At 46.1% G+C, this 936,494-nt stretch overlaps 1 gene segment (V, D, J or C); it reads left to right on the top strand.

The window, feature by feature from the left end:
• The first annotated feature begins 143,066 nt into the window (after positions 1-143,066).
• Positions 143,067-908,179, top strand: LOC144821525 (immunoglobulin kappa light chain-like). The segment is given in 4 exon segments: positions 143,067-143,136; positions 143,302-143,597; positions 901,789-901,825; positions 907,680-908,179. Coding segments are annotated over 4 exon segments (711 nt in total).
• Positions 908,180-936,494: the final 28,315 nt, after the last annotated feature.

Genomic DNA, 936,494 nt, shown 5'->3' with positions numbered 1-936,494 from the left:
GGTGCAGAGATACGCCGACGATTAAAATGTTCCAGATACGCCTATATACGCGTCTTACGTTCCCTTGACTCTTAAAGGGGAACCGGTTCTTAAATTATTTGCGGTGAAACTTGCAGAACAATTCAGGTACGTTTGACCGAACACAGATCTGCAATAAGAACGAGTAAATTGACAGCGCCCCTGGTCAAACATTTCCTAGAACAAAACCACAAACCTGCGATTTTAGCTGGAGAATTTTGGAGAGAATTAGGACGCCTGACAGTAAAGGTGGACAGGCTATTAGAAAGAAAAGAGAAGTGTATTGGGTGTTTGTTCTTAACACCTTTAAAAAAGGATTGAACAACGAAATCCCGTGGGAGAATGCTATTTCATGAATTTTCTTCGAGTATATCCTCAGTAAGTGTAGGTCGACTTCTGATAAATTTTGGAGTCCATCTAGATGAAATTTCACAGTATAAAGACCTGTATTCAAATATGGTGATTTCTACTTGCAATGGTCAGAATCTGTTATTTTGTATATTAGTTGTAATTCTGATCATTAATAAGTAACTGCAAGTAGTCACATTAGGTTCTGAGTGCCCTGCGTTAAAAGCAATGAAATAGTAAAATAACGAAATGGTATTTCACATATAATTCACATTTTAAAATGGAATGAAGGTTACCATGTCTTCATTACTATAACATCTTGGCTTTTGGAAATTGCCGCCAATTTGTGGTTCACCATATAAACGAACAATTAGCCCGAGAGGGTGTGGAAAGTTTCTAGTTTCGCGCAAATAATTTAAGAACCGGTTCCCCTTTAAGATTCAAGGGAACGTAAGACGCGAGCGGGAAAAAGCCACGTATTCCCTGCGTATATAGGCGTATCTGGAACTGCAGCAAGCGATAACATTTTAATCGTCGGCGGGTCGCGAGCAGTTATCCTTTGCAGCACTCGGGCGTATCTCTGCACCATCCAATCACCTAAACGGTAAATGTTTTGTTGCTCTTAACGTTTGAGCTAGGGTAGGAAGTAAAGATAGCTTTCACTTAGTATGGTTAATAATTTTGCACGCATCTGTTGCCCTTCATACAGACTCCGTTTGGAGCGGTGTTCCAGTTCTTTTTCACATCACGAAAAGGCGCAGTGCTTGCGTGTAGTGGACCTTTAAATTACCAGAGCGGACAAGCCTGATATTTTAATGGGTAAGAACAGCTAAAGAAACCTGGGTTAGCATTTTTTCTGCCCTTACGTGATTTGTTAGCAACATTTATAAGGTCTTCAGTCGGAAACTGATACTAAGTGTATAAGTTGAAGGCTTGCTAGTTGATGTCAAAGTCACACATCTTAAATAGAAAATGTGCATAGTACCACATTTTTTCATGCGAACGGTAGTGAAATATGAGTGTCGATGGCTCTATTTACACCTAACATAAAGTAACGGCAGGAATAATGATTGTGAATGCAGCGAATGTTAAAGGCCAAATTTAAACTTAATAGGCTTTCAAGGTGGTAGTTTTTTGACATCGAATATACAGATAGGCTCGTATCAGAAATAGGTGGAACTGATGTAACTAACTTTTGAACGAATGTTAAATGCAGCAAATGTTTAAAGCCAGACTTAAACCTAATGGGCTCTCAAGCGGGGAGTTTTTTGACATCGAATAGACAGATAAGCTCGTATCAGAAATAGGTGGAACTAACGTAACTGACTTTAAAACGCAAGTCGCTTTAATGTGCACAATCACGCATTTCTATGGGAATGTTTGTACCAATAATGAAATTACTGAAAGTTGAATAACAGCAACAGTTGTGAATTTCAAAGGTTAAAATACAAAGGTATTGTGTTTATGGCAGACAGGGGATCTTTGTCCTGAGTGTACAGACAAGTCCATATCAGGAGCAGTCAACACTTATCCAAATAACCACAAGACGCAAGCCGCTTCCATGTGCATCTTTTATCTGTATGCAGATGCAGTACCATTCCCTTTAGGTAAGAATAGTGGGGCGATAACCAAAATGTTTTAACTATGTGAATAACCGCTAGTACGCTTACATGCATATTTTACGTATTTTCTGCCATAGATCTATAATTTATCCGTGTGGAAAATACTAACCGCAAAGGTGTTGTATCCTGGCCAATAATATATTAGAACGCTGACACAAGCGATCGATAAACATCTATCTGGTAAGAGTGAGACCACGTTGTTGAGATCTGTAAACCAACAAATAAACAAGACCATTTAGGTGTAATAAATAACGTGAATCTGGTCTCATTTTGCATTACATCTGCAGGATGATCAATGTTGTACATATTACAGAACTAGGCCAACAGACATTGAACAGTTTATCTTTTTAAAGAGGCCCCATGTGACAAATATACAAGTTTATGTAAAATCAAGGTCTCTATATTGAAAATACTTTGCGTATAAGTAGGTGTTCGCTTAGGATTAATGGCTATAATGAAGTATTGACCCCTGCTTTATCATTGCAACATAGAGAACTATCAATTGATCCTGGCCTATTGAAGGCTACTGTCCAATGGGCTCGGGACAATTGATTTACAACTGCTCAAATATAAAAATGTTAGTCTGTATCATGTCGAGTAATATTCAGATTGCTTTGACAATATAGGGAAAGTATGTTCAAGGTTCTGCACTATGATTGTTGTTATGTATTTTATTAATAGTGTAAAAAAAAGCTTATGCTTTTTTGGTTTTTATTAATACTGCTAGAGAAAAAGCTTTTTTCGATATATGTTATGTTGACTATGTGTATATTTTGTATTTCTCTAGATGACAATTGTGGCTCCTGAAGAAGGCGTTGTTTGCAACGCCGAAACGCGCGTCGAACTATAATCATTGCCACTTACTTTCTATTTTTATTTTTATTTTTTGTCAATTTATATGTATTGAAGTATAGCGAAATTGTCTAACTGGTCTTCTGCTTTTTAAATGTATGTATATGTCAGTATGACAGCTGATGTCTACTTTTTAATATGATTGTTATTAAATGAATCAGTTTTATTTTTAAACAAAACTATCTCTTGTGCTGGTTTCCTTTGAATGTACCTTTCCCTGTGACCTATAGTTGTCTATTGTGACCTATAGTTTTGTATTTATTTTGAGTTGCGATTCACACACAGTTTTTTCCCCTGCCCTAAGAACTATCTATTTCAATAGCAGGGGGCCCTTGATATCTACAGTGTATTTCAGGGGTGCAACAGGGTGTCCTTTGGACACCCCTGCACCCTTGAAATTATTCTCAATTTGCGATTAGCAAATTGTGAATCGCAAATTGAGACTAAATTCCCATTCCTTCCTATGGGCCTCCCGGTCCATAGAAATGAATGGGAAAGTATTCCTTAATTCGATTCGCAATTTGTGAATTCGCAATTAAGGAATATCAAGAAATCGCAAAAAAATTGCAATTTTCTTGATACATACCAATTAGCGATTCTGAAATAGCGATTTCTTAAAAATCGCTATTACAGAATCGCTAATTGGTTCCTTGATACATATGGTCCAATGTCACAGAACTTATAAAGAGAAAAGGAAGGTCTACCAATATCAAGCATTCAAACATGCTGTGCAGGGCTAACCCTGAATGTTATGCCCACTCAGCTAATTTATTCAAAGGTAGAAATACAAAAGCTCTTACTTCCAAAATGTGGGCAATAGGGAGGTACAAAAGGGGCATTTCTATCAAACGCTGTGTTGGAGACTGTTAGACCTGGCCCTTTTGACAGGTTGATGGCCCAACTTTTTGCCACCTATTATTCTGACCCCATTTTCATTGACTATAGGATTCTAGGCACTTTATCACTGCTGACCAGTGCTAAAGTGCATACGCTTTGCTGTTTAAATTGTGACAATGATTGGTTATCCATGATTGGCATATTTGATTTACTGGTAAGTTCCTAGTAAAGTGTTTGCTGTGTGCCAGGACCTGTAAATCAATTGCTACTTGTGGGTTTGCAGCACTGGTTGGGCCACCCACATAAGTAGCCCTATAAATGTAGCTCAGAACTACCACTGTAGTGTCTGCATGTGCAGTTGTAAACTGCCATGTTGCCCTAGAAGTGCACCCACTTGTCAGGCCCAAACCTTCCCTTTCTTTACATGTAAGGCACCCCTAAGGTAGACTCAATGAACCCCAATGGGCAGGGTGCTGCGTATGTGAAAGGTAGGACATGTATTGGTGTGTGTGACATATCCTGATAGTTAAGTACTGTGTATTTTGTTTTTCACTATTGAAAAGTCCCACAGGCTTATCATTGGGACTGCACTGTAACATTTTTACATGTGTAACTTGCAATAGGGACAAGTTAGGAAAATGGAGTTTACGGGCTCTGAACTTAGAATTTATTAACACACCTTTTGGCAAAGGTAGTATTTAAATTCTGTGTTTGAAAATGCCACTTTAAGAAAGTGGGCATTTTCTTACTTTACTATTCTGTGTGCCACAGTCTGTGTGTGCATTCAGTATCTGGTGTTTGAGTGACAGGAGCTGGGATGTGCATTCACTCTAGACGAGGGGGTTTAGATGTGCCCTACCTTGCCTGGGTGACTGATTGCAGGACTGAATAGACCTGGTCTGCATTTACAGTGGTTGAAGGATTTTTGCTTGCACCTGAAAAGGCTGAGTCTCCTTTTTAGGTATCACCTACACAGCGCGCAAGGAACTTACAGCAGCATTAGTAGACCTGTAGACAGAGGTAGGGAGACTCTGGTCTGAAAACCAACGCCTACATGCAGAGGAGGATCAGATGAAAGCCCAGAACACTTTGGATAGTAGAAACCCAGGAACCACTCCCAAAAGCAGGAAGAGTTATAGCCAGCCTGCCTGTCTTTCAGTACCATCCCATAATATTGGGGCTTCCGCGAGAGACGAAGGGAATATCCCTCCGGTGCACTTCACGGTACATACACTTAGCCCGGTCCCCCTGGCAATGCCTGAAATGTTCAAAGGTGATAGCTCTAAGTGTAGTATTTTTATGAACCAGTGTCATCTACAATTTCTATGTTTATCGATTTTGTGGTCAAGTTGGATCATAGGCTAAGTGAGAGGAAAGGAGAAAAGAATCGGGGTGTTCCTTCTAAATTATCTCAGTCTCTATTGTGGAAAGGGAGGTCACTTTGCCTGAGAATGCCCAGTAAAACCCTGTGTGTCCATTAAGAGCGATGCTAACAGAGGATCTGGTGCTGCCTTGTTGGGAAACTAGATCACTCGGAGAAAAGTGAGGCCAGTTCTTCAAGTGTTATGAATGCTAAAACAATCAACGACTCTCCTCTACTCAAAACATCACCTTGGCAGTCACATTGGTTATATCAATGCAAAGCAGAAAACATCTGTCCATCCTTCTGGATTCCGGTGCCACAGGCAACTTTCTTGACCTCCACTTGGCTCGGATATTAGGAATATAATTTGTGCAGAAAAATCAACCTGAACCGGTGCGAGCAGTAGACGGCACAGAACTGTCATCAGGGTTAATCACCTATAAACTCCTCCGCTGCTTATAATTTGTAGCAATGGGTCAGAATTTCTTACCTTTGATCTTATTGATACACCTACCTTCGGTGCCATCTTAGGCATGCCATGGCTACAAAAACACAACCCGCTCATTGATTGGGTGTCTCATACAGTGATTTTGAGGTCTCAACACTGCTTGTTGCATTGTTATAAGGATACATGTGAAAGGAACCAACCCGTATATTGTGCATTGACCATGGCGCCTGACACTTCTAACCTGCCTTCCTGCTATGACAACTTTATGGAGGTATTCGATGAAGCAAAGGCCACAGCACTCCCTCCTCATCGCACCTATGATTGCCGTTTAGACCTCATCCCAGGAGCCGAATTACTGGTTAGTCGCATATATGCATTAACCGCACCTGAAACTGAATATCTAAAAAACTATTTGGACAAGATGTTGGCAAAGGGTTTTTATCAGATAATCCTGCTCTCCAGTCACCTCGCCTTTGTTTTTCATCCCCAAGAGAGAAGGAGGATTGCGCTTGCCTGGATTACCGCACTCTCAATAAAGTGACTGTGAAGAACAAATACCCCCTTCCTCTCATTTCTGTATAATTGGCCCAGGTACGAGGAGCAAAAATATTCACCAAGATCGACCTGAGAGGAGCTTATCATCTGATCAGAATCAAGGAGAGAGACGAATGGAAAACAACGTTTTGCATTAAATCCGGTCCCTTCGAATATTTTGTGATGCCTTTCGGCCTGTATAACGCCCCTGCGGCATTTCAGTTCTTCGTTAATGAAATACTCCGGGAATACCTTGATATTTTTGTCATTGTGTATATCGATGATATTTTGATATACTCCAAAACGGAACAAGAACATGTGGAACATGTAACGAAAATATTACAAACACTTAAAGATAATCACTTGTTTGCCAAGCTAGACAAGAGCTTCTTTCATACCACCCTGGTGAACCTTCTTGGCTTTGTAATCACTCCACAAGGGGTTCACATGGATCCCAAGAAGATTGACGCTATAGTGAAATATCCCAGCCCCAATTCCTGTAAAAGAAGTGCAATCGTATATCCGATTCGCCAACTTTTACTGAAGGTTTATAGATCATTTCTCTGATCTTCTGGCACCCATCACCAAACTCCTCTGTAAGGATGTGCCATTTGTGTGGTCTGAAGAAGCTGAACGAGCTTTTACAACCCTGAAAGAAAGATTCACTACAGCGCTTATCATCAAACACGCTGACAACACCCTGCCCTTCTTTGTGGAAGCTGATGCTTCACAACAAGCCGTGGGAGGAGTGTTATCCCAAAGAGATCCGGAAACTGGACGGTTACATCCTGTGGCTTCTTTCTCGAAAACCTTGTTACCAGCAGAACAGAATTATGCCATTTATGAGCGAGAACTACTCGCAATCAAGTTGGCATTCCAGTAGTGGAAACATATCTTGATGGGTTTTCCTCATACCATTACCATCTACTCAGACCATAGAAACCTACAATTTTTCAGATCTGCTCGAGCTCTCACCCCGACAGATGATATGGGTCTTGTTTTTTAGCGAGTAAGATTTCCTGATAACTTATGGGCCTTGACCTCAACATGGCAAAGCGGACGCCTTATCTAGGTTAGGTCCTGATACAACAGATAATCCTGATGTCTCTCCTCCAATCATTGGACTTGGGAGTGCTCCAGAGGAGACATTCTAAGATAAATTGATGAATGCCTGTACTACCATTCCTTTATCCCTGTGGAAAAAGAACCCTGCAAATCATGTGAATCAGGCATTGTAATGGCATTGTTAGAACTGGGGGTCTCTAGTTGGCAGAGGTAGGTACCACTGTCCAAATAGGGACCCTTGCTTCTAGTCAGAGTAAGGAGGAAACCCTCTAAGATAACCCCTGCTCACCCTCTAGGTAGCTTGGCACGAGCAGTCAAGGCTAACCAAAGGCAATGTGTAAAGTATTTGTACCAACACTCACAGTAACACAGTGAAAACCCACAAACTGACTCCACAACAGTTTAGAAAAATAAAGGTATTTAATCTAAACTACACAAGACCAAAACGACAAAAAATCAACATACACAGTTCAAGAATATGGTTTCAAAAGAGTTCTTAAGGTTGCGATAAAATAATCCACAGATGCGTGAAAAGTTCACAGTTGCGTCACGTTTAGCCAACAGTACCTTTAGTTGCGACAAAGTTCCAAAAGCAGAAGCTGGTGCGGGGGAAAACAAGCGATGCGTTGCTCCTGAGACATTGGGGAGGCGATGCGACAATCCCGCTGCAGCAGCGGGTGTGTTGCAACGAATCCGGTCTGTATGGGGAGGAAGGCCACTTGAATGGATTCCGGTGCCTAGGTTCCGTAGGAAGTTTGTTCTCGCAAAGGCACGATGCGACGATCTCATAGGGGCTGCGACGATCTCGATGGCCGACGATGCGCGATCCAGCGGCGATCTCTCTTTCGCAGCTCCTCGATTTGATGGCTCTGCGACGATTTACGCAGTGACGTGATGCGGTGCGCAAGCAAGCGGTGCAGAGATCTCACCCAGTGGCGACAGGCAGCGATGGTAGTCTTCCCGCACCGGTCTGGTCTCCCGCAAACAAAGGATGCAACGGCTCTGGTAGCGGCAACAGGCGCTGCGACGATCTCGGACTTCGTGGCGGCGGGAATTTCCTCGCACTGTCGGGGATGCGCTCCGCAGTGAGGGATGCAACAACTTTTCTGTAGCAAAGTCTTTAAAGCTTGATTTCCAGCTTCCCAACACAGGTACAACTTCCAGAGGCACCACACATGGGCCGCGCACTCCTGGAAGGACAGAATTCTCTCAGTAGAGCTTGGGGGAAGCTGGGGGTGAAGTCCTTTTGTTCCTGGGCCTTCTGAAACAGGGAGCCAGCTCTTCTCAGGCCCTTGGAGATTCCTTCAAGCAAGGGGACACAGCACAAAGCACAGTCCTTCTCCTCTCCTTGGCAGCAAAGCAACAGCAGGGCAATCCAGCAGAGCAACAGCTGGACAATCTTCATTCTTCAGTTTCAGCTTTCTCCTTGGCAGAGGTTCCTTCTTGATTCCAGGATGATCTAATTTTCTGTAGTCAGGGGTCCTGTACTTATACCCCTAAAAGTCTTTGTTCTCTTTGTGCAAGGGGGCCCTGAGCCCGGTCTGAACCAGTTCTGGGTGTTCCTTGAGCACTTACTGACCGCTCAGCCCTCCACAGGGCTTGGTTGCCCCACTCACTGCTGCCGCTCCTGCCTGCCTTTGCCGCCTCCTGCCTGCAGATTCCTTCGCTCGCTGCCCGCTTCTCCTGGGAATTTCCCGCTGCTCCTGGGAATTTCCCGCTGCCCGCTGCTTCTTGGAATTTCCCGCCGCTGCCTCCCTGCGGCCCCGCCCCCCTGTGATTCCATTCGCCGCCCCGCTCCCGCCACCCAGCTGCTCCTCCCTCCCGGTTCCTTACTTAAGGGGACCGTAGGGGACCACAGAGTGTGACCGCTCAGCCCTCCACAGGGCTTGGTCGCCCCACTCACTGCTGCCGCTCCTGCCTGCCTTTGCCGCCTCCTGCCTGCAGATTCCTTCGCTCGCTGCCTGCTGCTCCTGGGAATTTCCCGCTGCTCCTGGGAATTTCCCGCTGCCGGCTGCTTCTTGGAATTTCCCGCCGCTGCCTCCCTGCGGCCCGCCCCCTGTGATTCCATTCGCCGCCCCGCTCCCGCCACCCAGCTGCTCCTCCCTCCCGGCTCCTTACTTAAGGGGACCGTAGGGGACCACAGAGTGTGACCGCTCAGCCCTCCACAGGGCTTGGTTGCCCCACTCACTGCTGCCGCTCCTGCCTGCCTTTGCCGCCTCCTGCCTGCAGATTCCTTCGCTCGCTACCTGCTGCTCCTGGGAATTTCCCGCTGCTCCTGGGAATTTCCCGCTGCCCGCTGCTTCTTGGAATTTCCCGCCGCTGCCTCCCTGCGGCCCCGCCCCCCTGTGATTCCATTCGCCGCCCCGCTCCCGCCACCCAGCTGCTCCTCCCTCTCGGTTCCTTACTTAAGGGGACCGTAGGGGACCACAGAGTGTGACCGCTCAGCCCTCCACAGGGCTTGGTCGCCCCACTCACTGCTGCCGCTCCTGCCTGCCTTTGCCGCCTCCTGCCTGCAGATTCCTTCGCTCGCTGCCCGCTGCTCCTGGGAATTTCCCGCTGCTCCTGGGAATTTCCCGCTGCCTGCTGCTTCTTGGAATTTCCAGCCGCTGCCTCCCTGCGGCCCCGCCCCCCTGTGATTCCATTCGCCGCCCCGCTCCCGCCACCCAGCTGCTCCTCCCTCCCGGCTCCTTACTTAAGGGGACCACAGAGTGTGACCGCTCAGCCCTCCACAGGGCTTGGTCGCCCCACTCACTGCTGCCGCTCCTGCCTGCCTTTGCCGCCTCCTGCCTGCAGATTCCTTAGCGTGCTGCCCGCTGCTCCTGGGAATTTCCCGCTGCTCCTGGGAATTTCCCGCTGCCCGCTGCTTCTTGGAATTTCCCGCCGCTGCCTCCCTGCGGCCCCGCCCCCCTGTGATTCGATTTGCCGCCCGCTCCCGCCACCCAGCTGCTCCTCCCTCCCTGCTCCTTAATTATGACGCCCCCAGAGCGACCGCGCAGCGGACGCGCGCAGCGGGAGCGCCGATTGAGTGCCGAAGGTGCGCCAAAGGTAAGCCCGTCTGCGCCCGTCCGCGCCTGGACCAGTGCCAGAACCCCTGGCCCTCCCCGCCGAGGCAAGACGACCCGACTGACCTACGACGCCGCCACTCTCAACGCACTCAATGCCGGCCGGAACCCCGCCTGCTGCCGAGCCACCCCGAGACGCACCCACGGACCCTTCACCTGCTGCACCTGCAAGTTCACCTGCCTCCGAACCTGCCCCGCACCCGCCAAGACAAACACCAGCAGCAACCACCTCATGTGCATCCTGATCAACACCTGCTCCGTCCACAGACACGCCGTGGAAATCTGGAACCTCCTCGACGCTACATCACCGGACGTCGCCTTCCTCACGGAAACCTGGATGAACGCCTCCTCTGCACCTGACATCGCCTCGCCATCCCGGACGGGTACAAGATCATCCGAAGGGACCGCATCAACCAGACCGGAGGTGGCATCGCCATCGTCCACAGGAACACCATCCGCATCACGACCGACACCAACGACTCCTTCGCCGCAGCCGAACATCTCCACTTCCAGATTCACACCGACCCTGAGACGACCCTCAGAGGCACCCTCGTCTACAGAACCCGGGACCACGCACACAATTCAGCGAAGACATCACAGACTTCATCAGCCCGCACGCCCTCCCCTCCTCCCCTCCACTGACTACATCCTCCTCGGGGACCTCAACTTCCACCTGGAGAACAACAAGGACCGCAACACCACCGCCCTGCTGGAAAACCTCGCCAACCTCGGACTCAAGCAACTGGTCAACACCCCCACCCACTACGCCGGCCACACGCTTGATCCCGTCTTCTCTTCCAGCAAGTACATCACCTTCAGCCAGGACACCGGACTCCACTGGACCGACCACAGCTGCGTCCACTTCAGCTTCAAAAGATCCACGACCCACCACCACCCGCAACAGGTACCTCACAGGAATTGGAGCAAGATCACTGCAGACCAGCTCACCACCTCCCTCAGCCAGAGCCCACCCGCCAACACAACGGACCCCAACGAAGCAGCCCGCAACTTCACACAGTGGCTGACCGCCTGCGCCGACGACCTCGCGCCACTAAAGAACCCTCCCAGCAGACCCAGAAGCAAGAAGGCATCCTGGTTCACCGACGACCTCAAGGACTCCAAGAAGACCTGCCGCACCCTCGAGAAAGCCTGGCTCCTCGACCGGACCACCGACAACATGACCGCCCTCAAACACGCTACCCGCAAGCACCACCAGCTCATCCGCACCACCAAGAAGAAATCCCTGAAGGAACGACTGGACAACAACGCCCACAACAGCAAAGAGCTCTTCACTATCGTCAAGGAGTTCTCCAACCCCTGCACCGGCACCAACGACATCACTCCATCACAAGACCTCTGCGACTCCCTCGCCTCGTTCTTCCACCGCATGATCACCGACATCCACAACAGCTTCGGCGCCCCACCCACACACCCAACTGTCGAACCAACGCCCCCCACCGCCACCCTTCGCACCTGGACCACGGTGACCACCGAAGACACAGCCCGCACGATGAACGCCATCCACTCCGGATCACCGACCGACCCCTGCCCACACCACGTCTTCAACAAGGCCGACTCCACCATCGCACCCCAACTCCGGAACATCATCAACGCCTCCTTCAACACCGCCACCTTCCCGGAGAGCTGGAAGCACGCCGAGATCAGCGCCCTCCTGAAGAAACCTACAGCGGACCCCACCAATCTCCAAAACTTCCGCCCCATCTCGCTCCTCCCTTTTCCTGCTAAAGTCATCGAGAAGATCGTCAACAGACAGCTGACTGCCTTCCTCGAGACGAACGGATCCCTCGACCCATCGCAGTCCGGCTTCAGAGCCAACCACAGCACCGAGACCGCCCTCATCGCAGGCACCGACGACATCCGGACCCTGCTCGACAAGGGGGAAACAGTGGCCCTCATCCTCCTGGACCTCTCCGCTGCGTTTGACGCGGTCTGCCACCGCACCCTAGTCCAGCGCCTCAGCAACATCGGTATCCAAGAGAAGGCAGTGGAGTGGATCATCTCGTTCCTTGCCGGAAGAACACAAAGAGTCCGCCTCCCCCCGTTTCGCTCCGAGGCCACCGAAGTCAGCTGCGGCGTCCCGCAAGGATCTTCACTCAGCCCCACCCTCTTCAACATCTACATGAAACCTCTCGCAGCCATCGCACGCCAGCACAACCTCAACATCATCTCTTACGCCGACGACACCCAGCTGATCCTCTCCCTCACCAGATACCCCGACACCGCCAGAACCTGCCTACACAAAGGGATGAAAGACGTTGCCGAGTGGATGAAGGACAGCCGCCTGAAACTGAACTCGGACAAGACGGAAGTCCTCATCCTGGGATCTTCGCCCTCCGCCTGGGACGACTCCTGGTGGCCCCCAGCCCTGGGCACCGCACCCAAGCCAACCGACCACGCACGCAACCTGGGCTTCATCCTGGACCCCTCCCTCTCGATGACCAGACAAGTCAACGCCGTCTCCTCATCGTGCTTCAACACCCTGCGTATGCTTCGCAAGATCTTCCGCTGGATCCCGACCGAGACCAGGAAGACTGTCACCCAGGCACTCGTCACCAGCCGACTGGACTACGGAAACGCCCTCTACGCCGGAACCCCAGCCAAGCTACAGAAAAGACTCCAGCGCATCCAGAACGCCTCCGCCCGACTCATCCTGGATGTCCCCCGACGCAGCCACATCTCCAGCCACCTGAAGAACCTGCACTGGCTCCCCGTCGACAAGAGGATCACGTTCCGGCTCCTCACCCACGCACACAAGTCTCTCCACGACCTGGGCCCCAAGTACCTCAACGACTGCCTGACCTTCTACACGCCCACCCGCCAGCTACGGTCCACCAGCCTCTCCCTCGCAGCCGTACCACGCATCCGAAGAGCCACCGCCGGAGGAAGATCCTTCTCTTACCTGGCTGCCAAGACTTGGAACTCCCTCACCATCCACCTTCGGCTGACCCAGGACCATCTCGCCTTCAGGAAACAACTCAAGACCTGGCTGTTCGAGCAGTAGCATACCCCTCCCCCCAAGCGCCTTGAGACCCTCCCGGGTGAGTAGTGCACTATACAAATGGCATGATTGATTGATTGATTGAGTTTTCCTGGCTTCTCCTTACCTTTCAGAGTGAGGGGCAGGGTCGTCAGCCACCCAGCAGGAGGTGGAGCCAGCATTGTGGAAGGCAGGAACAGCCCTATTCAGGCCCAGGTGCTATCTCCTCCCACCACTCAAGTTGCAAATGCCGTCATTCAGCCTAGGGCTGACTCAGCCAGCCTCCTGGGGAATCCCCAGCCCCTGTCACTCTCAAACCAGACAGTCAATCCACAAACAGGCCAAGGCACACAGAAAGGTCAGACAAGAGAACAGCAACTTTCTAAAAGTGCTATTCTCAAACACAGGAGTTAAAAACCACCTTTCCTAAAAGATGCGTTATTAAATTCTGAGTTCAGGGATACCAGACTTTTATGTCCTATCTTGTTCCTATGGGAAGATATGCTGGTAGCCACTGTAGCCAGCATCCCCCATGATAGCCCATGGAGCAAGATAGGCTTGCAGCAGTGAACAACGAAAATGGCTGTAATTCACTATCAGAGCATGTAACCTACACAAGTACATGCTCTACCTTTCACATACACTGCACCCTGCCCAAGCGGGTACCCTGGGCCTTCCATTGGGGTGACCAGTGTGCAGGAAAAGGGAAGAGTTAGGCCTGGTCAGTGGGGACACTGACACAGGCACTGCCGTGGCAGGCCTGAGACACCATTTTGGGGCTACTCATGAGGGTGGCACAATCAGTGCTGCAGGCCCACTAGTAGCATTCGTCATCACCAGCCTTGGCACACCCAGTGCTCTTTACTAGGTACTTCATGGTGATACAAATATGCCAATCATGTATATCCAATCACAGTAACAATTTACACAGAGAGCATATGCACTTTAGCACTGATCAGCAGTGGTAAAGTGCGCAGAGTCCTATTGCCAACAGCCACGGGTCAGGAAAAATAGGAGAGGGAGAAGCAAAAAGTTTGGGGATGACCCTGCAAGAAGGGCTAGTTCCAACACTCATGAAAACAAATTATACGTACCTACCCCTTCGTTGCAGCTTCAAGTCATGAAATATTGCCATAACAGTGCTCTTGTTGGACATCCAGGAGGTGATAAGACTCTACAGACCTGTCATAAGTTGTTTTGGTGGGAGAGGATGAGTACGGATGTAACCGCCTTTGTTAAGCCTTGCCCTGTTTGTGCAAGACAAAACTCTTTGCACAGTTCTCCTGTTGGTTTACTAAGACCCACAGCTATTTCTCCCATACCCTGGCATTCCATCAGCATGGACTTTATTACAGATCTTCCTCACAGGGGGACAACACAATATTCATAGTAGTAGATATGCTCTCAAAGATGGCCAATTTTATCCCCCTGAAAAAACTACTCTCATCTAGTGAATTAGTGCAGGTGTTCCTTAACCATATAGTACGCTTACACAGACTTCCTTCCATCATCGTATCTGACAGAGAGACGCAGTTCGTGTTGAGTTTCTGGAAAGGAATGTGCACTGCCCTGGGGATAGACCATAGACTGTCCACCTCGTATCACCCTCAAATAGATGGACAAACAGGACTTACCAACCAAACTTTAGAACAGTTCTTGCGTTGTCTCCTAACCACCATAACCAGTGAATGGGTGCAGGCACTTCCTCTTGCAGAGTTTGCATATAACAGCACTACACACTCCTCTACTGGTATCTCACCCTTTTACTTTTCTCATGCTCATCATCCTCGTTTCCTTCCTTGTACACTGCCCTCTGTGTTGGACAATATCCCTGCAGTTAAAAATTATCATGAGCCTCTTTTAGCTACATGGGATGTTGCTAAAAAAGAATTGCAACGAGCTAAAGAAACCATGAAGGAACAGGCGGATAAACATTGTAGCCTAGAACCCAAAAAGAGAGAGGAGAAAAGGTCCTTACACAGTGCAGAAAGTACAAACTCCTGTCACTTTAAAGTTAGAGCTTCCCCCTGAAATGAAGATACATCCTGTATTCCACAGCTCCTTGATCAAGAAGTACACTCCCTCCCTAGAACCAGAAGAACCCCCTCCTCCTGTACTGGTAAATGGGGAAAAATAGTACGAAGTAAAGCGAATTTTGGATTCTCCAAGATACAGGGGAAAGCTACAGTATATTATTGACTGGGTAGGATACTCCCCTGAAGATGGGTCCTGGGAACCTGCTGATCATGTTCATGCACCTCGCTTGGTTCAAAGGTTTTGTGCCCTTCATCCTTCTAAGCTTCGCCCTGTGAATAGACCTTTGGGTGGGAGAACTGTGAAGAATCAAGCCACCTGCATAGTCATGGGGGTAGGATTGTGAGAAGACATATAAAACAATATTGGTCCGGAAATTATAGATGACACTCCACGAGAGGCAATCGGATTAGGACACGTAAACTGACGTGCCAGGAAGAAGCCAAAGCTTGGCTTTCTGCTGTGCTGCCGGGATCTCGATCTCCATTGGCATACTGTGTTCCATTCGTTCGTGTCTCCTAGTTGGAATCTGGCTCCCTCGTTGTGTCAAATTTGAGAATCCCTGCCTGGATTAGTGAGTTGTTATGAGGCGCTCGCACTCCCAGCCTTACGAATCCTCGTCTTCGTTCTCCTGTCTTTTTCCCCAAGAAGTCTTTCCCCCTTCACGTTCTTGTCCCAAGGAGTCCTTCCCTTTCTAGTTCTCGTAGCGATACTCTCAGGTGCTGCCTTTGTGTACCTCCTTGCTGCCTCCGCGACCAGAGCCTCTCTTCATATTTAACTGGAGGCACAGTTAACCCCACGTCTTTGAGTTGGCACCTGAATTTCCTCCCTGTTCATTTTTTACCCTTAATTTTCTCTGCTGTGCATTCCTTGTACGCTAGGTTTAGCGTACAGCACTCAGCAGTGGACAATTTCTCCCCTTCTTAATCCTTTTCACCTTGGTTGGACATTTTTTGTGTAGCTACACTGCCTTTTTTTGTTTGTCGGTTTCATTTACGGACTGTACCTTTATTTAAACTGACAACTGTTCCTTTAAGTTCAAGGAGAGACTTTTTATTGCTGGCTCTGCCCTGGATGTTTTTTTTTATTGTGACAGTGGCTTAGCAAGGAGTGATGCTAACTCCTTCCCCAGATAGCCCGTGGTTTCACCTGGAACGCTCGCTGGTTGGTAAGTGGGTATACTCTTGTTTCTTGACTTGTTTTGCGTGCAGTCTCATAATATATATTAGTGCATTGTATTGTGGAATAATTAGTGTTATATTTATTTTGCAGCCTTTTTGATTCCGTGACTATCCCTCAGAGGTGGTCTGTGACATCAAGAGGAGTAAAGTGGTGTTCACTAAGGGGAGAGCTCCCAAAGGCGACGCGGCCCCCAGCATCAAGAGAAGCAGACACGCAGGAGAGTCAGAGGCATAGGGCATCAGATGAGTCGCCCACACCCGTCCAACACCAGCAGAGGAAAATCGCCACAGCAGCAGGGCCCCCGACAGCACTGAAGAGGATGAACCAGGCAGCAGGAGATGTCACAGGTGTCATCAGGGGCAGGCAGTCGCAGCACACAGTCCAGGCCGCAGCAGGAAATCGCCAGATCGTGCCGGACTGCGGGCGGCCTACATCAGGGGTGCCAGGCCCAGTCCTGGCCCGCAGTCAGCCCAAGGCGTCCAATGCCTGTCCCCCAAAGGCTAGAGCAGCAGGAGGGGGGAGAAGGCAAGTGCGGCCCAGCGCCGCGCACCGCAGTCAGAACGGAGCCTCACCGCGAGTCGGAAGATCACCACAGCAGGGCCGGGAACCCCTCCGGGCCAGGCAGCACAGCGACAGGGACCGCAACACAGCCCCAGCCAGCACCACGCCAGAGGCTCCCACCGCGGCTTCAGCCCAATGGGGAGCCCCCAGCGTGACCTGGCAGAGGCGTGCAGCACACGAGAGCAACACCCGCAGAGGAGGGAACACAATCGAGGGGGGGGGCAAAGGAAGACCGTCACACCGCTACCCCAATCCCCGCAGACCCGCGCCCCCAGCGGGACCCAGCCCGAACCCAAGGCCGTGGCTTGGGTGGGCGCCAGGCCCCAACTAGGCCGCAACTCTGCCGGACCGGGCCAGGCAGCAAGAGGTCCCCGGCAAGCCCCCCCGCAGGGCGCGACTCACCGTGAGACAGGTGGCGATCCGCGTCAGCCGGCTCCACAGCACCGCGGCCCCCCACAGGCAGCTCCGACAGGCAAATGCAGCCCGGCCCGGGGCGCGAGGCCCAGGTCCAGCCTCGAGGGTCGGATCTCTGCTCCAGCAGTATTCAGAGCTGCCGGAAAGATCACAGGCGGGTCCACCTTCTCCAGCCAGTCGAAAGAAGGTAATTTGGTGCAGTGAGGAAGACGATTGCTGCAGGATTGTGCCGGATAGAGAGCTTGGCCGGCAGAGCCCACTCAGAGTGCGGCCATCTTGCGGCCAAGCCACGCCCCCCCGCAACATGCACATAGTTGGGACCCACCGCGGACACACACAGATCCACTTCTCACCGTTTGCTTAGTTGTAACGCAGTAGGCCAAGGGTAAAGAACGGGTCCCACCGCCAGAGGGCAGCCACTTGACAGCCTCACAGCTATCTCCGCCGCCTCCTGGGTGTCGTGTGCTCCCGCCAAGTATCAGGCCGCACAAATCACTCTATCTCTCTATCTGTTCCTGAAAGAGTCACACACACAAAGAGTCCTCACCCAAAATGGTGGCATGGCTCCGTCCCAGCCCAAAGGTGGTGCCTGCAGTGCAAGAGGCAGGGTGTCGGCTGTCTCATGGATCCACCAGCACACAGCTGCCTCCTCGAGCTGCGGGTGTGGGGCGTTTCCAGTGATTACTTCGTTGGGCCCCAGGAGGCAGGCCCCGTCTGCTCCGCCTCCAAGGTGCTGGGCCAGTAACGTGGCAAGCAGGCCGATCGCCGTTGGTCTTTCCCTCAACTTTGGCATGGCAATAGCGTCAGGGAGCGGCTTATTTGCCACACCTCCCCTCAGGTACTGTTCTGGTGCAGTTGGCAAATGTGGATGGCTCTCCTGTGCCCTGGATATTTAGAGGATTGTAGCCCAGCCAGCAGATTTAGGTCAGCAAGCTGCCATTTTGCAGGCAGTTTAGACCACCACCCCTCCATAAGATAGACTTTGATTGAAACGGCCCTCTTCCCTTATTACCACAAGGCACCATCAGGGTCAAACAAGCCACACTCTACCAAAACACTGAAACTCCCACTCCAAGCATTAACAAGTTCAGCCACTCGTTTCAAGGAGACAAATTGCAAGATGACCACACTCCAAGCGATAAGGACAGACCCCTTTATACCTTTCATTTGCTGAGAGAGGGGGTTAAGAACAGACCCCTTTATACCTTTCATTTGCGGAGAGAGGGGGTTTACAGAAGTATCTGAGAGTTGCTCACTGGTATTAAGTAAATAACATCTTTGGGCCTTTATATTTCATCAACCTCTAGTACACTCAGGAACTTCCTGCTTCTTACACTGTCTTACAGATAAATCCAGCGGAGAGCTAAATACCCACTTTTGATATCCTCTGTAAGTTAGCATTCCAAATTTAGTTAGCCAATGCTGACAACTTTCCCTACCACTTAACTACAATGGACCAAATCAAAAGCACTCTACAGGTGGTCCCTTTACACCAATTGCCTTGTAAGCTATGTGATACGGAAAGAGCCATTATCTTATTTAGGCCCACAAAAACCTGACATTGTCTTACTGCAAGAAACTGATCTATCCACAGCTGAGGTAGCCACACTTACCAGAGTCTGAGTAGGCCATACAATTGAACCAGCAGAGACCACACCAAATACCTTCAACACACCCTATTTGCTATACAGGAAGAGAGGCCTTCCTTTTTCACAAAACTCTGTCAATGAAGATGCAGAAAATATAGAGAAACCCATAGAGCTGCTATGCCTTTGAAAAAGTAGTCTGCAAGGGCCATTCGTGGGCCATTATATATATTTACACACCAAATGCTGGAAAGGTGGTTTTCTTCACTAAACTATACAGACGGATAGGAAATTGCCCACACAGTGTTAGTGATCGGCAACAACTTGCATTTCTGCATAAAGCCTGTTTTTGATAGATCCAGATTAACAGATATCTGCAGCAACATTGATAGGAGGCTGTTGTGATACCTTATGTCAAATCACTCTCTCTCTGAACTGTGGAGATTCATACACTTGACAGATAGAGAATACACATTTGTTTCCAGACCCCATGGACCTTATGCCAGTATACATTATTTCTTGATGAATGCAACGATGTTCCTTAAAATCACAAGTTGTACAATAGGCATCCAATGCATCTAAGATCATGCCACATTTACAATGAAAATCGACTTCCAGCTGCAGGTCCCTAGGGACAAGTCCTGGAGAAAAGGTACTTGGAGGTATAAACTCCCAGAGGAGAAAAGAAAACTGATTGCATACTTATAAGAATTCCTGTCACTGAAAAAGGTTTCAGTGGCTTTGATCCACAAATTCTGGGATGCAGGGAAAACCTATATAAGTTGATGAGAGTGTCTGCATTAGCCGGTAAAGAGACAGTAGTGAAAACACAGACACAAGAATCTGAAATGATTACTCTTATACAGGTATGTAGTGAAAGCTCATCTGATGCAGCACTCTGCCTTCTCACTACAAAACAATTCAAACTTGATATGCTTCTAATGGCCAAGGTGGAAAAAACCCTGTAGAAAATTCAAAGTCTACCCTAAGAACACAGTGAAAAAGCGAGTAGGCTCCTGGCCTTTAACCCTGGGTGTAGTGGATGTAGAGGGGCTGCGCGGAGGTCCACAGAGTTGCGAACAGACTCCGTGGAACTACGTCACCCGCCTCCACCCCACCTATATGAACAATGAAATCTACATTACTTCTAGTAAATTAAAACCAGTTACCTGGCATGCAGCGTCCCCGGGCTGCCCTCCTCCTCTTCCTCGCTGTCTGAGTAATTCTTTAAGAAAACAGCGCATGCGCGCGCGGCCGCGCATGTGCATTTCTTATGAGAAGTATTCTCAAAGAATTACCCAGACGGCGAGGAAGTGGAGGAGGATTGCAGGTCGGGGACACCGCATGCCAGGTAAGTGGTTTTAATTTACTAGAAGTAATGTAGATTTATTTGTTTATATAGGGGGCGTGGAGGTGGCGGCTGGTCAACACAGCTCCACTGCGGAGTGTGCGGAGATTTGCTTTCTCCTCGGAACGTGGAGGAGGCACATCTCTGCACACTCCGCGGGCGGAGCAGAGGTCTCCGCCCAGGGCTACTGGCCTTCCAATGGCAAAATCATACATACCATTATTGTTAATAACAACATTATCTTACTTGGAAATCAAGGTGACAGTGCAAAAGTACTTGCATGTTTCAATACTCACTTATATATATCAGTATTCAGCGGATACCGTCTACGAACAGTTTGCTCTTGGAGAACTAAATATTACTAGACAATCTCCACAAGTTAGAGCTGACCTAGACAAAGAAATAACAGATGATAAAGTAAGGTCGGCATTCAAGGAAATGCCCACAAGAAATGCCGAGGGGAAGACACATTTCCAGATAAATATTAAAAACTGGCGGCCCCCTTCTCAGTCCCCATCTGGAATAAGATGTTTCAGGAGATAACGAGCAACAAAGGATCACCTCATCCATACAACAGGTCCAATATAACAGTAATACCGGCGCCAAACAGAGATCCGCTTAAATGTGGTAATTATAGGCTGCTCTCTTTATTCAGCAATGAAACCAAGATTCTGGCAAAAATCTTGCTACAAGAATAAAACAAGCATTTACAATGCAATATTCTCGACATTGTTAAAGTTAGAGCTATTGGCATTGCTCATGACATTATTTTAATTTATGTTTTTGTTTTTAAAACATAAAAATAAATGGTATTGTCATTTACAATGCCAATAGCTTAATCTTTCGCCAATGCGAGACCTATTGCATTTGAACCCACACACATAGCCACACACACAAAGCCACCCACACACACATACAGAGCCACCCACACAGAGCCACCCACACTCACACACAGAGCCACCCAAACAGAGCCACCCACACACAGACAGAGCCACCACACACAGACAGAGCCCCCCACACATAGAGCCACCTACAAAAAAAGACACCCACACACAGCCACACACACAGAGCCCAACACACACACACACATACAGAGCCCAACACACACACACACACAGACCCCAACACACACACACACAGAGCCAACACACACACAGAGCCCAACACACACACACACACAGAGCCCCCATATACACACAGAGACACACACACACACACACAGAGCCTCACACACACACACAGAACTACACACACACACACACACACACATACACACACACACAGAGCCACACACACACAGAGCCACACACACACTCAGAGCCACACACACACAGAGCCACACACACACAGACATCCCTCAGTCTAGGTCAGCCACACGCCCATCTCTGCCCAGTAAAGCCCTAGGGAACAGAGGCAAGAAAAACCGCTCACAAGCAGGGAACAGAGGCAAGAAACAGGGAACAGAGGCAAGAAAATCGAGCACAAGCAGGGAACGGAGGCAAGAAAAACGAGCACAAGCAGGGAACAGAGGCAAGAAAAAGTTTATCATAAAACAGAGAGACATTGAGAAAAAAGCACACGTGGTACACAAAGCGAGACTATATCGCATACAAACTGGTAGCTCGCTGTGAATACCAGTTTTGCCCCAGTAGCTTTAACACCATCTGAGTACACACAGGAATGCTCTAATGTAGAGACAGGAGATAACAAGGGGAGAATAAGTTCGCTCATACATTGTACGCACCTATACTGTCCCCCTACAACACCTCTCTGGACTGCGGGCAGTGGTTTAAAAGGCCAGCACTCTGGCCCCAAAAACACGATTTGACAGAACTGCCTCAACTGTACATGCTACGAATGAATGTCACAAACCCAGCCCCGCCCCCTCACAGGTATAAAGAAGTTCCCCTTGCATGCATTTTGTCTCACCTCCTCGTCATCCGGTACAGCAGCACTCCCGCAGCACAGGCCGGGATCCCCCGGCCAAGCAGGCGGAGGGATATCCCACATTTCAATTCATGATTCACATTGGGACAGCACTTCCTCACCTCGTCCGCACTCAGCTCTTCCATGGTTTTCCTTTTAATGGCTGAAAAGGGGGTGCCGCCTCGGTGGGGCGTGGGTTTGTGGCTACACGGCCCTCTTCAGCGCCTCATAATGCGAAGGAAGGGTGGTGAGCCTCAGCGGCCACCGTCCGTGACATTGGCTGGATCTGAGGGGGAAGGTCGGCGCCCAGCGTCCCAAATTTTTCCGCTGCGCCGTGTGTCTGCCACCACCCGTGTTTGGGTTGCACCAGTGCCTAGCTGCCACTATGGTTTCTTGCCATACTACCAGCCCACTACACAGCTGTGGTGAATGGAGCTGCCGCTCTCAGGATTATTCATCAAACTCCCAAGCGGCCATCTTGGCCACGGCACGTGATTGAGCAAGAGCACAGCAAGACGCCACCACTCAGCCAATTGAAGAACCCAATCTCAAGAATCCTCACAGCAACAGAGGAGGGGCTGGGTGACGGCGGGACTTATGGCGCCGTCTCCATAGCAACAGCACACAGGCAGCTGGAAATGGGAGGAACTAGGCTGGCGAAAAGGAGGAGCTCAAGAAACTTTATGAGGTGGTGCTCCTGGAAAGTAAACGGTGACGGTTATCAGTCGGTAGAGCCTTGGTGCAATTTAGCCACGCCCGTTAAAGCCCAGTTTACGACACTCAAACTCTATAAACACGTAGAAAACAAGGGATACCAGAGAAACGAGCGCTCGCCATTAGAGGAGCGCTCCACACCACCATGTTTCTCCGCGGCGAAGCAGAATTGCCTCGGAGAAACGCGCCGCCATTTTGGGACTGGGGGGCGTGTTTTTCTTTCTCTCCTCTTCCCATTGGCTGAAATGTAAAATTCCAGCCAATGGGAAGAGGAGAGAAAGAACATGAAAAAACACGCCCCGAATCCCAAAATGACGGGGCTTAAACTGACTGACGCCCCTCTTCTCCAATGGCTGGCCTCCGTTTAGGAAGCCAGCCAATGGAGAAGAGAGGCGGGTTCAAGCCCCACACTAAGAGACATAAGATCTCGCCTGCGAGACTGCGCAAGCGCAGCCTACGCAGGCCGAGACCTAAAAAGTAATTACTGCAGTGATGCACAAAAACAGAATTGATTTGGTTCAGAGCTGTTTTACCTGCAACCATATGCAAACTCTGTTCCACCTACTATGGAGCACAAGACATGATCTGGATGATAAAGTGACCCTCTCCCTCGATACTGAGAAGGCATTCGACTGAGTAGAGTGGGGTTACTTATTCCAAACACTTTTGGCCTGCTATGATGACTATGACACAGTGGCTGCAGCGAGATCCCACCGGTGTGATTAACTGTACCAAGTACCTGTGAGACCTGATTAATATAGACAGAGGGACTAGACGGGGGTGCCAGACCTCCCGCCTACTGTTTCTTCTTGGACTAGAGTCTCTGGCTATACCAATTTGCTAATCGCAAGAGGTCAAGGTATCACCACTTCTGTGGGCAAATTTAAACTGATGATCTGTGCAGATTACATCATTTTCACACTATCTTCTCTGCAAGCCTCTCTGCCTGCACTCATTGAAATTATCTCTTGCTTCTCCATTTTCTCTGGCTACAAAATCAACTGGGCCTGGAGCGAAGCGCTATCTATGCATTACTACATCTACCAACATCCATTTCCTACAGCACTTAATTTTTCGCTGGGTACAAGCATGGATAAAATACCTGGGTATTTGGATTAGCAACAGCCATGTAGACAATGATTAAAGAAAACAAGTAGGGTTATATTGGACAAATGCAGAAGAATTGTGCGGTTTGGAGAAGCGTGCAGCTCTCTTTCCAGGGTTGACTACAAACTGTTAAAATGATGCTAGCTTCAATCTTCAACTATGTATTTAGTATGATACAATTCTGATACCCACAATTCAATTGTGCAACATAGATCGCCAAAATCAAAGAATGCAACCAGGAAGGTGAAACAACAAGATAGAACAAACGTTCATGCCACCCTAACATGGAGCCCTAACTTAGACCTATAACATAACGTCCTACCACTTTCACCTGGAGTTGTAATCTCTCAACTGGGCACTACTTGTAGTTCATCTCCATACATCACTCGGTCATATACTGCAAGCCCACCTGACTTGACGATCATATTAATCCAATTTTAATCGGGTGGGTTTGCAGATGGAGAACTTGCCACAAACTACTATAGCAAAACCCATTCCTGAACATACAGGCAACCTTTATGGCACAACGCAGACATTCTATTAACTGGAGATGAACTTTACTGGCCACACTGGGAACACTGCTGCTTCTCCTGTATATGTTAACTCTTCTCAGAGGGGACCTTCTGGCCATTTCAAGCCTTGATATGGCCCACATTCCTACCATTGTCAGTAACAACAGACTCAATATCGTCTCCTATGCCGACGACACCCAGCTGTTCCTCTCCCTCAACAATGAACCCACAGCCGCCAGAGTCAACTTCCACAGCGGGTTGAAGGCTGTTGCCACCTTGATGAAAGACAGTTACCTTAGACTCAACTCTAACAGGAATAAAGTGTTCATCTTGGGACCCATCCCCTCAGCTTGGGTGACTTATGTTGGCCCGCCGCATTGAAAACCCCCCACCCCCACGGATCCCGCACATAACCTCGGCATCACACTGGACTCCTCTGTCAAAATGAACTGCCAAATCAACGATGTATCATCATCATGCTTCCACACCCTCCACCTGCTTTGAAAGACATTCAGATGGATCCCCACCGAATCCAGAAAGACACTCACCCACGCACTCATCATCAGCAGACTCCATGAGCCAGACTGTTCCTCAATATCCCCCGCCGCAGCCACATCACCGAACACCTTCGAGAACTCCACTGGCTCCCTGTCAACAAAAGAATAACCTTCAAGCTCCTCACACATGCCTACAAATACCTCCATGAAGCAGGACCAGCATATCTGAACCACTCCATCTCATTCCACGTACCCGCCAGACACCTACGCTCTGCCCAACTGGCCACAGATTCACGAGACCAGGGCCAGAGAAAAATCCTTCTACTTTCTCGCCGCCAAGACCAGGAACACCCTGCCTCGCCACCTCAGGTAAACCCCCAGTTCAGGAAGGATCTCAAGAACTGGCTCTTCGACTGAACCCCAGTGCCCAGACAGATCAGCAGTCTCCTCCCCCTCAGTGCCTTGAGACCCTCACGGGTGAGTAGACGCTCTCCATAAAGCCCTGATTGATTGATTGAGAGATGATTTTCGCATAAACGTGAACCAATTTTTGCCTGACCTGCAGCTCAAACGATAACTCAGAAACAAATTGGCTGGCCAAAAAATTCCAATAGACATATTCCCCATCCATTATTCAGAATGAGATGGGGAGCTCATGAGAAATTGGTGTTGGATCGCTATGACATAGGACACATTGACAACTACACTCTCAACAGAGACATCTCCACAACAAGCATCAACTGCATCACAAACAACCAGCATGACGAGGACTGGAGAGAACTGATCCGGGACCAGAATAAGACTTTACGAGAAGCACATGTGAAGAGCAGCTTTTTCCAGATTCTCCATAACTGGCATTGGATTTCTTTTAAACTATGTAGGGAAAACTCAGCCATAAGCAGGAATGCGGACATCACGTACACCCTAAAGAAACATAATAGACAACTTCTGGCTCTGCCCACGATTATACTCATAATGGCACTCCATGGCACTGCCTTTACAGAACAAGTGATCGACCTGCAAAGGCCTCCATTGATCTCACTCTTTTACATAACCCTCGGGACAGAGTCGGAATCACTAATCATAACAAGTATTGGTAAATGCATTAGGTTTTACTTATGTGATTAATAATAAGCTGCATTTTGTTGTACGTTGCAGCTTGCTGAGTGTTAAAGTGTTGTGACTTCTGTATGTAAAAAAAAAGGCAATATATTGAGCTGTGACTAGTAGTATAGTGTGAGTAAGTCATAATACACATTTTTATCAAATAAAATGACCACGGAGATAATAGATTTAAACGATGTTATAGCAATAGTACTGTTTAGAGGAGTTATGCCAACTTTTGGGCCTGTGCCACCGCACCTGCTACACTATTCAAATCATGCTGGTAGTACCTGCAAGATTATTTGTGACTGCCTGTTTAGTAGTAAAATATAGCAATATTTGGTGTTTAGTGGAGTTATGACAACTTTTGCCACTGGTGCCACTGCTGCATGATTCAAATCATGACCTTGTTGACTGTAAGGTAACTGCTCTTGTGACTGGCTGTTTAGTATTAAAATATTGCAATATTAGGTGTTTCAAGGGGTTCCTAGAGCTTTGGGCCCGGTGTCACTGCACCTGCTGCACTATTGAAAAATTGACCCTGGTGCCTGCAAGGTAACTGCACTTGTTACTCCTTATTTAGTAGTTGAATATATAGCAGTATTTGGTGTTTAGAGGAGTTCTAATAACTTTTATCCCCGGTGCCTCTGCAACTGCCGCCCCATTCAAATAATTTCCCTGTTGTATGCAAGGTAACTGCACTTGTCACTCACTGCCTGTTTAGTAGTAAAATATAGCAGTATTAGGTGTTTAGGGGATGCCTGGAGTGTTTGGTCCTGGTGCTACTGCACCTGCAGCACCATTGAAAGCATGGCCCAAGTGCCTCCTAGATAACTGCACTTGTGACTGCCTGTTTAGTAGTAAATTTAGCAATATTCTACATTTAGTCAAATCCCTAAAGCTTTTAGCCTTGGTGCCACTGCACCTGCTGCATCAATCAAATCAGTCCCACTTACCTGCAAGATAACTGCAAGTGTGTCTGCCTGTATAGTAGTAAAATATAGCATTATTAGGTGTTTAGAGGAGTTGTAATGACTTTTGGGTGCGGTTCTGCACCTGCTGCACCATTTAAATCATCGTCCTGTTGTCTGCAAGGTAACTGCACTTGTGCCGGCATTTTAGTAGTAAAATATAGCAATATTAGGTGTTTAGGGAAGTTCTGATAACTTTTGATCTCAGCACCACTGCACCTGCTGCACCATTCAAATAATTACCCTGTTGCCTGCAAGATAACTGCACTTGTTCGAGTGTACTTTGGGGATTAAACCATAATCCTTGAAACCACTCGGATGAAATCATAAACACCCAATCATTTCAGGCAAAATTCTAAAAAACAAATCATATCTTTAATAACATGCCATAAAAATATGATTGTATAAATAAAAATAGGTGCTTCACTGAACAGACAGAGGCCTCAGAAATCAATTGAATGCATTTAGCAACAGTCCACTATCTGAAACAGTGAAATGAAGCAATGAGACCAAGCCCGGTCATATCAATCTTGACTTCAAACCCAGATCTGGAAGTATCAACAGTGTGTCAAAGCAATACTGAGGATATAATTTTACAAACAAAAATTTGGTTGCATTTAAATAAACAGAAACAAAAGAATTTTCATAAGAATGAGGCCTGATGCCAGTCCTCCGTGGTATTGAGGCCACTGGATATTGAGTCCAGTTGTTAAATCCATTTTAGGTATTTTCTTGTGTCAGGCTGTAGATGTAGCCTCCTCTCTGGTCTTGGCATATTTGCTTGCCACCTGTCTTCAGAGATGTGGCCCACTAGATGGAAATGTTGCAGCAAAGGTGCTCCAGGGTCATTGCACCTTATACAGCTTCTATGCTTAAGGATACAACTTTTCACAATCTGTGTGGCCTGACCGATATACACTACACCACAAGGGCACCAAATCACATAGATAAAGTTACGTGAGCTACAGTTAGTGAAACATCTTAAAGTGGTTTAAATATTCAAGCACCTACAATTTTTGTGTTGAAGCAGTAAGTACAAACAAGACACTATGTACATCTATGGTGACCCACTAGGGGTGGTAATCTCGATTGTGAATCAAGGGTAGTACTGGTTGATCTGGGTAAAGTTTTGGTCTCTTTCTGTTGACTGAAGCTCCTGCATTTATTTAAATAATCATATTTTTATGCCATTTGGTTAAATAAATGACAAGTTTTTCAGAATTTGTGGCTAAAATGATTGAGTAATTTTGTTTCATCCGATTGGTTTCCAGGATTATTGTTTGGTGCCCACAGTGCACTTCTAACCATTAGAACTACCACCTCTATGTGCATTTAAAAAAAAAATCGAAACAGGCTTTCTACTCATCTAATGTCTGGTTACTTAGATTCGGTGGGTCTTCATTTTTGAACCCTAGTTTTGGCATGAACGGTTCTGCAGGAGCATGCACGTCGGGAGATGCTCCCATGGCTATTTAGCTAGCGCATGACTGCGCGCTGTAAGCACACTTTTATTCAGTCAGTGGCTTCTGGTTACTAGTAAGTTCAACCTGCTTCCACTTGACGACAGGATAGTTTCATGTTTCACCCACCAGAGATACTGATAGTTGTTCCCCTTTTTTCTGGTTCCAGGCCGAATAGTCTGACACTAATTGGCTAACGATGTTTGGGATCGTACCATTCATTGGACATTCACCCCTTCATTCAGAGGTGTAGAATAGTAACATTTACATTCCTTTTCTTGGGTTTTAAGTGGCAGCATGTTATTTTGGCTCTCTGAGTCCACTCCAATATGCTGGTCACTTACTAGGTATGTAGTAGCTTCGAATCTATGACATAATATCGAAACACACATTATCGTAGTACAAAATTATCGACACAAAAATATCGACATCAAATATATCGTCATCCTATACTTATTTAATCACATACACAAATATCGAAAATAAAATATCGCAATACATAAACATCGATATCAATTATATCGACCCCATATATATCGCAATATTTAAATATCGATTATTAAAATTTATAAACAGTACGTTAAAAATATCGAGAGTAAAAATATCGACTACAATAATATCGTTATTTAAGCAATATCGAACAATTTTATTATTATTCTATAACACTTGTAAACATTAAAAAAATGCTATTAGCACTACAATTCACATTTTACAACAATTTAAAAATACATACATTTTCACATTTAAAAATAAATGATTTACACATGTATAAATTATTTATTTAACATATTATATAAAGGTATGTATGCTCAACATTAATTAGCGTTTACCATATATGGTAATTAATTACACCAACAGTTTTTCAAAATTACAAACCAACGAATCAAAACAGTACAAACATAAACTCACCAATAGCTAACTAATTACTAAGTCCAAAACACTATATAAACAATTACATCCAACAAACAAATTACCTGAGAAAAGTAGAAGACAGAAAAGAATACTGTGGATACATTTGACGACGCCTACAAGAAAACTAAGATTCAACCTACCATTAAGAGGATTGAAAGTAAGTAACAAAATGTAACTTAATTAAAGGAACTGCTAAAATTACACATGTAGTAAAAAGGACAAATTACTCATACATATGTATTGTATATTATCTCCTACCACTACAGAAAACTTCACTACTAAAGAACAGAAAAAACTAAGAAGAAAACTACGAAACTACTAACAAAGTAATTTTTTTTTTTCTCGAACAACATTACATTATTTAAGCTTTAACCTTAAAACAGCAAACAGACCTGCTTCCAAAAATATGTTAATAAATATGGATTTTAATGAATATTATTTTTTTTACGGATAAAGACATCAAAGAAAATACAGGCCACAACTGAAAATTGAACAGATTACCTTACACCTACAACAGCATTAAAACTCTGCATAACAAGCAACTAATACAAAGTAAGTCAATTAAATGATGTGACAAACAGTAACTCCTAAAGAATAAAAATTGCTAACATATAGTAATAATTTATGCATATATCCTTCTTTTTTTCTAGCACCACTACAACATCCACTAACAACAAATATCAAAGAACAGAATTCAAAAAACAAAGATACAACTACCAAAGTAAGTATATCCAAACACTTTTCAAAAAGATAAAATAAGTAAAAGCTTTAACTTATAGCAAAACATGTAAAAGCTACCCAAAAAAATATAACTAAACAATTAACACAAATAAAAAAAAAATTCAAGGAAAAAACGACAAGAAAAGACAGACCACAAGGAAAAGAGTAAAGAACATCAAAATCACAGACTAAACTTCAACCAAAGGTAAGCATGCACAATAAAAATATTTATAATTCCCACTTAAAATACATTTGACTATAACTATAATAACTATACCATATATTTCTAATAGATTTACAAAGGAGAAAATGACAGAAGGAGCTGAATTTGTTACCAGTCAAAAAGGGAAACTATTACTCTGCTACATGGGTTATACTTATACCCAAGAGAAACAATTTGGGATGAACGTAAATTGGAAATGTTGCAAATATTACTCTAACAAATGTTATGGAAGAGCAACAACTAGAGAAGCAACTGTCCTTTACACCAGGGAACACAACCACCCTCCAAATATAACAGAAATAGAAGTCAGAACAGCATTAGAAAACATTAAAGAAGCTAGTACATGTTCCCAAAAACCTACAAGCCTAATTTTAAAAGAACAAATTCCACAAATCCCAAAAACAGCCACTACCCAAATGCCTAATATAATTTCTCTCAAAAGAACAATATCACGTACCAAAAAAGCAACTACTACTACCACTCCACCTCCTAAAACATATAGTGATATAAATTTAACTCATGACCAAACTATAACTTTAACCAAAATACCTTTTATAATTTACGACCTTTTATAATAACAGACAGAGCTCGTGAGGCAGAAGCCCAGAGCCAGAAAAAAAACGCCAATTTTAAAGATTACTTTTAAAATTTTGTTGTGTAGAATACTGTGATTGCTGCAATTTTTAAAGACAACGTTTGGAATTGTGGTGTGATAATCTGTATTCTTAATAATCCTACTTACTGCTTCCTGGTTGTTTGACCCCCTCGTGTAGCCAAGTCAGGCGCTGAGGCGGGCTGAGGACAGCCAGCGCGACCCTTCGGGCAACGCCCACTGAGTTAGGCCACGCCCCCCTCGCTCACGCTATAAAAATCGCGCGCTTCCTATCAGCGGTTGATAACAGACAGAGCTCGTGAGGCAGAAGCCCAGAGCCAGAAAAAACACCAATTTTAAAGATTACTTTTAACATTTTGTTGTGTAGAATACTGTGATTGCTGCAATTTTTAAAGACAACGTTTGGAATTGTGGTGTGATAATCTGTATTCTTAATAATCCTACTTACTGCTTCCTGGTTGTTTGACCCCCTCGTGTAGCCAAGTCGGGCGCTGAGGCGGGCTGAGGACAGCCAGCGCGACCCTTCGGGCAACGCCCACTGAGTTAGGCCACGCCCCCCTCGCTCACGCTATAAAAATCGCGCGCTTCCTATCAGCGGTTGATAACAGACAGAGCTCGTGAGGCAGAAGCCCAGAGCCAGAAAAAACGCCAATTTTAAAGATTACTTTTAAAATTTTGTTGTGTAGAATACTGTGATTGCTGCAATTTTTAAAGACAACGTTTGGAATTGTGGTGTGATAATCTGTATTCTTAATAATCCTACTTACTGCTTCCTGGTTGTTTGACCCCCTCGTGTAGCCAAGTCAGGCGCTGAGGCGGGCTGAGGACAGCCAGCGCGACCCTTCGGGCAACGCCCACTGAGTTAGGCCACACCCCCCTCTCAACCGTATAAAACAATGTGCTGTTTCCGGAGGCGCAGCGGGCGCGCCGGCGGTGCGCCGAAGGCGCGCCAAAGGCAAGCCCGTCTGCGCCCGTCCGCGACCAGACGGGACCAGGGGCCACAAATCCTGCCCCCCCTACTACTCAGGGCTGGACTTACAGCTCGGCAGCCCTACACAGTTTAGGAAGAACCACCGCTGCCCGGTGCATGCATAGATATGCCCCCACAGAGCTTCCCCTTAACTGTCCAGACTGTAAGCACTCCTTCCGGAACATTCCGCTGGCCCCAGCTCAGAAATACAATATGTATGCATTAAACTGTCGCTCACTACCTAAGCATTGCATACAAATTGCCATGCTACTGGAGGAGCTCAAACCAGACGTGCTCTTTTTGACAGAAACATGGCTCACGGCTCAAGCGGACCCTGATATAGTCGCTGCCTTACCAACTGGCTATCACATCCACAGACTTGACAGACCGGTAGGGAGAGGGGGTGGTCTGGCCATTATTACAAAGGACCAGTACCTCTGCCGCACCACAGCAGACACCATCCCTGGCTGTGAGAGTCTGGAATTCTGCATTGAGTTTAATGCAAATAACTCTTTCTCAGGTACCTTGATTTATCGTCCCCCTGACTCTGCAAAATCATTCCTTGGAGCTACCCCAGAGATTATAGCTAAAAGAATTTTACAGTCGGCCAACTACACGGTGCTGGGAGACCTCAACCTGCATTTTAACTCGCCAGCTGATCATGCCGCCATGGAGTTATTAGACGACCTGGGGGCCCTCCAACTGGTCCAGCTGGTTACTGCCCCGACCCATGAAAAAGGCAACCTTCTGGATCCTATTTTTAGTAATTGTATGGATCTAATCACGGACCAACCCATCCCCCTCCCATGGTCCGACCACTTTCTGGTCCCGTTCTCCTGGAGCACCGTCAAAGCCCCCCAACCTACCCCTCAAACTATAATGAGGAGAAACTGGGCAAAACTCCCCGTGGAACTGTGGAGACGTGAGCTAGACTCCACTCGCCCACCACATTGCCCAGACCCCAACCTGGCTTACGGAAACTATGTAAGTTGGATCACAAACTCCTTGGACCCTCTCCTGCCTCTTCGCAGATCGTCCTCAAAGCGAGTGCGGAAATCAGCTCCCTGGTTTTCCGACTCGCTAAGAGAGTTAAAACGTATTTGCAGACAACAAGAGAGAGCCTGGCACGCTACTACTCCGACAAAATCTTGGAATCTAAATCCAAGCCCAAAGAAATTTTTAATATTATAAAACAATCTACCAGTGTCGCCACTGCTCCCCTTCCGATCAAGACCCAGGAGCAATGTGACGAACTGGCGGAATTCTTTTATAATAAGGTACTAAACATATACTCTACCTTTCCAGCCACGGCCTCAATCCACGAGGCGTCCGATTCACCTCAACTGGAAAATTCCCCCCTACCAGGCCAGCCGACTCTTGAGCATACACTTGATCACTTCCCCCCCCTGGACCTTGATACCTTAGACAAAGTGGCACGCCAAGTAAAGTCGGGTTCCCCCAGCGATCCAGCCCCCCCAGAGATCTTGTTACAGGCAGGTGAAGTCATCTTCCCCGCAATCTTGGAACTGTTAAATCTGTCCTTAGCTACATGTACAGTCCCCATTGCTTGGAAGCAAGCCTTGGTACGGGCGCTTTTAAAAAAGCCTAGCCTAGACCCTGCTGACCACTCCAACTACCGCCCCATCTCACTTCTCCCGTGGGCTGGCAAGGTGCTGGAGAAATATATCAACACCCTACTGGTCCAGTTCCTAGAGAATCATTCCTTGCTTCACACGTCCCAAACAGGCTTCAGACCAAAACATGGGACTGAAACTGCCCTGCTAGCAGTCGCCGAGGAATCACGAAGGATCATGGATCAGGGAGGATCAGTGGCAGTGATCCTCCTTGATCTAAGCGCGGCCTTCGATACGGTCAGCCATACCACCCTGCTGTACCGGCTCCAGAACATCGGAATCTCGGGAGATGCACTAAGGTGGTTCAGTTCCTTTCTAGCTGACAGATCCTTTCAGATCTTTGATGGCGACACTACATCTACCAGCAGGCCACTCAGCTGTGGAGTACCGCAGGGCTCGTCCCTGAGCCCTGTACTTTTCAATGTATACATGAAACCTCTGGCGGGGGTAGTCGAACCGTACGGCATTAAGATCGTGTCGTACGCCGACGACACCCAGCTAGTGGTTTCACTGTCCCGAGAGAACAACAGGCAATCCTCGGCTGACCTACTGAACTGCTTGGAGGACGTAAGGGAGTGGATGACCAACTCCTCCCTCAAATTGAACGGAGGAAAAACTGAGCTTTTGCTCCTAGGCCCAGCCTCTCCAGTTCCCTTCACCTCCTTGTGGCCCGCCGGCCTAGGTGTCCCCCCCACCCCCAAGGATAGTGTGAAGAGCCTGGGAGTATGGCTAGATAATAAGCTCTCCTTCTCCACTCAGGCCACCCGGCTGCCCGCCACATGCTTTGGCCTACTTAGATCATTGAGGAAGGTCCTCCCACTTTTGCCCCTGGACGCCAAGAAGGTGGCGGTTCAAGGCCTCATCCAGTCCCGTCTGGACTCAAACAACGCTCTCTACCTAGGGGCGCCTGAGATGACTCTCCGGAAACTGCAGGTGGTACAAAGCTGCGCAGCACGTACCATACTCCAGATTCCACGGTCCCAGTCTGCTAGACACGCCCTGAAAAGCCTTCATTGGTTGCCAATGAGGCAGAGAGTGGCTTTTAAGGCACTGTGCATTACGCATCGGGCCTTCTGGAAGACCGGATCAGCAATTAACAACAGCCTGGTCACCCCATACCATCCTAACAGGAACCTCCGGTCCACGGATGCCTTCCTGGCAACCGTTCCCAGAGTTAAGAGAGCCAAGTCGGGAGGCAGGCTATTCTCTTTGAACGCCGCCAAGCTCTGGAATGACCTCCCACTCTCTCTTCGGTCCACATCCGACCTGCTCTCATTCCGCAAGAAGCTGAAAACAATATTATTCGCCAAACCCATCTAGCCCTTGTACCTCTGCCCATCACGTCTCTGTTTGAACTCGCAGCGCTTGGACGCCTCCGGGCAGCAACCGCGCTCAATAAATCGATAAATAAATAAAATACGACAATAAAAACAATGAGAAAAGAATAATAATCTTTGGTACTGCTATAAATTTAATAAAACTCCAACAATGCCAATTTTGGATGATGGACGGTACTTTTAACATCTGTCCCAGACCTCTCTACCAACTTTACACAATACATGGCTTATATCAAAACTGTAACATACCTCTACTATATGCACTGCTTCCAAATAAAACTAATTCAACATATATGGATGTATTAAACATTATCAAACAAAAAACAAATGACTATTCCCCTGAAAAAATGATACTGGATTTTGAACAAGCAATGCTCTCAGCTATTTTAAAAATACACCCCCATACCTGTATCCAAGGCTGCTATTATCATTTTAATCAGTGTCTTTGGAGGCATTTACAAAAAACTACTCTAAGCATAGAATATGCTACAAGCTCATCTTTTGCATATCAAATAAAAAAACTGATAGCACTAGCTTACGTCCCTGAAACAGATGTGGCTGAACACTACAACCTTTTAATAGACAGCCAATTTTACAAACAAAATGAAGCAAAGTTAACTCCTCTCTAAGACTACTTTGAGGACACTTGGATAGGTAGACTCCATAGATCTGGCCACAGGAGAAATCCTAAATTCTTAATACCCTGGTGGAATGTTTACAGAAGCACCTTAAATGGAGAATCTAAAACAAACAACGCAGTTGAAGGTTGGCACAATGCCTTCCTCCAATCAACAGGCCGAACTAAACCAACATTAGAAAAATTCATTACATGCCTCCAAAAAGAGCAAAGTTATCAGGAATTCAGAATGGAGCAATCCATTATTGAACTAACTCCAAAAACATCCAAACAAACAAAACAAATGCACAAATACCTAGAGCAACAAGTAAAGCTGTACACTAGCACAACAGGCATGGAATACCTCAATATAATAGCCAAAACACTACTGTAAACTACTCTAAGCCACAAACAATCTCAATAGAAAAATGTTCTAATACAATAATATTACATTCATATAATTTATCTCGAAAAAAATTAATGTATGTAATATATATTATATAATTAAATATATATACACACATTAATTATGTTTGAAATAAATAAAACTAAACAATATTCATTAAAACATTACCCACCCACAATTAATATAATGTAAAAAAACTTACCAAAGATATTCCAAATGATGTAGAATCCATTTCCACCAAAATAATCCAGTTTCGAATACCAGTTACCCAAAAAAAAATGAAAAAATACAACTGTCCCAAAATAGATAAATCCATTCCACGAAGCTGTTTCGAAATACCATAAAAAAACCGAAAAATGTAAAAATGTAGAAAAAACGCTCCAGGAAAGCCGAAAAATTTGAAGAAGTGTCTACAAACTATTAGTTAATAAAACTAACCAACACTTCTCCCCAAAAAAAACCGCGTCCTTCGGACATCAGGAACTCCTGCAAGTGAAAGACATAAAAGAAATATTCCCACCCACATAAAATAACACATACACTCCTACTAAAAGTAATAGCAACATAATATTTCGAATAATAAACTTAAACATCGAAACACTAACTCTACACACAAGGCAATACAACACTAAAAAGTACGTTAAATGTACATCCGCAAACACAACACATCATAATCGCCAATACAACACATTTACTTCTAACAACACTAAATACGACCAAACTACTCTCAAAATTAATTCAAAACACAGTTAAAACATATTAAATAAACCTTACCTTCAGAGACGTGAAGTGTTTCCCAACCGCTAGCTGAACTTCCTCAAAATGACACAAAACGACCTAAAGCGGTTACAAAATAAAGGACCCAAAACTAAAGAAAATGATAGACATTACACACTTATTATTTAATGCAAGCAAAGTATTTGTTAATTTAATAAACCAATGAATACTATGAAAAAATAGTAATTTTTTATTTGTATTAAATGACTTAGAAAAATGTACACAATTTGTAAAATTATAAAAATAAATATTATACAATACATAATATTTATTATTATAATTGTAAAAATGTTGAAATGGTGTAAAAAAAATTAACAAAATGTTTAACAAAATGTATAAAAATAAACATATTCTACAATATTTTTTCCAATAAAAATGTTTGTTGGGGGGGGCGTGGCTACGAGCCGACCGCGAAGGCTGCGTAGTGAGAGAGCTCTCGCACCGAGGCAGCTCCTTTGCCACTAATCCGTTACAGAATCCGCCTTCCGGCGGAAGATTCTGCGTGAGGCACTTCAGCGACACCGGCCGGCGCTTCCCCGGTCAAAATTGGACTCAGATTACCGGTGGGACGTGCGTGCTTCGGTGACGGCCCTGCCGGGTGAGAAAGCACCGGCCTGCAGTGGCGCTGCCCCCCGCCCGGAAGTAGCCACGAGACGGGCGGCTATACCGGAAGGAGGTGCTGAAAGGGGCGATCCTCCACAGAAGTGTCTGCAGCTCTCCCACCAGTGCTGTGCCCTAGCGAACGAGGGTTCCACGACGGAGTAACCCTCCTACACGTCCAGACTGCCCTGGGGCGTAGGGCTCAGCTTGTGCGCTGTGACCGGCTCGGCGGAAGGTACGAGGCCAAGACGGGGTGAGCGGGAGCGGAGTACGCCATTGACTGTTTGGGCGGTGGGGCTGAGTACTCGGCGGCAGTTGGACGCTTGGCCGCACATGCACAACAGACTGCCGGGCGGCGGACAGTGCGTCCTGTGACGGAGGGTGCGATAGCCTGGCAGTGCGGGGAAGCGTGAGGTGCCCCTAACCCCCAGGGCTGTGAGTGGCGATAATTCCTGGCACGGAGCCGGAGTCACGGACTTTTGGACGCGAGAGCGGCACCCCCCCTGGCCTGCGACGCAAGACTTGGTGCATCTTTGAGACCTCCGCGCCTGCAGCTGCCTGGCTCTGATTCTGGCCGTGAAAGGGAGGAGGCTGTGGCGCCACCAGCCGCCTGGAGCGACACAGGAGCCTGAGTTTCGGGGTCCATCAAGGACCCTCGCACGCTGGAAGGGTTCACTCTGACCGCTGCCCCCTGCCCAACGGCATTCTCGTGCAGCATACCCGGAGGAGTGGGAGCGCTTTCACGTTCGGCGCCATTTTCTGTCGCGAGGATCCTCTGCAGCGACCCCCCATGTGCTGACGACCTGAAGTCATGGCTAACAGAGGTCACAGAAGCGCAGCTGCACAGGCGAAGCTGGAAAAATATGCCTTTGAGAAAAGTGCCGCAACTCTCTCAGAGAGTCGTCCCTCGGGGGGCAAGAGCCCGGAAGGTGAGGGGACCAAGAAAGTGACTTTAGAGGACCTGATGAGGATGCTTACGAGCGTGCAGGCGACAGTGGGAGCAATCTCGACTGATGTTGGGCTGCTGAGGGCGGATTTCCACAAAATGACGGAGTGGGTGGCCCAGGTGGAAGTGGTCACTAAATCGCTGGTGGAGGACACCTCTGAACTACAGCTGGCCACTGAGCGATTGGAGGCGATTGCCAAAAAGCTACAAGACCGCCTGGACGATCAAGAAGGGAGGTCACGAAGGAACAACGTCTGCATCCTGGGCATTCCGGAATCTGAAGGCAAACGCTCGATGGATTTGTATGTGGAGGAGCTCATCACGACAAAACTGCAGCCGAAGGGTCTCTCCCGATTCTTCTCAGTCGAAAGGGCGCATAGAGTCCCGGGGGGGACGCCAAAACCTGGGGCGGCGCCACGGCCGGTGCTGGCTAGACTATTTAACTTCAGGGATCGGGATGCCATACTCCAGTCGGCCAGGAATTCCGCCCCAATCAAAGTGCTGAACTCCACCATAGCGTTCTTCCCTGATTACACAGCTGAGGTGGCCCGGAGACGTAAGACTTTTATTGACGTCAAGAAAAGCCTGCGGGACAAGGACATACCGTATTCTATGTTATTTCCGGCACGACTGAGGGTCGTGGACAATCACAGGGCATGGTTCTTCGACACACCAGAAGCGGCGAGGGAATGGCTGGACGGATGGAGGCGAGTGGAGGCACCTAGGCGTGATGGTAGATCTCAGCGCGACAGAGGCTCCCTGCAACAATCGGGCCAGGAACCATCTCAGGGCCATAGCCAAGACCTGTTTGCAGAGCCGGGTCTGGAGGAGAGAGAGTATTCCGAGGAGTGAGGGCCGGCGATCGTGTGTCATGCATTGCCTGTGGACACTTGGGCCCTGTACAGGGCCGGAAGGCTGAGGTAGCTTGGAGCTGCCGTCGGGTTGGAGAGCTTCACACCCCCGACAAGCAAGTACTATGGGTTGTGATGGGACAAAGCGCTCTGCTAAGTTGGGGGAGGCGGGCGGTTTCAGACCCGTACAGCAGGGAGGCAGGGAGGGGGTGGGGGGGTTTGGATGGTTGTTTTAGCTCTAGGTTTTTTGTTTACCTGTTGTATTGTTTGGCACAGCACAAGCTACACGGCACAGAATGGGGGCGACTTGTCCGTGGGTAACGTTGCTTCCTTAAGTTCATTCCTCCTGGACTCGTATCACACCCTGATCGATGGCGACACACTCGCAGGTTACACCTGAGTTCCCCATGACACGCCCCTCCCGCTCTCTAGCACTGACGGCACTCACTTGGAATGTTCGAGGATTGGGTGACAGGGTAAAGCGAGGCCTAGTGCTACAATATTTGAAACGCTGTAAACCGGCGATAGTCATGCTGCAGGAGACCCACTTAGTGGGCACGGCCTCCAGAGCGATGGACAGGTGGGGGTACAAATTCGTCACTCATGCGGACTTCACGTCCGGTTCTAGGGGGACTGGAATCCTTGTAAGGAAAAATTTCCCATTGGTATGCACACAAACTAAGGTAGACACTCAGGGCCGCTTCGCAGCGGTAACAGTACAGTGGGAAGGCCAGCTCTTTAATTTCGTGTCTGTGTACATCCCGCCTAACCTACACACCGAGGCTCACACTGCACTGGCATCCTTTCTCCTAGCGTTACCGACGGCGACTCTGGTTTTAGGGGGAGATTTCAATGACGTGGTGGACCATACCCTTGATAGACACCCACAGGCTGCGACGGTACGGGGAGGCGGGCGACTCTCCGGTCTTATAGACGCCTTAGGACTGACGGACTGCTGGCGATACAAACACCCCCACGACAGACACTACACATACTACTCAGCTACACATAACTGCCTCTCGCGAATTGACCATGTATTCATGTCGGGTGAAGGGCTTTGCGGAGTCGAGGAAGTGGCCATCTGCCCCAGAGGTATCTCCGACCACTCCCCTCTCCTGCTCACGTACACGAGTCGCCGCGCGCACAGGTGCCGTACGTTTCCGATCCATGCGAGCTATCTGCACCATGCCCCTTTGAAAAAAACACTCACCACGACTGCCGAGCGCTATTTTCAGGAGAATGTGGGTTCAGTGGACTCCCAGAGTACTCTATGGGAAGCGTTTAAAACGGTGCTGCGGGGGCAAGCGATTGCATCGGTAGCGGCCCACAGGAGAACGCAACAGCAAGAACTCAGTGCACTGGAGGAGGCCCTTACACAGGCCATCTCTAGACAGGATTCCAATCCGTCACTGGGAGCCGCCCAGGCGGTCCGGCTGTGCCGCATAGAATGGATGGCGTACCAGAGGGAATCGGTTAGGACATCAATCCAGGCCACCCGCCATAGAGTATACGAACTGGGCGATAAAGCAGGAAAGATGCTGGCCTGGCTCGATAAAAAGGAAAGGGCGGGCAGGGTTATTGCTCAGCTGACGCTACCTGACGGACGGGCGACCTCTGACCCCGAGGTCATTGTCGGCCGGCTGGCGGACCATTACGAAGCTATCTATGCTCCTCAGGCGGGGTTCTCGACAGAGGAGGCATATGACTACATCAAGGATCTGACGATCCCCTGTCTCTCTCCAGAGGCGGCACTTTTGTTAGAGGCCGAGGTTACCGTGCAGGAAGTGAGGGACGCGACCGAGGCGTTGGCGTCTGGGAAGGCCCTGGGACCCAACGGCATCCCGGTGGAATTGTACAAACAAACGTCAAAGACGACAGCCCCCCATCTACTTAACATGCTCACGGACAGCCTAGAAATGGGCATGCTGCCGAGTGACCAGCGCCTGGCCGCTATCATCCCGATCCACAAACCTGGTAAAGTGGCAGAGGAATGCACTTCCTACCGCCCCATCTCCCTGCTCAACGCAGAGCCAAAGATCCTAGCCAAGTTGCTGGCGCTGCGGTTGGCCCCCCACCTTGCCACCCTAATACACCCGGACCAGTCCGGCTTCATGCAGACTCGCAATACCTCGCATAATTTGCGGCGTTTACAGGCGGTTCTGGCTCGCAGGGAGAGTATACGGGAACCAGCGGTACTGCTCTCCCTGGACGCCACTATGGCGTTCGACACGATGGAGTGGCCTTATCTCTTCGCAGTGCTCCGACGCATGGGCTTTGGGCCCCGCTTTTGTGCGTGGGTCCGACTGCTGTACACTGGCCCCCTGGCACAGGTTGTGGCAAATGGCCACATCTCTAGGACCTTCCCGCTTGGGCGAGGAACGAGACAGGGTTGCCCGTTGTCTCCTCTACTGTTCACATTAATCCTTGAGCCGTTGGCGATTTGGGTTAGATGGGAACCATCAATTGAGGGTATCCGGTGGTCACCAACGTGGGAAGATCGGATATCGCTGTACGCCGATGATGTCCTGCTCTACCTCACCGCCCCACGGAAGTCGGTCCCGGAGCTGCTCAATGTCTGCGAGAAGTTCGGGAGAGTATCCGGCTATAGAATTAACTGGTCGAAATCAGTTCTTTTCGTTCTTGTTGGCCACCCCCCCCCCACTTCCGAGGGGATGTCCGTTGGCATACACTGCTGCCCCCTTTAAATATCTGGGGATTTACGTTACTCCCAGTCCGGACGTATTCCATGCTTTGAACCTGAGTCCCCCCCTGGAGCGGTTTGTTCGTGATGTCAAGGTGTGGCGCTCCCTTCCACTCACTCTTCTGGGCAGAGCCGCCCTGTTTAAAATGGTGGCTCTGCCTCGTTTTTTGTACCTCCTGGAGAATACGCCGTTTCCGGTGCCCCCGCCTATTTTAAGGCCATCTCGGCGGCAATTTCTAATCTGCTCTGGGATGGGAAACCAGCCCGCATTGCGCAGGACAAGCTGGTGAGGGACTGGTACGATGGGGGGATAGCACTCCCTAGTATTGAACTGTATTACTGGGCTGCCCACCTTAAACAGATCAACTACTGGTTGCATGTCCCACACACGGACCCAGCCTACATGGCGGACAGGCAGGATATCGAACCCAGAGGTCTGCTGAGAAACCTATATAGTCGCACCATCCCGTCTGAGCTACAGGGCCCGACACGTCATACGATCCAACTCTGGTATAAGGCACACAGACACCTGCAATGCGCACACACTGTTACACAGATGACACCCCTATGGGACTCACATAGGTTGGGTTACATGGGCAATACCAAAGGGTTTAAGGCATGGGACGACATTGGAATTTCAGTGGTGGGGGACCTCTGGAAAAATCACAGAATCGTTGATTTTGGGGTTTTACAGTCCAAATATGGTATGGGAGAGTCCGAACGGTACAGATTCATGCAGATACGGCACGCGCTGGGGGCAGCCATTCCGGCGGGTGCGACTTTGCAGGAATCTACCCCCCTTGAGGACCGACTGCTGACCGAGCACATGCCCCAAAAAGCCACCTCGTACACATACCGGAAACTAGTTAACAATCTCCCTGACAGGTTGTCCAAGTTGCGCTCCAGTTGGGTGGCGGAAATAGGTGACCTTGATGACTCGGAGTGGCAGGAAGCTCTCTCGTCCCCATGCGAGTCGGCGATTCCCTCCAGACTTAAGCTGGTGCAACTGAAAGTCCTGCACCGTACATACTATACCAGGACGGTGCTGTATAAAATAGGAAAGGCTGATCGGGAGTACTGCCTCCGCGGATGCGGAGAAAGGGGGACGTTCTACCACACCATCTGGGACTGCGGGAGGCTGGCAGGGTATTGGACAGCGGTACTACGTACTATCTCCCAGACGGTGAATGTTTCCCTGCGGCCGGACCCACGCTGCTGCTTGCTGAACGTATGGGAGGCCACGGACTTGACCCATCGACAGCGGGACTGGGTGGTGTTGGGCCTGATGGTTGCGAAGCGCAATGTGGCTAAACTGTGGGGGTCACCTGTAGTGCCCAGACTGAGAGATTGGTGCAATGATATGGATGACGCAATGGTGGCGGAGAGGGCGGTGTTTGTCCGGAGGGGTTGCCCCAAGAAATGGGGCCTGATCTGGGGGGCATGGAACGCATATAGAGGAAACATCTGTGAACCACCGAGAGAGGAGTTGGATGAGGGTTTGTCGGATTAAGATATGGCATGTTACTGAGGGAGTGTGTGCTGATGCGATCTGCAGCCTTGGTGGATGCCTGACTAGTGCGAGAGAGGGAGGAGCCGGGAGGGGCCCTGAACTACGTCACTAATGTTACGATGATTCGATGATGGATGCAAGTCTGTTTGCCCGCTGGGAACGCTTGTGGTTTTATTCGACGGCTGTGCTCTTGTTGTTTGGTACTGTTTGGTTCTACGGTTAAAAGCAGACCTTTATGTCTTCCGACAAAAAAATTGCCAAAGTAATGATGCACGCTTGGTATGATTGCCGCCGGGCCTCAGGGATGCCGGCTAAACGGCTGTGTAAACTTCCACATTCCAACTTTATCGCTGAAATGTTTGAGACCGGCCCAAGAGGTTGTAGGCATTCAACTATGTCTTGAATTAAGTGTACAATAAAGGTCTTATAAAAAAATAAAAAAATAAAAAAAATAAAATAAAAATGTTTGTTACAAAATGTAATATTAATATATTTATATTAATATAAATACAAAACTATTGTTCACTAACAACATGTTTTTGAATATATACATTGTATATGTATTTTTCAAACAGTATATTTTATTTTGATGTATGACGTTACAACTCATACGTTTAGAACGCATACAATTACAAAGAAAATGTTACAACGCAAAAACTATTACAACGCATGTATTTACAACGCATGTTTTTACAACACAGATACCTTAACAACGCATACCATTACAACGTACATATTGGTAAGTATATAATAATTTTGTTAATTAAAATTAAGAGAAAATAATATAATTTAATTAAATGTAATATAATTTAATGTCATTTAATATCATTTAATAAATTTTTATAAAATTTTTAATAATTAAAAATAATAATATTTAATTTAATGTAATGTAATGTAATGTAATTTAATGTAATTAATTTAAAATTAAATTTATTTTAACCCTGCACCCCTGTACCCCAAAAACCCAAAACTGACCCTGAATCCAAAAAATACCCTTTTACCCAAAAACCCCAAACTGACCCTGAACCCTAAAAATACCCCTTTACCCAAAAACCCAAAACTGACCCAGAACCCTAAAAATACCCCTTTACCCAAAAACCCAAAACTGACCCTGAACCTAAAATATACCCCTTTACCCAAAAACTGAAAACTGACCCTGCACCCGAAAAATACCCCTTTACCCAAAAACTGAAAACTGACCCTGAACCCTAAAAATACCCCTTTACCCAAAAACCCAAAACTGACCCTGAACCCTAAAAATACCCCTTTACCCAAAAAACCAAAACTGACCCTGAACCCTAAAAATACCCCTTTACCCAAAAACAGAAAACTGACCCTGAACCCTAAAAATACCCCTTTACCCAAAAACTGAAAACTGACCCTGAACCCTAAAAATACCCCTTTACCCAAAAACCCAAAACTGACCCTGAACCCGAAAAATACCCTTTTATCCAAAAACTGAAAACTGACCCTGAACCCTAAAAATACCCCTTTACCCAAAAACTGAAAACTGACCCAGAACCCTAAAAATACCCCTTTACCCAAAAACTGAAAACTGACCCTGAACCCTAAATATACCCTTTTACCCAAAAACTGAAAACTGACCCTGAACACTAAAAATACCCCTTTACCCAAAAACTGAAAACTGACCCAGAATCCTAAAAATACCCCTTTACCCAAAAACTGAAAACTGACCCTGAACCCTAAATATACCCTTTAACCCAAAAACTGAAAACTGACCCTGAACCCTAAATACACCCCTTTACCCAAAAACTGAAAACTGAGCATGAACCCTAAAAATACCCCTTTACCCAAAAACTGAAAACTGACCCTGAACCCTAAAAATACCCCTTTACCCAAAAACTGAAAATTGACCCTGAACCCTAAATATACCCATTTACCCAAAAACTGAAAACTGACCCTGAACCCTAAATATACCCCTTTACCCAAAAACTGAAAACAGACCCTGAACCCTAAATATCCCCCTTTAGCCAAATACTGAAAACTGACCCTGAACCCTAAAAATACCCCTTTACCCCAAAACTGAAAACTGACCCTGGACCCTTAAAAATATCCCTTAAAAACAAACCAAACATATAAAATTTTAAATATAATTATATACTTACCAATACTTACATTGTAATGGTATGCGTTGTAAAGGTACCTGCGTTGTAAAAAAATGTGTTGTAAATACATGCGTTGTAATAGTTTTAGCGTAGGAAAAATTTCTTTGTAATGGTAGTGCGTTGTAAAAGTTGCGTTGTAATTGTTGTTTCCCATTTAATTTACTTATAACAATACTTATGTTTATTAAATATGTACTCTTTGAATTAAGTAATATTACCAATATTGTTTGAAATGTTTAATAAAATTTACACAAATTCCACTAATATTTTAATAAATATAAATGTAAAAAATAGATGTTATACAAATGTTTATTGTTGGTCTTTCTCATGTTAATAAAAAATTTAATTTGTTCAAAAAAACACTACAGTATTTATATTTTAATTCAATAAAATATTTATTTAATGACATTTCAATCTACATAACTTCACTATTCCCACTCCAGTCTATATTAATTTGGTGTAGGTGCTGGACACTAATTAAATATAATTTACTATTCCCACTCCAGTCACCATTAATTTGGGGTAGGTGCTGGACACGAATTAAATATAATTTAATTTTCTCACTCCAGTCTACATTAACTAGAGATAGATGGTGGAGACTAATTACATATAATTTACTATTCCTACTCCATTCTACATTAATTAGGAATACTTTAGCACACTATTTACATATACTTTTAAATTCCCACTCCAAGGTACATAAAATGCATGTATATATATGTTTATTTTAATAAAAATCCATACCTTAAACACTATATACAATAATGAAGTTTAAAAAATAATCTTTTCTAATTAATAATTTTTATTTTCACAATTCAAATGTAGTCTAATATACAAAACTGTACAGCAATATAAATTGTTAACAATTTTACTCACTCCATACACTCAACAAACAAATATACTTATTCCGAATGTGTAAATATCAAAACAAATGTTAAAAAAAATTCGGATAATTTATATAAAAAAATTTGTTAAACTTATTTTAAAATAGAACAATCTAGTAAAATGTAATTTAAAAAATGTCGCAATTTATTTGAAAATTTTAGCGAAATTCGAATTTTTTATTTTGTATTTAATGTACATATTGGTTTTATAAATGTTTTGACATATTTTAACAAAAAATTAAAAAATATATATATTTAAATTATAAAAAAAAAAAAATTTTAATTTTTAAATTTTCCAAATAAATTTTAAATTTAAAAGACTTTTTAATGTATAATTATTGAACAATTTTAATATTTTTCTCTTATTTAAATATATTTATTTAAAAACATTTTGTATATTATATTATTTTTAAATAATTATTATAAAATAAAATCTATTTCAAATATCAAATTTCTAAAAATATATATTTGAAAACATAATTTTAAAATTTTGAAATGTTAAAAAAAATTACATTTTTTATTTTTTAAATGTTTTTTTAAATTTAATATATTTTTTCAATTAAATCAAAAAAATATTTATATTTATTTTTAAAACACTCCCCACCCTTATCCCCTATAAACCCAACATCCCGCTCCTAAATTTATATATCAATTGATTAATGTTTATATAAAATTTAGATTTAAATTTTTTTAATTTATATATTCTCTAATTAAAATAAAATATCTGCTATTTAATGTTTATAATATATAAATTTTTAATACACTCCCCACCCTTATCCCCTATTAACCCAACATCCCGCTCCTAAATTTATATATGTTTTATTTTTTTTATTTATTATATTTTATAGGTACACATTACTATTAAAAATTGTAAATATTACTAATTATTACACAACAATAACACATATTACTACATAATTATTACTATATATTTTATTTCGATATTTTTACTATTTATCGATATTTCTTTACAACGATATTTTTACTTAGATATTTTTGTTATCGATATTTCAGCACACATACTTATTACGATATTTTTGACATCGATATTTGTGATTCCGATATTTTTCATCATCGATATTTAAACTTCGATATTATGTCACTTCGATATTAAAAGTTCGATATTATGTCTCAGTACCAGTAGCTTCATCATGTTCTTTAATCAGGAGGGTTGTATTATTTTTGTTACACTATTGTTAGAAGGGTGAGGTACCATTTTTGACACTGTCTAGGTCAGACCATGGTGGCATAGTGCCCTGAGGAAGGTGACGGCTACTAGTTAGCCCAGCACCGAAACGCGCGTCGGCACCGTGCAAGACAGAGATCATTGGGCAATAATTCCCTGTTAATACTTATGAAGTGCCCTGAGGAAGGACGGCTACTAGTTATCCCAGCACCGAAATGCGCATCGGCACCGTGCAAGACAGAGATCATTGGGCAAGAATTCCCTGTTCATACTTATGCACTATTGCCCACTCTACTATTTATTTGTTGATCTCTGCCTTTCTCTTTTTGTATTTGGCTGTACATATTTATGGTGTCATTGTTGTGAGTAGGTTTGAATGTGTGTGTAGCTAACAGATGAGAGCATTTGTGTGTGTGTGTGTAGCTAGACGGATGAGAGCATTTGTGTATGTGGTTGGAGCTTGTTTTTTATTACTGATACTTCTGTTTGTGGGGATGTAATATTTTCATTATTTGTAATCTTGGTATTGGCTCTAAAATGACATAAAAAGAATTATGAAATCTCTTTGTTTTACTGAAAAGTTTTGCAGCACATAATATATTTGTGCTTTGTATGTCTATTTCTTTTTAATGCATCCTTTAACAAATTAAATTGATTATATTTATTGTACTTCTAATACATTTTATTTTTTTGATCATATATTTTTGTGTATCCATATTGTTGTTGCATTCTCCCTGAATTTGTACCTAGCTTGGTTTTGCCATCATTTGTGAGATGTGCTTACGTCCCAGGATTATCATTTGGCAGGTGACACCTTTCTCCCTCGTCTGCGAGGGTGGATTCTCCCTTTTCATGATGGCATTCCTGTCTAGCCACTCAACAATACATTTTGTGCGAGAGATTTATTTCAATTTTACTCCATTTTTCATAGGCACAAGGCCCTTCAATTCTGTAATATGTTCAGGGTACATTCTGGGGGGTTTGTCCTACCAATGCATGCTCTTCGGTCATTTGTCCTAGATAAATTGCAACAAATTACTTAACATTGGCAAATCGATAAATTATATATTTTTCTATTGAAAAATTTACTTTTTATCCATTTCGGCTTGCTGATTTATACTCCTGAGTCTCTCAGAATTCTTTTGGCATGTGCAACATACACATGAGGGGATATTTTATTGTGCACTGCTGAGATAGCGGGCCTCATTCGTTTCTCTATTTTTTGTAGGTGTTTCCAATCAGTCCCCATGAAGACTCCTCCCAAATATCTGATAGTGGTCGGTGTGTTGACATATTAACCTGGAGAATGGAATTTATTTAGATTCTCCTGAAACAAACTCTAATTCCGAGACAAAATTGAAAGTAGCATCGCAAATGTGTCTATATACTTTCTATTCACTTTGTTCATAATCCATGGGGCAGATTTGCAAGCCCCTTGCGACACATTTAGACCACCGTTGCCTCACTTCTGTGACGCAGCGGCGGCATAAACCATGCGCCACGTTGCGCCTTATTTACAACGTGACGCATCTAGGGAGATGCGTCACGTTGTAAAGCCCTGTGCCATATGAAACCTGCGTCAGATTTCATATGGGCGTTCTGGCACAGGGTGGGCGTTCCGTCACAGGACCGCCTCGTAAAAGTGAGTCACTTTTACGTCCATGCTGCATCAAAACCCTGTGCCTGCTTAAAGTAGGCGTAAGGAGTGACATAGCATGTTAGGCATAGGGCGCCCCTGAGCATTACTGGAGCCATGTCGCCCATGCCACACGACTCCAGCTATGTGCCGCCCTTACGCCACGGGATGCGACACGCAACTGCCCATCTGTGCGCCACGGCGCACCGCATTGTAAATGCAGCGCATCAGTGGTGGCGGCGCACGGGTAGTTTTGCGTGTCACAAGTGTTCTGGCGTATCCCGGCTGATTTGCAGAGATGTGCCAGACCTTGTAAATCTGACCCTTAGTGCACAACTATTCACATATGTCATTTTCATTTGGGCTGTCTCAAAAGAATCGTTTGGAAACATCCCAAAAGATGATCCTCCAGGAGAACATATTGGCTTTGCTTCTCTTCTTTTTCTCCAGGACCCACTCTTTAATCCTGAATCCTTGAAAATATATAATATTAGACTTTGGGAAGGCCTCCGGTGTTAGGAGAGGTAACTTATGGCTCCTAACAATGGATAGGTCAGTACATTTTTTAATAATCTAATTTGATCCCCTTTAACAATTCAGCAATTAATTTTTCAACTGAGGGTTTCTTTACTACCCACTACAAAACTTTAATTTGACTGTTGGGGGATATATATTTTTCTATGCACTCCCTTTCGTGGGTCAGTGTTTTTTGTTTAGTGTTTTCCAGTCATTCAATTATCAACATCTTTGAGTCTCTATTCCACCTGAGCGGTTCTATTGAAGAATTGTTCCAACTCATCATCCGGTCACAGCAATTGCACCTTTGTTTCGCCAAGGGGATATTTTTGGAAGTTCTTGCACTCTGTTAGTCTTTTACTCTTCTATAAGACTGGTCTTTAATAGATTTAATACATTTGTTTATTTTCGATACCTGCACAAGTGCCAGCATGGCCTACGTAATGTTTGTTCTTGCGCTTGAGGGCCCTCCATATATTGCAGTATTATACCTCTGTTTACTTTGTACGCTTTTGTAACCTGCACACGTCACATTTTCCTCCTGTAATGCACCGTTTGCTACCTCTTATATTTTGTTAGTTCACGATTGTCACTTTTGTAATGCACCGTTTGCTACCTCTTGTATTTTGTTGGCTCACGATTGTCATTATTGCTTCATTCAATGTATCGTTTGCTTTTTTTTTTTTTTCACTTGTAATGTTCTCATGTATCAGTTCTGTTCCTATTGTGAAGCGCACTGACACCTTCGGGTAAAGTCCGCGCTATATAAAAAACGCACAAATAAATAAATAATCACCTTCCCACCTCTGAGCTCCGACACAGCGTCTGAAGTATCACTCCTTTCAAACTCTGGTTTTATGGGGGGAGTTCAAGAGGTTCATGAATTTAAAAAAAACATATTCTTGGGAGGAAGGGGGGCTGGAATACAGCTCTTGGATATCAGTTTTGTCTTGGGTTGGAGCTGGGCAGGCTCTTAAATGGTGGACTCTATAAGGTTATAAGGATGTATGACGTTACAACGCGGTCTTTACACCGCACTACCATTACAACGCTGGTTTTACAACGCAAGTCGTTACCACGACTTGCGCTGTAGGGTGCTGGACTTAGTAAGATTTACTATTCCAACACCAGCCTACGTAAAGTAGGGAAGGTGTTGGAATAGTAAATCTACTATTCCTTAGCCTAGAGCGCCCTCCAGCGCAATTCGTGGTAACGACTTGCGTTGTAAAATAAGCGTTGTAATGGTAGTGCGGTGTAAAGACCGCGTAGTAATGGATGTACCCCGGTTATAATAGAGGAAGGACTCACAAGCTGCTCCCCATTAACCTGTGTCATCCACTATTGAGAAAATCTGAATGCTAGTGATATGCTCCTACACCATTAGTTTCCTCTCATCTCTGAATCTATCTGGTGAGACTTGCCTAACTGGGAATACGGTGAGACTCCTACGCCTCTTGTCCCGGGCATTACATTTACCTTTGGCATTAGGTTCCATAAACCCCCAAGAGGACTGGTTATTGACTCCAACCAAGTCATTGCCTGTATTTGGTAGGGTATCTTGGCTTTTGTCACAAAGGTATGTAGCCCCCCTCTCCCTGGAGAAGGGTGCAAACTGTAAAACGTACGGCCACGCCTCAATTCCAATATGTCTCGAGTAGGCTTCCAATGCAGTTGTCTAAATCATCGCTTCAATGCATACATAGCTGATAAAGGGCTATGTGTGGAGGACACAATAATGGCCATGTCTCAGCATTTTAAAATAGCAAGTGCCAGCAAACTCTGTGGTCTCTGGTCTCTGGCTCCTACACATGAACTTGCCCAACACTGCGGATCATCTGGCACATTTAGCACACTTCTTTCTTACAGAGTTAGACACCTTGGATTGTTTCTTTATAGACTCTTTTGTAAGAAGACATCATGACATCAGCACACACTTGCAATGCAGCATCTCATTCCTAGTCTACACTCAAAGAAACTGAGCTTGCCGTGGTGAAAGAGCACAAATTCCTGCACACGAGTGGTTCCATACATGGGCAAGCATCAACCTGGTAGCGCTACCTTGCGTGCTGGAGGACGAACAATATTCTGCAAAACCTGGTCAGCTTTCACAAAGTACTGCATGGCTAGCACTAGTCACTGCAAGGGCTCAGTTTGGCAAATATGTCCACATCTTCGAACTGCTGACAGTGAAGGGGATCTGAGGGAGACATGCTGCACCTGCCATGGCAATGCCTCACCATACACAGCATGCAACAGAAGGTGGTGGCAACAATGAATACTAATGGTGGGGTTTATGTGGACTTTTACCAAGACTAGTTTTATTGCATTATGTGACCGATTTGTCCAGACGGAGACACCGCCTAGAGAGGTGGGTAGATACATATACAGCAGTGGTGATAAAATGTGCCTTTGATGGTGGTGGCAGCAAATCTGTCCAACATCCTATGAACACTGGCTCCAGGAGAGGCCTGCAGTTGCAATTTACAAGAGTATAATCTGAATGATGGTAAATGAGCAGCATATCTTTGATGCAACACAGATTCCATTTCTTTCTGATTCTACTCTGTGACCTTTCTATGATGTTGTTTGTCATTGACAGTTATCAGAGAGGTTTCTATCGCTAGAAGTGATAGGGTGAGAGCGGTTTGTGGTATGTGATACGTAGACCTGTTGCTTAATATAGATATTCTACTTTGTTTCTTGCAGTTTGGAAAAGACACCCTAAGCATGCCCCTTGTAATTTACACAGAGGCAACATATCTAAACCCACTTTGTGAATCACTAAGCACTGAATCAAGACAGCGCCCCCAGCGGCCTCCGAGTGTTGCATGAAGGTACCACACATAGTTATGATTATTTTGTCTTCTAGATAATTCATAGTTATCAAAAATGTACATGTGAACATTGTATAAAAATATCGACCTTCGGAAAAAAGAAAACAGTTCATTTGCTCAGAAATGCATAAAAGTATACATTAACTCGATCTTCAATACTAAAACTTAGAAACCAATAATGATAGAAGAGCAAGAAGTACCTGAGCGGCCCCTGATTCACACCCGTGGCCACATTTACATACCCAGCGGGGGGTACTTTGCATCTCTCTGTCCAGGCCCCTCCTGTTGTCCTGTCTGTTATAAGTGTGTTTTCTGCTCTGAAGGCTTCAGACACAAGCCCAGACCGAGCAGCAAGGATGGAGGTGACGTCACCAACCCGGGTCTTCCTGATGCTTCTGCTCTGGATTCACGGTGAGAGCGGTGGCTGCCGGGCTGAGGGGGATTGATCAGAGATCTTTGATGGGCAGTAAAGTTATTTCTATAGTTTCGCGCTCTGTAAATAGTTCTGGCTGTTTATTGATGTCATTAATCACCTTCCTGTCTTCAGAGTCCAGGGGGCAGATTGTGCTGACACAGACTCCACAGATCCTCACGGTGTCCCTGGGAGAAACCATCACAATCAGATGTCAGTCCAGTCAAGGCATCAGCAATCGGTTAAACTGGTACCAGCAGAAGCGCGGAGAAGCCCCCAAGATTCTCATTTACTGGGCTACGAGTCGCCCGTCCGGGGTCTCAGAGCGCTTCACCGGCAGCGGGTCCGGCTCTGACTTCACCCTCAGCATCAGCGGAGCCGAGGCCGGCGACGCCGCGGTTTATTACTGTCAGCAGCATTATACCACCCCGCGCACAGTGACACAGAGCCGAGCAAAAACTGCAGCTTCCTCTTTGTGACCAGAGTTCTCTGACAACAATCGGTGCTGCTGTGCAGGACCCGTGGCGTTCAGTGAACACCCGGGCAGACGGGGCATGACTCTTCACTCATCAAAGGATGTTAGTTACTTCACGAGTTAGGATTTTGCGTGTAATATTTTAAGTGTAACGTATTTTTCGTTTTCAGCTGAGGTTTTCCATGTCTCATTTCTTTCTCTGTTGTGCTCAGAAAGAACCAAAACAAAAAAATATATTTTTTAATTAGTGTATGCTCTTCTTAAAGTGCCAACGTGAGACTATTTAGTGCCTCAAAACACTTCAAGACCGATAAATAAAGCACATTAATAGAACAAGTTGAGGCAAAGCCAATACGTCTTGTTCTGTTTAAACAAACATTGACAACACCAGAAGGTCACTATTGGAACTGAAAATGCCAGGCAGACCCATCAGCTTTGGCAGCCCTTGTTCAAAATGTACACTCAGTCCAATAATTAAAACTTTGTGCTTTGCACTTGCCAAAGAAACAATGTTAAAATGCACTGAAAATACTCGAATTCCTGGCCCAAATGTTATATTCCTCTGCCCTGGAAGCTTTGAAAAGCTGAGGTCAGCCCACGTCTGTTACTGCCCTGTAGAGGGGTAAGTGGGCAGGAGCATCTCAACAGATAGATTACACATCACCAAGCCTACACAAATAAATGAACCTCACCTGCATAATGAAGAGCGGCGGGAGGGCAAACACCGCCATAGGTGCCCTTCAGAAGGATTGGATTGGAAACACAAACCCACCGCGTGCTCCACAGAGAGGCTGGGGAAGGGCAGCCCCCACAGGTTCGCTGTAGTGGGACTTGACAGATGCACTCCCACCTGCCACTATTGCTGTTGTTCTACTTTACAAAGAGGTTCGAAGCCATGGAATACCCCATAAGAAAGGTTGCAAATGGTTGGATAGAAGACTCATCCGACATGCAAACTACAGATGTGGGCAAGAGCACAGTGGAATGTTCACTATTGCAAAAGTCACACTCCAGCCTGTGCACTATGCACGGGTTGAGGGGCAGATGGACCACAGTATGAACTCTAGAGAGGTGTAGAAGATCAGAAGAACTCTTGCAATAATAAAAAGATTAGAACAAGGGTAGCATTTACCACATGGCTAGCTATATTGGGGTGGGGCGCATAGGTATTCCCACACGTAGACTACAGAGAAGCAGGAGCACAGAAGCACCACTACAAAATGGTGGAAGGGTAGACACAATCGAGAGTGGACAGAGAGCATGGACATGAAACAGGGATAGAATGGGAGGCGAAGCCTGAACACCTGCTATAGAGGCCTGGAAGGGGAAAGGCAAGCCACTCCACAGGATTCCATATTCCCACGTGCTAGAAAAAGGGATAAAAGATCCGAAGATGAGATGGAGTGACAGAGGAAGGTATGATCAGGGGTGAGTAGAAGTCGAGGAGTTTCACTCCACAGAATTCTGCTGAGGTACATAAAAACTAGGAGGGGGTAGATTGTTTCGTTTTGGGTATGCTGGGAATTGGTGCACCATCATCTTAGATCCAGTGGTCGAAGTGGGGACAAAAAAGTAGGGGAACTGTGGGCGGAGACTCAGGGGGCGGGAATAAGCAGAGGATTGGATTAGTGGGCGGAGTCGGAGGTGTGGCTAAAAATAGCAAAACATGCCAATTTTTAGTGCACTTGACATTTCACTGACCAGTTACAGCTTATAACGTTGTTTAATTCAAACAATCGATACACATGTTTATTTGAGGTTTAATATATAAGTTGTTTATATTTAATTCATTTACAATGTGGGACATGTTTCCAATCACAGAATATTCCAAATACGCTTATAAGTGGAATCATAAGGCATTTGTCTCCGAGCCATGCAGTTTCTTTCATTGACACTTCTCCTCCCTTTTTCTAACCATTTCTGAACATAAAATTCAGGTTTAAATTCTATGACAGGAGGCCCCACCATGTTTATGAACATTATAGAAGACAGACGATTTATTGATATTCTGTTCCGCAGTGGTGTGAGCACATCATTCATTACACTAACGCCCCGTTCACATTCAGCAGTTGAGGTACAAAAGGTGTTTATAATGTGCACTAATGGTTTCAGGCTTTCAGGGATGCAATTTTTATTGTGTTTGTGCTCTCTGAAACCAAGGATGTACTGCCTAGTATCAAATACATGCAACCTGCTACAAAGGGTTTGTAATTCTCCCTCACCGTATAAGATGTCTACTAGATCTGCCCAATAAACTGGTTGTAGGAGTTTCATTCTGTGTACTAACTCTTTGTATTCGATTTGGTCATTTTTTGGGGTTGTGCATCTCGAAACATTTGATACATTAGACATTGTCAACCTTTTTCGCAGGTTATTTGCTAAGCTCCGAAAGAACTGTGCCCTATTGATGCTAATACAGTCTTTGTTCTGTTGCAGTCCTACACCATCAAACTGCATCCGTTCAGCAGCATTTAATGCAGTTGTAGCAAAGGGCCCAGGTGCATCAGCCATTGATTCAAACACCAAAATCTGCATCTGTATTGAGCGATCGGCCTCATATATGGTCATATCACGCCGCTGCAGCCTTCTGGATAGGTCACCCAATTCTGTGAGAGCATCATATAATATGCCCATATTTTCAACAAACACCAGGGAGGTTAATAAACGGTTTAAACCAGCATATTTCCTCTGCTCAATGTCACTCCTCGTTGAGTCTTTGGACGATTCCATGAAATGTTTACTAAGTGCTCTGTAGTTATTCCAAACAGCTCTCACAGATCTTTCACTTGAGGACACCCAACGTACATCTAGCACCTTTCCAATTGCCAGAAGTCTTACTTCTACCTCCAGAGCACATTCCCCAAGCTCTCTCTGATTTTTCGGAGAGGCATGGTAGGTGGTATAAAGTTTATCAAAAAAAACTTTGAGCTGATTAATGCCTGTGACTTCTTTACAAACATCACCCACGTCAAGCTCCAGCTTGTGGTCAGCACAGTGCCATACACTCAACTGTGGATATTTCAGTTTCAGAAGAGTAGCCACACCGGATTTCCTACCTATCATGTTTTGAAGCCCCATCTGTTACAAGCTGAACCAAATGCTCATCAGTAAAATCATGTCTCTGTAAGCATGCAAGTAAGGTATCTAAGATTATATCTGCTGCTGTGCTTGGCAGCTCAACAAGGTCTAAGAAAAAGGTCAGTGGCTCCTCGTGTTTATCAATACATGCTCTTACGCAGATAATTAGTGTGGTCAATTTACTAACTGTGGTAGATTCATCTATCATGAGGCTTATTTTTGATTTATTCTGCAAGATACAATCAATCAGCCTTGACCTCATTGTAGCAGCAATATGGTCTAGTATGTCAGCACAGCTGTGATCTGAATGCAAGACTCTGCCCAAGTCTGCACCATTCATCTTTTGAACATTGTTAGAAGGGGCGATCTCCGTGGGCCAGGTTATGCTCACCCGGGCACCCCAAGATCCACCTCTCCCCCAGAACTTGCCGAGTCTTATCGTGAGGTCCTCACCGGGGAGGACTTCGAGTCTAGGATCGTACACACTGAGCTCACACCACACTACGAACAGACACCACACCGGTGGGTTTTAGTAACAAGATCTTTATATAAGCAAATAACGAAGGAAGCACTCTTATATACACAGTGGTCAAGGGACCACAAAATCCTAGAGGATTCGGGAAGGGGGAAGCGGGACAGTCTTTTAGTATCTGGGACAGTACGAGGCGTACCCTACGCACAGCTCTCAATCCTCGAGCCGGGGGGTACGGGACGATGGTCGTACTGGCTGCTTCGCCCACGTCGAGTCGGCTCGGTCGTGATAGTGCTCTCGATGGTCCAGCCGGACCAGAGTACTCCTCGAGCCGCGACGAGGTCAGCAGGGCTCGATCTGGAGAAGTTCGTGAGGAGCCGCGACAGCGTCAGCAGGGCTCCGATGGTCTTAGAGGTCGAGCCGCGACAGCGTCAGCAGGGCTCCGATGGTTCCGTTCAGCTTGAGCCGCGACAGCGTCAGCAGGGCTCCGATGGTTACAAGAGGACGAGCCACGACAGCGTCAGCCGGGCTCCGATGGTTCAGTTCAGCTTGAGCCGCGACAGCGTCAGCAGGGCTCCGATGGTTACAAGAGGACGGGCCGCGACAGCGTCAGCAGGGCTCCGATGGTTCAGTTCAGCTTGAGCCGCGACAGCGTCAGCAGGGCTCAGAGGTTCAAGATGAGTCTTCTTAGGGTCAGCCGCGATCAGATCAGCAGGGCTTTAGGTCCAAGATACAACCGCCCGCTAGTTGTCGGGCGGGCCCAGTTATAGTCCTTCTGCTCTTTGATCTCCGGACCCTCGCCGGCGGAGGTCTCCTGCCCTGGGGGCTGGTCGTTGGCGAGGTCCGGCGGTTGGCTCTTTGATCCCTTTGAAAGATGGGTCCGGGAATTCCCAGACGCCCAGCGGGTCTGGAGCCAGCCCTCGGGGAGGCCAGAGGGGTGATCGAAACTGGGCCACAGGGGAGGCCCAAAGGTGTGACAGATACCAGTCTCTCAGGGGAGGCCGGAGGGGCCATCGAAACTCCCTGGCTTATCTCACTCGGGAGGCCCTTTACCCCCCGGCTGGGACTGGCGCGCCTTTGGAGTCTGGGTTAGGCCGGGGGCCGGGGTCACGGTAGGCCCAAGGAGACAGGGATGTCGGGAAGGGAAGATGGCGTCCGGGCCTTGTGGGGCATGCCAGGTCTAGGCGCTCGGAGCCGGGAGCGGGACGGGGACATGCGGCCTGGTCGTGGGTTTACGGGGGTTCGGGCTCATCGGGGGTGAGACGACCAGGCTGCTGGGTGCAGGCTATTCTTACGGGGACGCTGCGCAGAGGCTCAGGGTGCAGGCCTACGCTCGCAGAGTTCTGAGGGACAGAGACGGGCCACGCCACGAGGCCGGGTCCAACACGCGTCCCCCCCAGCTGAAGGCGGGGAGAACTACCCATCCTCTTGGGGGTTCTCTTCCCTGAGGCGGAAGAATCGGGACAGGCCGTCTGCGTTGGCGTGGTCAACACCAGGCCGGTGCTCAACAGTGAAGTCCATCCCCTGGAGTGAGATAGACCAGCGCAGCAATTTGGGATTCTCCCCTCTCATCTGCATTAGCCACCGGAGGGGTCGGTGGTCGGTCTGGACCCGGAAGTGAGTACCGAACAGGTAGGGCCTCAGCTTCTTCAGGGCCCAAACCACCGCGAAGGCCTCCCACTCGATGGTGCTCCGCCTTTGTTCGCGAGGGAGTAGCCTCCGGCTAATAAATGCCACTGGTTGGTCTAGGCCATTCTCGTTCACCTGGGACAGGACCGCTCCGATGCCATGCTCGGACGCGTCCGTCTGGACTACAAACTCTCGTGAGTAGTCGGGGGCCTGCAGGATGGGGGCGGTGCACATAGCGTCTTTCAACGTCTCGAACGCCTCTTGGCAGGCGGAGGTCCAGCTGACTTTCCTCGGCTGGTTTTTGGAGGTTAACTCCGTGAGGGGGGCTACGATGCTGCCGTAATTTTTGATGAACCGGCGATAGTACCCCGTGAGTCCTAGAAACGCCCGCACTTCCGTCTGGGTCGTGGGGGCCTCCCAGGCCACGATTGCATCGATCTTTGGCTGGAGGGGGGCTACGAGGCCGCTGCCGACCTGGTGCCCGAGGTAGATTACGGACCCTTGTCCGATCTGGCACTTGCTTGCCTTAATGGTGAGACCAGCCCTTCTCAGGGCGGTCAGCACCGCCCAGAGGTGCTGGAGGTGCTCGGGCCAGTGGGAACTGTACACTGCGATATCGTCCAGATACGCAGCGCTGAACTCTTCCAACCCAGCCAGTACCTGGTTAACCAGCCTCTGGAAGGTGGCGGGGGCGTTCTTCATCCCGAAGGGCATCACCCGGAAATGGTAGTGACCATCCGGGGTGGAAAAAGCGGATCTTTCCTTAGCTCCCTCGGTGAGGGCGATCTGCCAGTATCCACTGGTCAGGTCGAACGTGCTTAGGAAGCGAGCAGCCCCGAGGCGATCGATAAGCTCGTCGGCTCGGGGGATGGGTTGAGCATCGGTTCTGGTGACTGCGTTGAGCCCACGGTAGTCAACGCAGAACCTCAGCTCGGGAACAGCACCGGGGGCGGCTGCCTTCGGAACCAGGACCACGGGGCTAGCCCATGGGCTGTCAGAGGCTTCGACCACCCCGAGAGCCAACATCTTCGATACCTCGGCCTTGATACAGGCCCGGACTCGGTCAGGGACGCGGTAGGCTTTGTGCCATACCGGAGGGCTGTCCCCGGTGTCCACGTCGTGGACACACCAGCTGGTGATGCCGGGGATGAGGGAGAAGAGGTCCGAGAACTGTCCCAACAAATGGCGACAGTCCTCGCGCTGCTCGGAGGAGAGGGAGGAGGAGAGACTCACCGGAGCCATCTTTTTCTTTCGTGGACAGAAGATCGGGGAGCGGCCCCGTTTCGTCTTCTTCCCCATCGTCCGTGGCGAGGAGCAAATTCAACTCGGACCGGGCGAAGTGGGGCTTGAGGCGGTTCACGTGAAGGACCCGCAAGGGGTTCCTGGGGGACTCTACGTCGATGAGGTAGGTCACCTGACTTTTGCGTTCGACCACCTTGAAGGGCCCTGTCTACTTGTCTTGCAGGGCACAGGGCTCCACAGGGGCCATCACCCAGACCCGCTGTCCGGGCTGGAACTCGACCAGAGTGGCGTTTTGATCATACCACCGTTTCATTTCTTCTTGGCTAGCCTCGAGGTTGGCCTCGGCCAGTTCTCTGAACTTCCTCGTCTGGTTCCGGAGGGCCAGAATGTAACGAAACACATCTGGAGGAGGCTCAGGGGCCGCCGTCTCCCACCCTTCTTTGACCAGGCTGAGGGGTCCTCGGACGGGGTGCCCATAGAGCAGCTCGAAGGGGCTGAACCCCAGGGACTTCTGGGGGACTTCGCGGTACGCGAAGAGGAGACAGGGAAGGAGGACGTCCCACTTACGCCTCAGGGGCTCCTCGAGACCCATGATCATCCCTTTGAGGGTCCGGTTGAAGCGTTCCACCAGACCGTTCCCCTGGGGGTGATATGGGGTGGTGAACTTGTAGGTCACCCCACATTGCTGCCAGAGGGACTTCATGTATTTCGAGATGAAGTTGGTCCCTTGGTCGCTGACGACTTCTCGGGGGAACCCCACCCGGGAGAAGATGGCCATGAGGGCCCGCCCCACTACCGGGGCGGTCACCGTCCGGAGGGGAATGGCTTCGGGGTAGCGGGTGGCATGGTCCACCAGCACTAGGATAAAGCGGTGCCCCAAGGAGGTCTGGGGGTCGAGGGGGCCCACAATGTCGATTCCCACCCTCTCAAAGGGGGTACTGACCACGGGGAAGGGCTGGAGGGGGGCCTTGCGCCTCCCGCCGCTCTTCCCGCTGGACTGACACGTGGGGCAGGACTTACAGTGAGCCTCTACATCGGAGCGCATGCCCGGCCAGTAGAAGTGGGTGACCAGGCGATGGTACGTTTTGTCTTGTCCCAAGTGTCCCGCCAGGGGCACGTCATGAGCCAGGTTCAGGAGAAAGCCGTGGAAGCGTAGGGGGACCACCAGCACTCGGCCGGACCCTAGCTCGGCAGACTTTTGCTCTCTGTATAAGAGGCCGTTTTCCCAATATACCAAGTGGGAGCCGGACTGGTCACCGGCGGCCTGGGCGGCGGCCTGCTGCCACGGCCCCACCAAGGATGGACAGGGGGTCTGCTCTAGGCAGAATTCTTTGCGGGACGGTCCTCCTTCCTGGCGCCACTGGGCCAGCTCAGGAAGGTCGTCCAGGTTCGGGGTCGAATCGACGCTAGGGCCAAGAGGACCGGCGTCGGGGGAAGCTCTCTCCGGGGGACAGTTCAGGGGTTTCGGAGGGTTCATGGACCTCGGGGTCCTCAGGGGTCATTGGTGCCGCCTCTAAGGTCGCCCCTTCGGGGGGGACCCTTCGGGCGGTCATCGACCGGGTACTCACACACGCCCATTCGGGCAGGCCAACCATCTCCAGGTGGGTCCTTTTCTCGACCCGCTGCCATGGGGAGCTCTCCAGATCGTTGCCGAGCAGGCAGTCCACAGGCATGTCGGAGCGGACCGCCACTCGTAACTCTCCAGAGACGCCCCCCCATTCGAACGGGACTTGAGCTATCCGGCAGGTGCGGACGGAGTTATCAGCTGCGATCACCCTGCAGGAGATGTGGGGAACAATCTGGGCTTCGGTTACTAGATGCCGTTTGACGGCGGTGATACTGGCCCCGTGTCTCGGAGCGCCCCTATGTGATGGCCATTGACAGTCACCTGCTGTCGGTACTTCTCGGTATTGTCGGGTAGGGGGGCCCCTGGGACCATCTCTCTATCACCCAGGGAGACTAACATCATGGCTGCGGGGTCAGCTCCCTCGAACTCCTCTTCTCCCTCCTCTTCTTCTAGGGCTACTGAGGCGAGGTGGCGCGCTGGGGGCCCTGCAGCGGCAGGCTTCTTGAACAAAGGGCAGCGGGGGTCATTGGCATAGTGCCCGGGTTGCTGGCAATGGTAGCAGGCTTGGCTGACTCGGGGCCCTGGCTTAGCTGGGGGAAACCCTGCGCGCGCTGTGGGAGGCGAGATGCTGGGCTGGTTTCTGGGGGGACTGCGCGGGGACCCTCCCTGGGATCCCCTCTGTCTATTCTGGTTCCCCCCTCCTCTCTGGCGGGAAGACCCCTGTTCATTTCGGCCAGCATCTCCCCCCGGCCCTCGGGGGACTCGGGTGCTCACCCAGCGATCGGCCTCGACAGCCAGTTTCCGGGGGTCAGCCAACTTGCTGTCCAGGAGGTGCTGTCGGAGTTCCACAAAGCAATTCAGGGACAAATGTTCATACGCAATCAGGTCAATGAGCCCCTCGAAGGTGGACACCTTGCTGCCCTTGATCCACCCCTCGAGGGCCCGGCTATAGAAATTGACATACTCCACCCAGGTGGTGCCGGGGATCTTCTTGCACTCTCGGAAGCGTTGGCGGTACATTTCCGGGGTGAGCCCGTACCTTGTGAGGAGGGCTTCTTTCATGTGGCTGTAGGAGGTCTGTTCGGCAGACGGAAGGTCGAGTAGGGTGTCTCTCCCCTCACTCAGGAATCGTCCCCACAGCCCGGCTCCCCAATCTTTCTGCGGAACTCTGTGAGAGGTCATGGCGACCTCGTAGGCCTTGAACCATTGCTGTATGTCATCGTTCTTATAATATTCTTTGACCACATCCTTGGGGATGTGGACCTTGGGTTCCACCGGGGGAACGGACTCTCGGGTCGCTGCTGTTTTATTACCTTCGTTCTGGGCCTTTAGTTCTATTTCCAATACGCTGCGCTCGTGCTCCAGCTGGAGCTTATTTCCGTCGTGTTCTCGTTGGAGTTTCTTCTCCTCCAGTTCTCCTTGCAGCCGCAGCTGCTCGATGGCTAGCTTTTTCTCGGCCAGCTTGAGTTCTACCTCCATCTTTAAACGGGCTAGTTCTAGCTCGTGGCTTCGGTTGCGTTCTCGATCGGTCATCTCTTCTCGAGACAGACCTCTCTCTGTGCTGTGAGTCCGCGTCGGGGACTCTGCTCTTTCTTGCTCTGGGGCGTGGGTTTTGATCAGGGGTGCTCCCCCTCCATCGGCTTCTGTCGGTGCTGGAGGTTGGGCTCCGGTCTCCACCCAGGCTGTTAGAGCTTGTTGGAAGTCCTCTTTGGTGTTTAATCCCGTTGACGGGATACGGAGGTCTTTGCAGAATTGCTTGAGCTCACGGTGCGAATAGTCTCCCAGAAGCTCCATCTGGAAGGTGGTCTTGTCGGCCGTGACGCTCATGGCTGCTCTTTGTTCGGGTAGTGTGTCAGTACTGTACGATCCCTAGACGTAGGTTCTTATCGCGACGCTGCCACCAATGTTAGAAGGGGCGATCTCCGTGGGCCAGGTTATGCTCACCCGGGCACCCCAAGATCCACCTCTCCCCCAGAACTTGCCGAGTCTTATCGTGAGGTCCTCACCGGGGAGGACTTCGAGTCTAGGATCGTACACACTGAGCTCACACCACACTACGAACAGACACCACACCGGTGGGTTTTAGTAACAAGATCTTTATATAAGCAAATAACGAAGGAAGCACTCTTATATACACAGTGGTCAAGGGACCACAAAATCCTAGAGGATTCGGGAAGGGGGAAGCGGGATAGTCTTTTAGTATCTGGGACAGTACGAGGCGTACCCTACGCACAGCTCTCAATCCTCGAGCCGGGGGGTACGGGACGATGGTCGTACTGGCTGCTTCGCCCACGTCGAGTCGGCTCGGTCGTGATAGTGCTCTCGATGGTCCAGCCGGACCAGAGTACTCCTCGAGCCGGGACGAGGTCAGCAGGGCTCGATCTGGAGAAGTTCGTGAGGAGCCGCGACAGCGTCAGCAGGGCTCCGATGGTCTTAGAGGTCGAGCCGCGACAGCGTCAGCAGGGCTCCGATGGTTCCGTTCAGCTTGAGCCGCGACAGCGTCAGCAGGGCTCCGATGGTTACAAGAGGACGAGCCGCGACAGCGTCAGCCGGGCTCCGATGGTTCAGTTCAGCTTGAGCCGCGACAGCGTCAGCAGGGCTCCGATGGTTACAAGAGGACGGGCCGCGACAGCGTCAGCAGGGCTCCGATGGTTCAGTTCAGCTTGAGCCGCGACAGCGTCAGCAGGGCTCAGAGGTTCAAGATGAGTCTTCTTAGGGTCAGCCGCGATCAGATCAGCAGGGCTTTAGGTCCAAGATACAACCGCCCGCTAGTTGTCGGGCGGGCCCAGTTATAGTCCTTCTGCTCTTTGATCTCCGGACCCTCGCCGGCCGAGGTCTCCTGCCCTGGGGGCTGGTCGTTGGCGAGGTCCGGCGGTTGGCTCTTTGATCCCTTTGAAAGATGGGTCCGGGAATTCCCAGACGCCCAGCGGGTCTGGAGCCAGCCCTCGGGGAGGCCAGAGGGGTGATCGAAACTGGGCCACAGGGGAGGCCCAAAGGTGTGACAGATACCAGTCTCTCAGGGGAGGCCGAAGGGGCCATCGAAACTCCCTGGCTTATCTCACTCGGGAGGCCCTTTACCCCCCGGCTGGGACTGGCGTGCCTTTGGAGTCTGGGTTAGGCCGGGGGCCGGGGTCACGCTAGGCCCAAGGAGACAGGGATGTCGGGAAGGGAAGCTGGCGTCCGGGCCTTGTGGGGCATGCCAGGTCTAGGCGCTCGGAGCCGGGAGCGGGACGGGGACATGCGGCCTGGTCGTGGGTTTACGGGGGTTCGGGCTCATCGCGGGTGAGACGACCAGGCTGCTGGGTGCAGGCTATTCTTACGGGGACGCTGCGCAGGGGCTCAGGGTGCAGGCCTACGCTCGCATGGTTCTGAGGGACAGAGACGGGCCACGCCACGAGGCCGGGTCCAACACACATCAATATCCAACGGCATATCAGAACAAGCATTTGCAATGCAATAGGTCTCGCATTAGGAAAGTTTGAGCTATTGGTATTGTAAATAACACATTTTGTATTTGTGTTGGTTTTGAAAATAGCGAAATGAATAGCTTTGTCATTTACAATGCCAAGAGCTTTAACTTTCGCAAATGTGACACCTATAGCATTTGTAATGCTATATGTGTTGTATTTACGTGACTTATATGTATTGATATTACAAATAACAATGGCTTTAAATGTTTTTTATAATTAATACTTAAATAAAAGCTATTGTAATTTATGTCAATAGCTTAAACTTTTGTGAATAACTTTTGCGAAGATTATGTTCAGTGACGAAAACCCAAGAACAGAAGTGAAATATTAAAAATTTTTTGTTACATTTGTAATAAAGCTTGAAACATTGAGAGAACATATTTGAACCATGTGTTGTTGAATGGTTGCACGGATTGATGCTGTGGTGGCGCTGACTGATGTTGTGATGGCGAACGAGTGATGCTGTGGCGTTCAGTGATGCTGTGGTAGCGCATAGTGATGTTGTTGTGCCCCTGAGTGATGCTGTGGTGGTGCAGAGTGATGCTGTATGCTATGCTATGTTTTGTTTTGCTATCCTATGTTTTGTTTTGTTATGCTATGCTATGTTTTGCTATCCTATGCTTTGATTTGTTATGTTATGCTATGCTATGCTGTGTTTTGTTATGTTATGCTATGTTTTGTTATGCTATGCTATGCTTTGCTATGCTATGCTGTGTTTTGCTATGCTATGTTTTGTTATGATATGCTATGCTATGTTTTGTTGTGTTTGGTATGCTAGGTTTTGCTATGCTATTATATGTATTGTTTTGCTATGTGTTGTGTTTTGCTATGTTATGTTATGATATGTGTTGTTGTGTTTTGTTATGCTATTTTTTGTTATGTTATGCTATGTTATGTTATGCTATGCTATGTTTAGCTTTGCTATCCTGTGCTTTGTTTTGTTATGCTATGCTATGTTTTGTTGTGTTTTGTTATGCTATGCTATGTTTTGTTGTGTTTCGCTATGCTATGCTTTGTTATGCTATACTGTGTTTTGTTATGCTACGCTATTTTGTGTTGTGTTTTATTATGCTATGCTTTGTTTTGCTATGCTATGTTTTGTTATGCTATGTTTTGTTATGCTATGCTATGCTTTGTTATGCTATGTTTTGTTATGCTATGCTAAGCTTTGTTTTGTTATGCTATGTTGTGTTTTGTTTTGTTATGCTATGTTGTGTTTGGTTATGCTATGTTTTGCTATGATTTGCAATTCTATGTTTTGTTATGTATGCTATGTTTTGTTGTGTTTTGTTATGCTATGCTATGCTTTGTTGTCTTTTGCTAGGTTTTGTTATGCTATGTTTTGTTATGCTATGCTTTGTTTTATGTTATGCTATGTTTTGTTCTGCTATGTTTTGTTGTGTTTTGTTATGCTATGCTATGTTTTATTCTACTAGGCTAGGTTTTGTTTTGCTATGCTTTGTTATGTTATGCTATGCTATGCTTTGTTTTGTTATGCCATGTTTTGTTATGCTATGCTATGTTTTGTTGTGTTTTGTTATGCTATGTTTTGTTTTGTTATGCTATGTTTTGCTATCCTATACTTTGTTTTGTTATGCTATGTTTTGATATGCTATGCTGGTGAGGGTGTGTGAGTGTGTGTGAGGGTGAGTGAGGGTGAGGGGGTGTGAGGGTGTGAGAGTGAGGGTGTGTGAGGGTGAGGGGGTGTGAGGGTGAGGGTGTGTGAGGGTGTGTGAGGGTGTGAGGGTGTGTGAGGGTGAGGGTGTGAGGGTGAGTGAGGGTGTGTGAGGGTTAGAGGAGGTGAGGGTGTGTGAGGGTGAGGAAGTGTGAGGGTAAGGGGGTGTGAGGGTAAGGGGGTGTGAGGGTGAGAGGGTGAAGGGGTGTGAGGGTGAGGGGGTGAGGAGGTGAGAGGGTGAGGGGGTATGAGGGTGAGTGAGGGTGAGTGAGGGTGAGTGAGGGTGAGTGAGGGTGTGTGAGTGTGAGGAGGGTGAGGGGACGAGGGTGAGGGGACGAGGGTGAGGGGGGGTGAGGGTGAGGGGGTGTGAGGGTGTGGGGGTGTGAGGGTGAGGGGTGAGGGGGTGTGAGGGTGTGTGAGGGTGTGAGGTGTGTGAGGGTGTGAGGGTGTGTGAGGGTGTGTGAGGGTGAGGGTGTGTGAGGGTGAGGGGGAGTGAGGGTGAGGGATTAACAGAGATAAGAGAGATGACTGTGAGAGATTTGGCACAAAAGAAGATTAACTACTGAGAATGAAGTGAGGGAACGAGAAATGCAAGAAAGGAAAGAGAAGTGGAACTAAGAGCGAGCCGTGGGAGAGGGAAGAGGAGAATGTATGCTATGCTATTATATGTATTGTTTTGCTATGTGTTGTGTTTTGCTATGTTATGTTATGATATGTGTTGTTGTGTTTTGTTATGCTATCTTTTGTTATGTTATGCTATGTTTTGTTATGCTATGTTTTGTTATGCTATGCTAAGCTTTGTTTTGTTATGCTATGTTGTGTTGTGTTTTGTTATGCTATGTTGTGTTTGGTTATGCTATGTTTTGCTATGATTTGCAATTCTATGTGTTGTTATGTATGCTATGTTTTGTTGTGTTTTGTTATGCTATGCTATGTTTTGTTGTCTTTTGCTAGGTTTTGTTATGCTATGTTTTGTTATGCTATGCTTTGTTTTATGTTATGCTATGTTTCGTTCTGCTATGTTTTGTTGTGTTTTGTTATGCTATGCTATGTTTTATTCTACTAGGCTAGGTTTTGTTTTGCTATGCTTTGTTATGTTATGCTATGCTTTGTTTTGTTATGCCATGTTTTGTTATGCTATGCTATGTTTTGTTGTGTTTTGTTATGCTATGTTTTGTTATGCTATGTTTTGCTATCCTATGCTTTGTTTTGTTATGCTATGTTTTGATATGCTATGCTGGTGAGGGTGTGTGAGTGTGTGTGAGGGTGAGTGAGGGTGAGGGGGTGTGAGGGTGTGAGAGTGAGGGTGTGTGAGGGTGAGGGGGTGTGAGGGTGTGAGGGTGTGTGAGGGTGTGAGGGTGTGTGAGGGTGAGGGTGTGAGGGTGAGTGAGGGTGTGTGAGGGTTAGAGGAGGTGAGGGTGTGTGAGGGTGAGGAAGTGTGAGGGTAAGGGGGTGTGAGGGTAAGGGGGTGTGAGGGTGAGGGGTGTGAGGGTGAGAGGGTGAAGGCGTGTGAGGGTGAGGGGGTGAGGAGGTGAGAGGGTGAGGGGGTATGAGGGTGAGTGAGGGTGAGTGAGGGTGAGTGAGGGTGAGTGAGGGTGTGTGAGGGTGTGTGAGTGTGAGGAGGGTGAGGGGACGAGGGTGAGGGGACGAGGGTGAGGGGACGAGGGTGAGGGGGGGTGAGGGTGAGGGGGTGTGAGGGTGTGAGGGTGAGGGGTGAGGGGGTGTGAGGGTGTGTGAGGGTGTGAGGTGTGTGAGGTGTGTGAGGGTGTGAGGGTGTGTGAGGGTGTGTGAGGGTGAGGGTGTGTGAGGGTGAGGGGGAGTGAGGGGGAGGGATTAACAGAGATAAGAGAGATGACTGTGAGAGATTTGGCACAAAAGAAGATTAACTACTGAGAATGAAGTGAGGGAACGAGAAATGCAAGAAAGGAAAGAGAAGTGGAACTAAGAGCGAGCCGTGGGAGAGGGAAGAGGAGAATGTGTGAGGCAAACAGCAAGTACGAAAGAGAGGTGGAAGAGGAGAGTGAGAGTAGAAAGGAGAGAAGAGATAGTGAGAGCAGAAAGGAGAGAAGAGATAGTGAGAAGAAAATAAATGGAGCAAGAGAGAGAAGTGAAACCAGAAAATGGAAAAGAAACGAGAAGAGGCGGTAAGAGAGACACATAGACGACACGGTGTCGAGACTAGGATAGAGAGAGAAAGAGAGGGAAATGAGAGAATTGGAAAGTCGGGTGGGGAGAAGGCAGGCAGATAGAGAAACGACAATTGGGAAGGTAATAGTGAAAGAGAGACAAGGAGAGGGGACGACAGCGGCAAAGGAAGGGGAAGACAGTGGGGAAGGGAGTGGGAGATGGAGAATATTGAGGAAACAGTTATAATGGGATAATGAGAGCAGTCTGACATGGGGAGCGGATGAAGAGAGGGTTGCAAGAAGAGAGAAAGGGAAGAGACAGTGACAGGACAGGGACACATAGCCTGCATGTGTGAGAGGGCACAGGAATAATAGAAGAGAGAAGGGAACACAAGGGAAAAGGGGCTTATGAGAGTGTAAAAAGCAGTAACGAGTTGCTAGGGAGAAAGGCTGCACCATTGTCCGTTGACGAGGCTGACATCACATGCCAGAGTTCGAACTAGCCTTGACACCTAAAATAAGACAGACCTATTGTATTTCCCACTGCTTGTTTTCTGTATTATCCCTTGAGTTCCAGCTGTTTTCAGGTGTGGCGTTAGCCAAGACCATTTTTTTTTATATCATTAAAATTGCACACACATACATAGAGGGGCTTTATAGGCCAGTGGCTTCACCGATTAGTCTGTTAAATTATCATTCATATTTTGTTTCCGCCCACCACAGTATACTGTTTGGGACAGTGTGCCCACTGCAGTCACTGACTTCACTGTTGTTGTTTGTGCGCATGTGCATACCCGCCCAAAAAGAACCCATTTCAAAGTCAGAGGACGGTGCGCTCTCCTATTTTATCTCAACATTTGTGATGTTTATAACTATTGTTTTACCATTTATTTTCCGTTCCTTCTCACTTTACACAATGCAAGAAAGAAGAGTTTGCATATTAACTTTCTGTCTGAGTAGTTCAATGGTACGCACTGCGCCACCTGGTAGAGTGTGTATCTCGTACAAAAAGAACCTACGTTAGATCCTGGTATCTGCTGTGAACGTTTCTATTTAAAAAAAATATATTATTGGGTGTGCTTTGTCGCATAGTTTGTTTGCATTTTTCCTTTAATTCCAAACCGAGCACAGCTGTTTTCCGTTAGTCTTCATCACCTGATATAGCGTCCTATCCCTGAGATCGGCCATTAACTTTGTTCCTTTGTTTAGTGTCACAGCTCCACCTTGTGGCTCTTTTAAATATGCGCTGCGTGATTAAAGATGCAATAAACAAGCGAGTGTCAGAAGCGCGCTCACACGGACAAATCCGAGATGGAAAATGCGCGCGTCTGACTCGTGTCCACATATTCATAGGTATACTAAAGTATACAAGAGGAGGTCCTTCGCTACGCTCGACCTAAAAAGGGCGCTCATGTTTGCCTATTTTGTATGCAGTTCTGAATACACGGCATGTCTCTTCCTGTACTTCTATTTGCATTTTCAAATTGCACTGTGGAATACTTTAAAATAGCTAATGCCTTAAGATGACAGGAGCTATTCTTATGACGAAATATTTTTTTCCGCAGAGAAATTTGCTGCTTGTCTTTAGAAGGGCCATATGGAATGACCAAGCAATCTACCCATTCCATGGGAAAATGCACACCTTGGCTTGTTTCTGTTTTAAGATTTACCTTCTTGCACACTTTACATCCAAGCTTGCCTTTGGAAAATAAGAGCCATGGATACTCTGTATGTTTCATTTCAAGTTGTTCAGTAGACCAGCAGGCTGGGTGATCAATTTGACCCATACTTTCCACCACATTTCCTTGGAGGAGTATGTGACTGTCGTTAGTGCCAAAGCCATCTATCAATACTTCGTCTTTAGAATCGACTCTTCTCCTCTTCTCGGGCATCCTGACACTTTCACTTGTTTGCCTTTCTAAACCCTGATTTGCATTTGCCATTGGTCCTTCCGATCTGGAGCCTGGGGACTTCTGTGTTTCGCGAGATGTGGCTGGAGCATTTTTCTTCTGCAGCCACTGAAGCATCTGCATAAATAATTGTGTAAATGCATACATTTTAAAAGAAGCACTGTACCAAAACTCATGATTTATTTTAATTGCTGGCTGTCGGTACGAATTGGGATTTCCCACAAGACAAATTTAAGAAATAGTCCTTTTTATTTCTTAATTCCACAGTAAGAACTATATTGAATATTAGCCGTTTGACAATGAAAACCAAGGTGTAAATTAAAATGTGTCAGCCCACACTTAAGGCATTTACTTGAAAAATATTTTTACATGCATTTATGAAATGGAATAATGGGGGAATTAAATGCTACTTTGTTTGTATCAATAAGCAGGTCCCAATAAATGTGAGGGAGTACATTGGATTGTCTCAGAACCTGGCTGAGGGTCTTTACCTCTTTAAAACTTGATGTTGAATAGAAGATAGTCGAATACTGCGAAGCTTCTGGGTAAGCAGCAATTTATGTGGCAGGCGGAAGAGATTTAGGAAGCACCCCTACTTCCGAGATTCTGTGACAACTGTGCTTTGCGGCCTATGCAGTAACACTGATTTGCCTTCGATCTAGCAGTAAACCTGATCCCTCTCTGGCCTTGCAGTGCCGTGGTTTGATGATGACCCGTCTTTCTGGTTTGAGAACAGAAACACCCTGCTCCGGTTTCTGGTGAGTGTCTGTAACAGCACGATCTGAGAAATCTTTCAAATAAAGAAGGGAATGGTAAATAAAAGTTAACATGAATTTGCTAGAAAATACTGATCATTTTGCACTGGTATCTACAGAATGGGAACTGCTCAATTTTAAATTGTTCAATAACTAAGTTCAGGCACAAACAAAACTGCAAGACACTAGTAAATCCTGGTTTAAAGACCACTATTCTAACTATTGAGCTCTGCACCCTCTAATAAAGCAGGGACTACTTGAATGGCCAAGTAAACCCCCTAGATGTCATACTGCAGTACACATCTTATAGCAGCTGGGAAACCAGACATGGAACATAATAAGTTGATAAGTTCTGGCATAAATCATTTTAGTTAGCTGAGGCAGTGTGTGCCCACTAGTTACATTTAATTAACACTTTTACCTCATTGTCAGTGTTTTCTGTGCTGGGAGCACTGTTGACTAGGTCATTCTGTGACACTCAAGCAAAGCAGAGTTGTAGTCCTATGCACAAGGCCAGCATTAGATGTTCAAACATGAATGGTAAAATATCCTAGTTTGCAGATGTTTTCCACATAATTATAGCTCTGCCGTATTTTTCCACATGATACATATGCCACATAATCTGATGGTTTTATCAAAAAAAATTGTTTGTAGCTCAAACGGATCAAAAGTTACTAAACAACGTGAATTGTGTTGCTGTGGAGTGGAAGGCCGTGTGCAAAGGTTGACTCGTCACCTTTCTCACCGCTGCATTGGCATGTTACACTGGGATTAATGAGGTGAAAGCTTTCCAGAGACTGTTAGTATGTGTAAAAATGTCAAATTAATAAAGTATCAGAAAATATACTATATAACCCTGCAGTCTTTTTTTGCTTCATAATTTAGTCATACCTCCAACATTATGTTGTCCTCCTGTGCTGCATAATTGCAGTGGGTCCAATGCAGGTAGCACATGCTAAAAGTGATTGTGTATGAAACAGAGATACCATGAAGTTTGTGAGCTAAGGGGCATATTTATGGGAATGGTGGTGCAGGGCAGTACAGCATGTTACTTTGCTGCACTGCCCTGTATCACAGGGAAAGGGCAAGAATGCACGTTATTTATCCGTGGCTTTTAAAACATGACTTGGAGTTTTGCATTGTGCATGTACCACATTGCAAGCATACCTACACCCAGCACTCCCCTTGCTCTCCCTCAATTCCTAGCATATCATTACCCTGCCTCTAGCATACCCGGACCCAGCCCTCCCTCACCACACTCACTTCCTGGCAACGCTCATTACCCTGTTTCTAGCATACCCACATCCTGGCCTCCCCTCGCTCCCCCTCACTTCCTGGCAACACTCATTACCCTGCTTCTAGCATACCCACTTCCTGGTCTCCCCTATCTCCCCCTCACTTCCTGGTATTTCTCATTATCCTGCTTCTAGTATACCCAGATCCAGCCCTCCCTCACTTCCTGGCATATCATTCATTACCCTGCTTCTAGAAAACACAGACCCATCCCTCCCTCGCCACCTTTACTTACTCCTATCAAGCATTACTCCTGCATCCAGCCCTCCCCTCACCCACCTTGCTTCTTCTGGTATACCCGGCCCGCCATCTCTACACTTCTGGAGACTTGCCGTAGATCACACGGGCAGGCAGAGTAGACTGCAAACTGCCCAGGGGCCACATAGGGCGAGCGGGCATAAAAAAGGCTTGAGGGGCATCAGGAGAGCCTCTGCACTGTAATTGCAGGTTAAGCTGCACGTCTGGATTGAGATAGGCAGGGACAGCATTGTCAGGCCCCTACCAGCAGCACAGAGAGCAGTGGCAGATCGGGATAGATGCCCTTCGGTGGAGCAAAATGCCAACATTTTAGAAGAGTAAAGAGGGAGATTTGTTTAAAATAACCGGAAGAATGAATTTCCCCCATTGACTTCTGTTGAAAGCAGAGGCCGCAGGCAGCTGAAATCAGTGCTTAATTTGTCAAATAATATGTGCCGGGGCTCAAAGTTTTTCTCAAAAGCTCGTTAACAGTGCTGCCGAATGCAGGGTTGACAGCTGTGTCCGCTACCACCAAATACTCCCTGTGCCTTTATTTAACTTTTGCAGGTTCTTTTTCATCCCTGCTTTCTGCTCTTGTCTCTATTTTCCAGTCCTCTTTCTTTACACATATTCTTCCTTTCTCTCTTGTACTGTTTTAGTCCCCAAAAACGAGTGCTGGTGGCCACCACCTGCAACCACCTTGCCAAATTAAGCACCGGAAATGGGAGGCCTGATGACAGTATGGGGCTTGACTTTGCCTCCTTGTTTTATTTTCAAAAGTAAGCAGCCCTCCATATAACTACAATCAGCAATTATGCAAGGAAAGCATCCACTTATTGATAATGTGTGACTAGAGCTAAGCTGGACAATACTTGGAGATAGTTCTAATTAAATCATGACTAAGTGATGTTTTTGGTTATGGCTGTTAGCGGCACTATTATGGAGTCAAGATCCTTGTATTGAAGTGAAATAAGAATGAGAAATATGAATGTGCATGCATCAGGAGAGTTGGAGTGAGCTCTCTAGGTCTCATACGGGATGGAAGTGACGTTACTAAATAAAAGAACGTATAGTGCTACAGGAGGCTGTAGATAGGGATAATAACAGAATTAGAGGGATGTGATTGCTTCTTGTCACCGGCACACTACTTTTCAGTGCATGGGCTTTCCTTTGACATGTGCTATCAATTGGGAACACAGAAAAGGCTAATTATGCAGCAAACAATGAGAGCAGGGTAGGCCCATGCCTGAGGTTTTACCAATGCCAATGGTTATGACAGTGTGAGCCGGTGCAAGGAGTAAATAAAAGCCGGCCTTGAGATGGATGTTATTTCTATACTCCGCCCTCTGCATATAGAACTGCAGTTGCTGGTGCTTGGACTGGGACATGGTAACAAGAGAAGAAAATGAACGAGAAGCCATGAAGTACATAATATAGATCAGCAACTACACAAGCCTTCCCTTATCCCAGCTTGCCAATATTCACTTCACATGCAGTTATTTATATACATGGGTGTCTCCTACTTCCCCTCTCCAAGCCTGTCCTCGTGGAGCAGGAAAGGCCTCCCATCAAACCTTTTGGTTTTAGGGGTAGGTTTAGAGAAGGGCATAGGAGGAGTGCCACCCTGTGAGAGGAGTTGAAAGACGACAAGATTCTGTGACAGAGATGTGTGTGAGGGTGAGTGAAGGTGGAAGCCAGAGAAAAAGCCCTTACCTTCCAGGGAGCTCAGATAGGCAATTGAAATATTACTGCTGCATTGCGCACAGATAGACCTTCAAGAGCTACTGTCCTACCGTACAAAGTGGGAAGGGAGAATGCACTGCTCAAGGTGTGGGGGTTTGGGGGGGGGCTGATGTCCTAAGCCTGCCCCAACGTCGAATATTGTTGCACAGACATATGTTATGTTATGTTATGTTATGTTATGTTATGTTAAAAAATATTTATTGAGCGCACTGCCACCGATTGGTTTCCTGGCGCTAAGATAAACAGAGAGCGACACCTGGGGACGTGAATAGATGGGGGTTTAGTGAAATGCTTGTCTAAAGAGCCATGTTTTTAAAGCTTTCCTGAATGACATGAGGTCTGAGCAGGACCTGATCTCCAGGGGGAAGGTGTTCCATAGACGAGATGCAAGAACAGCAAATCTACAACCACCAGAACGTTTACGATTGAAGGCGGGTGTCTGAAGGAGGGCTTGGTGGGCAGAGCGCAGATTACGGGAGGGAGTGTGCCTGACGATGAGATTGTCAATGAATCCGGGGCTTTTGCAGTGGAGAGATTTAAAAATCATGCAACCAGTTTTAAAGAAGCCGCGTTGGGCCATAGGGAGCCAGTGCAGGTGCCTATAGAGTGCGAGACTTCATTGCAGCATTTACTTGCATCTTGCACACACTGAAGCGAGTCAGCAATAATATTCTATACGAAGAGCCTAGCATATTTCACACTGACACTGTATACTGTTTTATTTGTAGCTGTGTACAGTACACTTTGCAGTATGAATTAATACTGAGAATCACTCACATGCATCAGTCTGCAAAACTAAATTGTCCCCCCCCTCCCAAAAAAAAAGTGTCATCTATTAACAGTAAAACCTTTAAATTGAATATGCTTTAATTGTGGTGGTCTCTGAAGTGGTGCACTTGAGTAAGTTTTCACTAATTCTTAACTCCTGTAATCTCTACCGAATGTGAAGTGGTGAACATATAGGGCGATATGAGCCGGTGAGCCTGCTAGTGACACAGAGAGCAAGCTAAGCAGAGAAGTGAAACGAGAAAGAGACTTGCTGGGAAAAGCAGAGAATGAAGTGAGATAATGAAAACATTAATGGAAAACCATAGGGGAAAGGAAAGGTGGAAAGAAACAAGTATTGGGACACAAAATGTTTACGTGAAAAGAGGTGGGAAAGAAAAAGGAAGGAACAGGCAAGGAGGATGGCAGAAAAATACAAGCTAGTAAGAAGCAGGTGATGGAGTAAAGAAAAGAGAATGGTTTAGAGATAAAATACAAGGAAAGGCAGAGAGAAAGCAGAGAGAAGCAGCAAAGAAAAGGGATAAGGAGAATTATGCACCAGGCGTTTTATTCCCCCCACTTACTTGATGTTTAAGGAGTTCGGCTTCAGAGGCAGTCCAGGCTCCTCGTGCAGTCCCCGGTTCAGCGAAAGGGCAGAGCTGTGAAGGACGGGTCGGGTTTCTCTGAGCAGGCAGGGAGAGTAATTTACAGGAGAGGCTGGTGGGGCTGGGTCAGCTTTTCAGTGGCTGGCTGGCGAGCAGATATATAGCAAGTCAAGAAGCCCCCCAGGTGGCGTCCGTCTGCTTGACACCAAAGAATCATTGTCACAGGTCACAGTGGGGGCTGGCAGCGTTGTGAGGTGTGAATCACGGGCTCACAGTAGCCGCAGGGCCATCAGAGTAGCCGTTTTCGCACCATGCTACACTGATGGCCCTTTCTTTCTCACTTTGCAGGCCCATTAGACACAGCAGAGAAGGGGAGGAGGTCGGGTGCCCTGCAGAGGCCTTCTGAATAATTACGTTGCACCACTCATGCGAGGGAAAAAAAAGGTGTACTTTTAAAGTATGCCAATTTTACAGTCCCCGGTAGGCTCTTTCAAAAGTAAGAAGTAGGGGAACGGACTAACATAATTTTAAGAAGTAGGGGCACGCCGTGCCCTTCCGTCCCCGCCCACTTTTAACGCTGCTTAGATCATCTTTCTCCTTTTGTTCCAATTTTTCTCTGCTCGATGACCTCAATACTCATTTAAAGGACCCCATATCCAGGCAGGCTACTGCACTTATAGAGGATATGAATGTATTACATCTGACTCACTGTAATTCAACCCCCACTCAGGAGGCTGGACACCTCTTGGATCTTATTTTTTCCAACATAGAGAATCTCTTCACAGCGGTGAACAACCGTTACAACGAAACTTTTACAAAGCACTACCATTACAACGCGGTGATTACAACGCAAACTATTACAACGCATTGCTCTGGGGGGCGCTCTAGGATAGTGAATAGGTTAATTTACTATCCAATAACCTTCCCTAGTGTCCACGGGGACTGGAGTTGGAATAGTAAATGAAACTATTCACTATCCAGCACCCCAAAGCGCTATCCGTTGTAATGGACTGCGATGTAAAAACCGCGTTGTAAAGGCAGGCGTTGTAATAGCCTGTGTTGTAACGTCATACATCCCTTCACAGCGGTACCCATTTTGCTGCCTTGGTCAGATCACCTGACAGTTCCATTTACTATCAAGATCTCATTACTGCCATCTGTGGGACCTCACAAACCATCAACTAAGTCAAGGAACTGGTTCAAACTGGACACCCTTTTTCTAAATTCACTGTTCAAAGTTTCACACCAGTCCTAAAGCAGAAGCTTCGTTAGCAGCCTCCCTCAGGTACTTGGCTCCTATCTGCTTCAAAGTGCATTACCTTCTCTGAAACCAGCAATAACAAAGATCAATGGTTTCTTGCAGGATAATCTGGGGTGAAGTATCTGTCGTGTGGTGGTACTTAAATCCTAAATATTATTGGGGTAAAAAGCCTTTGAAATAATTTCAGAAATGTGGTACATAGATTAAGGATGCAATAGAAACGGTCCTAGACATATCTTTAAGAAGATGAGAGATGAGGAGATGTCAATTTAAACTACACCACTTTGATGAATTATATAAGAATTTTTTTTGATGGCCCTGACATATTGATGAGGGAATACTTGCTCCTGACTGTGTCTCATCAGGGTCTTTATCAGAATAACTTGACTCTCTCTCAGTTCTACGAATGATAAAGGCGGACAATATTCACGATATTAGAGTTTCTATCAGATATGAAAATGAAGTGACAGAATTCAGGAGGAGTGTGGGTGGAGATGGAGTTGGACCTGACTGAAATGGAGTCAGATTTTAGGGACTTTACATAAGGATGTCTCTGGAAAGCAGATGATGGAACTAGAAAAGAAGGTTCAAGATACTCCGGATTAGGGCACTGACCTATGACACCTCAGGAGAAAGGTCTCAGAACTCAAGTGCAGGAGTAGAAGAGATAACATTTGCCTATATGGTCTGAATCCGCATAGGAAGAAATCTTGCTTGCATCTTTATCCAGCCTTTTTGCTCAAACTGCTGAACATTGACTTTTGCCCATCCATTTCAGAAAGCCCGGAGAATGATAAGTCAATGAATGTCTGACAAAATATCGACATTCACAATATCGACGTACAAAAATATCGGGACAAAAATATCGAAATCAAAAATATCGCCTTCCTATACTTAACTAGATATATACACAAATATCGATTTTTTAATATCGATATACAAAAACATCGTTTACTTTTATATCGACTACATTAACATCGGAAAACAAAAATATCGCTATCTACAAAAAATAATGACATTAACTATAATATCGACATCAAAAATATCGTGCACTTAAATATTGGATTATCAGCTATATCGACTTTTCATATGCATCTGTTTGCATAATTAATTAACGTTTTATATGTTTTCACATCTAAATAAACACACAATACTTAAATTAATACTATAGACACACTATTAATCGGTAAAAAATATCCTATTGGTATAATTATATCACCTACACATATAAAAATATTCTATACTACTTTGTATAATTTTATAATTTTTTGGGGATTTTCACTTCTATTACAAAGTAATCACAACTTAAATTCAAATATACTAACTAACCAATCACAAACCTAATTTTTTAAATGAACCAATAGCAAAGTAATTACTACTGACACTCCCCTATATAAACAATTAAAATCTAAGCACAAACTACTTGCCAAAAGTCACTGAAGGAGATTCATCTCAATCCGAATTGCTGCACAACAACTAGAAGAACCAGACTATCAACCTACTATCACATCTTCTAAGTAAGTAAATAAAATAGAAACTGCATTATTTGCTACTACTACTTACTTACCTGCTAAATACCCAGTGCCCCTTTGCTATTCATACTACTTAGCATGCTAAATAATTATATGAAACAATTTTTTGTAGATACAACGACTACTGAATATTCTACTCAAAATAACTGTGAACAAACCTTAGGAATACAGATTCTAATAACTATGTAAGTAATTTCACATTGTTTCATTATGTGCACATAAATCTAAACACACAGAAATAACGACTTTTTCCCCACATATTTCTTTTTTTCTGTAGATTCTACTACTGAAAACTGCACTACTAATGAACTAAGGACATCAGTACTATTTCTCCAATACATTTTACTAAGTAAGTATTATGCAACTGAAATAAATGTGCAAAAACAATACAAACATTTAGAACTGTTCTAATTATTTTCTATTATATATTTTTTATTTACAGAGCAAACACAACGAATAGATATACAGACATAATACAGAACTCCACATTCTGAATAATACAGATACTAATCACAAAGTAAGTATATTAAAGAACACAATTACCAGATAATCTATTAAAAAACATACCAACATGGTGATTATTCTAACACATATGTTCCTTTTTTATTTAAGATAACACTACAAACTACTCTCCAGAAGCAGAAGAAACAACTATACTGGCAAAGACCAACCTAAAAAAATATGTAAGTATCTTCACAATGTGAATCATGAAGATACACTTTTGTAGTAGAAATGAGCTCTAACATTGCAAATGTACCGAAACATTAATTAATAATATACTACTTTCATGTTTTTCATAACAGCTACAACAACATCACAAACAATTATCCCCAACTAAAGAAGCAAGCAACTCCTAATTTTGCTGTAAATTCTAAAACACGTAAGTATAAACATTCCTACTTATCACTAACATAGATTATTTATCACATTTAATTTGACATTAACTATTATATATATATTTTATAGATATACAAAGTACAAAATGACCGAAGGAGCCGAATTTGTGACCAGCCAGAAAGGAAAACTATTACTATGCTACATGGGTTACACTTATACACAAGAAAAGCAATATGGCAGGAAAGTTAATTGGAAATGTCGTAAATATTATTCTAACAAGTGCTATGGCAGAGCAACAACTAGAGAAGCTACAGTACTGTATACTAGGGAACACAATCATCCACCTAATGTTACAGAAATAGAAGTTAGAACAGCTTTGGAAAATATAAAAGAAGCTAGTACAGGTTCCCAAAAGCAAACAAATGTCATTTTAAAAGAAGCCATTCCTAAAATCCCAAAAACTGCCACAACTCAAATGCCAAATATCCTCTCCTTAAAAAGAACTATAGCACGAACTAAAAAAGCTACTACTGCTACAACACCATCTCCCAGAACATATCAGGATATAAATTTAACTGCTAACCAAATAAAAACTTTAAATAAACAACCATTTATAGTTTACGACAACGAAAACAATGACAAAAGGCTTATAATTTTTGGTACCAATATGATTTTAGTTAAACTGCAGCAAAGCCAATATTGGATGATGGATGGAACATTTAACATCTGTCCCAAACCATTTTTCCAATTATACACAATACATGGCCTCTACCACAACTGCAACATACCTTTGCTATATGCACTATTACCAAACAAAAATAATTCCACATATATGGAATTAATAAATATAATTAAACAAAAAACTAATGATTTTTCTCCTGAAAGTATCATTCTTGATTTTGAGCAAGCAATGCTCTCAACTATCCTAAAAATCCACCCCCATACCTGCATTCAAGGCTGCTATTATCATTTCAACCAGTGTTTATGGAGACACCTTCAAAAAACTACCCTAAGTGTCGAATATGCTACAAACTCATCTTTTGCTTTCCAAATTAAAAAACTCATTGCACTTGCTTATGTCCCTGAAACAGACGTAGCTGAACACTACAACATTGTTATAGACAGCCCCTTCTACAAACAAAATGAAGCTCAATTAAGTCCATTTCTCAACTACTTTGAAGACACCTGGGTAGGCAGACTCCACAGATCTGGCCACAGACGAAATCCCAAATTCCTCATACCCTGGTGGAACGTTTACAGAAGTACCCCTAACGGAGAATCAAAAACTAACAATGCAGTGGAAGGTTGGCACAATGCATTTGTACAATCAACTGGCAGAACCAAACCTACTCTAGAACATTTCATTAAATGCCTACAGAAAGAACAGAGCTACCAGGAATTTAGAATGGACCAATCTGTAACTGAACTTGTCCCTAAAACATCAAAGCAAAATAAACAAAGCACAAGTACCTGGAAGAACAAGTTAAAGTTTACCCTAGTACAAAAGGCATAGAATACCTAAACATCATTGCCAAAACACTACTCTAATTAATTCCCAAAAAGGTAAACAACACTAAAAGTATCACCTAAGTATGCAAAAACATGTAACGTGAGCTTCTAAAGTATTTAATGTATGCAATATATAGAGATATTATTATAATATATGCACACATTAAAACTAAATAACAAGTAAAAAACAATTCCATAATAAAAATAACATTACCCACCCACACAAAATAAGAAAGCAAGGACTTACCAATCATGTTGTCAATCCAATAACGTCCTCCTCCCCCAAAGTAATCCAGGTAGTGCAAAATTAACCCAAAAAAAATGTACAAATACAACTGTTCCAAAATTAAGACATCCACGTTGTCCAGAGCCATCGAATAACCATAAAAAACCCGAAAAATTGGAAAAATAGAAAGAATCGCTCCAGCAAAACCGAAAAATATAAAGAAGTGTTTGTAAAGCAGTGTTGAATTAAACAAACAAACACTTCCTTTAAAAAAAAACGGAACTTCCGATGTAGCGTACACCTATGACAAAAACATAGAAAACAGACATTCCCACCCACATTAATTAGCTAGTAATTAGGTACAAACATATTAAAATTGATGATTTCACTTGTAGATATACCGTAAAAGATTAAAATTCACTCTATATATAATGAGTTAACTAACTAACACTACGTGTATATACCATAAGTAATTATCTGTTTTCGAAATCTAAAACATAACTCCCTCACATTCAACAACACAAAATATAAGGTCACTAGTCTCAAAACATCATTAAAATACACATAAAACATATAAAATAAACCTTACCTGAAGCGACGTGAAGTGTCTCCCAACCGCGATCAACCCTTCTTCCAAATAACCCAAAACGACCTAACCCGGTTACAAAATAAAGCACCCAAATGCAATAAAATAGTCCCAAGTATAAAATATAATATCTATACTTAACTAAATAGGCAAAAATAAACCTTAAGTTTCTATTATTGTAAAGAAATATTTACTTTAATCCTACAATGATTTGATTAACAAATATGTAAATGAATGTAAGAAATACATATTATGAAAAGAATAATATTTATGTTAACAATGTCTAGAAATATAAGTACATTGTCACAAATTATAATAATTGAAAAATGTGTTAAAAAATTTTGTATGAAAATAATAATGCTTCTGTATAGTTGCTTATCATTGTGTTTATAAAATATTTTTATAAAACCAAATGTAATAAAAAGATTTTTGTTATGAAATAACATTTTATTTGTGAAACATAAATAAAAATAATGTTTCTACAATCATGTTGAACTATTTGTATCATTATCTTACTATAATGTAACAATCTTATTAGAAAATTTGCACTGTATATTAAATGTGAGTATATGTTGGACTCTAATAATTTAATTATTACTATACCAAATCCAGCTTACATTAAATTAAAACTGACCCTGAACCCAAAAAATACCCCTTTACCCAAAAACTGAAAACTGACCCTGAACCCTAAAAATACCCCTTTACCCAAAAACCCAAAACTGACCCTGAACCCTAAAAATACCCCTTTACCCAAAAACCCAAAACTGACCCTGAACCCTAAAAATACCCCTTTACCCAAAAACTGAAAACTGACCCTGAACCCAAAAAATACCCCTTTACCCAAAAACTGAAAACTGACCCTGAACCCTAAAAATACCCCTTTACCCAAAAACCCAAAACTGACCCTGAACCCTAAAAATACCCCTTTACCCAAAAACCCAAAACTGACCCTGAACCCTAAAAATACCCCTTTACCCAAAAACTGAAAACTGACCCTGAACCCAAAAAATACCCCTTTACCCAAAAACTGAAAACTGACCCTGAACCCAAAAAATACCCCTTTACCCAAAAACTGAAAACTGACCCTGAACCCAAGAAATACCCCTTTACCCAAAAACTGAAAACTGACCCTGAACCCAAAAAATACCCCTTTACCCAAAAACTGAAAACTGACCCTGAACCAAAAAAATACACCTTTACCCAAAAACTGTAAACTGACCCTGAACCCAAGAAATACCCCTTTACCCAAAAACTGAAAACTGACCCTGAACCCAAGAAATACCCCTTTACCCAAAAACTGAAAACTGACCATGAACCCTAAAAATACCCCTTTAACCAAGAACTGAAAACTGACCCTGAAGTCTAACAATACTCCTTTACCCAAAAATAACTATTATTATGTAATTACAAATTAATTATTAATTAACAATAACAATAAATTAAATATATTAGCACATTAGCTGTAAATAAATACATTTAATTATTAATATTATTTTTTCCAAATTAATTTACAAGTAAAAAAAATATATTAAACTAAATGAAGCTAATTAATATAATTAACTAATTCATATTAATTAATTACCAATTAATTATTATTTAACATTATGTAAAAAATTATATTAATTATTTAACTAATTAATAATAATTAATTACCAATTAATTATTATTTAAAATTATGTACACAATTATATTAATTAATTAACTAATTAATATTAATTAATTAGCAATTAATTATTATTATTTAATTACCAATTATTTATTATTTAAAATTATGTCCAAAATTATATTAATGAATTAATTAACTAATTAATAATAATTAATTACCAATGATTTATTTTCTAAAATTATGTACGAAATTATATTTATTAATTAACTAATTATTATTCATTATTTACCAATTAATTATTATATTAAATAATGTACAAAATTATATTAATTAATTAACTAATTAATATTAATTATTTACCAATTAATTATTAATAAAAAAAATTAAAACATATATTAATTTATTAATTATTTTTAAATTACTTCCTACCCTTATCCCCTATAAACCCAATAACCCGCTCCTAAAACTTGATATCTATTATTATTTTTTAATAGTATTAATTTAAATATTATTTTAAAATGTATCTTTTTTTTAATATTTTTTATTATTTTATGTATTTTTACATACATTTTAATACACTCCCCACCTTTATCCCCTATAAACCCAATTACCCGCTCCTAAAACTAGATGTTTTTTTAAATATTTTTTTATTAAATATATTGTAATTTTTTAATATAGACCTTTTTATCAAATTCTTATGTACAATTATTATAGTTTTTCCTATACTATTTATTTTTTACATTACTACACGATATTTTGTATTGTCGATATTTCGTCATACGATATTATTATTTTCGATATTTATACTTACTTACCTATTACGATATTTTTGTATCCGATATTTTTGCTTCCCAATATTTTTTACCTTCGATATTTTAACTTCAATATTTTGTCTTTACGATATTTTATTTTCGATATTTTGTCTGTGTACCAAGTCAATAACTCACCCCCATCGACTGCTCTTGAAAAACATGATATGCCTGCTTCACCATCAACACATCAAAATGATTCTTCAGTCAGCTAGGCAACACAGTCCTCATTCCTACAAGGATTTGTCACCGATTTCTCCATTAACACCCACCTGATACGGAAAAAAGGCCTGGCCCTGAGGCCCAAGCTGAAAAATACAGAGGCTTTATATTTGGCCTCCTTGACCCAGCTACAATGCTGGTCACACTAGATGGCAAGCCAATGGAGTATCAAGTCCTGCATGGTTTGGAGGAGCTACTGGACACCAGAACAGAGACTCTGATAGAACCAGCACCCTTCCCTTAAACACCACAAGGCACCATCATGGTCAGACAAGCCACACTCTACCGAAACACTGAAATCCCCATTCCAACAAATAACAAATTCAGACACTCATTTCAAGGAGACAAATTGCAAGATGACAACACCCCAAGCGCTAATCACAGATCCCTTTATACCTTTCATTGACTGAGTGGAGGAGGGGCTTACAGAAGTATCTGAAAGTTGCTTAACGGTTATATTCCACCAACCTCCTGTACACTCAGGAACTTACTACTTCTTATCCTGTCTTACAGATAAAACCAGCGGATAGCTAAAAACCCACTTTTAATATCCTCTGTAAGTCATCACTCTATATTTATTTAGCCAATGCAGATACCTTTCCCTCTGACGTAACCCCAATGCATGAAACAAAAGCACTCTAGATGTGGTTCCTTAACACAAGCAGTCTTGCAAGCAATATGAGATGGAAAAAGGCACTATCTCACTCAGGCTCCCAAAAACCTACCATTGTCTTACAGCAAGAAACAGATCCATTCACAACTGAGGTAGCCAAACTTACCAGAGACTGAGTCGGCCATATGATTGCAGCTTCTGGTTCAGAGACCCCACTTGGGTACCTTCAACACACCCCTGTGCTCTACAGGAAAGGAGGCCTTTCTTTTTCACAAAACGCTGCCAATGAAGATGCAGAAAATATAGAGAAACCCACAGAGCCGCCATGGCTGTGAAAAAGTAGTCTGCATGGGCCATTCTTGGGCCCTTAGCTATATGTATACACCAAATGCTGGAAAGGTGGTTTTCTTCACTAAACTCAATAGATTGATAACGGAAATTGGCCACACAATGTTAGTGATCGGAAACAACTAGCATTTCTGCATTAACCCTATTTTTGATAGGTCAAGCTTTACAGATATCTGCAGCAACATTGATAGGAGCCTGTTGAGATACCCTAAGCGAGATCACTGTCTCTCTGAACTGTAGAGACTCAAACACTTGACAGATAGAGAATACACATTTGTTTCCAGACCCCATGGACCTTATGCCAGTATACATTATTTCTTGATGAGTGCAACGATGTTCCATACAATCACAAGTTGTACCATAGGCATCCAAAGCATCTCAGATCATGCCTCAATTGTAATGACACTTGACTTCCATCTGCAGGCCCTAGGGACAAGTCCTGGAGAATAGGTACTTGGAGGTATAAACTCCCAGAGGAGAAAAGAAAACGGATTGCATACTTACAAGAAGTCTTGTCTCTGAAAAAGGACTCAGTTCCTTTGATCCACACATTCTGGGCTGCAGGGAAAACCTATATGAGTTGATGAGAGAGTCTGCATTAGCCAGTAAAGAGGCAACAGTAAAAACATAGACCCTAGAATCTGAAAGTATTACTCCTTTTCAGGTATATTGTGAAAACTCATCTGATGCAGCACTTTGCCTTCTCACTACAAAACAATTCAAACTCGATATGCCTTTAATGGCCAAGGTGGAAAAACCCTGCAGAAAATTCAAAGTCGACACTATGAACACAGGGAAAAAGCGAATAGGCTACTGGCCTTCCAATTAAGAGCATTCATGGCAAAATCATTCCTTACATTATTGCTAATAACAATAACATTTTATTTGGAAATCCAGGGGACATTGCAAAAGTATTTGTATCTTTCTGTAATCACTTATAATCATCAGAGTTGAGCACACACCGTCTATGAACAGTTCGTTCTTGGAGGACTGAAGATTACTAGACTATCTCTACAAGCCAGAGCTGACCTAGACAAAGAAATAACAGATGATGAAGTAAGGTCTGCCATTAAGGAAATGCCCACAGGAAAAGCCCCAAGGGAAGACAGAGTTCCAGCAAAATATTAAACATTGGCGGCCCCCTTCTCAGTCCCCATCTGGTGTAAGAAGTTTATGGAGAGAACGAGCAACAAAGGATCACCTCATACATACAACAGGTGCAATTTAACAGTAATACCAGTAATACCAACACCAAACAGAGATCTGCTTCAATGTGGACATTATAGGCTGCTCTCTTTATTTAACAATGAAACCAAGATTCTGGCAAAAATCCTGTTTAAGAATAAAAAAAGAAATTACTGCAGTGATGCACAAGAACCAAATTGGTTTGGTTCCGAGCAGTTTTACCTGCAACCGTATGCAAACTATATTCCACCTACTATGGAGCACAAGACATGTTCTGGATGATAAAGTGACCCTCTCCCTCGACACTGAGAAGGCGTTCGACTGAGTAGAGCGGGGCCACTTATTTTAAACACCTTTGGCTTGTCATGATGACTATGACACAGTGGCTGCACCGAGATCTCACCGGTGTAATTAACTGTACCGAGTACCTGTGAGACCTGATTAATATAGACAGAGGGACTAGATAGGGCGCCAGACCTCCCGCCTACTGTTTCTTCTTGCAGTAGAGCCTCTGGCCATAGCAATTTGCTAATCACAGAAGGTCAAGGTATCACCAATTCTGTGGGCAAATTAAAACTGATGCTCTATGCAGATGACACAATTTTGACACTCTTTTCTCTGCAAACCTCTGTGCCGACACTCATTGAAATTATCTCCTACTTCTCTGTTTTCTCTGGCTACAAAATCAACTGGGCCTGGAGCGAAGCGCTATCTATGCATTACTACATCTACCACCATCCATTTTCTATAGCACTTCATTTTTCGCTGGGTACGAACATGGAGGAAACACCTGGGTATTTGGATTAGCAACAGCCATGTAGACAATTATTAAAGAAAACATGTAGGTTTTGATTGGACAAATGCAGAAGGACTTTGCGGTTTGTAGAAGCGTGCAGCTTTCTTTCTGGGGGTGACTACAAACTGTTAAAATGATGCTAGCTTCACCCTTGAATTGTACAACATAGATCACCAAATCAAAGAATACCACTAGCAAGGAGAAACTAGAAGACTTTCTAGAACAAAACTTCATGCCACCCTAAAATGAAACCATAACACAGAACTATAACATATGGTCCTACCACTTTCACCTGGAGTTGGAAACACCCAACTGGGCACTTCTTTTTAGTTAATCTCCAGGGCGGTTTATACATACGTCACTTGGTCATATACAGCAAGCCCATCTGGCTTGAAGATCATGATAATCCAATTTTGATAAGGTGCTTTTGCAAGTGGAGAGCGTGTCACAAACTATATGGCAAAACCCGTTCCTGCATTTACAGGCACCCTTTATGGCACAACGCAGACATTCGATTAACTGGAGATGAACTTTACTGGCCACACTGGGAACACTGTGGCATCTCCTTGATATGGTAAGTCCACTCAGAGAGGACCTTCTGTCCATTTCAAGCCCTGAGAGATGATTTTTGCATAAACGTGAACCAATGTTTGCTTGACCTGCAGGTAGAATTAACCTCACTAACAAATTGGCAGGCTAAAAAATGCCAATAGACATTTCCACCATCCATTACTCCTAATGAAATAGGGAACTCCTAAGAAATTGGTGTTGGATCGCTAGGACATAGGACACATTGATTGACAACTACACTCTCAACAGAAACATCTCCACAACAAGCTCAACTGCATCTCAAAGAAAGAGTATGACGAGGAGGACTGGAGAGAACTGATCCGGGACCATTATAAGAGTTTACAAGAAGCACAGGTGAAGAGCAGCTGTTTACAGATCCTCAACGACTGGTTTTGATTTATTTTAAACTCAGCCATAAGCAGTAAGGCTTATATGGCACACACCCTAAAGGAAACATAATACAGAACTTCTGTCTCTACCCATGACTAGACTCATAATGGCACTCTGATCGACCTATCAAGACCTCCATTGATCTCGCTCTTTTACATAACTTTCAAGACATTGTCAGAATCACTAATCATAACAAGCATTGTTAAATGCATTAGGTTTCGCTTATTTGATTGATAATAAGCTGCTTTTTGTTGTAAGTTGTAGCTTGCTGAGTAGTTATACAATATAAGTTACAGAAAGTCTGATAAAGTGCTATGACTTTTCTTGTACAAAAGGCAAGATACTGTGCTGTTACTAAGGATATAGTGCGGGTAAGTAATAACAACATTTAAAAAAAGAAGTGAAGGAGGGAAATAATAGAATTAATTGATGTAATAGCAATATTAAATGCTTATAGGAGTTTTGCCAACTTTTGAGCGTGATGCCAGTGCACCTCCTGCAATATTCAAATCATGCCCCTAGTACCTGCAAGATAACTGTATTTGTGACTGCCTGTTTTAGTAGTAAAATATAGCAATATTTGGTGTTTAGTAGAGTTATGACAATTTTTGGCCCAGGAGCCTCTACACCAGCTGCACCATTCAAACCATTACCCTATTGTCTGTAAGGTAGTTGCACTTGTGACTGCCTGTTTAGTGTTAAAATATTGCAATATTTGGTGTTTTGAGAGGTTCCTATAGCTTTGGGCCCCAGTATCTCTGCACCTGCTGCACCATTGAAATCCTTACCCTAGTGCCTGCAAAGCAACTGCACTTGTGACTGCTTATTTAGTAGTTAGATATAGCAATATTTGATGTTTAGAAGAGCTCTGACAACTTTTGGCCCTAGCGCTTGCTATATAACTGCACTTGTGACTGCCTGTTCAGTTGTGAAATATAGCAATATTAGGTGTTTAGAAGAGTTCTGCTAATGTTTGGGCCCAGCGCCACTGCACCTGCTGCACCAATCAAATAATGACTCCGTTGCCTGCAAGATAATTGCACTTCTTCAAGTGTATTGTGGGGATCAAACGATAATCTTTTAAACCAATCGGTTGAAATCATAACACTCAATAATTTCAGCCAAACTTTCTACAAAACATATCATATCTTAAATAACATGACCTAAGCATATGATTATTTAAATACAAATAGGAGCTTCACTGAACAGAAAGAGGTCTCAGAAATCAATTGAATGCATCTAACAACAGTCCACTACCTGAATCAGTGAAATGAAACAATGAGAACAAGCCAGGTCATATCAATCTTGGCTTCAATACTCCAGTTATGGAAGAATCAATAGTGTGTGAAAGCAATACTGAGGATACAATTTTACAAACAATATGGTTAACTATAAATAAACAGACACAAGAGAGTTTTCAGAAGAATGAGGCCTGATTCCAGTCCTCCACCGTATTGAGGCCACTGGATATTGAGTCCAGTTGTTAAATCCATTTTAGGTATTTTTTTGTGTCAGGCTGTAGATGTGGCCTCCTCTCTGGTCTTGGCATATTTGCTTGCCACCTGTCTTCAGAGTTGTGGCCCACTAGTTGGAAATGCTGCACCAAAGGTGCTCCAGGGACATTGCAACTGATACGGCATCTATGTTGAAGGACACAACTTTTCACAATCTGTGGGGCCTATCCGATATACACTAAACCACAAGGGCACCAAATCACATAGATAAAGTTAAAGTGGTTTCAATATTCAAGCGCCTACAATTTTTGTGTTAAAGCAGTAAGTACAAACAAGACACTGTCCACATCTGTGGTGATCCATTAGGGGTGGTGATCTGGATTGTGAATCAAGGGTAGTACCAGTTGATCTGGGTAAAGTTGTGGTCTCTTTCGGTTGACTGAAGCTCCATTTGGTTAAATATATGACATGTTTTTCAGAATTTGTGGCTAAAATTATTGAGTGATTCTGATTCAACCGATTGGTTTCTAGGATTATTGTTTCGTGCCCATAGTGCACTTCTAACCATTACAACTACCACCTCCATGTGCATTTAAAAAAAAAAATTCTAAACAGGCATTTTTCTCATCTAAGATCTAGTTACTTCGATTCGGTGGGTCTTCATTTTTAAACCCTAGTTTTGGCATGAACGGTTCTGCAGGAGCGTGCACGTTGGGTGATGCTCCCATGGCTATTTAGCTAGCTCTTGACTGCGCGCTGTAAGCACACTTTGATTCAGTCAGTGGCTTCTGGTTACTAGTAAGTTCAACCTGCTTCCACTTGACGACAGGATAGTTTCATGTTTCACCCACCAGAGATACTAATAGTTGTTCCCTTTTTTTCTGGTTCCAGGCCAAATAGTCTGACACTGATTGGCTAACAATGTTCGGGATCATACCATTCATTGGACATTCACCCCTTCATTCAGAGGTGAAGAATAGTAACATTTCCATTCCTTTTCTTGGGTTTTAAGTGGCAGCATGTTCTTTTGGCTCTCTGAGTCCACTCCAATATGCTGGTCACTTACTAGGTATGTAGTAGCTTCATCATGTTCTTTAATCAGGAGGGTTGTAGCATTTTTGTTACACTATTGTTAGAAGGGTGAGGTACCATTTTTGACACTGTCTAGAACAGACCATGGTGGCATAGATCCCTGAGGAAGGTGACAGCTACTAGTTAGCCCAGCAACGAAACACGCGTCGGCATCGTGCAAGACAGAGATCATTAGGCAAGAATTCCCTGTTAATACTTATGAAGTGCCCTGAGGAAGGTGACGGCTACTAGTTAGCTCAGCACTGAAAAGCGCACCGACACCGTGCAAGACAGAGATCACTAGGCAAGAATTCCCTGTTAATACTTATGCACTATTGCCCACTGTACTATTTATTTGTTGATTATTATTATTATTATAATTAAACTTGTAAAGCACAACAGCTACCCGTAGGTTTCCCGGCGCTAAATTGAAATGGGTGAGGGGGAAAGTCAGAATAGGGCTATTAGATGTTAAATAGCCAGGTTTTTACCTGCCTACGGAACCTGAGATAATTGGGTTCAGTACGTATCTGAAGGGGAAGAGAATTCCAGAGCGAGGGGGCCAGCCAGGCAAATGAGCGGCCACCCATTCTGTCTTTTTTGATTCTGGGAACAGAAAGTAAGTATTGATTAGAAGAACGTAAATTACGAGGGGGATGATATAGCTGTGCCAAAGGGTTTAGGTAAGAGGGGGCTAGACCAGAGTTAATTTTATGGATGATACAGAGGGCCTTGAATTTTGTTTGGTTTTCAATTCGGAGCCAGTGCAGAGAGCGTATGGCATTGGAGGTAGAGGAGGTGTAAGGTAATTTGCAGAGAAGTCGCGCTGCCATATTCTGGACTGTCTGCAACTTACACGTCACATCTCTGCCTTTCTCTTTTTGTACTTGGCTGTACATATTTATGGTGTCATTGTAGTGAGTAGGTTTGAATGTATGTGTAGCTAGACGGATGAGAGCATTTGTGTGTGTGTGTAGCTAGACGAAGGAGAGCATTTGTGTATGTAGTTGGAGCCTGTTTTTTATTACTGATACTTCTGTTTGTGGGGATGTAATATTTACATTGTTTGTAATCTTGGTATTGGCTCTAAAATGGCCTAAAAAGAATTATGAAATCTCGTTGTCCTACTGAAAAGTTTTGCAGCACATTATATATTTGTGCTTTTTATGTCTATTTTTTTTGCTGCATAAATGTTATTTTTTTGTATCATATATTTTTGTGTATCCATATTGTTGTTGCATTCGCCCTGAATTTGTACCTAGCTTGGTTTTTGCCATCATTTGTGAGACGTGCTTACGTCCCAGGATTATCATTTGGCAGGTGACACCTTTCTCCCTCGCCTGCGAGGGTGGATTCTCCCTTTTCATGGTGGCATTCCTGTCTAGCCACTCAACAATACATTTTGTGCGAGAGATTTATTTAAATGTAACTCCATTTTTCATAGGCACAAAGCCCTTCAATTCTGTAATATGGTCAGGCTATATTCTGGGGGGTTTGTCCTACCAGTTGATTGATTGAGGAAGACTCGGACTAGAGGGCAGGCTGTACGATCTCTGCTCCTCGACCTTCTGCGCAGTCTTAGAGCTAATTACGCTAGCCTTTTAAACACTTTATTTGCGGCGATTACATTTGTTTTAAATAACGCCTAGTTCGTATAAATTTGTATTTTTACTCACATCCACTGCTCATTCCCCAAGTGTACTTGGCGCCCTGCAGTCACCTCGGTTCACCGCCAGTCGTTAGTTGACTGTTTGTTGTGGAGGGTGACTCCGGGGCACAGCCTGATTGCAAAGTCACTCACTTCCTGCTTGTGCCAGGTAGAACCGCTATCTTGCTTGGGGTAGCGGTCTAGTAGCTCCGCTTTAACCAGACCCAGGCACTATAATTGGCGGATATGGCGCGAGAGCGGAGCGGACGCACGCAGCGAGCGCACGAAGGTCGCACCGAAGACGCGCCAAAGAGAAGCCCGTCTGCGCTCGTCCGCGCCAGTACGTCGCCTCTCGCCTGGGACCATGGCAATTTATCGGGGAATAGACTTGTATACTCTAGTACACGCCTTCATGATTTGAATACTTCAACGTCGTCTTGCACTAGGACAGCTCCTCAACATCTGCGAGGTAACTCTGTGTGTATGTGTGGGTATGCTGTGCCGAAACTTAGTATTCCTTTGTCATCTATGCCGGCCCAACCCCAACAGGAAATCCTGATTGCACAGCTCAATGTAAGATCTCTAGTCAAGCATTTTGCAGAAATTCATGATCTGATTGTTGATCATTCCCTTGACATCATATTCCTTACGGAGACATGGATGCAGGATGATATGAATTCTATATCTAATCTGGCCACGCCCGCAGGCTATTCTATCCATCTACTTAATAGACATTCAAGAGGTGGTGGTATTGCGGTCATGACTAAATCGCACTACACCTGCTGTTTACCAGACTTAGCATTGAGGGTAGTGAAAGTGCCCGTTACACTATTAAAATAAATCCCAATTTCTGGTTGTCGGGCATATTGATCTATAGACCTCCAGCGGCGGACAGTAGCTTTGTGAAAGGTTTTTTGGAGACTGTTTGTTCCCTGGTAGTAGGGACTGCCAATTTTAATATCTTTGGGGACCTTAACATTCATTTTGATCTGTGTACTGATTAAAAAATCAGTAGCTTGCTTGCTGACTTAGCGGCATTCCAGCTTCGTCAACTGGTGCAGGGTCCGACACATAAAGGGGGTCACCTTTTGGATCCTATTTTTACTAACCTAGAGGAAGCAACTGCTAAACCTCCCATTCCTATGACTTGGACTGATCACATGTTGGTGATTATGTCCCTACCTAGTCAGGACACTTCTACCCTGAGGCCAACACATAAAGTGCATAAACGTCCTTGGAGGAAATTGCGACTCGAGGACTTCCATGCCTTACTTAAAACACATCCGTTTACGGACAGCGAAGACACTAATCAGGCCTACGAAAATTTCTATAATTGGATTAACCAGGCACTGGGCACTCTTATCCCTGCGGACTGGATTAGAGCCCGTGCGCAGGAGTCTAGTCCATGGTTTAATGAGGAGCTTTTAGCTCTAAAAAAAGAGGGTAAAATCACCGAACGTAAATGGAGGAGGGCATATGTATCAGAGCTGAAAACCCTATATGTCGGCATTCATAAAAAGTACCACAGACAGATCCGTAGAACCCGAGCTGCATATTATACTAACGAAATCAATAGCAGCCAAAATCCATCCAAGACTATCTTCAAAATTCTCAAGGAGTTAAGTGTGAAAAAAGTAGCTACTAATGCTACCAGTTCTCACACACTCTGTGATAACTTGGCGTCCTTTTTTGTTGACAAAATTAGTAAAATCTATAGTTCCTTTTCAGCTACTCCCATCATTATTCCTCCTAAGAACTGCCCCACATATGAACTCAAGCTTATACCGGAGATGGATCGTGAGGAATTCCTTAGACTCTGCCGGAAAGTTAAAACAGGCTCCCCAGCAGACCCCTTAAAACCGGAACAGTTCAGAGAGGTTGATTCTCTGGTCCTTGACCCATTAAGAACTCTGATCAACTCTTCATTTGTTACATCTATAATACCTACCAGATGGAAGCAGGCATGGGTGTCCCCTATCATCAAGAAACCTACCTTGGACCCCACTAGGCCGGAGAATTTTAGACCCATCTCCCTGCTACCCTGGCCTGCGAAGGTTGCGGAGTCCTATGTTAACATCATTCTGACTCAGCATCTCCGATCTCAGAACATTCTGGATGCTTCCCAGCACGGATTTCGTGCTGGACACAGCACGGAAACTGCTCTTCTCAGTGTGACAGAACATCTCCGGGCTATTTTGGATTCCGGGCAGATGGCAGCACTGATCTTATTAGATCTCAGTGCTGCCTTCGATATGGTGTCACATGAGGTTCTGCTACACAGATTGGAGACGGCAGGGGTTGTGGGACAGGCCCTGGCATGGTTTAAAGCATTTTTGACCGGTAGATCTTTTCGGGTCTCCATCCCGCCATTTCTATCGAAGGAATGTGGCATTGAACAAGGTGTGCCCCTGAGCTCCGCGCTCAGCCCGACGCTTTTTAATCTGTATGTCCAGCCAATAGCGGAGGTCGCCAAACGATGGGACCTGTCTATCTCATACGCGGACGACACTCAGCTGCTGGTGATGCTGAGTGATGAAGCTGGGGCAAAAGCGCACAACTTTAAGGAGGGCCTTACTGCAGTTACAGCATGGATGACGGCTAATTATCTTCAGCTTAATACTGATAAGACGGAGGTGCTGGTAGTCGGCAAAAATGCTGCAGCATGGGGTGAGGAATGGTGGCCAGATATTCTCGGCAACCCTCCAGAACCTAAAAATGAAGTTAAAAACCTAGGAGTCTGGTTTGACTCCTCATTAAGTTTTGTTGCCCACACAAAGAAAGTTGCGGCCACGTGTTTTGGAATCTTGCGGAATCTGAGGCCAATACTAAAATTTTTTGACCCTCCTACAGTTCAGCTTGTGGTGCAATCTACAATCCTCTCACGATTGGATTACGCAAGCTCTCTGTTTCTGGGAGCTAACCAGATGGAGAAGGTTCGTTTACAATGCGTTCAGAACGCAGCGGCACGTGCCTTGACTGGACTTCCCCGGTTTAAATCAGTGACTAATACGCTCTCAAAGCTACACTGGCTTCCTATTGATAAGAGAATCCATTTCAAGACTTTATGTCTTGCTTTTAAAATTCTGAAAATGGACTCACCCCCTATGCTTTGCTCTTTGATGACGAGGTATTCCCCCCGTAGAGCTCTTAGATCGGTGGGACAGTGTTTGGCTGTGATTCCTCGAGTCAAGTTGGCTCGGATGGGCAGGCGTTCCTTCCGCTATCTGGCAGCAAAACTTTGGAACGCCTTATCTCTGCAGATCCGGAGTTTAAATGACCTTTTGGCTTTTAGAAAGGCCATCAAGACTCACCTATTTTGTCAGTAGCTGGTTGTGTTATGTTCTGTTGTGTGACTGTGCATGCCTCCTCTCTTCTGATGAAGCGCCGGGACTCCCCTTTGCTGGGGCAGCCGCGCGCTATATAAGAAAGTTTAACATAACATAACAATGCATGCTCTTCGGTCATTTGTCCTAGATAAATTGCATCACATTACTTAACATTGGCTAATCGATAAATGATATATTTTTCCATTGAAAAATGTACTTTTTATCCATTTCGGCTTGCTGATTTATACTCCTGAGTCTCTCAGAATTCTTTTGGCACGTGCAACTTACACATGAGGGGATATTTTATTGTGCACTGCTGAGATAGCGGGCCTCATTTGTTTCTCTATTTTTTGTAGGTGTTTCCAATCAGTCCCTATGAAGACTCCTCCCAAATATCTGATAGGGGTTGGGGTGTTGACATATTAACCTGGAAAATTGAATTTATTTAGATTCTCCTGAAACAAACTCTAATTCCGAGACAAAATTGAAAGTAGCATCGCAAATGTATCTATATACTTTTTATTCACTTTGTACATAATCCATGGGGCAGATTTACAAGCCCCTTGCGACACATTTACACCGCCGTTGCCTCACTTCCGTGTCGCAGCGGCGGCCTGAACCATGCGCCACATTGCGCCTTATTGACAACGTGATGCATCTAGGGAGATGCGTCACGTTGTAAAGCCCTGTGCCACATGAAACCTGCATCAGGTTTCATGTGGGCGTTCCGGCACAGGGTGGGCGTTCTGTCGCAGGAAAGCCCCGTAAAAGTGAGTCACTTTTACGGCCATGCTGCATCAAAACCCTGTGCCTGCCTAAAGCAGGTGTGAGGAGTGACACAGCATGTTAGGCATAGGGCGCCCCTGAGCATTGCTGGAGCTGTGTCGCCCTTGCGACACAACGCCAGCAATGCTCCGCCCTTACGCCACGGGATGCGACACGCAACTGCCCATCTGTGCGCCACGGCACACTGATGGAGCGGTAATTTCTTCTGGTAATTTCTCAATGTAAGACCCTCATGCTACCTCTAATTTACCGCTCAAAAGGTGTTGGGCCCTTCACACCATGTATTACCTTCAGGAGATTTTAAATAAAGATGAACAGTCAAAATACAATTATTATTGTAGGCCAATAAAGAGAGTTGTTGAGTATTTAAAAGGGTTCTATTTTCTAGTCAAAAGTTAATTTTTCTCTGACCCTTTATTCATTAGTAAAATATCAATCAGGTTACATAATTTGGAAAACAGGAAAAATATCAATAATACAGAACACATTACAGTCTGCATATAAGCATAACATGTAGGGAAGAAAATGTGGTGCAAAATATCAGTCAAAATTCTTAAAGAGTTTCTAAGAAAAATAGTCTTGCAAAGCTAATCAATAATTAAATAGTTTGCAAAAATCTCCCATTAAGAGAAATAAATGCATTAAACAAATAAATCTTTTTAGACCTAATTAATTAGTCAAAACATAAACTTAAAGTTTAGCATCTAAATCTAAAGAGCCTTTCTATCTGTTGCTGCTCTGTGCATCTCTGTGTCTAAAGAGCAAACAGCCCGCCCTTCACAAGGCCTCAAAGGAATGTGGCCTGCAGTGCCAAAATATGACGTGGAAGCAAGAAACCTCCCCCTGACTCTCCTCGGACGCACCTCCCCTTCAGCAATCTCCCGGGACGTTTCCCGTACCTAACCCATAGAAGCCAGCTGAGTTGAGAAAAGCCAGCCCCCATCCAGAGAGGACATTATTTTATACTCTAATTATTGGCAGACTACACAAAGATGTAGCATCTTTCAGGAAAACCTGTACGTGATTGGTCAGTCATGATGGCATGAGTTCTCACTACCCTGACTCATTCTAAAAACCTGACTTTACCAGTTTTAACAAAAGAAGCGCAAATGATTTAATACATTTATAAACGTTTGCAACATTTACTAGGAAAAATGTTTCATTCTAATTCATCCTTCCTTCCTTCCACAGTGCAGTCTGATGGATACTTTTAACTAACTGGTACATTGGCACAGTCACAAGAATCTACAGTTCAAGATGTCCTTCACTTCTTGTCATGAGGAAAGCTGCCACAGTCTGCGCATGGTCCCTTCTCATTAAATTGCAAGCCATAGCCTTGATGGATTCACAGGCAGCCATGTTTTGTGTAGGCCCCAAAAATAAAACAAACACAAAGATAATATTAATTTCATGTAAATCAGCCCATTATGTTTCCCAACTCCATACTAATACCCCTTATAAATGTTTACCTAGCCAAGCTATTAGTATAAAGCAGCTTTTCTATTATTTATGTACAACATGCAAAAATGTCCAATGTGCAAAATAGCATTTTCAAAATGTTAAAATCACACACAGTAAATACAGCACACACAGTTAAATACAGCGCACACAGCAACATGCTTTAGTGTTTTAGATAGCTTTTCATGCAAAAAAAGCATTTAGTCCCCTGTGTCGTGTTTGGTGCATTATTAATTCACACACATTATAAAAAGAGGTGTTATTAACTGAAAATGTTTATCAAAATATGCAACAAGTCAAAGTCTATTAAGACAGGAATAGTAAATTTAGATTACATGGATGAGCTGGGAAGAGAGAAACACATTCTTTTAATCTTCAAAGGTAAAAAGGCCACTTTTCTCTACATTGTAAAAAACACATGTTAATTCAGCAAAAGCATTTTCAGACTGAATAGGCCTCACTTTCATGTTTTTCATGTGCCATGTTTTTAACCTGCACAAAAATGTGCGTGGCAATTTAAATGCAGCCTGTCTGAAGCAAAAAATAAATAAACAATGCCTGACTGCAGATGAAATCTGCTCCATCATTGTAAATGCAGCGCATCAGTGGTGGTGCACGGGTAGTTTTGCGTGTCACAAGTGTTCTGGCGCATCCCTGCTGATTTGCAGATATGTGCCAGACCTTGTAAATCTGTCCTTAGTGCACAACTATTCACATATGTCACTTTCATTCTGGCTGTCTCAAAAGAATCATTTGGAAACACCCCAAAAGATGATCCTCCAGGAGAACATATTGGTTTTGCTTCTCTTCTTTTTCTCCAATACTCACTCTTTAATCCTGAATCCTTGAAAATATATAATATTAGATTTTGGGAAGGCCTCCTGTGTTAGGAGAGGTAACTTATGGGTCCTAACAATGGATAGGTCAGTACATTTTTCAATTATCTAATTTGATCCCTTTAAAATTCAGCAATTACATTTTCAACTGAGGGTTTCTTTACTACCCATTACAAAACATTAATTTGACTGTTGGGGGATACAGTTTCTATGCACTCCCTTTCGTGGGCCAGTTTTTTTGTTTAGTGTTTTCCAGTCGTTCAATTATCAACATCTTTGAATCTCTATTCCACCTGTGCAGTTCTATTAGAGAATTGTTCCAACTCATCATAGCAATTGAACCTTGTTTCCCCAAGGAGATATTTTTGGAAGTTCTTGCACTTTGTTAGTCTTTTACACTTCTATAAGACTCTTCTTTAATAGTTTTCATTGAATTGAGAGCTCGTAGGGCCTCTTCACTTTCCTGCTCCAGTCTTCACCTTCCCATCTCTGAGCTCTCCGACACAGCGTCTGAAGTATCACTCCTTCCAAACTCTGGTCTAATGAGGGGAGTTCAACAGTTTCATGAATTTAAAAAAACATATTCTTGGGGGGCTGGAATATAGCTCTTGGATATCAGTTTTGTCTTGGGTTGGAGCTGGGCAGGCTCTTAAATGGTGGACTCTATAAGGTTATAAGGAAGTATGACGTTACAACGCGGTCTTTACACCGCACTACCATTACAACGCTGGTCGTTACCACGACTTGCGCTGTAGGGTGCTGGACTAAGGAATAGTTAGATGTACTATTCCAACACCAGCCTACGTACAGTAGGGAAGGTGTTGGAATAGTAAATCTACTATTCCTTAGCCTAGAGCGCCTTCCAGCGCAAGTCGTGGTAACGGCATGCGTTGTAAAAGCAGCGTTGTAAAGGTAGTGCGGTGTAAAGACCGCGTTGTAATGGATGTTCCCCAGTTATAATAGAGGAAGGACTCACAAGCTGTTCCCCCTTAACCTGTGTCATCCACTATCCAGAAAATCTTAATGTTAGTGATATGCTCCCACACCATTAGTTTTCTCTCATCTCTGAATCTGCCTGGTGAGACTTACCTAGATGGGAATACTTTGAGACTCCTATGCCTCTTGTCCCCTAGCATTACATTTACCTTTGGCATTAGGTTCCATAAACCCCCAAGAGGACTGGTTATTGACTCCAACCAAGACATTGCCTGTATTTGGTAGGGTTTCTTTGCTTTTGTCACTAAGGTATGTAGCCCCCTCTCCCTGGAGAAGGGTGCAAACTGTATAACCTATGCTCACACCTCGATTCAACTATGACTCGAGTAGGCTTCCATTGTAGGTGTCAAAATCATCGCTCAGATACATACAAAGCTGATAACGGGGCTATGTGTGGAGGTCACAATAATGGCCATGTCTCAGCATTTTAAAATAGCAAGTGCCAGCAAACTCTGTGGTCTCTTGTCTCTGGCTCCCACACATGAACTAGTACAACACTGTGTAAATGTAAATGTAAATGTGTTGGACTTGTAAAGCGCACAGCTGCCCGTGAGCGTCCCGGCGCTGAAGACCGCTGGGGAACCCGTCCTGGCTTTCCCTGTGAGATGGTCCCTTCTGGGTATCTCCAAGGTGAAACCAGGCATCCCCGGCGTCTGTGGGGGGCCGTTGTAGAGATGAGGCAAGCTTAATGCCCAGAGTTGCCGAGTGTGATCCCTGGTTAGAGTAGGCACCAAGGCAAGAATTGTCGAGTCCGCAGACCCTGGTCCGCGACCCTGCCGCGTCGGGAATTGAACCCTGGTCCCGGGCCGTTCTCTGCTTCCGGGTCTGCCCCTCTAACCATCTGGCACATTTAGCACACTTATCTCCTACAGAGTTAGAGACGCTGGATTGGTTCATTATAGAGTCATTTGAAAAGAGACATCATGACATCAGCACGCACTTGCAATGCAGCATCTCATTCCTAGCCCACACGCATAGAAACTGAGCACGCCGGGGTGAAAGAGCACACATTTCTACACATGAGTGGTTCCATGCATGGCCAAGCATCAACCTGGAGTAGCGCTACCTTGCGTGCTGGAGGACGAACAATATTCTGCAAAGCCTGGTCAGCTTTGACAAAGTACTGCATGGCTAGCACTAGTCATTGCAAGAGCTTAGCTTGGCAAATATGTCAACATCTTCGAACTGCTGACAATGTGGGAGCTCTGAGGGAGAAATGCTGCATCTGCCATGACAATGCCTCACCATACACATTATATAACAGAAAGTGGTGGCACCAGTAAATACTAATGGTGGGGTTTATGTGGACTTTTACCAAGACTAATTTTGTTGCATTATGTGACTGATTTGTCCAGACGGAGACACCGCCTAGAGAGGTGGGTAGACACATATACAGCAGTGGTGATAAAATGTGCCTTTAATGGTGGTGACGCAAATCTCTCCAACATCCTATAAAAACTGGCTCCAGGAGATGCTTGCAATTGCAATTTACAAGGGTATAATCTGAATGATGGTAAACGAGCAGCATATCTTTGATGCAATATGGACCCCATTTCTTCCTACTGTGTTACCTTTCTCTGATGTTGTTTGTGATTGACCGTTGTCTGAGAGGTTTCTATCTCTAGAAGTGATAGGGTGAGAGCGGTTTGTGGAGATGCAGTACATAGACCTGTTGCTCAATATAGACATGTTACTTTCTTTCTCGCAATTTAGAAAACACACCCTAAGCCTGCCCCTTCTAATTTGCGCAAAAGTGGCAAAATCTAAACCCATTTTGTGAATCTCTAAGCACCGATTCAAGGCAACGCTCCCAGCTGCCTCCGAGTGTTGCATGAAGGTACACAGAGTTATAATCATTTAGTCTTGTACGTAAATCATAGTTATCAAAAATGTACGTGTGAACATTGTATAAAAAGATCAACATTCAGAGAAAAAACAGGAAGTTCATTTGATCATAATTCATAAAAAAATACATTAACTCGATCTTCAATACTAAAACTTAGAAACCAATAATGAATGAACAGCAAGCAGTACCTGAGCGGCCCCTGATTGACAACCGTGGCCACATTTACATACCCGGCGGTGGGTACTTTGCATCTCTCTGTCCAGGCCCCTCCCTGCTGTCCTGCCTGTTATAAGTGTCTTTTCTGCCCTGAAGGCTTCAGAAACAAGCCCTGGCTGAGCAGCAAGGATGGAGGTGACGTCACCAACCCAGGTCTTTCTGATGCTTCTGCTCTGGATTCATGGTGAGAGCGGTGGCGGCCGTGCTGAGGGGTATTGATCAGAGAGAGATCTATTTTTAACATATTAAACATATCTGTGATGGGTAGTGATGGAGCGAGATAGAAAATAAAATGTTATTGAAACTCGCGAAGTCACACTTCCATAATATAAATTAATAATATTAATGATTTGTGATGTTTTATTCTAACCCAACCTTGATTAAACTTTATACACGGGGACAATAATATGTGTGCTCATAAATGTGCATCATTGTTGCATCTTTTGTTCGTGTAAAAATAATAAAATTAATTTGTCGTTTTCGTTTTTGTCATTACTAACTGCTGCAGATTTAAAAGTGGCATGTGCTTATTTTGCTTTCCTTGTCTATGTAATGTCATTTCTACTATTATAGGTGCATATAAGATTTTATGGATTCTTGAAGACTGGTAGATATAAAATGCTGCTTTATTTGTTTGCTTCTTGCTAGATAACGTTAGACTAACAGGGTGGGTTAATAAATTAGTAAACAAAGGGTGGAAACAGAACAAAATAATATTTCTTACATTAATACTTTTCTTGTGTTTGTTTTATACTAGAAAAATAAGTTGCCTGCTTTTGGGCCTAGTTTGCTCGAGTTTGCTAAAAAGATGAATTCAATTTCTGCTTGAAGCACGATGTCCACCAGAAAGCTTTTCCACGAAAGTTACATTCACTTAACAAAGAAGATGTGTTGTCATTAACTTTGTCGGACGTGGCCAAGGTCAGAAACCGGCAGAAAGAAAGCCCGATAACTTGGCACTCGAGGAAGTAAAATTAAGTCAGCGAGAACTCTTGTTTAAATTGTTGCAAACTAAGGAAGCTTTGGAACACGTACAATAAAGACAATGGTCTCAAAGAATATGACAGAATGGAAGTTTTGAAATATGGGGTGACATGTTACTTGTCACTTTTGGACCAATGGGACATCGACTTTTGCAGAAAATTTTCCTTTACTTAGATTAGCTAGCTTAGAAAGGTATAAAAAACCCTTGCCCTATGGTTAGGGCTGGCTGCTGCTTTTCAACTTTCGGATGAGGGTGTCGTGCCGACAGACTTTGCGTGGAGCACGTAAGAGCCCTTAGAGACTTTACTTTATTTCCATTTATTAAGCTTAGCTAGGGACTTAGGATTTTAGAAATGCTAAATTTATATTTTCCTGCTTAAAACTGTATTTTCCTTTGATATTTTCAAACATGCTTACTATGATTCTAATAAAATTACATTCATAAAGATATATTCACAACAAACTATAATCAATTAATAAAATCTTACTTATGAAAACAAGCTGGTCTTGGTTATTCAGAAGTGTGGGTTACTATTAGCTAGATGCCATCGCCATGGTGGACATATAAATAGTTAGGTTTGTTTTAAATGATGATTTCTTTTACCGCGGTTGTATATAAATTGTAAATAAGTTGTATATAAGTTTAATTCTGACCACCTGATTCAGTAGGTCAAATATGTCATATTAGATTAATGGGTCCATGAGTTAGAGTAGTGTTTAATGATATAGGTAATTGAGTTAGGTAGCGTTGCTTATGACATATTTCCTATAGGCCGATGGATCAATTCTTCTGGTAGCAGAGATTGATGGTTGCTAAAGGTAACCTAGTTTGTTATAGTATAGATATAGGATTAATGTTTAACACATGTTGAGTTCATTTTTGTGCTATATGTGAGTAGTACCGGTACAGATTGTGTGATGAAAAGGCAGTCACACAGGGCATTTGATCTGTTTCAGAGTAGTGATATTGCCGTGTATCACATGTGTTGTAGCCGTGCAACACAATTTTAGGGCTAGGTGTGAATCTTGTTTAGTGAGGATTATCTAAGAAATTTGAGCAGCATGAGTATAGGGACAAAGTGCCCGTTCTAAAACTCACTGTGATTAAAGTATTAGTTATATTCGAGCTTGAGTGAAGGGTAAGACAACGTTGGTACATAAATACCTATAAACAAGTGAGAGTCCTGTAGGGTTACATGTTTTATATCTATAAACAGGTGAGAGTCCTGTACGGATAACTTCGTTATTCTACTAACGGTGCATGATTTCTATAAACAGGTGAGAGTCCTGTACGGATTTCATGTGTGTTTGAATTTAGGGACTTTTTCCGTGTGAAAGTGCGAGGTTGATTTTGTAAATTACGTTCAAGTTGAACTTTGAAATGTCACTTGGTTGTGCATTCTGAGAGAGATGAGTTCATAATTACTTGCTTGAAGGGTAGAGTAAAAAGATTACTGTACTAGCAATTGTATATTCTATGGGAATAGCGCCTTATATTCCGAGAATGAGAATACTTGAATGATTGCAATTCTATCACTTTTTAGAGAAACAGACAGATGAGTCTTTCTTGTCATTGTTAAAGATTAAATTTCACTGAAAGAGCGTTTTAAAATGGCGCTGTGAAAAGATTTTGTGAAGGAGGGGTAAGCGCTGAGGGAGAGAGAGACGCGAAAAACCGCAGCTGCTGTGTACGTCACAGAGCCGCGCTGTGATAGGGTGACATACGTCACTAGCTGTGTTCTGATTGGTTCTTGAATCTCTGACAAGCTGAAAGCTGATTGGCTTTTTAGAAAAGCTTCACATCTATTGGTTGAGCAAAATAGTGACGTAGCTCAACTCTCATTGGCTTGTTAGTGTGTTTCGCGCACGGATTGGTCGACTTTGCGGAACATCCCGGAAATATTTTACGAACAAAATTATTAATTAAATTTAACTTTTAAAAATGAGTTATCATTTTAATCATGTTGAGAAAAAGCCAACGTTGTTTCAGAAATTTTAAAATTTTATTTCACCTGACAAGAAAATCGAAACGCGAGGTGGTAAATTACTTCATAAGTATAAAACACCTGCAGCGTATATGGAAGGTGAATATGGTTATCATACAGTTTTGTGGTTTGATATTTGGAAACACTACACTAAAGATGATGGTGTTTTGTCTTGGCCTGATGATGGTTCGTTTAACGTAAAGGTTTTGAGAAATTTGAGAGAGAAAATGAATGCTCTTATTCCTAAACCTAGACCTACTCAATTCGAAGCTTTAGTCGAATGGGAGGATGAGATGTTTCAATTACAAAGAGAAGCGGGTGGAATTAAAAGACCTCCTAAAATTCCAAGTTATAGAAGGGAGACTCATGAAGACAGAATGCGAATGTGGAGACAAGGAAGTATGAGTGAGGGACTTTATTTAATTAGAGAAATGGTTTTAGGTTCTCCTGGTGAAAAAAGAACTGAAAAAAAAATAATGTCTCTGCTGAGAGTGAGACTGAAGATACAGTTTTGGAAGAAATTTTCACTTCTAATAAAAGGAATGAGCCTTTGAGACCTCCTAGGTCATGGTCTACTCCGATGACTTCTACAGAAGTTACTCCTAGTGCACCTCCAATTAATGATTCTTCTAAGATTTATCCAAATAATTCTGAATCTTTTGAAACTCCTAGTAAACTAGAAACTGATACAAATGCAGATGTCTGTATTGAAGGTAGACATTTTTCATTAATTCCAAGAGATAGGGAAGCTCCGAAAAATTATGTGAGAGAAGTCAGAAATACGGAAGCTGTAAATTCTTCTGAGTATTTACGATCAAAAGAAGAATTAATTCGACAAATAACGAAAGGCATGGAAGCTGTGACAGTTCCAGTAACGATTTGTCCTGTTCAGCCTGTTTTTGAGCAAAGAGAAATCAATAAACCTGGTCTGACTATTCCTTTAAATGCAGAAATTCAAAAGGTTGCTGAAAGATTTTATACAGATATTTCTGAAATTAATTCTTCAAAAACGAGAATGCCTAATTTAACTTATAATGAGGATTCTTTTCCTAAATCACCAATGGGTGCAGAATCTGATGCTGAGTATTCTGAAATCAGGGTGGCAAAACCTAAACTTGATGTTGCGAAATTAAAAGCAAATTTGGAGGAATTAATAATTGGTACAATAGGTCCTGACAGTTTAAAATTTTATCGAGATGATGAACTATTGTTCATTTGCAAAAGTATTCAGTGGAAAACGAAAAACAAATATGATCAATTAGATGAACTGGCAGCAGAACTTGAAATTGATTTGAGCAGGCAAAAGAATTTTGCAAAACATTACAGATTAGAATTTTCAGAGAATGACATTGAGAATTTGAACTCAATGGGAAGAATAATGCATATAAAAGATTTGATAGTTTATATTAAAAAACTAGGAGAATTGAGTAAGTGGAGAGTTAAATGGACAAGAAAGAAGGAAGATGAAAAATTGGAAAAATTGTCAAAACAATTTCCAATGAGAGAAATTGCTGGTGGAGGTTATGTTCATGTCCCTTGGTCAAGACAGGACATTCTACTATTTACAAATGATTTTCCGAGACTGAGAGAAAAACCAGTTGAGTGGTATAGACAGGTAGACAGGTTCATAAAAGTCTCAAAAGTTCTGTGGATTGATCTGGATGGATTTTTTGATATTGTTGTACCATCAGATCTTTGGACAGAATGTAAAATATCAATTAGTTGGCCAGAAGCAGAACCTGATCGAATAAAAGAAACAGGTGCCCCTAATCCAATTGTAATGGATTTTTATGAAAAAGTGATTTACTGGTTAAAAGAAAAAATTCCGCCTAAAGAGGTTGATTGGGTTAAAATAGAAAGGACAAACCAGGAACCAAAGGAATCAGTTCATTCATTTTACGAAAGGCTGCTGTTGATTTTTAAACAATACAGTGGCTATGAAAAATTAGACGAAAAGGATATGAGTCATTTCGTCTACAGATTTGTTTATGGTTTAAAACCAGAAATTGCTGATATGATCAGGAATAGTATTGTCGGATGGCAAGCACTTTCTGTTGATGACATTTTGAGAAAGGCTAAATACTGTAGTGACGAATTAGAAGTGAGACAGAAGAAGCTCAAGGAAAAAGCTATGTGGGCTCAGGTAAAAGTAGCAGAGCAACAAATTGCTAATATTGGAAATAAAAACACAAATTTTGTTCAGACTTCAAATTCAAATTTTGGTCAAGGGAAATTTAAAAGTAATAACGTTGTTAGAAAATTTAATCCTAAAATTGAAGAGATGAAGCAGAAATTACCTTGTTTTAATTGTGGCGAGATTGGACATTGGAGAGATGAATGTAAGAAACCTCCAAGAAATTTAAAAAATCCATTGTTAAATCCACAGATGCAGAATGATGTTGATCTGCAGCGACAGCTACAGTTACAACAGAGCATTAATGAATTAAATCTTCAGCGACAGCTACAGCATCAGGTGAATCACCAACAGAATCAATTGCCACAGGCTCCCTTTCCTAATTGTGGGGGGACACAAAAATATAATTCTGGTGCTGGATTTCAAGGAGATGAGCAGGTGATAAAACCCCAAAGGCAAATTGTGCAAAACGCTTCACAACAGTTTTTATTAACAGAAGGACAGGGAAGTGACTCTGATGATTACTTCTGACGGTGCCCGAGAGAGGGGGAAGAGTGTGTTATTGGAGCCACTCTTGAGGTTGACCAGTCTGGTCCTTTTGTAAATGGGAAAGTTAATGATGTAGACATCACTTTTCTAGTGGACACTGGTGCTACCCGTTCTACTGTTAGATCAGTAGAAATTGAACCTCTCTCTGGGGAAACCACCCAAGTTGTCAGAGTAAGCAATCAACAGATCAGAACCGATTTAACTGATCCGGTACCTGTTGAAATTGGAAATTTTAAAGATAAACACAGGTTTGTAGTTTGTAATAGTAGTCCAGTAAATCTATTGGGTATGGATATATTGTGCAAAATGAATTGCAGAATATATTGTTCTCCTGATGGAGTTGAATTGCAGACAATAGAAGAAGATGGCTTGTACAGAATGACAATGATGTTGATGAAATCAGAGGAATCTAAGTTATTTCCTACCTTTGAAAAAGAAATCTTGCCAGATGAACTAAAAAGTACAGTGAAATCTGAAATTTGGGATTTGACTGGAAATGAGATGGGTCTAATGAAACATGTCGATCCAGTCAAAATTACGTTGAAACAGGGAATAGAATTTCCTAACATTCCTCAATACAAGATGAAAGCAGAGACAATTGAGGGAGTTATACCTGTGATTGAAAAATTCATTAAACAAGGTGTTTTAAAGGAAATTGGGAATAGTCCTTGTAATTCACCAATTATGGGAATTAAGAAATCGAACGGAACGTACAGAATAGTTCAAGATTTGAGAAAAATTAATCAGATTGTAGTTCCATGTTGTCCTGTAGTTCCAAACCCAGCAGTTATTTTATATCAAATTCCACATGATGCTGAATGGTACACTGTCATTGATCTTTGCAATGCGTTCTTTACAGTTCCTTTACATCCAGAGAGTCAGGAAATTTTCGCTTTCAGATTCCAGAATAGGACCCTCGCATGGTGTAGAATCCCTCAAGGGTATACTGAGAGTCCTTCAATCTTTAATGAGCTGTTAAAAAGATCTTTGGAAGATTTAGATTTACCTGGAAGGTCAACTTTGGTGCAGTATATTGACGATTTGTTAATTGCTGCTAAAACAAGAGAAAATTGTGTGACAGATACCATAACACTTTTGAATCATCTTGCAGATGAGGGACATAAAGTTTCTCCAGCAAAATTACAATTTTGTAAACAAGAAGTGAAATATCTTGGTCACAGAATTGCTAAAGGAAAAAGACAGGTGACAGTAGAGAGAATAAAAATGATTCAAGCAATGCAACCTCCTAGAACACAGAGACAGGTTAGAATGTTTCTGGGAATGGTTGGATACTGTCGACAATGGATAAGTGGATTTTCTGTAATTGCAAAACCACTACAAAGACTTACTAAGTCTGATGTAAAAGATCCAATTACTCTTAATGAAGCTGAGTTGGAGTGTTTTGAGAATTTGAAAAAGAGTTTATGTCAAGCTCCTGCTTTAGGCATGCCAAATTATGAAAAAGGTTTTGAACTATATTGCAGTGAGAGAGAAGGATGTGCATTGTCTGTGTTAATTCAGAGACATGGGAATTTGAAGAAACCCATCGCATATTTCTCTGCAGTTCTTGATCCTGTAGCAAAAGCCTTACCAGGTTGTTTGAAAGCAGTTGCAGCTACTAGTGTTAGTCTGGAACAAAGTGAAGGAATTATAATGGGAATTCCTGTGAAAGTTTTTGTGCCTCATTCAGTTGAAATATTACTGACAAGGGGTAAAACTCAACATTTAACTAGCAGCAGGTTGACGAAGTACGAGAAAATCATTCTAGGAGCAGATAATGTTTCCATTTCAAGATGCCTGAATTTAAATCCATCTACTTTATTACCTGATTCAGAAATCATTGATGAGAATGAAGTAGAACATGAGTGTTTGGATGTCATGGAATTTTGCACCAAACCAAGACAGGATATTAAAGATGTACCCTTACCTGAATCAGATGTCGTCTACTTTGTGGATGGCTCCTGTCTGAGGACAGAAGGAGGTGTTTTGAAAGCAGCATACTCAGTTTGTACAGTTGCAGATGTTGAAGAAGCATCATGTCTTGAAGGAATTCGTTCGGCACAGGTGGCTGAGTTGATTGCTTTGATTCGTGCATGTGAAGTATCAAAAGATAAAAGAGTTACCATCATTACTGATAGTCAATATGGGTACGGAGTTGTGCATGATTATGGACAGCTCTGGTCTCAGAGAGGCTATTTAACTTCAGCAGGGTCTCCAATTAAAAATGCAGTTTTTATTAAGAGATTAATTGACGCTATACAATTGCCAAGAGAGATTGCAATTGTAAAGTGTGCAGCTCATACTAAAGGAGTAGATTATATTTCGAAAGGCAATGCCTATGCTGATGAAACTGCCAAATATTGTGCGAAAAATTGTCGCTCATATAATCGGGGAAGAAGTGAAGAAAGTGATTCAAATTCATTGATGCTAACAACTACAGTAGAGACATGGCAGGAAATAAGGGATTTACAAAATGAAGCAGATGATGAGGAAAAAGATTTGTGGTTAAGAGCAGAATGTAGACCACGTGATGAGGATGGAGTGTGGACTTACAAAGATGGCAGAATAGTTTTACCAAATTGTTTGATTGCTGACATGGCCAGATTATATCATGGTCCAGCTCACCTTGGAAGAGATGCTATGATTCGACTTTTCCGAGAGACTTGGTTTAATACAAAATTCAGAACGATTGCTGAGTCTTTTTGTCAAAGGTGTTTGTCTTGCCAACAAATGAACCCCAACAGAAAATCAGTTGTAGGGACAGGAGTAATTGGTCGAGAGGGTGGTCCTTTTACCAGATTGCATATGGATTTCATTGAAATGCCTCTGCACAATTGTTTGAAATATGTTCTTGTGATTGTTTGTTTGTTTTCAAGATGGGTAGAAGCTTTTCTTACACGACATTGTGATTCAATTACAGTAGCAAAACTGCTGCTCAGAGAAATTATCCCAAGGTACGGTTTTCCAGTCACTATTGAAAGTGATGGTGGAAGCCATTTTGATAACAAACTTATGAAACTGATATGTGAGGCTATGAGCATTGAGCAGAAAATACATTGTGCATACAGACCAGAGGCATCTGGAGTGGTCGAGCAGATTAATGGGACAATTAAAAACAGAATTGGAAAAATGTGTCTAGAAACTGGTGTAAAGTGGACTGATGCTCTTCCACTTGTTTTAATGTCATTAAGAAGTACACCTGATAGAAAGACAGGTTTGAGTCCTCATGAAATTCTCATGGGCAGAGTCATGAGACAGGCTTTTGTTCCTGTAGGTAAATTGTTAAGCATAAATGACAGTGCTATTTTGGATTACTGTAAGAGGTTATCTGATTTAGTAACTTCTGTGTCTAATCAGGTGGGAACTGAAGCACAATCAAATGAGAAAGTTCAGACTCATGATTTGAAACCTGGTGATTGGGTCAGAACAAAAGTACATCGAAGAAGAAATTGTTTGGTTCCTAGATGGCAGAAACCTAGACAGGTTATTCTGGTCACTACAAATGCAGTAAAGTGTAGAGGATTGAAAAGGTGGATCCATCCTAGTCATACTATTCCAGTGCCTACTCCTGAAAATTCTGATGATGAAAGTGATACTACGGAAGACTCTGATTCTGAAGTAGAAGGTGAAACTAATCCAGATTCTGAAGATCGACAGAGAAGTCGACATCTGGAACAGGTACCTGTGAATGAAGAGTTGCAAAGAAAAGACTTGGAGATTATTGAAATAGATTCTGGAAATGAAGAGAATCTATTAAGAGGAAAGACAACTGGAGATTCAGTTCAGAAGACAAATGGAGTAAATTCTGTTGAAGACAGAGAGGCTGAAACAATTGAAATTTCCGACCAGGAGAGTATCGAAAAGCAGAATTCAAACTCTGAAGTAAGGAACGGAAAACCAGAAACTGGGAAGTTGGAGGTAATTGAAGAAGAAGAGGAGGACGAATTACCTAGTACCAGTGATGGAAGACAAAGCATAGTTCCTGATAGAGTGAAACTGCCGATTAGAAAAGTTCCTGAGTCAATTATTGAAGTTTCAGACTACGATTCTGGAGAAAGTGATGTTGAAAGTGAAAGCAGAAGTTCAAACAAAAGATCCTGGAAGTCAGAAGTAAATGTTTCTGAACCCAAAAGAAAATTCTTGAGAAAAACTGATTTTTGGACAGGTGGTAGGCTGAGAGTCAGATTAATCAGAAAACCGAAGGAGCAGGTGGAAGAAATTAGTAGTCAAAAGGATGGTGAAAAGGAAGTTGGAGTTGGAAGAAAAATTGAAGTAGTGACGAGAAAGACAAGGAGGTTATAAAGCCAAATCAGAAATATAAATCTCCTGAGTGGTCTTATCTAGTTATTCCTCCAGTTCTTGATATTTACGATAGCAGTGAAGAAGAAGAAGAAATTGAAGAAATTAGTGACAATGATTGAAGTTTAGGGATGTTTATAGGGATTTTTGGTTTTTAATTTTGGCAAAGGCTGAAGAAGTCTTGTTAGGTGACATAAGGTCGAAGAAAAACTGTTTAGCTGTGAAATTTTATTTGTGACATAAGGTCGAAGAAATACTGTTAGGGTTTGAAAAAAAAAATTCTTTTAAAAAGGGGGGTGTATATATAAAATTAGTTAAATCATTTTTAAAATAATTTTTGTTTTCTTTTAAGGCAAAGCTAACAGAAAGATGCCTTTTGTGAAAGAACAGAGTACTTCAAGGTGTTCTATTTTTAAGAGGTGTTGTAAGATGACTCTGATGTGTGTGCTCATTTTAATTCTGCTCTGGTTAATTTTAGCTGTTGTTATTCCTTTTGAAATTAACAAAGATTCTCACAAAGTAAACATGACAAGCAAAGCTTCAGTTAGTCAAAACAAACATAGTGCAATAGGCAAAGTTATTGCTCATCAACCTGACATTCATCAGGACAAATCTATTAGTGATTTTTCAAGCAATACATTTACAAGGCTTTTGAGCGAATATGTTAAAGTAATGAATGCAAAAGATTGCTATGTGTGTGTTAAATTGCCTGCTTCTGTTTCAGAGGGAGTGACATACAATATGCTTCCTCTCACATATGGTGTAACATGTAGCGTGTTAGCTAGTTTGTTCTATCAAACTGGACGCTTGGAATATTATTATTCGAATTATGATGAAATCTTTGGGAATTTAAAAATTGAGGGTGCTTTGAATAGGCATAAAAAGGCTAAACAGATGAGGGAATTTTTCCTTGTTACTAATGAACTCACTTATGAGTATGCTTACAAAAACAATCTAACCTGCAAATTAAGTGTTGAAGGAAAGAAATTGTTGAACTTAGTTGAGGAGAGGAGAGCAATTTACAAGAGAAATGAAATAGTCAAGCAGACTAAGTCTAGGTTCTGGCAAAAAGAGGATGAGAAGCTAAATGGCAAAACATTTGATAACGCAGCAATTCACATAGATAAACCAATTAGTGGTAAGCTTTGCATTAGAAGGGACAATACACTTTTTGATAATTACTTTGTGGGTGCAAGCAATTGTGAAGATACATATCAGATTATGGGAGGTTGGGGATTCAAAGGTGGAAAAGATCCAATCTTTCCTGGGATATATTTTGTTTGTGGTGACAAAGCTTACTACAACCTTCCTGACCATTGGTATGGGACTTGTTATGTTGGGATTGTTTTTCCTAAAATTTTTCATGTTGATAGAAATACAGAAGGATTGTTCGAAATTAATAATTATGCAAACAGGGCTAAAAGAGAAACTTTTACAGAAATTTTGGGAGATATTTTTGAAGCAGTGATACCCTTAGTAGGTATAACCCTGAATTCAGGGAGAATTAGAAAATTGTCCACAATTGTTGATAGATTGTCAACAGATACAGCTGATGGTTTCCAATTAGTAAATGTTGAGGTCATTGCAATTAGATCTATGGTGATTCAAGATCGCCTTGCTTTAGACATACTCCTTGCAAAAGAGGGAGGAGTCTGCGGTATTTTACATGTGCAACATTGTTGCACCTACATTCCTGATGAGAGTAAGAATATTGAGATGTATATTAAGAATATTACAGAAATGCATTCCGAAATAATTCCATTAGTAGAAGAGGATTTTTCAGAAAAACTTTCAAAAAGATTTCAAACTATAAAAAACTGGTTCCATGATATTGGAAGTTCAATTCTTGGCAAGATTTTGGCACCTTTGATTGTAATAATATTCATATTTGTTTTGACAAAAATTGGTTGTTTGTTGCATAAGAGAAAGAGACAATTGAAAGAAAAGAGAAGAATTTATAAAATTCAGAAAGAAGAAGAAAGGGAAATTGAGTTACAAGAATTACACAGAGCACAGTATGACAATCGCAAGGATTTTGCAGAAACAAATTTCTAGAAATACTAACTTCAAAGAGTTTGAATCATTTTCTAAGAGGTCTAAATTTTCTCAAATTTTGGGTTATGGTGTGGTGATTTGTTAATCACCAGATGAGGGAGTTGATGGAGCGAGATAGAAAATAAAATTTTATTGAAACTCGCGAAGTCACACTTCCATAATATAAATTAATAATATTAATGATTTGTGATGTTTTATTCTAACCCAACCTAGATTAAACTTTATACACAGGGACATTAATATGTGTGCTCATAAATGTGCATCATTGTTGCATCTTTTGTTCGTGTAAAAATAATAAAATTAATTTGTCGTTTTCGTTTTTGTCATTACTAACTGCTGCAGATTTAAAAGTGGCATGTGCTTATTTTGCTTTCCTTGTCTATGTAATGTCATTTCTACTATTATAGGTGCATATGAGATTTTATGGATTCTTGAAGACTGGTAGATATAAAATGCTGCTTTATTTGTTTGCTTCTTGCTAGATAACGTTAGACTAACAGGGTGGGTTAATAAATTAGTAAACAAAGGGTGGAAACAGAACAAAATAATATTTCTTACATTAATACTTTTCTTGTGTTTGTTTTATACTAGAAAAATAAGTTGCCTGCTTTTGGGCCTAGTTTGCTCGAGTTTGCTAAAAAGATGAATTCAATTTCTGCTTGAAGCACGATGTCCACCAGAAAGCTTTTCCACGAAAGTTACATTCACTTAACAAAGAAGATGTGTTGTCATTAACTTTGTCGGACGTGGCCAAGGTCAGAAACCGGCAGAAAGAAAGCCCGATAACTTGGCACTCGAGGAAGTAAAATGAAGTCAGCGAGAACTCTTGTTCAAATTGTTGCAAACTAAGGAAGCTTTGGAACATGTACAATAAAGACAATGGTCTCAAAGAATATGACAGAATGGAAGTTTTGAAATATGGGGTGACATGTCACTTGTCACTTTTGGACCAATGGGACATCGACTTTTGCAGAAAATTTTCCTTTACTTAGATTAGCTAGCTTAGAAAGGTATAAAAAACCCTTGCCCTATGGTTAGGGCTGGCTGCTGCTTTTCAACTTTCGGATGAGGGTGTCGTGCCGACAGACTTTGCGTGGAGCACGTAAGAGCCCTTAGAGACTTTACTTTATTTCCATTTATTAAGCTTAGCTAGGGACTTAGGATTTTAGAAATGCTAAATTTATATTTTCTTGCTTAAAACTGTATTTTCCTTTGATATTTTCAAACATGCTTACTATGATTCTAATAAAATTACATTCATAAAGATATATTCACAACAAACTATAATCAATTAATAAAATCTTACTTATGAAAACAAGCTGGTCTTGGTTATTCAGAAGTGTGGGTTACTATTAGCTAGATGCCATCGCCATGGTGGACATATAAATAGTTAGGTTTGTTTTAAATGATGATTTCTTTTACCGCGGTTGTATATAAATTGTAAATAAGTTGTATATAAGTTTAATTCTGACCACCTGATTCAGTAGGTCAAATATGTCATATTAGATTAATGGGTCCATGAGTTAGAGTAGTGTTTAATGATATAGGTAATTGAGTTAGGTAGCGTTGCTTATGACATATTTCCTATAGGCCGCTGGATCAATTCCATAGTTATTTCTATAGGTTTTGCGCTCTGTCAATAGTTCTGGCTGCTCATTGTTGTAATTAATCACCTTTCTGTCTTCAGAGTCCAGAGCGCAGATTGTGCTGACACAGACTCCAGAAGTCCACGGTATGACCCTGGGAGAAACCATCACAATCAGATGTAAATCGAGTCAAGGCATCGACAGCAGTTTACACTGGTACCAGCAGAAGCGCGGAGAAGCCCCCACGCTTCTCCTTTCTTATACTACGAGTCGCCCGTCCGGGGTCTCCGACCGCTTCACTGGCAGCGGCTCCGGCTCTGATTTCACTCTCAGCATCAGCAGAGCCGAGGCCGGCGACGCCGCCGTTTATTACTGTCTGCAGACTTATAGCACCCCGCGCACAGTGACACAGAGCTGAGCAAAAACTGCAGCTTCCTCTTTGTCAGCTCCCAGGGGTCTGCTGCTGTGCAGGACCCGTGCTGGCGACGGGGCTTGACTCTTCACTCATCCCAGGAAGCTACTTTACGAGTTGGGATTGTGTGTGTAATATTTAGCTGCAGAGAGGTCGTTTCATTTGAAATGTAGTTTGCCTTTTCTTTAGAATTTTGCGTTTTCAGCGGAGGTTTTTCCATGTCTCATATCTTTCTCGGTTGTGCATAGAAAGAACCATAACAAACATTTTTTTATTAGTGTATGCCCATCACACAGTGGCAACGTGACACTATTTAGTGCCTCATAACACTTAAGACTGATGAATACAGCACATGAAGTAACTAGTTGAGACAAAGCCAATAAGTCCCGCTCTGTTTAAACAAGCATTGCCAAAACCAGAAGGTCACTATTGGAAGTGAAAATACCAGGCAGACCCATCAGCTTTGGCAACTCTTGCTCAAAATGTACACTCAGTCCAATAATTAAAACTTTGGGTTTTGCACCTGTTAAAGACACACGATTAAAATGCACTGAAAATACACGAATTCCTGGCCCAAATGTTATGTTCCTCTGCCCTGGAAGCATTTGTAATTTGTAATTTGTAATTGTATTTATAGAGCGCAACGGTCGCTCCGAAAGGAGCATCTTGGCGCTGTTTCTGGGGGTATGCAGTATTTACGTAATCTAGATTAGATGGCTGTCAAAACATAGTCATCTGGAAGATTAAAAATCCAGGTTTTCAGTAACTTCCTGAACTTGGATTCTAGAGTTAGGGATCTAAGGGTTTTAGGCATGGAGTTCCAGGCTCTGGAGGACAGATAAGTCAAGGTTTTGCCCCCTTTGGTTTTGAGATTGAACCTAGCTATCTTTATTTGGTTGTCGTTAGAGGAACGTAGAGTCCTGGGGGGGTTGTAGTGGGGGTAGCGCCTGGTGAGGTATTTAGGGCCTGTGCAGTGAAATGCCCGAAACGCGATGATTAGAATTAAAAAAAATATTCTTTTGTGCAAAGGTAGCCAGTGAAGAGTTTTTATGGCCTCAGAAGCAGAGGATTTCCTGGGCAGTTTTAGAACTAATCTGGCTGCTGAATATTGCACACTTTGTAGTTTTTTAGTGTAGATTTTTTAGCTCCTGCCATCAGACTATTGCAGTAGTCTAAGCGGGAGAGGATTAGGGCCACAGCTACCGTCTTTCTTGAGTCTGTGGGCAGGAAGTCGAAGAATTTTTTAAGGGATTTAATGATGCCGAAGCAACTTCCGGCAACCTTCCTGACGTGTTGGTCAAAGGACAGCTCAGTGTCGAACAGGACTCCGAGGTTCCTTGCTGTTAAGACGGTATTGGGAGGGGCAGTGGAGCCCTCTGGCCACCAACAGCTGGGACAGAAATTTACATTTTTTCCCAATGGGAGGATTTCGGTTTTGCTGGCGTTACATTTGAGGTGATTTACTTCCATCCAGAGAAAAACTTCCTTTAGACAGTTTTTGAGAGTTTTTGAGATTGAAAAGCTGAGGTCAGCCCATGTCTGTTACTGCCCTGTAGAGGGGTAAGAGGGCAGGGACATCTAAAAAGATAGATTACACATCATCAAGTCTACACAAATAAATGAGCCTCATGTGCATAATGAAGAGTGGCGGGAGGGCAAACACCTCCATAAGTGTACGTCAGAAAGTTTGGATTGGAAACACCCCCTCCACCCCCACATGCTCTACAGAGAGGCTGGGGAAGGGCCACCTCCTCCGGTCTGCTGTGCTGGGACCTGACAGATGCACTCCCATCAGAGCACTGTTGTTGTTGTTGTACTGTACGAAGGCGTTGGATGCCAAGGACACCCCATAAAAAAGGTTACAGATGGATGGAGGGAAGACTTCCCCAACATGCAAATTAGAGATGTGGGCAAGAGCACAGTGGAATGTTGACTATTGCTAAAATCATCAGATGTCAGCCAGTGCACTATACAAGAGATGTGGGACAGATGGACCACTGTGTGGGCTCTAGAGAAGGGTAGAAGATTAGAGGTTCTCCTGCAACAATAAGATCTGAAAAAGGGACAAATTTAGCCCATAGCAAGCTATTGAAGGGTAGGGGACATAGGCATTCCCACACAAATGGATTCTAGAGAAGCAGGAGCACAGAAGCACCAACTCCATCTAACTACAAAATGGTGGAAGAGTAGACAGAATCCAGGGTGGGAAGAGAACATGGGCATTAAAAAGGGGTAGAATTGGAGGCGAAACTTGAAAAGCCACTATATAGACCGTAGCAAACACAAGCCACTCCACTTTGATGCTATATTCACATAAGCTAGAAAGGTGTAAGAGAGTCCCCATGAAGCTTCACAGGTGTGATAAAGAGAACAGAGATGATATGAACTGGATAGAAGGGCCGGTGCAACCAGCAGTTATCGTAGAGTGGTGGCATCACCGGTTGGGACATGTTGAAGGGAAATGACAATGGCACAGAATTTATATAAAGGAAAATAAAGGAAAATAAGGTCTACCAATATCAAGCATTCAAGCATGCTGTGGAGGCTAACTCTGCTAACTCTGCATTTTATGATCACCCAGATAATATTTTGAAAGTAAAAATACAGAGGGGGCTATTCTCAAGAACATGTGATAATCAATGCAAAATTAGCTTAACGCAACTTTGCACATCGCAGTCTATCACGTGGAAATACCACTGTGGTATTCTCAAGCAGGCAGTACAATGCGATAGGCTCACAATAGACGTATTAAATGTCCGTGATAAAGACAACGCAACACCGCAAAAATGCTAAAAAAGCTGCGATGAGGCCATTTGCGATACAAAAATCAGCGAAAAGTAGCAACAGGCCTGCAATTCCCATGAATCATGCGAGAAAATGCACCATCAAAGCAGAGAAAAAGAAAGGGAGAAAAATACGAAACTGTGCAGCACCATGTATGCACCCTGACAGAGTGCAGAGGCTAACGCAAACCCCACAAGGCCCACAGACCACCAGCAAGGAACCTCATGGTCATGGAAGGCCAAGAATAAGAGGAAGAGGTAGAAGGGGTGCAGTCCGCAGGAAAACCAGATCAACGTCATGGAGGTGACAGAACACTACCATCCACTGAAAGTCGAAGTGACAAACGTAAATGCAGTCGGAGTGTCAAGGAGGTCTATGGTGGAGGACAAGAGGAGCTGGCATGATGTGAAAAGCCAAACCAAGCACAAACCTGCTCCCAACAGGAAGGCATCAACGGCAAAAGGAGGTGGGAGTCCTGCACCACAGGAGGAGCTGGAGGCAACTGTGGCCACAGTCATCAGGGTGGAGATGGGGCAGGGAGTTCGGAGTCTGAACACAGCTCGATAGGACCTGACACAACTTCAATAGGGTGAGTAACAACCGGAGCCTGGAGAGACGGGGGAGATGGGCACAATGTCACACATGCACAAAGATGTGCAGCAAACTGCACACCCACAATGACCCTGGATCATGTCCCTGATCCACACACACATAGCAATATCAGTACATCCGACGACAAAGTGGCACAAAGTGCAACACCGACACTGCAAAACAGAGGACACAACTGGGTCCGCACGTGCGCAGAAACAGGCCAATTACTTCTAACATAGAAGGAAACTGTGAGATGGAAATGTATGTGTACAACCACACATCCGTCATGTAGTCCAAATATCCACTGTCCCACATAAAATATACAGCACCTCCCAAACAGTCACAATGTACATTGTCATATAGTCTGCATGTAAACTAGAACTATGCGCCAACATACATGTCAACACAGTGTCAACATGCATCTCCCCTCCAAATTGCAGAGGGACAAACAACATCTCCAGCAGAGAAGACCAGACTACTCATCAGTGATGCTGTAGAGTACAACCACACCTTCGACACCGATGCCCTACAACAGCCCATGGACATCTTAGACAACCCGCCCCCAGGAGCAGGGCAGCCAAGCTACACAGAGGAGACCCCAGCCCCTGCACTGACCACACAGCAGGAAGCACCCGCCACAACGGCTGGCTCCCAACACTTCACCGATGCACACATTGCATGCCAATGCCAGGTGCCAGAATGCCAAACGGAGGTGGCCAAATAGGTGTGGGTGGATTCAGAGCACATTGAAGCTGAAAGAGATCACATATACGTGGGTGTTCATGTCCCATCAGGGACCACATACAACCCACAAAGGAGACGCACACCGCGATAGAGACACAAGCATGTGCACATTTCCTGCAATGAACCACACCCAGAGCCCCGAAATCATCATTCATACCCGCACGCTGGACCTCCGTACGACGGCCCAGTCCACTCCTCTTACGCATTGAGTGCGTTACGACAAAGCTTCTTGTCCAAGGTCGTACCCGCTGCCACCGAGGACATGGTTGCGTCCGTTCTACACAGCACAATCTAATGTAGTAGGCCTCGGGCCCTCATGCATACATCCTGACTACATGGACACACGCAGATAGTTTGTGGAACTGTATATGGGCACGTGCGACTGGTCCCTTTATTGGCAGGGTCACATGTACAGTGACGCCTGTGCTAGATGGGTGTGGGGTGAGTGGAAGCCAGCACGCACGGAGTGGTTGGTGCTGGCAACAATTTTAACAGTGAACACCATTAAAACGGAAACGGAAAACACCAGCATTACAGAGACAACTGCGAAGCATCATGGTGGTAGCCGGAGAAAGTACAGAGGTCACCCAATCTGCAAACAGACGTGTCCGTGAGTTGGAGTGCACTGAGTTAGCGGCACCTGGAGTGCTGAGCAGGGTATCAGGCAGATGATGGCATCCACCACAGGTGTGAGCAACTCTGTTAGTCTGCCAGTACGGCTGTTTCGACTCTGGCAGTTGGCGTTTGGAGGTGGTTCTGGCCGTGGTGGCATGTGGTTCCTTTGGTGCTGCGAAGACCGGGCCAGTCAGAACTCGATTTGATGTGTGAGCACTGGTGGACCTTAGTTGAGGCGGGGGCAGCGGACGGCGCAGGGCCACACACACATAGCGTCGAGCACCCCAAGGCCATCGTCTCAGAGGCCATTCAATATCTCACTGGACAGGGTCCCTGACTTGAGCTGCACAGAGTTAGTGACCCTGGATGCACTGCGGCCTCCAAAGGCACACCGGTGACTTGCGGTGCAGTGAGATGGGCAACGCAAGCTGAGCGGGTCCTCATTGATGTCCTAGGTGAATGTGGCGGAGGGTTGAGGGTGACAGTGGAAGGTGTCCTCCTGGGCATGATGGAGAGGGTAGAAGCCATCCGGAAGCAGCAAATTGAGGAGTGGAATGCTACAGCCTCGTTTTTGCCCAAAAATCAGTATAAACGACATGATGATGAAGACAACCCCCAGTCCATAGACTCAGTTGCCACCAAACCTCAACCAGAAAGTGTCCATGGATGTCGGGGGACAGACTCAGTGGCACCAGAGCTGAAGGGGTATGCAGTCTGCGATGAGGCCAGTACAATGATTTAAAAGCTGCCATAAATAAATCAAGACTGAGTCCCTAATGTGTGACCTTCTCAACCGCAGTGTAGGGCGGAGGCAGTGGTCCGCAGAGGCCCACAGCCAAGTATCGTTGGCTCGTGATGCACAGAATTAGTGACACCAGAGCCGTTGTTGCAGTGTTCGATCACCTCCGTAAAGAGGATCCTTTTTTCCCCCGGACTGCACCACGTCTTCCTCTTACTCCTCTTCATGCGTGCAATGATATGAACTCTGCCATACACAAATCAAGACTCAGTTCCAACTGTGTGACCTACTCGAATGCAGTGTAGGCCGAAGGCAGTAGTCAGCAAGGGACCACAGACAGGTGTCGTGCGGTGGCTATGCACAGAGGTGGTGGTAACACATTGAAGGGGGTACAGTGTTATGAGCTCTGCCATGAAATGTGTACTGTGCCATTGCGTAATCAAGAGTCAGTTCCAAATGTGTGACCGACCTGGCAGCTGTGCAGGCCGGTGGAGTATGTCAACTAGAAATGAGTTCTGCTGCCCTGTGTCGCGAAGGCCTTGATGGTCTGGGAAGGCTGCTAAGCACGTGGGCCTCTGGCTTGGGGCTTGTGCCGGCACTTGGTGGGCCCTCCTTGACACATGAGGGTGTCGGCAGGTGAGCAGTGAGGCCTGGCTGAGCAGGGGCAGGCATGACAGGTCAGGGACCAGCATCCCGGGGTGCAGCAGGCGCACAGGATCTCGGGCAACACCGCTCACTGCGATGGCGTCAGCCTCGTGGCTGACTGGGAGGCGCCGCCCTGGCAGAGACGTTGCACATCCCGGAAGAGAACCACGCCCAGAGCTACGTGCTTTTTATTCACACCCCTACGCTGGCCTGGCATACACCGGGCTGGCCCACTCCACTCATGCTTACAGGGGGGTACTTGACAAGCTACATTTCTGGGATCTTCCCCACTGGCTGGGGTGACATAGTTGCGTCCACTGTCCACTACACTCCATACACCAGCAGTGCATGTGGACATGGATATTTCTGTGGTCTACGTACTGCAGTCTGTCCAGCTCATCTCCGCCACACTTGGCATTGTGTACCTTCTCATTCATGGGTCACTTCCATCCGTCGCACATGCCTGGTTCCCACCTCTCCCCATATTCCACTATTGTGTGGCTGAGGTGCCATGCCGTTGATGGCTCATGTACAAGGCTAGCCAAGGTTGCCACATTAAGTTATGCTGTCGTGTCTGGTGGGTGGGCATGTTGTTTGGCATGTTGAATGTGAGTCTGTGACGTGTGCATTCCCAGATTTGTGATTTGCATGCTTGTGGAGTTGGGGGTTGTGGTGTGTTCATTTTGTACTTGCCAACGAGCAGTGCGTTTCCATGGGTGCCATCCTGTTAGCACTGGTTGATGATGAACTGTCGGTAGAAGTAGGAATAATGCACAATGCCTGGGTAGTTGGCGACGACATTGGTGGCGATCCTTAGGTGGTCCACTGTTGCCTGCACATTGATGGAATTCGTGTGTTTTCTGTTGAGGTAATTGTGTGTAGTGTCACCAGGGGCACGAGTAGGACATGTGTGCAGTCAATTGCCCCCTAACACATGCGGGACAACAGCTATGGCGTATGGTCCTTGCTTCACCACCAGCGGTTCCTGTGCCGTTTATGGGGAGTATAGGTACTGAGTTACCAAGCAGATGATGTCCTCCAAGACAGTTGTGATGAACTTTGATAGGGCTGGATGTGAAACTCCACCGACTCTGGATGTTGTTGGTTGGAAGGTCCCAGAGGCCAACATGTGCAGCACAGCCAGCAAATTGCCTGCGGAGGGATGTTGGTTGTCCGCTGTGTTGGAACCGTCAGCCTGTGGGCAATGGTGGTCAGGATGTGTAGGATAGTTGTCCTTTTGAGCCTGAAGTGGACAATGCAATTCTCTGGTGTTGGGTCTGTGTGGTTGGTGCGTTTTCTGATGGTCTGCTGTCTTGCTCTGCGCTGTCTCTGCGGTGGTCCGGGGAGGTACGGGTGGTTGGCCGTCCTGGGGGGGAGGTGGGGTGGCGGTGGGTGTTGTGGCCCTGTTGGGTCTCAGAGCTGCATGATCAGTGGCTCCATGGCATCTGTTGGGCTTCAGGTGTGGCTGCGGTCTGGGCTCCCTTTTCTGGTGCTGGTTGTGGTCCGACTTTGCACCATGTCAGAGCAGGTGTTAATTTCCTGCTGCTAACGCGCCTTATCGCATGTTTTATCACAGATCTGGCTCACCATTGAGAATGTTGAGGTGTGGTGTTGTCATGGCTTTTTGCTCGGGAACGCCCACTCTGCATCTCATTAGCGATAGTTGCCGGGGTCATCTGTGGCAATGCTTTTTGAGGATGCTATCGCAGGAAAACTGCTGATATCGGCTGTTTGTACCAGCTTGTGAATGGGGCGATTCATTTATCACCAATTTAGCTGCGATAAAGTGCCAAATTGTGGGCAATAGTAAGGTATGAAAGGGGCATTTCTATCAACCGGTGTGATGGAGACACAGGAGAGCGAGTAGACCTCAGCTGGTGCCCGTTTGATGGGTAGATTGGTTGAAGCCTGGATACCCTCGCAGGTGATTAGCTGCGCTCTACAAATCCCAGTTGATTGATTGATTGAGTTGTAGATGGTTGAATGGTAGAAGAGCCTTGTTATAGAGCCCCAGGAGCCACAAACAACCACGCCTCAGAGCCACAGCAGGGGAAAGACACTTAGGATGATTATTAGAAAGGTATATATAATGTTTTAGTGGAACAGCAGATATGGGTACTAAATAACACGTTACATAGAAGTTGAGCTTGCTGGGGTGTTACAGAAGGGGTAGAAGGAAGATGCACATTTAAAACAGTGCCTGAAAACTATCAAAAAGGAACAATTGGTAATGCTCAGCAGTAACCTGTGGCACACAACTTCCAATTGATGAAGCGAAGCATCAGTTAGAGTCAGTAAAAGAGGTTCTGAAAGCCGTTGTGATCACTCTGCATCCAGAAGAACCAGAGCCACAAGGGGGAGCACATGAAAGCAAGGGAACAATGAGCAGAAAAGAACAGGGACATCAATCATCAAGGTGCAACACATCTCCATGCAGAAAAAAGAAGCAAAGATGGATACAGAGAAATGACCACCGGTAGGGCATCGACATGAGCAGAGCCCTAGGACCAGTTGGGCTGAGACATCAGCGAGAAGACAGGCCCAACAGTAGAGGTTCATTTGGCTCCAGAGGTGGAAGTTGCAGAATGAGAACCTTATAGGCAGTAGCTCACAATGTGAGAGGGCTATTAGAGGCACCCATGGAAATATGTGTATCTCAGTAAGCTTATGTTAAGTTTGCATGGATTACTGTTTAGTTGAGGTATTTGCAGGGGTCCAGGGAAACCAGGAAGCTTGGCCGCTAATGGATATGAGGAGCAGTGGGGGTCCTGGAGAGGTCGTAAGTACAGTGGTTAATTTCTCATGGTGATAAGGAACCAGTCTGAGAGGATATAGGGACATCAGGGGGCAAAACTATTCTTCAAAAACTGCTAGAGTGCATGCTGGGCTAGAATTAAAAAGGTGGTGCTAATTCTGTTGTAGGAGAGCACCTAAAGAGGGGTGTTGCAGGGAGATTCAGACCAAAACACTACAATATTCAGATACCCGCAACACTTAAAAAAATTAAACATGTAGGGTAGTGATTCTCTGAGGAACACATTGGGGCTAACAGTACTTGAGACCATGGACAGACCTCCACAGGATGCAAACCGTTGTCCACCTTGTCGTTTCCGTTTACAGGCAGGAGTAGTCAGTAACTGAAGATGCATTGAGCGGAGGTTACGGGAAAGAGTATACCTATTTAGAAGAGTATTGATAATTATAGGGCTCTTGCCGTACAATGATTTAAGGACCAGATATCCCATCTTGAATTCTGTCCTTTGGGGTATCGGGAGCCAGTGTAGTTTTTTCAACAGTGGTTTGGCCGATTGCCATCTAGGTTGTTGATGGATCAGTCTGGCTGCCTGATTCTGGACCATTTGAAGCCTCTTAATAAGAAAAAGAGGCAGCCCTAGGTAGATTGAATTAGCATAGTCCAGGTGCGATAATACCAACGCCAACATCACCTGAACTAACGCTGCATGGGTAAACATGCGGCTGATTTTCCTAATCTTTCGTAATTGATGAAAGCATTTGGAGACCACTGAACCTACTTGACTTATCTATAATGACCCAGAGGCTCTTTACTGTGGTGGAAGGTACTGGTGGGGAGCCTAGATCCGTCGGCCAGTACTGTGGTCCCCAGAAGATCTTACTTTTGCCTGTAAGTAATAGTTCTGTCTTACTAGGGTTGAGCTTTAGATGGTTTTGATCCATCCATTGACAAATGAATAGCATGGTGGTCTGGAATTCAACCACTTACTTAGGTGAATTGTCAATAGTGAAGGTTAGCTGAAGGTCGTCGGCATAATTGAAAGTCGTTACGTTCATTTCCTTCAGTGTACCAATCAGAGGAAGAAGGTATAGATTAAACAGATGGGGTGAAAGCGAGGAACTTGTGGAACCCCGCATGATATAGTTAGCTTGGGGGCTGTGAATGAGGCCAGTCGTACAGATTGAGTACGTTCTTTGAGAAAGGAACTGATCCATTTCAAAGCCAGTTCCTGGATGCCAGCCTGTCTGACCCGGTCTTCCAAAATACTATGGTCAACCGTGTCAAAGGCGGCTGACAGATCTAGTAATACCAGGGCCTGTGGGATGTCTTCATCCGCATTCTTATGTAGGTCATCTAGGACTGCCTGAATCACGGATTCCATTGAATGTGCAGGGCGGAAGCCCGCCCAGTGAGAATCTAAATAACCAGACAGTTCCATGAAGTTAGATAGGCATTTTGCCACATGTGCTTCTAACACTTTCGCCAAATAGGGAAGCAGGGAGATCGGACGGGAATTTGACAGATTAAGAGGGTCAGCTCCACTCTTTTTAAGAGAGGCACCACAATCGCATTTTTAAACATAATGGGGACATAGCCCTAAAGTAGAGACTCATTGAGAAGAGTTATAGAGGCAGTAGGTAGAGCAGAGAATATGTCCTTTAAGACATAGGACGGCCAGCAGTCCAGAGGGGAGCCAGATTTCACTTTGGACAGCAGGTCCAAAAAACCTTGATTACTAATAGCCGGAATGAAATCCAAGGTAAGGCGGTTAGTGGGTGAGTCGACAGGAATCTCCTTAGTATTTGAAATAGGAATATCTGCTTTAATAGAAGCTATTTTATCCAGGAAGAAGTTGTTTAAGGAATTACAAAGTTCTTGAGTGGGGATGGGGGAAGGTGAAATTCTACCTGTGTTAGATAGTTCATTAACCATAGCAAAGGTTTTCCTTGACCCATTAGATGAATTGAGAATTCTAGACAAATAGTGTGAAGCCTTTGCTATACGTACAGCTTTTTTGTATTCCTTCCGTGCTAGAAAGTAGGTCTGCCTGTCTTCACTGGAGTAATTTTGTCGCCACCTGCGTTCTTTTTGAAGTACTAATTTCTGCTCTCTTAGTTTAGTAGAGAACCATTAGTGTGCGTCAGAACGACAAGCCTGTTTCAGTTCTTTTTGTGGGACATGTGAGTCACTAGCTGCCAATATCCAAGTCGAGATGTTGCCATCTAGAAGGTCCAAATCTGAGGTTAATGAGACTGATTGGTTGTTAAGGGTGTTCAAATATTCTTGTTTATTTAGGGAACCCCATGCCCTAATCATTCCACTTTCAGCCAGAGGGGTCTTATTATCAATAACCATAGTTACTGAAAATTGGAGTAAATTATGGTCCGACCATAAACAAGGTAGGATCATGAGGGTGTGATACTGTAATATTATTTGACCAGATCTGGTCCAGAATGTGACCTTTGTTATGTGTAGCTGAGGTCACATGCTGACAAAAATTCAAGTTAGTGAGAAGTTCAGTTAGTTCTATGGAGCGAGGTCCTTCTTGCGGGTCATTCGACCAATAATTTAAATCTCCTACTAACAAAATGTTAGTGTAATTAGTTGCGATATTGCCCATTTGCTCGCTCAGCTGCAAAGGAAACTGTGGCATGTACTGTGGGGGCCTGTAGATCAGAACACAAATTAGTGGTCTGGATTTAGATTCTAGCTTGATGACCAGGTTGTCCGCATCAGGGAGATCAAGAGGAGTAATTGTCGTAAATTTGTAGTCATGCTGAATAATTGCTGCGAACCCATTCCCCCCCCCCCCCCCCCCCACCCCACCCCCTGTCTGGCCAAGCCAGTCTGCGTGAAGAATATAGTAATCATTGGGTAGTGCAGCCAAAATATCCGGCGTGGAGTCAGATTTCAGCCATGTTTCTTTTAGGAACAGAATATCTGGTTTATCCGCTACAAGTAGCAAGAAAATATCTAGTTGGTGTTTTACTAATGATCTAGTATTTAGATAGTGTATCCTGAACTTTTGGTTAATGGTTTTGTTTTTAGGAGGAGTAGGTTGTTTATACATATGTGAGGAGTACTTTGGTGCCTTGAAATGGCCTATTTGTGATTTACAGATCCCTAATACCCTCAATCACGCAATTGTTGTCAACTAGAAGACATTGTATATGTTAATTCTTTTTTTAACAGGGTCGTTCATTTGTACATATTGTTTTCTTGCTTATATAAGGTGACAAAAATGCTTATAACACTGCACACTAACAAAGCCAATAGCTCTGGCAAAACACTTATAAGGTCCCAAAGGCGAGAACTGTTGGCTATGCCAATGCTTGTTTTTAGTGTTTTCTAGTCATTCAATTATCAACATTTTTGAGTCTCTATTCCACCTGAGCAGTTCCATTGAAGAATTGTTCCAACTCATCATCCGGTCACAGCAATTGCTCCTTTGTTTCCCCAAGGAGATATTTTTGGAAGTTCTTGCACTTTGTTAGTCTTTTACACTTCTATAAGACTGGTCTTTAATAATTCTAATTTAATAGAGAACGTGTAGCTCCTCTTCACTTTCCTACGCCAGGACTTCACCTTCCCTAGGTTCCCTGGTGGGAGTGAAGACTTAGGAACACTGAGCTCTCCGACACAGCGTCTGAAGTGTCACTCGTTTCAAACCCTGGTCTAATGAGAGGAGTTCATCAGGCTCATGAATTTAAAAAAACATATTCTTGGGTGGGGGGCTCGAATCCATCTCTTGGATTTAATTTTGTCTTGGGTTGGAGCTGGGCAGGCTCTTAAATGATGGAATATATAAGGTTATAATAGAGGAAGGACTCACGAGCTGTTCCCCCTTAACCTCTGTCATCCACTATCCAGAAAATCTCAATGCTAGTGATATGCTCCCACACCATTACATTACTCTCTTCTCTGAATCTGTCTGGTGAGACTTGCCTAACTGGGAATACAGTGAGACTCCTAAGCTTCCTGTCCCCTGGCATTACATTTACCTTTGGCATTGGGTTCCATAAACCCCCAAAAGCACTGGTTATTAACTAAAACCAAGTCATAGCCTGTATTTGGTTGGGAATCTTTGCTTTTGTCACAAAGGTATGCAGCCCCCTCTCCCCGGAGAAGGGTGCAAACTGTAAAACGCATGGTCAGGCCACAATTTAACTATGGATCTTGCCTGAAAGTGAACTGCTGCCAAAGCCTGTATCGCCGGAATACTTGAGACGCTGAGCCTGCGCCCACCCGCCTCCCGCCGCCGGACCCTTGTGCCATCTGTGGGTCTGACCGCCGAGCGGAGCGCGGTGTTGGGGACTGCCAAAAAACTACATTTCCCAGCATTCCCGGCGACGCTGCACGCGTCAATCGAGCGCCAGGAGGCGCATAAATTTGGTGTCACCCCGGTCGAGTGGGGATCTTGCCTGAAAGTGAACTGCTGCCAAAGCCTGTATCGCCGGAATACTTGAGACGCTGAGCCTACGCCCACCCGCCTCCCGCCGCCGGACCCTTGTGCCCTCTGTGGGTCTGACCGCCGAGCGGAGCGCGGTGTTGGGGACTGCCAAAAAACTACATTTCCCAGCATTCCCGGCGACGCTGCACGCGTCAATCGAGCGCCAGGAGGCGCATAAATTTGGTGTCACCCCGGTCGAGTGGGGATCTTGCCTGAAAGTGAACTGCTGCCAAAGCCTGTATCGCCGGAATACTTGAGACGCTGAGCCTGCGCCCACCCGCCTCCCGCCGCCAGACCCTTGTGCCATCTGTGGGTCTGACCGCCGAGCGGAGCGCGGTGTTGGGGACTGCCAAAAAACTACATTTCCCAGCATTCCCGGCGACGCTGCACGCGTCAATCGAGCGCCAGGAGGCGCATAAATTTGGTGTCACCCCGGTCGAGTGGGGATCTTGCCTGAAAGTGAACTGCTGCCAAAGCCTGTATCGCCGGAATACTTGAGACGCTGAGCCTGCGACCACCCGCCTCCCGCCGCCAGACCCTTGTGCCATCTGTGGGTCTGACCGCCGAGCGGAGCGCGGTGTTGGGGACTGCCAAAAAACTACATTTCCCAGCATTCCCGGCGACGCTGCACGCGTCAATCGAGCGCCAGGAGGCGCATAAATTTGGTGTCACCCCCGTCTCGCGGGACGCCGGGCGAAGCCCGGGCAAAGGGCGGGCCCTCTGTGGCCCTCAGTGGCCGAGGTAGGCTGGGCTGGGCCCCGCTATTTGAATTGTTTTTCCATATGTTATCCTATTAGGTCCAGTTGACGTAAGTGCCTCTGTTGAGGACTGCACCTTTCCGTCACCCAGAGTACTTGAACGCTGACCGCACTGATTCATTTTTACTTCTTTTTATTGTGTTTTATTAACTTTTACGTATTATTATATCGTAACATCACCATCTTGCAAAGCCGGAGTGTGGGAAGCTCGCAGTAAAAGATGACAAAAAAACTCCGCTCTGGGAGATTGGTGGGAGGAAGAACTTGTGCTAAAACAAAATCTAATCCCCTGCGAAATAAGTCTGTGAATAACCAGCTGCTAAAGGGCCAATGTCAGCTCTTTGAACTTTGGGAAAAACCGGTGGAAAAATCCTCAATGGCTGTGGAAAAAGACAATACAGCCCCAGATATCCAAGAGAACGATATACACATTATAGATACCAACGCTCTTCTTGTGTCCTCTGAGCTACCACAAGTGTCATCCATGGACACCCCCTGCATTGTGCATTTTGAGGAGGGCAAGGATAATAATCTTCCTGCACTCTCACTTAATGATTCGCTAGCCAATAACTCTATTCCACTCTTGGAGTCTCCCTTGAACAGCATGGATGGTCAAGCCTCACCGCCGCTCTCTATTGACCTGGAACTCTGTGGCCGCTATGTGAAGCCGATTAGCCCGGCTGCTCCGGAAACTAATAATCCTTTAGGAGGAGCGACTCCATCCGGACTGCTACTCTATAGCAGTACCCCCTCTGTGAATAGCCAATGTATGTCTGATGTATTAAGTACTTCCAGGAGCCCATTTCTCAACTTATCCGGCAGTTGTCCCACTGTCGGGGCAGGAGATAAACCTTTATCAGAATCTCTGATTGCACTTGAACATCTGTTAGCCTCTATATTGTTCCTATTGGGAAAATTTGTTGGCAGCTCGGACTGTATTCTGGACTCTGTTACACAAATCTTACAAAATCTATTGCAAAAAGCACCGGAAATGAGGAATAGCCCCCTCTTTTCACATGGTACTAAACTAAATAAGGGGGAAGCCGAGGTGTGTACAGAAAACTCCAAGATAAAGGTCCCTGAACCAGTGCCAGCTGCCCTACACGATAACATCGCTAAAGGTTGGTCTGCAACTGCTGCACCCAATTGTATCATGAAGGCGGATTTGGGGATAGCGGAAGAAATTATGCCTAGCCCTGACTGCCATGTACCACAAGAACTCTTTCCAATCTTCTGCTCGGAAATTAAAAAAGCTATTCCCGAGGTTAATCAAGAAGGAAGGGAAAAAACATAAAAAATATAAAGGAAACAAAAGGAAACTGGTGCGTAAGTATAAGAAGAAGAGACAGAGGCGGATAATTTTTGAAGACTCTGTTATTCTAACTGACAAGGAAGATAAAGCCACTGAACCTATTTCACCTACCGCAAGGGTGCTTTTGGAAGCCAGTCCTCCCCATTGTGCCTCAGAGTCTTCTGGAAACTCTCCACTCATGATTAGGGAGGTTTTAACACAAAAGGACGGCTTGGGCCTAAAATCTTCCCTTGAATCGAATTTAAGGACTATTAATCCAGTTAAATCTGAGTTACTTAATCCACTGGCCTCCCCCTTTACTTTTATAGCTGGGACAGGGGAACCGTCACTCCCTACTCTTGAACGAAAAGAGGCCATATCTTATGTGGACACTTATGTGTTGGACTTTCTTCCGCTATTTGAGGTTGACTTACCACTAAATAGAACATGGCTACTCAAACGCTTTAGTGAAATGGATAAGTTACACCGCATTCAAACAAGCGACATTGAGTTAGTCACTCTGCTAGGGGGAAATAGTGTTTCAAGCATAAGGGTCAAATTTTATTCTAAAATAATTGTAAATCTGGTTTTGCAACAGGCAGAGAGTTTCCAACGCACAGGTATCGATGTCTTACCGATAGTGAATTTTGGATATAAAGACGTTTCCCCTAGGATGCCCCAAAAGGATGATAGACAAATTGGGGCTACTTCACCATTTAAAGATATAAAGATCTGGGTTGCAAAAGGAAAACGCCTGGTTTCCCAGGTTAAACCACCTCCACTGATTCAGAATTCCTCACAAATAGAGGACTCTAATCGGTGGAATTGGCTGCATAACGCTTTATCATCTAAATCCACAGATAACCCCAAATTGTTTCAGCACCTTTAACAATCAATTGAAAATCATTTCATGGAACGCTGCCGGGATACACAGTAGTCCAGAGAAATTCGAGTTTCTATTCACGTTGGGTGCAAACGTGATTTGTATTCAAGAAACTTGGTGTATTAATAGAATTGATGTTAGAAAGGATTACTTTGTGCTGGAGGTCCCGGCGGTTGCTTCCAAGAAAGGGCATGCTAAGGGGGGTATCGCGTGCCTGTTATCAAATAAATGGAATTGGAAATTCTCTCAGTATACTGACCCAAGCAACCTTTTCCAAGCCATAACTATTGCAAATCTCCCCACCCTCCCAAAGATGGCGTCTGTTATAATTATTAATGTTTATATCCCCCCGGAAGAGTGTTTTAATGGTGTGTTGAAGCAGGTTTTTCAATATATTGGCCAGACTAAAAAAATATCACCTTCTTCAGAAGTTATACTTGTGGGTGATTTAAATTGTAAAATATCTAACTCCAGTATGAACCTTTTTAGAAATAAAGCCAAAGAAGAAGCGCACTTTGTTCCACAATCCCTTCTCCCTGACAAAATAATAACTAGTAAAAGAGGGAAGATTCTTTTGGAGGAACTTTCGGCAGTCGAGGGGCTTATCTTAAATGGGAGACTCCCCTCTGACGTACCTGCAAAATTTACGCATAAATCTCACAGTAAGCCCTCTATAATTGATTATGCGATCTCGGACTATAACATGTTTCCGCGTATCTTGGATTTGATGATAGTCCCAACGACACTGAGTGATCATAATATAATTCTTCTGACTATTTCCCTAAAACCTTCTGGTACGGCATCATGGGAGATTAATAGTAAAGATACAGCCTTCCATGCATCCTCTGGTAGATGTTTTTGGAATCCATCTTTAATTTCTGGGGTGCATACTATCCTTTGTAAAACCATAGTAGACCTGAATGCTTGGTATGGTTCGGAAATTGTTAGTTTTGAAAACTTTATGCGGAACATCATCTTGGATGTAAAAAAGGTTAGATGTCCCCCGAAGCGGGTATACATGCCTAGTGCCTTATGCACACTGAATAAAGAAATAAATAAATTAGTCCGAGCCCAATTTTTATGTAGATCTGGGGAACGGGAAAAAGAACTTCTGAGGTTAAAAAGAAAGAGAGTTAGATTAAAAGCGAAACTAAAAAAGGAAAAGGAAGATCTAGTATGGATCAATCTAAGGGAAGCAGTAGCGCATGGTAATATCCGCAAATTTTGGTCTATAATCGGGATGGGATGTGGCAATAGATTAACTCCTTGCCCAATCCCTATTGCCGAAGATGTTTGGTCTACCTATATTTGGGATCTTTATGGGGGGTACGGTACTTCAATGGATACTAGCCTCCCCGATTTATCTTCCGAAGGAGAAATTAAGTATCCATCGGAGGAAACAATAGCTGCGGCTATAAAGAATATGCGTTCATCTGGTGCAATGGGGCCGGACGAACTCCCCATGACGGTCCTGAAGCAGGAGCCCTCCCTCTGGAGTAAAATACTCTATCCTCTCTTCAAATCCTGTTTTGATTCGAAGAAGGTACCAGCATCCTGGAGGGGTAGTATCTTGGTCCCTATCTTTAAGAAGGGCGCAAGGGATATCCCTAGCAATTATCGTTTGATTGCTCTCCTCGACTCAGTCGGTAAGATCTTTGCGAAGTGTCTTTTAAATCTACTTTCGGACTGGGTGGATGAGAATAATATTTTACCACTCGAACAAACGGAATTCCGTAGGGAGCACGGCACTCTAGACAATTTGACCACCCTTCATGTGATATTGGACAAGTATACGCAAGTGAGAGGGGGAGTTGTGTATGCAGCATTCATTGATTTCTCCACAGCGTTCGATAGAGTGGATCGTAGAACGCTGTGGAGAAAATTATCAACTCTTGGAGTTCCCCCATACTTGTTAGAACTTGTTCGCACATTACATACGGAAACCTGGTGCAGGGTGCTGCAGGGGGGAGAAAGGGGTCTTTCTGATCGTATCCCTTCTTTAAACGGCCTGAAACAGGGTTGCCTCCTGGCGCCTCTGCTGTTTTCCCTATACACGCAGGACTTACCTGCAGCTATATCCGTCTGTGAGGGCATTGCCCCAGTGATAGGGGGGGCCTCCATCTCCTGCCTGACGTACGCCGATGACATTCTTGTTTTGGATTTAACACCTAAAGGTTTAGCGAATAGGTTGCAAGCACTCCATGATTTTGCAGTTTCCCACTCTATGAGGATTAATATATCTAAAAGCAAAATTATGTGCATAGGGGGGAAAAAGATGTGCCGTTCGGAAAATTTTGGGTGGATCATTGGCGGTCAAAAGCTGGAGGTAGTCAAAACTTACACCTTTTTGGGAAAAATTATTGCGGCCAACCTGAGTGAGAGGCCTCATATTGATCAATGTTCTCGAAAAGCCCTCGCACATGGTAAAGGCATAAACTCACTATATATAGCGACCGGTAAAAGACATTTTTCTTGTATGCTTGAGGTTTATAGGGCTAAGATCCCCGCTACCCTTCTTTATGGTATTGAACTCGTTGAGTTAAAACTCTGGGATTTCTGCCATAAAACTGAAGGGAAACTCTTAAGATCCTTGGCTTCATTAAACACCAATTGCTCTTTGGCAGCGTGCAGACTTGAGTTTGGGCTAAGGAGCAGTTGGGTGCAGGGATTATGTGCCCTGGTACGTTGGGTGGCCTCTCTTGCCAGAGCAGAACCGGGGACGATGAGAGCCCTACTTAAAAGCGAATTACTAGGCAACTTTAAAGAGTTTTCACAACTTGTAAAGAATTTCAGAAAAGCGGTGACTCTTCTGAAACTAGATGAAAGTACTTTGTTCCGGCACTCTCAATTGCAACTAAAAATCCTGTTAAAACAGGCATCTTGGGAACTATGCTTTCAATTAGATAAGAATGAAATACAAAGAAAAGGGGGTTGTGATCTTCTTCTTAACTCATATGTTGCCAAGAAAGCCCAAGCCTATGTTTTATGGAATATACCTCATGGCATTAGAAGGTTGTGGTTCCTTCTTCGACATGACCTATTACCATTAAATGTACTACTATCTAAATGGTATGGAACATCTAAAATGTGCAATTTTTGTAATTTAAGTATACAGGACCGTATGCACGTTTTGCTGATTTGCCCGGTACTCCGCACTTTGCGCCTCAAATGGCTAAAACCAATTTGCATCCGTTTGGGTATATCCAATGTAAATATCTTCTTACAATCTTTATACTCGCCCTTAAATGAAATGTTCTGCTTCTACATTTTTAAATTTTTTAAAGGATTTTTAGATATTTATTAATACGCTATTTAACTTAACTGGCGTCAGCCTTCTGTCGTATTTTTGTTAATGGATGATGCATGGACTTGTATAACATATGTTTATGGAATATTATGTTTGAATTTGTAATTGCTCTTGAATGTGTCGTATGTCTTTTTATGTGGCCCTCTAAGAGAGCCAAAACATAAATAAATAAAAACTTGACTAATAAATATGTCTCGAGTAGGCTTCCATTTCAGTTGTCAAAATCATCACTTCAATGCATACAAAGCTGATAAAGGGCTATGTGTGGAGGACACAATAATTGTCATGTCTCAGCATTTTAAAATAGCAAGTGCCAGCAAACTCTGTGGTCTCTGGTCTCTGGCTCCCACACATGAACTAGTCCAACACAGCGGCTCATCTGGCACATTTAACACACTTATCTCCTACAGAGTTAGAGACGCTGGATTGGTTCATTATAGAGTCATTTAAAAAGAGACATCATGACATCAGCACACACTTGCAATGCAGCATCTCATTCCGAGCCCACACTCAAAGAAACTGAGCATGCCGGGGTGAATGGAAAGGGGCGACCACTCGGTCCCCCCGAACGTATGGTTGGGTGCCCCGATCCCCCCGGGAAACCGTTCTGGGCGGGAGGCGTGGCTTGGCTGGTATGCCCGTAGTGGCGTAGCCGGGGCGCGCCTTTTCCCGCCCAAGAGGGGTTGTCCTAGACACTTACACCGTTCGAACCGCCCCGTAGGCGTGTGGGGGAAGGCCCACGCCCTCCCAAAGAAGGATAAAAGGAGCATCATTCCAAGGAAGCATCCTCTTGTTCCTGTACTTGGAAGCTGCACCTCCTCATTGCTCGTGAGCCCGAGACGGAACAAGGAGCCAAGTTTGAGAACTTGTAATTTTTGTGTTTCTCTTTCAGTGAGTCCGAAGCTTTGGATCCAGGACCTCGATTTGGATATCCGCGATACGATGCCTGGCAAGAAGGTCGGAAAGAAAGTTGGGACTGAGCAACTGCTTCGCACGCTGGTGAAGGATATGGCGGACATGAAGAAGCAGATGGCGGCAATGAATGGCACGGGGAGACCGAAGAAGACCATCGGGCCAGCACTGCCGGGATTAGTCCCTGCCGGGAGAGGTAGAAGGGTCAGGAGTAGGGCGGCAGGAGGGGAGGCCCCGGTTCCCGAGTCACCTCCGGCGAGCCCGGTCGGTCCAGTGGGGGCGCCAGTTCCGATCCCGAACGCGGGACAGCCGATCCCTGTGGTAGTTACGCCCGTGAGCGAGGGGGATATGCCTCCCGAACTGGCCGCTCAGTTGGCAGCATGGTTAGGCAAGAGCAACAAGAGTGCTCTGGCACCAGGAGACACGGCGGCAGAGGCCAGGTTGATAATGAAGCAGTTGCGGCAATCGAGAGATGCTGCGAAGGCACCTTGTCCTCTTGTTTCCCCGCAGGTTCCCTCGGATAAACCGGCACCGGTCGTTGGAACAACAGCTGCAACAGATACAGCTCCTGGTTCTGGTAAGCAGCCGTTGCCGATAGCGGGGGAGGGATCGTTACCCTCTAGGAGGGAAAAAGTGGTTCAGCATATCCCGATGGATGTGAAAGAGAGGATTTGGGCCGATAAATATGTGAACATGTTTTCGCTGTTGACCGATCACTATGAGATAGAGCACGTTAAAAATCAGAAGGAGTTGTTGCATCCGAGTGTATGGCGTGCAAAAATGGCGGGTTTCAGGGTGGAGGAAACAATCGCTAATTGGGCCAGGGCGTTCGGAATGTTTACAGCAATCATGGGGGAACGTAGGCCTGAAGTATTGTCAGAATTGGCCTGTTATCAGACACGTATTATGGAATTTTTTGAATCATATGAAGGTAATCAATGGATGGGTTATGATAACAAATTTCGTAAGGCCAAGGAGCACGACTCATCCCTGACGTGGGATTGTTTCGACTCCATTTCCTGGCAGAAGCAGGTTATGCCGAACACGGCGAGGTCGTCTTCTTTTGGCGGGAATGGCGCAGAGCCTTCCCGCCATTACTTGGCGGCGCCCTTTCGGGCAGGCGCCAACGGGGATCAGCACAACAAGAATAATGGGAACTCGGGTAAAAAAGGGGTGTGTTGGAGCTTTAACAGAGGCAAGTGCACTAGGCCACAAGGAACATGCAAGTTCAGGCATGAGTGTGCAGGGTGTGGACAGTCCTCACACCCCGAGAGTTCGTGCAGAGCAAAGAATGGTGAGTCAGGAGGTAGAGGGGGGGCCAAACAGGTCTGACATCGCCCGAGGGGCACCGTTACCTACTTCGGTTGACATCATGGCATTGATCCCTTGGCTGAACCGATACCCAGACCATGTCTCCGCTGGGGTGTTGCGAGACGGTTTTTCATATGGTTTCCGCATCCCGGCAGGGGGTTTAAGGGGGGAAGCACAGTGTAAAAATCAACTATCTGTGCAACGAAATACGGCGGTGGTGCAGGCAAAAATTGCAAAAGAGGTGGCCCGAGGTCGGGTTGCGGGACCGTATGTGCACCCGCCTGTTGTTAATTTGGTTTGTTCACCGTTGGGAGTAGTCCCCAAGAAGGACCCAGGTGAGTTTCGGTTAATCCATAATTTGTCCGCTCCTAGGGGTCTTTCGGTGAACGATGCGATTGACCCGGGGCTTTGTTCGGTGCGGTATGCATCCTTTGATGAGGCCGTCGCCATGTTGAATCGCCTAGGGCCCGGAGCGCTGATGGCTAAAGCAGATATTGAGTCAGCGTTCCGGTTGCTCCCGGTACACCCACAGGATCAGCGTCTCTTAGGTTTTGTGTTCCAAGGTCGCTACTACATGGATAAATGTATGCCGATGGGTTGCTCTATCTCTTGTGCTTATTTTGAGAAGTTCAGTACTTTTTTGCAATGGGCGTTCACTAGAGCCACGGGCCTCACGCAGGTAATGCACTACCTTGATGATTTTCTGTTTCTGGGGGCAGCCGGGAGCACGGAATGTGAACACGCTTTGATGGAATTCTGTAATCTCATGAAAAGTTTTGGTGTGCCATTGGCACCAGGCAAGACAGTGGGGCCATCGACTTCTCTCGAGTTTCTAGGAATCGAGCTTGATTCAGTAGAGGGGTGCTTCCGTCTGCCCAAGGAGAAGGTAATGAAGTTTAAGGCCTCACTGGAAGTATGCATTGGCGAGAAAAAAGTAACTCTCCATCAGCTGCAACAAACTGTGGGTCAGCTTAACTTTGCCTCAGAGTGATACCGATGGCCCGCCCCTTTTCCCGCTCTACCGCACAAGCCATGGTGGGTCTCAAGGAAGGACACCACCGCACAAGACTGTCAGCCGAGGTTCGCCAGGACATGCGCATTTGGTTGGCATTTCTGGTGGATTTCAACGGTCGTGTCGTGTGGAACAAACCACCAGCTTCCTCCGAGGAGCTGGGGTTGTGGACTGACTCGGCAGGAAGTGTGGGTTTTGGCGCCATATTTGGTGAGAAATGGTCGGCACGAACATGGCCGGCGTGGTGGCACGATAGTGGGCTCACAGGTAACATCGGGTTCCTTGAGCTGTTCCCCATTCTGGTGGCCTTGAAAACATGGCCAGAAGGGTTTCGTGATCGTGCTGTGGTGTTCTGGTCTGATAATATGACTGTTGTTGAATGTATCAATAATCAGGCAGCACGCTGCAAATGGATTTTGAGATTGCTGAAAGAAATTGTCCTGCTATGTATGAGACTAAACGTCCACTTTAGGGCAAGACACGTGCCGGGGGTACTGAACCAGGCAGCTGATGCACTCTCTCGTTCCCATATGCAGGCCTTCAGGGGTTTTTTGCCCGCAGCGGACTTGGTGGCGGCACCATTTCCCGAAGCTCTCTGGTCTCTCGGTGCCCCGGATTACAAAACCTCGTGGGAGAGAGTCTAGCACCCAGGACAAGGAAGGCTTATGAAGGAGCGTTCCGTTCATATTGGTCATTTTTGGGTTCAGCGGGGGGGGGAACATTGGGGCCAGGAGGAGTATGTTCTGCAATTTCTGGTAGCACTACATCAGGCAGGCCGATCACTGGCTACAGCCAACAGGCACAGGGCCGCCATTGCCTTCATGGCACAGGCACATGGCATCCAGGACCCCACATCGTCCTTTCTCGTAAAAAAGGCACTGCGTGGGTGGCAACGCCTTGAGGGCCGTAGAGTGGATGAAAGGCACCCGATAGATCTGGCAAGGTTGTCCCTGTTAATGTCCGTACTCCCTGCGACTTGTTCATCTCAATCAGAGACGGTGCTGTTCCGGGCCGCTTTTGCATTAGCATTCCATGGGGCCATGCGGGTGAGCGAGCTGGTAGCAAGGAATAAGCGGGATACGGGGGGAGGTCTGTGTCGAGAGCACATTCAGATCAAGGGTGACACAATGGTGGTCACAATAGCCAGTTCCAAGACTGATCAGGCAGCCATCGGGGACAGTGTGGTAGTGCAGCGGATTCCGGAGTCTCCCATGTGCCCGGTAAAATGCGTGGAGGAGTATTTAGCCCAGAGGGCGGCATCATGGGGGGGGAGTTTGTTGAGACACACCGACGCCACCCCACTGACTAGGTTTCAGTTTCAGCGGGTGTTAACAATGGCAATTGCTGCAGCGGGCTTGGACCGAGCGATTTTGGGACCCATTCCTTCCGGATAGGGGCTGCTACAGAGGCTACAGCCAGGGGTCTGAGTGTGGAGAAAGTGAAACAATTGGGGCGTTGGTCCTCGAATTGCTATAAAAGGTATGTGCGGTTGCACATGTTGTGAAGCCGTTGTCATGCACTCACGCTTCTTGTTTTCTGTTTGATTTTCAGTTCCGCGAGCAGGCTTTGCGGGGCGGACGGTGCAGTTGACCCGACACCTGGGGACCAGCGGTCAAAGATCACCGGCTGAGGAAAGAGTGGTGTGGGTCGTTGGCCACTCATACGTGAGGCACGCCGCGGATGTATTCAAAGCAGGTGACATGATTCACGTTGCGGGGGAATACGGGTACAGGGTGACCTTCCACGGAAGGGGCGGGCTCTGTATTGACCAGTTTCAAGGTTTTATGGAGGGTTTGTTAGGGCGGACAAGGTCACCGCCATCTGTAATCATAGTACATCTTGGGGGCAATGATTTGGTGACCATTGGTCGACGAGTACTTCTTGAGTTAATCTTGGCCTCGGTAAGCTGGTTGGCGAGAAGGGTTCCGGGGTGCACGATCGCATGGTCACACATGATTCCGCGGAAGGTGTGGCGGGGGGCCCTCTCTGTGTCAGCTTTGAATCACTCGGTAAAGAAGGTTAATAACAAACTAGGTAGACTGTTTCGCACAGGACAATTGTATTGTGTGCCCCATGGATGTATCCGGGGGGACCATATGTATCTGGAAGATGGGGTCCATTTGTCCCGGGAGGGAAATGTCTTACTCATAGGGGACTTCATAGCTTGGTTAAAAAGTTTGTGTAGCCATGACCTATAGTAGGAGTTTTTTTGGGGGGTCCGGATAGCCGGTCAACTATCCGGCCTGTGGCGGTAAGGTCATGATCGGTGAGCAGTAATTGGAAGATCCCTAGAGGTGGGGCGCCACCCATTATGGATGGGAGCGCCCGGGGGGAGGCGGCCATTGGCCCCTCACACGGGGAGGCGGTACCCTCTAAGGATGGGGACGCCGAAAGGGAAGGCGGTCATCGGCCCCTCCCTGGGGAGGAGGGGCTACGGGCCCCTCCTGGGAATTTCCCGGGGCCAGGACATCCGCGACGGCGGATGTGGTAAGCAGTGTGGGGTGGGAGGGGGGTCTACGCTACCTTCTAGACACCTCACACGAGTCCTCGGACGACCTCCAAGATGGCGTCGAGTAAATATGGGGCCCCCGTTAAGACAAGGGAAATTGGAAGTTGGCACAGAGGTACAGTCCTCTGTGCGCCCGCCCCTTACAAGTAAGGGGGGGGGTTATGGTATTAGGGATCTGACACCGGTTACGACCTTGCCGTTGGCCCGTAATGTTAGGATGTACAATTTGAATTTTGAGAAATGCATCGTAATGTGTAAATGAAATTGTACATGATATGAAACTGTTAATTTTATGTTTTAATTTTGTTTCATATTTTTAATAAATACGGCCGGTGAGGGTAACTCCCTCACCGCCTTCCAAAAGCTCAAGAACCGTTTCCGTCTTCCCATTCTTGGGGATTGTGTTGGGAGGGGGTGACGGGTATCCCGGCCATAAGAGCACACATTCCTGCACATGAGCGGTTTCATACATGAGCAAGCATCACCCTGGAGTAGCGCTACCGTGCATGCTGGAGGACGAACAATATACTGCAAAGCCTGGTCAGCTTTCACAAAGTACTGCATGGCTAGCACTAGTCATTGCAAGGGCTCAGTTTGGCAAATATGCCCACATCTTCAAACAGCTGACAATGTGGGGGCTTTGAGGGAGACATGCTGAATCTGCCATGGCAATGCCTCACCATACACAGCATCTAACAGAAAGTGGTGGCACCAGTAAATACTAATGGTGGGGTTTATGTGGACTTTTACCAAGACTAGTTTTATTGCATTATGTGACCGATTTGTCCAGACTGAGGCACCGCCTAGAGAGGTGGGTAGATACATATACAGCAGTGGTGATAAAATGTGCCTTTGATGGTGGTGACGCAAATCTCTCCAACATCCTATAAAAACTGGCTCCAGGAGATGCCTGCAATTGCAATTTACAAGAGTATAATCTGAATGATGGTAAATGAGCAGTATATCTTTGATGCAATATGGACCCCACTTCATTCTGATTCTACTCTGTTACCTTTCTATGATGTTGTTTGTCATTGACAGTTGTCTGAGAGGTTTCTATCTCTAGAAGTGATAGGGTGAGAGCGGTTTGTGGAGATGTAGTACATAGACCTGTTGCTTAATATAGGTATGTTACTTTGTTTCTCGCAGTTTGGGAAACACACCCTAAGCATGCCCCTTCTAATTTGCACAAATGGTGCAATATCTAAACCCATTTTGTGATTCTCTAAGCACGGATTCAAGGCAACGCTCCCAGCTGCCTCCGAGTGTTGCATGAAGGTACAGAGTTATGATCATTTAGTCTTGTGCATAAATCATAGTTATCAAAAATGTACGTGTGAACATTGTATAAAAATATCAACATTGGGGAAAAAACAGGCAGTTCATTTGCTCATAACTCATAATAATATACATTAACTCGATCTTCAATACTAAAACTAAGAAACCAATAACGAATGAACAGCAAGCAGTACCTGAGCGGCCCCTGATTCACACCCGTGTCCACATTTACATACCCAGCGGGGGGTGCTTTGTATCTCTCTGTCCAGGCCCCTCCCTGTTGTCCTGCCTGTTATAAGGGTGTTTTCTGCCCTGAAGGCTTCAGACACAAGCCCAGACCGAGCAGCAAGGATGGAGGTGACGTCACCAACCCAGGTCTTCCTGATGCTTCTGCTCTGGATTCACGGTGAGAGCTGCGGCTGCCGGGCTGAGGGGCATTGATCAGAGAGAGATCTATTTTTAACAAATAAAACATATCTGTGATGGGCAGCATAGTTATTTCTATAGGTTTCGCGCTCTGTAAATAGTTCTGGCTGATTATTGTTGTATTTAATAACCTTTCTGTCTTCAGAGTCCAGAGCGCAGATTGTGCTGACACAGACCCCGGAAGTCCTCACCGTGTCCCCGGGAGAAGCCATCACAATCCGATGTCAGTCCAGTTCATCCGTCTATGAGTGGTTAAACTGGTACCAGCAGAAGCGCGGAGAAGCCCCCACGCTTCTCATTTATGGGGCCACCCGTCGCCAGTCCGGGGTCTCAGAGCGCTTCAGCGGCAGCGGGTCCGGCTCTGACTACACTCTCAGCATCAGCAGAGCCGAGGCCGGCGACGCCGCCCATTATTACTGTCAGCAGAGTTCTAGCAGCCCGCGCACAGTGACACAGAGACGAGCAAAAACTGCAGCTTCCTCTTTCTGACCTCAGTTCTCTGACAACCATCACCGCTGCTGTGCAGGACCCGTGACGTTCAGTGAACACCTGGGCAGACGGGGCATGACTCTTCACTCATCCAAGGATGTTAGTTACTTCACCAGTTATGATTTTGTGTGTAATATTTAGCTGCAGAGAGGTCGTTTAATTTGAAATCTAGTTTGACTTTTCTTTAGGATTTTTGCGTTTCCTGCTGAGGTTTTTCCATGTCTCATTTCTTTCTCTGTTGTGCTCAAAAAGAACCAAAACGAATATATATGTATATATTTTTTTTAATTAGTGTATGCCCTTCATAAAGTGCCAATGTGACACTATTTAGTAACTCAAAACAATTTAATACCTTCAAATAAAGCACATGAATAGAACAAGTTGAGGCAGAGCCAATAAGTCTTGTTCTGTTTAAACAAGCATTGCCAACTCCAGAAGGACATTATTGAAACTGAAAATGTCTGGCAGACCCATCAGCTTTGGCAGTGCTTGAACAAAATGTACACACAGTCCCAATAATTAAAACTGTGTGCTTTGCACCTTCCAAAGACACACGATTGAAATGCACTGAAAATACACGAATTCCTACCCAAATGTTATTTTCCTCTGCCTTAGATGCTTTGAAAAGCGGTGGTCAGCGCTTTCCTGAAGCAGGCGGGAGCACCTTCCAGATACATGTCTGCTGCTGCCCTCTAGAGGGGAAAGAAAGCAGGGGCATCTCAACAGATACATCACACACCACCATGGCTACACAAAAAATGAGGCTCATATGCACAATGAAGAGCGGCAGGAGGGCAAACACCTCCATAGGTGCACGTCAGAAAGTTTGGGGAAGAAACACACCCCCACGTAGTGGGATTTGACAGATGCACTCCCATCAGAGGTCTGTAGCTGGTGTTGCGCGGTATAAAGGGGTTGAATGCCAGGAACACCCCGTAAGATACGTTGCAGATGGTTGGACAGAACTCTTATCCAACATGCCCACTACAGATGTGGGCAAGAGCACCCTGGACTGGTCGCTATTGCAAAATTCAAACGCCAGACGGTGCACAGTGCACCCGTTGTGGGGTAGATGGACCTCTGTATGAACTCTAGAGAACTGTAGAAGATTAAAAGAACTCCTGCAATAGCAACAAGATTAGAACAAGGGTAGAACTTACCACATGACAAGCTGTAGAGAAGGAGGGGGCATAGGCATACCCACACCTAGACTACAGAGAAGCTGGAACACAGAAGCACCAAATCTCTCTAACTGCAACATGGTGGAAGAGAAGACAGAATCCAGAGTGGTAGGAGAAAATGGATGCAAAAGAGGGATAGAACAGGAGGCGAAGCTTAAAAACCTGCTATAGAGGCCTGGAAGGGGAAAGACAAGCCGCTCCACATAGATGCTATATTCACATAAGCTGGAAAGGTGTAAGAGGTCCCATGAAGCTTCACTGGTGAGATAAAGAGCGACAGAGGAAGATATGATATGAACTGGATAGAAGGGCTGTGCTACCAGCAGGTATTGCAGAGTGCTGGCACCACCGGTTGAGACATGTTGACGGGACATGACAATGGCACAGAACTTATAAAGAGAAAATGAAGGGCTACCAATATCAAGCATTCAAACATGCTGTGCAGGGCTAACTCTGCATGTTATGCCAACTCAGCTAATTTATTCAAAGGTAGAAATACAAAAGCTCTTACTTCCAAAATGTGGGCAATAGGGAGGTACAAAAGGGGCATTTCTATCAACCGCTGTGATGGAGACTGTTAGACCTGGCCCTTTTGACAGGTTGATGGCCCAACTTTTTGCCTTTTTGCCACCTATTATTCTGACCCCATTTTCATTGACTATAGGATTCTGGGCACTTTATCACTGCTGACCAGTGCTAAAGTGCATACGCTCGCTGTATAAATTGTGACAATGATTGGTTATCCATGATTGGCATATTTGATTTACTGGTTAATGCCTAGTAAAGTGTATGCTGTGTGCCAGGACCTGTAAATCAATTGCTACTAGTGGGTTTGCAGCACTGGTTGGGCCACCCACATAACTAGCCCTATAAATGTAGCTCAGACCTACCACTGTAGTGTCTGCAGGTGCAGTTGTAAACTGCCATGTTGCCCTATAAGTGCACCCACTTGTCAGGCCCAAACCTTCCCTTTCTTTACAAGTAAGGCACCCCTATGGTAGACTAAATGAACCCCCATGGGCAGGGTGCTGTGTATTGGACATGTATTGGTGTGTGTGACATATCCTGATAGTGAAGTACTGTGTATTTTGTTTTTCACTATTGAAACTCCCATAGGCTTATCATTGGGACTGCACTGTAACATTTTTACATGTGTAACTTGCAATAGGGACAAGTTAGGATAATGGAGTTTAGGGGCTCTGAACTTAGAATTTATTAACACACCTTTTGGCAAAGGTAGTATTTAAATTCTGTGTTTGAAAATGCCACTTTAAGAAAGTGGGCATGTTCTTACTTTACTATTCTGTGTGCCACTGGCTGTGTGTGCATTCAGTATCTGGTGTTTGAGTGACAGGAGCTGGGATGTGCATTCACTCTAGACAAGGGGTTTAGATGTGCCCTACCTTGCCTGGGTGACTGATTGCAGGACTGAATAGACCTGGTCTGCATTTACAGTGGTGGAAGGAGTTTTGCTTGCACCTGAAAAGGCTGAGTCTCGTTTTAAGGTCTCGCCTACACAGCGCGCAAGGAACTTACAGCAGCATTAGTAGACCTGCAGACAGAGCTAGGGAGACTATGGTCTGAAAACCAACGCCTACATGCAGAGGTGTATCAGATGAAAGCCCAGAACACTTAGGATAGTAGAAACCCAGGAACCACTCCCAAAAGCAGGAAGAGTTATATCCAGCCTGCCTGTCTTTTAGTACCATCCCATAATATTGGGGCTTCCGCGTGAGACAAAGGGAATCTCCCTCCGGTACGCTTCATGGTACATACACCTAGCCCGGTCCCCCTGGCAATGCCTGAAAGGTTCAAAGGTGATAGCTTTAAGTATAGTATTTTTATGAACCAGGGTCATCTGCAATTTCTATGTAAAGCAGCTAGCTTCCCAGATGATGCCGCCAAGGTAGCCTTTGTCATTTCCTATCTAGTTGGTAACGCAGCAGATTGGGATGTCCCTCTAGTATAGAACAACGATCCCTTGTTGCATGATTTTTCTCAGTTTCAAGACAAGATGAAAAGTCTTTTCTCCAAACACCCTTTCATGCAAGCCAGTGACAATGCTCTATTAAATTTAAGACAGGGATCCAAGGACCCGCTTTCTTACATTACCAGCTTCAATAGATTGGTAGCCAAAACACATTGGCCTGAAGAAAAGATAAAATCTCTTTTTAATAAAGGACTGAGTGACGAGCTCAAAGATCTGTTATCCCAAATTGTGGATCTTCCTGAAGACTGCCCTGCGTTTATCGATTTTGTGGTCAAGCTGGATCATAGGCTAAGTGAGAGGAAAGGAGAAAAGAATCGGGGTGTTCCTTCTAAATTTCTGGTGGTCCGCACCGAGAAAAAAGAGACTAAGGACAGTAAAGATACAAGTGAACCCATGCAGATTGGGGGCAAAAGGGTACCTTTCTCAACAGAAGAAAAAGACAAGAGGAGAAAAAATAATCTTTGTCTCTATTGCAGAAAGGGAGGTCACTTTGCCAGAGAATGCCCAGTAAAACCCCGTGTGTCCATTAAGAGCTATGCTAACAGAGGATCTGGTGCTGCCTTATTGGGAAAGTAGATCACTCGGAGAAAAGTGAGGCCAGTTCTTCAAGTGTTATGAATGCTAAAACAATCAATGACTCTCCTCTACTCAAAAACGTCACCTTGGCAGTCACATTGGTTGTATCAATGCAAAGCAGAAAACATGTGTCCATCCTTCTGGATTCCGGTTCCACAGGGAACTTTCTTGACCTCCAATTGGCTCGGATATTAGGAATATAAAGTGTGCAGAAAGATCGACCTGAACCGGTGTGTGCAGTAGATGGCACAGAACTGCCATCAGGGTTAATCACCTATAAACTCTTCAGCTGCTTATAATTTGTAGCAATGGGCACTTCGAATCCCTTACCTTTGATCTTATTGATACACTTACCTTCAGTGCCATCTTAGGTATGCCATGGCTACAAAAACACAACCCGCTCATTGATTGGGTGTCTCGTACAGTGACTTTGAGGTCTCAACACTGCTTGTTGCATTGTTATAAGGATACATGTGAATGGAACCAACCCGTATATTGTGCATTGAACACGGCGCCTGACATTTCTAACCTGCCTTCCTGCTATGACAACTTTATTGAGGAATTTGATGATGCAAAGGCCACAGCACTTTCTCCTCATCGCAGCTATGATTGCCGTATAGACCTCATCCCAGAAGCCGAATTACCGGTTAGTCGCATATATGCATTAACCGCACCTGAAACTGAATATCTAAAAAACTTTTTGGACGAGATGTTGGCAAAGGGTTTTATCAGATAATCCAGCTCTCCCCTCGCCTTTGTTTTTCATCCCCAAGAGAGAAGGAGGATTGCGCGCTTGCCTGGATTACCGTGCTCTCAATAAAGTGACTGTGAAGAACAAATACCCCCTTCCTCTCATTTCTGTATAATTGGACCAGGTACGAGGAGCAAAAATATTCACCAAGATCAACCTAAGAGGAGCTTTTCATCTGATCAGAATCAAGGAGGGAGATGAATGGAAAACAACGTTTTACTCTAAATTCGGTCTCGAATATTGTGTGATGCCTTTCGGCCTGTGTAACGCCCCTGCGGCATTTCAGTTCTTCTTTAATTAAATACTCCGGGAATACCTTGATATTTTCGTCATTGTGTATATTGATGATATTTTGATATACTCCAAAACGGAACAAGAACATGTGGAACATGTAACGAAAATATTACAAACACTTAAAGATAATCACTTGTTTGCCAAGCTAGACAAAAGCTTCTTTCATACCATCCTGGTGGACCTTCTTGGCTTTGTAATCACTCCACAAGGGGTTCACATGGATCCCAAGAAGATCAAGGCTATAGTGAAATGTCCCAGCCCCAATTCCTGTAAAAGAAGTGCAATCTTTTATCAGATTCGCCAACTTTTACCGAAGGTTATAGATCATTTCTCTGATCTTCTGGCACCCATCACCAAACTCCTCTGTAAGGGTGTGCTATTTGTGTGATCTGAAGAAGCTGAGCGAGCTTTTACAACCCTGAAAGAAAGATTCACTACAGGGCTTATCATCAAACACGCTGACAACACCTGTCCTTCTTTGTGGAAGCTGATGCTTCATAACACGCCGTGGGAGGAGTGTTATCCCAAAGAGATCCGGAAACTGGACGGTTACATCCTGTGGCTTCTTTCTCCAAAACCTTGTTACCAGCTGAACAGAATTATACCATTGAAGAGCGAGAACTACTAGCAATCAAGTTGGCATTCCAGGAGTGGAAACATATCTTGATGGGTTCTCCTCATACCATTACCATCTACTCAGACCATAGGAACCAACCATTTTTCAGATCTGCTCGAGCTCTCACCCCGACAGATGAGATGGGTCTTGTTTTTTAGCGAGTACGATTTCCTGATAACTTATCGGCCTGGACCTCAGCATGGCAAAACGGACGCCTTATCCAGGTTAGGTCCTGATACAACAGATAATCCTGATGTCTCTCCTCCAATCATTGGACTTGGGAGTGCTCCAGAGGAGACATTCTTAGATAAATTGATGAATGCCTGTCTTACCATTCCTTTATCCCAGTGGAAAAAGAACCCTGCAAATCATGTGAATCAGGCATTGTAATATCATGAAAACAAATTATACGTACCTACCCCTTCGTTGCAGCTTCAAGTCATGAAATGGTGCCATAACAGTGCTCTTGTTGGACATCCAGGAGGTGATAAGACTCTACAGACCTGTGTTAAATTGTTTTGGTGGGAGAGGATGAGTAAGGATGTAACCGCCTTTGTTAAGCCATGCCCTGTATGTGCAAGACAAAAGTCTTTGCACAGTTCTCCTGTTGGTTTACTAAGACCCACAGCTATTTCTCCCATACCCTGGCATTCCATCAGCATGGACTTTATTACAGATCTTCCTCACAGGGGCACAACACAATATTAATAGTTGTAGATATGCTCTCAAAGATGGCCCATTTTATCCCCTTGAAAAAACTACCCTCGTCTAGTGAATTAGTGCAGGTGTTCCTTAACCATATAGTACGCTTACACAGACTTCCTTCCATCATCGTATCTGACAGAGAGACGCAGTTCGTGTTGAGTTTCTGGAAAGGCATGTGCACTGCCCTGGGAATAGACCATAGACAGTCCACCTCGTATCACCCTCAAATAGATAGACAAACAGGACGTACCAACCAAACTTTAGAACAGTTCTTGCGTTGTCTCCTAACCACCATAACTAGTGAATGGGTGCAGGCACTTCCTCTTGCAGAGTTTGCATATAACAACACCACACACTCCTCTACTGTTATCTCACCCTTTTACTTTTCTCATGCTCATCATCTTCGTTTCCTTCCTTGTACACTGCCCTCTGTGTTGGACAATATCCCTGCAGTTAAAAATTATCAAGAGCCTCTTTTAGCTACATGGGATGTTGCTAAAAAAGAATTGCAACGAGCTAAAGAAGCCATGAAGGAACAGGCGGATAAACAGAACCCAACTATGAGAGAGGAGAAAAGGTCTGGTTGTCCACTAGAAGCCCATGAGTAGAGGGTCCTAGAAAGTTACAGCCTCACTTTATAGGACCTTACACAGTGCAAAAAGTACAAACTCCTGTCACTTTAAAGTTAGAGCTTCCCCCTGAAATGAAGATACATCCCGTATTCCACAACTCCTTGATCAAGAAAAACACTCCCTCCCTAGAACTAGAAGAACCCCCCTCCTCCTGTACTGGTAAATGGGGAAAAATAGTACGAAGTAAAGAAAAAGTTGGATTCTCCAAGATACAGGGGAAAGCTACAGTATATTATTGACTGGGTAGGATACTCCCCTGAAGATGGGTCCTGGGAACCTGCTGATCATGTTCACGCACCTCGTTTGGTTGAAATTTTTCGTGCCCTTCATCCTTCTAAGCCTCGCCCTGTGAATAGACTGTTGGGTGGGAGAACTGTCAGGAATCAAGTCACCTGCATAGTTATGGGGATAAGATTGTGAGAAGGCATGTAAAACAATATTGGACTGGAAATTATAGATGACCCCTTACTCCATGAGATGTGATCGGAATAGGACACGTAAAATTACTTGCCAGGAAGAAGCCGAAGCTGGGCTTTCTGCTGTGCTCCCTGGATCTCGAACTCCATTGGCATACTGTGTTCCATTTGTTCGTGTCTCCTAGTTGGAATCTGGCTCCCTCGTTGTGTCAAATTTGAGAATCCCTGCCTGGATTAGTGAGTTGTTAAGAGGCACTCGCACTCCCAGTCTTACGAATCCTCATCTTCGTTCTCCCATATTTTTCCCCGAGAAGTCTTTCCCCCTTCTCGTTCTTGTCCCAAAGTGCCCTTCCCTTTCTAGTTCTGGTAGCGATACTCTCCGGTGCTGCCCTTGTGTACCTCCTTGCTGCCTCCGTGACCAGAACCTCTTTTCATATTTAACTGGAGGCAGAGTTAACCCCTCGTCTTTGTGTTGGCACCGGAATTTCCTCCTTGTTCATTTTGTACCCTTAATTTTCTCTGCTGTGCATTCCTTGTGCGCTAGATTTAGCGTGCAGCACTCAGCAGTGGACAATTTCCCCCATTCTTAATCCTTTTCACCTTGGTTGGACATTTTTTGTGTAGCTACACTGCCTTTTTTTTGTTTGTCAGTTTCAATTACGGACTGTAACTTTATTTAAACTGACAACTGTTCCTTTAAGTTCAATGAGAAACTTTTTATTGCTGGCTCTGCCCTGGATGTTTAATTTTTATTGTGACAGTGGCTTAGCAAGGAGTGATGCTAACTCCTTCCCCAGATACCCCGTGGTTTCGCCTGGAACACTCGCTGCTTGGTAAGTGGGTATACTCTTGTTTCTTGACTTGTTTTGCGTGCAGTCTCATAATATATATCAGTACATTGTATTGTGGAATAATTAGTGTTATATTTATTTTGCAGCCTTTTTGAGCCCTTGACTATCCTTCAGAGGTGGCCTTTGACATCAAGAGGGGTAAAGTGGTGTTCACTCTGGGTTATTTCTCCTCACCTTTTGGGGGCAGTGTTCTGTGCCAGGACTTATCAGTTCCACTAGACTCTGCCTTCAGGGGGTGGGGGAGGTTGTCTTTGCTCCCGTGGAACTCTTGTGACCCCTACCCGACCAACAAGGGTGCAACCCAACATTGGTGCGCTATACATTTCCCTCTAATGACCACCATGAAGGCTTCCCACAGGGAAGCCTGAGATGTGACTGAGCCAGTGCTGAGCGAGAAGTTTTCCTCAATGTCCCCTCGTATATCTTCCTTGAAGGCTTCATCCAGTAGGGCACTAGGGGGGAGCCTCCAACCGAACATTCTGTGGGGCGTGTTGGTTAATAACAACCGTAGGAGTGTGGAAAAGTAAATTTTGTCATGTTCTGTGTCCCTACGTGTCATCCATCATATGTTATGTGTGCATGATTAAATATGCATATGCATTCCCCATGTCTGATTAATGACGCAATTACAGTTGTGTCCACCTCTAGTATGCCAGTTTCTAGTCCTCGTGAATACTACGAATATCAGGCCTATGTAAAGCTACGTTGCCACGTTTCTCAGTGTGCACGTTATTCCATTATAAAGTCCCCGTTTCTAGGCCTCAAAAGGGCCCGGACACCAGATTCAGCTCCTGTCTCCTGAAGCCTCGCTGAGGAGGGATACAGCCCCCACCTGTATCCTCGACCCTTCACTTACTTCCTGCCTCGCAGTGCCCGGCCCAGCCTGGCTCAGTCTCTGAGTCTGCCAAGAATATGTTATGATTCCAGTTATCAGTTCAGTCCTCCTTCCCTGCATTCCTAAACTACTGAATCGCATCAATAGTTTCCGTCATTGTCTAGCCTTCACGTCTCCACGCTAGAGAAATACTGCATTTAATGGTCATTTCATATTCTTCATCACGCACTACATGTAGAATAATGCATGGTCCAGTCTCAGAATCAAGTTAGCCTTTCCCCTCCTAACTTCTAGTTTATATCAACATGTTCCCTAAACATCAGATACTAGATAGGGTTTAGGTACATGTCGCTCCGACCCTCCAGACTTCAGTCTCTGCTCCTAGCACAGAGTTCATAGCCCCCAGCTTCTCCTAGTGATACGTCATTGCTAGTTTGCGCGCACCATCAGGTTAGAGGTCCCGGCTCCTCAGGTAGCCCCCTCCATGGTTTCCGCCCCATTCATGACATATTCTGTTACGTTTGCATCACATGTCTATGTATACGCCCTGTTACACCTCTTTTCGCCCTTATCTTTCGCGACTGCTACGCGTCACGCCTTCTGCTCCACCCACTGCTACGCCTACTGCAATGTAATGCTATGTGTTTGCGTTATGTATATATGCTCATGTATTGTTATTAAAAGCCAGCGCGCTCATCCCAGATCCAGCCCCAGCAGCTGCTGGGCCCTGTCATCCTATTCCTATGCAGGTTGTCCTGTTCCTGTCCTTATGCTGTAATAAACCTGCAAAACTCCTACTACCTCGAATCTTGACTCTTATTTATTGAGCTATCTGTTATGATATATGTCTAGTCAAAAATAGGGTATTATTTATTTATTTACCACATAATGGCGCCCGAATAGGGACTTGCCCTTTCCCCACGCGTCGGTGAAGCCACGCCGACCCCCTGACCCTCTGCAGTCGTGACGGAACTCTTCTGCGCAGTGGCAGATATTTCTGCTCAAGTATCCCTCAGGCCCACGGAGGAGACGGAGGAGGCGGTCCAGCATCCAGACGAGACGGTGGAGGAACGCGGCGAGTCCCGACCAGAGCCCAAGCCAAGAGTCCAAGGTCCGAGGTATCCGGAGGTCCACCCGTAACTGAAGTCCGAAGCCCGAAGTTCGTCGTCCGTCGTCGTAGCAGTCCAGTCCAGTCTGAGGCCTTCCGTTCTTACTGCCCGGTGAGTACCGTTACTGGGGTGGTATCTAGACAGGGTCCAATTAATTGACTCTGGTCTGTGGGTTGGTGGTACACAGTCCCACAAAACGAAGTGCCCACTTCGGTGGATGCGGGTCCTGACGTGTCTCTTTATGAGACCGGTAAGTTTCGTACTGTTTCAGCAGTGCATCTAGTTTCTGTTCTAGTCAGTTTCTGTTCTCGAGAAAATTTATGTGTTCTGTTCTCAGTATTTCCAGGGAGTATTCTGTTCGAACTGTTATTTTAAATGTTTTTCATGTATTTTAATGTCGTGGTATGAATGGGGAATAAGTATCGTGTTCATTGTGTATTGTATTGTGTCTAGATTACAGTTCAGTCATGCCCATATTTTCCAAGTTACGTCAGTTAAAAACTAGAAAGGGTCTGCTGGAAGCAGCAGTTCCCGTCCCGCCTAGGGACAGTCCAGGTCACTTTATGTATCAGAAACATGGCATAAGTGCCATATTGTATCTAGATTTATGGGTAGAGTATACCAAACAGTTAGAAGAAAAGTATAGATGGCCCGTATCGGGTACATGGGATGCCGAATGCATCATGCGAGTAGAAGAAGCATTATGGAAAAAGAAAGCCAGACAGTCACAGAAAGATGCCATCGAGTTATGGCGTAAAGAAGCTCATAAAAGAACTGAAAAAGAAATCAGAAAGTCAGAATTAAGTAGAGAATCCTTAGAGCGAGCCCAAGAAAAAGAATTAATCGAGATAGGTGAACAAGTCAAAACTGAACAGAGAGACAGACAGAGGAATGCCCTTATAAAGGGTATGTATCCTCTTCTTGCCGAGGGCTTGCCAAAAGCGACCCCAGAGGCATCCAGTAATTTCCCGCCACCATTAGTTCCGACCAAGCTACGTCACAAACAGACCGCAGCTGATATTTTTATTTCGTCCTATCTGGACGACACAGTCCCTGAATATGCAAATCCTGTTCGCGCTCCGCCAGTCCCAGTAAATCAGGCACATCCTGCTTCTCCAGACACCGGGACACCCCATGCAGTACCTGCTACGGTACCCCCGGTCCAGCCAGCATTTCAATTTCCCGCTCCGCCACGAAGAATATCAGTCGATGATTCTAGTCTAGGGGCCGCAGGAGGAGGTCCTCCTCAAACCCCGCCGCCACGCAAGCGTTTATCAGCACTCGAATTACATGCTCAAGCATCACAGCGTACTCCCAAGAGTAATAAGTCTGTTGCAGAAATCAGGCAAGCCCTTGGCGAATGTGCCTATGACCCAGTCCCAGGCGAGAATAATATGGTTTTATATTCAGTACGCGTAAGGAGGGTGACCGAGTATCTAGTCACCCTACCCAATATGAAAGAAGATCTAGACAGAATATATCGTTTCATCCGTACAGGGGATGATCCAGAAAGTATTAGTGATGCCATGTCTCAAAGGAAAGCTGAGATCCAGCGTATGATATTAAAGTTTTTAATTAACTGTCTAATAAGAGAACAAGATTACCCGTCTAAAGATCAGGCCGAAATGAAAATCCTGACAAAGTGGAGTGATAATATAGCCGAGGGTAAGCACAATACCATTAGTGCCATGGAGAGTATGTACAAGAAAATCCGTAGAGAAATAATAAAGATACACGAACAACGTAAAGCAGCACAAGTAAGCGAGAAAGAAAGTAACTCTGATCCTGAAGAGGAAGACGACGAGAATACCGCCAGAATAGCGTATGTAGGAAAATCTAGATTTCCAGATCGCCATTTACGCCTAGAACACAAGTCAATTTTCCATCATTCAGCACCAGAACAAGGTTCCCTAGAACAAGTATTCCAAGTTACCGATCACATTCTGAAATCACGAATCGGTTACAGTGAGTTAAGTACCATGCATGAACAAGAACTAGCCCGATCAGCAGTCCGATGGATTACTGATTCTACCACTTTTCCAGACGAAATAGTGGCACAAATGTTTCTGAAATTGCCCCCAGCCGAGCAGCGACTGGTGGGTATGTATATGATCCAGCACCTCATTACTCTGTATGAGGGTCAGCACTCTGATCCAGGTCCGTTACACGATATCCTGAACGAGTTACTCCAGTATAGATGGAAAGGTCTAGGTACCGACTTAATTAGTGTCATTCTAGAGCAGCGCCACAAATATAGAACGTTTCTGAATCCGCATTTTGTTCATGTCTCACCCCCAGAAAGTAAACCATTTTACATGGAAAGACAGAACCCGTTACGAGAAGTGCATCCAGTTAAGACAGAGGACGGTGAAATGCAACGAGTGTTTGTTTACACCCCGATTACAAAGATGGAACTCCTCGAAATGAAGAAATTAATTCCCTGTCATGACAAAGACCCAGCAGGGTGCCATAGAGAATTAAAAGACATGCTCCGTATGGGAGAATACACTTACCCAGATATCATTAAAATGTTAAAGGTCCTGTTGCCCGCAGGGGTGTATGAAAAGCTAAAGGAAAAAGAATGGGAGGTGGGAGAGAAAAAGATAGATTGGGCAGTTCTAGAAGCTGAAGATAAGTCACGTGTACCAGGTACCGGTCTAGGAGAGAAATGTAAAGAATTACCAGAATTATTGATTCAAGTTTTACCCAGATTATTGACAACTAGAAAAGAAGACTGGGATGCAATCTCAGCCTGTAAACAGAAACAAGAGGAAGATATTAGTGATTTCTATTCTAGGTTTGAAAAATGTTTTAGCATCAATAGTGGCCTCAAGACAAGTAGTGAGTCATACCCTCACCTTTTTGTTACTAAATTAGTCGAGAATTCAAGCCCACAAGTTAAAAATCGAGTTTTGAAAGTCGAAAGCACCTGGCAAGCTAATACTCCGTCCCAGATGCTCCAGATGCTCCAGTACCACCAGAATAGAATCAGGGAAGAGCAAGAACACGAGAGAAAACGTATGAAAGACACGAAAATGAAAGTACTAGTTGCACAATCTGTTCCTCAAGACAGTCAGAAGAGGGGTCCGAATCCAGCCAGTCATCCTGCAGCTCCCGTTAAAGGGAACTGCAATTATTGTAAACAGCCAGGTCATTTTATAAACGAGTGTGCAGTTCTGAAACACAACATAGCTACCGGTAAAACAAAAGAAAGACCACGTCCGCCTAGACAAGAGCAAGTTTCACAGACTCCTCAGCCACAGAATGCACAACAGATAGTTACAGTACCGCAGCCTATTGCTGCAACACAGCACGTTACACAGCAGATGTACCAGTATGCACAGTCCGAGTATCCAGAGTATCAGCAGTATTCATGAAACAGCCTAGAGAGGGAGGTAGGCTTGCCTCTCATCGAGATACCTGTAGATCAAGAAGGTCCCTATGTTCATAGTCAAGTATTAGGGAAAGACAGAAAGTTTTTGATTGATACAGGGGCAAGTAGGACCACAATTAGTCACGCCGAAGTTCCAGGGGCTCCGCTCTCAGGCTCAAGAAATGTTTCCCTTGGATTTTCAGGAAAACCCATTATAAATGAAATATCAAAGCCAGTTACTCTAGAAGTAGGTCCATTGTCCCGTACTACTGATCTGTTACTTACTAAGTCATGTCCAGAAAACCTATTAGGCATTAAGACACTGAAAGAGTTAGGTGCAGTTATATGCTGTTCCCCAGAGGGAATACGATTGTTCCTACGTGACTTTAAGGGTCACTATGTATTACGAGATTTTGATCCAAGATTGTCTAATGTTCCACAGCATTTATGGGCGCAAGGTCCAACTGATGTAGGTTATATGCAAATCACACCTTATCGTGTGACTCTCAAACCAGGTGTAGTGTTACCACGAATCAGACAGTACAGATTGCCACCCGAGGCTGTAGCAGCCTTATCCAAAATTATTGACGAGCTTATTGCTCAAGGAGTGGTTGTAGAAACTGACTCCAATGTATGTAATTCTCCGATCATTCCAGTCATGAAACGTACTGATCCAAATGCACCCCCAGTATATCGATTAGTGATCGACCTACGAGAGCTTAATAAATGTATTATTCCGCAGTACCCAGTTGTCCCAGACATCTCTTCCCTATTGACAGCCATTGATTCCGAAGCCACGTTCTTCACTGTCATAGACCTCAAGAATGCATTTTTCAGTGTTCCTATTCATCCAGACAGCCAGTTCCTTTTCGGATTCTGTTTAAATGGAAGGAGCTATATGTTCACACGCGCTCCTCAAGGTTTCACAGAAAGTCCTAGTATTTACAGTCAAGCACTTAAGAGACAACTAGACAACATTCACATGCCAACTGACACTGCCCTGCTCCAGTATGTCGATGATCTACTGATCACAGCCCGTTCTGAACGTGCTTGCGAGCAAGCATCCCTTACAGTCTTGTATTTCCTAGCCGAGATGGGGCACAAGGTGTCCCCTTCTAAACTTCAATTCTGTGTCCAGCAAGTGGTCTACTTAGGACACTTACTGTCCAAGAGGGGTAGGCAGTTGACACCAGACCGTATCCAGTTAATAGCGAGTCTTCCTCAGCCCAAGACCCAGAAGGAGGTACGTGCCTTTATCGGCCTTACTTCTTATTGTAGACAATGGATTCCCCAGTATGCATTTCTAGCCAAACCACTGATACAGTTAACGACACAGGAGGCAGCCGTATCGACTGTTCTCCCTTGGACATCTGAACATACACTTAGTTTCAACGAGTTAAAGAAAGCTTTATGCCAAGCTCCAGTTCTAGCCACACCGAACTACAGTAAGCCTTTTACACTTTTCGTCACAGAACGCGAAGGTACAGCATTATCTGTTCTCACACAAGATCAAGCAGGACAATACAAGCCCTGTGCTTATTTTTCGAGCACATTAGATCCTGTAGCCCAGGCTCTGCCTGCGTGCCTCAAGTCAGTTGCAGCCACAGCACTAGCTATCAGACAAAGTGATTCCATAGTTTTAGGACACTCTCTGACAGTACAAGTCCCACATTCTGTGGAAGTTCTTCTGAACCGAACACAAACTCAGCACTTGACAATTGCACGTTTAACAGGTTATGAATTGACACTGTTCCAGCCACACATAGAAATCAGACGCTGCAACATTTTAAATCCTGCTACACTGTTACCATCAGCTAATTCGAATTCTGCCACACATGATTGTGTGGAAGTAGTTAACATTACGACAAAGCCAAGACAAGATCTGACAGATACTCCGTTACCAGACCCCGACCTGACACTTTATGTGGATGGTTCATGTATGAGAACAAGTACAGGAGAACTAGTAGCCGCGTATGCAGTGACTACTGACACTGAAGTTATTGAAACACACCGTATTGATACTCTGTCCGCTCAAGCAGCAGAGCTAGTTGCTCTGACACAAGCCTGCATACACGCCAAGAACCTGAAAGTTAATGTTTACACAGATTCACGCTACGCATTCGGAGTTGTACACGACTTCGGAGTGCTCTGGCAGGAGAGAGGTTTCATGACTTCTCATGGAACCAAGATTCAGCATGGTCTCCTTATTCAAGCTCTGTTAGATGCCATACATTTACCGACATCTATTGCTATCATGAAGTGCAAAGCACATACGAAGGTCACTGACATTATTTCCCAGGGTAACGATCTAGCAGATCGCACAGCCAAGCTTACAGCACAGACTCCAGACATTCAAGTTAATCCGACACAGACACATACTCCAGATCCGACTACATGTATGACAGTTAAGGACCCTACACAAGATGTCATAGATATCCAGTTACATGCTACTCCTGAAGAAATCAAGAAATGGTCCGAACAAGGAGGGGTCCAGACAGATCAAGGATGGTTAACGAAGGGTAGAGCCACATGGTTTCTCCCCGACTCTATGGTTCAAGTCATTATCAATACCGCACGTAGTCCAGCACATTTAGGAGAAAAAGCTATGTTAGACAGTATCCAGAACATTTGGTTCAACAAGCACTTACGAGCTGCAGCCAAGCAGAAAGTCCGTACCTGTATGATATGTTGTCAGTTTAATCCAGGTAAAAGTGTCCCGGTGGAACAAGGTGGTTTCCAGGCTCCTGACCACCCTTTTGAAGTCCTCCAGATGGATTATATTCAGATGGAGCGATGTCGAGGTTTCAAGTATGTCCTTGTAGTTGTATGCGCTTTGTCCAGGTGGACAGAAGCATATCCAGTCCCAGATTACACAGCCGCGACCACTGCCAAGCAGTTGGTTCGTGAGTTCTTCCCCCGTTATGGACTCCCTAGAGTCGTATATTCTGATAACGGCCAGCCATTCTCATCTGAGTTGATGAAGCATGTTTCCCTTTTGCTAGGGTACCAGTGGAAGTTCCATTGTGTACGCCATCCTGAAGCAGCCGGTCTCGTTGAGAGACATAATCAGACCTTGAAAATCCGCATCGCCAAAGTCTGTCAAGAAAAAGGTGTGGACTGGCTAGTAGCTCTGCCAGTTGCTCTATTTTACATGCGCATGGTCGCACATTCCAGATCAGGTCTGTCCCCGTATGAGGTCGTTTTCGGCCGCCCCCCTAATATGTGGGGTACTCCTAGACCCCGAAGTATTACCGATGTTTCAAGTAATATGCTGACAGATTACCTAGCTTCCTTGATGTCTGCCCTCAACTCATGTCGTTCACAGGTTGCCGCCGCATTTCCAGACAATACCGAGGTGGCACCGCATGAAATCGTTCCAGGATCCATGGTGATGGTCCGCAACTTTGACAGATCAAGTCCGCTGGAGCCTTGATGGAAAGAGCCCCGACAGGTCCTCCTCACTACCCGTACAGCCGTGAAGTTGGAAGGACGCAAAGGCTGGGTACACCTTTCTCATGTCAAACTTTTTAATGGACTGAAACCCGCCTTAAAGAACATTTCCCAGGATTCAAAGGATTGCCAGAATATTGTTCTCAAGGACTGTCCCGCAAATGACATTGTTACAACCCCTCCCCTGTTAGAGAAAACTCCGCAGCAGGAGTATAAACAGAAACTACGGTCTAGTAAATTAAGTCAGCCAGTTTGATTGTCTAAGTCCTCCCCTAGGTGAAACGGTTAGACTGTTTCTGACATGTATAAAATAGACCCCCATAGTGAGAGAGTTAGTCAAAACTCAATCCGATGTATCGTTTTTCTATGTTTTGTATTGTTTTCCAGCCTTATGATTACCTATGTTTCCCAGTTTCACATGTAAATAAGTCTTCTAATGTTACAGCAGAGCACACGTTTAGTGATCTGCCTCCTCATGAATACTCATACCGCCTCGCTATGCGTAATAACTCATTTATCCGTATGTTACATTACTCACACCAGACCAGCAATGCCACTAATTGTTGGGTATGTGGTCGACTCCCCCCTTTCCAGACCCCGAAGGGAGTTCTGCCACTTTTTCCTTATCCTTTTTCACATAATGGTTCGTGTGGAGCATGGTCCACGTTAACGTCATCCTCAACAGATATGTTTTTTCTTAACAGTACATGTTTCCCAGACAAGCAAGGTCTCCCTCACCGAACAGGTTTAGATCTAGAAAATGAAGTGTATAATTTAGGTAATTATTCGTCGAATTTTATGGTCCTGAATGTTCAGTCTGATACTACTCCAGACTTACCTGCTATTTCAGTACTACCAGTCAAAGGCGAATTATGTGTCCGAAATTATGGTTCTGTACATGTAGGACATAGTGATTGTAATACTATTATCAAGTATAGTGACAGTGGGAAATCTATTTTCAAAGCTTCACGTCATTCTTATTTTATTTGTGGTCAAACTGCATATGTCCGTCTGCCCCTCGATTGGGAGGGAACCTGTTACATTGCCTTCCTACTGCCACCAGTTTTCCTAGCCCCACCTGATTATCATAGAAATACACATCTAGTACACATTAGACATAGAAGGGAGTCCCCAATTGTCGATTATACTGAAACTGCTCTAGAACAGTATACAGATTTCAATAGAGGTTTCTTCTTCTTTATAGGACATGTCCAGAATAGTAAGTTAATCCGTAGATTAACCAGAACCCTTGAAGCTGTAGTAAATGAGACTGCCTCTGCTCTAGGTAACTTAACTGAAGAGCAATCTGCTATGAGATTTGTCGTTTTGCAAAATCGTCTCGTCCTTGACGTCATACTGGCCGATAGGGGCGGGGCCTGTAGAGTCATCGGATCTAGTTGCTGCATTTTCATTCCAAATAACGCGCCGTCTGTTTATTCAGCTATAACCAGACTCCATAAAATTGCCCATCTGTTACACCAAGATCCAGGCACCTGGACATGGTCCGGTTGGTTCTGGAATATAATTTCCGCATGGGGATGGAAAATATTGTCCTTTCTAGGTATTGCAGTACCGATCATATTCAGCTGCTGCCTCTGTATACAATGTGGCCCTGCGATTTGCGGCATGTGTGCTACATCCTGTATTCCTAGTATAACTCCTAGTCCCAAGCCCAGTTCTAAATCCCGTTCCAGGATAATTCGAGACGAGCAAATGATACTGTATGAAATGATAGATGGTATCATGAATATTGATGTTTCCTGATGGAAACGTAGTGACAAGGAGGGAATGTGGAAAAGTAAATTTTGTCATGTTCTGTGTCCCTACGTGTCATCCATCATATGTTATGTGTGCATGATTAAATATGCATATGCATTCCCCATGTCTGATTAATGACGCAATTACAGTTGTGTCCACCTCTAGTATGCCAGTTTCTAGTCCTCGTGAATACTACGAATATCAGGCCTATGTAAATCTACGTTGCCACGTTTCTCAGTGTGCACGTTATTCCATTATAAAGTCCCCGTTTCTAGGCCTCAAAAGGGCCCGGACACCAGATTCAGCTCCTGTCTCCTGAAGCCTCGCTGAGGAGGGATACAGCCCCCACCTGTATCCTCGACCCTTCACTTACTTCCTGCCTCGCAGTGCCCGGCCCAGCCTGGCTCAGTCTCTGAGTCTGCCAAGAATATGTTATGATTCCAGTTATCAGTTCAGTCCTCCTTCCCTGCATTCCTAAACTACTGAATCGCATCAATAGTTTCCGTCATTGTCTAGCCTTCACGTCTCCACGCTAGAGAAATACTGCATTTAATGGTCATTTCATATTCTTCATCACGCACTACATGTAGAATAATGCATGGTCCAGTCTCAGAATCAAGTTAGCCTTTCCCCTCCTAACTTCTAGTTTATATCAACATGTTCCCTAAACATCAGATACTAGATAGGGTTTAGGTACATGTCGCTCCGACCCTCCAGACTTCAGTCTCTGCTCCTAGCACAGAGTTCATAGCCCCCAGCTTCTCCTAGTGATACGTCATTGCTAGTTTGCGCGCACCATCAGGTTAGAGGTCCCGGCTCCTCAGGTAGCCCCCTCCATGGTTTCCGCCCCATTCATGACATATTCTGTTACGTTTGCATCACATGTCTATGTATACGCCCTGTTACACCTCTTTTCGCCCTTATCTTTCGCGACTGCTACGCGTCACGCCTTCTGCTCCACCCACTGCTACGCCTACTGCAATGTAATGCTATGTGTTTGCGTTATGTATATATGCTCATGTATTGTTATTAAAAGCCAGCGCGCTCATCCCAGATCCAGCCCCAGCAGCTGCTGGGCCCTGTCATCCTATTCCTATGCAGGTTGTCCTGTTCCTGTCCTTATGCTGTAATAAACCTGCAAAACTCCTACTACCTCGAATCTTGACTCTTATTTATTGAGCTATCTGTTATGATATATGTCTAGTCAAAAATAGGGTATTATTTATTTATTTACCACAGGAGACATGGGGCGTGGTCTGAGAGTGTTCTGGGGAGATGGGCAACATCTAACGCCCACGTTTCTATATCCCGTGATACCAGCCCAGTTAGGGTTTCATCTCAGATAGATGTCAGAAATGTTACTGTCTGAAATAATGGCATCCAGAGTGGCGCTAGAGTTGGGATGCAGTGTATGGTAAATCCCTTTGTATCAATGGCATCATTTAGCACTGTGTTGAAGTCTCCCCCCCATATGGTGTCACACCCCATATATTGAATCTTTGCCCACATCATCTGGAAGAAGTCTAGGCTGTCAGTATTTGGCCCTATATCGCGGCAACAATAATCTCCACGCCGGCCAGCACCCCAAGCAAAATCACGTAGCGTCCATCCGGATCTATATGAGATTAGACTCCTTCCAGCCTAGTCACTGCCGCATTAGGATCACCACCCCTCATGCATAATTGGAGTAGATGGAAGAGTATACTTGGCTGCAGTTTAGTAGGAGAAGTGATATTTAAGGGTATTTCCAGTAAGAAACATACATCAATATGATGCCTCAGTAGGTAGGCCTGGACCAGTCTGCTCTTTCTGTGGTCCTTTAGACCTCAGATGTACCAGGTTAATAAATTTAGGAATCCGATAACACTCTAGGTTGCGGCCCAACAGATACCTGGTGATGGGTTCCTGACGTGTCCCCCTCCCTAATCGCCACCCAATTCGTGATTGCGTTAGTCGTGCCTCTAACCCTCTGTAGGGCCTTCGTAGACATCTCATGTGTACCAGGAGCATTCAATCTCATCAGCAACACTGCTGCGCCCCCTGGCATAAACTACAACAGTACCCTTTTCCACCCTCCCCCCACACCAACCCCCCAAGACAGGTTGTGTGCAATTATTCATCCTAATAAACAAACTGAACATTTGCTTCTGTGATGGAACCGAAGCTTGGTTGGGAACTCTTCCTGGGGGTCGTGGGGGCGCTCTCATACTACCCTGTTAGAATATGGGGTGGCAGGGACTGCTATGAGAGAGCCATTAACCAAGGACTACACAAGAACAAAACATTTCCTGCAAACCAGCCAAATGGGTGCCTGCGGTTCAGCTCCACCCAAAGCACCCATGTACTTACCGCACCATAGAAATTGGACGTAATGGTGAGCGCTACAAATGTATCATCACCTAGTTATCAATGAGACTGGGAATCACTCATTGTCACTTAGCCCAGTTTCTGAGTTCAGACCAGTCGCAGATTTTCCGCTGCACTTCCTCCCTCCTATTTGCGCCTCCTGGCGAAGTTCAAGGTGGATTTCGCATCTGTGAAGTGGTGCACTGTGCCATCATAAGTGACCTTCAGTTTAGCTGCGTATAATAGGGCATAGGGAATCTTAGCTTGGAGAAGGATACGTTTTATAGACTTTTTTAGCTTGCACGGCCAGTGTGAAGTCCAGATAAAATGAAATGCTGTTCCCTTTGTAGTTGATAGTGCCCTGCTCCCTGGCAAGCCTTAAAATGGCGTCTCAGGCTTGATAGTTCAGTATCCAAGCAAGGATTGTTCTGGGTGTGGCTCCGACTGGTGGCTTTGGACCCAACACACGGTGGGCCCTCTCGATGGCAAAGAACACAGTCCACAGATAAACCGGGGCTGAACAGTTCTCGTAATAGCTCATTGTTATAAGTTTCCATTTTGGAGATGGCTGTTGTCTCGGGAATCCCCGTAATCCGTAGATTGTTACGGCAAGACCTGGCCTCCAAGTCATCGTTCTTCACCCTGATGAGGTTAAGCACTTTGTCAATTTGCAGTAACTGCTCTTTCGTCTCAACGTGGAAGTCATGCTGGTCGGTACTACGATTCTCTAGCAGGTCCAGACATATCTTGTGTGTATCCACCTGCTTTTTTACTTGATCCAGTTGCGAGGTGAGTACTTTCAGCTTCTTGTCAATGGTTTTTAGGCTTGTGCGAATTTCCAACAGCAGTGATCTGTGGTCTTCAACTTGGTCATTTGATTGTTCACCCAGCGGCCTGTCAGAGTTCCCTTCTGATTCAGATTCCATCAGCCTGGTTAGCCTTTTGTTTTCAAGAGTTAATTTGGGTTGCTTCGCACCATGTTTTCCCATGATTGTGTGTGGAGTTGTCCGGGGCACTGCAGAGGAAACTCCAGTAACAGTATGCTCGAGCTAGATATCCCCTCAGCGTTATCCGCAATGCTTTGAGGCAGGGCCAAGCGCGACGCAGCTCCACGACGCCGAGGACAATGTCAAGCCAATGGGATCCTCACACGCCCAGTGCTGTCGCTGATCCCAAATGTCTCTCTTACATGTTCGCCATTCTCTGTACCTCTGGGACCCGCTATTCGGTTGTCTGTCAAGGTGCAGGGAGCCCACAGCAGATGTTCTAGAGGGGACACATCCTCTAAGCTGCGTGGGTTATTTGTGGTCACAAGCAGCGGAGACCTGATATCACAGGCGAAACACGTACTTCCAAGCAGGAGGAAGACATGCGCCATGCTCCCTCCCAGTGTACTAATGGGTAACTGGGTGCCCAGGGCGGCTCTTGAAAGGAGGGCAATGTCAGATCCCCGGGCTCAGGTGGACCCAACTGCTGCCTGATCTCCAACAGATCTCTATCCCATCGCCTTTACCACACGTGATCCAGCAGCCACACCAACAGTCCAGGCTGCAACATGAACATAGTTGGGACCCACCACGGACACAAACAGATCCACTCCTCATCACCTTCTGTTTGCTTAGTTGTACCGCAGAAGGCCAAAGGTGAAGCAGGGGTCCCACCACCAGAGGGCAGCCACTTGACGGCCTCACAGCTATGTCCGCTGCCTCCTGTGTGTTGCGTGCTCCCCCAAAGTATCAGGCCGCACCAATCTCTCTATCTGCTCCTGACAGAGCCGCCCACACAAAGAGTCCTCACCAAAATGGTGGCATGGCTCTGTCCCAGCCCAAGGGTGGTGCCTGCAGTACAAGAGGCAGGGTGTCGGCTGTCTCATGGATCCATCAGCACACAGCCGCCTACTCGAGCTGCGGTTGTGGGGTGTTTCCAGCGATTAGTTCGTTGGGCCCCAGGTGGCAGACCCCGTCTTCTACGCCTCCGGGTGCTGGGCCCGTAACGTGGCAAGCAGGCCGATCGCGTTGGTCTTTCCCTTAACTTTGGCATGGCTATAGCGGAAGGGAGTGGCTTATTTGCCACACCTCCCCTCAGGTACTGTTCTGATGCAGTTGGCAAGTGTGGATGGCTCTCCTGTGCCCCGGATATTTAGAGGATTGTAGCCCAGCCGGCAGAGTGCGCTCAGCAAGCTGCCATCTTGCAGGCCGTTTAGGCCCCTCCATAAGCGAGACTTTGATTGAAACGGCCCTCTTCCCTTATTACCACAAGGCACAATCAGGGTCAAACAAGCCACACTCTACCAAAACACTGAAATTCCCACTCCAAGCATTAACAAGTTCAGCCACTCATTTCAAGGAGACAAATTGCAAGATGACCACACTCCAAGCGATAAGTAGAGACCCCTTTATACCTTTCATTGGCTGAAAGTGGGGGAGGCTTACAGAAGTATCTGAAAGTTGCACACCGGTATTAAGTAAACATCGGTATTAAGTAAATAACATCTTGGGGCCTTTATATTTCACCAACCTCTAGTACACTCAGGACCTTCCTGCTTCTTACACTGTCTTACAGATAAATCCAGCGGAGAGCTAAATACACACTTTTTATATCCTCTGTAAGTTAGCATTCCAAATGTAGTTAGCCAATGCAGAAAACTTTCCCTACCACTTAACTACAATGGACCAAATCAAAAGCACTCTAGAAGTGGTCCCTTAACACCAATGGCCTTGCAAGGTATGTGAGACGGAAAAAGCCACTATCTTATATAGGCCCCCAAAACCTGACATTGTCTTACTACAAGAAACTGACCGATCCACAACTGAGGTAGCCACACTTACCAGAGTCTGAGTAGGCCATACAATTGCGGCTCTGGTTCACAGACCCCACCAAATACCTTCAACACACCCTATTTGTTCTACAGGAAGAGAGGCCTTCCTTTTTCACAAAACTCTGCCAATGAAGATGCAGAAAAACCCATACAGCTGCTATGCCTTTGAAAAAGTTGTCTGCAAGGGCCATTCGTGGGCCATTATATATATTTAGACACCAAATGCTGGGAAGGCAGTTTCCTTCACTAAACTAAACAGACTGATAGGAAATTGCCCACACAGTGTTAGTGATTGGCAACAACTAGCATTTCTGCATTAAGCCTGTTTTTGATAGATCCAGATTAACATATATCTGCAGCAACATTGATAGGAGCCTGTTGTGATACCTTATGCCAAATCACTCTCTCTCTGAACTGTGAAGACTCAAACACTTGACAGATAGAGAATACACATTTGTTTCCAGACCCCATGGACCTCATGCCAGTATACATTTTTTTTTGATGAGTGCAACGATGTTCCATAAAATCACAAGTTGTACCATAGGCATCCAATGCATCTAAGATCATGCCTCAGTTGTAATGACAATTGACTTCCATCTGCAGTTCCCTAGGGACAAGTCCTGGAGAAAAGGTACTTGGAGGTGTAAACTCCCAGAGGAGAAAAGAAAACTGATTGCATACTTATAAGAATTCCTGTCACTGAAAAAGGTCTCAGTGGCTTTGATCCACAAATTCTGGGATGCAGGTAAAACCTATATAAGTTGACGAGAGAGTCTACATTAGCCGGTAAAGAGGCAGTAGTGAAAACACAGACACAAGAATCTGAAATGATTACTCCTATACAGGTATATAGTGAAAGCTCATCTGATGCAGCACTTTGCCTTCTCACTACAAAACAATTCAAACTTGATACGCTTCTAATGGTCAAGGTGGAAAAAACCCTGCAGAAAATTCAAAGTCGACCCTAGGAACACAGTGAAAAAGCGAGTAGGCTCCTGGCCTTTAACCCTGGGTGTAGTGGATGTAGCGGGGCTGCGCGGAGGTCCACGGAGCTGCGTGGAACTCCGCTACGCCACCCGCCTCCATCCCACCTATATGAACAATGAAATCTACATTACTTCTACTAAATTAAAACCAGTTAGCTGGTATGTGGCGTCCCCGGGCTGCCCTCCTCCTCTTCCTCGCTGTCTGGGTAATTCTTTGAGAAAACAGCACATGCGCGCGCAGCCGCACATGTGCATTTCTTATGAGAAGTTTTCTCAAAGAATTACCCAGACGGTGAGGAAGTGGAGGAGGATTGCAGCCTGGGGACACCGCATGCCAGGTAAGTGGTTTTAATTTACTAGAAGTAATGTAGATTTATTTGTTTACATAGGGGGGGTGGAGGTGGCGACTGGCCAACTCAGCTCCACTCCGGAGTGTGTGGAGATTGCCTTCTCCGCGGAACGCGGAGGAGGCACATCTCTGCACACTCCACGGGCGTAGCAGAGGTCTCAGCCCGGGGCTACTGTCCTTCCAATGGCAAAATCATACATATCATTATTGTTAATAATAACAATATCTTACTTGGAAATCAAGGTGACAGTGCAAAAGTACTTGCATCTTTCAATACTCACTTATATATATCAGAATTCAGCGGATACTGTCTACGAACAGTTTGCTCTTAAAGGACTGAATATTACTAGACAATCTCCACAAGTTAGAGCTGACCTAGACAAAGAAATAACGGATGATGAAGTACGGTCTGCATTCAAGGAAATGTCCACAGGAAAACCCCAAGGGAAGACAGGATTCCAGCTAAATATTACAAACTGGCGACCCCCTTCTCAGTCCCCATCTGGAGTAAGATGTTTCAGGAGATAACGAGCAACAAAGGTGTTGTGTCTCGATGGTAAATAATACTCGGACACTATTAGGCTTTTGAAGGAGCTTTATTCCTTGCTTCCATCTGCCAGGTCGTCCCTAGTCTAACTGCCCCTTTCCTGTCTCCTACTCCTCCTCTTCCCGTTACACCCCTAACTCTACCCCCCAAACACTAGACTGCATCTCACAGTATTACATCTCCCTCTTTCTTAACAAATGAAATTAAACTTCTGACTTGGTCATAGTTCTTCAATCAGCCAGACCGGTCTGCGGATGGTTCGTTTGGGCCGCAGAAACACTCCTTCATTCCCAGATTCAGTTCCTGTCTGGTCTTCAGGCATCGGTGCCACAGAGTCAGTCTCGGGCGTTTCTTTATTCGGTCTTTCTGTCGTCTTGGTGCGAGCGTCCTTGACCGCCGGAGTGCACCGTTGAAAATGTGAGACGTTTTGTTTGATTCTCTTGTTGTCGGACTCAGCCGTTATCATGGTTCCCTTTTGCTGTGTGACTACCAAGGGTTCAGCTCTAAATTTACAGTCTGTCTTCTTGTGCTGTTCCTGCTTGACCAGTACCCAGTCCCCTTCTTGAATAGACGAGGATCTGGCTCTTCGCCGGGCATCGGCATAGGACTTCATCTTGTCCTTGCTCTCACGATCAGTGACAGTCAGTTCCTCATGTGCACCATGGACGGACGCTGGGAGCAGCATGTCTTCCCATATAGGTATCCGTGTCCGAATTGGTCGTCCCAACATGAGAGTGGCAGGACATTTCCCTGTTGTAGCGTGGGGAGTTGTGCAACACGCTTGCAGGACTTCATTTAGGGCCACCTGAAGGTCTTTCTTGTGGAGTGTTGCCTGCTGGAATGTCTTTTTTAGGGTGGCCATGAACCTCTCTACCATTCCATTGGCTTGTGGCCATAAAGGAGTGATTTTGCGATGTCTAAAGTTGAGGTGTTTCGCAAACTCCCCAAATTCATGACCATTGAATGACGGTCCATTATCCGTCTTTATTTCCTTCGGAATGCCCCATGCAGCAAAGACTTCATCCAGGACAGCAATGGTGCTGGTGGCATTGGTGGACGGCACAAACTGTGCGATGGGGAACCTTGAGTATTCATCCATTAGAACTAAGACGTATTTTCCAGACTGAAGGGGTCCATAGAAATCTAGAGCAAGTTCTTGCCATACACCATTAGGTAGTCTTGACATTTGGAGAGGAGCGGGAGGATCTCCTTGATTCACCAGTTGGCACTGGGGACAATCTTTTAAAGTGAGTTCAACCATCTGGTCCGGTAAGGGAAACCATACCCTTTCTCGGAGCGCTCGTTTGGTGGCTACCACTCCACGGTGGCCCTCATGTGCGAGATTGATTACGCCCTGGCGGAGTTGCATGGGGATGACTATCCGTTGATCTCTCAATAGGAATCCTTCTTCGGTGGTTGATAGTTCATCACTCACATGTCTAAACACATGTATCTCTTGTCGGATGTTTGGATCTTCACTTTCACCTTCATTGGAATGACGCCAACTGTTTGTCAGTATTCGTCGCTTCACGTGTTGCAGGATGGCATCCTGGGCTGTGGCCTCACATATGGCTTCCAGGGGGACCGCCAGTGGTCTGGCTTGATCCACAACAAAGTGAATGTATTCTTCTGCCAAGGACGGTTGTGGCACGCGCGACACCTGGGGATGTCTCCACATGTAGTCGGCAGGATTAGCGTATTTCCCGGGCTTGTGCACTATGGTATAAGTGTATTCCTGCAACCGTAAACCCCAGCGCTCTATTCGAGGTGGCATCTTGGCTCTGGGGTGTCCGAATATGATAACCAGTGCTTGATGATTGGTTACTAGCGTGAAGTGCTTTACGTATACAAAAATGTGAAAGTGTTCACAGGCCCACACAACGGCAAGACTCTCCTTCTCTGGTTGAGAGTAGGCCTTCTCAGTGTCAATTAAACTTCGGCTGGCATACGCCACAATGTCTGATCTGTCTCATGGTCAAACTGTGCGAGGATTGCACCCAACCCGACTGGGCTGGCATCGACGGTGATCTCTGTTTTTCTCTTAGGGCTAAAGTAGGCTAGATTGTCAGCGGACTCCACAGCTCCTTTAATTTCCTGGAATGCATGCTCGCATTGGGGGGTCCAGATGAACGGCTGTCCTTGCTTGGTCAGATTTCGCAGCGGGTGACTGATGGTAGCATAGTCCTTTCTATATCTGGCACAGCAGCTTGCCATTCCTAGGAAGGATCTGATGTCACTCACATTTTGCGGGCTTTTTGTGTCCTTGAAGTTTTCATCTTGGGACCCATCCCCTCAGCTTGGGTGACTCATGTTGGCCCGCCGCATTGGAAACCCCCCACCCCCACAGACCCCGCACATAACCTCTTCATCACACTGGACTCCTCGGTCACAATCAACTGCCAAATCAACGATGTATCATCATCATGCTTCCACACCCTCCGCCTGCTTCGAAAGACATTCAGATGGATCCCCACCGAATCCAGAAAGACACTCACCCACGCACTCATCATCAGCAGACTCAACTAAGGCAACGCATTCTACACCAGCGTCACCCAGAAACTCCTCAGGAAACTGCAGAAAATTCAAAACACCCCAGCTAGACTGGTCCTTAATAGCCCCCGCCGCAGCCACATCACCGAACACCTTTGAGAACTCCACTGGCTCCGTCAACAAAAAACTAACCTTCAATGCTCCTCACTCGTGCCTAAAAAAACCTCCATGTCGCAGGACCAGCATATCTGAACCACTCCATCTCATTCCACGTACCCGCCAGACACCTACGCTCTTCCCAACTGGCCACGGATTCACGAGACCAGGACCAGAGAAAAATCCTTCTCCTTTCTCGTCGCCAAGACCTGGAACACCCTGCCTCGCCACCTCAGGTAATCCCCCGCCGCTGACCCGGTTCAGGAAGAATCTCAAGAACTGGCTCTTCGACTGAACCCCAGTGCCCAGACAGATCAGCAGCCTCCTCTCCCTCAGTGCCTTGAGCCCCTCACGGGTGAGTAGACGCACTCCATAAAGACCTGATTGATTGATTAAGAGATGATTTTCGCATAAACGTGAACCAATTTTTGCCTGACCTGCAACTCAAACGATACCTCAGTAACAAATTGGCTGGCCAAAAAATTCCAATAGACATATTCCCCATCCATTGCTCAGAATGAGATAGGGAGCTCATGAGAAATTGGTGTTGGATCGCTATGACATAGGACACATTGACAACTACACTCTCAACAGAGACATCTCCACAACAAGCATCAACTGCATCACAAACAAACAGCATGACGAGGACTGGAGAGAACTGATCCAGGACCAGAATAAGACTTTACGAGAAGCACATGTAAAGAGCAGCAGCTTTTTCCAGATTCTCCATGACTGGCATTGGATTTCATTTAAACTATGTAGTGAAAACTCAGCCATAAGCAGGAATGCTGACATCACGTACACCCTAAAGAAACATAATACACAACTTCTGGCTCTGCCCACGATTATACTCATAATGGCACTCCATGGCACTGCCTTCACAGAACAAGTGATCGACCTGCAAAGGCCTCCATTGATCTCACTTTTTTACATAACTCTCAGGACATAGTCGGAATCACTAATCATAACAAGCATTGGTAAATGCATTAGGTTTTACCTATGTGATTAATAATAAGCTGCATTTTGTTGTACGTTGCAGCTTGCTGAGTGGTTGTACAATATAAGTTACAGGAAGTCTGTTAAAGTGTTGTGACTTCTGTATGTAAAAAAAGGAAATATATTGCGCTGTGACTAGTGGTATAGTGTGAGTAAGTCATAACACACATTTTATCAAATAAAATGACCACGGAGATAATAGATTTAAACGATGTAATAGCAATAGTATTGTTTAGAGGAGTTCTGCCAACTTTTGGGCCTCATGCCACCGCACCTGCAGCACTATTCAAATCATGCCGGTAGTACCTCCAAGATAACTACATTTCTGACTGCCTGTTTAGTAGTAAAATATAGCAATATTTGGTTTTTGGTGGAGTTATGACAACTTTTGCCACTGGTGCCACTGCACCTGCTGCACGATTCAAATCATGACCCTATTGCCTGTAAGGTAACTGCTCTTGTGAATACATGTTTAGTATTAAAATATTGCAAGATTACGTGTTTCAAGGGGCTCCTAGAGCTTTGGGCCCGGTGTCACTGCACCTGCTGCACTGTTCAAATCGTGCCGGTAGTACCTGCAAGATATCTACATTTGTGACTACCTGTTTAGTAGTAATCTATAGCAATATTTGTTTTTTAGTGGAGTTATGACAACTTTTGCCACTGGTGCCACTGCACCTGCTGCACGATTCAAATCATGACCCTAGTGCTTGCAAGGTAACTGCACTTGTTACTTCTCATTTAGTAGTTGAATATACAGCAGTATTTTGTGTTTAGAGGAGTTCTAATAACTTTTGGCCCCGGTGCCTCTGCAACTGCTGCCCCATTCAAATACTTTCCCTGTTGTATGCAAGGTAACTGCACTTGTCACTGCCTGTTTAGTAGTAAAATATAGCAGTATTAGGTGTTTAGGGGAAGCCTAGAGCTTTTGGTCCCGGTGCTACTGCACCTGCAGCACCATTGAAATTATGGCCCAAGTGCCTGCTAGATAACTGCACTTGTGACTGCCTCTTTAGTTTTTGCAATATTCTACATTTAGTCGGGTCCCTGAAGCTTTTAGCCTTGGTACCACTGCACCTGCTGTATCAATCAAATGAGGCCCACTTAACTGCAAGACAACTGCAAGTGTGTCTGCCTGTATAGTAGTAAAATATAGCATTATTAGGTGTCTAGAGGAGTTGTAATGACTTTTGGGCACGGTTCTGCACCTGCTGCACCATTTAAATCATGACCCTGTTGTCTGCAAGGTAACTGCACTTGTGCCGGCATTTTAGTAGTAAAATATAACAATATTAGGTGTTTAGAGAAGTTCTGATATCTTTTGAGCCCAGCACCACTGCACTTGCTGCACCATTCAAATAATTACCCTGTTGCCTGCAAGATAACTGCACTTGTCCGAGTGTACTTTGAGGATCAAACCATAATCTTTGAAACCACTCGGATGAAATCATAAACACTCAATCATTTCAGGCAAAATTCTAAAAAACAAATCATATCTTTAATAATTTGGCATAAACATATGATTATATAACTAAAAATAGGAGCTTCACTGAACAAAAAGAGGCCTCAGAAATCAATTGAATGCATTTAGCAACAGTCCACTACCTCAATCAGTCAAATGAAACAATGAGAACAAGCCAGGTCATATCAATCTTGGCTTCAAACCCAGATCTGGAAGTATCAACAGTGTGTCAAAGCAATACTGAGGATACAATTTCACAAACAAACAATTTCGTTGAATTTAAATAAACAGAAACAAGAGAGTTTTCATAAGAATGAGGCCTGATGCCAGTCCTCCGTGGTATTGAGGCCACTGGATATTGAGTCCAATTGCTTAATCCATTTTAGTTCAATTCAAAAAAGTCTTTATTTCGATTATTCATCATAAAAGACAGAAGATAAGATTACAAAAAAAGTATACAAAGCTCAAAATTCATCATAAAACTGTCAGGTAAAAGAACCATAGTTAAAAATATAAATAACAGGGTTACATTAAAACCAATACTAAGAACAGATTAAACCTAGTACAATCAGAAGACTTTTTATGTAAAAGACAAAAAGGCAACGCCTTTAAAAAAATACTCAACCAAGCCAATTAATACAATAACTCATTTAGCTCAAAGAGCCCACTCTTTTTTCCCGGATAGCCCATGCCTAGCTCAGGAATTTGGACACCCCAATAACAGCAATCTCGTTACAGCCTGTTTTTAATAGCCTTTTGGCGACCATTGCAAAACAGGTGCCCATAAATCTACATATAGGTTTAAGTCACGTACTTCGGGGGAGCTGGTAGGCAGGACAAACATAAAGAAGGTGGTTAATATCTTCAGTATGCTCGGGACAGAACGGACACATGGCACTTGAACCATGAGACCATTTACTAGTAAATTTCCTTGTTGCAATTGTCTCGACACGGAACTGATGGTAAAGCTTGTGATCTCTAGGTTTGGTTATTAGATCCCAATAGCTTTCCATAGAAGATTCATCTTTAAATTCACAGTAGGCTCTGGTTAAAGATGAACAGGTCAGAGACGAGAACCGCTCAGTTTTAATGAGGTTCCAATATGCTGCTTTAAAGACAGTTTTGGATGGGAATGACACAGTTTCAGGGCCCTCCCACAAGTCTCTCATCCCCATCCTGGTGAGCAGGGATTTTATACTGCTTAACCATGCGATTTTATTTGTCCTATCCAACCCCCTGACTTCAATCAAGCCCCTGGCGAATAAGAGAAGTTCAGGAGTAATCCAGAGTCTTCTCCAAAACGCCAGCATCCTAAACCGGGCAATATCCTCGATTGGCTGGCAACCAGGGTCTAGCAGGAGGGGGATCCAAGGAGTTGATTTGGGGAGGCCCACAATTGATCTCAGGAATTTGTTCTGGGCCTGTGCTAACTGATACAGATTGCACGCACCCCATATCTCTGCCCCGTACAAAATAGCGGGAATGATTTTAGTGGTGTACACTTTGACAACAGGAACAATGGGTTTAGTAATTGATAAGCAATGTTCCTTTAGCAGGGCCCCAGCTAGTTGAGAGTGCTTCAACACCAGTAATTTCAGCTGAGGAGACTAACTCAGTCTATCACCAAAGGTGACTCCCAGGTAGGTGAAGACATTGTTTTGCTCCAAGAGTTTCCCGCTCATGAAAACTCTTGAAGATACGGGCCTAGCCCCATGAAGAACCATAAACTTTGTCTTCTCAATGTTAACTAGGGGGGAGGAGCCTAGCTCGCGGCCGTAATGGTCGCCCTTCAGCTCGGCTCCCGCAGCCCTCCGTCCTGATTGCTTATCCTGTCTTTTATCCTGTGCGAGGACGACACATTTTTGGGGCATTGGTAACATAACGGCTTGTTTGTACTTACCATCCGACCCCGGGGTCTCGGTGTGCAGTGGCTCCGGAGTTGTGGCCTCTGAGAGATCGGGGCCTCTGCGAGACTTGGACCGGGACCTGGCCGGTGGGATCCGACGGCTCTCGGCCCCGGCCGAGAGCGAGAACCAGTGTTGGGAACCGATGTGCGAAGATCCCGGCGATCCTGACCCGGGCCTGCCCTGGTGGCCGCGCGGCCGACGTGGATGAGAGGCCTGGGGACCTGATTCTGTGAAGGGGTCTCTCCCCGCCGCTGCTTTGTCCGTCGGCCCTGGTCCTCGGGGCCCGGACTCCGCTTGTTTGGGGCACCGGTGCTGGTGGAGACCCGTTTGGGGCGGATATCCTTTTGGCATCGAGGCCGCCCTTGCGGGGACCCCCGGAGCTTGTAAATTCCTACATTTGCGAACTGTTATTTCCGGGGGTCTTGGTGAGTGGCGATTGGGCTGATTCACGAAATGGCGGCCGACCCTCTGCAACGAGAATCACCCTGTGGCGGCGGGCCCGTGTTGCCTATTGGTGTGGGGAGCGGATCTGATGGACGTGAGCCGACGGTCAGAGATATCCTGGAAGCCCTGAGATCCCTACACGCTTCCCTGGCCCTGGGCGTCTCGGTGGGTCCGCCACGATCTGCCGCCATTTTGGGCGGCCGTTTCTTCTCGTCGCCCTCTTGTTTCGAAGACTTCATTGCCTCGCCCCCCTCGATTGACTTGAGTGTCTCCGCTACTGATCGAAGATCGTGTAGTGTGTCGGTGACTTTGGGGCGCCCTGCTTCTCAAGGTTCGGACCTCGGGGACCTGGATGCTGTACTGCGACCCTGTTTGACATTGTTGCCTGAAACTATTGGTGGACTCCTTCCTGTGCCTGCTTCGATGACTTTGCCTGTGTCTATAATTGGGGCCACATCGCCCGCTCCAGTGGCGCAACTGAACTCCTGTTTTTCATTGTTCGTGCTGCGATCTTTGATGCATCTATACTTTCTGTTTGGACTATTGCTCCCTTGTGGATTTATCTACCCCACACGTAACGATGCTAGTCACCATTCCACTCGATTATATGCAGATTTCGTATTTAGTATGTGGTTTTACATTGCCATGTGGTGGGTGGGGTTTATCGTTCGAAAAGGTTGGGGGTGAAGGGTACGACGTCTGTTTGATTCCCGGTATACGACTTAGTAGCACAATTGTTTCTACTCGTAGAAAGGTGGGAGGTCCCCTTTTCCTCATGTTTTGTGGCACGTGATGGGGTGTCGTCCTGATCTGTTTTTGACTGTGCTTCTCTGGTTGGGCGGAGGGCTGCGGCCGCCCGTTCGGATTGTAGTTCTTCTGCTCCTCCCTCCTGTCTTCTTTTTTCCGCTTTTGTTGCCTTTTTGTCTCTTTCCTCTTTCTTACTTCTCGCTATATTTCGGGTTCTGGTTTAGGGCGACAGGCACGCTGTTTGAAGGGTGGGCCATAGCCTTCTACAGGGGTGCAGGGTGGGATGGGTGGGTTGGGCTCTATTTTTTGTTTGTCTTCTGGTTCTATGGCCCTTTTGTATCTCTTTTTCGTGAGGCCGCGTCTGTCCCGACCTCCTATGGTGTGTTTCGGGTGGGGGGTGTGGCGTCGTTATTCCTCCTGTTATGTTTCGGCTGTCTTTCTCCCCGATCGCCATACCCCCACTTGGGCCGCTACTCCTTTTGTCTCCTGTCTTCCCGCCACGGGGGGCCTGTGTTGGCGTGTCCTCTTCCTTTCGTTTTTCATATTTTTTATTCTTTTTTCTTGTTTTATTTAGTCTTCTCTCCGTTTTCCTATCCCTTCCTCTTCCCCCTCCCCACTTCGTCCCTCCCCCCCCCCCTTTTTCCCTTCCTGTGTCCCTGAGGTTACTATGACGGGCTGGTTTTGATGCATTGTTTTTCCGTTCCCTCTGTTCTGGCTTGGTAGTGTCTTGGGTGGCGGGCATGTTACGAGGATAATGCTCAGGGGCTGATTGTGTCTCGCACATCCTGATTTCTTGAATGCATTGTATCGTCCCCCCGATAATTTGCCCCCATGCCCCCTTATTAATGTTGAGGTTGGTTTGGGATACCGGATACCTCCGTATTGCAAGTGAGCCTGTCATATGCCTTCTCCCCATATTATAAAATTAAGCCTTATTTCCTCCTGTGTTTTAGCCCTTTGGTTTCTTATCTCCTCTCCCCTTCTACGATTGTACGGCCTCTGCTTTGTACTGATTGATTATGTGATATTTGCCTGGTGACTCCTGATTATTTTGCACATGGCGGCCGGCTGGCTTGGTTGTAGGCCTCGACTTGTCTTTCCTTTTGATGTCAATAAAGGTTTTAAAAAAAAAAAATGTTAACTACCAGTTCGTGGTCGCGGCAGATCTCCTCAAAACGAGACAGTGCTAATTGAAGCCCCTGTCTTGTCTTGGATAAAATCAGTATGTCGTTCGCGAACTTGAGCAGGGGAACTCTTTGGCCTGCTAGCATAGGTGCATCCGTTGATTGGTTGTCAAAATACCGCACCACCCCATTGATAAAAAGGGAAAACAATGTGTGGGCCAGCACGTAGCCTTGCCGGACACCCTTTCCCACTGTAAATTTGTCAGTAACCTCCCTTGGCTTTCCCCAACGGACTTGTGCAAAGTTAGACCTATGAAGCCTGACCACCAGAGCAACCAGTTCTTTAGGCATTCCCAGAGTCAGCAGGACATCCCATAGTTTGGATCGTGGGACTAAATCAAACGCATATTTTAAATCCATGAATGCAGCGAAAATCATGCCCTTACCTATCAGAACCTCCTTCCAATAGAGCATAACGAATCTGAAAGCTTGATCCAGTGTCCCCATATGGGTACGAAACCCAGCCTGTAACGCAAAGAGAATGCACTCATCGTCCATCCAAAACTGGATCCTACCCAAGATGACTCTCGCTACAACTTTCTGGAGGGCATCGATAAGGCTTATAGGCCTTTAGTTAGCCGGAGCAGAACGATCACCCTTCTTATAGATAGGGATAATTTCTGCGCCACACTAAGACGATGGAATCGGCGCTCCCCTAGCTATCCCATTAATATGGTTCGTAATATAGGGAATCCATAAGTCAGGGTCCTGCTTGAATAAATCCGCTGGGATACAATCAGGCCCGGGAGCCTTACCACTAGGAATAACCTTCAAAACTGCCTCAACCTCCTTTGTACTGAAGAGCAGAGGTGTATCTGGGGAGGTGGGAAAGGGAACGAGTGCCTTATTAGTATTATTGTTCTTAAATTGGGCTTCGAAGGAGGCAACCCAACGATGGGGCTCTACGTTGTTATTTGGAATTATTGAGTGTTGCCAAAACTGGGTCATGTTCCTACCTTTGCATGCTGCCAGAAGATCCTGCCATCGCCCCTCATCCCAGTCCCTCTTAGCCTTTTTCAAGGAAGATTTATAAGCCAGTCGGGACTGTTTAGTAACACTATGATTCCTTGCCTTAATTGCTGCCACTAGCTCCTTTTGGGCAGCTCTACACGACTCGTTGTACCACGAGTTAGGTTTCAAGGTGGAAATCTTTCTAATTGGCTTGGTATTTATGAAATAGTTTTTTAGACCTAAAAAGAGGTCATTGTGGGCCCTAGTTATACAAGCATTACAGTCCTCCTGATTTTTGAAGCTGTTAAATTCCTTTAACGACCCCAAAACAAGGGCCCTGATCTCTTGCACTTTCTTTTCATCGAGTGTGACCTTAGCCCAACGTACCCTCCTTATGTCATTGGCCACAATTACTTGGTTAAGGCCGGACTCGGCTGCGGGTTCGCATGGACTACAGAAGCTCTTGTCCTTCAGTGAAAGAACCAGAGGGTTGTGATCACTCTCAGGGCGACTTTGCACTACCATATCATGGACTAAGTGCCAAAACTCCACTTTCACTAGGATATAGTCAATTCTACTTTTTTTAAGGCCATTATCAAAGGTCGACTCTCCCCCAACATCAGACCCTCTTCTACCGTTTGTTGCCCTAAGACCCCATTCCAAACACAGCCCTTTTAGTTGTAGGGCTGCTTCAGACCATTTCTTGATGGGGGGAAGATTCAGTTGGGGGACGCCGCAAATTTTGTCCACCTCAGCACTAAGTCTGCCATCGTCACTGTCTAGGGGCTCAAAGCAGGTATTGAAATCTCCTGCAATAACAAGATTGACATTTGGGGGCCCTTCGGCCAGGAATGACTCTAGGGTAGACACAACCTGAGATGATCTCCCTCCCAATAGGCCTCTTGCATACACATTGAGCAAGAGCAAGTCAAGACCTTTAACGGATTTGACTCTAATAGCTTGTATATCCGGACTATCCAGTACTAACTCCTCTGCTGTGATCCCCTCGAACTGCCTAACCCAGCACGCTAGACCCCCCAGTGGTCTTCCTCTGTGCCCTCTTAAAGCTGGTTTTGTAAAATTTAAATAGCCATCATGGAACACAGGGTTAATAGACCACGTTTCCTGGAAGGCCCAGATGTCCACTCCCTTAACAAAAGAGGCCCACTCATCAGAGACCGCCCTTGATTCTAGACCTGCTATATTCCAGGAAGCAAGAACCAAGGATGATTTCTGCGTGGGAGAGTCAATCTGGCCGTTGCTTATTACATTATCCTTAAGATGTTCCTCAGGCATCGGCACTACATAGCGTAAGGGGCTAGAAGATACATTTGTGAGTGGTGGAATGGGGCTATCGGGCATCAAGTTAGAAACATCGGCCCCCATACCAAGTCCCCCCAACCAAATTCACCTGCAAACTTGAACCCAGTCAGTCATTGACTTCAAGTGAGGAAAGGGCCTCATAACGATTATTGAGCTGAAAGGTAAGGTCGGGTCTTAAATAATCGTTCTGAGGACCTCCTACTCCCTTCTGTCTAAATTGGTTGTTCTGTTTGATGAAAGGTGTTTCAGACCAATTCCGTGAAAGCAGAGGGATACCTGTCGTAGTTCGAGGATAGAAATAACTCAGATGAAGCGTTTTAATCATACCCTCCCTACAAGATTCCCTCCCCTCACAATTAAACCTAACTGCTCTGGGATCTCTAAAATTAACAATTATACAATCCCCGGCCTGGTCCTTACATCTACTACCCAACCAGCTCACCCTCCTTACAAGTAATATTTCACCATTAATGTGGACAGGGAGTGGTCTAAAATTACTGAGCCAAAAGATGACTTTATTTTTCAGCTCCCTGTGACTTTCCAGCTTTTCCTGTAGAATCTCGGGTACCCCTGACAGAACCACAGTGTAAGGCGCTGATTCTGGAGGGAGATCAATACAGGGGTGTTTCTTCTTTCCCCTATCTTCTACACCTAAAACCTCCTACTCTTTAGGGGATTCCTCTTCCACCACTATGGTTCTTTCCAGTTCCTTCTTGTCTTTACCCCCCAATAGTTCAACTCTCTTGCAAGTTGGGAGATTTGACTTGCTGGACTCAGCATTACCCATACTGACAAGTTTGGAGGGGGCAGGTGGGGAATAGAGAGGTTGAAGTTAGGACTAACTACAGGTGTACCACCAGGGACTATCACTGACCATCCCTGATCTAGACAATTTGGGACCCTTGCACAGCCCAAGCCTCTTTCTATGGCAACAGAATTCGCCGCAACAGTTTTTTCCAATTTCCCCAAGTTTTGAAGAACTAATTTAATTCTTTCAAACAGGGGAAGCATCAGCGACTTCATCAGATGCTCAATCTGGCCAAATATGTTGTCAGGGAGCTGTGCTGTCAACAGCAGGTGCTGAACCGGCTCGGGAGGCTGCTTCCCTCGAGCTCCAGAACAGGGAGGCGTACTATCAGTAGCAGGCTGAAAGAATGTAGCAGCAGCCCTACTAGTGTTAGAGGTTTTAATGACTTTCGGGCACCTACCCTTTTGTACACCCCCCTACGCTTCCTTTTCCCCCGTTTACTGGGTGGGGTGTGAGTTTTTTTAATGCTAACCTCTAATAATGGACTCGTGATAAAGGGAGTCGCAGTGGAGCAAACATCAGATAAGTCGATAGCCTCCACAGACCGGCTAGAATCCAACCGGTTTTCTACCAGGGGAGTATTAGCGCGTAACTGCTCAGGAGTAACTGCATTTCTAATAATGCCAAGTGAGGAACGCTTAAGAAAAGAAGGATCAGCCGACAATCTCTTCTCGGTTAAGGCTATCTCGCGTTCCAGCACGTTTGCAGCCCTGGTTATGAACTCATCCATGGTACTAGATACGGACCCACCTGTGCTACTAGTCGCACTTTTTTTCCCTTTCCCTGCAGTCGACATCTTAAAAGTTATAACACAGGTAAACCAGTTACAACAGACAAAGGTTATAAGCAATACAATATATCACTCTTAACTCTAGGAACAAAGAGCCACAACGTACAATTCGCAGCACAAGCCCCAGCTAACAGTAGCAACTATGGGGCAGCTATATGGATCAACAAGAAACAAAGCTAACCCACTGACCCACACAAATGGAAATGTTAGGGGGATAGCCCGGCCTGGCCTCCTCCGGCCCCGGACGGCCACAGACGGTCCCGCCCTTGTCCCAGGCTTCTCCCGGCACGTCCCGGGCACGTCCTTGTGGGACGAGAGACCAGGCGTGTCTTTATGCGCCTCCTGGCGCGTGGAAATTAGGGGTCCTGCCCCTGAGGATCCTGGGGCTTGAGGGTAGCAATAGCAGCAGGCGGACCGGCAGAGCCAAGCCCGGCCGGTCGGTAGGAGCAAGGGGGCGGAGCCAAGCCAAGCCACGTGAAGGGGAGCAGCGGGTCCAAACAAACAAACAGCCCCACGGTAGGCTCACAGCGTCCAGCAGGCACCGGGGAACTCGGTACCAGGCGTGTCTTAATGCGCCTCCTGGCGCGTGGAAATTAGGCGTCCTGCCCCTGAGGATCCTGGGGCTTGTAGGCGGCAACAGCAGCAGGCGGACCGGCGGGGCCAAGCCTGGCCGGTCGGTAGTAGCAAGGGGGCGGAGCCAAGCCCGGCCGCGTGAAGGGGAGCAGCAGGTCCAAACAAACAAACAAACAGCCCCACGGTATGCTCACAGCGTCCAGCAGGCACCACCATTTTAGTTATTTTCTTGTTGTCAGGCTGGAGATGTAGCCTCCTCTCTGGTCTTAGCATATTTGCTTGCCAGAGGTGTGGCCAACTCATTGGAAATGCTGCAGCAAAGGTGCTCCAGAGTCACTGCACCTTATACAGCTTCTATGCTTAAGGATACAACTTTTCACCATCTGTGTGGCCTGACCGATATACACTAAACCACAAGGGAACCAAATCACATAGATAAAGTTACGTGAGCTTCAGTTAGTGAAGCATCTTAAAGTGGTTCCCACATTTAAGTGCCTAAAAGGCTTGTGTTAAAGCAGTAAGTACAAACAAGACAGTGTCCACATCTGTGGTGACCCACTAGGGGTGGTAATTTCGATTTTGAATCAAAGGTAGTACCGATTGATCTGGGTAAAGTTGTGGTCTCTTGCAGTTGACGGGAGCTCCTCTATTTATATATATAATCGTATTGTTATGCCATGCGGTTAAAGATATGACATGTTTTTCAGAAGTTACGGCTAAAATGATTGAGTGATTCGATTTCAACTGATTGGTTTCCAGAATTATTGTCTGGTACTCACAGTGCACTGCAAACCATTACAAGTACCACCTCTATGTACATTTCTTTTTAATTTTCTAAACAGGCTTTTATCCCATCTAAGATCTGGTTACTTCGATTCGGTGGGTCTTCATTTTTGAACCCCAGTTTTGGCCTGAAGGGTTCTGCATGAGCGTGCACGTTGGATGATGCTCCCATGGATATTTAGCTAGCTCTTGACTGCGCGCTGTAAGCACGCTTTGATTCAGGTAGTGGCTTCTGGTTACAAGTAAGTTCTCCCTGCTTCCACTTGGCGACAGGATAGTTTCATGTTTCACCCACCAGAGTTACTGATGGTTGTTCCCTTTTTTTCTGGTTCCAGACTGAATACTTTGATACTGGATAACTGACGTTGTTCGTGGATCATCCCATTCATTGAACATTCACCCCTTCATTCAGATGAGAGGATGAGTAGCATTTCCCTTCCTTTTCCTGGGTTTGTAGTGGCAGCATTGTAGTGTAGTTCTTATAGTCCCAATAGGCTCTGCGCATTGGAATAATATCTTCAGTAGTGTAGACGTAGGACTGAGGTTAACTAGGTCTCTACTGACTATATTAGACTTAAGTTTTTGCCAGCTAGCTCAGAGTTCACTAGAAACTTTCTCGAATAAGCGGGGAGGAGTTTAACCTCCCTGGATAGACAAGAAGGGATTTAGTTTCTGACAACCATAAAACATGACAACTTTGCTCTCCTTGATTAAGAGTATATCTCTAGAGTCGTGTGAAAACAAAAGAAAGCTATTTCACTCAGTCAAAAGGTGCGTACTTAGTTTCACCAGATTGCAGAGAAAAAGAGAGATGGTTGCTTTTTCAATAAAAGGTGTTATTTATTGAGCAGTCTCCTTCCTCATACAAGAGAAATGAATCGCTACAATTGCAATACTTATAGTAAAGTTAAGTGCATATAGTAAAAGCAGGATTATAAAATAATACTGTAAAAGCATTGATATGGTTTCTTAGCCATATGATACTTTAAAATGGATAAAAGATATACATACATATATACATTGACTAATCGTACTCAACTGGTGCTTCTAAATACGCCTACCCCGGTGTACCTGACCTAAGCCTAATACGTGGGAAGGAGTAAGTAAGTAGCAGTTTAAGTTAAGTTTGTTTTGCCAACAATCTGACTCAAGAATTCTCCGTAAGGGTTTAGTCAATTCAGTACCTGGGTATTAGAAGGCAGGAGGCCTGGTATCTCTCTCTCAGGACTCGATATCCCAGTCACCCGCAAGGGTAAGCTGGAAACGCGGGAGGCTGGATTTTCTCGGCAGGAGAAAAGACAGCGTCTTTCTCAGTGCGTCAAAAGGGAGGGGCAGCGTCCTGGGTCTCTCGCATCAGCTGGGCTCTCGGGCAAGTAGTAGCTGCTCCAGATTCACCACCGCCGTGTCGTTGCTTAAGGCAGCGTTGGTATATTTATACCTAAAAGGTGCCGGGTTTGACATAAGGCTGGACATAAGACGTCAATAAAGATGTCACTAAGAACTGGTCGTTCTTACAGTGCTTTACAGGAGTTCTTGGACGAAATCAAAACAAAGGCAGCGGGGATTATTCAGGTTGCTGGAGGCTTGGATTTGTTTAAGAACTCGGTGTGCTTTCTAGGGGGCTGGATGAGTAGGCTTGCTTAATGTTACAGCATGCGCTACGACTGAATTATGAATAGGGTTTCTATGCCGTTGTAGGGATATTATTGATTTATAACCGGACAAGTGCAAAGAATAGAAATATCGATTCAGGTTCCTAGATAAACACACTACACCCACTCCACGAATTCATGTCCATAATTTCTAAAACTAAGCAATAGTAAACATATCTAACGGTGCATGTGTATACCGATCCACCGCAAAATACATATTTTGCATTTGAAATGGCGTATGCGAAATACATGAAAAATTAGTATAGGTACTGTATGTTTTTCAAGCAGAGTAATCATTCATAAAATAGGACGCATATATATCAGCGGAATGATTTTGCGAAAATTACATATGAAATGGCTCTTAATACATAAAAAAAAGTGCAAGACCATTTCATCACATATAAATACAGATATTTGTAAATATGCTAGAGGCTGAGGTAATATATTGTCTCTAGAGTTCCTAAAAATAGAAGCTCTGTTCTCTAAGAATAGTTCTACTTTAAGCAGAGTACAAGTGCCAAAAAAAAGGTAAATATTTTGGAATCGGGAAAAAAAAAATTGTTTTTCAGGGGAAGAAGAAAAAAATAGTTTTCAGTAGCTTTTGTTTATCAAAGCCGAAGGCCGAATTCAGAGTTCAGGGGATGCTGTGTGCTCGTTTGCTTTAAAGTTATTCTTTCTGTTCAGGGGAGAACATCATTTCAGGCAGACTTTCAAAAAAGCAGTTTACCGCTTCAGGTGAAAGTTCGAACAAGTTGGAAAATGTCACTACCATGAAGTCTTGAGCATGATCGCTTTCATCGATGTTTTGATCAGCATTGCTTACAGAAGGTTGTACCTGGTTGATGCTGCTCTCATCTTGCACTTCACTACCCTTTAATCGCAGTGGTGAAGTTTCCACGAATGGCGTCATCAGGATAGGTAACCGCTGGGGACAACACGATGCATGAGCCGTTACAGGATTTAGCAAAGTATCTGTATCCAATGGTACTTCTGATAGTAGTGTGAGACAGATGTCCAACACGCATTCTTCTCCGCACAGCATACATCTTAACACAGGTAAGATACAATTCTGCCAGATGGGTCTGAATGAAAGAAACCAGGTCATATTCAGATCTCTTAGCCGGGCTAATCCAAGGACTTTAGTTATGCGGTCCCGATAGCGTATAGCTAGGATTGTTTCTTCCATTGTTGCCGGAGTCTTGTCTGTGACATGGCTTGCCATAACGAAGCAGGAGAATCAAAAATAAAATGCCTGCTACGAGTCCCAACAGAAGTGGAAGGCCGCCAAAGATCGAATGGACAAAATTAGGAAAGATGCCCAGGACTGCTTTGAAGGGTGTCAACAGTCCCGAAAACATTGTCTTAAATACATGTGGGATACCATTTGTATCTGACATATTCAAGATTTGGCTTAGCATTTCCGCAAAATGTAAGGGGCAATTAGTTGATAAAAGGTTATGTATCTCTGCCGTTGTCCTTGCAACTTGGAGATCATACATTTCTTTTGATGACGTCAAGGGCACAGGCGTCTGTAGAAGAACAGACTTCATTCTGCTAAAAGTATCAATTCGAATAGAAGAGATATTCACAATGGGCCAAATGTTTCCCTCCCTGTCTGGAGTGTTGTTCAGATACAATACTTGCATACAGCAAGTGACCATGGAAGAGACGCTTACGAGATAAGCTTTTCCTGGCACCAAGCCACAACATCTGTGGTCCACTATTAGAATGTAGATCCCGTTCGAAAGCCATCTAAAAAATGGCTCTATTCGAGTTGCAGGTGCGCCATACTGGTGGCATGAAAGGTTATTTGATGTCCCCTCACAGGCCCCTTGTAGGTTTATACCCTGACACAGAAGTAAACCACTTAGTGATCTTTTACAATTATTACCACTAAGAAATACATTCTGTCCTTTTTCACTATAACATGTGTGTGTGTAAGGTAATTTCCATGATGACTTAATGTATCCTTTACCCGACTTTTTATACTGGCCTGCTCGTATATACTCTTGGCAGTATCTAAATTGGAAAGTCGTTATCAGAATAGTTATGATTCTGTGTATTATCCATTCAATGACAGGTCGTTCTGAGATTGTCAATGGTAATCTCTCAAGTTTTTCAATGCTCAGAATTGTATATTCCGCTCCTTTTTGTGCCAAGCTGATTTGTGTATCAGTAAGGTTAAAGATAGAGAATAATGACGTTGTGTTGATTAAACGCCAAGGCACGTAGCCTGAACACAGATTTTGTAACGTCCAGCCAAGCTGTACAATAGAACGTAATTGGGACTGACCATGTTGTAACATTAGTAAGTCCTGCTCTATTATATCAATTGCAGATGACACAATACTGTCCAGTGAATATATTCTGGAAGACAGAGTCATTAACCCATTGTCCACAACAGAAAGTGATTTTTCCAAATTGATACGGTCAATTTCCCGTATTTTTTCTTCTGTTTAAATTTGTGTTTCTTTCCAAGCTTCGTTGTATGCCGCTTATATAGAGGCCGCTATGAAACGTTTTTAATGCTGTTTGCGTGGTCCCAGTATAAAATCACGCACGTCAGCACCTTCTTTTAATAAAGTCAAGTGTTGCTTAATTTCTGCCAGTTCGGATGTCTGTAGCCATTCGAGGCAGAGTTTTCCTACACTGTATGTTGTAACTATCCCTGGATGTTGTCTCTGGGAGTATCTAGGGTCTGGCCTGGTCAATTTGAACCCCTGTATTTTGTTCAGGAATCTATCTTGACAGTTATTTGTGTCTGTGGGCCAGATCAACCATTTTTTCCAATCAGGATGTGTTCTGTTCTGGTTAAAAATATGGGATACGTCTATCTGAACATCTGTAGTGCTATTACTGTCAGGCGTTGGCTTTGGAATAGACGGTTTATTTAAGTCTTTAATTTTGGCTAGGCCAAGACAGGTTGTCTGTTGAATTGTCTCATTCAAGAATATAATTTGTTCTGGGATCATGCAGGCTCTGAATAATGATTCTATACCTTGGACCTGCCAATCTCTGGTACCCCAGATGGTTTTCGTTTCAATGTTCTTTTTCCAAAAATCAAAACCAAATGTATTCATTTTTTCAAAAAATGATTCAGAATAGATTAATTTAGTGTTTGTCAGCATGGTTTTCATTCCTGTCTTATTTAACAGTTTGAAATAAAACGTTTCTGCATCACTTGTGTTAAACCCTGAGAAGTATGGGAATTTATCATAAAATGTTTTTGAACTGTCTTTTGGTGGACTTGCACAATGTTCCCATTGATTATAATTAAAAACATTTCTAGGTTGAGCAGATTTATGCAAATAATGGTTAGCATAGTGATTGTAGCAGTACATCTGTTCATAATTTGATGAACCCTGTAAATAATCATGTTCTGTAAATTTTGCTGACATAACTAAGTCTGACATCATATCATTAATACTTTCAAAGTCCCAATCATCAGAGAATGTGCTCGGTTTTACAAAGTCACTTAATGAAACCTTAAATTGATGTGGATACTTCAAGAGCTCGACCGGGCCATATATTTCATAATCTGTTTTGTCCCAAGCTACCCCACCGGGTATTGGATTGGCTGTGAAATTTACTGATGATAGCTCTCTTTTCTCGATGTGTGATGACTTGTGTGGCTTTAGGACCAAGTTGATGTTCTGACTTGCTGTGTCCATTGTACTATATTTTCCCTCAATGAAATGTCCCAAGCACAGTACCATGATGAGCCAAAGCAGGAGGAAAATACAAGTAGCACCACCAAAAATTCAATCCATGGAGAAATCAGATAGGTTTCTTTCAGTTGATGAAAGAGTTCTTTTGCTTTGTCTTTAAAGTTCTTTGTTGTTGTTTGCTGTTCCTCAGGTTCGCTTTGATCCTCAGAAAAGTCATCGAAATTGATGAAGTAGCCTGATGCCGTTCTGTCAATTGTTTGAATTGCTTCCGAATTTTCATTTGCTTTTGGAATTTTCTTTGTTTCATTAGCATAGTCTGTGGCTACATCGTTGTAGACAGGTGTTTCTTGACGAACTGTTACAATTTGGGTTTTAAGAGGCATAAGTTACATGGCTTTGTGGCATAGTCCTTGTTGATTCACTGTAGGTTTATCAAATGTGATTAGTCTCTCAGTTTGAACCTCTTGTTTTGTAGCAAACTTTGGTGTTCTGCTATTTCTTGGGAGTCCACTTGGCCTACTACTTATTATTGGCCACATGATTGTGGTTTAACCAGGTCGATGGATACAATTCGGTTCTCCTTTTTACCAGCAAGGGGCGGTAGTACAACTGATCTTGTTCCGTTGATGGCTAAGATAGGTACTGCTTTTCTGTAAGAAGGCCCAAATTCCTCCTTCACCGCGATTTTCTCTCTGACCAGATCCCCAATCTTTGGAATCCAGACAGGCCTTGCTGGGACAGGTGGTTTCTCTTCAGTGGCTGTTGGCTGCTGTTTCAACTTTATGTTGCTCAGGTCTTTTCTCGTTTAATTTAAGTCCTGTAAAATAGCCAAACGATCTTTGATATCAAAGCATTTTCCTTCTACCACTGAAGTCTGATTATCAAGGTCCTGGATGTGCATTCTAGTCCCGAACAATAGTTCGTACGGACTGAAACCTTTTAGAGAATTTCTTGGCAGATTGTTAAGACTACGTTGGACACTTGTTAAATGTTTGACCCACCCATCCCCCGAACCTAATACCTTTGCCGTTATAGATTGCTTTATGTCTTGGTTTTTTCTTTCCACAATCCCGTTTCCCTCAGGAACGAAGTGATAAGATTACCGCAATGCAATGCACATGCTGGTCATGGCCTCCTTATAAGCTCGAGAGCTAAAAGCAGGACCCTGGTCAGAATGTAGCATGCCAATTGCGTATATGCCGATATAGACTCGCGAATCTTTTATAACAGTTCTGGCGTCAGCCGAGAGCTGGGGTCTACATTTTAAGTGAAACTAGTCTCTAGATGTTAATATGACGCATTATTCCTACTGGGTTTTGCATATAGATAGCCTTATCCTATCTAAGCGAAGGGCCATGGCAATACACCGGCCGGTTCGCCACTGCGATCTCTGTTGCAGTCTGGGCAGTTTATTGCAAATTTGTGATGTTGCAGGCTCATTCCTGGCCACCAGTATATTGATTGTAATTCTTTCAGAGATTCCTTAATCTTAAGGTGTCTTAGACCCTCACCCATGTGTGCGTCTGCTATTAACAAAACTCTCCTGTTCGTGTTTGGAATTACCCTATCCCCCACTCCAGGGATTTGAGCAAAAGGAACGGAGTTTGCATCAATTATGTATGTATAATTGAGTGGATAGTTGATGGGTAACGCTGCACAGTCGCCTTTTGATGACGTTTTTACCGCCAGCATGTTTCCCCGTCTATGTATTTTTCTGAACGCTTTTTTGTAGCTACGGAAGCCGGTTTAGTTGCTTACGCTGTGGCTGTCTCAGCCAATGAATTCCCTGTAACGTGAACGCCATCACGTTCATGACTCAGTGAATGTATCACGTGAGTCTTTTGTAGTTCTTTCTGTAAATGAACTACTTGTTCCCAAAGCGATTTTTGCTTGATTGTGGCACCTGTGTCATCTTTGTAACTGTTTTGAACCCATTTCTGCAAGTCATTATTGTATGATTTGACGCAGAAATGCGAATCGCACACTATTAGTGTCGGGAATTCGCGATCTGCAATATCTAGCGCCATTTAAAGCTATTAATTCGGCTTGTTTACCTGAATTGTCTTTCACAGATTGTGACATTGTTACCAGAGGTCTCAATTTACCTCCGCGCCACCGGTATTTAACAACCTCCCACGTGGCGTTATAGGCTTGTTTTCCCCAAACTGAAGGTTGGGCATATCCGTCTGTATATATTACACAGGCGTAAAGTTGTAGAGGTAGAATTTCATTTGGCAGAGGATATTCTTTTTCATATTCTAGATTTTTTAATTTTTTCATGTTCGGATCAAAATAGTATTTCACTTTGTCTGTTGCAAGAGAATTTTCCCATTGTATCCATTTTGGATTTAAAGCCACGGTAGTTAAATTACATGGGCTTGTTAATGCCTCAAAGGCTGATTCTGCTGTTAAAACAGTAATCCGTCTGCCTAGGGCTTGGGTTCTTTCTTTTGCTGAATGTTTTTTCAGCTTCTGTGTACAAATGTGATTTGTATGGTTTTGGTACCGTTTCTCCCTCATTAGAGGTTAGGTATGTGAATCCGCATATTCCTGGGATGACTCGGATCACAAGGTTGCGTGTGTTATCGCGTGTTTGCAATTTTGTTTTAGCTAACATGTCTGTTTGCAATGATCTCAAAATTTCTGTGTGTTTTTGAGTCCAATTGATTCGTTTAAAATCTGGTTTTATTAGTTGATAGAGAGGTTTAACCCTCTCTGCATAATTTAGAATGTAAGTTCTGCCGAAATTCAGGAAACCTAGAATTGATTGTAAGATTTTCAGCGTTTTTGGTGCTTGGATTACCGCGCATTTTTCCAAGAAATTGTCTGCCAGGCTTTTGCCTTCACTTGATAATTCATATCCTAAAAATAGGACAGTTAGATGGGCCATTCGTGACTTTTTAAAGTTGAATTTGTAACCCTCTGCTGCGAACCCAAGTATTATGGTGTTCACTCTTTTCAAGTGAGTATCCAAGTTATCATCTGTTAGATAGATGTCATCGACATGAGATAATGCCTCATCATCATACATTTGTAGTAACTCTGTTACTCTTGCTGAGAATAATCCTGGGCTGTTCTTGAACCCCTGTGGGAGTCGATAGAATTTTTTTCTGCGAGCCCATTATTGAGAAAGCGGTCAAATATCTGCTTTCAGGTGCTATGTTTTGACAAAAGAATCCAATAGAGATGTCTAATGTTGTTTTGTATTTTTTGCGCACGATGTTATTCATTAGTGCTGCACTGTGTGAGTTTTGTACTGCAAACGTTTTGCAACATGAGTTTAGATGTCTGTAGTCCAAAAGTAGACGATATGAATCATCTGGCTTGGAGACAGGAAACAAAGGATTGTTCATTTGTGAGGTGCAAGTTTCAATCACCCCCTGGTATTCAAGTTGATCTAAGATCTCCCTGACCTGTTTTTTAGCTTCTTGCTTAATTGTGTACTGCCTCTGTGCAGTTGGTTGACATTTTAACTGGATTTTGTGAGGAGGAGAGTCCTCATCCCATCCAACATGGTTTTTATATAATGCAGGAGCTTGGGCTACTGCCCACTTTCTTGCAAGTGTATATTTTTTATGAATTGGAATGTGATTTGAGAAGGCAGGCATAATCATTTCTTGAGGGCACTCCCTGACAAACTCTGGTGGCCAGTCTTTTTCAGCTTTTTGGATGTCATAGCCTTTGGAGAGGTTATCCCAAAATAGACCCCTTATTTTCCTAGTCTTATCTCGCTCTATACGTAATGTTATTTTGTATATTTTATGAGGTTTGCTAACTCTGGTATCTGCAGTTTCCACCTGAATGTACTCATTCGTGTCCACTGTCTCCAGATGATTCATCAGGATCTTGCGAGCTATGCTCACTTCTGCTGCGCTGTCTAGCATTGTCTGAGCCCACTCTCCGTTTTTCAGCTGTGTCCTCAGGATCCTCGGCATGTTTGATTACTTTAATACTGGCTACCTTCTTTTTTGGAAATTGTAATTTTTTACTTTGATGAGCAGGTTCCTTGTCTCTGGACTTGACTTGCTCTTCACTGTGTTCTGACCGTCCTCTTCTTTCCAATTTCTGCGAGGAATTCTGAAAAGATTGAGAGGGACGTGTATCAATATCTTGATATCTATCAGGTTTCTTCAAATTATCCCTATTTCTAAGGTTGTATCTTTTCTTAGAGGGCTCCCTCTGGGGAGACTTGTGTCCTTGGTCCGGAGATCTTTCTCTCCGCCGAGGAGACCTTCCTCTGGACTGGAATCTTTTTTCTTCGGGAGTGGATTGATTATTTCCATCCCAGCTCTTTTTTGGAGTGTTTAGATTATTTTTAATAAATATTTGTTCAGGATTTTCAGTTAGTTGGGGTTTTACCGGTTTTCCACCCAAACTATCTCTTCCTAGTTCTTCATAGGATTTTTCTATGATTCTGGCAAGTTCAAATGGTTGTTCTGCTATATCTGTTTCTTTCAATTTCTGGAGGAAAGTTATATCCTCCGTTGCCAATTGAACTAACTCTCTATATGCCTGTGTTAATTCATTTATTTTAACTAAGAGTTCTGTGCTTGACATTTTATTAATGTCAGGATGTGGTGTGTGGCTGGCTCGAACCGGCCACGTTGCTCCTGATCTACCTAGTGGACCGAGCCTGGTGATGTGATTATTATGTTTTAGGGCACCTTTAAACCAGAGCAGGTGCTCTTGGTATTTTAATGGGATTTCCACCTCCTCGAAAGGAGTGTACTCTTCCGGAGGTACCTCTATTTTGTAATAGTGGAAGTCATGTGTGACAGCGTTTGCTGCTGGAAAGTTTATCCATGAAGAGAATACCTCTGTCTGCCGATATTCGTGTGCCTCAATTACGAATATGACTGTACCACCTCTTGGTGTTAGTCCATTTTCTATAAGTTTAAGAGTTATAGTTTTTCTTATGTTTTCCGGGATGATAATTGCACCCGGTTCATTTTCATTAAACCCTGTAACATCGAAACCCCGTTGATTTGCATCTACTGCAGTTTCACCGGTTTCGTTGCTGTCGTCGTTAGTTGACATTGTTTTAATGAAAGTTTTCAGAGCAGGTTTCCAAGGAAACAAAGATTAGGTGCACAATATTTTGGAACACTGTATCCTTCAACGTTGAATAAACCAAAAACTATACATAGAAATCTCTTCCTACTAAGTTGCGGCGGATTTTAACCCTTGACCCACTCCAGACGTCTTTGGAGTATTTACGGGAGAAAGGGTCTGTGTAAAAAAGCACGACTGAGTTACTCTAACGTCTTGTGTTAGATTTATCGCCTTACCAAACGTTGGGCACCATGTAGTGTAGTTCCTATAGTCCCAATAGGCTCTGCGCATTGGAATAATATCTTCAGTAATGTAGACGTAGGACTGAGGTTAACTAGGTCTCTACTGACTATATTAGACTTAAGTTTTTGCCAGCTAGCTCAGAGTTCACTAGAAACTTTCTCGAATAAGCGAGGGGGAGTTTAACCTCCCTGGATAGACAAGAAGGGATTTAGTTTCTGACAACCATAAAACATGACAACTTTGCTCTCCTTGATTAAGAGTATATCTCTAGAGTCGTGTGAAAACAAAAGACAGCTATTTCACTCAGTCAAAAGGTGCGTACTTAGTTTCACCAGATTGCAGAGAAAAAGAGAGACAGGCGTTTTCAATAAAAGGTGTTATTTATTGAGCAGTCTCCTTCCTCATACAAGAGAAATGAATCGCTACAATTGCAATACTTATAGTAAAGTAAAGTGCATATAGTAAAAGCAGGATTATAAAATAATACTGTAAAACCATTGATATGGTTTCTTAGCCATATGATACTTTAAAATGGATAAAAGATATACATACATATATACATTGACTAATCGTACTCAACTGGTGCTTCTAAATACGCCTACCCCGGTGTACCTGACCTAAGCCTAATACGTGGGAAGGAGTAAGTAAGTAGCAGTTTAAGTTAAGTTTGTTTTGCCAAGAATCTGACTCAAGAATTCTCTGTAAGGGTTTAGTCAGTTCAGTACCTGGGTATTAGAAGTCAGGAGGGCTGGTATCTCTCTCTCAGGACTCGATATCCCAGTCACCCGCAAGGGTAAGCTGGAAACGCCGGAGGCTGGATTTTCTCGGCAGGAGAAAAGACAGCGTCTTTCTCAGCGCATCAAAAGGGAGGGGCAGCGTCCGTGGGCTCTCGCATCAGCTGGGCTCTCGGGCAAGTAGTAGCTGCTCCAGATTCACCACTACCGTGTCATTGCTTAAGGCAGCGTTGGTATATTTATACCTGAAAGGTGCCGGGTTTGACGTAAGGCTGGACATAAGACGTCAATAAAGATGTCACTAAGAACTGGTCGTTCTTACAGTGCTTTACAGGAGTTCTTGGACGAAATCAAAACAAAGGGCAGCGGGGATTTCCCAGGTTGCTGGAGGCTTGGATTTGTTTAAGAACTCGGTGTGCTTTCTAGGGGACTGGAGGAGTAGGCTTGCTTAATGTTACAGCATGCGCTACGACTGAATTATGAATAGGGTTTCTATGCCGTTGTAGGTATATTATTGATTTATAACCGGACAAGGGCAAATAATAGAAATATCGATTCAGGTTCCTATATAAACACACTACAGCATGTTCTTTTGGTTCTCTGGGTCAGCTCCTAAATGCTGGTCACTTACTAGGTATGAATTAGCTTCATCCTGTTCTTTAATCAGCTAGGTTGTAGCATTTTTGTTACGCGATTGTTAGAAGGATGAGGTACCATTTTTGACACTGTCCAGGTCAGACCATGGTGGTATTCCTGTCTAGCCACTCAACAATACATTATAAGTGAGGGATTTCTTTTAATTGTACTCAATAATTTTTTCATACATAGGAACAAAGCACTTTGGGGCTCCTTTATTCTGTAATATGGTCAGGCTACACTCTGTCGGGTTTGGGTTACCTATGCATGCTCTTAGGTTATTTGTCCTAGATAAATTGAAACACATTAGTTACCATTGGCTAATTGATAAATTATTCCATTGAAAAATTTACTTTGTATCCATTTTGGCTCAGTGATTTGTACTCCTGAGTCTCAGAATTATTTTGCCATGTTCAACATACACATATGGGGTTTATTTTATTGTGCACTTTTGAGATAGCTGGGCTCATAAATGTCTCTATTTTTTGTAGGTGTTTCCAATCTGTCCCAGTGAAGACTCCTCCCAAATATCTGATATTCTCCTGAAACGCACTCTAATTCCGAGACAAAATTAAAAGTAGCATCGCAAATGTGTCTTTATACTTTTTGTTCTGTTTGTTTACAATCTAAGTGCACAACTATTCACAGATGTCACTTTCATTAGGGCTGTCTCAAAAGAATAATTTGGAAACACCCCAAAAGATGATCCTCCGGGAGAACATATTGGTTTTGCTTCTCTTCTTTTTCTCCAGGACCCACTCTTAAATCCTGAATCCCTGAAAATATGTAAAATTAGATGAGGGAAAGGATCCTGTATTAGGAGAGGTAACTTATAGGTCCTAACATTGGATAGGTCAGTATATTTTTCAATTATCTAATTTGATCCTCTTAACAATTCAGTAATTCACTGTCAACTGAGGGTTTCTTTACTACCCACCACAAAACATTAATTTGACTTTTTGATTTCTGTAATTTTTTATTGAGTAAAAAAATATATATATATATTTACATGGAGCATGAGATATACATGAGTGGAAAATCAGAGAAAGAAGAAAGAAGAAAAGAGGGAAAGGAAGGGGCGCCGGGGGGGGGGGGGTGATAGTTCGATTGTCCATGTTCTGTTGGTCTTTGTTTTATGCTTCCTCCTTTGCGTCGCTTCGTTGTTCGTTGGTATTCCATTCCCCAGCCCCGGACATTAATTTGACTTTTTAAACAGTTTCTATGCACTCCCTTTCGTTTGCCAGTTTTTTAGTGTTTTCTAGTCATTCAATTATCAACATCTTTGAGTCTCTATTCCACCTGAGCGGTTCTATTGAATAATTTTTCCAGCTCTTCATACGGGCCTACCAATTGCACCTGTGTTTACTCAAGAATATATTTTTGGAAGTTCCTGTACTTTGTTAGTCTTTTACTCTTCTATAAGACTGGTCTTTACTAGTTTTAATTTATTAGGGAACACGTAGTGCCTCTTCACTTTCCTGCTTTGGGTCATCACCTTCCCAAGGTTTCCTTGTGGGATTAAGAACTCTCCGACACAGGGTCTGGAGTATCACTCATTTCAAACTCAGGCTTTGTGAGGGGAGTTCAACAGTGTTGGAACTGGCCCTTCTTGCAGGGTCATCCTCAAACTTTTCTTCCTCCCTTATTTTTCCCGACCCGTGGCTGTTGGCAATAGGACTCTCCGCACTTTACCACTGCTGATCAGTGCTAAAGTGCATATGCTCTCTGGGTAAATTGTTATTGTGATTGGATATACATGTTTGGCATATTTGTATCACCATGAAGTCCCTAGTAAAGTGCACTGGGTGTGCCAGGGCTGGTGATGACACATGCTACTAGTGGGCCTGCAGCACTGATTGTGCCACCCACATGAGTAGCCCTAAAAAGATGTCTCAGGCCTGACACTGCAGTGCCTGTGTGCAGTTTAGAAACTGCCATGTCCTCCTGGTCAGTGTCCCCACTGACCATGCCTAACCCTTCCCTTTTTGTGCACATCAGTCACCCCTATGGAAGGCCCAAGGTACCCCCCTGGGCAGGGTGCAGTGTATGTGAAAGGTAGAGCATGTACTGGTGCAGGTAACATGTTCTGGTAGTGAATTACAGCCATTTTCGTTTTCCACTATTGTAAGGCTATCTTGCTTCATAGATTGACATGGGGGATGCTGGCTACAGTGGTTAACAGCATTTCTTCTCATAGGAACAAGATAGGACATAAGTATCTAGTATCCCTGAACTCAGAATTTAATAATACATCTTTTAGGAAAGGTTGTTTTTAAATCCTGTGTTTGAGAACAGCACTTTTAGACAGTTGCTGTTCTCTTGTCTGACCCTTCTGTGTGCCTGGTCCTGTTTGAGTATTGACTGTCTGGTTTGAAGAGTGACAGGGGCTGGGGAATTCCCCAGGAGGCTGGCTGAGTCAGCCCTAGGCTGAATGACTGCATTTGCAACTGGAGTGGTGGGAGGAGTTAGCACCTGGGCCTGAATAGGGCAGTGCCTGCCTTCCACAATGCTGGCTCCACCTCCTGCTGGGCAGCTGAGGACCATGCCCCTCACTCTGAAAGGAAAGAAGCAGCCAGCGTAACAAAGTACTCAGGAAACACCAAGAACTGGTTCAGACCGGGCTCAGGGCCCACATGCACAGAGAGAACAAAGACTTTAGGGGTATAAGTACAGGACCCCTGACAACAGAAAATTAGATCATCCTGGAATCAAGAAGGAACCTCTGCCAAGGAGAAAGCTAAAACTGAAGAAGGAAGATTGTCCTGCTGTTGCTCTGCTGGACTGACCTGCTGTTGCTTTGCTGCCAAGGAGAGGGGAAGGACTTTGCTGTGTGCTGTGCCCCCTGTCTTGAAGGAATCTCCAAGGGCCTGAGAAGAGCTGGCTTCCTGTCTTTGAAGTCCCAGGAACAAAAGGACTTCACCCCCAGCTTCCCTGAACTCTGCTGAGGGAGTTCTGTCCTTCCTAGAGTGCTTGATCCAGTTGTGGGGCCTCTGGAAGTTGTACCTGTGCTGGGAAGCTTGAAACTAAGCTTGAGAGACTTTTGAAATTGAAAAGTGTTGCATCGCTCGCTTGCGGAGCGCATCCCCGACAGTGCGAGAAGTTTCCCGCCGCTACGAAGGTCGAGATCGTCGCAGCGCCTGATGCCGCTGCCAGAGCCGTCGCATCCTTCGTTTGCGGGGTGCACCAGACCGGTGCGGGAAAGGCGAACATCGCTGCGCGTGTCGTCGCAGAGCCTGTCGTCGCTGGGTGAGATCGCCGCACCGCTTGCTTGCGGACTGCATCACGTTGCTGCGAGCATCGTCGCAGAATCATTGCATCGAGGAGCTGCGAGAGAGAGGATCACCGCTGGACCGCGCATCGATGCCCCAGAGATCGTCGCAGCCCCTACGAGATCGTCGCATCGTGCCTTTTGCGGGAACAAACCTCCTACGGAACCTACGCACCGGAATCCATACAAGTGGCCTTCCTCCCCATACAGACCGGATTCGTCGAAACACGCCCGCTGCTGCAGCGGGCCTGTTGCAAACGCCTCCCCAGGGTCTCAGGAGCAACGCATCGCTTGTTTTCCACCGCACCAGCTTCTGCTTTTGGAACTTTGTTGCAACTAAAAGGTACTGTGAGTACGCGTGACGCAACTGTGAACTTTTCACGCATCTGTGGTTTATTTTACCGCAACTTGAAGAACTTTAACGCAAACCTTAAGAACTCTTTTGAAACCATATTCTTGAACTGTGTATGTTGGATTTTTGTCGTTTAGGTCTTGTGTAGTTTAGATTAAATACCTTTATTTTTCTAAACTGTTGTGGAGTCAGTTTGTGGTGTTTTCACTGCGTTACTGTGAGTGTTTATACAAATACTTTACGCATTGCCTCTGGTTAGCCTAGACCAGTGTTTCCCAAACTGTGGTCCGCGGACCCCCAGGGGTCCGTGACACATTCCCAGGGGGTCCGCAGGCAATAGTTTTAAAAGCACAGAAAAGTTTCTTGTATAATTAGCAGCTTTCCAGCAGCAATAAAAGTGTCAAGATAAAGCCAGTGATTAATGTACCTGCTGGAGCGCAAGGAGAGTTTTGTTTAGTGGCAGCTTTGACTTAACTAATGTAGCACAGAGGGTTAATGTGCCTACTGCAAAGAACGTGTAACATGCATTTTGTAAAGCAGCATTTTATGTGCATAGGTTCGTGGTTACTGCTTTTGTCACAGAGATTCTTTTGTTATTGTACACTTCATAAGTGACAATCGTAATGTAGCAGAGGGACCTAAAAACTGTCATCAAAGAGCTGCTTGCAAACTGCATGGTACCAGTTAGTAACTTTTGTTTTTTCCCAGTTATTCATTATCCTGATCCTGCTAAAAAGATTTATTTGGGTGGAAATACATTTTTAATGTTAAAGTCAGTGCTAGCCACTGTGTTATGTTCTCAATCCTGAGTTTGTGCTTTTCCAGATCAAGCACTCTAGAAACATTTTATATACACACTGATTTACATGTACGATTCAATGTCTCAATATGTGTGTAATGTAAAGTGCTCTGACATCCTACAATGGTATGAGAGATGCTATAAAACAAATGAAATGCATGTGACAGAGGGGCTATTACTTCAATATAAAATACTAAGGGCCAGATGTACGATCCGTTTTTATATGTGTGAACGGGTTCGTGAACCCATTTGCGCATGCAAAAACGTATTGGGCCATGTACATTGCCTATTTCGTGAGTCGCAATTTGTTTGCGACTCGCTAAATAGGTTTTGCAACTTGCTATTTGGAAGGGGCATTCCCTTCCAAATAGCGAGTCTTAAAACCATGTACAAATGTTTTGCGGTTGCAAAACACTCGCAATTACCACTTACTTCAAGTAGATGGTAATGCATTTGCAAATGGGAAGGGGTCCCCAGGAGACCCCTTCCCATTTGGGTCCCCTTTGCAAATGCATGCAAAATTATTTTTTAAGGGCAGGCAGTGGTCCCAGGGACCTCTGCCTGCCCTTAGAAAATGAAACGAAAACGTTTCATTTTCTTTTTTTTTTAAAATGCATGGTAAATGGGCTGCATTTTTTTTAAACTGCTTTATTTAAAAGCAGTCCCAGACATGGTGGCCTGCAGAGCCCAGCAAGCACCACACCTAGGAGGGCTGGCATTCCCAATAGGCTCGCAAATTGCGAGAGGCTCATTAATATTAATGAACCTCGCAATTTGCGACCCCATTGGGAATCCGAAACAGTGTTAAACACACTGTTGTACATTTCATTTAGCGACTCTCAATTTGCCACTCGCAATGTGTCGCCAATTGCGAGGCGCTAAATGAAATGGTCGTACATCTGGTCCCAAAATCCTTAGGGGCAGATTTACAAGCCCCTTGCGCCTCTTTTATGCCGCGTTGCATCACTTTCGTGATGCAGCGGCGACGCAAAAGATGCACCATGGTGCAGGGTATTTACAACGTGACGCATCTGGGAGATGCGCCACGTTGTAAAGCCCTGCGCCAGAAGGAGGCGTTCCGGCGCAGGAACGCCTCTTAAAAGTGGCTGAGTGAAATCTACAAGATTTCACTCAGTCACTTTGGGGCCCATGCTGCGTCAAAACCCTGCGCCTGCTTGAAGCAGGCGTAAGGATTGATGCAGCATTAACAAGATTCTGCCCCCCAGAGCATTGCTGGAGCTGTGTCGCGCCTGCGATGCAACTCCAGCAATGCGCCACCTTTACGGCACAGATGCGTCATGCATCTGTGCTTTTTTGCCCCATGAGGCGCAGCATTGTAAATGCGTCGCATCAATGGTGGCGGAGGCATGGCGCACAATAAGTGGCGCATCCCTGCTGATATGCATGGATGCGTAACTTATTGTAAACCTGCCCCTAAGTACTTTGAGTATTTGTTTTGTGTGCACACGTGTCTATTGTTTTCGAATTCTGTTTTAATATTTGAAATTTAACTCATACAAATTGCTTGGGGGTCCCCGGCTTCCAGTGGTGACTTAATGGGGGTCCTCAGGAGTCAAAAGTTTGGGAACCACTGGCCTAGACTGCTCGTGCCAAGCTACCTAGAGGGTGAGCAGGGGCTATCTCAGAGGGTTATCTCCTTGCCCTGACTAGAAGCAAGGGTCCCTATTTGGACAGTGGTACCTACCTCTGCCAACTAGAGACCCCCAGATCTAACATTGGTGGTCAGGCGGTGGGATTTGAACTTGTATTTATACTTGACCCACAGTAATTGGTGTACATCACTAGTGAGTGCAGACCACTATGCCACCACATACTGTTTGTTTTTTCCGGTGTCCTCCTGGAAGTATTTTTTGGATATTGAGACTCTGGCTAGTGTTGCACCTGTAAAATCCTGCCAAAATGGAAGTCAACTTTTTTCACCTCTGCATCTACACAGAAGAGGAGATAAAAGCCTTTTGCAAGAAGAGGGGGCTGCCTGTGGAGAAAGGTTCCACAAGGAGGGATCTTGAGGCATGCCTGTATTCCCATGAGGCCAGAATTTGGGAAGCAACATTAGCAGATGATTCTGAGGAGGAGGACTTCTCTGATAGTGAGGAAGAGAAAGATGAGTGGCTCCTTGCTGCTGAGCAAAGGTGCAGAGAATTAGACCGGCTAAACAAGGAAGGTCAATCAAGTCATTTGTAGAGCGCACTACTCACCCGTAGGGTCTCAAGGCGCTAGGTGGGGGTGGGTGCCGTTACTGCTCGAACAGCCAGGTCTTGAGCTTCTTCCTGAAGGAGAGGTGGTCTTGGGTCAGGCGCAGGTCGGTCGGGAGTGAGTTCCAGGTCTTGGCGGCCAGGTAGGAGAAGGACCTTCCTCCTGTTGTCGCTCTTCGCATGCGGGGGACGGCGGCGAGGGCGTGGCTGGTTGATCTGAGGTGGCGCGTGGGAGTGTAGAAGTTGATTCGGTTGTTGAGGTAGCTCGGGCCTTGGTCGTGTAGGGCTTTGTGCGCGTGGGTGAGGAGACGGAAGGTGATTCTTTTGTTGACGGGGAGCCAGTGCAGGTCTCTCAGATGTCCGGAGATGTGGCTGTTTCGTGGGATGTCGAGGATGAGTCTGGCTGAGGCGTTCTGGATCCGCTGGAGTCTCTTCTGGAGCTTGGCGGTGGTTCCGGCGTAGAGGGCGTTGCCGTAGTCCAGTCGGCTAGTGACGAGGGCCTGGGTGACAGTCTTCCTGGTCTCGGTGGGGATCCACCAGAAGATCTTCCGTAGCATGCGCAGGATGTTGAAGCATGACGAGGAGACGGCGTTGACTTGTCTGGTCATGGAGAGGGAGGAGTCCAGGATGAAGCCCAGGTTGCGTGCGTGGTCCGTTGGTTTGGGTGCGGTGCCCAGGGCGGGGGGCCACCAGGAGTCGTCCCAGGCGGAGGGCGAGGAGCCCAGGATGAGGACCTCTGTCTTGTCTGAGTTCAGTTTCAGGCGGCTGGTCGTCATCCATTCGGCTACATCTCTCATCCCTTCGTGCAGGTTGGCTCTGGCGGCGGCGGGGTCGTTGGTCAGGGAGAGGATCAGCTGGGTGTCGTCGGCGTAGGAGATTATGTTGAGGTTGTGTTGGCGTGCGATGGCCGCGAGGGGGCTCATGTAGACGTTGAAGAGGGTGGGGCTCAACGAGGATCCTTGAGGGACGCCGCAGATGACTTCGGTGGCCTCTGACTTGTACGGTGGTAGGCGGACTCTCTGTGTTCTTCCGTTGAGGAAGGAGGTGATCCATTCCAGTGCCTTCTCCTGGATTCCGATGTTGCCGAGGCACTGCACTAGGGTGCGGTGGCAGACAGTGTCGAAAGCCGCGGAGAGGTCCAAGAGGATGAGGGCCGCTGTTTCTCCATTGTCCATCAGGGTTCGGATGTCATCGGTGGCAGCGATGAGGGCGGTCTCGGTGCTGTGGTTGGCTCGGAAGCCAGACTGTGAGGGGTCGAGGGATCCATTCGTCTCGAGGAAGGCGGCCAGCTGTTTGTTGACGGTCTTCTCGATGACTTTGGCCGGGAACGGAAGGAGCGAGATGGGCCGGTAATTCTTGAGTTCGGTGGGGTCTGCTGTAGGTTTCTTGAGAAGAGCGCTGAGTTCTGGGTGCTTCCAGCTCTCTGGGAAGGTGGCGGTGTCGAAGGAGGTGTTGATAATGTCCCGCAGGTGGGGTGCGATGACAGCGTCGGCCTTGTTGAAGATGTGGTGAGGGCAGGGGTCAGTTGGAGATCCGGAGTGGACGGAGTTCATTGTGCGGATGGTGTCTTCGGTGCTGATCGGAGTCCAGGTGCGGAGGGTGGTGGTGGGTGGCGTTGCTGCGGTTGTGGCGTGCGTCGGTTGGATGCTGAAGCTGTTGTGTATGTCCGCGATCTTGTTGTGGAAGTAGGACGCGAGGGAGTTGCAGAGGTCTTGCGACGGGGTGATGTCGTTGTTTCCGGCGTTGGGGTTGGAGAGCTCTTTCACGATGTTGAAGAGTTCCTTGCAGTTGTGTGCGTTGTTGTCCAGCCGGACTTTGTATGTATTTTTCTTGGTGGCGCGGATCAGCTGGTGGTGTTTCCGGGTGGCGAGCTTGAGGGTGGTCATGTTGTCCGTTGTTGGTTCCCTTCTCCATACTTTCTCGAGGGCTCGGCAGTTCTTCTTGGAGCTCTTGAGTTCGTCGGTGAACCATGGGGTTTTTCTGCTGCCGGGTCTGCTGGGCGGGGTTCTCAGAGGGGCGAGTTCGTCTGCGCAGTTGCTGATCCACTTCGTGAGGTTGTCGGCGGCCTGGCTGGGGTTTGCTGAGCCGGCAGGAGGGTGCTGGCTCAGGGAGGCGGTGAGCTGGTCGGCTGTGATCTTGTTCCAGCTTCTTCGGGCAACCTGTTGCTGGTGTTGGTGGATCGTCGTTCTTTTGAAGGTGAAGTGGACGCAGCTGTGGTCCGTCCAGTGGAGTCCTGTTGCGTGGCTGAAGGTGACGTCTTTGCTGGATGAGAAGACGGCGTCGAGTGTGTGTCCGGCGAGGTGGGTGGGGGTGGATACCAGCTGCTTGAGTCCGAGGTTGTCGAGGTTGTCGAGCAGGGTGATGGTGTTGCGGTCGCTGTTGTTCTCCAGGTGGAAGTTGAGGTCCCCCAGGAGGATGTAGTCGGCGGAGGGGAGGGCATGCGGGCTGATGAAGCCGGCGATGTCCTCGCTGAATCGTGTGCGTGGACCCGGGGGTCGGTAGATCAGGGTGCCTCTGAGGGTGGTCTTCAGGTCGGTGTGGATCTGGAAGTGCAGGTGTTCGGCGGTGGTTAGGGTGTCGTCGGTGTTGGTCGTGATGCGGATGGTGTCTCTGTGGATGATGGCGATGCCTCCTCCCGTCTGGTTGGCGGTGCGGTCCCTCCGTGTGATCTTGTAGCCCTCTGGGATGGCGATGGCGATGTCGGGCGCTGAGGAGGCGTTCATCCAGGTCTCTGTGAGGAAGGCGACGTCAGGGGCTGTGGTGTCGAGGAGGTACCAGAGTTCTACGGCGTGTCTGTGGACGGAGCGGGTGTTGAGCAGGATGCACTTGAGGTGGTTGCTGCTGGTGTTCGGCTTGGCGAGTGCTGGTGCAGGGTAGTTCCGGATGCAGGTGAACTTGCAGGCGTGGCAGCTGAAGGGTCCGTGGGTGTGCCTCGGGGAGGCGCGGTGACATCTCGGGATGGCGCCGGTGTTGAGTGCGATGAGTTCGGCGGCGTTGTAGGTGCGTCGGGTCGTCTTCCGTCGGTGGGGGCCAGGGGTCCTGGCACTGGGCGCGGTCCAGGCGCGGACGGGCGCAGACGGGCTTACCTTTGGCGCGCCTTCGGCGCACAATCGGCGCGCCCGCTGCGCGTCAACGCTGCGCGTTCGCACGGTCGCCATATATGGCGAAGTGCGCGGGGGGGCGGAGCAGCTGGGAGGCGGGAGCGGGGAGGGAACACAAGGCAAAAGGGGCGGGGTTAGCGGCGGTGGCGGGAAGCGGGGAGCGGGGAGGGGGGACGAAGGGGCTGGCGCTACAGGAAAATACAGAAGGTAATAACACCAACAGCAGGAAAATACAGAAGGAAAAAGACCCCAATTACAGGGAGACAGGCAACAAAATCAATAAACAGTTAAACACAGCAAAACCACGGGGGCAGGTCGCGGACCACGCTGCAAGGCGGCAGGGGGCGTGGCCACGCGGCGGAGCTCGGCTAGCGAGGCAGTAGGCAGGGAAACACGCACACAGCAGCTGGTGGCCGTGCGGCGCGGGGGTGTCCTAGAGCTAGGTATGATCCGGTGGGCCTTAGCCCAGAAAGAAAAATGGGATGCTCAAGGAAGGAGCTTTGCTGAGTTGGAGGTGGAGTCCAGCTCAGATGGTGGCAGCATGATTATGATATCTAGTGTGGAAAGAAAGGTACAAACACCCAGAGATGTGGCGCATGACTTGAGGGAGGGGGTCGACATACACCAGGGGGTTCAGGTTTATGATGTAGTTCCAGTGGAGTGCAGTGTCCCTGAAGTAGATTGGGGGACTGGCACAGGGAACCATATTCCTAGTGATGGGAGGGACTCTAGATGAGAGGTACAGGGAGAGGGGTTCCCCCATGGTAGAAACCTTGGTGTGTGTGTGTGAAGACCAGCCAGAAGTGTGTGGGTTATGTGACAGAGGCAGTCAGATACTGTCTTGTCAGTCTCAGGAGAGTGGTGTGGGGTACGTGTGTGAGGTACTGGAGGGTGAGGCAAAGGGTAGCTTGGTTAACAACTGTGGGGGGCTGTGTGATTCATTTGTTGGAGAGGATATTTTAAGTCCCTGTTTTCCAGAGCTATGCCAACACCCGGTGGAGTGTGAGTTCTCTGACCCCAGAGAGCTTGCATTGGAGGCAGACCTCTTGGTGGATTCCAGAGAGTCTGAGGAGGCATTGGGGAGGGATCCCAAAAGGAGTGGCTTAGATATCTTCCAGACCTGTGAGGTGGAAGAGGTTCAGTGCTGCCCAGTTAGGTCCCAGTGTAGTGGGAGGGGTGTAGGGGCTCATGTCCGGTCTCAGTGGAGAAGGAGTGAGTGTGGGACGGTGTGTCTCACGGTGCCCGAAACCCAGTCTCAGGGCCTGGAGGGTTCATTAAGAGAACACCAGGTTGGGGACCTAGACTGTACTTGTAGGCCATTTGAGAAGGATCTCCTAGTGTCTGTTGAACGGGGAGTGCCTGTAACCAGGCCTCCATCAGTTCTGGTGTCTGGCAGTGCTGCTCCATTTGGGAGGGTACAGAAGTCCAGACTGAGGGGAGAGAGGGGGAAGGAGTCCCCAGTGGGAGAACCGGTGGGTCAGGGACCAGTCAGAAGGGCTAAGTCCCCAGTGAGTGACCATGGTGTGTCATGTATTCCTATAGGTCCTGAATCGATCCCCCTATTCCTGACCCTATTCTAGTTAAACAAACCAACAAGTTAACTAGCAGTCAGCCCATGAGGCAGAAAACCCCCATGATGCAGATGCCGTTATCTGACGCAGTCACACTACGGCACAGGAACGTGTTATCTGATTAGGTCATAACGCTTGCGATCTAATTAGACAAGCGATATTCCTCCAGCCCCTGATAAGGCATACGGAGTTCTCATAACAAATCAAACCTATGACAACCTGGGCAAAACCCTGCGGCCATTGTTTTGATTTCACCGAGAACTTTAGTAAAAGAATGTGCTAACGAGCAAGTCGTATGACATCTTTATTGACGTATCTATGTCCATCCTTACGTCAATCTCGGCACCTTAAAGGTATAAATATTACCGATCTTGCCATATGCAAACACACGCGTGGTGACGAGACGGAGCAGCCATACTTGCCGAAGCGAAGAGCAGAGCAGACCCCGCTGGCAGCAGCCCCGCCTTCCTGACGCGCTGAGAGAAGCTGCTTTCTCCTGCCGAGAAATCCAGCACCGGCGTTTCCGGGTAGCCCTCGCAGGCAGCCTGGAATATCGAGACCAGAGAGAGAGATACCATTCCTCATTCATCCTAACTTCCAGGTACAGAACTGAATAACCCCTCACAGAGAATTCTTTAGTTATTCACTTGGCAAAAACAAACGTAACTTAAGCTGTAACTTTCTATTCCCGCCCACGTATTAGACTTAGGTCAGGTACACGGGGTAGGCGTATCTAGAAACACCAGTTGAGTACGTTTAGTCAAATGTATATGTGTATGTAATATATTTTATTCATTTTAAAACATCTTATGGCTTAGAAACCATATCAATGTTTTTACAGTATTATTTTATACTATTGCTTTTAATGTATGCACTTTACTTAACTATAAGTATTGCAATAATATCGATCCATTTCTCTTGTATGAGAAAAGAGACTGATCAATAAATAACACCTTTTTATTGAACACGCCCGTCTCTTCCTTTTCTCTACATTCTGATGAGACTAAGAATGCACGTACTGACTGAGTAAAATAATTTGCCTTTTGTTCACACGACTCTCGAGATTGACTCTTGATTAGGGGAGAGCAAAGTTGTCATGTTCTATGGTTGTCAGAAACTAAATCCCTTCTTGTCTAATCAGGGAAGTTAAGTCCTCCTTGAACATTCGAGAAAGTTTCTAGTGAACTCTGAGCTAAGCTGGCAAACCCAAAACTTTAAGTCTAGTATCGACAGTAGTAGACCTAGTTAACGTCTGGCCTAGGCCTTTACTGCTGTAGGTATTATTCCAATGCGCAGAGCCTATTGGGAAGATAGGAACTACACTACATGGCGCCCAACGCGTTTGGAAAGGGCGATAAAACTAACGTAAGACATTTAGAGTAACTCAGTCGTGCTTTCTCACTCAGACCCCTTTTCCCAAATACTCCAAAGACGTCTGGAGTGGGTGAAAGGTTATATCCGCCAGACCTCGCAGGAGGGAACTCCTATGTATGGTTCTTGGTATAGTCAACGTTGAAGGATAAACAGTTCCAAAATATTGTGCATCTAATCTTTGTTTCCATTGAAACCTGATCTGCAAACAAACAAAATAACCATCCTGTCGGTAAAATGGCAGACAGTGATGAAGAAAGAGAGGCAGTTAGATTAGCAGCTGACATAGCAGAAGCTGATACTGCACTACAAAATGCAGACCCGGAGATAATACTCATCCCGGTCATTAAAAGAAAATCTATAACCTTAAAACTTATAGAAAATGGACTGACACCTAGAGGTGGTACAGTCATATTCGTCATTGAGGCACACGAATATCGGCAGACAGAGGTATACTATTCATGGATACATTTTCCAGCAGCAAATGCTGTAACAAAGTACTTCCACTATTACAAAATAGAGGAACCTCCTAATGAGTACACTCCTTTCGAGGAGGTGGAAGTACCACTCAAATTCCAAGAGCATTTGCTCTTATTTGATGGCGCCCTAAAACATAACAATCACATCACCAGGCTCGGTCCTTTAGGTAGACCAGGAGCAACGTGGCCGGTCCTAGCCGGATACCCACCACATCCAGACATCGATGGGATGTCTGCACCAAACCTTTTAACACAGCTAAAACAATTAATAAAAATTCATAGACAATTAGTTCAGTATGTGATGCGGACTTCAACAATTCAGCCAGCGATTAAACTTCCACAGCTGACCCCTCACCAGGGGAACACAAATAAAATTACACCACAGAACATCCAATCCTGCCTAGGTAAAGTACCGGCTAAACGGGAACAAATACCATTCTGGTTGGCACAGAAAATTACCCAAATAGAGGCGGTGTTTCCTGACACCACCCCGCTAGAAAAACACAGGATTCTGACTATCTGTCTTCCTATGGGAATCGCACCACACATTGAGGACTGTGACACTTGGGGTACAGTCTTTGCTTCCATCTACACAAAAACGCACGGTGTTCCATCCATTTCGGTGATACCAGATGTGCTAAAACAAATTCAAGACGAATACGGTCCAGAACCTGCTTTAACTCTTGGTATGAAATTACTAAAAGACTTCAAGCAGGTCTCGGCTATATTATTAGCCAACATAAAAGGTGAAGCAGCAAACGTAGCGATCCGCCAGAGGTTAAAAGAGACAGATATAGCAGACCAACCAGCTGAAATTGCCAGAATCATAGAAAAATCCTATGAGGAACTAGGCAGAGATAGTTTAGGTGGAATACCAGTAAAACCGCAACTGACTGAAAGTCCAGAAAAAATATTTTTTAATAATAATTCACCAAAAAAGAACTGGGATGGAAACAAACAATCCAATCCTAAAGAAAAGAAATTCCAGTCCAGAGGAAGGTCTCCTAGGCGAAGAGAGAAATCTCCGAACCAAAGACACAGGTCACCCCAAAGTGACCCCTCTGGGAAAAGATATAACCTTAGAAATAGGGATAATATAAAAAAGCCTGATAGATATCAAGACATTGATACACGTCCCTCTCAATCTTTTCAGACTTCCTCGCAGAAATCGGAAAGAAGAGGACGATCAGAACAAAGAGAAGAGCACACCAAGTCCAAAGACAAGGAACCTGCTCAGCTAAAAAAGAAATTACAATTTCCAAAAAAGAAGGTAGCCAGTATCAAGGTAGTTAACAATGCCGAGAATACTGAGGACACAACTGAAAAACGGAGAGTGGGCTCAGACAATGCTAGACAGTGCAGCAGAAGTGAGCATAGCTCGCAAAGTCCTTATGAATCATCTGGAGACAGTGGACACGAATGAATATCTTCAAGTGGAAACTGCAGACACCAGGGTTAGCAAACCTCACAAGATATACGAGATAACATTACGTATAGAGGGAGATAAGACTAGGAAAATAAGGGGACTATTTTGGGATAACCTCTCCAAGGGTTATGACATCCTTCTAGCTGAAAAAGACTGGCCACCAGAGTTTGTCAGGGAGTGCCCTCATGGCGAAGAAGTAATTATGCCTGCCTTCTCAAATTTAATTCCAATTCATAAAAAATACACACTTGCCAGAAAGTGGGCAGTGGCTCTAGCACCTGCTTTATATAAAAATCATGTAGGATGGGATGAGGACTCCCCTCCTCACAAAATCCAGTTAAAATCACAACCTACTGCACAAAGGCAGTACCCAATTAAGCAAGAAGCTAAAAAACAGGTAAATGAAATACTAGATCAGCTAGAATACCAGGGGGTGATTGAAACTTGCACCTCACAAATGAACAACCCTTTGTTTCCGGTCTCCAAACCAGACAATTCATATCGTCTAGTTTTGGATTACCGACACCTTAACACATGTTGCAAAACTTTTGCAGTGCAAAACTCACACAGTGCTGCACTAATGAATAACATAGTGCGCAAAAAATACAAAACAACCTTAGACATCTCCAATGGATTCTTTTGTCAAAACATAGCACCAGAGAGCAGATATTTAACTGCATTCTCAGTAAATGGCACTCAAATACAATTCTGTCGGTTAGCCCAGGGGTACAAGAACAGCCCGGGGGTATTCTCAGCGAGAGTAACAGAATTACTTCAACTATATGATGATGAAGCATTATCTTATGTCGATGACATTTACTTAACAGATGATGACTTGGAGACTCACTTGAAAAGAGTGAACACCATAATACTTGGGTTCGCTGCAGAGGGTTACAAATTCAACTTTAAAAAATCCAGGATTGCCCATCTGACAGTCCTATTCTTAGGATATGAGTTATCAAGTGAAGGCAAAAGCCTGGCTGACAATTTCCTAGAGAAATGTGCCGTACTCCAAGCACCTAGAACACTAAAAAACTTACAGTTGATTCTAGGCTTCCTAAATTTCGGAAGAACATACATTGCAAACTACGCAGAAAGGGTCAAACCCCTTTATGATCTAATTAAACCAGATTTTAAAAGATCCAATTGGACTCAAATACACACAGAAATTTTGAGATCCTTACAAACAGACATGCTAATTAAAACAAAATTAGAAACACGTGATAACACACGCAATCTTGTGATTCGAGTCATCCCAGGGAGATGCGGATTCACATACCTGACCTCTAATGAGGGAGAAAAGGTACCAATTGCATTCAAATCACACTTGTACACTAAGGCTGAAATGAAATTTAGCCCAACGGAAAAAATTCTTACGGCTACACAGACAGCTATAGCAAAAGAACGAGCCCTGGCACAAGGTAAACGAATAATAATCGTGACACCAATACCAGCCTTAGAGGCGGTAACAAAGGCAAGCATTCCAAATGCTAAAGCACTCCATCCGAGATGGATACAATGGGCTAATTCTCTTGCTGCAACAGACGTGGTGTACGAATTTGATCCTTACTTAAAAACACAAGAATTTCTCCAATATGAATTTGAATGTCCTCCGCCGACCGAAATTCTGCCTCTAGACCACTACGGCTGTATAATATATACAGATGGATCAGCACAACCCGCAAGCTTACAGTGCTGCGTGCGCGATCGTTAAAGGTCGCTGGCACGAAGGAAAATTTAAACCAGCAATCACTAAAACACAATCTTTAGGAGATTGTACAGCCCAGCGAGCTGAACTACTGGCGTTCAAGATGGCGCTTGAAAATACTGATCGAGAATTCCCCACACTCATAGTGTGCGATTCGTATTATTGTGTTCAGTCTTACAATGAATACTTGCAGATCTGGCTTCAGAATGGTTTCAAGGATGCGAAAGGTGGCACAATCAAGCATAAAATGCTCTGGGAACAAGTAGTTCTTTTACAAAAAGAACTACCAAAGACTCACGTGATACATACACTGAGTCATCAACGTGATGGCGTTCACGTTGCAGGGAATTCATTGGCTGATGAGGCCGCGAAGGCAGCTGTGCAAACGGCTTCCGTAGCTGCCGTCACCCGGTCAAAAACAAAAATAGACAGCGAAATATTAAAAGCTGTCAGCGCTTCAGAAAAGGATTCGATAGAACCACTCCCTAAAGGCTTTCCAGTAAAATACTCATACATAACTGATGCAAACAATGTTCCTTTTGCTCGAATCCCTGGAGTGGGGGATAGGGCAATTCCAAACATGGAACATAGGTTAGGACTAATAATAGCGGCACACGAAGGGCTTGCTTCTATACATGCTGGCGTCTCAGCCACAGTATCATTATTAAAACAGAGATACTGGTGGCCACAAATGAGAAGACAAACAAGGAACTATGTTCTAGAATGTGAAATCTGTCAAAAAATGAAAGTATCAACGGTGAGACGTCCAGCTCAGACGCCCCTTCTAATCTCGGATAAACCATTAGCATGTGTTTATCTAGACCACTGCGGTCCCTTACAAAGGGATGGTAACTATAAATATATCTTGGTCGCAGTGGATTCATGCACAAGATTCATATGGATGTGGCCCCAGCGAACGGCTGACGCCAGAACTGTTATAAAAGATTTGCGAGTCTTTATCGGCACATACGCAATTGGCATGCTGCATTCGGACAATGGTCCTGCTTTTAGCTCTCGGGCTTATAAGGAGGCCATGGTCAGCATGGGCGTGCAATTGCGGTACTCTTGTCCATTTCACCCTGAGGGGAACGGAATTGTTGAAAGAAAAAACCGTGACATAAAGCAATCTATAACGGCGAAGGTATTAGGTTCGGGAGCTGGGTGGGTCAAACATCTAATAAGTGTCCAACGTAGTCTCAATAACTTGCCAAGAAATTCTCTGAAGGGATTCAGTGCGTACGAATTATTATTTGGAACTAGGATGATGATCTCTGACATTGATAGTCAGACTTCAGTGGTGAAAGAAAAAGCCTTTGATATCAAAGACCGTTTGGCTATTTTGCAGGACTTAAACAAAACAAGAAAAGACCTGAGCAACATAAAGTTGAAACAACAGCCAACAACCACTGAAGAACCACCACCTGTCCCAGCAAGACCTGTCTGGATTCCAAAAGTCGGGGATCTAGTCAGGGAAAAGATCGCGGTAAAGAAGGAATTTGGGCCTTCTTACAGAAAAGCAGTTCCTGTCTTGTCTGTCAACGGGACAAGATCAGTTGTACTACCGCCACTTGCTGGTAAAAAGGAGAACCGAGTTGTATCCATCGACCTGGTAAAACCACAACATGTGGCCGATAACAAACAGTAGGCCAAGTGGACTCCCAATAAGTAGCAGAACACCAAGGTTTGCTACCAGTACAGAGGTCCTAACGAAGAAGCTCATCACATTTGAAACGCCTACAGAAGAACAACAAGGACTATGCAGCAATGCAATAGAACTCAGACCTCTGAAAACCCAAATAAAAACATTTAGCAGAGACACACCAATCTATAATGAAGTACCAAGTGAAAACGCAACCAATGAACCAATTGGAACAATTGACAGAACTGCATCCGGCTACTTCATAAACTTCGATGATTCCTCTGAAGGTTTCACTGAATCAAAGACACAGCCATCATCAAAATCCTTTAAAGACAAAGCTAAGGAACTTTTGAAACAACTGAAAGAAACATATCTGATTTCCCCATGGATTGAATTTTGGGTGGGTTTTGGTGCATTTATCCTTATACTTTGGCTCATCATGATACTAACTTTGGGACGCTTCATTGAGGGAAAATATGCAAAAATGGACACAGCAAGTCAGAAAATCAACTTGATCCTCAAACCACACACATCTTCACACGTCGAGAAAAGAGAACTTTCTTCAGCCAACTTCACAGCCAATCCGATACCTGGTGGGGTAGCCTGGGACAACACTGACTATGAAATTTATGGTCCGGTCGAGATCCTGAAATATCCACACCAAATTAAGATCTCATTGAGTGACTTTGCAAAACCAAACTCATTTGCTGATGATTGGGACTTCGAAAGCATTAATAATATGATGTCTGACTTAGTAATGTCTGCTAAATTTACCAAACATGATTATTTGCAGGGTTCTACAAATTATGACAGTATGTATTGCTATAACCACTATGGTAACCACTTTTTACATAGATCTGCACAACCTAGAAATGTTTTAAGTTATAATCAATGGGAACATTGTGCAACACCTCCAAAAGGGAGCTCAAGAACCGTTTACGACAAATATTCATATTTTTCAGGTTTTAACACAAGTAATGCTGAAACATTTTATTTTAAATTGTCAAACAAAACAGGGACCAAGACCATGATAACCAACACAAAATTGTTATATTCAGACTCATTCTTTTAAAAAATGAATACTTTTGGTTTTGAATATTGGGACAAAAATGTTGGATTGAAAAGTGTTTGGGGTACAAAAGAATGGCAAGTACAGGGTATAGAAGCTTTGTTTAGAGCCTGCATGATCCCAGAACAATTGATATTTTTAAATGACACTGTTCAACAATCCACCTGTCTTGGCCTAGCCAAAATCAAAGATTTAAATAAACCGTCTATTCCAAAGCCAACAATGTTTAGCAATAACTCTGATACAGATGAAGAGATAGACGTAAACCATATATTAAACCAAAACAGAACACATCCTGATTGGAAACAGTGGTTGATCTGGCCCACAGATACTAATAACTGTCAAGACAGATTCCTGAACAAAACACAGGGGTTCAAAATGACCAGGCCAGACCCTAGATATCCTCAAAGACATCACCCAGGGATATTAACAACCTACAGTGTGGGCAAATTATGCCTTCAATGGCTACAAACTTCCACACTGGCAGAAATTAAGCAACACCTAACTTTACTTACTAATGGTGCTGACTTGCGTGATTTCCCTTTGGGACCACGCAAACAGCGTCAAAAGCGTTTCATAGCAGCCTCTGTATATGCAGCATACAATGAGGCCTGGAAGGTTACTCAAATTGAAACAGCAGAGAGAATACGGGAAATTGACCGTATTAATTTGGAAAAATCACTTTCTGTAGTGGACAATGGGTTAATGACTCTGTCCTCCAGAATTTTTTCTTTGGACAGCATTGTGTCGTCAGCAATCGATATATTATCGCAAGACTTACTGTTATTACAACACGGTCAGTCACAATTGCGTTCTATTGTACAGCTTGGCTGGACGTTACAAAATCTGCGTTCAGGCTATGTGCCTTGGCGTTTAATCAACACAACGTCACTATTCCAAATCTTTAACCTTACTGATAAAGAAGTCGGTATGGCACAAAAGGGTGCTGATTATACAATCTTGAGCATTGAAAAACTAGAAAGATTACCAATGACAATGTCAGAACGACCTGTCAGTGAATGGATAATACATGGGATAATAAATATTCCAATCTCAACCTTCAGGTTTCAATACTGCCAAAAATATATACAGGCTGGCATGTACGAGAAATTGGGAAGGGGGTACCTTAAAACAACATGGAACCTGCCCTATTCACATGCATGTGTCAGTAATACAGGACAGAAAGTGTTTCTTAGTGGCAACAATTGTGCGATGTCACTAAGTGGCACACTTCTGTGTAACGGAATTAGTTTGCATGGAGCCTGTGAAGGGAATTCATACAACCTTTCATGTCACCAGCAAGGCGCACCTGCAACAGAAATAGAACCATTCTTTCAAAGACTCTATAATGGGAGTTACATTCTTATTGTAGACCGCAGATGTTGTAGTCTTATGCCCGGGACTCCTTATCTAGTAACTACGACTGCGAAGGTCAAGTGCTGTGGACGCTCGTTGTTCCCCAGCTCCTTCCCAGACAGGGAGGCAAGGGCATGGCCCGATTTGAAAATTACTTCTATTCGAATAGATACTTTAAGCAGAATGAAAACAGTCCTTCTTCAGACGCCTACCAGGCTCTCGCCATCAAAAGAAACGTATGATCTACAAGTCGCAAGGACGACTGCAGAGATACATACATTATTATCAACTAATTCCCCCGTACATTTCGCGGAAATCCTGAATGAAATCTTAAATATTTCTGATACCAATGGGGTCTCAAAGGTATTTAAGACAGTATTTTCGATGGCATTAACACCATTCAAAGCCATACTGGGTATTTTTCCAGATTTCGTCCATTCGATTTTTGGCGGACTTCCCCTGATCTTGGGACTAATTGCAGGAATCCTATTCTTAGTCCTTATTTTTCGTTATGGCAACCCATGTCACAGACAAAACTCTTGCGACAAGGGAAGAAACAATCCTAGCCATTGGATACCGGGACCGGATATCAAAAATCCTGGGACTCTCCCGGCTTAGAGACCTGAACATGACTTGGTTTCTATCATTTCGACCAATGTGGCAAAGATGTGTTTTACCTGTATTGAGGTGTCTGCTATGCGGAGAAGAATGCGTGTTAGACACCTGTCTGACGCTACAATCGGATGCGCCGATGGATGCAGAAACATTGTTGAGCCCGATCAAGGTTCATGCTTTGTGCTGCCCTCAAAGGCTACCAATCCTGATGACGGCATTCGTGGAAGCTTCACCACTACGATTAATGGGTAGTGAAGTTCAAGATGAAAGCAGCATCGAACAGGTACGACCTTCTGTCAGCAATGCGAATCAGAATGTCAATGGAGACAATCATGCGCAAGAATGCATGATTACACCTATTTCCGAGTTAGTGGAACTCTCCCAGGAAGCTGTTGACAGTTTTTTCGAAAGCCTAAATGATATGATGTTCTCACCCGAACAGAAATAGAGACTTTTGAACAAGCCCGCACACGGCGTTCCCTGAATTCGGCCTTCAACTTTAAAAATAAAGTCACATGAACAATTTCGCTCCAGTTCACGGACAGCAATTTTTCAGCAGCCCCAAAATATTTTTTCATATTTTTCGGGACATTATCTTCTGCTTAAAGTAAGAACTATTCTTAGAGAACTAAGGTTTCTAAATTTTAGATAGCTTATAGACATTAGCTGCCCGCTGGCACGTTCATAAATATTTTATTCTGTGATGGAATGGTCTCGAAACTTTTTTCTGTATTTAAGAAACCATTTCATGTGTAATTCTCATATACCATACAAGCAATAATGTATACAAATGCGATTACTTTGGCATTATTCTACAGCTTGAGTGCATACAATATATATGTCTGCAATTTTTCAGTATATTTGAAAATTTCAAAATGCATTTATGTATTTTGGGGTGGTAAGGTATACACACTACTCTATAGTATGTTGTACTATGTTATACTATGCCTAGATTAGTAAATATGTCCATAGTTAGCGTGGAGTGGGTGTCATGTATTCCTATAGGTCCTGAATCGATCCCCCTATTCCTGACCCTATTCTAGTTAAACAAACCAACAAGTTAACTAGCAGTCAGCCCATGAGGCAGAAAACCCCCATGATGCAGATACCGTTATCTGACGCAGTCACACTACGGCACAGGAACGTGTTATCTGATTAGGTCATAACGCTTGCGATCTAATTAGACAAGCGATATTCCTCCAGCCCCTGATAAGGCATACGGAGTTCTCATAACAAATCAAACCTATGACAACCTGGGCAAAACCCTGCGGCCATTGTTTTGATTTCACCGAGAACTTTAGTAAAAGAATGTGCTAACGAGCAAGTCGTATGACATCTTTATTGACGTATCTATGTCCATCCTTACGTCAATCTCGGCACCTTAAAGGTATAAATATTACCGATCTTGCCATATGCAAACACACGCGTGGTGACGAGACGGAGCAGCCATACTTGCCGAAGCGAAGAGCAGAGCAGACCCCGCTGGCAGCAGCCCCGCCTTCCTGATGCGCTGAGAGAAGCTGCTTTCTCCTGCCAAGAAATCCAGCACCGGCGTTTCCGGGTAGCCCTCGCAGGCAGCCTGGAATATCGAGACCAGAGAGAGAGATACCATTCCTGATTCATCCTAACTTCCAGGTACAGAACTGAATAACCCCTCACAGAGAATTCTTTAGTTATTCACTTGGCAAAAACAAACTTAACTTAAACTGTAACTTTCTATTCCCGCCCACGTATTAGACTTAGGTCAGGTACACGGGGTAGGCGTATCTAGAAACACCAGTTGAGTACGTTTAGTCAAATGTATATGTGTATGTAATATATTTTATTCATTTTAAAACATCTTATGGCTTAGAAACCATATCAATGTTTTTACAGTATTATTTTATACTATTGCTTTTAATGTATGCACTTTACTTAACTATAAGTATTGCAATAATATCGATCCATTTCTCTTGTATGAGAAAAGAGACTGATCAATAAATAACACCTTTTTATTGAACACGCCCGTCTCTTCCTTTTCTCTACATTCTGATGAGACTAAGAATGCACGTACTGACTGAGTAAAATAATTTGCCTTTTGTTCACACGACTCTCGAGATTGACTCTTGATTAGGGGAGAGCAAAGTTGTCATGTTCTATGGTTGTCAGAAACTAAATCCCTTCTTGTCTAATCAGGGAAGTTAAGTCCTCCTTGAACATTCGAGAAAGTTTCTAGTGAACTCTGAGCTAAGCTGGCAAACCCAAAACTTTAAGTCTAGTATCGACAGTAGTAGACCTAGTTAACGTCTGGCCTAGGCCTTTACTGCTGTAGGTATTATTCCAATGCGCAGAGCCTATTGGGAAGATAGGAACTACACTACATGGCGCCCAACGCGTTTGGAAAGGGCGATAAAACTAACGTAAGACATTTAGAGTAACTCAGTCGTGCTTTCTCACTCAGACCCCTTTTCCCAAATACTCCAAAGACGTCTGGAGTGGGTGAAAGGTTATATCCGCCAGACCTCGCAGGAGGGAACTCCTATGTATGGTTCTTGGTATAGTCAACGTTGAAGGATAAACAGTTCCAAAATATTGTGCATCTAATCTTTGTTTCCATTGAAACCTGATCTGCAAACAAACAAAATAACCATCCTGTCGGTAAAATGGCAGACAGTGATGAAGAAAGAGAGGCAGTTAGATTAGCAGCTGACATAGCAGAAGCTGATACTGCACTACAAAATGCAGACCCGGAGATAATACTCATCCCGGTCATTAAAAGAAAATCTATAACCTTAAAACTTATAGAAAATGGACTGACACCTAGAGGTGGTACAGTCATATTCGTCATTGAGGCACACGAATATCGGCAGACAGAGGTATACTATTCATGGATACATTTTCCAGCAGCAAATGCTGTAACAAAGTACTTCCACTATTACAAAATAGAGGAACCTCCTAATGAGTACACTCCTTTCGAGGAGGTGGAAGTACCACTCAAATTCCAAGAGCATTTGCTCTTATTTGATGGCGCCCTAAAACATAACAATCACATCACCAGGCTCGGTCCTTTAGGTAGACCAGGAGCAACGTGGCCGGTCCTAGCCGGATACCCACCACATCCAGACATCGATGGGATGTCTGCACCAAACCTTTTAACACAGCTAAAACAATTAATAAAAATTCATAGACAATTAGTTCAGTATGTGATGCGGACTTCAACAATTCAGCCAGCGATTAAACTTCCACAGCTGACCCCTCACCAGGGGAACACAAATAAAATTACACCACAGAACATCCAATCCTGCCTAGGTAAAGTACCGGCTAAACGGGAACAAATACCATTCTGGTTGGCACAGAAAATTACCCAAATAGAGGCGGTGTTTCCTGACACCACCCCGCTAGAAAAACACAGGATTCTGACTATCTGTCTTCCTATGGGAATCGCACCACACATTGAGGACTGTGACACTTGGGGTACAGTCTTTGCTTCCATCTACACAAAAACGCACGGTGTTCCATCCATTTCGGTGATACCAGATGTGCTAAAACAAATTCAAGACGAATACGGTCCAGAACCTGCTTTAACTCTTGGTATGAAATTACTAAAAGACTTCAAGCAGGTCTCGGCTATATTATTAGCCAACATAAAAGGTGAAGCAGCAAACGTAGCGATCCGCCAGAGGTTAAAAGAGACAGATATAGCAGACCAACCAGCTGAAATTGCCAGAATCATAGAAAAATCCTATGAGGAACTAGGCAGAGATAGTTTAGGTGGAATACCAGTAAAACCGCAACTGACTGAAAGTCCAGAAAAAATATTTTTTAATAATAATTCACCAAAAAAGAACTGGGATGGAAACAAACAATCCAATCCTAAAGAAAAGAAATTCCAGTCCAGAGGAAGGTCTCCTAGGCGAAGAGAGAAATCTCCGAACCAAAGACACAGGTCACCCCAAAGTGACCCCTCTGGGAAAAGATATAACCTTAGAAATAGGGATAATATAAAAAAGCCTGATAGATATCAAGACATTGATACACGTCCCTCTCAATCTTTTCAGACTTCCTCGCAGAAATCGGAAAGAAGAGGACGATCAGAACAAAGAGAAGAGCACACCAAGTCCAAAGACAAGGAACCTGCTCAGCTAAAAAAGAAATTACAATTTCCAAAAAAGAAGGTAGCCAGTATCAAGGTAGTTAACAATGCCGAGAATACTGAGGACACAACTGAAAAACGGAGAGTGGGCTCAGACAATGCTAGACAGTGCAGCAGAAGTGAGCATAGCTCGCAAAGTCCTTATGAATCATCTGGAGACAGTGGACACGAATGAATATCTTCAAGTGGAAACTGCAGACACCAGGGTTAGCAAACCTCACAAGATATACGAGATAACATTACGTATAGAGGGAGATAAGACTAGGAAAATAAGGGGACTATTTTGGGATAACCTCTCCAAGGGTTATGACATCCTTCTAGCTGAAAAAGACTGGCCACCAGAGTTTGTCAGGGAGTGCCCTCATGGCGAAGAAGTAATTATGCCTGCCTTCTCAAATTTAATTCCAATTCATAAAAAATACACACTTGCCAGAAAGTGGGCAGTGGCTCTAGCACCTGCTTTATATAAAAATCATGTAGGATGGGATGAGGACTCCCCTCCTCACAAAATCCAGTTAAAATCACAACCTACTGCACAAAGGCAGTACCCAATTAAGCAAGAAGCTAAAAAACAGGTAAATGAAATACTAGATCAGCTAGAATACCAGGGGGTGATTGAAACTTGCACCTCACAAATGAACAACCCTTTGTTTCCGGTCTCCAAACCAGACAATTCATATCGTCTAGTTTTGGATTACCGACACCTTAACACATGTTGCAAAACGTTTGCAGTGCAAAACTCACACAGTGCTGCACTAATGAATAACATAGTGCGCAAAAAATACAAAACAACCTTAGACATCTCCAATGGATTCTTTTGTCAAAACATAGCACCAGAGAGCAGATATTTAACTGCATTCTCAGTAAATGGCACTCAAATACAATTCTGTCGGTTAGCCCAGGGGTACAAGAACAGCCCGGGGGTATTCTCAGCGAGAGTAACAGAATTACTTCAACTATATGATGATGAAGCATTATCTTATGTCGATGACATTTACTTAACAGATGATGACTTGGAGACTCACTTGAAAAGAGTGAACACCATAATACTTGGGTTCGCTGCAGAGGGTTACAAATTCAACTTTAAAAAATCCAGAATTGCCCATCTGACAGTCCTATTCTTAGGATATGAGTTATCAAGTGAAGGCAAAAGCCTGGCTGACAATTTCCTAGAGAAATGTGCCGTACTCCAAGCACCTAGAACACTAAAAAACTTACAGTCGATTCTAGGCTTCCTAAATTTCGGAAGAACATACATTGCAAACTACGCAGAAAGGGTCAAACCCCTTTATGATCTAATTAAACCAGATTTTAAAAGATCCAATTGGACTCAAATACACACAGAAATTTTAAGATCCTTACAAACAGACATGCTAATTAAAACAAAATTAGAAACACGTGATAACACACGCAATCTTGTGATTCGAGTCATCCCAGGGAGATGCGGATTCACATACCTGACCTCTAATGAGGGAGAAAAGGTACCAATTGCATTCAAATCACACTTGTACACTAAGGCTGAATTGAAATTTAGCCCAACGGAAAAAATTCTTACGGCAACACAGACAGCTATAGCAAAAGAACGAGCCCTGGCACAAGGTAAACGAATAATAATCGTGACACCAATACCAGCCTTAGAGGCGGTAACAAAGGCAAGCATTCCAAATGCTAAAGCACTCCATCCGAGATGGATACAATGGGCTAATTCTCTTGCTGCAACAGACGTGGCGTACGAATTTGATCCTTACTTAAAAACACAAGAATTTCTCCAATATGAATTTGAATGTCCTCCGCCGACCGAAATTCTGCCTCTAGACCACTACGGCTGTATAATATATACAGATGGATCAGCACAACCCGCAGTGGGGGGTAAGCAAGCTTACAGTGCTGCGTGCGCGATCGTTAAAGGTCGCTGGCACGAAGGAAAATTTAAACCAGCAATCACTAAAACACAATCTTTAGGAGATTGTACAGCCCAGCGAGCTGAACTACTGGCGTTCAAGATTGCGCTTGAAAATACCGATCGAGAATTCCCCACACTCATAGTGTGCGATTCGTATTATTGTGTTCAGTCTTACAATGAATACTTGCAGATCTGGCTTCAGAATGGTTTCAAGGATGCGAAAGGTGGCACAATCAAGCATAAAATGCTCTGGGAACAAGTAGTTCTTTTACAAAAAGAACTACCAAAGACTCACGTGATACATACACTGAGTCATCAACGTGATGGCGTTCACGTTGCAGGGAATTCATTGGCTGATGAGGCCGCGAAGGCAGCTGTGCAAACGGCTTCCGTAGCTGCCGTCACCCGGTCAAAAACAAAAATAGACAGCGAAATATTACAAGCTGTCAGCGCTTCAGAAAAGGATTCGATAGAACCACTCCCTAAAGGCTTTCCAGTAAAATACTCATACATAACTGATGCAAACAATGTTCCTTTTGCTCGAATCCCTGGAGTGGGGGATAGGGCAATTCCAAACATGGAACATAGGTTAGGACTAATAATAGCGGCACACGAAGGGCTTGCTTCTATACATGCTGGCGTCTCAGCCACAGTATCATTATTAAAACAGAGATACTGGTGGCCACAAATGAGAAGACAAACAAGGAACTATGTTCTAGAATGTGAAATCTGTCAAAAAATGAAAGTATCAACGGTGAGACGTCCAGCTCAGACGCCCCTTCTAATCTCGGATAAACCATTAGCATGTGTTTATCTAGACCACTGCGGTCCCTTACAAAGGGATGGTAACTATAAATATATCTTGGTCGCAGTGGATTCATGCACAAGATTCATATGGATGTGGCCCCAGCGAACGGCTGACGCCAGAACTGTTATAAAAGATTTGCGAGTCTTTATCGGCACATACACAATTGGCATGCTGCATTCGGACAATGGTCCTGCTTTTAGCTCTCGGGCTTATAAGGAGGCCATGGTCAGCATGGGCGTGCAATTGCGGTACTCTTGTCCATTTCACCCTGAGAGGAACGGAATTGTTGAAAGAAAAAACCGTGACATAAAGCAATCTATAACGGCGAAGGTATTAGGTTCGGGAGCTGGGTGGGTCAAACATCTAATAAGTGTCCAACGTAGTCTCAATAACTTGCCAAGAAATTCTCTGAAGGGATTCAGTGCGTACGAATTATTATTTGGAACTAGGATGATGATCTCTGACATTGATAGTCAGACTTCAGTGGTGAAAGAAAAAGCCTTTGATATCAAAGACCGTTTGGCTATTTTGCAGGACTTAAACAAAACAAGAAAAGACCTGAGCAACATAAAGTTGAAACAACAGCCAACAACCACTGAAGAACCACCACCTGTCCCAGCAAGACCTGTCTGGATTCCAAAAGTCGGGGATCTAGTCAGGGAAAAGATCGCGGTAAAGAAGGAATTTGGGCCTTCTTACAGAAAAGCAGTTCCTGTCTTGTCTGTCAACGGGACAAGATCAGTTGTACTACCGCCACTTGCTGGTAAAAAGGAGAACCGAGTTGTATCCATCGACCTGGTAAAACCACAACATGTGGCCGATAACAAACAGTAGGCCAAGTGGACTCCCAATAAGTAGCAGAACACCAAAGTTTGCTACCAGTACAGAGGTCCTAACGAAGAGGCTCATCACATTCGAAACGCCTACAGAAGAACAACAAGGACTATGCAGCAATGCAATAGAACTCAGACCTCTGAAAACCCAAATAAAAACATTTAGCAGAGACACACCAATCTATAATGAAGTACCAAGTGAAAACGCAACCAATGAACCAATTGGAACAATTGACAGAACTGCATCCGGCTACTTCATAAACTTCGATGATTCCTCTGAAGGTTTCACTGAATCAAAGACACAGCCATCATCAAAATCCTTTAAAGACAAAGCTAAGGAACTTTTGAAACAACTGAAAGAAACATATCTGATTTCCCCATGGATTGAATTTTGGGTGGGTTTTGGTGCATTTATCCTCATACTTTGGCTCATCATGATACTAACTTTGGGACGCTTCATTGAGGGAAAATATGCAAAAATGGACACAGCAAGTCAGAAAATCAACTTGATCCTCAAACCACACACATCTTCACACGTCGAGAAAAGAGAACTTTCTTCAGCCAACTTCACAGCCAATCCGACACCTGGTGGGGTAGCCTGGGACAACACTGACTATGAAATTTATGGTCCGGTCGAGATCCTGAAATATCCACACCAAATTAAGATCTCATTGAGTGACTTTGCAAAACCAAACTCATTTGCTGATGATTGGGACTTCGAAAGCATTAATAATATGATGTCTGACTTAGTAATGTCTGCTAAATTTACCAAACATGATTATTTGCAGGGTTCTACAAATATGACAGTATGTATTGCTATAACCACTATGGTAACCACTTTTTACATAGATCTGCACAACCTAGAAATGTTTTAAATTATAATCAATGGGAACATTGTGCAACACCTCCAAAAGGGAGCTCAAGAACCGTTTACGACAAATATTCATATTTTTCAGGTTTTAACACAAGTAATGCTGAAACATTTTATTTTAAATTGTCAAACAAAACAGGGACCAAGACCATGATAACCAACACAAAATTGTTATATTCAGACTCATTCTTTTAAAAAATGAATACTTTTGGTTTTGAATATTGGGACAAAAAATGTTGAATTGAAAAGTGTTTGGGGTACAAAAGAATGGCAAGTACAGGGTATAGAAGCTTTGTTTAGAGCCTGCATGATCCCAGAACAATTGATATTTTTAAATGACACTGTTCAACAATCCACCTGTCTTGGCCTAGCCAAAATCAAAGATTTAAATAAACCGTCTATTCCAAAGCCAACAATGTTTAGCAATAACTCTGATACAGATGAAGAGATAGACGTAAACCATATATTAAACCAAAACAGAACACATCCTGATTGGAAACAGTGGTTGATCTGGCCCACAGATACTAATAACTGTCAAGACAGATTCCTGAACAAAACACAGGGGTTCAAAATGACCAGGCCAGACCCTAGATATCCTCAAAGACATCACCCAGGGATAATAACAACCTACAGTGTGGGCAAATTATGCCTTCAATGGCTACAAACTTCCACACTGGCAGAAATTAAGCAACACCTAACTTTACTTACTAATGGTGCTGACTTGCGTGATTTCACTTTGGGACCACGCAAACAGCGTCAAAAGCGTTTCATAGCAGCCTCTGTATATGCAGCATACAATGAGGCCTGGAAGGTTAATCAAATTGAAACAGCAGAGAGAATACGGGAAATTGACCGTATTAATTTGGAAAAATCACTTTCTGTAGTGGACAATGGGTTAATGACTCTGTCCTCCAGAATTTTTTCTTTGGACAGCATTGTGTCGTCAGCAATCGATATATTATCGCAAGACTTACTGTTATTACAACACGGTCAGTCACAATTGCGTTCTATTGTACAGCTTGGCTGGACGTTACAAAATCTGCGTTCAGGCTATGTGCCTTGGCGTTTAATCAACACAACGTCACTATTCCAAATCTTTAACCTTACTGATAGACAAGTCGGTATGGCACAAAAGGGTGCTGATTATACAATCTTGAGCATTGAAAAACTAGAAAGATTACCAATGACAATGTCAGAACGACCTGTCAGTGAATGGATAATACATGGGATAATAAATATTCCAATCTCAACCTTCAGGTTTCAATACTGCCAAAAATATATACAGGCTGGCATGTACGAGAAATTGGGAAGGGGGTACCTTAAAACAACATGGAACCTGCCCTATTCACATGCATGTGTCAGTAATAAAGGACAGAAAGTGTTTTAGTGGCAACAATTGTGCGATGTCACTAAGTGGCACACTTCTGTGTAACGGAATTAGTTTGCATGGAGCCTGTGAAGGGAATTCATACAACCTTTCATGTCACCAGCAAGGCGCACCTGCAACAGAAATAGAACCATTCTTTCAAAGACTCTATAATGGGAGTTACATTCTTATTGTAGACCGCAGATGTTGTAGTCTTATGCCCGGGACTCCTTATATAGTAACTACGACTGCGAAGGTCAAGTGCTGTGGACGCTCGTTGTTCCCCAGCTCCTTCCCAGACAGGGAGGCAAGGGCATGGCCCGATTTGAAAATTACTTCTATTCGAATAGATACTTTAAGCAGAATGAAAACAGTCCTTCTTCAGACGCCTACCAGGCTCTCGTCATCAAAAGAAACGTATGATCTACAAGTCGCAAGGACGACTGCAGAGATACATACATTATTATCAACTAATTCCCCCGTACATTTCGCGGAAATCCTGAATGAAATCTTAAATATTTCTGATACCAATGGGGTCTCAAAGGTATTTAAGACAGTATTTTCGATGGCATTAACACCATTCAAAGCCATACTGGGTATTTTTCCAGATTTCGTCCATTCGATTTTTGGCGGACTTCCCCTGATCTTGGGACTAATTGCAGGAATCCTATTCTTAGTCCTTATTTTTCGTTATGGCAACCCATGTCACAGACAAAACTCTTGCGACAAGGGAAGAAACAATCCTAGCCATTGGATACCGGGACCGGATATCAAAAATCCTGGGACTCTCCCGGCTTAGAGACCTGAACATGACTTGGTTTCTATCATTTCGACCAATGTGGCAAAGATGTGTTTTACCTGTATTGAGGTGTCTGCTATGCGGAGAAGAATGCGTGTTAGACACCTGTCTGACGCTACAATCGGATGCGCCGATGGATGCAGAAACATTGTTGAGCCCGATCAAGGTTCATGCTTTGTGCTGCCCTCAAAGGCTACCAATCCTGATGACAGCATTCGTGGAAGCTTCACCACTACGATTAATGGGTAGTGAAGTTCAAGATGAAAGCAGCATCGAACAGGTACGACCTTCTGTCAGCAATGCGAATCAGAATGTCAATGGAGACAATCATGCGCAAGAATGCATGATTACACCTATTTCCGAGTTAGTGGAACTTTCCCAGGAAGCTGTTGACAGTTTTTTCGAAAGCCTAAATGATATGATGTTCTCACCCGAACAGAAATAGAGACTTTTGAACAAGCCCGCACACGGCGTTCCCTGAATTCGGCCTTCAACTTTAAAAATAAAGTCACATGAACAATTTCGCTCCAGTTCACTGACAGCAATTTTTCAGCAGCCCCAAAATATTTTTTCATATTTTTCGGGACATTATCTTCTGCTTAAAGTAAGAACTATTCTTAGAGAACTAAGGTTTCTAAATTTTAGATAGCTTATAGACATTAGCTGCCCGCTGGCACGTTCATAAATATTTTATTCTGTGATGGAATGGTCTCGAAACTTTTTTCTGTATTTAAGAAACCATTTCATGTGTAATTCTCATATACCATACAAGCAATAATGTATACAAATGCGATTACTTTGGCATTATTCTACAGCTTGAGTGCATACAATATATATGTCTGCAATTTTTCAGTATATTTGAAAATTTCAAAATGCATTTATGTATTTTGGGGTGGTAAGGTATACACACTACTCTATAGTATGTTGTACTATGTTATACTATGCCTAGATTAGTAAATATGTCCATAGTTAGCGTGGAGTGGGTGTCATGTATTCCTATAGGTCCTGAATCGATCCCCCTATTCCTGACCCTATTCTAGTTAAACAAACCAACAAGTTAACTAGCAGTCAGCCCATGAGGCAGAAAACCCCCATGATGCAGATACCGTTATCTGACGCAGTCACACTACGGCACAGGAACGTGTTATCTGATTAGGTCATAACGCTTGCGATCTAATTAGACAAGCGATATTCCTCCAGCCCCTGATAAGGCATACGGAGTTCTCATAACAAATCAAACCTATGACAACCTGGGCAAAACCCTGCGGCCATTGTTTTGATTTCACCGAGAACTTTAGTAAAAGAATGTGCTAAAGTCGTATGACATCTTTATTGACGTATCTATGTCCATCCTTACGTCAATCTCGGCACCTTAAAGGTATAAATATTACCGATCTTGCCATATGCAAACACACGCGTGGTGACGAGACGGAGCAGCCATACTTGCCGAAGCGAAGAGCAGAGCAGACCCCGCTGGCAGCAGCCCCGCCTTCCTGACGCGCTGAGAGAAGCTGCTTTCTCCTGCCGAGAAATCCAGCACCGGCGTTTCCGGGTAGCCCTCGCAGGCAGCCTGGAATATCGAGACCAGAGAGAGAGATACCATTCCTCATTCATCCTAACTTCCAGGTACAGAACTGAATAACCCCTCACAGAGAATTCTTTAGTTATTCACTTGGCAAAAACAAACTTAACTTAAACTGTAACTTTCTATTCCCGCCCACGTATTAGACTTAGGTCAGGTACACGGGGTAGGCGTATCTAGAAACACCAGTTGAGTACGTTTAGTCAAATGTATATGTGTATGTAATATATTTTATTCATTTTAAAACATCTTATGGCTTAGAAACCATATCAATGTTTTTACAGTATTATTTTATACTATTGCTTTTAATGTATGCACTTTACTTAACTATAAGTATTGCAATAATATCGATCCATTTCTCTTGTATGAGAAAAGAGACTGATCAATAAATAACACCTTTTTATTGAACACGCCCGTCTCTTCCTTTTCTCTACATTCTGATGAGACTAAGAATGCACGTACTGACTGAGTAAAATAATTTGCCTTTTGTTCACACGACTCTCGAGATTGACTCTTGATTAGGGGAGAGCAAAGTTGTCATGTTCTATGGTTGTCAGAAACTAAATCCCTTCTTGTCTAATCAGGGAAGTTAAGTCCTCCTTGAACATTCGAGAAAGTTTCTAGTGAACTCTGAGCTAAGCTGGCAAACCCAAAACTTTAAGTCTAGTATCGACAGTAGTAGACCTAGTTAACGTCTGGCCTAGGCCTTTACTGCTGTAGGTATTATTCCAATGCGCAGAGCCTATTGGGAAGATAGGAACTACACTACAGGTGACCTCACTTCTGTCCTGGGAGATCTTCCTGCGCTGTCAGGTAGACAGGGGTCGGGAGACCTGCGCCAGGCAGACTGTCACAGGACACATGAGTTGTGTGTCACCTTCAAGGGGGTACTATGTGAGTCCCCAGAAGTACTGGCGTGACAGGCAAGTGCACAACCGCAGATATTGGTCCCTGGGTTGGGAGACCAGGTTCAGGATCTGCCTGACCAGTTTGGCTTCCAGAGGTACCCCTCCAGTAGGGAGGGTGCAGTGCTCTGGAAGGGGGTGCAGAGGGAGGGCGTCCTCGCCTCGGACCCCGGTGCAACCTGAGGGGTTAAACCCTAGGTTGGGAGACCAGTTGCTGGAGGGAGATCCTGAACTGGTGGGTGGATGGTGCGGGACACCTGCCACAGGTGCCCTGGCTATTCTAGAAGGGGGTACCGCTCCAGGGTGGAGGGTACAGAGCCCCAAGGAAGAGGAGGACCGGGTGGGGAGAAGCCCACCTCAGCCTCCTGTCCAGCCACCGGATACAGGTCCGGGACTGGTGGGTCAGTGTCAGGATGTTAGACCTGACATGACAAGAGAGGGAGTGGACAAAGGGTGCCAAGCACCTGCGGCTACTGCCCCCCACCCTCTGACGCCACAGGGGTTTGAGAGCCCTGAGAGGCATAAGGCCTGGGTCTCATCCCTGATCACTGGCGGTGGTCACTGTGGCTTGCTGTCTGTCTGTTGGGACACACCGGTGAGCAAGTTAAGTTTAAGTGCTGCACAGGTGGTGTCCACAGGTGAGGAGAAGGGTTCCACATGGATTGGCATGGTGGACCCTGAGAGTATGGATAGAGTGATTGAGCTGGGTTTAGGACAGCGTAGAGCAGGACTGCCCTGCTGTGTGGGCCAGTTTCTGTGTTCTATCGCCTTAAGCAGGGAATACCATCGAGGTATCGTTTGGTCTACCCTGGCTTTAGGCTGGAAGGGGGTTGTGTTGTAACTGGCCCTTCTTGCAGGGTCATCCTCAAACTTTTTGCTTCTTCCTCCCTTATTTTTCCTGACCCGTGGCTGTTGGCAATAGGACTCTGCGCACTTTACCACTGCTGATCAGTGCTAAAGTGCATATGCTCTCTGGGTAAATTGTTATTGTGATTGGATATACATGTTTGGCATATTTGTATCACCATGATGTCCCTAGTAAAGTGCACTGGGTGTGCCAAGGCTGGTGATGACAAATACTACTAGTGGGTCTGCAGCACTGATTGTGCCACCCACATGAGTAGCCCTAAAAAGATGTCTCAGGCCTGACACTGCAGTGCCTGTGTGCAGTTTAGAAACTGCCATGTCCTCCTGGTCAGTGTGCCCACTGACCATGCCTAACCCTTCCCTTTTTGTGCACATCAGTCACCCCTATGGAAGGCCCATGGTACCCCCCTGGGCAGGGTGCAGTGTATGTGAAAGGTAGAGCATGTACTGGTGCAGATAACATGTTCTCGTAGTGAATTACAGCCATTTTCGTTTTCCACTATTGTAAGGCTATCTTGCTTCATAGATTGACATGGGGATGCTGGCTACAGTGGTTAACAGCATTTCTTCTCATAGGAACAAGATAGGACATAAGTATCTAGTATCCCTGAACTCAGAATTTAATAATACATCTTTTAGGAAAGGTTGTTTTTAAATCCTGTGTTTGAGAACAGCACTTTTAGACAGTTGCTGTTCTCTTGTCTGACCCTTCTGTGTGCCTGGGCCTGTTTGAGTATTGACTGTCTGGTTTGAAGAGTGACAGGGGCTGGGGAATTCCCCAGGAGGCTGGCTGAGTCAGCCCTAGGCTGAATGACTGCATTTGCAACTGGAGTGGTGGGAGGAGTTAGCACCTGGGCCTGAATAGGGCAGTGCCTGCCTTCCACAATGCTGGCTCCACCTCCTGCTGGGCGGCTGAGGACCCTGCCCCTCACTCTGAAAGGAAAGAAGCAGCCAGCAAAACAAAGTACTCAGGAAACACCCAGAACTGGTTCAGACCGGGCTCAGGGCCCACATGCACAGAGAGAACAAATACTTTAGGGGTATAAGTACAGGACCCCTGACAACAGAAAATTAGATCATCCTGGAATCAAGAAGGAACCTCTGCCAAGGAGAAAGCTGAAACTGAAGAAGGAAGATTGTCCTGCTATTGCTCTGCTGGACTGACCTGCTGTTGCTTTGCTGCCAAGGAGAGGGGAAGGACTTTGCTGTGTGCTGTGTCCCCTGTCTTGAAGGAATCTCCAAGGGCCTGAGAAGAGCTGGCACCCTGTCTTTGAAGTCCCAGGAACAAAAGGACTTCACCCCCAGCTTCCCAGAACTCTGCTGAGGGAGTTCTGTCCTTCCTAGAGTGCTTGATCCAGTTGTGGGGCCTCTGGAAGTTGTACCTGTGCTGGGAAGCTTGAAACTAAGCTTGAGAGACTTTTGAAATTGAAAAGTGTTGCATCGCTCGCTTGCGGAGCGCATCCCCGATAGTGCGAGAAGTTTCCCGCCGCTCCGTCGCATCCTTCGTTTGTGGGACGCACGAGACCGGTGCAGGAAAGGCGAACATCGCTGCGCGTGTCATCGCAGAGCCTGTCGTCGCTGGGTGAGATCGCCGCACCGCTTGCTTGCGGACCGCATCACGTCGCTGCGAGCATCGTCGCAGAATCATCGCATCGAGGAGCTGCGAGAGAGGGTCACCGCTGGACCGCGCATCGTCGCCCCGGAGATCGTCGCAGCCACTACGAGATCGTCGCATTGTGCCTTTTGCAAGAACAAACCTCCTACGGAACCTACGCACCGGAATCCATACAAGTGGCCTTCCTCCCCATACAGACCAGATTCGTCGCAACACGCCCGCTGCTGCAGCGGGGCTGTCGCAAACGCCTCCCCAGGGTCTCAGGAGCAACGCATCGCTTGTTTTCCACCGCACCAGCTTTTGCTTTTGGAACTTTGTTGCAACTAAAAGGTACTGTGAGTAAACGTGACGCAACTGTGAACTTTTCACGCATCTGTGGTTTATTTTACCGCAACTTGAAGAACTTTAACGCAAAACCTTAAGAACTCTTTTGAAACCATATTCTTGAACTGTGTATGTTGGATTTGTGTCATTTTGGTCTTGTGTAGGTTAGATTAAATACCTTTATTTTTCTAAACTGTTGTGGAGTCAGTTTGTGGTGTTTTCACTGTGTTACTGTGAGTGTTGATACAAATACTTTACGCATTGCCTCTGGTTAGCCTAGACTGCTCGTGCCAAGCTACCTAGAGGGTGAGCAGGGGTTATCTCAGAGGGTTATCTCCTTGCCCTGACTAGAAGCAAGGGTCACTATTTGGACAGTGGTACCTACCTCTGCCAACTAGAGACCCCCAGATCTAACAAACAGGTTCATGCATTTTTTTTAAACATATTCTTGGAAAGGGACTGGAATGCATCTCTTGGATATTATTTCGTCTTGGGTTGGAGCTGGGCAGGTTCTTAAATGATGGAATATATAAGGTTATAATAGAGGAAGGACTCTCGGGCTGTTCCCCCATAACCGGTGTCATCCACTATCCGGAAAATCTGAATGTCAGTGATATGCTCCCACACCGTTAGTTTCCTCTCATCTCTGAATCTGTCTGGTGAGATTTACCTAGATGGGAATACGGTGAGACTCCTACGCCTCTTGTCCCCGGGCATTACGTTTACCTTTGGCATTAGGTTCCATAAACCCCCAAAAGCACTGGTTATTGACTACAGCCAAGCCATTGCCTGTATGTGGTAGGGTATCTTTGCTTTTGTCACTAAGGTATGTAGCTCCCTCTCTCTGGAGAAGGGTGCAAACTGTAAAACATATGGCCACGCCTCAATTCAACAGTCTTGAGTAGGCTTCCATTGCAGATGTCAAAATCATCACTCAGATGCATATAAAGTTGATAAAGCGGCTATGTGTGGAGGACACAATAATGGCCATGTCTCAGCATTTCAAAATATCAAGTGGCAACAACCTCTGTGGTATCTGGCTCCCCCCACATGAACTTGTCCAACACAGCGGACCATCTGGCACATGTAGCCCACTTTTTTCCTTAGAGATGCTGGATTGTTTTATTATAGAGTCATTTTAAAAGATGAGATCATGACATCAGCACGCACGTACAATGCAGCATCTCATTCCTAGCCCACACTCAAAAACACTGAGCGTGCCGGGGTGAAAGAGCACACATTCCTGCATGAGTGGTTCCATACATGGGCAAGCATGAACCTGGAATAGTGCTACCGTGCGTGCTGGAGGACGAACAATATTCTGCAAAGCCTGGTCAGCTTTCACAAAGTACTGCATGGCTAGCACTAGTCACTGCAAGGGCTCAGCTTGGCAAATATGTCCACATCTTCGAACTGCTGGCAATGTGGGGGCTCTGAGGGAGACATGCTGCATCTGCCATGCAATGCCTCACCATATACAGCATCTAACAGAAAGTGGTGGCAACAATAAATACTAATGGTGGGGTGTATGTGGACTCTTACCAAGACTAGTTTTGTTGCATTATGTGACCAATTTGTCCAGATGGAGACACCACCTAGAGAGGTGGGTAGATACATATACAGCAGTGGTGATAAAATGTGCCTTTAATGGTGGTGGCAGCAAATCTCTCCAACATCCTATTGTAGTGTGTTTATCTAGGTACCTGAATCAATATTCCTATTCTTTACCCTTGTCCGGTTATAAATCAATAATATCCCTACAACAGCATAGAAACCCTATTCATAATTCAGTCATAGCGCATGCTGTCACATTAAGCAAGCCTACTCCTCCAGTCCCCTAGAAAGCACACCGAGTTCTTAAACAAATCCAAGCCTCCAGCAACCTGGGAAATCCCCGCTGCCCTTTGTTTTGATTTCGTCCAAGAACTCCTGTAAAGCACTGTAAGAACGACCAGTTCTTAGTGACATCTTTATTGACGTCTTATGTCCAGCCTTACGTCAAACCCAGCACCTTTCAGGTATAAATATACCAACGCTACCTTAAGCAAAGACACAGTGGTGGTGAATCTGGAGCAGCTATCTACTTGCCGGGAGCCCAGCTGATGCGAGAGCCCACGGACGCTGCCCCTCCTTTTTGACGCGCTGAGAAAGACGCTGTCTTTTCTCCTGCCGAGAAATCCAGCCTCCGGCGTTTCCAGCCCACCCTTGCGGGTGACTGGGATACCGAGTCCTGAGAGAGAGATACCAGCCCTCCTGCCTTCTAATTCCCAGGTACTGAACTGACTAAACCCTTACAGAGAATTCTTGAGTCAAATTCTTGGTGGCAAAACAAACTTAACTTAAACTGCTACTTACTTACTCCTTCCCACGTATTAGGCTTAGGTCAGGTACACCGCGGTAGGCGTATTTAGAAGCACCAGTTGAGTACGATTAGTCAATGTATATATGTATGTATATCTTTTATCCATTTTAAAGTATCATATGGCTAAGAAACCATATCAATGCTTTTACAGTATTATTTTATAATCCTGCTTTTACTATATGCACTTTACTTTACTATAAGTATTGCAATTGTAGCGATTCATTTCTCTTGTATGAGGAAGGAGACTGCTCAATAAATAACACCTTTTATTGAAAACGCCCGTCTCTCTTTTTCTCTGCAATCTGGTGAAACTAAGTAAGCACTTATGACTGAGTGAAATAGCTGTCTTCTGTTTTCACACGACTCTAGAGATATACTCTTAATCAAGGAGAGCAAAGTTGTCATGTTTTATGGTTGTCAGAAACTAAATCCCTTCTTGTCTATCCAGGGAGGTTAAACTCCTCCTCGCTTATTCGAGAAAGTTTCTAGTGAACTCTGAGCTAGCTGGCAAAAACTTAAGTCTAATATAGTCAGTATAGACCTAGTTAACCTCAGTCCTACGTCTACACTACTGAAGATATTATTCCAATGCGCAGAGCCTATTGGGACTATAGGAACTACACTACACTATGAAAACTGGCTCCAGTAGATGCTTGCAATTGCAATTTACACGAGTATAATCTGAATGATGGTAAACGAGCAGCATATCTTTGATGCAATATGGACCCCATTTCTTTCTGATTCTACTGTGTTACCTTTCTATGATGTAGTTTGTCATTGACAGTTGTCTGAGAGGTTTCTATCTCTAGAAGTGATAGGGTGTGAGCGGTTTGTGGAGATGTAGTACATAGACCTGTTGCTCAATATAGATATGTTACTTTCTTTCTCACAATTTGGAAAAGACACCCTAAGCATGTCCCTTCTAATTTGCACAAATGTGGCAATATCTAAACCCATTTTGTGATTCTCTAAGCACTGATTGAAGGCAACGCTCCCAGCTGCCTCCGAGTGTTGCATGAAGGTACACAGAGTTATGATCATTTAGTCTTGTACATCAATCATAGTTATGAAAAATGTAGGTGTGAACATTGTGTAAAAATATCAACATTCGGGGAAAAAACAGGAAGTTTATTTGATCATAATTCATAAAAATATACATTAACTCGATCTTCAATACTAAAACTAAGAAACCAATAATGAATGAACGGCAAGCAGTACCTGAGCGGCCCCTGATTCACACCCGTGGCCACATTTACATACCCAGCGGGGGTACTTTGCATCTATCTGTCCAGGCCCCTCCCTGTTGTCCTGCCTGTTATAAGGGTGTTTTCTGCCCTGAAGGCTCCAGAAACAAGCCCAGGCCGAGCAGCAAGGATGGAGGTGACGTCACCAACCCAGGTCTTCCTGATGCTTCTGCTCTGGATTCACGGTGAGAGCTGCGGCTGCCGGGCTGAGGGGAATTGATCAGAGAGAGATCTATTTTAACATCTAAAACATATCTGTGATGGGCAGTATAGTTATTTCTTTAGGTTTCACGGTCTGTAAAAAGTTCTGATTAATGTAATTAATTACCGTTCTTTGTTCAGAGTCCAGAGCGCAGATTGTGCTGACACAGACTCCAGAAGTCTACGGTATGACCCTGGGAGAAACCATCACAATCCGATGTCAGTCCAGTTCATCCATCAGCACCAGTTTACACTGGTACCAGCAGAAGCGCGGAGAAGCCCCCAACCTGCTCATTTCTTATGCTACGAGTCTCCAGTCCGGGGTCTCAGAGCGCTTCAGCGGCAGCGGGTCCGGCTCTGACTTCGCTCTCAGCATCAGCAGAGCCGAGGCCGGCGACGCCGCGGTTTATTCCTGTCAGCAGAGTTATAACTACCCGCTCACAGTGACACAGAGCTGAGCAAAAACTGCAGCTTCCTCTTTTTGTGCTCAGCTCCCAGAGGTCTGCTGCTGTGCAGGACCCGTGACGTTCAGTGAACACCCGGGCAGACGGGGCATGACTCTTCACTCATCCAAGGAAGCTACTTCACGAGTTATGGTGTTGTGTGATATTTAGCTGCAGAGGTTGAAGTGTCATTTCTAATCTACATTGAGTTTCTTTCGGTGTTTTGCGCTTTCAAATGAGGTTTTTCCATATCATTTCTTTCTCTGATGGGCTCAGAAATAACCATTACAAACATTTTTTTTATTAGTGTATGTCCTTCATAAAGTGCCAACGTGAACCTAGTTGTAAAGTAGACACAGGGTACTTTTGAAAGTGTCACTTTATTTCAAGTAATACGACACACCGGGTAGAGCAATCCGGTCACCAGCTCAATCATGGGCAGATGCAACAGCCCTTATCAACTGTAAACCAACTGTCAGATGGCAATATACAAACGCGCACTATCAGACGTAATGTATGCAAATAAGGGACGCGCGGAGGGGACGGGAACAAGGAAGGGACATTTAGGAGAGGGGAAGTTACGACCGTAACACATCTCCTTCCGATGGGAAAGAGGAGAACAAAAGAGAACAACAACATGTAACAGTTAATCAAAAAGGCTCCTAGTAACACCTGAGTCTCTCCACAAGAGGACTATGTAGGAACGGGTGAGTGGTACTACCCAATTGTTAACTTATGTGGTTATCCTACAACAGACTTCTAGTTATCTTCAGTACCAAATCCACTGGAGGTGTTATTGAATACGAGGTTCATTTGTTCCGCAAAGGTCAACGCAATGTCCTGACCCTCCTCCAACTTGGATGAGTAAACTTCACAAGAGGATGCTGCGGAGTCTTCTGATCCCCTGAACTTGTCCTCACCTGCAACACCATTATGCATCCAGTCAGCTCCTAAGCTTACTTCGTGGTGTGGGCATTGTACTGGTTTGTGTGCTTCTTTATTTACCTCCTCTGGCTTCTCATAGTCTGACCAGACCCAGCAGTCCATTTTACTATCGTGTTCCACACTTCTCTTACTTGTACCATCTTCTCCATCCTGGTGAGTGATAGTAGCATTAAAATCCTTTTTCTTGGGTAGTTTCCTGGGCCAGGCCATATTGCGTCTACGCCCTCTAATACAACAAGTCTCATTTTCAGTGTCATCATCGGTGTCAGGTCTTGACCATTTTCCAGCCCCATTTCTTTGATCATGATCAGTACCAGTGCCACTGTTAAATTTAATTTCAATGAGTTCCACATCATTAGCACAAGCCTCATCAGAGACCTGTCCTTCCTTCCGTTTCTTCGAGTGACTACCGCAAGAGGAGTCTTCTAGGCCGCAGAACTCATGTTCTCTCTTGTATTCTACGAGCACACTCTTCTTCCCTAACTCAACTTTATATAGTGGACATTGTGAGAGTTCTTGCGCTCCCTTTATCTCATCCTCCAACTTATCACTATATAACCATTGATCATACTCTCTTTTGTTGTCACACTTCGACTCAACAAAACACATACCGTCTTCCCTTTCTTGGTTAAAGTCATCGGCATATTCCTCTCTCGTTTTAGTATTGGGCACGGCCAATGTAGTTCCATGCCGCTCATCCCTGAAATTTAGATGGTTAGGCTTACATTTTTCCTCCTCTTCACCTTTAGTTTGTGTTACCTCAAGTTTTCCTTTTCTTTCAAATTCACCTTTTTTTACTATTTCTTCTTCACTGTCTTTTCTCTCGTATTCTTTGCTTATATTCATTTCGTCGTCCATTCCTTGGTAAGTTTCTTGTTTTATTTTGAGTTTGTCCTTAGCTGCTTCTTTTTCCCCTTTCTTTCTCCTTACAGTTCCTTCCTTACCTACCACAAACTTAGATGGTGGTGTTTTTGCATTTAACAACTCATCCTTTGCTATTTGTGTACTCTTGTTTGGCACCAGCCCTCTTATGTGTTCTTTATTTTTTTGATTTAGCGATATTCTTAGTTTTCTTTGATCCTTCCACCCTAGTACAGTGGGTCCATTATCTGATATGTATATCGTACTCCTTGTACTTCTCTTCTTGTAACTTAATTCCAGCTCTTTGTATCCTATTAAGTTAATGTCCTCCCCTGTGTATGTTTTTAGGGATATGTCGGTCTCTTTTAATTCATTTCCAAGCGTTTCAGCTAATTTTCCATTCCATATACTAGTGCTTACTACAGTATAATGTGACCCTGAATCAGCGATTATTTCTATTTCTACTCCACCTATGATGATGGTACACACTTAGTTTATTTTACTTGTGTTGACGTCCTCTTTGTTATCCATTACTTCCTTGAAAACTTCATATCTTTGTACATCAACAGACGTCACTTGCTTATAATGTTCATCTAACACATTCATGACATTCTCAAACACATTCCTATCAGTTCCCTTATTGATTTTCTTTTCCATGTTATAGTACACTTTCCGTCCACCAGCTCCCAAACTGTGTAATAATATTTCAGCCTTTTCCTCTGGTTTTAATGGTTCTTCATCTTCGTCAAAAATGGATATATAATTCTCGAAATATTCCTTCCACTCACCCCATTCTGCAATATTAACACCATCCTCTTTCATAAACGGCTCAGGTGGCGGAAAATTATACATTTTGTTTATATGCATGTTGATTTCGCTTTTAATTTCTACCTATATCAAACAGTAATGTTACTTCTTTTTGTTATACGTGTTCAATATGCCAATAAAATATAAACTTTTCCAACTATTAAACTTAAAAGGATACAGTCTTGGGGCTCATACAGCTTATTTTGTTCTGAAAATGGCTCGTAGGACGCTCGTTTTAATTATTGCCAGGGATTCTCGTGTGAAGATGCAATTACAGCATTCAACGGTAAGGTGGCACCACTACGTGATGGCGTCACTCTCCCTTTCGCGCCACATTGCAGAGGAAAATGATACGCCCGTTGAGCGCCGCCAGGAACTATAGCCTTGTCTACCTAACGTTCCTGAAACTGATGCTTCAAAGTAAACTAATTATTCCTTGCGAATCCTTAAGGAGAAGTGTTACACAGACAGTCGACACTCGCTGATGCTGATTTACAACTAAGGTGTAGTCAAGTTTCTTTGCTTTGCGCTGGGGAGAGTCACACTTCTATCATTCAGGCAGTTTTCACATCCAAGGGATTCCGCTGCTAAAATGCGCCTCAATTCCACTTTAACACGGCTAACTTGTAATGCGCTGCACTATTCTTAGGAGTTACATTAATTCAAGCATCGACGCTGTGGAGATTTCACTATACTTGCTAATGTCCCAAATAAGCACAACTGAGGGAACGCTGTTTCCAATATTAGTCGATATCACCACATTAAATCTCGCCGATTCCTTTATGCTGCTCAAATCTATTCAGTTGCTCATTCTTATTTTCCCTCTTAACCTCAAAATGTATTTAAATATTTGTGATCGCTGTCACGTTTAGTTCCGCCGCTTGCTTTTCAAAAGTTAATAAGTCTTAAAATGGCCACAAGGCGGCAGTGCGTTAATACGCTTGCTATTAAGTATGCGCTGTTGTTTGATGATTATTCAGTTGCACAATGGAGATCTGAGGACAATCTCACTTCGAACGCTGTTTGCGCGCCGATTCACATTAAATTCATAAATGCGGTTACACAGAACGACTTGTCCTCTGCCTCGCTCACTTCTCCTCAAATTAGCTTAAAGCGCTCACCCCATGAACTAGCGTTGATTCCAGTGTTCTTCAACCTGGGTCTTACTTTTCTTCAATACTTCAAATCACGAGAACGCCCAAGGTGAATTCATTATTTACTGGTCACATTTAATTCGCTTTAAGTTCAAGGGAATTTTTTCCAACTCAAGTATGCGCCGTTGTTTGATGATTATTCAGTTGCACAACGGAGATCTGAGGAGAATCTCACTTCGAACGCTGTTTGCGCGCCGATTCACATTAAATTCATAAATGCGGTTACACAGAACGATTTGTCCTCTGCCTCGCTCACTTCTCTTCAAATTAGCTTAAGCGTTCACCTCATGAACTAGCGTTGATTCCAGTGTTCTTCAACCTGGGTCTTACTTTTCTTCAATAATTCAAATCACGAGAACGCCCAAGGTTAATTCATTATTTTCTGGTCACATTTAATTCGCTCTAAGTTCAAGGGAATTTTTTTTAACTCACTCAAATATCAAGATTTTGCCGGAAATCACGGAGGCTCTTTTTTTCCTCAACTCATATATTCTTCGTGTGTGGAAATACACGCTTAAAGATGTAAACCTTGAAAATTCTTCAGTGGTGGGTTCTCCTGTGTGCCGTCCTCGTCGCCAAATTTGTAAAGTAGACACAGGGTACTTTTGAAAGTGTCCCTTTATTTCAAGTAATACGACACACCGGGTAGAGCAATCCGGTCACCAGCTCAATCATGGGCAGATGCAACAGCCCTTATCAACTGTAAACCAACTGTCAGATTGCAATATACAAACGCTCGCTATCAGACGTAATGTATGCAAATAAGGGACGCGCGGAGGGGACAGGAACAAGGAAGGGACATTTAGGAGAGGGGAAGTTACGACCGTAACACTAGTACATCAAAGCACTTTAAGACAGACATATATAGCACTTGAACAGAGCAAATTGAGACAAAGCCAACGAGTCTTGTGCTGTTTAAACTAGGCATTGACAACTCCAGAAGGTTAGTATTGGAACTGAAAATGTCAGGCAGACCCATCAGCTTTTCCAACGCTTATACAAAATGTACACTCAGTCCCAATAATTGTAACTGTGTGCTTTGCACCTGCCAACGACACAAGATTGAAATGCACTGAAAATACATGAATTCCTGACCCAAATATCATGTTCCTCTGCCCTGGAAGGTTTGAAAAGCCTGTAGTCAGCCCTTTCCTGAAGCCGGCGGGAGCACCTTCCAGAATCTTAGGGGTGGGCGTAATTTGCGTAATCGCTTTACGCAAATCTCCGCGAAACGTTAAAAAATCTCCGCAAATATGCAGAAATTCCGCGAACACGCGGAATTGCTTGTTCTCAATGCTTTTTTACTGTTCGCAATTGCTGTTTGCATGATCGGGGGAAATATCTCACGAACACGCATTTGGGAACGCTTACAAGCAAAAAAATTCGCGAAGTTGCAGAACGCAGAATTTTGGGCAATTTTGCGTTCTCCACGGAACGCGAAATTATGCAAATTCCGCAAACGGAACAGAATTTACTGCCCAGGCCTATTCCAGATGCACGTCTGCTACTGCCCTGTAGAGGGGTAAGAGGGCAGGGCATATGAGGTGATACAGCACACATCACCAAGGTTTCACAAATAAATGTGCCTCATATGCATATTAAAGAGCGGCGGGAGGTCAAATACCTCCATAGGTGCCCTTCAGAAAGTTTGGATTGGAAACCCAGACCCACGTAATCTACAGAGAAGCTGGGGAAGGGCCACCTCCACAGGTCTGCTGTAGTGGGACCTCATGATACACTGCCATCAGTGCACTGTTGCTGTTGTTGTACTGTACAAAGGCGTTGGATGCCAAGGACACCCCATAAGAAAGGTTACAGATGGATGGATGGAAGACTTCCCCAACATGCAAATTAGAGATGTGGGCAAGAGCACAGAGGAATGTTCACTATTGCTAAAATCATCACACGCAGCCAATGCACTATAGAAGAGATGTGGGACAGATGGACCACTGTGTGGGCTCTAGAGAAGGCTAGAAGATTAGAGGTTCTCCTGCAACAACAATAAGATCTGAAAGAGGGTAGAATTTAGTCCATAGCAAGCTATTGAGGGGCAGGGGGCATAGATATTCCCACACAAATGGACTCTAGAGAAGCAGGAGCACAGAAGCACCAAATCCATCTAACTACAACATGGTGGAATAGTAGACAGAATCCAGGGTGGGAGGAGGACTTGGGCATTAAAAAGGGGTAAAATGGGAGGCAAAGCTTGAAAAGCCACTATAGAGGCCGTAGAAGGGCAAATACAAGCCACTCCACTTTGATGCTATATTCACATAAGCTAGAAAGGTATAGGAGTTCCCATGAAGCTTCACAGGTGAAATAAAGAGAACAGAGTAAGATATGATATGAACTGGATAGAAGGGCCTGTGCTACCAGCAGCTATTGTAGAGTGCTGGCAACACCGGTTGAGATATGTTGAAGTAAAAAGACAACAGTACAGAATTTATATAAAGGAAAGGAAGGTCTACCAATATCTAGCATTCAAGCATGTTGTGCAGGGCTAACTCTGCATTTTATGCCCACTCAGATAATACATTGAAAGTAGAAATACAGAGGGGGATAATCTTAAGAACGTGTGATAATCATCGCAAAATTAGCTTAACACAACTTTGCACATCGCAGTCTATCGCAGGAATATAACACCAAGGTAACTTTGTATTCTCAAGCAGGTGGTACCATGCAATAGGCTCACGATAATGCGTCAAATGTCTGTGATAAAGACAACGCAACACCGCGAAAATGCGAAACACAAACGCAAAAAAAGCTGCAATGAGGCCATTTGCGATACAAAAATCAGCGAAAAGCAGTGACAGGCTTGCAATTCCCAAGCGGCATGCGGGAAAATGCACCATAAAAGCAGAGAAAAGAAATGGAGAAAAACGAAACCGCGCAGCACCATGTATGCACCCGGAACGAGTGCAGAGGCTATCGCAAACCCCACAGACCACCAGCAAGGAACCTCACGTCGTGGAAGGCCAAGGAGAAGAGGAAGAGGCAGAAGGGGTGCAGTCCACAGGAAAACCAGATCAGCGTCTTGGATGTGACAGAACACTACCATCCACTGAACTCCCAAATGACAAACCTGAATGCAGTCGGAGTGTTGAGGAGGTCTATGGAGGAGGAGAAGAGGCACTGGCATGATGTGAAAAGCCAAACCAAGCACAAACCCGCTCCCAACAGGAAGGCAGCAATGGCAACAGGAGGTGGGAGTCCTGCGTCACAGGAGGAGATGGGCGAAACCGAGGCCACAGTCATCAGGGTGGAGACGGCGCAAGGAGTTGTGAGTCTGCACACAGCTCGAAAGGACCTGACACAACTTAAACAGGGTGAGTAACAACCAGGGCCTGGAGGAACGGGGGAGATGGACACAATGTCACACATGCACAAAGATATGTAGCACACTGCACACCCACAAATGACCCTGGATCATGCCCCTGATCCCAGTGGCACACTGCAGCACACACATATAGCAATATCAGCACATCCGACGACAATGTGGCACGAAGTGCAACACAGACACTGCAAAACAGAGGACACAACTGGGTTCGCACATGCGCAGAAATAGGCCGATCACATCTAACATAGCAGGAAAACTGTGAGATGGAAATGCACGTGTACAACCACACATCCGTCATGTAGTCCAAATGTCCACTCTCCCGCATAAAATATACAGCATCTCTCAAACAGTCACAATGTACATTGGCATACAGTCTGCATGTAAACTAGAACAATGCGTCAACATACATGTCAACACAATGTCAAAATGCATCTCCCCTTCACATTGCAGAGGGACAAACAACACCTCTAGCAGAGCAGACCAGACTCCTCTTCAGGGATGCTGGAGAGGACCACCACACCTTTGACACCAATGCCCTACAACAGCCAATGGACATCTTAGACAAACAACCCCCAGGAGCAGGGCGGTCAAGCTACACAGAGGAGACCCCAGCCCCTGCACAGACCACACAGCAGGAAGCACCCGCCACCACGGCTGGCTCCCAACACTTTACCTAGGCACACATTGCATTCCAATGCCACGTGCCAGAAGGCCAAAAAGAGGTGGTGGAACAGGTGTGGGTGGGTCAGAGCACATGGAAGCCGAAGTAGATCACATACATGGGTGTTCATGTCCCATCAGTGACCACCTACACCCCACAAAGGAGACGCACACTGTGATAGAGACACATGCATGTGCACATTTCCTGCAATGAACCACGCCCAGAGTCCCGGAATCATCATTCACACCCCCATGCTGGACCTCCGTACGACGGCCCAGTCCACTCCTCTTACACATTGAGTGAGTGATGACAAAGCTTCTTGTCCAAGGTCTTACCTGCTGCCACTGTGGACATGGTTGCATCCGCTCCACACAGCACAATGTAATGTTGTAGGCCTCGGGCCCTCATGCATACATCATGACCACATGGACACTCGCAGATAGTTTGTGGAACTGGCGCCCGACCCCTTTTTTGGCAGGGTCACATGTACAGTGACGCCTGTGCTGGATGGGTGTGGGGTGAGTGTAAGTCAGTCCGCACGGAGTGGTTGGTGCTGGCAACAACTTTCCCAGTGAACACCATTAAAATGGAAACAGAAAACACCTGCATTACAGAGACAACTGCGAAGCATCATGGTGATAGCCGGAGCAAGTACAGAGGTCACCCAATCTGCAAACAGAAGTGTCTGAGTTAGTGGCACCTGGAGTGCTGAGCGGGGTATCAGGCAGATGATGGCATCCACCACAGGTGTGAGCAACTCCGTTAGTCTGCCAGTACGGCTGTTTCGACTCTGCAGTTGGTGTTTGGAGGTGGATCTGGCGGTAGTGGCGTGTGCCTCCTGCGGAGATGCGACGTCCGAGCCAGTCAGAACTCGATTTGATGTGTGAGACCTGGTGGACCGCAGTTGAGGCCGGAGGCAGCAGACAGCGCAGGGCCACACACAAATGGCGTTGAGGACCCCAAGGCCATCGTCTCAGAGGCCATCCAATATCTCATCGGACAGGGTACCTGACTTGAGCTGCACAGAGTTAGTGGCCCTGGATGCACTGCGGCCTCCACAGGCACACCGCCAGAGGACGGTGACTTGTGGTGCAGTGAGATGGGCCAAGCGAGCTGAGCGAGTCCTCATTGATGTCCGAGGTGAATGTGGTGAAGGATTGCGGATGACAGTGGAAGGTGTCCTCCAGGGTATGATACAGAGGGTAGAAGCCATCCGGAAGCGGCAGATTGAGGAGTGGAATGCTACAGCCTCGTTTCCATCCAAAAATCAGTATCAACAACTTGATGATGAAGACAACCTCCAGTCCGTAGGCTCAGTCACCACCAAAGTTCAACCAGAAAGTGTCCATGAATGTCGGGGAACAGACTCAGTGGCACCGGAGCTGAAGGGGTACGCAGTCTGCGATGAGGCTAGTACAATGATATAAAAGCTGCCATAAATAAATCAAGACTGAGTTCCCAATATGTGACCTACTCAACCGCAGAGTAGGCCGGAGGCAGTGGTCAGCAGGGACCGTCAGCCACGTGTCGTTGGCTCGTGATGCACAGAGTTGGTGACACCAGAGCCATTGTTGGCAGTGTTCGATCACCTCTGTAACGAGGATCGTTTTTCCCTCCGGACTGCAACATGTCTTCCTCTTACTCCTCTCTATGCGTTCAATGACATGAACTCTGCCACGCACAAATCAAGACTCAGTTCCAACTGTGTGACCTACTCGACCGCAGTGTATTCCGAAGGCAGCAGTCAGCAAGGGACCACAGAGAGGTGTCGTGCAGATGCTATGCACAGAGTTGGTGGTAACACATCGAAGGGAGTAAAGTGTTATGAACTCTGCCATGAAATGTGTACTCTGCCATTGCGTATTCAAGACTCAGTTCCAAATGTGTGACCAACCTGGCAGCTGTGCAGGCTGGTAGAGTATGTCAACGAGAAAGGTGTATTGTGGGCCTGTGTCGCGGAGGCCGTGATGGTCTGAGGAAGCTGCTAAGCTCGTGGGGCTTGCGCCAGCACGTGGTGGGACCTCATTGACACATGCCAGTGTCGAAAGGTGAGCAGTGAGGCCTGGCTGCGCAGGGGCGGGCATGACAGGTCAGGGACCCGCATCCCGGGGTGCAGCAGGCACACAAGATCGCAGGCAACACCACTCACGGTGTCGGCCTCGTGGCAGGCTGGGAGGGGGCGCCCTGGCAGAGACGTTGGGCATTTCAGAAGAGAACCACGCCCAGAGCTTGGTGCTTTTTATTCACACCCCTACGCTGGCCTGGCTTACGCCTGCCCACTCCACTCACGCTTACAGGGGGGTACTTGACAAGCTACATTTCCAGGATCTTCCCTACTGGCTGGGGTGACATGGTTGCATTCACTGTCCACTACTTCCATACATCAGCAGTGCATGTGGACATGAATATGTCTGTGGTCTGCATACTGCAGTCTTTCCAGCAAATCTCTGCCACACTTGGCATTGCGTACCTTTCCATTCATGGGTCACTTGCCTCTGTCGCACATGCCTGGTTCGAACCTCTTCCCATATTCTGCTATTGTGTGGCTGCGGTGCCACGCCGTTGATGGCTCATGTACATGGCTAGCCCGGGTTGCCACAGTAAGTTATACTGTGGTTTCTGGTGGGTGGGCATGTTGAATGTGAGTTGAGTCTGTGACGTGTGCATTCCCAGAGTTGTGATTTGCGTGATTGTGGAGTTGGGGGGGGGGGTTTATGTTCATTTGGTACTTGCCAACGAGCAGTGCATTTCCATGGATGCCATCCTGTTAACGCTGGTTGATGATGGACTGTTGGGAGTAGTAGGAATCATGCACACTGCCTGGGTAGTTGGCGATGACATTGGTGGCGATTCCCGGGTGGTTCACTGTTGCCTGCACATTGATGGAATACGTGCTGTTTCTGTTGAGGTAATTGTGTACAGTGTCACCAGGGAGCACAAGTAGGACATGTGTGCAGCCAATTGCCCCCTAACACATGCGGGACGCCAGCTATGGTGTATGCTGTTCCTGCGCAGTGTTGGGGGAGTAAAGGTACTGGGGTACCAAGCTGATGATGGCATCCAAGACAGTTGTGATGAACTTTGATAGGGCTGGCTGTGAGACTCCTCCGACTCTGGGTGTTGTTGGTTGGAAGGTCCCAGAGGCCAACATATGCAGCACAGCCAGCAGCTTTGTCTGCGGAGGGATGTTGGTTGTCCGCTGTGTTGGAACCGTCAGCCGGTGGGCAATGGTGGTCAGGATGCGTATGATGGTTGTCCTTTTGAGCCTGTAGTGGGCAATGGAATTCTCTGTTGTTTAGTCTGTGTGGTTGGTGCGTTTTCTGACTGGCCGCTGTCTTTCTCTGCGCTGTCTCTGGGGTGGTCCGGTGGTGGTCCGGTGTGGGTCAGGGGGGGTTGGCGGTCCTGGAGGGGGTTGGCAGTGGGTGTTGTGGCCCTGTTGGCTGCATGATCAGTGGATCCATGGCATCTGTTGGTCTTCAGGTGTGGCTGTGGTCTGGGCTCCCTTTTCTGGTGCCGGTTGACGTCCGACTTTGCACCAGGTCAGAGGAGGTGTGAATTTCCTGTTGCTAATGCACCTTATCGTATGCTTTGTGATCTTATCGCCGATCTGGCTGGTCGTTGAGAATGCTGAGGTGTGGTGTTGTCATTGCTTTTTGCTTCCGAACGCCTTCTATGCATCTCATTAGCGATAGTTGCCAGGGTCATCTGTGGTGATGTTTTTTGAGGATGCTGTCACAGGAAAACTGGTGATATTGGCTGTTTGCAACAGCTTGGGAATGGGGCGATACATTTATCATCAATTTGGCTGTGATAAAGTGCCACTAACTAAATGATAGTTCCTTGAGAATGTGTCTCCGAGTCTCTTACTTCCAAATTGTTGGCAATAAAAGGGGCATTTCTATCAACCGGTGTGATGCAGACACAGGAATGCGAGTGGACCTCAGCTTGTGCCCGTTTGATGGGTAGGTTGGTTGAAGCCTGGATACCCTCGCAGGTGATTAGCTGCACTCTACAAATCCCAGTTGATTGATTGATTGAGCCTTGTTATGGAGCCCCAGGAGCCACAAACAGCCACGCCTCAGAGCCACAGGAGGGGAAAGACACTTAGGATGATTATTATAGAGGTATATATATTGTTTTAGTGGAACAGCAGATATGGGTACTTAATAAGACTTGGCTCGCTGGGATGTTACAGAAAGGATAGAAGAAAGAGGCACATTTAAACCAGTGGATGAAAACTATCAAAACGGAACAAATGGTAATGCTCAGCAGTACCCTGTGGCACACAACTTCCAATTGATGAAGTGAAGCATCAGTTGGAGTCAGTAAAAGAGGGCCTGGTAGCCGCTGTGATCGTTCCTCATCCACAAGAACCAGAGCCACAAGGGGGAGCACATAAAAGCAAGAGTACAAAAGAGCGGAAAAAAACAGGGACATGAATCATCAAGGTGCGGCACATCTCTATGCAGAAAAATAAGCCAAGATGGATACAGAGAAATGACCACAGGTGCTGCATTGAGTGATGCATGGACATGAGCAGAGCCCAGGACCAGTTGGGCTGAGACATCAGCGAGATGACAGGCCCATCAGTAGAGGTTCATATGGCTCCAGAGGTGGAAGTTGCAGAATGAGAACCTTATAGGCAATGGCTCACAATGTGAGAGGGCTATCAGACATACCTGTGGAAAATATGTGTATCTCAGTAAGCTTATGTTAAGTTTGCATGGATTACTATTTAGTTGAGGTATTTGCAGGGGTCCAGGGAAACCAGGAAGCTTGGCTGCTAAGGGATGTTAGGAGCAGTGGGTGTCCTGGAGAGGTCGTAAGTACAGTGGTTAATTTCTCATGGTGATGAGGAGCCAGTCTGAGAGGATATAGGGACACTCAAGATTTTGTATGACATCAGGGGGAAACACTATTCTTCAAAAACTGCTAGAGTGTATGCTGGGCTAGAATTAAAAAGGTGGTGCTAATTCTGTTGTAGGAGAGCATCTAAAGAGAGGTGACACAGGGAGATTCAGACCAAAACACTACAGTATTCAGATACCCTCAACACTTACAAATTAAACATGTAGGGTAGAGATTCTCTGAGGAACACAGAAGGGCTAACAGTACTTGAGACCATGGACAGACCCCCACAGGAAATATGTTTTAGTACAATGGTAGAGGGGGCATGAAATGATCACACTATGTTCAGTATATGCTCCAAATCAAGTGCAAGACCACTTCATGACTGTAATGCTGCAGAAGGTCAAAGGCTTTGCAGTGGGAGGATAACCTTGTGAGGTATTTCAGTCAATGTGTGAAGGGCATGGTGGATAGAATGGGCATGCTTTATAGATCAAAGGGAAAAAGACATGTCACACACATCAATGGAAGGTCTGCTGGATAATGGGATTGATTGATATATGGTGGGTTGTAAGACGTTGGACATTGGAAGACCAAGCACTATACCTATTTCTCATATATTGGCATGTTAAGATCTAGGGGAATTTGCAGATTTGACAACTTAGGGGACAATAGGGTGCATACCATATACTGGCCATATCTAACCCTGGCAAGCATATCACTTAGAGAGTGAAAGTGGTCCTTAAAGATCGGAAATAAAGTATGGGCAGATACTTATTACAGGATTGGGCCAACAGGCATGAGATATCCCAAGCATCCCGAATGACGACACAGGGGAGGTATCATATGAGACCCTTTGGAAAATACTGTAGGCATTGGTGATGAGGAAAATGATGGCACTAGTGGCAATCACCAAGAGAACAGAGGCTGAATCAGCAGCCCTTGGTAAAAGTCTGTGAAATGTATTCATTGAGAGATGATTGAAAAGGGTGTGAACAGGCACAATCCTAGTCCATCCCCTTCTAGTCCCCACCATCCAGGTCATTTCTTATGTTGGAAGGGTGGTGGGAGTGTGCTCGTTACTGAGCTGCTCTTTCCCACACTCTCTCCCTTCTCCCTTCCCACCTTAAAACCTAAATGGATCAATCTGGTAGGCAAGGTTAGGGATGAGCAGGGGGTATCATCGCCCACATGCATCAAGTGATTTTGGAGTCGCAAACGGTGCGATTCGGAAAAATCGGCCATTTGCGATTCCAAAATCACTTTTTGAGATGCATTAAACAATTTCACAAAACTCGCAATTTTTTGCAATTCCTAAAAATGCGATTGCATTTAAGGAATCGCATTTGTGCGATACCTTAAATGCAATGCATGATTTTTGAAAAAAAATGCGAATTCGGAAATAGGAGGTGCAAATTAACACGAGGTTGACCCTCGTGTTAATTTGCGAAATCTTTCAAAAATGCTCAAAAAAGCATTTTTGAAAGTGTCATGTTACACACACACACGTCCTTTGGACGTGTGTGTGAAACTTGCACTTAAAAAAACATTTCAAGGGTGCCTCAGCACCCTTGAAATGCATCAACAGATTGTCATTCGTAAAATAAAATTCGCAAAAAGCTAATGCCTTTCCATTGATTCCTATGGGCCTCTAGGCCCATAGGAATCAATGTAATGCCATTCCTTAATTGCGATTCGCAATTAAGGAATCGCAAATACAGAAAATTAAGAAATCGTAAAAACACTTCAGATTTCTTGATGCATAGGATTTTGCAATTCCTAAATTGCGATTCCTTAATTTTTGCAATTTAGGAAATGCAAAATCCTACAATGATGCATGTGGCCGCATATCTACCCCTAGCCTCTCCCACAAGCTCGGTCTTTGATTTGACCTCAGAGGGCCTTGTGAATCATTCCATAGTCCATCCGTTATGTGAGCGATGTCATTCATGCCATTACACACATTTTAATACGGCCGCCCAGAAAATACTTTTTGTGAGTTTGCTGTTGCTCAGAAGGGATCTTGTGCCTTCCACCATTCACACTATGGAGAAGAGCTTGTTACCCATCAGTGGAATAAACAAATGTAAAAAAATAGCCGCCAGCCTATGAAGAGGATGGCTGTACAAAATGGTGTATATATACATGATAAGGGCATCTGGACAAAATATTTATGAAAAATCTGAACTTAAAACTGTATTGAGATTGGTGAAGGAATTGGGGAATGCCTTAGTATAGAATTCAGAAAATGACAACATTGTGGAAATGCTTTGACTGTAAGAGGATACCAAGAGGCCTTCACATCTTAATGATGCCTACACTAAATGATCAGAGTTATGCCCTCCTGAAACACTGACAAACAGATACTACGGAGTGCTCATTCAAGCTCATTCATTAGATACTACGGAGTGCTCATTCACTAGCTCATTCAAGCTAATGAATACAATAAATAAAACATGCAGAAAGAGAGATTGAAAAAACAACTGAGAAAATGAAAAGAACTTGAGCAAAACCTGGAAAAGCACAAACTAATGGAGGACATTAAGAGTGCTCCAAGGACCACCTGCTCACTTAGTCTCAGAGGGAGACGCAGAATAAACGTTGGGTACATTTTCAATAAGCATTTATTGAACTAGCACCATTCTAGTATAAAACATGTTTGCTGCGACAATCAATAGACGCAAGCAAATGTAAGAGATTATAAGCACCAACAGAGTAAACAGTAGATACATATCTACCATGGTGCCAAGCAATGAATATATGCAGGCATATATAAAAGTAATCTTCGCATACCTAGCATGTATGTTGGTGTGAAGCCAAGAATCACCTAGGAAAGAGCCAACCCCATTACCTGATGGGAGAGAATGAAGAACCCCGTCTTGGTAACGAGTTGGACACCCCGCAAGGGATGTCAGGCCGCTGCATGTTAAAGCCTCAGCATGCAGGGACCTCCATGTCAGAGTCACTGTAGAGGGGTCTCCTCTGTTAGCCAGTGAAGGTGAGGTTCTTTTATACCAAAAATGTAACCTCGGGGGTTCTACCACAATCGATATGTTGTGAGTACAACTATGCAGATGAGCCTAAATCAATAATTGTAACTATACAAAGTAGCGCACTCGCCTGAGGATGAAGACAGCAATGACTTTTGTACAAAGTATGTTAATCCTGTTATGTACTTCATGTGTAGGGGATTGAGATATTATGCTAAGAATCCTCATGCATAACAAATGAGGCTAGTTTCAAGGAACCCAATCAACATTTATTCAGCACATAACTGGGTAAAAAAAACAAGACCGAAGCCCAGACAGGTCAGAATCACCCTCATATAGGGCCACTCTAGCATATCGAATGCCTTAATTACATCTAATGATAACACTGCCTTGGGCTTCGCTATGTCCTTGGTGTACTCCAGACAGCAAAACAGGCATCAGAAGTTCAATCGGGTACTCCAGTCAGGTATAAAGTCTGGTTGGTCCGGGTGTATCATTGTGGAGATGCCCCATTGGAGGCAGAGGGCCTGAATTCTTGCTACCAGTGTTAAATAGCGTTATCGGTCGTTAAGAGCCACAGTCCTCCATATCTTGGCCTAGTTTTCCCGTAGCATTTGCTTCATCAACGTAGTAGGGAGGTGAAGCTTCTGTCCGCTGGCCAGGCCCTTGTAGAACTCCACCCACAATCCATTTGGGCTGACAGTTTTACCTGATGGCATGGATACGATAGCCTCACTAATTTACTCCTCGGTCAAACTCAGTTATCAGTTTGTCCTCCTGCGAGAACTGGAGAGCCCCAATGTCCTGCAAGAAGTCCTGTGTCTCCTATTCCCCCCTGATCCCCTGTGTCAGAAAAAGAGTCTCTTAGTATTTCGTGAAGGTCTCTACGAAGTCAATGCTATCTGCGACCCTCTCCCCAGCTACTCTCTTTAAGGACGCCACCCAATTTAGGCCAGTTGGAGCTTTGCCTACAATGGCAATAATTACAGGCTTTATCCCAGGCATTATAAAGGCGTAGTTGTGTAGCTAAGTGCCAGGACCTGGCTTCGTCCTGTGGCAGTGCTTGATAGCCCCATTGGTTGAGAGTGAGGGCATACAGTGTCTGCTCATCCTGAATATCCACCTTCTGACCTTCTAGTCAGAGTATGTTCGTCTCAACCTAGGACGCTGCTGCCGTACAGTAGTGTTTCTTTGCCGTTGCTACATATATTTCCTGGCCCCAGATCACGGTTTTGTTGACTTCACACTGGATCACATGGGACTGGACCGACTCCTTGTTAAACGTGAAGTCATTTTCTATCACCCCACTTAGTTGCCCTGTCACCTGTCTGTTCTTTGGGATCCAGGGGTCTAATCGCCAGGTACTACCCAGACTTGAATTCTGTCCCAAGAAATTAACCCATGGAGGCATGGTCCGATATCCCTCTAGCCATATACCTAGCAGTCTGAAATCTCTCTCCAGTGAGCCTGAGGGCAATGCAAAGATCTATGCGGGAGAAGGTTTGGTGACCCCCAAAATAGGAGTACTGCCTGCTGGTGGGGTTGAGATTATGCCAGACCTCCACCAGTTCCATGGTGACCAGGAATTTCTCCAGTTTGCTCATCCCCTCCCAGTATCCCATCCTAGACCTGTCCAGCTCCGCTGAGAGAGTTAGGTTGAAATCCCCCTCTAGCATCAGCATTCCCCAAGGGAGGCAAAGCATCAGCACTCCGACCTCATCCAAAGCCACCACTTGCAATTGCGGAAGGTGGTACAACGAGATTATATTAATTTGTTCATTATCCCATCTGTGGGTCACGGCCACATATCAAACATGTGTATCCACCCATGTCTCCTACAGCAGAAAGTGGACAAACTTTTTCACCAAAATCGCTACTCTCTTGGAGTCATTAGTAAAGACTATGTTAGCCAAGATCTTGTTTCCTTTTCTGTTAAACATTTTACAGGAGTTCCCCTTAAGGTCTGTCTCTTGAAGGAGCAGCAACTCCTGGCCCTTTCTTTTAAGGTACCCCATTACCACCTCTGTGATTCCACTGTTGGGTCTCTCAGATATTAGCAATTGCTGCATGGTGGGTCGATCTTTTGTGGTTACATTCTGTTTCAAGGCCATTAGAATTCCTGTACCTCTATCTGTTGCGTTTCAGTGCATGCAGCAATAAATATTTCCCACACAACTGTCCCCTGTTCCTCTCTGCAATACTGCGCTGCCAGCTTCAAGCTGCCCACCACCCCAATTCGCAGGAAGTCGGTCACTAAACCCCTACCTTAACCAGTATCAACAATTACCTTTAACCGAGGAATATTCCATTGTAAAGCAAGATACACCACAATGTTACCGCCCCAGATGCAACAAATGAGAATTTATATATATATTAGGCAAAGTTATCACATGGTTATTTGGCAGTTTCGGAGGCTACAGAGTCATTGTCCCTTTTTATCTACCTCTACAGATGCATGCCAACCAATCTGGTACTCCGATTTCTCCCAGAGAGCAGTTTCCAGTAGTCATGTTCGTCCACCCAATTCTATGCCTTTTCAGGCAAAGCATAGTATAAAGTTTTATCTTTCAAGATCACTTTTAGGTGTGCCAGGTAGATACGCATGTACTTCAGTTGGATCATCCTCAATTTCTGTTTCACAACGTCGAAGGAGCAACATTCTTACTGCAACTTTAAGGTGTAGTCAGGGAACACCATGACCCTTGGCCTCGACAGCTCAGGTCTCCCTTTAGACGTGCAGCCCGCAGAATGATATCCCTATCTGCATACGTAATAATGTGTCGCAGAGGTGCCCTGGGTGGAAGTTGGGCAGACAAAGCCCAGTGTGCCTGTTCCACCAGGAAATAAGGGAGACGTCACCCCCAGGATCCAAGTCTTTAGCCAGTGCATGACAAACTGCGTCGGGCTGGTTCTGCAGTACCCTCAGGAATTCCAATGATCCTGATGTTGCGTGTGGACAGGACACAGCCTATTCAGATGTAAGTGAGGCTGCGCTCAGCTCATCCCTTCCATCCTTCCAGAGATGTCCCATTGTGACACACCAATGCTCCCATTGTGTGTGGTTATCTAGCAGGAATACACAAAAGCCAACTGGCAACTATACCCAGTCATGTGATCAAAGACAGGCTATAGGCACCAAATGGCTAAAGTAAGAAAATGCCAACTTTCTAAAGTGAACCAAGATAGGGGTTAAGCCCAGCAAGAAGGACCCAGGTAGGGCCATATATAAGTGTACAAACAATAACAAAACCTGGAATCCTATTTCTTTGAAACAAATTGACCACACTATATACTTTTTGTGGTCGGGTTATTTATTTACCCTATTTTTTCTACTTTTATTTCTTATTTTGATAAGGAAATTCTCTCCTTTCTAGGACAACAAATATATCAAAAACATAATTTCTACAACATTAAACATAAATGAAACAAACTTTTTTTTGACATACACATTTATGAAATTTTTGCTATCATCATTTATAGCCCATATGCCAGGACTGAAAAACAATTATGACGTCCTACAAATATATATCACATATATATATCCACATATACTAACATATGCCTCATCCCACTCTGGCTTATATGTGGAAAAGTTTTTCCAGGAAAAGTGAATTTTTGTACACACATATAAGCCAGAGTGGGATGAGGCATATGTTGCTATATGTGGATATATATATGTGATATATATTTGTAGGACGTCATAATTGTTTTTCAGTCCTGGCATATGGGCTATAAATGATGATAGCAAAAATTTCATAAATGTGTATGTCAAAAAAAAGTTTGTGTCATTTATGTTTAATGTTGTAGAAATTATGTTTTTGATATATTTGTTGTCCTAGAAAGGAGAGAATTTCCTTATCAAAATAAGAAATAAAAGTAGAAAAAATAGGGTAAATAAATAACCCGACCACAAAAAGTATATAGTGTGGTCAATTTTTTCAAAGAAATAGGATTCCAGGTTTTGTTATTGTTTGTAAACTTTCTAAAAGTGGCATTTTCATAATTGCAGTTTAAAATCCAACTTTACCATAAACTTGGATTTTAATTTGTAATTCCGGAGACAACATCTCTTCCCAACTGTAAATCACAGTTATAAAATGTAATAAGGTTATCTGAAATGTTATCCTAAGGTAGAGGTAGGCCCTCCAGCAGTGAAAAATGAATGTGAGAGTTTTTCACTATCAGGACATATAAAACTTAAAAGTACATGTCCTGCTTTTTAAATGAATGGTATCCTGCCCTCTGGGCTGTCCAGAGCCTACCCTAGGGGTGACTTATTTGTATTAAAAAGGAAGGATTGGGTCTGTCAAAAGTTTTTTTGTCAGGTTGAAAGGACAGCTTAAGCTGCACACACAGGGTTTGCAATGGCAGGCCTGATATACGGTTAAAGGGCTACTTAACTGGTGCAGGCCCACTAGTAGCATTTAATTTGTAGACCCTGGGACTTATAAGTTAATTAGATATGCCAATTGGGTATGAGTCACTATTACCATGTTCAGAGGAGAGAGCACATGCCCTTCAGCACTGGTTAGCAGTGGTAAAGTGCTCAGAGTCTTAAGGTCAACAACAACAAATTCAGCAAAAAGTAGTAGGAGGAAGGCAAAAGGTTTAGGGGTGACCCTGCAAAAGGGCCATTTCGAACATGAACCCCCTCCAGCTTAAACAAGGGGAGACTAATCAATGCCTTGATGGACTTCCCTGCTTAGGCGATAGAACAGGGCAGGGGCATATGTCAGTTCTTCTCCTATCCGGATTCAGTTTGACCCCTCTGTCTATACTCTCCTGAGCTTCTGAACTGACCCTTTGGGAAACCCTTCTATTAATCTGTGGACCCCTCTCTGCAGCACTGAACCTTAATTTGCTCACAGATGCATCCCAGTAGGAAGTAAGGACCACCATGGACAACAAAGTGATGTGGCCCATTCCACCCTTTCAGTTAGACATCTGTCACCAACCCAAGGAACAGTCTGCCCATAAGGACAATAACCTACAGCAGCCATTGACAGCTGTCAATGTCAGAAGATAGGCCACAGGCAATCCACTGCTAGGTGGAGGCCCTAATCGGGGTTTTTGGGTAGCCCCTTCTTTGGGGCTGGCAAGGGGTTCCCTATAGGCTGCAAAGGTTTCCTGTACCTCTGAGGTTTCTCAGAGAAGAGGGCAGTAGCCCAACATGCTTTGCAACCTACTGCCACTCTACCTCCCACCTGTTCAGGGTTGTATACACACACTGGCCAATCAACCTAGGAGCTGTACCCTAAGGATGAGTTATCCCTCACCCTACCCCTCCACCTGGGCTCCCATACCCTCTGCTTTGTAGTGGTACCACTAGAAAACGAAACTGTCAGGATGCCCTTGTCTGGCCGGCCTCCCCTCTCAGTTCTCCTGACCCCAGTGGCAAGTAAGCCCCCAGAATACAGTCAATGGGCTTCTGGAGACTAAATATGACCCTCCCTTGAGTTATCTTCTCATCCCATTCCAGGGATACCGGTCCCATAGGAAGGATGAAGTCCTGCCCATGGGCCTGAGTACCCTATGCACCTGACCCGTGTACTCCTCTTGGGTAACTAGTCTTTCCACAACCATGGTCTGGCCAGCCCCTGGTGGAAGTGATGAATCCCACCCTCAACAGCACCCCATCTGAGTCTTTCTCCCAACTAAGGGAGATCATGGCATGGTTTATGACCTGACCTTGGGGACTACTTACCCCTAAGGTCATACTGGCTGTCCCTGTAGAGATACCATCAGTAGGTGCTTTCTTTGCATAGACAGAGTCCCTCTGCTTATGTCCTAACTGGGAGCACACAAAGCAGTGGGTTGGAAATATGGCACCCTGGGACACAGCCCACTAGAGCAACCTCCTGTTTCTAATATGGGCCATGGGAACCCTTTCCTTCCCCCTTACTCTGTGACTTGTCTAGGTCAACTTTAACCTCCCCCTCACTCTGCTGGGGACCTGAACCAAACTTCTTGGATTCACTCCCAGGTACCTTTGTGGATACTCTGGTTCTGGCCCAGAGGTCCACCTCCTCAGAAAGCTTCCTGGGGTAAGTCAGCTTACTGTCAACTAGGTGTTGGGGCACCTCTACAAAACCAATACTGAGCATGTGCTCTCCTATAATTAGATTGTACAACACATTATAATCATTCAATTTGCTTACCCACACCCAACCATTTAGTGACTTGCTTGAGTAACCCAGGACTAGTTGGGGAGGTTCTAGATTTCCATGAACTTTCGTGATACTTTTCAGGGTTCAGCCCAAACTTTGCAGTTAAAATGTCTTTTATTAGAGTGTACCTGGTTGGGTCCCCAACCTCTAGTGTTAAAAATGTGTCGCATCCCACAGTAGGCATGTGCTTCCACAGACTACCCCCCCATATTCCTCTGGGACCTAGGGGACCATAGGGCTACATCGTATGCAGACAACTATTTGTCTATGTCGTCTCCCAACACAGAAATGGGCACCAAATCCCTGGGAATGTGAACTGTTTTGTCTCCTTCAGACACTGAGGGTATGCTGCAACCCTCACTTCTGGAATCTACCTGTCTGGCTTTGATGTCCAACTCCGTCAGACCCAGTTTGTGAACTATTAACATTTTTCTTTTCTTCTGAGGCCCTTTCAGCCTTTTTCTTCCCAATAGCCAGTTTACTTTCCTCCATTTTTAGGTCTAGCCTAGAGCAGCGCATGCAATGCTTGCTCCACTTTTAGTAAAAGGTTAACAAAATGCTGCCATGGCTGGTCTAGAGCTTGAGTGCATGTGCGCGGGTGTGCGCTTTGCGTGCCTCTCTCCGCGCTTCAATTACCTCCCCCTCCCCCACCACAGATCTCCACTTTTGCGGGCATGGCCGCACGCACTCACGTTCGCGGCCGCACGTCTTGTTTTTATCTACTTTTGCACATGCACTGATGCACTCTCAGCAGTCTCCTTCAGCCCAGCACTCCTCCTGGTTTGCAACTCTGCATTGTTTTGATTCACGCCCATCCTTCTCCTGCTTCACACCGATCCTTCGCCTGCTGTCTATTGCATTTTGACCCACACACAACAGCGGCCCCCTTCGCCCCCCCTTTCTTCTTCAAAATTTGTCTTGGTTAAGATCTGCTTTCCATTTTATCAGTCTCTCCCCGTTGCCTTACTGTTCTCTCCATCCTGCCCTCCCACACTCCTCACTACTCAGTCAGGATCTTTTAATCCTTGTTTTCATGGTTGCTGGTTTTTTTCCACCAGTCTGAGTCCCCCTGACCACTGTCCTGGTTTTGCCCATCCGTGCAGTTAGCTGGCCATGGCTGTGCACATTTTTAGTTTTTTTATAAGAATGCGAAACTCGCAAGTTGGAGCTGACTTTGTAGTTTCAAGATGTGCGGGGGGAATTCAACCCTAATGTAGCCAATCACATTGTCATAAAATTTGAAAAAGTGACTGTCACTACGGACTTGCGAGTTTAAATGGCATAGCTTTACAAAAGAGTTAACCCATTAAAGCTAGTTCTATCCACACCTTTTTTTTATAAAAAAGCAAATGTCTCAAAACCAAAAAGGATTTACACCGTTGTATTTCTATCTAGGACCCTAATTCAATATTCCTAATTTATGCCCTTATATGGCTATAATAAATAATATCCTTATAAAGGCATAGGAATCATATCCATATTTAGTCGTAGCCCATGCAGTCCAAATTAAGCAAGGCTACTTCCCCAGACTCCTAGAAAGTACAACGCGTTCTTTAAACAAAGCAAACCTCCAGCAACCTGGGAAATCCCCATGCTTCTGTTTTGATTTGTCCTAGAACTCCTGTAAGCACTGAAAGAACGGCCAGTTCTTAGTGACATCTTTATTGACATCTTATGTCCAACCTTACGTCAAACCCGGCACCTTTCAGGTATAAATATACCAACGTTGCCTTAAGCAAACACACGGTGGTTTGGAGCAGAGTGGCTATCTACTTGCCCGAGAGCTCAGCTGATGCGAGAGCCCACGGACGCCGCCCCTCCCTTTTGACGCACTGAGAGAGACGCTGTCTTTTCTCCTGCCGAGAAATCCAGGTGTTTCCAGATACCTTTGCGGGTTGCTGGGATATCGAGTCCTGAGAAAGAGATACCAGACCTCCTGCTTTCTATTACCCAGGTACGGAGCTGACTAAACCCTTAAAGAGAATTCTTGATTCAGATTCTTGGCAAAACCAACTTAACTTAAACTGCTACTTACTTACTCCTTCCCACGTATTATGCCTAGGTCAGGTACACCGGGGTAGGCGGATTTAGAAACACCAGTTGAGTACGTTAGTCAATGTATTTATGTATGTATATATTTTATCTATTTTAAAGTATCATATGGCTAAGAAACCATATCAATGCTTTTACAGTAATATTTCATAATACTCCTTTTACTGTACGCACTTTACTTTAAGTATTGCAATTGTGGCAATTCATTTCTCTTGCATGAGAAAGAAGACTGCTCAATAAATAACACCTTTTATTGAAAACACCCGTCTCTCTATTTCTCTGCACTCTGGTGAAACTAGGTATGCACAATTGACTGAGTGAAATAGCTGTCTATTGTTTTCACACGACTCTAGAGATACACTCTTATTCTGAGGGAACAAAGTTGTTATGTTTTATGGTTGTCAGAAGCTAATCCCTTCTTGTCTATCCAGGGAAGTTAAACTCCTCCTTGTTTATTCCAGAAAGTTTCTAGTGACCTCTGAGCTAGCTGGCAAAACTAATTAAGTCTAATATAGTCAGTAGAGCGCTAGATGACCTCAGTCCTACGTCTAAACTGCTGTTTATATTATTCCATGCGCAGAGCCTATTGGGAATATAGGAACTACACTACATGGCGCCCAACGTTTGGTAAGGCGATAAATCTAACGCAAGACGTTAGAGTAACTCAGTCGTGCTTTTTCACACAGACCCTTTTCCCGTAAAAACTCCAATAGACATCTGGAGTGGGAAAAAGGTTAAAATCCGCCGGAACCTAGTAGGAAGAGATCCCTATGTATAGTTTTTGGTTTAGTCAACGTTGAAGGATACAGTGTTCCAAAATATTGTGCACCTAATCTTTGTCTCCCTTGAAACACGATCTGCAACAAAACTTTCCTTCAGTAAAATGACGGAAAGTGAAGACGAAAGGGAAGCAGCTAGAATAGCAGCTCAACTCCTAGCGGATGACACAAGTCTCCAAGAAATGACCCGAATGTTATACTCATTCCGGCAAATATAAGAAGAACTATAACTAACTTCTCCCCTGAACAGAAAGAATAACTTTTTAAGCAACAAGCACACAGCGTTCCCTGAACTCTGAATTCGGCCTTCAGCTTTGATAAACAAAAGCTACTGAAAACATTTGGAACTATGTTTTCCCCTGAAAGCGAAATTATTTGTTTTTCACTTCCAAAATATTTACCTTTTTCTGGCACATGTACTCTGCTTAAAGTAGAACTATTCTTAGAGAACAGAGCTTCTATTTTAGGAACTCTAGAGACAATATTTTACCTCAGCCTCTAGCACATGTACAGCATTTGTATTAATATGTGATGGAATGGTCTCGACCTTCTTTTCTGTATTCAGAGCCATTTCATGTGTAATTTTCGCAAATCGTTCAGCTGATATATATTTTCATTTTAACTGAATGATACCACTGCTTGAAAAGCGTACAGTACCAATACTCATTTTCATGTATTTACCATATCCATTTCAAATGCGAATTATGTATTGGAAAACACATGCACCATTATATGTTTACTATTGCTTAGTTTTAGTAATGAGGGACATTAGATCGTGGAGTGGGTGTTGTATTTCTATCTAGGACCCTAATTCAATATTCCTAATTTATGCCCTTATATGGCTATAATAAATAATATCCTTATAAAGGCATAAGAATCATATCCATATTTAGTCGTAGCCCATGCAGTCCAAATTAAGCAAGGCTACTTCCCCAGACTCCTAGAAAGTACAACGCGTTCTTTAAACAAAGAAAACCTCCAGCAACCTGGGAAATCCCCATGCTTCTGTTTTGATTTGTCCTAGAACTCCTGTGAAAATGTCCACTTCTCTCTACATCTCTCCCCGGAAAAAACCCTGTCGGGCCTACTTATATACAGACCCCCGGGGCAACTTGGACAGTTCCCTAATTCCCTTGTAGAGACTGCCACCTCCCTGGCCTGTCTATCGCCTAACTTCACAGTACTAGGAGACCTCAACATCCATTTTGATGATCCAGAGAGTCTCACAGCGGGAGACATCAAAGAAGATCTCTTCGCACTCAGCCTCTCCCTGAAGAATCCCCTGCCCACCCACAAAAAGGGCTATCTGCTGGACCCGGTCTTCTCAAACATCCAAGAACTCTCCACAGCCCCTCCCCTTCCTATTCCTTGGACAGATCATCACCTGATCTTACTCAAAATCCCCATAACCAGCCACATCAGCCCCAGTCCCCCACCCCAAGCACCCTCGCGCTCTTGGAACAAACTTAACACTGACGCCTGGACCCATCAGCTCATAGCCTCCGCCCCTACCCTGAACCCGGATCCCTCACTAGCCGATATCCAATTTCGCGATTGGATTAAAACGTCTCTGGACGCGGTTCTCCCTGTCAAACAGCTCCCTAGTAAGAGGAACTCGTACAAATCCCCCTGGTTCACCTCGGAATTGCGAGATCTCCGGAAAAAATGCCAAAAATTAGAACGGACCTGGAGGAAAGACTGGAATCCTACCAACAAAGAAATCTATAAATTGGCCATTAAACAATATAAAACTCTCATCAAAACCACACAAGCCTCTTATTATGAAGAAAAAATCATGGCTGCTTCCAACTCTTCCAGGGAAACCTACCGCATAGTAAAAAGTCTCATGAAAATCCCCGAACCACAGCCGGCCACTGATCCCACCGGCACCAGATGCACTCAACTCGCTGAGTTTTTCTCTTCCAAAATACAAAAAATCATCATGACCCTCCCCACCAACCACCCCTCACTTATCCTCCCAGGCGGGGTCACCCCAGACGCACCAACTCTGAATGCCTTCCTCTCCATCTCCACAGAAAAACTGCTAGACACACTCAACCGAGTGAAGAGTGGCTCCCCAGACGACCCCGCCCCTATGAACAAACTCAAATTAGTAGTCCCCACTATTTCCCCCCATCTCACGAGGTTGATAAATGCCTCCCTCTCCAGCGGGATAGTTCCTACCAGCTGGAAAAGTGCAACAGTTCGGGCTCTTATAAAGAACCTCCACCTAGACCCTCAGGATCTTTCTAATTTCCGACATATCTCTCTCCTCCCAGGCATTAGCAAGGTGATAGAGAAGATTGTTATTGAACAGCTCTCAACATTCTTAGAAACCAATAACCTCCTCCGCCACTCGCAGACAGGGTTTAGACCCAGACAGGGGACCGACACCGCCCTCCTGGCCGTAACAGAGGAGACAAGATCCATTCTGGACGCAGGGGGATCAGTGGTAGTGATCCTCCTGGACCTAAGCGCTGCCTTTGATACGGTGGATCACACCATCTTGCTCCACCGCCTCCAAAAATCGGGCATCTCGGGCACCGCTCTGGCATGGCTAAAGTCATTTCTGGAACACAGGACCTTCCGAGTGGCCGACACCCACGGTCATTCTAAATCTCTCGCCCTGAACTGTGGAGTTCCTCAGGGCTCCTCCCCGAGCCCCACGCTTTTTAATGTCTACATGGCCCCTTTGGATGACATCGCCTCCCCATTTGGCATAAAGGTGGTCATGTACGCCGACGACACGCAATTAGTCGTCTCAATCAACCAGGCCGATCAATCCATGGAGAACCTAGTCTCTTGCCTACACAACATATCTATATGGATGGGCAATTCGAGGCTCAAACTCAATGGAGATAAATCGGAAGTCATGCTCCTAGGTAACCCCAACAAACTTCCAAAAACTCTTACATGGCCAGCCAGTATGGGCACCCCCCCCACACCTAAACAAGAAATCAAAAGCCTAGGCGTCTGGCTTGACCAAGATCTCAGCTTCAGAGCCCAAGCAAGAAAGACAGCTGGAACCTGCTTTGGACTCATGCGAGCAGCCCGGAAGATCCTTCCACTGATCCCCCCAGTCTAGGAAAATCTTGATTCAGGGCCTCATTTTATCAAGACTGGACTACGGAAATGCCCTATACTTAGGCGCACCCGCAGCTGTGATAAAAAAAACTCCAGCATGCCCAGAACGCCGCAGCAAGGCTACTGACGGGAACGAAATCCAGATGCTCAGCCAAGCCCTCCCTCAAGACGCTTCACTGGCTCCCCATCCAAGAACGCATCTCTTTCAAAGCCTTGTGCATCGCCCATAAAATCTTACAGGGAAAGGGCCCTCCAATCCTGAGACCTCTTATCAAGCCACACAAATCAGCCCGACATCTCAGGTCAGACGACCTGTTCCTGGCTAGAGTACCCAGAAAAAGAAAAGCTCGCACGGGCGGCCGACGCTTCTCTTATAACGCTCCCAAGCTTTGGAACAGCCTCCCCCTTAACATCCGCAAAGATAACAATCTCCTCTCATTCAGGGGATTGCTGAAAACCTGGTTGTTCCCTGAATAATCCACCTCTAGGAGTACTGTCCAACTTTACTTAGCGCTGGGGCACCCAAGGGTAGCTATGCGCTTTAGAAATCCCGAATCAAATCAAAATCAAATCAAATCAGAACGGCCAGTTCTTAGTGACATCTTTATTGACGTCTTAAGTCCAACCTTACGTCAAACCCGGCACCTTTCAGGTATAAATATACCAACGTTGCCTTAAGCAAACACACGGTGGTTTGGAGCAGAGCGGCTATCTACTTGCCCGAGAGCTCAGCTGATGCGAGAGCCCACGGACGCCGCCCCTCCCTTTTGACGCACTGAGAGAGACGCTGTCTTTTCTCCTGCCGAGAAATCCAGCTCCGGTGTTTCCAGATACCCTTGCGGGTTGCTGGGATATCGAGTCTTGAGAAAGAGATACCAGACCTCCTGCTTTCTATTACCCAGGAACTGAGCTGACTAAACCCTTAAAGAGAATTCTTGATTCAGATTCTTGGCAAAACCAACTTAACTTAAACTGCTACTTACTTACTCCTTCCCACGTATTAGGCCTACGTCAGGTACACCGGGGTAGGCGTATTTAGAAGCACCAGTTGAGTACGTTAGTCAATGTATTTATGTATGTATATATTTTATCTATTTTAAAGTATCATATGGCTAAGAAACCATATCAATGCTTTTACAGTTTTATTTCATAATACTCCTTTTACTGTATGCACTTTACTTTAAGTATTGCAATTGTGGCAATTCATTTCTCTTGCATGAGAAAGAAGACTCCTCAATAAATAACACCTTTTATTGAAAATGCCCGTCTCTCTATTTCTCTGCACTCTGGTGAAACTAGGTATGCACAATTGACTGAGTGAAATAGCTGTCTATTGTTTTCACACTACTCTAGAGATACACTCTTATTCTGAGGGAGCAAAGTTGTTATGTTTTATGGTTGTCAGAAGCTAATCCCTTCTTGTCTATCCAGGGAAGTTAAACTCCTCCTTGTTTATTCCAGAAAGTTTCTAGTGACCTCTGAGCTAGCTGCCAAAACTAATTGAGTCTAATATAGTCAGTAGAGAGCTAGATGACCTCAGTCCTATGTCTAAACTGCTGTTTATATTATTCCAATGCGCAGAGCCTATTGGGAATATAGGAACTACACTACATGGCGCCCAACGTTTGATAAGGCGATAAATCTAACGCAAGACATTAGAGTAACTCAGTTGTGCTTTTTCACACAGACCCTTTTCCCGTAAAAACTCCAATAGACGTCTGGAGTGGGTAAAAGGTTAAAATCCGCCGGAACTTAGTAGGAAGAGATCCCTATGTATAGTTTTTGGTTTAGTCAACGTTGAAGGATACAGTGTTCCAAAATATTGTGCACCTAATCTTTGTCTCCCTTGAAACACGATCTGCAACAAAACTTTCCTTCAGTAAAATGACGGAAAGTGAAGACGAAAGGGAGGCAGCTAGAATAGCAGCTCAACTCCTAGCGGATGACACAAGTCTCCAAGAAAATGACCCGAATGTTATACTCATTCCGGCAAATATAAGAAGAACTATAACTATTAAACTTATAGAAAATGGACTGACATCACGAGGTGGTACAGTCATATTTGTGGTAGAGGCCCATGAATATCGGCAGACAGAGGTATTCTATTCATGGATAAACTTTCCAGCAGCAAACGCTGTAACAAAAGAATTCCTCTATTACAAAATAGAGGAACCTCCGGATGTATACACTCCTTTCGAGGATGTTGAAATCCCACTAAATTACCAAGAGCACCTGCTCTGGTTTAAAGGCGCCCTAAAACATCAAAATCACATCACCAGGCTCGGTCCACTAGGTAGACCAGGAGCAACGTGGCCGGTTCTAGCCAGCTACACACCACATCCCGACATTGAAACAATGACAGACCGGGAACTTTTAGCTCAGCTAAAAATACTAATTAAACTACATAGACAATTGGTCCAATATGTAATGCGGACTACAACAGTCCAAACAAGGATTAACATTCTACAGCTGACCCCTCATCAGGGCAACACAAACAAAATCACACCACAGAATATACAATCATGTCTTGGTAAAATACCCTCAAAACGGGAACAAATTCCATTCTGGTTAGCACAAAAAATCACTCAAATAGAGGCAGTATTTCCTGATACTACGCCTACTGAGAAACACAGAATTCTGACTATCTGTCTTCCAATGGGGATCACACCACATGTGGAAGACTGCGACACTTGGGGCACAGTCTTTGCTTCCATCTACACAAAAACACATGGTGTTCCGTCCATGGCGGTAATACCGAATGTACTAAGACAGATTCAAAATGAATACGGTCCAGAACCTGCTTTAACTCTGGGTATGAAATTACTGAAAGACTTCAAGCAGGTCTCGGCTATATTATTAGCCAACATAAAAGGAAAAGCAGCATCTGTGGCGATCCGCCAGAAATTGAAAGAAACAGATATAGCAGAACAACCATTTGAACTTGCCAGAATCATAGAAAAATCCTATGAAGAACTAGGTAGAGATAGTTTGGGTGGGAAACCAGTAAAACCCAACTAACTGAAAATCCTGAAAAAACATTTATTAAAAATAATCTAAAAGACTCCAAAAAAGAGTTGGGATGGTAATAAACAATCCACTCCCAAAGAAAAAAGATTCCAGTCCAGAGGAAGGTCTCCCCAACGAAGAGAAAGATCTCCTGACTGAGGACACAAGTCTCCCCAGAGGGAGCCCTCTGAGAAAAGATACAACCTTCGAAATAGGGATAATCTGAAAAACCTGATAGATATCAAGATATTGATACACGTCCCTCTCGATCTTTTCAGACTTCCTCGCAGAATTCAGAAAGAAGAGGACGGTCAGAACACAGGGAAGAGCACGTCAAGTCCAAAGACAAGGAACTTGCTCATCAAAGTAAAAAATTACAACTTCCAAGAAAGAAGGTAGCCAGTATTAAAATAATTAAACATGCCGAGGATACTGAGGACACAACTGAAAAACGGAAATTGGGCCCAGACAATGCTAGACAGCGCAGCAAAAGTGACCATAGCTCGCAAGATCCTGATGAATCTTCTGGAGACAGTGGACACGAATTAATACATTCAAGTGGAAACTGCAGATACCAGAGTTAGCAAACCTCATAAAATATACGAAATAACATTGCGTATAGAGGGAGATAAGACTAGGAAAGTAAGGGGTCTCTTTTGGGATAACCTTTCGAAAGGCTATGACATCCTTTTAGCTGAGAAAGACTGGCCACCAGAGTTTGTCAGGGAGTGCCCTCATGGCGAAGAAATGATTATGCCTGCCTTCTCAAATCATATTTCAATTCATAGAAAATCCATATATGCAAGAAAATGGGCAGTAGCCCAAGCTCCTGCATTATATAAAAATCATGTAGGATGGGATGAGGACTCTCCTCCTCACAAAATCCAGTTAAAATGTCAACCCACTGCACAAAGGCAGTACCCAGTTAAACAAGAAGCTAAAAAGCAAGTCACGGAGATCTTAGATCAACTTGAATACCAGGGGGTGATTGAAACATGCACCTCACAAATGAACAATCCTTTGTTTCCTGTCTCCAAGCCAGACGATTCATATCGTCTAGTTTTGGACTACAGACACTTAAACTCCTGTTGCAAAACATTTGCAGTACAAAACTCACACAGTGCAGCACTAATGAATAACATTGTGCGCAAAAAATACAAAACAACATTAGACATCTCTAATGGATTCTTTTGTCAAAACATCGCACCTGAGAGCAGGTATTTGACCGCGTTCTCAATAATGGGGTCGCACAAACACTTCTGTTCACTCCCACAGGGATTCAAGAATAGCCCAGGATTATTCTCAGCAAGGGTAACAGAGTTACTACAAATATATGATGATGAAGCATTATCTTATGTCGATGACATCTGTCTTACAGATGATGACCTGGATACTCACTTGAAAAGAGTAAACACCATAATACTTGGGTTTGCAGCTGAGGGTTACAAATTCAACTTTAAAAAGTCACAAATTGCCCATCTAACTGTCCTATTTTTAGGATATGAATTATCAAGTGAAGGCAAAAGCCTAGCAGACAACTTCTTAGAGATGTGCCCTGTACTCCTAGCACCAAAAACGCTGAAGAACTTACAATCAATACTAGGTTTCCTGAATTTCGGAAGAACATACATTCTAAATTATGCAGAGGCCTCTCTATGAATTAATAAAACCTGATTTCAAACCAATCAATTGGACTCAGAAACACACAGAAATTTTGAGATCATTGCAAACAGACATGTTAGCTAAAACAAAATTACAAACACGCGAAAACGTACGCAACCTTGTAATTCGAGTCATCCCAGGAAGATGCGGTTTCATGTACCTAACCTCTAATGAGGGAGAAACGGTACCTATAACTTACAAATCACACTTGTACACACAAGCTGAAATGAAATTCCGTTCTACTGAAAAAATTCTAATAGCGGTTCAAACTGTTGTAGCAAAAGAAAGAGCCCAAGCGCAAGGCAAAATAATAACTGTTTTAACAGCAGAATCAGCCCTTGAGGCATTAACAAGTCCACGCAATTTAACTGCTGTGGCATTAGATCCGAAATGGATACAATGGGAAAATTCTCTTGCTGGAGAAGACGTGAAATACTATTTTGACCTGAAAATGAAAAAACTAGAAAATCTAGAATATGAAGAAGAATATCCTCTGCCAATCGAAATCCTGCCTCTCGAACAGTACACATGTGTAATCTATATGGACAGATTTGCACAACACTACGATGTAGAGAAAAAATCTTACAAGGCAGCGTGCGCGATTGTTAAAGGTCGCTGGCGCTTTGGTAAATTCAGACCATTAATTACCAAAACTGAATCACTCAGAAACTGCTCAACTCAGCGAGCTAAAATAAGATCTTTAAAGATGGCGCTTGAAAATGCCGATCGCGAATTCCCCACACTAATAGTGTGCGATTCGCATTATTGCGTCAAATCTAACAATAATGACTTGCAGAACTGGGTTCAAAACGATTACAAAGATGACACAGGTGCCACAATAAAGCATAAGAGGCTTTGGGAACAGGTAGTTCTTTTACAGAAAGAACTACAAAAGACTCACGTGATACATACACTGAGTCATCAGCGTGATGGCGTTCACGTTGCAGGGAGTTCATTGGCTGACACAGCCACAGCGGAAGCTGTTCAACCGGCTACCGTAACAACAAAAAAGCGTTCAGAAAAATACATAGACGGGGAAACCATGCTAGCGGAAAAAGCGTCTTCAAAAGGCAACTATGCAGCATTACCTCTGAACTATCCACTCAATAATACATACATAATTGATGCAAACTCCGTTCCTTTTGCTCAAATCCATGGAGTGGGGGACAGAGTAATTCCAAACACGAACAGGAGAGTCTTATTAATAGCAGGCGCACACATGGGTGAAGGTCTAAGGCACCAAGAGATCAAGGAATCTCTTAAAGAATTACAATCAGAATACTGGTGGCCGGGGATGAGCCTGCAACATTACAAATTTGCAATGAGCTGTCCTAACTGCAACAGAGATCGCAGTCGCGAACCGACCGGAGTATTGCCAGGACCCTTCTTTTAGATAACATAAGGTAATCTATACGCAGAAATCCAGCTAGAGAAATGCGTCCCCATAATATTTAAGACTAGATTCACTTAAAATGTAGACACCAGCACTCGGCTGACGCCAGAACTGTTATAAAAATTTGCGAGTCCTTATCGGCACATACGCAATTGGCATGCTACATTCTGACCCGGGTCCTGCTTTTAGCTCTCGGGCTTACAAGGAGGCCAGCATGGGCATTGCATTTCGGTACTCTTGTCCATTCCATCCTGAGGGAAATGCGGCAGTGGAAAGAAAAAACCGGGACATAAAGCAATCTATAACGGCAAGGGTATTAGGTTCGGGTGATGGGTGGGTCCAACATTTAACAAGTGTCCAACGTAGTCTTAATAATCTGCCAAGAAATTCTCTAAAAGGTTTCAGTCCGTACGAACTATTGTTCAGTACTAGAATGCACATTCAGGACCTTGATAGTCATACTTCAGTGGTAGAAGAAAAATGCTTTGATATCAAAGACCGTTTGGCTGTTTTACAGGACTTAAATGAAACAAGACGAAACCTGAGCAACATAAATTTAAAGCAACAGCCAACAGCCACTGAAGAAAAACCACCTGTCCTAGCAAGACCTGTCTGGATTCCAAAGATTGGGGATCTGGTCAGAGAGAAGATCGCGGTGAAGAAGGAATTTGAGCCTTCTTACAGAAAAGCAGTACCTGTCTTAGCTGTCAGCGGAACAAGATCAGTTGTACTACCGCCCCTAGCTGGTAAAAAAGGAGAACCGAGTTGTATCCATCGACCTGGTAAAACCACAATCATGTGGCCAATAATAAGTAGTAGGCCCAGTGGACTCCCAAGAAATAGCAGAGTACCAAAATTTGCTACAATACAAGAGGTTCAAACTGAGAGACTAATCACATTCGATAAACCTGCAGTGAATAAAAAAGGTCTATGCAACAAAGCCATGGAACTTATGCCTCTTGAAACCCAAATTGCAACAGTTCGTCAAGAAACACCAGTCTACAACGATGTAGTCTCAGACTATGCTAATGAAACAAAGAAAAATCCAAAAGCAAATGAAAATTCGGAAGCAATTCCAACAATTGACAGAACTGCATCAATTTCGATGACTTTTCTGATGATCCAAGTGAACCTGAAGAAACGCCAGCAACAAAAACTTTCAAAGACAAAGTAACTGAACTCTTTCATCAACTCAAAGAAACCTATCTGATTTCTCCATGGATTGTGTTAAGTGTACTTTTCCTCCTGCTTTGGCTCATCATGGTTCTTTGTTTGGGACAATTCATTGAAGGAAAATACAGTACAATGGACACAGCAAGTCAGAACATCAACTTGGTCCTAAAGCCTCACAAGTCATCTCACATCGAGAAAAGAGAACTATCATCAGTGAACGTCACAGCCAATCCAATACCCGGTGGGGTAGCATGGGACAGAACTGAATTTGACATTTTTGGCCCGATTGAGCTCTTGAAATATCTACATCAGTTCAAGGTTTCATTAAGTGACTTTGTAAAACCAAGTACTTTCTCTGGGTGGAGAAGTGTGGCTCAGGGGTTAGAGGCAGCAGACCCGGAAGCTGAGATCGGTCCTGGACCAGGGTTCAATTCCCCGCCTCGGCGGGTCTTGGGCTAAAATTCCACGGACTCGATAATTCTCGCCCCGGTGCCTCCTCGACTCATGGGTTCACACTCTGCGACTCTGGGCAATAGCTTGCTTAATCTCCACAACGGCCCCTCGCGGCGGGATGCCTGACTTTCACCTTGTGGATACCCTGCTATCTCACAGGGGAATACCAGGAAGGGTTCCCTAAGCAAGCACCGGGAAACCCACTGCAGGTAGCTGTGCGCTATATAAGCTCAACTACATTTACATTTACATTTACATTCTGATCATTGGGACTTTGAAAATATTAATAATATGATGTCAGATTTAGTAATGTCAGAAAAATTTACAGAACATGATTACTTACAGGGTTCATCAAATTATGAAGAAATGTACTGTTATAATCACTTTGGTCATCACTATTTGCATAAATCTGCTCAACCCAGAAATGTTTTTAATTATAACCAATGGGAACATTGTGCAACGCCACCTAGAAGCAGCTCGAAAACATTTTATGAGAAATTCCCATACTTCTCAGGGTTTAACACAAGTGATGCAGAAACGTTTTATTTTAAAATGTTAAATAAGACAGGAATGAAAACAATGCTGACAAATACTAAATTGATCTATTCTGAAACATTTTATGAAAAAATGATTACATTTGGTTTTGAATTCTGGAGAAACAACATTAAAAGAAAAAAACCCATCTGGGGTACAAAAGAATGGCAGGTCCAAGGTTGAGAAGCATTGTTTAGAGCCTGCATGATCCCAGAACAGTTAATATTCATGAATGACACCATTCAACAGACTACTTGTCTTGGCCTAGCCAAGGTTAAAGACTTAAACAAACTGTCTATTCCAAAGCCCATACCTGATAGTAATAGCACTACAGATGTGGAGATAGACGTATCCCATATTTTACACCAAAACAGACTACATCCTGATTGGAAAAAATGGTTGATCTGGCCCACAGACACAAATAACTGTCAAGATAGATTCCTGAACAAAACACGGGGGTTCAAAATGACCAGGCCAGACCCAAGATACTCCCAGAGACAACATCCAGGGATAGTTACAACATACAGTGAAGGGAAACTATGCCTTGAATGGCTACAAAATCCACACTTGCAGAAATTAAGCAACACTTGACTTTACTTAAAGACTGTGCTGACTTGCGTGATTTCATTCTGGGACCACGCAAACAGCGTCAAAAACGTTTCATAGCGGCCGGTATATACGCTGCGTACAACGAAGCTTGGAAAGTAATGCAAATTGAAACAGCAGAAAAAATACAAGAAATTGATCGTATTAATTTGGAAAAATCACTTTCTGTTGTGGACAATGGATTAACGACTCTGTCCTCCAGAATATATTCACTGGACAGTATTGTATCATCTACTATTGATATAATAGAGCAGGACTTGCTAATGTTACAACACGGTCAGTCCCAATTACGTTCTATTGTACAGCTTGGCTGGATGTTACAAAATCTGCGTTCAGGCTACGTGCCATGGCGTTTAATCAACACAACGTCATTTTTCTCTATCTTTAACCTTACTGATAAACAAATCAGTTTGGCACAAAAAGGAGCAGACTATACGATTCTGAGCATTGAAAAACTTGAGAGATTACCATTGACAATGTCAGAAAGACCTGTCATTGAATGGATAATACACGGAATCATTACAATTCCGATAACAACTTTCCAATTTAAATACTGCCAAGAGTATATAGCAGCGGGCCAGTATGAAAGGTTGGGTAAAGGGTACATCAAGTCAAGATGGAAATTACCTTATACACACACATGTTACAGTGAAAAGAAAAAGGAGGTATTTCTTAGTGGTAACAATTGTAAAAGATCACTAAGCGGTACACTTCTGTGTCAAGGTATTAACTTGCATGGGGCCTGCGAAGGGTCTTCGAATAACCTTTCATGTCACCTGCACGGCACTCCTGCAACACAGATAGAGCCATTCTTTAGACAGCTTTCTAACGGGAGCTATATTCTAATAAATGACCACAGTTGTTGTGGCATGGTGCCAGGGAAAGCCTATCTCGTGAGCGTTAGTTCCATGGTCACTTGCTGTATGCAAGTATTGTATCCAAGCAGCACTCCAGACCAGACATGGAGGCGGTAATATGGCCTTATTTGAATATCTCTTCAATTCGAATTGATACTTTAAGCAGAATGAAGTCTGTTCTTTTACAGACAACTGTGCCTTTGACCTCGTCCAGAGAAACGTATGATCTGCAAGTTGCAAGGACAACGGCAGAGATACATTCCCTTTTATCAACAAATTGCCACGTGCATTTCGTAGAAATGCTAAGCCAAATTTTAAACATGTCAGATACCAGTGGCATTGCACTTGTATTTAAGACAATTTTTTCGGGACTGTTAACACTCTTCGAAACAGTTCTGGGCATTTTTCCCAATTTTGTCCATTCTGTCTTTGGCGGCCTACCTCTACTTTTGGGACTCGTGGCAGGAATTTTATTTTTGATCCTTCTGCTCCGATATGGCAAGCCAAGTCGCAGGCAAGACTCCAGCAACGATGGAAGAAACGATCCTAGCTATACGCTATCGGGACCGCATAACTAAAGTCCTCGGATTAGCCCGGCTAAGAGATCTGAATATATGGTTTCTCTCATTCAGACCTATCTGGAAAAATTGCATCTTACCTGTGCTTCGATGTATGCTATGCGGAGAAGAATGCGTGTTGGACGTCTGTCTTACACTACCATCAGCAGTACCAATGGATACAGATACTTTGCTAGGTCCGTTAACGGCTCATGCATCGTGTTGTCCCCAGTGGTTACCCATTCTGATGACGGCATTCGTTGAGACTTCACCACTACGAGTATGTGGCAGTGGAGTACGAGATGAGAGCAGCATCACACAGGTACAACCTTCTGTGAGCATTGCTGATCCTGACATCGATGATGGCAATCATTCTCACACATGCACTGTTAGAGCATTTTCAAACTTGGTCGAACTTTCACCTGATGTCGTAGACCAATTTTTTGCGAGTCTGTTTGAAATGATGTTCTCCCCTGAACAGAAAGAATAACTTTTTAAGCAACAAGCACACAGCGTTCCCTGAACTCTGAATTCGGCCTTCAGCTTTGATAAATAAAAGCTACTGAAAACATTTGGAACTATTTTTTCCCCAGAAAGCGAAATTATTTGTTTTTCACTTCCAAAATATTTACCTTTTTCTGGCACATGTACTCTGCTTAAAGTAGAACTATTCTTAGAGAACAGAGCTTCTATTTTAGGAACTCTAGAGACAATATTTTACCTCAGCCTCTAGCACATGTACAGCATTTGTATTAATATGTGATGGAATGGTCTCGACCTTCTTTTCTGTATTCAGAGCCATTTCATGTGTAATTTTCGCAAATCGTTCAGCTGATATATATTTGCATTTTAACTGAATGATACCACTGCTTGAAAAGCGTATAGTACCAATACTCATTTTCGTGTATTTACCATATACCATTTCAAATGCGAATTATGTATTTTGGGGTGGGTTGGAAAACACATGCACCATTATATGTTTACTATTGCTTAGTTTTAGTAATGAGGGACATTAGATCGTGGAGTGGGTGTTGTATTTCTATCTAGGACCCTAATTCAATATTCCTAATTTATGCCCTTATATGGCTATAATAAATAATATCCTTATAAAGGCATAAGAATCATATCCGTATTTAGTCGTAGCCCATGCAGTCCAAATTAAGCAAGGCTACTTCCCCAGACTCCTAGAAAGTACAACGCATTCTTTAAACAAAGCAAACCTCCAGCAACCTGGGAAGTCCCCATGCTTCTGTTTTGATTTGTCCTAGAACTCCTGTGAGCACTGAAAGAACGGCCAGTTCTTAGTGACATCTTTATTGACGTCTTATGTCCAACCTTACGTCAAACCCGGCACCTTTCAGGTATAAATATACCAACGTTGCCTTAAGCAAACACACGGTGGTTTGGAGCAGAGCGGCTATCTACTTGCCCGAGAGCTCAGCTGATGCGAGAGCCCACGGACGCCGCCCCTCCCTTTTGACGCACTGAGAGAGACACTGTCTTTTCTTCTGCCGAGAAATCCAGCTCCGGTGTTTCCAGATACCCTTGCGGGCTGCTGGGATATCGAGTCCTGAGAAAGAGATACCAGACCTCCTGCTTTCTATTACCCAGGTACGGAGCTGACTAAACCCTTAAAGAGAATTCTTGATTCAGATTCTTGGCAAAACCAACTTAACTTAAACTGCTACTTACTTACTCCTTCCCACGTATTAGGCCTAGGTCAGGTACACTGGGGTAGGCGTATTTAGAAGCACCAGTTGAGTACGTTAGTCAATGTATTTATGTATGTATCACCCCCAAGCTCCTGTGCCCGTGCCTGCTCCCGCAGCCCCAGCCACCCGAGGGCCGCCGAGCCCACACCAGCCTCCCGCAGCCCCAGCCACCCGAGGGCCGCCAAGCCCGCTCCAGCTTTTCCCGCCGCCCTAGCCCGCGGCCCCGCCCCCCCGCCAGCCGATTGGCTCTCACTCCCGCCTCCCCGCAGACCCTCCCGACCGGCTCCCTTCTTAAGGGGAGCCTGACCAGAACCAGGGAGTGACCACTGCGCCTTCCGGCCTGGTCACCCCCAAGCTCCTGTGCCTGCTCCCGCAGCCCCAGCCACCCGAGGGCCGCCGAGCCCACACCAGCCTCCCGCAGCCCCAGCCACCCGAGGGCCGCCAAGCCCGCTCCAGCTTTTCCCGCCGCCCTAGCCCGCGGCCCCGCCCCCCGCCAGCCGATTGGCTCTCGCTCTCGCCTCCCCGCAGACCCTCCCGACCGGCTCCCTTCCTATGACGTCCCCAGAGCGACCGCGCAGCGGAAGCGCTCAGCGGGAGCACCGATTGAGCACCGAAGGTGCGCCAAAGGTAAGCCCGTCTACGCCCGTCCGCGCCTGGACCGCGCCCAGTGCCAGGACCCCTGGCCCCCGCAGAGGCCACCCCTCCCGCCGGACGTACGCCGCCGCCGCCCTCAACGCACTCAACACCGGCCGAGCCCCGGGATGCTACCGAGCCACTCCGAGACGCACCCACGGACCCTTCAGCTGCCACGCCTGCAAGTTCACATGCATCCGGACCTGCACTACACCAGCACCCACCAAGCCGAACACCAGCAGCAACCACCTGAAGTGCATCCTGCTCAACACCCACTCCGTCCACAGACACGCCGTTCAACTCTGGAACCTCCTCGACACCACATCTCCAGACGTCGCCTTCCTCACGGAAACCTGGATGAACGCCTCCTCAGCGCCCGACATCGCCATCGCCATCCCGGACGGATACAAGATCACCCGGAGGGACCGCGTCAACCAGACGGGAGGAGGCATCGCCATCATCCACAGAAACACCATCCGCATCACGACCAACACCGACGACACCCTGAAAACCGCCGAACACCTGCACTTCCAGATCCACACCGACCCCAAGACCACCCTCAGAGGCACCCTGATCTACCGGGACCCCGCACACAATTCAGCGAAGACATCGCCGACTTCATCAGCCCGCACGCCCTCCCCTCCGCTGACTACATCCTCCTCGGGGACCTCAACTTCCACCTGGAGAACAACAATGACCGCAATGCCACCACCCTGCTTGACAACCTCGCCAACCTCGGACTCAAGCAGCTGGTGACCACCCCCACCCACCTCGCCGGACACACACTCGATGCCGTCTTCTCATCCAGCAAAGACATCGCCTTCAGCCACGCCACCGGACTCCACTGGACGGACCACAGCTGCGTCCACTTCAGCTTCAGAAGGACCACGATCCACCACCACCAGCAACAGGTTGCACGAAGAAGCTGGAACAAGATCACGGCCGACCAGCTCACCGCAGCCCTGAACCAGCACCCTCCCGCCAGCTCCACGAAACCCCAGCCAGGCCGCCGACAACCTCACGAAGTTGATCAGCAACTGCGCAGACGACCTCGCCCCACTGAGGACCCCGCCCAGCAGACCCAGCAGCAAGAAAGCATCCTGGTTCACCGACGAACTCAAGAGCTCCAAGAAGAACTGCCGAGCTCTCGAGAAAGCATGGAGAAGAGACCCAACACCGGACAACATGACCACCCTCAAGCTCGCCACTCGAAAACACCATCAACTGATTCGCGCCACCAAGAAAACAGCATTCACGGAAAGACTGGACAACAACGCACACAACAGCAAGGAACTCTTCAACATCGTGAAAGAGCTCTCCAACCCCAACGCCGGAATCAACGACATCACCCCATCACAAGACCTCTGCAACTCCCTCGCCTCCTACTTCCACAACAAGATCGCTGACATACACAACAGCTTCAGCACACAACCAACGCTCCCCACGACCGCACCAACGCCCCCCACCACCACCCTCAGCGCCTGGACCCTTATCAACACCGAAGACACCATCCGCACAATGAACTCCATCCACTCCGGATCTCCAACCGACCCCTGCCCTCACCACGTCTTCAACAAAGCCGACGCCGCCACCGCACCCCAGCTACGGGACATCATCAACGCCTCCTTCGACACTGCAACCTTCCCTGAGAGCTGGAAGCACGCCGAACTCAGCGCTCTACTAAAGAAACCAACAGCAGACCCCACCGAACTCAAGAACTAGCGCCCCATCTCGCTCCTCCCGTTTCCAGCCAAAGTCATCGAGAAGACAGTCAACAAGCAGCTGGCCGCCTTCCTCGAGACGAATGGATCCCTCGACCCCTCACAGTCGGGCTTCAGGGCCAACCACAGCACCGAGACCGCCCTCATCGCTGCCACCGATGACATCCGTGCCCTGCTTGACAACGGAGAAACAGCGGCCCTCATCCTCCTAGACCTCTCCGCAGCATTCAACACTGTCTGCCACCGCACCCTAGTGCAACGCCTCAGGAACGTCGGAATCCAGGAGAAGGCACTGGAATGGATCATCTCCTTCCTCGCTGGAAGAACACAGAGAGTCCGCCTACCCCCGTTCAGGTCAGAGGCCACCGAAGTCATCTGTGGCGTTCCTCAAGGCTCCTCGCTCAGCCCCACCCTCTTCAATGTCTACATGAGCCCCCTTGCGGCCATCGCACGCCAACACAACCTCAACATCATCTCCTACGCCGACGAAACACAGCTGATCCTCTCCCTGACCAACGACCCCGCCACCGCCAGAACCGACCTACACGAAGGGATGAAACACGTAGCCGAATGGATGATGACTAGCTGCCTGAAACTGAACTCAGACAAGACGGAAGTTCTCATCCTGGGCTCCTCGCCCTCCGCCTGGGACGACTCCTGGCGGCCACCCGCCCTGGGCTCCGCACCCAAACCAACAGACCACGCACGCAACCTGGGCTTCATCCTGGACTCCTCCCTCTCCATGACCAGACAAGTCAACGCCGTCTCCTCGTCTTGTTTCAACATCCTGCACATGCTACGTAAGATCTTCCGGTGGATCCCCACCGAGACCAGGAAGACGGTCACCCAGGCCCTCGTCACCAGCCGTCTGGACTACGGCAACGCCCTCTACGCCGGAACCACCTCCAAGCTCCAGAAGAGACTCCAGCGAATCCAGAACGCCTCAGCAAGACTCATCCTCGACATCCCCAGACGAAGCCACATCTCCAGACACCTGAGAGACCTGCACTGGCTCCCGGTCAACAAGAGAATCACCTTCCGCCTCCTCACCCACGCACACAAAGCCCTGCACAACCAAGGCCCGAGTTACCTCAACAGCCGCCTCAACTTCTACGCTCCCACACGCCACCTTCGATCGACCAGCCACGCCCTCGCTGCCGTCCCCCGCATCCGAAGAGCCACAACAGGAGGAAGATCCTTCTCCCACCTGGCCGCCAAGACTTGGAACTCCCTCCCGACCCACCTCCGCCTGACCCAAGACCACCTCGCCTTCAGGAAGCAGCTCAAGACCTGGCTGTTCGAGCAGTAGCGGGCCCCCCCCCCCCCTCCCCAAGCGCCTTGAGACCCTCCGGGTGAGTAGTGCGCTATACAAATGCTATGATTGATTGATTGAAAGTATCATATGGCTAAGAAATCATATCAATGCTTTTACAGTATTATTTCATAATACTCCTTTTACTGTACGCACTTTACTTTACTATAAGTATTGCAATTGTGGCAATTCATTTCTCTTGCATGAAAAAGAAGACTGCTCAATAAATAACACCTTTTATTGAAAACGCCCGTCTCTCTATTTCTGTGCAATCTGGTGAAACTAAGTATGCACAATTGACTGAGTGAAATAGCTGTCTATTGTTTTCACATGACTCTAGAGATACACTCTTATTCTGAGGGAGCAAAGTTGTCATGTTTTATGGTTGTCAGAACCTAATCCCTTCTTGTCTATCCAGGGAAGTTAAACTCCTCCTTGTTTAGCTGGCTTGGTAGTTCGGACTGGACTGTTCCCATGAGGCCCAGGGTCAGAGCTGATTTGCATATAGCCAGTGTCTAACCCAGGGTGGTGTGGAGTGCAAAAAAACGATGGATTTAGGCCCAGATCCTTGTACTGGGGTGAATGTATGACATTGTTCTATATTCTGTCCATCAACTGTGTTTTTTGCAACCTTCACCCCGAGTGGGCTGGGTATGCTCAGACGTGAGTCCCAGGCTCTCCACACCACTGGAGTCAAGCTATCCAGGCTGATGAAGGCTGATAGCCAGAAACCGGTCCTTGGATGCTTGATTCCGGTCTGGGAAAGACATGGCTTGGTAGTTCAGACTGGACTGTTCCCATGAGGCACAGGGTCAGAGCTGATTTGCATATAGCCAGTGTCTAACCCAGGGTGGTGTGGAGTGCAAAAAAACGATGGATTTAGGCCCAGATCCTTGTACTGGGGTGAATGTATGACATTGTTCTACATTCTGTCCATCAACTGTGTTTTTTGCAACTTTCACCCCGAGTGGGCTGGGTATGCTCAGACGTGAGTCCCAGGCTCTCCACACCAATGGAGTCAAGCTATCCAGGCTGATGAAGGCTGATAGCCAGAAACCGGTCCTTGGATGCTTGATTCCGGTCTGGGAAAGACATGGCTTGGTAGTTCGGACTGGACTGTTCCCATGAGGCACAGGGTCAGAGCTGATTTGCATATAGCCAGTGTCTAACCCAGGGTGGTTTGGAGTGCAAAAAAACGATGGATTTAGGCCCAGATCCTTGTACTGGGGTGAATGTATGACATTGTTCTACATTCTGTCCATCAACTGTGTTTTTTGGTGCTTTGTGTGCGTGGCTGAGGAGCTTGAAGGATATCCTCTTGTTGATGGGGAGCCAGTGCAGGTTTCTCAAGTGGGGGGTGATGTGGCCGTGTTGTGGTACGTTGAGGATCAGTCGTGCCGAGGCGTTTTGGATGAGTTGTAGTCGTTTGATGAGTTTGGTCGTGGCTCCCGCATAGAGAGTGTTTTTGTAGTCGAGTCTGCTGCTGACGACGGCCTTGGTGACTGTCTTTCTTGTATCTGTCGGGATCCATCTGTAGATCTTGCAGAGCAAGCAGAGGGTGTTGAAGCAGGAGGAGGAGGCAGCGTTGACTTGCTTGGTCATAGAGAGCGTTGAGTTGAGGATGATTTCCCAGGTTGTGTGCGTGGTCAGTGGGTATCGAGGCTGCCCGCAGTGCTGTCGGCCACCAGGAGTCATCCAAATCTGATGGGTTGGAGCCGAGGATGAGGACCTCCGTCTTGTCAGAGTTCAGCTTCAGACGGCTGATCTTCATCCAGTCGGCAACGGCCTTCATTCCTTTGTGGAGGTTGGCTTTGGTGGTGATGGGGTCCTTGGTGAGGGAGAGGATCGGTTGAGTGTTGTCGGCGTAGGAGATTATGGTGAGGTTGTGCTGTCAGGCGACATGTGCGAGCGGGGCCATGTAAATGTTGAACAGTGTCGGGCTGAGGGAGGATCCCTGGGGTACGCCGCAGATGATCTCGGAGGCTTTAGCACTGAATGGGGGAGGCGGACGCTATGGGTTCTGCCAGAGAGGAAGGAGGTGGTCCATTCCAGAGCCTTGTCTCGGATCCCTGCGGCATGGAGCCGTGCACGTAGAGTGCGTTGGCCGATGGTGTTGAAGGCGGCGGAGAGGTCTAGGAGGATGAGTGCTGCGATCTCACCGTTGTCCAGCAGGGTCCTGATGTCGTCGGTGGCAGCAATGAGGGCAGTCTCGGTGCTGTGGTTGCTGCGGAACCGTGACTGGGAAGGGTCCAGGATTCTGTTTGTTCGAGGTATCAGGTTAGCTGTCTGTTGACAAATTTCTCGATGACCTTGGCCGGGAAGGGGAGCAGAGAGATGGGCCGCAAGTTCTTGAGGTCTATTGGGTCTGCCTTAGGTTTTTTGAGTAGGGCGTTGATCTCGGCGTGTTTTCAGCTCTCTGGGAAGGTCACGGTCTCGAGGGAGAGATTGATGACGTTGTGCAGGTGGGGTGCTATGGAGCTGCTTGCTTTGTTGAAGACGTGGTGCGGGAATGGGAGTGACGGAGAGCCGGAGTGGATTGTGCTCATGGTCTTGATGGTGTAATCGACGCTCACACTGGCCCAGGCAAGCAGGGGGTCGTGGTCGATGGTGTGCCAAGGGTCTGTTGTGTTGCTGTCTGTTGGGGCTGTCTGGGTGTTGAAGCTGTTGTGGATATCTGCTATCTTGCAGAGGAAAGAGGTGGCGAGGGAGTCGCACAGGGCTTGCAACGGCGGGATGTCGTTGGTGTTGGAGCTGGGGTTAGAGAGTTCCTTCACGATGTTGAAGAGCTCCTTGCTATTGTGTGCATTGTTGTCGAAGGTGGTCTTTGAAAGAGGTCCTCTTGGCCGCCCTGATGAGGTGGTGGTGGTTGCGGATGGCGTCCTTCTGTGCTGTGTGTCTGTCTGGGGTTTGTTTACTGTGCCATACCTTCTCTAGTGTCCGGCAGGCTTGCTTGGAGGCAAGGAGTTCTGGGGTGAACCAGCTGGCCCTCTTGCTGGTGTCTCTGTGGTGGGGTATCTTCAGTCAGACGAGGGTGTTGGCGCAGTCCTCGATCCAGCGTCTGAGGCTGTGGGCAGCGTCGTCGATGTTGGCGGGTTCGGTGGGTGGGTTGAGAGCGAGGTTTGCAAAAAGTTGGTCTTTGGTGATTTTGCTCCAGCAGCGGCGGGGGATCTGTTGGGTGCAGTGGTGTGTGGTGGGTTTCTGGAAGGCGAAGTGGATGCAGCGGTGGTCGATCCAGAGGAGTTCGGTGGTGTTGCTGACGGATATGTGTGGGCTTGAGGAGAAGACGAGTTCGAGCGTGTGGCCGGCGGAGTGGGTGGGCGTTGTGACGAGTTGCTTCAGTCCGAGGTTGGCGAGGTTATCGATCAGGGTTGTGGAGTTGTTGTCGTTGTTGTTCTCAAGGTGAAAGTTCAGGTCTCTGAGGGGGATGTAGTCAGCGAAGGTCAGGGCATGCGTGCTCATGAAGTCGGCGATGGAGTCGCTGAACTGGTGACGGGGTCCGGGGGATCGGGAGACGAGGGTGCCTCTGAGGGTGGAGTTAGGGTCTGTGTGGATCTGGAAGTGCATGTGTTCGGCGGTGCTGAGCCTGTCGTCGGTGCTAGTCGAGACCCTGATGCTGTTCTTGGGGATGATGGCGATTCCTCCTCCGACTCCGTTGGTACGGTCTCTGTGGGTGATATTGTAGCCGTCTGGGATGGCTATGGCGATGTTGGGTGCGGAGGAGTCGTTCAACCAGGTCTCTGTCAGGAAGGTGATGTCTGGGGATGTTGTGTCGAACAGATCCCAGAGCTCAACGGCGTGTTTGCGTGCGGAGCGGGTGTTCAGTAGTATGCATCGGAGGTGGTTGTGGTCTTTCTTGGTGGGTGGTTCGTCAGCTCTGAGGCTGGTGTAGGTGCAGTTCCGGCAGGTGACACGCGAACGGCGTGTCACGTGATTGTAACTACAAGCTTCTCCCAGAAAGCCTTCTGGGTAATGTAGTTCAAGTCTCTGTATATTGTAGGTGCCAATGTCAGATCCTGACAGTACGCCCTCCTCCCAAGCGCCTCCTAGTGTGTGCGTTTCGGGGTGGCCTTGAAGTAGGTGTGGGTCCATCCGGAGTTGAGAGCGTGCAGAGTGCTGGCGTCGTAGTGGCGGCAGTCATTGTGGTGGGGGTGGGGACCAGGGGTTCTGGCGCTGGGCGTGGTGCAGGCACGGATGGGCGCAGACAGGCTTGCCTTAGGTACGCCCACTGCATGCGGCCACATAGCGGCCAGCATATATGGGGAGGTGGGAGGGACCAGCATCTGGGAGGCAGGGGCAGCGAGTGGGCAGTCAGGGGAGCGGGGCCGCAGGGGACGCAGCGGCGGAGGGGTGAGGGACAATGAAGGGAATAGAAGGGAAAAGGGCAAAAAAATAGGGAAAACGAGTGTCACAGAAGGCAAGAGGGCACAGAAATACAGGGAAAAAATGAGTGGCACAGAACGCAAAATGGGCACAGAAATACAGGAAAAACAAGTGTCACAGAAGGCAAGAGGGCACAGAAATACAGGGAAAAACGAGTGGCACAGAAGGCAAAAAGGGCACAGAAATACAGGGGCAGCGGAGAAACAGTAAGGCAAAAACGGGCAGAGAGGCACAGGGCAGCGAGGGTAACAGAAGGGAAAACCGGGCTGAGAGATATGGGGGCAGCGAGGGGTACAGAAGGAAAAACTGGGCAGAGACACGGGGAAAGCGAGGGGTACAGAAGGAAAAACCGGGCGGAGACACAGGGGCAGCGAGGGGTACAGAAGGAAAAACCGGGCTGAGAGACACAGAGAAGGCGAGGGGAAGAGAGGGAGGAAAACGGGCATGGACCACGAACAGGCAGCGGGGGAAGACATAACAACAGCAGTCACAGACACAACAATGAAATACAGGCAATACAATAAAACAATAAAGAGGAAGATGAACAAACCTACGGCCTACCACCGGCCACCAGGGATGAGGCGCAGGTGGTAGCCTGCGGGTGGTGGAGGGCTTCGAACTTCCTCAGCAGTGGCAGCTGGGGCAGGGACACACAGGCAGTGATATGCGGAGGGGGAGCGACCTACCTGGTGGGGTCAAGGGTCGATCTCCTCACCGCACAGCGGCCAGTCTATATGGGGAGGTGGGATGGCGGAGCAGCTGAGAGGCCGGAGGCAGGGGCTGCGAATAGGCAGTGGGCAGTCAGGGGGGCGGGGCCACATGGGAGGCAGCGGCGGGGTCGGTGAGGGACGATGAAGGGAACAGAAGGCAAAATGGCACAAAAAATGAGGGAAAACGACTGGCACAGATGCAGAAAGGGCAACAAATCGAGGGAGAATGAGTGTCACAGAAGGCAAGAGGGCACAGGAATACAGGGGAAAAAACGAGTGGCACAGAAAGCAAACAGAGCACAGAAATACAGGAAAAACGAGTGTCACAGAATGCAAGAGAGGACAGAAATACAGGGAAAAAACGAGTGGCACAGAAGGGAAAAAAGGGCACAGAAATACAGGAAAAACGAGTGTCACAGAAGGCAAGAGGGCACAGAAATTCTGTCACGATCCTGTCGAACTCCTCAGGATCAGGATGATGCTCAAAGGGGTCCACCTCCTGATTTCCCCACACTATGACTAGTGAAGAACACACAGAGCATAGAGGTAATCAAGCGAGGGAAGGAAGGGGAGGGAGCAGCAGGGGAAGGGACACCTGAAACGAGAACATACAATGATTAAGTACAAGAAGGTATTCTAGCTACTCTCATTAATTCTCGCTTGAACCCCAAATACACCTTATATACAATAGCTCCGGAGATGGCCCCTTCCTGAACGTCTCAGAAATAACGAGATGCTTCTTTCATCAATGAAGCAAGTGTTCCTAGAAAACCAAACAAAGGTTACCAACACCACCATACATATTTCTATTATGCACCAATCAAGCCAACCTAGCCACATACGTACCATAACTCGCACTCCCAAATGTTTAGGATCACAAACCTCAAATAATAGCCTTTGAGTAAGGAAAGTATCGAGGTTCAGATCAGTACTAGACTGTTCGTGAAAAAGTTCAGCACTCCGGCAAGTTAAATGACACTCCACCGAGAAATGACTCCTGTTCCAATTCCAGCATTCATGGCATGCCCAGAGACGAAAAGAAGTCTAAAAATTTTGAGATAAACTAAAGGAACATAAACGTAAGTAGATACTTAGCGCATCCAGCCAGAATGCCTAAGCTTACCCGTACTTCCAGGACCATCCGGTAGGCAAGGAAGGAGCAGGCAGAATAATCAGAGCAAAGTATTTGCCCAACCTAAGTTCACATCCAGTGAGTCACGCCGGACTCAGTAATGGCCAGAATGTAAGTCCCGAACAGCCGCTGAACTATGGCAAAAAACTCCAGGAACGTAGCGGGTAGACAGACATCCGCCGCGGAGTCCAGAATCGCTTGGCTCGACCTCGCCAAGCACAGTACCTCCTATCCCGCTGCAGCCGCTAGCGGGAAAGGTAACGCCCACACCTGTTCGACCGTACATGGAGAAGACTAGCCGCCACAAACCACGGCTCAGACGGAGGCTTCGTTTCCCAGCCGGGAAACCACAGGAAGAACCGGCAAAGATTGCCGCGGGGAATCGAGACAGGCAGCTCACTCCAATCCGACAGTCCAGGGGAAAAGAGAATCACGTACAACGCGAACGGCGTGTCACGTGATTGTAACTACAAGCTTCTCCCAGAAAGCCTTCTGGGTAATGTAGTTCAAGTCTCTGTATATTGTAGGCGCAATGTCAGATCCTGACAGTACGCCCTCCTCCCAAGCGCCTCCTAGCACCAGGCTTCCCCAGAAACCTAGAATGGTACAGGCGCACCGCACGGGGGGGCATGGACCCCTGAGCACAGTTTCCACGAATCGTCCTCTGACGGATATCCCTTGCATGACACCAAGTACCACAGCAGACCCTGACGGTACCGGGAATCCAGAATGCGTCGCACTTCATACTCCAGTTGCCCATCCCTCATCACCGGGGATGCAGCCTTGCGATGAGCGCCATGCGCAGGCTTCAACAAACTGCAGTGAAACACTGGATGTATCCTCAGGGATGCCGGCAACTTCAGTTTATATGCCACTGGGTTGATTTTACGTGTGATGACATACGGGCCTATGTACCGTGGATGGAATATGCTGCGATACCTGAACCGTATGTTCTTGGTGGAGAGCCAGACCTTATCACCCACTCGATACTCCGGTCCGATTCGTCAACGGCGATCCTCCCACTTTGCGTAGGATGCCTTTGCATGATCTAGGTGTCCTTTGATTTTTTGATGGATACCATGGGGCGCCTTCATCCTTGATGCCACGGTAGGATGGTTCTGGACGTGACTTGGAAAAACCAATGGCAAGGTATTTGCGTGGAATCCTGTGTTGGCTCGAAATTGCATGTCTCCTGTGGAACTATGCCACGCATTGTTATACGACAGTTCTGCCAGCCAAAGCAAGGATACCCAAGATTCCGTAGCCTCATCAGCATAACACCGTAGATATTTCTTGAGAGTCTGGTTCAGACGTTCGGTCTGTCCGTCTGTCTGCGGGTGGAAACTGGTGGACAAGGCAACTTCCACGTGCAACGCCTTGCACCACATATGCCAGAAACGGGCAACGAATTGGGGATCTCTATCCGAGATGATGACCCGAGGGATTCCATGCAGACGGACTGCTTGGGTTAACAACATTTGTGCGGTTTGACACGCCGTAGGCAGATTCTTGCAGGGAATGAAATGGCCCATCTTAGTCAGACTGTCAACCACCACTAAGATCGCGTTGCATTCCTGATCCATAGGTAGACCTAACACAAAGTCCAGACTAGTTTGCCATGGCTGAGATGGAGTTGGCAGAGGCATCAACATACCTTTGCTCTTAGCCTGTTCCCCCTTTTCTCGGGCACAAGTCTCGAATTGATCCACCCATTTTTTCATGTCTTTGACCAAACCTTCCCACCAGAAATGTCTTTGCATCAGTCGCACAGTTTTCAGTTGACCCGGATGCCCTGTGGTGACTGCATCATGACACCAGTTGAAAGCCTTCAATCGGAGGTCATGAGTAGGTGGAAACAGTCTATTTCCATGCATGGGTATGCCATGCTTGAGGGTTCGTTGCACACTTTGGTCGGCCCAAATCTGCCACTGTGCTGGAGACCGTTCGTTGGTGATCAGTTCAAAGAAGTGGTCTAACGTTGTTGGGTTGGATAATAGCTCTCTGTTCCTCTACTTTAGGACAATCTGTTTTACCTTGTCTGGACAAAGAATTGGCCTTTTTATTCTCTGCCACTGGACGAAAAGTGATTATGAACTCATACTCAGAGAAGAACAGCATCCACGCATTTGTCGTTGGGATAGATGCCTGGCAGTTTTCATGAACTGTAAATTACGGTGGTCAGTGTAGACCGTGATCGGATGTTGAGCCCCCCCAAAGATAGTGTCTCCACTCTTGGAAAGCCCTCTTTATGGCCAGGAGTTCTTTCTCTGCTACCGTGTAATTGGCTTCTGCCGTGTTCAATTTCTTAGAGAGGAATACTACCGGGTGTAGCTGCCCTGTGTCCTTGTCCCTTTGAGGTAATACCGCGCCTATAGCCACATCTGAAGCATCTGCTTCCACTACAAAAGGAACATCGGATTGGGGATGTTTCAGGATAGGAGCAGTACAAAAAGACCTATTTAACTGATCAAAGGCCTCCATGGCTTCAGAATTCCAGCCAAACTGAACACCCTTCCTCAACAACCTTGTCACAGGAGATGCTAACTGAGAGAAGTGTGAAATGAATCGTCTATAATAGTTCAAGAAACCCAAAAAACATTGCACTTCTCTCACATTCTTGGGAACAGGCAAAACCTGGACTGACCTCACTTTTCTCTCAGCCATCCGAAAACCACGGGGACTCAGTATCACCCCCAGGAACTCAACCTCAGACACGCTGAACTCACATTTGCTGAGTTTACAAAACAAGTCATGTTCCTGTAGCTTTTTGAGGATAAAGATCACGTGACTTACATGTTGTGCCGGAGACCCCGAATACACCAGAATGTCATCAATGTAAATGACAACAAACTGGTCTATATAGTCCTTCATAACATCATTTAAAAAGTACTGGAAAGCCGCCGGGGCATTACACAGTCCGAGCGGCATAACCAAGTACTCGAACAGCCCAAAACGGGTCTTAAAGGCCGTCTTCCACTCATCTCCATCACGTATCCTGACCAGATGATACGCCCCTCTTAGGTCCAGGCGAGTGTAGATGTTGGCCTCCTTCACCTGGTCCAATAGTACGGGGATGAGTGGAAGCGGGTATCTGTTCCTCACGATATTTTATTCAATTGGCGATAATCGATGCATGCTCTTAACTCGCCATTGGCTTTAGCCGTGCAAAACAGAGGAGAGGCCGTTGGGGAACGAGAGGGACGTATGAACCCAATGGAACAGAAGTGATCAAGATATGCCCTAAGATGCTTGGTTTCTGGATCTGATAAGGCGTATACACGGCATGAGGGAATGACCTCACCTTCTACCAAATCAATCCGACAATCATAGTCGCGATGAGGTGGTAGCTTCTCTGGTCTTACTTCGCTAAAGACTTCCCTATATTGTTGGTATTCCTGAGGCAATAGAACGTCCTTTTCAGCTGCCGTAGCTATCTGAACAACCTGTGCTAATGACATTACGTGAGATTTGCTGCTCCTCAGACATGTGGCCTGCCATTCCTCCTCATTGAAACTGATGGTTTTCTTCCTCCAATCCTCCTTCCCGTTGCATTACTGTTCTCTCCATCCTGCCCTCCCACACTCCTCACTACTCAGTCAGGCTCTTTTAATCCTTGTTTTCATGGTTGCTGTTTTTTTTCCCTCCAGTCTGAGTCCCCTGACCACTGTCCTGGTTTTGCCCATTCGTGCAGTTAGCTGGCCATGGCTGTGCACATTTAACTCGCAAGTTGGAGCTGACTTTGTAGTTTCAAGATGTGCGGGGGGAATTCAACCCTAATCTAGCCAATCACATTGTCATAAAATTTGAAAAAGGGACTGTCACGATGGACTTGCGAGTTTAAATTGCATAGCTATACAAAAGAGTTAACCCATTAAAGCTAGTTCTATCCACAATAAAAAAGCAAATGTCTCAAAAACAAAAAGGATTTACACCAAGCAACGAAAAAAGGCATGCTCTGAGTAAAGTTCTACTTTGAAGTGAATTTTGGTGTAAAACCGTTTAGATGTCAGGGGAGAGCAAAATTGTTCACTCTCAATCAATCAATCAATCATTTGTAAAGCACCCCCCCTCCCCTAAGGGGAGGGGGCGGGCGCTAATGAGCGAACAGCCAGGTCTTGAGTATCCTCCTGAAGGACAGCAGGTCCTGGGTCTGTCGTAGGCTCAATGGGAGGGTGTTCCATGTCTTGGCAGCGAGGTGGGAGAAGGATCTCCCGCTGGTGGGTGTTCTTCGGATGCGCAGAAGGGTGGTGAGTGAGTGGTCAGCGAAGCGTAGCTGGCGGTTGGGGATGTAGAAGGAGAGCTGTCTGTTGAGGTAGGCTGAGCCAGTCTTGTGGAGTGCTTTGTGTGCGTGGCTGAGGAGCTTGAAGGATATCCTCTTGGTGATGGGGAGCCAGTGCAGGTTTCTCAAGTGGGGGTTGATGTGGCCGTGTTGTGGTCCGTTGAGGATCAGTCGTGCCGAGGCGTTTTGGATGAGTTGTAGTCGTTTGATGAGCTTTGTCGTGGCTCCCGCAAAGAGGGTGTTTCCGTAGTCGAGTCTGCTGCTGACAATGGCCTTGGGGACTCTCTTTCTTGTATCTGTTGGTTGAAGCAGCAGGAGGAGGCGGCGTTGACTTGCTTGGTCATAGAGAGCGTTGAGTTGAGGATGATTTCCCAGGTTGGGTGCGTGGTCAGTGGGTATCGAGGCTGCCCGCAGTGCCATCAGCCACCAGGAGTCGTCCAATGTTGAAGGGTTGGAGCCGAGGATGAGGACCTCCATCTTGTCAGAGTTTAGCTTCAGACGGCTGATCTTCATCCAGTCGGCAATGGCCTTCATTCCTTTGTGGAGGTTGGCTTTGGTGGTGATGGGGTCCTTGGTGAGGGAGAGGATCAGTTGAGTGTTGTCGGCGTAGGAGATTATGATGAGGTTGTGCTGTCAGGGGACGTGTGCGAGCGGGGCCATGTAAATGTTGAACAGTGTCGGGCTGAGGGAGGATCCCTGGGGTACGCCGCAGATGATCTCGGAGGCTTTAGAACTGAATGGGGGAGGCGGACGCTATGGGTTCTGCCAGAGAGGAATGAGGTGGTCCATTCCAGAGCCTTGTCTCGGATCCCTGTGGCGTGGAGCTGTGCACGTAGAGTGCGTTGGCAGATGGTGTTGAAGGCGGAGGAGAGGTCTAGGAGGATGAGTGCTACGATCTCACCGTTGTCCAGCAGGGTACTGATGTCGTCGGTGGCAGCAATGAGGGCAGTCTCGGTGCTGTGGTTGCTGCGGAACCCTGACTGGGAAGGGTCCAGGATTCTGTTTGTTCGAGGTATCAGGTTAGCTGTCTGTTGACAATTTTCTCGATGACCATGGCCGGGAAGGGGAGCAGAGAGATGTGCTGCAAGGTCTTGAGGTCTATTGGGTCTGCCTTAGGTTTTAAGAGTAGGGTGTTGATCTCGGCGTGTTTTCAGCTCTCTGGGAAGGTCACGGTCTCGAGGGAGAGATTGATGACGTTGTGCAGATGGGGTGTGATGGAGCTGCTTGCTTTGTTGAAGACATGGTGAGGGAATGGGTCTGACGGAGAGCCGGAGTGGATTGTGCTCATGGTCTTGATGGTGTAATCGACGCTCACGCTGGGCCAGGCTAGCAGGGGGTCGTGGTCGCTGGTGTGCGTAGGGTCTGTTGTGTTGCTGTCTGTTGGGGCTGTCTGGGTGTTGAAGCTGTTGTGGATATCTGCTATCTTGCAGTGGAAAGAGGTGGCGAGGGAGTCGCACAGGGCTTGCGACTGTGGGATGTCGTTGGTGTTGGAGCTGGGGTTGGAGAGTTCCTTCACGATGTTGAAGAGCTCCTTGCTATTGTGTGCATTGTTGTTGAGGTGGTCTTTGAAAGAGGTCCTCTTGGCCGCCCTGATGAGGTGGTGGTGGTTGCGGATGGCGTCCTTCTGTGCAGTGTGTTTACTGTGCCATACCTTTTCTAGTTTCCAGCAGGCTTGCTTGGAGGCAAGGAGTTCTGGGGTGAACCAGCTGGCCCTCTTGCTGGTGTCTCCGTGGTGGGGTAGCTTCAGTCAGACGAGGGTGTTGGCGCAGTCCTCGATCCAGCGTCTGAGGCTGTGGGCAGCGTCGTCGGTGTTGACGGGTTCGGTGGGAGGGCTGAGAGCGAGGTTTGCAAATAGTTGGTCTTCGGTGATTTTGCTCCAGCAGCGGCGGGGGATCTGTTGAGTGAGGTGGTGTGTGGTGGGTTTCTGGAAGGCGAAGTGGATGCAGCGGTGGTCAATCCAGAGGAGTTCGGAAATACAGGGGGAAAAAACGAGTTGCACAGAAGGCAAAAAGGACACAAAAATACGGGAAAAATGAGTGTCACAGAAGGCAAGAGCGCACAGAAATACAGGGAAAAAGCGAGTGTCACAGAAGTCTAAAAAGGCACAGAAATAAAGGAAAAACGAGTGTAACAGAAGGCAAGAGGGCACAGAAAAACAGGGAAAAAACAAGTGTCACAAAAGGCAGAAAGGGCACAGAAATACAGGAAAAACAAGTGTCACAGAAGTCAAGATGGCACAGAAATACAGGGAAAAAACGAGTGGCACAGAAGGCAAAAAGGGCACAGAAATACAGGAAAAACGAGTGTCACACAAGGCAAGAGGGCACAGAAATACAGGGAAGAAAACGAGTGCACATAAGGCAAAAAGGGCACAACAATACAGGGGCAGCTGAGAAACATAAGGCATAAACGGGCAGAGAGGCATGGGGGCAGCGAGGGGTACAGAAGGAAAAACCGGGCAGAGATATGGGGGCAGCAATGGGTACAGACGGAAAAAACGGTCTGACAGACACGGGGGCAGCGAGAGGTAGAGAAGGAAATACCGGGCAGAGACACGGGGGTAGCGAGGGGTACAGAAGGAAAAACCGGGCTGAAAGACATGGGGAGAGCGAGGGGAAGAGAGGGAGGAAAACGGGCACGGGCCATGAACAGGCAGCGGGGGAAGACAGAACAACAGCATTCACAGACACAATAATGAAATACAGATAGGCTGTGGGGTTTTAGGTTTAAACCTATAATAACTGATAAAACCCCAATGAAAGAAAAATAGCCCTCACCGGTGAAAACATATAAACACTGAAAAAACACCTGCACAACCACAAACTAAATGCCAATCAAAGAAAGGAAAAAGAGAGTGAAGAAAAGAAAAAGAGAGTGAAAGAGTCATTTTTTTTCTTCCTGAAGAGGTCAATACAATTTAACTTTGTTATACAAGCTAGCAGTAAGAAAGACTGGCAAACATTATTCTGCTTGAGTTTTGTTCTTTAGGGATGCCACTAAAATATTGTTTCTTCTTCCTTTCACTTTTTCCAGTTTTGTGGACTTTAGTCTAAAGATGCAGGGTTTAGTTTCATATTTTAGGTGTAGTTTAATTATTTTATAAACTGAAGAGAATCAGGAAATATCAAACTCATATTTGATATTTTGGCTGCATTTGATTCTTTCACTGATAGGTTAAATGGCTGGTTTCATAAAAATCTTTCCTAATATGTGTCATCACATTTACCCACAGAGAATGGGTAAAAACCCTTAATACATCAGACCATAGTTTCTAGTGGGTCAGTATTGATAGTAGGTGAATTGCCAAAACCTCGGGCGTTAAACATTCAATGCAAGGTATAGTGGCAAGTATATATATCACCAAGCATCTGGGATAGTGGTGAAAACATGACACCAGACTTTTGGAAAACATGGAGCGCAGTGTCACTTGTAATGCTCTGCAAAAAAGGTTCTTTCCAAGTTCAACAAAGATTGGAGTGATATTGTTTGTAATTGCAGTGATTCAGCTATGTATATAAAAAAGTTGTGTGATGACCTGTCAAATTGATACCCGAGCTGAAGTGATTCCCTGTAGAAGAACCTTGCCACTTGTTAGATGATATGCTGAAAGCATCTTTACAGTCTTCAGAGTTAATGAGGGATGCTATTGACTTCTTAGTCCATTCTGGTGCACTGTTTTCTTATACACAGGAACTAGAACGCAAATACTTATCATTTTGTGCTTTATGTGGCATCAAAAAAAGAGTCATCCCAACCGTGTCCCTTAGATAGTTCTCATCCCAAGGGGCTATGAATGCTGAGAGGGCCTTTTCACAGAAGTTTACATGGGAAGGAAAGAGCGAGCGCACATGACCCAAAGACTCACTGAAGAAGTACTGTATGGTGTACTACAAAAAGATTAATTTGCAAAAATCTATTTAGACCTCATATACACTATATGCACACTGTTTATATACCATGTTCTTTCAGTGCAGAAAGCAAGCAATAATAAAAGCAAAACGTTCCATAAACACTGGAAAAACACCTTTTCTGCTGTTTTTAGTGGCGCGAAAATGTGTAACCACTGATAACAACTGTTTTTTAAGATATTGAAAACACTGAAAAAACCCCACCAGAATTTACCAAAAATAGAAACTGAAAACAGGAAAGGCTAAATACAGGCAATACAATAAAACAATAAAGAGGAAGATGAACAAACCTACAGCCTACCACTGGCCATCAGGGATGAGGTGCAGGTGGTAGCCTGCGGCTGGTAGAGGGCCTCGAACTTCCTCAGCAGCAGCAGCTGGGGCAGGGACACACAGGCGGTGCTGTGCGGAGGGGGAGCAACCTACTTGGTGTGGCTAAGGGTCGCTTTCCTCAACACTCAGCGGCGGCCTATATGGGGAGGTGGGATGGAGGAGCAGCTGGGAGGTGGGAGGCAGGGGCAGCGATTGGGCAGTGGGCAGTCAGGGGGCGGGGCCGCAGGGGAGGCAACAGCGGGGGCGGTGTGGGATGATGAAGGGAACAGAAGGCAAAAGGGCACAAAAAATGAGGGAAAGCGAGTGGCACAGATGCAGAAAGGGTACAAAATCGAGGGACAACGAGTGTCACAGAAGGCAAGAGGGCACAGAAATACAGGGGGAAAAAACGAGTGGCACAGAAGCCAAAAAGGGCATAAAAATACAGGAAAAACAAGTGTCACAGAAGGCAAAAATGGCACAGAAAAACAGGAAAAATGAGTGTCAAAGAAGGCAAGAGGGCACAGAAATACAGGGAAAAAACGAGGGTCACAAAAGGCAAATAGGGCACAGAAATACAGGAAAAACGAGTGTCACAGAAGGCAAGATGCCACAGAAATACAGGGAAAAAACGAGTGGCACAGAAGGCAAAAAGGGCACAGAAATACAGGAAAAACAAGTGTCACAGAAGGCAAGAGGGCACAGAAATACTTGGAAGAAAAAGATTGGCACATAAGGCAAAAAGGGCACAAGAATACAGGGGCAGCTGAGAAACATAAGGCATAAACGGGCAGAGAGGCACGGGGGCAGCGAGCGGTAAAGAAGGAAAAACCGGGAAGAGACACGGGGGCAGCAATGGGTACAGAAGGAAAAAACGGTCTGACAGACACGGGGGCAGCGAGAGGTAGAGAAGGAAAAACCGGGCAGAGACACGGGGGCAGCAAGGGGTACAGAAAGAAAAACCGGGCTGAGAGACACGGGGACAGCAAGGGGAAGAGAGGGAGGAAAGTGGGCACGGACCACGAACAGGCAGCGGGGGAAGACAGAACAACAGCAGTCACAGACACAACAATGAAATACAGGCAATAAAATAAAACAATGAAGAGGAAGATGAACAAACCTATAGCCTACCACTGGCCACCAGGGATGAGGCGCAGGTGGTAGCCTGCGGCTGGTGGAGGGCCTCGAACTTCCTCAGCAGCAGCAGCTGCGGCAGGGACACACAGGCGGTGCTGTGGGGAGGGGGATCAACCTACCTGGTGTGGTCAAGGGTCGCTCTCCTCACCGCGCCACAGGCGACCTATATGGGGAGGTGGGATGGAGGAGCAGCAGGGAGGCGGGAGGCAGGAGGCAGGGGCAGCGAATGGGCAGTGGGCAGTCAGGGGGGCGGGGACACAGCGGCAGGGGCGGTGATGGATGATGAAGGGAACTGAAGGCAAAAGGGCACAAAAAATGAGGGAAAACGAGTGACACAGAGGAAGAAAGGGCACAAAATCGAGGGACAACAAATGTCACAGAAGGCAAGAGGGCACAGAAATACAGCGACAAAAAACGAGTGGCACAGAAGGCAAAAGGGTACAGAAATACAGGAAAACGAGTTGCACAGAAGGCAAAAAGGGCACAAAAATACGGGAAAAACGAGTGTCACAGAAGGCAAGAGTGCACTGAAATACAGGGAAAAAACGAGTGTCACAGAAGGCAAAAATGGCACAGAAATACAGGAAAAACGAGTGTCACAGAAGGCAAGAGGGCACAGAAATACAGGGAAGAAAACAAGTGTCACAAAAGGCAAAAAGGGCACAGAAATACAGGAAAAACGATTGTCACAGAAGCCAAGATAGCACAGAAATACAGGGAAAAAACGAGTGGCACAGAAGGCAGAAAGGGACCAGAGATACAGGAAAAACGAGTGTCACAGAAGGCAAGAGGGCACAGAAATACAGGGAAGAAAACAAGTGCACATATGGCAAAAAGGGCACAAGAATACATGGGCAGCTGAGAAACATAAGGCAAAAACGGGCAGAGAGGCACGGGGGCAGCGAGGGGTACAGAAGGAAAAACCGGGCAGAGACACGTGGGCAGCAATGGGTACAGAAGGAAAAAACGGTCTGACAAACACGGGGGCAGCGAGAGGTAGAGAAGGAAATACCGGGCAGAGACACGGGGCAAGCGAGGGGTACAGAAGGAAAAACCGGGCTGAGAGACACGGGGACAGCGAGGGTAAGAGAGGGAGGAAAACGGGCACGAACCATGAACAGGCAGCAGGGGAAGACAGAACAACAGCTGTCACAGACTCAATAATGAAATACAGGCAATACAATAAAACAATAAAGAGGAAGATGAACAAACCTACAGCCTACCACTGGCCATCAGGGATGAGGCGCAGGTGGTAGCCTGCGGCTGGTGGAGGGCCTCGAACTTCCTCAGCAGCAACAGCTGGGGCAGGGACACACAGGGGGTGCTGCGCGGAGGGGGACTAACCTACCTGGTGTGGCCAAGGGTTGCTCTCCTCAGCGCTCAGCGGCCGGCCTGTATGGGGAGGTGGGATGGAGGAGCAGCTGGGAGGCGGGAGGCAGGGGCAGCGAACGGGGGCAGCGAGAGGTAGAGAAGGAAATACCGGGCAGAGACACGGGGTAGCGAGGGGTACAGAAGGAAAAACCGGGCTGAAAGACATGGGGAGAGCGAGGGGAAGAGAGGGAGGAAAACGGGCACGGGCCACGAACAGGCAGCGGGGGAAGACAGAACAACAGCATTCACAGACACAATAATGAAATACAGGTAGGCTGTGGGGTTTTAGGTTTAAACCTATAATAACTGATAAAACCCCACTGAAAGAAAAATAGCCCTCACCAGTGAAAACATATAAACACTGAAAAAACACCTGCACAACCACAAACTAAATGCCAATCAAAGAAAGGAAAAAGAGAGTGAAGAAAAAGAGAGTGAAAGAGTCATTTTTTTCTTCCTGAAGAGGTCAATACAATTTAACTTTGTTATACAAGCTAGCAGTAAGAAAGACTGGCAAACATTATTCTGCTTGAGTTTTGTTCTTTAGGGATGCCACTAAAATATTGTTTCTTCTTCCTTTCACTTTTTCCAGTTTTGTGGACTTTAGTCTAAAGATGCAGGGTTTAGTTTCATATTTTAGGTGTAGTTTAATTATTTTATAAACTGAAGAGAATCAGGAAATATCAAACTCATATTTGATATTTTGGCTGCATTTGATTCTTTCACTGATAGGTTAAATGGCTGGTTTCATAAAAATCTTTCCTAATATGTGTCATCACATTTACCCACAGAGAATGGGTAAAAACCCTTAATACATCAGACCATAGTTTCTAGTGGGTCAGTATTGATAGTAGGTGAATTGCCAAAACCTCGGGCGTTAAACATTCAATGCAAGGTATAGTGGCAAGTATATATATCACCAAGCATCTGGGATAGTGGTGCAAACATGACACCAGACTTTTGGAAAACATGGAGCGCAGTGTCACTTGTAATGCTCTGCAAAAAAGGTTCTTTCCAAGTTCAACAAAGATTGGAGTGATATTGTTTGTAATTGCAGTGATTCAGCTATGTATATAAAAAAGTTGTGTGATGACCTGTCAAATTGATACCCGAGCTGAAGTGATTCCCTGTAGAAGAACCTTGCCACTTGTTAGATGATATGCTGAAAGCATCTTTACAGTCTTCAGAGTTAATGAGGGATGCTATTGACTTCTTAGTCCATTCTGGTGCACTGTTTTCTTATACACAGGAACTAAAACGCAAATATTTATCATTTTGTGCTTTATGTGGCATCAAAAAAAGAGTCATCCCAACCGTGTCCCTTAGATAGTTCTCATCCCAAGGGGCTATGAATGCTGAGAGGGCCTTTTCACAGAAGTTTACATGGGAAGGAAAGAGCGAGCGCACATGACCCAAAGACTCACTGAAGAAGTACTGTATGGTGTACTACAAAAAGATTAATTTGCAAAAATCTATTTAGACCTCATATACACTATATGCACACTGTTTATATACCATGTTCTTTCAGTGCAGAAAGCAAGCAATAATAAAAGCAAAACGTTCCATAAACACCGGAAAAACACCTTTTCTGCTGTTTTTAGTGGCGCGAAAATGTGTAACCACTGATAACAACTGTTTTTTAAGATATTGAAAACACTGAAAAAACCCCACCAGAATTTACCAAAAATAGAAACTGAAAACAGGAAAGGCTAAATACAGGCAATACAATAAAACAATAAAGAGGAAGATGAACAAACCTACAGCCTACCACTGGCCATCAGGGATGAGGTGCAGGTGGTAGCCTGCGGCTGGTAGAGGGCCTCGAACTTCCTCAGCAGCAGCAGCTGGGGCAGGGACACACAGGCGGTGCTGTGCGGAGGGGGAGCAACCTACTTGGTGTGGCTAAGGGTCGCTTTCCTCAACACTCAGCGGCGGCCTATAAGGGGAGGTGGGATGGAGGAGCAGCTGGGAGGTGGGAGGCAGGGGCAGCGATTGGGCAGTGGGCAGTCAGGGGGCGGGGCCGCAGGGGAGGCAACAGCGGGGGCGGTGTGGGATGATGAAGGGAACAGAAGGCAAAAGGGCACAAAAAATGAGGGAAAGCGAGTGGCACAGATGCAGAAAGGGTACAAAATCGAGGGACAACGAGTGTCACAGAAGGCAAGAGGGCACAGAAATACAGGGGGAAAAAACGAGTGGCACAGAAGCCAAAAAGGGCATAAAAATACAGGAAAAACAAGTGTCACAGAAGGCAAAAATGGCACAGAAAAACAGGAAAAATGAGTGTCAAAGAAGGCAAGAGGGCACAGAAATACAGGGAAAAAAAGAGGGTCACAAAAGGCAAATAGGGCACAGAAATACAGGAAAAACGAGTGGCACAGAAGGCAAGATGCCACAGAAATACAGGGAAAAAACGAGTGGCACAGAAGGCAAAAAGGGCACAGAAATACAGGAAAAACAAGTGTCACAGAAGGCAAGAGGGCACAGAAATACTTGGAAGAAAAAGATTGGCACATAAGGCAAAAAGGGCACAAGAATACAGGGGCAGCTGAGAAACATAAGGCATAAACGGGCAGAGAGGCACGGGGGCAGCGAGCGGTAAAGAAGGAAAAACCGGGAAGAGACACGGGGGCAGCAATGGGTACAGAAGGAAAAAACGGTCTGACAGACACGGGGGCAGCGAGAGGTAGAGAAGGAAAAAACGGGCAGAGACACGGGGGCAGCAAGGGGTACAGAAAGGAAAACCGGGCTGAGAGACACGGGGACAGCAAGGGGAAGAGAGGGAGGAAAGCGGGCACGGACCACGAACAGGCAGCGGGGGAAGACAGAACAACAGCAGTCACAGACACAACAATGAAATACAGGCAATAAAATAAAACAATGAAGAGGAAGATGAACAAACCTATAGCCTACCACTGGCCACCAGGGATGAGGCGCAGGTGGTAGCCTGCGGCTGGTGGAGGGCCTCGAACTTCCTCAGCAGCAGCAGCTGCGGCAGGGACACACAGGCGGTGCTGGTGGGAGGGGGATCAACCTACCTGGTGTGGTCAAGGGTCGCTCTCCTCACCGCGCCACAGGCGACCTATATGGGGAGATGGGATGGAGGAGCAGCAGGGAGGCGGGAGGCAGGAGGCAGGGGCAGCGAATGGGCAGTGGGCAGTCAGGGGGGCGGGGACACAGCGGCAGGGGCGGTGATGGACGATGAAGGGAACTGAAGGCAAAAGGGCACAAAAAATGAGGGAAAACGAGTGACACAGAGGAAGAAAGGGCACAAAATCGAGGGACAACAAATGTCACAGAAGGCAAGAGGGCACAGAAATACAGCGACAAAAAACGAGTGGCACAGAAGGCAAAAGGGTACAGAAATACAGGAAAACGAGTTGCACAGAAGGCAAAAAGGGCACAAAAATACGGGAAAAACGAGTGTCACAGAAGGCAAGAGCGCACTGAAATACAGGGAAAAAACGAGTGTCACAGAAGGCAAAAATGGCACAGAAATACAGGAAAAACGAGTGTCACAGAAGGCAAGAGGGCACAGAAATACAGGGAAGAAAACGAGTGTCACAAAAGGCAAAAAGGGCACAGAAATACAGGAAAAACGATTGTCACAGAAGCCAAGATAGCACAGAAATACAGGGAAAAAACGAGTGGCACAGAAGGCAGAAAGGGACCAGAGATACAGGAAAAACGAGTGTCACAGAAGGCAAGAGGGCACAGAAATACAGGGAAGAAAACAAGTGCACATATGGCAAAAAGGGCACAAGAATACATGGGCAGCTGAGAAACATAAGGTAAAAACGGGCAGAGAGGCACGGGGGCAGCAATGGGTACAGAAGGAAAAAACGGTCTGACAAACACGGGGGCAGCGAGAGGTAGAGAAGGAAATACCGGGCAGAGACACGGGGCAAGCGAGGGGTACAGAAGGAAAAACCGGGCTGAGAGACACGGGGACAGCGAGGGTAAGAGAGGGAGGAAAACGGGCACGAACCATGAACAGGCAGCAGGGGAAGACAGAACAACAGCTGTCACAGACTCAATAATGAAATACAGGCAATACAATAAAACAATAAAGAGGAAGATGAACAAACCTACAGCCTACCACTGGCCATCAGGGATGAGGCGCAGGTGGTAGCCTGCGGCTGGTGGAGGGCCTCGAACTTCCTCAGCAGCAGCAGCTGGGGCAGAGACACACAGGGGGTGCTGCGCGGAGGGGGAGCAACCTACCTGGTGTGGCCAAGGGTTGCTCTCCTCAGCGCTCAGCGGCCGGCCTGTATGGGGAGGTGGGATGGAGGAGCAGCTGGGAGGCGGGAGGCGGGGGCAGCGAATGGGCAGTGGGCAGTCAAGGGGGCGGGCCGCAGGGGAGGCAGCGGCGGGGTCGGTGTTGGATGATGAAGGGAACAAAATGCCTAAAGGGCACAAAATCGAGGGACAACGAGTGTCACAGAAGGCAAGCTTGCACAGAAATACACGGAAAAAACGAGTGGCACAGAAGGCAAAAGGGCACAGAATTACAGGAAAAATGAATGTCACAGAAGGCAAGAGGGCACAGAAATACTTGGAAGAAAACGAGTGGCACATAAGGCAAAAAGGGCACAAGAATACAGGGGCAGCTGAGAAACATAAGGCATAAACGTGCAGAGAGGCACGGGGGCAGTGAGGGGTACAGAAGGAAAAACCGGGCAGAGACACGGGGGCAGCAATGGGTACAGAAGGAAAAAACGGTCTGACAGACACGGGGGCAGCGAGAGGTAGAGAAGATAAAAACAGGCAGAGACACGGGGGAAGCAAGGGGTACAGAAAGAAAAACCGGGCTGAGAGACACGGGGACATCGAGGGGAAGAGAGGGAGGAAAACGGGCACGGACCACGAACAGGCAGTGGAGGAAGACAGAACAACAGCAGTCACAGACACAACAATGAAATACAGGCAATACAATAAAACAATAAAGAGGAAGATGAACAAATCTACAGCCTACCACTGGCCATCAGGGATGAGGCGCAGGTGGTAGCCTGCGGCTGGTGTAGGGCCTTGAACTTCCTCAGCAGCAGCAGCTGGGGCAGGGACACACAGGCGGTGCTGTGCGGAGGGGGGGCAACCTACCTGGTGTGGTCAAGGGTCGCTCTCCTCACCGCGCCACAGGCAGCCTATATGGGGAGGTGGGATAGAGGAGCAGCTGGGAGGCAGGAGACAAGGTAGCGAATGGGCAGTGGGCAGTCAGCGGGGCGGGGACGCAGCGGCAGGGGCGGTGAGGGACAATGAAGGGAACTGAAGGCAAAAGGGCACAAACAATGAGGGAAAACGAGTGGCACAGAGGAAGAAATGGCACAAAATCGAGGGACAACAAATGTCACAGAAGGCTTTATTTGTTTATGTGGTATGTGTGTTTTGGATTGAGTGTGGGATGGATGTCTTGGCCAAAAGTTTGGAATGAATGTGTTGTGAATTTGTACAGATATTGTATGTAATTGTAATATTTTGCATGTTTTTGTAACTTTTCATTTATGCACAAAAAATCTTCAAGTCATTGAAAAAAGAAAAAAAGGCAGACTAGTGAAATAAATGAATAAATAAACTAGAGACACAATTCATAAAACGGACCGGGATGTTTTTGTTCATTAAGGTCATATTAGAAAGGATTAAGCAATGCCCAGTATTGGCAATTGTGTTGTTTACTTTATGCATTTGGCTTAGCCTTACTGGTTTGGAGTCAAGACCCTGTGTTGTTCTCTTGGTTATAGTGCGGGCACTTGCCCGCGAGGTGTACAGAGGTAGAACTGTACCGTCCACAGTCAGGGTAACATTTACGTAAGTGTTGTCTTTGGTTGAGGTGCATGTTTGTCAGTTTTGTGTCTGTCAAGTGTTAAGTGTACCCTGTATAGTATGTCTGATAAAGACACTTTCGCATACAGCGAAGAACACATTCAAAAATTGATCAGTGCACCACCGGTTTTCACTTCCGCTACCTTAAGTCTCACTGCAAAGACTCAAAATGAATCCGATAAATTAATCAGGTTGCGCAAAAAACAGATCAGAACCGATTTACATGGACATTTTCTGCTTCAACACCTACAAGCAGGTACAATCCCCACTGGCTTGCAAATTCGGAATACCCCAATGGTATTTGTCGACGACCCTGAATATAAGAAAGGGTTCAGTTGTATAGAGACTAAGTGCAGTAGGGACCTTATGGTCCTAACTGTTGAGACAGCTCATAGGATTTCGTGTAGACAGCTCACTGAAATTTCGGTTTAGGAAACGGAAATCCAAAATAATCAATTAATTTCAGATGCAAAAGGCCTCTTGGAGAAAATAGAGAAAGAAATCTTAGAATTTAAGGACTACACGGTAACCCAGAAAGGGAACAAATTCTATCTTGACAAAAAGAATTTCTCACTGGAAAAAGTGTATCCGTATTTACAACAGGATTTTTACACACGACCAGCTCAACGACGGTTCTTTCAGGATAATCAAGGACGCTCAAGGAACAAATTTCTGACATTTTCCGACACCTGGTCATCATCCGGAGGAGAGACGGATTCAAGTGAGATAAGGAGTAATTTGAGCCTTAGAGGGAATCAGCACAATCAACAACAAAACCCTCAGTCTTTTTTATCCAGACGCCAACAAAGGACACGCTTCAACTTCCAACCAAGGAAAATGAGACCCAGACGCCAGTTCTACAAGAGTTAAGACAGTCACCGCTGTTTAATCTGTCAGATCGGGTTCTGTCTAATTCAGAAATAGCTGTCCTGGAGAAAGGGCTTTCTTTTGTTCCTGTAAGACCAACGGATTTTGTAAAAATGAAGTTAGAAACAATAGAATTCTGTCGGAAAATTCATCTGAAGACATTCTGTAAAGATACACCAGAGCCAACTAGTACAGAGGTCACAGGCCTCCGAAAAAAGTCACTCTTTTGTCCACCAGTTTTTAAGACCCCTAAGGAGGTAATCACGTTCGAAAGAACAATCCTTTCACGGATAACCGCTTTGGAGAATAAAAAACAGTATGTTAACTACAATCTTTCCAAAGAGGAGAAGGATGCTATCTTTGCACTAAAAAATGACAAATCGCTAGTGATCAAACAGGCGGACAAAGGAGGCGCGGTAGTCCTCTAGGATATTAACAGATATAAAAAGGAAGTCAGACGTCAACTTGACGACCCAAGCTGCTACAAAAGGATCAATAAAAATCCTACAAAAGAATTGCAGACTGAGCTTTTTAACATCCTTCAGGAAGGGCATGAATCGGGAGTCCTAGGACCTAAAGAATTCATTTTTCTTCAAAATAAAAACCCAAGGATACCGATATTCTATGTCCTCCCGAAAATGCATAAGAACGCAATTGACCCTCCAGGTCGCCCGATAGTCTCGGGGTGTGAATCATTGACAGATCCGGTGGCGAAGTATATTGACTTTTTTCTCAAGCCATTTATTGATGAAATTCCGGCACATCTAAAAGACACCACAGCTTTCCTGAATCAGATAACATCTGTACAGTTTGACGAAACTAGGCAGTTAATGGTTACCATGGACGTAGTCTCACTCTACACACAGATACCCCAAGAACAGGCACTGGAAACCTTAACATTCTTTTTGGAACAAAGGGAACGACCAACTAGAGTACCTACCAGCTTTATAATACGATTGGCCAAATTTGCTTTACAAAAAAACTACTTTCAGTTTGACACGGAATTCTTTTTTCAGACAAAGGGGGTGGCCATGGGCTGCCCCTTTGCCCCGGAATTAGCAGTACTGTTCATTGGTCTATATGAAAATAAATTCATATACAACAACAACCCATATGCCGAATATATCACGAAGTACATGAGATATATAGATGACGTCTTTTTTATTTGGTCAGGAACACAAGAAAAACTAAATGAATTTGTGACATGGCTCAACTTAAGGACGGAAGATATCAAGTTTAGTTCAAATGCATCTAATAAATGTATTACCTTCCTGGATATCAAAGTGTATGTAGTGGATGGTGTTCTGGGGACAACATTGTTTCGCAAAAGTACAGACAGAAACAAAGCACTCCATTATACTAGTCATAACCCGAGAAGCCTGAAGCAAAATTTGCCATTCGCCCAATTTCTCAGGATACGGAGAAATTGCTCCAACAAAGAGGAATATTTCACCCATGCGAATGGATTGGTCGAGCGACTATTAGAAAGAGGTTATCCAAAAAAGCTCCTAAAACATTCTTTAAAAAGAGCGTGGTGGGTCCCAAGGTAAACACTTTTGCAAAAGAGAGTACGAACGGACCAAAAAAGAATTGTCTGTGTCACAACTTCTTGCCCAAGTGCGCATCAGCTACGAAAGATGGTGATGCAAAATTGGCATCTGATAAAAGATCTACATAGCGACTTTATGGAGCCACCTCTTTTCGAGTTTAAGAAAGAAAAAAGTGTGGCAAACCACATTGTCCGGGCAGCATTGCCCCTGTAGCCAAAACTGACATTAAGAGGCATGATGGGACTGCCTCCTGTGGCAGGACACCACAGGTGTGGAAATTGTACATTCTGTGACCAAACGAATGAAGGCTCTGTGTTCACATTCACTGGGATTCATTGGAAACATGAGACATTTACAAACTGTCTAACAAGGAATGTGATCTATGGGATTACATGTCCATGCCCAAAATTATATATTAGGAAGGCTACTCAGGAGGCACGACAGCGGATCACGCAGCATAAATCTAGAATAAGGAGAGAAGTACTAAATGCACCCCTGGTACGACATTGGACATCAAATAAACACAAAAAAGAGGGCCTACGCTGGACTATCATCTCTAAAATAGAGAAAGATCCACGGGGAGGCGACACAGAGGCCAAACTTGGTCAACGAGAGGCACTGTTAATAATGAAATATAACACCGCTGTCCATGGACTAAACGAGATTTCTGAAATCTTTAAAGGCAGGGCCTGAATTATAGGTTGTATGAGCAAGTCAGTGATGGCCTGGTGTGACACTGAACAAGGCATATACAAACGGATACCCTCCGTCCAAGTTCTATGGGCAGTTCATCAAAATTACCTTGGGAATCTTATTTCCCAGCGTTGTTCATGAAGGTAGCTGCAGCTAATTAACCACATTCGTCCAAAACCTGAAGGGCTCGTAAAATGATCGATCAGATGGTGTTTACATACAACGCCTACACTGCTTAAATGAGCCGCAGTACAACTCGGTTTGGTCTTTTAAATAAGCTTAGGATTGGTTAGAGCATTATCCACTTTAATGGCCAATTTATAAAGTTTTGTTTTAATAGAACTACATTAACCAGAATGCACTCTGATGGCATTTTTTGGAATAACCTTTTTAAATACCGATGAGCTGCTCAATTTGCACGAAAAAGTTGCTATCGAATCTACGAGTTGTTGCACGATGAGGCGCTTCATTCGTAATTCATTAACATTTGTTGTTCCAAAAAGTTACGATCACGTGACACTCCCAAAATATAGGAAGTGCCGAAATAGAAGGAGGACTGAATTCTATTCTCGGCTTACAATAGACGCCAACATTCCGGCTAAGATGAAGGTGAGCAGGACGCCTCTCGGTTACTTTTACACGGAGCTGGATTTTGCGCTCAATAGCTAACTTTACCCCCGTTTGTCCACACAGTGCTTAAGGATAAGGTCCCTGTCGAACTAATTGATTTACTCGTTTCTGAGCCGCTCTATACAGAGCCAGGGTAAGTGGACTGTGTTGATCGTCACACTCTTGAGCAGCGTTTTGTTATTCTACCTTGAAAGTAATATTACGCCAACTCTCATCCCTCAGGTGCTCACGATCCTCCAAACGATCTGAGAGGTGAGTGCCGGGCTTAACAAATAGGTTTACTAACTGAGGCAGGCAAAACAAGGTTTTAATAACACTATGTCTGGGTGTCTTTCTGTTTAGTGATTTGAGTCTACAATATCGAACCTACACTAAGGGACTTCATTTCTGCATTCGAGAAGGTACGTTGTTGGAAGCCGTGAGATGGCTGTGCTGACAGAATACCCCATTTGATTTTTGAGCTGTCTTAAATTAGTACGTTTGTTTTGTTTTGTAGAAATCTCTTGTCTTGATGAGAACCCCGCAATTGGGGTTTCGAAACGCGTCGACCTGACCTGGCCTACTGTCAATGAAAATAACTAGAAGGACTGTGTTAGGAATTAAAGATTGGTCTCTAATCTATATTCCCTGTTAAACAGCATTCACAAATAAGAAATTTTAGTTTATTGATTAGCACAACTAAATAGCGTTGATAAAAGGCTTTATTTGTTTATGTGGTATGTGTGTTTTGGATTGAGTGTGGGATGGATGTCTTGGCCAAAAGTTTGGAATGAATGTGTTGTAAATTTGTACAGATATTGTATGTAATTGTAACATTTTGCATGTTTTTGTAACTTTTCATTTATGCACAAAAAATCTTCAAGTCATTGAAAAAAGAAAAAAAGTCTGACTAGTGAAATAAATGAATAAATAAACTAGAGACGTAATTCATAAAACAGACCGGGATGTTTTTGTTCATTAAGGTCATATTAGAAAGGATTAAGTAATGCCCAGTATTGGCAATTGTGTTGTTTACTTTTTACAGAAGGCAAGAGGGCACAGAAATACAGGGACAAAAAACGAGTGGCACAGAAGGCAAAAGGGCACAGAAATACCGGAAAACGAGTGTCACAGAAGGCAAGAGGGCACAGAAACACAGGAAAAAAAACGAGTGCCACAGAAGGCAAGAGGGCACAGAAATACAGGGGAAAAAACAAGTGGCACGAAAGGCAAAAAGGGCACAAGAATACAGGGGCAGCTGAGAAACAAGGCAAAAACAGGCAGAGAGGTACGGGGGCAGCGAGGGGAACAGAAGGGAAAACCGGGCTGAGAGACACGGGGGCAGTGAGGGGTACAGAAGGAAAAACCGGGCAAAGACACGGGGGCAGCGTGGGGTACAGAAGGAAAAAACGGGCAGTGACACAGGGGCAGTGAGGGGTGCAGAAGGAAAAACCAGGCTGAGAGGCACAGGGACAGCGAGGGGAAGAGAGGGAGGAAAACGGGCACAGACCACGAACAGACAGCGGGGAAAGACAGAACAACAGCAGTCACAGACACAACTATGAAATACAGGCAATAAAATAAAACAATAAAGAGGTAGTTAAACGAACCTACGGCCTACCACTGGCCACCAGGGATGAGGCACATGTGGTAACCTGCAGGTGGTGGAGGGCCTCAAACTTCCTCAGCAGCGGCAGCTGGGGCAGGGACACACAGGCGGTGTTTGTGCGGAGGGGAAGCGACCTACCTGGTGGGGTCAAGGGTCACTCTCCTCAGCGATCAGCGGTCGGCCTATATGGAGAGGTGGGATGGAGGAGCAGTTGGGAGGCGGGGCAGCGAATGGGCAATGGGCAGTCAGGGGGGCGTGGCCACAGGGGACGCAGCGGCGGGGGCGGTGAGGGACAATGAAGGGAACAGAAGGCAAAAGGGCACAAAAAATGAGGGAAAACGAGTGGCACAGAGGCAGAAAGATCACAAAATCGAAGGACTATGGAGTGTCACAGAAGGCAAGAGGGCCCAGAAATACAGGGGAAAAAAGAGTGGCACAGAAGGCAAAAATGGCACAGAAATACAGGAAAAACAAGTGTCACAGAAGGCAAAAGGGCACAGAAATTCAGGGAAAAAACGAGTGTCAAAGAAGGCAAAAAGGGCACAGAAATACAGGAAAAACGAGTGTCAAAGAAGGCAAGAGGGCACAGAAATACAGGGAAAAAACGAGTGTCATAGAAGGCAAAAAGGGCACAGAAATACAGGAAAAAACGAGCGTCACAGAAGGCAAGAGGGCACAGAAATACAGGAAAAACGAGTGTCACAGAAGCAGGAGGGCTCAGAAATACAGGGAAAAAATGAGTGGCACAGAAGGCAAAAAGAGCACAAGAATACAGGGGCAGCTGAGAAACAGAAGGCAAAAACGGGCAGAGAGGCACGGGGCAGCGAGGGGTACAGAAGGAAAAACCGGGTAGAGACACGGGGCAGCGAGGGGTACAAAAGGAATAACTGGGCTGAGAGACACACGGACAGCGAGGGATACAGGAGGAAAAAACGGGCTGAGAGACACTGGACAGCGAGGGGAAGAGAGGGAGGAAAACGGGCGCGGACCACGAACAGGTAGCGGGGGAAGGCAGAACAACAGCAGTCGCAGACACAGCAATGAAATACAGGCAATACAATAAAACAATCAAGCGGAAGATGAACAAACCTACGGCCTACCACTGGCCACCAGGGATGAGGCGCAGGTGGTAGCCTGCGGCTGGTGGAGGGCCTCGAACTTTCTCAGCAATGGCAGCTGGGGCAGGGACACACAGGCAGTGCTGTGTGGAGGGGGAGCGACCTACCTGGTGGGGGTCAAGGGTCGCACCTACCTCGTGGGTTCAAGGGTCGCTCTCCTATAAGTTTTTGCCCCACGGACAGATCTTCAAAGATACTTAGCTGAACTAACTCGACTGCCAAATGTCAGGCAAATCCAGCATTGGGGTCAAAAGGTCTAGGCGAATTAAAGTATGCCTTTTCAATGAAACTGAGACTCAAACATAACTACGCAGTGGCTATCACCACCTTGAAATGCAATATACATGTATAGAACACATATAAATTGAGAGAGAGACACACAAATGTTTTACACAGAGTAGCACGTTATGTAATTTTCTATATTGCCACAGTTAAGGGCTCAAAGGAACAAACAGTTCAATCTAGTTAGTATACAGTTGCACACATAGGGTAATCCTCACCAACTGTGTTTCAGAGTTATGAAAGAAATGTGATCGGTTCTGAACTCAAAAGAACCAATTCTGATGAGGGGAGAGCACACATTAAGTTGGTGTCATCAGGCTGACTTGTGGGAGCAGCAAAAATACAGCAATTAGTATGATGATTGGTGAGTACAATCAAAGCACTGCTATGTGCTGACAAAAAGGGGATGCGTTAGGGGGAAAAAAACGTGATATGCTAGAGTCTAAAATATTGCTTTTACATTTTAGAAATAAAACCAAATGTTTAAAAGCTACAACCTTCTCATTAAAATACACATTTCGATTTGTATATATTTTTGTTTGTTAATTAAATAAAATTTCAGTTTGTGCATATGTATGATGTATCATGTAGATTTGTTTCTGTTGATGTATGTATTTTTTGACCTTCACATTGTAATAACTGTTTTGGTTTAGGTCCCCAGCTTCCAATAGTGATTCAGTGGGAGTCATACCAATCAAAGTTTTACGAACCGCTGCAGTTGGCTTACAGATCCACACAAGCACCCCAGAGGTGCTAAAATATACATAATATCATGTCTTCGTTTCTGTGATTTCAGTAGGTAGTACCTTCAATTCCATCGCAAAACATCCTGTGAGCTCTTCATCGCTCACTTCATTAGCTGATGAGTGCAGTAAGGGAGGTGGGGCAGAGACCATGAGTGTGTATAAGCATCATATGATGGGGGCCAAAGAAGTGGAGCCAAGGTGGCCTGACCGAGATGCTCATTTCATTGCACTAACAGATCTGCTGATTTTCAGGCTGGACTGGCCATTGTAAGTCTTGCAATGGAAAGCGTCCAGCCAAGGTCACATAGTGAATCCGATGCATTATAGGCGAGTGCAGAAAGTACAAACATAACCACTTTGGTTTGTGGAGAGGCGGAGATCTCTTGCCATCACAAACAGAGGTGTGCCAGAGCTCAGAATGTGAGGCGGTCTACCTTGATTGATATCGGGACTGACAAATTGTAGCTGAAGAGATAAGTGCAGTGGGGAATAGAGATCAGGTGTCCAATGTATACACAGGAGAGCGGACACCAGGACATGCCATAATATAATTGTACATATAAATACTGCATTCTGAACTATTTTATATTTTACACGGTGATTGGTTATCCCACAAATCTAACATGGCCATTGCCTTTCTTAAATTGACCTGAAAAACCCTGCTTTACACAGCTGGACTAATTTGCTTTCTACGTTTAATATAAATACAGTGAATTGTGTGTAGTTTTCTAATTTTTTACATTTATCTAAAAGGAAGGAATTGCTCTCCATAGATTGTACTTTTTTATGCAGAAAAGTTTTCCACAGAGTTGACTGTCTCAAGTCACGGCCTCTTCTCACTCAAAAATTGTAATAAATAGTGTATTACACTTGGTGCACACATACACACTTCTATAGCGGGCAGCCTCAACCCGGTAAAACCCTAGATTGAAGAGATTACCTAACATTTAAACCACAAAACAATAGATGCCACAGAACTCTGCACAATGGTTTTCCGATAAACTCCATGAGGAAACAAAGTGCAAAGTTTTCCACACCTTTATGGTGTCAGGATCATCTGCTAATCCTGTTTGCCTGCAAAAAGCTAATGAAAACAATTTTTTTTAGGACAAGGCTTCCATCCTAGTTGCCTGCAGTGATTTAGATGAAAAAATAAATAAACTGAAAACGTATTATCAGGAAACAATCAAACTCAATGTTGCACTTTCTTGACGCCCAAACTATTAGTGTATTAGCCTTATTAGAAACTGAAATACAGATAATGTGGTCGCAAGCAGCTGCACCCCCCCAGGTTTACATTTTCATTTGTGAATAATTATATCGAAATTAGTGAACATTAACCTCACACCTAGGTCAAAAGTACAATTATTAGTGATTGATCACAAGTGCACTACTAATGTCTAGACAATCATCCAATCTTCCTAAAACTTCATTTTAACAATGCATTACCATTTCTTCCAGGACATTTTGTCTTTCCTGCAAAATATACCTATGAATGGTTACAGTCCTTTTATTCTATGATGTGTTATATAATTATGCGTCTCAATGCCTTTTGTGGTGAAACCCCCCCCCCTTCGTTGAAGCCTAGTTTCAATTTAAAGCATTGATTATTTGCAAGATTACCTCAGACTACTAATCTGATTTGCTGGTTTCCCTGGTTATGACTGAAGGATGCCCGGTCCAAACAACTTTGCATTTAGTTAGTACTCGCAGAAGTGGAAGGAAGTGGAACTTTCGGTCTGAGAACATCTGCTCTCTAATGTTTGCAGAAACTCATCCATGGTCACCTATGTGAGCTCAGGCTTCAACAAGTGAACCGCCTGGCACGAAGGGGCTATCGAAGCAATGTGCATTTATAACTAGCATTGGCATAGCCAATAGGTCTCGCCTTGCGGACCTTATAAGTGTTTAAACATTGAACGGTTGATGTTGTTGCACCAAAGATATTATGCTGCATAACTAAATACTTATAAGGTCCCAAAAGCGAGACCTATTGGCTATGCCAATGCTTGTTAAATGGGAAAGCTGCAATTTCTCTCTCTCTATATCCCTCTCACTCTTTCTCTCTCTATCCTCCTCCTCTTTGCCTCTTCTTCTGGGGATGTGCCATAGGAAGAGACACTGCCACCTGCCCTGGCAGGAGTCTCCATTCCAGGGATCAAGCCATCCCTTACCACTGCAGGTGGCTCCTCCATCTCCTCATCCTCTCCTATGGTCTCACCGGGAATGGAGTGAGCTTCTGCCCAGGCCCTCACCACCTTTTGCAACTCCGCCTTTCTGGTGGTGCTCTTAGCAGGAAGCCCAAACTCTTCGCAGATGTCCTTGAGCTGGTCTATAGTCTATAGATGTCAGCCAGCTCAAATGCCATGCTTGGAGGTGTGGTGTCCGAATCAACAGAAAGAAGCATTATTTTAGAAAATCAAAAATGCCAATAAGGGAGAATTAAAAAAAATCAAATTGGTCTTAGATATGGGATGGTATGGTACACCCAATCACTGTATGGCACTGCACAAAAACAAGTATCTCATCGCTGATCATCAATGTTAGAAATTGAGATGTTTGTTGACTAGGGTGTGAGCCCTGGTCAAGCAGCAACCACAATCCTAGTCAGGGTAAGATGCAGGCAAACCCTAAATTAACGGGGTGGAGCTTGCCGGAGCCAAAGATGGCGCACTTTGAGCGAGCTCTTCAAGTCATCGCTGCTATCCGGCATTTATCCTGCTTTCATGTCATAAGAGAAATATCCGACCAAAGGTGCACTGCAATTCGAAGGTTCTGCGATCTCACTGTTCCCAGACTTCACTATGAAGGTGCAGGAAGCCAGACGTCAATTCGCTCCTTTGAAACAGCACATACGTGAACAAAGCATCGACTACACCATGATCTACCCTGCCAGGTAGAGAGTCAATATAAATAGTCACTCCAGAATTTTCCTTGATCCCAAATCCATCCAGAAAGCTTTGAACGACCTTCCCAAGACAGCCGGGTGCAGTCATAAAGCCGAGGGACTGGGAGAGGCAGGCGGTGGTGCTGCCTGAGACAAGGATTAAAGTGGCAATCGCTATGCTTCTTTGCACTGGGACTCACTATGTTGTCTTTTCTGGCTTTGTTTTTCTCCCCCTTTCGATCTCATTGGTCCGCGACCCTGTGACTGGTTCCCTCTTCCTGTTGGATATCATCCATGAATCCAGTTATCACAAGTATTGTTTAACTTGTCGTGTTATTTGGCGTGACTGGGATTGGTTTGACCTGTTTTGACTCTAGGTACTGATGGTTGACCCTACACCCTGCATACAAGGGCGGGTGTGCCGGGCTGTCGAAGTCGAATGTTCAGCTTGTCATTGCTATGCATGGATGCTATGGATTGGCATTTGATGGCAGTACTGTGACTTCTAATTTGCATTGTTTCTTTTGTTTTTGCGGTGGACAGGTAACATCTGCCCTGTGTGTTACTCACCGTATTGGTCTTGCTGGATTATGGGTTTTGTTAATGAGGGTGGGGGGCAGGAGGGTGTCATCAATGCTAAGTTGCGAGTTGCATGGCATGGTGGAGGTGGGGTATGTCGAGAAATGTTTGTTTTTATATTGTTTTATTCCTGACACAGTGCGCACATTGTGCTCCACCAATGTAGTAGGGGCATCCGCTAGTAGGGAGGGAGATGGAGGTTTTTCCTATCTAGATATGGGAGAGAGGCTCAAGTTGTAATGATTTCATATGCAGGCATCAAGGCGATGGTCTGCAGCTTTAAACCACGAATATTAGGTGCCTAAATGATTTCCTAAAGACCAGAAAAGTGATTTCCTACTCCAACAGACATATTATAGATGTAGAGCTCCTGCAAGAGACTCATTTACATACTGACTCCCAGATGCTCACGCACAGGCATCTGCACGGTGCCTTTAATGCTTCCGACTTATCTACACACGCCTGAGGGGTGCTCATGTGGGTTAACACTAAAGGTAGTATATCCCTTGAGGCTTTAGAAACCGATAAGGAGAGGAGGTTTGAAATTTCCAAGATCAGAGGGAAGAGGATGGAATTTATTACTATCAATGTATACGGCCCAAATTTTGACAACCCGCAATTCTTTAGGGACTTGCTGGTGTGCTTGTGGTGATGGGCATCATTCCCATTGGTTTGGGGAGGAGACCTTAATTGCACCCTCAATCCTGCTTGGGATCGCTCTGGGGGCCCGGCACGTAGACAGTCACAGTCGGCTAAAACTGTTGTAGATGCCATGGCTGAGCTGAATATGATAGAAATAGTGGTCTGAGGGGATACACACACTACTCAGCCCAGTATTTCGGACGGGCCGGATGGTACCCCCCCTCACCTCCCCCGACGACGTGTCATATTACAGGGTCAGGCAGCCACTCCGTGATAAGTTGGGCGATAAGCGGTCCGAACCACTGAAAGTTGCCCCCTTATCCCTCTTACTGCAGGCAGAATCCCCTCAGAAGGTTGTCTCAAATATTTACACCCTTACCCAAGACTATCGGAAATATCACTTCACTAAAGCCAGGCTTGACTGGCAAATTGATCTAGAAAGGGCATGGTAGCTAACTACTGGATTGCCATTTTCCAGAAACTTTGTGATATTACTGGAGAGCCTCTGAATCCAGACCCATTGTTGGCTCTGCTTGGTTTCTCCAAACATATACGCAAAGGCATTTGGCACTTGGTTGATATGGGACTATTGATAGCTAAGCGTGTGGTTGCAGTGCACTGGGCCAGAGGTCCTCCTCCCACTATAGAGCAATGATCCCGAGATATGTTATACTGTAACATGCAAACTGAGCTATATAGTGAATTCTCCCCCCCACCAAAGTTGTCTCAAGAACGTTTGGAGCCTATATCAAGATTATCTGGAGGATAAGGAGTAAACTACGTATTAGTGGAACCTTTCCCTCTCTCTCTGTAGGGATTCGGCAGGGGGCAGTTGCAGGGTATTACTGGTTTCCCCCATGGAAGTCGTTCTTGAGTGGCTACTTGATGTATTGCTCCTGTAAGCTGTTTTGGGGGTTCTAGTTCGGAATTTATCTCCATACATTGTTCCCCTGCATTGTCTTCATAGTCTCCCAACAATTATTGTAATTGTCTCCTTGTAGTGATTGCCCTCCCCCACTGTAAAGCCTTGTGAAATCGTATACTAAGAACTGGAATGTTCCTGGATCTCTGCATATGCACACTGTGATTGATTTTTATTGTTTTTTTCTTTTTGTTATAACTGATATGATTTGTCCTGTTTTTCTTGATTGTAAAATTCAATAAACAAATAATAAAAAATAAAAAAAATTATTAACCTTTTCTCACCATCTTGTAGCTTGGCGATGAGCAGTCAGGTTAAACTTAGAGGCAATGTGTATTTACGCAACACTTCAAACAGTAAAATAGGCTAAAGACCACACTAAAAGATCCCAACCAGGCTTTGAAAAATAGAGTAAACTTTAATGAATAAATCAAGACCAAAACAACAAAAATCAAATCATTAGAGCCAGAGGTATTGATTTTTAAAGGTCATAGTGAAAAATAGCACCAAAAAGCTAAATGTTATTGGGCATAACTAGTCGCTCTGGACTGGGACAAAGTCACAAGTTCAGGCTGACCATGATGGAGCATGGACCGGCTAGAGGGACCTAGTTAGGCCTGCTGAACCAAGTTACTTAAATGAAATCCTGGCTGCGGAGCTTTGCATGGATCTGCGTCAAAGATGTGTCATGCAGCCAAGGCAATGTGCCGCTGCCAAGATGTGGCAAGGTTGCAGTGCAAGGTCCTGATGCATAGACGTAGAGTATCTCGTTGAAGGGGCCTACAATGCAAAGTTCTGTGTTGAGGATGCAAGGCGCAGCTGAGGTGATGCATAAGTTCAGATGAGCGGTGAAGCTGTGATGCAGACTTTCGTTATCGGGCTACCGTTGATGAGGGATGTGAGGAGCTTGCACCGGGAAAAGCTCCATGCAGGGGCAGTTTCGAAGGTGATATATCGTTCCCAAGATGCAAGTTGCAGCAGCATTGCAAGTCCTTTGCAATAGCTCCAATCCATGCAGCAGTGGTGATGCGTCGGTGCTGCTCAGAGATGCGCCGCTCAGCTGAGGAGATGCAGCGGTTCTGCTTAGGGATGCATCGCTCAGCAGAGAAGATGCGTCAGGTCCACTGGCAAGAATCTTAGGCCCACTTTCAAAGGTGCAGGACTGGGGTGGCACCACTTGGAAGGGTAGATTCAAAGAATGCAAAGTCCAGGGATAGGGATTGGAAGGCTGTTATGTCCCTGAGGATTCAGATAAGGAATCCAGCCAACTAGACCTTGGAGTTACTCTGGGTTCTGAGGTCAAGTGATGCAGGTCCAGGCCTTCTCACCCAGGCAGGAGGGCAGCAGGCCAGCAAAACAAAGCAGTCCAGCAGAGTAGCAGTCTTGCCGAGTGGGAGTCATTCATCAGCACAACAGCCCTTCTTCCTGGCAGAGTATGCAAAGGTCTGAAATTGTACTCTCTTGGTGGTGTCTGAGGTCCAGCACTTATACCCAGTGGTGCCTTTGAAGTGGGCAAGACATCAAAACAATGCCTTTGAAATGCACACAGGTCCTCCCTTTCTGCCCTTGCTCCTGACTCACCTAAGGGGGGGTATGCAGACCATTGTGCGTGTGGACAGGTCACAGCCATTCAGGTGTAAGCGAGGCTGTGCCCATCACCTCCTGCCCATCCTGCCAGAGATGGCTCATTGATACGCACCTAAGCTCCCATTGTGTGTAGCTGTCTAGGAGGAATGCAACACGCCTGGCTACCAACTACACTCAGTCATGTGATCCAAAACAGGCTACAGGCACCAAATGGCTAAAGCAAGAATATTCCAACTTTCTAAAAGTTGCATTTTGAGAATTGCATTTAAAAATACGACTTCACCATAAGTTTGGATTTTATATTGTGATCCCAGAGACATCAGACTTGAATGCTTTATCTCATCCCCATTGGAAATTGGTAGACCTTGTCCTTTCTGCAGGGTCATCCGCAAATGTGTTGCCTTCCTTTTTGCTGAAATCGTTTTTATTGGTTTTTTGACTCTGGGTATCTTACCACTGCTGACCAGTGGTAAAGTGCATGTGCTCTCGGCTTAAAAAATTGTAACATTAGCTTATTCCACAATTGGCATATTGAATGTACTTCAATTCCCTGGTAAAGTCCCCTACATATGCCCAGGACCTGTAAAGTAAATGCTACTATGGGCCTGCAGCACTGGTTATGCAACCCACTTAAGTAGGCCTGTCAACATGTCTCAGCCCTGCCATTGGAGAGTCTATGTGTGCAGTTTTAAACTGCCATTTAGACCTGGGAAGTTAACCAACTTTCCAAACCCAAACCTTCCTTTTTTATTACATGTTACCCCTAAGGTAGGTCCTAGGTACAAAATGCGGCCACGCGACTCCTTTGTGTAAATTCGACCACATTACTGAATGCCTGAGGGAACTTCATTGGCTCCGTGTGGAAAGCCGTATAAAGTTCAAGGCGCTATGCTACATGCACAAGATTAAGATGGGTGTGGCTCCCCTCTATCTTCAGTCGCTTGTTAAGCCTTATTCTCCTTCCCATTTGCTCCGTTCTTCCTCTCAACTCTTATTCTGTGCTCCTAAGTATAGGTTGTCCAGAATGGGGGGCGGTGCATTTGCCAACTTGGGACCCAGGCTGTGGAATTCTCTCCCGCTGGCTGTCCGTGCGGAGGTCAATTATGTTTGTTTTCGAAGAGCTGTTAAAACCTGGCTCTTTAACCAGTAGATTCTTAGTTTTCATGGGTGTCAGGTTACTTGTAACAATCAGCGCCGGGAAACCCGCTTGGGTAGCTGTAGCGCTTTATAAATTCAATAAATAAATAAATAAATAGGGAACCCTAAAGTCAGGGTGTAGGGTATTTAAAAGGCAGGACATGTACTTTTAAGCTTTACATTTCCTGGCATGGACATACTTTTAAATTCCTTTTTCACTAATGCAAGGCCTATCTCTCAAATAGGTTAACATTGGGATTACCTTAGTAACATTTAAAAGATTCACTTGCAATTGGTAAAAGACAGATATTTGGAATTTGATGTCTCTGGACTCGCAATTTACAATCTAAACTTATGGTAAAGGTGGATTTTAAGTTGCAGTTTCAAAATGCCCCTTTAGAAAGTAGGCATTTCTTACTTTAAATAGACAACAGGATGTGGGAGCACACCTCTGACCTCTCAGGCAAGGTTCGCCCCTGGCATTCTGGTAAATGCAGTCTCTTGTAGCTCGCTCCGATGTTTTCGAGTATTTTGCCACGGTTGGTGCAGATAGTGCTGATCTCTAGACACGTGTTTCTGGTTTATTAACCGTCATCAGTAGAGAGTACAGTAACTTTATTTTGGGGTTCACTGAGTAGGCTGCCAAACATTATATCAGGTCCGGTACCTCTCACTCGTGTGCAGGTGCTTCATCCACGAGCTCGTCAGCTCAATGACTCACGGGAGTACTTTAAATAGACAACAGGATGTGGGAGAACACCGCTGACCTCTCAGGCAAGGTTCGCCCCTTCAAAACCTATGCATTGTTGACTGTGCGCCAGTCGGAAGTGGTGCATCTTCTTTGGTGCTGACACAGTGCTGCTTTGAGGACTCTATAGCTCTGATTAAGCAGCTCTACAACAAAGCATCAACGTCATCCCAAAAGGTTCGGTGATGACTGTGCTGCGCAACGATGACGCACCGCCATCATCAAAAAGGTTTTAACGGCAACGCATCTCCCAAATTGCAAACAGGCATCTTGCTTTTGGTCATTGACAAATCCTTCGGAAAGGTACTGTTTGCAGCAGTCTGCGTGGGTACCCCAAGGATCTTCACTCACCCCCACGATCTACAATATCTACATGGCCCCACTCACCGCCATTCTCAGACTCAGTATAGTATCCTACGCCAACAACACCCAGCTCATCCTCTCCCTCACAAACAACCCTAAAGACACCAGACTCAGCTTCCAGGAAGGAATGAAAGACATCACAGCCTGGATGAGCAATAATTGCCTAAAGCTCAACTTAGAGAAGACAAAGGCCCTTGGCCTCGGACCCTCCTCCTCCACCTGGGACAACACCTGGTTGCCCTTGGCCTTCAGAAACCCACCGACCCTGATGGACCACACCCTGAACCTCAGCATCATTCTAGACTCCTCCCTCACCATGACTCGCCAGATCAAGGCCTTCGCCTCCACCTGCTTCAACTCCCTCTGCATCCTCCACAAGACCTTCAAGTGGATCCCCCCAAAGTCAGAAATACTGTCACCCACGCACTCATTACCAGCAGATTTGACTACAGGAATGCCCTCTACGCCAGTATCTATTGATACTTGCTACACAAACTCCAGACCATCCAGAACCCTGTAGCCAGACTCATCCTCGGAACCAAATCACATAAGCACATGACCCAGCACCTGTGAGACCTCCACTGGCTCCCCGTTGAGAAGAGAGTGACTTTTAAGCTACGTACTCACGCATACTAATCCCTCTACAACATCAGACCCACATACCTCAATGAAGGAGTCTCATTCCACATACCCAAAAGAAACCTACACTCTGCTGACCTCGCCCTAGCAGAGACCTGCGCATCTGCAGAGCCAGAGCAGGCAGAAGAGCCTTCTCCTACATCGTGGCCAAGGCCTGGAATGAGCTCCCAGTCAGCATCAGACGCTCCCCTACCATGCACACCTTCAGGACAATCCTCAAGACCTGGCTTTTCAGCTGAGCCAGAGCTGCACCCTCCCCTCCCCTCCCCCCCAGCGCCTGAGACCCTCACGGGTGAGTAGTGCGCTTTAAAATAAACCTGATTGATTGATTGATAGAGTAAGGCAATGCATCAGCTTTCACTGCTTTGCCTTACTCCATATTTATGAGGCCATTCAAAGCCATGCAAAGTGGCTTTGTGTGACCTCGTAAATATGATGTTCTAATTTGCATCCCTTAGTTCTTAGTTCACTTTTTTAATTATAGATTTTTTTAAATGTATTTCTTTTATTTTTAAAGGTTTATTTAATTTTATTAATTGAGATTGTTGAATACACTTTCAGTGGTACCTTGTTGGGTTTGTAGTGGATTAGGGCGGAAGGAATTTATTATTATCTGTTTATTTTTTCTGTTTAAACTAAATACATTGGTTAATTGATTGGCTGTTTACTTTAGCACATTAATTAAGTTATTGTAAATTCACATTGTATGATTAAAATTGTTTTTCTCTAATACAAACAGAATATTCCTCCAACTCCAATAGTTTACACAGCTACTTATCAGAGTGTGCTCTATATGGATGGTTATCTTCAACCAGTGGTAGGAACAAGATATAAGTGCTCCAGAGCCTGCGCTGTTGTGCACGGTGTGGTGAAAGATGGTGCATTCCATCCGCAGTGCACTAAACGCCTAGGTGAGCACTGCACTACATGCAGAATTTCATGCCCAGGTACTTGCATTACAGAATGCTGACCCATCAGTTCTCACACTAATAGTGTCTGGTTCATTCTTCTACGTGCAAGGGAACAGTGTTAACTTGCAACAGTGGCACCTGCATTAATTTAAAAGGGAAACCTACTAAGAAATATCAGCTCTGAGAAAAGGTAGTTGTCTTACAAGATAAGCTTCCAATGGTCCATGTGAGGCACACTTTGGTCCATGAGCGTGATGGGTTTCATGCCAAAGGGAACTGTGCAGCTCACCTAGCTGCCAAGGCTGCGATACAGACTGTCAGAGTTGTAGCCCTAAATAGATCTCAGATGAAGATCAACACAGATATATTAACAGCAATACAGTAAATTACACAGGGAGGAAAGCCTCTTATGGATTTCCTCCTAAATATTTCTACACCCTAAAATCAGGCAACACTCCGGTGGTTACCACACTAGGAGTGGGTGGCAGGATAATTCCTTATAAACTGTCCAGATTACATATATTCAGGAAAGCACATGAAGGATTAGCATCTACCCATGCTGGCATTAATGCAAAAGTAACAATGCTACCTCCACACTACCGGTGGCTGTTTATGTGAACAGGGTAAAGATTAAGTTAGACGATGCAATATTTGTCAACAGATTAAATCTTCTACTGGTAGAAGACCCCTGCTATCTCCTCTCACAGTCTCCCACATCCTTTCCACGCTGATTATTTGGAAAATATCAGCCCAATAAATTATGTTAACCAATATAAGTACATATTAGTAGCAATTGATTCATGGTATCAAATTCTATGGGTGTGGTCACAGGGAAATGCAAGTAATCGAGCAGTCATAAAGTAACCGTATCTGATAGTGATGCTAGCAGTTCATTTATTTCATTTAGATAATGGTCCTGCATTTGCCTGCAAGGCTTACTGGGTTGCTATGCTGCACTGGAAGTTCATTTGCAATTCAGCAATCCATTTTGAGCTGAGTCCAACATATTAGTTGAGGGTGCGATTAAAAAAGATGATTTTAAAAAGCCTTGACAGCTGGCGTACTAAGTTCAGGTCTTAGTTGGTACCATAATCTGTATAGAGTTTACAGAGCATTAAATGAAATGCTTAGATGAGTACTGGGAGGTCATACTTCATTCAAAGTTCTCTTTGAAGTGCCTCTATACGTACCTGGCCTAGATTATCCTTGGAAGGTGGCAGGCGACAACAAATTGGACCTGGAAAAATGTTTGAATATCTTACAGAGTATCCAAGAGTTCAGAGGCAAGCTGTCAAATGTGAACCATTCTGAAGCCTTCACCGGTGAGGAGCAGGCTGTAACAATTGTTGATGGTTGAGTTCCCAAAATAGAGGATCTAATTCCTGAAAAGAACCATGACAAGCAAGCTTTCAAACCATCCTACACACCATCTATTACAGTGGGGTAAAAGGCAAATAAACAGTTGCATGCCTCCTTTGTTTGGTTCAAAGAGAAACTGACAGCTGTCCATTAACCATGCAAAGAAGCACTATATGGCTGATTCTGTACAACAGACCGTCACAGTCACCAAGACAAATTAAAGTAGAACCTCTCAGCCTCTCCCTACTTTGAATGAACTACCCCTAACGGACAGCATTAACATCACAAGCTCAAGTACCCAGCCGGGGATATATAAGCATACTGCATCTCCACCTTTACTCAGTACAATGGATTACACATATGAATCTGATGATACCATCACTACAATTGCAACTGTTCAAATCAACACCATGGTTTATTATGAATCTCTACCTCAGTCAACATCAATTGAGATGATGCCTTTTTGAGAAAGAACGATTTATGTGGATAGCACTTAATTTTATACAAAGGACTTCTCATCACCCTCTAAAGTCACTTCACAACATAGAATTTTTCTTTATTATCATTGGTTTCATGACAGGTACTTGGTACTACCTTGGTACTATATTTGAATCTCTCTAGGAGTGTTTCTTTTCACATGTGGTTAACAACAATGATTGTCCTTCTACTGCTACTAAATGGGCATTTAGTCTCTGAAAGAACTGTTCCACAACCTGTGGTTTGGGAACTAGATCCACCTATTTCATCCCACAGACCTCTAAGAGATCTTTATGCTGAAAACACTGCTTATCCTGTGCCTGAGGGCATAGGTTGGGAAAAGGTTCCTTATCAAATCATGAGGCCAACTGAGACTTTACAATTAAATTATGTGTTTCAATGAATTATGTTATTATTCCTGATTCTTTTTTAAGATGACTAGGAAACAGAGACTGTAAAATGAATGATGTTTGAATTACAGGCATATATCACTTTGAACAATTAAGATCCTTATTTGAATGTATTGAACTGTATTGTTTTGATCATTATGCACTCTAATATGTATATAGAACAGAAGTCTACAATTACACAAAATAGGAGCATTTTGAAGTTCCACCTCTCAATAGTCATCATCATTTCTTAGACAACTTTTGCTTTTTAGAGGGGGGTAGCAGGCCACATCCTTCAGCCTATTATTTCTTCACAAAGTCCACAATAACTCCAGAAGAATGTAATTACGGTGAACAAACTATTCAAATTCATTTTGCCAGAAATGACTATCCAATGATATGAGTATTGGAAAGAAACAATTGATAAAAAAGCATTTGCGGAGCACCAATTTGGCACAATCAAGGCAAAGTGGCCTTATCTTGAGCATGAATTATACCTAAACAATTCTTTTTCTAAGGAAAACCATCCAGCAGACTACCTGTTAGGGATTTCGAACAATGTTCAACAATTAGCAATCAGAAATCAACATTTCAGATTCTGAAATAAATGAAATGATAAAAAAGGAAAGGTATAAATCATCTAATTTCCCTTCTAAAGGGTTAACCGTGTTCCCTATGATTCTAATACCTACATGAGTTGTTTTCATTCCAACACCCCTGGTCCTAAAGCGAATCATCTTAATCTGATAAAGCACACACACCAGCAATGGCTACCACATGAAGTGTGGGCAAATTGCGACACAATTGTCTAAAACATTCCAGTCTTTCAACTGTGAAAGAGCATTTGTCCTTAATTAAAGAAAATAAGGATTTCATAATTTCTCTTTGTACCATGCTCCACTAGAAATAAACTATTCATGGCAACAGCATTATATTCTGTTTATAAATAATGGAATAAATACTCAGAAAAAAACCTGCAGAGAGAATAGGGCAGATAGATCAACAAAACCTGCAAACATTTTTTAAAGTTATCAACAATGGCATGCATACGCTTTCTAAAAGAGTATACTCATTAAACCACATCATGTCTTCAGCCTTAGCTCTTCTCAAAGGACACTTGGGTCTCTTAGAAAATGGCTAGGCTCAGTTAAGAGCTAATATACACTTTAATTGGGTCTTACAAAAACTCTTAGACCAGGTTATGTGCCCTTTCTGAACCAAGCAGCTATTTTTGAGTCATACAATCCATCATTAACACAGAGAACAATGGCTAAAAAAGAATCCCCATACAGCATTTCGAGTACAGTACAAATGGAAGAAGCACTGTTTTCAGTTAGTGAAAGCACCTCTTACATCGTTGATACATGGTATTATGTATCTGCCTATTACAACTTCTCATATTCATGACTGTCATGTTCATGACTCTTTTGGCTGCTATGAAACAATGCACAGTTCACATCTGTTCCGTTGATGAAAAATTCCTATTTCCTTTTTTTTTTAAATGTGTTTAAATGAAGATCACCCTGTGTTTAGCAGTACTTTCAGCTGCAGAAATCCTCTAGGCCATTCTCTTCTATGTGATACAATTTTCTTGCATTGGATGTGTAGTGCTTTATGCCAGGGTTAAGTTGTGTTCTATCAGTTCCTCCTACTTCGTCCATCCCTACACACCATGAACTACTGAAAAAATGGTTCTTATTTAATGTTAACCAACAATACGTGTTGCAGGTTGAAGCCTGGCCAACTTTTTGTGATTGCAATTTCTAAAACAAAACAGTGCTGTCAAAGAAACCTGTACCCACCATCTGAATCTGTAATCAAAAATGTCCCTAGGCCTAGTTTTGATATGAGAGGCATGCGTTGTGCTGGAATTAGCAATTCGTTGCTGTGTTACAAAAAGAAGTCCCTTTGACTTCTGTGTCAGAAACGTACAATTTTTTTCATACAGCCAGAATTACTTTGGAGAGACATAGGCTGTTACAGAGGAATGCCTGATTCATTGTGCTTATATTGTCCATCTAATTTTTAACTCAGCAACAACTGGCATTGTGCATCTTTTTAACAACATTTGATCTTGTCTGTCTGGTGACGGTATCTAAAGCAGTGTTTGGGCTGATACCATACTTTTTTCGCTCCTTACTATTCAACCTTTTTGGAGGATTTCCTACTATTCTTTTGCTCCTCGGCTGTGATATTGTCATCCTTTTGCTGATCTGACAAGGAAATAATTTACATGGAGTATGCTCCAGCTGAACAGAAATGCAAAGAAACCCTAGCATCCTATTTGGGACGCTGTAACAACTTAGCGGTATTCTTCCACCAGAAAATTAAAGCCATTTATACAGCTTTCCCTTCTAATCCACCTGATCCCGTAGAATCTGAGACAGGAGGACTCGCCCCTGTGCTGGAACAATTTCATCTTATAGATGTGGATACATTAGATCTGGTAATTTCCAAGGTGACCTCAGGTTCCCCATAGGACCCTGCCCCACCACAACATCTTATTGCAATCATCGAACCCATTCGTATAACGGTCCTTGATGTCTTGAACGGCTCTATTATATCCAGCACGGTCCCCTCCTATTGGACATGTGCGATGGTTAGGCTCTCTTGAAGAAGCCAAATTTGGATCAATCTAATCTATCCAACTACCGCCCAATCTCTCTCCTGCCTTGGCTGAGCAAATTGTTGGAAAAACACATTAACAACATTTTGGTCAATCATCTAGAATCCAACAATCTGCTGGACATCTCACAAACAGGCTTCCGCCCCCAACATGGGACGGAGCCTGCGTTGTTGATGGTAACAGAGGAGGCAAGGAAGCTGGTGGATGAGGGAGGAGGGGCCGCCATCATCCTCTTGGAACTCAGTGCCGCGTTCAATACGGTCAACCATACCATCTTGACCCACCGACTCAAGAGTATCGGAGTGTCGGGCGCTGCACTAGCATGGTTTTCATCCTTCCTCAGTGACTGTTGCTTTCAGGTCTTCGAGGGAGATGCGGTGTCCGCTAGATTACCCTTGAGCTGTGGGGTTCCACAGGGCTCAGCCTTGAGCCCAACACTTTTTAATATCTACATGAGGCCTCTGGCAGGGGTCGTCCAGCCATTTGGTATTAAGATCGTCAGCTATGCAGATGACACCCAGTTAGTGGTGTCGACACCCAGTTAGTGGTGTCTTTACACCACGATGGGAGATCATCTAGTTCCCTGGGCCCGTGCCTATAGGCTGTGGCCAGATGGCTGGAGCTCTCCTACCTTCGCCTAAATGGAGACAAAACAGATATTATGCTTCTGGATAATTCATCACCTGCTGCCTTTGTCTCCCTATGGCCTTCATGCTTGGGCCCTGCGCCACCCCTGAAGCCTCAGATAAAGAGCCTTGGCATATGGCTTGATAGCTCCCTTAATTTTGTGTATCAAGCAACTGCACTCTCATCAATTTGCTACGGATTGATGAGAATGCTTCGCAAAATCATTCGCCTTCTTCCCTTCCAGGCGAGAAGGATAACGGTTCAAGCACTAATATTGTCCCGCCTGGACTATGGGAATATTTTATATCTCGGAGCTCCCCAGACCACAATAAATAAACTACAAGTGATCCAGAACTGTGCCGCACGGATGCTCCTCGAGATCCCACGATGGCAATCAGCAAGACCAGCACTGAGACAGCTACACTGGCTACCGATCCCTGCCAGAATACAGTTCAAAGCTATGTGTATGGCACATAAGGCCATATGGAAGACTGGTCCACCCATTCTACATCCACTTATAACACCATATCTCCCACATAGAACTTTACGCTCTAGCTGCCTACATCTGGCCACCAGTAAGAAAATAAGGAAGGTGAGATGGGGCAGACGCTCCTTCTCATTCACTGCTGCAAAGTTGTGGAACTCCCATCCCCAGGCCATGCAGGGTAACAACAATCTGGTGGTTTTTCGTAAGCTTCTAAAAACCCATCTGTTTGGAATGCTTGTATAGCTTTACGGACTGGCTCTACTCTGCTCTTCCTTTTCTCAGCGCTATGAGGCCTCTGGGTAGTTAGGCGCTATAGAAATACTTTTCATTCATTCATTCATTCACATGCTTGGCTTTTGAACTTAGTGAAACCAGGTTTCTGCCTTTTCGCAAAATGGAAGTTAAAAAGTAAGACCTGTGTTCTGGTGTATGAACTCTCCAGCTGAAGTCATCTTGGTTCTACATCTGGAGCAACCCCCAAAAGCTTTCCTAGACATGGAAATGCTCCTGTCACCTTCGCAGTCACACGAGAAACAATGCCAAACAATGCATCTGTCCCTACTGCAAAATGGTAACCATGATGCATCAATTTCACCAGCGTCATTCTTTGACGAGGTGCCCAAGGATTAGCTTGAGTCACAGTTATTGTCCAAGCATCCAGATGAAGTACTCTCACCATTACTGGGTGCTTTGGAATTGTAACTGTTTGCTGGTCCATCTGCTGTGCGAGCTAAAAAAAACAACAAGCATGCATTGACTTGTTTTCTCCATGACCACACATATGCATTGTGTTTACCTGAGGACGACAAGAAACATGCATAAGATCTGTATCTACCACAAGACTATGTCATGAAGCAAAAGAGCTTCAAATTAGTATTTTTTAAGCTGCATTATTTTGAATTGGCATATTCAGATCTGTTCACTTACAAAACAAGCATCTCTTTTAAACTGACATAATGCTTTAGTTCGCCTTTATGATGATGTCTTTGTTAATGCCTTTTTTATGAAAATGTTTTGAGTATATTTGCTTGCACATGTTATTGACTTATTTATCCTACTATTGTATGCTATCATGTGTGAGAAGTTGGCCTGGTATATGCTGCTCACTAGTTCTAGTGATCACCTTGTACCATGCCAAGCAACCCTTATGATGATTGGTTGTAAGTCAACCTTATAGACCAGCTATCCTAGTGGTAGCATGGACAAAGCAGTCTTAGGCTAAACTCTGTAAAGGCATGTGAAGCAAGCTGTTTTACCATACACAATCCCTTGAATACCAAATGAAAGGGCACCACACAGATATATATTGAAAATATATATATTTATTTACTACAAAATATCCCCTATACTCTTTATGAGCACAGAAGCAAATGCATTAAAACAAAACACAGTTTAAATACACGAAAGTTGCACAATATGGATGAGCCCTAGGGGCCACCTAAACCATGTACTAAAATTGTGGTATAAGAACCACCAGTGGGAAAGGAAAGAGGCCTAGGGCCAGGGGAATCGCTGGAGCTGTTCGGGACTAACAGTGATGAAGTTGGGAAAGGCCCGCGGGACTCGGGTGCAGCGCTTAAAGCTCACGCATGCACCAATGCAATGTCAATGGTGCGTAAAAGTTACAAAGATATTGTTTAAGGAACCTTCCGATGGACCTAGAAGGACAAAACTTTAGACCTAGGCACTAGAGGTGTATACCAGTGTGGGAACACCGGCGTTAAAATGTTACCTCACCCACAGGAAGCGGGTGCACAGGTGCGAAGTAGTGTCAGGTTTCGTCACACAGGTCGATGGTGCCTGGAGATGAAGATGCTGCAGGCGGGTCGTCGAGGAAAGTTCCGGTGGATCCAAGGGTGGATCTGAAGAGGTGAAGACCTGAAAGCAGAGGGGACAATGTTCAAAGTCACTAGCCAGTGACTACCGTGGAACCAGGAGGGAACCAGGCGATGTCGGGTGCAAACAGGTGAAGAAGTGAAGATTGTCTCTGCAGCCACGTGGACACGAAGAGGTCAAGGACGTCCAGGCGTTGGTCACGAGCTGTCCCACAAAGGCTCTAGCTGATGGCAGTGTCGGTTTCTTGATCGGAGCAAACAGGCCTTGGCTAAAGCAAGCCATGCAGAAATCGATGCAAGCTTCTCACTCGGACCAGCAAGGTCAGAGCGGGTGCTCCTTTTCAGGGGAGCTAGGGCCAGTCTGGAGCAACCAGACCAGTGGTGTTGTTTGTAGTTTTCATCGCCAAGATGGCCGCTAGCCACGTGGCAAGTGGCCGGGTTGGCGCGTTGAGTGGCAAAGTGCAAAAGGGCCCCACGCAGATCGTGGAGATGCTGGGGGCTGATCTTCAGTGCAATTGCTGCTTGGTGGTGGGGCTTCTCAAACCCCAAAGCACAGCATCGAGGGTGCCGAGGGTGCTGCGCAGTCAGCTTCTTGGGGGTCTTTCAAGGGGTCCGGTCCCACGTCTCTCGGTGCCTCCACAGGTCTCTTCTTTTCAGGGACTGTGGATCGGGATCTGAGATGTCTGGGAGTCTGGGTCTTGTCAGGCTCTGGGCTCGGGCTCCAGCGGGAGGCAGCGGCAAAGCAGACGTCGAGTTGCTGGTTGGTGCCTGTATTTACAGGGTGGTCACTCCTTGGCCACAAGGGAGATTCTCTTCAGTCTTCTGTGCAGCAGAATGTCGAAGTCCAGTTTTCTTCTTAGTTTCAAGTCGAGTTCAGGATGATCTGAAGTCTTGGGACACAGCTCCTACTCTTATTCCAAATCTAGGGGCCGGATTACCTGCTAGGTCCCTCCTCTGGGTGGGACCAGGAAGGGGGGTGGTTACACCCCCTTTCCTTTGTCCAGCTTCGCGCCAAGACTGGGGCTGGAGAGCCCCAGCACCGGTTTGAACTGGCCTATGCACAGGGACACCTCGTGTGCCCCAGGAATGTCTGATTCTATTCAGCCCTGTCCTACCCAATACACAAAATCCTGTCTGGGGTGGTGCTAGCACCTCCCAAGGCAGGAAACCCTTTGTCCACGCCTCCCTCGCTGAAAGGACTCCCAGCAGCAGGAGGTCAGACTTGTGTCTGTGGTGGCAGCATCCATTTTGTGATGCTAAGGCTCACGTTTAACTTTAACCGGGGTTCAGGTTAGGTACATGTCGTGTCCCTCTAAAAGGGTGGAATGCTACCCCCGTCACCAGAACTGGCGAGGGGGTAGTATTCCAATTCGTATGACACCTTACTCGACATGTTTTGATAAAGCCAAACCAAAGTTAGCATTTAACCGCGAGGTTCATAATGCACTTAAGAGTATATGGTATAGCAGTATCATAAAACAGCTAAAGGACTTGGTTCCGAAAGCTGCAGACAGGCTCAGCTCATGCCAGAGCACCATCTCACATATTTCCAAGCACTCTGCCTCCAGGATTGATGAGGCCTTCCATAGGAGTGGCTGATAGGAACATATGTGTCCATTTTAGGTTAGGTATAGGCATACTATACCTAAGTAAGGGGTGGTTACACCGACTTACCCCAGCTGAGTGATCAACCAGTTGTGTCAAATATGGAGGCCAGGCCAGGGGTGGCACACTACGTGCTGCAGCCCCTGGTAGGCCTTGGAAGCACCTATGCCCTGGGTACCTGGGGTACTCTGTTACAGGGGCCAATAAGGTGAACCAGTTCCAATTTCGTAATGCACCTAATGTGCATTGGCATTAATTTAGAGAGAGAACAGCAGGCTGTGGGTCTGATTAGCAGCCCCCCATCCACATTAAGTCATAAACCAGTGAAGCAAAAAGCAAAAATTTGGGGTGACCATAGGATAGCAGACCCTACTCTCCTACACAACCCCCCCCAAACGCAGGGACATTAGACTAACCTTGACCAGTCGTGTCTTCATGTTCTAAGTGGAAGTACCTGGAGAGACCATCTGCATTACCATGGTCAGTCCCTGGGCGGTGCTCCACTGTAAAGTCCATCCCCTGTAGGGAAATGGACCACCTGAGCAGTTTGGGGTTTTCCCCCTTCATCTGATTAAGCCATAAGAGGGGCTTATGGTCGGTCTGAATCTTGAAGTGAGTGCCAAACAAGTATGGTCTCAACTTCTTCAGGGCCCACACCACAGCAAAGGCCTCCCTCTCAATGGCTGACCAACGTTTCTCTCTGGGGGTCAGCCTTCTGCTAATAAAAGCAATGGGCTGGTCTTGACCATCTACATTAAGTTGTGAAAGCACAGCTCCCACTCCCAACTCAGAAGCATCTGTTTGGACAATGAACTCTCTTGAGTAGTCAGGACTCTTCAGGATAGGTGCAGAGCACATGGCCTTCTTCAGGTCATCAAATGCCTTTTGACAGTTTACTGTCCACTGAACCTTTTTGGACATCTTCTTGGATGTCAGATCATTAAGAGGAGTCACAATGGACCCATAGTTCTTAACAAACTTCCTGTAGTACCCAGTCAGCACCAAGAAAGCTCTGACCTGAGTCTGGGTAGTTAGAGGGGACCAGTCCTTTATGGTCTGGATCTTACTCTCCAGTGGTTGAACTTGGCCTCCACCTACAAGGTGGCCCAAGTATACAACTTTACTCTGCCCTATCTGGCACTTGGGTGCCTTGATAGTGAGGCCTGCCTTTTGCAGAGCCTCTAGCACTTCCTTCAGGTGGACCAGGTGATCCTCCCAGGTGGAGCTGAAGACAGCAATATCATCCAGATATGCTGCGCAAAAGTCATCCAACTCAGTAAGGGCTTGATTCACCAACCTTTGGAAGGTGGCAGGTGCATTTTTCAAACCAAAGGGCATCACCACACATTGGTAATGCCCTCCTGGGGTAGACAATGCAGTTTTGGCTTTAGACTCCTCAGCTAACCTGATTTGCCAGTAGCCAGCTGTCAAGTCAAATGTGCTCAAATACTTGGCAGAAGCCAATTTGTCTATGAGCTCATCATTGAGTCTTCTGTAATCCACACAGAACCTCATCTCTCTCTTTCCATCTTTGGTGTGAGGTTTGGGGACCAGAACCACTGGGCTAGCCCAGGGGCTCTCTGAAGGCTCAATAACACCTAATTCCAGCATCTTTTGCACCTCAGTCTTGATACAATCCCTGACATGGTCAAGTTGCCTGTAATCTTGTTTTTCACAGGAAGACTGTCACCAGTGTCCACCACATGGGTACACCAGTTAGTCTGACTGGGTGTCAGGGAGAACATATGTCTATATGACTGCAAAACTTGTCTACCGTCATTTTGCTGATGTTCAGTGAGGCTGCAATCTAAGGCCACACCATCAACTGAGCCATCCTCAGGGTTCTGAGTCAGCAGGTCTGGGAGAGGGTCACTCTCTTCCTCCTGCCCCTCATCTGTAGCCATGAGCAAGCCCATGTCTGCCCTGTCAACATATGCTTTCAGCCTGTTAACATGGAGAACCCTGTGGGGACTCCTGGGAGTTCCTAGGTCCACCAAGTAGGTAACCCCTCCCTTCTTTTCAATGATAATATGGGGTCCAGACCATTTGTCTTGGAGTGCTGCTGGGGCCACTGGCTCCAACACCCATACTTTCTGTCCAGGCTGGTACTCAGTCAAGACAGCCTTTTGGTCATGCCAAGCTTTCTGTAATTCATGGCTAGCCTCAAGGTTTTTTGATGCCTTCTCAATGTACTCAGCCATCCTGTAGCGGAGACCAAGTACATAGTACACTATGTCTTGCTTGGGCTTTTTGAGAGGTAACTCCCATCCTTCCCTCACCAAACACAGGGGTCCTCTTACAGGGTGCCCAAACAACAATTCAAAGGGGCTGAAGCCAACCCCCTTTTGTGGGACCTCTCTGTAAGCAAACAGAAGGCAGGGTAGAAGGATGTCCCATCTTCGCCTGAGCTTTTCTGGTAATCCTTTGATCATACCCTTTAGGGTCTTGTTAAATCTTTCAACAAGCCCATTGCATTGTGGATGATAGGGAGTGGTGAACTTGTAGTTGACACCACATTCCTTCCACATAGCTGTTAAGTATCCTGACATGAAGTTGGCACCTCTATCAGATACTACCTCCTTTGGAAACCCCACTCTGGAGAAAACTCCAAGTAAGGCCCTGGCCACAACAGGAGCTGTTGTGGTCCTAAGTGGAATTGCCTCTGGGTACCTGGTGGCATGGTCCACCACCACCAGTATGAATATGTGCCCAGATGCTGTAGGGGAATCCATTGGACCTACAATATCAATCCCCACTCTTTCAAAGGGCACCCCCACCACAGGTAGTGGTATCAGGGGGGCCTTTGTGGTACCACCTGCTTTGCCACTGGCTTGGCAGGTTACACAGGAGCGACAAAACTCCTTGGTATCTTCAGACATGTGAGGCCAGTGAAAGTGAGAGACAAGCCTGTCCCAAGTCTTATTCTGGCCTAGGTGTCCTGCTAAGGGAATATTATGGGCCAAGGTGAGAAGGAAGCCCCTAAATTGCAGAGGTATGACCAACCTCCTGGTTGTACCAGGCTTGGGGTCTCTACCCTCTGAATAAAGGAGCCCATCATCCCAATATACTTTATGGGTACCTTGAGCATTCCCAGCAGCCTCAGCAGCAGCCTGCTGTCTGAGGGGTTCAAGAGAAGGACAGGTTAACTGAGCCTGCCCCAAGTCTGCCCTAGAAGGTCCCCCTGTCCCCAGAAACTCAACCTGATCAGGTTCAAGCTCTTCAGGGACAGTTCCTTCAGGGGTCTCAAGATCATCTTCCTGTGAAGGCTGATCCTCACTTGTAGGCTAGGCGCTTAATTCTGCTCCTTGTGGTCATGCCTGTTCTTCTAGCGCCGGGATACCTCCGTGTGAGGTAGCTGTTTGCGCTCTATAAAATGCCGTATTATTATTATTATTATTATTATTATTATTATTATTAGGCAGTTGGGAAGGCACCGCCTTTACCCTCCTGTTCTTTGTCTTGGAAGCTGCTTGGTCCATTGTTCCAGGATCCAAGACCTGAGGTTCAGAGAGGCACTTTTTGGCCTGTGACCTGGTCACAGCAAGGACATGTGATGATATCCCTAACATCTCTGCATGAGTCCTGTACTCAACTTTTGACCATAGAGAGCTCTCCAGGTCATTGCCCAACAAACATTCAACTGGGAGATCTGCACTGACCACAACTCTTTTTAGGCCAGTTACGGCTCCCCAGGAAAAGTTAACAATTGCCACACTATGGGTAGTAGTGACATTGCTGGCATTGGTCACCAGGTAATTATCACCTGGTATGTATTGTCCAGGGTCCACAAAGCTAGGTGTCACCATGGTGACACTGGCACGTGTGTCCCTGTATGCTTGAGCCACTTTTTCATTAATCAAAGGTGTCTGCCTGTACTTGCCCAGATTACTGGGACTGACAGTAGTGGACAAATCAATTTCCACATCACAAATCAGAACAGCCTGTGTAGGGGTTCTGACTAGGCCAGAATCTCCCTCAGTTCCCAATATGATACCTACTACCCCCTTAGTTTGTGGACCAACACTGCTAACTGCACTAGTGGGTGCAGGTGCCTTAGGGGCTGCAGTGTTGGGGGCTCCACCCTTTTTACAATCACTTGTCCAGTGACAGGTGTTTTTACAAGTACTACACCAGGGTTTCCTTTGACCTTCTTTCTTCTTCTTCTTGGAAGTTTGGGACCCACCCTCAGTATTAGTTTGGGGCCCTGTTGAAGACTTCTGGTCTTTAGCTTTCTGCTCCCCACCCTTCTGGTCTGTTTTCTTTTGGTCACCACCCTGGTTCTGGTTCTTTTGCTTAACTCTGGTTCTAACCCATTTATCTGCCCTCTTTCCCAATTCTTGGGGAGAGGTTAGATCTGAGTCAACCAAATGTTAATGCAACTGCTGGTTCTGACAGTTATTTAAAATCTGTTCTCTCATAAGCAAATTGTACAATCCTTCATAGTCTGTAACCTTACTTCCCAGCAACCAGCCCTCCAGAGCCTTAGTGGCACATTCAACAAATTCAGACCAGTCCTGAGTCTGTGTCTTCTGGGTGTCTCTGAACATTAACCTGTACTGTTCAGTGGTTAAGCCTAACCCATCAATCAAAGCACTCTTCAGGACCAGGTAGTTTCTAGAATCCCCATCACTAACTGTGAGGAGTCTGTCTCGGCCTCTACCTTCAAAGGAGAGCCACAAGATTGCTGCCTACTGCTCCTGAGGGATTTGCTGTACTCTGCAGGCTCTCTCAAGTGCAGTCATCCATTTGTGGATATCATCCCCAGCTTTGTAGGGGGGCACAATCTTACTCAGGTTTCTGTTATCATAAGACCTGTCTTTATCCTTGGGGATAATGCTGCCACCAGTGGATCCTAATCCACTCTCTCTAGGCTGTCTTGCTCTAGCAAGCTTCTCTTTGGCCAGGGCAACTTCTAATTCTTGCTTCTGGATCTTAAGTTCAGCCTCTCTCATTTTGGCCTCATGTTCCCTTCTCTGAGGGCTAGACATCACTCTTCTGGAGTGACCATGAGAGCCTCTAGAAGCTTGGGAGGTATTGGATTCACCTGAGTGATTCCTCCTCCTCCTTTGCTCATGGTTAAGTCCACTTGGGGGTCTGAATGGGTTGGACCCACTTTCAGTCCCAAATAGGCTTAAGTTAGCCTGGTTAAGCCTTCTGACTAACACCTGACTATTTCTGCCATCATCAGAATCACTTTCTTCCTCCTCCTCTTCCTCATCCTCAGGCTGAGTGTCCCCAGTGGTCTGGTTTTCCTCATCTATCTGGATGACAGGGACAGGGGCATCAGTGTTATCATCTTCAGAAGGAGAGCCTCCATTTCCATTCCCTGAGGGGCCTGGTTTGGAGGTCTTTAGAGCTTCAGACTGGTCTAAAAGCTCTCTGAGGTGGTCTGCTGTAGGGGTAGGACCCGTTTTGATACCTCTTAAGGTACACAGCTGCCTCAGTTCTTTAAAGTTGAATATATCAAATCTGGATGGTGCCCTTGGAGGGTCACTCTCAACAGAGATAGGTCCAGTGGACCCCTCTGCTCCAGACATTGCTCTAGTGTGGGTGGATGTGTTGCAATCTACCTACACTGGTGTTTACCTACTAAAACTATCTAATAGTTGTAGTCAGGGTGTGCTACTCCCTATCCTCTACAACAACTAAGTTAAGTAGAACTTAAGTATACTAGTCTTGTTTTTAATGTACCTAACAGGTACCTGTATGATCTTTCAAATGATACTCTCAAAGATTGTAATGATAAAACAACAGCAAGCTCAAATCCCAATCCGCTGCTCACCAATGTGAGAAGTTGGCCTGGCATATGCTGCTCACTAGTTCTAGTGATCACCTTCTACCATGCCAAGCAACCCTTATGATGATTGGTTGTAAGTCAACCGTATAGACCAGCTATCCTAGTGGTAGCATGGACAAAGCAGTCTTAGGCTAAACTCTGTAAAGGCATGTGAAGCAAGCTGTTTTACCATACACAATCCCCTTGAATACCAAATGAAAGGGCACCACACAGATATATATTGAAAATATATATATTTATTTACTACAAAATATCCCCTATACTCTTTATGAGCACAGAAGCAAATGCGTTAAAACAAAACACAGTTTAAATACACGAAAGTTGCACAATATGGATGAACCCTAGGGGCCACCTAAACCATATACTAAAATTGTGGTATAAGAACCACCAGTGGGAAAGGAAAGAGGCCTAGTGCCTGGGGAATCGCTGGAGCTGTTCGGGACTAACAGTGATGAAGTCGGGAAAGGATGGACCTAGAAGGACAAAACTTTAGACCTAGGCACTAGAGGTGTATACCAGTGTGGGAACACCGGCGTTGCTGAGGTACCTCACCCACAGGAAGCGGGTGCACAGGTGCGAAGTAGTGTCGGGTTTCGTCACACAGGTCGATGGTGCCTGGAGATGAAGATGCTACAGGCGGGTCGTCGAGGAGAGTTCCGGTGGATCCAAGGGTGGATCTGAAGAGGTGAAGACCTGAAAGCAGAGGGTACAATGTTCAAAGTCACTAGCCAGTGACTACCGTGGAACCAGGATGGAACCAGGCGATGTCGGGTGCAAACAGGTGAAGAAGTGAAGATTGTCTCTGCAGCCACGTGGACACGAAGAGGTCAAGGACGTCCAGGCGTTGGTCACGAGCTGTTCCACAAAAGCTCTAGCTGAAGGCGGTGTCGGCTTCTTGATCGGAGCAAACAGGCCTTGGCTAATGCAAGCCATGCAGAAATCGATGCAAGCTTCTCACTCGGACCAGCAAGGTCAGAGCGGGTGCTCCTTTTCAGGTGAGCGAGGGCCAGTCTGGATCTTCGGTGCAATTGCTGATCGGTGGTGGGGCTTCTCAAACCCCAAAGCACAGCATCGAGGGTGCCTCGGGTTCTGTGCCGTCAGCTTCTCAGGGGTCTTTCAAGAGGTCCGGTCCCACGTCTCTCGGTGCCTCCACGGGTCTCTTCTTTTCAGGGACTGTGGATCGGGCTCTGAGATGTCTGGGAGTCTGGGTCTTGTCAGGCTCTGGGCTCGGGCTCCGGCGGGAGGCGGCGGCAAAGCAGACGTCGAGTTGCTGGTTGGTGCCTGTATTCACAGGGTGGTCACTCCTTGGCCACAAGGGAGATTGTCTTCAGTCTTCTGTGCAGCAGAATGTCAGAGTCCAGTTTCCTTCTTAGTTTCAAGTCGAGTTCAGGATGATCTGAAGTCTTGGGACACAGCTCCTCCTCTTATTCCAAATCTAGGGGCCGGATTACCTGCTAGGTCCCTCCTCTGGGTGGGACCAGGAAGGGGGGTGGTTACACCCCCTTTCCTTTGTCCAGCTTTGTGCCAAGACTGGGGCTGGAGAGCCCCAGCACCGGTTTGAACTGGCCTATGCACAAGGACACCTTGTGTGCCCCAAGCATGTCTGATTCTATTCAGCCCTGTCCTACCCAATACACAAAATCCTGTCTGGGGTGGTGCTAGCACCTCCCAAGGCAGGAAACCCTTTGTCCAAGCCTCCCTCGCTGGAAGGACTCCCAGCAGCAGGAGGTCAGACTTGTGTCTGTGGTGGCAGCATCCATTTTGTGATGCTAAGGCTCACGTTTAACTTTAACCGGGGTTCAGGTTAGGTACATGTCGTGTCCCTCTAAAAGGGTGGAATGCTACCCCCGTCGCCAGAACTGGCGAGGGGTTAGTATTCCAATTCGTATGACACCTTACTCGACATGTTTTGATAAAGCCAAACCAAAGTTAGCATTTAACCGCGAGGTTCATAATGCACTTAAGAGTATATGGTATGGCAGTATTATGAAACAGCTAAAGGACTTGGTTCCGAAAGCTGCAGACAGGCTCAGCTCATGCCAGAGCACCATCTCACATATTTCCAAGCACTCTGCCTCCCGGATTGATGAGGCCTTCCATAGGAGTGGCTGATAGGAACATATGTGTCCATTTTAGATTAGGTATAGGCATACTATACCTAAGTAAGGGGTGGTTACACCGACTTACCCCAGCTGAGTGATCAGCCAGTTGTGTCAAATATGGAGGCCAGGCCAGGGGTGGCACAATACGTGCTGCAGCCCCTGGTAGGCCTTGGAAGCACCTATGCCCTGGGTACCTGGGGTACTCTGTTACAGGGGCCAATAAGGTGAACCAGTTCCAATTTCGTAATGCACCGAATGTGCATTGGCATTAATTTAGAGAGAGAACAGCAGGCTGTGGGTCTGATTAGCAGGCCCACATCCACATTAAGTCATAAACCAGTGAAACAAAAAGCAAAAATTTGGGGTGACCATAGGATAGCAGACCCTACTCTCCTACATCATGCATTTTATGAAGTTACATCCATGTCTACTAATTGTTCATGTTTATATGTGTATAACAGATTTTATGAAATTCTGTTAGGTATAGTGTTTTATATCCTAATGTGCTGATAGCATAGGTTTCCCCATGAATTAGATGAATCCCTATACATCTCCAAGCACATATAATGCCACAACTCAGGTATACAAGCAAGGGATGACATAAAGTCAATGAGGCCAACTCCATTTTGAATAGGGCGAGTCTCCATTCTCTATATTTTTCCTAAATCATTGGCATGGCTGCCTTTGACACAGATGTTGTCTATCCTTATCTTCCAATGAAACTGTGAAAGTATCAAGTTATTCAGACAATAGATAAAGACACCTGATGTGCAGACAAGTATCTCAATAAGACATCTGGTGCAGCATCTGTCTGGAACAAGTGCTTTGTTATCTATATTTCAACCTCCGACAATACCACAGACAACATAAGAATTGTAGTCTGAATTGGTGTCTTTTTGCTTATTTGTTTATAATAATGCGGCTAAGACTAGCATCTTGATGCACATAGGTTATGTCAGACATTCCTAAGGGTATGTCGGAAATCCCAGTCTTAAATAGGATATAGTATAGAAGGCTCCCTGCTAGATTTGGGGGTCTCTAGTTGGCAGAGGTAAGTACCTTTGACAAAATAGGGACCCTTGCATCTAGTCAGGGTAAGGGGCTACACTCCTAAAATAACCCCTGCTCACCCCCTTGGTAGCTTGGCACAAGCAGGCAGGTTATCTCAGAGGCAGTGTGTAAAGCATTTGTGAACACATACAGTAATACAGTGACAACACTACAGATGGACACCACACAGGTTGTATTATAAAAATAAGTATTTTTATATAGATGTAACACAAGACCAAACAACAAAAATCCACAATACAGTACTAAAAATATGCTGAAAAATAGGTTATTCACTTAAATGCAGTCTCTAGCAACAAATAACTCCAACGTGAGTTATCACAATGTTGTGACAGGAGAAATCCCACAGTAGGGGCCCAGAGTCAACAGAACCCCAAAGAACAGTACCTTGGAAAATCAATGAAAAACAAAGACAGCTCATGGCGTCGGGGAGGTGTGGCTTTGTTGGCGCGGTGTTGGTTCCTTACGACCCCAGGGGAGGTGAGACGACGGTTCCTTACTGCATCGGGGTGGTGACGTCACGATGGCGCCGAAACCAGGGTTCCTTACGATGTTGTGCTGTTGAAGGATTCTCGGTTACTGATTTAACTTCTGCTATCTTTTTTATTTAGAGCAGAGTACCACACTAAGGTAGTTAGTCCTTAGATATGTGTATTTATTTTGAATGGATGAAAAAAGAAAAATTGCATCAATTTACATATTCATGACAGTCCGAAGATTTACTCACTGTCCTGCACATGGGCACATATATTTACAACTATTTACAAGTGAATACATATATACATTACTATACGAAACAGAACGAAATATTTTTTGACATTTGTGACAATTCAAAACAACAATATTCGACAAATAAGTGACTATTTCATGAAAGTACCCTGTCCGCTATTTCTTTGTCAGGCCACTGACATGCAATTATTTTTCTATATTTTGGCCTGATAGCGCAAAGGCGAGTGTTACATTAAGCATTCAATTATATTTCATTGTGTGAAGAGCAAAGCCTTATGCGCAAGAAAAGGGGGCATTCGGATTTAAGACGAATGAAGACGCCTGTGGGCCAAAACGCCTGTGAGCCGACGCGTTTCCGAGCCTGTCTGTCTACTTGTTCAGGCTCTTCTTCAGGGCTTCGGGGCTGGGTACCTATGTAAATATAAGTGAGGGGCATATTAGACTTGGGACCCTTGCTTATGTTGTCACTAATGTGATTAAACTGACATTTAGCAAGTTAGTCACCACTCTCCACCGTAAACAAACTGACAAAAATACCATCCTACATTATCAAAGCTTCCACCCGAAAAGTTTGAAATCAAACTTACCGTACAGCCAACTGTTACGAATCAGACGTAATTGCTCAAGGAAAGAGGATTACGAAATACATGCAAATACACTGTGTGACCAACTGGTCAAACGAGGATATCCGAGAAAAATGTTGAAACATGCCACTAAACGTGCATGGTTCACGCCCAGAGAAGTGTTGCTTACAAAAAAAGATAAAAAACCATTGGAACAACTAGTTTGTGTCTCCACGTATGGCCCCCTTACAAACAAATTCAAAGCCATAGTACTAAAAAATTGGCATTTGTTGTCCAACTTAAACATACCTTTTCCAAAGCCCTTGTTTGCCCTAAAAAAGAACAAAAACACCGGACAACAAATATTTCGCGCGGATATGGGCATCCAGCAACCAAAAAGTGATTTACCGACACTGTGGAAATTAGACCCGGTAAAAGGACACCATAAATGTGGTAATTGCATCTCGTGTCCCAATACCATTGAAGGTTCCACATTTGAACACCACAGCATCAGATGGACCCATGCGGAATTCACGAACTGCAAGAGCAAAAATGTAGTGTACGTAATCATTTGTCCTTGCGACAAACTCTACATTGGAAAAACCACACAACAAGTCTCACAAAGATTGGCACAGCACAGATCTAGGATAAAACAAAAAGTTCTCACAGCACCAATGGTACAACACTGCATTGACCTTGGTCACACAGAGAAAGAGTTAAAGTGGTCAGTACTATCAAAAATAAAGGTTCCTACAAGAGGAGGTAATGTAGAAACATTGCTATCAAAAAGGGAAGCCTATTTAATTTTGAAATACGACTGCGTGAGTGCGGGATTGAATGAGCATACTGAATGCCAGAATCAGTAACTGGGTCCCAGTCAGTATAGACCACGGTCAAAATAATCACCAAACACGTTCTGGACTACAAGTCCCACAACCCCCAAGTCACATGATCAAGTTTCAAATACCCATGTGACACGAGCATTCACTCACTTGAGGAATTACGAAGCAGACAGCGTCGTCCCACAATGGTTCCACAGGTAAATGATCATACGCACTGTAACTAGACATTGTTTCTACCAAAACTGGGGAATCTGAATCTTAAAAGCTTTCAACTCGCTGATTAATTGCAGCACTAACGGCTCCCTCTGAACGAATACGAGAACGAGCAACGCCCCGAGCAGCAGAGACTTGGCGTCTGGCACATCCAAATACAGAGCGCAAGTAGGTGTTTTCCTCGTTTAACTTCCAAACACCCCGGACGATCAGATTGACTTCCTTTTAAATGGTAATGTGATTTACACTTTACAGCGCCAAAATCCCCAAAAAGACAGGAGGTGGTGTCCCAATCCCAACAAGCCAGGCACTCCGCGCTCAATTGAATACAAAAAAGTAAGTGCAGACATGATCAATCACCTGTGGTTTAATGTCAAAAAATCTGCTTTCCACTGAAAAGATCGAGTACTCCTTAAAACGCACGTTTGTTGATATTTCAGCCTCGGCGGCAGTCAACCTCAAACACTGAAATCCATCACTTAGTTGAAAACGCCTTGCCTGAAATCACGTGAGTGATGCTCTGAAATTTCGGAATAAATAGTACTTCAAAACTCCACTTTGAGTACAGACATTATATCACTCCTTTCATTGCAGAATACAAGGAGTCCTCCAAGAGGTTGAACACATGAGAAATCAAAGTGTCTAATTGAGCTACAAGGTAAAAATAATGTCAATTTAATCACATTAGTGACAACATAAGCAAGGGTCCCAAGTCTAATATGCCCCTCACTTATATTTACATAGGTACCCAGCCCCGAAGCCCTGAAGAAGAGCCTGAACAAGTAGACAGACAGGCTCGGAAACGCGTCGGCTCACAGGCGTTCTGGCCCACAGGCGTCTTCATTCGTCTTAAATCCGAATGCCCCCTTTTCTTGCGCATAAGGCTTTGCTCTTCACACAATGAAATATAATTGAATGCTTAATGTAACACTCGCCTTTGCGCTATCAGGCCAAAATATAGAAAAATAATTGCATGTCAGTGGCCTGACAAAGAAATTGCGGACAGGGTACTTTCATGAAATAGTCACTTATTTGTCGAATATTGTTGTTTTGAATTGTCACAAATGTCAAAAAATATTTCGTTCTGTTTCGTATAGTAATGTATATATGTATTCACTTGTAAATATTTGTAAATATATGTGCCCATGTGCAGGACAGTGAGTAAATCTTCGGACTGTCATGAATATGTAAATTGATGCAATTTTTCTTTTTTCATCCATTCAAAATAAATACACATATCTAAGGACTAACTACCTTAGTGTGGTACTCTGCTCTAAATAAAAAAGATAGCAGAAGTTAAATCAGTAACCGGGTCCTCCTCTTCTTTCTTCTTGAATATTGTCCTACCCGGTCACATTGTTGGACAAAACCCCACTTGTAAAAGAGTTTAATGAGCGGTAAATTCTCCGCGAGGGTCACAACACCCAAATAAGTGCAATATAAATAAAAGCACTGAGTAACTTTGACAACCGACTGTACCCCAGTCTGTTTAGTGATGTCCGAAGAGGAAACCCTGTCCTTCACAGAGGCATACATTAAAAATTTAACTGCAGGACCCTCACCCTTTGCGTCACTAAAATTGAGCACCAATGCTCAACAACAAAATGAAACTGATAAATTAATGCGCCTGAGCAAGAAAAACGTCAGAACTGAATTACATGGACATTTTTTGTTTCAGCACTTAAAAACAGGAACAATACCTTGGGGACTCCAAGTAAAGAACGTACCGGTGGTCTTTACTGACGACCCAGTTTACAAAAAAGGCTTTAGCTTTATAGCCACAAAATGCAGTAGGGACCTAATGGTCCACACTGTTGAAACAGCGCAAAGGATTTGCGCAAAAGAAAAGGAGGAAATAGACGCTTTGACTAAGGCCATTCATGATAATCATAACAGTCAGGAAGCAAAAGACCTATTAGAAAAAATAGAAAAGGATCTTCAAACCTTTAAGGACAACACAATCAACTATAGAGTGAATAAATTCGAGAAAGACCTAAAATCTTTCAACTTAGAAACAGTATACCCCTATTTGAGGGAAGATTATTACACCCAACAAGAATCCCGCCGTGCCTTGTCACAGTATCAGGGAAGATCAAAAAATCGTTTTCTGACATTTTCTGAAAGCTCATCTTCTGAGACTTCGGGAGAATCAGACCCGAGAGAAGGAACATCTAAACGCCCAAATTCTTTTTTAGAGAAAGGCGAAGGGAGAGGCAGAGTCAGGTTCAAACCCCCACCACAAACATGGGACATGAGAACCCGCAGCAAAAATTACTACAAACAATAGAAGAGTCATCTATCATCAACCTCTCTCCAAAAATACTAACAACTCATGAACGTTCAGTCTTAGAGCTTGGGATTAAATTTGTACCTAGTACAAATACAGATATAGTCAACTTGAAAATAGAGGCACAAGACCTTTTCAGAAAAGTAAGATTAAAGGCTTTCTTTCACGATAAAGAGAACAATCGAAATCCAGAACTGTCTAACTTATCAAACAAGTCGTCTTTCACTCCCACATCTCAAATGGTACCCAAGCAAGTTTTGGCATTCGAACAGGTCGTTCTGTCAGCACTCACGCAGTTGGGCAAACAGAAGAATTACTTTAGACGAAATATTACAAGAGAACAGCAGTCAGCCATCAAACAACTCAGCACTGACACAACCATAGTGGTTAAGCCGGCCGACAAGAGGGGAGCTTTGGTGTTGTGGCAGAAAGAAAAATACATTGATGAGGCAAACAGTCAGATTGGTAACACAGAATGGTATAGGAAGCTATCAGAGGATCCCACCTCGACAATTCAAAATGAAATCCTTACCAAATTAAAACAGGGACTAGATGATGGAATTTTGGGTCCAAAAGAATTCGACTATTTGAACAAGCGAAATCCTCGAACTCCGGTAATTTATTTTTTACCCAAAGTTCATAAAAATCTGCTACATCCACCCGGAAGACCGATAGTCTCGGGGTGTGACTCGATTCTGGAACCGCTGGCCAAATATGTTGACGTGTTCCTAAAGCCGTTCATGTGTGAAGTGAAATCATATATAAAAGACACGACAGATTTCATCACAAAAATAGAAACCACTCTGTTTGATGACACAAAGGAGTTGATGGTCACATTTGACGTCAACTCTCTATACACACAAATCCCCCAAGAGGAGGGATTGGAAGCCATAGAATTCTTTCTTGAAACACGGCCCAGACCCCATAGAGTCCCAACCAAATTCATCACAGAATTGGCAAGCCTGGCACTCAAACACAATTACTTCAGATTCATGGACACTTTCTACATGCAAGTGAAGGGCACCGCCATGGGGTGTCCTTATGCTCCAGAGATGGCGGTGCTCTTCATGTCATTGTATGAGGAACGTTTCATTTACCAACAAAATCCATATAGCATACACATCCACAGATGGTATCGCTATATTGACGACATCTGGTGTCAGTGGAGAGGAACTGAGGAACAACTAAAATAATTTTACGAATGGTTGAATAATAGACACCCGGACATAAAATTCAGCATGACCAGCAGCAATACCCGCTTAACTTTTTTGGATGTAGAAGTGTTTCAGGAGGATGGCAAGTTAGTCACCACTCTCCACCGTAAACAAACTGACAAAAATACCATCCTACATTATCAAAGCTTCCACCCGAAAAGTTTGAAATCAAACTTACCGTACAGCCAACTGTTACGAATCAGACGTAATTGCTCAAGGAAAGAGGATTACGAAATACATGCAAATACACTGTGTGACCAACTGGTCAAACAAGGATATCCGAGAAAAATGTTGAAACATGCCACTAAACGTGCATGGTTCACGCCCAGAGAAGTGTTGCTTACAAAAAAAGATAAAAAACCATTGGAACAACTAGTTTGTGTCTCCACGTATGGCCCCCTTACAAACAAATTCAAAGCCATAGTACTAAAAAATTGGCATTTGTTGTCCAACTTAAACATACCTTTTCCAAAGCCCTTGTTTGCCCTAAAAAAGAACAAAAACATCGGACAACAAATAATTTGCGCGGATATGGGCATCCAGCAACCAAAAAGTGATTTACCGACACTGTGGAAATTAGACCCGTAAAAGGACACCATAAATGTGGTAATTGCATCTCGTGTCCCAATACCATTGAAGGTTCCACATTTGAACACCACAGCATCAGATGGACCCATGCGGAATTCACGAACTGCAAGAGCAAAAATGTAGTGTACGTAATCATTTGTCCTTGCGACAAACTCTACATTGGAAAAACCACACAACAAGTCTCACAAAGATTGGCACAGCACAGATCTAGGATAAAACAAAAAGTTCTCACAGCACCAATGGTACAACACTGCATTGACCTTGGTCACACAGAGAAAGAGTTAAAGTGGTCAGTACTATCAAAAATAAAGGTTCCTACAAGAGGAGGTAATGTAGAAACATTGCTATCAAAAAGGGAAGCCTATTTAATTTTGAAATACGACTGTGTGAGTGCGGGATTGAATGAGCATACTGAATGCCAGAATCAGTAACTGGGTCCCAGTCAGTATAGACCACGGTCAAAATAATCACCAAACACGTTCTGGACTACAAGTCCCACAACCCCCAAGTCACATGATCAAGTTTCAAATACCCATGTGACACGAGCATTCACTCACTTGAGGAATTACGAAGCAGACAGCGTCGTCCCACAATGGTTCCACAGGTAAATGATCATACACACTGTAACTAGACATTGTTTCTACCAAAACTGGGGAATCTGAATCTTAAAAGCTTTCAACTCGCTGATTAATTGCAGCACTAACGGCTCCCTCGGAACGAATACGAGAACGAGCAACGCCCCGAGCAGCAGAGACTTGGCGTCTGGCACATCCAAATACAGAGCGCAAGTAGGTGTTTTCCTCGTTTAACTTCCAAACACCCCGGACGATCAGATTGACGTCCTTTTAAATGGTAATGTGATTTACACTTTACAGCGCCAAAATCCCCAAAAAGACAGGAGGTGGTGTCCCAATCCCAACAAGCCAGGCACTCCGCGCTCAATTGAATACAAAAAAGTAAGTGCAGACATGATCAATCACCTGTGGTTTAATGTCAAAAAATCTGCTTTCCACTGAAAAGATCGAGTACTCCTTAAAACGCACGTTTGTTGATATTTCAGCCTCGGCGGCAGTCAACCTCAAACACTGAAATCCATCATTTAGTTGAAAACGCCTTGCCTGAAATCACGTGAGTGATGCTCTGAAATTTCGGAATAAATAGTACTTCAAAACTCCACTTTGAGTACAGACATTATATCACTCCTTTCATTGCAGAATACAAGGAGTCCTCCAAGAGGTTGAACACATGAGAAATCAAAGTGTCTAATTGAGCTACAAGGTAAAAATAATGTCAGTTTAATCACATTAGTGACAACATAAGCAAGGGTCCCAAGTCTAATATGCCCCTCACTTATATTTACATAGGTACCCAGCCCCGAAGCCCTGAAGAAGAGCCTGAACAAGTAGACAGACAGGCTCGGAAACGCGTCGGCTCACAGGCGTTCTGGCCCACAGGCGTCTTCATTCGTCTTAAATCCGAATGCCCCCTTTTCTTGCGCATAAGGCTTTGCTCTTCACACAATGAAATATAATTGAATGCTTAATGTAACACTCGCCTTTGCGCTATCAGGCCAAAATATAGAAAAATAATTGCATGTCAGTGGCCTGACAAAGAAATAGCGGACAGGGTACTTTCATGAAATAGTCACTTATTTGTCGAATATTGTTGTTTTGAATTGTCACAAATGTCAAAAAATATTTCGTTCTGTTTCGTATAGTAATGTATATATGTATTCACTTGTAAATATTTGTAAATATATGTGCCCATGTGCAGGACAGTGAGTAAATCTTCGGACTGTCATGAATATGTAAATTGATGCAATTTTTCTTTTTTCATCCATTCAAAATAAATACACATATCTAAGGACTAACTACCTTAGTGTGGTACTCTGCTCTAAATAAAAAAGATAGCAGAAGTTAAATCAGTAACCGGGTCCTCCTCTTCTTTCTTCTTGAATATTGTCCTACCCAGTCACATTGTTGGACAAAACCCCACTTGTAAAAGAGTTGAAGGATTCTCGGCCACTCATGTCGAGGATCGGCTCTGTGATGCTGATGCTGATGCTGATGTCGATGTCAGCTTCGGAGTTGATGCAGCCTAGCAGCTGGCGTTGGGACCATGGCACAAGTTGGAGCAGCGCCCACGGCTTCGGGCAGGTTAGAGTGTTACTTGCTGGCGTCGATGTGGCACCGCGGCCTGCGTCGGGTCTACGGAGCAAGTCGGAGCAGCACTCACTGCTTCGGTGCAGAAGACGGTGTCGCTCGCCGACGTTGGTGTTGCAATTTCCTTCTACAGCAGCTAAACCCGCAGTACTAGATGCAGGCCAAAGGGTGAAGTCTTTTATCCCTGAGACTTCAGGCAGGAGGCAAGCTCAAGTTCAAGCCCTTGGAGATCTTCCTCAAGATCATGAAAGCACACTCAGCCATTTTTTCTCCTTTCTTTGGCAATGAAGCAACCACTGCAGGCCAATCCCAACAACACGGAGAATAGGGGTAATCTCCTCCGTAAGTTTCCCGGTTCTTCTCCTCAGCAAAGGTTCATCTTGATTCCCAGAAGTGATCTAAAGTTCTGGGGTCTGGGTCCCCTCTCTTATACACCAAAATCATTTGTCTCTGAAGGCAGAGAGTGTCTGCGCCTAGTCCAAACCAGTTCTGTGCATTCCTGGAGCACTTTATTTACAGGACTCCTTCTCTTCCTTTGACAGTGTAGGCCAGGGACATCAGACGCTCCACAGGAGGTAGAGCCAGCATTGTGGAAGGCAGCCCGAGTCAGGGCCCAGGTGCTCCCCTCCTACCACTCTACATGCAGAGGGGTCTATTAAGCCCTGTGCTGACTCCCCCTGTCTCCATGAATCCCCCAGCCGCTGTCACTCACAACCCAGACAAGGAATACACAACCTTGCAGAGGCAGGCTTGGACAGTTAGGCAAGAAAATACCTACCTTCTAAAAGTGGTATTTTCAAACACAGAAAGTTAAAACCAACTTCACTAAAATATGTACTTTATCATTCTGAGATCAGGCATTTCTACCTAGTTTCCTGAGTCAGTTAGGATTATAAGTTGTTTTAATCAAACTGACCATTCTGGCCTATGGGTAACAGGTAGCCTTGCAATAGTGAAACACGAAAATGGCTGTAATATATTATCAAGACATGCCACACACATCAGGGCATGTCCTACCTTCTACATACAATGCACCCTGCCCTTGGGCCTACCTTAGGGGTGACTAATATGCAGAAAAGGGTAGGTTTGGCGACTGGCAAGTGGGTGCACTTGCCAAGTCAACAGGGCAGTACCAGACTGCATACAGGCTGCAATGGCAGGCCTGAGACACACTTTATAAGCTGCTTCGGTGGGTGGCACAATCAGTGCTGCAAGCCCACGAGCAGCATTTGATTTACAAGCCCTGGGCACACGCAGTGCACAGTACTAGGGTCTGACAAGTAAACCAAACAAGTCAATCATGGAGTCACTAATCCATACATCAATTTACCATAGGGAGCACTTGCACCGTGACACTGAACAGCAGTGTCACAGTGCCCAAAAGCATCTAAAACCACCAAAAACATAAAAGGCAACAGCAAAAAATTGAAGGGAGACCCACGACAATGGTACTAGATATAATACCTCCCAATCAAACACTTGGGAGGAGAGGTCCTTTGCACCAGATTATTATTCAAGATACTGCCAGAAGATATTCAGACTGCCGTAAAGCTGCAGCATCTCACCCTGAACTGAAAGTTGATACCAGGAGGAGAGAAGCTGCAGATGCTGTATGTTTTTCTCTAGAGGGAGCACTGGTTTGCGACTGCTGATAACTACAGTGTGTTACTGTAAACAGATGCAGTGCGTTCATTCTCCCCAAAAAACGCTAGATGCAAGTTATACTGCTCTATGCTGTCCTAGTGTGGCACATAGAAGTAGGTCTTAGGGTGTTAGGTTGCTCAATGACATTTTAAGTATAGTCGAAATTTTAATCTTATTCTTGTTGTTCGCAACAGGCATTGATGCTGTTTTAACAATATTCTGGGTGGTTATTTTAGATGTGTTAAGCAACAGGAAGAGACTGTTGAACTGAAAGCTTTTTCATTGAACTGTATTTTTCTTGGTGAATTGTGTGTGTTTGATATTGTAATGAGTGAAAATAGGCTTCTCAAAAACCCACTCTGTCCTTGAATTCCTGTTTAGAGGACTGTTAGTAACTTAAAACCACTGATACCACTTCAACTATGTATTAGGTGGGGTCCTGTGGGGCTACAATAACCTGTCTTTCACATTGAAGTCCTCCTGCATTGAACTCAGTTCACTTGTGTCACCTGTGGGTGTGGAAACACACCAAGTTGAGCAAAGTCAGAGTCTAAGTTTATGCAACAAGTTTTTTTATATTATTTTGTTCTGTACATTGCTTTTTTAAAATTAATTCATAATTAGTTCTTTATAAGTTATTTAAGTACAATTCTTTTTAAAACATAGTATATATTTGTTTAATTCAAATTTGTGGAATCATAAAGATGTATTTTCATAGGAGAAATGTTTGAAGCATTTATCAGCAAAAAAATAAATAAAAAGTAGTAAACAAAACACAATAAAACTCCTACTCCTATTTATAATAACAAAGACAATTTTAATTAAGGAATTTCAGACACTGAAACAACAAAAATTCAGTAAGGGGCACCGGAGATCCGAATTTTTAAAGTTTGAATTACAATTTTTTGCAATTGACCGAGTCAAAGTTCAAAGTTAAGACAGGCGATAATGGAAAGGGGCGACCACTCGGTCCCCCCGAACGTATGGTTGGGTGCCCCGATCCCCCCGGGAAGCCGTTCTGGGCGGGAGGCGTGGCTTGGCTGGTATGCCCGTAGTGGCGTAGCCGGGGCGCGCCTTTTGCCGCCCAAGAGGGGTTGTCCTAGACACTTACACCGTTCGAACCGCCCCGTAGGCGTGTGGGGGAAGGCCCACGCCCTCCCAAAGAAGGATAAAAGGAGCATCATTCCAAGGAAGCATCCTCTTGTTCCTGTACTTGGAAGCTGCACCTCCTCATTGCTCGTGAGCCCGAGACGGAACAAGGAGCCAATTTTGAGAACTTGTAATTTTTGTGTTTCTCTTTCAGTGAGTCCGAAGCTTTGGATCCAGGACCTCGATTCGGATATCCGCGATACGATGCCTGGCAAGAAGGTCGGAAAGAAGGTTGGGACTGAACAGCTGCTTCGCATGCTAGTGAAGGATATGGCGGACATGAAGAAGCAGATGGCGGCAATGAATGGCACGGGGAGACCGAAGAAAATCATCGGGCCAGCATTGCCGGGAATAGCCCCTGCCGGGAGAGGTAAAAGGGTCAGAAATAGGGCGGCAGGAGGGGACGCCCCGGTTCCCGAGTCACCTCCGGCGAGCCCGGTCGGTCCGGTGGGGGCCCCAGTTCCGATCCCGAACACCGGACAGCCGATCCCTGTGGTAGTTACGCCCGTGAGCGAGGGGGATATGCCTCCCGAACTGGCCGCTTAGTTGGCAGCATGGTTAGGCAAGAGCAACGAGAGTGCTCTGGCACCAGGAGACGCGGCGGCAGAGGCCAGGTTGATAATGAAGCAGTTGCGGCAATCGAGAGATGCTGCGAAGGCACCTTGTCCTCTTGTTTCCCCGCAGGTCCCCTCGGATAAACCGGCACCGGTCGTTGGAACAACAGCTGCAACAGATACAGCTCCTGGTTCTGGTAAGCAGCCGTTGCCAATAGCGGGGGAGGGATCGTTACCCTCGAGGAGGGAAAAAGTGGTTCAGCATATCCCGATGGATGTGAAAGAGAGGATTTGGGCCGATAAATATGTGAACATATTTTCGCTGTTGACCGATCACTATGAGATAGAGCACGTTAAAAATCAGAAGGAGTTGTTGCATCCGAGTGTATGGCGTGAAAAAATGGTGGGTTTCAGGGTGGAGGAAACAATCGCTAATTGGGCCAGGGCGTTCGGAATGTTCACAGCAATCATGGGGGAACGTAGGCCTGAAGTATTGTCAGAATTGGCCTGTTATCAGACACGTATTATGGAATTTTTTGAAGCATATGAAGGTAATCAATGGATGGGTTATGATAACAAATTTCGTAAGGCCAAGGAGCACGACTCATCCCTGACGTGGGATTGTTTCGACTCCATTTCCTGGCAGAAGCAGGTTATGCCGAACACGGCGAGGTCGTCTTCTTTTGGCGGGAATGGCGCAGAGCCTTCCCGCCATTACTTGGCGGCGCCCTTTCGGGCAGGCGCCAACGGGGATCAGCACAACAAGAATAATGGGAACTCGGGTAAAAAAGGGGTGTGTTGGAGCTTTAACAGAGGCAAGTGCACTAGGCCACAAGGAACATGCAAGTTCAGGCATGAGTGTGCAGGGTGTGGACAGTCCTCACACCCCGAGAGTTCGTGCAGAGCAAAGAATGGTGAGTCAGGAGGTAGAGGAGGGGCCAAACAGGTCTGACATCGCCCGAGGGGCACCGTTACCTACTCCGGTTGACATCATGGCATTGATCCCTTGGCTGAACCGATACCCAGACCATGTCTCCGCTGGGGTGTTGCGAGACGGTTTTTCATATGGTTTCCGCATCCCGGCGGGGGGTTTAAGGGGGGAAGCACAGTGTAAAAATCAACTATCTGTTCAACGAAATACGGCGGTGGTGCAGGCAAAGATTGCAAAAGAGGTGGCCCGAGGTCGGGTTGCGGGACCGTATGTGCACCCGCCTGTTGTTAATTTGGTTTGTTCACCGTTGGGAGTAGTCCCCAAGAAGGACCCAGGTGAGTTTCGGTTAATCCATAATTTGTCCGCTCCTAGGGGTCTTTCGGTGAACGATGCGATTGACCCGGGACTTTGTTCGGTGCGGTATGCATCCTTTGATGAGGCCGTCGCCATGTTGAATCGCCTAGGGCCCGGAGCGCTGATGGCTAAATCAGATATTGAGTCAGCGTTCCGGTTGCTCCCGGTACACCTACAGGATCAGCACCTCTTAGGTTTTGGGTTCCAAGGACGCTATTACATGGATAAATGTATGCCGATGGGTTGCTCCATCTCTTGTGCTTATTTTGAGAAGTTCAGTACTTTTTTGCAATGGGCGTTCACTAGAGCCACGGGCCTCACGCAGGTAATGCACTACCTTGATGATTTTCTGTTTCTGGGGGCAGCCGGGGGCACGGAATGTGAACAGGCTTTGATGGAATTCTGTAATCTCATGGAAAGTTTTGGTGTGCCATTGGCACCAGGCAAGACAGTGGGGCCATCGACTTCTCTCGAGTTTCTAGGAATCGAGCTTAATTCAGTAGAGGGGTGCTTCCGTCTGCCCAAGGAGAAGGTAATGAAGTTTAAGGCCTCACTGGAAGTATGCATTGGCGAGAAAAAAGTAACTCTCCATCAGCTGCAACAAACTGTGGGTCAGCTTAACTTTGCCCTCAGAGTGATACCGATGGCCCGCCCCTTTTCCCGCTCTATCGCACAAGCCATGGCGGGTCTCAAGGAAGGACACCACCGCACAAGACTGTCAGCCGAAGTTCGCCAGGACATGCGCATTTGGTTGGCATTTCTGGTGGATTTCAACGGTCGTGTCGTGTGGAACAAACCACCAGCTTCCTCCGAGGAGCTGGGGTTGTGGACTGACTCGGCAGGAAGTGTGGGTTTTGGCGCCATCTTTGGCGAGAAATGGTCGGCACGAACATGGCCGGCGTGGTGGCACGATAGTGGGCTCACAGGTAACATCGGGTTCCTTGAGCTGTTCCCTATTCTGGTGGCCTTGAAAACATGGCCAGAAGGGTTTCGTGATCGTGCTGTGGTGTTCTGGTCTGATAATATGACTGTTGTTGAATGTATCAATAATCAGGCAGCACGCTGCAAATGGATTTTGCGATTGCTGAAAGAAATTGTCCTGTTATGTATGAGACTAAACGTCCACTTTAGGGCAAGACACGTGCCGGGGGTACTGAACCAGGCAGCTGATGCACTCTCTCGTTCCCATATGCAGGCCTTCAGGGGTTTTCTGCCCTCAGCGGACTTGGTGGCGGCACCATTTCCCGAAGCTCTCTGGTCTCTCGGTGCCCCGGATTACAAAACCTCGTGGGAGAGAGTCTAGCACCCAGGACAAGGAAGGCATATGAAGGAGCGTTCCGTTCATATTGGTCATTTTTGGGTTCAGCGGGGGGGGGGGAACATTGGGGACAGGAGGAGTATGTTCTGCAATTTCTGGTAGCACTACATCAGGCAGGCCGATCACTGGCAACAGCTAACAGGCACAGGGCCGCCATTGCCTTCATGGCGCAGGCGCATGGCATCCAGGACCCCACATCGTCCTTTCTCGTAAAAAAGGCACTGCGTGGGTGGCAACGCCTTGAGGGCCGTAGAGTGGATGAAAGGCACCCGATAGATCTGGCAAGGTTGTCCCTGTTAATGTCCGTACTCCCTGCGACTTGTTCATCTCAATCAGAGACGGTGCTGTTCCGGGCCGCTTTTGCATTAGCATTCCATGGGGCTATGCGGGTGAGCGAGCTGGTAGCAAGGAATAAGCGGGATACGGGGGGAGGTCTGTGTCGAGAGCACATTCAGATCAAGGGTGACACAATGGTGGTCACAATAGCCAGTTCCAAGACCGATCAGGCAGCCATCGGGGACAGTGTGGTAGTGCAGCGGATTCCGGAGTCTCCCATGTGCCCGGTAAAATGCGTGGAGGAGTATTTAGCGCAGAGGGCGGCATCATGGGGGGGGAGTTTGTTGAGACACACCGACGCCACCCCACTGACTAGGTTTCAGTTTCGGCGGGTGTTAACAATGGCAATCGCGGCAGCGGGCTTGGACCCGAGCGATTTTGGGACCCATTCCTTCCGGATAGGGGCTGCTACAGAGGCTACAGCCAGGGGTCTGAGTGTGGAAAAAGTGAAACAATTGGGGCGTTGGTCCTCGAATTGCTATAAAAGGTATGTGCGGTTGCACATATTGTGAAGCCTTTGTCATGCACTCACGCTTCTTGTTTTCTGTTTGATTTTCAGTTCCGCGAGCACGCTTTGCGGGGCGGACGGTGCAGTTGACCCGACACCTGGGGACCAGCGGTCAAAGATCACCGGCTGAGGAAAGAGTGGTGTGGGTCATTGGCCACTCATACGTGAGGCGCGCCGCGGATGTATTCAAAGCAGGTGACATGATTCACGTTGCGGGGGAATACGGGTACAGGGTGACCTTCCATGGAAGGGGCGGGCTCTGTATTGACCAGTTTCAAGGTTTTATGGAGGGTTTGTTAGGGCGGACAAGGTCACCGCCGTCTGTAATCATAGTACATCTTGGGGGCAATGATTTGGTGACCATTGGTCGACGAGTACTTCTTGAGTTAATCTTGGCTTCGGTAAGCTGGTTGGCGAGAAGGGTTCCGGGGTGCACGATCGCATGGTCACACATGATTCCGCGGAAGGTGTGGCGGGGGGCCCTCTCTGTGTCAGCTTTGAATCACTCGGTAAAGAAGGTTAATAACAAACTAGGTAGACTGTTTCGCACAGGACAATTGCATTGTGTGCCCCATGGATGTATCCGGGGGGACCATATGTATCTGGAAGATGGGGTCCATTTGTCCCGGGAGGGAAATGTCTTACTCATAGGGGACTTCATAGTTTGGTTAAAAAGTTTGTGTAGCCATGACCTATAGTAGGAGTTTTTTGGGGGGTCCGGATAGCCGGTCAACTATCCGGCCTGTGGCGGTAAGGTCATGATCGGTGAGCAGTAATTGGAAGATCCCTAGAGGTGGGGCGCCACCCATTATGGATGGGAGCGCCCGGGGGGAGGCGGCCATTGGCCCCTCACACGGGGAGGCGGTACCCTCTAAGGATGGGGACGCCGAAAGGGAAGGCGGTCATCGGCCCCTCCCTGGGGAGGAGGGGCTACGGGCCCCTCCTGGGAATTTCCCGGGGCCAGGACATCCGCGACGGCGGATGTGGTAAGCAGTGTGGGGTGGGAGGGGGGTCTACGCTACCTTCTAGACACCTCACACGAGTCCTCGGACGACCACCAAGATGGCGTCGAGTAAATATGGGGCCCCCGTTAAGACAAGGGAAATTGGAAGTTGACACAGAGGTACAGTCCTCTGTGCCCCCGCCTCTTACAAGTAAGGGGGGGGAGTTATGGTATTAGGGATCTGACACCGGTTACGACCTTGCCGTTGGCCCGTAATGTTAGGATGTACAATTTGAATTTTGAGAAATGCATCGTAATGTGTAAATGAAATTGTACATGATATGAAACTGTTAATTTTATGTTTTAATCTTTGTTTCATATTTTAATAAATACGGCCGGTGAGGGTAACTCCCTCACCGCCTTCCAAAAGCTCAAGAACCGTTTCCGTCTTCCCATTCTTGGGGATTGTGTTGGGAGGGGGTGACGGGTATCCCGGCCATATGGAGGGTGGGTCAGATACATAGACCAGAATCCACCCGCTCTGATGTTTTACCTTTTGGCTTAGGGCCCGATTAGTTTTCTGGCAGGGGGTTTGTTTTTCTGCCAGCTGCACAGAATAGATACTCTGTACCCCTGTGGAGGGACTGCTCACCGAATTTATAAATGACTGCCAACTATGGTTACCTGGCTGTGGCAGACTGGCACAAAGTTACAAGTTCAGGCCGACTGTGATCAACTGTGCGCCGGATTCAGGGACCAAGTTAGTCCCACTGAGAAATGTACATGCGTAATGGCAGTTCTGATGAGCTGCATCATGCTTCGATGTCAGCTTGCATCTATGCTGCATCATGCTGTGGTGGTTCCCATGAGAGGTTTCAAAGTCAGTGTTAAGGATACGTTGCAAAGCGGCAGTTCCAATAAGCTGTTCAGGCTGTGATGAAGCTGCATTTCACTGCGTCAGTTCTGATGAGGTGCAGCAAAGAGCTGCATTGGCTTTGCTTCACACTGCCTCGGTTCTAATGAGACTACAGCTGGGTTGACAGAGCATCTTTTGCTCCACTTCCAAGGGTCCAGGACTGGGGGGCACCATGTCAAGGATAACAACTGCCAGTAGGCAGAGTCCAGGTGCAGGGTTCAAGAGAACTGAAGCCTTTTCTGTTCCTTAGGTTCTAATCAGGACGACAGCCAACTAACCCTTACAGTCACTCTGGTGGTCCTATGCTTGAGGTACAGGCCTATCCCTTCTGATTCAGGCAGCAGGGCAGCAAAGTAGCAGGGCAGTAGAGCAGTTCTTCTTGCAGCAGAGCATCACAGCAGTCCTTCTTCTGAGTCTTCCACACATCCAGAAGTGTACTGAAGAATTGGGGGAAATGTAAATGTAAATGTACATGTATTTATATAGCGCAAATCACCAACACGGTATCTAAGCGCTTGCTTAGGGAACTCGTCCTGGTATTCCCCTGTGAGATACCCCGGCAGGGTATCCACAAGGTGAAAGCCAGGCATACCGCCGCGAGGGGCCGTAGTGGAGATTAAGCAAGCTATTGCCCAGAGTCGCAGAGTGTGACCCCGTGAGTCGAGTAGGTACCGGAACGAGAATTATCGAGTCCGTGGAATTTATGAGCCCGAGACCCGCCGAGGCGGGATATCGAACCCTGGTCCACGGCCGATCTCAGCTTCCGGGTCTGCCGCCTCTAACTACTGAGCCACGCTTCTCCACTATTTATACCTGGTGCCACTTTGAATTGGGGGAACCATTTAGATTCGTCCCCCCAAAGATGTGTTTGAAAATTCCTGCGTCTCTGCCATGACCCCAGCTTGTCACAAAAGCACAAAAGACTGGGTGAAACCTTTTGTGAGTGTGCTAAGGGACAGTCTTTTTGATGATATTATGTTATGTTATTGACATTTATAAAGCTCGCTGCTACCCAAGGGTGTCCTGGCGCTGTGTAAGATGTCCACCTAGGACCTGGTACGGGGGTTACTATGGGCATTACGCATTGAACAATGATGCCCCATCCTATCATCTCCTATCCCCCCTTTGTCTCACTGTATGGGAGTAATACACAAAGGCCAACTGCCAGCTACACCTAGTCATGTGACTCGAGATGAGGGTTGTGGGTAAGCCTGGGCGGTAAATTCCGTTCCGTTCGCGGAATTTGCGGAATTTGCAGAATTTGGGTAATTTCGCGTTCCACGGAGAACGCAAAATTGCCCAAAATTCTGCGTTCCGCGACTTCGTGAAATTTTTTGCTTGTTCGCATTCTCAAAATGCGTGTTCACGAGATATTTCCCCCCGAACACGCAAACAGCGATCGCGAAGAGGAAAAAAGCCTCGCGAACAAGCAATTCCGCGTGTTTGCAGAATTTCTGCGTTCTCACGGAGATATTTTACCATTTCGTGAAGATTTGCGTAACGCGATTACGCAAATTTCGCCCACCCCTAGTTGTGGGCACCAAATGTTTAGGACAAGAAAATGGCAACTTTCTAAAAGTTAAGAAACAGAATGGGTTGGGCCAATTTTATTGTCAACAAGACTAGGTCACTATATAATAGTGAAACAATGAACACTGACATTACTTCTTGACAAAAAAATGTTTTGATTTTGTGGTCACGAAATGTAATTAGTGTGATCACATTTTATTTGTCACTAATGGCTAAAAGAAAATTTCTTTCAATCTTTTGGAGATACTGCCATCAACATTAAAGCACCAAAGACAGATAAGATCAACAAGCAATTACATTTTTGGGCCGAATTCAAATTTTAATAGCCATCAAGCAGCATATTAACACAAATGGCATATCATTTTTTACAACACAAAACAAAAATGTAACAAGAACATAAACAATTAAGACTAAAAAATAGATAGTAGAAGTAATGTCAGTACAGGCATTTTCTTCAACTCTCTAAAACTGTCATTTCCATAACTGTGATTAAATTTACAACTACATGCACACGGTGCAATGGCAGGCCTGAGATATGTTTAAAGGGCTACATATGTGTGTGACATAATGAGAGCTGCAGGCCTACTAGTAGCATTTCATTTAAAAGCACATGCAGTGCACTTAACTAGGGAATGTATTTTGCCTCATTACATTTTGTCATTTTTAAATAAGAGTTAGTTGTATTTAGTACTTTATATTTACAAATTATATATTTAATACTTATATAATAATGTTTTTTTGCTTTTTATAATTTTAAACTAGTATTATTCAATTAGGCTAAAATGTAATAACATACAGTAATGTCATTTTTATTTGCTTTTGATTACTAGGAATATGTCTTACTATTTATAACAGATTCAAAACATTTTTTTCAAATTATTTTGGTATATATTAATATCACAATATATTTTTTATCAGTACTTTTAATGTGAATTTACATTACTGTTTTATTTATTTGTTACCTTTTTTATAATTTTTCAGAATTCTTTGCAGTAAATAAGTATATGTGTATTTTACAACATAATGCAGTAATTGGGTCCGATTCACAGAACTAACTTAAGACAAAATCCTAAACTTACTACCATTTTGGTATTCACAGAAGGCACTTACTCATTAATAAATATCAAAATGAGTAAGTGCACTTACTCATTTTGGTGTTCACAGAAGGCACTTACTCATCAATGAGTAAGTGCATTCTGTGAATACCAAAATGAGTAAGTGCCTTTTATGAATACCAAAATGAGTAAATGGTAGTAAGTTTAGGATTTTGTCTTAAGTTAGTTCTGTGAATCGGGCCCTTAATATTTATTTTTTTCAATTGGTTCCAATGGAAACAATTTATTTTTTTTCAACTTCGCCACTATTTGTCATTTTACCAGTTGATCTATACCTCCTTCATCAGTGTTGAGCGCTAAGTCTTCAGGATGGTGGTTGTTCATTGCTGTTCTCCCATGCAGGAAGAAAAGCTTTCTTACTGTTCTCCCATGCAGAAAAGAACGCTTTCTGTCTAACATTTAAGGTGTTTTGGTTAGGAGGGGTTGCTAGGGTAGTTTATTAAGTTAGAATAGTTCAACATTTTTAGTTGGGATAGTGAAATGTAATTTGGTATTGTACATGCAGTACGTCTAACTGTGTAATATTGCTTATGTATGCATAGTCTAGGTCTGTATGTAATAATGTTACATCTTTCTGGATGGTTTTACTTGTGTTTTATATTTTCTGTGTGGGGTTTGTTAATTTTGAGGGTTGATTTCTGTATTTTTAATTGTTCAGGAATTGTTATTGCTGTGAACAGATTACTTTAGAATGGTGCCAGCCTTTTTATGTTATTTCAAGAAAAATAATTTACAATTGTTCACCAACTGTTTGCTTTATTATTTGCCTTGATTCTTGGTGCTTGGTTATTTTAAGGTTTCCTCAAGCATTTTTTTTATTTTAAATATCTTTAGGGTTTTTTAGGGTATCTATGAATTTGATATATATTTTTGAAAGAATTTCCAGATGTTTCTCTCAATTATTCTTTTTATTTTGGGATATATGTTACTGTACATTCTGGGTTTATGTTTTTTACATTAACTATTCTACTGTGGATCAAGGAATTCTGATTCAAAATCATAATAACAATGGTTTTTTTTGTGATAAATTGTGTGTGGATTTTTTTCTGTCTTAATATAAATAATAAATTATGTGTTGATTTTATTTTTGTTTTTGTATATAAAAGTTCTGTTTTGTGTTATGTATTACTATTTTGCATATATTATATTAATATGTTTTCAAAAAATGTTATTAATTATAATAATTTTAATTTGTGTTTTTTAATTCTGACTTTATTTTAGTTTTTATTTAAAAATTTTAAGTTGTTTCAGAGGCATACGATTTTTTACAATTATTTAAAATATTCTATATTTTGTTTTTCATAGAGTCCCTGAAGAACTGCAAAGGCAATTGAAACATTTGACTCATGTGGCAGTCAACATATGAAAGATTGTTGGTCCAGACATGTAACTTTAGGGTCACAGGCTGTAAATGGATCATGGAGTAAAAAAAAACTCCCTCAGACTTGAATAGTTTTTTTTAAAGTGGGATGGAAGGAAGATCTAAATAAAGCTAGGTTTAAAAATGTCCCTAGACTAACAGTTCAAGGTGGTTATTACACACAGGGTGAACTTTTCCTATGTGTGTGCTGCTGGCATACCTGTAAATAGGTGCCACGTGTACAAACAGGGAAAGTCCATTATGTTTCAGAGACTGCACTACCCTGAGGGCATCCGTAAGCTTGTACTGCCATGGGGCAGCGCATTCAAGTGGAATACCGTGTGGCTGCTTCAAAGTTTTTCTGTGCTGGCGGCAACCCTGCTTTTGATGATGCAACTAGAGATCCCTTTTCAGGCTGGTGCAGTGAGTGGCTTCACCCACCTGCAAGGGGACGTCTAGGGGTGCTCATGAGACCCCCTTTTCACCCTCCAGATCAATGACATTGAGATGCACACTGCCAGTGGGCCACCTTTCAGTGCTCCTCCTGCCAGCTTCTTTTCCTTTGCACCTGCACCCATAATGTGGCACGGGTTACGAGACTAAGAGATTGCCATGCAAATGAGGGAGCGTCCTCTTGAGATAGCACTGGTGTTACATGTGTGCCAGTGTTATCAGTATTACAGAAGGGACCACGCTAGCACCTGCGGCCCCTTCGGTAATACCAAAGTGCAGAGGGGGCACACAAAGAAGATGCACTCGCCCGAGGCGCCTTCTGTAATAAGGTTTTTATAACCCTTTCTTGCTTGTGATAACCTCTCGAAAACGACTAAGAAAATGTATACCAACCCAAGCAGTCACTTACTTGAGTAAAGTTAGACTTTCATGCCGTGTTTGGTGTCATTCTCTTCACCTTTTTTTCATGTGTCATAGAGAGCAAAGGAACTCTATGGGAATTAAAATGGGAATTGTCACTTTTTTAGGACCCATGTTCCTCCTTTGTCTGGCCTCTGCTTGACCGATCTGCACAAAATCCGATTCAAATTAATTTTTTTATAAGATGTTATTAAATTAAAAGTGTTTTTTAAATTATTTTAATATGTTAAACAAAGGTGGCATTTTCAAATGATAATAGCATGACTAATAAAGTGTAGCGTAACTGACAAGAAACTTGCACTATAGCTTGTTTTAGCCGAGTGAACTCATGCTGTGACGTTGGCATTACACAGAACACCTAAATACATTTATCAATGACTCTGCAGTGAATATGTTAAAGAGAATGTAAGACAGCCTGTGGCATTGTCATGTCAAGATGGGTTACTCTGTTAGAATTACAGTTAGACAGTTACAATTGAATCCAAAGCCCAGCTGCTGGGGCATGCATTTTTGGAATCTACTTAACTTATGACGAGAAGATTCCAGGAAATACAACTGCACCTTCGAGCAGGTTGTTGCTGACGTATATTATCCATTCGATTCATTTGTATTTGTTATTAACCCTATGTTTCTCTACTATATCAATATCCGATGTCCATAAATTTATATAGCATAAATGTATCAGTAGACACCATCTGTAACTGGTCAATCGGAATGTGCACACATGCATTGCTGTACTGTACATCCTGTGTACTCGTTGACTCATCTCTTCAACACAAGTTTTATACAATTTTAAAAAGTGCGTGGTATCGGAACATAACGTTATTTGAACACAATAAAAGGGTCATACAGTGAAGAGAAAACATCTTTTCTCCTTACCCGGTTATGCCTTACTAACAACGCTAAGCAAGCTGGAATTTTTCAATAACGTCAGGGGTTTTAAGATTTGGTAACACATTCGCTGGAAGCCGCTGGAAGATTTAGCAGTATGTGGGTGTGTTAAAGGGCTGTGTCTCTTAAAAGCAACATATGCTGTTCCAGTTCCCTCAACGCAACTCTCACTTTACATACACAAAGCAGGCTTTTTGCATAGTTCCAAACAAGTAATTTCCATATCCTTCTCACTGGCTATAAAATGTGATTTTACGAACAACTGTTTAGAAACAAGATCTGCCTCCTCTGGAACAATGAAGGTGACGTTAGCAACTCGGTTCCTCTGGACACTTCTTTTCTGGATTCATGGTAAGAGCTGTGACTTATTGATAAGAAGAATCATGTTTTAAAGGACTCTTCCAACGCATGTGTTAGCTGTTTCCTAATTTTCATAGATGCAGAGATTATAATACAAGACGCTTCATGTTAGCATTAATCACCTTTCTGTCCTCAGAGTCCAGAGCGCAGATTGTGCTGACACAGACCCCAGAAGTCCTCGCGGTGTCCCTGGGAGAAACCATCACAATCAGATGTCAGTCCAGTCAAGGTATCGGCAACAATTTGCACTGGTACCAGCAGAAGCGCGGAGAAGCCACCAAGTTTCTCATTTATAATGCTAAGAGTCTCCAGCCGGGGGTCTCAGAGCGCTTCAGCGGCAGCGGGTCCGGCTCTGACTACACTGACTACACCCTCAGCATCAGCAGAGCCGAGGCCGGCGACGCCGCCGTTTATTACTGTCAGCAGAGTAATAGGCTCCCGCGCGCGCACAGTGACACAGAGACGAGCAAAAACTGCAGCTTCCTCTCTCTGACCTCAGATCTCTGACAGCCATCGCTGCAAGACCTGAGCGGTTTTATTCTAAGCACACAGGTGTGGAATTTCCAAACACTGAAAGAAGGTACTTCAAATAAGTTATGAATATATGTTAATTTTTAATTGCAGCGGCACAGCGTCATAATTGTGTCTGAAATATAGTTTGGATTAATTTAAGTACTGTACTAGATCACGTTTCCTCTGGGCTCTGTGTTTGGATTTTCACTCTCTTCTTACCCTGTGCCAGTCTCAGAGGGCAATGTGCACTCCGAAGAACCATAACAAATATTTTTTAATCAATGTATTTATGCCTTCTGTAAAGTGTCAACACAAAAAGATGATGGACGGAATGTTGAACATTGGCAAACATTCACCCCCAGTCCCAGATCAGGGTTTAATCCATCGTTATTTTGCTCACCACGCCACCCCTTCAGACACAGCCATACTCAAATCAGTCTTGACCCTCTGCCTCATGGGAACAGTCCAGACCGAACTGCCAGACCATGTCTTACCTGGACCAGAATCAAGCATCCTAGGACCGGTTTCAGGCTTTCAGCCCTCATTAGCTGTTTTTACTTCTGTAAAGTGTCAGCACAGCGCTGTTCTTGTGTTTCAGGGCACTTCAAGAAACTCAAAGGACAGTAAAAAGAATGAGAAAAGTCAGAAATACGCAATAACTCGTCAGTTCATTGCATGGTTGGTGCAGAGCAGAGGGCTGATGGCGTGGGTGACGTGCTGTGTGGGATCAGCTCAAGTTTGTGTATACCCTCCAGGAGGTTATAAAGAAGTTCATTTTCATAGTGGTATAAACGCATCCGACTAGATTGGATATACATCACAACATGTATCGGGTCTCAAGAGATATATTCTTATCCATCTACACCAGCTTCGGGAAAGCCAAAAGTTCTGGCCTTGACTAGCTGGTGCATTGCTTGCATATTACAAAAAATATATATATAATTTCAGCGATTAACAGTTCCTTCGCAAACACGTCCAAATACGTGGATTTTTACCTGCAGGAATTCGTAACAAAATTACCATCATACATCCAGGATTTTCTGGCTAAGCTTAATGGAGTTCACTGGGAAGATAACTTTTTACTCGTAACCTTAGACATTACATCCCTGTACACCTGTATAAAACACACCGATGGTCTTAATGCAGTGGAGCACTTCTTACAACAACGTAACATGGAATGCTATAGTCACAACAAAATGCTGCTAAAAATGATCCATTGGTGTTTACACCATAGCCTGTTTTTATTTGATGGCAAAATTTACAGGCAGTTACAGGGGGTGGCTATGGGGGCATGCTTCTCCCCCAGCTACGCATGTTTACATGTGGGCTGGTGGGAGGAGCATGTCCTCAGGGGGGAGCATGGTGCTCTATGTGGAAATCACATTGTAGAGCTATGGAGGTTCATTGATGATATATTCATCGTATGGAGAGGAACAAAGGAAGAAGCAGAGAAATTTGTAGAGATAAATAATGTAAATCCTCTCAACCTAAGGTTCACACACCATATAGAAACCACCTCCATTAGTTTCCTAGATATCCTGGTTACTATACAGGCCGGTAAAATAGAAACGAGCCTGTTCCAGAAACCCACGGCAGGGAACACGTTGCTCCATGCCAGCAGGTTTCACCCCCCACCACACCATATCGAGTCTACCCTATGGTGAATTCCTTAGAATTAGAAGGGCATGTAGTACTGAGACTGCGTGCATCGAGGCACAAACCAAAGCCAAGGAACGGCTATTAGAACGAGGCTATGCTGGGAAGAAACTGGCGATAGCCTTACGCAAAGCCAACCAGATTGACAGAGGAACCCTATTACAGAAGAAAGCCAAGCCAAACATCAATAGTCAAGAAGAGGGTCCCACCCAAGGCGAGGCTAGTCAGGAGGTAGGCACGATCGGAACCTGCAGGTTTATATCCACCTTCAGTAGACAATCCCAAGCAATTAAAAACATAGTCAGCAAAGAATGGCCCATAGTCACAACCGACACTGTACTAAAAGAACTATATCAGCAGAAACCCAAATTTACATTTCGTAAAGCTCACTCCATGAGGTCAGATCTTGTAAAAACTAGCCCAGAGACATACAGCAAGAAAGAGTGGCTGCCCGCCAGGAACGGCTTTTTTAAATGCAGTTCATGCCGTGCCTGTAAATTTGGAACAAACATGAAATCCTACACCAATGCATTTTCAGATATTCCCATTAACATCAAGGGGCACTATACGTGCAAGACCGAATATGCCGTATACGTATTGAGATGCTCGTGTGGATTCAAATATGTGGGCAGCACAAAACTACCAGTACAGGCTAGAATACTGCAACACTTGAGAGCCACGGTCAATTCTGACCCAACCTATCCAGTGGCCAGACATGTTAAACAAGAACATGGAAATAACTTGAATGTATTGCAGTATTTTGTGATAGACAATGTCCCTGCGAGTAAAAGAGGTGGAGACAGAGAAAAAAAGCTACGCCGTCTCGAGGTACATAGTAGAGCTAGAAACTAAAAACCCACATGGCCTTAATATCTGTGAAGACCTGCACCACTTCCTGTAGTAGGGTAAGATCACAATGACACCATTAGAATAGGATCTTAATTATCGCTGTGAACACCATACTGGGCTTATGACGAAATCATGGAGAAGATACAGAAGGACATTTTGTTAAGGATTTTAACCATTAGGATAGTTTTTTAACCTATTTAATATATTTAATCTATTTAATATATATTTATGTATTGGGTAGCTTTGAATGAATTTATTGGGTTTACAACACAACAGCGTCGCACTCTGTTTTATCATTTAGATACGAACCCTAATAGAGTGGGTCCAAAGGGCATATACATATCTGAACTGAGTTGAGATATAGCGTCACTGTATTTTAGATCGGTTACCAAGCCTTGAAAGTATAAGGTTAAATCACTCTTTGTTAAAGCCACTGTCTATTGCTGATAACACAGATTTAAAACATTTAATAACCAAAGAATAAATAAATGTATTTGTACAGATATTGAAATCCAAGATCAAATGTTGAATAATACTGCCCATTAACCCTGACCCTTTTTAGTGTAAAGCATAAAAAACATTCTTTGCACTTTAATTTATTCTAAACTTCCGGCTGGGAGTTACACTTATACACTAAGCACTTTAAATGGTTTTGCACATGTTCATGCTGATCGTCTTGTTCATAGGAGGTTAAGACAAATGCAATTTGCACAATTAAGATTATGTATTTTCGCTAATATGATTAGATTACTTTGAAACAGGAATTACATTTTTAATGCATCTTTGCACAGTGAGAAATTTGGTTTCCTTTAACCCAAACACGATTATATAGATATTTATATGTTAAAAAAAAAAATGTACATATTTTAATGGTGTGTTTTATATTAGGAACCAAGATGTATTAGTTTGCGATTAATTGACAAGCACCCGATAAAAAATAGGAGGTCTGTCTTTCAATACATATGTAACTTTTTCTATGTGCAGGCATATTCATAGTCTGTTCTCCATTGTTATGTATTGAGACGATCAGTGATTGGTAGAAGTGTGTTTTAAACTAAGGAGGGGGCGAGCATTAATTTACCAGCGAACAAGGCGACCGGGATCGCCGAAACGCGGTTGGTAGAGGGCACAGCATAGCACTGTTTACATGATATAAAAATAAAATTACCAGCGGCTGCTGCTGATTTGAAGAGTCCGTCTCTCTCGTTGTTTTTGGCGTGGGGACTACTGCGCAGAGAGTGGAAACTATATATATATATGAACAAATACAGGAGCCTAATCGTACCGCCATAAGCTGCAAAATAAAATGTAAATTTTTTAAAATTTAAATCATGACATCAAAGAGACTGCAGAGGAGGCAGGAGTCCTCAGAACAGGCTCATAAGCCCTTTCAGCTTCAACGCACATTATCAAAAATTATAATTCTTTTTGGCACAATTTGCTTTCAAATACTATTCCTGAAGAATTAGGTCCTGATTTCGATGTAGGTGGGACCGCCACCGACAGGCTGTCAGTGGCGGTCCCACTGACAGACAGCCCTTTGGTCATATTACCTCATTATGATGCAAGCTGTCAGACCAAAACCATTGGGGAACAGACCGCCTCCTCAGACAAGATCTACGATCCTATTGGGGGGTGATCAGAATGGTATCCCTTAAATGGAGGTGGTGCCAAGGCAAGGATAGCCCTCGGGATTACGATGTCCCTTTCCGACAGCCTTTTCATGCCGGTCCAACCTCCAATTAAAAGGCTGTCGGAAACAGACTTTGGGGGGCCAGTCCTTTGAGGGGCACTGCAAAGTAGCCCCCCAACACACACCCACCCATGCACAAGCCGCCATCTAAAAAAGCACTTTCTGACCACCAGCACTGCAGTCCTATCGTAACTGGGCTTTCTTGTCGGGCGGTTTCCTGACCGCCGTGATAAGAGGCGACGCTCTGATCGCCCGCTATAAAAATAAGGACCATAGTTTAAACACACAAGAACGACTAAAAGTATAATTAAAAAACATTATGATGAATGGAAATAAAAACCATTTTCAAAGTAAAACATTGGCCAACCTGCCTTAGGTCTGACATGCAATTTTCTAGGCAAATATGCACATGTTATTAGACAAAATGGCAGTACTCACAGTATGAAAGTCAATAGTTGAAGCGGGCTTACCTATTGGCTCAAGCTGTGGTGGGTGGAAGCAATACATGAATGATAGTTGAAGAGACCAATAGATGATGAGTAGGGCTGACCAAACTTCTTCCGTATATATACTTTTTTTGTACAAAACAGAATATATACCGGTTGGTGTGACATCCCAGTCACCAGCACAGCCACTGAGGGTTGATGTTTCACCCCTTGTGATTCCATCTGTGTATGTTTGTACCCAAAAGAAAGGGTACCTGGCCAGATCGACTGCTGCCGTTTTTAATTTCGCCTCTAGAGTGGGAGGAAAAACCGATTGGGGTCCTCCTGAAGATTTATAGAGCTAAATGTATTGCGAAGGTCACCAATGATGTGTCAAGATGGCCGTCCGGTGGGGAGCTCCAGCTGGGAGCTCCCGGACAGGGAATACCATTTTCGCCTTTAATCCCTCTTCATCCCCGTAATTTTCCCCATAACCGACTGTGGACTTTGTGAGGACATGCCCGATGCCCAGTGGAGCCGCTTGGATTGGCTAAAGAGGTGTTTGGCCTAGGTTCCACCCGTAGCCAACACCTACCCAGCCGGAAATCAGAATATGGCATCCCTCGTCCCACTGCTGTTATTTTTCCGCCTCTGCTACTGCCCTCGGAATGAATCTCCATGGACTGCCAATGTAAGATCAGCCTTGGCGCAGATTTGAAAACGTCGGTGGGCTCCGGATGGTGACGGATTGAACCGGGGGCGAGGTCTCCATACTTCCGCGACACCGTGACAACATGGCCGATGCCCAGTGGAGCCGCCTGGTTCTAATACCCTTCCATTCTGGACATCGGGACAAGACTGGCCACGTCCCGCTACTTCTGTTTTCTCCCTCTGCTGCTTCCCTCGCAACTAATACCCACGGATGCCTGAGCTTCTAACCAGCATGGACGCAACTCTTTCATCATCAGAATGGCTCCAGAAGGCAGCAGTCTGAACGTGGATGAGATTCAACCCTTCCGTTACGCCCCTCAACCCCACCAGGTCGCAAGTTACTGCTGGCACCGAAGCTTTCTCACCTGCAGAGTTTCCTGGGTTGATGGTGAGTGCCACGGCGCTGTGTGCTCTGTTGTACCAGCTTTCCCGCCTGAGTCTGCCAACCCGGATAATACTCGCTCTCCCAGGTCATGCTGCTGCCTCGCTGCCCCCCCCCAAGCTGGCTGTTCACTCAGAGGTCCTCCGTCTTCATCCCGTCTTCTTTGACCTGAGAGCCCTTTACAGGTATGGGGGTACGGGAGCGAAGCCCTGAAGACTATCATCGCCGATGCCCCTGTGGTCTGGAGCCTCTACACGCTTCTTCTCCCTGCCTCCTGCCTTTGACTCTGGAACTGTGTACCCTCCTTTGACCGCTTCCGTCTTTGCGCTTAAATTCTTACTCCCTGGTTTGCATTGAGGACTTTTGTCACTCTGACTTTGGACCCGCCAGCCATTTTGTTGCTGACCATCGCAGATCTCTCAGACCTGGACCCACCATCTTGTTCTACTCATGTCCTTTCCCCCTCCCCTCCGCTCTCACTCCGACGATCCTTAAAGTATTTCCCCCTCCTTTTCGTATGCCTTACTCCATCCTCCCCCTTGGCTCCCTTCTATCCCCGCTCCAGCTTTTATAATATCACTTTTATCCCTTTCTACTTTCTATCTCCCCCTTTGAATTTTGCCCACTACCCTTGTTAATTCCACCCAACTCAGTCTCTTAATTACTGTTCCCTGACCCTATGGGGCCGATTCACAGAACTAACTTAAGACAAAATCCTAAACGTACTACTTTTGGTATTCACAGAAGTTAGGATTTTGTCTTAAGTTTGTCTTAAGACAGACTTAAGACATACTTAAGTTAGGATTGTGTCTTAAGTCTGTCTTAAGTCTGTCTTAAGACAAACTTAAGACAAAATCCTAACTTCTGTGAATACCAAAAGTAGTAAGTTTAGGATTTTATCTTAAGTTAGTTCTGTGAATCAGGCCCTATGTTTTTTTGCTATGTTTTCCTTTCGCTTGAGTTGAACGTCTTTCTCTTTCTGCCTATGCCCCTTCCCCCTCTGGGTCTCTCACACCCTCCCCCATTGCTTCTAGTCTTACTCTCACTCTCTGGCGCCTATGATTTGGCATTCACTTTGAAATGTTCGTGTAAAATGTTTAAATGATTATTATTGTAACTTGCTGTTGTTCATAATGTAAAGCGCTTTGATACCTTTGGGTCTAGCCAGTGATACATAAAACTCAATAAATACAAATAAATATAAATACAAAATTAAGGGACCGAGATATTGGGTCACAGAGGGCACGGTGCATTGCAAATCGTTGAAAACACCTTTCTGAGACGGGTGCTGTCTTTACCACATAGCTCCCCATCGTATGTTGTGCACGAAGAGTTGGGAATGGCCTTCCTTTACGATGAGTTGGCCTTTCATCCCTTAGCCTTGTGGATGAAGATCTGGACCAAGAAAGAAAAACTCCCTCAGTAAGGACTTTCTAAGGGATTGCCATTCTCTTGACTATGCAACTCGTATCCTTTGGTTAAAGTATGTTAGAGAACATCTTTGCAGTCGAGGAAGGGCAGACCTATTTGATAATCCAGAAACGATATGTAGAAGGGATCTAACTTGGCTGAAAGAGCGCTTTCTAGAAAGGCGACTTTGGGATAGAGAGGCAAAAGAGTTAAGAAAGCCCATTATACTCAGGTACATTTCCCTGAAAACTGTGCCCACTGTTGAACCATACCTTCTAGGAATTACAGGTAATCATGATCGCTTCCTATTAACGATATTTTGAATTGATCTTTTTCATTATATTTTGGCTCAACTGCGTGGCGCACATCGAGGACAGTTTCTCATACCGTGTGGCTGCGACTGTCAGTCTCCACAGGATATGATGCACTTTTGAATGTTTTGTAATTTTTATGAGGGTCCTAGAAAGTCTTTTATCATCCATATTCTTAAAAAAGCTGGCTTTAAGAGGGTTAGACCCACTTTTATTTTATTTCCTCTGTCAAGTGATTGTGTACTCCACCCGCTTAGCTTTTTAAGGGCTGCCATTAGGCTTAGGTCCAGCTGTGAATAAATCTGACAGTGGAACCTATTTGTTCTTAAATCTGTAATTAAGCGTTTAGAATAATTTTACTCAATTGTTATCTTTTTATACGCATGTTGGCGTTTTATGATGTATGTATGACTTTTATAGTTTTACAGACTGAAAGGAAGAGGAGGAGGTGTTGCAATTATTCTGAAGAACACTTTTAACTGTCACACCTTCTGCCTTGACCCACTTACCGACTCAGAGGGAATGGGCTTTTCCATCAAACTTAGCCAATCCCTTTCCCTCTCAGGTGGTCTGATTTACCGCCCTCCCGGCAACGCCTCTAAATTTCTCGACTCCCTCAACGATGCTCTGGGACACTTCTTACTTCGTTACCCACATTTTACCCTTCTAGGAGACTTTAATCTGCATCTTGAGTCCTCTTCCGATCCTCAAACGAGAAATTTTCTTCAAACACTTGAAATTTTCCAACTACAACAAAGTGTCACGTTGCCTACCCACTCACTAGGTCACACCTTAGATGGTGTCTGCACTAATTTCCCTTCTCTCACCATCCTGCCCCCCCTGCCCCAGATATGGACTGATCACAGCCTGATCCCATTCCACATCTCCAGCAGCTGCCCTCTATCTATCAATAAATTCAATCCTCATCGTCGTCACTCTGCCAACTGGAAAGCCGTCCAAAAAAATCTCATTATTAATCCCATTTCCCAAGCCCACTCCCCCTCTCTATCCGGAAACATCGAAAGAGATGCCGACCTCTTCCATAACTGGCTCTCACAAGAAATTATAAAACGGAGCCCGACTAATCATCATGACAGAATCCAGAAAAAAACTAAAAACAACGCTCCCTGGTTCACACCTGACTTAGCCTCCGCACATCTAATCTGCAGGAAAGCCGAGCGTAAATGGCGTTGAACCTATGACAACGACGACCGCCACGACTATATCCTCCAAAGGAAAAACTATCTCTCCGCCATCAAATCGGCCAAGAGAGCGTTCTACGTAAAAGCCATCAAAGAAGCCAGCCAAAAACAAAAAACACTATTCACGATAGTAAAGACCTTCACTCATCCCAAAACTCTCCAACCCGAAATCCCCCCATCCCAAGAGCTATGCGACAAGATCTCTGAATACTTTGACGAAAAAATTACCTCCATCCAAAAGAACTTCCCCCCCTCCTCAAACCCCCTATGGACTTCCCAATCCCGATCAACCTTGCTCGACAGCTGGCAGTCTTAAAAACTTCACCCCGGTCACCCTGGCCCAAACCAGAGATGCCATTCTTTCTTGCAAATCCGGCTCCCCTTCCGACCCCTGCCCCCCCAAGATTCTCCATCAAATCATTGATGAGATAAACCCTATCGTCAATGACATTATCAACCTGTCTCTCAGTTCTGGATCTGTTCCTCGCTTATGGAAAAAGGGTGTTGTCAAACCGCTTATGAAAAAAGCTAATAAATCCCCAGTGGACTTGACCAATCTCCGTCCTATCACCCTTCTCCCCGCTCTGGGAAAAATAACAGAACAGTTAGTCCATAAAGAACTTAAATCCTTTCTGGAAACCCACAACTTACTTCATCCTCAACAATCCGGGTTTTGGCCCAAACATTCAACCGAAACTGCCTTAATTGAACTGACCGACACCATCAAAACGCTGCAAGATCAAAGGAAGAAGGCCATTCTGATCCTTCTTGACCTCACGGCAGCGTTCGACACCATATCCCATTCCATTCTGATTAACAGATTAATGGACATCGGAATCTCTGACTCAGCCCTATCATGGATCAGATCTTTTCTCAGCGACAGGTCCCAAATTGTTGCCCTGGGCCCCTTTCAATCTAAAGAGAAAACAGTCTCCTCCGGAGTGCCCCAAGGGTCCATCCTTAGTCCCCTCTTTTTTAATATTTACCCCATCCCTCTCCTCACCCTGATTGAATCATTCGGCATAACTGTCACCTCATACGCCGATGATACTCAGTTGATCATCCCCCTAGACGACAACTCCAACAATGCAGAGCTCAATCTTAAACATTGCCTAACTGCTGTATTCCAATGGATGGACTCCAACCACCTCCGTTGTAACTCAAATAAAACAGAGATCCTCCCCATCGGAAAGAACGCCTCTTTCTGTCCTGCCCTCTGGTGGCCTGATAATTCTGCTGCCCCCCCCCCAGACCGTCTCTACCGCTAGAAACCTCGGGGTACTTTTTGACTCTGATCTTTCATTTGACCATCATGCCACGACCGTGGCCGGCAGATGCTTCGGCATAATCAAATCCCTCAGAAAGTTTTTTGACTTCCTTCCCCTAGATTCAAGAAAAACGGTAACAGTAGCCCTCATTCTTTCGCGCGTGGACTACTGCAACGGCCTCCTGGCAGGGACCAAGAAGTCCACCCTCTCCAAACTCCAAAGTGTTCTACACACTGCTGCCCGTCTTGTCTTAAAATTACCTCGCAAATCCTCAATCTCTGCAGCTTTAAAGACCTTACATTGGCTTCCCCTGCACAAGAGAATACTTTTCAAGATCCTCATTGTTGCCTTTCGGGCCTTTAACAAAACAGGTCCTGTTTACCTTACTAGACGCTTCCCACACTACAACCCGAGTCGTTCCCTTCGCTCTGCCCAAGAAAATTTCATGGCCTCTACCAGGTTTAACTTGAAGTCTAAAGGAGGTAAAACCCTTAGCTCCCTGGCTATCAAAGCCTGGAACAGCATGCCCAGACACCTAAGACATCAGACATTTGAGAAGCCTTTTAGAAAACTTCTCAAAACATGGATTTTCAAACTACCCGACGAGTGGACCAAAGCCTCCATTTAGCCTCCCCCTTACCACTCTGCGACCTGGCCTCAAGGACTACTCAGCGCCATGATGCTCCTTCCGGAGCGAACGCCGCGCTCTATAAATACCCCTCCAAATATCCAAATATCCAAATATCTAAGAAAAAAAATAAAGTATAAATTGATCTTAATTAATTATTGTCCCTAATTGTATTGCTCTCACCGTGTTTCTGATGTGTTTTACTGTGTATCTTATGTACAATGCACCCGAAAATCGATATTTACACATTGTACCCAAGATAAGAGATGTTACATGCAGGAAAAGACAGCAGTAAGCAACCGCATGTTGAACACGCCTCATCCTGAGTAGCAAGCACTACATGAATGCAATTACAGTACAATACAATGAGCTACAAGCTTTACAACATGGGAATATGATGTGCAGCTTTCATACCGAGGCACCAAAAAGGTGCCAAGAATAAAGACCGTGCCTGACATTCAAACAACAGGCTGAATTAATCTGGGGTCAATAGTAAAGGATAACGAAGGCATCCACTCTAAGTTCCGACTTTTCGAGTAAAAGACAAACCTAAATCGGTTTGTAGCACGTCGATATGACAGAGGATAACATGTCTGTTATTATTTACTCGCCTTGAGAGATTCCTCAAACACAGATGTTAAGATAGGAGAATATACTGGCAATCTGTGCTCAACAGCGTCATAATCTATAGACCCCAACTTCAGTCCATGACATGTTCCTGTGGTCTGTGTGGATTTCAACTGGACATTTATCAATTCCACTACAGTTAGCTTGTACGACTTTCTTCAGCGCTCTACGTTCAGTGTGTGTGGTATTTACAGCTCATGCCATGATTTGTGCGTATAAACAGGAGATAAGTGTGCGCTTCATGGTGGCATTGCCACAAGCCCCCTCTTCTGACTCCTTTTGCAGGGCTGGCTTTAGCGCTGGTGGCGGCCGGTGCGACAATCATTTTTGGCGCCCCCACACCTTATGACCACCTTCTCAGATTCTCTCCCTACCACCAGGCAAAAGGGCCCCTCATCCCTCCAATCATAAGTTATCGCTAAACGCAGCGCCCCCTTGAGGTCAGCGCCCCCTCCACAGGTCAGCACCCAGTGCGACCACACCAGTCGCACTGCCCTAAAGCCGGCCCTGCTCCTTTGACTGATAGTGTACTCAAGTATGGGCTTATTCTTGTTGTAGGTGCGACATGACAAGATCCAGGCAGGAACCAGACTATCTAAAGTTGCAGTTGATCTATAAAATCTCAGCAATAGATAATATTTGATAGTCATTCAACAGCGCCCACATAGGCACTATTAGGGGTGAAGTCTGTATCATTTTATAGCGCCTCGAGACCATTCATTTTGTAGCGTGCAACATATTTATTAATTGTTAATATTATTGAAAGTAATTGTTATGTAGATACAGTAAGATTACAACAGTAATTTTAACTAATCCATTTATATTTAGACACTTCCGTTTCATGTATGTCGTCAATCGGCCTAAGTTAAGAGCTTAGTGGCCTGCATGAAATATTTACTAGCATTGGGCTTCAATGTATGCAAGTGAACAGCTTTTCCAGTGCCATTTTAAGCATGTTTATTTAACAAGTTGCTTTCCAGAAGTCCATTGTATCAACATAATATTGAATTATGTGAGCGCCTGAATTCCTAAAGAACTTTGACCTGTGACCTGAAGCCCGGCTGTGAAAACTTCGACTTGAAATCTATTTACACTTCAATGTATATGTTTGAAATGTCCACACGTTATGGCCATTGGCCAGGTTACGGTTACACAGGCTGCGAATGGATGGCGTGCTGTACAGATGCCGCGTTAGTTACGTACAGCAGGCAATACCCCCCTTTTAGCTTGCTTTAAAGTGATCCTATTTTGGTAACAGAACGATAGGGTTATTGTCCACATGGGCGCATGATATGAAGATGAATGACGCTGAAGTAGAAGTTGAAGTTATAGTTTATTGGGAAGTATAGAGAGCCGTCCCTAGTACAACCAAGGCACAGGTGGTAACTGCCAGTACTGGAACACTCAGCACATCAAGACTGTAAACACTCTGAATGACATGAGAGAGTTCTGACAGTTCTCTGAGTGCATGACATCACCACACCTCCCCCCTTTAGATAAAACAACTTTTGAGATAACAGAGAAAAAGAAGGCTTAGCACTGACAGCACCGGAAATAGTAGAATTTGATAAAGCAGATTCAAGTTGCTTTGCATCATCCATAGACCTTTCAATGCTCTTGGCAATGTCTACCGCTTCATCCAGAGTAGGATCTTTGCACGTGAGTAACTTTTCTTGTACATTTGTGCAATAACAGCGTGCAACGAGTTGATCCCTCACAAGTCGGGACATAAAGTTATCAAATTCGCATTTTGAAGCAAGGACTTTTAACGCAGAAATAAAAGTGTTTATACTTTCATTGGCTTTTTGTGCTCTAGTGAAGAAGTTGTATCTGTGTACTACGTTTTTTGTTTTCGCAAAGTACTTATCTAATTGTATTACTGCTATGTCAAACTCATCAGGATCTTAATTTTCAGGTGGTTCAAAAGGCGGTAGATGGTCGAAGACATTTTGACCCTCAACTCCTAAATGATAGTGTATAAGGTTTTTCTTTCTCTCAGGTCAGAACCTTTGACCATCGATTGCACCCAGATATGCTTGAAAACATCTAATCCATAACTTCCATTCAAGTTGGGGTTTTCCAGCTTCTTGTAAAAAGGGTGCAGGGGGTGTAACATTCTGCATGTCAGTGAATGAATAAATAGAGAGAATGAAAGAAGAATGAGAAAGAAGAAAATAGAAAAATTGAGAAAGAGAAAAAGAAGAAGGAGAAGGAAATAAATGAGAAAAGAAAGAAAAATAATGAAAGTTATGAGAATACAAGTCAACAAAGTAATGTAGATATGAAAATAATGGTGACACAGAAATGGTAAAATATAGTACATTCCACTAGAAGAGTTGCTTGATAAATATCAATGAATATTGATGCAATAATGAATTAGGCCACAAGATGGCAGCGTTGTATTAACTTGAAATACTGGAAATTGTGTGTTTCAGTATAAACAGCATAATACGATACACATAGATGAAAGCTGTGTGTATCAGCAAAAACATTGAAAATATGCAAAAAACAATGCTGTGAGTGCCAGCGAAGATGAATGTAAAATAAAATTGACACGCAAAGGCTGAGCGTATCAGCGAGGTTGAAAACAGAAGTAGATTGACACGTTAAAGCTGTGCATGTCAGCGACAAAATGAAATTGACAATGGAGTTGAAATCAAAGCTAAATTGACACTCAAAGGCTGAGCGTGTCAGCGCAAGACGTTGAAGATCAAATTAGTTGACCTCAATGACGTTGTGACATGGTAACCTCAGAGGAGCGGTGTCCTGTGAAAGCTGCGTTCCACAAAGCAATTACGTTGCGTGTTGATGAAGACTACGCAGCACGTCATAGGAGACGAAGACTAGCTCAGAGGAAAGCGCACGAGCTGAAGCAGAATGATTGTAGTTGGTGAGTAGTGCTTGAGCACGCGATAAAGCTCGAGATAGTGAGCGCGTTGAAGCGCGAGAGCATTTAACAGTAGTACCCAGCAGAAACTCCCAAAATGCCAAATGAACAAAGTTCAAGTTCACAGTTCCTCTTGGCACAGCGCGAGCATGTCAAAAGTGGGTAGAGCGCAGCAAACGAAAGTTACTGGATCAATGTAAAACCAAAAGGGCACGGCTCTCTGTGTAGATTTTTCCCAAACGCGTGTGTGTGCCTTGATGACATAGAAAAGAAAACATTGTACTCAATGTTGGTTTGTAGGATTAAAGTACCTCCTGTCCTACGGAAGCAGTGAGAGTTGGAGAGTCAATCGATGCAGTATATAGTCAAGCAGAGCAGACTCGCATCAGTGTAGAATCGCAGTAGACTCGCATTCCTTTCTCTGTCACCAATTGAAATGAAGATGAATGACGCTGAAGTAGAATTTGAAGTTATAGTTTATTGGGAAGTATAGAGAGCCGTCCCTAGTACAACCAAGGCACTGGTGGTAACTGCCGGTACTGGAACCGCCGAACATCAAGACTGTAAACACTCTGAATAACATGAGAGAGTTCTGACAGTTCTCTGAGTGCATGACATCACCACAGCGTAGCCAAAGGGCTGCTGGATTGGCCTGAGACCAAGCGTCTGACAGGCCAGTTCAGTCATGCTGCCTGCACTGCAAAGAGAGGCTCGGGCAGAGAGTTCACTGCATCACTCTGAGGTAGAGGGTACCAGTGAGCCAAGTGCAGATTTGTCATTCTGTCTCTTGTCTGCTGTGAATAGCTGTCCTGGGTACCAAGTACTGACATTACTTTTTCTACTGGTACATTCGTTTTTAGGTCTCGCCTAGCGATGCAGCGCATGCGCTGTTCGCTTGGCGAGATCTATTGTCTGCGATTTCTTTTCGGAAGGGGGACATGAGATCTGCACACGCCCGGACAGGAGATCTGCACGCGTATAGTGTGCGGGCATGGCAGGCTTACGTCAGCTGCTTCCATTTACCAGCTAGTTATTATTACTTTGGGTGGAGGTGTCTTTCTGTAAAGTTACTACGAACCTGTGCTGTTATCTTCAAGTGATTCTGGTGTTTGGGGCTTTGCGAGGCACAGCGCTGAGTCAACTCCTCAGCCCATGGTCAGGGGATGAAAATGCGGCCCCCAGGGGAAATGAGGTTGGCAGACTAGGCTTCCCCTGGGGTGTTCGCGCGAGAAGGACAGGATGGAGTGGTTATTGCGCGTGGATAGAAGCTGGCTCCGAAGGTGGTAGCTGGCGCAGAGTTCACATGCCGGGTCACCGAGGCCCAGCTGCCACCGGCCCTCCCATCCTTGCCTTCTTCGTGATGAGGAGCGTGTATTTCTGGAATAACGTGAACAGCTGTTGACCTCCGCAGTTGCTGATGCTGCTGGACTATCAGTCAAAGTTTGTCAGAGGTGCAGGTAGGACATGCTCCAATCAGACGTGATTAACGGACTGGGAGGAAGAGGCAGCGCTTTACTTAGTGACACACTCTTGAGTGATGGTGAATCAAGCCAATAAACGTTGATAAGTAAGCCAGAGGGCCAAGCACGCATCACTCAGCTAGTCCTGCGGCAAACCTGTCCTGCCGCAGGCATGGGGCACTGTGTCTAACTTAAAATTCATTGCTTAAGTCAGAAGTTACTCCACAACACCGCTCTTCTTACCTCTGTGGTAGAGTAAAGCTCAATTATTCATCGGTGGCTCTTAAGTCAACATTGGAAGGTCTGGTACTGCATACCAGTGAGTAACTAACCATAGGGAGAGGGATGTCATATGAAGGCAATACGTGGGGGCGAAAAAGTGAGCGCCGATTTGAGGGCATGGGCGGCAATGTTGGCAGAGCTGCTAACACCACCGGATGAGCTACCCCCGTAGATTGTTGTGGACAAGTGCAGATCTGCACCATAACACATGGTTACATCGCATTGGGGGACTTAGGCAGACAGGTGGTGCAAAGTGCTTGATTCCCACATGAGGTGACACACAGATAGGGGATGCGGTCGCCAAAGGATTCCCCTCAGATACAAAGTAGTCTGGAGTCCCCTGCACGAGTTATAGGTTCAGTGAGCCCAAGGTGGGGGGGAGCCCGGGATGTTGATAAATTATGAATACAGTCATATGGATGAGAAAATGATTTAATGCAATGAGCAAAATGTATACTTATTCAAAATGCCAATAAAAAAGTATCTTAAAAAAAATGACCCATAGGGAGTAAAGATTCTGCCTTCTGACTTCCACGATATGGAATCCACATCCGGTCTTCCCTAACTTAAAATTGCATGTCAAATTGCATGTCTTCCAGTAGACCAGCCCCACTGTTTTATTAGACGTCTTTGTTTTATAAAAATTTATATTTATCTATATGTAGATATAGTTATGTACAATAGATGCTGCTGTTATGCAGGTTATGATAACCACTTTACTCACCTGAGAAAGATGGATGGCTGAGTCTGCACTCAGACTCATGAAGGTAGGAACACTTAGGGGTCCATTAGAATGGCGGACGGATCGCCACCGCCATGCTGGCGGTGGCGATCCGTCCGCCATCCTTGATCGTCCGCCACCTTTCTTCCCCCCGCAATATTACAATGGTGGGGGGACCGTGGCGGAGGGGAAGACTTTCTGCCGCTCTTCCGCCGGCGGAAAAGGCCTGATATGGTGGTGGTGTCTATCAGACACCGCCAGCCATATTAGGATGGCCTGGGAGGAATGCCTTTCCGTGGCTGCAATGCCGCTACGAAAAGGCATACCGTTCCTGCTTTGGGGGCCCATTGCGGGCCCCCAGGGTGAAGGGTGGAATGGGGGGTGGACATGGGGGCTACCTATGGTACCCCCTGCATTTCACAGCACAACATGGGAGGCACGGCACGGTGAAACGAGCATTTTTCACATTGCGGCGGCCATTGCTTTCAGCACCGTCCGCCACAATGTTAAAAATCGAGGATGCACCCACCACTGTGGCGGGTGCATCCTAATTGGGGGCACGGTTCCTCTGCCCTTGTGGCAGATGGTACCTGCCCCCGACAGGATGCGCCATCCTAATGGACCCCATAATTTGTCAATGGCAATCATATGCTCACTGAGCCATCACCCCAGCATATGCATCTGAAGGCAACAAACAGTCCATAGGAGTGTGTAACCTGCAGTACAGTAGGGTGAACAATTCATCAATCAAAATATTACTTCTGTCCACTTCATCAGCACAGATTACGTGTCCCTATGGGTAACACGTGCCATAACGGTTGTGTTTCGCCTGCATCACAGTATGGACAGAAGACAAAAGTTCTCCTCGATGCTATGAAAGAATGGATATTAGCTGGATTTATGTAACAGCTGGTAGAAGTTGAGCCCATTGTCTTATGTGTGCCTCTATTTTACACTCAGGTAGAGCACACTGTTTTTAGGTCGAGCCTGGGCAGCGCATGCGCTGCTCAGCCAGGCATGCTGTATTCAAGTATGGACTTGAAGTCCGCCCATATTTGTAATTGGCTTGTGTCATTGTCCTTCATGAATGCTGGTTTCTGATTCGGTAATAGGCTTGTTAGTCCCTCCTTAGTACTGCCTTGTCTTCATTTGTAACCACCCATGAGGACTAGCACTTTTACCTCCGTTGTTACACAGTATGTCTTATTTACAATGTAAGCACTATTTTCTTTAAAGAGTTTCGCCTACTGCAAGCACATCATGCTTTCTTGCAAAATTCAGCGCGCCATGCACGCTTTCACTTTCCAAGCAGCCCAGGACAATGGCGTTCGCTTCTTTGAAATGAAATAGGTTTCTCATTTACAAGAGTTTTAGCTGTTGGCATTGTAAATGACAAAGCCTTTTATTTATGTGTTGATTATTAAAACAGAAATAAAAGACATTGTCATTTTCTATGCCAATAGCTTAAACTCTTGCAAATGCGAGACCTATTGCATTGCAAATGCTTCTCTCTGTGTATGCAGGACTACAAATATTAAAAAGAAAGTGAATGAGCCACGGGTACCATTGTTAAACATGTGCGCCCATGTTATAAAAGTAAAGCGGGCTCTGTGCTGCAAAAGTAAGCGCAGTGCCTGTGAGCGGGACAGGGATGAGGGGCTGTGAACCATGCATTGTAAGAAAAAAAAGCATTGAAACGCTTTTTAAATAATCAGATCCGCCCCTATGAGCTAGCTGCACGGGGGTCATTCTAGTCCTCTGCCTAATTTCCCTGTATGAAAAGCATCCTCAGGAAAGTGTGGGGAGGAACTTGTGAGATAGAGCCTATCATGAGATTGTGTCATCATGCCTATAGTGAGATTCCCACCCTGTGTTTCTTATTCAAGCTAGCAAGCTAGGCTTTGCTCATCTGCTTTTACTTTCCACGTATTTCTATTTTCTGTTTTATTCATTTATTTCCGTTAATTTGGGTGACCCTAGCTTCATGAAAGGTACTGATAGATTTGCAGCACCACCAATAACAGAGGAGTTTTGAGCAAAGACACATTAAACTAACGGCCAATGGCAGCAGTGGTGAGTTAAATCTGGTGGGTAACTCACCCAGTAGGAATGGGTTTGATGATGATGTCAACCGAATTCCATGAGGTATGACAGGAAAGGGAGGAGTGCAAGAAGATGGCAAAAGAGTTTGGGCGGAGCAGCGCCGCCATGTCCATCCCTCAGCCCGAAGGGAAATAGTGGCGCAGCACTATATTTTGTCCAAATTTTGCACGTCATCATGCCTAACGTAGACGAAACTCAATAAAGAAAATAGTACATGTACCTTGTAACAACCAAGTAAAGGGGCCAGCAGCCATGGGAAGTTCCAAATGAAGACAAGGCTGTACTAAGGATGAACTAACAAGCCAATTAACGAATACGAAGGCAGCATTTACGAAAGACAATGACACAAGCCAATTAAAATTATGGGTGGACAGTGGACGCGCCTTCTCTCCCATACTCTACAACAGCAGTCTCGCTGAGTGAGCAACGCATGCGCGCTGCTGCTAGACTCGTCCTAAAAATGGAGAAAGAAGAGAAGGTACAAACAAACATGACCTTTGTGTTATGAACAGGTATTTGACTTAGTATTTCATTTTCAAACCGTTATTGTGCATACATTGACATCGCAGCTTATTTTAAATAGAACAAAAGGAACGGACGAAAGAAGGGAGAATTATAGGCTCAGCTGCCTTACAGATCCCTAACGTATCGCCATCAAGTTATCAATGTGAAGAAACATTATTATCTTGTCATACAGTAATATTTCGAAACTCTGTCAGGTATAAAACATTCAAGATAGGACATACTATTGTGCAGTCAGATCAGTGGTCGCTAAAGAAAGAGATCGCATGTATGTACTATAATATTATGTACCAATTTGTTTTTTATATTAGAAATTCAAGTCATTGCTTTCAACCAACACTGGCAAGGGCCATTGCGTCGTCCACTCACCTCCAAGGCGAATCTTTACTATAATCAAATCTTCTGGTACTAGAACAACCACACTCGGTGCAAGATTATTCAAGTTGACTCGCAGGTATTTAGGCAACTCTGGGGTGGGGTTGGATGGTTGATATGGAATTTGAGCAGATATCAGAGTTGTACAGCATTTTCAAGCCATCTCAATATTTTTTGTATCATCCAGGTCAACAACTTGACAGAGGACCAACAGCATCAAACACCAAGGGTCCAGCTCATCTTTTCTGATCAGGCCTTCTAGTTGTGCAACTATATACTAATTGGTAGGTACAGTCAGGAGGAGGGATTGGTTTCCGTAATGTCCCTGCAAGGCCCATCATACCTTATAAGGTAAGAGACTGTCACAATACATGGGAGACAAACTTCCTTTTTATTACATATAGGTCAGCCCTAAGCAGGCTCTGGACAGCCCATGGTCAGGGTGCAGTGTATTTAAAAAGTCAGACATATACTATAACATTTTAAATGTCCCGGTAATGAAATACTCTTACATTTGTTTTTCACTACAGCAAGGCCTATCTCTCCCGTAGGATAACATTGGGATTGACTTATTACATTCTAAAAGTATAATTTATAGTTTACAAAAGATTGACTTTCCGAGTTTGGTGTCTCTAGACTTGCAATTTAAAATCACAACGTATGGTGAAGTTTGATTTTAAGTTGCAAGTTTGAAAGTCCCACTTTTAGAAAATTGCCAGTTTCTTTTTTTAATCTATTTGGGCCTTCTGCCAAATACACATCTGGAGTGGGTGAAAGTTGGCTTTGTGCATTCCCTCTAGACAGCCACACACAAAGGGAACCTAGGTGTGCCAGATGGGCCATCCTGGGCAGAATGGGAGGGATAAGAGGGAGGAGCTGACACACATGAAAGGGCTACATACCTCTCTGTAGTGAGTCTGAAGTCAGGGCAGGAAAAGCAGGGACTTGTGCACTTCAAAGGCATCTCTTTGAAGTTTTTCCCACTTCAAATGGTATAAGTGCTGGACCTCTGAAACCGCGACTCAGAACACTTCTGGAACTTTGAACATTCTACCAGGGAGAAGGACTGCTGTGCTGCTGGAGGGACTGTCACTTTGCTGAATTGCTTTGTAGTATTGGTGCTCTGCCTACTGCCCTCGTGCCTGGGCATGAGAAGTACTGGAGCTGCATCTCTACATCCCAGAACCTAAGTGTCTCCAAGGGCTTGTTGGCCTGCCTCCTGTTTTCTGCAGTCTTAGGGACATCAAATTAGTGTATCTTCAACCTACAAACTGTACCTGGACTGTCTTCTGTGAGTCCTGCTGTGCCAAGTGGTGCCAATCCAGTCCGTGGCCTTGTAAGTGAGTAAAGTGCTGTATCTGTAACAATCCAAGCATCGAAGACATTGCGCCGACCCAAACATGCCATCTCCCTCGACACCGACGCATCACCACTGTTGCATGGACCTTGGACCTCATATCGCCGGCTGCTAGGGCATTTTGCCTCCAGTTTTCGATGCCTCACCCACAACCTTCGGCTTGATGACGACACATCCCCAATTGTGTGGCACGACAGCGTATCACCTTCAATACAGTGGTTCGACACCAACACATCGCCTCGGTGCTTCACGCATCTCAACTCTGTCAATTAAGCATCCCAGGTACTTTTCAGCAGGCCAAAATTGGTCCCTGTATCTGACCTGCACTCTATTGCAGTCACCCTAAAATTTAGAATTTACTCCGGTGAAGCGCGACCAGATGTGCCAGAACCCTCCACGCACTCAACACCGGATGATCACACACCTGTTTCCTGGAGTCCCCGAAGCGCACCCACAGAGCTTTCACCTGCCGGAACTGCAGCTTCATAAGCATCCGCCTCACCATGCTGCCGACCGGGAAAGAACCCAACTTCCTCGGATGTATCATTCTCAACACCTGCTCCGCCCGCAGACACGCCGTTTAACTCTGGGACCTACTCGACTCAACCTCTGCAGACGTCGCCTTCCTGACAGAGACCTGGATGAACCCTGCCTCGGCACCCGACATAGCCATAGCCGTCCCGGAAGGCTACAAGATCACCCGCAGGGACCTCACCAACGGAGCAGGAGGAGGAATCGCCATTGTCCACAGGAACACTCTCAGAGTCTCGACCAACACTGACGACACCCTCAGCACCGCCGAACAGCTGCACTTCCATATCCACACAGACCCCAACACCACCCTCAGAGGAACCCTCATCTACAGACCCCCCGGACCCTGAGCACAGTTCAGCGACTCCATCGCCGACTTTGTCAGCACACACGCCCTCGACTTCACGGACTACATCCTCCTTGTGGACCTGAACTTCCACCTCAAGAACAACAGCGACACCAACTCCACCACCCTGATCAACAACCTAGCCAACCTCCGACTCAGACAACTCGTCACAACATCAACCCACTCAGCAGGTCACATGCTTGACCCCATCTTCTCCGCAATCCCCCACAGCTCCTTCAACCACATCACCGAACTTCACTGGACCGACCATCGCTGCATCCACTTAACCTTCATGAAACCCACCACGCACCACTGCACCCAACAGATGCCTCACCGCTGCTAGAGCAAAGTCACAGAAGACCAGCTAACCACCACCCTCACCCAGAGTCCACCCGCCAACCCCACCGACCCTGACTCCGCCGCCCATAACCTCAGACAGAGGATTAACGACTGCGCCAACACCCTCGCCCTGATCAGGAAACCCTCCAACAGTCACAACAACAAGAGAGCCAGCTGGTTCACTGAAGACCTTGGGCCTTCAAGCAAACCTGCCAAAAGCTGGAGAAGATCTGGCTCCGTGAACGAACACCGGACAGCCACGCAGCCCACAAGAACGCCACCCGCAGACACCATCACCTCATTAGATCCGCCAAAAAGAGCCTCCTTCGAAGACCACCTAGACAACGACGTGCACAACAGCAAAGAGTTCTTCAACATCTTGAAGGAACTCTCCAACCCCAGCTCCAACACCAACGACGACCCAGCCTCGCAAGACCTGTGCGACTCGCTGGCCACCTTCTTCCACAGCAAGATCGCAGACTTCCACGACAGCTTCAATGCTACGACCGCCCCGGCAACCACTGAGACCACCGCCCCCACGACCACCATCCGCACCAACCGCCTGCTCTCCTGGACCAACATAAACAACAATGACATCATCAAGATCATGAACACCATCCGCTCCGGATCTCCATCAGACCAAAGCCGACATCACATCTTCAACAAAGCCAGCACCACCATTGCACCCCTTCTCCAGAAAGCCATCAACATCTCCTTCGAGACAGCAACCTTCCCGGAGAGCTGGAAGCACGCCGAGATCAACGCCCAAATAAAAAAAAAAACAAGGCTGACCCCAAGGACCTCAAGAACTTCCGGCCCATCTCCCTGCTCCCGTTCCCAGCAAAGGTCATCGAGAAGACCGTCAACAAATGATTGACCCTCTACCTCGAGGAGAACAACATCCTGGACCCTTCCCAGTCTGGGTTCTGCAGCACCGAGACTGCCCTCATTGGCGCCACCGATGACATCAAGTCCCTGCTGGACAACACAGAGCGTCCGCCTTCCCCCTTCCGCTCCGAAGCCACAAAGATCATCTGCGGCGTACCCCAGGGCTCATCCCTCAGCCCAACTCTGTTTAACATCTACACGGCACCACTCGCCCACATCGCACACTGGCACGACCTCAACATCATCTCCTACGCCGATGACACCCTGCCAAAACCAACCTTCATGAAGGAATGAAGGCCGTCGCTGAATGGATGAGGAAAAGCCGACTGAAGCAGAATTCGGACAAGACGGAGGTCCTCATCCTCGGATCCAGCCCTTTGGCCTGGGGCAACTCCTGGTGGCCCACTGCACTGGGAACCGCTCCAACACCCACTGACCACGCACGCAACCTAGGGGTCATCCTTGACTCCACCCTCTCCATGACTAAACAAGTCAACGCCGTCTCCTCCTCCTGCTTCAACACCCTCCGCATGCTCCGCAGGATCTACAAGTGGATCCCCACTGAAACAAGAAGAACGGTCACACAGGCCCTCGTCAGCAGCAGGTTAGACTACGGAAACGCCCTCTACGCAGGAGCCGCTCCAAACTCATGTGACTGCTCCAACGTATCCAGAAAGCCTCTGCACGCCTGATCCTTGACATCCCTTGCCACAGCCACATCACACCCCACCTGAGAGACCTGCACTGGCTCCTGGTCAACAAGAGAATAACCTTCAAGCTCCTCACCCACGCACACAGGGCACTCCACAACACTGGACCAACGTACCTCAAAAGATGACTCAGCTTCTACACCCCCACCCGCCAGCTCCACTCCGCCGACCTCGCCCTTGCCACAGTCGCCCGCTTCTGAAGAGCGACCTCCTACGGCAGATCGTTCTCCCACCTCGCCGCCAAGACCTGGATCACCCTCCCTAGCCACCTACGGCAGACCCAAGACCTGCTGACCTTCGGAAAACTCCTAAAGACCTGGCTTTTTGAGCAGTAGCAGCATTCCCCACCCCAACGCCCTGACACCCTCACAGGTGAGTAGTGTGCTTTACATCTGATATGATTGATTGATTCATTGATTGATTGATAGATAGGGTGGGAAGATTTTTTATTATGTTTATTTATTCTGTTTATTTTAGTTAAGTTACTAAATTAGTTTAAATTTACACTGGTTTAAATTGGTTTTCTCTAATACAAACAGAATGCTCCTCTAATTCCAATTGCATTACCCATTGAGTCTTATCAGAGCTTTCCTATATGGATGGCTCATCTCAACTAATGGTAGGAACAAGATATAAGTGCTCCACAAACTGCGTGGAAGTGCAGTGTGTAGTAAAAGATGGTGAATTCCATCCGCAGGGCATGCAGAAATTCATGCCGGGGTACTTGCATTACAGAATGCTTACCCGTCAGTCTCCACACTAATAGTGTCTGATTAAGCCTTTTATGTGCAAGGATACACTGTTCACTTGCAACATTGGTGCCTGAATGAATTCAAGGGTTCAAGGGGAAAACCTGCTAAGAATAAACAGCTCTGGGAAAAGGTAGTTGTCTTACGAGATAATTTTCCATTGGTCCATGTGAGGCACACTTTAGACCATGACCGCAATGGGTTTCAAGACAACGGGAACTGTGTGGCTATCTTAACTGACAAGGCTGCGATACAGTCCTAACCAAATATCGACACACATATATAAATAGAAATAGAGTCACCCACATAGTGGAGAAAAGCCTCTTACGAATTTCATAACAAATATTTCGACACCCTTAATTCAGACAACACTCCTCTAGTTTCCATGCCAGGAGTGGGATACAGGATCATTTTTAAAAAGCTGTCCATATTAGATATAATCAGTGAAGCACATGAAAGATTAGCGTCTGCCCATGCTTGCATTAATGCAAATGTAGCAGTGCTACTGGTGGCCTTATTTATATGAACAGAAGAGGGATTATGTTAGATGATGTGATATTAATCAACAGATCTTGTAGTGTGTTTATCTAGGTACCTGTATCGATATTCCTATTCTTTGCTCTTGTCCGGCTATAAATCAATAATATCCCTACAACGGCAAAGAAACCCGTTTCATAAATTAGTCATAGCGCATGCTGTCACATTAAGCAAGCACTATTCCTCCAGCCCCCTAGAAAGCACACCGAGTTCTTAAACAAATCCAAGCCTCCAGCAACCTGGGAAATCCCCGCCTGCTATTGTTTTGATTCCGTCCAAGAACTCCTGTAGAGCACTGTAAGAACGACCAGTTCTTAGTGACATCTTTTTTGACGTCTTATGTCCATCCTTACGTCAAACCAAGCACCTCTCAGGTATAAATACACCAATGCTGCCTTAAGCAACGACACGGTGGTGGTGAATCTGGAGCAGCGACTACTTGCCCGAGAGCCCAGCTGATGCGAGAGCCCACGGACGCTGCCCCTCCCTTTTGACGCACTGAGAGAGACGCTGTCTTTTCTCTTGCCGAGAAATCCAGCTTCCGGCTTTTCCAGCTTGCCTTTGCGGGTGACTGGGATACCGAGTCCTGAGAAAGAGATACCAGTCCTCCTGCCTTCTGATACCCAGGTACTGAACTGACTAAACCCTTACAGAGAATTCTCGAGTCAGATTCTTGGCAAAACAAACTTAACTTAAACTGCTACTTACTTACTCCCTCCCACGTATTAGGCTTAGGTCAGGTACACCGGGGTAGGCGTAGTTAGAAGCACCAGTTGAGTACGATTAGTCAATGTATATATGTATATGTCTATTTTATCCATTTTAAAGTATCATATGGCTAAGAAACCATACCCATGCTTTTACAGTATTATTTCACAATCCTGCTTTTACTATATGCATTTTACTTAACACTAAGTATTGCAATTGTAGCGATTCATTTCTCTTGTATGAGAAAAGAGACTGTCCAATAAATAACACCTTTTATTGAAAACGCCCGTCTCTCTTTTTCTCTGCAATCTGGTGAAACTAAGTACGCACCTATTGACTGAGTGAAATAGCTGTCTTTTGTTTTCACACGACTCTAGAGATACACTCTTAATCAGGTAGAGCAAAGTTGTCATGTTTTATGGTTGTCAAAAACTAAATCCCTTCTTGTCTATCCAGGGAGGTTAAACTCCTCCTCGCCTATTCGAGAAAGTATCATGTGAACTCTGAGCTAGCTGGCACAGAAAAATTAAGTCTAATATTGTCAGTAGAGACCTAGTTAACCTCAGTCCTACGTCTATACTACTGAAGATATTATTCCAATGCGCAGAGCCTATTGGGAATATAGGAACTACACTACATGGCGCCCAACGGTTTGGTAAGGCGATAAATCTAACGCAAGGCATTAGAGTAACTCAGTCGTGCTTTTTCACACAGACCCTTTCTCCCGTAAATACTCCAAAGACGTCTGGAGTGGGTAAAAGGTTAAAATCCGCCGGAACTTAGTAGGAAGAGATTCCTATGTATAGTTTTTGGTTTATTCAACGTTGAAGGATACAGTGTTCCAAAATATTGTGCACCTAATCAATGTTTCCTTGGGAACCTGATCTGCAACAAAAAACCTTCCTGTCAGTAAAATGTCAGACAACGAAGGAGAAAGGGAGGCAGCTAGAATAGCAGCTCAACTGCTAGCGGAAGACACAAGTCTCCTGCAGACTGACCCGGAGGCAATACTCATCCCGGTCAACATAAGGAAAACTATAACACTTGAACTTATAGAAAATGGACTAACATCGAGAGGTGGTACAGTCATATTCGTAATTGAGGCACACGAATATCGGCAGACAGAGGTATTCTATTCATGGATAAACTTTCCAGCAGCAAACGCTGTCACAAAAGAATTCCACTATTATAAAATAGAGGAACCTCCGGAAGTGTACACTCCTTTCGAGGAGGTGGAAATCCCATTAAAATAACAAGAGCACCTGCTCTGGTTTAAAGGCGCCCTAAAACATAATGATCACATCACCAGGCTCTGTCCACTAGGTAGACCAGGAGCAACGTGGCCGGTTCTAGCCAGCTACACACCACATCCAGACATTGAAAAAATGTCTATACCAGAACTTCTAGTCCAACTAAAAGTACTTATTAAAATACATAGACAATTAGTCCAATATGTAATGCGGACTGCAACAGTCCAACCAGCTATTAACATTCCACAGCTGACCCCTCATCAGGGGAACACAAATAAAATCACACTACAGAACATACAGTCATGTCTAGGTAAAGTACCCATAAAACGGGAACAAATTCCATTCTGGTTAGCACAAAAAATCACTCAAATAGAGGCAGTATTTCCAGATACTACCCCTACTGAGAAACACAGAATCCTAACTATCTGTCTTCCAATGGGGATCACACCACATGTGGAGGACTGTGGCACTTGGGGCACAGTCTTTGCTTCCATCTACACAAAAACACATGGTGTTCTGTCTATGGCGGTAATACCAGATGTGCTAAAACAGATTCAAAATGAATACGGTCCAGAACCTGCTTTAACCCTGGGTATGAAATTACTGAAAGACTTCAAGCAGGTCTCGGCTATATTATTAGCCAACATAAAAGGAGAAGCAGCATCTGTGGCGATCCGCCAGAGGTTGAAAGAAACAGATATAGCAGAACAACCATTTGAACTTGCCAGAATCATAGAAAAATCCTATGAAGAGCTAGGAAGAGATAGTTTGGGTGGGAAACCAGTAAAACCCCAACTAACTGAAAATCCTGAAAAGATATTTATTAAAAATAATCTAAACACTCCAAAAAAGAGCTGGGATGGAAATAAACAATCCACTCCCAAAGAAAAAAGATTCCAGTCCAGAGGAAGGTCTCCTCGGCGGAGAGAGAGATCTCCGGACCAAGGACACAAGTCTCCCCAGAGGGAGCCCTCTGAGAAAAGATACAACCTTAGAAATAGGGATAATTTGAAGAAACCTGATAGATATCAAGATATTGATACACGTCCCTCTCGATCTTTTCAGACTTCCTCGCAGAAATCGGAAAGAAGAGGACGGTCAGAACACAGGGAAGAGCACGTCAAGTCCAAAGACAAGGAACCTGCTCATCAAAGTAAAAAATTACAATTTCCAAAGAAGAAGGTAGCCAGTATTAAAGTAATCAAACATGCCGAAGATACTGAGGACACAGCTGAAAAACGGAGAATGGGCTCAGACAATGCTAGACAGCGCAGCAGAAGTGAGCATAGCTCGTAAGATCCTGATGAATCATCTGGAGACAGTGGACACGAATGAATACATTCAGGTGGAAACTGCAGATACCAGAGTTAGCAAACCTCATAAAATATACGAAATAACATTACGTATAGAGGGAGATAAGACTAGGAAAATAAGGGGTCTATTTTGGGATAACCTCTTTGGATACTCACTTGAAAAGAGTGAACACCATAATACTTGGGTTCGCAGCAGAGGGTTACAAATTCAACTTTAAAAAATAACGAATTGCCCATCTAACTGTCCTGTTTTTAGGATATTAATTATCAAGTGAAGGCAAAAGCCTGGCAGACAATTTCTTAGAGAAATGTGCTGTAATCCAAGCACCAAGAACGCTGAAAAACTTACAATCAATTCTAGGTTTCCTGAATTTCTGAAGAACTTACATTCTAAATTATGCAGAGAGGGTTAAACCCCTCTATGAACTAATAAGACCAGATTTTAAAACAATCAATTGGACTCAAAAACACACAGAAATTTTGAGATCATTGCAAACAGACATGTTAGCTAAAACAAATTTGCAAACACGCGATAACACACGTAACCTTGTGATTCGAGTCATCCCAGGAAGATGCGGATTCACATACCTAACCTCTAATGAGGGAGAAACGGTACCAATAGCATACAAATCACATTTGTACACAGAAGCTGAAAAAACATTCAGTATTAAGGAAAACATTGTACATGCGGTCCAAACAGCTGTAGCAAAAGAAAGAGACCAAGCCCAAGGCAGACAGATTACTGTTATAACAGCAGAATCAGCCTTTGAGGCATTAACAAGCCAATGTAATTTAACTACCGTGGCATTAAATCCAAAATGGATACAATGGGAAAATTCTCTTGCTAGAGACAAAGTGAAATACTATTTTGGCCCGAACATGAAAAAATAAAAAAATCTAGAATATGAAAGAGAATATCCTCTGCCAATCGACATTCTGCCCATACAACAGTACGCCTGTGTAATATATACAGACGGACATGCACAACCCTCAGTTTGGGGAAAACAAGCCTATAACGCCACATGCGGGTTTGTAAAAAACGTGTGGCGCGGAGGTAAATTAAGACCTTTGGTGACAAAATCACACTCTGTAGAAAACAATTCAGAACAACAAACTGAAATAATAGCGTTAAAAATGGCGCTGGATAATGCCGATCGCGAATTCCCGACACTAATAGTGTGCGATTCGCATTACTGCGTAAAATCATACAATAAAGACTTGCAGAAATGGGTTGAAAACGGTTACAAAGATCACAAAGGTGCCACAATTAAGCAAAAATTGCTTTGGGAACAAGTAGTTCTTTTACAGAAAGAACTACCAAAGACTCACGTGATACATTCACTGAGTCATGAACGTGATGGCGTTCACGTTTCAGGGAATTCATTGGCTGAGACAGCCACAGCGGAAGCAACTAAATCGGCTTCCGTAGCTACAAAAAAGCGTTCAGGAAAATACATAGACGGGAAAACAATGCTGGCGGTTAAAACGTCATCAAAAGGTGACTGTGCAGCACTACCCGTCAACTATCCACTCAATTATACATACATAATCGATGCAAACTCCGTTCCTTTTGCTCAAATCCCTGGAGTGGGGGATAGGGTAATTCCAAACACGAACAGGAGAATCTTCTTAATACAAGAAGCACATATGGGATTAGGTCTAAGGCATCAGATGATCAAAGAATCTCTGACAGAATTAAAATCAGTATACTAGTGGCCGGAAATGAACGTGGATAATCACAAATTTGCAAAAAATTGTGAAAACTGCAACAGAGATCGCAGTGGCCAACCGGCCGAAGTAGTGCCAGAACACCTAATAGAAAGCATAAGGCGATCTATACGCATGATTAAACAGGAAACATGCGTCCCAATGTATATTATTTAAGACTAGATTCACTTAAAATGTAGACCCCAGCTCTCGGCTGACGTCTGATCTGTTCTAAAAAGATTTGCGAGTCTACAGCGGCATATACACAATTGGCATGCTACATTCTGACCAGTGTCCTGCTTTTAGCTCTCGAGCTTATAGGGAGGCCATGGCCGGCATGGGCATTGCATTGCGGGACTCTTATCACTTCCTTCCTGAGGGAAATGGGATGGTGGAAAGAAAAAACCGAGGCATAGAGCAATCTATAACGGCAAAGGTATTAGGTTCTGGGGCTGGGTGGGTCAAACATTTAATAAGTGTCCAACGTAGTCTTAATAATCTGCCAAGAAATTCTCTAAAAGGTCTCAGTCCGTACGAACTATTGTTCGGGACTAGAATGCAAATCCAGGACCTCGATAGTCAAACTTCAGTGGTGGAAGGAAAATGCTTTGATATCAAAGATCGTTTGGCTATTTTACAGGACTTAAACGAAAAAAGAGAAGACCTGAGCAACATAAAGTTGAAACAACAGCCAACAGCCACTGAAGAGAAACCACCTGTCCCAGCAAGGCCTGTCTGGATTCCAAAGATTGGGGATCTGGTCAGAGAGAAAATCGCGGTGAAGAAGGAATTTGGGCCTTCTTACAGAAAAGCAGTACCTGTCTTAGCTATCAACGGAACAAGATCAGTTGTACTACCGCCCCTTGCTGGTAAAAAGGAGAACCGAGTTGTATCCATCGACCTGGTTAAACCACAATCATGTGGCCAATAATAAGTAGTAGGCCAAGTGGACTCCCAAGAAGTAGCAGAACACCAAAGTTTGCTACAAATCAAGAGGTTCAAACTGAGAGACTAATCACATTTGATAAACCTACAGTGAATCAACAAGGACTATGCAACAAAGCCATGGAACTGAAGCCTCTTGAAACCCAAATTGCAATAATGCATCAAGAAACACCAGTCTACAACGATGTAGCCACATACTATGCTAATGAAACAAAGAAAATTCCAAAAGCAAAAAGAAATCCAGAAGCAATTGAAACAATTGACAGAACTGCATCAGGCTACTTCATCAATTTCGATGACTTTTCTGAGGATCCAGGCGAACCTGAGGAACAGCCGACAACATCAAAGACTTTTAAAGACAAAGCAAAAGAACTCTTTCATCAACTCAAAGCAACCTATCTGATTTCTCCATGCATTGAATTTTGGGTGGCGCAAGGTGTATTTGTCCTCATACTTTGGCTCATCATGGTACTATGCTTGGGACATTTCATTGAGGGAAAATATGTTACAATGGACACAGCAAGTCAGAATATCAACTTGGTCCTAAAGCCACACAAGTCTTCACACATCGACAAAAGAGAACTTTCTTCAGTAAACTTCACAGCCAATCCTATACCCGGTGGGGTAGCATGGGACAAAACAGACTATGACATATATGGCCCGGTCGAGCTCCTGAAGTATCCTCATCAATTTAAGGTTTCATTAAGTGACTTTGTAAAACCGAGCACATTCTCTGATGATTGGGACTTTGAAAGTATTAATGATATGATGTCAGACTTAGTTATGTCAGCAAAATTTACAGAACATGATTATTTACAGGGTTCATCTAATTATGACCAAATTATGATACATTCCCATACTTCTCAGGGTTTAACACAAGTGATGCCGAAACGTTTTATTTCAAACTGTTAAATAAGACAGGAGTGAAAACCATGCTGACAAACACAAAATTAATCTATTCAGAATTTGTTTTTGAAAAAATGACTACATTCGGTTTTGGTTTCTGGAACAATAATATTGAAACGAAAACCATCTGGGGTACCAAAGAATGGCAGGTCCAAGGTATAGAATCATTATTCAGAGCCTGCATGATCCCAGAACAAATTATCTTTTTGAATGACACAATTCAACAAAAAAAAGTGTAGTTCCTATATTCCCAATAGGCTCTGCGCATTGGAATAATATCTTCAGTAGTATAGACGTAGGACTGAGGTTAACTAGGTCTCTAATGACAATATTAGACTTAATTTTTCTGTGCCAGCTAGCTCAGAGTTCACTAGAAACTTTCTCGAATAGGCGAGGAGGAGTTTAACCTCCCTGGATAGACAAGAAGGGATTTAGTTTCTGACAACCATAAAACATGACAACTTTGCTCTACCTGATTAAGAGTGTATCTCTAGAGTCGTGTGAAAACAAAAGACAGCTATTTCACTCAGTCAATACGTGCGTACTTAGTTTCACCAGATTGCAGAGAAAAAGAGAGACGGGCGTTTTCAATAAAAGGTGTTATGTTATGTTATGTTATGTTATGTTATTTTATCTTTTGTATAGCGCACGGCTACTCAAAAAGAGTGTCCCGGCGCTTTTAATAAGGAAGGCTGCATCATAGTAACATAACACTGTTAAAAAGAAGAAAGGACAGAAGACCGAGCGGGCATACAAGAAGTGGGCTACTGGGTAAACAACCAAGTTTTAAGGCCTTTTCTAAAGTTATTTATTGGACAGTCTCTTTTCTCATACAAGAGAAATGAATCGCTACAATTGCAATACTTAGAGTTAAGTAAAATGCATATAGTAAAAGCAGGATTATGAAATAATACTGTAAAAGCATGGATATGGTTTCTTAGCCATATGATACTTTAAAATGGATAAAATAGATATATACATATATACATTGACTAATCGTACTCAACTGGTGCTTCTAACTACGCCTACCCCGGTATACCTGACCTAAGCCTAATACGTGGGAGGGAGTAAGTAAGTAGCAGTTTAAGTTAAGTTTGTTTTGCCAAGAATCTGACTCAAGAATTCTCTGTAAGGGTTTAGTCAGCTCAGTACCTGGGTATCAGAAGGCAGGAGGACTGGTATCTCTTTCTCAGGACTCGGTATCCCAGTCACCCGCAAAGGCAAGCTGGAAACGCCGGAAGCTGGATTTCTCGGCAAGAGAAAAGACAGCGTCTCTCTCAGTGCGTCAAAAGGGAGGGGCAGCGTCAGTGGGCTCTCGCATCAGCTGGGCTCTCGGGCAAGTAGTCGCTGCTCCAGATTCACCACCACCGTGTCGTTGCTTAAGGCAGCATTGGTGTATTTATACCTGAGAGGTGCTTGGTTTGACGTAAGGATGGACATAAGACGTCAAAAAAGATGTCACTAAGAACTGGTCGTTCTTACAGTGCTCTACAGGAGTTCTTGGACGGAATCAAAACAATAGCAGGCGGGGATTTCCCAGGTTGCTGGAGGCTTGGATTTGTTTAAGAACTCGGTGTGCTTTCTAGGGGGCTGGAGGAATAGTGCTTGCTTAATGTGACAGCATGCGCTATGACTAATTTATGAAACGGGTTTCTATGCCGTTGTAGGGATATTATTGATTTATAACCGGACAAGGACAAAGAATAGGAATATCGATACAGGTACCTAGATAAACACACTACAATCTATCCTTCTACTGGTAGCAGACCCCTGCCAACTCCTCTCCCAATCTATAACATCCTGTTCAGGGTGATTGATTTGGAACATATCAGTCTAATACATTATAGTAACCAGTATAAGTACGTATTGGTAGTAATTAATTCATGTTAAGGATTTGTATGGGTGTGGCCACATAGAGAGATGCAAGTGCTCACCCAGGATTTGCATTGTCTGGTAGTGATAGGAGCAGTTCATTCATTTCATTCAGATAACGGTCCTGCGTTTGCCTTCAAGGCTTACAAGGATGCTATGCTGCTCTAGGAGTTTGTCTACAATTCAGCACTCTATTTGAGATAAGTCCAACAGATTAGTTGAGCATTCTAACGGCATGATTAAACAAGCCTTGACTGTGCGGGTACTAATTTCAGGTCTTAGTTGGTACTATAAACTATATGGAGTCCAGAGACCATTAAATTGATTGCCTAGATGAATATTGCAAGTTCGTACTTCACATAAGGTTCCCTTTGGAGTGACTCTTTACGTACCTGGAAAGGTGGCAGGCTACAAAAAAGTTGATCTGGAAAAATGTTTCAATATTTTACAGAGTCTCCAAGCGGTCAAAGGCAAGCTGTCTAGTGTGAACCATTCTGAAGCCATCACCACCGAGGAGAAGGTTGTAACAATTGCTGACAGGATCTAATATGTGAAAACATCTTCGACAAGCAAACTTTTGACCGTCCTACAAACCACTCATTAGAGTCCTTGGCGTAAAAGGCAAACAAACTGTTATCCTACCTCCTTTGTCCGTTCCAAAGTGAAACCAAAAGGTATCCATTAACTACATGAAGAAGCAGTATGTGGCCGAATCTGTAAAGCAGACCATCACGGGCACCAAAAAGATTTCAAGGTAGAACTTCTCAGAACCTCTCCTTACTTCGAATGAACTACTCCTAGAAGAGAGCAGTAACACCTCATGCTTAAGTACTCAGGTGGGTATATAAGCATACTGCATTTCCAACTTTACACAGTACAATAGATTACACAGATGAACCTGGTGATACCATCAGTACATTTGCAACTGTTCAACACATCACCATGGTTTATTATGAATCTCTACCTTAGCCAACATCAATTGAAATGATGCCTTTTTGAGTAGCAAAGTTTATGTAAAATGGTCTGAATTTTATACAAAGGAATTTTCATCATGCTCTTGGGTCACTTTACACCTAGGATTTCTTCTTGCAGACAATGGATTTCATGACAGGTACACAGTACCACCGAGGTCCTGTATTTGGATCTCTCTAGGAGTGTTTTTTCATCATGTAGTTAACAATGATGATTGTCCTTCTACTGCTACTAAATGGACATTTCGTCCCTGAAAGAACTGTTCCACAACATGTAGTTCAGGAACTTCCATCATATATTTCATCCCACAAAACTCGAAGTAATCTCTAGGCTGCAAACATCACAGCGTATCCGGTGCCCAAGGGCATAGGTTGGAAATAGGTCCCTTATCAAATCATGGGACCCACTGAGACATTGCAGTTACCATATGTGTTTCAATGAATGATGTTTTTATTTCTGATCTTATTTCAGATGACCAGGAGACAGAGACTGTAAAACAAATTATGTCTGAATGACAAGCATGTGTCTCTTTGAACAATGAAGATCCTTATTTGAATGCATTGAATTGTATTGTTTTCATTGGTATGCACTCTTTAACATCCATAGATCAAGCTATCCTACTGAAGTATACAATTACACACAATGGGAGCAGTGTAAGGTTCCGCCTCTTAATAGGCATCAGAGGGAGAGGGGACAGGTCACATCCTTCAGCCTATCATTTCTTCACAAAGTCCACATCTACTCCAGAAAAATGTATTACAACTAGCAAACTGATCTATTCAAATTAATTTATCCAGAATTTGACTTTCCAAGGATATGAGCTTTGGAATGAAAATATTGATGAAAAAAGCATTTGGGGAACAAAGTTTTGGCAAATTCAAGGCAAATAAGACTTTTTTCGGTAATGTGTTATACCTAGAAAATGATTTTTCCAGCAGACTACCTTCCTGGAATTTGGAACCATGAAAGACCTTAAAAGACCATCTATATTAAAAGTTATTTAACCCTGTTAAAAAATTGGCAATCACAAATCAACATTTCAGATTCAGAAATAAATGAAATGATTTGAAGTGGAATATATCATTCTTCTCAGTTTCCACCTTAAGGTTTAACAGTTGGGCCATATGAATACCTACGTGTGTTGTTTTCCTTCCAACACCCCGGTTCGTAAAACTAATCACCCTGATCCGTGATGAAGCACACATTCATCAGTGGTGGTTACCACATACATTTTGGGCCAACTGAACCTACAATGGCTAGAACATTCCAGTCTTTCGGCTGCAAAAGACCATTGTCCTTAAAGAAAATATGTATTTTTGATTTTCTCTGGGGACCACTCCCCATAAGAACAAACTATTCATATTAACAGAATTATTTGCGATTCATAATAAATGGAATAAATACTTTGAAAAAGAAGCTGCAGAGAGAATAAGGCAGATAGATCAACAAAACATGCACGCATTTTATAAAGTTATCAACAATGGAATGCATCTAAAACGCTTTCCAAAAGGGAATATTAATTAAACAACATCATGTCTTCAGTCTTGGATCTTTTCATTAAACCATATCATGTCTTCAGCCTAGGATCTTCTCAAAGGAGACTTGGGTCTTTTAAAAATTGGCCAGGCTCAGTTAAGTGGATATAATGCAATTACATTGGCCCTTACAAACTCTTAGACCAGGTTATGTGCCCTGGTGACTTATGAACTCAGCAACTATTTTTGAGGCATACAATCTAACATTAGCAGAGAGAATAATGGCTAAAAAAGATTCCGCATACACTTTATTGAGTATCATACTAATGGAAGAAGTGCTGTTTTCAGGTTGTGAAAATCTACCTGTTACATGGTTAATATATTGTATTATTTATCTACCTTATTCAACTTTTCTTTTTCATGACTGCCAGAAATATTGGGCCTCATTTATGAGGCCTTGCGTCCATTTTGCGCTTCCGATGCATCACTTTTTGTGACGCATCCGCGGCGTAAAACATGCCTCTGGTTGCGCAATATTTACAAGTGACGCATCTTAGCAGATGCGTCACTTTGTAAACCCCTGCGCTACATTATACCTGCGTTCGGTATAATGTATGCAGGGAGGGCGTTCCCCCGCAAAAAGCCTCGTAGAAGTGACGCAGTGAAATCTATGAGATTTCACTGCGTCACTTCTAGGAATCCATTACGTCAAAATCTTACGCCTGCCTCACAGCAGGCGTAAGACTGACACAGGCCCTTTCACATGTGAAAGGACGCATTGCTGGAGTTGCGTCACTTTTCTGACACACTCCAGCAATGCGTCACTGTTGCGCCGTACAGATACGTCAGAAATACTGACGTATCTGTAACTCCTTGCGACATGATGCGTCATACAGTAAATATGACGCATCAGGTATGTCGCAAGGAGGGCGCACTGAGAAGTGACGCATTGCTGCTTTCTCGCAGCGATGCGTCAATTCTCATAAATGAGGCCCATAATTCTTTAGGCCTGGTTGAAACATTGTTCACTTCATGTCTGTTCCCTTCATGGAAATTTCCTTTTTTACATGTGTTTAAATAAACATTACCATGTGGCTATCAGTACTTCCAGCTGCAGAAATCCTCTAGGTCATTCTCTCCTATGTGATACAATTTCCTTGCATGGATTGTGTAGTGATTTGGTGCCTGGGTTAAGTTGTGTTCTAGCAGTTACTCCTACTTCGTCCATCCTTACACACAAAGAACTACTGAATAATGGTTCTTATTTAATGTTAACCAACATAACTTGTTGCAGGTTGAAACCTGGCTAATTTATTATGATTACAGTTTCTAAAACAATACGGTGTCTGTGGAAGAAACTAGCACCTACTGCCTCAATATGTAATCAAAAATGCCCCTTGGCCTAGTTTTGATATGAGGGGAATGCATTTTGATGAAAGAAATTAAATACAATTGCTTGCTGTGTTACTCCAAAAAGAAGTGCCTTTGACTTCTGTGGCAGAAACTTACAATGTTCAGACAGCCAGAACTTCTTTAGAGATTCAGAGGCTGTTACAGAAAGAATATTCTCCACAAGATGCGCAATACCAGTTGTTGCTGACGAATTAAAAATCATATGGACAATATCAGTAAATGTCACAGCTCAGCCGGGGATAACCTAAAGTCCATAAGGCCAGACTCCATTTTGAGCAGGCCAGCCTCCATTCTCTCTATTTTTGCAGAATCATTCACATGTCTGCCCTTGACACAGATATTGTCTATCCTTATCTTGTCATGTATCTGTAAAAGTGTCAAGTCATTTAGAATTTTTTTTCTTATTCTGAGTTCCATGTAGCGCGAACTTGACCCGAAGGTATCAGAGTGCTTTACATGAGCACCAGTTGCGTTACGGACGGACACATTCAGTTTTTTTTATTTGGCCCTGGGAGATTAAGGGCCTAATTACGAAGTCCGCCCAACATCGTTTCGGTCTTTGGACCGCCCGACCAACCAATTGGGATGCAACCAAACAGTGTTCGGTCACACTCATATTCTTTACAATGGGAGCTTGTATTCTGTCCGGAATGCATGCTCTCATTGTAAAAGGAAGAGGTGCAGTTCATCCCTGCACCCAGTGGCAGGTGCATAAAGGTGCCTGCCATGGGGTGCAGGGATAAACAGGGGGGCACCACAGGTGCCCCCTCAGCCAACAATCGAGGCCGTGCACCTGTGGGGACCCTACTGGGGGTGCCAAAGTCAACTTCCAACAGCCTTTCTGTGTTGGAAAGACTGGCACAGAAAGGCTGTCGGAATCCGACATTGTATTCACTTGGGCGGAAAAAGTCACCCTTCGGATGACTGAAGTGGTTCCCCAGCTTCAAGGTCGACTGTTCAAGCCATTAGGCCACATCCTCACCCAATGACATCAATAAGACACCTGATGTAAAGACAATGACCGCGATAAGAGACCTGGTTCGACATCAATTTGGAACAAGCGCCTTGTTATCTTAAGGTCGGACACAAAGAACAACATAGCCAAAAGAAAAAGTGTACTCTGAATTGATGTGTTTTTACTTTATTTATAAGAATGCGTCTAATATTAGCATCGTGATGCACGTAGGTTATGTCAGACATTCCTAAGGTTATGTCAGAAATTCCAATTTTAAATAAGATACACTATAAAAGGCTCCCCAATCGACCACTTGTGAGGAGAGGTCCTTCACCACCAGATTGTTGCGCAAGATACTGCCAGAAGATATTCAGACCTGATACCGAGCCGAGGCTACAGCAGTTTTGTGTTATCCTCTTGAAGCTAACACTGGTTCCAGCTGCTCATAACTACAGTATGCAAACAGGTATGCAGTGCTTTTATTCTCCCTAAGAAATTCTAGACGCAAGTTTTGCTGCTCCATGCTCTCCTAGAGTAGTGCATAGAAGTAGGTTTTAGGGTGTTAGTTTGCTATATGACATTTTAACTATGCTAGAAATTTTATTTTTGTTGTTTACAACTTGCATTTGTGTTCCAATAATAATATTTTGAATGGGTATTGAGTGGGTATTTTAGATATGCTAAGCAACAGGTTGAGGCTATTGAATTGAATGTTTTTTGGTTGAACTGAAAGTGAAATTGGGCTTCAAAACAAACCTCGTAGAGCTAAGCCAGAGTCAGTTTATGTAACAAGACTTTTTTCCAATTATTTTGTTGTGTAATTTTCCTTTTGTTTCTCTATTGATAATTATTTATTTAGTAAATTATGTAAGTAAAAATTTCTTTTTTATATGTAGTATAAGTTTGTTATTATTATAAAATGTTGGGGCAATTAGATCCCATACAGTTTAATCTGTCATCCCCATTGATCAACGACCTTTTTCGTGAATGAAGGGTTAAGGAAACCCGGGGATTGAAAACAATGCTTAGCTCAGAGTAGGGTGGTGGATTTAAGCCTCAAAACAATTAAAAATGGCAGGAACAAGAAAATCATGTATTATCCTTGAATACCTGGAGGACTATTAATACATTTAATTTTAGCACATTGAGGGGTGCCAATTGCCGTAGAATGTTATTTTTTGGCAAATGGCTATTGAACCGTACACCTGCTGCTATTTCTAAAATGTATATAAGTCATTCACCAAATTGTTTTAGATGTTTAAAACACGCTCCGGCCAACTGGTCCCATGTAATGGTCCACTGCACTAAGATCAGGGTATTCTGGGATGATATTTTTGTTTTCTTACAAACTTATTATCAGATTATGATTTTCTTAAATGTAAAATTGATGCTGTATGGTTTTGATCCGGATCTCAAACATTCTGACCCGTTGGCCAAATTAGTGTATATTGCAATGGCAGTGGCTAGATCATTGTTACTACAGAATTGGCGGTCGGAACAGACTCCATCCATGCCGGAATGGTTACAGAAAATGCGGAGAGTCAGGAAAAGCGAGCTAAGTTATGCTCTGATGGTAGGGGGGTAAGAAAATTTGATAAAATGTGGGCTTTTACTTTGATTAACTTTTATATAGGATATCTTGAATGAAAATCAAACTGTAATTTATGATTGTATTTGCCGGCTGGATATGTTATATTATGAATTTTGTTTTCTGTATTATGAATTTGCAATGACACTAAAGGACTTCAATAAAAAAAATTATTTAAAAAAAAGTTTGTTATTATTCAATTTTGGGGAATCGTAAATCTGTATATTTTCATAAGGGATATGTTGTTTATATTAAATTTTATTTTTTATTTTGGACTTTCATTTGATCTGTAAGAATATAGGCATTATTTTTTTATTTTAGGTTTTGGATGCTAAAAGTTATTATGATGATTTTTGAGTCCTTATCTGTGAAAATATGGATTATTAGTTGGAGGTGATCTGACTTCTCACTATAATTCTGTTCTTGGTCCGGTTAGATCTCAATAATTAAAACCATAGCTCAGCCCTTAGTAGTTCCAGAACAAATCAGACAGGTTAACTTAAGAGAAATATCTGAAGCATTTATCAGTAACTAAACAGATAAAAAGTAGAAAACAAAACTCAATAAAACTCCTACTCCTCTTTCTAAAAATCAAAAATATTTTCATAAATGAATAGACACCAAAAATACTAAAATTCAAAAAGGGGAACCAGAAATATGAATTTTTAAAGTTTGAATTACATTCCTGCGCCAAAAAGCACAAAGAGTCAACCACTGGTAACATGTAGCACTAGACCAAGTCAACGTCAAAAGTTAAGGAGCATGATGGAGGGTGGGTCGGATACAGAGACCAGGATCCACCTACTCCAGCGTTGTGCCAGTGACATAGGGTCTGATTTATATTTTGCCAGATGCCCCATTGATCCACCTGGCGGCCAGAGTAGATTACTCCGTCCCCCTGTAGAAGGACTGCCCACTGAATTTACAAATGCCCGCCAACTGTGGTTATCTGGTTGTGCTGGACTAGGGCAAAGACACAACTTCAGGCCAACCACAATAGAGCCGGGGCTTGATACAGGATCCAAGTTAGTCCTGCTGAGAAATGTACATTAAAGTCTAGTTGCAGAGTGTTTGCGCTGTACAGCTGCAGTCCCAAAAAGCTATACGAGGTCCACATCGAAGATGTATTGTGGCAGTTCTGATGAGCTGCAAAGGCTGTGATATGGGCTCATATCAATGCTGAGTCAGTTCCCATGAGAGGCTGTGAGGTCAGCATTGAGGATATTTCGTGCAGTGGCAGTTCCCATTAGCTGTTCAGGCTGTGATGACGGCTTGGGTCGAAGCTGGGTCGCACTGCTAAGGCACTGTGAAGATCTGCATCTAGTTTGCATCAAGCTGCCTCGGTTCTGATGAGACCACACCTGGGTTGGCAGAGCATCTCTATCCTCACTTCCAAGGCTCCAGGGCTGGAGGGTCACACTTCGGGGGTTTGGATTCCCAGCAGGCAGAGTCTAGGTGCAAGGTTCAAGAGGGTTGAATATTTTTCTATTCCTGAGGCTCTGATCAGGAGGTCAGCCAACTAACACTTGAAGTCACCCTGATGGCCCTGGGTTCAAGGTGCAGGTCTAGCCCTTCTGACTCAGGCAGCAGGGCGCTAAAGTAACAAGACAGCAAAGCAGTCTTTCTTGGATCAGAGAAGCACAGCTGTACTTCTTCTGAGTCTTCCAAAGTTCCAGAAGAGTACTGAAGGGTTGGGTCTGGGGGTCCAATATTTATACCCTGTGCCACTTTGAATTGGGAGGAGCTTCTAGAGTCCTCCACCCACACATGTGTTTAGAATTTCCTGTCTCCCTTCCATGACAAGAGCTTATCTGGTGGCACAAAAAACTAGTTTGAAACCCTTTGTTAGGGTGTTGAGGCAGAATCGTTGTGATGTGCAAGTGTGGTAGGTGACAGCTTCAACCCCCTATCAAGTCAGAGATGGCCCAATCTGCTCACACCTATTCCCCATTTGTCTCACTGTCTGAGAACAATATACAAAAGACCAACTGCCAGCTACACCTAGTCATGTGACTCAGGATGCAGGCTGTAGGCACCAAATGGTTCGGACAAGAAAATGCCAACGTTCTAAAAGTGACCTTTTCATTATTGTGATTTAAAATCCAAATTTACCAAGAAAGATTTAATTTACAATCTTTTAGAGACCAAACTGTACATTTCCACCTGCTCCCAATTGAAAGTTAGCACTTATTAAATGTAATAAGGTAACCCAATATTTTTCAATAGTAGGGATAGACCTTGCTGTAGTAAAAAACAAATGTAAAAGTCTTTCTCTACCAGAACATGTAAAAGTACATGTCCAGCATTTTAAATGGAATGACCCTGCCCTATGAGCAGTTTTAATTTCATATTCACCTAGAGTTACTTATGTATATTGAAAAGGAAGCATTAGGCTTGCCAAAAGGTTTATTTTTGCTGCTCTAAATGGCAGTTTACAACTGCATGCACAGGCTGCAATGGCATGCCTTAGATATGTTTAAAGGGCTAAATAGATCTGTGACACAATGAGTGATGCAGACCCACTAGTAGCATTTCATTGACAGGCACTGGTTACATGTAGCTTCACTTTAACAGAGACATACAAGTAAATCAAATATGCCAATTTGGGGTAAGCCAATTTTCCCATGCTTAAAGTAGAGAGCATAAGTACTTTAGCACCGGTTAGCAGTTGTAAAGTGTGCAGTCCTAAGGCAAAGAAAAACTGGAGGAGTAACGCAAAACTTTTGAGAGGAGACCACCCAAAGGCTGATAGATCTGACATACATATTTTTAAAATTCTTATTTTGCCTTATTACTTTTTGTAATCTTTAGACAAGAGATTGCTGTATTTAGTTCTTTGTATTTACAAATAATATATTTAATACTATTATAGTAATATTTTTTCTTTTTCCATCATTGTAAGAGTAGTAATTAATTCCGTAAAAATGTAACACATAGTAAAGTAATTTTTATTTGCATTCATGAGTAAAAAATGGGCCAGATTTATGACCCACCAATTTGCGACTCGCAAATTGCGTCGCATTTGTGACTCGCAAATTGGGATGTACAGCAGTGTCTCAGACACAGTTTGTGATTCCCAATGGGGTAGCAAATTGAATGCCTCATGAATATTAACGAGGCTGTCGCAATTTGCAACGCCATTGGGAATGGCTAGCATTCCCAGGGATGGTGGGCTGCTGGGGTCACCAGACCACCATGTCTGGGATTGTTTCTAAATAAAGCAGGTTTTTTTTTAAAATGCAGCCCGTTTTCCTTAAAGGACAACAGGATGCATTTAAAAAAGGAAATGGTCTATACATTTCTGCAGAGTAGGCAAAATGCAATGTGGACACACCCCATTTTGACAGTGAAAACAGACCCTTTTTTTGCCAAGTGCCTAGCTGTGGAATTTGTACCCTAGCCCAGCCAGCACCTAGAGAAACCTAGTAAACTTATACATTTTTGAAAACTAGACACCCAGAGAAATCCAGGATGGAGTGACTTGAGTGGCTCTCACCAGTTTCTGTTATCCAGAATCCCTTGCAAGCCTCAAACTTTGTAAAAAAACAAACACATTTCTGTTACATGAAGTGCTGGAATCTGCATGGATCCACAAAATTCCACCCACCCTGGATTCCCGAAAGTCTTCCGATAAAAATGGTACCTCACTTGTGTGGGTAGGCCTAGTGCCCGCGACAGAAAACAGCCCAAAATGCAATGTGGAGAAACACCACATTTTTCCAGTGAAAACTGACCCATGTATCCACAAGACCACAGCAGAAGGAAATTCCTGCTCCTACTGCGCAACAGCAGTCTGGAAAACCCTGCCTCTCCACCACAGGCAACCACTGTTACTGCCTCAATTCAGGAAGGCCCTCACTACCTGGATCTTTGACTGAACCACAGTGCCTTCAACAGATCAGCAGATCCCCCCTTCTCCCCAGCGCCTTGATACCCTTATGATTGATTGATTGAAGTGCCATGCATGTGTAGAGAATGTGTAAGTGCAATTTATGAAAGTAAACATAGTGCCAACAGCATATGACACAAACCTAGATAAAGGAGATGTAAGGTACACACAGGGAAATGGACACATGTCCATGCAAAACTACACACAAGTATGACAAGTTAATACCCTCCATATGTGGATGAACAAATATCTAACTTCAATACATCAAACACATATCCAAACTATATCAGAGGGACAAATGCAACCTAAATTACGTTGACAGTGGCCAGACCAAGCTGAAATGCTTACCATACAACATACCATTTGAATTTCATCACACATAAACATTCATCCAATATTTCCCCTTGTCCTGTGTAACTCCAGCACTGGCTCCAAGGTCACACCATACTAAACACAACAAATGGATTAGCAATCAGGGATGAAACAAACATAACCGTAGTCACACATCACTAACTATACAATAACATCAAATAGTCAAAAGAGTCATGGTGGGACCAATGTCTTCAAAACTATAAAAAGATGTTAATGACAGTATGTTCCAAAAAGAGTATAAACAAATACCAATGGCCATACCATCCAGTGTTCATGTGCTACAGCGCAATGCTCTGCCACGAAACTTGCCCTTACGGACACTGCCAGGGAACCTCCTCACAAAGGGGTATCCATTGGGCATAGCAGGCACCTCAAAGGTGATACTTGGGAAGGGGACAGAGGCTTAGGGAGGGGTGGGTTTAGTTTTTAGAGGAGTCTCCTCAGGTTTGGTTTTTTTTGGGCTGAGTTTAGGGGGAATGCTGCTTTTCAGGAATGGAATGGGAAGGGGAAGAGATAGGTTTATCTTTGGGAGCAGTTTTTATATTTATTTTCTTTTTAGGGCTGGGTTCAGGGGTGGGGATGCTATTTTTGTAGGAGTAGATTGGGAAGTGGGATGGGTTTGGGTGTGGGAGGGGTTTCTACTTTTTCTTTTTAGGGCTATGTTCAGGGGTGGGGATGCTTTTTTCAGGGATGGAGTGGGAAGTGGTTTACGCATGAACACCGCTACTGCCTGGCTCGATCCTTCACCCCCCACCTTTCATCAATGCCTTGCACAGTTACTTTCAATATATACAATGGAAAGAGCTATTTACGAGAGGAAGGAGAAAAAATTGAAACTGCTAGGACCGAGTATATGGGCCACCTTAGCAAGACGGAAGGACCAATAGAAATTGTAACAATTCAGGTAGATGAGTAAGAGGGAGGAGTTAACTGTGCTGTTTTAAGCTCAAATGTTCTTTTTGTGAATTCAGATGAATGTTTTTCTGTTAGACAATTTGTTTCCCTCCGCTCAAAATGTGTCCTTTTTTGATGCTCTACAATAAGTTTATGTAACATTTCGTCTGCTTCTTCTCAAAACCTCGTATTGGTGCATTTTGAATTTGGTTGTGATTTGTGCTGATCTCTGGGGGAAAAATGTCAAAACTGAATAAAGAGATTTTTCTAAAAAAAGGAGTGGGAAGTGGAAGCGATGGGTTTGGGTGTGGGAGATGTATTTGGGACTTTGGGGGAAGGTCAGGTTTCAGAGGGGTAAGGGCAAGGTCAAACATGACATCCTCAAGGGAAAAAGAATATGCGTAATCAAGAGAGAGAGAGAGGACCAGAAAGCTAGTCCTTATCCCCGGGATTATATATGATTTAATCAAAAAAAGACTAGCTCAGAATTTACAAAAGGTAAAAAGACTCGAGTATGTTTCGTCATGGAGTGGGAACACCTGGTGAGTGTGTTCATGAAGCCCTCACCCACCAACCTAGTTGGTGGCATGCTTCATCATCGGGCCCACCCAGTGACACCTAGCGTGTCCCGGGTGTGCTTCAACGCCTGATTACAGCGGAGCAGGTATGTTGCTGAGTGTGCAGTGAAGAGTGTTATGAAAGTGATGTTAAAACGGCTTGGCGGGGGTCCCAGTACCCAAGGGTAAATTAAACTTTAATACCTGGGCCTCGGTCAGCGGTTAAAAATAAGGCTGCTGGATGTTAGAGGCGAGTTACGACCTCCCACATCCGGTGGTGGGTCAACATGTTTCAGCCAGTGCCTTATGAATATGCTGGCTTTCTTCAGGACCTATACAAAGTGAATGTGATTAAACTAGTGGGTGTGTAATTCAGACTATGTGTATACACGCCCTAAAGTGTTTATCTATGTCTGAGAGGGGGGGATTCCCTTCTCAAAACACGCTAGTTTTAGCAGTATTTGGCCTCAAGTTTGAGAGGTGGCAGGGGGTTGACCAGCTTTTCTGGGCAGAGCCTGCTCTAGACCTGTAGTGCCTCCTTCGCATACTCGAGTCTTTTTACCTTTTGTAAATTCTGAGCTAGTCTCTTTTTGATTAAATCATATCCTCAAGGGAAAAACATGTAGGGTGTTCGGGAGGGAGTTTGGGTTGGTAAGAAGATGGAGTGGAAGTGTGAACTGGGTCTACTGTCTGCACTGTGTGTTGTGTTGGTGTTTGCTGTGTGGGTGACTGAAAGTTTGCGTTTTTTGGTGGAAATAATGTGGATGTGCTGGATGTTGTGGAGGGGTTTGTGGCTGTTGCTGTGGTGTCTGCGTATATGCTGAGTGTTGTGGAGGGGTCTTTCACTTTTGCTGTGGTGTCTGCATGTATCCTGGGTGTTGTGAAGGGGCCTGTGGCTGTTGCTGTGGTGTCTGTGTATATGCTGATTGTTGTGGAGGGGTCTGTGGCTGTTGCTGAGGTGTCTGCGTGTATTCTGGGTGTTTTGGAGGGGCCTGTGGCTGTTGCTGTGGTGTCTGTGTTTATGCTGATTGTTGTAGAGGGGTCTGTGGTTGTTACTGAGTTGTCTATGTGTATTCTGGGTATTGTAGAGGGGTCTGTGGCTGTTGCTGTGGTATCTGTGTGTATGCTGGGTGTTCTGGAGGGGTCTGCGGCTGTTGCTGGGGTGTCTGCATGTATGCTGGGTGTTTTTAAGGGGCCTGTGGCTGTAGCTGTGGTGTCTGTGTGTATGCTGGGTGTTGTAGAGGGGTCTACGGGTGTTGCTGTGGTGTCTGCATGTATGCTGGGTGTTGTGAAGGGTCTGTGGGTGTTGCTGTAGTGTCTGTGTGAATACCCGCAGTTGTGGAGGAGTGTGGGGTGTTGGAATGGTATCTGGGGGTATGGGTATGGTAGTGGGGTCTCTATGTTGGTATGGTGCGTGTCTGGTCAGTGGTTGCATGCCAGTGTTTGTTGTATGTTTTTATGTGTGTGGTGCTTGTGGCTGATGAAGTGTGTGCATGCTTAGGTGTGCTTGGGATAGTAATGGAAATAGGGAAATTGGAACGGGGAGGGGAGGGGCAGAGGGTGGGTGGAAGGTTGGGATGGGTGGAGGGCTGCTGTGAGGGTGTAGGCCAGAGCCTGAAAAGATCTCTGTAGGCCATACATGGCAGTGTGAATATCTTCCAGGTAGACAACCATGTGAGTCAGCTGCTCCTGGATGGCATGTAGGACTTCAGTCCGACCAACAGAGATGCTCCTCGAGAGGTCAATAGCCTCCTCTCTCAAGGCAGTGTGCCTAATAGGAGCAAACGCTAAGGTGCCTGGAGTGAAGGAGATTGTTCCTCTTTTTGCTGAGCAGGAACAACCAACTTGTGGGGGGACAACAGGGAGGGTGGCGATGGAACTGAGGGTGGCAGACAAGGATGAAGGGGGAACTAATCCTGTTTGGTGGGCCCCCACTCTGGAGTGTCCACCTGAGGATGACTAATATGATGATGATATTGAGAATATGTCCCTCAGGGGACTCTTCACACCCTCCTGGTCACTGGGTCCCTCTGTGTCTGAAGTCTCACATCCAGAACAGCTGTGACCAGCTGTGCTCCCACCAACTCTGACCCCTTTCTCTTACACTTGCCATGAATGTATCTGAAATTACATGTAACATGAGTTTATTTGCTCTTTGTCTACACCTGAACATCACAAATCAACAGAAAACTTTGAAGAAGTCCACATTTCATGCCACCTTCATGGTTCACTCCATAGGCTTCAAATGTAGCATGAGCACATGCATGCATGCTACATAACCTGCAAAAAGTTGATTCCACTCATTTCATAACCCCAAACAGGCCCAAATACTTTGATGGAATTGTCTACACCCCCATCCTCATGCTAATACTAGGCTATTTTATCAGCTTGCATACGTTGGGACTTGTTGAATACCATTGTTAAAAGATGTAACCAAATAGGATGGATACAAGTGTGAGATTTACACAATGCTCACACAAGGCCCAGAGTCAAATACATCTAACTATTACTCATAACACATCATGATGTCATGAATGTCTTTGTGAGCAGAAGAACGATGATGGATTAAACCCAGATTTGTGACTGGGGGTGAGTGATTGAAAAGGTTCAGCGGTCCGCCCATCATCTTATTGTGTTTGATATGTTTGCCCTTAGTAGCCAGGGTATTCCCAGGTGTGAGTCCCTTGCTCACATTACCACTATATTCAAGCTAGCCTAGCCGATGAGGGGTTATACCCTGAAACTGGTCCCAGAATGCTTGTTTCTGGTCCAGGGAGCACCTGGCCTAGCAGTTTGGGCTGGACTATTCCCATGAATAGCAGGTTTGGGACTGGTTTGCACATGGCTGGGTCCAAACTGTGGTGTCTTATTGAGCAGAAGAATGATGATGGATTCAACCCAGATCTGTGACTTGGGGTGTCTGAAAAGTGTCAGTACTCTGTCCATCATCTTATTGTGTTTGCCTTGAAGGTCGAGGTGAACACCAATGTACCATCAATTACTGTTGTGGCAGATATCTTGTCACATCCAAATACTCATTGCATCATTGCACACTAATGACACTTGTGGACTCCAAATTACATCATATGTACACTACCTGAAACCTCAAATGTAAGCTGTACACATGTAGTTTAGGTATTTATCTTATTTAGCAGATAAAGTTCCCTGAAAAGATTGAGTTCCAAACATTTGGGAGATAGATACTCTGAATTCACACAGCACAACACTCCATACAGTCATATGAACATCCCCAATCCTGCGTGGTACACGTGATGACACCAGTCAGAGATTGTATATCCTCAAGCCAATCTACCTTTGAAGATTTGGGATGTGCCTGACCATCTATGCCATGAAGATGTGGGATAACTGGAATTCCAATGGGCAGGCACACCACACCACTCTTTGGTATTGATTACGCAGATTGCCTTGTAAAGATCAGTGTAGACACTCACATAAGATCCCAACAGTACCACATCTCACTCCCTCATGCTGTGAATAAGTGTATTGAAGTCTTATAGCAAATGAACCCTTAACTGGCAAATGCATACTGGTCAACATGTACAAACTAATGCTGATGGCACCAGTGGTGTTTGCACTCTCATTTCACTGTATGACTAGTACTTACCAATGGGAACTGTTGTACAGTCACTGCATGTACTGTGAACTCAATATCATATCACATGCAATAGGGCCACCATCACATGAGAGACAGGAGTGAGGGTACATCACTCCTCACACAGGCAAGACAGTTGCCTGTGTGGTACAATTGTCAACCAGAGATACTGAGAACATGAATTGATTACTTAATTTACTCAGCCAGGTGTCTACTCCAAAGGACCAAATTGGATGTGGACAGGAATCTGCTGTGTTCCAGGTCGGGAAGACAATAGGCACTTCACAGCAGCATGTGCCTACTACCACACTTACACTAACAATGACTCATCTTCTGTGTGGCACATGGCCCACCAGGAATATGGTTTGTGAAATGCCTGTTTGTAACACTCAAAGATGGCAATATGACATGTATGACTGGCCAGGAGTCACTCCTATGTAGCTGTGACCCCTCAAATGCCAATCAAAGAGAGGGAAGGGCACTGCCAGCATGCGGGCCATCAGAGGGATTAGGGTCCGACGTGCCCCTTCTACTTTGGGAGGACTTTCCCCGCTGGATCTCCTCGATCTTCCAGTTCCAGCGCAGCAGGTCTTCCCACCTCTTTCTGCAATGGGAACTACACTGGTTGAAGACCCCCATCATCTACACCTTCCGGGCGATAGCTCTCCAAATAACCTTCTTCTGATGGCGTGAATGGCCTTCTTCTGATGGGCGTTGACCTGTATGACTGCAATCGATGTAGAAACAGATTGCAACTGGAAGTGTCAGGATAATTGTCATCTTCATACACATTACATTAACATCTGTCCATGTCACATGCTAAGCACCACATGCTAAGCACAACTAAAGCATGGATACACACTTTTATGCTCACCCGATGGCTAACCATAACCCTAGTCATGACCTGCACTGAGGCAGCTCACTAACATCATGTAGGCCAGGGCCATCCTATATGGAATGTGATGAAAGTTACCATGACACACAACACACCATTTTTGTCTTCTGAAGGGTACATTTCCTGTGCATGACTGTCCAGACACCTTTACTGCCTGGCCTATTGCATCAATGCATATGGTCCATAGAGGCAAGTACCATAGTATACACAATATCCTAAGGCAAAGCTCACACAGTAAGGGCTGGTGTATGTGACACTGAGTGCTGTGTGGACACAGAGACTAATAATTTTAATATCCTAGCAGTCATACTAAGTTTGTGTTATTTGTACTGCCATCACATGGCATTCCATTTGCCATATGTGGCACTGTAACAGGGATGACATAGCATTGTATTTGTTGTGTGATGGGGACAAATGTAGCCAAGCAGACAATTCATATGTCTAAATCTATTAAAAAGTGACCCACTATCTACACTGTTCATGTATCCGATGTACAATATGCCTGTACAGTGGAAGCAACACTATTAGAAAAGTGTCAGCAGACTTGTGTGAGTAAGGGGACAGACATTCGTGACATACACACATTGACACTGTGGGTCAATGGCAAGAAGTATCAGTTCAGGGCATCACCTCAGTCACCATGCCTCATTTTATCCATTTAACAACTATCAGGGCTACTAGTAGTGCAGATAACTATACAATACTCTATGCACCGGTTCTCCTGCCACAGTAACTCTACCCAAGGTGTTCCATGGCCCAGACTACCTACATTAAAATGTCAGGTCTTGCTCTCTGCAGGCTGAAACTACTTATCCCACATGAACCTCACGTTTCCATCAATTCAGTACAGAGAAGTGAAACATCTGCCTATTTCATATGTGAACATACAGTTGTGTGGCACTCTGAAGGGGTCTGTGAGTATAGCTACCTCCCAGACAACTGTTTTGCAAAGTCTGATGTGGGCTGAGTAATCTGAGGGATGGTACACTTGACTAACATCATCCTCAAATGCTTCTAACAGTATACAGACATGGCTCATGGGGTAAAGCCTATAGCACATAATGCACATATATCATGATGTGAATTAAGAACTAATTGTAGCTACTATGAACTTGAGCCCTGCATAGAGAAATGCATGTAATATGAGTAGAAATCACCCTTATCACATATTCTAATGGTGGCCTTCTCTCCACAAAGCAGAGGGCCCCATAATCCAATAAATGTGTTCCTTATGTAGGGCCCAGACAATGTATGCAATCAACATTATGCTTAGACTCTGGCCCTCAGAGGCACAGTGTAGCCTATGGGAATAGAGAGCAAGCAGTGATATGGAGTTAAATATATATTTGAGAAACATACCTGTTCCTCTGGTGAGCCATAGAGCTTGGCATTCAGAGGAAGATAGTCATTCACAAGGGCATCCAGCTCCTCTGGAGTGAAGGAATGGGCCCTCTCCCCTGCAGTGCATACCATGATTGCTCCCAGAGGTGGCAAACAGCAGCTAAAATAGAGGAGGTGTTGATAGCAGCAGTGTCAAGAGGCAAGTGACGCAGTCATCAGTGTTGACACACACAGATATTGAGCCGCAACCATAACTATCCCCAATGTTAGCCTATGGCTGTGTCCGCCGTGTATGCGACTGCCCACCACATGGTCGACTTCCAATGGCGTCGTACGTACTACATGTCCTATTAGCGAGGTCAGGCATCCTCTATGTTAGCGGTTGGGAAAACTATATTGGTGAAAGTTAAGTGCGGCACCACCACTACAAATGTGGGCAAACGTTTACATTTGAAATGCTACATTCCCATGTCATGTCCAGTACAAAACTTATTTTGTGTAGTGCATTACTGTGCTCATAGGCAAATGTGTGCGGTGCACTGTACACCGCAGTTGGCGGTATTTCAGTGGAAATGTTATGCTGCCTCATTATAGTGGCATTTGTAATTTTCTGAATTGATAATATATACAGTTCTGTTACAGACCTGTGCAGGCCAACTTGGGGATGACTGGTAGATGTTCAAGATGTGACAATAATGATCTAAAATGTGTAATGCTTCATGAAGCATTAATGTTCAGACACATGACTTTTGCCTTACTCTTAACCCATGTTGCTCTGCACAGTGTGGCCAATATCCATTTTTGTTTTACTCCTCACATAGGTACCCTGGGAGAGGGAGGAGATGCCAGACTCCAGTGTACTGCTAATTTCTAGACATACAAACCATGGAAGAAGAACATGTCATCCAGCTGTTTTGTTTGAATATTCAAACATCCTGGATTTATGTCATCAGTTGGAGCCTGACCTCCTACCTCACATCAATATTCCTACATCAATCCCACCACTTGTTAAACTCATGTCTGTTATGAATTTTTTGGCCAAAGACTCATTTCAATTCACTGTCACTATTTTAGGGGAAATGCCACAACCTATGTTCAGCCAGGTACTCCACGAGGTGCTTTTGAGACAGGTGACCAGCTACATTCAGGTCCCCAGACATGAGGATTTAGCCAATGTGAAGATGGAATTCTATGCTTTTGGTCACATCACACTTATGATTGGATCCATTGATGGCACACACATTGCCATAGTACCAACGCATACCACAGAACAAGTGCACCACAACAGGAAGCACTATTGTTCTATCAACATGCAAGTTGTCTGCTTGATGGATTTGTACATCTCAAACATCTGTGCCAGGATCTGCCTATGATGTCTTCATACTGCGGAACAGCACCATACCCCAGCTGATGTTAAAACTACTACCGGAAAGGGCTGGGTTTGCAGGTAAGTGTGATGTGTCCTAAGTTTGTGTGGGTGATGTCAGGTAGTATGATCTGAAAGTGTATAACTCATTGTTGCACTTCTGTCTATCTTCCATCTAGGCAAGTCAATGTATCCCAACCAGCCATGGTTGTTGGCACCACTGAGGAATCCTACCACGCCAGCGGAAGTCTGGTTCAATGAGGCCCATGGAAGAACATGGCAGCCAGCGGAGCAGGCTTTTGGGCTCCTGAAGTCCAGGTTCAGAAGTCTGGAAAAGACTGGCGAGGCCCTCCTCAACCCACCCAGGAAGGTGTGTGAGACCACCGTGGCCTGCTGCATACTCCACAACATTGCCCTGCGACGGAATATCCCTTACACCGCAGAAGATGCAGACCATGAAGAGCCACAGGGTGAGGGATCTGAAATGCCAAATGATGATGATGAAATGGTCAAGAGGAAGAAGCTGACTTGTGTGAAGGTCTCATTCAAAATTAATTCTCCTGAGTGTAAGTATGGTGTGAGATGTGATGACTTTGAATATTATTACAACTCTTGTAGTGATGTGGTGAGTTTGTTAATGCGACATACTAGTAATATATGGGTCTTGAAATTTCTGGGGAAAGGTGTTTGTATTGTAAGTGTAGATCTGTTCATTAGTAAATGATGTCTAGGACTGTGTACTCTGGGAGTTTCCAGTGTGATGTGTGCCATATGCATGGATTCTTAGCTAATATCTCTGTGTTGGTCTGTTTCAATTACCTTAATAAAAAATCCCATTTATCAGGCGCCTGGTTACACGCCACAGTGTGTACCTGCGCTTGGATAGAGAACCCCAAAGAAAGAAGAAAACGGAGCATAGCCCAAGCTAAGAGGAAAGGGGAATACTGAGGGGTCATACAGAAAGTCCTAAATTAAAGTTAAAATAAGCAGGTTTCAGTTGCTTATGAAAATTGCTTTCAGTAGGTTCAACTCTCAAAGTCGGTGGCAGAGCATTACACTTTTTGGCAGCCATATAGCCAAATGAATGCACCCCCTTCCTGGCCCATTGGATTTTAGGCACCCTGACCAGGTGGGCTCCAGTGGATCTAAGATTGCGGGCAGGTATGTGAGAGGTTATCATCTAGCTGAGGTAGCTCTGGCCTTTTTTACACATGATTCGGTAGCAATAGCACATAGCTTTATAGGTAATCCTCTTCTACACTGGCAGCCAGTGTAAAGTAGACACAGCTTTAGTAGTGGATGCTCTTCCAGGCAGGTTCAGTACAAAGCGTGCAGCTGCATTCTGGGTGAGTTGAAGTTTGCTGAGGTATTTTTTTTAGACACATAGGTAGAGAATATTACATAATCTATCTGTGATGTGACCAGAGCGCGCACAATGGTTTTTCTAGTAGATCTAGGAGTTTCCTTAGGACTTTGAGGGTCCCAAAGCATTTTCCAGCTACCTTCCTGATTTGGTACTCAAATGAAAGTTTAGGGTGAAGCCGGACCCCCAGATTTTTGATTTTGCCTTTAGGGACCAGTGTTTGCCCCAGGATCTGGGGCCACTTATCAGATGAGATAAAAGGTGATTTCCCAACTCTCATCACTTTGGTTTTATTGCCGTTTAGTGCAAGGCAGTTATTGGACATCCATGAGGCGAGATCTCTTAGACAGTTCGAGAACTGATTAGCCTCTGTCTCTGTATCGTGAGATAGGGTGACAATAAGATGCTTGTCATACGCATATGGCACAATGGTTACATTGTAATTATCTACAATTTCAGCAAGGGGGCCAATATAAAGATTGATTGAGGTGGGTCTAAGTATTGAACCCTGAGGGACCCCTTGCAAAAGTGGAATGCTCTTTGATAAGTGTGGGTGGTGTGCGACTTGGAAACTGCAAGAAAAAAGGAAATACGTCATCCAGCAGAGAGCTGAGTCCCTAACCCCACAAAACCTTAGTCTATGAAGAAGTAGGCTATGAGATACAGTGTTGAATGCTGCACTCAGGTTCAGTAGGATGAATGCTGCAGTGTGTATTGTGTCGCACTTGTCCTCAAAGTTTCTGTTGCGAGTAATAGGGTCAAGTCCGTGGAGTAAGAGGTTCTGAAACCGTATTGAGATGGGTGAAATTGATTACTTTAATTAATGTGCTTTATAAGTTGATCACCACTTTCACTGCAATTTTAGCAAAGAATGGTAGCAAGGAGATTGGGCATAGATTTTCTAACAACATAGGTTCAGCGAAGGGTTTTTTCTGCAGAAGGATAACTACCACCTGTTTCCATTTTAGTGGAACTTCGCCTGAGCGGAAAGATGTATCTATAAGCTACTGAACATAAGGCAGAATGGTGTCCGTTCCTAGCATCAGAATTTTGGGCGAAGCAAGATCAAGAGGGGATCCTGATTTGATGCTCATCGCCAGGCCATTAAGATCATCTGGCATAGGGGTTTGAAATCCAGAGAGACCTGTCCCCCCATATGCTGCATCACAGGAGTTGTGAAGTTTGTTACGGCTATGTACTTCTGATGGGAATGTGTCATATATCTTAGCTACTTTGGACGAGAAAAAGTCAGCAATGATATTACAGTTCTCAGGGGATGTCGGAGGAGAGGGCATTGTGGGCTCTAGCAAAGACAGTGATTTGAGAGTTGAGAATAGTTCTTTAGATGAATGATTGGCTCACTCGATTTTTATCAGAGTAGAACGAAGAGAGCGTTTTCCTAATGAGTGCATGGTACGGTTTGAGCTTATGTTAGTAGACGGTTTTGCTAGTAAGGCAGTAGTCCATCCTCCATTCGTACTTTAGGCATTTATACGTTTTTTTGGCTGCCATCAGAGTTTCTTTGAACCAGGGTGCAGAAACCCACTGCCTTTGGGTGTGCTTTGTAGACCACGGTGTTAATTTGTCTAGGGCACTAACTCTCAATTTGTTTTCCATCAGAGTATGCCTTACAGAAGTCGTCTCCAAGTTGAATGGTGGTACTCGAGAGGATCTGAATGAAGGGTTCAGAGTCCAACTTAGTCCACTTACTTGGGTGATTGTCTTAATAGACTTAAAAGGCAGGGGGTGTCTACCAAAAGACTTAGGAAAAGCTATCAAGTGGTGGTCTGACCAGGGCACTATTAGCAGGGTTTCTATATCAATCTCAGTATAGTTGGCGAATATAGGATCAAGAATATGCCCTAACTAGTCGGTGGGGGAGTTTACTTTTTGAGTAATTTTCATATTTCTCAGTTCCTTAGTTTACATACCATTACATCCCCATTTGGACATTTCAGAGGTTTGACTTTAACAGGTATATGATTCTGTTCAGATGTATGAAGTGGATGTGGATTGTTCCTGGGAAGTCGGTACTAAGACAGCTTGAATGGAAGTTATCTGGCTTCCATTGGACTTGTTGCTTGTGGTGTATTGGTCCAAATGCAAAATGTGTGCCATCATGTGACCCAACACAATGATGTTTTGGGCCCATTTCATGGTAGTCTCCCTTCACATTGGCTAGATCCTCATTGAGTATGGATTGTATGTAGCAATTGATGTGTCTCCTCATTGTAGGCCAAAGTGCTTGTGGCAAATCACTGACATTTGTTTGTGACATTCCACCTGATGTAAGAAACAATGAATAGAAATGCCCCTGTGGTCAGAAACTGTTGTACTCACATGCATCTGTTTATTTGTTTATTTAATGTAGGATTCCTTTTGTGAGGTAGGCAATATGGCTCCAGCTGATGATGTAGAGCTAATTATTGTTGCCTATTGTGTAGGATATTGTCAGATGAATGCCCTACCTCAATGCTTTGAATGTCTGCAACTGATTATGTGATCACTGACACTCAATAACTGAATCATGTCTTATTTACTATGTGTGTCACATCATGTCAGCCTATGGTTTGGACAATGGATAAAGATGTTATCAGGCCAGACACATCTATGTTTGTTTTATGGTGACTAGGGGTTAGCAAAGAATTCTACTCTGCCTGCGGAGTTCGTAGAGTTTTGTCTGTGCTGAACATAGATTTTTTTCTCTTGTGCTGTAAGTTGGTGAGCACTCATGAAAAAGAATCACACTGGACCTCCTACCGGCGAGATTTCTGGATGCGAGCAATCGCAGTAGGTAGCCACAGCCCACATTGAGAAATCTGCCACTCGCGTTGAGGAAGCTGGCGCTTAAGTACAATGTTTACTCAAGTGGCAGAGAGCAGCAGCACCCTCCAGCGTGACACGGAGTGCCGTTCACGTTGATTTTATAGTGTGGTACAAACTCCTGGCACTTTAAATCAGTGCGAGCAGCCTGACTTAACATACTCCGCCAATGGCAGAACTCCACAGAGCGCATCTGAGTTTTTCTGTCACTTCATGGAGTTCCACAAAGTAAAACTCTGTGAGCTCCGCCCAGGCCTAGTTGTGACATGGTAGTGTTACTGAGTTGGAATTTGTTTACATACAAAATATCCAAGCTTCCAGAAGTCCCATGTTTTGACATTGCAAAGTTGACGTGGCTTTACATTCACATTGTTATTTGTGGGACAATGATTTGGTGACGTGTGTTTGTAATGAAGGGAACAAAGATGAGATCAAGAAATTAACAAAATATTATACAGTGCAAACAAAGAGTGAAGTCTTAAGTCATGGCGGATGAAACCGTGTAGTAGAGTCCAAATTGTCAGGAGTACAAAGTCGAACATCCTCCTCCCATTCTATATGGAAAAGTGGGCAGGAATAGTCCACAAAGTCAATGTGTAGCACGCACAGGATGACATTAGGGGCAAGGTTTATTCCTGGCAATGGTGGGTGTCTTGCCATGCCGAACTCCTGGAATTTTGAGTGGACGTCCCCTCTTTTTGAGAGAGAGAGGATCTGGAGCTGCTGAGTAAAGGGCTGTCTGTCCTGTGGGCTGCAGTTGTGAAGCAAAGGATGCTGGTCAGGGATATTGTGCATTTTATTGTTTGATTTTTAGGAGTGTCCACTTGCCAAAGCACATCAGCTGTGTAGTTTTTCCATTTTCCCCCTTGTACCACAGCTGGGTAACCGCCGTTTGTCAACCGCCTCTGGGAGACCCCGAGTCTGACTGTGTAGTCATAATACGCTCAGTCAGTGGACCATGGACCTGATGGCATCAGAAGAGGCAATGCCGACATTGAAGACACCGCGGTCTGGGCAGTAAGAGCACCATGGCTGCGGTCAGCGTTACAGACAACAAACTTTGTAATAAGTGGGCAGTAGACAACCAACGCAGCGGTGTCATAGAGGTCAGACCGCCAAACACATAATCAAGGCCTAACTTCCTATAGTTTAACCCTCTCTTTTACGATTCACAAAGAGCTTGGAGTGGGTCACATATCAAACCTTATTGCAGTGGCACCCATAATGTGCTGGCTGAGAAACTGGTCAAGCACTGCCCCCACCTTGATTCAACAAGAATTAGAGGATTTTACGCGCTTGAGGGAGCATTCCGTATCCAGTGGTTAAGATATGTTAAGGAGCAACTGAGGAGGATAGGCTGCTTGGATCTGTTGAATTTACCCAAGACCATTATGACCCACCGACTTGCGGGACACCAAAAACATGTTTCGGCCCGACGGCTTGGTGAAAAGGAAGATATGGAGCTTGTTAAACCCACTGTGCGACAATACATAATGTTGAGAACAAGTTTACATAGAGAGCCTTACTTGTCATTCATTCACAACGCCCATCGTCGTTTCTTACTGACTAGATTCAGACTCAATTCCATACACTGGTTTTTAGCTGTTCCTAAAGGATTTTCAAAACCAGGAGTTTTAAAGCCATGCCACTGTGACAATGTTTAGGAGCAGGGCACTATGCACTTTATATTTCTTTCTGAGTTTTATTGTACCTTGAGGCACAAATGTATTATTCTGTTGGTAAGAAACAATAATTTCGTACAAGTAAGACCTGTACTGTTGTATTTAGAAATGTTACCCTCCCCCATCGTCTGTTTTGCGGTTGCAAGTTTTCTCTCAGGAGCCTTTAGAACCAGGGAAAGTTATTTAAGGAATATGGGGTCTCCTATCGATTTTGCATGTATGGGTCATTTGTTGCATATATTTAACTGTGGTATATTTATTCTTAAGGTTTAAACTTGGTGAATCTGTTCTTGTTAATGCACTGAGGTATTTGCACTTTATATGATTATTCTTTTGCCTTTTGGAAGATCACTCTTGTTAAGGCCTCTCTGCTGGTGAGTTACATTGTCTCTCAAGACTTTGTATTTTTTTATATGTTTAGTTTTAACTTGTATTTTGCACAAAGGGTTTTAGATTGTCGGCATATATGTCAAAATAAAAATAAATTAACTGCTTTCTTAATCTAATTATGTATTTAGTTTGATTTCAGGGGATATATATGTTTTTGACTAACGTGTTTTTATGGTTTATTTTGGCTGAATAAAGAATTATTGACTTGACCAATATAGTTCAGCAATTTTTGTTTTTTCAGGATAGGGAAATGTATTTCAGTAGTACATTCAGAACGCCTAACTGTGTAATATTGGTTATTTATGCATAGTCTTAGGGGGCCATTATGATGTCTGGCGGATCGCCACCCCCCGCCTGACATCTCTTTCCGCTACCACGCCATTTTTACCCCCCGCCCTATTACAACAGCGGGGGGCACCGTGGCAGAAGGAAAGGCTGTCAGCCACTTTACCGAAGGCAGGCAATCGTTACGATTGCCTGCCATGCGGTCCTGGGCTATAATATGGTGGCGATGCGTAGCAGGCACCGCCAACCATATTAAGATGTCAGCAGATGTTGGCCTTTCCATGGCGACAATGCCGCCATGGAAAGGCATGTGTTTTTTTCCTTTGGGGGCCCGTTGCGGGCCCCCGTGGTGTTCTGGGGTCGGGGTACCTTTAGTACTCCCAACATTGGCATGCACAAGGTACATATTTAACACTGTGGCGGGTGCTGCTCAAAGCACCTTCCGCCACAATGTTAAATATGCGGGATGCGACCGCCAGGGTGACGGTCGCATCCTAATGGCCACAGCGGGACCGCCGCACCTCTTTGCGGTTGGTCCCGTTCACCGTTACGGTGTCCGCCCGCCATCATAATAGACCCCTAAGTGTGCAGGTAGTAATGTTACATCTTTATAGGTGGTTTTACTTGTGTTTTATATTCTGAGGGGGTTTTGTTTGTTTTAAGGTTTGCCATTTGTGTTTTCTATCAGGACTTGTTTTTGCTGTGGGCAGATTATTTTAGGATGGTGCCTGCATTTTTTTATTTCAAGAAAAATAAGTTGGCATTTTTCACCAACTGTTTGATTTATTATATGCTTTGATTTTGTATGCATGATTTTTTTAGGATTTCCTGGAGCATTAATTATTTTCTTAATATCTGTAAGATTATTCAAAGTATCTATGAATATTATAGGTTTTTATAGAAGAATTTCTAGATTTTTCTCTTGTTTATTTTTTTATTGTTGGAATATATTTTACTGTACATAATGGTTTATGTTTTTGACTTTACATATTCTACTGTGGACCAAGGACCCTTCGTACAAAATCATAACAACAATGTGTATTTTATTGGAAAAAAATGTGTTGGGATTTTTTTCGGTCTTAATATCAATAATTATGTGTTTGCAATCTTATGTGTTGATTTATTTGTTTTTTTTTAAAGTTCTGTATTTTTATATGAAAGTTGTATATGTATGTAATGTATTAATATTTTGGACCTGTTACACTGCTGTGTTTGGTATATTTTCTATTCATTACAATAATTTTAATTTATTGTTTTTTAATTCTGATTTTATTTTATTTTTTCTTTATATTTCTTAATTTGTTTCAGAGTGATAAAAATTATTTTCAATTATTTGAAAATATTTAAATTCCTAATAACATTTTGCGATGGAACCAAGGGGTACCCCAGCTGCCCCATTTATGGTTCTTTTCAAATTTTTTTGCAAATCTTGGAGAGTGAGTTCCCAGAGTACTGCAATGGTAGTTGCAGCATTTTTCTCATGTTGCAGTCGACATATGAGATATCTTTGGTCCGAACATGCAATTGTGGGCCCACAGGCTAAAAGTGGATTATAGATAGAAAAAAACACTCCCTCATCCAATCAGACTTGAATAGTTTTTTAAGTTGGACCAAAAGAAGATCTAAACTAAACTAGGTTTTGCAAATTTCCCTAGATTACCAGTACAAGACTCTTATGAAACATAGGGTGTACTTTTCATGTTTGTGATATGGTAAACTTTTAAATGGGTTTGCCGTGCGCTAACAGGGAAAGCGCACCCTGTTACAGAGAATGCGCAGCCTTGAAGTAAAATATGGAGGGACTGCTTTAAAGCCACTTAGTGTTTCATTGTGCCGGCGGCAACCCACCTGCACTTTTGAGTTCACTTTGCTTGGCCCCTCTGGCCACCCTGATTGAGACCTGGGGAGGGAAGGTTGTTTTGTATGCAGATGTCACACATCTGGTGTTTTCGTTTTGAGAACATACAGAAACAATCTTTCTCAATTTCAAAGAGTGTTTAAAAGGCATTGCCAATTGGATGAACATCACAAAACAGAGGTGTTATTCTTCAGTCAGATGGCTCCTTCTCCAACAAGCCTCTAGTGGCTCGCCGAAATGAATCCCCTCCGGCACGACCACTTCAGAAACTTAGGGGCTTTTTTATGAGCCCTTGCGTCACTTTTGTGCCATATCGGTAGACGCGTCACTTTGTAAACCCCTGCGCTACATTATATAATGTATGCAGGGGGGGCGTTCTGACGCAAGAAAGGGTCATAAAAGTAACTCAGTAAAATCTATAAGATTTCACTGCCTCATGACAGGCGTTAGACTGACACAGGCGCATTTCACATAGAACTTGCCCTTGTGAAATGACCCATTGCTGGAGTTGCATCACTTTTGTGACACACTCCAGCAATGCGTCATTTTTGCGCTTACATGCGTCAGAAATACTGACGTATCTGTAACTCCTTGCGCCATGAGGTAAATATGACGCTTCATTGGTGTTGCACGGAGGGCGCAATTAAAAGTGACGCAACGCTGTTTTCTCGCAGCTTTTTTTAGTGTCACTTTTCATAAATGAGTCCCTTTGTGATCATGTTTGAGCCCAACCTTTTCTTTGCTACTGACTCATAAACTTAAAATGATACAGAATGTGGCGGCCAGGTTGATTCGACCAGTCCCCTTTAGGCATCACATCTCACCTCAGTTGAAGAGCAGCTGCATTGGCTCCCGATTGCCAGGAGCATTGAGTTCAAAGCCCTGACATTGGCATTCAGAGCCCTTAGGGGAAAAGGTCCGCGATACCTGAGAAATAGGCTTAGTAAGTACCATCAGGAGAGAGCCTTGAGATCGAATCACCTGTGACTTTTGCACACCCGAGGTTTGCCAAGCTTCGTCGAGGTGTTAGGTCTTTCTCGGTACTGACAGCCAGGCTATCCACCTGCACATGGCCGACTCCGAACACTGTTACAGGAAAGATTTAAAAACCTGGCTCTTAAATCAAGTGTAGATATGAGTTGCCGGTTCTGTTCTTCAGTGTCTGCTTTTAAGTCCTGGATGCCTCAGTTGAGGTAGCCATATGCATTACAAATTACTTTGATTGATTGATTGATGTGGGTGCCGTGAGTGACTTCACTTTCCTGCAAGGGGATGTCTACAGGGGTACCTGGGACCCCGTTTCTCCATTCAGAGGGATGCCATCAAGGAGCGCACTGACACTGGGCCAGCCTTCAGTGCTACTTTTGAAAGCTTCTTTGACTTTGAACTCGCTTTCATAATATGGTGCGAGCAAAGAGGCAAAGGGATTCTAATGCAAATCAGGGAACATCCTCTTGGGATAGCACTGGAGCTACATGTGCACAAGCACTATCTATTATAGAAGAGGTCACACAAGGGTCCGCGGCCCCTTCAATAATACCAAAGAGCCATGGGGGTGCGAAAAGAAGATGCACATGACCGTTGCGCGCCTGGAGTACCTTCTTTAACCCCTTCGATGCTGGTGACGGAACCGTTCCATCATCAGTTACGGCTGAGCTGTGCTGATGACGGAACGGTTCCGTCACGACCGCGCCCTGTTCTGGAATGTCCAGCACAGGGCGCAGCTAACGCGGCCGCACGGAAGCGGTTAAAATGGCCCCAAATAGCTCTATTTTTAAGACCCTGTCGGCCGCATTGGAAAAAAAATGAAAATGCTATTTCTTGGAAACTACTGAGCAAATTTACACCAAACTAAGCAAAGTCACTTTCTTGATTAAACTTAGACTTTGATGCATGTTTGGTGCAATCTGTTCAGTCGTTTTTTTATGTGTCAGAGGGAGCAGAGGAACTCTATGGGAATTAAAATGTGAAATGTAACTTTTTTGTCCTCCTGTTACTTCTTTCTCTGGTTTCCGCTTTGCTGATGTGCACAAAATTTGCTGAGCCGAAACCAAATCCAAATCCATTGATCTTTTTTATAGGTTCTTTTTAAATTGAAGGTGTTTTTAATTTTTTTTAATATGTTATACAAAGGTGACATTTTCAAATTATGCTAGGCTGACTCACAAAGTGTAGTTTAATTGACAAGAAACTTGCAAAATAGTTACTTTTAGCCAAGTGTGCTCATGTTGTAATGTTGGCATTACGTAGAACACCTGAAATACATTTACCAATGGTTGTGCAGTGAATATGCCGAAGAGTAGGTAAGACGGCCTGTGGCATTGTCTTGCCAAGGTGGGTCACTCTGTTAGGATTCCAGTTGGACACTTACAATTGAAACCAGACCCAGTTGTCAGTGCATGGAATTGTGGAATCTACTTAACTGATACAGTGAAGATTCCCAGAAAATGCAACTGCATCTTCGACCAGAGTATTGTTGACGTATACTATTAGTTCAATTGATTTGTATTTTTTATTTCACCCTATGTTTCTCCAGTAGATCCATGTCCGATGTCCATCAACTAATATATCATCATTGTGACAGTAGGTTCCATTTGCAACATGTCATTTGGAATGTGCACAAAGGTAATGCACTGTTGTGCATCCTGTGTACTCATTGACTCATCTCAACACAACTTTTATACAATTTTAAAATGTGCTTGGAATCTGAATATAACATCATTTGGATACAATAAAAGGGCCATACAGTGAAAGGAAGCAGCAATCAGCAATGCTAAGCATTCTAGAAGGTTTCTTTGTTTGATGACGTCTGGCGGGTTTTGGGACAGGGTGACATCCTTCTCTGGATGCCCCTTGTGGGCGTGGCACAGGGCTTGTCTCTTAAAAGCAACATGTGCTTGTCCAGCTCCTAAAAGATAACTCTCTATTTACATACCCAAAGCAGGCTGTTTGCATAGCTCCAACAGGATGCTTCCATATCATTCTCACTGGCTATAAATGTGATTTTAACAACAACTGTTTAGAAACAAGATCTGCCTCCTCTGGAACAATGAAGGTGACGTTAGCCACTCGGTTCTTCTGGACACTTTTCTGGATTCATGGTAAGAGCTGTGACTTATTGATAAGAAGAATCGTGTTTTAAATGACTCTTCCAAAGCATCTTTTAGCTGTTTCCTAATTTTCATACATGCAGAGATTATAATACAAGATGCTTCACGTTGTCATTAATCACCTTTCTGTCTTCAGAGTCCAGAGCGCAGATTGTGCTGACACAAACCCCGGAAGTCCACGGTATGACCCTGGGAGAAACCATCACAATCCGATGTCAGTCCAGTTCAAACCTGGGCAATAATTTAAACTGGTACCAGCAGAAGCGCGGAGAAGCCCCCCAGCTTCTCATTTCTGGGGCCGCCGGTCGCCAGTCCGGGGTCTCAGAGCGCTTCACTAGCAGCGCGTCCGGCTTTGACTACACTGACTACAGTCTCAGGATCAGCGGGGCCGAGGCCGGCGACACCGCCCATTATTACTGTCAGCAGAGTTATAGCACCCCGCTCACAGCGACACAGAGCCGAGCAAAAACTGCAACTTCCCCTTTCTGACATCAGATCTCTGACAACCATCGGTGCAAGAGCTGAGCGGTGTATTCTAGGCACACAGGTGTTGGATGTCCAGTCACCGAAATAAGGGGCATATCAGCAAGAACCTCGTTAAAATTATCGCCGTTTTAGCAGCAGGAAACTGCAGCTAAAACGGCGGTAATGGGCTTGCTAATATGTGTTCTAGAATTCCAATAGAAGCCCAGGTTAGATGTGCAGGACATCTAACCTTGGCTGCTATTGGAATTCTATAACACATATTAGCAAGTCCAATATCGCTGTTTTAGCGGCAGTTTCCTGCTGCTAAAACGGCAATAATTGTAATGAGGTTCTTGCTAAAATACCCCTAAATTACTTCAAATGAGTTATGACCTTATGTTTATTTTATATTGTAGTGGGATAGTTGCGCCTGAGATCTAGTTTGGATTAACCTGAGTATTCTGAATTTACAAAGGCTGGCGTAGGGAAGCGCTGCAAGTCTTTCTGCTGAGCCGCCCTGCACCAATTCCAAAGAGCAGAAATGCACCTAATTTACAAGATATGGAGCATTCCTGTCAGCTAGCACCAGCACACAATTTGCTGCCTTGCAGGATTCCAACGCAGGCACCCTTGCACATGGTGCAAGGGTGTTTGCAGGTTTTTAACTGGGCGGGGTCCAGACGGTGCTCAGCATTGGCATTTCTAAAAAGCAGGTGCAGAGACGGGTTCCTATCAGGCTCATCTCATTTTAAAATAACATAAATACAGTAATGTATTTGCAAGTTATAAAAGGACATGTGCCCAGCCTATTAAAACATTGCTTAGTTATATCGCACTGTACATAGGAAATAGAATTTATAGTCTGAAGCTTGGCCCTCTATAATGGGGTCTTTAAAAGTGCAATTTTTATACTGTAAATCAAATCTATTGAAAGCAGGAGTGCTTCTACCAGTAAAAGCACGAGGTCCCCTTCCCATCAGGTATTTGTGTGCTGCCTTTGATTTTAGTAGGGGAATATGTGGGGTACTTGGATAAGAATCGTGCAAGTCCCAAATGGAAATGGGGCCATCTCCCTCTTTTGGCTGGGAGGAACGTAGAAGGGGGACAATGTTCCGATTTTTTAATTTGACTAGAATTAAGTCCCCAGGAATGTCTTTAGGTAGTGACCCTAACCAGCCCACCCTTCTGACGCTCAGGATTCCACCATCTTGATTGGGTAACAGGGGTCTATTTTTATTTAGCCAAAATATGACCTTATTTAATAGTTCCTGGTGTCTTTCGGATGTCCCAGAAGTAGGTGCAGGTATTCCTGAGAGAACAAGCACGAAGGGGGCTGGTTTCGGGGGTAAATGTATACGTGCTACTCTATTTCGTTCCGCACTGGCAAAAGTGAGGTTGGTTAACTTAGATTTGGAGGCAATTTTAGTAACAGTTGGTGGTTTTATGTTTTGAGTTTGACCATCTGCTGGGGCAAATTTACTGGTATTAGTTGGCATAGGCACAGGCTCTTCGGGTGCGATTGGTGAATTGGAGCAATTTGATATTACCGTCTTTGTAGGAGGTGAAGAGTTTACTTTAATAATTCTCTCTATGGTTGTCAGCCTGTCCCCCAGATTAACAATTTTTTCTACCAAGGGAGCTATTATAGCTCTTAACATTTGCTCAAACTGAAACAGTAGTGGCAACTGAAATGAAGATACTTGGTCATCCAGACTTTCAGCATTCCCCTTGGATAAGACAGAGTTAATTACGGGCGATGAGGGACCAACACACAGTTTTTGTACTTTGGGTTGATTTCCATAGTTATTAACCCCGTCAGGCTTCCTTTCTGCACTTGGCCTCTGGGGCAGTACAGTAGCTTGGATGTTGGCACCCTTATTTGATGGCGATGGTTCATGCAGTCTGTCTGTGGAATTTTAGTTTGTGAGCTGAACATCATCTGCGCCATCTTGCCCATCCCTCAGACTCACGTACCATGGTCTCCCTGTTCACGATCGCCCGTCAGTGCACTTCCCTGACCCTGCAAGCATCCCCCATGCACCCTGGCTGCCCCCGCTCTCACATGCACAAGTCACGAACCCTCCCCTCCCGCATGACTCTGTCTCTGAGAATCACACCCCGCGCCTAACCAACACCTCCTTTCCTTTCATGAATACCCCTCCTTTGGTGACCCCTTCCTCTGAGCCTGATTGTCTGCACGGACCGCTGGTCATCCCTCAGCCTGAGAATACAGTTTATTGCCCACTACTGTATGCACTCGCCTCTCTTGAAAGGAGCCACTATTGATCATGACCTTCCCACCCCCAGAGATTCGATCAGGCGCACACATTCCAAAGGAATCGGCAGAACACTCAGCTGCGTGATAGCCCCCTCCCATTGTATGAGGGGTAAGGGCCTCTACTGTTGTCATGTGTTGGAAGGGGCCGGAACTGGGGGGGTGCCGGGGATGTCATCCTCATACTTCACAATGTCTTTGTTGTAATGAAGAGCGTTCACATGTCTTAAACCAGTGTATAAAAGACCAGGTCTCAGAGAGGCTGAGAGAGCACCTCGAGACGATACCTTGTTGTCCGATCTGAGGTGTTCTGCTCCGTCGGAATAAAACGTGTTTCCTGTCTTCCTAACTCCAGCGCCTGCCTCTTTATTGGATAACTTTGTATGGTATTAGAGGCGTTTAACGCTGGGCAAATTTAACTTAGGAAACATCAACTAAATCGCCTGACCATTTTGAATTGATCTTTATCAATTGGCGTCCCAAACGCGGGGCCCATCAGCGACACGTGGATCCAGTGGGAGAGGTCCCGACGACAGAGTGAACGACTGCAACGATCGGGAGAGCTCCTGTCCGATAGACCCTCGTCTGACAGCCGATCATCTGAACTTCACTGATTCCGAGCAGACCTCTCCCGAGCGATCTACGGTCCTGACTGGGAACCACCAGGAGTGCCGCGATAGCAACAGAGAGTAGACGACGATTGGGCGCTGGAAGCGGAAGACGAAAAACTGTCCACGCGGTCCGGGTAAGATCGTGACACACGACGAATTGCGAAATTGATTGATTGTTCTTATTGATTGAAATACTAGTATTTGCTTTGTCGCTCTCTGAGATATTCGCTGCCTGCAAACGGGGAGGAATAGGAATATTCTATCTCCCTTTGCGGATAGTGAAGGGTAGGTAACGCGGACTTTTGTCCCCCATTGTAATCTGCCGTGCCTATTTTTCTCCCCATTGATTGATTGATTGAATCGAGCATTGAATTGTTCGAAGTTGGTTCTCTTAAGGATCTTCTCTGCTTACAAACGGGGAAGAATAGGAATATTCTCTCTCCCTTTGTAGAGAGTGAAGGGTAGGTAACGCAGGCTTTTGCCCCCATTGTAACCCGTCGTGCCTATTTCATTCCTCATTGATTGATTGTTTGTCCAAACATTGACTGTTTGGAATTGGTTCTTTTTGGAGGTATTCTCGGTTTGCAAACAGCGTAGAATAGAATATTCTGTCCAGTCTTTGCAAGTAGTGAAAAGATAGGTAGTGCAGGCTTTTGCCCCCATTGTAATCCGTCATGCCTATCTTCTCCCCATTGGTTAGTAGTTGGGTCAACCCGGACCGCTTATTAGAGATGAACCATCCAGCTCCATTGGAAGGCACCCCTAATAAGGACATGTTTACTAAGCAAGGACTAGTCGCTATAGCTTATAGTAAGTTATGGCATAAATATACAAAAAAGGATCCCGAAAGTCAGTGGCCACTGATAGGTTCTTTTGATGAAAATAAAATAAAAACGTTGGAAGCAGCTGTAAGAATAAATAAGGCAACGCCCACTATGCTCGATAGTATTGGCATGTGGCGCAAAGAAGCAGAACAGCGAAGAAAAAGAGAAGAAGCAAAAATAGTGAAAGAGTTACGAAAAGCAGCCCATCTGGCCGCAAAAGAACTAGATGAAGAAATAAGAAGAAAAGAGGAAGTTAAACAAACACAAGAATCAGGACTGGCAGGCCAATGCCCTGTCAGGACCCCCCCTACGCTCTACCCGGAGGTGCCCTCCAAACAGCGGGCAAATGACGAGTTACTGCTCGGTCCTCCAATTATCTACATGCCCCCTCCTTATGCTCCCTGCCAGCCTCTAGCACAACACTCACCAGTTCAAAGTGCAGGCGAGGGTGACCCTAGTGCTAGTGCCCCGACTCTTACGGCCTTCTCACCGGCCGCATTAGTAACAACATCAGATGAACTCGAGACTGGCAAACAGCCAACAGCCAGACCAAATAGGTTGAGCAAAGACGAGCGGGATGGAATTGACAAAATAGCAAAGACGCTGGTAGAACGGAAGGAGAGCGAAGAATATACGATGAATATGCACAACTCACATGCCGGTAGTCACAGACGGCATTTCATTTTACGGTTCAGCTACCACACCCTGAATGCATATGAGGATAGGTACCAGAATAAGGGTCCTGCTAAACTGACGGCTCTATATAGAAGGGTCGATGTTGGAGATGGGACTGAGAGCGATGTGACGGACCTCTTCATGCAAACACTTGAAGTCTTCCGCCACCTCGCGGAACAGAAACCAGAGGTCAAGATCACAGTCCCTGAGAGGGTTGAGCCCCCATTAGAAGCAGCCAACACTATGATGCCTATCAGAGAAGCCGCCCCCTACTGGGTTCCCCCAAGAGGTCAGGGAACAAACGATGATATCAACCACGCAGATGCAAAAGGGAGGGTTGTGTATAACTGGGTTTACCAACCATGGGATCGGCAAAATATTTTAACTTTTAGGCAAACCCTGCCCGATTTAAGAAAGAACCCTACAGCATTTTATACCGAACTAGGCACAGCCTTGGGCTCAACCATAATGACTCTATCGGACATTGATTTGTTTTTCGGGTTGTGTCTGCCGGCCGATGTGTGGAAGCAAATCCGGAAAGCCGACCACACAGATCTGTTCGGACACACCTGGAAACAACTCAATGAACTAGATAGGCAGCGAGAGCTCGGAAAGAAACCTGTAAAAGACATACTGGAACTCCCCGACAAAATAGTGCAGAATCTAAAGACGTTGATCCCAGAGAAGAAGGTAGACTGGTCGGTAGTCACGGCTTGCCGCCAGAAACCTCAGGAGGACGTATCAGAATACTTCTCCCGATTCGAGACGGTTTTCTCCGACTACAGTGGCCAAGATATGACCACCGCAACCGGACAACACCTATTCGTGCAAAACTATGTAAAGGGGCTATCGCAAGAGGTCTCCCAAAAGTTACAGACGAGCGAGAGTAGTTGGGGAGCCTCCAAACCTGCAGCTATCCTTCAGATGGCTCAGTATTACGAACACCAAAAGAACGAGAACGAGAGGGCGACTGAGAGAAAGAAAAAGGACTTAAAAGAACGGGTGATGATTGCTCAATTGCAGGGAGTGACTACAGGAAGGGAACGGTATAGGGGAAACTACCAGTCGAATGCCCCTAGGAATCCGCCCCTTACAGACCGCAACCCCACACCCGGCGCTCCACGAACCGACCTCGATGAGAACCAGTGTGCATTTTGTAAAGAATTTGGACATTGGAAGTCTCAATGCCTGGCCCTTCGGGAAATGATTAAAAATAAAGAGACAAGGGACATGACAAATGGCCCCAAAACTGGAGGGCAGGGGCGAGGGCAGACCCACGATACCACCAATGACCGACCTGGCAGACCAAACACATTTGACCGCCCCCGACAGAATCAGTGCCAACAGTCCGACTGCAACAATACTCACGACTCTGCATAGGACGGCCAGGGGCAAGGGAGGGATCCAGTCGAGCTCTGTGTTGACCAGCAAGGTCCTTACGTCACTGATAAGGTCCTGGGTACAAAGTCTCCATTCTTGGTAGACACTGGAGCGACACGTAGTGTATTATCAAAGCGACTGATTCCAAGGGCACCCTTGTCTGGCTCACACATTACATCGATAGGTTTCGATGGAACGCCCTCCACTAATCCCCTGTCTGTACCTATCTCCTTTGACCTAGGAAACAATGCCACCGACACAACGTTTTTGCTCTCCTCCAACTCCCCTGACGCCATTATGGGTATTGATTTACTGAGGGCTAGCTAGCTTTGAAGGGAAGGTAAAGGGTGACTCAGGTACGTCAGACAATACAAGGAAAAAAGCAATATTTTCCTTTGAAAGCCCTCACCCACCGACCTAGTCGGTGGCATGCTTCATCATCGGGCCCACCACAGTGGCACCGAATGTGCCCCGGGTGTGCTGCAACGCCAGGAGACTGCGGAGCTGGTATATTGCTGCGTGTGCAGTGAAGGAGTGAGATGTGAAAGATTAAAAAGCTATACAGGCGGTCCCAGCACCCGAGGGTTAACAAGTATTTAATAAACTGGGCCTCCGTTAGCTGTTTAAAAAGGCGAATGGACAAAGTGGAGTGATTAATGATCTCCCATGTCCAGTGGGAGATCATTAATCACTCCACTTTGTCCATTCGCCTTTTTAAACAGCTAACGGAGGCCCAGTTTATTAAATACTTGTTAACCCTCGGGTGCTGGGACCGCCTGTATAGCTTTTTAATCTTTCACATCTCACTCCTTCACTGCACACGCAGCAATATACCAGCTCCGCAGTCTCCTAGCGTTGCAGCACACCCGGGGCACATTCGGTGCCACTGTGGTGGGCCCGATGATGAAGCATGCCACCGACTAGGTCGGTGGGTGAGGGCTTTCAAAGGAAAATATTGCTTTTTTCCTTGTATTGTCTGACGTACCTGAGTCACCCTTTACCTTCCCTTCAAAGCTAGCTAGCCCCCATTGATACTTACATATAAACACAGGGGATACGGGCTAGCTTACCTAGTCCTCTCTCTCTCTTTGATCTGAATAATATTGATTTACTGAAACATTTCCGAGCTACTATTAGGTGTTCCCCGGATGGAGTCCGAGTCATCCTGTACGCCAACCCGAGCATGTCCAGACTCTACCCCACACGACATATGTACACCATAACAGATGCTGACCTATCCTTGCTTGACACCCTACCCCTGTACCTATGGGCCAGAAACGACTCGGATGTAGGACGAATGATGATCGATCCTGTACACATAACTGTTCGACCAGATGCAATACTCCCGAAACTCCCACAGTACCGGATATCGCCCGAAGGCGAGAAGGCGTTGGTAGCGATTATTCAGTCCTTGGTAGATGCAGGAGTGATAGAGGAAGTGGTTAGTAATGTCTGCAATAGCCCTATCCTACCCATTATTAAGAAGCAAGGTGAGGGAGATGAGAAAGCGTACCGCTTCATCATCGACCTGCGAGAAGTCAACAAAGTGGTGGTACCACAGTACCCTGTAGTCTCAGACATCGCCTCCATTCTGACTCTCATCCCGTCCACTGCCACCACCTTCACCGTTATTGATCTTAAAAATGCATTTTTCTCTATCCCCATCCATCCAGACAGCCGTTATCTCTTCGGCTTCACTTTAAAAAACCGTTCGTACCGATTTTGTAGAGCTCCCCAGGGCTATACTGAAAGTCCCAGCATTTATAGCCAGGCCCTCAAAAGACAGTTGGATGCTGTCCAGCTACCGGATGGAGTGGTGTTGATCCAATATGTCGATGATATCCTTTTGGCGGCCGACACCACTCCACTTGCAATCACGGCCACTATCCAGCTCTTGCACTTTCTTGCGGAGAATGGCTACAAAGTCTCCAAAAAGAAACTACAGTTCTGCCAGCCTCAAGTGACTTACCTAGGCCATCTCCTGTCCAAAGAAGGGAGGAAACTTACGCCCGACCGAATCCAAACCATCCTAGACACCCCCATCCCAAAAACACAGAAACAAGTCCGTTCATTGGTGGGCCTTACCTCTTTTTGCCGACAATGGTTACCGAATTTCAGTCTCATCATAAAACCCCTACTTTCCCTGTTGGCCAAAGATGTCCCTTTCCCACTCCCTTGGACCTCCGAATGCCAAGCGTCCTTTAAGGAGCTGCGGGATGCCCTTTGCTCGGCACCCGTCCTAGGAACGCCGGATTACTCCAAGCCCTTCTACCTCTTCACTCACGAAAGGGAGGGATGCGCATTATCTGTTCTAACTCAGCCCATCGGCGCCAAACAACGCCCTTGTGCCTACTTCTCTGCCACTCTTGATCCAGTCGCCAGAGCTTTACCTGCCTGCCTTCGAGCGGTAGCCGCTGCTGCAGTCTCTATCGGCCAGAGTGAGGGAATTGTACTTTCGAACTCCCTCACGGTATTAGTACCCCATGCAGTTGACACCCTTTTGAACCAGACTAAGACTCAACACCTGACTAGTGCACGACTGACAGGGTACGAATTGACTCTACTTGCCCCCCACATCACGTTGAAGAGATGCACGACATTGAATCCTGCTACACTGTTGCCCTTACCTGAAAATGACCCCGATGTGCCCCCCACACACGACTGTGTGACCCTCACGGACGAACAGACTAGGAGTAGAATTGACCTCCGAGACATTGCTTTTACAGACCCTGATGGAGAACTATGGGTAGATGGCTCATGTATCAAACTCCCAGATGGCACCACTTCAGCTGCCTATGCGGTGACGACAGCCCGGACAGTAATTGAAACAGCTCGCATCACACAGCGATCCGCACAGGCAGCAGAACTAATTGCCCTCACACGAGCGTGTATCATAGCAGCAGGAACCACGGCGAACATTTACACGGACAGCCAGTATGCCTTCGGGGTGGTTCATCATTTTGGGCTCCTGTGGAGGGAAAGGGGATTCCTGACGTCCCACGGCACGCCCATCCTTCACGGAGATCTAGTCTCCGCCCTAATTAAAGCAGTTCTCCTCCCCAAACGATTAGCAGTAATCAAATGCCAGGCACACAAGAAGGTGACAGATTTAGTCGGACAGGGAAACGCACTAGCCGACATCACTGCCCGAACCACAGCTGAGAATAGGACAACGACACGCATGTATGTGACCAGGTCACAAGCAGAAAAATGGACCGATGCTAGGGAAACGATTAGGGACATCCAATAAGCCAGCACAACCCATGAACTGACTGAGTGGGCACGGGTGGGTCTAAGGGACGATGAAGGCTGCTGGCGGACAAAAGACACGAACAAATGGTTGTTGCCCGACTCATACTTGATCCCCATACTGACAATGGCACACTCCCCTGCACACATAAGTTCTGCCCCCATGATTGAACTCATTTCCAAAGTCTGGCACAACAACAAGATCCCCGACGCGGCCAAACGCCTGGTCCAGCAGTGCCTTATCTGCCTACAACACAACCCCGGGAAAGGAACTGTGGTAGCCCGGGGAGGGTTTGGGATCCCCGACCACCCATTTGAGGTCCTCCAGATGGATTACATCCAGCTGGAGAGGTGCCAAGGCTTGAAGTACGTATTAGTCATTGTATGTGCCTTCAGCAAATGGGTGGAAGCCTATCCGACCCGAGATAACACTGCCATGACTACTGCCAAAGTACTACTGAAAGAGTTTTTCCCTCGCTACGGCCTTTGTCGAATTTTATGGAGCGACAATGGCCCCCACTTCATAGCTGAAGTTATCCAACTAATCCTGAAGGGGTTGGGGGTAAAACAGAGGTTCCATGCAGTCTTCCACCCCCAATCCACTGGCCTGGTTGAGCGACACAACGCTACACTGAAACTGAAACTGTCAAAGATAGTAGCCACCACAGGACTTAAGTGGCCAGATGCCCTCCCACTGGCACTACTATCGATGCGCTCCACTCCCACTAAGCACCACTTGACCCCCTACGAGGTTGTGTTTGGGCGACCAATGAACCTCTGGACTGCTCCCAAACCGACCTCTATTCACGACGTCCCCGACGTCCTACTGTCAGAATATTTATACAAGTTAACTAAAACGTTGTCTGTCATTCATCAACAGGTGCAGCAGGCTATCCCCGATGCTTCCAGGGGTCCCGGTCACGATATCCAACCGGGAGATTATGTTCTAGTCCGGAACTTTCAACGAGCTAAGAGTCTGGAACCCCGGTGGACGGGCCCCTGGCAAGTACTGATCACCACTCGGACGGCTCTTCGAGTGGAGGGAAAGAGGCACTGGCTGCACGGCCATCACTGCAAGAAGGTCTCCTCGACCCTGGCCACGACAGACAACGTCAGCACCCAAGAAGAACTCCTGGACAAAGACCGACCATCACTGAACTGCTATCCTGATACCGAGGCACTTGAACTTGCAAAACACTCTGATCCCACTGTGCCATCCCGAGAAGGGTATTTCCTGCGTCGAAAGGAGGGAGCTTCGGCTAAGTAGGCCACTGACTAAGTTAAAAATCTCAGAACGGTGGCCCAAAGCAACCAAGGGTTACCCGGAGAGAAGCTAAACAAAGTCTGTGGTTCTGCCCACTACCGAGCACCTTGAAGATGAAGATGATGGAAGCGCCAGATAAGAAGATGATGGAAGCACCAGATAAGAAGACGTCGGAAGCAACAGGAAATACCCACTACAGGAACCCAAAGACTGATAATTTGCACAAATCAAAGACAATCGCTTTCTTCATTGTCTTCCTCTTTTGCCTCCTCCTCATGACTTCCTTCTGGATCTTGGAAGAAAGCACACCCGCTCACCAGATGTTGCCGACCACTGTACAGCCAACCACCATGAAAGAGCACTACCTGATCACCCTTTCACCTCAGCTCCGAGAAAGGCGTAAGGAGTTCTGGAACAATTCCTTCGTGCAACTGTTGCACCAGCACAACCTTGCTGCAAATGCCACGAACTGCTGGATCTGCAGGTTGCTCCCGCATGCCACCGGACACTCCATCCCCTTCATCCCTTCTCCTTTCTCAGTTCACGGCTCCTGCCTCGCCTGGTTGATCCTCTTGCAGGAAAGCCACAAGGACAACGCCGCTTCTGGTCAAACAGTGTCGCACTTCTACTATGGGTTCTGGCTGAACAAAACAGGAAAGACTTCCGCCCCCTTTTGTCCTGTGATTTCAGGTTCAGCCTTCCTTACGAACATCCCTGCCAAAGAAAGAGTCGAAATGCAAGTGCTCCACAATCCAGCCAGACCCACCTTCTCCCACCTGCGGAAACAAACGGCTGCCACCCTGACCGTGGCCCTGTCTGTCATCAATGGCACAGGACTCGTATGCCTCGAAGGCCAGGGAACGCAGCTGGTGGGTCACAGTTCCTGTCGCATCACCAAAACATTGGTCTCAGCTGACCCCCCCTCCTTTGTTGCTTCCCCGAATATGTACTTTGTTTGTGGCACCAAAGCTTACACTTGGCTCCCGAAAGGCTGGAGGGGTACGTGCTACATCGCCTTCATTCTTCCTCCCACATATGTGGCCCCAGCCTACCATCACCGGCAAAAGCGTGCTGGAGACATTGGACAAGCCGACTCCACCGGAGCACAGTTCCTGGATGCGGCGAAGGGACTTGTTCCTCTGTGGGGCCCAATGGCAAATAGCCGCGCTATCCGACACCTGACTCAGGCAGTGGAAACAACCATTAACATCACCGCTGGCATCCTTGCTAACAACACGGCTGAGCTTCAGGCAGTCCGCCTGGTGGCTCTTCAAAACCGTCTTGTTCTAGATGTGGTTCTGGCCGACCGTGGAGGTGCATGCCGCATCATCGGCTCCAGCTGTTGCACCTATGTGCCAGATAACTCACCTTCAGTCTACAAAGCCATCGAACACCTCCACAGACTGTCCTCAGAGGTTCATCAGGAGCAGGAAGGATGGTCGCTTGGAGGCTGGTTCTGGGACACTTTGAAGGCCTGGGGATGGAGATTGTTTACGTTTATATTGATGCCAATCATGATACTGTGTGGGTGTTGCTTAGGTATTCAATGTTAACCACCTTTGTGTGCACTCATTTCCAACTGTATATGCCCTAAGACTTTGGACTTTAAAACTGAGCACATGAGTCCCCTATACGAGATAGAGGTGCGTGGTCTCATGGGGATCGATCCGAACTGACAAGCTGGCGAGACATGTTAAAAGGGAGGACTGTGGAATTTTAGTTTGTGAGCTGAACATCATCTGCGCCATCGTGCCCATCCCTCAGACTCACGTATGAACTAGCACGACGGCCATTTTAGGTACCATGGTCTCCCTGTTCACGATCGCCCGTCAGTGCACTTCCCTGACCCTGCAAGCATCCCCCATGCACCCTGGCTGCCCCGGCTCTCACATGCACAAGTCACGAACCCTCCCCTCCCGCATGACTCTGTCTCTGAGAATCACACCCCGCGCCTGACCAACACCTCCTTTCCTTTCATGAATACCCCTCCTTTGGTGACCCCTTCCTCTGAGCCTGATTGTCTGCACGGACCGCTGGTCATCCCTCAGCCTGAGGATACAGTTTATTGCCCACTACTGTATGCACTCGCCTCTCTTGAAAGGAGCCACTATTGATCATGACCTCCCCACCCCCAGAGATTCGATCAGGCGCACACATTCCAAAGGAATCGGCAGAACACTCAGCTGCGTGATAGCCCCCTCCCATTGTATGAGGGGTAAGGGCCTCTACTGTTGTCATGTGTTGGAAGGGGCCGGAACTGGGGGGGGTGCCGGGGATGTCATCCTCATACTTCACAATGTCTTTGTTGTAATAAAGAGCGTTCACATGTCTTAAACCAGTGTATAAAAGACCAGGTCTCAGAGAGGCTGAGAGAGCACCTCGAGACGATACCTTGTTGTCCGATCTGACGTGTTCTGCTCCGTCGGAATAAAACGTGTTTCCTGTCTTCCTGACTCCAGCGTCTGATAACTTTGTATGGTATTAGAGGCGTTTAACGCCGGGCAAATTTAACTTAGGAAACAACAACTAAATCGCCTGACCATTTTGAATTGATCTTTATCATGTCAACGGGGGTGTCGATACTGGAGCATTTTACAAGGGAGGGGGTTACAACTGGAATAAACTTCGTGCCACACAGAGCATTAAGTTCCTCCCAGTAAGACAAGATTTGCGGACTATCCGGGGTAAATGGGGGAGATTGCAGAAGTTGAGTAATAACTGGGGGTTGGCGGGAGTCATCAGTGTCAATTTCACTTAGAGTATGCAGTATCATCTTACTCGTGAATAGCTTTTCCATCCCCTGGCCCGGGCCCCGCTGTGGGATAGATTTGTAGTACGCCCCCGTTGCGTGACAGGTATGAAGAGATTTAATCAATATTAAAGTCTTTAACTGGCAGATAGAGTGTCCATAGAGAGTCACAGTGTAGTATAGAGTAGATCACAGTACCTTCTCTTGTCAGGATGCCACAGGGGGTGGCCCGTCCCATCCTCCTCAGGCCTCTGAGGGCCTTAGAGGGCCCGCCCTTTGCCCGGGCTTCGCCAGGCGTCCCGCAAGGCGGAGGTCGCGCTGTTTTATTGCACCTCCTGGCGCTGTTTTCCGGTGTGAGGGACGCGCCGCCGCTCAGCCCACCGGGAATGCAGTCCCGGGGCCACGGTGGTGGTGTAGATGGATATGGTGACTCCTGGCGGTGTCGGTGTCTCTGCCCTCTCTCCGCAGCTCCTGTGTCCTGGTGAGTGGCGACCCCCCCACTCTGCCGAGGTCGCGCTGTTTTATTGCGCCTCCTGGCGCTGTTTCCCGGTGTGAGGGACGCGCCGCCGCTCAGCCCGCCGGGAAATGCAGTCCCGGGGCCGCGGTGCGCGTGTAGCTGGATATGGTGACTCCTGGCGGTGTCGGAGTCTCTGCCCTTTCTCCCCAGCTCCTGTGTCCTGGTGAGTGGCGACCCCCTTGTCCTGGTGAGTGGCGACCCCCAAAGAGACTCACTATTGTTCTTTCAGAGTCTCATAATTTCAGAACTGAAGCTTCTCCAAAATTATGTACAACAAAGCCATAGTTGTTGCTTATTTATATAACTAACAGCTATTAACAAAGCCAATAGTCCTGGCTTGTTGTAGGTATAATGTTACTTGTTGTATGATATATCTGGATGCAAGAACAGAAATAGCAATATACCAGTCGAGGAAAGAGCGTTCACATCCCTTGTGATACATTACATGCCATTAAAATGCGGTCGTTACAACAACAGTGTTTTTACAACGCAAACAATTACATTGCAAGTTGTTACAAACACTTGCTGTAGGGGGCAGAAGGTGTTGGAGTTACAAAGCAACACATTCCCTGCTGTTGCACAAACTGGAGTAGGAATAGCTAATTATACTATTCCTAAGTCTAGCATGCCCCCTACAGCAAGTCATTGTAATGACTTGCGATGTAATGATTTGCAATGTAACAACGCGGTCATTGGAATGACCACGTTGTAATGACATGCAATGTTTCGCATGCATAGTAAAGAGCTATATTCTACCTGTCGGGTGGCACACTATGCTAAGCACAGATTTTTAGTTTACGTGTTTTTAAGCCACGCCCTTAATTACATGGGACATGTCCCTTTGAGAGGCCCCCAGTTTTTTTACCACTTAAAGCCCTGGGTGATTGCGTTATTAACACAATTGTTTTTGTGCAGGACAAAACACCTTCCTGCACAAAAACAATCACGCAAGGCATTTTCCTCATTCTATGTGTGATGCAGAATGCAGCACATATGGATAGAGGAAAAAACGAGGACAAATAAAAACATTTCTCCTTGTTACACCTGCTCTGATTTCGTAAATCTGGGGCAGCATCAAAATCCATGGTTGTTGCATGGGAACACCCACTGCAACACCCATGATACGCCTCCCTGCCGTGCATTGCCTTACACCATATCTACAAGGCCATGAAAAGCCACGCAAAGTGGCTTTGCGTGGCCTCGTACATATGGGTCTGCACGCTGAGCCTCTGGAGCATCTTAAAAGTGATGCTCCGGTGGTGCAAATGTGTTGCAAGGGTCTAATAAATGAGCCCTGTGTTTGGATTTTCACTGTCTCTCTTCTCACCCTGTGCCAGTCACAGAGGTTCTCGCACTTCGAACAACCATAACAAACTATTTTTAATCAATGTATTTACGCCTTTTACAAAGTTCCAGCACATCACTGTTTTTGTGTCTCAGGGCTCTCTAAGAAACACAAAGGACCACAGAAATACGCAATCACCAAGCAATTAATTGTATGGCAGGTGTAAGCAGGGCAGAGGGCTGATGGCGTGGGTCACGTGGTGTGCTGGGTGAACTCAGGTTTTTTTGTACACTCTACTATAGGAGGTGATGAAGAAGTTCATTTTCATAGTAGTAAAATGCATCCAAGAGACGGTTTATACTCTGTGAGCATTATATCATGAATACACTGCAGAACATTTAATGTGTCTCAAGAGATATATTATCCATCTGAACAAGCATTGGAAACGTCAATAGTTCTGGCCTTGGCTAGCTTGCGCAATAGTCAAGTCAAGTTTATTTGCATAGTTAATTAAAACCTTTGCATACCATCCCTGTATTATGTATAAAAATAAATCTAAAACATTAATTTGAGATACAAATAATACAATTCCCATAAACCTTATTTTGGCCTCAACTAAGGGTTTCTGCTATTACACAGTGTCCCTCGTTATTATGAAATTAAATCTAGTATTAATAAATACAAGAAAATAAAGTGCGAGTAGCCAGACCAGGGTCCTTTGGTGGCCAAATATTGTGCCTGTCCTTGCTCAGTTCACAGGTAAGGTGTGGGTGCCTTGTGCAGATCAATTTTCAAGCAAGTTGCCAGTCCTTAGTACTGTATTCCCCTCCTGCCCTCAGAATGTTGAATCAGACTTGCACCTGTCATTTGCCGAAATGCAGTTGTTTGGTGCCAAACCATAATCTTTTAAGTGGACCCCCTTTGCTTCTTACTTTGCCCCCCAACAGCTATTTGTAAGGAGCAAATTACTCATGCAGTTAGTTATCCTATATAACTAGTCGGGTTTTGATTAATTCCCAGGAAAGATGGTGATGATTTTTGCACAACCGAGTACTTAACCGCATCAACGCGGCGGCTTTTCCCGCTGTACGCGGCAAATTTAAAATTACCGCATTACATGACGAGCTCAGCTCGTCATGAGCGCACGGCAGGTTACGCTCATGACGAGCTGAGCTCATCATCAGCCCCGAAGGGGTTAAAAATAGCCAGATGTTGCTGCTTAGTTGTCTTTCTTGAAGTGAGAGTTTTAAGTGTCAGTTCCATGTGATGGTTAGGAACTCCTGCCCAAGGAAGTCTCTACTGGTGAGATGTTTCTGAGTAAGTCAGTCCTTGCTTGTTCGCTTGCCAAGTTCTTTTAGGATTGTTTTTCATAAATGTTACCCTCTTGCAGGCTAAGGGAATTGTAGAGCCACTTAACCAAGTGATTACTGCTTAACTGAAAGAGCAGGTTTGTAAATTGACTTGTGTTGGTTTTAACAATTGTTTCCTATGAGAAGGGGGACCTGACATCGGCAAAAGATATGTATGAACGTCTCTTGCTTGTATCCACAAAGCTGGCATTCCTGGTTTTGACCCTATATTTTCCAAGCTGGAATGAGATCTTTGGTGCCTATGTTTCTGAAGCAAAATAATATTTAAATTTTTTCAAATTTCAAAGTCAAAGTCAAAGTCAAAAGGTTTTATTTGATTTGGTACTCTACTGAGGACCACAAATATTATAAAAAAAAATTATACAGTTTACTTTATAAATCAATACATGTTTAAAGAAAGTTTTAAAAATTTATAAATTTTATAACAAACAAATTCATTCGGAGGCCGTTTACAAACAAGTAGCAGTTCTTTTGCAGTAACAATCCTGCATGTCCGATATATAGGGTCCAGGTATGTTAACCGTGCGTTTACAACTTTGGCATTGGGGCATATAAATAGGAGGTGCTCGATGTTCTGATTACCCCCCTGACAGAGAGTACATAGCGGAGATCTACCTGGGCTCCAACTTGAAGTAAAAGTTAACACGGGTAATATGCCCAAACGCATCATTGTAATTGATCTCCTTGCTCCGTGGGTAAGGGAAAAGCCTAGGTATGGCTGGTCATGCTTATATTCCAAAGACTCGGTATAAGATTGGTACAGAGATAATTTGCTACAATGTAAATGGTCAAGGTCGAAACTCAGTTTGGGGGTAAAACATTTTAGAAAAAGTTTGAGTTGTGCGGGTGACCAGGATAGCAAAATTTCGGGGCTGATTTTTGCTAATTGGAATGCCGATGTCATATTTTTAAAGAAAATAGAATGTGAAGCGTCATGATCAAAAGTCTCGATCTTTAACAAAAATCGTAATGAGACTTCTTTAGCGTGGAGAAGGTTATAAGCCCACCTGATAATGTTAGCTATAGCTGTAGCATAAGCGCTAGTGATCGAAAATTCAAGTCTTAGCGCTTGCACTGGTGTAGATGTAGAGACTTTCAGGATTTTCTTTAGTATTTGACCTTCTTTTAGATCCATGTAGGACCACTGTTTTATAGCAATATGCTCAGTGGCATACGACAGAACTGGGGGAATCTTTGCTCTGTAAACTTTTAGCAATGCAGAAAAATGCCTATACCCAGTGGCCGAATACAGTCTCGAAAGTGCCCCGGCGTGTAATTCGCATTTCCTTTTAAGATGGTTGATTTGCTTAATATTTTTCATATTATGTGAGAATATCCTACCTAAATAGGTGTATTCCTTGACCTCTTCTATGTTCTCTCCGCCCATATTCCAACAGTATTTGACGCCTTTTTTCTTTCCCGAGAAAGTAACCACTTTAGTTTTGTTTAGGTTGGGAATTAAGAAATTATCATTCGAATATTTGTATAAAATATCAAGAAGTCGTTCTAGGCCAAAAGGTGTAAGGTCGAACATTACTATGTCGTCCGCATATAACAAAGCATGTATGCTTTGTGCAGCAATCTTCGGAGGCAGACTGGTGCCTTGTTGCAGATGGAAGGGTAGGTCACTTAAGTACAAAGAGAATAGAATAGGTGCTAAAAGACATCCTTGTTTGAGGCCATTAGACGTACGTATTATTTTAGTCAGCCCCTTTTCGCTCCCCATTTGTACTCGGCACCATGTATTGTTATGAAGATTAATAATGACCTGAAGCAATTGTTCGGGGATTCCCAACTTCCTCAGCTTGTTCCACAGAGTCGGTCTGTCTACTCGGTCGAAAGCAGTTGAGTAATCAATGAATGCTGCGTATATAGGTTGTGATCTCCCTACTAAATACTTGTCTAAGATTGTCTGAAATGTTGCTATGTTATCTATAACAGAATGATTGGGTCGAAATCCTGCCTGAAACGTTGGTATTAGACCCTGAGAAAATGCCCAGGTTTTTAGTCGGTCCAATACTTCCGCTGCAAAGATTTTCCCAGAAGCGTCCATCAGCGCAATTTGACGATAATTACCGGCTATATTTTTGTTCCCTTTTTTGTGAATTGGGATGATGGTACTTCCCTGCCAGGACTTCGGTATTTCGCCGGTTTCAAAGATGTAATTAAACAGGGGAGAGAGCATCTGGCTCCACTCCTTGGGGTCTGATTGGAAGACCTTGATGGGAATCTGGTCTGGGCCGGAGGCGCCCGTGCTTCTTGCTTTTCTAATATGCATGGCGATAGAGATTGCCGAAGTCTTAGTGATTTTGATGTCATTACTTTCTATATTAGCTTCAGAAACCTTCCCTTCAGAGAAAGATGAGTTAGGTTTATAAAGGTCGCGCAGGTATGTTTCCCAGTCCTCCGGCGAGACAGGGATGGCAACAAGCTTCTTTTTTGATCCTGTCATTCTAGCAATCAGAGACCAGTATTTACGCTGATTACAATGTTTGGCTGCTAATTGGATTTCAACCCAGTTACGGTCCTGCAGCTGCTTTTTATGGTTTTTTTTTTTCTCTGCGTATTTGATTTTTTAGTTTGTTGATTTCTGTCTTAGTTGCTGTAGAGAAATTCAGGTGTTGAGCTCGAATGAGTCTGTTAATCTTTTTTCCAGTGTGAGAATTCCAATTTTTGTTTTTATTGTTGTTTTTGTTTTTTGAGCAACTGATCAGTTGTGATTTGTTTTCGAGCGCGTTCTTGAGATTGTTAACTATATATTCAAAATTAGTTATGGGATCATCTGAATGTAAGTTAGTTAACAGTTGGGTGTGAGCCACCAGTCTGCTTATGTTATCCAAGGTTGCTGAGTTCCAGTAAATCCGCCTCTGGTTGGTGTTTACTTCGATAGTAGATCTGTGAAATATTGGCTGATTTGTGAAGGTGGGGAAGGCCATCCAGAGGGTTACTAAATGTAAAAGAGCGTGATCACTCTCTGCTGTGAAGTAGATATTCAGGTGAATAATTGTCTCCTTTATGTCCATCCCACAGATTAGATAGTCAAGAATAGAAGAGGATCCATTTCCCTGTCTGGTATATGAGGCCGGTGTATCACCTTCTATATTGCCGTTAAAAATTGTCCCATTTATACTAGGTAGTAGTGTTAGTAATGACCTACCTCTCTTATCTGATTTATTACCCTTAGGGAATTGTGGGAGGGACATTTCCAGCAGTTCTTCTTTATACAATTTTGCCCATTTTCCAATTTCGCAGTTTGAAATTTTCCCATTCAGATCGCCCATGATTAAGTATGGCATGTAGGAGCGATCGTCGAGTATGTGAATGATAGTTTCCATTATGTGATCGAATAGGGCATCATGGTTGCTACTGGGTGGGGCATAAATGTTAAAGAGCAATATTGTGTTATGTGCAGCTGTAAATTGAGTATTCGATGCCACCTTAATACACTGCAAATTTTCAGGGTTTGTCTCGATGATTTCTTGAGACCATAGATATTCCTCGCTTAGCAAAATTGCCAATCCTCCCTTTGCATGGCCCGATTGGATTTTTTTGCAGGGATGTCGTAAACATAGTATCCTTTCTGAGCAAAGGTTTTGGTTGACCACGTTTCTTGTAAGGCCAGGATGTCTGGATTGTTTTTAATGGCCTCAGTCATTTTTTTAGCGGTTTTCCCGGCCATATTCCATGTGGTAATCTTTAGACCTTTGTTAAACCGAATGTTGTTGGTGGTTGATAGGTTTTTTACAATTTAATGTCTCCGATATCCAAGCCCAAGATTTTATTGATTTTTCAACCTTGCTTCCTTCTTAATCATGACTCCATACTGTTCTTTCACCTTGAGTTACTTGAATTTTTAAGGTGTCGTCTCCCAAAACATTTGGTTCAAATTCTTCCCAGTCAATAGTGTAATGACTTTTGCTTTGTGTAGCAGTATTGAATAGGCCATTTCTTCCGTTGTAGTGTCTATTTTTTCTGGGTTCTGTTCTTACAATCACATCATAGCCGTTTTTATGAAGTATTTCCTTCTCTCTGATGATTATTCCTGGGAGTACTGGTGACCAAAATGATACCAGTGCTAATTTATTATTTTCTTTATTCGGAAAGATCACCAGGTCTATTTCGTTACTTGTGAGGGATTGTAGAGATGATATTTGTTGGAGGAGATTAATTATTCTGCCTCGATTTAGTGGCAGATTGTCTGTGGGGAAGAGTTCTTCGATTATTAGATGTTTAGTTGGTATTCCTTCTCCAAACTGGGATTTGCTGTCGTTTTTTTGTCTTACTCCATTGATTCTGGGCCCAGTTTTTTGAGGTAATGGGGCCGGGAGATATACTTCAGCTTTTGGATTCAGAGATTTCGCATTAGATGTAGTTTGAGTAACTAAAGGTACCTCAAGGGTCGAAGTCTGAGGGATTATTACGGCATTTTGAGTCTTTACAGGTTTGGTGGGAGTAATAGGTTTTTGGAATTTAAGTTTACGCACTTTTTTTTTGTGAATTCTTCTTAGTGGTTTTCTTCTCCTTTTATTCCCCCCTGAGTCTTCGTATCCTTTAGTTATTGGAGTCTTCTCCTTTCGATCTACTTCATGGTCATTGTACAAGGTAGTTACCTGAGCGTCATCATCACGCCCAGTTGGATGTAAGTCTGTTTTTTTTTGTAGTTTTTGAAAAAATGGGGTACTGTTTAGTCGTATTTTTTGGTTCTTCTCTAAATAACTTCTTGAGTGAGTATGTAATAGGAGATTTTTTGTTTTTTCTTGATACCTTTATTTTTGGCTCTAGTATTACTACTTCAGATGTTTGAGAGCTTGTTTCTCGTTTAATTGGAGACGGTGAGTTTATAGTTCGGTTTATTGAATGACCTTCCAGATGTGGCGTCTTGTCTGTGTCGTGTTGATTTATCTTTACCTTAATTAGGTCTTTTTTCCTTTTTTCCTCTACTAGGAATTTAAGTATACCTATTTGTACATCAAGAGTATCATCGGAATTTGCTAGGATATGGCCTAGATGAGTAAGGACCGATTCCAAGATTTCCTGCAAGGAAAAAAGTGCTTTAGACAAGGGTGTTACGGGGTTTACAAAATTTAAGTTTGGTAAAAAAGGATCAGGGAAAGACTCATGGTCTGAGTGATGATGAGTTGATTTTTCAGGGGAGCTGGTGAAAAGCTGTTTTTGGGTTAGCGGTATATCTGACTGGTCGCTTACTGACTTCTTATTATTACAGGTGATATCCTCTGAGCAGATATGACTGCTCAGGCGTTTTATCGGAGTTAAGGGTGTTGAGTGAGACATTTCTTTATCCGGTTTTTGAGAATCCTCAACTAGTGAGATCTTCGTTTGGTTACACTCAGAAGCTAGGTCACTTTGGTTTTGTTCGCATTGATGGATGGAAGATAAGGACTGTTTTTCCTCCTTAGTTTCCATGAGGTCGGACTTGTTTCCTACTTCCAAAGTGTTAATAAGTAGATGATTTTTCGGAGATAAAGCAGAAAAGTATTTACTGATTGCTGGAGTACAAGATAATTGGCCATGCTTTAATGCTTTTTCAGAGGATTTCCTAACTGCTTCCTCAGTACCCATTCCTCTCATAAATATTGTGCGTGATCGTAACTTTTTTAGTGCCATAGGGATTATCTTAGGTACACTGATATTTATGAGTTTGCTCTTACTCAAGGGAGTAATAATTAGAAAATATCTTTAATGATAGTTAAGGTCCTGTTGGGAGATAGAATTTGAGTTTCGCTAAAGATGGATAGCTATTACAGGCTCCTATGCCTGTATCTTAATCTTAATAGTTCGGTTATTAATCTCCACGTCTCACCTTGAGTGTACGCAGCTTGTAGCCCTTAGTCCTGGGGTCCGAAGCTTGAATCGAAGTGGGGTGGCCCGTCCCGTCCACGTGCGTCCCCGGACGGCCACAGACGGCCCGCCCTTTGTCCGGGCTTCGTCCCGCGCTCCGACCCGCGCGCGTCCCGCGTTGCGCGTTGCCGGGTTTAATTATATAGATTGGCAGGTTGTAGGGGCGTGGCACTGTGAGGGGGCGCGGCTCACGCGGGAAGAGGACCAGCTGAAGATGTTGTATGCTGGTCCTCGCAGTCCCGGGGCCAGCGCCTCTCCCTCCTCTGCGGCCACAAGTGTAGTTCTTCCAAATCCTGCAACCAGTATCAAGGCTTAAAGCTACTCCTGTAGCAAACGGACAGCGGAGCAAGCAGCAACAGCGTCTCTTTCTCGAGCTCTTTCTCATAATATGAATTGATACATTAAGACCTGGGAGAAATGCGCTGTGAGATATTCCTGGGGTCTCAAGTTGGTATGTGAGCTAATCACGGCCCAGGCGTGCCGTCTGCGTGCCAGGAACTTTTTGTCTCTTAATTGGTTTAGGATCTTGAATTCCTAATTCATTAATAGCCTGGCTTAAGTGTTTTCCCCGTGTACCTTTCACATTGCCTTGTTTTTGCTCTTCGATTTCCCGCCAGCAATAGTAGCATGCATATATTACAAAAAGAAAAGTACGAAAGCATACAGGAGCCTAATCATAGCTGCAATAAGCAGCAAAACAAAATGCTAAATAAAAAAAAACGTATAAACATGATATAAATTTAATAGCTCATTAAAGAGATTTCAAAGGAGGCAGTCGAACATGTACATAAGCCATTTTAGCTCCAATGCACATTACAGGAAAATATCATTCTTACTGGCAAAAACAAAATGTACTATTTGTTGTTCTTTTTAAGCTTAAAATGCTTTATTAAAAGAAGTAAACAATGTAAAACATCAGTACAAGTCAATAGTGGTGGGTAACAATGACAACTAATAGAATGATGAAGGACAATAATAGCAAAGTAACCCTATGAACTAAAATCAAACTTAATACAGGTGCATTTTAAAACGTATTTTGATAAAGAGGGAGAAAGAAAAAGAGAAAGAAGAAAGAAGAAAAAGGGAAAGAAGAAGGAAAAGAGAGAAGAGAAAGAAAGAAGAAAACAGAAGAAAAATATAACAACAATCTATCATAGTAAATAACAAAATAAACATTTAAGACATTGTCCTGGATAAAAAAGTTGTCAAAGGTAACCACAATAAGTCTCTTTTAATCAACAAAGGAGTAGAAGTAGCATAAGCTCTGTCCATTCTGTGATGATGACAAAGTAATTCCTCCATGCTAAAAAGGAAATGCTTGATGAGTCTTTCCAGTTAGAAGTAATAATTTGAAAGGTACTGGCAATAAATAGATTGACAAAATGACCATGTTCCTTATAATTAGCAAAGGCAGGAGACAAATGACCTAAGAAAACATGTTCAATGTGAAAAGGAATATCTGACATAAGGATATCGTTTAATTTAGACCAAATTTTGGACCAAAGGTCAGCAGTAGGGGGACAGTGAAAGAACATGTGAAAAATATCAGCATTGTCGTGAGAGCATGACCAACATTTGGGGGAGTCAAGCAAATTAAATCTATGAAGGGAAGTAGGGGTAAAAAATAATCTGTTATAGAAAAAATAGAGGGATTGTGTCGTGCTGGCTGAACGAGAGGTGGTGTGCATTCGAGACCAGAGAATGTCCCAAGTGCGTCGAGGGAGATCTATACTTGGGTCTTTTTCCCAAAGGAGTTCTAAAGGAGATTTAGTTCTGAGTGTGGAAGAGGAGGCAATCAATTTATAAATAGTGGCTGCTTTAAACTGGGTAGAAAAATCAATAGGAGTAGGGGGAGAAGGGGAAGGGCCAGAGGAGATAATAGCCAAAGGAGTAATAGGGAAGTAATAGTTAGTGAGGACATCCTTAAGTGTATTGTAATGTGATGAATAGCGAGATGAGACATCGTAAAGGGATACTATTTGCTTTAAATCTAACCTTAAGATATGGTTTACAAAGATGCCTTGTTCCACTGTGCGATAAAAGTTCATTCCCTTGAGCCAGTTGGATAGCATGGGCGTCTGGTGCCCTCCAGCGCTGGGCTTTGTCCTATTTGGCAATTAGATGTCCGAAGCAGGAAAATGTCAGCTGATGTCTATCAGAGGCCCATTAGTCCATAATCCCAGGGAGTGTCACTGTAGTACATAGTGCAGCAGCTGTAGATTTTAGCACCTGCACAATGTGGGTATGGATAGAGGACCATTAGGTCACGATGCGGGGACAAGACCAAATTATGTGATAGAAGGAACCCTCGGTCAGCGTACGGCATGGCAATCTCGCACGACCAATGCTCCACAACCTACCCAGACTGTAATAAATACTGTGAAAGCAAGAAAATTAAATCAAGTTGAGATTGGAGCAAATAGCCAAGACTCACAAACCACCTTGGCCTTGCACCAATCATTCTCCAGTGCCCTCAAATTTGGACACTATTCGGCTTTGAGTTTACCCAACAGGTTCAGGAGGTCAAAAAGGAGGCATTTAAACAAGCAGGAGATCCCTTGTTGGCTGAGTGGGTCCATGTTAAGCTTTATTTTGAGGATATTGACTTTAGGGACGTCTATGAGTAATTCTCATAAGGGCGGTACAAAAGGGGGTGGTGATGGACGGAGCATCTGAACCAATCAAACACTCACACCCAGTCAAAAGATCTGGGTTTGATCCATCACCGTTCTTTAGCCCACTCTGCCACCCCAGTTCAGACATGGCTATATGCAAATCAGTCTGACCCTGTGCCTCATGGGAACAGCCCAGCCCAAACTGCCAAGCCATGCCTTCCCTGGACCGGAAACAAGCTTCCGAGGACCGGTTTCTGGCATTCCAGCCGTCTTCAGCCCGGCTTGCTTGAATCCAGTGGCAAAGTGAGCAAGGGACTCACGTCTGAGCATACCCTGCCACACTTATGGCGGCCAAAGCGGTACAAAAGGGGGTGGTGATGGACGGAGCATCTGAACCAATCAAACACTCACACCCAGTCAAAAGATCTGGGTTTGATCCATCACCGTTCCTTAGCCCACTCTGCCACCCCAGTTCAGACATGGCTATATGCAAATCAGTCTGACCCTGTGCCTCATGGGAACAGTCCTGCCCAAACTGCCAAGCCATGCCTTCCCTGGACCGGAAACAAGCTTCCGAGGACTGGTTTCTGGCATTGCAGCCGTCTTCAGCCCGGCTTGCTTGAATCCAGTGGCAAAGTGGGCAAGGGACTCACGTCTGAGCATAACCTGCCTCACTTATGGCGGCCAAAGCGGTACAAAAGGGGGTGGTGATGGACGGAGCATCTGAACCAATCAAACACTCACACCCAGTCAAAAGATCTGGGTTTGATCCATCACCGTTCTTTAGCCCACTCTGCCACCCCAGTTCAGACATGGCTATATGCAAATCAGTCTGACCCTGTGCCTCATGGGAGCAGTCCAGCCCAAACTGCCAAGCCATGCCTTCCCTGGACCGGAAACAAGCTACCGAGGACCGGTTTCTGGCATTCCAGCCGTCTTCAGCCCGGCTTGCTTGAAACCAGTGGCAAAGTGAGCAAGGGACTCACGTCTGAGCATACCCTGCCACACTTATGGCGGCCAAAGCGTACAAAAGGGGGTGGTGATGGACGGAGCATCTGCACCAATCAAACACTCACACCCAGTCAAAAGATCTGGGTTTGATCCATCACCGTTCTTTAGCCCACTCTGCCACCCCAGTTCAGACATGGCTATATGCAAATCAGTCTGACCCTGTGCCTCATGGGAACAGTCCAGCCCAAACTGCCAAGCCATGCCTTCCCTGAACTGGAAACAAGCTACCGAGGACCGGTTTCTGGCATTCCAGCCGTCTTCAGCCCGGCTTGCTTGAAACCAGTGGCAAAGTGAGCAAGGGACTCACGTCTGAGCATACCCTGCCACACTTATGGCGGCCAAAGCGGTACAAAAGGGGGTGGTGATGGACGGAGCATCTGCACCAATCAAACACTCACACCCAGTCAAAAGATCTGGGTTTGATCCATCACCTTTCTTTAGCCCACTCTGCCACCCCAGTTCAGACATGGCTATATGCAAATCAGTCTGACCCTGTGCCTCATGGGAACAGTCCAGCCCAAACTGCCAAGCCATGCCTTCCCTGAACTGGAAACAAGCTTCCGAGGACCGGTTTCTGGCTTTCCAGCCGTCTTCAGCCCGGCTTGCTTGAATCCAGTGGCAAAGTGAGCAAGGGACTCACGTCTGAGCATACCCTGCCACACTTATGGCGGCCAAAGCGGTACAAAAGGGGGTGGTGATGGACGGAGCATCTGAACCAATCAAACACTCACACCCTGTCAAAAGATCTGGGTTTGATCCATCACCGTTCTTTAGCCCAATCTGCCACCCCAGTTCAGACATGGCTATATGCAAATCAGTCTGATCCTGTGCCTCATGGGAACAGTCCAGCCCAAACTGCCAAGCCATGTCTTCCCTGGACCAGAAACAAGCATCCTGGGACCGGTTTCGGATTCATAATCCTCATCAGCCAGGCTATCTTGAATCCAGTGGCCAAGTGAGCAAGGGACTCACGTCTGAGCATACCCTGCCACACGTAGGGCGAACAAAGCGATACAAAAGAGGATGATAGATGCAGAGTAGTCCAGGGAAGACATGACTTGGCAGTTCGGGCTGGGCTGTTCCCATGAGGCACAGGGTCAGACTGATTTGCATATGGCCATGTCTGAACTGGGGTGGCCGAGTGAGCTAAAGAATGGTGATGAATTAAACCCAGATCAGTTGACTGGGGGTGAATGTTTGATTTGCTCAAACGCTCCATCCATCATCCCCTTTTGTATTGCTTAATTCTCATAAGGACTCCAGGGCTTGGTGCACCTGGAAATATCTAAAGAAATTGTGAGTTCCTGGATTGTAGATTGTGGTAATGGTGGCATGTTTCCCGCCTGGGGGCAGTAGTCCAGTTTAACCCACCTCCTCAAAGAGAGGCACAATAATTGAGGTGCCAGAAGTGACGATAACTTTTTTTTAAATTCAATTGGTAAGCCGTTTGGGCCAGGATTTTTCCCCGAGGGGCCAGACTGTGATGGTTGATTGCATGCTCCGTCAGGGAAAAGGGTTCTTCAAGTGCAGTGCATTGAGACAAGGAGAAGGAACAAATAGGCTGGTCCAACACTATTTGGTGGAGCTGTTCAACCTAGAAGTGACTTTAAAGTCATGCAAAGAACTGTAGTACGGTGCAAAGGCCCCCGGTATCTCAATCAAATCAAATGTGAGTCTTCCGCCGGGGGTAAGTATACTAGGAACAATACGGGGGCCCTTGCAACTCTGAGGAAGTCAGTAAATGAGTTTACTGGCTTTGTTATCATGTTCGTAGATACACTGTTGGGTATGCGAGACCGTCTCACATGCTGAGTCATGCAGCTTCTGTTTCAGAGCCCAATAGAAGTCCTCTAATTGCTGAAAATTCAAGGGGGCAAAGTGGGTGTCAGTCGATTGCTCTAAGGTGAGAATCTGGTATTCAAGGAGTGTGAGTTCCTTCTTCTTTGGAAGTTTGCTCCCGCGAACCACCGTACACGCCGACCCACTTAATAGTCTTGACTTTTTCTCATAGACACGTCGGGGAACTCACCAAATCCTAGTTCAGATCAAAGTAGTCAACAATAACCTCCATAGGAAGACGTACAAAACAGTGATCCATGAGTCACCAAGCATTAAGCCTCATACCCCACACACCCTGTGGGGCCTCTGCCAAGGTGTAATTCCACTGCGACATAGTCCAGGAGTCCTTGAGGAAGGATATTAGAATTCTGTCGTAGTGATAGCAAATCAACCGGTGTGAAGAAACAGTTAAGAGTGGAGTGGTTTTTGTGGGAAGGCGAACACTGTGTGAATATGGAATCTAAGTGGTGCCACCTGTGCCATACATCTATTAAGCCCAGAGAGTGGGCCCACTTACATTAGACAAGGGTACGGGCCAAAAGGCTTGATGATGTTGTGTCTCTAGATCTATTCATAATGGTGTTAAAATTGCCCCCAATATCAGTGTATCCGGTTGGGTATGCAGCAGGGCTGTTGACAGATCATGCACTATGGAAGTAATGAGAGCAGAGGGTACATAAACACTCTCCACCCATGTTTGCCACTCTACTGTGCCTCAAGGAGGATATATCTGCCAAGGAGTCCAAATGGGTGTTAGTGATAAGTAACAGACATGTGTGGTACACAAAGATGGGCATTCATTTTATGGTCTGGGCCCTCAACTTCTGCTTCACCTGGTCAAAAGTGTCGCAGGGTTTCTGTTCTCACACAGAACTGTGCACAGAGGATTGGAACCTCGGCGAATTAGGGTGACCCAAAACTCACCTTAGTACCCAACTTACCCCTTACCGAGCTAGCTACAGTGTCTCATTGGTCTTATCAACCTCCCAATGTTTAGACAAACCAGAACATGAACTTACAGTACCTCAGGATACGTGGAACTCATGAACACTCTTTCGTTATATTATCATTACAAACCAAAACATGGAGTAAAGAAGAACACATGTGCATTTGAAATGTTTATTTACTAATGCCGTCTTCTCAGACGCAGTATCTTAGATAATACAAGTATACTTATTATCAGTAGCAAAATTACCAGCATAGTTACTAATACATAAAAAGCGAATGGTGACAGCATGTTAACATGCTGTAATGAATAAGAGTTAACAACACTTATATCTCACCCTCCCTAACACATATATTATATTATTAGCTAAGAAGGTCTCTTTGGGTTGGTTTAGGGCGGGCCCATACCTTAGTGTCCTAGAATGACGGAATCACATCAGCATACACCAGCTCTCTCTGCATGTGCACTGCATCAAGTGTGTTCTATGTGCCTCATGCAAAGCAATATCAATCCCGCCTGAAGCCCGAGTTGGCAAAGGCTGCACTTGTGTTATGACTATGAAGGCGTGGAGATCAGACCTCATAACAATTCCATATCGTGTTGTTCCTGAAACTTCAGCACTCTTCGTGCAGACATAGTTTATTAAGCAAAGCTGATATCAGAGCAATAACATATTATTCTCACATAAACCATGGCAAACTACTAGGTTGAAAGCTAAGTCAACAATTAAGTGTCGTGTGCAGAAGTTGCAAGAATGGAAAATGGCGTTTAAACCTCAAATGTACCTATGCTAACTTAACACGATCTAAGGATATTCAGGAGCTACATGACACCCCCCCTTGATCCGAGAACGGACTAAATATGATAACAGAAGTGCCATCCCATGAGAGCAGAACTCAACAGAAAACGAGCATGATCCGAAATTAAACATCAAAAATTAATGCTAAAAATAGCCCAAAAATATAACGTGGCTCAAGCCAATAGGCAAGGAAATAATAAAACATTTGACAAATAAGTCAATAAAATCAATGAAATGCTATTGATCAGCATGTCAATCCGAGGCAGTGTCTATGACAAAACTGTATATGCAAAGTAAGTAGCAACAGCCTCCAATAGGAAATCACTGTCCTCATCCGAAAACAGTTCAGCCATCCAATTTAAAAGATGAAAAGAACATACGTGTTCTCCCAGCACCGGATCCTCTATAACCATCAGAGGACAGCTCGGTGGGTTTTCAAGAAAACTTAGTTCCAAGAAATTCTGTGCTGCCGACAATATATCCCAGGGACCAATTAGTCCATGCGCCACTGCTAAGGCCATAATCCTCTCGTCAGAACAAACCAACTCGTGAGCAATGATAGGACTCATCAGCTGATTAAAATCGACGTCAGGAGAAACCGGTCCGCAGAGACACAAATCAATGGCCCAATGGAAATCACAGGTCAGGCAGTGAAATACAGGCTGGACACAGGTGAAATAGGAGAATCGAAAAGATAATCCATATGCCGCGCTCAATGTCGCCAACGGCAGTGTGCCATAATATTCAAGCATGCGGTTGCGAAACTGCGTCAGTAGCTGTTGCGCGGGGTCTTGCACAGGAAGGACATCCATATTTAAAAAGACAGAAAACCACTAGAGCGCCAGCCGCTAATGCAAGTAAAAATGGGAATCCTCCAAACAAGGACGAAAAAATAGAATGGAAGAAAGCAGGGATGACTCCAAAAATCTTTTCAAAGGAAGTCACGAGACCACTGCTAACAACTTTAAAAAAATGCGCTGGCCTTTTGTGGAGGATGCGTTAAAGATAGTACGAACCATCGCTCCGAAATGCAAAGGCAAATCAGTATTCAAAAGAGCCTGAACCTCTGTACGGGTGTTTGCAATGTGAAGCACGAAAGTTTCACGGGCCGAGCTCAAGGCCACCTCTTTCTGGGACAAAAGAGCCCTTATTCTTGCCATGCCGCTGAATTCTGCTCCCAAGGTTGGTATCTGTGGCCAGATGGAAGACTCCCTATGTTCATGTGTGGGAGGATAAAGCACATTTCTGCAGCAAATAACCCGCTCACTTACTGTTACGATGAAAGCTATACCTTTAATTAACCCACAACAGTCTTCATTATTGAGCATTAAATAACTACCATTTTCTAATAATTTAAACGTGGGGATGATAGCAGGAACTGGCGTGCCTTGTAAAACGCAAGCCATATTCGGTCGGTCCTTGTTGCATGAACCGTGTAACTGTATGTGTCTACACATTAAAGAATGATCTGGCGTCTCAGTACACTCCTCCCCATTCAGATAAACTTCTTGGTCATCCTTAAAACATCTGTATGTGTATGGAAGCGACCAGACTTCATGAAGGAAACTGCCACCTAAAGGTTCATAATGACCTATGGGTACATAATTCATACAATTTGAAAACTTATATAAAGCAAAAGGCAGCGTTATTAAACCGTGGATAAGCCACGTTGCAGCAGTGGCTTCAGCCACGGAAAAAGGTAAAGATTCTAACCTTTCAATATGTAACATAGAAAAAGAAGCATCGCGCATTGAAAGCAAGCGTTGTTTGTCAGTCAAATTAAATGGTGCAAATAAAGAAGAAACGTTCATGTACCCCCAGGGAACTTTACCATTCTTCAGAGTTTGAAGGGTCCATGCAAACTGCATGATTGATCGTAATTGATTCTGACCATGGTATAATACTGACACTTCATCATGCACAATATCGACAACTGACGACACAATATTATCCAATGTGTAAATTCTAGAGGAAAGCACGTTAATACTATTGTCAACAACTGCAAGCACTTTCTCAAGATTCGCCTGATCAATAGCCCTCAGGCGTGTAGCAGCCTCAATCTGTGATAGTTTCCAAATTTCATTGTAAACCCCATATAACCACCTTTTCGACCTGCCACTAGCCGGGCCTTTAATGAAATCATTCAAATCCACGTCTGCATTCAGTTTAGATAGGTGACTCTTAACCGCAGGTAAAGTTGAATGTTTCAGCCAATTTTGACACAATTTGCCTACAGAATAAGAGGTGACAGTATGAACCAAGTCAAACCTGGGATCAGATCTAACATTTTTAAAACCGTCAGTTAAATTCAAAAATCTATTTTGGCAAGAATCAGCACTACGGTGCCAAAGCAGCCAACCTTTAGGATTCATACTGGAAATGTTAAAGGAGGAATTAAGGAGTAGAGCCTGTAATTCTCTAATGGACAACTGAGTAAAGTCACTCCAACCATCATATTCCTCCAACTCCGGGAAAGAAGGAGTGTTTAACTGTTTAGAAGTAGCCAATCCATAGCATGTAGTCTGGGAAATTGTTTCATTTAAAAACAACATATGATTCGGGATGAGACATGCACGGTACAAAGCCTCAGTGCCTTGTACCTGCCAGGCCCTTGAACCCCAAACTGATTTAAGGTCTATTGTTTCCTTCCATAGCTCATAGCCTCCAGTAACTAATTGATCAAGGAAGGCCTTCGAATACAACAATTTAGTATCGGTAAGTCTAACCTTGGACATTGGCTCGTTATGAAATTTAAAATAAAAGGACTCGGGATTGGACTGGTTAAAGTCAGTGAAATAAGTATACTTTTTCAGAAACGTTTCCGAACTCCCTTGTTTAGGTGCTGGGCAATGTTCCCACTGAGTAAAATTAACAGTATCCCTTCGGGATGATGTTTTGTGTAAGAAGTGATTGCCATAATGTTGGTAGCAGAATAATTCACCATAATTAGCAGATTCTAAATATAAATCCTCAGCATCAAAGGCAGCATAGTATCGTAAATCAGAAAACAAACTTTCTACAGCATTAACATCCCAGTCATCAGAACGAATGTTCTGTTGCACCACATCCCCCATATTCACTCTAAGTACATTAGGAACATTAACGACTTCCGTCGGGCCATGAATCTGAAACCGAACTGCATCCCACACGATTCCATCAAGGACAGGCCATGCTGTGATGTTAACCAAAGTCAAGTCTCTTTTAAATCTGTGTGTAGAATGTGACGAGGAAAGCGGGGCCAAAGTTCCATTTAAATGAGTAATGCATGTTCTTTCCTCGACATAGTGTCCATTGATGATTCGAAAAAAATAAAACACAAAACCAATTGACATAAAAAGGTAAACTGAAAAAAGGACCAGCCAAATGTATGTCCAAGGGGGAATCAAAAAATGTTTTTTAAACAGGCTAGCATAAACTGCAATTCGAGAGGGTTTCTTCGAGGCAAGGGAAGCAGAGTCAAATGAAAATCTGGACTCTGTGGCTAAACGTGCTTGCAGGTCAGGCATGGACAAATCAGTGGGGTAGGTATAGTCTATCTCATCAATGTTAGTTCCGGGTAAATTATTTAATAACGGACTGGACACAGCAGGTAATTCGATGGCCACTTCAGGTTCAATATTAGAAGCAGTGGGCATAACTGAATTTCTCACAATGGAAGGACAGGAAACAGCCGGTGTCATGCTAAGAAGAATCGGCCACTCTGTGTATCTTGACATTGTCAATCAAAATAAACCTGTTTTCCTTACGACCAGGAAGTGGTGGTAAAATGACTGTTCTTGTGCCCTTCACTCCAAGGACTGGAACCGGAGCTCGATAGGAAGGACCAAATTCTTTCTTGTTATCGATCTTCTCTCGAACCAGTTCGCCAACTTGGGGTAGCCAGCCAACTACCGGGATCTGCAACGCATCATCCGACGTGGAGGACAAATGTTCCTTTGCAAGACTGTCTCTGGTCTTTTGTAGATTCCGTAAAACATTGCAATGTTCATCTGCGTCAAAGGAAGTGGCGCGAACCACACAGTCTAGACCGTCAAGGTCAGGGACGTACATCTTGATGCCAAAGAGCATTTCGTATGGGGTCCGCCCACCCAGAGACCTTCTAGGGAGATTATTAAGAGCACGCTGCACGCCATATAGGTGAGCCAGCCAGTTTCTGCCAGTGCCTATAACTCGGGCTGTCAAAGATTGCTTTAAATCACGGTTCATTCGCTCAACTACACTGTTACCCTCAGGTCTGTAGGGAGACGAAAACTTGACTTGGACCCCCAACGAAGTCATGGCATCCTTATACGCCTTAGAGGCAAAAGCCGGACCCTGATCCGAATGGAAGGTACCACAGGCAAAAATCCCTATAAAGACACGCAAATCTCTAATGACAGTCCGTGAATCAGCGCTGCGATGTGGCCATACCCACACAAAGCGTGTGCATGAGTCAACTGCTACTAAGATGTACTTATACGCAGTATCAGATGAAAAAGGACCGCAGTGATCTAAATAAACACAACCTAGCGGTTTATTAGAAATGTACAACTGAGTCTGCGGCGGACGCGTAGCAGTCGAAGGTTTAATCTGCTGGCAAATGTCACAAAGAAGGACATAATCACGCGTCTGTTTGTACAGTCCCCGCCACCAGAAACGTTGTTGTAATTGAGTTACAGTGGCCGAGACGCCCGCATGCGCAGACGCCACACCTTCATGTGCCGCTGTAATCAAGTCTGCTCTGCGATCCGAGTTGGGAATCAGCCGTTCCCCAACTTCAGGAATTGTCACAAAAGGAATCTTTTCGGGACTTAAGTGGTATTTGTACTTCGAAGGGAATCCCGCAGGATGTTTACTTCCCTTCTCAGAGGCAGCAACTGCCGCCAAGATGTCGCTATCAATCTTGGTTTTGGATCTAGTAACCGCTGCAACTAAGTATGTAGATACTGCTGATTTCGCCGCTTCATCAGCAAGCGAATTGCCAACAGCGTGAACTCCCACGCGCTGATGGCCAAGAGTATGAATCACATAAACGAGTGGCAACTTAGTCTTAAGCTCTGCCACTCGAACCCAGATCATTTTATGTTTTATTGTGCTACCCTTGGAATCATGAAAATCATTTTGAATCCAAAAGAACAAGTTCTCATTGTAAGACTGGACACAGTAGTAAGAATCACTTACAATTAGAGTAGTAACACTTGGATCTGCGTACTCCAACGCTAGTAAAAGAGCACGAAGCTCAGCCAATTGTGCGGTGCAATCGCCCAGGGGCAACGTGTGTACCTCCCTGAAAATGAACTCATCGTTCAACATAGCACCAACCACAATAGCGCATGCGGAAACGTAGGCATGTTTAGAGCCATGCGCAACCTGCGCCGACCCATCAGTGTAAATGATGCAATGGAAGTCCTCCAAAGGTCGCATAGCCAGAGGAGCAGGATGAACAAACTCATACTGCAAGTACTCTTGCGACCGCAATGAGGTGTCAAAAATAAACGTGACATCCGTGGACGTCAATGACGCTGCCCATTGAATCCACCGTGGGTGCAAAGCTTTAGAATTTGGTACACTGGCTTTCGTGACTGCCTCCAAATGAGGACAGGGTGTTACCACTAACATGCGCTTCCCCTGTGACAGAGCTCGTTCTTTAAGAATCGCCATCTGTACAGCAGTTAAAACCTTCTCCACAGTGGGAAACCGCAATTCAGCCGAAGTGTACAAGTGTGACTTGTAAGCAATAGGTACTGTGTCACCTTCATTAAAAGTCAGGTACGTGAAACCCACCGCCCCTGGAATTATTCTTATCACCAGGTTGGTGTGGTTATCACGAGTCAGTAAGTATTTAGAGGCGAGCAGATCAGCCTGCAATGATTGCAAAATGGCCGAATGCTCAGGCAGCCAGCATGATTTTGAGAAAGTTGGTTGTATCAAAGCATACAAAGGCTTGATACGCTGGGCATATTCCAGAACATAAGTTCTGCTGAAATTCAAGAAGCCCAGCAAAGACTGTAATTTCTTCAGTGTTGTAGGAGCGCGCAACTGCGCGCATTTCTCCAAGAAGTGAGGAGCCAATCCTCGACCTTCATTGTTCAGCTCATAGCCGAGGAACAACACTGTGTGTTCTGCAATGTGCGATTTTGCAAAATTAAATTTGTAACCCATATCTGCAAAGTTACAAATTATTGAATTTACACGACACAGATGCATCCAAATCTCGTCGTCTGTGAGATAAATGTCATCCACATAAGAACATGCATCCGGATCGATACTCTCTAATAGAGTGACTATTCGGGAGGTGAAAACTCCAGGACTTTTCTTGTAGCCCATTGGGAGTCGCCGGAATTGTTTTTGCACACCAGCGGACGTAAAACTTGTCCATTGGGAGCTAAAGCTATCCAGTCGGTGGGCATAAAAACCGTTGGAAATGTCGAGCGTTGTCTTGAAACGCTTACGCACTAGACTATCCACCAGGGCAGAGCCGTGAGTATTCTGTACTGCACAGTTACGGCAATGCGAGTTCAAATGCCGGTAATCCAATACCAAACGATATGATCCGTCAGGCTTGGTCACAGTAAAAAGGGGATTATTCATCGGTGACACACACGTTTCAATAACTCCCTGATATTCCAATTGTTCAAGGATTTCTGCGACGGCAGCTTTTGCTTCCCGCCGTATAGGATATTGAGGCTGAGGCTGCGGCTGAGACCGCAACGGAATCTCGCTGCAAGGAGACAATTTATCCCAACCACATTGGTTGCGGTACAGAGCCGGCGCAAGAGCCCGAGCCCACTCTTCTGCAAAATGCTGCGCATGCTCAGTTGAGACAGTTTTCGCGAAACTGGGAAGGATTACCTCCTCCCCTCGCGGCGCCGCGAGCACAAAAGGTGGGGGCCAGTCAGTCTCCGAAAGCAAAATGTCATAAGTAGAAGAAAGATTCTCCCAAAAAACCCCTCTGACAGTACGCTGTATGTCACCTTCAATTAACAAGACAATTTCAAAAAGTCTTTCAGGGGGAGCTAGTCTCGTATCGGCTGTTTCTATTACAACGAACACTTCAGTCGCTGTCACCCTCAGTAGTGGACGGAGCGCCTCTCTGACTATGGTAATCTCCGCCGCGCTGTCCAGCAAGGTCAGAGCCCACGTCAGATTCCGAAGCCGCGTTCTCACTATCTGTGGCATATCTATGCGCTGTTAAGGCTGCGACTTTCTTTTTCGCAAACTGCGGACGCTTAGGCGTAGAATCCTCCTGCTTCACTGCGCCGTCCGTCTGGCGGGACTGACCACGTCCTTGTTGGCCACCACGTCCACGTCCACCGCCTCCTCCACCGGTCTTCGGGGCGATGTTTCCTGAAAGGAACGAGGAGAGCGTTGATCAGAACCCTGAAATCGATCAGGTGATTTAATCATCGCGCGATCGCGCAAATCATAAACTTTGTCCGTCGGCGCAGGAGCTTGTATTGCAGGAAAAGAATCCTGAGTCTGTTTATTTTGCTTCCCCTGTGTCTGTTTTTTAGGCCAATTCTGTTTTTTTGGACTTGGGCTGGACATCTGTCACTGCAGATTGTCCCTGAGGTTGTTTTTTCTCCTTTACTGAAAAATATTTCAGACCTCTACTTGTGCGGCCAATTGTCTTATAGGCGGCCACAACTATCTTTGCTAACTGTCGGGGTTTTTCGGCATCGGGCAGAGCAGCCAAAGCATTCGACACCTGAAAGTTCACCGCATCTCCTTTAACATTGGAGAGTATGAGATCACTTACAATCTCAAAAGAACCACACAGGCGCATACCCAATTCAACCGCTGCCTCAGGTCCGTGATCATTCTGAACACGTTTAATGATCTCAGGCAGTGCATTCATAGACGGGGTGCCAAAGCACCTCGTATAAACGGCCGCAAATGTTTTCCCCCAGCTTTCACAGTCAACAAGCTCAGGAGTTAAATCCTTTGGTAAAGTGATCGTCAACATTCTATGCTTATCAGCAGGAGTAGAATTCGGAAAAACCGCCTCCAGTTGATCAAACTTCTCTGCTAGCCAGAATGGGAAGTCATCGTTGTCAACTGGACGTGCGCCAAAAACCGAATTTACCATCACCGGATTGAGACGTATACCGCCTCGATCCATGGGAACGGCCGCACCCCCCTGGGGACCACCAGGAAGATGGCGACCGATGTATTGCACTAATGCTTGAATCACGGAAATGGAAACAACATGTAGCCTACGAACTTCTGCAAGGGTACAAGCGCCGTGATTCGGATGCGGGGTAAAACCACCCAACGCAGGCCAGTTTGCACCTGGGATCGAGAGTGGACCTAACCTCGCAGCGGACAAAGAGCGGGGGAGGGCGCCATCAAACCAAACTCGATGCTGCCAATGATCAATAGGTATTTCCAGTGCCCTGTACGATGTATATTCAGCCGGGACAGCGGAGGCGGTGTAGGAGTGGAACAAACCAGAAGTTGCGTCCACAGCCGGAAACGTAACCCAAGAGTAAAACAACTCAAAAGGGAACGCCGGATCTGCACCCACCACTAAAATCACAGCCATACCGTCCACCGGGACTTGGTACGCCTGCAGATGTGTGCGCACCGCTACGCGACTATGTTGCGCAATGGCCACCGCCATGTTAACACTGGAAACAAGAAAATACAAAGTATACTTTGTAGCACAACTGGGTAGTAATTCAAAGAAACCGTTTAAGAAAGAATCAAGCTTGAAAAAGACCTATTTCAAAAAATAGGTAGGTTTCACCGACACCCCGTTTTCCGGATACGGAGGTGAAGGGGTTAAGGTTTGAATGATATACTACTCGAGAGTCATGATATAAGACCACCGAAACCGTTGGGCGCCATGTCGCAGGGTTTCTGTTCTCACACAGAACTGTGCACAGAGGATTGGAACCTCGGCGAATTAGGGTGACCCAAAACTCACCTTAGTACCCAACTTACCCCTTACCGAGCTAGCTACAGTGTCTCATTGGTCTTATCAACCTCCCAATGTTTAGACAAACCAGAACATGAACTTACAGTACCTCAGGATACGTGGAACTCATGAACACTCTTTCGTTATATTATCATTACAAACCAAAACATGGAGTAAAGAAGAACACATGTGCATTTGAAATGTTTATTTACTAATGCTGTCTTCTCAGACGCAGTATCTTAGATAATACAAGTATACTTATTATCAGTAGCAAAATTACCAGCATAGTTACTAATACATAAAAAGCGAATGGTGACAGCATGTTAACATGCTGTAATGAATAAGAGTTAACAACACTTATATCTCACCCTCCCTAACACATATATTATATTATTAGCTAAGAAGGTCTCTTTGGGTTGGTTTAGGGCGGGCCCATACCTTAGTGTCCTAGCATGACGGAATCACATTAGCATACACCAGCTCTCTCTGCATGTGCACCGCATCAAGTGTGTTCTATGTGCCACATGCAAAGCAATATCAATCCCGCCTGAAGCCCGAGTTGGGAAAGGCTGCACTTGTGTTATGACTATGAAGGCGTGGAGATCAGACCTCATAACAATTCCATATCGTGTTGTTCCTGAAACTTCAGCACTCTTCGTGCAGAAATAGTTTATTAAGCAAAGCTGATATCAGAGCAATAACATATTATTCTCACATAAACCACGGCAAACTACTAGGTTGAAAGCTAAGTCAACAATTAAGTGTCGTGTGCAGAAGTTGCAAGAATGGAAAATGGCGTTTAAACCTCAAATGTACCTATGCTAACTTAACACGATATAAGGATATTCAGGAGCTACATGACAAAAGATTTCCTTTGCGTCTGGATGGTCTTAGTGTATTCTGGAAAGATTAAGATTTTCGAGCACTCAAAAAAGGCTTAAGCTTTGATTCTGGCCACATGGAGTACCAAGTATCTGTCTGGAACCGTGCGATTACCTCCCTGGGTCAAGCACCGTGAGGCAGACACCAGGTAAGTGCCCGGTGGGCGTGTTCTACAAGGAAGCAGAGGCAGATCTGATCCTTTGGTAAGAAGCCATGGACCCACCACTCTAGGAATTTCTTTGGGGTTCTTGCCCTCCAATACCTTCGGGAAGGCAACAAATATTAGATTATCCAGACAAGAGCTCCCCTCCACATCCTCTAGGTTCGCCTCAGTCTCAGAGTTTGCTAGTAGTTTGTAGAGCATTTGTTACAGTCCATCACTGTATCCTCCATTGCCGAGATACAGGTTTAAAAGGCATTTCCAATTGGATGAACATCAATTTTTCTAAACTGAACGCAGAAAAATCGAGGTGTTCTTCTTCCATCAGATGGCTCCTCCTCCATCTAGCCTCTGGTGGCCCACTGAACTGAATCCTTTTCCCGTACCCCCCAACTCAGCTACAAATTTAGTGATCATTTTGACTTCGACCTTTCCTGTGCGACTCAAATTTGGCACATTTCATCGTCCTGCTTTCTGAAGTTAAGATCAGTCAGTAAGCTATTGCATCTACTTCCAGTAGAGACCCAAAAGATCCTAATTCATGCACTTGTGACATCGTGTGTGGATTATGCTAACAACTTATATTGGGGTCTTCCTGCTTTCCTGACACATAAACTAAAATGATACAGAATGTGGTGGCCAGGTTGATGCGACAGGTCCCCTTTGGGCAACGCACCTCACCTCATTTGAAGCGCAGCTTCATTGGCTCCCAGTTGGCAGGAGGGTTGAGTTCAAAGCCCTGACATTGGTTTCAGAGCCATTAAGGGCAAAGGTCTGTGATACCTGAGAAATAGGCTTAGTAGGTACCATCAGGACGGAGCCTTGAGATCTAATCACCTGCGACTTTAGCGCATCCCGCAGATTGCCAAGCTTCGTCGAGGTGGTAGGGCTTTCTCTGCACTGACAGACAGGCTTTTGATCTCCTTGCCCATCCACCCGTGCATGGCCGAGTCTGAACACTCTTTCAGGAAAGATGTAAAAACTTGGCTCCTAAACCAAGTTTAGATATGAGTTGCCGGTTCTGTTTTTCAGTCTCTGCTTTTAAGTGCTGGTTGCCTCAGTTGAGGTAGCCACACGGTTTACAAATGACTTTGATTGACTGGTTGATGTGGGTGCAGTGAGTGACTTCACCTGCCTGCAAGGGGATGTCTGAGGGAGTCCATGGGACACTGTTCCTCCCTCCAGAGGGCTGCCATCAAGGACCGCACTGACACTGGGCCACCTTTCAATGCTACTTCTGAGTGCTTTTTAGGGCTCGCAAGCGAAGCGAGCGAAAGCCCTTTTATTAGGGTTTCAAAAATGGACCTTGAAATTCCACAAAGCTCGTGCATGTGCATTTCAAGGTCGATTGTGATTGGGTTTTGCATGCGTGCTGTTTTAAAACAGAACACACAATTGGCCATAGGCGGTCGCGTAGCTCCACCTATGGCCTATTGGTGTCTATTACACGCACCAAAGCCAATATGTCTTCAATTATGGCGGCCAGATGCTGTCATTAATTACCTTTCTGTCTTCAGAGTCCAGAGCGCAGGTTGTGCTGACACAGACCCCAGAAGTCCTCGCGGTGTCCCCGGGAGAAACCATCACAATCCGATGTCAGTCCAGTTCATCCATCTACGGTAATTTAGCCTGGTACCAGCAGAAGCGCGGAGAAGCCCCCACGCTTCTCATTTATGGCGCCACCAGTCGCCAGGCCGGGGTCTCAGAGCGCTTCAGCGGCAACGGATACGGCACTGACTTCACTCTCAGCATCAGCAGAGCCGAGGCCTGCGACGCCGCGCATTATTACTGTCAGCAGGTTTATACCACCCCGCGCACAGTGACACAGAGACGAGCAAAAACTGCAGCTTCCTCTCTCTGACCTCAGCCCTCTGACAACCATCGGTGCAAGAGCTGAGCGGTGTTATTCTAGGCACACAGGTGTTGAATGTCCAAACATCGAAAGAAGTTACTTCAAATGAGTTATAACCTTATGTTCATTTTTAATTGTAGTGGGACCGTAGCACCTGAGATCTAGTTTGATTTAACTTGAGTATCCTGCATTATATAACCTTTTCATCTGGGCTATGTGGGCCTCATTTACAAAGACTGGCGTAGGGAAGTGCTGCAAGTCTTTCTGCTGACCTGCGCCAATTCGAAAGAGCAGAAATGCACCTAATTTACAAGATATGGAGCATTCCTGTCAGCTAGCACCAGCAAACAGTTTGCTGCCTTGCAGAGTCCGAAGGCAAGCACCCTTGCACATGGTGCAAGGGTGTCTGCAGGGTTTTAAGTGGGCGGGGTCCTGCCGGTGCTCAGCATTGGCAGTTCTAACAAGCATTGGCAAAGCCAATAGGTCTCGTCTACAGGAAAGCTCTGGGCTTTGTCAATGCTCTTGGTTTTTGTCAATGTCTTTTAGCCAAGGTCTGTTGGCTCAGTGGACTAATGCCTCCACTGCAGGGGCCTGTTTTCGACCTCATGGTCACATGGGCGGGTCCACTCAGCCTTTCCTCCTTCTGAGGTCGATAAAATGAGTACTATTGAGTTGGGTAACAAGAAACATCTGTAATTCAGCGCCAAGATACCTACGGTGGAACGTGCGCTTTTACAAATACACATGTTAAGGTATTCAGTAGGCAAAAAGTTAGGGAACCACACTTTGGAGAGACCAGCATTCTGCATGAACTACAGAGAAACAAAGATATAAATTATGAGTCCAAGTCAGTCTGTATATTAAACGTATGGCCGATGTACTGGAAGCAAGAGGTTTAAAACGAAAGATATTTCCAATTGCAAAAATAACGGACATGCTCCCGTTAAACCAGCACATGATGTGTTTTATTGCAGTCGGTTCATTCATGTCGACGCAGCTGAGGAATGCTGGCAAAAAAATACTTGGTACTGTTTAATGATGGCATTCAGATGGGCATACAACCCTTAACACGAAGGAGGGGGCATTTTCAGTTGCCTCAGAAGGCATGGCAGACAAGTAAGCTCGTAGCACTAGTATTCAGATAATATTCAGGCAGAATAATTCACAGACACATCTGTTAGGAAATGAAATCCTCTTTGACACAAGGGATCTGTGCAACCATTCTAAGGCCACATACCTCAGAAGTTCAAGGAAATGCACTTCCTATGCATTTTACGTGCTCAGCCTCTGTAATGCGAAACAGGAAGAAAGCAGGGCAGCGGAAAGAAGTGTCGTTTTCTGGCAGAGAGTTGGTCTGAAGAGATGTTAATTCTTCACCAACAACGCCTGAAGAAGATACATTCAACAGCAACCACTGCAGTTCTTACCTGCACTAGTAACCTGCACAGAGCCACGCGACAGGGCTTTCGTATTTAACTCCATGCTCGGGTTTGCATTTAAAGCTAGGCACTGCATGTTAAACCATTTAAATAAAGTGATAACCTGTAACTTACAAAAAACCACACCAAGCAACTAATCCACAATGCTGGACAAAATAGCATCAACTTGAATCACCATAAATACATTTGCTGCAACCCAGATAAAGCAGCGTTCAGATGTGAGGTAGGCCTGGCTGGGGTTGGGATGTGGGGGGAAAGAGGGAGGGGGGCGATTGGGGGTGCGGGGGGAGGGTAACGGAGACAGAGGACAGAGCGAGTGAGAACATGAGCGCCGCATCCATCAAAGTTATCTGATACAGATTAAAGGACAAATGCCTACGTTAGTTGGACCTGTAGGAGGTCCCCCGGAAATGAAGGAGGGGATGGAGGAAGAAGTAGTAAGGGTTATTGAACCACAGAAGGCGGAACCAAGCATATATGTCTCGCGATGTCCGATGATTATAAAAAGATGTGGGGATAGGAGGTATTGCAAGCATTATATCCCCGAGACCAAGAACGGGAAGAATTCACAAACGCAATAGCCTAACCCCAAGATGTCAAAGTAGCATAAAAAGAGTAATGTCTGAAATAACCCCTTCTGATAAGAAAGTGCTTCTAGGCTCCAAAAAGGTTACTATAGCTAGATCTGGGGAAATTGAGAGAGAAGAAAAATTGGGTATTAAGGCGAAAGGGGTGGCGAAGTGCTTAAGTAGCTCCAGTTATCCTAATATTAGTAGTGACCCCAGGAAGAGAAACATCAATAAGGTACACAGTACAAACAGACTGGAGCAGAAAGTGGGGGTCCATCGGGTACCCAGCAAGAAGGATACCCAGATCTGTGGCTTTTCTTGGAACCATTAGAGCAGGGAAAAGGTGGGAAAAAAGTAAGAAAATTAAAACCCCTAAATCGATCCCAACTCCTTTTCTCATTTTCAAAATGTGCAAGCTTACACTTTGTTAGCACAGAGGATCATAAAGAAGTAGGGTTCGCGACAAATAACAATGGGGGGGAAGTAACTAAGTTACTCCTGTATTCAGCATTAGTTAAAGCTACTCTGGAAAAAGCAGAATCGGAGTTGCTAAAGGAAGGAATTAAACTGATAAAAAGAGAAGAAATGCTGACTAATAAGCAGGGTAAGTCATTCCTTAGAAACCATGCAGGGTTAAGTGCACGGCAAATAAGGATGATTAATCACTGCAGGGGTAACAAAGAAGGATTGGAAATTACTGTATCCCCTAATGAATTAAGAAGTGATGATGATGTAGATATATTAACCGGGAGCAGATATAGAGCCTTAGCATCGGTGGACTATGAGGGAGAGGGGGGCCTGAGTGAAATTGATTAGGAGCTCGGGACGTCGCATAATCTCTTGGAATATAAACGGTTCTAAAAGAATAGTGTCCCAAGAGAGTTTTACGAATATTCTAAAGAGTACTGATATTGTGTGTCTGCAAGAGACCTGGCTGTTCGACGAAACCCTTGCCACTGAAACTATGGTTATGGCGGGGTTTGCCCACCAATCGAAAGCCGCAAGGAAGAATCCTTGTGGTAGACCCTCAGGTGGACTACTGACATTGGTGTCCACTAAAATTGCCAGAAAAATAGAAAACCTCGATTTAAGTTGTAAGTGGCTATTAGGTAGTAGGGTACTGACTTTGAATAAAGATCCTAGTTATGAAGGTATATGTATTATCAATGTATACATTCGGAGGGGGAAAGATGACTATAAGGTAAACCTGGAAAAATTAATAAAGGATATGGACAAGATATGTGATTCCTACCCGCACGATGTGTTTCTAATGCCGGGGGATTTTAACCATAGACTAGATCCCGGTAAACTAGACTCTTGGAGTAGAGAATTACTAAAAGCCTATAATAAGGGTCTGCCATGTTCCCCAGCGGAGAAATTTCACATCAAGGTATGGCCCTAGGTCAACTGTAGGGTTCTATGGGCCTTTTATGCATAAATGGTAGATTGGAATCTGACCGGCCGGCAAGACGTACATTTACGGTGGGTCAGCAACCGTGCCCAATAGATTATGTTTATACGCATTCTTGGAGCTTCGAATTAATCAAATACTTCGAAGTGGTCATGGTGGAAGGGAGTGACCATTATCCTCTGCTGACTAAATTATATGCAAAAAGGGCAGACAGAGAGAACACGTCTTCCAAGTACAGGCTGAATATCCTAAGCGGCTTATAACCCGTATATCAGATGAGCAAACTAAAAAATTAAGTGGTGTTCAGCAGATAATTCCATTAGAAAAATTGCCACATGAGAATGACAATGCCTGGTACGCAAATTCAATAAACCTACTCGTAGAATGTTTAAGGGTAAGATTTAAATATGGTAAACCCCGAATAGCCAGTAGTAAAAGATTAAACATTAATAACAGACCCTGATACGATGACGAATGCCGCAAAGCGAACGCTTGTATCAGGCAAAAGGAAAGAAGACTTAGAGGTCGATTTACTGTAGAACTTTTAACTGACCTTCGGAAGCTAACGATAAAATATAAAACAATTATCAGAAATAAAAAAAGAAACTTTAAAGAAAGGTGCTGGGCAAATTTGCTAGAGGCAATTGAAGATAAGAATGTGAAGGGCTTCTGGAAGTTGGTGCAAGAAAGCTCCGGTAAGGCCCAGGCCTGTTTGCTGTGTTCGGTTCCCGAGGATAAATGGGTAGATTACCTGGAGCAAATCTACTGGAAGTGGGCAATTGGTGATAGAGTATGTACATTAGTATGGCCAGGTGTGAGGGAAGAGCTAAGAGAGCATTTTACCCAAAGCCACATTAGGATGATTATCTCAAGCTTAAATTTAACCCGTGAAGCTGGGCCAGATAATTTGCCACCAATAGTGTTGAAAACTAACCCAGATTGGTGGGCTGAGTTCTTTGCATATATATTTCAGGGGATTCTTAACACAGGGATTGTGCCAGAAAACTGGAAAGCAGCAATCGTTAGACCTATCCACAAAAAAGGCGATGTGAATGCTCCTAAAAACTATAGATTAATAAACCTTTTAGATATAGGAGAAAAGGTATTCGCCAAAGTGATCTTGGGTTTACTCAAAGAGTGGGTAACAGGGAGGTTTAAGGAGGGTCAGTCAACAGTGGACCACTGCTTTGCTCTATGGGCAATAGCGCGGAAATCGATTGAGCAGAGAGGCAGCCTTGTTTGCTGCTTCGTGGACTTCTGCGCAGCATTTGACCTGGTGGACCGGGGGCACCTGTGGTCGATCTTGATTGGTTATAATATCCCTGATGACATACTGAACCTGATTCGAGCCCTGCTTTCAGAAAACTGGGCCCAGATAATCTTAGATGCAGAGGGAGGTTTATCCCGGATAATCGAAATTGGCAACGGGCTGAGACAGGGGTGCGTTCTGGCCCCTCTGCTCTTTTCCCTGTTTATTGCAGATCTGCCACAAACTCTACGCAATACAAGGGGGGTAAGCCCGAAACAAGATGGGAAACATATCTCGTGTCTACTCTATGCGGATGACCTGGTAATTATGGACCAGACAGAGATTAGTCTACAACGAAAATTACATAGGTTTAAAGAATATTGCCAAGTCAAAAAACTTGTAGTTAATATAGAGAAGACCAAGATTTTATGTTTCGGTGGAAGGAAAACGAGGTTCTCCTGGTATCTGGGCACTGAAAAATTGGAAAAAGTAACGGAATACAGATACCTAGGGATGTGGTTTCAAAGAAATTTTCATTGGCACACTCACCCGGAGGCACTAAAAGTGAGGACATCAGCCTTGTTGAAGGGATTAAAAAGATTTAATGGTGTGTATGGGGAAATGTCGGACAGACCTGCTCTAAAAGCTTATTCAGCCATGGTACCACCTCAATTTTTGTATGGTGCAGAGATATTATATCTGAGTGGCAAAAATAAGTGGGATGTTGAGGAGGGAAACAGTTTGAAAAATCTCTTTTCTCTGCCTTAATCATCTATGGTACAGGCAGTGAGACTTGAACTGGGAACCACCTCATGGGGTAGTATAACGTGCATGGCCCTACTATGATTCTGGAAACGTGTGAGCTTGAGTCAAGATCTTAAAATCTCACAATGGTGCCAGAATGAAATTAAAAAAAGTATTTTTACCTGGGCAAAAGAAACTAGAGTTATAGTTCGTAAAGCATCCTGTCAGTTAAAGATTGAATTGTGACCCCAGTCCCTCCAACCTGAGATCAATAGGAGAGAGCTTAAGATGCTGGGATGTGAAGTCTCCTGAGCACAGAATCAAGACTATCTTTCTAGGAAAACCTCTGTTCTCCATATGGTCAGAGTGTGGCAAAAAGATCAGCATTTTCCTTATATTGACAGGCTACCCAGTTGCCAGTTAAGGCGTGAAGTGTTAAGACTAAGAATTGGGGTAAATCCATGTTATGCGAGTAAAGAGGTAAAAAGCCCTTTGCTAAATAATGAAGGAAAATGTACTTGCACTTTAGGAACAACTTGCAATATCATACATATTTTATTAGATTGCCAGAAGTTGTTAGAAATGCGAAGACAATTTTTATGTCCGATTTTTAAACAGTATGATATTAAAAATAGGTTGTCAGCAGAAAACCTTTTACTGGAAATGGTCAATCTTGACATAGCTTGTGCCATGGGGAAATATATAAAAAAAGTTAAGGAGTTCCTAAAATGTAATGACTGTCGAGAGGTTTAGGCCGAGCGTATTAGGCGATGGAGAAACATAGATTAAAAATCATGTGGTCACAAATTTGTTTATACTTTAGGATTCTAAATTGGGATTGTGTGTTTTAGAATTTTTTTTAAAAATGCTACTTTTTAAGGTTTTCTACTCCTTGAGGATGTGAGGATGGTCGCTTTTTAGATGAATGTTTAGAAACAGTATACCCTGGATTTTATTATGAGGTGTGTTATTTATTTGGATACTTTGATGGTTGTAATAGACCGAATAAACTTTTACTGAACAGACTGACCATCAAAGTTATGACCTTTTCTTGAGTTTTCAAAACAAGGATGCTACTGGTGTGCAGGGTTCTCAACAAGCTCCCAAGATGCCCCAGGACCAAACTCACCAGCGTAAGGTGTGTTTGTAATGTGATTTTGGTGACAGTTTAATCTCCGAGACTTTCCTTTCTGTTAATATTGAAAACTGTTGTTCATGTAATACATTTCGATCTTCTTTCTCTACAAAGAATGATATGCCTTGTCATCTTTCGGGAGAGACGGTCACGGCACACCCCAACCCACACCTGTGAGCTGAGTCACCTCTTTCCACTTGCAAGCCTTGTGCCCAGCATGGCTCAAGAGGCACCCACAGGGAGCAGGCAGTGTAAAGAGCTGCACGCGGTCAGGCTCTGGGCTTTGCCCTTTTTAGTCACCTCACCCACCAAAATCACCGTCTTCGGGTTCTCTCTGCATATAAACACTGCAGAATATAAAAAAGCGCTCGTGCGGCAGCAGGTGGGTGAGGGGTGGCCTGCGCGATTCACTTGCGGGAGCGATAATTGCTACCATATGGTGGCGCTCACTCCCGTAAGTGAACCTCCACATGTGCAGGCGTTGCCATGTAAGGCAATGGAACGCGTGTACGTGCTTGGCTGAAAAGCGATCGCAAAAGGTCTTTTTGCCTTTGCAGCGCATGCGCTCTGCGAAGACGAGACCTAAAAAGCAGGTGCAGAGACGGGTCCCAATCAGGCTCTTCATTTTTGCCCCACCCTAAGGGTTAAAAAAATATCTACCGTTGATGTAACTTCAAAGAGACTCGTTACAGTTCTTTCAGTCTCACAATTTCAGAACTGAAGCTTTTCCATAATTATATACAACAAAGCCATAGTTGTTGCTTATTTATATAACTAATAGCCATTAACAAAGTCAATAGTCCTGGCTTGTTGTAGGTATAATGTTACTTGTTGTATGATATATCTGGATGCAAGAACAGAAATAGCAAAACACCAGTCGGGGAAACAGCGTTCAAATCCCATGTAATACATTGCATGCCATTAAAACGCAGTTGTTACAACAACCACATTTTTACAACACAAACAATTACATTGCAAGTTGCTACAAACACTTGCTGTAGGGGGGAGAAGGTGTTGGATTTAAAAACCAACACATTCCCTGCTGTTGCATAAGCTGGAGTAGGAATAGCTAATTATACTCTTTCTAAGTCTAGCACGCACTATACAGCAAGTCGTTGTAACGACTTGCGATGTAATGGTATGCGATGTAACAACGCGCTCATTGCAATGACCACGTTATAATGGCATACAATGTTTCGCATGCATAGTAAAGAGCTATATTCGACCAGTCGGGTGGCACACTGTTCTAATCACAGATATTTAGTTTATGTGTTTTTAAGCCCGCCCTTAAATACATGGGACATGTCCCTTTGAGAGGCCCCCATTTTTTTTATCCAACTTAAAGCCCTGGGTGATTGCTTTGTTCACACTATTGTTTTTGTGCAGCACAAAACACCTTCCTGCACACAAACAACCATGCAAGGCATTTTCCTCGTTCTATGTGTGATGCAGAATGCAGCATATATGGATAGAGGAAAAAACGAGGAGAAATGAAAACATTTCTCCTTGTTACACCTGCTCTGATTTCGTAAATCTGAGGCAGCGTCAAAATCAATGGGTGTTGCATGGGAACACCCACTGCAACACCCATGGTACGCCTCCCTGACGTGCGTTGCCTTACACCATATCTACAAGGCCATGAAAAGCCACGGCAAGTGGCTTTGTGTGGCCTCTTACATATGGGTCTGCAAGCTGCTGAGCCGCCAGAGCATCTCAAAAGTGATGCTCCGGCGGCGCAAATGTGTTGCAAGGGTCTAATAAATCAGCCCTGTGTTTGGATTTTAACTGTGTCTCTCCTCACCCTGTGCCTGTCACAGAGGTCCTCGCACTTCGAACAACCTGACAAGCAATTTTTATTCAATATATTTATGCCTTTTATAAAGTTCCAACACAGCACTGTTTTTGTGTCTCAGGGCTCTTTAAGAAACACAAAGGATAGCAGAAATATGCAATCACCAGGCAACTAATTGTATGGCAGGTGTAAGCAGGGCAGAGGGCTGATGGCGTGGGTCACGTGGTGTGATGTGTGAACTCAGGTATTTGTGTACACTCTAGTCTAGGAGGTGATGAAGAAGTTCATTTTTACAGTAGTATAAATACATCCAACAGACGGTTTATACTCTGTGTGCAGTATATACGGAATACACTGCAGAACATGTAACATGTCTCAAGAGAAATATTATCCATCTGAACAAGCATTGGAAAAGCCAATAGTCAAGTCAAGTTTATTTGCATAGTTAATTAAACCCTTTGCATAACATCCCATGTTGGACCCGGCCTCGTGGCGTGGTTCGCCTCTGTCCCTCCACACCCTGTGAGCGTAGGCCTGCACCCTGAGCCCCTGCGCAGCGTCCCCGTAAGAATAGCCTACACCCAACAGCCTGGTCGTCTCACCCCCGATGAGCCCGAACCCCCGTAAATCCACGACCAGGCCGCATGTCCCCGTCCCGCTCCCGACTCCGAGCGCCTAGACCTGGCCTGCCCCCCAAGGCCCGGACACCATCTTCCCTTCCCGACATCCCGGTCTCCCTGGGCCTAGCGTGACCCCGGCCCCAGCGAAACCCAGACTCCAAAGGCGCGCCAGCCCTGGCTGGGGGGTAAAGCGCTCCCCGAGTGAGATAAGCCAGAGAGTTTCGATGGCACCTCCGGCCTCCCCTGAGAGACTGGTTTCCGTCACACCTTCGGGCCTCCCCTGGGGCCCAGTTTCGATCGCACCTCTGGCCTCCCCGAGGGCGGGCTCCAGACCTGCTGGGCGTCTGGGAATTCCTGGACCCATCTTTCTGAGGATCAAAGAGCCGACCGCCGGAGATGGCCAACGACCAGCCCCCAGGGCTTGAGACCTCCGCCTGCGAGGGTCCGGAGATCAAAGAGCAGAAGGACTATAACTGGGCCCGCCCGACATCTGGCGGGCAGTTGTATCTTGGACCTGAAGCCCTGCTGATCTGATCGCGGCTGACCCTAAGAAGACTCATCCTGAACCATCCGAGCCCTGCTGACGCTGTCGCGGCTCGAGCTGAACTTGTAACCATCGGAGCCCTGCTGACGCTGTCGCGGCTCAAGCTGAACTGTAACCCTCGGAGCCCTGCTGACGCTGTCGCGGCTCGTCCTCTTGTAACCATCGGAGCCCTGCTGACGCTGTCGCGGCTCCTCACGACCTTCTCCAGATCGAGCCCTGCTGACTTCGTCGCGGCTCGAGGAGTACTCTGGTCCGGCTGGACCATCGAGAGCACCATCACGACCGAACCGACTCGACGTGGGCGAAGCCGCCAGTGCGACCATCATCCCGTACCCCCCGGCTCGAGGATTGAGAGCTGTGCGTAGGGTACGCCTTGTACTGTACCAGAGACTAAAAGACTGTCCCGCTTCCCCCTTCCCGCATCCTCTACGATTTTGTGGTCCCTTGACCACTGTGTATATAAGAGTGCTTCCTTCGTTATTTGTTTCTATAAAGATCTTGTTACTTCAACCCAACGGTGTGGTGTCTGTTCGTAGAGTGGTGTGAGCTCAGTGTGTACGATCCTAGACCCGAAGTCCTCCCCGGTGAGGACCTCACGATAAGACTCGGTAAGTTCTGTGGGAGAGGTGGATCTTGAGGTACCCGGGTGAGCATAACCTGGCCCCCGGAGATCGGCCCTTCTAACATTGGTGGCAGCGTCGCGATAAGAACCCACGTCTAGGGATCGTACAGCACTGACACACTACCCGAACGAAGAACAACCATGAGCCTCACAAACGACGAGACCACCTTCCAGATGGAGCGTCTGAAGGACTATTCGCACCGTGAGCTCAAGCAATTCTGCAAGGATCTCCATATCCCGTCAACGGGATTAAACACCAAAGAGGACTTTCAACAAGCGCTAACCGCCTGGGTGGAGTCCGGAGCCCAACCTCCAGCACCGACAGAAGCCGAGGGAGGGGGAGCTCCCCTGATCGCAACCGACGCCCCAGAGCGAGAAAGAACAGAGTCCCCGACGCGGACTCGCAGCACGGAGAGAGGTCTGTCTCTCGAAGAGATGACCGACCGAGAACGCGACCGGAGCCACGAGCTAGAACTAGCCCGTTTGAAGATGGAAGGAGAACTCAAGCTGGCCGAGAAGAAGCTAGCCCTCGAGCAGCTGCGGCTGCAAGGAGAACTAGAGGAGAAGAAGCTCCAGCGAGAACATGACGGAAAGAAGCTCCAGCTGGAGCACGAGCGCAGTGTGCTGGAAATAGAACTAAAGGCCCGGAACGAAAACAACAAAACAGCAGCGACCCGAGAGTCTGTTCCCCCCGTGGAACCCAAAGTCCACATCCCCAAGGATGTGGTCAAAGAATATTATAAAAACGATGACATCCAGCAATGGTTCAAGGCCTACGAGGTCGCCATGACCTCGCACCGAGTTCCGCAGAAAGATTGGGGAGCCGGGCTGTGGGGGTGATTCCTGAGCGAGGGGAGAGACACCCTACTCGACCTACCGTCTGCCGAACAGACCTCCTACAGCCATATGAAGGACGCCCTCCTCACCCGGTATGTGCTTACCCCAGAAATGTACCATCAACGCTTTAGAGACTGCAAGAAGATCCCCGACACCACATGGGTGGAATACGTCAACTTCTACACTCGAGCCCTAGAAGGGTGGATCAGGGGCAGCAAAGTATCCACTTTCGAGGGGCTCATTGACCTCATTGCCTACGAACATTTGTCTCTGAACTGCTTTGTGGAGCTCCGACAGCACCTCCTGGACAGCAAGCTGGCTCACCCCCGGAAGCTGGCTGTCGAAGCCGATCGCTGGGTGAGCACCAGAGTCCCCCGGGGGCCCGGGGGAGACTCTGGCCGAAATGAACAGGGATCTTCCCGCCAGAGGGGAGGGGGGAACCAGAATAGACAGAGGGGGTCCCAGGGAGGAGCCCCGCGCAGTCCCCCTAGACACCAGCCCAGCTCCTCGCCTCCCACTACGCGCGCAGGGTTCCCCCCAGCCAAGCCAGGGCCCCGAGTCAGCCATGCCTGCTTCCATTGCCAGCAGCCATGGCATTATGCCAATGACCCCCGATGCCCGTTGTTCAAGAAGCCTGCCACTGCAGGGCCCCCAGCGCGCCACCTCACCTCAGTAGCCTTAGAAGAAGAGGAGGGAGTAGAGGAGTTTGAGGGAACTGACCCCGCAGCGATGATGTAAGTCTCCCTGGGTAATAGGGAGATGGTCCCAGGAGCCCCCCTACCCGACAATACCGAGAAGTACCGACAGCAGGTGACTGTCAATGGCCATCACATAGGGGCGCTCCGAGACACTGGGGCCAGTATAACCGCCGTCAAACGTCACCTAGTCACCGAAGCCCAGATCGTTCCCCACATCTCCTGCAGGGTGATCGCAGCTGATAACTCCGTCCGCACCTGCCGGATAGCACAAGTCCCGTTCGTATGGGGAGGCGTCTCTGGAGAGTTACGAGTGGCGGTCCGCTCCGACATGCCTGTGGACTGCCTGTGGACTGCCTGCTCGGCAACGATCTAGAGAGCTCTCCCTGGCAGCGGGTTGAGAAAAGGACCCACCTGGAGATGGTGGGCCTGCCCGAATGGGCCTGTGTGAGCACCCGGTCGATGACCGCCCGAAGAGCCACCCCCGAAGGGGCGACCGTAGAGGCGGCACCAGCGACCCCAGAGGACCCCGAGGTCCTTGAACCGTCTGAGACCCCTGAGCTGTTCCCCGAAGAGAGCTTCCCCCCAGACGCAGGTCCCCTCGGCCCTGGCGCCGAACCGACCCCGTGCCCGGACGACCTGCCCGAGCTGGCCCAGTGGCGCCAGGAAGGAGGACCGTCCCGGGAAGAATTCTGCCTAGAGCAGACCTCCTGTCCGTCCTTGGTCGGGCCGCGGCAGCAGGCCGCCGCCCAGGCCGCCGGTGACCAGTCCGGCTCCCACTTGGTATATTGGGAAAACGGCCTCTTATATAGCGAGCAAAAGTCCGCCGAGCTAGGGTCCGGCCGGGTGCTGGTGGTACCCCTACGCTTCCGCAGTTTTCTCCTCAACCTGGCCCATGACGTACCCCTGGCGGGACACTTGGGACAGGATAAAACGTACCATCGCCTGGTCACTCACTTCTACTGGCCGGGCATGCGCTCCGATGTGGAGGCCCACTGTAAATCCTGCCCCACGTGTCAGTCCAGCGGAAAGAGCGGCGGGAGGCGCAAGGCTCCCCTCCAACCCTTCCCCGTGGTCAGTACCCCCTTTGAGAGGGTGGGAATCGACATTGTGGGTCCCCTTGACCCCCGGACCTCCCTGGGACATCGTTTTATCCTTGTCTTGGTGGACCATGCCACCCGCTACCCCGAAGCCATTCCCCTCCGAACGGTGACCGCCCCCGTGGTGGGGCGGGCCCTCATGGGGATCTTCTCTAGGGTAGGATTCCCCCGAGAGGTCGTCAGCGACCGAGGGACGAACTTCATCTCAAAATACATGAAGTCCCTCTGGCAGCAATGTGGGGTGACCTACAAGTTCACCACCCCCTATCACCCCCAGGGGAACGGTCTGGTGGAACGCTTCAACCGGACCCTCAAAGGGATGATCATGGGTCTCGAAGAGCCCCTGAGGTGTAAGTGGGACGTCCTCCTCCCCTGTCTCCTCTTTGCGTACCGTGAAGTCCCCCAGAAGTCACTGGGGTTCAGCCCCTTCGAGCTGCTCTATGGGCACCCCGTCCGGGGGCCCCTCACCCTGGTCAAGGAAGGGTGGGAGACGGCGGCCCCCGAGCCCCCTCCCGATGTGTTTCGATACATCCTAGCCCTCCGGAACCAGACGAGGAAGTTCCGAGAACTGGCCGAGGCCAACCTCGAGGCCAGTCAAGAAGAGATGAAACGGTGGTACGACCAGAATGCCACTCTGGTCGAGTTTCAGCCCGGACAGCGGGTCTGGGTGATGGCCCCCGTGGAGCCCTGTGCCCTACAAGACAAGTGGACAGGGCCCTTCAAGGTGGTAGAGCGCAAAAGTCAGGTGACCTACCTCATCGACGTAGAGTCCCCCAGGAACCCCTTGCGGGTCCTCCACGTGAACCGCCTCAAGCCCCACTTCGCCCGGTCCGAGTTGAGCTTGCTCCTCGCCACGGACGATGGGGAGGAAGAAGAAACGGAGCCTCTCCCCGATCTCCTGTCTGTGAAAGAGAAAGATGGCTCCGTAGAGGGAGTGCGTCTCTCCTCATCCCTCTCCCCCGAGCAGCGCGAGGACTGTCGCCAGCTGTTGGGACAGTTCTCGGACCTCTTCTCCCTCACCCCCGGCGTCACCAGCTGGTGCGTCCACGACGTGGACACCGGGGACAGCCCTCCGGTACGGCACAGAGCCTACCGCGTCCCTGACCGAGTCCGGGCCTGCATCAAGGCCGAGGTATCGAAGATGTTAGCCCTCGGGGTGGTCGAAGCCTCTGACAGCCCATGGGCTAGCCCCGTGGTCCTGGTTCCAAAGGCAGCCGCCCCCGGTGCCGCTCCCGAGCTGAGGTTCTGCGTTGACTACCGAGGGCTCAACGCAGTCACCAGAACCGATGCTCACCCCATCCCCCGAGCCGACGAGCTGATCGATCGCCTCGGGGCGGCTCGCTTCCTAAGCACGTTCGACCTGACCAGTGGATACTGGCAGATCGCCCTCACCGAGGGAGCTAAGGAAAGATCCGCTTTTTCCACCCCGGATGGTCACTACCATTTCCGGGTGATGCCCTTCGGGATGAAGAACGCCCCCGCCACCTTCCAGAGGCTGGTTAACCAGGTACTGGCGGGCTTGGAAGAGTTCAACGCGGCGTATCTGGACGATATCGCCGTCTACAGTTCCCACTGGCCCGAGCACCTCCAGCACCTCTGGGCGGTGCTGACTGCCCTGAGGCAGGCTGGTCTCACCATTAAGGCCAGCAAATGCCAGATCGGACAAGGGTCCGTGATCTACCTCGGGCACCAGGTCGGAAGCGGCCTCGTAGCCCCCCTCCAGCCCAAGATCGATGCCATCGTGGCCTGGGAGGCCCCCACGACCCAGACGGAAGTGCGGGCGTTCCTAGGGCTCACGGGGTACTACCGCCGGTTCATTAAGAATTACGGCAGCATCGTGGCTCCCCTCACGGAGTTAACCTCCAAAAACCAGCCGAAGAAAGTCAGCTGGACACCCACCTGCCAAGAGGCGTTCGAAACCTTGAAAGACGCCATGTGCACTGCTCCCATCCTACAAGCCCCCGACTACTCACGAGAGTTTGTAGTCCAGACGGACGCGTCCGAGCATGGCATCGGAGCCGTCCTGTCCCAGGTGAGCGAGAATGGCCTGGACCAACCAGTGGCATTCATTAGCCGGAGGCTACTCCCTCGAGAGCAAAGGTGGAGCACCATCGAGCGGGAGGCCTTCGCGGTGGTTTGGGCCCTGAAGAAGCTGAGGCCCTACCTGTTCGGTACTCACTTCCGGGTCCAGACCGACCACCGACCCCTCCGGTGGCTAATGCAGATGAGAGGGGAGAATCCCAAATTGCTGCGCTGGTCCATCTCACTCCAGGGGATGGACTTCACTGTTGAGCACCAACCTGGCTCTGACCACGCCAACGCAGACGGCCTGTCCAGGTTCTTCCGCCTCAGCGAAGAGAACCCCCAAGAGGATGGGTAGTTCTCCCCGCCTTCAGCTGGGGGGGACGCGTGTTGGACCCGGCCTCGTGGCGTGGTTCGCCTCTGTCCCTCCACACCCTGTGAGCGTAGGCCTGCACCCTGAGCCCCTGCGCAGCGTCCCCGTAAGAATAGCCTACACCCAACAGCCTGGTCGTCTCACCCCCGATGAGCCCGAACCCCCGTAAATCCACGACCAGGCCGCATGTCCCCGTCCCTCTCCCGACTCCGAGCGCCTAGACCTGGCCTGCCCCCCAAGGCCCGGACGCCATCTTCCCTTCCCGACATCCCGGTCTCCCTGGGCCTAGCGTGACCCCGGCCCCAGCGAAACCCAGACTCCAAAGGCGCGCCAGCCCTGGCTGGGGGGTAAAGCGCTCCCCGAGTGAGATAAGCCAGAGAGTTTCGATGGCACCTCCGGCCTCCCCTGAGAGACTGGTTTCCGTCACACCTTCGGGCCTCCCCTGGGGCCCAGTTTCGATCGCACCTCTGGCCTCCCCGAGGGCGGGCTCCAGACCTGCTGGGCGTCTGGGAATTCCTGGACCCATCTTTCTGAGGATCAAAGAGCCGACCGCCGGAGCTGGCCAACGACCAGCCCCCAGGGCTTGAGACCTCCGCCTGCGAGGGCCCGGAGATCAAAGAGCAGAAGGACTATAACTGGGCCCGCCCGACATCTGGGGGGCAGTTGTATCTTGGACCTGAAGCCCTGCTGATCTGATCGCGGCTGACCCTAAGAAGACTCATCCTGAACCATCCGAGCCCTGCTGACGCTGTCGCGGCTCGAGCTGAACTTGTAACCATCGGAGCCCTGCTGACGCTGTCGCGGCTCAAGCTGAACTGTAACCCTCGGAGCCCTGCTGACGCTGTCGCGGCTCGTCCTCTTGTAACCATCGGAGCCCTGCTGACGCTGTCGCGGCTCCTCACGACCTTCTCCAGATCGAGCCCTGCTGACCTCGTCGCGGCTCGAGGAGTACTCAAGTCCGGCTGGACCATCGAGAGCACCATCACGACCGAACCGACTCGACGTGGGCGAAGCCGCCAGTGCGACCATCATCCCGTACCCCCCGGCTCGAGGATTGAGAGCTGTGCGTAGGGTACGCCTTGTACTGTACCAGAGACTAAAAGACTGTCCCGCTTCCCCCTTCCCGCATCCTCTACGATTTTGTGGTCCCTTGACCATTGTGTATATAAGAGTGCTTCCTTCGTTATTTGTTTCTATAAAGATCTTGTTACTTCAACCCAACGGTGTGGTGTCTGTTCGTAGAGTGGTGTGAGCTCAGTGTGTACGATCCTAGACCCGAAGTCCTCCCCGGTGAGGACCTCACGATAAGACTCGGCAAGTTCTGTGGGAGAGGTGGATCTTGAGGTACCCGGGTGAGCATAACCTGGCCCCCGGAGATCGGCCCTTCTAACATCCCAGTATTATGTATAAAATGTAATCTAATACATTCATTTGAGATACAAATAACACAATCATAAAAAACCTTATTTTGGCTTCAAGTAAGGGTTTCTGCTATTACGCAGTGACCCTAGTTATTATGAAATTCAATCTAGTATTAATAAATACAAGAAAATAAAGTGCGAGTAGCCAGACCAGGGTCCTTTGGTGGCCAAATATTGATCCTGTCCTTGCTCAGTTCACAGGTAAGGTGTGGGTGCCTTGTGCAGATCAATTTTCAAGCAAGTTGCCAGTCCTTAGTGCTGTATTCTCCCCCTGCCCTCAGAATGTTGAATCAGACTTGCACCTGTCGTTTGTCGAAATGCAGTTGTTTGGCGCCAAACCATAATCTTTTAAGTGGACCCCCTTTGCTGCTTACTCTGCCCCCTAACAGCTATTTGTAAGGAGCAAATTACTCATGCAGTTAGTTATCCTATATAACTAGTCGGGTTTTGATTAATTCCCAGGAAAGATGGTGATGATTTTTGCAAAACCGAGTACTTAAAACTAGCCAGATTCTGCTGCTTAGTTGTCTTTCTTGAAGCAAGAGTTTTAGGCGCCAGTTCCTTGTGATGGTCAGGAACTCCTGCCCAAGATGTTTCTGAGTAACTCAGTCCTTGCTTGTTCACTTGCCCAGTTCTTTTAGGATTGTTTTTTAAATGTTACCCTGTTGCAGGCTAAGGGAATTGTAGAGCTACTTAACCAAGTAATTTCAGCTTGCCTGCAGGAGCAGATTTGTAAGTTGACTAGTGTTGGTTTCAACAATTGTTTCCCATGAGAAGGGGGACCGGACATCGGCAAAAGATATGTATGAACGTCTCTCGCTTGTATCCACAAAGCCGGCATTCCTGGTTTTGACCCTGATTTTTCGAAGCTGGAATGAGGTCTTTGGTGCCTATGATCCTGAAGTAAAGTAATAGGAATTGATACATGAAGACCTGGGAGAAGTGCACTGCGAGATATTCCTGTGGTCTCAAGTTGGTATGTGAGCCAATCACGGCCCAGGCGTGCCATCTGTGTGGGAACACATTTTTGTCTCTTATTTCGTATAGGATCTTGAATACCTAATTAATTAATAGCCTGGCTTAAGTGTTTTATCCATCTTCCTTTCACACTGCTGAGTTTTTGCTCATCAATTTCCCGCCAGCAATAGTTGCATGTATATTACAAAAAGAAAAGTACGAAAGCATACAGGAGCCTAATCATAGCTGCCATAAGCAGCAAAACAAAATGTTCAATTAAAAAAATTATAAACATGATATAAATTTAGTAGCTCATTAAAGAGATTTCAAAGGAGGCAGTGGAACATGTACATAGTCATTTTAGCTCCAATGCACTTTACAGGAAAATATAATTCTTACTGGCAAAAACAAAAGGTGCTATTTGCTTTGAATTACCATTCCTGAAGATATGCTTTACAAAGATGCCTTGTTCCACTGTGCGATAAAAGTTCATTACCTTGAGCCAGCTGGATAGGGTGGGGGGTCTGGTCACCTCAAGCACTGTTTTTTTTCCTATTTTGCAATTAGATGTCCCAGGCGGTATCATTTCAGCTGATGTCTATTAGCAGCCCATTTGCCCATAATCCCAGGAAGTGTCACTGTAAGATATAGTGCAGCTGTAGATTTTAGCACCTGCACAATTTGGGTATGGATAGAGGACCATTAGGTCACGATGTGGGGACAAGACCAAATTATGTGATGGAAGGAACCCTCGGTCAGCGTACAGCATGGCAATCTCGCACCACCCATGCTCCACAACATACCCAGACTGCAATAAATACTGTGAAAGCAAGAAAATTAAATCAAGTTGAGATTGGAGCAAATAGCCAAGACTCACGGACCACCCTGGCCTTGCACCAATCATCATCCTCCAGTGCCCTCAAGTCTGCCGACTAATCGGCTCTGAGTTTACGCAGCGGGTCTGGGGGTTAAAAAGGAGGTATTTAAACAAGCAGGAGATCCCTTGTTGTCTGAGTGGGCCCACGTTAAGCGTTATTTTGAGGATATTGAATTTAGGGACGTCTGTGAGTATTTCTCATTAGGACTCCAGGGCGTGGTGCACCTGCTGATATCTAATGAATTGTGAGTTCCGGGATTGAAGATTTTGGTAATGGTGGCATGTTTCTTGTCTGGGGGCAGTAGTCCAGTTTGACCCACATCCTTGAAGAGAGGCGCAATAATTGAGGTGCCGGAAGTAAGGGTAACTTTTTTTAATACAATTGGTAAGCCCTTTGGGCCTGGAGTTTTCCCCGAGAGGCGAGACTGTGATGGTTGATTGCATGCTCCGTCAGGGAAAAGGGTTCCTCAAGTACAGTGCATTGAGAGAAGGAGAGGGAACAAATAGGCAGGTCCAACACTATTTGGTGGAGCTGTTCCATCCAGAAGTGACTTTAAATTCATGCAAAGAACTGTAGTATGGCACAAAGGCCCCCGCTATCTCATTCAAATCAAGTTTGAGTCTTCCGCCCGGGGTAAGTATACTAGGGACAATAAAGGGGCTCTTGTGACTTTGAGGAAGTCAGTAAATGAGTTTACTGGCTTTGTTATCATGTTTGTAGATACAATGTTGGGTAAGCGAGACTGCCTCATGTGCAGAGTCATGCAGCTTCTGTTTCAAAGCCCCGCAGAAACCCTCTAATTGCTGGCAATGCGAGGGGGCAAAGTGGGTGTCAGTCGATTGCACTAAGGTGAGAATCTGGTATTCCAGGAGTGTGAGTTCCTTCTTCTTTAGACGTTTGCTCCCACGAACCACAGTATACGCCGGCCCCACACAGCAGTCTTGACTGTTTCTCATAGACACGTCGGGGAGCTCACCAAATCCTAGTTCAGATCATAGTAGTCAACAATGACCTCCATAGGAAGATGTATAAAAGAGTGATCCATGAGTCACCAAGCATCAAGCCTCATACCCCCACCGACCCTGTGGGGCCTCTTCCAAGGTGTAATTCCACTGGGACATAGTCCAGGAGTCCTAGTGGAAGTATATTAGAATTCTGTCGTAGTGATAGCGAATCAACCGGAGTGAAGAAACAGTTAAGACTGGAGTGGGTTTTGGGCAGGGCCGTTTCTAGGTGTTTTGCCACCTTAGGTGAGAGTTAAAAAATGCCGCCCCCTCCCTTCCTCTAATAAGTTGCACCTTACTCTCCCCACTGCCCACTGCTCAAACCTGTCCAAATTCTGCTGTTGTCATTGTGTAAGAGCGCCGACACCTTACCTGAGTAGAGTAGTGCTATAAATGTGAAATAAATGCTATTTCAGGCACAGCTGCCTCTCCCAGACCTCATATCAGGTATTAACCACTTCATGTGCTCCTTGCTGGCACCTTTTATCATTCAAAGTCCCAGTTTTAGTATTCTCGACGATTTCAATTCTCACCTGGATTGCCCACTAACCCAAACTACGAGACGTGTCTTGTAATCCCAGCTTCGCCACTTGAGCACATTGTGTGAACCGGGGCACATTAAATGCCGGCCACATCACTTATTCAAAGGCTCACACTACCGACTATCACCATAGTAAAAAAAACAAGACGAGATGCAGAGGGAAACTTTAAATAAGCAGTTCTGAAGCAAACCCAATAAAGATGCACATTTCCGGTTAAATCTAGACGCGCCTCAACCTTCCGTGCAGATGCACCGATAGGTGTACAAAACGGGAATCCGCACTAAAGGCAAAGTTTGCCTAGGTGAGAAGAAAGATTATCGTGGAAAGTTCAACTGTTTCACTTCATTTTAGCTGGCAGGTTCCTCTATCCTAATTTTTTTAAATCACAGCAGTGCATTGTATAATGAGTTACTTTAAACTCATTCATTGTCTTCCTTTGGGATTCCGTAGAAGGTGCCTGCCCCCTCCTCACCCAATCAAATATAATACCTGGCGTCTCGTTTTAAAGGGCACGATTTGGGCTTTAGAAATTGATTTGTCTTCTTTTTTCTACAACATACATTCGGATCAAATCGTTTTCCACAGAATAAAAACACCTCTGGTACCAGCTCCCTAATACAGAGTTTGCTAATCAGCAGCATCTATACAGAGGGCACACCAGGGCCGAAACGCAAAAATATTTTTAGGGGGGGGGGGGGCTTCTGCAAAATGCAACGAGGGGGCCGAGTCCATCTGTCACAGGTATTCACTAGCCTTGGGGTAAATGGAGGGCCCCTGGAGGGTTGCCCCACCCCCTGCCGCAGCACACACTCCCTGGTGCCGAAGTCACCCACAAGAACTCAAAACTCTGACACAATAAACATGCTCACCAGGCACCTATTAGAAAATGGATGTACTGGAGAAACTAACATGCAAAACTTTTGAAAGGTCGAGTTCTGGGGGCTTCATGAACTGCTGGGGCCAAGAAGAGAGAGGACAGCAGGGTGTGCTTACTGTTTTGGCGTGGAGAGAACTCATTTTTTTGCCGCCCTCCCCCTTTTGCCGCCCTAGGCAGCCGCCTAGTGTTGCCTAATGGTAGAAACGGCCCTGGTTTTGGGAAAGTAGAACAATGTGTGAATCTGGAATCTAAGTGGTGCCACCTGTGCCATACATCTATTAAGCCGAGAGAGTGGGCCCACTTACATTAGACAAGGGTACGGGCCAAATGGCTTGATGATGTTGTGTCTCTGGATCTATTCATAATGGTGTTGAAATTGCCTCCCAATATCAGTGTATCCAGTTGGGTATGCAGCAGGGCTGTTGACAGATCATGCACTATAGAAGTAATGAGAGCTGAGGGGACATAAACACTCCCCTCCCTTCATGGTTGCCCCTCTATCTATGCCAAGGAGTCAAAATGGGTGTTAGCGATAAATAAAAGACATGGGTGGTACACAAAGATGAGCATTAATTATAGGTTGTGGTCCCTCACCTTCTGCTTCACTTGGTCAATGGATTTCCTTTGCGTCTAGATGGTCTTAGTGTAGTCCGGAAAGATTAGGATTTTTGAGCACTCAAAGAAGGCTTATCCTTTGGTTCTGGACACATGGAGTACCAAGTTTCTGTCTCGGTAGTGGTGGAACCGTGCGATTACCTCCCTGGGCGAAGCACCATGAGACGGACACAAGGTAAGTGCCCTATGGACATGTTCTACAGGGACACAGAGGCATATCTGATCCTTTGGTAAGAAGCCATGTAGCCACCACTCTAGGAATTTCTCTGGGGTTCTCGCCCTCCACTTCTTCAGGGAAGCCGACAAATATTAGATTGTTACAACATGAGCTCCCCTCCACATCCTCTAGGCACGCCTCAGTCCACATCCTCTAGGCGCGCCTCAGTCTCAGAGTTTGCTAGTAGTTTGCAGACCATTTGTTACAATTAGTCAACATGTTTGACCCCGACCTTTCCTTTGCAACTCAAATTCTACAGATTTCATCTTCCTGCTCTCTGAAGATAAGATCAGTCAGGAAGCTATTGCAGCTACTTACAGTAGAGACCCAAAAGCTCCTAATTTACGCACTTGTGACATCGTGTTTGGATTATGCTAATAAGTTATATTTGGGTCTTCCTGCCTTCCTAAAATGATACAGAATGTGGCGGCCAGTTTGATTTTGACAGGTCCCCTTTGGACATCGCAACTCACCTCATTTGAAGCGCAGCTTCATTAGCTCCCAGTTGGCAGGAGGGTTGAGTTAAAAGCCCTGACATTGTTTTCAGAGCCATTAGGGGAAAAGGTGTGCGATACCTGAGAAATAGGCTTAGTAGGTACTATCAGGACAGAGCCTTCAGATCTAATCATCTGCGACTTTTGCACATCCTGGGGATTGCCAAGCTTCATCGAGGTGGTAGGTCTTTCTCAGTACTGAGAGCCAGGCCTATCCACCTGTGCATGGCCGAGTCTGAACACTATTTCAGAAAAGATGTAAAAACTTGGCTCTTAAACCAAGTTTAGATATGAATTTCCGGTTCTGTTCTTCAGTCTCTGCTTTTAAGCGCCGGTTGCCTCAGTTGAGGTAGCCACACGGTTTACAAATGACTTTGATTGAGTGATTGATGTGGGTGCAGTGAGTGACTTCACCTGCCTGCAAGGGGATGTCTGAGGGCGTCCATGCTCCTCCCTCCAGAGGGCTGCCATCAAGGACTGCACTGACACTGGGCCATCTTTCAGAGCTACTTCTGAGAGCTTGTTTGACTTTGCAACAGCTTCTATAATATGGCACGAGTGGAGAGGCAAAGGGATTCCAATGCAATTCAGGGAACGTCCTCTTGGGATAGCACTGGAGCTACATGTGCACAAGCACTATCTATTATAGAAGGGGGTCACACAAGGGTCTGTGGCCCCTTCTGTAATACGAAAGAGCCAAGGGGGTGCACAAAGCAGATGTATATGTTTGTTATGCTCCAATGATACTTTCTGTAATATAGCTCAAAATAGCTCTGTTTTTATAACCCATTCATGCCCATTGGAAAAAAAAAGAAAATGCTAATTTTCTTGAAAACTACTGATCAAATTTACAGCAAACCAAGCAAATTCACTTCCTTGATTACAGTTAGGCCTTCATGCATGTTTGGTGCAATTCTGTTCAGTCGTTTTTAGGTCTCACCTACACAGCGCACATGCATTGCTTAGGAAGAGACCTTTAGTCATCGGCACAGCTTTGCGGGCAAAAACGTGCACACGTTGCATTGCTTTGAATGGCAATGCATGCACGTTTGGCGATTCTCTTGCGGGAGCAAGCTTTCAAACCATATGGTGTCATTAACTTGCTCGCTCCCACAAGGGAAACAGGCCTAGGCTCCCTCCTTTATCCCCTCCCCTGATACTTTTTACTTTCAGCGCGAGGCACACTCTGATGTTTTGTTAGTGCTGAGGCTTACAGTTGTCCATTACTTTTTATTCTTTCTCTTTGGAGCATTTGATTTGGGGTGAGGGGCGGGGAGCATGTTCAACTGATCTGGGCAGGACTTTCCTGGTACTAACAGAGGAACCTGGCATTAGGGAAATCTGGCAGCTTGTGTAGCACCCTTGTAACAGCCAATGTATCAGTGCTCCCATCGCATGTGGGCAAGAGCCTCAGTACCCATGAAATGAGTAACTCATTTTCCTCAAAGAACTCAAGGCCGATCAACATGAGAGCATGTGCATCGATACTAGAGGCATTGGCTGTCTTCTTAGTTGACATATTCAAGGCAGCAGCATGGGCGACACCCCATGCCCTGACATCACAGAAGCAGAAGTTCTAAAAACTTTCTGATCTGGAGTTTGGATGTCAGCTACCAGGTGAGATCTTTATTCTTGTAATTAATACATTTGTTGTTTTTAGCAGAGCATGAATTGGAAAAAGTGTCTTCCGCCTGCGGAGAGAGGTTTCTTGTTGTGCCTCATTACTAACCGGGACGAAGGGGGGAATCACGAGGAAGACAGAAGTTACACCAAGCTGGCTCACTGGTCACAACAATCTCCACACATTTATGGACACTGCCCGAGGGTTTGTGTCCACTCATCCCCTGTGGCCTCCCTCTAGCCCACGCACTTGCCCCTCCCACCCTGGGCAGCTCATCAGATGGGTGCAGAGGCAGGACAGGCAGGATAATTAGTGTGAAATACACATAGTGGGACCACTTTTCATACCGAGCAGAGAAGCATCACCCATCCAGCCTCGGAAGAAATCCAGCAGACAGCATCATTCTCTGCCCCAGCAGAGTTAGGAGACGTCATGCCGAAATTCAAGAGACAACTTGGCCGCTGAGCAAACACCGCATTGTTTGTGCCTCGGAAAGACAAAGGGACGGAGCAGGAGTGTGTAACAAGCTTAGCGCGCAGGCTTCAAACTTTCTCAAATTCTGCGACAGTTCCCACCCTCGTACAAATAAGAGCCCCTTGGCTGTCACAATGGTGACGGCGTCCTCTGGTGGCTGAATGGAGGCATTTCATGTGATCTTACCTGCACAGCACTTGACAGCTTCCCCACATTTATGCCAGTCCACATCTTTATATTCTTCATTTGTCTTTCGTTGTCGAATGGGTGGGTACACAGCGCGACTGTCGGCAACAGATTGTAAACAATTATGTAACATTTAGATAGATTGGCTTTGGCTTCACCCAGTGAAGTGCTACTCTTATACCTCATACAGTTGGTTGTTTAGTGCATCACTATGCATTCCGGTGAGTACTTAACTGTATTGCATTTGTTTATATCTCAAAAGTACATAAAGTCGTCACACAGTTTGCCATTCATTTTTTATGTGTCTTCATTATATTCAGACACCAGTCTTTTTTCTATTTTTTTCCAGAGCCTTAGGGCAGGTTGTAAGTTGATGACCAGCATTTGTGAATGTTTGTGTTTACATGCGTTGACATATGAAAGTTAGATCTTTTGGGTATGCCATTGCCTGTTCAACATTGTTTTGCCTAGAAAACGTGTGAGATTAAGGAATTGCACATGTTCCACCTGTTATGAATTAATTGGTTTGAGACACATCAATAGTAAATATGAATATGCAGTGTTTTTTCTGTGCTGTTTCTGAAAATAAAAAGCCACTACGAGAAGCTTGGTTTACTCAAATTTTGAATTGGTGCTTGAATGCGCGGAGGTGTAGAAGTGTTCAAAAATTCTACTTGTCTAGGTGTGAGGAAATCCTATCACACGCCGCCCAGCACATATTGCTTGCACAGATCTTGGGCAGAAGAGGGTATAATTCCCTATTTCATTGTAAACCCCTAGATTTCTACAGTTGTTACTCGCACATTGTGCAGTCACCCTCAAAGTAAATTATAGCTTCAGGAGCTGCTAATTAATAGTCTCTCCCTGTAGGTATGGTTCGCTGTACTGTTATATAGTTGTAGTATACATTGACAACTCATGAACACAGTTATAGTGGCAGAGTATGCCAGGTACCTATATACATGGAGGCAGCAAGTGTATTAACCCACTGAGCTATTTGGCTAGCATAGGTGCGTAGTTTCCCCGTTCCTGTAGGTGCATTGCCTTACATGTTGAAAGATGTTGGGTTGCCATGAAGATTCCAGTAGGCACCATAGCATGAGGCTAACAGAGGGAGGATGCCAGGTGCTTCAACCAGGATGTGAGTGATGCCTCTGCAGGGCCCTGGTGTAGGCAGTAATAGTGGATACCTAGCTTGTAGCAGTTGCATTCACAAAGTGTGCTACATGACTGGCTTATGCCATGTGCAATACCATCTCTCATAGGCTTGCCCACCCCACTACTAGAAACAGTCCTTTGACTGCGCTCTAAGCTCGCATTTGCAGAGCATCCCCTCTTGATTACTTCTTCTTCCTTCAATTAGAAGGAGTCAGTGCACAATGTCACACATTGGTGGAAAGTAAGTGTGTTAGTAGCCATAAGGCAGGTCTTTGTAAGTAGCCAACCCACTGAGGCACTAACATGTTATTTGTAATGGTTTAGAAGCTATGTAGCCAAAGGAGCAGCTTCATTCATACTGTAAGGCCCACCTGAGTTCCATCAACTGGTGCAGCAGGGTATGGAAGGAGTACAAAGTCCATGCACATTGTTCGAAGCAGCTTAAAATAGCTCCGTTCTGTTCAGTGGGTCAAAGTGAGTTTTGTTTATTTTTGACATTAAAAAGACATACCAGTTATTTATTTTGCCTTACATTCGGGTGTCCCGTTAGATATGGATTTTCTGTCTCTTAGGTGTCGCCTAAGGCAGAGCATGCAACACTTGATGTTGTTGCACCAAGGATATTGTGCTGGATAACTGAACACTTATAAGGTCCCAAAGGCGAGACCTATTGGCTATGCCAATGCTTGTTTTATGTATCAGAGAGAGCAAAGGAACTCCATGGGAATTAAAATCCGAAAGGCCACTTTTTTGGCCTCCTGTTCCTCCTTTGTCTGGCTTCGGCTTGACTGACCTGCACAAAATCTGCAGAGCCGAAACCAAATCCAAATCCAATTACCCTTTTTATATGATGATTTTAAATTAAAGGTGTTTTAAAAATTATTTTAATATGTTATACAACGATGACAATTTCAAATTATGCTAGGCTGACTAACAAAGTGTAGTTTAATTGACAAGAAATTGCAAAATAGCTCCTTTTAGCCAAGTGAGCTCTTGTTGTAATGTTGGCATTACATAGAACACCTGAAATACATTTACCAATCATTGTGCAGTGAATATGCCAAAGAGCTGGAGAGACAGGGTCTGGTATAGTCCTGCTGAAGGTGGGTTACTCTGATAGAATTCCAGTTGGACAGTCACAATTACAGAGTATTGTTGACGTATACTATTAGTTCAATTGATTTGTATTTTTTATTTCACCCTATGTTTCTCCAGTAGATCCATGTCCGATGTCCATCAACTAATATATCATCATTGTGACAGTAGGTTCCATTTGCAACATGTCATTTGGAATGTGCACAAAGGTAATGCACTGTTGTGCATCCTGTGTACTCATTGACTCATCTCAACACAACTTTTATACAATTTTAAAATGTGCTTGGAATCTGAATATAACATCATTTGGATACAATAAAAGGGCCATACAGTGAAAGGAAGCAGCAATCAGCAATGCTAAGCATTCTAGAAGGTTTCTTTGTTTGATGACGTCTGGGGGGTTTTGAGGCAGGGTGACATCCTTCCCTGGATGCCCCTTGTGGGCGTGTCACAGGGCTTGTCTCTTAAAAGCAACATGTGCTTGTCCAGCTCCTAAAAGATAACTCTCTATTTACATACACAAAGCAGGCTGTTTGCATAGCTCCAACAAGATGCTTTCCATATCATTCTCACTGGCTATAAATGTGACTTTACGAACAACTGTTTAGAAACAAGATCTGCCTCCTCTGGAACAATGAAGGTGACGTTAGCAACTCGGTTCTTCTGGACACTTCTTTTCTGGATTCATGGTAAGAGCAGTGACTTATTGATAAGAATAATCGAGTTTTAAAGGACGCTTCCAAAGCATCTGTGAGCTGTTTCCTAGTTTTCTTAGATGCAGAGGTTATAATACAAGATGCTTCATGCTGTCATTAATTATCTTTCTGTCCTCAGAGTCCGGAGCGCAGATTGTGCTGACACAGACCCCAGAAGTCCTCGCAGTGACCCTGGGAGAAACCATCACAATGAGATGTCAGTCCAGTTCATCCGTCTACGGTGCTTTAGCCTGGTACCAGCAGAAGCGCGGAGAAGCCCCCAGCCTGCTCATTTATGGGGCCACCTATCGCCAGTCCGGGGTCTCAGAGCGCTTCAGCGGCAGCGGGTCCGGCTCTGACTACACTCTCAGCATCAGCAGAGCCGAGGCCGGCGACGCCGCGGTTTATTACTGTCAGCAGGGAGCTAGCTACCCGCCACAGTGACACAGAGACGAGCAACAACTGCAGCTTCCTCTTTCTGCCCTCTGCCCTCTGACAACCATCGCTGCAAGAGCTGAGCGGTGTGTTCTAGGCACACAGGTGTTACATTTCCAAACATCGAAAGAAGTTATAACCTTATGTTCATTTTAATTGTAGTGGGACAGTTGTGACTGAGATCTAGTTTGGATTAACTTGAGTATTCTGCGTTATATAACCTTTTCAGCTGGGCTCCGTGGGCCTCATTAACAAAGATAGACGTAGGGCAGCGCTGCAAGTCATTCTGCTGACCCGCCCTGCGCCAATTCGAAAGAGCAGGAATGCACTGAATTCAAAAGAGATGGTGCATTCCGGTCAGCTAGCACCAGCAAACAGTTTGCTGCCTTGCAGAATCCCAAGGCAGGCACCCTTGCACATGGTGCAAGGGTGTCTGCAGGGATTTAAGTGGACCGGGTCCTGCCGGTGCTCAGCATTGGCAGTTCTAACAAGCATTGGCAAAGCCAATAGGTCTCGTCTACAGGAAAGCTCTGGGCTTTGTCAATGCTCTTGGTTTTTGTCAATGTCTTTTAGCCAAGGTCTGTTGGCTCAGTGGACTAATGCCTCCACTGCAGGGGCCAGTTTTCGACCTCATGGTCACATGGGTGGGTCCACTCAGACTTTCCTCCTTCTGAGGTCGATAAAATGAGTACTATTGAGTTTGCGTAACAAGAAACATCTGTTATTCAGCGCCAAGATACCTACGGGTGAACGTGCTTTACAAATACACATGTTAAGGTATACAGTAGGCAAAACGTTAGGGAAACACACTTTGGAGAGACCAGCACTCTGTATGAACTACAGAGAAACAAAGATAGAAATTATGAGTCCAAGTCAGTCTGTATATTAAAATGATGGCCAATGTACTGGAAGCAAGAGGTTTAAAACGAAAGATATTTCCAATTGCAAAAATAACGGACATGCTCCGCTTTAAACCAGCACATGATGTGTTTTACGTGCTCAGCCTCTGTAATGCGAAACAGGGAGAAAGCAGGGCAGCGGAAAGAAGTGTTGTTTTCTGGCAGAGAGTTGGTCTGAGGAGGTGTTAATTCTTCACCAACAACGCCTGAAGAAGATAAATTCAGCAGCAACCACTGCAGTTCTTACCTGCACTAGTAACCTGCACAGAGCCACGCGACGGGGCTTTCGTATTTAACTCCGTGCTCGGGTTTGCATTTAAAGCTAGGCACTGCATGTTAAACCATTTGAATAAAGTAATAACCTGTAACTTACAAAAAACCACACCAAGCAACTAATCCACAGTGCAGGACAAAATAGCATCAACTTGAATCACCATAAATACATTTGCTGTAACCCAGATAAAGCAGCGTTCAGATGTGAGGTAGGCCTGGCTACGGTTAGGATGTGGGGGTAGGGAGGGTGTAAATGTATTGCGACTTATATAGCGCATGTATCACCCGAAGGCATCAAGGCGCTTGCCTTGGGAACCCGTCCTGGTTTTTTCCCTGTGGGATGACCCATACTGGGCGTCCCCAAGGTGAAAGCCAGGCATCCCGCAGCGGGGTGCGCCGCCGTAGTGGAGATTAAGCAAGCTATTGCCCAGAGTTGCAGCATGGGACCCCATGATTAGAATAGGCACCGAGGCGAGAATTGTCTAGTCCGTGGACATTTGGGCTCAGGACCCTGCCGCGTCGGGAATTGAACCCTGGTCCCGGACCAGACCTCTGCATCAGGGTCTGCCGCTCTAATCAGTGAGCCACACTCCCCTGAGGGGGCGAGTGGGGGTGCGGGGAGAAGGAAACGGAGACAGAGGACAGAGCGAGTGAGAACATGAGCGCCGCATCCATCAAAGTTATCTGATACAGATTAAAGGACGAATGCCTACGTTAGTTGGACCTGTAGGAGGTCCCCCGGAAATGAAGGAGGGGGTGGAGGAAGAAGTAGTAAGGGTTATTGAACCACAGAAGGAGGAACCAAGCATATATGTCTCGCGATGTCCGATGATTATAAAAAGATGTGGGGATAGGAGGTATTATAAGCATTATATCCCGAGACCAAGAACAGGAAGAATTCACAAACGCAATAGCCTAACCCCAAGATGTCAAAGTAGCATAAAAAGAGTAATGTCTGAAATAACCCCTTCTGATAAGAAAGTGCTTCTAGGCTCCAAAAAGGTTACTATAGCTAGGTCTGGGGAAATTGAGAGAGAGAAGAAAAATTGGGTATTAAGGCGAAAGGGGTGGCGAAGAGCTTAAGTAGCTCCAGTTATCCTTATATTAGTAGTGACCCCAGGAAGAGAAACATCAATAAGGCACACAGTACAAACAGACTGAAGCCAAAAGTAGGGGTCCATCGGGTACCCAGCAAGAAGGATACCCAGATCTGTGGCTTTTCTTGGAACCATTAGAGCAGGGAAAAGGTGGGAAAAAAGTAAGAAAATTAAAACCCCTAAATCGATCCCAACTCCTTTTCTCATTTTCAAAATGTGCAAGCTTACACTTTGTTAGCACAGAGGATTATAAAGAATTAGGGTTCGCGACAAATAACAATGGGGGGGAAGTAACTAAGTTACTCCTGTATTCAGCATTAGTTAAAGCTACTCTGGAAAAAGCAGAATCGGAGTTGCTAGAGGAAGGAATTAAACTGATAAAAAGAGAAGAAATGCTGACTAATAAGCAGGGTAAGTCATTCCTTAGAAACCATGCAGAGTTGCGTGTACAGCAAATAAGGATGATTAATCACTGCAGGGGTAACAAGGAAGGATTGGAAATTACTGTATCCCCTAATGAATTAAGAAGTGATGATGATGTAGATATATTAGCCGGGAACAGAAATAGAGCCTTAGCATCGGTGGACTATGAGGGAGATGGGGGCCTGAGTGAAATTGATTAGGAGCTCGGGACGTCGCATAATCTCTTGGAATATAAATGGTTATAAAAGAATAGTGTCCCAAGAGAGCTTTACGAATATTCTAAAGAGTACTGATATTGTGTGTCTGCAAGAGACCTGGCTGTTCGACGAAACCCTTGCCACTGAAACTATGGTTATGGCTGGGTTTGCCCACCTCTCGAAAGCCGCAAGGAAGAATCCTTGTGGTAGACCCTCAGGTGGACTACTGACATTGGTGTCCACTAAAATTGCCAGAAAAATAGAAAACCTCGATTTAAGTTGTAAGTGGCCATTAGGTAGTAGAGTACTGACTTTGAATGAAGATCCTAGTTATGAAGGTATATGTATTATCAATGTATACATTCGGAGGGGGAAAGATGACTATAAGGTAAACCTGGAAAAATTAATAAAGGATATGGACAAGATATGTGATTCCTACCCTCACGATGTGTTTCTAATGCCGGGGGATTTTAACCATAGGTTAGATCTCAGTAAAATAGACTCTTGGAGTAGAGAATTACTAAAAGCCTATAATAAGGGTCTGCCATGTTCCCCAGCGGAGAAATTTCACATCAAGGTATGGCCGTAGGTCAACTGCTGGGTTCGATGGGCCTTTTATGCTTAAATGGTAGATTGGAATCTGACCGGCCGGCAAGACGTACATTTACGGTGGGTCAGCAACCGTGCCCAATAGATTATGTTTATACGCATTCTTGGTGCTTCGAATTAATCAAATACTTCGAAGTGGTCAGGGTGGAAGGGAGTGACCATTATCCTCTGCTGACTAAATTATATGCAAAAAGGGCAGACAGAGAGAACAAGTCTTCCAAGTACAGGCTGAATATCCTAAGCGGCTTACAACCCGTATATCAGACGAGCAAACTAAAAAATGAAGTGGTGTTCAGCAGATAATTCCATTAGAAAAATTGCCACATGAGAATGACAATGCCTGGTACGCAAATTCAATAAACCAACTGGTAGAATGTTTAAGGGTAAGATTTAAATATGGTAAACCCGGAATAGCCAGTAGTAAAAGATTAAACATTAATAACACACCCTGAAACGATGACGAATGCCGCAAAGCGAAAGCTTGTATCAGGCAAAAGGAAAGAAGACTTAGAGGTTCGGAAGCTAGGGATAAAATATAAAACAATTATCAGAAATAAAAAAAGAAACTTTAAAGAAAGGTGCTGGGCAAATTTGCTAGAGGCAATTGAAGATAAGAATATGAAGGGCTTCTGGAAGTTGGTGCAAGAAAGCTCCGGTAAGGCCCAGGCCTATTTGCAGTGTTCGGTTTCCGAGGATAAATGGGTAGATTACCTGGGGGAAATCTACGGGAAGTGGGCAATTGGTGATAGAGTATGTACATTAGTATGGCCAGGTGTGAGAGAAGAGCTAAGAGAGCATTTTACCCAAAGCCACATTAGGATGATTATCTCAAGCTTAAATTTAACCTGTGCAGCTGGGCCAGATAATTTGCAAGCCATAGTGTTGAAAACTAACCCAAATTGGTGGGCTGAGTTCTTTGCATATATATTTCAGGGGATTCTTAACACAGGGATTGTGCCAGAAAACTGGAAAGGAGCAATCGTTAGACCTATCCACAAAAAAGGCGATGTAAATGCTCCTAAGAACTATAGATTAATAAACTTTTTAGATATAGGAGAAAAGGTATTCGCCAAAGTAATCTTGGGTTTACTCAAAGAGTGGGTAGAAGAAAATCAGATTATTCCCCCAGAACAGGGAGGGTTTAAGGAGGGTCACTCAACGGTGGACTACTGCTTTGCTCTATGGGCAATAGCGCGGAAGTCGATTGAGCAGAGAGGCAGCCTTTTTTGCTGCTTCGTGGACTTCCACGCAGCATTTGACCTGGTGGACCGGGGGCAGCTGTGGTCGACCTTGATAGGTTATAATATCCCTGATGACATACTGAACCTGATTCGAGCCCTGCTTTCAGAAAACTGGGCCCAGATAATCTTAGATGCAGAGGGAGGTTTATCCCGGAAAATCGAAATTGGCAACGGGCTGAGACAGGGGTGCGTTCTGGCCCCTCTGCTCTTTTCCCTGTTTATTGCAAATCTGCCACAAACTCTATGCAATACAAGTGGGGTAAGCCCGAAACAAGATGGGAAACATATCTTGTGTCTACTCTATGCAGATGACCTGGTAATTATGGACCAGACAGAGATTGGTCTACAACGAAAATTACATAGGTTTAAAGAATATTGCCAAGTCAAAAAACTTGTAGTTAATATCGAGAAGACCAAGATTTCATGTCTCAGTAGAAGGAAAACTAGGTTCTCCTGGTATCTGGGCACTGAAAAATTGGAAAAAGTAACGGAATACAGATACCTAGGGATGTGGTTTCAAAGAAATTTTCATTGGCACACACACCTGGAGGCACTAAAAGTGAGGACTTCAGTCTTGTTGAAGGGATTAAAAAGATTTAATGGTGTGTATGGGGAAATGTCAGCCAGACCTGCTCTAAAAGCTTATTCAGCCATGGTACCACCTCAATTTTTGTATGGTGCAGAGATATTATATCTGAGTGGCAAAAATAAGTGGGATGTTGAGGAGGGAAACAGTTTGAAAAATCTCTTTTCTCTGCATTAATCATCTATGGTACAGGCAGTGAGACTTGAACTGGAAACCACCTCATGGGGTAGTATAACGTGCATGGCCCTACTATGATTCTGGAAACGTTTGAGCTTGAGTCAAGATCTTAAAATCTCACAATGGTGCCAGAATGAAATTATAAAAAGTGATTTAACCTGGGCAAAAGAAACTAGAGTTATAGTTCGTAAAGCATACTGTCAGTTAAAGATTGAATTGTGACCCCAGTCTCTCCAACATGAGATCAATAGGAGAGAGCGTAAGGTGCTGGGATGTGAAGTCTCCTGAGCACAGGATCAAGACTATCTTTCTAGGAAAACCTCTGTTCTCCATATGGTCAGAGTGTGGCAAAAAGATCAGCATTTTCTTTATATTGACATGCTAACCAGTTACCAGTTAAGGCGTGAAGTGTTAAGACTAAGAATTGGGGTAAATCCATGTTATGCGAGTAAAGAGGTAAAAAGCTCTATGCTAAATAATGAAGGAAAATGTACTTGCACTTTAGGAACAACTTGCAATAGCATACATATTTTATTAGATTGCCAGAAGTTGTTAGAAATGCGAAGACAATTTTTATGTCCGATTTTTAAACAGTATGATATTAAAAATAGGTTGCAAGCAGAAAACCTTTTACTGGAAATGGTCAATCTTGACATAGCTTGTGCCATGGGTAAATATATAAAAAAAAGTTAAGGAGTTCCTAAAATGTAATGACTGTCGAGAGGTTTAGGCCGAGCGTATTAGGCGATGGAGAAACATAGATTAAAAATCATGTGGTCACAAATTTTTTTATACGTTAGGATTTTAAATTGGAATTGTGTGTTTTAGAATTTTTTTTTAAAATGCTAGTTTTTAAGGTTTTCTCCTCCTTGAGGATGTGAGGATGGTCGCTTTTTAGATGATGTTTAGAAGCAGTATACCCTGGATTTTATTATGAGGTGTGTTATTTATTTGGATACTTTGATGGTTGTAATAGACCAAATAAAGTTTTACTGAACTGACTGACCATCAAAGTTATCACCTTTTCTTGAGTTTTCAAAACAAGGATGCTACTGGTGTGCAGGGTTCTCAACAAAGCTCCCAAGATGCCCCAGGACCAAACTCACCAGCGTAAGGTGTGTTTGTAATGTGATTTTGGTGACAGTTTAATCTCCGAGACGTTCCTTTCTGTTAATATTGAAAACTGTTGTTCATGTAATACATTTCGATCTTCTTTCTTTACAAAGAATGATATGGCTTGTCATCTTTCGGGAGAGATGGTCACGGCACACCCAAACCAACACCTGTGAGCTGAGTCACCTCTTTCCACTTGCAAGCCTTGTGCCAAGCACGGCTCAAGAGGCACCCACAGGAAGCAGGCAGTGTAAAGAGCTGCACGCGGTCAGGCTCTGCGCTTTGCCCTTTTTAGTCACCTCACCCACCAAAACCACCGTCTTTGGGTACTCTCTGCATATAAACACTGCTGAATATAAACAAGCGCTCGCGCGGCAGCAGGGTGGTGAGGGGTGGCCTCCGCGATTCACTTGCGGGAGCGATATTTGCTACCATATGGTGGCGCTCGCTCCCGTAAGTGAACCTCCACATGTGCACGCGTTGCCATTGAAGGCAATGGAACGCGTGCACGTGCTTGGCTGAAAAGCGATCGCAAAAGGTCTTTTTGCCTTTGCAGCGCATGCACGCTGCGAAGACAAGACCTAAAAAGCAGGTGCAGAGACGGGTCCCTATCAGGCTCTTCATTTTTGCCCTCACCCTAAGGGTTAAAAAAATATCTACAGCTGATGTAACTTCAAAGAGACTAGTTATAGTTCTTTCAGTCTCAAAATTTCAGAACTGAAGCTTTTCCATAATTATATACAACAAAGCCATAGTTGTTGCTTATTTCTATAACTAACAGCCGTTAACAAAGCCAATATTCCTGGCTTGTTGTAGGTATAATGTTACTTGTTGTATGATATATCTGGATGCAAGAACAGAAATAGCAAAATACCAGTCGGGGAAACAGCGTTCAAATCCCATGTGGTACATTGCATGCCATTAAAACGCGGTTGTTACAACAACCGCATTTTTACAACACAAACAATTACATTGCAAGTTGGTACAAACACTTGCTGTAGGGGGAAGAAGGTGTTGGATTTAAAAACCAACACATTCCCTGCTGTTGCATAAACTGGAGTAGGAATAGATAATTATACTATTTCTAAGTCTAGCACGCACTATACAGCAAGTCGTTGTAACGACTTGCGATGTAATGGTTCGCGATGTAACAACGCGCTCATTGCAATGAGCACGTTCTAATGGCATACAGTGTTTCGTATGCATAGTAAAGAGCTATATTCGACCAGTCGGGTGGCACACTGTTCTAATCACAGATATTTAGTTTATGTGTTTTTAAGCCCACCCTTAAATGCATGGGACATGTCCCTTTGAGAGGCCCCCATTTTTTTTATCCAACTTAAAGCCCTGGGTGATTGCGTTGTTCACACAATTGTTTTTGTGCAGGACAAAACACCTTCCTGCACACAAACAACCATGCAAGGCATTTTCCTCGTTCTATGTGTAATGCAGAATGCAGCATATATGGATAGAGGAAAAAACGAGGAGAAATGAAAACATTTCTCCTTGTTACACCTACTCTGATTTCGTAAATCTGAGGCAGCGTCAAAATCAATGGGTGTTGCATGGGAACACCCACTGCAACACCCATGGTACGCCTCCCTGACGTGCGTTGCCTTACACCATATCTACAAGGCCATGAAAAGCCACGGAAAAGTGTCTTTGCGTGGCCTCGTACATATGGTTCTGCAAGCTGCTGAGCATTCAGAGCATCTCAAAAGTGATGCTCCGGCGGCGCAAATGTGTTGCAAGGGTCTAATAAATGAGCCCTGCGTTTGGATTTTAACTGTCTCTCTCCTCACCCTGTGCCAGTCACAGAGGTCCTCGCACTTCGAACAACCATAACAAACAATTTTTAATCAAAATATTAATGCCTTTTATGAAGTTCCAACACAGCACTGTTTTAGTGTCTCAGGGCTCTTTAAGAAACACAAAAGACCACAGAAATATGCAATCACCAGGCAATTAATTGTATGACAGATGTAAGCAGGGCAGAGGGCTGATGGCGTGGGTCACATGGTGTGATGTGTGAACTCAGGTTTTTGTGTACACTCTAGTCTAGGAGGTGATGAAGAAGTTCATTTTTATAGTAGTATAAATACATCCAACAGACCGTTTATACTCTGTGTGCAGTATATACGGAATACACTGCAGAACATGTAATGTGTCGCAAGAGAAATATTATCCATCTGAACAAGCATTGGAAAAGCCAAAAGTTCTGGCCTTGACTAGCTTGCGCAATAGTCAAGTCAAGTTTATTTGCGTAGTTAATTAAACCCCTTGCCTTCTGTCTACCAGGGATTTCGTAGGGTGGTCGGTTAAGTTATCTGTCTCTTCCTCCGTCTCTACTTCATATTCCTCATAAGAACCTAGATCAGCATTATCCTCTATCACTTCTATAGAGATATCACCGGTAGCCAGTCCTTCATTCAGACCTATACTTGGAAGGCCAACCACACTGGTGGCTGCTTCAATGATAGCTGCATCCAGGTCTGAGTCCAATAATAGTTCAGGAAGAATTGTATCACCGGTAGCCAGCCCTTCATCCACCCTTATATTTGAAAAGCCAGCTAGATTGTTGCCCACATTGGTGATAGCAACACTCAAATCAAAATCTGGTGCTGGTTCGGGAAAGTCTGTGTTCCCAGCATCTGTCCAATCAGCGTTGGGTTCCGCCTGATGGGTTTCTGTGTTTACTATTTCATCTGCTTTTCCTGAGGTATTCACCGAACCCCCAGAGTTCAAGGCTGTATTAGTGTCTAGAGTTAATTTTGCTAGTATCTGAGTCGTGGAAGGTACGTTGTTGCCGGGCGGCAATTCCTCAGTGCTTTCCGAAGCTGCTGCTTCAGTTAGAATAGCCTCCTCTGTCAGAAGCATTGCGCCGCAAGTTACCCCCCTGAGCTTGACCCCCGATTTTAAGGCACCTTTATTGACGTTTTTAGAGAGAGTGGAGCTTTGAGCCGTCAAAGTAGGGGGGCGCAAGATTGGCTTACCGGCATTTCCACGATCCAACCCCTTCACTCCTATGGCTGCCGAGGGCTTAACTTCGGGGCTGCACGATGTAGTCTCTCCTCCCGTTGGATCCTGAGGCACCGTAAAATCCGAAGAAATTGCCGCGACGGATACCGAAGCGGTCATTTGCGCTGCAACCGTGGTAGAAGGAGTTGGGGGAGGGGGAGCGGCCACAATGTTCTTAGTGTTGCGTGTAGCGCGAGGTGGATTTTTTGGAGACATTCTCCGGAGAACCCAGAACCGTGCTGCAGGCGTAAGTCCAGACCAGCCAAGCCCAGAACCAGCGATCAGATTGCAGATTGCACGCCGGATAATCAGTGGGAAACCTGAAAGCCAAAGCATTAGTGACCTCACCAAGCACCTTCTTCTCAGCGTTCGCGTTTCCTTCCGTGATAAAGTATTTACCAAGAGAAGATGTAATCCGTGAATAAAATTAATACGCCATTCTATTTCATTCTCTCTGTATAAGCTCGCATCAGAGGATATAGGGAGCCGCCAGGTTAGCTACCGCACGGTCGCATCCTCACTCCGCCATCTTGGACCCGTCGCCATCTTGGACCAGATAACTTAACCGACCACCCTACGCAATCCCTGGTAGACAGAAGACGAAAATTCAAAACCAAGCCCAAGTTTAAAAGAGGAGGGAAAACTGGATCTACCTTAAATCGATCTACTGTAGGCAATATGGTGATTGCTAAGAAGACTCTCACTGATAAAAGCCCTCTTAGAAAATGGATGGAGGCAAAGGGGCTTGTTAAAAAATATGACACTAAGACTATCAGGGACAAACCCTACAGACTCTGAGCCATCTTCCGGTACTCTATGCCACCCTGCCCCTGAGATCAACTTACCAAGCGCTTCATCAAACTTAGCTCCAGATAAATCAGATAAATCAGTGACTGCATCACATGAATCAACTGAACAAGTAGCTGCACCTAGACTAGGATTTGAGGGTGGGATTTCACCGTCTAGTGTTCCAACCATGATTACCCATCCGAAAGTGCCAATAACTATTATAGATGCTGATAAAACTCCTATCAGGCCTCACGGACCTTCACTAGAGGGGGAGGATAAACCGGGGTCGGATTCTTCTCAACTGGACATTATTTTGCAAATATTAACTAGCCAACGCGCAGAAGCACAGGAGCACTATTTACAACTTCGGGGAGACAATAACAAACTTCAGACCTCCCTATCTGAACTAGCTTCTAATCTTAGTGGGGTCTCACAGGACATCGAGGAGTTACAGCATCGGGTGGTGGGTGCAGAGGAGGTGGCTACGCGTATGAATTCTGCAGTGAGCCAACACGATGCTCAGTTGACACTACTTCAGCTAAAAGTTGAGGATCTAGAAAATCGGCAGCGCCGGTCTAACTTAAAACTCTTTGGGATACCGGAGGGACCCGAAGGCTCTGATCCAAGGGCTTTCTTGGTTAATTTATTATCCAAAGCTTTCCCAGACCTATCAGATTGGGATTGGGATTCCCAAATCCAACGGGCGCACCGCCTATCTTTAGTTCAAAAGAACAAAGAGAGTAAATTTCCTCGACCTTTTCTTATTTATTTTGGCAACTTTTTATTGCGACAAGCTATTTGGCAGAAAACACGACCTAACACCCCTATAACTATAGGGAACCTCTCTTTGTTCACACGTTCTGACCTTACCAAATCCACTATGGATAGACGGTGGGAAATGCGTAAATAGATGGACCCTATTAAATCCACCGGGGGGCAGGTTTTTCTTCAGGAACCCGCCCGCCTCAAGGTCATCAAAAATGGTCGCACGCACTTTTTTAATGATACCTGAGAGGCCGAGCTGTTCGTATCTAGCTTAAGCAAGAGCTAATCTTTAACTATGATAGTATAACAAATTGAAACACCATTAGGCTTACATATTAACACGAAATGTTAGAGGGGTCTTTCCTTTTTTTTTTTCAGAGGGGGTGGGGGGTCAAACCAGGTACCCTATCGTAGGTGCTGCCACTACAGCGGCAGCGGAAACTCGAGGGGGGTCTCCTCCCGGGGGGGGGGGAGATTGGGGGGTTGAGGGAGGGGGTCTTTGTTCTCCGCAGGGTGGGGGGTGTTGGGGGTGCTGGGGGGTAAAAAAAATGAAAAATTGTTTTGTCAACCTGATGGGGGAGCATGCTATCAAAGATAAAGTATTGAGTAAACGTCCACTCTTCTGTGGTTTTTGGACAATTGTTTTCCACTTGGCGAATTTTCTTTTTTTTTAATGTATAAACTAAGGTGCTTGGCATGGAATGTTTCGGGGCTAAATAGCAAAAATAAAAGACGTCTTGTTTCAGAGGAGTTGAGACTACATAATCCCCATCTAGTGCTACTTTCAGAAACGCATATCGCTGGCAAGGATAAAAAACTTCTGAACCAACTGGGCTATGATATTCTAACCTGTACCACCAGGCCTCTATTAGAGGGGTAGCTATTCTCAAGGATAAAAGACTAAGGGCAGAAATTCAGTAAACTGCTTATGACAAGGATGGTAGATGGGCTGTTGCCCAAACGTTTATTGATAACAAAAAATATGTCATATGTGTGGTGTATGGCTCCAACCAAGATGGGCCGAAGGTCTTTGATTACTTAAATATAAAACTCTTAGATTGGGAGGGGGAGTTAATTATAATGGGAGACTTCAATTGTATTTTAGATTACCAACAAGACACCACCAGGCCCGGAAGCTTTCAAAGGATGCGTAAAACTAGAATTTCTATCTTAGACCTATGTCGCATCCATAACATTAAAGATGTTTGGCGGTGTCTATATCCTAACATCCCCGGGTATACGTACTACTCCGCACCCCATAAGTCATGCTCCCGGTTGGACCTGGCTCTAGTTAATGATAATCTATTGAACTCTAGCTCAATGGTGGTATGCCCTCAAATCTCTTCGGACCACAACCCTATAATGATGATATTCTCTTCCTCACACATTCGTACCGGTCCTAGACCATTTTCTTTTCCCAGACATTTAGTATCAGACTCAGCTTATATTGCTCAGTTAAAAATCCATCTCACTGACTTTATAAAACATAACCAAAACTCTACCACATGCAACATGGTCTGGGACGCCTGTAAAGCTAGCATACAGGGTTTTACTCAGGCTAATGTGCTCAGACAAAACGCGGAGCGACGTAAACTTGATGAAACCTTGATATCTAATATTGCTGCTCAGGAAGCACTGCTAGCATCTGCACTTCGAGCAGATATGCCAACGGTAACTGAAATATATACTAGGTTAAGCCAATTAAAGTTTAAAACCAAGGCTAAATTTATTCAAAAAAACAGTGCCAATATACATAAATTTAAGATTGCGCAATATGAGGGAGGGGATCAAATCTTAAAAACTTTGGCATATAAAGTCGCTGAGGATAGAGCCAATACTACGATCCCAAACATCCGAGGCTCTGACAACAAACTTTATGACCAACCATGCGATATACTAGAACAGTTTGCTGATTTCTATAGGTCCTTATATACCCCGGAATCTACACCTAGTACTGTCTCAATTCAAAATTACTTAGAAGAGAACTCAATCAATTTCAGTAACTTTACATAAATCGATTTACTGTCTGAAGACATAACCAAGCTCGAACTCTGTCAAGCTATTACATCTTTGCCCACAGGGAAGGCTGCCGGGGAGGATACCATCCCTATTGAGATCTACAAAATCTGTCTAGAGGAACTCTCACCCCTTCTACTACAAGTTATACAAACTATTGGGCTAACTGGAATAGCTCCCCGGTCATGGAGTAAGGCCAAAATAATATTTTTTCTTAAAAAAGGAAAACCGAAGGAGGAGAGGGGGTCTTGCAGACCCATCTCACTGATTAATTCTGACGGCAAAATTTTTGCGAAAATCTTAGCAACAAGGCTGGCTCCTCTGATGCCCAAAATTGTGAACCCGCAGCAACACGGGTTTGTGACCGGGAGAGATACCACCACCCATGTTAATATGGCCATAACCGCTTCTGACGTGGCAGAGACAGAGTCCACCCCACTCGCTATGATTTTGCTGGATGCCGAAAAGGCTTTTGATCGATTAGGGTGAGATTATCTCTGGCATGCTATGTCAAAAATGGGGTTCGGCGGGCACTTTTTAAAGGAGATACAGGCATTGTATGTCAACCCCTCTGCCTGTATCCGTTACGGGGGGCTGACTTTGTCAGACTTTCAGATTTCTCGGGGCACCCGTCAAGGCTGTCCCCTTTCACCTCTACTATTTGCCCTCTCACTTGAGCCTTTTCTACATGCACTTCAGGCACAATCACAAATTATACCCTTTAAGTCTAACACACAGGTATTGAAAATTATGGCTTATGCCGATGATATTGCCATTTACTCATCTGATGTCACAGAGGCATTGAAAGGGATTTTCATTGAGGCCTGTAAATTTGGAACAGTATCCGGCTATAGGTTAAACATAAACAAGACACGAATTATAGCTAATTATGCACCTGAGGTAGCGACCCCTGAGATCTGTAAAGTCGCTACATATCTAGGCGTGAAAATAACATCTAAAATAAGGGAAATCAACAACATTAATTATAGTGAACTGATTAAATCTACTACTGTAATTTTGAAGAAATGGCACAGATTGCCCCTGAACTTAATCGGCAGAATCAATCTAATTAAAATGAAGGTACTTCCAAAATTTGTGTATCTATTCTGTTCCATTCCTTTGGCACTAAACAATTTATTTTTTAAACAACTGGACGGAATATTCAGTAGCTTTATCCGGGGCTACAAAAAAGCCAGAAGATCATTGAAATTTCTCAAGAATGGAACTGATAAGGGTGGTCTTAATTTCCCTGATTTTAAGTTATATTTTTGGTCCTCATTTATTAGGCTTCTTCGCTCTCTGCTTAACAGAGAAGATACTTTTTTCTTTCATTTATTTATGCTAAAAGCTGACTCAAACTTGTTCTTATTTCGAGTAAACGACCCTAACTACTTTAAAAGGGTAACATTTAAGACTGCAAGGGACATAGTGAGGATTTGGACAAATATATTAGCATTCTGTAAGACCACCATCTATCATCCGAAACTACAGTTATGGGGTAATCCGGGCCTTCCTGGAATATTTAATGATGGAGCGGCCCTAAGATGGTCTATGCAGGGAGTTAATGTTCTGGGGGACTTAAACAGCGCTCAAGGGTTTCTAGATTTCCACACACTAAAAATTGTGTACACTTTGCCGGAAACATGCAGGTTTAAATATTTCAAAATTCACGACTTTCTGGTAAGAAAAAAAAAATTACAACATCTTAGACTGTGATACTTGGAATTGTTTATATGCAATTAAAAACAAACCGATTATAAGCGATGCTTATAGAAATCTCTGTGTCCTTACATCTGATGATTGCTTAAAACTGGCAAGGAAATGGAGCATCAAAACTGGCTTAATTATTACTCCTAAACAGATAACTCAATCCTTATCTAATATTAACAATTCAGTTAGATCATCCAGTTTAAGGTTGCAACAGTTTAGAACAACATGCATGTTATACTATACACCAGAAAAGATTTTGAAATGGTATCCCAACAGCAGTTATGGCGACCGTACCAAATGCCCTAAATGCTCAGCGTATGCAGCCGACCTGGAACACATGTTGTTTTCTTGCCCTACCCTGAGGGATTTTTGGGGGGAAGTACATAAAGTTCTGGAAACCAAGAAGATTTATCTACCTCTCATTACTGCGGTTACAGTTCTGCTTGATGTGCATTCTTCCCCCCCCCCCACTTTTTCCAGCTCTGGTCACGATCCTTTTATCCTGTGCTAAACTGACATTGGCCAGAGCCTGGACGTGTCCTAAACCTCCTAACATCTCGGAATGGTGGTCTTTAGTAATAGAAATTCACTCTATGGAGTCAGCCCTGGCAAAACTAAGAGGAGCTCGTTCGCAAAAAAAATTGAGAAAATATGGAGAGACTTTATATGAAGTATGTACAATTATTGTAACACTGTTCATTTGGCTAAACTCTGACTGCTCCGTTTATTTTTTTATATATAATTATTTTTTTTATTTTTATTTTTTTTATTTATTATTTATTTATTTTAACTATCCCCGCTGTTCTGGCCTAGTTATTTTGACCTAGCCGTTTGCTTAACATGAACCATTATTGTTTAATTTATTCTAAGTGGAAACCGAAAACTGAATACAAAAATGTAACAAGCTCTGTTTGGACAATATAACTTGGCATGTTTTTTCTCATCAGTTTGTCAATAAAAAAGTTTTTAAAAAAATAAAATAAACTCCTTGCATAACATCCCAGTATTATGTATAAAATTTAATCTAATACATTCATTTGAGATACAAATAACACATTCATAAAAAAAACCTTATTTTGGCTTCAAGTAAGGGTTTCTGCTGTTACGCAGTGACCCTCGTTATTATGAAATTCAATACTAGAAAATAAAGTGCGAGTAGCCTAGCCAGGATCCTTTGTTGGCCAAATATTGTGACTGTCCTTGCTCAGTTCACAGGTAAGGTGTGGGTGCCTTGTGCCGATCAATTTTCAAGCAAGTTTCCAGTCCTTAGTGCTGCATTTTCCTCCTGCCCTCAGACTGTTGAATCAGACTTGCGCCTGTCGTTGGCCGAAATGCAGATGTTTGGTGCGTAACCATAATCTTTTAAGTGGACCACCTTTGCTGCTTACTTTGCCCCCTAACAGCTATTTGTAAGGAGCAAATTAATCATGCAGTTAGTTATCCTGTATCACTAGCCGGGGTTTGATCAATTCCCAGGAAAGATGGTGATGATTTTTGCAAAACCGAGTACTTAAAACTAGCCAGATTTTGCTGCTTAGTTGTTTTTCCTGAAGCAAGAGTTTTAGGTGCCAGTTCCTTGTGAGGGTTAGGAACTCCTGCCCAAGGAAGTCTCTGCTGGTGAGATGTTTCTGAGTAACTCAGTCCTTGCTTGTTCCCTTGCCCAGTTCTTTTGAGATTGGTTTTATAAATGTTACCCTCTTGCAGGCTAAGGGAATTGTAGAGCTACTTAACCAAGTAATTTCAGCTTGCCTGAAATTTGTAAGTTGACTAGTGTTGGTTTCAACAATTGTTTCCCATGAGAAGGGGGACCGGACATAGGCAAAAGATATGTATGAAGGTCTCTCGCTTGTATCCACAAAGCCGGCATTCCTGGTTTTGACCCTGATTTTTCCAAGCTAGAATGAGATCTTTGTTGCCTATGATCCTGAAGTAAAATAATATGAATTGATACATGAAGACCTGGGAGAAGTGCACTGCGAGATATTCCTGTGGTCTCAAGTTGGTATGTGAGTCAATCACGGCCCAGGCGTGCCATCTGTGTGCGAACACATTTTTGTCTCTTATTTCGTATAGGATCTTTAATACCTAATTAATTAATAGCCTGGCTTAAGTGTTTTATCCATCTTCCTTTCACACTGCTGAGTTTTTGCTCATCAATTTCCCGCCAGCAATAGATGCATGTATATTACAAAAAGAAAAGTACGAAAGCATACAGGAGCCTAATCATAGCTGCCATAAGCAGCAAAACAAAATGTTAAATGAAAGAAAATGTATAAACATGATATAAATGTAATAGCTCATTAAAGATATTTCAAAGGAGGCAGTCGAACATGTACATAAGCCATTTTAGCTCCAATGCACATTACAGGAAAATACATTTGTTAAAGGCAAAAACAAAAGGTACTATTTGCTTTGAATGACCATTCCTTAAAATATGGTTTACAAAGATGCCTTGTTCCACTGTGCGATAAAAGTTCATTCCCTTGAGCCGGCTGGATAGGGGGAGGTGGGGTCTGTTCACCTCCAGCACTGGGCTTTGTCCCATTTGGCAATTAGATGTCCCAGGCGGCCAAATGTCAGCTGATGTCTATTAGCGGCCCATTTGTCCATAATCCCAGGAAGTGTCACTGTAGGACATAGTGCAGCTGTAGATTTTAGCACCTGCACAATGTGGGTATGGATGGTGGACCATTAGGTCACGATGCGGGGACAAGACCAAATTATATGATAGAAGGAACACTCCGTCGGGGTACGGCATGGCAATCTCGCACGACCCATGCTCCACAACCTACCCAGACTACAATAAATACTGTGAAAGCAAGAAAATTAAATCTAGTGCAGATTGGAGCAAATAGCCAAGACTCATGACCACCCTGGCCTTGCACCAATCATCATCCTCCAGTGCCCTCAAATCTGCCGACTAATCCGCTCTGAGTTTACGCAGCGGGTCCGGGAGGTTAAAAAGGAGGCATTTAAACAAGCAGGAGATCCCTTGTTGGCAGAGTGGGCCTATGGTAAGCTTTATTTTGAGGATATTGAATTTAGGGACGTCTATGAGTAATTCTCAGTAGGACTCCAGGGCGTGGTGCACCTGCAAATATCTAATGAATTGTGAGTTACGGGATTGAAGATTGTGGTAATGGTGGAATGTTTCTCGTCTGGGGGCAGTAGACAAGTTTGACCCACCTCCTCGAAGAGAGGCGCAATAATTGAGGTGCCAGAAGTGAGGATATTTTTTTTTAATTCAATCCGCAAGCCGTTTGGGTCAGGAGTTTTACCCGAGGGGCCAGACTGTGATGGTCGATTGCATGCTCCGTCAGGGAAAAGGGTTTCTCAAGTGCAGTACGTTGAGACAAGGAGGGGGAACAAATAGGCAGGTCCAACACTATTTGGTGGAGCTGTTCCATCCAGAAGGGGCTTTAAATTAATGCAAAGAACTGTAGTATGGCACAAAGGCCTCCGCTATCTCATTCAAATCAAATGTGAGTCTTCTGCCGGGGGTAAGTATAATAGGGACAATACGGGTGCCCTTGTGACTCTGAGGAAGTCAGTAAATGGGTTTAATGGCTTCGTTATCAAGTTTGTAGATACAATGTTGGGTAAGCGAGACCGCCTCACATGCCAAGTCATGCAACTTCTGTTTCAGTGCCCCGCAGAAGTCCTCTAATTGCTGGCAATACGAGGGGCCAAAGTGGGTGTCAGTCAATTGCTCTAAGGTGAGACTCTGAGATTCCAGGAGTATGAGTTTCTTCTTCTTTTGACGTTTGCTCCCGCGAACCACTGTACATGCCGGCCCCACACAGCCATCTTGACTGTTTCTCATAGACACGTCGAGAGCTCACTGATTCCTAGTTCAGATCAAAGTAACCTACAATGACCGCCATAAGATGTACAAAAAAGTGATCCATGAGTCACCAAGAATTAAGCCTTATACCCTACCCACCCTGTGGGGCCTCTGCCAAGGTGTAATTCCACTGGGACATAGTCCAGGAGTCCTTGTGGAAGGATATTAGAATTCTGTTGTGGTGATCGTGAATCAATCGGAGTGAAGACACAGTTAAGACTGGAGAGGGTTTTGTGGGAAGTAGAACAATATGTGAATCAGGAATCTAAGTGGTGCCACCTGTGCCATACACCTATTAAGCCCAGAGAGTGGGCCCACTTACATTAGAAAAGGGTACGGGCCAAAAGGCTTGATGATGTTGTGTTTCTAGATCTATTCATAATGGTGTTGAAATTGCCCCCCAATATCTGTGTACCTGGTTGGGTATGCAGGAGGGCTGTTGACAGATCACGCAGTATGGAAGTAATGGGAGCCGAGGGGACATAAACACTCTCCACCACCCATGGTTGCCACTCTACTGTGACTCAAGGAGGATATATCTGCCACGGAGTCCAAATGGGTGTTAGTGATAAGTAACAGACATGTGTGGTACACAAAGATGAGCATTCATTTTACATTTTGGGCCCTCAACTTCTGCTTCACTTGGTCAACAGATTTCTTTTGCGTCTGGAATGGTCTTAGTGTAGTCCAGAAAGATTAGGATTTTCGAGCACGCAAAGAAGGCTTAAGCTTTGATTCTGGCCACATGGAATACCAAGTCTCTGTCGTGGTAGTTGTAGAACCGTGCGATTACCTCCCTGGGTGAAGCACAGTGAAGCGGACATCAGGTAAGTGCCCTGTGGGCGCGTTCTACAAGAAAGCAGAGGCAGATCTGATCCTTTGGTAAGAAGCCATGGAGCCACCACTCTAGTAATTTCTCTGGGGTTCTCACCCTCCACTTCCTTCGAGAAGCCAACAAATATTAGATTTTCCTAATGTGAGCTCCCCTCCAAATCTTCTAGGCGTGCCTCAGTCTCAGAGTTTGCTAGTAGTTTGTAGACCATTTGTTACAGTCCATCACTGTATCCTCCAGAGCTGATTTACATGTTTAAAAGGCATTGCCAATTGGATGAACATCAAATTTTTTAGACTGAACACAGAAAATTCGCGGTGTTCTTCTTCCATCAGATGGCTCCTCCTCCATCTAGCCTCTGGTGGCCCACTGAACCTAATCCTTCTCCAGTACCTGCCAACTCAGCTACAAATTTAGTGATCGTGTTTGACTCCGACCTTTCCTTTGCGACTCAAATTTGGCAGATTTCGACGTCCTCTTGGGATAGCACTAGAGCCAGACAAGCACAAGCGCTATGTGTTATAGAAGGGGTCACACAAGGGTCTGAGGCCCCTTCTGTAATACCGAAGAGCCAAGGGGGGTGCACAAAGCAGATGCACATGTTTGTTACGCTCCTGGGGTACTTTCTATAATATAGGCAAAAATAGCTCTATATTTATATTCATGCCCATTAGAAAAAAAAATGCAAATTTTCTTGAAAACTACTGAGCAAATTGACAGCAAACCAAGCAAATTCACTTCCTTGATTAAAGTTAGGATTTCATGCATGTTTCATGCAATCTGTTCAGTCGTTTTTAGGTTTCGCCTGTCGAAAGCTGCGCAAGCAGCATTTCGCGCAGGCGAAATCTTATGTTTACAGTGTGTGTGTGTAGTCCCGCCCCTCTGTTCCATTGGCTAGCTCCATAAATGGAGGCTAGCCATTGGAACAGAGATCTGTCCGTCAATGCCGGAGCAGATTCGTGGGCGTTCCCGATAATTTTAGGCTTTTGCCCACGTCATGCGACGGTGGGCGGTGTTTTTTTGTTTTTTTTGTTGAAGGTTTGTTTTGGTCATTTCTCCTGGAAGGCACCGCAACGAGGGACGTCTGCCTGGCATCGCCTAGCAGGTAAGCGGCATATTTTACTCCCGTTCCCGCCCTCCCTCCCACTGTCCGTGAGCCCGCCCCCCCCTCCCGCTGTCTGTGTGCCCGTCCCCCCCCTCCCGCTGTCCGTGAACCCGTCCCCCCTCCCGCTGTCCGTGAGCCCGTGTGTAAATGCATCGTCTGTTGGTTCCAGTCCACCGTAAACACACCATGCATGAGAAATACTAGAGTGAAACACTCGGCTCCGCATTTAGGTACACGGCGGTCACGGACCAGGCTTTTAAGTTGAAAATACAATTTATAAACGTTTACAGGAAGGTACATTTCGCTCTATTTTGAGAAAAAGATACAGAATCTGACCGTCTCCGCTTTAGGATTGCCACTGTCCTTTGCAGCCTCTCAGCTGCCCGCCCCCCTCCCGCTGTGCGTGAGCCCGCCCCCCTCCCGCTGTCTGTGTGCCCGTCCCCGCCCTCCCGCTGTCCGTGAACCCATCCCCCTCCCGCTGTCTGGGAGCCCGTGTGTAAATGCATCGTCTGTTGGTTCCAGTCCACCGTAAACACACCATGCATGAGAAATACTAGAGTGAAACGCTCGGCTCCGCATTTAGGTACACGGCGGTCACGGACCAGGCTTTTAAGTTGAAAATACAATTTATAAATGTTTACAGCAAGGTACATTTCGCTCTATTTTGAGAAAAAGATACAGATTCTGACCGTCTCCGCTTTAGGATTGCCACTGTCCTTTGCAGCCTCCTAGCTGTTATTATATACAAATATTTTCAAACTAGTTTTAACTTTTATCTGGCATGCCAGTGAACTTCATACGTTGTCAAAGCGACTTCTGTGTGTGGTTTCCTCCAGAGGTTAGATGTTTCCGCAGATCCCTGTGCTCCTTTATTTGTTTCATTGTATTTTATTTGTAGAGTTTTATATAGTGCTAACTTGACCCGAGTGCTTTACATAGATGGGAACATAATAGCTGCACAAGTTACATATCTGTAGATACAATAAATAGGAAAGAGTTGAATACAAAACAACAACATACAGTTGGCCTGAGATGGATTAGATATAAAAAATTTGTAATGAAGTGGTTAAAAGAGAAAAACACAGATACACGTAACGGTGTACAAAAAGAGTAGTGGGGGATGGGGAATTGAGCCTGTAGCTGGATTAATTCAGGCCCCGCAGATCGGCCACCAACAGGGTAACACCAGGGGCCAGTCACGCCAACCGGGAGGGGGGGACGGGCACACAGACAGCGGGAGGGGGGGCGGACTCACGGACATCCTCTGATGTCTGCCCCCCTTGCCCCGCCCCTTTGCTCCTTGCCGCCTCCCAGCCCCTCTCTTGCAATAAACATGAACATGCTAGCTGCCTCAGGGTTTCTTCCCCCTCGCCTTCCCTTCCTGTCACCCCCAGTCCTAATTCCCCCTCAGCAATAAAGTAAAAACACACTATGGCGCTGCATTCACTGGCTGCATCGGGGCTTTTTCGACAGTCAATAATTCTCATTGGCGATACCCATTTCGCTTTGCCAATGGTTGTTTTCCTGTGTCAGGTCTTGGCACATTCAGCAGCTGTGGGACACAATGTGGGCCAGGAGGGCACGGTCCCCATCAGGTTCCCCTCTAGAGACGCCAGTGCCCCCCAAGATAAAGAAGCGCCCTCCTTTCCTCATGACTGTGCACACACATATGCAGGGTCCTTTTTACAATAACATCTCTACTATGCAGGGTTTATAGTCAACTTAACTGTGGTAGGAAGAGCTGCATGGCCCTTAATATTACACGCCCACATGGAAGTGGCGAGTTGCAAAGAAAGCCAGATAAAACCAAAAAACAAACGCTTTCCCCAATAAATCTATTCATCGAGTAAATTTTAACAGGCCCTGTGCCACCAAATTATAAGTGCTTGTTACTGTTTGCGAGAGATTAAGCTATTGGCATTGTAAATGGCAATGCCATTTATTTATCTGTTTTCAAAACCAACACATAAATAAAAAATGTGTCATTTACAATGCCAATAGCTCTAAATTTTACAACGGCGAAACCGTTGCATTGTAAATGCTTGTTTTATGTGTCAGAGAGAGCAAAGGAATTCTATGGGAATTAAAATTCGAAATGTCTCTTTTTTGGCCTCCTGTTCCTCCTTTGTCTTGCTTCCGCTTAACTGATCTGCACAAAATTTTCCGAGCCGAAACGTAATCCTAATCTAATGACCTTTTTTATATGATAGTTTTTAATTGAATGTGTTTTAACCCCTCCCACGCTTATGACGGAACTGCTCCGTCATGGCCCTCGGGTGGGCTGTGCTGGTGATGGAGCGGTTCCGTCATAGCCCGCTCGCCGCGCCTGCGCGGCGCTGATTTCGTGCCTGCGCTGACGTTCTAAAGAACGGGCGGGGCCATGATGGAACCGCTCCGTCACAAGCACAGCCCACCCGAGGGCCATGACGGAGCAGTTCCGTCATAAGCGTCGGAGCGCCGCACGGCCGCCCCACCCCCTTAGCGCTGCGGCGGAATAGCCGCCGCCGCGAAAGCGTTAAAATGTATTTTAATATGTTATACAAAGATGACAATTTCAAATTATACTAGGCTGACTTACAAAGTGCAGTTTAATTGACAAGAAACTTGCAAAATAGCTCCTTTTAGCCAAGTGAGCTCATGTTGTAATGTTGGCATTACATAGAACACCTGAAGTACATTTACCAATGATTGTGCAGTGAATATGCCAAAGAGCAGGTGAGACAGGGTCTGTCATTGTCTTGCTGAAGGTGTGTTACTCTGTAAGAATTCCAGTTGGACAGTTACAATAAGAGAGTATTGATGACGTATACTATTAGTTCAATTGATTTGCATTTGTTATTTAAACCTCTGTTTCTCCAGTAGATAAATGTCCGATGTCCATCAACTAATAGATCATCATTGTGACAGTAGGTTCCATTTGCAACAAGTCAATTGGAATGTGCACAAGGGTAATGCACGGTTGTACATCCTGTGTACTCATTGACTCATCTCAACACAACTTTTGTACAATTTTAAAATGTGCTTGGAATCTGAATATAACATCGTTTGGATTCAATGAAAGTGACATACAATGAAAGTAAAACAACAGCCCTCTTTGTCCCGCATTACCAGCAATCACCAATGCTAAGCATTCTAGAGTGTTTCTTTGTTTGATGACGTCTGGGGGGTTTTGAGACAGGGTGACATCCTTCCCTGGATGCCCCTTGTGGACGGGACACTGGGCTTGTCTCTTAAAAGCAAGATGTGCTTGTCCAGCTCCTAAAAGATAACTCTATTTACATACCCAAAGCAGGCTGTTTGCATAGCTCCAACAGGATGCTTTCATATCCTTCTCGCTGGTTATAAATGTGATTTTACGAACAACTCTTTAGAAACAAGATCTGCCTCCTCTGGAACAATGAAGGTGACGTTAGCAACTCGGTTCTTCTGGACACTTCTTTTCTGGATTCACGGTAAGAGCAGTGACTTATTGATAAGAAGAATCGTGTTTTTAAATGACTCTTCCAAAGCATCTGTTAGTTGTTTCCTAATTTTCATAGCTGCAGAGATTATAATACAAGATGCTCCATGTTGTCTTTAATTACCTTTCTGATTTCAGAGTCCAGAGCGCAGATTGTGCTGACACAGACCCCGGAAGTCCTCGCGGTGTCCCTGGGAGAAACCATCACAATCAGATGTAAATCCAGTCAAGGTATCGGCAATTATTTAGCCTGGTACCAGCAGAAGCGCGGAGAAGCCCCCACGCTTCTCATATATGCAGCCACCAGTCGACATTCCGGGGTCTCAGAGCGCTTCAGAGGCAGCGGGTCCGGCTCTGACTACACGGACTACACCCTCCGCATCAGCGGGGCCGAGGCCGGCGACGCCGCGGTTTATTACTGTCAGCAGGGAGCTAGCCGCCCGCGCACAGTGACACAGAGACGAGCAAAAACTGCAGCTTCCTCTTTCTCTGCTCAGCCCTCTGACAACCATCGGTGCAAGCCCTGAGCGGTGTTATTCTGGGCACACAGGTGTTAAATTCCCAAACATCGAAAGAAGTTACTTCAAATGAGTCATAACCTTGTGTGAATTTGTAATTGTAGTGGGACATATGCGCCTGAGATCTAGTTTGGATTAATTTGAATATTCGGCATTATATCACGTTCTCAGCAGCTCTGTGGGCCTCATTTACAAAGATTGGCGTAGGGCAGCGCTGCAAGTCTTTTTACTGTGCCACCCTATGCCAATTCGAAAGAGCAGAAATGCACAGAATTTACAAGAGATGGTGCATTCATGTCCTGTCCTGTCAGCTAGTACCAGCACACAACATGGTCAGTGATTGGCTGCCGCCCCCCTCCCTATGACCACACCAACCCCCGGATACCAGGACAACTGAACATGATTATCTTTGGAAGGCGGGGGGTCGCGGGACCCCCCGGCCGTATTTATTAAGATATAAAACAACAAATTGAAATGTACGAAATGCAGTTTATCCGAAAATCAGCAGGACATTAGATACATGATTGTCAACAAGTGTGAGAGACTATCCTTAACAAAAACTCTAATACAGATTGTTTCCTAACCGAATCTAACATCCTCATCTGAAATTTAGTATGCTAACATTTCTGGCCATATGGCAAGGTCGCTAACCGGTGTCAGGTCCTACTAGCTGCGCCTCACCACAAGCTATGCGCATGCGCAGCCGGGCCCGGTAATTACCCGGTCCACGCCGTGAACTCCATTTACCCACTTAAGGAGGGCCCTTACTCAGCGCCATCTGTTGACGTCATAAGTATGCGCGCGCGGGGTGGCTACCAGCCTAAGGAAAGCGTCACTCCTCCAACCCGCGCCCCTTTGAAGCACCAGTTACCTTGCCCCTGAAGTTCTAGGAAGGGCCAGTGGCCCCTCCCCCTGGGCGGGAACCTCCATAGGATGATGCCCGCCTCCTCAGACCTTAAAAATAGCTGCTCACCGGTCATGACCTTACCGCATGTCCCATACCTAATAAATACGACGACCTATGGGAAAAATTCTAGTGTAGAGCTACTCTGTCTAAATAAAATCACGCATAACACCTTAAAGCTACACGGGGAAAAAAGGCCTAAATACCAAAGCAAACCATAACATACACAGTACCATTTATCTAACAGGGGAAAAAGGCCTAGGAAAAAGCATAACAGCAAAATAACAAACCATTATCTAAGCATAGGAAAAATTGGCCTAACAAACATTATATACAAATTATCGACTGAATTTAACTAATAATGCATACAACACCGCAATGTTCCAAGGATGGTGGGATGGTGGGTGGGGAAAAACAAGCCCCGAGCGCGGGGCACCACCGGTGTGGAGGGGGAGCGTCCAGGAAGCAAGGAGTCCCCTGGGCGCTCCCCAACCCTTTATTGTCCATGTAAAACTTGCCTTCGAAATTGAAACCCAGGAGGTGGTGATCCAAAGGATGAACTGGGAGGAGACGGAAAGTAGATTCTATGTCGGACTTTGCCATCAGTGCCCCTGGCCCCAGAGCTCACAATAACTCCACAGCCTGGTCAAATGAGGCATATTTTACACTACAAATGCCCTCATCAATCGCATCATTCAATGATGCCCCCCATGGTGCCGACAGGTTGTGGATCAGTCTAAACTCGCCCCTCTCCTTTTTAGGTACCACTCCCAGCGGTGAACACACAAAATTGGGGACCGGCACCTCCTGGAAGGGGCCCGCTATCCTGCCAAGCGACAGTTCCTTGCTAATCTTCGCACCCACCACTTCAGGGTTATGCCTTACTGACAGTTGGTTCCTGCAATAAGCTTTACCTGTGTACCCCACTGCCGGGATCCTACAACCTTGTGAGAAACCCTCCTGAAGGAGAGTGGCCGCTGAGTGATCCGGGTATCTATTCAACCATGGGATCATTGCCAAAACATCTACTGGCGTGGAGGGGGCCGAATCGTCTGTATTATTCTGGCTTCCCCCTTCCCCTCTGACCGTGGTTGCCTTGTTTGGACCTGCAAGTTGTCTCAGGGTGGGATGGATGACCACAGACTGCACATGCATGTCTAAATCTACAGGTGTCCTGGGCTCTTGTGCAGGAGCGCTTATTAAAGTCCCAGCACACCCCTTTTCTCTCCGCCACCCCCCTATTCTTCCCCGGGATCTCATCCCCCTGTGCTGACCGAAAGGGCTGTTGGGATCTGGCGGAGAACACCCTGGCTGTGTTGGGGGCCTGGGATGGGGCTGTGTCTCCTGAGAACTGCTTATGCCAGGACATAGAATCCACTCTGTCCCATGCCAGTGATGAGTCAAATTCCTTTGATTTCCTGAAATTAACATCATATTCTTTTCACGCATCACCAGAGTATTGATCCTTCCACCCCACAATCCGGCTCTGGTAGCAAGCCATTGCTGCCTGCACATTAGGGGGGCGTTCGGCCGTGATAGCTGTAAGGACGGAAAAGGCCCTGATCCAGTTCTTCAAAGTCTCTTCCACCCTGAACCTAGAACACTGTGCCCTCCATTCACTCGGATGCATCCATTCTTTCAATAGCTTGGCCTGCTCCATTTCCCTATTGTCTAGCAGCACTGAAAAAATGTAAACATACTTCCCCGCCCAAATCAACTCCTTCACTGCCTGTGACACTTGTTGTGCCAAATTTTCACTCCTGGATGGCACTGAGCCGTCCCCTAAGAGAGGCAGAGCCACCTCCTTACCGTTAACGGGCACCTGAACCGGTACGCCATCGACTCCCTTCAGTTGGGCGGGACTGGAACCTGTAAGTGAAGGAGATGAAGGCACCAGGGTATTGTCCGCCGCCGTCGCAGCTTTAATCTTTTCTACCAACTTCGCCGCTTCTGCCGCATGATCTGATGTGGCAGGGAACACACCGCCCTTCTGCAACCAAGGTAACAAGGCGGCTATCTGAGATACCAACTCAACCGGAACAGTGTCCGGGTTATCTGCCGGCACCACTGGGGCCCCGAGAGACGTGTCTGGAGACACTGGTGCGATAGCTAAGGGGGCAGGTGTCGGCAGCAGACTCGGGACCGGCAGCGGTACCATGGGTGGGGGGTTATTCCCCGGAGGTAGGGGTGCCGGTGTCATGTCCATCACCGGTAGAGCGGGCACCGGAACAACTGGCGGAGGTGCCAGAGGGGCTACTGGCGGAGGTGCTAGAGGGACAGCTGCCGCAGGCAGGGGTGGATTTAAGACCTGCACTAGGGGCACGAGGGCTGGGGCACTGTACCTCGGCTTCTTGGCCTTGGATCTCTTTGGTGGGATAACAAAGTCCCCCCTGTGCAAGGGGGCCGCTCTCTGCCGAATGGGCCTGCCTGATGGGCCTGGTGGATCAGCAAACCTCTCATTCATGTGGGCCTCCAATTCATCAACCTTCCCCAACCTCTTGTTAATTTCGCCCATCTCCCGCATCATGGCGTGCATCATAACCTCCATGCTAGGCCCTCCTTTGCCACCCCTTGGCCCCGGCATATTCGCACACCCCGGCCCTACACTCCTAGTGTTACAAACACAGGTGACCGTGTAGTCTGTACTTTCACCTGCTGGAGGATGCACAGGGGGCTATAAGCACCACGCAACCGTAACCGCAACGCCCCGGCTTCTACGGTTTGTCAGGGGTGAGTGAACTCTAGCGTAGACCCACCCGGCGGCTACCAGAAGCAGTGAAATGCAAGCCCCCCGCTCACCTCTTACCGGTCCAATCCTGCATCTTTCCTGGCTGGTATCGGCTGTGGCGCTACGTCTGTCCTCTCCCCCTCCGAACTCACTGCGTGCCAGATGCTGTGGCTTGTACTGGGAACACAAAATTTACCGTTGCTGTAAATAGAAAATAATTATTAACACTTGGAAGAGGCTAACACACTCAGTTGCCGAGCATCATCGAATAAAAAGCGACTGGTAATAGTGTCCCCAGGCGTGGGGAATTGCTCCTGCTTTTATTGACCACCTCTATGTCTAAACGTGTTGTTCAAACCGATTATAGCCCAAAGCCAACACCTGGCTGTCTAATTGTAATAAATTGTACCAATTTACTACACTATTCCTAATTAAAACCTAATACCTATGCTGTAATCACCTTCTCCCTACTGCCCCAATTGGCCCTGCTTTGTACCCCACCACGATGACAAACAGTGCCTACCCTCCCAGTGTGGAGTCCCAACCGTCAAGGGCCTGCCTTCGTCAGCCTTGATTCACCCCCCACGTGAAGAACAGCTTTTTTAAACGCTGTGTAGCCCGACCGATTCACCCGCCCGTTTCTTTGCGCGGGCAATGCGGGAGTTTATCGTGCCCCCGATCCGGGTAAACAGCCTTGCCCGTCCGTGTTGTGCCTGCCGACTGGCGCCGAGTAGCAGTTGCAAGCTAAACTGCCTTCGACCTCGCCCGCACCCGCCCCGGCAAATACCTTGCAGCAGAAGTACGATAAACAAGGAGCACACAGGCGGCGCCTTCCTTTCGCTGCGCGACCACCTTGCCGACCGGCTCGTCGAGAGCGTCTGTGCCCCGCTGTTGCTGCCAATGGTTCGCCTGGGGGATCCGGACACCGCGCGCCGCTCTCCTGTAAAATAACTGAAAACAATTAATCAAAAAACAAGCCCCGAGCGCGGGGCACCACCGGTGTGGAGGGGGAGCGTCCAGGAAGCAAGGAGTCCCCTGGGAGCTCCCCAACCCTTTATTGACCCCTCAGCCCGCCTCCCCCGACCCGGATGTCGCACAATGACATCCGGGTCGGGGAGGGCGCCGGCCAATCGGTGGCAGGGTGCGCCCCAGAGGACACACCCCACCACCGAGAGGCTTGTTGGAGGGGGGGCGGTCGCCGCACCGCCATGCGTGCGGGGGGGCCAATGGCCCCCCCTTTTCATTTGCTGCCTAGCTCCAACGCAGGCAACCTTGCTCCATGGTGCAAGGGTGTCTGCAGGGTTTTAAGTCGACTGGGTCCTGCCGGAGTTCTAACAAGCATTTGCAATGCAATCGGTCTCGCCTTTGGGACCTTTTACCTATTTAGCTATGCAGTACTTTGGCCTCGGGGGCTGAAACATATACTGTTCTTTAACATGGAGAGAAGGTAAGCACAAACTGTGTGACACGCCAGGTATGGAAACACATGGAGAGAAATATTGCCTTTCAGTGTGAAATTGTAAAGTTCAAAGCTCTGTTTTTAAAATAAAATTAGGGCCTTCGGTGGTCGAATCTCCCAAAACATAAGATTTGAAAAAAATATTATTGTCTACGGGTGCTTGTGAAGACAATTTCTATGTACTGGGATCTAGAGAATGGTAAAGTGATTCTGGCATTTTTCTGACCGCTGCTGGTAGTTTTCTATCAAGAAAGTTGAATAGAGGCAGTTGCCAGAAAAATTAAAAAAAGAAAGTCCCTCAGCAGAAAGCAATTCTGGTATTTTAATGACCTCTGCTGGTCATTTTTTATCAAGACAGTTATACAGAGGCAGTTGAACAGCAAAAAGTCCCTAGGTGGAAACAGACAGGTCCTAGGGCTGATCTCCAGAGCCCACAAAGTACATACACATTTAAGTATATCATAAGTAAATACTAAAGTATATACAAGAAGTCTCGAATGCTCAACCTTAAAAGCAGGTACTGAGACAGGTCCCTAACAGGCTCTCCATTTTTGCCCTCACCCTTAGGGCGAAAAAATAAAATCTTAACTCTGCAGCAGCACCACCCTTCACTGCCTCGGATGTAACTTCAAAGACACTTGTTATAGTTCTTTCAGAGTCTCATCATTTCAGAACGGAAGCTTTTCCAATATTATATACAACAAAGCCATAGTTGTTGCATATTTATATAACTAACAACCATTGACAATGCCAATAGTCCTGGATTGTTGTAGGTATAATGTTACTTGTTGTATTATATATCTGGATGCAAGGACAGAAATAGCAAAATACCAGACAGGCAGCACATAATGCTAAGCACAGATTTTTAGTTGACATGTTTTTAAGCCACGCCCTTAATTCCATTGGACCTGCCACTTTTAGACCCCCTCCCCCCAGATTTTTTCCCACTTAAAGCCCTGGTTGTTTGCATTGGTGACATGATTGTTTTTGTGCAGGACGGAACCCCTTCCTGCACAAAAACAACCACAGGAGGCATTTTCCTCATTCTATGTGTGATGCAGAATGCAGGACATATGCAAAGAGGAACAAACGAGAACAAATTAAAACATATCTCCTCGTTACCCCTGCTCTGATTTTGTAAATCTGGGGCAGCGTCACAATTCATGTGTGTTGCATGGGAACACCCACATCAATTCCCAAGGTATGTCTCCCTGACATGCGTTGCCTTACACCATATCTTCAAGGCCATGAAAAGCCACTCAAATTGGCTTTGCGTGGCTTCGTAGATATGGGTCTTCACACTGCGCCTCCTGCGCGTCACAAAAGTGATGCTCCGGCGGCATAAAAGTGTTGCAAGGGGCTAATAAATGAGCCCTGTGTTTGGATTTTCACTGTCTCTCTTCTCACCCTGTGCTATTCACAGAGGTCCACGCACTTCAAAGAACCATAACAAACAACTTTTAATCAATATATTTACGCCTTTTGTAAAGTTCTAACACATAACTGTTTTTGTGTCTCAGGGCTCTTTAAGAAACACAAAGGACAGCAGAAATACGCAATCACCAGACAATTAATTTTATGATAGGTGTAAGCAGGGCAGAGGGCTGATGGCGTGTGTCACGTGGTGTGCTGGGTAAATTCAGGTTTTTGTGCACACTCTAGTCTAGGCGGTGATAAAGAAGTTCATTTTCATATTACTATAAATGCATCCAAGAATACTCTGTGTGCAGTATATACTGAATACACTGCAGAACATGTAACTTGTCTCAAGAGATATATTTAACATCTGAACAAGCATTAGAAATACCAAAAGTTCTGGCTACGAATAGCTTGTGCAGTAGTCAAGTCAAATTTATTTGCATAGTTGCTTTATAAGGAAGGTGCACCAGCAACAAAGTCAAGATCGCAAGTTCAGACCACATATTGTTCTTTATTTGCAAGTAAAAAATCAGCCGTCAGCCAACGTGTTTAGTGCTTATCACATTAAGAACTTCATCAAGGCATTCTATGTTAAATAGTGTGTTCACAGGAATAGTAATAGCAACTGCAGTGTTTTGCCGGGATAATCACCCATACGTCAAGGTTCCTCATGAGATCAATTTCCAAACAGTAATCTCGTGTTAACGAGTTCCCAGCCAAGGCATGGTAGCCAACAAACCATGATGCAACCGATGGATCATTGTTTGGAAATTGATCTCACACGGAATAGTGACTTATGGGTGATTATTCTGGCAAAATACTGCAGGTATTCTCATTCCTATGAACACAGAAAGCCCTGATGAAGTTCTTAAAGTGATAAGAACGAAACGAGTTGGCTGATGACTGATTTTTTTACGTGCAAATAAAGAAAAATATATGGACAGAACTTGCAATCTTGACTTTGTTGCTGGTGCACTTTCCTTATAAAGCAATCTAATCTTCTCTGGATTCCAGTGGCGCTAAACAACGGCAGTGCCGGAAGTAGGACTATACACTATATCCACAACAGGGATTGAGGTGCTGAACTTGTGGTCAGCCATTGGGAGCTTTTGTATCTAATCATTTATTTGCATAGTTAATTACAACCTTTGCATACCGTCAGTGTAATATGTATAAAACCAAACCTAATACATTCATTTGAGACACAAATAATACAATTCTAAAAAACCTTATTTTGGCATCAACTAAGGGTTTCTGCTATTACACTGGGACCCTCGTTATTATGAAATTCAATCTAGTCTTAATAAATACTAGAAAACAAAGTGCGAGTAGCCAGGCCAGGGTCCTTTGGTGGCCAAATATTGTGCCTGTCCTTGCTCAGTTCACAGGTAAGGTGTGGGTGCCTTGTGCAGATCAATTTTCAAGCAATTTGCCAGTCCTTAGTGCTGCATTTTCCTCCTGCCCTCAGACTGTTGAATCAGACTTGCCCTTGTCATTTGCCGAAATGCAGATGTTTGGTGCTGAACCATGATCTTTTAAGTGAACCCCTTTGCTGCTTACTTTGCCCCCTAACAGCTTTTTTGTAAGGAGCAAATTACTCATGCAGTTAGTTATCCTACATAACTAGTCGGGGTTTGATTAATTCCCCGGAAAGGTGGTGGCGATTTTTGCAAAACCCAGGACTTCAAACTAGCCAGATTTTGCTGCTTAGTTGTCTTTCTTGAAGCGAGAGTTTTAGGTGCCAGTTCCTTGTGATGGTTGGAACTCCTGCCCAAGGAAGTCTCTGCTGGTGAGATGTTTCTGAGTAAGTCAGTCCTTGCTTGTTCGCTTACCCAGTTCTTTTAGGATTGTTTTTGTAAATGTTACCCTCTTGCAGGCAAAGGGAATTATAGAGCCACTTAACCAAGTGATTACTGCTTTACTGAAAGAGCAGGTTTGTAAGTTGACTAGTGTTGGTTTCAACAATTGTTTCCCATGAGAAGGGGAACCGGACATCGGCAAAAGATATGTATGAACGTCTCTTGCTTGTATCCACAAAGCTGGCCTTCCTGGTTTTGACCCTGATTATTCCAAGCTGGAATGAGGTCTTTGGTGCCTATGATCCTGAAGCGAAATAATACGAATTGATACATGAAGACCTGGGAGAAGTGCGCTGTGAGATATTCCTGGGGTCTCAAGTTGGTATGTGAGCCAATCACGTCCCAGGCATAGGACCTTGAATTCCTAATTCACTAATAGCCTGGCTTAAGTGTTTTCCCTGTGTAACTTTCACATTGCCTTGTTTTTGCTCTTCAATTTTCCGCCAGCAATAGTTGCATGCATATATTACAAAAAAGAAAAGTACGAAATCATACAGGAGCCTAATCATAGCGGCCATAAGCACCAAAACAAAATGCTAAATGAAAAAAAATGTTGAAACATGATATAAATTGAATAGCTCATTAAAGAGATTTCAAAGGGGGCAGTGGAACATGTACATAAGCCATTTTAGCTCCAATGCACATTACAGGAAAATACAATTCTTAAAGGCAAAAACAAAAGGTGCTATTTGCTTTGAATTACTATTCCTGTATATATGGTTTACAAAGATGCCTTGTTCCACTGTGCGATAAAAGTTCATTCCCTTGAGCCGGCTGGATAAGGTGGGGGGCGGGGGGGTCTGGTCACCTCCAGCGCTGGGCTTTGTCCCATTTGGCAATTAGATGTCCCGGGCGGGCAAATGTCAGCTGATGTCTATTAGCGGCCCATTTGTCCATATTCCCAGGGAGTGTCCCTGTAGGACACAGTGCAGCTGTAGATCTGTAGATTTTAGCACCTGCACAAAGTGGGTATGGATAGAGGACCATTAGTCACGATGCGGGGACAAGACCAACTTATATGATAGAAGGAACCCTCCGTCGGGGTACGGCATGGCAATCTCGCAAGACCCATGCTCCACAACCTACCCAGACTGCAATAAATACTGTGAAAGCAAGACAATTAACTCAAGCGCAGATTGGAGCAAATAGCCAAGACTCACAGACCACCTTGGCCTTGCACCAATCATCATCCTCCAGTGCCCTCAATTCTGCCAACTAATTAGCTCCGAGTTTATGCAGCAGGTCCAGGGGTTAAGAAGGAGGCATTTAAACAAGCAGGAGATCCCTTGTTGGCTGAGTGGGCCCATGTAAGCTTTATTTTGAGGAGATTGAATTTAGGAACGTCTGTGAGTAATTCTCATTAGGACTCCAGGGCGTGGTGCACCTGCAAATATCTGATGAATTGTGAGTTCCGGGATTGAAGATTGTGGTAATGGTGGAATGTTTCTCGTCTGGGGCAGTAGACAAGTTTGACCCACCTCCTCGAAGAGAGGCGCAATAATTGAGGTGCCAGAAGTGAGGATATTTTTTTTTAAATTCAATCGCAAGCCGTTTGGATCAGGAGTTTTCCCCGAGGGGCCAGACTGTGATGGTCGATTGCATGCGCCGTCAGGGAAAAGGGTATCTCAAGTGCATTGCGTTGAGACTAGGAGGGGGAACAAATAGGCAGGTCCAACACCATTTGGTGGAGCTGTTCCATCCAGAAGGGGCTTTAAATTCATGCAAAGAACTGTAGTATGGCACAAAGGCATCCGCTATCTCATTCAAATCAAGTGTGAGTCTTCCTCCCGGGTAAGTATAATAGGGACAATACGGGGGCCCATGTGACTTTGAGGAAGTCAGTAAATGGGTTTAATGGCTTCGTTATCAAGTTTGTAGATACAATGTCGGGTAAGCGAGACCGCTTCACATGCCGAGTCATGCAACTTTTGTTTCAGTGCCAAGCATAAGTCCTCTAATTGCTGGCAATACGAGGGGCCAAAGTGGGTGTAAGTCAATTGCTCTAAGGTGATAATCTGAGATTCCAGGAGTGTGAGTTTCTTCTTCTTTTGATGTTTGCTCCCACGAACCACTGTACATGCCGGCCCCACACAGCCATCTTGACTGTTTCTCATAGACACGTAGGGAGCTCACTGATTCCTAGTTCAGATCAAAGTAACCTACAATGACCGCCATAAGATGTACAAAAGAGTGACCCATGAGTCACCAAGCATTAAGCCTCATACCCCACCCACCCTGTGGGGCCTCTGGCAAGGTGTAATTCCACCGGGACATAGTCCAGGAGTCCTTGTGGAAGGATATTAGAATTCTTTTGTGGTGATCGTGAATCAAACGGAGTGAAGAAACAGTTAAGACTGGAGTGGGTTTTGTGGGAAGTAGAACAATATGTGAATCAGGAATCTAAGTGGTGCCACAGGTGCCATACACCTATTAAGCCCAGAGAGGGGGCCAACTTACATTAGAAAAGGGTACGGGCCAAAAGGCTTGATGATGTTGTGTTTCTGGATCTATTCATAATGGTGTTGAAATTGCCCCCCAATATCTGTGTACCCCTTTGGGTATGCAGCAAGGCTGTTGACAGATCACGCAGTATGGAAGTAATGGGAGCCGAGGGGACATAAACACTCTCCACCACCCATGATTTCCACTCTACTGTGACTCAAGGAGGATATATCTGTCAAGGAGTCCATTTGGGTGTTAGTGATAAGTAACAGACATGTGTGGTACACAAAGATGAGCATTCATTTTACATTCTGGGCCCTCAACTTCTGCTTCACTTGGTCAACAGATTTCTTTTGCGTCTGGAATGGTCTTAGAGTAGTCCGGAGAGATTAGGATTTTCGAGCACTCAAAGAAGGCTTAAGCTTTGATTCTGGCCACATGGAGTACCAAGTGTCTGTCTTGGTAGTTGTAGAACCGCGCGATTACCTCCCTGGGTGAAGCACCGTGAGGTGGACACCAGGTAAGTGCGTGGTGGGCGCGTTCTACAAGGAAGCAGAGGCAGATCTGATCCTATGGTAAGAAGCCATGGAGCCACCACTCTAAGAATTTCTCTGGGGTTCTCGCCCTCCACTTCCTTTAGGAAGCCAACAAATATTAGATTGTCCTGACGTGAGCCCCCCTCCACATCCTCTAGGCGCGCCTCAGTCTCAGAGTTTGCTAGTAGTTTGTAGATCATTTGTTACAGTCCATCACTGTATCCTCCATAGCCGAGATACAGGTTTAAAAGGCATTTCCAATTGGATGAACATCAATTTTTCTAAACTGAACACAGAAAAATCGAGGTGTTCTTCTTCCATCAGATGGCTCCTCCTCCATCTAGCCTCTGGTGGCCCACTGAACTGAATCCTTTTCCAATACCGGCCAACTCAGCTACAAATGTAGTGATCATTTTGACTCCGACCTTTCCATTGCGACTCAAATTTGGCAAATTTCATCGTCCTGCTTTCTGAAGTTAAGATCAGTCAGGAAGCTATTGCATCGACTTCCAGTAGAGACCCGTAAGATCCTAATTCATGCACTTGAGACATTGTGTGTGGATTATGCTAACAACTTATATTGGGGTCTTCCTGCTTTCCTGACACATAAACTAAAATGATACAGAATGTGGTGGCCAGGTTGATGCGACAGGTCCCCTTTGGGCAACGTACCTCACCTCATTTGAAGCGCAGATTCATTGGCTCCCAGTTGGCAGGAGGGTTGAGTTCAAAGCCCTGACGTTGGTTTCAGAGCCATTAGGGGCAAAGGTCTGTGATACCTGAGAAATAGGCTTAGTAGGTACCATCAGGACAGAGCCTTGAGATCTAATCACCTGCGACTTTAGCGCATCCCAGGGATTGCCAAGCTTCGTCGAGGTGGTAGGGCTTTCTCGGTACTGACAGACAGGCTTTTGATCTCCTTGCCTATCCACCTGTACATGTCCGAATCTGAACACTCTTTCAGGAAAGATGTAAAAACTTGGCTCTTAAACCAAGTTTAGATATGAGTTGCCGGTTCTGTTTTTCAGTCTCCGCTTTTAAGTGCTGGTTGCCTCAGTTGAGGTAGCCACAGGGTTTACAAATGACTTTGATTGACTGATTGATGTGGGTGCAGTGAATGACTTCACCTGCCTGCAAGGGGATGTCTGAGGGAATCCATGGGACACTGTTCCTCCCTCCAGAGGGCTGCCATCAAGGACCGCACTGACACTGGGCCACCTTTCAGCGCTACTTCTGAGTGCTTTTTAGGGCTCGCAAGCAAAGCGAGCGAAAGCCCTTTTATTAGGGTTTCAAAAATGGACCTTGAAATTCCACATAGCTCGTGCATGTGCATTTCAAGGTCCATTGTGATTGGGCTTTGCCTGCGTGCTGTTTTATAACAGAACACGCAATAGGCCATAGGCGGTCCCGTAGCTCCGTCTATGGCCTATTTGTGTCTGTTACGCGCACCAAAGCCCATATGTCTTCAATTATGGCGGCCAGATACAGCCGCCATAATTGAAGACAGATGCTGGTAGTGGTTCGCGCACGTGCACCATGTGCGGACGTTTTTTTGGGGGGATCCATGTCATGGCGAGCAACTAAATCAAACAAGATAGTTCTTGTTAATTTCTGCTGCTTGTACAGGGAAGCTTGCTCGGCGGTGCCATGTGCTGCCTAATCTGTGTCTCTTGTTGAAATTTAATAAAATATTTTTACAAAGCAAAAGCCAGAACGTTTGACGTTGTCAATACTTGCTTAACGTGTGGGTCTGAGAGTGTTCCTTTGTGGCCTCCTGGCTTCCTCCGTTCTTGCCTTAGGTTGGTGCTATGCATGCCAACTTAGGTTCACCTTGCAAATACACATTGGGTTAACTATTTGTTCACCAATCGTTGCCTTTCATGCAACAGTTATGTGAAGGTCAGTGTTTGGCTAAATATGGTGAATAATTGATCATTAACTAACAGTCTGAATGTTTCTTGACATCTGGTTATTTGCTGTTATCATTAGCCAGGTCGCTGGTGCCCAGAATAAGGATGAAAAGCTGAGTTGGCCCTGCAGCAGTTCCAGACGGCGTGGGCGCTCAGTCCAGCTCTTACCATCTCTCTGGGCTCTGTTTACCACTGGCTGCCTCTCTGCAGCTGGTGACCCACTCTTTGGGCAGAAAGCCCGGGAAGGCACCATAGGGTCACCCCGCTTCTGTTCCCAGGGTGCATTGCGGATGGCCATTGTTGCTCTTCCCCTCTCTGTGTTTTTAACAATGGGGTGCCCGCTCTGCCTGCGCACGCGGTGACGCCCATTGTTCTGGAAGAGTCCACTGTGTGCTCTGCCAGGGAAGGGTGACGGCCAGGCCAAGGGCACGATAGCGCTGTGGGATAATTTGCCTGTTGCAGCGATCTATTAACAAAACGCCGGACACACATTGAAGATAGCTGAGACGTCCGTGCACCTGCTGCAGAAATCTATCTAGCTGAAGTCTACAAACCACAGAGTCAAGTCTTGGTAAAATAGCTCAGTGGATTGATGTTCCCGCTGCACTAATCTAGGTGCAGCCAAGGTCACATATACTCTGAAATCTCATTAATATAGTTTGATAAATTACAGTTCCTGGCTCTTTACCTGCCGATTGTGTTTTTTAAAATCCCAGTAATATAGTTAAGTGGGGTCATGCACCTGCTGCGGTTCGTCCAAAGTTCCACTGCCATGGTATTGACTTGTTATTTTTTGATCCATTTCACGGCTGCTCGGCTGCTCCGCTGGACATCATTTGCACCTCTGCCATTGCAGTCTTGGTAATTGTCATTGAAGACGGCTTTATAGCGTGTCCCTGTGAACCGGGACTCCTCAAGGCACTGCCTGCATGTCTTGGCATAATGCTTGTTTGACTTTGCACCGGCTTCCATAATACGGCGCGGGCAAAGAGGCAAAGGGATTCCAATGCAAATCAGGGAATGTCCTCTTGGGATAGAACTGGAGCTACATGTGCACAAGCACTATCTATTCTACGGGTCACACAAGGGTCTGTGGCCCCTTCTGTAATACCGAAGAGCCAAGGGGGTGCACAAAGCAGATGCACATGTCCATTACGCTCCTGGGGTACTTTCTGTAATATGGCCCAAAATCGCTCTATTTTCACAACCCATTGAAGCCCATTGGGGGAAAAAATGAATTTTTTTTTTTTTAAACTACTGAGTAAATTTACACCAAACCAAGCAAATTCACTTCCTTGATTTAAGTTAGGCTTTCATGCATGTTTGGTGCAATCTGTTCAGTCGTTTTTTCATGTGTCAGAGAGAGCAAAGGAACTCTATGGGAATTAAAATTCGAAATGTCATTTTTTGGCCTCCTGTTCCTGCTTTGTCTTGCTTCCGCTTGACTGATCTGCACAAAATGTGCCGAGCTGAAACCAAATCCAAATGCAACTACCTTTTTTATATGATGTTTTTAAATTGAAGGTGTTTTTAAAAGTATTTGAATATGTTATACAAAGATGACAATTTCAAATTATAGTAGACTGACTAACAAGTGTAGTTTAATTGACAAGAAACTTGCAAAATAGCTCCTTTTAGCCAAGTGAGCTCATGTTGTAATGTTGGCATTACACAGAACACCTGAAGTACTTTTACCAATGATTGTGTTGTGAATATGCCAAAGAGCAGGTATAACAGGGTCTGGCATTGTCTTGCTGAAGGTGGGTTACTCTGTAAGAATTCCAGTTGGACAGTCACAATTACAGAGTATTGATGACGTATACTATTAGTTCAATTGATTTGCATTTGTGATTTAAACCTATGTTTCTCCAGTAGATAAATGTCCGATGTGCATCAACTAATATATCATCGTTGTGACAGATGGTTCCATTTGCAACATGTCAATTGGAATGTGCACAAGGGTAATGCACGGTTGTACATCCTGCGTACTCATTGACTCATCTCAACACAACTTTTATACAATTTTAAAATGTTCTTGGAATCTGATTATAACATCGTTTGGATTCAATAAAAGGGCCATACAATGAAAGGAAAACAACAGCCCTCTTTGTCCCGCATTAGCAGCAATCACCAATGCTAAGCATTCTAGAATGTTTCTTTGTTTGATGACGCCTGGGGGGTTTGAGTCAGGGTGACATCCTTCTCTGGATGCCCCTTGTGGGCGTGACACGGGGCTTGTCTCTTAAAAGCAACGTGTGCTTGTCCAGCTCCTAAAAGATAACTCTCTATTTGCATACCCAAAGCAGGCTGTTTGCATAGCTGCAACAAGATGCTTTCCATATCATTCTCACTGGCTATAAATGTGATTTTACGAACAACTGTTTAGAAACAAGATCTGCCTCCTCTGGAACAATGAAGGTGAAGATAGCCACTGGGTTCTTCTGGACACTTCTTTTCTGGATTCATGGTAAGAGCAGTGAATTATTGATAAGAAGAATCATGTTTTAAAGGACTCTTCCAAAGCATCTGTTAGCCGTTTCCTAGGTTTCATAGCTGCAGAGATCATAATACAAGACGCTTCATTGTTGTCATTAATTTCCTTTCTGTCTTCAGAGTCCAGAGCGCAGATTGTGCTGACACAGACCCCGGAAGTCCACGCTATGGCCCTGGGAGAAACCATCACAATCAGATGTCAGTCCAGTTCAACCGTCAGCAATTACTTACACTGGTACCAGCAGAAGCGCGGAGAAGCCCCCAGCCTGCTCATTTTTTTAGCTACGGGTCGCCAGCCCGGGGTTTCAGAGCGCTTCAGCGGCAGCGGGTCCGGCTCTGACTACACTCTCAGCATCAGCAGAGCCGAGGCCGGCGACGCTGCGAATTATTACTGTCAGCAGAGTTGGAGAACCCCGCGCACAGTGACACAGAGCCGAGCAAAAACTGCAGCTTCCTCTTTCTGACCTCAGTTTAGCGCTTAATTTGTAAAATATGAAGTGCAGGTGCTCAAACATTTCTAGGAGGCCACTCTCAGGCACTTTCGGGAGATCACAAAAACTTGCACCACACATTGCTCATGCCAGCGCTGCCAATGACAGTTACAGCACAACTACATACCATCTCACTCATAAAAGTTATACAATTCAGACTATTTTTATGTATTCTGACGTAATAAACACAGTTGTTGTGCTCTTGTAGGCAACTTTTTACAGGCATGGTTGGGATTTTAATTTTAAGGTAAATATAAATAGAGAGTGTTTTCCCTTTTGTTGACATAGACTTAATATATATATATATATGTAAATGTAAATTGATACTTGTATAGCGCACTACTCACCCGCAAGGGTCTCAAGGCGCTTGTACGAATACCGCTGTGGAACCCATCCTGGCTTTCCCTGTGAGGTGTCCACTCCTGGGCACCCCCAAGGTTTAGGCCAGGCATCCTTAGAGTTGTGGGGGCTGTTGTGGAGATTAAGCAAGCTATTGCCCAGAGTTGCAGAGTGGGACTTCATGATTGGAATAGGCACCGAGGCAAGAATTACCAGGTCCGTGGAATTTTTGAGCCCAAGACCCGCCGAGGCGGGAATCGAACCCTGGTCCCAGGCTAGACCTCTGCATCAGGGTCTGCTGCTCTAACCATTGAGTCACACTTCTCCACTTGAGCCACACTTCTCCACGCCTACTGGCGATAGCCAGTAGGTATATATAGTTAGGACCTAGCTACCATAGGAAATCCGCAACATTCTATTGGGTATAACTTTGGCGCCGGTTGAGGAATTTGCGTGTAATTTTCCAAAATTTAGGCCAGCTCCGCTCCGCTTCTTCCCTGGAAGCAACTGAGTGAAAAAAGCAAGCGCGAGGAAGAGATTCTATGCAGGGTGACCTCCTGCAATGCTGCAAAACGGACTCTTGTTCAAGTTGGTGAAAAACTGTTAAGTATTTCACTTCGTTTTCAATACATCTGACTTTTCCAGGAATGCCTGCTAATGAACTGTGCCTGTGGTGTTGAAAATAAATTCCACTTGGATAAAAGAAAATCGGAGGATTTCCAGCAGAAATGTAAACACTTATCACGGTGCACTATGGGACCTGTAGGAATACAACAAAAGTCATGTGATGTACTCATTTTTTTAAAATGCGCCAGGGCACACCTTCTTTCAATAGATTCCTTACCGTGATCAAGGCAGAGCGCCTTAACGTTGGTGAAAGGAATCGGTGCTGCTTTCAAACCTGAATAAAAGCCTGTCAGCAGTATTGGGCCTCACGTTGTGTTGCTTTCGTGGTGAAATAATGGGCTGCTCCGTGCCCATTTTGTGAGGCCACTCTTTAGGGTCAAGCTCCAGAACGGGGAACTGTGTGTGTGTGTGTATATATATATATATATATATGTGTATATATATATATATATATATATATATATATTCACTGAAAAAACCATAGGTTATAGACCATATATAGTTAGGAATTAGCATTTACAAAACCTTGAAAATTCACTGAAAAAACCATAGGTTATAGACCATATATAGTTAGGAATTAGCATTTAGAAAACCTTATTTTACTCACACAAAACCATTGAAATTCCATATATAGTTAGTTGCACTAACTATATATCGCGCACCCGCAATCCACTGCTGATGATGTCACATATTACATCATTCATGACATGGTCAGTGACATCACTGATGACATCACTGATGACATCTCAAATGACATCACTGATGACATCATCTAGTGTCTGTGTGTTTTTGTAAAGTTTAAATACGTTTTACATATTGAAGAATGAGTGGATGTATGGAAGACTGAGTGTGTGTGTGGCTGGCTGGGAGGTGTGTGACTCTGTGCATATCAATGTGTACTTGTATCAGTGATTGTATAAGAGAGTAAGTATGTGTTAGTATATGTGTGAAAAGTATGGTGTTCTGTGTTTAACTATAGATGAGGAAATCGAAGTGTGATTGATTCTTCACAGGACTGACTAGGTGTATGAGTGCATATGATAGTGTTGTAATAATGAGTGACTGTATGTATGAGTGATTGTATGGGTGAATGAGTGAATGTGTGTGTAGACGTAGGAATCAGTGAGTGCGTATGTAGTAACTGGTATTGGTGTGTCATGATGTCATCAGTGATGTCATTTGAGATGTCATCAGTGATGTCATTTGAGATGTCATTAGTGATGTCATCAGTGATGTCACTGAAGTATGGTGTTCTGTGTTTAACTGTATAGATGAGGAAATGGAAGTGTGATTGATTCTTTACAGGACTGACTTGGTGTGTGAGTAACTCCATGGATGAGTGGCAGTGTGTGACTGTCTGCATAGGTGTATGAGTGCATATGATAGTGTTGTAATAATGAGTGACTGTATGTATGAGTGATTGTATGGGTGAATGAGTGAATGTGTGTGACGTAGGAATCAGTGAGTGCGTATGTAGTAACTGGTATTGGTGTGTCATGATGTCATCAGTGATGTCATTTGAGATGTCATCAGTGATGTCATCAGTGATGTCATTTGAGATGTCATCAGTGATGTCATCAGTGATGTCACTGACCATGTCATGAATGATGTAATATGTGACATCATCAGCAGTGGATTGCGGGTGCACGATATATAGTTAGTGCAACTAACTATATATGGAATTTCAATGGTTTTGTGTGAGTAAAATAAGGTTTTCTAAATGCTAATTCCTAACTATATATGGTCTATAACCTATGGTTTTTTCAGTGAATTTTCAAGGTTTTGTAAATGCTAATTCCTAACTATATATGGTCTATAACCTATGGTTTTTTCAGTGAATTTCATTGGTTTTTTAACAGCTAATATCTGTAGCTGTAAAATGTATTCTTCTTTAAATCCAAAAATATATTTTATATGTTTATTAATAATTTTTTTTTTTATATATTTTTTTCTTCGTTCCCGCTTCGCGAATCGGGAAGCTTCCCGTTAGCTGACCTTGATGCCGCGAAATAGACCGCGAGCCGGTAAACGTTCCTTTACCGCAACTGCCGCGTTAGAAAACAACATCGTGACGCCTCCCGTCCGCATGACGTTTCGCGTTGTCGCGTGATACGTCATATGACGTGCTACGTTAGCGAACTGGTACGCTTACCGAGGCGCAAAGCGCAGGTTTCTGGAAGCAAACCGGGAGGCGGTGCAAAGCGCGTAACGTAAACACAGCAGGTCATGTGACTTGGTAATAACACTTTTCATTAGTTCATTTCACTTTTGGTTTCCTAATGATGTAAGACTAGGTCATATAATCTAAAATGAACACTTTTCATTGGTTGAGAACTATTGTTTTTCCCAAATGATGAAAATCCCTCCTTCTTTCCTCACTCTGACTTTCATCATTGTGAGAGAAAGACCCTTTGTTACCAGTGAGCAATGGCTTCTTTAGTAGCTTCAGCTGGTGCTTCCCCACCACCTCCACCACATCCAAGGAAGAGTGGACCACCTGCTGAAGTTATAATTCAGCAAGAAGAGGAAGAAGAGGAACAGGAGGAAGAGCACGAAGAGAGGCAGTTTTTGCCTGAGGAGCCCAGGACGTCTCACCGGAAAGAAAACTTCATTTGGCAATTTTTTAAAATTCCCAAAGGTCAGAAAAAAGTAAATGCAAGATACGTAACTTGCCTTATATGTCAAGATAGACTGTCCAGAGGGACCGACAAAAAATACAGTTTCGGAAACTACACAATGCATCGCCATATGACTAGGTGGCATCCTAACAACTACAGTGCTGCACAGTTTCGTAACGACCTAGATAATCTCCCTATTATGGCCAGAAGATCTGTTGTACCGGAAGTAACGGGACCAGAGGGCAGGGAGATGGTGCCAAATATACAAATGAGATTTGGTGAAGTAAAACAAGTCTGCGTACATTGCAGTGGATTCATTTGCTACAGAGAAAGTAGCATCACTCTGATCAACAGAGCTATTGACTATCATATGCAAGTTTGTACGAAACGCCCCAAATAATAAATTCTTTTTTTTTTTTGTTGCTCCTGTTGAGCCCTTTACAATGAATCGTTTTCGTTGCCCCCTCTGAAAAAAAAACCAAAAAAATATAAAACTGTTCAGAAAAATTCAAAAAAAGTAAAAAAATGTTCAGAAAAATAATAAAAAAAATATAAAACAACAAAAACAATAAAAAAAAAGTTCTTTTCAGAACTACCTCCCCGTTATTAAAAAATTGGTACAATATTTGGAACTGTGCCAACCTCTATTTCTCTTAGTTCGCTTCCCAGTTCGCTCGCCGGTACGCGAACCGGAAGCGAACCAAAATTTTTTTTTTTTTAAAAAGAACAGTAAGTATAAGGGAAGGAAACAGACAGTTATGTTAAAAGAAAGACAGCTATAGGGGAGTAAACTAGAGATACTATTACCCGTAATCCACTGCTGATGATGTCACATATTACATCATTCATGACATGCTCAGTGACATCATCAGCAGAGGATTGCGGGTAACAGTATCCCTAGTTTATTCCCTATAGCTGTCTTTCTTTTAACATAACTGTCTGTTTCCTTCCCTTATACTTACTGTTCTTTTAAAAAAATTTTTTTTAGATCAGTCAGAAACAGTGAAAGTAATGAAATATAAAAGACTACGTAGAATATGAGCACTGTATGCAACAACTTTGACACTTACAGAAGCCTCACCTTCTCCATGCCTCCTACACAGTTCTACATGTACATCATAAATGCAAACAGAACAGAATTAATTATACATGTTAAATGGTTTATTTTTGCTGTTCTCAGAATGTATCAAATTTCACTAAAACAGTGACTTGAAGGTATTCATCATATAACAGCGGGTAAAAAAAAACACAATCAAAATGATTGTGTTTAAAAAAACCCATACAACATAACAAATCAGAATTCAGAACTCCTTAAAGTTAACTTACTTTCCATGACGGCCAAGGATGTCCTATGAACAGCTTACACTCTGTTGTGCTGTTATTACTTTCAACCCGCCACTTTCTGAAAGAAAACCTCCATCGTTTTCAAAAACATGTTACATACAATAAATGACTTCTCGCTCTCTACCACACGTTTCCACAAGGCCAAATCGTGTCTGAGCCATTTATAACTCTTAGAATTCTTTTAAGCCAATCCCGTCATGTTGTATTTCCGCAACTTTCACAATTAAAATGTTGAAGATCATTTTCACAATCCTGGACTAGTAATATCTTCCCCTTCTTGCTCAATCATGTTCTACATTTCCTATCACACTGATACTGCTTACTATGAAGCAGACTTACACTACCTTTATGACTAGTACAATTATTTAATTCTCTACATCACTTTTAATCACAAAGCAATGTAAAACAGTAGACAGCATTGCAGACTTACATTCCCTCTACTCCATGTTTTGATTGGCTGCTTCAATTAGCTTATAAAAAGAAACAGTTTTTCTGAACTCATTCAAAGTGCACGTATTTCTCCATGACGTCCAGTGTTATGGTAAGAAGTTATGTCTCTGTACTACACTTATCCTCAAGGCCAAATCGTGTAGGAGCCATTAGAACTTCTTGAAATTCCTCAGAGCACATCCCGAGATTCTTTCCCTAAAATTTTGGTTTTAAAAACACCAGGTAAGAGTTTTTACGGTCATACGGCAATTTTTTTTTGAAAATTAAAACAGAATCATTGCAGAATGACCAGCCATTTCTACACTTTAAATAAGCTGTGTAATGTCCTGATGTTATTGAAGGACCATCATGATATATAATTGCTACAGTTACAAAAGTCCTTCCTGATATTGACAACTGTGAAGCCACAACATTTTTAATTAAAGTTGTCAATTTTGTTCCATCAGGCCTACATCGTTGGAACATTAAAATGACATACTGGCCATATGTTCGTATAAATAATGTGGACATCATTTCAGATTTACATTGGCTACACTCCATGTTGTGATCAGCTGCTTTTACTAGCTTATTAAAAGAGACTGATTTACTGTCTGGCAAAGTTAAATATATAAATCTTTCTGAGTCTACACTAGTAGTACTTGATACCCTACAGTTCTCGCAGTCATGCTGCCATTGATAAGAAAGCCCAAACAGGTGATCTACATCTACACCTTCATCATGCAATACATCAAGCATATACATTAAAAACTCCTGACAATCTTGCTGACTATTTTGAGAGAATTGTGTTTGGCCTGAACATCTGTCTAACAGATTTCGAATTTCAGACACACTTTCTATGTTTGTTCTATCAGTGCTACATTTCTCTAACACAGAATTTAACAAACTGCAAAATCTTTGATCAGAATTGACCACAATCTCTTCTTTTACATTTTCTAGAGAAAACAAAACATTAACCACTACATTAGCATAGCAGTTGACACCAGAACTGTTTTCAAATTGAAAACCAACAACATCTTCAACAGAATCCTTTTTGTTTCTGCTTATAATTTCAGGTTCATCGACTTTTCGTCTTTTTGCTACAACCTCCCCAGTATTGGTCACATTTCTTCGTTTCCGGCCTACCACACGTTTCTCAAACAAAGGATACTGAGGCAAATGTGGCGCATACTCTCTTCTTAACCTATTGTATTCCTTAACACAATCTAGATCCGCACAAATGTTTGTGACATCACACTCAATCAAGTACAATCCCGATAAAGTTCTAACTTGTGACAATGCCACATATGCCATACCCTCCTTGAACACAGAACTGCCAATATTCACCAATGCACAGTCTACACTTAAACCTTGAGATTTATGGATTGTCACCGCATATGCCAAGCAAACAGGAAACTGCTTACGACGAACATATAAGTCTTTTACAAGCAAAAATCTAGCAGAACAACGACCAATTAGCTGTACTTCCTCAATGCCATCAAATTTAATTTTTAAAAATTCAATTCCATCTCTATTTCTGTATTTCACAAAATCAACAACATTACCCATTGATCCATTTACCAGACCTCTTTCAACATGTAAATTCCTTCTTAAAATTTATACGGCAGTTCAAGCACACATTCAGAGTCTTTTCAAAACCTGCAGTTTTAGATATACTCTTCTCTAATGAATCCAATTTTGTTTTCAGATTCTCAGACAAAATAATTGTTGATCCCATATGCTCTACTCTGTCAATAGCTTCCAGTTTCACAATCTCTTGCTTTTCTAAATGCAACATTTTGTTGTTGAATTTGGCACATTCTGCAAGAGTTGGCATCAAACATATTCCAGATTTTTTCTCAGTAATTTTCTGAAAAATATTCTCAGGCACAACATCTTCGTCTGGATATAAATTTGTCAGTAATCGTGCATGTAAAGCTTCTTTCCCATGCTCGGTCACTTTTCCAATTCTAACATCTTGTAGAATAGTCTTGTAAACTTCATCCTTTGCCTGACGCATATTTTCATGCAGTTCAGCATAATTGAAGTTTAACCATATTTTGACGTTGCCAATGCTCCCTAAGCACTTCCTGGTATCTTCATGCGTGAGCATTTTGAACACAGGTTGCCCTTTCACTGGTGTCAGCTGCAGAAGATCTCCGAAAACAATGATGTGTTTGCCACCAAATAACACATCATACTCTGTTTTGAGAACTTCTTGCATTCTCAAATGCACAAAGGCAAGCATGACATTGGAAACCATGCTTACTTCGTCAATGATAAGAAGTTTCATTTTCCTCAAGACTCTTGAAACTTCAAAACAAGCATCTCCAGATAGCTTGTGATATTCTAATTTGTTGTCATGCTCCACTGGCAGCATCAGTAAACGATGTAAAGTAATCCCTTTAATGTTATGTGCTGCCAGTCCAGTTGGAGCGGTGACAACACAAGACAGCGATGACTCTGTCCTTTCCTGCAAATAACATGAAATTGCTTTAATAAGGAAACTTTTTCCAGTTCCCGCTTCTCCACTCACGTACAGTCGGACAGGCTTCAACGACGTACATGAGCACTCTTTCTTGTCATGACTTAATCCATGATCAATTTGCATGGTAAGTTCGTCATATATTTTCCTCTGCTCAACGTTGAGTTGTCTTTCCAACTCTTCTAAGTTAACCGCATCCTCCTGAGCATGTGCCATGGCTCTTTCCACTTCATTCATAGCAGTGGCAGCTTCATTTTCGATAAGAGGTCCTCCTAGTGGATCCTGACTCAATGAACCAGAACTCTGACTGTCCTGAGAACTGTCTCTGGCAATCTCGGCTGCAATCGTTGCTTCCTGCTCAATTTCCACATTCAACATTTCTACATATTTGGGAAAAGCAGGACATTCTATGGTCTCCTTGGCAGCATTGAATGAGTCTTCGTAACAAAGGAAATCTCCAAGCAGTTCCTCTTCTGCACGCCAAGGCTTAAAAAGTTGCAAAAGTGCTAAATAGAAAAACTCCTTTTTTTCAGGAGATTCACCACTCAATTTTCGATGGTTTATCAAGTGGCATTTTCTTTGCTTGACCAGACATCCCTCACTTCCTATTACAGCATACACTCCTTTCTCAGTATCTTCTTTGATGTTCCTCTTGAATATGTAATTTTGCAGAACCTCATACAAACAAACATTCTCGAGGTGACTGCTTCGATTTGGATAATATGTATCCAACATGTTGGTCTTCAAAATGTCGGTACTGTTTGGCTCCTTTTCCGCCAAATACTCAATTTCCCGCACAGGTTTGAGAACTCGATTACGCGTTGCAGCAAGACCAACACTCGCCCAAACGATACTCCTGGACTTGGCATAGAGACTTGCTGAAGACAACCGGTCAGAACATTCGTAAGCTCCGATTTCTCGATGCGACAACATCTTCAGACTGAAACTGTACAACTTCTTGCTGAGGCTCTTTTCATGGGAAATGTCCTCCCACATATCCTTTAATTCTGTCTTCTCTTTTTTGGTGATGTAAGATGTCACATACCGAGCCACAGCCATACAGTTATCAGCCACAAACTGTATATCCATGTTAGCATTCCACATGGACAAAATCACCGGGTTGTAGTCGTTGATGTACTTAGACTCTTCGTTCCTCTTCAAATTGTATGTGTTTTTAGGTGATTTCTTCATCACATTATGTCGCAGCGAAGACATCAAACTGTTCACTCTTCCTTTAGAAATCACCGGTCGTGGAAAGCCGAAACGACATTTGGTGTAGAACTTGTCTTTGTTCCGGAATTTACGACGACAGTACTTTCCACATCGATGGCTTTGGAAACGTAGAACTTTTTCTCTTAGGCTTTTTTTCTCCTTTGCGTTTGGAACAGCACACTTAGAATACTGTTCTATGAAACTCATCACTGAGTCTTCTGCATCCGTTCCAAATTTAGGTGCATCCTTGATCCACAGCAACATATGTATATGAGGAGCACCTCTTGCTTGGTACTCCTTCCTCCAGAAGAAATCCAACACCTCTCCAAGAGGTGGATTCTTCTTATTCATGATGAAAGACATCATACCTTCAAATCTATGATTGAAGTACCTACATACATTGACTGGATCCAAAGAGCACAGTTCTCCGGGTGTCTTGAATTCGATGTTTTCTACGTTAGCATTTGCCTCTCGTAGAAATTCAAGTAAGTCTTCCCAGCCATACTCAGCACAGCTCAAAGTGAGGAACCATGTGGGAGTTCCTAAGTTCCTCAGCATACATTTTAAATCACCATGACGACGGTACCAGTACTCATTAGTACCACGCTGACACGCCATGAGATTAATCAGGTGAGAATCCAAAATACTGTCTTGGACATTGACTTTATCCATAAAGTCACTTGCCGAGATGTTTTGCATGTGTATACCACTTTTCAAGATGTGGTTCACTGCATATGACAGTCCAGACAGATCGCTTTCAAACAGGAGATGAAACAAATAAGGAATGCATTGTCGAAACCTAGGATCTCCTGCATACAATCGCAAAGTCCGGTATTCAGAAGCAGGAATTTGATGAGGTCGCTCATCATATCTTCCTCCCTGACCTGTTGGAAAAAGCTGTGGGAAACACCGAGCTTCCAAACTTTCCTCCTAAACACTAATGGGACTCCCTTTCGCTTGTTTCATTTGAAACAACTCAATAGCATTCCCCATGACTTCCTTGGAATGCAAAGGATGAACACTATAATGTTCATATATTTCTTCACTAGTACAGGGTTCTACTTTCTCAATTTGACCAGCACACAAATCGCTATCCTCTTCCTCACTTACTTCCTCTTCTGCAACATATACATTTTTATAGTATTTATTATATTTTTTCAAATACAATTTTGCCCTTTTGACTTTCCTAACATCTACTAAATCTTGCCATATTTTCTTATTCTTTGTCGGAACCCCATTAACTAAGATAAGAAGAGGTTCCTCTTCCACTTTTTCTACTCCAATTGTGTTAATGTTTTTCTTCAAATCTAGAGGCAAATAAACAACTCTTCCCTTTAATCCTCTCTGTAAATCTGATGGAGGCAATTTCCCTGTCTTTGGCTCCATTCTTACAATAGCCTGAAAGGGATGGATACTTTGAATCAAAATAGATTCATAAGTATTTAAATCCTTCAATTCAGAAGGAATCTCAACCAATTCCAGATTATTATGAACTGCTCTAGCAGGCATCTGGTTTTGATTTAATTTGTTACAACAATAAGTACACACACGTTGATCCAATCCCAAATCAAAACAATTTTCTACCATCAAGTATGTTGTAAAATCCTTCCATTCACTATTATTTTCCCTTTCACTTTTTCCATATAAATCCACTAACTTAGTCTGATTCTTATAATAAGTGCGTCGACAACACACACAAGTGAAATTTGGCCTCTCACTTGATTTCACCTCAAACGTCGCAATTTCCCTCTGGAAATTGTCTGTACTGGAAACCTGTACACTATCTTCCACATTACTCTCTTCTTCTTGGTCAATTTCAACATTCTCCTCTTTACTTCCAAAGTAACAAAACTCAATTTCTTCACATATATTCTTCACATCTATTTCAGAACCATGCAAAAGAGCAGCGCATAATTGTTTAAGCATAATTGCTGGACTCTTAGCATAATACAACATTCTAACTAATTTCCTCACTTTATTATGATGCACTGCTAGCATCCTGAAATGATGAAAAACACTCTGGCATACTCTCCTGGAAAGACAAGCCAGTGAATGACCATGCAAACCTATCACTTCTCTCACTCTGCAAGGATCTAATTCTTGCAACAACTTCATTTTCTGCTTCAAACTTTTCTTAATAAATGACCGTATAAAATCACAAAGCAAATTGATGGAATCCTGTCGTACACTGCAAATACTACTACACGTCCAGGTGTACACAGGACCCTTAGGACGTCTCCCTAAAACCTCATTACCTAACACCTCTTCTATCTCTGTTGTCACAAGTTTTTCTTTTTCAACTGGACAACCATCTTTCACTTCATAAGCTCGACCACTGGTGTCAACTGCATGCACCAAATCATTATCCTGGAAATAACTCTCCTCATTAAAAAATGCCTCAGAGCTTGAACTATGCATCCATTCTCCAGAAAAAACTTCACAAAAATTACTACGATTAACTATTCTCTTCCATCTACTATTTCTTTTGAAATCATAAATTGCCTTGTTTAGCTTCCTAATTCTATTGATTGTCAAAATAAATAACTTACGTTTAATTTCAAATGCCTGATCAATAACTTTCTCAACTATTTTTTTTCTCTTATAAAAAACCACTTTCTGTTGACCTTTCTTAATATTTTTTAACAAATTGCCAATTATCCTGTTGCGGAACATTCGTTTACGAATGTCCCTAAACTGTTGTTTCCTTCTACTTTCATGCATAGAGTTATCTCTTACTCTAGCAGTAACATTTTTCATTGGCCTTTCCTTACCGTTTGAATTGCTTCTCCTTTTCTGGACTGAAACATTTTCTGTAGTAATATTTTTTTTACTACAGATATTTCTTATGAATGTTTTTCTACTCTTACCCGGTGCTTTCTTGGTGACTTGACAAATCTTTTTGTTAGAGGACTGCTGCTTTTTTTCATTCACCTGCTGTCTTTGACGTTTTGCAGCCTTTCTCACTCTTTCTTTGGTTGGCATGCTGAAATCTTGAAATGATCTGCAGTTGAATCTGTGGTAAAATATAATAAAAAATGTTATTAACCACTATTACCCAACAGTAAATTAATAACAGTCATCAAAAACTTAACACATTACTTAACATTTTTACATAGAACATTTTTTTGTACATGGCAAATTTAGAATACAGAAATAGCAGAAAAGAAATGGAATTTATATTCATTTTACCTGTGCTGTTTTATATATGAATCTGATCTAATTTTATGACCATATTTTAATATTTTATTGAAGACACTACACATAACCTGTTTTTGAAGGTGTCTTTATTTTTAAATTAAACGGTTTAAATATTTACTTTTTATTTATTATAAATTTATAAAATAAATGTTTATAGTTCCATAGGCTCAAGCACGTCAGCTTCCCATCCTATGTCATACAATTCTGACAAATCTGCATCCTCATCACGTTCTTCTTCATCCTCAGGATTGAAATCATCCAAGGGATCAACATCCACTGATGTTTCAATTACGAGTTCAATGATGAGGTCGAAATCAACTGATTGCTGATTGTCGCTCATGTTGATGTTGTCTTTATCTTTAAAGAAAGATAACAACAATGAGATGTTGCAGAGTAAGAGACAAATCTCAGAGATTATAATAGTAAAATTGTTTAACAAGAGTAACATTTTGCAGCTATTATTTAACCATGTCCAACGATGCTGAGGAGGCAGCCGCGGGCCGTGGAGGGAGTTACGGTGGAGCAGGGAGGCGGGTAGGGGGAGGGGCAGGGTGGAGGGACCTAAAAACTGGCATATGAATAATTGCAGGTAAGTACACAATTTAATTATTCAAACAAATTTCGTAGCGCGCACAGCATCGAAAAATGCGATGCTGTGCGCGCTACGAATTTCGTTTAAATAATTAAATTGTGTACTTACCTGCAATTATCCATATGCCAGTTTTTAGGTCCCTTCACCCTGCCCCTCCCCCTCCCCGCCTCCCTGCCCCACCGTAACTCCCTCCACGGCCCGCGGCTGTGAGGAGGTGAAGCCTATCTCCAATTTTTCACTGAACAGGACTCATCTCTTCTTAACCTTGGATAAACCTCACCGACTCTGTGTCCCCTGCACATAATTAAATGTAAAGGGGCAGATTTATATTAACTAGCACATCCCCAGGGATGCACCAGTTAACGTGCACCGCTGCTCTGCCACCCACGGTGTGCCGCATTTACAATCAGATAGGACAAAGCTGCATCAAAACCCTGCGCCTGCTTGAAGCAGGCATAGATCTTGACGCAGGTAGGCTGAAAGCTAAAGCAACAACTAAGTGTCGTGTGCAGAAGTTGCAAAAAAGGAAAAATGGCGTTTAAACCAGTAATGAGCCCATGCTAACTTAACACAGTGTAAAGATATCCAGGATCTACATCAGTTTGGGGTTCACGAACCTGGCAGGTACAAGGCACTGAGGCTTTGCACCGTGCATGTCTCATCCCAAATTGTTGGAATTGGGGGTTGCCCAAGTCTCAAAGGGGGTAGCATGGCATCAAGCGGGCAGGCCAAACTTGGAGGACATGTGAAGCACTCACGCAGTACCCTCAGTCAACACACCAGGCACACTACAAAAGAGGCAGGACACCAATTTGAGTTGGAAAAAGATACGTCATTTAGTAGGGTTTCCAACCTGCAAGGCAAAAGAATGCAAAACAGTAGTGTCACACAGGACGCCAAATGGCGCCAGAGCCAAGTGAATAAAGGGGGGAATTATTTACATAGGAAGTAGTCCATGCTGAAATAAAGAACAATTGTGATTAAATAACAGTAGTCCTGGGGCCAATCTGGCGGGGCCAACTCAGGCTCTCATCCTTAGGGGGTTGTAATTGCAAAATTCTACGTTAGCATAGAAATACATCATGCACATTAGCACCAACCCGCTCCTGTTAGGGAAAAACAACAACAGAGCATTACAGCACATACTAGTCAGGAGCACCTGTAAGAAATCAGTACGGCAGGCTCATTAATCAGGGGCATAACAGGGGCCTGGAATAACTCATCAGGCCAGCATAGGGGCACCACGGCACTAACAGGGCGCAAAAGCATACAATCACCCATCAGGTGTAAAACCACAGTATACCTAGGCCTCAATAACCTTAGTGTAGGCATAACATTTGCATAACCACATTAGCAGGGTAATCAGCAGACCATAAACACTAGGCGCAGTGGCGCATCACACCTGGACAGGTAACATGAAACGCTGCGTTACCCTAGGCCACCAGCATCCTGATCAGAAATGAACATGGCAAATAACCATTGCAGGGTTCAGGGGTCAACAGGCCATTAACAACCAGGCTGAGTTACCCAGCCCTTCACTCTGCAGGGCCTGACACCTAACTAGGGGTTAACTTGTCCCTCTACCAATCCCGGGGGGGTTTCAGTAATATCCCAGCCCAGTCTAGAGGCTTAAAAAGGAGATCAATAGGGCCAATGAAGATCAGTACAGTTTCCAGGGGCTAGCACAAGTCCTGGGGCGAGCACCGACCCTGTGCCCCGACCTCCACACAGATTAATCCAAGCCCCACTCACCAGGCTCAATAGGTTCTGCGGGGCGTCCTTTGGGGTCTCCTCTGCAGGGGGGGACCAGGCACCGACAATATGCCTTGTGGCCCCCCTTTCCGCGGCGTCACCCGGGGCCCTGGGGTTCCAAAACGGCCTCTGGACGGCCACACTCGCCTCACCCGGGGCCCAGGGGTTCCAAAACGGCCTCTGGACGGCCACACTCGCCTCACCCGGGCCTCCTAATCTCACAGGGGGGGCCTGGGGCTTCAACACGGTGTCTGGGCACCCGTGGGGGAAGCCTGCCTGGCTTTCCTCCCACGTTACAAGGCTCCTGCAGCCGGCTTCGTTGGAGGGGGCGGGGCTGGCACCGACAATGTGCCCCGGCCCCTCACTTAGGACCGCAGACCGGCGGGGTGGCCTCCCGCTCCGGTCGCTCCAATTCGGGGCTCCCCATTGACCACGGGGGCCCCGCACCAACACTTCACCTGGGTCCCCTTCCCTCACGGGGACCCAGGGCTTGGCGACGCTCTCCTCGCTCTGGCGGGCCGGCACCGACAGCGTGCCCCGGCCCCGCCTTCTCCACCAGCCCCTCGCGTGGGGCACAGACCGGCGGGGTGGCCTCCCGCTCCGGTCGCTTCTCTCGGGGCTCCCTCTTCGTCACGGGGGCCCCGCAACGGAGCTTCACCCGGGTCCCCCTCCTACCTCACGGGGACCCGGGGCTTCGATTTCCCTTCTCCCAGCCTTCTCGGCCGATAACCAATCCCTGCGCGGCCTTCAGGGGTCACGGCCGCGCAGGCCAATCAGTGCGTGGCGGGGGCGGGCCGATGACGCGGTCAGGCCCCCGTCACGTGACGAGGTAGACGGCGGCTTCAGGGCCCAGCGCGGCCCTCACTCCACTTCGGCGGCCCTCTCCTGGCACCGGGGGCTGCCGCAACGAGGCCCTCAGCAGTGGGGGGGTCCCACACACGCCGGACCGCGGCGGTGAATCCCAGCGGCGATAAGGGGTAGGCTCCCTTGTAAATAATTAATTAATTATATAGCGGACAGCGCGCTGGAACGAGGGTAGGCTCCTCAGCGCTATTCCTCCTCACAGTTTCCTCAGCGCATGCACAGCGCGATTCTCCTCAGCAGATGGCGCTATTTACAGCGCACTACTCCTCAGACCACAGCGCTATTTCTCCTCACAATCTTCTCAGCACTATGGCGCTATTCACAGCGCACTGCTTGTTCAGCAGTCCAGGGGCAGGTTGACTGAGGCAGATTAGTGAGGCACAGTTCCTCGGGGGCAGCTCCTCCCAGTCCAGCGCTTCCACAGGGGCCGCAACTTCCCAAAACAGCGCTTCCAGGGCACAGCGTCCAGCAGGTACACCTCACAGGGGCTCAATCCTCCCCAGGCAGCTCCACACGGCCCAGCACTTCAAAGGGGGGTAGACAGTCCCACTGCAGTTCCTCAGGGGGGCAAACTCCTCACCTCCTGGGGGGAATCCCATTAGCTCCTTCCCTTCCCAGTGCTCTTTCAGTGCGCCGCTGGCCTGGTTCAAGATCCCAACTATGACAGGGACCTAGTCAGGGGCCCTCCCTTGTCAGGGGCCCATAGGGGACAGCAGAGAGGGGGTTCTAGGGGTGCAGGGCCCAGCTCACAGGCCCATGTGGCGGTAGCACCTCACAGCAGGTCCCCTCGCTTCTTTGTCCCTGCGCTGACTGACTCTCTGGTGACACTTCACCCTATTTATACCCTCCTCCCAGGCAGTGCCAGGACCTTCTAGAATGTTGGCACATCTAGCCTAAACTGGTTCTAGGGGAGGGGGTGAGCACCCTGGGTGCCAGGCTTTCCCTCCAAAAGCTAGGGGTAGCTGGGTAATATTATCTAGACTGCTGACCTATGTCAGTCCAGTGGCAAAACCCATGGCCATGGCATCCATTTTAAAAGCAATACATTTCAGTCAGGTGTAGTTTTAAAATGGGGGTGCAGTTTTAAAATGGGGGATTTTACAAGTGCTCACATTATGTCAGGTAATTACATTTTTCAAAAGGGGTCTCACACCACTCATGGCCTATACAGGTTTAATCCCATGGGGGAGACATTCAAGGTAGGGGGTCAAAAGCGAAAAATTTTGGGGGGAAAAGGCCAAGTCCAACACGACTCCCCCCCAGCCAAAAGCCAGGGTAGACTGATCAATGCCTTGATGGGCTTCCCTGCTTGGGGCGGAAAAAGGTGGACGCAGGCCTGCAACTACAGGAGCACCTGCAGTCTCTCCTCCACTCTGGAACCCAATGGTTCTCTTTCGCAACCCTCCCTTCACCAACAAAACCACCCCACTGGTGTTCCCTAGTGGGATGTCTCTCCTTCCTAGAGTGGAAGGCTCTAGCCTCAGGCTTGTAATTCCCTTGGACCACTCTCCTCTCTCCAAATTGCCACTGGTCCACCCATCTGGGGTCTACCCCCTCAGACTGACCAGCCCTTAGGGGCGAGGCTCTCCTCCCCCTACTTCTCCTCCAAGGGTTCCTCCATCTCCTACGCTGGGGGACACCCTCACACAACTCTCTCCCCAACCTGGAGCCGAAACCCACAGGCTGAATTGGTGACAGGGGCGAGTCCTCCCTCTCCCTGCACCCCCTCCCAGAGTTCCGCACCCTCCTAACTGGAGTAGTACCCCTGGGAGTCACTTCCGGGGGGACTCTGGTTACAGAGGTCCCTCCCACCAGGGCAGGCAAACCCTGTCCCTGGCCACCCAACCCAGGATCTGCGCCCTGTGGCTGAGCTGGTGACAGAGAAGAGACCTTCCTCCCTCTGCACCCCCTCCCAGAGTTCCGCACCCTCCCACTGGGAGTAGTACCCCTGGGAGTCAAATTGGTAGGGACCTGAATTACAGGTACCCCACCCTCCAGGTCAGGCAACCCCTTAACCTGGAACCCCAGTCCAGGATCTAAACCCTGTGACTGGTCAGACCCCCGAACCACTGGAGCTCCAATTAATGATGCTCCGGGTCCTCCTGACATGAGGGGATCCTTTCCTCTGGATGACGCATCGGGACAGCCTAGTCTCCCAACCGGAGGTTCTCTTAAAGAACACTCCAGGCCCGGTGACCACAGCTGGGGCCTCTCGGGACACCTCCCCGTCTCACTCAATTCAGGATCACTCCCCTCAGCCTTCCCAGACGCTCTGGCACTTACCCAGAGGTCTGCCTCCCGTGCAAGTTCCCTGGGGTCTGAGAACCCGCACCGCAACAGATGGTGACGCAGTCTTGGGAAACAACTCCTCAGCATGTGCTCCCGGATAACGGCATGGCACAGCCCTTCCCAATCCTCCACTGCTCTCCTCACCACCCAATCCTCCAGTACAGTCCAACACTCCTCCTCGAACTCTCCCCAGGACTGATGGAACAGCTTTCCCCTGCCCCTAAACACTAACCCGTCCTCCACTTCCGGGGAATCAGGCACAGTCTCTTGGGCTTCGGGAGTGGGACTCCTTACACTGGACCTACACTCGCTGCCACCACTGGATCCCACCCTCTTCGGTGAACCCAGACTCCTAAAACCACTCTCAGGGGACAACCTACCCACCTGAGCTGATCTTTCTCTGGTGAAGGCCCTCTCCGCCTCCGCCATCCTCTCCAGCGCTAGGACTTTTTCAGTCTCTAGTCGCTGCTCTTCTACCCTCAGCTGCGCTAAGCCCTCGGCATGCCTGAGCTTTGCCAGCGCCAGCTGATACTCCCTTTCCTCCCTCCTATCTACCCCCTCTTCTGGGGACAGGGAAAGGGATGGGGCAGTGCCCCCGGGACTGGACCCAGTGCGAGACTCCCTATCTCCGGTGTCCTCCACAGCTACTGGCGTCTCTGCCCTGCTAGACTCTTCCTCCTCCTCATCGGAGCAACTACCTCCCAGGGTTCTGGATGGGGAGCCCTCTCTCTGGTCTCTAACCCACTGACCCTTCAAAACTTCGGGGGGGTAGTCAGACAAGTCCCCATTAATCTCTAAGGGCTCTCCCCTCTTGAGGACCTCATAGAGAAACAAATTCCTCCTAATGTTCCCTACTGGGGGTATCCCTCTCTCCAGGAGGAAGTCTATCACCTCCTGTTCGGTGTACTCCATCAGTTCCACTTCCTGGTAAATCAACCCCATCGTGGCGAGGTACACCCGGGACACACCCTCCCAGTGGAACAAGGGGACAATTCAGAATACTCTTCAGGAGGAAGCAATCAAAAACAATATTCAAACAATAATCCCCACCACAAGGCTCTACTTGTGGTGTAACCTGTGGCCGCTGTGGTACTGCGCAAACACAAGTCCTATCCCACCGCTCTGCCACCAAATGTTGGAATTGGGGGTTGCCCAAGTCTCAAAGGGGGTAGCATGGCATCAAGCGGGCAGGCCAAACTTGGAGGACATGTGAAGCACTCACGCAGTACCCTCAGTCAACACACCAGGCACACTACAAAAGAGGCAGGACACCAATTTGAGTTGGAAAAAGATACGTCATTTAGTAGGGTTTCCAACCTGCAAGGCAAAAGAATGCAAAACAGTAGTGTCACACAGGACGCCAAATGGCGCCAGAGCCAAGTGAATAAAGGGGGGAATTATTTACATAGGAAGTAGTCCATGCTGAAATAAAGAACAATTGTGATTAAATAACAGTAGTCCTGGGGCCAATCTGGCGGGGCCAACTCAGGCTCTCATCCTTAGGGGGTTGTAATTGCAAAATTCTACGTTAGCATAGAAATACATCATGCACATTAGCACCAACCCGCTCCTGTTAGGGAAAAACAACAACAGAGCATTACAGCACATACTAGTCAGGAGCACCTGTAAGAAATCAGTACGGCAGGCTCATTAATCAGGGGCATAACAGGGGCCTGGAATAACTCATCAGGCCAGCATAGGGGCACCACGGCACTAACAGGGCGCAAAAGCATACAATCACCCATCAGGTGTAAAACCACAGTATACCTAGGCCTCAATAACCTTAGTGTAGGCATAACATTTGCATAACCACATTAGCAGGGTAATCAGCAGACCATAAACACTAGGCGCAGTGGTGCATCACACCTGGACAGGTAACATGAAACGCTGCGTTACCCTAGGCCACCAGCATCCTGATCAGAAATGAACATGGCAAATAACCATTGCAGGGTTCAGGGGTCAACAGGCCATTAACAACCAGGCTGAGTTACCCAGCCCTTCACTCTGCAGGGCCTGACACCTAACTAGGGGTTAACTTGTCCCTCTACCAATCCCGGGGGGGTTTCAGTAATATCCCAGCCCAGTCTAGAGGCTTAAAAAGGAGATCAATAGGGCCAATGAAGATCAGTACAGTTTCCAGGGGCTAGCACAAGTCCTGGGGCGAGCACCGACCCTGTGCCCCGACCTCCACACAGATTAATCCAAGCCCCACTCACCAGGCTCAATAGGTTCTGCGGGGCGTCCTTTGGGGTCTCCTCTGCAGGGGGGGACCAGGCACCGACAATATGCCTTGTGGCCCCCCTTTCCGCGGCGTCACCCGGGGCCCTGGGGTTCCAAAACGGCCTCTGGACGGCCACACTCGCCTCACCCGGGGCCCAGGGGTTCCAAAACGGCCTCTGGACGGCCACACTCGCCTCACCCGGGCCTCCTAATCTCACAGGGGGGGCCTGGGGCTTCAACACGGTGTCTGGGCACCCGTGGGGGAAGCCTGCCTGGCTTTCCTCCCACGTTACAAGGCTCCTGCAGCCGGCTTCGTTGGAGGGGGCGGGGCTGGCACCGACAATGTGCCCCGGCCCCTCACTTAGGACCGCAGACCGGCGGGGTGGCCTCCCGCTCCGGTCGCTCCAATTCGGGGCTCCCCATTGACCACGGGGGCCCCGCACCAACACTTCACCTGGGTCCCCTTCCCTCACGGGGACCCAGGGCTTGGCGACGCTCTCCTCGCTCTGGCGGGCCGGCACCGACAGCGTGCCCCGGCCCCGCCTTCTCCACCAGCCCCTCGCGTGGGGCACAGACCGGCGGGGTGGCCTCCCGCTCCGGTCGCTTCTCTCGGGGCTCCCTCTTCGTCACGGGGGCCCCGCAACGGAGCTTCACCCGGGTCCCCCTCCTACCTCACGGGGACCCGGGGCTTCGATTTCCCTTCTCCCGGCCTTCTCGGCCGATAACCAATCCCTGCGCGGCCTTCAGGGGTCACGGCCGCGCAGGCCAATCAGTGCGTGGCGGGGGCGGGCCGATGACGCGGTCAGGCCCCCGTCACGTGACGAGGTAGACGGCGGCTTCAGGGCCCAGCGCGGCCCTCACTCCACTTCGGCGGCCCTCTCCTGGCACCGGGGGCTGCCGCAACGAGGCCCTCAGCAGTGGGGGGGTCCCACACACGCCGGACCGCGGCGGTGAATCCCAGCGGCGATAAGGGGTAGGCTCCCTTGTAAATAATTAATTAATTATATAGCGGACAGCGCGCTGGAACGAGGGTAGGCTCCTCAGCGCTATTCCTCCTCACAGTTTCCTCAGCGCATGCACAGCGCGATTCTCCTCAGCAGATGGCGCTATTTACAGCGCACTACTCCTCAGACCACAGCGCTATTTCTCCTCACAATCTTCTCAGCACTATGGCGCTATTCACAGCGCACTGCTTGTTCAGCAGTCCAGGGGCAGGTTGACTGAGGCAGATTAGTGAGGCACAGTTCCTCGGGGGCAGCTCCTCCCAGTCCAGCGCTTCCACAGGGGCCGCAACTTCCCAAAACAGCGCTTCCAGGGCACAGCGTCCAGCAGGTACACCTCACAGGGGCTCAATCCTCCCCAGGCGGCTCCACACGGCCCAGCACTTCAAAGGGGGGTAGACAGTCCCACTGCAGTTCCTCAGGGGGGCAAACTCCTCACCTCCTGGGGGGAATCCCATTAGCTCCTTCCCTTCCCAGTGCTCTTTCAGTGCGCCGCTGGCCTGGTTCAAGATCCCAACTATGACAGGGACCTAGTCAGGGGCCCTCCCTTGTCAGGGGCCCATAGGGGACAGCAGAGAGGGGGTTCTAGGGGTGCAGGGCCCAGCTCACAGGCCCATGTGGCGGTAGCACCTCACAGCAGGTCCCCTCGCTTCTTTGTCCCTGCGCTGACTGACTCTCTGGTGACACTTCACCCTATTTATACCCTCCTCCCAGGCAGTGCCAGGACCTTCTAGAATGTTGGCACATCTAGCCTAAACTGGTTCTAGGGGAGGGGGTGAGCACCCTGGGTGCCAGGCTTTCCCTCCAAAAGCTAGGGGTAGCTGGGTAATATTATCTAGACTGCTGACCTATGTCAGTCCAGTGGCAAAACCCATGGCCATGGCATCCATTTTAAAAGCAATACATTTCAGTCAGGTGTAGTTTTAAAATGGGGGTGCAGTTTTAAAATGGGGGATTTTACAAGTGCTCACATTATGTCAGGTAATTACATTTTTCAAAAGGGGTCTCACACCACTCATGGCCTATACAGGTTTAATCCCATGGGGGAGGCATTCAAGGTAGGGGGTCAAAAGCGAAAAATTTTGGGGGGAAAAGGCCAAGTCCAACACGACTCCCCCCCAGCCAAAAGCCAGGGTAGACTGATCAATGCCTTGATGGGCTTCCCTGCTTGGGGCGGAAAAAGGTGGACGCAGGCCTGCAACTACAGGAGCACCTGCAGTCTCTCCTCCACTCTGGAACCCAATGGTTCTCTTTCGCAACCCTCCCTTCACCAACAAAACCACCCCACTGGTGTTCCCTAGTGGGATGTCTCTCCTTCCTAGAGTGGAAGGCTCTAGCCTCAGGCTTGTAATTCCCTTGGACCACTCTCCTCTCTCCAAATTGCCACTGGTCCACCCATCTGGGGTCTACCCCCTCAGACTGACCAGCCCTTAGGGGCGAGGCTCTCCTCCCCCTACTTCTCCTCCAAGGGTTCCTCCATCTCCTACGCTGGGGGACACCCTCACACAACTCTCTCCCCAACCTGGAGCCGAAACCCACAGGCTGAATTGGTGACAGGGGCGAGTCCTCCCTCTCCCTGCACCCCCTCCCAGAGTTCCGCACCCTCCTAACTGGAGTAGTACCCCTGGGAGTCACTTCCGGGGGGACTCTGGTTACAGAGGTCCCTCCCACCAGGGCAGGCAAACCCTGTCCCTGGCCACCCAACCCAGGATCTGCGCCCTGTGGCTGAGCTGGTGACAGAGAAGAGACCTTCCTCCCTCTGCACCCCCTCCCAGAGTTCCGCACCCTCCCACTGGGAGTAGTACCCCTGGGAGTCAAATTGGTAGGGACCTGAATTACAGGTACCCCACCCTCCAGGTCAGGCAACCCCTTAACCTGGAACCCCAGTCCAGGATCTAAACCCTGTGACTGGTCAGACCCCCGAACCACTGGAGCTCCAATTAATGATGCTCCGGGTCCTCCTGACATGAGGGGATCCTTTCCTCTGGATGACGCATCGGGACAGCCTAGTCTCCCAACCGGAGGTTCTCTTAAAGAACACTCCAGGCCCGGTGACCACAGCTGGGGCCTCTCGGGACACCTCCCCGTCTCACTCAATTCAGGATCACTCCCCTCAGCCTTCCCAGACGCTCTGGCACTTACCCAGAGGTCTGCCTCCCGTGCAAGTTCCCTGGGGTCTGAGAACCCGCACCGCAACAGATGGTGACGCAGTCTTGGGAAACAACTCCTCAGCATGTGCTCCCGGATAACGGCATGGCACAGCCCTTCCCAATCCTCCACTGCTCTCCTCACCACCCAATCCTCCAGTACAGTCCAACACTCCTCCTCGAACTCTCCCCAGGACTGATGGAACAGCTTTCCCCTGCCCCTAAACACTAACCCGTCCTCCACTTCCGGGGAATCAGGCACAGTCTCTTGGGCTTCGGGAGTGGGACTCCTTACACTGGACCTACACTCGCTGCCACCACTGGATCCCACCCTCTTCGGTGAACCCAGACTCCTAAAACCACTCTCAGGGGACAACCTACCCACCTGAGCTGATCTTTCTCTGGTGAAGGCCCTCTCCGCCTCCGCCATCCTCTCCAGCGCTAGGACTTTTTCAGTCTCTAGTCGCTGCTCTTCTACCCTCAGCTGCGCTAAGCCCTCGGCATGCCTGAGCTTTGCCAGCGCCAGCTGATACTCCCTTTCCTCCCTCCTATCTACCCCCTCTTCTGGGGACAGGGAAAGGGATGGGGCAGTGCCCCCGGGACTGGACCCAGTGCGAGACTCCCTATCTCCGGTGTCCTCCACAGCTACTGGCGTCTCTGCCCTGCTAGACTCTTCCTCCTCCTCATCGGAGCAACTACCTCCCAGGGTTCTGGATGGGGAGCCCTCTCTCTGGTCTCTAACCCACTGACCCTTCAAAACTTCGGGGGGGTAGTCAGACAAGTCCCCATTAATCTCTAAGGGCTCTCCCCTCTTGAGGACCTCATAGAGAAACAAATTCCTCCTAATGTTCCCTACTGGGGGTATCCCTCTCTCCAGGAGGAAGTCTATCACCTCCTGTTCGGTGTACTCCATCAGTTCCACTTCCTGGTAAATCAACCCCATCGTGGCGAGGTACACCCGGGACACACCCTCCCAGTGGAACAAGGGGACAATTCAGAATACTCTTCAGGAGGAAGCAATCAAAAACAATATTCAAACAATAATCCCCACCACAAGGCTCTACTTGTGGTGTAACCTGTGGCCGCTGTGGTACTGCGCAAACACAAGTCCTATCCCACCGCTCTGCCACCAAATGTTGGAATTGGGGGTTGCCCAAGTCTCAAAGGGGGTAGCATGGCATCAAGCGGGCAGGCCAAACTTGGAGGACATGTGAAGCACTCACGCAGTACCCTCAGTCAACACACCAGGCACACTACAAAAGAGGCAGGACACCAATTTGAGTTGGAAAAAGATACGTCATTTAGTAGGGTTTCCAACCTGCAAGGCAAAAGAATGCAAAACAGTAGTGTCACACAGGACGCCAAATGGCGCCAGAGCCAAGTGAATAAAGGGGGGAATTATTTACATAGGAAGTAGTCCATGCTGAAATAAAGAACAATTGTGATTAAATAACAGTAGTCCTGGGGCCAATCTGGCGGGGCCAACTCAGGCTCTCATCCTTAGGGGGTTGTAATTGCAAAATTCTACGTTAGCATAGAAATACATCATGCACATTAGCACCAACCCGCTCCTGTTAGGGAAAAACAACAACAGAGCATTACAGCACATACTAGTCAGGAGCACCTGTAAGAAATCAGTACGGCAGGCTCATTAATCAGGGGCATAACAGGGGCCTGGAATAACTCATCAGGCCAGCATAGGGGCACCACGGCACTAACAGGGCGCAAAAGCATACAATCACCCATCAGGTGTAAAACCACAGTATACCTAGGCCTCAATAACCTTAGTGTAGGCATAACATTTGCATAACCACATTAGCAGGGTAATCAGCAGACCATAAACACTAGGCGCAGTGGCGCATCACACCTGGACAGGTAACATGAAACGCTGCGTTACCCTAGGCCACCAGCATCCTGATCAGAAATGAACATGGCAAATAACCATTGCAGGGCTCAGGGGTCAACAGGCCATTAACAACCAGGCTGAGTTACCCAGCCCTTCACTCTGCAGGGCCTGACACCTAACTAGGGGTTAACTTGTCCCTCTACCAATCCCGGGGGGGTTTCAGTAATGTCCCAGCCCAGTCTAGAGGCTTAAAAAGGAGATCAATAGGGCCAATGAAGATCAGTACAGTTTCCAGGGGCTAGCACAAGTCCTGGGGCGAGCACCGACCCTGTGCCCCGACCTCCACACAGATTAATCCAAGCCCCACTCACCAGGCTCAATAGGTTCTGCGGGGCGTCCTTTGGGGTCTCCTCTGCAGGGGGGGACCAGGCACCGACAATATGCCTTGTGGCCCCCCTTTCCGCGGCGTCACCCGGGGCCCCGGGGTTCCAAAACGGCCTCTGGACGGCCACACTCGCCTCACCCGGGGCCCAGGGGTTCCAAAACGGCCTCTGGACGGCCACACTCGCCTCACCCGGGCCTCCTAATCTCACAGGGGGGGCCTGGGGCTTCAACACGGTGTCTGGGCACCCGTGGGGGAAGCCTGCCTGGCTTTCCTCCCACGTTACAAGGCTCCTGCAGCCGGCTTCGTTGGAGGGGGCGGGGCTGGCACCGACAATGTGCCCCGGCCCCTCACTTAGGACCGCAGACCGGCGGGGTGGCCTCCCGCTCCGGTCGCTCCAATTCGGGGCTCCCCATTGACCACGGGGGCCCCGCACCAACACTTCACCTGGGTCCCCTTCCCTCACGGGGACCCAGGGCTTGGCGACGCTCTCCTCGCTCTGGCGGGCCGGCACCGACAGCGTGCCCCGGCCCCGCCTTCTCCACCAGCCCCTCGCGTGGGGCACAGACCGGCGGGGTGGCCTCCCGCTCCGGTCGCTTCTCTCGGGGCTCCCTCTTTGTCACGGGGGCCCCGCAACGGAGCTTCACCCGGGTCCCCCTCCTACCTCACGGGGACCCGGGGCTTCGATTTCCCTTCTCCCGGCCTTCTCGGCCGATAACCAATCCCTGCGCGGCCTTCAGGGGTCACGGCCGCGCAGGCCAATCAGTGCGTGGCGGGGGCGGGCCGATGACGCGGTCAGGCCCCCGTCACGTGACGAGGTAGACGGCGGCTTCAGGGCCCAGCGCGGCCCTCACTCCACTTCGGCGGCCCTCTCCTGGCACCGGGGGCTGCCGCAACGAGGCCCTCAGCAGTGGGGGGGTCCCACACATGCCGGACCGCGGCGGTGAATCCCAGCGGCGATAAGGGGTAGGCTCCCTTGTAAATAATTAATTAATTATATAGCGGACAGCGCGCTGGAACGAGGGTAGGCTCCTCAGCGCTATTCCTCCTCACAGTTTCCTCAGCGCATGCACAGCGCGATTCTCCTCAGCAGATGGCGCTATTTACAGCGCACTACTCCTCAGACCACAGCGCTATTTCTCCTCACAATCTTCTCAGCACTATGGCGCTATTCACAGCGCACTGCTTGTTCAGCAGTCCAGGGGCAGGTTGACTGAGGCAGATTAGTGAGGCACAGTTCCTCGGGGGCAGCTCCTCCCAGTCCAGCGCTTCCACAGGGGCCGCAACTTCCCAAAACAGCGCTTCCAGGGCACAGCGTCCAGCAGGTACACCTCACAGGGGCTCAATCCTCCCCAGGCGGCTCCACACGGCCCAGCACTTCAAAGGGGGGTAGACAGTCCCACTGCAGTTCCTCAGGGGGGCAAACTCCTCACCTCCTGGGGGGAATCCCATTAGCTCCTTCCCTTCCCAGTGCTCTTTCAGTGCGCCGCTGGCCTGGTTCAAGATCCCAACTATGACAGGGACCTAGTCAGGGTCCCTCCCTTGTCAGAGGCCCATAGGGGACAGCAGAGAGGGGGTTCTAGGGGTGCAGGGCCCAGCTCACAGGCCCATGTGGCGGTAGCACCTCACAGCAGGTCCCCTCGCTTCTTTGTCCCTGCGCTGACTGACTCTCTGGTGACACTTCACCCTATTTATACCCTCCTCCCAGGCAGTGCCAGGACCTTCTAGAATGTTGGCACATCTAGCCTAAACTGGTTCTAGGGGAGGGGGTGAGCACCCTGGGTGCCAGGCTTTCCCTCCAAAAGCTAGGGGTAGCTGGGTAATATTATCTAGACTGCTGACCTATGTCAGTCCAGTGGCAAAACCCATGGCCATGGCATCCATTTTAAAAGCAATACATTTCAGTCAGGTGTAGTTTTAAAATGGGGGTGCAGTTTTAAAATGGGGGATTTTACAAGTGCTCACATTATGTCAGGTAATTACATTTATCAAAAGGGGTCTCACACCACTCATGGCCTATACAGGTTTAATCCCATGGGGGAGACATTCAAGGTAGGGGGTCAAAAGCGAAAAATTTTGGGGGGAAAAGGCCAAGTCCAACACAAATCATATGTTGTTTGTGAATGAAACAATTTCCCAGACCAAATGCTTTGGATTGGCTACTTCTAAAAAATTAAACACCCCTACTATCCCGGAGTTAGAGGAATATGATGGTTGGAGTAATTTTACTCGGTTGTCCATTAAAGATTTACAGGCCCTACTCCGTAATTCTTCCTTTAACATTTCCAGTATAAATCCAAAAGGTTGGCTGCTTTGGCAACGTGCCTTATCCACGGTTTAATAACGCTGCCTTTTGCTTTATATAAGTTTTCAAATTGTATGAAATATATACCAATAGGTCGTTATGAACCTTTAGGTAGTGGTTTTCTTCATGAGGTCTGGTCGCTTCCATACACATACAGATTTTCAAAGATGATCAAGAAGTTTATCTGAATGGAGAGGAATGCACTGAGACGCCAGATCATTCACTAATGTGTAGGCACATACAGTTACACGGTTCATGCAACAAACACCGACCAAATATGGCTTGCGTGTTGCAAGGCACGCCAGTTCCTGCTATCATCCCCACGTTCAAGTTGTTGGAAAATGGTAGTTATTTGATGCTCAATAATGAAGATTGTTCTGGGTTAATTAAAAGTATTCCTTTTATCGTAACAGTAAGTGAACGGGTTATTTGCTGCAGAAATGTTCTATTTCCTCCCACACATGAACATAGGGAGTTTTCAATCTGGCCACAAATACCAACCTTGGGAGCAGATTTCAACGGCATGGCAAGAATAAGAGCTCTTTTGTCTCAGAGAGAGGTGGCCTTGAGTTCGGCCCGTGAAACTTTCGTGCTTCACATAGCGAACACCCGTACAGAGGTGCAGACCCTTTTAAATACTGATTCGCCTTTCCATTTCAGCAAGATGGTTCGGACTATCTTTAACGCGTCCTCCACAAAGGGCCTGGCGCACTTTTTTAAAGTTGTTACCAGTGGTCTCGTGACTTCATTTGAGAAAATCTTTCGAGTCATCCCTGCTTTCTTTCATTCTATTTTTTCCACTGTGCTTGGTGGATTCCCATTTTTACTTGCATTACCAGCGGACGCTCTTGTGCTTTTTTACATTTTTAAATATGGATGTCCCTCCTGTGCAAGCTCCCGCCCTGCAGCTGCTGACGCTGTTCCGCAATCGCATGCTTGAATATTATGGCACAATGCCGTTGGCGATATTAAGCACGGCATATGGATTATCTTTTCGATTCTCCTACTTCACCTGTGTCCAGCCTGTATTTCACTGCCTGACCTGTGATTTCGATTGGGCCATTGATTTGTGTCTCTGCGGACCGGTTTCTCCTGACGTCGACTTTAATCAGCTGATGAGTCCTATCATTACTCACGAGTTGGTTTGTCCTGGCGAAAGGATTATGGCTGTGGCATTGATGCATGGACTAATTGGTCCCTGGAATTTACTGGCGGCAACACAGTCTTTCTTGGAACAGAGCTTTCTTGAAAACCCACCGAGCTGTCCTCTGATGGTGATAGAGGATCCTGTGCTGGGAGAGCACGTATGTTCTTTTCCGCTTTTAAATTGGATGGCTGAACTCTTTTCGGATGAAGACGGTGACTTCCTATTGGAGGCTGTTGCAGCTTATTTTGCATACACAGTTATGTCATAGACCTTTTTCATGTTTGATATGCTGAGTACTAGCATTTCATTGACAATTCATTGACTTATTTGTCAAGTTTTTATTATTTAGCTTGCCTATTGGCTTAAGCCTCGATAAAGTAGTTGGCTGTTTTATTTTTCTTTAGCATTACATTTTCCTAGTTTTTAATGTTTTACCTTGCAGACCGTCCACATATAAAGTTGCAGTCTGCTCTCATGAGATGGCACTTCTATTATCTTATTCAGTTAGTTTCCGGATCATGGGGAGGTGTCATCTAGATCCTGGATATCTTTACACCGTGTTAAGTTAGCATGGGCTCATTACCGGTTTAAACGCCATTTTTCCTTTTTTGCAACTTCTGCACACGACACTTAGTTGTTGCTTTAGCTTTCAACCTAGTAGTTCATCGTGGTTTACATGAGAATAATATGTTATTGCTCTACTATCTGCTTTGCTTGTTAAACTATATCTGTACAGCGAGTGCTGAAGTTTCAAGAACAACACGATACAGAATTGTTATGAGGTCTGATCTCCACGACTTCATACTCATAACATAAGTGCAGCTTCTGCCAATTCTGGGCATGAGGAGGGTTTTATATTGCTTTGCCGAACACACATACACAACACTTGATGCGGTTCACATGAAGAGAGAGCTGGTGTATGCTGATGTGATTCCTTCAAATCTAAGACACTAAAGTATGGGCACGCCCTAAACCAACACAAAGAGACCTTCTTAGCAAATAATATAATATGTGTATTAGGGAGGGTGAGATATAAGCAGCCGTGGGCCGTGGAGGGAGTTACGGTGGGGCAGGGAGGCGGGGAGGGGGAGGGGCAGGGTGGAGCCCTCTCCACCCTGCCCCTCCCCCTCCCCGCCTCCCTGCCCCACCGTAACTCCCTCCACGGCCCGCGGCTGCTTATAAGTGTTGCTAACTCTTATTCATTTACAGCATGTTAACATACTATCACCATTCGCTTTTTATGTACTAGTAACTATGCTGGTAATTTTGCTACTGATAATATGTGTACTTGTATTATCTAAGATACTACGCCTGAGAAGACGGCATTAGTAAATAAACATTTCAAATACCCATGTGTTCTTCTTAACTCCATGTTCTGGTTTCTAATAAATATATAACGACCGAGTGTTCATGAGTTCCACGTATCCTGAGGTACTATAAGTTCATATTCTGGATTGTCTAAACATTGATAGTTTGTTATATCCAATGTGACACTGTACCTAGCTTACTAAGGGGTTTTTGATTACTAAGGTGAGTTTTGGGGCACCCTAATTCGCCGAGGTTCCAATCCTCTGTCCACAGTTCTGTGTGAGAACAGAAACCCTGCGACAGGGGCACCCCTGAGCCTTGCTGGAGCTTCATCACACTTGCGATACAACTCCAGCAATGCGCCACCTTTACGGCACAGATACGTCACGCATCTGTGCTGTTTTTGCCCCATGATGCGCCGCATTGTAAATGCAGCACACCATAGGTGGCGGAACAGCGGCACAGGATGACTAACACATCCCTGGTGATGCGCCAGTCATCATAAATCTATCCCTATGCTTCTTATCTTGTTAGAGATGAACCGCCATATGTATCATCAACGTTTTTTGCATTTCCTAAATAGCGAACTTTAAGGAATAAATAGCGATTCTTTACCATTCCTAGTTTGCGATGAGCTATTTGCTAATTACAAATTACCCATTCATTTCCATGGAGCAGGAGGCCCATAGGAATGAAGGTGCAATTTGCGATTAGCAATTACCTCATCGCAAATTACGAATTTTTCCGAGGGTGCAGGGGTGTCTCAAGAACACCCTGCTGCACCCCTGAAAAAGAAATTTGGGGGCATATGGCGCACATAAATTTTGAAAACATTCCTTTACCTCAAAAACGATTTTCAACTCATAATTTGAAAACACTGCCCACGGGGAAATGACTTAAAATGTCCTCAAGACACATGAAAGTGTTTTTTTAAAGCCTTTGCAACTTTTTTGGGTCACTTTTAACATCACTATGTAACTCAAACAGTCAAAATCTAAATTTACCATGCACAGGTGGGAGCATATTTACAAGGAATTTGCTCCACAGGGAAAGGTCTTTTAATTTAATATTGGAAAAATAACATCAGAGACACTGAAATGCCTTATAAAGAACCATACACCATTATGTCCTTCTCATAAATTTTAAAAGCCTTCATTTTCCCCAAAAACGATTTTCAAGTCATAATTTAAAAACACTCCACATGGGGAAATGACTTAAAATGTCCTTAAGACACATGAATGCGTTTTTTGATTGCCTTTGCAGCATGTTTCGGTCACCTTTAACATGCCTATGTAACGCAAACATTCAAAATCTAAATTTGCCATGCACAGGTGGGAGCATATTTACAAGCAATTTGCTCCACAGAGAAACTTCTTACATTAAATGGGAAAAATAACATCAGAGACTCTCAATTACCTTATAAAGAAGCATACACCATTATGTCCTTGTCATAAACATTAAAACCATTGCTTTTCCTCAAAAACGATTTACAAGTCATAATTTGAAAACACTCCACAGCTCCTATGCACATAAAAACCCTGTCAGTACTAATACTTCACATTTTCTCCAATTACAATTTCTCAAAGAAACAAAATCTATTTGTAAAACAAAACACTTGAGACAAACCAACATTTGAAAAACACAACTTTCTTCATAATTTTCTCCTTAAAGCACACTATTTTCTATCTAAATTAAAGAAATCTTTTCTCACCTTAGCAAATACTTTGAGTTTCAAAACAGTCTCAGAAACACACCAATTTTTATTCAGCAGAGCAAAAGGTATGCACTCCAGAGTCTGCAGCTATCAAAAGCACAGAAATGCTGTAATTCTTCACACATATCTCTCATGTCACCCAATCAAAACTCTTCCCTCACTTTTTTCAAATCAAAACCCTTCCCCCCTCTGCCCCCTCTCTGCTTTTTCTGCATAGCAACCACCTCTTGCAAGACCTCTGGTGTTTCCAAGTTCACACGACAATGTTGCAATTGAACTCTGAACTCTCAGTGCACCTGCATATCCAGTGCATACTTTCATTTAATGATTTTTTCTTCGCCACTCAAAATACATCTTTCAACGAACTCATCCATGCACCCTAACTTTCTGTTTTCAGCAATCAAAATCCACCAATCACTCTTACTGCTTCATTAACACAGAAACTCCTCAGTTTTTTTCATTTTACACTCTCATTTTTTCAACTGCCATTTCATTGCCACACTTCATCTGACTGCAGGAGAACCTTCTCTCGCCATGTTTTCTGTCTGGATTGTTGGACATAGTTACATCTATTGGGCTCAGAGGTACGCTGAAAACAGGAATTTACCTAACCTCAATTTACAAGATGTGGAAATTAAGTGGTTTGGCCACAGAGGATTAAAATGTCACCAATTGATACCATTGGTGAAAACCTTTATGCATTTGCCAAAACCTGACCTGTTAATTGTGCACTGTGGAGGTAATGATTTGGGCACTTTGACTGGGGTAGGTCTGGAAATGCTTTTAAAGGACACCTTTGAGCAATTGATGGCACTTTTTCCTCAGACTGCCTTGGTATATTCAAATATATGCCAAAGACAAAAATGGAGGTGGTCGAACCAATTTTGTCCACAAATTGAGAAATCGAGGAAGCATGTAAACAAATCTGTTTCAGCTTACATGAGAGACCATGGAATGGGCTCCCTGTACAACAATAACTTGCGTTACTACATGCAAGATATCTACAGAGGAGATGGAGTTCACTTCTCAGATGAGGGCAACAGAATTTTCACTCTGAATTTAAGACTGTGCATTGGTACCTACTTATAAGTACCTAAATGTACCATAAACCCAAAAGCTCTTCTCAGAGCTACCCTACATCTGATCACTCACAATTATTATTTTACTCTAACTTTTTTCACTAATTTTCAAGAAAGTACGCTCCCCAGAACGCTTCCCGGTTCGCGAACCGGGCGCACTCCACGCAAAAAAACTAAAAAAACAATATTTTTTTTTTTGCCCTGCGAGACCCTTTTAAAGCCTCCACATCAAACCTAGAGGGTCAGGGAGGATCTACTATGCCCCCTTATGGTCATTTGCCCCTTCGGTTTGGCCTCCGCTTGTCTCTCGATCCTACCGAGAGACAAGATGGCGGCCGCTACGGACTGTTTGGAATGTTTACAGACGCCGGAGAACCAATCAGCTTCGCTTCACAAAGCTCCGTACCGCGTAAAGTCCGCGAACCGGAGCGCTGCCCGGTCCGCTGTTACAGATATATATCTTTTTTTGAACGTTAATTTCTCAAAATCCACTGAAGCACATATATTGAGACCTACAAAAGGCACATCGGGCTACCAGTCCCTACAATTTTGCCAAGTTTCGTGCAAATCCATTCAGCCGTTCAGGCTAAAAGTGAGGCCAACCGCCCTATGGAAAACTCAATGTTAAAAACACGTTTTGGGACCCCCCTTTTTTCTCGGCACCCCCCTTGACGAACCCCCCCCAAATTTTCAAGGGCTGCTCAGAAACAAAATGTGCCATTTTCCTGAAAATTTCAGCCAATTCCGTCCACAAACGCCAAAGTTATTAGACATAGAATTTTCAAAAATCCCATAGAGAAAAAATCCTAACTATATATACCTACTGGCGACCGCCAGTAGGTAATATATATATATATCCAAACAAAGAGTGCGCCAAAACCAGCGGGTCATGCCCCCCAATTTAACACCAACGAAAAGATGCTGTCGTCGGGGGCCCCCAACCCTGCAGGGCGGTCTTGGCTTGATGCGGAAGACAGCGATTCCCGCAATAACAATCCAAACAAAGAGTGCGCCAAAACCAGGTTCCTGGAAAAAGGTGCTTTTATTGCTATTGGCTCAGGCGGTCACATGATAGAGGCACCTGACGCGTTTCAGCCTTGTGCTTTTCTCAAAGGTGTGTCCTCTTAAAGTGCAATGTCCCAGTTATTCCTGAACACACATCCCTCAATCGGCCACACTCAAAGTCCCATAATGCACCTGGTGAGACAGCGTATTCCATGTGTTCTTCTTATGCTGTTCCCAACTGCTCTCTCACCATCCTGATGGTATCGGGTAAGTATGGCCATGTGGGGAAAAGGACTGGTGCACTTCCACGTAGTTGCCCACAATGTCAATCAAGCACTGGGTCCAGGACCTGCTAAACAGAGGCGTTAGCCTCGCTCTGCTCCCTTTCTCGTGACCCATCACACAATCGCCGGCAATCCTCAGGCTGTTGATTGGGCGAGCGGGTCATGCCCCCCAATTTAACACCAACGAAAAGATGCTGTCGTCGGGGGCAGCCAACCCTGCAGGGCGGTCTTGGCTTGATGCGGAAGACAGCGATTCCCGCAATAACAATCCAAACAAAGAGTGCGCCAAAACCAGGTTCCTGGAAAAAGGTGCTTTTATTGCTATTGGCTCAGGCGGTCACATGATAGAGGCACCTGACGCGTTTCAGCTTTGTGCTTTTCTCAAAGGTGTGTCCTCTTAAAGTGCAATGTCCCAGTTATTCCTGAACACACATCCCTCAATCGGCCACACTCAAAGTCCCATAATGCACCTGGTGAGACAGCGTATTCCATGTGTTCTTCTTATGCTGTTCCCAACTGCTCTCTCACCATCCTGATGGTATCGGGTAAGTATGGCCATGTGGGGAAAAGGACTGGTGCACTTCCACGTAGTTGCCCACAATGTCAATCAAGCACTGGGTCCAGGACCTGCTAAACAGAGGCGTTAGCCTCGCTCTGCTCCCTTTCTCGTGACCCATCACACAATCGCCGGCAATCCTCAGGCTGTTGATGGGGCGAGCGGGTCATGCCCCCCAATTTAACACCAACGAAAAGATGCTGTCGTCGGGGGCCGCCAACCCTGCAGGGCGGTCTTGTCTTGATGCGGAAGACAGCGATTCCCGCAATAACAATCCAAACAAAGAGTGCGCCAAAACCAGGTTCCTGGAAAAAGGTGCTTTTATTGCTATTGGCTCAGGCGGTCACATGATAGAGGCACCTGACGCGTTTCAGCTTTGTGCTTTTCTCAAAGGTGTGTCCTCTTAAAGTGCAATGTCCCAGTTATTCCTGAACACACATCCCTCAATCGGCCACACTCAAAGTCCCATAATGCACCTGGTGAGACAGCGTATTCCATGTGTTCTTCTTATGCTGTTCCCAACTGCTCTCTCACCATCCTGATGGTATCGGGTAAGTATGGCCATGTGGGGAAAAGGACTGGTGCACTTCCACGTAGTTGCCCACAATGTCAATCAAGCACTGGGTCCAGGACCTGCTAAACAGAGGCGTTAGCCTCGCTCTGCTCCCTTTCTCGTGACCCATCACACAATCGCCGGCAATCCTCAGGCTGTTGATGGGGCGAGCGGGTCATGCCCCCCAATTTAACACCAACGAAAAGATGCTGTCGTCGGGGGCCCCCAACCCTGCAGGGCGGTCTCGGCTTGATGCGGAAGACAGCGATTCCCGCAATAACAATCCAAATAAAGAGTGCGCCAAAACCAGGTTCCTGGAAAAAGGTGCTTTTATTGCTATTGGCTCAGGCGGTCACATGATAGAGGCACCTGACGCGTTTCAGCTTTGTGCTTTTCTCAAAGGTGTGTCCTCTTAAAGTGCAATGTCCCAGTTATTCCTGAACACACATCCCTCAATCGGCCACACTCAAAGTCCCATAATGCACCTGGTGAGACAGCGTATTCCATGTGTTCTTCTTATGCTGTTCCCAACTGCTCTCTCACCATCCTGATGGTATCGGGTAAGTATGGCCATGTGGGGAAAAGGACTGGTGCACTTCCACGTAGTTGCCCACAATGTCAATCAAGCACTGGGTCCAGGACCTGCTAAACAGAGGTGTTAGCCTCACTATGCTCCCTTTCTCGTGACCCATCACACAATCGCCGGCAATCCTAAGGCTGTTGATGGGGCAAGCGGGTCATGCCCCCCAATTTAACACCAACGAAAAGATGCTGTCGTCGGGGGCCCCCAACCCTGCAGGGCGGTCTTGGCTTGATGCGGAAGACAGCGATTCCCGCAATAACAATCCAAACAAAGAGTGCGCCAAAACCAGGTTCCTGGAAAAAGGTGCTTTTATTGCTATTGGCTCAGGCGGTCACATGATAGAGGCACCTGACGCGTTTCAGCTTTGTGCTTTTCTCAAAGGTGTGTCCTCTTAAAGTGCAATGTCCCAGTTATTCCTGAACACACATCCCTCAATCGGCCACACTCAAAGTCCCATAATGCACCTGGTGAGACAGCGTATTCCATGTGTTCTTCTTATGCTGTTCCCAACTGCTCTCTCACCATCCTGATGGTATCGGGTAAGTATGGCCATGTGGGGAAAAGGACTGGTGCACTTCCACGTAGTTGCCCACAATGTCAATCAAGCACTGGGTCCAGGACCTGCTAAACAGAGGCGTTAGCCTCGCTCTGCTCCCTTTCTCGTGACCCATCACACAATCGCCGGCAATCCTCAGGCTGTTGATGGGGCGAGCAGGTCATGCCCCCCAATTTAACACCAACGAAAATATGCTGTCGTCGGGGGCCCCCAACCCTGCAGGGCGGTCTTGGCTTGATGCGGAAGACAGCGATTCCCGCAATAACAATCCAAACAAAGAGTGCGCCAAAACCAGGTTCCTGGAAAAAGGTGCTTTTATTGCTATTGGCTCAGGCGGTCACATGATAGAGGCACCTGACGCGTTTCAGCTTTGTGCTTTTCTCAAAGGTGTGTCCTCTTAAAGTGCAATGTCCCAGTTATTTCTGAACAAACATCCCTCAATCGGCCACACTCAAAGTCCCATAATGCACCTGGTGAGACAGCGTATTCCATGTGTTCTTCTTATGCTGTTCCCAACTGCTCTCTCACCATCCTGATGGTATCGGGTAAGTATGGCCATGTGGGGAAAAGGACTGGTGCACTTCCACGTAGTTGCCCACAATGTCAATCAAGCACTGGGTCCAGGACCTGCTAAACAGAGGCGTTAGCCTCGCTCTGCTCCCTTTCTCGTGACCCATCACACAATCGCCGGCAATCCTCAGGCTGTTGATGGGGCGAGCGGGTCATGCCCCCCAATTTAACACCAACGAAAATATGCTGTCGTCGGGGGCCCCCAACCCTGCAGGGCGGTATTGGCTTGATGCGGAAGACAGCGATTCCCGCAATAACAATCCAAACAAAGAGTGCGCCAAAACCAGGTTCCTGGAAAAAGGTGCTTTTATTGCTATTGGCTCAGGCGGTCACATGATAGAGGCACCTGACGCGTTTCAGCTTTGTGCTTTTCTCAAAGGTGTGTCCTCTTAAAGTGCAATGTCCCAGTTATTCCTGAACACACATCCCTCAATCGGCCACACTCAAAGTCCCATAATGCACCTGGTGAGACAGCGTATTCCATGTGTTCTTCTTATGCTGTTCCCAACTGCTCTCTCACCATCCTGATGGTATCGGGTAAGTATGGCCATGTGGGGAAAAGGACTGGTGCACTTCCACGTAGTTGCCCACAATGTCAATCAAGCACTGGGTCCAGGACCTGCTAAACAGAGGCGTTAGCCTCGCTCTGCTCCCTTTCTCGTGACCCATCACACAATCGCCGGCAATCCTCAGGCTGTTGATGGGGCGAGCGGGTCATGCCCCCCAATTTAACACCAACGAAAAGATGCTGTCGTCGGGGGCCCCCAACCCTGCAGGGCGGTATTGGCTTGATGCGGAAGACAGCGATTCCCGCAATAACAATCCAAACAAAGAGTGCGCCAAAACCAGGTTCCTGGAAAAAGGTGCTTTTATTGCTATTGGCTCAGGCGGTCACATGATAGAGGCACCTGACGCGTTTCAGCTTTGTGCTTTTCTCAAAGGTGTGTCCTCTTAAAGTGCAATGTCCCAGTTATTCCTGAACACACATCCCTCAATCGGCCACACTCAAAGTCCCATAATGCACCTGGTGAGACAGCGTATTCCATGTGTTCTTCTTATGCTGTTCCCAACTGCTCTCTCACCATCCTGATGGTATCGGGTAAGTATGGCCATGTGGGGAAAAGGACTGGTGCACTTCCACGTAGTTGCCCACAATGTCAATCAAGCACTGGGTCCAGGACCTGCTAAACAGAGGCGTTAGCCTCGCTCTGCTCCCTTTCTCGTGACCCATCACACAATCGCCGGCAATCCTCAGGCTGTTGATGGGGCGAGCGGGTCATGCCCCCCAATTTAACACCAACGAAAAGATGCTGTCGTCGGGGGCCCCCAACCCTGCAGGGCGGTATTGGCTTGATGCGGAAGACAGCGATTCCCGCAATAACAATCCAAACAAAGAGTGCGCCAAAACCAGGTTCCTGGAAAAAGGTGCTTTTATTGCTATTGGCTCAGGCGGTCACATGATAGAGGCACCTGACGCATTTCAGCTTTGTGCTTTTCTCAAAGGTGTGTCCTCTTAAAGTGCAATGTCCCAGTTATTCCTGAACACACATCCCTCAATCGGCCACACTCAAAGTCCCATAATGCACCTGGTGAGACAGCGTATTCCATGTGTTCTTCTTATGCTGTTCCCAACTGCTCTCTCACCATCCTGATGGTATCGGGTAAGTATGGCCATGTGGGGAAAAGGACTGGTGCACTTCCACGTAGTTGCCCACAATGTCAATCAAGCACTGGGTCCAGGACCTGCTAAACAGAGGCGTTAGCCTCGCTCTGCTCCCTTTCTCGTGACCCATCACACAATCGCCGGCAATCCTCAGGCTGTTGATGGGGCGTGCGGGTCATGCCCCCCAATTTAACACCAACGAAAAGATGCTGTCGTCGGGGGCCCCCAACCCTGCAGGGCGGTCTTGGCTTGATGCGGAAGACAGCGATTCCCGCAATAACAATCCAAACAAAGAATGCGCCAAAACCAGGTTCCTGGAAAAAGGTGCTTTTATTGCTATTGGCTCAGGCGGTCACATGATAGAGGCACCTGACGCGTTTCAGCTTTGTGCTTTTCTCAAAGGTGTGTCCTCTTAAAGTGCAATGTCCCAGTTATTCCTGAACACACATCCCTCAATCGGCCACACTCAAAGTCCCATAATGCACCTGGTGAGACAGCGTATTCCATGTGTTCTTCTTATGCTGTTCCCAACTGCTCTCTCACCATCCTGATGGTATCGGGTAAGTATGGCCATGTGGGGAAAAGGACTGGTGCACTTCCACATAGTTGCCCACAATGTCAATCAAGCACTGGGTCCAGGACCTGCTAAACAGAGGCGTTAGCCACGCTCTGCTCCCTTTCTCGTGACCCATCACACAATCGCCGGCAATCCTCAGGCTGTTGATGGGGCGAGCGGGTCATGCCCCCCAATTTAACACCAACGAAAAGATGCTGTCGTCGGGGGCCCCCAACCCTGCAGGGCGGTCTTGGCTTGATGCGGAAGACAGCGATTCCCGCAATAACAATCCAAACAAAGAGTGCGCCAAAACCAGGTTCCTGGAAAAAGGTGCTTTTATTGCTATTGGCTCAGGCGGTCACATGATAGAGGCACCTGACGCGTTTCAGCTTTGTGCTTTTCTCAAAGGTGTGTCCTCTTAAAGTGCAATGTCCCAGTTATTCCTGAACACACATCCCTCAATCGGCCACACTCAAAGTCCCATAATGCACCTGGTGAGACAGCGTATTCCATGTGTTCTTCTTATGCTGTTCCCAACTGCTCTCTCACCATCCTGATGGTATCGGGTAAGTATGGCCAGTAGTCCTTTTCCCCACATGGCCATACTTACCCGATACCATCAGGATGGTGAGAGAGCAGTTGGGAACAGCATAAGAAGAACACATGGAATACGCTGTCTCACCAGGTGCATTATGGGACTTTGAGTGTGGCCGATTGAGGGATGTGTGTTCAGGAATAACTGGGACATTGCACTTTAAGAGGACACACCTTTGAGAAAAGCACAAAGCTGAAACGCGTCAGGTGCCTCTATCATGTGACCGCCTGAGCCAATAGCAATAAAAGCACCTTTTTCCAGGAACCTGGTTTTGGCGCACTCTTTGTTTGGATTGTTATTGCGGGAATCGCTGTCTTCCGCATCAAGCCAAGACCGCCCTGCAGGGTTGGGGGCCCCCGACGACAGCATCTTTTCGTTGGTGTTAAATTGGGGGGCATGACCCGCTCGCCCCATCAACAGCCTGAGGATTGCCGGCGATTGTGTGATGGGTCACGAGAAAGGGAGCAGAGCGAGGCTAACGCCTCTGTTTAGCAGGTCCTGGACCCAGTGCTTGATTGACATTGTGGGCAACTACGTGGAAGTGCACCAGTCCTTTTCCCCACATGGCCATACTTACCCGATACCATCAGGATGGTGAGAGAGCAGTTGGGAACAGCATAAGAAGAACACATGGAATACGCTGTCTCACCAGGTGCATTATGGGACTTTGAGTGTGGCCGATTGAGGGATGTGTGTTCAGGAATAACTGGGACATTGCACTTTAAGAGGACACACCTTTGAGAAAAGCACAAAGCTGAAACGCGTCAGGTGCCTCTATCATGTGACCGCCTGAGCCAATAGCAATAAAAGCACCTTTTTCCAGGAACCTGGTTTTGGCGCACTCTTTGTTTGGATTGTTATTGCGGGAATCGCTGTCTTCCGCATCAAGCCAAGACCGCCCTGCAGGGTTGGGGGCCCCCGACGACAGCATCTTTTCGTTGGTGTTAAATTGGGGGGCATGACCCGCTCGCCCCATCAACAGCCTGAGGACTGCCGGCGATTGTGTGATGGGTCACGAGAAAGGGAGCAGAGCGAGGCTAACGCCTCTGTTTAGCAGGTCCTGGACCCAGTGCTTGATTGACATTGTGGGCAACTACGTGGAAGTGCACCAGTCCTTTTCCCCACATGGCTATACTTACCCGATACCATCAGGATGGTGAGAGAGCAGTTGGGAACAGCATAAGAAGAACACATGGAATACGCTGTCTCACCAGGTGCATTATGGGACTTTGAGTGTGGCCGATTGAGGGATGTGTGTTCAGGAATAACTGGGACATTGCACTTTAAGAGGACACACCTTTGAGAAAAGCACAAAGCTGAAACGCGTCAGGTGCCTCTATCATGTGACCGCCTGAGCCAATAGCAATAAAAGCACCTTTTTCCAGGAACCTGGTTTTGGCGCACTCTTTGTTTGGATTGTTATTGCGGGAATCGCTGTCTTCCGCATCAAGCCAAGACCGCCCTGCAGGGTTGGGGGCCCCCAACGACAGCATCTTTTCGTTGGTGTTAAATTGGGGGGCATGACCCGCTCGCCCCATCAACAGCCTGAGGATTGCCGGCGATTGTGTGATGGGTCAAGAGAAAGGGAGCAGAGCGAGGCTAACGCCTCTGTTTAGCAGGTCCTGGACCCAGTGCTTGATTGACATTGTGGGCAACTACGTGGAAGTGCACCAGTCCTTTTCCCCACATGGCCATACTTACCCGATACCATCAGGATGGTGAGAGAGCAGTTGGGAACAGCATAAGAAGAACACATGGAATACGCTGTCTCACCAGGTGCATTATGGGACTTTGAGTGTGGCCGATTGAGGGATGTGTGTTCAGGAATAACTGGGACATTGCACTTTAAGAGGACACACCTTTGAGAAAAGCACAAAGCTGAAACGCGTCAGGTGCCTCTATCATGTGACCGCCTGAGCCAATAGCAATAAAAGCACCTTTTTCCAGGAACCTGGTTTTGGCGCACTCTTTGTTTGGATTGTTATTGCGGGAATCGCTGTCTTCCGCATCAAGCCAAGACCGCCCTGCAGGGCTGGGGGCCCCCGACGACAGCATCTTTTCGTTGGTGTTAAATTGGGGGGCATGACCCGCTCGCCCCATCAACAGCCTGAGGATTGCCGGCGATTGTGTGATGGGTCACGAGAAAGGGAGCAGAGCGAGGCTAACGCCTCTGTTTAGCAGGTCCTGGACCCAGTGCTTGATTGACATTGTGGGCAACTACGTGGAAGTGCACCAGTCCTTTTCCCCACATGGCCATACTTACCCGATACCATCAGGATGGTGAGAGAGCAGTTGGGAACAGCATAAGAAGAACACATGGAATACGCTGTCTCACCAGGTGCATTATGGGACTTTGAGTGTGGCCGATTGAGGGATGTGTGTTCAGGAATAACTGGGACATTGCACTTTAAGAGGACACACCTTTGAGAAAAGCACAAAGCTGAAACGCGTCAGGTGCCTCTATCACGTGACCGCCTGAGCCAATAGCAATAAAAGCACCTTTTTCCAGGAACCTGGTTTTGGCGCACTCTTTGTTTGGATTGTTATTGCGGGAATCGCTGTCTTCCGCATCAAGCCAAGACCGCCCTGCAGGGTTGGGGGCCCCCGACAACAGCATCTTTTCGTTGGTGTTAAATTGGGGGGCATGACCCGCTCGCCCCATCAACAGCCTGAGGATTGCCGGCGATTGTGTGATGGGTCACGAGAAAGGGAGCAGAGCGAGGCTAACGCATAAGAAGAACACATGGAATACGCTGTCTCACCAGGTGCATTATGGGACTTTGAGTGTGGCCGATTGAGGGATGTGTGTTCAGGAATAACTGGGACATTGCACTTTAAGAGGACACACCTTTGAGAAAAGCACAAAGCTGAAACGCGTCAGGTGCCTCTATCATGTGACCGCCTGAGCCAATAGCAATAAAAGCACCTTTTTCCAGGAACCTGGTTTTGGCGCACTCTTTGTTTGGATTGTTATTGCGGGAATCGCTGTCTTCCGCATCAAGCCAAGACCGCCCTGCAGGGTTGGGGGCCCCCGACGACAGCATCTTTTCGTTGGTGTTAAATTGGGGGGCATGACCCGCTCGCCCCATCAACAGCCTGAGGATTGCCGGCGATTGTGTGATGGGTCACGAGAAAGGGAGCAGAGCGAGGCTAACGCCTCTGTTTAGCAGGTCCTGGACCCAGTGCTTGATTGACATTGTGGGCAACTACGTGGAAGTGCACCAGTCCTTTTCCCCACATGGCCATACTTACCCGATACCATCAGGATGGTGAGAGAGCAGTTGGGAACAGCATAAGAAGAACACATGGAATACGCTGTCTCACCAGGTGCATTATGGGACTTTGAGTGTGGCCGATTGAGGGATGTGTGTTCAGGAATAACTGGGACATTGCACTTTAAGAGGACACACCTTTGAGAAAAGCACAAAGCTGAAACGCGTCAGGTGCCTCTATCATGTGACCGCCTGAGCCAATAGCAATAAAAGCACCTTTTTCCAGGAACCTGGTTTTGGCGCACTCTTTGTTTGGATTGTTATTGCGGGAATCGCTGTCTTCCGCATCAAGCCAAGACCGCCCTGCAGGGTTGGGGGCCCCGACGACAGCATCTTTTCGTTGGTGTTAAATTGGGGGGCATGACCCGCTCGCCCCATCAACAGCCTGAGGACTGCCGGCGATTGTGTGATGGGTCACGAGAAAGGGAGCAGAGCGAGGCTAACGCCTCTGTTTAGCAGGTCCTGGACCCAGTGCTTGATTGACATTGTGGGCAACTACGTGGAAGTGCACCAGTCCTTTTCCCCACATGGCTATACTTACCCGATACCATCAGGATGGTGAGAGAGCAGTTGGGAACAGCATAAGAAGAACACATGGAATACGCTGTCTCACCAGGTGCATTATGGGACTTTGAGTGTGGCCGATTGAGGGATGTGTGTTCAGGAATAACTGGGACATTGCACTTTAAGAGGACACACCTTTGAGAAAAGCACAAAGCTGAAACGCGTCAGGTGCCTCTATCATGTGACCGCCTGAGCCAATAGCAATAAAAGCACCTTTTTCCAGGAACCTGGTTTTGGCGCACTCTTTGTTTGGATTGTTATTGCGGGAATCGCTGTCTTCCGCATCAAGCCAAGACCGCCCTGCAGGGTTGGGGGCCCCCGACGACAGCATCTTTTCGTTGGTGTTAAATTGGGGGGCATGACCCGCTCGCCCCATCAACAGCCTGAGGATTGCCGGCGATTGTGTGATGGGTCAAGAGAAAGGGAGCAGAGCGAGGCTAACGCCTCTGTTTAGCAGGTCCTGGACCCAGTGCTTGATTGACATTGTGGGCAACTACGTGGAAGTGCACCAGTCCTTTTCCCCATATGGCCATACTTACCCGATACCATCAGGATGGTGAGAGAGCAGTTGGGAACAGCATAAGAAGAACACATGGAATACGCTGTCTCACCAGGTGCATTATGGGACTTTGAGTGTGGCCGATTGAGGGATGTGTGTTCAGGAATAACTGGGACATTGCACTTTAAGAGGACACACCTTTGAGAAAAGCACAAAGCTGAAACGCGTCAGGTGCCTCTATCATGTGACCGCCTGAGCCAATAGCAATAAAAGCACCTTTTTCCAGGAACCTGGTTTTGGCGCACTCTTTGTTTGGATTGTTATTGCGGGAATCGCTGTCTTCCGCATCAAGCCAAGACCGCCCTGCAGGGCTGGGGGCCCCCGACGACAGCATCTTTTCGTTGGTGTTAAATTGGGGGGCATGACCCGCTCGCCCCATCAACAGCCTGAGGATTGCCGGCGATTGTGTGATGGGTCACGAGAAAGGGAGCAGAGCGAGGCTAACGCCTCTGTTTAGCAGGTCCTGGACCCAGTGCTTGATTGACATTGTGGGCAACTACGTGGAAGTGCACCAGTCCTTTTCCCCACATGGCCATACTTACCCGATACCATCAGGATGGTGAGAGAGCAGTTGGGAACAGCATAAGAAGACACATGGAATACGCTGTCTCACCAGGTGCATTATGGGACTTTGAGTGTGGCCGATTGAGGGATGTGTGTTCAGGAATAACTGGGACATTGCACTTTAAGAGGACACACCTTTGAGAAAAGCACAAAGCTGAAACGCGTCAGGTGCCTCTATCACGTGACCGCCTGAGCCAATAGCAATAAAAGCACCTTTTTCCAGGAACCTGGTTTTGGCGCACTCTTTGTTTGGATTGTTATTGCGGGAATCGCTGTCTTCCGCATCAAGCCAAGACCGCCCTGCAGGGTTGGGGGCCCCCGACGACAGCATCTTTTCGTTGGTGTTAAATTGGGGGGCATGACCCGCTCGCCCCATCAACAGCCTGAGGATTGCCGGCGATTGTGTGATGGGTCACGAGAAAGGGAGCAGAGCGAGGCTAACGCCTCTGTTTAGCAGGTCCTGGACCCAGTGCTTGATTGACATTGTGGGCAACTACGTGGAAGTGCACCAGTCCTTTTCCCCACATGGCCATACTTCCCCGATACCATCAGGATGGTGAGAGAGCAGTTGGGAACAGCATAAGAAGAACACATGGAATACGCTGTCTCACCAGGTGCATTATGGGACTTTGAGTGTGGCCGATTGAGGGATGTGTGTTCAGGAATAACTGGGATATTGCACTTTAAGAGGACACACCTTTGAGAAAAGCACAAAGCTGAAACGCGTCAGGTGCCTCTATCATGTGACCGCCTGAGCCAATAGCAATAAAAGCACCTTTTTCCAGGAACCTGGTTTTGGCGCACTCTTTGTTTGGATTGTTATTGTGGGAATCGCTGTCTTCCACATCAAGCCAAGACCGCCCTGCAGGGTTGGGGGCCCCCGACGACAGCATCTTTTCGTTGGTGTTAAATTGGGGGGCATGACCCGCTCGCCCCATCAACAGCCTGAGGATTGCCGGCGATTGTGTGATGGGTCACGAGAAAGGGAGCAGAGCGAGGCTAACGCCTCTGTTTAGCAGGTCCTGGACCCAGTGCTTGATTGACATTGTGGGCAACTACGTGGAAGTGCACCAGTCCTTTTCCCCACATGGCCATACTTACCCGATACCATCAGGATGGTGAGAGAGCAGTTGGGAACAGCATAAGAAGAACACATGGAATACGCTGTCTCACCAGGTGCATTATGGGACTTTGAGTGTGGCCGATTGAGGGATGTGTGTTCAGGAATAACTGGGACATTGCACTTTAAGAGGACACACCTTTGAGAAAAGCACAAAGCTGAAACGCGTCAGGTGCCTCTATCATGTGACCGCCTGAGCCAATAGCAATAAAAGCACCTTTTTCCAGGAACCTGGTTTTGGCGCACTCTTTGTTTGGATTGTTATTGCGGGAATCGCTGTCTTCCGCATCAAGTCAAGACCGCCCTGCAGGGTTGGGGGCCCCCGACGACAGCATCTTTTCGTTGGTGTTAAATTGGGGGGCATGACCCGCTCGCCCCATCAACAGCCTGAGGATTGCCGGCGATTGTGTGATGGGTCCCGAGAAAGGGAGCAGAGCGAGGCTAACGCCTCTGTTTAGCAGGTCCTGGACCCAGTGCTTGATTGACATTGTGGGCAACTACGTGGAAGTGCACCAGTCCTTTTCCCCACATGGCCATACTTACCCGATACCATCAGGATGGTGAGAGAGCAGTTGGGAACAGCATAAGAAGAACACATGGAATACGCTGTCTCACCAGGTGCATTATGGGACTTTGAGTGTGGCCGATTGAGGGATGTGTGTTCAGGAATAACTGGGACATTGCACTTTAAGAGGACACACCTTTGAGAAAAGCACAAAGCTGAAACGTGTCAGGTGCCTCTATCATGTGACCGCCTGAGCCAATAGCAATAAAAGCACCTTTTTCCAGGAACCTGGTTTTGGCGCACTCTTTGTTTGGATTGTTATTGCGGGAATCGCTGTCTTCCGCATCAAGCCAAGACCGCCCTGCAGGGTTGGGGGCCCCCGACGACAGCATCTTTTCGTTGGTGTTAAATTGGGGGGCATGACCCGCTCGCCCCATCAACAGCCTGAGGATTGCCGGCGATTGTGTGATGGGTCACGAGAAAGGGAGCAGAGCGAGGCTAACGCCTCTGTTTAGCAGGTCCTGGACCCAGTGCTTGATTGACATTGTGGGCAACTACGTGGAAGTGCACCAGTCCTTTTCCCCACATGGCCATACTTACCCGATACCATCAGGATGGTGAGATAGCAGTTGGGAACAGCATAAGAAGAACACATGGAATACGCTGTCTCACCAGGTGCATTATGGGACTTTGAGTGTGGCCGATTGAGGGATGTGTGTTCAGGAATAACTGGGACATTGCACTTTAAGAGGACACACCTTTGAGAAAAGCACAAAGCTGAAACGCATCAGGTGCCTCTATCATGTGACCGCCTGAGCCAATAGCAATAAAAGCACCTTTTTCCAGGAACCTGGTTTTGGCGCACTCTTTGTTTGGATTGTTATTGCGGGAATCGCTGTCTTCCGCATCAAGCCAAGACCGCCCTGCAGGGTTGGGGGCCCCCGACGACAGCATCTTTTCGTTGGTGTTAAATTGGGGGGCATGACCCGCTCGCCCCATCAACAGCCTGAGGATTGCCGGCGATTGTGTGATGGGTCACGAGAAAGGGAGCAGAGCGAGGCTAACGCCTCTGTTTAGCAGGTCCTGGACCCAGTGCTTGATTGACGTTGTGGGCAACTACGTGGAAGTGCACCAGTCCTTTTCCCCACATGGCCATACTTACCCGATACCATCAGGATGGTGAGAGAGCAGTTGGGAACAGCATAAGAAGAACACATGGAATACGCTGTCTCACCAGGTGCATTATGGGACTTTGAGTGTGGCCGATTGAGGGATGTGTGTTCAGGAATAACTGGGACATTGCACTTTAAGAGGACACACCTTTGAGAAAAGCACAAAGCTGAAACGCGTCAGGTGCCTCTATCATGTGACCGCCTGAGCCAATAGCAATAAAAGCACCTTCTTCCAGGAACCTGGTTTTGGCGCACTCTTTGTTTGGATTATTATTGTGGGAATCGCTGTCTTCTGCATCAAGCCAAGACCGCCCTGCAGGGTTGGGGGCCCCCGACGACAGCATCTTTTTGTTGGTGATATATATATATATATATATATATATATATATATATATATATATATATATATATATATATATATATATATATATATATATATATATATATATATATATATATATATATATATATGTATATATATATATAACCTACTGGCGGTCGCCAATAGGTATATATAGTTAGGATTTTTTCTCTATGGGATTTTTGAAAATTCTATGTCTAATAACTTTGGCGTTTGTGGACGGAATTGGCTGAAAGTTTCAGGAAAATTGAACATTTTGTTTCTGAGCAGCCCCTGAAAATTTGGGGGGGTTTCGTCAAGGGGGGGCCGAGAAAAAAGGGGGTCCCAAAACGCGTTTTTCCCATGTTAATTTCCATAGGGCGGTTGGCCTCACTTTTAGCCCGAATGGCTGAATGGATTTGCATGAAACTTGGCAAAATTGTAGGGACTGTTAGCCCGATGTGCCTTTGCTAGGTCTCAATATATGTGCTCCAGTGGATTTTGATAAATTAACGTTCAAAAAAATATATATATCTGTAACAGCGCTCCGGGTAGCGCTCCGGTTCGCGTACTTGACGCGTAACGGAACTTCGCAAAGTGAAGCTGATTGGCTCTCCGGTGTCTGTCAACATTCTAAACAGTCCGGAGCGGCCGCCATCTTCTCTCTCGGTAGGATCTAGAGACAAGAGGAGGCCAAAACAAAGGGGGAAATGACCATAAGGGGGCATAGTAGATCCTCCCTGACCCCCTAGGTTTGATGTGGAGGCTTTAAAAGGGCCCTGCGGGGCAAAAAAAAAAGAAAAAAATGGTTTCTTTTGCGTGGGGAGCGCCCGGTACGCTTTTGTGCAATGGGCGGTGGTAATCTAAATGATGAGGGGGGGGGGGCAGCGTTCAAAGCACATCAGCGTGCATAAACACGAAAATGTTTTTATCTACCACGTACTTGACTTATCTCTCTGAGATGCATTCCCTTGTGTTTCGGCAATGGTAGTCTGTTCATTACATAGATCGCCCGAGGGCGGTAGTACAGACCGCGCGTAGGAAAGGGTCAAAAGCCAGGGGTATAGGAGTATGTAACAAGCGAGCCATTTAATTGAAAAAAATAAACGTGAGAAACGGTTGCAGGATCAGTGAAGGTTGATTTTATAATTGAAAGTATAACAGGATCAGTTACAATAAAATCGTCCATACGCACACCATGGGCGAGTATCATGGGTAACATTACTTCGAAGCTTTAATATTACAATAATCAATAATGAAAAAACCGACATCAATAGGGTTGTCCGTATGCCCAGTCAGTACCCTTCCCCGCCCGCCATGTGCACAAAGACCGCATACATCCCCCATAACGTCAAGGCTAAGTAACTAGAACGTCATAAGGAGTTGCAAGTCGCTCCCATACTGGCGCCATTTTGGTCGAGGCCAGGCAGGTCCTTTCAAGTGGTGTGGGACTTGCCTGGCTTGGGGAATCTTTCAAGTGATGTGACTGAGGAGCAAATTGTGGACCTCTTTAAAGACTTCAACCCACTACATGTCAAGAAATGTCAAAGCGGAATGAAATGCTTTGCATTTGTAGACTTCAGTTCGGCGAAGACCCAGCAGAAAGTTATAAGTAAATGTCATGGCACGAAGTTCAGTGGGCTGTCTGTCATTGTGAAAGCCTCAATTAAGTTGAATGGCTGCAAGAGCCCCGATTACACCAGCAGCCCTGTTAATATGCCGATCTTGGAAAAAGTTCCTCTGTTGGATTGTAATGGCTGCAGTGATGGTCTTGGGAAACTGCTTCCGAAAATTCTAAAGGCCACGAAAGCTTGCTATGCTGTTTCTTTGGAAATGCGTTGCTGGGTGATGGAAGTTATTGAAGAGTTGGCAGTGGTGTTTTTTGTAGATTTTGGACGCTCTGCCACAGTCCTGGCTTTACGAGCACTAGAAAACAAGTTAATTCGAACGTTCAATAGTACAGTAATCAATAATACATCAGAACTTAATATCAATAGGGATGTCCAAATGTTCAATCAGTACCCGTCCCCGCCCGCCATGTGCTCCAAAACTGCATACATATCTCGTGATATCAAGGCTGAGCAACCAGTACACATCAAGGAGTTGCGAGTCTCATTTATACCGGCGCCATTTTGGGCGAGGCCGGGCAGGTCCAGAATATAGTCAAAATGTCTCCACCAACCAGCGGTCGGACCAGAATTCCTTTCAGCAGTCCAAAAAGTTCTGTTAAATGACAAGAGAAGGGACAGGCAACAAGAACCATCAGTTAAAGAGGGGAGGGCAAGTTCTTCCCTACCGGGTCACGTTAGGGCTCCACCGGCACCACCATCCCGTGGCTACGTCGTGGCTATTCCGCGAGCAATCATGGCAGTCGCTCCCTACCGGAAGCCTGCGGGAGTCGGGGGCCCCGGTGACTCTTGTAGAATCTTCAAGGCTGAGGGGACGCTTTCGGGAATGGGGCCATGCCCTAGCAGTCAAGCGTCCGAGTTCCAGGGTTGCCCAGAGCCATCCTTGCAGGCCAGGCCCAAGTCTGTGGAGCCGACCACCATTTCGTGAGCTCCGTGGCAGCCGCCTGTTGCTGTACCGCAAGAGTGGGTGCAATTCAGCCAGATGGGGGGTGAGACGCTGTAGCCGCAAGAGCAGGCGAAACTTAACTGGCCGAGTGAGGCACTGTGCCACAAGAGCGGGCGCAACTCAGCTAGACGAGCGAGGCACTGTGCCGCAAGAGCGGGCGCAACTCAGCTAGACGAGCAAGGCACTGTGCCGCAAGAGCGGGCGCAACTCAGCTGGTCGAGTGAAGCGCTGGGGTGCAGCTGAGGAACCTCCACCTGGGGAGGTGGGGGAGGCTCGTTCGCGTCGCCTCTCCCTCCCAGTGCACCCCACGCCGTCTCCCGCGCAGGTATATGTGATGGTCGGAACAGGCAATAAGAGGGGGGGGTCATCAGCAAGGCATTCACCCCCCCCACCCGTGGCTCGCTGGATCCCACCTCAGGGTGGACGAATGGGAAGGTGACTACAACAACATCGTGGCCGTGGTGCTTCCGGGCCATCCACCCAACGACCTCTTCGGCCGATGGCTGCCAGCAAAGCCCCGCCCTATACGTGCCGGGGGCCTCGTCTTCCGGATGGGCGTAGCCGCGGACCTGCTGCACTTCGGGACGACCCTGGGTTAATATTGTTGGCAGCATTTTGAAAGGAAAGATAAACGGTCCGCCACCTATGCTACCTCGCCGGCTGATGGCCTTTGTAGACTTTCTAAAGCCTAAATCCTACTAAAAAGTAGCCCAAAGTAGCCCAGCATTGCTATTTAAGGAAGGAGGGACAGGAACAGCGTCATGCATTTGGATCGATGTTGCAGCAGGCTGCCATGTAAATAGTTATTTAATAAAACGTTTTACCCTGTTACTTTGCTGGTGTTTTGTATATATTTATAATATTTGCATAGGGTTTGTCGTTATTTTGGGCGTGGTGGGCAGCGGAACCGAGCTGTCTTGCAGCCATCATGGCGTCGAGCTCGGTTCCTCTCACTAGTTTCATATTTCTCATGAGGGGTTGATCCTAATGTTTCTATTTTAGCGAGGTCAAAAAGAGATCCCATCAGTGGCCTACTGATTTTGCTCGATTCCTTTTGTTTTTTCTAACGATTTTTATGTTATAGTTTGCTAGCACGATACAGCGACTAGTCCGCATTTTATATATATGTCCTTTTTATTAGGGGTGTCCTCCGGTGGAGTCGGATGATCTACCTCTAATAAACGGTCCGGGTTGAACCAACTACCAACAAATGGGGCAGAGATAGGCATGACGGGTTACAAAGGGGACAAAAGTCTGCACTACCTATCCTTCACTATTCGCAAAGGGTGCACAGACATAATATCGACTCCAAAATATCGTCTGGACAGAATATCGAGTTTTAAATATCGTTTGGAGAAAATATCGACTAGACAGAATATCGACAGCCAAAATATCGTTTTTAAGGTAAGTGAAGTAATATCGACTGTAAATAATATAGACAGTGAAAATATCCAAGTATATAATCTAGATAGTAAAAAATATAGTTTTTTAAATAATATTTAATTATTTATAGTGTGTTTATGTTATAATATGTGTGAAAAGTGTCAATTTATTTTATTATTTTTTTTAATTAATTATTTTTTTAATTATTGTGTAATTTAATTCTGTAGCGGGTTGTGGGTTTATAGGGGAATAGGGTGGGAAGTAATTTAATTATAATTAATTAAATATGTAAATTTATTAATTGGTAGTAATAATTAATTAATTGGTAATTAAATAATATATGTTAATTATTTAAAATTTAATTGGTAATTAATTTTATTTAATTGATTAATTGCTAATTATGTCAATTAAAATAATTTATTTTCTCTAGCGGGTTGTGGGTTTATAGGGGAATAGGGTGGGAAGTAATTTAATTATAATTAATTAAATATGTAAATTTATTAATTGGTAGTAATAATTAATTAATTGGTAATTAAATAATATATGTTAATTATTTAAAATTTAATTGGTAATTAATTTTATTTAATTGATTAATTGCTAATTATGTCAATTAAAATAATTTATTTTCTCTAGCGGGTTGTGGGTTTATAGGGGAATAGGGTGGGAAGTAATTTAATTATAATTAATTAAATATGTAAATTTATTAATTGGTAGTAATAATTAATTAATTGGTAATTAAATAATATATGTTAATTATTTAAAATTTAATTGGTAATTAATTTTATTTAATTGATTAATTGCTAATTATGTCAATTAAAATAATGTATTTTCTCTAGCGGGTTGTGGGTTTATAGGGGAATAGGGTGGGAAGTAATTTAATTATAATTAATTAAATATGTTAATTTAATAATTGGTAGTAATATTTAATTAATTGTTAATTAAAAAATGTTTGTTAATTAATTAAAATGTAATTGGTAATTAATTTTATTTAATTGATTAATTGCTAATTATGTTAAATGAAAGGGGTATTTTTAGGGTTCAGGGTCAGTTTTTAGTTTTTGGGTAAAGGGGTATTTTTAGGGTTCAGGGTCAGTTTTCAGTTTTTGGGTAAAGGGGTATTTTTAGGGTTCAGGGTCAGTTTTCAGTTTTTGGGTAAAGGGGTATTTTTAGGGTTCAGGGTCAGTTTTTAGTTTTTGGGTAAAGGGGTATTTTTAGGGTTCAGGGTCAGTTTTCAGTTTTTGGGTAAAGGGGTATTTTTAGGGTTCAGGGTCAGTTTTCAGTTTTTGGGTAAAGGGGTATTTTTAGGGTTCAGGGTCAGTTTTTAGTTTTTGGGTAAAGGGGTATTTTTAGGGTTCAGGGTCAGTTTTCAGTTTTTGGGTAAAGGGGTATTTTTAGGGTTCAGGGTCAGTTTTCAGTTTTTGGGTAAAGGGGTATTTTTAGGGTTTAGGGTCAGTTTTCAGTTTTTGGGTCAAGGGGTATTTTTAGGGTTCAGGGTCAGTTTTCAGTTTTTGGGTAAAGGGGTATTTTTAGGGTTCAGGGTCAGTTTTCAGTTTTTGGGTAAAGGGTTATTTTTAGGGTTCAGGGTCAGTTTTTAGTTTTTGGGTAAAGGGGTATTTTTAGGGTTCAGGGTCAGTTTTGGGTTTTTGGGGTACATATACAATATTGCCTATTATTTAATTAAATGTTGTTACTATATATATATGTTTTAAGAAATATGATTAAAAATATTTTTTTTTTTTACTTTCATTAAATATTTAATTATTAAAAGTTATTTTAAGTATTGTTAATTATATTTTAGTAATTAATTTTTTATATTAATGTAATTAAACATTGTTTTTAGTAAAGTCGATATTTTTTACAACGATATTTTTGTAAACGATATTTTGTAGTCGATATTTTTGTACTTACCTGTTTGTACATACAAACTCGATATTTTTGTAGTAGATATTTTCACCTCGATATTTTGGGTACTCGATATTGTGGTAGTCGATATTCTTTCAGTGATCCTTCGCAAAGACTAAACAGAGTATTGCGACTCTGTGCTTATTTGTGAATAGAGAATTACCCAAAGAGAACCAATTCCGAACGATCATAGGCTATTGGCAGTGGGCAGAGAGGCCATGACACACAAAATGGCTGTCACTTACGTGCATGATGGGGCCTAAAAGGGACAATATGGCATGGCCTCTGTTTCGCGACTTTCACTTTACTTTCAACAGTGGCTGTGGTGAACATAAATGAACGCCGCTTATGTATACCTAATTTTAGTCATTTTCCACAAAAAAGCTTTTGATATTTGCTATTAAAAAACCATTGAAATTCACTGAAAAACCCATAGGTTATAGACCATATATAGTTAGGAATTAGCATTTACAAAACCTTGAAAATTCACTGAAAAAACCATAGGTTATAGACCATATATAGTTAGGAATTAGCATTTACAAAACCTTATTTTACTCACACAAAACCATTGAAATTCCATATATAGTTAGTTGCACTAACTATATATCGCGCACCCGCAATCCACTGCTGATGATGTCACATATTACATCATTCATGACATGGTCAGTGACATCACTGATGACATCACTGATGACATCTCAAATGACATCACTGATGACATCACTGATGACATCTCATTTGACATCAATGGTCACATCACTGATGATATCATTCATGTGTCAATACAATGCATCTCCTCACACTTTAATATAACCTCTGTTACACCCAGTGTTAAATACAGAATATAATTTTTTAAACCATTGACACACCAATACTAGTTACTACATACGCACTCACTGATTCCTATGTCTACACACACATTCACTCATTCACACATACAATCATTCATACATACAATCACTCATCTTTACAACCCTATCATATGCACTCATACACCTATACAGACACTCACACTCTGCCACTCATCCATGGAGTTACTCACACACCTAGTCAGTCCTGTAAAGAATCAATCACACTTCCATTTTCTATTTTTTCCATTTTCCATTTAAACATAGAGTACCTTACATTTTCAAACATATACTAACACATACTTACTCTCTTATACAATCATTGATACAAGTACACATTGATCTGCACAGAGTCACACATCTCCCAGCCAGCCACACACACACTCAGTCTCCCATACAAATACTTGGACAATCAATCAATAACCCATATAGTTACTCATATAGCTACTGATCAACACATGCAGCAGTTTACAGAACAACAGACATAATGATGCACAAATTAAGACAGTTTAGTCACTAACCCATGCACTCAGTGAGACACATTTAATCACTCACTCATACAGTCAGTCATGCACCTACTAAATCCTTCATCCAGACACTTATACATCCACTCATTCTTCAATATGTAAGACATATTTAAACTTTACAGAAACATACAGTCACTGGATGTTGTTATCAGTGATGTCATCAGTGATGTCATTTGAGATGTCATCAGTGATGTCATCAGTGATGTCACTGACCATGTCATGAATGATGTAATATGTGACATCATCAGCAGTGGATTGCGGGTGCGCGATATATAGTTAGTGCAACTAACTATATATGGAATTTCAATGGTTTTGTGTGAGTAAAATAAGGTTTTGTAAATGCTAATTCCTAACTATATATGGTCTATAACCTATGGTTTTTTCAGTGAATATATATATATACATATATATATATATATATATATATATATATATTACCTACTGGCGATAGGTATATTTGGTGAAAATTGCTCCAGTGGTTTTTATGAAAATGAACTTAAACAACACATATATATCTGGGCGGAGCCTAACCACACATCTCATCGTGAGATCTGATTGGCTTTTCAGCACTTCATCCAAGAAGTGTTAGCAGCCATCTTGGGACCAATATACATGATAGCACCTCATTAAAAAACATTGTAGTTAATAGTTACATTATAAATCATTGATGATGGTACCATACTCATTTTAGGAATTGTGGTGTGTTCTAAGGTGATTTTACCATGTGAAAAAGCCTTCTGCTGGGATATCATGAATCATGTTTGAAAGAAAACTATTACCTCATGCTTTTCCCACAGTGGTTTGGAAGGGGATCTATAAGCTAAACTGAAAGCATATTTTCTGTAAATTCACATTATCTTTCTCAGTCATGTGAGAATGAAGTCTGACATTCTCAGTAAAACATGTACATACACCAAGGACAGAGACTGTCGGTTGATTCCTTTGTGTTCTACTGCAGCCTCCTAGAGTGTTCTAAAGAACAACTAGAGCGCTAACAGTCCTACTTATTACAAAGGTATGGCACACCTGAAGCCATCTTGATTGGAATAAAGTGGTAACTCTTAAAACATTTAATTTAAAAAGGAACAAAATGAGGGGGTATATTTTGCCATAGAAAGTATGATTAGTGCTGCAGAAAGAAAAATTAGGGCACATTTTGAGTGACTTCTCAAATCCTCTTCTATTTCATTAAAAAATTCTGACATGCAGTCTCCCAAGATGGCCACCAGAGACAAAAGAGCCCAAATGTAGCCCAAATATCACCCAGATGTAGCCCAAGTATAGCCCACTGACAGAATGTCCCAGAGTTTTCTAAAGAACAACTAGAGCGCTAACAGTCTTACTTATGACAAAAGTTTTGAGTGACTTCTCAAATCCTCTTCTATTTCATTAAAGAAATTCTGACATGCAGACTGAAACATGCACTTTGAACACCAGCAGCAGACTTCCCTGGTGAGCAGTAGCTTTACTACAGTGATCTAATGAGCAACTAGAGTGGTAACATTCAGAATTTATGGCAACTGTGTGACACATCTGAATGCCTTCTTGATGGAACCAAAGTAAACAAGCATTGAAAATGCAATAGATCTCGCCCTCGTTTAAGTTAAAGCCATTCTGTTTGTAATGAGGTGGCTTTTTAGCTTTGCTTTTATTAGTGTTTATAAAACTTTCATGTAAATAACATGCATATGTATGCATATATGTAAATGTATGCATGCATTTATATTTGTATTTATATAGATATGCAGATTATATATGTTTATATATATATATACACACATACATACCCGGCTGGGTATGGGTGAAGGAGATTGGAGCTATATTATATATATATATATATATATATGTGTATATGTGTGCATGTAGAGAGAGGTAGAGAGGTAGAGGTGTAGAAGTAGAGAGGTAGAGAGGTAGAGATAGAGAGGTAGAGACTAGTAGAGAGAGAAGTAGAGAGAGGTAGAGAGGTAGAGAGTAGAGAGTGAGTAATAGAGAGTAGAGAGTGAGTAGTAGAGAGTAGTAGAGAGCAGTAAAGAGAGTAGCACAGAGTGAGTAGTAAAGAGTAGTAGAGTGAATAGTAGAGTGAGTAGTAGAGAGTAGTAGAGAGTGAGTAGTAAAGAGTGAGTATTAGAGAGTAGTAGAGAGTAAGTAGTAGAGTGAGTAGTAGAGAGCAGTAGAGAGTGAGTAGTAGAGAGTAGTAAAGAGTGAGTAGTAGAGAGTAGTAGAGAGTGAGTAGTAGAGAGTGAGTAGTAGAGAGTAGTAGAGAGTGAGTAGCAGAGAGAGAGAATAGTAGAGAGTGAGTATTAGAGTGAGTAGTAGAGAATAGTAGAGAGAGAATAGTAGAGAGTGAGTAGTAGAGAGTAATAGAGAGTGAGTAGTAGAGTGAGTAGTAGAGAGTGAGTAGTAGAGAGTAGTAGAGAGAGAGTAGTAGAGAGTGAGTAGTAGGGAGTAGTAGAGAGTGAAAAGTAGAGAGCGAGTAGTAGACAGTAGTAGAGAGTGAGTAGTAAAGAGTGAGTAGTAGAGAGAGACTAGTAGAGAGTGAGTAGTAGAGAGTAGAGAGTAGTAGAGAGTGAGTAGTAGAGAGTAGTATATAGTGAGTAGTAGGGAGTGGGTAGTAGAGAGAGAGTAGTAGAGAGTAGTAGAGTAGTAGAGAATGAGTAGTAGAGAGTGAGTATTAGAGAGTAGTGGAGTAGTAGAGAGTAAGTAGTAGAGAGTAGTGGAGAATATTCCAAAGTTTGGCACAGCACCACTTGCACAATAAGTCCAATCAAATCATATCACTTAGAGTCCTTATTGAAGCGCTGAATCTCGGTGTATATTCAAATGCTTTTATGTTCCTTAAGTTTATGTACCACAGCCAGCCGACGCGTTTCGTTCTGTACAACAGAACTTCTTCAGGGCGTTCTTATTTCCTTCAAGTTATGTCGGTATCCTGTTGTCATATAACTAGATATTTCTTCCAAATGTTAGACGAGACATAAGTACATTCTTATTCAAAGTGACTAGGTATCAATTTTACCCACACAATTCGGGCAGACTTGAGTAATTTATAGCATCCTCAAAGTCAGTCTTTCAAAAATTCCAAAGTATAGGACATGGTAATCCAAATTCAAATGTTTCTCAAGAAAAGTCATTTTCAATCGTTCGGAATATCGGCGTTTGGGCAGATATGACCCAGGGACCCCCAGTATTCAAGGGAATTAGTCCCCCCTCTGCAAACGCGCCAGTGGCCTGCGTTGCAGAGAGGTGTAAAAAGGGCCATAGCCTCATTACACCTCTGTGCAATGCAGCCCCCTGGCGCATACTGGAGGTTCCAGGTGGGCTAGTTGGCACCCAGGGACCCCCAGTATGCAAAGGGAATTAGTTCCCCCTCTTCAAACATACACGGGGGCTGCGTTGCAGAGAGGTGTAAAAAAGGGTGTGGCCTCATTACACCTCTCTGCAATGCAGCCCCCTGGTGCATACTGGAGGCTCCTGGTGGGCTAGTTGGCCCACAGGGACCACCAGTATGCAAGGGGAATTAGTTCCCCCTTTGCAAACGTGCCAGGGGGCTGCGTTGCAGAGAGGTGTAACAAGGGACATAGCCGCATTACACCTCTGCAATGCAGCCCCCTGGCGCATACTGGAGGTTCCAGGTGGGCTAGTTGGACCCCAGGGGCCCCCAGTATACAAGGGGAATTAGTTCCTCCTCTTCAAACATGCACGGGGGCTGCCTTGCAGAGAGGTGTAAAAAGGGGCGTGGCTTCATTACACCTCTCTGCAATGCAGTCCCCTGGTGCATACTGGAGATTCCTGGTGGGCTTTCAGGTCTTATATAGTTAGGAATTAGCATTAAAAAACCTTTGAAATTCACTGAAAAAAACATAGGTTTCAGGCCTTATATAGTTAGGAATTAGCATTTAAAAACCTTGCAAATTCACTGAAAAAACCATAGGTTTCAGGCCTTATATAGTTAGGAATTAGCATTTAAAAAACCTTTGAAATTCACTGAAAAAACCATAGGTTTCAGGCCTTATATAGTTCGGAATTAGCATTTAAAAAACCTTTAAAATTCACTAAAAAAACTATACGTTTTAGGGGTGTTATAGTTAGCTGGACATTTCACTCATAAAAAAACCATTGAAATTGCTCCTATATAGTTAGTTGTACTAACTATATTTCGCGCACCCGCAATCCACTGCTGATGATGTCACATATTACATCATTCATGACATAGTCAGTGACATCACTGATGACATCTCAAATGACATCACTGATGACATCACTGATGACATCATCCACGTGACAATCACATACACCTTTTCATACAGTAGTAAAATCTTTCGTCACTCTTTGTAAAATACAGAGTATCATATTTGAATCCATTGTTACAGCAATACAAGTATCTAAAAACCCACTCAGTGATTCATGGATGTATACACACATCTAATCACGTACCTGTAGATTCACTCATACATGCTGTCAATGAACAATAGAACACTATCAAAAATACTTATACACCTAAATCAACATTACACACCAGCACACATCCTATTCACATATGAAGTCATCCTACTCACTTATGCAAACAATGGATCATACTTACATATTTACTTATCTACACACTTATAAAAACACAACTTCATCTATTCATTTAGATAGTAAGTCATACTTAGTGAATTATAAAATCATTATTACAAGTATAAAGTTATCCATACAGTCACTCACACAATCATTGAGTCTTATGTATACTTATTTATATACAACAACTGACACATACACTGCCTTTTATTTTTCTAGTTTGTTGGACATGTACCATTGAGAAATATATTTGCTCATCACCACACCCATAAAGATATTCACTCACCCAAACAACTGTTAGAACATGTAGTTTTAACTTCATATATCTAGTGAATCAACTATTCACACATCTTTGGGCAGTCACACACCCCCACCGAACCACACACACATTCACTCTCCCATACAAATACTCAGTTAACTAATCAATAACTAATATAGACTTTCACATAGCTAGTAACTAACTGGAGAACCAGTTTACACAACAACTGACAAAGTGATACAGATATTCAAACAGTTTAGTCACTATCCACTATATTTAGTGAGACACTATAAATTGGTCAAGTAAACAGTCAATTACACTGCTACTAAATCCTCCATCCAAATATTTATTTTTATATATCCACTCATTCTTCAATGCAAATTGCTATATATATAATGCATATTTAAATAACGAAGCAAACCACATTCACTGGAAGATGTCATCAGTGATGTCATCAGTGATGTCATTTGAGATGTCATCAGTGATGTCACTGAACATGTCCTGAATGATGTAATATGCTAATTCCTAACTATATAAGGCCTGAAACCTATGGTTTTTTCAGTGAATATATATATATATATATTCCTCTTTCTGCACCTCGCTCCACTTCTGTTCATATTTCTCGCTCTTGTAGGTGCTCTATTCTTCATAGTCCTTTTTCGAATCATCTCTCCCTCCTTTTTTCTCCCTATTATGCCCCTCTCTTGCTATTTCTGAGGCCAGCAATGCCCCTTACTCAGTGAAATAAATATTCCTTTACTTGATCTTAATTTCTAATTCTGGAAGGTTAAATGTGAACTTCTTTACAGTCCTCTCCCTGTATCACCTTTTTAACAAGCCTGGTTTGTCTTTGTTTGCATTACTAATCATTTATGGATAGATGAGGCAGGTCTAAAACAGATTTGAATTGTATTATTCCCACTTAAAGCCCGGGGTGTTTGCGTTGTTGACATGATTGTTTTTGTGCACGACGGGACACATTCCTGCACAAAAACAACCACAGGAGGCATTTTCCTCATTCTATGTGTAATGCAGAATGCATGACATATGCAATGAGGAACTAACGAGAACAAATGAAAACATTTCTCCTCGTTACACCTGCTCTGATTTTGTAAACCTGGTGCAGCATCAAAATTCATGTGTGTTGCATGGGAACACCCACAGCAATTCCCAAGGTACGCCTCCCTTTTATGCGTTGCCTTACACCATATCTTCAAGGCCATGAAAAGCCACTCAAATTGGCTTTGCGTGGCTTCGTAGATATGGGTCTTCACACTGCGCCTCCTGTGCGTTACAAAAGTAATGCTCTGGCGGCGCAAACGTGTTGCAAGGGGCTAATAAATGAGCCCCTGTGTTTGGATTTTCACTGTCTCTCTTCTCAGCTTGTGCCAGTCCCAGAGGTCCACGCACTTTTAAGAAGCATAACAAAAAAAATGTTGTCAATGTTTTACGCTTTTTATAAAGTTCCAGCACAGCACTGTTTTTGTGTCTCGGGACTCTTTAAGAAACACAAAGGACAGCAGAAATACGCAATCACCAGGCAATTAATTGTATGGCAGGTGTAAGCAGGGCAGAGGGCTGATGGCGTGGGTCACGTAGTGTGCTGAGTAAACTCAGGTTTTTGTGTACACTCTAGTCTAGGCAGTGATGAAGAAGTTCATTTTCATAGTAGTATAAATGAATCCCAGAATACTCTGTGCAGTTTGTACTGAATACACTGAAGAACATGTAACGTGTCTCAAGAGATATATTTAACATCTGAACAAGCATTAGAAAAGCCAAAAGTTCTGGCCTTGACTAGCTTGTGCAGTAGTCAAGTCACATTTATTTGCATAGTTGCTTTATAAGGAAGGTGCACCAGCAACAAAGTCAAGATCGCAAGTTCAGACCACATATTGTTCTTTATTTGCAAGTAAAAAATCAGCCAACGTGTTTAGTGCTTATCACATTAAGAACTTCATCAAGGCTTTCTATGTTAAATAGTGTGTTCACAGGAATAGTAATAGCAGCTGCAGTGTTTTGCCAGGATGATCACCCATACGTCAAGGTTCATTTTGAGATCAATTTCCAAATAGTAACAGGTTCCCAGCCAAGGCATGGTAGCCAACAAACAATGATGCAACCAATGGATCATAGTTTGGAAACTGATCTCACAAGGAATTGTGGTGCATGGGTGATTATTCCGGAATAATACTGCAGCTGTTCTTATTCCTATGAACAAAGAAAGCCCTGATGAAGATCTTAATGTGATAAGAACGAAACAAGTTGGCTGATGACTGATTTTTTACACGCAAATAAAGAAAAATATATGGACAGAACTTGCAATCTTGACTTTGTTGCTGGTGCACTTTCCTTATAAAGCAATCAAATCTTCTCTGGATTCCAGTGGCGCTAAACAACGGCAGCAAGTGCCGGAAGTAGGACTATACAATATATCCACAACAGGGATTGAGGTGCTGAACTTGTGGGAGCTTTTGTATCTAATCGTTTATTTGCATAGTTAATTACAACCTTTGCATACCGTCCCTGTAATATATATAAAACCAAACCTAATACATTAATTTGAGACACAAATAATCCAATTCTAAAAAACCTTATTTTGGCCTCAACTAAGGGTTTCTGCTATTACGCAGTGACCTTGGTTATTATGAAATTCAATCTCGTATTAATAAATACTAGAAAACAAAGTGTGAGTAGCCAGGCAAGGGTCCTTTGGTGGCCAAATATTGATCCTGTCCTTGCTCAGTTCACAGGTAAGGTGTGGGTGCCTTGTGCCGATCAATTTTCAAGCAAGTTTCCAGTCCTTAGTGCTGTATTTCCCTCCTGCCCTCAGACTGCTGAATCAGACTTGCACCTGTTGTTTGTCGAAATGCAGATGTTTGGTGCCGAACCATAATCTTTTAAGTGGACCCCCTTTGTTTCTTACTTTGCCCCCTAACAGCTATTTGTAAGGAGCAAATTACTCATGAAGTTAGTTACCTACATAACTAGTCGGGTTTTGATTAATTCCCAGGAAAGATGGTGATCATTTTTGCAAAACCCAGTACTTAAAACTAACCCGATTTTGCCGCAAAGTTGTCTTTCTTGAAGCAACAGTTTTAGGTGACAGTTCCTTGTGATGGTTAGGAACTCCTGCCCAAGTAAGTCTCTGCTGGTAAGATGTTTCCGAGTAAGTCAGTCCTTGCTTGTTCACTTGCCCAGTTCTTTTAGGATTGGTTTTATAAATATTACCCTCTTGCAGGCTAAGGAAATTTTAGAGCAACTTAACCAAGTAATTACTACTTGACTGCAAGAGCAAATTTGTAAGTTAACTAGTCTTGGTTTCAACAATTGTTTCCCATGAGAAGGGGGACCGGACATCGGCAAAAGATATGTATGAACGTCTCTTGCTTGTATCCACAAAGCCGGCATTCATGGTTTTGACCCTGATTTTTCCAAGCTAGAATTAGATCTTTGGTGCCTATGATCCTGAAGTAAAATAATATGAATTGATAGTTTAAGACCTGAGAGAAGTGCACTACAAGATATTCCTAGGATCTCAAGGTGGTATGTGAGCTAATCACGGCCCAGGCGTGCCGTCTGCGAGCAAAGACATTTTTGGCTCTTAAACGGGACAGGATCTTGCAAACCTAATTCATTATTAACCAGGTGAGAGAGTGCAGATGAATTATATGTGTGAAGTGCATTCATGAATAATGAACTTCTTATATAAGGCCTCACATAATGTGTATGTTTTAACGATTCATATATGCTTGCATTTTAAATATGTGCACTGTTCTTATGTTAGCCAAATTTGGTAGGCCTAACTTTAGTTTCTCCCTATTCACTCTTAAATCAAAACTGTTAGTTACAGTTTATGTGTCTTTGGAATATATATTTTTTCACATTTCTGTTGCAGGTGCAAGAAATTGTCCTTGTTAGTTAGAATAATGTTTTTGTTTCAGGAGTTAGTCAGACATAGGGAGGAGAGGATAAATTTGAACAAGCGGAGCTGATAATGAAGGAGGATGTTTTAGGAGTCTGGAAAGGTCTGGGAACCAAGGTCATCGAGTAAGAGTTTGGATGTATTGTTACTTCATGGAAAGTTACCTACATGGCGGTGCTTAACTGGACCAGGCGTTCAAGTAATGTAATTGGGTTGTGAATTTCGACTTTTTTATTGGGGTCAGGGACAGAATCCAGGGGAATTTGCCTTACCTGGAAAAGGGAGAGCATCTTAGAATGAGCTCTATAGCTTTATGCTATTTGACCCATTCATTGTGAATGAGCTTCTTAGGAAGTCTTCACGTGCTGACACCTTTCTGGGAGCTTGCCTGAGGAATGCTAAGTAGGGATGTCACGATAGAAGTAGAGTAGGGACAGAGAATGCTTTTTCATACTATCCACCAATAAAGAAGGCTCTAGATGTGATTCCTATAATAATTTGTTTCTTGATCATGGAGTTGGTTATTCTGTGCATGTTGCACCACTTAAATCTTCTTTGAAGGTTTGGTTTTGTATTTACGCCCATGTACATTTACACCCTCGTTTTGAGGTGTTTAAATGTCCAATGGTTCTTTGCTTAATAGCAAATATACAACATTTGGATTAGGAGTCTGTGTTCCTGTAGGGCCATGGGCAATGGTAAAGTATAATTGGCTAACATTTTTTTCCTCCCCTCCACACTTGCAAAGCAGGCAACAAGATCAGAGACCAGTGTTTCCTGAGCAAATCTAGAATGTAGAACATGGCTCCATCAGTTGGTAACAGAGGGAGGATGGTTGCCTAATGAAGTGAGGGAAGAGTCCAAAGAAATCTAGACTAGACTTTGATCCATAGAGCTTCAAAATAGAGCCCAATGACTGACAGCATAGAACGGCGGGTTTTGACGTTGACCAGCGAACATTGATGGTGTGGCGAAGACAGCAGTGAACGGTAGCATGAGTATGAACAGGGATGTGTGTGTTAGATTGAGGTGATCTGATTGTATGATATCTTGCGGAGTTGGGATGACAGTCGAGTGAATGTGGTTTATCAGGCCGAACCGCGTGGTTCATGAGGTTTTGTTTTGGTTTGGTTTATCAGTCTCAAAAGTGTCCTAATAGCCAGGGATATATTTGTGGTGAGGGAAACACCGATTTGTTGTAATTTCTGGCCGTTGGTTTGTTGGGAAGTCATGGAGTGCTATCGATGACCCGTCTGAGACAGGGAACTTTGTTTAAGTGGACTATTAGAGTTGCATGTGGTAAGCCTCATGCGCAGGGGTTGACTACAGCGATTCGAGGGGCTGGCGCAGTTCGTGAGTGACGGGTGTGAATGTACTTGAGTGAGTGCATTCTATTGGTCTTTTAGTAAGGCAGACAATTACTTAGGTTTTGGTTCACTGTAGCGGTCCAGCCATTTGGAAGGCAGGCAGTTACTTGGTTCTATGAGTGCTAGGGTGCATACAGTGTGATTGTGAAGGAGGGGAGACTGCTGTGAGGAGGAAGAGGTGATGTCAGGGTGTGCCGTGCTCCCATAGGTTGGTTGGTGAAGCGCCGTGCTGGGATTGGTGGGTTGTCATTAAGAAGCCGAAGTAAGGAAAATTGTCAGCGAAAAGAATTGGCTTAAAATACGATGCTTTAATGTACTATGAGATTTGTGTTGGGGAGACACAAGTGTAGTAACTCTGGTAGGTGTGTAGTGTAGTTCCTATTATCCCAATAGGCTCTGCGCATTGGAATAATACCTTCAATAGTATAGGCCTAGACCAGACGTTAACTAGGTCTCCTATTGTCGATATTAGACTTAAAGTTTTGGGTTTGCCAGCTAGCTCAGAGTTCACTAGAAACTTTCTCGAATAGACAAGGAGGAGTTGAACCTCCCTGGATAGACAAGAAGGGATTTAGTTTCTGACAACCATAGAACATGACAACTTTGCTCTCCCCTAATCAAGAGTGTATCTCTAGAGTCGTGTGAAAACAAAAGACGACTTATTTTACTCAGTGAGTACGTGCATTCTTAGTTTCACCAGATTGTAGAGAAAAGGAAGAGACGGGCGTGTTCAATAAAAGATGTTATTTATTGATCAGTCTCTTTTCTCATACAAGAGAAATGGATCGATATTATCGCAATACTTATGGTTAAGTAAAGTGCATACATTAAAAGCAGAAGTATAAAATAATACTGTAAAAACATTTATATGGTTTCTAAGCCATATGAAGGTTTAAAATGAATACAATAGATACATACACATATACATTTGACTAATCGTACCCAACTGGTGCTTCTAACTACGCCTACCCCAATGTACCTAACCTAAGCCTAATACGTGGGCGGGGATAGAAAGTAGCAGTTTAAGTTAAGTTTGTTTTGCCAAGTGACTGACTCAAGAATTCTCTGCGAGGGGTTATTCAGTTCTGTACCTGGAATTTAGGATGAATGAGGGATGGTATCTCTCGTCTCTGGTCTCGATATTCCAGGCTGCCTGCGAGGGCTACCCGGAAGCGCCGGAGCTGGATTTCTCGGCAGGAGAAAGGCAGCGTCTCGTTCTCAGCGCGTCAGGAAGGCGGGGCTGCGCCAGCGGGGTCTGCTCTGCTCTGGGCTTCGGCAAGTCTGGCTGCTCCGATCTCGTCACCACCGCGTGTGTTTTGCTTAAGGCAATATCGGTAATATTTATACCTTTAAGGTGCCGAGATTGACGTAAGGATGGACATAGATACGTCAATAAGGATGTCATACGAACTGGTCGTTAGCACATTCTTTTGCTGAAGTTCTCGATGAAATCAAAACAATGGCCGCAGGGTTTTTCCCAGGTTGTCATAGGTTTGATTTGTTTTGAGAACTCCGTATGCCTTATCAGGGGCTGGAGGAATATCGCTTGTCTAATTAGATGGCAAGCATTATGACCTAATCAGATAACACGTTCCTGTGCCGTGGTATGGCTTGATCAGATAACGGTTTCTGCATCATGGGGGTTTTCTGCATCATGGGATGGCTGCTAGTTAACTTGTTAACCAGAATAGGGTCAGGAATAGGGGGATCGATACAGAACCTATAGGAATACATCACACCCACTCCACGCTAACTATGGACATATTTACGAATCTAGGCATAGTAAAACATACTGTAGAGTATCGTGTATACCTTACCACCCCAAAATACATAAATGCATTTTGAAATTATCTAATATACGAAAAAAGGTCACATGTATTATATGCACTCAAGCTGTAGAATAATGCTAAAGTAATCACGCATATGTATACATTATTGCTAATTGGTATATGAGAATTTACACATGAAATGGCTCTTAATACAGAAAAAAGGTTCGAGACCATTCCATCACAGAATAAAATAATTATGAACATACCAGCGGGCAGCTAATGTCTATAAAGTATCTAAAAAATAGAAATTTTAGTTCTCTAAGAATAGTTCTTACTTTAAGCAGAAGATAAGTGTCCCGAAAAATTCGTAAAAATATTTTGGGGCTGCTGAAAAAATTGCTGTCCGTGAACTGGAGGGAAAAATTGTTCATGCTACTTTATTATTAAAGTTGAAGGCCAAATTCAGGGTGTTGGGAACGCCGTGTGCTAGCTTGCTCAAAAGTCTCTATTTCTGCTCTGGTGAGAACATCATATCATTTAGACTGCCGAAAAAGCTGTCAACAGCTTCCTGGGAGAGTTCCACTAACTCGGAAAAAGGTGTAACCATGCATTCGCGCGCATGATTGTCTCCATTTACGTTTTGATTAGGATTGCTGACAGAAGGTCGTACCTGATTGATGCTGCTTTCATTTTGAACTTCACTACCCCTTAATCGTAGTGGTGAAGCTTCCACGAATGCCGTCATCAGGATTGGTAGCCGTTGAGGGCAGCACAAAGCATGAGCCTTTATTGGACTCAACAATGTTTCTGCATCCATTGGCGCATCCGATTGTAGCGTCAGACAGGTGTCCAACACGCATTCTTCTCCGCATAGCAAGCACCTTAATACAGGTAAAACACATCGATGCCACATTGGTCGAAATGAAAGAAACCAAGTCATGTTCAGGTCTCTAAGCCGGGATAGTCCCAGGATTTTTGATATCCGGTCCCGGTATCCAATGGCTCGGATTGTTTCTTCCCTTGTCGCAGGTGTTTTGTGTGTGACACGGTTTGCCATAACGAAATATTAGGACCAAGAATAGGATTCCTGCAATTAGTCCCAAAATGAGGGGAAGTCCGCCAAAAATCGAATGGACGAAATCTGGAAAAATACCCAGTATGGCTTTGAATGGTGTTAATGCCATCGAAAATACTGTCTTAAATACTTTTGAGACTCCACTGGTATCAGAAATATTTAAGATTTCATTCAGGATTTCTGCGAAATGTATGGGGGAATTAGTTGATAACAAAGAGTGAATCTCTGCAGTCGTCCTTGCGACTAGGAGATCATACGTTTCTTTTGATGACGTGAGTCTGGTTGGCATCTGAAGAAGCACTGTTTTCATTCTGCTTAAAGTATCTATTCGAATAGAAGTAATTTTCAAGTTAGGCCATGCCCTTGCCTCTCTGTCTGGAAAGGAGCTGGGGAACAATGAGTGTCCACAGCACTTGACCTTCGCAGTCGTAGTTATGAGATAAGGAGTCCCGGGCATAAGACCACAACATCTGCGATCTACAATGAGAATGTAACTCCCATTACAGAGTCTTTGAAAAAATGGTTCTATCTCTGTTGCAGGTGCGCCTAGCTGGTGACATGAAAGGTTATTTGAGTTCCCTTCACAGGCTCCATGCAAACTAATTCCATTACACAGAAGTGTACCGCTTAGTGACATTGCACAATTATTGCCACTAAGAAACACTTTCTGTCCTTTATTACTGACACATGCATGTGAATAGGGCAAGTTCCATGTTGTCTTAATGTACCCTTTCCCCAATTTTTCGCACATGCCAGCCTGTATATATTTTTGGCAGTATTGAAACCTGAAGGTTGATATTGGAATATTAATTATCCCATGTATTATCCATTCACTGACAGGTCGTTCTGACATTGTCACGGGTAATCTCTCGAGTTTCTCAATGCTCAGGATTGTATAATCAGCACCCTTCTGTGCCATACTGATTTGTTTATCAGTAAGGTTAAAGATATTGAATAGTGACGTTGTGTTGATTAAACGCCAAGGCACATAGCCTGAACGCAGATTTTGTAACGTCCAGCCAAGCTGTACAATAGAACGCAATTGAGACTGACCGTGTTGTAACAACAGTAAGTCTTGCGATATTATGTCGATTGCTGAAGACACAATGCTGTCCAAAGAAAAAATTCTGGAGGACAGAGTCATTAACCCATTGTCCACTACAGAAAGTGATTTTTCCAAATTAATACGGTCAATTTCCCGTATACTTTCTGCTGTCTCAATTTGAGTCACCTTCCAGGCCTCGTTGTAAGCTGCATATACAGAGGCTGCTATGAAACGTTTTTGACGCTGTTTGCGCGGTCCCATAATGAAATCACGCAAGTCAGCACCATCAGTAAGTAAAGTTAGGTGTTGCTTAATTTCTGTCAGTGTGGAAGTTTGTAGCCATTGAAGGCATAATTTGCCCACACTGTAGGTGGTTATTATCCCTGGGTGTTGTCTTTGGGAATATCTAGGGTCTGGCCTGGTCAATTTGAACCCCTGTGTTTTGTTCAGGAATCTGTCTTGACAGTTATTAGTATCTGTGGGCCAGATCAACCACTGTTTCCAATCAGGATGTGTTCTGTTTTGGTTTAATACATAGTTTACGTCTATCTCCTCATCTGTAGAGCTATTGCTGTTCATTGTTGGTTTTGGAATAGACGGTTTATTTAAGTCTTTGATTTTGGCTAGGCCAAGACAGGTGGTTTGTTGAACAGTGTCATTTAAAAATATAATTTGTTCTGGGATCATGCAGGCTCTAAACAATGATTCTATACCTTGTACTTGCCATTCTTTTGTACCCCAAACACTTTTTACTTCAACATTTTTGTCCCAATAATCAAAACCAAAAGTATTCATTTGTTCGAAAAATGAGTCTGAATATATCAATTTCGTGTTTGTTAGCATGGTCTTTGTCCCTGTCTTATTCGATAATTTGAAATAAAATGTTTCAGCATTACTTGTGTTGAACCCTGAAAAGTATGAATATTTGTCATAAAATGTTTTTGAGCTTCCTTTTGGAGGGGTTGCACAATGTTCCCACTGATTATAATTTAAAACATTTCTAGGTTGTGCAGATTTATGTAGAAAATGGTTACTATAGTGGTTGTAGCAGTGCATACTATCATAATTTGTGGAACCCTGCAAATAATCATGTTTGGTAAATTTAGCAGACATCACTAAGTCAGACATCATATTATTTATACTTTCAAAGTCCCAATCATCAGCAAATGAGCTTGGTTTTACAAAGTCACTCAACGAGATCTTGATTTGGTGTGGATATTTCAGGATTTCAACTGGACCATAAATTTCGTAGTCAGTGTTGTCCCATGCTACCCCACCCGGTATAGGATTGGCTGTGAAGTTGACTGAAGAAAGTTCTCTTTTCTCGACGTGTGAAGATGTGTGGGGTTTGAGGATCAAGTTGATTTTCGGACTTGCTGTGTCCATTTTAGCATATTTTCCCTCAATGAAGCGTCCCAAAGTTAGTACCATGATGAGCCAAAGTATGAGGATAAATGCACCAAAGCCCACCCAAAATTCAATCCATGGAGAAATCAGATATGTTTCTTTCAGTTGTTTCAAAAGTTCTTTTGCTTTATCTTTAAAGGTTTTTGTTGATGGCTGTGTTTTTGATTCACTGAAGCCTTCAGAGGAATCATCGAAGTTTATGAAGTAGCCGGATGCCGTTCTGTCAATTGTTCCAATTGCTTCACGATTACTGTTTCTTGCATATTCGTTTGTTACTTCATTGTAGATTGGTGTGTCTCTGCTAAATGTTTTTATTTGGGTTTTCAGAGGTTTAAGTTCCATTGCATTGTTGCATAGTCCTTGTTGTTCTTCTGTAGGCGTTTCGAATGTGATTAGCCTCTTAGTTGGGACCTCTGTATTGGTAGCAAACCTTGGTGTTCTACTACTTATTGGGAGTCCACTTGGCCAACTGTTTGTTATCGGCCACATGATTGTGGTTTTACCAGGTCGATGGATACAACTCGGTTCTCCTTTTTACCAGCAAGCGGCGGTAGTACAACTGATCTTGTCCCGTTGATGGACAAGACAGGAACTGCTTTTCTGTAAGAAGGCCCAAATTCCTTCTTTACCGCGATCTTTTCTCTGACTAGATCCCCGACTTTTGGAATCCAGACAGGTCTTGCTGGGACAGGTGGTGGTTCTTCAGTGGTTGTTGGCTGTTGTTTCAACTTTATGTTGCTCAGGTCTTTTCTTGTTTTGTTTAAGTCCTGCAAAATAGCCAAACGATCTTTGATATCAAAGCTTTTTTCCTTCACCACTGAAGTCTGACTGTCGAGATCTAAGACTAACATCCTAGTTCCAAACAATAATTCGTACGGACTGAATCCCTTCAGAGAATTTCTTGGCAGGTTATTTAGACTATGTTGGACACTTATTAGATGTTTGACCCACCCAGCTCCCGAACCTAATACCTTTGCTGTTATAGATTGCTTTATGTCATGGTTTTTTCTTTCAACAATTCCGTTCCCCTCAGGGTGAAATGGACAAGAGTACCGCAATGCAATGCCCATGCTGGTCATGGCCTCCTTATAAGCTCGAGAGCTGAAAGCAGGACCCTGGTCAGAATGCAGCATGCCAATTGCGTATGTGCCGATAAAGACTCGCAAATCTTTTATAACAGTTCTGGCGTCAGCCGATCGCTGGGGCCACATCCATATGAATCTCGTGCATGAATCCACTGCGACCATAATATATTTATAGTTACCATCCCTTTGTAAGGGACCACAGTGGTCCAGATAAACACAGGCTAATGGTTTATCTGGGATTAGAAGGGGCGTCTGTGCTGGTCGTCTCACCGTTGATACTTTCATTCTTTGACATATTTCACATTCTAAAACATAGTTCCTTGTTTGTCTTCTCATTTGCGGCCACCAGTATCTCTGTTTTAATAATGATACTGTGGCTGAGACGCCAGCATGTATAGAAGCAAGCCCTTCGTGTGCCGCTATTATCAGTCCTAACCTATGTTCCATGTTTGGAATTGCCCTATCCCCCACTCCAGGGATTCGAGCAAAAGGAACATTGTTTGCATCAGTTATGTATGAGTATTTTACTGGAAAGCCTTTCGGGAGTGTTTCTATCGAATCCTTTTCTGTAGCGCTGACAGCCTGTAATATTTCGCTGTCTATTTTTGTTTTTGACCGTGTGATGGCAGCTACGGAAGCCGTTTGCACAGCTCCCTTCGCGGCCTCATCAGCCAATGAATTCCCTGCAACGTGAACGCCATCACGTTGATGACTCAGCGTATGTATCACGTGAGTCTTTGGTAGTTCTTTTTGTAACAGAACTATTTGTTCCCAAAGCAGTTTTTGCTTTATTGTTGCACCTGTGTCATCTTTGTAACCGTTTTGAATCCATGTCTGCAAATCGTTGTTATATGATTTGACGCAGTAATATGAATCGGACACTATAAGTGTCGGGAATTCGCGATCCGCATTATCTAGCGCCATTTTCAATGCTAGTATTTCAGTCTGTTGTTCTGAATTAGTTTCTTCTGAGTGTGTTTTTGTTAATAGAGGTCTTAGTTTGCCTCCGCGCCACACTTCTTTTGTAATCTCACATGTGGGGTTGTATGCTTGTTCTCCCCAAACGGAGGGTTGAGCATGTCCGTCTGTATAGATTACACAAGCGTATTGTCGTAAGGGCAGAATGTCGATTGGCAGAGGGAATGTTCTTTCATATTCTAGATTTTTTAATTCCTTTAATTCTGGATCAAAATAGTAGTATACTTTGTCCGTTGTAATTGAATTCACCCATTGTATCCATTCCGGATTCAATGCTGTTGTTGGTAAATTACATGGTGTTGTTAATGCCTCAAAGGCTGATTCTGCTGTTCTGACCGTGATATGTCTACCGTCAGCTTTATCTTTTTCTCTAGCTATTGCGGTTTGAACTGCATGAACAATGTTTTCTTTAATACTGAACTTCTTTTCAGCTTCTGTGTACAAGTGTGATTTGAATGCAATTGGTACCTTTTCTCCCTCATTAGAGGTCAGGTATGTGAATCCACATCTCCCTGGGATGACTCGAATCACAAGGTTGCGTGGGTTATCATGTGTTTCTAATTTTGTTTTAATTAACATGTCTGTTTGTAAGGATCTCAGAATTTCTGTGTGTATCTGAGTCCAATTGGTTCTTTTAAAATCTGGTTTTATTAGATCATAAAAGGGTTTGACCCTTTCTGCGTAATTTGCAATGTATGTTCTTCCGAAATTTAGGAAGCCTAGAATTGACTGTAGGTTTTTTAGTGTTCTAGGTGCTTGGAGTACGGCACATTTCTCTAGGAAATTGTCAGCCAGGCTTTTGCCTTCACTTGATAATTCATATCCTAAGAACAGGACTGTTAGATGGGCAATTCTAGATTTTTTAAAGTTGAATTTGTAACCCTCTGCTGCGAACCCAAGTATTATGGTGTTCACTCTCTTCAAGTGAGTATCCAAGTCATCATCTGTTAGGTATATGTCGTCGACATAAGACAATGCTTCGTCATCATAGGTTTGTAGTAATTCTGTTACTCTCGCTGAGAATACTCCCGGGCTGTTCTTGTACCCCTGGGCTAACCGACAGAATTGTTTTTGAGTGCCATTTATTGAGAACGCGGATAAATATCTGCTCTCTGGTGCTATGTTTTGACAGAAGAATCCATTAGAGATGTCTAATGTTGTTTTGTATTTTTTGCGCACTATGTTATTCATTAGTGCAGCACTATGCGAGTTTTGTACTGGCAAAAGTTTTGCAACATGAGTTAAGGTGTCTGTAATCCAAAACTAGACGATATGAATTGTCTGGTTTGGAGACCGGAAACAAAGGGTTGTTCATTTGTGAGGTGCAAGTTTCAATCACCCCCTGGTATTCTAGTTGATCTAGGATTTCTTTTACCTGTGTTTTAGCTTCTTGCTTAATTGGGTACTGTCTTTGTGCAGTAGGTTGTGATTTTAACTGGATTTTGTGAGGAGGAGAGTCCTCATCCCATCCTACGTGATTTTTATATAAAGCAGGAGCTTGAGCTACTGCCCACTTTCTAGCAAGTGTGTATTTTTTATGAATTGGGATATGATTTGAGAAGGCAGGCATAATTATTTCTTCGCCATGAGGGCACTCCCTGACAAACTCTGGTGGCCAGTCTTTTTCAGCTAGAAGGATGTCATAGCCCTTGGAGAGATTATCCCAAAATAGTCCCCTTATTTTTCTAGTCTTATCCCCTTCTATACGTAAAGTTATTTCATATATTTTGTGAGGTTTGCTAACTCTGGTGTCTGCAGTTTCCACTTGAAGATATTCATTCGTGTCCACTGTCTCCAGATGATTCATAAGGACTTTGCGAGCTATGCTCACTTCTGCTGCGCTGTCTAGCATTGTCTGAGCCCATTCTCCGTTTTTCAGTTGTGTCCTCAGTATTCTCGGCATTGTTAACTATTTTAATGCTGGCTACCTTCTTTTTTGGAAATTGTAATTTCTTTTTTAGATGAGCAGGTTCCTTGTCTTTGGACTTGGCGTGCTCTTCTCTTTGTTCTGATCGTCCTCTTCTTTCCGATTTCTGCGAGGAAGTCTGAAAAGATTGAGAGGGGCGTGTATCAAAATCTTGATATCTATCAGGCTTCTTTATATTATCCCTATTTCTAAGGTTATATCTTTTCCCAGAGGGATCACTTTGGGGTGACCTATGTCTTTGGTTCGGAGATCTTTCTCTCCGCCGAGGTGACCTTCCTCTGGACTGGAATTTCTTTTCTTTAGGATTGGATTGTTTGCTTCCATCCCAGCTCTTTTTTTGTGATGTTGAATTATTATTAAAAAATACTTTTTCAGGACTTTCAATCAGTTGTGGTTTTACTGGTATTCCACCTAAACTATCTCTACCTAGTTCCTCATAGGACTTTTCTATAATTCTGGCAATTTCAGCTGGTTGTTCTGCTATATCTATTTCTTTTAACCTCTGGCGGATCGCCACGTTTGCTGCTTCTCCCTTTATGTTGGCTAATAATATAGCCGAGACCTGCTTGAAGTCTTTTAGTAATTTCATACCAAGAGTTAAAGCGGGTTCTGGACCGTATTCGTATTGAATTTGTTTTAGCACATCTGGTATTACCGAAATGGATGGAACACCATGCGTTTTTGTGTAAATGGAAGCAAAGACTGTACCCCAAGTGTCACAGTCCTCCACGTGTGGTGCGATTCCCATTGGAAGACAGATAGTCAGAATCCTGTGTTTTTCTAACGGGGTGGTGTCTGGAAACACCGCCTCTATTTGGGTGATTTTCTGTGCTAACCAGAATGGTATTTGTTCCCGTTTAGCTGGTACTTTACCTAGGCAGGACTGTATGTTCTGTGGTGTAATTTTATTTGTGTTCCCCTGATGAGGGGTCAGCTGTGGAATTTTAATTGCTGGTTGGATTGTTGAAGTCCGCATCACATATTGGACTAATTGTCTATGTAATTTTATTAATTGTTTTAGCTGTGTTAAAAGCTCTGCTGCAGACATCCCGTCGATGTCTGGATGTGGTGTGTATCCGGCTAGGACCGGCCACGTTGCTCCTGGTCTACCTAAAGGACCGAGCCTGGTGATGTGATTATTACATTTTAGGGCGCCATTAAACAAGAGCAGGTGCTCTTGAAATTTAAGTGGTACTTCCACCTCCTCGTAAGGAGTGTACGTATCAGGAGGTTCCTCTGTTTTGTAATAGTGGAAGACCTTTGTTACAGCGTTAGCTGCTGGAAAGTTTATCCATGTGTAGAATACCTCTGTCTGCCGATATTCGTGTGCCTCAATTACGAATATGACTGTGCCACCTCTAGGTGTCAGTCCATTTTCTATAAGTTTTAAAGTTATAGATTTTCTTATGTTGACCGGGATGATTATTATACCCGGGTCTGCTTCTTGTATAGCAGTATCAGCTGCTGCGAGTTCAGCTGCTATTCTAACTGCCTCTCTTTCTCCTTCACTGTCTGACATTGTACTGTCCAGAAGGTTATTCCGTTTGTTTGCAGATCAGGTTTCTTATGGAAACAAAGATTAGATGCACAATATTTTGGAACAGTGTATCCTTCAACGTTGACTAAACCAAGAACCATACATAGGAGTTTCGTCCTGCGAGGTCTGGCGGATATGACCTTTCACCCACTCCAGACGTCTTTGGAGTATTATGGGAAAAAAGGGGTCTGAGTGAAAAAGCACGACTGAGTTACTCTAAATGTCTTGCGTTAGTTTTATCGCCTATCCAAACGAGTTGGGCGCCATGTAGTGTAGTTCCTATTATCCCAATAGGCTCTGCGCATTGGAATAATACCTTCAATAGTATAGGCCTAGACCAGACGTTAACTAGGTCTGCTATTGTCGATATTAGACTTAAAGTTTTGGGTTTGCCAGCTAGCTCAGAGTTCACTAGAAACTTTCTCGAATAGGCAAGGAGGAGATGAACCTCCCTGGATAGACAAGAAGGGATTTAGTTTCTGACAACCATAGAACATGACAACTTTGCTCTCCCCTAATCAAGAGTGTATCTCTAGAGTCGTGTGAAAACAAAAGACGACTTATTTTACTCAGTCAGTACGTGCATTCTTAGTTTCACCAGATTGTAGAGAAAAGGAAGAGACGGGCGTGTTCAATAAAAGATGTTATTTATTGATCAGTCTCTTTTCTCATACAAGAGAAATGGATCGATATTATCGCAATACTTATGGTTAAGTAAAGTGCATACATTAAAAGCAGAAGTATAAAATAATACTGTAAAAACATTTATATGGTTTCTAAGCCATATGAAGGTTTAAAATGAATAAAATAGATACATACACATATACATTTGACTAATCGTACTCAACTGGTGCTTCTAACTACGCCTACCCCAATGTACCTAACCTAAGCCTAATACGTGGGCGGGGATAGAAAGTAGCAGTTTAAGTTAAGTTTGTTTTGCCAAGTGACTGACTCAAGAATTCTCTGCGAGGGGTTATTCAGTTCTGTACCTGGAATTTAGGATGAATGAGGGATGGTATCTCTCGTCTCTGGTCTCGATATTCCAGGCTGCCTGCGAGGGCTACCCGGAAGCGCCAGAGCTGGATTTCTCGGCAGGAGAAAGGCAGCGTCTCGTTCTCAGCGCGTCAGGAAGGCGGGGCTGCGCCAGCGGGGTCTGCTCTGCTCTGGGCTTCGGCAAGTCTGGCTGCTCCGATCTCGTCACCACCGCGTGTGTTTTGCTTAAGGCAATGTCGGTAATATTTATACCTTTAAGGTGCCGAGATTGACGTAAGGATGGACATAGATACGTCAATAAGGATGTCATACGAACTGGTCGTTAGCACATTCTTTTGCTGAAGTTCTCGATGAAATCAAAACAATGGCCACAGGGTTTTTCCCAGGTTGTCATAGGTTTGATTTGTTTTGAGAACTCCGTATGCCTTATCAGGGGCTGGAGGAATATCGCTTGTCTAATTAGATGGCAAGCGTTATGACCTAATCAGATAACACGTTCCTGTGCCGTGGTATGGCTTGATCAGATAACGATTTCTGCATCATGGGGGTTTTCTGCATCATGGGATGGCTGCTAGTTAACTTGTTAACCAGAATAGGGTCAGGAATAGGGGGATCGATACAGAACCTATAGGAATACATCACAGGTGAAGAAGCACGACCCGAGGATACTACTGTACTTTATATGGCAATGAATTTAGGTATTCATACTATAGTTTGGCTTCAAAATTGTCACAAGAAGAAGGGGGGAGAATTGGCTTTTCTGCACTATGGGTCATTTCGATTGGATGTGTTATACCAGTTGAAGGGTGTGGTGTCTTCATGATGACCCTCACCTAGACTAACACAGTATGAGCCATTGGATGCGAGCATCTCATGCGAAGAGCAGGGAAGGTCTCAGGGTAGGATAAAAAGAGCAATGAGGGCATATCAGGATGCACAATGGGATGTACAGTTGAAGAGGTGCAGAGTGCATACTATTGAGAGGGAAAGGCTGTACCCCTAATTGTTGAAGAAAGCAGACACTCAAAATAGGAATGGTGATGATGGAAGTGACACTGACATTAGTCTGTTAGATAAATTATTAGCAGAGTTCCCCCCACCTTATAATCCACAGTCAGAAGAGGGACGGCGGGAATTGACCAGTGCAGTGAGCATGAAAAGAACGGAGGTGTCACTGACAGGTCTTGATGCAAGAGTAATAGGAAGAATGTCAGTGGGGCCAGAAAGAACAGGGATGCCAGTGCTTGAAGAATCCGAGGCTAGTGGAGTTAGTGCTGCTGCACGATAACCGGAAGCTCTTACAGTACCGGTCACCATTGGGCCTCTAGTCTCTGTATATGATCCCAATCAAGGGGAAAGCAGCAGCCAGAAACAGACAAGACTAAGAGAGAAAATCAGCTCAGGGGGAAATGATACTATGGATGGGAAGGGTTCATTTTTGGTGCCCGTGGAAGCTAGTACAGCACTGCCAGCAACTGCAGACCCTTCAAGGGTGTGTGTTGGGTCTAATATGGTACGGACCGGTACCTTGGCTAATTCCCAGTCAGATTTGAAAATGTGGGAAGCTCCAGTTAGAGGGCCTATGGGAGGGATACCAGAGGTGGGAATGAGTCAGGGAGCTTTTGGAGTTCAGCATGTCTCACAGATTACAGGGTCAGAAGACCAACAGAGGAATGAGAGTTGTGAAAGGGAAGGACAGACTAGTGTGCTGAGTCAGGGAACAATTAAGACTGCAATGAAAGCAAAATTGTTAGATGCAGTGAAATTGAAAGCGTAAATGGAGGAAATAATTGATGGGAACTTGCCATGAGAAAGGATAGAACTGTATAAGCAGGATGATTTGTTGTTCGTGGTGAAGGATATCACTCGTAAGGCAAGGCGGGCTCAAGAGAAGTTGACTCAACTGGCTCAGAGATACAATGTAGACTTGACCACTACTAAAATCATAGGTTACATTTTAGTTATCAGGAATTGGAGGAGAAAAGGATAATGGCTTGGAAAACACATATCTGAGAGTTGGTCATAGGAATATGCGCATGGAGCATGCTTGACATGTGGGAAGAAAGGTGGTCTATGAAAAAGAGTATAAAGAAAGGTATAGGAGAAACACCACCTCCCAGAGGGATGACCGAGGTAGTGGAGGTTTCACCATTGTGAGAAGTACCGAGCATGGGGTTTGTGCATGTGACTTGGAGTGGGGGTGAGTTCGTAGAATTTACAAATGATTTTCCTCGGCTGAGGGAGAAACCTGCTGAATGGTACAAACAAGTTGGCTGCTTTGTAAACATTTTGAAAGTGTTGTGGATTGATTTGAATACTTTGTTTGATATTGTGGTCCCAAGTGATTTATGGACTGCATGTTAAATTGCTTTTGATTGGCCATCCGCGGAAACAGAAAGGGATCCTGTAACGCATGGCCCTTCCCCTGAGGTTATGAAAAAGATTGAGCAGGAAATCACATGTTTGTAGACTAAAATTGCCCACAGGATATTGATTGGCTTAAGATAGATTGAACCACATAAGCGCCTAAGGAGTCAGTGCATGCCTATTATGAGAGGCTTCTGCAAGCCTTCAAGCAGTACAGTGGGATGGATACTTTGGACCCCAAGAATATGGTACAGTTTGTTTCCAAGTTTGTGCTAGGACTGCGGCCAGAGCTTAGCTTCATGATTCAACAGCATTTGATATGTTGGTAAAATAAGACTGTGGATAACATTTTGGGTTATTCCAGGTACTGTTGTGTTGAAGTGGAGTCTAAGCATAGGAAGATGAAATACAAACAAATGTTGGTACAGTTGAGAAATCCAGATAAATCAGAGCAGACACAAATAAATGGAGGAACTTTTGGTCAAAGACAGGAAATGGTCAGGGAGGGACCCACAATGTGTCGGCCCCTATGGGACAGTAAAGAGGGAGGGGAACAGATTCTAGGTCAGGAATAAAATAGGGCACCTTAAGAAGGACCACAGCCTGTCATTATTGTGACAAGATTGGGCATTGGAAGCGCGAGTGTCGAGCAAATCCAGCAAATCCGATACAAGATGAGGAGATAGCAAAAGTGTATGATGTTAGGAATACGATGATGAGACCTAGATCCATGAATGGGGGGGGGGTTTGAGTCAGCAGGTGCAGGCAACCTGGTATACCAACAGATGCCTTTCAGAGAGAACTATGAAAATTTTGATCCGGACCCATCACAATGACGGTGCCAGAATGGGGGAGGAGGACTACGCTCTTGGAGCAGTCTCAGGGGTAGACCAGAGTGGACCTTTTTCTGAAGGCAGACGTTGACAGTCATCCCATTACTTTATTGGTTGCTACTGGTGCTACCCGTTCTACTGTGAGATCAACAGTGGTCCCCAACTTACCCTTCTTGGGACAATCGATCCAAGTTGTAGGAGTTGCCAATAAATGAATGATCAATCCTTTGACAGAAAAGTTACCTGCAAGAATAGGAACTGTTAGACCTGGTACCATTGGCGTGAGTCTCCCATCCATTTTGTACTGATTGCTTCCTCTGTTTTTTATATGGTTTGCTGGTTATATGCTTTGGGCACTGTGCCACTGCTATACAGTGCCACAGTGCAAGTGTTCCCTATGTTAAATTGTTGTACCAATTAGTGACTCCATGATTTGGTTATTTGATTTACTTGTCAGACCCTAATACAATGCACCACGGGTGCCCAGGGCTTGTAAATCAAATGCTGCTGGTCGGCTTGCAGCACTGGTTGTGCCACCCACAGAAGCAGCTTGTAAAGTGTGTTTTAGGCCTGCCATTGCAGAGCCTGTGTGCAGTCTGTGACTGCTATGTCGACTTGGCAAGGGCACCCACTTGCAAGTCCCTAAACCTTCCCTTCAGACATCCCTATGGTAAGCCCAAGGGCAGGGTGCATTGTAAGTATAAGGTAGGACACGCCCTGGTGTGTGTGGCATGTCCTAATAGTGAATTACAGCCATTTTCGTTTTTCACTATTGCAAGGCTACATGTTCTCCATAGGCCATGAGTGGCAGTTTGATTATTACATCTTATAATCCTAACTGACTCAGGGAACATGGTAGAAATTCGAGTTTAGTATGCCTGAACGCAGAATGATAAAATACATCTTTTATTGAAGTTGGTTTTAACATTCTGTGTTTGAAAATACCACTTTTAGAAAGCAGGTATTTTCTTGCCTAACTACCCAAGCCTGCCTCTGCTAGTTTGTGCATTCCTTGTCTGGAGTTTGAGTGACAGGGGCTGGGGAATTCCAGGAGACAGGGTGAGTCAGCCCAGTGCTAAATGGAGAGATCTGCATCTAGATGGGAGAGAGGAGTTGCACCTGGGACCTGAATAGGTCTGGGCCTTCCCTCTACAATGCTGGCTCCACCTCCCGTGGTATGTCTGATGTCCCTGACCTACACTGTGAAAGGAAAGAAGGAGACTTGTCAACAGAGAGCTCCAGGACTGACCAGAACTGGTTTAGGCTAGGCAGAGGCCTCTCTGCCTTCAGAGAACAAAGAGAAATGTAGTATAAATATGGGGATCCAGACCCCAAGACTTTAGATCACTTCTGGGAACAAGACAAACCTTTTGCCAAGGAGAAGAACCAAAGAAGCTGCAGGAGTTTGGACTGCCCCTCTGCCAGTGTGCTGTTTGCTGGGTTGGCTTACAGTGGTCTCTTCATTGCCAAGGAAAGGAGAAGAAACTCTTAAAGAACTTTCATCATCTTGCAGAATATTACTCCAAGGGCATGATTTGAGCTTGCCTCCTGACCGAAGTCTCAGGGATACCAGACTTCACCTCCTTCTGTTCGCCTGCATCTGGAACTTGCTTTTCTAATACTACAGAGGGAATCTGCAACATCGACGCCGGCAAGTGACGCCGGAATCTGCAACAAAGTCGTGAGCGCTGCTCCGATTTGCGACTTGGACCCAATTCCGGCCGCCATGCCACATCGACGCCAGTGATGACTTCGTAAGCCTGCCATATCCGTGAGCGCTGCTGCGACTTACGACGCCGGCCCGACGCCTGCTGCTGTGCCGCATTGACTCTGAAGCCAACACCATCGACATGGCTAGTCAAGAATCCATCGACATTGTGACATCGTATGGAACAGTGGTTTTGGCGCCATTGTGATGTCACCTCCTCTCCGGTCCGGAACCGATGCCTTCCCTGCCTGCGCAAGCATCCAGATCCCTAACGCCTCATCTCCCCGAAGCAAGGAACCGATGCCGCAACGCACAAACAACGCCGCATCTCCCTGACGGCATGAGCTGCCTTTGTTTTTGCTTTTCCAAGGTACTGTTCTTCGTGGGTCTGTTTCGACTCCGGGCCGGCGCCGCGCAACTCACGGTCAGCGGCATACTTTGGGATTTCTTTGAACTTGTTAACTCCAGTTGGGGTTATTTGTTGCTAAAGACTATTTTTAAGTGAATAACCTATTTTTTTAACTATTTCTACCATCTTGTAGATTTCTTATTGATTACAGTATTATGGATTTTTGTCGTTTGTGGTCTTGTGATAAGTCTATATAAAGAATACTTATTTTTATATAACCTGTGTCGTGTCCACCTGTAGTGTTTTCACTGTATTACTGTATGTATTCACAAATGCTTAACACACTGCCTCTGAGATAAGCCAGTCTGCTCGTGCGAAGCTACCAAGGGGGTGAGCAGGGGTTATCTAGGAGTGTAATCCCATTATCCTGATTTAGAAGCAAGGGTCCCTATTTGGACAAAGGCGCAAGCCATTGCCAACTAGAGACTCCCAGTTCTAACAGGAACATTCCAGGGTTGTCACCAGTTTGTCGTGTCCGAATCGAGTCCAGTCTGTTTGTTAGGATGGAATCTTTTGTGTAAGTTAAATTGTACCATCTATTGCACGCCCAAGGGAATAGAGTTACAAACTAATGATGATGATATTGCATTTAAAATAGCTAGTCAAAATGTCTGTGCAGAAATGCTTCCTGTGTTCACAGTGGAGGAGCTGCCATATGACTTGAGAGAAGCTGCCTCTCCTGTGGTGTGGGACTTTACAGGTGAGGAGATAGGACTAATCTGAGGAGTTGAGTGAGTTAGAATACAAATCAAACACAATGTTGAATTTCTGAGAACGCCGCAGTACAAACTGACCCCAAAAACAGTGCCTGGAATAACACCTGTAATTAAGTCCATGATCGCACAGGGCATTTTAATGGAAATCAGAGAAAGTCATTGCAATTCACCCATTATGGGCTTGTAAAAGCCTAATGGCAAGTATGGGATTGTCCAGGACCTGCGAAAGGTCAACGAGATTGTGATTCCATGTTGTCCCGTGGTACTGAATCCAGCTGTGATCCTATTCCAAATCCCTTGTGAAGCAGAATGGTTTGCTGTCATTCATTTGTGCCAAGCGTTTTTTCAATACCCTTGCATGAAGAAAGCCAATTGTTGTTACTTTCCGGCTGGGGAATCGTATGTTGACATGGTCTTGTATCCTACAAGGGTGTACTAAAAGTCCATCTATCTTTATTCAGATCTTGAAAAAGAACTTTGAGAGTCTATAATTACAGCAGAATTCAGTACTTATATCGACAATCTCCTGATTGCTTCGGAGACTGAGGAAGCTGTAGGATCGATACTGTTGCTCTGTTAAATCACCTGGTAAAAAATGAGAACAAGGTGTCACCAAGAAAACTCCACTACTATTTATCTGAAGTCCAATATTTAGGTCACTGTATTGAGAAAGGCAAGAGAAAGGTCCCACTAGATCGTATTGGGGTGTTTATGCAGATGACGCCACCTACGACTCAAAAGGAAGTTCGAATGTCCTTGGGAATCATTGGCTATTGTCGACAGTGGATTCCCAACTTTTCACTGAAGGAATAGCCGTGAATGAGATTGACAAGTAAGGATGTAGAGATGTTAGAGAGCTTGTGTTGTGCTCCAGGCCTAGGAATGCCTGATTACAACAAATCGTTTACGGTCTTTTTTTGTTAGCACAAGGGTTGTGCACTAGCTGTCCTTACTCTGACACATGGGGGTGTCCGTAGACCAGTGGCTTATTTCCCAGCTGCATTTGATCCTGTAGCTTCTGCATTGCCCGGATGTCTCAGATCTGTTGCTGCAACTGGTGTCAGCATTAAAAGATGTGAAAGTATTGTGATGGGTCATCCTCTTACTGTTTATGTTCTACATTTAGATGAGCTTCTGATGATGAGAACCCTGACACAGCATTGGTCTAACAATAGGCTCACCCAATCTGAGCAAGTCATATTTGCTTCCGTGAACGTCACCTTGAAGAGATGCTGTATGTTAAAGACTGCTACTTTGATGCCTATTCTGAACTCTGAAGGGTTTGATTGTGAGGACCATGACTGTCTAGAAGTGACCGAACTTTGTATCAAACCGAGACCTGACATTGTTGATGAACCATTACCTTAGTCAGACCAAGTCCTTTTTGTTGATGGTTCATGCTTAAGAGACAATGAGGGTCATCTGAGAGCAGCGTTTGCTTTATGTACTTTTTTGGGAGTTGTGGAAGCTGCTTGTCTACAGGGACAAGTAGCTGAAATCATTGCTTTGATCGATGCATGTCTTGGTTCTGATCAAATCCGAGTCAACATCTATAGCGACAGCCAATATGGATTTGGTGTAGTTCATTACTTCAGACAGCTGTGGTCACAGAGGGGGTTCTGGATGTCATCAGGATCTCCTATCAGAAATGGGGAATTTGTGAGACAACTGTTGGAAGCTTTGCAAGGGCCAAAGGAATTTGCTGTGGTGAAATATGCTACTCATGGGAAAAGGGAAGACTTCGTCTCCAAGGGTAACCGATATGTCGACGAAGTTGCACTCTTTTGCTGTGTACATGTTTGCATTTTTAATGGAGAATATTCAGGAGAGAGCACAAAAAAGACCGAGCTCAGCATGATGTTAACCATAGCAGAAACTTGGAATGAGGTCAGGCGCCTGTAGGGACATGGGTCAGAACAAGAAGAAGCTGGTTGGTTTAAGGGAGGTTGTGAGAAATGAGATGATGGCATTTGGGTTTCAACTGATGGTAGGGCAGTTTTACCAGATTGCTTGTTGAGTCCTAAGGCAAGGCAGATTCATGGAGCAGGTAACCTTGGGAGAGATGCTATGGTGCGGGTGTTGAGACAAACGTGGTTCAATCCAAGATTGTGTGTGGTTGCTGAAGCAGTGTGTCACCGGTGTATTACATGTCAACAAATGAATGCTGGGAAGAAAACTGTGGTTGTGTTGAGTCACGTTGGGAAGTCCAGAGGTCCTTTCAATAGGATTGATATGCCCAGTTGCAATGGACTGAGGTATATTTTGGTGGTGGTGTGTGTTTTTTCACGCTTGGTGGAGGCATATCCAACTAGGAGGTACGATAGTCTGACAGTAGCCAAGTTACTGCTTAGAGAGCTGATACCGCAGTTCGACTTTCCAACTTCATTGGAGTCAGGCAGAGGAACACATTTCCATAGTCAGATAATGAAACTATTGTGTGTTGCTTTACAAGTGGACCGGAAACTGCATTGTAGCTATAGACCTGAGGTGACTGCAATTGTGGAGCAGGTAAATGGGGCACTTAGACGAGGATGGCGAAAGTGTGCTCTTTGACGTCTTTGAATTGACCTGATGAACTGCCCTTGGTGCTGATGAGTTTGTGTAGCACTCCAGCTAGGAGAACAGGACTCTTGCCTCATAAAATATTGATGGTGAGGGTGATGCGCTTGCCTGCGGTGCCCGCTACAGGATTGATAAACATCAGCAATTATTTCATCCTTGATTATTGCAAAGGATTGGCTGATGTGGTTCGTTCTGTGTCTCACCAGGTTGAAGGCACAACTGCACTGACCTCAAAGGACCTCTTGCATGACCTATGCCCGGAGGACTGGGTATTGGTTTGCAAGCACATGAGGAAGAGCTGTCTTGATGCATTGTGGAGAGGTCCGTATAAGGTGATTTTGGTGACGAAGTATGGAGGCTTGCCTAATTGGATTCACACCTCCCATACCCACAGGGTTCCAGAACCCTCGGAAGAAACAGCTCCTCCCCCTGAAGAAAATCCAGCTGTGTTCACAAGGCCATTGGAGAGGGCAAGCCAAGCTGTGTAGGTTCCAGATGAAGCTGGTAACCCACCAGGTTGAGCTGAGGGGGATCAAACTACACAACACCCAGGTATCGACTCTGAGGGAGAAGGTAACGTTGCAAGTGCTATGGAGTCAGACTCAGCTGAAGAGACTAGTTTAGGACACAGTTGAGTGCTGGGAGAATAACAAAAGATGAAAGAGAATCGTGGCCGGCAAGGCAAGGAAGGCTGAACTTGAGACTTGTATCCGAAAGAGTTCTTACTCCAATATCTGAGATGTCTGAATCAGAGCAAAGTGATACAGAGCAAAATCAGGGAAGTTAGAGAAGATCAAGGAGAGCAAGAGTACCATGCCAGAGGTACGCTGCCAAGGAGTGGAGGTATATGATCACAGGTGCAGGGTATAGAGAGGACTGTGAGACAGATCCGGACGAGTGCGCTGATAATTGAAATTCAACTATTGGATCCTAGAGCAGAAGTTCATGAAATTCTGACACTAACTGTACCGGACGCTTCAAGGCTGAGTGGCTTACGGAATCTGATTCTAAGCGAGCTTTCATTTCCAACTTTTGGGCGTCAACCTTCAGATCAGGAGATGGTAGCCTTTTGTATGGAAATTTTGCAGCGTTTCGTTTAAGAACTTGACTCCAACCACATACATGATGTAAATTGAACTGTAAATAAAAAGCTGCTGCTCTAAGAAGATAACCTAGGCACAAGAGGAAGAAGAAAAAACTTAGGGACCTCTCAGTAGAAAAAGAAAGAGTCAATATTATATCCATTGTTGAGTCGCATGAAACAGAGGTTGGGGGGTGGGAGTACGAGGGACATCCACACCTTCTACTTTAAGCACAAAGGAGGATACATTTGTGTCTGATAGAGCTATGACAGATGAAATGAGTCGCTTATTGAATGTAGATTTGTCTAAAGGTGATTACACATTAAATGCCTATGCAAAGCTGCTGTATAAATATGTGGACACAATGGATGTGAGGGATTGTTATGTGTGTACGCAATTGCCAGCATCAGTAGAGGACATAATTAGGTATCATCACCTACCTTTGACATATGATATCACTTGTATTATATTGCTTAGCATCTTTTATCGCAATACACAATACAAGCATTACTTTCCAAATCATGGTGTAGTGCTTTCAGAGCTTCCAGCTACAAGCACCTGTATAAGTATGATTATTACGAACAGGAAGAGAGAATGGCAAAATATTTTGTACCTACTGTTACGTTAGATACACCTTATGGGCACAGACCCAACTTAACCTGTATGTTAACTGATATAGAAAAGACATTTGTAGATCAGATAGAAGATAGACATAGGCAATCTTTAAGAGTTTCGATGTATCATTACTTCATGGAAAATTACCTACAGGGCAGTGCTTAACTGGATGAGGAGGTCAAGTGATGTAATTGGGAGGGGGATGAATTTCGACTTTTGTATTGGGGTTAGGGACACAGCCCGGGGGACTTCTGCCTTACCTGGAGAAGGGAGAGCATCTTAGAACGAGCTCTATAGCTTTATGCTATGGGACCCATTCAACGTGAGTGAGTTTCTTAGGAAGTCTTTACGTGCTGACACCTTTCTGGGAGCTTGCCTGGGGGATGCTAAGTAGGGATATAACGATAGAAGTAGTGTAGGGACAGATAATGCTTTTGCTTATTATCCATAAACGAAAAAGGCTTTAGATGTGGTTCCTATAATCATTTGTGTCCTGATCTTGGAATTGGTTATTCTGTGAATGATGCACTGCTTAAATCTTCTTCATAGGTTTGGTTTTGTATTGGTGCCCATGTACTTTACAGGTTAGTTTTGATGTGTTTTTATATCCAGTTGTTCTTAGTTTTATAATAAATATACAACATTTGGATTTGGAGTCTATGTTCCTTTGGGGCCAAGTATAATTGGCAAAAGATTTTATCATCCCCTCCTCACGTGCAAAGCAGGCAGCAAGACCGTCGGTCAGAGATTTCTGTGTAAATCTAGAACATGGAACCTGGCTCCATCACTGGCTTAAGTGTTTTTCCCTAAGTACCTTTCGCATTGCTGTGTTTTTGCTCCTCAGTTTCCCACCAGTAATAGATGCATGCATATATTACAAAAAGAAAAATATGAAAGCATACAGAAGCCTAATCATAGCATACATAAGCAGCAAAACAAAATGTTAAATTAAAAATATTCATAAACATGACACATAAATGTAATAGCTCATTAAAGAGAACATATACAGAAACCCTTTTCGCTTCAATGCATATTACATGAATATATCATTCTCACTGGCTCAAACAAAAGGTACTATTTGCTTTGAATTACTATTCCTGAAGACATGGTTTACAAAGATGTCTTGTTCCACTGTGCAAAAAAAGTTCAGTCCCTTCCGCAAGCTGGATAGGGTGAGGGGTGGGAGGGCGGGGGGTCTAGTGACCTCCAGCGCTGAGCTTTGTCCTATTTGACAATTAGTAGTCCCAGATGGGCAAATGTCAGCTGATGTCTATTAGCGGCCCATTTGTCCATAATCCCAAGCAGTGCCACTTTAGAACATCTTGCAACTATAGATTTAGGCCCCTTACAATTTGTGCATCGATAGAGCACCATTAGGGTACAATGTGGGGACAAGACCAAATTATGTGATAGAAGGAACCCTCAGTCAGCATACAGCATGGCAATCTCGCACCACCCATCCTCCACAACCTACCCAGACTGTAATAAAAACTGTGAAAGTAAGAAAATTAAATCAAGCGCAGATTGAAGCAAATAGCCCAGACTCAAGTGGCACCCTGTCCTTGCACCAATCATCATCCTCCAGTACCCTCAAATCTGCCGACCAATCAACTTTGAGTTTAGGCAGCAGGTCCAGGAGGTTGAAAATGAGGGATTTAAACAAGCAGGAGATACCTAGTTGGCCAAGTGGGACCAGGGTAAGATTTATTTCGAGGGTATTGAATATGGGGATGTCCATGAGTAATTATCATTAGGACTCCAGGGTGTGGTGCACCTGCAAATATCTAATGAATTGTGAGTTCCGGGATGAAGATTGTGGTAATGGTAGCATGTTTCACGTCTGGGGGCAGTATTCCAGTTGGAACCACCTCCTGATAGAGGCGAAATAATTGAGGCGCCAGAAGTGAGGATAACTTTAAAAATTCAATTGGCAAGCCGTTAGGGCCCGGAGTTTTTCCCTACTGCTGCTCCATCAGGGAAAAGGGTTCCTCAAGTGATGTGCGTTGAGACTAGGAGAGGGAACAAATAGGCAGGTCCAACGGTATTTGGTGAAGCTGTTGAAGCCAGGAGTGACTTTAAATTCATGCAACCCAAGTGTGAGTCTTCTCCTCAGGGTAAGTATTCTAGAGACAATACAGGGGCCCTCGTGACTCTAAGAAAGTTAGTAAATGAGTTTACTGGCTCTGTAATGTTCGTAGATACAATGTTGGGTAAGCAAAGCCGCCTCACTTGCCAAGTCATGCAGCTTCTGTTTCAGAGCCCCGCAGAAATCGTCTAATTACTGAAAATGCAAGGGGGTGAAGTGGGTGTCAGTAGAGTGCCCTAAGGTCAGAATCTGGGATTTGAGGAGTGTGAGTTTCTGCTCTTTTGTACGTTTGCTCCTGTGAACCGGCGTATAAGCCGGCCCCACGCAACCGTCTCAACAGTTTCTCATACACACGTCGGGGAGCTCACCAAACCCTAGTTCAGATCGAAGTAGTCTACAATGACCTCTCTAAGAAGATGTACAAAAGTGTAATCCATGAGTCATCAAGTGTTAAGCCTCATACCCCACTCACCCTGTGGGGCCTCTCCCAAGGTATAATTCCACTAGTCCAGGAGTCCTTGTGAAAGGATATTAGAATTCTGTCGTAGTGATAGCCAATCAACTAGCTTGAAGAAACAATTAAGCCTGGAGTGGGCTTTGTGGGTAGTAGAACAATGTGTGTATCTGGAATCTAAGGGGTGCCAACTGTGCTGTACATCGATTAAGCCAAGAAAGTGGGCCCACTTACATTAGATAAGGGTTCAGACCAAAGGGCTAGATGATGTGTCTCTGGATCTATTCATGATGGTGTTGAAACTGCCACCCTATATCAGTGTACCCAGCTGGGTATGCAGCAGGGCTGTTGACAGATCATGTTGTATGGGAGTAAGGAGAGCCGAGGAGACACAAACACTCTCCACCACCCATGGTTGCCCCTCTACTGTGCCTTAGGGAGGATATATCCGCCAAGGAAGTCCAAATGGGCGTTATGATTAGTAACAGATGTGAGGTGCAGCAAGATGAACATGTATTTTAGGTTCAGGGCCCTCAACTTCTGCTTCACTAGGTAAGAGGATTTCTTTTACGTCTGGACTGTCTAAGTGAAGTCTGGAAAGATTAGGATTTTCGAGCACTGAAACAAGGCTTAACCTTTAATTTTGGAAACATAGAGGATCAAATCTCTTTCTTGACACTTAAGTGCCCAGTGGGCGCGTTCTACAAGGAAGCAGAAGCAGGTCTGATAATCTGGTAGGAAGCCATGGAGCCACCACTCAATTAATTTCTCTGGGGTTCTTGCCCTCCACTTCCTCGCGGAAGCCAACAAATATTAGATTGTTCTGATGTGAGCTCCCCTCCACATCCTCTAGGCACGCCACAGTCTCAGAGTTTGCTACTTGTAGTTTGCAGGCCATTTGTAACAGGATCATCACTGTGTCCTCCAGAGTGGAGATACAGGTTTCTGCTTCTGTCACCCAGCCTGTGGTTTTAAGCCAGTCTAACTGAAGGAGCACAACATTCATACGGACCTCCCCTATTTTTGACTCAAAAGCTGATCTTCATTCATGAATGACAAGGAGGAGGGCATCGTTGTCAACCACCAGGTTCTGGCCCACAGTCTCTACTAGTGAAGCACCTGCAGGAGGCTGTAGTTGCTTGGTGTATTTGTCGAGCTTACCTTGGCGGGGCATCGGTTTGTCCTTAGCCCTGGTAATAAACCCGGGCCCACCAGAACCTAGCCCCCAAGACACACAGGCTGAGTCAGCAAAGCAGTGCTGGCCCCTGAGAGTGAGCAGACAGACATGAAGGGCGGACACCAGGAGGGTGCTACTGGCTCTCCCATGCAGACAGTGCACCAGGATGGGCCACCAAGCCCAACCCCGTACCGCACCTCAACGTTGATGGAGATTCAGATTGGACCACAATCATAGACCAGGACATGCCCACCACATCCTGCAGGGCTCGGCAAAAGCAGTTCATACACGGGCAGGGTGCCAGAGGGGTAATAACGGAGATGTCCTAGGTCATTCTCAGAAGGTAACAGGGGGCGACACCACCAGGCCCTGATCAAGGCCACCCCTGAAGACATGGCCGCAATGAGAACCGGAGAGAAGGACCCGCCCCAGCACAAGCCCACAGCTGCTGGGCCCAGCCGTGCAACACTTCCCCATCCCCTGTGGCCACACCACTCGCTGGTAGTTCCTTGGTGAGCCTGCGACAATGGCCAGAGCATCCACTGCACTGCTCCAGCTGAAAGGAGAAGAGCAGTTCCACTTCCGGGGGTTAGGCTGAAGCATGGTTGAATCTGCTGTGTAGGCACACAGCCATCCATCCTGGCCCAACAGCACAGCCCTGCATCACCCCCAATGGCCCCGCCATTCACCAGTGGCCCGGGCATCCTTGCCTCTGCAGCAGGCCAGCAAAAACCAAAAATCCCCACCTCTTGTGGCTCCGCTGCTGTACAGTCGGGCTGCCGATGTCCTTTTTGCATCACCAAGCATGGACCAAGCAGAGTCTTTCCACTTCCTCTTCTCCATGCTCTGGTATCCTCTCCCCCTGCTTCGGGCACCCGGGATGAGCAGCACCACCAGGACGAGAGTGGCAAGGGTCAGAATGAGGTAGGATTGTGCAGGCTGGGAGAGGTGTTAAGATGCGACTCTGTCCATGCTACCTGATATTTTTGTTTTTATTTAATATCTATTAAATATTGTTAAAAGTTATGTGTGGAATTAATCTAAATTATTTTTACTTTTTACAAAAGTTTAAAAGATTAATTACATTTTATTTTAAAATTAAGTTTATAACATTTAAAAATAATAAAATAATTGTTTAATAATGCCATTGCCTGTAAGTGATCATGTATGGTGCTTGATATACTACAAGGATATGGGGGAGTACATTTACTTCCGGTTTGTCACCTTCAGGAGTACAGTAATTTTAGAAAGGGGTTTGTGAATAGCAAGGTGCCTCCTATTTTGCGGGTGGGTGTTTGTAGGAGCCTGTTACTTTTTAATGCCCCACTTACTTTTCCCTGAACCCCTCTGTTTAGTAGTAGATATTCCCCATTTTTCCATTACTCCCCGCTCCCTTCCATATTTACAACTAAGGGGCTCATTACGAAGCCGGGTGGAAAGCCTCCTACCGACAGTCAAAATCTCCTCAACCATGTCAGAGCCCTTCCGACCGACTCGGTCGTTTTACATTCCGACCACCCGAGTACGATGTTTGCGGTCGGATTGTAAACCTCGCAGTGATTCTGAATTGGTTTCAGTCATGCTTCCACCCACGGGATTACGATGGCGTTTTCAAACAATCTTTCCGCGTCGGCTGTCAAAAATTTACTTTGGGGATCCCTGGCAAGGCCCTTTGGCCCTGCGGCCTACGGTTGATGACCGAGGGGGTACCTAAGGGAGGCCCCTGTAAACCCTGCACAGTGTGGCAGACACCCATTTCCCCATAGGAGCCTGTTTTACAGCCGGTTATCGGGTGGAACACGAGCTTCCATAAGGTACAATGGGACTCCAACTGAACAGCGTTTGGTCGCATCGTAATCTGGCGGTCGGAACAGCCGACCGCAGATCAGTGAGTCCCGATTATGAGTCTGTGTTTTGCAGAGGCTATCCACCCGACATCGTAATAAGCCCCTAAGTTTTAAACTTAGAGGTGTGTAGTTCTTCCCATAGAAATGATAGGAGAGGTAAAGGTAGAGAGTTCCACTGATGGGTTTGTGATTTGCATTTTGTAATAAGTAGTGCTACTGTACTACTACATTACAAACTAAAAAAATGCAGTGTGTGAATCAAGCCCAAAGGAATTTTGTATGAGAAAAGGGGAAATTTGGAAATTAGGGGCCAGATGTAGGTAGGGTTTTACCGGTCGGTAACGGCCGAATTCGGCCGTTACCGACCGGTAAAAGGAATTTGAGATGTAGGGGGCAGAATCGGTAAATTTACCGTTTGGTAAATTTACCGATCGGTAATTTTACCGAATCTGTAAATATACCGGTCGGTAAATTTACCGACCGGTATATTTACAGAATCTGTAAAATCGATATGTAGGTGGGACTCTTATGAGTCCCACAAGGCCTGAGAAATCGGTATTTTACCATCAAATTCAATTTGATGGTGAAATACCGATTCAGGTGTGCATGCAAATGTGTGCATGCACACCTATGCCATATGACAGGCAGACCTGCCCTCAGGGCAGGTCTGCCTGCCATATGGCCCCCGAACCTTTTTTGGGGGTGCTAGAGGGTGTCAAAGTGACACCCCCTGCACCCTTGCCAAAAATCGGTATTTACCGATCGGTAAATACCGACCGGTAATGCCCCATTCATTCCTATGGGCTTCAAAGCCCATAGGAATGAATGGAGCATTACTGGTCGGTATTTACCGAATCGGTAAATACCGACTTTTAAAGAATCGGTAAATCCACATCTGGATTTACCTACATCTCGGTACTTCATATTTACCGACTCTTAAATACCGAATCGGTAAAATTCGGTATTTAAGAGTCGGTAAATATGATTTACCTACATCTGGCCCCAGGTCTCTTAATTAGGGCTGGGCAAAAAATTCTGCTGAAGTTTGCGGCAAAACTCTGCCAACCGTGGCAGTTTTTCCTCACGCGCAGCTCGTCAATGTTAAGGTGGCGAGCGAGAATTTGTGCCTCCAAGTTCTGGTGAGTTTCCTTAATGCAACTCCACAGTATCTAACTGTTTCTGTGGAAATTCAGACACCTTGCAGAATGTTTCTGGGTGCCTTTCTACGGGTCCCTTATTCTACAGAGTGAATTTTCATGAATTACACAGTTTATGGTATACAATGAGGGCGGACATATCAGTGTGTAATTTCATATATCTTTGCTTCTCAATACACCAAATAAAGTACTATTATTGAATAGGTGCACTGTCCTACTCTACACTGCAGTGCACACTTAAATCTGTGTGGTCGGCGAAGACATGAACAGTGTACAGTAAAACAGCGAATGCACAGTTCCCAGTGCAGTCTCAAACCCATTCCTGCACAGGGAACAGGTTCAGCACTCCCTCCATCATCTTCTTCTGTTTGCTTTGTTTGTCCTACTTTGGCAGGGTATGCCCAGACGTGGGTCCCTTTCTTACTTTGCCAATGGATTCAAGCTAGCCTGGCTGATGAGGGCTGTTATCCCGAAACCAGTCCCAGGATGCTTATTTCCGGTCCAGGGAAGACATGGCTTGGCAGTTCGGGCTGGACTGTTCCCATGAGGCACAAGGTCAAGACTGATTTGCATATAGCTGTGTCTGAACTGGGGTGGCAAAGTGAGCTAAAGAACGATGATGGATTCAACTGAGATCTGTGACTGGGGGTGAGTGGCTGAAAAGTTTCAGCGCTCCGTCCATAATCTCCTTGTATTTGCTTTGCACTGGGAACTACACATTAGTGAAAGGTGAACCAGCTGTTTGAATCCACTTGACTGCCTTGAACTGTACAGGTGGTAACCTGCCTTGCATTTTGAAGGTGGTCAGAGACCTCCCTGCAGGCAAGTACGGTGACTGACTTCACATGTCTGCTGGTGAATGCCTGGAGCCCCCTTTCCTTCTTCTCCCTTCTAAGCGCTGCCCTCAGGGTGCCACTGAAAGATGTTGTACAGACAGTGCACCTCCCAACAGTCTCCTTGTCTGTGTGTCCATTTCTTTGATATAGTATGGGCGCAAAGGAAACACATTTACTCATGACCATGGTGCAATGCATCCATTCAAATGAGAGAAAGTCTGCTTGGGATCATGCCAGCACACTTTTAGGGCCTGATTTATAGTGTAGGAGAACGGGCAACTCTGTCACAAATGAGGCCGATAGTCTGTCCACCACATTACAATTTTATTATATCATATACCACTTGCAATACGGCAGACAGGGTATTTGTCATGCTTGTGACAGAGTAACCCATTCCCCAAACTTGAAATCAGGTTCTTAGTGCACATTTAGCAACAGTAGGGCACAAAAAGTGGGCACACATGTCCAGTACATCCCAAGGAACACTCTGTAATAGGGCCCCTGGTTTGTAGTAAAATTCATTGTTCTTAAAAAAGCAACATTTTCATTGCTACATGAGAAAGATTAATCAATAAAAGTATGTTGATAGAGGTGTACAAATAAAGGGATCTTTCTTGAAGGGAATCGAACCACGCATATCTATCTGGTCAATAGTCTAGAGACAGACATACACTTACTCAGGTACCCACAACTATAATAATAGCTCTGAAGGCCACAGCATATTTGAGGCATGGAGAAATAGAGGTTGGATACCATCTACATCCCCACAACTGGTTTAGCTCATGCCAGGCACATTACGTCACCCATGTTGTAGTTGCAGCTACTTTCCTACCATTAGTGTTCATCCAATAGCAGGAGGCAATAGGATGAGTCTGGCAAGAGAGGCATTTCAGGCATTTAGGGCATGCTGAAAAAAAATGACACCTATTCCCTTCACTGAGGGAACAAACCCAAGGTTTGCAGATCTCATTAATTGAAACTTGGAATGTCAGAGCTTTAACTCAGTAGGCTGCCAAGTTAGAGTGAAGCATCATGGAATATACACTGGAGATTGTGTCAGACTCATCTAAAGTGCTGGAGCACCTAAAGGTCACTTCCGTAGTGGGTTCACTTTCTTTTTTTCTACCTATGCCTTGGTGTGTTGTCTGTTGGGTATATACCTCATCCTCAGGAATACAAACCAGAGCTTAGAATAGAACTTCTGCCTTCCTCTCTGCATCTAGAGATCCTCCTGGGTTCATGCCCAATCTTTTTGGGGCTTCCCAACCTAGGGGAATCAGCAATGGGCACACTTTTCAAAGTGCTAAACATCTGCTTTGGTAGAATCAATTGAACTCTCACTTTCAACTGTTTCATTCTTCTCGAATCTTCTGTCTCAGTCTGCTTCCAGAAACTCCTTTCCAACCAACTTGCCTATTCCATATTCCTACTAATCTCTAGGTGATAGGTGAAAGGTGATACACATTAGGTACTCTGGCTCTAATAAACTGTGTTGAGTTACCTTGGAGTCCAAAAGGAGCAGGAATCCACCTCACTCAATCAATAATATTAATAGTACTTTATTGTGTGATTACTTAAAACCATTACAATTATTTTATTTTTGTTTTTTAAAGACATACGGTGCTTATATACACAAAATAGAGCTTTAAAAGATTCTGATTAATAGTAGGACAATCTAAAATAGGGAGATGGATAACATATCCTGATGATAATTAATTGTCTATGACTATCAGAGACTGAGGTATCAGATCAGTCAAAGCGTTGCTTTTTTGGGATTCTAGAAAGGAACAATTAAACATACATATACAAAAAGCCATATAAAGAAAAGTAAACAGTTTATATTAGGCAAAATACAATGGTCCAATACATTGTTCTGGGCAGTCAGAAATTAGTGAGTTAAGCCTTAGGTGACATAGCAGCACAGCCAGGTTGAGGGAGATTTGCGGCCCTGTCTTTTCCCAACAAATTGGCTGCTCCGTCAACAAATCTAGTGAACCGAATGTTCAGCTTTGTATTGTCTGCAATAATGGCTTGTCGACAGGTACAAACTCCGAGTTTATTCCATTCTTCCTGCAGTGAGGACGTCTGTCAATCAGCAGAGTGGGACACGCGTAGGCTATATCTTCATTGCTGAGTGACAGCCACACTCCCTGCATTTGATGCTAGTGCTGGTGCGGCCCATTCGGGCAAATTATTTTTAAAAGGCCATTCTCGCATCCTCAGGACCATAAACTTTAGCTTCCAAAGAAGTGCAAATGTGCTTAATAAATACGATGATTCGACCCCCGGTTTAAAATCGGAGATTACCGCCCACGGGTGTTTCCTTCTGAACATGTTGCCCTGTCAGAGTGAAAGGACCACAGCCCAACACTTGACTTGATGACTACTTTTAGCACTGGCTGAGATTGGTTTGTTCCCCAATATTGTTTAACACCAAGTAGTTGCAGGGTATTGTCCAGGTGATGCCAATATTTATGGTTGAATTAGCTGGTTGAAATTTTGTTCAAAAGTCTGGCCTGCAGGATGCCCTCCAGGGCATTATGCATTTTGTTGCAGGGCTTTATGAATGCACCAACCTCAATGGCGTGATAGTCCAGTAAGTTTCATTCTAGTCTATCTTGTGCTGGAGATGCGTATCTTGGCAGGCGAAAAGCTTGTTTGTAGATTTTGGTGGTTAGTTTATTTAATGAAATACATATTGCGCCCTTCATGATCTTATGCCCGTATGACAAAGAGTTGGTAATTTTTGCCTTCATTACCTTTAGCATTGGGATTAGACTAGGGCCTAGTAGTTGTATCGAGAGTTTTGCAGAGGCAGCATTAAGTGACAGAGCTTTGGCCCTTGGCCTTAATGCCTCTTTCTGCTTTACAAAAGAGCCTCTGGTGTCAAGATGAATTCCCAAGTATTTGTAGTGGTGTACTGATTCGATCTTATTGTTATTGAAGAGCCACCCTTTGTTCTGCCGCTTTTGCTTCCCAAAACAAATGTTTTTTGTTTTTGACAGCTGATTTTTTGTTGTATAGAGGAGCAGCTGAGCGAGTAGCCTTTGTAGACCTACCTTTCTGTGACTTAATAACAGAAGGTCATCGGCACACAACAAATTACTAATGGGGTTTCCGTCTATTTTGGGGATGTGGCTGTTAACACTGTCAAGTGTGGGGGATAAATCCAAAATAAACAGGTTAAAAAGAAGTGGGGCCAAAACGCAGCCTTGTTTGACGCCACTTTTGGTCTCGATCTTCCTGGAAACATGGGAGCCTTCTCCACACTTTATTCTGATCCAAGTTTTGAGTAGAGTTGAATTATGGCATTTAAAAGAGCTGAGGGTATGCTCGAGAGCTCTAGTTTTTGCCATAGTCGAGCCCGGGGCACTCGGTCAAAAGCTGCTTTGAAATCGACAAAGCAGCAGTGAAGTTGGTTACCTTGAACTGCCGCTTTTTCAAGACAGATAGGGTGAGTAAATTGCTTGTTTTTCCGAAGTTAGCCACAAGACCGGTCTGGTTGAAAGAGAGACGCTTAGTTGTTTCTGCCCAGGCCAGGAGTTCTTCCAATAAAATGTTGGTGTAATATTTAGATTCAATGTTCAGGAGAGCTATCATTCTGTAATTTTTAGGATCGTTTCTCTTCCCACTTTTATAGATTGGATGGATGATAGCGCCATTCCAGGACTCTGGGATGGTATAATATAGCCAGCAGTGGAGAAACAAGGGGGTCAGATATTCTGACCACAGGTCCACATCCGATTTGAACAAGGCCTGGGGAAGACCGTTAGGCCCTGGGGCTCCATCTGCCCTAGCTTTCTAGATCGAGCGTGTAATGTTGTTTTTTAGCATTTCTGATGTTGTTGGAGTCTCCATCATTGGGTCGTCGTACATCTCCTGTTCCTCACTTGTTGTTTCTGCCATGACATGATTAACTGAAATGGTGGGTCCAAGCAGGCCTGGGCAATTGAATTCAAGTGGTGGTGGCTCGGGGTAGGCTGATGAAGAGAGGTTGGAATAATCATCCCTATTATTATGGTTGGTAAAATGAGCTGATAAGAACTGAGTCCATTCTTCTGCGTTTATATTTGCACTACCATGGCAGTTTCCTCCTTGTGCTCCCCTGTTCACAAGAGATCAGAATAACTTTACATTGGAGTTCTTGCTTGCATAGACTAATGTCATGCAGAACTGGTTGGACACTGCTTTGTTATCGCTAGATGTGGATAATTTGAAAGCTTTTTGTTCTTGCTTATAGTTAGTAAATAGGATTTTGTTTCCTGGACTTTTCCTATCCAGGCGAAAGGCCAGATTCCTTTGAGCTTTTAACTTTTTTGTCGCTGATGAAATGTGAAATCGCGTTGTATGTTGCCCGGTGCTGCTCCTAGATGGAAATTCGTTGAGTAATTGATTTGCCAGGTCTGCGAAGCCGGAGGTGACAGGAAGATAAATATCACTCAATGTGTGTAAAGGTCCCTACTTTTTTCCATAATGGGGAAGGCAGCACTGGCCGACCATTTCATTCTCCTTAAGTTCCTCTGTGTGGCAACCTGAGAGCATGTTAGTAAGTTCCTGATGGCATGGGATGTTGGACAGGACAGTTAATATTTGTGGTTGATGGTCACTCACCCCTTGCGGAGCGATGTTGTAGCTCTTGATCAGGGTGCGTATTTCACAATTGCCTAATGTGAAGTCCAAATATGAATGAGTTTGTTTGTGAGTTCTTGTCCAAGCGGGGGAATATCTGTAGGAAAGGGTCCATTCAGTACGGTATACCCCACTATGCTAAGCTGGAGGGCTCTATATTTGCTTAGATTCAACGGTCTGTGTCCTGCTGGTATTGATTGTGGTATCAAAAACAATGGTCCAAACCTAATAATCCAAGCTCAACCTAATAAGTACTTACAATCAATATTCGTACAATTTTTTATATATAAGCCTGCAAACAATTTGGCTGTGAGGTTTCAATCCATTTACTAGTAAATCTGGAAGAAAAGAAAAGATGCTACAACCTGACCGGAGACATTTAGATGATCAGAAAGAGTTTTTTAATTACTCCATCCTTGAAATCATTTTTTATACATTTTGGTCATTTGAAACATACATTTACTGTACAAAGGAGAGTGGTACTTCTAAGAATGTGCAAAGAAGGAAAAAAGTGCAGTGTGTAGAAAAGGGTGAAAAGTTGGTAAAAACTCGTGACACAAAAGTGTAATGATAATTTTATAAAAAATGTTTTAAACTGATTTTTTTGATCGAGCTGGTTTAAAAGTTCCAGCCCTTCGAGCAAATGGCCACTCCTTGGTATATACACACTTTAGTGTTGTTCATTTTCATTTATACAGTCCCAAAACAAGAATTTCCAGGTCACATGTATAATGAGGTTGGGTAGAGTGTGGTCCAATTCGCAATTTGAGAGGCGTCGATGTTTTGACCCGACTAAGGGTACAGGGTGAGTAAGGGCCTCAACCTGCGGGTCTTCTTCAGGACGGAAGGGGCAGCCTTAGTACCGTGGATGGGACATACCCATGAGCGTTCGTGGGCGGCCTGGTCCTCTAAGGGGTGTCTTTTGCGATAAAAGCTCCCATGGGAGCGTGGTCCTTATCCTTGAACAAGGGGTAGCTTGTGTCTACATCATCCTCTGAGATCGTTATTGCTGTGTAAGTATAACCGCTGCTGCCGGGAAGTCGTGTTCGTCTTCCAAAAAGTTCCGTTATGCTTGAAAAGCCGCTGCTCGGAAACAGTTTCACCACAGTCAGTAGATCGGTTCAGTCAAGGCTGGTGTTGAATGAGGAGGATTTCTACAGAAGTTTGTTTCCTTTATTTTGCAGGTACAAATGATCATTTAGTGAGACCATTTGAGAGTAGCCAATGTATATGGAATTGTTCTAAGTGTATGTTCTTTGTCGTTACAGGTTACTCCCTTTCCCTGCGGTCCCTTCCCTTTCCCTCCCTTGTCTTTTTTCCCTCACCTAATGGCTCAAACACTCTGTGTAATATAAGTGGAGTGTTTGTGACGTTGGGAGGTGGACCATTATATACTACAACCGGATCCTGCGGAGCTGAATCTGACAGAATTACACGCCCAAGAATATAGCTCTGCCCGGTTCGTTTGTCATTATAATGGCTACTATGGAGGATGTTCTCCAGGCATTAGTCATGGTTCAGCAGGAGTTAGCCTCCTCTAAAGCAGAAACAGCAGCGTTAAGGGAGAAGGTAGACAAGTTGAATAGAAACCCCTTTGATGCATCCTCTCCCCAGGTACAGGTTACAGTACCTCCTCCTATCCCTTTGGCCAGCCCCGAGCGCTATTCTGGAGACCCTGCTAAGACACAGGTATTCCTCACTCAAATTATGCTTCACTTTTCTTGCAAGCCAGCCAACTGGGTGGTTCCCCTAGTAAGGAAGAACGACGCTATTCTATCGGATTGGTCGGCGTTTCGCGCAGAGTTCGAAAGAGTGTTCGATCGAAGGGCCACCACGTTCAGTGCTGACCGAGAACTACTCACTCTTAGACAGGGAAAGCGTGATTTAGTGTCCTATCTCACTGAGTTTAATAGATTGATAGCGGAAACTGACTGGCCTGAAGAAAAAAGAATGTCTCTTTTCTATCAAGGGCTAAGAGATTGCTTAAAGGATATCATAGCGCAAATTGATCCTCAACCCGTTACCTGTACGGATATGATAAATTTGACGCTACGATTGGATGGTAGGTTAGCAGACAGAGGGGGAGATAGGAGACGTTGGGACAAAACTTTTTTTAGTTCTGAGGGTAACCCTCGTAGAGCCCTACCATCATCAGAGACTGGTAGTGAACCCATGGAAATCTGTGCAGTAAGAGCGCCGTTATCCAGAGAGGAGAAAGAGAGCCGCCGAGCATTGGGGTTGTGTATGTACTGCGGGAAGAGGGGGCATTTCGTAAAAGAGTGCCCCACCAAACCTAAGACCTCGGGGGTATGGAATCGGAGCAAAAAATTTGCGTTTCTGTCGTAGGTACACCCGAGAGGAGATCCGAGATACCGCAGGAAAGAGAAGAGACACAGCCTTTAAGGATCCCTTCTCTAACCATTTTGACCTTGCAAGACTCAGAAACCCATTTCATTCTTCCAATGAGACTTGAGAGTCAACTACAGGTTCATCAGGTTAAGGTCATGATAGATTCGGGGGCCACGGGCAATTTTATAGACAGCGGTTTGGTGTCCTCCTTATCTTTAGACCGTGTGCCTCGAACTACGCCTGAAGAGGTGTTAGCAGTGGATGGAAAACGTTGAAATCTGGTCTCCTCACAGAACAGACTGATTTAGTGTTCCTGTCTGTAGAAGTGCCCGAGGGTAGACATAGGGAAGAACTGATGCTGAACATCATAGAGGCCCCCCAGTATGAGGTCATTTTGGGAATGCCTTGGTTAAGCCATCACAACCCTACTATTGATTGGAAGGCCAAACAGATTCAGTTCCTGTCGGATGAATGTAGGGAGCACGTGGAAGCTCATAAGACGTCTCATACCGCAGCTTTGTTGTTACCAGTGGTAGTGGCTACTGCAGCTGAGAAAATGTTTACCTTGCCTTCTGAATATCTGTGTTTTAAGGATGTGTTTAGTGAAAGCAAGGCAGAACAATTGCCACCACATAGGATGTATGACTGTCGTATTGATCTAGTGGAGGGGGCCACCATTCCATCATGTCGTGTGTATGCCTTGTCAGTTCCCGAAACCAAACATCTGAAGGAATACATAGATCACTATGTGAAGATTGGGTTCATTAGGCCGTCCAGATCTCCTGCTGCCTCTCCTTTGTTTTTTATCAAGAAAGCGAATGGTGATCTGAGAGCATGTGTGGACTATCGCATGTTGAACAAGAATACCGTAAGAAATCGATACCCCTTGCCTCTCGTATCAGTACTCTTGGATCAAGTGCGGGATGCAAAGATTTACACCAGACTGGACCTCCGTGGCGCATACCATTTGGTGCACGTGCGGGAGGGGGATGAGTGGAAAACTGCCTTCAAGACTCGTTATGGGTTGTATGAGTACACCGTCATGCCGTTCGGGCTCTGTAATGCCTCTGCGGCATTCCAATACTTCCTAAACGATGTCTTGAAGGAGTTTGTGGATATCTGTGCGGTAGTCTACATAGATGATATCCTGATATACTCAGAAAGGATCGAAATGCACAGACAGCATGTTTCAAATGTAATACAGAAATTGAGGGAACATAGGCTTTACTGTAAGTTGAGCAAGTGTGAATTCAGTGTGCCCGAGGTGGAATTTCTGGGGGTGATGCTTTGCCCCACGGGTTTACAAATGTCTGATAGAAAGTTGTGGGCCGTACAAGAGTGGCCCATCCCCACCTGTGTGAAACATGTCCAGAGTTTTCTAGGGTTCGCGAACTACTATCGCAGGTTTATCCTCCAGTTCTCACAGGTGGCTGTGCCTTTGTCCAGATTGCTTAGGAATGGGGTGTCTTTTCTTTGGACTAGCGAGGCAGCAGAAGCTTTTAGGAAACTAAAGGAGGCTTTTACCACAGCTCCCATTCTAGCCCATCCAAAACCCGAAAACCCTTACATAGTGGAAGCCGACGCTTCGGATGAAGCGATAGGGGCTATTCTATCACAGAGAAACCAGATCACAGAGCAGCTGCATCCAGTAGCGTATCTGTCTAAGAAACTGAGCATGGCAGAAAAGAACATTGCTGAGAAAGAGCTATTGGCAATAAAAAGGGCTTTCCAAGAGTGGAGACAATACCTGTGGGGAGCAGCTTTCCCGATCACTGTATTCACTGACCATAGAAATCTCCAATTTATGAAGACGGCACGACACCTCACTCAGAGACAAATGAGGTGGATGCTTTTCTTTTCAGAGTATGACTTTGTGATCACTTTCAGACCAGGGGCGGAAAATCGGAAAGCGGACTCGCTGTCCAGACAGGATCAGACAGACAAGGACACTAGCAAGGAAGTATTGGAGGCAATTGTGGATCCTGCAAAGGTGGTCTGTGTGATTCAGGCAGACAGTTTTTTGGACATGATCCGCAGAGCTAAAGATCAGGATGCATGGGTGTTGTGGGCCACTAAAGGTAACAGTCGTGTGCTAAAGCAAGGGCTTCCTTTCCACGATAACAAACTGTTTATACCTACCAAGACCTTGCAGAAAAAGGCATTCGAGTGGTGTCATGATTCTCCTTTAGCAGGTCATCAAGGTGTGAGCAAGACTGTTCAATTGTTGCAACGTCATTTCTGGTGGGAGTCCGATAAAAACGACGTCTCCAATTGGGTAAGGCAGTGTGAAGAATGTGCTCGTGCAAAAAATGAGACAGGAAAAAAAAGGGATGTTGATGCCTCTGCCCACACCTAAAAGACCATGGCAATCCATCAGCCTAGACTTCAATACGGGGCTACCACCAGATCAAGGCAAGGCAGCCATACTGGTGGTTGTCGATAGCCTCACAAAGATGGGACATTTCATTCCTTGTGTTAATCTCCCCACAGCTGGACAAACGGCACAATTACTGTTGAGTAACGTGATACGTTTACACGGAGTGCCAGATGTCATAGTGTCAGATAGGAGCCCACAATTCATCGCTAGTTTCTGGAAAGTGTGGTGTCAGGCGATGCATATCCAACCTTCTCTCTCCACTAGTTTCCACCCGCAAACTGATGGGCAAACGGAAAGACTCAACCAAACCCTGAAAAAGTACCTACGGTGTTACGCGGCAGATGCTCATGACTCGTGGGTCTCTTTATTGTGGATGGCTGAGGTAGCATACAACAATGCCTGGCATAGTTCAGTGGGGGTGTCTCCTTTTTGTGCCACCTATGGTTTTGACGCTCGGATACTGCCTATCAGCATCCCGGAGGGAGAGGCTGATCAACCCACGGTAATGGGACAAATGCAGAAATTGCAAGAGGTGCATAAGAAGGTCAGAGTGCATCTGTAGAAGGCGAAGTTGGAGTACAAGAGGTGGGAGGATAAGCATCGGAGAGTGGGCCCGATGTATCAAGTGGGTGACAGGGTATGGCTGTCCACCAAGAACTTCAGGTTAAAGTTGCGAAGCATCTTTCATCCTAGATACATCGCACCATATGTCATCCTGAGGAAAATCAATCCTGTGGCCTTCAAATTGAAATTGCCTGGTACTCTTCGGATACATCCTGTTTTCCATTGCAGCCTGCTGAAGCCCGCTTTCTCTGCTAGGAGACGTGCTCCTCCTCCGGTGTTCTGTGATGGGGGTTCGAGTATGTGGTGCGGAGCATAAAGGACTCTAAGTGGAGATGGGGTGTGTTGTGGTATTTGGTTTCCTGGAAGGGGTATTCGGTGGAGGATGATTCCTGGGAACCGGTACATAACATCCATGCCCCTGAAGCCATCCGTTCTTTCCATCGTAGGTTCCCTATGCTGCCTCGTCCTAGGAGGCGCTAGGTGGGAGGACATACTGTCAGGATCCTGGTCATGCGCCTACATTGCCTAGCCATCCAGCTCACACCACTCACTGAGAAGGAGTGACATGCCCGGGAAACTACAACTCCCAGACTCCCCGGCAGAGGGGAGGTTATAATAGTGCTGCTGACACGCATCCTGTTGCGTGTAATTCGTTTTCATTCCTGTTCCTTGCCGGCTGTCAGAGGAGCACCCTTTTCTCGTTGCCTCTGACTGCAGGTTTCCAGTGTTTAGAGAAGCCGTTTGTTCGTTCCTGTTCCAAGGTAGGAGCGGGAACTAGTGTCCTTTGACTAAGCCTTCACGGAGCGCGTTGCCTTCTGCCGCGTTGCCGTTTGGAAAGGAGCTTGACTGTGTGTGTGTATTTCGCAAGCGGAGCACGGTAGTAATCTGCTACGCGTTGCCGTTTCTATTCAGCTTTTGGAAGAGAGCTTATCTTCCAGAGGTTCATAGATATTGTTTATTTTGGGACAGACTCGGTGCAGGAAGATAACTGGTGGAGCGCTGTAGTGGTCACAACTACGCGCTGCTGTGCGGTTTTACTTTTATGATAAACCCTGTGGCATTCGTGGAGTACAGTCAGTGCCTGAGTTCCCAGGGCACCTTGGTACTTCATATGGATTTCATTGTTGTGTACCACGCGTATACTCTAGTTTCTTCTCCACTACATAGCGGAGTGTTGTGGTTCTTGCTCCCTACACACTACCGTATCTGTAAGACTGTGGTAATCATTTACATTTGTCCTTTATTTTACTTTCCTGAACTTTACCAAAGGAAATATTGACCAGAGTGATCATTATATTTATTTCCTTCATCAGAACCCATTATTGCAAGGCATCCTCACACTATAGTCATGGTAGGCGGAATGGTGGTTGATGTTATTCTTTATGTGACGGCCCTATGTGTTTTCTATATGATCCTTATGCTTGTTTACGTTTCATATAGACGCAATTCAGTCAAGGCTGGTGGTGAATGAGGAGGATTTCTACAGAAGTTTGTTTCCTTTATTTTGCAGGTACAAATGATCATTTAGTGAGACCATTTGAGAGTAGCCAATGTATATGGAATTGTTCTAAGTGTATGTTCTTTGTCGTTACAGGTTACTCCCTTTCCCTGCGGTCCCTTCCATTTCCCTCCCTTGTCTTTTTTCCCTCACCTAATGGCTCAAACACTCTGTGTAATATAAGTGGAGTGTTTGTGACGTTGAGAGGTGGACCATTATATACTACAACCGGATCCTGCGGAGCTGAATTTGACAGTTTGCAGGCTTATATATAAAAAATTGTACGAATATTGATTGTAAGTACTTATTAGGTTGAGCTTGGATTATTAGGTTTGGACCATTGTTTTTGATACTATATGTAACCCAGGTCCACGACCAGATTGGGTAACCCTATTTTTCATAATAGTATTGGTTGTGGGGCAAGGTGTGGGGGTACCGCTAGAGAGGCAGTCCCGGAGTCCTCAGGAGAATTACTATGAAGGTTTCTATTAAAGTCTCCTGAGATTATGCTCTCTCTCTCTAAGGAATACTACTGTGGTCGCATAGTATATTACAAACAATGTCAGTCAGTTGATCCATTTCCCGTTTTTTCTCAGAGGTACACAGAGAGATATAGAAATTGAGCAGGAGTAACTGGCTATCTGATGTTGGACTTCCAACCACAATACCGGCAACCCAATCTACTTCAAATTTTAACTATTTGATGCTTTGGGACAGTTTAGTAGAAGCGTAGATCGAGAGTCCGCCACGCGGCCTACCGTAATTGCACTGTCTTGAGGCAGGGGACATAAATTCTAGGTAGCCTTCTATTGGAATACTGGAGACCGCCCAAGTTTCTTGTAGAAGTATTATATTGTGTTTTTATAAAGAAACATTGATATTTTGTTACCAATCCGTTAATATTACAGGAGCATATAGTTAATCCGTGGTCGCTGGTGTTTCAATCTTTCCGACTCCGGGATAGTGCTGCTGGCAACCATGACCAGTCTGGTCTTAGGGTGACTTGCTGGTTGATTTATTGTTCAAGGATAGGTGCTGGTGAACAGCTTCTAGCTGACTTTAGTAGAGAGAATGGAGCCGGACTTGAGTTAGAGACGTTAGGTTGAGTATTTGCTGGTATTGATGGATAACAGGGGATGCAGGGTATGCAGGGTGTAGTTATTATTATGCCTAAATTTTTAAACTGGTCGGCTTTTGATTGAACCACTTCCCAGATAACTGTGGATGCTAATGTTATTTGGGTGCCTTTAGCTGTGTCCTCCTGAGGCTTGAGCCGGGAGAGACTCAACTTTTGAAATTGCCGATTTTGCACATTAAGTCAGTCTGCACGGGAGGCTAACTTTTAAACTTGTTTTATTTTACCGGGGAATGCTTTTAATTAGAGACATTTGGTTACCTGTATGCTGCTAGGAAATTGTGCTTTTGCACATGCGCTTTTACGATTACTTCACTCTACTTCAGGTCGCCATTGTGGGAAGTGCGGTCAGCAGGCTAGTTGTTTCAGATCCTTATTCCATAAATAGGAAAACTGGCGCGAGCGCGCACAGCTGCGTCCTCTTGAGGGGGGAGAGATTTGACTTTTAAAATTGCCGATTTTGCACAATAATTCAGGCTGCACTGGGGGCTAACTTGTTTTATTTTACCGGAGAATGCTTTTAATAAGAGACATTTGGCTACCTGCATGCTGCAAGGAAATTGCGCTTTTTTTTGTGATTTCTTCACTTTACTTCAGGCCGCCATGTGGAAAGTGCAGTCAGCGGGCTAGTTGTTTAGATGCTTATTTCATAAATGGGGAGACTGGCGCGAGCGCGCAGTGGAGGTGCGCAGCGGGTGCGCCGCTTGTGCGTCAAAGGAAAGCCGGTCAGCGCCGCCTGCATCCGGATCGTGGCCAGCGCCAACCATGCTGACCGTGGCTCCCCTCAAGCCAGGATTGTTTGGACCAGACAGCAGCTACTTGCTATTTATACATCAGGTTGTAAAAGGCCTACATGTTTTGATCTTGATTTGGTGGGGGATAAGGAGCACTGGCATCATGAGCTACACTGTAGGACTTGCACTTTCAAACTGGATATGGCACATCTGCAAGAAGGGGGGCATATTCATAAACCTGCGGGTGCGCTGACTATAGTAACCACACCCAAATCTAGTCCTAGACCTCCTATCAGGGCATGCCTGATCAACTGCAGATCTCTCCCTAAACATGCAGGTGATATTTGGCTCACTCTAAAGACTAATGACTGGTGTTTCTAACTGAGACTTGTCTGAGAGAGAGTTCGAACCCAGACATCTCTCTGGCCATTCCTACAGGCTACAGAATAACTAAGGCTGACAGGATTGGCATAGGCTAATTGCCGTGATTATGAGAGAAGGCTGGGAGATCTCGCACAAGAAAATTGAAGATACTGGGCTAATTTAGGCCGGGTCCTTCTGTAATACATTTTCCACAACCTCCTCTATGGCCGGACTTTTGGTCTATTGACCACCGAATGCACTGACGGCCCACTGGCAGAAGTTGTATGATACTATTGCCAACCTCTCACTGAGGCATACTAACTTCACTGTTCTCTGTGATTTTAACATCCATATGGACAATGAGAACTGCCCCTTAGCGGTTCAATTGGCTGACCCTCAAAGGGTTAAGCCTGTTTCAAAAGGTATTACTAGCCACGCATGTAGCTGGCCACACGCTTGATCTACTTTTCACAAATGATCACACACTACAGGTAGAGGATCCCTCACCTGTGACTTTGTTGGATCACTGGCTGGTCCCTTTTAAACTAACTTGGGCTACCTGTAAAAATCACGCTAGATCAACAACTGAGGACAGGATACTGTGATGTATTCCTATAGGTACTGTATCGATTCCCCTATTCCTGACCCTGGTTTGGTTAATAATTAACTAGCAGCCATCCAACGGTGCAAAAACTGTTATCTGATTAAGCCACACCACGGCACAGAAGCGCGTTATCTGATTAGGTCATAACGCATGCCATCTAATTAGACAAGCGATATTCCTCCAGCCCCTGATAAGGCATACGGAGTTCTCAAAACAAATCAAACCTACAGCGACCTGGGAAATTCCTATAGCCATTGTTTTGATTTCACCGAGAACTTCAGCAAAAGAATGTGCGAACGAGCCCGTTCATATGACATCCTTATTGACGTATATATGTCCATCCTTACGTCAATCTCGGCACCTTTCAGGTATAAATATTACCGACATTGCCTTAAGCAAACACATGCGGTGGTGACGAGATCGGAGCAGCGAGACGTGCTGAGGAGCCCAGCAGAGAGCGAAGCCCACAGACGCTGCCCCGCCTTCCTGACGCGCTGAGAACGAGACGCTGCCTTTCTCCTGCCGAGAAATCCAGCTCCGGCGCTTCCAAGCAGCCCTCGCAGGCAGCTGGAATATCAAGACCTGGGATAAGAGATACCAGCCCTCCATCATTCTAGATCTCAGGTACAGAACTGAATAACCCCTTGCAGAGAATTCTCGAATCAGTCCCTTGGCAAAACAAACGTAACTTAAACTGCTACTTATCTACTCCCGCCCACGTATTAGGCTTAGGTAAGGTACATTGGGGTAGGCGTGGTTAGAAGCACCAGTTGAGTACGATTAGTCAAATGTATATATGTATGTATCTATTTTATCCATTTTAAGTATCATATGGCTCAGAAACCATATCAATGCTTTTACAGTATTATTTTATAATTCTGTCTCTACTGTATGCACTTTACTTAACTACAAGTATTGCAATAATAGCGATTCATTTCTCTTGTATGAGAAAAGAGACTGATCAATAAATAACATCTTTTATTGAACCACGCCCATCTCTTATTTCTCTACAAACTGGTGAAACTAAGAATGCACGTACTGACTGAGTAAAATAAGTTGTCTATTGTTTTCACACGACTCTAGAGATACACTCTTGATCAGGGGAGAGCAAAGTTGTCATGTTCTATGGTTGTCAGAAACTAAATCCCTTCTTGTCTATCCAGGGAGGTTAAAATCCTCCTTGCCTATTCGAGAAAGTTTCTAGTGAACTCTGAGCTAGCTGGCAAACACAAAACTTTAAGTCTAATATCGTCGGTAGAAGACCTAGTTAACCTCTGCCCTAGGTCTATACTATTGAAGATATTATTCCAATGCGCAGAGCCTATTGGGATAATAGGAACTACACTACATGGCGCCCAACGTTTGGATAGGCGATAAAACTAACGCAAGACATTAGAGTAACTCAGTCGTGCTTTTTCACACAGAACCCCTTTTTTCCCATAATACTCCAAAGACGTCTGGAGTGGGTGAAAGGTCATATCCACCAAACCTCGCAGGAGGAGACTCCTATGTATGGTTCTTGGTTTATTCAACGTTGAAGGATACACTGTTCCAAAATATTGTGCATCTAATCTTTATATTCCGTGGAAACTTGATCTGCAAACAAACAGAATAACCTTCATGTCAGTAAAATGTCAGACACTGAAGAAGAAAGAGAGATAGCTAGACTAGCAGCTGAACTAATAGCAGCTGATAATACTCTGCTACAAAATGACCCGGATATAATACTCATCCCGGTCAACATAAGAAAATCTATAACTTTAAAACTTATAGAAAATGGACTGACACCAAGAGGTGGTACAGTCATATTCGTAATTGAGGCACACGAATATCGGCAGACAGAGGTATTCTATTCATGGATAAACTTTCCAGCAGCAAACGCTGTAACAAAGGACTTCCACTATTACAAAATAGAGGAACCTCCTAATGAGTACACTCCTTTCGAGGAGGTGGAAATACCACTCAAATTCCAAGAGCATCTGCTCTTGTTTAATGGCGCCCTAAAACATAATAATCACATCACCAGGCTCGGTCCACTAGGTAGACCAGGAGCAACGTGGCCGGTCCTAGCCGGATACACACCACATCCAGACATTGAAGAAATGCCTGCACCAGAACTTTTAGCACAGCTAAAACAATTAATAAAAATACATAGACAATTAGTCCAATATGTAATGCGGACTTCAACAATCCAACCAGCAATTAAAATTCCACAGCTGACCAGTCATCAGGGGAACACAAATAAAATTACACCACAGAACATACAGTCCTGTCTAGGTAAGTTACCCGCAAAACGGGAACAAATTCCTTTCTGGCTAGCACAAAAAATAACTCAAATAGAGGCGGTGTTTCCAGATACCACCCCTGTTGAGAAACATAGGATTCTGACTATCTGTCTTCCAATGGGAATCGCACCACATGTGGAGGATTGTGACACTTGGGGAACAGTCTTTGCTTCCATTTACACAAAAACACATGGTGTACCATCCATGTCAGTAATACCAGATGTGCTAAAACAGATTCAAGATGAATACGGTCCAGAACCCGCTTTAACTCTCGGTATGAAACTACTGAAAGACTTCAAGCAGGTCTCTGCAATATTATTAGCCAACATAAAGGGAGAAGCAGCAAATGTGGCGATTCGCCAGAGGTTAAAAGAGACAAATATAGCAGACCAACCATCGGAAATTGCCAGAATCATAGAAAAATCCTATGAAGAACTAGGAAGAGATAGTTTGGGTGGAATACCAGTGAAACCCCAACTAGTTGAAAGTCCTGAAAAGGTATTTATAAAAAATAATTTAAACACTCAAAAAAAGAGCTGGGATGGAAATAAACAATCCAATCCTAAAGAAAAAAGATTCCAGTCCAGAGGAAGGTCTCCTTGGCGGAGAGAAAGATCTCCCGACCAAGGACGCAAGTCTCCCCAACGGGAGCCCTCTGTGAAAAAATACAACCTTAGAAATAGGGATAATATAAAGAAACCTGATAGATATCAAGATATTGATACACGTCCCTCTCAATCTTTTCAGACTTCCTCGCAGAAATCGGAAAGAAGAGGACGATCAGAACAAAGGGAAGAGCACGTCAAGTCCAAAGACAAAGAACCTGCTCATCTGAATAAAAAATTACAATTTCCAAAAAAGAAGGTAGCCAGTATTAAAGTAATCAACAATGCCGAGAATACTGAGGACACAGCTGAAAAACGGAGAATGAGCTCAGACAATGCTAGACAGCGCAGCAGAAGTGAGCATAGCTCGCAAAATCCTTATGAATCATCTGGAGACAGTGGACACGAATGAATACATTCAGGTGGAAACTGCAGATACCAGAGTTAGCAAACCTCATAAAATATATGAAATAACATTGCGTATAGAGGGGGATAAGACTAGAAAAATAAGGGGACTATTTTGGGATAATCTGTCCAAGGGCTATGATATCCTTCTAGCTGAACGAGACTGGCCTCCAGAGTTTGTCAGGGAGTGCCCACATGGCGAAGAAATAATTATGCCTGCCTTCTCAAACCATATTCCAATTCATAAAAAATATACACTTGCAAGAAAGTGGGCAGTAGCTCAAGCCCCTGCCTTATATAAAAATCATGTGGGATGGGATGAGGACTCTCCTCCTCACAAAATCCAGTTAAAATCACAACCTACTGCACAGAGGCAGTACCCGATTAAGCAAGAAGCTAAAAAACAGGTAAAAGAGATCCTAGATCAACTTGAATACCAGGGGGTGATTGAAACTTGCACCTCACAAATGACCAACCCTTTGTTTCCTGTCTCCAAGCCAGACAATTCATATCGTCTTGTTTTGGACTACAGACACCTTAACTCATGTTGCAAAACATTTGCAGTACAAAACTCGTACAGTGCTGCACTAATGAATAACATAGTGCGCAAAAAATACAAAACAACCTTAGACATTTCTAATGGTTTCTTTTGTCAAAATATAGCACCAGAGAGCAGATATTTGACGGCGTTCTCAATAAATGGCACGCAAAAAAATTTCTGTCGTTTGCCCCAGGGGTTCAAGAACAGCCCAGGATTATTCTCAGCGAGAGTAATAGAATTACTACAAACATACGATGACGAGGCATTATCTTATGTCGAAGACCTCTATCTAACAGATGATGACTTGGATACTCACTTGAAAAGAGTGAACACCATAATACTTGGGTTCGCAGCAGAGGGTTACAAATTTAACTTTAAAAAGTCAAGAATTGCCCATCTAACAGTCCTGTTTTTAGGATATGAACTATCAAGTGAAGGCAAAAGCCTGGCTGACAATTTCCTAGAGAAATGTGCTGTAATCCAAGCACCTAGAACACTAAAAAACTTACAATCAATTCTAGGCTTCCTAAATTTCGGAAGAACTTACATTATAAATTATGCAGAGAGAATTAAACCTCTCTATGATCTAATAAAACCAGATTTTAAAAGAATCAATTGGACTCAAAAACACACAGAAATTTTGAGATCTTTACAAACGGATATGTTAGTTAAAACAAAATTACAAACACGTGACAACACACGCAACCTTGTGATTCGAGTCATCCCAGGAAGATGCGGATTCACATACCTGACCTCTAATGAGGGAGAGAAGGTACCAATAGCATACAAATCACATTTGTACACAGAAGCTGAAAAAAGGTTCAGCATTAAGGAAAACATTGTTCATGCGGTTCAAACAGCTGTAGAAAAAGAAAAATACCAAGCAGACGGTAGACAGGTTACAGTCAGAACAGCAGAATTAGCTTTTGAGGCATTAACAACACCATGTAATTTACCGACAACTGCACTAAATCCAGAATGGATACAATGGGTAAATTCTGTTGCTACAGACAAAGTAAAATACTATTTTGACCCGGAAATGAAACAATTAAAATATCTAGAATATGAGAAAGAATACCCTCTGCCAATCGACATTCTGCCTTTACGACAGTACGCCTGTGTAATACATACAGACGGGCATGCTCAACCCTCAGTTTGGGGAGAGCTGGCTTACAAGGCCACATGCGAAATTGTAAAAGAAGTGTGGCGCGGAGGTAAATTAAGACCTCTACTTACAAAAACACACTCAGTGGAAAATAATTCAGAACAACAAACTGAAATAATAGCGTTAAAAATGGCGCTAGATAATGCCGATCGCGAATTCCCGACACTTATTGTGTGCGATTTGTATTACTGCGTCAAATCATACAATAACGATTTACAGAAATGGATTCAAAACGGTTATAAAGATGACACAGGTGCAACAATAAAGCAAAAAGTGCTTTGGGAACAAGTAGTTCTTTTACAGAAAGAACTACCAAAAACTCACGTGATACATTCACTGAGTCATCAGCGTGATGGCGTTCACGTTGCAGGGAATTCATTGGCTGAGACAGCCACAGCGGTAGCAACTAAACCGGCTTCCGTAGCTACAAAAAAGCGTACAGTAAAACACATTGACGGTGAAACTGTGCTGGCGGTGAAAACGTCATCAAAAGGCGACTGCTCGGCGCTACCGATCAATTATCCACTCAATTATACATACATAATCGATGCAAACTCAGTCCCTTTTGCTCGAATCCCTGGAGTGGGGGATAGAGTGATTCCAAACACGGACAGGAGAGGCTTGTTAATAGCAGACGCACATATGGGTGAGGGTCTCAGACACCTTAAACAAAAAGATTCTCTGGAAGAATTACAATCAGTGTACTGGTGGCCAGGCATGAGCCTGCATCATCACATTTTTGTAAAAAACTGCCCAGACTGCAATAGAGATCGCAGTGGCGAGCGGGGAGGACTATTGCCATGGCATTTCACTCCAGATAAACAACAACAATAAGAAAGCCCCCATCATGAAAAAAAAGCGTTATATTAACATAAAAAGACTAATTTTCACTTATAATGTAGACCCCAGCGCTCGGCTGACGTCTGGACTGTTATAAAAGGATTTGCGAGTCTATAATGGCATATACGCTAGGAGCATGCTACGTTTTGACTAATGTATTCCTTTTAGCCTTCAAGCTTATGGGGAAGCATGGCCAAATGAGCATAGCATAGCGGGACTCTTCTCACTTCCTTCCTGAGGGATACGGGATGGTGTAAAGAAAAAACCAAGACATAAAGCAATCTATAACGGAAAAGGTATTAGGTTCGGGTGCTGGGTGGGTCAAACATCTAATAAGTGTCCAACGTAGTCTAAATAACCTGCCAAGGAATTCTCTGAAAGGGTTCAGTCCGTACGAACTATTGTTCGGGACTAGAATGATGATTCAAGATCTTGATAGTCAGACTTCAGTGGTTAAAGACAAAAGCTTTGATATCAAAGATCGTTTGGCTATTTTACAGGACTTAAATGAAACAAGAAAAGACCTGAGCAACATAAAACTGAAACAACAGCCAACAACCACTGAAGAGAAACCACCTGTCCCAGCAAGGCCTGTCTGGATTCCAAAAGTCGGGGATCTAGTCAGAGAAAAGATCGCGGTAAAGAAGGAATTTGGGCCTTCTTACAGAAAAGCAGTTCCTGTCTTGTCTATCAACGGGACAAGATCAGTAGTACTACCGCCCCTTGCTGGTAAAAAGGATAACCGAGTCATATCCATCGACCTGGTAAAACCACAATCATGTGGCCGATAACAAACAGTAGGCCAAGTGGACTCCCGAGAAATAGCAGAACACCAATGTTTGCTACAAATACAGAGGCTCAAACTGGAAGACTGATCACATTTGGAAAATCTACAGTGAATCAACAAGGACTATGCAACAAAGCAATGGAACTTGAACCTCTTAAAACACAAATTAAAACTTTTCATCAAGAAACAACAACCTATGATGATGTAACTGCAGACTTTGCTAATGAAACAAAGCAAAATCCAAAAGCAATTGGAACAATTGACAGAACAGCATCCGGCTACTTCATCAACTTCGATGATTCATCTGAAGCCCTGAGTGAAGCAAAGAAACAGCCATCAACAAAAACTTTTAAAGACAAAGCTAAGGAACTTTTTCAACAGCTGAAAGAAACCTATCTGATCTCTCCATGGATTGAATTTTGGGTGGCCTTCGGTGCATTTATCCTCATTCTTTGGCTCATCTTAGTACTATGTTTGGGACATTTCATTGAAGGGAAATATGCTAAAATGGACACAGCAAGCCAGAAAATCAACTTGGTCCTTAAACCACACACATCTTCACACATCGAGAAAAGAGAACTTTCTTCAGTAAACTTCACAGCCAATCCTATACCAGGCGGTGTAGCATGGGACAAAACTGATTATGAAATCTATGGTCCGGTTGAAATCCTGAAGTATCCACACCAATTCAAGATCTCATTGAGTGACTTTGTAAAACCAAGCTCATTTGCGGATGATTGGGACTTTGAAAGTATTAATGATATGATGTCTGATCTTGTGATGTCTGCTAAATTTACAGAACATGATTATTTGCAGGGTTCGTCTAATTATGATCAGATGTTCTGCTACAACCATTATGGTAACCATTATCTACATAAATCTGCTCAACCTAGAAATGTTTTAAATTATAACCAATGGGAACATTGTGCTACTCCTCCAAAAGATAGCTCGAAAACATTTTATGATAAATATTCATACTTTTCAGGGTTTAACACAAGTAATGCAGAAACATTTTATTTCAAATTGTCAAATAAGACAGGTATGAAGACCATGCTTACAAACACAAAATTGATATATTCCGATTCATTCTTTGAACAAATGAATACATTTGGGTTTGATTTCTGGAACAATAATATTGAAACAAAAAGTGTTTGGGGTACAAGAGATTGGCAAGTACAAGGTATAGAATCATTGTTTAGAGCCTGCATGATCCCAGAACAAATTATATTTTTGAACGACACTATTCAACAAACTACCTGTCTTGGCTTAGCCAAAATCAAAGATTTGAACAAACCGTCTATTCCAAAGCCAACAGTGAACAGTAATAGCTCTATAGATGTTGAGATAGACATAAACCATATATTAAACCAAAACAGAACACATCCTGAATGGAAAAAATGGTTGATCTGGCCCACAGATACAAATAACTGTCAAGACAGATTCCTGAACAAAGTACAGGGGTTCACATTGACTAGGCCAGACCCTAGATATTCCCAAAGACAACATCCAGGGATAGTAACCACCTACAGCGTGGGCAAGCTCTGCCTTCAATGGCTACAAACGTCCACACTGGCTGAAATTAAGCAACACCTAACTTTACTTACAGAAGGTGCTGACTTGCGTGATTTCATATTGGGACCACGCAAACAGCGTCAAAAACGTTTCATAGCGGCCTCTACATATGCAGCTTATAACGAAGTCTGGAAAGTAACTCAAATTGAGACAGCAGAAAAAATACGGCAAATTGACCGTATTAATTTGGAAAAATCACTTTCTGTGGTGGACAATGGGTTAATGACTCTGTCCTCCAGAATATATTCTCTGGACAGCATTGTGTCTTCAGCAATCGATATAATATCGCAAGACTTACTGATGTTACAACACAGTCAGTCCCAATTGCGTTCTATTGTACAGCTTGGCTGGACGTTACAAAATTTGCGTTCTGGCTATGTGCCTTGGCGTTTAATCAACACAACGTCATTATTTAACATCTTTAACCTCACTGATAAACAAATCAGTTTGGCACAGAAGGGTGCTGACTATACAATTCTGAGCATTGAAAAACTTGAGAGATTACCATTGACAATGTCAGAATGACCTGTCATTGAATGGATAATACATGGAATAATAAATATTCCGATAACTACTTTCCAGTTTCAATTCTGCCAAAAATATATACAGGCAGGCCAGTATGAAAGGTTGGGTAAAGGATACATTAAGTCAATATGGAACTTGCCCTATACACACGAATGTGTCAGCAATAAAGGCCAGAAAGTGTTTCTCAGTGGCGATAATTGTGCAAGATCACTGAGCGGTACACTTCTGTGTCAGGGTATTAGTTTGCACGGAGCCTGTGAAGGGACTTCAAATAACCTTTCATGTTACCAGCTAGGCACACCTGCAACACGAATAGAACCATTCTTTAGGAGACTCTCGAACGGGAGTTACATTCTAATAGTAGATCGCAGATGTTGTAGTTTGCTGCCCGGAAAACCTTATCTCATAACTGTAACTAGGAAGGTCATGTGCTGTGAACATGTATTGTTCCCCAGCGAGTCTGCAGACAGGGAGGCAAGGTTATGGCCCGATTTGAAAATTGCTTCTATTCGAATAGATACTTTAAGCAGAATGAAGACTGTGCTCCTACAGACGCCGACCAGGCTCACGTCATCAAAAGAAACGTATGATCTCCAAGTTGCAAGGACAACAGAAGAGATTCATTCATTATTATCAACTAATTCCCCCATACATTTCGCAGAAATACTGAACGAAATCTTAAATATTTCTGATACCACTGGTATCTCCAGTGTATTTAAAGCAGTGTTTTCGGGTGCTTTAACTCCATTCAAAGCCATCCTGGGTATTTTTCCAGACTTTGTCCATTCCATTTTTGGCGGACTTCCTCTCCTTTTAGGACTAGTAGCGGGTATTCTATTTTTGATCCTGTTATTTCGCTATGGCAAACCATGTCACAGACAAAACACCTGCGACAAGGGAAGAAATGATCCTAGCCATTGGCTACCGGGACCGGGTAACTAAAATCCTTGGACTATCCCGGCTTAGAGACCTGAACATGAATTGGTTTCTTTCATTTAGACCAATGTGGCAAAGTTGTGTTATGCCTGTATTAAGGTGCTTGCTATGCGGCGAAGAATGCGTGTTGGACACCTGTCTGGCACTACAATAGGATGTGCCAATGGACGCTGATACCTTGTTGGGTCCGGTAACGGCTCATGCATTGTGCTGTCCCCAGCGGCTACCAATCCTGATGACGGCATTCGTGGAGTCTTCACCACTACGATTGAGGGGTAGTGAAGTACAAGATGAAAGCAGCATCGATCAGGTACGACCTTCAGTCAGCTATGCTGATCCAAACATCAATGGAGGCAATCATGCTCAGGCTCATGAATGCATGGTAACAACCTTTTCCGAATTAGTGGAACTTACGCAAGAAGCTGTTGACAGTTTTTTCAACAGTCTAAATGATATGATGTTTTCACCAGAGCAGCAGGAATAACTTTGAGCAAACTAGCACTTGGAGTTCCCTACATGCTGAATTTGGCCTTCAACTTTTTGAAGAAAAGCGATATGAAAAATGTTTCTCATAATTTTTTTTCAGACTGCAAGAACTTTTTTCCCAATTCCAAAATATTTACGATTTTTGGGACACTTATCTTCTGCTTAAAGTAGACGTTATTCTTAGAGAACTAAATTTCTATTTTTAGGTAGTCACAAGACATTCGCTATGCTAGCACTGTTATACATAAATTTATGATTGTGATGAAATGGTCTCGCACTTTTTTTCTGTATTAAGAGCCATTTCATGTGTGGTTTTCGCATTTAGATTATGCTGAATTTTTAACATATGAGTAGCATTATTAGACTGCTTGTGCTTATAGTATACGTGACAGTACATGTGATTGTGTTTCGTATATTTTATAAAATCCAATTTTCGGAATGCATATAAATGTATTTTGGGGTGGTACGGTATACACAAACGCTGCTGATATTCACTATGCCTAGATTTGTAAATATGGACATAGTCTACGTGGAGTGGGTGTGATGTATTCCTATAGGTACTGTATCGATTCCCCTATTCCTGACCCTGGTTTGGTTAATAATTAACTAGCAGCCATCCAACGGTGCAAAAACCGTTATCTGATTAAGCCACACCACGGCACAGAAGCGCGTTATCTGATTAGGTCATAACGCATGCCATCTAATTAGACAAGCGATATTCCTCCAGCCCCTGATAAGGCATACGGAGTTCTCAAAACAAATCAAACCTACAGCGACCTGGGAAATTCCCATAGCCATTGTTTTGATTTCACCGAGAACTTCAGCAAAAGAATGTGTGAACGAGCCCGTTCATATGACATCCTTATTGACGTATATATGTCCATCCTTACGTCAATCTCGGCACCTTTCAGGTATAAATATTACCGACATTGCCTTAAGCAAACACATGCGGTGGTGACGAGATCGGAGCAGCGAGACGTGCTGAGGAGCCCAGCAGAGAGCGAAGCCCACAGACGCTGCCCCGCCTTCCTGACGCGCTGAGAACGAGACGCTGCCTTTCTCCTGCCGAGAAATCCAGCTCCGGCGCTTCCAAGCAGCCCTCGCAGGCAGCTGGAATATCAAGACCTGGGATAAGAGATACCAGCCCTCCATCATTCTAGATCTCAGGTACAGAACTGAATAACCCCTTGCAGAGAATTCTCGAATCAGTCCCTTGGCAAAACAAACTTAACTTAAACTGCTACTTATCTACTCCCGCCCACGTATTAGGCTTAGGTCAGGTACATTGGGGTAGGCGTGGTTAGAAGCACCAGTTGAGTACGATTAGTCAAATGTATATATGTATGTATCTATTTTATCCATTTTAAGTATCATATGGCTCAGAAACCATATCAATGCTTTTACAGTATTATTTTATAATTCTGTCTCTACTGTATGCACTTTACTTAACTACAAGTATTGCAATAATAGCGATTCATTTCTCTTGTATGAGAAAAGAGACTGATCAATAAATAACATCTTTTATTGAACCACGCCCATCTCTTATTTCTCTACAAACTGGTGAAACTAAGAATGCACGTACTGACTGAGTAAAATAAGTTGTCTATTGTTTTCACACGACTCTAGAGATACACTCTTGATTAGGGGAGAGCAAAGTTGTCATGTTCTATGGTTGTCAGAAACTAAATCCCTTCTTGTCTATCCAGGGAGGTTAAAATCCTCCTTGCCTATTCGAGAAAGTTTCTAGTGAACTCTGAGCTAGCTGGCAAACACAAAACTTTAAGTCTAATATCGTCGGTAGAAGACCTAGTTAACCTCTGCCCTAGGTCTATACTATTGAAGATAATATTCCAATGCGCAGAGCCTATTGGGATAATAGGAACTACACTACAATACATTGAAGGAAGAGTTCACCTGAACCTATGGGTTGTGAGCTACAAAATATCCCCCTTAAGCTCACAGGTGATCCAAGCCATGATGTTTCTGTCTTCAACGAATGGGTTAATTTAGCCCTTGACAAAATAGCCCCAATTAAAACTATAAAACTAGCCAGAAATAAACTTTCGGCCCCTTGGTTTACTATGGAGCTCCGTATGGAGAAAGCCTATGTAAAAGGCTGGAGCGTGCCTGGCGAAAAAAGTATGTACCTTCGGCCAAGTGTGAATGCAAAGCAGCATTGAGGACATTTCATAGCCTAAAACGTAAGCTCATCAGGGACTATGTCGCAAAGCAGATCAAGTGCGCTGACAATTCCGCAAAAGAGGTTTTTAAGATAGTCCAAGGTTTTATGAAACCACAAGCCCTGAAGAGTACTCTTCCCCCATCAATGGCTCTCTGTGAAGACTTAGCCACTTTCTTCCAGAATAAAATTCTAGCCATCTACTCATCCTTTCCATCTCTAGGACTATTTGGTTTGGTAACTAACACCCTACTGGACAGATGGTCGGCTTTCCACCCTTTTTGTCCGGAAGTGTCACTGAGGAGATTAAACAAAATAAAATCAGGCTCTCCACTGCACCCATGCCCGGCCAGATTTTTAAACTTATTAGCCCCCTGGTTCAACTCTACATTGAACCCTATCTGGAACTCCTCGTTGGAGACTGGGGTTTATCCAACCATCTGGAAAAACAGCTTATGTCCAGCCAATCCTCAAGAAAGAGGATGCGGACCCAGCAGAGCTAAAAAATGTCAGGCCAATATCTCTTCTCCCAGTCCCGGCCAAAATTCTTGAAAAAGAAGTCCAGAGACAGCTTTCGGACTTCCTGGAATCAAATAACCATCTACACTACTCTCAGTCTGGATTTAGGTCCGGCTACAGCATGGAGACAGCTCTGCTTGAAGTGGCTGAGTCGATCCGTGAAACCTTAGATCAGGGTAGCTGCGCAATGTTGGTGCTGTTGGAGCTGTCCGCAGCCTTTGATATGGTGTCACAAAGGATTTTCCTATATAGACACAACCATCTAGGAGTGACGGGAACTGTTTTAGCATTGTTCCGCTCATTTCTCAAGGGTTGCTCCCAACAAGTGATTCTCCACCCCCATATCTCTAGTTCCAGCCCCTTGATGTGTGGGGTTCCTCAGGGCTCGGCACTGAGCCCAACACTTTTTAATGTTTATCTTACTCCCCTTGCGGCAATTGCTGAGCAATGTGGGGTGAAAGTTGTCTCGTATGCTGATGACACACCACTGTTGTTCTCTTTTAGGGAACACAACGAGACAGCTTTCTCCAATTTTAAGCCGTGTCTTTTAAACATCTCATCGTGGATGATGGATAGCTGCCTAAAATTATACACCGATAAAACGGAGGTTCTGTTTATTAATCAACCCACTCCGCCTCGGTCAGCACTTGGGTGGCCGACTGAGTTGAATTCACCTCTGCTACAAGTTGCCTCGGCCAGAAACCTAGAGTTTAAGTTTGACTCTCAACTTACTAGCAAGGCACAAATTGCTCATGTTTCTTCACTGTGTTTCTGGAAACTGAAAGCTCTGTGGAGATTCCTACACTTCCTGGTTATGGATTGCAGGAAGTCAGTAGTGCACGCATTAGTCACCTCTCAACTCGACTATGCTAATAGCCTCTACCTTGGTCTCCAGGAGTACTTGCTCAGGAAATTACAGCTCATTAAAAATGCGGCAGCCAGGTTATTTAGGAATGTGCCACTGCGACATCATATTACCCCGCACTTGCGTAGTTTACACTGGCTTTCGGTCAAAGGAAGAATAGAGTTTAAGGCTCTAACTTTGGCACATAGAGCTGTTAGAGGTACTGGTCCCCAATGCCTGAAGTGGAGACTTCAGAAATATAGCCAGGCCAGATTACTCAGAGCAAAAGACCAGAATATATTGGTGATTTCAAGTTTTGCAAAGGCCAGGATCGGTGGCCGTGCTTTTTCGGTGAAACCCGCTACATTATGGACCTCTATGCCTGACCATCTGAGGAAGACTAATTCGAAAACCATGTATAGAAAAGTTTTAAAAACATGGCTGTTCGGCCTGCCCTAGAGTCCGTTGTCTAAGCTGGGTCATACTCCTCAGGTTGGACGTGCCACCAGTACTGGGACACTTCCATCGGAGGTAGCTGTGCGCTCTACAAGCTCCAATAATAATACTGGGTATAAATTCGATGGCAATTATGTCTTTTGATTTCAGGCTGCTTAGGTCCGGAGATGATTTAAAGAGTCTGGGAATATTCCCATGATTTAGAATGTCATGCAGGCCTCTGGAAACATATTCAGGATTTAACAGCAGTTTTATCACATGGTTATTAATTGCTAGGTGATTCACTACATCTGCTGTTGAAGACTCGGTTGGCCTAGAGATGACTTCTGGTGCCACCTGGGAAATACACATGGCAGGCAAAAAGGAAGTCTGGTCACTCAAGTGGTTGGATGATAATGGAATGGTGAGTGTTTTACACATGACCACCAGAGAATGTTGACTAGGTGGGGTTGGTAGATGTGGAGGCTTTAGCTGCATGCTGCAGGTCTAATATATTAATCCCCACTTGGTGTAGCAAAGGGGCACTGATAGAAAGGGATGACTTTTGAAGGTTCACAGTCGTAGCTGGCACAATACCAATTGGAGGCTCCTCTGTGGGTTGCAATTGGTTAAGACCAAAAGTAGCTTGAGTGGATGAATGCCGAGGGAACCTTAAGACTGGGACCATTCTGTTGTTAGTAAACTGTTCATGTTTGAAGATTCTTTTTGAGGCGTTGAGGGGTACGATGCTGGTAGCTAGCTAATGTTAGTTTCGGGTAATGTGGGCAAGTCCCGTGATGTCGCTGGGTTGTTATTTGAAAAATAACTGCTAATTGTGTTTTTTGATTCCGCTTTAAGCCTGTTCCAGCTTTTCCACAAACTTTTTTTCCCCCGTTTCGATAGCTGATGAGTTTCATGATGATGAAGTTGTGCTTCGGAAGGTGCGTTGGAATTTGCTGGTACCTTAATTCGTGGGGAAGGGGCTCCGGTTTGCTCAGTCACGGGAACTGGCATCTCAGCCTCATCCTGACGCACTACCTGGAACGAAGGTTCAGGGGGGCCAAATGATGGTAACTTCTTAATTTCTGATAATACTGATTAAATAAATTGAGGTAGTGAGGATAAGGAGTCTATGATGGGAGAACAGCAGCATACTGATTGAATAGGTTACGCTTGTGCTTTTGTTATCAATAAATTTAGTGCCTCCAGTTTTTGGTCAATCACGGCAGTGTACACCGCAAAGGTGTTTAAGAGTTCCACCTCTAGGTCCATTTTATCTTATCTGAATGGTAGGACAGTGCTGATGCCGTTGTTTGGAAGGTTTAAAGTAATTGTGACCAAAGGTCATTTAAATTGGGCAGTTAAAGCTGTTTTTGGGCAGGGGACCTTTTGTGTTCGTTGGTGAAAAAAGACAGGTCTAGGGAAGAGTTCATTTTAATATCAAGTGCCCCAGCTGAGATATCCGTTTTATAACATTTAGTTGCTGTGATTGGTAGACCAGCTGAAGGCAATACTTTAGGATTGCTAGAATGGGTACTTGCCAGGCTCAAGACTTGTGGTGTCAGAACGTTGGTGTTTCCTACAAGAGGAACCATTTGGATTGGAGATTTAAGTGCTATGGGAGAAAACTGGCTTGGATTCTGAACTGACTCAATGGTTGGCGAAAATACCTCTTTTATGGTGGAAGCTGAGGGAGAGGTTGGTATGACGGAGGGGTGTGCGTCTAGTGAGTCAGAAAGTAACTGCTGGAGGCCTGGGGAGAGCAAAGAGTGTCAGTGGCTACGTTAGAGAACAGTGCAACCGCTGCTGGGGAATGTAATAACGATTAATTGCCTGACACGCAAAGAGCAGCGTGAATCATAGGCTGTATACGTATTTGGTGTGTGACTGGTGTGCTTGAAGAGGAGACTGGAATTGTATTGATGGTACTTGGGCTTAGCTTTGCAGCAGTTCCTAAATAGTCCCTCAGTGACACCTTTCTTAACAAATTGGTTGTTTTTGCTGATAGTCCCAATGTTGGCTCTTTAGGAGTGGAGTCTTCCTGGGCCGCCGCTGTCCATGGTTTAGCTTGGTGCATGATGGAACTTTGGGAAGACTGAACTTGAGTCGTGAATTGTGGGAGTTGAGGCTCGGGTCTGGGCCGGGTTGTGGGCTTAGTAGGGTTGCTGGTTGAATTGGTTGAATTGGGGCAGTTGCTGCTTCGACCAGGGGTGCGTGGGCGGCCAACATTTTTAAACTCATTTTTAGATGGTTTTGCTGAAGCTTTCCCAACCCTCCCAGATCTCATCGTTAGGAGATTCTGCCAATTGGGAGAGGCCAAACAACCGCCTGTGTCTTTCCGTCTGCCTGCAGGAATACATTTGAATGCTTGGGTGCTGGGTGCTGAAAATGACCAAGGGCAGCAGTATGCTGTTTTTTACATTTTTTTTTAAATAGATGTATAAAATAGATGAGTAAAAGAACCACAGGAAAGCATACCTGAAACCTAAGGGCAGTCCTGCACGGCCAAATTGGTCCGAGTTGGGTCAGGGTGGAAGGGTTTTCTGGCTCCAGGTGAGCTGGGTGAGTTGGATTAGCTGTGGAAGCCAGGGGAAGCCAGGAACGCGACTTAGCTCCTGCGCCTGCTCCTACCCCCCTCAGGCTGCTCAGGCGGCTGTTATAATGACGGTGCTGGTGCTGCTGCTTCGGTGAGTGGTGAGCAGTGAGGAGCCAGTGTGGAGAAGAGGCAAGGGGGGCACACGAGGAGGGGTCGCAGGCTGCTCCTGGTCTAACCAGGCCGCCTCCGTGATACCGCCAAGGGCTCTCACTTACTGTGGCCACCGTCTAAAGGGCGGCTGTGCTTCCAACACTGACCTCGGAATCTTTTCACTATGGTGTGGTGGTCAGCGGTCGGATTAGTGGGCCAGTGGGATAAACAATGAAGAACAGGAGAACGGATGAAAAATCACGGCTGGATGCCGCAGCACACTTCAAGAGTATTGTGAAGCGTCTCAATCACTCAACTACAGGAGGATAGGCAGTTTCTACATTATCTGCTAACTTAAATTTATGAATCTAGGCTTGATCCAGTAAAAGAGGCATATAACTGAAGCGGACGAGTTTTCTACATTTTAATGGCAGAATACCGCACACCCTGATGCAAATGCATGCCATGTTTCTGCCTAGAACTTTGTACTCTCATTTTCAGAGTAGGACTGACAGATCCGACCACAGGTAAGCAGATCTCACATGGTGGATATTTTGTCCTTTGGTTCGAATTTCAGCCTGGCCTTCTGTTCTTCCCTTAGCGTGCCTGACACTTTTGACTATGCTGGAAGTGCTCCTTTTGATCTTGTGCTGTCTTGCAAGCATAGCACTAGTACCTTATCCCGGTCTTTCTCTGCTGTTTATTTCCCATTACCACTGTTTTCTAGATGGGCATGTGCTGTATACTCTGCTATGCACTTTTCAGTGTTTTCTAGCTGGGCAGGTGCCATGTGCTCTGTTATGCAGTTTTAGTTGATATCTAGGGGGGATGTGCCAAGTACTCTACTATACACTTTTCACTGTTTTCTAGGTCTGGAGGTATCATGTAGTCTGTTGTGCATTTTATTTAGGAATTCAATGTACTTTGGTTCTAGTGCACTGTTTAACTAGTTGAAAATCCTTAGTATTTCTGTTTGAATAAACATTTGGTGCTGATTAGTTAAAAGCCTCTGTCTCATGATGACCACAGGTTTGCCTTATCCGTTTCCTTATTGTTTATTTGTTCTGCTACTCTGCCATCTAATTAAAGACCTTTATTTTCTGTTTCAGATTTGATAAAAGCTGAACTCAGTGTTTCCTGATATGTTTGCTTGCTGTTTATTTGTTCAACCGCTCTGCAATTTAATTATATGCCTCCAATTTATGCCCAGTCTCCTTACAGCCTTCTAAGTGGCAGGTAGCGCTCTGTAATCATCTGGAAGGCTCCAGCACCTAATGGGCTGTTTATTAAAACTTCTATTTCCTGCCCCAGTCTCCTGCTAGATACAGCTTTTTAATTGACAGAAAACGCTCTGTACAGTCGAAGAAGGCCCCAGCTTAACACTTGCAGGAGACCCTGAATAGCTCTCAATGCTCTCAAAGCCGACAAAAACTCTGGTGGTCTCAAATTTCCAGATTTTAAATCGTACCATCATGCTTTCTCTCTCAGACAATCTTCTTGCTGGTTTTCTTCTGATCAATGTATTCATCCTCCTCTTTGGTTGAATATAGAAAAACACTTTATAGCTCCCTTTCACTTTAATGAATCTCTCACTTTTTCTAATAATATTTCTTCTTTTCGTTCTCAAGTTATCTCCCATACACGTAAAATATTAATACCACTTCTTACGTCCTCATATCCTTCATTTTCCTCGTTGAACCAGCAAACTATTTGGCACAATCACTTATTACATATCAAAGGTCGTACCATTTATTGGAAATCTTGGAAACTTAAAGGTTTAATTTGGATTTCACAATTAGTTCTTAATAATTCTCCACTATCTTTCACAGATCTTCAACTACAATTTCTTCTTTCCTTACCGCCTAGCCCAAGTATTCCCTCCAGATGTTCTAATCTTTTTCCTTTACTATCTATTGATACATCAGCCTCTTCTCTATATAGAAATTTGTTTTTCTCCTCAGACAGGACCAAGGCGAAGGCTGAATTGGCTTGGGAAAAGGATCTTGCAGAATGTTCGTCTATAGCATTTTGGGATAAAATATGGTTAAAAATTCATAAAACATCAAGAGCAGCTAACACATCTCAGACTCTTTATTTTCTATACAAACGCCTTCTTTTCACCCTAATGAAGTTAGCCTCTTTTTCTACGGATTTATTACCATCCTGTTGGTCATGCAAGGCTCCTTCAGCTGATTTAAAACACATGCTTTTTGAATGTCCCTCTATCTCCTATTTTTGGTTTCAAGTTTGGTCCCAAATTAATAACATTTTCCACACCCAAATCTCTTTTTCTCTCTCTAACATTTTTTTAAGGTTCCTTATCACCTTCATGGCCACGCTCAACCCTTAACCCCTCATTAATTGATTTACTATTAGCAATAGCCCTTCATTCAAAACTTCCAATTGGAGACAAGCGGATAAAGTTACTTTCAGAGCTTGGTGGAATGCTGTTTATTTTCATCATAGACTGGATACAAGCAATGTTACACCTATATCTTTATCCATTCAAAGAGACCTTTTATTGCTCCCTCTATCCGCTTACCTAACAGATATAGCTTCAACTTCTGCTGTTATAGGTAATACCGCAGATGAAGTTAGGAAACCTCCATAAATCCTTTGCTGTCTTTTTAGCTTGGTTCCAAATATATATCAGTTGGTATAACTCCTTTTCTATAGTTTATTAGTTTTGTATTTTAACCATTTATAATTTCAATATGCTTCCTAATCTCCTGGTTTTATGTAATGGAGATTAAGGTTCTCATAATACTTTTCCCTTCCCCCTCCTTTCTCACTCTTTTTCCTACCCCCCTTTTTTTTCCTTTATCACTGATACATTTTCATTTATTTTGTATCTACAATATTCTTACATTGTGATTTTTCTTATATGATGTTGCATTACTTTATTGTCACAATCTCTTCTTCAATAAACTTTAAACTTAAAAAAAACTTGCAGGAGAGGCTTTCAAGCTCAGTCTTCTATTTGGTTTCATCAATCCATCCTAAGAGAGAGCTGGGGCATATTATCAAGAACGGCGTTAAAATTATCGCCGCTTTAGCGGCAAAAAACTGCTGCTAAAGCGGCGATGATGGGCTTGATAATATGCCCTTGTGAATTCCCATAGAAGCCCAGGTTCACAGCAGAACCTGGGCTTCTATGGGAATTCGCAAGGACGTATTATCAAGCTCATTATCGCCGCTTTAGCTGCAGTTTCCTGCAGCTAAAGCGGTGATAATTTTAACGCTGTTCTTGATAATATGCCCCTATGTCTCCCATCAGCGCTGTCCTTGGGTTCAAAGCCTGGTTGCCTGTGACACGAATAACCTGGATGCTGCTTGGAAAGTGTGGGGACAACTTTCAACACTCTCATTCCCTGGAACCTGGTCGATCAGCCAGTGCCATCGTGCCCATTTCACCTTGACTATGACCAACCTTACGCCGTTTAACACTTCATTTATTCTAGACCATTAGAAGCACCTGAGATTAGTGCACTAAATGGGTGCTTTTAGTTCTGGTATCCCCTTTTTCTTCAAGGACACCCTAACAATTTGATTTTGAATAAGAAAGCCTTGGATTAAGGAAAAGGATTAGTTGTGTAAAGTAACACAACGTTAAGGACAGATAAAGATTTTTGAATCTTCTGAGTAGAGGCTAAAATATACACACTCATGATTCAGTGCAAGGGTCAGTACTCAAGGGTCCTTCAGATGGACTTGAATTTCTTATAGCGATTCTTGGTTGATGTGTTTTATTAACGACTCGCACCACAGGCTGATTGTTAAGCATTTGCGTATGGTTGTCGGAAATGATTGTGTTCTGTCCAGAGTACCTCTGCTCACTAAAAGAGTGTGCCCTTCCACTAGAACTTGAGGGGTCCTGCTCAGAAGGTTTAACACCCACCTGCCTTCTTTTCATGGGAGCACAAAGTACATGAGAATCACCAGTCTCTCGCGTTCTCTCTTTCTTTCCCTCTATCTCACTCTATGTATCTTTCTCTCTCCTTCCCTGTCACTCTCCATCTACTTTTTCCTAAGGATTGTGACCAGTATCAGTCAAAGTGTCAAAGTACTTTATTTTGGTCAAGTGACCAGTAAAGTGCAAATGCAATAAATATATTATAATACATAAAACTGGCAAGTACGATGCTTAATCATTCTGATAAACAATAACCAATCAATTGAGCCTGGGGAGAGTCCTCTGGGGATCAAATACAACTATCAACATAAACCTCCATAGAAACCTAAAACTAGGACTAACAGGGTCCGCTATGTTGAGTAGCCCGGCCACACCAATCTAAAAATAATTAATTATCCTTCTCTTATGGCCCATAGATATTAAGTACCTGAAACCAGCTATTTAATCATTAAAAATCACATAAGATAAAGATTTAAAAAGGGTGGAAATTTGATCAGATAATAAAATCAATCTGGACTGTTAATACTGAATTTGCAGGAAACATGAATAACAACAGTTAGTAATTACCAATTCCCAGCTGCTAAACTTTTCATTCATATTGTTCAAGCTCTGTGGATGAAGCCTGAGATCGCAAAGACTCTTGACTCTTTCGAATCATTTTTCAATATCCGCAATGCCTCCCAGTAGTGTCTACTCCCTCCAACCAGTACAGTGCAATTGTCCATTTTTTACGTAAAATAGAGTATCTGGGACAAAAAAAACAAGGAGTGCTCCTCTGTTCCCTTTATCACGGGAACCCAAGCTCTGGAATCTGCTTCCGTGCGAAATTAGGCAAATCAAGGAGCTTCTCCCGTTCAGAAAAAAGGTTAAAACCTGGCTGTTTCCTTAGTATATGTAACTTGCCCGTCCTGTCCGGTTCTGTCTGACTCTTCCGCTCTCTTTGAGCCACCAGCGCCAGGATGCCTGCAAGGTGACAGTGCGCTTTATAAGACACAAAAATAATAATAAATAATAAGGGGCAACTCTCTAAACCACACTCCATTGTGTGCCATTTAATAGTAAAAGATCTTACAGATAGGTTACCAGTTCTGCTACTGGATATATAGGAGTTTAGCCCCAGAGGGATAGATCTTGTCGATATATATTTCAAGTCTAGATGAATATTTATGAAGCAGGAATTGCCCTGTAGGGGACCCCTCTGTGTTCAGTCCATATTCTATTAAAGGCCCGTTTCAAGTAGGTTTTATTTATAAACTGCCTAACACCTTTGGTAACTTCTTTGGGGGTGTTCCACAAACTTCCCATGTTAAGCAGTTCGAACTGCTATTTAACATAATTAAACCATGTTAGTTAGGTCCTTAAATACCTCTCTGTGAGGAGTTAACCCGGGGTATACCATACTTTCACCCAATTTAACAGTGGTTTTAAGAGAGATGTCAAATGGATGGGGTTAAGAGCTAGATCAATTCTCAACTGAAGTAGTGTGATGCGTCAAATTGAGAAGACTTCGGATAAATGTATTTTCTCAATAGTTGATAGGGATGCATCAGTGTAGCCCCAGATCTGTGCCGATAAAGGGCAGCTGACACTGTAATGGCTTGGTAGATTTTTAATGCTGGTAACACAGCTCCACCAGCAATGGCCTTTTATTTCCTTTTAATTAAGAGTGCACGCTGACTTAATGTGGCCTTGCTCTTGTCTAATTGCATCCCCCATTTAGAGAGTCTGGCATCCTTATACCAAGATAGTAAAAATATGTGGTCTGCTCTATCTGGGAGCCATTGATTCTCATCTTTCCTCTAAAGGACCTATGAGGATTAAGTCCCATAAATTTGGACTTGGAAGGGTTTATTTCAAAGCCTCTGTTTTTACAAAAGGAGGCACGCAAATCCAGTTCCTTCTCTAGGCTCATCGGGGTTCTTGAAATAAGTAAGATGTTGTCAGCGAACATTAGGATCGGGACCAAGATACTAGCTATTTTTGGTGCATCATGTTCAATTACAGACACCCAATGCACAGCCCCATTAATATAAAAGTTAAATAAGGTTGGGCAAGTACACAGCCCTGTGTAACACCCCTTCTGATAGGGATATTTTCTGTAAGATCGTCAACATTGTTCCACCTCACTTGTGCATGAGTATCAGTGTGCAATACTCAGAGAAGCCAAAGGAGATCTTCTGGTAGCCCATAAGTTCCCAGCACCCTCCATAACCTGTCCCTAGAGACCAAATCAAAAGCTGACCGGAGGTCAATAAAGGTAACATATGTAAAGCACACGTTCACCCCTAACAGGGTATCTTGACGATGAATAACAGACATTTATTGTTACCCAAATCAATGATACTCAATTTATTGACCTTAGTTGGATGAAAGGCTGAGTGGACCCACCAGGATTTGAACCTGTGACCATGAGGTCAAACACAGGCCCCTGAAGTGGATGAATTAGTCCACTGAGCCCCCAGACCCAGCTGTATAGGTGTTCTTTCATTAGAGTAACATATTTCCAACACAATACATTAAATCGAAAGGCCTGTAAATAGTGCTTATTTTGTTCCTGAAACCTGCCTAGGCATCTTCCAGGATATGGTTGTCACCTAGCCAAATTTGCAACCTTGTTAGTACCTGTCTAAAGAATATCTTTTGGCTATTACCTGATAGGATAATGGGCCTATAATTTGAGAGTTGATCCCTACTCCCCTTTATACATATCATTATAATAGTAGCACCCTGTCAGGATGATGGGATTTTGCTAACCTTTATAATAGGATTACACAGGTGATTCAAGTTTGGAACCAAGACCTCTGGTTTAGATAGAAACAGATCTCCAGGAATTCTATCCAATCCTGGCACCTTCCCCTTCTTATTTTAAGGGCTTTCTCTGTTTCCCTTAAAGTAAAATAAGAGGAGTTCCTAGATGGACAGACCTCGCTCATTGCAGAGGTGGTAAATTGGGACAATTCTAATGCACTCACAACGTCCTGGGACCCATCAGACAACCTACCTTGAACCTTCTCCTTATATAGAGACGTAAAGTGGCTAACCCATTTATTAGGCTGTGCAACTACTGCCAGGTGATCATTGATAGTACGCATACCTTCTGCCACTAAATTCCAAAAGGACTTAAAGTTTTTACTCTCAAGTGCCTCAGTAAGGTCAGTATCAGTCATCTCCTCAGATTAGAAGGATTAACCTAAAAGGGAGGTGGTAAAAGATCTTCTCTTTCACAGAAGCCCTTGGAATTCAGGTGAGTGGTCCTTGGTGTGACAGCTAGTTTCTGTTGTGCCTGAAATGCACCAACATGGAATGCCCATCTTTAGACGAAAGTAAGTAATAGTATAATGGGAGAGGAGTCTAGCGGTCATTTTCTGGGTAAAGATCCACTTAGTGCTGCATAAATTAAGCCCTTCCCTTCTTAATAAGTGTGAGTTGTGTGTTTTGTCTTACTTGTGACGTGCATGGAGACTGAGTATAGTATTTTGCACTCAAAAAGGTAAGGCAATTATAGCTGTACTATCATTAACAAAACCCCAGGGTTGTACCTCAAAAACCTCCGTTCCATTGGACAGGGTTTCCGAGTTTGATTACCTGGGCATTCACCTCAATGACTCCCTTACCTGGAACCCGCACATTCAAAAAATGCTCCTCGGCCACAAAAGGGTGGGAGGTACTTTACTCAAGGAACAACGCTCCTCCACAAGTAAACCTATAGCCCCAGTTGTGGAAATATACAAAGCCAGAGGGGTCAGCGCCGCCCTATATGGGGCGGAGCTGTGGGGCACCTGCAACCTGGACGCACTAGCCAAATCGGAAAGCAAATTTTTGAAAGATCTGATGGCTCTCCCGTGGAGTACACCAACCGTACCAGTGCTATTGGATCTAGGTTGCAGATCTATCAAGGACCAAGCGCAACTCCGCCCCTTACTTCTTTGGGCCCGGCTGTGGCGGGTGCCCGAACTAGCCTCTTATGCGGAAGCGCTATCAGAGGTTATGGCCATGGTAGGCTGGTCTAGGATCAAATGGCTGAGGGATGTCAAATGGCTACTAGCGGAGATAGGGTTAGCAGACGCATGGGCACTGAGAACCACCCCACCCAAAGCTATGATTAAAAAGCTGTACTGGAATTGGGTCTCCTCCAAACTACATTCAGGTAGGTGAAAAATTCTCACCCTAGCATAAATTAAGCCCTTCCCTTCTTAATAAGTGTGAGTTGTCTGTTTTGTCTTACTTGTGACGTGCATGGAGACTGAGTATAGTATTTTGCACTCAAAAAGGTAAGGCAATTATAGCTGTACTATCATTAACAAAACCCCAGGGTTGTACCTCAAAAACCATATTGCAAATTCCCTTTCTCTCATGTCTGTCAACAGTGTGCTTCAGACCAGAGTCATGTCTGAACACTATATAATGATCAAAGATGGTCCTGCCATTTAGCAACTCTGGTGAAACATTTGCCAAAATATAGGATAACCCTTAGCAGGGGTGTCTGACTTGTGTGAGGCGAGATGTGCATTGTGGATCCATATGTCTCAGGCTGTTTGTCCAGGGGGATCGGAGTATGTTCCCTTCACTACTAGAGAGGTGGAAGATGTAATTAAAGCATTGGTGCCTTTGAAAGCAGCAGGGCCTGATGGGATACCGGGCGACCTACTACTGGCAAAATCCCAAGGAGTGGGGGACGTTAGTTTCATCACTGTTAAATGCCATTAGCAAAGGTGCGCCCGTACCCGAATCCTGGAAGGGAGCAGAGGTTGTCCCGATATTCAAAAAGGGGTGTCGGGACAACCCTGCCAACTACAGGCCAATAAGTCTTATCGACTCTTCCCAAAAAGTGGCAGGGAAGGTGATTCTGGGAAGGGTGCTCCAGTGGGTGGACGACAATAACATCTTGTCGGATCTCCAAGCCGGTTTCCGCTCTGGCACTGGGATTATTGAACAGGCCTTTAGATTGGCTCTCCTATATTGGAAGGTGGTGGTGCTGGGCAAGGGCAGCCTGTACTTGGCCTTTATAGACCCTAAGACTGCCTTTGACCTAGTTCCTAGGCAGGAGCTGTGGAAGGTTCTGCTAGATCTGGGGCTGCCTGCGTATATCCTTTCGCTCTTGGTAAAACTACATGCTGGCAATTTTGCGCTGGTTCGCTGGGGTACGAAGGGTGAAAAAACTGACAGGATCCCTGTGGGAAGGGGCGTCCGCCAGGGATGCGTGTTAGCCCCCACCCTGTTTTCCCTTTATGTAAACGGTGTGGTTGAGCATCTGCTAAGAATCCCCTCGGACGCTTCATCGCTGGCGGGCAAACGGATCCCAACACTGCTTTTTGCAGACGACACTCTTCTCATTTCAAAGTCTCCTATGGGCCTTCAGAGTCTTCTGAATAGTTTTCAGGAGTTTTGTTTGTTGAGGGGGTTGGTAATCAATACCGACAAAACCAAGTTCTTGATTATGAATCCCCCCAAGAAACCTGGGCGACCTCCGGCTCTGAACTCCGTTCCATTGGAGAGGGTTTCCGAGTTTGATTACCTGGGCATTCACCTCAATGACTCCCTTACCTGGAACCCGCACATTCAAAAAATGCTCCTCGGCCACAAAAGGGTGGGAGGTACTTTACTCAAGGAACAACGCTCCTCCACAAGTAAACCTATAGCCCCAGTTGTGGAAATATACAAAGCCAGAGGGGTCAGTGCCGCCCTATATGGGGCGGAGCTGTGGGGCACCTGCAACCTGGACGCACTAGCCAAATCGGAGAGCAAATTTTTGAAAGATCTGATGGCTCTCCCGTGGAGTACACCAACCGTACCAGTGCTATTGGATCTAGGTTGCAGATCTATCAAGGACCAAGCGCAACTCCGCCCCTTACTTCTTTGGGCCCGGCTGTGGCGGGTGCCCGAACTAGCCTCTTATGCGGAAGCGCTATCAGAGGTTATGGCCATGGTAGGCTGGTCTAGGATCAAATGGCTGAGGGATGTCAAATGGCTACTAGCGGAGATAGGGTTAGCAGACGCATGGGCACTGAGAACCGCCCCACCCAAAGCTATGATTAAAAAGCTGTACTGGAATTGGGTCTCCTCCAAACTACATTCAGAATCACGACATTGCAACGCCACTGTAGCCTTTGTGAGGATTAAAGATGTGGTGGTCTATGAACCTTATCTAGACATCATTTACACCCCTTTTGACTGTACCCTGTACTTCAAGTTTAGAGTGGGGACTCTCCCAGTAGGTGAACTAGTTGCCCGTTGGAAATCGCCTTACAAGTCTTCCCCGTTCTGCGCGCGTTGTCCCACCAGAGTAGAGTCGGTAGCCCACATTCTTTTTGAATGTCCGGATTACCGTGCACCTAGGAGCCGCTGGGTAAACCCCTTATGTAGACTCTTAGGCACATGCCAGCACATAGTGGCGCTGCGTATTTTAATGTCTGACACATCCACTGTGATCGTTTGTGCTGTGTCTACATTTTTTAAATGGATGTGGTTGATTCGTATAAGAAGGCATTCTTTATCAATTTAATTCGGTCTTAACTGCTTTAAATATTTCCCTTCTGTCAAATTTTTTTTGTGTAAATAGAATGTGACTGTTATTTATGCTGTATTTTGTATTTGTTGTACAAGCTTTTATGGTATTTTTATATCGAAATAAAGCCTATCAATCAAACCATATGTGGTATTCCATCTTTGTGCTCTGCCAAAAACTGTCTATAAATTGTTCAACCCCCACTCAGCCAGTCTGGCCTGACTTAAAGGGATTTGCTTGTGTTCCAACTCAGTTGGTGTCCTCCCTTTCACTACTTTGTGTAAATCCGAGAATGGAGCTCATGAGAATATGGTCTAGTGTCGCCTTAGGGTCACGATGATTCCTCTAGAACTGGCATAGCATCGGGATACCTCATGACAGGAGTGGTTATATTTCCCAAAGTTGGGAATAGAATTAGACTCCTGAGGAACAAAAAGGGGGGTGGGGTCGCACACTACTCACACACCGGCGGTATCGCCCCTAAGGACTCTGGTTAATGTAGTTAAGTGTTCCGCGATGCATCATATTTCGATCTTCTGCTGTCTTCGCTGTCTTCGCCATCCCTGGACACGTGTTTCGGGGTTTCACCCCTCGTCAGCAGGGATAGGCCGTGTACTGGGGTTGCCGATGGCTGCCAAATATCTGTCAGGTATAGTACCACTAAGGCGCGTAGGTGCGGGGTCCCAGGCTCGTCAGCCGGCGGCTCAAGGGTGCTTAAAGTTACAAAAAGGGGGGTGGGGTCGCACACTACTCACACACAGGCGGTATCGCCCCTAAGGACTCTGGTTAATGTAGTTAAGTGTTCCGCGATGCATCATCTTTTGATCTTCTGCTGTCTTCGCTGTCTTCGCCATCCCTGGACACGTGTTTCGGGGTATCACCCCTCATCAGCAGGGATAGGCCGTGTACTGGGGTTGCCGATGGCTGCCAAATATCTGCCAGGTATAGTACCACTCAGGCGCATAGGTGAGGGGTCCCAGGCTCGTCAGCCGGCGGCTCAAGGGAGCTTAAAGTTACAAAAAGGGGGGTGGGGTCGCGCACTACTCACACACCGGCGGTATCACCCCTAAGGACTCTGGTTAATGTAGTTAAGTGTTCCGCGATGCATCATCTTTCGATCTTCTGCTGTCTTCGCTGTCTTCGCCATCCCTGGACACGTGTTTCGGGGTATCACCCCTCGTCAGCAGGGATAGGCCGTGTACTGGGGTTGCCGATGGCTGCCAAATATCTGCCAGGTATATTACCACTCAGGCGCGTAGGTGCGGGGACCCAGGCTCGTCAGCCGGCGGCTCAAGGGAGCTTAAAGTTACAAAAAGGGGGGTGGGGTCGCACACTACTCACACACCGGCGGTATCGCCCCTAAGGACTCTGGTTAATATAGTTAAGTGTTCCTACGCGCCTGAGTGGTACTATACCTGGCAGATATTGGCAGCCATCGGCAACCCAAGTACACGGCCTATCCTTGCTGACGAGGGGTGATACCCCGAAACACGTTTCCAGGGATGGCGAAGACAGCGAAGATAGCAGAAGATCGAAAGATGATGCATCGCGAACACTTTACTACATTGACCAGAGTCCTTAGGGTCGACACCGCCGGTGTGTGAGTAGTGTACGACCCCACCCCCATTTGTAACTTTAAAGCTCCCCTGAGCAGTGGGCTGACGAGCCTGGGATCCCGCACCTACGCGCCTGAGTGGTACTATACCTGGCAGATATTGGCAGCCATTGGCAACCACATTACACAGCCTATCATTGCTGACGAGGGGTGATACCCCGAAACACGTGTCCAGGGATGGCGAAGACAGCGAAGATAGCAGAAGATCGAAAGATGATGCATCGCAAACACTTTACTACATTGACCAGAGTCCTTAGGGGTGACACCGCCGGTGTGTGAGTAGTGTGCGACCCCACCCCCATTTGTAACTTTAAAGCTCCCATGAGCAGTGGGCGGACGAGCCTGGGATCCCGCACCTACGCGCCTGAGTGGTACTATACCTGGCAGCCATCGGCAACCCCAGTACACGGCCTGTCCCTGCTGACGAGGGGTGATACCCCGAAACACGTGTCAAGGGATGGCGAAGACAGCGAAGATAGCAGAAGATCGAAAGATGATGCGTCGCGAACACTTTACTACATTGACCAGAGTCCTTAGGGGCGACACCGCCGGTGTGTGAGTAGTGTGCGACGCCACCCCCATTTGTAACTTTAAAGCTTCCGTGAGCAGTGGGATGACGAGCCTGGGATCCCGCAACTACGCGCCTGAGTGGTACTATACCTGGCAGATATTGGCAGCCATCAGCAACCCCAGTACACGGCCTATCCCTGCTGACGAGGGGTGATACCCCGAAACACGTGTCCAGGGATGGCGAAGACAGCGAAGATAGCAGAAGATCGAAAGATGATGCATCGCGAACACTTTACAACATTGACCAGAGTCCTTAGGGGCGACACCGCCGGTGTGTGAGTAGTGTGCGACCCCACCCCCATTTGTAACTTTAAAGCTCCTGTGAGCAGTGGGCTGACGAGCCTGGGATCCCGCACCTACGCGCCTGAGTGGTACTATACCTGGCAGATATTGGCAGCCATCGGCAACCATAGTACACGGCGTATCCCTGCTGACGAGGGGTGATACCCCGAAACACGTGTCCAGGGATGGCGAAGACAGCGAAGATAGCAGAAGATCGAAAGATGATGCATTGCGAACACTTTACTACATTGACCAGAGTCCTTAGGGGCGACACCGCCGGTGTGTGAGTAGTGTGCGACCCCACCCCCATTTGTAACTTTAAAGCTCCCGTGAGCAGTGGGATGACGAGCCTGGGATACCGCACCTACACGCCTGAGTGGTACAATACCTGGCAGATATTGGCAGCCATCGGCAACCCCAGTACACGGCCTATCCCTGCTGACGAGGGGTGATACCCCGAAACATGTGTCCAGGGATGGCGAAGACATCGAAGATAGCAGAAGATCGAAAGATGATGCATCGCGAACACTTTACTATATTGACCAGAGTTCTTAGGGGCGACACCGCCGGTGTGTGAGTAGTGTGCGACCCCACCCCCATTTGTAACTTTAAAGCTCCCGTGAGCAGTGGGCTGACGAGCCTGGGATCCCGCACCTACGCGCCTGAGTGGTACTATACCTGGCAGATATTGGCAGTCATCAGCAACCCCAGTACACGGCCTATCCCTGCTGACGAGGGGTGATACCCCGAAACACGTGTCCAGGGATGGCGAAGACAGCGAAGATAGCAGAAGATCGAAAGATGATGCATCGCGAACACTTTACAACATTGACCTGAGTCCTTAGGGGCGACACCGCCGGTGTGTGAGTAGTGTGCGACCCCACCCCCATTTGTAACTTTAAAGCTCCTGTGAGCAGTGGGCTGATGAGCCTGGGATCCCGCACCTACGCGCCTGAGTGGTACTATACCTGGCAGATATTGGCAGCCATCGGCAACCATAGTACACGGCGTATCCCTGCTGACGAGGGGTGATACCCCGAAACACGTGTCCAGGGATGGCGAAGACAGCGAAGATAGCAGAAGATCGAAAGATGATGCATTGCGAACACTTTACTACATTGACCAGAGTCCTTAGGGGCGACACCGCCGGTGTGTGAGTAGTGTGCGACCCCACCCCCATTTGTAACTTTAAAGCTCCCGTGAGCAGTGGGATGACGAGCCTGGGATACCGCACCTACACGCCTGAGTGGTACAATACCTGGCAGATATTGGCAGCCATCGGCAACCCCAGTACACGGCCTATCCCTGCTGACGAGGGGTGATACCCCGAAACATGTGTCCAGGGATGGCGAAGACAGCGAAGATAGCAGAAGATCGAAAGATGATGCATCGCGAACACTTTACTATATTGACCAGAGTTCTTAGGGGCGACACCGCCGGTGTGTGAGTAGTGTGCGACCCCACCCCCATTTGTAACTTTAAAGCTCCCGTGAGCAGTGGGCTGACGAGCCTGGGATCCCGCACCTACGCGCCTGAGTGGTACTATACCTGGCAAATATTAGCAGCCATCGGCAACCCCAGTACACGGCCTATCCCTGCTGACGAGGGATGATACCCCGAAACACGTGTCCAGGGATGGCGAAGACAGCGAAGATAGCAGAAGATCGAAAGATGATGCATCGCGAACACTTTACTACATTGACCAGAGTCCTTAGGGGCGACACTGCCGGTGTGTGAGTAGTGTGCGACCCCACCCCCATTTGAAACTTTAAAGCTCCCGTGAGCAGTGGGCCGACGAGCCTGGGATCCCGCACCTACGCACCTGAGTGGTACTATACCTGGCAGATATTGGCAGCCATCGGCAACCCCAGTACACGGCCTATCCCTGCTGACGATGGGTGATACCCCGAAACACGTGTCCAGGGATGGCGAAGACAGCGAAGATAGCAAAAGATCGAAAGATGATGCATCGCGAACACTTTACTACATTGACCAGAGTCCTTAGGGGCGACACCTCCGGTGTGTGAGTAGTGTGCGACCCCACCCCCATTTGTAACTTTAAAGCTCCCGTGAGCAGTGGGCTGACGAGCCTGGGATCCCGCACCTACGCACCTGAGTGGTACTATACCTGGCAGATATTGGCAGCCATCGGCAACCCCAGTACACGGCCTATCCCTGCTGACGATGGGTGATACCCCGAAACACGTGTCCAGGGATGGCGAAGACAGCGAAGATAGCAAAAGATCGAAAGATGATGCATCGCGAACACTTTACTACATTGACCAGAGTCCTTAGGGGCGACACCGCCGGTGTGTGAGTAGTGTGCGACCCCACCCCCATTTGTAACTTTAAAGCTCCTGTGAGCAGTGGGCTGACGAGCCTGGGATCCCGCACCTACGCGCCTGAGTGGTACTATACCTGGCAGATATTGGCAGCCATCGGCAACCATAGTACACGGCGTATCCCTGCTGACGAGGGGTGATACCCCGAAACACGTGTCCAGGGATGGCGAAGACAGCGAAGATAGCAGAAGATCGAAAGATGATGCATTGCGAACACTTTACTACATTGACCAGAGTCCTTAGGGACGACACCGCCGGTGTGTGAGTAGTGTGCGACCCCACCCCCATTTGTAACTTTAAAGCTCCCGTGAGCAGTGGGATGACGAGCCTGGGATACCGCACCTACACGCCTGAGTGGTACAATACCTGGCAGATATTGGCAGCCATCGGCAACCCCAGTACACGGCCTATCCCTGCTGACGAGGGGTGATACCCCGAAACATGTGTCCAGGGATGGCGAAGACAGCGAAGATAGCAGAAGATCGAAAGATGATGCATCGCGAACACTTTACTATATTGACCAGAGTTCTTAGGGGCGACACCGCCGGTGTGTGAGTAGTGTGCGACCCCACCCCCATTTGTAACTTTAAAGCTCCCGTGAGCAGTGGGCTGACGAGCCTGGGATCCCGCACCTACGCGCCTGAGTGGTACTATACCTGGCAGATATTGGCAGCCATCGGCAACCCCAGTACACGACCTATCCCTGCTGACGAGGGGTGATACCCTGAAACACGTGTCCAGGGATGGCGAAGACAGCGAAGATAGCAGAAGATCGAAAGATGATGCATCGCGAACACTTTACTACATTGACCAGAGTACTTAGGGGCGACACCGCCGGTGTGTGAGTAGTGTGCGACCCCACCCCCATTTGTAACTTTAAAGCTCCCTGAGCAGTGGGCTGACGAGCCTGGGATCCCGCACCTAAGCGCCTGAGTGGTACTATACCTGGCAAATATTGGCAGCCATCGGCAACCCCAGTACACGGCCTATCCCTGCTGACGAGGGGTGATACCCCGAAACACGTGTCCAGGGATGGCGAAGACAGCGAAGATAGCAGAAGATCGAAAGATGATACATCGCGAACACTTTACTACATTGACCAGAGTCCTTAGGGGCGACACCGCCGGTGTGTGAGTAGTGTGCGACCCCAACCCCATTTGTAACTTTAAAACTCCCGTGAGCAGTGGGCTGACGAGCCTGGGATCCCGCACCTACGCGCCTGAGTGGTACTATACCTGGCAGATATTGGCAGCCATCGGCAACCATAGTACACGGCGTAATCCTGCTGACGAGGGGTGATACCCCGAAACACGTGTCCAGGGATGGCGAAGACAGCGAAGATAGCAGAAGATCGAAAGATGATGCATCACGAACACTTTACTACATTGACCAGAGTCCTTAGGGGCGACACCGCCGGTGTGTGAGTAGTGTGTGACCCCACCCCCATTTGTAACTTTAAAGCTCCCGTGAGCAGTGGGCTGACGAGCCTGGGATCCCGCACCTACGCGCCTGAGTGGTACTATACCTGGCAGATATTGGCAGCCATCGGCAACCCCAGTACACGGCCTATCCCTGCTGACGAGGGGTGATACCCCGAAACACGTGTCCAGGGATGGCGAAGACAGCGAAGATAGCAGAATATCGAAAGATGATACATCGCAAACACTTTACTACATTGACCAGAGTCCTTAGGGGCGACACCGCCGGTGTGTGAGTAGTGTGCGACCCCACCCCCATTTGTAACTTTAATACTCCCGTGGGCAGTGGGCTGACGAGCCTGGGATCCCGCACCTACGCGCCTGAGTGGTACTATAACTGGCAGATATTGGCAGCCATCGGCAACCCCAGTACACGGCCTATCCCTGCTGACGAGGGGTGATACCCCAAAACACGTGTCCAGGGATGGCGAAGACAGCGAAGATAGCAAAAAATCGAAAGATGATGCATCGCGAACACTTTACTGCATTGACCAGAGTCCTTAGGGGCGACACCGCCGGTGTGTGAGTAGTGTGCGACCCCACCCCCATTTGTAACTTTAAAGCTCCTGTGAGCAGTAGGCTGATGAGCCTGGGATCCCGCACCTACGCGCCTGAGTGGTACTATACCTGGCAGATATTGGCAGCCATCGGCAACCCCAGTACACGGCCTATCCCTGCTGACGAGGGATGATACCCCGAAACACGTGTCCAGGGATGGCGAAGACAGCGAAGATAGCAGAAGATCGAAAGATGATGCATCGCGAACACTTTACTACATTGACCAGAGTCCTTAGGGGCGACACTGCCGGTGTGTGAGTAGTGTGCGACCCCACCCCCATTTGTAACTTTAAAGCTCCCGTGAGCAGTGGGCCGACGAGCCTGGGATCCCGCACCTACGCACCTGAGTGGTACTATACCTGGCAGATATTGGCAGCCATCGGCAACCCCAGTACACGGCCTATCCCTGCTGACGATGGGTGATACCCCGAAACACGTGTCCAGGGATGGCGAAGACAGCGAAGATAGCAAAAGATCGAAAGATGATGCATCGCGAACACTTTACTACATTGACCAGAGTCCTTAGGGGCGACACCTCCGGTGTGTGAGTAGTGTGCGACCCCACCCCCATTTGTAACTTTAAAGCTCCCGTGAGCAGTGGGCTGACGAGCCTGGGATCCCGCACCTACGTGCCTGAGTGGTACTATACCTGGCAGATATTGGCAGCCATCGGCAACCCCAGTACACGGCCTATCCCTGCTGACGAGGGGGATACCCCGAAACACGTGTCCAGGGATGGCGAAGACAGCGAAGATAGCAGAAGATCGAAAGATGATGCATCGCGAACACTTTACTACATTGACCAGAGTCCTTAGGGGCGACACCGCCGGTGTGTGAGTAGTGTGCGACCCCACCCCCATTTGTAACTTTAAAGCTCCCATGAGCAGTGAGCTGATGAGCCTGGGATCCCGCACCTACGCGCATGAGTGGTACTATACCTGGCAGATATTGGCAGCCATCGGCAACCCCAGTACATGGCCTATCCCTGCTGACGAGGGGTGATACCCCGAAACACGTGTCCAGGGATGGCGAAGACAGCGAAGATAGCAGAAGATCGAAAGATGATGCATCGCGAACACTTTACTACATTGACCAGAGTCCTTAGGGGCGATACCACCGGTGTGTGAGTAGTGTGCGACCCGACCCCCATTTGTAACTTTAAAGCTCCCGTGAGCAGTGGGCTGACGAGCCTGGGATCCCGCACCTACGCGCCTGAGTGGTACTATACCTGGCAGATATTGGCAGCCATCAGCAACCCCAGTACACGGCCTATCCCTGCTGACGAGGGGTGATACCCCGAAACACGTGTCCAGGGATGGCGAAGACAGCGAAGATAGCAGAAGATCGAAAGCTGATACATCGCGAACACTTTACTACATTGACCAGAGTCCTTAGGGGCGACACCGCCGGTGTGTGAGTAGTGTGCGACCCCACCTCCATTTGTAACTTTAAAGCTCCCGTGAGCAGTGGGCTGATGAGCCTGGGATCCCGCACATACGCGCCTGAGTGGTACTATACCTGGCAGATATTGGCAGCCATCGGCAACCCCAGTACACGGCATATACCTGCTGACGAGGGGTGATACCCCGAAACACGTGTCCAGGGATGGCGAAGATAGCAGAAGATCGAAAGATGATGCATCCCGAACACTTTACTACATTGACCAGAGTCCTTAGGGGCGACACAGCCGGTGTGTGAGTAGTGTGCGACCCCACCCCCATTTGTAACTTTAAAGCTCCCGTGAGCAGAGGGCTGACGAGCCTGGGATCCCGCACCTACGCGCCTGAGTGGTACTATACCTGGCAGATATTGGCAGCCATCGGCAACCCCAGTACACGGCCTATCCCTGCTGACGAGGGGTGATACCCCGAAACACGTGTCCAGGGATGGCGAAGACAGCGAAGATAGCAGAAGATCGAAAGATGATACATCGCGAACACTTTACTACATTGACCAGAGTCCTTAGGGGCGACACCGTCGGTGTGTGAGTAGTGTGCGACCCCACCCCCATTTGTAACTTTAAAACTCCCGTGAGCAGTGGGCTGACAAGCCTGGGATCCCGCACCTACGCGCCTGAGTGGTACTATAACTGGCAGATATTGGCAGCCATCGGCAACCCCAGTACACGGCCTATTCCTGCTGACGAGGGGTGATACCCCGAAACACGTGTCCAGGGATGGCGAAGACAGCGAAGATAGCAGAAGATCGAAAGATGATGCATCGCGAACACTTTACTGCATTGACCAGAGTCCTTAGGGGCGACACCGCCGGTGTGTGAGTAGTGTGCGACCCCACCCCCATTTGTAACTTTAAAGCTCCCGTGAGCAGTGGGCTGACAAGCCTGGGATCACGCACCTACGCGCCTGAGTGGTACTATACCTGGCAGATATTGGCAGCCATCGGCAACCATAGTACACGGCGTATCCCTGCTGACGAGGGGTGATACCCCGAAACACGTGTCCAGGGATGGCGAAGACAGCGAAGATAGCAGAAGATCGAAAGATGATGCATCACGAACACTTTACTACATTGACCAGAGTCCTTAGGGGCGACACCGCCGGTGTGTGAGTAGTGTGTGACCCCAAACCCATTTGTAACTTTAAAGCTCCCGTGAGCAGTGGGCTGACGAGCCTGGGATCCCGCACCTACGCGCCTGAGTGGTACTATACCTGGCAGATATTGGCAGCCATCGGCAACCCCAGTACACGGCCTATCCCTGCTGACGAGGGGTGATACCCCGAAACACGTGTCCAGGGATGGCGAAGACAGCGAAGATAGCAGAATATCGAAAGATGATACATCGCGAACACTTTACTACATTGACCAGAGTCCTTAGGGGCGACACCGCCGGTGTGTGAGTAGTGTGCGACCCCACCCCCATTTGTAACTTTAATACTCCCGTGGGCAGTGGGCTGACGAGCCTGGGATCCCGCACCTACGCGCCTGAGTGGTACTATAACTGGCAGATATTGGCAGCCATCGGCAACCCCAGTACACGGCCTATCCCTGCTGACGAGGGGTGATACCCCGAAACACGTGTCCAGGGATGGCGAAGACAGCGAAGATAGCAAAAAATCGAAAGATGATGCATCGCGAACACTTTACTGCATTGACCAGAGTCCTTAGGGGCGACACCGCCGGTGTGTGAGTAGTGTGCGACCCCACCCCCATTTGTAACTTTAAAGCTCCTGTGAGCAGTAGGCTGATGAGCCTGGGATCCCGCACCTACGCGCCTGAGTGGTACTATACCTGGCAGATATTGGCAGCCATCGGCAACCCCAGTACACGGCCTATCCCTGCTGACGAGGGGTGATACCCCGAAACACGTGTCCAGGGATGGCGAAGACAGCGAAGATAGCAGAAGATCGAAAGATGATGCATCGCGAACACTTTACTACATTAACCAGAGTCCTTAGGGGCGACACTGCAGGTGGGTGAGTAGTGTGCGACCCCACCCCCATTTGTAACTTTAAAGCTCCCGTGAGCAGTGGGCCGACGAGCCTGGGATCCCGCACCTACGCGCCTGAGTGGTACTATACCTGGCAGATATTGGCAGCCATCGGCAACCCCAGTACACGGCCTATCCCTGCTGACGAGGGGTGATACCCCGAAACACGTGTCCAGGGATGGCGAAGACAGCGAAGATAGCAGAAGATCGAAAGATGATGCATCGCGAACACTTTACTACATTGACCAGAGTCCTTAGGGGCGACACCTCCGGTCTGTGAGTAGTGTGCGACCCCACCCCCATTTGTAACTTTAAAGCTCCCGTGAGCAGTGGGCTGACGAGCCTGGGATCCCGCACCTACGTGCCTGAGTGGTACTATACCTGGCAGATATTGGCAGCCATCGGCAACCCCAGTACACGGCCTATCCCTGCTGACGAGGGGGATACCCCGAAACACGTGTCCAGGGATGGCGAAGACAGCGAAGATAGCAGAAGATCGAAAGATGATGCATCGCGAACACTTTACTACATTGACCAGAGTCCTTAGGGGCGACACCGCCGGTGTGTGAGTAGTGTGCGACCCCACCCCCATTTGTAACTTTAAAGCTCCCGTGAGCAGTGGGCTGATGAGCCTGGGATCCCGCACCTACGCGCCTGAGTGGTACTATACCTGGCAGATATTGGCAGCCATCGGCAACCCCAGTACATGGCCTATCCCTGCTGACGAGGGGTGATACCCCGAAACACGTGTCCAGGGATGGCGAAGACAGCGAAGATAGCAGAAGATCGAAAGATGATGCATCGCGAACACTTTACTACATTGACCAGAGTCCTTAGGGGCGATACCACCGGTTTGTGAGTAGTGTGCGACCCGACCCCCATTTGTAACTTTAAAGCTCCCGTGAGCAGTGGGCTGACGAGCCTGGGATCCCGCACCTACGCGCCTGAGTGGTACTATACCTGGCAGATATTGGCAGCCATCAGCAACCCCAGTACACGGCCTATCCCTGCTGACGAGGGGTGATACCCCGAAACACGTGTCCAGGGATGGCGAAGACAGCGAAGATATCAGAAGATCGAAAGATGATGCATCACGAACACTTTACTACATTGACCAGAGTCCTTAGGGGCGACACAGCCGGTGTGTGAGTAGTGTGCGACCCCACCCCCATTTGTAACTTTAAAGCTCCCGTGAGCAGTGGGCTGACGAGCCTGGGATCCCGCACCTACGCGCCTGAGTGGTACTATACCTGGCAGATATTGGCAGCCATCGGCAACCCCATTACACGCCCTATCCCTGCTGACGAGGGATGATACCCCGAAGCACGTGTCCAGGGATGGCGAAGACAGCGAAGATAGCAGAAGATTGAAAGCTGATACATCGCGAACACTTTACTACATTGACCAGAGACCTTAGGGGCGACACCGCCGGTGTGTGAGTAGTGTGCGACCCCACCTCCATTTGTAACTTTAAAGCTCCCGTGAGCAGTGGGCTGATGAGCCTGGGATCCCGCACATACGCGCCTGAGTGGTACTATACCTGGCAGATATTGGCAGCCATCGGCAACCCCAGTACACGGCATATCCCTGCTGATGAGGGGTGATACCCCGAAACACGTTTCCAGGGATGGCGAAGATAGCAGAAGATCGAAAGATGATGCATCCCGAACACTTTACTACATTGACCAGAGTCCTTAGGGGCGACACCGCCAGTGTGTGAGTAGTGTTCGACCCCACCCCCATTTGTAACTTTAAAGCTCCCGTGAGCAGTGGGCTGACGAGCCTGGGATCACGCACCTACGCGCCTGAGTGGTACTATACCTGGCCGATATTGGCAGCCATCGGCAACCCCAGTACACGGCCTATCCCTGCTGACGAGGGGTGATACCCCGAAACACGTGTCCAGGGATGGCGAAGACAGCGAAGATAGCAGAAGATCGAAAGATGATGCATCGCGAACACTTTACTACATTGACCAGAGTTCTTAGGGGCGACACCGCCGGTGTGTGAGTGGTGTGCGACCCCACCCCCATTTGTAACTTTAAAGCTCCCGTGAGCAGTGGGCTGACGAGCCTGGGATCCCGCACCTACGCGCCTGAGTGGTACTATAACTGGCAGATATTGGCAGCCATCGGCAACCCCAGTACAGGCCTATCCCTGCTGACGAGGGGTGATACACCGAAACACGTGTCCAGGGATGGCGAAGACAGCGTAGATAGCAGAAGATCGAAAGATGATGCATCGCGAACACTTTACTACATTGACCAGAGTCCTTAGGGGCGACACAGCCGGTGTGTGAGTAGTGTGCGACCCCACCCCCATTTGTAACTTTAAAGCTCCCGTGAGCAGTGGGCTGACGAGCCTGGGACCCCGCACCTACGTGCCTGAGTGGTACTATACCTGGCAGATATTGGCAGCCATCGGCAACCCCAGTACACGGCCTATCCCTGCTGACGAGGGATGATACCCCGAAACACGTGTCCAGGGATGGCGAAGACAGCGAAGATAGCAGAAGATCGAAAGCTGATACATCGCGAACACTTTACTACATTGACCAGAGTCCTTAGGGGCGACACCGCCGGTGTGTGAGTAGTGTGCGACCCCACCTCCATTTGTAACTTTAAAGCTCCCGTGAGCAGTGGGCTGATGAGCCTGGGATCCCGCACATACGCGCCTGAGTGGTACTATACCTGGCAGATATTGGCAGCCATCGGCAACCCCAGTACACGGCATATACCTGCTGACGAGGGGTGATACCCCGAAACACGTGTCCAGGGATGGCGAAGATAGCAGAAGATCGAAAGATGATGCATCCCGAACACTTTACTACTTTCACCAGAGTCCTTAGGGGCGACACAGCCGGTGTGTGAGTAGTGTGCGACCCCACCCCCATTTGTAACTTTAAAGCTCCCGTGAGCAGTGGGCTGACGAGCCTGGGATCCCGCACCTACGCGCCTGAGTGGTACTATACCTGGCAGATATTGGCAGCCATCGGCAACCCCAGTACACGGCCTATCCCTGCTGACGAGGGGTGATACCCCGAAACACGTGTCCAGGGATGGCGAAGACAGCGAAGATAGCAGAAGATCGAAAGATGATGCATCGCGAACACTTTACTACATTGACCAGAGTCCTTAGGGGCGACACCTCCGGTCTGTGAGTAGTGTGCGACCCCACCCCCATTTGTAACTTTAAAGCTCCCGTGAGCAGTGGGCTGACGAGCCTGGGATCCCGCACCTACGTGCCTGAGTGGTACTATACCTGGCAGATATTGGCAGCCATCGGCAACCCCAGTACACGGCCTATCCCTGCTGACGAGGGGGATACCCCGAAACACGTGTCCAGGGATGGCGAAGACAGCGAAGATAGCAGAAGATCGAAAGATGATGCATCGCGAACACTTTACTACATTGACCAGAGTCCTTAGGGGCGACACCGCCGGTGTGTGAGTAGTGTGCGACCCCACCCCCATTTGTAACTTTAAAGCTCCCGTGAGCAGTGGGCTGATGAGCCTGGGATCCCGCACCTACGCGCCTGAGTGGTACTATACCTGGCAGATATTGGCAGCCATCGGCAACCCCAGTACATGGCCTATCCCTGCTGACGAGGGGTGATACCCCGAAACACGTGTCCAGGGATGGCGAAGACAGCGAAGATAGCAGAAGATCGAAAGATGATGCATCGCGAACACTTTACTACATTGACCAGAGTCCTTAGGGGCGATACCACCGGTTTGTGAGTAGTGTGCGACCCGACCCCCATTTGTAACTTTAAAGCTCCCGTGAGCAGTGGGCTGACGAGCCTGGGATCCCGCACCTACGCGCCTGAGTGGTACTATACCTGGCAGATATTGGCAGCCATCAGCAACCCCAGTACACGGCCTATCCCTGCTGACGAGGGGTGATACCCCGAAACACGTGTCCAGGGATGGCGAAGACAGCGAAGATATCAGAAGATCGAAAGATGATGCATCACGAACACTTTACTACATTGACCAGAGTCCTTAGGGGCGACACAGCCGGTGTGTGAGTAGTGTGCGACCCCACCCCCATTTGTAACTTTAAAGCTCCCGTGAGCAGTGGGCTGACGAGCCTGGGATCCCGCACCTACGCGCCTGAGTGGTACTATACCTGGCAGATATTGGCAGCCATCGGCAACCCCATTACACGCCCTATCCCTGCTGACGAGGGATGATACCCCGAAGCACGTGTCCAGGGATGGCGAAGACAGCGAAGATAGCAGAAGATTGAAAGCTGATACATCGCGAACACTTTACTACATTGACCAGAGACCTTAGGGGCGACACCGCCGGTGTGTGAGTAGTGTGCGACCCCACCTCCATTTGTAACTTTAAAGCTCCCGTGAGCAGTGGGCTGATGAGCCTGGGATCCCGCACATACGCGCCTGAGTGGTACTATACCTGGCAGATATTGGCAGCCATCGGCAACCCCAGTACACGGCATATCCCTGCTGATGAGGGGTGATACCCCGAAACACGTTTCCAGGGATGGCGAAGATAGCAGAAGATCGAAAGATGATGCATCCCGAACACTTTACTACATTGACCAGAGTCCTTAGGGGCGACACCGCCAGTGTGTGAGTAGTGTTCGACCCCACCCCCATTTGTAACTTTAAAGCTCCCGTGAGCAGTGGGCTGACGAGCCTGGGATCACGCACCTACGCGCCTGAGTGGTACTATACCTGGCCGATATTGGCAGCCATCGGCAACCCCAGTACACGGCCTATCCCTGCTGACGAGGGGTGATACCCCGAAACACGTGTCCAGGGATGGCGAAGACAGCGAAGATAGCAGAAGATCGAAAGATGATGCATCGCGAACACTTTACTACATTGACCAGAGTTCTTAGGGGCGACACCGCCGGTGTGTGAGTGGTGTGCGACCCCACCCCCATTTGTAACTTTAAAGCTCCCGTGAGCAGTGGGCTGACGAGCCTGGGATCCCGCACCTACGCGCCTGAGTGGTACTATAACTGGCAGATATTGGCAGCCATCGGCAACCCCAGTACAGGCCTATCCCTGCTGACGAGGGGTGATACACCGAAACACGTGTCCAGGGATGGCGAAGACAGCGTAGATAGCAGAAGATCGAAAGATGATGCATCGCGAACACTTTACTACATTGACCAGAGTCCTTAGGGGCGATACCACCGGTTTGTGAGTAGTGTGCGACCCGACCCCCATTTGTAACTTTAAAGCTCCCGTGAGCAGTGGGCTGACGAGCCTGGGATCCCGCACCTACGCGCCTGAGTGGTACTATACCTGGCAGATATTGGCAGCCATCAGCAACCCCAGTACACGGCCTATCCCTGCTGACGAGGGGTGATACCCCGAAACACGTGTCCAGGGATGGCGAAGACAGCGAAGATAGCAGAAGATCGAAAGATGATGCATCGTGAACACTTTACTACATTGACCAGAGTTCTTAGGGGCGACACCGCCGGTGTGTGAGTGGTGTGCGACCCCACCCCCATTTGTAACTTTAAAGCTCCCGTGAGCAGTGGGCTGACGAGCCTGGGATCCCGCACCTACGCGCCTGAGTGGTACTATAACTGGCAGATATTGGCAGCCATCGGCAACCCCAGTACAGGCCTATCCCTGCTGACGAGGGGTGATACACCGAAACACGTGTCCAGGGATGGCGAAGACAGCGTAGATAGCAGAAGATCGAAAGATGATGCATCGCGAACACTTTACTACATTGACCAGAGTCCTTAGGGGCGACACAGCCGGTGTGTGAGTAGTGTGCGACCCCACCCCCATTTGTAACTTTAAAGCTCCCGTGAGCAGTGGGCTGACGAGCCTGGGACCCCGCACCTACGTGCCTGAGTGGTACTATACCTGGCAGATATTGGCAGCCATCGGCAACCCCAGTACACGGCCTATCCCTGCTGACGAGGGTTGATACCCCGAAACACGTGTCCAGGGATGGCGAAGACAGCGAAGATAGCAGAAGATCGAAAGATGATACATCGCGAACACTTTACTACATTGACCAGAGTCCTTAGGGGCGACACCGCCGGTGTGTGAGTAGTGTGCGACCCCACCTCCATTTGTAACTTTAAAGCTCCCGTGAGCAGTGGGCTGATGAGCCTGGGATCCCGCACATACGCGCCTGAGTGGTACTATACCTGGCAGATATTGGCAGCCATCGGCAACCCCAGTACACGGCATATACCTGCTGACGAGGGGTGATACCCCGAAACACGTGTCCAGGGATGGCGAAGATAGCAGAAGATCGAAAGATGATGCATCCCGAACACTTTACTACTTTCACCAGAGTCCTTAGGGGCGACACAGCCGGTGTGTGAGTAGTGTGCGACCCCACCCCCATTTGTAACTTTAAAGCTCCCGTGAGCAGTGGGCTGACGAGCCTGGGATCCCGCACCTACGCGCCTGAGTGGTACTATACCTGGCAGATATTGGCAGCCATCGGCAACCCCAGTACACGGCCTATCCCTGCTGACGAGGGGTGATACCCCGAAACACGTGTCCAGGGATGGCGAAGACAGCGAAGATAGCAGAAGATCGAAAGATGATACATCGCGAACACTTTACTACATTGACCAGAGTCCTTAGGGGCGACACCGCCGGTGTGTGAGTAGTGTGCGACCCCACCCCCATTTGTAACTTTAAAACTCCCGTGAGCAGTGGGCTGACAAGCCTGGGATCCCGCACCTACGCGCCTGAGTGGTACTATAACTGGCAGATATTGGCAGCCATCGGCAACCCCAGTACACGGCCTATTCCTGCTGACGAGGGGTGATACCCCGAAACACGTGTCCAGGGATGGCGAAGACAGCGAAGATAGCAGAAGATCGAAAGATGATGCATCGCGAACACTTTACTGCATTGACCAGAGTCCTTAGGGGCGACACCGCCGGTGTGTGAGTAGTGTGCGACCCCACCCCCATTTGTAACTTTAAAGCTCCCGTGAGCAGTGGGCTGACGAGCCTGGGATCACGCACCTACGCGCCTGAGTGGTACTATACCTGGCAGATATTGGCAGCCATCGGCAACCATAGTACACGGCGTATCCCTGCTGACGAGGGGTGATACCCCGAAACACGTGTCCAGGGATGGCGAAGACAGCGAAGATAGCAGAAGATCGAAAGATGATGCATCACGAACACTTTACTACATTGACCAGAGTCCTTAGGGGCGACACCGCCGGTGTGTGAGTAGTGTGTGACCCCACCCCCATTTGTAACTTTAAAGCTCCCGTGAGCAGTGGGCTGACGAGCCTGGGATCCCGCACCTACGCGCCTGAGTGGTACTATACCTGGCAGATATTGGCAGCCATCGGCAACCCCAGTACACGGCCTATCCCTGCTGACGAGGGGTGATACCCCGAAACACGTGTCCAGGGATGGCGAAGACAGCGAAGATAGCAGAATATCGAAAGATGATACATCGCGAACACTTTACTACATTGACCAGAGTCCTTAGGGGCGACACCGCCGGTGTGTGAGTAGTGTGCGACCCCACCCCCATTTGTAACTTTAATACTCCCGTGGGCAGTGGGCTGACGAGCCTGGGATCCCGCACCTACGCGCCTGAGTGGTACTATAACTGGCAGATATTGGCAGCCATCGGCAACCCCAGTACACGGCCTATCCCTGCTGACGAGGGGTGATACCCCGAAACACGTGTCCAGGGATGGCGAAGACAGCGAAGATAGCAAAAAATCGAAAGATGATGCATCGCGAACACTTTACTGCATTGACCAGAGTCCTTAGGGGCGACACCGCCGGTGTGTGAGTAGTGTGCGACCCCACCCCCATTTGTAACTTTAAAGCTCCTGTGAGCAGTAGGCTGATGAGCCTGGGATCCCGCACCTACGCGCCTGAGTGGTACTATACCTGGCAGATATTGGCAGCCATCGGCAACCCCAGTACACGGCCTATCCCTGCTGACGAGGGGTGATACCCCGAAACACGTGTCCAGGGATGGCGAAGACAGCGAAGATAGCAGAAGATCGAAAGATGATGCATCGCGAACACTTTACTACATTAACCAGAGTCCTTAGGGGCGACACTGCAGGTGTGTGAGTAGTGTACGACCCCACCCCCATTTGTAACTTTAAAGCTCCCGTGAGCAGTGGGCCGACGAGCCTGGGATCCCGCACCTACGCGCCTGAGTGGTACTATACCTGGCAGATATTGGCAGCCATCGGCAACCCCAGTACACGGCCTATCCCTGCTGACGAGGGGTGATACCCCGAAACACGTGTCCAGGGATGGCGAAGACAGCGAAGATAGCAGAAGATCGAAAGATGATGCATCGCGAACACTTTACTACATTGACCAGAGTCCTTAGGGGCGACACCTCCGGTGTGTGAGTAGTGTGCGACCCCACCCCCATTTGATACTTTAAAGCTCCCGTGAGCAGTGGGCTGACGAGCCTGGGATCCCGCACCTACGTGCCTGAGTGGTACTATACCTGGCAGATATTGGCAGCCATCGGCAACCCCAGTACACGGCCTATCCCTGCTGACGAGGGGGATACCCCGAAACACGTGTCCAGGGATGGCGAAGACAGCGAAGATAGCAGAAGATCGAAAGATGATGCATCGCGAACACTTTACTACATTGACCAGAGTCCTTAGGGGCGACACCGCCGGTGTGTGAGTAGTGTGCGACCCCACCCCCATTTGTAACTTTAAAGCTCCCGTGAGCAGTGGGCTGATGAGCCTGGGATCCCGCACCTACGCGCATGAGTGGTACTATACCTGGCAGATATTGGCAGCCATCGGCAACCCCAGTACATGGCCTATCCCTGCTGACGAGGGGTGATACCCCGAAACACGTGTCCAGGGATGGCGAAGACAGCGAAGATAGCAGAAGATCGAAAGATGATGCATCGCGAACACTTTACTACATTGACCAGAGTCCTTAGGGGCGATACCACCGGTTTGTGAGTAGTGTGCGACCCGACCCCCATTTGTAACTTTAAAGCTCCCGTGAGCAGTGGGCTGACGAGCCTGGGATCCCGCACCTACGCGCCTGAGTGGTACTATACCTGGCAGATATTGGCAGCCATCAGCAACCCCAGTACACGGCCTATCCCTGCTGACGAGGGGTGATACCCCGAAACACGTGTCCAGGGATGGCGAAGACAGCGAAGATATCAGAAGATCGAAAGATGATGCATCACGAACACTTTACTACATTGACCAGAGTCCTTAGGGGCGACACAGCCGGTGTGTGAGTAGTGTGCGACCCCACCCCCATTTGTAACTTTAAAGCTCCCGTGAGCAGTGGGCTGACGAGCCTGGGATCCCGCACCTACGCGCCTGAGTGGTACTATACCTGGCAGATATTGGCAGCCATCGGCAACCCCATTACACGCCCTATCCCTGCTGACGAGGGATGATACCCCGAAACACGTGTCCAGGGATGGCGAAGACAGCGAAGATAGCAGAAGATTGAAAGCTGATACATCGCGAACACTTTACTACATTGACCAGAGACCTTAGGGGCGACACCGCCGGTGTGTGAGTAGTGTGCGACCCCACCTCCATTTGTAACTTTAAAGCTCCCGTGAGCAGTGGGCTGATGAGCCTGGGATCCCGCACATACGCGCCTGAGTGGTACTATACCTGGCAGATATTGGCAGCCATCGGCAACCCCAGTACACGGCATATCCCTGCTGATGAGGGGTGATACCCCGAAACACGTGTCCAGGGATGGCGAAGATAGCAGAAGATCGAAAGATGATGCATCCCGAACACTTTACTACATTGACCAGAGTCCTTAGGGGCGACACCGCCAGTGTGTGAGTAGTGTTCGACCCCACCCCCATTTGTAACTTTAAAGCTCCCGTGAGCAGTGGGCTGACGAGCCTGGGATCACGCACCTACGCGCCTGAGTGGTACTATACCTGGCCGATATTGGCAGCCATCGGCAACCCCAGTACACGGCCTATCCCTGCTGACGAGGGGTGATACCCCGAAACACGTGTCCAGGGATGGCGAAGACAGCGAAGATAGCAGAAGATCGAAAGATGATGCATCGCGAACACTTTACTACATTGACCAGAGTTCTTAGGGGCGACACCGCCGGTGTGTGAGTGGTGTGCCACCCCACCCCCATTTGTAACTTTAAAGCTCCCGTGAGCAGTGGGCTGACGAGCCTGGGATCCCGCACCTACGCGCCTGAGTGGTACTATAACTGGCAGATATTGGCAGCCATCGGCAACCCCAGTACACGGCCTATCCCTGCTGACGAGGGGTGATACCCCGAAACACGTGTCCAGGGATGGCGAAGACAGCGAAGATAGCAGAAGATCGAAAGATGATGCATCGCGAACACTTTACTACATTGACCAGAGTCCTTAGGGGCGACACAGCCGGTGTGTGAGTAGTGTGCGACCCCACCCCCATTTGTAACTTTAAAGCTCCCGTGAGCAGTGGGCTGACGAGCCTGGGATCCCGCACCTACGTGCCTGAGTGGTACTATACCTGGCAGATATTGGCAGCCATCGGCAACCCCAGTACACGGCCTATCCCTGCTGACGAGGGATGATACCCCGAAACACGTGTCCAGGGATGGCGAAGACAGCGAAGATAGCAGAAGATCGAAAGCTGATACATCGCGAACACTTTACTACATTGACCAGAGTCCTTAGGGGCGACACCGCCGGTGTGTGAGTAGTGTGCGACCCCACCTCCATTTGTAACTTTAAAGCTCCCGTGAGCAGTGGGCTGATGAGCCTGGGATCCCGCACATACGCGCCTGAGTGGTACTATACCTGGCAGATATTGGCAGCCATCGGCAACCCCAGTACACGGCATATACCTGCTGACGAGGGGTGATACCCCGAAACACGTGTCCAGGGATGGCGAAGATAGCAGAAGATCGAAAGATGATGCATCCCGAACACTTTACTACATTGACCAGAGTCCTTAGGGGCGACACAGCCGGTGTGTGAGTAGTGTGCGACCCCACCCCCATTTGTAACTTTAAAGCTCCCGTGAGCAGTGGGCTGACCAGCCTGGGATCCCGCACCTACGCGCCTGAGTGGTACTATACCTGGCACATATTGGCAGCCATCGGCAACCCCAGTACACGGCCTATCCCTGCTGACGAGGGGTGATACCCCGAAACACGTGTCCAGGGATGGCGAAGACAGCGAAGATAGCAGAAGATCGAAAGATGATACATCGCGAACACTTTACTACATTGACCAGAGTCCTTAGGGGCGACACCGCCGGTGTGTGAGTAGTGTGCGACCCCACCCCCATTTGTAACTTTAAAACTCCCGTGAGCAGTGGGCTGACAAGCCTGGGATCCCGCACCTACGCGCCTGAGTGGTACTATAACTGGCAGATATTGGCAGCCATCGGCAACCCCAGTACACGGCCTATTCCTGCTGACGAGGGGTGAAACCCCGAAACACGTGTCCAGGGATGGCGAAGACAGCGAAGATAGCAGAAGATCGAAAGATGATGCATCGCGAACACTTTACTGCATTGACCAGAGTCCTTAGGGGCGACACCGCCGGTGTGTGAGTAGTGTGCGACCCCACCCCCATTTGTAACTTTAAAGCTCCCGTGAGCAGTGGGCTGACGAGCCTGGGATCACGCACCTACGCGCCTGAGTGGTACTATACCTGGCAGATATTGGCAGCCATCGGCAACCATAGTACACGGCGTATCCCTGCTGACGAGGGGTGATACCCCGAAACACGTGTCCAGGGATGGCGAAGACAGCGAAGATAGCAGAAGATCGAAAGATGATGCATCACGAACACTTTACTACATTGACCAGAGTCCTTAGGGGCGACACCGCCGGTGTGTGAGTAGTGTGTGACCCCACCCCCATTTGTAACTTTAAAGCTCCCATGAGCAGTGGGCGGACGAGCCTGGGATCCCGCACCTACGCGCCTGAGTGGTACTATACCTGGCAGCCATCGGCAACCCCAGTACACGGCCTGTCCCTGCTGACGAGGGGTGATACCCCGAAACACGTGTCAAGGGATGGCGAAGACAGCGAAGATAGCAGAAGATCGAAAGATGATGCGTCGCGAACACTTTACTACATTGACCAGAGTCCTTAGGGGCGACACCGCCGGTGTGTGAGTAGTGTGCGACGCCACCCCCATTTGTAACTTTAAAGCTTCCGTGAGCAGTGGGATGACGAGCCTGGGATCCCGCAACTACGCGCCTGAGTGGTACTATACCTGGCAGATATTGGCAGCCATCAGCAACCCCAGTACACGGCCTATCCCTGCTGACGAGGGGTGATACCCCGAAACACGTGTCCAGGGATGGCGAAGACAGCGAAGATAGCAGAAGATCGAAAGATGATGCATCGCGAACACTTTACAACATTGACCAGAGTCCTTAGGGGCGACACCGCCGGTGTGTGAGTAGTGTGCGACCCCACCCCCATTTGTAACTTTAAAGCTCCTGTGAGCAGTGGGCTGACGAGCCTGGGATCCCGCACCTACGCGCCTGAGTGGTACTATACCTGGCAGATATTGGCAGCCATCGGCAACCATAGTACACGGCGTATCCCTGCTGACGAGGGGTGATACCCCGAAACACGTGTCCAGGGATGGCGAAGACAGCGAAGATAGCAGAAGATCGAAAGATGATGCATTGCGAACACTTTACTACATTGACCAGAGTCCTTAGGGGCGACACCGCCGGTGTGTGAGTAGTGTGCGACCCCACCCCCATTTGTAACTTTAAAGCTCCCGTGAGCAGTGGGATGACGAGCCTGGGATACCGCACCTACACGCCTGAGTGGTACAATACCTGGCAGATATTGGCAGCCATCGGCAACCCCAGTACACGGCCTATCCCTGCTGACGAGGGGTGATACCCCGAAACATGTGTCCAGGGATGGCGAAGACAGCGAAGATAGCAGAAGATCGAAAGATGATGCATCGCGAACACTTTACTATATTGACCAGAGTTCTTAGGGGCGACACCGCCGGTGTGTGAGTAGTGTGCGACCCCACCCCCATTTGTAACTTTAAAGCTCCCGTGAGCAGTGGGCTGACGAGCCTGGGATCCCGCACCTACGCGCCTGAGTGGTACTATACCTGGCAGATATTGGCAGCCATCGGCAACCCCAGTACACGACCTATCCCTGCTGACGAGGGGTGATACCCTGAAACACGTGTCCAGGGATGGCGAAGACAGCGAAGATAGCAGAAGATCGAAAGATGATGCATCGCGAACACTTTACTACATTGACCAGAGTACTTAGGGGCGACACCGCCGGTGTGTGAGTAGTGTGCGACCCCACCCCCATTTGTAACTTTAAAGCTCCCTGAGCAGTGGGCTGACGAGCCTGGGATCCCGCACCTAAGCGCCTGAGTGGTACTATACCTGGCAAATATTGGCAGCCATCGGCAACCCCAGTACACGGCCTATCCCTGCTGACGAGGGGTGATACCCCGAAACACGTGTCCAGTGATGGCGAAGACAGCGAAGATAGCAGAAGATCGAAAGATGATACATCGCGAACACTTTACTACATTGACCAGAGTCCTTAGGGGCGACACCGCCGGTGTGTGAGTAGTGTGCGACCCCAACCCCATTTGTAACTTTAAAACTCCCGTGAGCAGTGGGCTGACGAGCCTGGGATCCCGCACCTACGCGCCTGAGTGGTACTATACCTGGCAGATATTGGCAGCCATCGGCAACCATAGTACACGGCGTAATCCTGCTGACGAGGGGTGATACCCCGAAACACGTGTCCAGGGATGGCGAAGACAGCGAAGATAGCAGAAGATCGAAAGATGATGCATCACGAACACTTTACTACATTGACCAGAGTCCTTAGGGGCGACACCGCCGGTGTGTGAGTAGTGTGTGACCCCACCCCCATTTGTAACTTTAAAGCTCCCGTGAGCAGTGGGCTGACGAGCCTGGGATCCCGCACCTACGCGCCTGAGTGGTACTATACCTGGCAGATATTGGCAGCCATCGGCAACCCCAGTACACGGCCTATCCCTGCTGACGAGGGGTGATACCCCGAAACACGTGTCCAGGGATGGCGAAGACAGCGAAGATAGCAGAATATCGAAAGATGATACATCGCAAACACTTTACTACATTGACCAGAGTCCTTAGGGGCGACACCGCCGGTGTGTGAGTAGTGTGCGACCCCACCCCCATTTGTAACTTTAATACTCCCGTGGGCAGTGGGCTGACGAGCCTGGGATCCCGCACCTACGCGCCTGAGTGGTACTATAACTGGCAGATATTGGCAGCCATCGGCAACCCCAGTACACGGCCTATCCCTGCTGACGAGGGGTGATACCCCAAAACACGTGTCCAGGGATGGCGAAGACAGCGAAGATAGCAAAAAATCGAAAGATGATGCATCGCGAACACTTTACTGCATTGACCAGAGTCCTTAGGGCCGACACCGCCGGTGTGTGAGTAGTGTGCGACCCCACCCCCATTTGTAACTTTAAAGCTCCTGTGAGCAGTAGGTTGATGAGCCTGGGATCCCGCACCTACGCGCCTGAGTGGTACTATACCTGGCAAATATTGGCAGCCATCGGCAACCCCAGTACACGGCCTATCCCTGCTGACGAGGGATGATACCCCGAAACTCGTGTCCAGGGATGGCGAAGACAGCGAAGATAGCAGAAGATCGAAAGATGATGCATCGCAAACACTTTACTACATTGACCAGAGTCCTTAGGGGCGACACTGCCGGTGTGTGAGTAGTGTGCGACCCCACCCCCATTTGTAACTTTAAAGCTCCCGTGAGCAGTGGGCCGACGAGCCTGGGATCCCGCACCTACGCACCTGAGTGGTACTATACCTGGCAGATATTGGCAGCCATCGGCAACCCCAGTACACGGCCTATCCCTGCTGACGATGGGTGATACCCCGAAACACGTGTCCAGGGATGGCGAAGACAGCGAAGATAGCAAAAGATCGAAAGATGATGCATCGCGAACACTTTACTACATTGACCAGAGTCCTTAGGGGCGACACCTCCGGTGTGTGAGTAGTGTGCGACCCCACCCCCATTTGTAACTTTAAAGCTCCCGTGAGCAGTGGGCTGAGGAGCCTGGGATCCCGCACCTACGCACCTGAGTGGTACTATACCTGGCAGATATTGGCAGCCATCGGCAACCCCAGTACACGGCCTATCCCTGCTGACGATGGGTGATACCCCGAAACACGTGTCCAGGGATGGCGAAGACAGCGAAGATAGCAAAAGATCGAAAGATGATGCATCGCGAACACTTTACTACATTGACCAGAGTCCTTAGGGGCGACACCGCCGGTGTCTGAGTAGTGTGCGACCCCACCCCCATTTGTAACTTTAAAGCTCCTGTGAGCAGTGGGCTGACGAGCTTGGGATCCCCCACCTACGCGCCTGAGTGGTACTATACCTGGCAGATATTGGCAGCCATCGGCAACCATAGTACACGGCGTATCCCTGCTGACGAGGGGTGATACCCCGAAACACGTGTCCAGGGATGGCGAAGACAGCGAAGATAGCAGAAGATCGAAAGATGATGCATTGCGAACACTTTACTACATTGACCAGAGTCCTTAGGGGCGACACCGCCGGTGTGTGAGTAGTGTGCGACCCCACCCCCATTTGTAACTTTAAAGCTCCCGTGAGCAGTGGGATGACGAGCCTGGGATACCGCACCTACACGCCTGAGTGGTACAATACCTGGCAGATATTGGCAGCCATCGGCAACCCCAGTACACGGCCTATCCCTGCTGACGAGGGGTGATACCCCGAAACATGTGTCCAGGGATGGCGAAGACAGCGAAGATAGCAGAAGATCGAAAGATGATGCATCGCGAACACTTTACTATATTGACCAGAGTTCTTAGGGGCGACACCGCCGGTGTGTGAGTAGTGTGCGACCCCACCCCCATTTGTAACTTTAAAGCTCCCGTGAGCAGTGGGCTGACGAGCCTGGGATCCCGCACCTACGCGCCTGAGTGGTACTATACCTGGCAGATATTGGCAGCCATCGGCAACCCCAGTACACGACCTATCCCTGCTGACGAGGGGTGATACCCTGAAACACGTGTCCAGGGATGGCGAAGACAGCGAAGATAGCAGAAGATCGAAAGATGATGCATCGCGAACACTTTACTACATTGACCAGAGTACTTAGGGGCGACACCGCCGGTGTGTGAGTAGTGTGCGACCCCACCCCCATTTATAACTTTAAAGCTCCCTGAGCAGTGGGCTGACGAGCCTGGGATCCCGCACCTAAGCGCCTGAGTGGTACTATACCTGGCAAATATTGGCAGCCATCGGCAACCCCAGTACACGGCCTATCCCTGCTGACGAGGGGTGATACCCCGAAACACGTGTCCAGGGATGGCGAAGACAGCGAAGATAGCAGAAGATCGAAAGATGATACATCGCGAACACTTTACTACATTGACCAGAGTCCTTAGGGGCGACACCGCCGGTGTGTGAGTAGTGTGCGACCCCAACCCCATTTGTAACTTTAAAACTCCCGTGAGCAGTGGGCTGACGAGCCTGGGATCCCGCACCTACGCGCCTGAGTGGTACTATACCTGGCAGATATTGGCAGCCATCGGCAACCATAGTACACGGCGTAATCCTGCTGATGAGGGGTGATACCCCGAAACACGTGTCCAGGGATGGCGAAGACAGCGAAGATAGCAGAAGATCGAAAGATGATGCATCACGAACACTTTACTACATTGACCAGAGTCCTTAGGGGCGACACCGCCGGTGTGTGAGTAGTGTGTGACCCCACCCCCATTTGTAACTTTAAAGCTCCCGTGAGCAGTGGGCTGACGAGCCTGGGATCCCGCACCTACGCGCCTGAGTGGTACTATACCTGGCAGATATTGGCAGCCATCGGCAACCCCAGTACACGGCCTATCCCTGCTGACGAGGGGTGATACCCCGAAACACGTGTCCAGGGATGGCGAAGACAGCGAAGATAGCAGAATATCGAAAGATGATACATCGCAAACACTTTACTACATTGACCAGAGTCCTTAGGGGCGACACCGCCGGTGTGTGAGTAGTGTGCGACCCCACCCCCATTTGTAACTTTAATACTCCCGTGGGCAGTGGGCTGACGAGCCTGGGATCCCGCACCTACGCGCCTGAGTGGTACTATAACTGGCAGATATTGGCAGCCATCGGCAACCCCAGTACACGGCCTATCCCTGCTGACGAGGGGTGATACCCCAAAACACGTGTCCAGGGATGGCGAAGACAGCGAAGATAGCAAAAAATCGAAAGATGATGCATCGCGAACACTTTACTGCATTGACCAGAGTCCTTAGGGGCGACACCGCCGGTGTGTGAGTAGTGTGCGACCCCACCCCCATTTGTAACTTTAAAGCTCCTGTGAGCAGTAGGCTGATGAGCCTGGGATCCCGCACCTACGCGCCTGAGTGGTACTATACCTGGCAGATATTGGCAGCCATCGGCAACCCCAGTACACGGCCTATCCCTGCTGACGAGGGATGATACCCCGAAACACGTGTCCAGGGATGGCGAAGACAGCGAAGATAGCAGAAGATCGAAAGATGATGCATCGCGAACACTTTACTACATTGACCAGAGTCCTTAGGGGCGACACTGCCGGTGTGTGAGTAGTGTGCGACCCCACCCCCATTTGTAACTTTAAAGCTCCCGTGAGCAGTGGGCCGACGAGCCTGGGATCCCGCACCTACGCACCTGAGTGGTACTATACCTGGCAGATATTGGCAGCCATCGGCAACCCCAGTACACGGCCTATCCCTGCTGACGATGGGTGATACCCCGAAACACGTGTCCAGGGATGGCGAAGACAGCGAAGATAGCAAAAGATCGAAAGATGATGCATCGCGAACACTTTACTACATTGACCAGAGTCCTTAGGGGCGACACCTCCGGTGTGTGAGTAGTGTGCGACCCCACCCCCATTTGTAACTTTAAAGCTCCCGTGAGCAGTGGGCTGACGAGCCTGGGATCCCGCACCTACGTGCCTGAGTGGTACTATACCTGGCAGATATTGGCAGCCATCGGCAACCCCAGTACACGGCCTATCCCTGCTGACGAGGGGGATACCCCGAAACACGTGTCCAGGGATGGCGAAGACAGCGAAGATAGCAGAAGATCGAAAGATGATGCATCGCGAACACTTTACTACATTGACCAGAGTCCTTAGGGGCGACACCGCCGGTGTGTGAGTAGTGTGCGACCCCACCCCCATTTGTAACTTTAAAGCTCCCATGAGCAGTGAGCTGATGAGCCTGGGATCCCGCACCTACGCGCATGAGTGGTACTATACCTGGCAGATATTGGCAGCCATCGGCAACCCCAGTACATGGCCTATCCCTGCTGACGAGGGGTGATACCCCGAAACACGTGTCCAGGGATGGCGAAGACAGCGAAGATAGCAGAAGATCGAAAGATGATGCATCGCGAACACTTTACTACATTGACCAGAGTCCTTAGGGGCGATACCACCGGTGTGTGAGTAGTGTGCGACCCGACCCCCATTTGTAACTTTAAAGCTCCCGTGAGCAGTGGGCTGACGAGCCTGGGATCCCGCACCTACGCGCCTGAGTGGTACTATACCTGGCAGATATTGGCAGCCATCAGCAACCCCAGTACACGGCCTATCCCTGCTGACGAGGGGTGATACCCCGAAACACGTGTCCAGGGATGGCGAAGACAGCGAAGATATCAGAAGATCGAAAGATGATGCATCACGAACACTTTACTACATTGACCAGAGTCCTTAGGGGCGACACAGCCGGTGTGTGAGTAGTGTGCGACCCCACCCCCATTTGTAACTTTAAAGCTCCCGTGAGCAGTGGGCTGACGAGCCTGGGATCCCGCACCTACGTGCCTGAGTGGTACTATACCTGGCAGATATTGGCAGCCATCGGCAACCCCAGTACACGGCCTATCCCTGCTGACGAGGGATGATACCCCGAAACACGTGTCCAGGGATGGCGAAGACAGCGAAGATAGCAGAAGATCGAAAGCTGATACATCGCGAACACTTTACTACATTGACCAGAGTCCTTAGGGGCGACACCGCCGGTGTGTGAGTAGTGTGCGACCCCACCTCCATTTGTAACTTTAAAGCTCCCGTGAGCAGTGGGCTGATGAGCCTGGGATCCCGCACATACGCGCCTGAGTGGTACTATACCTGGCAGATATTGGCAGCCATCGGCAACCGCAGTACACGGCATATACCTGCTGACGAGGGGTGATACCCCGAAACACGTGTCCAGGGATGGCGAAGATAGCAGAAGATCGAAAGATGATGCATCCCGAACACTTTACTACATTGACCAGAGTCCTTAGGGGCGACACAGCCGGTGTGTGAGTAGTGTGCGACCCCACCCCCATTTGTAACTTTAAAGCTCCCGTTAGCAGAGGGCTGACGAGCCTGGGATCCCGCACCTACGCGCCTGAGTGGTACTATACCTGGCAGATATTGGCAGCCATCGGCAACCCCAGTACACGGCCTATCCCTGCTGACGAGGGGTGATACCCCGAAACACGTGTCCAGGGATGGCGAAGACAGCGAAGATAGCAGAAGATCGAAAGATGATACATCGCGAACACTTTACTACATTGACCAGAGTCCTTAGGGGCGACACCGCCGGTGTGTGAGTAGTGTGCGACCCCACCCCCATTTGTAACTTTAAAACTCCCGTGAGCAGTGGGCTGACAAGCCTGGGATCCCGCACCTACGCGCCTGAGTGGTACTATAACTGGCAGATATTGGCAGCCATCGGCAACCCCAGTACACGGCCTATTCCTGCTGACGAGGGGTGATACCCCGAAACACGTGTCCAGGGATGGCGAAGACAGCGAAGATAGCAGAAGATCGAAAGATGATGCATCGCGAACACTTTACTGCATTGACCAGAGTCCTTAGGGGCGACACCGCCGGTGTGTGAGTAGTGTGCGACCCCACCCCCATTTGTAACTTTAAAGCTCCCGTGAGCAGTGGGCTGACAAGCCTGGGATCACGCACCTACGCGCCTGAGTGGTACTATACCTGGCAGATATTGGCAGCCATCGGCAACCATAGTACACGGCGTATCCCTGCTGACGAGGGGTGATACCCCGAAACACGTGTCCAGGGATGGCGAAGACAGCGAAGATAGCAGAAGATCGAAAGATGATGCATCACGAACACTTTACTACATTGACCAGAGTCCTTAGGGGCGACACCGCCGGTGTGTGAGTAGTGTGTGACCCCAAACCCATTTGTAACTTTAAAGCTCCCGTGAGCAGTGGGCTGACGAGCCTGGGATCCCGCACCTACGCGCCTGAGTGGTACTATACCTGGCAGATATTGGCAGCCATCGGCAACCCCAGTACACGGCCTATCCCTGCTGACGAGGGGTGATACCCCGAAACACGTGTCCAGGGATGGCGAAGACAGCGAAGATAGCAGAATATCGAAAGATGATACATCGCGAACACTTTACTACATTGACCAGAGTCCTTAGGGGCGACACCGCCGGTGTGTGAGTAGTGTGCGACCCCACCCCCATTTGTAACTTTAATACTCCCGTGGGCAGTGGGCTGACGAGCCTGGGATCCCGCACCTACGCGCCTGAGTGGTACTATAACTGGCAGATATTGGCAGCCATCGGCAACCCCAGTACACGGCCTATCCCTGCTGACGAGGGGTGATACCCCGAAACACGTGTCCAGGGATGGCGAAGACAGCGAAGATAGCAAAAAATCGAAAGATGATGCATCGCGAACACTTTACTGCATTGACCAGAGTCCTTAGGGGCGACACTGCCGGTGTGTGAGTAGTGTGCGACCCCACCCCCATTTGTAACTTTAAAGCTCCTGTGAGTAGTAGGCTGATGAGCCTGGGATCCCGCACCTACGCGCCTGAGTGGTACTATACCTGGCAGATATTGGCAGCCATCGGCAACCCCAGTACACGGCCTATCCCTGCTGACGAGGGGGATACCCCGAAACACGTGTCCAGGGATGGCGAAGACAGCGAAGATAGCAGAAGATCGAAAGATGATGCATCGCGAACACTTTACTACATGGACCAGAGTCCTTAGGGGCGACACCGCCGGTGTGTGAGTAGTGTGCGACCCCACCCCCATTTGTAACTTTAAAGCTCCCGTGAGCAGTGGGCTGATGAGCCTGGGATCCCGCACCTACGCGCCTGAGTGGTACTATACCTGGCAGATATTGGCAGCCATCGGCAACCCCAGTACATGGCCTATCCCTGCTGACGAGGGGTGATACCCTGAAACACGTGTCCAGGGATGGCGAAGACAGCGAAGATAGCAGAAGATCGAAAGATGATGCATCGCGAACACTTTACTACATTGACCAGAGTCCTTAGGGGCGATACCACCGGTTTGTGAGTAGTGTGCGACCCGACCCCCATTTGTAACTTTAAAGCTCCCGTGAGCAGTGGGCTGACGAGCCTGGGATCCCGCACCTACGCGCCTGAGTGGTACTATACCTGGCAGATATTGGCAGCCATCAGCAACCCCAGTACACGGCCTATCCCTGCTGACGAGGGGTGATACCCCGAAACACGTGTCCAGGGATGGCGAAGACAGCGAAGATATCAGAAGATCGAAAGATGATGCATCACGAACACTTTACTACATTGACCAGAGTCCTTAGGGGCGACACAGCCGGTGTGTGAGTAGTGTGCGACCCCACCCCCATTTGTAACTTTAAAGCTCCCGTGAGCAGTGGGCTGACGAGCCTGGGATCCCGCACCTACGCGCCTGAGTGGTACTATACCTGGCAGATATTGGCAGCCATCGGCAACCCCAGTACACGGCATATCCCTGCTGATGAGGGGTGATACCCCGAAACACGTTTCCAGGGATGGCGAAGATAGCAGAAGATCGAAAGATGATGCATCCCGAACACTTTACTACATTGACCAGAGTCCTTAGGGGCGACACCGCCAGTGTGTGAGTAGTGTTCGACCCCACCCCCATTTGTAACTTTAAAGCTCCCGTGAGCAGTGGGCTGACGAGCCTGGGATCACGCACCTACGCGCCTGAGTGGTACTATACCTGGCCGATATTGGCAGCCATCAGCAACCCCAGTACACGGCCTATCCCTGCTGACGAGGGGTGATACCCCGAAACACGTGTCCAGGGATGGCGAAGACAGCGAAGATATCAGAAGATCGAAAGATGATGCATCACGAACACTTTACTACATTGACCAGAGTCCTTAGGGGCGACACAGCCGGTGTGTGAGTAGTGTGCGACCCCACCCCCATTTGTAACTTTAAAGCTCCCGTGAGCAGTGGGCTGACGAGCCTGGGATCCCGCACCTACGTGCCTGAGTGGTACTATACCTGGCAGATATTGGCAGCCATCGGCAACCCCAGTACACGGCCTATCCCTGCTGACGAGGGATGATACCCCGAAACACGTGTCCAGGGATGGCGAAGACAGCGAAGATAGCAGAAGATCGAAAGCTGATACATCGCGAACACTTTACTACATTGACCAGAGTCCTTAGGGGCGACACCGCCGGTGTGTGAGTAGTGTGCGACCCCACCTCCATTTGTAACTTTAAAGCTCCCGTGAGCAGTGGGCTGATGAGCCTGGGATCCCGCACATACGCGCCTGAGTGGTACTATACCTGGCAGATATTGGCAGCCATCGGCAACCGCAGTACACGGCATATACCTGCTGACGAGGGGTGATACCCCGAAACACGTGTCCAGGGATGGCGAAGATAGCAGAAGATCGAAAGATGATGCATCCCGAACACTTTACTACATTGACCAGAGTCCTTAGGGGCGACACAGCCGGTGTGTGAGTAGTGTGCGACCCCACCCCCATTTGTAACTTTAAAGCTCCCGTTAGCAGAGGGCTGACGAGCCTGGGATCCCGCACCTACGCGCCTGAGTGGTACTATACCTGGCAGATATTGGCAGCCATCGGCAACCCCAGTACACGGCCTATCCCTGCTGACGAGGGGTGATACCCCGAAACACGTGTCCAGGGATGGCGAAGACAGCGAAGATAGCAGAAGATCGAAAGATGATACATCGCGAACACTTTACTACATTGACCAGAGTCCTTAGGGGCGACACCGCCGGTGTGTGAGTAGTGTGCGACCCCACCCCCATTTGTAACTTTAAAACTCCCGTGAGCAGTGGGCTGACAAGCCTGGGATCCCGCACCTACGCGCCTGAGTGGTACTATAACTGGCAGATATTGGCAGCCATCGGCAACCCCAGTACACGGCCTATTCCTGCTGACGAGGGGTGATACCCCGAAACACGTGTCCAGGGATGGCGAAGACAGCGAAGATAGCAGAAGATCGAAAGATGATGCATCGCGAACACTTTACTGCATTGACCAGAGTCCTTAGGGGCGACACCGCCGGTGTGTGAGTAGTGTGCGACCCCACCCCCATTTGTAACTTTAAAGCTCCCGTGAGCAGTGGGCTGACAAGCCTGGGATCACGCACCTACGCGCCTGAGTGGTACTATACCTGGCAGATATTGGCAGCCATCGGCAACCATAGTACACGGCGTATCCCTGCTGACGAGGGGTGATACCCCGAAACACGTGTCCAGGGATGGCGAAGACAGCGAAGATAGCAGAAGATCGAAAGATGATGCATCACGAACACTTTACTACATTGACCAGAGTCCTTAGGGGCGACACCGCCGGTGTGTGAGTAGTGTGTGACCCCAAACCCATTTGTAACTTTAAAGCTCCCGTGAGCAGTGGGCTGACGAGCCTGGGATCCCGCACCTACGCGCCTGAGTGGTACTATACCTGGCAGATATTGGCAGCCATCGGCAACCCCAGTACACGGCCTATCCCTGCTGACGAGGGGTGATACCCCGAAACACGTGTCCAGGGATGGCGAAGACAGCGAAGATAGCAGAATATCGAAAGATGATACATCGCGAACACTTTACTACATTGACCAGAGTCCTTAGGGGCGACACCGCCGGTGTGTGAGTAGTGTGCGACCCCACCCCCATTTGTAACTTTAATACTCCCGTGGGCAGTGGGCTGACGAGCCTGGGATCCCGCACCTACGCGCCTGAGTGGTACTATAACTGGCAGATATTGGCAGCCATCGGCAACCCCAGTACACGGCCTATCCCTGCTGACGAGGGGTGATACCCCGAAACACGTGTCCAGGGATGGCGAAGACAGCGAAGATAGCAAAAAATCGAAAGATGATGCATCGCGAACACTTTACTGCATTGACCAGAGTCCTTAGGGGCGACACCGCCGGTGTGTGAGTAGTGTGCGACCCCACCCCCATTTGTAACTTTAAAGCTCCTGTGAGTAGTAGGCTGATGAGCCTGGGATCCCGCACCTACGCGCCTGAGTGGTACTATACCTGGCAGATATTGGCAGCCATCGGCAACCCCAGTACACGGCCTATCCCTGCTGACGAGGGGGATACCCCGAAACACGTGTCCAGGGATGGCGAAGACAGCGAAGATAGCAGAAGATCGAAAGATGATGCATCGCGAACACTTTACTACATTGACCAGAGTCCTTAGGGGCGACACCGCCGGTGTGTGAGTAGTGTGCGACCCCACCCCCATTTGTAACTTTAAAGCTCCCGTGAGCAGTGGGCTGATGAGCCTGGGATCCCGCACCTACGCGCCTGAGTGGTACTATACCTGGCAGATATTGGCAGCCATCGGCAACCCCAGTACATGGCCTATCCCTGCTGACGAGGGGTGATACCCCGAAACACGTGTCCAGGGATGGCGAAGACAGCGAAGATAGCAGAAGATCGAAAGATGATGCATCGCGAACACTTTACTACATTGACCAGAGTCCTTAGGGGCGATACCACCGGTTTGTGAGTAGTGTGCGACCCGACCCCCATTTGTAACTTTAAAGCTCCCGTGAGCAGTGGGCTGACGAGCCTGGGATCCCGCACCTACGCGCCTGAGTGGTACTATACCTGGCAGATATTGGCAGCCATCAGCAACCCCAGTACACGGCCTATCCCTGCTGACGAGGGGTGATACCCCGAAACACGTGTCCAGGGATGGCGAAGACAGCGAAGATATCAGAAGATCGAAAGATGATGCATCACGAACACTTTACTACATTGACCAGAGTCCTTAGGGGCGACACAGCCGGTGTGTGAGTAGTGTGCGACCCCACCCCCATTTGTAACTTTAAAGCTCCCGTGAGCAGTGGGCTGACGAGCCTGGGATCCCGCACCTACGCGCCTGAGTGGTACTATACCTGGCAGATATTGGCAGCCATCGGCAACCCCATTACACGCCCTATCCCTGCTGACGAGGGATGATACCCCGAAACACTTGTCCAGGGATGGCGAAGACAGCGAAGATAGCAGAAGATTGAAAGCTGATACATCGCGAACACTTTACTACATTGACCAGAGACCTTAGGGGCGACACCGCCGGTGTGTGAGTAGTGTGCGACCCCACCTCCATTTGTAACTTTAAAGCTCCCGTGAGCAGTGGGCTGATGAGCCTGGGATCCCGCACATACGCGCCTGAGTGGTACTATACCTGGCAGATATTGGCAGCCATCGGCAACCCCAGTACACGGCATATCCCTGCTGATGAGGGGTGATACCCCGAAACACGTTTCCAGGGATGGCGAAGATAGCAGAAGATCGAAAGATGATGCATCCCGAACACTTTACTACATTGACCAGAGTCCTTAGGGGCGACACCGCCAGTGTGTGAGTAGTGTTCGACCCCACCCCCATTTGTAACTTTAAAGCTCCCGTGAGCAGTGGGCTGACGAGCCTGGGATCACGCACCTACGCGCCTGAGTGGTACTATACCTGGCCGATATTGGCAGCCATCGGCAACCCCAGTACACGGCCTATCCCTGCTGACGAGGGGTGATACCCCGAAACACGTGTCCAGGGATGGCGAAGACAGCGAAGATAGCAGAAGATCGAAAGATGATGCATCGCGAACACTTTACTACATTGACCAGAGTTCTTAGGGGCGACACCGCCGGTGTGTGAGTGGTGTGCGACCCCACCCCCATTTGTAACTTTAAAGCTCCCGTGAGCAGTGGGCTGACGAGCCTGGGATCCCGCACCTACGCGCCTGAGTGGTACTATAACTGGCAGATATTGGCAGCCATCGGCAACCCCAGTACAGGCCTATCCCTGCTGACGAGGGGTGATACACCGAAACACGTGTCCAGGGATGGCGAAGACAGCGAAGATAGCAGAAGATCGAAAGATGATGCATCGCGAACACTTTACTACATTGACCAGAGTCCTTAGGGGCGACACAGCCGGTGTGTGAGTAGTGTGCGACCCCACCCCCATTTGTAACTTTAAAGCTCCCGTGAGCAGTGGGCTGACGAGCCTGGGATCCCGCACCTACGTGCCTGAGTGGTACTATACATGGCAGATATTGGCAGCCATCGGCAACCCCAGTACACGGCCTATCCCTGCTGACGAGGGATGATACCCCGAAACACGTGTCCAGGGATGGCGAAGACAGCGAAGATAGCAGAAGATCGAAAGCTGATACATCGCGAACACTTTACTACATTGACCAGAGTCCTTAGGGGCGACACCGCCGGTGTGTGAGTAGTGTGCGACCCCACCTCCATTTGTAACTTTAAAGCTCCCGTGAGCAGTGGGCTGATGAGCCTGGGATCCCGCACATACGCGCCTGAGTGGTACTATACCTGGCAGATATTGGCAGCCATCGGCAACCCCAGTACACGGCATATACCTGCTGACGAGGGGTGATACCCCGAAACACGTGTCCAGGGATGGCGAAGATAGCAGAAGATCGAAAGATGATGCATCCCGAACACTTTACTACTTTCACCAGAGTCCTTAGGGGCGACACAGCCGGTGTGTGAGTAGTGAGCGACCCCACCCCCATTTGTAACTTTAAAGCTCCCGTGAGCAGTGGGCTGACGAGCCTGGGATCCCGCACCTACGCGCCTGAGTGGTACTATACCTGGCAGATATTGGCAGCCATCGGCAACCCCAGTACACGGCCTATCCCTGCTGACGAGGGGTGATACCCCGAAACACGTGTCCAGGGATGGCGAAGACAGCGAAGATAGCAGAAGATCGAAAGATGATACATCGCGAACACTTTACTACATTGACCAGAGTCCTTAGGGGCGACACCGCCGGTGTGTGAGTAGTGTGCGACCCCACCCCCATTTGTAACTTTAAAACTCCCGTGAGCAGTGGGCTGACAAGCCTGGGATCCCGCACCTACGCGCCTGAGTGGTACTATAACTGGCAGATATTGGCAGCCATCGGCAACCCCAGTACACGGCCTATTCCTGCTGACGAGGGGTGATACCCCGAAACACGTGTCCAGGGATGGCGAAGACAGCGAAGATAGCAGAAGATCGAAAGATGATGCATCGCGAACACTTTACTGCATTGACCAGAGTCCTTAGGGGCGACACCGCCGGTGTGTGAGTAGTGTGCGACCCCACCCCCATTTGTAACTTTAAAGCTCCCGTGAGCAGTGGGCTGACGAGCCTGGGATCACGCACCTACGCGCCTGAGTGGTACTATACCTGGCAGATATTGGCAGCCATCGGCAACCATAGTACACGGCGTATCCCTGCTGACGAGGGGTGATACCCCGAAACACGTGTCCAGGGATGGCGAAGACAGCGAAGATAGCAGAAGATCGAAAGATGATGCATCACGAACACTTTACTACATTGACCAGAGTCCTTAGGGGCGACACCGCCGGTGTGTGAGTAGTGTGTGACCCCACCCCCATTTGTAACTTTAAAGCTCCCGTGAGCAGTGGGCTGACGAGCCTGGGATCCCGCACCTACGCGCCTGAGTGGTACTATACCTGGCAGATATTGGCAGCCATCGGCAACCCCAGTACACGGCCTATCCCTGCTGACGAGGGGTGATACCCCGAAACACGTGTCCAGGGATGGCGAAGACAGCGAAGATAGCAGAATATCGAAAGATGATACATCGCGAACACTTTACTACATTGACCAGAGTCCTTAGGGGCGACACCGCCGGTGTGTGAGTAGTGTGCGACCCCACCCCCATTTGTAACTTTAATACTCCCGTGGGCAGTGGGCTGACGAGCCTGGGATCCCGCACCTACGCGCCTGAGTGGTACTATAACTGGCAGATATTGGCAGCCATCGGCAACCCCAGTACACGGCCTATCCCTGCTGACGAGGGGTGATACCCCGAAACACGTGTCCAGGGATGGCGAAGACAGCGAAGATAGCAAAAAATCGAAAGATGATGCATCGCGAACACTTTACTGCATTGACCAGAGTCCTTAGGGGCGACACCGCCGGTGTGTGAGTAGTGTGCGACCCCACCCCCATTTGTAACTTTAAAGCTCCTGTGAGCAGTAGGCTGATGAGCCTGGGATCCCGCACCTACGCGCCTGAGTGGTACTATACCTGGCAGATATTGGCAGCCATCGGCAACCCCAGTACACGGCCTATCCCTGCTGACGAGGGGTGATACCCCGAAACACGTGTCCAGGGATGGCGAAGACAGCGAAGATAGCAGAAGATCGAAAGATGATGCATCGCGAACACTTTACTACATTAACCAGAGTCCTTAGGGGCGACACTGCAGGTGTGTGAGTAGTGTGCGACCCCACCCCCATTTGTAACTTTAAAGCTCCCGTGAGCAGTGGGCCGACGAGCCTGGGATCCCGCACCTACGCGCCTGAGTGGTACTATACCTGGCAGATATTGGCAGCCATCGGCAACCCCAGTACACGGCCTATCCCTGCTGACGAGGGGTGATACCCCGAAACACGTGTCCAGGGATGGCGAAGACAGCGAAGATAGCAGAAGATCGAAAGATGATGCATCGCGAACACTTTACTACATTGACCAGAGTCCTTAGGGGCGACACCTCCGGTGTGTGAGTAGTGTGCGACCCCACCCCCATTTGTAACTTTAAAGCTCCCGTGAGCAGTGGGCTGACGAGCCTGGGATCCCGCACCTACGCGCCTGAGTGGTACTATACCTGGCAGATATTGGCAGCCATCGGCAACCCCAGTACACGGCCTATCCCTGCTGACGAGGGGTGATACCCCGAAACACGTGTCCAGGGATGGCGAAGACAGCGAAGATAGCAGAATATCGAAAGATGATACATCGCAAACACTTTACTACATTGACCAGAGTCCTTAGGGGCGACACCGCCGGTGTGTGAGTAGTGTGCGACCCCACCCCCATTTGTAACTTTAATACTCCCGTGGGCAGTGGGCTGACGAGCCTGGGATCCCGCACCTACGCGCCTGAGTGGTACTATAACTGGCAGATATTGGCAGCCATCGGCAACCCCAGTACACGGCCTATCCCTGCTGACGAGGGGTGATACCCCAAAACACGTGTCCAGGGATGGCGAAGACAGCGAAGATAGCAAAAAATCGAAAGATGATGCATCGCGAACACTTTACTGCATTGACCAGAGTCCTTAGGGGCGACACAGCCGGTGTGTGAGTAGTGTGCGACCCCACCCCCATTTGTAACTTTAAAGCTCCTGTGAGCAGTAGGCTGATGAGCCTGGGATCCCGCACCTACGCGCCTGAGTGGTACTATACCTGGCAGATATTGGCAGCCATCGGCAACCCCAGTACACGGCCTATCCCTGCTGACGAGGGATGATACCCGGAAACACGTGTCCAGGGATGGCGAAGACAGCGAAGATAGCAGAAGATCGAAAGATGATGCATCGCGAACACTTTACTACATTGACCAGAGTCCTTAGGGGCGACACTGCCGGTGTGTGAGTAGTGTGCGACCCCACCCCCATTTGTAACTTTAAAGCTCCCGTGAGCAGTGGGCCGACGAGCCTGGGATCCCGCACCTACGCACCTGAGTGGTACTATACCTGGCAGATATTGGCAGCCATCGGCAACCCCAGTACACGGCCTATCCCTGCTGACGATGGGTGATACCCCGAAACACGTGTCCAGGGATGGCGAAGACAGCGAAGATAGCAAAAGATCGAAAGATGATGCATCGCGAACACTTTACTACATTGACCAGAGTCCTTAGGGGCGACACCTCCGGTGTGTGAGTAGTGTGCGACCCCACCCCCATTTGTAACTTTAAAGCTCCCGTGAGCAGTGGGCTGACGAGCCTGGGATCCCGCACCTACGTGCCTGAGTGGTACTATACCTGGCAGATATTGGCAGTCATCGGCAACCCCAGTACACGGCCTATCCCTGCTGACGAGGGGGATACCCCGAAACACGTGTCCAGGGATGGCAAAGACAGCGAAGATAGCAGAAGATCGAAAGATGATGCATCGCGAACACTTTACTACATTGACCAGAGTCCTTAGGGGCGACACCGCCGGTGTGTGAGTAGTGTGCGACCCCACCCCCATTTGTAACTTTAAAGCTCCCATGAGCAGTGAGCTGATGAGCCTGGGATCCCGCACCTACGCGCATGAGTGGTACTATACCTGGCAGATATTGGCAGCCATCGGCAACCCCAGTACATGGCCTATCCCTGCTGACGAGGGGTGATACCCCGAAACACGTGTCCAGGGATGGCGAAGACAGCGAAGATAGCAGAAGATCGAAAGATGATGCATCGCGAACACTTTACTACATTGACCAGAGTCCTTAGGGGCGATACCACCGGTGTGTGAGTAGTGTGCGACCCGACCCCCATTTGTAACTTTAAAGCTCCCGTGAGCAGTGGGCTGACGAGCCTGGGATCCCGCACCTACGCGCCTGAGTGGTACTATACCTGGCAGATATTGGCAGCCATCAGCAACCCCAGTACACGGCCTATCCCTGCTGACGAGGGGTGATACCCCGAAACACGTGTCCAGGGATGGCGAAGACAGCGAAGATATCAGAAGATCGAAAGATGATGCATCACGAACACTTTACTACATTGACCAGAGTCCTTAGGGGCGACACAGCCGGTGTGTGAGTAGTGTGCGACCCCACCCCCATTTGTAACTTTAAAGCTCCCGTGAGCAGTGGGCTGACGAGCCTGGGATCCCGCACCTACGTGCCTGAGTGGTACTATACCTGGCAGATATTGGCAGCCATCGGCAACCCCAGTACACGGCCTATCCCTGCTGACGAGGGATGATACCCCGAAACACGTGTCCAGGGATGGCGAAGACAGCGAAGATAGCAGAAGATCGAAAGCTGATACATCGCGAACACTTTACTACATTGACCAGAGTCCTTAGGGGCGACACCGCCGGTGTGTGAGTAGTGTGCGACCCCACCTCCATTTGTAACTTTAAAGCTCCCGTGAGCAGTGGGCTGATGAGCCTGGGATCCCGCACATACGCGCCTGAGTGGTACTATACCTGGCAGATATTGGCAGCCATCGGCAACCGCAGTACACGGCATATACCTGCTGACGAGGGGTGATACCCCGAAACACGTGTCCAGGGATGGCGAAGATAGCAGAAGATCGAAAGATGATGCATCCCGAACACTTTACTACATTGACCAGAGTCCTTAGGGGCGACACAGCCGGTGTGTGAGTAGTGTGCGACCCCACCCCCATTTGTAACTTTAAAGCTCCCGTTAGCAGAGGGCTGACGAGCCTGGGATCCCGCACCTACGCGCCTGAGTGGTACTATACCTGGCAGATATTGGCAGCCATCGGCAACCCCAGTACACGGCCTATCCCTGCTGACGAGGGGTGATACCCCGAAACACGTGTCCAGGGATGGCGAAGACAGCGAAGATAGCAGAAGATCGAAAGATGATACATCGCGAACACTTTACTACATTGACCAGAGTCCTTAGGGGCGACACCGCCGGTGTGTGAGTAGTGTGCGACCCCACCCCCATTTGTAACTTTAAAACTCCCGTGAGCAGTGGGCTGACAAGCCTGGGATCCCGCACCTACGCGCCTGAGTGGTACTATAACTGGCAGATATTGGCAGCCATCGGCAACCCCAGTACACGGCCTATTCCTGCTGACGAGGGGTGATACCCCGAAACACGTGTCCAGGGATGGCGAAGACAGCGAAGATAGCAGAAGATCGAAAGATGATGCATCGCGAACACTTTACTGCATTGACCAGAGTCCTTAGGGGCGACACCGCCGGTGTGTGAGTAGTGTGCGACCCCACCCCCATTTGTAACTTTAAAGCTCCCGTGAGCAGTGGGCTGACAAGCCTGGGATCACGCACCTACGCGCCTGAGTGGTACTATACCTGGCAGATATTGGCAGCCATCGGCAACCATAGTACACGGCGTATCCCTGCTGACGAGGGGTGATACCCCGAAACACGTGTCCAGGGATGGCGAAGACAGCGAAGATAGCAGAAGATCGAAAGATGATGCATCACGAACACTTTACTACATTGACCAGAGTCCTTAGGGGCGACACCGCCGGTGTGTGAGTAGTGTGTGACCCCAAACCCATTTGTAACTTTAAAGCTCCCGTGAGCAGTGGGCTGACGAGCCTGGGATCCCGCACCTACGCGCCTGAGTGGTACTATACCTGGCAGATATTGGCAGCCATCGGCAACCCCAGTACACGGCCTATCCCTGCTGACGAGGGGTGATACCCCGAAACACGTGTCCAGGGATGGCGAAGACAGCGAAGATAGCAGAATATCGAAAGATGATACATCGCGAACACTTTACTACATTGACCAGAGTCCTTAGGGGCGACACCGCCGGTGTGTGAGTAGTGTGCGACCCCACCCCCATTTGTAACTTTAATACTCCCGTGGGCAGTGGGCTGACGAGCCTGGGATCCCGCACCTACGCGCCTGAGTGGTACTATAACTGGCAGATATTGGCAGCCATCGGCAACCCCAGTACACGGCCTATCCCTGCTGACGAGGGGTGATACCCCGAAACACGTGTCCAGGGATGGCGAAGACAGCGAAGATAGCAAAAAATCGAAAGATGATGCATCGCGAACACTTTACTGCATTGACCAGAGTCCTTAGGGGCGACACCGCCGGTGTGTGAGTAGTGTGCGACCCCACCCCCATTTGTAACTTTAAAGCTCCTGTGAGTAGTAGGCTGATGAGCCTGGGATCCCGCACCTACGCGCCTGAGTGGTACTATACCTGGCAGATATTGGCAGCCATCGGCAACCCCAGTACACGGCCTATCCCTGCTGACGAGGGGGATACCCCGAAACACGTGTCCAGGGATGGCGAAGACAGCGAAGATAGCAGAAGATCGAAAGATGATGCATCGCGAACACTTTACTACATTGACCAGAGTCCTTAGGGGCGACACCGCCGGTGTGTGAGTAGTGTGCGACCCCACCCCCATTTGTAACTTTAAAGCTCCCGTGAGCAGTGGGCTGATGAGCCTGGGATCCCGCACCTACGCGCCTGAGTGGTACTATACCTGGCAGATATTGGCAGCCATCGGCAACCCCAGTACATGGCCTATCCCTGCTGACGAGGGGTGATACCCCGAAACACGTGTCCAGGGATGGCGAAGACAGCGAAGATAGCAGAAGATCGAAAGATGATGCATCGCGAACACTTTACTACATTGACCAGAGTCCTTAGGGGCGATACCACCGGTTTGTGAGTAGTGTGCGACCCGACCCCCATTTGTAACTTTAAAGCTCCCGTGAGCAGTGGGCTGACGAGCCTGGGATCCCGCACCTACGCGCCTGAGTGGTACTATACCTGGCAGATATTGGCAGCCATCAGCAACCCCAGTACACGGCCTATCCCTGCTGACGAGGGGTGATACCCCGAAACACGTGTCCAGGGATGGCGAAGACAGCGAAGATATCAGAAGATCGAAAGATGATGCATCACGAACACTTTACTACATTGACCAGAGTCCTTAGGGGCGACACAGCCGGTGTGTGAGTAGTGTGCGACCCCACCCCCATTTGTAACTTTAAAGCTCCCGTGAGCAGTGGGCTGACGAGCCTGGGATCCCGCACCTACGCGCCTGAGTGGTACTATACCTGGCAGATATTGGCAGCCATCGGCAACCCCATTACACGCCCTATCCCTGCTGACGAGGGATGATACCCCGAAACACTTGTCCAGGGATGGCGAAGACAGCGAAGATAGCAGAAGATTGAAAGCTGATACATCGCGAACACTTTACTACATTGACCAGAGACCTTAGGGGCGACACCGCCGGTGTGTGAGTAGTGTGCGACCCCACCTCCATTTGTAACTTTAAAGCTCCCGTGAGCAGTGGGCTGATGAGCCTGGGATCCCGCACATACGCGCCTGAGTGGTACTATACCTGGCAGATATTGGAAGCCATCGGCAACCCCAGTACACGGCATATCCCTGCTGATGAGGGGTGATACCCCGAAACACGTTTCCAGGGATGGCGAAGATAGCAGAAGATCGAAAGATGATGCATCCCGAACACTTTACTACATTGACCAGAGTCCTTAGGGGCGACACCGCCAGTGTGTGAGTAGTGTTCGACCCCACCCCCATTTGTAACTTTAAAGCTCCCGTGAGCAGTGGGCTGACGAGCCTGGGATCACGCACCTACGCGCCTGAGTGGTACTATACCTGGCCGATATTGGCAGCCATCGGCAACCCCAGTACACGGCCTATCCCTGCTGACGAGGGGTGATACCCCGAAACACGTGTCCAGGGATGGCGAAGACAGCGAAGATATCAGAAGATCGAAAGATGATGCATCACGAACACTTTACTACATTGACCAGAGTCCTTAGGGGCGACACAGCCGGTGTGTGAGTAGTGTGCGACCCCACCCCCATTTGTAACTTTAAAGCTCCCGTGAGCAGTGGGCTGACGAGCCTGGGATCCCGCACCTACGTGCCTGAGTGGTACTATACCTGGCAGATATTGGCAGCCATCGGCAACCCCAGTACACGGCCTATCCCTGCTGACGAGGGATGATACCCCGAAACACGTGTCCAGGGATGGCGAAGACAGCGAAGATAGCAGAAGATCGAAAGCTGATACATCGCGAACACTTTACTACATTGACCAGAGTCCTTAGGGGCGACACCGCCGGTGTGTGAGTAGTGTGCGACCCCACCTCCATTTGTAACTTTAAAGCTCCCGTGAGCAGTGGGCTGATGAGCCTGGGATCCCGCACATACGCGCCTGAGTGGTACTATACCTGGCAGATATTGGCAGCCATCGGCAACCGCAGTACACGGCATATACCTGCTGACGAGGGGTGATACCCCGAAACACGTGTCCAGGGATGGCGAAGATAGCAAAAGATCGAAAGATGATGCATCCCGAACACTTTACTACATTGACCAGAGTCCTTAGGGGCGACACAGCCGGTGTGTGAGTAGTGTGCGACCCCACCCCCATTTGTAACTTTAAAGCTCCCGTTAGCAGAGGGCTGACGAGCCTGGGATCCCGCACCTACGCGCCTGAGTGGTACTATACCTGGCAGATATTGGCAGCCATCGGCAACCCCAGTACACGGCCTATCCCTGCTGACGAGGGGTGATACCCCGAAACACGTGTCCAGGGATGGCGAAGACAGCGAAGATAGCAGAAGATCGAAAGATGATACATCGCGAACACTTTACTACATTGACCAGAGTCCTTAGGGGCGACACCGCCGGTGTGTGAGTAGTGTGCGACCCCACCCCCATTTGTAACTTTAAAACTCCCGTGAGCAGTGGGCTGACAAGCCTGGGATCCCGCACCTACGCGCCTGAGTGGTACTATAACTGGCAGATATTGGCAGCCATCGGCAACCCCAGTACACGGCCTATTCCTGCTGACGAGGGGTGATACCCCGAAACACGTGTCCAGGGATGGCGAAGACAGCGAAGATAGCAGAAGATCGAAAGATGATGCATCGCGAACACTTTACTGCATTGACCAGAGTCCTTAGGGGCGACACCGCCGGTGTGTGAGTAGTGTGCGACCCCACCCCCATTTGTAACTTTAAAGCTCCCGTGAGCAGTGGGCTGACAAGCCTGGGATCACGCACCTACGCGCCTGAGTGGTACTATACCTGGCAGATATTGGCAGCCATCGGCAACCATAGTACACGGCGTATCCCTGCTGACGAGGGGTGATACCCCGAAACACGTGTCCAGGGATGGCGAAGACAGCGAAGATAGCAGAAGATCGAAAGATGATGCATCACGAACACTTTACTACATTGACCAGAGTCCTTAGGGGCGACACCGCCGGTGTGTGAGTAGTGTGTGACCCCAAACCCATTTGTAACTTTAAAGCTCCCGTGAGCAGTGGGCTGACGAGCGTGGGATCCCGCACCTACGCGCCTGAGTGGTACTATACCTGGCAGATATTGGCAGCCATCGGCAACCCCAGTACACGGCCTATCCCTGCTGACGAGGGGTGATACCCCGAAACACGTGTCCAGGGATGGCGAAGACAGCGAAGATAGCAGAATATCGAAAGATGATACATCGCGAACACTTTACTACATTGACCAGAGTCCTTAGGGGCGACACCGCCGGTGTGTGAGTAGTGTGCGACCCCACCCCCATTTGTAACTTTAATACTCCCGTGGGCAGTGGGCTGACGAGCCTGGGATCCCGCACCTACGCGCCTGAGTGGTACTATAACTGGCAGATATTGGCAGCCATCGGCAACCCCAGTACACGGCCTATCCCTGCTGACGAGGGGTGATACCCCGAAACACGTGTCCAGGGATGGCGAAGACAGCGAAGATAGCAAAAAATCGAAAGATGATGCATCGCGAACACTTTACTGCATTGACCAGAGTCCTTAGGGGCGACACCGCCGGTGTGTGAGTAGTGTGCGACCCCACCCCCATTTGTAACTTTAAAGCTCCTGTGAGTAGTAGGCTGATGAGCCTGGGATCCCGCACCTACGCGCCTGAGTGGTACTATACCTGGCAGATATTGGCAGCCATCGGCAACCCCAGTACACGGCCTATCCCTGCTGACGAGGGGGATACCCCGAAACACGTGTCCAGGGATGGCGAAGACAGCGAAGATAGCAGAAGATCGAAAGATGATGCATCGCGAACACTTTACTACATTGACCAGAGTCCTTAGGGGCGACACCGCCGGTGTGTGAGTAGTGTGCGACCCCACCCCCATTTGTAACTTTAAAGCTCCCGTGAGCAGTGGGCTGATGAGCCTGGGATCCCGCACCTACGCGCCTGAGTGGTACTATACCTGGCAGATATTGGCAGCCATCGGCAACCCCAGTACATGGCCTATCCCTGCTGACGAGGGGTGATACCCCGAAACACGTGTCCAGGGATGGCGAAGACAGCGAAGATAGCAGAAGATCGAAAGATGATGCATCGCGAACACTTTACTACATTGACCAGAGTCCTTAGGGGCGATACCACCGGTTTGTGAGTAGTGTGCGACCCGACCCCCATTTGTAACTTTAAAGCTCCCGTGAGCAGTGGGCTGACGAGCCTGGGATCCCGCACCTACGCGCCTGAGTGGTACTATACCTGGCAGATATTGGCAGCCATCAGCAACCCCAGTACACGGCCTATCCCTGCTGACGAGGGGTGATACCCCGAAACACGTGTCCAGGGATGGCGAAGACAGCGAAGATATCAGAAGATCGAAAGATGATGCATCACGAACACTTTACTACATTGACCAGAGTCCTTAGGGGCGACACAGCCGGTGTGTGAGTAGTGTGCGACCCCACCCCCATTTGTAACTTTAAAGCTCCCGTGAGCAGTGGGCTGACGAGCCTGGGATCCCGCACCTACGCGCCTGAGTGGTACTATACCTGGCAGATATTGGCAGCCATCGGCAACCCCATTACACGCCCTATCCCTGCTGACGAGGGATGATACCCCGAAACACTTGTCCAGGGATGGCGAAGACAGCGAAGATAGCAGAAGATTGAAAGCTGATACATCGCGAACACTTTACTACATTGACCAGAGACCTTAGGGGCGACACCGCCGGTGTGTGAGTAGTGTGCGACCCCACCTCCATTTGTAACTTTAAAGCTCCCGTGAGCAGTGGGCTGATGAGCCTGGGATCCCGCACATACGCGCCTGAGTGGTACTATACCTGGCAGATATTGGCAGCCATCGGCAACCCCAGTACACGGCATATCCCTGCTGATGAGGGGTGATACCCCGAAACACGTTTCCAGGGATGGCGAAGATAGCAGAAGATCGAAAGATGATGCATCCCGAACACTTTACTACATTGACCAGAGTCCTTAGGGGCGACACCGCCAGTGTGTGAGTAGTGTTCGACCCCACCCCCATTTGTAACTTTAAAGCTCCCGTGAGCAGTGGGCTGACGAGCCTGGGATCACGCACCTACGCGCCTGAGTGGTACTATACCTGGCCGATATTGGCAGCCATCGGCAACCCCAGTACACGGCCTATCCCTGCTGACGAGGGGTGATACCCCGAAACACGTGTCCAGGGATGGCGAAGACAGCGAAGATAGCAGAAGATCGAAAGATGATGCATCGCGAACACTTTACTATATTGACCAGAGTTCTTAGGGGCGACACCGCCGGTGTGTGAGTGGTGTGCGACCCCACCCCCATTTGTAACTTTAAAGCTCCCGTGAGCAGTGGGCTGACGAGCCTGGGATCCCGCACCTACGCGCCTGAGTGGTACTATAACTGGCAGATATTGGCAGCCATCGGCAACCCCAGTACAGGCCTATCCCTGCTGACGAGGGGTGATACACCGAAACACGTGTCCAGGGATGGCGAAGACAGCGAAGATAGCAGAAGATCGAAAGATGATGCATCGCGAACACTTTACTACATTGACCAGAGTCCTTAGGGGCGACACAGCCGGTGTGTGAGTAGTGTGCGACCCCACCCCCATTTGTAACTTTAAAGCTCCCGTGAGCAGTGGGCTGACGAGCCTGGGATCCCGCACCTACGTGCCTGAGTGGTACTATACCTGGCAGATATTGGCAGCCATCGGCAACCCCAGTACACGGCCTATCCCTGCTGACGAGGGATGATACCCCGAAACACGTGTCCAGGGATGGCGAAGACAGCGAAGATAGCAGAAGATCGAAAGCTGATACATCGCGAACACTTTACTACATTGACCAGAGTCCTTAGGGGCGACACCGCCGGTGTGTGAGTAGTGTGCGACCCCACCTCCATTTGTAACTTTAAAGCTCCCGTGAGCAGTGGGCTGATGAGCCTGGGATACCGCACATACGCGCCTGAGTGGTACTATACCTGGCAGATATTGGCAGCCATCGGCAACCCCAGTACACGGCATATACCTGCTGACGAGGGGTGATACCCCGAAACACGTGTCCAGGGATGGCGAAGATAGCAGAAGATCGAAAGATGATGCATCCCGAACACTTTACTACTTTCACCAGAGTCCTTAGGGGCGACACAGCCGGTGTGTGAGTAGTGAGCGACCCCACCCCCATTTGTAACTTTAAAGCTCCCGTGAGCAGTGGGCTGACGAGCCTGGGATCCCGCACCTACGCGCCTGAGTGGTACTATACCTGGCAGATATTGGCAGCCATCGGCAACCCCAGTACACGGCCTATCCCTGCTGACGAGGGGTGATACCCCGAAACACGTGTCCAGGGATGGCGAAGACAGCGAAGATAGCAGAAGATCGAAAGATGATACATCGCGAACACTTTACTACATTGACCAGAGTCCTTAGGGGCGACACCGCCGGTGTGTGAGTAGTGTGCGACCCCACCCCCATTTGTAACTTTAAAACTCCCGTGAGCAGTGGGCTGACAAGCCTGGGATCCCGCACCTACGCGCCTGAGTGGTACTATAACTGGCAGATATTGGCAGCCATCGGCAACCCCAGTACACGGCCTATTCCTGCTGACGAGGGGTGATACCCCGAAACACGTGTCCAGGGATGGCGAAGACAGCGAAGATAGCAGAAGATCGAAAGATGATGCATCGCGAACACTTTACTGCATTGACCAGAGTCCTTAGGGGCGACACCGCCGGTGTGTGAGTAGTGTGCGACCCCACCCCCATTTGTAACTTTAAAGCTCCCGTGAGCAGTGGGCTGACGAGCCTGGGATCACGCACCTACGCGCCTGAGTGGTACTATACCTGGCAGATATTGGCAGCCATCGGCAACCATAGTACACGGCGTATCCCTGCTGACGAGGGGTGATACCCCGAAACACGTGTCCAGGGATGGCGAAGACAGCGAAGATAGCAGAAGATCGAAAGATGATGCATCACGAACACTTTACTACATTGACCAGAGTCCTTAGGGGCGACACCGCCGGTGTGTGAGTAGTGTGTGACCCCACCCCCATTTGTAACTTTAAAGCTCCCGTGAGCAGTGGGCTGACGAGCCTGGGATCCCGCACCTACGCGCCTGAGTGGTACTATACCTGGCAGATATTGGCAGCCATCGGCAACCCCAGTACACGGCCTATCCCTGCTGACGAGGGGTGATACCCCGAAACACGTGTCCAGGGATGGCGAAGACAGCGAAGATAGCAGAATATCGAAAGATGATACATCGCGAACACTTTACTACATTGACCAGAGTCCTTAGGGGCGACACCGCCGGTGTGTGAGTAGTGTGCGACCCCACCCCCATTTGTAACTTTAATACTCCCGTGGGCAGTGGGCTGACGAGCCTGGGATCCCGCACCTACGCGCCTGAGTGGTACTATAACTGGCAGATATTGGCAGCCATCGGCAACCCCAGTACACGGCCTATCCCTGCTGACGAGGGGTGATACCCCGAAACACGTGTCCAGGGATGGCGAAGACAGCGAAGATAGCAAAAAATCGAAAGATGATGCATCGCGAACACTTTACTGCATTGACCAGAGTCCTTAGGGGCGACACCGCCGGTGTGTGAGTAGTGTGCGACCCCACCCCCATTTGTAACTTTAAAGCTCCTGTGAGCAGTAGGCTGATGAGCCTGGGATCCCGCACCTACGCGCCTGAGTGGTACTATACCTGGCAGATATTGGCAGCCATCGGCAACCCCAGTACACGGCCTATCCCTGCTGACGAGGGGTGATACCCCGAAACACGTGTCCAGGGATGGCGAAGACAGCGAAGATAGCAGAAGATCGAAAGATGATGCATCGCGAACACTTTACTACATTAACCAGAGTCCTTAGGGGCGACACTGCAGGTGTGTGAGTAGTGTGCGACCCCACCCCCATTTGTAACTTTAAAGCTCCCGTGAGCAGTGGGCCGACGAGCCTGGGATCCCGCACCTACGCGCCTGAGTGGTACTATACCTGGCAGATATTGGCAGCCATCGGCAACCCCAGTACACGGCCTATCCCTGCTGACGAGGGGTGATACCCCGAAACACGTGTCCAGGGATGGCGAAGACAGCGAAGATAGCAGAAGATCGAAAGATGATGCATCGCGAACACTTTACTACATTGACCAGAGTCCTTAGGGGCGACACCTCCGGTGTGTGAGTAGTGTGCGACCCCACCCCCATTTGTAACTTTAAAGCTCCCGTGAGCAGTGGGCTGACGAGCCTGGGATCCCGCACCTACGTGCCTGAGTGGTACTATACCTGGCAGATATTGGCAGCCATCGGCAACCCCAGTACACGGCCTATCCCTGCTGACGAGGGGGATACCCCGAAACACGTGTCCAGGGATGGCGAAGACAGCGAAGATAGCAGAAGATCGAAAGATGATGCATCGCGAACACTTTACTACATTGACCAGAGTCCTTAGGGGCGACACCGCCGGTGTGTGAGTAGTGTGCGACCCCACCCCCATTTGTAACTTTAAAGCTCCCGTGAGCAGTGGGCTGATGAGCCTGGGATCCCGCACCTACGCGCATGAGTGGTACTATACCTGGCAGATATTGGCAGCCATCGGCAACCCCAGTACACGGCCTATCCCTGCTGACGAGGGGTGATACCCCGAAACACGTGTCCAGGGATGGCGAAGACAGCGAAGATAGCAGAAGATCGAAAGATGATGCATCGCGAACACTTTACTACATTGACCAGAGTCCTTAGGGGCGACACCTCCGGTGTGTGAGTAGTGTGCGACCCCACCCCCATTTGTAACTTTAAAGCTCCCGTGAGCAGTGGGCTGACGAGCCTGGGATCCCGCACCTACGCGCCTGAGTGGTACTATACCTGGCAGATATTGGCAGCCATCAGCAACCCCAGTACACGGCCTATCCCTGCTGACGAGGGGTGATACCCCGAAACACGTGTCCAGGGATGGCGAAGACAGCGAAGATATCAGAAGATCGAAAGATGATGCATCACGAACACTTTACTACATTGACCAGAGTCCTTAGGGGCGACACAGCCGGTGTGTGAGTAGTGTGCGACCCCACCCCCATTTGTAACTTTAAAGCTCCCGTGAGCAGTGGGCTGACGAGCCTGGGATCCCGCACCTACGCGCCTGAGTGGTACTATACCTGGCAGATATTGGCAGCCATCGGCAACCCCATTACACGCCCTATCCCTGCTGACGAGGGATGATACCCCGAAACACGTGTCCAGGGATGGCGAAGACAGCGAAGATAGCAGAAGATTGAAAGCTGATACATCGCGAACACTTTACTACATTGACCAGAGACCTTAGGGGCGACACCGCCGGTGTGTGAGTAGTGTGCGACCCCACCTCCATTTGTAACTTTAAAGCTCCCGTGAGCAGTGGGCTGATGAGCCTGGGATCCCGCACATACGCGCCTGAGTGGTACTATACCTGGCAGATATTGGCAGCCATCGGCAACCCCAGTACACGGCATATCCCTGCTGATGAGGGGTGATACCCCGAAACACGTGTCCAGGGATGGCGAAGATAGCAGAAGATCGAAAGATGATGCATCCCGAACACTTTACTACATTGACCAGAGTCCTTAGGGGCGACACCGCCAGTGTGTGAGTAGTGTTCGACCCCACCCCCATTTGTAACTTTAAAGCTCCCGTGAGCAGTGGGCTGACGAGCCTGGGATCACGCACCTACGCGCCTGAGTGGTACTATACCTGGCCGATATTGGCAGCCATCGGCAACCCCAGTACACGGCCTATCCCTGCTGACGAGGGGTGATACCCCGAAACACGTGTCCAGGGATGGCGAAGACAGCGAAGATAGCAGAAGATCGAAAGATGATGCATCGCGAACACTTTACTACATTGACCAGAGTTCTTAGGGGCGACACCGCCGGTGTGTGAGTGGTGTGCCACCCCACCCCCATTTGTAACTTTAAAGCTCCCGTGAGCAGTGGGCTGACGAGCCTGGGATCCCGCACCTACGCGCCTGAGTGGTACTATAACTGGCAGATATTGGCAGCCATCGGCAACCCCAGTACACGGCCTATCCCTGCTGACGAGGGGTGATACCCCGAAACACGTGTCCAGGGATGGCGAAGACAGCGAAGATAGCAGAAGATCGAAAGATGATGCATCGCGAACACTTTACTACATTGACCAGAGTCCTTAGGGGCGACACAGCCGGTGTGTGAGTAGTGTGCGACCCCACCCCCATTTGTAACTTTAAAGCTCCCGTGAGCAGTGGGCTGACGAGCCTGGGATCCCGCACCTACGTGCCTGAGTGGTACTATACCTGGCAGATATTGGCAGCCATCGGCAACCCCAGTACACGGCCTATCCCTGCTGACGAGGGATGATACCCCGAAACACGTGTCCAGGGATGGCGAAGACAGCGAAGATAGCAGAAGATCGAAAGCTGATACATCGCGAACACTTTACTACATTGACCAGAGTCCTTAGGGGCGACACCGCCGGTGTGTGAGTAGTGTGCGACCCCACCTCCATTTGTAACTTTAAAGCTCCCGTGAGCAGTGGGCTGATGAGCCTGGGATCCCGCACATACGCGCCTGAGTGGTACTATACCTGGCAGATATTGGCAGCCATCGGCAACCCCAGTACACGGCATATACCTGCTGACGAGGGGTGATACCCCGAAACACGTGTCCAGGGATGGCGAAGATAGCAGAAGATCGAAAGATGATGCATCCCGAACACTTTACTACATTGACCAGAGTCCTTAGGGGCGACACAGCCGGTGTGTGAGTAGTGTGCGACCCCACCCCCATTTGTAACTTTAAAGCTCCCGTGAGCAGTGGGCTGACGAGCCTGGGATCCCGCACCTACGCGCCTGAGTGGTACTATACCTGGCAGATATTGGCAGCCATCGGCAACCCCAGTACACGGCCTATCCCTGCTGACGAGGGGTGATACCCCGAAACACGTGTCCAGGGATGGCGAAGACAGCGAAGATAGCAGAAGATCGAAAGATGATGCATCACAAACACTTTACTACATTGACCAGAGTCCTTAGGGGCGACACCGCCGGTGTGTGAGTAGTGTGTGACCCCAAACCCATTTGTAACTTTAAAGCTCCCGTGAGCAGTGGGCTGACGAGCCTGGGATCCCGCACCTACGCGCCTGAGTGGTACTATACCTGGCAGATATTGGCAGCCATCGGCAACCCCAGTACACGGCCTATCCCTGCTGACGAGGGGTGATACCCCGAAACACGTGTCCAGGGATGGCGAAGACAGCGAAGATAGCAGAATATCGAAAGATGATACATCGCGAACACTTTACTACATTGACCAGAGTCCTTAGGGGCGACACCGCCGGTGTGTGAGTAGTGTGCGACCCCACCCCCATTTGTAACTTTAATACTCCCGTGGGCAGTGGGCTGACGAGCCTGGGATCCCGCACCTACGCGCCTGAGTGGTACTATAACTGGCAGATATTGGCAGCCATCGGCAACCCCAGTACACGGCCTATCCCTGCTGACGAGGGGTGATACCCCGAAACACGTGTCCAGGGATGGCGAAGATAGCAAAAAATCGAAAGATGATGCATCGCGAACACTTTACTGCATTGACCAGAGTCCTTAGGGGCGACACCGCCGGTGTGTGAGTAGTGTGCGACCCCACCCCCATTTGTAACTTTAAAGCTCCTGTGAGCAGTAGGCTGATGAGCCTGGGATCCCGCACCTACGCGCCTGAGTGGTACTATACCTGGCAGATATTGGCAGCCATCGGCAACCCCAGTACACGGCCTATCCCTGCTGACGAGGGGGATACCCCAAAACACGTGTCCAGGGATGGCGAAGACAGCGAAGATAGCAGAAGATCGAAAGATGATGCATCGCGAACACTTTACTACATTGACCAGAGTCCTTAGGGGCGACACCGCCGGTGTGTGAGTAGTGTGCGACCCCACCCCCATTTGTAACTTTAAAGCTCCCGTGAGCAGTGGGCTGATGAGCCTGGGATCCCGCACCTACGCGCCTGAGTGGTACTATACCTGGCAGATATTGGCAGCCATCGGCAACCCCAGTACATGGCCTATCCCTGCTGACGAGGGGTGATACCCCGAAACACGTGTCCAGGGATGGCGAAGACAGCGAAGATAGCAGAAGATCGAAAGATGATGCATCGCGAACACTTTACTACATTGACCAGAGTCCTTAGGGGCGATACCACCGGTTTGTGAGTAGTGTGCGACCCGACCCCCATTTGTAACTTTAAAGCTCCCGTGAGCAGTGGGCTGACGAGCCTGGGATCCCGCACCTACGCGCCTGAGTGGTACTATACCTGGCAGATATTGGCAGCCATCAGCAACCCCAGTACACGGCCTATCCCTGCTGACGAGGGGTGATACCCCGAAACACGTGTCCAGGGATGGCGAAGACAGCGAAGATATCAGAAGATCGAAAGATGATGCATCACGAACACTTTACTACATTGACCAGAGTCCTTAGGGGCGACACAGCCGGTGTGTGAGTAGTGTGCGACCCCACCCCCATTTGTAACTTTAAAGCTCCCGTGAGCAGTGGGCTGACGAGCCTGGGATCCCGCACCTACGCGCCTGAGTGGTACTATACCTGGCAGATATTGGCAGCCATCGGCAACCCCATTACACGCCCTATCCCTGCTGACGAGGGATGATACCCCGAAACACTTGTCCAGGGATGGCGAAGACAGCGAAGATAGCAGAAGATTGAAAGCTGATACATCGCGAACACTTTACTACATTGACCAGAGACCTTAGGGGCGACACCGCCGGTGTGTGAGTAGTGTGCGACCCCACCTCCATTTGTAACTTTAAAGCTCCCGTGAGCAGTGGGCTGATGAGCCTGGGATCCCGCACATACGCGCCTGAGTGGTACTATACCTGGCAGATATTGGCAGCCATCGGCAACCCCAGTACACGGCATATCCCTGCTGATGAGGGGTGATACCCCGAAACACGTTTCCAGGGATGGCGAAGATAGCAGAAGATCGAAAGATGATGCATCCCGAACACTTTACTACATTGACCAGAGTCCTTAGGGGCGACACCGCCAGTGTGTGAGTAGTGTTCGACCCCACCCCCATTTGTAACTTTAAAGCTCCCGTGAGCAGTGGGCTGACGAGCCTGGGATCACGCACCTACGCGCCTGAGTGGTACTATACCTGGCCGATATTGGCAGCCATCGGCAACCCCAGTACACGGCCTATCCCTGCTGACGAGGGGTGATACCCCGAAACACGTGTCCAGGGATGGCGAAGACAGCGAAGATAGCAGAAGATCGAAAGATGATGCATCGCGAACACTTTACTACATTGACCAGAGTTCTTAGGGGCGACACCGCCGGTGTGTGAGTGGTGTGCGACCCCACCCCCATTTGTAACTTTAAAGCTCCCGTGAGCAGTGGGCTGACGAGCCTGGGATCCCGCACCTACGCGCCTGAGTGGTACTATAACTGGCAGATATTGGCAGCCATCGGCAACCCCAGTACAGGCCTATCCCTGCTGACGAGGGGTGATACACCGAAACACGTGTCCAGGGATGGCGAAGACAGCGAAGATAGCAGAAGATCGAAAGATGATGCATCGCGAACACTTTACTACATTGACCAGAGTCCTTAGGGGCGACACAGCCGGTGTGTGAGTAGTGTGCGACCCCACCCCCATTTGTAACTTTAAAGCTCCCGTGAGCAGTGGGCTGACGAGCCTGGGATCCCGCACCTACGTGCCTGAGTGGTACTATACCTGGCAGATATTGGCAGCCATCGGCAACCCCAGTACACGGCCTATCCCTGCTGACGAGGGATGATACCCCGAAACACGTGTCCAGGGATGGCGAAGACAGCGAAGATAGCAGAAGATCGAAAGCTGATACATCGCGAACACTTTACTACATTGACCAGAGTCCTTAGGGGCGACACCGCCGGTGTGTGAGTAGTGTGCGACCCCACCTCCATTTGTAACTTTAAAGCTCCCGTGAGCAGTGGGCTGATGAGCCTGGGATCCCGCACATACGCGCCTGAGTGGTACTATACCTGGCAGATATTGGCAGCCATCGGCAACCCCAGTACACGGCATATACCTGCTGACGAGGGGTGATACCCCGAAACACGTGTCCAGGGATGGCGAAGATAGCAGAAGATCGAAAGATGATGCATCCCGAACACTTTACTACTTTCACCAGAGTCCTTAGGGGCGACACAGCCGGTGTGTGAGTAGTGTGCGACCCCACCCCCATTTGTAACTTTAAAGCTCCCGTGAGCAGTGGGCTGACGAGCCTGGGATCCCGCACCTACGCGCCTGAGTGGTACTATACCTGGCAGATATTGGCAGCCATCGGCAACCCCAGTACACGGCCTATCCCTGCTGACGAGGGGTGATACCCCGAAACACGTGTCCAGGGATGGCGAAGACAGCGAAGATAGCAGAAGATCGAAAGATGATACATCGCGAACACTTTACTACATTGACCAGAGTCCTTAGGGGCGACACCGCCGGTGTGTGAGTAGTGTGCGACCCCACCCCCATTTGTAACTTTAAAACTCCCGTGAGCAGTGGGCTGACAAGCCTGGGATCCCGCACCTACGCGCCTGAGTGGTACTATAACTGGCAGATATTGGCAGCCATCGGCAACCCCAGTACACGGCCTATTCCTGCTGACGAGGGGTGATACCCCGAAACACGTGTCCAGGGATGGCGAAGACAGCGAAGATAGCAGAAGATCGAAAGATGATGCATCGCGAACACTTTACTGCATTGACCAGAGTCCTTAGGGGCGACACCGCCGGTGTGTGAGTAGTGTGCGACCCCACCCCCATTTGTAACTTTAAAGCTCCCGTGAGCAGTGGGCTGACGAGCCTGGGATCACGCACCTACGCGCCTGAGTGGTACTATACCTGGCAGATATTGGCAGCCATCGGCAACCATAGTACACGGCGTATCCCTGCTGACGAGGGGTGATACCCCGAAACACGTGTCCAGGGATGGCGAAGACAGCGAAGATAGCAGAAGATCGAAAGATGATGCATCACGAACACTTTACTACATTGACCAGAGTCCTTAGGGGCGACACCGCCGGTGTGTGAGTAGTGTGTGACCCCACCCCCATTTGTAACTTTAAAGCTCCCGTGAGCAGTGGGCTGACGAGCCTGGGATCCCGCACCTACGCGCCTGAGTGGTACTATACCTGGCAGATATTGGCAGCCATCGGCAACCCCAGTACACGGCCTATCCCTGCTGATGAGGGGTGATACCCCGAAACACGTGTCCAGGGATGGCGAAGACAGCGAAGATAGCAGAATATCGAAAGATGATACATCGCGAACACTTTACTACATTGACCAGAGTCCTTAGGGGCGACACCGCCGGTGTGTGAGTAGTGTGCGACCCCACCCCCATTTGTAACTTTAATACTCCCGTGGGCAGTGGGCTGACGAGCCTGGGATCCCGCACCTACGCGCCTGAGTGGTACTATAACTGGCAGATATTGGCAGCCATCGGCAACCCCAGTACACGGCCTATCCCTGCTGACGAGGGGTGATACCCCGAAACACGTGTCCAGGGATGGCGAAGACAGCGAAGATAGCAAAAAATCGAAAGATGATGCATCGCGAACACTTTACTGCATTGACCAGAGTCCTTAGGGGCGACACCGCCGGTGTGTGAGTAGTGTGCGACCCCACCCCCATTTGTAACTTTAAAGCTCCTGTGAGCAGTAGGCTGATGAGCCTGGGATCCCGCACCTACGCGCCTGAGTGGTACTATACCTGGCAGATATTGGCAGCCATCGGCAACCCCAGTACACGGCCTATCCCTGCTGACGAGGGGTGATACCCCGAAACACGTGTCCAGGGATGGCGAAGACAGCGAAGATAGCAGAAGATCGAAAGATGATGCATCGCGAACACTTTACTACATTAACCAGAGTCCTTAGGGGCGACACTGCAGGTGTGTGAGTAGTGTGCGACCCCACCCCCATTTGTAACTTTAAAGCTCCCGTGAGCAGTGGGCCGACGAGCCTGGGATCCCGCACCTACGCGCCTGAGTGGTACTATACCTGGCAGATATTGGCAGCCATCGGCAACCCCAGTACACGGCCTATCCCTGCTGACGAGGGGTGATACCCCGAAACACGTGTCCAGGGATGGCGAAGACAGCGAAGATAGCAGAAGATCGAAAGATGATGCATCGCGAACACTTTACTACATTGACCAGAGTCCTTAGGGGCGACACCTCCGGTGTGTGAGTAGTGTGCGACCCCACCCCCATTTGTAACTTTAAAGCTCCCGTGAGCAGTGGGCTGACGAGCCTGGGATCCCGCACCTACGTGCCTGAGTGGTACTATACCTGGCAGATATTGGCAGCCATCGGCAACCCCAGTACACGGCCTATCCCTGCTGACGAGGGGGATACCCCGAAACACGTGTCCAGGGATGGCGAAGACAGCGAAGATAGCAGAAGATCGAAAGATGATGCATCGCGAACACTTTACTACATTGACCAGAGTCCTTAGGGGCGACACCGCCGGTGTGTGAGTAGTGTGCGACCCCACCCCCATTTGTAACTTTAAAGCTCCCGTGAGCAGTGGGCTGATGAGCCTGGGATCCCGCACCTACGCGCATGAGTGGTACTATACCTGGCAGATATTGGCAGCCATCGGCAACCCCAGTACATGGCCTATCCCTGCTGACGAGGGGTGATACCCCGAAACACGTGTCCAGGGATGGCGAAGACAGCGAAGATAGCAGAAGATCGAAAGATGATGCATCGCGAACACTTTACTACATTGACCAGAGTCCTTAGGGGCGATACCACCGGTTTGTGAGTAGTGTGCGACCCGACCCCCATTTGTAACTTTAAAGCTCCCGTGAGCAGTGGGCTGACGAGCCTGGGATCCCGCACCTACGCGCCTGAGTGGTACTATACCTGGCAGATATTGGCAGCCATCAGCAACCCCAGTACACGGCCTATCCCTGCTGACGAGGGGTGATACCCCGAAACACGTGTCCAGGGATGGCGAAGACAGCGAAGATATCAGAAGATCGAAAGATGATGCATCACGAACACTTTACTACATTGACCAGAGTCCTTAGGGGCGACACAGCCGGTGTGTGAGTAGTGTGCGACCCCACCCCCATTTGTAACTTTAAAGCTCCCGTGAGCAGTGGGCTGACGAGCCTGGGATCCCGCACCTACGCGCCTGAGTGGTACTATACCTGGCAGATATTGGCAGCCATCGGCAACCCCATTACACGCCCTATCCCTGCTGACGAGGGATGATACCCCGAAACACGTGTCCAGGGATGGCGAAGACAGCGAAGATAGCAGAAGATTGAAAGCTGATACATCGCGAACACTTTACTACATTGACCAGAGACCTTAGGGGCGACACCGCCGGTGTGTGAGTAGTGTGCGACCCCACCTCCATTTGTAACTTTAAAGCTCCCGTGAGCAGTGGGCTGATGAGCCTGGGATCCCGCACATACGCGCCTGAGTGGTACTATACCTGGCAGATATTGGCAGCCATCGGCAACCCCAGTACACGGCATATCCCTGCTGATGAGGGGTGATACCCCGAAACACGTGTCCAGGGATGGCGAAGATAGCAGAAGATCGAAAGATGATGCATCCCGAACACTTTACTACATTGACCAGAGTCCTTAGGGGCGACACCGCCAGTGTGTGAGTAGTGTTCGACCCCACCCCCATTTGTAACTTTAAAGCTCCCGTGAGCAGTGGGCTGACGAGCCTGGGATCACGCACCTACGCGCCTGAGTGGTACTATAACTGGCAGATATTGGCAGCCATCGGCAACCCCAGTACACGGCCTATCCCTGCTGACGAGGGGTGATACCCCGAAACACGTGTCCAGGGATGGCGAAGACAGCGAAGATAGCAGAAGATCGAAAGATGATGCATCGCGAACACTTTACTACATTGACCAGAGTTCTTAGGGGCGACACCGCCGGTGTGTGAGTGGTGTGCCACCCCACCCCCATTTGTAACTTTAAAGCTCCCGTGAGCAGTGGGCTGACGAGCCTGGGATCCCGCACCTACGCGCCTGAGTGGTACTATAACTGGCAGATATTGGCAGCCATCGGCAACCCCAGTACACGGCCTATCCCTGCTGACGAGGGGTGATACCCCGAAACACGTGTCCAGGGATGGCGAAGACAGCGAAGATAGCAGAAGATCGAAAGATGATGCATCGCGAACACTTTACTACATTGACCAGAGTCCTTAGGGGCGACACAGCCGGTGTGTGAGTAGTGTGCGACCCCACCCCCATTTGTAACTTTAAAGCTCCCGTGAGCAGTGGGCTGACGAGCCTGGGATCCCGCACCTACGTGCCTGAGTGGTACTATACCTGGCAGATATTGGCAGCCATCGGCAACCCCAGTACACGGCCTATCCCTGCTGACGAGGGATGATACCCCGAAACACGTGTCCAGGGATGGCGAAGACAGCGAAGATAGCAGAAGATCGAAAGCTGATACATCGCGAACACTTTACTACATTGACCAGAGTCCTTAGGGGCGACACCGCCGGTGTGTGAGTAGTGTGCGACCCCACCTCCATTTGTAATTTTAAAGCTCCCGTGAGCAGTGGGCTGATGAGCCTGGGATCCCGCACATACGCGCCTGAGTGGTACTATACCTGGCAGATATTGGCAGCCATCGGCAACCCCAGTACACGGCATATACCTGCTGACGAGGGGTGATACCCCGAAACACGTGTCCAGGGATGGCGAAGATAGCAGAAGATCGAAAGATGATGCATCCCGAACACTTTACTACATTGACCAGAGTCCTTAGGGGCGACACAGCCGGTGTGTGAGTAGTGTGCGACCCCACCCCCATTTGTAACTTTAAAGCTCCCGTGAGCAGTGGGCTGACGAGCCTGGGATCCCGCACCTACGCGCCTGAGTGGTACTATACCTGGCAGATATTGGCAGCCATCGGCAACCCCAGTACACGGCCTATCCCTGCTGACGAGGGGTGATACCCCGAAACACGTGTCCAGGGATGGCGAAGACAGCGAAGATAGCAGAAGATCGAAAGATGATACATCGCGAACACTTTACTACATTGACCAGAGTCCTTAGGGGCGACACCGCCGGTGTGTGAGTAGTGTGCAACCCCACCCCCATTTGTAACTTTAAAACTCCCGTGAGCAGTGGGCTGACAAGCCTGGGATCCCGCACCTACGCGCCTGAGTGGTACTATAACTGGCAGATATTGGCAGCCATCGGCAACCCCAGTACACGGCCTATTCCTGCTGACGAGGGGTGATACCCCGAAACACGTGTCCAGGGATGGCGAAGACAGCGAAGATAGCAGAAGATCGAAAGATGATGCATCGCGAACACTTTACTGCATTGACCAGAGTCCTTAGGGGCGACACCGCCGGTGTGTGAGTAGTGTGCGACCCCACCCCCATTTGTAACTTTAAAGCTCCCGTGAGCAGTGGGCTGACGAGCCTGGGATCACGCACCTACGCGCCTGAGTGGTACTATACCTGGCAGATATTGGCAGCCATCGGCAACCATAGTACACGGCGTATCCCTGCTGACGAGGGGTGATACCCCGAAACACGTGTCCAGGGATGGCGAAGACAGCGAAGATAGCAGAAGATCGAAAGATGATGCATCACGAACACTTTACTACATTGACCAGAGTCCTTAGGGGCGACACCGCCGGTGTGTGAGTAGTGTGTGACCCCACCCCCATTTGTAACTTTAAAGCTCCCGTGAGCAGTGGGCTGACGAGCCTGGGATCCCGCACCTACGCGCCTGAGTGGTACTATACCTGGCAGATATTGGCAGCCATCGGCAACCCCAGTACACGGCCTATCCCTGCTGATGAGGGGTGATACCCCGAAACACGTGTCCAGGGATGGCGAAGACAGCGAAGATAGCAGAATATCGAAAGATGATACATCGCGAACACTTTACTACATTGACCAGAGTCCTTAGGGGCGACACCGCCGGTGTGTGAGTAGTGTGCGACCCCACCCCCATTTGTAACTTTAATACTCCCGTGGGCAGTGGGCTGACGAGCCTGGGATCCCGCACCTACGCGCCTGAGTGGTACTATAACTGGCAGATATTGGCAGCCATCGGCAACCCCAGTACACGGCCTATCCCTGCTGACGAGGGGTGATACCCCGAAACACGTGTCCAGGGATGGCGAAGACAGCGAAGATAGCAAAAAATCGAAAGATGATGCATCGCGAACACTTTACTGCATTGACCAGAGTCCTTAGGGGCGACACCGCCGGTGTGTGAGTAGTGTGCGACCCCACCCCCATTTGTAACTTTAAAGCTCCTGTGAGCAGTAGGCTGATGAGCCTGGGATCCCGCACCTACGCGCCTGAGTGGTACTATACCTGGCAGATATTGGCAGCCATCGGCAACCCCAGTACACGGCCTATCCCTGCTGACGAGGGGTGATACCCCGAAACACGTGTCCAGGGATGGCGAAGACAGCGAAGATAGCAGAAGATCGAAAGATGATGCATCGCGAACACTTTACTACATTAACCAGAGTCCTTAGGGGCGACACTGCAGGTGTGTGAGTAGTGTGCGACCCCACCCCCATTTGTAACTTTAAAGCTCCCGTGAGCAGTGGGCCGACGAGCCTGGGATCCCGCACCTACGCGCCTGAGTGGTACTATACCTGGCAGATATTGGCAGCCATCGGCAACCCCAGTACACGGCCTATCCCTGCTGACGAGGGGTGATACCCCGAAACACGTGTCCAGGGATGGCGAAGACAGCGAAGATAGCAGAAGATCGAAAGATGATGCATCGCGAACACTTTACTACATTGACCAGAGTCCTTAGGGGCGACACCTCCGGTGTGTGAGTAGTGTGCGACCCCACCCCCATTTGTAACTTTAAAGCTCCCGTGAGCAGTGGGCTGACGAGCCTGGGATCCCGCACCTACGTGCCTGAGTGGTACTATACCTGGCAGATATTGGCAGCCATCGGCAACCCCAGTACACGGCCTATCCCTGCTGACGAGGGGGATACCCCGAAACACGTGTCCAGGGATGGCGAAGACAGCGAAGATAGCAGAAGATCGAAAGATGATGCATCGCGAACACTTTACTACATTGACCAGAGTCCTTAGGGGCGACACCGCCGGTGTGTGAGTAGTGTGCGACCCCACCCCCATTTGTAACTTTAAAGCTCCCGTGAGCAGTGGGCTGATGAGCCTGGGATCCCGCACCTACGCGCATGAGTGGTACTATACCTGGCAGATATTGGCAGCCATCGGCAACCCCAGTACATGGCCTATCCCTGCTGACGAGGGGTGATACCCCGAAACACGTGTCCAGGGATGGCGAAGACAGCGAAGATAGCAGAAGATCGAAAGATGATGCATCGCGAACACTTTACTACATTGACCAGAGTCCTTAGGGGCGATACCACCGGTTTGTGAGTAGTGTGCGACCCGACCCCCATTTGTAACTTTAAAGCTCCCGTGAGCAGTGGGCTGACGAGCCTGGGATCCCGCACCTACGCGCCTGAGTGGTACTATACCTGGCAGATATTGGCAGCCATCAGCAACCCCAGTACACGGCCTATCCCTGCTGACGAGGGGTGATACCCCGAAACACGTGTCCAGGGATGGCGAAGACAGCGAAGATATCAGAAGATCGAAAGATGATGCATCACGAACACTTTACTACATTGACCAGAGTCCTTAGGGGCGACACAGCCGGTGTGTGAGTAGTGTGCGACCCCACCCCCATTTGTAACTTTAAAGCTCCCGTGAGCAGTGGGCTGACGAGCCTGGGATCCCGCACCTACGCGCCTGAGTGGTACTATACCTGGCAGATATTGGCAGCCATCGGCAACCCCATTACACGCCCTATCCCTGCTGACGAGGGATGATACCCCGAAACACGTGTCCAGGGATGGCGAAGACAGCGAAGATAGCAGAAGATTGAAAGCTGATACATCGCGAACACTTTACTACATTGACCAGAGACCTTAGGGGCGACACCGCCGGTGTGTGAGTAGTGTGCGACCCCACCTCCATTTGTAACTTTAAAGCTCCCGTGAGCAGTGGGCTGATGAGCCTGGGATCCCGCACATACGCGCCTGAGTGGTACTATACCTGGCAGATATTGGCAGCCATCGGCAACCCCAGTACACGGCATATCCCTGCTGATGAGGGGTGATACCCCGAAACACGTGTCCAGGGATGGCGAAGATAGCAGAAGATCGAAAGATGATGCATCCCGAACACTTTACTACATTGACCAGAGTCCTTAGGGGCGACACCGCCAGTGTGTGAGTAGTGTTCGACCCCACCCCCATTTGTAACTTTAAAGCTCCCGTGAGCAGTGGGCTGACGAGCCTGGGATCACGCACCTACGCGCCTGAGTGGTACTATACCTGGCCGATATTGGCAGCCATCGGCAACCCCAGTACACGGCCTATCCCTGCTGACGAGGGGTGATACCCCGAAACACGTGTCCAGGGATGGCGAAGACAGCGAAGATAGCAGAAGATCGAAAGATGATGCATCGCGAACACTTTACTACATTGACCAGAGTTCTTAGGGGCGACACCGCCGGTGTGTGAGTGGTGTGCCACCCCACCCCCATTTGTAACTTTAAAGCTCCCGTGAGCAGTGGGCTGACGAGCCTGGGATCCCGCACCTACGCGCCTGAGTGGTACTATAACTGGCAGATATTGGCAGCCATCGGCAACCCCAGTACACGGCCTATCCCTGCTGACGAGGGGTGATACCCCGAAACACGTGTCCAGGGATGGCGAAGACAGCGAAGATAGCAGAAGATCGAAAGATGATGCATCGCGAACACTTTACTACATTGACCAGAGTCCTTAGGGGCGACACAGCCGGTGTGTGAGTAGTGTGCGACCCCACCCCCATTTGTAACTTTAAAGCTCCCGTGAGCAGTGGGCTGACGAGCCTGGGATCCCGCACCTACGTGCCTGAGTGGTACTATACCTGGCAGATATTGGCAGCCATCGGCAACCCCAGTACACGGCCTATCCCTGCTGACGAGGGATGATACCCCGAAACACGTGTCCAGGGATGGCGAAGACAGCGAAGATAGCAGAAGATCGAAAGCTGATACATCGCGAACACTTTACTACATTGACCAGAGTCCTTAGGGGCGACACCGCCGGTGTGTGAGTAGTGTGCGACCCCACCTCCATTTGTAACTTTAAAGCTCCCGTGAGCAGTGGGCTGATGAGCCTGGGATCCCGCACATACGCGCCTGAGTGGTACTATACCTGGCAGATATTGGCAGCCATCGGCAACCCCAGTACACGGCCTATCCCTGCTGACGAGGGGTGATACCCCGAAACACGTGTCCAGGGATGGCGAAGACAGCGAAGATAGCAGAAGATCGAAAGATGATGCATCGCGAACACTTTACTACATTGACCAGAGTCCTTAGGGGCGACACAGCCGGTGTGTGAGTAGTGTGCGACCCCACCCCCATTTGTAACTTTAAAGCTCCCGTGAGCAGTGGGCTGACGAGCCTGGGATCCCGCACCTACGTGCCTGAGTGGTACTATACCTGGCAGATATTGGCAGCCATCGGCAACCCCAGTACACGGCCTATCCCTGCTGACGAGGGATGATACCCCGAAACACGTGTCCAGGGATGGCGAAGACAGCGAAGATAGCAGAAGATCGAAAGCTGATACATCGCGAACACTTTACTACATTGACCAGAGTCCTTAGGGGCGACACCGCCGGTGTGTGAGTAGTGTGCGACCCCACCTCCATTTGTAACTTTAAAGCTCCCGTGAGCAGTGGGCTGATGAGCCTGGGATCCCGCACATACGCGCCTGAGTGGTACTATACCTGGCAGATATTGGCAGCCATCGGCAACCCCAGTACACGGCATATACCTGCTGACGAGGGGTGATACCCCGAAACACGTGTCCAGGGATGGCGAAGATAGCAGAAGATCGAAAGATGATGCATCCCGAACACTTTACTACATTGACCAGAGTCCTTAGGGGCGACACAGCCGGTGTGTGAGTAGTGTGCGACCCCACCCCCATTTGTAACTTTAAAGCTCCCGTGAGCAGTGGGCTGACGAGCCTGGGATCCCGCACCTACGCGCCTGAGTGGTACTATACCTGGCAGATATTGGCAGCCATCGGCAACCCCAGTACACGGCCTATCCCTGCTGACGAGGGGTGATACCCCGAAACACGTGTCCAGGGATGGCGAAGACAGCGAAGATAGCAGAAGATCGAAAGATGATACATCGCGAACACTTTACTACATTGACCAGAGTCCTTAGGGGCGACACCGCCGGTGTGTGAGTAGTGTGCAACCCCACCCCCATTTGTAACTTTAAAACTCCCGTGAGCAGTGGGCTGACAAGCCTGGGATCCCGCACCTACGCGCCTGAGTGGTACTATAACTGGCAGATATTGGCAGCCATCGGCAACCCCAGTACACGGCCTATTCCTGCTGACGAGGGGTGATACCCCGAAACACGTGTCCAGGGATGGCGAAGACAGCGAAGATAGCAGAAGATCGAAAGATGATGCATCGCGAACACTTTACTGCATTGACCAGAGTCCTTAGGGGCGACACCGCCGGTGTGTGAGTAGTGTGCGACCCCACCCCCATTTGTAACTTTAAAGCTCCCGTGAGCAGTGGGCTGACGAGCCTGGGATCACGCACCTACGCGCCTGAGTGGTACTATACCTGGCAGATATTGGCAGCCATCGGCAACCATAGTACACGGCGTATCCCTGCTGACGAGGGGTGATACCCCGAAACACGTGTCCAGGGATGGCGAAGACAGCGAAGATAGCAGAAGATCGAAAGATGATGCATCACGAACACTTTACTACATTGACCAGAGTCCTTAGGGGCGACACCGCCGGTGTGTGAGTAGTGTGTGACCCCACCCCCATTTGTAACTTTAAAGCTCCCGTGAGCAGTGGGCTGACGAGCCTGGGATCCCGCACCTACGCGCCTGAGTGGTACTATACCTGGCAGATATTGGCAGCCATCGGCAACCCCAGTACACGGCCTATCCCTGCTGACGAGGGGTGATACCCCGAAACACGTGTCCAGGGATGGCGAAGACAGCGAAGATAGCAGAATATCGAAAGATGATACATCTCGAACACTTTACTACATTGACCAGAGTCCTTAGGGGCGACACCGCCGGTGTGTGAGTAGTGTGCGACCCCACCCCCATTTGTAACTTTAATACTCCCGTGGGCAGTGGGCTGACGAGCCTGGGATCCCGCACCTACGCGCCTGAGTGGTACTATAACTGGCAGATATTGGCAGCCATCGGCAACCCCAGTACACGGCCTATCCCTGCTGACGAGGGGTGATACCCCGAAACACGTGTCCAGGGATGGCAAAGACAGCGAAGATAGCAAAAAATCGAAAGATGATGCATCGCGAACACGTTACTGCATTGACCAGAGTCCTTAGGGGCGACACCGCCGGTGTGTGAGTAGTGTGCGACCCCACCCCCATTTGTAACTTTAAAGCTCCTGTGAGCAATAGGCTGATGAGCCTGGGATCCCGCACCTACGCGCCTGAGTGGTACTATACCTGGCAGATATTGGCAGCCATCGGCAACCCCAGTACACGGCCTATCCCTGCTGACGAGGGGTGATACCCCGAAACACCTGTCCAGGGATGGCGAAGACAGCGAAGATAGCAGAAGATCGAAAGATGATGCATCGCGAACACTTTACTACATTAACCAGAGTCCTTAGGGGCGACACTGCAGGTGTGTGAGTAGTGTGCGACCCCACCCCCATTTGTAACTTTAAAGCTCCCGTGAGCAGTGGGCCGACGAGCCTGGGATCCCGCACCTACGCGCCTGAGTGGTACTATACCTGGCAGATATTGGCAGCCATCGGCAACCCCAGTACACGGCCTATCCCTGCTGACGAGGGGTGATACCCCGAAACACGTGTCCAGGGATGGCGAAGACAGCGAAGATAGCAGAAGATCGAAAGATGATGCATCGCGAACACTTTACTACATTGACCAGAGTCCTTAGGGGCGACACCTCCGGTGTGTGAGTAGTGTGCGACCCCACCCCCATTTGTAACTTTAAAGCTCCCGTGAGCAGTGGGCTGACGAGCCTGGGATCCCGCACCTACGTGCCTGAGTGGTACTATACCTGGCAGATATTGGCAGCCATCGGCAACCCCAGTACACGGCCTATCCCTGCTGACGAGGGGGATACCCCGAAACACGTGTCCAGGGATGGCGAAGACAGCGAAGATAGCAGAAGATCGAAAGATGATGCATCGCGAACACTTTACTACATTGACCAGAGTCCTTAGGGGCGACACCGCCGGTGTGTGAGTAGTGTGCGACCCCACCCCCATTTGTAACTTTAAAGCTCCCGTGAGCAGTGGGCTGATGAGCCTGGGATCCCGCACCTACGCGCATGAGTGGTACTATACCTGGCAGATATTGGCAGCCATCGGCAACCCCAGTACATGGCCTATCCCTGCTGACGAGGGGTGATACCCCGAAACACGTGTCCAGGGATGGCGAAGACAGCGAAGATAGCAGAAGATCGAAAGATGATGCATCGCGAACACTTTACTACATTGACCAGAGTCCTTAGGGGCGATACCACCGGTTTGTGAGTAGTGTGCGACCCGACCCCCATTTGTAACTTTAAAGCTCCCGTGAGCAGTGGGCTGACGAGCCTGGGATCCCGCACCTACGCGCCTGAGTGGTACTATACCTGGCAGATATTGGCAGCCATCAGCAACCCCAGTACACGGCCTATCCCTGCTGACGAGGGGTGATACCCCGAAACACGTGTCCAGGGATGGCGAAGACAGCGAAGATATCAGAAGATCGAAAGATGATGCATCACGAACACTTTACTACATTGACCAGAGTCCTTAGCGGCGACACAGCCGGTGTGTGAGTAGTGTGCAACCCCACCCCCATTTGTAACTTTAAAGCTCCCGTGAGCAGTGGGCTGACGAGCCTGGGATCCCGCACCTACGCGCCTGAGTGGTACTATACCTGGCAGATATTGGCAGCCATCGGCAACCCCATTACACGCCCTATCCCTGCTGACGAGGGATGATACCCCGAAACACGTGTCCAGGGATGGCGAAGACAGCGAAGATAGCAGAAGATTGAAAGCTGATACATCGCGAACACTTTACTACATTGACCAGAGACCTTAGGGGCGACACCGCCGGTGTGTGAGTAGTGTGCGACCCCACCTCCATTTGTAACTTTAAAGCTCCCGTGAGCAGTGGGCTGATGAGCCTGGGATCCCGCACATACGCGCCTGAGTGGTACTATACCTGGCAGATATTGGCAGCCATCGGCAACCCCAGTACACGGCATATCCCTGCTGATGAGGGGTGATACCCCGAAACACGTGTCCAGGGACGGCGAAGATAGCAGAAGATCGAAAGATGATGCATCCCGAACACTTTACTACATTGACCAGAGTCCTTAGGGGCGACACCGCCAGTGTGTGAGTAGTGTTCGACCCCACCCCCATTTGTAACTTTAAAGCTCCCGTGAGCAGTGGGCTGACGAGCCTGGGATCCCGCACCTACGCGCCTGAGTGGTACTATACCTGGCCGATATTGGCAGCCATCGGCAACCCCAGTACACGGCCTATCCCTGCTGACGAGGGGTGATACCCCGAAACACGTGTCCAGGGATGGCGAAGACAGCGAAGATAGCAGAAGATCGAAAGATGATGCATCGCGAACACTTTACTACATTGACCAGAGTTCTTAGGGGCGACACCGCCGGTGTGTGAGTAGTGTGCGACCCCACCCCCATTTGTAACTTTAAAGCTCCCGTGAGCAGTGGGCTGACGAGCCTGGGATCCCGCACCTACGCGCCTGAGTGGTACTATCACTGGCAGATATTGGCAGCCATCGGCAACCCCAGTACACGGCCTATCCCTGCTGACGAGGGGTGATACCCCGAAACACGTGTCCAGGGATGGCGAAGACAGCGAAGATAGCAAAAAATCGCAAGATGATGCATCGCGAACACTTTACTGCATTGACCAGAGTCCTTAGGGGCGACACCGCCGGTGTGTGAGTAGTGTGCGACCCCACCCCCATTTGTAACTTTAAAGCTCCTGTGAGCAGTAGGCTGATGAGCCTGGGATCCCGCACCTACGCGCCTGAGTGGTACTATACCTGGCAGATATTGGCAGCCATCGGCAACCCCAGTACACGGCCTATCCCTGCTGACGAGGGGTGATACCCCGAAACACGTGTCCAGGGATGGCGAAGACAGCAAAGATAGCAGAAGATCGAAAGATGATGCATCGTGAACACTTTACTACATTAACCAGAGTCCTTAGGGGCGACACTGCAGGTGTGTGAGTAGTGTGCGACCCCACCCCCATTTGTAACTTTAAAGCTCCCGTGAGCAGTGGGCCGACGAGCCTGGGATCCCGCACCTACGCGCCTGAGTGGTACTATACCTGGCAGATATTGGCAGCCATCGGCAACCCCAGTACACGGCCTATCCCTGCTGACGAGGGGTGATACCCCGAAACACGTGTCCAGGGATGGCGAAGACAGCGAAGATAGCAGAAGATCGAAAGATGATGCATCGCGAACACTTTACTACATTGACCAGAGTCCTTAGGGGCGACACCTCCGGTGTGTGAGTAGTGTGCGACCCCACCCCCATTTGTAACTTTAAAGCTCCCGTGAGCAGTGGGCTGACGAGCCTGGGATCCCGCACCTACGTGCCTGAGTGGTACTATACCTGGCAGATATTGGCAGCCATCGGCAACCCCAGTACACGGCCTATCCCTGCTGACGAGGGGGATACCCCGAAACACGTGTCCAGGGATGGCGAAGACAGCGAAGATAGCAGAAGATCGAAAGATGATGCATCGCGAACACTTTACTACATTGACCAGAGTCCTTAGGGGCGACACCGCCGGTGTGTGAGTAGTGTGCGACCCCACCCCCATTTGTAACTTTAAAGCTCCCGTGAGCAGTGGGCTGATGAGCCTGGGATCCCGCACCTACGCGCATGAGTGGTACTATACCTGGCAGATATTGGCAGCCATCGGCAACCCCAGTACATGGCCTATCCCTGCTGACGAGGGGTGATACCCCGAAACACGTGTCCAGGGATGGCGAAGACAGCGAAGATAGCAGAAGATCGAAAGATGATGCATCGCGAACACTTTACTACATTGACCAGAGTCCTTAGGGGCGATACCACCGGTTTGTGATTAGTGTGCGACCCGACCCCCATTTGTAACTTTAAAGCTCCCGTGAGCAGTGGGCTGACGAGCCTGGGATCCCGCACCTACGCGCCTGAGTGGTACTATACCTGGCAGATATTGGCAGCCATCAGCAACCCCAGTACACGGCCTATCCCTGCTGACGAGGGGTGATACCCCGAAACACGTGTCCAGGGATGGCGAAGACAGCGAAGATATCAGAAGATCGAAAGATGATGCATCACGAACACTTTACTACATTGACCAGAGTCCTTAGGGGCGACACAGCCGGTGTGTGAGTAGTGTGCGACCCCACCCCCATTTGTAACTTTAAAGCTCCCGTGAGCAGTGGGCTGACGAGCCTGGGATCCCGCACCTACGCGCCTGAGTGGTACTATACCTGGCAGATATTGGCAGCCATCGGCAACCCCATTACACGCCCTATCCCTGCTGACGAGGGATGATACCCCGAAACACGTGTCCAGGGATGGCGAAGACAGCGAAGATAGCAGAAGATTGAAAGCTGATACATCGCGAACACTTTACTACATTGACCAGAGTCCTTAGGGGCGACACCGCCGGTGTGTGAGTAGTGTGCGACCCCACCTCCATTTGTAACTTTAAAGCTCCCGTGAGCAGTGGGCTGATGAGCCTGGGATCCCGCACATACGCGCCTGAGTGGTACTATACCTGGCAGATATTGGCAGCCATCGGCAACCCCAGTACACGGCATATCCCTGCTGATGAGGGGTGATACCCCGAAACACGTGTCCAGGGATGGCGAAGATAGCAGAAGATCGAAAGATGATGCATCCCGAACACTTTACTACATTGACCAGAGTCCTTAGGGGCGACACCGCCAGTGTGTGAGTAGTGTGCGACCCCACCCCCATTTGTAACTTTAAAGCTCCCGTGAGCAGTGGGCTGATGAGCCTGGGATCCCGCACCTACGCGCCTGAGTGGTACTATACCTGGCAGATATTGGCAGCCATCGGCAACCCCAGTACATGGCCTATCCCTGCTGACGAGGGGTGATACCCCGAAACACGTGTCCAGGGATGGCGAAGACAGCGAAGATATCAGAAGATCGAAAGATGATGCATCACGAACACTTTACTACATTGACCAGAGTCCTTAGGGGCGACACAGCCGGTGTGTGAGTAGTGTGCGACCCCACCCCCATTTGTAACTTTAAAGCTCCCGTGAGCAGTGGGCTGACGAGCCTGGGATCCCGCACCTACGCGCCTGAGTGGTACTATACCTGGCAGATATTGGCAGCCATCGGCAACCCCATTACACGCCCTATCCCTGCTGACGAGGGATGATACCCCGAAACACTTGTCCAGGGATGGCGAAGACAGCGAAGATAGCAGAAGATTGAAAGCTGATACATCGCGAACACTTTACTACATTGACCAGAGACCTTAGGGGCGACACCGCCGGTGTGTGAGTAGTGTGCGACCCCACCTCCATTTGTAACTTTAAAGCTCCCGTGAGCAGTGGGCTGATGAGCCTGGGATCCCGCACATACGCGCCTGAGTGGTACTATACCTGGCAGATATTGGCAGCCATCGGCAACCCCAGTACACGGCATATCCCTGCTGATGAGGGGTGATACCCCGAAACACGTTTCCAGGGATGGCGAAGATAGCAGAAGATCGAAAGATGATGCATCCCGAACACTTTACTACATTGACCAGAGTCCTTAGGGGCGACACCGCCAGTGTGTGAGTAGTGTTCGACCCCACCCCCATTTGTAACTTTAAAGCTCCCGTGAGCAGTGGGCTGACGAGCCTGGGATCACGCACCTACGCGCCTGAGTGGTACTATACCTGGCCGATATTGGCAGCCATCGGCAACCCCAGTACACGGCCTATCCCTGCTGACGAGGGGTGATACCCCGAAACACGTGTCCAGGGATGGCGAAGACAGCGAAGATAGCAGAAGATCGAAAGATGATGCATCGCGAACACTTTACTACATTGACCAGAGTTCTTAGGGGCGACACCGCCGGTGTGTGAGTGGTGTGCGACCCCACCCCCATTTGTAACTTTAAAGCTCCCGTGAGCAGTGGGCTGACGAGCCTGGGATCCCGCACCTACGCGCCTGAGTGGTACTATAACTGGCAGATATTGGCAGCCATCGGCAACCCCAGTACAGGCCTATCCCTGCTGACGAGGGGTGATACACCGAAACACGTGTCCAGGGATGGCGAAGACAGCGAAGATAGCAGAAGATCGAAAGATGATGCATCGCGAACACTTTACTACATTGACCAGAGTCCTTAGGGGCGACACAGCCGGTGTGTGAGTAGTGTGCGACCCCACCCCCATTTGTAACTTTAAAGCTCCCGTGAGCAGTGGGCTGACGAGCCTGGGATCCCGCACCTACGTGCCTGAGTGGTACTATACCTGGCAGATATTGGCAGCCATCGGCAACCCCAGTACACGGCCTATCCCTGCTGACGAGGGATGATACCCCGAAACACGTGTCCAGGGATGGCGAAGACAGCGAAGATAGCAGAAGATCGAAAGCTGATACATCGCGAACACTTTACTACATTGACCAGAGTCCTTAGGGGCGACACCGCCGGTGTGTGAGTAGTGTGCGACCCCACCTCCATTTGTAACTTTAAAGCTCCCGTGAGCAGTGGGCTGATGAGCCTGGGATACCGCACATACGCGCCTGAGTGGTACTATACCTGGCAGATATTGGCAGCCATCGGCAACCCCAGTACACGGCATATACCTGCTGACGAGGGGTGATACCCCGAAACACGTGTCCAGGGATGGCGAAGATAGCAGAAGATCGAAAGATGATGCATCCCGAACACTTTACTACTTTCACCAGAGTCCTTAGGGGCGACACAGCCGGTGTGTGAGTAGTGAGCGACCCCACCCCCATTTGTAACTTTAAAGCTCCCGTGAGCAGTGGGCTGACGAGCCTGGGATCCCGCACCTACGCGCCTGAGTGGTACTATACCTGGCAGATATTGGCAGCCATCGGCAACCCCAGTACACGGCCTATCCCTGCTGACGAGGGGTGATACCCCGAAACACGTGTCCAGGGATGGCGAAGACAGCGAAGATAGCAGAAGATCGAAAGATGATACATCGCGAACACTTTACTACATTGACCAGAGTCCTTAGGGGCGACACCGCCGGTGTGTGAGTAGTGTGCGACCCCACCCCCATTTGTAACTTTAAAACTCCCGTGAGCAGTGGGCTGACAAGCCTGGGATCCCGCACCTACGCGCCTGAGTGGTACTATAACTGGCAGATATTGGCAGCCATCGGCAACCCCAGTACACGGCCTATTCCTGCTGACGAGGGGTGATACCCCGAAACACGTGTCCAGGGATGGCGAAGACAGCGAAGATAGCAGAAGATCGAAAGATGATGCATCGCGAACACTTTACTGCATTGACCAGAGTCCTTAGGGGCGACACCGCCGGTGTGTGAGTAGTGTGCGACCCCACCCCCATTTGTAACTTTAAAGCTCCCGTGAGCAGTGGGCTGACGAGCCTGGGATCACGCACCTACGCGCCTGAGTGGTACTATACCTGGCAGATATTGGCAGCCATCGGCAACCATAGTACACGGCGTATCCCTGCTGACGAGGGGTGATACCCCGAAACACGTGTCCAGGGATGGCGAAGACAGCGAAGATAGCAGAAGATCGAAAGATGATGCATCACGAACACTTTACTACATTGACCAGAGTCCTTAGGGGCGACACCGCCGGTGTGTGAGTAGTGTGTGACCCCACCCCCATTTGTAACTTTAAAGCTCCCGTGAGCAGTGGGCTGACGAGCCTGGGATCCCGCACCTACGCGCCTGAGTGGTACTATACCTGGCAGATATTGGCAGCCATCGGCAACCCCAGTACACGGCCTATCCCTGCTGACGAGGGGTGATACCCCGAAACACGTGTCCAGGGATGGCGAAGACAGCGAAGATAGCAGAATATCGAAAGATGATACATCGCGAACACTTTACTACATTGACCAGAGTCCTTAGGGGCGACACCGCCGGTGTGTGAGTAGTGTGCGACCCCACCCCCATTTGTAACTTTAATACTCCCGTGGGCAGTGGGCTGACGAGCCTGGGATCCCGCACCTACGCGCCTGAGTGGTACTATAACTGGCAGATATTGGCAGCCATCGGCAACCCCAGTACACGGCCTATCCCTGCTGACGAGGGGTGATACCCCGAAACACGTGTCCAGGGATGGCGAAGACAGCGAAGATAGCAAAAAATCGAAAGATGATGCATCGCGAACACTTTACTGCATTGACCAGAGTCCTTAGGGGCGACACCGCCGGTGTGTGAGTAGTGTGCGACCCCACCCCCATTTGTAACTTTAAAGCTCCTGTGAGCAGTAGGCTGATGAGCCTGGGATCCCGCACCTACGCGCCTGAGTGGTACTATACCTGGCAGATATTGGCAGCCATCGGCAACCCCAGTACACGGCCTATCCCTGCTGACGAGGGGTGATACCCCGAAACACGTGTCCAGGGATGGCGAAGACAGCGAAGATAGCAGAAGATCGAAAGATGATGCATCGCGAACACTTTACTACATTAACCAGAGTCCTTAGGGGCGACACTGCAGGTGTGTGAGTAGTGTGCGACCCCACCCCCATTTGTAACTTTAAAGCTCCCGTGAGCAGTGGGCCGACGAGCCTGGGATCCCGCACCTACGCGCCTGAGTGGTACTATACCTGGCAGATATTGGCAGCCATCGGCAACCCCAGTACACGGCCTATCCCTGCTGACGAGGGGTGATACCCCGAAACACGTGTCCAGGGATGGCGAAGACAGCGAAGATAGCAGAAGATCGAAAGATGATGCATCGCGAACACTTTACTACATTGACCAGAGTCCTTAGGGGCGACACCTCCGGTGTGTGAGTAGTGTGCGACCCCACCCCCATTTGTAACTTTAAAGCTCCCGTGAGCAGTGGGCTGACGAGCCTGGGATCCCGCACCTACGTGCCTGAGTGGTACTATACCTGGCAGATATTGGCAGCCATCGGCAACCCCAGTACACGGCCTATCCCTGCTGACGAGGGGGATACCCCGAAACACGTGTCCAGGGATGGCGAAGACAGCGAAGATAGCAGAAGATCGAAAGATGATGCATCGCGAACACTTTACTACATTGACCAGAGTCCTTAGGGGCGACACCGCCGGTGTGTGAGTAGTGTGCGACCCCACCCCCATTTGTAACTTTAAAGCTCCCGTGAGCAGTGGGCTGATGAGCCTGGGATCCCGCACCTACGCGCATGAGTGGTACTATACCTGGCAGATATTGGCAGCCATCGGCAACCCCAGTACATGGCCTATCCCTGCTGACGAGGGGTGATACCCCGAAACACGTGTCCAGGGATGGCGAAGACAGCGAAGATAGCAGAAGATCGAAAGATGATGCATCGCGAACACTTTACTACATTGACCAGAGTCCTTAGGGGCGATACCACCGGTTTGTGAGTAGTGTGCGACCCGACCCCCATTTGTAACTTTAAAGCTCCCGTGAGCAGTGGGCTGACGAGCCTGGGATCCCGCACCTACGCGCCTGAGTGGTACTATACCTGGCAGATATTGGCAGCCATCAGCAACCCCAGTACACGGCCTATCCCTGCTGACGAGGGGTGATACCCCGAAACACGTGTCCAGGGATGGCGAAGACAGCGAAGATATCAGAAGATCGAAAGATGATGCATCACGAACACTTTACTACATTGACCAGAGTCCTTAGGGGCGACACAGCCGGTGTGTGAGTAGTGTGCGACCCCACCCCCATTTGTAACTTTAAAGCTCCCGTGAGCAGTGGGCTGACGAGCCTGGGATCCCGCACCTACGCGCCTGAGTGGTACTATACCTGGCAGATATTGGCAGCCATCGGCAACCCCATTACACGCCCTATCCCTGCTGACGAGGGATGATACCCCGAAACACGTGTCCAGGGATGGCGAAGACAGCGAAGATAGCAGAAGATTGAAAGCTGATACATCGCGAACACTTTACTACATTGACCAGAGACCTTAGGGGCGACACCGCCGGTGTGTGAGTAGTGTGCGACCCCACCTCCATTTGTAACTTTAAAGCTCCCGTGAGCAGTGGGCTGATGAGCCTGGGATCCCGCACATACGCGCCTGAGTGGTACTATACCTGGCAGATATTGGCAGCCATCGGCAACCCCAGTACACGGCATATCCCTGCTGATGAGGGGTGATACCCCGAAACACGTGTCCAGGGATGGCGAAGATAGCAGAAGATCGAAAGATGATGCATCCCGAACACTTTACTACATTGACCAGAGTCCTTAGGGGCGACACCGCCAGTGTGTGAGTAGTGTTCGACCCCACCCCCATTTGTAACTTTAAAGCTCCCGTGAGCAGTGGGCTGACGAGCCTGGGATCACGCACCTACGCGCCTGAGTGGTACTATACCTGGCCGATATTGGCAGCCATCGGCAACCCCAGTACACGGCCTATCCCTGCTGACGAGGGGTGATACCCCGAAACACGTGTCCAGGGATGGCGAAGACAGCGAAGATAGCAGAAGATCGAAAGATGATGCATCGTGAACACTTTACTACATTGACCAGAGTTCTTAGGGGCGACACCGCCGGTGTGTGAGTGGTGTGCCACCCCACCCCCATTTGTAACTTTAAAGCTCCCGTGAGCAGTGGGCTGACGAGCCTGGGATCCCGCACCTACGCGCCTGAGTGGTACTATAACTGGCAGATATTGGCAGCCATCGGCAACCCCAGTACACGGCCTATCCCTGCTGACGAGGGGTGATACCCCGAAACACGTGTCCAGGGATGGCGAAGACAGCGAAGATAGCAGAAGATCGAAAGATGATGCATCGCGAACACTTTACTACATTGACCAGAGTCCTTAGGGGCGACACAGCTGGTGTGTGAGTAGTGTGCGACCCCACCCCCATTTGTAACTTTAAAGCTCCCGTGAGCAGTGGGCTGACGAGCCTGGGATCCCGCACCTACGTGCCTGAGTGGTACTATACCTGGCAGATATTGGCAGCCATCGGCAACCCCAGTACACGGCCTATCCCTGCTGACGAGGGATGATACCCCGAAACACGTGTCCAGGGATGGCGAAGACAGCGAAGATAGCAGAAGATCGAAAGCTGATACATCGCGAACACTTTACTACATTGACCAGAGTCCTTAGGGGCGACACCGCCGGTGTGTGAGTAGTGTGCGACCCCACCTCCATTTGTAACTTTAAAGCTCCCGTGAGCAGTGGGCTGATGAGCCTGGGATCCCGCACATACGCGCCTGAGTGGTACTATACCTGGCAGATATTGGCAGCCATCGGCAACCCCAGTACACGGCATATACCTGCTGACGAGGGGTGATACCCCGAAACACGTGTCCAGGGATGGCGAAGATAGCAGAAGATCGAAAGATGATGCATCCCGAACACTTTACTACATTGACCAGAGTCCTTAGGGGCGACACAGCCGGTGTGTGAGTAGTGTGCGACCCCACCCCCATTTGTAACTTTAAAGCTCCCGTGAGCAGTGGGCTGACGAGCCTGGGATCCCGCACCTACGCGCCTGAGTGGTACTATACCTGGCAGATATTGGCAGCCATCGGCAACCCCAGTACACGGCCTATCCCTGCTGACGAGGGGTGATACCCCGAAACACGTGTCCAGGGATGGCGAAGACAGCGAAGATAGCAGAAGATCGAAAGATGATGCATCACGAACACTTTACTACATTGACCAGAGTCCTTAGGGGCGACACCGCCGGTGTGTGAGTAGTGTGTGACCCCAAACCCATTTGTAACTTTAAAGCTCCCGTGAGCAGTGGGCTGACGAGCCTGGGATCCCGCACCTACGCGCCTGAGTGGTACTATACCTGGCAGATATTGGCAGCCATCGGCAACCCCAGTACACGGCCTATCCCTGCTGACGAGGGGTGATACCCCGAAACACGTGTCCAGGGATGGCGAAGACAGCGAAGATAGCAGAATATCGAAAGATGATACATCGCGAACACTTTACTACATTGACCAGAGTCCTTAGGGGCGACACCGCCGGTGTGTGAGTAGTGTGCGACCCCACCCCCATTTGTAACTTTAATACTCCCGTGGGCAGTGGGCTGACGAGCCTGGGATCCCGCACCTACGCGCCTGAGTGGTACTATAACTGGCAGATATTGGCAGCCATCGGCAACCCCAGTACACGGCCTATCCCTGCTGACGAGGGGTGATACCCCGAAACACGTGTCCAGGGATGGCGAAGATAGCAAAAAATCGAAAGATGATGCATCGCGAACACTTTACTGCATTGACCAGAGTCCTTAGGGGCGACACCGCCGGTGTGTGAGTAGTGTGCGACCCCACCCCCATTTGTAACTTTAAAGCTCCTGTGAGCAGTAGGCTGATGAGCCTGGGATCCCGCACCTACGCGCCTGAGTGGTACTATACCTGGCAGATATTGGCAGCCATCGGCAACCCCAGTACACGGCCTATCCCTGCTGACGAGGGGGATACCCCAAAACACGTGTCCAGGGATGGCGAAGACAGCGAAGATAGCAGAAGATCGAAAGATGATGCATCGCGAACACTTTACTACATTGACCAGAGTCCTTAGGGGCGACACCGCCGGTGTGTGAGTAGTGTGCGACCCCACCCCCATTTGTAACTTTAAAGCTCCCGTGAGCAGTGGGCTGATGAGCCTGGGATCCCGCACCTACGCGCCTGAGTGGTACTATACCTGGCAGATATTGGCAGCCATCGGCAACCCCAGTACATGGCCTATCCCTGCTGACGAGGGGTGATACCCCGAAACACGTGTCCAGGGATGGCGAAGACAGCGAAGATAGCAGAAGATCGAAAGATGATGCATCGCGAACACTTTACTACATTGACCAGAGTCCTTAGGGGCGATACCACCGGTTTGTGAGTAGTGTGCGACCCGACCCCCATTTGTAACTTTAAAGCTCCCGTGAGCAGTGGGCTGACGAGCCTGGGATCCCGCACCTACGCGCCTGAGTGGTACTATACCTGGCAGATATTGGCAGCCATCAGCAACCCCAGTACACGGCCTATCCCTGCTGACGAGGGGTGATACCCCGAAACACGTGTCCAGGGATGGCGAAGACAGCGAAGATATCAGAAGATCGAAAGATGATGCATCACGAACACTTTACTACATTGACCAGAGTCCTTAGGGGCGACACAGCCGGTGTGTGAGTAGTGTGCGACCCCACCCCCATTTGTAACTTTAAAGCTCCCGTGAGCAGTGGGCTGACGAGCCTGGGATCCCGCACCTACGCGCCTGAGTGGTACTATACCTGGCAGATATTGGCAGCCATCGGCAACCCCATTACACGCCCTATCCCTGCTGACGAGGGATGATACCCCGAAACACTTGTCCAGGGATGGCGAAGACAGCGAAGATAGCAGAAGATTGAAAGCTGATACATCGCGAACACTTTACTACATTGACCAGAGACCTTAGGGGCGACACCGCCGGTGTGTGAGTAGTGTGCGACCCCACCTCCATTTGTAACTTTAAAGCTCCCGTGAGCAGTGGGCTGATGAGCCTGGGATCCCGCACATACGCGCCTGAGTGGTACTATACCTGGCAGATATTGGCAGCCATCGGCAACCCCAGTACACGGCATATCCCTGCTGATGAGGGGTGATACCCCGAAACACGTTTCCAGGGATGGCGAAGATAGCAGAAGATCGAAAGATGATGCATCCCGAACACTTTACTACATTGACCAGAGTCCTTAGGGGCGACACCGCCAGTGTGTGAGTAGTGTTCGACCCCACCCCCATTTGTAACTTTAAAGCTCCCGTGAGCAGTGGGCTGACGAGCCTGGGATCACGCACCTACGCGCCTGAGTGGTACTATACCTGGCCGATATTGGCAGCCATCGGCAACCCCAGTACACGGCCTATCCCTGCTGACGAGGGGTGATACCCCGAAACACGTGTCCAGGGATGGCGAAGACAGCGAAGATAGCAGAAGATCGAAAGATGATGCATCGCGAACACTTTACTACATTGACCAGAGTTCTTAGGGGCGACACCGCCGGTGTGTGAGTGGTGTGCGACCCCACCCCCATTTGTAACTTTAAAGCTCCCGTGAGCAGTGGGCTGACGAGCCTGGGATCCCGCACCTACGCGCCTGAGTGGTACTATAACTGGCAGATATTGGCAGCCATCGGCAACCCCAGTACAGGCCTATCCCTGCTGACGAGGGGTGATACACCGAAACACGTGTCCAGGGATGGCGAAGACAGCGAAGATAGCAGAAGATCGAAAGATGATGCATCGCGAACACTTTACTACATTGACCAGAGTCCTTAGGGGCGACACAGCCGGTGTGTGAGTAGTGTGCGACCCCACCCCCATTTGTAACTTTAAAGCTCCCGTGAGCAGTGGGCTGACGAGCCTGGGATCCCGCACCTACGTGCCTGAGTGGTACTATACCTGGCAGATATTGGCAGCCATCGGCAACCCCAGTACACGGCCTATCCCTGCTGACGAGGGATGATACCCCGAAACACGTGTCCAGGGATGGCGAAGACAGCGAAGATAGCAGAAGATCGAAAGCTGATACATCGCGAACACTTTACTACATTGACCAGAGTCCTTAGGGGCGACACCGCCGGTGTGTGAGTAGTGTGCGACCCCACCTCCATTTGTAACTTTAAAGCTCCCGTGAGCAGTGGGCTGATGAGCCTGGGATCCCGCACATACGCGCCTGAGTGGTACTATACCTGGCAGATATTGGCAGCCATCGGCAACCCCAGTACACGGCATATACCTGCTGACGAGGGGTGATACCCCGAAACACGTGTCCAGGGATGGCGAAGATAGCAGAAGATCGAAAGATGATGCATCCCGAACACTTTACTACTTTCACCAGAGTCCTTAGGGGCGACACAGCCGGTGTGTGAGTAGTGTGCGACCCCACCCCCATTTGTAACTTTAAAGCTCCCGTGAGCAGTGGGCTGACGAGCCTGGGATCCCGCACCTACGCGCCTGAGTGGTACTATACCTGGCAGATATTGGCAGCCATCGGCAACCCCAGTACACGGCCTATCCCTGCTGACGAGGGGTGATACCCCGAAACACGTGTCCAGGGATGGCGAAGACAGCGAAGATAGCAGAAGATCGAAAGATGATACATCGCGAACACTTTACTACATTGACCAGAGTCCTTAGGGGCGACACCGCCGGTGTGTGAGTAGTGTGCGACCCCACCCCCATTTGTAACTTTAAAACTCCCGTGAGCAGTGGGCTGACAAGCCTGGGATCCCGCACCTACGCGCCTGAGTGGTACTATAACTGGCAGATATTGGCAGCCATCGGCAACCCCAGTACACGGCCTATTCCTGCTGACGAGGGGTGATACCCCGAAACACGTGTCCAGGGATGGCGAAGACAGCGAAGATAGCAGAAGATCGAAAGATGATGCATCGCGAACACTTTACTGCATTGACCAGAGTCCTTAGGGGCGACACCGCCGGTGTGTGAGTAGTGTGCGACCCTACCCCCATTTGTAACTTTAAAGCTCCCGTGAGCAGTGGGCTGACGAGCCTGGGATCACGCACCTACGCGCCTGAGTGGTACTATACCTGGCAGATATTGGCAGCCATCGGCAACCATAGTACACGGCGTATCCCTGCTGACGAGGGGTGATACCCCGAAACACGTGTCCAGGGATGGCGAAGACAGCGAAGATAGCAGAAGATCGAAAGATGATGCATCACGAACACTTTACTACATTGACCAGAGTCCTTAGGGGCGACACCGCCGGTGTGTGAGTAGTGTGTGACCCCACCCCCATTTGTAACTTTAAAGCTCCCGTGAGCAGTGGGCTGACGAGCCTGGGATCCCGCACCTACGCGCCTGAGTGGTACTATACCTGGCAGATATTGGCAGCCATCGGCAACCCCAGTACACGGCCTATCCCTGCTGATGAGGGGTGATACCCCGAAACACGTGTCCAGGGATGGCGAAGACAGCGAAGATAGCAGAATATCGAAAGATGATACATCGCGAACACTTTACTACATTGACCAGAGTCCTTAGGGGCGACACCGCCGGTGTGTGAGTAGTGTGCGACCCCACCCCCATTTGTAACTTTAATACTCCCGTGGGCAGTGGGCTGACGAGCCTGGGATCCCGCACCTACGCGCCTGAGTGGTACTATAACTGGCAGATATTGGCAGCCATCGGCAACCCCAGTACACGGCCTATCCCTGCTGACGAGGGGTGATACCCCGAAACACGTGTCCAGGGATGGCGAAGACAGCGAAGATAGCAAAAAATCAAAAGATGATGCATCGCGAACACTTTACTGCATTGACCAGAGTCCTTAGGGGCGACACCGCCGGTGTGTGAGTAGTGTGCGACCCCACCCCCATTTGTAACTTTAAAGCTCCTGTGAGCAGTAGGCTGATGAGCCTGGGATCCCGCACCTACGCGCCTGAGTGGTACTATACCTGGCAGATATTGGCAGCCATCGGCAACCCCAGTACACGGCCTATCCCTGCTGACGAGGGGTGATACCCCGAAACACGTGTCCAGGGATGGCGAAGACAGCGAAGATAGCAGAAGATCGAAAGATGATGCATCGCGAACACTTTACTACATTAACCAGAGTCCTTAGAGGTGACACTGCAGGTGTGTGAGTAGTGTGCGACCCCACCCCCATTTGTAACTTTAAAGCTCCCGTGAGCAGTGGGCCGACGAGCCTGGGATCCCGCACCTACGCGCCTGAGTGGTACTATACCTGGCAGATATTGGCAGCCATCGGCAACCCCAGTACACGGCCTATCCCTGCTGACGAGGGGTGATACCCCGAAACACGTGTCCAGGGATGGCGAAGACAGCGAAGATAGCAGAAGATCGAAAGATGATGCATCGCGAACACTTTACTACATTGACCAGAGTCCTTAGGGGCGACACCTCCGGTGTGTGAGTAGTGTGCGACCCCACCCCCATTTGTAACTTTAAAGCTCCCGTGAGCAGTGGGCTGACGAGCCTGGGATCCCGCACCTACGTGCCTGAGTGGTACTATACCTGGCAGATATTGGCAGCCATCGGCAACCCCAGTACACGGCCTATCCCTGCTGACGAGGGGGATACCCCGAAACACGTGTCCAGGGATGGCGAAGACAGCGAAGATAGCAGAAGATCGAAAGATGATGCATCGCGAACACTTTACTACATTGACCAGAGTCCTTAGGGGCGACACCGCCGGTGTGTGAGTAGTGTGCGACCCCACCCCCATTTGTAACTTTAAAGCTCCCGTGAGCAGTGGGCTGATGAGCCTGGGATCCCGCACCTACGCGCATGAGTGGTACTATACCTGGCAGATATTGGCAGCCATCGGCAACCCCAGTACATGGCCTATCCCTGCTGACGAGGGGTGATACCCCGAAACACGTGTCCAGGGATGGCGAAGACAGCGAAGATAGCAGAAGATCGAAAGATGATGCATCGCGAACACTTTACTACATTGACCAGAGTCCTTAGGGGCGATACCACCGGTTTGTGAGTAGTGTGCGACCCGACCCCCATTTGTAACTTTAAAGCTCCCGTGAGCAGTGGGCTGACGAGCCTGGGATCCCGCACCTACGCGCCTGAGTGGTACTATACCTGGCAGATATTGGCAGCCATCAGCAACCCCAGTACACGGCCTATCCCTGCTGACGAGGGGTGATACCCCGAAACACGTGTCCAGGGATGGCGAAGACAGCGAAGATATCAGAAGATCGAAAGATGATGCATCACGAACACTTTACTACATTGACCAGAGTCCTTAGGGGCGACACAGCCGGTGTGTGAGTAGTGTGCGACCCCACCCCCATTTGTAACTTTAAAGCTCCCGTGAGCAGTGGGCTGACGAGCCTGGGATCCCGCACCTACGCGCCTGAGTGGTACTATACCTGGCAGATATTGGCAGCCATCGGCAACCCCATTACACGCCCTATCCCTGCTGACGAGGGATGATACCCCGAAACACGTGTCCAGGGATGGCGAAGACAGCGAAGATAGCAGAAGATTGAAAGCTGATACATCGCGAACACTTTACTACATTGACCAGAGACCTTAGGGGCGACACCGCCGGTGTGTGAGTAGTGTGCGACCCCACCTCCATTTGTAACTTTAAAGCTCCCGTGAGCAGTGGGCTGATGAGCCTGGGATCCCGCACATACGCGCCTGAGTGGTACTATACCTGGCAGATATTGGCAGCCATCGGCAACCCCAGTACACGGCATATCCCTGCTGATGAGGGGTGATACCCCGAAACACGTGTCCAGGGATGGCGAAGATAGCAGAAGATCGAAAGATGATGAATCCCGAACACTTTACTACATTGACCAGAGTCCTTAGGGGCGACACCGCCAGTGTGTGAGTAGTGTTCGACCCCACCCCCATTTGTAACTTTAAAGCTCCCGTGAGCAGTGGGCTGACGAGCCTGGGATCACACACCTACGCGCCTGAGTGGTACTATACCTGGCCGATATTGGCAGCCATCGGCAACCCCAGTACACGGCCTATCCCTGCTGACGAGGGGTGATACCCCGAAACACGTGTCCAGGGATGGCGAAGACAGCGAAGATAGCAGAAGATCGAAAGATGATGCATCGCGAACACTTTACTACATTGACCAGAGTTCTTAGGGGCGACACCGCCGGTGTGTGAGTGGTGTGCCACCCCACCCCCATTTGTAACTTTAAAGCTCCCGTGAGCAGTGGGCTGACGAGCCTGGGATCCCGCACCTACGCGCCTGAGTGGTACTATAACTGGCAGATATTGGCAGCCATCGGCAACCCCAGTACACGGCCTATCCCTGCTGACGAGGGGTGATACCCCGAAACACGTGTCCAGGGATGGCGAAGACAGCGAAGATAGCAGAAGATCGAAAGATGATGCATCGCGAACACTTTACTACATTGACCAGAGTCCTTAGGGGCGACACAGCCGGTGTGTGAGTAGTGTGCGACCCCACCCCCATTTGTAACTTTAAAGCTCCCGTGAGCAGTGGGCTGACGAGCCTGGGATCCCGCACCTACGTGCCTGAGTGGTACTATACCTGGCAGATATTGGCAGCCATCGGCAACCCCAGTACACGGCCTATCCCTGCTGACGAGGGATGATACCCCGAAACACGTGTCCAGGGATGGCGAAGACAGCGAAGATAGCAGAAGATCGAAAGCTGATACATCGCGAACACTTTACTACATTGACCAGAGTCCTTAGGGGCGACACCGCCGGTGTGTGAGTAGTGTGCGACCCCACCTCCATTTGTAACTTTAAAGCTCCCGTGAGCAGTGGGCTGATGAGCCTGGGATCCCGCACATACGCGCCTGAGTGGTACTATACCTGGCAGATATTGGCAGCCATCGGCAACCCCAGTACACGGCATATACCTGCTGACGAGGGGTGATACCCCGAAACACGTGTCCAGGGATGGCGAAGATAGCAGAAGATCGAAAGATGATGCATCCCGAACACTTTACTACATTGACCAGAGTCCTTAGGGGCGACACAGCCGGTGTGTGAGTAGTGTGCGACCCCACCCCCATTTGTAACTTTAAAGCTCCCGTGAGCAGTGGGCTGACGAGCCTGGGATCCCGCACCTACGCGCCTGAGTGGTACTATACCTGGCAGATATTGGCAGCCATCGGCAACCCCAGTACACGGCCTATCCCTGCTGACGAGGGGTGATACCCCGAAACACGTGTCCAGGGATGGCGAAGACAGCGAAGATAGCAGAAGATCGAAAGATGATACATCGCGAACACTTTACTACATTGACCAGAGTCCTTAGGGGCGACACCGCCGGTGTGTGAGTAGTGTGCAACCCCACCCCCATTTGTAACTTTAAAACTCCCGTGAGCAGTGGGCTGACAAGCCTGGGATCCCGCACCTACGCGCCTGAGTGGTACTATAACTGGCAGATATTGGCAGCCATCGGCAACCCCAGTACACGGCCTATTCCTGCTGACGAGGGGTGATACCCCGAAACACGTGTCCAGGGATGGCGAAGACAGCGAAGATAGCAGAAGATCGAAAGATGATGCATCGCGAACACTTTACTGCATTGACCAGAGTCCTTAGGGGCGACACCGCCGGTGTGTGAGTAGTGTGCGACCCCACCCCCATTTGTAACTTTAAAGCTCCCGTGAGCAGTGGGCTGACGAGCCTGGGATCACGCACCTACGCGCCTGAGTGGTACTATACCTGGCAGATATTGGCAGCCATCGGCAACCATAGTACACGGCGTATCCCTACTGACGAGGGGTGATACCCCGAAACACGTGTCCAGGGATGGCGAAGACAGCGAAGATAGCAGAAGATCGAAAGATGATGCATCACGAACACTTTACTACATTGACCAGAGTCCTTAGGGGCGACACCGCCGGTGTGTGAGTAGTGTGTGACCCCACCCCCATTTGTAACTTTAAAGCTCCCGTGAGCAGTGGGCTGACGAGCCTGGGATCCCGCACCTACGCGCCTGAGTGGTACTATACCTGGCAGATATTGGCAGCCATCGGCAACCCCAGTACACGGCCTATCCCTGCTGACGAGGGGTGATACCCCGAAACACGTGTCCAGGGATGGCGAAGACGGCGAAGATAGCAGAATATCGAAAGATGATACATCTCGAACACTTTACTACATTGACCAGAGTCCTTAGGGGCGACACCGCCGGTGTGTGAGTAGTGTGCGACCCCACCCCCATTTGTAACTTTAATACTCCCGTGGGCAGTGGGCTGACGAGCCTGGGATCCCGCACCTACGCGCCTGAGTGGTACTATAACTGGCAGATATTGGCAGCCATCGGCAACCCCAGTACACGGCCTATCCCTGCTGACGAGGGGTGATACCCCGAAACACGTGTCCAGGGATGGCGAAGACAGCGAAGATAGCAAAAAATCGAAAGATGATGCATCGCGAACACTTTACTGCATTGACCAGAGTCCTTAGGGGCGACACCGCCGGTGTGTGAGTAGTGTGCGACCCCACCCCCATTTGTAACTTTAAAGCTCCTGTGAGCAATAGGCTGATGAGCCTGGGATCCCGCACCTACGCGCCTGAGTGGTACTATACCTGGCAGATATTGGCAGCCATCGGCAACCCCAGTACACGGCCTATCCCTGCTGACGAGGGGTGATACCCCGAAACACCTGTCCAGGGATGGCGAAGACAGCGAAGATAGCAGAAGATCGAAAGATGATGCATCGCGAACACTTTACTACATTAACCAGAGTCCTTAGGGGCGACACTGCAGGTGTGTGAGTAGTGTGCGACCCCACCCCCATTTGTAACTTTAAAGCTCCCGTGAGCAGTGGGCCGACGAGCCTGGGATCCCGCACCTACGCGCCTGAGTGGTACTATACCTGGCAGATATTGGCAGCCATCGGCAACCCCAGTACACGGCCTATCCCTGCTGACGAGGGGTGATACCCCGAAACACGTGTCCAGGGATGGCGAAGACAGCGAAGATAGCAGAAGATCGAAAGATGATGCATCGCGAACACTTTACTACATTGACCAGAGTCCTTAGGGGCGACACCTCCGGTGTGTGAGTAGTGTGCGACCCCACCCCCATTTGTAACTTTAAAGCTCCCGTGAGCAGTGGGCTGACGAGCCTGGGATCCCGCACCTACGTGCCTGAGTGGTACTATACCTGGCAGATATTGGCAGCCATCGGCAACCCCAGTACACGGCCTATCCCTGCTGACGAGGGGGATACCCCGAAACACGTGTCCAGGGATGGCGAAGACAGCGAAGATAGCAGAAGATCGAAAGATGATGCATCGCGAACACTTTACTACATTGACCAGAGTCCTTAGGGGCGACACCGCCGGTGTGTGAGTAGTGTGCGACCCCACCCCCATTTGTAACTTTAAAGCTCCCGTGAGCAGTGGGCTGATGAGCCTGGGATCCCGCACCTACGCGCATGAGTGGTACTATACCTGGCAGATATTGGCAGCCATCGGCAACCCCAGTACATGGCCTATCCCTGCTGACGAGGGGTGATACCCCGAAACACGTGTCCAGGGATGGCGAAGACAGCGAAGATAGCAGAAGATCGAAAGATGATGCATCGCGAACACTTTACTACATTGACCAGAGTCCTTAGGGGCGATACCACCGGTTTGTGAGTAGTGTGCGACCCGACCCCCATTTGTAACTTTAAAGCTCCCGTGAGCAGTGGGCTGACGAGCCTGGGATCCCGCACCTACGCGCCTGAGTGGTACTATACCTGGCAGATATTGGCAGCCATCAGCAACCCCAGTACACGGCCTATCCCTGCTGACGAGGGGTGATACCCCGAAACACGTGTCCAGGGATGGCGAAGACAGCGAAGATATCAGAAGATCGAAAGATGATGCATCACGAACACTTTACTACATTGACCAGAGTCCTTAGCGGCGACACAGCCGGTGTGTGAGTAGTGTGCAACCCCACCCCCATTTGTAACTTTAAAGCTCCCGTGAGCAGTGGGCTGACGAGCCTGGGATCCCGCACCTACGCGCCTGAGTGGTACTATACCTGGCAGATATTGGCAGCCATCGGCAACCCCATTACACGCCCTATCCCTGCTGACGAGGGATGATACCCCGAAACACGTGTCCAGGGATGGCGAAGATAGCAGAAGATCGAAAGATGATGCATCGCGAACACTTTACTACATTGACCAGAGTCCTTAGGGGCGACACAGCCGGTGTGTGAGTAGTGTGCGACCCCACCCCCATTTGTAACTTTAAAGCTCCCGTGAGCAGTGGGCTGACGAGCCTGGGATCCCGCACCTACGCGCCTGAGTGGTACTATACCTGGCAGATATTGGCAGCCATCGGCAACCCCAGTACACGGCCTATCCCTGCTGACGAGGGATGATACCCCGAAACACGTGTCCAGGGATGGCGAAGACAGCGAAGATAGCAGAAGATCGAAAGATGATACATCGCGAACACTTTACTACATTGACTAGAGTCCTTAGGGGCGACACCGCCGGTGTGTGAGTAGTGTGCGACCCCACCCCCATTTGTAACTTTAAAACTCCCGTGAGCAGTGGGCTGACAAGCCTGGGATCCCGCACCTACGCGCCTGAGTGGTACTATAACTGGCAGATATTGGCAGCCATCGGCAACCCCAGTACACGGCCTATTCCTGCTGACGAGGGGTGATACCCCGAAACACGTGTCCAGGGATGGCGAAGACAGCGAAGATAGCAGAAGATCGAAAGATGATGCATCGCGAACACTTTACTGCATTGACCAGAGTCCTTAGGGGCGACACCGCCGGTGTGTGAGTAGTGTGCGACCCCACCCCCATTTGTAACTTTAAAGCTCCCGTGAGCAGTGGGCTGACGAGCCTGGGATCACGCACCTACGCGCCTGAGTGGTACTATACCTGGCAGATATTGGCAGCCATCGGCAACCATAGTACACGGCGTATCCCTGCTGACGAGGGGTGATACCCCGAAACACGTGTCCAGGGATGGCGAAGACAGCGAAGATAGCAGAAGATCGAAAGATGATGCATCACGAACACTTTACTACATTGACCAGAGTCCTTAGGGGCGACACCGCCGGTGTGTGAGTAGTGTGTGACCCCACCCCCATTTGTAACTTTAAAGCTCCCGTGAGCAGTGGGCTGACGAGCCTGGGATCCCGCACCTACGCGCCTGAGTGGTACTATACCTGGCAGATATTGGCAGCCATCGGCAACCCCAGTACACGGCCTATCCCTGCTGACGAGGGGTGATACCCCGAAACACGTGTCCAGGGATGGCGAAGACAGCGAAGATAGCAGAATATCGAAAGATGATACATCGCGAACACTTTACTACATTGACCAGAGTCCTTAGGGGCGACACCGCCGGTGTGTGAGTAGTGTGCGACCCCACCCCCATTTGTAACTTTAATACTCCCGTGGGCAGTGGGCTGACGAGCCTGGGATCCCGCACCTACGCGCCTGAGTGGTACTATAACTGGCAGATATTGGCAGCCATCGGCAACCCCAGTACACGGCCTATCCCTGCTGACGAGGGGTGATACCCCGAAACACGTGTCCAGGGATGGCGAAGACAGCGAAGATAGCAAAAAATCGAAAGATGATGCATCGCGAACACTTTACTGCATTGACCAGAGTCCTTAGGGGCGACACCGCCGGTGTGTGAGTAGTGTGCGACCCCACCCCTATTTGTAACTTTAAAGCTCCTGTGAGCAGTAGGCTGATGAGCCTGGGATCCCGCACCTACGCGCCTGAGTGGTACTATACCTGGCAGATATTGGCAGCCATCGGCAACCCCAGTACACGGCCTATCCCTGCTGACGAGGGGTGATACCCCGAAACACGTGTCCAGGGATGGCGAAGACAGCGAAGATAGCAGAAGATCGAAAGATGATGCATCGCGAACACTTTACTACATTAACCAGAGTCCTTAGGGGCGACACTGCAGGTGTGTGAGTAGTGTGCGACCCCACCCCCATTTGTAACTTTAAAGCTCCCGTGAGCAGTGGGCCGACGAGCCTGGGATCCCGCACCTACGCGCCTGAGTGGTACTATACCTGGCAGATATTGGCAGCCATCGGCAACCCCAGTACACGGCCTATCCCTGCTGACGAGGGGTGATACCCCGAAACACGTGTCCAGGGATGGCGAAGACAGCGAAGATAGCAGAAGATCGAAAGATGATGCATCGCGAACACTTTACTACATTGACCAGAGTCCTTAGGGGCGACACCTCCGGTGTGTGAGTAGTGTGCGACCCCACCCCCATTTGTAACTTTAAAGCTCCCGTGAGCAGTGGGCTGACGAGCCTGGGATCCCGCACCTACGTGCCTGAGTGGTACTATACCTGGCAGATATTGGCAGCCATCGGCAACCCCAGTACACGGCCTATCCCTGCTGACGAGGGGGATACCCCGAAACACGTGTCCAGGGATGGCGAAGACAGCGAAGATAGCAGAAGATCGAAAGATGATGCATCGCGAACACTTTACTACATTGACCAGAGTCCTTAGGGGCGACACCGCCGGTGTGTGAGTAGTGTGCGACCCCACCCCCATTTGTAACTTTAAAGCTCCCGTGAGCAGTGGGCTGATGAGCCTGGGATCCCGCACCTACGCGCATGAGTGGTACTATACCTGGCAGATATTGGCAGCCATCGGCAACCCCAGTACATGGCCTATCCCTGCTGACGAGGGGTGATACCCCGAAACACGTGTCCAGGGATGGCGAAGACAGCGAAGATAGCAGAAGATCGAAAGATGATGCATCGCGAACACTTTACTACATTGACCAGAGTCCTTAGGGGCGATACCACCGGTTTGTGAGTAGTGTGCGACCCGACCCCCATTTGTAACTTTAAAGCTCCCGTGAGCAGTGGGCTGACGAGCCTGGGATCCCGCACCTACGCGCCTGAGTGGTACTATACCTGGCAGATATTGGCAGCCATCAGCAACCCCAGTACACGGCCTATCCCTGCTGACGAGGGGTGATACCCCGAAACACGTGTCCAGGGATGGCGAAGACAGCGAAGATATCAGAAGATCGAAAGATGATGCATCACGAACACTTTACTACATTGACCAGAGTCCTTAGCGGCGACACAGCCGGTGTGTGAGTAGTGTGCAACCCCACCCCCATTTGTAACTTTAAAGCTCCCGTGAGCAGTGGGCTGACGAGCCTGGGATCCCGCACCTACGCGCCTGAGTGGTACTATACCTGGCAGATATTGGCAGCCATCGGCAACCCCATTACACGCCCTATCCCTGCTGACGAGGGATGATACCCCGAAACACGTGTCCAGGGATGGCGAAGACAGCGAAGATAGCAGAAGATTGAAAGCTGATACATCGCGAACACTTTACTACATTGACCAGAGACCTTAGGGGCGACACCGCCGGTGTGTGAGTAGTGTGCGACCCCACCTCCATTTGTAACTTTAAAGCTCCCGTGAGCAGTGGGCTGATGAGCCTGGGATCCCGCACATACGCGCCTGAGTGGTACTATACCTGGCAGATATTGGCAGCCATCGGCAACCCCAGTACACGGCATATCCCTGCTGATGAGGGGTGATACCCCGAAACACGTGTCCAGGGACGGCGAAGATAGCAGAAGATCGAAAGATGATGCATCCCGAACACTTTACTACATTGACCAGAGTCCTTAGGGGCGACACCGCCAGTGTGTGAGTAGTGTTCGACCCCACCCCCATTTGTAACTTTAAAGCTCCCGTGAGCAGTGGGCTGACGAGCCTGGGATCCCGCACCTACGCGCCTGAGTGGTACTATACCTGGCCGATATTGGCAGCCATCGGCAACCCCAGTACACGGCCTATCCCTGCTGACGAGGGGTGATACCCCGAAACACGTGTCCAGGGATGGCGAAGACAGCGAAGATAGCAGAAGATCGAAAGATGATGCATCGCGAACACTTTACTACATTGACCAGAGTTCTTAGGGGCGACACCGCCGGTGTGTGAGTAGTGTGCGACCCCACCCCCATTTGTAACTTTAAAGCTCCCGTGAGCAGTGGGCTGACGAGCCTGGGATCCCGCACCTACGCGCCTGAGTGGTACTATCACTGGCAGATATTGGCAGCCATCGGCAACCCCAGTACACGGCCTATCCCTGCTGACGAGGGGTGATACCCCGAAACACGTGTCCAGGGATGGCGAAGACAGCGAAGATAGCAAAAAATCGCAAGATGATGCATCGCGAACACTTTACTGCATTGACCAGAGTCCTTAGGGGCGACACCGCCGGTGTGTGAGTAGTGTGCGACCCCACCCCCATTTGTAACTTTAAAGCTCCTGTGAGCAGTAGGCTGATGAGCCTGGGATCCCGCACCTACGCGCCTGAGTGGTACTATACCTGGCAGATATTGGCAGCCATCGGCAACCCCAGTACACGGCCTATCCCTGCTGACGAGGGGTGATACCCCGAAACACGTGTCCAGGGATGGCGAAGACAGCAAAGATAGCAGAAGATCGAAAGATGATGCATCGCGAACACTTTACTACATTAACCAGAGTCCTTAGGGGCGACACTGCAGGTGTGTGAGTAGTGTGCGACCCCACCCCCATTTGTAACTTTAAAGCTCCCGTGAGCAGTGGGCCGACGAGCCTGGGATCCCGCACCTACGCGCCTGAGTGGTACTATACCTGGCAGATATTGGCAGCCATCGGCAACCCCAGTACACGGCCTATCCCTGCTGACGAGGGGTGATACCCCGAAACACGTGTCCAGGGATGGCGAAGACAGCGAAGATAGCAGAAGATCGAAAGATGATGCATCGCGAACACTTTACTACATTGACCAGAGTCCTTAGGGGCGGCACCTCCGGTGTGTGAGTAGTGTGCGACCCCACCCCCATTTGTAACTTTAAAGCTCCCGTGAGCAGTGGGCTGACGAGCCTGGGATCCCGCACCTACGTGCCTGAGTGGTACTATACCTGGCAGATATTGGCAGCCATCGGCAACCCCAGTACACGGCCTATCCCTGCTGACGAGGGGGATACCCCGAAACACGTGTCCAGGGATGGCAAAGACAGCGAAGATAGCAGAAGATCGAAAGATGATGCATCGCGAACACTTTACTACATTGACCAGAGTCCTTAGGGGCGACACCGCCGGTGTGTGAGTAGTGTGCGACCCCACCCCCATTTGTAACTTTAAAGCTCCCGTGAGCAGTGGGCTGATGAGCCTGGGATCCCGCACCTACGCGCATGAGTGGTACTATACCTGGCAGATATTGGCAGCCATCGGCAACCCCAGTACATGGCCTATCCCTGCTGACGAGGGGTGATACCCCGAAACACGTGTCCAGGGATGGCGAAGACAGCGAAGATAGCAGAAGATCGAAAGATGATGCATCGCGAACACTTTACTACATTGACCAGAGTCCTTAGGGGCGATACCACCGGTTTGTGATTAGTGTGCGACCCGACCCCCATTTGTAACTTTAAAGCTCCCGTGAGCAGTGGGCTGACGAGCCTGGGATCCCGCACCTACGCGCCTGAGTGGTACTATACCTGGCAGATATTGGCAGCCATCAGCAACCCCAGTACACGGCCTATCCCTGCTGACGAGGGGTGATACCCCGAAACACGTGTCCAGGGATGGCGAAGACAGCGAAGATATCAGAAGATCGAAAGATGATGCATCACGAACACTTTACTACATTGACCAGAGTCCTTAGGGGCGACACAGCCGGTGTGTGAGTAGTGTGCGACCCCACCCCCATTTGTAACTTTAAAGCTCCCGTGAGCAGTGGGCTGACGAGCCTGGGATCCCGCACCTACGCGCCTGAGTGGTACTATACCTGGCAGATATTGGCAGCCATCGGCAACCCCATTACACGCCCTATCCCTGCTGACGAGGGATGATACCCCGAAACACGTGTCCAGGGATGGCGAAGACAGCGAAGATAGCAGAAGATTGAAAGCTGATACATCGCGAACACTTTACTACATTGACCAGAGTCCTTAGGGGCGACACCGCCGGTGTGTGAGTAGTGTGCGACCCCACCTCCATTTGTAACTTTAAAGCTCCCGTGAGCAGTGGGCTGATGAGCCTGGGATCCCGCACATACGCGCCTGAGTGGTACTATACCTGGCAGATATTGGCAGCCATCGGCAACCCCAGTACACGGCATATCCCTGCTGATGAGGGGTGATACCCCGAAACACGTGTCCAGGGATGGCGAAGATAGCAGAAGATCGAAAGATGATGCATCCCGAACACTTTACTACATTGACCAGAGTCCTTAGGGGCGACACCGCCAGTGTGTGAGTAGTGTTCGACCCCACCCCCATTTGTAACTTTAAAGCTCCCGTGAGCAGTGGGCTGACGAGCCTGGGATCCCGCACCTACGCGCCTGAGTGGTACTATACCTGGCCGATATTGGCAGCCATCGGCAACCCCAGTACACGGCCTATCCCTGCTGACGAGGGGTGATACCCCGAAACACGTGTCCAGGGATGGCGAAGACAGCGAAGATAGCAGAAGATCGAAAGATGATGCATCGCGAACACTTTACTACATTGACCAGAGTCCTTAGGGGCGACACCGCCGGTGTGTGAGTAGTGTGCGACCCCACCCCCATTTGTAACTTTAAAGCTCCCGTGAGCAGTGGGCTGACGAGCCTGGGATCCCGCACCTATGCGCCTGAGTGGTACTATACCTAGCAGATATTGGCAGCCATCGGCAACCCCAGTACACGGCCTATCCCTGCTGACGAGGGGTGATACCCCGAAACACGTGTCCAGGGATGGCGACGACAGCGAAGATAGCAGAAGATCGAAAGATGATGCATCGCAAACACTTTACTACATTGACCAGAGTCCTTAGGGGCGACACCGCCGTTGTGTGAGTAGTGTGCGACCCCACCCCCATTTGTAACTTTAAAGCTCCCGTGAGCAGTGGGCTGACGAGCCTGGGATCCCGCACCTACGCGCCTGAGTGGTACTATACCTGGCAGATATTGGCAGCCATCGGCAACCCCAGTACACGGCCTATCCCTGCTGACGAGGGGTGATACCCCGAAACACGTGTCCAGGGATGGCGAAGACAGCGAAGATAGCAGAAGATCGAAAGATGATGCATCGCGAACACTTTACTACATTGACCAGAGTCCTTAGGGGCGACACTGCCGGTGTGTGAGTAGTGTGCGACCCCACCCCCATTTGTAACTTTAATGCTCCCGTGAGCAGTGGGCTGACGAGCCTGGGATCCCGCACCTATGCGCCTGAGTGGTACTATACCTGGCAGATATTGGCAGCCATCGGCAACCCCAGTACACGGCCTATCCCTGCTGACGAGGGGTGATACCCCGAAACACGTGTCCAGGGATGGCGAAGACAGCGAAGATAGCAGAAGATCGAAAGATGATGCATCGCGAACACTTTACTACATTGACCAGAGTCCTTAGGGGCAACACCGCCGGTGTGTGAGTAGTGTGCGATCCCACCCCCATTTGAGACTCCTGAGGAACCCTGCTTCTGTAACCTGTTTTGGAATCATAGAAAGGTACCCTACTTGATTAATTGTATTCAACCATTTACACAAATGAAAGTGTATTTTGCCTTATAGTCAATAAATACTTTTTTTAAAGTATGGTATAAAGCAGGCAGATAAAAAGTGGCAGACTCTGGAACTTACAGTGTACTACCAAGTCGATTAAGCACTGAGGCCAGCAATATCCACCTTCAGTGCCACCCAAAGTATAGCTAACTCTTGCATTACATATATTTTCAGAAATCAATTCCAGTCAATCACTTACTATGTTACTGTGCCATAGATTGCAGGAACAACAGTCACTAAGTGAAGGGATGCCTGCCAGTTTGGCACTAAGCCACATGATGCCTGCCCATTAGTTTTGGACAAGAAAATATGTCTCTCCTGTCCCTCTATGTCCCTCCTGTCTTTCCCTTTGCCTTGTATTCCAACTTTCTGCTCCACACTCACTAATCATTACTTAACCTCACTCTCTCATTCATACACTCACACTGAGCGACTGATTAACAAACGTAAACTTCAATTGTGTGCACGTTTAAAATGGTCTGCTGTTCACCAAGGGATTTACGAGTAGTATCTTTACGAGTGCAGAGACTCTGCACATACAAGGCTTATCTTTTTATTTGTGGAGACGCTGCACTCCTAAAGAAAGTATTCCTAAATCCATTTGTGAACAGCAATCAATCTTATACTTAAACAAAAGTGTACATTTACCTTTGTCAATCAGGCCCTGACTCCCCAGGTTAAATGTCTTTCATTTGTGGCTACTATTACTCATGCAGAAACACATGGCCACCTCCACTTTCAAGTAATCCAGGATGGCATACACCCCCATATAAATTTCCACTACACTGACAGGCTAAATGTGTCAATTTCTGTCTTTTTAACCTACCATCCTCATGAGGCTTTCTTTTTGCTTCACCCTCACTCTCATATACTCTGGGTTAGTTATACCTCCAGCCATTCTCTTTGTAAAGTGATTACAGATAAATATGTAATTGGTACAGGAAAATGCACCTAGGAAAAGCTATGTAGCAGAAACGTGAATAATGTTGAAATGGAAATTCTACACAGCATATTTACTATTGTCCTGTGTATTGATATCACCAATTTATAAAGTCTACATTCACCCCTATCTCTGGGTCAACAGTGCTGCTTGTATTAACCTACTAACAAAAGAGGGGTTTCGGACCTTAATCAGTAACGATTAGCCAGATATCAATAAGCAACGACAAACATGCCAATACTAATATTGCTTTAGTCCGTTTTTTAATAGGGCACACCCGAACGTCTCTTTGTGACCCAGAAACCTCCATTTCAATTTAAACTTTGTTTTCTTTTTGAAAAAACGTTTTACTTCATTTTTAAATATCATCAATTTATACAAACTTCACAGATAACCTACTACAAATACACAACCCATAATAAAAGAGGTGACTACAAGGGCTAGTTGGCTAGCCTCCTGTTCAGATCCAGGAACACAAAAGCTGCAAAAAGCCTAAATCTCTACTGGGCCCAGCTGAACAGTTCCAAATGGATTTGCCCTGGACCCTGCTGATGGCTTCTGGGAGACTGAGTCCTAACCCCTGATGTAGTCGAAGCTGCATTTAATTTGTAATGGTGGATCATTATCACACAGGGAGGCCGCACCCATATATAATCTTTGTCGTATTAATATAGAGTATAGAAACGTGAACGTATGGGAAGTTTAAAAAAAACCAACATATTTTATTGAGTTTTTGAAGTACCGTATAGGCAATTGCCCGACATGAACCATTGTCATACAGGATGATGGCATATTACCAAAAACGGAATTATCATTGGGTACATTTTGTATACATCACAAAAATAAAAAACAGAACTTTGTCCAGACTGTCCCACCCCACCCACACTGGCAAGCGTTTTTCGATACATATAAAAGTTGGAAACGGTAAAACACGGTATCATACAGTATGGCTGTTAACATCCTGTGGACACTGCTGTTTAAGGGGTTTGCGAGGGAAGAGGAGGAAGGTCTATGTCTACTATGTGTTTGGGGGCGACCCCGTGCTTGGAAGACTGCTATTTCTGCACCCATGCAGGTGTCAAGTGCCTTTCGTCATTTTCCCATCGTCGGTGGGGAAGTCCCTTTCCATGACTGAGCAATATCATGTTTGGCTATTGTGAGCGCAAGGAAGAGTAAGTGTTGTTTGTAATGATTCCCCCCTATATCATTAGTACTGTGGATGAGGAATAGTCTAGGGCCTAGTGGGAAGTCCCAGGACAACACCTCTTTGAGGCAGGTCAAGAGTCTACGCCAGAAGGGTTGTATGGCAGGGCAGCTCCACACCGTGTGGAAAAATTACCCCTCTTCCCTATCACAACGTAGACATTGAGGAGATGTGATGACTCCCATCCTCCAGATAAGAAGGCATGTATAATATACCCGATGAACATATATAAATTGAATGAGATGATATCTAGAGGACACCGCAGCACCCCTGGGACTAGCTATGGCCTCTGTCCAATCGTCATCGGTCAATTTTGGGATATCATCTTGCGATGCCTTCCTAGTCTTATGGAGAGTTGTAGTGGAGTGTGTTGTCGGTGTTAGGTAAATTATGCCTAATTTTGTGTGTTCCCAAGTCACGCATAAGGAGGCGGACTTCTAGCGGGTGGAATTCAGGGAGGTCATCAATTTGCAGAAGCATTAGATTGAGAGCGTGGCGTAGTTGGAGATACTTGTAGATACCCCGCATGATATTCCCTAGTGTGGAGACGCTGATCAGATCCCACTGTCGGAACCCCTTCAATTTTGTCACCTGGCAGAGGTAGGAACCCTGCCACAAGGGCGTTGTCTGAGTAAAGCGTCCAGGCCAATCCATCATCCAGACCGTCTGTCTCCATAACCGTGTTGTCGTTCTGCTGGTGTGGGGTAGAGAATCGAGTTTCTGCGCACTATATAGTAGCAGTAGGAGAGGATTACTGTGCGTTCTAGGACAAACGCCGGGTCGGTAGCTGCGTTATACCACCAATCATTACTAACCAGGAGGTGAGAGTCCACATAGTATGAGTATATGTCAGCAGCGGCGATACCGCCGCAATATGTAGATTGTACACAGGTCTGTAGTGCTACTCTAACCGCACCCCCGCCCCAAAAGAATTTATTAAGGGTAGCGTTTATTTGCACGCACCAGGACTGCAGTATATGATATAGGAAGTTTTGAAGTTGATAAAGTACTCTGGGGAGAGAAACCATTTTAAAAATAGCCCAACGCCCATACAGCGAGAAAGGAAGGGTAGACCATATGGAAGTCTCATCGCGAAGTCGAACAAGGAGAGGGATGATATTGCGCATCCCGGATATCATGGGGCAGGGAGACATGTATACACCCAAATATTGGAAACCATCTGTGGCGTGTTTGAGCTGTGATGCCCATGTACTTCTTACCTTGCTGTCCACAAACTGGGAACAACATTGATTTGGATGGGTTGGTATGGAGACCGGTGGTCTGACAAAAGACTAAAAGAATCTGTAAAATGCGTGGGCCCGCGATCCATGCTTCCGTAATGAAAAATAAGACATTGTCCGCATATAATGCTATACGATCTGGTTGTGATCTTGGCCAGTCGAAGCCTCGGAGTACTGGGTCCCCGCCGAACCCATATCGCTAGGGGTCGCACCTCCAATGCGAAGAGGAGCAGGGGCAGGGGGCAGCCCTGTGCTGTGCCGTGGCTGATGGGGAAGAATGGAGGACAGGGACTAGCAATACAAACCGAGGCCATAGGTTCGGTATAGAGCAGGCAGACGTATGCCAGAAAACGTAAGCTGAAGTTATTCGCTTCCAGAAGCAGGAATAAATACTCCCAGCTTAGGGAGTCAAAGGCCTTGTCTATATCTGAGGAGAATGCCTGCAGGGCGTCCCAGCTCCGGAGCCAATGCCATAACGTTATGTATCCAGCGAATGTTATGACAGGTGGCTTGGTGTGGCATAAGGCCAGATTGATCCAGGTGGATCAGATCTTGAATGCAGTTCTGCAGGCGATCTCCTAGAACTTTCCCCAGGAGTTAAGATTCAAAATTAATTAGGGAAATAGGACGGTATGAGGATGGATCCTCCGGAGGGTGACCAGGCTTTAGAAAGAGGACTATCTCAGCTTGGCGCCAGTACAAGGGTAATAGTTGTCTATCCAGGGCCTCGTGTATTGTGTCTAATAAATGTGGGCCCAACATGGACATACGAGAGCGAAGGAATTAGATGGGAAACACATTGGGACCATGGGCCCAGCCGGGCCGCATTGTGATTAGCGCCGCTTTTAAATTGTCCATGATAATGGGGGAATCTAAGTGGTACCGCATCTGATCGGTCAATCTCTGGGGGGGTGGGGAATGTCCCAAAGGAATTCTGCTATGAGGTCCTCTGAAAGCTGCTCCCGCCGGGTATATAGTGCAGAGAAATGCCGTACAATTTCTGTAATGACTTCTGAGGGGGATATAAAATACCATCACTACGGTTGGTTGGGACATCAGCTGGGGCACTCCCTGCTTGACAGTCTGTGTAGCATTTTACTATATTTGTCCCCCCACTGGTATATGCGGTGTTGAGACACCAATCAGATATCTTTCACCTCATCCATTAGGTGTTGGCGCAGCTGTTGTTGCATGAGGCATAGGTTTCAGTGAAGAGCAGGACTGGGATCTAATGTGTATCGCGCTTGATGTAGGAAAGAGACTTCGGTGCCCACTTCGCCAATCTTAACCTCAAGCGTGTCTCTCGCTTCTGTGATGGCCGCCAACAGAGCTGCATTATCTGGTAAAGGACCAGGCATGGAACCACCACTTGTTGACGTGGTGTAGTGGTCCAGTGTGCTTTGTTTCAAGCCTGCGGTGCCCGGTTTACCCTTCCTCATCGTGGCATCGCAGATCAGTCATCTCAGTTACTTCGGGGAAACACTATTCAGGATTGACTCTGCTTCTGTGGTCCCGATAGTGCCAATTCACCACTCTAGGGACACCAGGGAGAGTGCCATGCGCCAGTCCTCACAGAAAGCCCCACGGCCCCAGAGACAAACTACATGGGCCAACGAGGCCCCCCGTAACCAGGACCATGGCTGCAGGTAGGGATGCCACACAATAACGGACTCCGGCATTGTGGGAGCACAAAAAACCCCCGCACTTGCCTCTACCCGGACCCCCCCCCCCCCCGCGCCACCAAGCTCCTCAGCTCAGGGTCCAGTCCCCGGCTCGGGCACAGGCAGTGTCTCCCCCCCAACGGCAAGCTAGCAGCACCAGGCCCAACCCGTGCCGTGCCCCAGGCACCTCCAGTGGCCTTGCACGATCGCCTACCAGTGATCGAATCTCAGCACCGCTCCAGACGCACCCAGCAAAACAAGCAGTTCTCCGATCGTTGGATGGGCTGCAACAAGTCAATGTACGAAGGATTTCAGACGGATTAGAGAGGCAGACGAACGGAACTCACTCATGTTGGCTGCCCAAGCCACACCAACGTTTGTGAAGTTTAACGTAATACATAAATGTAAATAGCGAAAATATTAATGTGGAGTGTTACACTTGTGAAATGTATTAACGTAGTAATGTGGTGTATTTTAGACCATTGCAAGTAACATGAAGAATCAACATAGGGAAATGAATGTAACTAGTAAAACCCTTTACATAAAGAATTTGTGTTGTGTAACTGATATTTACTCACGTGCTAAATGTGATTATTAATTGCATAGTGTCATATGTACTTAAAATATTAACTGGAAATATCTTATTTTCCATGTAAACTTGCACCCTTGTGCAATGCTTTTCTTATGTTAGCTTAAAATCGTAGGCCTGAAATGCAAGTCCCTGCGACTCACGCTTTAGAATTAACTGTTTAATTTCATGTGTATTATGACTCTGTTCTTTCTCAGATTTTGTGTTGCAGGTGAAGAAGTGCTCTTGTTAGCTAAAATTATGTCTTTGTTTTACTATTTAGGCAAGGAGAGAAGAAGTTACAATCGTGTGGCTAGAATCAATAAAGGAAGGTCATTGTGCTTTACACAGAAGAAGACCTGGGAACCAAGGACAAATTGTATCGAGAAAAGAAAACCGTTGTCCTGTGGAGAAACACCTTCAGGATCTTGCCCAGAGCAGATGGCTTGATCTGCAATGGAGTCTGGGAAGGTTTCTGACAAATAATGTGTCACTGGGGGTAGGGAGTATGCCCAATTCTCCTTTGCCTACAGAGAGAGAGAGAGCATCTTAGATCAAGCTCTGTCTTTAGATAGTGGCTTTATGTTACCTGAACCTTTGATTGTGGAGAGACTTTTTAGGAAGACTCCACATGCTGACACCTTTTTCTCCTCTCTTCTGAAATGCTTAATTAGGATGTCACCTGAGTGATAGCAGGGATAGATTTAATGCTTTTTACTCACCAACCCCCGATGCAGGGCAGTTTGGACACATGTTTTCTGATCCTCTTGTATTCTGCTTCTTGAACTAATTGTATTACTTATGCTGCATCGACAAACTGGATTCACAGATTTGGCTTTATGCTAATTCCAATGTATGTCTACAGCCTTGTCATGAGTTGTCTCTACATTCTGTTGTTTTTGGTTTTGTAATAAATTAACTAAACTTATTTAGTTGTTAATATGTACCAAGACAGTTAATTGTAATTTGGTTGTAACTTAAAGAGTGTTCTCCCCTTTACACTTTCATGCTGCAAAAAATACCAAAACATTGGATTGTGACTCTGGAACAGGTCTCAAACGTATGGGCCCCTTCACCCCCGGGTGGTGCCTATATGGTCCTAGACCCATGGCTGGTGTAAGTTTGTAAGTGTATACTAGTTCCTCCTATGAAATTGAAAGACTGGACATGTAGAAACCTTTCCCAAACTTTCTGCAAAATGAAGCAGAGGCTCTCATCATGCATTGGCCACTCCACAGTCACCATTCTCAAACTGCCTGTCGGACTCAACTGGCTATTCACCCTGCAGAAAGAATCTCACCTTTCAAAAAAGGTTCTAAGTCTGAATGTTGAGGGCTTCACCAAGGCCAACACTGAACAGCACCCTCATGACGATGACTCCTTCCTGGGTCCTAGCTTCAGACGGCTATGAGATTTCCTACCTTCCACACCGAGATCCTGGAACTTCCCACTGGTGCCGAGGTTCCCATCGACATCCTGTGCTTCACTCATCTGACGTAAACAATTCAGGAAAAAGCCATTACAACGGGGTTACAACCATGTGATGCCATTACCACAAGGCTATTACTACGCATATTCCTTTACAAACCATGCCATTATAATGAATTTCCCTCAAAAGGCATGAGTGATAAAGGCATATGCTTGGTGAAGGGTTAGGTATGCGTAGTAAACACAAATACTGACCCCCGCCTCACTTATGGGCTGTTTCGCATCTTGCGGCAGCAGGACTGTAAGTCTAAGCAACGCTCAAAGTTTAGCCATTCTCACAGTGTCTGCGAGTGTCTGAGTGATACTCTGCATATAGATTTATGTATATACATATTATATATATGATCATTGACCATTGACTTACTATTGAGGTTTGTCTGAATGGGTGGGCGATATGGGGATTTGGAATATGCAATACTTTAAAGATAAGAGCTCCTTTACTGATTGGGCAGCTACGTCACAGTTTAGAGTAGCCTGATTAGGCATCAGGTGAATTGTTTCAGCATTGACTAGACCATCATCAGCCACTTTGGGGAGGAATTGCTTTGAGCATTTATTTTTTAGGAAGTAAATCTGTCACACACTCCGACTATTGCAGTGTTACGCTCACTTTATGGTAAGCTAGAAATGATGCACTAAAGTTCACAGCGTTGTATGCCATAGGGCTCTCCTGCTATAGCGGTGACGCTCACACCTCTAGTTTGGTTATTGACAATCTAGTGTTCAGATTGACCACACAGTGCATTCTGTAGCCAATTTTATGGTGATGTGCCCTTCTTGGATAATTAAGATTGTTTAACTTTGTGTACATCATACTCCTGCCTTTGTCAGGATGCACTACCAGCTCCATGGTGATGCACACACCTCAGAGGATTTTAGTGAAATGTTCACTGGTGAGTCAAGAAATGTGTTGAAAATCTTGACATTGTGGTGGTATGTGTGGTGACGGTATGCGTGGTAGTGCAGTTTATAATGTGCCATTATGAATGTGCATTGTAATGGCATGCATGGTAATGGGGTGCATAGTAGTGGGTCATTACTCCAGGTGCAGATCATTTGATGTGGACTGTGTGTCCAAACACTATTCATGGAATTTGATCCAATAATTGTGATCCTTGACTGTAAATCGTGTGTAATTTACTAAGGAATACAGTAACTATTTTGGTGTGTTTTGGTATCTGTGTTATAAAGTTGAATCTAGACTACGTTTGTAGATCTAGTAGTGTAATACTCAAGGTGGGTGAGTATTTTGGCACCATGTGAGCACCTGATACAAAATGAAATTATATTTACTTGATGCGGTTTGTACTACCAATGAATGTTGCAAAGTCATCCTGTGCCCTGGGCACCCCCCAACTTTGTGCTGACTGATACTAGTGGTAACTGATTTTAAATGCTCTGCCTAACCAGGCCCAGGACCAGTTAAAACACCTACATAAACTAGGATACACAATGGTATGGTGAGATACCCCTGTGATTGGCATGCCCTCCCATATAGGCCCCTGGTATGTAATAGGGCAGGGGGATTGAAGCTACCTAGAAGTCCCCAGTACCCTGAGGCATGGCAGTTTAGAGGCCAGCTGCCTTTTTCTGCTCTTGCATTTGTGCACTGCTGAAGCCTGAGGTCAGTTTAAAAACAGCCCTGGGTGCCAGGACTGCTTTTAAAAAGTAAATTGTGCCCAAACTCGACTTTGGTGTTTGGGGCACTTAAACGTGATAACCTACAAAGTTTTAGCATATTAGGGACCCTCAGGGTCCCCCCTAGGTATCCAAGGGGTAGGGGTTAGGTATTTATAAGGTACACCCTTAAAAATTAGTTTTGCTATGCCTGGGTAAAGTGAAATTTCACATTTCACTCCCCACATTGTGGTAAAGTGCTGCTTAAATTCGACTTTCATGCTAGGAGGACTGTGGAGGGAGAATCTGCAATATTTCTACAGATGCAGAACCCCAAAATTCTCCCCTAGTTGCACAGAGGTGGGGTTTCTGTAGATATAAGGCAAGTACTTATAAAATATGTTTTTACAGGTCCTGATGCTGGAAAAATGGCCCAAGTCATTTTTCCCGTTGCAAATCCCCTGTTACATAGGTTAACATGGTAGGTAGTTATTGATTAATAACTCTTGATAGGAGAGGGATAGAAATGCCATTCAAAGACTTCCTAGAAAGGTATTAATAAATCCAACAATATCATATTGTTGAATTTCTCCTAAAGTGTACATACAAGAAGTTACAAGACTTGCTTGTTTGTAAGTCCAAATTCAGCCTTCCAATGGTCTGCCCTGATTGGACAGAGTTAAGTGGATTAGTCAGGCTGCCTTGACGAGGTGATAAAGAACCCCTGGGGTTAACCAGCTCTGCTGGCAGGGCAGTGTGCTGTTCCATAGGAATGCCAGGCCAGGGGGAGGGGTCGTAAACTCTATTCTTCAAAGAGGAGAGTAGAAACCATTGTCATTTGCAGCTCTGAACTTCCCACTTTAGGCAGATGGTAGGATTAAGGAAGATATGAGCAGATGCAGGGGAGAGTCTAAGTAAATTAGCCATCCTAGGGGTGTGTTAGCCAGCTCTTACCTCCTTGCTGGAAAATCAGCCGTTATGGATTTGGAAGATTTGATGCACTCTGGGACAAAGTAATGCCACATTCTACATGATGTGGTCATACCTTGGAGGAGTTACCCTACTCCCATTGGTCATAAGTGACCTCCTGCTTGACACAGAGAACTAGGAATAAGTATCTGAGAGGGGCAGAGCACTCCACATCTGCTGCTTGAAAATTACTGAAGCAAGAAGTACCCTGTTGAGAAGTTTTGCTGTGCAAAGATTTCTAAGGCCTGACCTCTGAAGACTGCACCCTCTGAAACTACATCCCTGTGGATTACCTTGCTGAAAAAGAACCAAAGAGTGGACTCCCTGAAACCTACAGGTTAAAAGAGCTCATCCGGAACATCACCAACTAAATCTACGCCTTGGAGAACCATCAGTGGATTTCTAAGGGTTTTGTACCAGTGGATTGTGGAAACTGAAGTCCTCAACTTTCAAGGACCATCTTGGAGCTTCCAGACCAGTGGAGTGAGTTTGAGACACTTTGGGACCCCATGAGGAACTACAGAAAGAAGTTCAAGAAGTTTGGAGAACGTTGGACCAACTTTGAAAAAAGCTCCATAGAGGTACCGACTCAACCTGGCCAGCCAGGCTGCATGCCTTCAACCGCATGCTGGCCAAGCCAACCAGGATTGTCCCGCTAAAAGCTCCATCACACCAACTTACAGAGATTGACCTGGACTAGAGAAGATCTGGAGCCACCGAACCCTCACTGGATCCGGCTACATGAGGAGCATCGAGAGACCCCGCGAGAAAAAGCTCCAGAAAAGTTTCTAAGTCAGCTTGTAGAAAATGCTGGCCTGGAGTCCTGCGATACAAAAGGGGATGATGGACGGAGCGTTTGAACAAATCAAACACTCACCCCCAGTCAACTGATCTGGGTTTAATTCATCACCATTCTTTAGTTCACTCAGCCACCCCAGTTCAGACATGGCTATATGCAAATCAGTCTGACCCTGTGCCTTGTGGGAACAGTCCAGCCTGGATTCCTGGGTTGCCCCGCTGTAGCGACCTTGAGAAATTTTCTAAGTCCGCTCCAGGGAAGTTGACCGGGACCTCGTCATAAGTCAAGCCGGCGAACCCTCACCGAATCCGGACTGGCTGGGATCTTCGAGGGTTCCCGAGGAGAAAAACTCCAGAAAAGTTTCTAAGCGTGAAGGTAGAAATTGAGACCGGGACGAGCCGCAAGCTGTAGCCACTCAGGGCGCCATTGCGCCCTGCCTGAAACTTTGACTTTGGTCCGGTCTATCGTGAGCAGGTGTCACAATATGGTATTAAAATCTTCTAAGTGCTATATTTTATTAAATCTTTGAAAATTCATATCTCCTGTTCCCTGCATTGGATTTTTGTTGTTTTGGTGTAATTTTAAAGATACAAATATTTCCTATTTTTATAAATTGGTGTTGGATTTATATTATGTGTTGTGTCTTAATTATTTACTGAAATGGTGTTTTTGAATGCTTTTCATACCTGTCTTTGAAGTTAAGCCTGTCTGCTCGCAGCCACGTTACCAAGGGTTCGGCATAGGAATAATTTTCTAAGACCTATGCTGAGTCCTACCATGTGTTAATGGCCTTATTGCAAGTGGCAGACCTACATTTGCCCCTACCAATAACCCACTCTCCAACATTTGGTGCTCAGCGGTGTGGATGAGGACTTGGCTTTAGAAAGTACACCTTTCAGTGAATGATTTAAGATTATTAAAATCTTCTAAATTGCCTTAGAACAAAACGTTTGAGTTTGATTTTTGGAATTTGGACTCAACAGTTTTTAACCCATTGTTTTGACTTTTCCAAATTGTTCCAAGTCTGTTGTGCCTAGTTTTTGTGACCCAAAACTAGGGAACCATGTAGCTCTACCTGGCTAAACTCTCCCAGTTTAAGATAGCTGATCTTAGGGCACAGTCTAGGCTTAGGGGGCTGCCTGCTGCCAAGATGATGAGGAAGGCAGGGTTGTTTGAATCCCTAAAGGCCTGGCCCGGGGCAGCTGAGGAGATCCCAGGAGAGTGGGAAGATGTTTCCCCCCCAACCTCACCCAAGAGGGGGGTGAGGATGAGACCTCTTCCATTGTGACTAGTGTTAGCCAGGTGAATCAAAGTGGTGGTGGGAGTGGGGAAGGGTCCCTTACTCAGGTATCACTACTGTCCCTTGCAGAGCGACAGCTTCAGGCTCAATTTCAGTTGATTGCTTCGGAGAAGGAGAAATTCAAATCAACTAAGAGAAAATGGGAGAGGGAGGAAGAGAAGAGAAATGGTGGCTGCGAACGCGTAGAAGATGTTGAGATGTCCAGGGGTGGTAGATTTGAACCTAAACTTCCCAAGTGCATAGTGCCCAAGTACACAGAGGGGGATGACATTGACAGGTGTCTAGCAGCTTTTGAGAGGGCCCTTAAAATGAGTAAGTTGCAGAATCATAGCAGCAGATGAAAGCATGCTTAGTCAAGAGATTTGGTCTGACTCCAGAGCAGTACAGGGTGAAGTTTAGAGGCACTCAGAAATTGAGTTCAAAGTCTTGGGTAGACTTTGTGGACATTTCAGTGAAGGCACTGGAAGGCTGGATTGTTGGTAACAAAGTAGAAACATATGAGGGATTGTATAATTTGTTTTTGAATCAACATATTTTGACTCATTGTGCACAGGAGAAGTTATGCCAGTATCTAGTGGACTCTAAGCTGACAGACCCCAGAGAGTTGGGGGAATCGGCTGATGAGTGGGTGAGAACCTGGGTTTCCATTCAGCGCCAGAGGGTGATCAGAAGAAAGGAGGACAGGTCCCTTCCCAAGGAAAAGCCCAGGGAAATAAAGTTCAAAAACCTAAGGAGTCCTCCAAAGACCCACAAAAACCTGCACAAGAAGGGGGGGCCCGAGCCAACCCAAATTCAAGGGGAGGGGGTTTCAGGGAAAGCCTGGTAGATTATTTGATCCCTCAAAGGTGGGTAAGTGCTTTTACTGTTACCAGCCAGGGCTCAAGCAAGGAGATGCAGTCTGCGCCAGGAAGCTCCCCCCTAAGGGGCCATCCACAGGGATTGCCAGTGTCAGTGTAGGGGTGGAGAGTGGTGCCCCAGAGAGGGGTAGTCAGGTGGTGCAAGCAACCTTAGTGACCCTGGGAGGGGTGAATATTGCCACCCTTGCTGCCTTACCTCCAAACATGGACAAGTACAGGCAGAGGCCTAAAGTGAATGGGACTGAGGTTGAGGCTATCAGAGACACTGGGGCTAGTGTAACTATGGTCCTGGATGTACTGGTGCCCCCAGAGAGGTTGTTACCTGGTGAGTTTCACCAGGTGACATATGCAGACAGCACTACCAAACTCCATCCCATGGCTGTGGTGGATTTGGAATGGGGAGGTGTGACAGGCCCTATGAAGGTAGCTGCGTCAAAGGTGCTCCCAGTCCAGTGTTTACTGGGCAATGATCTTGAAGCCACTGCGTGGTCAGAGGTGGAGAGAGGACTCCATATGAAAATATTGGAGCTCCCTGAGTGGGGATGTGCTGTGACTAGGTCACAGACTAGCCAGGAGGAAGGAGCTGGACACTTGGACCCTGGAACAAAGGGCCAAACATCCAAGGACAAGGGTACTGGGCCTGGTGAGTCAGCACAGGGAACTCCAGAGGTACAGGAAAAATCTAACCATGATGGGGAGGATCTGGCCTTTGTGGGAGGGACGCCGTTTCTGCCAGAGCTGTCAGATTTGGCAGAACTGACAGGAGCAGGTGGACCCTCCTGAGAGGAGTTCAGTCAGGAACAGCGTGACTGTCCCACCCTTGAGAGCTTGAGGCAGATTGCTTCTCAGCAAGAGGCAGTGGGTTTCACTAACTCTACTGGGAAGATGGACTGCTTTATACTGAGGCCAGAAATCTCAAGGAGGGGGCCACCAGGTAGTTGGTGGTTCCCCAGAAGTACAGAGAGTTTATCCTGACTTTGGGTCATGCTATCCCCTTGCCAGGACCTTTGAGATAGACAAAGACATGGAACTGATTGGTGAACCATTTCTACTGGCCCCATTTGTCTGAAAAGGTAAAGGAGTTTTGCAGCACCTGTGTCACCTGTCAGGTCAGTGGCAAGGCAGGGGGTAAGTCAACGGTTTCCCTAATACCACTGCCAGTGGTTGGGGTTCCTTTTGAAAGGGTGGAGATGGACATTGTTGGTCGCCTGGACCCACCTACTGCATCAGGGAATCGGTATATCTTAGTGGTAATTGACCACCCCACTAGATACCCTAAACCAATACCTCTTAGAACCATTTATGCTCCTGCGGTGGCAAGAGCACTGCTTGGTGTGTTCACCAAAGTGGGTTTTCCAAAAGAGGTGGTGTCAGTTAGGGGCACAAACTTCCTGTCAGCTATCTGACTGGTATGTGGGATGAGTGTGGTGTTACTGCAAGTTTACCACCCCCTATCACCCACAAGCAAATGGTCTTGTTGAGAGATTCAACAAAACCCTGAAGGGCATTATAAATGAGTTGTAAGAGAAACTCAGGAAGAGATGGGATGTTCTCCTCCCATGCTTACTGTTTGCCTACAGGGAGGTGCCACAGAAACGGGTTAGTTTCAGTCCCTTTGAGTTGGTGTTTGGACACCCTGTAAGGGGACCATTGAGCCTGCTGAGAGAGTCTTTGGGGAAGCCTCCAAAAGAAGCAAAGGACAATATGCTTGACTATGTGCGGGACCTGCGATCTAGAATGACAGAGTACAGTACAAGGCAAACAGGAAACTTGAGGCCAGCCAGGAGCTCATGAAGCACTGGTATGATCAAAAGGCTACTATACCCGCGTGTACTCCAGGACAATTGGTATGGGTGTTGGAGCCTGTAGCTCCCAGGGCCCTCCATGACAAGTGGAATGGGTCCTATCCAATCTTAGAAAAGAGGGGTGAGGCTACCTATTTGGTTGACCTTGGCACCCCAGGAACCCTCACCGGGTTCTGCATGTGAATAGATTGAAACCCCACCATGAAAGGGCAGACATGACCATGTTACTGGTCACTGATGAGGTTGTGGAGGAGGAAACTGAGCCTGTGCCTGACCTCTCCACTAAAGTGCAAGATGGGTCAGTGGAGGGAATTGTGCTCTCTCCCAATTTGACAGTCCAGCAGCACAGAGACTGTAAGCAAGTGCTGGAGCAGTTTGCTGGCCTGTTCTCTTTGACCCCAGGCATCACTGAGTAGTGTGTGCACTGCATTGACACTGGTGATAGCCTACCTGTCAAAAATAAACTGTACAGGTTGTCTGACCATGTCAGAGCCAGCATTAAAGCTGAGGTTGATAAAATGCTGGAATTGGGGGTAATTGGACCATCAGAGAGTGCATGGGCCAGTCCAGTGATGCTGGTACCTAACCCTAATCCTCAGGGGGGACCCAAGGAGTTAAGGTACTGTGTGGACTACAAATGATTTAATGCAGTCACAAAGACTGATGCTCACTCTATACCTAGAGCTGATGAGCTCATTGATTGGTTAGGGGCTTTTGGTTTGATTTCAGATTACTGGCAGATTGCCTTGACTGAAGGAGCAAAGGAGAGGTCAGCATTCTCCACACCAGAGGGACATTATCTGTTCAATGTAATGCCCTTTGGATTAAAGAATCCACCTTCCACCTTCCAAAGGTTGGTGAACAGGGTCTTGTCTGGGTTGGAACAACTCAGTGCAGCTTACCTGGATGATATACCTGTATACAGTTGTACCTGGAGTATCACTTACGCCACCTAAGGGAAGTGCTTCAGGCCAATCATCAGGCAGGCCTGACTATTAAGGCAAGCAAGTGCCAAATAGGGCAGAGTTCTGTGGTGTACCTGGGCCACCTGGTAGGTGGGGGCCATGTACAGTCTCTCCAAACTAAAATCAAAACTATTTTGGATTGGACAGCTCCTGTTACCCAGACTCAGGTCAGGGCGTTCCTTGTACTGATAGGGTGCTATCGAAGGTTTTTTTTTTAATTATGGGACCATTGTGGGGCCCCTATCAGAATTCACTTCTAAAAAGAGGCCCAAGAAGGTGATTTGGACCCCAGAGTGTCAGAAGGCTTTTGACACTCTGAAAGCTGCCATGTGTTTAGCACCAGTGCTGGCCTCGGACTACACAAAAGAATTTGTTGTTCAGACAGATGCTTCAGAGCAAGGGATTGGGTCAGTATTGTCACAGCTAAATTAAGAGGGCCTTGATCAGCCAGTTGCCTTTATTAGCAGGAGGCTTCTTGCCAGAAAGCTGAGGTGGAGTGCCATTGAGAAAGAGACGTTTGCTGTTGTGTGGTCCCTGAAAAAGTTGAGACCATTTTTGTTTGGGACTCACTTTCATGTTGAAACTGACCACAGACCTCTCAGATGGCTCATGCAGGTGAGAGGTGAGAATCCCAAGCTGTTAAGGTAGTCCATTTCCCTACTGGGGAACACAGACCTGGGGTTGCCCATGCAAATGGACTTTCCAGGTTTTTCCACTGAGCTGATGAGGACTACCAGGGTGTAGGTTAGTAACCCATCACCTTTCGTTTGGGGGGGGGGGCTATGTTGCAAAGTCATCCTGTGCCCTGGGCACCCCCAACTTGTTGCTGACTCATACTGGTGGCCATTGCAAATCCCCTGTTACATAGGTTAACATAGTAGGAAGTTATTGATTAATAACTCTTGATAGGAGAGGGATAGAAATGACAGACTTCCCAAAATGGTATTAATAAATCCAACCATATCATATTGTTGAATGTATCTTAAAGTGTACATGCAAGAAGTTACAAGACTTTCTTGTTTGTAAGTCCAAATTCAGCCTTCCAGTAGTCTGCCCTGATTGGTCCGAGTTAAGTGGATTAGTCAGGCTGCCTAGAAGAGGTGATAAAAAGCCCCTGGGGTTAACCAGCTCTGCTGGCAGGGCAGTGTGCTGTTCCATAGGAATGCCAGGCCAGGGTGAGTGGTTTTAAACTATGTTCCTCAAAGAGAAGAGTAGAGACCATTGTCATTTACATCTCTGAACTTCTCACCATAGGCAGATGGTAGGATTAAGGAAGGTATGAGCAGATGCAGGGGGAGGGGAGTCTAAGTGGAGAAGTGTGGCTCACTGGTTAGAGGCGGCAGACCCGTAAGCAGAGAACGGCCCGGGACCAGGGTTCGATTCCCGACGCGGCAGGGTCGTGGACCAGGGTCAGCGGACTCGATAATTCTCGCCTCGGTGCCTACTCTAGTCAGAAACCACACTCGGCAACTCTGGGCATCAGCTTGCCTCATCTTCACAACGGCCCCCCCAGACTGCCGGGGATGCTTGGTCGCACCTTAGAGATACCCATCAGGGACCATCTCTCAGGGTGAGCCAGGACGGGTTCCCCAGCGGTCGAAGCGTGGAGATACTCCTCCGGGAGTCGATTCCTAGCGCTATATAAACCCGCAATTAAATTAAATTAAATTAAGTAAATTAGCCATCCTAGGGGTGTGTTTAGCCAGCTCTTACCTCCTTGCTGGAAAATCAGCCATTATGGTTTTGGAAGATTTGATGCACTCTGGGACAAAATAATGCCACACTCTACAGGATGTGGTCATACCTTGGAGGAGTAACCCCGCTTCCATTGGTCAGAAGTGACCTCCTGCTTGACCCAGAGAACTAGGAATAAGTATTTGAGAGGGGCAGAGCCCTCCAGATCTGCTGCTTGAAACCTACTGAAGCAAGAAGTGCCCTGTTGAGAGGTTTTGCTGGGCAAAGAATTTTAAGGCCTAACCTCCAAGGACTGCACCCCCTGAAATACATCCCTGTGGATTATCTTGCTGAAAAAGAACTAAAGAGTGGACTCCCTTGGCGATACAGGTTAAAAGAGCTCATCTAGAACATCACCAACTAAATCTATGCCTTGGGGAACCATCAGTGGATTTCTAAGGGTTTTGTACCAGTGGATTGTTGGAACTGAAGTCTTCAACATTCAAGGACCATCTTGGAGCTTCCAGACCCTTGGTGTGAGTTTGAGACACTTTGGGACCCCTTGAGGAACTTCAGGAAGAAGTTCAAGAAGTTTAGAGAACTTTGGACCAACTTTGAAAAAAAGCTCAATAGAGGGACCGACTCAACCTGGCCAGCCAGGCCGCCTGCCTTCAGCCGAGAGCCGGCAAAGCCAACCAAATTTGTCCTGCTAAAAGCTCCATTGCTTCAACTTCCAGAGATTAACCGGGACTAGAGAAAATCTGAAGCCGCCGAACCCTCACCGGATCCTCCTACATGAGGAGCATTGAGAGACCCCGTGAGAAAAGTTCCAGAAAAGTTTCTAAATCGGCTCGTAGAAAAGGTGACTGGGAGCAACCGCAAGAGCCATCCGGCTGCCTTCCATCGCGTGCCGGCCTGGATTCTTGGGTTGCCCCGCTGAAGCGATCTTGAGAAATTTTCTAAGTCCGCTCCAGGGAAGTTGACCGAGACCTTGTGAAAAGTCAAGCCGGCGAACCCTCACTGAATCCAGACTGGCTGGGAGCTTCAATGGGCCTCGATGAGAAAAGCTCCAGAAAAGTTTCTAAGTAGGAAGGTAGAAATTAAGACCAGGACCTGCCGCGAGCTGTAGCCGCTCAGGGCTCCATTGAGCCCGGCCTGAAACTTTGACCTTGGTCCGGTCTATCACGAGCAGGTGTCACAATATGGTGCTATAATCTTCTAAGTGCGACATTTTATTAAATCTTTGAAAATTCATATCGCTAGTTTCCTACATTGGATTATTGTCGTTTTGGTGTCATTTTAAAGATAAGAGTATTTCCTATTTTTATAAATTGGTGTTGGATTTTTATTATGTGTTGTGTCTTAATTATTTACTGAAATGGTGTTTTTAAATGCTTTACATATCTGTCTTTGAAGTTAAGCTTGTTTGCTCGCAGCCATGTTACCAAGGGTTGGGCATAGGAATTATTTTCTAAGACCTATCCTGAGTCCTATCATGTCCTACTGGGCTTATTGCCAGTGGCAGACCTACATTTGCCCCTACCAATAACCCACTTTCCAACAATGAACATATTTGATGTGCTGGTCAAACAAGCATATCCACCACTTGTTTTTGATATACATGTAGAGATTTGCCAGAAATCCTAAATCTGGAAATGCGTCTGAATGCTACTTCTCCCCAGGGGAGGCATAGGGAGGTGCAACAAAGAGAAATGTATTAATTTCTCCTCATTTTTATCGCCTCTTTCTGTGCGTGCTGCATTCTGCTGCACACACAGAACAAGGAAATAACCTCTAATGATTGTTTGTGTACAGGAAGGTGTCCCTTCCTGTATATGAACAATCCTTTAAATACATTTTACAAGTTCTATATGTGCTAATGCAGCACACATAAAAGTTGGAAAACGCCATTTCTGATTGCTTATATTCAGGAAGGGAACCCTTCCAGCACATAAACAATCTCCCCATGACACAGGCATCCTTGCACCATGGTGCAAGGGTGCCTTTGATGGCGCAGGGCAGCAGATGGTGCACCAGCTCAGGGGGAAGCACAGAGATGCAACATATTGTTGTAAATATGTTGCATCCCTGTGCTTTGAAAGTGACACAGTGCTGCGCAGCAAAATGGCTAGCGGCACACACTGAGTCACTTTCCTTGTAAATCTGGCCCAAAGTGCTTGACAATAGAAGGACAAGTATGGTTCAGACAGATTCCTCAGACCAGGGGATTGGAGCAGTATTGTCATAGCTGAATAATAAGGGCCAGGATCAACCACTTGCCTTTATTAGTGGGCAGCTCCTACCCATGGAGCAGCACTGAATTGCCTCTAAGAGGGAAGACTTGGTCCCTTAAATATCTCAGACCCTACCTGTTTTGTGGCTCACTTCAAGGTTCAAACTGACCACTGCCTCTCTAATGGCTAATGCAGATTAGAGGAGAAAACCCCAATAAGGAATGGACTTTACAGTGTAACACAGACCTGGGACTGACTATGCCAATACAGATGGCCTTTCCAGGTTATTCTGCTAGGATGATGGGAATTATGAAGTAAATTGTTAAATTGCTCCTCACCTTTCATCTGGAGGGGGGCCATAAAAGAAAATGCCTCTTTTTAAATGTTTACCACTCCCCATTGTTGTGAACTTACATGGCTGGTTTTTAGACTTTGTACACTGGGACCCTGATAACCAGCTTGTGCTCTGACCCCTAAAAAGTTACAGTAATTGGGTAAAGATTTTTATTGCCACATTTAATGTATCAACAAGTTCCTATTATATAGTTCTAAGTGTATGTAGGGCCTATAAGTTAAAAGTCACCCGTGAAGTACAGGACCTGCCGTGCTACCACTAAAGTGACAAGACAAACTACTGCTGGCTGAGTGCTGCATCTAGTGGATTCAAAGTTGTCTAACCCCAGCTTACCTAGAGAGCTGTTTAAGACAGACTTGTCCCTGTTGTCATCCTAAGAAAGGGAATCACGCCCCCAACTGGTGAAAGATGGGAGCAACAAAGATACAAAGAAGACATATCTCAAGGGCTCCAAAAACCTGGCAAAGAACTGGAGTGACAAACTTTTGCCAAGAGTGTATAAAGAGAAGAATCCTTTGGCCATGTGAATGCTGAGTGTGCCTAGACTGTCAAGAAGTGAGACTCTGTATGTTCCAAAAAACGACTGTCTATGGTGGGCAGTGCCCAGGCATTGCAAGTGAAGATACTGGGGTGGACATTTCCCAAGGGGAAAACAGGGGCCAAACTTATCAACATTTCATGCAACACAACACAGCAAGACACCTTGCTGTGTAATGTGAAAGGGAGAGTACAGGATTGCACTGTATCTAACAAGATATAGCACATTCCTTCTCTCTGCCTGCGCCGGTGCACACACCGCTGCCTAGCACCAATGTAGGAACTCTTGCACCATGAAGCAAGGGTGCCTGGGCTACAGGCAGGATTGTTTTTGGCCAGGAAGGGACCTTTCCTGCATTAAAGCAATCCTCTGAGGCTTTTTCCTCTTTCTATGTGTTCTGCAGAATGCTGCTGACATAGACTTATACCCTCACTCTGCCTTCATAAGCTAAAGTAGAAACCAATGTCACATATACGATGGCCTACAATTGACCCCCATTGAATACCTAGAACCTGTGGATTTGATGATGGGTCTGGATTTCCTGACTGATGCCGCCCATCCAATCAATGTTTCATTGGCATTCTGTATTTACTATACCAAAGTAAGGTATAGTGTACACAAAGTCCAGGGAGTGCCCAAAGGTATAGCAGAGGCTAAATTAGGTAAGTACTAACAGCTCCCTTTGTGGTAATATGGGCAGGCAGTTAGGCTTATACAGAGGGTGTTTTAAGCATTTATTATATTTACTCAATCAAGGCTGGTGACACACACTCAGAGACAGAAACCAGACAAATTAGGTAAGTATAAAAAATATATAGTTAAGATTTATTAATAGAACCAAGCAGGACTTTGCACAGGTAAGTATATATGCTTTTGAAATGTAATGCTGGACACAGAAATGCAATCGTGGAATGTATTGGAATCGGTTACAGGTTCTTATTACTTATGAAACAGTTAAAAACGCTGATAGATTACTTTGGATTACTCTTGGATTACTTGTTAGTTACTTTGCTTCCTCAAGGTGATATGCCAATATAACATACACTAGGATTAGTCACTTACAAATGAGTAAGTCAATTCTTAATCTAAAGCAAAGTTACTTTATTTTCATACAAAATGACCAGTTCAACAACATTTTAGGCCCAAAATCTTATAACATGAGTTCCTACTAAAAAAAAAGATTAGCGGTTTCACAGGCATGTAAACCTCTTACAAGATGGCGTTTTGGGGGTTAGGACCCAGGTTCCCCAAGGTCTAGATGGGCAATCAAGTCGCACCACCAGCGGCATTGGGGCAGACAGGCGCAGAATGCAGGGGCTCAATTTTAGCCAATTGGGACAAGGGGGCCTTCGATTAGGGATTGCTTACCAGCATACCACTCGGATATGGGAGCAAAGCTCCTGGTGTTAAGTTCAGCACTGCAGGGGCCAATGATCAGCACAGGAGCTGCGCCACCAGCGACACAGAGGCGGCTGGGTGCAGTGTGACAAGGTGCCGGAACACTGTGGTTTTCAATGGAGACCGACAGTTTGGAAAAAATGCTGCAGGTTCGGGCATGGAGTCTTCCTGTAGGTGACCGCCAGCTGGAGAGATAAGTTGCGGTCTTGGGTGATGCCTGCACACCATCAGTTGGGCCACCCAAGGCAGTGGGGCATCAGGTGCAGGGGTGTCTTTAGACATCAGATTTTTCTCACCAGCTCCGATCACAGTCGGAGGGACCCTTTAGGTTGAGTCTGCAGGAGTGATCTTGAAGCTCGAAGGAGGTTGAGGATTGCCGGATCCCAGGTCAGGACTACCATGGAGTCTTCCTCGTGGTGCTGGGCCACTCGAATTTGGGCCATGGACTGGGTGCACAGAGGTCCAGAATTGCGGAGTCGCTGGAATCCGGATTCTGTGAGTGAGTCTTGGTTTGAGCAAATCCGGTGCTCACGGGAGACAGAGTCTGTAAGATGACTGCAGGGCAGGTCCTTTGGTCTCTGGTGGATACTGGCTGCTGGACTCGCCGGGGTTCTTGCTGTAGGCAGGCCGTAGACGGAACAGGCAGGAAAAGGCTGGGACAAAAGCAGTTAGTGTCCTCTTCTTCCTGGGTCAGCATGGCTCTTATGTCCTTCTTTCTTCCTTGAATCTGAGGAGGCAAAGTTCAGGTTTGCCCCTAAATACCAAATTTAGGGGTATTAAAGGGGTATGCAGGTCGGGACCAATGGGTCCCTTCCTTAGGGTGGGTACACCCCCAATTATGCCACCCTCCAGTGGGTGGGGGACATGAGCCTTTTCTGATTGTTTGGGTCCCCTCATCTTCAGAATAGAGGGGGCTGGGATTTGTGCTTCACCTCGCCTCCGACCCTTGAGGGGTGGGTTTGGCAAAGGTGGGCACACCTCTCCTCCTAGCTTAGTTTCCAATTCTCCTGCCCAAATTGGGTATAGAACTGGTTGGAGCCAGTTGCTGGGACAGCACATGGCAGGGAGAGCTTACAAAGGTGGCAGGACTTTGAAGCTTCCCCTTTCGTGGAACTAGTTCATCCTGGGGGAGTAGGTTGACATCTCTGCCACGGACTGGCTTTGTTTCTGGGCCCAGAGAGTGTATGGTCTCTATGCAAGGGTCCAGGTGGTGAATGGTGGGCAGCCATTCAGGAACCACAGCAGGGCTGGTCGTTTTTCAGGGGGATCTCTAAGATGCCCTCTGTGTGTATTTTACATTAAATTCCAACCTGGCATCAGTGTGGGTTTAATGTGCTGAGAAGTTTGGTACCAAACTTCCAAGGTTTCAGTGAAACCATTATGGAACTGTGGAGTTCGTAATGACCAACTCCCAGACTATATAGTCTTTATGGCTTCACTGCACTTACAATATCTAAGAATGGACTTAGACACTGTAGGGTTACAGGGCTCATGCCACTGTACCCTCACCTTGGGTGTAGTGCATGCTGCTAGAGGGGTGTTATATCTAGACCACAGGCAGGGGATTGCAACCCTCGCACACAGGACAGAGAGATGTGTGCGATGTCAACTCTTCACTTTTCTCTGCACCAAAACATGCAGCCTGCAATGGCAGGGTGTGGCTGTTAAGGTACAGGGCCTCTAAGGGTGTCACAATAGGTGCTGCAGCCCTCTGAGCCTTCTCTGGTCACAGTGACCTTGGTACCCATTGTACCTTTTACAAGGGGCTTATCTGTGGCTTGAAATTGGTGGTACAAAGGTACAGCTTTGGGAAAGCACACGGGCCCTGGGAAACCTGATTGGCAGGGACAAAGTCAAAAGTGCATCATGTGTCAGGCAAAAAGTGGGGGATAACCAAGCAAAAAGAGGCACTTTCCTACATTCACTATATATATATACCACTCAGAATATGAAAGTGATCTATCAGATACCCATGAACTGATGTAAAAGAACTATAGAAGAGATATTAGGATATCCTAACTTTCTAACCATAATATGGTGAAAATAATTGTAAGGCCCTTTTACCAAGATCTTTACGGCCACATGCATCAACGTTGCCGTTTGTGATTTCTTAGTTGCGAAAATTAAGGAATCGCAATTAAGAAATCACAAACGGCTATGCATCAAAAAATCGCAATTTATTTTGCGATTTCTTATTTTTCCTTAATTGAGATTCACAATTTGCAATTCGCAATTAAGGAATCCCTTTCCATTGATTCCTATGGGCCTAGAGGCCCATAGGAATGAATGTGAAGGCATTCTCATTTTGCGATTCGAAATTAAGGAATCGCAATTAAGAAATCGCAAACGGCTATGCATCAAAAAATCGCAATTTATTTTGCGATTTCTTATTTTTCCTTAATTGAGATTCACAATTTGCAATTCGCAATTAAGGAATCCCTTTCCATTGATTCCTATGGGCCTAGAGGCCCATAGGAATGAATGTGAAGGCATTCTCATTTTGCGATTCGCAATTAAGGAATCGCAAAATGAGAATGCAATTTCAAGGTGCACCCCTGAAATGTACCTTTAAGTGCATTTTTCACACAAACATGCCCCAAGGGCATGTGTGTGTGTGTAAAATGAAACTTTCAAAAATGCACTTTTGTCAATTTTTGAAAGTTTTCGCAAATTACCATGAAGGTTAACTTCATGGTAATTTTCCACTTCCTATTTGCGATTTCGCAATTGAAAAATATTCATGCATTGCATTTCAGAAATTGCAAAATTGTGATTTCTTAAATGCAATCGCAATTTAAGAAATCGCAAATAAATTGTGATTTCTTAAATTGCGAAAAAGCAAAAAAGCTTCATGCATCCCAAAAAAGGGATTTGCATTCGCAAACGGCCGATTGTTTCGATTTGCACCGTTTGCGAATGCAAAAACCCTTGGTGCATGTGGGCATTAGTGTGTAGGGGGGAGTGGGATATGTCTCTATTTTTTGCCAATACCTCCACAACTCTATTAAAACCAGCCCTGCCCTCACATGTTATGAGTTTGCAAGGCCTGTTAAAGTGGTCTTTCTTTTCCAGACAATATTCTGTACCAAGATATTCTGCAGCCAATTTGACAGGAGGTGACTCTCTATAAAGGTGCCAAGGTATTCAAGACCAAGGAACCCACAAGCTCATCCAGGCTCTAAAATTCTGCCTTTCAAGGGTTATAAATATGTCCATACACCACTAATAAAATATTTATTTTTAAAGCATTGGCTGATGGCCAACCATAGAGGCTAGGAAAGTGAGCCAATCACTCAGTAGCAGTGTGCGGAGAACTGCATGGCCCTGGCCAAATAAACGAAACAAATTGGCAAAGAACCATTGACAGAGCCAAGAACTGTAAATGAAAGAAGGAATGTAAGAGGCAGTGGAGGAAGTGGGGGTCCCAAAAGAAGTGTGTGGGAAACTGAAAGCCTGCTCCAAAAACATACACATTGGAAAAGTCAAAACAAAAAAGGAGCACCAGAGCCAAAATAAAAAAGTAAATTAAAGATTTGTCTACTAAACCTGGTATTGAAGAGCACAACTTTGTTGACAAATGTTGACATTTGTACAGGCAAAATTCAATCTTTCACAATGATGACCATTATGGGCTGAAATTGATTGACCCCTTTCTGCTGCTGTATGCTGTGGTGGGCGGAACTACAATATGAATGGCAGTTTTACAGTCCAATGGATGAACACGGTTGATCCCAGTATCTCCTTTGTAAGTTTGTGTTCATGTATTTTTTAACACTTTTTGGGAAAACATTGACAAGACAACCACAGCTGACAAACAGGCAAAGCTAAACCAGGCCTAGAAAAGCAAGGCTTGACTAACAATTAAAAGAAGAAATCATCCTCTTCAAAACACTGACTGGTGTTTACATCCACGTTAACAAATACTGATCCCAAACACGAAAAATAATTTCAGTGTTAATCCAGGCCTGGAACTAATTTATTGTCAAAATGAAGTCAAACAAATAGATTTAAATATAGAATCTGAGATTTTCCTGTTACACTTTAGTACCAAATTTTAAGATATGATCTCTCAATACTAAAGACTGTTCCCAAAGTAATTTCATTTCACACTATGTTTGACATATATAAATAAAAAAAAAGTTCACCATTTGTATGCACAATGTTTTATAGTATGAATATTTACACAATCATTACTACAAACATCTACACTCAACGGTATTTCACTACGGAAAGTCAGCATGAAACCATTACATTAAAACAACAAATTCAGGGGCATATTACCAACCAATAGAGATAATTTTTGTCTCTAACTTGTTTAGAGACAAAAATTATCGCCGCACATCGGCGATTTTTATCGCAGATAAACCTTGCTATTAGCAAGGTTTATCGCAAATGCGATAAAAAACGGCCGCAATGCATGAATATCGCTGAAAAGTCAGCGATATTCATGCATTATCGAGCAAATGCTCTTAGCCATGTTATCCACCTCCCATTGGTTAACATGGCTAAGAACTGCTCAGGGCAGGTGTTAGCTTTTGGAGATATTCGCGCTTAGCGCGAATATCTCCAAAAGTTGGTAATAGGAGATAGCGATGTTAGCGACTGTTTCCAGTCGCTAACATCTTGGCACGCCCACTTTGCATGTCATTAGTGATAAATATCACTGACATGCAAAGCGGGGCCCAAGATGGTCGCTATCTCCTATTAGCTGTCGCTAACTGGTGTTAGCGACAGCTTGGTAATAGGGAGATAATTTTATCTCCGCTTTCTTGGCTTTTAAAGCCAAAAAAGCGGAGATAAACCCCCTTGATAATATGCCCCTCAGGGTTAATACAGGCAGTGATCATTTTACTGCATGGTAATGTGCACAGATTTAAGAATGAAACATGAATAAATGAGGATAACCTTGTAGTTACAAAGGGGCATATTATCAAGGGGGTTTATCTCCGCTTTTTTGGCTTTAAAAGCCAAGAAAGCGGAGATAAAATTATCTCCCTATTACCTAGCTGTCGCTAACACCAGTTAGCGACAGCTAGTAGGAGATAGCGACCATCTTGGGCCCCACTTTGCATGTCAGTGATATTTATCACTAATGACATGCAAAGTGGGTGTGCCAAGATGTTAGCGACTGGAAACAGTCGCTAACATCGCTATCTCCTATTACTAACTTTTGGAGATATTCGCGCTAAGCGCGAATATCTCCAAAAGCTAACACCTGCCCTGAGCAGTTCTTAGCCATGTTATCCAATGGGAGGTGGATAACATGGCTAAGAGCTTTAGCTCGGTAATGCATGAATATCGCTGACTTTTCAGCGATATTCATGCATTGCATCCGTTTTTTATCGCATTTGCGATAAACCTTGGTAATACCAAGGTTTATCTGCGATAAAAATCGCCGATGTGCGGCGATAATTTTTGTCTCTAAACAAGTTAGAGACAAAAATTATCGCTAGTTGTTGGTAATATGCCCCAAAGTTATTCCATGATGTTCAACATGTATTTGCACTTTGCTAAATGCATCAATTGTGGTAATCAGTTACGGAATTTCCAAGGCATGCAAATATTAAATTTATAATCGGTTTTGCACATGCTGTTACCACAATAGCAAAGTTTTCATTTACACCTTCGTCCAGGTGGGACCTCGATGAAATTGTGCAATGCACGACTGAGCAGTGAGCTGTATGCACTCAACCGGTAATGGGTGCAACGTGTAAAAGCGAGGGCAGAACATATTATCACCTAATTTAACACTTGGGGCACCACTCAGAATGAAGCCATGAATTAACTTCTTTGCTTGTCTTGTCCATACGCACTACTGTAGGTGATTGCCCCGCCTACTCTCCATATCAGGTTGTAAGGTATATTCAAAATGCTGAAATACCGAAAGATAATTTGAGGTACACTGAGAAATTATGGAATTGTCAAAAATGCTCTATATATGACTGGTGACATTTCTAAAATACTTTAAAACAAGTTTATAATTTGGGCAGATTTTTAAATTAAATCAACTCGACATCAGCGAAAAAGAAATGTAAATTTAGGTTTTTAGCGACAAAGGGATGCTGAAAGGTAACATAATGAACTATACCCTTTGGAATGGAGGTATATAGTGTGGACAAAGGCTGCTCTTACCTAAAACTGCAGCTGTGCTCCAGGAGGTACAGCGCTGACAGATGAGAGTCCATTGTGAATATCCCAAACCAAGTACAGATGATTTAATTTGTAGGGACTATTTTAGGTACAGGCCATCTGGGAAGGAAGGAAGTATTGGGAGACCAAGGAGGGCTGCCAGTTGAAACGCCTCAGTAAAAACACCATCTCTTCATAAACATGTTGTGGATCTGAAAGCATAACTAACACCCTTGAGACAAAGGTTGTGGTTGCCAGGAAAAGGAGAACAACTTAAAGGCAACGGTTTGACTTGTTTATGGGGTGGAAAATTCGAATATTTTTAGCAGCTGGTACAGGGAGGGTTACTTCTCTGCTTGGGAAGGGCAAGGGGTATTTCCAGATGACACATAAGTGAGGCTCTGTGGAGACACTAAAGTGCTCCTTATTTGTCAATGGACAGGAAATGGATCATTATTGTACAACACTGTATTAGTCTACTAGGGCTAAGAAGAAATATGGGGCCTCATTTACGAGGCCGTGTGTCACTTTTACACCGCCGTTGCATCACTTTTTGTGACGCAACATCAGCGTAAATAATGTGCCTTGTTGCACCATATTTACAAAGTGACGCATCTAGGTAGATGCGTCACTTTGTAAACCCCTGCTCCACATTATACCTGAGCCAGGTATAATGTATGCAGGGGGGCGTATTGACACGGGAAAGGGTGGTAGAAGTGACGCAGTGAAATCTATAAGATTTCACTGCGCCACTTCTAGGACACAAATGCGTAAATTTCTTACGCCTGCCTCACAGCAGGCGTAAGACTGATGCAGGTCCTTTCACATGGGGCTTGCCCCATGTGAAAGGACGCATTGCTGGAGTTGCGTCACTTTTGTGACACACTCGAGCAATGCAACACTTTTGCGCCATACAGATACGCCAGAAATACTGATGCGTCATACTGTTAATATGACGCATCATTGGTGTCGCAAGGAGTGCGCAGTGAAAAGTGACACCGCTGTTTTCACGCAGCGATGCGTCACTTTTCATAAATGAGGCCCATGCTTTCCAACACGAACAGAAAATGATGTGTGTGGTGCATAACTATGTATGGGCCTGTTAGGCTTTATCGGTGCCACTTCTGTCAACAGAACCCCGCAAAAACAGACTGAAGCTGTGATGTAAATTTGCCATAATCCAGGGTGAAACGTAGATGAGGAAACATGTTTGAAAAATATGTTATTATAATCCAAGTGAGAAAACCCGTAGGTATGAAATAGCATTTGAGCACTACATGAACTGAATCATGCTGATGAGATTGCTGCATATCACATATACACCTCTCATTTTAAAGACAGTTACTAATGTTATATTAGAAGCATTGGGAAACAAGCATTGGCAAGGCCAATAGGTCTGATTGTAAAATGCAAATACAGAAATTAAAAGTGTGCTCAATTTCGGCTGTGTGCCATATCTAATTTTTGTTCCCAACCAGCTGTATCATACTTATTTCCCAATTGGGTCTGTCAAACCTTTTCTGACAAACACTGCAAGCACAAAGTTTCTAATACTTTTGTGTGAAGACTTATCTGATACGTGTACATTTCCATCACATCTGATTATCTAGCCTCGGTTAGTACCTAACTTATGTCAAGCTAGATTTCATTGCAGTTATCTCTGTAGCCTGCATCTTCTATGGCAAATGCTCTATAATGGAGTTGATCCCTTGCTAGGAATGGGTACTAGGATACTTAGCCACCTGAACTGTTCTGCAGCATTCAAAGTCAACACCAACTAAGAAAATGTAAGACCTGATGTAGAGTTTGGTGGACATGTTCTCCACCACAAACCTGACGTTCTCCCTATAACAGGTGCATTCGAATATAATGCTTACAAGTAAATTTGTCTGAGCAACACGAAACAGAAACGAAAGAAATAGAAATTTTTTACAATTAGAACAATTATATATCCGAACTCCCCCATAGTCAACGTGATAGTATATTCAGAGCTCTTCTGTGATTGAGTAGCTGACCTAAACCATTCATTAGGAGAGCCTGAGAGTCAAAGTTGTGACATAAAGAGAGCCTTAGCATGTTCCAGTAAAATCAGCATGTGGCGTATTCAAAGTTTTGCTATAATCCAAAACCTGGCAATATATTATCAGAGCTCTGATATTATGATAACACTGCTATAATTTGTCATCTCACTGCATGGTACCAAAGGGATAAGTGTATTTTTATAAATGACAAATAGATTTCTGAAGTATCTCGTGCCTTGGCCAAGAAGATTGCTTACACAATTCCACACCTGTGTGAGAGCTGTTAGCTAATGATATATGAACTGCCAATTATATAAACTACGTGTTAGACTTGGCACCATTGGCGTGGGTCTTCCTTCCATTTTTTGCTGTTGCCTCTTATGTTTTTTGCAGGTTTTAGATGCTTTGGGCACTGTGCCACTGCTATTCAGTGCAACCGTGCAAGTGCTCCCTATGTTAAATTGATGTATGGATTAGTGACTCCATGATTGGCTTGTTTGGTTTACTTTAAATCAACCGGAGGACTGTCCCTGAATCAATACACCAAGGCATATCATTTCAACATGCGAGGGGTATCACAACTCTGTCCTCAAACTCCCTCTAAGACCTTCTGGTCACAATGTTGTGGTGTATCCTCATTAAAATGTAATCTAATATGCTACCATCAAAGACCCACCCATCAACTAAAAAAGTGTGGGAAGGAAAGAAAGCACCTCACGGTTGCAACACCAAGGGGGCTGCTGACTGGTACTCGCCAGCAAACCCACTTATCATCATTGGTTCTGGTGTTAACCTGGGCTTCTATGGGAATTCACAAGGGCATATTATGAAGCCCATTATAGCAGCTTTAGCAGCAGTTTCCTGCCGATCAAAGCGGCGATAATGTATCGCCATTTCTTGATAATATGGCCCATAGTTTTAAGACTTGAGGTAGTTACATGACTAACAGGAGGCAAGTATTGATGAACATATATAAAGATACTCATCTCTTGTTATGCTTCAGTTTCAAGAATGCAAAAACAACAGTTGATGGACAGAATGCAGAATAATGTCATACATTCACCCCAGTACAGAGATCTGGGCCTAAATCCATTGATTATTTTGCTCAACCCAGCCATATGCAAATCAGTCTTGACCCTGTGCCTAATGGGAACAGTCCAGCCCGAACTGCCAAGCTAGGTCCTCCCTGGACTAGAAAGAAGCATCCTTGGGCCGGTTTCGGGGTTTCACCCCTCTTCAGCCAGGATAGCTTGTTTCCAGTGGCATGGAGAGCACGGGACCCACGTCTGGGTATACCCTTCCCACTAGGGGTGACAAATGCAAAAACCTTTGTCACCCCATCCATCATTTGTTTGCTGTAACACTTTTTGCCCTAAGTGGGATGGGTATGCTTAGAAGTGGATCCCTTGCTCACTGTACCACTTAATTGAAGCTAGCCTGGCTGAAGAAGGGCGACGTACCCTGAAACCAGTCCCAGGATGCTTGTTTCCGGACCAGGGAGGATCTGGCTTGGCAATTCAGTCTGGACTGTTCCCATGAGACACAGGGTCAAGACTGATTTGCATATGGCTAGGTCTAAACTGGGGTGGCATGGTGAGTAAAAGAGCAATGGATTTAACCCAGATCTTTTGACTGGGGGACATATTTCCATTGTCAGCATTCCATCCATCATTTGTTTGCTGTAACACTTTTCACCCTAATTGGGATGGGTATGCCTAGACGTGGGTCCCTTGCTCACTGAGCCACTGGATTCAAGCTAGCCTGGCTGAAGAAGGGTGACATACCCAGAAATAAGTCCCAGAATGCTTGTTTCCGGTCCAGGTAGGAACTGGCTTGGCAGTTCGGACTGGACTGCCCCCATGAGGCACAGGGTCAAGACTGATTTGCATATGGCTGGGTCTAAACTGGGGTGGCATAGTGAGCAAAAACACAATGGATTAAACACAGATATTTAGACTAGGGTAGAATGCTTGCATTGTCAGCATTCCATCCATCATTTGTTTGCTGTAACACTTTTCGCCCTATGTGGGATGGGTATGCCCAGACGTGGGTCCCTTGCTCACTGTGCCACTGGATTCAAGCTAGCTTGGCTGAAGAAGGGTGACATACCCTAAAACCGGTCCCAGGATGCTCTTTTCTGGTCCAGGAGGGACCTGGATTAGCAGTTTGGTCTGGACTGTTCCCATGAGGAACAGGGTCTAGACTTATTTGCATATGGCTGGGTCTAAACTGGGGTGGCATAGTGAGCAAAAGAACGATGGATTCAACGCAGATCTTTTGACTGGGGGAGAATGTTTGCACTGTCAGCATTCTGTCCATCTTTTGTTTGCTGCAACACTTTTCACCCTAAGTGGGATGGGTGTGCCCAGACGTGGGTCCTTTGCTCACTGTGCCACTGGATTCAAGCCAGCTTGGCTGCAGAAGGGTGACATACCCTGAAACCGGTCCCAGGATGCTCATTTGCAGTCCAGGGAGGACCTGGCTTGGCAGTTTGGTCTAGACTGTTCCAATGAGGCACAGGGTCAACATTGATTTGAATATGGCTGGGTCTAAACTGGGGTGGCATGGTGAGCAAATGAATGATGGATTTAACCCAGATCTTTTGACTGGGGAGAATGTTTGCATTGTCAGCATTCCGTCTATCATTTGTTTGCTGTGACACTTTTCACCCTAAGTGGAATGGGTATACTCAGACTTGGGTCCCTTGCTCACTGTGCCACTGGATTCAAGCTAGCCTTGCTGAAGAGGGGTGACATACCCTAAAACCGGTCAAGGATGCTTGTTTCTGGTCCAGGGAGGACCTGGCTTGGCAGTTCGGTCTGGACTGTTCCCATGAGGCACAGGGTCAAGACTGATTTGCGTATGGCTGGGTCTAAACTGGCATGGTGAGTAAAAGAACGATGGATTTAACCCAAATATGTTGACTGGGGGAGAATGTTTACATTGTCAGCATTCCATTCATCATTTGTTTCCTGTAACTAGTTTCAATATTAGCACAATTTATATGAGAAGACAGAAATGTGGTTATTCAGACCTACTGATAAGTTATATCCTTTTCACGGTCACGGTTATATAGAGGAGTTTCATGGCAGGTGACTATGATATTTCCTATTACCTTTAGATACAGACTTTTACATGCAGGCATCTGTGCCCTGCAGTAGGGAAGAGCCACATGGATGGTGTCTGGTAGCTCTGTCTTCTCTCCTGTCTTATTCATGTGCCCCCCATTTCTACTGCTGGTTCTCATAGCATTGTTGCATGTAGCTATTAGTGGAGGTAGCGAGAGACAGAAGAATGCATCCCTCTTCCTGGGTCCAGAGTGCAAAGTTAGTGCCTTCTGAGAGAGTGCATTGCTCACGTTATCATCCAACCTGAGTAGTGGAGTCTGGTACTAATCAAGTTCAATTTTTAGATTTAGTAACCAAATTACAATAGGAAGTTAACATGGCAATACCTGAAAATAAGGCTTTAAATTCAGAATTAATTGTAGTCTAACAAGAAATTGCTATTATGTGCTGAGACTTTAAATCTCACTTGCATATGTGTCAGCTACCAACAGCCACTATGTCTAGCATCTCTTGAAAGGAATATAGGGGATCCAAAGAGCTTCACAATATTTCTTAACCAGTGTTGGTAGACTTGTCAGACGTAGGGTGGTATTACCCCAAACCTTTTGTCTTACTCCTCCATTTTTGCTGATCTCGTTTTTGCTGGCTTTGGACTCTGCACACCACTGCTGCTTGGTGCTAATGTGCATGTGCTCACAACTTTAAAACACAATAACATTGACTTATTCCCAACTGGCACATTTAATTTACTTATATGTCTCTAGTAAGGTGGTACTACATGTACCTAGGGCCTGTCAATTGAATGCTGCTTGTGGGCCTGCAGCACTGACTGTGGAAGCCACTTAAGTAGCCCTTTTAAACACAATCAAACAACAGGAGAGTAAGGGTATAAGTATTCACTCTTTTACCCCTAGTATTGGTATTAATAAACAACAGAAGAGTGAAACAACATAAAGACACCTCATAAAATCATGTGAGGGACAGACTGGGAAAAAGGTGAAGAAGAAACACACATCAGTTCTAACACATCCCAACCCCTTCCTTGGGTCAAGACCTCTCCCAGGTCTTCTCACCTCACAGATCCAGACAGTCAATCAACATTCAGCAGAGACACATAGACATGCTTGTAGCACAAAACTCAGCCGCTTTCAAAAAGAGTGGTTTCTGAACACCGTGACAAAACCACTTTCATAGAAAGATGTGTTACGACACTGTGTGTTTATACATACTAAACTTCACCTCTCCATTTTAAACTGATAGGAAACTAGGCTAACAAAACACAATACCCAGCCTCCCCTATTCTGTGCTATTGGCAGAATGGCCTTTCACCAGTAAAAAAGAAATGGAGTGCTTTTCACTGTCAGAACATAACACACACCTCAGTACATGTTCTGCCTTTAACTTACACAGCACCCCGCCCAGGGATTACCCAGGACCTACCACAGGGGTGCCCCTTGTGTACGCAAAAGGGAAAGTCAGGCCTGACAAGTGGTTGCTCTTGTAAGGACAACATGCTAACTTAGCACACTGCAGGCAGGCCCTACACTAAAGGCCTGAGTTCCCTTCTCTGTGCGCCTTTGCATTACTAGCTACTGCACACACAGTGCACATCACTAGGGACGTTAATAGTAAGGCAAGCATACCAATCACGGCCAACCAACTACCATCACACTTTACACAAGGAACCCTTGTACTTTGACACTGATTTGCAGTGGCAAAGTATCCAAAGTCTCTAAAAGCATAGGTGGTAGAGGCAAAAAGTCAGGTGTAACTATGCCAAGATATGCCAGGTCTAACAATAGCCCTAGGTCTAGGGAAAGGAGGTTCGGGGAGTGGTCCGAAAGTGCAAGCTGGAGGATCTACATCTCCTGCGAAAGGGCCACCACTGGTTTGGAGACCAGGATATAGTCCAGATGAGATTGGGTATTTGTTAGGTTGAAATGGCAGGCACAGTCCTATTCAAGTCCTAGGTGCAACTCCACCCTCCCATCTAGATGCAGATCTCTCTATTCACCACTGGGCGGACTCATTCTGTCTCCTGGAATCCCCCAGCCATGTCATTCACAAACCAGACAGTCAATTCACAAACAGGCCAAGGCACACAGAAAGGTCAGACAAGAGAACCGCCACTTTCTGAAAGTACTGTTCTCAAACACAGGAGTTAAAAAACACCTTTCCTAAGGTAGGTAAGTATACTTGTAAAGCGCACTGTTACTCCATCTCGCAGTGTCCTGGCGCTGTATACCGCTGGAGAACCCGTCCTGGCTTTCCCTGTGAGATGGTCCCTACTGGGCACCTACAAGGTAAAGTCAGGCATCCCCGGCGCTGATGGGGCCGTTGTGGAGATTAAGCAAGCTATTGCCCAGAGTTGCAGAGTGGGACCCATGGTTAGCGTAGGCACCTCGGCGAGAATTATCGAGTCCGCGGACATTGACCCAAGACCCTGGCGCGTCGGTAATTGAACCCTGGTCCCGGGCCGATCTCTGCTTCAGGGTCTGCTGCTTCTAACCAGTGAGCCACACTTCTCCACAAGACGTGTTATTAAATTCTGTGTTCAGGGATACCAGACTTTTATGTCCTACCTTGCTCCTATGGGAAGATATGCTGGTAGCCACCGTAGCCAGCATTCCCCATGATAGCCTATGTGCAAGGTAGCCTTACAATAGTGAAAAACCAAAATGGCTGTCATTCACTAACAGAGCATGTGATGTCACCTGCACTAGTACATGCTCTACCTTTCACATACACTGCCCCCTGCCCAAGGGGGTACCTTGGGCCTTCCATAGGGGTGACCAATGTGCACAGAAAGGGAAGGGTTAAGCCTGGTCAGTGAGGACACTGACCAGGAAGACACAGCAGTTCACCGACTGCACACAGGCACTGCGGTGGCAGGCCTGAGACACCATTTTAGGGTTACTCATGTGGGTGGCACAATCAGTGCTGCAGGCTCACTAATAGCATTTGTATCACCAGTCCTGGCACACTCAGTGCACTTTACTAGGGACTTCTTGGTGATACAAATATGCCAATCATGGATTACCAATTACAATAACAATTTACACAGAGAGCATATGCACTTTAGCACTGGTCAGCAGTGGTAAAGTGCCCAGATTCCTATTGTCAACAACCACAGGTCAGGAAAAATAAGGGAGGAAGAAGCAAAAAGTTTGGGGATAACCCTGCAAAAAGGGCAATTTCCAATAGGATGGCAGGGGGAGAAGCCCGGGAGGTGAAAAAGCCTGGGCTGGTGCTATAAACCAATTGACCCATCTCCAGCTGAGTCATTAAGGATCCAGAACCCCAGTATCAAAGGGAAAAAGGTGACACTGGGAGGGAGACACCCAGAACTGATTTAAGGAGGGGTCAGGGACCCCTGAGCACATACGAACTTCAAAGACATCGAGGGGTATAACTAAGAGAACTGAAACCCCTAGAATTTGGGGTAGTTTTGAATGGCGAAATGGACAGGTCGAGTCTGCAGGCGCTCTGATCATTTTCATGGTCACGAAGAACCGCGGCCAAGGAAGAAGTTGCTGAAGAGACTGCAGGATAGGACTGACCCTTCCTTCATGATCTGGGGCTGGCCTGCAGTTTGTAGCTTTTACTAAAGAAGAGACTGAGGGGACATTGCAGTGGGTTGTGTCCCCCCACTTCTTGAACAGGACTGTGCTTTGTGCTGTGTCCTGAACCCCAAGGGTCCAAGGTGAGCTGGCTCCCTGTTTGGAAACACAGGAACATAAAAGTTTCCAGGGAAGTCTCAAGCAACGTGGTGTGCACATGCTTTTGCAGCTTGAGACCATCAGAAATTGTGCCTTGTGATCGTAGGCACACAGGAGTAAACTGAGTCACAGATGCGCAAGGAGGGTTTCATTGTGCAGCTGAGGCGTTGGTGACAAGCGCCTGGTCCTTGTGCGCACCGAGCGAGGAAGTGAAACTCGGACACGCAGGGAGCATGTCGTGGTGCAGCCGTGGCAATGGTGAGGAGCGCCTGGTTGTTGTGTGCACCGGAAGAAGAGGAGACTCGACGCGCATGGTGCAAGTCGTGGTGCAGCCAGGGTGTTGGTGAGGAGCGCCTGGTTGTTGTGTGCACCGGCAGATGAGGTGAGACTCGGATGTGCAAGGTGCGTGTGGCGGTGCAAGCCGAGGCATTGGTGAAGAGCACCTGGTCATCATGTGCAGCGAGAGATGAGGTGAGACTCGAACGTGCAAAGTGCGTGTTGTGGTGCAACCACAGGTGCTGGTGTGGAGTCTCTGTGTACTGTGTGCACCGAGTGTGGGAGTGAAACTTGGACACGCAGGGAGCGTGTTGTGGTGCAGCCGAGGCATTGGTGAGGAGCACCTGGTTGTTGTGTGTACCGGAAGAAGAGAGGAGACTCGGACGCACACGGTGTGTGTTGTGGTGCAGCCAGGGTGTTCGTGAGGAGCGCCTGGTCGTTCTGTGCACTGGATGAAGAAGTGAGTCTCCGACGCGCATGGTGCGTGTCGGGGTGCAGCCAAGGCGTTGGTGAAGAACACCTGGTCTTTTTTTGCACCGGGAAAGAGGTGATGCTCAGATGTGCATGGTGCATGTCATGGTGTAAGTCGAGGCATTGGTAAAGCGCACCTGGTCATCGTGTGCACCGGGAGAAGTGAGTCTCGGGCACACATGGGGCTTGTCATGGTGCAGATAGGGCGTTGGTGAAGAGTGTCTGGTCGTTAGGTGCACCGACAGAAGAGGTGAGACTCAGACGCACGGGGTGCTTGTCGAGGTGCAAGCTGAGGCATTGGTGAAGAGCGCCTGGTCATCCTGTGCACCAAGAGAAGAGGTGAGACTTGGACGTGCAGGGTGAGTGTTGAGGTGCAAGCCGAGGCATTGGTGAAGAGTGCCTGGCCATCTTGTGCATCACAGTAGAGGCGAGTCTCGAACGCGCATAGTGCGTGTCACGGTGCAACCACAGGCGCTGGTGAGGAGTGCCTAGGTGGTGTATGCACCAAAATTGAAGTAGTTCTCCACAGTGGTGAGGGTGAGTCTCGGTGTCTTCTGAGACTGCCGGAAAGAGGGCTCGTCATCGGGCCCTCGGAGTGAAACAGCAGTGGCCCCGACTGGCAGCCCCGAAGGAGCTAAGCCGATGGCCCGAGCTCACGGTGCCCATTTGACGGAGTTCTGGATCAAGGCCCAAGTCACTGAAGGAGGAGAGGAGAGTGGAGTCGCGCCCACAGGTAACGTGGATCACCACCTGGGTGGGGTGCAGGCCCAGAAGGACACTCTCTCAGCCTCTCGCTTCTGTCAGCTGCTTGAGCCTGTTGCTTCGGCTCGGATCTAGACCCGTGCTGGCCCAAGGAGGGGCTGTACTGGGTACGGAGTGAGAAGGTACTTTTGTGTCATCATTGATCCATGATTGGGTGTAACAGTTAACGGAGCAACTAAACTGTCATATTGCACTTTGCATTACTGCTGCTAACGAACTATTGAACTGTCGTATGACGCCTGACCTCATTTGTGCCTGACAAACTACATGCTGGGTGTGCTACGCACTGCTTTATTTTTCCCTTGCAGAGTACATGTAACGTACCACATTGCATTATTTCTTAATTGCACAGTCCAGGATTATTACATGGCGCCTTGCATTGGTTTTCCATTGCATAAGTACATGATTGTAGCATGACGCATTGCTTTGTTTCTTCCTTGCACAGAACATGCTGTGGTGAGACGCATTGCATTATTCGTTCTGTTGCAAAGTACATGATTGTGGCGCTACGAATGGCATTGTTTCTCTAGTGCACAGTACAGGGGAACATCATTACGCATTGCAGTATTTCTTTTCTTTTGCAACGTGTGTGATTCTAGCAATACGACCTACCTAATCTTTTGGGAACGGTTAGAAGTAAACTTAACTATTGGTTAGGAGCGGTGGTTGGCATTAGAACCTACCAACCCACCGGAAGGAATACTACTCATTATTATATGTTGGTTTTGTATCGTGTGGTCATATCGTATATCTTCTTATATAAAGATTATACTCATTTTATAAAAACTCATGTGGAGTCTATTTGTGGTGACATCAGTGGGTTGCTGTGAGTGTGGTTGCACATACTGTACACTCGTGCCTTGGAGATAAGCCTGGCTGCTCGTGCCAAGCTACTAAGGGCATGAGCAGGGCTATCTCAGACGGTGTCCTTACTTATGGTAAAGTTGAAATGAGGGGTCCGGATTTCACACCTGGCAACAGTGGTGTGGGTCAGGGACTACTGCCTCCCACATTTGGTGGCGGGCGCGAGTGCCTAGGACCCCCACTTACAACATTTGGCGGCAGAGCGGTGGGATTCGATCCTTAATATAAATTAAACACTGTGCAAAATCACTCACAGTAATTGATGTACATCACAAATTGATTGCAGACCACGATGCAACCACGGATTGTGTTTTTGGAATTGTTGGTTCTAGTGTTGAGTAACTTTTAATCCACACATCATGACTCAGGAGGAGAGCCAGATAGCCGGTGATGCTGAGGCTGCAGAATTGAAGTTTAATATTAAGGCACTGTTTACCTACAAGGTTGATCAGTTGAGGAAATTCTGCAGAGCTTTGGGATGCCCAATTGAAGAGTAGCACTAACAAGGAGAAGCTACCAGTGGCCTTGAGGGCCTGGTGGAAAACCAAAGAGGCTTAGGAGACAGGTGATGTTGAGGTGGATGAGGATGACCCAGGGAATGGATTTGGTCCACAGGATTTGCCAGTGGAGGGACCAGCCGCAGGGGCTGGTAGTAGCCATTCCGGGAGTAGCTTTTCACCAGAGGAGTTGGAGGAAACCCAAAGGGTCAGGCTGCATGAGTTGGAGTTGTTAAAACTTAAAACTCAAGCAGAGGAGAGCATGAACGTTCTCGCATTGGAAGAGAATTGGCTTCTCTTTGCTCATGAGTTAAGCATGAGGGAACTGGACAAGCCGAGCCCAGTTCGAATGGTGGCAGAGCACCACCAGTGCCAGGAAGGAAGGTAAATTCCCAAGGATTTAGTGCGAGATTACCAGAGGGTTGATGACATTTATGCGTGGTTCACAGCATGTGATATCGCACTACGGATGAATGATGAGGTGCCTGAGAAGCATGGGGGGCGGGCCTATGGAAACACTTTTAGGCTTCAGGGAGGGACGTTCTATCACCCTTAGAGAGGGCGGGAACCCTGACCTTTGCCTACATGAGGCAGGCTTTATGCCTCCCGAATGGGCTCACTCCTGAACAATACCGGCAGAAGTTCAGGACCTCCAAGTAACTAGAATCCCGTACTTGGGTAGAATGTGTGAATGAGTATACCCGGGCACTGGATGGTTAGATGCTGGGCAGCAAGGTTAATTATTTTAAGGGTTTAGGCAATGTAATTGGTTGGTAGCACTTGAGTTGTCTGTGTGTTCCAGAGCTGCACCAGCATCTATTGGAAAGTAAGCTGACTGATCCCAGTAAGCTTGCTGAGTAGGCGGACCGCTGGCTGAGTACCCGGGTCCACAAGGGGATTGGGAGTATCACTGCTAAGAGTGTGCAGGGTCCCGCGCCAAGGGTGGGGGAGGACAAGGGTAACGACAAGGAGTCCCCTAAAGGGCCCCAAGGTAGTTCCCCCAAGAAAGGGTCCCAGTCTCCCAAGGCCAAGAGGGCCTGGGCCTTCAAGGGCAAGAAGGAGCCCCAAGGTCCTCCTACATGTTACTTCTGTAAATAAGTGAGTCATATTTCCCCTAAATGCCCCAAGAAGTCATTTGCACCCACTGGTGCTCCAACACCTGGTCTAGTGAGTGTAGCGTTGGGGAAGGAATTGAATCCTTGGAATGGGGAGAAGCAAGCAATTATGACCCTAGTCTCCTTAGGGGATCGAGAGATGGTCCAGGAAATCCCTCTCCCCGAGAACACTAAAAAATACTGGCAGTGTGTGACCATCAATGGACAGAGGGTGGATGTTCTGAGGGACACCGGAGCCAGTTTGACATCTGTCAGGTGTCAGAGGGATGTGCTCCACCTTGTCATGTCAGCAGACAATTCAGTGTGCCTCTGCAATGTGGCGCTGGTTCCCTTTGAATGGGGAGGAGTCTCAGGTTCCTTGAAGGTTGTTGTAAGTCCGTCAATGCATGTAAACTGTCTGCTCAGGAATGACCTGGACAGTTCCCCCTGGAAAGAGGTGGAGCGCCAGGCGCATTTGGAGATGTTGGATCTACCTGAGTGGGCTTGTGTGACCACTCGGTCTATGGTAGCCAGTAAAGGTATTCAAGAGAACCAGGAGCCTGAAACAGTGGCCCAGGTACCTGCCAGTAAGAGAAGAGGCTGGGGGTGCTGGAAACTGGCCCCTACAGTTCCTACGGTCCAAGAGGAGGCACCCCTTGAGGGGGATGCCCTGGAGCTTACGGGGAACAAGTGGGTGAACTGGGGAACCTACCCGGACTGACGGAATGGCAGCAGGATGGGGGGCCCTCCAGGGAAGATTTCTGTGAGGAACAAGAGAAGTGCCCTTCTCTTGTGGGTTTGAGGCAGCAGGCAGCAAACCAGGCAGCAGGTGATCAGTTGGGATCACACTTGATTTACTAGGAAAACAATCTCATGTATAGTGAACCAAGGATGGCTGAACCTTGGTTCAGTCCAGGCGCTGGTGGTACCCCAGTGCTTTAGAGCCTTCCTATTGGTGTTGGCTCATTATTGGGCTGTGGGGTTTTAGGTTTAAACCTATAATTACTGAAAAACCCCACTGAAAGAGAAATAGCCCTCACCAATGAAAACATATAAACACTGAAAAAACACCTGCACAACCACAAACTAAATGCCATTCAAAGAAAGGAAAAAGAGAGTGAAAGAGTAATTTATTTTCTTCCTGAAGTGGCCAATACAATGTAACTTTGTTATACAAGCTAGCAGTAAGAAAGACCGTGGTAACCTTATTCTGCTTGAGTTTTGATGTTTAGGGATGCCACTAAAATATTGTTTCTCCTTCCTTTTGCTTGTTTCAGTTTTTGTGGTCTTTGGCCTAAAGATGCAGGGTTTAGAAGCATGGTTTAGGTCTCATTTAATTATTTTATAAACTGTTCAGCATCAGGAAATATCAAAATCATATTTGATATTTTGGCTGCGTTTGATTCTTTCACTGATAGGTAAACTGGCTGGTTCCATAAGAATCTTTCCTAATATGTGTCATCACATTTACCCACAGAGAATGGGTAAAAACCCTTAATACATCAGCCCACAGTTTCTAGTGGGTCAGTATTGATAATTGGTGAATTGCCAACACCTCATGCTTTAAACATTCAATGCAAGGTATAGTGACAAGCATATGTATAAAGAGCGCTATCACCAAGCATCTGGGATAGTGGTGAAAACATGACACTAGACTTTTGGAAAACATGGAACGCACTGTCACTTGGACTGCTCTGCAAAAAAAAGGTTCTTTCCAAGTTCAACAAAGATTGGAGTGATATTGTTTGTATTTGCAGTGATTCAGCTACGTATATAAAAAAGCTGTGTGATGACCTGCCAAAATTGATACCCGAGCTGAACTAATTCCCTGTAGGAAATCCTTGCCACTTGTTAGATGGTATGATGAAAGCACCTTTACATTCTTCAGAGTTAATGAGGGATGCTGTTTACTTTTTAGTCCATTCTGGAACACTGTTTTCTTATGCACAGGAACGAAAACGCAAATATTTATCATTTTTTGCTTTGTGTGGCATCAAAGAAAGAGTCATCCCAACTGTGTCCTTTAGCTGATTTTTCTCAGTTCAAGGGACTATGTATGCTATATTATCCATGTGGCAACCGTTTACAGAATTGTTGCTGAGTGATAATGCCAAAGGCAAGAAATGTGAGGATCTTTAGTCGCATATTGATAGTAATGTAAAAAAGTACACTCTACTGCATTATTAGATTTTTACGGGAAAACATAACTGCTGCAGTGAACATGATAAAAAAAACTAGAGTCTGAAAAAACCCTTGTCTGCCAAGTGTTCAGCATAATTGGTGTCGATGTGAAACATCTTCTAGAGAGTAGGCTGGGCAACACCTTTAGTGACTTTGGCACTGCAATATGTTCCATGTTAGAGTGCTTGCCACTTGGTAAGCAAAGCAATGTTGAAGAGCAATTCAGGAACGTTTATTTTACAATGTATGAGAAATGGCTTTCAATGATGCATAGAAATGTCCTTTCACCACCAATGGCATTTGAAGTCAATGAAATCTCACTGGGGTACTCTGTACAAGTTCTAGATCCTTTCAGTAAAGGGGAATTTTCTCCGTAGATTCAAAAGTGCTGCTTCAGTTTTGACTGCTTCAATAACTCTGAGGGCATAAGCACCAACTCAATGCAAATGTTGCAGAACCTGCCATGAGAATCGTAATCTTCAAATGCACCAGTATTGGCATGGAAAGCTATGTCAGTGGCCAGAGTTAACAAATTGTTTACTTGCTGTTTTGGCGTTGCCCAGCTCAAGTGCCAATGTTGAGCGGGCCTTTTCACAGACGTTTACATGGGAACGAAAGAGCGAGCACACATGAACAAAGACTCACTGAAGAAGTATTGTATGGTGTACTACAATAAGTTTAATTTGCAAAAATCTATTTGGACCTCATATACACTATACGTACACTGTCGATATACCATGTTCTATCAGTGCAGAAAGCAAGCAATAATGAAAGCAAAACGTTCCATAAAGACCGGAAAAACACTTTTTTTTTGTTTTTAGTGGCGCACAAATGTGAAACCACTGACAACAACTGTTTTTTTAAGGTATTGAAATCACTGAAAAAACCCCACCAGAATTTACCAAAAATAGAAACTCTAAACAGGAAAGCCTACTCATGATGTACCTTTGGCGGGATATTTGGGGCAGGACAAGACCTTTGAGAGGCTTGTCACCCACTTCTACTGGCCCCGGAAGTGCAAGAGTTCTGATACGCATTGCAGGACCTGCCAGACTTGTCAGGCAAGTGGTAAGAGTGGAAGAAAGAAAAAGGCTCCCCTCCAGCCCTTCCCAGTTGTCAGTACACCCTTTTAGAGGGTGGGCACTGACATTGTGGTGTCCGATAGGGATACTAGTGTTATATCGCTGTATATTAAATCTCTGTGGAAAGAGTGCAGTGTAACTTAAAAGTTTACCGCACCTTACTTCCCCCAGGACAATGATTTGGTTGAGGGGTTTAACTGGACCTTGAAGGGCATGTTTATGGGTCTAGAGGAACCCATGAGGCGTAAGTGGGATGTCCTCTTGCCGTGCCTGCTGTTTGCCTACAGGGAGGTGCCACAGAAGTCATTGGGTTCAGTCCCTTTGAGCTCCTGTATGGGTACCCGGTCAGAGGACCCTTGAGTTTGGTGTTGGTTTTGTATTGTGTGGTCATATCGTATATCTTCTTATATTAAGATTATACTCGTTTTACAAAAACTTGTGTGGAGTCTATTTGTGGTGACATCAGTGGGTTGCTGCGAGTTTGGTTGCACATACTGTACACTCGTGCCCTGGGGATAAGCCTGGCTGCTCATGCCAAGCTACTAAGGGGGTCAGCAGGGCTATCTCAGACAATGTCCTTACTTAGCCTAACGTTAAAACGAGGGGTCTGGATTTCGCACCCGGCAACAGCTGTGTGGGTCATGGACTCCCGCCTCCCACATTTGCTGGCAGCGGTGAGTGCCTAGGACCCTTCCCACAGCTATCCTCCCCAGTACGCAAGTCATGGCACCTCAAAGTCTCAAGCTATGGCTCACCCTGTGCAAGTCCCAACTGCAATGTGACCTTTACTCCTACTTGGAGCACAGCAAGGAGTCTGTTGCCTCCCCGAGCACCTTATGGGCAGACACAAAAGCAAATATGAGGGGCAAGTTGATGATAAACGCTGCCCTTGCTAATACCCAGACAGTGCCGCAGCAGAAGGCCCTAGAGGCTGACATTGCATCTCTCACTTGCCTCTACACTGATAACCCCTCGCCTCCCCCCCAGCACCGCCAAGAGAAAGCCTGTATGGACCTTAATGTGATCTACATTTGCAAGGCTGAGTATGCACTACAATGGTTGAAGGGCCACCACTATGAGCATGATGAGAAGAAAGGGAAGCTTTTGGCGGCTCAGCTGCGCCTACAGGAAGTGGCTCTGGTCATCCAAGCCATCAGGTCCGAAAAAAGGCACCATCCTCAGCTGACCACAGGCCATTGTAAACTAATTTGTGTCTTTCTACCGGATCCTGTTTACCCCGGAGGTGGTGGAGGACCCTACTTGCCTGTACACCTTTATCGACAGGACGGTCAGGGTCCTGCTCCGAGAGGAGATCGCCAAGGTGGAAATTGCACAGGCCTTCATGAAACCCATACACCACCAAGTTCCGGAGGAGAATGGCTTTCTGGGGGAGTTTTACAAATGGGTGGGGAAGGAGGTGGTGGATTTCCTCCATGAAGTTTTCCAGGAGGCAGAACATATGGGCTCCTTCAGTTCTATCTCCAACAAAGCCCTGGTCGTGGTCCTCCCCAACCCTGAGAAAGTGGCAGCAAAAGACCCTTATCCCTACTCAATGGAGATGTTTAGGTCCTGGGGTTCTGGTGGTTTCTCTCTGGGCGGTGATTCCGACCCTGATCCACCACACGCAAGTGGGGTTTGTCCCCAGGCGCTCATCTCGGAATCACCTCTGTACCCTGGCCCAGGCCTTGTGGTCTTCCAAGGATATGACCGATGATACACGAGCAACCCTTGACCCCACCAGGTAGATCGCTCCTTCTCTGCACACCACCGCTTGTGTCTCCCTGCCCCAGCTGCCGCGGAAGTTCGAGGCCCACCACCCCCGCAGGCTACCACCTGCGTCTCATCCATGGTGGCCAGTGGTAGGCGTAGGTAGGTTTGTCCATCCTCTGCTTTGTTGCTTTTATTGTATTGCCTGTATTTTCATTGTTGTGTCTGTGACTGCTGTTGTCTGTCTTACCCCGCTGCCTGTAGGTGGTCCACGCCCCTTTTTCTTCCCTCTGTTCCCATCGCTGGCCCCGTGCTCTCTCTGCCCAGTCTTTCCTTCTGTACCCCTCGCTGCCCCATGTCTCTGCCCGGTTTTCCCTTCTGTTCCCCTCGCTGCCTCGTTTCTCTGCCCGGTTTTCCCTTCTGTTCCCCTCGCTGCCCCCGTGCCCCTCTGCCCATTCTGCCTTCTGTTCTTAGCTGCCCCTGTATTTCTGTGTTCTGTATTTTGCCTCTGTGCCACTCATTTTTCCGGTATTTCTGTGCCCTTTTGCCTTCCGTGCCACTCGTTTTTTCCTCGTTTTTGTGCCCCTTTTGCTTTCTGGTCCACTCGTTTTTTGTGCCCATATGCCTTCTGTGCCACTTGATCTTTCCCTCATTTTTGTGCCCCTTTTGCCTTCTGTTCCACTCATTTTTTGTGCCCTTCTGCCCTCTGTTCCACTTGTTTTTGTGTGCCCTTCTGCCCTCTGTGCCACTCGTTTTTCCCTAGTTTTTGTGCCCCTTTTGCCTTCTGTTCCACTCGTTTTTTGTGCCCTTCTGCCTTCTGGGCCACTTGTTTTTCCCTCATTTTTGTGCCCCTTTTGCCTTCTGTTCCATTCGTTTCTTGAACCCTTCTGCCCTCTGTTCCACTTGTTTTTTGTGCCCTTCTGCGCTCTGTGCCACATGTTTTTCCCTTGTTTTTGTGCCCCTTTGGCCTTCTGTTCCACTCATTTTTTGGGCCCTTCTGCCCTCTGTTCCACTCGTTTTTTTTAGCCCTTCTGCCCTCTGTGCAACTCGTTTTTACCTCATTTCTGTGCCCCTTTTGCCTTCTGATCCACTTGTTTTTTGTGCATATTTGCCATCTGTGCCACTTGTTTTAGCCTCGATTTTGTGCCCCTTTTTTTCTTCTGTTACCTTCGTTGTCCCTCACCGCCCTCGCCGCTGCATCCCCTGCGGCCCGCCCCCCTGACGGCCCACTGCCCATTCGCTGCCCCTGCCTCCCAGCTGCTCCTTCCTCCCACCTCCCCATTTATGCCGGCCGCTGTGCGGCCCCACCTCTGGCGTGCCTAAGGCAAGCCCGTCTGTGCCCATCTGCGCCTGGACCGCACCCAGCATCAGAACCTCTTGCCCCCGCACCCACCACGACAACTGCCGCAACTAAAACACCAGCGCTCTGCACGCTCTCACACCTGCTTCAAGGCCGCCCCAAAACACACACACAGCCCCTTCACCTGCCGGAACTGCAGCTACACCAGTCTCAGTGCCAACGAACCACCCACCAAGAAAGACCCCAACCACCTCCGATGCATTCTACTGAACACCCGCTCCGCACGCAAGCATGCTATCGAGCTCTGGGACCTGCTCGACACAACATCCCCGGACGTCGACTTCCTGACAGAGACCTGGTTTAATGACTCCTCCGCACCTGACCTCGCCATAATTATCTCAGACGGCTTCAAGATCACCCACAGAGACCAACGGAGTCGGAGGAGGAATCACCATCATCCACAAGAACAGCATCAGGGTCTCGACTAGCACCGACGACGCGCTCAGCACTGCAACACATTCATTTCCAGATCCACAAAGACCCTAACTCCACCCTCAGAGGCACCCTCGTCTACCTACCCCCCGGACCCTGCCCCCAGTTCAGCGACTCCATCGCCGACTTGATCAGCACGCACGCCCTGACCTCCACCGACTACATCCTCCTCGGAGACCTGAACTTTCACCTTGAGAACAACAACGAACACAACTCCACAACCCTAATCGATAACCTCGCCAACCTCGGACTGAAGCAACTCGTCACAACGCCCACCCACTCAGCCGGCCACATGCTCAACCCCGGCTTATCCTCAAGCCTGCACGTCTCTGTCAGCCACACCACCGAACTCCTCTGGACCAACCACCGCCGCATCCACTTCACCTTTCAGAAGCCCACAACACACCACCGCACCCAACAGATCCCCCGCCGCTGCTGAAGCAAAATCACCAAAGACCAACTACACGCAAACCTCGCTCTCAGCCCACCCACTAAACCCTCCAACACCGACGATGCTGCCCACAGCCTCAGACACTGGATCGGGGACTGCGCCAACACCCTTGCCCCGCTGAAGAAACTCCCCCACAGAGACACCAGCAAGAGGGCCAGCTGGTTCACCCCAGAACTCCTAGCCTCCAAGCAAGCCTGCCGGAAACTAGAGAAGAAATGGCTGAGTGAACAAACTCCAGACAGCCACGCAGCACACAAGGACGCCATACGCAACCACCACCACCTCATCAGGGTGGCCAACAGGACGTCCTTCAAAGACCGCCTCGACAACAACGCACACAATAGCAAGGATCTCTTCAACATCGTGAAGGAACTCTCCAACCCCAGTTCCAACACCAACGACATCCTGCCTTTGCAAGCCCTGTGAGACTCCCTCGCCACCTTCTTGGATGTGGATGTCCGCAAGATAGCGGACATCCACGAAAGCTTCAACACCCAGACAGCCCCAACAGACAGCAACACAACAGACCCTAGGCACACCATCGACCACGACCCCCTGATAGCCTGGGCCAGCGTGAGCATCAATGAAACCATCAAGACCATGCGCACAATCCCCTCCGGCTCTCCGTCACACCCATTCCAGCACCACGTCTTCAACAGAGCAAGCAGCTCCATCGCACCCCACCTGCGCAACGTCATCAATCTCTCACTCGAGACCGCGACCTTCACAGAGATCTGGAAACATGCCGAGATTAACGCCCTACTCAAAAAACCAAAGGCAGACCCAAGAGACCTCAAGAACTTCCGGCCCATCTCTTTGCTCCCCTTCCCGGCCAAGGTCATCCAGAAAAACGTCAACAACAGCTAACACTATACCTCAAAGCAAACAGAATCCTGGACCCTTCCCAGTCAGGGTTCCGCAGCAACCACAGCACCGAGACTGCCCTCATCGCCGCCACCGATGACATCAGGACCCTGCTGGACAACAGCGAGACCACAGCACTCATTCCCCTAGACCTCTCTGCCGCCTTCGATACCGTCTACCACCGCACACTACGTGCTCGCCTCCACGCCGCAGGGTTCCGAGACAAGGCTCTGGATTGGGCCACCTCCTTCCTCTCCAGCAGAACACAGGGCGTCCGCCTCCCCCATTCCGTTCCAAAGCCTCCAGGATCACCTGCGGCGTACCCAAGGGATCCTCCCTCAGCCCGACGCTGTTCAACATTTACATGGCCCCACTCGCACACGTAGCCCGACAGCACGACCTCAACATAATCTCCTACACTGACGACACTCAGCTGATCCTCTCCCTCACCAAGGACCCCATCACCGCCAAAGACAACCTCCCCAAAGGAATGAAGGCCGTTGTCGACTGGATGAAGACCTGCCGTCTGAAGCTGAACTCAGACAAGACGGAGGTCCTCATCCTCAGCTCCAACCCTTCAGCCTGGGATGACTCCTGGTGACGGACAGCACTGGGGGCAGCCCCGACACCCACCGACCACGCATGCAACATGGGAATCATCCTCGACTCAACGCTCTCAATAACCATACAAGTCAACACTGTCTCCTACTCCTGCTTCAACACCCTCCGCATGCTCCGCAAGATCTACAGATGGAATCCCGACAGATACAAGAAAGACAGTCACCCAGGCCCTCGTCAGCAACAGACACGCCACGGCCACATCACCCCCACCTGAAAAACCTGCACTGGCTCCCCGTCAACAAGAGGATATCCTTCAATCTCCTCACCCACGCACACAAGGCACTCCACAAGACCGGCCCAGCCTACCTCAACAGATGGCTCTCCTTCTACATCCCCAACCGCCAGCTACGCTACGCCGACCCCTCACTCGTCACCGTCCCGCACATCCGAAGAACAACCACCAGTGGGAGATCCTTCTCCCACCTCACCGCCAAGACTTGGAACACCCTCCCACTGAGCCTAGGACAGACCCAAGACCTGCTGACCTTCAGGAGGATACTCAAGAACTGGCTGTTCCATCAGTAGCGCCCCAGCACCTTGAGACCCTCGCAGGTATGTAGTGCGCTTTACAAATGATTGATTTATTGATTGACTAGCCCTCTCCCTGGACACTGTAAAAGCTTTTGACAGGATAAAGTGGGGGTACCTCTTTGAGACACTCCAGAGATTCAGCCTTGAGGATGATTTTAGTGCTAATGTCTGGTAACTCACCCACTGCCAAGCTCAACTGCGGGTCTTTCTCTGTGACCCTTTCCTGGTTCACCGGTGGACCCGGCAGGGCTGCTGTTCATTATTGCCCATTCTATTCCTCCTCACCATGGAACCCCTGGCCGCTTCCTTCCACCAATCACTACAAATTACTAGCATTCCAACTCCTGGGGGGGGGGGGTGTTGATTTTATCCCCTTATCCAGATGACATCCTGCTTACACTCTTGGAGCTCCCCCATTGCTCCCAGCCTTGCTGGACATCATCTCTGACTTTGCATCCCTCTTGGGATACCGGATCAACTGGGACAAAAGTGAGGCCCTGCCAATGTCCTGGTTGATTCCCCACATGGCCGTGACAGCCTACCCCTGCCAGTGGAAGCCCTCATGTCGTAAATACCTGCGGATCTAAATCAACCGAGGTCTGTACTGCATGATGTCGGTCAACCTCGATTTGCTGCTGGTGTGCATGAAACTGGACTTTGATTAGTGGTCCCATCTCAGCCTCTCATTGTGGGGCAGGACACAGGCAGTTAGAATCAATCAATCAATCAGGTGGCTTGTAAAACATGACTAATCACCTTTAAGGGTCTCAGGGCACTGGAGGACCTTGCCGAAATTAATCTGTGTTTTAGGCATGCTCCCATTGCTCCTGCCTCTCTCGCTTCTGGGATCGGTGGACAGGGGCATGAGGTCCTTCTACTGGGGGATTGTCCTGGCCCCCAGTGGCCAGCAGTAAACTTATAGCCCATCATTCTTGCGGTGGCCTAGGACTTCTCTCACTTTCACTGCACTTGCCACAATTCACCTACATGCTCCCAGAAGTACTGTATCCACTGTTGTGGATCATGATTAAACGTGCCATCCTGGAGTACCTACAGGGACGCTATCCTCTCTATCAGTATGATACCTCCACCCCAGGAACCCAATGCTTCAGGTAATGGCAAATCTAGCCTGAGAGTCCACCGCCTTGTCTCAGTGGACACTCGCTTCCACACACATGCTCCCTTATAGGGCAATTTGGGCCTACACATTGCAGATCAGTGCCATGCTGGGGAGTGCAGCTTGCTGCGGGAATCCACACTCTCCAACACGTGCTCAACCAGTAAGCCCCCAAATCTTTTAAAACACTTTCCAAAGAGTTTGGCCTTCCATTCCAACAATCGTGGCAGCTGAGGCACTGCCTTGTCCATGGCCTGGGCCCACATCCCTGATCCCTGATCCCTGTGTTCTCCTTTCTCAGAACATGAGATGCTTCCCGGGGTTAATATTCAGCTTTTCTAGCCTCTTGGCTCATAATTTAATTTGGATTGCTTACCCATGCTGAATAGCCTCTGCATCAAATTGCAAGCTTGGCTACAGATGGACAAAAGCAAAGGACTGGTGGGAACTGCTGGAGTCGCCTGATTATGGTGCCAGCAATGCACGGCTGAGGTTTTGCCTCTTCATATCAATGCATGACTGGCACTGGACTCAAAAGAAACTGCAGGGAGAGGGCCTGCTGCCCCATTCTAAATGCTGGTGCTGTGATGATGGTCACTGTGATCTGGTCCACGTCCTCCATGACTGTCCTACTGTCCGGCCCTTCTGGGAGGTGGTCGGTTCCACACTGAGCATGGTTTTACAGGTTTCCGTGCCATAGACCCGACCCCTTATCCTGCTCCCTGACCTCACAAATTCCCCAGCCCTCTCCCAAAATGAGGGATGCACACTCTACAAAGCACTTGAAACTGCAAAGAACTGCATATTTCATCATTGGCGCTCACCCATTCCCCCCAATCATGAGGAGTGGCTCTCGGTCGTGTACAATTCGTATGAATGTGCCATCTATAACCTGCAGGACAGGATGGAGATCTTTCTCCTTACCTGGGCACCTTTTCTTCGGGACGGTGGATGATGAGAGTGTGCCGGTGACGGTCCACTGACTGGTTCTGGCTCCACTAGACAATCTTGACCCTATGGCCTGCCTTGGCCCCTACCACTACCTGACCCTGCCTGACCCCCTGCTCCATTGCCATTGCCCTGTGACTACCTGTGTACCTTTCCCTCTTCCCCCATCCCACACATTTCCCCATTCCCTCTTCTCCATGGCCCTCTCTGACCCTCTCACCTGAGCCCCTCCCTCCTCCCCATGTTCCTGCTCTCCCTCTACCTCCCTCCTTTTCTTACCTGCCCTCCCTCCTACCCCCTGTTTTTCCCCTCCTTTCTCCATCCTCCCCCTTTCTTCCCTCCCCCTGTCCTTCGTATTCTCTTTTCCTCATCTTTGCCTCCCCACTTTCCTTCCTCCCACCCCATGCTTGCGGGCTCAGCAATATCTCCAGTCATTGCTTGTGCAGCTTCTCTACCTTCTTGTTATGGAAGGTTTAGTGATGTCTTTGACAAAAAAAAGCAACTGGGTCCCCCTTTTAAGAAGTTATGATTTTAGGATTGATTATTCTTAAAGTCGACTCACTGTCCTCTCAGAATCAGCTATAGCACATTCTCATGTGGAATAAATAAAGTGAACATGTGGTTCATATGATTTAGCTGCATGACCTGAAGAGCAATCATCAGAGCCATTGTCTAATGTTCATGCCCCATGTTTGTTACTCAAATTTTATGCAACACATCCTGACAAACTATGAGCTCTGACACTGAGAATTTGACATTTGAGGGTGCACTGTCAAGAGGCTTATCAGGAGGTATGAATTACCAATTATAGCTCAGAGGGTGCAGGGAGGCAGTACTCCAAGCCCACTCATGTTGAAAATGGGAGCAAGGTCGGCTCTAGGCTCATATCGGCCCTGGGCAGGGAGCGTAGGTAGAGGGCCTCGGAAGAGGGGGTCCGGGCGGGGCGGAGCCCCCCGGAGCTCAGGAAGGTGGAACAGAGCCAAATCCCTGCCAGGGGCCGCCACGCAAATATGTATCCATCCTCAGAGGATTATTATATTAAGGATATATATTGGCGTGGTGACTTCTGTGGTTTGGCGGCCCTGTGGAGGTGCACAGCTTGCACATGCCTGAGGCCGCCCCTGATGGGAGGCTAGTGGTCTTTACAGAATGTCAGTGCTGTCTGCTTAGAGCTTGCATGTGTGGCGAATACTTTTATCAAAAGGTGGAAGGCGCACTCATTAAGATATAACAAAAACAATCTTCTTTAGTCCAAATAGTTTACTTCTTTATTTCGGTAATTATACCAAGGAATCACACAGCCAAACGCGTTTCGTAACTTGGCAGAACTTCGTCAGGGCATGAGCACCACTGCGTACAATAAGCCAGTGAAGCAATGAATATAATGGAAGTCACCGGATAATGCCACCTGCTCCAACTTGCGATGAGAGAATCAGAATAAACTGGCAATAAATTATGTCTAACGATACACATGGAACGGAGCAAGGGAAGCACTTATTTCGGCTCCTGTGTGGCAGTATCGACTTAGTCCAATGCAAAGTCCCCCGGCATGGTAACAGGGAGAGTCACTCTCCCTGTTACCATGCCGGGGGATAATATGCCCTTGTGAATTCCCATAGAAGTCCAGGTTCTGGTGTTAACCTGGGCTTCTATGGGAATTCTCCAGGGCATATTATCAAGCCCATTATCGCCGCTTTAGCGGCAGTTTCCTGCCGATAAAAGCGCCGATAATGTATCGCCCTTTCTTTATAATATGGCCCCACATTGTTAAATGCACCATAATATACAGACAGCACTATTCCGACCTCTCACACCAAGCTGAGTTTCCAAATAAGCATTGGTCTGCCGGCTGTATGCCACTTGAGCAAAGAAATTATAGAGGATCATATGTAAAAGTTAGCTCCATTGAAGTAACGAAAAGATAATGCTCTACACTGGATAAACCTCTATTTGCCAATAGAATAATATTAGCTGTTTTCAAATGCCTTTATGAGGTTTGATAGAAAGCATTGGTTCTGGAGACGCGCGCGACGCAAGATGCCCGCCTCCGAGTGAGCTGCCTATAAACGCCGAAAATGAACTCACTTGTATTTTAAAGGCTGTGCCTGTTGGAGTTGGTGCTTTTTGACGATTTTGGTGCAGTTTGCAGCGCTTTTTCTTCTCTGGGCTTCTGCTTCCAGCTCTGCTCTCCAGCTCCACCAGGTCAGTCAGTCAGGGGGCGGAGTAACTCTCCAGGAAAGGGCCTGGCTTGGGCCTAGCCACTCCCACAGCCTATTATAGCTGCTGCACCGGCTTTACTTCAGATTTCACTTAAACTACTGCATTTTATCCCATATTTGAAATGGAAAATAAAAATACTATTCATTCCAAAAGAAGGCAGGAAGTGTCTCCCCCACAAATTAAATCAAAGGCGGTGGAATCATCAGAACCTTCAATAACTCTGATTTTAGAGGAAATTCAAGCCCTTCGCATTAATACAGACTCTATTGCGTCTGAAATTAAAAATGTCCGTAAGGAAATGGTAAGTTTATCAATGAAAATCTCTGATAATACAATTAAAATTCAAGACAATAAAACTAAGCTTGATTCTTTTAACCATCTGGTTGCTAAAATATTGCCAATGTCTACACAACTTTTAGACATGGAAAATCATAATAGGCAATACAACCTACGCATTTTTAATTTGCCAGAAGAGGTTGAGGGTAATAATTGCAGCATTTAGAGAATTTAATTCCAGGTCTTCTGCAAATTAAATTTCCTGAAAAATTCGAGATTGATAAGGCTCACAGGATTCCTTCACATCGCAATCTTAAGCACTCTAAGCCGCGTCTAATGATTTTCAAAGTTCTTCGGCATCACCATTTAGTCCTAATTCGAGAAGCGGCGAGGCAGATTCCTTCTTTGATGGTTAATGGGAATAACATTTTCATATACCAGGATTTCACTAAAGAAACTGTGGCAACACGCAAAGAGTTTTCTGAACTGCGTCCTCAACTGAGAAGTCTTGGGTACAAATATGGTCTTTTTGACCCATCTATTATGCGTATTTGGAAAGACAATTTTTCAAAATCTTTTTAGCGTCCGGATGATTTGTGTTGCTTTTTAGACCAGCAATCACACCATTCCATGGATACTCATGACTCTAATACTTGATTTCAATTCAGAAGAAAACATTTCTATGTTCCGACATGATACTTGCTTTTATACTATGGGCTCCAACGGTTCGATCATACTTGTAGAACGCATGTGCATTTCTTTCTTGACATTAATGTACTTTGTTTGTCCTCTTCTCCCTCTTATCTTTTCTTCCAGTCCCTTTTCCACAGCTAGAATTGCTGTTTTCTTCTCTTTATTATCTCTGTTCTCTTCGCCTCTTCTTGATTCCTTTCTTTTATTCCCTCTTTTATCTCTTCAATATGGCTAACGTTCATAATATCAAACTTGTTTCTTTAAATGTTAAAGTTTTACGTCATCCTGTTAAACGTACCAAAATTTTAGATCATTTAGTTAGTTATAAGGCTGATATTTGTTTCATTCAAGAGACTCATATTGATGATAAAATATTAAATTATATGAAGAAAAAGTGGGTTGATACTATTGGTTTCATCTTCTGCTAGTGGTAAGAAAAATGGTGTTGCTATTTTCTTTGCAAAAAAAATACATTGCCAGGTTTTAAGTAAATCCTCAGATTCGGAAGGTAGATACGTTATAATTAAAATTAAACTTCATGATTCTGTCTTATTTTTACTTAATATTTATGGTCCTACAGCTGATGACCCTATTTTGTGGTCTAATATTACCACTGAAGTCTTAAAGTTGTGAAATGTTCCGTTGATTGTTGGTGGGGATTTTAATGTTATTGCTGACCCCCTTTTAGACAGATTATCTAGTACTAAATTTCGTCTTCCTAAGGTGTTTCATGCTTTTAAATCCTTTATCCATACCACAAAATTGGCAGACATTTGGCGTTTGCATTTTCCCACTGGCAAATGTTTTACATTTTTCTCCAATCCCCACAATTCTCATTATAGGATTGATTATTTTCTAATTTCTAAACAATTTCTTCACTCTACATCTAATCCTATGATTGGTAATATAGACATATCCGATCATGCTTTGATTTGGTGGGTTTTAAATCTGTCCTCCATGTTTATAAAACAAACTAGATGGCTTATGAATACTAATATTGTTCGTAATGACCATAATAAACCAAAACTTTCGCAGGCCATTCAAGAATATTTTTTGTTTAATCCTAAAGACTCCACTTCTATGGTTAATAGATGGGATGCCTTTAACGCATATATCAGGGGTGTTACTATTTCTATCATGGACCATGAAAATAAAACTTTTAATGCTCATATCAAACATTTGGAAAACCAGATAGCGAAATCTGAACGGCTATTTATTATGTCCAATGATCTTCAAATTCGACTAAAACTGCAAAAACTTAGATATGAATTTAACTCAATCCTCATTAAAAGAGCTGGTATCCAAATCTCCAAATCGAATGCTAAGTTTCGTTTTAATGCCAATAGATCTGGGAAGCTCGTAGCAAATTATCAAAATAAAACACAGATTACTTCTATTCAAGGTCCTAATGGTAAAGTTGCTTTATCTCACAATGATATTGTTAAAGAATTTTTATATTTTTATTCTAATTTATATAATAAGCCAGATTGTCTTGATAACTCATTAATTGATTCTATTTTGAATATTTATGATTTGCCTAAAATCTCACAATCAGATAAGATTAGATTGGAGTTACTCATTACTGTTAATGAAATTTCAGCGGCCATTAAATCTCTCCCAAAAAATAAATCCCCTGGCCCTGATGGTATTCCAGCTGAATTCTATAAAGAATTCCAATCCCAACTTCTACCTTATTTATTCCAACTTTTTAATTTTTTTGGTTCTTCAGGTACCGTTTCTGGTACTTTTACAGATGCTTTAATTGTTGTACTTCCCAAACCTGATAAAGACCCTACCCTTGTTTCGGATTATCGTCCTATTTCTTTAATTAACCAAGATTGTAAATTATATGCTGAAATCCTTGCTTCTCGATTTGCCCCTATTCTTGATTCTATTATTCACCCTGATCAATCAGGCTTTATGAAGAATAGATATTCTGCAAATAACACAAGAACCTTATTGCATGTAATTGAACGAAGTCATATTTTAATTGATCCTTCAGGAATTATGGCTTTGGATGCAGAAAAAGCCTTTGATAAACTCCATTGGCAATTTTTATTTCGGACTTTATTTTCATTTAATTTTGGTCCATTGTTTATTCGTATGATTTCTGCCTTGTATTCTGCTCCTACTGCAAGGTTATTTATCAATGGCCAAATATCAACTCAATTTTCCCTTTTTAGAGGTACACGACAAGGTTGACCTCTTTCACCACTTTTATTTTTACTTGGTATTGAACCTTTCCTTCACCATATAAGGAACTGTGATAAAATTAAAGGCATCATGGGAAAGAATGTTACTATCAAAACCGTAGCCTATGCTGATGATTTTCTTTTATTTATTAGTGACCCTATTTCTTCGATCCCTTTCTTATTAGAAATCATTACAAATTATTTCACAGTTTCTGGTTACAAACTTAACATTAATAAAACAGAATTTTTCCCCTTAAATATTTTCTGTACTCCTGATATGTTACCTATAAATGATATTATCTGGCAAAAACATGAATTGAAATATCTTGGTATTTTGTTTTCGTCTTCCATCAAAATGACATTGACTTTGAATAGTGATTTTATACTAAATTATATTAAGGACAAAACATCTAAATGGTCCTCACTTCTTCTCTCATGGTGGGGTAGAATGGATTCTATTAAAATGAATATTTCTCATAAAGTTTTTTATACCCTTGCTATGATTCCTACTCAGTTTCCGTTAAAATTGTATAATGATGTTAATAAAATGTTATCCAAATTTCTATGGAATAATAAATCATCTCGAATTGGTTATAAGAAATTAAAACTTCTAAATGTAATGCTGGTTTTGAATTACCTGAATTTTTTCTGTATCATAAAGTATTTATATTGAAACAAAGTTCTATATGGCTTTGCTCATCTTCTATAATTAACCCTCTTATTTGGTTCACTATAGAGAAATCTCTTGTTAACCCTTTCCCATTTTCTGCCTTGCTTACCATGTCCAATAAATCTACAGTCCTGCACCACTTAGTTATTATTAGATCCTCGAAACTAATTTTTAATGATTTAGATTCTAATTTTTCAGCCCCTATTAGCCATACTATGGATTTATCATTATGGCATATTAATGTTATTTAATTGAATAGAAATGTCGGATTAAAGCTGGTATCTTCTACCTTAAAGACTTATACAGTAATAATGCTTTTATTCCATTTGATACTTTACAATCAAAATTCAATTTTAGATTCTTTCCCTCATGGTATTCCGTCTACTATCTCAACAGATTTAGTGATTAATATTCAAGCTGTATCTTCGTCGTCGCATGTAGTTTCTATTTTGTATAAAAAATTTGCTACCTCTTTAGGCATTAACTGGGATCAATCATAATTCTAAGTATTATCAATCTATTTGGTCTCCTGTAGATGCTTATTTGTTATCATAATTGTATTTTTCAACCTATTATATTTTTTCTTGTATCGTAATACTAGATTGCTTGTATGTTCTCAGTAACACTTTTACATTATGATGCTATAAGGTGTATTCATTCTCCCTTCCTTCCCTCCTCTCACTTTTTTTGTCGTTCCCCCTTCTTCGTCTTATTAAGTATAAGACATTTAGATACCTTGTACATTTATTTGATGTTTTTTCTATTTTTTCTCAGTTGATATGGTATTATTGACTATGTAAATTGAATAAAATATTTTGAACACAAAAAAAAAGCATTGGTTCTTTACAATATGACTTTTTAGATTAGATTATCTCATGCAGCTGCTCCCGTGTGGATAGTATGGTGAGATTAACAAAATACTTTATTAACATATTTGTATAGAGAGGTGCCAGGCTTCCAAAGAAGCACCAATTTAATGGCAAAATGAAACAGACCATTCTAGGAAACAAAAATGACTTTACAGATGAATTTTTTGCTCGCCATTATTGTTGAGAATTAAGAAGTATTTATTCCAAGGATAGATCATCCACTGAAGGCAAACACCAGTATTTTTAGCTGAAGTGTGTCCTACTCATTCTACATAAATGTAACAGCAGATGGAGACCTTACAATTGTGGGCACCAATTACTATTAACAATGTGACTTATGAGGAGGAGCTTCGCGCGCAACCGGAATGGTCGCGTGAGCACAGGGCTCCCGGACCTTCGCCGCCTCCGCCGCTTATCCTGCATCTTATCCTGGCTACGACGACGGGTCATTCCTGGCACAACCTGGCTGACCTACTAGCTGTTTTCGGATTCCGATTTGGATTTTGGGAGCCGAAGTTACGGGCTCCTGAACTTTTCTGGCCTGCTCCTTGGTGCTGGCCCGGGCTCGATTTCTCTGCCAGCCGGGCAGTAATCGAACAACAACGGCTTGCCTGAGTCTCCTTGCTCTGCCATTCACTTTCAGTTTCGTTTTTGGCTTCGGGACTTCTCCGACACTGGTTTGCCCTAACCTGCCCTGGTCACATTCTGCTCTCCTGCTTCACTATGAGTGCTGCGCTGGCCTACTGTGGTTCATCGTGTGGTGTGAAGTGCCCACGTTATCATAAGGACCCGTTTTGGTCGCATCGAGTGTAGCCATTTTCACCAGGTCCAAGGCTCTCCTCCGGGGCGCTGTACCCAAGATGGCCACCAAGCCCGAGGGTGAGAAGCGCAAGACCAAGCCGGCTCTCCGTGGGAGCTCTGTACAGTCAAACATCATGGACAGATACACTCTCTCCAAGGGCTCTCCGGGGGGACCGAATAAACCCCAGAGCAACGTCGGAGATGATTCCTTGACGGGTGAGGACCTGACGCTGCGAGACGTCATGGGCGCCATTGAAGGCATGAAGGCCTCGCTGGGTCAACAGTATAAAGCCTTGGCCCACAAACTGGACACGGTTGCCATTGATGTCACTCTGATCAGGGCAGATCTAGCCAAGACCAATGAAAAGGTCAAATCTCTCGATTTGAAGACCTCCAGTCTCACCACCGACGTCTCTGATCTACAGACGGAGGTCAGTAACCTGCGATCTTCACACGACTTTTTCTCCCGACGCCTCGAAGATTTTGAAAGCCGTTCACGACGGAACAACGTTCGTGTGGTCGGTGTCCCTGAAAAAACAGATGCTTCTTCGGTTGACCTGCTTGTGGAGGACCTTGTTGTGAATCACCTCGCTCCCAAGTGTTTCAATAAGTTCTTCGCTGTGGAACGGGCTCATAGGATACCGGGAAGAATGCCCAAGCAGGGGGCCACCCCGCGACCCATTATTGCTAGGATTTTCCACTTTCGTGACAGAGACGTGATCCTGCAAGCGCCGCGCCAGAGTGGTCCCACTGCCTTTGAAAACACTACAGTGAGTTTTTACCCGGACTTTACCCAGCAGGTACAGAAACAGCGACTGGGGTTCCATGGGGTGAAAAAGAGATTGAGAGACAGGGATATGAAGTATGCTATGCTCTTCCCGGCCCGGCTACGTGTGGTGTACGAAGATCGGACATTCTTCTTTAACCATCCTGAGGCTGCAGGAGACTGGCTTGATACACTGCCCGTGCGACAAGAACACTCTGAGTATTCCGGAGGGGCTGAGGGCAGCCCGGTGGAGCAGGAATAGGGGGAGAGAGCGGCTCCCGGATCAACATATTGACTTTCAGCAGTGGTTTGATGCTATGCTAATTTGTTTGCTACTGTACTGTCTTTCGGGGGTATGGGCGGGGGGTGGGTGAATCTTTCCTCCTCTCGGGTTCTTTTCGTAGATTAGTTGTGTGTTAGGGCGACAGGCACACTGCAAGTTGGGGTGACTTTTGAGTCTTCCGCAGGGGTGCAGGGTGGGGGGTATGATGTTGGGGGTCTGTTGGGGGGTAGAAGGGGCGAAGTTACTGTTCTTTTGTTTCTCTCAAGGCAATGTACAGATGATCTCCTGTATTTCTGTGTTGCATCTGTTGTGGGATGGGGATGGGGTTGGGGTTGGTTTCTGGGATGGGGGTAGGGGATTGAGGTTATTGTGTTGGAACGTCAATGGGTTGGGAGATAGGATAAAACGGGGAGTGGTACTACAACTGCTACGTCGTTTATCCCCTGATGTGGTGTTGCTACAGGAGACGCACTTAATAGGCAATACGTGCCTTGCTATGAACAGGCTTGGTTATCGTCTCTTAGCGCACTCCGGATTCACCTCTGGCTCTCGGGGGGTTGGTATTTTAATTAGGAACTCCCTCCCTCTTCAGGTTGATGATATTATCCTCGATGATAGAGGGCGGTACGCCGCCATTGTTGGGCGCTGGGAGGGGAGGGTTATCACCCTCCTCTCTGTCTATGTTCCGCCTGGTCTGCAGACTACTACTTTTGCCGACTTGGGGAAGGTGATCCTGGGAGTTCCAGAGGGTCAGTTGGTGGTGGGTGGAGATTTTAATTCAGTGGTGTCCGGGATGTGCGATCGCTACCCTCCTAGGGAAATTGCGAAGTCTCAATCCTGGTTGGGTGGCTTCTTGGACACTCTGGGACTGGTCGATTGCTGGAGATTGCCCCACCCGGGGTGGTTGCAGTACACGTTCCATTCCGGTGTCCACGGTAGTCTCTCAAGACTGGACTATGTGCTGGTGCCCTCTTCACAGGCCTCCTCTATCAGGGAGATTAAACATCTGGCCAGGGGTATTTCGGACCACTCCCTGTTATGGTTGGTCATGGACACGAAGCTGGGAACGGAGGGACGGGTGGCTCCGATTAACCCCTGGTACCTCCGGGACCCTAAGGTGCGGGCGGAACTGATTAAAGCGCTAGATCATTACTTTGCGGAGAATGTAGGTTCTGTGTCCTCCTCTGTCTCACTGTGGGAAGCGTACAAGACTGTCATTCGGGGCCAGGCCCTTTCCTTAGTTAGCAATGTTAAGAAACGTAAACAGTAAGCGGTTGTTCGAATTGAAAATGAAATAACTGCTTTGGAAGGGGAGTTAGATTCGGGGGTTACCCAGGACAGGCTGCACCTCCTTGGTCTTAAGCAACTCGATTATAGAGCACTGGTTACTGATGCTGCAAAAACAATGAGCAGAGAGCAGCAAGGACGTCTGTATGATGTGGGTGACAAAGCAGGGAAATTACTCGCGTGGTTGGATAAGAAGGAGTGTGCTAGTCGTGTGGTCCCGGTGCTTGAGAGTGCGAATGGAGCGAGAATAACTGACCCTACTGAGATAGTGGAGTGTTTTGCGGAATATTTCCGGGATGTCTATTCCCCAGTGTCAGACAGACCTGAGCAGGACTCTCGACTACTTTTGCGGGATATCGCGTTGCCTTGTTTGTCAGACCCTGAAAGGGAACTCCTCGATGCCACACCTACTGTCGAGGAGGTGGCGAATGCCATCCGTGCGGTTCGGTCGGGGAAGGCCATGGGCCCGAATGGACTCCCCATTGAGCTCTACAAACTTCGCCCGGATGTGATAGCCCCTTATCTCAGGTCGATGTTTTTGGAATCGTTGGAAACGGGTTCCCTCCCTCCTGATCAGAGACTGGCTTCTATTGTTGTAATACACAAGGAGGGGAGGCCGCGCGACCGCTGCACCTCGTATAGACCCATATCTCTTTTAAATGCCGAGCCTAAGATCCTGGCCAAACTGCTTGCTAATCGCTTAATAACCGTCATCGGCGAATTGGTTCACCCCGATCAATCCGGTTTTATACCACATCGCAACACGGCACTGAACCTCCGGCGCCTGCACGGCGCCCTCGCGAGGGCTGCGACGTTACGTGAGCCGGCCATTTTGGCTTCTTTGGACGCCACTATGGCGTTTGATACGCTGGAATGGCCATATCTTTGGGCGGCCCTCGCGAAGTTCGGTTTTGGCCCAGTATTTATTAGCTGGGTGAAGTTGCTCTACACTGATCCGTTAGCGCGAGTGGTAGTAAATGGCCGAGTTTCCGCTCCATTCGCCCTTGGCAGAGGGACGCGCCAGGGTTGCCCCTTGTCCCCACTTCTTTTTGCTCTCGCCTTGGAACCCCTGGCGGCCTGGCTGAGGTGGGAGCCGTCTTTGAAGGGCATTCGATGGACTTCAGACTTTGAAGACCGCGTGTCCTTGTACGCGGACGATATCCTGTTGTATCTCACGTCACCTCGGAGGTCGTTGATGGTCCTGTTCGACGTCTTGCACTCTTTCCGTAAAAAATCTGGTCTTGTCATTAACTGGTCTAAGTCTTGCATCTATGTTCTCTCGGGCGACGCTCCCCTTTTGCCTCGTGGATGTCCTATACAGGTGGTGCGGGAGGGATTCAAGTATCTGGGGATCTTTATCACCTTGGACCCCGTACTCCGTTATGAGCGTAATTTGTTGCCTCCGCTTCAGCGCCTCAGGTCTGACGTTGCCGCCTGGCGTAGGCTCCGTCTATCCCCTCTGGGACAAGCGGCATTGTTCAAGATGATGTCGCTGCCCCGGTTCTTATATGCGTTGCAGAATACTTTCGACACTGTGCCTGCTAGCTACTTTTGGGAGGTTGAAATTCTACAGAGGCAATTGCTATGGGGGGGTCGTCCCCGTATTGCCCTCGCGAAGATGTCACTCCCGTGGTATAATGGTGGAATCGCGCTTCCTGACATCCGTCGTTATTACTGGGCCTCTCAGTTGGGGGCGATTAACCACTGTACTTATGGTCCCGCGCCCAATCCGGCGTTTGGGATGGATAAGTGGTTGTTGCCCGGCGGGGACTACAACAGGGTTCTGTATGCAAGATCCGCGGGGAGGGCACTCACTGGCCCTACTAGGATAGCAGTACAGGTGTGGTATCGCGCCACGGCCGCCCTGGGTTGGACGGCTAAGCTGACTCGAGCGACCCCGCTGTATGCGTCTGAGAGACTGGGGTCCCTATGGAAAACGAAGGGATTCGATAAGTGGGACGTAATTGGCATCTGCAGGGTGACTGATGTGTGGACCAAAGGTAGGGTCAAGACGTTTGAGGAACTGAAGGTAGAGTATGATTTGAATCCTAGGGAATTTTTTCGTTACGTGAAAATTCGACATGCGTTGTTATCTGTTTTTCCGGTGGGTGTGAATATTCCGGAGGCGTCCCCGCTTGAGGACCGTATACTAGACGGGTATGTCCCTGATAGCACGATTTCGCTAATATACAAAAAGTTGATAAATAACCGGGTTGACCTCCTATGTCGCCTCCGAGAGACCTGGACTAGTGATGGCTTGGAGCTCGACGATGAGGATTGGCAGGCGGCAGTGTCTTCCCCTAAGGAGGTGGCAATCCCGGTACGCCTTCGGTTTGTTCAACTCAAAATTCTTCACAGGGTCTATGTTACAGGGCCGCGTCTGGTGCACATGGGATTTTCTCTGGATGGGCTGTGTAGGCGTGGTTGTGGCCTCGTGGGTACCTTTCTCCATATAATCTGGTAGTGTCCTGCGGTGGCGCGCTATTGGACTCGTGTGCATGAAGTTATGAGTGAGGTCACGGGTGTGACGTCGATGCCTGAGGCTAGACGGTGCTTGTTGAACGTGTGGAAGCCGAATGATTACAATGTGGCGCAGCTTCAATGGGTAACCCTGGGCAATATGATTGCCAAGAGAGACATAGCCCAATTATGGGGTGCCCAGAGGCCGCCTGCGGTTCTGGCATGGAAACAAAACATGGATTGGTGCATGTTTAGAGAGAAGACGGGTTACGTTGCCCGTGGCAGACCTCGTAAATGGGGGAAGGTCTGGAACCAATGGAATTCGTACCGTGGTGAGATATGTGCTCCCCCTCAAACGGACTTAGACACTGAACTGCTTCCCTCCCAACCTGATGTTTCCTCCGCAACTATTTAAGCATCTCTCCTGTATCAGATTCCTCTCCCCTGCCGCTCCCCTGATTCTGTCGATTGCATTGCCTTTGTATGTCCCTATCCTCAAATTGATGTGACACATTTATGAATGTACTGCCTTGTGCTGTTTTTCTTTTATGTTCATTTGTTTTTCACTTCAATAAAAAGATATATAAAAAAACCAACAAAAAAAAACAATGTGACTTATAATACAGTTCACACATTCTAAAATAGTCAGCATTAGAGTTTGTGATTGGGGGTTCAACTATGAAGAAAAACCATTGATTGAGGCAAATGTGGCAGCTACATAATACTGCATTTTATAATAATAGATTGACCACCATATTGAATGTAATCTTGCTCTTGTTTTTGAAACTTTGACAATTGCTTTTTCCACCTATGAGCCTTTTAATTCACTGGGTCTTTTCTCAGTCAACTTTCTTCTTGCCCCGACTTCTTCTGCTACAACCTCTCTAAAAATGTGAAGTTTTTAAGATTCAGAGGTTTCAGCAATTTGTCAAGTATTTTAGGGGAGGGTGCCATATGTGGTAGATGTCTATATATTTTAATCATAAGGTCATGGCATAAATGATGTGCACCCCTATTTTAACTTCTGACTGGCTCGGCCCATTTACAATATCAAATGTTTATTAGTGGTTCTTCCGCCTTGAGGTAGTTGATCTTCCATTTGCCTTGCGTCATCCTACCTCATCTAGGTTTCATGAAGATCTGAAAAATCTCCTCTTCTGTCACAATGGTTGTTAGATAGACTAGCTAGGTTGCTGTGTGCATGAACAAGGAAAAATACTAGTGAAGAACACACCTTCACCCTGCTACTGCTTTTCAAGGTCAACCATGCTGGGACCACAGCGGTTTTCTTAACCTCCATGCTATTCGTGGCCACTCCCAATTGGCATAAGAGGTGGAAGGGTTACATTCATGTGAGATGCAAGAGAACCATATGTGGTTTGATCCACTGTAAACATTTCCATATGCCAAGACTCATTTAGGGATTGGTGGGTTTAATAGAAGATAAGTAATGTATTTTGAGCCAAGTCTTATCCTGGGAAATAATCATATAGGAGCTGCTAGTGCTCATTATTCTAAAGCCTAGGATATGTTTTCCCAGTTGTAGAGATTGTAGCCACAAACCACATTCACTCCCTCTCTTCCTTTGTCCATCAAAAGAAGTCTGGAAGAGGGAGTGTGTATTGTCAGGCTACTGCCATTCATCCTTCTAAGGATGATGTTTATCGTCACTCCTCCATCAACCTCCAGTCAGAGTGAAACAGGACTAATGGTGCCTATACACTTTCATTGCTGCTGTAGCTGATACCTCAAGGACACATCTTTTTCCCACTTAGTCTGTCAAGTTTCCTTCTTGATTACCTGAGGAAATAGTGACTCCTGACAGTAGCCAGAGTTCCACCCTTCACTTAATCGTACAAGTGAATGGTGTCAGCTCTCTCTCTTTAAAAGAGTTACACTTAGCACTAAAAGCTATAAAGGGCTAGCAAAACTTGGCAATCTTGTTGCTCTTGATTAAAGCTGAAGATGGATGCAGAAGCACCAAACTCTCCTTGACATCAGAGCAGAAAACAAATCCAGGCAAAAAGTTCTAGAAGAAATCCAATGGAAAACTCAGGCACCTAGGAGCGAAAATTGGGGCAAAAAGTAGTAGCTGGTGGGTGATGAATGTGCTGAAAATAAGAGAGCTAAGTGTTGTGATATATGCTTCACTCGTCAATGCTTCTTTTACATATGATTCCAAAAGGAACTGACCTCACAGGAAATGTCTCAACTCCATCTAGGATAGGAAATCTCATGAAGTGATCCCTAGAAAGACATTGGCTAGGGCTCTTCCTAAGGCTTTCCATGCCCCTTTCTTCCCACACATTCTATTAACTAGACACCTGAAGAAAACAGGTTTGTCTGATAGACCCGTCTATAGCTGCCCCTTCCATTTGTCATGGCAACTATTGAGAAATGGCCAACCTGGCTGCCTGTATGACAGAATATTCATTGCAACCAACAAATTGGGGGAGGTAGAGGTTAAGGCTAGGTTTACCCTCCTTACTGTATATAGTTTCACAAAAATCGAGTATATAAAAAAAACGAACCTATGGGGGAACTGGGATTCATGGAAAGTTCATTGTAATCACCTTCCTAGAAAAAAGACTCTTTTTCTAGAGACCCTTCACCCACCAGGGTTTTCCCTAGGTGGCATGCTTCATCATTTGGGTTCCACTGAATCCTCTATGGATTGAGGCGTGCTGCAACTTGCGAACTACGTGGGAGCACTTAGGTCCAACTAACTAACATTCCTGAAACCTGTGGTTTTTCAGTGAATTTCTAAGGTTTTTTAAATGCTAATTTTTAACTAAGCCGACAAAGGTAGGACTTGTGAAGAAAGAGGAAGAAAAGCGTAGAAAGAACCAAGACAATTGCAGAAAGAGGCAACAGAAGTCCAGAAAGGCAAAGAAAAGTGCAGGAAGAAGAGATATGCAGAAAGAACCAACAGAGGAGCAGAAAGTCCTCTTGTGCCCCCAACTTTTTGCTGACGCTGACTAATCAGGCCTAGAGCCAGTGCTATGCTAAAAGACACTTAGAATACAGTAAAAACACCTACATACACTAGGGAACACTATGCGTTGGTGTACCCCTCTGATTAGCATGACCTCCTCTGTATTTGCCATGAGTTGGTGCCTGGGTCATTGCATGAGTACATGAGTAGTGACTGGATGATTAGAGTGCTGCAAGGACAGTGCATGGTGATTTTATAACTGCTTGGGTTTTGGCGGAGTGCTTGGATAAGTACATGATGCTGTATGGGTGATTGAAGGAGTGCATGGATACTGACAGGGCGATGGCTGGACTGCATGGGTAGTACACAGGGGATTGTAGCAGTGCATGTGTTAGTGCCTGGGTCATTGCATAAGTACATGGATACTGACTGGATGAGGAGAGTACTGCATGGAGAGTGCATGGTGAATTTATAAGTGCTTGGGGTTTGGCAGAGTGATAGGATAAGTACATGGTGCTGACTTGGTAATTGGAAGACTGCATGGGCAGTGTACAGGTGATTGTACCACTGAATGTGTTAGTCCCTGAGTCATTGCTTGAGTACATGGGTAGTGACTGGATGATTAAAGAACTGGAAGAAGAGTGCATGGTAAATTTATAAGTGCTTGGCTTTTGGCAGAGTGATTGGATAAGTACATGGAGGAGGCTGGTTGATTGAAAGAGTGCCTGGGTAATGACGGTGGTGGCTGGACTTCATGGGTAGTGCTCAGGGGGTTGTAGCAGTGCATGTGTTAGTGCCTGTGTCATTGCATGAGTACATGGGTACTGACTGGATGATTAGAGTACAGCAAGGAGAGTGCATGGTGAATTTATAAGTGCTTGGGTTTTGGTGGAGTGATTGAATAAGTACATGATGCTGGATGGGTGAGTGGAGGAGTGTATGGGTAGTGACAAGGAGATGGCTGGTCTGCATGAGTAGTGCTCAGATAATTGTAGCAGTGCATGTTTTAGTGCCTGGGTCATTGCATGAGTACATGGGGACATTAGTACTTCCGTACATTAGGACGGAAGCTAGTAGAGCGGTTAGCGCTTCTCTTTAGCTTGAGCAAATATCTGTTGCCAACAGTAACTGTACCATTTTTAATGCGTGAATACTACATTTTAACCTCTGTATCGTTTTTACTTTGCACTAGTGAGCACAATTGTTCTGAAATTGCACCAGAGTAGCCTGTATGTAACAGGCAGCCTTTCTTTGTACAATTGATTGACAAATTGCACTTTTGCTTACCTGACCCCCTATTCCCCGTTCCGCCGTGGGAAGTCCCATTTGTAGCAGAGGGAATACCGGGCTGTTCAACATCATCAGGCCACATAGCCGCCATCTTAGGTGTGGTGGGTCTGGTGCGACGCGCTCTAGCTGCCGCGACTTCCGTGATACGAGCCTATTTAGCCCTATGCTCTTCCGGATGCGCAACGGGCGCGCCGGCGGCGCGCCGAAGGCAAGCCTGTCTGCACCCGTCCTCGCCAGACCCGCGCCCAGGGCCCAAACCCCTGCCCTTTATTCCAAACAAACTTACTCAAGAGATGCACTAATGAACCTAAGACATAGCGCTTGCCCACACATGGTACTATTCCGCGACAACGGCAGGCTGGAATCCCGCAAATGCTCGGGATGTGATGTCCTGCTGCATGGAAGGCTATCAGGCACTTTACCCAACAAGTTGAATCCGGTGACTACGACAAGTTGGCCCCTTACCCAATGTTCGGCTGCGAACAACCCGCGAAACCACAACACTACGACCTTAAAAAACATTCTCCTAAACGTTAGGTCAATGCCAAAACACAAACATGAAATAGAAGCTCTCATTACAGATAATGAGGTAGACCTAGCTTTCTTAACGGAAACATGGGCCACAGACACATAAGGGCCGGACTGGAATACAGCAGAACCTACAGACTACTCTGTAGTACATGCTGACAGGCAGGGAACTATAGGGATAGCAATTATCCACCGCTCACTTTTTAAAATAAATATTCTCCCTCTCCCTCAAATATTCTCCCTCAATTCTCCCTCAACCAGGACTGGAAGCGGAGGCCATATCCTTTACGGTCAAACAAAATAATCAAATAATATTCACGGGTCTCCTGCTCTACAGACCCCCGGGGCCTAGAGGTCCTTTCACTAACGCCTTACTGACTTTTTTGGAATCCACGTTAGACCAACCAACATTCACGCCATTAGGAGATTTGAATTTCCATTTAGAGGAAAATAACTCTGCTGAAACCTCCATTCTAATAGAGAACTTCCACAGTTGTGGGCTGAACCAACTAGTGGCACGACCTACCCATACAGCAGGTAATACCCTGGACGCAATTTTCACTAACAATAATCACATAAAGATCACCTCTATCGCCCAGATCCCTTGGTCAGACCATGCTGTTATCTACTTCAACCTCAAGATAGCTCTGTTGAACATCAGGAGGAAAGATCTCTCCCTCCTTAATAAAACCCACCCATGGAAGAAACTTCAAGCCGCTCCGCTGACGAGCGCACTCAAAAGAGAACTGCCATCCTTCGAAAGCTGCGATAGCAATAGCGGAGCTCATAAATACCACACCTGGCTTACCCAGGCGATGAATAAGCTAGCTCCAGAAGAAATTAAAAAACCTAGGATACGCTCAGCCACTGCACAGTGGTATACCCCGGAGGTCAAACTGATTAAACTGAAATGCCGGCGATATGAAAGACTATGGAGCGCCGACTATAGTCCTCAGACCAGAAAGGAGTACACAGCAGTTTTACATGAATACAAGCTTACGATAGAACAAGCTAAGGTGACCTTTTACACAAAGAAAATTCAAGGATCCACAAATTCTTCTAAAGAACTGTTCAAGACGATTACCCACTTAGCCAAAAGCCCTTCTTTACGCCTGATCAGGACTTTGTGGAAAATATAGCGCAATTCTTTCAGCATAAAGTCCAGGCAGTTTATGATGAACTCCATTCCTCACCCGTCGGCGGGGAGATACCTCACATCCCTCACACAACAGACCAGCCTTTCTATGTCCCTGAACTCTTGCAATTCTCGCCGATGAGTGACACCCAGGTTGCCACCCTGCTTTTACAGACTAAATCGGGATCTCCAATGGATCCCTGCCCCCCCTACATATTACACCTGGTCCCGGAAACAATCAGTTTGGTCCTTACCCCGCTTCTTAACAATGTCATAAGTTCTAAGACTATTCCCCAGCAGCTGGAGGAAGGCATGTATTAGGCCCATTCTCAAAAAGGAGACTTTAGATCCTATGGAAACTAAACACTACCGCCCAATATCCTGCCTGCCCCTCCCAGCCAAAATACTGGTGTGCTATGAATCAGGAGCTCACTAAACATCTAGAGAATAATCATCTCCTGGACCCCACACAACACGGCTTTAGGGCAAATCATTCCACCGAATCCGCTCTGATCATAGCTACCGAAGACATCCGAAGGACCATGGATGAAAGGGGAAGAGCCGCTTTGATCCTTTTGGATCTAACAGCGGCGTTTGACACCGTTAACCATGGGGTCCTAATAAATAGATTGAGGATGCTGGGCATCACGGATACCGCCCTAGCCCTGCTTAAGTCCTTCCTAGAGGCCCGCATCCACCAAATCCACTGGGGCGGCGTCCAATACGATGAATTCCATCTCCCATGTGGCGTCCCCCAGGGTTCGGCCCTTTCACCCACTCTTTTTAACCTTTATGTCACCCCCCTTGCTGCACTGATAAAATCCCACGGCCTGCACTTAGTGTCATATGCTGATGACACCCAACTGGTTGTCTCACTTGCGCAGACGGTGGAAGCCACTGCCACCAGTTTTAGGAACTGTCTGTCTGACGTAAAGAAGTGGATGAACATTCACTTCCTTAAGCTCATCACCGAAAAGACTGAGGTGATAGAGTTTGGCCAAAAATCGTCCATCTGGAGTCACCTATGGTGGCCTCCAGAGGCTTGCAGCTGCCCAACCCCAGCTAATAAGGTCAGAAATCTCGGCTTTATAATGGACAAGAACCTCACCTGCACAGCACAAATCAGCCAGGTCACTTTGGCTTGCTTTTTCACACTGAAGATCCTCAGGAACATTCTGCCCTACATACCATTCTCCCTGAGGAAAACTGTGGTGGGAGCACTGATTATGTCCAGGGTGGACTATTGTAACGCCCTGTACATAGGAGCCGGTGAAAGACAGCTCGCCAGACTCCAGTCAATCCAGAATGCAGCGGCCAGGGTCCTGCTCGACCTCCCCAAACGACATCCCACCTCTAAAGCTATTCGAGAACTCCATTGGCTCCCGGTTAGGCGCAGAATCCAATTCAAGGCCATGTGCTTGGTGCATAAATCTCTTTAAGGAACCACTTCCAAGCAGCTCTCCAACCTTCTCCCCCGATATGTGCCGGAGCGTACACTCAGATCTAGCTCTCATGATCTAATCCAAATCCCTAGAATAAAGAGAGCTCGATGGGGTGGCAGATCCTTTTCCCATCAAGCCCCCAAGCTATGGAACAGTTTGCCAACCCCACTCCGCTCAGAAAAGAGCATAGCCAAGTTCAGAAAGGCCTTAAAGACCTGGCTTTTTGTGATGCCCTAACCTATCTCTTCTTTCCTTCGTCCTACAGCGCCAAGACGCCTCGGCATAAGAGCGCTCTAAAAAAATTCAGTCAGTCAGTCAGTCATGGGTAGTGACTGGATGATTAGAGTGCTGCAAGGACAGTGCATGGCGATGTTATAACTGCTTGGGTTTTGGCGGAGTGATTCTATAAGTGCATGATGCTCGATGGGTGATTGGAGGAGTGCATGGGTAGTGACAGAAGGATTGCTGGAGTGCATGGGTACTACCTGGGTAATTGGAGGAGTGAATCAGTAGTGTGCAGGTGGTTAGACGTCTTCATGGGTAGTGCTCAGGGGATTGTAGCAGTGCAAGTATTAGTGCCTGGGCCATTGCAAAAATACATTTATTTTATTTTTTTTGAAAGTTTTATTTAGCGCGAACAAGATCTTTGCAGATAACAGAGCGCTTTACATATGCAAGGGAGGGTGGGTACACGAGGGAGCATAAAATACATATAGGAGGGAGTAATAACAGTCGGGAAAGGTCGGTAATACAGGTAAAAAACAACTGTGCAAATGGATCAAGCATGAGTACATATCGACGCAGAGTCTTAAAAGATCAGGGGTGGCAGTTCAGGTGTATTTAGCCATGAGGATAGCTTCAACTTCTTTCTTAAAGAGAAGAGTGGAGGGGATAAGTCTGGTTTCAGGAGGGAGTGAGTTCCAGATCCTAGGCGCCATTCCTGAGAAGGAGCGTTTGTAAGTTCTTTCATGGGTACTGAATGGATGATTAGAGTACTGCAAGGAGAGTGCATGGTGAATTTACAAGTGCTTTGATTTTGGTGGAGTGATTGGATAAGTACATGGTGCTGGCTGGGTGATTGGAGGAGTGCATGGGTAGTGACAAGGTGATGGCTGGACTGCATCAGTAGTGCTCAGGGGATTGTAGCAGTGCATGTGTTAGTGCCTGGGTCATTGCATGAGTACATGGATAGTGACTGGATGATTAGAGTGCTGCAAGGACAGTGCATGGTGATTTTATAACTGCTTGGGTTTTGGCGGAGTGATTGGATAAGTACATGGTGCTGGCTGGGTGATTGGAAGAGTGCATGGGTAGTGACAGTGGGATAACTGGAGTGCATGGGTACTAAATGGGTAATTGGAGGAGGGAATCAGTGTGTAGGTGGTTAAATGTCTGCATGGAAAGTGCTTAGGGTATTGTAGCAGTGCATGTGTTAGTGCCTGTTCCATTGCATAAGTACATGGTGCTGGCTGGGTGATTGGAAGAGTGCATGGGTAGTGACACGGTGATAGCTGAACTGCATGGGTAGTGCTCAGGGGATTGTAGCAGTGCATGAGTTAGTGCATGGGTCATTGCATGAGTGCATGGGTAGTGACTGGATGATTAGAGTGCTGCAAGGAGAGTGCATGGTGAATTTATAAGTGCTTGGGTTTTGGCGGAGTGATTGGATAAGTACACACATGTCACATCAGGCCCGCCCCATCCCTTCATCACTGTGCAAAAGTGCCCCCTGGTGGGTTTTAAGTTGGGGGATTAATTCCCCTTGAATTCTGAGGGTCCCTGGGGGCCAACTAACCCACCAGGTGCCTCCAGTAAAGGCCACAGAGCTGCATTGCAAAGAGGTGATCCGAGGCCATGGCCTTTTTACACCTCTCCGCAACGCAACAAAGTGGCGCTTACTGGACCTACCTTACCTGGTGGGCTGGTTGGCCCCCAGGGACCCTCAGGATTCAAACACGTTGGGAGGCCTTGATGGCCCTGGGGACTGCCGCCCCCCAGGGCCGGCTCCTGTAGTGTCCCAGGGTACCCACCCCCGGGACACTGCTGTTTGCTATGGCAGGGCGGGAGCAGTGCGGCTCCTGCCCTGTCATACCAAACACTGCTTTGGATTTTGAAAAGCAAGAGTAGGTTTCCTGCTCTCGTTCCAAAATCCAAAGCAGATTGCTTTTCCACAAGGGGAGCTGCATGTTAGAAGCTCCAGTGTGGAAAAGCAATATCGGCTACCGCAGGAGGCGGGGAGCCGGCGGGACCGTGGGGAATTGGGGCTCCCCCCATCGTCCCCAATGAAGAGGCCAGGCCCTGGGGGCCAATGAGCATGCAGCTTTCTCGGGAAGGCATGCTGATTGGCTGCCACTGTCTGTCAACACTAGCACAAGATGGATGCCATCCTGGTTAGAAGTGTTGACAGCCAATGAGCATGCAGCTTTCTCGGGAAGGCATGCTGATTGACTGCCACTGTCTGTCAACACCCCAAACCAGGAAGTGTTGGCAGCCATCTTGTGCCTCGGTGTAACCAATGCACAAGAAAGCAGTGAAACAAAGGTGGAAAACACGCAAAGGGGGCAGGGTAGAAGCACCCTGACGCCCTAGGCCTGCTTTTTTTTTGTTGAAAATTTACGGGGTGCGCGCACCGTACGCGTACCTATGTGAGGTACGCGTACGGTGCCCGTACCCCGTGAATTTAAAAAAAAAAATTGGGGGGGCCTTGGGGGTCCTTGTGGGACCCCCTGAGCAGGCCTAGGGGGTCAGGGTGCTTTTACCCTGCCCCCTTTTTGAGTTCTACACGTTTTTTTTTCTGCTTTCCTGTGCCTCCATCTACTGAGGCACAAGATGGCTGCCAACAATTTCTGTTTTAGAGTGTTGACAGACAGTGGCAGCCAATCAGCATGCAGCTCGTGCACGGAGAGGTACGCGCACATGCGCGCACGGTACGCGCACGGTATGCAGACCCGTGCGAGTACGGTGTGCGCTTATAGATATATAAATTTTTTGAAATTCGATTTTCTCAACAACTACTGGAGGGATTTACACCATTTAAACAAAAGGGCGATCTGCAAATCAGATTCTACCATTTTGCCAAATTTGGTGTAATTCCGTTCAGCCGTTCGCGTTGTAGCCGTGTCTAATCGTCCTATGGAAATTAACATGGGGGAAACACGTTTTGGGGCCCCCTTTTTTCTCGGCCCCCGCTTGACGAATCTACCCGAGACTTTTAGGGAAGAAGCGGAGCGGAACGGGCCATCTTCTTTGAGAAATTTGCGAAGATTCAACAACCGGCGCCAAAGTTATTCCCAATAGAATGTTGCGGATTTCCTATGGAAACTAGGTCCTAACTATATATACCTACTGGCGACCGCCAGTAGGTAATATATATATATATATATATATATATATATATATATATATATATATATATATATATATATATATATATATATTTGAGGCAACCTCCGTCTCCTTCGCGCAATCGTTCTCCCACGACCACGCCTGCGGACACAGACACGGACCAAAATTTCTTTGGATGCTGTTAATCTTTATTCAGCTGTCGCCATAACGTTTCGGCACAAAGCCTTGATCACATGACAGCGCAACAACATTCACAGTGATTATTTAAAGTGCACAGTGCTGCTTCATGATTGGATAATCTTTTTCATGAATATAGGAGAAAGACTCAGTTATTTCAAGGTATATCATTAACCGAGATTGATGCATGACACAATTACACGTATCACAGTTTTATATTCGTATAAAATCATGCTTAAATTCATATTTATATTTACATTTGCATAGATATAACTGGTTAAATCCCAATACTGTTTTGACATCAAGAAAATTTGAAAATAGTGGGTAAATCCCTTAAAAATTCCATTTATTGATACTTAATCAGCCTAGTCCCTCCTACTATTATGAAACAAAATATATAAATGTGCTTTAAAGTGCATTTCCGTGCTATCTAAAAATATGTATAAAATACTATGACAGAGTAGGCCTGAGCCCAGAACCTTTACTCCTTTTGCTGCAAGTCTGCTTCTAGCAGCCCCTTTCCCCTACATTTTGTATTTATCATATTTAGCTCACAGATATTCCTTGTACATATTGTATAGAGAATACCAAATATAATTGGGGGGGCCTTGGGGGTCCTTGTGGGACCCCCTGAGCAGGCCTAGGGGGTCAGGGTGCTTTTACCCTGCCCCCTTTTTGAGTTCTACACGTTTTTTTTCTGCTTTCCTGTGCCTCCGTCTACTGAGGCACAAGATGGCTGCCAACAATTTCTGTTTTAGAGTGTTGACAGACAGTGGCAGCCAATCAGCATGCAGCTCGTGCACGGAGAGGTACGCGCACATGCGCGCACGGTACGCGCACGGTACGCAGACCCGTGCGAGTACGGTGTGCGCTTATAGATATATACATTTTTTGAAATTCGATTTTCTCAACAACTACTGGAGGGATTTACACCATTTAAACAAAAGGGCGATCTGCAAATCAGATTCTACCATTTTGCCAAATTTGGTGTAATTCCGTTCAGCCGTTCGCGCTGTAGCCGTGTCTAATCGTCCTATGGAAATTAACATGGGGGAAACACGTTTTGGGGCCCCCTTTTTTCTCGGCCCCCGCTTGACGAATCTACCCGAGACTTTTAGGGAAGAAGCGGAGCGGAACGGGCCATCTTCTTTGAGAAATTTGCGAAGATTCAACAACCGGCGCCAAAGTTATTCCCAATAGAATGTTGCGGATTTCCTATGGAAACTAGGTCCTAACTATATATACCTACTGGCGACCGCCAGTAGGTAATATATATATATATATATATATATTCACTGAAAAAACCATAGGTTATAGACCATATATAGTTAGGAATTAGCATTTAAAAAACCTTATTTTACTCACACAAAACCATTGAAATTCCATATATAGTTAGTTGCACTAACTATATATCGCGCACCCGCAATCCACTGCTGATGATGTCACATATTACATCATTCATGACATGGTCAGTGACATCACTGATGACATCACTGATGACATCTCAAATGACATCACTGATGATATCATCCAGTGACTGTGTGTTTCTGTAAAGTTTAAATATGTTTTACATATTGAAGAATGAGTAGATGTAGAAGTGTCTGGATGAAGGATTTAGTAGGTGCGTGACTGACTGTATGAGTGAGTGATTAAATGTGTCTCACTGAGTGCATGGGTTAGTGACTAAACTGTCTTAATTTGTGCATCATTATGTCTGTTGTTCTGTAAACTGCTGCATGTGTTGATCAGTAGCTATATGAGTAACTATATGGGTTATTGATTGATTGCCCAAGTATTTGTATGGGAGACTGAGTGTGTGTGTGGCTGGCTGGGAGGTGTGTGACTCTGTGCAGATCAATGTGTACTTGTATCAATGATTGTATAAGAGAGTAATTATGTGTTAGTATATGTTTCAAAATGTAAGGTGCTCTATGTTTAACTGTATAGATTAGAAAATGGAAGTGTGATTGATTCTTTACAGGACTGACTAGGTGTGTGAGTAACTCAATGGATGAGTGACTGAGTGTGAGTGTCTGTATAGGTGTATGAGTGCATATGATAGTGTTGTAAAGATGAGTGATTGTATGTATGAATGATTGTATGGGTAAATGAGTGAATGTGTGTGTAAACATAGGAATCACTGAGTGCGTATGTAGTAACTAGTATTGGTGTGTCAATGGTTTCAAAAATTATACTCTGTATTTAACACTGGGTGTAACAGAGGTTATATTAAAGTGTGAGGAGATGCATTGTATTGTCACATGAATGATATCATCAGTGATGTGGTCATTGATGTCAAATGAGATGTCATCAGTGATGTCATCAGTGATGTCATTTGAGATGTCATCAGTGATGTCATCAGTGATGTCACTGACCATGTCATGAATGATGTAATATGTGACATCATCAGCAGTGGATTGCGGGTGCGCGATATATAGTTAGTGCAACTAACTATATATGGAATTTCAATGGTTTTGTGTGAGTAAAATAAGGTTTTTTAAATGCTAATTCCTAACTATATATGGTCTATAACCTATGGTTTTTTCAGTGAATTTTCAAGGTTTTGTAAATGCTAATTCCTAACTATATATGGTCTATAACCTATGTTTTTTTCAGTGAATTTTCAAGGTTTTGTAAATGCTAATTCCTAACTATATATGGTCTATAACCTATGGTTTTTTCAGTGAATTTCAATGGTTTTTTAATAGCAAATATCATAAGCTGTCGAATGTCAAGTACGTGGTAAGTAAAAACATTTTCGTGTTTATGCACACTGATCTGCTTTGATTGCTGCCCCCCACCCCTCATTTCTATTAGGAGTACTCTCTCTTTGCAGATAGTGAAGGGTAGTTAACGCAGCCCTTTGCCCCCTTTGTAATCCGTCGTGCCTGCTTCTCTCTCCATTTGATTGATTGTTCTCTTTGGTTCATTCTCTATTTACAAACAAGCACAGAGTCGCAATACTCTGTTTAGTCTTTGCAGATAGCGAAAAATTGTGTAAAAAAACAAAAGGAATCGAGCAAAATCAGTAGGCCACTAATGGGATCTCTTTTGACCTCGCTAAAATAGAAACATTAGGAACAACCTGTTGAAAATAGCAATGCGTATGTATATAAGCGGCGTTCATTTGTGTTCACAGTACCCCTTGTTGATTGTTTCAATCGAGCATTGAATTGTTCGAAGTTAATTCTCTTAAGGATCTTCTCTACCTGCAAACGAGGAAGAATAGGAATATTCTATCTCCCTTTGCAGATAGTGAAGGGTAGGTAACGCAAGCCTTTAACACGTCGTACCTATTTCATTCCTCATTGATTGATTGATTGTCCGAACATTGACTGTTTGGGAATTAGTTCTTTTTGGAGGTATTCCCTGTTTGCAAATAAACGTAGGAAAATCTTTGCAAGTAGTGAAAGGGTACGTAATGCGGACCGTTCTCCCCCGTTGTAATCTGTCATGCCTATCTACTCCCCACTGATTGATGCACCTTTTTCACCCGGACCATTTACTAGAGATACGTCATCTGGCCCGACCAGAGAGCACCCCTAGTGAAAAGGACATATGCAATAATAACGAAGTGATCACTGTATCCTGTTAACAGAAACTTTACCATGAAACAACCTGGAAAGAAAAAAATAGGAAAACGAAAATCAGTAGGCCACTGATGAACATGAACTTTTATTAAACAACGAACAAAGAAACGATAACATAACGTAATGATAAAACCTATTAATGTCCTAGAAACAAGAAAACGTTAAAATATGCCAGTGGTGAGAGACCAGAAAAACAGTAAGAGAAACCAAATCACCCCTCGCTGTCCCACCGCCTGCCACGCCAAAAAAATCGATAGACTAGGGAAAATGCAAGTCAGTAGAACATCCACCCCCACTCTGGAAACTTCCAAGGTGGGGCAGGGTTCCGGCTACGCCCAGCCGGGAGCAGCCCGTATAAGGCAGGTCCTGCTGCCACGCCTCGGCCAGGAGATCCTAACGTAGGGTGTAGCCGAAGGAGAGGCCGAGGCCAGCGGGACCCGGCCAGGGGATTGCCTTTACAACGCTGAACAGTTGCAGGGGGGGGGAATGTCTCCTCGACCCCCTCCCCTCTCTCTCCCAGTCCGGCCGCGGTGGCCCTTGAGAGTTGCAGGTAGTCCCGCCACATGCTCTTCCGGTCCGACCACCAACGGTCGGGGGGCCGAGGCCGACGGGATCCGGCTGCAGCCGATAAACCAAGAAACCCGTTCATGGGGCCAGAGCCAGGGGCGTCCGGCCGACATCCACCGGAAGCCCGGCCCGAAGACGGACGGGACACTTCTTTCTTTTATAATGGCTGCGACAACACTGGGGGGGGATGTCTTGCACATGCCTCCGACCCCCCCCTCGTCCTCATCGCCTGGTCCGGCCATAACAAATCTCAAGCGAGACGCCGTGGGGTGCACTGGGAGGGAGAGACGGTGCGAACAGGCCTCTCCCGCCTCCCCAGGTGGAGACTTCCCAGCTGCACCCTCAGCGCTCCAGGCGCCCGGAAAACGGTTCTTCCACTGTGGCCATGCTGCAACGTCTCGCCCGGCAGGGTGGAGCCCGTCCGCTCATGTGACCCCGCGATCGCCGGTAGCTGCCGAACTCTCAAAATGGCGGTCGACCTGGCAAGAGCGGGCCCAGCATAAAGAAATGGCCCGGTCACTGGTTGACTCCACCACCGTAGTCCTCCACGACCTTGAAGATTCTAGAGGAGCCGCGGGAGTCTCCGACCCCCGATGGGGAATGACTGCCATGATCGCCCGTGGAGTGACGAAACTGTATCCGCGGGACGTCGGCGCTCCCATGCTGGCGCCAGCCTCACTTTGAATTACTAGAATCCTGCAGACCTCACTTCCGGTGAAAGCACAGTGTGACCCGGTAGGAAAAATTATTGCACCCCCTCCCCTTTTTGACTGATAGTTCAAACCACCGATCCTTTCCTTTGCCCTTTTAACGGAACTTTGGACTGCCTCCCCCTCTTTTACATTTTCTAGAGAAAACAAAACATTAACCACTACATTAGCATAGCAGTTGACACCAGAACTGTTTTCAAATTGAAAACCAACAACATCTTCAACAGAATCCTTTTTGTTTCTGCTGTGACCCTGCTACAGCACAGGCATTGTCCCCAGCAGTAATTCTGCAATGCCGGTAAGAATAGCTGTGGTGCCTACTGGACTCACTCACCCCCGCGGCGCCCCACGCCGTTTTTTGCTGGGCGGCAACTTACTAGACATCACTTTCGTGCCATCTAGATTTCAGCGCGTTCTGCTGCCTTGGAACTATTCGCACAACAGACCGCTACTGACAAGAATATTTCATTATTGGTGCTGTCAATTTCAATAAATCTATTGGATAATTAAAAAGAAATTGCCACGGTCTCTTCGTTGTTTAAATGTTTTTACTGTTTTTGTTTTGTTGTATATATTTATATGTTATTAAAGTTTTATATACCTACTACTTTGTTGGAGTGCTATATATTTTTAATGTGACACATAATTGTAAAAACTTTGATGTACAAAGAGTCATTCCTGGAATCTTCCGCTTCAGGCTCGGTCCCCTCCCCAATCACAATACAGGATGGTTTTCAGATAGTAGGAACACGTGTGGTGTGACGGATCTCATCGAGTGTGGGCCTTGATCTACTATAACTCCTTTGAAGAGGGGTGATTCTTTACAGCTGGGGCCATAAACTACATCTGCAGGGCTAGCTGATAGCCTGGACAATCGGACACAGAGAAAGAGGAGTGTCAGAGGGTGCGGTAGTGAATAGGGCGAAAGGGAGGTGTCGGGCGGGCACAGAGTGTGATTCTCAGGGAAGAGCAGCGCAGATGGGGGGAGGTTTATTGCCCATGCATAAGACAGAGAGCGGTGGTGACCAGTGCCTAGGGAAGATGCTTGCGTGGGTGAGGAGCCATGCTACGAATCGACAGCGTGCAGAGAGTGGGTCTGGTCAAGACACCTAAAATGGCTGCCGTGCACGACAAAAGTGTGGCATTTCAAAAAAGGCAAGATGGCGCAGACAATGTTTTTCAACACTTCCTCATTTCCTTCGAATCGAACGTTAACAGACGTTGGGGCATATTACCAAAGTTAAGCGATATTTATCGCTAACGATGCTTACCAACCAATTTTTTACCACTAAGCATCGTCAGAAATTATCGAAGATAAACCTTACTATTATCAAGGTTTATCGCAAATGCGATAATAAACGGCCGCAATGCATGAATATCGCTAAAAACTCAGCGATATTCATGCATTACCGAGCTAATGCTCTTAGCCATGTTATCCACCTCCCATTGGATAACATGGCTAAGAACTGCTCAGGGCAGGTGTTACTTTTTGGAGATATTCGCGCTTAGCGCGAATATCTCCAAAAGTTGGTAATAGGAGATAGATATCTTGCATGTTGTAATGCAAGTTATTGTGGTATATGGAACTCATACCATAATCTCTCAGGAAAGCAGAAACTGATCCTTTTGGGACCGCCTAAAAAGGCCTAGGGGGTGAGGAGTACTCTACTTTGCCCCCTTTTCACGTTCCGAACTATTTTATTTTACTCTCTTCTGTAATTACACAAAATACCAGCGATAAGATGCATCGGAGACACACAGTGAGAGAAAAGAGGCCGGAGATGAAGAAGACATGTCAAATACACATTGGAGATAATATAGTGGCAGAAGGGAAGTAAATATGAGTAAACTTACCATGTAACATAAAAATGTTGCACTCTATACTATAAGTCTCATTTTATACTACAATCACTTCGCTACAACCTCATAAATTAAAAATAAAAATGAATAATGTCTCAAACAATTTTTGATTTCTAAATATAAATTTATTCTTCAGAATTTTCTAAATTTGAAAGAACTAGTAACATGTCCTCATCAGCAATGTCCTCATTAAAAGTCTCCAATGATGATTCTTGTAACTCTATGGTCTCCAAACACTCGATAAATTCGCCATCAAGAGATTGATCAAAAAAATCATTCAAGTCATCTCCTCCTTGTGACAATATTTCATTATTGGTGCTGTCAATTTCAATCAATGTAGTGGAATCATTCAAGTCATCTCCTCGTGACAATATTTCATTATTGGTGCTCTCAATTTCAATCAATGTAGTGGAATCATTCAAGTCATCTCCTCCTTGTGACAATATTTCATTATTGGTGCTGTCCATTTCAATCAATCTAATGGAATCATACAAGCCATCTCCTCCTTGTGACAATATTTCATTATTGGTGCTCTCAATTTCAATCAATGTAGTGGAATCATTCAAGTCATCTCCTTGTGACAATATTTCATTCTTGGTGCTGTCCATTTCAATCAATCTAATGGAATCATACAAGTCATGTCCTCCTTGTGACAATATTTCATTATTGGTGCTCTCAATTTCAATCAATGTGTTGGCCAATTCAAAAGAAATTGCCACGGTCTCTTCATTGTGAGCCATTTTATTTTGAAATTGCTTGCTGTAAATTGCAGAAAAAAATAATCACTTTCATTTATCGTTTTTAGTAATACATAATATAAAACTAACTTTATCAAGTATTTAGTATAACAGAAGGACTGCAAATAAATAACAGAAAACATTTTTCAAATTATCTTCAAGTGTACAACATAGTTCCCCTTACAAATTAACAACTCACCTTTTTAAAAGTAGCAGAAGTGTTAGTACTGTGTAAATCAAACACCAGAAATTCACCACCAAAAATTCCTCACAAATGTACCTCAGACAGTAGTATCACAAAATGGCTGTGGTTTCCTCTCATTTGACATATATACATAACCAATTAACTTTCATCACACACAAATACAAAACCAAAGTAACATTTTAATTGGTTCTAAATTTCAACACTTTCAAATGTGTTTTCCCCATGCAATTTTCCATAGGACATTTACATACGTCTACAGCCTGAATGGCTGAACGGAATTACACCAAACTTGGCAAAATGGTACATCAAACCTAAGAGGTCAGGAAGGATCTACTATGCCCCCTTATGGTCATTTCCCCCTTCGCTTTGGCCTCCTCTTGTCTCTCAATCCTACCGAGGGACAAGATGGCGGCCGCTACGGACTGTTTGGAATGTTGACAGACGCCGGAGAACCAATCAGCTTCGCAAAGCTCCGTAACGCGAAAAGTACGCGAAGCGGAGCGCTGTTACAGATATATATCTTTTTTTGAACGTTAATTTCTCAAAATCCACTGGAGCACATATATTGAGACCTAGCAAAGGCACATCGGGCTACCAGTCCCTAATATTTTGCCAAGTTTCGTGCAAATCCATTCAGCCGTTCGATTATTATTATTTTGTTTTTTTTTTGCCCCGCGGGGCCCTTTTAAAACCTCCACATCAAACCTAGGGGGTCAGCGAGGATCTACTATGCCCCCTTATAGTTATTTCCCCCTTTGTTTTGACCTCCTCTTGTCTCTCGATCCTACCGAGAGACAAGATGGCGGCCGCTACGGACTGTTTGGAATGTTGACAGACGCCGGAGAACCAATCAGCTTCGCTTCACAAAGCTCCGTTGCGCGAAAAGTCTGCGAACCAGTGCGCTGCCCGGTCCGCTGTTACAGATATATATCTTTTTTTAAACGTTAATTTCTCAAAATCCACTGGAGCACATATATTGAGACCTACAAAAGGCACATCGGGCTACCAGTCCCTACAATTTTGCCAAGTTTCGTGCAAATCCATTCAGCCGTTCGGGCTAAAAGTGAGGCCAACCGCCCTATGGAAAACTCAATGTTAAAAACACGTTTTGGGACCCCCCTTTTTTCTCGGCCCCCCCTTGACGAACCCCCCCCAAATTTTCAAGGGCTGCTCAGAAACAAAATGTGCCATTTTCCTGAAAATTTCAGCCAATTCCGTCCACAAACGCCAAAGTTATTAGACATAGAATTTTCAAAAAACCCATAGAGAAAAAATCCTAACTATATATACCTACTGGCGACCGCCAGTAGGTAATATATATATATATATATATATATATATATATATATATATATATATATATATATATATATATATATTTGAGGCAACCTCCGTCTCCTTCGCGCAATCGTTCTCCCACGACCACGCCTGCGGACACAGACACGGACCAAAATTTCTTTGGATGCTGTTAATCTTTATTCAGCTGTCGCCATAACGTTTCGGCACAAAGCCTTGATCACATGACAGCGCAACAACATTCACAGTGATTATTTAAAGTGCACAGTGCTGCTTCATGATTGGATAATCTTTTTCATGAATATAGGAGAAAGACTCAGTTATTTCAAGGTATATCATTAACCGAGATTGATGCATGACACAATTACACGTATCACAGTTTTATATTCGTATAAAATCATGCTTAAATTCATATTTATATTTACATTTGCATAGATATAACTGGTTAAATCCCAATACTGTTTTGACATCAAGAAAATTTGAAAATAGTGGGTAAATCCCTTAAAAATTCCATTTATTGATACTTAATCAGCCTAGTCCCTCCTACTATTATGAAACAAAATATATAAATGTGCTTTAAAGTGCATTTCCGTGCTATCTAAAAATATGTATAAAATACTATGACAGAGTAGGCCTGAGCCCAGAACCTTTACTCCTTTTGCTGCAAGTCTGCTTCTAGCAGCCCCTTTCCCCTACATTTTGTATTTATCATATTTAGCTCACAGATATTCCTTGTACATATTGTATAGAGAATACCAAATATATTTTCTAATGTGTTTTCTGTACAATAGACATGGAAACTTAAGGTCATTTTTGGACTATTAATAGGATAATTCTATATATTTTTTACTTTCATATTTAGACCATGTTTTTTGGCATTAGATCACATAAAACATTATTGTATTATGCTATACAAATGGACTGAGGGGTGAAGGACTCCAATAAGGTAGATCCATCCAACTATATACTATCCTTGTATACATCATAAACGTATGGATTCAGGTTACATGTTTAAACAAATACTGCTTTTATACTATTGGTTTTTGCTTTCTATTCGAGGAGTACTAATTTTGTTGTTTGTTTTAAAAAGTTATAACTGTCATAAAAACCAATAAAAAGTTTTTCCAATAAATATTTAAATACTTATTTACATTAACTTAATATATGTACATCAATATATACATTTAAATCATTCCTCTTGTACCCCAATTCCATACTTGTGTTTGCTTCTAATTCTGTCTACCTTAATGCAAGCATGTGTATAAATCTTCAGTGAGGTTTAAACCCCCTGGCTGCTTGCTATTTAATTTCAAGATATAGTTGGTTTCCAATCTACGTAACTTGGCCTCCCTATTGCCTCCCCTCCTGCTTGCCGTGATGGCATCCACCACATAGTATGTAAGTTCCTTGTTGTTACTCTGATGGTGTGTTTTGAAGTGGCGGGCCACCGGATAAGTGTTGACGTGTGATGTTATCGCCCTGAGAGAGAGAGAGAGAGAGAGAGAGAGAGAGAGACATAGAGAGAGACAGAGAGAGAGAGAGAGAGAGAGAGAGAGAGACTCAATCAAACCCTTGTCCACCCGCCTCATTTAGAGACAGGCAGACCTTGTATTGTTGATTATGATATCTTGTGCTTTACTGATTATATTTGCCAGTCCAGGGCGCAATTATGACAGTGACTGTAACTGAACCTACACCACTTAGTAATGGTGGTTTGTTTAGCACATGAAGTCCCTTCTTTATTTTTGTTGATTGGATGTATTTAAACACTGCCTGATGGTGGCGCCGGCTTCTAATTGAAAAAGGCGGTTGCCGAAACGCGTCTGTGAGAGTGTTTGCCCAATACATTTATTGGACCTGTCCCCGTGAGTGCTATGTACTTCTTTGTGCAAGGAGCTCTGGTCTCAGCGTAACCCGCGGGTTACGTCACCCGCTGCTACAGCACCCGGCCGTGAGTGAAGGGGAGTTGACGGATAGTGAGCCTAATTGAAATTTCCCTGCCCCGCCATGTACTGACCAAAAGCTGATAACGTAGCTATCTGGCTATAGAGGCAAGCGTTTTAAGCACTGGTGTTTCCACGGCGTCTTGCTGTCAAGATATACAGCGGGAGAGGAAGAACACGGAAGCTGTGGTAACAGTGTTGCAATTCCCTGATGAAGCCGCGCTTTGAAGTCGAGCGGCTTTCCGACAAACGCGCGAAAGACTTTTCGGCGTTTGGAACCTGGACAGGCTCAACAATTCAAGGCGTTGCAGCAAGCGCCGACACACGACGCAAGCCCAAAACAGTTATTTGGCAGACCGAGGGGACAACACTCATTAACAAGTCGATATTAACGCATATCACGCAGCATGTTCGACGAAGAGGCATGGCTGGAGGCAGCCACGGAAATGTTTAAGGGCGCAGGATTGCAATCGCGTAAAGAAAAAAACGTTGCCAGTAAGCAGAAAACGAGTGGTGACATACTGAAAGACCTTTTCATTAAACTGAAAGACTTTGTGAGCGGGAGACCCGTAAATGGTGGGAGGCAACCTCCCTCCAGAAGTACGTGGAGTGGGATCGAGTGCCACGGGGTCTCAGGATTTACACCGTTCCCGCCTATGAAAACCCCAATCCGCAGCTGTTGAAGGAATGGGCAGAACTATCGGCTCATTCATCAAAGGGCATGTTAATGTTGCTGATTAAATTCGCATGGTGTGACAGAGATATAACACTACGCGAAATAGCGGAACTGGAGGAAGAGATCACACAGAATGCTGACAAAGAGAGGCAAACTGAATTAAGGAAGGCAATGAAAAAACGCCTCCAAGCGTACGAGCAAAAGATCAAAGGACGCAAACAGGATAAATTTGAGAGGGATGAGAGAGATTATTTACAAGGTCGGACACTAACATTCGCCCAAAAATATATTCAGCCAAGAAAAAGGATTTTGAGTCACAAAAGTATGGCACCTATACAGACCTCTGAATCAGATATTACTGAAAATGAACAAAGTGAAGAAGAGAGATAAGGTGGTGCCCCTGGAACATCAGATAGTGTGGCATCAGCACCAACGATGGTATCTACATCTGTGCCTTGTTTAGACGAGTTTCAGGTGATCAGGGAAACATGGACTACTGGGGTACGGGGCAAACCAGTGGAACCAAAGCCTCAAAGAAAAAAGAAAGCAAACGCAGGACAAGGCGCGGTGGGTGGAGCAAATGTCAGCGGCGCATCACCAAGGATGACCAGGAGCAAGAAATTCTGGAACAGGCGATAGATACCCAAGATTTAACAGTCATTAACCTTACGTCAAGAATTTTATCTGAAGATGAGGAACAGGTTTTACGACTGGGGTTGAACTTTTGCCCGAATAAAGATTCTGAATACACACAATTGAGAATTGATCTCTTCAAGTTTTGTAGAAAAATCAAACCACTAAAATATTTTTAAGGCAAATCACATCCTAAGAAACCTAAATCTTCTGAAGAAATATCAGTTCTGACTGCGGGGGATATTGAAGCTCTCGCGGTTATGAATGACTTGGCGGAGGAGGGAGATCCTATGACCATGATACCAGCGATAGTCCAAAGCAGGAATTGGGCAGGTGTGACTCAAACTAAACCAGATAGTCCCTTCAAGCCTAAATCACGGTTTTGTCCCATGATGCCAGCTGATGCCATCGATACCTTCACAGATGTGATGGTCAAGAACCTTAGGAGCCATTGCAATAGAACAAGGAAGAGGAAATCAGGCAATGGCAACCTCACACAACAGCAGAGGAAAGCAATACATGACTTGGAAAAAAAGGATACGATCATATGTAAACCATCCGATAAGGGCGGAAATGTTGTTTTGATGACAAGGGATTTCTACATTAAGGAAGCCCTATCCCAATTGGAGGATCAAAAGAACTATATAAGGGTGACCAGAAAGACATTTGATGTTTGCCTTCCTGGAATGTAAGCATCCAAAGGTACCGACTTTCTACCATTTGCCTAAGCTGCACAAGCACCCTACAAGTCCACCCGGACGTCCGATTGTTTCGTCTGTGGGAAGCCTGACGGTGCACATGTCAAGGTTTGTGGACTACTTTCTATACGATTTTGTGAAAATGTTAAAATCATACACAAAGGACACAACAGACTTTCTCCTCAAAATTGATGAACTAAACTGGACTAATGACTTGGTAATGATGACACTCGACATTTCGAGCCGCTATACAAGTATTGATCATCTCCAAGGGGTAGAAGCAATAAAATGGTACCTGGAGAAAAGGCCCATCAATCTTACGGCACATAATGCAATGTTACTTGAGTTTATAACTATCTGCTCAAGTAACAATATATTCTTGTTCCAGGATCAATTTTACAAACAGATGTGTGGCACCGCGATGGGCACCTGCTTCGGCCCCAGCTACGCGAATCTTTTCGTCGGCTGGTGGGAGGAGCAGGTGGCCTGGGCGGCAGAGAATGCCGTTTGGACAGAGAGAGTGATATCCTGGAACAGGTACATAGACGATTAGTTTATCGTCTATCGAGGGACGAAAGAATGTGCCAATGCATATGTCGAGGTACTAAATAAGAACAATCTTAATCTCATATTTACTGGTGAAATTAGCACTGAGACAGTTATTTTTCTGGACCTTAGGGTGTTCGCAGCTAAAGGGAAGATCTGTACTGCATTACGCAGGAAACCCACAGCTGGGAACTCTGTACTGCACGCCAGTAGTTGCCACCCAGGGAAAACCATATCTAGTATACCCTACGGCGAGTTACTAAGAATAAAAAGGAATTGTACATGACAGGATGACTATAAGAGAGCGGCCAGGGAAAGTATAATGAGGTTTCAAGTGAGAGGATACAATAAAGAAACATTACATGAAGCAAAGCGGAAAGCTGATAAGAAGTTGAGATGAGAACTAATTTCAAAAAACTGCAAAGTGGTATCCAAAAAGCAAATGGCCGACAAGGATAGTATGAGACTGATTACAAACTATTCTAGTGATGCCCATGAAATCAGAAAGAAGTGTGTGAAGAACTGGCACATACTGAAATCTGATCCGATTATCAGAAATGATTTACCTAAATCTCCACTAATAACTTTCAGGAGAGCCAGGTCATTGGGTTCTAGTATTGTGCGCAGCTACTGTGGAAAAGAAGAAAAATCCTCGGCATTTGGGGAATTGACAGGATTTTATCCCTGCCTCAAATGTAAAGCTTGCAGGAATAGTAAAAAGGTGACCAGTTACCAAGTACCTTTGAATGAAAGAGCCCAAGAAGATCACTAGTTTAATGAACTGCAACACAAGCCACATGGTGTACTGTCTTGTATGTCCGTGTGGCTTGCGTTATATTGGAAGCACAACCCATCCAACCAAGATTAGGATCTTGAAACACCTGAGGGCTATGCAAAACAGGGATCCCACTTACCCAGTGGCGAGACACTTTGGAGTGTTTCACCAAAGCAACAGAGAACTCCTTAGCTTTTACTGCATGGATCAGGTGCCTGGAGATATAAGGGGAGGGAACAGGCTGCTCCAACTAAGAAGGTTGGAATCTCGTCATATCATCGAGAACCAAACCAAAAAAACAGGTGGCCTCAATGCTGGAGAGGAGTTAATAGTCCATTTATGATTTTCTTTTGGAATTGATTTTTCCTAAAACTGTATGGTGTATATAATAGTGCGCTTAAACATTTCCGTGTGTATGCCCTTTTGTAGTGTAGTTCCTATTATCCCAATAGGCTCTGCGCATTGGAATAATACCTTCAATAGTATAGGCCTAGACCAGACGTTAACTAGGTCTACTACTGTCGATATTAGACTTAAAGTTTTGGGTTTGCCAGCTAGCTCAGAGTTCACTAGAAACTTTCTCGAATAGGCAAGGAGGAATTGAACCTCCCTGGATAGACAAGAAGGGATTTAGTTTCTGACAACCATAGAACATGACAACTTTGCTCTCCCCTAATCAAGAGTGTATCTCTAGAGTCGTGTGAAAACAAAAGACGACTTATTTTACTCAGTCAGTACGTGCATTCTTAGTCTCCCCAGATTGTAGAGAAAAGGAAGAGACGGGCGTGTTCAATAAAAGATGTTATTTATTGATCAGTCTCTTTTCTCATACAAGAGAAATTGATCGATATTATTGCAATACTTATGGTTAAGTAAAGTGCATACATTAAAAGCAGAAGTATAAAATAATACTGTAAAAACATTGATATGGTTTCTAAGCCATATGAAGGTTTAAAATGAATAAAATAGATACATACACATATACATTTGACTAATCGTACTCAACTGGTGTTTCTAACTACGCCTACCCCGTGTACCTGACCTAAGCCTAATACGTGGGCGGGAATAGAAAGTTACAGTTTAAGTTAAGTTTGTTTTGCCAAGTGACTGACTAAAGAATTCTCTGCGAGGGGTTATTCAGTTCTGTACCTGGAATCTAGGATGAATGAGGGATGGTATCTCTCGTCTCTGGTCTCGATATTCCAGGCTGCCTGCGAGGGCTACCCGGAAGCGCCGGAGCTGGATTTCTCGGCAGGAGAAAGGCAGCGTGTCGTTCTCAGCGCGTCAGGAAGGCGGGGCTGCGCCAGCGGGGTCTGCTCTGCTCTGGGCTTCGGCAAGTCTGGCTGCTCCGATCTCGTCACCACCGCGTGTGTTTGCATAGGGCAATATCGGTAATCTTTATACCTTTAAGGTGCCGAGATTGACGTAAGGATGGACATAGATACGTCAATAAGGATGTCATACGACTTGGTCGTTAGCACATTCTTTTGCTGAAGTTCTCGATGAAATCAAAACAATGGCCGCAGGGTTTTTCCCAGGTTGTCATAGGTTTGATTTGTTTTGAGAACTCCGTATGCCTTATCAGGGGCTGGAGGAATATCGCTTGTCTAATTAGATGGCAAGCGTTATGACCTAATCAGATAACACGTTCCTGTGCCGTAGTGTGGCTTAATCAGATAACGGTTTCTGCATCATGGGGGTTTTCTGCATCATCGGATGGCTGCTAGTTAACTTTTTAACCAGAATAGGGTCAGGAATAGGGGGATCGATACAGAACCTATAGGAATACATCACACCCACTCCACGCTAACTATGGACATATTTACTAATCTAGGCATAGTAAAACATACTGTAGAGTATAGTGTATACCTTACCACCCCAAAATACATAAATGCATTTTGAAATTATCTAATATACGGAAAAAGTCACATGTATTATATGCACTCAAGCTGTAGAATAATGCTAAAGTAATCACGCATTTGTATACATTATTGCTAATTGGTATATGAGAATTTACACATGAAATGGCTCTTAATACAGAAAAAAGGTTTGAGACCATTTCATCACAGAATAAAATAATTATGAACATACCAGCGGGCAGCTAATGTCTATAAAGTATCTAAAATTAGAAATTTTAGTTCTCTAAGAATAGTTCTTACTTTAAGCAGAAGATAAGTGTCCCGAAAAATTCGTAAAAATATTTTGGGGCTGCTGAAAAAAAAATTGCTGTCCGTGAACTGGAGGGAAAATTGTTCATGGTATTTTGCTATTCTAGTTGAAGGCCAAATTCAGGGAACGCCGTGTGCGAGCTTGCTCAAAAGTCTCTATTTCTGCTCTGGTGAGAACATCATATCATTTAGACTGTCGAAAAAGCTGTCAACAGCTTCCTGGGAGAGTTCCACTAACTCGGAAAAAGGTGTAACCATGCATTCGTGCGCATGATTGTCTCCATTGACGTTTTGATTAGTATTGCTGACAGAAGGTCGTACCTGATCGATGCTGCTTTCATCTTGAACTTCACTACCCCTTAATCGTAGTGGTGAAGCTTCCACGAATGCCGTCATCAGGATTGGTAGCCGTTGAGGGCAGCACAAAGCATGAGCCTTTATTGGACTCAACAATGTTTCTGCATCCATTGGCGCATCCGATTGTAGCATCAGACAGGTGTCTAACACGCATTCTTCTCCGCATAGCAGGCACCTTAATACAGGTAAAACACATCGATGCCACATTGGTCGAAATTATAGAAACCAAGTCATGTTCAGGTCTCTAAGCCGGGATAGTCCCAGGATTTTTGATATCCGGTCCCGGTATCCAATGGCTCGGATTGTTTCTTCCCTTGTCGCAGGTGTTTTGTTTGTGACACGGTTTGCCATAACGAAATATTAGGACCAAGAATAGGATTCCTGCAATTAGTCCCAAAATGAGGGGAAGTCCGCCAAAAATCGAATGGACGAAATCTGGAAAAATACCCAGTATGGCTTTGAATGGTGTTAATGCCATCGAGAATACTGTCTTAAATACCTTCGAGACTCCACTTGAATCAGAAATATTTAAGATTTCATTCAGGATTTCTGCGAAATGTATGGGGGAATTAGTTGATAACAAAGAGTGAATCTCTGCAGTTGTCCTTGCGACTAGGAGATCATACGTTTCTTTTGATGACGTGAGCCTGGTCGGCGTCTGAAGAAGCACTGTTTTCATTCTGCTTAAAGTATCTATTCGAATAGAAGTAATTTTCAAGTTGGGCCATGCCCTTGCCTCCCTGTCTGGAAAGGAGCTGGGGAACAATGAGTGTCCACAGCACTTGACCTTCGCAGTCGTAGTTACGAGATAAGGAGTCCCGGGCATAAGACTACAACATCTGCGATCTACAATTAGAATCTAACTCCCATTATAGAGTCTTTGAAAGAATGGTTCTATCTCTGTTGCAGGTGCGCCTTGCTGGTGACATGAAAGGTTATTTGAGTTCCCTTCACAGGCTCCATGCAAACTAATTCCATTACACAGAAGTGTACCGCTTAGTGACATTGCACAATTATTGCCACTAAGAAACACTTTCTGTCCTTTATTACTGACACATGCATGTGAATAGGGCAAGTTCCATGTTGTTTTAATGTACCCTTTTCCCAATTTTTCGTACATGCCAGCCTGTATATATTTTTGGCAGTATTGAAACCTGAAGGTTGATATTGGAATATTAATTATCCCATGTATTATCCATTCACTGACAGGTTGTTCTGACATTGTCACTGGTAATCTCTCGAGTTTCTCAATGCTCAGGATTGTATAATCAGCACCCTTTTGTGCCATACTGATTTGTTTATCAGTAAGGTTAAAGATATTGAATAGTGACGTTGTGTTGATTAAACGCCAAGGCACATAGCCTGAACGCAGATTTTGTAACGTCCAGCCAAGCTGTACAATAGAACGCAATTGAGACTGACCGTGTTGTAACAACAGTAAGTCTTGCGATATTATGTCGATTGCTGAAGACACAATGCTGTCCCAAAGAAAAAATTCTGGAGGACAGAGTCATTAACCCATTGTCCACTACAGAAAGTGATTTTTCCAAATTAATACGGTCAATTTCCCGTATTCTTTCTGCTGTTTCAATTTGAGTCACCTTCCAGGCCTCGTTGTATGCTGCATATACAGAGGCTGCTATGAAACGTTTTTGACGCTGTTTGCGTGGTCCCATAATGAAATCACGCAAGTCAGCACCATCAGTAAGTAAAGTTAGGTGTTGCTTAATTTCTGCCAGTGTGGAAGTTTGTAGCCATTGAAGGCATAATTTGCCCACACTGTAGGTGGTTATTATCCCTGGGTGTTGTCTTTGGGGATATCTAGGGTCTGGCCTGGTCAGTTTGAACCCCTGTGTTTTGTTCAGGAATCTGTCTTGACAGTTATTAGTATCTGTGGGCCAGATCAACCACTGTTTCCAATCAGGATGTGTTCTGTTTTGGTTTAATACATAGTTTACGTCTATCTCTTCATCTGTAGAGTTATTGCTGTACATTGTTGGTTTTGGAATAGACGGTTTATTTAAGTCTTTGATTTTGGCTAGGCCAAGACAGGTGGTTTGTTGAACAGTGTCATTTAAAAATATAATTTGTTCTGGGATCATGCAGGCTCTAAACAAAGATTCTATACCTTGTACTTGCCATTCTTTTGTACCCCAAACACTTTTTACTTCAACATTTTTGTCCCAATAATCAAAACCAAAAGTATTCATTTGTTCAAAAAATGAGTCTGAATATATCAATTTCGTGTTTGTTATCATGGTCTTTGTCCCTGTCTTATTTGACAATTTGAAATAAAATGTTTCAGCATTACTTGTGTTAAAACCTGAAAAGTATGAATATTTGTCATAAAAGGTTCTTGAGCTTCCTTTTGGAGGGGTTGCACAATGTTCCCATTGATTATAATTTAAAACATTTCTATGTTGTGCAGATCTATGTAGAAAATGGTTACCATAGTGGTTGTAACAGTACATACTATCATAATTTGTCGAACCCTGCAAATAATCATGTTTGGTAAATTTAGCAGACATCACTAGGTCAGACATCATATTATTTATACTTTCAAAGTCCCAATCATCAGCAAATGAGCTTGGTTTTACAAAGTCACTCAATGAGATCTTGATTTGGTGTGGATATTTCAGGATTTCAACCGGACCATAGATTTCGTAGTCAGTGTTGTCCCATGCTACCCCACCCGGTATAGGATTGGCTGTGAAGTTGACTGAAGAAAGTTCTCTTTTCTCGACGTGTGAAGATGTGTGTGGTTTGAGGATCAAGTTGATTTTCTGACTTGCTGTGTCCATTTTAGCATATTTTCCCTCAATGAAGCGTCCCAAAGTTAGTACCATGATGAGCCAAAGTATGAGGATAAATGCACCAAAACCCACCCAAAATTCGATCCATGGAGAAATTAGATATGTTTCTTTCAGTTGTTTCAAAAGTTCTTTAGCTTTATCTTTAAAGGTTTTTGTTGATGGCTGTGTTTTTGATTCACTGAAGCCTTCAGAGGAATCATCGAAGTTTATGAAGTAGCCGGATGCAGTTCTGTCAATTGTTCCAATTGCTTCAGGATTACTGTTTCTTGCATAGTCGTTTGTTACTTCATTGTAGGTTGGTGTGTCTCTGCTAAATGTTTTTATTTGGGTTTTCAGAGGTTGAAGTTCCATTGCATTGTTGCATAGTCCGTGTTGTTGTTCTGTCGGCATTTCGAATGTGATTAGCCTCTTAGTTAGGACCTCTGTATTGGTAGCAAACCTTGGTGTTCTGCTACTTATTGGGAGTCCACTTGGCCTACTGTTTGTTATCGGCCACATGATTGTGGTTTTACCAGGTCGATTGATACAACTCTGTTCTCCTTTTTACCAGCAAGCGGCGGTAGTACAACTGATCTTGTCCCGTTGATAGACAAGACAGGAACTGCTTTTCTGTAAGAAGGCCCAAATTCCTTCTTTACCGCGATCTTTTCTCTGACTAGATCCCCGACTTTTGGAATCCAGACAGGTCTTGCTGGGACAGGTGGTGGTTCTTCAGTGGTTGTTGGCTGTTGTTTCAACTTTATGTTGCTCAGGTCTTTTCTTGTTTTGTTTAAGTCCTGTAAAATAGCCAAACGATCTTTGATATCAAAGCTTTTTTCCTTCACCACTGAAGTCTGACTGTCGAGGTCTAAGACTAACATCCTAGTTTCAAACAATAATTCGTGCGGACTGAGTCCCTTCAGAGAATTTCTTGGCAGGTTATTTAGACTACGTTGGACACTTATTAGATGTTTGACCCACCCAGCTCCCGAACCTAATACCTTTGCTGTTATAGATTGCTTTATGTCACGGTTTTTTCTTTCAACAATTCCGTTCCCCTCAGGGTGAAATGGACAAGACTACCGCAATGCAATGCCCATGCTGGCCATGGCCTCCTTATAAGCTCGAGAGCTAAAAGCAGGACCCTGGTCAGAATGCAGCATGCCAATTGCGTATGTGCCGATAAAGACTCGCAAATCTTTTATAACAGTTCTGGCGTCAGCCGATCGCTGGGGCCACATCCATATGAATCTCGTGCATGAATCCACTGCGACCAAGATATATTTATAGTTACCATCCCTTTGTAAGGGACCACAGTGGTCCAGATAAACACAGGCTAATGGTTTATCTGAGATTAGAAGGGGCGTCTGTGCTGGTCGTCTCACCGTTGATACTTTCATTCTTTGACAAATTTCACATTCTAAAACATAGTTCCTTGTTTGTCTTCTCATTTGTGGCCACCAGTATCTCTGTTTTAATAATGATACTGTGGCTGAGACGCCAGCATGTATAGAAGCAAGTCCTTCGTGTGCCGCTATTATCAGTCCTAACCTATGTTCCATGTTTGGAATTACCCTATCCCCCACTCCAGGGATTCGAGCAAAAGGAACATTGTTTGCATCAGTTATGTATGAGTATTTTACTGGAAAGCCTTTCGGGAGTGTTTCTATCGAATCCTTTTCTGTAGCGCTGACAGCCTGTAATTATTCGCTGTCTATTTTTGTTTTTGACCGTGTGATGGCAGCTACGGAAGCCGTTTGCACAGCTGCCTTCGCGGCTTCATCAGCCAATGAATTCCCTGTAACGTGAACGCCATCACGTTGATGACTCAGCGTATGTATCACGTGAGTCTGTGGTAGTTCTTTTTGTAATAGAACTACTTGTTTCCAGAGCATTTTATGCTTGAATGTGTCTCCTTTTGCATCCTTAAAACCATTCTGAAGCCAGATCTGCAAGTATTCATTGTAAGACTGAACGCAATAATACGAATCGCACACTATGAGTGTGGGGAATTCTCGATCGGTATTTTCAAGCGCCATCTTGAATGCCAGTAGTTCAGCTCGCTGAGCTGTACAATCTCCTAGAGATTGTGTTTTAGTGACCGCTGGTTTAAATTTTCCTTCTTGCCAGCGACTTTTAACAATCGCGCACGCAGCACTGTAAGCTTGTTTACCCCGCACTGCGGGTTGTGCTGATCCGTCTGTGTATATTATACAGCCGTAATGTTCTAGAGGCAGAATTTCGGTCGGCGGAGGACATTCGAATTCATATTGGAGAAATTCTTGTGTTTTTAAGTTAGGATCAAATTCGTATGCCACGTCTGTTGCAGCAAGAGAATTAGCCCATTGTATCCATCTCGGATGGAGCGCTTTAGCATTCGGAATGCTTGCTTTTGTTACAGCCTCTAGGGCTGGTATCGGTGTCACGATTATTATTCGTTTACCTTGTGCCAGGGCTCGTTCTTTTGCTATAGCTGTCTGTGTTGCAGTTAGAATTTTTTCCGTTGGGCTAAATTTCATTTCAGACTTAGTGTACAAGTGTGATTTGAATGCAATTGGTACCTTTTCTCCCTCATTAGAGGTCAGGTATGTGAATCCGCATCTTCCTGGGATGACTCGAATCACAAGATTGCGTGTGTTATCACGTGTTTCTAATTTTGTTTTAATTAACATGTCTGTTTGTAAGGATCTCAGAATTTCTGTGTGTATTTGAGTCCAATTGGTTCTTTTAAAATCTGGTTTTATTAGATCATAAAGGGGTTTGACCCTTTCTGCGTAATTTGCAATGTATGTTCTTCCGAAATTTAGGAAGCCTAGAATTGACTGTAGGTTTTTTAGTGTTCTAGGTGCTTGGAGTACGGCACATTTCTCTAGGAAATTGTCAGCCAGGCTTTTGCCTTCACTTGATAATTCATATCCTAAGAACAGGACTGTTAGATGGGCAATTCTAGATTTTTTAAAGTTGAATTTGTAACCCTCTGCTGCGAACCCAAGTATTATGGTGTTCACTCTCTTCAAGTGAGTATCCAAGTCATCATCTGTTAGGTATATGTCGTCGACATAAGATAATGCTTCGTCATCATATGTTTGTAGTAATTCTGTTACTCTCGCTGAGAATACCCCTGGGCTGTTCTTGTACCCCTGGGCTAACCGACAGAATTGTTTTTGAGTGCCATTTATTGAGAACGCAGACAAATATCTGCTCTCTGGTGCTATGTTTTGACAAAAGAATCCATTAGAGATGTCTAATGTTGTTTTGTATTTTTTGCGCACTATATTATTCATTAGTGCAGCACTATGCGAGTTTTGCACTGCAAAAGTTTTGCAACATGAGTTAAGGTGTCGGTAATCCAAAACTAGACGATATGAATTGTCTGGTTTGGAGACCGGAAACAAAGGGTTGTTCATTTGTGAGGTGCAAGTTTCAATCACCCCCTGGTATTCTAGCTGATCTAGTATTTCTTTTACCTGTTTTTTAGCTTCTTGCTTAATTGGGTACTGTCTTTGTGCAGTAGGTTGTGATTTTAACTGGATTTTGTGAGGAGGAGAGTCCTCATCCCATCCTACATGATTTTTATATAAAGCAGGAGCTTGAGCCACTGCCCACTTTCTAGCAAGTGTGTATTTTTTATGAATTGGGATATGATTTGAGAAGGCAGGCATAATTATTTCTTCGCCATGAGGGCAATCCCTGACAAACTCTGGTGGCCAGTCTTTTTCTGCTAGAAGGATGTCATAGCCCTTGGAGAGATTATCCCAAAATAGTCCCCTTATTCTTCTAGTCTTATCCCCTTCTATACGTAATGTTATTTCATATATTTTGTGAGGTTTGCTAACTCTGGTGTCTGCAGTTTCCACTTGAAGATATTCATTCGTGTCCACTGTCTCCAGATGATTCATAAGGACTTTGCGAGCTATGCTCACTTCTGCTGCGCTGTCTAGCATTGTCTGAGCCCATTCTCCGTTTTTCAGTTGTGTCCTCAGTATTCTCGGCATTGTTAACTATTTTAATGCTGGCTACCTTCTTTTTTGGAAATTGTAATTTCTTTTTTAGATGAGCAGGTTCCTTGTCTTTGGACTTGGCGTGCTCTTCTCTTTGTTCTGATCGTCCTCTTCTTTCCGATTTCTGCGTGGAAGTCTGAAAAGATTGAGAGGGACGTGTATCAATGTCTTGATATCTATCAGGCTTCTTTATATTATCCCTATTTCTAAGGTTATATCTTTTCCCAGAGGGATCACTTTGGGGTGACCTATGTCTTTGGTTCGGAGATTTTTCTCTCCGCCGAGGTGACCTTCCTCTGGACTGGAATTTCTTTTCTTTAGGATTGGATTGTTTGTTTCCATCCCAGCTCTTTTTTTGTGATGTTGAATTATTATTAAAAAATATTTTTTCAGGACTTTCAATCAGTTGCGGTTTTACTGGTATTCCACCTAAACTATCTCTACCTAGTTCCTCATAGGATTTTTCTATGATTCTGGCAATTTCAGCTGGTTGGTCTGCTATATCTGTCTCTTTTAACCTCTGGCGGATCGCCACGTTTGCTGCTTCTCCCTTTATGTTGGCTAATAATATAGCCGAGACCTGCTTGAAGTCTTTTAGTAATTTCATACCAAGAGTTAAAGCGGGTTCTGGACCGTATTCATCTTGAATTTGTTTTAGTGCATCTGGTATTACCGAGATGGATGGAACACCATGTGTTTTTGTGTAAATGGAAGCAAAGACTGTACCCCAAGTGTCACAGTCCTCCACGTGTGGTGCAATTCCCATTGGAAGACAGATAGTCAGAATCCTGTGTTTTTCTAACGGGGTGGTGTCTGGAAACACCGCCTCTATTTGGGTGATTTTTTGTGCTAGCCAGAATGGTATTTGTTCCCGTTTAGCCGGTACTTTACCTAGGCAGGACTGTATGTTCTGTGGTGTAATTTTATTTGTGTTCCCCTGGTGAGGGGTCAGCTGTGGAATTTTAATTGCTGGTTGTATTGTTGAAGTCCGCATCACATATTGGACTAATTGTCTATGTATCTTTATTAATTGTTTTAGCTGTGTTAAAAGCTCTGGTGCAGGCATTCTTTCGATGTCTGGATGTGGTGTGTATCCGGCTAGGACCGGCCACGTTGCTCCTGGTCTACCTAAGGGACCGAGCCTGGTGATGTGATTATTATGTTTTAGGGCGCCATTAAATAAGAGCAGGTGCTCTTGAAATTTAAGTGGTACTTCCACCTCCTCGAAAGGAGTGTACGTATCAGGAGGTTCCTCTATTTTGTAATAGTGGAAGTACTTTGTTACAGCATTTGCTGCTGGAAAGTTTATCCATGTGTAGAATACCTCTGTCTGCCGATATTCGTGTGCCTCAATTACGAATATGACTGTGCCACCTCTAGGTGTCAGTCCATTTTCTATAAGTTTTAAAGTTATAGATTTCCTTGTGTTGACCGGGATGATTATTATACCCGGGTCTGCTTCCCGCATAGCAGTATCAGCTTCTGCGAGTTCAGTTGCTATTCTAACTGTCTCTCTTTCATCATCACTGTCTACCATTTTACCGACAGGAAGGTTATTACTTTTGTTTGCAGATCAGGTTTCTTATGGAAACAAAGATTAGATGCACAATATTTTGGAACAGTGTATCCTTCAACGTTGACTATACCAAGAACCATACATAGGAGTTCCCTCCTGCGAGGTCTGGCGGATATGACCTTTCACCCACTCCAGACGTCTTTGGAGTATTATGGGAAAAAAGGGGTCTGAGTGAAAAAGCACGACTGAGTTACTCTAAATGTCTTACGTTCGTTTTATCGCCTTATCCAAACGCGTTGGGCGCCATGTAGTGTAGTTCCTATTATCCCAATAGGCTCTGCGCATTGGAATAATACCTTCAATAGTATAGGCCTAGACCAGACGTTAACTAGGTCTACTACTGTCGATATTAGACTTAAAGTTTTGGGTTTGCCAGCTAGCTCAGAGTTCACTAGAAACTTTCTCGAATAGGCAAGGAGGAGTTGAACCTCCCTGGATAGACAAGAAGGGATTTAGTTTCTGACAACCATAGAACATGACAACTTTGCTCTCCCCTAATCAAGAGTGTATCTCTAGAGTCGTGTGAAAACAAAAGACGACTTATTTTACTCAGTCAGTACGTGCATTCTTAGTCTCCCCAGATTGTAGAGAAAAGGAAGAGACAGGCGTGTTCAATAAAAGATGTTATTTATTGATCAGTCTCTTTTCTCATACAAGAGAAATGGATCGATAATATTGCAATACTTATGGTTAAGTAAAGTGCATACATTAAAAGCAGAAGTATAAAATAATACTGTAAAAACATTGATATGGTTTCTAAGCCATATGAAGGTTTAAAATGAATAAAATAGATACATACACATATACATTTGACTAATCGTACTCAACTGGTGTTTCTAACTACGCCTACCCCGTGTACCTGACCTAAGCCTAATACGTGGGCGGGAATAGAAAGTTACAGTTTAAGTTAAGTTTGTTTTGCCAAGTGACTGACTAAAGAATTCTCTGCGAGGGGTTATTCAGTTCTGTACCTGGAATCTAGGATGAATGAGGGATGGTATCTCTCGTCTCTGGTCTCGATATTCCAGGCTGCCTGCGAGGGCTACCCGGAAGCGCCGGAGCTGGATTTCTCGGCAGGAGAAAGGCAGCGTGTCGTTCTCAGCGCGTCAGGAAGGCGGGGCTGCGCCAGCGGGGTTTGCTCTGCTCTGGGCTTTGGCAAGTCTAGCTGCTCCGATCTCGTCACCACCGCGTGTGTTTGCATAGGGCAATATCGGTAATATTTATACCTTTATGGTGCCGAGATTGACGTAAGGATGGACATAGATACGTCAATAAGGATGTCATACGACTTGGTCGTTAGCACATTCTTTTGCTGAAGTTCTCGATGAAATCAAAACAATGGCCGCAGGGTTTTTCCCAGGTTGTCATAGGTTTGATTTGTTTTGAGAACTCCGTATGCCTTATCAGGGGCTGGAGGAATATCGCTTGTCTAATTAGATGGCAAGCGTTATGACCTAATCAGATAACACGTTCCTGTGCCGTAGTGTGGCTTAATCAGATAACGGTTTCTGCATCATGGGGGTTTTCTGCATCATCGGATGGCTGCTAGTTAACTTTTTAACCAGAATAGGGTCAGGAATAGGGGGATCGATACAGAACTTATAGGAATACATCACACTTTCAGGGCTAAATTGTATTGTATTGTTGATTATGATATCTTGTGCTTTACTGATTATATTTGCCCATCCAGGGCACAATTATGACAGTGACTGTAACTGAACCTACACCACTTAGTAATGGTGGTTTGTTTAGCACATGAAGTCCCTTCTTTATTTTTGTTTCTTGAATGTATTTAAACACTGCCTGATGGTGGCGCCGGCCTCTAATTGAAAAAGGCGGTTGCCGAAGCGCGTCTGTGAGAGTGTTTGCCCAATACATTTATTGGACCTGTCCCCATGAGTGGTATGTACTTCTTTGTGCAAGGAGCTTTGGTCTCAGCGTAACCCGTGGGCTCCGTCACCCGCTGCTACAGCACCCGGCCGTGAGTGAAGGGGAGTAAGGTAAATATAACTGCTGAATTTCACTGGTTTTGTACATGTAAAATATGAACCTACTTATAACGTCCCTGTAGCCTTTTGCTTTTCCAGTGAATTTTGAAGATTTTTTAAATTGAATTTCCTAACTTTAATGCTCCTGTAATCTTTGTTTTTGTTCAGGGAATTTCTATGGTTCTTTAATGTTATTTTCTAACTATAAGGTCCCTGTAACCTTTGGGCTTTTTTAGTGAAATTCTACAGTTTTATCCTGATATTTCCTAACTATACCATCCCTTAAACCTTTGGTTATTTTAGTGAATTTGTAAGGTTTTTTAATTTTAAATTCTAGCTATAACCTGTAATCTTTGAGGGCGCATGTGTGAGTGGCATTAAAGATCAATGAGTGGGTGTGGGAGTGGCTCTATGGGTCTGTGTGTGGGTGAGTGAGTGGTTTTGTAGTTGTTTGAGTGGGTGTGTGAATTGCTGCATAGGTCGGTGAGTGGACGTGTGAGTGGCTGTGTGGGTCTGTGAGTGGCTGTATGGGTCTGTGAGTGGCTGTATGGGTGGGTGACTGCATGTGAGAGTGACTGTATGTGTCTGTGAGTGGGTGCATGAGTAGCCGTGTGAGTGTGTGACAGCTTTTGTAACTAACAGTTTTGACTGCGCATGCAAGGGCTCGCGCATGCGCAGTTTTGATGAAAATGTCACGATGAAGGAGGAAGAGGGAGCCCTGGGATGCTGCAGCTAAGGGAAGCAGTTTTCCTTACTTTAAATTTTTTTTAAAGCTTGTGATTTAATTGTTAATAGGGCAGGAGGGAGGTGGATGGCGCATAGTGGGGCTATGCGGAGTGTGCAGAGTTTGTTTTCCGCACTCCGTGTAGCCCCACTACGTCCACCCTTCACAATGAAGAGGTAAATTTCCACCAAACACGGCCTTTCCTCTTAGCTATATGAAGTAAGTGATTCTTTGTTTGGTGGAGCTGTCCTCATATTCCTTAGCATCAAGAACACATCACCATGCCTTTTGGTAAGCTGTCCATCATCCTGGCGAAAAGCGGTAAGACCCTTGCATACTACGAAGGTGGACGGGGTGGGACCAAAAGGGCTGAGTTTTTAGGTGATTTGCTCATTTGCACACTTGTGGTAATTTAAAGGGAGAAGCTCTCACCAGAAGAGGCCAAGAAAGAATCCACTGCACAGTCACTACAGAGTGCACTCCAATAGATCAACGATGCAATCCCAGAGACCTGTCGGTGATTCAGCGCTATATAAATGTCAATTAACAATAACAATAGCAATAACCTCCACATAGGTTTTTAGGTCGTTTTTCAATCTGGAATTGCAGAGAAAACCCATTCCCTTTGCTTTTGCAAAGCCCACGAAGTTAGGATCATTTGTCCTTTACAGAAGTGAAGCTTCAACTGATGCACCTGTTATATTTATATTTATATTTGTAAGTATCCCCCATTGAGGTGTAATTGCTGCCTAGTGAGCATCAGGGCCAGAATGACCCAATCATAACTTAATGGGGAACGGGTCTTTTCGGCCCACTTCTTAGGGCCCATTTTGGCTTAGGAGTCCTCATCCCCCGGAGCCCCGCCAAAACATAATGGGGGACGGCAGCTGCGCAGCCTCTTTCCCTGGGACAATTTCAACCCGAGGGACACCCGAGGGACACTATACTGCGATGCCCAGCCAAAACGTAATGGGGGAGGGTGGCCATGCAGCCCTCCTTCTTCGGCCAATTTCAGCCATGGGTACTGACTTCTTGCTCCTGGCTACCGTGGAGCCCACCTAGAGAACCTCAGTGTACTGTGTTGGGGACCATCGGTGAGCCTCAATGCCCCTGCCAATCCATGCTGACTCCCCACATCCAGCAGCATGAGCCTGGCATTGCTCCCGCACATAGGTAGCACCCAAAATTGCTGCTCTCTGTATGTGGGAGCAGTCCATTCATCTGTTTCAGATAAAAACTCACTCCCAGTGTTCCTGCTCCCGCCCCGCTGGCAACAGAGCTATTGTTTGCTTTTGCTTTGTGGCAGCTGTTAAAGCTCCCACTAAGTTAGAGCAAACTGCTGTCTCCTGAGGGAGGGCTCTTTGGGAGTTTGTAAAGGTTTGAAGCATCAAACCTTTACATGCTCAACACTCTAAGAGGGAGAGAGTGATACCACTGGAGCACGCTACACCAGTACAAATCGATCACTTAAAAGCTTGTGCGCCGACTAAAGAATTTTTGTTCTCTTTGGGAGTTAGCAGGACATGGCCCTGGGGGGTGGTGGAGAAATCTTGAGCCCATGAAGGTGGGTGCGTGCGGCCCCCCTCAATTATAGTTAGAAAGTCCTGGGGAGATGGTAGTTCCTGTGACTCAATAAAGCCTTAGGAGGGGGAACCGGTGCTCCCCTTCCTTTAAAAAAAAAATCCCACATGCCCCCGGGACAGGCTCTTCCTGGGCCTATATTATAAACAAGTGCAAGAGACCGTGCTTGTTTTTAAAAACAATTTCACAGAATTGGCAAACATTCCGTGATTTTCAGTGAAAAATAAAAAAAAAAGCTTTTTTGCCCTGATGGGGTACCAGGTGTACCTGAGCACCAGGTCTAAGGGGTCAGAGTTTTTTTAACCTGCCTCCTTTTCCTTTTTTTAAATCTCTTTCTCTGGAACTCAGCTGAGGTGGAGTCCCAAGTTGGCTGCCAAAACTTCCTGGTTGAAGTGTTGGTGGCCAATCAGATCTCTGCATGAGATCAGCAATATTTGGGGAGGCTTTGTTCCTCTAGATATGCAAATTTGGATTTTCTTTAAAATCTCAAACTACTGAACGGATTTACACCAAATAATAAAAATGTAGCTTTCTGGACCGCAATCTAGCTTTCTGCCAAATTTGTTGTTATTCCATTCAGCGGTTTGGCCTGTAGTCGTGTCTAAAATCCCTATAGAAATTAACATGGGAAATGCACTTTATTTGACTCCCCCTTTTTCTCAGCTCCCCACTTGATTGATCACCCTGAAACTTTCCATGCACAACTAATATCAGGTGGGCACTTTTTTGGGAACATTTCAAGAAGATTCATGAAACTGTGGCTAAGCAAGTCAAAAAAACACTTTTCCTATGGAAACTAGTTCCTAACTATAACTACCTACAGGAGACTGCCAGTTGCCGTAAGTAGTTAGAATTGGACCTAGTTTCCATGGGAAAAGTATTTTTTGCTTTGCTAATACCTTTTGCACCGTTTGATATATTTTTTCATGAAATTTTCTAAACTAGTCTGCCGCTCCCTTCAGCTGCTATCTGGAAAGTTTCGGGTGACTCGTCAAGCAGGGGACGGGAAAAAAGGGGGTCCCAAAACACGCTTTAAACATGCAATTTCCCATAGGGATTTAAGACACAACTACAGCTCAAAGTGCTGAACAGAATTACTCCACACTTGTCAGAAATCTGGATCTTGGTCCAGAAAGAGTGTTTTTTTGTAATTTGGTGTAAATCCATTCAGTATGCCTTAAGTAATAAAAAAAATGATTTATTATATCTCAGGACGCAAAGGGTCCATGGATCCAAAAGATCTCATGCTGAGATTTGATTGGCTGCCACCATTTCAATCAGGAAGTGGTGGCAGCTATCTTAGGACCAAGGACTTCGCCCAAACCCTAATAAAAACATTAAAAAAACACAATGGGGCTGGAATACCCTGACCTCCTAGGCCTGGTGGTGCAATCGAATTTGTGGCAGATGTGCTGCAAAATAAAAAAAAAACAAGCACAGTCTCCCACACTTGGTTTTTTTCCCCCCACATGGGCCAGGTTCCACTGGAGAACTTATAATAATAATATAGGGGAGTGGTGCGCATGTGTACCCCTTCTCAGGACCCCATCTGCTGGGATCTAGCCAAAGTTAAACAAGGGGAGGGGGGCGTGCAGCTCCCATCCCTTGGGCTATTTCGGCCCTTGGGACCCCATCCCCCTGGGCCAGCCATCCTTAAAAATGGGCAGGGGCAGTGCAGCTCCCTTACTGGAGCCATTAATGGCCCTGGCAACCCCATCCCCTTGGGTGATCTCCTGCTACGCTCCGAGGTGCCCACCTTCTGGACATAGCATTTTCCCTGCCCATACTGACGTTGGCAGGGAAACCTGTGTTTCCTTTTCCATTGCGGGAGCAATTTCAAAGCTCCCGCTAAGCAAGAGCAAACTTGCTCCAAGCTGGTGGGAGGTTATAAATGCTCCTATCTGATGTGAGCAAACTTCAGATCTGTTTCTCTGCCCACAGTGATGCGGGTAGGGAACCAGATTTGAATATTGCTGCCGACCACTGGCTGCGGGCAGCAGCATTGCTGTTCTCTTGCTGGATACTGGGCCCGGTTTTGGCTCAGACTACCCCTTCTCTTACCTCAAATGCTAATTTAGACGCACAGCTACTTAATGAATGGGTTGGAAACATGGTAGCTTCCATCGCTCCAGCTTCACGGGCAATATCTAAACGTGATTCCCCCTCCGCGCCCTGGTTCTCCCAGGATCTCAGAGCAGAGAAAGCAGCCTGCAAGAGACTGGAAAGACGTTGGAGAGCTAATTATGGGCTCCCAGAAAAAACTAACTATAAGGAAGCATCCAGAAAACTCAAGAAAGCGACTAGAAAGGCAAAAAAGCAATTTTTCGCGGATTCAATCCAACAAGCAGATAATTCGAGCAAACAGATTTTTAAGATAGTTCAGTCCTTCTTCAAACCAACATGTATTGAGAGGGAGGTCCTCCCGTCAAACACTCTATGCGAAAATATCTCAGAGTTCTTTGACCAACAAATTAAACATGTCTATGAGTCCTTTGGACCGGAGGAAATAACAGTGAAAACGGATCTAGTCACCAAAGAGGGGACACTTGAACCCCTACCTCAATTCCAAGCGATACCCCTGACAGCTGTCAAACAAGAACTAAACCGCTGCAAATCCGGCTCCCCGGACGATCCCTGCCCACCTAAACTATGGAGCATGATAGCAGACTTTGTGGCCCCCACACTTCAACAGATCTGGAACACGTCCATTAATTCGGGGACATTCCCAACCGTTTGGAAACATGCAACTCTCCTCCCGTTAAATAAAAAGCCCAACGGGGATCCTAAAGACCTCAGTAACCTACGCCCGATCTCCCTACTTGCAGCACCAGGAAAAATGCTCGAGAAAATAATACAGCGCCAGCTGAGCAAATTCATCGAGGACAACAAAATTCTTCACGAGACGCAATCAGGCTTTCGACCCGGCTTTAGCACAGAGACAGCATTAATTGAAGTGGCAGAGTCAATAAGGTGGTCGATGGATTCAGGAAATTCAGCAATGCTGGTACTCCTGGATCTGTCGGCCGCCTTCGACACGGTTGATCACGATAGACTCTTGATGAGACTGGCTGAGATAGGCATCCGTGACCAGGCACTGGATTGGATACAGTCGTATCTATCCCAAAGAACACAGAAGGTGGCGTTGGGTTCTGCTTCCTCAACACCTAAAGTTCTTAACTGCGGCGTCCCTCAAGGGTCGGCTCTCAGCCCCCTCTTATTCAACATCTATCTGGCCCCACTCTTTACGCTGATTGCCAATTGGGGTGTTAAAGCAATTTCCTATGCCGATGACACCCAATTGGTATTTCCGTATTCAGAGTCATCGGAGGAGTCCTTCTTGAGCTTTAAGGGATGTCTCTGAGATGTGGCTTGCTGGATGAATACGAATAAATTAAAACTCAACGCCAATAAAACAGAGGTGATCTTGTTTGGAAAGGGCCCGCCCCCACCCCCAGAGCTTTGGTGGCCTGCGGAAATGGGACAAGCCCCCTCGCCCAGCTCGACGGCAAAAAACCTGGGTGTGCGGTGGGACGACAGTATGTCTTTCTCCACGCATATCCAACAAGTGGTAGGCTGCTGTCTGAACAAACTGAGGAACCTTCGCAAGTTTCTGAGACTGCTACCAGAGAGCTGCCGAAAAACAGTAGTCCATGCCACAGTGACATCTAGGCTGGACTACGCCAATGGCCTCTACTTGGGCTTGCCTAAATATTTAATACAAAGACTCCAGCTAGTCCAAAATGCGGCTGCGAGACTGTTAATGAGAATTCCATTCAAGCATTCAGTCTCTCCGCATCTTCGTTCACTTCATTGGCTGTCAGTTGTCAGCAGAATCAAATTCAAGGCACTCACGCTGGCCTTCAGATCTCTGTTTGGCACCTGCCCAAAATATCTGAAAGCTCGGCTACCAAGATACCTCCAGGCCCGTACGCTACGCTCTAACTGCCGCGTTCTGCTTGCGGCCCCCAAAGTGAAAAGGGCGAGGTTGGGGGGTCGAACTTTTTCGGCAAATGTTGCGACATTGTGGAATACTTTGCCCCCAGAAATTCAGCTCGCCCCGTCTGAAATCTGCTTCAAGCAACTACTAAAAACTTGCCTTTTTACCCAACCGTACTAGGCACTCTCACTTCAGTCCTTTTGGTTGATGGTGTTCTTGCAGCGCCGGGACACCTCCTAGTGAGGTAGCTGTTCGCGCTATACAAAATACCGTATTATTATTATTATTATACTGGTAGGCTGCTGGGTCCGCAGGGCCTTGGGGCTCCCCAGTGGCACCCACTAAGGATATTGTGGGTGCCCTGGGTGGGCACCAGGGCACTCACCCTTTGTCAGCCCTGGGGATGGGGTCAATGTGGCCCAAATCGCCTCACAGAGGTGAGCTGCATGGCCCCCATCCCTTTAGTAAATGTCTGGGCTTCTGGGGAGGGAGTCTCAGAGACAAAATTGACCAGGGAGGGGGGCTGTGTGTCCCTTTTCCCCTTTAGAATTTGGCAGAGCCCTGGGATATGGGGTCCCTGGGCCGAAATGTACCTGAGGAGGAGGGCTGTGTGACCCCTTTCCCAATAAATATAAATATGAGCCCCGGGGGATGGCATCCTTGGGACCAAAAATGGCCCAGGAAGTTGGGCTACATACCCCTGCCCTTAAAATAAAATGTGCCGTGCCCCGGGGATGGAGTCCTTGAGGCCAAATTCGGCCCAGGGATTGGGGACACATGCCCCCTCCCCCTTTAAAATATGGCCTGGCCTTGGGAGATAGGGTTCAGATGCCAAAATCTCAGCCCAGGGAGAGGTGCTATATGCCCACTCCCCCTTAAATATAATGGTGGGCCCCGTGGAATGGGTCCCCTGGGAGCAAAAGTGGCCCAGGGAGGGTGGTGCGGGTTGGCTGCCTTTGGGCGGTTGCTCACAGGGGCTAGTCCCAGGCCTGGCCTTGTGGCCAACCTCCCTCTGCCTGGGGGCCTAGCCACCAGAAATGGGGTTTGGCCACACAGCAGTTGTTGGACTAACTTATGGAAGTTAAACGTTACTTTATGTTAAAAAAAAAACTAGAAATTCACTGAAAAAAAACAAATGTTACACTGGCGTTAGAGTTACAAACTAGCATTAAAAAAACCTTTACAGAGACATTATAGTTAGGAAAGAGCATTAAATAAACCTTAGAAATTCACAAAAAAAACAAAGGTTACAGCGATGTTATAGTTAGGTTCAGATTTTACACACACAAAACTCTAGAAATTCAGCAGTTATAGTTAGTGTTGTATATTGAATGCAAAGGGGACCTTCTTTATATAGATACTGGGACAGGGAGAAATATCAATAGAATAACTTCTGTCAACCTTTCAATTCTGCATCTACTAATACATCTCACAAATATATATATCTATGTATGTCTCAGAGCGACTTTGTCTTTTTAACACAAGATTAGGCAAAATACTTAATATTTTTTATATGTAAGACATTTATACATCTTAAAAAGGTTTTTATATTCATAACGAGAAAAGGGTTGTAGTAAGATAAGGTTGTCATAAGCCACAGTGAAAAAGACTTGGATGAAAAGAGCTGTATCTTGTTTCAAAAGAACAATATGAAACTGTTGGAATCATCAAATGAATAATGTCAATGGTTGTACTGATTAATGTATAGAGTTATAGCGATAATGAGATACTTAGACCCTTTTCTCGTTACTAAACTTAAATACATCTTAAGTAGCAGAGTGTTTGATTGGAGAAATGAGTAAGCATATAGAATGTGTGTTACATGATATGTTAGAGGCTGAGTCAGTGACGTGTTTTTAAATGAAAACAATATTTCTGTTTCTCATGAGACCTGTGTTTGAAACATTCAGGATGCATTACTTGATTTTGGAGATGTATAAATCGGATTGTTGTTTCTATTGATAGTTAAAGTTATATCAAGTAACTATAACTAGTACCTTAAGGTAACTATAACTCATGCCCTCATCATGCTCTGCTAAATACCCACATATTACATCTCTCATAACATCACTCTTAACATCTTCTATGACATCATTTACAATATCACTGCAACCTTTGCTGTAAAATTATTGATGAGAAAATGGAGCATAGTGGGGCACGACTTATAGTTATGTTAGGGCATGAGTTATAGTTATTTGAGAACTCCAACTATGACTGCAGAATTTCTATGGTTTTGTAAAATCCCAACCTAACTATAACAAACCTGCAACGTTTGTTTTTTTTGTGAAAAAAAAAATATATATATATATTACCTACTGGCGGTCGCCAGTAGGTAGTTATACTTTGGACCTACTTTCCGTAGGAAATCCACAACATTCTATTTGGAATAACTTTGGCGCCGGTGGAGGAATCTTCACGAATTTCTCCAAGAAAATGGCCTGTTCCGCTCCACTCCTTCCCTGAAAGTTTTGTCAAGTGGGGGCCGAGAAAAAAGGGGGTCCCAAAACGTTTTCCCCATGCAATTTTCCGTTGGGACCTTTAGCCAGGGCTACAGCCCGAATGGCTGAACGGAATTACACCAAATTTGGCAGAGAGGAAGAGTTCGGTTTGCAGATTGTGCTTTTTGCTAAATGGTGTAAATCCGTTTAGTATTTCCTGAGAAAATCAAAAGTAAAATCATAGTGCTATCTAGAGACGAAGTTCAGTTCTCTGTACTGTACTCTGTACCTTCCCGACCACGAGCTACATGGTCATTGGCTGTCAACTGTCTGTCAACACTCCAAACCAGGAAGTGTTGGCAGCCATCTTGTGCCTCGGTAAAACCGAGGCAGAAGAGAGCAGTGAAATAAACATGCAAAACACGCAAAGGGGGCAGGGTAGAAACACCCTGATCCCCTAGGCCTGCTCAGGGGATCCCACAAAGACCCCCAAGGCCAGAGAATTTTTTTTTAACTCGCGGTGTACTCTGTACTGTACTCTGTACCTTCCCGAGTGCATACTGGAGGTTCCAGGTGGGCTAGTTGGCCCCCAGGGACCTCCAGTATGCAAGGGGAATTAGTTCCCCCTCTGTAAACGTGCCAGGGGGCTGCGTTGTAGAGAGGTGTAATGAGGCCATGCCCCTTTTTACACCTCTCTGCAACGCAGCCCCCTGGCGCATACTGAAGGTTCCTGGTGGGCTAGTTGGCCCCCAGGGACCCCCAGTATGCAAAGGGACTTAATCCCCCAACTTAGAACACGCTACAGGGTGCGTTTGCACAGTGGTGAAGGTAAGGGGTGGTGCTTGAGGTGATGTGAGTGCAAACATGCCCTGTGGCGCGTTTTAAGTTGGGGAATTATTCCTCTTCAATCCAGAGGTCCCCTAGGGGGCAACCAGTCCAACAGGTATCTCCAGTAAGCGCCACGGAGCTGTGTTGCAGAGTGTTGTAAAAAGGGGGCGTGCCCTCTGAACACCTCTCTGCAACACAGCTGCCTGGCGCATACTGGAGGTACCTGGTGGGCTAGTTGGCTCACAGGGGACCTGCCCCTCCCCCTTCCTTCACTATTGAGCAAAATATTCCTGCAAAATCAGTCGAACTATGAATTCCGATTTACTCACCTGTTATCACAAGAAACGTCAGTGCTGCATCTTTGAGCGCACTACTGATCTTGAAAAGTAATTCTAACCCTGTTTACCTGTGAATTTTCCCTCGTCATTTGAGATCTAGCTATTTTGTCTGATGCCCGATGGAGCTACCTGGTTTAGCTATAGGGGGACAGGTCGGGGATTCCCTCCTTGGACGTCACCTACCCAGTCGGTCTTTAGCCAGACTTCCTTTAGTCTCTCCTGTCGTCTCTTCCCGTATCCTCCCTCTATTTATGTCTCTCCTTCTCTCCTCTCTCAATGTATTGAGACTGAACTATTTTGTCTGATGCCCGATGGAGCTACCCGGTTTAGCTATAGGGGGAGATGGGCCGTAGACTCCCTCCTTGGTTGTCACCTACCCTGTCGGCCTTTAGACAGACTTAATTTCGTCTCTCCTTGTTGTCTCTTCCCCTATCCTCCCTTTCTCACCTTCCCTGTCCCCTCCCCTCTACGCTCCATTTATTTTTCCCTCCATGTTCTTTAAATGTTTCCCATTGAGACCTAGCTATTTCGGCAAAGCCCGATGGAGCTACCTGATAGCTATAGAGGAGTTGGGTATTGGGACTTCCCCCTCAACCGTCACTTACCCAGCCGGACTTTGGGCAGACTTTCCTTCGTCTTTCTGCCATATCTCCCTCCCACCCCTTTACCCTTCCCCTCAACTCTTCACTTATCTCATTTTTCTATGCTCTTGTAATTGTTTGTCTAGCAACTGATGTAAATTGGAACTGATGTAATCTTGCAATTTTGTGGAACCTCATGTAAAGCGCTCTGATACCTCCGGGTCTAGCCAGCGCTATATAAAACTCTTAAAAATAAAAATAAATAAACTTACAGTAACTTGAATTTCCTTCAATGGGCTAACATTGACTGGTTTCACTTGGAAATGTTTCTAAGTGTGGAGTTTTGGAAATTAAAAAAAATCCTCAAAAATCAGCCGAACTACGAATTCCGATTTTATCACCTGTTATCAGGAGAGACCTCAATGATGCATCTTTCAGCTCACTACTGTACTTACCAGTAACTTGAATTTCCTTCCATAGGATATCATTGCCTGCTATATAAAATATATATAAATTAAAAACATATAAAATAAAAAATAAAAAATATTACAATTTCAATATTTTTAAAAACATTTTTTTCAATTTATATTAAAAATATGGAATGTAATTTAAAAAATAAAATATCTAAAAATAAATACTTTAAAACAATGTAGTAAATTAGTATAAAAAATAACAATTAGTAATAAATTATCATTTACAAAACCTTTGAAATTCACTGAAAAAACCATAGGTTTCAGCCACGTTATAGTTAGAAATTAGCATTTAAAAAACCTTAGAAATTCACTGAAAAAAACCATAGGTTTCAGCCACGTTATAGTTATGAATTAGCATTTAAAAAACCTTAGAAATTCACTGAAAAAACCATAGGTTTCACACATGTTATAGTTAGCTGGACATTTCACTCATACAAAACCATTGAAATTCCCCCGTTATAGTTAGTTCAGCTAACTATAACTCGTGCGCCCGCAATGCACTGCTGATGACGTCACATATTACATCACTCATGACATGGTCAGTGAAATCACTCATGACATCTCAAATGACATCACTGATGACATCATCCTTGTGAAAGAGTGGCAGACCTCCTCTCAGCGTAATATAACCCTTGATACACACATTAAAAATAGAAACAAAAATTTTCAAAAAATGGAGATACCAATACCAGTTACAACAACCTATTCAGTAATTCCAACATCTACATACACATCCACTCATTCACCAACAGTTATATATAGTCACTCATACATGTACTCACTCATCATATGTACTCATACACCTATACATCCTGTTACACACCGACACTCATTCATAGATTTACTCATACACATACTCACACATGCAAATAATCAAACATCCATTTAATTGCATATACAACTATACACACACCACTACAGTTACTTCTACAGAAACGTACCTACTCTCTTAAACAATCACTTATAGAAACACATACTTATTTACACAGGAACTCTTCCAATCTCTCACTCTCACATATACTCACTTATATACATCGATACTCACATATACTGGTTTAAAACATATGTAGTTACTCATAAAGATATTATTGAGACAGTCATTCACTCACTAACACACCCATACACACACTCATCCACCCATACAGTCCTGCACACATGCTGTCTTCAAAACACATACAAACAGTGAATTCATCATTCATGCATCTATGCGCTAAGTAATACCCCCCACCAAACCATACAGACACTCATACTGATACTAAAAAAAACAACTAATAACCCATATAGACACTCATGAACTTGAAGTTGAAAAATATTTGTAGAGCGCACTGTGACCAAGCGGTTTCCTGGCGCTAGGGAGATAGATAGTGTCAGATGGAGGAGGCAGCCAGGAAATTACAGGGTTGTGAAGGCTTGGGCATACAGATGGGTTTTGAGCGCCTTACAAAAGTGTGAGTAAACAGTGATGGACCTGATGGTGAGTGGAAGACTGTTCCAGAAGCGGGGGGCGAGAGTTGCAAATCTGATACCACCAGTTCTGGACTTACGGAAACGGGGGACATTGAGGAGTGCCTGAGTGGAAGAGCGGAGATTGCGGCTGGGGTGGTAGTGAGTGATCATGGAATTGATGAAAACAGGGGCAGTGCGGTCGCGGACCATAAAAACTAGGCATCCCATCTTGGAGAGAGTTCTCTGCAAGATGGGAAGCCAATGGAGGGACTTCAGGAGGGGAGTGGTATAATGGGACTTGGCAAGCCGGTGAACAAGGCGGGCGGCCTGGTTCTGGATGGTCTGAAGGCGCCGGAGCTCGCGGGCAGGAATGCCCGCGTACAGGCAATTCCCATAGTCCAACCGTGAAAGAATCATAGCCAAAACAATTATTTTAAGGGCATCAAAGGAAAAGAAGCGGGAGATCTTGCGGATGATCCTAAGGGACAAAAAACAGGATGATACAACAGAGCTAACCTGAGGACGCATGGAGAGGTCCTGGCTGATTTTGATGCCAAGGGTTCTAACTGTTACCGAAGGAACCGGAGGAGGGCCGAGGATGGAAGGCCAGAAGGCAGGAGTCCAAAGGCTGATGGCACCGCCAGTCAGGACTAACTCCGTTTTTTCCGGGTTAAGCTTGAGGTGATTTTAGTTCATCCAGTCAGAAATAAAAATAAGTACGGATCGGAATTTAAGAAGAGAACCAGGAGCAGGGGAGAGATCAAAAACAAGCTGAAGGTCATCTGCGTAGTTGTACACAGAGACCTCCATGCTGAGCAGAGAAATAATGAGGGGATAGATATAAAGATTAAAGAGAAGAGGGGATAGAGAGGAACATTGGGGGACCCCGCAAGGCACCGGCCGGGGGGGGCAAAAAAACGGGAGAGACGAACGGCCTACATCCTGCCTTGGAGAAATGAGGAAAGCCAAGAGAAGGCAGTGCCCTGGATGCCCGCTGCCCTGACACAGTCGAGAAGAATGGAATGGTCGACCGTGTCAAAAGCAGCGGACAGATGAAGGAGCACCAAGGCCTGGGGAGAGTTGGAATCCGCCTTGCTCTTCAGCTCATCAAGAACAGAGATGACCACAGATTCGGTCGAGTGGACCGGGCGAAAGCCAGCTTGATGGGAGGCTAAAAGATGATTGTCCTCTATATAGGCCGACAGGCATGAGGTGATGTGGCTCTCCAAGATCTTACTAAGGTAAGGGAGCAGGGAAATGGGCCTAAAATTAGCAGGGAGAGTAGGGTCGGAGCCCGGTTTTTTAAAATAGGGATGACTGTGGCTGATTTAAACAAAGATGGGACAATACCCTGGGAGATGGACGCGTTAAGGAGGGATAAGGGGGGGTCAGGACAGCCGGAGAACAGCTCATGTAGCTACTCACCAAACCCATGCAGCCACTTATACACAAAGTGAGACACTGATACAGATATTTACGTAATTAAACATTACTAACTAATACATGTATTCACTAAGACACACTTAATAAGTCAGTTATACAATCATTTTTACAAAAAAAATCCATTTAGACACTTATTTACTCATTTATTGTACCATCGACCTTTAGATATACATATATAAAAAATATTTATTTTTCAGAAAGACCCAGATTCACTGGATGATGTCATCAGTGTTGTCATTTGAGATGTCATCAGTGATGTCATGAGAGCCCCCTCACCCATTTCAGAGAAACCCCGGGGTGGCGGTCCCCGGGGCTGTGGGGGACCCCGTGAGCCCCCGCATACATAAAATTCGAGCCCCGGGCTGGTGGTCCCCGGCGCTGGGGGGGCCTGAGAGCCCCCCCACCCATTTCTAAGAAGCCCCAGGGGTGGCGATCCCTGGGGCAGCAGGGGGGCCCCGTGAGCCCCCGCATACATTAAATTTGAGCCCCGGGGGTGGCTGTCCCCAGGGCTGCGGGGGGCCCCGTGAGCCCCCCGCATACATTAAATTCGAACCCCAGGGGTTGGTGGTCCCCGGGGCTGGGAGGGCCTGAGAGCCCCCCAACGATTTCAGAGAAGCCCCGGGGGTGGCGGACCCCAGGGCTGCTGGGGGGCCCGTGAGCCCCCGCATACATAAAATCATAGCCCCGGGAGTGGCGGTCCCCGGGACTGGGGGGGCCTGGGAGCCCCCCACCCATTTCTGAGAAACCCCGGGGGTGGCAGTCCCCGGGGCTGCGGGGGGGCCCCGTGAGCCCCCCGCATACATTAAATTAGAGTCCCGGGGGTGGCAGTCCCCAAGGCTGGGGGGGTCTCAGAGCCCCCCCAGCTAATGTTTTAAAGCCCGGGGGTGGCGTCCCCAGGGCTAGGGGAGCCTGAGAGCCCCCCACCCATTTTGAACAAGCCCCGGGGGGTGGCGGTCCCTGGGGCTTCGGTGGGGGCCCCATGAGCCCCCCGCATATATTAACTAAGAGCCCCGGGGGTGGCGGTCCCCGGGGTAGTGTGGGTGGATAGGACCCCCGACACTATTTTTTTAATAATGCCCCCGGGATTTGGCTCCCCCGGGAGCAAATTACAATATTTAGGGCGGGAGACCGCGTTTCTTTTCTTTTTTTATCGGTAGGATGCGCGGAACCTACACGCATCCCATGATTTAAAAAAAAAAATAATAATAATATTTGGCCCCGGGGGTATTTGTCGGACCCCCTGAGCAGGCCTAGGGGGTCAGGGTGTGTCTACCCTGCCCCCTTTTCGCGTTTTGTGATGTTTTCTCTTTGGTTTCTTGTGCCTCGGTTCTGCCGAGTCACAAGATGGCTGCCAACACTTCCTGATTTGGAGTGTTGACAAACAACTAAAATACAGCTCGTGCACGGCAGGGTGCGTGCAGACTGCGCTTAGGGTACGAGGACACTCCAAACCCATAGATATATAAATTACTTGAACTGTCATTTTCTCAGGAACTACTAAACGGATTTACACCAAATAAGCAAAAGGCTCGAGTCTGAACTAAGGACTACCTCTTTGCCAAATTTGGTGTAATTTTGTTCAGCAGTTCGGGCTGTAGCTGCGGCTAAAGGTCCTATTGGAAATTGCATGGGGAAAACGCATTTTGGGACCCCCTTTTTTCTCGGCCCCAGCTTGATGAATGATTGTGAAATGTTCAGGATAGGACCAGACAGGAACTGGCCAAAAGTTTGGAAAATTTTGCACAGATTCGTCAATCGGCGCCAAAGTTATTCCAAATAGAATGTTGCGGATTTCCTATGGGTAATAGGTCCTAACTATAACTACCTACTGGTGATATATATATATATATATATATATATATATATATATATATATATATATATATATATATATATATATATATAAAGAAGCAATCCTAGTCCCGTCCAATAGTGGCGGAACCGTGTAGGTCCAGACCTCAGAAGTCTCACGTCCAGCAGTGAAATACAGCCTCAAAAATACCAGGAATCCAAGAATGTATATATATATTAAAAACAAAGGCTAAAGTACATTATTGTTAGGTGTGAAAAATGAGCTATTTTTGTTTTTTAAAAACTCTAGCAATTCACTGAAAAAACAAAGCTTTAAGTAATCTTTTAGTTGGGTGAATATCTCATTGACAGCATTACCTTTTAGAACTGAAAATAACAAGCAATTCACCCGTTATAATTAGCAGAGCTAACTATAACTTACGCTCCCACCATGCACCACTGATAAACTCACATATTACATCACTTATGACATGTTCTATTGCATCATTTATGACATCACTCATGACATCTCAAATGACATCATCCAATGAGTGTGTTAGTGTGTTTTAATATTTACATAGTGGTGCTAACTACCATTTCACTTACCTAATTTGTTACAGCCTGTGTCCAGTTAATGGGTGTGCCTATTCACAAAACACATGGGCTCCTAATACATCATAGGTGTGTTGATGTATTGAACAAGTTATACATTTACACTTTGTATTCAGGAGTAACTCTGTGTGTTGGTGACAGTTGATGAGTGTGTCAGCGTGTTCCACACAAGTGTTTTGGTTCTGCATAAAAAGTTTCCAACTGAGCAACGATTCTACATAGTAGATACTAAGTATTGTAAGCAGCCCAGAGATTTTAAACAGCATCGTCCCAGCATGTCAATTTCTACATAAGAAAGAAGCCTGTGTGCACCAGGTGCTGACCTATATACATAAGCTTGATTAGCTTCAGAAGATGAGCTGTACATTTGTCACCACAGTATGAATGCTACAGGTCATATGATCTTTAGCACCTTCACACCTAGGGTGTTTCCATATTGACTGGTGTCTCTTTAGAGAGGTTTTGCATATAGTAAACATGGGAAAAGCATTTATTGCTTTCCTAATAACTTTGAAGTGGTTTCATGAATCTTCATGAATCTTTTCACAAAAAACCTCATTCACTTCAGCTCTTTTCTGGAAATTTTCAGCGTGATCTGTCACGTCGGGGGTCAGGAAAAAGAGGGGGTTCCCAAAACACATTTTCCCCATTCATTTTTCTGTAGAAAAATTGAACAACGATACCACAAAAACTGCTGAACGGACTTTCACCAAATTTGGCAGAAAGCTAGATCTTGGTCCAGAAAGTGTGCTGTTTGTGATTTGGTGTAAATCTGTTCATTAATTTTTGAGCAATTAAGGATGAAAAACATATATTTCATGCTGCAAAGGATCTGCAGGGCAAACCAATATCATGCTGAGATCTGATTGGCTGCCCGCACATCAAGAAAGATGTTGCAGCAGTTATTTAGGACTCAAGGCTCAACCTGGAGTCCTTCAAAAAGGTAAGAAAAGGCATACAGAGGCGGGGTAGGGATTTCATGACCCTCTAGGCCCGGTGCAGGGATGCTAGAGGGACCAAAACATTTTTATTTAAAATTTTGCAAAACACTCATGGAAGATCCACGAATCTCTAAAATAATTTTTTTAAAAGCTATCCTGTGCAACTGAAAAAATACCTCTGGGGTTGGAATGGGTGGCACAAAACAAATTTAGGGGATAGGACGCAGGCCCCCATCCCCAGGCCCTTTGGCTCCTCTCCCTGAGCCAGGAAAAGGCCCCAGGGAACCCATCCACCAAGGCCATGAAGCAAATAAAAGGGAGGGGGCATGTGGCCCTCCTCCTCGAGGCTGAAAAGGCTCTGGGGAACCCATCTCCTTGGGCTACATACATAATTAGGGTGAGGAGGTTATGTGGTCCCCCCAGAACCACATCCTTTTTGGCTGGCTGACACACTATATCCTGGGGAGCCCACCCCGAGACACGGTAGTTACCCTGCCCGCAAGAGCAGGGCAGGGATACATATGTTTTTCCCACCTGTCAGGATCTTTAAAAATGCTCACACTGGGAAGGAGTAGACCTTTGTTCTCTGCGGATGCTACTGCAGGCAGGGAAACTCAAATTTCTCCTGAGCCAGAGAGATCAAACAAAAAAACGCTGCTCTCTCCAGACGAGGGCCAAGCCTGTGCCCGATGCAGCCAAGACAGCATCCAACACAGTGGTTTGTGGGTGCCCAGAGGAATAGGATTCCTGGGGCTGTAAACATTTGAGAGGGTGTGTGACCCACCCCTAAATTAAAATAATAGGCCCGAGGATGGGGGCCCAAGGAGGATTGGCACGTAGCCCCCCTCTTGTTTATGAAAAATAAAGGCCAGGGGAATGGGGTCTCCGGGGCCAAAGTAGTACGGAGTAGGGTAGCTGCGCACCTCCTTCCCTTAATTAAAAGAAATGCCCTAGGGAATCTGTCCCCAGGGCCATAAAGACTCCAGGATGGAGCTTGTGCATGGCATACATGTGCATGGTGTGGGGTTGGATGGTTGCAAGTGGTTGGACAAAGGCCTTGCACAGCGTGGATTTGGAAACTGGCACAGGTTTGGCTTTATGTATGGTCATAAAATATTCCTTCCCCTCAAAAATAATCCTGGAAAGTCACTGAAAAACAAAGGTTGAGTGACGCTATCATTAGGTGTAAATTCTGTTTGTAAACATACAAAACCACTGAAATTCACCAGTTATCCCGTTTCAATAACTCCATAATAATACTAGAACGATAACTATAAAGCGTGCCCCACACCATGCAATGCTAGATACACCACATAGTACATCACTCATGTCATGATCTATGAAATCATTGATAATATCACAGCATTATTTGCAATAACATTATTGATGAATTGATTAAAATACTGTGCATATTGTGGGCTTGTTGCTAGCCCATATCCTTACCCATTTCTGAACCCTAAAAACACATTACCACCCATACCCTTAGTCATCCCTAAACCCTTTAAAACCCATTAATACCTTGACTATCCCATTCCATTAGCCTTCTCTGAACCCTAAAAACCACTTACTACCCCATACCTTTACCCTTCCCCTAATCCTAAAAAACCTTAAACTCATGCAATCTCATTCCTGAACCTTAAGAAACCCTTACTATCCTGTACCCATTTATGAGCCCAAAAACCTTACCTATTCATCAACCCTAAATATCTCCAACTACCATGGACCCTTCCCAGAACCCTAAAATTCCTTATTGCCCTGTACCCTTACCCAGCCTTGAACCTTAAAATGATCTTACTACCTGTACCCTAACCCATCCTTTGAAAACTGTGAAATCCTTACTACCCAACCCCTTACCATTCCCTTAACACCAAAAAGTTCTTTCAAATCCTTACCATCCTGAATCTTACCCATCCATTAATCCTTAAAACCCCCTTTAAAAAATATATATAATAATGATGCCCTTTAAAAATAATACTTACTAGGGTGGTAAAGTATTGAGTGATAACGTACCATAAAAGGTCTTTGTGGTACTTAGCTGTATGATAAAGGTATGCGTTGTAACATCCTGTGGGGTAATGATCATGTGGTAAAGATGGCATACTATACTTTACTGTTCTAAATGGTGAATAGGGACTCAAAATGCAGTAGGACAGCAGAGAGGAGAAGAACAAGACACCAGGAGGGCTTGAGTGGCCAAGGACAGAAGAATCATTGATTGTCTTCTCCTTGGATGTGAGGTATACTGTACACAGAGGTAGTTCGAATCAGAAATAGATAGGAGCTGGGAGTGACATAATATGCAGTTAAGTCACCCTGACACCTCAACTGCCTCCAGATGCAAATATAACAACAAGCAAATCATGTCGATAATGGGAATGTGAAGAGACATAGACATATAAAACACTTAGAAGTGCCAAGGCAAAGTAAGGTATTGGAGTCAACGATAATCCACCAATCTCCTCACAAGGACTTCCAGAGAGGCCGCATAGTAGAGTGGTATATGGTTATTGGAACACAGGAGTGGGAACATGCCATTTCGGCAGGTAAATGTCACTGGTGAATTCCTCAGCGAGCCCAGGTTGGATGGTGTTTCAGTGAGAGATTTCAGGGTTGGGGCAGAAAGGCCAATAGCACACTACTGATTAACACATATAAACAACAAAAATGGAAATATGAGTAGGAAAGGAAAAGCAGAACAGACTTACCGACTACTTCAGAAAAGATGGCAATAAAGAGACCCAAAGGTACCAGGAAACACCCTAAGACCAGAAGTACTTGCTAGGCACTTGTCAACAGGCTAGCTGCAGAGATGGAACCAATCAGCCCAATATTCTTGAAGCAAAATACCCAAAGGTGGTGGACGGAATGCAGAGCAAATCAAACATTCTCCCCCAGCCAACAGATCCGGGTTATAGCCATCATTCTTTTGCTCACCATGTCACAAGAGTTTAGACCCAGCTATAAGCAAATCAGTTTTGACCCTGTGCCGCATGGGAACAGTCCAGATCGAACTGCCAAGCCAGGTACTCATCAGCCAGGCTACTTTGATTCCAGTGGCACAGTGAGCCCGGGACCAAAGTCTAAGCATACCCAGCACCCTTAGGGCAAAAAAGCAAAAGACACACAGATGATTTATGGAACGCCGAGCAAATCAAACATTATCCTCCAGTCAATAGATCTGGGTTAAATCCATTGGTCTTTTGCTCACCATGCCACCCAAGATTTGACCCAGCCATATGCAAATCAGTCTTGCCCCTGTGCCTATTGAAAACAGTCCAGACTAAACTGCCAAGTGTGGTCCTCCCTGGACCAGAAACAAGCATCCTGGGACTGGTTTCGGAGCATCACCCTCATCAGCCAGGCTATCTGTAATCCAGTGACACAGTGAGCCTGTGACCCATGTCTGGACATACCCAGTGAACTTAGGGCGAGGCAGCAAAAGACACACAGATGATGGACGGAATGCAGAGCAAATCAAACATTCTCCCGCAGTCAATAGATCTCAGTTAAATCCATTGTTCTTTTGCTCACCATGCCACCCCAGTTTAGACCCAGCCATATGCAAATCAGTTTTGACCCTGTGCCTCATAGGAACAGTCCAGATGGAACTGCCAAGCCAAGTCCCAAGAGCATGGTACAAATTGGGAAAAGAGGATACACAAATTGGGAAGGAGCAAAACAACAGACATGGATGACCCTCTATGCCTCTGTGTGAGCCAGTCACCAAGAGCCAGTCCTCCACAGTTTCCAATCCTTTCTTGTTTTCATGTGTTTCTCAGACAGATTCAAATAGTTTTCCATTTGTGTTTCTTCCTGCATCCCCCTTGCTAAAATCCTGACAATAAAGTACCATTTAATGGTGCTGGTATTATGAAAGCCCTTTTCTGGGGGAGAATTAGCTTGTGCGGTTTTTCATGGTACTATTTTGTGTGAGAAGTTGGCCTGGTATATGCTGCTCACTAGTTCTAGTGATCACCTTGTACCATGCCAAGCAACCCTTATGATGATTGGCTGTAAGTCAACCTTATAGACCAGCTATCCTAGAGGTAGCATGGACAAAGCAGTCTTAGGCTAAACTCTGTAAAGGCATGTGAAGCAAGCTGTTTTACCATATACAATCCCCTTGAATACCAAATGAAAGGGCACCACACAGATATATATTGAAAATATATATATATTTATTTACTACAAATATCCCCTATACTCTTTATGAGCACAGAAGCAAATGCGTTAAAACAAAACACAGTTTAAATACACAAAAGTTGCACAATATGGATGAGGCCGGGGGGCCACTCAAACCATATACTAAAATAGTGGTATAAGTATCACTAATCGAAAAGGAAGTAGGCCTAGGGCCTGGGGATTCGCTGGAGCTGTTCGGGACTATCAGTGATTAAGTCGGGAAAGGCCCGTGGGACTCGGGTGCAGCGTTTAAAGCACACGCATGCACCAATGCAAAGTCAATGGTGCGTAAAAGTTACAAAGTTACTGTTTTAGGAGTCTTCCGACTGGACTAGGATTACCAAACTTTAAACTAGGGCACTAGAGGTGTGTACCAGCACAGGAGCGCTGGCGTTCATGAGTTACCTCACCCACAGGAAGCGGGTGCATAGGTGCCAAAGTGTGTCGGGTTTCGTCACGCAGTTCAATGGTGCCTGGAGATGAAGATGCTGCAGGCGCCCAGGAGGGAAGTGTCCGGTGTGATCCAAGGGTGGATCGAAGATGTGAAGACCTGAAAGCAGAGGGGACAATGTTCAAAAGTCACTAGCCGGTGACTGGCGAGGAACCAGGAAGGAACCAGGTGTTGTCGGGTGCAAACAGGCAAAGAGGTGTAGCTTGTCTCCGCAGCCACGTGGACACGAAGAGGTCGAGGACATCCAGGAGTCGATCACGAGCTGTGCCACAAAGGCTCTAGCTGATGGCGGTGTTGGCAACTTTATTGGAGCAAACAGGCCTTGGCTAATGCAATCCACGCAGGAAGTGAAGAAAGCTTGTTTCTCGGACCAGCAAGGTCAGAAGGGCTGCTCCTTTTTAGAGGAGCGAGGGCCAGGGTGCAGCAACCAGACCAGTGGTGTAGATTGTAGATTTTGTCGCCAAGATGGCCACCAGCCAATGGGCTAGCGACCTGGATGACGCGTCGAGTGGCAAAGTGCAAAAGGGCCCCACACAGATCGTGGAGATGCTGGGGGGCTGATCTTCGGTGCAAATGCTGCTCGGTGGTGGGGCTTCTCAAACCCCAAAGCACAGCATCAAGGATGGCTCAGGTGCTGCGCAGTCAGCTTCTTGGAGGTCTTTCAAGATGGCCGGTCCCACGTCTCTCGGTGCCTCCACGGGTCTCTTCTTTTCAGGGACTGTGTATCGGGCTCTGAGATGTCTGGGAATCCAGGTCTTGTTGGGCTCTGGGCTCGGGCTCCGGCGGGAGGCGGCGGCAAAGCAGACATCGAGTTGCTGGTTGGTGCCTGTATTCACAGGGTGGTCACTCCTTGGCCACAAGGGAGATTCTCTTCAGTCTTCTGTGCAGCAGAATGTCGAAGTCCAGTTTTCTTCTTAGTTTCAAGTCGAGTTCAGGATGATCTGAAGTCTTTGGACACAGCTCCTACTCTTATTCCAAATCTAGGGGCCGTATGACCTGCTAGGTCCCTCCTTTGGGTGGGACCAGGAAGGGGGGCGGTTACACCCCAGCACCGGTTTGAACTGGCTTATGCACAGGGACACCTTGTGTGCCCCAGGCATGTCTCATTCTATTCAGCCCTGTCCTACCCAATACACAAAATCCTGTCTGGGGTGGTGCTAGCACCTCCCAAGGCAGGAAACCCTTTGTCCAAGCCTCCCAAGCTGGAAGGACTCCCAGCAGCAGGAGGTCAGACTTGTGTCTGTGGTGGCAGCATCCATTTTGTGATGCTGAGGCTCATGTTTAACTTTACCCGGGTTTCAGGTTATGTACATGTCGTGTCCCTCTAGAAGGGTGGAATGCTACCCCCGTCGCCAGAACTGGCGAGGGGGTAGTATTCCAATTCCTATTACACCTTACTCGACATGTTTTGATAAGGCCAAACCGAAGATAGCATTTAACTGCGAGGTTCATAATGCACTTAAGAGTATATGGTATGGCAATATCATGAAACAGCTAAAGGACGTGGTTCCGAAAGCTGCAGACAGGCTCAGCTCATGCTAGAGCACCATCTCACATATTTCCAAGCACTCTGCCTCCAGGATTGAAGAGGCCTTCCATAGGAGTGGCTAATAGGAACATATGTGTCCATTTTAAGTTAGATATTGATATACTATACCTAAGCAAGAGGTGATTACACCAACTTACCCCAGCTGAGTGATCAGCCAGTTGTGTCAAATATGGAGGCCAGGCCAGGGGTGGCATAATACATGCTGCAGCCCCTGGTAGGCCTTGGAAACACCTATGCCCTGGGTACCTGGGGTACACTGTTACAGGGGCCAATAAGGTGAACCAGTTCCAATTGTGTATGTACCTAAGGTACATGGAGTCCATTTTAAGGAGAGAGCAATTAGCCTGGGAACCTGAATAGCAGTATCCCAGGCCAACTAGGTCAAAAACCAGCTAAACACTAGGCAAAAAGTTTGGGGGTAACCATAGTCAGATATCCACCTTCCTACATTTTGCATCTGAAAATTCAGCAAAACTGAATTGCTTTAGTCATCAGTTTGTAGCTGCAAAGTGCACAACAATCTATTTTTGACCATTACAGAATGTGACTGATGGCACTAAGATGTGTTTCATTTTTTAGTAGATGTCTTTCTCAGATTTCGTTGCCTGTCTCCAGTTATCTTTCAAAGTTATCACAGGCAAAGATAAAAAATTATAGTGTGATTTGAAAAAAATATTCTTAATACAAGAATGTCCCCTGAATGGTATACATTTTTCTTTTAAACATTGATTTTAAAACATACTCAATTGAAGACTGGTCCTTTCAAACAGTCCACTTGTGGCACTTTCTGTCTCCTGAAGCCTGCACAATTTGTTCTCCACACTGCTTCTAGTCTACTTTTCTTTCTTTGAGGCATTTTTACAAGGTCATTTCTTCATTCTCAGCACATGTAGAACGTGCATTCAAAGCACCCAATACACTTGACCTGTTCTCAAAGAGGTAGCTTCTGCACAGCACATATTTACATCTAGTTTTCAATGTATCACTGCACAATGTTCTAAAATAGGCTTAAAATAATGGGGGAAGTGAGCATCAGTAGTCACCCACTCCTCTGCTATTATGCTAAGAGTTTTTGTACAGTGCATCACCTGCAGTGAATCACTGTGGTGGACTTTTGGCAAAGGAACCAAGGTAGAAATCAAACGTGAGTACATTGAATTTGATCCTCCAAGTCGTTCAGTGCACAGCTTTCTTGAAATGTTTAAATGATTAACTAAATATCTTTAGTATTTTGATAAATGATGAAGTTATCAAAAGTTTCTTTGAATTTCTAGTGAATATAAATTTAGTGGTCTACCTGTAGCAGAAAGGCAAAAGAGGTCGAAGAAACACCATTACAAAATACAATTAAGTTTAGTATAAAATGAGCTAGCAAAAAAAAGGGAAGGTTATGCTTTTTAACCAGTACAGAATGTGACTGATGGCACAAAGATGTTTTTACATTTTCTAGTAAATGTCTTTCTCAGACCTCTTTGCCTGTCTTCGGTCATCTCTCAAAGTTATAACTGACACAGATAAAAAATGTCATTATGGTGTAAAATATTGTTAATACAAGCATGTCCCCTGGGAGGTATAATTTGTCTCCTTAACAAAAGCATTAATTGTAAAAGGTATTCAATTGAAGACTGGTTATTTCAAATAGTTCACAAGTGACATTTTCTTTCTCCTTCTGCATGTACAATGCATTCTTCATACAGGTTCGAGTCTACTTTTCTTCTAAGGCATTTTTACAAGATTATGTTTACATGTTCAGCACATGCGTAACACATATTCAAAGCACCCAATGCACCTGACATTTTCTCAAAGAGATAGCTTCTGCCCCACACATATTTACATTGATTTTCTCAATCTATCAATTCACAATGTTCTAAAATAGGTTTTAAATAATGGGGGAAGTTAGCATCGGTAGTCACCCACTCCTTAGCTACTGTTGAAAAGGTTTTTGTACAGTGCATCAGCAACAGTGATTCGCTGTGGTTTACTTTTGGCAAAGGAACCAAGGTAGAAATCAAACGTGAGTACATTTAATTTGATCCTCCGAGTTGTACAGTGCACAGCTTCCTTTGAATGTTTAAATGATTAACTGAATATATTTAGTATTTTGATAAATGATGAAGTTAGCAGACGTTTCTTTGAATATCTAGTGAATGTGCATTTAGTGAAGCCTACCTGTAGCAGAAAGGTGTAAAAGGTAAAAGAAGCACCATTACAGAATAACATGAAATTTTGGATAAAAGAGGCTAGTAAACAGAAGGGAAGTTTATGCTTTTTGACCGGTACATAATGTGACTGATAACAAAAAGGCATATTTAAATTTTCTAGTAAACATCTTTCTCAGATCTCTTTTCCTCTCTCAACCCATATTTCAAAGTTATCACTGGAATGTATAAAAAAACTATATCATGATTTAAAATAAAATATTTTTATGACAATCATGTCCCCTGGAAGATACAAACGGTTAATAAAATTATTCAGCTGAAATTGGTGCCAAGCAGGCCAGCTCATAAGACAAACTGAAATTATAAAACATAGATTAGTTAAATGTCAGCAATGAGATCTGATTGTGCTTTAATATGTCCTCTAAAATGTGGCTACACAATATTTGAGTAAGAGAAGCGTGCAAGTCATGCATGGTAGAATACCTGTGGGTTTTTGTAAGAGTAGTGACTCTTCAGCAAACACTGTGGTTCACTTTTGGGATGGGTACCAGAGTTGAAATAAAAAGTAAGTACAATTTATTACCTTTCACACAAACAAAATATTTTTTTATCTCCTACTTAGAATAAAATATGAAAGTAAAACAAAAATGAATTACCTGAGACTTCTTTTTGGATTGATTGATAACACAATTTTTTAAATTGTACTTTTTTATGTCACACATATTCAACATCTCATGTAGTAGAACATAGCTTGTACAAGTTGCATTTGGGGCATCTATCCATGGTCACACAGCTGATTGTATTCTTTAGTGGAGCTTAGGGTACTATTGTGGTTAAATTTTGATGTAAGAACCATGGATGAGATAAAATGTAAACATGATTCTTTCTTTTTATATTTATACCTTTGTAACATCTTACCATTTTATTGGAGTAAAGCATGATACAAAGATTACTCATTTGATAGTTTCTGTTTTGATACAGAAATAATTCTTTAAAAGTTGTTCCTGAAATTATGTTACCTACATATTAGTATTTGGTTAATTATGTTGCAGAATAAGGACTATGCATGCTTATAGGGGGATTGAACTCTAGCCAAACACTGTAGTTTACTTTTGGTAAAGGGATCAAAGTTGAGATGAAATGTGAGTATTTTCACTTCAATATTAGGTTGTAGTTATAAAGCATGCAACATAAATTCGACATTTGAGACTTTTTTTAAATATGTTTACTCTTTACAAATCATTATTAAAATACTTAAACCTTCATATTGATTTTAGTTTTCTCCATGATACAGAAGTAATTATATATGGATGTGTCATCCACTTTTAATGTTATACAATACATTTTTCGTATAGTTGTTGCGCTCTACATTATCTTGTGATATTGGTTCATCTTTAATATAGAAACCAATGACGAAGTAAACATAGCACAAAAAAATCAATGTTACCCTTATTTTAATAAACTGTCAACCCTTAATACTTTTAATTGTGAGGCAGTACAAATAGAACAAAAATAAAAATGTTCTATTTGGTTTATTAACAAACCTCATCTTCACAAGTCCTGTGTAATAAATGAACATTAAAGTATATGAAGAATGAAGGTTTGTGACCAGCATGCTCTCTGACACATTAGATTTTGTAAAGAGGATGGTTTGTAGTTAGGCACTGTGGTACACTTTTGGTAAAGGAACCAAGGTAGAGATAAAAAGTGAGTACTCATTTATAATTCCATTTTTAATACCATTTTCAAAAGTAGGCAATTCATATTGTGATAAACAACCTACGCTTTACTTGCCATTAAACGCTTTTACCAGCTTACAGACATTAGAGTTCTCATGTTGTAGAATTTGGACTAAGTGAGTTTACTATCTCGAGTTGCATTCCCCCAAATAATTGCTGGTTATAATGTGTATGGTGGTTAAGCTCCTGGTAAACATTGTGGTATGCCTTCAGTAACGGAGTTTTTAAATAAACAGTATGTTTGCATTACTACTGTCATTCTTCAGTGTTTTCCAGAATACCAAAATGTGACAACTGTTACCAAAAACATTTTTAAGAGAAGATGTCAGAGCCATTATCAGTGCCATTTAATCAATAAATAATTGTGAACAATGGTGGCGTGCCCTTTTGATAGGTCACAAATTTAAGAGCTGAGCATCAGTCCTATAAATTGAAAGATTTTTCAGTCCAAGCCCTTTTGTTTTTTTTATAGTTTATCATTAGAAAATAATTAGTTGAACAGTCCTGCTTGTTCTGTAAGACATACGATAAAATATGTCTGGGTTTAAATGAGGCAAATTAGATTAGTTGCAGTGTTTCCACTCACAAAGGAATGTCAGAAGCAGAAGTAAGGGCACATTTTATTGCTTGCTTTAAGGTACTAAAGAGGGCACTCAGCAACAATTGTAAACATTTATTTTGCCTTTCCTGATATGAATAAATGCTCGACACGTTGACCCCCTGTCCCTGTGATGGCGTATTGGCACTAAGCAGACAGCACTTTATTTTATTCTGCAGTTTTTATGTTGGTTTTCAGAAAACTTTCTTTAAAACCAATCTTTCTCACACAAAATATCAGGGATTTTAAAATTGCGGCAATTCAGATATTTGCACTTAAGAACCCTTTTGTATGTTTTAGTACTGTAATTTATATTTGGGGCACTACACATCCTAGTAAAGTATTATATTGTTACTTATTTTTAGAATTGATTTGACTATTGAACTCAGTTATAGGACTGTTTCATTCCCATTGTTTGTTTAAATACTATATTTATTGTGATATATGTTATGATCTTTTATAGTACAGGTATTTGTGCTATATAAAGAATTAGACTGATTGCATTTGAAAGGCATTTATTCAAAAGTTTCTAGCTCTGGAAAAAGCTTAGTTAAAAAAAAAGTTTAATTGGAAGGAAACTTACCATTAGAACTTTCTCCCTTACCCAATAACCATTGCTGTGACCTAGCACTTAAATTGGCTAGGTCTGGAGTTTGAATAGTAAACTCGTTCAATTGAAGTAATGCAGTGACATGGTAACGGTTGAAATTAAGGTGTTTTTAACATGAAAATACAGCCATTTAGAAATAGTGTTTAGCTAAAAGTTTTTGAGCTCAATGTTTTCAAATGTAAGGTTGAATAAAAAATAGTTTTCTAACTAAATGTTTTTTTTTAAAATGGAGTTCATACTAAAAATATCAAACTTCTTGCCTGGATTAGTCAAAAGAGCATCAAATGATATGCGTGCCAATGTTGCTTAGACTACTTGCTAGGCACTTAGAAGCCGAGTTTTCTACAGTCAAATGAATGTGCCAGCACGACTATTCATTTTTATTTCATAATGTGCAAACACTGCAAAGCATTAGGTAACACACCTGCTACAAATATAGATACATTTATGGAAACACAAAGCAAGCAACATAAGCCAGCAACAAAAATACACATTTCTACCAATAACACTCAAATGATTTTCTTTGAAAACTAAAAGAAAAAAATACACTAGCTTTCTGACCTGGGAGGCTCTCTTTAATGATATGATTATCAATCAAAGGCAATATAGCAGTGATCTGATCTGAAATATAATTTGCAACATCGTTATCTTAAAAGGATTCTGAGTAGTTAAATGTATCACAACTTATAAAACAAACACAACTTTTTAATGACACTTAGCAGGCTAAGCTCTCATGGAGCAGGTTTATCGCTTTTGCAGAACAAGGCACAGATGACGGATCACATTTTAGTACAATGTGCCACCTACATAAAACATAGTGCACTGCAGTCACTGGTGAAATGATAACAAGGTTAGTACAACCATGGCCAAAATACGGTATTGTAAATAGGTGCAGTTGTTCATATAATTCTAGGACACAAACACAAAATGCATTTACTTTCATATAAAATATTTCCATATTATGATTATGTTAGAGAGTAGTACATGCAACCAAGCATTGGCACGTTCAGTACATATATTTAGAATGTTCTATTTTAAAAGCAGACAATCACTTTGGCAATCTGTATATGTTTCTATTGCTAAACCATGGAATGGTAGTCAACCAGTCTTGAGTGTTTAAGGAACACATGTAAAAATGAATCATGCTTTATCTTGATCAGTTTAGGAAGTATTTCATTTCCATATAACTGGAAAAGCATAAATATCTGGTAGCCACTCAGTTGTATGCTCTTTGAAGCATAGTTCTCTTTTACAGAATTAACCATGTATTCTTATATAGCACTGCAAACTCTATTTACCAACCTTCTCGAAGACGAAAGGGTGGGAAGATTGGTTAGATTCAGACTTGCAACCTAATGATCACTGATTAACTGCACAGGCAAATGTTCAATTCACAGAGGTATCCCTCTGCATGAGGCTTCTGAAGAGCCAGTTTTGTATTGGTTCTATGTACTACTTTAAAATGTTCCAAAGACATTGTAATTTATTTTACAAACCCATATATGAAATCAGTGCAAATCATCATTTTGAATTATGAGACATGCTCTTCAACACTGCAGACGCTGTCTTCACCCGTGAGTGTCACTTTTCATACATAGGATTCTTAACTAAAGTTGTGAAGAAGGCTAACTTAAATCTTTGCCCCATCAGCAGTTACTGTGGAAATTGCCCCTAGTAGGAATCCCTTATAATAGACAACAAGAGCCTTAAACCATCTGACCAGTACATGAAACTAGGTCTTATGTTGAGATTATTAAAGAGTAGATTTTCTTAAATATTGTTCACTCAATGTAGCTAAATGGTGAAAATCAGTCTTTCTATAGCCTATCTAAAATGTATAGTATTAAATGACATGGTTTGTAGAAGGTCTGTAAGACCTCAATATGCATTCTTATATAGATGTCTGTGCTACAATGAGACATGTAGTTCTCACCTATTTAATCGCTATAAAAAGTGATTATGCTTTCAAGAGTTCATGTTAATTTGATATATATTTATTTGCAGTTGAAAGATATTTTAAAGTAAAACTATAATAGTGCCCAAAGTAAGGCTTGATGTGTCTCTGCCGCCAAAACCAGCGATCATGATTGCCCAAACTCTAATAGTGGCAACTAATTTCCTAAACAGAGCAGATTCACTTGCCTGCCATGAACAGAGTCAGCTTTTTTAACTAAGATGTCACAATATAAATGGGTCGTGCCCAGAGAATACCTCTTACTTGATTGCTATTCTTGGCACCTCTGTCTCTGTTTTCTAACCTCAGCCATCAAGGATCCCACGTTTGATATGTGTCCTCTAATTTCACCGTCTTCTTTTCCCCTTAGCATATCTCTACGAGTCTTCCCTCTCTCCATAACTTCCTCCTTTTGTTTCTCTTTCCGCCATCTACTCTACATTCCCCTCCGTATCCATTGTCACTTTCAACTTTGTGCTTCAAAGTGCCCTAAATTTGGATTAGGCACTATACTGACAACTGACATAACAAGATATTTGAAGAGTCAATTGTCTTCATACCATGCTTCCCAATGTATGTTGTGGCTGTTCTTTTGCTTACATTTCCCTCTCTACATATTCTTCCTCTTTTCTGTCAGTTGAGTTCATCGAAAGGTTCCATGGGCGATATGATTTGGTCTTTCCATAGAAACCCTCAAGAGAACAATACAATGGTGTAAAGGACAAACCTGACCCTGGGACCCAATCTGTGAGATACATTCAATACGGAAGGCAATAGAAATAATGCAGAATGTGTTCCTGTGTTACATCCTTCAAAGTCTTTTAGATGCTGCTCCCCAACCCACTAACAGGCTCTGACCCCCTCAACTATCAACTTCTACATTAAGATGACCTTGGGATGTATATTCTAAGACTTGGAATGCATCAAAAGAAGAGATCAGAATTAGGAGTGGCAGAAATTCCATAAAAATGCTCCTAAGGTGACCAGAATGACCCCAGTCCAAAATGTCACACCTCAATCAACTCAGTTATAGGACCCAAACCTTATAAACCGTAAAAGAGTAATCAAGTGTGTTCGGTATGTTTTTTATTTCTTTTTAGATGGGTGCAATGTCTTTGTATTTTATCTTAGTGTATTTTCCATTTCTTGATAGTCTGCTCTTTTTGAGCTATTTATATCCTTTTATGTGAGTTTAATTAGCATTACAAAATCATTCACGGTTATATGAAAGCCACCTATTTTACTGTGCCTTTTTTACTGAGGGATCTTTGCTCTCTTTACTGTGACGTCACACTAAGAGCTGTCTTGTCTACTGTGATAGCAAAAACTGTTGGCCAATGATAACCGATGGCACAATGAAACTATCAAGGCATGAAAAAGCCAACCATGTGTATGCTAAATAAAATTGAATGCTAAACTCTGTGGGGAAATTGTAACAAAAATGTAAATTGTGAAGACTTCTGAATTTTATATTATGTGCTATGCCAGTTAAACATAGGTCTTTGTTTGTGTTAACAGGAGAGGATGCTGCTCCTTCAGTGTTCATCTTTCCGCCCTCACATGAGCAAATCAAGGAGGGATCAGCCACCCTAGTGTGCATGCTCAACAACTACTATCCAGGTGATGCGAAGGTTAGTTGGAAAGCGGATGGCAAGGTCATCACCAAGGACGTGGACAACAGCCAGAACATGCAAGAAACGGACAACACGTACAGCAGGACCAGTATGGTCACTTTGACAAATGTGGAGTGGGAGTCCTATGAGACCTACAGTTGTGAGGTCGCTCACAAGGCCTTATCATTGCCTCTCATAAAAACCATCAACAGAAAAGAGTGTTTCTAGAAGCAAAAGAGGCAACAATACAAGTCATTTCTAGTCTTCAATAGAATGTTCTATCTTGTGAAGTGTAGTATCAATGTCATTACTAGAATCCAGTGTTAGGTTAATCTCTCTTTCTCAGAATTTTCTGCTTATACCATGTAATGTATAAAACAATAATAAAATGTATTCTGCTGACAACATTGTGTATTTCAATACTTTGGCAATACATTTGCTGGGACAATTAGTAAAGTGGGCTATTAATTGGTATATATCAAGTACAGAGCTCCTAAACAGGATTATCATGAAGAAAAAGCTTCAACTGGTCAAGACTCGGCCAAGCAATATGATCACATGCACAGATGACATTGTCCATTAGCGATGCACCATGAGAGGCCAGTGACTTATGATTCCTCCTCCTCCACATAAATTAGATAGCAGAAAGATATCTTGATAAACAGTTGCTATTGAAATGCCATCATGGTAAATGCCGATCACAGCAGAGAGAATTCCAAAATAATAGTCAATAAACATATGATAGCTGATTGAATGGCTCGTTAGTTTGGCACAGAGATGATTTTTGACACCTTAGCAACCATTTGAAAAGCAAGTTGGTGTTGGAAGGGTTTTAACACTGTTGATATCAGTCACCAAAGCTCTTACCTATCACTTTGAACAAACTGCTGAGAAACACAAGTCGCTACACTCTCTGGTTAGAATACTACGGTTCTCTATTGATGGTCCTTCAAAATGCGGGCATTCACTTCTGCAGCTTCATCAGGGAGCTACTCCCACACTAACAGGTACTTCCAGACACAGCACTCATATCTCACCCACATTGCAACGGCTGCACATTCAACCTATTCCCCTCTGTAAAAACCTCTCCATTAAGGGCCAACAGATACACTTTCATTCAATTATCATCGCTATGCTTAAGTTGTGTTGTCCTAAATTTCACCTTGGTACCTGTTAGTACCTTGTAATGGTTAACAATAAAGAGTAAACACTGTTGTATACAAGCTGCTATCACTTGTCCTAAACATCTCCATGAGCAACAGGGAGTTCCATGAAGCTGTTGAAGCTTGCAGAATTGGACTTTTAGGTGTACAAAATCTGCATAAGTACCACACTGCCCAAAGGATTGAATGCAAGCCTTTGTGCATGGTGCAGAGCTTTTATCACAGGTCTGGACAAAATCATCTATTCAACAGATTACAACACTACAACTCACATTGTGTCTTATACTCAACAATCTCTTGTGGTTGCTATCCTCAAAAAAACATAACTGTGGTGTAACTCTTTCTGGCTTAGTACAGCTCTCTGGAAAAAAACCTTTGCTTGACAACCAACAGACAGAAAACCAATCGCTTTAGGACCCTTCCCTTTCTAACTCAGTATATTTAGACCTATTTCGGTCTTCACTTATTTTGACTTCAAAGAGCACATGGTGACCTTCAACAGCACATGCACTGAATAAATTACCAATACAAAACAATCTCCAAGTGCCACAGTGAAAGTGCAGTGAAGCAAATATAAAATCAGTTAATATTGTCAGCAATGAGGAGGTAGGTGTCTTCATCAAAAGACGTCACCAACGCATAATTAAGGAACATAGCAAACAATGGACAATAAAGCTATACGGTGTTCTCACTCTTGTCTGCTACTCTGCATTCCTTACTGAATTATATAAGGGGAGCTGTACATTGCATTCTTAGTATATTCTTTACTTGATAAAACTGTAGCAACATAGTTTTCAACAGCTTAAGCATAATACATTATTGCACATGTTAAACAGAAATAGACTTTCATAAGAGTTCCAAACGCCCAGTTAGGGCTTTCAATATACACTGTTGTTAAAGGAAATATTGAGATACATGATTTATTCAGGTCAAATGCATGCCAGTACTTCAGATCATCACAACAAAAGACTATTTGAAAACATATATAAGATGTCTCCCATCTCAGTTCCGACAGCTGGAACTCAAATAGAGTCCTGGAAATCTTGTTGTCTATGAATTTTGAATGAGGTCCCCAGGGGACAGATTGCCACAACAGTCAAAAACAATTTAGAAGATGTGAAATTTCAAATGAAGACATCACACTTCCGCTTTTAAGCGGACATCAGTTTTTCTCTTAAATATAAATATGAAAGGATAGCAGAGGGATAGAAGAGGGGGAAGAGGTTTGCATTTATATAGTGCTTGTTACCCCTGATGGGTGTTGAAGTTCTTTTTTGGCGAGTAGCGCGGTGCTCCGGAACCCATAAAGGATTCGTGTGGAATTTAGTATAGTGAAATATGAAAGTAATTTGAGTGGTGGATATGTTATTCAGTTATTTGGATAGAGCAGGGTAGCGGTGGGATAGAAGAGGGGAAGAGGTCTGCATTTATTTAGGGCTTGCTATCCCTGATGGGGTGTTGAAGCACTTTATGGGCGAGTAGCACACTACTCCGGAACCCATAAAGGATTAGAGTTGAATTATTATAGTGAAATATAAAATTTGAGAAGTGGACATGTCAGTCTGTTATTAAGATTGAACATGATAGTGGAGGGATACAAGAGTGAAGAATTTAGACCTTTTTAGTTTTTTTCTTTTGGGGGTTATAGCAGTAGGAGGAGGCTTGGGAAAAGTAAAAAGGGATGTGGGGGCGAAGAGTCAAAGGGAAGAGTTTAGAAAGGCTTGTTTTGGAAGATCGGTATATTAAAAAGAGGTGTAAAATGATACAAGGAGGGGTAGAGTAGGGGAGAGTCAAGAAAGGGTTATTTTGGGGATCATAGTAGTGGTATGGGGGTTGGGATAAATGAGAGAGTGGATGTAGAGGATATATTGATTAAGGTATAGGGTGAGAAATAGGGTAGCGCATTGGAAAGAGTAATAGAAAGAAGTTTGAGATGAGTCAGAAAGTTGGGGTAGAAGATATATTGAGAGAGAGATAGGGTGAGAAATAGGGTAGTGCATTGGATATGCTGAATTAGAGTAAAGTGATAGATATATAGATCCATAAGTACATGGAAAATATATAGATGCACAAAGAAGGTAGGTGTATGTAGATTAGAGATATTGATAGAGGTATAGGATGAGAAATAGGGTAGTACATTGAATATGCTTTTTAGGAGAAAAGTTAAATATATAGATCAAAGTACATGGAAGGTATATAGATGCATAAAGAAGTAAGTATATGTAGATTAAAGATGCATTAGAGAAACGCTGGTTTACAAGTGTTGTTGTACTTAAAAATATGGTAAATTAACGGAACAACTATCAATTAAGCACAGTAAACATGATCTACTTTGAACGATAATTATGATGCACAGAAAAAGGATTTGGAAAAACAGAGGAGATACGTGGGAAGCTGCTCACCTGCAAACATCTACAAGTTTAGCTACATAGTGGAGTATTGTAATGGAAGAAAGTCGTCATCATAGTGTAGGTTATAAAAAGGTTTATAAAGAGTCAGTTACATGTAACTGGTAAGATGGTAGGTAAGCTGTTAAGTAAGCCCTACCAGGAGCAGCCTCCTTGCTGCTCAACCCATATCTTAGGCTGACGGATGTATGACATTACAACGCATGCTTTTACATCGCATGCTTTTACAACGCGGTTTTTACAAAGCATACCATTACAACGCATAGTGCTTTGGGGCGCTGGATAGTGAATAGTTTAATTTACTATTCCAACTCCAGTCCCCGTGGATACTAGGGAAGGTGTTGGACAGTAAATTAAACCTATTCCCTATCCTAGAGCGCCCCCCCAGCGCAATGCGGTGTAATGGTTTGCGTTGTAAAAGTTGCGTCGTAAAGGCACTGCGTGGTAAAAGTTGCGTTGTAAAGGATGTTTCCCTAGGCTGACACTCCTTTCCACACACTCCCAACATTCTGCAGGATCTCACACACAGCAGGGACTTGGAACACTGCATTAAGTTACACCCTGGAGTTTAGATGTATGTGCTCTGTGGTAGTTCACAATCTCAGGCATGTTTTATCAAACAAAGAGCAGAAAGTAGGCAGGTCAGAAAATGATCAGTTGTAGAAGTGACAACGGTTTACAGGCGGGGGATGGACTCGCTATCCTACGGAAATTTGTATCTGGCAGCTACAAGTCAAGCCTAAGAGTAGTAGACTAGAAAAGTAAGAAGGCAAATAAGATAAATGCAAACTCTTGATTGCACTTGCTGGATGGAGTTTTTGGGTTTAATGCACTGTGTGGATGTAGAGGTAATTGCCTCTACATTCATGGACACGTAGGATCTGCCTCACAATTTTCTAATACCAACATCCTTTCATGACATTATTTCAAAGATATATCATCGCATTCAGGTAATTATGAAACACAAGAGTCTGTACAGTCCCAGTCACCCTACCCTGCAAACTGCACAAATACATTCTTGCTCCTCACACTCTCTCACTTACCTAGAGCCATGCCTAGAATTGCTAAATGGCTATATCGTCTTCAGAAGTATGATTTCCAGTTGGTATATGTGCATGGACTCAAGAATGTGAATGCTGAACGTCTTCCATGGTTACCCTTGCAGGACCAAGGAGTGAATGACGAGATTTGCAAAGATGAAGAGTGGTTGGTGGCAAGTGTAGTTTACGCGTGAGAGGGTGCAGAAAAGAAAGATGAATGGAAACGTGATGTGTTTGAGGACGACAAATTAAAACAAAAGATCCTGGACTTGGTAAATAACTCCATGTATTATGTAGAGTTCAGAAACAAATATGATGAGTACAGCACGGTATGGTCTGAGTTATCAGCTGTTGATGGTATTATTAGGAGTGTTGATAGGTTGGTTGTACCCATGAGTCTGCGCACCAGATTGGTGGAATTATTGCATAAGGGTCACTTCAATGTCAAAGGAATTGAAGGCAAGTATGCCATTGTTTTAATGGATTATTTTTCTAAATGTCCCGAAGTAGCATCTGTGAGGGAAGTCAAGGCAGCCACTATTGTAGGATTTTCTGAGGAACTGTTTCATAGAGAAAGATATCCGTAATGCAATGTAACTGACAATGGACCACAATTCACCACCGGTGAGTTTCAAAAGTATTTATCCATCTCTGGTGTGTCTCAGATGGTGAACAACACTTACAACGCAACTTTTACATCGCAGAGCCTCTACAACGCAACCATTACAACGCAAACTATTACAACGCATTGCTCTGGGGGGCGCTCTAGGATAGGGAATAGGTTAATTTACTATCCAATAACCTTCCCTAGTGTCCACGGGGACTGGAGTTGGAATAGTAAATTAAACTATTCACTATCCAGCACCCCAAAGCACTATGCGTTGTAATGGACTGCGTTGTAATACTTACGTTGTAAAGGCATGCGATGTAAATGCATGCGTTGTAATGTCATACATCTGTCTCAGATAACTACTGCTGTATATAATCCCAAAGAAAATGGTTTAGTAGAAAGATGCAACTATGTTTTGAAAGAATGTTTACAAATACGTGGGTAGGCATAACGATAAGCTTCATAAAAAAGATTCAAGAATTTAAGGTAGGTGACTAGGTGAGAAATTCGCTTTCAGGAACTCAGAAAACTAACTTGTCAAAGTGCTCAAAGCCCAAATGAATAGTGGACGTAATGGGAATGGGAAGTTGTGTGCGTCTGGAAGATGGTGGAAGATGGAATGCACGGAGTGTTACGTTGTTTAATAAGTTAAAGCTTGAAACGTGCAAGAACATGGGAAGTAGTTCAACATCTGATGGTCAGACTGATTCCAGATGGGAATTGAACAGAGCAGAACGCATTAAGAGCATGGCAGAAAGATTTAATTTGCACTTAATGTCTTTTCACTTATCGTTAGTCAGTTCTACTAATATGAAATCTATTTCTTATTAGTTTGTTGTGTAAAAAATAAAAATTATAGGGCGAAGATGTGTGTTGCATCTTGACTTGGCAACCTCCCTGGCATTCCAATCGTCATCTCCACTGGGTTCTAGGTTGTGCAACAACAGGGGCAGAGGACAGGCGGTTGCCAGTGGTGCCGGTTTTCACTTTGAATGTTACTACGGATGTTATTAGATTTCTTGTTAAATACTGGTGTCAGGATCTTCATTTTGATAAAAAACTACCGTTTTTCTAGCCAATAGTGGGAGGTATTCAAAAACCATTGTCAGTGCTGCTTTTATGAGGCTGAAGCACATTCTAGCTGCTGCCATAGCTTGTGGGCGAAAAGACAAGGGGGGGTCAAATTTTACACCAAGGTTCTTCACGACCTCAAACGAAGGAGGTGGTGAAGGGGTATCATTGAGCCACCATAGGGCCGTGTTGAAGGAGTTGGACTTCCCAAGAAGCATAATCTCTGTTTTATTGGTGTTGCACTTCGGATGTATGATGTTACAACGCAGGTTATTACAACGCCTGCCTTTACAATACGGTTTTTACATCGCAATCCATTACAACGCATAGCGCTTTGGGGTGCTGGATAGTGAAAAGTTTAATTTACTATTCCAACATCAGTCCCCGTGGACACTAGGGAAGGTGTTGGATAGTAAATTAAACGTATTCCCTATCCTAGAGCGCCCCCCAGCGCAATGCGTTGTAATGGTTTGCGTTGTAATAACCGCGTTGTAATGGTAGTGCGTTGTAAAAGTTTCGTTGTAAAGGTTGTTCACCGAACTAACTGCGTCGGCATAAGTTGTAGATTCAATACCAAAAGAGGTGGTCAACGGGATCAAAGGGGCCATGCAGATATTAAATAATGCAGGGGTAAGTGCATAGCCCTGGGGTACCCCTGATGTGACAAGCTTTTCTGATGATAAAAAGGTTTTTAGCATAACCATCCATCTGCGCATTGAGAGGAAGGATTTAATCCCGGGCAGCGCCCGATGGGAGATCCCACAGTCCTTGATTCGTTGCAGCAGAATGTCATGGGAAATGCTATCAAGTGCGGGTGATAGATATAATAAGATCAGCACTGCATTTTCACTGCATCAAGTGTTAATTTCAGCTCATCTGCAACTTCCATCAGTGCTCCCTCTATAAAGTGTCTGACAGAAACTGGACTCCCGTGGCAGAGGGTGTTTGCCTCCTCCAGAAATGCTGTCAGCTGGTTGTTGAACAACTTTTCGGTAAGTTTGTTAGAACAGGAATTAATGAGATTGAGCGAAGGTTTGAGGGGGTAGTGGGGTCAGCAAGTTGTTATTTCTGTAGCAGTTTAACCTCTGCAAAAAACAGATGGGGCTATAGCCTTGGCAAGTGAGAAATTCACAGTCCCATTGATTACAGGATTTACGCAGTCTACATTTGTGTGAAGCAGACTGGGAGGGCAAGGATCATGGGGGTATCCTGATTTGCAGGCTAGAATAGACTAGGGCGCAGGGGCCTTTCCATCCTCCTTTATGTGGACAATGCAGTCCTCTTGGCTAGAACTGCCAGAGGCCTGCAATCCTTACTGAATGCTTTCCGCAGCTTTATGGCTGAACGTGATTTAGCCATAAATAATTCCAAGTCTTTCATACTGCAGGTCGGAACTCGCCCGAAATGCAACTTCCCCTTTATGATAAACAATGGAAAAGTGCCCATTACTAAAACGTTCTCATACCTGGGAGTTTTATTTGACGACCATTTAAGTTGGGCTGCTTTAGTTGAGAAAAAAAGAGGGGAGATTACACGGGCGAATGCCGCCATCTTCAGCTTTGCAAGTAAAATGGGCACACGCCCAATTGCTGCAATGCTGAAGTTGTACCAGGCAAAACTCCATTGGTTGCCGGTGCGGCAACGCATTAAATTTAAAATCTGCTGTACTATACACAGATGTTTGTTTGGCACCGGCCCTAAATATTTGATTGGAAAATGTAACTCCTATACTCTGGGACGTTCTTTGCGTTCCAGTAAGCTACAACTACTTCAGATACCCAGGATTAGGAGATCTAGGCAGGGAGGATGAGCCCTCTCCTACAAGGGCTCTATCCTCTGGAATTCACTACCCCAATTCTGAAACAAACCACTAATTATTCATTCTTCAAGAAATCATTAAAAACGTATTTATTCTCGAATTCCTAAAAACTATAAATTATTAATCATCCTATAGACCATGGACCAACTGGGCAATTCTTAACTAAAAGCGCAAGCGCGGAGATACCCCTTCGGGGGTCGATTCCTGCGCTACACAAGAATATAAATAAATAAATAAAAAGTGTCGCAATTGGCAGCTATGGCAGTGAGCTATGGGGATATACAGCAGTGAAGGGCATCCAGGTGGCAGAGAATAATTTTTTAAAACAATTATTGGGAGTACCAAGTTGAACCTCAAATGTATTCATTCATGAAGAAACTGGTCTCCCATTTATCTGCGACACGTTAGCTATCCGCCCTCTGCTTTTTTGGTTGAAATGCTGGTTAAATAAAGATCCTACCCTAAATCACCAGCTACTTAAAGAGGCCCTGACACTGGATAACATGCTTAAAATTGCCTGGCTAATATATTTAAAATCCTGCTTTAACGACCTTGGACGACTGGATCTCTTTTTAAACCCTGAAACGATTACCATTGAGGATGTGGCCTATGTTAATAAAACCTTTTCCCTATGGCAAAAATTTAACAGAGAAGGGGCAGAACTGGTTAAACCTATAGGTCGATTCTGATCTGGTAAAATGCGCTCCGAATCGTCGTACGGAGAGGTTTTTCCCCATACGAATCGTACCCGTAGACGTCCCGTACGTACGACGAAGTATGATCCGTACCCGGTTCCAAACTCCGTACGAGTCGTACAGGACTCCGTACGACTCAGATCTCCGTACGAGTTTCACTCGGAACCGGCTGTACGCGACATCACTACGGTTCGCGGCTGGTTTTTACGACCCAGCAAGTACGATCCGTGTCGGGTACGCGCCGTACGACCCTTTTCCTACGGGAGCCGAAAACAGTCATAAACGCAGAGTTCGTGCCGAAACAGGTACAAAACGCCCCCCCCCCGGGTACGGCACGTACCCCCCATGATCGCAGGGGTACGCGCCGTACCCCTGTGATCATGGGGGGTACGTGCCGTACACCCAGCGTACATGGGGTACGCACCGTACCCCATGTACGCTGGGTGTACGGCACGTACCCCATGTACGCTGGGCGTACGGCACGTACCCCGCATGATCACAGGGGTACGGCGCGTACCCCTGCGATCATGGGGGGTACGCGCCGTACGGTGTGTAGGTGATCGTGTGCTTTTCCGTACGAATCGACGTGTACCGTACGAATCACGCCCGGGTCGGGCGATCGGGATCGGAATAGTCCGGTCGTACGGCGTCCGTACGAGTCGTACGGAAACGGCTCCGGATACGAATCGTACGGACGGGGATTTTACCGGATCGGAATCGACCCCCTAGTGTTCGTAACTTCATGTTACTTAAAACCACCCACTCGCTGGAACATTATCTAACATGGCCTATTTCATCTCATGAGTGGTTTCTGTTAACCAGATTCAGCTTTAACCTTTACCACCTTCTACTTGCTATCCCAAAGGGAAGTCATAAAGGGCAGATCTCGCTGCCCTGTGGCTGTGATGTTTCATCTCCACAGGACCTAATGCACTTTATGTTCTTTTGCCATTATTATGATGTTCCCCGTAGACTCTTTTTAAAACCTCTTTTAAAAAAATGAATTTCACCTAGGTTCGTCCGGCTCTTTGCTTCCTGAAAATGTTGAGCCCAGAAAGCACCTTATTTGTGGTTGGTTTTTTAAAAAATGCATTGAGACTGAGAAAAAGCCTCCCAAACTAACGGAACCTTGTACCGTAGTCATGGTATCAACTAAATTTTAGACTTATGTTTGCACTTCTGGGATGCAAGCTTATTAACTTGTTTTGTATTAATATACGAAGGAACTGTTTTATTACTTGCACAAGTTTAACATACATATTTTTAATCATATAATTGTCCTTTTTATTGTCGAAATATCGCTTTTATGGTTTGCTATTTGTAAAACAGAATAAAGTATTTTGACTATGACTATGACTGGCAAGACTGAGATGGGCTAACTGTCAATGATGGTCATTTCAGGGGAACATTTTCCGGAGGGGGAGTCGTACTAAACTCCTGTTTGATGGTCCGTATCACATAGGGATTGGGAAGAAGGAATATCTTCCTGGTCATTACTGTTGGTTGTAAAAATGATTTTGAAAATATATATTTTTTTTTACATTGAGTTTTCAGTATCTGAGCGGTAAAATAGATATTTTTTACAATCTTGATTTGGGCTTGGTATGTTTTCAGGGCCCTTCTATATTGAAGTAGTTTATCTGCATTATATGCTCTCCACCATATACGTTCAAACTGTTTACATCTAAGTTGATATTCTGCAATGGTCTGTGAGTACCTTGGGACTGGGGACTTAGCCTTCAGTTTTTTCTCAAAAGATTTTACTAGGCAACTTTATTAATGAATATGCTCCTCCATCCGGACTCATATTCAATCTTCCATGTAGAACACACATCATACCCCACATCAAGGACCTCCACTGACTCCTGACATACAAACACACACATTTCAAGCTCCTCACATGTACATTCAAGGCTGTACAGAATTTGGGCACCATCTATCTGAAGAGTCGCAGCGCACACACACTCCTCACTTACATTGAACCACATCAGGAGGGCGGGCATTCTCGTATAAATCACTCCTGAAACAAGGAACAACCTCCCACCCCACATCAGAAGCTCATGCTTTCTTCTTGAATTCCACAAGAAGCTGAGGACCTTTCTAATCAATTTTACCACCTTAGGCAGGGCTAGGCACACATACCTGCTCAGCATCAGGCTGCCCACCGAGTGATAATGTGATTTACAAATATGTGTATCATAACATAACTCACAAAGGGAAGAACATACATTGCAGTCACCCTAGCACAAATCCGCAGAAACCTTATGTACATAAGGAAGGAAAGTAAACCTCCCAAGATCGCTCCTCAAAAGCATCCTTCACTGGTACCTTTATTCCATGAGTAGTGCCTAGATCTGAACCTAACCATTATTTAGCATATGCTTTCTGCTTAGCCTCGTTAAGTCTCCCAGGACAACAATTTGTTTATGGACCTCCATTCACCACTTCAGCATTCTGTAATCCCTTTCTACCTCTTCCTTTTTAACTTAATTTGGCTCTGTGCTGACAAGCTAGCTTAGCATTATCTTTATCCCTGACCCCTTTCTGCTACATGGACTGAGAAAACCCATTGGTGGAATGTGGTGCAGTTAAAGCGTATGCCCAAACAAGATTCTGCATTGTCAATGTTAACTGCAAACCACACCTATCAATTGTAAACTCGCCATCACTATCCAATTAACCTTTCCTTCCAACCTCTAGCCTGTGCTTTGTACTAATGCTATGTTCTGATTCTGAAAGACGAAACAACCAACATCAGGAAAAGGCAAATAACTTCAGTCAGGGTCAACATTCTAGTGTTCATGTGAGCACAAGTGGTGCTACCTTGTTCATGAAGAACTCAAGTCAATCACCATCCATTTGGAGAGCAGATGTCAACCTTACACACATCCAGTTTAAGAGGTAATGCACCAAGATATAATCACAGCATCCTGTACTATAGACTAGGGTTTGCTTTGCGGGAAGGTGGGTAGTGATTCTTCATCTAAACCTCTGGAACTACACTCAGCTGCTGTTTCATGTATACTTCTGTGGCAGGTACTAGAATGTTTTGTGCTGTGATACAGACCTGCTGTGATCAGACCTGAATTTGTCCTTCTTGACCTTATTTGATCCTTTGAAACTACTCTGGTGGTAATTCAATCACCTTCTCCAGAGTGCATGTAGGAATTCGTACCCCAAGGAAGGCATTTACATCCCTGCACCAGGTTTTTATGTCGTTATTTTTGGGGTCTGTTTCCATAGAGATGGGAAGTGCTCAGCTCTGCATTGACGTGGTGTGGTATGGCGCTCTCATATTCCGCACGCCCATTCATCTTTCCAGTTGGCGGGGCACAAAATGTTACATGCACTGCATGCATTCAGAGAAGTTTTAAGGCATGGGTAAAGTGGGCTCTGGCTCAGGGCCCCCGCCTTTCAGGGGGGCCCCTAATAGAAACAGTTCTGTTCTGGGAAGAGTCTTACCTTGATGACCAATAATAATTCTTAAATAGATTGTTTTAAATACGTTTTTCGAGGCTAGTTTGTGGCCATCCTCAGCAGTTCTGTATCTTCATTTTTGGTTTTGGTATTAGGAGAAGAATAGATATTTTAAATACAATAGTGAAAGGTACGTCTAGAGCTCTATGACATGCACAGGTTTCTTGGCACTGATTGATATACAACTAAATATAAGGCGAAGAGAAGAGTCTTAATCGGCTTTGTGAAAAGAATATGGGAGGATGTGGATATAAGGTCTAGAAGCAGGAAATTCCAAAGCTGAGGGACTAGAACAGAAAAGGTATGACACCCATTTGAAGATTGGTGGAAGGCTGTAACTATTATGAGATATGGTGAGAAGTACTCCATTTATTGCGATCACAAACTCTCTTTCGAAGTTTGGCAGACCACAAAAAGTAATTTTCCATGTACAAAACCTATTTTATGAGTCAGTAAAAATTTACAGACTCCAAAAGTGGGATTGTAACTGGATACCGAAGTGCAACTTGGAAGGGGCATTTTGTGGGTTTCCTTTCCAAATTGCAAATTAGAGCACGTTTCCTTTAAGGGAATTAGGCTGCTTTGATAACGTTTTTATTTTTCAAAAGCAATCACAAGCATGGTGGTCAGCTGACTCTTCTAGGCCAATCTGTGGGTGTAGACAATCGGAGTTAGTTACAAATTGCGATCCTACCTAACCAGCATTCGTTAGATAGGTCGGATGACAAGCCATTTGCCATAAGAAGTTTGAGAACCAGTTCACAAAACTACATATTAGTTGCAAAAAGACTGGCTGCAAAGAACAACCACTTTTTGTGACCAGTGTCTTGAGACATCTTGCCCGCAGTGAATGTAAATTACATGCAGGATATTATGTGCACAGTTTTGCTGAGGAAAAGGTAGATGATTGTCCTTCCTGTTACTTATGGGCCAAACAGAGGGGCCTATGTACAAGCCCCTATCGCCACGTGAACGTCACTTTTTTAGACATTCCTGTGGCGATAGGGCTTATAAATAAGGGCTCCTTTCACGCTATGCCTAGTGTGAAAGGGCAGGGCAATGGGTGTTGCAGTGGGCGTTCCACTGAACACCCATTGATTTCGACCCCGAGCCCTATTTACAATGGAGGCATAAATAGGAGAAAGAGCTACAATTAAGACCAGGGAAAACCTGGTCTTACCTTGGCGCAATGAGGAGAAATGTTTCATTTCTCCTTGATTTTGCTGTTTTCTTGTGTGCTACGTTGTGCATGAAGACAGCAAAATGCCAATGATTGTTTATGTACAGGAAGGTCCCCGTTCCTGCATATAAATAATAATTTTTTATATATGCCATTTTGCAACTTTCGTTTGTGCTGCGTTAAGCAGTAGTCGTAGAAGTTACAAAACGGCATTCAAAGATTCTTTATGTACAGGAAGGGTGACCTTCCTGTACATAAACAATCATTGGCCTTTTGCTGTGTTCATCTGTGCCTAACAGCTTGGTTTTGGGTTGCTTTTACTCGATTTAGTAAAGATGTATTTAGGCCTTATTCAAATGCATTGCAGTAATCCAATCCAGTGCCTATCAGCTAGATAACGGCTCTTCTATTTTTTAGCAAAAGAAAAGGTAGCAATGGCTTGATTTTGCCCTTTCTATAAAGTGCAAGGAGAAAATACATTTGAGACTTGTTGAGGTGTCTATGCAGTGGAAAACAAATAGCAGACACAAATGATGCTTGCAAAAGGGCTCCAGTACTTTCAAGCTTGTAAGCCTGTGTAGTGAGACTTGTCAGTGCAAGTATTGCGATGGTGATCTGTTATTTTGTATTGTGTTTACACTGTTTTTTAATTATTTGACTTTATTCCTCTTTTAAATAACATGTTAGCAGAGACCAATGCTGTGGTATCCTGTTGTAAGTAAGGCGTCCTTTTGCATGATTACTTCCCAATATTTGGGATGATGCTCCTCTGTTGCACAGGGAACCTGGTAACCAGACCCCAGTGCATGTGCTATGACACCCAAACATGTAGATTTGACTAAACCCTGATTGGCATATTTTACTTAGCTGTAGGTCCCCAGTATATTTTACCTTGTGTGGTTAGGATCTGTAAATTAAATGACACTAGTGAACTGCAGCACTTATTGTGCACCTCTAAAATGACAGTGTGACCAGTTTTCAAATTGCTGTTTTAACTGTTAAAATCAACATTTTAAGATGCCTCAACTTTCATTCTAACACTTAGAAGTCACCCTTAATGTATGCCTTAAATGCCCTGAGGGTAGGGTGTATGATATTTTAGAATGTAGAATCTGGCTGAAGAGCCCTAACTAGGGCAAAACTGGTGCTAGGTTGCTTGCATTCTGGTTCAGGAAGGACCTGGCCTGGCAGTTCGGGCTGGCTTGTTCCCCAGAGCAGCTGGGTCAATACTGATTTGCATATGGCTGGTTCCAAACTGAGGTGGCAAGGTGGTCAAAAAACAATGGATTGGGATGTGGCCAGAGTGATTGTCAGTGGCTAAGAATTTTTTTTTTTTTTTTTTTGCAAGACCTTTATTGCACATGTTACATTTACACAGCAGCGTGCCTACAACCCACTGACAGGGCCGGCTGCAAACGATTTGTAAGCAGTTAAGACATAGCACACAACAAATGATATTTACTAGCTCCTACTGATTTATGTCAAAGCAGACACCAACCGGTGCTCCAGACGCCACTCGCATCGCACAATAGCGTTGCACACAGTAAATGCGGTCTTATTTTGTGATTTTAGACAACCAACTTTTCAACACCCCAACAACCCTCCACCCCATACCCCAGAAATCAGGTCGTGGCAGCATTTTGCAGTGCTTAAGATTGTAGGACAAACAACAATCATTATCCAACTGTCTAGTATCTCAAGAAAACATATCTCAGAACCCTCAATCGTCCCAATCTGTGTGCAGAACACAGCCGTGGCGCACTCATAACTCAACCATACGTTCATGCAGCTATGCCATCCAGAAAAAACGCGGAAGGAGGAAAGCACAGCACATATCCAGTACCCTGCTGCAGTCGACCCCACTCGCAGCACATTACACTGAGCCTCCCTCCCCTGCCGACGAGCCTCCATTGACACTGCCAGCACTGTCATCATCAGTCATGGAGAGCATATACATTGTATATGGGCCCCAGAAGTCACGTGGACGTGACCCTGCAGGAAGCCCCTCGTAATAGCAAACTAGTTGATCCCTGCAGAATGCCATATCCTGCAGCCACAGCTGTACATCCGGCGCTCGCCTCCCTCCCCAGGCCATAGCCACTCTTCGTTTAGCAATCTGTAACGCCAATACTATCAATCGTCTGGTACTCGCAGGCACACCAGAGGCCAATCCCAACAAGCACAGTCGGATGTCCAGCGCCACCTCAGTTGACGTCATTTTAGAGAGTGTCTCGGTCACAGCAACCCAGAAAGCATACACTCGCGCGCAACCCCATGCCAAGTGTACAAAGTCCGCATCATCCACCCCACATCGAACACATTGAGACGTCTCTCGAAGCCCATACCTTACTAACTGAGTAGGCGTATAGTACCACTGGTGCAGAAATTTATAATGAATAAGGCGAAAGTTGCCATTGGCCACAAACCCCCCAGTCATAGAGCAACACTCACACCACTCATCATCTGTTAGTGGTTCAGGCAGACATGCATCCCATCTAGCCCTTGCCGCCTCTGCGCCCCCCCCCCTCGTCCTCCTGCGAGGCACGGTATAACCTGGAGAGCAATCTGGCCTTATCCGGTGCAGTGTATAGTAATTGCAAGGCTCCCAGTGTCAGGGGTTCCTCCGGATATGTAGGATATAAAGCGTGTATGGCAGCTCGGAGCCGAGCATATATAAATGTGGACATAACTACGTTTGGGGAGCGATCCGTCATAGCCTGCAATGAGAGGAAAGAGGCACCTGGATAAAGTTTCCCAACCGTGTCGAGCCCCGCACCTTGTAGGACCTGCAAGGCCCCGATCTCACCAGAGACCGAGATCTCTGTGTGATACAGCAGTGGCATGTCTGGGGCATATAACGGCAGTCGGTTTGCTCGTCTACCCAACTCTCGCCAGGCATTAGTAGTGGAGCGTACCGTGTCCACTTCCCCCTTCTCAAACACAGAGTGTGTGTTGACTATCATTGCTTTCAGTGGAATAGGCTGGACTGCACTAGCCTCAAGCGCTACATGTGGCGTGTACGGTGGGGCCGACAGCCAATAGGCAGCAAACTGCGCCTGGGCGCACAAGTAGTATAGTTTCATATCTGGGATGGCGAAGCCCCCCAATTCATAGGACTTAGTCAAGATATCCCATTTCACTCTTGGCTTCTTACTGGCCCAGGTTAACGCTATCAACAAAGACTGCAGTCTGGCAAAGAAGTGCGATTTAGGCGGGAGAGGAATATTAACAAAAAGATATAAAAATTTCGGAAGAACGACCATTTTTATTAGAGACACTCGATCAGCGAAGGTGAGCGGGAGCCGGATCCAGCGTGCCACCTGGTCCTCTAGCCTAGAGATAGCTACTCCATAATTAGCCCGAATGATTTCCTGACAGTCCCTATGTATCCAAATTCCAAGGTAACGCACCGGCTCCGTGGCCCACTCTAATGGGAACTCTAAGGGGAAGGGGGCCGCTACGTCAGTGAGTGGTAGTATAATAGATTTCTCCCAATTAATGGAGAGACCCGAGTAATGGCTAAACCGAATAAATTCACGCAGCACGGGTTCCAGATAACGCTCAGGCTCTCGCACATATAGGACCATATCATCGGCGTACATGGACACCGCCAGAGAACGAAGTGGAAACTCCAGGGCAGCTTCCGCATATCTCTGCCTCAGCACACACGCCAGTGGCTCCATCACAAGGGCAAAGAGTAAAGGCGACAGGGGACAGCCCTGCCTGGTCCCTCGCCGCACAGGGAATGGAGCTGATACATGGCCGTTCACCCGCACACGTGCAATTGGATTGGTGTAGAGCAGAGTCACCAGCGACGTAAAAAAAGAATGGCACTCCCATACGATGTAAGATCGCGATCATGTACCGCCATGCGACCGAGTCGAAGGCCTTTGCGGCGTCTAGAAGGACTGCCACCGCAGCCAAGTCCGGTTTGAGGAGATGTAACACCGCAAAGATGGCCCTCAAATTGTGAGTGGTAGACCAGAGAGGAATAAAGCCAGACTGATTCGGCAACACCATAACCGGGAGGAGCAGGCGCAGCCGGGCCGCCAACAACTTAGCAATGATTTTAACATCAGTGTTCATAAGGGACAAGGGTCGATACGATTCGCACTTATTCTGCGGTTTACCCGGTTTTGGCAGTGCAACCAGAAGTGCCTCTCTCATTGTGGTCGGGAATTGACCCCGCTCCACCGCCTCCTCCAGAACCTCTGCCAGGTGTGGTAGTAAAAGATCCACATACTCTTTATAAAACTCGGACGGCAACCCATCGGTGCCCGCTGCCTTGTCATTCGGCAAGGACGCTATCGCCTCCCTAAACTCCCCCTCGGTTATATTATGCATTAGGAACTCCTGTTGACCCCTCGAGAGCCAGACCAGCGCTATATCGTCAAAGTATTGTGCAATTTCCTCCTCCCCCGCCGTCTCCTTATGCTCATACATCTGTTCATAATATTTGGTAAAACAGGTCAAAATACCAGTCGCACTAGTGACAGTGGTGTCCCCGTCCTCTATTTCCTGCACTGCAAATTGTCTAGCCCAAGGGTCTTTTATTCGATCCGCCAATCCTCGCCCTGGACGTCCCCCCTCACCATAGTAACGCGCTCTTGTCTGTTTGGAAAGAAATTGAACCTCCTGATCCGCTAGGTCGTTGTATTCAGTGACTTTTAAACAAATACTGGCCAGCAAGGACTCCTCAGGATGTTCCTCCAATTGTCATTCAAGCAACAACAATTCTCTCTCCAACTTAGCCATTGCATCCCTCAACGATGTAAGCACACTCGACTGCAGGCCAATGCACGCTCCCCTAATGGTCACTTTGAAGGCTTCCCACACCGTGCACATACTATCAACAGATCCAACATTTTTAGCAAAAAACTCCTCAATAATCGTTCTCAGGCGTTCACGCAACACCAAGTCAGTTAAGGTACCAGCCGGAAGTCTCCAAGAGAAAGGGGCTGGCGCATGTGACGGCATTGCCACTTTCATACAAACAGGCGCATGATCAGAAATCGTTCGTGGCAGGTGCCCAACATCCATCACCCATCCGCTGACATCTCGGGTCACCAGCCAATAGTCCAGCCTCGACCACGTGTCATGCGCCGAAGTGTAACACGTGCCTTCCCTCCTGTCAGGATATGTCAATCGCCACACATCCACCATTCCAAGCCCTCCCATTCCATCTCTCACTGCATCAGCCGCTCTCTTGTGCGCATAAGGCCTATCATGTTTCCTGCCCATTGCTCCATCTAGAGTGACATTCAAATCCCCCCCACAAATTATAGCCGATGGAGGCAGCAGGTAGATCCTATTCCACAGATTAACATAAAAATCGGGGTCATCAGCATTGGGGCCATAGAGATTAATCAGCGTAACCAAAGTACCACATAGTTTGCCATGTAATATGATATATCGACCATCCACGTCAACTTCTTCATGCAGCGATACAAACGGTACATTTTTTTTAATCAGAATCATAACTCCGCGTGCATACGCTGAGTAACTCGAAGCCAGCCTGACGCCGGCCCACTGTTTACCCACAATGTCAGCCGCCCTTCCCCTAAGATGTGTCTCCTGTATGAAAGCCACCTGTGCTCCATGCCTGTTCAGAAATGCCAACATTTGTCTAGTTTTCTGCGGGCGATTCAGACCCCTCACATTCCATGTAATAAAATTAAGAGTACCTCCCCTATTCATATCTCCAAACCTTGATTGTACCTTGTAGACAATTGAACAGTCCTAATGCCCCACAGAGAATGCAAAGCATACAGTGAGTAAACATACAAGCATCAGCAGGTAATGCCGCACATGGAAGGCCATATAGGGACCACGATGGATTCGGTTCCTGTCCCGTCCAATCTAACCCCCCTCCATAAAGCACCAAACAGCTCACCCTGACCCAAAAACTAAAAAAGCCCAACATTCCCCCTCCACCCACTTCAGCACCCCGAACTTGCCAAAGCCGCTCCCTGCCCCCCAACCCCCAAATCCCCAACCATACAACCATCATTGTGTGGGGAACTCCCATGTGTCGGGGGCGTAGTGACACACAGCCCTCGCTAGTAAACCAACGAAGAGCAGACCGTAGAAGCCATGTATACATCCCACTCTTCCCACCCCAACCCCGCAGCTGCTAGGATAGCTAAAATTCCGTTCACCACAGCGTTCGGTAAACAGTTTAGGAACAGCTCCAATAGCACCACTATGCCTCACTTAGGTCATGTCAAATAAACAACGCCTCAGTACAGTTCCCAATATCCCTTAAACAGCTCACTAAAGGTCATGCCAATACCGCATAAATCCTCCACAACTTAGCCACCCCCCGGTGCAGTTTTTCAATGACACCTGGACAACTGGCAGATCAATATAACATATGTGCAACCACGAAAATCCCAGTGAGTGTACCATTCGTCACAGTCAGAAGTGACTGTCAACCAAGGCGCGGTCAGTGAGAACAGAGTTCCCTTAGGACAAAGTGCGTGATCAGAAGGCATTAAGAAGTCGAACAGCCTGAGTCCGAATGACATCCCCTCCAGCAGGACGTGGAACCCAGCCAGTCGGCGAAAACAGCAACGCGATCACTTAAACCCCCTCCTCCTGCAGATCTTCCTCCCCATCCTGTGCCACATTTGAATCCCTTTTACGTGTTTTTTCTGCTTTTTGGCATAATCCATAGCTGCCTTGGGCGAGGCGAAGATTTTATTATCCGAGGGGGGCCCAATCCGAAGCCTGGCCGGATACAGCATGGCCTATGGGATGTTTCGGTGCGAAGGAGCTGTTTCACCAAGGCGAATTCCTTTCTCGCTGTCTGCACCGCTACTGTGAAGTCTGGATAAAATTCAAGTTTATTTCCCTGATACTCCACAGTACCCTTCTCCCGAGCAAGCCGCAGGATGGCATCGCGATCTTTATAGTTAAGAATACGTGCAATGATGGGACGGGGCTGCGCCCTAGGCACCGGTCTCTTCGCCAAAGAACGATGTGCACGCTCCACAATGAACACACGCGACAGCTGGTCAGCCCCAAAAATGTCAACCAACATACGTTCCATGAAGTCCTCCATTCTGCCCACATTTGTAGATTCCGGCAGGCCCGTGACGCGGATGTTATTGCGTCTGGACCTCCCTTCCAATTCCTCGTTCTTTGCCTGGATGACCGCCAAGACACATTCCATGTTAAACACCTTAGTGGTCACCGTAGCTAGGCCGTCCTCTGTGGCAGACACCCTTTGTTCCACTTCGCCCCTCCGCTCATTTTGCCGGTCAAACTGTGTCGCCATGTGGTCGAGCCTGTGATTGACCGCTTCCATGGTTCCCTCTATGGACTGGAGCGTCTTTTGCATTGCCACCAGTGTTGCCTCCAGGTTAGGAGTACCACCTACTGCCCCGGTAGTCTCATTGTCAGGAGGGGCCTGTGAAGTGGACATCGCTGTCTTTTTGGTCTCAAAGGTAATTATGGGCTGGTTCCTCTCTGGCCTACCCATGTCGACGCACAGGGTCCTCAGTCTGTCCCAATAGCCGTCAGCCGAGTGTAGATCGCCTCCCAGGGACCCTCTCAACGCAGTTCTAGCTAGTATTTACTAGCCGGTAAAGGCAGAATGCACCCGGCCTCTCCCGCCGTTAGATGAGTAACTGTCCATTCAGGGACAAAGGGCGCCAAATCTGTAGGCCCGGGCTCCTCACGCGACCCGATTCACAGCCCAACCGGAGCTCCGCAGCATAAATGGAGATCCCTGGTGCGTGTTCGGCCGTTAGCTCACCCCCAGCACTGAGTCGCCGCCAAGGTGTGTGCCCCGCCCGCGTCCCCGCCAGGCACGGTTCGCTCGATGTGGCCCAGCGCCACCTCCGCAGCCCCGGACTCGCCTAGAGCCCCACCCCACTCACCGCACGCAGCTGGGCCGAGCTCCGGGCCACCGGCTCTCCGCTCTCTCCCGTCTCGCCAAGTCTCGGTTCCGCTGTCACCAGCTCGCGCCAGCGTCCCCCTGTCAGCCTCGATGATCCAGTGGAAGGCACAGCAGATCCGCAATGCAGCCGCTAGGGTCCAACCGGAGGGCCGCCCACCTCCAGAGCCAGTCCTGATATAGCGCGCCACCGCCAGGAAAGCAGGTCCGGCGTCCCACTCGGCAAGAAAAAGGTGACTCACTTTGCGCCGTAACGCTGTAGAAGGCGATCGCCGCCGGGTTGGTCAGTGTAGGCCACGGGATTCAAAGGATATTAATAGGATATGTAACGGTCTCGGCAGAGCCTCACATAAGTGCGGCCATCTTGCCTGGCGCCCTCTAGCGCCCCCCGTCAGTGGCTAAGATTGATTCAAATATTCCACCCATCGCCTTGTTGTTTTTACTTTAAGAAAGTTGGCATTTTCCTGCCTGAAGCCACTAGCCACTGCCAGGTGACAGTTAACCCCTAACTGTCACCTGGCAGACTGCTGAGACCTTAGTATAGCTCTCAGGAAAGTGAACAAAAGGGACTTGGCAAGGAGGACGTGTTACATCTCTCTGACAGAATGGCTGGGAGATGTGGCTATCAACAATTCAAATGTCCATCCTTTCTCACAGTCACATATAACTCACATCTAGCCCTGCCCCTGACATTGTCAAAATAGCATAGTTCCAATAATCCTAGAAGGGGAAAACCTGTTCCAGAAATGGTTTCCACAGAGAGTTCCTCATTTCCCAAGACACACCTCAGGGGTCTGCCCAGAGCTCTGACCAAGGGGAGATAGATTCTACCATGTTGAATTCGGGCAGAGCATCCCACCGTGGGACTGTTTACTGCTAACCCTGAAGGAAGTTATGTCAAAGTGGGTAGGGTTGCCACTGGGAAAATTTTCCCTTTAAGACAGGAGTTTCCCCTACCCTCAAGCCAACAGAAAAGTGGCACTCCCTAGGGACCCGTCTTCCTGAAGAGCTCAGCTGACCAGTTCTAAGTGGCCTTGCCCTGGACCCTTCTGGTTGTTTCCCCTGGATTGATTTCTAACTGTGAGCAGCTGCGGGCCGTGGAGGGAGTTACAGTGGGGCAGGGAAGCGGGGAGGGGGAGGAGCGGGGTGGAGGGTGCTAAAAACAGGCATATGGATCATTGCAGGTAAGTACACAATTTAATTAATTAAACGAAATTCGTAGCGCTCACTGCATGGCAAAAAGCAATGCTGTGCGCGCTACGAATTTCGTTTTATTAATTAAATTGTATACTTACCTGCAATGATCCATATGCCTGTTTTTAGCACCCTCCACCCTGCCTCTCCCCCTCCCCGCCTCCCTGCCCCACCGTAACTCCCTCCACGGCCCGCGGCTGACTGTGAGTGGTGTCCCTAGGGACCTGGTGGCCTTGGATAAGTGAAAGGGGTTCTCCTCCAGCCTAACCCTAAAATGTTGTTAGAGTTTTTTTTGTCAATAGAACCAAAGGCTACCTCTGGACTGCCACTGAGCCACAACCGCCAATGTCAAACCTTTGGTCAGACTCAACTCAAAAGACTCAACTCAAAAATCCAAACATAGAGGATTTCAACATAACTACTGCAAAGAAGCTACCCGGCACACATCAATGCCATCCTGGGACTGATCTTCAGACTTTGCCCACTCAGAGTTTCACTCACAAGTCTCACTACACAGGTTTACTCAGAGTTTTCCCGCCAATGCAGGGGCTCCCACTGAGGTCCTATACTGTAACTGACCCACGTCAACAAGTCCCTCTTCAGAGTCAGCTGCATTCCCACCCTACCGGTTACTTAGTCGACAAACATTTTCTCCAAGGAAACTACTTAGACCCACATTGTTAGACCTGTCAACCTTTGGGTGGTCTTTCCCCAAAACTTTATGCCTTACTCCTCCATTTTTGCTGATCTTGTTTTTGTTGGCCTTAGGACTCTCTCCACTTTACCACTGCCAAAGTACATGTACTCTCTCCTTAAAACATGGTAACATTAGTGCACATCCAATAGGCATATTTAATTTACTTGTAAGTCCCTAGTACTATATGTACCTAGGGTCTGTAAATTAAATGCTAGTAGTGGGCATGCAGCACTCATTGTGCCACCCACTTTAGTAGCCCTTTAATATATGTCTGAGGGCTGCCATTGCAGCCTGTGTGGGCAGTTTTAAACTGCCACTTTGACCTGGCAAAATAGACCTTTTGCCAGGCATAAACCTTCCTTTTTAATACAAATGTCATGCTTAGGGTCGGCCCTAAACAGCCCAGAGGGCATGGTCCAGTGTACTTAAAAAGTAGGACATGTACGTTAAAATGTTTCATGTCCGAAATTCGTTTTTCAGTTCTGCAAGCACTACCTTTCTCATAGAATAACATAGGGTTACATTTTTACATTTAAAAAGTGCTAACTTTTCAATTGCAAGCAGGTAACCAGGGCGAGTTTGGTCTAATTGCAATTTAAAATTCACTTTCATAGCAAAGTCAGATTTTAATTCATAATTCTGAAAATGCTACTTTTAGGAAGTTGGAATTTTTTTGGCCTAAACATTTGATGTCTGCAGCCTGTATCCTTAGTCACGTTACTAGGTGTAGCTGGCAATTGGTCTCTGTGTATTGCTCCCAGACTGTAAGACAAATGGGCAAGTGGCAGCACAGCTGTCACCTGCCACACTTATGCTTCACAAAGTCTATGCATGTGCACTCTCACAAAGGGCCCTGCCGCCCTCCTGCCTGAGTGAGAAGGATTCTAGCTTCTCCTTGAACCCTAGACCACCACCGGGATTGTGCCTGTTGTGAGTCTTGCCCGCCAAGTGGTGCCACCCCAGTCCTACCACAACAGGTAATTATTGAGTTTGTTAAATACCTAACCCTTTTTTAATTGCAGCAGGTCAATCCAATTGTAACTTAAAAGTGCATGACATTTTTCATACCATGCAGGATAGGTACTATGCCACTAAATCACATACTTCAAGGTATCATTGTTTATCTGGTGCAATAACTAGCATCTATTCCTCCAACAAATACATCTAGATTCAGGGCCTAAGCCTTGTAAATATGACTTCAATGAAAATAAACTTGGAGAAAAAACGTCCTACAATCAAGACTATCTGAAATTTATTTTTTTATCGATTTTGTATCTGAGATTTATTTTTAACTGCAGTTACTATCAACATAGCTTAACATTTATTTGTCTGCACTATTAAAAAACAGAAATTATTTGACATTTTCTTTCTGAATACTTTTTATTGCTGTGGTGTTTCCTTATATTTGTATGGTTGGTTACATTTTGCACTATCGGGTAAAGAGTGCAATAGGAACACACTTACATTAGCGGCAGACCACATTTAATGCAGTACATTGCTATGTACACAAGCATCTACGAATTCATAAGGAATAATGGTGATGAAGAGGAAGATGCTAATGGTCATCGTGGCAGCATGGAGATGATGATGGCCCATGTTAGTACATGGCAGGCAGAATGAAGTGCCACAATACTAATTCTAGGGTCAGTTGACTGGAAGCTTACAACATGTAGTAAGCAATTGTGAATGTTGTGCTGCCTGTGTAGTCTTCTCTCATGACGAGCAAAGCCTCTACAAGATTCTCCATGTTCAAGAACTTGCTTCACATACATTGGATGCTCTACACCACTTTTTTTAAATCACTACTTTCACGTTCACAGCAGAAAGGTCATTAACTTCCATTAGTCTATAAAAATTTAATTTATTCTATATGTGGCACCAGAGGGCAGATGCACTTTCTTAGTAGGATATCCAACTCAATGACACAGAATTTGGGCCACGGAGGATAAAAAAGGATGGCTTATCTCGGTTTCTTCATATGTTACTCAAATGTGATCAATGGTCTCCTCTTTCTGGGTGCAAAGGATTTGGGGTTCATCAACACGCTTACTCAACTCTTGGGTTCCCAGACTCAAAAACTGAGCTTGGTTGGTGGGAGGCTATTGAGGGAGGACTTCATCCTCATACAGGAATGTCACCACTTCTTGCAATGGTCCACATTTTCTCATGAGCTGCTGTAATTGTAAGTGAAAGGTGGCTGTGAATTGGAAATGAAGCCATAGGCAAAGTACTTTAAGAAGCTATAACTTTTAGGATAATTCTCTGGCACTCCCTGCGAATGTCAATGAATAATCATTGAATATTCTTGTGGTGTACAACTTTCACTTGTTTCCCTGCTACTCTTAAAGGTTACAATTTGGCCTCCTCATGGTGAAAGTGCAAGATCTTGGAGGTGAAAGGTCAGAATTTATTTGCTTTGTTTTGTTCAAGAATCATAGCACATGGCAGGGATCCGTATCATATTTAGGACATGTTATAAGGAAGCCTTCCCAATATTGATCTTCTTCATTTTCTGGCAGACCTACAGGAGAATGTTATTGTGTCTATTTCCTTGGTATTTGGGGCTAAGTCTCTAAATTCCCCAAATAACAAGATAGATGTGTTCATTATTTCAGTAGAGGTGTCATTATTTGTCCTTAGCGTGTTTTCACTGATTACTTTGCATCCAATGTATGTGACTGTATCTGATGTTCCCTTCTATTCATCTTCTTTTCCCAAAAATTGTTTCTTGATCTCGGATCAATGGAATACTTGTATAACTAATGCTACTCCCAGGGTGTTCAAAGAGGGGGGTTGCATTTTGCAGCCCCACATAAACATTGAGGAACAAATTCAATTGTCACATTAGCCCATAAACATGAAGGCCATCTTTTGGCATGTATTGACTATTTCTGTATAGCCGTAAAAAAAAATTGACAACACAGGGTTTGCAGGTGGGTGCTGCTGGAGTGACACATTACTAGTGAACTGTCATGTATGTTTTTTGCAGTTGTGTGTTTAGACAAGTTTTGCTTTAAAAAATCTACACCATAGAAAAGTGCGAGAAATATGTCTTTCTTTTTGAACTGTTGGCCTAGTAAGAGGTCATTCATCCCTTACTCAAGACCTGCAGTATGTAATAGAAAGTATCAACCCTGGAATGAAACCTGCCCATCTGAATATAGTCGTTTCCTAGGAACTTAGGAAGTAGCTCCTATGAGTGTGTATCTTAGACCAGTTATTTTTGGCTCATATAAGTAACCAGAGTAGTTGTATTACAGTTGAATCTATGGAACCTGTACTGCTGAGACCCACGATATGCAGGTAGTGGCCAATTGGCAAAAGATGTTTTGTTAGCAAAGAGCTATGGTGGTGCCAAAATAGTTTTACATGCGATATGACCACAGCACTTTCATTTTTGTGCAGTGCAACTAAAGTCCATTACCTCTTACCCATTCCTTGAGATATCAAAAGACTTCTCGGATGGAGAAGTTCATCTGCAATCTGCAGATGTAGGTGCACATTTCTGAGCCATCAGGGTATGATTCAAAGGTGGCACATGTATACATTTGGAGAAGATGGCGGAAATCGGATTCCTGAGGCACTTCACATGTGGATGTAATAAGCATGGACATGATGCTTTCTAGCTTCTATCGCTGACATTTCTAAGAAACACAAACTGTTGGATGCCAAGGCTGGAGGTACCTGAAGCTTCTGCAATTAGAGTATCATGTGCAACCATGTTCAAGTTGGCAGGTAATTCAAGGAGGAAAAGCATGATGAGGTATTTCTCTCCTCTGCTACTGATAGTTTGGTGTTCCAGAAAGAGAGAGCATAGTGATTTGCACGCTTTGTCTGGGAAGACATCATAACTAATATACATTGTTATGTTAGCATTACTTAATATAGCCCAGCGAATCATCCCCGGAGGAATATTTCGATGCCTCTGCTGAAGTATAGGGCAAGCAAAACTAACTAAAATAGCCATGTTTTCCGAAGTTTTAAAAAAAAAATCCCAGCTCTGTACACACGCGAATTGGTAGGGACGTTTATTCTAGTAGAAGGGGGCCAGGCAGAAGAAAGACCTCCTGCTGAATCTGGAGGTACAGATTCTTGGAATTTTAAGTAGGGCGTTGTCTGTGGATCTCAGCAATCTAATCGGATGATAGTGTCTGAGTCTGTTTTTGTAGGTAGGTTGGGGCACTGCAATTTAGTTTTTTTTAGCTTAGGCCACACATCTTAAAGGATAAGGTAGCGTGAAATGCAATTCTGAAGCCTGAAGTAGACTATCTTTACAAGAATGTTCAATAGCCAGGGAATGCATTTTTATCACAAAGTCAGGACAGTGAAAAAGGAGCCAGAGAGTTTATTCCTTAAAAACACTAAAGGGTGATGTATAGTACTTGCATGGTACGTATACTAACATATGTGCACCAGGATCACTGAAATTAGAGTGAATATGTACTTGCAGTTTAGCTGCAGTCTCTTAAGAGAGCTGTTATAAAGTACCTAGATATGTCACTGTTGTTTTGATGGAGAAAATAGTAGGGGAAGACTTTGAGACATATTATATTAATCGTTTTATGTAGTTAGTGGTAAAACAATCTAAGTAATGTTACATGTGATTTGCCACTGCCACAGTGAGCAACAATCATCCCTCCAGACTGTTTAAAAAATCCTTGGAAGCAGTTAGCTAGTTGGGTCACCACACTATGACGCAGATTTGTCATGCTCCGTGAACCACCTACATGTGCACGGGCTTCTGACACCACCTGGAACAAGCACGCAGATGGTCAAGTCACAGTGCAGTGAACCAATGCAGTCAATCAAGCATTTCAATTCTAGTTTCAATCCTTAAAAAGGATCATTAAATATTGCTTCACTGCTCACAGCTGAAGGGTGAGAGCACTTGCAAGAGATGTCTTCCCCTGGCTCAAATAGAGAGGTTATCAGTCAAGTCAAAAAATGTTAGTTCTAAAAGTTGGGTTGCATCTTTTTTCATTTCATAATGTGTGAGTATGGGTGACTGATAACCCATTGTTGCCGGTCTGGAACAATATGCTCGCTTTAGGGAGGTGCAACCGTACCTGGCACTGACGTTGGTTGGGGGGGGGGGGTCGCTCTGTTTAAAAATAACTTATAGGTTTAAAGCTTGTGAACTTCTTTGTGCGTCCAGCAGTTTTCAGGCAACAATAAAAATGTCAAGATAAATTTTACTGCTGGTGAGGGATCGGAATTTTATCTAGTGGCAGTTGTTGCTCATCATAAAGTAGCACAGAGGGATAAGGTACTTGCTGCAAAGAGCGCATGCCAAGCAATCGCAAAACTGCGTGTGAGTGAACTAGGAGTAGCACTTTAAAGAAAAATAAATGTTCATCAGGAAGGAGCAATGAAGAGTTGGAGGCCCTGTTTGAGAGCGTAGTAGTGAGGGAATTTGTGGAGAAGGAGGTCATGAGGAGAGTGATGACAAAAAAGTCTGTTATACCA

This window comes from Lissotriton helveticus, chromosome 2_2 (genome assembly GCF_964261635.1).
Source record: "Lissotriton helveticus chromosome 2_2, aLisHel1.1, whole genome shotgun sequence".
Taxonomy (NCBI): domain Eukaryota; kingdom Metazoa; phylum Chordata; class Amphibia; order Caudata; family Salamandridae; genus Lissotriton; species Lissotriton helveticus.
The sequence above is the reverse complement of the archived record's forward strand: the minus strand, read 5'-3'. Positions and strand labels throughout refer to the sequence as shown.